We start from the raw sequence: 1,153,433 nt of genomic DNA on the forward strand, positions 1-1,153,433 counted from the left end.
TTTTTTTATGTGTCTTTAAAGTTTTAATAAATTAAAGAAGAAAAGAGAGGGCAGAGAAGAAAAAAATCAACTCAATTTTATCATTTGGAAAAAATTAAACTTTATGTCTCTCCCCTGACACTGCTCTGGACGCCTTCCCGAAGGCGAATGCTTGGTACCTTTTAAGCCGAAAAATTAAAATCCATCACCCACTGAGCCAAGCCAAGATTGAGAGGAGAAAACTTGAGATTTGAGAAGATGGAAAAGGGTCCAAGACAGGAAATTGACTTGGTCAGATGTGTGGAAAATCAAGGCAACCCACAAGACCATTAACACAGGTCCCCATACACAGGGCCCCTGAAGGCGGCCCTGCCTCTGCTCCCCACCCTTGGCCTGCTGTCTCCAGCCGGGAGAAGATATTTTGAAGGGTGCGTGCCAGCGCCTTCCAAGAGAAAGACAGCTGGAGCGTATTTCATGGGGAAGTGTGAGTAGGAGGTGCAGGTGGCACTCGGCATGAAGACAGGGAGCTGGCCACAGTCGTGCCTTGGACTCCACGCTGTTGAACAGAAATCTCAGCTGCGAAGCTGATCAAGAGAGTCCAGTGGCAAAGATTTTTATCCTCAGGAATCAGCAGCAGTGACGTCCTTTCCTGTCTTCCCCTGAGGGAACTGTGCCAAGATGCAGAGGGCACGAGAGGGATGGTCATTACAGTCAGGCATGTAGGTGTATGCCTATAATCTCAGTGCTCGGGAGGGGGAGGCAGGAGACCAGAAGGTCTGAAGCCAGCCTGGACTACACAGCAATCCCCTGTCTTAAACATGAAGAAAGAAGGCAAGCAAATAGGAAGAGCAGCAGAAATGACCTCAGTACAAGACCAGAGAGTCTCTAAAAGGTTGTGGCGTTTGAGATAACCGTGAAACCAGCCCTTGGTGTGTGTATTTTGCAAGGAGGTTGTTTTGTGACATTACCAGCGTTGTCTTTGAGTCATTTTCTGTTTGTTCTAGGTTTCTAACATGTCTCTTCAAGCACTACCTGGCCTCCTCAGGCAGACGATTCTCTCAGGTACCAGTAAGGAGCCACAGACTCGAAGGTGGTAGCTGGGCAACGCAGAAGCCATTTCCCCAGTGCTCTTCCCATCAAAGTCTCCTCCCCTTGTCAGGCCTGCTCTTCCTGCCATTGCTGGAGAAGATTGGACTAGATGACGTCAGGGCTGTGACATTTGGTACTCTGCTACATATTGGGTAATTTCTTTTGCCTTTGGATACCTTCCTGGCTGAGAAAACATGCCGAGGAAACATGCATTTCATCTTCTGTGACATCCATGGTTGAATCCTCCTCCTGTTGGCCCTTCTGACTCTGTGTGTGGAACCCAAGAATCTCCTCTTTTGTCTTCCCATCAACCCTTCACTCTTCCATCCTGGGGCTCCCAAGAACACCTGGTGTAGGAGGTTCTTCTGTCTATGTGTTGCTTTCATTGGTTGAATAAAGAAACTGCCTTGGCCTTTTGATAGGGCAGCCCTTAGGTAGGCGGAGAAGACAAAACTGAATGCTGGGAAGAAGGGCAGGCAGAGAGCCACCACGGAACTGCCAGAGACAGACATGCTGAATCTTTCCCGGTAGGCCACTGCCACGTGGTAATATACAGATTAACAGAAATGGGTTAAATCAAGATGTTAGAGTTAGTCGATAAGAGGCTAGAGATAATGGGCCAGGCAGTGATTTAATTAATACAATTTCTGTGTGATTATTTCGGGTGTAAGCTAGCCGGGACGACAAACACCCCTCTGCTCATAGCCTTGGATGCCTCTATGTCCTCAGCATACTGCCTGCTCTGCCTCGCTCTCCTCAGCCTCCTGACAGTTCTCAGCAGCCAGTCCTCCCGGTTCTCTGTCACCAGTGCTGAAGAACGTGTGTGTGATAGGATTACCTGGGATTCTGCCAAGCACAGACCAGCACTTGGAGGTCTGAGCATCCAAGGCCTCCTATTTTTAAGGTGGCCCCCATACTTCAAAGAACAAGACAGACTGTTTTAATGAGAGCCCTGTTCTTCTGATTTGTTGACCCTCTTGGATCAGAGGCAGGCCCTGAGTCCTGGTAGCAAGCACTATTACCTGTTGAGCCACCGTGGGGGCCATCATTCCAATGCTAAGATGCTGTTTTTGTACACAATCTCAGATGGAGGCTGTGGTAGAGCCCAAAGAGTAGGCCATCATGATGAAGGTCTATACCCTCTGATGAGGGCTGTTGGGTTGGACGCTGGGGCTTCTCACGGTGAGGGCTAATGGTTCCTGCCTGAGTTAGAGGTGCCCTGAGCCTCTTGGTTATATTCAGAGGCCCATGGAGCTGGCCTTCCTGTCTATCTGAAGATGGCATGTGTCACCTTTGGGAGATATAGTGAACACATGGACTTGAGTCTCACCCCTACCCACTCACATCTCCATATGTGTCCACATGGCTATGGCTAATTCACATCTCCATACATGTGCACATGGCTATGGCTAATTCACATGTCCATATGTGTCCACATGATTATGGCCAATTCACATCTCCAAACATGTGCACATGGCTATGATTAATTCACATCTCCATATGTTTGCACATGGCTATAGCTAATTCACATCTCCATATGTTTGCACATGGCTATAGCTAATTCACATCTCTATCAGGTCAAATAATGCCAATACCCTGTGGTCCCCATCATTTGTGGGGAACTGGCAAGGGGGACCCTTCAAAGAGAAACTCATGTCTGCTCCATGAGATCTCATCCCAGCTCCTGATGCTCTCATTAGGCATTTGGTGAGCATCTTCTGATGAGCAGAGGGCAAAACTACCTACGTTCTCGTGGAAGTTAGTCTTGGGAGTGGAGGGGCAGGTGCTGCAGACAGTAACTGCGTTTGTAATGACCGATCTAAAGAAGGAGCAATGGGTCAACATCTTCCACGCCGTAGGCCATCGAGAAAGGGCTCTGTTACTATGATGGTGGGTGCTTTCCATGTGAAGGGAGGCCTAGGGCAAACCCTATTGGCATGCATTTGCATCCGGTCCTGTGGGTCTGCAGGAGGGACCCCCAAGTCTGACTGACAACCATGCTCCCGAGATACATGATCATCTAGTGGTCAGGCCCAGGTGGGTTTTGACTCAGTTCCACGCAATTGTGCTACTCGCAGGGGGCTGATGGGGCAGCGCTGGCAGGAGCTGCGAATTCCCGAGGCCTGAATGAAATAAACCTGGATGCTTTTTAATGCAAATTCAGCTAAAAAACAGAAGAGAGAATGAATGATAGCAAACAGCTTACTCTGCTGCAACAGGGATCTTCCTCTTGAAGACTGTCAGCAAGGCTTTTCCTCCAGTACCGTGCTGCTGCAACCTAACAAATATGCTCTACGGTTTGTAGTAAAGACTACACAGGAAAGCACTGATGTCAAAGACTCAGAGCGCCAGGCGCCCACCATGCTCTACCACTGAGTGCTCCCTGGCTAGACATGTGTTCTTCCACTAAGGGCTCCCTGGTCAGACATGCGCTCTTCCACTAAGGGCTCCCTGGCCAGACATGCGCTCTTCCACTAAGGGCTCCCTGGCCAGGCATGCGCTCTTCCACTACGGGCTCCCTGGTAAGGCATGCGCTCTTCCACTACGGGCTCCCTGGTTCATCTGCCCTGAATTATTTAGGTGATTTTGGTATCTGGCTAACTGCTTCTTATTAACGATAGGAAAATAGGTCATAGTATTTCTCCGATATTAGCCACACGAGTCAGTGATGTAGTGTAGTGTGTGCTGGTGATCCTAACACATGAAAACTTACACACTTTGCACACTCAGGCACAGGGGTTGGAGGCAAGGGGTACAGAGAGATCAAGGCCCTACAAGGGCCCTTCTATGTGTGGCTTGTTTTCTGTTTTAAGATTCAAGTACTGGGGCCGGAGAGATGGCTCAGCAGGTAAGAGCACTGTCTACTCTGCCAGAGAACCCGGGTTTTAGTCCCAGCACTCACGTGGAAGCTCACAACTGTCTATAGCTCCTGTTTTAGGGGATCCAATACCCTTATACAGACATGCATGTAAGCAAATACGCATAAAAATTAAAATACATAAAATAATTCACTAGGTACCATTTGGGAGAAGCTCTTTCATAATGGCTCACCGTGGGAAAGCCGGTTCAGGAGCAATTTCTACACTGGGTTGAGCACATGCAAAGGCAATGAGTAGTAAACCAAAATTAGTTTAAAATAATATTTTTTTTTAAAAAATGCAGCCCAGGTTGGACTTGAACTCATGATCTTCCTGCTTCTGCTTCCTTCAGCAAACCATCCTGGAATGTACCACCATAACCAGCTAAGAGGAGGTTTCTAATAGGATAAAGGCCCCAGCATTTTGCTTTTTAAAAATTGTTAAATTTAAAAATTTATGAAAAAATTAACATAATTAAGATACAAAACTAAAATTTGCTTACACTTGACATATTTTGGATCTTTTTGTTTTGTTTTTTATCTGAATATCTAATTTTTATATGAACTGGAAAACATATTCTGTACCCTGTTGTAGGATATTGTTTTAAGATGTGTTACATTTGTTTACGCTGTGAAATATTTGTTTTAATGATGCAAAGATGTGCTGCATTCTTTTATGCTGCATTTGTTTAACTCTGTGAAGCTGTGTTTCTTTGCCTGTCTGAAACACCTGATGGTCTAATAAAGAGCTGAATGGTCAATAGTGAGGCAGGAGAGAGGAGAGGTGAGGCTGGCAGGCAGAGAGTAGGAACAGAAGTAGAAATCTTGGGGAGAAAGAAGAAAATAACAAGGAGAAGGACATCAAGTCAGTCATTCAGCCACACAGCAAGCCACAGAGTAAGAGTCAAAGTTGCTGGGTGGTGGTGGCGCACGGCTTTAACCCCAGCACTTAGTAGGCAGAGGCAGGCGGATCTCTGTGAGTTCAAAGCCAGCCTGGTCTACAGAGTGAGTTCCAGGACAGCTAGGGCTGTTATACAGAGAAACCCTGTCTCAAAAAAACAAAACAAAAAAGTTAAAGTAAGATTTACAGAAATAAGAGAAAGGTAAAAACCCAGAGGGAAAAGATAGATGGAATAATTAAAGATAAGAAAAGCTGGCTAGAAACAAGCCAAGCTAAGGCTGGGCATTTACAAGTAATAAGAAACAGCAGTGTGATTTATTTGGGAGTTGGGTAGTGGGTACCCCCCTCTGAAGAGAAAAAGTAAAAAACCAACAACAGCAGTACCCAGATAATCCCTTTTTATCCTGTGCCTAGCACAACAAAATAAATAAACAAAAACCTACCCCAAGAGCCCCCAGTCAGACCACAGGCAGGAGCATGCTCTAGGATTTACAGAATCTTGTACTTTGCTCCTTTGATTTGGTTTACTTTAAATTTATTTGATCTTTGATTTCTTTTGACCTCCCAGGCTTAGTTAGGTTACTATGGTTCTGAAGAAACACGATGACCAAAGCAAGTTGGGGAGGAAAAGGCTTATAATTTAGCTTACACATCCACGTCACCACTATCACAAAAAAAAGCCAGGACAGGAACTCAAGCAGCAGGGTCCTGGAGGCAGGAACTGATGCAGAGGCTATGAAGGATGCCACTCACGGGCTTGCCCAGCCTGCTTTCTTACAGGACCCAGGACCACCAGCCCACGGATGGCTCTACCCACAAGGGGCTGGGCCCTTACACCCCACAGGCTGCCTCTTATGTAGGCATTTTCTCAAATGAGGCTCCCTCCTCTCTGATAGCTCCAGCTTGTGTCGAGTTGACATAAACTAGCTGGGATGTTGACCTAGAAGACACTGTGATATTTCAGGATCAGGGTGACAGATGGCAGAATTACTTGTCTGTTCAGCAGTTCATGTGAGGAGTTGAAATAAACACTATAGCTATTAACATGGCATGAAATACATTCTCTCTCTCTCTCTCGACACACACACACACACACACCTTGCTTTTATGGTATGGACTCTTCTCTGCTGGCAAATCCACCTCATTCTCTCTCGGAGAAACAAGAGCCTTCCTGTGAGGCTGGAGCTGTTGGTTCTAGTCAGGCAGCCTCTCTCTGGCAGGGACTTCTTGCCTAGCAACCCCTGCATGTGAGCCAGGACAAAGGAAGGTTTGCCATTGGCCTAGGCAGACTCCTTAGAGTCTGCAGAGAGTAGCCACCTCAGAAGCACAAAGTGTGGATGGAAGGCCTCCGTTTTCAAGGCTGCAGTCATCGCCTTACACAGCATTGTCTTTAGATGCTATGTAGGATTCACTCAACGTTATGCAGGGAACGAGCAAAGGGTCAGGTCCATCCAAACGCCATCTCGCTCGCTGGCTTTGCAAACCTGGCTTAATGCCAGAAGTTAAACAAGAAGGGTGTGAGGTGAGGGCTGAAATCCCAGTGAGACCCCGCTGTCCACTCAGTGGAGTTCGTCATCAGTGGGCAAGAAGACCACTAAAGGATCCTACTGGCTTCGGAATGAAGTTCTGCAGGGAGGTGGGGCGTAGCCTCTGCATCTCTCGGGCCTGGCCATAGTGATAATGGCAGGAGGGGCTCCCACTTCTGTGATATGCCCTTGGCGGTTTAAATCCACTGCACAGGACCAGTGTGGATGTGTTGAATCCCCGCTAGGCCTTCAAGAATGGGCACAGCTCAGCACAGGGGGAAAGGAGGTAGGTGAGCTTCAACTTTCTCTGAGAAGCTACAAGCTCCCCATGGCCCTACAGTCACAGGATGGCCCCCAAATGGAAGCTCACCTGCTGTGGCTCTGAGCTTGCTGCCCTTAAGCTGTAAGTTGCCCTTCTGGACACTCTCCTGCTTTTCAGGCCTCGGAAGTGTGGCATGGTACTCCAAAGTCCCGTCCATGCTCCTGGACCAAGGCTTCCCTTTCTTTTCCCTCTCCCACCTGGATTTCCTTCTGAAGGTGAGATGAGCTCTTAATTCCTAACAGGTGAGGGAGGGAGAGAGAAAGAGGCTGACGGCAGGGAGTGGGAGAGGCTGAAGGTGAATCTCTCGGGGTGCAGCACAGAGAGACGTCTAGCACAGTGGCAAATCTTTGGCTCTGCAAGGGGGAAGCATGTGTTTTAAAGTCCTCTTAAATATCACCATGAAACCTTTGTCCAACAACAGAGGGTAACAGAGGCAGAGACCCACATCGGAGCACTGGACTGAGCTCCCAAGGTCCAGCTGAAGAGTGGAAGGAATGAGAGTATGAGCAAGGAAGTCAAGACCATGAGGGGTTCACCCACTGAGCCAGTTTGCCTGAGCTAATGGGAGCTCACCAACTCCAACTGGACTGGGAGTGAACGAGCATGGAATCAAACTAGTCCCTCTGAGTGTGGTTGACAGTTGGGGCAGACTGAAGGGCCACTGACAGTGGGGATTTGTCTCTACTGCATGTACTGGCTTGTTGGGATTGGATATATTCCTTGCTCAACCTGGATGTAGTAGGAAGGGCCTTGGACTTTCCACAGAGCAAGGTGCCTTGCCCTCTCTTAGGATTGGAGGGGGTAGGGTGGAAGGGTGTGTGAAGGGAGTGGGAGGGGAGTGGGGAGTAGGAATTTGGATTGGTATTTTTTTAAGTTATCAAATAAAATAATAATAAATAAATAAAAATAAAGTCCTCAACCATGAGCTGGATTGAGATGTCACTCTTTCCTGTTATTTACTTGGGTGAAATATGTCTACATGATTAGCTCCATGTAGCACAGTCTGCTGTGTGTTGTTCGTTAGATGTCTGAGAACTACTTTTGTTTGTTTAACTACTGGCTTCTAATTTGCAGCCCGCTTTCCAACAGGCCCACGGGTCTGTCAGAAGGCACCTGATGCCTGCATTACTGCCCTCTGTGGTTCCTGGAGATTTCTTTGTATGTTTTAGAGTTTCTGTTCTCCACTTGGAGAGCAGGGCTTTGCCCGGCATCTCACCTGTGTTCTTCTCTGTGCGTGTGCGCCCTCCCCCCTGCCCCCAGCACACACAGTTGCTCATCAGGAGGCAGTCTTCTGGGTAGAAGAGTGTGGCAGGTGGCAATCCCAAGGTTATCTAAACAATGAAATAATCTCAGGCTCCACTGTCTGTTTCTATGCAGTTGATAAACACCTTTCTCCTTTGATAAGCCTCCCTCACCTTTGACACACTGCACTACTTAACAGCAAGGGGCCAGAAGACGAAGAAGAACCAGAGATATTTTTTAAAAAGTAATTTTATTATCATATGTGTCTAATACCTGTATGATATGTGTGTGTGTATGTGAAGAGCATGTGCAAGAGCTCATTGTGGTGTGTGTGTGTGTGTGTGTGTGTGTGTGTGTGTGTGTGTGTGTGTATAACATGAGGGCCGGCTTGTTGGGGTTTCTCTCCCACCCGGTACCCCACAACCGGCAAGTCCCAAGGAAAATCACACACAAGACTCCATAAGATTATAAACTGATTGGCCCATTAGATTAGGCTTCTTATTAGCCCTTGTAACTTATATTAACCCATTATTCTGATCTATGTAGCCATATGTCAGCTCACATGTTGCTTCTTTGGTGATCTGGGCAGGAATGGCAGAGGGAGCTTCCTCCTCCCTAGCCTTCTCATTGCCCCGCCTCTACTTCCTGTCTGGTTGACCCACCTATACTTTCTGCCTGGCCAATCAGCATTTTATTAAAATACATGATTGACAGAATACAGACAATTTTCCCACACCATCCGTGTGTGTGTGTGTGTGTGTGTGTGTGTGTGTGTGTGTGTGTGTGTGAGAGAGAGAGAGAGAGAGACTTTGCAAGTCTGTTATCTCCCTCCACTTCTAATGGGTTCCAGGATCACACTCATGCCTCCAGGCTTGACCAGCAAGTGCCAACCTCCCACCCCCTGCTGAGCCATCTTGCCAGAACAGCAAGGGCTTTCCCAATTCCCTCACTTGTTTAAATTGTTGTGATGCATGCAGTAAGTATATAAGAAAAAGAGCCAGAGTTAAATTTAAAAAATTTGGTGACTTCACCTCATAAAATCTAATTGGCTGCTTGTAAATGGAACAGCCCGCATTCTCCCTGTAGAGAAACCATGATGGAAGCTACTGCCGGCTTCTCAGCTGCCCTGACTATCTCCTAAGCAACTGGGAGGTTGCCAGTGGGGGATGGACTGCCTCACAGTGGCTTGGTCAGTCCTGAGAGAGGCATTTATCTGTGACTTTATCCAGTTACCCGATATCAGGTGGTACAACTAAGTCTGAGTGAATGGATTTGCCTTTGTCTTAATGGGGCTGCTGATTCATGGAGGCTCCCCAGCAACTCAGCTGGATCCTGAGAGGAAAGTCTGCAATCTCCATTTCAACTCCAAGATTAAAAACATATATGGAAAATAATTTTTGAATAAATAATTTATTCCTGATACATTTTATATATAATTCTCTTCCTAACTAAATCAGCATGATGGAAATTAGATTGTAAGACAGAAAGCTGTGCATTTCAATGCATCCAAGATATTGATCATATATTTTAACTAACAGCTTATTACATTGTATCATTGTAACCCTACAACTATAATTGAAAAGCACAGACATGGAGGGATAATATTTGCAAGAAACTGGGAAACAGGTTAAGGTATACCAGACTGCAGCAATGATTTTGGTTCAATTCTGTTCCCATATCTTATTCCAAGCAAGACTAATCTATAAAACATGCTCTTCAATCCAGAAGCAGAAAATGGAGCTAATCACCCCACCTGGTTAGGATTTAAGAACAATTTCCCAAGGCTCTGTCCTAGTGAGGGTTATGGTTGCTGTGGAAGACACCATGACCAAGGCAACACTTAATAAAGAAAACATTTAATTGGATTGGCTCACTCACAGTTCAGAGGTTCAGTCCATGATCATCATGGTAGGGAGCACGGTGGTGCACAGGCAGACATGGTGCTAGAGAAATAACCACGTGTCCTACACCTTGTCACACTTCGGGAAGCTTAAGCAAAAGTGACCTCAAAGCCTGCCCCCCAGTGACAGACTTCCTCTAACAAGGTCATACCTCCTAATAGCCCTTCTCCCTTTGGGGGACATTTTCTTTCAAACATTCCACTCCCTGGCCCCCAAAGGCTTATAACAATGTAATGCAAAATGCATTTAGTTCAACTTCCTGGTATCACCTTCTGTGGCAGTTAGGGTTTACTGTTGTTATGAAGAGACACGTGATCACAGCAACTCTTATAAAGAAAACACTTAGCTGAAGAGACAGCTTACAGTTTCAGAGGTTCATTATCATTATGATGGGGAGCATGGCAGACGTGGTGCTGGAGGAGCTGAAAGTCCTACATCTTGCAGGCAACAGGAAGTCAACTGATAGTCACACTGAGGGAAGCTTGAGCAAAAGAGACCTCAAAGACCACCCCCACAGTGACACACTTCCTCCAACAAGGGGGCACTTCCTAATAGTGCCACTCCCTTTGGGGGCCATTTCCTTTTAAACCACCATAGTCTCCATTATAAGAGCAAAAAACAGACAGTGGAATGAGGGCTGGCTGACCATACATGAAAGGGGAAATAAGGACCAGTTGCATAGAGTTGTTGTCTAATACCAGTTTAAATGAGCCGTGTTATCCCAGATGATTCTAGAACTTTCCATTGTATGATTTTACTATCTGAATGAACTATATGGATGAACTCTTTCTCTCTTAAGCTTTTTGGATGGATAGGAAAGCCAAATCAATCACAGACCAAATTCATACAATTTATTTACAAATATCAATGTCTTATCAACTAAGAATAGGAGTTACTAGTACTGAACCCAAACTTAGATTTCTTCTGAAAAATCCAGCCTACATTTTTATTTCAAACTTTTTTTTTAAAAAAATCACCATCTATGTCAACAAATCTCTCATTAGATTTATAACATTTTAAAAGAATGTTGAGAAGGTAAGACTAGTGTTTTAATTTACCTTTGGAAGAAACTCACTAAATTTTAAAAGGAAATTAATTTTGAAGGCTTGTCACACAACTGAACCCATCAAATGATGCTGTTTCAGCTTAGCATAGACTAGCCCGAGGTACACGCAATCTTGTTCAGAAATCTACTGTGAGTATCCACTTTCTATTCTACATTTATCCTCACTGTGGACGTGTTAGTTCCTCCTTGTGTATGTTAATGAGACCACGCAAGGAAATGATCAGACTGTCAGATTAAAATAAGGACCATGCTCCTCTCCAGTCCTTTCTTTACTGTCTTTCTTAGACTTACTTATATAATTTTATTTGATTTCACTCAGCAATACATGGTTACAGAAAATTTTAAACTAAATCTAGACATTAAAGACCTTGAGAGTTGGTACAGAGAAGGTAATATTGCTGTGTGGTGGACCTAAAACCAAAGCTGGGGGCAGGGGGCGGAACTCAGTACCGTGTCTGCTGCCTAAGTGTGAATTGAATCTCCACAAGTTAAAAATAAGACCAAAGTCGTAATCAGGTAGGCTGGCCTTGTTTGTACTCCAGCACTGGGGAGGTAGAAAGAGGAAGATCCCTGGAGCTGGCTGGCCAGTCAACATGGCCTAATCTACAAACAGCAAGGCAATGACAATCCCACAATCCCACAGCCCCTTAATGAATAAATAAATAAATAAATAAAAACAAAAAACTTCCAAACAACCAAACCAAAACAAAATAACCTACTATTAATGGTGCCTGAGGAAGAATGACACCCAAACTGTCTTCTGTTCTTCATACACAAATCCACACATGTACAAGTCCCCCCCCCCCCCGACACACATACACAAATGCTCTTTTCTAGCTTAAAGAAATCAAAGGGCAGTCTTTTTTTTTTATCAGTCTGGTATCGAAATCTTTATTAGAAGAAAAAACCCAAATATACAATGAGCAACAACAAATTTCATTAAATATTAACCATTTTAGCTATCAAAGGTATTTAGAGCATACAGTTTCAGTGTTCCTGCATAGCAGAGACACAGTGATTATATAACCCACGCCGCCATGGGCTCAGGAGAGCCCAAACCACCAGGCGTGGGGCGGGAGGGGTGGTGAGCCCACACCGCAAGGCGCTAGTGGGAACTTTTTGGTATAAAAGTATCTAAAGTGACCTTCCAACAAACATGTCATTGATAAATGATACTAAGTTATTATTGATCGACTCACTAATGTCCACCACGTGGCTGACTTGCTGTAAGTCTGAGTTGGGTTAAACGGAGTTGGCTCTCCTAAAAGCACTCCTCATAGCATTATTTAAACTGAATCAAAGACTTCTATTGTCACAATAAAAAAATCGACAGGTAAACAGGTTGTTTCATAAAAAGTGGAGTGACATACAAAACAGGCTCTCACGAAACAGTCAAGTGTAATGGAGCTCTTCAGCACCGGGCGCGCCTGTTGCCACCCTCTGAGGGCAAGCATCCCCGTGTAACTCCCACAAGCTGCCCTTGGGGACAGGTAAGACACTAGATGTACAGGGGCCGACCTACCGTATTTTTCAGGAACTCCTGTAGAAAAGATTTTACTTTAAAACTTCCTTCAGTTATAAACAAAGACAAAGTCAACAGATTTTCTTTCGGGTTGTTTTGCTTGCGTGTAGCACACATTTGTGAATATCCACGAGGCGCAAGGGGAATTGTTTGAGTCCTCTGGAGGTGAGGATTATCAGGAGTGAAATGACCAGAGGTTTCCAGTCAGTGAGCGAGATGGAAACAAAACAGAACACAACAAACTGAAAACGTGAGAAGACCTTTCATCGCTCGACACTGCAGGGTTTGATTTCTTCGAACAAGGCCTGTACACTTGCCCACAAGATCCGGGAAGTACTGACCAGCCAGGAAGGCACTTGCGAGAGAACGGAGTGGTTAGGGCGGATGGCTGACTGGCAGCTCTCACAGGACGCATTCTCTACTTAGGCAAAAATTGAGGCGGGTGGTTAATTGGTTGACTCTCAAACAGGGGTGGGGAAGGGACAGAAAAACATTTATCTTGCTTTAATTATCAATTTTTCCCTGCAGAAGTCTTTTCAGTTGTCATCTTAAAAAATTTATTAGGATCTATTGATTTAAATCATGTATACGCCATTAAGTTAATACTGAAAACAATATGAATGTACCCAATATATTTTCCCAAACATCCAAGCCTCTTTATGTTAAAAAAAATACAAAACGAAAGATCTTAGCATAAAAATGTTGTATGTTATTAACAATCTCCTTGCGACTTCTGATGGCTTCACAGGTTACAGTGTGGGCTTTGGTATAAGATGCGAACGCAAGCAGCAAGGCCGTGGATACGGAAGACCCGGACGACCAAAGAACTGTGCAAGGAGTGTCGGACGGACCCAGCAGAGCAGGAGGTGACACAGGAGGCGGGGCGCCCAGCTGACTCCTACTGCTTCTTATCCGTTTTGTGCTCCATCAAAAGTTTCATTAGGGACGGAGTCACGAAATAGGGTCTGGAAGGAGAGCCTTCGTTTCTTTCTAAGTCTTCCACTAGGAGGGAGGAGGGCAGAGCGTCAAGAGCGCAGCAAAACGGTGGGAGGAGCAACATCGCCACCTGCTGCCCACCCGCTGCACAACGCCAAACATCGCTTTTTTAAGACGCCATCAGCATCATTGTAAACAGCTATGGAGAACAATCAGCCCTTGTTAATACATCGATAAGGTATCATTTCATTCCGTGTCCCAGGTCAGTTCTGGCGAAAGTTCAAGCCTTTCCATGGAATGACTGAGGAAACCACGTTTACTCCCCACCCAAATTTACTTTCTAAATTACATATGTTTCCAAATTGCCTTTGTTTTGCCAATGACAACTTAGAATGTAAAACCTTGACAAAGTGGTCTTTACAATTAATTTCAAAACCTTCCACGGACAGTTCTGAAAATATTGCTCTTTGTTTTAAAAACTTTAATTGCTGTATAAGAAAATGGCTTCTAAAATTCTTCTCAGAAACAACATTCATTTTTACGCTACGCATTTTAAGTACAGTAGTAATAAACAGAGACTATGTTTCTGGGGAATACACCACAACACAGCAAAACAACGGCTAGTTTCTCGCATCTGATCGATCGCTAATTTGTGTGTGTAGCTGGATCAACTGAAGTATCTTATTACGATCCAGAGACGCCCACATCCAGACAAGAGACACCTGCGGCTGCAGCTTCACTGGTAAATATTACATTCCTAAACACCTTTGTTGAGGTTCTTGCATGGTGGAAAACAAAATACTACTAAAATTCAAGAAAAAGATAAGCGATCACTTTTCTCTTCCTTTTCAAGGAAGGAAAGAAGGCTCTTTTCCAAGTGACATTTGGATGACACACTGAAAACCTTCTGGAACAATTGACTGTCTGTAGGAAGTCTCCATAAAACTGTTCTAAATCTAGGTCCACACACTTCAGGATTATTAAATAAATTAGCGCTTATATTAACTTATAACTCCAGGATATATTTCCGACTCTCAAATGTGAGGGCCATATTGATATCCACACATTTCATTATTAATATACAGACAATCTGACATGAGTTTAGCATCAAAACCAAAATGGCACTGATTAGTCCTATGCTCTTTGGAGGGGCTTTAATTAGCCATGTGGCCCACTGGTCCCCTCCACACACGGGAAAGAGCAGACAGGTGTATGGGTCCAGTTCACCTGTGACATTTAGGTACGGCCACAAGAAACCAGCTTCCTCCCTAAGCCCTGGGGGTGTGGTGTGGGGAGAAGATTTTCCAGTTTGAACCAAGCACACCCTTGAAAGTATCAGATGCGGTACTTGACAGACTAAAATCTGAAGGGACCAGCAGCGTGCTTCCCTCACTGAAAGCGGAACTCAGACCTGCAGAAGTCACAAGAACACAGGCATGTTCCCGTGATGAGGAGAGTCCAAAGGCTTTCTACATGACTGGAACAGGAAACTCGGGCAAAAGGCAAGAGATGAACGAGGTAGCCATTTCTGCTCTTTCAGAATATTCTCAGGGTGGCCAAAGGCTGATAGTAAAGGAAACGATATCCACAAACCAGATTGGACCCCAGTAGGAGTCTCATGTCTCTGAAACAGATGGACCACAGGGCCACAGGTTCACGTCACCTGCAGCGATGCTAGCCACGGAACCTATGGGACCTGCGCTTCACATGCTTGTCGTGGACGGACTCACCAGATTGAAATATGCTTTCTAGGGAACCAGGGTTACGAGTTGAATCACAGTTTAGAGAGCTGTTGCTCAGCTTAAGCAGTAACTATAACCATAGCACCATACTTACAAATTTAGTACCATACGTTGGTCAACTACAACTCTGTAAGTTTATGGCTAATCAATCACATATTTATAGTCTTGTTTAAAAAAAAACCTGCCTGAATATCCTTTACAAATATACACTTATAAAAACGAAAGGCTAGCAAAGTTATAAAAGTTAGTAAAACATTGTCAGCTGCAGTTTCTGCAGTTGGGACCACAGTCTAGAAAGAAAGTGAGGCCACTGTCCAACGCCTGCTCCTCCCAAGTGGTACCAATTGCAGCCTTTTTAGAAACAGCGCGGAGTTTGCACCCTGCTCCAAAGCAACGTTTTCACATTGCAATCAACCTAATTCACAGAGCTCCTGCCTGGAGCTTTTCTACTCTGTCTGTCTCTGGGGACCTGGGCGCTTCTTGGTGAGAATCCTGTGCAGGCTGGGGGTTATAAAGTAAGGTTTCTCTGCAGAGCCGTCGTTTCTCTCCACATCTTCACCTGTGTGTTAGGAGCCACAGCACAACAGGGACCCAGAGGGTTACAATTTGGAGAGTTGAACAGGGAGAAACCAGAGAAATCAGTGTTAGCACGTCAAATAGAGGAAACCGGAGGCAATGCTGGTGGTGGAGAAGGTGTGAACTGGCCTCTGCCCCTGGGTGTGCCTCCAACCGAGCCCTTGGGCCCTGGGATCTTTATCTCCATGTTTATAAGGAAGCTCTTCCTGGGGCTTCTAAAGTGTCACCTTTCAGCTCTGTGACTGCTCATTTCAGAAGGTAATGAGCTGCTACACATCACTGACTCCATGGAAAATGTAAAGCAAAGATTTAATTTCATAGCTCAAACTTTTTTACTTTGAGAATAGGCCTTGCTATCCAGCCCAGGCTGGCCTGGCATTGGCAGCCCTTTTGCTTTAGTCTCCCCAGCACGGGGTTAAAGGCTAAACTATTTTACTTTTTTGTGTGGGGAGCGTGTTTGTGTGGGTGCACATGTATGTGTGGGTCCATATACATGCATGTACACGCACATGAGAACCGGAGGTCATCCTCGAATATCGCTCACTCCTCAGGAGCTGTCTGTCCACTTTCCTTTCTGAGATAGATGATGTTGCACACAGACTGGGGCTCACCAAGTAGGCTAGGCTGACTGACAAGTAAGCTCCAGGGGTCCACTGCTCTGCCTCTCCAGTGCCAGGATCACAGCAGGCACCACGATTCCCAACTTCTTACATAGGTTCTGGAGACCGAACATGCTTATGTGGCAAACACTTTGTTACCTGAACCATTTCCTCAGTCCTAAAATCATTAAAGTTATTTTACTGGTGTGTGTGTGTTGGGGGGGGGGGTGGATACATGCACATAACTGCAAGTGTCCAGAGGCCAGAGGTCGCCATGGAGATCTAGTTATAGGAGGACATAAATCACCCTTCATGGGAGCTGGGAGTCACTGAAAATCTAACTCCAGCCTTCTGCAAAAGTATACGTTCCTAACCATGGGAACCAGCCCAGCTCCCTTTTCCTTTAGTCTTCTTATTAAACGCATACATTTGTGTGTGTGTGTGTGTGTGTGTGTGTGTGTGTGTGTGTGTGTGTGTGCGCATGGGCTACGGTTCATGTATGAAGGGGAGGGGACCACTTGCAACAGTCAGCTCTCTCCTTCCACGGGAGCGGTGGTTCGAATGAGACCTCGATAGTCACACTACGCCCAGTGTGGGACGCAGTCTCCTTCTGCTGCTGTGGATCAGGATGCAGAATTCTCAGCTCCTTCTCCAGCACCATGTCTGCCTGTGTGCTGCCAAGTTCACCATGATGACAACGGACTGTAAGCCAGCTCCAGCTAAATGTTTCCTTTCTAAGAGCTGCTGTGGGCCTGGTGTCTCTGCACAGCTACAGAAGCCCTGGCTAAGACCGTGAGTCTAGAATTCAGGTCACCAAGTGTGGTAACAAGGGAATTTACCAGATCAGCCATCTTTTCAGTTTTTTTTTCCATTTTCTTAAATAAATCACAGACCCTAGGCCAAGATTATCCTTTACAGTTCCTTGTAAGCCAGACAAGCTATCTAGCAAATAACATTTTCATATTTCTTTGTTTATTGAAAATTGATTCTCAAATGCTTAGAAAACATCAGATTATGCTATTTTCTAGACTTTTTTTCCTTCAGCAACTATCTTTCTTCCTGACCTGCCTTAAAACCAACAGTCTTCCACAAGGCATTTTCTCAGGAAGCTTCCTCTGCCTGCCTCTCCGAAAATCCCATGTGACAGAGAAATTATCTCTCAGCCATAACATGGCTGCTGGGTTCTGTTCTCTTACATCTCGACCCTACCTCCTGGTTTGCTAGAGATACAAGGAGGGAAGATCAGATGAAAATAGCAATCGAGCTTAGAGTCCACTCCCACCAGGGGCAAGGCCTTAGGTTCAATTCCCAGAACCACCACCACCACCACCACCACCTCCACCATCACCATCACCATCCCCACCACCACCATCACCACCACCACCACCACCACCATCACCATCACCACCACCATCACCATCACCACCACCACCACCACCACCACCATCACCACTATCACCACCACCACCACCATCACCACTATCACCACCAACACCACCACCTCCACCATCATCACCTCCACCATCCCCATCACCACCACCTCTACCTCCACCACCATCACCACCACCATCATCATGCACACTTCTCTCACTCCCCCTCTTCTCTCTCTTTCTCCCATCCCCCACAACAGAACTAACAAGCATCTACAAGTAATATCTCCTCCCAAATAAATGCTGCTGTGCATTTGAGGCTAGGTAAAGCAAATCACCAAGCCAGGTAGGCAACTGAGTTTTCACCTTCTCATCTTTTTGTTTTCCACAGGACAAACATACACGCTGGATACTCACAGAAGCAGATGAAAATGGTTTCAACACACATTGAGTAGACGCTGAAGCACCCATGAGCAATCAGGTAAGATCCAACCACCAGAGTCTGTGAACAGACAGAGAAGAGGTCCAGCACATTAGACTTTGTTCATACTGACTTGGCTCAGAGCAATAATAAGGCAAATGCAAATGGAAGGCAGAATAAGCAAACATTGGCATACTCTGTGTTGGGAACATCTGCAATATAGGCACCTTTGACTTTATGGTAACATGATGTCCTGAGATTACAAAAACATGTCCTTGCTCACATGACCACTGATATTCCTAGTGCCGACCCAAAGATTCTCAGTTTTGAGTCCCTGCATCAAGGCAGGAGAGTCTAGAGGTTAAGAGCATATGCTACCTAGGTCCCCAAGTTACTCGGCCTCTCTGCGCCTCTGCCCTGACCTCAGGGAAAAGCATTTATGTCATACAGATTAGAAGAGCTAGCTCATTGGGCTGGGTCTAGCAGGACTCCACTCGGCTCTCGGCCGAGCTGTCCATCCACTCATCCTCAGTGACTGGGAATGTCAGCTGCAGAGAAGACTCAGATGCTTCGCTGCATAGACATCCACTCCCTTCAGGGAACCGCTTCGTCCAAGTTAGAGCCGCATGTGGGGAATCAGCTCCTGGCTGACAGTTGCCGGCATGATTCACAAGGCCAGCTTCTTCTCCAGAAGGTCCTGTCACTATATCTGGGGATACACATTAAGTGTGTTATGGGCTGGCTTCTCTTGCTCCGCCTAGTCCTCTTTACCTCCTTATGAATGTAGCTCATGGAAGAGCACCCAGCAAACCTCCTGCAGGCAGCCCTATCAACAGAGCAGTCAAGGAAGCCAACATCAGAAGCAGGAGACAAGCGACACAGATTAAGGCCAGTAATACTTGCTGTCTTTGCTGTTTCTGTTTCCTTTTGCTTTTCTTATGCTTCCATCTCTTAATAAATCATGGTGTCACTGATGCTAAGCTTCGTAGACTGAACTGCTCCCTGTATCTTACATTAAAACTACAATCCCCAACGTGGTGGAACTGAAGAGAAAGGCTATGGGAAGAGCTATGGGAAGCACTGAGGTCACAGTGGGAATACCTTTATATAGGGATTGTGCCACCTTTCTCTCCAGCATGTGATGTGAAGAATCAATCTCTTCCCCAGCTGTCATCGCCAAGCCTTTCAAATGGTGAGGAACAGATTTCTATGGCCAAAGTCATCACCCCATGTTGTTTTTGTTACAGTGTCCCCAAGTGACTAAGTCACCAGTTCTTACCAGAAAAGGTACCCAGTAGTAATTTAAAGTTGTCGGTCCTTCTACAATCCTTTGCAGCCTGTCTGTGAAGAGTAGGAAGGCCAGGATACCTACATGAAAAAAAACAGGACATGGATATCATACACCGAGAAAGGCTATCCGGATGTTTGTGGCACAGCAGTCTCCAAACTCCTTACAGCTTTGAATCCATGTTGTTATCACTACTCACCTACAATCCCAGACACTAGAATTTTCCCCAGGAGTAATACAAAGTGTGTGACTTCGTCTGTAACTGCGACTCTGAGCGTCAGGGGGAAACAAGAAAGTATAATTCAGTGTTTGAATATACTTGGTATTTGAAATCTACACAAGGTAGAGAGTCATGGGTCACTCTCCTGTGTATTTGGTGAAATTTTATTTGGCAATTGTTAAATGCAAGACAGGAGCATGGGAGCCAGGCATGAGCTTCTTATTTCTAGCGAGACTCGCAGATGAGGACCCTGGAATGATGTCCCTGTGGGAGGATGACAACGAAAGTGCCTGGTTCGCTCTCTATTCCCTAGGTGATGGACCAGCTTGACTCCATCTTAAGGATGGAAGCCATTTTGTTGTAAGGTCAGAACAAGTCCGTTTCTGTTTGCTGCAAAATTCAAGTTGATTTTGCTTTAACCTATTTCTGGAATTTGACATGCTCCCAACACCCTGATAAGATGTTCTGCCAAATAACTTTGAAATGTTCAGCCAAGTTCCTATGTAACCATTACAGAGATTCCTCTGGAAATCCCCCAAACCTTGAAAACCCCTAGTCTTGCAGCTTTTTAAAACTATAGAAACCCCACCTTCTCCTGTGTTTGATGCTATTTTCTCAAACCCCACTTTAGGAAGATAGCCCTGTTTGTTAGAACACAGAGCTTGTTAATTTGATCAAAGAACTTGGGTAGTGGTCTTTACTGTCATCTGGTGGGATTAGCGAAGGCACTCTGGATCCTGAGTATGGTAAATTTATTCTCTGACTCTGCACACCCATTTCTCAACAATTTTGAGAGGAGAAAATGGGCACCAAAGAGAGGCTAAAGGAAGTCACCTGGAGAATTTCTTGAGCAGAAAGGACAATAAAAATTAAATATGTAGCCACTTGGGTGGATGAAGGGAACTGTTGATTAAAATCTATCAAACTCCATGGCTGCTAAGGCCAGCAACACCCCAGGTAACTACAAGCGAAGAACATCAAGTCTCACCAGATTGTCTATGGTCATCCTCAGTCTGATTACTTACTTCAAAATGTTTCTCATGAGCAGATAGAAAGCATTTTTTGTTGACTCACAGAAATTTTTGCCATATAATGCGATCTGAAGAAGAAGATTGGATTGACACTCTTGTTAGTGGCATAAGCAAATAATACCCAGGACATTCCAGTTTCCGCCATCTTCCACACTAACAGTCCTGTCTTCTTTCCAACATTTAGGTTAGTAGGATGCCTAGGAGCTCTCTGTCCTTGATCCCACATAACTCTCAGGGTCATTGACACTAACGGGTTTGCCAAGTATTGTATGTAGGGCAGGCCTTTTCCTCAAGTCTCAGATGAGGGAGTCTATCTTTGAAACATTTGACTGTAGTAGTTACTAAATACATTGAATATTGTCATCAAAATAAATTACTCCAAAGGAAAGCCAATACCTTTTACTATGAGAATTTACTGATTAAAAGGCTCAGTATGATCTCTCAATATAGGTAAATTAATTGCATCTCGATCCATGACCATATGAATCCAGCCCCAGTCCCCACCACACTGTGATAATAAGCAAACATGGTAAAAATAGTGCAGTTTCCGCATTTTGAGGGAGTTGTGTTTCCTGAGTCTACTGTGTAAACAAAACAATTCCGTAGAGGCTTGCACATTCTCACAGGAAATGAGTTAGAGATTTGCCCAAGCCTTACCTCTGTTCACTCTTCTTGAACACAAAGTTCGTTAAAAACAATTAATCCCTTCTCTAAAATTATGTAAATCCCTCTATTAGAAAAGCGGTTTCTTCTCAGAAGGACCAAGGGACAACAGCTTCCTTCTTATATAATTTTTGGACATACAGCACTGTTTCAATTTACCACACTTTCATTTTTTATCATTTTAAAGTCTAATTACATTTATTTGTGTGTGCGCCCACGTGTATGCATGAGTGTGTGCATTTGTGCAAGTGTGTATGTGTGTATGCTCACTTGACAGTTTGCCTGTAGAAGTCATTGCAGGATTTGATTTTCTCCTTCCACCCTGTGGAACCTAGGGCTAGCTTGGCTTGTCAGGATCGGCAGCCAGCACCTTTACCTTCAGAGCCATCTCTCTGGGTCTCTAGCACACTTTGAAAATTTCAGCACAAATATTTCCCCTTAAATGAGATATCAAAGGTAGTAACATCTCAGGAAAAAGTGTAGCCCCGATTCATGCGTGGGATCACACACCCACTTATCCCAGGAACAAAGTCAATCACAAGATACTAGAATGCTCTCCAGGCAGTAGGGCAGACATGGGGTCAGCTGGGCAAAGAAAGGGCACCATAGACAAGCAGTGGCCTACTTACCATGATATAGGCATTTCTGTTTAAAAACTTCACCATCTTCTCCAAACACCAGAAACAGCACCGCAGGCAGCACTGGAGGAACCTGGCAACGCTGTTCTGTGCCTCTGTGGAGGGGTGTATGAGTCTGTTAGCGACCCTCAGCCTTCAGACCCAAAAGGAGGACACTAGAAACAAGGCGGGAATTTTTTCCTCTGATGTATTCCTAGATGACATTTTAGCCGTTCTTCGGTATATAATTCAGTGGCTTTAGCACCTTTAAGTGTCATAAAATAATCTCACTATCCATTTTCAGAAGTTCTTGTTAAATCAAATAGAAATCAATGGCCAATCAAAAGCCACCCTTCTCCGTTCTCTTCCACTTGCTCCCCCTGGCTCATATTTTACTTGCTGGCAGAGGGCTGCCTCTTCTAGGAATTCTAAGTAGGATGATACAAAGAGGATTTTTTAAATCTGGCTTCTCTCACTTAGCACAGTCCCTTCAGAATCGGCCCCTTTATTTCCTTCTGTGCACTAACATTGTACCGGAGGTGGAATGCACTCCTTACCCTGCCCGTTATTAGCAGACACGTGAGTGGGTCACATCCTTTGGCTGTGGTAGATACTGTTATCACGGATACTGGGGAGCAATGTAGGAGTCGTTTTCTGAGTTTCTATGAAATTGCGTTTTTAGCACTCTACAGACTGCAGCTGTTTCCGTGGTGGCTGTACTGTGAAGCATTTGTATGGAAGGGCCCAGCTTCTCTACCCCACACTGCACTATTCACGGCTGGCTTGTTGCGGTTGTTCTGGTGGCCATCCTGATGGGTGTGAGGCGGCATCAGGATGTGGTTTGGTTTGTACGTCCATGTATAATGACTGTGTGTCCTTACAGTCTTAATTGAGTGTGCTTGTCTATAGGGGAGGTCTTCTCAACTCCTTGGGCCACCTTTGGACTTTCACTGCTTGCTGTCAAGTGATAGGAGTTCTGCATGTGTTCTGGACATGTATCCTTTAATTACCTGGCATATTATTTGTAATGATTTTCCTCTACTGTGCAGGTTGTCTCTTTACTCTGCCGTTCCTTTGATGCACAAGTGTTTTTAAATTTCATGAAGTCCAATTTTCTTTCTCTTTCCTTGTGCTTTTGGTGTGAAATCAAGAAATGGCCATCAAATAGAATGACATAAAGAGTCTCTTTTTCGAAAAGTATTTTATAGCACTATCCCTTGTTTAGATCTTTGATGTGTTTTGGGCTAATTATGTATTTACTGTAAATACTTTATGTATTCACATTTGGGCACTCCATTTTTTCTATCTCCTTTAGACTGACTAGTCTTTCCCTATCAAAGAGTTTTAAATGTGAGAATTTATGTGTAGGATTCTCATGTTATTCCAGGTCTATGTGTTCACTTGATTGCCAAACCACCCTGTTTTAATGTTATCATTCTATCTAAAATCAGGAAATTCAATCAGAAAATAAAAGCGCCAACTTTTTTCCCCACTTCATTATCTTTTATGATGCAGCGTGAGCAGAGCCTGTGTGTCTGCAGATTGCGTGTGCTGTGTATGAAGACAGTGTGAGCAGAGCCTGTATGTGTGCAGACTGCGTGTGCTGTGTATGAAGACAGTGTGAGCAGAGCCTGTATGTGTGCAGACTGCATGTGCTGTGTGTGAAATGACACAGTGTGAGCAGAGCCTGTGTGTGTGCAGACTGCGTGTGCTGTGCATGAAGACACAGTGTGAGCAGAGCCTGTGTGTGTGCAGACTGCATATGCTGTGTATGAAGACAGTGTGAGCAGAGCCTGTGTGTGCTGACTGCGTGTGCTGTGTATGAAGAGCGATGTCAGGGCTCACAGTGTCTTAAGCCTGGCACATACGGAACTGCCCCTGTGACATCTTACATATTCCTCCGCAGTAATATGTTAAGACAGAATTCTTCAATTCCTCTTTGAAATTTGCCTCTCCTGGACCTCACAAAATCAACCATGAGGACCCCGGACACTCTCCCCTCCCCCCACTCCCACCCCTCATCTTGGTACCCCATCCTTAGCAAGTCCTGTTGGACTGTGTTTCCAAATATTCAAATCTCTACCACATCTATCCTCTCCACCCTGATCCACAATGTCACCATGTCACCTGCACCCGACCCCACCCCATACAATAGTCACTGGGTCACCTGCACCCCACCCCACCCCACTTTTAGCAGGGAAGTCTACGATCACTTCTGTGAGCTTACTTTTCAGCCGCCTGTCCAGGTACTCTATGATGACTTTGAACGTCTGGAGTGACGAGAGGATCAATGATCCGAAGGCCAGGGACCCCGTGTGGTATCTAGGTGAAGACCAAGCAGGACAGAAGATGAAGGGTTGTTCTGTATACACAGGTGCCTCTTAAACAGGTTTCATGGATAAAAGGGAGGGAGAAAAGCAGGGTTTCTTGTAATCTCTTATTCAAACTGATAGAGCTTTCCACAGAAAGTTTGAAAGCAATTATCCGTCTTTTCTCTATAACCTATGGGATTTAGGACATTGACCCGGGGCAGGGATTGCAAAGCTGTGCAACTAGAGGCAATGAACATCTACGAATCTATGAACATCTATGAATCTCAAGTTATATTTTCAACTCATTAGCGCCTTTCCACTTGAATTCACTCGCCACGCATGAACAGCAGAGCACAAACTGTAGCTGAAGAAAGGAGCGTGGAGCTCAGTGCTGAGCTTACCGCACCGCTCGTCCGAAGGCAACGAAGAGCGGGTATTTCGGGATGTCCTCGGGTTTCCTCATGGCCCAGTAGTATGAAGCAAAGGCCCCCGCGAGGGTGCACTGACCCAACGCAATGACGAAGTTTATAAGCCAGAGGAAGGCAAAGAGGTTGTAGATCTGGAGGATCATGATGTAATTGTGAAACGCACTCCTTCCACTGTAGGAAGCGAAGTTACAGGAGGCCCCGGGGCAGACTTTGGGAACGTTAGTTTCAGGGAAAATCTGTGCTCGGAAGAAGATACGAGAATATGGCATCAAATGTGGGTCTTCTCTTTCCTTGTGGTTTCCCAGCTGGATAGGCTGTCCTCTTTTCATTACTTTTGGTTGTTACTCTCTGATACACTACCTGACAGAATTCCTTAATGAGCTCTGGAAAGGGCTGATTTCAATCCATATGCACCCATCTCTCTCCCTGCTGTACTTTCACACATTATTTGTGCTTTCATTGGCACAGCAGCAGCTTCCTAGATTTAATGCAGACAAGCGAGCTCTGTTCCACCTGCTACATACAATGCTTTCCTGACGACACCCTCCCTTTCTTTCCGTACCAAGCTCCCCTGTATCAGTTTCATGACACGCGATAGCAGAATTCTTTTACTCACATCTGGGTCACAAGTTTCATCTTCATAGATACATTTCCCCTCTGGGACCATAACTTTGAATATTGGTACCCCTGATGTAGCCAAGAAACTGAACAAGCTTGATTAAGGATAAACTGTTTATTGCTCAATTAAAAATAAACAGATAAGAAAACCACAATTGGCAGACTGTGGAGGAATGAGCTTTCTTCCCATGTTGTAACGATCATCTTCCTAGGAGGCTGATACTAGGGCATCGTGAGCCAGCTGCACTGATAGGGCCCTGACGAACCAGTGAGAGGTGGAGGACACTGCTTAGTTATTGCCAAGAAAAAGCATTAGAACGGATCAGATCTCTGTGACTTCTTTAGGGGGGAATTAAATTTGATCGACAAATTTTTAGGCTTGGAACCTAATCCAGTTACTTCTTTAGGTTGTTCCTTGTCTTAACAGGAATGCAAAACCCTGGGCGTGAAGTATGGTCTCAAATAGCAAGGTAGACTCAAGAGATAAAGAAATCCATTATGGAGAGAGGGGAGGAGGGTCGGGGAAGGGAAGTGGGAGGAACTTATGAGCGAAGGGCAATCATATATATATGTATATATCAATCACTTGTATACATACATATATATATATACATATATGTGTAAATGTCATGATGAAATCTATTATTTTACACATCAACGTAAAAAGGTCACAGCAGAGGCCAGCGGCCAAAGGATACACGGCTGTCACCGCCCAGTAGGAAATACAGACAGACAGCAAGATGAAAGTTAAAATCGGGTACAACAGCGTGCTGGGGATGTAGCTGATGGCCCTGAAATGAAGCAAATAGTTGATGTTCAGCAGGAATCTGGGTCGGAGCTGCACGCTCTCAATAACCAAGCGTTTGTCTGTTAAGAACGGGACGCAAGCCTTAGATCGGATTCCTGTAATGGGGCTAACGTCACTGATAATTTCCTCATTTTCTTCAGCGGTGGTCGTAGCAAGTCCTGAGCTGGCTTTGGCATGCAGTCATGCATTTTAAAGAGGGGTATTTCCTGCATGAGACTTCCAGTCCCCTTCCCTGCTGACCGACCAGCAAGGTTTTGACAGACCACAGTGATGTCTTCCTCTGCTTAGACTCTTAGCTTCCTAAAGTGAGAGAAGACCTTCGGGCCCTGTGCTACAGTGTGAGATTCCTTTCCTGATTCAGAAACCTCTGTGCTGTGTTCCACACTGCGCTGGCCTTTGCTGCAGGCACCGCACCGCACAGGGAACTCTGCGGTTCACGCCATCCTACGAAGAGTCAGACAGGCCACCCTCATCTGCCCTTTGGCATCTCACACCCACCACTTCCGGGGGAAGAGACGGTTGTGTTCTCACCTCCCACCACATAGGAACCCGGTCAGCGGGTCTTCCTCCTAGGACATTTCACCAGGTGACAGCTTGCTAGATTGTCACTAGAGGCTTTTAAGAAGCTGCTCCAGTCTGTCTCCAGATTGAACACATTCCTGTTCTGTATTGCCAAGGAAATCTCCCCGCGCCAAACGCACCTGCACACATGACCCTCATTATCCTGTCTCACACCAGAGCTCTGCTGCCTTCCCCTCCTGCACACTCTGAATTTAAGCCGTTAATTCAAAGTTTACTCCGAACTCTGACCCATTTATTCCGGCCCTTACTTCCCCTTTGACAATCTATCAACCTGTCATGGTGATGCTGGCCCTTCAACACCGCACACACCCACGTACACACCACACACGCACCACACACGCTCACTCCACACACTCAGACATTGAAGGTTGTGAGATGTGCGTTGAGTTATAGTGAACTACACAATAACGTACCATTTAAAAACTACACCCAGAAAATCAGTAGTTTCAGGGGGTAATGACAGGGCCTCCTCTATTGCAAGGGGAGAGTTTAACCAGCAGCTTGTTAGCTGTTACACCACTGGCTTCGGGTGGCACTCTGATTATAATAATATGGCAATTTTGTTAAAATAGTCCTTAAAGACAATTAAAAATAATTCTGCCCCAGGTGGTTAGCAGATTTGTTTCCACTGTTGTAAGCAGAGGGCCTGGGCTTCCTGGGGCAGTTTTCCCTGCTCCGCACTCAAAGCCTGACGGCACGGACTGTCTCAAGTGACCATTTGGAATAGTCTGGAGACTACAGATATTATTGAATCTTATGAATGATGGTTTATTTTGTAATATTTTAAAATTGAGAGTGGCCCTGGGTATTAAGTGTGCCTGAATTATGTGTTTCTCATACAGAATGTATAGTCAGGCACTCAAGAATCAGCACTTTGTCCACTAGGAAAGCGTATCATGCACACACAATGCACAGCACACAATTGATATCATGGGATTACAGCGATTAGGACTTCTGCAAATTCTCTCAATTGGTGATATTAACATATGCACCACCGTGGGATAATGGGGCCCATGGCACCGCCCACCCCATCTCCTAGCATGTACATGTTCACATGTGTGTGTGCACAAACTACATAGATTCTTAGTTTGCACTGTGGAATGGGAGACAGAGAGGACTTGTTGGAGGTGACCTCGACCTGCCCAGTAAGTGGAAATATCTGAATGTAAACACGTTCGTAATGTTCTTCAATTTCTTCCTTAAAAAGTCCTGGTGGTGTGGGCACTGCAGGGAAGATGGCCCATTTGCGGAAGGCTTGCTGTGCAGCACAAGGGCCCGAGATAGCTCCCTGATGCCCACCCAAAAAGCTGGCGTGGTGGTCCACACCTGTAATCCCAAATGCCGAGGAGGTGGGGGCAGAAGGATGCAGGAGCTCACTGGCTAGGAAGTCTAAATGAAGACGTGCAGTCCAGAGTCAGGGAGACACTCTGTCTCAAAACTAAAGTGGAGTCACGTCAATTTCTGGCTTCCACACTAATGTGCACACACACTTTCACAAACACCCCATGCATACACATATTATGCACACACACAGTCTGACACCTGCCCTGAGCAATGGCTGAGCCCCTCCCCCCCAGCCTGACATCTGCCCTTAGCATTGGCTGAGCCCCTTACTTGCTTCCTTCCTTCAGCATGACGAGGGCTACCCGGATCCGACTCCTGAGGAAGATCAGCACGAGGACGATGATGGCCTCGATGACGGACAAGATGATCACTGAACGAGAAAAGACGTCAGTCTGCAGCACAAGCCGGCACCAGAAGCAAGCTTATTCTGCAAACCCCGGGATGAGCTTAGCAGACCGCTTCTGCTAAGGGCGTACAGGCATTTTCTGAAGCTGTTGTAATAAAGGCGTGTGTTAGAATTAGGGGGGGGGGATATACCAAGAGTGTTTGGCCTCAAGAAGTTCTGAAGCAGATTTGGCTATCAGATAAGAGGAAAAATGGAGCAAGTGCGGAGGTTTCTACAAGAAGGAAGTGGTCCTGGCTCGCCCACCTCAGGGAGGAGGAAAGTTATCTGGACTTTTCACCTTTCCTTGTAGCTAGGAAATTCCCCAGAGAGTAAGCACAGCACAGGACCCAGATGTCCCCACTGTAGAGTCCTTTTTTACACACAGGCATTTTATTCCTTAAGACTATTTCTTCACCTAACAGCCTCAGTGGGGCAGAGTGCTGTGATTTCCAGCCCACGGGAGTTAAAAATCTCAGTTCAACACTGAAATGGATTCTCTTTCTGTGCTGTGGTTTCTGTTTTCAGAGACAAGGTCTCTGGCCAGTCTGGCCTCCATGCTTCTGGTTCAGAATAGCTGTGGTCACCTGGTCCTCTGCCTCCCCTTCTGTGTCCGCTGTTCTGTCTATCCCCACTTTGCATGGTGCTGGGTGTCATTTGGGGACATAGTTCGCCTGCCCTTAATACCCAGAGTTTCTCGGAAAAGAGGCAGAAACAGGTTTGGAATGTACAGAGATTAGGCTCTTGTGAGGATAACCGTGTGATCAGGTAATGCCGACACGCTTCTTCCTACAGCCGTACTGAGCTCCTCTGACATGTCAAGGCCGATATGAATGAAAAGAAGGGAAAACTTCAAAAACAGAATTCAATGAGAGACTGTCAAAACCTAGATCCATGAACATGAATCTCTAATTATAGAAACGTAGGACCGAAACTATCTTTGAGATGATCTTGCTTTAGAAATTACTGCCAACCTTAAATAACTCAATAATGTGAACAGTTAAGAATGTAAATCTATTCTCAGTTATTTCTCACAATTCCTGCAATAGTTAGATGGAAGCTTCTGCTGTGCGAGTAAAATAAGTGTCCTCTTTCTTTTAAAGTAAGATCACAAAAATCAATCAAGTCCCCATAATCAAACCATTTCAAATCAAAGGCAAGTGGCCTGGAATTCTTCTAAAGCTGTGCTGTCTTAGGCTACACAATATGTTCACAATTTCCCCACTCATAACTCATAGACATCTACAGTCATCCCTGAGTGGTCCATGTGTTCAGCAGGGTGCACCGAGCGCCAGCTTCCCCGTGCACAAGCAAGGCTTTTTCGTTGTTAATCTACTCACTCATTGAGAACCACGTCTGCTTCAGCTGAAAGAACATGCTTATGCTGGTCTGAACTCCGATGTCGTATATCAGGATGCTGGACTGCGGTTTCTGCTGGAGGCCATGGTACTCCAGATAACAGTACCATATGCCTTGGATGGAAAAGACCAATATCCAGTGTTATTTTCTGAAGTAGAAGCTACATGCTTACCATACATACCTACATAAAAATGATCAATATGGCCATTTCTGCAGAGTTAGAATCATGCTTGGCTGCAATAGCCCAACTGCTACTCTGGTTGACAAAAATGTTTTCTGAATTTATGTGGCTTTCAGTGGGGCCCCTGGCTCATAGCAGCCTTAGCATCCACAACAGGACTGTTTTAATATTGCCACAGTACATCTGTCTTGCAGGAAAATGGGCCGGCACCCCTTATTTATACTCGGTACTAATATCTTATTTATTGGCTTATTTATCTTGTGTACTTCTATGAATCATGAGAGTATTTTAATAGATCTATTCAAGTTTAGGATTGGTTTTGTTTTAGTGAATTGGGCTGGGCCTGCTCCTAATAGCTTTATTTCAAATTCTATTTTGTCTGATATTATTATACCACCATAGATTTCTTTTCATAACTGCTAGTTTTAAAAATCAATTCTTCCACTTTTAACTGTTGTGTTTCCTTACACATTCTGTATCGTTCTTAAGTAACATACAGTCCCAACTTGCATGTGCACATTTTAATCTGACCTGATCACCTCTGTTCTGTTTTTATTTACTTATATTCTTTCTTCTAGTTCCATCCACTCAGCCTCCTAGCCATTCCTTCAGCATGCAGTTTCCTCAGGGCCTTTGCTTGAGCTGCACCCACGACTAGAACTTTCCCTGGCCACCACCTCAAGGTATTGCTTCCTCCAGGTGTTTTCACATCTGTCTTCTCACAAAGACCTTGGGACTGGGGTGGGCTCAGTGCAGAGCCCTTGTCAGACGACAGCAACAGAAGCGGCAAGAACGACACCAGTCCTATCCCTCCTAACACAGCCGTGCTCACTCTTCAGCCTGCATGGCACACTCAGTGCCCATCTCCTGTGCTTCCTGTCCCTCCTATAGCAACCACAACCTTCAGTACACAGTGTGCTTCACGGCAAGCTTGAAACCAGTGAAGACCTTCGCTTATTCGTTCCATGTTAAGAGTCTAGTGCAGTGTGTGCCATAACTGCTCAATTGATGGCCAATGAACATGCATAAATGAATATCTGACCACATGCATTTCTCTTCCTTTACTCTCCTTGGTACAGATATGGATAGGTCTTTCAAATATGACTGATGTATGACATCATTCTCTCTGATTCTTATTCTTTCTCTGTTGTCGGGCTTACCTAGCAAGAATTTATCCACTGAGCCATGTCACCAGGCTTTGATTTAATTTTTAGTCTAACAATTCTTTTATTCTGGAAAATTCCATTTGGTCCATCTTCACATGTGCACAGGTGTCTCTCTTGCTGTCTTAGTTTTGTGATTTCATCCTTCACTTGGTAAACATTTTACACATGGTGATTTTGCATTTTTTTCTACAGCTGGATTTATTGCACATCTTATTCTGACACTGATGGCTTCTGTCTGTATCTATATCTGACCCCTTCCTGTGGTGTTGATTTTGAATTTTGAGTCAAGTACTTTCATAAATTGAGGGTGATTTTGTCTACAAAGGATTGGCATTTGCCCTGTTGGCAGTCAAAATATGCTGCCAAACATAGACAGCACTGGGGTCTTTCAGGATCCTAGGCTGACCACAGGATGGTCATGAGACTCCACTGCCCCCCAGTCTGCTCATCGTGGTGAGACTCTTCTGTCATTGCTCACACACTAGCTTTTTAACCCGCTCACTGTGACATATCCACATTATTCTACGCCTTAGTAAATTCGGTACCATCAATAAGAATGCTTGGTTTTCCATGACAGTAAATAATCAGTGGCCCAAGCCAGTCACAGAGGCCAGGCACAGCTGTTACTTACAGTTTTCAACCTAAATGGACATTTGTCTCACTGTAAATGGCTTCAAGCTTAATTGCCATGCAGTTAGTTGCTGGGTTAGCGCTACCTAGGGAGTCAACAGGCAGCCGGGACTGATGGCTTTACTTGCGCGTGTGTGTTCCTGTCTCTCCCTCTGCAGCATCAGGACTTTGGCACAGCCAGTCTCGGTTCTCTTGTTGCTGAAGACAAGTCAGTGAAGCCCATGAAGGCTTTATTGCCCTCCCTGCCCTGATGATACCAAAGGAGAGAGTGGATTACACACCTAGGCGCTCCAGCGGCAAATCTAGGTAGGACACACGAAAAGATTAGGGACGGTAGTTCTCAGGTTCCTCTACCAGACGGGCCCCTGCTCACCTGGCTGTGCTCAGCAGGACATCAGGGCAAGGGGAGAATGCCAAGGAGGGCGGGGCTCTTTGAGTGTAATGACAATAACTGAACCACTAACTGACCACTTACTGCGTCTAGACTCAGTCTGTCAGCCTGAGATCCATTTTTTTTATCTTCTAAGATGGAAGCCATCATTAGTTGATGGTACAGATGTGGGAATTAGGTCTTGTAATCTTAAGAATGGTTTCCATAGTTACTCAGTTATACAGTATGCATCTGAGTTATAGCCAAGGTCAGGTACTGAACATGAGCCTGCCACACACCCTTACTATGTTATATGTGCAAACCTGTTGAAGCGGCAGAAACAGTGTGTACTATGTGGCCGATCCAAATAGTGCTGGGGGGAAGTAACTCTTTGGAATATAAATTGCTCTATGTTGTCCCATTTGTTGTTTAGAAGGCCCAGGACAAATGTCCCAGCGGGAGACACTTGAATTCCTTTATTTAGTGTTCACGTCAGGACTGATGTGCACCGCTTTTGGTGAGATCGAATTGAACTCTTTGTCCAATGACTGTGATTTAGTGTGCTTGCCTCTAGGGGGTGATGCCTCACTATGGGAGCTGACCACTAAAGCGTGTGCCAGCACCTGATTAGATGTACGATCAGATCTAAGAAAAGCAGATCAAATCATGCAGCTGTGCAGACCTGCCACTGACTGACAGACAAGTCATGGGAAGACAAACTGCGTGTAAAGCTCCATTTGTTTTACAGGATCTTTTCTGCTCTCCCGATCCCCATCAGGACTGAGACCAAAGGCTGCTAGGGACAGGAGTAGATTCTTCTTATGCAGATTTTCTCAAGATAATGACAGAACGAGTTATGGAGAAAATAGATGTGAAATTAAATTAATATTGTAAAGTTAATGACCCAAACTAACTAAGTCTAAGGCAAGCAAATGCTTTCCAATAATTGCTAATGACAAGGAAAGTTATTCTGATACTTGGAGATTTTAAGAGTTGTGGTACCTACCATATCCTATAATTCCAAGCACGCCAAGCATGAAGACCCAGAAGAGGAATTCAGCTATGTATCTCAGGAGGATCAGAAAACTCCAACTCAGTGCCATGGCGAAGGTCAGGCCACTGCAGGTAAAACCCACAACAAACAGAGTCAGACGTGCTCAGTACAACATAAGACCAACATCAAGGTAAGAGCCTTTTCTGTTTGAAATCATTCTAGAATATTCCACTTTACCTGGCTGGGGCAACACGTATGATTCTAAGAAGTATAAGCAATGGTTTTCTCTAAGAATTTCACATGAAAGAGGAAAGTGACCAGTGAATCTTTCACACCAGAAACATCCTGGGTGTCTCCAGAAACCGGACTATCACAGCCTAGGAAGATCACATGCAAGGTAAAGTGCAGGTGCCCCGGCTCACAGTTTTGACCTGGCGGTCACACTTTCCAACTTCTGCTTTTTTCCTTCACACCCTTCTATTTAGTGATAAAAACATTCATGACAAAACTGAGATAATCTGATGACTAAGGAAGATGTCCCAGAACACGGCTGTTTGCCAGTAACAGAGTAAACGTGAGGTGGAAAAATGAGAAAAATAAGTGGATGCATCGGTCCTGAACTCATGACCCTGCTGTCACTGTCGCGTGTAAATTATCCTGAGCAGTATGAGATGCCTGACACCATCCGGCATCTGTCTGGAGTCCCGAGGGATCTGGGTACATGACCTGCAGGCAGGAGGAGTCTCCTGGTTCCTGGGCTGTGTCAAGCACAGAAAGCGTGACCATTTTCCATCTGCGTTAGTTTCTCCCAGGAGCCTGACTGAGGTACTAGAGGAGACAGACCTTGACCTACCCAGGTTAAGGTCAGAATGGAGTCTTCTGGCACAATCTCCTTAAAGAGAATTCTTTACTACTGGAAAGTTGACCGACTCTCCTATTAACTACTGACACCTTTGGTGAAATTTGCAAACTACCAGTTAGACAGTCTGGTGTCTTTATGGGGGAAAGAGTCTCAAAGGTCATCTTTTAAGAGACCCTTCATAGCGTTTGTCACTAAACATATGACAGTGTGGCATTCTCGACCTGAGAAGGAACTTCAAAAGTCTTTCCCTCTTGAAATTGTAGAAACTTTAATGATTGACATTAAATCTGGCTGAAAGATTACTCTACTGCATGACCCAAAGGGAATACTTAAAATGGTCTTTATGAGTGATTTTGGAGCAGAAAGGCTGGGAAAAGAAGGAACATCTTAGGGGTCAGGGGTAGGAGGGGTATGAAGTGGGCACAGGGTTAGTGTGTATCGGGTGAGGTGTGTCCAAGGATTAGTGGACAAAAACCAAGAGAGAGGTAAAGAAATTACCTGGTGACATTTGTGTGTGACAGTAGGAAAGCCCATTTAACCACTGTCAAGTGTAGGTTGAAATCTTGACTATGGAGTGATTGCAGGCAGAACATTGAATCAGTAAAACCTCACAAAAGGAGCTAGCTCTAAACTTAAGAAAATTATTTTTAACTATTACACACCCAATACAGTGTTAAATTTAGCAAATTCCCTGTGCTTAAAGACATAGTATCCAGCTTCTTCTACTCTTATTTCTACAACTGCCTCTATGCATCTACTATGTTTTTAAAACTACACTGTGACCTAGGGAGATAAAGATGACTTGGGCATAGTTGTCATCCTAAGGAGCTGACAGTTTAGCTGGGTATGGTAGCCCACATCACTAATGCCAAGAGTTGATAGTTTAGCTGGGTATTGTAGTCCATACTACTAATTCCAGCATGAAAGAGGCAGGATAGGAAGATTAGTACTTCAAAGACAACCTTCTCAGCTCTTAGAACATTCAAGGCCAACTTTGGCTGCAAGTGACACACTCCCCAAAAACTAAAAGAAAAAAATGAGCTGTCAGTTTATCAGAGAAATAAACCAGATAAATAAAATATGGAATGAAAGACTTTATATAGAAGATAAGTAGCTATGTGTATACAGAGATATGTACACATAGACAATGGGTATGAAGAAAACAGGGGAAGGCATTTATCAGTAAAAATAATAGAAGCTTCATACGTGTCAGTAAACTGATTTTAAAGGATGAGGTGTGGAGGTTGGAGATGGAGCTCTGTGGAAGGATGCCTGCTGAGCACAGATAAAGTCCCAGGCTATCTCTCAGTACTTAAAAAAAAGTAAAGTGGAGTCACCCTCGACTCTGAGAAAGTAGAAAAAGTCATAGAAGATGCAAAGGCACAAGATTTGACAGTTGACGGGTGGCAGATTATTTATACATAATTAATTTTATTTAAATAATTATCTGCATCTATATTTATATAGTCCAGATATACATCTATGATTATATTATATGTAATTATAAATATATATAAATAATTAATACAATATCATCAGGTGTTTCTCATGCTTGTAATTCCAGCACTTGGAAGGCTGAAACTGAATGGAGTTCAAGACTTTTCTTCATGACTACACAGTGAGATCTAAGTCAGTATAGATAGACTACAGAAAAATACTTATATCTTTTGTGTATGTGTGTGTGCGCGCACACGTGCACACACACACAGGTACCCATAAAGACCAGAAGAGATCCCTTGAAGCTGTAGATACAGGCCACTGTTAGGAGCATCATGTGAACAGAACCGTAGGTTTCTGTGGGAGAAGCAAGTGCTCTTACTCACTGAGCCATCTCTCCACCCACTAGGAAGCTGTCTTTAAAATAAAATGACATGTAAGGCTAATCAAGGAAGACAGGTGAGCTTGAGACGCTGTGCTGATGTGATTATAAAGCACCTTGGAGTCACTAAAAGGGCACTGATTTTATTCTCTGGTCACTAGGGAAACACAGAAGTTTCTCAGCTCTAGAAAGTGGTGCAAAGGTAGAGAGGACAGGCGTACACACCAGACACACTCGCCTACGTCAGGACAGTCATCCCACGTGTCAACCGTCCAAGTGGTGCAAAGGTAGAGAGGACAGGCGTACACACCAGACACACTCACCTTAGTCAGGACAGTCATCCCACGTGTCAACCTTCTAAAACACCAATCTTACCTCTGAAAATTTAAATCTCTACCTTTGTATGCATTTTAAGTTTCTCAGAACCAGAATAGCCTTTAATGGGAATTATTATCATGTGTGAAAAGAGCACAGTAAAAATCACAACTGATTCATTGGAGTCAAAGGAGGGACAAGGGAAAAAACAGCATTCAAACCATGACTACCCCCTATGAATGTAAAGAGCAGAGCACAGGACCCCAGACACAATGGCAGGGACTTGGTACACAGTTCTACTAGTGAATTAATATATGAGCTTGAAACTTATGTTCTTGTGGGTATATTTTCAAATGTATCTGCCCTGTCCTTACCCCTATGTGAAAAAGAAATTGACCCTGAGGACTGAGCCCACGTGTGACCATTTAGTAAGAACAAGGAGGTTAAAGAGTCTAGAGGTCGTCAGAGAGCATCCAGGGAGGGCATGCTCAGTCTCACTCACACAAGGATCCATTTCCAGGAGGTCGCGTAGTCTTCAAACACCTTCAGTCCGATTGTCCTGGCATCAAAGATTTTACTGATGCCACTGAGTTCAGTGAAGGAAAAGTAAATTATTTTGGTTAATATTAGAAAAACATTCTTATAATAAAAAAGATTTTTGCAAGATTCTATTCAAGCACGCTTTCAGACAGCGTCTGCTGCAGTGACCCTTCACTAGCTCCAACAGCCCATCAGATGTCATTTCGAGAAGACTGCAAGCAAAGCTGTTGTCCCACATACAGAGGAGTTGGCCATCCAAAGCAGGAGGAATCCTTTCACAGCTCTCACTACCTGCTCTCAGTATAGCAGAAGCTCCCCTGTAAGAGGTCCATTTAAATGACAGGCTCTAATTTACAACGTTTCTAGATCTGATCGTCATGTCATCCTAATCCCTCTTCCTGCATCTCTGTCATGCGGTAGCCAGACAGCATCATGGAATTCAGGTCAGAGTATTCATAGATCATTGTGCCCCACATGGTGGGTGGTCAAGGCGAGCACACAGAACAGCCCCCATCATATCATGTCCCTCTTCCAAAGTAACCCCTGTCCCACCACTGTGATCTGTGTGCGCCACAGGACATCGACTTTCGCTCTGTGTCTTGTGTCTGCAGAGTCATGTGTGTATCATTATTTTGTAGATTTCCACACAGCTTCATATTTCTGAGGTTCATTTACATTGCTATGGCATTCTAAATACGAAGGAGGGTGCTGTGCCACCTGTACTCCCAGTGTCTTTTAAGGAAAGGAAATAAATTTCCAGGATTCCTTTGATTTTGCTTTTAACTCTGCAAGTGAGCAGTGAAAGGGGAACATCCACGTCGGCGCACATGCGAATGGGCACATAGCAAAGGAAATGTATCTCTCAACAATTCAGACTGCTGTGTGCCACACACAGGCAAACAGACAGCAGGAAACAGACTGTGCTCAAGTTGACTGTAGAGTCTGAGCTGGCAACAGCACCCTTCTCTACACCAAATCTTCATGCTTAACAGAAGGTTAACCACTCTGAAAGACACTATTCTTTCTAATCTAGAGCGGCATGCATACTTCATTTAATACTACGCAAGTGATTTCCTGTAACTCCAAGTGGTACTCTCATGTTTTATACAATAACAAGATGCATCGAAACAACACAGAAATATGGACATACGCTGCAGCCTCCCTGAGCTCTACGGTATTTCTGATCCTCCCAGTTCCATCTTCAACCTGCATCCTGCTTCCTACTGTTAAGACTCCATTGATGATTGAGAAGTCAGGTATGCATCTCTGCAGGACTGTGGAAGAGAAAGAAAACCACAGCAAACACCTTTTTACCAGTCTAGCCTTTAAAAACCTCCCGTTGTCTGCAGTCAGGTTCTTGCTGGGCATAAAATGCGCTCAGTGGAGATAGCTAACTACCCTTTATTGACATCTTCAGGGCTTTCTGGTGGTCATGAGACAGAAATGGAAACAGTATCACAACATGAAGTCACACTCCAACCTGTTGATATTTTTACACGTGAAAGATTCATCATACTGCACAAATAAGATGTGTAGGTGAAGGGACATAGGCTCAGGCCACTTATGCTGAACGCGCTTTGAAGGCGAAACTGCTTGCATGGTGAGAGGAGTTTAGGACTGGCACATAACAGGCTTTGGATGGGGGCAGGCATGCATCTTAGGAATACAGAGCCTGTGTGAAGCTCTGGGTTCCGTCCTGAACACCAGATGATGTGGAAGGTCACACCTGTGATCCCAGCACCTGAGAAGTGCAGGCAGGAGGATCAGAAGCTCATGGTCACTCTTGGCTATCTGAGATCAGTCTGTGATAGACGAGAGACTGTTTTGAAAATATTTTTCTCAGTGAAACCCTGGAAACTAGAGTTTAGTGGATGCTTCCTGGAGGAATAAGAACAGCTCAGGCTCCCAGCTCCCATGGGGACGGGACTTCCAATGACGAATTCTTATAACTGCCTCCTTGCCAGCAAAGTCACCTACATTTTACTGAAAGATGGAAACTGTTGATGGAGGGCCACAATCTTTGATGCAATTTCCGAGAAGAGTTAAATCATTTATGGTCTTGTTTTGGTTATATAGAATCCTTAGCCTCTACAAACACACTACGTTAACGGTTACTGTAGAGCTGGGCACTAAATGTATTCTAATGTATTCCAGCCCCAATTTTAAATGAAGAGGTAAGAGAAATCAGAAATGAATAGATAATTTTTATATATTTTTTCTTGTAAGTAGTATCACTGATTTATATGTAGAGCTTGAACCTAAAATACTGAGCCAATTGGTATAGGGAACAAGCTTCCTCATGAAGCTTTCCTTGGCTTGCCTATCTGTCTTCTGATGATGGAGCTGACTTCTTTTATAACTTCCCATCTTTCTCCTGCTCCACCTCCCTTCTGGGGATCTGAGCAGCAGCCTCTAGGACTCCTTTCTGCTCACTCTCTACCAGTCAGAGCCTTGCTTCTGCCTCCCCACGTGACCTCACCCTAATCCTTCTCCAGTGGGGCGCTTGGCACGCAGCAGGGCCAGTATATTCCTTCTCTCTCGCTCTTTCTAGTCTTTTTGTTCCCATATACACCCTAAGTATAACCTTTGCTTCTATGTCTACCATAAGTGTAAGTTTTCACCTAGAAGATCCCCTGGCCTTATTTTACAGATTCTTTCTGGTAATCATTTCCAGTCTATTAATTGATGTCACATTAATTAATATGCTCAGTATATATTTAGAAAATAAGAAGAAAAATTACAAAATGATACACTGTCCCAAAATGATACCCACAATGAACCATATGATTTTGCTGTTCCGTTTCTTTCTCATCTTTCTTCTACACCCTTTTTCGGTGCCAAAATAATACAGGAAACAGAATTCCTTTTTCATCCCCTCTCACGTAATCTCACTGTCCCTGTTATAAAATATTTAAGGACTATGTGTTGTTAGTTGCACATCGTGTCTCGTAGTGATATACTCGATCCTCTGCTAAGAGAACACAAGCTGATTGTTACGTTGATCTTAATGTCTCTCATTATTTCATTAGACTAAGAGAGGTTATGGATTATGTATTTTTATATCCCTAATGTATATTTTCAAACATGTGATTTAGTCAAAATCTAGTTGTGAGAACAGCTATTTTTCCTTTTCCCATAAGAAGTTTCTATGCTGTTCTTGACCACATACAGCCAGCGCCTAGGGAATTCTAGGGTTGTTATTTCTCACCCGAGCCACCTCTGCCTCGGGGTCTTTAATGGACCACAGAGAGATGATTGGCACTCCACACGTGGATTTTGTGACAAATAATTCAACATACTTGACTTCCTATTTAGATTGGTGCCTATTACCTTTCTCCTGCTTTAGAAGAACTATACACTCATTATGGAAGAATTGCGAGACAGAAAACAGGAGAGAGAAAATGCCCCGTGTTGTTTCCCTTCCCACACCCTCTGCAAACAACTCCTTAATGTTTTTGGTGTGTTTCTTTCTGATCTTTTTTTCTTAAATAATTTCTGGGATTTATTTTAATTTCAATACACTTGACCTTATGATGCCTCCAATCGTCTGCATTTTACTGAATATCGACCCACGTGTGCTTTGTTCTCTGTCTATTAGTTCTAAGGTATTTCCTCTTGTGAACACAGTGGTTATTTCAGTGTTCGCCTGCCCCTGGATACTGCAACCTTCCTGTCCCCCCACCTCCACCCGCTGTGACTGATTTCTTAGCTCTGTATTAACCGTTCTTTGGCTTGGTCTGAATGAACACTGGGTTGAAAACCCTCACATGAAGCTTTTCTCTGTGGTTGGAATTACATCCTTCAGAAAGGAAGAGGAGAGGTTATTTCAGCTTTCTGAATGGCTTATCAGTTTGTGCTCAAATAGCAAAGAAACAAATATATATTCATCAGGGAAACAGAAGAACTCCAAATGTCAAATTATGAAGACAAAACATGCAATTTAAAAACTGCTTCTCGGGAAACTCCTGAACGTTCTTGGCTGAATTCAGGAGTGGGTATGCCTGACTGTTTGTGTGGGCTATACATGCTTGGAGGGATACATAAGATCACACCGGTGGGCTTCTTAAAATCAGTCCTTCCGCTTCCTAACATGCTCATGTAGCAAAGCCCCACACCTCACCGAGTGCTGGGGGAAATGCTGCAGTTGGAGTGAGGACTGTTGTGGCCAGAGACATGGCTCATGACTAACTCTGGGCTCTCACGGTGGCACTGGACTTTCTCGGCCTCAGCTTAGCAACAGAGGAAACTCAATTAAGTTACATTTCGGTAGATTCCATGTTTCAACGGTAAGATAATCACCACTCACAGGGTCTGCTGGGATAGAGCGCTGGGGGACAGTCACCACGGGACAGAAGATCTAAGAGAGACTGGAAGGGAAGCAGGCAGGTTAATGGTGCAAAGCCGGCAATGACCACTTTCACTCTCAATATCAAAAATTTGAGCTTGAAATCTTAACTCCACATCTCATTTTCCCAAACTGTCTCCCCACTGCCAGTAATTATAAGACTATTACATAGAAATTCTTTTTGAAAAAATGCCTCTCAATGCTCTGAGTGAATCAACAGAGATAAAATGCCATGATATTACAAAAAGCTTACATTCTGGATCTCTGACCCTTCAAAATTTTTCTGGAAAAAAACAGCATTTTCTGTAATTAATAAGCAATTAATAGTATTTAATATACTAAAGCTTTAGAAACCTCCCGTGTATGTCAAATCTAGGAAAGTGTGGGCTTAAACATGTTTATTGCACTGTTTTATTTAGTGTAAGCATGTGTGTGTGCATGTGTGAGCATGTGTGTGCATGTGTGTGTGCACTGTGTACACCATGCATGCTAAGGCATACATGTGGAAATCCCATCACCAGTTTCTGTTTTCTTCTTCTATCACGTTGGTGTCAGTGTTGGGGAGGGAATTCAGGTCGGCGGCAAGCACCTTCATCAGCTGAGCCGCCTAGCAGTCTGACTTCATAGTGATGATTCTAGATGACATAAAATTCTAGCCCATTCAGATATAGAAAGTCTCTCAGCCAGGGCTACCTAGGCTCACTTAACAGTCTTTTCTACCCAACAAGTGTACACAGGGGTACGTCATGAATGGCATGTGCCTCTGTCTATACAGTGCACGCCCTGAATATTCTGTGTGTTGATACGCCACGAACAGTATGTGTTTCTGAGTGTTCATGTGTGCTTGTGTTTTATTGGAATGGTACCACTAATATTCATTTTCTGGATCTGGACATTTTTGCAGTAGCAAACTAGAATGTTCCACTGAAGGTCGAAATAGCAGCTAAGCTCCTTCCAGGAGTGAGCTGGAGTACACGCACCTCTTCAGGCCTGGACATGGCCTTGCAGAGTTGGAGTACACGCACCTTTGCAGGCCTGGACATGGCCTTGCAGAGTTGGAGTACACGCACCTTTGCAGGCCTGGCCGTGGCCTTGCAGAACTGGCGATAGTATTCCCAGTGGCTTTTGTCTTCTTTGCTCAAAAACTGCATTTCCACGTAGGTTAGAAACTTCTCTGGGCATCTGGAGATGCAGATCTGTGGAACAGAAAAGCACAGCGCTGGGAATGAATCGAGTAAACCAAGCAAATGCTCACACGGTAGGACGGGCTTCTGAATCCTCGCCAGCATGAAGAGTCAAGCATCGTTGTCCAACTGACTTAAATCACATTTCTAGTTTTACTGTATAAAATTAAATTGAGTATAGACTGTTACCAACCTGTACTTCTTGCTTTCTTGTTCTTGTGTTAAGACAAGAAATTGAACAGTAATGATAGTTTATGCTTTGATTTTTAAATCAGCACACAGTGTGTTGGAGACCACTGTAACATTTTAAATCAGTACACAGTGTGAAGACCACTGTAACATTTTAAATCAGCACACAGTGTGTTGGAGACCACTGTAACATTTTAAATCAGCACACAGTGTGAAGACTACTGTAACATTTTAAATCAACATACAGTGTGTTGGAGGCCACTGTAACATTTTAAATCAGTACACAGTGTGAAGACTACTGTAACATTTTAAATCAGCACACAGTGTGGAGACCACTGTAACATTTTAAATCAGCACACAGTGTGGAGACCACTGTAACATTTTAAATCAGCACTCAGTGTGTTGGAGGCCACTGTAACATTTTAAATCAGTACACAGTGTGGAGACTACTGTAACATTTTAAATCAGTACTCAGTATGTTGGAGACCACTGTAACATTTTAAATCAGCACACAGTGTGGAGACCACTGTAACATTTTAAATCAGCACACAGTGTGGAGACCACTGTAACATTTTAAATCAGCACACAGTGTGGAGACTACTGTAACATTTTAAATCAGTACACAGTGTGGAGACTTCTGTAACATTTTAAATCAGTACTCAGTGTGTTGGAGACCACTGTAACATTTTAAATCAGTACACAGTGTGGAGACCACTGTAATATTTTAAATCAGCACACAGTGTGGAGACCACTGTAACATGCTCCTGCTTCCCCTGCCTTCCCTGATGATTTCCCATTTCACATCCCATGTGTCCTTTCCCCACCTTCCATCTTCTTATCACCTAATCCAGCCTCTCTAGGGAAGTGTAACCTTAAGTGAGGAGACCCAAACTCATGAGACAAAACCAGCATGTTCTCTCTCATATGTAGATTATAGTCTGTGAGACATAAAGTTTAAAAACTCTAGATGAATTTATTTTAACTTGATTTTTGATATAAATGTACAAGTACTTGTGAGAAATAGAAGCGTCCACACATTCATCACTCAGGCTCTCCAGACAGTAATACTGCACAACTGTAAGGTAACATTACAACCACTCAGTTCATTTAGATTATACTAATTCTATATCCTTTTGGTGTGTGCCCGTGAGGGGGAGTTCTGTGTGCACACTTGGGGGCTTTGGTCACAGAACAATGACGATTTTTAAAGCCCCTTTTAAAGGTTTTTAAAGGTTTTTTTATTATTTGTGTTCACTGTGCACTCACGTGGGTGCATGTCAGTGTGTGCAATGTACATGCAGGTGCGTGTGCATCAGTATGTGCAATGTGTACTCATGTGGGTGCATGTCAGTATTGCAATGTGCATGCAGGTACCCGGAGAGGCCAGAAAAGCACAGGGGATTCTCAGGGGCTGGAGTTGTGGAAGGCTGTGCGTCACCCAACAGGGAAGCTGAACAACTGAACCTAGGTGCTCTTTAAGAGCAGCAAGTGCTATTTTCCCACCTCTGCCATGATTCTTTAATGTGACACTTTCTTATGAGCATCTGAATTAGTAGGTAGGAGCATAATTCAAGATTAATTATTTTGCAGTCTGTATATGTTCTAGGTCAGAGTCTTGCTTTGTTTTCCACATGAATAAAATGACTGAAGCATGGGAAATATTCATCAGTGTGCTCATGAGTTCCCCATAATTGTGAAAACATAGTTAGACTTTGTCACCATAAGACATAAGCAAAATGCAGATATTTGCCACAATTAATCACCAGTGAGGTCTTCTACCAACACTCTCTAGACATGGGCAAGCGAGGTCACCTGTGCAACTGTTTCACAGTAACAGACTTGGAGCAAGCTTCTCAGTGACAACCAAGTTACTGTGGTCATCCATGGAGCCATGGCCAAGTGACGGCAATGCAATTGCAAATCCATAAGGAGAAGGCAGAACCAGGGGATGTAGTCTGCTGTACTTGCTTTTGCTTATGATTTTTTATTTATTTAAATTTATTTGTTTTTATTTTATGTGCCTTGGTGTTTTGCCTGCATGTATGTCCACGTAAGAGTATTGGATCCCCTGGAACTGGAATTACAGACAGATGTGAGCTGCCATATGGGTGCTGGGAATTGAACCCGGGTCCTCTGGAAGAGCAGGAGTGAGTGCTCTTAGCCACTCTGCAGCTCAGCCATCTCTCCAGCCCCTGGCTATGGTTTTCAAAAGAAACAAAAGGCACATCGACCTGCAAGAGCTGCATCAACTCCTGTGCACCTCCGCTCAGCTGGGCTCCTTGTGTGGAAATCCCCCAGACCTAGACTGTTCCATCATCTCCCATCAATCCTTTAATAACTATTTTTCGCTTTAATTCCTCGACAATTTCATACATGTTTATTGTGAATTTTCATGCCCCCATTAACTCTGTCACCTTTTTCCCATCCCTGCTGAATCCTCTCTTCTTCTACCTACGTTTTTGCATTTTTAGGACACACTAAATTTAATTAGGCTTGCTTGCATGACTATAGGTATGAAGTTACTTCGTTTTTTAATTTTATTTTATTTTTGATTACCAGCAACTTACGAGTGACAACTCCCATCATACACCCAGCCATCAGCTGCTAACAGTGGTTCAGGGAGGACTGAGGCTTCATGAACCCTCTCCTCAACTGTGATGGGACATTCACGGGCGACATCTTGCACATGGCTGTTATGAACTCATGGGTGCCATAGCCACGTTGTGTTCAGAAGACTGTATTCCACAGAAATCCTCTCCATCCTCTGGCTCTTAAATTCTTTCTATGCATTTTTTTGCCACATTCTTTGACTCTTGCAGTAGTGATATAGATGTGCTTAGGGTGAGCGATCAACAATAACTTATTCTCAGCACGGTTATAGCTTTCGTATTGTTTGAACAATCTTACTCATCTGTGAACCCTGTGAGCACAACGCTAACTTGCTGGAAAGATATGCCTACTGGTGCATTAGTAGTGTGGCTATTATGTGGGTAACCAGCTGCTTTCTGATGGATTTGACGCCTGCTCTATAGGAGGGAATCTATACCTGGTACTATAAACCTGGTCAAAAATGCATGGACAGAGGCTACACAGACCCTCCAGGGAAGCTGCTACTGTTGCAAAACTGCTTTCTAAATACTTATGTTTCTACATCCATAGATTGTACTGGTCTCGGCATTGTTTAGAGAAGTTTCTGTTTGCAGCAGATTATAGATAATGCAGAGACTTTTTCTTACTGACCAACCCCTATAGGCAGTTAGATAAAAGCACAGTTGCTAACTAGGAAGCTTTCCCAACTTTTGCCAAGTTTTTACCACCTATAAGGTGTCAACCACACAACTGTGTAGGAGAAGAACTAAATACATGCCTCTAGCCTCACAGTAACATTGTGTGATTGCAGCAGGAGGCTAGTGCCTTCTAGAATTTTGACAGTGTTGGACCAGCTGTCTCCCCATTCACCCCTCCTTAAGCCTCTCATTTGCCTCTCTCTCTCTCTCTCTCACACACACACACACACACACTTATATACTTATAGAGGCAGCACTGAAGGTCCCACAGCTGAAGGGTGGTATATAGAGACACTGACAACATCCAACATGTCCATGCATTTTATAAGAAGGTCAGAGTTAGTGTCGGTGTGGATGGGAAAAGTTCATTCCAATGGGAGCCAAGCTGACTAAATCATTCACTTACTAGAAGGTACCTCAGAGACATCTAAGTTTTCATTCTTTGCTCCTAAGATGGTGGAAGACTCGAGTAGATGAATACATTTTGGCCCATTTATAAAAGCGAGAGCTCAAGGAGTTCATGCTTTGTTGAGTTTTACATAATAGGGGGTGCTGCTTCTGGGACCCCGGCAATTCTACACTTCCAAATGTATGCACAATGTCTACTACGTGCACAAACTGGTGCACACACAATACATAAAAAAGTAATTAAAATGGAAAAAAGTAGTTTGTCAAAGAGAATCATGTCAAACTTCATTCCAAACACAAATCAGCTGCTAAAAAAAAAAAAACAGTAACTGCCCTTTCTTCTCTTCCTCCATCAGACCATTTTTTCACTTCAAATGGGATGCTGATTAGAAGCAATCATCATATAATTAGCCAAAGAAGGTCACACTGAGGCTGGGTATCCTAATTGATCCTGGTCTGTTCTTCAAGCACTGGTGACACACGTCTGGGCCATGCTGCCAACTGACAGAAACAGAACGCATAGAATAGAGCTCTCCATAAATACACCATTGCAGAGCCAATTGACACAGGATGCAAAAATTGCAGTTGCAGCATATGCACGGAGCTGTGATCCCTCGGATTTCACAGGGCGCATGCAGCATGATTCTCCATCACTGCGGCTACATCATCAGCTCAGGCGGGTATATATAATAGCAATAACACTGCTCTTATAAACAAGAATTGGATGCTCTGTTTGTCAGGATAATAAATGACATTTTTGCCTTATTACAGGAACTTTGGTTTGTATGGCACAGTGGAAAGATTTTTAATTTCTGCATTCGATAGATATTTATTGATCATTACTCTGGGGGTTTGAAGGTAATGGGAACACAGCAGGAAGTAAAACAGATGTCAGTCCTTACCCTCAAGGTGTTTGCCTTCTGATACAGGGAGAGCTACAATCAAACACAGACAGGGATGATTGTGACTGAGGTCCAGAAAAGAAGCTAGAGAGTAAGGGCTGGAAGTCTTGGGCTGTGCAGTCAGTGAGCCCTGTCCCACAAGCATGAGGACTTGAGTGTGGAGAGCCCGGAGCAGCATCAGGCCTGTGGTCCCTGAGCTTGAGGACAGATGCTCGAAGGGCACTGGTAACGTTTGGCTAGCCAGCCTAGCTAAATCAGGGGTTCCTTGAGAAATCCCGTCTCAAAAACTAAGGTTAATAGAGGATACTTGCAGTCAGCCTCTGGTCTCACGCTAACACACATGCACATGTGCGCACGCATGACCTCACTAAAAAGACAGCAATTATAGAAAGATTTGCATCTTGGTGGTTGATTCATGGAGCCATCTGGAAGAAGGGTACTCAGAGAAGTACTTCAACTTGGAGAAGACAGTGAAGACGGCAGGAGCCGGAGCCTGCCTGCATCCTTCAAAGAAAGCAGCCCGCCGAGGGCGGTGCATAGGCGAGCTTTGTTTCACCATGCCTGTCTGGGTTTGTTTATTTATTTAACCTTACAGATCCTTCTGCTTAGAGGGGGATGTGGGAACATCTTCTAGAGTGGTACAGGCTACAAAGCTCAGGGAAGCTAGCCGGACCTCTTGATGCAGAGAAAGGAAGCGTCTAAAGCCAGGGAAGCCGGTAACCGGCCAGGAGCCCAGCCAGCGGACAGTTCCAGCCTGTATGACAGGAACGACCAGAAACTCCAGCTACAACCACCCTCCATCCACAGATCCCATCTTCAGACGACCTGGGAGAGGAGCCTCAAATCTTAAGACTTCTTATTTCTGTACTTGTTTCTATTATATTCTTAGTATTGTTTTTATGTCATTAAAGTGTTTGTGTTTATTCCTCTTCTTACATTTATTGGATTTTATTTACACATTTTCTCTAATTCATAATCATGCATTTATCTCTCGCCCCACTCTCTCTCCATCACACAACCTTCCTCTTCTTATATTTATATTTTACTTTGATTTCCCCTTCTCTCCTTCCTCATCACCTTCCTCTATTTCATTCATTTGCTGTTATTTTATCTTAGTTGATTTCTCCATTATTTTTACGCAGTTTCCTCTCTATGCACATTGGTGGGATAGTAGCAGGTGTCACTTGGTTTAATTAGAGTTCGGTATCTGGTTTGACTTTCTGTATCTAGTTTCTGCTGTCAGGGTTTGTCTTCTCCTCCCTGAATATGATGGCAGATCCAGCCTTCCAGGGAAGGCTGCTTACTTAGACGACCCCCAACAGCTACGAAGAGAGGCACATCTCATCAGATGCACAGACCAAAGAGTAAAAACACAAGGATCATGAAAAAGCAGGGCAACATGGCTTTTTCCAAACATTCACAACTCCTCAATAAATGAATTCAAATATACAGAAATGACTGGAACAGCAGACAAGCTTCTGGGCTATGGTTACTTACAAGAGCAGATGGTTACCATCACTGAAGCTCCCCAGCAACCCTGAAATGATTCATCTCTGCCTTAGCTTTGACTGGATGTGAACGAACATGACATCAGGCTTACGTTTTCCTACCTCACAGACTCAGCGTGGAGCTCCTGAAGTCACCTGAATGTGAGAGATATTAGCACCACCATGAAGGCAGCCTTTGCCTTACCTGTGTAGTCGGGCACTGGAGCGTGAACATCACGGTGGAGCTGGCACAGCTGAACAGGTTAAAGTAAAACAAAAGGGTCTTGTTCCTGTCAAAAAAGAAAACACAGTTTCTATCAGTGGGAACGCTCTATAGCAATCAAACCACAGGTGGTTTGAATGCATCGTCTTTAAAACTTGACTTCATCTTCATGTGGGTGCAGCATGTTCTCAAACCACCTTCACATTGCCTGACAATCAAAGCATTGTTTTGTAATTATTAGAAGTTGAAATACATTGTCCACCAGCAAGAAAGCATTTATCAGGAGGCAGAAGATCACGTTGTCATTGGGAATGATGTTGACACACATGTCTAATGGAAGGAGAAATTAATATGTTTATTTTAGAAAGAAACTTATTTAAAAGACCATTAAAATATGATTTTGACTATGTGGGAATAAGTATTAAATTATATGCAAAAAGAAATGATAACATCTAAAATTTGGGAATATATTCCTTCATCCAATTTTTGTATTTATGGATTTCTTTAACATAAGAATGTATTACGTTGGTGATGTAAAAAAGCTATAATTACATTTTCTATTACAAACTGTACTAAGTGGCAGTTATAAACATTCGATGGAATATTATCCTGCCATTTGAGATTCTCTTTGAATTTCAATGATCCTGTTAGGGACATGAAGACAATACCAGTTCTGTCTACTTCATGGTGGCATAGAAGGACCTAAGATGATGCTGGACTCAAGCAGTTGTTCAACTCTGGCATATTTGGGGTTCCTGATGGTGGTCATCAGAGAGAGGGAACCTGGACACGTGTGGGGGTTCTGATGGTGGTCGTCAGAGAGAGGGAACCTGGACAGGTGTGGGGGTTCGGATGGTGGTTATCTATATTAGCAGCTCTCGCCTGTGGCTCTGACAAATACAAAAACAATGTAGGAAGGCAGTTTGTCTGATTCAGGCATGCGTCTCATTAGAGGGAAGAGTCATAGCAAGATCGTGAGACAACCATTCACACCGCATCCATGGTCAGGAAACAGGGAGCTGCAAGCTGACAATCAAGATTGACCATTGTAATACTCAAGACAAAATTGATGGAAAATAAACATTTTATTGGAATACTGTGGGTGGAGTCTCTCTCTCTCTCTCTCTCTCTCTCTCTCTCTCTCTGTTGCTCTATGTAGAGACAAACTAAAATGTGGTGTGATCATAGACTATTATTAAAATGCAAAATTTGATTTTATATAAGGAACGTGGTAGAAATGAAAGAACAGTAGGCTGGCAGTGAATAAAGACTATGCAGTCATAACAAAATCATTCATTGCTTCCAAATTCTGGTATCAAATACACCAGGACATGCCAAGCTCTGCTGAAGTTCCAGAGCACAGTGTTAATGGTGACCACGTAAGGAAAAGAGCGGACACAACAACCACAAAGCGAGAGAGAAAGGGAAACAGAGGCGGGTGCGTGGGGACGGGGTCCTCACAGAGGCGGGTGTGTGGGGATGGGGTCCTCACAGAGGCGGGTGTGTGGGGATGGGGTCCTCACAGAGGCGGGTGTGTGGGGATGGGGTCCTCACAGAGGCGGGTGCGTAGGGATGGGGTCCTCACAGAGGCGGGTGTGTGGCGATGGGGTCCTCACAGAGGCGGGTGTGTGGGGATGGGGTCCTCACAGAGGCGGGTGTGTGGGGATGGGGTCCTCACAGAGGCGGGTGTGTGGGGATGGGGTCCTCACAGAGGCGGGTGTGTGGGGATGGGGATCCTCACAGAGGCGGGTGTGTGGGGATGGGGTCCTCACAGAGGCGGGTGTGTGGGGATGGGATTGTGTGGGGATGGGGTCCTCACAGAGGCGGGTGTGTAGGGAGGGGATCCTCTTGCACAGGGGATCCCAGACACTGTCAAGTCAGGACGAGAAGCAGAAGGAATTATCACTGCGCTGCTCCAAGGGACTAGAAGGACACCGAAGCTCAGACATGGGGTGTGGCTAAAACGGGGAACGAAATCGGTTTTCCACAGCAGGTTACCAATGGAAATCACATGAACTAACAGAATCACATGAAAAGATACTTTTTAAAAACTGCTAGAACTGAGCCTGAGACCCGAGGGAGTGTCTCCACAGAATGCAATTGTAGGTAAGGAGGACCAAGAGCCAGGCCGGGGCCTTTCCTTTTGTTATAGGTTCTTCCTTACCATTTAATTTCCTTTCAAACACATATTGTACTTTAATGCAAATTTTAAAAATTAAACCAATAGGACATTGGTGTTGATCATATATTTAAACAGATTTGTGGGATTTGTCATTTTGTGAACGATCCTGTGGCTGTTTTCATTCCTGGTCTCAAGGGTGGTGGATATCTGTGCTCAGTCTCCTGTCACACTCGTGTGTGTGTGTGTGTGTGTGTGTGTGTGTGAGTTTTCAGACTCAGTCTCTTGTCACACTCAGGGTGTGTGTGTGTGTGTGAGTGTGTGTGTTTGTGAGTTTTCAGACTCAGTCTCTTGTCACACTCAGGGTGTGTGTGTGTGTGTGTTTGCATGCGCGCGGGCGTGCTTAGTGTCTGACTCAGTCTTCTGTAGCAATCTTCATGAGCAGAAGTTCTTAGAGCATCCAGAAGGTGGCGGTGTAATCAACCAAATTCACACCTTTTGTGGAAAATACTGAAGCCCAGGCCTACAAACTGTAGTTCAGGAGCAACTTCGGTGCTGAGGGGCAAAGGAAGTCACACAGGGAGGCCAAGCACATGTGTCCTCTGGAGCCAGGGTTTCGTCTGGTATTTCAGGAACCCACAGTCCTTTGGGCTGGGCATAGGCAAAACCCAAAAGGCCTGATTCTTCTCCATCCCAGCTGCAATGATGGCCTCTCCAAACGTAGGCTCTGCGCCCAGGTACGAGGAATCTCTGCTCCATATGAGAACGCAAGGGTAGCTGCAAGGCCATCGTGACCCAAATACAATCACTCAGTGCTCACACTGACCTGAACCTGGCTCTGGCTTGGCTTTCCCTAAACCATTTTCTCGCCAGAGACATGATCAGTGCATCCTGGCACAGAAGTATGCACACTTATCTAGTGCCTTACTTTATTTAATACGTTTTGCACACATGCGTGTGCGCACACACACACACACACACACAGAGGCCAGAGGTCAACCACAGATGTCATTCCTCAGGCATTATCCACATTTTAAGTGAAAAACAGAGTTCTTAACTGGCCTGGAGCTCACCAAGTAGGCTAACCTGGCTAGCAGGTGGCCCTAGTGATCTGCCTGACCCTGATGGCCCAGTACTGGAGTCACAGGCAGGGGCCACCACATCCGGCTTTTCAAACGTGGGTTGAAGGGACTGAGCTCAGGTCCACATGCTTAGGCAGCAGGCCCTTCTCTAAGCCAGCTCCCCAATTCCTTCTGTGGAAGGTTGAGGACAACGTGCAGGCGTGAGTTTTCTCCTCCCTCCACGTGGATTCCAGGGATTGAACTCTGGAGGCCAAGCGTGGCAGCAAGCGCCTTTACCCACCAAAGCCATCTCTCTGGCCCACCTTGACTTCTTGAGTTGACGCCGTATCAGGTGCATTTCCCTATCACAACCACAGCTGTGCACAGCAGTGTTACAGGTGAATGGCATCTCGCTGTGTTGTCATTCGGCCCAGTCAGCAGTCTCTGGGCAGACTGACTACCGCACGGCCTACCGGAGCTCGCTTGGTTTCGCTGTGACTGTTTCGGCTGTGACAGCAGATGTGACTCTCTCTGAAAGTTCTCTCACAGGCCATGCCTCACAGGCTCTGTCGCAGCCGGTGACACTGTTGGGAAGAGTCTGACCCTGTCAGAGGTGGGTCCTACTGGGAGGAAGCTAGAGCCTAGAGGGGAGATGATGGGGACTCTGTCTGGTTTTCATTTCTCCAATTTTTGGCTTTTATGAGAGGATCATACCTCATCTGCCACTGGCTTCCACCTTAGTGTGCCGTGAAGTTGCCAAGCAATGCAAAAGTCTGGGACCACAAGAGCATGAACCATGAACCAGAGAGAAGTTTTCTTCTTTTAACTTGTTTATGTGTTTCTCAGAGTGACAGAACGCTAACACGGCTCTCAAAGTTTCAAAAGATTCAAATTTTATTCAGTCAGTTTCTAGGCAGAAAACTGCTGAATCAGGAGAGAGTAAGTGTTGGTAAGTATTTGCAAATATCACCACCTAGCACCCTGCCAGCAGTGAACTATGGGGTGCTAATCTCTCACCCCACCAAACACCAGCAGCAGACAATGGGGTACTAACCTCTCACCCCACCAAACACCAGCAGTGGACAATGGGGTGCTAACCTCTCCCTGCACCAAACACCAGACATTTTAACCTTTTTGGTTATTTGACAATCTCACAGGCAAAAATAATCTTTAAATTTGCATTTTCCTTTTCAACTCTGACAACAAGTTTCCTATTGCCCTCGGATGTCATTGTATTTTGTTTCCTGCTTGTGACCTTTGTCTTGTTTTTAGTGGACATCAACATTTGTGTTTCGACATTGACAGACTGTGCACACATATGCTCATGGGAGCCAGCGACCAGCTTTGTGGAGCTGGGTTTTCCTTCCACCTTTACGTGGGTCTCTGGGGTCAGACCCAGGTCATCAGGTTGCACAGTTGGCTCCCTCGGCTGCTGAGACACCTTGACGTACTTGGCTGACTATCCTTTCCCACGTGGCTTCTGTGTTCAGATCGTAAAGCCAGCGTTCCATTTGGTCGTGGTATGTGTCGAAAGGGAAAGTGTCTGCTGTGCCTGGATGACCACTTAGCTTTAATTTTGTTTACAATGATTCTGGTGCTTTCCTTTCTGTTGTTGTTGTTTAAATTTGATATGGGGTCTCTCCATGTAGTCCTGGCTGTCCTGGAACTCACTGTGTAGATCAGCCTGGCCTCGAACTCACAGAGGCCCGCCTGTCTTTGCCTCCCGAGTGCTGAGTGCTGGGATAACAGGGATGAGCCACAGCGTCTGGCCCTTTGGGGGTTTACTTTCAATGACAGAGTTCTTCAAAATTTCTGTTACATTTTCGGTTTTACTGTTCTGTTTAGAAGATGTTGTTTAGCCCATAGTTTTATTTACTTTTTATTGTTTCTCTCATAGCTTTGTATTTTAAACACCTGACTGTTCTCCTAATATTACAAAACAGTGTTTACTTCTTAAAGAGATCACAGTAAAATAGCATAATACAGAAGACTCAGCATTCCCAACCAAACCTTTTCTGCCTCACAAGTGACAGTTGGAGATTTCACAATTTCAGAATCTTTGTCCCCCAATTTCCCGTTGGGCAGAACCTGCCCTATGTGCAGTGATGCTTCTTTTCCTTTCAATATTTTGCAGAAATTCTTCACCATCCTAAGACTTAGTTCTGAATCTATCTTCTGAGATTTACACAAGTTTTTCATTTCCCAAATTCTTTCAGAATTAGCTAAGTCATTTTTATTCATAGGATCCTTTTGTTCAATTTTCTTGGTTTCTTTCTTTCTCTCCCCACTTAGCATTTTTGAGTTGGCTTCTTTTTTTGGGTCTTTCCCCTCCTCTTTTTCTGCTTTACTTTCTTTTGGTTCACCTCTTTGCTTTCTTCGTCAGAGAGAGCAGACTCAGAGTAGGAAAGGTTTCAAGTCCCCATGCTGCTGTGGTGGATAGGGCGCCCTCCGCTACCAACAGCATAGTGCAGTTTAAACTTTTTGACATGAAGCTGGCTCAAAACTTCTTGTCAGTGTTGACTTTCCCGTCCTATTCCGCATTTCCCGGGGTCCTCTGAAGCCCGCCTGAGCTGCAGGAATTCACTATTTCTTGTTTGGATGACGTCTCTAAAGTCTTACTGAAGAATACCCAGAGAAACCAAATAAAATTCCAAGGAGAGCCCGTCAGAGAACCACAAGCTCCACTTCTCTTTTTGGATCCTGGTCTGAGCGCCCAGCCTACAGTTTTATAAGCACATCCCTGGCCAGTGTTGCTTTCTGATTTTTATCTCATCTGTATAGAAAACCCTCACTGATTTTGTATTCTTTTAGGTATGAATTATTATACACATTTAGTTTTACTTCCATGAATAGAGTTTCACTGAATACTGCATTTTCCAGGTACTGCCTTGAAATTCAATCTGTGTCACATTAAAAACCTGGTTGTGATCCAGATCCAGCGGCCCGGGCCTGTGACCCCAGCTACCCCAGAGGCACAGGAGGGCGGAATGCAAGCTTATTGCTTGGTTTCGGAGCGAGCTCAAGGCCACTGTAGACAACTTAGTGAGACTCAGTCCCCAAGCAGATAAATGACTAAGTAGGGGCCAGACATATGACTGAGGCAGAGCACTTGTCCCCATGTGTGCGGCCCTAGATTCAGGATCACCAATCCTGAGAAAAATGTATTTACAATTGATTTATTTGTACCTAATTTTATTACCAGTCTATACTCTAGAATAATGTGATTACTCTGATGAATTTACTCTAACCTTTCCTGAGATATATTTTTATTCAACTACACTTATACGTATTTAATTTTAAAGGTTTGTCTATTTTATCTTATGTTTTGCTTGCATGTGTGTATGTACTGTGTGTACTGCCTAGAGCCCGTGGAGACCAGAAGAGGACATCTAATTTCCTGGGACTGGAGACCATTCCTGAGATCTCTCTGTAAGATCTCTCTGTAAGACAACCACCACTATTAACTGCTGAATGTCTTTCTAGCCCCTTAAGTTAAAAAGAGAATAACCTTTATTTTTATTTCATCTGTGTGGGTGTCTTGCCTGCATGTAGAGCTGGGCATCATGAGCATGCAGTACCCGTAGAGGCCAGAAGAGGGCATCAGATCCCCAGGGGCTGCAGTTAAAGATGATTGTGCACCTCCTTAAGGGTGCTAGGAATCGAACCTGGGTCCTCTGGAAGAGCAGCCCCTGTTCTTAACCACTGTGCCACCTCTCCAGCCTCTTACCTACAAATTTTCATATTGAGTAAAGTTTGATTTTCTGTAAGTATTTCCACTTACCATTAAATCTATAAGCATAATTTAAAATAACTTTTTGTTTTTTAATTGGTATGCATTTATGATAATAATTAAAACATCCATTCCAGGGGTTCTGTCTTAGTCAGGGTTACTATTGCTGTGATAAACACTATGACTAAAGCAATTGGTAGGGCAAAGGGTTTATTCAGCTTTTGTTTCCACAACATTGTTCGTCATCAAAGGAAGTCAGGACAAGAGCTAAGTGGGGCAGGAACCTGGAGTCAGGAGCTGCTGCAGAGGCCATGGAGGGTGCTGCTTACTGCCTTGCTCCCCATGGCTTGTTCAGCCTGCTTTCTTATACAGCCCAGGACCACCAGCCCAGGGATGGGTCCATAATGGGCTGGGCTCTCCCAGTCAATCAATGATTAAGAAAATGCCGTACAGGCTTGCCACAGCTGGGCCTTATTGGAGGCATTTTCTTAACGGAGGCTCTCTCCTCTCTAATGACTTTAGCATGTGGCAAGTTGGCATAAATCTAGCTAGTACAGGATCAAATGCCCTCTTCTGGTGTCACAGGTATCCATAGATACATGCTCACTCACACACACACTCACACACACACACACACACACACACACACACACACACTCACAAATAATACACTTTTAAAAGCTACTGGAAGACTTAAATACATTGATTTAGGCTTAGGTTTAGAAAGAAAAAAACATGCAAGTTTATCTGTAGAATAATAACTTTTGTAAAAAAAATTGAAATATAAAAATCCTGTTTTCCAACAAAATCTTTTTAAATAATTGAATTTGCGGTTGGAAAAAATATTTGGCTCCTGTTTCAGCCTACTCATACAAAAATTAAGTTCCAACCAGGTTGGAAATTTAAATACATAGAAGGTGATTATGACAAGCGCCATGAGCACAGGCAACGGGAATCTCGGGACCGTGACAGAGGCAACTGTGAAAAGTGGGCAGAGTGGCTGCTCTGTCCCGAGTGCTTCCTGCAACGCTCGCTTAGACCTGAGCTGCCTCTCACAGGTGGCTGAGGTCTGCTCCGTTTCAAATCTGCTTCTATTGGACATTGTATTTGAATGACCAATCTGGTAGGCAAGCGTCACCTCATACTGCAATTTGGGTGTCATCTCTTTGTTGACATAAGTGGGTCACGGGCTTAGGCCTGGGTGACTTCTTACAGAGACCCTTCTAAAAACAGCCCGTTTCAAAGGAACTGAGGATGTAGAGCATTTATGCTTGCTTTCTCCTTCTTCCTTTCTTCCTTTCTCTCTTTCTTCCTTTCTTTTTTTTAATCACCTGCTGCTTTCTTTGCCCCCCCACAATGTAAAAGTCTCAAATTTTTTTTAAATGTTTCTAAGATTAAAATACAGTCTGGATTCAAATTCAGCCCAGGTGTCTGTTACATAGAGGCCTTCAGTAGGGGACGCTTTCTCCAAATCTGCTTTGCTATCATTAAAAGTTCCCTCTTCCTCCTCCAAACTTTCATTTTCCCCACTGTCTACAGTCATTCTACCCCATGGATTTTTCTGCTCTTTACCGAAGGCCTGTCTTTAAATCTGTATATCTCTTGGTATAACTCATTCTCAGTTCTAGGTGGCACTACAGAGACATGGCAGAAACATTTTAGGCTGTATTTTTGTTGGTGGAGCCCCTGTTGTGAACTGGCCTTTTGTTTCTCCATAATTATCCACAGAAAATCAACTGGAGGCAAAGCGTGAGAAAATCTAGCACCAAGCCCATTAGAGAAGAAAGAAAGGAATGGATCAGGAGAAAGGGGTAAAAGTTTTCTGGAAATGTGAGACGTGACTTTTCTCTGTCTGTTTGATTTTAAGTAAATAGAAAACTTGCTTCTCAAAAAATCCAAGATAGCCAAAACAATCCTGTACAATAAAAGAACTTCTGGAGGCATCACAATGCCTGACTTCAAACTCTACTACAGAGCTACAGTACTGAAAACAGCCTGGTATTGGTATAAAATCAGACAGGGGGACCAAAGGAACCAAATCAAAGACCCAGATATCAATTCACACAACTACAAATACCTGGTTTTTGACAAAAAATCAAAAAAATATCAAATGGAAAAAGAAAGCATATTTAGCAAATGGTGCTGGTATAACTGGATATCAACATGTAGAAGAATGAAAATAGACCCATATCCATCATCATGCACAAAACTCAAGTCCAAATTAATCAAAGACCTCAACATAAAGTCAGTCACACTGAACCTTATAGAAGAGAAAGGGGGGAGTACACTTCAATGCATTGGCACAGGAGACCACTTCCTAAATGTTACCCTAGCAGCACAGACACTGAGAGAAACAGTTAACAAATGGAACATTCTTAAACTGAAAAGCTTCTGTAAAGCAAAGGACACAGTCAATAAGACAAAACAGCAGCCTATAGAATAGGAAAAGATCTTTACCAACCCACATCAGACAGAGGTCTGATCTCCAAAATATACAAAGAACTCAAGAAATTGGTCATCAAAAGAACAAATAATCCAATAAAAAATGTAGTACAGACCTAAGCAGAGAACTCTCAACAGAGGAATCTAAAATGGCTAAAAGACACTTGAGGAAATGTTCAACATCCTTAGTTATCAGAGAAGGCAAATCAAAACAACTCTGAGATTCCATCTTACACCTGTAAGAATGACCAACATCCAAAACACTGATGACAATTTAAATTGGAAAGGTTGTTGGGTAAAGAGAACACTCCTGCATTGCTGGTGGGAGTGCAAACTGGTACAACCCCTTTGGATATCAGTATGGCAATTTCTCAGAAAATTAGGAAACAACCTTCCTCAAGACCCAGCAATACCAAAGGATACTAAATCATGCCACAGAACATGTACTCAACTATGTTCACAGCAGCATTGTTTATCATAGCCAGAACCTGGAAACAACCTAAATGCCCCTCGACCAAAGAATGGATAAGGAAAATGTGGTACATTTACACAATGGAGTACTACATAGCAGAAAAAAATAATGACATCTTGAAATTTGCAGGCAAATGGATGGAACTAGAAAATGAAGACCCAGAAAGACAATTTTCATATGTACTCACTCATAAGTGGTTTTTAAACATAAAGCAAAAAAAAAAAAACAGCCTACAATGCACAATCCCAGAGAACTTAGACAACAATGAGGACCCTAAGGGAGACTTACATAGATCTAATCTATATGGGAAGTAGAAAAAGACAAGATCTCCTGAGTAAATTGGGAGCATGGAGATCATGGGAGAGGGTTGAAGGGGAGGGGAGAGGAGAGGAAGGGAGGGAAGCAAAGAAAATTGTAGAGCTCAATAAAAATCAACTAAAAAAAAAGAAAAAGAAAACTTGCTTCCAAGCAGAGACACTTCTGCTTTGATTGACATTGCATACAAAGACCACAGAAGATCTGGGGACACGTCAAAAGGCAGAATGGTGGTCTGCAAACACGATGGCAAACGTGGCCGAAGAGTGGCATGACGCAGGCACACCACCAGCTGCTCAGGACATCCACACAACAGCCCAACCCAAAGGGTGTGCTTAAACATGGCTGCTAACAAACCCCTGGGCCCATCCTTGCTTTTGAATTTTATTTTCACTGATAAGAGTGGAGAAGCAGAGAATGAAATCTCCAAACCTCTTAGGGATGCCTGTAAGAAGAGACAGCAGAAGCCTCCTCCATGAGTCTCAGCTTTCCCCAGAGATCCTGTGGGATTGATGCTAATGTGTTTAGGGTCCTGTTTTAGATAGTAGAGCCACCCAAAGCACAGGGGCCATACTCACTCATTGGGGGTTCCCTTCTGGCCACAAAAGTGTCCCCGGCTGTCTGTAGGATAGGCCATTCTCCTGGGGTCACCATGTGTCCAAGCTGCGGGAACAAAAAAGGACAAAGACTCCATCAGCAACATCTAGCTGAAGGCAGTCTGATTTGAGAGATTAGAATTGCCACGGCAACGCTCACCTCTTCCCCCTCAGTCATAGAACATTATTGATTTTCTTCAAAGAGTAATTTCTTAATGAAAAGTAAAATAAAATATGGATGAATTGGTCTGAAAGCGCGTTTTTCTTCTCCCCAGATTCATCTGGGCTGCAGCCAAAACATGAGGTAATGCACTTAGAAAATGACAGTTATTAAAATGAGGAGGAGAGAGGGCACAGACAAAAGCCCTCTTGGAAAAGAAGACGCCTTTTCTAAAGCTCCAGCACAAATGACTTCATGCCAGAGCTGATAGATTGACTCCAGGCAGCATGATGTAATGCTTTGGGGGGGGGGTATACAGAAGTGAGAAACACCGAGACATTCAACAGAGTGAACCGACTAGCTCTCTGATTTCACAGGACACTCAAAAGACAAACAAGGACACGGCGGAGGCACTCGGCAGGAAAGATCTGCCAGGCATTTGTCCGGTAATCTGAGCTTAATACAAAGACCATGCGTCCCTGACTTCAGTATAGCAAGGACTCAGCCGTGGTTTCTGTGGAGATGCTGGACTTTGCTTCATGCAAACTCATCACCCCTTTTTATTTGTTTTTATGTGGGTGATAAACTTGGCCTGACATCTGAACGACAAACCTCCAGAAAGTAACATCCACCACTAAACTAGGTAATAGCTGTCCGCTCTAGCTGTTCTTCTACCTTCTCAAAGTTTGAACAACGCCATTGCTAAACGTCCAGGCTGCAGCTGAAAACACATCCTGGTCCTTTGCTTCTGATAACATTGCTCCGTCATCTCCTTCCCCACACTTATTGGAGCTGACAGTTTGCCTTATAATTCAATCACCCTTATGCATGTGACTGGTGTGACTTGTGACAATAAAAAAAAATCAATTTTCCAAATGAGGATTGTAATAAGGAAGAGAATTTTTCTCAGTACTTTTCTCATTTCTTTTGGTTAGTGTCTAAGTACCAGGGAGGCTTCCTTTGTCTATTTCTCTCTAATGTCATAGAGGCCAAATAAGCTTCATCTAGGAATACCATCTTGTGAGATCTGAGCAGCCACCATTTTTTCCTGTCCTTGTTTTCCAGAATAAAAAAAGAGCAATATATAGGTATGCAAATGACATCCAAGTGCTCAGTGCTCAGTTAGACCCTTATTACAATGTTCCTGTGCCGTAGTTTGCCACACATTGGCTAAGCGATCCAATTTCATCCAACTCCATTCTTTTAGCTTTATCCTAAAATGTCTTACCCTGTCTCTCTAAATAATTATTAGCTGAGAATTGGGCATTGGATTCCTTTTTATACGGTTTTTCTTTGCTCCTGAGGATTTCATGCGTACACACAATGCAATGTGACCCCTGCCACCCATCTCCCCAACCCCAACTCCCCCCATATTGCCTCAATGCATTTGCCTCCCAACTTTACGTCCTCTTTCTCAATGACCACAAAATGCAGTCAGTGTTGCTCATGTGTGCCCGGATGTGCAGCCATTCAGAGGAATATGGGCAGCCAGCGCCACATCCTCAAGACAACGATGTTCCCTTCTCTTGTAATTGTTGATGGCCAAAGGCTCCTCAGTAATGAATAGGGCCTGGAGAGTAATCACCATATTGAGATGTCTGTTTCTTATTGTCTATAACCCAGATCAAATTATTCACGTATTTTAAATCCCCACTTTCTAATTAGCTGCTAAAGCACAGAAGCAGGTATAAAATGCACAGAATACTGAGCCTGCAGAAGTAGATAATGGCAGTGGAAGGTCTGGTAGGGGCTTGGGACCCACTGTGGACGCAGTCATGCTAGCTCTTTCTTTAATTTCTCAAAAACCGAAATCTGAAACCAGACTTTGATGTTTGTGCTTTGTTTGGAGTGGGGATGGGCAGCTCCCAGAAGCTTCCACAGGCGCAATGGGCTGGACCCAGGACAGATTAAGGACTGTAAAGGAGACAGTAATAAGCAGGCCACAGTGACAGGCAGCTGTGGTCATCTGAGAACCTCTGTGATCCCCTGGTGGTGCTTGTGGGAGCCATTGTACATTTGCCCCCATAACTGTGAACGCCTGTTGATGGGATGAGGGGAAGTGGGGTCTCCCATCAGTAGCAGTGGTCGCCATTGATTTCTTTCCCCTTTTACATTATCGGTCAACGAATTAAAGACTCCACTAAGGGACCACTGTGTGTTGTGGGTCAGTGTCAGCTATGGCATGCCTAACACTCAGTCCCACAGAAAAGCCCACAGGAGGGAGGCCAATGCCTGTAGTCCCAACACTTGGGACTGAAGTCACTCTGGGCTCTACGGTGAGTTCAGGTCTACCTAGCATCATAGAAACCACGAGGGGAAGGTGTGAGAGACGTGAGAATAGTGTTGTGGAGTTCAGCCTGACCTCCACTTTATCACACGCCTCCAGTAATTAAAAGTCACGACACCCTAGGGGGTAAGAGTGTAAACTGCCTAGGTTATGAAGTTTGCTGAGCAATCTATATACACTTGAGTCAATCATTTTATTCCCTTCATTAGCCCACTGTTTTAGAAAAACTTTGTATGTGTGTGTGTGTGTTTGGGGGAGTACATAATGGGGCTGGAAGTCAAACTCTATTGTCATTCCTCAGGTGTTGTCCACCATGTTTTTGAGACAAGGCCTCTTTCACCGGGAACTCAACAACTCTGCTAGGTTGACTGTCCAGTGAGGTCCACAGATCCATCTGTCCAGCTTCCCGAGAGCTGGGGCCTCAGATGTGCACCCCCAGGCCCAGTATTTTAAGTGGGTTCTGGGAATCGGATTCAGGTCCTCATGTTTATGTGGCAGGTACCCAACGGCCACGTGTCTAGAAATAACTTAAAAGGATCGCTTTGGCTGACTCCGACGTATACATGGATAGTGTGTGTGTGTGTGTGTGTGTGTGTGTGTGTGTGTGTGTGTGTGTTTGGTGTGTGTTTGTGTAGGGGAGGGGGAAAAGGATGAGGAATTGTACATTTGCACATTCTGTTGAGGTATTTCACAGAGGATGGACAAAGGTTGGCACGGACAAGTGAAAGCCTTATTTGGGCAAAAGACCTTATCACTCATCTCAAGGAAACATTTATCCCCGTATATCCAGGGAAGCACCGCTGCTACCTAACACCCTCTCTCATTTTCAGGGGTTTTCAGAACAAGCTCCAGTCAAGCTTTTGGGGCGAGTCGGAAAGTGGTGGCCGTTATAAAGCCCTCCAGAAGTCAAGGGGAAAATGATCAGACCCGACTGCTCACACCGACCCTGAAGGATGAACTGCAGATCTGTTTGGGGGCAGCGAAGGCAACCGTGAAGCCCTGGCTGCCTGGGATGCTGGCTCTCAGGTCATTAGCATGTGCCCCTTAAAGGCACATCTTAACTGTTCTAGTATGAGAGGAACAGGCCTGCCACATCGTGCTTATGTCGTTTTAACACAAGCAATTTACAAACGCAATGAAGCAGATAATAGGGCACATGAAGTCAGATCTGAAGACCCGCATTGTCGGCAGGGCTGCTGCTGTAGACAGGCTTTGAGAAACAGTCCCGTCTCCAGTTGCTGGGGTGAGAAACATGGTTGTCATTTCACAGGGGGCCTCTTCCACCCAGTGGTGAATTTAGGGTCGTGTCCTTGAGTGCAAGCCAGTCCTTCATATGCTAACAACACTTCAAGAAGTCTGGACAGCATGGGCGTGCACAAGGGTGCACAGGAAAACCTAACGAAAGGTCAGAATCACTCAGTACTATGGACAAGCTCAAATCTCAGCTGAAAACCAAACGTTTCCTTTTTAAACCAAATACTTTTGAAGCAGAAGTATGAGTGTGGGATGTAGTTTATAAACATGTCTGTATTCATAAGGAAAGTAAAAGGATGCACAGTATTGACCCTTGTCACCCTGTTAGTGCACAACACATTTTTCAGAAATAAAAGTGTGATCGAATCATCCTTGAAATAATGGAAATCAATTTTAAAAATGAGCTTTTAATTGAAGACATTAATTTACTTTTGGTAATAGTCTTAGCTATGACATGACAGGTAGGTTCATTTTGGTCTTAATGTAAGCAAACGGCAAGACATGGCCCCTGTGTTCAGTTCCCTCTAACAGTGAATATTTCAGTATATCTGCTCCTAAAAGAGAAATGCAAGATGCCTGGGAAGCACAGAAGTGACCAGTGGTGAGGAGATTGTGGGGAAAAGGGAGCCTCTTGGACCTTGTAGGTGGGAACGTAATTATCTCAATTATCTTGGAAAATGGGTTCAAAACACTGAAATTAGGATCATCAGCCATCCCTTATGGGGATACCTCTGAAGACAAATAGAGGTGTCTGCCTCATGTTGACTTTGGTGTTCTTCACAGTATCCAAGACACAGACACAAGCTAAGAATCTGTCAACAGGTGGATGGCTAAGGAAAGTGTGCACGCACACACATGGAATAAACCTGTGAGTTCGAGGCCAGCCTGGTCTACAAGAGCTAGTTCCAGGACAGCTAGAGCTGTGACACGGAGAAACTGTGTCTCGAAAAACCAAGAAAACATAATCATGAAAAGAAGGAAATCTTACTGTTTGTGGCAATGGGGATGAATGCAGAGGCACAGAAAAGCAACCAAATTTCACTTGCTTTCACTAATACGTGGTGAATTCTAACAAGAATCCAGGCAGAAAGTAGAGCAGCAGCTACCAGGAGTGAGGGGATGGGGATGGTGGGAGGACATAGATCAAGAGATATGAATGTGAAATAAAACAGATGACAGTAGCAACTGGTCCAGAAGGAGACAGAATTCATAATTATGTCTTCAGGTACAAGGTTTATCGGAATGAGAAGATGTCAAGGCCTTGAGGTGGGAGGAAGTAGACAGAAACAATACAAACAAACAGAATGGAGCCTTAAAGGGAAGGAGAGGGAGAGAGGCTTCCCTTCAACACCTGGAGGGGAGTTCATCAAGAGTGAGGGAGGGAGAGGGGGGAAAAGGAGGAGGAAGAAGAAGGAAAGAGAGGGGAGGGAATACCATTATGAGAGGGGAAGGGGAGGAAGAAATGCCATTGTTGGGGGCAGGCAGAGGAACCTCTTCAGAGAGCAACCTTCCTCTCTGAACCAAATTTCTGACCTGTCTCAGTGAGGAGCCTTGAATCAATGTCTAGGTCAGGAAAAGCCTGACGATTTATGACGTTTTAGCCTTTTGGGGGTAGAAGGAAGTGTCACGCTGTAACTTAGTTCAGCACAGCTCACATGGCAGAGGTGACAGCATCAAGTCACAGCACAGACGGAGAGCTGCCGGGAGCATGGCGCGATTGCGGCCATGGGAGCAGGACTCAGAGTGTTCTAACGGTAAATCTTTAGGTTCGACACGACTGACTTCTAGAGACCCAGCATACAGTGCGGTGTGTGCAATTGCATACAAAAAATTTCTCAAAGAGCACATCATAAGTATTTTCGCCCCTCCCAAAAGGTAATTATGCTGAGGAATGGATGTTAATTAGCTTAATTATGATAATAATTATACAAGAGATACAACAGCAAAATGCCAGGCTGGGTCTGGGGGCATAGCTCAGTTGTAAGAAAGCTTTTTTGTGTGGCGTGTAAGGCTCTGGGTTCAATCTCCAGTTTAAAAAGCCTTCATGTTGTACATCTCAAATACCTGAAATATTCTGTCAGTTGTATATTTTCAAATCTAAAAATGTATAATGTTTAATTACACTTACTTGAATAAAACAGCCCCTGCATTTCTCTACAGACAGAACTATAAATCATCCTAGAATTATCTTTATTCCTGGAAAGGTTACACTAGTGAGTGACCTTGTTTAGGGATGGGGCTTTCTCCATTCCTTGTACCTTGATGGGAAAAGACCAATTTGATCTAAGAGATGAAAGGGAGAACCCGCCAAATTGCCTGTGACTTCACATCAGGACAGATCCAGCTTCTCAGATAGGTCTCCTAGCCACAACGGACACAAATACCCCAAGGTAATGCCACAGAGACAATGCTACCCTTCAGGTCTTGCTAAGCAAGGCTCCTATTTCCTGATTCCAGGCTCTGTCTGATTCTCTACTGTTTTTCCTTCAGGCACACATTTTCTCATAATCTGAAAAGACAGAGATTTGGGGGAAAGTTTACCTTTTACTTGGAGTCTCTCAGATAGGAAGTCAGCATTCTAACAGGAATAGTTAACCCAGTCTGTCCAGTTCAGACTGCTGTCCAGACCCCCTCACCCCATCCTGGAAGCTTTTCACTACTCTTGGGTTTCTCACCGCAGGAGGACAGAGTTCTGGGCTCGCCTGCATTAACGTCCCTATTAACTTCCCATCTTCTCAGCTAATAAGGGTAATTACTTCAGGGAAACATTAAAAACCGAAATCAGACTTTGGGCTCCAGCCTGCGGTATTTCATAAGGAAATGTAACAGTGGAGTAACTCTTAGAGAGATAAACAAAATGAAAATTTGTTGAACGTTAAGATTGTTGAATTATTGAATGTCACAATTTTTATGTATATAATGTTAGCCCAAGATTTGCAGAAAGCAATTTGTATAACAAGAATTCCTATTCTTTTTTCTGGTTAGTACGGTAATTGAACAGCAACCACCTGTGACGGGCACAAAGAGAGTTACTATCCTAATGTTCACGTGATCATTCCGCAAGACTGGATTCCCATCTACCCAGACTCCACTCCATCCACTCAGTCGAGGGCCTTGCTCACATGCAGACAACACCCTGTGCTCACGCTGCACACACACAGAGCACAGAGAACAGTCTAGTTGGGTTTTTTGGTTTTTGTTTTCTTTAACTCTTACTCTTTGAAGACTCACACCACCCAGCCCCCAAATAAACACACAGAGACTTATTCTTTCCTAGGAATGCCCAGTCGTAACTTGGCTATTTTTTAGCCAGCTTTTCTTACACCATCCCACCTACCTTTTGCCTCTGGGCATTTGCCTTTTTACCTCTAACGCCACAGCTGGCTGTGCGACTGGGTGTGTGCCCCAAGCATCCTCCTCTCTTTCTCTTCTTGCTCCCCCTCTTCTCTCTTTCTCCTCCTACTTATTCTCTCTGCCCGTCAGCCCCTTCTTTCCCTCTTCTGCCTAGCTATTGTCTGTTCAGCTCTTTATTAGACCAATCAGGTGTTTTAGGCGAAGTAACATGGCTTCAGAGAATTAAGCAAATGCAACACATCTTTGCATCGTTAAAAAATATTCTATAGCATAAACAAATGTAACACATCATTACATCATTAAAAAATATTCTATAGCATAAATGAATGTAACACATCTTAAACTAATATTCCAGTTCAGAACAAGGTCTGCCTAGTAGATTTCGGGTGAGAAACAGAAATAGCTCCTCCGTGGTGAAGGAATGAGAAACGCTCCCCTGGGCTTGGGTCAAGATGACAACGCTCTTTGGCGCGAGGCGTAGGAAGTGTGCTATTGCTGGAAGAGGCAAATCCCTGGGGATGGCACTGAGAGCCAAACCTCAGGCCACTTCCGGTTTTCCTCTCTCTGCTTAGGGTTCGTGCTAAGAGATGTGGGTGTCCAGCTTCCTGCTGCCAGGCCTCACTTCCACGGTAGACTCCCTTACCCTCCAGAATCACAAGTCAATAAACTCTTCTTCTGTCTTGAAAGTAGTACTTTATAACAGCGACTGAAAAGTAACGAATAGGCATGGTGACACTCACGGAGAGATCACAGATAAATGATCAGTCCGTGAAGGCCCTGCTCTAATAGAGAAGGCCAAGCCCACAGTGCCAATACCATCATGGTGAAAATGACCTCTCAAAGAAAAGCATTCATTCTTCCGTGTTACAGCTATTCTTAACAATCTTCACATTGCCCCTGCCAACTGTACCCCCGTGGTCCTCTTCCAGCTTCCCATTCAATATAGCAAGGAGTAAGTCAATTATCTTGAACTCAAACCAGCAAAGCCAGATAGAGTTGAGGGATAAAGAAAGTATATGGATATTTAGAGAATTTCTTGAATCATTTGTTTCTAGCAGTGGTATCAGGATTAATTTGTGAGAAATGCTGAATTAATTTAATATTGAATATTGACTTTGATTGAGGAAAGTTTGTTCCCCAATTTCCTATATGAATCAAAACGTTTACAAATCAAATCCAGGAATCTTGAACAAAAAGGTGAAATTCTTGCCTTGCTCCAGAGGGACTTGTGGTGGGCCTCCCCCGCTGATCCTGCCATAGACAGAGGTGGCTGGGCGCTCTCCCACTGACCCTGCCAGGGGCAGAGGTCACTTTGACAGTCCTTATAAGAACAGATACCTACCCTACAGAGAGACTCAACCAATGTTGAGTTAGGCCTTGTGTGGAAGGATTCCACTCGCAACAGAAGCCCCTTGGGGAGTTCCTGTGTTCACTCAAACTTTAATAACCAAAATTGTGGGTTGCAACAGAAGCAACATTGTAAACCATATTTAAAACAAATTTCCTGCAATTTTGAAGAGCTACATTATTTATGCACTGTCTAGCACTCTCGTCGACACTGCTGACATGGTTGGGCATTGCAGTTCACCCCTCAAAACTGGTCTGGGAATTCAGGGAGTGTTTCCATTCTTCCCAGGTGAGCGAGTTGGTTAGACAGTTATCTGTACCCCACAAAGTAGTATAAGAATCTAGACCTGCCTGGTTCCAAATTCTCCTCATCTTACGCAACACGTTTCAATTCTGTGATAGTAGGAAAAATAAGCAAACATTATGTAAACTAGAAAAATGTGTCCTGAAGTTATAAAATATTTGATAATATTCAACCTAGAGATTGTATTCAATCTACAGTAATGCTTAGATGGTACAAAGTTAAATATTTAAGAACATGAGGGGCTTTCCTCAAGCCCTTACTATTATTATTATTACGTATTATTATTGCTATTGTTATTATTATTATGTATTTCTGTGTTAATGCTTGTTAAAGTTTTTTTCTCCCTGTCCTAGATTTTTATACAGTTCTGTTTCTGTGGTGATACAGAGATCAACTTGGGGAGAGACTTTTAATTTCTGTTCTCAGGACACTTCTTTTACTAGAGAGTGAAAAAAGAAAGACCAAAATATTTTACAGTGTTCTGTAACATGTAAACCACAGGTCAATAATTATTGGTGCTAGAAGCTAAGATCTAATGGAAATGGTTCTTACCCTTACAGAAGCAAACCAAATCTTATTAAGTCAATTCCTGGAAGACAGGATTACATCTCCTGGTGGAACTGTCTGGTTTACTGACTACAATTATAAAGTCTTTTTACAGAAAAATACACAATGATTTTTTTGTTTTCTTTTTGTGCTATTTTCTTTAAAACAATATCATGTGTTTGTCTTCGTTGTTTCTGTGTTCTAGAAAAATCTTTAACGTAACAGCAAACAAGAGTGCCTCTTTCTTGGTAGGTAAAGAGAACAGGGTTCAATTTAAACAATGGATTAGCTGGTGAAATTGATAATCATTGCCCTTATCCTGTTTAGCTTATGAATCAACACATTTAAAAATTGCCCAACTGACCTAGCTCCTAGTTCTTACAGCCAGCAGCAGCCCTGGTATAACCAGTTCTTCATTGGAATTTAAAAGGTAGAAATTACTAAAGAAGGAACTAGAAACCTTCTTCCTTCTTTGCTGCTGTCTCAGTTACAGAGTCTCCACTTGGCCACTCTGCGCTGTGCCAATTTTGTTCGTATCACCACCAAACAAGTCCAGAGAAGATAACGTCAATAACAAGAAGAGAACAACTCATGTTTAAAATGAGGCACTGGTGTGGTTGATCCACTAACAAATGGTTAGTATTGTTTATACCTGGGGTTACTCACCCACGAGTCCTAACAGGATGTAGCCCGTAACAAACAGTATGAAGATCATACAGCACAGAACGTCCGTACAACTCCTGAAGACAGAAAGGAACAGAGAATTAAAAGGCATCCCGAGTGACTTCTTCACCATACAAAACGTAGGGAAAGAAAGAAAATAGCTATCAGCCACCTGCAGCAAACAATTCTGAAAGGCAGGACAGGCGAATTTGTTCAACCAGAGACTTAAGGAGAAGTGGGGGATTCAGATCACCATGACAAGAGCTCGCTTTGAGCTCTAAGTATTTATTCTCTCTTGGTTCATGTGGGAAACATTTCTAGAGATTAGCATATGCCAACATCAAGTAGACTTTTTCTTTCCGTGTCTATGTATATATTGCATATGTGTGCATATGTGTTTGCATGCATGTGGGAATGTTGTTGGTATCAGGAAACTTCCTTGACCAATTTCCATCTAATTCAGTGAGGCAGGGCCCTGATCCAAACCAAGAGCTCTCTGACTTGACGAGTCCTTGCCCAGCAGACTCCCGCACAGACCCATCAGCCATTACGTGGGTGCGGGGATTCCATCAGCAAGTTCTCTGAGCTCCTTCCTTCTCTCGGAGCTTCTTGTTTGCACTATGAGACTCGTGTAGACTTATCTCCTTGGCCATTGAGTGATTCTTAAAAGCGGAATTTGAAGTGGAATTTAAGTAGTTTGGGCACATGACTTATTTTTCATGCTTTCCCAACACACAGTCTAAAATAACCTGTCCTTTCTCCATATCTTCCCCATTTGTACTTTCTTGGTGTAAGTATTTTATAAAGAAGACTGACCACGTTAACTTTCATTGAGAAGCAGAGTTATAGATTCTCTAACACTGGCACAAATGAAAATGTTTCCAGATTCTGATCTTTCCAGAACCGCACAAAATAGATGTCATCAGATTAGATTTAGAAAGAATGTGTTTCAGGGAGACTTGCTAATTCACTAAATCAGGATTAGAATCCAATCAAAGGATCTGTAGGGCACACAAGGCTTCTATTTTCCTTTAATATTTATTTTGTGCGTGTGGGGGTTTGCCTGTGTGTGTATCTGTCTACCGCTTGTGTACGTGCCTGGTGTCCATGGAGGCCAGAACAGGATGTTGGATCCCCTGGAACTGGAATCATAAATGGTTGTGAGCTGCCTTGTGGGTATGGAGACTCAAACCTCAGTCCCCTGAAGGTTCATCCAGTGTTCTTGACTACTGAGCCATCTCCCCAGCTCTGACACCCAAGGTCTTCAAAATAAAGTGTTCCCTATTTCCAGTATGATGTTGTGTTCCACCTTCAATGGCTTAAAAGTTAGAGCTATCATTAAAGTGAGAACTCTACTGCTTCTTAGTTGGAAACAGTTACAAATCTATTATAGAAACAAAACAAAAGAAAAGCATCTAGGCGGTCATGGTGAAGCTTGTAATCTCAGCCCTCAGGAAGATGAGGCAGGGGAACCAAGATCTTGAGGCAGTCTCGGTTGTATGGGGTATACTGTCTAGACAAAAAAAATAAAACAACAACAGCTTATGTGATAGGATTGAAAGTTATACAAGAGAATTTTCAAAACAGAATACTTTGATTTGGAGGCAGCTGGGTATACTCCCGCTTTAGCACAGGTGAGATGTGTCTGTGTGTCTGCTTGTATATCCATGTGTGTTTCTGTCTCTGTATGTTTGTCTCTGTGTGTGCTCAGGTGTGTACCTCCAGGCAATCACAGCTATTTCCTATAATTTACTATTTCTATTACTATTCTATTACTATTGCTCATTTACTTCTGTCTCTTCCCTTATATTCTCTTCAGGGAGAAAATACAGAGCTTAGAAAGTTTCTTGGAATTTTTTTGAACAAAATATAAAATACAGCTTGTGTAAAATGGTTTGGGTCAGGGAATCCAGCAGGCTGCTTCTGCCTCTACAAGCTCTGAGGCTAATCTTTGTTCCTGACTTTGAGCTCAGGACGGCAACCACCATGCCGGTGCTCTACAGGAAGTGAGGTGGAGTTTTAGATCAAGTATTTCATTTGGATAATTAAAAAATAACTCCCAAGACAAATATTGAAATAAGTGGTTTGTAGAATTTCTGTCTGAGTAATTCTGAGCCATATTTGAGCTGGAGGGCAGTCCTGGGTACCTTTTCCTCAGGTGGGCTCCTTTTCGCGGTTACGGCAAGTGCTAAGATCCACTGGAGGAATTAAGAATTGGGTTGCGTCCCATGGGGTCCCTGAGTGAAAACTGACGGAGAAATAGGCCCAACTCTCTTCATTACTTCCCTCCTATCAAAGTCACATTTTCCCAAAACAAGGCTCACACGCTGTCCATCGGTTCAGACTGTGGATCTCCGACATGAAAGCACTGTCAAGATAAATTAGCAAAGTACTTTGTTCCCTTGTATCTAAATTCCAATTACACATGCGCTTACGAATTTCCCTCCCTTGTGTCTCTAAACTATGACTATGGTCCAAACATGGTCACCGGAACTTAAAGCATTGGGAGCTTCCTGTGATTTCCCATTTTCTCAGCATCTTTTACATTCAACCGGCAAGTTCTCTTGACTTCTTCTCTGATCTGGCTTTTGTTGCCTGGAGTGCATCTAGGTTCCTTATCCTCTCTTCAAACCATTGCCCTGGTCTCTTAATTGGGCTCCTGTAAGCGGTCTCTGCCTCTGCCGAACTGTTCTGTAATCAAATGCCATTGAGACACACGACATCATTTTCTCTTACAACTGGAGCCGGGCCACCACCTCACTTCCTGAATGTCACTTTCATGCTAAACTTTCAGGTCCAATCCTTGTCGAGCCCCATAGCCTCTTTCCAGGCTGTCTTCCCCAGTTCCTTCTCAACATGTTTCCGTTGACAAGCTTGTTCACGCACGCATGTCCAGTTTATTGTCCATCGGCGACAGTCAGAGCTTTCTGCTCCTGGGTGACTGCCTGCCCCATTGCGCACATCGCAGTTTGCTTTCACCTGTGGGGCTGGGCAACCCACCAAGAACGCTCCCTTATTCCCCCAAAGTGTGTGAGCTTGAGCTACCCCAGTAATAAAACCCCATTCTCTAAGCAGCTTGACATGTGACCTGAAGGGTTTGACGGGACGAGACTCCAGACCTGTAGACTGCCCATTTCACATCTACTCTCCCACCGTAATACAGACCAGAGTGGAGGGGGAGGGGCGCTGCTTTCTGCCAGCAGAGCTGGTGTCCCCTTGCTCATGTGCAGTCACTGAGCTGTGAGTGACTTTTACTTTATTCATTTGTTTGAGAAAGGGAATCACTATGTAGCCCCAGTTGGTCTGGAATTTGCCTCAGATGCTTGAACCTCTGCCTCCTTCTACTGGGTTCCCCATCCTTGTGTAGTTTTTAAAACTACATAAAGAATGGAAGTACACACCTGTAAATCATAGCCCTGGAGGAGCAGAAGCAGGAAATTATGAGTTTGAGGCTAGCCTGGGCTATGTAGAAAGATCTTGTCTAACAACAACAACAACAACAAAAAAAACCAAATCACAGTATCACATTTGTGACATAAAAAAATAGACAAAATTCAAATTTTAGTATCCATAAGTAAGAATTTTTAAAAATAAATATTCATTTCATTTACATGCTCATAGTCTGTGGTCAATTTTGTGTTAATATGGCCGATTTTGATGGTTGTATGAGAAGTCACCCAACATACAAAATCAAAAACATTTATTTCCTGAACCTTATAGGAAAAGAGTGCTGATCTGACCTCAAACATGGAGGCCTCTGAAGCAGCATTCAGCAGAAGACCTGATAAGCCACATACACACACACACGCACACACACACACACACACACACACACACACACACATGCACACACACACATACATACACATGAACACACACATACACACATGCACACACAGGCACACACACATAGACACACACGTGTGCACACACAGGCACACACATCCTGACTGGCGGACCAGTCATAAGTAGTCACTGCTGACCATTCAGGTTCTGTGTTTAGAAGTTCGGATTGGATTTTCTTTTCTTCTGACTCAACACGGTGAGTAAGGTGCCCAGAGAGAGTTGTTTGGGTCAAGTTCACACACGCCACCAGTAAATGGAAAATCACCAACCAAACCAAGTCCCAGTGGCAATGGAGCTTTATTTGCCCAGCGCACATCCCAGCTGCAGGCTGCTTTCACTTTCTGATGGCTGCCACTCAGCTTCCCGTCTGGGGACAGCTTTCTATCCTCACCCTGAAACTGATTCAATTTTTTAGGTTTCTTTCTTTGTGGCAGGTGGAATTTCAGTATCATCCATCCTGAACGGTCATTAATAAGAAGCATTAGCGTGAGCAGGGAAGCTCCGAGACTCATTCTTCTCTGACAGATCACCTGTCAGTGCCTAACGAGTCAGCTGAGGGGCCGCCCGCAGTCAGTGACTCCAGCATGGAAGGGCTGTCTCTCTGTGCCTCTGCTGCGCCAGAACGACACCGGACGGAAGGATGCTGCGAACTTGTCTCTTACCCCACATGCTCTCAACACAAATGTCAGCTCCGGGGTTGGGGTAACAGCTGGTCGATAACGTGTTGGCCATGAAAATAGTGTATGTTGTGGAGGACCAGACATGCTAGCCTGTGCTTGTAATCTCAGTACTGGAGGGTGTGGCAGAGGCATGGAAGCCTCTGAGGCTCCCTGGACAGCAAGTTCTAAGCCAATGAGAGATCCTGTCTGACAATTCAAGGTGGATGGCATATGGGTAATGCCTAAACTTCTCCGAAATCTGCATCGCCAACTCTAGAACATGGTGTGAGTGGCACATGTCACCTGCTCCTTCGGGGAGGTTGTGGGGCCTCTGGGACTGTAGTGTAGCTGGCAGACGTGGGAAGCTTAGGGTAAGCCTTGACGGTAACATCTACCTTTGCTTCCTGGTGGGGGCCTAACATAAACAGGCCCTGTGCTGCCCTGGACGAGGCCACTCCAGTCCTCATGACTCCCCTATCACGATGGGCTGTGCCCTCGGTGGGCCTATTAGGCCTCTCCTTCCTGAAATAGTTTATGTAACAGAAAGTAACTGAGAAAACAAGTTAGAAGTACTTTCTCTCTCTCTCTCTACTTTCCATGACTGTTAGAAACTCTGGCAGTTTTGGGAGGGGAGCGAGTTCTCAGGGCTCCTTACTGTGTGAGGACTGAATCTATGTACCCCTATTCCTTGCTTACTAGAAACACTGCCTAAAAGATCACTGATACTCTGTTACAGTAAGCTGCTTCCCATCGTTTGTACCTGTGTGTGTGTGTGTGTGTGTGTGTGTGTGGGTGTGTGTGGATAGAGAGATTATAAATATCCTGAGTTTTCATACATTGAACCCACACAAGATGGGTCTTATCAACAATCAATCATGAAAGGCAGAGGGGTTCACTAGGTGCTACCTTTACCAATGAGCTACTGCTACTGATAGATGCTTGGGTAGGGAGACTGTCCATTCAATGCTAAGACTACCAGGCTCCAATGCATAACTCCCATCTCCTGGTCACATAGATGGTCCATGTTAAACTCCTGGTCACACAGATGGCCCTGGTTAAAATTCTGGTCACACAGATGGTGATGGTTAAACTCCTGGTCACACAGATGTCCCTGGTTAAAATTCTGGTCACACAGATGGTCCTGGTTAAACTCCTGATCACACAGATGGTCCTGGTTAAACTCCTGGTCACACAGATGGCCATGATGATCTCATGATCACAGTACAAACCAGACAGACATGGATGCAGAAGGGCAATTTGTGCAGCATGGGGGAGTGGGCAGGTAAGGAAGGAAGTGGGGTCGAGATAGAGCAGTGTGTGCTACAGACATGTGTGAAAAGGTTTAGGAACAAATTCTTAAAATGACATTGAAACGTTCTAGAATACTTGGAAGAATTTCACTTGTTAAAATCAGGGACTTAACTGGGGAGGGCTTTTATTACATCAATTTGTATTTTCAGATATTTGAGAGCAACTGGTTTTTCAAGTGGCAACATTTTGTATCATAGGCTCCATTTGCCTTCCAAGGGAGTACCGGCACCCCATTGAGAAAAGAGTACTTGCTTTGTAGGGTTAATATTTAAATGAACTTGAAGCTGTTGTTGAAAGTAAAATATAACAACTCAAACTCCTGCGGAACTAGGATGACATTGGCAATGTCACGCAGGTCAGATAAGATTGCTGAGTGCTGGATCTGTTCTAGTTAGTTCTGAATAATTGTGTCTTAAAGCCTTCTGTATTCTCCATGATTAATTTTCTACTCTATTTTCCTTGCATTTGAGTTTCTACTATCTTGAGAAAACAGCTTTAGCTGGCCATGATTTATATTTTCTATTTGTCAAGGGAAAGAAAGCCTATTCTTTTACCCAGAACTCAAGTGATGCTCCTATAAGTATGCCTTTTGTTTAAAACAGAGTAGGATTAGATATCGTTAGTCTTCAGGTACGATTCATCATTTGGATAAATTTTGCACTACATTCCAAGTAGTTGGAAATAACTTTGTAAATTGCTGTTATAGTGAAAGCCAGATTGGACATGGTAACTCACATGCCTGTAATCCCAGCAGTTTGGAGGCAGAGGATTTCCACAAGTTTGAGTCTAGTCTGGGGTACATAATAGTAAATGTCTAAAAAAATAAATAAAAAAAAGGAAAGGAAATCAAGGTGCAAGGCAGACCCTAGACATTGCTCATCTTACAACTGGCACTACGGACCAAAGGTCCAACACAAGCAAGGTGTGAGACAGCCTTGGACAGCCTGGATCTTTCTCCAAAGTTATCAGTACCTGTTATGGAGAATTCTCATCTGTTTAAAAAGCTATTATTGAAGTAGTGGAGCTGGGATGGCTCGCTGCACCAGCATGAGGACTAAGTTCAAGTCCCCAGCACCTAAATGGAAAGTTCAGCACGGCTGAATGTGCACAACTGCCACCTCAGCACTGTGACGGCCACAGACAGGAGGACCACTGCGGGCTCCTGCCCACCAGCCCAGCTCCAGGTGAGCTCCTCAAGAGAGTAATGATGCAGGCGATGGAGTGGGACACCCCACCAGCTGGTGTGTGTACAAAGGTGCAAGGCCACCTGCATACACCTTGCACACACACATATGGACACAAAAGAGAAAGGAATGCCTACATATTTGGAGTAGATTAGCCCTATACAGACACCCAGAGAAGGAGAACAAAAAATTATATCAGAACAGCAATGCACTTCTGAGCATTGTCACACCCGGAGGGACTATCACAACCAGAAACCCTGGTGAACATCAGAATGTTTTCACACTGAGAGATAAGATTCAGTTTGGAAGATTAGGTTGACAGTGTAACAGTTTTATTTGTAAAGCAATTTTATATTTACAATGAGGTGTCCGTTAAATGAAAAAAAAAAACACATCTTAAGTGATTACATACAGACTACCCAAACAGATGGAGTTAGTTGCTTTCTCAAGGAGGGCAACTGAAATAGTAAGAAAGAACTATTTAAAAAAAAAAGATTTATTTATTTTATGCATATGAGTGTTCTATCTTCTATCTGCATGTACAACTTTATGTCAGAAATGGCCATCAGATGGCCGTGAACCACCATGCGGTTGCTGGGAACAGATCTCTGAATCTCTGGAAGAGCAGCCAGTTCTCTTTAACTGCTGAGCCATCTCTCCAGACCCAGGAGAACTATTTTTAATGTATGTTTTTGTGCCTTTTAAATTGGATACTGCTTCCTCATATTGACAAATTAAGAGAAATTTTAAAATACAAATTCATGTACTGATTTTGCACCCCTTAGAAATACAAATAACCTTAGATATTAAGATGAACATAGGGTGACTTCTAAGTTTCATGGATGACACTCTCAGATTGCGAGGGATAAAGCCGTTAGGGATGAGTCCTCGGGAGAGCGCCTTGCTGGGATTAGAGAGCTACTTAGTCATTGTCATTGAAAATATGAACTTGGTCATTAGAAATCTAATTAGATTTTAAATTAGTTCAGGAAATTTTGGAGGAGCAGTGGGGGTACAATAACAAGGGGAGGTCAGAGGAAACTTGGAGTCAATTCCCTCCTTCCATTGTGTGAGGCGTGGGGTTTGAACTCAGATCGTTAGACTTGGTGGCAGTCACTTTTACCCACAGAGTCATCTCACTGCCCTGCTGTTAGTGTAAACCACCCTGAGTGTGCTGGGTTGTTTCTGCTCACAGGAGCTGAGCAGTGTGGGCTTGTTCGTACTTGGATGGGAGGCCAACTGTAACAAACCACACAAGTAGGAAACATGGTTTCTGTATAAAACACTGTTTACAAGTTTGCTGGGGCAGTAATTCCATCTTCAGAGGAAAACAGTGAGTGCCATGTGACATATTCTCAGAAGCATGTGGAGCCCTGGCCTCGGACGCTGCTGAGAAACTGAACCCATACGGGAGGCCTGTGCTCTTACAGAGAAAATGGACGGATGTGTGAGATCATAAAGTAAGCAAAGGTTAGCTTCCATAACAAAGAAGCTTCGCCATCCAGCAGCGATCTCTGTGGGACAACCACCAAGAACAGCGGCAGCCGTGGGATGGAACATGCCTGCGCTTAGAAGACAAACTGTGGGCAGATCTGAAGGAGTGAGTGACCCAAGCCCACTGGAGGAGCCCGGAGGACCGTGAGTGGATCCCAGACACTGGGCATCGTGTGGTTTACACAGTTGGAATCTAGTCTTGCTGTGATCTGATTGTGCCCCCGTGTTTCCCTCTTGCAGTAAGGAAGTATTTACTTTTGATTTTACAAGAGCCCACAGTTGAGAGACTAAGATTTTGCCATGATCATGGTGCAATCACCAGTAATAGAAACCCTATTTCTCCTTGTGTGTGCAGCTATGTCCATGTGTGTAAAGCTACATGCATGTGTATGCATGTATGAGTGTGCAGTTATGTGCATGTGTGTGCAGCATGAATAATAAAAACCCAGAGACAGATAATGAGGTTCAAACTGAAGATCAGAAAAGTAAAACAGCAAGTCACTAGAAAGTCTTCTCTCTACCAAGGCTGGATGACTGCAGACTGAGCTCCAAGTCTCTGTCTTCCAAATCCTAGGATTAGAGGTGTGTGTCACCATTGCCTGACCTCTAGTGGCTTAGTTTTGCTCCACTGATATTCAGGCAAGCTTTATCTATTAAAACATAAATAAAATATCACTATGTTTGTGTGCATGCTTATGGGTGCAGTTATATGCATGTATGTGCATGCACATGTATGCTGTTATGTGCATGTGTGTGCATGTGTGTGGTTATGTGCATGTGTGTGCATGCACATGCATATGTGTGCTTGCACATGTATGGAGATGTGTGTGTGTATGCACACATGTCTGTGTGGTTATGTGCATGTGTGTGCATGCATATGTATGCAGTTATGCACATGTGTGCATGCAAATGTGTGTGGTTATGTGCAGGTGTGGGATACACATGCACAGGACAGGAGTGAAATATGCCTAGACTATCAAGGAAAAGGAAAGGCAAGAAAAATACAATCCTAGCTCTTCTAAAGTGCAATTTGATGATTTTAGAAAAGCACGTGAAGATAAAAAGGCTATCATAAAAAATAAAGACATCTTAAAGCACAGGCACAAATGCATGCACTACATGTAAAGAGACTGGAGACAAAGCAGAGGAGACGCCGTTGTGAGGAGACGAGTCATCAGAGAGAGGAGGTGGGCTCAAGTCGATCATGTGTGTGAGCAGCTCCAGCCAAAGGAAGTGTAAGGCGTGTGTTTCACCCTCAGGCAGCTTTCCGCTCCAATTTGGGCTCAAGTTTCTTACCACCCTGCTGGGGTTGAATCTCTGAGTGCAGAGGGTCACCTAAAATTGGATGGAATCCTACTTGTAAAATTTACTAGAATTTTGACAATGTCATAAAAGAAAACACACAAGAAGTGGTATACACTTTTACATGGAAAACTGTCCAGGTGTGGAAAAGGGTACAGTTCTGAAACTCCACAGGAGCAGGACTGAGCCAGCCATCTGGGCCAGAGCAGGCATGGGACAGTGAACTTCACAGGAGCAGGAGCAGATCCATACCAGGGACATTTGCAGAAACAGGACTAAACCTGTGACCTAGGCCAGAGCAGACTTGAGACAAAGAACTCCACGGGAGCAGGTACAGGGGAGCAACCACTGAGGGAGTGGGCCTGAGCCAGAGATCTCTGCGGGTTCAGGCATGAGTCTGGGACCTCTGAGGAACTAGGCCTGAGCCAGGACATCTGTGGGACCAACCCCAAGCCAGGGACCTCAGCAGGAGTGGATCCAGACCAGGGACATTTACAGAAACAGTTCTGAGCTGAAACCTGGGTCAGAGCAGGCCTGAGACAGTGAACTCCATAGGAACAGAACAAACCCCTGAAGTGCTAAGCAGCCTCCAGGAACACGGAGTGGCCAATGGGGTGATTGGAACCATGGCACTGACTGCACCATGAGGAGCAACCATCTGAGCCTTGGATCCACTGGCACCTGGAACACTGATCACCAGAGTCACAGACAGCCCCAACTACATCAATCAGAGGAAAAGATGGGTAGACAAAGTAAGAACACATGCAACACCACAAAGAGCAACACGACACCAGTAAAATCTAGTGACCTTACAACAGCAAGACTTGAACAACCAAATATAGATGAAGCAGAAGAAAATGACCTAAAAAATAACTTCAGGAGAATGTTTGAAGCCTTTAAAGAGGAAATGAGAAACATTTGAAAACTTTAGAACAAAAAGAAGCAAACTCACCCTAGAAAACTAAATGGCAGGAAATAATCAAATTGAGAGCTGAAATCAACAAAATAGAAACAAAGAAAACAATACAAAAAAAATCAATGAGACAAAGAGCTGATTCTTTGAGAAAATCAACAAAATAGACAAGCCTTTATCCAAACTAACAAAAAGGCAGAGAGAGAACATCCAAATTAACAAAATCAGAAATGAAAAGAGGGGCATAACAACAGACACAGAGGAAATACAAAGAATCATCAGGTCATATTTCAAAAACCTGTACTCCATAAAATTGAGAAACTTAAAGGAAATAGACAACTTTCTGGAGAAATATCATTTAGCAAAATTACATCAAGACCAGATAAGCAAATTAAATAGACCTATGATAGGTAAAGAAATGAAAACAGTCATCAAACATCTCCCAACCAAAAAAAGCCCAGGACCAGATGGTTTCAGCTCAGAATTCTACATGATTTTCAAAGAAGAACTAATACCAATATTCTTCAAATTGTTCCATACAATAGAAACCAAAGAAACATTGCCAAACTCTTTTTATGAGGCTACAATTACCTTGATACCCAAACCACATAAAGACATTACTAAGAAAGAGAATTACAGACCAATCCCACTCATGAACATTGATGAAAAAATACTCAATAAAATACTGACGAATCAAATCCAAGAACATATCAGAACCATCATCCACCATGATCAAGTCAGCTTCATCCTAGAGATGCAGGGATGGTTCAACATACAAAAATCTGATGCGGGAGAATTGTCTGTATTCTGTCAATCATATATTAATTAAACGCTGATTGGCCAGGCAGGCAGTATAGGTGGGAAAGCCAGACAGGAAGTAGAGGTGGAGCAAAGAGACTGGGAATATTCTGGGAAGCAGGAAGCTCCCTCTGCCATTCCTGCCCTGATCACCAAAGAAGCAACATGTGAGCTGACAGCTGAAAAAGGTACCAAGCCATATGATCAGAATAATGGGTTAAGATAAGTCATAAGAACTAATGAGTAGCCTGACCTAATGGGCCAATCAGTTTATAACCTAATGTAGACTCTGTGATTTTTCTTGAGATATGCTGGCTGTTGGGTACTGAGCGGGACAGATACCCCAACAAGCCGGTCTTCATGTTACAGATGGTGCCCACGTGGATAACTGAATCCACGGAAAGCCTGAGAAAGCTTGGGAAAGAATAGAGTAAAGCATGGTTTCTTGGTAGCAGCAATTTCTTAGGTCTGCTCTGCTTGCTAGAGGAGAGAGGCTTCCTGACTCAGCTTTAGCTGCAAAACCCTGCAGCTCTTTATTTGCTGATGATATGATAGTTTACATAAGTGACGCCAAAAATTCTACTAAGGAACTTCTACACTCATAAACACTTTCAGTAATGTAGAAGGATACAGCATAAACTCAAAAAATCATTAGCCCTCCTGTACACAGATGATAAATGAGCCGAGAAAGAAATCAGAGAAATATCACCTTTTACAATAGCATAAAATATTTCAGAGTAACTCTAACCAAACAAGTGGAAGACTTGTATGACAAGAACTTTAAGTCTTTGAAGAAAGAAATTAAAGAAGACCCAAGAAAGTGGAAAGATCTCACATGCTCTTGGGTAGGTAGAATTAACATAGTAAAAATGGTAATCTTACCAAAAGCAATCTACATATTTAATGCAATCCCATCAAAATCCCAGCAAAATTCTTCACAGACTTGAAAGAATGGTACTCAATTTCATATGGAAAAGCAAAAAACCCAGGATAGTCAAAACAATCCTGTATAATAAAACAACTTTTGGAGGCATCACAATCCCTGACTTCAAACTCTACTATAGAGCTACAGTACTGAAAACAGCCTGGTTTTGCATTAAAAAAAAAAAGATAGGAGGACCAATAGAACCTAATCGCAGACCCAGATATCAATTCACACACCTTTGAACACCTGATTTTTGATAAAGAAGCAAAAAATATCAAAGGAAAAAAGAAAACATATTTACAAAATGATGCTGGCATAATTGGATATCAGCATGCAGAATAATGAAAATAAATCCTTATCTGTCACCATGCACAAAACTCAAGTCCAAATGGACCAAAGACCTCAACATAAAGTCAGTCACACTGAACCTCATAGAAGAGAAAGTGGGAAGTACACTTGAATGCATTGGCACAGGAGACCACTTCCTAAATATAACCCCAGTAGCAGACACTGAGAGAAACAGTTAATAGATGGGACTAAGTCTAAGACACTTATATTGTAACTTCAGCTCACTTCCCACTGGAAGTTCTTGCAGCGACAGAGACCAGGCACAGGATGAGTGGGGACAGAGTGAAGGCATGCAGAAGACATGGAGCCGCGTGCTGGACAGATGAGAGCACAGGAGAGGACGCATCCTGGGCGTCCTCCATCACCATGGCCAGGCACTGGACCACCAGGGCAGTGTGAGGATGAACGGAACCCAAGGGACAGCTGAAAGACAGATGCCTTGCAGATGAGATGGGTGGGAACAGGTTTCCAGTTTTCACTCAGGGAAAGAAGATGCTTAGGAGTTGCCAGGGAAGCTTGCATTTGTCTCCTTCAAAGCGCTTGGCTTCACCCTGTTTTCTTGCATCAACTTGATAAAAGTGAGTTTCCTCTGTTCTTTGGAGATCAGAGATCCTATTTCTCAGTTTTCTGCCGTGACTGTATCTAGCCGGCCTATTTTTTCTGCAAAGAGAGAGGCGGCCCTGATGAAGAGGACCTTTCTAGCATCTGTCCCTCATCTTAGGGTAAAGGGCAGGGAGGGAGACGGGAAGGCGATTCAAAAGCAAGGAAGCTGCTGGGCTGCTGATAAAATCGGAACACTAAAGGCCAAGGAGGAAATTGATAAAAGAGAAAAATAAGAGAAGCAAGAGCAGGAAAAAAAATAGTAAAGAACTATTTCTAAAACTAGAAAAGGAAAACAGTGGATGGGAAGATGGCTCAATCAATAAATTTTTACCACACAAGCAAGAGGAACTGAGTTTGAATTCCCAGCACCCAGACCAAAACAAAACAAACTTTAAAAACTGGGTGTGATGTCACATGCATATAGCCCCAGCACTAAAGAGGAGATAGGACAACCCTGAGAGATTGATAACCAGCCAACACAGCTAAATTTATGAGCTCCAGGTCTAGTGAGAGACTCTGTCTCAATAGCTAGGACAGACAGCAAAAGAGAAAGACACCAGCAGCACCCTCTGGCTTCCATAGGCACATGAGCACACGCATGTACACACACACACACGCACACACACACACAAATGTGCACATATGAACACACCACAAAGAAAGCAAGTGAGAAAGAGAATAAGTCATGGCTACACAATCACAGAAGCTTCCTGAAAACTACTTCGGTTTGGACAAAGCAAAACAGTGGGTAACATTCCCTCTTCCAGAAGTGATACTTCATGAGGAGGAGCAAGATGAGTAGGAGAAAGGACGATGAAATTTGGTCTTAACCTACCTTAAATTGTTTAATGCTATGATGTTTTTTACTTGATTGTTTAAAGGACTGTAATGGTCAAAGACTAAAGCAACGTTCAAGGACATCTGTCTTTGTATATAACATTCCCTTCCTTAAACTAATTTATTAGCTTGATTATTTATTTGTGTGTGTGTGTGTGTGTGTGTATGTGTGTGTGTGTATGTCACTCTCGATCATATTTTTCTGGGAGGGAGGCAGGGTTTCTCACTGAAGCTGGACTCCACCATTTCAGCTAGGCTGGCTGGGCCCTGGCCCTGGGGTCCACCTGTCTCCTATCCCCCACCACTGTGATTACAGGGGCACACCTAGATTTTTATGTAGGTGTTAAGAATTCAGGTCTGCATACTTGTGCAGACAGATTATTATCAAGGAAAATAATCACTAAGAAACCCTAAGATAATTTCTGGTAATATTTCAATCGAAATTATTTTCAGTATACTAAGCATGGCGGACATGAACAAACTTCCCCTCTGATAGCACACAGAGGACTTGGAGGATCAAATGCTCCCATCAGCAGAGCCTCTTTCTCAGCATCCTGGGCGACTCAGTCACTTTTATCTCCCGAAAGTCGCATGGCTGGCATTTTACAACTCTGTTGAATTAGTGGGTAAGTGAAGCCCAAGGAGAACATAAATGAAAGAGATAACATCTGTATTTTAAAGGCTGGATGTCTCGTGTGACTAGAATGGTGGACCTTTCAAGTCAGAATATTATACTTTTCAAAAGTGTGATCTTAGAACAAGATGCTGCGATGTAATTCTTCGATCATTTCAGATACCGAGCAGCGGCACTTAGTTGACTTATTCCTGAACAAGGAGAATCTCGGCAGGGAAGGAGAGCTGTGAGAGACCCAGGGCCAAGTTTTGGACTTAGGAAAGACCTAAACCAGAACTAGGGGACAGACCTTACCCCAGCCTTCCTCACACCCAACCCCAAGCAGTGAAATGTGACAGGAACCAGTGATTATGCTTCTGTTCGTAATACTGAAGAAGAACCCAGGGCCTGGGCCATACCAGGTCAGCAGTCCTACCACTGGGCTACAGTCCAGCCTCTCTTCTTCCAATTTTCATTTTGAACAGAGTCTCCTTAAGTATCTCGGACTGCCCTTCAGCTTTCCGTGCAGCCCAGGAAAGCTTTGAACTTCCATTCTCTTGACTCAACCTCCCTCATAGCCGGGATGACCATAGTGGGTCACCAAGACCAACAGCAGTAGTGTTCTGATACCTGTAGGCTACTGGTTTGCATCAATTGGTGCGATGATTAAATACAACCTGTTACTTAGAGGGGTTCCATGACGTATTCTCAGTGAATGATCCTGTAACTTTACAGCACCTCCCCTTTCCACTCACAGTTAAGGGGAGGCTTAACAAGACATTCACCCTAATCATCTTAAAACGCTGTCCTGCTGGGCAGAATGAGCATCTTGGGTGTCTTAGTCAACGTGGGCTGCTACAACAAGCTGCCGCAGACTGGATCGCTTCCAAACAGCACCAGGCTCAGGAGACAGCCTGTTTGGCCACTTGTTGTCTTGCAAGGGCAGGGGCCTCAGTGCGACCCCCAGAAACCAAGTTGAAAATTCCAGAGCTAGGTGTGGTGAGGCACATTTGCAATTTCAGTGCCAGCAAAGGTGGAGACAGGCAGGTCTCTGGGGCTTGCTGACCCAGGCCAGTGAGCCTTTCTCGAAAGTCAAGGTGAATAGGGCCAAGACTGATCTCTGCCTTCCATATGCCTGGGACGGCTCATGCGTGTGCGCCCCTCCCCCACCACATGCACATGCAGTCTTGGCAATGACTTAAATCTGCTGTGCAAATTAAGCTGAGGTGTGTTTCAACATTTTCCGTTGGTGAGCATATTTAACAGGAAGCAAGATAATCTGGTTAATTTATCCAAATACAGACCACTAAATCGCGTGAAAATGTAGTTCTAAAGCAATCACAGATAGATTTTGAATAGTGACATGTAGCTCCATTTCCCTGATTTTTAGGACAAGCAAACCCCAGGTAGGGTAAAAAGATAGCTCTAATGCCAGGCTAGCCCCCAGTGTCCCCTGGCATTCAGCGTTGAGTTCTAATGCCAGGCTAGCCCCCAGTGTCCCCTGGCCTTCAGCGTTGAGTTCTAATGCCAGGTTAGCCCACAGTGTCCCCTGGCCTTCAGTGTTGAGTTCTAATGCCAGGTTAGCCCACAGTGTCCCCTGGCCTTCAGCGTTGAGTTCTAACGCCAGGCTAGCCCCCAGTGTCCCCTGGCCTTCAGCGTTGATTTCTAATGCCAGGTTAGCCCCCAGTGTCCCCTGGCCTTCAGCGTTGAGTTCTAATGCCAGGCTAGCCCCCAGTGTCCCCTGACCTTCAGCGTTGAGTTCTAATGCCAGGCTAGCCCCCAGTGTCCCCTGACCTTCAGTGTTGAGTTCTAATGCCAGGCTAGCCCCCAGTGTCCCCTGACCTTCAGCGTTGAGTTCTAATGCCAGGCTAGCCCCCAGTGTCCCCTGACCTTCAGCGTTGAGTTCTAATGCCAGGCTAGCCCCCAGTGTCCCCTGACCTTCAGCGTTGAGTTCTAATGCCAGGCTAGCCCCCAGTGTCCCCTGACCTTCAGTGTTGAGTTCTAATGCCAGGCTAGCCCCCAGTGTCCCCTGACCTTCAGTGTTGAGTTCTAATGCCAGGCTAGCCCCCAGTGTCCCCTGACCTTCAGCGTTGAGTTCTAATGCCAGGTTAGCCCCCGGTGTCCCCTGGCCTTCAGCGTTGAGTTCTAATGCCAGGCTAGCCCCCAGTGTCCCCTGGCCTTCAGCGTTGAGCTGTCACTCCTGGCTCACTCTTCAGTATCTCATTTCATGCTCCACTTTTAGCCCAGGGCACATGGCCAGGGTCAGCCTTTGTGGCACCCTCTTGCAAGGTCTCCACAGCATTCCTGGCACCTTCAGATGTGGGGAGATGATCTCTGTGGTAACATGAAGGGCAGAGCCTGTGCCCTGTACTTCAGCACCAATATTCAAAGTTAATCCAGCCTTCCCCATTGCAAACACTCAGCTCCATTTCAGACCAGCGGCACTGCCAACGCACACACCAGCCCGCACCACATCCTACACTCTTTCTCCATCTACAGCTCTGCAGACCTCCAGAGTGTGAGCGTCACTGTCAAAAGCACATCAAATGAGAAAACCCACACACAAGCCTGGCCAAGCTGACATTTAAAAGCGAAGCTGGTAAACGGTGCCCCAGGTTGGTTTTTATTTAGTTTCATTTCATATGATCCTGTACAGACTCCCTTGTGCTCTGAGGTATGTTAATATTTGCACAAAACAGAAATACAATCTTTCCTTTCCTCCCTGTCCCTGGTCTCTGGGCGAACACATTCTATGAATACATGAGTAGCAGATGGGAAAGGCCTTTGTCATAGACGCCAGATCACCTCAGATGGCAGAAAATCTTATAAACAGAATTCCAGGCTGATCGACATTGACAGTTGACTTCTGCAGCTCAACTTTGTTTGCAGCGCGAACACAAACAAAATCCACTGCTCCCAAAATTAAAGTCTTTTAATTATAAATCTATTTTAACTAATGGTTCCTCTAAAAATGGTAAGGGAATCAGATCTTAGATCTTGGCCCTAGGATCTGCTAATTTATCTCTGGAACCATCTTCTGTAGACAGGGAAGCTACGGCTGAGCTCCTGCCTCTCTGCTATGGCCTCACTGCAGAGGACAAAGGAGCATGCACCCAGCTCTAGTGAGGAGTGGTTTTAAATGCGGAGTTGACGCAATGTAGACTCCTTTGAGAAGGGAGTGTGAGGGATTATCTAGGTCAGACTGCTGTGGGTGTTTCTGTTAGGAAGCTGTCTTATATGGGAGGACACAGCTCACCATCGCCAGCAGCGCTCTTGGGTTTGGGTCAACGGATGGTGAGGAGAGAAAACAGGCCGAGCACTAGACACACGTGCATCTACTCACCGCCTGCTCTTACCCGTGGATTTAAGATTTATTTATTATTTGTGTGTGGATGCATGTGCCTGCATGTGTTTGTGTGCACTATGTGTGTGCAGGTGCCTGCATAGGACATAAGAAGGCACAGGATACCCTGGGCTGGAGTGACAGGCAGGTGTGAGCCACCATGTGGATGCTGGGAACACAATCCAGGTCCTCTGCAGGAGCAGTAAGTACTATTCTTAGAAATGTCCTCCAAAAGCATGCATGGTATGAACAACTCAGTGAGTTTTCCCAATTTAAAGTTCAACATTTTCTTCATTCATTCTTGACAGCTATGTCTGTCCTCACTTAATCTCTTACTTACATGGTCCAATTGCCCAGGCTGTGTCACGCTCAGTTTTAAGTTATCAGGAATGATACTTCCACAAGAAACTTAATTCAAACCTCCCTTATTTGTGATTTGATCTTTAAGTTAAGGACAATAACATCCTTTTTTTTTTTTTTTTTTTGGTTTTATGAGACAAGGTTTCTCTGTAACTTTAAATCCTGTCCTGGAACTAGCTCTTGTAGACTAGGCTGGCCTCGAACTCACAGAGATCTGGCTGCTCTGCCTCCTGAGTGCTGGGATTAAAGGTGTGCGCCACCACCACCCAGCCTAACATCCAATATTTAATATGGCTGTGAGTGAATGAATATATACAGTGCAGTGCGTCATGTAAACCCAGCATGAGCTATGACTGCTACATATAACATGACTTAATTCCAAATGATTGACAGAACACTCCAGTAAGCAATTCAGGGTGGTTTTGTTTGTTTGTTTTTGTATTTTTGAGGTAACTAACACTCAATTTATAACACATCTTGGTTCATCCTTTCCTCTTTCTCCACCAAGAGCATAAATACGAATTCCCTCTTAAGATCAACTTACTGTGCAGTGATGCACAAAACTTAAAGTGATGCACTGAAACCCACAGCATTAGACAGACTAGAAATTATTACATCCTAAAAGTAAAGAACTCACGATGTATACTCTTGAGATTGCAAGTCTATTTCACCAGACATTTTACCATCCATTTGCTTTGAGTATTCTTTCCTGTTCTCCTGCCCTAGGGTGGCATCTGTCAACCACTGATGGTGAGGTGTCTTTCTTGGGAGAAGGAAAAGGCTGGATCCTGTTTTCTGATCCAACCTACTGGGCTGGTCTTTTACTCGGAACTGAGACTTAACATTCAGAACTCCACTGAAAAGATGTGTGTCATTCTTGTCATTCTGTCAGCTTGGGGACATTTTCGGAACTCCCAACTGCCTGGCCTTGCAGTGTTTGCTCCCTGTGACCTCTTGGCTGTGTGCTGCCTCTTCAGACTGAAGCACTCACTGCAGAGCTAGCTGGTTCATCTAGAAGTTTTTACTTCTGATTTTAGTGATTTTTCTGGGTATAATAGTTTGGGCAAACAGACAGTATTTTAAAACTTGAACACACCTTTCCAATCCCTTTTGTTTGTCTGAGTCCCTGTTAAGCAATCAGGTGTCCTTCTGATGGGCCTTCCTTTCTAAGTGATTAGTCCGTTCTCTCTTGCAGCTATCAATGCCCCTTCTTCATTCTGTGCTTTTGATGTTTTGTGCATAATAAAGCATAGAGTTTCTCTGCTGGTCCTATCTAGTTGGCGCTCTGTAACCTCTTATACCCCAGGATTCTCTTTCTCTGGCTGTGGAAATTTTTCTTCTATAATTTTACTGAAATATATTCTATGCCTTTGTTATGGCGTTCTTTTTCTACGATCCTCATCTGAAGGTTAGGTCATCTCATGGTGCCTCCAAGCTCTCTCGTGTTCTGTTTATGGCTTTTTATAGATTTAAAAGATTTTATAGATATATTTCATATATACACATATATATGTTTATAGATATATATTATATATATGTGTGTGTCTATAGCTATAAAAGATGTCTTTTCCTGAGTAATGTGATTCTTCTACCCCTTCTTCTAGCTCAATACTCTGCCAGACAGGCTCTCCCTCTGATGCTCTGCTGGGCAGGCTCTCCCTCTGATGCTCTGCCAGACAGGCTCTCCCTCTGATGCTCTGCCGGGCAGGCTTTCCATTGAGGTTTTTATTTAGGTAACTGAGCTTTTCACTTCCGATGTCATTTCAGTTTGGTTTTCTTCACTAATTCGATCTCTTCCTTGAATTCTATTCCCATATTTTGTACTGAGATTTAACACTTCAATCCCCTCTTTGCCTTTGTCCTCTTGGAGTTGTTAGAACATAATTTTAATTGTTCTTTTGAGTTTTTTTTCTGTCTGGGAGTTCTTTCAAGTCATTTCATTGGGGTCCATTATTATAGAATTAGTAATTTTTAGAGGAGACACTATCTTGGATTTGTGTTGCTTCTGCTTCTGCATTGAGATTTGCCCCTTTGGAGTTAGCTGGTTGGATGGGAGTGCGGTCCTGGGCTGGGGGTCTAAGTGCTTGTCAGCCAGTGCTAAGGCCTAGGAAAACTGCAGAAGGCTGGTAGGCACCGGGAGCTGGACCGATGGGGGAGTGAGGCCAGCCAAGGGTCTGGGCTTGGGGAATCCTTATCTCTGTGGCACAAGCAGGGCAGGCTGGTGAGGGCCTCATCTAGAGGTCTGAATCCAAGCACTTTGCCAACACAGTGCCGGGTCATTGTGACTAGAGACTTTGCTAAGTTTTCCAGGCTTGTTTATGCCACTCACAAACAGAAGTCTGAACTGAATAAGCTCTAAAGTCATTTGCTAATTGAATGGATAATTATTATGAATCTGTGTTTTGTATTTAATCATGCTAATTCCTTTAAATTCTATAGTTCAGTTTAGCATGAAATCACAGCTACGGCTCCTTTCTCCTCCTCCTCCTCCTTTACGTTTGGCTAAAGTGCTAACACTTATGTTGGCTGGTGCCTGCAACTTTAGTGTTCTCAGATAAGCTTGTGGGCACCTGAGGTCACGCAGTCTGCCAGTATTTCCCAGCCTCCTGCAGCACCTTCTCTTCCACCGGCTTCATGTTAGGCTAAGAGTGAATTCACCAATGCTTTCTTTGCCCGCCTTCCCCATGGTGTAAAATGAGCAGAACCTTTTCATTTCCAACTCCAGCAGGGAAAATTTCCCACCACCATGACACACAAGGGCGTGCACTCAAAGACAATGTATTTATTTAGCGGATAAGAATGTCTTTTGACTAGAAAAAGAATTAACAATCATCCTCAGAGCTTTAAATAGCAAACATCTGTTTCCCCCAATGTGCTTCCAACACTGAACTCCTGATTAGTTGCTTTCTGAGAACTGTTTCTGAAAGACATAATGAGGCAGTTTAAGGATGAGCTGTAAACGATCTTCAAAGTAAAGCGAAGAAAAGCGTTCATGCTCTGGGTAAGGCTGGTTTAATCCAGATCTGCTAGCTCCTATCACATGGCCAGGTCATAGTTCTTTCAGAAATTTACGATGTAGCCATAGTTTAGCTAAATATTGCAAGCCAAAAATGAAAAGCAAGTAGCACAGATATAGGAAGAGTCAGGGCATCAGTCTGGCGGGCAGCGCCATCCACGATGCTGTCGGAGGGCTTTCGCTTGAGCAAATCAGGCATGGAAGTGTGGGAAGTAATGAAGTAAAACACCTCTGGGCAGGATGGATTCAGACACACGTCAGAGGTGGGTGTGCAGGGGCTGCAGAGATGGCCCTGTAGTTAAAGTTCTTGACGGGTCTTGACGGGCAAGCATCAAGACCTGAATGCAGGTCCCCAGAACCCATGTAATGGCCCATGGGCACAGCAGTTCACCTGCAATTCTAGCCTCAGAAGGCAGAGATGGGGACCCTTTCACAAAGTGAGTTACTAGCAAGTCTAGCTATACCGATGAGGTCTGGGTTTGATTGAGTGACCCTGCCTAAATGATAGAAGAACAATGCAGATGATACCAGACAAGGCTGATGTGCCCTCTGTGCATGTGTGCATGCCCACAGACATGTTCATATGTACATACACACACAGACACACACACACACACACACACACTCCAGCTGATCTTATTCCTCATAAGTCTCAAGCTTTTCTGCACACCCTCACCAAGCAGCTACCTAGATGACAAGACACACCAACACAGCTACAGCAGAGGCCTTGACTTCTGCAACAGCAAACCATCTTTCTGAGTAGCCATCTTGCCATATGGGGTCGGAGGGGTCCTGACCTGCTCTATGTTCCTCACAAGCCTCACTATGGCTGAGGATGTTCTACTGTCTCTTGCTCATCAGGGCTAATCCCGCCCACAGGCACATTCACCCACACCACCAGAATGTGTCCTGAATTTTCGTGTCTCTCATCTCTGCCATCTCCATTATCTCCACTTCATCCAGGTGACCTTGGCCTTCACTCAGGTGGCTCCGAAAGCCTCCATTCATCCCCATGCTCCTGATCGTGGTCTCTTGAAAGCGGTCCCCTACTTAGCCGTCCAAACGGGGTTGCAAAGCAGGCAGTAGATGAACTCATGCTTTCTCTAACACCTCAGTGGTTTTTCCAATGCACCAAGATGTGGGCTTAGCACGCAGAACATCCTGCCACTGCCACGCTCCCCAACCCGCCTGCAGTTCTCAGCTCCATAGAAAGCTTTCCTCTGACATAGGCTATAGCTCCACATTCCTCACGCCCATCAAGGCACTGCCACACTGCCTCATTTACTTCCTCCCTGTGCTTACATTAACGTAGACATCATCTGCTTTTTCTCTCTTCCAGAGCAAGCATCTTCATACATGAGCTGCTTCTTGTGTTACTGGGACCACGACACCTGACAGAACAGATTCAGGGAGGAAAGACCTGCTTTGGCTTCAGAGGGCCTCCGGGTGTCATGGAGGGATGCTGTGGTAGAGCAGTTCAGGTCATGGCTTCAGAGGGCCTCCGTGTGTCATGGAGGGATGGTGTGGCAGAGCAACTCTGGTCATGGCAGTAGCAGGGACTTGTGGTAAGGTCTCCCACATCACAGTAGACAAGAAAGTGGAGGAACTAAGTAGTACTGGGGTGGAGCCTTTTCCTGCCCACTCCTAGTAACCGATGTCTTCAGACATGCCCCACCTTCTAAAGGTCCCACAGCACACTAATATTGACGAACAATATTTAAGCCCTAATTACCCTACTATTGGCCATCATGCTGCTATAACATATAGAAGGATCTATACACATAATAGATGCTCAATAAATATTTACTGAATGATAATCTTTAAAAACTAATCTTCAGAACCAAAGCGCCACAAGACCCTATGAAAAGGGGGTCCCTTTTTGTCACTGCACCCCAACTTCTCTTCTCTCATTGAACTGCAAACTATTTTAGGTTGTCACATGTCACTTCTAGCATGTGTCAATCCACACTTGTGTGACCACCACCAAGTGTGATTCTTGACCTAGAATTCACTCAAAGAGAATGAAGAGGAAGACACCAAACATGGAACATGCAAATAAAGACAAAAGATAAGCCCCCAAGGGGCTGGAAATGACCACAGACCGCTCTCACATTTCAGACTAAACTGTCACCATGCACCACTGAAGCCCGTTTAGACCAGAGGGCTCTACAGTCCTTACTGCATGCTTCTGCTCGGTCACTTCTCAAATCCCATGCCATTGTTAAAAGCCTTTGGTGTGATCTGAGCTTTCAGACACCTAAGTAGGGAATGAGCACTGGGGATCTCCGAGTTCCTGACAACAGCCCCCAGTCAAGACTACGTTCTATGAGAACCTTTTAATAAAGTGTTGGTGGCCGCCGCATGCAGTATTGTATTAGCCAGGTGTGCTGTAACAAGGCAGGTCAGATTGCAGGTCCTGCTGCAAACACTTCAGCTTATTTAGTTTATCTTGTTCTTTTCATGTCAAGATAAAAGTCATTAAAGAACTAAGACCATTTGTTTGATTTGAGCCCGGACACATGGAGGTCCAATTGCTGCACTGACCCACTGGAATAAGTTCCACCTCAGGGTGTGAGGGGGGAGCTGATTTCAGGAAAGAAAGTCCTCTGTTGGTAAAAACGTAGACTGATACAGGCATTATGGAAGACTGAATGGAAGTGGTTCTGGAATTAAAAGCAGAATGAGCATGTTATTCACTGGTCCCAATTCTGAGTATCCACCCACATTTGAAATCAATCTGTGGGAAAAATTTCTGCGCTGCCATGTTCACTGTGGCAATATTTACAAACGCCAAGTTAGGCAATCTACGTGGTGGTTAACAGATGAATGAACAGACAAATGAAATGTGATGTGCACACACTGGAATATTAACCAGCCTTGCCGAGAAGAAAATGCAACTCTTTGCTATAGCATGAGCAGGTCAGAGGACAACATCCTAATACGAGACCATCACAAAAAGACAAATATTGCCTCTTCGCATCTACACGTGGAGTCTGAGCGATCAGACTACCAGAAGCAGAAAGCAGAGGAGTGGGAACGGAGGCTGGGGTTTTGGTGAAGATGGGGACAGGGACCCAAGGGTGTACATTTCAAGCAGGAAGAATGTGTGAGTTTGTTTAGATCTATTGCAGACTGATGCCAATAACAAAATTGCTAAGAGTAAAGTTCAATTCTCATTACTACAAAATGTTGGACAGTTACACCAATGAACATGTTAGCTAGCTTAATTTAGTTATTCCTCACTGTATTCATAATTCATAACATCTCTTTATATCCTATAAATGAATGCAATTATAAATGTCAACTCATTAATTTTAAAAAGAATCTTGGCATTTTTAAGAGCAGCCACAGAATAACCCCATTCTTTATGAACAGAATGCCCCCCAAGGAGTACTCTCTAACCAATAGTGTATCTAGAGAAGTGAAAACCACTGCCCAACAATATAGACAACTAGTCCTCCTCACAACCATGGACTGAACAGACCTGTGCCCTCCAAGGGAGATTCCTACCTAACACAGGTTTTACAAGACAAAGCAGCACATATTTTCAGAAGGGCAAAAACCACTAACAACCAATCTAGACTGCGCCCAAGTTTATAGACTCCAAACAGCGTGGCAGCAGAACCGAATGTGAGGACAGGATGCTGGACCGGGGTCAGGAGGGCTAGGTCCTACACAGAACTGGTAAGCAACAAAGACTATGACTCCATGCCGTGGCTTCCCCACAACTCGGGGCTGTGTTAAGTAGCCTTGTTAGACAGCGATGAACACCTATGGTCCCAGCACTCGTGAAGTTAAGGCGTGATGGTTACTGCACATCTGAGACTAGCTTGGCTGTAAGGACGATCCCACAAATTCTACGCCAGCCTGGGCTACAGTGGGAGACGTTGCCTCAAAAGAGGAAACCCACCAATATTAAACTGGGATAGAAAGATCAAAAATGATGGACAGCATTTCCCTCTGAGTTAAACTGAGATCTCAATACGTGATTGGACACCTGGGGACAATAGTCACCACAGACACTGAGCCAACAGTGTAGCAAATTGAACTTAAATAACCTTAGAAGCCCCATCTGGTACGTCGCTAAACACGCGCTGAACTTCCTATTGGGAGAAAAGGAGATGCCCAAGGTCCCTCTGCTCTGCCACCCAAAAGCTGTCCAGGCTACATTGTCCCATGGACACAGGATCCAGATGAATTTCCTGCTGAACACAGGCTTCCAGAACCTGAAGTTCTAGACATTCTGTAGTTCTCATTAGTTTCTAGGGTTGTTTCCTAGTCAAGGGCAGCATGAACAACAGGTCTGCTCCGCCACAGGATTTGCCAAAGTGAACAATGGCATCGGTACTTCATTGTACACACCAGTCCCTCGTCAGCTCGTCTGTGGTGATCGCCATCCCTAAGCGGCAACATTACAGGGCGCTGGCACAATTAGCCTCGGACCCTGTGCATGGGTACGGACGTGGCTTGGCTCAGCAGTAGGTTTGTTAAAGAGCTAGAGAAGAGGGAGGTGGAAGGGATGGGGAAGAGAGAAAGGGAGAGAGGTGAGGGAGAGAGAGGAGTATATATGTGGATATGGTCTGTCGAGATTGGAAAAAGATTTAAACACCACACCGTGGCAGTGGGAAGGCATTGGTGAAATCTGAATGAGGAAAAGTGATGTGGTCAAGACTTTCACTCACTTGTCCAGAGCAGATGGAAGAGAAGCCACCAGAGTCCTGTATGTGTGTGTCGGGTGGGGGTGGGGGGAGAGCCAGCCGAGGAAGCAGTGGTGACGAGAGGCACATTATCACACATGCACAGATTCCAGGGGCACCTGCTGATGACCTCACAGGGTGGTCTAGGAATATTGCTTAGATGTGATAACTTAAGTTGATTTTCAGTGGGTTTTAATATTCTTTTGTAGGTCTCCCCATCCTTAGAAAGTTTATTTTGTTAAAAGAAATACAGACTGTCCTACAGAGTTTCAAATATACATTTAGATTCCTTTCTACCTATTTGGTCGGCACGTAAACATGACCAGGCTTTCCAGTGTCCAAGTGCGTGAGTGTCTCCACCCTTTTTATTGTCCCCAGCTGCCCTGCCTCTGGGAGCACAAACCAGCACATCTGCTCTTCAGACACGGCTGCACCAGCCCCTCCTCCACTCACAGTCGGAGTCGCAGTCAGGCATGTTCTCACCTGTGCGTTGATTAGAGCTCTCTTCTCCCAGAGGACCGCTGCCTTAGCCAAGTTCTAAGTTTCTTAGCTGGGTCATGGAAGGGGCTTTCTAAATGGCTCATTGTCTTTCCTAGCCCTCCATCATTTCGAGTCCAGGATGACAGCTCATTCCATTGTTCAACAAATGAATGTTGTGTGTCAGGGACATTTCCAGGGAGCAAAACCAGTCAAGGTCCTCGTTCCTCACAGAGTGAAGGTCTAGACAACACAGTAACGATGTAATCAAGAACTGAAGTTTTCAGTGGTGGCAAGTACTATAAAGTGGGTACAGTTAGCGTGTCAGAGAGGGGAGGGGAAGGGGTGGCCATAAAGGGCTCTTGCGCAGATTGCTATTGGGTTCAAAGCCGGATGTTGAAGAAAGACCCATGCTGTCTGGGAGCAAGGCATTGCAGCAGAGAAATAATGAGGTGTAACCACCAAGGGGAGCAGAAACACGGGTGCAGAACATATCTGAAAGAAATGGAGGCAGGAGAAGGGAGGAAAGGAGGGAGGAGGAGGAAGCCAGGAAGGGAGAAGGGCCAGTCCTGTGGCTCACATACATATGGAGAACAACCAAGGGGCAGAAAGGAGATCCCTCCAGAGACGGAAGCTGCCTGGGAGTGTGACGTCAAGGAAGCCCAGAGCAAGAGGGTTCTGGGGAGCAGAGCGAGGTCACCACACCTGCTGCTGCTGCAAGTCTGTGAGACAGAAGGCACTGCTCACCGAGCCGCAAGGCAGAAGTCACCGGAGACACTCTCAAGGTGGGGCTGAGGACGTGTGAGCGGAGACGGGAGAACCAGCAAAGACTTCAGTAGGATGTGTAACTGTGCAGCTCCCCGGAATCAAAGTAATCTATTATTTTCCGTGTGTGTGTGTGTGTGTGTGTGTGTGTGTGTGCACATGCATGTGCATGTGTGTACATGTGTGTGTATACGTACATGTGTGTGCACATGCATGTGCATGTGTGTACATGTGTGTATACGTACATGTGTGTGTGCACATGCATGTGCATGTGTGTACGTGTGTGTGTATACGTACATGTGTGTGTGTGTGTGTGTGTGTGTGGAGAGATGATATGCATAGACCAGAGGTCGATACTGCATGTACTCCTCAAAGCTCTCTCTACCTTAATTTTGGAGACAACTCAATCACTGAACGTGAAGCATACAATTCAGTGAGACTGACTGGCCCTCGAGCCCCCAGGCTCCATGTGCTCGGATTATAATTGTGAGCTGACCTGCCAGCTCTCTGACCTGGGTCCTGACTGTACCATAAGTGCTTCATTAGCTGAGCGAGTCCTCCTGCCCAGTGCATGTCACTTTAAAGTTTAGCCCCTCACGGGAGTTTCCACCACGTGGCTTTTGTCATCACTGTATTTTTTGAATCTTCTCTCGTGCCCCCCCTTCCACACCTCCATAAGCACTTGCAATAACTGCAACACAGCCACCTCCTGCCCACACCTCGCTCTCTCCGGGTCTCTCTGCTGTTTCTTAGGTGAAGTACAAACTGCTCCACATCTTCCCCGCCCTCCAAGAATCCAATTCTCCTTGTCACATGACCCCTGCCTCCTAGGGGTCCTCACTGCCGTCCACACCTCCAGGTGATAATCACCCATCCACACTGCAGTCCGGATCCACTAAAGCATCCCAGACATGACAAACACCAACATACAAGTCTCAGAGTCTCAGGTCCTATCTAGGAGGCTTGTGATGGCTCATTTTAGCTGTCAACTTGTTTGGATTTGGAGCACTACGGGAACAAATCTCTGGGCACGTCTGTAAGGGATTATAGACTTTAACTGTGGTGAGGACACTCACCCACACACGGGCACTGATATCATGGCTACAACTGTGAACTATGGGGAAACTCAGATGAGCACAGGTGTTCACCACTCTGCTTCCTAATTGGAGGCCAGGCTCATGCCCGCCCCCCGCCAGGTCCTTTCCAGAAGGGACTAGAAACTGACATAACCCTCCTTCCCTTGGTTTCTCTCATCGGGCTTTTAGTCTCAGCAACAACACACACAAGGAAGTGTTCCTGTCAGCAGCATGGTAACTGCCGTGGGAGCTCACTCAAAGGATTGCCGAGGCTCGAAAGTGAAAACCTCACTGACAGTTAATCCTGTCAACAGGAACTGGAATCAGCTAAGAGTCATACCTCTTTAGGTGTCTGTAGGGCTTCCCCAGAAAGGCTGAGCTGAGGGTGGAGGACCCTGTCTGGGTTGGTGGCACTTTCCAAAAGTGGCCTGGGTAGAGGGGTTTAGGGAAGAGGCAGTACCCGCCTACTGTCAGTCCTTGCCACCTGAGTGCATGCTGCCCCTGCCTCTGTCACTGTGGCCGCCTCCACCTGCTCTCAGACTCCAGACTCTTCTGCCTCCCAAGGTGGGCAGCACAATTACTCACTTTTACATCCTCCACTTCCCTTACAGGATGACTTTACAAAGGACTTGCTGAAAGGCATGCTGAAAGGTAGGCTTTTATTTAACTATGCTTCAAATCAGAATGGCCTGTAGCCTCCTTCCAGACAGTTTTACAGTATTTAGGGCTTGTTTTACCAGGGACATTGTGACCTTTTCCTATTGTACCCTCTGGCTTATGCAGGGATGAACTCTGCCTTTCGGTATTTGAGTTCGTTTTACAGGGACAGGAAGCACAGCCGTTATTACAAGAAGATGCAAGCCTGAGCTCTGCATAAACCAGGGGGCAGCTCTGGGAGGGGTTAACTGAGTTCTTTTAGTAACAGAACTAGGAATCCCTCAGACTTTGGTAAGTGTCAGTGTGCTAATCTCCTGGGCGTGAGCTAGGTGAGCGTGTTCATCTCCTGGACCTCAGCTAGGCGAGTGTGTTCATCTCCTGGACCTCAGCTAGGCGAGTGTGTTCATCTCCTGGACCTCAGCGAGGCGAGTGTGTTCATCTCCTGGACCTCAGCTAGGTGAGTGTGTTCATCTCCTGGACCTCACCTCAGCGAGTTGAATGTGTTCATCTCCTGGACCTCAACTAGGTGAGTGTGCTAATCTCCTTGGCCTGAAGCCCTTTGTGGTGTCTGGAGCATCCCCAACTCCAGACTACAATTATTTCCTCAGTGATTATCATGGGTATTTAGAGTTTACTGGAAGTGTGTGTGTGTGTGTGTGTGTGTGTGTGTGTGTGTGTGTGTGTGTGTAAACCTCCACATAGACACCTTGTGTGAGTCAATTCTCTCCTCCCACCAACCCCTCTTCTTATCAGCTCTCGGAATGGAGCTCAGGACATTAGGCTGTGTGGCAAATGTCCCTACCCACTGTCCCATCTCTCGAGGTCCCTAGTCATGTCTGATAACCACAGGAATCTTCCTATGAAATGCACCACTACACATTTTTGGCACTGTGAGAATATTGCTGGTATACTTATGCAAACCTAGATGGTACACACTGCTACATGACACCCAGCGGCTGTGGAACGTATGGATGTATGGCCTCACCTACTGTTCCTTCGCCACAGACCTATACAGCATGTTCCTGAGGTGAATACTGTGGGATTCTGTGATCCGACACAACTCTTCGGGGCAAGCAAGTGATGCGTTAAAGATGAGGACATTGCAGTCTCTGTGGTGCTACCAGGTATGAACGTTGCAGTGATGCATTGCCGTTGAGCACACAATCCATTACGCTCTTCTGTGCTTATTGCCACACACTTTGTTCATTATTGACCAGCATGTCCTCATGGCGGTCACATGATGGAAGATGAAGGTGCGGAGATCTCAATTTATCTCCGTAAAACCAACCAGGCCTACCTCAGCTGCCTTCCCTATGGCTAGGAGAGGCACATTTCAAATTCACATTCCCTCTGCCTAAATGTGACAGTTGGTTAACCGTAATTATTATTCCCTTTGAAGCTCAAAGACATTTAGTGATCCCTTGGGGGTACCAGGCTACATTCAGTCTTCACCAGTTGGCTACTCTGAAATGTGAAGCCCACGCTGATCAAGGCTATCTGCACTCTGGGCAACAGAGTGCACTCACGGTATTACCACAGAGAGAATGACACAAGGGAGGCTCCTCACTCGGCCTAAGAAAGTGGACCTGCAATGAGGAACCTGAACAAATGCCCTGACATTTTGCTGAATTAGAATAAGCTGCTTAAAGTGGGGAAATTTGAGGGAAATCACAGGAAAGGCTGGCACACGTTCCAATGACTGGCAAGTGTAAACGAGTGTGCTGACTGTTCATTCACGCCACGGGTTGTTATGACATGCGACTGCCAAAAATCAAAGTCAGAGCCAGGCAGAAGCAAATACAGCAGCCCACCCTGTCCTGTAGCTGTCCCCAGCAGCCTGCCCTGTCCTGTAGCTGTCCCCAGCAGCCTGCCCTGTCCTGTAGCTGTCCCCAGCAGTGCTGTCTCTGATTAGCTGTAAGCCTGAGACTAGAGGAGAGGATAAATGATAAGAGGGTTAAATTATTGGCTGAAATTGAAATGTCATGCAATGGTGGGGGAGGGGAGAACAAGCAAAGATGTGTTTATTCCCCTGAGAGACTCTCATATCCTAAAGATCCATGATTCCTCGGAGAATGGTGGTCTCTGAGAAGTGTCCTGTTTCTGGAAGCTGAGTGGCACATATGCCTGGCATGGAGAGGTTGGCATAGCAACTCTGCATTGGCCACTGTGAGTCACGGAGTCCACAGACACAAGCCATAACCATCTGAATGAGTCAGCATCTCCACAGGGTGGGGAAGATACATAAAGCATTTCTCAAGGTTTCTCTTTTGGTGAATACAGACTGTCAGTCTAGTAACTAAAGGCAGATCATTTGCTGAATGAACAATGTTCAGGACTCCAGGAGAGATTTGTTTTCTGTACTTTCCCTAGGTAAATAAGGTTACATTCAGTCAGTACTGAGGTATTTGTCCCTGAAGATAGATAAAATTCTCCATGAGTTATAAAATGATGTACACAAAATTAACTTGGGTGTTCGTTTAGAAACATGCATTCACTAGGAAAGAGCTGCTTACCTGTCGGCAGTGGGTCCGCGGAAATCTGCATCATACATCCGCGAATCACCTGCATCAAACAAAATCTTTTTAAGTATATAGGCCAATGAAGAGACAAATAAATGAATATAAACTGTTACTAAGGAAAGAGCTTGTTCTTGGCTGGCCTACTGCCCCATGAAGTGCTAAGTTCTTTGTCCAGTGAAGTAACAGGTACGCCCTGGCCACGCTTGCTGAGTTCTTGTCCTCTTTCCAACTAGAAGTGAGACCACAAGGGTCATATTCCCCATAAACTGTAAAAACACCCTCCTTCAGAATGTGCCAACTCTGAAGACATATCTGTGTGGGACAATTTTCTGTATTCTGTTAATTATATTTTAAGTAAACGCTGATTGGTCAGTAGTCAGGCAGGAAGTATAGGAGGGACAACCAGACAGGAAGTAGAGGCGGGGCAATGAGAATTCTGGGAAGAAGAAAGTGCATTCCTTGACAGTTGTGACTCTGCCAAAGAAAAAGCAAGATGTGACTGCCTCACTAAAAAAGTACTGAGTCATGTGGCTAACAAAGACAAGAATAATGAACTAATATACATTATAATAGTTAATACAAAGCCTGAGCTAATGGGCCAACCGGTTTATAGTTAATGTAGACCTCTGTGTGATTTCTTTGGGACTTAATGACTGTGGGAACTGGGCAGGACAGAAACCCCTCACCAACATGTGTGGGAGAGCAACACTGGTGCTCTTCTAAGCTGCTGGGCCACACTAAGCTCTGCCATTGCCATTGTGGCTGAGGACCTGAGAGGCATACATCCCAATTCAAGATGTGACTTATCTAAGCTGCCTATTGCAGAAACTTTAAGAATGGTATAAGCCCTCCTAAACATATAAATTGGTACAATAGTTCCTTTGGCTATTGTCAGCTCTTGACCCACGAGAGTGTTTTCTCTGCAACAGTCTCTTGAGCCACTGCCTGCTCTCACTCTTATAAATGCCTTGTGCTATTCTGGAATGAACTCTGACTTCAACATGAGGCTCTGCCCTGTGTGAACTCATTTGACAGAAATCACAAGAACCTCAAACCCCGGTAACAATGATAGTTCGGAAAGTTCCCACCTCCCTGCACAGAATCTCTAATCCTCTTTAAGAAGGACAAGAAAAAAAATGACATTCTTTAGCCACTGTGCTGATGTGTGGAGCCCACTTTCTGGGATCAGTGCTGAGAGTTTGCTCTCAACCCCATCCAAAGGAGCTGCTGCAATCCAACTCTCAAACACCTATCCATTATTCACATAACACATCGCACCCCAGGCATGATATGGCACAGTCGGTGTCACCCTCAAGAGGTTACATCTTCAGTCTCAGCACTGCTAAGATGTTCCTTGTGTGAGGAAGGTGACGATGTGTTCAACATGGCGTGGAAAGGTTATTCCCGCGGTGTCTTCATGGAGCCAGTGTGATTTATGGGGCCCTCAAATGGGGAAGAGAAGACAAAGCCAAAAGGGAAACGGGACAATGGAAGCAAGGTTAGAACGATGTGACATCCACAAACTCACTGCCAGGTGCTGGGCCTTCAGGATGAGTAAAGAGGCCAAGAGAACAGCAGCTTGCAAAAGCTGGGCCAGGGACAATGGACCTTGCCCAGGATGAGTCTTAGAAGGAATGTTCCCTGAAATGCCTGATCTTAGCCCACTGAGATCTCCTTTGGATTTCTGCTACTAGAATAAAATAATAAATTTATTATTTTCAGTGACACAGGTGGTAACTCAATATTCTAGCAATGGTAGGTTAATTCACAAGACCACTTATTCTATTGGGTTAATGCAGAGCCCTTTAGGACAGAAACTAGAATTTAGTTATTAGTCTATTCCTATTTCATCTATTATTTTCCAGTATACTCACACATATACACACACATACATACACATATATATGTACAGACATATAGGCACACATAATAAACATATGCACACAGATACATAGACATGCACATACTCACACAGCACGCACATACATACCCCCACACTAGACACTCAATAAATACTTATGAATATGTTTCTAAAAAGAATGTCAATGTCATTTGAATGTTCATTTTTAATTGAGGTTATAAAATCAAACAGAGAATCGGTCCTAGCAAGCACTAACTAACCATTTCAGTAGATTTCAGCATGGACAAAAGTACACTGATTACTACTGGAATCACACTGACAGTCATTGCCATACCTCCACAACACTAATCTTACCTCTAACCTGTGATGATGTAATATGTCTTTGAGGGTTAGCAGAAGAAGCAAGGAAGAAAGCTGCCAATAGTGGTGACTCACACCTGGAAACCAGAACAAGCACCATCTCTAGAATCTACGTTGAGAGAATGGCTTTCTTCTTCGTCCCTTCCATCTTTTTATATCCATAAAAACCATAATAGAGAGAAAAAGAGAAGTAGGAAATAATTTCTACCTCCAGTAGTGAATCATGTATATAAGATATAGGTATATGTGTATATCTATATATGATATATGTGTATGTGTATGTCTATAATGCTAATAACCAAATTTGTTCATGTAGAACAGTGCAAACCAACTTTGACTGAGTTGTCACGTGGGCATTAATGGCACAAGTGATTCTAAAAGGATTTCTTCGAGGCACAATCTTTTGGGGACAATGTTTGGAAAAGAAACTTTAAGCCATTTAAAGGAAAAGATGGTCATTGAGACACCAGGCCAAAAGTACAGGCCCAATTGTGACAAAAAAAAAAAGGTAGGCATGTCAGAGTAAGACTTACAAAACTCCTAGAATATCATGCAATCTAAACAGAAGACACAGGAAGGTTAAATAGATAAAACAACAAGGAGATTGCTGGCCTGTTTAAGACAGATGCAGGGTGCTGACCAAGGCTACAGCAGTAAGAAAGAATGAAGGCAATTCCAGAACGTGCATTTCATAGGGGCAAGATTTGGATTGACATAGAGGCATGCTTCAGCATCTAATGGCAGCACCACACCCAGGAAATAATCAGATTCCAGGAACCCATCTCAGGTAGAAACATGAGCCCACACCACAAAGGAAAGAGGAGTGGAAACCACAAGAGAATCCTCCAGCACCCACTCAAACTGAGAACAGAGACACCTAACCGTAGGATGGGTGTTTGCCTCCTAAACACAGGGATGCTAAGTCATTGTATACTACTCCAAAAATGACAAATCTGCTCATTTATGACAGAGTTTTCTAACCACTAGGGTGGTTTTAAATACTCTACATCAATATTTAAAATAAGTTGCTCTACATGGGCACAAGTCAGTTAAAACCTTAAAAGTAATAGTTGCCAGAACCATATGGCACAATCCTATTGCTAATGGCACCATATGCTGGAGCTATAGCACTCTGATAAATCATGCCAAAACAAAGCTGGAAGCCTCCCCCTCATAATTATGGAGAGAGATATAAGGGCTGATAGAAGAGAAAACACATGAATGGTTTTATCCAAGTATGGATCCTTCATACTACAATTCCAACCTTCTGGTCAAGATGTTCCCACTGGTATAACCTAGCATAACTGTTTGGGACCCACTAAACATCATTTGATTGGATTTGGGGATTGCTACCCAAAGAGAAGTTCATATATCATGCTGTAAAACTTTGGGGAGGGAATCTATGGAGATGTCACAGGCTCCAGGGAAAACTTATTACTGAAAATAACAGACAAACTGACTTTAAATATTTCTCACCTTATACTATTTGTCTGCTCTACGTCTGCTAAAGAAACCTCTTTTTGTAGTGGGTGATGGTTAACAGAGAAAATCAGAACTGATGAAAATACAAATAATAATGATTGGGGAGTTATCAGTCCTCATTGGGACATCTACATTACCATTTCAAGACCCAGAGAATCTCATAGAAAAGGAGTTGGCGAGACTGTGGGAGCTGAAGGGTGGAGCGGAGTCCTGTGGAATGCTGTCTCCTGGATATGACATAGCCAAGGCTATCATAAACACGGCATTGTGGCTACATGCACGAGATCCACAGGGAACATAGGGCACAAGAGTAGGGGGCATCTAGTTGGGAGGATGGGACTTTCAGGGATAAGAGTAGGCTAAAAGAGAGCAGTGGGTAGAAAATATCATCTGGGGCATTGAAAATGGAGTGTTTTTTTTTAAAAAAAATGAGTTTTTTGACCATTATGACAAAGCAGTCAATTTGTTCTGTAGAAGAGCCATAGATTATGAGATAATCACACATCCTTTCATAATAAATAAAATTCAGGATCAAGGCTGACTTAAAGACAGTCTGGATGCATGAAAGAACATGAATTGTATTTAAGTTATCCACTTGGGTGGTCTATTATTTCTTTCTAATCACATTTGTATTTTATTCCTCAACAAAGCATTAAAAGTAAGACCTGTAACACTAATCATATGAGGAATCTGCCACTCTTCCAGCTTCACAGGTTACATACCTCCTTACCACACAGCCCCTTTCTCTCACCCTCCAACACTGTAAGAACAATTCTACAACCAGAGATCATATCTGCTCATCCCAAACAGACCATTAGTGACTTCGTTTTCCTTTCTGTCTGTCTAACTCAATCAATAACACAAAAATTAATTAAGACTACAGGAAAATGACAGTTTTTATATTATGTAAGTATAAAACAACTTACATCAAGAGGAGGTGGAAATTATCTTTAACATTAGTTTTGAGTAAAAGGGTTTTTTTTTTCTTAAACTTAGGACTGTATATGTCTAGAGAAAATCAGGAAGGATTTGATTATTTGCCACAGGGTAGAACAGTTTGGTTCTTGGTGATAGCATTCCCTGTTTCCTCCTATCACCAACAGGTTATTGATAAGAGCAAAATTAAAATGTTTACACACTCTTGACCTTCTGCTAAGACTCAAGAAGATGGATGATAGTCATTGTCCAAAATGTTTCCCTATTCGTGGGACTGAAGGGTAGATATGAAAATCTGCATTGATACGTAATCTCTGCCCATAACGCACAATGATTCAAGAGATAAAAACTATGGGTAGGATTACTAGTTGTCTCCATGATGTCAGATGTCCTTCTGTATATGTGTTGCTTTTATTGGATAATGAATAAAGCTATGTGGGTCAAAGACTTAGCAGAGCAAAGCCAGGTAGGAGATAGATAGATAGATAGATAGATAGATAGATAGATAGATAGATAGATAGATAGATAGATAAGGCAGAGTCAAACCTCGTGCTGACACATAGATTAATAGAAATGGGTTAATTTAAGATGTAAGAGCTAGCTAGAAATATGCTTGATTCATTGGCCAAACAGTGTTCTAATTAATATAATGATTATTTGGGTCTGAGTGGTCAGGAAACAAACAGTCTCCACCTACAAATGGTGCTCAATGTGGGGCCAGTACAGTCACATAAAAACCGAGAGAGTTCAAAAAGAAATTCTAGACACATGCCAAAAAAGAAAAAAAAATAGAATTAAACACAGCTTCTTGGTAGCCCTATTTTTTTTTTCAGAGAGACTCTGTTTGCTGGTAGCAAGCAAAAAGAAGTCTTCCTGACTCAGTATTAGTGGTAAAAAAAAATTGAATGACTTCTTTAAGATCTGGTTTTGTGGTTCATGCTGGCAGAATGAACTCTGTCTCTTTCAAGAGGTCATGTACTTAAATGGAGTCTATGAGCAGCATGTTACAAATCACTTAGCGGTGGCATAGACCCCGTGTCCCTGGAGCTGGGGCGGTAAGCATGGCTGCAGAGTTGGTGATGAACACACCTCTGCCACGTAGGGCTGGGGGACCAAAAGGCAAATCAGCCTTAGTCCTAGCCATGTCACTTAGCATTTGAAAAAGTGCTCCTGGTCGCAAAATGATTACAGTCACATGATAAAGACAGATTTCAGATGAAAAAGACCTCGAATGAGTCACAGTGTTGGATAATGTACACAGGCTTGGGAGAGAAAGGGAAAAAAAATATAGTTATAAAAAAGAAGTAAATGGTTTTAAAAAACAAAATAAAATCTTTAAAGAGACAGTAAATTTGGGGCTGCAGAGATGGCTCAGCGGTTAAGAGCATTGATTGCCAGGTCTTCTGAAGGTCCTGAGTTCAATTCCCAGCAACCACATAGTGGCTCACAACCAGCTATAATGAGGTCTGGTGCCCTCTTCCGGCCTGCAGGCATACATGCAGACAGAATATTGTATACATAATAAACAAATTTTTTTTAAAAAAAAGAGAAACAGTAAATTTAATATAAAAGAATAAGACAGATAGATTAAAGGAGTAAAGAAAAATAAGCCACATAAAGATGGAAAATACACAGAGAGTCTGGATTGTGTATACTATTGTGTTTTCTTTGAATTTTTTGACTCCAGAAAGACATTTGTTTCTGGGGGCTGCTAAGCGAAACCAACATATATATTTTAAAGGTATTTGGACTTCAAAACTTGAGTCTAAGGATATGTTATTTTGGAAAAGAAGTTCTGCTTTTGTTTACACAGATGATGGGAACCTGTGGATGCCTTCCAAGCTAATATGGTTTCATGGAATTAGATCCCCTGAAAGATCTCCATAAACCCCTAAAAATACTTCTCCCAACAAACAGAAGGAAGTAGTTTGAAAAAAACTATGCCCAAATTTCCAAAATTATTATTTATAGATGTTTATTTTCATTTTTAAAGGGTTGGTTATAATGGATTAATGGTCACAGTCAATTTCTAAAAAAAGGAGAATATGATATAGAGATGCATACTTTATATTGATATGGACTTTGATTTATTGTTACAAATTTACATCAATTTTGGCATATGTATATTTATACTCTTTTTAAGGTGTTAATATTTATGCAGTTCATTTAAAAATGTAATATATAGTTTAAAATTACAGATTAATAGATAGTAATTTATAATAATCAAACTTATAGTTATGTTAGCTAGATTTTCTAGATACACAGAGATATATTTCAGTTAAATAATCTTCAAAATTTCAAATACCTACAAAATATGACATTTAAAATGTTTTAAGAACTTGTATTTTCTAAACAGTGAGACATATCTGCTTCTGGCAACACAAATTACTTCAGAGAGGTTGATGGACGTTGAAAAAACTTGTTACGGAATGTGCCTTCAGTGTGACAAGGCTAGTCATTTGGGCAAGAAGCTGCTCTTGCCTGGAATACTTGATGGTTTGCTGTATGAACTGGACAAGTAGGACTCACAGAAAAGTGACTGCTGGACTTTCCAAAAGATGGGATGGTCCTTCAGGGTTCCTACTTCACAGAAGAAACCAACAGACATTCTGCAGGACACAGAAGAAAATGACCGACAAACTGCCAAGATAGGTGGAAGAGCCTTTCAAATTTCTTGCTTCATGGAAAAGTCTGCTGGACACCATGGGCCTATAGGCCAAAGATGGATGCCTCAATGTTACAGAAGAACTTTGGGTGACTGTCCAGGTAGCAAGATGTCTCTGTCAATCCTAAAACTTTGGAAGTTGCTTACTGCTTACTTAGGTAATATTATATCTTTCTGGGGTCTTGAAGACATATAGTTATAGCTACAGTTTTCCTTAGTTGTGATAAAGGATAAATTAGATATAAAATTTTAGACTCACCAAGATAGGATAGATGATAAAGTATTTTCCTTAATTTTCCAAATGTAAATGGACTAACCGTTGTAACTATAATTTTTGCTTGATAATTGTTTTGCATATGTAATTTTACTATGTTAAAGAAAACCTTCCTTTTTAATTAGACAGAAAAGGGGAGATTATGTGGGATGTCCTTTATATATGTGTTGCTTTTATTGGATAATGAATAAAGCTGTGTGGACAAATGGTTTAGCAAAAGTCAGGCAGGATCTGAACAGAGGTATAGAGAGAGTAGGCTGAGTCAGAGAGATGCCATGTAGCTGTGGAGGAGACAGATACAGGATCCTTATCAATAAGCCACAACCTCATGCTGATATATAGATTAATAGAAATGGGTTAATTCAAGATGTAAAAGCTAGCTGGAACTACACCTGAGTCATTGACGAAACAGTGTTGTAATTAATATAGTTTTGTGTGATTATTTGGGTCTGAGTGGCTGGGAAATGAAGAGCAGTCTCTGCCTACATCTCCACACTACATGGAGGCTGATACTTGTGTGCTAATTGGGGAAAAGTAGAGAGAACAGCAGTAACTCACCAGCCCAGTCACTTAGAATTGTATACAGAGGGAGGAGAAGCAAGCAGGTCCACTTCACTTTCTATAAGATCCAGCTACGCTGTCATGAAAGAATGCAAGAGCTCAGGGGTCAGCTTTATAGAAAAAGAAAATCTCTTGGAATGCCTAAGGGAACATCACACTCTTTTCTGGAGTCCTGCTTTCTTGGATAAGTAAAAGGTACAAGAACTTGGATTTTAGGCTAGCAAATTCTACAGGGCATATCTGAGACAGAAATTCTCATGTTTTTTTCTTCTTCCTCAGTTAGATTTTATTTCTTTACAAATACTGAACATACCACCAGCTCATTGTCAAAGACAACTTTGAGATTCTTTTATATTCTGTGCAGAACTGGAGGAGAGAGAAAAGGACTAAGGAATGGGAGTCTAGCATCTGAAACAAGGACCTGCCTCACTCTGTCATGGCAGTAATATTGTGAACTTAAGGATCTAACCTGTAAGCAGACTACACCTGCTAGAAAAGTAAGAAAGCAGCAACCAACAATCTGATGATATTCTGAGTAAGTGTTTTGGAAGTTGTTTTCTGTAGCTGAGGTCATGGAAGAGTGTTTCCCTGGGTGGGATTAATGACCTATGGTCAGGTAAGTTATACACTCCAGGAACACCTGCCTAGTGGTGTCACCAACAGTGGGCTGAGCCCTACCACATAAACAATAGCCAGGACAATCTCCCCACTGATGTGCCCCAGGCCAGAATGATGAGGGCAATTCCTCAACTGAGATTCTCTTCCCAATAATTCTAGGATGTGGCAAGTTGAGATTTAAAACTAAGTTACGCCGTCTCCCACAGTTACTATACACCTTCATGGTAATGAATCTGCTCAGCAGTACATTTAAAGTATCTTTAAAATAATGGTCTTCAAAAAAATAATGGTCTTCACTGATTTCTATATGTTATTTATTTTTTGATTTATTGTTTTTTGAGACAATGTCTCATGTAGTTCGAGACTGGCCTCAAATCCACTATGTGTCCAAGGATGATCTTGAACTTCTGATCCTCCTGTCTGTACCTCCCAAGCGAAGTGATGGGATTACAGATATGGATCATTCTTTCCCATATGTGTGGTGCTGGGGATCAAATTTAGAGCTTCGTGTATGTATGCATGCATGCATGTATGTATGTATGTATGTATGTCATCACTACCAATCATGCCACACTTCAGCCTCTATTATTTACATATTTTTAATATTCAGAAAATAATTATATGTAGCTGTGTTTGCTCTGTGTGTGTGTGTGCGCGCGCACACACATGGGCGCGCGTGTGTGCACTGTGTGGGTTTGTGTACATCTGAATGCAGGTGTCTGTAGGGTCCAGAAGAGAGTGTGGGGAATCCTGTAGCTGGAATTATAGGTGTTTGTGAGCTGCCTTACAAGGGTACTGGGAACTGAACTCAGGTCTGCTACAAGAGCAGTGCATGTTCTTAACTGTAGAGCCATCTCTCCAGCCCCTGCAATTTTTTTAAAAGTATTTTTAGGGAATATTAAAACTCCTCAGAGTTCTGGCGGCGAGGAGGCGGAGGAGGAAGTGAGATGTTCTTTTCACTGCAGTGGTTCACCCATGCTTGGCGGAAAACTGTACTCCCGGGTTGCCATGACAGCAGTGTTCTCTCTGATTGGTATGCTGCTGTTTTTCCACAAACAAAGTAATTTAAGTATTAATATTTAATCATGAAATTTATTCAGTAAAATTATTTTAAAATAAGTATCAGGATGTTTTACATCTTTTTTCATACTCTCAACTAAATATAATTGTTGCTCACTATTACAAAATAAAGCGCTTTCTTTTTCAGTCGCTAAGGAAAATAGATAGGTTTTTTGGATTTTGTTGTTGTTTGGTTTTTTTGAGACAGGGTTTCTCTGTAGCTTTGGAGACTGTCCTGGAACTCTCTCTGTAGACCAGGTTGACCTCAGACTCACAGAGATCCACCTGCCTCTGCCTCCTGAGTGCTGGGATTAAAGGCAAAGTTCGCTAAGTTTTTAGAGAAAGTAAAAAATTGCCATGATAAATTTTTAAAGTTTGAAGTAGAACAACCAGTGACCAAGTTTCTGGGTCAGGTTTTCCGATCTTTAGCCCCATGACATCCTTCCCGTCTTAGTTCTGAGTCCCCAGTCCAACACTCTCAGAAATCACTCAGCTTCCTTGACAGGTCTCAGTCACTAGGATACTCTTCACCTGCACGTAAGTAGGATTTTAGAGTTCAGGATCCCTGTAAGATGGTTCAGTGGGCAAAGACACATGACTCAAAGTTTGGTGACTCCTCTTCAGTACCCAGAAGGATTATTGGCGAAAGGAGAGAACTGACTCTGCAGACTGTCCTCTGGGCCCCATACTGGGAGCCAAGACATCCCAGGCTTTCTCAGAGGCTCCAATGAAAGGACAAAAGGAACCTAGCTCTCTGTCCTTGCCCAAGGAGCCAGGGCCTTGAAGGAGTTAAGGTTTTGGTTCACCGAACCTGAACCTGAACCTGACTTCCCTCCCCCACCAGACACTGATGTCATCAGTCTGAAGGCCACTGTGCTCCGTCTGTGATGCACTCAAGGTAACCCGTGCTCCCTTTGAGGAGCACTACTTGATTAGCTTCCTGCTGATTGTGTCTCATTATGTGGGGGTTTTCTGCTGACTCTTCTCCATTCCCCCCCTGCAAATAGGACATGAGATGTCATACTTATTAATAAACTTGCTTGGTGTCAGTCGTCAGCTCATGCCAGAGACTCATGTAACTTTCCTATCTTCTTTATTTCCTCATCCCAAGTCCTCCTGCTCAGGGACCTCTCCCTGAAGAACAACTTGCCAGTCCAGGCCACTCCACATAAGAATCATGGCACGTGCGCGCGCACACACACACACACACACACACAGTAAATAAATAGAATTTAAAGCTTATTTGAGGGAGTATTCTGGGTAACAAATGGGCTAGGAAAGATGGGTGGGAACAAAGTGTAATGATGCATTCATTTGAGAGTGACACTGTGAAACCCAATACTTTGTATATTAAAAAATAATTAATAAGAATAAATTTAAAAACTAAAGCTATGTGACTAGGTTAGACGTTTTCTGAATAATGTGAGGGCATCTTTTAATGCACGGGGAGTTCTGCTCTCCCTTGCTCCATTCTAGAGCTTTAACCTGGAACATGAGGCTCCTGAAGGCAAAGCTACAGACAATACTTTGGTTCTTGGCAAAGAAAAGAAATGCTGGGATCTTTGTACTCAGACTGGCATTTAGGCTTCATCCATTCATACATGAATAACTGCTGCAGAAGGCATCTCATTTTCATGATTTACTTATTGGAGTTTCTTTATTTAAACCCGTTGTCTTTTGTAGCAACTTTTGTCTCCTCAGCTGCTGGGTGTGACTCGGGTGTGGACAGCATGCTTATCAGAATATTCCCATGCATGCTCCCCTGTTGTGAATATGGCTGAGGATCATGCTTGAAGATCTACAAGTGTCATTTACCATGTAATTACGCATGAGTATGCATGTTCTTGACCTAAATTTTAGACATTATTAGGTTATTAGCATACAAAGAGATCAATTTCATAATATTTTCATACATGTATGCAATTTGTTTTTATTTACCCTCACTACCCCCTCAGTCCTTCCTCTCTCTGTTGCTGGTCCTGTTTTCCTTGTCCTCAAACAGTCCTCCTCTGCTTCCATAACATATAGACTGTCACCCTCTTTTGTTCCCCCTCCTGCTGACTTTTCTCTCTCATTTTATAGTCTCATCTTCTTTCATACATACATACATAATATGTATATATGTGATTATGTTTATATTCCAGGTGAGATAACGTGTGTGTGTGTGTGTGTGTGTGTGTGTGTGTGTGTGTGTGTGTGTGTGTGTGTTTGTCTTTCTGAGCTTGGCTTATTTCACTTAACATAATGAACTACAGTCCTACCCATTTTCATGCATACTTATTCCTGATCTCTGAATGTTGCAATAGAATACCCCGTTCCTAACTCAGCCAGAGCAAAGTCAAGTTGTGAAAAAGTACACATGTGTGACCAGAGGAGACATATGAATAAAGCTATCTGCTGATATTCATGCCTGCATTCTGAATATCATGAATCATATGAATAAAGACATCTTTTAATACTTATGTCTATATTATGAATCTCATGAATAAAGATGTCTGTTGATTCTCATGCCTGTAACCTGAGTCTCACGAAACACATGAATAAAGACTGGTGTGGGAGAATTATCCGTATTCTGTCAATCATGTATTTTAATAAAACGCTGATTGGCCAGGCAGGAAGTATAGGCAGGTCAACCAGACAGGAAGTAGAGGCGGGGCGATGAGAATAGGAGTATTCCAGGGAAGCAGGAAGCTCCCTCTGCCATTCCTGCCCAGATCACCAAAGGAGCAACATGTAAGCTGACAGCTGAAAAAGGTACCAAGCCATGTGGCTAACACAGATGAGAATAATGGGCTCTCATGTTACAAAAGACGTCTGTTGATACTCACGCTTGTATCCTGAATCTCTGATGTAAAAACAAGGTAGAGCTTCAGGTCCCTTTTGCACGAAAAGGTATTCTTACTGTCTGCTTTTAACAGCCATTATGGGCATTTATTCATAATTTTAGGGGTACAGCCTCAAAATGAAATGGCAAGTGAAATCAAAAGAGCACAGAATCGAGTGAACACAGCCCCAGGACCTGAGACCTGTGCAGTCCCGGAGTTCAGCATGGGAACAACTGTACAGCCTCGGAGTGTCGTCCCACAATCCACAGAACTTACAGACTGAGGGCAATCCCCACAGTTCCCTAAACTCTGTCCACTGGAAGTTCTGTGCAACTGCTCACCAAGTAACAACACCTTAACCACCAAGACTGGTGCCGGAGAAGGGCCATGGGGCAGAGCCTGCGCAGACCGCTGCGGAGTCAGTATCAGAGACACAAGGGAGATAGAAGCAAGAAACTCTGGAGGTAGAATCCAGAGTGAATCCATTGAAATTGTACTCAGAAGATTTGAACAAGATCCACAGACCTGTGGCTTCTAGCAGAGCTCAAGCAGGAAGCCGGTGTCACCCACAAAGGCACTTGGGGACAGGATTCGATGTGAATAGAAGAGTCTGGGATGTCAGGGAGGAGGCAGAAGGAAGAGCAGAAGGGCAGTAAAGTTCCACATTGAAGCAACAGGAAGGGAGCTTCTAGGGGCTCTGAATGTACACTGCTCCAGGCTCCTCAGTGACCCAGCAGCTGTGCAGGTCACATGAGCGCCGTTCGCATGCTCCTCACAGAACTAAGCCAGGAAGCCAGTCAGAAAACAGGTGGAGGTGACAGATCAGGACTGGGGCCTCTGCTGATATGAAGAGAATATTCTTGTTTTCATGTTGGGTTTGGTTAGTCACAAAGTAGAGACTGTGGCTGAAGCCCATCTTAATGAAATACTTCAAACTTCATCTCTATCTTTCTCTATGCAGCCAGGATATGCATATACAAAATTGTAAGTTTGCCCCAGTTCCTAAGTCAGAAAATCAAACAATCATTTTTAATTAAAAACAAGATACCTTCTTTTAAACTTTTGTTTTTGAAGTTTGTATTGGATCATTACTGTACTTAACTGTGCAAACCATATGAGCTCTCTCTGGCTTAGTCTCCTTCTCTATAAAATAAGGAGCACAGAAGCATCTTCAAAAGGTTGCTGGCCAGGTTACAAGCATCTCCACATGAACAACGGCAAGGACGGTGCCTGCATGGTCTGGCCTGCCAGTCTTTAATTCTTGCCGTCAATGTACCCAGAGACTCTCGAAGGTTCCCTGCAGTGTGTGGCAGTAAGTGTTCATACTTTGCAAAGAAATTTAAATCTAGAAACATCCAGAGGGAAGTGGTCTCCGTTCTAGAGCAGCCACTAGATCTGTTTCTCAGACAGAGTCACGCTGTGGAGCCCTAGCTGGCCTGGAACTTCGTTATGTAGACCAGGCTGGCCTCAAACTCATAGAGATTTATCTCTGCTGCTACCTCCCGAGTGCTGGGATTAGAAGTGTGCTCCCACACACCTGGCCTCGCCTTATTTGATTTTAATACTTTTGGAGAAGTAGGCTACTGCTATGGATTAGCCCAATCCGTGTTGAGAATTAACCAACAAGAGGTTTAGGCTTTTCAATAATTTAACCTATCAGAAGTGAAGATGAAGAGTCTCATTGTAAGAAAGCTACGTGGAAAGCTGTGTTTTAGTTAGATAAGCCTTCTAAGGGCTCTCTATCACAGCGCAGGAATCAACAGTCACAAGATTTGTGCAAACAGGCAGCTTCCCTCTTTGAGATGGTATTGCCAGATGGAAGACACACTCAGAGGCAAAGGTGGAGGGCTTCCCTGATGAACTAGAAGTCAGCCTCCCGTAATGGGTTTTGCTCAGGAGGTATATGCTCTCCTTGATGCTTGCCGTGGCTCCTGGGATGAGGCTGTGCTTGTAGTCAGATCTATTTTAACAATAACTTTTTATTGCCATAGTTACGGCTAACACTGACATAGTGATTGAGTGGGACAGAAGAGCAATTAAAATTATAGAATACTTTAACCTTGGCATTTTGATAATGAGGACACTCAACATGAAATACCATTTGATCCACATAAAATTAGACTAGGCAGATAAAATGATGGCATAAAGCTAACAATACCAAAGGCACAAGTAATTAAGTCAGTTTTCTTCTTTCTTTAACTAAAAACGGTGCCATAAATCTTCCTTCAATATTCAAGTGCAGAAACAAGGTCAAAATATTGTAAAGTTGAGACAGCTATAAAATATCAGTATCAAAATAAGATCAATAGCCAATATCTAAGATGAGATCTTTGTACAAAGCTAGTATAGTTAATCTTGTGATTGCTGATATTTAGGTACTAGTGGACTAAAATTAAATAGAGTGTAATTAAAGAAAAAAGCAATGTTAAACTACTCGCATTTGCATTGTAAAAATTTAAATAGCAGTTGGCCATTTGCTTTGTTTTCATCCTGACTTCAGGAGTCTTCTGATGGTCCAAGGAAAATAGACTCCAGTCAGACAGAAGCTGCTTCTAAGCAAAGAACCAAGAACCTGTGGTGGTCATCCACATGACGCCAGGACCTTGATCTGTTACAGGCTGTGGTGGTCACATGACGCCAGGGCCTTGACCTGTTACAGGCTGTGGTGGTCATCCATGTGACACCAGGGCCTTGACCTGTTACAGGCTGTGGTGGTCACATGACGCCAGGACCTTGACCTGTTACAGGCTGTGGTAGTCACACGACGCCAGGACCTTGCTCTGTTACAGGCTGTGGTGGTCACATGACGCCAGGATCTTGACCTGTTACAGGCTGTGGTGGTCATGTGCTACCAGGGCCTCGACCTGGTGCAGAGGAGCTGGTGAGACTTGGCATTTCAGAGACGACAGAGGAGAACAAACACGAGTTTTGGTGGACATTGGGGTGGACAAACAAGTCTAGATCAAGAAACAGAATCTGGGTTGGGAGGTAAATTTAGGAATTAATATTAAGCACATGGTTGCATAAAACCATGGGACCAAATGGAGTTACCTAGGAAGAAAAAGGAATATATCCTGAGCTCACTCAGTACCTCAGTCTCTACATGTGAGAGAGCACACAGAAGAGGAGACATCAGAGAAAAGAGAAAAGCCAGAGGCGTGATATTCGAGAAACTGAGGAAATACACTTCTTAAGGACTGGCTGACTATGTTAATGCGCCTAAGGCTAAATGAGAAAGAAAATTCTGGAATAGTGAAGCAATGCAGAGACCTGCTCTCTGAAGGGATCACACAGCACACACATCACACAAGATAAAGAGTGGTTTGGAGGGAAGGAGAAGTCAGGCCATGAAGCAACCTGGGTAAGAAACGGGGTAATACTGGGATGCACACGTGGTTCTGGGGGCTGGTGTCCTTTCATTAACAGACAATGGTGGGATGTTTCTGTCGAGACCGTGATGGGAACCGGTGTAGGTACCAGCCTTAGGATGAAAGCCATCCTCCCCTTTAGGAGGGTAACTGGAACGTGAGGGTACATATCTGCAATCTTTGTGTTTGGGAAGTAGTGGCAGAAGGATCAGGAGTTCAAGGCAAACCTTTTCTATATCATGAGTTCAAGGCCAGACTGGGCTACGTGAGAACCTATGGAAGAAAAAAAAGAAAATGAAGAAAGAAAGATTGATTGATTTTAAAAGTGACCATGAGGGCTCCCAGGGAGTCCCTGGCAGCCCAAGTCTGTTGAAAATGTTTCTATTGGTTAAGCTCAAGTGACAGGGGCTCAATACTCTGATTTACCTAAATTTACTCACATTGTTAATACATGGAAGCTTTATTTAACATCATGGTTCTAAGAAGAAGTACAAATATTGAAGGAACAGTTCAGAAAGAAAAGACAAATGGCAATCGGAGTCATGCTGTGCAGGCACACACCCTCACTTCTGGGCTTCATGCACTCAGGATCTGTTTCCCCAGCAACAGACGTGTTCCTAGGAGCTGAGAATGTGCTGTGAAGATGGGGCTGCTTGTGCACGCCTGGGAGAAGGGAGCCAAAGCTCCAGGGAAGCAGCCCTGCTGGCCTCTCCCTGACTCCTGCCTATCCCAGAGAACCCTCACTCAGGCCCTCTCTCCTTAGACTATTCTATAAGCACAACAGAGTGCTTATTTGTCCTTGATTCATTCATCTCAAAACCCTTGTCAGAAAGATGAGGATTTTATTATAGACATAATTGCTTTCTCCTAATTGAGAGGTTAAGATTTATGAATGAAAGCAAACCTCCAATCATTACTGAATAGTAAAACATTTTGGCTCATGGCACATTTTAAGTTAGAGCAATTTGCCGGCTTCTGATGACAAAATTGGCGTCAACCTTTCTCATGCTATCATCCTTCATCTTCTTATCCCACCGTGAAAGTCTGAAAATTTACAAAATAGCCTTCACGTGTTTTGATTACCAACTTACAGAATCATAGGGGACCAAACTAAAAAATTTAAGAAAAGAAAACTTGAAACTATAAATAATATTTAAGTGTATAGAATCTCAATAGATGAAGTGCACAAAATACAATAAAGATTATTTGATAACAGAGACAAAGATGCATATATAGTCATACTTTAGAATTGTATTGATTTTAACAGACAATAATTGCATGTGTTTCTGAAGTACAATGCTAAGTTTTGGTTCATTAATAAATTATGAAAACTAAGTCAAGTTAATTAACACATTTATTACCTCACCATAGTGAATACATTTAACATTTCCAGATTGCTGATAGAATAAAATTTAACATTATCACCCCATACCCAATCGTCTAGCTAAGAATTCAGGGTCTATGCAGTGTGGGAAGGCACGACAAGTCCCATTTATATATCTCGGGGCAGTGAAAGTGTTTGAGGGAGAAACATTCCTGAATTCAAAGCCACTCAGGCTTTCGTTGGCTCATTAACCTCTGAGAATCTCGTGAGGATGGGGATTCTGATGCAGTTAGTCCGGGACAGGGCTTGAGAGCTGTATTCACTAACGCTTGGGGCTGTCCCAGCTGCTAATATCCTACCGCACTTTGAGCACCAAGATCCAGATCTCTGTGGACAATTATGATGAAAGCCAACTGTAACACAAGGAAGACTCCTAGCATCTTCAAAGTCTGGTGGTGGAGACCATCACTGGAAAGAGTTTAACAAGACTCCTGCATGCCAGCGTCCTAAACTAGAATGGAAAAATGCAAGATGGGGTGGGGTGGGAGCGTAGACAAGCACACAACCAAGGTTGCCACAGGATCATCTGCCTGATAGAAGCATTTGCAATTCCACAAAGAGAGACTCGCTGCAGGAAGAACTCAGAACAGGATTGCTTCCCCCAAATGAACACTAAGTTATCTACAGATTTAAAAAAAAAAAAGTACACGTTTATTACTGTCACGAAGGAATCTTATACTAACTCAGTGCTCAAACTGACTCACCAAAGTCCTGATCATCAAAGGTACTTTCTGATGATTCTAGGAAAAAGCACAGAGAGTAAACAAATATTTACATGTGGAGTTTAATGACTGGAACTCTACACCACCCCTCCTGCCCTAGGAAGCCCAGGCCCTGGGCGTTCACACACACCATAACAAAAGGTCAGCGGGTGCTGATCCAATACAGCTGTCCTTCAGCATCCTCGGAGACTGTTTCCAATATTCCATCAGTACCAAATCTGTGCTCTTAGGTCTCCCAGGAAATGGTATAATACTTGCATATATTTCTCCCCTATACATACATAATCATCTAGAGTACTTACAATACCAGTGAAGTATCAAGTAAATAACAGTGTAAACACTACATAAATAGCTATTGTATCATATGACATAGATTTCTAAAGACTCATTTTTTAATTATGTGTAAACATATGTGCACATGGGTTCAAGGACCTGCAGAGGCTCTGCCTGAAGCTCGAGTTACCCACATCTGACATGGTTGCTTGGAATCGAACTCCAGTCCTCCAGAGGAGCAGCGGTTCTGCTAACGGCTGCTCCATGGTTATGGAGAGAGCGATACCCACAAGCATGGTCGGTCTAACTACACAGTGCACGGCAGCAACACCTTAGGACCCTGCTAAGGGTGGGGGATGACCTCATTAATCCCCAGATAGGTGACCTTCAGTCTTAAGTTACCAAATACATGGAGATGGGAGAGTAGGAGAAGGTTTGAAAAGAGTAGGGAAATGTAATCATGAACTCTCTCAATTTCATCATGCCTTGTCCATCATAAATGATTTGCACAGACTCCAAAACCGGATCACATGTGTACTAAAATTTATCACCAGAAAATGAGGTCTTTCATTTTTCACTTGTTACTCTTTGAACCTCATAAGATTCATGAGACATGAAGAAAATCTGCATTAAGTCCTTTAATTACACACAGAATAGGCAGTGGGGGAAGGGTGACATGCCTGAAACCCAGCGGTGCCATTTTAACCCCACTAAAGCTGCCTTCAGCTTGAGGAGAACCTCCCCGAGGATGAAGGTAAACTGTGCGCTGACAGGTACAAACTTTGGTTGTGAGGGGTAGGTGCTGCATGTCTGTGGGGAATAGCAGCAGAGTTCTAACCCCTCGGCCTCACCGACATTAGATGATGGTATTACCTCTTCCAGTGAACACCTGTCTGGTGCCTCCGCTCGCTTGCCAGTTTGTTAAAGTGATTGAGACGCATAGAAGCTGGAGAACTTACTGCTGCTTCCTTAAACCAGCATGCCTGTTCCCTGCGTCCTAGTTAGATATCCTTAGAGTCCACAGGCAAGTGTAGCTCTCACCCCTCACCAAAGTAGCTTCTTTCTGCAGCAAATGGAGCCATTACCAAAAGTCACAACTTGTCAATGCAGAGAACAGCTGAAGGTGGGGTGTCCAAGCCTGACTGGTTCATCTGCACACAACCCCCGCACAGGAGGTTCAGAGAATGTAAGAGAGGGCAGAAACATTGGAAGTGCCGGAGGACCAAGACATGGCAGAATTCTGTCTTCTATAGAGGACAGAGAAGCTGTACCTATGAAATCTTAACAAACAAAACACCACCAGACATGCCAACAAATGTGGGGGCAATCTCACAATCCCCAGCCCTAGATGAAGAGCTACAGGAATTAACAATTACTCGGGGAGGGAGACGCAGTCTTCCCCAAGGATGAGCCTGCTGATTGGTTATCCAGTATCAAGTGGTCAACCCTAAAACATACACACAAGCAGTATTAAATGGAATCAACAGGCTGTATTTATACACTTATATGTATAGAAGCATGAAAAACAGTAACGAAAGAAGAGAGGGAGCAGAGAGAATGAGGGTAAAGTTGGGTGAATAGGGAAGCTGAGATCTGGGAGGAATTGGGGTGGAGACAAATATCAAAATACAATTATGAAACTGTCAAATAATTTTTAAAAAGAGTTTCCTCTATTAAGCTGCTGTTCTTGGCGCTGACGCTTCTCGTCAAACTGACTCACAGGAACCTATCGCTGAGGGCCCAAGTCAGGATGAAGACTCCAGGGTGGGACTGGGAGACGGCTCAGTGGGAATGTGCTCACCTTGCAAGCAAGATTAAACAACCCAGGTCGAATCCTTAGAACCCATATGAAAAGACCAGGTGTAGTAATGTGCATCTTTAATCCTAGAGTGGGAAGGCAGAGGCAGAGCTTGCTGGCAGCCATTCTCTCCAAATCTGTCCATTCCTGGCAAGTAAGAAACCCTGTGCCCAGAAAGAGAGGATGATATCTAAAGAACAAGAGTTACCCTCTGGCCTTCACATACATGCACATACACATGCATTCATACCTGTACACACATGCAAAAGATTCCAGGAATTTAGGCATGGTGATGCATGGAACCGTCAGAAGGAAAGATGCAAGTCACCAGCCAGAACCTTGCCAGTAGGCCACGAGCCTGGTGGTAAAACATGAAATAATAGAAATGAGTTGATTTGAGATGTAAGAGCTAGCTAGAAATACACTTAAGTTATTGATCAAACAATATTGCAATTAATATAGTTTCTGAGTGATTATTTCAGGTCTGGGCAGCCAGGAACAAAATAATACCTCCTACTACATACGGATAACCAATAAAGCCACTGGCATGTAGCGGCATCAAACTATAAACACAGAGATTAGTCACAGATCTTATGAACACCCCCCCCCATCACAACCTTGAAGACTAATAGCAGTTGACTCACATCTACTGTGATGGGAGGCATACGGATTCAAATGATTCTTACATACCATGTGGAAAACTGAATAAAAGTGCCAATATGTAAGTACAAGGCTGATGCTCAAGACACAGAAAAAAATGTCCAGCTCCTTTACAAAAGACATTAAGACATCTGTTTCTGATGTGTTAATGTCTCCATTGCCTTTAATGGAGGCAATGTCCTAAACGTGATTATATAATATGTCGAAGTCTATTAAAAAGTCCAAGGCCAAAACCACTGTCTATCAAACACTTGGCATCAAATGCCCTCACACAGTGATAACATTAAGCCTCTGCTCTTCGCTCCCTCCTCCAGTCTTTCCCAGAGTCCTCAGCTGTATGGACTAGTAAATCCCACCCACATGCTCTGCTCCATGTAGAGTCAATGCTTGGCATGACAGACAGACTCCTCAGTCCCAGTCAGTCCAATGCACATGTCCTGGCGGGAGCTTCCTTGCAGCTATTGCAGGCAATTCACGGCTCAGTCACTCAATTCTGTCCACATGTTGTACGTTTCCCCATCTTACACAGGAGAAGAGAGGCTCAGCACGGGGAATACCTGCCCACGGATGTGCAACACTGGTGAGAAAGGAAGCCAGACAAAGAGGCTAGCAGGACACGGCCCTGCACAGCCCAGGTGGACACTGCACCAAACCTTCCACTTCCTCATGGCAAGTTTTGGAAAATTAATAAACTAAATACATAGATCATATTTCATTTTTTGCACACTCATACTTTGGTTGAACCACTACTTTTTTGAAAAGCTTACATCTTTCCCAAAGGTTTTCATGAGAATGTTCATACCATCTGCAAGCTGTTTGTGTACACATCACGGATCAAGTTGTTCTGAATCTCAATCAGCTGAGAAGATGGAAAGCGAGAGAGAAGTGAGTGCCTAGACGGGTGAGTGCTCCATAGATGGGTGAGTGCTCCATAGAGGGGTGGGTGCTCCATAGAGGGGTGGGTGCTCCATAGAGGGGTGGGTGCTCCACTTGTATTTAGCTCTAGGCACCGTACATTTAACGTGAAGTCTCAAGGGACACCCACTTTTTATCCGTTCTTCCTTGGGAGGTACGGGGTGGGGGTGAGGCCTGGTTGGAGATCGAGATAAAAGTCACTGGTGGGGGAAGCAACAAGGCATGGGGCATGATGGGAAATGGATGTGAGAGTCATTTCCTGTCTTGTCCTTCTGGGATCAACCTCCTACATGCAAGCTCAGCAACCCTGGAGATGGATTAGCCAGGTTCTGTTTTTCCATAAGTGAAGTAACAGAGTTAGAGTGTACAGCTCTGGGGCTAGGGAGAAAACCAGTAAAGTACATGCCTTGCAGGCACAAGGGTCTGGACTTGGCTCTCATAACCAAGTCCAAGAAAAGCTGGACACAGGCTGAAGCAATTGCTCGGTGGTTAAAAGCAGAGGTTACTCTTCCAGAGGACCCTGGTTCAATTCCCAGCACCCACAAGGTGGCTCAGAATCATCTGAAACCCCAGGCCAGAGGACTTGATGTCCTCTTCTAGCCTCCATGAACACTATGAACAAACATGCAGGCAAAACACCCAACAAATAACATATAAATAACATATAAATCTTTAAAAGGAAAGGCAAGGAATGGGAGATGGCTTACTGGGTAAAGGACTCAGTGTGCATGTGTGGGGAGTGGAGTTCAGGTATCCAGACTCCAGGCAAAAGTCAGTTGGGTGTGGTGGCCCAAACTTAACCCCAACAGCCAGGAGGTAGAGCAAGAGAGTCCCCAGAGCAAAGAGGCCAGACCAGCTGAGAAAAAGGGGTTGCCCAGAGGGATTTTCCTCAGTATAAAAAGTGAAGTGTCGTAGAGGCAGATACTTTAGGCCTCTATATGTGCATGTGTGTGCGCACACCCCCTACACACATGCACGGTACCCGCTGCATGTGAACTCTCTCTCACACATGCACACACTGTACCCGCTGCATGTGAACTCATATCTCTCTCTCACATACACAAAACACACATACTGTAGAAGGAGCGGTGGGCCGCGTCCAGCCGCCTGCCTCCCAGCTATCTTTACCCCTGAAATAATTACACGGAAACTGTATTCTTTTAAACACTGTTTGGCCCATTAGTTTCAGCCTCTTATTGGCTAACTCTCACATCTTGATTAACCCATTTCTAATGATCTGTGTAGCACCACGAGGTGGTGGCTTACCGGGAGGATTCTAACCTGCGGCTGTCTCGGAGAGGAGAGTCATGGCGACTGCCTGCCTCTGCTTTCTTTCTCCCACAATTCTGTTCTGTCTACTCCACCCACCTAAGGGCTGGCCTATCAAAAAGGCCAAGGCAGTTTCTTTATTAACCAATGAAAGTAACACATAGACAGTTAACCCTCCTCCATCAATACACACCACACACTGTGTCCACTGTATGTGAACTCAGCTCTCTCTCTCTCTCTCTCTCTTTCTCTCTCTCTCTCTCTCTCTCTCTCTCTCTCTCTCTCTCTCACACACACACACACACACACACACACATGCTCCAGGCATGGTGCTGTGCACCTGCAATCCTTTCTGGCCTGCCAACCTAGACTATTTGGTGGTACCTATACCACTGAGAGAAGCCATCTCAAAACAAAAAAAACAAAAAACAAAAAACAAGGAGAATATCACCAGAGAAACATGTCCACTGGCCTCCTCACATATGGGTACTCATGCTTACACACATGTACACATATACACAAACACACTAAGAAAATATACATCGTGTTTATGATATTCCACAGCCTCAAATGTTTAGTGGGAACTAACCCTCTAGATTTAGCTTGACCTACTCTTTACAGGAATGCAGATGGCAAAGACTACACGCTGCCCTGTAAGGGCACAGATCCAGAAAATGAGGTCATCTCCATGAGAACAGAGAAACAAGAGACAATGCCAATTAGTATGGACTTTGGAGACCAAACCACCAGATGCAAAGTCTGGCCCGGGATCGGATTCTGATTTGGACAGAATGCTGTGTAGAGATTTTGTTGACAATGAGAGGAAACTGAATATAGGGTGGGTATCAGGAGAAATGAACACTTGCTGAGTTGGAGAGTTGGAAACTATCAGAAGAGAGGAGGCAGGGCTGACGAGAAGGCTCAGCAGGAAAGTGTGCTTCCATCTGAAGCCTGGCAGCCATGTGGAATTCCCACAAAGAGAACCAAGTCCATAAAATTGTTCTCTGACTTCCATGCCTATCACATGGCAAGTAATGCCGCCACATACATCATGTACACATACACATGAATAATTTTTAAATTCAGAAACTAATATAAAAAGCATAGAAATAAACAAAAGCATGCAAAGCAGTCTTATTCCTGTATAAATATGTACATGTGCGCATATGCACATATCTGTATACATGCACATTTGTGTTTGCATGTGTATGCCTGTGTACATGTGTGTGCATGTAGACATTTATGAGTTCATGTACACATGTGCATGTGCAAATGTATGCATGTGAACATGTGTGTCTCTGTGTGCATGTGAACATGTGCATGCATGTATGTGTGCAAATATGTGTATTCATGTGCATCTGTAAAAGTATGTATCTACATGTGCATGTGTGTACATGGGCACTTGTGTGTCTACATGTGCATGTATATATGTGCACTTGTATATGCATGTGTGTGTACCTGTGGGCGTGTGTGTGTGTGTGTGTCTGTGAATGAGTGTGTATTCATGTGGAGACCAAAAGTTGATGCTGTGTGTCTTCCTCAATTTCTCCACCTTCCTTGTCTTTTTAAGACAGCGTCCCTCAGGGAACCTGGAGCTTACCTATTCAGTTAGAATGGTTGGCCATTGAACATAGGGAATCCACCTATTGCATCTTCCCTAACACTGGGTTACAGGTGTTCAACACCACTTCTGGTTTCTACAAAATCTTATTCTTGAAACAAGTCACAGATGTGAGAAAAAATATTATCAATATTACATCTACAGATGGCTGAAAAATCCTTCTTTGAGTAGTATCATTTTGCTTTGATGTATTTTCTAACTTTCGGCAATATTCAAAGAACTTTTAAGTGACTATTATTGTAACTAAAAATCAATAGATCCCAGAAGAGAAGTATAACCTTCCAACAGGATCAGTTTTGGGTAAGGTCTGTGCGGTCAGGAGCTGGTGGTGAGTCCCAGCATATATCTGACTCTGGTTTTTCCTCGCTTTGCTGTCGCTGTCAGCTGCTTGCTTCCACTCGGTGAGAGAGGGGTCTGAGCTTCTGCTTCAGTGTCCCTGTCCACAGATCCAGTCCCCATTCCTGAGCCCACTACTTGGCTCTAGCCTTGAAGATCTCTGTCACTTCTGTCAGCCCTAATGGGCCTTTGGATTCCAGCTCTCTGGCTTGGGCCTATTTTGGAGGACACAGACCGCCCAGAGCATGGATGAGTTTCCAGCATATTCTCCTGGCAGGAGCTCCTTCTGCTGTGCCCAGGCTGTCAGGGTGGACTCTCTTTTGCTGCTATTCACTGTTCAGACTCTACCCTATCTTGCGGTGCACACTGACTGCAGTGGATTACATAGTGGCCCTTCTGTAGCCACATTTCCCTCCTCACCGTGTCCTGGCTTCCATATTTGCTGACTGATCCTTGATGCAGAGACCTACAGACCATTCCCCATGTATATGGTACAAGGCCGATACCATCTGAGGAAAGGGATGATTATGAGCTCATCAATCTAGGCAAGACCTGAATGAGGTGTGTACACAGCAATTACCCAATGTTCATTACTTCCTTCCTTCCTTAATTTCACTGACCTCATGCTGGGTTTCAAATGCCAGGCAGTCCACATAGATGGAAAGGGAGTGCTTATCTTCAGGTGCTGTGTTTTGAATTTATTAGGTTGCTTATGCACACTGTTATTTACTTGCAAACACAATATGACGAGGGCTGTGCAGAGGAAGTGCAAGGCACCCAAACAGCACCAGGCTAAGTGGAAGAGGAGCAAGTGCCAGCAGGGTGGTCAGCAGTCTCACCAAAGGGCAATTATGGGCAAAGAGCCCATGTTATGAAGGAAGAAGCCTGGCAGCTGTGAGAAACCAGGGCCAGGGGAACTGGAGGACACTGGCTGGGAACTATATGTGGGCAAATGTACACACTGACTGCTAAACAACAGATGCAGGATGCCTCTTAACCAGGATGTCCTTGTGAAAGCATCCCAGAACACTTAAGTCCAAAACGAACCTAGAGATCTAGCTACCAAGTCCACGAGAACTTGAAACTGTGTTCTCAAAAACAGAAACCTCTTGAAGCCAAGGGCTAACTATTCTGGGCATGATGGTCAGGTACTGGAAAGAAAGCAACACATTATCCTATGTATCACTAAGTAATCTGTCTTGTAATTCTAGTAATTTACAGAAAATGCAGTGGAAGAAAAATGACTTCCACCCAGTGAGAAATCCTGCGCAGTGGCTATGCCAGGCAGTGCTTTGTGTTCTTGACACAGTCTAGAGTCATTTGCAAAGGGGAAATGTCAATTTAGAAAGTGCTTGGCACGTGGGCAAGCATGAGGAGCAAGTGTTTCTCTGTGGCCTGTGCTTCAGTTCCTTCCTCCAGGTTCTGCCCCTGAGTTCCTGCCCTGACGTCCCTCTGTGATGGAGTGGGACCTGAGAGTTACAAGATGAGACAAGTCCTCTCCAAGTCACTCGGACATGGCGCTTTATCTCACCAACTAGGACAGTCTGTGGCTTAGTCTCCTTTCCTGCTGCTGGGACAAAACACCCTGAAAAAGAAACTTAAGAGAGAAAGAGTTTGTTGGCTCACAATTCCTGGTTACAGTCCATCGGTGCATAGACAGAGGCGGACAAAGAGGAACTTGACAAAACTGGCCACACTGTACCCTCAGTCCAGAGTGAGAACAGTGCTCAGCTTCCTCTCCTTTTCATTCCTTCTCTGTACCCAACCCAAGAAATGGTGTCTCCCACACTCGGGAGTTTTTCCTACCTCCTCCATAGACAGTCCATTAGACCAACTGCTGTGGGCTATTTTGATCATACTCTGACAATCACGAGACTGACAATAAAGTTTACCTTGCATCAGAGGGCAGAGCTAGCTACTAGCTGACCAGAATTAGCCATAAAGGTTTGTGAAGTACTGAAGACAAATAGAGAGACATAGGAATTAGTACTGAGGGGCTTAGGGAGATACGTGGCCCTTCGGATCGAGGAAGGAGAGAGGGAAGACATCACTGGTCGCCTCTCTGCTGCTTCTCAGATCACTCAGGAGTCCAGGGTTTTACCATTGCAGTCTTTCTACAGCAACCTCCATCTGACACCCACCCCAGCCCAGAATGCCACTGGTGTTATCTGCCCACTGCTGGCCCATGCCCTCACTTCCTGCCATGAGGGCTTTCCCTGCACCCTCTCTTCAGGTCATCAACACAGGCCAGCTTGGCCAACTTGACATCGATTCACACCTGTTCGGGACTCCGGCCTTTACAGCTGCTGTCACCACTGCTAGTTGCCAAGGGGCCCAGCCATGCACCATCCACACCCTCTGCCCAGCTATGCTGAGCAGCGACAGCTAGCGGCCCATCCCTCTCCCCACCAGACCAGCATCACTGACACGGCTTTACTCTCACCAACAGCAGATCTGGTGAGACACCCAGGAATTCTTAAAGGGGTTATTTTTGAAAATGATATTTTTAAAAAGATGGAAAATCTTTTCCATGTTAAGAATCAGAAATCTCATTGGTGTTTTTGACTTTAGCTAATCTGACCAGTGTAAAATGGTATCTCATAGTTGTTTTGATTTGCATTTCCCTGATCGCTAAGGATGTTGAGCATGACCTTAAGTGTCTTTTGGCCATTCGGAGTTCTTCTGTTGAGAATTCTCTGTTCAGATCAGCACCCCATTTTTTAATTGGGTTAATTAGAGTTTTATTGTCTAGTTTCTTGAGTTCTTTGTATATTTTGGAGATCAGGCCTTTATCTGATGAGGGGTTGGTGAAGATCTTCTCCCAGTCAGAAGGTAGTCTTTTTGTCTTACTGACGGTGTCCTTTGCTTTACAGAAGCTTCTCAGTTTCAGTAGGTCCCATTTATTCATTGATTCTCTTATTGTCTGTGCTACTGGGGTTCTACCTAGGAAGTGGTCTCCTGTGCCTATGTCTTGTAGACTACTTCCAACTTTCTCTTCTATCTGGTTCAAAGTGGTCAGATTAATGTTGAGGTCTTTAATCCATTTGGACTTGATTTTTGTGCATGGTGATAGATATGGATCTACTTTCATTCTTCTACAGGTTGACATCCAGTTATGCCAGCACCATTTGTTAAAGATGCTTTCCTTCTTCCATTGCATAGCTTTAGCCCCCTTGTCAAAAATCAAGTGTTCATAGGTTTGTGGGTTAATATCTGGGTCTTCTATTTGATTTCATAGGTCGACTTCTCTGTTCTTATGCCAGTACCAAGCTGTTTTCAATACTGTAGCTGTGTAATAGAGTTCGAAGTCAGGGATGGTTATACCTCCAGATGTTGGATGTGGAGAGAGGGGAATTCCCATCCATTGTTGGTGGGAATGCAAACTTGTGCAGCCACTGTGGAAATCCGTGTGGCGGTTTCTCAGGAAACTGGGAGTCAACCTTCCTCAAGACCCAGCAATTCCACTCTTGGGAATATACCCAAGAGATGCCCTATCATACCACAAAAGCATTTGTTCAACTATGTTCATAGCAGCACTATTTGTAATAGCCAGAACCTGGAAACAACCTAGGTGCCCCTCAATAGAAGAATGGTTAAAGAAGGTGTGGAACATATATACACTAGAGTTTTACTCAGTGGTAAAAAACAATGACATCTTGAATTTTGCATGCAAATGGATGGACATAGAAAACGCTTTACTGAGTGAGGTAAGCCAGACCCAAAAAGAGGAATATGATATGTATTCACTCATAAGTGGATTCTAGCCATAATTAAAGGTCTTTGAGCCTATTATTCGTGATCCTAGAGAAGCTAAATAAGAAGGTGAACCTGAAGAAAATCATGTACTTATCCTCCTGGAGATTGGAAATAGACAAGTGATGGAGGAGGGTTATCTGTCTATTGTGTTATTTTCATTGGTCAATAAAGAGACTGCCTTGGGCCCTTGATAGGACAGAAAATTAGGTAGGCGGAGTAAACAGAACAAAATGCTGGGAAGAGGGCTATGAGCCAGACGCCATGGAGCCAGCCACCAGGTCAGACATGCTGAATCTTTCCCGGTAAGCCACCCCTCGTGGTGTGATACAGATTATTAGAAATGGGTTAATCAAGATGTGAGAGTTAGCCAGTAACTAACTCTCTAGAGATAATGGGCCAGGCAATGGTTAAATGAATATAACCTGTGTGTTATTATTTCTGGGGCTAAGCTAGCTATGCGGGAGCCAGGCAGGATGAAAAGCAGGCCTGCCCACAACCCCTCACTACAGATGGTGCCCAACGTGAATAACTGAATCCACAAAAAGCTTGAAAAGTTTGGCAAAGAATAGAGTGAAGCATGTTTTCTTGGTGGCAGCAATTTCTCAGGTCTGCTCTGCTTGCTAGAGGCAAGCAATGCTCTCATTTAAGAGAGGCTTCCTGACTCAGCTTTAGCTGCAAAACTTTGTAGCTCATTAAGAGGTCCTGCCGCCAAACACTTAAATGGTATTGATGAAAAGCTGAACGCATGCTTTTCGGTTTTCAGTCGTAGCAGGAAAAATGCTGCGCTGTTTTAAAATGCCGGTTTTCTGGGCCGTCCTGCCAGGGCAAACTCTGACTCTTTCAGGCAGGCAGTCCGACTGAGTGTGGTCTGTGAGCAGAATGCTCAGGTTGCTTGCTGGCAAGGACCTTGAAATGCCATAGAGTTGTGGCAGTGAACACAGCTCTGGCTGGTATCTCAGCCGTGAGGCTGGAAAGCTAAAAAATGAGCTGGATCTAGCCGTCAAAGCCACGGCTCTCCATATTGATTAGTAAATTAAAGGCTTATAAAGTCAGAAAAGGAGAGATATACAGTAAAGAGAGATTCAAAGACGAAGAAAACCTCTAAATGGTTTATAGTGTGTTACAAATAAATGCAGAATAAAAGTTAAAGTTCTTAAAGTAAAAAGAGAGTAGTTATGTGTGGTGGTACACACCTTTAATCCCAATGCCTGGGAGGCAGAGACAGAAGGATCTCTGAGTTCAACGTGTGGTAGCACACGCCTTTAATCCCAGCACTGGGGAGCAGAGACAGACAGATCTCTGTGAGTTCAAGGACAGCCTGGTCTACAGAGTTATTCCAGGACAAAGATATACAGAAAACCTGTGTCAAAAAGTAAAAGTAAAAATAAAAAAAATAGAGGTTAAAAATAAAGCTGCATAAAGATGGAAAATACACAGAGAATCTTAATACTGTATGCTATTATGCTCTCTTTAAATTATTTGAATGCTGAGGAAGGAGCAACAGCTGCTAAAAGATATTTGTTTATAAATGCTGCTGAACTAATCCAAGATAGATATGTTAAAAATACCTTGACTTCTAAATTTGGATCTAAGGATATGATACTTTGGAAAGGAGGTTCTTCTTTTGTTTTCACAGAGGATGAGACCCTGTGGATTGCTTCTATCCCAATATGGTATGATAGACCACGCCCTCCTGAAAGGTTTCTGTGAACACCCTCAAAAAATTTCTTCACTCAACTGCCGACTGAGATGAACCTGGCAGACAGGTTATACCATGAAAGACCTGATTAACTGCGACCCTATACAGCAGGAAGAAGTTTGGAGAGAAATAACTACATCCATATTCCCAAATATTGTTTATAAATGTTCTTTTACATTTAAAGGGGGATATGATATAGATATGAATAATTTGCTTTGTTATGGATTTTAAGGTCAATTTTGTTATATGTATATATGTTTCTGATCTTGATTGAGGTATTATGATTATGTAGTTTATTTAAAAATGCAATGTATAATTAAAAATATAGGTTGTTAATGGATAATACTAGCTTGTAGTAATGTTAGTCTGATTTTCTAGAAGTACATAGATATATTTCAGATAGACATTCATATCTTTCAAAGACTATAGAACATGGCATTTAATGTTTTAATAACTTAGGACTTTTCATGACAATGAGACACGTCTGCTCCTGGCAGCACCAATCTACTTCAAGAGGAAGATGGACATCAAAGAGGCTCCTTATGGAGTTGGTTAGCCATTTGGGCAAGAAACTGCTCTTGCCTGGACTGTTATATAAACTGGACACAGAGAACCCGCAGAGAGAGGACTGCTGAACTTGCCTAAAGATGAGATGATCTTTCGGGGTTCCTGATTCATAAAAGAATCTGCGAGACATTCTGCAGGACACAGCAGATAGTGACTGAATTGCCTTTAAAATTTCCTGCTTCATGGAAATGTCTCTGGATATTATGGACCTGAAGGCCAAAGATGGGTGCCCCAACGATACAGAGGAACTTTGGGTGACTGGCCAGGCAACGAGATGTCTCTGTCATTTCTAGAGTTTTGGAAGTTGCTTACTTCTTGTTTACTTAGGTAATATATCCTTCTGGAGTCTTTGATGGAGTTAAAGAATGGATAGTCGTAGTTATAGTTTTCCATTATTATGATAAAGATATAGTTATAAATATTGTGACTGTAATTCTTGCTTGATAACTGTTTTGTTATATGTAATTTTACTATGTTAAAATGAAAGCCTTTCTTTTTTGTTTAAACAGAAAAAGGGGAAATGATGGAGGAGGGTTATCTGTCTATTGTGTTATTTTCATTGGTCAATAAAGAGACTGCCTTGGGCCCTTGATAGGACAGAAAATTAGGTAGGCGGAGTAAACAGAACAAAATGCTGGGAAGAGGGCTATGAGCCAGACGCCATGGAGCCAGCCACCAGGTCAGACATGCTGAATCTTTCCCGGTAAGCCACCCCTCGTGGTGTGATACAGATTATTAGAAATGGGTTAATCAAGATGTGAGAGTTAGCCAGTAACTAACTCTCTAGAGATAATGGGCCAGGCAATGGTTAAATGAATATAACCTGTGTGTTATTATTTCTGGGGCTAAGCTAGCTATGCGGGAGCCAGGCAGGATGAAAAGCAGGCCTGCCCACAACCCCTCACTACAGACAAGAGTCCCAGGTAACCTCGGGTGCATGGGGGGTGGGTGGGAGGGTTGTTGGGAGGGGAGAGGGTTAGAGAGAAGGGAGTAGGGGAGCAATGGGGAAAACTCGGGGGACTGAGATGGGGGGAGGGAGGAAGGATGGATATGGGATCAGGGAAGAATATATCTCAACTAAGGGAGTCATTTTAGGGTTTACAAGAGACTTGATTATAAATGGGATCCCAGGTCCAAGGAGAGATCCCCAGATTGTTCTCTGGACAGAGGAGAGGGTGCCTGAACCGGCCTTGGCCTATAACCATACTGATGAAGATTTTGCTTATCACCATAGATCCTTCATCCGAGGATGGATGGCGATACAGACGGAGACCCACATTGGAGCACCGGACTGAGCCCCCCAAGGTCCAAATGAGGAACAGAAGGAGGAAGAACATGAAAAAAAAAAAAAAACTCAGGACCGCGAGGGGTGCGATCACCCACTGATACAAGGGGACTGATCTAATGAGAGTTCACCAAGGCCAGTTGGACTGGGACTGAACGAGCACGTGATCCAACCAGATTTTCTGACTGCTCTTAGGGATGGAGAGGGAGGAGGAGGGGGAGTGGGGAGTGGGAGGGTGTTGGGAGGAGGAACGGAAATGGAAACTTTCATAATTTAATAAACTTTGAAAAAAAATCAGAAATCTCACAACAGAGGCATTAGGGCCCGGGTTAGGGCTAGTATGGAAGGCTTGTAAATGTAAAAGGATAAAGGAGTGTAAATAGAGGGAGGCAGCATTTGTTTTCTGACCACCTAGACCCAAATAATCACACAAAAACTCTATTAATTACAACACTGTTTGTCCAACAGCTCAGGTATATTCCTAGCTAGATCTTATATCCTAAATTATCTCATTTCTATCAATCTTTGTATCATTACAAGACTACGGCTTACTGATACGGTTCTGGGCATCTTTCTCCTTTGACAACTACATGATGTCTCTCTGATACCTTCTTTTATTCTCTACCTGCTTGGATTTCCCACCTTGCTATATTCTTTCCTGCCATAGGCCAAAGGAGTTTCTTTATTAACCAATGGCAATAAAACATATTCACAGCATACAAAGGGGAATACAACATCAAATGAGGGGATAAACTACTTAGCTCAAATTAACATAATGCCAATAGTTTGGTAATTCATATTTCATCCTTGAAGAAGTGGTGTGATAACTGTGCCAAATATGAAATTTTAACTAAGATATAAGCCTTAGAAAGACTAACTAACAAAAATAATAAAACTTTGAATGATAAGATACAAGTCTGAGAAAGACCTACTAACAAAAATAAGAAAAATACCCAGACACAGACAGAGATAGAATTTAGAGCAGAACCTACCATACAATTGCATTATAAAACTGAAGAGGAATAGCCCAAGATTATTAGAAAACCTTAGCTTATCCAGTGACCATACAAGAATAACCACCAGATTAGGCACCCCCAAGGCTATGCAGAAGTTAACTGGAATCCTGTAGCAGTTTTAGATTTGAAGAGATCTAAAGAAGTAGTTGTTTCACGTGCTAAGCATTCACCCTATGTGAAGCAGATGTTAAATTCATGAGAAACTGGGAACAAAACTATCCTATAGGGCTGGAAAGATTTAATTACTGCAGTATTGGAAGCTAGTTCTTAGTTACAATGGAAAACATGGTGGAAAGAGGAAGCTAGGGTCATAGAACAATGAGGTAGGACTAGAGGTATGGAAGTTTCACAAGACCAGCCACTTGGTAAAGGCCAATATACTAATTTGCAAAGACAGTTTAGATTTGATGATCTACTTTGGTGTTATGCCTTATAGCAATTTTGGGACAGGGTTGAAGAATCGGAAAAGAGAGCTGAGTCATTCACAATAATTATACAAGGCCCCAAAGAATCATTCACTGATTTTCTAAAAATATTGACTTCATCTGTAAATAGGATGATATCAGACCCAGACGTTGGACAAATATTAACTGAATCTTTGGTTTTGGAAAAATATTTCAGAATGCAAAGGGGTGATGAGGACTTTAAAGGCAAGATTGGCACCAATAGGTGAATGAATTACAAATATAACTGATATTGGATCTCATGCCTATGATGCTGCTTTGATAGAAGAAGTAATTTCTAGAAATTTTAAGAAAAATCAAAATGTCCGATGTTTTAATTGTGGTAAACAAGGTCATTTGAAAATGGATTGTAGGCAAGATGTCCCCAGAAGTAATGTTTTTTCTAGAGATAATCCAAACAGAAGACCGCAGATTTCTGGAGTATGCAGGAAGTGTGGCAATCGCTGGCATTGGAGTAAGGAATGCAGATCAACAGGGAAGAGGCAAGGTAATCTTTGTCCTTGGGAAATGCACTGAAGACCCTCATGCAGGTCCTAAGATCAAATTTGGCTCAACCATTTTCTCTCAGCATTGGAAAAACTCATCTAAAGAGCAATTAAAAGACTTAATGCCTGTTGTTAAAATCAACACTGCTCTGGTTATGACCAACGACAGAACACCTTCTATAGATACAATAAAAAGTTCAGGAGAGAACAGAAAACAATTATTTTGGCAAACTGCTATAAATGATCAGAGACCAAAACTAAAAGTACAAATAAATGGCATTGAATTTGAGGGTTTAGATCCACTTACCATAAATTTTTTGATTTGTAACTTGCCTTTCCTGATTTGTTTGCCTCAGTAGAGAATGTAGGATCTCCAGAATGTGGTGCTCCTCATACAATATGAGGAAGGATTCAATTAGTTCTTCTTAGAAACTGAAGGCTCTTGCTTTTGGGATATTTCTTGAATTTCTCCAAAGAAATTACTGCAAGCTCTTTCCTAGTGTTCATTTTCTACCCATAATGAGGAACTTTCAGCATTAGTAAAAGGTGACAAAATTTTTCCTGGGCCTATTCTTGTTAATTAATAAAGTCTTACTTTTCTTTCAGAATCAATTCAGAAATATTTTCTATATAGGCTTTTAATTTTTTACTCTGTTTGTGTGTTAAAAATGTACACTCTAAGATATTATCTTCTCTCTGAGTAACAGTTCCTGAGGCATAATGGCTTGTCCCAATTTTCAGTGCCAGAAACACAGCTAATGCCAGCTTACCAGCTCACGTGACTAGAGAGAGAATGTGAATTATATAAAGAGAGAGCCTTCTGAAACTTTCACTCATCCTAAAATACTGTCTTAAGAATAAGCTGAAGAGAAGCCAGACCGTGGTTGCAACCCCTTTAATCCCAGCACTCGGGAGGCAGAGGCAGGCAGATCTCTGTGAGTTCTAGGCCAGCCTGGTCTATAACAGCTAGTTCCAGGACAGGCTCCAACGGCTACAGAGAAACCCTGTCTCAAAAAACTAAAATAAATAAATAATCAAGCAAGCTGAAGAGGAAGGCATGAACCAAAATAAATAAGTAAGTAAATAAGCAGGCTGAAGAAGAAGGGGTGCCAAGAGCAAGAGACTCACACTCTGCACACTCGATAGGCATCAAGACAACATGTCAGTTTCCTGCCCCTAAAGAGAAACCGGAAGGTTAAAGACCACGTCACACATATACATCGGTCTTTGCTGACTGCTGTCTAATTATGTCTCCCCTTTAAAGGTCAGAGGCAACACATTTGCCACACTTCCATCCAGGGAGGGGTAAAGAAAAGAAAAAGTGCACAGTTGAACGAGCAGGAGCAACGGAGCATCCGGTGAGCTGAAGATAAGGAAGGATTAAGCAGCCGTAAGCAGAGAGATCGCGGTCCTCTTTCATTCACAATCACTGAACCATGGCAGAGCCGAATCACAACACACACAGAGAACACAGTCCTCAAGGCAAAAGAGGAAAGCAAGGAGATGTGGGTATACTGCACAGGGCTGAATTGAGAGGAGGAGAAAGAAGAGTGGAGACAAAGCATTAATATGTGCATTCCTTAAAATATTAGCACAAGGTCTCACCACAGCATCTTATCCCTGTCTAATAACATTGATCACACCCCCATTTCCCTCCTGTCCTTCCCCTCCATTCCACGACATGCGATAGAACTTTCTCTTGTCTATTTTCCATCTTCACTCTGAATAGCTGCGACCCTGAAATGATCCATTTTGTGATTTCGTTGCTGTTTTGCATGGGGATTCGCGTATGAGCCCACACAGAACTGTCAGGTCCTTGTCACCCGTCCCGTCTGTCAGCAGTGGGATCTGCTGGGTGACAGCTTCACCGCGATTTACGAATCCTGTGTGAGTTTTCAGCTTGAATGCCGAATGAGCTGGGGATGACAGTTTTAAACACACCTCCGGTAATTAAGTAAATAGAACAGATTTCATGCTCTGGGATTTGATGGAGAAAATAACTCACTCGTTTATTTTTCATGCAATAACATTGTCATCTTGTTTCCACCTGACTTTCAGGGCAAGGACTATGCCTTCAGCTGCTATCTCCGGGCACATCTAAAAATTCTATAAATTCTTGTTGAATATACTGGTAAGAGTAAAAAAAAAAAAAGTCACATTTCAATGAACAAGAGTTTAGATTCTGTGACCGCATGGGACAAGGTGATCAACTACTTCCACAATTAAATCACAAGTCCTTCCAAACATTTGGGTCGTCTCACTTGACACTTTGAGATTAAACACAAACACAAATCCTTCTAAACCAGGTGAGGCAAATAAATCAAGTCCAAGTAGGCTGAAATTCAGCCTGAAATTTATTCCCTGTCTCCCTAGTTGAGTCTCTTATCTGCAAGTGTCCTTCCAAAATCCCGCCTCTGGAATCGACACGCATAGTAATGATTCATACAATTAGCATGTCCACCAAGGTACACCCTCTGTCACCCTTGTCTTTGATAAGTCACAGTTTATCCTGCTAAGGTCTGAATAGGATTTGTTACCACCAAAACTCCTGGGAGATGTGGCTTTCACTGTAGCCATGTTGGAAAGTGGGGCAAGGCACTTCCAAGGTTCCTCATGGGTGGCTTATATGTTAGCATTTAGATCCCTGAGCTACAGTGACACTCGTGGACAGTGGGACTGGTGGAGGCTAGTGAAACCTTCAGAGGTGTGGCTAACTGGAAGCTATTGGTGCTTTGGGGCATGATCATAAAAGGAACTATGGGACCCCCGTCTTCCTTCTTTAGTCCCTTCGAGCGAGGAATCTGGGCCAACCTTGTCTATATCTAGTGGTACATAGTACATGTGACTCTGTGGCTGCATGCTCCAAAGCTGTAAGGTCGGGGATGGACAGAGCCCAGATACCTGCCATTAACTGCAAGCTACACTGTACCAACAACCAGTTCATTTACTTTTAAACTGAGAAAATAATGGCACCCCTAAACACTTCCTATGGTACCACAGCAATCGGAAGTGCTAAGCTCAGAGACACCACTGTGCTTGCCCCTCACGTCACTAAAACTACAGAAGAGAAGCTAGAACAGTTTTTACCGTATACACTGGGCATTTTACTGACATTCATGCTTACTCCGCATCCTGTTTGCTGTCATGTGTGCATTTCAACCTCACCCAGCCCTACACAAGAATCAGTCAGCAAATATTTGTTAAGTATCTGCCATCTGTCAGAGCCTAGGAATGCAAAGATGCTCAAAGTAGGCACAATTCCTGCCCTCTTTGAGGTCACAGGCTACCGAGCAGATGGGCAATGGGGAAAAAAAAGCACACAAATAAAAATAAAATTACGAATTGTGTCCAGTGATTGTGAAGAAGCCTGCAGGTGCCACAAAGCTGCATGGTTTGAATGCGAATTGTCCTGGAAGCTCATGCATTTGAACATTCGGTCCCCAGCTGGTGGCACTATTTTAGGATACTGTGGAAAGTTCGGAGGTGGGGCCTCACTAGAGGAAACGGGTCATGACATGTGGCTTTATAACCTGGTCCCTGTTCCTACACTCTGTTTTCTGGACTGCAGAGATGTAAGAAGCGACTCCATCCTCTTGGCACCGCATGACACACCCACCATAATGGACTATACCTTCCAGCTCTGAGCCAAAGTCGGTCTCCCTCCCCCAAGTTGCTTCCTGGGGTATTTGGTCCCAAGCAGTGGGAAAAGTTAAGAATGCAGAAACCTAAGTGTTTCAAAGGTGGGTATGAAGAATCAATTACAAAACTACTGAGTAAATGTCATTCAAGCTAATGCATAAATGAGAGGAAGAACATACGGTTGGGGAAGATTCCAGTGGGAGATCAAAATCGTCAGATCGGATAAATAAAAGTACTCAGCCCTTCTCTTTGGAGGTGGAGTGCCAACAACAAGTCACAGAGAGCCAGGGAGGCGGCTCAGTGAGCAAAATGCTTGTCATGCATCCACAGGACCAGAGTTCAGAGCTCCAGATCCCATGAAAAGCTATATGTGGTGAGTGCCGACGGGCCCACATTCCGACAGAAAGGTGGGCACTAGAGACAGAGGAACTCCCAGAAGCCCCCAAGCCATGTAGCCTGGCAGACACAGTGACACACGAGAAGAGGCTCCTTCTTGAACATGTGGAGACCAGCACCTGAGGTGTCCTCTGACTTCCATGGGGCAAGTGCATTACACTAACACACAAACACATGCACATACAGGAGGGTTTTTTTATTTTTTTGTTTTGAAAGACGAGAATGTACCTATCAAGGAAAGACAGAGCAAGGCATACTTTTCAGAGCACTGGACTTTCTTATGGGGAACAAGTCAGGTGAGTCTTCCGATGTCCTGACCATAATCTGGATGTTTCCAGACCACAGACCACAAAGAGAGAAACATACAATTTCACTGCTCTTAAGATTGTTGGACAAAATATCAAACATGATTACAACAGGACCACATGATCTGGCTCATATGTCAATGGGTCTAAAAAGATCACACGGGAGGGACAAAACGGTATCGCAGAGCTGATTTAGATATGACACAATATGTATGTACATGAGAACATCTAGGAACACTGCAAACACAGGGTCTAGGATGCTCCATAGGTAGACACGGTGTCGTCCTCCTATGTCAGTTAACATAACATGCTTATCTTCAAGTTAACACAAAATTAAACAAACTTCCCCAAATGAAAAAAACTAAGTGCTAATGTACAAAATGTTTCCAAATCTGAGTAAAATTGTAAGCAAAACCAAGAATCTCAACAAACATGGGCAGAAAAATATGGGGGGAGTGAGCAGGACCTAGACTTCCCAGGAAACCTCACAGTTATTCTACTAATCGGAAAGCCATTTTATGAATAAAGTGTTCTTCGGCTGGGAATAAAGCACCTTGGAGAATCACATGAGGTGTGGGCACATGAGCAAGGATTACCACAGAAATATCCACTGTGGGACAAGGATAGGGTTTCAAGCAGAAAGCTGTTGAGTGGATAAGATGGCGTATGATTTCCCGAGGTACTCAATAAATCTCCGAACTCAGGAAGGACTTGGTGAGCACCAGTAAGATAGCTCAGGAAGTAAAGACACTTGCTGCACAAGGCTGCGCTCAGTCCCAGGGACCTGTGAGCTTGTCTTCTGATGCTCACATATGTGACACTCACAATTATCAAAAATTTCAAAACATAAAGAGAAGCATTTAGCCAACGATAATTCGCTGTGTGTGCCATGTGTGTGTGCGTGTGTGCGTATGTGGTATGTGGTGTGTGTGGGTGTGTGATGTGATTTGTGTGGTGTGTGTGGTGTGTGTATGTGGTGTGTGTGGTGTGTGTGCACTTGTGTGTGGTAGGTGTGTGAGTGTGTGCACGTGTGTGTGGTATGTGTATGAGTGTGTATGGTGTGTGTGTATATTGTTTTTGTGTGGTGTGTGTGGTGTGTGTGTGTGTATACAGTGTGTATGTAAGTGTGGGGGGGAGTGTGCATGCATGCATGTGTGTTTGTGCTTTGAACATCACACTGGCCCAGAGGCTCCTGTTGTAAAATGTGGACAGCCAATGTAAAACAACGAGTGCCCTTGTGGAGTGAATCAATGCGAGTGGTCCAGATGTCCCTCACAGAGGTTTGCTTTGACTCAGATCCGACACAAGAGCAGGCAAGCCTTTCCCAAGGCTGTAGCTCAGAGGGGCCCAGACAGACACTGCCACGGCCTCAGCCCGTCTCTCAGACGACAGAGAAATCTTGCACCAGAGAGATATTTATGCAGCAATGATTGAAAATACAATAGCCTCCTACAAGTTAGTTTTGCTTCACCTCAAAACTGTTGTAAGGAAAAACCTGAGAAAAGAAACTCCAATATAGGTACTTTAGCCAAACAATCAGCATCTCAAGCCAACGGGCTCCACATACAATAGACATGATTGCAGAGGCTTACACTGAGAGATACATCTGTGCCATTCACAGGCACAGGGAAGCCATTGGTGGACTATGGGGAAGTTTACCATTTTAATAAGCTATTAGGTTTGGGGAGATAGTTTAGTCTGTGTTTGTTGCCCCAACGTGAGGGTTTTGGTTTGAAACTCTGAGCCCATGTGTACTATCCAGGCATGAAAGCACACACTTGAGAACTTGGGCTGGGGAAGCAGGGACGGGTGAATCGGGATTCTTGAGCTCACTACTCAGCCAACACAGTCTACTTGAGTTTGAGGCCAATGACAGTGATGCTGCGGGGTGGACTGTTGTGGAATGACCTTTCTGTACACTGTGAAGATTTGTCACTCTGATTGGCTTAATAAAAAGCCGAATAGCTAGGCAGGATTTGGAGGGCAGAGAGGACTCTGGAAAGAAGAAGGGCAGAGACGCAAGAGAGGCCAGCCCAGCAGAGAGGAAACAGCATGTAAAGGTTACATAGTAAAGGTAACCAAGCCACATCAAAGAATATAAATTAAACGATATGTGTTAATTTAAGTTACAAGAGCTAGTTAGAAACAAGCCTAAGCTATTGGCCAAACCTTCATAACAAGAAGCCTCTGCATCGTGATTTGGGAGTTGGCAGGAGGGACAGAAAAATCCTCCTACAGTGAACGGTGCCTGAGGAATGATACCAAGAGCTGGTGGGAGTTACAAAGCCCTGTGAGGTGTGGCCAATCCCACAAAGTCAGCCTAGACGTTGCAGGGGCCCCCAGCTCTGTTACCGAGGATGCCCCACCAGCAGCCACAGCTCGTCAGAGACTGTGGTTTTCTAGGCCTCCCCTTCCACCTCCCGGAGGATCCCTGAGACCCAGTGAACCTTAACAAGCCAGTTCCTGCCCTCCTGTTAGATTGTGGCTGTAGCCTTCCTCTTCCACTCGGCTTCCCAGTCCTTATCAAGAGACTGGAAAGGTAGACTGTCTTAACTGCTGTCTTGTACCCAGACAGTCCATACGACGTCTGGCCTCCATACACCTGTGAGCACATTTGCACGTGTATTAGTGAGTGTTTGACAGGGGCATTGTCCTGGCGAGTATAGGGGAAACCTTATTTATTCTGACTGCAGGCAGGAGACTGGCTCACAGAGATGATGAGAATCTCTCCAGGAGACTCTCCAGGAGGCACGAAGACTGACAGGCACAGCAGGAACTTGAGTTTAATGCTGACTCTGAATCTTTCAACTGCCTACAACCATGCTCAACTCATGAAAATGCCTATCCTATCCCTAAAGCCTGTGTGCTGAGAACAAGCAAGCAAAGTCAAGCAGCAGAACCTCCCTTCTGTTTGTTCTGCTCTAAAAATCTCATGTCCTGAGCTACTTGATATTAAATCCTCATTCTTCCCTCAAAGCATTCTCTGGGGTAGGCTGGGTTATTCTGGCTGCCTCAGAAAGCGGAGAGCTACAGTACCCTCTCCAGAACGAATGCCTATAGCAATTCCTCACTCGCAAGGCAATCTCCCGCACACACCGTGAGACAATACAGAGCGATCTGCTTAGTAAGGTCCTGGTTCCTCAGCAAACCGTACAATAGTAGCATCTGCTCCCGGTGCAGATGGCCACTGAAACCAAATGAGGTGGGTGTGAGTTCTACCAACTCAGCCTCCGTCAGCAGAAATACTGATCTGACACAAACAAGACAGCTAATATCTGCAAACTAATGTAGCACAAATATTAAGAACCCAGAGACAGAAACTGGGGTTCAACCTGAAAACCAAAAAAACAAAGCAATCAAGCCACTAGAGGAGTCTTACCTCTACCAAAGACTGCAAACTAAGCAACCTAAGCTTCTCTCTCTCCTCCCATTTTATATCCCCTCTACTGCCGGGATCAAAGGTGTGTGACTCCCTAGGACTGGGATTAAAGGTGTGAGCCACCACCACCTGATTTGTTTCTACATTGATCTTGGGTAGCCCAGGGTGGTCTTGAACTCACAGAGATCCATCCGACTCTGTCTCTCAAATCCTGGGATTAAAGGTGTGTGTCCCCATTGCCTGACCTCTAGTGGCTTTAGCTTTGCCTCTGGTTTTCAGGCAAGATTTATTTATCAAAATACAAATAATATAGCACTACAAACAATTGCTTATCCCTTGGGTAACTCCCTCCAACACATCTATTTCTACTCTTCTGTATCTATTGGAAGTGCATCATGTCTGTGGAGTGCAGATTGTCTGCAAGGGGAGGAAATGCTTTGTCTCTCGATGCTTCAAATGTCTGGTCTTGTCCTCTGTGCCTGGAAGATCAATGCTGTGCTCCTGCGGGCCACCGTGTGATTCTTGACATCTAAAACCAGCCGTTCTCAGTCTAAGCTGCACTCCACAGGCTGAAAAACAGTTCCCATATCCTCTGCCATATTTTTGATATTTTCCCTATAATTTTAAATATCTGATGTAGCTTCATATTTTTAATAGAAAGTCCCCACTGCAACAGCAGGAGTCTGAGCCTATTACCAACTACATTCACCAAACGTGGTTAACAGAGAAAAGCTTTACAGTTGTTTGGGGGAGTCTGCCTCAGATATGAACATCTAAGAAGATGAATATTGAAATCTTAAAGTGTCAGGAAACTTATTCTTCCAATCAAATTCCCAAAAATGTGGATTTATGTTATAATATCTTATGGCCATTCTTTCTTATAGCGTTCATGAGGGAAGATCTCAATGAGTTCATTCATCCTCCAGCTCAGCCGACAGCAAACACTGCTGTGATGCCCTTGAGAAGCAACTCTTCGGGGCAAGAAGCATTTAAAAGAACACTTCTGCCCCACTAAGTCCATTTAGTAAATTTAATTAATAAGTTCTTGTTTGTTTGTTTTGTTTGAGACAGGGTTTCATGCTGTCCAGGCTGGCCTCAACATTGCTATGCAGCCAAAGGTGGCTTGGAATCCGATCTTCCTGCCTCCCTGTCACACGCTGGGATGTCACCAAACAAGTTCAGCATTTGAAACACCATTTTGGTTTCTTCCCAGGTTGTTGACATTTACTTTATGTCCTGTGGCTCTTTAAACATACCATGTCCCAAAGTTCAGACTAGATGGTAACACTTCTGGTCAAGCAGGTGGACAGCAAGAGAGGAACCGAACAACGAGACAAAGCCAGAAGCAAGCAAGGCCCAGTTCAGGACAAGCAAGTCATGTCTGTACATGTCCCTTGAAGGTGCCTCACACAGCACCAAGCACGAAATGGGGGAGACACTAACATTAGGTCATTGGTAGATTTTAAGATAATAAAGGGCTTTTGAGTATCAAAGAACTCAGTAGCTAAAACAATTAAAATAAAAGAGAAGGGGTAAATTAGCTGTGAGAAGCAGCAGATGGTAGATCAAGCTGCAGGGTCTTGGAGACTCGAAGTCTGGAAGCATCTCATTCTAAGAGAACTCAGTCAGCAATCAAGGGACTGGGGCCGATGGGGAGACAGAGGCAACACAGACCGTATCTTCTCTGGAACCCGAATGCTTCTGAGCAGATAGGCCAATTTAATTAAGAAACTTGTGTTAGATCTACAGGCGGTTCTCTACTGGGGAGTGAAGGCTGGCAGCGCCATCAAACCTCTCAACGTGGTAGCTTGATGCTGTCATCTGCAAACGTACTGGGCTGCTTGCACAGCGGTCGTGGTACGTGGCTCACTGTGGCAGCATGATGGTCAGCAAAGGGCTGGCCTGTGTCCACTGGCTGTGCTCAGCACTTCCTTGGGAGCCCCTTTCTCACCGTGGTGACCAAATACGCATAGGATTTTCTTATCATAGTGTATTCTTGTAACATATACTTCTCAAATCCCCTTTGCTTTAATTTCTTAATCCTTTGAGAGTTTTATTTGTAAGTACAATGTATCATCCTCTACTCTTCATCCTCTCCAACCCCCCACCCACATCTCCTCTTCCCAAGTTCATTCCTTCTTTAAAAGAGCACAGAGAATCCAATTAGTGGTACCCAGATACACGTGGCTGTGGAGCCATCTACGGAAGCATGATCAGGAGCCGCATCCCTAAAGAAAACTGTCTTTCTAGAAACCACCAACTATCAAGAGCTTCTCAGCAAGGTGTGGAGCCTCGTGAGCCCTTCCCTGCTCCAAGCTGGGATGGTGGTGAACTGTCTTGTACTGGCAGTCACAGCTACTGAGAATTCCTGAGTTTGGTGTCCTTCCATGCCAAGGAAACAATGTCCTCCTCAACTCCTGGCCCTGACTATCATTTGTCCCTTCTTTCTCTATGTCCCATGAGCCTTGGGTGACGAGGCTGTGATACAGATATCCCATTTTGGGCAGAGCACTGTGCAGACACTTGCTCTTTGCAGTTTGACCAGTTATGAGTTGTCTTTATTCTTAATACTGACTTCAGCTCAAAACTCATTTTAGGAGCTTAATATCTTTATTATAGATTATATTTACCTCTTAAGTAATTTTCATAACTCTGGTTTCTTTCAAACTGTCCTACATATTTCTAGGTTGGTTTCTCTCAACCACAGCTGAAACTCTACCATTTCCCATACTGAAAACCATCTGTAGTAGTTCCTTGATAGTAATGAACTATCACACCACCACACCTGAGTCACAAATTCAAGAAGACTCACCTGTCAGTTGGTAGAACTTGGATTTCCTGCCTTACCTATATAGCTACAGTTGTGCAGTTCCATATACAACCGCACTGTCTTTCTTGTCTTTTCCTCTGTAAAATATTTTCCTACCATGTCCACATGTGTAATGTTCATCTCACAATCTTTTCCCTTGAACTTCAAAAGAAAGACAAGACCATTGCCTTGTCTGCCTCTGAGACGCTCACCCACCTCTGATTTTATCCTGCACTGTTCCCATCCCCCTCCCCAGCACAGCATGAGCCACAGAAAGCTCTGCAACCGTCAGTATCTAGAATAATTGATTTTAGGAAATCAATGTTTACTTTTAACTACATAAATAAATAGTAGTTAAAAACCTTTCAGATGCAAACCTATGGAAAGAGATCAACAAGAGACAGGGAGCACACATTCTTTTCCTGAACAATCATAGAACTGACAGGGTAGGAGCCCCATCCCACTAGCTAAGATGAATGCTAGCTTTCTGCCACTGGGTGGGCCTCATCTGAGCTCTTTCTCTATATGTGGAGGATTCCTCATAATAAGAGACCTGATCTCTGCCTGGATGAAAGCTTAAGCCACTCAGGACTTGGCATCACAAAGATCAGGGACAGGGCATGAGAACAGTAGAGGCATGGGTTCCCGGTGAAGGCGGAGCATCCATAGCCAGGGCAAGCTCGTGGACCAGCTACCTCCTCGCCTGGGTCCATGGTCTGCCCCTACTGAACCACAAACTCCAGCATCCCGGTGGGCACCCTCAACTGCTCAGATCCCAGTCAGTGTGCCCACGCCTGGCAGGAACCCCTGCCTGCCCCCCATCTTCACTGAAGCATGGGGCTTGCCACGCTCTTGGAGGGACCCCTTGATGCCACAGCGCGACGTCTGCATCCTCATTAGGTCTCATAGCTCTCATCTGTAAAAGTTAGCAGCCCTCCTTGCCACCTTCACTAATTTTTAGACAAACATGTTTTAGTCTCAGATTGCGTGTTGATCTCGAAATGATCCTTACTTACTGCTCCTAAATAAATCAGTCTAAATTAGAACATCCCATAGGGATAACAGTCACACAGCACAACTCCAAAGCATACCAAAACACACGAAACATTTCCTTTAATAAATATGCTCAATACAAGGCCATTGATTATTGATGTAGGCTGCTTGTTCATTTCCTGGACGCCCAGACCCAAAATAAGCACACAGAAACTGTATTAATTAAAGCACTGCTTGGCCTACTAGCTTATGCATATTTCTAACTAGATCTTATGTCTTAGTTAGCCCATTTCTATTAATCTGTGTATCGCCACGTGGTTGTGGCCTACTGGTAAGGTTCCATCCAGTGTCCAGTGTCTGGCTCCTGTGGAGCTATGGCGTCTCTTCAACTCCACCTGCTCTCTATATATATCTTTTCCAGCCTGGCTATATTCTGGAAATATATATCTATATTTCGGGCCAGTGGCTGAAAGCAGCTTCTTTATTAACCAATGACAATAAAACATATTCATATCATACAGAGGGGAATCCCACATCAACTGCTATAAAAAACAGCTAACTAATTAGAGAGAATGGGGGTTGTCTCTATATAAAGAGACTAGGGGTTGTCTCTATATAGCCCTAATTGTCCTGGAACTGGCTCTGTAGACCAGGTTTACCTCACACTCACAGAGTTCCCCCTACCTCTGCCTCCCAAGTGCTAGGATTAAAGGTGTATGCCACTATGCCCAAACTCCAACAAATATACTTTTACACCTCTGATATTCCTCTAACTTATAAATGGTGATTAATTAATCATGATCTAACACAAGCATGATGGTACATGCCTACAAATCCCAGATCTCAGGATACCACAGAAGGAAGAGTGCTAGCTTGGGGCCAGCCTGGGCTACAGAGGCCAGCCTGGGCTACAGAGGCCAGCCTGGGCTACAGAGGCAAGCCTGGACTACAGAGGCCAGCCTGGGCTACAGAGGTCAGCCTGGACTGGAGTGAGCTCTTAGCAGCAAAACCTTTTCATAAAAGGAACAGCTTAGCAGGACCATATTGCCTGTCCACAATTAATCCAGATACAGAGACATGGCCTAATGATTAAAAGCATGGAGAAACCCTGTCTTGTGCTATGGTAGGATCTTAGACAAGTTACTTATATTCCTTGTGCCTAAATTTCTATCTTAAAAAATGGGACTAATAAAAGATTGAAGTCCTACTTGACCTTTAGTTAAAAAAACAAAAGTCTGCTTTTATCATATTCTGGAGTTGTGTCTGCTCAGCAAAACTCGAACAGTTTGTAACTATTACACATTTTCTATTACAATTAAATAAAATTCTTGGGTCTATGAAATGGCTCAGCAAGTAAAAGCATTTGTCATGCCTGACAAACTGAGTTCACTTCCTAGCATTTATGGTGGACGGAGACAACCAATCACATGCACACACAAAGACACTGTACACACACACATACATATTTACACATACACAAAAATATCACATACACAAAAATATCACATACACATACACACACAAAGACACCACACACTCCTATACATGTGCTCATATGTGAACACACAAAAATAATAATAGTAATAATAATAATAATAAAATACTGTCTTCTAAGATATGGTCCTCCTTTCCTCCTCTGTGGCATGTGTGGCCATGTTTCTATTGGTTGATGAGCTTGTCACGTGATTAAGAGCATGGGAACTAAACTAGTAGCTGAGACTCTCTCCACACGTCCCCTTCCTTCCAGCAGGGCAAGCAGGAGTTCCTGACATGGTAGACACTGGTGGTCAGAAGTGCTTATAGCTAATGGGGACGTTTTACTGTCCCAAGACCGGTACACTAAATGGGCAATGATGTCAGCCTTTGCTGTTCTGAGCCACAAGCACTCTGGACACTTGGAGAACGCATGTTGTTATAACCCAGACCGCCCTGGCAGGGAAAGCAGCTCCACAGTTTTTATTGGGCAATAGAGTCAAATACACAGAGAGGGACAATCCCGATAGGAATTGTTCGGAGAACACCACGCAGCTCAGTAATGTCCGCTAATGTCTGTTTTATCCCAGTCATTCCTTCGGAATCTACCTGAAATTCCCGCCTGATGCTTCTCTGGGAATACTGTTAAGTATGTGCCTTGAATGAGGCGCAGACTCTGGGGTAAGCCGCCATCACCACGAGAATGTGCTTACTGCCCAGTACCTCTCCAGGAAGAATCAGGGCAGCCAAGAGTTATGTGTACGGGGGAATCATGCAGGCTGCTTAATTATGGTATTTGGAAACAGAACTCTAATATCCAGCATTATCTTTCCCTTGCACTACAGCAGAGCCATGTGGCCTCCTGTAAGTGCTGCCACCAAGCCTTGCTCAAGGTCACTTGGTGAGTTACTGAAAAATTATGTCTTTACCAGGCCTTAGCTACTGCTCCTGCCGCTGCTTTAAAAGACAAAGGGAGCTGGGCGGGGGGGGGGGGGGGGTGACTTGGTGGCTACTAAGCTCACCCTGCAAGAATGCGGACCACTTCAGATTCCTATAAACACAGCACACACACATTAACCTAGTACATGTTGCACATACACGAACCTATGAACCTAGCACATGGTGCACACACATGAACACACATCAGCACATGTACATAAACACACACAGCAATGTTCACACTTGAACATCAACACTGCCATCCCTCCCATCTCACTTTCAACTGTAATGGGGACTTCTAAGCTGGGCACACAAGCCCCGGCTGTGTATCTGGCAGTTCACAACACTCAGGTACTCCTCATTTTGCAAGTTATGAAGGCCAAACCTCTGTACTTCTAAGCCTATTGGAAGTGCAGCTCATTCTACTGCTCCCCTAGAGTTCACAGTGTCTAGAGTTTAGAGAGTCTATTTTACCCACAGTCTTCTTCTCAGAGAAGAAGCCAGGATTGGACTTGGGCTCGAGTCAGAAAAGAACCTTAAAATTTGTCTTCCGTGAGTCTAAGACTCGGTTTGTCTTCTACCTTGTGGAAATCCTATCAGCATCTGCTCAGGCCGCTAGTGATTTTGACCTGGAGTTTCATACACCCACAGGTTTCTTCCTATATGTCCATGATTTCCAATCCTAACATGTAATGGGAAGAATGTTTTTTCTAATTTCTCTCTTCTTTTTTAATTCTGAAACCACTTTCTCCATGTTCAGAGTTCTTTGGGAAACACGTTGAAATTGTGTGTTCTGTATCCTTCAGGCCCTGAATTAGGACATTTGGCTGCAATGAGATGTCATCAGTTTTTGTCACAGGCCACCACACTGCTTTACCGTACCCCTGGAGCACCCGACACCGTTAGCAATTCAAGGGCGGGGCTCTGCGTATTGGCTTTTGTACCACAGAAGCTGGAATAGTGCTTTATACTACGAGTTGGGTGTCGGAAAATGTTTGCGACTGTTGCTAATCCATGGGAGGTTGGAAACCTAGTGAGCTTCATCCAAGATGCTGTGGTTTAGTGTAAGAAATTAGATCTAACAGGTATCCCCAGTGTAAGCACTGGTCTAGAAAGATTTACCTCAGAAAAGAGGAAAGACGGCTCCGTGATGTGCACACCCGCCCATAAATGCTGATTGGCCAACCTCAGCAGCAGCCATTTTCCACATGGAAAAACAACCACTTCCATCTTGGTATGGAGGGCGCTGTAGTATCAGCCACTCAGGAGACAGCGTCCTGAGCCCACATGATGAGCAATATGAGTTGTCTCGGGCATACACACAAAATGGAAAAAGTGAGAAGTAAAGAACCCTTAGATTTCTTTGTGGAGGTCAGGAATTATGAACAGCTGATAACTGTAGTCTGTGTGTCCTGCTGTGAACCTGTCCTAAATGAATATGTTCCACATTCCATGCTGTTCATCTTGGACTTCAGAGGACACTTTATTGTCTGGGGCACTTTGGTTTTGGGGGAGTGGAGTAGAGACAGAGTCTTGCCATGTCGTTCTGATTGGCTGCAAACTTGCCATTCCTCTCCTGTGTCGGTCTCCTAAGAGCATCAAGTACAGGTCTGAGGAATGGCACCCAGCTCTAGAAGGAGGGTTTGATAAAGGGAAAACCCTCCAACAGACCAGTGAAGAAGCTTCAGGTCTGGGGGTCTGAGTCCAGAGTGCCGTGGCTTACCCTCGTGTCAAAATGAAGAATAAAGGAGGAGTAGACGGGAAAAAGAAAGAAGAGAGTAGCCTTTCGGCAGACAATTGGGAGCCCAGTGTCTCAGTATCAATTTACTCACTGGACCTGCAGGAGCATCCACTGAGCTGTGTGCCAAGGACACACCTGTGCACCAAGGACACACCTGTGAACCAAGGACACACCTGTGCACCAAGGACACACCTGTGGACCAAGGACACACCTGTGAACCAAGGACACACCTGTGCACCAAGGACACACCTGTGGACCAAGGACACACCTGTGCACCAAGGACACACCTGTGCACCAAGGACACACCTGTGGACCAAGGACACACCTGTGAACCAAGGACACACCTGTGCACCAAGGACACACCTGTGGACCAAGGACACACCTGTGAACCAAGGACACATCTGTGAACCAAGGACACACCTGTGAACCAAGGACACACCTGTGCACCAAGGACACACCTGTGCACCAAGAACACACCTGTGCACCAAGGACACACCTGTGAAAACAGCCATAGGCCTCCCCGCCCAGACCCGTCACACGCACGGCCCACGTTATGCTTTTAAAAACATTTTTAGTGTTGTTAGTTATGTGTACATGTCTGTATGGGTCCAAGCATCTGAGCGCACGTGATTTCAGAGGCCGGACACATCAGACCCCCTGAAGCCGGAGTTACAAGCAGGTGCTGGGCACTGAGCTCTGATCCTCGACAAGAGCAGTGCTCACTGAGCCATCCCACCAGCCCCAGCCCAGCTCCTTAAACTGTAGACCACAAACTCCATGTGGGATTTCGCAACTGAATGGAAACGTAGGCCACAAAACATTCGGCAGGGGCACAGCATCTCCTAATGCACAACAGCCGGAAATCAATTCAAATTCAAATGCGAAACAAATCTGGGCATACCTGGCCATGCTTGCCCATGCTGCATCCTGCAGCTTCACTGCGCCTCGACTTCTGGGCAGACAGCATGCAAGTTTTGCACTGCGGGTGCTGGAATGATACTTAACATTCCAGCAACAGGCAAATAACTTTGCCTAAACATCTCTACTCCAATTAGGGATGAACTGCAGTGTATCACTGTCATACATACGAAGTCTTCCTCTCTTCCAGAATTCTAGTGATTTCAGTACAAAAAAAAAAATGCTCAGTATTTTCCTCTTGTCGTGCACTTAGTAGATCATTTATGTTGTGTTCAGATGTTTGATTTTCAAAATTGCTTGCTGCCCAAGTTGTTGACTTTCATCTTGGTAAGAAAACTATTTTGGAAATTTTGTCTTGGGATTAAGATAGAAGTTCAACAATTTCTGAAATGGTCCTGAAGATATTTCTGCCAAGCATACTACATATTTATATAAAGCATCCTCAGCTCTGACTATTGTGAAATTAAAACATCAATTGAATCTACAAACTTTGAGGAAACCCTGTGTCCTGTACAATTAAATATTCAGCCAAGACTTAATTCCCTATGTAAAATAAACAAGCATATTCAGCTTATTATGCAAATTTGTTGTCTTCAATAAATAGTAAAGTTTCATGTATACCAAAGTTGCCTTAAATTCATTTATCATTTATTACCAGCCAATTTTGACCTGTACACATATTTTACATAGCCACACTCCTGGGTTCTATGGATTTTTTTTAAAAAATTTAAAAATAAATATGAGGGGCTCTGGTCCATAGGAATTACCAGTAGCTCTGGACAAGCCCTTGCTGTAGCCAAAGGGGTCCCCCAAATTCAAGTTAGAAACTTAGCCCCCAACACTGCTGAGAGATGAGGAATTTAGACTCTGAGTGATGGCTCCTATGGCTGATGTCCTTATGACAGGCTTGACGGAGCGAGTTTGGGCTTTTCCCCGTTTTCCAAATGAAGGCCCAGCATTCCTTCTTCCGTGGGGAAGGCAAGACGGAGCCATCACCAAATCCACTGTATCCCTGAACGTGTGCACCCAGCCTCAGAAATTGGAGAATTAAATGCCGATGCCTCACTGTGATTCGCTCAGTCTGTGGGTTCTGTCCCAGCAGCAGGCCACTCCGAAGGAGGACTTGCTGATCCAGAACCTGTGTGTTGTGGGGAGAATGCAAGCATCTCCACCAGGAACTGTTAGTGGTCGGGGGCGGAGGGGGGGGGGGGGTCTGAGCCATGAGAGAGAGAGCTCTTCCCGGTGGCTCTTTATGATGCCAGGTACCCGAGACTACGGTTTTAATATGAAATCCTGTACCTTGTTTCTTAAAATGCAAATTCCAGACACTGTCCTCAGAGAATCTGGTTCAGTGGATTGAATGGAGCCCCACAGATCTGCCTTTTTAATGAGCACCTCTGGAAATCGCACAAAGATTGTGCAGATGAAACAGGGTTGTCCTGAGGGCAGTTAGTTACACACTTCAGAAAATCACCAGTTCGGAGTTCAGGCCCCTCAGCTCCGCTCTCCTAGCCTCGCACCTCACCTCTTACTCTGAGACTGGAATTCCCAAACTCACACAGGTACCAGCAACAGAAGCAACAATGAAGAGAATGAATGAGCCTGGGTGATGAGCAGGCTCCTGTTCTCCAGTACTGTGGAGTTACTAGGGACAGAGAGCACACTTGGAGAATTCCATTTGGGGGAAAAGCCAAACCTTCTTCGGATTGAGTTGGGAAAAAAAAAATCTATGCAGTCAAAAAAGTCAATCCTACAACCTTTGGAAAACAATTCCATAAAAAGGATGCAGTTAAATACATTACTTTCTGTCCCTTGGCATCCTATCAAGGAAAGGCAAAGAAATACTAAAAACAGTCAATAAAACTCTTAACAGTTCTGGCCCCTTCTCTAAAACCTCAGTGGCTTTTGCCTCCAGGCTGCATCACTCACCGCCCAGAGCGAGGATCTGTGCTTCTAACTGCAGAAACCTCAGCAGCTGCTGCGTGGTCCGGGATTGCCTGGGTTGTGATAATTTAGGACTTACATCATCATTTCACAATTCTTCAAAAATTAATTAGAACTTCTCAGAATTGTTTCCAGATGTCAAGGTTTAATTAACTTACTTATTTAGTAGACTCTTAATGTGACCCTTGCAGGAATCCTGCCGAGTTTTCAGCATTTACTAGTCTAGTGGTGGTGGTGGTGGTGGGGTGTCGTTTTTTATCAAAGACTGAAATACATCCATTGCCTTTTTTTTTTATCACTTTAATAGTTCTCTGTGTTGCAGGTAAAGCATTATTAATTCATGTCCAGTGAGAAATATACAAGATTTTTTGATGACATAGCAAACCTAAGCAATAAAAGCCACTGTCTGAAGAGAAGGGGAGGAACAGGCCAGCCCTTTAGATGAAACCCTGTAACTCAAGGACGTCAGAAAGCACAGGCTGTCTGTTCCTGACAGGAAGGGAAGTGTGGGTTTCAGGCTCATTCCTCTGTGTGCAGAGGGAATTAGTTCACAATGCAGAACTTTTCAAACATTTTTTTCACATTATTTTATTCTTGCCTGTGCGTAGGCAGTTCCCACTTGGGCTACGTGAATGTCAGGCCAGTTCACGTCAATAATGGAAACAGATCCCTCTTGACTCCTCCTCCCCCATTTTCTCAGCAATTTGCATGAAATCAAGGTTAAGCTTTTTCATCAACTCAATTGCTCTCACCCCGTTATGAAATCTGTTCCTGGTGCTGTCTTTGGACCTTCCCAAGATGAATCTTTACGAAGCAATGTCTTTACAAAGCATTTTTGACTCAAATGGAATTGAAAGAGTATTATTTACAATCAACCCAATTTTCTTATTCCACAATGAAACTGTCTCAACTAGCTCCTTAAATGTCTTCTTCAACTCCCATGGTGAATAGCCATCTTGGTGACAGTGGAAGAGACCAGGAGAAAGATTGCTCTGCAGGACGACACATGCTTCAAACACACAGGTGTTCTGAGTGAAGCAGCTCCTTAAGCTCTCAGGTATATCTCAGGATAAGGCGACAGCCTGTATGGCTGGCCTTGAATGCAGGGAGTTCTGACTTCAATCCCCAGAACCATTCATGGTGACAACACTCTACCTACAATCTCAGCACTTGGGAGGTGGGAGAAAGAAGGATCAGAAGTCCAAGGTCATCCTAGATTATTTTCTGTTGCCCTTATAAATACCATGACCTAAAACAAATAGGGGAGGGAAAGGTTTCTTTGCCTTACAGTCCATCACTAAAGGAAGCCAAGGCAGGAACTCAAAACAGGAACCTGGACACAGGAACGGCAGGGGAGGCCATAAAGGATGACTGTTTCGTGTTTTGTTCCTCGTGGTTTGCTCAGCCTGCTTTCTTATAAAGACCAGACCATCCGCCTAGGGGTGGCACTGCCCACAGCAGGTTGGCACGCACTCCAACAATTAACAATCAAGAAAAATGTCCCATATCATACCCAAAAGCCAATTTCATAGAAGCAATTCCTCAGCGGAGATTCCCTCTTCCCGAGTATGTCCGGATTTGTATCAAGTTATCAGAAAACAATGAGCACACAAATCGTGCCGCGGTTGCACAGTGAGGTCAAGGCCAGCCTGGGCTACATATGACCCTGTCTTGATGTAAAGTTTACAATCTTATTTGTGTCATTCCACATTCAGAGGTTCTATAGTGTTATCATTTTACACTACCACTCCAACTGAGTCTAGTAGGACTCACCCCAGAAAATGTCCACGGTGAGCCACATAGGAAGTTAATTATTGTCTGAGAACACTGTTCTGTGTGTCTACAAACCCAACTCCATTTTGTAATATTGTCGTAAGGAGCTCAGCAGACTCTTAACACTGAAGCCCTATAGTTTGCAGCTCCTAGAGAGTTCTATTTAACTTAAAAAAATGAAGTTCGTCCCAAAAAAAGCGCAGCTATGGTGTCTTTCCATGAATTTTACTACAAACACAAGACACGCGGAAAGTCAGCTGTTGGTGTGGAATGAACCCCAGAGCTGGGGCAGTCTCAGGTCAGCACACCTATGTCCTTAGCTCCCCTAAGTCCACCAAACCTGCTCTCCACTGCAGCACCCCCCACACCTATGAACGTGCACCTCAATTATTTTTCATTTCTTAGCCTCATCTCTCCCTCTGCACTGTTCTTTCCCCAAAGCTAAAGACCTATCCTTTCCATCAAAAATAATCTTTCTCTGGCCCCAATTCCCCTGTTATATAATTATTCCATCTTCCTTCACCAATGAGAGGCAAATACTCAATAAATATTTATAGATTAAATGGGTGGGAAAAGTCTATTTCCCCGATCACTCTGTCTCCGAAGCCCTCACCACCCCACTGCGGCCTGAGGAGACCGCCAGAGCCTCTTCCCATTAAACCTGGTCTCCAGAGAGGGCCTGTAATTTTCTAATTTAAAAACGCCACGAATTCTCATTGCCCTTCATTCTGGTCGACTTCCACACAGCATTTGGCATTGCTAGCCAACCCTCACTATTAATGCTCTCTTTCTTGAGTTTTCTTGTGCTATTCCAAGCTGTCCCCAAAGCCATGGGGGCACATTTTACACATGTACACATGTACACACATACACAAACACACACACACACACACACACACACACACAGCAGGAGACCTCACCGCTGTATAACTTTAGGCAGCTTCAAGTGTGCATCTTTCTCACATCTTCCTAAATTCCCCTTTCACCTGCTCTCATGTCGGCCTCTCAGGCTCTAAAGCAGAATACAGCCTGTCCTCCCTCCCTCCCTCCCTCCCTTCCTCCCTCCCTCCACCTTTCTTCTGTGTTCCTATGGTAACAGATAGCAGCATTGCCCTTCTGGTCACAGCCAGATGTTTTAGAGAGTCTTTAAAGTTTATTAACAAGACTCATGCATCCCGGCCTGGACTTGAACTCCATATGCAGCTGAGGATCATCATAAGCTTCTGATCTCCTGTCTCAGCCCCCAAGTGCTGGTTGCTTGTGGTGCTGGGGATGGAATCCGGGTCCTCCGGCAGGTTGGGCAAGCATTCTGCCATCTCAGCTACGTCACCAGTCTCCCAGAGAACTTTCAAAGAGACCCACATTTCCCCACCTGCAACTCCTACTGCGCTTAAAGCCCTAGTGGTGATTTTCTAACGTGTCTCTTGATTCTGGCCCCTCCTATCCATTTCTCGTTACCGCCATCATTCAAATTTTTAGAGTGTCTCACTAAGACCGTTACAAAGTCTATGAGCTCAGTCTTTAGCCCCAAACCCTTTTTTTTCATAACAACAGAGTTCTCTGAGAGTAGAAATGTCTCATTTATCTTTGTATCCCCAGTGGAAGTGCTACTGAGCATTGCTAGGAAGGAACTCCCATTGCCTATCGTGATCTTCCTAGGGCACAAACCACACCTATGATGAGTTCCCGGCTCCACCGTTCTCAGTGACACCTGTTCTCCTTCCATCAGACCCCACCCCCTGCCTCTCTAGCTGCACAGTCGTCATTTCTTGAATTTATTTCTAGTAAACCCTCTGGATTGCTCGTATCTATGCTCCAGAATATCAGGCTTTTATCCATTCTCACCGAAACCCTCTCCGGTTCTGGATATTTAACTCAGGGTCTTGAAAGCGATCAGGGAGGGCTCTACCACTGAGCCACACCACCAGCGTGAAGCCTGCATGCTCATTAAGTCACAAGGTTGAACATTTAAATGATTGACTTTATTGCATAGCCACATAAAATACTAAGACATTTAAAAGGGAATCAAAAGAGTGGGTGAAGGACAACAAAACCGACATGTTTTACCAACTGGGGAGATAAAATCCAAACTTGTGGTCTCTCCCCTGATGCTGCTCTGAACTCCTTTCCAAAAGGCAGACACTTGGTACATTTTAAGAAGACAAATTAAAATCTATCATTCTTATAACCAGGCTGAGAATGAAGACCAGAAACCAGATATGAACCAGCTGGAAAATCAAGCAACCCACGGGGTACCAGCAAAGGTACCTGTGTACCAGCAAGCTGGCCTGTGTGCTCTTACCCTCAGCCTCACAATTCAACTGGGATATCAACGGGAATTCACCCTTCTCCATGTTGACTTCAAACATTTACAGGGCAAACACTTTAACCTGTGATGACTGCAGAGTCTTTATCAATGTGCCTTGAGGGTGCCCATATTTGTGGGAGCTGTAGAATTTCACCAAGGATAACTTGGTTGTTAGTGGTGAACTAATAGGGTTTAAATTGTTGAGTGTCTGTGGACACTACATCACCAAGAAGCAAGATAACAAGAACAGCATCACCCTGACACCAAGCAGTACTGACGGGCGGGTAGTAACTGCATTGCTAATGTCTGGGCCTTGTACCATGAGGAGCATCTTCCCCCGGAAGACACGGTGTTCCTGACGTCCAGCACTGTGGCTTTCCGTGACTTCTGTTTTCTTATTTATGTCAGTACTCTATTTATTCATTTGGATTTTGAATCTTACACATGGCAGTGGTTCTAAGTAAGCTCGGCTCTCGGAGCAGGCCACACTGAACGTCTACTCAGCCACCTCCTCATTCATTCTAACACGGAGAACGCATCTGGGAAAAAAATCAAGCTGTTCACATCTCAGCTGCTCGCCGGGTTGTGATGAGGGATGCTGAATGCCAATGCTGCCATTGACAAGACAGAGAGAAATTGTGCCAAGCCTTGAAGAAAAGGAAACTGATCATGGGATTCAGCAGTCTGCAAGTTGCTGATGTCCCTTGAGACGTGCAATTCTATGAATGAAATGATGGGGAAGAAAGCCTGATCGGAGTGGTTTTGAGACGGAAGGATGGCTTCCACAGAGTGGTCTGTTCCGGCAAATCTTCCCAAAGAGCCTTCCACCAAAAGGGTCTTGAATAAAGCACTGTTTCAAAGAGCTTCTGGGCTTGCAAGAACTGAACAGCATCTCTACTGTAGCATTCAAAAAGTAAAAAGTGAGCTGTGTATAGTTTGGATGGGAAGAGAGTGGGTTATGTCAAAGGTAAACAAATTACGGTTTTCTTATAGCTAACACTAAGCCCTGGCTAACCACAAGAATGGGAGCTGAAATTAAGATCTCTATGTTAATCCAGATAAGCCGCAGAGTGCCTAGTTTGGTTTCTGCTTGGTACAATCCCTGGCTATCAGAGCAGAAGGTAAACGCTAATTCATTATGACAGAATGTATAGGACCGCACGAGGTAAATATGACTCTATACTTCAAAAAACTAAAACTAAACCCATCATGAGTCACGGTCAAACAACAAAATGCAGACTTAGAGCTGGCCAAAGATAGAACTTGATAGAACTTCTGTCAAAGTTAACAGCTGAAAACAAAACCAAGGCCTAACAGCAGGGAGGGGAGCAACCACACACAACTGTATAGAGCAAGCAACCAGTGCACTATGGTGCGAATGTGTCTTCCAAACGTCAGGAGCTTGACCTTGACCACACGGCAGTGCGGAGGGTGGAGCCTAAGGGGAGAGATTTGGGCGATGGTGCGCAGCTGTCAGGATAGCTGCGTGTTGCTAGGCAGCGAAGGAGTTGGCTATTCTGAGAGCGCCTCTAAGAAAGAGGCAAGCTCAGATTCCTGTTGCCCTCCAACCTCCCTGACCTTCTGCCCTAGATAACACAAGAAAGCCTTCGTTCTCATCCGTCTTTGTAGATGGAATAACATGTTAGCAAAGTGAAGACAGACTCCATGTAGCAAAGTGAAGACAGACTCCATGGTTGGAAGATCACCGTAAATGGGTTGTCCAGACACAACACAGACAAACAAAATTCAAACTATTAAAGGAACACACAGGAATGATGAAAAGATATCCTGGTCCCTTAGTCAATGTCCCAGCAGGAAACAGAGGAAGGGCACACTAAAGAGGTCTGTTAGCAGCTAGTTAGAACTTCAAAGGCTTGGAGGTTGTAGAGGCTGGACTGTCAGGGGACTGGAACCACGAGGCTTTAATTATTGGTAGAAAGGGTAGGACCTGAGTCATGCTTCTGGGTCTGGAAGGAGCCATGACATCCTGGATTATCTGCAAGACTGTGAGGACCTACCTATCTGACCCTGAAATCAGAAGCGCTAAACTCCATGAATTCACAGCATAGCAGGTCATTTGGGGAAGGCAACAGAGACAGACTGTTCTAGAACATGTGCCACTGGGCCCCTCCTGGATGTCAATGTAAATTCATCATCCAATTAGGTAACATTGTAACCTATCAGAAAGTACTGTGGATGAGAAAACTGTAATTAAATGACCATTACTGTGGGCTCCCTGGGTCCAAACTCTTCATTGTTTTATTAGACATTGGCTGTGGACAGCCTGGACAGAACCAAGAGTCCAAGGGAGAGCGCCTTGCTTTGGAGATTTCAGAAACGAATCTGTAATCACCGACCACTACAGTCTCCCCCTACATATTCAGGGAGCCCTCTGCCTTGCTTTGTATGGTAAACTCCCCTTATCCTCTACTCTACACTCTAGGTGATACACCTGAACTCTTTCACAACATGACAAGGCCCAGGGGGACCAAGAGAACAGCGCTGAAGATCCATGTTACAGTAATGGCAGAAAATATCCCAAACTTAAAATAATACCAACATACAATATAACTAAATGAATGTAAACAATGATATGGTCAAATAAGCTAGCGAGTAAACAGCTGTATCTAAAGCATGCTGCAAGCTTCTAAACAGAGAACAGAAGCCCGCAGCTAAATTAACAATCAGTATACAATTATGAATATTTTCATTCACTTATATTTATTTAGAGGCTACCACATGTCGGATGTCGGAAACAACACCAAAAAGTCTTGTCTTGATAGCTTCCGTCAAAGTAACAGGGACAAAGAAGTCAGTAACTATGCGACGGACAAGGGCAAAAGACAGAACAGATGACTGAACTAAGGGGGAAACTGAGATTTTGAAAGTCGTGGTGGGTCTGAGAGGGTCAAATGGTATCTGGACAAAAGTCTGGAGGAAGTTAGACAGAACACGGAGTGGGTGGCTGGGAAAGCAAACAAGGCCAGTGCAGAGGCATTGAGGCAGCTCACGTGACTGCTCAGGAGCGGCGCGGTCGCGGGACAGTGGCGGGAGCGGAGAGGAAGACTGGCTGCAGGAAAGCAAAGCTGGAGAAGGCACACGGTGTGGTCCATCCCCGTGGCGTGGTCCTTCCACGCTGGGGAAATGGAAAGCTCCGAAGGCACGCTGCACAGAACCAGTTCACGGCCTGGCTTACACATCTGAAGGACGTCCTGAAAACAGCTTGTAAGATGGAGGGGAGACGCACGTTAGAGCATAATCTAGGCTGTGGCGAGCATGGTGCTTGGTGCATGTCGTGACTTAAGGAAGAGCTTTCAGGCGGCTTGTAAGGCAGTACGCAGCAGGTTAGTCCTCTGTTGGCAAACCAGGAAATGGCAGGCTTGATGGGAAACTCCAGAGCTTGACCTGAAGGTGTTGTTTGAAATGTGTGTGCTCACTCTCATGAAAATGTCAGAATGGACCCGGAGGAGGGGTAATTCACTGAAAGAGTCTTTGGAGAGCTGTTCCTATCAAATGAGGCAGGAGAATTGAGTTTATATTCTAATCGGAGACTAAGTTAAGGCATCTACTGGTCAGATCAGGGCACTTCCCTGAGGAGCCTTGAAGTGTTCTTATGAGAAATGCAAGTTCATTATCAAATTAGACAGTACTGTATGTAATCTATCGGGAAAGATTCTAACGAATGAGATTGCAACTCAATGTACATTATTGTAGCCTCCCTGTTTCCCAACATTGGGAAATCAGTTTAAGAAGTCATCATATTATGGCTGAGCACAGTGGCCCATATCTGGAGTTCCAGTACTTGGAAGGTGGAGGCGGCAGGATCACAAATTCAAGAGGAGCCTGGATAAAAGTGAGACCTTGGACGGAAGAGCAGGGAGAGTGGGGGTTTCAAATGGAGTTGCCTTCGCCTGTGTTTGCCTGTTAGCACCCCTGTAAGTCACAACTGTCAACTTGATGGGTACAGTGATATTTTATTCATGTTTTAATAAATAAAGATTATCAAAAATAGAAAAGCAAAGCAGCCAAGCCACTAGAGAAGTCTTACCTCTACCAAGGCTGGTGACTAAGCAGACAAAGCCTCTCTCCTCCCATTCTATATTCCCTCTAGTGCTGGGATTAAAGGTGTGAGCCACCACCACCTGGATTTGTGTCTGCATTGATCTTGCGTAGTCCAGGGTGGCCTTGAACTCACAGAGGTAAGCCTGCCTCTGTCTCCCAAATGCTGGGATTAAAGTTGTGTGTTTACACACACCTGGCCTCTAGTGGCTTAGCTTTGCCCCGCTGATATTCAGGCAAGCTTCACTTATTAAACCATAAATAAAATCTCACTCCAGATGGACTTCTGTGCCATCTACTTAACACCCACTTCATAGATGTATTCAGAGTAGGAACCACACTCAATATTCGGAATCCATCCCCTTTTCTTTGGAAATTCAGGACAGATACTTACATTCATGTTACTAAACCTCTTGTTTATGTTGGTTCCTCTAAGACTAGCAAACTATTACTTGTGCAATTTATCCATTTAAGAATTGTTACCAAAGTATTAGAAGCTAAAACTTAGGTGATATAAGTGGTTATTGATATAAAAATCAACCTTACATTACATAATATATATTAAACTCTCTTGAAATTTTATGAAAATTTCCCATTAAGTTTAGAAAGAAAAAAAATCAATGAAGTATTTCAGTGTTTTGATTTTTTGCAATATTATTTTTAAAATAGTACCTATTTTGAAAATCCAATTTATTTTTAAAATGTTTTGGGGTGTGTGTGTGTGTGTGTGTGTGTGTGTGTGTTTGCAGACATGCATTCCAGAGTGTGCATGCAGATGTCAGAGGGTCAGAAGAAACTCTGGAGTTATTTCTCTCCAACCATCTTTTCTTAGGTTCTGGGGCTCACACAGTATCAAATGCCCTGTCCTACAACGTCCCAGCACCCTGCCCTTTTACCATTGTTAGTAACTGTGCTTTTGTGGTGATGGCAGCTGAAGTCATGGGAGGTCCCGCCTCACTACACCTTCACAGACCTGTTGCTGTTGTGTGTGTTTCCCTAGCCTCTTGTCTCCTGGCTTTGTACATGATGTTGGGTTGGCTAACAGTAGAGAAAATAAAGTGTAGGTGTGGGTGACGTGAGCTTCCTTTCACAATGGTTCCTCTCACAAGCTCCCTCACCAAGAATCTAAGTCACAGACACCCAGAAGAGCCAGCAACCACAGCTCCCACTTTGTGTGCGCTTCATTGGGATCTTAGACATGGACTTTGGACTCAGGAAGAATATTCCCTGTTCTGTGGTCTTTTCAGATCTGCAACATTCATGTAGAAATATTTTCATCCCAGGGCTAAGATTTACTGTAGGTCTGGCATTCTCTCATATGTAACCTAGATTTCACTATATTTGGCTGGTTTCCCTGAGTTATTATTTTTACAGGTATGTCGGAAGAAGGAAGCATGAAAATGACTTCATTATGTCATAGCTAACCAGAAGCCCTGCAGCCGTGAATAAATTAACATGAGCAGAAGAAGGCATCTGCTTATTCTTTGACTTCACGGTCCCCAAGAAATGCACGCTCCTGCTTAGGAGACACCATACAGTCCACTTAAACAGAAGCCCCTCCCCAGTAAAGCAGAGGATATCACAAAGTAAGCTAATTACCTGTGTGCTTCTCTAATAGGTCAACACGTTTTCTAATGAGAGAAACAGGCTTATATAGAACACACGGGAAAATAACAGCCTCCAAGCCTGTGAGTAAGCACAGACCTGAGACTATGAACTCTGAGTGCTTCCTATTTTCCAAGACTCTTGTGTCCAATTCCTTTTTTTCCCCAAGTTCTATGCAGATTAACACCTAGAGTTCAGTAACAGCCTCCTGCTAGGTCCCCAAGAGTTTAATTCTTGGGGGTGGGAGACAGTTCAGTTCATAAAGTGCTGCCATGAAAGCCTGAGACCTGAGTTCAGTCCCCACCACCACCTAAGAAGCTATGCACGGTTGCAATCACTCATAATCCCAGCACTGAGGAAGCAGAGACAAAGCAGACCCCTGGGGCCAACTGAGCAGCCAGTCTAGCCTAACCAGCAAGCCTCATGTCCAAAAAGGAGACCCTACTGAGGAACACCCAAGGTCAACACACACACACACACACACACACACACACACACACACACACACGTGCGCAGGGACCCTCAGGGACCAGAAGAGGGAGTTTGTATCTCTTGCTAGGGTTACAGGCAGTTGTGAACAGCCAAATATAGACGCTGGGAACTGAATTCAGATCCTCTGCAAGAGCAGCAAGCACTCTTGCCTGCTCGTCCATGTCTCAGGCACCTTTAAAAATGGTTTTCATTATATAAATTCTGATGATCCTGTCACATGCAATTACCATGAGATGATTCGTGGAGACAAATATGAAACAGTTTGAATCCCTTTAACATTTTTTGAAGTGATTGGTCTGTGATTTACATTCATGTTCATCTTTCCCCAGACCGACCACACTCAATCTGCATGTGGATGGGACTCAGAAAGCATGGTTCAAAGTTAGGCGACTAATTAAAATGAAAAAAGCTGAAGATACCTAGCTTCTGTCGTCACTAATGACACAGCAAGCACCGCACCATGACGCTGTGGCGCTGCCATGTGAGGCTCTGGCGGCGCCGTGTGAGGCTGTGGCGCTGCCATGTGACGCTGTGGTGCTGTGACGTTGTGGCGCCCTGACGCAGTGAGTGACGCTGTGACGCTGTGGCGCCCTGACGCAGTGAGTGACGCTGCGACGCTGTGGCACCCTGACGCAGTGAGTGACGCTGTGACGCTGTGACGCCCTGACGCAGTGGGTGACGCTGTGACGCTGTGGCGCCCTGATGCAGTGAGTGACGCTGTGACGCTGTGGCACCACGTGCACCTGCAGCAGCCAGCCCTACCATGTCTGCCCTTTGAATGCAGAGTGACTTCTACTCCCGGCAGAAAACACAATGAGTTTATTTATTTTCCTTCCTTTTTCTATTCTTATCCTGAAACCAACCTGCACATAACTTTGTAGAAAACATAGCAAAAAATATTATGGTGTAAAATGAAAAATATATTACACCATTGGGCTAAAAAGTTTCCTGGTTATGGGACAAATAAAAAGCAGAATCGATGTATCCCGCCTCTTACGGTGAAAAATTGCCCTTCCAAAGAGAAGGTGGCTTTCAGGGATGTCTTATGAATTCCCAAAGCACCAAGGCGTTCCTTTAGACACAGCTATTTATGAGCGACCATTTCCTAAGGCACCGCATTAAAGGCCTCCCACACTTTTAGATGTTCCTGTAAGAACAACTGAGGGGTGACCCAGGAAGGATTGGGGGTTTTAATAACAAACAACTTTTCAAACCAATATTTAAAAGCTGGATGAGCTCTACCAGGACAGCTAAAAGCTTTGGTTTTCAAACACCCTAGGGCTCTGGCTTAAAACAATGTAGAAAACCACCCTCAAGATGGGAGAAAATGGGCGCTTCAGAAAAAAACAAGGAAACCTACAGATCTGTTCATCATCCACCACCACAGCTAACACTAGACCATCTGAAACAAGTCTTCCATGACGCTGTATTATACAAGGCCCTGTGGATCTCAAAGATAGAATTCACAGTCCAGTGAGGCTGTTATGGCTTGGTAGATAGACATCTAAATCACTACACAGTGTGATGGTCGCTGAGACCAGGACAGTGCGGGAAGGAGGGAGAAGCACACAGTTAGACAGGCGGGAGGGGAGGACAGTACAGGGAGGAGGGAGGAGCAACACAGTTAGACAGGCAGGAGGGGAGGCTTGGCTTCCAGAAGATAGTGAGCGCTAAGCCAAACCTACATCAGGAGGAGCTGTCAACTTAGCAAAATAAATGGGAAGCAGCTCTTCTCCCAGGCCAGAGGGACATGTGACCTGTAAGCAACTGTGAGTGGCCAGGTGTAGAGAGACAAGTTTTCCCTCCTGTGTCCCTTGCAGACAACGCTCATGAGTACAGTCCAATCTTCAGAGCCGGAGAACAAGAGCCCTCTGGCTAGCTGCTTCTGCTTTGACCAGGATCCTACTCCTTTGGGGTTTCTAACTTCCCAATTAATTAAAAACTCTAAGACCATGTTTCTAAGGTTTTAAGAGAAAATGCAAAAACTAATCAAACACAACTAAGTTTCAAATACACTACAGAATTGTTTTTAAGAGGACTGATTCAAATTCATTAATTACACTCTTGGAGAGTTAGTATTGACTTAAATTCCTGGACCTTTTCTTCACGTTTTTGTGGTTTGATTGTAGTTTGGCTGTGATATTTAATTCATGAAAAGTCTAAGAACCCCTTTCTCATTACTGCTTGAATTCCTGCCTTAAAGAGGGTCCCTAGGATGGGAGATTTTCTGAGGCAGACCATTGTTTGGGCCTTCATATTAAATCCTCCAGCTACTCCAAGCACCTGAGCGTATGCATGGCCAAGAGCAAAGGGAAGAGAGGAGTGACCCCACAACCTCACCTCCTCTACTACCTGGAGCTCTGCCCAGTTACTGAAGGAGAAGCCCCAACCCTCCGGCCACTGAGGGTCCTGGAAGGAAAAGCCCCAACCCTCCAGCCACTGAGTGTCCTGGGAGAGGAAGCTGCATCTCTCCAGCCAGAGGGTCCTGAGAGCATAAGGAGGAAGCTAATGCCTCTTTTTCAATTTTTTAAAAAAAAAAAAAACATCTATTTTCTTTTCTAACTGATTCCAGGTAGATCCAAACCCTGGCTTCCTTTCCCTTCTATAGCACGCTAATTTTCCTCTGCTGTGATGACAGCCTTTCCTGTCTTCTGTATAGTCTCTAAACCTTTGTGATCTTGCCCAAGACCCTCTGCCTTTCCTCTGTGTGTGAGAAACCCAAATAACTCGGCTAGCTCCATGCATTTCTACCCTTTGTAGAGAGCCGTAACGGAGAACCCACGGGCCTCTTGTCCCATTGTGTCTGATCTCCCAGCCGTTCATCAAGAACTTGTTCAAGTGTCATTTCTGCTGCTGTGACAGTTCCAGACAGAAACAACACAGGCAAGGAAGGGGTTCCCTTGGCTTACGACAGCAGGTTACAGTTCCAAACAAGGGAAAGTCCAGTTCACACTGCACCCACAGTCAGGAGCAGAGGGAAAGAGAGGCGCCCACAACACCTGCTTGCTCACACCCAGTCAGTTCTCACCACTCTCAGGCATTTCAGGGCCCAGCCCAGAGAGCGGTGCTACCTCAGTACTGCTTAACAATCAATACAGCCCACAGACCCACGTAATCCAGACAACATCTCAACAGAGTCTCTTCCCGGTGACTTTAGGTTGTGCCAGTTGACAGTTTTTTAAAAAAGCGAACCAGCACAACCCACTAGTCCCTGCCTTGCTCTGTGTTCCAGCTCCAAGCCATTCCTCAGACTCCTCCAGGAGTATCCCAGCCATTCTTCGAGAACCCCCCACCCCAGGGCTCTGTGCTCCGCATCCCAGCTATTCCTCGAGACTCCTCCAGGGCTCTGTGTTCCTCTTCCTGGTCACTCTTGTTTTCTAACTTTGATCTGTTTGTGCCAGGTGCTGGAACAGTCTGTCTGTGTCTTTCGTACTCGCTGGCAGGGCTCAGTCAAGTTACACATGTGTGACCATACACAGTTCTATCAGGGCTCTGACTAGCTTGCAGGAGATCAGACTCCATCGTCAATGTTTACAAAAAAAATAAGCCTGAACATTTTCCCCTCTTCTTGTTCCACTGGCAACAGAGCTCTCGCACAGTGCCAACCTGACATGAAGAGGAAGAACAGTGAGAAAGGCAATGCTTTGTGGGAAATCGGGATGAGTGACATCGGACAGATGTGCCAAGTACTGGTAGTGGTGCCTTCCTGACCCTGTGAGTGTCCACTGGATTCATCATCCTGAAATGAAAGCTGAAGTATTTTGAGATGTGGATGCTTAGAATGGGCACCCATTCTGCAAAGTTCATAACATTGTTGACGGTCCAGTAATCTCAAGCCTGAAAAACCGCATTTCCATGTTCTTCCTCTCCAATAATCACCCTGACACTATAATTTTACATGCATAATTGGTTATGGCTCAAATTAAGATAGCCCTGAGAATTATCAAGCAGGCTGAGGTTCTGAAGCTCATACTGGGATGGGAAATAGCAGCAGGGTACCTCAGGACCGTGTGTCAGCTTATGATAACATTCAAGCTGCTTCTCGGGCTTTTAAAATACAAGCTTTTCATCTTGCCGCTGAAAGGACTATGTTCTGTTTAGATAACGGTCTCTCGCTGAAAGGCAGATCTTAATAGAAGTTTTCCGATTAAAGAATAAATGTAGTACTTATAAGGATTAGGATTGTGTCTCCACCGCAACTGGAGTGTTCTCAAAAGCATCATAAACCCTGTCCCCACTGCATAAACTCCATGATGCTCCTCGACCTGCTGTGACCTCTACTCCCCAGTCCTCCTTACATGCTAAAAAGTGGCAAGTCATCACACCCACACGCAGCGTGGTCTGTTCTTGTGGCATGCACTACAGATGGCGCCGTGATGTATCGTCGCCTCTCTTAACCTCAGAGGTGACTGACTGTAAAGCTGCTTTATGTCCCTAGTATTCCTAGCCGCTTGTAACAACAGTGGCTGTAATTCAGTGCCAGCAATACGGCGTTATTAATAAAGCAATCAAAGTGCACCTTCCCGTTTTGAATGGCGTCTGAATTTGCTGGTGGAATGACAGCCTGGCCTTCAGTTGGATGCCCTTCTACCTGCATGAAAATTACAAGCATTTCGCAGCATCTCCTGGGTACACACTGCAGCTCCAGAGGGGACGATGCTTTACACTATCCTCCAAAAACCTTCAAGGACACTCAAGAGCAAGAATTGGATGACGCATTTAAAGACAGTTCTGGTTAATGGGGAAAAAAAAATAAGAGCAGCTCTCAAAAATGAAGATGTGTTGGAATTTTTCCAAAAGAAAGCAGCTGAGCATTTGACTCAACTATGACTAGCAGGTTCCCGAGTGAGCTCTACCACCAATGGCATGGCTCTAGCCTGGGTCTGACAGTCCGGGATCAACTATGACTGGTGGGTTCCGGGTGTGCTCTACCACCAATGACGTGGCTCTAGCCAGGGTCTGACAGTCTGGGATAAGGCAGGATGGAAATGGCATTTGGCTGCTTGCCTTTGAAGAAGTTTGAGCGGGTTCATTTCCTACTGCTCTTCGCTGAAAGCCACTTTCTGCTGCAATCAAACTCCATTTACCAAGAGTCACTTCATTATCATGTCTTCCTTGGTTTGGAAGCAGCCTCATGTTTTTACTTTATTTGGTGTTATTTAACGTATTTGTTTTGCATGTGTTCATGTTCCCATGCATGCACATGTGTGTGTGCACAGTTAGGAGGTCACAAGACAACTTGGGGTGCCATTCCTCAAGAATGATCTACCTCGTTTTGAGGTGGTCTCTCCGTAGCACCTGGGTCTATCAGGCTGAGCTGGCTGACCAGAGACTCTCTGTGACCTCTGTGACCTCTACCACCTACAGATGATGGAGGGCTACAGAGGGCCACACAGCTGGCTCTTTCACGTGACTTCTGCAGATGAGTCACGTGACTATTGACTGGCCATTTCCCCAGCTTCTTCTTTTCACAGTCAAGAGATGAATTCACAGATTAAACTCCGTTTATTCAATCCTTTTATTCAATCTCGCACCACAACTAACACCATATTTTACAGCCTCTTTTTCTCGGCTTCACTCTTCCTTTTCCCTTTTATTCATTGGTCTTGTGTTACTCCTGTGGGGTTTATAAGTTACCTTCCTTTTAACTTTTTAAATAAGAAGATAGTTGTTTTCCTGCATGGTGGCCTCTTGAGACTCTGTCCAGTAGTCATCCAGATGACGGTGAGGTGTGCAGCAAGGAATAGCTCAGCTGTCTCTCTGCAATGTGGCTGCACCCTAGGACCTCAGAAAGCCACGTATCTCCTCCAGGAGGAAACGTGACCAGCGTTATTCCTGAGTCTCAAATTCTAGGTTTTTCCTTTAGACTCACTTTGTTTCTTCGAAACCATATGACAATAAAAATGTGAGGCCATGAGCTGCTTTACTGAATGTATATGTTCCTGCATTAAGTCAGCCATGGACACAGAAGACTTCATTCCAGGACTCATGGCAAGAGAGGAACAGCAAACATCTGATGGAAAATGCAACTTCTCATAACCTCTATTTGACATTAACACAGTTGCTTTTTCCACTACTTTTTAAGCATTTTTTGATGGCAAATGTGAAAAAATCTAAATTTAATAGATCTGCTTTGTGTTTGTTAATAAGTCTTTAAGATTCTTCAGTAAAGCTACACACAGACCTAGATAATGACGCAGACATGGATGCATCAGAACACACGAAGCTGAGGCGGGTGATGCCACCCTTTCCCATGCCCTCCCACAGGCCAAGACCCTGCTCTGATGTTCCTGTGTGTAGAGCGACTGCCACTCAGCTGACCTTATGCTCTCCAGTGGGTAAGAGGCCCTGGTCAGTCACTACTTGATGAACAATGGGCAGAGAGCAAAAGTGCTGCGTTTCACCTGGAGTTGTTCACAGCACAGCAAGACGCAACCCAAGGAAACTGAACTCCGTGCCTTCCCTACTCTTCCTCTGCATCAGTCCAGAGAGATCCACTCACGAGGGACACACCGTCAATAATGGCTTCACATCTCACCTCTCAGTTACTCACAGCTCAGCAGAGGCCAACAGAGCTGTGGCCTTAATGTCCTGTCTGGGTGGCCATTGGAAATCATGGTGGTGACCTTTCAGAAGGAACACAGCAGTCAAGGGGAAGCTCTACCAGAAGTGATGGTCGTGGAGAGGAAGGACGAGGTATAGCAGAAAAGAGGTGAGCTTCGCCGTGGCCCGTTTAGCAGAAGTTCATTCCACAGGCAGATGGAAGCCTCTGAACAACCACCTCTGGATACACAGAGATCTCAACCTGTGTCAAGATTCATGGTCCATGCTTACACTGTCCGACCTCCCAAGACATCTCCCCATGATGCAGCCACTCTGCAGCTCACCAGCCTCCTTTACTATCCGCCCCCTGCTTCACCCACACTCTGTCTGACATCCAATGGGCACAGCATCAACACTACACATCTCCGAACATTTCAGAGAACATTCACAAGGAACTGATGCACAGTCCTTGGCTCTGCTCCAGGTCAGATCAGATCTCCACCCTATCACGTGATCATCCATGATTCTAACGTGATGACCCAGAGAACTAAATGAATAGATGTAGGTCCCAACTTTACCATGTCCAAGGCGTATGATATGGGGAGCCTGCTTTACACATACACACACACACACACACACACACACACACACACACACACACACACACACGGGCTTCTTTTATTTAAAGCTGTGTAATGGAGGCACAAGCAGAAACCCATCACAAAGGAGAGCAGCATTAGCAGGTCAACACATGAACAGCAACAAGTAGGCTGAGGACAGGGCTCAGTGAGGAAAACGTGTAAAAGGCATGGAGGCAAAAGAGCACGAGACAGGTGGATCCTGAGCACTCGCTTACAAGCTAGTCTCATTAAAATGGAAACCCCTTGATTCAGAGGGAGACCCTGTGTCATAAAATAAGGTGAAGGTATCAGAAAAAACGACCTTCGCATGCAAGTCCAGGTGAGCATAGCCATACACACACACACACACACACACACACACACACACACACACACACGCATACACACCTACACAGTGCTAAGAGCAGCAATCGATTCCTGTTTCCATTTTCTTGTCTGAAAATGGTATTTTGATTAAATCACTAAAAATTTCTTCTGGCCCTAAAATACCAGGAACGTGAGCCCAGTACAAATGCTCTGTTTGTTCAATCCCTAAGACTTTAATAAGAAGTTGTTCTTAACTGGTGAAGAGGAAGAATGTGAACATTTTAATAGAACTAGACAGGGCAGTGTGGCCCACAGAGCCTTAAAATGTTTCCCTTCAAAGATCAAAGGTAAGTGCCATCTTCAACTTCAGGTTTGCCTTATTCTCCCCACCCCCACCTCTCTCTCTCTATTTCTCTCTCTCTCTCTCTCTCTCTCTCTCTCTCTCTCTCTCTCTCTCTCTCTCTCTGGTTTTTCAGGACAGGGTTTCTCTGTGTAACAGTTAAAGGTAAGTGCCATCTTCAACTTCAGGTATGCCTTATCCCCCACCCCCATCTCTCTCTCTCTCTCTCTCTCTCTCTCTCTCTCTCTCTCTCTCTCTCTCTTTCTCTATGGTTTTTCAAGACAGGGTCTCTCTGTGTAACAGCTCTAGCTTTTCTGGAACTCGCTCTGTACACCAGGCTGGCCTCAAACTCACAGAGATCTGCCTGCCTCTGCCTCCCAAGGGCTGGGATTAAAGGCGTGCACCACAACCCAGCTGGTATGCCGTATTTCTGTATTATTTGATTAGATTGTTAGGAAAATCTGAAACAATAAAAAATCTGTTTATAGAACAAATGACATAATAAGCTCTGAAGCACCATATGTGAAATATAAGAGCTAGGAAAACTTGAAATTTGATTAAGTAGCATTTAATATAAAAAATATTCAACTAATATTTCCTGGGAATCTGATATTTCCTGGATATAATAAATCCAGAGAAATAAATCCAGAGACACAGGAAAACTTCACTGACCAAGCTGACCTGAAAGCCAGTAAGCAGCTATTTGGAGAAAGATAAATTGCTCTGACTTAAATAAGCTGTTGAAAGTCAGGCCCAGTGGAAGCCTGCAATCCCAGCCCTGAGGAAGCTCAGGCACAAAGAACAAGAGTTCAAGTCAACCTGGGCTATGTAGCAAAACCCTATCACCAAAACAATAACATAGCCTGGGCTACCTAACAAGAGCCTCATCAAAGGAATAAAACAAATCAAGATAAAACAATAGAGCTGAAGAACCTTTACATCCATCCCAAAATAAAACTAACTTTTATTAAAATTTTTATTACTATCAAAGCTCCAAAACTCAAAAGAAGTAAAGACATCTTGTTCTATAAACACAGACTACCTCAGAGTACCCAGGCATGTTAACTATCAGCAGGACATCATAGGCAGGGTGCCATTTAGCAGCAGGATTCTGTCTCATATTCAAGAGGCCCTGGGATTTTAGTTCCACCACAGCTTAAAAAACAAAAGCCCATGACCTTAAGTGCTTTTTAGCCATTCGAAGATCATCTGTTGTAAATTCTCTGTTCAGTTCAGTACCCCATTTTTTAATTGGGTTAATTAGAGTTTTAGTGTCTAGTTTCTTGAGTTCTTTGTATATTTTGGAGATCAGACCTTTGTCTGTTGAGGGGTTTGTGAAGATCTCTCAGTCAGAAGGTAGCCTTTTTGTCTTACTGACAGTGTCCTTTGCTTTACAGAAGCTTCTCAGTTTCAGTAGGTCCCATTTATTTATTGTTTCTCTTATTGTCTGCGCTCCTGGGGTTCTGCTTAGGAAGTGGTCTCCTGTGCCTATATCTTGTAGACTACTTCCCACTTTCTCTTCTATCAGGTTCAAAGTGGTCAGATTAATGTTGATGTCTTTAATCCATTTGGACCTGAGTTTTGTGCATGGTGATAGATATGGATCTATTTTCATTCTTCTACAGGTTGACATCCAGTTATGCCAGCACCATTTGTTAAAGATGCTATCCTTCTTCCATTGTATAGCTTTAGCTCCCTTGTCAAAAATCAGGTGTTCATAAGTTTGTGGGTTAATACCCAGGTCTTCTATTCGATTCCATAGGTCGACTTCTCTGTTGTTATGCCAATACCAAGCTGTTTTCAATACTTTTGCTCTGTAATAGAGTTTGAAGTCAGGGATGGTAATGCCTCCAGAAGTTCCTTTATTGTATAAGATTGTTTTGGCTATCCTGGGTTTTTTGTTTTTCCATATAAACTTGATTATTGTTCTCTCAAGGTCTGTGAAGAAGTTTGAAGGGATTTTGATGGGAATTGCATTGAATCTATAGATTGCTTTTGGTAGAATTGCCATTTTTACTATGTTGATTCTCCCAATACAAGAGCAGGGAAGGTCTTTCCATTTTCTGGTATCCTCCTCAATTTCTTTCTTCAAGGACTTAAAGTTCTTGTCAAATAGGTCTTTCACTTCCTTGGTTAGAGTTACCCCAAGATATTTTATGCTATTTGTGGCTATCATGAAAGGTGATATTTCTCTGATTTCCCTCTCTGCTTCTTTATCCTTTGTGTATAGGAGGGCTACCGATTTTTTGGAGTTGATCTTGTATCCTGCCACATTACTAAAGGTGTTTATCAACTGTAGGAGTTCTTTGGTAGAGTTTTTGGGGTCGCTTATGTACACTACCATATCGTCTGCAAATAACCAAAGTTTAACTTCATCCTTTCCAATTCGAATCCCCTTGATCCCCTTATGTTGTCTTATTGCTATTGCTAGAACTTCAAGCACTATATTGAAGAGGTATGGAGAGAGTGGACAGCCTTGTCGTGTTCCTGATTTTAGTGGAAAGGCTTTGAGTTTCTCTCCATTCAATTTGATGTTAGCTGACGGCTTGCTGTACATTGCTTTTATTATATTTAGGTATGATCCTTGTATCCCCAGTCTCTCCAACACCTTTATCATAAATGGGTGTTGAATTTTGTCAAATGCTTTTTCAGCATCCAATGAAATGATCATGTGGTTTTTTTCTTTCAGTTTATTTATATGATGGATTACATTGATAGATTTGTGTATGTTGAACCAGCCCTGCATCTCTGGGATGAAGCCCACTTGATCATAATGGATACAGATGGAGACCCATATTGGAACACTGGACTGAGCCCTCCACGGTCCAAATGAGGAGCAGAAGGATGAAGAAAATGAAAAAAGAAATCAGGACTGCGAGGGATGCGAGCACCCACTGATCCAAGGGGACTGATATAATGAGAGTTCACCAAGGCCAGTTGGACTGGAACTGAACAAGGATGTGATCCAACTAGATTCTCTGAATGTGGCTGGATTCTCTGAATGTGGCTGGCCCGGAGCCTTTCTGAAAAGCCATTGACAATGACACTGGGACTTGTTTCCTCTGCATATACTGGATTTTGGCGATCCAGTCTGTTTGGATTCTCACCTTCCCTGGACCTGGAGGGAGGGTGGAGGAACTTGAACTTCCCACAGGGCAGGAAACCCTGACTGCTCTTAGGGATGGAGAGGGAGGAGGAGAGGGAGTGGGGGGAGTGGGACGGTGTTGGGAGAAGGGGCGGAAATGGAAACTTTTATAATTTAATAAAATTTTAAAAAAAGCCCAAAATTAAGAGAAGATGAAATGTTGGTTCTAGCCAAAGCTTTAAAGATTTATTGAGAACCATTGAAATGTAGATCAACAAAACCCTGGAATGGAAGAACTGCTAACACATCAGAGAATTAAGAGATAAGAGAATGAACTAGTGTTCTGTGTTTGAAGACTTACATTTTCTTATCTCAAGGAAATTTCAAAAATATGTTATATAAATACAAGTTAATTATGCTACTTTGAAAAAGTAAATAAAAATGAGTGTGTTGGAGAAGGTTGTCTCCAAGGAAACCTCTCCTTCCAGAACCAAAAAGACTTATTTGTTTCGTAGGAAAAGACTAAAAGAGTGAAATAAGACATTTGAACAATAGAAAAAGAAACTCTTCCTGGAAAAGGTAAATCTGAAAAGTTCTATTAAAGACAGTACATCCAAGGCCACCAAGAGAATCTGGGTTATTTGACTTCCTGTCCTTGACATGAAAGAGAAAGTTATTTAACACCTAAGTTAATGAAGTAAGTCTCCAAGATCATGTTGTTGCAGGGTGTGGGGGGGGGAGTGTGTGTGTGTGTGTGTGTATGAGTGTGTTTGTATGTGTGTGTGTATGAGTGTGAGAGAGAGAGAGTGGTGTGTGTGTGAGTGTGTGTGTATGTGTGTGTGTGTGTGTGTGTGTGTGTGCTAGTGAAAGCCAGATTCTGCGGTTTCTGGTCACAGGCTGTTGTGAGCCACTCTATACGGGTGTTGGGAACTGAACTGGGATCCTCTGCAAGAGCAGAAAGTGGTCTTAATCCCTGAGACATCTCTCTGGCCAACACGAACCATCAGCGTCCATCTCTGCCATTCTCCACACTGCCTACCTCAGTGGCATTCCCAAAGAGCCCTTAACCAGTGTTTAGTTTACACGCCCTCCCTCATGTAGAGCAGAAGTTAGACAGTCATTGAGTTTAGGACATGGTGCTAGCATTGTCAGTTTACAGGGATTTAGAATAACCACGGAAACACACTTCTGGGTGGGTCTGTGGCGGTGTTTCCAGAATGACCACGGAAACACACTTCTGGTGGGTCTGTGGTGGTGGTGTTTCCAGAATAACCACGGAAACACACTTCTGGGTGGGTCTGTGGCAGTGTTTACAGAATGACCACGGAAACACACTTCTGGGTGGGTCTGTGGTGGTATTTACAGAATAACCACAGAAACACACTTCTGGGTGGGTCTGTGGCAGTGTTTACAGAATGACCACGGAAACACACTTCTGGGTGGGTCTGTGGCGCCAGACACAGGTTTCCAGACCTGTTCAGCTGACCTGTTCTGAATGTGGTTCTGTGTTCCACAACCTGAGGTCAAGACTGATTTAAAAAGAAGAAAAGAGGGTGAGGATATAACTGTTGGTAGAGTGCTTACTTAGAATGCAAAGAGCCCTGGACTCAACCCAGTACCAACCCCCTAGCACCACATCAACTGGGCAGTGCCAGACCAGGAGACTAAGGAAGGAGCAAACTTCAAAGTCATCACACGGAGAGTGAGGCCACCCTGCATCCTTTGAGACTTTGTTTCAGGAGAGGCGGTGGCTTTCCAACTTAGACACAAGAAAGCCAGCTGCCTTACAGCTTTGCCCCCATTCCTTCCCTGCCATGATGGAGTGTTCCCTCAAACTCTGATCCCAATAAATCATTCTTTCTATATATTGCTTTTGTTGGGCGTATTTTCGCAATAACAAGCAAATTATACAGTGTAGACATACATAATCTTATTTTCTCCAAGGAGCAGATGTAGAAGTAATTCAGTAAGATTTGTAAGAATGTAGAGGGGTCCCAGTACAGCAGATTTCTGGAGATAGGAGATTCAGTTCTGGTATCAACACCCAAACAATTCATTTCATTCAGAAAATGTTTATTAAAATCTACTGCATGCCTCTGATTATTGGAAATTTCAATCTCTTGAGATTTCGGATCAGGGAAAAGGAGTAAGTAAATACATAATAAATTGTTGTAGCTTGCAGTGAAGGCGAAGATGATGGGACAGTATCCAATGTGGGTTGCTAAAGGAACAGTGAAGCCCAGTGGCTGAGAGTGGGAAGGTTGGCTAAGGTCTGCAGCAATGGGGTTTGGTTCGGTGGTTGTTTCTGAGAGGCAGCATCATCGGGCTTCTAGCCTTGTCAGTGGAGCAGCTTGGTAGGGAACCATCTGTGATTTCTTCCAACCCACAGTACGGCTGCGGCGACACACGGAGTCTCTGTCACAACTTCACAACCACTGGAGAGCACCCTCGAGTCCAGATGACCCAAGACAACTGAAAATCCACCAGAGGAGCTGCATTTCACACGCAGAGCGGAAAATAAGAACCAATGGCATAGTTTTCCAACATTTTTGTCAGATTTATGCAAAATAAACTACTTGCAGCCACCAAATTAGGAATATTAGGTTTGTCCTCAGCTTCATTAGGTGTAACCCAAATGAAGAGCTAAGAACAGAACAAAATGCCACATTAAACACTCCACTCTGAATCTCTCCTTAGAGTACCTAGTCTTAAGTCAGGACACTAACATTAAGATTCATTTGTGTCTCAGCTCCATACAAAGGCATTAAATTGTCACACATTAAAAATAACAATAAAGCTAATAAACCAACAAGAATGGTGCCAACAATGCCCCTGTTTAATACTTTAATAGTCATCTATTTAAAAATATTTTTAAAAATTTGACCTTTATTTTTATTTTATGTGCATGAGTGTTTTATCTGCCTGTCTATATGCTTAGCAAGCACATGTATGCATGCCCTCAGAGGCCAGGAAGTTTTCTTTTCACTCCATGTCTCTCTGGGTAAAGGGACTAAGGTCAGACATGCTTAGAGGAAGAGAGATCACATTATCTAAGCCATGGTCCTTAAGTCTGAGTATGTGACTTTTTCATGAAATGAATTCTATCTAGTTACAAATATGGATTATTTTCAGGATGAGAGACTAGAGGGAGGTCCACAAATACACTCTGCCTTCCAAATGACAGAATTATACACAGTAGTACACCGAACATCAAATTCGTACTTTTAGCAAATATAATCAAATCAGGCTTAACTCGGGTTTTGCATATGTGTAAACACATTTTACATACTCAAATGACACACAGGAGCTTTTAGCCACTGCCAAGTAGCTCTCATGTGGGTCTGCCTCTTCCTGATCATAGGACAGCGGGAATAATTTTCAATATCTTTGCAGTTCATTGAGCACATCTAGTCATTTGTCAAACGAACAAATGTGGCCAGTATAAACATGTTTTAAAAGGCATTTCTCACTGAGGCGGACAGCGATGAGCTATTTAGTAACCATTATCCCTGTCTTTATCACACAGGTCACTCCGCTGCCTCCCTGCTGTTGGGTTTGGTCACATCTTACAGTTCTGGGAAGCCAACTAGGAGCAGGGACGCTATTCACCATGTCTAGATCCTGTTCATGAAAGTCTCTCAGCCACTTACCGATCACATGTGTTTGCAGAAGCCACCTATTAGAGATGGCAGGGCAATGAATGTCACAATGCCAGGGCAACTCCATAGAGACCAGACTCCATGAACTTGAATCTCCCTACCTCCAGCACACATATATGCCACGGGACCCACACTGCTATTGTCGTGGCCAGAAATAAACCTTGGAAATTCTATGTTTGCTTGGTACATATAGTAAACTGTCATAAAACATATGGTGTTTGTGGCCAAGTAGAAAATCAGAATTAATTTCAGAGCCTAGAAAGATGGAGGTTCTGGGTATGAGTAGCAGCGTAGTTGGTGTTCTAGTCAGGGTTCTGCTGCTGTGACGAAACACCATGACCAAAGCAAGTTGGGGAGGAAAGACTTTATTTGGTTTACCCTTCCACATCATAGTTTGTCACTGAAGGAGGTCAGGAAAGGAACTCTAACAGGACTGGAACCTGGAGGCAGGGGCTGATGCAGAGGCCACGGACAAGGGCTGCTTACTGGTTTGCTCAGCCTGCTTTCTTATAGAACCCAGGACCACCAGCCCAGGGATAGCACCACCCACAATGGCCCTCCCCATCAAACACTAATTAGGAAAATGCCCTACAGCCAGACATTATGGAGGCTTTTCTCAATTGAGGTTCCTAGGTTCAGATGACTCTAATTTGGGTCACATTGACAAAAACCAGCCCTCACCCTTGGCGAATCACTTGTTGCTGGAAGCTGTACAATAGATTTAGTGCCTCTTGAACCAGTAACTCTATTGTTCAGAGATTACTGTTCCCAGGGCTGATAGCTGAGTGGCCCACACTGCTACCTCTTGCCAGAAAAGAAGGAGAAGTGAATGTAGTGGCCACCTTCTTCCTTGCCGTGTGGCCTCTTACATCACATGTGTTTACAGCAGAAACCCTACAAAAAGGAAGAGAATTGGATGCCTGAGTCACCCGCCTGGAAGGGATTGATCTCACCCACTAGAAATGTGAGGTTGGCTTGGTTTCATTGCTTTTGTCTTTATTTTATATGAAATGGAAATAAAACATCTTAGAAACATTGGGTAGCTTGGGGTTCTTTGTACAGCAAATACCTTACATAATACAAACACCTAATGCTCATTAGTAAAAACAAAGTGAATAATTTTTCATCTTTCATCAACACAATTATCAGTGACATCAGAAGATAAGACCTGGGTGACAAAACATCACATCAATAGAGAGTTCACCACAAAGTCAGTGTATCAAAAGCATCTCAGAAGGAGCTGAGAACTTAGCTGTGTGTGCTGCCTCCCCACTCATTACGTGGATGACCTGTTCTACACTCTTGTTTGTTTGGTTTTTTTTAAATCTTGATGATGTGTTGTTCTTATGTATAAACTGAAGAGACCCTGCATGCACTCAGCTGATCCCCTTTTCCAATCCTACCCAAATTCAGAGTGTTAAAGAAACCTCTGAAAGCCTGTATCAGTGCCTGAGATAGTTCTTGAGCATTTAATTAAATCCAAGATTCTAATCTTAGTCCCAGTGAACGGTAGAAAATTAGATACAAGCACAGACCAATAGAGTCAGGGAAAGACACAGGTCTGATTGACCAGACTGTCTAGGCAGAAGTCTGTCTAGGTGTTATTTCCCTCTTAGCTCCTGTCTCCTCTGTGTTTCCTCAATCTCATTCCCCTTTTCCAAGTTCTGGAAGCCTGAAAGAAAGTAACAAAACAGATAATAGACCTGATATCTCCCTGTCAGCTCCCATTCTCCCAGCCAGCGCCAATCTAAAGGTAGTAGATCTCACACCCTTTCAAGTTCATCTCGCTTTATTAAGGAAGGTGTTCTGGTAGGCATAGCCAACAATGCTAGCAATACTTTCATGTCAGCTAAGCAGTCTGCAAAGTTCAAAGCACTATCTCATCTATTTTCTCATTGTATTGAAAAGAAAAATGTGATCAAAAACTGCCTACGAGAAGTGGGATCTTGCAGGAGTGAACTTTAGGGGCCAAGAAGATTGTGACATTCGTTAGGCTCATTAGTAAGCCACAGACATCTGCACAAGATAATGCTCTGGGCTCCTGGGCTAAGGGTTTTCTTGAACAGTCAAACTTCTTTGATGTGCTATCTGAATCAAAAGCCCCAGGCATGAGAAATGACAGTTACCGATAAAGAATGGCATCACCAAAGAGAATTTCAAGCAAAATAATTAATTTCTAGAGTTTTTCTTAAAAACCCGCTCTATCACTGGCACCTCTGTGCCCCAAATGAAATCTGCTCAAGTCGCAACCACAAATCCATTGTTCACGTGCAATGGAAGCTGCATTGCTGAAGTCCTTTGTGACGGCATGATGCCTAAGACGGATTCCAAGGCCTGAGCTCTGATGTGACAGTCAGCGCCTGCAGCCCAGCCGGTGCCAACAACAGCTTTACCAGCATCAAGCAACAGAGGGAAGACAGTCATTTCAATGCACCAAATAACTGGAGAAATGCTCTGCTGTTCCTCCACCTTTCCGGGGAACGCCTCTAAGAGCTTTGGAGACAGAGTTCCTATTTATGAAACACTTGTCAAGAACACACTATGTAATACAAATATAAAAAGTCTAAACCACTTGGGTTCATCTGAGGACCTGCTTTTAGCCAGCAGCATTGTATCTTAACACAGGCTCATGGGAAATTTGAACTCGCATAGAGCTAGTCATTTATAGCGTTGACCGCAGTATGGACACTTACTGGATAACAAGCATAAAGGAGATAAAGATAAAATTCAACATCTCTATATTGATTTTAATGTTTTTTGGAAAAGGGTCTTGTGCAGCCAAGGTTGGCCCTCCTGCCGTTACCCCCTAAGTGCTGGATTTGCAGGTATATGCCACCATGGCTGGTCCTCTGTGATTCTGTGCCACCACAGCTGTTCCTACATGGATTCTGTGCCACCATGGCTGTTCCTACATGGATTCTGTGCCACCATGGCTGGTCCTACATGGATTCTGTGCCACCATGGCTGGTCCTATGTCGTTCTGGGGACTGGACTCAAGGCTTTATATATGCTAGGGAAGCAACTTATCAACTAGGTTACATTCTTAGCCCTCTAACTTTTAAAATAGAAGTCAGACAGTGGTGGCGCACGCCTTTCATCCAGTGCTCAGGAGGTAGCAGCAGGCAGATCTCTGAGAGTTTGAGGACAGTCTGGTCTACAAGAGCTAGTTCCAGTACAGGTTCCAAAGCTACAGAGAAATCCTGTCTCAAAAAACCAAAATAATAATAATAATAATAATAATAATAATAATAATAATAATAATAATAATAATAGAAACATAAGTTCCTTGGGTCTTACATATTGATTTAGAAACAATCCAAATAGAGTTTTGGCTTTAAAAACAATTCTAAGCAGTGTGCTGGGCCAATCCTGGCCGTAGGCACTGCAGAAGGGTCTGGCCAACAGCTTAGTCTGTCCTCAGATCACTCGGTCCTGCCCAAGCTTTGCTTTCTTTTCCTGGTTCATATTTCTCTTGCCCATGACACAAAGTTAGGCTGAGAATTAGATGATATTTAAAAACTACCATGCGAGAGTCAGAAGTGTTAGGTGTTGTTACAGATAAATTTTATTCTCTGCTGCATACACGGCCACAACAACAATCACAAAAGCCCCAGGGCTCTTCCTGAACAAGTGCACAGAGGCTCAACAACATCTCCCCTTGGGTAGCAGGAGTTAATTCCTGCCCTTAGTAATGTCAGCACATATGAAGAATTGCTACAGAAGAGGTCAGGAGTTCAGTCCATGAGTCACACTCTCATCAGAGGAAGCATTGGCTCCCAGAAGCCTCCTGAGCCATGCTCATTTCAACTGTCTCTTTATAAAACAAGTTCTCACAGACAGACAGACAGACAGACAGATGATCAGCCTGCCATTTGGTTTCTACTGCAGCACAAGATTGAGACAATATCTGTGTGCTTGGTCAGAAAACCTACATGACTGTAATATGCAACCAAGCTGAGGCACTGTGGCAGAGTGCCTCACCAAGTCACCAAAAGGGACAGGGCTGTGGGGGACTCTTGCTGCTGTGTCCTCACTGCAGGTGTGAAGAGCTGAGCAACCAGGTATGAGTTTAAGGACAATCATCGTATAACCTACATTTTGCTTCTCAATGTGTTCGTGGTTTTTTTTTCCAAATACTGGGACAGAAATTCCTGTTGTAATCTTTCTTATTTCTAAAGATTCTTTTTATCATTGACATGAAACAATTGAGCCACTTGAGCATTCTATAACTTCCTAAGTACTAGTCATGCTTTATAATTCTCAACTGGCAAAAGAGACTGATGCACGCATGTGTATAATAAATGTCTATCAAAATAATTAATTGAAACATTCCCCCTTTCCTAGGGTAACTGCTGTACAGACAGAAAGTACTCCCGTGTGTGTGCGTGCGTGTGGATGCCTGCATCTGGAGGTCGAAGGCGCATGTTGACTGTCTTCCTCAATCCTGCTCCTCCCTACTCTTTAAGACCAGATCTCTCACTTGGCCTACAGGGGATGCAAACTCGGGTCATCATGCTTGCAAAAACAAGAACACTACCCCCTAGGCCTCTTCTAACCCCCAAATTTCCACTTCTATAATTTCAACTCTTGGTCATAGAAAACGGGCCAAAAGAACCACTGCTTATTAGAATTGGTTATTTTAGGAAAGACAAGAGGGAGGGGCACCAGAGGGATTCTGGGGACCGACTGCACATTTCCGGATGTTGGTGGCAGTTCACAAACATACTGTTATGACAGTTCATGAACACAGACACCTTTCTGTTTGGATACCACAGGTCAAAAATAATTATGCAGAAAACAAGAAGAGTGAGAGTTGGTATATCACTGCTGTAGCCTCATGTAGATGTTAGTTCTAAACTTTTACAGCTAAAGTTATGGAAAAAAAACAGAATGTATATGTGCTTACCTTTTTGTTGTCTTAAAAAAATGAGTCATCTGTAGAATGCAAGAACTGAATTTGGAAGTGCCACATATAAAGGTCTAGTGGAAACTTCTCACCAAGTTCTAAATTAGTAACGCCATTGTCTTTTTTGCCTTACATAATTTTTAAAAAAAAAGTTGTAATGACAAGGCAAGAGCTCTACACACTAACTCTTATTCAGTAGAGAAAATAGTTATTTTATTCCTTCCTCAGGTAAGGAAAATACATAGAGAATGAAGTGTAGAGTACTTAAAATCCATGTCATTGTTGATTAGGTGCCTGAGAGAAGAATTCAGTGTGAGTATAAACAGCTACTGTATTTACACTGTGCTCTTCTGGATGACCCACATCCTGAAAAGTTCAAGAAAACTGTCCTTGAAAAAATACAAGGAAATCCCACGATGAAATCAGTGACAAGGTGAGGGACCACGGGAGGGTGCAGTCAGGAGGAAGTTTGGCGAGCTGAACTGAGTTAGACTAACATGGACATTCAAACAAGACTGACGCCAAGCCTGATGCTCCATGTGAGACAGAGAATACATTGATAGATTTTTCTACTGCAGTTACCTTGGTGATGAGGGACGTTAAGACACAGGCAAGAGGTATTCTCTATTCCTCAGCATGTCCATTGAGTGTGCAGAGAAGAACAGAAAGAAAATGATGGATTGTAGATTACACAAAGTGATTTAAGTTTTTGAAATTTCTTGAAGAGGCAAGTGATGAACTCTTTAATTTGGACAAAATGTTAAACTCATAAAAACAAAAAGAATCGACACATTTGCCCAGAAATTTACAACTTTAACCAGGAAAGCTTTAAACAGTAAATAAGTGGAGGAAGGTGAATAGACACAGTGAAAACTTTGAAAATGGGGTAGGATTCTCAGCACCCACATAAAAGGTAGGGGCTTGCAGCACCTTGAGCAGAGACAAGGAACACTGGGGTGAGCTTAGTTAGTATCCCAATCAACAAGAGACCCCCACCTCAGTAAATAAAGTGGACATTGGCTGAGGAAGACCTCTGGCCTTTACACTCAATGTGCCATATATACAGTCACATGTCAGCACATGCGCACGCGTGCGCATGCACACACACACACACACACACACACACACACGCACACACGCACACATGCACGCATGCATTCCCAGCAGTACTTCAGTGAAGAGAAGCTAGGATGGATGATGGGTAGAAAACCAGGGGAAGGATCTAAAAAGGAATTTGAGACTATGCAGGACCCCTGGGCCAGATGGAGGCATGAATAACACAAACAAGCTTGACTTTGTTCCAAATCCATGGTGCAGCCACTAGACTATGCAAAACGGATTCTCACACATGATCTCAGGAAATAATATAAGAGGCTTTAATTATAGGAAGCTTTAAATAGCCCATTTGCTAAAATCTGGCAGATTTGCCATGTGTCTTAATAAAAGTTCCCATCTGAAATGTCAGAAGAAAGAATGAAGAGACTGGTTTGTTGAATTCAGTTCTGACAAGCAAAGCAAAATCAACAGATGAAGCAAAAATGGTCAGAACGTTGGGGAAAATCCAAATGTTATCTGAGGTCTTGCTTTAGTCAGGACTTTGTGTTTCAAAAAATAATCAGACTTGTATTGAAAAATAATTTTCAAACTTTTCAAGTACAGGGACTTCTTTTCAACCCAAAACACACTGCTTTACAGGCTAACCTGGTACTTACATCAGTGAATTTTCAAAGCGCATGAAAGCTATAGAAAGACAGGAAGATTGAGCAAGTGTCTGACATACAATTCTTAGAATATGCTTACAATCTTCACGCAAAGGAACTGGAAATGTAGGAAAATAGAAGTATCAACTTTAAAGGAATTTTTTACTTGAAAAAGTATTATCTTGAAAATCCAATTTAACATTATAGTCCAACAATAATCTCAGCAGCATTATTTTGTAAGGTTCTATCAACTTAATATGACCAATAAGTTTATTTGTGAGCTTACTCTTGTAGAGTGGTACAGGATTAGCCGGCTACTCCTGCCAGCAGGGACCCACAGTTTTTTGCTATGGAGCAGTGTATTACATCTGTGAGACAAGACTACAGTCCTTTAAGAAACTATCATTCTAAGCATTTCATAAACTCTAGCTTTGAAGAGTTATCAGTCCCCCAAAATCAAGTGGTTTCCTTCCTTCTCACCAGTGGGGTAAAGTCAATCTGACCATCAATTCTCTCTCTATTCAAATGAGATTGATGAGGTCCATGTTATGATCTCAATCACATGACTAGGTACTGAAATCAAGAGGGGATTGCTTATTGGTCTGAGGCCACAGAGAAGGTACATTTGGATCCATGCCAGGAGCCCACATTAAACCAATGAGAAATCACACCGATCTGCTATGATTCAACTTCAGTGAATCAGAAATTGTATTCATGCAAAGAACTGCTCAATCAAAAAATAAAAGTCTGCAATAAGCACTCCTTTCTGAAAACATAAATTCGGGTTTGAGGAATTATTTAATGAATTGGTAGCAAGAACAGACTCAACATTTATCTACAATCTGAAGATTTTCAGCACCAAAGATAACTGGCCTTCAACAAATAAGCAATAGTAAAACCTGAAGCTCCCCTGTCCACATGCAGCAAAAGAAGGTCGCCACATAATACATACTGGAAATGTTCAGCATGGATCAGCAAAGGTCAATGACAGCTAAATAGTCATTTACAGGGAGCAAGTATGGCTTTAACCAGAATTTGTTCACACTAGATAATGGGTAAAATCAAACACTCAGCAGCCCCAAAGACCAAACACAAACATGCTGGATTTGCAGAAGAAAATATCAAGAGTAATACTAAATACAAATCTTAGGAATTTTTCCGAAGAGCTTTTCCTTCATACATCATTTATGTATTTATTTATTTTGTGGAAGGTGGAAGTTTGGGGGGTATGTGGTGTGTGTGTGTGTGTGTGTGTGTGTGTGTGTGTGTGTGTGTGTGTGTTTGTGAGTATGTGTATGTTTGTGTGTAGGTCAGAGGGAAACTTGTCAAAGTCTGTTTTTTTCTTCACTATGTGGGTTCCAGGGTTTGAACCCAAGTTCTTGACAGTAAGCAAATTTATCTTTAATAACATTAAAATAGGAACACACACGTGTTTCTCTTTTCTTCTACAACAATTCCAGTGGCCAGTCACTCTCCTGGCAATGTTCACTGGTGCATAGCTAGACGGGATGAGGGGTTCCTAATCATGCAAACAAAGGAGCCCCAGAGGAGGAAATTACATCTCACTCTGGCTCTGCTCTCCACTGCACAGTGAGTGCACTGAATCATTCTAATGCCGCCTATAAAGAGCCTTGCCATCGCTGACACTCAAATTACACCTTGTCATATTTAACGTTGAAAACGCCACACACACCGTTTGGCTCATGCTGAGTTTCTCGCCTTGCCATTTAGTAAAAACCAAATATCACTTGGTTAGACTTAACGGCTGTGCCTCTTTGAGCCTCTCCTCCAATTGTCAATGTGCTGATCCGCATTCATGTGTCCTGGCCTTTCCGTCACCGTGTGCTTACCATATCCTACACTGAATATCGAAGACGCCTTTCTTCTCAGCCTCCTTTCCCTCAAATCTGAAATAATCGTTAGAACATCCCTTTTATGCTAAAATAAATTATTTGGGAGGCTGGAGAATGGTTCAGTCATTAAGAGCTTGCATTGCTCTTGCAGAGGACCCAAGTTTGGGTCCTAGCACCTATCTTGGGTGGCTCCACAGGATGGTGATGAACTCTACTCTGTACAGTGTTCTACAGGACTGTATGATGATGGGCTGTATTGTGCACAGTGTTCTACAGGACTGTATGGTGATGGGCTGTACTCTACAGTGTATTACAGGACTGTATGGTGATGGGTTGTACTCTACAGTGTTCTACAGGACTGTATGGTGATGGGCTGTACTGTGTACAGTGTTCTACAGGACTTTATGCTGATGGACTGTACTCTACAGTGTTCTACAGGACTGCATGGTGATGGGCTGTACTCTACAGTGTATTACAGGACTGTATGGTGATGGGCTATACTCTGTACAGTGTTCTACAAAACCGTATGGTGATGGGCTGTACTCTACAGTGTTCTACAGGACTGTATGGTGATTGGTTGTACTCTGTACAGTGTTCTACAGGACTGTATGGTGATGGGCTGTACTCTACAGTGTATTACAGGACTGTATGGTGATGGGTTGTACTCTGTACAGTGTTCTACAGGACACTACAGTAACTATTGCAGTCTCCTGATCCATCCTCTCTGTCAGCGAGGTGATCTGACCCCTCAGTGCTGAGGCATCGAAATCCCTGGTGGGTTTTGTGAGTTGGAAACAGACACAAGGAGCTTGGGGAATAAAACGCCATTTTGGATTTCTGAAAGTAAACTTTGTCGAGTCAATTGCCATTGTTATAAAGTAGTGGAAAAACCTGGAGACCATTAATGGCAGTGACAGAGGATGAATGACATAGTGCCAGCAGGTCTGGTTCCACCATAGAACAAAAGAACATGGAGCCACTAAACTGGTATAGTCGTCAGGAACACAGAGGCACAATTCTAAAGCTTGCCGGGAGGGAGAGAGATCACGTCATCGTGATTGGATTGATTTCAAACTTCAACCCTTTCAACAAAAGTTTTCTTTTTTTATTGGTTTTTTTGAGACATGGTTTCTCTCTAGCTTTGGAGCCTGTCCTGGAACTAGCTCTTGTAGACCAGGTTGGCCTCAAACTCACAGAGATCCACCTGCCTCTGCCTCTGCTTCCCAAGTGCTGGGATTCAAGGTGTGAGCCACCACCACCAGGCTTCAGCAAAGGTTTTCTTGGGATCTTGGGTTCTGATATCACTTAGCCCCTTAGCATGCCTGGTTTAAAGGGCTGTGCTTAAAGGATAATAATACAGAACTGCTATATTATACATAGTTTAAGAATCAGAAAGCAGATCAATTGCAAACTCACCAAAACTCACTGAATATAAGAAAATAATTAAATTCTAGGAATGCTCAGCTTTCACTATCAAAGACATAAAGATAGACTCAGACCTACTGATAGAGACAAACAGGTAAGCAAATAGCATATGGTGATTGATGGATATGGGAAAGTACTGAGATGACAGAGAGGCAGTAGATAGACACATACATAGTAGATAGATACATAGATAGATAGATAAATAGATAGATAGATAGATAGATAGATAGATAGATAGATAGACAGACAGATAGCTGATAACATATAGGTAGTAGATAATTAAAAGAATCAGTGAGAGAAGGAAGCAGGGACAGAGGGTGGAGAGAGAGAAGGAAGGAGACACAAAGTACTGAGAATTTCAACTGGCAACAACAATCAACAAGAAGTCTGTTTAGGCAACACTGCTGCCTGATCAAGACCTTAACAAAGATGGTGCCAATAGATGTGCTAAGGGGCAAAAGGGATAGATGCATACCCAAGGCCATGAATCTGAGAGGCAACAAAGAAGGGCATGGGAGGAAAGGTAAGGGGAAATGATGTAATTATATTTTAATGACAAATAATAAAAACGGGAAATAGAATATGTCTGTCTAGGGCAGAAATAGTTAGGATCTAAAAGACTTATGAAATAAAGCAAGGTGAAAAGGTACATGTTAAAATATCACCACAATAGCTAAGGAAAAAATATATGTCTTTTTTATGTCTCCCTTTCTATGTCTTCATATATCATAAGAAAATAGAGCACTGAAAACAGAGAAGAAGAAGGTGGGATTAAGAGAGGGAGAATTTTAACCATGCACTCATGTTCAAACAGTCTTCCCAACTCTGTCCTGTCTAAGAAAACACTGCTAGGCATTCAGCTTTGGCTTGACAGGAGGGTCAAGGGTTTCTAAATTACGATGCTGCTATCCATCCTAGAGCTGAATCATCCTGATGCAGGGTCAAAGGGGTTGAGACACAATAATATCCAGTCCATTAATGGAAAAGCCATCAGAAGTTCAAAATGTGAGATGTGTCCATCAGAAAACTTTCCCAAGGACACAACAGGGTGAGCAGAAAAACAGAGAGTAGGGCTAGTACCCTAATTTCAGACAACGTGGGGTGCATGTTCTGAAATATGGTATTGAAATTGGGGAAGGCAACCACATAAGGAGTCTTTTAAATACTGTTCACACTGGAGTGATTTAAAACATAAGAGATTACACACAATAGACTCATGGAGGCGGAAGGTCAAACAAGAGAAAAATTTAAGAGCAGATGAGCACAGCCCCATGGGAGGCTTGCGACAGAGGAAGAAGTCCTCCTAGCTCTGCAAACCAAGGCTGGCGACAGAGGAAGAAGTCCTCCTAGCTCTGCAAACCAAGCTCTTTCCTGTCACTCTGACCCATGTGTGACAAGAAGAGACTTAAAGGAGGGGTGGGTTTGTTTGGGCTTAAAAGAGGTGAAGTAACAGAGAAGACATAATGGCTGGAATGTCAATCAAAGATCTCGTTGAATACACTGTAGAAAACAAACAGGATGTGGGGCTTGGGATAGCAAAATTCAGGGTGTACCCCCAGTGACCCATTTCCTCTCATAAGCCTCTTGGTCCTAATGGTTTCTTCCACCGTCATAAGCGGTGCCACCAATGGGGAACCAAGTGTTCTAACCCATGAGCCTGTGGAGAACAGTTTACTTTAAAAATCCAGTTTTCCATGCTTGATGTCCTCTTTTGAAGCATGAATGTCTAGCCTGGCCCTTGTGGATTCTATATAATGCCAATAGAGCTCATAGTTATTGAGTACATTTAAGAACCTAAGGTCAGGTGTGGTGGCACATGCCTATAACCACAGCACCGTGGAGCTGAGGCGTGGTGGCACATGCCTGTAACCACAGCACGTGGAGCTGAGCTGTGGAGGCACGTGTCTGTAACCACAGCACCGTGGAGGCGAGAGCTGAGCCATGGAGGCATGTGTCTGTCACTAGAGCTCTGTGGATCAGAGGCAGGAATGTGAGTGCTAAGCTAGCTTGGGATAGTGAGCAAATCCAACCTGGACAACACAGTGAAGCCCTGCCCCAGTAGTAAGACAAGGCTGACTGGACGGCCAGTGAGGAGCGTGCCGGTTGTCAAGATCCCAGAAAGTACTCACCAGGGAGTCACTGACAAAAGGGGCAAAGAAACAGAACAGGTGGCAGCCATGTGGCCCAGCATCTCAGTTGCAGACGACAGAAGAAGGCGGCAGTACCTGTGACTCCATTACTGAACACGTGGAACCTTCCACAGGGTTTTATTTTTAATGGTTAAGACAGTCTCTAAACTGTTCCCATGCACTGGCTTGCTGGTCATGACATCAGCTGTGAAAATGTCGATATGTACTGTGATGTATTTATGGAAATAGCTTGGCACTAGATAGAGAAAAGGTTAGGAGTACAGGAGAAATGCTGTGTTTCTGATTCAAAGAACTTCCTCCCATTTTCTTTCCTGTTCTAGATCTTCCGGAAGCAAAGCGATTCTGACATAGCGCCTTTTTTGCCCTTCAAGAACCCCCACCATCACCAAAGGCCACAACGAGAAGGACCCACGTGACCGGGTTAGCATCAGCTAGCTTCCATGCTGCCAGAGATTCCTGTGAGTTTGAGGCAAACCTCCCCTTGCTGTGTTAGCGAGGAGAGACCTGGCAGTCTCCCCTCTGAACCTTACCGCCACTCAGGCCTCACGGACAGTGCTGGGGCAGGGATGCAGGAAGAGATGGCGTGAGAGATGGCCCCACCCTTGTCCTCCTCTGACTCTGGTCCTTCGCCTTAGCTGACAGCCTGTCCCCAAACAACATGAAATTACTCCAGACACTCCTTCTAGAGCTTGAGAATGGTTTTCTTATTCTGCACCAACAGTTTTTAGGACCAAAAGTAAAAGGAAGCCTGCTTATTTCTTCCAGGACTTAAACTGTCTTCCTTCCCTTTGAGAGGCCCTGGAACAGGCTTGCCTTCTGCTCCTGCCACTCACATAAAAAGGAATTCTCTTGACAGAAGGAAGGGCAGGATCATCAGGATGAGGGAGAGCTCATCAATTTCTCTTTGTTTGGTTCCCATTTAAGCCTCCCCAGACTCGTTAATAACCCCGCAGCAAGAACAGGTGCAGATAAACGCCCGTTCCTGAGTCAACACAGCCAACCTCACAGACAGATGATAAAAAATAAACAAGAATTGCTTTGGTGACAATCAAACAGACCCTAAATGATTAGCAATGGTTCACTGGAGAGAAAGGACTTCTTTCTGCATTGTCTGTCTGTTCAGCAATGACGGGTGCGTGACCACAGTGCTGGCTGACACAGGCCTTCTGGTACAGGGCACCAGGGATGGACAGACCTAGTTCATCCACTGCTCAACCTCTTTTGGCTATGTATTCTTGAATAAGCAGTTTCCAGAGTGCTAGAGACACAGTTCTTAGGTCAGAGATTCACAGCTCAGTACGGACATGGCACTGCTATTCTAGGAGCCAAGGGGAGGGGTGGTTTAATAATATCCATCATTACTTAAGACTGTGGCAGGCAGATAAAGCTGGACTGCTTCTCTGGTTATGAAATGGGAACTTAAATATGCTATACTGTGGCCTGCAGTCAACAAAAATACCTTAACACATTTAACAACATCAAATACTGAATTTGTAAACCAATTTTTATAAAATGTTATTTTTGTAAGTTTTAAAAAAGAGTGTGAGGCCGGGGCGGGCACCGCGGGCCGGGGCAGGCGGTGAGAGCAAAGGGGCGGGAGTCCTTTGTTCTGATAGCCGGCCTGCAGCAGCTAAGACCGCAGGCAGGGACTCTTCTGACCAGCGAGGGGCTCTGATCCTGTGCAGGGGTAAGTGTGTGGACCGGTAAGGGGACACACAATATTCCCGCCATCCTTATCTCCCTGGCTACTCCCAAGGGGCAGCTTCCCCCAGCTGATCCCTCTCTCCTGCTACGCCATCCCAGCTTTTGGCCTCGAACCCCTCCCCTCCTCTCTCCCTTTTTCAGGGCTTAAATTCCTCCATCTCAGCCGGGGCGGGCACCACGGGTCTGGATAGGTGGTGAGTGCAAAGGGAAGGAAGTCCCTTTGTTCTAATAGCCTGCCTGCAGCTAGCTAAGACTGCAGGCAAAGTGATTCCTGGATAGCAAGGGACACTAATACAGTAGAAGAAGACCCAGCGGAGGGAAGAGCCATTGGAGAGCATCTGAAGGAAGAGATGGGCAGGCGCCAAGGCAAGAATTCCTCCAACAATCTGAAAAACAACATGAAAACACCAGATCCCAGCGATCTTACAACAGAAGGACTCGAACGCCCTATTCCGGAAGAAGTGGAAAACAGTGTCATTATGAAAGCAATAGAGTCTCTTAAACAGGGTATGAATAACTCACTTAAAGAAATAGAAGAGAAATATAACAAAAAAATGGAAGAAATGAGTAAAGAAATGGAAGACAAATATAACAAAAAGTTTGAAGAAATGAGTAAATTCGTAATTGATACCCTGGGAAACCAAGAAAAAGCAATCAAACAGGTAAGGGAATCAGTGCAAGAATTGAAAACTGAAATGGAGGCAGTGAAGAAAACACAAACCGAGGGCCGGCTGGATATGGAAAATCTAGGTAAACGAACGGAGACTACAGAATCAAGCTTAACCAATAGAATACAAGAGATAGAAGAACGAATCGAAGATTATGAAGACATCATAGAGAAAATAAACGCCCTGACCAAAGAAAACAGCAAATCCAACAAATTCTCATCACAAAACATTCAGGAAATATGGGACATAATAAAAAAACCAAATCTAAAAATAATAGGAGTAGAAGAAGGAGAAGAACTGCAGATCAAAGGTCCAGAAGATATATTCAACAAAATTATAGAAGAAAACTTTCCCATCCTAAAGAGGGATATTCCTATGAAGGTGCAAGAAGCATACAGAACACCGAATAGACTGGATCAGAAAAAAACGTCCCCTCGCCATATAATAATCAAAACACAAAGCAGTCAGATTAAAGAAAGGATATTAAGAGCTGCAAAGGAAAAAGGTCAAGTAACCTATAAAGGTAAACCTATCAGACTTACACCAGACTTCTCTATAGAAACCATGAAAGCCAGAAGGTCCTGGATAGAGTTACTGCAGAAATTAAGGGACCATGGATGCAAGCCCAGACTACTTTACCCAGCCAAGCTTTCGTTCACTATCAACGGAGAAAACAAAATATTCCAGGATAAAAACAAATTTAAACAATATGTAACTACTAATCCAGCCTTACAGAGAATACTAGAAGGAAAATTACATCCCAAGGAATCCAACACTGCCAACACTGACTACAATAATTCAGACATCTAGCAACCCTTCACTAGCACAATTCAAAGAAGGAAAACACATACACTCTATTACCACCAAAAAAAATGACTGGAGTCAACAACCAATGGTCATTAATATCTCTTAATATCAATGGACTCAATTCACCTATAAAGAGGCACAGACTTAGAGATTGGATACGAAAACAGGATCCAACATTCTGCTGTTTACAAGAAACACACCTCAACCACAAAGACAGACACCTACTCAGAGTAAAGGGTTGGGAAAAGGTCTTCCAAGCAAATGGACCTAAGAAACAAGCGGGTGTGGCCATTCTAATATCTAACAAAATCGACTTCAAACTAAAATCAATCAGAAGTGATGGAGATGGACATTTCATACTCATAACAGGAACAACTCATCAGGAAGAAGTCTCAATCCTGAATATCTATGCCCCTAATGTAAAGGCACCCACATATGTAAAAGAAACTCTTCTAGAACTCAAGGCAGTCATCAAACCACACACGCTAATAGTAGGAGACTTCAACACTCCTCTCTCACCAATGGACAGGTCAATCAGACAGAAACCAAACAGAGAATTAAGAGATTTATTGGAGGTATTGAATCAAATGGACTTAACAGACATCTATAGAACACTCCACCCAAATAGGAAAGAATATACCTTCTTCTCTGCAGTTCATGGAACCTTCTCGAAGATTGACCACATACTCGGCAACAAAGCAAACTCCCACAGATACAAAAAAATATTAGTAACCACCTGTGTCTTGTCAGATCACCATGGATTAAAATTAGAATTCAACAACAATGCTACCCCCAGGAAGTCAACAAACTCATGGAAGTTGAACAGTCAACTACTAAATCACCCCTGGGTCAAGGACGAAATTAAGAAAGAAATTAAAGTCTTCCTTGAATTTAATGAAAACAAAGACACAACATACTCAAACCTATGGGACACTATGAAAGCAGTGCTAAGAGGAAAGTTCATAGCAATAGGTGCCCAAATAAAGAAAACGGAGAAAGCACACATTGGAGACCTAACAGCACACTTGAAAGCTCTAGAAAAAAAAGAAGCTGATTCACCCAGGAGGAGTAGAAGACTGGAAATAATCAAACTGAGGGCTGAAATCAACAAAATAGAAACAGAGAAAACAATTCAAAGAATCAATGAATCAAAAAGCTGGTTCTTGGAGAAAATCAACAAGATTGACAAACCCCTATCCAAACTAATCAAACGGCAGAGAGAGCACATGCAAATTAATAGGATCAGAAATGAAAAGGGGGATATAACCACAGACTCAGAGGAAATTCAGAGAATCATTAGATCTTACTACGAAAGTTTATATGCCACAAAGTTGGAAAATGTAAAAGAAATGGACATTTTTTTAGATAAGTACCATATACCAAAGTTGAACCAAGAACAGGTGAATAATCTAAATAGACTTGTTAGTCGTGAAAAACTAGAAGCTGTTATCAGAAATCTCCCTACCAAAAAAAGTCCAGGACCAGATGGTTTCAATGCAGAATTCTACCAGAACTTCCAGGAAGAGCTAATTCCTATACTCCTTAATGTATAACATAATATAGAAACAGAAGAGTCATTGCCAAACTCCTTTTATGAAGCTACAGTTACCTTAATACCAAAACCACACAAAGACACAACCAAGAAAGAGAATTACAGGCCAATCTCACTCATGAACATCGACGCGAAAATTCTCAATAAAATACTGGCAAACCGAATCCAGGAACACATTAGAAAAATTATCCATTATGATCAAGTAGGCTTCATCCCAGAGATGCAGGGCTGGTTCAACATACACAAATCTATCAATGTAATCCATCATATAAATAAACTGAAAGAAAAAAAACCACATGATCATTTCATTGGATGCTGAAAAAGCATTTGACAAAATTCAACACCCATTTATGATAAAGGTGTTGGAGAGACTGGGGATACAAGGATCATACCTATATATAATAAAAGCAATATACAGCAAGCCGACAGCTAACATCAAATTGAATGGAGAGAAACTCAAAGCCTTTCCACTAAAATCAGGAACACGACAAGGCTGTCCACTCTCTCCATACCTCTTCAATATAGTGCTTGAAGTTCTAGCAATAGCAATAAGACAACATAAGGAGATCAAGGGGATTCGAATTGGAAAGGATGAAGTTAAACTTTCGTTATTTGCTGACGATATGATAGTGTACATAAGTGACCCCAAAAACTCTACCAAAGAACTCCTACAGCTGATAAACACCTTTAGTAACGTGGCAGGATACAAGATCAACTCCAAAAAATCAGTGGCCCTCCTATACACAAAGGATAAAGAAGCAGAGAGGGAAATCAGAGAAACATCACCTTTCACGATAGCCACAAATAGCATAAAATATCTTGGGGTTACTCTAACCAAGGAAGTGAAAGACCTATTTGACAAGAACTTTAAGTCTTTGAAGAAAGAAATTGAGGAGGATACCAGAAAATGGAAAGATCTCCCTTGTTCTTGGATTGGGAGGATCAACATAGTAAAAATGGCAATTCTACCAAAAGCAATCTATAGATTCAATGCAATCCCCATCAAACTTCTTCACAGACCTTGAGAAAACAATAATCAAGTTTATTTGGAAAAACAAAAAACCCAGGATAGCCAAAACAATCTTATACAATAAAGGAACTTCAGGAGGCATTACCATCCCTGACTTCAAACTCTATTACAGAGCTACAGTATTGAAAACAGCTTGGTATTGGCATAAGAACAGAGAAGTCGACCTATGGAATCGAATAGAAGACCCGGATATTAACCCACAAACCTATGAGCACCTAATTTTTGACAAGGGAGCTAAAGGTATACAATGGAAGAAGGAAAGCATCTTTAACAAATGGTGCTGGCATAACTGGATGTCAACCTGTAGAAGGATGAAAGTAGATCCATACCTATCACCATGCACAAAACTCAGGTCCAAATGGATTAAAGACATCAACATTAATCCGTCCACTTTGAACCTGATAGAAGAGAAAGTGGGAAGTAGTCTACAAGATATAGGCACAGGAGGCCTCTTCCTAAGTAGGACCCCAGCAGCACAGACAATAAGAGAAACAATGAATAAATGGGATCTACTGAAACTGAGAAGCTTCTGTAAAGCAAAGGACACTGTCAGTAAGACAAAAAGGCTGCCTTCTGACTGGGAGAAGATCTTCACCAACCCCTCATCAGACAAAGGTCTGATCTCCAAAATATACAAAGAACTCAAGAAACTAGGCACTAAATCTCTAAATAACCCAATTAAAAAATGGGGTACTGAACTGAACAGAGAATTCACAACAGATGAACTTCGAATGGCCAGAAGACACTTAAGGTCATGCTCAACCTCCTTAGCGATCAGGGAAATGCAAATCAAAACCACTTTGAGATACCATCTTACACCTGTCAGATTAGCTAAAGTCAAAAACACCAATGATAGCCTATGCTGGAGAGGATGTGGGGTGAGGGGAACACTCATCCATTGTTGGTGGGAATGCAAACTTGTGCAGCCACTGTGGAAATCAGTGTGGCGGTTTCTCAGGAAACTGGGAGTCAACCTCCCTCAGGACCCAGCAATTCCACTCTTGGGAATTTACCCTAGAGATTCCCTAGCATACAACAAAAGCATTTGTTCAACTATGTTCATAGCAGCACTATTTGTAATAGCCAGAACCTGGAAACAGCCGAGGTGCCCCTCAATAGAAGAATGGTTAAAAAAGGTGTGGAACATATACACGTTAGAGTTTTACTCAGCGGTAAAAAATAATGACATCTTGAATTGTGCATGCAAATGGATGGACATAGAAAACGCTTTACTGAGTGAGGTAAGCCAGACCCAAAAAGAGGAACACGGTATGTATTCACTCATAAGTGGTTTCTAACCATAATTTAAAGGTCTTTGAGCCTATTTTTCGTGATCCTAGAGAAGCTAAATAAGAAGACGATCCTGATGAAGATTATTTAGCTATCCGCCAGGAGGTAGGAAATAGTCAAAAGTCCCAGGTAACCTTGGGTGCATGGGGGGGGGTTGTTGGAAGGGGAGAGGGTTAGAGAGAAGGGAGTAGGGGAGGAATGGAGAAAGCTCGGTTGACCGGGATGGGGGGAAGGGAGGAAGGATGAATAAGGGATCAGGGAAGAATATATTTCAACTAAGGGAGTCATTTTAGGGTTTATAGGAAACTTGATTATATATGGGATCCCAGGTCCAAGGAGAGATCCCCAGATTGTTCTCTGGACAGAGGAGAGGGTGCCTGAACCGGCCTTGGCCCACAACCATACTGATGAATATTTTGCATGTCACCATAGAACCCTCATCTGGCGATGGATGGAGATGGAGGCGGAGAACCACGTTGGAACACTGGACCTAGCTCCCTAGGTCCAAATGAGAGGCAGTAGGAAAGAGATCGTGAGCAATGAAGGCAAGGGCACAGGAAACCTTCATCCGACGTTGGATGGCGATACAGATGGAGACCCATATTGGAACACCGAACTGAGCACTCCACAGTCCAAATGAGGAACAGAATGATGAAGAAAATAAAAAAAGTAATCAGGACTGCGAGGGATGCGAGCACCCACTGATACAAGGGGACTGATATAATGAGAGTTCACCAAGGCCTGTTGGACTGGGACTGAACGAGGATGTGATCCAACCAGATTATCTGAATGTGGCTGGCCCGGAGCCTTTTTGAAAAGCCGTTGACAACGACACTGGGACTTGCTTCCTCTGCATATACTGGATTTTGGCGCTCCAGTCTGTTTGGACTCTCACCTTCCCTGGACCTGGAGGGAGGGGGGAGGAACTTGAACTTCCCACAGGACAGGAAACCCTGACTGCTCTAGGGGATGGAGAGGGAGGAGGAGAGGGAGTGGGGGGAGTGGGAGGGTGGTGGGAGGAGGGGCTGAAATGGAAACTTTTATAATTTAATAATAAAATAAATAAATAAATTAATTTAAAAAAAGAGTGTGAAGAAATACATAACATTCTGAACAAATCACTGGTTTTTGAGATCATTGCTGATGTGTGCTTTTTCTATATAATCAAAATTGTCTATAGTCACTTTATAAAATGATGGATTATAGCATGAATAATAAAAGCCTAGAAACAGTTATGTGAGGGCCAGAGAGATGCTAGAGAAACGCCGTAACAGTTGAGAGTACTGGTTGCTCTTACAGAGAGGACTGAAGTTTGACTCCCAGCACCCACAAGGTGGCTCACAACCACCAATAACTCCAGTTCCAGGGGATCCAATGCCCTCTTCTGACCTCTGTGGGCACCAGGCACATACAGGGTGCACGTACATACACGAGACAAAACACTCCACATAAAGTTAAATAAATCCAAAAAATCAATAAAATTATAAATGTACCCTGTAGAAAAAAATATAAGATGACAGTGAAAAATTGTTCACCATAAAATGCAAATACTAACACGGGAAATATGGGCTTTAAAAGTCACAATTTCCACAATTCCCTATTAAATAAACCTTTTGGCAGGAGTCACTGATGAATTTGAAGATCTCTAGGGAAAGATGGTTGTGATATTCGGAAGGTGGTAAGATATTACTTCACCAATCCATGGCTAACTGCAAAGGGGAGCCTCAGGGTCTCTTCTCCCCCACTCAGACAAGCCTGTGTTCCTTCCAGCTGGCCCAGACCCTCAGACCACGCTCCCCTCCCCACCATTGCCTGTGTGAGACCCTCTCCACCTGAAAGCCCCTTTCGTTACTAACCATGAACACATACAAAGGTAAAATGCTCTCTGTTTTTGTTGTCACTTAATTATTTAAGTGTGTGTGTGTGTGTGTGTGTGTGTGTGTGTGTGTGTGCGCGCGTGTGCGTGCGCAGGTATACTGGCCTGTGCATTCATGTGTAGAGACCAGAGATCAGCTTTGGGTGTCTTCCTAAATCACTTCTCTATCTTATTTTTTGAGACAGACTCCCTTTACTAAGCCTGGATGTTACTTGTTCAACTCTATTGAGTGGCCAACAGCCCCTAGGATCCACCTGTCTCTGTCCCAACCCCCAGAACTGAGGTTACAGTGTCATGCCTAGTGTCATGCCCAGTGTTGTGCTTAGTGTGTGACCGGTATGTGCTCAGTGTTGTGCCCAGTGTCATATCCAGTGTGTGCCCAGTGTCATGTCCAGTGTGTGCTCAGTGTCATATCCAGTGTGTGCCCAGTGTCATATCCAGTGTGTGCCCAGTGTCACATCCAGTGTGTGCCCAGTGTCACATCCAGTGTGTGCCCAGTGTCACATCCAGTGTGTGCCCAGTGTCATATCCAGTGTGTGCCCAGTGGCATATCCAGTGTGTGCCCAGTGGCATGCCCAGTGTGTGCCCAGTGTCATATCCAGTGTGTGCCCAGTGTCATATCCAGTGTGTGCCCAGTGGCATGCCCAGTGTGTGCCCAGTGGCATGCCCAGTGTGTGTCCAGTGTCATGTTCAGTGTGTGCCCAGTGTGTGCCCAGCTTTTGAGTCAAGGGATCTAAACTCGGATCTTCGTGTCTGGGCAGCAAGCACTTCATCCCCTAGCCATGGCCCCATCCTTGTTTGGCGTTTGTGGTCCTTGTTACAGTAGGGAGCAGGCATGAGGAGACAGGAAATCAGGCACACATCCCACAGGAGCAGAGCCTTTGTGCAACCGTCAGTGAGGAGTCAACTGTTACTGACTTACAAGAACACAAATTTCACGTGGCTTATGCTAGTGGTTTCCGTGCCTTTTGAGGCTGATGGGGAAAACCTCTATTTTTGCATCCAGTTCAGTTGTTCCTTAAATCTTGTCTTTCACATGCAAACAATTGATGTCACTCAGGAAGACTTAGCCTCTGAGGATTTCCAGGGAGCGAGGTCCTTCCCTCCAAACCTCCATACATGGCAATAAGCGTGTTGACTTATTCATGGGAGAGTGTGTGGATCAGCAGCCGTGTGTTAACTACTTCAGGTACTTCAGCCAGGCCTGCTGCACAGCCTCCTGCTACTGCCTCTTCCTTCCCCTCAGGAGGACATATTGGATTGTATGTGGCACACACACACACACACACACACACACACACACACACACACACACACAAAGACGCATTCAAACAGCCCATAGTTAAGTGACCAATAAATAAAATACCCAAAGCCAGCACAGCCCTTTCACAGTCTTACTCAACCTAAAACTGACCGTGGCTTAGATCAGCACTGATGCCAGAGCAGACACAACTGACCCTGCGGGAGGATTCAGATTCCTCTACTTCTCCACCTACTCATTGGTAAGGGCTTTTCTAGGGAACTATCTTAATTCCTCCGTTTCACATCGATTTCTGTCTTCAGCATGACGGCGCTTTTAGAGAACCCATTTAACTTCCCCGCTCTGAATCCACCTCAGAGCCCTTCTTGTCTGTAGCCAGCCCTCAGGATCCATTAGTGACCTCTCCAGGGTGTTCTGTGAACCCGCTGTAGCGGTGCGCGCGCCATGCTGCGGCCCTTTGGGTTGGCCTCACGTCCAATATTTGTGCCCCTTTCCACCTCTACTCTGACTGCCACTTTCATTCTCTGAACTTCTCACCGAAAGTCCCAGCTTCCTTTCGAGACAGGCATGTGTTCTACATCTTCCTGCCCATGATTCCCGGGGTTTTCTCATGTTGGTCTCTTTCCTAATCCTACCGTCTGGATTCCTGTGTGCAAGCCTCCTAGCTCCGGAAGCGCTGTTTGTCTTCCAGCCGATTTTATTTTTCAGTCTTTCCATCCTGAGAAACAGTAGGGTTTCTGTCTGTCTGTTTCTCTGTCTGTTTTGGCTTTGTTGTTTTTCTCCTACTTCTTTCTAGGGAACCTGACCCTCCCCACCGTTGAGGTGACAAGATCTAGACCCTAAGAATCCTAATCACTTCTCCCTCAATACAAATATTCTTAACAGTAGCAAAATTACAGTTATGGAAGTAGTAACAAAAATAAGTTTATGGTTGGGGTCACCACAGCATGAGGCACTATATTAAAGGGCCAGAGCATTAGGAAGATTGAGAACCCCTGTAGTGAAGGGAATGAACCACTTGGAGTCTCCAGGTTGTTTCTTACCCTCCGTGACAAGGAGCCTTCCCAAAGTACTGCCCCGACGATTCATTTCCAATGGAGCTAAACGCTTTCGGTTCCCTCTTCCCACTAAATGAATCACTCAACAACAGGCATCTGTTGAGCCTTCTTTACAAGAAGCAGATTGAAAGCTTCTGGCCTTCTATAAGCAAGAACCAGATAAACGAGTGAATTGCAGAATGCTAAGCTCAAACACGAGCTGATTTCTTGAGACCTCAGTTGCCTCACCTGCAAAATGAGTATGGGAACAGAGTAGTGGGTTCTTAACCCTCCCGGCATAGCACAGTCCAGAACACAGTCAGCCCCAATAAACCCAAGCTGGACTCTCCATCCCCTGACTGGGGCAGTTCGCCAAGTAACTTTCACTAGATCAGACCAATCATTACCAGTGCCGCCCATATCATCAGTAACGACATCACATGGAAATGTGTTAGGACACAAACTCCAAGCTCACTCAACCCTCTTAATAGAAAAGTTGGGGGTACGACTCAGAATCAGGTCTTGTTGGAGTAGGTCTGTCACTGGGGAGGCAGGCTTTCAGGTCTCATATGTGCTCAAGATACCGCTCAGTGTCACAGTCTTCTTGTCGCTTTCTGACCAAGATGTAGCCAGCACCATATCTTCCTGCAGGCTTCCATGCCCTTCACCACGATGATAACAGACTAAACCTCTAAACTGTAAGCCGCCACCTCAATTAAATGTTTTCCTTTGTAAGAGTGACCTGGTCATGATGTCTTCACAGAAAGTAGAGACCATAACTGAGACAGAAGTTGGTAGCAGGGATCGGGGCATTGCTGTGATAAGACTGACCGTGTGTTTGTTTGGAGGAATTTGGACTTTGGTACTTTGGGTTAGGAAAGCAGCAGAATTCTTTAAGCACCACATAATGGGCCATACTAGTAGAAGCATGGAAGGCAGTGATTCTGGAGTTAAGGATAGATATTAACGAATCAATCCCACACCAGTTATGTTTTAAGGGGTTATTTATTTGGCGGGGGGGTAAAACTTACATACACCATAAACCGTCAGGAAGGGAGCCTAGTCGCTGGAGCAGGAGCTGGGAGCAGCAGCCGAGACCGAGCACCGGAACCAAGAGCCGGAACCAAGAGAGACCTTATCCGGAACTGCTTCTCATTTTAAAAGAGAAATATACCACGCCCCAGTGGGCTGGTATTTCAGCAGCTATTGGCTGACGGAGCGGAAGTCGCTCCCCGCTGCACTATGGGCTCCTGCTTCAATGATTATTGGTTGAGGCAGCGGAAGTTACTCCCACAACAGATAGAAGAAAGGGCTATGGAATTTGCTTCCAGGACAAAAGAAAGTTGCTGAGGCCAAGGATGTGTTGGGGTTGTAGCTGAATGAAGGCCTAGTAGAGATATTATTACATGAAGTTGTGAAGTTGAAGCCTAGATTGCCTTGGAGACATCAAGATGTTGGAGATGCCAGAGCTATGGTATACCTGCTAAGGAAAACTGCAAACAGGGAGTGAAGCCAGCCCGAGAGAAAGAAGTGTGTTACAGTCAACAAAGCTGAACAGTTAGAAATCTGAAGAGTGCTTTGACATCAGACATGGAGATGCAGACTTTGTAGTTTGCCCGGCTGGTTTTCAGTCTTGTTTGGTCCAGTATTTTTTCACTATGCTCCCTTCCCTGCAGTTTGGAATGTTAACGTATATTCTGTGCCTTATATATTGGAAGTATGTTATCTGTATTTTTTTACTTTGATTTTATAGGGGATTACAGTTAAGAGTCTCAGAAGAGACTTTGAAAGTGTACTTTTAATCATTGTCAAGACTAGGGATAGACCATGGGGATTTTGAAGTTGGACTAAATACATTTTTGCATTATGATATGGCTACAAGCCCTTAGGGGCCAGGAAGTAGAATGTGGTAGTTTGAAAGAAAATGGCCCTCAAAGGGAGTGGCACTATTAGGAATTGTGGCCTTGTTGGTAAGTGTGTCATTGTGGGGGAATGCTTTGAGGTCTCATATATGCTCAAGATACTGCCTAGAGTCACAGTCTACTTCCTGTTATCTTCTGATCAAGATTGAGTCAGCACCGTGTCTGCCTGTACACTGCCACACTACCTATCATGATGATAATGGACTAAACCTCTGAAACTGTAAGTTGTCACCTCAATTAAATGTTTTCTTTTTAAGAGTTGTTGTGGTCAACCCTTCAGAGCAGTAGAAACCCTAATTAGAAACTCAGCCTTGACAAGTTTAGGGTGATGACATCATTTGATAGTCAGAGTTGATTAAATTAAACAGTTCAGATATGTGCTCCCTTAGCAGAGTATATGACTGGTAGGATTTCATTTTGCCCAGTACTACCTTCCTCTATCAATAGCCTGTGAGCCGAGCTCACAGAACTGCCTCCCAGGGTTCAGGTCAAATGCTACAGCTTAGCAAAAGGAACTCAGAAAACGTCTTACCTGAGGGGCTGCAGAATGAACTCACACACATGCTGTCTGAGTTCTTTATTCTTCTGGTGGCTCTGATTCTAACTCTGTAACTTCTGTAAGTTCTTTGTTTCAATTCTCGTTCCAATTCTGTAGTTCTAAATCTTTTCTAATTCTGTTTCAGTTCTTCCAGCTTCTCTGTTCACCTAGTTTAAACACTCTTTTTTATGGGAGGCTTGAAGTAATAATAAAAAAAAATGACAAGAGTTACATCCCACTGGTCAAAAGCACATTCCTTTGGGTGGGCAATAAGGGCAGAACCCTCTACCATGCAACATAAAGTTTCAAGGTTTCTGGAGTGTGACTGTGACCAGAGGGCAGGGGCACAGTGCCCAGTGAGATAAGCTTTGGGACACAGCTATTTCGTCAGCTAGACTTGGAAAACCAAGAATTGGCATGACTTTTTAAGCTTCTTTGTGTTAATAACCTTGGTTAGATACCTGACCTTGGGCATAACTGTAAAGATTTTAACTTAAGATCCATTTACAAAAACCTTCAGTCTGGTTTTCACTTGCTCTGAGGTAAAAATGAGCTAGTTGTATGTAGTATGCCTTAGACTGGGGAGAAATTGTTGTTTTCTTATTTAATCTGAGTAAAAGGAACAAGGCAGGCTTTAATATCCTTCAGCCTCATGGGATAATAGATCTAGTTATGAAGCATATCCTATTATATTTTCTATATATCAAAATTATACAGCTTAATGAGAAGTAATCTTCCTGACCATCTACAGATCTATGTGTGCCCAGTAGATGGAATATTTTCACTAAACACACAAGCACTAGAAAAACACCCAAAGCTGTTCTTAGAAAAGAAATGAAGTAACTTATGAGAGAAATTACAGAGACCAACAGTTATCTACAGCCCGTAACCCCACAGCCACGCCAAGTGGGGCTCCCCATCAGAGAACCACTCACCTGATCGGTCAGCCTACTAGACACTGGTTATCACCTGCTGTATACTCCCGTGTGCTCTGACATTCCTCTACCTAAAACTGCAAACACCACTGTCCCACCCCACCCACCCTACCCCATTTCCTCTACTGTTTTGTTCTTCTTCACCACCATTATGGCTAGCATGCTGCACACCTCACTTGTTGCTTTTCTTACAGTCCCCTTCCACTGGAATACAGGCACTATCAGGGGAAACCTCTATGCTTTGCTGAGGGTCATATCCCCAGAGTCTAAGAGAGGATCTGGACGTGAAAACCATCTAAACAAGGCTGATTAGGTTTCTGCTTCCCATTGATTGTTACAAATGGTGCTCGTGTCCTATTTCATGTGTCACTCAAATTCTGTCCCAGGTCTAAAAGGCCCTCTGTCTGACCAACTCATTTTCCTTTGGCCCTGCTCAAGGTCCCCATCATCTTAGATTCCTTGACCCCTTGGGGCTCTAATGACTGTAGACATCTGAATATCTCTCTTACTCACTGCGTATAAGGCACAGCTCAGCTCTGACACCCAACGTGGAATTAGTGGAATGGCCACAATCTAAGGTGTGTGGGAGGAGGTGGCACCCGTGCAGGGGAATGAGCACTGTCAAGGGGTGTGTGGGAGGAGGTGGTGGCACCTGTGCAGGTGGCACCCGTGCAGGGGAATGTGAACTATCAAGGGGTGTGTGGGAGGAGGTGGTGGTACTGGAAACATGTACCACCATGGGAAACAGACCACAAGAGAAGCAGTAGATAAATCTCATCAGCAGTTACTCACAAGGCACCCACATGCTAAATACGGCAAGTTACATTATACAATTTACACCTTGACCAACATCAGCTCAGACTTGCCCATTGATCTCAAAAAGGCTGGGCTTCCTTGCTTTCAAACTTCCAGTCTCCTTAAGGGGAGAAGTCCCTGAGTGGGGAAAATGAGAATATATCATGAAAGCAGCAGCTAGTCGACCCAGAGGCCGTTCAGTTCGCAGGTGGCCAATATTTACTGTCTTTGCGCCATCCCTCCTGCCAACTGAGTCTGTGGGACACTGTCCTATCACTGTCCCTGCTGGCATTCCACAAAGACATGACCAGCCTATCAGACCTGACAGAGACGGGAACACCCAGGGTCAGGCTAGCATAACAGAACCACCTTGTTTCTATAAACAAAGGAAACTGATATGGAGGAATGTGACTTGTGCACACACACACACACACACACAGAGAGAGAGAGAGAGAGAGAGAGAGAGAGAGAGAGAGAGGCAGAACCAACCTCGTGACTCTGTATCCAGGAATGCCAGAAATGCTTGCCCTTAGATTTTAATCCATTTCTAAAATTTGTAATTTAAATTCCCATTCCAATGCAATCACAACAAGAGACAGCAGGCTCTGACAGACGGCCGTCTTATTAATGCTCATAAATACAAGGTTGAAATGAAAAATGACAGCTTTCAGTAGAGTGGCAGACAGGGTTGGTCAGCCTGTTATTTTCTGGTTCAGTTTGTTTACCTAAACTGTCATGACTGGAAAGAGGCAAAACAGAATATTATAACTCCACAGTTCCAGAAAGAGAGGGGGGAAATCATTATTACTAGAAACTGGGCTCAACTCCAGTCCTAAAATACCACATTGTTTTAAAGGTGATTTTTTTTTCTCTCTCAGTAATCACAAAGTGTCCTTCTGATCATGGTTTTACCACTAAATTTAAATTTTAAGAAAGCTCACATTTGAGGGTATCCAAAGAAGAGCTGAGGAGACCAACACCCTTCATCCTGTGAATGAAGACCACGTCATCACCATGAAAACGACACTCACATTTGAGGGTTGTAACTTTCCAGAGCCTCTTTCCAAATCAGCTATACCACAGCCGCCATCACAACAGAGCTGGGACAAGCCTCCCCACGTGCCCCTCGTCAGTCATTGAGTCCACCTTCGTGTTTGTAATTCCACTTCCGGTTTTAGGTGGAAGCGAGCGGCGATGTCACAGGTCCTAGCAGTGAGTCCAGACCTTTCACCGCAGGAGGGCGAGCCCCACTCATCCTTGGACTTAGAGAGTCGCTGCTTTGCTGCAGGCACCGCCACAGGGGCATAGAGGAATGTTGAAAGAACCTGTTAGGTGCCCAGGATCTGCGCTGCGCCTGCTCCGTGGAAGACTGTCCTTCCGGTGGGAGAGAGCCGCAACAGTGTCGATAGACCGATAGACCCGAAACAGACCTACCTACCACACGCTCACCAGCTCGGCGAGCACAGAAGGCTGAGTCAGTTCTCATTTCAACAGCCCAAGATCACAGGGATCACAGGGCTGAGGTAGAAACTACAGCAAAATCAAAGCTTATAGTCAGATCCCAATAAAGGTATTCCGGGCATGACCGTTTAAACAAACACCACAGTCATGGCTTCCAGATAGGTCAGTTCTTCTCAAAGACGGACCTGGAGCCCTCCACTTTCTGGCCAAATGGTTCCCAAACTCAAACTGAATCACTTTTCAGTCAACATGCTGTTGTGAGACTTCTTCCTGGAGGACATATAAACCCCCTCTTCCTGAAGTTTCAACTGCAAACCAAATACAATTGCACCAGAGTTCATTGTGTGAAAGCCATGAGTTTATTTAGAAAGTGGGAGTGAGGTATTGCTGGCAGGAGTCGCGTGACCCCAAAGCAGCATGGATGATGGCTTCCCCAGAGCTGCCTAGATGAAGTCCCTCTTCATTAATTTTTCCTATTCTCCAGACTCTAGCAGCCGCTGAGACCCAGAGGACACATGCAATTATGACAGAAACTAACACAAGTAGCTGGAGGGAGAGCTGGATACTCAGGTGAGGCTCAGGTGGCCCTCTCTGGTCCCTCCTCAGGTGAGGCTCAGGTGGCCCTCTCTGGTCCCTCCTCAGGTGAGGCTCAGGTGGCCCTCTCTGGCCCCTCCTCAGGTGAGGCTCAGGTGGCCCTCTCTAGTCCCCCCTATTCTGAGAAAGCGTCAATGGTCCACGAGCCAGCTGTGATGACCTTCTGCAAGCAGGCATAGCTGAGTCGATGACCATGGTAGCTGTTTTGCCCTGAGGATCAATCATCCCTTATCTATTTTCCGGGTGGGTTGAAAGCATTGTGCTAATCACTGTAGATGTGAGTGTATGAGGAATATTTTCTCTTTAGAATTCTATTTCATGGGAAGAACAGCAATGGAGACTAATAATTATAAGACAATGACAAGATGCAGCTAATGGTCATATGACAGGGCATGGAAGCCCAAAGAAAGAAGCAGTCATATAAGCAAAAATATGGCAGTTTCACACATTCTGGAAAGGACCAGGGTTGGCATAAGTGATTAAAAAATTAAAATCTTATCTAATGGAAATAGAATTCTAAAGAAATAGAAAAGGAAGAATAACAGGTAGGAGAGAAAAGAAATGGATCTAAATCAATTTGTCTGGAGCTGAGGAAAAGGTACTCTAGTCTTTGGCTTCATTGTTGAGGTCCTTGTGTTTGATTTTCATGGGTTTCAGCCTCGAGCCTACCTAAACGTGAATTTCTATTTTGTATAACAGCAGCATTTTGTGAGAGTATGTATGACTGCTGGATCTCTCTCTCTCTCTCTCTCTCTCTCTCTCTCTCTCTCTCTCTCTCTCTCTGTGTGTGTGTGTGTGTATGAGAGAGAGAGAGAGAGAGAGAGAGAGAGAGAGAGAGTTGGCTTAAGTATACAGATACATAGATAAATGTAGATTACGGAAAGATAGCTTCTTGCTTTTGGAAATCCTATTTATAATGCTATTTATAATGACCCCAAAGCAGCATGGATGATGGCTTCCCCAGAGCTGCCTAGATGAAGTCCCTCTTCATTAATTTTTCCTATTCTCCAGACTCTAGCAGCCGCTGAGACCCAGAGGACACATGCAATTATGACAGAAACTAACACAAGTAGCTGGAGGGAGAGCTGGATACTCAGGTGAGGCTCAGGTGGCCCTCTCTGGTCCCTCCTCAGGTGAGGCTCAGGTGGCCCTCTCTGGTCCCTCCTCAGGTGAGGCTCAGGTGGCCCTCTCTGGCCCCTCCTCAGGTGAGGCTCAGGTGGCCCTCTCTAGTCCCCCCTATTCTGAGAAAGCGTCAATGGTCCACGAGCCAGCTGTGATGACCTTCTGCAAGCAGGCATAGCTGAGTCGATGACCATGGTGGCTGTTTTGCCCTGAGGATCAATCATCCCTTATCTATTTTCCGGGTGGGTTGAAAGCATTGTGCTAATCACTGTAGATGTGAGTGTATGAGGAATATTTTCTCTTTAGAATTCTATTTCATGGGAAGAACAGCAATGGAGACTAATAATTATAAGACAATGACAAGATGCAGCTAATGGTCATATGACAGGGCATGGAAGCCCAAAGAAAGAAGCAGTCATATAAGCAAAAATATGGCAGTTTCACACATTCTGGAAAGGACCAGGGTTGGCATAAGTGATTAAAAAATTAAAATCTTATCTAATGGAAATAGAATTCTAAAGAAATAGAAAAGGAAGAATAACAGGTAGGAGAGAAAAGAAATGGATCTAAATCAATTTGTCTGGAGCTGAGGAAAAGGTACTCTAGTCTTTGGCTTCATTGTTGAGGTCCTTGTGTTTGATTTTCATGGGTTTCAGCCTTGAGCCTACCTAAACGTGAATTTCTATTTTGTATAACAGCAGCATTTTGTGAGAGTATGTATGACTGCTGGATCTCTCTCTCTCTCTCTCTCTCTCTCTCTCTCTCTCTCTCTCTCTCTCTCTGTGTGTGTGTGTGTGTATGAGAGAGAGAGAGAGAGAGAGAGAGAGAGAGAGAGAGTTGGCTTAAGTATACAGATACATAGATAAATGTAGATTACGGAAAGATAGCTTCTTGCTTTTGGAAATCCTATTTATAATGCTAATTCTTAACTTTTGCAATAAAACGTCATCTTCCAAGCAATCTCCTAATAGTAAGATCAAATCTGAGTACTTAGCAAAATTAAGATGTTAATACAAATAAATCCTCAGTGTACTCTCAAGACACGCCATAATAACGTTCAACTGAAGACTTGAAGAGAGAACAGCAGCATTTCCATTGGCTGAAGAGAGAACAGCAGCATTTCCATTGGCTGAAGAGAGAACGACAGCGTTTCCATTGGCTGAAGTAGCAAATGCGGGAAAGTGCCTGCTGGAAACCAAATTTAAACGTCTTCTGGCTTTATTGCAAGCACACAGCCTTGGGAACGTAAAATTCACATCAATTTGGGCAAAACTTATTATTCCTCTCTGAAGCAATTGTTGGTGCTAACTGGTTTGTCCAAGCCTCCTCTTCATCACCTCCGACTTTAGCACTTCCTTGTGCCCTGAGACCATAGGCTGCCTGAAATCTCTGTACAAGACCCTGATGTCCTCTCTGGGCTCGCTCCCCACTCACAGGAGCAATTGTGCATTCTAGGATGGCAATTAAACACAATGACCTGCTCTAGGTACTGGGACCACGCTTACCCAGGACCCCTTCTCCCTGACTGTATACAAGACTTGTCCTGGTGGGCATTTATTATACACACCATGCCCTGACAAAATCAAAAGACGTATTCATGATGTCATCATGATCTATCAGCCTACAATGCCATCAAAATCCTAAGTGTGCCTCTATAATATACTTCAGGCACACAGAACGCTCACTCTCCATGCTGGAGATTCACGTATATGCTCACAGGGACTCCTCTATGCGATGAAGCACCCGACTAAGGCAGTTTAAGGAGGAAGGGTGTTGGCTCATGGTTCCAGAGGGACACAGCCCACCCTGGCAGGAGTCAGTAGGAGTGAAAACCTGGCTGGTCACATTTCATTCACACTCGGAAAGCAAAGAGCAAACAACAAACAGGGTCAGTTTAATGCTCGGCCCATTTCTGTCCCGGTTGCAACTCCTAAAGGCTCCATAACCCTCCCAAACAGAACCACCATCTGGGGACCATGTATTTAAACACCTTGGCCTACGGGGGACATTTCTCATTCAAATCACAATAAATATGGATATTTGCCTAGAATTTCTTCTCTGCACACACATACCCCTCTGTCGATTCTGTTTAAATCCCATCCTGGTTTTGATGAGTTTCTCTTAGATCAGTGTCAAGTGTAGCATCACATTCATTCCTCACCAACATTTCCAGCTGACACTTGAGACGCTGGTGGTGCAGCTGGCTGCCCTGCTCTAGTGAGTGTGGAGGCCCTGACCTTTGGTCTGAGACCTTTGTTATAATATGTAGACTTTGCTACAGATTTCAGTCAACATGTTTTATTCCTTTTACATATAAATACTGCTCCCCACAAAAGGAAATTTTTAAAGAGAAAAAGAAAGAGCTAGGAAGGCTCTTAAGGTCAGTAAAAGATCCGTTTCCCAGAATATACAAAGTCCCAAGTTTGATCCCCAGCACCATAATGAAATATCAAATAAGACAAAAGTCTTCATTAAGTAGGTTGAGGAATGACCCAGTCCCAAAGACTATGACTCATAAATGCTAACGAGAAAATCAGGGAACGACTTCAAGTCAAAAGGCGTGTAAAGTACTTGACCTTCATCAGGAGCTAACAGAAGCAGTCATTAGGGAGAAGTCATTTTTTCTCTTGTTTAAGCAGATGCTACAATGAAAATAAAAGATTTGTTCACGATGGTGAAAGTTATGCCGTCTTTTATATTATTAAATACTGAAGAAGAGGGGTGAGCACTGAATATACAAGGCCGAGACAGATGTCCAGTTACAGTCATGTCCTGAGTCCAGAGCTCTGACTGCGTGCTGGCTTTGCCATGGAAGGAAGTCTTTTTCTCAAGGTTAAACGGGGTAGTACTGTGCTGTGTTTTTAGGCCTCATAAGCTGATCTAAACTATAATAATCTCTTAGACATTGGTAACGCACTTTTATTAATAAGTTATTTATTTGCATTTTATATGCATTGGTATTTTGCTTACATGTATATCTCTGTGCATGTGTTGGATCCCCTGGAACGGGGGTTACAGATGATTGTGAACTGCCATACGGGTGCTAAGACTCAAACATGGGGTCCTTTAGGAGAGCAGCCAGTTGCTCTTAACTGCTGAGACATCTCTTCAGCCCAGTAACCCACGGCTAAAGTGTGTGAGTACTAATGAAAACTGGCATTCACTGAGCACATACATAGGACTCATCGTGCGCTGTTACAATCATCATTGCTTCAGCCTATGAGACAATGATTACGATCCTTCCCTGATGAGCAAGTCATTTTAAAACACTAAAATAATCGTCTCTGAGCATGCTAACAATATTCATCTACTCTTAAAAACGGCCCTGTGAATTGTTCATTCAACTTAGAGTCAACAGCATCCACACACGGTAGACATAGTTTTTGTCCCAGGGTCCCCTACGATACATGGCCAGGATGAGAAGCAAATCATTGACACCCACACAGCACAAGGACTCTGCGGTCTTCAAGAGCACGCATGGATCACCCACACTCATGTACTCTTTTTTTTAAGAGGCTTGCTAGACAAACTTTTAGATCTTATTTTTAATAACACTGTGCATCATTTTAATAAGCTCAGCCAGAAACCAAAGCTGCTCTCAGTTTTAGGCCATACATTAAGTTCTTTACACTTTCATTCCTATATAAGCCAGAGTTTCCATAGCACGGGACAGGTTTCTGTTCAGGAACGGCATTGACCCCTGGAGAAAGCTACGTTCACTTTCTTACCATCTGAGTGGTGTCTCAAAACTCAAAGACCAAGTAGGACGAGGGTAATGATGGACAGGTATGGTCCGTGCCTGCAAGGGATTTAGCATCTAATCCTGGAGAGAGAAACAGTTTGAACTGGGAAAATGTTGGAGCCATATGTTCTCTCCTAAAAAAAAAAAAAAACAGCTTTTGGAGCATGGGGCATCTCTAAGGAGCACACATGAGCATGAGGAAGGTGGCTAAAACAAGAACCTGACAGCAAAATGCAAAAAGAGGAGATTCTGGTTTCAGCACTAACAGCTGGGGGGGGGGGGGGGCAACAGTGAGTGGTTTCAGGAGGGTACAGCCCACCAGGGGACATTCCTTCAGTTGCTGCTTGTCTATTCCCAGGAGCCACTGCAGTGAGCCCCCGTTGGAGGAGGGAAGACATCCTCATGCTGTCATGGGGTAGCAGGCAGGAAAGGCAGAGCCATTCCAGACGTTTGGGGGTCTCTCCAAGTGACACCAGGGTGCATACTCACGGTTCCACTTGTCCTCAGGTAACACTGAACTAAGACAAATATTTAACACAAAGGTTCGGAGCGAGAGAGGCTTCACTGGAGTGGGTGATTACCTGAGTCACTCATTAAGGTATGAGGCTGTCTCTTCAGAAGGCCTGAACTGAATCACCGCACACTTGAGTCGCTTAGAAAGGAGTCTGCGATAAAAACAAGTATGGAAATGGTTATCAAACGCCAGTGAGTGTCACTCGAGAAACGACATCTTAGGAAGACACCCGTCACCTCCTCTGACGTGCCTATGCCGAAAGCCCGGAGAACTCACAAAGAAAATACTGGGCATCGCCTGTCTTTGCAGGAGCAGCTTCTTTATATTGTGGAGCTGATACGTCAGTGCCAGGCCACAGAGCCCATCCCAGCCCTCTCAGGTCTCACACATGAGTGCGCCCCCAACCTTTGCATTTCCCTGCCTTCCACCCCCACACACACTTTGTCTGGTACTGCCACGAATTTTAAGTCATGCTTGCATGCTGATTAACACATTCACTGGAGTGGACGGCATTTGCTTTTGATTTTACTAATTTTTTTTTTTTTTGGTGCTTGTGTTTCCTTCAAATCTATGAGGAAGGTTTTTTCTATTTTAATTGTCATATACTAATTATATAAAATGTGAGTTTATGATTTTTACTTGCATGTAGGTTGTGGAACCAGTGCTGACATTTTGGCTCTTTTACCGTTCAGCACTTTTTTTTTGTATATATCTTTTAGCTTTCTATTTTGACATAATTTCTGAAAAGCTACAAAAGAAGCACGGTTTCCACCTGATACTCTTTGCCAGTTCTCACCAGCAACATTCTAGCACCTTCCATAACACAGGGTTGCTATCCAGAGTGCCTGTGCGTGTTCTTAGAGAGCTGCAAGCTGTCTTATCAGCTGCCTTCCACACTTAGCACGACAGCATCAACAATTCTACCATTTTATTGTTCAGAACAGTGGGGGTCAGCACGCTGCTCTTGCAGAAGACCCAAGTGCAGTTCCAAGCACCAAATGTGGCCGCTCACAGCCTTCTATAACACTTACTCGGGATCTACTGCCCTCTTCTGGCTTCCACAGGCACTACGCCCTCAAGCACATCATAGAGACACACAAATATACACATAATTACAAGTAAAATAAGTTCAGTGCACACGGCACTTACCCATTCCCATGCTATTGGATACTAAGACGATCGCAAGGGTTTTGTTGTTGTTGTCAAAACATCCATTCCTAACCTTTATGAAACCTGGTTTCATAGCCCAGAAACGGCCTCACATTTAAATTACTGCTTTACTTGCTGTTGAAGGTGAATGCTGTCGTGCTTAAACACGGTTTTTACTCCATTTTCTGTGGGCTTATTCGAACACGGTACATACAAGCTTGTATAAACAAACCATGCACAGCCAGACTACTGGACTTTAAAGTCAAAACGATAATTGGTGTTTGATATTTGCCTTGGACTGTTTTGCTAGCATTTTATTAATACAAACCAATTATGGCAATTAAAAACTAAAATATCTCTTCTTTAGTAGTAATTCATAAATCGTAAGATGTCTCTGTGGAAAATATCACTCCTCTCCTTCACTCGCCGCTCTGAAATTTAGATTTCAAACAGGAAGCTCTCAAAGATGTGGCTCACAGGAATTCTAGGAAATCCTGTTCTTTAAAGGGGGCTGTCGTGTTTGCATGTGGCACAAGGGCTCATGAGATGTTCCGTGAACAAAAACACTTCACATCACACATCTCATCCCCACATTCAATCCCTGCCACCCACAGCAGGAAGAACTGACTGTTGCAACTCGACCTTTGACCTCTACACAGGTGCCACGGCACACGTGTTCATACACTCACACACATACCCAAGGATAATAAATAAATAAAATATTAAAGATAAAGTGGTCAGGGAAAGAGTCTCATTTGTAATAAAGATAGCAAGTCCCAAGCACTCAGAGCAGATCCCCAAAAGGTCAGTCTGCACCTTGCACGCTCCAGTGTTAGCTCTTCCTATGAGTTTATTGAACTAAACTACAATCTGACTTCCTTTCTGCTGCTTTATATGGAAAGTCAGAAGACTGGGCTCTGCTTTTGTGATACCAGCTCTTGTCTGCGCCTGTGTCAGCTGGATACTTACTTCGCATGGAGCCCTCTCTCCATCCCTCCCTCCACACCACCAGCTTGAAAGGCCCCGCCTTACTGCCAAGCCTCTCTACCACACCACACCCAAATTTATCGTGTTTATTGTATCCATCTCTATTTTCTGTGTTCCATCTGCCGCGTTATCCTGCCTGTCTGTTGCAGCCATCAGCCTTTCCCAGGTGTCAATGACTTGAAACCAGGACTCAGACTTCTCCCTAGTACGGACTGGTGCCTAGCCAACCTCCTGAGCTGCAAGTGAACCATGTTAATGTTTATGCACTGATTGGTCCACCAAGTGTATAATCCACTAGGAGCAAAACCTCGTCTCCCAGGTCACAGTACTAGATACTGCGAGTGAGGTCGCTTGAATCCAGCCCTGTTGAGGGCCTTCTGTGTCATGATGACGCAGGCCAAAGAAGAGCACTATCCTCACGTAGGAGGTTAGCAACCACACTTACATTTCCTTAAAGTTGTTATATTGAAATGATTTGAAACTCACAGAAGAGTTGGAAAATAATGTGGTTTGAATTTTCAGGTCTCAGTGCAGGAGTGGACTGGGAGGGGGCAGATGGGACACGGACCCTATCTATATCTTGGGCTTCTCGGCCTTCAGAATCACATGTCAGGAAGTCTCAGCTCCTTGTACAGGGCTGCAGCTATGGTGACTGTTGCATGCCTTTCACATTCAACAAAAGCTACTGCTACAGCTACACGTGATTATTGTCCTGCTACATGAACATGTGCATCCAAATACATGATAATACACACTAACATGCATATACAAACCCTAATATGCACACTACACTAACCCACAAGCACACATGCCACAAAACACTCCCTGAGCTATCTCATAGTTGCATCCAGAATGGGGTTTTGTCCATATATTCTCCATGCCCTAAGGACAAGGGTGTTCTCATGCATAACACAGGACATTTGTCTAACCCAGGAAGTAAACACCATACAACACACATACCCACTGCACAGTCTGTGTTCATGTGTCTGTAGTCTCAATAAAGTCCTTTGTCAAAACTTTCTCTGACCTCCACCCAGGCATATACATGACATGCAGCTGTCATGTCTTCTTAACCTCCTACATCTAGAACAGCCTTTCAGCCTTTGTTTTTAGTAACACTGATAAAATTTAAAGCAGGCAGGTAGTTATTGTGAAGAAAGCTCCTTTTGTCTTGATAGTTCTCCTTGATTATGTTCAGACCATGGATTTTCAGGAGGAGTACTGAATAAAGAATGGGAAACGTTTCTCAGCTCTTGGTGGCAGACATCACCTCAAGCTATCGGTGGCTGAAGTTACTAACTGTAGCAACACTGTGGTTTCTCCACCGTGAAGTTACCATTTCTCACTTTTTAATAAGCAATCTTTGGTGTATATTTTGATAACACGTAAATATGTTTTTCTTTAAGCTTAGCACCTGTCGGTTGTTCCTCTGTGTCGATATTTCCAGAATGGCTGCAGAATGGTGACTGTCAGCCTCCCCTGCTCCACAGACATTTATCACTTCATCCAGCCATTCATTTTCCCGAATGTTCCCCTTGGCTCGTGACTTTGCTCTTTGTGCGCCGGTGTCTAGACTTTGTAAGGAAGTATGTTTAAAGTCACAGTTTTCCTCAGCTTTGCGCTACACATGTCACATGCGAAGAACCCCGTGCTCACATTCCCTACTGCCCAACATAGGCATCACCTACTCCACACAATTTCGACAGGAACTTCCAGGTTTTGCTTCACAATTCCAATTATAACCAAAGGCCAGGCCTGCCTTAGTGCAGGACCAACTACCCAGTCCTGCAAAGCATCTCCTGCTGAGAGTCTGAGAGTAAGTTGTCCTCGTGAGGGCTCCTATTGCCGCAGGGAAACCAAACCAAAAATCAAGCCGAGGTTCCACATCACTGGTCATTATTAAAGGAAGTCAGGACAGGAACTCAAACAGGGCAGGAACCTGGAGGCAGGAGCTGGTGCAGAAGCCAGCAGTGTGCTGCTTTCCAGCTTGCTCCCCATGACTTGCTTAGCCTGCTTTTTATAGAACCCAGGACCACCAGCCCAGGGATGGCCCTCCCACATTAATCTCTAAATACCCTAGAGACTTGTGTACAGCCTGATTTTACAGAGGCATTTCCTTAATTGAGGTTTCCTCTTCTCCGTTGACTTTAGCTTGTGTTAAAAGCTAAACATGACACAGCATGGTGCCTCTGTCTCACTTTTTGTTGTTTCATGGTGTCTTAAAGAATTAGGAAAATTTAGAGTAATTCTATAACTTAAGGGCCACCTGTTCATTTTCACCTACAGGTAAGAATCAAAACCCTCAGTGAATGCCTGACCTTAATACTTTAATGGAAGAAGCTATGCTAACCTTCTGAAATTTAGAGACCTTTTGTTTTACTATTAAGCAACCACTATGCTGAAATAAATAATTTAGGCTATTTTCTACTAATATTATTTAAATATTTCTAAAGCAGTTATTTCTGAAGCTCTATTTTTAGTTACTGGTCCTAATCGCACAAGTCAAACAACCAAGCAGAAAGTGTCCTCCCATCTAAAGAGGGTTAATGGAAATTCACACTTCAAGAAACCATTCCGCAGTGAGATCCAGAAATGGCCAGCATCAACTACATACAGCAAAACATGCTTGGAAACTATGACTTCATGGGTCACAGACCTTCAGAGCAAGAAAAGACCTTGGTGATGACACGCAGCCCAGAGCTGTCACTTTGCAAATGAAGACACAGAAGCAAGGAGGCATGGCGGAATTTGAGCCCAGTAGTAGGGCAAGCAGACAGGGATGACACATTAAGTAAAAATGCAAATGTAAGGTCAGTGCTTCATGGGAACCACAGGCCCACGGTGCCCTACAGGCTGGCCGGGCTCTGCCTAGCTCCTTCCTCAGACTCGTTCTTCCTCTCCTGCCTGCATCGCGAGAGAACGGCACCTAAACTTCGTTCCTGCCATCGTCTACTTTTCTAGGCATCCAAACATACGTGCACCAATGTTCATGACCTCAGTAGTCACAGTGGACAACCCAGATACGTATCAGCTGATGAATGGACAGACAAGACATGGCATGGCCATGGCCACATGATAAATGTCATTTGGCTGTGAGAAGGAATGAAGTCCCAGCACCCACTGCCTTGTGAATGAACTACACCGAGTGAAGAAAGGCAGGCACAAAAGGTCATGAGTGTGTTGTTCCATTTACGTTGTATTTCCAGAAGAGATGAGTTCACAGAAACAGAAGATAGTTCACCGGTCTCGAGGTCACCAGGATGGATAAAGCTGCCCATAAATGGGTGAGGGTGCTTTCTGAGGGTCATGAGAATAGGCAGGAATAAGGCTGGTGACAGCAGCAAACTGTGAGTGTACCAACAGACACTCATATATATATGTGCTTTTTAAAGGGCTAGAATAATCTAACTTACATTAGATAAACTATTACATCAAAAAAAAACCCATTGTTCTCAGTACAAGAGACTGGTTGATGGAAGGCAGACTGACTAGGTCGTGGTGTAGTGGCCCACAACTGGTCTAGCAGAGACAGCGAGGATGGAGAAAGAGGGAAATCCCCACCATGCATCTGAGAAGGGAAGCGTACAAGGGCTATCGATATCACCAACAGAGGGCAGGAGAGGCAGAGAGAGATGAATCATCACTCGGACACTCTCAACTGGAGTAAGAATTAATTTCAAGAAGGAATGAGGAGTACAAATACGAAGACATTAGCCCGGAGGGATCCATGCCCGGTCTGTGATGAGTCTACTTTCTAGGCGCATTATTTTATTTGACATGCGTTTGCATTTACCATCAACAAAAGAGAAGCGTTGTTAACAACCCTAGAGGGTGGCTGTAGGAACAAAATTTGGAAAGGCATGCAGTATTCTTGACTAGCTCCTCAAGCACAGTAAATCCTCTGTCAGTTTGGTGTTGCCAATCTATACTACAAACCCTGCCCTGTGTTCATTCCAAATGCAGCATCTCTGCCCCCTCCTCTGGAGCACCTTCAGACGCTCAGCCCACTCCAGAGCAATGGTTTTGAACAAGGTCTCTGGCCCTCCAGATTTGCTCACAACTGCCGTAATCAGAGTGGTACCAGGAGAGAAGAGTTTGGATGTCTGAAAACAATGCTGGGATCCCTTAGGCAGGCAAGCGTATTTCTGCAGTGGAGCGGCACATTAGTCTCAGCACAGCATGGTAATTTCCTTATTAAAAGCATCCAACTCAGTTCCTCCTAATTCTTCCTCCCTTAACAGCCTGCAGCCCTTAATTTCATTTCCCCAAGCTTTCCCTCCCCTAGGGAACAGAACGTGCTGACAAGCTGATGGGAGCATTCTAGTCTCCTTGGCAGTTAATTTCCCCGTACAGTTTGTAAATGGACGCTTTGGTCCATAATCAGACTCCCTTAAATTTGGTTAGAAAGAATCAATTTGCATGGGCCTGTTAACCTCTGCGTGACCATAGCAACCCAGTTTCTGAGGTGGAGCAAGGATATCCCCTGGGGAACAGCACACACCGTGGCACCAGGCTGGAATCGGTCCTTCAGACTTGACAGCACTCTGCTTCACAGAGTTACGGTGAATATTAAAGAGTACGTATACTGTAAAGTGCCCAGAGTGTGTTAGAATCTCGACAGTGCTCCTGCTTTCTTTTTGTTGTTGTTGTTGTTGTGGGTTTTTGTTGTTGTTGTTGTTGTTTTGGGTTTGTTTTTTTTTGTTTTTTGTTTTTTGTTTTTGTTTTGATTTTCAAGACAGGGTTTCTCTGTAGCTTTGGTGCCTTTCCTGGAACTAGCTCTTGTTGACCAGGCTGGCCTTGAACTCATAGAGATCCGCCTGCCTCTGCCTCCCAAGTGCTGGGATTAAAGGCGTGTGCCACCACCGCCCGGCTCCTGTCTTAAACTACATATTCTAGAGTCGTTTCTGCCGCTGTGAGGAAATCCTCTCACAAAAGGCAACCTGGGGAGGAGAAGAACTATTTCATCCCACAACTCCAGGTTATAGCCCATCACAACAGACAAGCCAAGCTGGGAATTTCAAGCAGCCAGCCACATTGCATCCACAGTCAAGAGCAGAGAGAGATGAATGCATGCAGGCTCACTTGCTTGCGCCCAGGTCAATTGCTCCATTCATGCTGCCTATGGAATGATGCTGCCCGCATTGGGCTGTTTTCCCACATGAAGTCAGGCCATCTCCCCACAGACAGTCGCCCACATGCCAACCCAAGGTAGACAGTATCTCTGAGACTTCTCCACGAGCGACTCTAGGCCGTCAAGTTGACGGTGCTAACTAGTGCACCAAGTACGGAACGTTTCCAAGTGAACGGAAGTGTTCCCGAATGTCCCTCATGCTGTGTCCCAATCTCTTCTAATCCTCCTTCTTCACACAGGGTTTCCTTCATGATGCTCTCCCTTCGGCCATGCAGCTGCGCTGTGTCTTCAGGATCTGTCCCTCAGTAAGCCCTCAGAGAAGCTGTGTGCCTGTTTAAATGCAATTGGGAAGGTCTTTCTCTATCCTGCGGGGTGATCTATGCATATGCCCTGTGGTTGTCATGAAACTTTTCTTCATGTCTGTTTCCTCAGCTACTAACTGTGCCTCGGGAGCCCATCCCGCAATGTCTCTGTGGGCTCTGCATCTCTAGTCTGTACCCACAGTGTTTCTGTGGGCTCTGCATCTCTAGCCTGTACCCACAGTGTCTCTGTGGGCTCTGCATCTCTAGTCTGTATCCACAGTGTCTCTGTGGGCTCTGCATCTCTAGCCTGTATCCACAGTGTCTCTGTGGGCTCTGCTTCTCTAGTCTGTATCCACAGTGTCTCTGTGGGCTCTGCATCTCTAGCCTGTATCCACAGTGTCTCTGTGGGCTCTGCATCTCTAGCCTGTATCCACAGTGTCTCTGTGGGCTCTGCATCTCTAGCCTGTATCCACAGTGTCTCTGTGGGCTCTGCATCTCTAGCCTGTATCCACAGTGTCTCTGTGGGCTCTGCATCTCTAGTCTGTATTGGTGGCCACATCCTTAGACATGGCACTGTGGAGACACCAGTGGCGTTAATGTTGAATAGTGGGAAATACATGAATGAACACTATACTTTGCTCACAAACTTCATAGATCAGCCAAATTTTACAACAAAGAAAGCAGAAATAAGTCACAAGCTATATAAAAACCCTTAAAATTTTACCTTAAGACAAAAATGACAAAAAAAATTACCATCTGCAAGTTAAGAACAAGATTTTGGGTGGCCATTCTATGAGACACAATGCCATCAGAGGGGGCACAACCAACTTGCTCAAAATGGAATACTTTCTATGTTCAAAGGTAGACTTTATTAAAATTTCCTGACTGGTTTCTTCTTCATTTTCATTCTTTTCTCTGACTGGAGCTCAGAAAGCTTTGTTGGCAGTGGTCATTGAGTTTCTACAACTCCGAAGAACAGATGACATCTGCCATCAGTCACGCAAGCCTGGGAGAACCAACATTCTGCTTGAGCCCTGGGATGCTGTGGTGCCCGTAACTTTCCCCCACACCTGTTTCACGGTAGTGGGTAGAGAGTGCTTGTTAATGCTACCTCTCTATAGCTTTCACGTTTGTGAATAAATGCCTAAAGATTCAAGATTTCTGAAAATTCTAATTCAACATAGATATGTAATATATATTATACTATATATAATATATGGATATATATATATGGATATATAAAATTTCTGTTCCAATATAGGCATATAGATAACAGCCTGAAATAGACATAGCCAAGTTATGAATAAAAAACATGGCTTTCAGAAAGATTTTATTGTGTTTTCTCATAAATCTCATGTGTTTTCCAGAAAAACAAAAACACCTGAGGTTCACCATAATTTGAATGACACGGGAGCATTACTAGAGATGCTACTAATGATATATTGGTTTCTGAACTTTTTATAAGTTTATTCTAGATAAATACTTATTATAGATTCATAAGTGGAAGTTTAAGAAGAAGAAGGGGGAAGATGAAAGGAGAGGAAGGGAGGGGAGGAGGGAGAGGGGAAAAGAGAGAAATGGAGACATTATAACTGTATGCTATGAGTATGTTTTATTACCATTGGTTAATAAAGAAGCTGCTTTGGCCTATAGCAAGGCAGAATATAGCCAGGCAGGAAAAGATATAGAGAGATAGTAGGCGGAGCCAGAAAGACACCATGTAGCTGGCAAAGGAGAAAGACACCAGAACAGAATCTTATCCAGTAAGCCACAGCCTCATGGTGATACACAGATTAATAGAAATGGGTTAATCTAAGATATAAGAATTAGTTAATAAGAATCCTAAGCTAATAGGCTGAACATTGTTGCAATTAATATAGTTTCTGTGTGATTATTCAGGTCTGGACAACGTAGAAATGCAAGAGCAGTCTCCTTTATAAGTTATGAACCCACCTTTGGTGTCCTTCAACAGAGGAATGGACAAATATGCAGTATACACACACAATGGAACTGTATTCTGCCACAAAGAATGAAATTACATCAGCTGAAAAAAAAACCTGAATACATCTGGAGAGTGTCACACTGAGCAAATTAAATCTGTCTCAGACAGATGCCGTAAGTTGTCTCTCATTTGTGAGTTCTAGATTTTATATAAATGCATAACATAGGTACATATATTTGACATGAAAGTATCTATAGAAACTGAGGCGACAAACAAGAGAAGAGAGCAAGACAGTATGGGGGACAAAGGAGGCGTGGGCTCAAAGTACTGTGAATGAAAATCCCTGGACAGAAGCTGTGTCTGGCTGAGAACAGAAATCTCCTGGAGAGAGTCTGTGCTGCAGAGATTGGTGAACTGACTGGAATTTCAGTACTGTAGAGAGACTGGAATTTTGCAGGTTCAGAAGCTAATTGCTTTATCTCGGGCTAGTACTAGCCTTCTGGAAGAGCCATTGCTTGCCCCACTCTGTAACTGAACTAGCACGAGATAATGAATAACCTCTTAGAAGGTTACTGACTTAGCAGAACACTAACTTCTGCCAATCCAAGAGTCTGGAATGTCATTAGATAGCATCTTGGGCTATTATAGAATAGTTCCCCCAATCTCAGTATACCTGCCTCTCTGGTGTATCCACCAAGATAATTTAAACTCTTCTTGATCTGAATTTCTTTGCTCCTTTAAACAATAATGCTTCATGAAACTGCTTCCATGTTGAAACGTGAAATTGGAGTAAAGTAACCTGTGCTCCTAGGCCATTGAGTAATGGCTCCAGAAAAAGACAAATTGTCTTCTCTTTATGAAGAGAGAAGAGATGTGAGCAGTGATTGCACTTTGGTTTCCTGGCTGCTCAGATCCGAATAATCACACAGAAAGTATAATTACAACACTGTGTGGTCTATTAGCTCAGGATTCTTATTAACTAACTCTTACATATTAAATTAACTCATATATATATATATATATATATATATATATATATATATATATATATCTTACCATGAAGCTGTGGCCTACTGGTAAGGTTTGTCTCCTTTGGCAGCTACATGACATCTCTTTGACTCTGCCTACTCTCTCTGTATATATCTCTGTTCAGATTTCCCGCCTGACCTCACTCTGCTAAGCCACTGACCAAACAGCTTTATTCATCAATCAATAAAAGCAACACATGTACAGGATGACATCCCACATCAAAGAGAGCTGTGGTTCTTACATGGGCAGTTAATTACATACTTATATGAAAATGCTCTTATGAAACCCAGTATTATATACAATGAAAATATAACAGTAATTTTTAAATGAGTATACTAGGACTCCCTCCAACAGATTTTTGATAAAGAGCATCCAAGCAATTTAAAAATTACTTATTTTCTAATTAATTTTCTGGAGACAATATTGCCAAAGATAAAACGTTCTGGTACTTTTATTATAAAGATATATAGGTTACTTTCTATGGTTTCAAACTGTTGTCTAAAGACGGGCTGAGACATCACATTGCACCCAAATCAGAGAAGTGATTTCTTAAATACCAAACTACTTCAATGTTTTCATAAGTAGCATATTATTGTTTTAGATAATCACTTTTTCTTTGGGTATTTGACAAACTATGTATCTAATTAGAGATATTTTGCAGAATATATAAATGGGCTTATACGTTAACAATAAAAATGGCAAAATAGCCCAATAAAACAGGTCAAAGAATGTGAAGAGACATTTAGGGTAGGTACATTTCCTATCCCATGACAGGTACATATTCACAAGCACACAAAATTATATTGTTCACAGAGAAATGCAAGCAAAATATAAAATGAAGTAACGTTTCAGACTCTCGGGTTGGCCATCATCAAAAGACAAGACAGTGGTCAGAGGTGCGGTGTGGAGAGAATGACACTCTTGTACATTGCTTGTGGCGGCGGGGGCAGGGGGCACATAGCGTGGTACAGCCATTTTGGAGAACAGTTTGTCAGGTCCTCAAAAAAAAAAAGTAAATATAAGCCAGATGTGGTGGTGTGGTGCACACCTTTAATCCCAGCACTTGTGTGGCAGAGGCAAAACTCCGTGAGTTCAAGGCCAGCCTGTTCTACATGGTGAATTCCAGGAGAGACAGAAACATGTAGGGAGATTCTGTCTTAAAACCACAACAAAGTAGAATAGAGGCTGAGGTGGTTCTGCAGTTTAAAGCATTGGCTGCTATTGCAGAAGACTGAGCTCAGTTTCCAGCACCCACATGGCTGCTCATGACCATCTTTAACTCTGGTTGTAGGATATCAGTGTCTTCTTTCAAAGAGCACACACATGATACATACACATACAGCAGCAAATCCCTGGTACACATAAAATAATAAACAAACATTTTCTTAAGCAAATATAGAGTTCCCATAAGAGCCAGTGATTCTTGTTTTTACCATATACCCAAAAGTCACAAAATATGTAGCCACGGGAGAACATGTGCAAATTTGTTCATAAAAACATTCATAATAGTCAAACTGTGAAAACAGCTTCCTGCAATCAACTGATACATAAACAAACAAACTCTGCTGTATTTCTGCGCAGTAGAATACTACATAGCTAAGTCAATGTAGTGTCCAAAGTACACCCATCTATACAGACAAAAATAAGCAAACCTGCTCCCCAGGTTAGGCAATATGGCGTTGATGGTTGACTCAGTCTGTAACTCTCCTAAGTGAACAATTAAATTGGACTGTATAAATAGGTAAATGGTATAATAAGCTCATTATAGCTTTAAAAGCAAATTTTCTACAAAGCTAACTTCTACAGATTTTTAGCTAGTTTCTCTTTGTGCACAAAACTGTGTCGGTGGTGGATTTGGTCTCCACTTTCTTGTGCCTAAGATTGAGCAAGGGCCTCAAGAGACAGAGGCATCTCCACTTCACTCAGACAGGGCCCTGGAGAAAATATTTATTGGCCATCTATTTTATCAATAAGCAAGCTGACATCTTCGCTTTTCTACTGTAATTCCACTTCATATGCGTGACTCGTGTGCAGGAACCAACATATAAATTAAGCTGACAAGTTATGTACTCATTCTTAGTTAGCCATCCTTGATGTTCAAATTCTAACGGGGCTAAAAGTCCCTCTGATTAGAAACGGCTCTCTCCAAGATGCCCGCATGTGTATCTCTGGGCCAGTGCCACGCCCCACTAGCTGTTCAGTGGTGGCCTCCAACCGCACAGATGTCAGTCTTGATTTCTATGGATCACTTCTATCGGAAGGCTTTTTTCTGCACGGTCCAAATTAAGTGACTCCTAATGTGTCCTTTGTAATATAGAAAAGTGGGTAGATCAATTATGTGTGATTCTACATGGATTTCACGGCATACTTTCAGAGGTTATTGTTAGTAGATTTCTTGGCAAAAGAAAGGCAAGAATAGAAATATTTTTATTATAAATGAGCCGTGCGCAGACAAATTGTTCAAATCACTCTTTTCCTACTGTATTATTTTCAACGGCATTTAATTATAACTGGCATACTTTGTACTCACTGATTTCCAAACCCTATCAGTGTCTGCCTTATCCCAGGAGAATGTCAGCACTGCCAGGACAGATCCAGGTAGTTTGTACTCCTGTCTCGAGCACCGGTGGACACTACACAGTGCATGCTCAATATTCCAATACTGACTTTGGTCATTGATTTCCCAGTGAACACATGCATATACTATAAATAAATTGATCAATTAAATAGAATCTGTATTTGTGAGGGGTTTTTCTTGTTTGTCTGCTTGTTGTTTGGGTGTTTGTTTGCCCCTTTAAGAGAGGATTTCTCCGTGTGACAGTTCTGACTGTCCTGGAACTCACTTTGTAAATCAGGCTGGCCTCGAACTCAAGAGATCCACCTGCCTCTACCTCCCAAGTGCTGGGATTAAAGGTGTGCGCCACCACCACCAGGCAAGTTTTTTGTTGTTGTTTTTTTAAAGAGAGACTATTAACCAAAATTGCATATATTTACCTGTTGAAGTTCTTGTTAGGGAAGATATTTCAACCTTCCACATCAAAACACTGCAAGTACACGTTTGATATCAGCGGCAGTGTGACAAATAGACCAGCCTGACCCAACAGAGAACACGAAAGCTCCACGACCCTTAACACCAACCCTAACCAGTGATCTCCCGGGCTGAGGAAAGAGCAAAGTACCCCAGGTGCTGTCCAAAGGTTTGGACACAGCAGTGAGGATTCTACAGAAGGATTAACTTCTTCACATCTGACCCTAAAGGTCTCTCAGGCTCTGGAAGTCTTTAAGGAAGAGAGAACGGGCGCTTTTGTGCATATGTTGTTCACGGCAAAAGTCTGTCTGTGGTCTCCTGAAGTTTTGCTGAACTTACTCATTCACCAGTTGGCTAAGCAGCCCTGGCCTCTCAGATTTTCTCTAGTGAAGGAGACTCCTCTACTTCCGCCTGAATACTCTTACATTTGATGATACTGAAACCTGCTGAAATGAGGCCAAAGGACAAATTCCTCCTGAAAATGCTTAGCCAGATCCCAGCAGGAGACTAGTGCAGACAATCTAGCTCTTACTGACTGGGAGCCTCCCCCTCAGCTCAAACTGCCCTTGATGTGCAGATGACAGCCACTGCACAGCCAGTACCTCACCAGGAAGTGTGGGGATTTCTGTTGTCCTTGGGTTTCTATGGCTGTGAAGAGACACCATGGCCACAGCAACTCTTATAAAGGAATTGGACCTGGCTTGCAGTTCAGAGGTTCTGTCCACTATGTCATGGCAGGAAACATGACGGCATGCAGGCAGACACAGTGCTGAAGAGGTAACTGAGAGTACGACATCTGGATCGGCAGCAGGAAGTGGATGAGACACACAAGACCTGGCTCAAGTGCTAAGACCTTAAAGCCCAACCCCAATGACACACTTCCTCCAACAAAGCCACACCCACTCCAAAAAAGCCACACCTTTTGTCTTAGTTAGGGTTTCTATTGCTTTGAAGAGACTCCATGACCATGACAACTCTTATAAGAAAAATGTCCGAAGGTGGCCTATGGTTTCAGAGGTTTGGTCCCTTACCGTCATGACAGGGAGCATGGCAGTGTGCAAGCAGACGTGGTGCTGGGACTGAGAACCCTGTATCTTGACTCAGAGGCAACAGGAAGTCAACTGAGACACCGGACAGTACTCTGAGCATAGGAGACCTCAAAGCCCTCCCCCACAGTGACACACTTCCTCCAACAAGGTCTTACCCAGTCCAAAAGTCACACCTCCTAATAGTGCCACTCCCTATGGGGCCCATTTTCTTTAAAACCACCACAACTGCTAAGGAAATATACCCATATCCCTTTATTTTATGAGGATGGAAATGCTGTGTAGGGGGATTGAACTGGGGTTAATATTTGTCCAGGTCAGGTGGATCACTGTTCATATTAGAACTAGGCAGACTCTCCTCCCAGATGGCCAGACCCAATCTGACATTTAGTACATAGGTTTCTCTGCCCTTCACTCCAGGAAAGAGAGAAGAAAGAATGAACTCTCTTTGGTGTCCAATCTATGTTCAGGCATTGACTCAGCTTTTCGCTTTGTAATTTTGCTGACTTTTTGTCTTTTAGAGGTGGCCTCACGTAGCCCAGGTTGGCCTCCAACTTGCTATGTCCTCAAACATGTCCTTCATCTACTGCTCCTCACGTCTCCACCTCTCAAGTGTTGGGATCACATGCATGTGCTACACCAGATCAGCCTATGTGGCAACGAGGATTGGACCCAGGGCCCCACGCATGCTCCGTAAGCGCCCTTCGTCCGGCTCCTTCTGCAGGCCTTTGCAGAGCATCTGTCTCTTCAACTGGCATCTTTCTTGTCAAAATGAAAAGAATTCCTACTTCTAGGAGCTATCATGAGAGTCAAAAAGAAGAATTTATGCTTGTCACCAAAAAGGGACTAAATGAATTTAAAATCTTTTTCTTACCAAAAACAGATACGACCTTAGAAATTTTAAGTTAGTGATTTTAGTCATAAATTCTGGGGCTTTAACTTGGCATCTAAAACTCATTAATGGAGAAGGTGTTGCTTTTCACATTAATGCATTATTCAAATGTTAAAAAAAGAAAAAAAAAACAGTCCCATCTTTAAATAGCATGCAATCCACATCAGGTGCATGACAATGAGGTACCCAGGTACCATGAGACAGTAGACAGCTCTGAAGCCAGTGTCTGAGCTGTGAGATCCTGAAGGAAGCAGAAGTGCAGGCAGTCAAGTCCTGATGATGACAACTCCAACTTACAAGAATTTCAAAGGGACACGAGGAACCCCAATACTAGGGTAGTGATCTGAATGAGGATGGCCCCCATAGACTCGCTCTCCCATGGCACCAGGGAGTGGAAGTGGCTGAGAGGGTTAGAAAGATTAAGAAGGATTAAAAGGGCTTCTTGGAGAAAGAGTGTCACTGGGGGGTTGTTTTTTTTTTCTTTTTCTTTTTAATTTACTTATTTATTTATTTATTTATAAAAATTTCCACTTTCTCCTCTCCTCCCAATACCCTCCCATTCCCCCAACTCCCTCTCTTCCCCCCTCTCCAGTCCTAAGAGCAGTCAGGGTTTCCTGCCCTGGGGGAAGTTCAAGTTCCTCCCCCCCCCTCCAGGTCTAGGAAGGTGAGCATCCAAACAGACTAGGATCCCAAAAAACCCAGTACATGCAGACGAAACAAGACCCAGTGCCATTGTCAATGGCTTCTCAGTCAACCCCCATGTCAGCCACATTCACAGAATCCAGTTTGATCACATGCTCGTTCAGTTGCCCTCAAGGTCCAAATGAGGAGCAGAAGGAGGGAGAACATGAAAAAGAAAGTCAGGACCGCGAGGGGTGCGTTCACCCACTGATACATGGGGACTGATCTAATGAGAGCTCACCAAGGCCAGCTGGACTGCGGGGGTTGGTTTTGAGGTTTCAGAAACCCACACCAGGCCCAGGCTCTCTCTCTGGATCAGGATGTAAAGCTCTCAGCTACTGCTCCAGCACCATGATTGATGCCATAATCCCAGCCATGATGATAACGGACTAGGCCTCTGAAACTGTAAGCCAGCCCCCCATTAGATGTTTTTCTCTTGGTCGTGGTGTCTCTTCACAACAGTAGAACAGTAACTAACACAGTTCGTATTAAATTAGGATAAAGACACCTGTGGCAGTCATCTGGAGCCTACTTGTAACACCAAAAGCCCACATGATTCAGGCAACACTTTGTAGAGCCACGCAGTCGATGCTGATGAAAATACATTTAGTTTGCAAATGTCATGTGACTGATTCTGTGAAGAAGAAAAGTTAACTCTAGCACAGTTGGACCAGAGTCTTTTATTTTGCTTACAATCATGCTCAGCAATCATTTTAAACAGTCATGCAGAACAGCACGACCCCCCAGACTCCAATCTCATCTTGAAAATAAATCATGTTGGGCAACGGTGCTTTTATCATCTGTAACAACCTTTCATTAAGATCTTTGTGAGAATACATTTAGGTTTTTTAAACCTCTCTCAAATGGGCACACGTATTTGAACAAGGTCAAATCCAATTACTACACTAGCTTGAAACACTCCGGAACACAACAGAGAAGCAGAAGGGCGTAATTGAAAGTTGGAATGACAATAGATCTGACTAGAGCTGAGAAAGGGTTTTGGAATAAACATAAATACTTTGCCGAGCTCCAAAAGAAATAAATAGCAGTATCTTACCTCTGTGTACTACTTAAGGCATCCCAAGCCCCTCAGTTCTATAGAATAGACACTGCTGCAATCTTTCTTTCAATGTGGAAAAAGAGATTAATGGGAAAGGAGCTTAAGAAACGTGACCACATTTGCATAGACAGCTGTATATGAATCCAGAGAGACCGCGGCTCCAGAGACGACTATCCCGTCTACCGCGTCACCCTGATCCATCTCCATCTACTGAGCAGAGTGTTCGCTGACTGGGAAGTGGGTCTACAAAGTCCCACTCTGGCTCCCTAGCTTCACAGTTATGTGACCTAGAAATGGGTACACTTGCATACGGTCGTGATTACACAGGTATTCGGACAACCCTGGCCTCCACCATGATGGCATGCTGATCATTTTTTCCTACAACTACATCTAGAACACAAAAGTATAGCTACTTTAACTATAGCTCCATGTTTTAAATGGCAACCTCAGAATTTTCTCAGAAAAACCTCCTGTCTGAAATTAGAAGCTTTTGCGTAAGTTTCTAACCAGAAATATCTAACGGCAGCCAAGCAACAGAACCTGATTATATTACCCCAGACCGTGAGCAGCAGCGTCTTTGTATAAAGAGTGTGTGAAACTGCGAGACTTGGGGTAAAGCATGCAGAGTCTTTTGAGGGGTTCCTGTTTCTAAATCCTAAGGAAGCAGAATTCCCATGAAGTTGTCACTTCCGTGTTGCTGGGTGGCCACAGAAGAGGAGTTCTGACGCAGGTAAACAGAAAGGCAGAAGTCTAGAAGAACGCCATGTCTTTGCACCTGTTGCAGACAGCACAGACAGAAGGAGATGACCTTGAAGAGACAGAGTGAAGCAAAATCTTAACGTTTAGGATTTGTCTCATCAGAGAGGTTTTGCTTTGCAGTAGACAAGCAATTTGTACAAATTCTCAGAGCTGCAGGATGCTCATATCCCTCCCACAGAGCGCAAGGGATGTTAAGGAAGAGGGCACAGAAGAACTGTAAGAGCCAGGTATAGGAAGAACTGCAATCAAGACAGTGCCATCCAGATGGCGGAGAAACAACACTCAAGCCAACAGTTGTGGCTGCCTGGACAAGGCCTGTCTAAGAATCAAGTATGGCACTGACCCTTGAACCCCTCGGTCCTCCCGCCATCATCTCCCAGGTGTTGAGATTGCAGGTGTGTGATTCTAACTGGCCCAGGTGTAGGTTTTTCTCTTCTTTGACCTCTCAGGCATTACTTATACTTTAAGAAGTTCCTAGGAGCTTGGCCTCTGACTCTGAAGTGTGTGTGTGTGTGTGTGTGTGTGTGTGTGTGTGTGTGTGTGTGTGTGCATGAGTATGTGCATGTGTCTGTGTGCATTCATGTATCTGTGTGCATATGTGTGTGAGTACCCATATTGTACAGGTGTGATCAACCGTGCATGTGTACATGTGTATGTACATGTTTGAGTGTATTGAGTGCGTGTATGTGTATGTGCATGTGTGTGTAAATATATATGTGCATCTGAGTGTGTGTGCATATTTGTATTGTGTGAATGTGTGTATGTGCATGTGTATCTATACAGTGTGTGTGCATGCATGCATATGTGTATGCATTTATCTGTGCATGTGTATGTATATCTCTGTGTGTGTGTATGTGTGTGTGTGTGTGTGTATCTATGAGTACCCATATTGTACAGGTGTGATCATCCATTCATCCATGCGTGTGCATGAGAAGGCCGAAGGTTGATTGCTCTTCGACTGATGTTCTCAGACAAAGTCTCTTGGTGACGATGAAGTTCCCCAATTAAGATAAACTACCAACAAAGTGAACTACCAGGATCCCCACCACAGCCCACCACCTCCCACCCAGCACTGTGTGCAGCTCCTGGGCCCAGCTTTTCTGTGGGCTAATGGGATCCAAACTCTGTCTCTCACGCTTGTGCAACAAGAGCTCTACTCCGTCACAAAGCCACTTCCTCAGCTCTTCCTTTGAATGTCTCCTGGTTTTCCCACTCTCCAAACTTGTAAGAGTGTTTCCTCCTGGTAACAGCTTTTTCCTGGGCATTTCTCAGAGCAGTCCTTTGACTCCCAACCCCATGGTCCGTCCCCAGGTCACCAGAATAAAGGATGAAACTCACCCTGCTTACAAAAGTCTCTTCCCACAGAATAAAGCATTCGGCACAGCATTGGCCCTTCGAAGACATTCAGAGTAAGTATTTGCTTCCTGTCAGATCCAACCCTAATTGCATGATTTATTTATCACTAATCTCCATCCATTTTCAAATGAGCAGCTCCTACAGTGTTAATCTGTGCTGTGTGTGTGTATCTGGACTTTAATACTTCCTTCAGCTTGTCTCACAGAGCCTTCTTCTGTGGGGTGACAGGTTTCTCTAGAGTCAGCCACCCCTCCTAGGTCAGGATGGTCTGTGTTCAGCCATTTTCTAAAAGTATTTTTAGTCCCATAATTTTGTTTTCAAATCTACTCCTTTGCCCTTGTCAACAGCCAACTCTAACTGAAGTCACGGTCTGCAAACAATTCCTCGGGCCTGTGAAGCCATCGGCACAAACTTCAGTCTCTGCCAGGCACACAAACTTCTGGCAGGCAACATCTGTGTCTAACTCACTATTCCATCCCCCACAGGCCCATAGTAACTGCCCAATACAATGCTGTTGGTTATGAGGTTTCAGAGACCACATAACAAAAGAAGTTCTTAAAGTTACGGTTCTTTTCTACCTGAAATTTCATTAAAATGATAATAAAGAAAAGATTTAATCCAAGGTATCTTCATTTGAAGTCTTCAGAAGGAAGACTCTGTGATAAGGGGTCTTGAATAGAAGCAATTTATGTGAGAGTTGACCCCTGGAAACACAGGCAGGAAGAAGAAAATGAGATAAAGACCATCAATAAAGGTCCCTTAGCAAACAGTAACCCCATAGGCATCTGGACCTAATGCTGTTAGCTTTGTTCCAACAGAGGTGAAGAAGCTGGTGCTTACCGATTCCCACTAGCCTGACTTAAAGGGTCATTCTCGGGCTCCATAAACATGTCCTGTGGGTAGGTAGAATAGTCTCCTGAACAAGATACAGTCCTCTGGCTAAAACTGGAGGTGTTAGCATCTAGAAGGCATGGGTGCTGGGAAGTAGAATTCAATGAAGAGAACCGCCCAGATTGTCAAAGAGGTGGGGAAGGCACCCAAAAGACATGCATGTTTAACCAAGATGTGCAAGTCAGAAGGCAGATGGAAGACTAGTGTCTGAGAAACGAAGGACTGCAACTCAGGACGTAAAGCAAAGGAGGAAGCCAAACTGTGGAGAAAGACCCAGTCCAGTTTACAGAGTTCAAGCCGAGACTCTAATCAAGAACAAAACATGAATCGATGCAGAGGTTGGTGCTGGAGAATTATCTGTATTCTGTCAATCATGTATTTTAATAAAATGCTGATTGGCCAGGCAGGAAGTACAGGCAGGTCAACCAGACAGGAAGTAGAGGCGGGGCAATGAGAATAGAATAAGGCTATGGAGGAGGAAGGTCCCTCCGCCATTCCTGCGCAGACCACCGAAGAGGCAACATGTAAGCTGCCCCCGCTGGAAAATGTACTGAGCCATTATGGCTAACATAGATAATGATAATGGATTAATATAAGTTACAAGGACTAATAAGAAGCTTGACCTAACGTGCCAATCAGTTTATAACTTATAGAGTTCTCTGTGTGATTGATTTTCTCTGGTACTTGCCGCCTGTGGGGTACTGGGCAGGAACAGAAACCCCAGCAAGCCGGCCCGTCATGTTACAAGAGGTTATAAACTACAGCCCAGCTTCTACTTTTGTAAGTTTTCATATATTTGAGAGTTGGGCATTCTGTTTATTTTCTCCTGTTTGATTTTGTGGTGCTTAGTCATGCCACGCCAACACTCTGCCACTGAGTTACCACCCCAGTTCATTTGTTTATCTTTTGAAAATGAATATATAATCTACAAAACCTAAATTTAGCACTAGGCTCTTACAGTAAACAACGGCTCAGCCTAGTTGATAGGGAGGTCAACAAACATCCAAGCCTTGCTCCATCTTTGGTAGTGTACTTCCTGAAACGAAGCACTGAACCCAGCACACTAGATAGAGAGATGATAGATAGATATATAGATAGATAGATAGATAGATAGATAGATAGATAGATAGATAGATAGATGATAGATAGAGAGAGAGAGAGATGATAGATAGATAGATAGATAGATAGATAGATAGATAGATAGATAGATAGATAGATAGCAATATCTTCACTAACAGTGTTAGGGGAAAGTAAGATAATGAGGTAATTAAAGTCTTCTTTGGCCTGGTAACAAGAGATCCCCACGATTAGTAGCTAGTGCCCCATCCATGAAACAATGGGCAGGGGATACCAATTACAAAACTCTCATGCCCAGAGCCCCTGGTTTCACTCTTCCAAAGGAACAGTCCACCAAAAATACCAGACCCTTTACTAAAACTGTCAAGATATACAAGATCTTTTTACAAAAAGATATATATGACCTAGCAGGAGAAAAGAAACACCCAAGAAACAATGATATCGTGGGGCATTTACATAAATCTCAAAATAATATTCTCAGACAATCTCTAGAAACTGTTGGCTCCATAAACAGGATAAAGATATTGTAGAGAACAAACACCAGTAATAAGAGTGTTGTTAGTATACACGTGTGTGTATGTATGTATGTGTGTATGTGTGTGTGTGTGTGTGTGTGTATAATTTAAAGGACATATCAGAAGATAAAACCAAGCAAATCTCCCAGGACATAGACCATTAAAATACAAAGCCAGATGTGATGGCACATGCCTGCAATCCCTGCTTTCGGAAGACTCAGGAGTTCAAGGTCTTTGTTAGCAATGTAGTGGATTCCAGAATAGTCAAGACTGTGTAGAGAGACCCTGTCTAAAAAGGAGGAGAAGGAAGGGGAAGAGGAGGCAAAGGAGAAGGAGGAAGGGAAGGAAGGAAGGGACAAAGGGAGGGAGGGAGGGAGGGAGGGAGAGAGAGAGAGAGAGAGAGAGAGAGAGAGAGAGAAGGAGGAAAAAGAAGGGAGGAAAGAAACCAACGTCTACACCTTGTGTTACACATAAAAAGTAAATAAACTGTGGTCCTAAAAGACAAAACTATAATGTGTCCCCCATGGCATCTCCTACTAAGAAGAATCGGGCCTTGTGACTGGAGAGATTGCTCAGTGGTTAAAAGCACTTGCTGGTCTTGCAGGAGACCTGGCGTCATAACCACCACTAACTCCAGTTCAAGGGATGTGATGTCCTCTTCTGAACTCTGTGAACACCAGGCATGCATGTGGTATGTGTGCAGGTCACACATTCAGACATAAAATAAAATGAATCAATCTAATAAAAATTCTAGCGAAACCATCAGGATCTCTTGTGTGCTCACTAACCTTTCCACGTGTGTCGTAAACTGCAATGCAGCACACCACACCTTTACACCCACTTTTCCATGAGAGCTGGGGATTTAACTATGAGCCTTATGCTTGCTCAGCCCATGTTTTACCACGGAGTGGTCTCCCCAGTGCACCCCTCAGGATGTCATAGTAATGAATTATTCTGTCGCTAAATCTCAGACCTTGTCTGCAACCTTAAATTTATGCGGTTGCGAAGAAAATATAAATCCTGTTAAATGTTGATAATAATAACTACTCCAAGTACTTAACTATGCCCTTGAAGTGCTGAGAAAGGGAGTTGCTTAACGCTGGAAGTACAGAAACAGATCTGCCTTTGGAGCAGAACTGCCTTGTAAGTTAGCACCAAGAGCCCCACCTCCTAGCAACGCATATAACCCAATACCTGCTCCTCCAAACCAACCCAATGCATCTCTCTCTGCCCTTTCCCATGTCATAGGAATTCAAACCAAACAATAAATGGGCCAGAAAAGATTTATTATCCATATATGAACATCTACAAGACATATACTTTAGGGGTAAAACAGGATGGTAGGCTGGGAGTGAGTGTGTGTGTGTGTGTGTGTGTGTGTGTGTGTGTGCACGTGCGTGCATGCACAGATGTTGTGCACTGTCTGCTGGGAATATAAGCAAGGACAATAACAACCAAGAGGAAAAAGGCAAGTGATAGTTAAAAAGAAACACGATTACTCCTACTTCAGAGAAAATATTTAGCGAGTAAATACGGTAAATTCTCAGAGATGTTTAACTTCTGTCTGAGATCGGGCTCCCACTGCTGCAGAGACACCACGACCATGACAACTCTTATAAAGGAAATATTTAATTAAGGTGGTGGCTTACAGTTCAGAGGTTCAGTCCATTATCATCATAGTGGGGAGCACAGTGGCATGCAAGCAGACATGGTGCTGGCTACATCTTGATCAGAAGACAACAGGAAATACACTGTGACACTGGGCAGTATCTTGAGCATAGGAAACCTCAAAGCCCACCCCGACAGTGACACACTTCCTCCACCAAGGCCATACCCATTCCGATGGAGCCACACCTCCTAGTAGTGCCACTCCCTATGAGGTTATGGGGGCTAATTACATTCACACTACCACATTCCACTCCCTGACCCCCACACATAACAATGTCATAATGCAAAATACATTTAGTTCAACTTCCAAAGTCCCCATAGTCTATCACAATCTCAGCAATGTTTAAAGTCCAAAGTTCAAAGTCTCTTCTGAGACTCATACAATCTCTTAACTGTAGTACCTGTAATATCAAAATTAAAAAAAAGATCACATACTTCCAACATATAATGGCACAGACTATACATTACCATTCTAAAATGTAGCAAAGGGGGCATAGTGAAGAAAAACTGGACCAAAGCAAGACTGAAAACCAGCTGGGCAAACTCCAAACTCTGCATCTCCATGTCTGCTATCAAACACTCTTCAGATCTCCAACTCCATTCAGTTTTTGTTGACTGAAACACACTTCTTTCTCTTGGGCTGGTTCCACTCCCTGTTAGCAGCTCTCCTTGGCAGGGATCCCACGACTCTGGCATCTCTAACATCTTGGATTCTCCAATGTAATCCAGGCTTCACCTTCACAACTTCACTCAATGGCCTCTCTACTAGGCCTCCATTCAGAGACATCCCTGACACATGCCTGACCTCAGTAGCTTTCTTTAGGTGTGGAAGTAAATTCCATAACCCAACTCAGGTCTTATACCCTTAACTCTAAAGCCAGAACATGGCCAAAGCTGCCAAATTCTGCTGTTTCCTGGGGTTGGACAACCCCCCACCCTTGTTCAATTACATCTTCACCAGCTTTCTGTCCTTCACTGCCTAAGCTTGACTGCCCTGAAACTCTCTCTGTAGGCCAGGCTGGTCTCTAATTCAGAGATCTGCCAGCCTCTGCTTTCCCAGTGCTGGGAAAAGTTGGGCACCACTGTCTCAGTTAGGGTTTATATGGCCATGAAGAGACAATATGACCAAAGCAACTCTTATAAAGTAGAACATTTAACTAGGGTAGCTTGTTTACAGTTTCAGATGCTCAGACTGTTGTCCTCATGATGGGGAGTCTGGCAAGATGTAGGCAGACATGATGCTGGAGTAACTGAAAGTCCTACATCTTGCAGGCAACAGGAAGTCAACTGACTTTCTGAGTGGTATCCTGAGTATAGGAAACTTCAAAGCCTGCCCCCACAGTGACACCCTTCCTTCAGCAAGGCCACACCCATTCTGACAAAACCACACCTCCTAGTAGTGCCACTCCCTATGAGATTACCCAGAACTAATTACATTCAAACTACCACAACCACCACACCTGGTTCTAAGCTTTTCTTTAATTCACAAGTTGGGAATTTAGCTGGGTGGAATCTTGCCTGGGGTTACCCCTCCCTATATTCCATTTCTTAATTCATTTATCTCCTTGAACACAGGACTTAGCTCCATTCCACATCCTGGTGCTCTTTTTCTCCTCAAAATTTACATTTTGTAATTTGCCCTGCTCAGCTTGCTCCTTTTCATTACAAACCTTTATACACCTGAACACTAGTTACCGCATTCTAGGCTGTTCTGAGATGTTTTCTGGCAACAGAATCGATCCAAACTCCTCATTTAAGCCCTAGGCAGACTCTTTGGACAAAGTCAAGCACTCACATAACTGCTCACAACCATCTATTATTGTAATTTCATGGTATCCTCTTGTGGTGTACCGATGTCCATACAAACAAAACTTCCATATGCATAAATACATTTTTAATTTTAAAAAACTCACATGGCCATAAAGCTTCAAAGAATTCCCCACAAGGATAACCTCTTCGGAGCCAGGTTTGGATAGCTTTCAAATATATTTTTATATTCCTCACCTTTCTTCCAAGTGCATTTTAAGTAAGAAGAATCACAGAAGTTCTTAGTGGTATGCGATTTGCATATTGCTCTCTATTTGTTTTCTATCATTTCTTTAAAATTAATTATCAGCAAACAAGTTTAACTGATTGAGTTTTACTCAAGCGCTATAATCAATTACAGAAATTTTAAAACAATTTAGCTTTACATTATCTCCCTTTATCATTCCTGAATTTTTGTACTTCACATACAGCTGAATCATAAGCAAGTATCTGAGCAGTATTCAGGTGGTTCCTTCGAATCCAACTCAAGTCTTGTTGTTTTAATTAGCACCACTGTTTACCTATAATACAAAGGTAGCAGGTGTTTGTGGTAATTATTCTCAAACACTATTAGAAAGTCTTAATTGTTTTTGTATACTTTAAGTGGTGTGGGCATTTTATTGTATTGCAATTTTTCATAAGTCAGTTACTAATTTATAATACACACAGAATAATCTTCAATTAATCAAGTTTTTAAACAAGCGTCCCATCCCTTAGCTAAACAACAACAGGGATATGTTATGTGCATCTCTGCACAGTACTTTAAACTTTAAACTTCCAGTAAAAAAAAAAACGGCCTATGACCTGAGCAATGAGCTCCTGTAAAACCTGAGGGCACAGAGTCAGTGAAGATTAAACCAGGGAAATCAAACTGCATCAAAAAAGAAACCACGCACACAGTGAAGGAAAGAGAATGGACCAGCACCCATGGGACGAGATGGGATGTGAGTTTACACCTGTAAACCATGCATTCAATGAGACATTAGTGTCTGAACTTGGAAGGAACACAGACAACAAGAAAACAAGTAACTTTAAAGTTGGTGAACTTGAGGAGATAGTTCTCAAAAAGAAGGTCGATAAATTGTCAGAGGAGGTATGAGAAGATGCTCACCCTCATCACCCACCAGGGAGCAGTAAACCAATGTACCTTAGCCTAGCCTCAGGTGTCTGTTAGGATGGTTGTCCACAGGAGTCGAATGTGGGAAAGGGAGCACTGCAGAGCATTGGGGACAAGAACGTGATCCATGAGTCAGAGAGGGAGTACGGAACCATCTCAAGAAATCAAGTCCTACTGCATGGTCCCACAACTGGGCTTCTATTCAAAGGAAAGAAAACAAGTGTGTAAGTCATGGCAGCATTATCCATCAAAGTCCAGACCCAAGCCAGGCATGAATTACAGCACTTGGGAGGCTGAGACAGGATAATTGCAACCAGTTCTGAATTATCCTGAGCCAGTTGGTGAACTCTAGGTCAGCTTTGGCTAAAGAATAAGACCTCATTTCAAAAGGATGACAATGATGATGATGGTGATGATGATGGTGGTGATGATGGTGATGATGATGATGATGGTGATGGTGATGATGATGATGATGGTGGTGATGATGGTGGTGATGATGGTGATGATGGTGGTGATGATGATGGTGGTGATGGTGATGGTGGTGATGATGGAGGTGGTGATGGTGGTGATAATGGTAATGATGGTGATGATGGTGGTGGTGATGATAGTGATGGTGGTAATGATGGTGGTGGTGATGATGGTGGTGATGATGATGATGGTGGTGATGATGGTGGTGGTATGGAACTGAGCTAAGTGTTCATTGACAAAAGGATGGATTAAGAAAATGTGCTATATTAACATGTATTCAATTAAATCAGTAAGTAAACCAGTCTTTAATTATTAATTTTAAAAATAAGTGTGTGCATATTTGCATGTGTACAGGTACATGTGGGGAGGGTGTCATAGGATAACGTTGGATATCATTCCTTGAGAAAAACCACTCAACTCTTTTGAGACAGGGTCTCCAAATGGCCTGGAGTTCGCCCATTGGGTTAGACTGACTGCCCAGAAAGCCCACAGCTGGGATGATGTGTCTAAGTCACAATTCTGACATTTTTATGTGGTTCTAGGGATGGAACTCGGGTCCTCAAGCAAGCAGGATAACGCTTTGCCAACACAGCTATCTCCCCAACTCTTCATCCTATATTTAAAAGAAGGCAATCCTGACATTTACATCAGCTAAGCCTAGAGAACTTTGCACAAGGCGAAGTAAGCCAACACAAATGATCATGGTTTCCCTATTCTGTCGACTATGGAAAAGACTCACAGAAGCAGGAAGGAGAGCAGAAGTCATCAAGGGCGAGCGAGCAGTAGGGCTGATGAGCAAAGTATTCTGTGTGTTAGTTTTACCTGAAGCGTAAGCTCTGCTTATGCGCAAGAGACTACTTTCACAGTAATGGACTATACACCAGAAAAATTGCTAAGAGACTTTATGCTAAGCATTCTCACCACAAAACACAAAACAATATTTGAGGTGATGGATATGTTTTATTTCACAATATCAAATCATCACATTGTGCACAGCTGAATGTGCACAATTTTCATTTATCAATTTTAAAACTGATGATATTTTCAGGTTTGGGGTATTTGAAATAGGAATGTACTAAGATCAATAGATATTTGCTAAAAAAGCAGTTTGAATATTCTGATCATCCATTGCATATTAGGAGAGAGAGATGAAATCAAATAAATCAGAGGACTTATATGTATGAACATGTCAAAATGAAATCCACTACTTTGTGTGCTAACTTTAAAGATTAATACAAAAGTGGGAGGCCACAGGGGAGATGGTTCAATTAGAAAAGTGCGTGTTGTATAACATGAGAACCTGTGTTCATACACCCAGCACTCACATAGAAGCAAGGTTTGGGATGCTTCACCCCAAATTGTTGGACATGGAATCCTGGAAACACCCAAAATAATATAGTCTGTTGCCATTGCTCTAAATTGTCCACAAGAACATGACAGTAAGACCCTATCGTGGTGATGTCTTGTTTGTAGTCTAGCAAATAAAGCTTACCTGAAGATCAGAGGGCGGTGCTAGTCACTAGTTAACCATAGATGTATGGAGGTCTGTGCAGATAGACAGGAAGGGATATGGCTGGGCTGGGAGAGGACTATAGGGTGGGAGAAGACAGGAGCTCAGCCTCTTTTCAGTCTGGAGATTTCATAGCAGTAAAACTCTAGTGGCAGCCTGTTCTGCTTCTCTGATCTTTCGACTTTCACCCCCTAATACTTGGCTCCAGGCTTTTATTATTAAGACCAATTAGAACTCACGCTACAATCCTATTGCTAAAAATACCATACACATTGGTCTCAGGACATGGAGCAATCAAGTTCGTACCAACCAAGAGGCTTCCTCCCTGCTTGCTAGCTTTCCTAGTAACAAAAGGGGCCATGCAGGCTGCTACAGGGCAGTGTCAGCAATAGCCTAACTGTGATCTCACGGACTGCAGTGATGACTGAAGTGACAGGTATACACAAGGTGCAATAGTGGAACAAGCGTTCTGAAAGTCACCAACCACTTCAGCATTGGATTTAAGGCTCTATCCACGGGAGGGAATGTGTACTGGTACTGGTGAATATGGCCAAGAATCCATGATTGGGAAGGTCATCAGCTGCAGGGGTAAACCTACAACTATGATTGTGAAAACTGATATGGCACCAAGTTATCCTCTAAACTCATAGGCAAACTCATAAACTAGAATAACCCCCACACCTCATCAGACAGCAGTTAGCACATAAACTCACTCCAGTCATTATGCAGAGAAGAAGTGTTTACGGGTTGCACAGACATCTGTGTCACACTGCCTGCCCCCAAAACTCAGGGACCATCAGAAAAGAGGGACCAGAAAGACTGTGAAGAGCCAGAGGTCAGAGAGGACCAGGGCAAAACAGTGTCCTCTGGACATCACAGGACCACAGATTCATGAACTCACAGCAGCCACGGTTGTCTTCAAAGATGAAGCACAATTAATAAAACTCAGAGAGAGAAACTGGGGTTCAACTTGAAGACCCTAAAAGCAAAGCAGCCAGCCACTGCTTGTCCTCAGTTCAAAATGGCAACCTGCCTCCAGGAATCTCAGGATGGTACTGTGACTTAGACCTGTCTCCTCCCGTTTTATAATCCTCTCTAGGGCTGGGATTAAAGGCATGCACCACTCAGTTTCTATAGCAACTAGTGTGACTATTGGGATTAAACGTGTATGTCACCACTGTCTGGTCTGTAAGGCTGACCAGTGGGGCCATTTTCCTCTCTGATCTTCAGGCAAGCTCTTATTTATTAAAATACAAATGAAATGTCACCACAACAAGATCTGAACAAGATCAAGCCAGTCACCATTCTAAAATAGAGTGGGAAGGGGCTCTTGAATCCTCACCCCTAACAAAGAATCCATGGATAGTTAATGGCTTCTGGGAAAGGGAAATAAGGTGTGTGTGTGTGTGTGTGTGTGTGTGTGTGTGTGTGTGTTTCTAAGATGGAAGTCATTTTTTAAAATGTAGGTCAGCCAAGTTCCAGTGAATGTCCCCAAATCTATGAGTATATAAGCAGCACACACTGGAGTCTGGGCTCTAAGACATAGATAGATAGATAGATAGATAGATAGATAGATAGATAGATAGATAGATAGATAGATAGATTAGATAGACAGGCGAGAGAGAAGGGGGGATGGCCTTCAAAGTTAGTAGGGATTGGAGGGTGTGGAGGATCTGAAAGAATCTGAGGGGAGTAAATATAATCAAAATACATTGTTTGCATCTATAAAATTCTCAAAATATATATATACCTTTTTATATTTTTATTTTTAAAACAATCTTATTTTACATATCAATTCCAGTTCCCCCTCCCTCCTTCCTGCTTCCTTCACCTTCATCCAACTCCACCAACATCCACTCCTCAGAGAGGGTGAGGCCTCCCATAGGGAGTCAACAAAGCCTGTCATATCACTTAAGGAAGGACCAAGGTCCTCCTCTGTGAATCTAAGCAGAGCAAGGTACCCCTTCAGAGGGAATGGGCTCCAAAGAGCCAGTTCATGCACGGAAATGTACCTTTTTAAAAAGCTGAGCATGGTAACCCTAGCACTGTGGGTCTGAGAATGGGAGAACAGAAATGGGCAGATCCCTTCAGCTTACTGGCCAGTTAGTTTACACGAATCAATAAACTCTTATTTCAGTGAAAGATTTGTTCTTTAAAATTAAGGTGGAGGGCTAAACATAGCAGTACATTACAGCATTTGGGGTGTGGAAGCAGGAGGATCAGGAGTCAGGGCCCACTTCAGTTATGTAGAGTGTTTAAGGCCAGCCTGAGATACACAGAGCCCTGTCTCAAATAAGCTAGTAAGTAGGTGGACAGCAACTGAGGAAGACATGCAACCTTCAGCCTCTGGCTGAAACACACATAAAAATAATTAAAAGCAGTAGCATCCTCATTAAAATAGGCTATAAATGCTAATCATACATGAAAGAATTAACCCCACCCTTTAAATTGCTCAAAGTAGTTTCCACTTAGAAATGAAATGATTCTGAATTATGATCATCAGACTACCAGAGGAAGGGTGTCGTGTTTGGATTACAGGGAACGGCAATAACTCAGAAAAAGAATAACTCCTTGACTAATCAGGTGGATGAGCCAGAATATAGACAGACATTTACAGCAGAGACTGTAGAATAAGAATAAACTGTGGGCTGCTGAGCCAAGTCTCCCCTGCTTGTTTACTTACACTAATGTATTCCTTTCCCTCGTGAATCCTAGACAAAAACTCTTTTCTCACAGACCTAACACATTTAACAAATGCCTTCCTCATTAGTTACTCCTCTTGTCAAGAGTCACTACGGTAGGTTAAGACCTCGGAAAGTTTTTCAAAGAACTGAAGATGAAGAAAGTGTTCTCAAAAGATAGGGTTTATTTAGAGGAGACGGAGTACACAGATAGGTAAATCTGCAATAACTCTGTGGACTTTTACAAAGAAAAAAATGTGAGGTCAACATTCATCTATCTACACTTTAAGAAAATGCAAAAGGCCAGGCAGTCATGTTGCATGCTTTTAATCCCAGCACTCTGGAGGCAGAGGCAGGTGCATCTATGAGATCAAGGCCAGCCTGGTCTATAGGGCAAGTTCCAGAAAAGCCAGGGCAACACAGAGAAACACTGTCTTGAAAAAAAACAAAAAACAAAAACCAAGTGGGAAAAAAAAAAGGAATCCACCTATCTCAATCACCTACCCATAAGGGAAAAAATGAATAGTTTAGTCATTAACACAAATTGCCAGCTTCTATCATTTCTTGTCAAATATGGGGATGTGGTTAGCAATTCAGCTTGAGAAGAACACAGGCTTTTGCAAACATATCAATTTGACTACACTTGGAATTAACTAAACTAAAAAAAAAAAAATGGCAGGCACACCTGTGAGGGATTTTTTGCTTGATTTGGAATAGGAAGACGCACTTCTAATCCATATCTTCCATGATAGGAAGGTGTATGCCTTTAATCTTTACCTTTTTTTTATTCAAAGTTTATTAAATTATAAAAGTTTCCATTTCCGCCCCTCCTCCCAACACCCTCCCACTCCCCCCACTTCCTCTCCTCCTTCCTCTCCATCCCAAAGAGCAGTCAGGGTTTTTGAGCTAGGAAAAGACATGCCTATAATCTGGGTGTAGAGGCTCTGGGAAAGCCCACCTCTGATCTGGGCCACACCTTCTGCTGTAAACTACGTAGGGACATGGGAGAAGGAAGCATTCGCTCTTCGCTGCTCGCTCTCCCCCTCCCTGCCTAGCAAGCCCGCTCCTTCACTGGCGTTAGAGCCTGCTTCCTTGACATTCCAGCGTCTACTGAAGACCAGCTGAGACATTCAGCACTGTGGATTGAGCAACTACTGGATTCTTGGACTTTCTGTTCATAGCTAATCATTGTTGGATTAGCTGGACCACAGCCTGTCAGTCATTCTAATAAATCCCCTAGATAGATGATAGATAGATAGATAGATACATACATACATACATACATACATACATACATACATAGACGTTCTATAAGTTCTGTTACCCTAGAGAACCCTGACTAATACAGATGATTATGGCATCCTAAAGGATTTATAAGCCTATTCACTGGGAAGAAAACTCAGCAGTGTGCTAAACAATGAGTTATGATTAAAAACAGAGAGGGCCAAGGGTCAGATGCAGACGCTGTATTGACCATGGCGCTTTAACCAGTGAGTCTATCGGCCATTGTTTATGTGTTCTACTATGTTCATAGCAGCACTATTTGTAATAGCCAGAACCTGGAAACAGCCTAGGTGCCCCTCAATAGAAGAATGGTTAAAAAAGGTGTGGAACATATACACATTAGAGTTTTACTCAGCGGTAAAAAACAATGACATCTTGAATTTTGCATGCAAATGGATGGACATAGAAAACGCTTTACTGAGTGAGGTAAGCCAGACCCAAAAAGAGGAACATGGTATGTATTCACTCATAAGTGGATTCTAACCATAATTAAAGGTCTTTGAGCCTATTATTCGTGATCCTAGAGAAGCTAAATAAGAAGATGAACCTGATGAAGATTATTTAGCTATCCGCCAGGAGGTAGGAAACAGACAAGAGTCCCAGGTAACCTCGGGTGCATGGGGGGGGTGGGAGGGTTGTCAGAAAGGGAGAGGGTTAGAGAGAAGGGAGTAGGGGAGGATTGGGGAAAGATCGGGGGACTGGGATGGGGGGGAGGGAGGAAGGATGGATATGGGATCAGGCAAGTATATACCTCAACTAAGGGAATCATTTTAGGGTTTACAAGAGACTTGATTATAAAGGGGATCCCCGGTCCAAGGAGAGATCCCCAGATGGTTCTCTGGACAGAGGAGAGGGTGCCTGAACCGGCCTTGGCCCACAACCATACTGATGAATATTTTGCATGTCACCATAGAACCCTCATCTGGCGATGGATGGAGATGGAGGCGGAGAACCACGTTGGAACACTGGACCTAGCTCCCTAGGTCCAAATAAGAGGCAGAAGGAAAGAGAACGTGAGCAAAGAAGGCAAGGGCAGAGGAAACTTTCATCCAACGTTGGATGGCCATACAGATGGAGACCCATATTGGAACACCGAACTGAGCACTCCACGGTCCAAATGAGGAACAGAAAGATGAAGAAAATTAAAAAAGTAATCAGGACTGCGAGGGATGCGAGCACCCACTGATACAAGGGAACTGATATAATGAGAGTTCACCAAGGCCTGTTGGACTGGGACTGAACAAGGACGTGATCCAACCAGATTCTCTGAATGTGGCTGGCCCGGAGCCTTTTTGAAAAGCCATTGACAATGACACTGGGACTTGCTTCCTCTGCATATACTGGATTTTGGCGCTCCAGTCTGTTTGGACTCTCACCTTTCCTGGACCTGGAGGGAGGGGGGAGGAACTTGAACTTCCCACAGGGCAGGAAACCCTGACTGCTCTAGGGGATGGAGAGGGAGGAGGAGAGGGAGTGGGGGGAGTGGGAGGGTGTTGGGAGGAGGGGCTGAAATGGAAACTTTTATAATTTAATAAAAAAAAATAAAAATAAAAATAAATAAAAAAAAAACATTCTGAGTTGGTAAACTTCTTTTTTAATTGCTGTTATTCAATAAAACAGGCCAGCCCCTGATGAAAAGGGCTAAATTCAACAGCTAATGACTCCAGTGATTTAATCTCTTCATTCCAAAAGAGGATCAAGAAATATAAGTCTTAATAGAAGCTTAAAAGAGAAATTGGGGGAAAAGGGGCCCCTAGTCTTACAACGCACTATATGTTTAAGGTTTTTAAAACCACAAAGTTTATTGTCTAAAAATCAATCAGAGAGTCTGTTAAAACTGTTACATGCTAAATCTCAGTTCTTAGGAAATGATGGAGCTAGCTAAATGAACTGGCTTATATTCAAAAGGTTTAAGTCATTTGAGTCCCCTACGATAAAGAAATAAAAATGCCAACCACTAATGCCACTATTATAAGCCACAATTTAAAAGCTACATTGTCGGCAATGGGAAATGTAATTTCAGAATTTTAATGAAAATGCTTCTATAATAAATCAAAAAACGAAAGGATGAGACAGTAGGCAAAGCGCATAGCAGTCCATAAAAGAAGGCTTGGCTCCCCTGTTATGTACAAAAGCATACTGAGATCTGACAAGTCAGTCTTGGACAGAATCTGTTAATGAGTTACTGCCCTTACTCTCAAACCCCAAATCTGCAGACCTTTGAAGTCTGGCGGTATCAGGAAACTAACTGAGCCCTTTATCTAAACAAGCATCCCTACTGCAGTAATTCTCTCAGTTGCTTGCAATCCAGGCGGCCTTCCCTCCATCTCTTTCTTCGCCTTACACTTTATGTGTAAAACTCATTATCACTTGAGTTGGGCTCAGTAGCAGTCAGGAAACTGCTCCACGCCCCCATCACCACCTTCACACGTCCTAACAGGCTCTGGGCCTCCAACTTTCGGAGGGCAAATCATGGGACTTCTCAGAGCCCACAGTCACGTCAGCCTGTCCTTGATAGCAAAAATCTCGGGATTTCTCAGGACCACGGTCACATCAGCCTGTCCCTAATGACGAAAATGAATCTGCCTAATCGTCGGTTTCCTGTTGCATTTTGTTTTCTTGGAAATCTCTTACTAGTGCAGTACCAAATTACTAAATATAAATTTGCAAACATAAACCTGCCAGAGAGCACAGAGAATACCAATATATGCTATTGAGGATGTCAGGAGGTTAATTTTGTTTCATCTGGTGATAGGAAATAGCTCGTTGTAACTGATTCCTTCCTCCAGAATGAAGGGGAAGATCACACCTTTGCAGTCCCACTGCCGGGAAGGTGGCAACCAGTTGTAATCAACTTCTCTGATCAGCAAGTTGGAGGCCCAACCTTTATCCACTTTAATCAACTCATCAACTCTTATGACTGTTGGTTGTCTGTGTGTGTGTGTGTGTATGAACCTATGAATGTGTGTGTGTGTATGAACATATGAATGTGTGTGTGTGTATGCATTAACCTATGAATGTGTGTACAACTGCAGTGTACATGCATGTGAAAGTCTAAGGTCAACATTCAGTGTTTTCCTCAGTTGTCCACCTTCCTTTGTTTGAGACAAGGTCTTTTCCTGAACTCAGTGCTCACTGAGTCTGCTAGATGGGTTGACCAGAAAGCCGCAATGATGTCCTGTCTCCTCCTCCCCAGGGCTGTGATTATAGGTTAACAGTGGATATATTTTTATGTGGGTTCTGGGGAGAGGGAGGTGAGGGGAGACGTTCTGAAGCAGTTCTAGAATGATAAGACATGAATTACTCCTGATACAGAAAGAAATTAAAGAACTAAGTCTGGAATGACGGCACTCGCCATTTGGAAAGACCTAAGTAAAGACATATCCTCAGCTCTGTCCACAAACCCCAGCCCAGGCTTTATAAAACTTCTCAGAAGCGCCAACCCAGAAGTTATTTACTCCCTGAGGATCATGGACCCAAATATAAAGAACATTTTCAAGGCATTTCAGAGCAGGCTACACGGGAACATAAATAAAATCGGATCCTTCTAAGTACTTTTGATGAGTTGAAGAGTTGCTTATTTGAAACCTTGAAGAAGTAATGACAACCGTGGGTTTGACCATCTAGAACTATGGTGGTCCCTAAATTCTGACGGCTGATAGTTTGGTTTCTACTCACGTGTTGATGCACACTGTTAGTGACACACCAGGACAGAAACAGACAGTACACTATCAGTGGCACACCAGGATGGAAACAGACAGTGTACTATCATCAGTGACACACCAGAACGGGAACAGAAGGTGCACTGTCAGTGACACACCAGGACGGGAACAGACAGTGTACTATCATCAGTGACACACCAGGACGGGAACAGACGGTGCACTATCATCAGTGACACACCAGGACAGGAACAGACGTTGTACTATCATCAGTGGCACACCAGGACGGGAACAGACGGTGTACTATCATCAGTGACACACCAGGACGGGAACAGACGGTGTACTATCATCAGTGACACACCAGCACGCTAAGAACAATGGCTGACACTAACAGGCAAACCTTAGATGCCGCTGGTAAATGGAGAAGACCCAGCATTACTCTTTTGTTCATTTTCCATAGAGTTCACGCTATGATCGTATATCTAACCTGTGGACTAACTCTTCAGGAATGTGTAGAGCAATTCTAAAATCAATGAAAATGCTGAGCTAATGTCACTCCTAAAATATCCAGCTGATGGCAAATTCAGTTTCACTTTCATGGGCCACACTTAATTTTAGACTCAGCCTTGTTGCAGCTCAACACGGTAAACACATGTGTGCAGGCATGTTAATGTATGTGGTGGTTTGCTAGAGAATGGTCCCCACAGGGCTTCTGTGTTTGGGCACGTGGTCCCCAGTTGGTAGAAGTGATTAGGAGAGACCATGGTTCGCTGGAGGACATGTTGTCACTACGGCTGGGCTTTGAGGTTCCAGTCCTAGTGTGCAGCCAGCTCTCAGCTGCTGCTCCAGCCAACACGCTTGCTGCTTGCTGCTTGCTTCCATGCTGCCCTGCCATGAGGGACTCTTTTCCCTTTGTTACCACAAACCCTGAATAAATTCTCCGTTCTGTATCATGGTGTTTTATCTCAACAATAGAGACATAACTAATATAAAATACTTGCACAGAAAGCTCCAAAATAGTTAGTTTTATAACAAAGAAATTTTTGAAAATGAAAGAAAACAGATTAATTTTTAAAATAAAATAGCAAGCTGATGGTTCCCAGTTGAATAGTCTGGGCATAGACGCTGTTCCCTCAGGACTCAGAGCATGGGCTGATTGACATCAAGCGACAGACAGAGTCTTCGGAAAGGAGGGGGCAGAGGGATCAAATAGAAGCTCCATCCTGGAACACCAAGTCAAGACCAATTCCTAGTCGGGTTTTGGCTCCCTTCCAGAAGTGTGGCTGAGAAGCTCAGAGCTTTGAGGGGTGCATAAGGAGTTATGGAAGCAAAGAGGAGACCCTGCTTAGCTCAAAGGAGGGAGCCCAGACTAGAACGTGGGAACGTTCGTTGTACAGGGAATTGATATTTTCACTGAGTCTTGAAGGATATGTGGGAATTTTTGGCATTACAAAAACAAACATCATGAGACTAGAAGAATAAAGGAACGGATTATCAAAACTAAAATGAATGTGGAGGATGAGGAAAGGCAAAGAACAGGTCGGATCCAAAGTCGCAGCGTCTGCTGTGAAATGCAGTTTCTCCCCTGCACAGGCTTTGAGACGTTGTTCTGGGATTGGGGGCTTAGAAAACAAGCGGCTTCGCCTTTCCGGGTCATCCAAGGCCACCACCTTCACATTCCTCCACGCAATATGAGGAATTCCAGCTTATAGGAGCATGAGATGGGGGGTAGAGGCTCACTGATCCTCACCAGTGGAGGGCAAGTCTGAACTCAGCAAGTGTCCAAACATCTAAAAGATCTCTGGTACTTCAGAATCTAAGCAATTACCTATTACACTTCCCCAAAACTTTGTTTTAATAAATGATTACTTCTCTGAGCTTACTTGTACCATGATGGTGCCTAGAACGTAATCATGATTTATCCGTCCAGTCAACAGTCTCAGCCCACAAAAGCTGATACAATCAATCAGTTGGTACCTTCATCATGCCTAAAGTACAGTGATCCAGAAACACAGTGAGACTTTACCAAGGTTGTAAAAAAAAAAAGAGAGAGAGAGTAACAGATTAGAAGCAGTCGAGTGAAGCCCACAGCCTTTGGCTTTTCTGGTGTTTCCATAGACGACTAAAACAAGTTAGTATCTTCAAGGCATGACAACCCTTCAGTAAGGTCTCCGGAAAGTTTGGAATGTGACATAAGCTTTCTTGGTGGTTAAATCCAGGACTGAGTTCCATAGAGATTTTGGATGGTTTCAGGTCGATCAGAGTCAGGCAGCCACAACAGCCCTGGATACATCTATCTATTATCAGCATTTTTAACAACATAATGGTCTTCCTTCGGCCACCAAAACTCTTTCTCTGACGGTGTTGTCAGCAGAAAGAATGCGATGGGATACTTGTGCAAACGAAAGAAGGGAGTGGGTCAGCAAGGATAAATACAAGGGAGCTGAATTCCCTGAAGGATGCTATCAACACTGGGATTGTTCAAGTATGCGTGCCTAGTAAGCAGCTTCTTCTCAATTTCATAGCTTTTTTTTATATTTTTAACTTATATATACAAAATATATAAAGCCATCAGCTAAATTTAAGACAACTGAAAACTTTTTGTAAGGCAACATGATAATAAATGTTTCATAAGATATTAATGGAACATCAGTTTTAAAAATAGTATCTTGTCTTTAGACTTGAACACTAAAACACAATTCAGTAAACAGCAAAATTTACATAAAGGGCTCCTTCAAGTTTCTAAAAGGAGCAAATACATGCAGGAGGTTGAAGCAGCTTGTCAAAGCACACCCGCAGTCAAGGGCAAACGAAGAACAGTGTATGCATGCCTGCTCACATGCTTGCCTGGTAACACATGTGCCTGCTCACATGCATGCCTGCTCACACATGTGCCTGCTCACATGCATGCCCACTCACGTGTGCCCGCTCACACACATTCCTGCTCACACACATGCCTGCTAACACATGTGCCTGCTAACATGCGTGCCTGCTCACACGTGTGCCTGCTCACATGCATGCCCACTCACGTGTGCCCGCTCACACACATTCCTGCTCACACGCATGCCCAGTAACACATATGCCTGCTAACATGCGTGCCTGCTAACACATGTGCCTGCTCACACACGTGCCTGCTAACACATATATCTGCTCACATGTATGCCTGCTCACACACATGCCCGCTCACACACATTCCTGCTCACACGTGCCTGCTTACACACGCACCTGTTCACACGCATGCCTGCTAACACACGTGCCCACTCACATGCATTCCTGCTCACATACATGCCTGCTTACACACGTGCCTGCTCACAAGCGTGCCTGCTCGCTTGCTTATTGTGCCCATCTTGATTCTGTCACTCAAACCATTCAGAAGCGCTGCCTAGGGACTGGTCTTGCCCACAGACAGTCAGGTCCCCGTACATCAGCTAACTTAAGACAATCCCCACCGTAAACAGTCCTCACTGAGACTCTTCCCAGATGAGTCTAGGTCATGTCGAGCAGATGATGAAAGCTAAGCGTCACGCCTGGCTTTTCTCTTGGGGACTTCCCGAGGATCACCCTTCCACCGTGTCGACTGTGCCCACACAGTGGACAGCACAGCTGGCCCTCTGGCGTCACTTGGCAGCAGGGATCCAGATTCCCCGTCCTGGCTGTACCCTCGCCTCACGCTTTCACAGGTAACAAACAACCTGCCTGCTACTGAGCCCTCTTTGCTATCTGACTTGCAAACTTTACAAAGTCCTTTGTGCTGTTCTCTGGCACATCTGAAGGACGATTAGAACAGTGCCTGGCACAGAGCAGACAGCCCGCTAGGGTTAGCGAACAGGTGGATGAAATAAGAGAGACAAACATCTCACCCAAATATCTTAGAAGGCTAGACGAGATGGCTATTTTTCTTTCCTTCTCTTTTCTTTTTTTTTTCTTTCTTTTCTTCTTTATCTTTTCTCTTGGTTTCTTTTCTTTTCAAAATTCATTATGCAGCCCGGGTTAGCTTTAAACTCCCTACAGATCCTTGGCTGGCCTCTGTCAGAATCCTTCTACATCAGCCTCCCAGACAGTGGAATTGTGGACACATGTCACCATACCCAGATCTCTGGGTTTCCTAGTTAAAGATCAAAGTTCTCACTGGGAGGGGAGAGAAAGGGCTTCTTTGGTAGAAAGAATTGGCTAAATATAAATTGGAGAGGCTTTATTAGTAGATTTGAAGGGTTTTCTTCTAGATTTTTTTAATTATCAAAGTATGTAAAGGATTTTTTCACATATGGATACATTGTAGAATGGCAAAGCCAGACTATAACATATGTATTGCTTCACAAACTTGATCCATTTTATGGTAAGAATTGAAGGTTTAAGCTGTCAGGGATTATCTGCAGGTTGGCTTGCTGTGGGGGCTGTAGATCTTGTGTGTCCTCTCTATTATTCTGGATTTTAGGCTGGTGCATTTCTAAGCAAGCTTCTACACTAGCAGAAACTGAAGATCAGGAGCAAGATTCCCCAGGAAAGGAGGGAAAGAAACAGATGATGAAAGGAACTTTGGGGATTTCAGCACTAACTCAGATTTAAGCGAAATTCACTAATTAGAAAAGAGAGCTAAGATCGAAAGCCAATAGAGTACTAATGAAGACTGTGAATTAATGGCTTCCTTCTTTTCTTTCTTGGGAACCCAGAAGCAGCAGATAAGGATCCGGGGACCTTGAAAGAGACGGCAATAATACCACCACACTGCAGGGCTAGCTCAGTTCTCCCTCACACGCACGACACCGCCCCAGTATGTACACAGCAGCAAAGGAAGAGCGTCCTGTGCCTCCCAACAGAGAGAAATGCAGAAACCATAGCTACAAGCATGTTCATTACCTAATGCAACAAATTAACACAAAATTTTGTGGCTTAAGACAATAGTAAACACCTATTATCTCCTAACCAGTTCTACGATTCTAGAATCCAAAAATACAGATTGGTTGTGTGACCCCAGGTCAAGGCTAATCATAAAATTCAGGCAGTTTGCTAGTGGAGACTCAGATGTCAGGAAACTTTGCAGAGGTGGAGAGAACCCCTTCCCACAGGAGGCCACCACGTGCTTGGCACACCGATGCTGGCCCTTAAGAGGAGGCCTCCCATGATGGCCTCTACAGGGCATGCTCACACAGTTTCATAATACAGAAGCGTTTTTCTCCAAAATGAGCCATGTGCGAGGGCAGAAGACGCAGGAGACTGGGCAGCAGTGTGTGTGACCCTGCCTTTGTCTGGGTCTTCACTTAGCCCAGATTCCACTGGGCAGGGGAGAACATGGGTGCATTCACTGCTGGCAAGCTCAGGACACCGAGGTGCTTGATGACTTGCTACCACGTGCTTAAATGACTTAAAGATGAATACCAAAGTAACACCAAAACTCTTGAGGGTCAGATACCAATATATGTATGGATACAAGCATAGTAAGGAGAGGCTATGGCTTTACACGTATATATGTAGGCCCATATACACATGTGTGCATGTCTGTATTCCTTGACCTGTATAGAATACACACTTTCAAATGATAAACTTAAGCAAACCCCTTCCAGATTCCAGACATGGGCTCTATGGCCATCTGACTCACCTCCCTCTGTGCCGTTCCTCAATAACTCAGCAGTGAACAGACATTGTGACTGTCACTACTATGAAAATAACATGATGTCACAAATGCATTATGCTATGGTGTCACTAAGGACCAGCCCCCATTCTTGGTGACACAGTGTTTGAGATTCTATCAGCCTTACCAGCCTCTAAAGAGCCACTTTGAGGTCAGGAGAAAACGCAGGAGGAGATACGTATCTCCTTAGCGTTAAACTCTGGAACTTCAAAATTTATTTTTCATTAATAATCATTGACAAAGAAGCAGATCATATGAAAGTGGGAGTAGATGTGTGAGGGTTTAAAACTAATCATTATTTATATCAGCCCTAAGTATCAGGCCATCTTCTAATCAGAAAGGCTTAAGATGGAGAGAAGCAGCCAAAAAGGCCCTGTCCCCCTGTCAGCGCTGTGGGTTCTGAGGCGCAAAAACCAAATTTCCACGCTAATTCATCAACAGCCCCTCCTTCGTGATAATGGTAGTTATTCAGACTCCAGGCTATTTGCATGTATAAGGTCTGTAATCTCTCTCTCTCTCTCTCTCTCTCTCTCTCTCTCTCTCTCTCTCTCTCACACACACACACACACACACACACACACACACACTGTAAAAATCCTAGTCACAAGTCACTCATTGCCTCATTGCTCTCTTAAAAGTCTGTGCGCTTTTATGTGAGATGCTACATGAATAATAGGTCACCAAAAGCGCAGCTGCCCTAACTTGCCAGCCCTCCAAGCTTAAATGACAGGGTTTCTTCTGCAACGTGTTCACACCAGGCTCCCAAGGCTCTTGGCGAAATCTTGAATTGTCTGGGGTCTAAGCAGTTTTCGGTGCCCCCTCTCCCAACATTGTTCTCCTTTCTTGGGCTTCTTTTGTTGCCTAAGAGACATAAGCTGCCTTCCATATTCCACCCTGAGCAGTATATTCCAGACCCTCCTTCAGAATCCTAAACTCTCTCAGGTGAACTTAGTCTGGGAGCTGCCCTCAGTCGGCAAGACTAAGCTAATCATATCATTGCCGCCAGCTCATCATCCATTGTGGGCAGTTTCCACTCAGTCACACGCCAGTTAGAAGGGACTGGGCCTCACATGGCCTAAGTTAGTTCTGAGGGTGTGCACAGTAAGGCACATCACACCCTCTAAATGAACTTCGATGAGAAACCTTGTTTGCCATCTTATGCCTCTGTATAACCAGGCATGTGCAGGATTAAAAGCAGATGCTCTCTGGGAAGGGGCAGGTGCAGTGTAGAAAAGGTTGTACGAGTTCAATCTGTCAATCAAAATAAAGACCTGTGCATGGTACGTTTCTTAGCAACAATACCTCCTTCGCCCTAAGACCTGGGGTCCTTGGGCACTGTCACTCAGGTAGCCCACTGTCACTCGTGACAACGTCTTTGCTTCTGTAGTCATCATACTTTTGGAGCAGTTTCCTTGTTGCATTGCAAGCTGTGCATGCCTTTATTTTACTTCCCTGACTGGAGCTAGGACCTGGAAACATGGGGTATAGCCCTCTGACAGCACAGCACCCCTCCTTGGCCTCCCATTGCTGGGTTTACAAGTCTGCAACATGACACCTGGCTTTCTAGCCTTTTTTTTAAAACTGTGATATAGACAGAAACATCAAGCAAGTAGCCAATGGCTTCTCACTTCCCTTAAAACCCTATTCTCCTTTGTACTAAAAAAAGATCTGGGCTCTCTCCACCCATTTCTACCTCACACCCCTCCCTCTCCAGGCACACTGACCACATTCTACCTCACACCCCTCTCTCTCCAGGCACACTGGCCACCCTTTTGTCTGGGAATCTGCTCAGCTACTGTTCCATTTCTTCCTGAGAGTCCACAGGGTTGTGTTCCAGATCTTGGCATACAAATCACTCTCCATCACTCCCTTCCCAATGTAAATATCATCTCCCAACAACCAAACATGACCTCACAGTCACCTAAACTGTGCCGCCTTGCTTAACTTCTTCATGGTAGCAATCACCAGGTAAAGTTTTCTGATTCACGCACTACCTGCCCCTTCTAGGCCCCCTCTGAGACTCAGGGTTTGTCATGGTCATGGCTATGTGTCTGATGCTTTTCACACACCCTGGCGCATAGCCAGTGCTCAGTCTGTAGGAGCTGGGTAAACAGATAATTCCAAGCTTAGGCCTTGGAACCTCAGCAACGTAGAAAGAAGTTGTATCACTTTCTTTCTGCTGCCATGATAAAATACCTGACCAAAGACCACTTAAGGAAGAGTTTATTTGGGCTTGAAGGGAGCCAGGGCAGCAGACAGACAGACAGCGTGGGGAGGTGGGGCATCACATCTTCAATGGCAAGCAGGAAGCAAAGAGAATAAAGTAGAAGTGGGGAGAGGCTGTGAACCCTCAAAACCCACTCCCAGCTCAGTGCTTTTCTCCAGCAAAGCTGTACCTCCTGAGGGCTCCATAAGCTCTTTAAATGGTGCCATCAGCTTGGAACCAAGAGTTCAATTCAGATCTCAAACCACCACAGACGTCTTGATTGTTCTTACGGCAGAGAAGGGCTAACATCACCACTGCCAACTCAACTGACTTGGGTTCATAAGACATTGATCCTGGATTCACTGAAAATTCCATTTGCCTTTTTGAAAGGCTGTTCTTTGGATGAGAGATCAAAAATGAGCACCGTGGCATCACTGGATGGCGGCATGCAGAAGAATGCAAATAGATCCATATCTGTAGCCCTGCACACCACGGCCTCACTGGATGGCGGCATGCAGAAGAATGCAAATAGATCCATATCTGTAGCCCTGCACACCATGGCATCACTGGATGGCGGCATGCAGAAGAATGCTAATAGATCCATCTATTAGCACATCTGTAGCTCTGTGCCAAGCTCAAGTCAAAGTGGATCAAAGACCTCAACATAAACCCAGTTACACTGAAGCTGACAGGAGAGAAAGTGGGAAGTAGCCTCAAACTCATTGGCGCAGGAGACCACTTCTGAATGTAATAACATCAGTAAAATAGACTCTGAGGTCGACAATTAATAAATACGACCTCCTGAAACTAAAAGCCTTCTGTAAGGCAAAGGACATGGTCAACAAGACAAAATGGCAGCCTACAGAATGGGAAAGATCTTTACCAACTATACATCAGAGAAAAGGATGATCTCCAAAATATATAAAGAACTCAAGAAACTAGACACCAAAATACTAAATAATCCAATTAAAACATGTGATACAGATCTAAGCAGAGAATTTTCAACAGAAGAATTTCCAAAAAAAAAAAAAAAAAAAAAAAAAAAAGAGTGGCCGAAATAGACTTAAATAATTGTTCAACATCCTTAGTCCTCGGGGAAATACAAATCAAAATGATTCTGAAATACCATCTTACACCTGTCAGAATGATTAAAATCAGAAACACTGATGACCGTTTATGTTGGAGAAGATGTGGAGTAAGGGAAACACTCCTCCACTGCTGGTGGGAGTGCAAACTTGTACAACCACTTTGGAAATAAATATGACAGTTTCTCAGAAAAGTGGGAATTATCTATTTCAAGACCCAGCTATACCAGTCTTGGACATATACTCAAAAGGTGGTGAATCACACCGCAAGGACACTTGCTCAACAATGTTCATAGCAGCATTATTGTAACAGCCAGAACCTAGAAACAACCTAGATGCCCCTCAACCAAAGAATGGATAAGGAAAACGTGGTACATCTACACAGTAATGTATAACTCAGCTGAAAAAAAAAAACAATGACCTCATAAAATTTTCAAGCAAATGGATGGAACTAGAAGAAAATCATTCTGAGTGAGGTAACCCAGACCCAGAAAGACAGACATGGTGTGCACTCACTCATAAGTGGGTATTAGGAGTAAAGTACAGGATACCCGACCTACAGTCCACAACCCCAGAGATGCTAGATAACAAGGAGGACACAAAGAAGGATACATGGATTTCCCCAGGAAAGGGAAATAGAAGAGATCTCCTGGGGAAACTGGAGGCAGAGGTGGGGGTACGGGGTGGAGAGAGAAACTTAAGGTAGGTGGGTTGGGTGTATGACTAAGGGGATAGTAAGGAAAGAGACAACCTGATGAGAGGCATTTTGGGGTTAGAGAGAGACCTGGTGCCAGAGAAACTCCCAGGAAGCCACAAGGATGACCCCCAGCTAAGACTCCTACCAATAGAGGAGAGGGTACGTGAACTGGCTTTCTCCTGTAATCAGATAGATAAATACCCTAACTGTCATCAGAGAGCCTTTACTCAGTAACTGATGGAAGCAGATGCAGAGGTGCACAGCCAAGCACTGGGTTGTGCTCCGGGAGTCCTCCTAAAGAAAGGGAAAAGGGATAGTACAAGCCCGGGGCCGGGGAGCAAGGGGCAAGGTAATGATGGTGGAACCCACAGAGGCAGCTGACCTGAGTTCATGGGAGCACATGGGAGCCTGCATGGGACCGACCTAGGGCTTCTGCATGTCTGTGACAGCTGCATAGCTCGGTCTGTTTGTAAGGCTCCTAGCAGTGAGTCAGGGCCTGTCCCTGGTGCTTAACTGGATCTTTGGGAACCTCTTCTCCTGCTGGATTATCCTGCAAAGACTTCAACTAGATGTGCCATGCTTTGTGCAAGCCCATGGGAGGCCTGTCCCTTGTGAATGGAGAGGAATGAATGGGGAGGGGTTAGATGGGAGTCAGGGGAGAAAGCAGGAGGAAAAGAGAGAGGGGAAACTGTGGTCAGGATGTAAAATAAATTTTAAAAGTTAATAAAATAAATTAAATTAAAAAATCATAGTCCCCAGTGGATAATTATAATCATTTTGAATCCCTGCTACCCTCAGTTAATGGTTAGGAAATGTTTTATACATATTTTTCTATTGCGAGTAAGACTGTCTACTTGTCATCTAAAGAAGATAAATATTTTGTTGAGCATTAAATAAATAAACAAGTAAATAAAATGAACGCCGGTACTCCCCTGACAGCCTGCTGATGGCATGACTCTTCTGTCTATGTGAATTTGCTCTGCCCTGTTTGGAAGTCATGAAGACAGGACATCTCTATTGCTAGGACTCTGAAGCCAGTGAACAACCCATCGCAAGCCGCAGCATGACTTTTCCCCACAGCAGGGCAGCTGAGCCGGGGAACAGCTCATGCAAAGGGCACCAGCACAGCCACGGGATCGTTGCTGCTAAGGTATGGTTACTATCCAGGAAAATACACCCCAAAGCCCAGAAGTTTCCACTTCTACCAGGCAGGTATTGTGGTTGTTCTAACATCAGCTCAGCAAGCCTGCAGCCAGGGACTTTTGTTCAGGGCAAAACTGAAGCCTGGCATGGCTCACGCCTGTTGTCTCATCAGCTAGAAGACGGAGAGAGGATTGCCGTAAGTTCAAGGCTAGACTGGCTACAGAGCGAGTTCCTAGCCAGCCTGAACTACAGCAAGACTTTGTCTCAGAAAGCACAAAGATAGATAGATGGATAGACAGTCAGATATAACTTTGACACAAGTATTTGGATGGCAACTTTCTAGGTTTGGGTCCATCTGTGTATGACATACAAAACTGTCTGCTGACATAAATTGCAAAAGATTTTTAATGCATCTTTGTTCTAAGAAATAGCAAATGATCTGAATTTTTAAATATTTTTATTTATTTATTTAGTATGTATACAATATTTTGTCTGTGTGTATGCCTGCTGGCCAGAAGAGGGCACCAGACCTCATTACAGATGGTTGTGAGCCATCATGTGGTTGCTGGGAATTGAACTCAGGACCTTTGGGAGATCAGGCAACGCTCTTAACCTCTGAGCCATTTCTCCAGCCCCAAATGATCTGAATTTTGAAATGAAAAGGAGCTCAGCATTAGCAGAGAGAGACAGGAGTCAAGAGAGCTTGAGCCAACCTTTCCCTTTAGAAAAGCAGTGTGAGGAAACCCTGGCTTTAAAAACTGTGCTGAAATGTCCTGGGTCCATGTGTTCTGGGAAGTGTATTATCTGTGTTCCTGGACCAACCATTAACAGGTTAATGACAAAATCTCATTAATCATGTTTTTCAATCATTCCATTGTCAACTAAGTTCACTCTAGAAAGGGCTGTTGCTTTGTGACAAAAATAAAAGCTGTCTTGGTGTTCAGAAGAGGCGGGAGGAGAGGGGAGGGAAGAGGAAAGGGGAAGGGGGAGAGGAAGGGAGGGAGGAGGGGAGAGGGAAGAGGAGGGAGGAGAAAAGGAGAAGGGGAGGAGAGGGAAGGAAGGTGGAAACGGGTGTGGAGTGGGGAGAAGGTGAGGAGAGAGAGAGGAGGAGGGAGGCAGTATCTATCCACAGGTCTCTAGTGATCTCACTGTCTTTTATTTGGCCTCATTTGTATCTTTCTAAGCCTTGGCTAAGAAGAATCCTTCCTAAAGTAAGACTTTCCTCATCTAGTGTGTACCCTCATCTAGTGTGTACCCCTCAGCTAGTGTGTATCCTCAGCTAGTGAGTACCCTCATCTAGTGTGTACCCCTCAGCTAGTGAGTACCCTCAGCTAGTGTGTACCCTCAGGTAGTGTGTACCCTCAGGCAGTGTGTACCCTCAGCTAGTGTGTACCCTCAGGTAGTGTGTACCCTCAGGTAGTGTGTACCCCTCAGCTAGTGTGTACCCTCATCTAGTGTGTACCCTCAGCTAGTGTGTACCCTCAGCTAGTGTGTACCCTCATCTAGTGTGTACCCTCATCTAGTGTGTACCCTCAGCTAGTGTGTACCCTCAGCTAGTGTGTACCCTCAGCTAGTGTGTACCCTCAGCTAGTGTGTACCCTCAGCTAGTGTGTACCCTCAGGTAGTGTGTACCCTCATCTAGTGTGTACCCTCAGGTAGTGTGTACCCTCAGCTAGTGTGTACCCTCATCTAGTGTGTACCCTCAGCTAGTGTGTACCCTCAGCTAGTGTGTACCCTCAGCTAGTGTGTACCCTCAGCTAGTGTGTACCCTCATCTAGTGTGTACCCTCAGCTAATGTGTACCCTCAGCTAGTGTGTACCCTCAGCTAATGTGTACCCTCAGCTAGCGTGTACCCCTCAGCTAGCGTGTACCCTCAGCTAGTGTGTACCCTCAGCTAGTGTGTACCCTCAGCTAATGTATACCCTCAGCTAGTGTGTACCCTCAGCTAGTGAGTACCCTCAGCTAGTGTGTACCCTCAGCTAGTGTGTACCCTCAGCTAGTGAGTACCCTCAGCTAATGTGTACCCTCAGCTAGTGTGTACCCCTCAGCTAGTGTCTACCCTCAGCTAGTGAGTACCCTCAGCTAGTGTGTACCCTCAGCTAGTGTGTACCCCTCAGGTAGCCTGTACTGTAAAGTGAGACTCTGCACTTTCACAACCCATTGCAGCTGCCGGTCTGGGGAGGGGGAGGGGGAGGTAGGACCTGCCTTCCTGCCAGGGAGAGCAACATCAACAGAGCTGAAACTCATCCTTCTGCCTAGTTCCCTGGTGCCATATGGTTCCATAAAGTGTAGCGCGTGCATCCTGTCAATCTGAGGTCAGACAAATTCTCCACTCTGTGGCAAGGAGAGAAAGTGTCTTGCATGGATAAATTCTCTCATTCTTTTCCACTGGACTCTACAATCAGTGGTGGTGTATGATGTGTACGGCCTCTGCTCCTGCCCAGGAGTTATGGGGTTTTAAGGAAAGTCACTTAAGTACAGTTGCTGTCCCTAGGTGGTAGTTTCACAGCAATTAAATACCCATAGTGGTTTGTAATGATGTCTAAGGAGAATCTAGAATCATGATTTTTAACCCTTCCCAGTAAGCCATTGGACTCTTCACAACCCAAAGACTGTCTAGAGCACCTAAGTAAAGTTGTGTTCCCCTAGTGATGCCTGGAGAGGATCTAAACTTCCAGAAGCAAGGTTTAGGGAGAAATAACAAGCAAGTCAAAGGCCCTTGCTTTGCTGTGGACCAATGCAGTATATACATCCTGGCTCCAGCTCTCATCTCAGGTTCGCAGTTCCCTTTTGTTTAGCCCCCAAATCATAAAGAGACGCTGTCTCACAGGCTATGGCGTCCACTGGATTGAAGTTCAACTTCAAACACCGCCACTTCTTCCCGGCCACCACCCTCGGCTTCTGTTCCTGTCTAGATAGGCAGCCCTCTTCAGAATGCTTGGTGCCCGGCCACAGCCTTCCCTCTGACCTCAGTGTTGCTGCGGCGAAGGGGCTGGATGCTGCCAGCAAAGGAGTCGCTGTCTCTGAATCCGCGCTCAGCACACCTGTTCCCCAGAGCTGATGGGCGCCACGCAGGACGCAGCTTTCCAGGGTTCTACCCAGACGGAACAGAGGTGCCTCTAGCAACCCTAGCAACAAGCTCTTTCCATAACCTCCTGCCATCCTTTCCACCCCTCAACTTTCCAAGTTTTTGGAAGCCTATCTCCAAAGGAGCAACAGGGGGCAAGACCCAGCTGGAATCCTCGCCCGCCCGCCTGGATAGCAGCCCCCAAGGACCCCGGCCAGTAGTCGCAGATAGCCAAACCACCGTCTCCTAAGGATAGGAAGGTGGAGAAAATGAATGCAGAACTTGTCACCCTGGGGATGAAGAAGAGGAGAGGAGCGAGGCTTTGGGAAAAGAGGCAGACGAAGGGAGTGACAGAGGCTGGGGACTGGAGATGAACAGACTGACTCCAGCATCCAAGAGAAGTGGCTTCTCCCCTCCAGGCACTGCCCTGAGGGGCCAGGGAGAAGCAACAGATACCCAGTTCCCGAACCAAGGTGTAGGGAAGGAGTGTGGCGACCAGAGTCTCCAGGTGTCTCCAGATTCCAAGCCAGCGACAAACTCCTCCCCGAGCGTCCCTGAGGCGAAAGAAAAACAACGTCGTGCAGAGGCGCCCCTCCCCATCCCACCCCCGCAGAAGGCAAACTCTTGCCCGCTGCCGCCTGCCACTTGGCTGAGCCCAGCTGCGATCCTGCGGGCCGAGAGATGGATGTGGACGCGGGGACGAGAGCGACTCACCCTGGATGTTAGGGGGCTTTCTCTTCCGGGCCATCCTCAGTCTGGTCCCTTCCCCCTGGTCCGCAGCTCAGAGCCTCCTGTGCCGCACAGCCCCTGGAGCTCCGGCCGCCTGGGTTCAGGGAGCTCTTTGTGGCGGCGATGGCATGTGGCAGGCGGCGGCGGCCAAGCTGCGCTCTCGCTCGGCTCCGCTCGGCTCGGCTCTGCTGCGCGGGCGCAGCCGCCCCTCAGCTGCCCGCTGCCAGCCCCTCGCACGCGCTGCGGTGGCCGCGGTGGCCCACTCTGCTGTGCGGCGCCTCTGCTGGAGGGCGCAGCGCCCGGGTCTCCGGAGCGCCAGCCCAGCGCCCACCTCCTTCGATTGCTCGCCCACCCTCCCCACGTGCCCTCCTCCCCACGCGCCCAACCCTCTGTCCCGTGGGCGCCGCTAGTCCCGGAACGGCGCCCTCGTCCAGCAACAGTGGGTAGGGTCTGGGAACAGCAGGGACATTCCATTCGGCGGGATAGGAGGAAGCTGATGGAGCAAACCCCAATCTGGCATTCCTGCCTCCCAGGGGCACCCTGGTACCCAGCCAACTGAGACAGCGTCTGTCCATCACCTAAAAGCAACCTCCTTCGTAGACTCCTGCGGGATGGCCAGTCCGAGTCGTGCCTGTACGATGAGTCCGGGTCTCGGCTGTTCTATCCCTCCGGAAAGAACGGCTGGGAGGCTGAAGGACCCGCAGGGAGACATGTGAACTGGCACTGATAACCTGTCACCAGACCCAGGCAGGTGACCTTGCTCAGGCGCAGCTCTTCATTTAGAGGGCTCGGCGTCGCTCTCTGGGGCTGCAGGAAAGAGTAAAGACAGTTCGCCTACCGGTGTTGGAGGGCTGCGGTGATTTCTTGACCTTGTAAAGAAACTTTGTCCCTGACACCCCATTCTTTCTCACTCTGGTTTGGAGCACCTCTTGGCAGCATCCTGTTTCTGGCGCTGTCCCCCTCTTGAGTGCTGACGAGGAATAAGAAGGTATCCTGCTACTGTCCCCAGACAATACAAAATGCTAACGTTTGGGGCTGATCTCAAAATATAAAAAGATCCAGGGCTTGAAAAGAGTGGCAGAAGAGGGCCTACTAGCTTATGTCTGGGATCCAAACACTCGGGAGGCAGAGGCAGGAGAATGGCTGTAAGTTCAAGTCTACACTGCAGAGGTGTTTTAACACCTGCAAAAGCATTTCCAATTCACATTTTTCTTTCATGCTCCTAAGTACAGCAGGCAACACAATCTGACTTTCTAGATATCCAGTGATTACAGTTCAATAGCCATAGCCAAAGGTCATCCCAGCTTTAGTGTAGCATAAAGGAAGGACACCAGAGTCAAAAAAAACTGTGATAAGTTCTGGTCCTGTGATGTAAGGTTTGGTGAGTCTTTAATTCTTCTGGTTTTGTTTTCTGGTCCTGTCAAATGTCATGTCCAAGATTCTCTGAGATATTTAAACCAAGCATGGTGACTCAGGTCTGTAATCCCAGCACTTGAGAGGCAGAGGCAGGACTACATAGGAGACCCTGTCCAAAAGAGAAAACAAAAACTAATAACAGACTGTGGGGGCTAATTAATCTTGGCTGTCAGTTTGACTGCATCTGTAATCAACTAAATTCAAGCTGCTGGGCTAGGCTGTGAGGGATTTTCTCAATCAGAATATTCGAAGCAGGAAGACATGCTCTAAATCTGGACAGCACCTTCTGCTCGCAGCCCTGACAAGAGTGTGGAAGGAGGAAGCTTTCTGTGTTGCCTGCTTGGCCTTTCCTCACTGGCATGCCCACTTAGTCTGCTGCTGAGACCCACATTAGAACCGGCTTCAGGATCCCAGCACAGAAAGACGACCAGTTCTCCAGAGACCCTCAGGCCTTCAGGGCCAGACTGGAACTTCTGAGCACCCAGCCTGGTCACCTGAGGAACTCTCGGATTCCTGGCCTCTCTCATATGAGACAGCCATTGTTGGACTTCCTGTCAGCCAAACTAATAAACCCCATATCTAGTAAATCATTCTATCTTCAGTTCTGTTCCTTTAGTGAACCCTGACTTATACACAGACAAACAGATGCTCACAGAGGTGTACACCAGAAAAAAGTGCAGGGCCCCGGTGCCACCCACATACTAAAGGTCCACCCCTGGAATGTGTGGCTTTACCTGAGGTGTGTACCTCTCGCTGTTGTCACAGAAGGCTGTTGGTGCAGCAGGAGACGGTGACAGAAAGCTACTGACCACGTCGTGTCTGCCCCAACCAACACAGCTGCAGCCCAACCCTTCCACCTGAGACTCAGAACATTGCAGAAGATGGGGTAGAAGACCAGAGCCAGAGGACCAGGACTGTAACACTGTGTCTTCCATAAAAGATAGGAAAACCCCAACAATCACAACAACAAGACCTAAAAATGGCAACACCAATGCCCATGACAACACAGAATGAGGAAAAGTCACAAGGCCCCACCCCCAGATGAAGAGCTACAGGCGATCAATGGCTTCTTAGGTTAGTCTAAACTCATGCAAGCCACAGTAACCCAGACCATCTTCACAGATTTATATATAGGAGTGTGTATTTAAGAGTAACAATTAGGAGCTGGAGAGATGGCTCAGTGGTGAAGAGCATTGCTTGCTCTTCCAAAGGTCCTGAGTTCAATTCCCAGCAACCACATGGTGGCTCACAACCATCTGTAATGAGGTCTGGTGCCCTCTTCTGGCCTGTAGACATACACACAGACAGGATATTGTATACATAATAAATAAATAAATATTATTAAAAAAGAGTAACAATTAAAAGTAAGAGGCCATGAACTGGGGGAAGGGACTTGATAGAAGCCAGGTGGAGGAGGAGGGTGGAGTGGTATAAATTCAGTATTCATATATGAAATTCTCAAAAAATAAACATTTTTTTAAAAAACACGAACAGTACAATAGTTGTTAGCTCTGCTTGAGTCTCATCATCTCACTCAGGCATGCAAGTATGTCGTGTGTATGTTCTGGTTTGGGGGCTACACCTCAGTCCCATATGTTTTGGTGGGTTGGTTGATTTTCTTTAATGGTTTGTTATTTTGCCTTTTTTTACTTTGGAGATGGTCTCACACGTAGTCTTGGCTGGCCTCAACTGACTCTCCTCCTTCCCTGCCCCTGAGTTTTGAGAATTACAAGTCTGTATCGTCATACCTAGATCCTCAATTTTACGTCAATAAACAGAATAGTACCCTTCTTAAAATCGTTCCACAAGTGAGATTCATCCACATTCCTTTCTCCCCCAAAACACTGCTTCTCACTTAACTGAAAGCCACTTGGCACTGGGCCTGGCACAGAGGAGGCCAAAACAGGAGGATTGCCGGTCCTGGACTCCACAGCAAGACCATATCTCAGCAACAGAATCAAAACTACTCCACAGTTCTTCACATCATCTGAATCTGTAGGCTCTGCAGATATTCTAAATCTGCCCAGTGTGCTCACTAGATACTAATTGCAATTGCTGCCTGTATTAGAATACCTTTCAATGCACTTACTACAACTCCCCCAAAGGGTGAGGGGTTACAGCGCCCCCTAGAGGACAAGGGGTTTCACCAGAACTGGGACGAGGTCTTTTGCTGTGACCTGTGCTCTTGTCTGGACTCTACCATGTCTTCCACCTCCTTTGGCTTCTTGACCCCAACCTTCTGTAAACACAGTTGGGTTTTCTGTCATCACCATCATGTCCCCAAGCAACACAGGTGGATGCAGATGCGGTCATTTTACAAATACAGAAAGAGGTTGGGGAGCCTTCGAGAGACTTCTTTCTTTTTAAGGCAGAAGATGCAGTTGTGGGCTGTGTTTGAGGAAGAACATCTGGCCAGGACAGAAATGAGTGTTCCTGCTGTGGAAATGGACAGGAGCAGCCAAGAAGTGTCTCCACGTTACCAAGGTCAAGATGGAGGCAATGGGGTCACCCGCTTATCTTATTCAGCCAACCCCAAGGTTAGAAAAGGGAGCGTGAACACTGGCTGTTCTCAGTATGTGCTGTGCAGAAAGGACCTCCGTTAACAAGCCACAGGGTTCAAAAAGACTGACAGCAATCAAAATTAGTGCGCTGCAGCGTGTGCTGCCACACGCCCAAATTCCAGCACTCAGGCATGTAGAAGTGAACTGGGCGGGTGGTGGTGGCCCATGCCTTTAATCCCTGCATTTGGGAGGCAGAGGCAGGCAGAGGTCAGTGAGTTTGAGGCCAACCTGGCCTATAGAGTGAGCTCCAGGATAGCCAGGGCTACACAGAGAAACTCTATCTTAAAATACATTTCCACCCAAACCTGCCATGTACTGGGTCTACAGCTGTGCACTACCATGCCCGCAGCACCGTGCCCAAGGAACCACGGCTGTGCACTACCATGCCTGCATCACTGTGCCCAAAAAACCACGGCTGTGCACTACCATGCCCGCAGCACCATGCCCAAGGAACCACGGCTGTGCACTACCATGCTCAAGGAACCACGCTGTGCACTACCGTGCCCAAGGAACCACAACTGTGCACTACCGTGCCTGCACCACCGTGCCCAAGAAAACACGGCTGTGCACTACCATGCCTGCATCACTGTGCCCAAAAAACCACAGCTGTGCACTACCATACCTGCAGCACCGTGTCCAGGTTTATTGGCTCTGGGGACCAAATCTAGGGCTTCATGTGTGATAGTCAAGCATTCTGTTCACTACCCAATAAGGATACAATATTCGTACAATATGCATGTTCTGGAAAGATTGTTGGCACCCTGAGAAAAACGAACTTGATCACCAACTTAAATGCTTTGAATACTAAAGAAATGTCCTTCCTCGGTCTGAGATCGGTCTGAGTGTCCTTGCTCACTGTATGGAACCTTCCAAGCTTGGTCTGCAGCCTTCAAAGCCTCCTCTGTCAATTCCCCTGGCGCCTTTGTTGGAGACCCCACACCAGTTCTCAGACCCAAACTACTTCATCTCTCAAGTCACACATTCAAAAAGTCTACCTCTGTTTTATTGATTGCTAAATAGAATATTGATTACAAAGTCTAGAGTCGAATCACTTTATTCAGAAGCTGCATTTCAAGCAAGACTACTCTTAAATATTATGACTTTTAATTTATACCAATGACAAATAGAAATGAGAGAGTTCAAATTTTAAATATTAGAGTTCAACCAAACCTAAAAATAAGATATCTACCTCCCATCTAACTCAATTGCATGAATAGCAAGCAAGGCAAAGATTGAATTAGCTGAAACATATTAACAGCATTCACACCAGGGTCATGTCACGATCTTTGGTTTGCTTTTGGAAGCAAAAGTAAAGTTAATTTTAAGGGAAATTTAATTTAGATGTAAGCTCAGACACAGAGCAAGGAGGATTTAAGAGAAGGGTGACAGCAAACACCAGTGGGCAGAGCCTCTCCAGAGGGTGGGTGCATGACATACCCTTTAAATGCTGGTAGCCATCCTGCGGGGGCAGCTTTGCAAGGGCTGCTGAGCTTGGTGACGCCATCCGTGACCACAGCTGTAGCGGTGAAGGAAGACTGGGAGTCGAGAGCATCCTCAGCCATACAGTGAGCATGGACTCCACAGTAGTCTCAGCCGCATGAGTCTCTGGCTCGCAGGAGGAAAATTCTACTAGAGAATAGGGGGAGGCAAAAACACCATAAATGCCCAGAGTTGGTTACCTCCAACAGGGTTTAGCAGGAAGGAAGAAACAAGAAAGGGAATTAGGACAAGAGTCACTGAAGGAGAGGAAGTGGAAAACAGGCTTACCTAGCATCAGAGGGAGAAGGAAAGCACCTCACACGAGTGTTACACACACAAGAACAACTCACACAAGTGTTACATACACAAGAGAAACTCACACAAGTGTTACACAAGAGCAACACACACTAGTGTTATATACACAAGAACAACACACTCTAGTGTTACACACAAAAGAGCAACTCACACAAGTGTTACACACACAAGAACAACTCACACAAGTGTTACACACACAAGAACAACTCACACAAGTGTTACACACACAAGAACAACACACACAAGTGTTACAGAGACAAAAGCCAGGCTATCCATCATACTTTTCTTTCCTCAAGGGTGTCGAGAGGGGCATTGAGAGAGATTGCTATTGGAGGTAAGTAGCTGGTGTGGAGAAGGAAACATATTTAAGTGACAGCTGTCTGGTGTGATGGCGCATGCTTTAATCCCGGCTCTCAGGTGTATGTTGGGGGCAGAGATGGGAGGATCTCTGTAAACCCTAGATCTCAAGGCAGGAGGAGGTCTGTGAATTGTCAATTCTAGTCTGCATAGCCAGGTTCAGGCCAACAGGGCTACTGCCTAAAACAAAACCAAACAAAACTAAATGGACAGCAGTGGACTCATTAGACAAAAGAAAATTCTAGATCATTTTATCTGAAGGAAATAGGTGAAATTTCACACACATCCATGTGTGAAAATTAGAAAATATCTCAGGCCAACAACAAAGTACAGCGATGTATCTGCATGGAGACGGGATACTGAGCCCACGACTGTGCACTGAATGAGTTAAAAATCTCCCCCCACCCACGTTTTTCAGTGTGATGAAGATAAAGCCCAGTAGGTGGACAGAATCTAACACAGGAAACACGTGATTAGACTAAGGCTGGATGTGAGTTCTGGGTCAGTCGGGGCACAGGGAGAGATCTGGCCACAGAGCAAACAAAGCCACATATTAAAACACCAGCAAGTGATGGAATCCCTTTCCTCCTGGAGACTGAGGAAACAGAAAAAAGCAAACAGAAGTTACCCACCTAGAACCGAGCAGCAAACCTCTTAAAAACAGAGAGGGCTGGCATGGGGCACACAACTTGAATCCCAGCACTCAGGAGGCAGAAGCAGGCAGACCTGAGTTCAAGGCCAGCCTGGTCTACAGAAAGTTCCAGGCCAGTTCCAGGCAGATGAGCTACCAGAGAAGACAGACCATCCCACAAACACACTATCAACAAAAAACAAACAAACAAATATGAGCCAGGAGGGATTAGAGGTGATGGCTCCTGCCTTCAATCCCAGCACTCAGAAGGCTGTGGCAGGAATTACTTTGAGTGTGACGTGACTGTAACATAGCCCAGCCTGGACTAGAGTGAGACCTTGTTTCAGAAAAACAAAGGTGATCAAAAAGAAGCTAGTGGGAACACAAAATTTATTTAAAATAAACCATTACAATGAGGATACGGGGCCTGTGGAGATGACAGGCAGGCAGTGATGGTGTTTGCAGACCAGAGTTTGGTGCCCAGCACCCACATCAGGCGGCTCCTGGTTGGCTCAGCGCCCTCTTCTGGCCTCTAAAGGCTCTGCACACTCGTGTGCACAAACCATACACAGTCACATACACATAATTTAAAACATACAAAAAATAACTTATTTTCCTTCCTTTTTGAGACTGTAATTACATTATATCTGGCTTCCCTTTCCTCCTTCTGGACCCTCTCATAAACCCCTTCTTGCTGTTTTTTCAAATTCAAGTTCCTAAACACAATCTGCTCAGTCTACAGAAGGTCACTCTGCGTGTGTTTTCAGGGCTGGCCATTGGTATTGGCTAGCCCGCTGGTGTGCTCTCCCCAGGAGAAGCCTATTTCTCCTGCTCACCATTTCCCTTAGACCTGTGTGGGCTGAGGTCTCGTAGGCTTTCCCCTGCCCACATTGACACACCGATTGCTGATGGCCCTGTCCAGTTCACGTTTGTGCAGCCATGTTGATGAGACTTTATGGGTGTAGCCGCTGACATTCCCAGAAGACAGAGTCTCACAGCGGACTATTGGTCCCTCTGCTTCTTATGCATAATTAAAAACACACAAGTGATTTTAAGTGAAATGGTGAAGGTTAAAAAGAAACGGAGCTGCCCACTACCAAGGTAGAACTAAAAGGAAGTTACAAGAAGTTCACTTTGGCTTCTTTTTCTTTCCTGGGCCCATGCCCCTAATTCACTCAAAACCAAGAAGGCGGGCAAGTACTCACTCGTCGGGGAACAGGGGCAGTTTTGTCAGGTGTAGTTGTAATCCTCTCAGGTTCCTCTAGGTGGCAGTGGCGCAATGGCTTATCCTGAGGGTTTTCTCTGGACTCCCATGTATTGCCTGGCTTGCCTCTTTTCTGCCTGGCACTGGAATTTAGGGATCCTCTCCTCTGTCCGTGCCCTTCAAGCAGTGCACAGAATCCTTCCAAAGTCTCAAAGACTCGCAGCAGTATAGCGGGACGTGCAGCCCAGCCTGTGAGTGTGCCCACAGCACCTCTCTTCAGAGGATTCTCTAAAGATGCTCAAACTCCCCATGTGGCAGTAATAGAAACATCCTCCTTCCATTGTGGAGGGGGTTGTGCACATGTTTTGGTGGTTGTTGTTGCTGTTTTGTTTTATTTTTAAATTATTATCATTAGGCTGTCCGGTCCAAGCTGGAGGACAGGTAAAATGACACTGTGGCCTCTGTTCAAAATTGCTTTCACTTTTATGAGCTCTCAAGCAGTAAAAAACTGATTGTGATAAAGATGAGACAAGAAGTGGCCAGTGAGGGCTGTCGCTTTGCTTTCACCCAGGGGCGCTCACCAGAGGCCAGCAAGACGGCAGCCTGCCAGCTGTCCATGTCAGAGAAGGATGCAGACTAGGTAGCCACACATGCTCCTGTGAAGCCAGTACCCGGGGAAAACAGGGGAATTGCTCTTCTACTCACGCTAACTGCTAACACAGCCCCCCCCCCCAAACTGCTGTGAGCTTTCTGAGTTAGAAATTTCTACAAACAGGATCCATTTGGTCTTTTCCCATGAAAGGAGTGGTAAAGTAAAGGAAATGCAAATCGTTCCCTCCCTCTCTCCTCCCACTCCTCTCTCTCTCTCTCTCTCTCTCTCTCTCTCTCTCTCTCTCTCTCTCTCCATCCTTCCCTCCACTTAGAGCAATGTTTTCATTGGTAAAGTGCTTGCTTTGCAAGCATAAGAATTTGAGTTCAGTTCCCACACTGTTGGGGAAGAGGAATACGGGGGAAAAAAACAAAAAATAGGAGTTGAGGTGGCAGGGAAGAGACTCTAGCTGACTTTGCAAATGCAAGTTCCAGGACAGTGCTTGAGGTTGTCCTCTGTCCTACACACACACAAACACACACACACACACACACACACACACACACATACACACACAGAGCTTGTCTTCTTCCACTTTTTGTATTGTGGGTGTCCACTACCGCCAGCAGAAGTAGTTCAAGACTTGAAGTTGTACTCTGCATGACCTGGTGCCTTCCTGCTCCTCTGGGGTCTCTGACAGAGCTTCTGCCATTTGCTGCAAACTGCCTTGCATCAGAGCTGCTTGTTACTCGTGCTTGTCTAAGGCAGAGCACATCTCACCTAGCTGCATTGTTTGACAGTGCTTTCAGTGACCCACTGAAGATGAAAAAGCCCGCTTATGGGAGGGTCAGCATTTCCATCAAACACACACACACACACACACACACACACACACACACACACACACACACACACACCAGTCCTGGAGAAGGGTACCCTTACCACCAAGCAGTCACTTCCATCCATTCCCGTACAACTTGTCTCCAAACCCTAAACCTCTGCATATGTGGCACTGTATCGGCGTCTCAGTTCTTATTCATCTTGTGTCTTCAGGGAAACAGAGTTCTTTAAGTGTCCAAGTCATCCGCCCACACTACTTTACATCCGCTCCCCGTGAGCATCCACTAGACACGGAAGAGACACATTGAATCACATTTGTAAAAATCTCAGGCACGCAGACTTGAGAAGTAACTCCTGCACTCTTTTCTCCACTTGTGTTTTGTATCCTGCTGGAGCAAAGAAATTCAGAGGAGAATTCCGAGAGAATGTATAGATTTTCCATTAGAGTATTTCTTACAACTTGTCCCAGAGTAGCAAGCGCTGCCTCTGTCACCCTCTGGTGGCCATTCTATTAACTGCACTTTTAATTTTAAATTGATTTTTTTTTGAGATTGTGTTTTAATTACATGTCACCCTTTCTTTTCCTCCCTCTAAACCCTCTGGCACATCCCTCTTTGTGCTCCTTCAAGTTCATGGACTCTTTTCTTAATCAATCGCTATGGAGAGTATATATGTATATTCCTATATATAATAATATAACATAATAAATATTATGTTATAATATTATATATTATATAATAATATAATATATATTAATTATATATATTATATATATAATAATATATATATTATTATATATATAATAAACATCATGTGACCGAAACGGTTCTATTTAGGAATATATATATATATATATATAATATAAATAGAACCGTTTCGGTCACATGATGTTACTTGTATGAATGTTGTCAGGGCTGACCTTTTGGCACTGGACAAGCACTTGGTGTACTCTTCCCTGGGGAGGGCTGCCTCTTCTGTTCCCAGCTTTAATCAGTTACCTGTACTACCTTGTGCAGGGTTGAGGCCTCTCTTTTTTTTCTTTTTCTTTTTGTTGCTAGTTTTTTGAGACAAGGTTTCTCTGTGTAACAGCCTTAACTGTCTTAGAACTAGCTCTTGTAGATCAGGCTGGTCTCGAACTTACAGCGATCTACCTGCCTCTGCCTCCCAAGTGCTGGAATTAAAGGTGTGCCTCTTCTTAGTGACAATCATTCCTATTTACTCCAAACTCAGTTTTAAGACATGCTATATACAATAGCACTTATACTTAAAGAAACTAAGCTTCTGTCACTCATAGATAATATTCATTTAGTCCCTTCGGTTCTGGAGCCAATTGTGTCTGTTTGTAAATTAGCTATTGGGTGGGAGAAATGACTCAGTGGTTAAGAGCACTGACTGCTCTTAGGTCTTCAAAGGACCTAGGTTTGGTTCCCAGCACCCACATGGCAGTCCACTGCTGTCTTTAACTCCATTTCCAGGGTTCTGACACCCTCTTCTGGCCTCCACCGGCACAGGTATGTGTAGGACCTAGCCATGATAAGCTAAATAGAGACCTGAGTCTCAGTAGTCTACCCTGAGGCAATACCTGGTTTCTACAGACAGATGTCTGTAGATAGATGTGCGGGATGCTCCTGGCTTCTCAGTTTCAGTTCTGCCTCTGGGGCGCCAGGAGGACTATTTACTTGTTCGTTGTCCTGTGTGTCTGTGTGTTGTGCTTTTGTTCTGACTTAGACTATGCTGACAACACAGGACAGACTAAGAGTACCCCTACTCCCCTAACTTTGATTCTGGACCATTTTCAGGACTTTAGAAACAGGGCAAAGAAAGAATTGAAAACGAGAAAGGGCAAACTTATCATCCTTTGCAAGACCGAATGGCCAGCGTTTGGAACCTGTTGGCCGATAGAGGGCTTTGATCCACGCATCATTTCTAGGACAAAAGACCTGATTTTTGGCAAACTGGACACCTGGACCAGATTCCTTACGTAATGTTTTGGGAGGACCTTGTAGCCACCCTCCCCTTTGGTTAAAACCCTTTATCTCCACAGGGCCACTAAACAAGACTATCTTCACCTTACAGGAGGACAAAAGGCAAGGGGGTCCTAAGCCCTCTGCCCCGTGCTGCAAGGGGGCACAGAAGATGAATTCCTTTTCTCACCCCCCTTGCTGACCACCTCGCTCTACTGATCAAGTGGCCAGGGAGCGGGGGCATGGAGGCTCAGAGAATTTGGGAAGCCCACCCTTCACAAGAGGATGGGCACAGGGAGAATTGCCCTGGGTGGCCGCCTCTGTTGCTCTTCCCCTGAGGGTGGTCAGCCCACACACAGGACGGTGAGGACAATGAAGAGATGCAGTATTGGGCCTTCGCCACTAGTGGTCTCTATAACTGAAAGAAATCAAAACCCAGTTTCTCAGACAATCCGGGGGCTCTTATTAACCTTTCAGATTCTGTTATAGTCATCCATCAGCCCACCTGGGAAGATTACAATCAGTTGTTACAGGTGCTGCTTACCACGGAAGAAAGAGAGAGAATTCTGACAGAGGCCAAAAGTTGGTCCCAGGACCTGATGGGGGCCCAACTGTCAACCTTGCCCTATTAGACCAAGCCTTCCCTCTGACAGGTCCTAACTGGAATTTCAACTTGGCAGAAGTTAAGGAGAGGCTCCGGGTCTACCGACAGGTTCTCATGAGAGGTCAGTGTGATGATCTGCTGACCTGGTCTGTCACCTTGGTACCCTGTCCCTTCACAAGACAAGCCCCCGCCCTCTCCCAACCCCTCCCCTTCCGCCGAGGAAAGCAGATATCCCACATCCTCCAGCCTGCTGTTCTCTCTCTCTCTCTCTCTCTCTCTCTCTCTCTCTCTCCTGAAAAGGTAACTTCTACTTTCTCTCCTCCTCCCTCTCTCTCCTGCTCTCTCTGCCTCTTTCTTTTTTCCCCTTCTCCCTTCCCCCTTTTCTTTTCCCTCCATAACCCACTAAATAAAATCTATAGCCAACTCTCTCTGCGTGATATATCTGTCTGTCACCCACCGCGGTCTCCCACCTGCCAAGGTGACCCACCAAGGCCTCAGGGGACTCGCTGTGGCCTGGGGGACCCAGTCCTCCACTACTACATCTTTAAAAAAGAATAACCGTCTCTGTGCGACTAATCGTCAGCCCACCAATTTGGCCAAAGTCAGTAATGTACTACAAGAACAGACAGAGTCCATTGGCCTTCTTAGAACGGGTTATGGAGGCCTTTAGGGCATGCTCCCCTATAGATCCTGAGGCCGAGGAGAATAGGTCAGCCGTGGTTAAGGCCTTTGTTAATCAAGCCACGCCTGCCATTAGGCGTAAGTTGCAGGAGATAGATGAGCTTTTAGATAAGAGCATCCGGGAGCTGTTTGCAGTAGCTCAGAGAGTGTACAAAATCAAGAAACCCCGGAGGATAAACAGAGGCGGGCCATGGCTGAAGAGAGCCACTGTTGGAGATCCAGAAGAAAAGAAGCGCCAACTGAGCCACCTAGCCAGAGGCCAAGGTACGGACTCCCACGCAAGGGAGCGTCCCAGGCTGCAGAACGATCAGTGTGGAAATGGGACACTGGGCTAGGAATTCCCCGTCCCCCAAGTACAAGCAGAAGGACTACGACTCAGGACGTGACCACAAGGCTAGCCCAATACCCAGAGGCCTTTGCGGAGACCGGAGGAAAGGGCTTGGTGAAACATCGAGCCCCGTGCTCATTGAGGTCAAGCCTGATGCCACCCCCATCCAGGTGCCGCAATACCCCATGCCTTGGGAGGCAAAGGAGAGAATCAGCCCTCACATCAGGCGCTTCATGGAACTAGAAATTCTGGTTCCTTGTTGGTCAGCCTGGAATACTCCCTTGCTCCCTGTTAAAAAGTCAAACTCGAATGATTACCGGCCCGTACAGGACCTTAGGGAGATCAGTTACAGGGTTATAGATGTTCATCCCACCGAGCCGAATCCATACACTCTTTTGAGCTTACTTCCTTCCACCTGAGCCTAGTACACAGTATCTCAAAGATGCTTTCTTCAGCCTGCCCTTATCCCCTAAGGGTCATTCCTTGTTCACCTTTGAACAGCGTGACCCTGTAAAGGGATACAATGGACAATTGACCCGGATCAGGCTCCCCCAAGGGCTCAAAGGCTCCCCAACCATCTTTGATGAAGCCCTATATGAGGACCTCAGGGAATACCAGAGGAAACACCCACTCTCCTGTGGTGACCTCCTGTTAGCAGCCAATACTAAAGAAGATTGCAAGGAATCCTGAGCCAGGTACATGGACTGAGAAAAGACCGACGAGACCAGCCCTTGCTGGATGCCGAGCTCACCTGGTACACAAATGAGAGCAGCTTCACACATGATGGCAAAAGTATTTATAGATTCCTTCTCTGAATGATGAGAGGCCTTTCCGACCAGACATGGAACTGCCCAGACGGTCACCAAAAAGCTATTTGAGGACATCATCCCGAGGTATGGTATTCCTGTCCTCTTAAACTCAGACAATGGACCAGTCTTCATCTCTCAGGTAATGCAGCTCCTGGTAAGGGCATTGGGGCAAATTGGAAATTACTTATAGGCCCCAGAGTTCAGGTCACATTGAGTGCATGAACAGGACCCTAAAAGAGACCCTTACCAAATGACTCTCCTCCCCTTTGCCCTTTATAGGGTCTGAAATTCGCCCTATACTTTGAGATTAACCCCCTTTGAAATCATGTTTGGGAGAATCCCTCCTATTTTACTCAACTAAAAATTCAAGCTTATTGCTGAGTTTGATGGTGTTAACCCGGCTATTTCCCTCGAGGCTGTGGCTCTCGTGCATAAGGACACATGGTCTCGCCTGAGGGCCATTTATAAGACAGCTCCACCCCCCCACCCCATGCCATACAAGTTTTGGCCAGGAGATTGGGTCTTCAGAAAGAGACATCGGAGGGAGACCCTGGACCCACGCTGGAAAGGACCATATACCGTGATCCTGACAGCTCCAATGACCCTAAAGGTAGACGGCATCGCCACCTGGATTGGTCACACCCACGCCAGGCCGGCAGACCATGTAGTCAACACCATTTATGGGACTCGGTTTCTTCAACCTTCCAGGTGATGAATACTTTGAATGCACAACCTTTCTGTGTTGGTGTTGCAATAGCTGGTGATTACACCTCAGTCTCCTCAAAATCAAGGAAAATTTTCACTATCACACAGGTACAGGGACCTGTATGGTGCCCCTGGAAGGCGAGCCTCAGCAGGTCTATGTAACCAGACCATCACCATACAAAATAGCACCCTTTATTCGGCATCTACTGGGTGGTGGGAATGCACTTCAGGGCTCACTCCCTGCATCCACGGGACAGTCCTGAACACAGGACAAGGTTTTTGCGTGGTGGCCCAATTATTCCCCAACATCAAATACTATATAGGGACCCGAATGGAACTGACAGGGCAAAACGGGCTATGAAGGCAACAGCTGTCTTGCTCTCTTCCCTGATAGGACTGGGCATAGCTGGAGCAATGGGGGTGAGCACCTCAGCCTTAATCCTCCAAGATAAAACCTACCAGGCCCTACAGTCAGCCATCAATTTGGATCTCAAAAACATAGAACAGTCTATACTCAAGTCAGAGACCGCTTTAGATTCCTTGGCTGAGGTTGCCTTGCAGAATCGAAGAGGTTTGGACCTCCTTTGCAGGCAACAAGGAGGCCCACGTGCGGCCCTGGAAGAGGAAGGTTGCCTCTGTGTCAATACCTTCTGGGTAATTAGAGACTCAACGGCCTTGTTAAGAACACAGATTAAAGATAGAGAACAGAACACTCTCACAAAAGCCGGACGGTATGAAAACTTGTTCAACTGGTCTCCTTGGTTAACCACTGAAGGACCCCAACTCATTTTAGCCACAGTTATGTCATTTTGCAAAGGAGCTCAGTTCGGGGAAGGGCCCCCGGAATGCTGAGCAAAGCAGGATACCTGAGGTCAGAACGAGGACAGCCTTATCAGGCTGCAGGACAGGGGATTTATGGTCAGACATCTGGCGAGATATCCAGGACAGCCTTATCAGGCTGCAGGACAGGGGATTTATGGTCAGACATCTGGCGAGATATCCAGGACAGTCTTATCAGGCTGCAGGACAGGGGATTGATGGTCAAGACATTCTGGCCTGAGTGGAAACAAAGACTTCAAAAGACGACCATATGTGCTTGAGATAGGGTCTGGTCAGTTATCTGGTTTCTTTGATCCAGGCCAAGGACCATGAGACCTGCCCTCAAATTCACCCCTCGCCTCATTCAAACTGACCAATAAGATCCCTGTAACCACGCATCTGCTTTTGTAACTTGCTTCTGTGTGCCCAAATCCTATATAAAGATGCCCCAAAATGCAGCTCAGGGTGCTCAGTTCTCCATGTGACTGCAGCACCCACAGGCCTGTGAACAATAAAGTTTGCCTCTTGTTCTTGCATCCAGTGGCTCTCGGACCTGGTTCTTGGGCACGGGTCTCCACGTGTGTGAGACACCCTCCGGGTGCCCTTTCAACCACCTTACTCTCAGCTCTAACAGGCCCTTAAAGGACCCTGATCCTATGTTTACTCTTGGTCCCTGCCTCGTCAACAGGGACCTGTTTTGTTCAAGAACAGGTAAATACTACTCAACTGCTGGTATTGAGGACCCAGTATCACCCCCTTGAGACAGGAGCCATGATTGAGTCCTGAAATGGATTATTAAAAATGCTGCAGGATCCCCGATGGTGACAGACAGCAGAAACGCTGCAGGTCCCCAAGCGGTGGTAGCGGGCCATGTGGCAGCAGGCAGCAGGCCCTGGGAGCAACCAGTTCCAGGCAGGGACGGCTGCAGGTCCCCGAGCAGTGGCTGATCCAGGGCAGGGAGACACGTAGCAGCAGGCAAGAGACAGAGTCGTGGATAGGCATGCCATGCAGAGTGAGACTGGATATTTATTTAGTGGAGAAGGGGAGAAAGGCAGAAAGGGAGAGAGGGGGAGAGGGGGGAGGAAGGGGGAGAGGGAGAGAGAGAGAGAGAGAGAGAGAAAGAAGGAAGAGACAGAAGCTGCCTCTCTGAGAGGGAGATGAGGGAACTCAGGCTGGAAGCTGAAGATCAGCCTGTCTCAGCAGGTGGGGGAGGGAGTGGGCGTGGTTTGTCTCTTAAAGAGACAGAACAATCATTACAAGTCCTGTCATTGGTACTTGCTGTCACTGGTACTTGTGAAGGGGGAAAATGTAGGGCCCAGGGCAGCTTGGGTCACTCTTTGGGTCACAAGCTCAAGAATTTTGATTTATTGCCGTTACCATTTAAATATGAACTTAAGGGTGATTCTCATCAGGCCAAAGACATCTCTGCCCAATCCATACCTGGCTCTCTGGACAACAGAAAAATATACATGCTTCTAATCAAAATCTGTAGTTTTAGCTAGGACTCAAAGGTATGAGTCTATTCCTGCAGTTTTACAGATACCCTAATTTAAACTAGTGCCGATAGGTTTCCACTTGGCTGGCAGACACACATGTTAGCATCAGTTGCTCACTACTACCTGCTCTGAATGATTGTGAGCCCTGGAGATTCTGACGTAGACCAGAATGCTCCCTGTCCCTTTATGGAAGCGTGTGAACCAGGTGCTTCTGATGAGTGCCCCATTACCTGAATTCCCTCCCTTCCTCTGGCTAGCCTTTCAGCCTACTTGGGTCCCGATAACAATGCCCCAATGTCAACTGGAAGGAGTTGCAGAAAGGAACACATTGTCCCATGCTCCCTGCCCAAAATAGGTTAAAAGGAACTCCCTGGCATGGGCGGCAAGTGCCTGTTGATATACCAGAAAAATGGACCCAGAATTGTCAATTAGTGGATTTATTAACTAAAATAGTTCTTATGTCCCAATAATACTACCTTAAAACCCATGGGCAAACAGGACCATGATTGGGTCCTGTCATTTGTGGTTGTGAAAGGGAAAGTGTAAGACTCAGCCAACCATGACGAGCTTCATAAGAACAGACCACCCAAAGAAAGTTCTTAACTTCCAACCATTATCACCTGCCAGTGTAGGACTCAGCCATGATAAGCTTAATAGAGACCTGAGTCTCAGCAGTTTACCCTGAGGCAATACCTGGTTGCTGGAAGGACCACAAACTGAGATTACCCAGGCACCACCCAGGAACAGACGGTCCAAAGGAAATACCGAATGTTCCAACCACTGTAGATAGGATCACCTGCCAGCACGTTCACCAGGACACCCCTAGACAAATGTCAGTCATTAGAAGATCCTGAGCCTTAGAAACCCCTCACCCCCACCTTTACTACTATAAAAACCCAACTCTGAGCTCGGGGATCTCCGTTTATTCCAATAGGCTGGGCACACAGAGAGTCCAAGCTTGCAAACTTGTGTAGAATAAAGGCTCTTTGCTTTACATACAGGAGTTGGTCTCCTTGTTGATTTTTGAGCGACTTTGTCAGATCTGGGCATAATACATGCATGTGGTATGCATACATACATACAAGCAAAACACTGAAACACAAAAAAGAAAAGTAAACAATATTTTCAAAATGTTTAAAATATTCATATGTATGTAATATCCATGTATTTTATCATATTAAATTAAACAGGTCCAACAGACTCATGGAGACAGTGTTGGAAGAAGTCCAACACAGAGTACAAGTGTTAGGCTCCTGCAACCTCGTGTGTGTGTGTGTGTATGTGTATGTGCGTGCGCGCGCACACACACACTCACGCACATGTGCCAAGCCCTTGAAGATTTTGTTTTTCCCTGATGTCTTTACTAAACATATCTTCAATTTTGAGCAGAATAAGGGCTCAGTGAAAACTCTGAATCTAAACCCTTCTGGTACAGTCTGCCTGGGACCATAGGGCCTCTCTGTCCTCTTTGGACTTGGACCTGACAGTACTTACAAAATGAATCTCAAAGTGAGTGGTCACTGGGATAACTCAGGGTGACTGTGAAAATACAGACTGTCTGCTGGACGGTAGTGGCACACGCCTTTAATCCCGGCATTCAGGAGGCAGAGGCAGGTGGATCTCTGTGAGTTCCAGTGATGGGCATAGTCGACCAGTAAGCTAGAATTAACCAGACCAGCTCAATACAACAGATCTATTTTAATAATTGAAAACAACAGATCTATTTTAATAATTGAAAATGGGGAAACTCATATGACCGGGGTCCAGCAAATATCGTGCACAGAGAAGAGACAGAGAGAGAAAGAGAGAGAGAGAGAGAGAGAGAGAGAGAGAGAGAGAGAGAGCGCACCTGGATTCCCAGGTTTTCTCCCCTGGCCCCAGGCGGCCACACCCTAGCCAAATGTGATTGGCTGAACTTCCCCATCATTCCAGGCCAGTCTGGTCTACAAGAGCTAGTTCCAGGACAGCCTCCAAAGCTACAGAGAAACCTTGTCTTGAAAAAACCAAAAAGAAAAAAAAATACAGATTGTCCAGAGATCAGAGAAGATCTCAAGAGACACAAAACCAACTGAAGGTTTATCAGAATTAGAGTCTCTCTGTCGAGCATAGCTTCGTACTTCTGAGTCTCCACATTTCTCTTAATTGCACAAGAAGACATTGTTGTGTGGTAGTGTCCTGTCAGGCTGTATGTGGTTTCTAGATCAAATATAAACACCACCCATGGTGCTAATAATGTCCCTGTGACCAGCTGAAGGACCATGGAGTGCCTAGACATGTGGCTACATGTTATTCTGAGTGTGACGTGTTCTGGCAAGAATTCTCTGTGACAAAGGTCATCTCAGACTCACAGTGTAGCTGTAGCTAGCTTGGACACACTGTCACCTTGACTACTGGGAATGGCCTCATACCTCACGCAGCGCTTGGTCTGTAGGCAATTCCTGATTGACAAAGGGATATAAATCCCACTGTTCTGTCTAAATTTGGAACCACACTCAGGGTCCACTGAGTTGCAGAGCTTCCCCGGGCTGGCTGAGGGAGCTGCACCAGTGTCAGGGACCAGCTTCTCTGCCCACCACTCTCTGCCCTTGCTTCTCAGAGATGTGTCTCCCAAACACAGTCCCCTGTGAGCAACGTGTGCATGAGTCCCCACCCCGAGAAGACCCAGTGTAAGACATGGTGTACACTGAATCCCACCCAGACTTATTTGTGCTTTTTGTGTCCTTAGCCGGATGTGTTTGGAGACAGGGTCTCATGGAGTGCAGAACGGCTTTGAATTCTGTCTGGAACTTCTGGCTCTGCTCCCTCCACCTCCTGAGTACGGAACCACAAGCACAAACCTTCATGCCTGGCTTGCACAGTGCCAGGGTCCCATTCATGCCAAGCAATCATTCTTCCAGAGTTGTGTCCCCAACCCCTCCACAAATATTTAACAGGCAACCTAGAGATGAAAGAGTAAAGGAAAGAGACCTGGGAACATTGTAACAGACAGCATGGAGAACAGGAAAAGAATATGATGTGAAAGCCAGTGAAACAGTCAATTTTAAAAGGAGGGGCTAGTTAGCAGTGTTGAGCATCCTGATGAATGAAACAAAGGGGCTCATCAATCACGTTCTTTATCATCTCAATAGCCTTTCTATTTTCTTAGATTGATGATGCTCTTTTATAGATAAGAGCCATAGACGCTTTGGACTGCTAGAACAAATTACCATAGATGAGGTAGCTTAAACAGCAAACATTAATTTTTCACAGTTCTGAAGGATAGAAAACCAAGATGATTAGAGCACCAGCATGATTGAATTCCACTGCAAGGAGACTGGATTTCCACAAACTTTTCTCCCACAAACTTAAAGTAAAAGCCACCATTTAGAAATCAGAAATTATAATACATCATGAGAATAGCAAAGGACTCATTCGAAAAGTTAAAGAGAGGCATAGCAGGGAACCACAAGGCAGCTGAAGGGACCTTGCAACCCTGTTGGTCACAGAATGAGATCCCCTGTGCTGAAGGAGTTCTACTTTGTCTCTCTGGACAAAATGTGAATGTGCTCCTCTCAAATCATTTTCCATTTGATGATGTCAGTGGATTTATCAAAACTAGAAATGACGTGAGCAGGTAGAGGATTAAATTCAGTTTTAAAAAGGTTTCTTTTTGCCACACCCTGCGAGAGGTGCAGTGGATGGAGAGAGGAAAGGCTCCCTGAAGCAGCACTGCCTAGATCTGAAATGTTGCACTGGTGTTTCCCACCATGGCCATCGGCAAAAGGCGTCACTGCGTGGGACATGACTTTCCTCATCTGTAACAGGATGGCGGTTTGAAGAAGAAATGCCCCCCGTAGGTTCATGTATTTGAGCTCTTGGTCCCAAGCTGGTGGCTCTGTTTGGGAGATTATGCAAACTTCAAAATGTGGAGCCTTCATGGATAAAGTATGTCGCTGGGAGTGGGCTTGAGAGCTCTAGCCTCACCCTACTTCCAGTTCGCTCTCTGCTTTCTGAGTAGCTGAGATGTGATCTGTCAGCTTCCTCCTCCTGTTGCCATGCATATCCTGCCGCTACAGATGCTTCCTCTGGAACTGAAAGTCAGTATTAACTCCTGCTTTGATAAGTCACGTTTGCCCATGGTGTTTACCGCAGCAGTGAAAATAATTAATATAATATGGAGTAGTTAGAGCACGCTGCAGAGTTGCGGGTGAGGTCACTGGACCTACGGGGCTGCACAAGCATGAAGACTGAGCGTGAGCCCAGCACACACGTGAGAGCTCAGCATGGCAGCACACACCTGAAATCCCAGCTCTGTGGAAATGAGACTGAAGCCAGTCGCACTGACATTAGCCCCTCACCACCACACATCTGTGCATACGTGCCCACACATGCATGTGGACACACAAATTCAAACACAGACACACATACAAACCAAAGAACACCCAACATACACATATAATCATTGAGAACAGTGTCTGTCAGAGAGTCAGAGTTCAATGAATATTTATGATAATTGTTACTCATAAAACTACTGAGATCCAGCTGTATGCCGTTTTAACATGACAATAGCTATTAGATCCCAGTTACCCAATGTCATTGCCATCCTCTTGTCAATGGATGCAGCTGGAGAATTCGTAGGAACCCCATGCCTATTTCTTAGTCAGTGGCAAAAGGGGACTTTTCAGGTTCTCACAGAAGGGACCTGTGGCGGGCCGCAACCACATTCTCCATTGCTTCAAGGAACAAAGGTAGAGATTGACCTCTGTGACCTCAAGGTGTGGCGGTACACGCCTTTAGTCCTGATGCCTGGGAGGCAGAGGCAGATTGACCTCTGTGACCTCAAGGCGTGGTAGTACACGCCTTTGGTCCCAATGCCTGGGAGGCAGAGACAGGCAGATCTCTGTGAGTTCAAGGTGATGTAGCACACGCCTTTAATCCCAGCGCATGTGCTTGGTAACTCTCTACTGCTGCGTCCCTGCCTACTTCCGAGGCATCATCTGGGATAATGGGCAGCAGACCAATCCAAGAGTGACACGTCAGAAGCGAGGACTGTTTCCTTTATAAGGACTGGGTTCCCCTCATTCTGGGTCTCCACAATGTAAGCTTATGCTCTCCCTCTCAAGACGCATTAAAGCTTTACTGCAGAAGAATCCTAAGTGCCCCGCGTCGTTCTTGCTGGCGAGGCCGAGCGCCGGACAGGGACCCACCCAGAAATCCACAGCTACGATTGCTTGCTCATCAGTGACAACTTCAACACTGTAAAGAGTGCTAATACTCCAAATCCCCAAGGTTCAAACGAGAAGCTTTGGCTTTTGAAACACGAAATTGGTATACAGGTTGCATGAATAGATGAAATAGGTCCAAACAGGTGTGATAGACTGTTGCTTGTTGTTTTTAGCTTTACTACTAAAACGGTTTTGTAACGCATGGATGTCACAGGACTGCAAGACAAGCTTGCTGCCGAATCTGATAAGAAGGCATTGTAGCAGCCGGTCTGCCTTCCCTTCATTTCCTCCAAGAGAAGGTATCATGGGGACATCTAGGGAAGTTAAACAGAACCAGGGATGGTGGTATATGACTGCAGCCCCAGCTGCTGGGGAGGCAGAGGCTCTCGAGTCCAGCAGCTCTGAGCTGTAGCGCACAGTGTACAGCTGAGCCTGTACGCTGAATTCTGCATCAGTGTGGTGACCTCCTAGGAGAAGTAAGAGAAGGCAGGTGACCGGGTAGACAATGGCATCAATACAACAACCTCCCAGGAGAAGTAAGAGAAGGCAGGTGACCGGGTAGACAATGGCATCAATACAACGACCTCCCAGGAGAAGTAAGAGAAGGCAGGTGACCGGGTAGACAATGGCATCCATACGACGACCTCCTAGGAGAAAAAAGAGAAGGCAGGTGACCGGTAGACAATGGCATCAACATGACGACCTCCGAGGAGAAGAAAGAGAAGGCAGGTGACCGGGTAGACAATGGCATCCATACGACGACCTCCTAGGAGAAGTAAGAGAAGGCAGGTGACCGGGTAGACAATGGCATCAACATGACGACCTCCTAGGAGAATGGTATTGCTGAAAGGGCAAGGCCATCTCTCTGAGATCTTAGAACACAAGTTCTCAGTCTGTGGGTTGTGACCCCTTTGCGAGTTGAATGACCTTTTCTCAGGAGTTTCATATCAGATATTCTGCGTATCAGTTATTTACAACATGGTTCATAACAGCAGCAAAATACAGTTATGAAGTAGCAACACAATAATTTACAGTTAGGGATCACCTCAACGTGAAGAACTGTGTTAGAGGGTCGCAGCATTAGGAAGGTTAAGAATCACTGACTTAGAAGAAAGTCCCTGTTAAGTAGAGTACCTGGCTCTTTCAGGCTTGTGTTCTTGAAAAAAATGTGATATAGCCTGATAGTTGATTATGTAGTTAGAACAAGAAGGATCAAAGTCTGGTTTCATAACAATTTATTGCCACACACAGAAAATGCTTAGCTTTTCTCAGATTCAAAATGCTAACAGAAGATAACCATGTGAGTGAATCTTAGTGGAATTACGCCTTGAGGGTGAATATTGGTCAATGAGTTCAAAATTATCAAACTCTAGTTGCTCAGTTAGGTAGTTAGTAGTAGCAGGTGTCTATGGAAAGTCTGGTCCACCTAAAATTTTGGTTTTGGTTTTGTTCTGTTGTTTTGTTTCTGTCTTGAAACACAGTCTTGCTATATAGCCCAGTTTGGCCTCAAACTTGCAATTCTTGGGGACTGGGGAGTTGGCTCGATCACCAAGTCTTTGCCATACAGCTATGAAGACCTAAGTTGGGATCCATGACACCCACATAAAAAGTGAGTGCACTGACTTGGGTCTGTAATTCCAGAGATGGGGTAGGGCAACAAGAGGAAGAATCCTACAACTCGCCAGTCAGTGTAGCTGAATCGGTGTGACAGTTTGAATGCAATTGGGCCCATCCTCTCATAGAGTGGCACTACTAAGAGGTGTGGCTTTGTAAGATTGGATATGGCCTTGTTAGAGTAATGTGTCCCTGTGGAGGTGGGCTTTGAGGTTCCCTATACTCAGGGTACTGCCCAGTGTTTCAGTTAACTTTCTGTTGCCTGCAAGATGCAGGACTCTCAGCTGCTACTCCAGCACCATGCCTGCCTGCACATGAATGTCACACTATGATGGCAATGCATCGAACCTCTGAAGCAGTAAGCTGCCACCTCAATTAAATGTTTCCTTTATAAGAGTTGTGTGGTCATGGTGTCTCGTCACAGCAATGCTGTTTTGTAATTATAATCCAAGAAACAGCCACAAAGTGCAGACAGAGCTCTAAAGACCTCGGGAGCCATCTAAACACTAGAAATGGACAACATTTGGTACCTTAGCTCACAGGCTTTAACCATCTAGACTGTCATTTTCTGGCTGTGTTATAATTTTTCTTGCAACAATGTTCTTTCTCTAAATGCTGCAGTGAAAATGTTCACGTTTCTTAGCTTCCCCCACAGCAGGATGCAGCCTATGTCCTCTGGTAACAAAGTAACACAGCTGCAGGGTTTAAAGAAATCCTTTCTTCTTTTTTGAAATAGCCTCACAGAGTCCCAGCTGTCTCAAACTGCTGTGTAGCTGAGGATGACTTTGACACTTTTGTGTGCACAGCCATGTCTGGAGGACAGAGGTCAGTATCAGAACTTTCGACAACTTTGTCTACTTTTTCCTTCAAGACAGGATAGCTCCTGAAACCAGAGCTTACTGATTGTCCCATGAGCTTGAACGATTCTACCACTGCTGGGATCCTATCTCAGGCCCTCCTGTTGGTGGAAGTGATAGAGAGAGAGAGTGGGCAGAGTCAAAGAGATACCATGTAGCTGTCGAAGGAGAAGGACCTGCCAGAACTTACCTGTAGGCCACACACACAAAAAAAAATCATTTTCCTTATATAAAATTTATAATAAAAGACTGCGGTTTAAAGCTCAGGACAGAAAGAGTGTGTGTGTGTGAGAGAGAGAGAGAGAAGAACAGAGAGACAGAGAGAGACAAGAGACAGAGACAGAGACAGAGAGAGAGAGAGAGAGCGAGAGAGAGAGAGAGGTAGAGGAACCGGCCCTGCAGCTGATAGTCATTAGCTTGCATCAGAACCCTGTGTTTGTGTATTCTCTTTGCCTTCCAGACACCCAGACTCAAGACCCACTTCTCTGCAGAGGCTGGTCACCAGCGACTGGCCCCCAATGTGGTGGGGCTCAAATCATATTGGTTAAGTGCTCCTTCACTTCACGGTCTGGTAAGATCCTACTCAAAAAAATTATGTGGTCCTCTCGGTCAAAGATTAAGACAAAAAAAAAAAAAGAGTAGGTAACAATGGGCCAAGCTAAATCATCTAAAACTCATATATATAAAACAAGTTCTTAAAAGACCAGTAGCACTTGGGGTAAATAACGAGGCAAAATGGGAGCCTATTCCTTACAAACTCATTAAAACACTAAAAGATGGGTGTGCCGAGTATGGACCAACTTCTCCATATGTTCCTTCCTTGATTGGTAAAGTCAGTGGGAGCATCCATTCCCTACTGACTGGTCTGTCCTTGCTAGACCATGCTTGCCAGGGGGGCAATTTTTACTCTGGAGAGCAGGTAATGATGATGAAATTCATGCTCTTTTGTCTACAAAAGATATTAAACCAAAAAGTTTGAGGACAAGGGGTTCCCCATGTATACAGGAACAGGAAAATGGGCTCCAATGGACCGGCAGATTAAAATACCCATGGCAGCTTTAAAGGAAATGGTTACAACTGTTCATGCTTGGAGACTTTTGTCCTCCAATGACGCTTCACCCTACTCCGTGGTCCTCGATAGAACAAGGAGCTGATAGCCGCATGCTGATTTTGTGGCTTGACTAATTGATGTTGAAAGATCTGTTTCTGACCCCAATGCCATGGAGATAATTTTAAAAACAACTGGCCTTTGAAAACACAAACAGGACTTGCCAGACTCTGTTAAAGCTAGACAAAAATATCTCTCAGGATGACTTGTCTTTGCTCTGACTTTTCACCTTCAGTGGCTCAGGGCATGGCCTTTGTGGCCACCCTCAATGGGGGAATCCCCGCTTAATTAAAACATAAAGGGGAGGAAACGCTTTAAGGAAATTATGGGTAGGGATTTTGGTTGATTATACTGCCCTAGACATCCATGCCATTTGATTGGCTCTTGAATGCCTCCGGTAACTTTGCTTTCGCTTTTGGAGCTTATTCCGGGCAGATCTCGCCTCATCTCCCTGCTCATCCATTGTTGCAATTTTTGAATTTGCAAGCTATTATTTTTCCTTCAGTGTATTCTGCTACGCCTTTGGAAAATGCTGTTACACTCTCTGCTGGGTCCTCAAGTGGAAAGGTAGTTCTTTTTTTCTGCAACCACCTCACAGACTTTTCAAACAAATTTTTCTTCTGCTCAGAAGGTGGAGATTTATCCAATAATTCGAGCCTTCTGGTTTTATATTCAACCTTTTTAACCTTTATACTGACTCACATTATGTTTTCAGGTTATTTCCTGCTATCAAAACTACATTTATCAACTATGACAAAACTTCTATAAATGATCTTTTACTTCAATTATAGGAGTTAGTCCAAAACAGACTGGCTTTGTATTTTATTGGTCATTTCCAGGCTAACACACAACTGCCTGGACCCTTGGTGGAGGGTCACCGTGCTGCAGATCTATTGACCCATGTTGTGGTTTTAGGTCCTGTTTCTGAAGCTCGGTCTTCACATGCACTTCATCATCAGAATCCGCAGGCACAATGCTACCAATTTAAATTAACTCTAGAGGCAGCACGTCAGATTGTCAAAAACTGTTTCCATTGTCCTGATACCCTTTCTTTGCCCCAAATGGGTGTGAACCCCAGAGGTTTGCAGTCAGGGATACTGTGATAATGGATGTTACTCACAGTCCATCCTTTGGTAAACTCTCTTCTGTTCATGTCCGTGTAGATACGTTCTCTGGCTTACTTTTGCAATCGCCCACACTGGTGAAGCTTTTAAAGATGTGCTGCTACTTTTGCTTTTATGAGAATGCCAAAACTTAAAACAGACAATGGTCCAGCCTACACGTCAAAATCCTTTGCACATATTTGTGCTCAGTTCTCCCTTAAACATGCTACTGGAATTCCTTACAATCCTCAGGGACAGGCTATAATAGAGCACTCAAATCAGTTACTAAAAACCCCAATACAAAAATTAACAGCAGGGGATTTGACTTATGCCTCACCTCATCATATCCTATCACATTCCTTATTTGTTTTAAATTTTCATAATAAAAATGAGAGGCTATCTGCAATGCAGCGTCATTGGAACCCGCAGGTTCAGCCTTTCCTTTGGTACACTGGATGGAAGTTCTCTCCTCGCAATAGAAAGGGTCAGATAGTTTGCTTTCCTCCGGCAGAGGCTTTGCTCGTGTTTTCCCACAGGTTTCCGAGTCACCAATCTGGATTCCAGACCCTCTCACCAGACCCTGCACTGAAACTGATAGCAAAGCAAAGGAGAAAGTCCTGTCCAAACCGCAGGGCCAACTTCGCCAGCAGCGACAAACGTCTCTTCCTGACTCCCTGGAAAGTCCTCTGCTCCAGTCTCAGCCTGTGTGGCAGCTCCCTTCCCCAGTCTATCTTCTGGTACTTCAGGAGACTTGCTTCGTGGAGCTGACATTAACAAGGTCTTTCATGTTCATTGTATTAACTATGTTCTCTCTGTCTTACGATTGCCTCTAAGAACACTATGTCATCTTGTGACAACCTCCTCATCTGTTTTTGCCCGTAGCTATAAATGGTACCTGGTTTTCAATTCCTGGGATAGAGGCTATGCACCAAGTCTCTCTGGCTCTTAAGCGCATTAAGTGTTTTGTAGCTGCTCTTATTTTGGGCATCACTGCACTCATAGGAATAGCATTATCAGCTACATCCTAAGTTAAAGAGGTACATACTGCCCGTCATATTGATTATTCAAAAATGTCAGTGTTGCTTTAATGATCCAGGAGCAAATAGATAGAGGGTTTAAGGATAGACTCAATGCTCTTGAAGAGGTTATACTTTTTATTAAAACAAATACACTAGTAGAGTTGCTATAGCCAGAATCATCTGTAACATTGTCAAATGCGTATGCAGACGCCATAGAAGCGGTCCTCGGGACACTTAGGTGTCTTCTCCTTGGCCCTCAAGTAGCATGCTCTTTTAGCTGCCACTGGGTTGCCTGGAGGGAATTGCTTCCTGCATCTCAGGAACCACACGTGGAGGGGGCTATGCTTTTCCATCTACAGCAAACCTCCCAGGTGATGGGATTATAGTCATGAACTACAACAGCCAACAGTGCTGTGGATTGGACTGGGGCCTCCAGGACACCAGGAATATCCTCCTGCCTCAACCTCCTAGGTGATGGCATTATAGGCATGAGCTACAATAGCCAACAGTGCTGTGGATTGGACTGGGGCCTCCAGGACACCAGGAATATCCTCCTGCCTCAACCTCCCAGGTGATGGGATTATAGTCATGAACTACAACAGCCAACAGTGCTGTGGATTGGACTGGGGCCTCCGGGACACCAAGGTAAACACTCTACTGACTGCACTGCACCCTGTGTCCTCTTTATTTCCAATTTCTACAGCCTTTGCTACTTTTTCTTAGTATATTACATGACCTGGAATTCCCCAAATCCAAACAGAATTAACAGCGGGTAGCTTTACCTTGCTTCAAACTCAGTAGCAATACTTCTGTCTCAACGTTGTTTCAGATTTGCTGCCTTAGGTTTTCAGTTTGGGTAGGAAAATGTACTTGTCTTCCTAGTTGCTAAGAGTCCAGCACTAACTCTCAGGAGTCACAGATGTGCGACCTATGTTCCATGGAGGAATAGTAAACTACCTTTAATCTGATAATGTAGCCATAGTTCCAATCAAGGACTTGGGTACATGTGGTCACTTCTGCATTACTGTAGGAAACACTAGTAGGTCACGGGAATTTTACTTGCTGAATTTAACTGACAAGTCTATTCTTTTTGGAGGGGAGGGGGATGGAAACAGGGTCTCATGTAACCCAAACTAGCCTCAAATTTGCTATGCACCGAGGACGACCTTGAACGTCTGATACTTTAAACTCTAGAGTGATGTGAATGTAAGTGTCTGTCTCCCCTGGGTCTTCAGTTAGCTCAGCTCTGCCTAAGATTTAATCCTTTCTCTCCAGTTCTAGGTGTGTCCTGGCTTTGACCTCCTGAGGGTCTCTTCCATAGGAAGTATGATGTGGGATTCCCCTCTGTGTGCTGTGAATATCACTGGTTAATAAAGAAGCTGCTTTGACCTGCGACAGAGCAGAATATAGTTAGGCAGGGAAAACTAAACTGAACGCTGGGAGAAAGAAGGTGGACTTAGCGAGAAGCCATGTAGCCGCTGCAGGAGACAGATGCCTGTGGAACCTTGCTGGCAGGCCACGACCTCGTAGTGATGCACAAATTAATAGAGATAGGTTAATTTAAGATATAAGAACTAGCTAGAAATATACATAAGCTAATAGGTCAAGTGTTTTTAATTAATACAGTTTCTGTGTGCTTATTTCGTTCTGAGTGGCTGGGAACGAACAGGCAGCCTCCGCCAACAGCCATATTTGCTAAGCAAAGTATGTCTAAGCTGCCCCTGTGGATGCTCTTCTATCTCTCCTTCAGTTCCCAGAACCCAAGGAACCCCACTCTGACTCTGCTGTGTTTCTGGCTTCAGAGATTCAGTGCACAGTGAAGTCTGGTTTTTCACCTGGTGGCATTGCAGCTTCTTCACCCATTGTGGTCCAAACCAAACTCTGAATCCATACTTCAATCTTACTCGGAGAAACTGAAGAGTTCAAATTTGTGTACTTGTAAATGTTTTTAAAAAGAGAGTCAAACCAGGTTCTCTTTTTGGTGGGTAGTTCATGCCTACAATCCTAGCAGCCAGGAGGCAGAGGTTGCAGAGCCAGTGGTTCAAAGCCAGCCATGGCTTCAAAGCATCCTGTCTCAATAAAAACAAAATAGAAACAAAGGAGCAAAAACCAATGCTTGGTTTCAAGGGATTATACCTCAAGAGTCCAGCTGAAAAGAAAAGTATATTCCTCACATCTAAGGGAAGGGTATTGTTTTATTTTTCTAGGGGTCAAACTAAGGGCCTTGTACATGTTAAATAAAAGACAAGGAAGAAAAAAATGTCACTAAGCATGAGTTCCAGCTAAATCTAGTGCTCAAGACAGAGTGAACAGTTTTGAAGTGTGACCTTTGCTCTACAGACAGCAGCTTTACCGATCATTGGCAAGGTCAACAGTGGCATCAATTACGAAGACTGGAGGTGCAGTCTGTTCTCAGCTCTCTCCTCTCTTTCCTTTAAGCATCAGTGGGACTTGAACCTAATTCTGCATTCATGTTAGGCAAGCGCTCTACCAGCGAGCTATGTCCTTGGGCTGTCTTGTAATTTTTATGTTTGATACACAGGTCTTGTCAAGTGGCCCAGACTTGCCTTCAACTTGTTTTGTTGTCCAGGCCTTGAACTTTGCAACCTCTTACCTCATATCCCTGATTAGCTGGGACTGTTGGCCTTAACAACTGGCTGCCTTTGAACCAACCCATGCCCCTGGAGTGCTAGGATTATAGGCTTGAGGCCCACCTTGGATGCTCATATTCATAACTGTCCTACCACTGTGCTTAAATTCTCCTTATCAGTTTCTGCAGATGTACATACTTTGCATTTGAATGGGTATAAATATTACTCTTGCTAGGGACATAGCTCTGTGGTTACTGTGTAGTTGAAGCATCATTCTCCTCCCTCTCTCTCTCTCTCTCTCTCTCTCTCTCTCTCTCTCTCTCCAAGCTCATCTGCTCTGAGTCTCTGAACAAGCGAAAGGTACCAAAAGCCCAGCTCTGCATACTTGGAGGCCACTGCAGGTTCCTCCCCTGATGCTGCCCACGGTCCCGCCTAAACGCTTGGCTTTTGACACATCATCATAAACATGTCACCTATAAAACCTCCTGGCCTTACACAACTTCCCTGTCATTGATCTCTGAGATCAGTGAATCGGCCTGGGAGTTGCTTTGCTCGACAGGGGTTATACTTCTTAAATTCGACTTCTCTGGCTTACTGAATCGGCAGAGAAACCTATTATCTTGAGGCAGGGAACCTATTTCTTACTTCTGACTAGTCAAGGGGAAAGGAGCTCTTGCCACAGAATGAACTAGCATGTCACCACTTTTGTCAAATCACTAAACTTATCATCAGGGACAAAAGTGACATTCAATGCTTCCGAATGTCAAGCCACATGAACGGCACAGGAAGCGCTCGATCCTCTGGTAGCTTGCAATGTGAAGCGCATACAAGGTCCAGCGACACACAATGAATACACAACATGGGGCATGTTTCAAAATAAGTGGCTTGACGTCTTAAAGGAAAACAAAGGTGGGGGGGCTGAAGAGATGCTCAGCAGTTAAGAGCGTGTACCGCTCTTGCAGAAGACCTATGTTTGGGTCCCAGCACACATGGTCAGAGGCTTGCAACATCTGTAACTCTGGTTCTAGGAAATCTGATAGTCTCTTTTGGTCTCAGTGTGCATAGAAATACATAGATATAAATAAACTTATTTTTTAAAAAATATAATATTGTCGAGAGGAGATTGATTAGACTTTTTAAAGAGATTAGAAGCAACCTGAGATGGGAAACCATTTATAGAATTCTGCGTTGAAAACAAATGACTTGTAAAGACACCGGAGAAATGAACATACTGACTATAACTGGATGCTAAATGACAGTGGAGAATAAGAGTTCAGACAAGTGTGACAAGGACCTCACAAGACAGTGTGTTGTATGAATACTCAGAGTTGGGTACTATGTTCAAATTACTCATCTCAAGCTCTTAAAAACCATTCTTACCCGAAAGTTTCAACTCCTCACTTTGGCTTAAGAGGATAAAAGTTTGGTTGGTGCCTTCAGGTGTATCTCTCTTCTTAACTTCGGGTCTAACTCCTGATAAACTCTACGTAAGTGTGTTAACCACTCAAATTCTGTGTGTTAGCCAAGCCACAGCATCCCTGTCTGAGGGAGAATGTACAGATCATGTGAAGTGAGCAGACTGTGCCAGAGACAGGGGCATGCTTTCCAAAACATCTGTCTGGGGACGGAGCACATATTCCAGCTCAGTAGCAATGTTAAGAAGTTTAATGGAAGTAGAACAGAGAAAGTCCTCCGTGGATCAGCATACTTTAAAAGGGCCTCAGTGTCCACGATAGGTTTCAGACGTTATCTGACAGCACTCTTAGCCTCTTGACTGACGGGAGGCAGGTGTGTGTGTACATTCTACAGGATTTACCTTAGGGTCACAAGGCTGTTAGATCACACACACAGGTGGGCAATAAATGGCTACTAAGGGGTCTACAAATGCCCAGATAATGTTGGCTCTGGACCTGGAACATTCTAATCTCTCCACAATGGGAGGTCTAAAGAGTTAATCAGACCTACAGACCATTCAGTGGAAGGCTTTCTTTGCTGGAATGTTCTATTACAACTATTAGAAGACCATTTTCCGGGAAAATCTATTGTTGTTGTTGTTACTATTATTTTTATTATTACTGAAAGATTAATCTTATAATTCTGAGCATTTGTCTCACAATGGAATCCACATACCGTTCCCAGGCTTTGGTGTGTGTGAGAACGCTACAGGCAAGACAGAGAGGATATTTGAGAATTTCGGAAGCACGGGCATTCCTTCGCTCTAGTCCAGCCTTGGAAGCCACCTTATACATAGAAGTCACAAAGTACAAGGATTCGTCTGGATCTGACTCTGAGTAAAGGTCAGAGCCGACCGCCGTAAACGTCTGCCCGTGCCCTTTGGCCTGGATTCGGGTCCAACCCTCGGGGAGCCCTCCCGAGAGGACGCGACCGCTGGGAGCTCGGGTGACAGGAGGCAGACAGCAGCTCAGGCTGGGGCGGGGCCGCGGGAAGGGCGCAGGCGCCAAACCTCGAGGCCCCGCCCTCTCCTGGCATGACCACGCCCCCAACGCCTTCTGCTGGGGCAGATCACGCCCCTCGAGTCCCCTCACTAACTTCGGTGTCTTCAGAGCCAAGATCCGGTCCGCCTGCTTAGGGTCGCTCCATCCGCCCGCCCGCCCGCAGAAGCTCCGCCCCAGCCCCGCCCCTCCCTCCTCGCCGCGCCCCCTGTGGACGAGCCCCCACTCCGCCACCCTTATTACCTTGCCTTGCAGTGCTCAGAGCCAGCTGAAAGAGGAATCATCATGGCAGTGGCGTTCCGCAGAGGCTACGGGGTGAGCTGGGTGCGGGCTGGGATCGGGAGGGTCGGTGTTCTGCTACGCGGCCGGAAGAAGGGTAGGAGCCTGCGGGCCTCAACCCGCGCCGCTGACCACTGCGGGCGTGGTCCTGTGAACCTGCTTCGCGCTCAGCCGGGAAGGGGCAGATTGTTCTCTCCGTTATCCACCCTTCCCGAACTCGGTGGGAACCCGGTGTCAGAACCGTGTTCTGGCGGAGGGGACTTGCAGAAAACTCTCACTACAGTCCCACCCGGGAAGGCATCAGACAGTGTGTTGGTCTGCACCTTCGATCGTAAACAGATGTCAGGACCCAGACAGGCTGGTCCTGGGTGTGCACAACCCAGGGCTAGTCCTGATTGAAGGAAAGGGAAGTGGCTGCTGCTCTCGGGCAGAATCGGTTTAGTGCCCCTGTGGTTCCGGAATGTTCAGGCACTCTTCCAAAAAAACAGAAGAACCTTCATGAAACCCGTGTGTACACTTCAGCACTTTGTCTTCTAAAGTCTGTCCTAGTAACTAACTAAGCTAAAACTTTCATATCTTAAATATTATCGATGTATTCATACAAGACCTCCACTTATGTCACTTAAAATTGCCTTTGACCCCAAAAGATGCAGTTTTAGAATTTACAATGATTCTATTGTAGTAGTGATTGCCTTTTCCCCCTGGCCATTACAATACAAATTAATAGGCTCTGAAAGCAGAAATTAGAGGGTTTTAAAATTAGTTTTAATTCTGACAACAGAGCTAAAGGCTTCCCTGGTACCTCCAAGGACAAATGAAGGAAAGCCCAACCCCATACCTAATCAGAAAATGCACGTTTCTTTATCTGTTTTCCCACACTGCTGTAAAACCAAGCCTTAAATTTCTAAGAAATTCGTTATTTAGCTGTGCTGTTGCAGATTTGAGGACTAAAGTTATTATTGTTCCCATGTTTGGAATTCCATTGTTCTTGGCAGAGAGCCAGGCGTAATCAACACTATTTTGACTAGAATTTCAGAAGATCCTATTTGTTGCTTGTTCACATCGGATCTCAGCTAGTCGTCCAGGCTGGCCGAAGCTCACAGCTTCCCCTCTGCCTTCCAAGCGCCCTCAAGTCGGGCTATCTTGTTTAATAATCCCCAGTTACCCACTAGAATAGTGAGCCCTAGTCTCCAGATGCAAATCCACATTGTGTATTTGGAACTGTTCCAAGATGGGCATTTGCAAAATTTAGACTTGGTGTTGCAACATTAACTTCTTAACCCTGCGCTGTTCTTCACTCTTTCTACTAAGCTGCCTCTGCACACACACACACACACACACACACACACACACACGCGCGCGCGCACACACACACACGCACGTGCACGCACACATGCACACAAGCACACAGGACTGCTCATCCTGCACAACCAATGAGCAGGTCCCTGGGTTAATTGGGCCTACCCTAATTAAATAACTAATATCAGTGTTCAGCTACCCCTCCTAGTTTTATAGAGTGGGGATCTTCATCCAGTCTCAGGAGTGGAGGCTGAAGAATTGGGATCCCAAGGCCAGCCTGGGTTTCACGTGGACTTGTAGCCATCCTCAACCACCTTAAAAGAAATTGTCCTAAAAGAAACACAAACTGGATTATGAGGGCCTGGAGTGGTGCCCTTGTGAGGTAGAGGTGGGTGGATCTCTGGGGGCTCAAGGCCAACCTGATCTACCAAGTGAGTTTCCAGGTCAGCTAGGGCGGCACACTGAGACCTGGTGTCAAAAACAAAACAAACAACGGCAACAAAATTCCACGCTCTGGGACACACTCACACAACCGATTATGGCTTCTTTGCTTGTTTGTTTTTGTTGTTCAGTATTTGCGACTCTTGCCGAGGGCCCAAGTTTGCTTCGCAGCACTGATGTTGGGTGTCTCACAACTATCCATAACTCCAGATCCAGGGGATTGAAGGCCCTCCTCTGGCCTTTTGGGATATCTGACACACATATATAGACATACACATAAGTGAAAATAAACCAAAATTAAATAACATTTCCATCATGGATAGGTGTCCATCTAGCCTGTAACTGACTTTTGAACTATAATTTAAAGTGCTTGGTACTGACTATAAAAACATGGGTCTTGAATATGACCATAGAGATGCTGTGCTCGCTTTGGAAGGTCAGCATAAATAATTTATTCGTACATGGGTGTGTCTGTGTGGAACTCTCGGCGTACACAGAGCAGGTGGGAAGTCAGAGGACACGTGTGGGAGTCAGTTTTCTCCCACCACGTGAGTTCCAAGGCTCACACTCCTGTCACCAGCCTATACCGTAAGCACTTTTGCCCCTAAGCCACCTCAGTGGCCTAGCCAGCATTCATTCATCTGTTTGATACTTAATTGATCAGATTTATTTGTAATATACATGTCTTTTCCAGGTCCTAAGAAGTCTTTCTCGTTTTGAGTGGCGAGGGCAACACACGAAAGCATCTCACAAGAAGGAGCCAGGATTAGGGTTTAGTTTTGGTATGTGTGATGTTCTGTCCTTTGATCTGAAAATGTATGTTTGTAAACATGATGTCTGTCCAGGGGTAGAGCTCGTCACCACCCACAGATGGTTCATATCTGCTGTACGGTATCATGGTCTTTCGTACACACCAGTACATCCAGCAGTGTTGACAGGCTGTGTGTTCATTATTCTTCCTCTTTCTCCCCCAAACAGATAGCCCAAATAAACAAATATTTACCAATATACAGGAATTGTCTTCAACTTAGAAATTAAATGTAACAAATACTTCTTTTTCTTTGGAGACAGACTTGCACTCCATAGCTCTGGCTGGAACTCTCTATGTAGACAGATAGGCAGCCCTGGAACTCACAAAGATCTGCCTGCCTCTCCCTCCTAAGTACTGAGATTAAAGATGTGAGCAACCACACCTGGCTCAACAAATATTTCTTGAAACACTTCCTGGATTCAATGCTGGATGTTGTAACAAGCTAAAAAAAAAAAAGGCCCAATTTATGTGAGCTATAGTTTGATAGAATCATGACATTCTCAGACCTAAGAGCAGGAAGCAATGCAATATTGGAGAGAAAAGAAGCAAGGGTTTTCTTTCCTTTTTATAAAATGAAACATTCAGGTCAAAAATGTGAAATATATCCTATTTTTAGGGTCCTTCATCCCCTAAAGGTCTTTTGCTTCAAATTTGTATCTTTCTTCTAGGTAGCTTTCTGGGGTTATTGGTTTTATGCTTGAATATATAATATATGCATACATTATATATTATTGAATATATATAGCATTATATGTCTAACATAAATATATAATATTTATATTCTAACCAGAATTAAACAAAGACTTTTCAAATGATATCAGGATAGATTGGATCAGTTGGCGTTTGAAGATAGTCCCCTTTGCTCTGCTATCTACTCTCAGCTTTTTACAGACAAATTCCTACATATCAGTTAGCACTAGCAAGGGTCTGTGACAGCCTGCTGAGTGTCTGAGGGTGAGGGAGGTGGAGGGATTTAGGAGGGAGCTGGTGAGGCTCTGACTGAATGCTGACCACCTCAGGCCGATCAGTCTGCTGCTGTTAAATAGAGGAGACGTGAGGTTTGCAATAAGATCGGTCACGTGAAAGCATTTCGCCAACAAATAGTGAAGTGCTGGACGCCTTTCCTGCCTTTGACAAGCCCATGGCCTTGACAGGAATTGTCTCCAACCCTAGAAGTAGAGTTGTGATTCAGAAAACACTGGAATAGCTGGGCGGTGGTGGCACACGCCTTTAATCCCAGCACCCGGAAGGCTGGAGGATTTCTGTGAGTTCACAGTCAATTTGGTCTATTGAGCAAGTTGCAGGACAGGCTCCAAAGCTACTGAGAAACCCTGTCTTGAAAAACCAAAAGAAAACACTAGAACAAAGCTCCAAGCCCTCTTCTGCTGAGACATCATTGTAGCAGGGAGACCCCCTCCTCTCTGCCTTAGTCTCCTCCTTTTTTTCTTTTTAATTGAACTCACTTTTAGTAATGATACAGCATAAAAACAGCATGCTGGCCATTTTAAAGGAGGACCTTGCTTTTGCATGGTGTCTGGCTGTATATTTATTTAATATATATTTGCTGACTAAAGTACACAGCACTCAGCAGTAACTTTAACGCTGAGACTTGGTCCTTCCTTTACATTTTACCTCTCATGTCACCATAGAAATGATAGCTGCAGTCATTCTCTCTCTCTCTCTCTCTCTCTCTCTCTCTCTCTCTCTCTCTTTCTCCTTCTGCCTCTGCTGCCCCAGTGCTGGGTGTAAAGGTGTGCACCACCACCACCTGACTTAGTCTTCCGTGCTTTGACTCTTCCTTTAATTGCCGGCGATACCACCCTTAACACCCCCCGTGGGGCGAGATGGAGTCCTGAAATTCACGCAGGATAGGCAGGTGTTCTACCAATGAGCTACACTCCAGCCTCATTTTTCACATCAATGTACCCACATTAAAACACTAGGTAGCACAGGTCTACGAAAATGTAATTAACAATCTACATTTACCCTGAGGGTCCAGACAATAGTCATCCAGTTAATTTTTGCAATAACTAGTTTTATTTTGTGTAAAAGGATTGTTTGAATGTTGCCTGTTAGTAATTCAGAAGGTTTTATGTAGTTTTTATTGTTATTGTTTTTACCAGTTTATTTGTGGGAACTTATGTTCTTAAATGTGTTGGAGTTTAAAGGAAGAGTGAAATTTGAACTATGGTGTTGGTGTTCTTCTATAGTTCTTGGAAACAAGTTTTATTACTGTATGCTGACCAAGTAAACCATGCCTTGTTTCTTGAAGCTGCTTCCTGAGGTCAGAAGCATGTCTTATGATAAATATAAATCTCCACATACTAACTTCGTGGGGCTTCTTTCTTCAGCTTGATTTCCTCTTGATGTTCTCAAAATAATTTTCCTTTAGAGCTGTCTGAACAGCAGAAAGAATTTCAAGCAACCGCTCGAAAGTTTGCCAGAGAGGAAATCATCCCGGTGGCGGCAGAATACGACAGAACCGGTGAAGTGGGTATCACCTTGTAGGGAGAAGAGTCTCGTGCTGTTGGGAGATCATGCTACCACTGGCTGTAGTGTGACTGTGTTGTTTTATCCCTTTTAGTACCCATTCCCCCTCATTAAAAGAGCCTGGGAACTTGGTTTGATCAATGCACACATTCCAGAGAACTGTGGTAAGCTCCCTTCACATTCTTAGTCCCAAAACAACAACAAAAACAAAAAGCCAGAAATTGTCTCATCCCCTAAAGTGTCTGCTGCCGGTCAGTGGCTTTCTGCCTTTGTTTCCCTATTTAGAGCACTCAGATTTGCCTGCTTTGGGGAGACTCTCCTTAGCATGAAGCGCAGGCATTTCCCTTGTCTAGCTGGGTTTGAGTTTGTTGAGTTGTTCTTTGGTTATAATTTCTGCTCTGCATGCACCGTCATGCTACAGGTGGTCTGGGACTGCGAACTTTCGATGCTTGTTTAATTACCGAAGAGCTGGCGTACGGGTGTACTGGGGTGCAAACTGCTATTGAGGCGAATTCTTTGGGGGTAAGTTACTAAGAAAATAACTTACAATGGTCCTTGTGAGACGACTCAGGGCATAAAGGCTTCTAATGGCTTGAGTTCCACCCCAGGAACCCATGTGGTAGAAGGTGACGCCTGACTCTCCCAAGCTGTCATCTGGTCTCCAGAGTGACCTGTGGCACATGCAGACATACATGTGCATACATGTACACATACATACAAAATAAGTAAAATTAATTTAAGAGCATGTTAATTGTTTGCCTGGGCTGTTAATGAGACGCTAACAGTAAAGTTAGTTTAAAGCTTTAGGGACTATTTGCTAGCCTGGCTTGGAGATATGATTACCCAGACTGATCATGGTGGTTCTGTTGTCTCCAGGACTGGAGTTTTGGGTGTCCTTGTGAGGAAACCGGACACTTTGGCTACAGCCTCCTTGGAAGGTCTCAGGCAAGAACAAGGCCTGAGGTGGCTCAGAAGCCATCCTAGTGGTCTGCTGCCCACTTATTGCGCTGAAATCTACTGAGCATCCGCTCATAGACACCGTGTCCCATATCCTAAGTTGAATCTGTGAGCATCTTACTGTTGGTGGTGGTTGTATACTGCCAACGAGCCTGCGTATAACGTGAGGAGCTTAGACTGGTAGACGTAGCTTCTTATCTTAGTTCAGAGCAAATGCCAATTCTTTGAATTCGGTACTTCTAGGAGGCAGGCAGTTCTTTTTCATTTGTTGGGCTGTGTTTCTGAAGCTGCATAACTAATAAAACATCTTGCTGTCCTAATGTTAATTTCCCTTGGTAGCAAATGCCTGTGATTCTTGCTGGAAATGAGCAACAGAAGAAGAAGTACTTGGGGAGGATGACTGAGCAGCCGCTAATGTGTGTGAGTGTGACCAGCCTTAGACACCCGGTCCTCTGCTTCCCCTGCTCCGCCGTCTGTGGGCTGCCTGGGCTTGAACCCAGGACCTCATGCACACCAGGCTCTGTTCCCCGCCTTGTTCTGTTTTCCGTCCTCACCTCATGCAGTTACTTCTGCAGAGAGTACATATTCTCTTCTTTCCTCTTCTTACAGAATACCCTTTCTATGCGAGATTTCACTTAAGCATCTCAAGGAAGCTGGTGTTTAATAGCCACGCTTAGCATGGTTGCCCTGTTTCCCTGTGAAAGTCTCAAGGGCAGGCTGCCTTTTTACTATCTGACTTTACAGCCTACTACGTCATAAATATTCAATGACTATTCAAATAGATCAGTTTCTATTAAGTTGAATTTAGTGAATTTGTTTGAATATACCTCGTATTTTAATATTTCCTATAGTTTATTGGTATCCTGTGCCTAATTTTATTTACATATTAAATATTTTCACATTTGGGCCATGTATTTGGTTTTCTAAGAACTGTAGCTAGTCTTTCTCTGTCCTGCCAGCTCCCAAATAATAACACAGAGACTTCTTATTAGTTATGAAGGCTTGACCTTAGCCTGGGCTTCTCTTAAACTAAGTCTTATAATTTAAATTAACCCAGTTATATTCATCTAAGTTTTGATTCGTGGCTTTTTACTACTCTCCCATCTTGTTCCTCCTGTTTCCCCTCAGTCCCCCGGCCTCTCTCTCACGCTTCTCGATTTCCCTCCCTGTCTCCCCCCAGTCTCTCTTAGAAGTCCCACCTATACCTCCTGCCTAGCTATTGGCTGTTCAGTTTTTTATTAAACCAGTCACAAAGATGCATCTTCACACAGTGTAAGCAAATATCTCACAACATATAACCCTGTAATGTTCAACATTCACTTATAATGCTACCTTCAAAGACAAAATGCAGGGTTTAGGATATAGCGCACTGTGGAACCCTTGCTTAGCACACTTGAGACCCTGGGTTCTATCCTAGCACCACAAAACAAGCAAAATGATACTATCACCAGACACTCACCATGTGATAATTAACATTTATTTCCTTGTGTCCGTATGTTCAAGGCCTACTGTGTTACCGAGCCCTCAGCAGGCTCTGACGTGGCGGGCATTAAGACCAGAGCGGAGAAGAAGGGCGATGAGTATATTATCAATGGCCAGAAGATGTGGATAACCAACGGAGGGAAGGCAAACTGGTACGGTTCCTAGCCACTGCGTCTTCCGAGGCTTCCCTTTCCTCTTTTGTTCTTAAGTGTCTCAGTTAAAGCAAGCCGTGGTTTTGAAGCTGGAAGGTTCATGTGACGATATAAATAACTCACTGATGCGGTAACTATTTTAAGCCCCTGGGCTATTTCTTCCAGATTAATTTAAGAAGTCTAATGTGTAAAGTGTAGTAAAAATAGCTAATCTCACTAAGTTATCAGTTAGGGTTTACTGCTACTGCCCCATCTCCTATGCTGGCACTTCCCTGGGACCCTAAAACTCTCAGAAAAAAACCGGAAAGACATTCATAGGATGTTGTTCTGGTTCTCTGTGGATTTGGGGTTCTCGGGTTGAACCTGGAGCTTTGTGCACACCAGGTAAAGACTATGCTGTGGTGCTCATCCCCAACAGAAGCTTCTTAAAGCTTGAGTTGGGCCAGAAGCCGTGGACACTCCTTTAATCCTAGCACTCAGGAAGCAGAAGCAGGCAGATCTCTGTGAGTTTAAGGCCAGCCTGCTCTACAAAGCAAGTTCCAGGACAACCCGGACTAGTATACAGAGAAACCCTGTCTCAAAACTGCTCCCCCACACCCCCAAAAAATCACTTGAGTCCTGAGGCCAGGGATGTAACTCGTGGTTAAAGAGCTTACCTGAATGCGCAAAGCCCTGGGTTCAACTCTCTGTATCATCTAAAAATAAAAACCAAACCATTCCTGGTCACATGCTCCTGTATTTCTATCACTTTGAGCAAAGGTAAAAGGATCAGGAAGTATAAGGTTCTCTTCAGCCGCATAGCAAGTTCTAGCCAACCTGGGCTCATGAGACCCCCTCAAAAATTTAAGACAAAAACCTCGGTTTATGCACAAAAGAGGGCAGTAGTTGAGGTTAGCGATGTCTAAAACTTCCAAATATGTAGGTGTAAAGACAATTACCATGACCAAGGCAACTCTTACAAAAGAAAGCCTTTAACTGGAGGCTTGCTTATAGTTTTAGAAGATCAGTCTATGATCATCACGGTGGGAAGCAGACAAGAATGGTGCTGGAGCAGTAGCTGGGAGCTTTACATCCTGATCCACGGGGTGGGGGTGGGGAGAGGGAGAGAGAGAGAGAGAGAGAGAGAGAGAGAGAGAGAGAGAGAGAGAGAGAGAGACTGGACCTGACATTGGCTTTTGAAATCTCCAAACCTACCCCCAGTGACACACTTCCTCCAGCAAGGCCACGTCTGTCGTGGTCCCGTGGCCAGTCCAGACCACAAATTACTTCTTGGATCAGAGGGGAGGTGTGGGAATAATTGAGACATAACTCACATGACCTTACCGGGAGGGAGTTTTCAGGGATCCCTCATGAGATCCTGAGTTCACATCCTGAAAATCCACCCACGTTTATTCTCCAACAGCTTTTATACCAAAATGTAAACTGAGGGGAAATTCATTAGCATTCTGTTTCTGGGGTAATGGGACTTAGGTCACGGCTGCAACTATGGCTGCTCTGTATGCCTGCTCTGTTACAAAGACTGAATTAACAACTCTTTCCCAAGCAACCTCCCTAAATTACAAAGAAGGAGCAGAGCAACATTAGCATATCCTGACCCTTTGTTTGGGGTGGCGCCAGTTTGTCTCCAAAGGCTGGGTGACCACCTTCTGTGTGGCAGGTACAAACTGTGGCCTGAAATTCCGGTCGCCATACCATGTAAAAATATGGGCCTGTACAATATGGCCCTACACACACCTTTTCCAACAATGCCATACCTCCTAATTCTTCTCGAACAATTCTACGCCCCGGTGACTGAACATTCAGATATCTAAGCCTATATGATAGGAGATTAGGGTGGAATTATGTTTTGTTTTTTTGTGTTGTTTTGGACACAGTTTTGTTCTGTAGCTCACTCAGGCTGGTCTAGAAGTCACTGTGGAACATAGTCTGAACTCAAATTCATGGCGATCCTCTTGCCTTGAACTCCCAAATGCTAGGATTACAGGTGTGACCCAGCACAGCCGACTCTGAAAAGGGTCTACGTCAGGAGACTCATGTGCTGTGCAGTGTGGGAGAGCATCCCACCACGGTGGACTGTGTTGCTCACAAAATGAACACTTATTGTGCACAGGCGTGGAAACTGTTTATTCTGACTAGTTACCAGTCCCTTTTGAGTACCCTAAATGCGGCCGGTACTCCATGCAGTATCCTGATTCAGTATCCGTCAAAACCAGCATCATTTCGCATCCTCATATCACTTCAGCAAGTAATAAAGCAGTAAAGAAGCCATGAAAATTGAACAAGCTAAGGGAAATATAATAATGCAATTAAACAATCACAGTTTTGAGAACCGACTATAATTCTTCCTGGGGAAGACAAGTTCGGTGAGTCATGAAATTAGAAAATAATTTTGTCTTTTCCTACTACCAAGTAAAATTATACTCAGTGACAAACTGATAAATTATTGGGTTTTTTAGCATAAAAACGAATTTATTGCTTAAGGAAGACAAACGCTCAATTGCTCTCTTCTCCCCTTTAATGCTAGGACTGACTAGTTCAAAGCTCAGCTTGAACTCGAGTCATGTGACTTTTTGTCCTTTTGTGAAGGTTCCAGAAAAAAAAAAAACCATCTGTATCACGATACATGAAAAAGTAGTTTGGAAGTGGGGAATTCCCTTCCTTATGCTGTATTTCTCAATCCTTCTGGGGGAAAACCTGTAAATATCCCTAGTAATTGAGGTACAGTATGTGCACTGCTTTACTGCACCCGGGAACCATCCCCAGCAGCAGCCAGAGTCCTGCCCGTTCGTTCTACAGATCACCTGTCCCTTGAAAAACAAAGACCGGCCCGTGAGGAGCATTCCAGCTCCAACACACACGTGTTCTGCTTTCATGTTGTCTTCGCTGCAGGGATTTTTACTAATAGCTCATATTCACCCTAAAGTTAATACCCATTAGTTGAGAAGGAGGGAGTTGGAAAGTCTGGCCACAGTAGAACTGGGATCTGTGTGAGTTCCTTTCCTGTTAAGTGGGGTGGTGGTGCTGGGGGCTGTCGGGCAGGTGGCTGAGACAGTAACCAGTGTGATTGCCGTCATCGTGGGTTTCTCTGCCTTAGGTATTTCTTACTGGCGCGCTCTGACCCGGATCCTAAAGTGCCTGCTAGTAAAGCCTTCACGGGGTTCATTGTGGAAGCTGACACCCCAGGAATCCATGTCGGGAAAAAGGTAAGCTGCGTGTTTCTAAACAGTTGCCTCCGTAAGAGCAATTTCAACTGTAAATGCCAAAATTCTTACTTCTTTCCTTTAATGAAAATATTTTAAGTTGTAATAAAAGTTGAGTTATGTCTTGATGATATTGGGGACATAGTTTGTATGCCACTAAAAATCTTTCAAGTCATTTTGAAAGATGGGCCCTTTGTTTTTGTTTTTAAAGATTTTATTTATTATGTATGCAATGTTCTGCCTGCACGTTTGCTTGCAGGCCAGAAAAGGGCACCAGATCTCATTACAGATGGTTGTGAGCCACCATGTGGTTGCTGGGAATTGAACTCAGGACCTCTGGAAGGGTAACCACTGCTCTTAACCGCTGAGCCATCTCTCCAACCCCAGATGGGCCCTTTGTGCAGAACACATTCATGCCGGCTGTAGCTGTGGAGAGAAGCCAGGCTGCCGTGATTGTGGCCTCACCATAGAGTGCAGATTTCTTAGAGGACTCCTTCCTCCATCCCAGTGACTCTGCACAAACTTTGGTTAGGACAGTTAAAGCCATGTGATGTAATGGATTACCCACAATCCAACAGCATTAACAGAAGCAGCTGTACCTTGGAAACACGAAGATGTCCGTCTGTGTCAGTGGTGGGGTGGGGTGGGAGAGCGTGTTAAATAAGAAAGGCAGTGGCATGCCTGCACTGCAGTCTCAGTGTGTGCAGATAATTTGTGTCCTAGCCACAGAGAGCTTAAAAGACAACACAGCAAAGGAAAGATAGCATAGGAATGTCGTCAGAAGTCCTGGTGAGAGTTTGCATGCATGGTTTAAGATTATAACGCTGGTTGGAATGCAAAGTGGAGATTTTAAAGGAAACTGATGGTGATGATGCCTGCAGCTACGACAAAGGAGGAACTGGAGATCAAGCCAGAGTTCTAAAGTTACCTGAACAAATAGTCTCCCCCTCCCACGTGGAAAGGTTCGGATTACCTGGTGAGATGGCGGAACTGGTCTCCTGAGGATGTGCTGAAAAAGTGAATTTGAATTGTTAATATAAAACAGATTTCTAAGCCAACTTTCTGTGTTTATAGAATCTGCTGTTGTGTCCAGGTCTCTTTAGAAATGTGTTGAGTGTCGTAGCGTGAATTCTAGTTGGTCTTAACAATAAAAACCCAGAGTCAGATGTAGGGGGTTAATGCTGAAGGTCAGAGAAGCAGAGAGGCCAAGCAGTAGAGAGTTCTTTCCTCTACCAATGCTCAAACCGAAGGGGCCAATCTGTCCTCAGGCTGCATCTCCGGACTCCACTGAGTTCCTGTCTCCTCCCGCCTTATATTCCTCTCTCTGCCCAGCCATATCACTCCTGTCTCCACTTCCCTAGTGCTGGGATTAAAGGTGTGGGATCCCAAATGCTAGATTCACATTTGTGTGAGCTCTGTTTCTCTTTTAGACAGATTTAATCTTGTGTAGCTCAGAGTGCCCTTGAACTCAGACATCCCTCTGCCTCTGTCTCCCCAAATTCTGGGATTAAAGGTGTGTGCCACCACTCCCTGGCCTCTAGTGACTTAGCTCTGCACTCTGATCTTCAGGCCAGGCAAGCTTTGTTAAAACAGAATATCACTACAGAGTATGTAAAATGCTTATAACTTCTATCTGTAATGAGTCCATTTCCGTCCCTCCAGTCAGTTCCCAAATAATGACTCAAAGACTTCTATTAATTATGAAAGCTCAGCCTTAGCTTAGGCTTGTCCTTAACTAGTTTTTGTAACTTAAATTAACTCATATCTTTTAATCTACGTTCTGCAACATGACTTTTTACCTTTCCTTTATTTTTACCTCCGACTCCCTCTGTGTCTGTCTGGTAACTCTGCCTTTCTTTTTCCCAGAGTCCTCTCTGTTCCCTAACGTACCCACAACCTCTTCCTGCCTCATTTTTGGCCATTCAGCTTTTTATTATACCAATCACAGTGACACATCTTCACAGTGTACAACTATCCCACAACAGCTTCCAGGCAAGGGAGTGCATGCCTTCAATCCCAGTACTCCAGAGGCTGAGGCAGGAGGATCACAAATTCTAGGCCAGCTTGGACTATGTACTGAGACTCTGTCTCAAAAAAGGAGGCAAGAACGGGGCTTCTCTTTTAGGTCATGGAAGTTTAAAGGCTGAGCCCTATGTGCTGTTTACTTCAGCCCATTTGCTGACTCCAGAAACCAAGGTCCAAGTAAATGATTTACTGACTGTCTCTGACATTGTGTCTTTTAATAATAGACTCTTGTAGGATTTTGGCTTGTGCAATTTCTGATGCCATATTATGCTCTATTTTTAAGAGAAGATAATGAAGGCAGACTTCACTTTACAAATAGGCTCCTAACACCATGCATATAACAGAATGAGCACCGTGGGTAGTCACGCTTCCCCCAGAGGTTGATGTGTGTGTGTGGCAGATCATGCTCTCCCATTGAGAGGTGGTTCCTGGCAGACCCGGGGTCATGTCTGGCCCAGCTCAGCTAAGTGGAAGGAACCTCAGAACTTGTACTTTACCCCTGGAATGACAATTGATGTTGTCTTATTGCTTCTAATCCCGTTCTCACTTAGGAAAACTCTAGCTGAGTCACTATCTGTTACTGAATGTATACCGCCTAGTAGGTGCTGATAAAAATCTCTACCCCTGGGTGTAGATATTTTTATTATTAGCTACTTAGCTCCTAAAATGTTTATAAATTTATAAATCCATGAGATTCTTACTGTAAATTTTTTTTTTGTCTTAAGAGTTGTGTGCTTTGAGATGAGTCTGAGAAGTATTGTGGGTTTTATGAGACAAGGTCTGAGTGTCCTGGACTCACTGTGTAGACCAGGCTGGCCTTGAACTCACAGAAAGGCCTGGGCCACCACCCTTGACCTTGTTCTGTGTCTCTAACCTTTTACTATTGCTAATTTATAAACCGGGTTTTATTATAATTATACGAAAAGCCATTGCGTGTAAAGGACCTAGTACTATACACTGCCAGGCTCCTGCTCCCCCATAGCATACAAAGTAAATAAATGCCCCCCAAAATAGGAAAGAAAAGTCTATGTTTTGTTCAGTAGATCACTTTGCTGATGATCACAGGCTCTAAGATTATGTTTGCAAAATAATTGGACAGAGAGAAGGTAGCCTCAGACATGTACAAGGTAGGTTGTGATACAGAGAGAAGGTAGCCTTCAGACATGTACAAGGTAGGTTGTGATACAGAGAGAAGGTAGCCTCAGACATGTACAAGGTAGGTTGTGATACAGAACTTTAGGCTCGAGCTGTTTTCAGTTTGCTCATACTGTTTTTGATCAGGGGCTGGTACATATTCTAGAAAGATCCAGGTGGGAAACATGGCGGGCTTTGCAGGTGTGGGATCTCCTGCACAACTCAGCTCTGCCATTAGAGTCTCGGGGTAGCCACAGAAGATGAGCAGAGATGGGTGTGCTCCTACCCCGCGGAGGCTCACTTCTTGGAAGAGGAACAGCAGGCCCTGCCTTGTGCTCCCCCCCCTGCTTTGGGTGACTGCAAAGAGGCACAAAGGGGGACTGACTGTGCCAGCGCTGGGACTCTTAGGTGCACTTCTGTGATCTTCTTGCTAGGAATTAAACATGGGCCAGCGATGCTCCGATACAAGAGGAATCGTCTTTGAAGATGTCCGAGTGCCTAAGGAAAACGTTTTAATCGCTGAAGGAGCCGGGTTCAAGATTGCAATGGGGGCTTTTGACAGGACCAGACCTACAGTAAGCTCATCATCCTTGTGGGACCTTGTGCTTGTGGTTTTCAGTGAGGTTTATTTTCACATGGCATGCCTTATTTTTTTTTTTCTGTAATGGTGGTGGAGAGGAGGTTGCTACATGTACTATGTATTTCACCTTCTTTTGCTGCTCAGTGTAGAGGCGACTTTAGCAGACGCTAAGCTACTGTCTGCTAGATTTCCAGAAAGCTCACCCCCGACTTGATCGTTCTTGTTGACTGTGGATCACCGCGTATTCTGCCGCTCACTTAGGATGAGTCTATGGAAGGCTCCCTGGTTAAACAGTAATGACTTTTCTAGGCGGTGGGCCTCAGCCTCACACTTGCCCTACTTAGTTATTTACTTATTTACTGCACAGCAGTGGGGATAACTCAGGGTCCACTGAAGGCCAAGCATGTGCTCTCTGCCACTTAGCTGCCTTCCCAGCCCCTGCCATGACCTTTAATTGAAAAGATAATAAATCCCAGTGTCCCTTCCTTCCCCCACCACAGTGACATCACTTTGTCTGTGTCCTTTTCGGAAGACTGACAGGTAGTGTAGTGTTGTGTGGATTGACGACAATGTCAACTTTTGTGTCACTTGGTGTTAATGACCTAGGTAGCAGCTGGTGCTGTTGGGCTGGGCCAGAGAGCTCTGGACGAAGCTACAAAGTATGCCCTGGAGAGGAAAACATTTGGGAAGCTGCTAGCGGAGGTAATCTTTCGTTCTCTTTGAGTGTGTGCATGTGCGTGTGTGTGTGTGCGTGCGCACGCATGTGTGTGCGTGTATGTGTGTGTGTGTGTGTATATGTGCGCGCACACGCGTGTATGTTTTCATGGGTGAAAGCACACTTTTGCACATTTCTATGGAGATCAGAGGAGAACCTTGGTTGTCTTCTTAGCTTTTTTTGTTTTGTTTTGTTAAAACAACAATTTCTCACTGGCCTCGGGCTCATCAGTTAGGTTAGGTCAGCTCAAGCGATCTGCCTGTCTCTGCCTCTCCAATGCTAGGATTCCTGGGAGGCACCTCTGTACCCAGCTTTTCTCATGGATTCTGGTCCTCAGGCTTGTGTGGCAAACATTTCACTGAGAGCTGTCTACCCAGCCCTCAAGGAGGCAGTCTATGTGCTGTGTTTGCCTTGTTGAAATTTAAATACACTCATTTTATATAAATATTTAGAAATGACTTATAAAGAAGAAAGTAATCTGTTTTGTCAGGAAGAAGACAAAAGATAGTTCATCACAATCGCTTGTAAGAGCCCATTTTCTCAGCCGGGTGGGTGTGGCGCACACCTTTAATCCCAGTGCCCATTTTCTCAGCCGGGTGGGTGTGGCGCACACCTTTAATCCCGGTGCCCATTTTCTCAGCCAGGTGGGTGTGGCGCACACCTTTAATCCCGGTGCCCATTTTCTCAGCCGGGTGGGTGTGGCGCTCATTTCATTGCCCCAGTGCCGTGGAGTTGACACTGCCGTTTTCATTCTGTGAGAACACTAGGCCCAGCTAGTAAATGACAGAACTAAGACCTGAACCCAAAGAATCAATCATTTACAGACCCTGTTCTCTGTGTGGAAAAGAGGCTGGGCAGTTTCTGCCCCTGAGAACTCTTCTTTGGAGATAAGTTCCTCATAATAGAGCAAATGCTTACAAAGACATGGAGCAACATTTAAGTCCCCAAATGACTCAAAAGGAAAGCGGCCACCATGGGTTGAAGATGCTGCAGGGAGGCAACTTCTGTAAATCACCTTCAGCAATCGATAAAAGCACCTGCTTTGGGTCACGTTAGATTAACCCCAAGCCTGGAGTGGTGGCACTCAGTAGACCCAGGCAGTAAGCATTTCAGGCCGTTTGAAATCTATAACAAGACCCTGTTCAACAATTAATTAATTAAAAACAAGATGTGTGTAGTGGCACACACTACAGTCCTTCCACCCGTAACACATGTTACATGCCAGTCATGACAGAGCACGTGCCATCTCTTCAGGGAGGGTTGGTTTTCGTCTCCCATTCGATTATGACAAGGACAGGAAGCGTCATGTGCATTTTCCATATCTGTAACAGCTTCCTTTTAAAAGCCCTTGCAGGGCAAAGCTTGGCAGACATACTGAAATCCCAGCTACTCCGGAGGTTGAGGCTCACAAGTGTGAGACCCGCGTGGGCCAGGCTGTGCAAGGCCACTCTGAGCTGCGTAGAGAGTCTTGTCTGATATGAGGTCCTAGCTCCAGCCCCACATCCCATTCCTTCCTGCCCCCACTGTGTCGTCTGGATCTCTGCAGATGCTTGAAGCACAAGAATGCCCGGTAATCTGTGCAGCTGAACCCAAGACCTCACCTTAATAACATGAAAATATAGATAAACCAAACCAAGGAGCAATTTACCAAAAAAAAAAAATCTATATTCTTCAAAAGGGCAAAAGTCAGGAGACAAGACAGAAATTGCATAGTTTGGGGGGTTCTCTGAGGTAGTAACTATGGCATCGTGGGTCTTGAGTAAGTTCAGGATCAATGTCAGCTATATAGCAAGACTGTCTTCAAATAGAAAAGAGGGGGCTGGAGAGATGGCTCAGTGGTCAAGAGCACTGGCTGCTCTTCCAAAGGACCCAGGTTCAATTCCCAGCTCCCACATGGCAGTTCACAACTGTCTCTAACTCCAGTTCCATGGGATCTGACACTCTCATACAGACATATATGCAGGTAAAACCCAATGTACATTAAATGAATAAATAAATCACCTTTAAAAACGGAAAAGAGGCAGGGTACAATGGTGCACGCCATTAATCCCCACACTTGGAGGCAGAGGCAGGTGGATGTCTTGAGTTTGAGGCCAGCCTGATTTACAGAGTGAGTTCTAGAACAGCCAGGGCTACACAGAGAAACCCTGTCTCAAAAAACAAAAGAAAAGAAAGAAAATTGAAAAAGCTAGAATCAGTCTGTGATCCTGAAGTAGATCCTGGCCAGTCTGGCTCGGGTCTATGTAGTTTTGCAGATCCATGCCAATTGCTTTGGCTATTGCGCTGTGGTCATTTATTAGATAATGTGGGACATATTCTTGTATATGTGTTGCTTTTATTGGTTAATGAGTAAAGCTGTTTGGCCAATGACTAAGCCTGGTGGGAAATCCAAACAGATATAGAAAGAGTAGGCAGAGTCAGGCTGATGCCATGTAGGTGCCAAAGGAGAAGGACCGGAACCTTACTAGTAGGCCACAGCCTTTTGGCGATACACAGATTAATAGAAATGGGTTAATTTAAGATGTAAGAGCTATGTAGGTTTAAACCTAAACTATTGGTCCAAACTATCGTGATTAATATAGTTTCTGTGGGATTATTCGGGTCTGAGCAGCGGGGAAACAAAAAGCAGTCTCTATCTACGAAAGTGTTACTGCTGGGAGATGCTAGCTATGGCTTTTCTGCAAATTCAAAATTAATGCAAAATAAAAAGTAAAAACGTTTTAAGAAAAAAATTACAACTATGTCCAGTAGATATCCTTTAACCGTTTTCTCCCTGAAATCTAGCACCAGGGAGTTTCGTTTCTGCTCGCAGAAATGGCGATGAAAGTTGAACTCGCGAGACTCGCTTACCAGAGAGCAGCTTGGGAGGTTGACGCTGGCCGCCGGAACACGTACTACGCCTCCATTGCAAAGGCCTTTGCTGGAGATATTGCCAATCAGATAGCGACTGACGCCGTGCAGATCTTTGGAGGCTATGGGTTCAACACAGAGTACCCTGTGGAAAAGCTGATGAGAGATGCCAAGATCTATCAGGTGGGTGTGGTCTTGTTTCTGGGGGGACAGAATGTCCGTCAATGACAACAGTAGGTTTAAGCCACTGGTAACAGTTGGGGCAACACAATGGCTCAGAGGGTAAAGGGTGGCTCACTTGCCACTGAGCCTGACAACCTTAACTGAAGTCCTAGAATCCGTATGGTAAGAGAACTGACTCCTAAAATTCGTCCTGTGAGCTCCAGGTAAATGCCACTGTGGCATTCTGAAATAAAATAAATTATAACTATAGATTGGTACGAGTCAGATTTTGTAGCTAATCAATACAGAGGAAGAATATTAAGAATATTAATATTTTATTAAGTGCTAAGAGGGAAGGTAAATAAATGGCGTTGGCATGTATCTCCTGCCTAACTGCCACTGAGTCTTCAAATTTAAACCAATTGCAATCTCATTTCTTGCCCTCTAAAAAATATACATGCCTTTAAAATTCTTGTCTTAAATATTGCCTGACATTTTTGAATTAATTGAAACTGTACTTACAGTCAAAAGTCATTTGTTCTTGAGAAGTGATATTTGACTCTGAAATTAAGTTGATATTATAAAATTTTAGGACAACTTCATAAAAAAGACAGAAATGTACATGTTCTCCATTGTGGGTTATTTATAGTCCATGGTTCTTAATATCCCTACTTTGTTCTGTGCACCCTAGCAAGTTACTTAATACCCCTGCGTGTTCTGCACACCCCAGCAAATGTCTTAATACCCCTGCCGTGTTCTGCACACCCCAACAAATGATTTAATACCCCTGCCATGTTCTGCACACCCCAACAAATGATTTAATACCCCTACCGTGTTCTGCACACCCCAACAAATGATTTAATACCCCTACCGTGTTCTGCACACCCCAACAAACGATTTAATACCCCTGCCGTGTTCTGCACACCCCAACAAATGACTTAATACCCCTGCCATGTTCTGCACACCCCAACAAATGACTTAATACCCCTGCCGTGTTCTGCACACCCCAGAGGATGACTTGATAAATCTACTCGTTGGGAAGGCAGAGGCAAACTGCTTGAGTGAGACGTGGGCAACTGGTCAAGTTTTTACTGTTGTTTTAATTAAGTATTTTGCTTTGTTTTTGATTGGTATTGTGCAATATTTTTTGTTCTTCTTTCATGTTTGCCTTTTCTGGATGTTCATCACCTAATTTTCAGACAGCAGAAAGACTTTGTGTCATTAGCCATGTGAGAAGAAATTCCCAAGAACTGTAGCACTATCAGCAGTGAAAATTACGGGGCTGCAGAGGCAGCTCGGCAGTTAGAGCACTCGCTGCTCTGGCAGAGGACCTGGGGTCTGATTCCCAGCACCCACAAGGTGGCTCACAGCCATCTGAAATGACAGTTCCAGAGGAACTTTTTTTTTCAAAGCTTTTATTTAATTTTATTCTATGTGCATTAGTGTTTTGCCAGTATGTGTGTCTGTGTGAGAGTGGAGCAGGACTTACAAGCAGTTGTGAGCTGCCATGTGGGTACTGGGAATTGAACCCAGGTCCTATGGAAGTTAGTGTTCTTAACCACTGAACCAACTCTCCAGCCCGCAGGGGAACTTTTTATTTAAACAAGAGAGAAATGAACACTGGAACTTGCATCCTATCTAAAGTCCCCAGTCTTTGTAGAGCTGGTTCACCTTCCTCTTCCAGCTGTTATCAATCCTTTGACCTTCCTCTACTTCCCAAAAGGGAACTAACAACTGACTGAGATTAGAAGTTTAGGTTGGGAATGAGGGTGGATTACCAGCCCACAGCCGCCAATGTCTTGATTTCTTTAACAGTTCCTTAGGTAACAGTAGGAAAAAGAATCGTGTTTAATAGGATTCAAATTAAATCGTGTTTAATTTGAAGAATAACCAAAGAACATACCTAAAACAACTCAGAAACATTCGATAATCAATACTCTGGCAATGCTAAACCTTAGATTTCCCAAACATTTTGACGTGTAAATATCATTTTCTTTGATGCTTTAAGCCTGCCTCCCGGTTTTGTAAAATATATCTTTATGACTTAAACTGTTCTCATCAAATAGCATTTCAGTTTGGTGCTACAGTGGAGCTTAGACTGTTGTCTGAGACGTCAAATAAATCCAGGTGTTTAAACTAAATTATGTTTTTCTTTCAGATTTATGAAGGTACTGCACAAATTCAGAGGCTGATCATAGCCCGTGAGCACATTGGAAAGTTTACAAATTGAAAGAAATTGCTATTGAAAAGGTGCTTCATCCTCGTGTAACTAAATCTCCAGGCACTGTTTATGCTTAGGAGGGGAAAAGGGGCTTTATCGTCTTTCCCGGGCAATGAAATAAAGATGAGTCACACAGATCTGTGCCGTTTATTCCAGTGGTGGAGAGTGCCTCTGTTGAACTCCACGGTGGCCTTTTCCAGATGAATTTGCTTTACTGAAACAATGAGTTGCCCTTAGTGCCCCCTCCCCTAGACTATGTTGGTTTACTCTGTGAGCAGTTAGAAAACAGTGGGAGAAATCCAGTGCAGTTTTAATGCTCATTTGAGGACAGGAAAGGGGGCTTACTAAGAAAGAACTCGGTGAAAATTCTAAAATAACCATGGAAAACCTGGTAGAGGGCTGGAGAGATGGCTCAGAGGTTAAGAGCAGAGACTGTTCTTCCAGAGGTCCTGAGTTCAATTCCCAGCAACCACATGGTGGCTCACAGCCATCTATAATGAGATCTGGTGCCCTCTTCTGGCATGCAAGCATACATAGAAGGAATGTTGTATACATAATAAATAAATAAATCTTTAAAAAAAAAAGAAAAAGAAAACCTGGTAGATTTGGACCCATCAGACTCCAAATACTTAAAAGCATTTCTGTACTAAAGTGTGAATTTTATAGTTTTGAATATATTTACTTGTTTTGCACAAAAGAGTAAATAAAAATTATATTTCATTTTCTCCACTACAAAACTAAGAAATTTCTGGAAAATTCTTAATACTGAACCAACATTTTACTTGTCTTGTTTAAAATAATCCAGTAAAGCTAACTTTAAATTATTTTTCTATGGCTCTTAGGGTTTGTGTGAAATCTTTGGACTGCTGTCCATAGCTGTTCACACACAACTTTTAAAAAGAACTGAAATAAACCAAGCTGCGCACTATTCCATGGTGTTGTGTGTCTGTGTGCTGTTTTTAGTAACTCTTCCGTTAAAAACCACAGAAAGTGCCGGGCGGTGGTGGTGCACGCCTTTAATCCCAGCACTCAGGAGGCAGAGGCAGGTGGATCTCAGCCTGGTCTGCAGAGCGAGTTCCAGGACAAACTCCAAAGCTCCACAGAGAAACCCTGTCTCGAAAAACAACAAACAAACAAAAAGACCACAGAAAATATAAACAAGAAATAATGGCCACAATTTGTGAATTCGGTATTAAGTACTTGAGAAATAAGTTAAGCTAAGTGACAATGTTTTCTGATTCTTCCGTTCTCTGATAGCACGCTGCTCTCTGACAGACTATGACCCTGAGCCATGGGCCCCATGAGTGTTCCCTTCTATGCTTTTGTCAAGGTGTTTATTGCAGCAACAGAAACAAAGACAAAACTACACCATTTCACACATTCTGGTCTTCAGGCCACCTGTACTCTGCCCAACAAAGTTACTAATTCAGCTGTTCCCTGTAGTTGTTTTTTTTGTTTTGTTTTCTGCTTGTCTGTTCATTTCTCTTTTCAGGGGCCCACCAACCAGCTCCCAAATAAATACATGGATACTTCTTACTTAGGAATGCCCAGCCTTAGCTTGGCTTGTTTCTAGCCAGCTTTTCTAACATAAATTATCCAGTTTCTCTTTAACTACATTTTTGCCTCTGGACTTTTTACCTTTATATATCTTTCTTTCCTACTATTCTGTGACTGGGTCCTCCTCTCCTTCTTTTCCCACCTCTCACCCTTGTCCCTAGATTTCTCCTATTTATTCTCCCTGCCCACCTGCCCCACCTGTTTCTCCTGCCTTGCTATTGGCCATTCAGCTCTTTATTGGCCCAATCAGGTGTTTTAGGCAGGCAAAGTAACACAGCTTTACAAATGCAACATGAAAGAATGCAACACGTCTTTGCATCATGAAACATGCATTCCACAGCATAAATGAATGTAACACATCTTAAACTAATATTCCACAGCAGTTCCCATGATGCCTCCCTCAGCTTTAATGATAAACTGGAAGGGTCAGAGCTCTGGAAAACACTTATATGAGTCCATTTATATCTTATAAAGGATACATCTCAGGAACACACTCTTAGTTTAAAAAAAAAAAAGCTGGACACTGTTGCGATTTAAAAATAGATCCACACTAGATCAGAATGGAGTATAGCAAAGGTTTATTTTTTTGGGAGCACAGATCTGCAGGCGTCTGTGTGTGCAGGGAGCTGGAACCGAGTCCAGCAGCCCAGACACCATGGCATATAGCTAGAATCTCAACACTACTGAGGCAGAGGGATTATGAATTTGAGGCAAGCTTGGGTGACACAGCAAGACTCCTTGGGGGAAAAAAAGCTGAGCTGAAAACTGGGCAGTTAAGGGCACTTGCTGTTCCTGAAAGGACCCCCTGTGGCTCACAACCACCTGTCCCTCCTGCTCCAAGGGATCCAGTGTTCTCTTCTGGCCTCTGAGCACCAGGCATCTATCTGTACGATGTACATACATACATGCAGGCAAAAAGCATTCAAGCACATAAAATAAATATAAATCTTAAAACTAAGTAAATGTTTATAAATTACTATTATGACCAAGGTATAATTAAGTAATCGCGTGTGTGCTTTGCATGTTCAATGTGTTTTGTATGTGTGTTTAAGACAATGTGTTTTGCATGTGTGATACCTAGCACACACCCCAGTTGTATGTACAAAGTCTATAGCAGCAAGTACTTTAGACCTTAGCTTGAGCTGTCATATCAAAATCCCGTGAAGTGTACGGTTTATCAACAACAGAAAAGTACTTCCCTCACTGCTGGGACCTGTGATTCCAAGATCAGGCTGTCCGTGCAGTCGGCCAGGCTTCCGGCTGTTGTCTCTTACAGTGTCCTCTTAAGGCAGAAAGAACTGTAGAGTGAAAAATAAAAACCCAGAAACAGATGCTGGGGTCCAACCTCAAGATCAGAAAAGCAAAGCAGCCAGTCACTGGTTCTCACCTCTACCTCAGACTGAAATGGGCAGTCCCACCTGCGTGAATCCTCAGATTGAGACTCAGTGTGAGACCCATCTCCTCCTGTTTTATATTCCTCTCTAGTGCTGGGATTAAAGATGTGCACCACCACCACCTGGCCTGTATGGCTGACCAGTGTGGCTGCTTTGCACTGATCTTCAGGCAGGCTTTATTTATTAAAACACAAATAACAGAGCGCTCTAAAGGACCAGATGGGTGCTGGCCTCTGGAAAGGGCACTCAGCCCACTTGTTAGGGCTGCACCCTCGGGACAATTAGCTCTCAAAGGCTCTGTCTCCCACAAACAATCACAATGGGGATTAGACTTAAAGATCTGAATTATGAACAGAGACAAGCATGTAGTTTATAACATGATTTGTGTGAAACTTAACACAAGTAAAACCAATTAAGAAGTTTAGCAAATTGTTTGTTTGATGTTTTTTGTTGTTGTCTTTTACTTTTTTGAGACAGGGTCTCACTATGTAACCCTGGATGGCCTGAAACTAACTCTGCAGCCCAGACTAGCCTTTAACTCATAGAGATCCACTAGCCTCGGCCTCCTGAGTGCCACAAATTAAGGTGTGCCCCGCCACATCTGGCCTGACATTTGGATTTTTAATAGATGTCTCTGAGCTACCAATTTCTTTCTTTTTTTTTTTTTTTTTTTTTTTTTGATTTTTGAGACGGGGTTTCTCTGTAGTTTTTGGTGCCTGTCCTGGAACTATGAGCTACCAATTTCTATAAGAACACGTTTTCCCCTCCAAAATGTAGCTTCTTCAAAAGATAAGTTGTTTTTCTGAGACAGTGTCTCACTGGGTAGCCCAGGCAGCCCTCAAACTTTGTGGTCCTCCTCTGAGCTAGGATAACATGCAGGCACTGGCCCTCCTGACTTAGAAATTAGTATTTACAATTCTGCAAGTTTGGGGACTTTTGTAAATACAGGTGCTCATTTGCCTCTGTCAGAAGAGAGATCCTGTCGTGAGACAGACTAATAAAGTCTATTAATCTGTTCTAAAGTGTGGAAACACTCCATCAGCATGCAATGGGAGGTCAGGCCCGTGAGTTTCAGATCTACAGTCTGTCCTAGGTCAACAGTCAGCTACTAAGATTTCAGTTCTTAGGGGCTGTTCTCCCCAGTGCACATAACAGTCTCGATTTACTAGGACTCACAGATACACAAACACAAACTAACCAAGTCCACTGGGCATCTTGCACCTAAAAGAGAGCTGATGTCTGTAACTGATCATCAAATGGACCATAAACACAGCCCTAATCATTGCTGCCCCTAATGAGGGTTAACGTATGGGCCGTGTCTGAGCCTGAACAGTGGTGAGGGGCAGGGTCCTGAGAAAGGACAGTAGTCAGCCTAAGCAGGCCTCGTGGTACTGATCTGCAGCAATGCCCTTCATGGTGAGTCTGTCTCGCATAGCAAAGCACATGCCCTCCCAGACTGACCAAATATCATTTTCCCAAACATGATACATATAAACACAAAATGAATACAGCTCTGGCTGCTTTTCTAGAGGACCTGGGTTCAATTCCCAGCACCCACACAGTTGTCTATGACTCCAGTCGCAGGGGAACCAATGTCTTCTTTTGGTCTCTGTGGGCACTGCATGCACATGGTACACAGATGGGCATTCAGGCAAACACTGATACCAAAAAAGAAAAATAAATAAAATATTAAAATAAAATAAACAAACCAGCTAATTTCCAGAGTCATATTTTATTACTCATAAAGAACAGATTTTGACTTTGATTTTTTGAGGCAGTGCCTTAGGTAGCACATTTCCCCTGATTCGCTATGTAGCCCAGGACATCCCTGAACACCTGTCTTCCTATGAAAGCTTCCAAGCACTGGGGCAGAACTATATTTTAAAAATATCTTTCTATTCCCAAATTCATCTTTAAAAGTGTTAATGGGAGCCAGGTGGTGGTGGCCCATGTCTTTAATCCCAGCACTTGAGATGTAAAGGCAGGTGGATCTCTGTGAGTTCAAGACTAGCCTGGTCTACAGAGTGAGTTCCAGCACAACCAAGTCTACACAGAGAAACCCTGTCTTAAAAAACAAACAAACAAAAACAAACAACAGAAAAGAACTAACAGAGCTAGAATTATACTTTTATAATTGCATCTGTCTTACCTAGAGAGTTCTTTTCATTGTGGCTTCCAGTGAGGCTTGAAGTGCTGCATTAGATAAGATTCCACTCATGGGCTGGTGAGAGGGATCCATGGGAGGGCACTTATCACCATGCCTGGCAACCTGAGTTCAATACCTGGATCTCATGGGGTAGAAGGAGAGAAGACTTGTTCAAGTTGGTCTCTGACCTCTAAGTGCCCTGTGACGTGCACATGTGACACACACCCCACAAAATAAATAACCATTAAAGAGAAAGATTTCGTGGGCTGGGGAGATGGCTCAGTTTATACAGCACTTGCTGCACAGCCTTGAAGACCTAAGTGGATCCTTAATTCCCACAAAGAGTACGGTTTGGCCGTGTGTGCCTGTGATCCCAGAGTTAGGGAGGGAGAACAAGGTATAGCCCGTGGGATTGTTGGCATCCCATTCGGTCTAGACAAATCCCTGCGGCCTAGGTCTAGTCAGAGACTCTGTCACAAAAAATAAGGTAGAGCGATTGAAGATGACCCCAACATTGATCCCTGACCTTCACAGACACAAACATATATATGCACCCCACATACAATGTGCATATGTATACACACATACACAAAAATAGTTTTATCGTAATCAGGGTTCTTTAGAGGAACGAAATGTATAGAATAGATACATATTAAAAGCACTTATTAGATTGACTTACATGATATTGTCTGGGTAGTTCAACATTGGCTTCTTCAATGTAAAGAAGCCGAGAACCCAGTAGCTGCTTATTTGGCAAAGTTGGATGCATCAGCAATTGCAACCTGGTCATGCAGGCTTTCTGAAGTTCTTGTGTCCTTCACTCTGTTAGAAGCTGGAAGAAGCTGGGTTCTGCCATCAGGGAAGGGTTGTGGTTGCAACACAAACTCGACAGTAAGATCAGAAGGCAATGAGGTGAAAAGCAAAGCTCTTTCTGCAATCCCTTTTATCTGGGTTAGTGCTGGAAGGTGCCTCCCACACTTAGTGTGGGCCGTTTCCCTTCTAATAAACCAAGTAAGCAAACCTCTCCCAGGAGTGACCAGGGCTATCTCTCAGTTGATTTATGATCCAGTCCAACAAGATCAGCTTTCACAATTTCACTTCATTTAAAACGAATGAAAAATAACAGGGTAAAGAAGTCAGAAATCATGAAATATTTAGCCAGTGTCTTTTTTCTTTAAGTGCTGGGAATTGTACCCAGGGTCTCACCCAGGCCAAGTAAGTGTTCTTCTCCTGGGCTATCCACCCCCAACCCCCGAGAGTAGAATTTTAAATGTACTATTTCAGTCATCATTCCACATTTATTCTATTTCACTGATTTGGAAAAACACACTTCTTCATAGTAACATCCCAGACGTCTGGATGAACAATAGATGCTGGTCACTTTTCACGTTTTTCATCTTTGCAGTCCAATGGATGGAAATGATACAGGAAATGATGCATTCTTGCTCCATAGGAATGCTGTTCGACATGTTAAGGCTGACTAGGGACAGCCTGTGTGTGGACTAAATGCTGGTGAGCATGCTTATAGTTCCAGCAGTCCACCACATGAACTTTGACCAAAACCCTTATTACCCGGGGCTGGAGCAGTTGTTCCGTGGTTAAGAGCAGGAATCTGCTCCTGCAGAGGGTCTGGGTCCAGCACCTAGCCTCCCACACAGCCGTTCACAACTGTCTGTAATTCCAGATCCTGGGGACCCTAAGCCCTCTTCTGTCCTTATCAGACATCACACATCCACGCAGGCAAATTCTCAATGCAAAAAAACAAAAACAAACAAACAAACAAGCAAAAAAAAAAAAACCCCCAAAACTAAATAAGTAAATCCTTAAAAATATTGCTAATAACAAAAATATTTCTGTCCTTTTGTGTGTGTGTGTGGAGGTGGAGTTATGCTATGTATCCCAAGCTGGCCCCAGACTGACCAAGCAGCCCAGGCTGGCATCAAATTTGTGATCCTCCTGTCTCAGCTTTGCAGGTGCTGGGATTATAGGTGTTTTCTACCATGTCAAGCTTGAGAAGCTTTCATCATTTACAAAGAGGCAGGTGTGTCTCTGGGCATAACAAAGTAGACATCCGTTAAACAATAACAATATAATGTGACTCCTACAGATTGTTTTAAATTTTCTAAGTCACACGATAAAAATGAAAATAGATGAAATTAACTTGAAAATGGATCTTAACTCAATATATCCAAAGTATCATCTTAGCCTGCGACATTTTTTAATTTTGTTCTTTGGCCATTACATAGTGCATATAATGCATTCTGATAATTCATACATGTGTATAAATACATTCTGTCCTTTATCTTCCTCCCATACACATCAGCCTCCCCCTTTTCCTTCTAACTCTGGTTCTCACACTCATATCTCTTTGGGGGCTGAGTTGAGTGACCATGGGTTTGGAGCAAACCACTGATGCCTGGTGAGCGAGCGTACCAGTGGACCCACAGCTCATGACAATGACTCCACATTCCCGCTAAGTGCCTATACCCAATAGACCAGCAGGAAGGGGCAAGGCCCCCCGGAGTCCCGCCCCATCTAAGACTGACTCTTGACAGGGCCAATTATGTGCAAGCCCAGTGCAGCCAAACATAGCTGCTCTGAGTTCAAGTGTGCAGTGGTTGTGGGGCCCAGAAGATGGCCTCTCAACCTTCTTCCTCTTTTCTCTAATATTCCTTCCGGTCCCCTCTTCTGTGGTATTCGCTCAGCTTTAGAGAGGGTTTAAGTGCTCAACCATCCTGTCATCCTGAGAACCTTGGTCAGCCAGGAGCCTGTGTTCGCCATTGTTCACTGCACAGAAGAGCGTATCTCATTAAGGCTAGGGTAGCTTTTCTATATGGGTACCACATATTGAGGCGGCCATCAACAAACAAACTTCAAAGTAAAAAGCATGTCACACAATTCGTATTTTATAATTACAGCAAGTTCCAGGTCAGGATGGGCACATTCAGATCCCTCATGTGGCTGTATCTGACATCTCGGCTTTGGAGGGATAGATGAATTTAGAAATTTGTATTGTTGCAGATACGGTTCTTTGAGGGGGCATAACATATTATTTGAAGGGGTAAACTGACTTGGGAAGATGGTTTATGGGCAGATTACATGCCTGGCACTTTCAAAGCTGTGAGTTCAATCCCTAGAACCTTCAAAAAGAAGAAAAGGGCCCGGTGGTGGTGGCGCACGCCTTTAATTCCAGCACTCGGGAGGCAGAGGCAGGGGGATATATGTGAGTTCGAGGCCAGTCTGATCTACAAGAGCTAGTTCCAAGACAGGCTCCAAAGCTACAGAGAAACTCTGTCTTGAAAAACCTGAAGAAGGTTAAAACGAAGAGGTTAAACCGTAAGTTACTAGTATAGAGTAAAAAGTAATCCTTATTTTTGTAGTTTCAGGATTCAAATCCAAGAGCTAGCCCATGATAAGCATGCATTTTTATATGGTATCTTTTAAAACATCTTTCCATAGCATATGTGGCGCTTTTTGTTCTTTTTAAATAACTGGGTAACAGATATACATAATTTATCCTTTTTTTTTCTCCAGAGAATCTGTGCCAGGCTGGCCTCCAAGTGCCTACACAGCTGGGGATTTGAACTACTGATCCTCCCGTCTCCGCTTCCCCAGTGCTAGGATTCCAGATCTGCACAGCCATGCACAGTTTACACAGGGGCTGAAACCAATTCCAATGCTCCGAGAGTGCTATGAAAGCACTCTTAAACCTCAGCGACAAGTCCAGCCCGGGTCCTTCAGGCAGAAGCGTGGCCGGCTTTGTCGTGACCGCGAAGTCCTTCAGGCAGGAGTGCGGCCGGCTAAACGGTGACCGCGGGGTCCTTCGGGCTGCGCGGAGCAAGCGAGGGAGGGCGGGCGGGCGCGTGTGCGCAGGCGCGCAGGCGCTGAATCCCCGCGCTCGGCAGAGTTTCGGTCTTTCTGCGCGCGGACATGGTGAGAGCAGGATTGTGGCGGTGCGCGGGAGCCGGGCGGCCGGGCTGGCTAAGCACGGGGTGGCGGGAGGGCCTGCAAGGCTGATGCTCTCTTCTGGAGCCCCAGGCTGACCTAGAGCCCTGGCCATCCTCCTGCCTCGGACTCCTCAGGCCTGACCTGAAAGGTTCCTTGCGATTGCTCAGCGTTTTCCGCAGTTCCTCTGGGCGGCCTGCTTTCGTTCCCTGCAGCAGGGACTTGGGTGTGCCTGTGTCGCGCTCCCCCCCCTTTATACCTGATTTTGTATGCTTTTCGTAAATAGTAATTTGGAATATACAGATTTTTGAAAATCGTTAAACATAGAGCTCCAAAGCTAAAGATTTTAACTGGAAAGAGCCAGCCAGCCTAGGCCCATACTGGAGGCAGAGGCAGGCGGATCTCTTGATTTCGAGGCCAGCCTGGTCTACACAGGGAGTTCAGACGAGGAAGGGCTTCATAGCAGAGACCGTGAATCAAAAAGTGAGTTTTTGGTAATTCGTTTGACCTACTTGTGGCTGGTAGCGAGGTAGACTGCTTAGATGGTAATGAGGGCAACATTTGAGGACTCGAAGTGTTCTCAAATCTTAATCTCGGTGAACGTGTGTGCGTTCGACAAAAACGGTCATTTCAGGTCAATGATGAGCTGGCATGTATTCTGAATCTAAAGTTGATTATTAACCACTTTAGCTCTAGAATTACTCTGAGACCTGAAGATGTCGGGCACACATTTGAGGCTGGGTTGTTTTCAGTACGATGAAAGCAACATAAAATCCTTATGTGGATGTTAAGCGTATATATAAAGGGTCAGACCATGTGAGTAATGATGAAATCTCCGCTTGTTTAATGCAAGGGTACACCGCAGAAGGATGTCACCATCAAGTCAGACGCACCTGACACCCTGTTGCTGGACAAACATGCCGACTACATTGCCTCCTATGGCTCCAAGAAAGATGATTATGTACGTATGACTTTCTGTTGAAAAGATTCTCAGACAGCTATAAGAAGTATTTGGCCGGTTTCTTAGCACTATCTCACTCAGAGGGCTGAAGTCCAGAGTGATAGGTGTGCCTTGTGTATCAGAAAGGTCGAAAGAGATCTTCCTGGCACTCTGACGTAGGTTAGGCTTTGCCGGCAGGACGATCTGCTCCTTTCTGGCTCAGGTATAAACCTTGAAGGTCAATGATGTGTTGGCATGTATTATCTGAATTTTGCTGATGTGTAATAACACTTTAGCTCTAGAATTACGCTGAGACCTTGAAAAGGTTTTACCTAAACTTTGTAGTATGTGCCTGGGGGAAATACCGGCAGATGCACCTGTGTTCTAAGCATCCATGGGCTCGCCAGGATCCCTGGAGGGAAAACCATGCTAAGTGGAGAGACCCTCCAGAGGGTTATCACTTGTGTAGAAATGTCTTCCATACAGCATCTGTATGTGTATCTGGATCTTAGAGAAATGTAGTGTTGGTAGATGCTTGTTTCTGTAACTTCTTTGTTGGGTATTCACCTTAGGCTTACGAGGCCAATGGATGTTCCTGCCAACTGTCCACCTGGCTATTCTTTTAAGACCAGGGTTCGGCTTCCCATATGCCAGTGAGGAGGTCCTCACCTGAAGAAAAATTAGTTAAAAGGAGTCATTATTTGCTGCAGCATGAGGTTCTGCAATCCATGTAGGTTTTTATTGCAGAGTTTATCTTTCCATATGCATAGGCTTCATTTGTAAGTGACGAATTGGTGTCTGGTAAAAAGCAGAGCAGGAATATTGGTTACTTTTGCCTAATAAACCTGCAGTTGGCACTTGGGAGACCAAAGCCTCACTTAAAGTTGGTCCCAGTTATCTTAAGTGATGTGGCTTGTATGTGAAATGGCCTTTATGAGTTTTGATAAATTGAGGAAACTTCTCTAGGAATACTGTATGTCTGAATACTTGAGGATGAGCGGCATCTACTGGGGTTTGACGGTAATGGACCTCATGGGACAGCTTCATCGCATGAACAGAGAGGAAATCCTGGTGTTTATCAAGTCGTGCCAGCATGAGTGTGGGGGAATAAGTGCAAGCATTGGGCACGATCCGCATCTTCTCTACACTCTCAGTGCTGTCCAGGTAGGTGCTGGGGCCAGAGTTAGGGTGTGTGGGGGGAGGGTCAGTTCACTTCTGCAGGAAGTCCTTCCTACAAGGTCTGTGACGACATGGCATGTATTAGCTGAAGGCCAGTATGATGCTTTTCAGAGACTCTGAGACCTTGGAGGGGACATTTCCTCAGTATGTAACTGAACCTGACTTCGACTGAAATTGGTTTTGCGAAGAGCCGAAGGATGGTTAGTCCTGCCTCTGCTTGAGTTTCTTAGATTATCCATGGTTTATGTAGCAAAACACTGATTAAAAGGTTTGGAATGACTAATTTTCACTCAGGGTTAAATTAATGGTAGCTTAGATACAGAACAAATCTGCCATACTGATGTCTTTCAGATTCTCACGCTGTATGACAGCATTAACGTCATTGACGTGGATAAAGTTGTGGCCTATGTTCAGAGTCTGCAGAAAGAGGATGGTTCATTTGCTGGAGACATTTGGGGTAAGCCCGGTTTATCTACTCCATACCCAGAACATCTTTGTCTTGGTAGTAATCCTAAGATTTCAAGTTGTTCCATCTTTTCAGGTCCCACTAAGCAGTTGGTCTCTCTGGAGTAAATGGCCTGCTGGAGGTCCCAGCAAGCCCGTGCTGGCTTGTCAGCACCCACTCTAAAAGATAAGGTAGGTTCGCGTTTATCCCCAGTGTTTGGGCTTTGAAGGGCTGAACTCCCTGAAAAGTCTTGAAAAGTTTATCTAATCAGTAAATACCTGAGTTGGGAGGTAGAAAAAAATTTTTTGATTAATCTAGATAATTTGTTTTGAGGCGGGACAGAGAATGCAGGCCTGAGACCAGCTGCTTTGTGGGATGTGAACCTTTATAAAGTAGGGTGTTGATATATTAACTTAGTTAGCATATAATAGTCCTTGAATTTTGTAGGTTCCTTCCCTTTTGGGGCCCTCTAAACTATTTAGAAAGGCTGTTGGCTTTCTATTTTCCTAGCTGGTTTTCTTAGGTTTTGGGGTATTGCCTCCAGGTAAACATAAAATAGCCTGGGCATTGGGAAACTGAGTGAGCATGGTTCAGTTTGTTCAGTGGAAAGAACAACATTGTATTGATGTGACTACCTTGGCTCTTTCTGTCTTCTAGGAGAAATTGATACCAGATTTTCATTTTGTGCAGTGGCAACTTTGGCTCTCTTGGTAAGCTTTAAATGTTGTATTGAGGGACCCCATTAAACATTATGAGGGCTCTGGGCGGTTGTAATAGGTTTTACTTGTTTTTGTAGGGCAAGCTTGATGCTATTAATGTGGAAAAGGCGATTGAATTTGTTTTGGCCTGTATGAACTTTGATGGTGGATTTGGTTGCAGACCGGGCTCCGAATCTCATGCCGGGCAGGTAATATTGCTATTTAATAAAATTTAGAGGAAATAACCAATATTAAATGATGGGTGTTTTACGATAATTTTGTGTTGTGAATGGCCAGACCTTGTGAGATCAGGAAAGTGGTTTGGGGCGTGTGCTGTGTACATGGCTTAAATAATGCATAACAGGGTCTACATGTGTTAGTTGCTGGTGGTTGGATTATATTCATATAGATTATATGAATCCTCCACCTGTGACTTTAACTTTACTATACAATGAAAACATTCTAACATAACCCAGTGACTTAGCAAGTTAGCAAATATTCGCTTGCGCAGAGAACGTAATTTAAAGTTGTAAATTAATTGACCATTAAGAAATTGTAAGCATAAGCATTTCACTGTGACAGTGAATTCTAAAATCCACCTTTATACAGGCGGAGTTTTAGTCATTTTGGTAGTGTCTGTCACTTCCTATTAAATTATACCTGTGTACTTTATGTCTGTAATTTTAGATCTATTGTTGCACAGGATTCCTGGCGATAACCAGTCAGTTGCATCAAGTGAACTCTGACTTACTTGGTTGGTGGCTTTGTGAACGACAACTGCCCTCAGGCGGACTCAATGGAAGACCAGAGAAGGTATTGCTTGTGCTGAGTGGGTGGTGTCTTGTGCTTAAAACTCAATTGTTTTCTGTAAATAATTCCTTAAGGAGAGTGAGCGGTCATGATAGAAGTAGAAATTGGGGTTCTCATGAACGAGTCCATTTCCAGGCTTGGGGAATGTGTAGGTGCTAGCTTACTTACGTGCATTTTCTACCATGGCATTCTCAAGTGGTACTGGGATTGGACGTGGCTCAGCCTGTGTTTCAGAAATGTTTGTGTTTGAAGCCAGTCTGGTCTGGTCTACTTCGGGAGACCCAGGATAGATACCCAGGGCCACATAGAAAGATCCTGTCAATAAATAAAAGTAAGGACCATGGTGAGCATTTCAAATGTAGTTACTCTGAATCCAGACTGCTCAGGTAACATGCCTGGTAGCCGCAGAGTAGCTGTGTGCTGTTCATTTAGCATACAGCAAAAATAAAAATAAAAGTGAAGTTAAATGTGTGACTCCCAAAGCTGCTGCAGACACAGATCTTCTGAGTGAAGGATTTTTATTTCTACAGAGCGTTTGGTCTTGTAGCCATGTAATTTGCTTGCTTGTGGAAATTGGTACATGCAGAAATTACAGAATGTCCTCCTGTTAAACTAGCATTTGTACTTAACTGAATGTGTAGTTGCTGTGTGAGAGGAGCAGAGAGAGCCTGTGTGTGCTAACTTAATGCGCTTGTGAGGAAGCTGCATGCACAGGTACTATCGAGCAGGGCCTCGATTTTCTGCAGTCATTGAACTTAGGCTGAAACAAGCTGGGCTTCTGGAGCTCGCAGTAAAACGCAAGGGCTGCACATGTGTCCACATGGACAGCACTCATGCCTAGAAAATCTTCACAGGATGCATGAGTCTGCACCAATAGACTGAGTAGGAGATTAAAGTTTGCCATCTAGTACTAAAGTGCCAACAGTCTGACTGGTTTTCCCCCTTCAGTTACCAGATGTGTGCTATTCCTGGTGGGTTTTGGCCTCCTTGAAGATAATTGGGAGACTTCATTGGATTGACAGAGAAAAGCTGCGCAGCTTCATCTTAGCATGTCAAGATGAAGAGACCGGAGGCTTTGCTGACAGACCTGGAGATATGGCAAGTACAGTTCCGTGGTTCTGCAGTTTTTCATTGTTGGCTGGATTTTATGATTCTGGGCCTTTTGGTTGTAGAACTAGCATTTGCTCTGAGAGTTTTTGTGAATTTGTAATGAATGCTAGAGCCTATAGAAATTTCTTACAATACTGTTTGAGGTCCTGCATTGCATGTTAAAAACAGAGGCTTTCAGAAAACTTGTTAGCTGTATACAAAAATGACTTAAGATTGATTCTATGCACAGGTTGAGTTATCTTTAACTGTTTATGATCTGCCCACAGGTGGATCCCTTCCATACCTTATTTGGCATTGCTGGATTGTCACTTCTGGGAGAAGAACAGATAAAACCTGTTAGTCCTGTCTTTTGCATGCCTGAAGAAGTGCTTCAGAGGGTCAATGTCCAGCCTGAACTAGTGAGCTAGAGTCAGACAGGCATAGAAAGATGTGTGCAATCAAACCTAGAAGTGACTGTTAATATTGTATATCATGCTAATGCAATCATAATTATATGTAGATGTAGTATAAAATACATTTTATTTAGATCTTCTGTAGTGTCCAAACATTACAGTTTTTGTCTACTTGAAGTTTTTGATGTCTACATAACAGCAAGCTTAAAGAGCTGGTATTTAATTGATGCTTCCCCATGTCCTGTTGACCTGTAATGATTGTGATGGAAAGTGATTTTTGTTAATTAATACAAGTGAGTAAAACTCATGATTTAAATAAAAGATGCACAAGATGAGTGGCTGTTGAGTATGTAGCTGTTTACTTTGAAATGAAACATTGACTTTGTGGAGACAAAAAGTTCAAAAGGATTATCTCCAAAGCTGTAAGCCATTAACTTGTGAGATGTACAGGTTGGGCTCTGGGTAAATATTTCAGGGAACTTGGGTCTATTAAAGTTAAATTTATTAATGGTCCTAAAAGTAATTATTTTTGCTCCTCCACTAAAGTCATTCTTAATGGATTTGTTTACTGAATGGGTTTATGTGGAACTGTTTTAGTCTGATAACTTGAATCTCTGGAAACTCAGTGGACATTTGAGATTATATTGAGTTTGAATATGATTGGGTGGATTGGTCAGATGAGGGGAACTGTTGGCATATCTGCTTCTGGTTCAGATGGATGTCCTTATCTTGAAACTACCCCTTTAAATGTCAAAGGAAGATCACCATTGCCCTCCCCTCCGCCCTTAGACTGTCCGACTTGGCACTAGACCACAGTCATTTCACTGTGCTAGGATTCTGGGCATCCACCTGCATTCCAAGCAAGCAATCTGTCAAATGCACACACCTGATCTTCACAGGTTTTAGATAAGAGTTAAGTGTTCATGTGTTTACATGAGTTGCTTAAGTATTTCAGTCAGACCATGAGGTTACACACACCGAGTATAGTCTACATGTCCCATTTCTTTGCAGTGAGTGAAGAGACAACTCAGTTTAGGTGTACACCTTTATTTCCAGCAGCCTGGTCTACAGAGCAAGTTTCATTACACTACAGAGAAACCCTGTCTTGAAAGTATTTTATTCAGAGGTTTAGTCCATTAGGATGGTGGCCTGCAAGCAGTCATGTTGCTAACTTCTAACAGCAGGATTGTAAGGAAGAAACTGCCTTGATTGGAAACCTCAAAGCCCACCCCAGGAGACACTTCCAAGGCCACACCTACTCTGACAGGCAATTCTGCTCTAGGCGTTCAGACACTTGGGGAAGAGCATTCTTACTCAAAGCTTTACACTGCATTAAAGTTCTAAATGAGACAATTTCATCCTAAATTCTGCCCCCTGGGAGTTGCTATATTTAAGGGCTATAAAGTGTTTTCCAAAAGTTAAGGTTGTAGCTCAGATTTTTTTTTTCCTACTCTGAAACTATAATACTAGAAGTCAGACGATTGGATTAGTAACTGCTGGCTTTGTCATGTGATGTCGCTGTGTGTACAACACACCCTCATTGTAGGCACAGGGGTAACTGTATTTGGGGATATAATTGGATCACGTGTTCAGTCCAAGTGCTTGGCTAGTGTGAAAATTATTTAAAAGCCTGTTGTGACAATTGACAGCCAACTTGGTGGCCATTGGTGGGCCTTCAATCGTTGAGGCTTACCTGTGCTTCTGAATAAAGTGCGGAGGTGGTGGCAAGAGAACAGAACAGCAATGCTAAGGTAAACGGTCCCCTCCGCGCCTGCGCTGTTTCCTGCGCCGTGAGCTCACTGCGCCTGCGCCTGTTCTCCCGCTCTTTCCGGCGGCGCGGTCTTGGGGCTTGCGGGTGCTCGAAGCCGCCTGTCAGGGAGGATTGAAAGATGCTGAGGCAGGAGGCCTCCTCAACCTCGAGTTCCCCACGCCGAACGCCACCGGGGAGGACGACCCCGCGCGCACGGCCCTCGGCCTCCGCGTCCCGGCGCAGCACGGAAGGCGCGGCGGCCGACAGGAGCAGCAGCTGCAGTAGCCCGGTGCGGGCCACGCCAGGCAAGGATGGCTGACACCAGCAACTGGGGCCTGTGTACCACAGCGGGCCGGGCAAGGGTGGCTGACACCAGCAACCGAGGCCTTGAGTACTTCTGCGGGCTAGGCTGGGCAAGGGTGGCTGACACCAGGAGGCTGGTTTGGTCCTTGGGTACTACAGTGGAGCGGGCCGGGCCGGGCAGGGCCGGGCTGGGGCAAGGACGACTGGCTGGTCAGGGCCCTGGGTACCACAGCGGCCGGGCCCTCCTAGAAGATGCTAAGGGCAGCCACTACAAGTCTTTACTAATGGGGTGGGGTGGGGAATGGTTTGCACATTAACCCCAACACTGGTGACCACAGTTCAAGGCTAGCCCAGACTACAGAATGAGCTAGTGTCAATTGCAAACCAAATAAAACACGGAGAAAAAAATCTCGACTCTTCACAACTGAGAGGAAGTGTGGCCTAGCTGTGCTAACTAGTATATCCATGTAAAGCCTCAATCACCTCTAGTTTTGTTTAAGGTAAGTTCTCTGTGACCCAGGCTTCCCTTAAGTTCACTAATAGAAAATCCTGGCTTGAAATTTTCAAGCAATCCTTCTGTCTTAGCCTCTTGAATGCTGGATTATGCCACGAGCCACCAATCCTGGCTCAATTTCCTCAGAAGAAAATGTTTTCACTTTTTAAATTTAAACCCCTCTGAGTATGTGACAAGGGTCAGCAGGCAAGGGGACAGGTGTGGAGCTCAAAGGACAACGTTCCTGAGACAGCTCTCTACCTCCACCAGGTGGGCTCTGAGAGTCAGACCTGGTGGGGACTGCTTCTACCCATTGGGTCATCTCGCTGGTCACTCCTTCTTCGGTGAATGGGACATTGTGTGTGTGTTTTCTTACAGTGGAGAGCTGAACTTTGGCTGATGGGTTTTATACTAAAATGGGATGATAGCAGGTTAAAGTGAACATCTCATCTAATTCAGATGCTTGCTGTTAAAAATAGGTCCTTCTGGGACAGAAGAGATGGCGCATCGGTTAAGGGCACTTAACGATGTTCAATTCCCAACACCCACATGGCATCAGATGGAGTTACAACTGTCTGTAACTCGATCTGTTGCCCTCTTCTGGCCACTGTGATGCACAGGTATACATGCCAGCTGAACATCCGTACATTTAAACGGGTGAAAAAGTCCTTCAGGGTAAGTTCAACTCATGTGAAGGGTAAAGCGAGGATTGGCTGACTGGATTTTATGAGTGAAGAAATACTTGTTGAAGTCTTCTATGTTTAATAGTAGGCTAAAGGTGTTTCAGAGAAACAAGCTTAAGAATTATGGAGACATGTTTCCATAAGTCACGAGAATGACCTTTCTGTCTGACAACGCTGAAATGGGAATCTGGAACAAAACTGAGACACAAGACACTTTTATTCTGCGTGTGTGTGTGTGTGTGTGAGAGAGAGAAAGAGAGAGAGAGAGAGCATAAAGTTTTCAAGAGTTAAGTAAAATGAACAGAAGTTCAAAATGGCTTGTAATAAAGAAAACTGGTAGAAAGAATGTGTTCACCGTTTGACACTTAGAAATTCTGGGAAGACATAAAAGTTTATGTCTAAGAAGTTGTTAGATAATGGTGACATTTCTTTACTTTGTAGAGTTGTGCAGTTTTTATGTGTATGAGTTCTCTGTGTAGCCCAGGAGCTTGGTCTCAAACTCCCTGTGTAGCTCAGTTCAGACCTTTGAAGTTGAGTTCCTCCTACCTCAGACCCTGAGCACTGAAAATTCTAGACGTGGGTGCTGCACCGGCTGCTGCATGGTCCTGAGTGTTTCTTGTGACTGCGCTGTTTCCTACCAGCAGGAATCCCCTCCCATGGCTTTCTGCCTTATCCTTAAATGTGAAAAGACTGCATCAGCTAGGCTGGTGGAGGACAAACCTTGATGGATAGTAACCAGCAAGGATCTGAACTCAAGTTTTCGTAACCACTGAGCCATACTGCTGACCTCCAACTTTTGAAGTTTTCTTTGAGATGGGAGTCTCTGTATAGTCCCGGAACTGGCTAGGTCTTCCTCAAACCCACAGAGTTTATTTGGGTTTTGATGCTGTTTGGGGGGTTTCTTTTCTTTTCAAGACAGAGTTTATTCTGTAGCCCTGGCTGTCCTAGAACTCAGATCTGCTTGCCTCTGTGTCCCAAGAGCTGGGATTAGAGGCATGAATAACCAAGTCCAACTACTTTTGAATTTTGAAAAAAATTCAAAGGTAGTGGGGTTTTTTTTGGCATGTGAAAATTATGTAAAATTCAAATTTCAATATATAGAAATAATTTTGAAAACACACGTGTTTGTGGATTTATGTACTACTATTGTACAAGTACAGAGTTGAATGACTATGACCGTGTGTTCCACTAAGCCTGACACACTTGTCATCTGTCCATCACTGGAAATCTTAACCCTGCTGTACAATGTGAGAGATGAGAAGGCTGTAAATGAAAACCTGAACATTATCAGGAAATGATGTCAGTAGACATCAGGAAACATGAGATGCCAGAGTCAATATTTAGAAGTGAAGTTTGGAAAGTCTGGAACTCTGTAGGCCACCAATGGGAAGGCAGAGGAAAAGGGACTTGGTCCAGGAAGGTAGTGTAAGGAGAGCAAAGACATGTGGCATAGGAATCAAAGGGTGTGGAAGAGCCCTGCCTCTTCATTTGCTTGTTTGTTTGGAACTTGTGTGTTACCAGACACAGCTAGGCTATTTATGTACACTGTGTGAAATGTTATGACATGGCTGTAAAGTAGGTAGCATGTTGGCAAGCACCTGTCTGAAAAAGGGCTGGAGCCAAGTAAGCCTGAAGCTGACTGTGACACCGTTTGCATAGGCAGAGACACTTGGTTATAATGTAAACCACACCTGGGAGCTGAAGGGAAACTTCTGATTTTAGCAAGAGTAGGATCAGAATGTCTGCTTGATCAATTCATTTATTTTTGAAGCGAAGTTTCATGTGTTGGTCTCAGCTCACTCTGTGGGTAAGGATCCTCCCCTCTCAAGTGCAGAGAGTACGGGTATGCATCACCACATCCGAACCCAGAGCACTCTACCCACTGAGCTGCAGCCCAGCCCCATGTCAGCATATGTTTGCACGTGATTCTCAAGCCAGGTATGATAGCACATGCCTGTAATTCCAACACTCAGGAGACTGAGGCAGGAGGACCATAAGTTGGAGGCAAGTCTGGACTATAGAGTAAGTTCAACCACAGCCTGAGATACACAAGATTTATCTTAAAAACAACAAGCTGTCAGGCGGTGGTGGTGCTTGCCTTTAATTTGAGGCCAGCCTGGTCTACAGAGCTAGTTCCAGTACACCTAGGACTGTTACACACAGAAACTCTGTCTCAAAAAACTGACCAACCAAACAAAAAATTGTCAGTGATCAAAAGAGACATGAAAGTAGAAGGGGACTGTCTGAGAAGAGGAGGAGTTGGTAGAGTAGGAGGGTACAAAGGAGGATAAAAATGGAGGTTGAGGATGATCAAAATACAATATATACATGTACAAAATCATTATTAGGGAACCCACTATTATGATAATACAGACTAATAAAGTCATTATGAACACAGTTGTCAATCATTTAATTATTCATTATAATTTTTAAATTATCAAATGGAATTTATAGAAAGTAGATGTTATAAGTTTTAGGATTAATACATAATTCCTTAATGCTAATCACTAAGAATACTCATAAATTTTCAAATTTAGGTTCATCATTTGGAAACAAAAGATGTCATGCAAAACACACGGTTGCATCCAATTTTCCTATTGGTACAGCAAGCTCATCTTCTGCACGAGATACCAATTACCCACAAATGTTTAGAACTCCGTTATCTGCTGGAAATCCCCAGAGATCAGGCTATAAAAGTTGGACACCACAAGTAGGATATTCAGGTAAAATTAGTGGAAGATAACCCTGATGCTCTTGGAAAATTGTTAAGTTTTGTAAATTATAAATTGGGCGGTTAGCTCACTTGCAGGTCGTCCCTCATGGATATGGAGAACTGGATGACACGTGTGTCATTGGCCCCTATGTAGCGACATTGCTACATGCTTCCTATTGTCAATAAATGTAACATCAGAGTATTTGAACTGTTTTGACAAAAAGGAAAAAGAATCACTTTCGTGTGATATTGAAGTGAAAACTTTGATCCTAAGAGTATTCTTGAGTGTTTTTCTAATACTAAAATTTTAATTTTTGTTTAAATGTACTCAGTTTTGTTGAGGGATCAATTAATGGATGTTTGGTGTGTACCAATTCTCTAAGGCATATATAAGAATGCCTTGGCTACAGGGTGTGTAAGTGTTACCTGACTTCCTGGGAAAGTAAGAGCAAACATCTGTCCCCCATGGATAACCACCAAAGGACACCAAAGAAAAGAGTCCACCCAACTCTAGCTTGAGACCTCAGCACACTGAGATTGGGGGTAGGATGGGTGACCCAGAGCTGGTGCTTCACTGAGCAGCTCTCCTAGGTGTGGGGAGAGAGCCCTGTTCCCGGAGCTCCCTGCCCGCCTGCACCTAGTCTCCTCCTGAAGCGGCTCCTGCTTATACTGCCTGAGAAGGAACAGCCTCCAGGAGGGAGTAGCTGTGTAACGTGTGCACATGTGATAAGATGCTGCATTACTTTTTAAAGCACATAATGATACATAGTGGCATTTCAGTGGAGGCATACTGCTTATATGATGGTAGCCCCATTGCCTAGTGCTGTCATTATACCTTTTATAGATAAGAAACACCTACCTTTAGCGCCAGTCACCATCTCAATAGCACCACCTGCTGGGGGCCACCCCTCAACTCATGGCTGAGATCCTTTCACTCCCAACCACAGACTCAGGATTTTTATGGTTATTTTGTGTATATATATGTGTATTTTTATTTTTGTGTTCCTTTACTGTATTCATTTTTCTGGTTCTTCTACAACAAGTACAAGTTGATGGCATTGAACATTTGTCTCCTTATCTGAGGCCTCTCTACTTGTCCTCCTCTTGGCTCCTTTTCAGTTCTCTCCCCATTGTGTCTTTGCATCCTGATAGTCTCACACTTGTATGCAGTTACAGTGGACTAAGGCCCCTCAAATGGCCCACTTAATAACCACTGTAGAGGGCAAACATGGTTTTCAGATACAGGTAAATAAGGTCATAGTCTTAGTTGCTGGGGATTAGAACTTCAGCGTATGAACAATGAAGATACAGTGAAGCCCACGGAACCCGCCACACTACATTCAGTACTCCTAATTTGCTTCTCCGTTGCTGTCACATCAAGTGTAAGTATGTGGGCATCATTGTGAGGGCTGCTGACATTTCTCCAGCCGTACCTCCAGCATTTCCCTTCAGCATTGCAGCTGCCCTAAATACAGGAGTCTTTCTCACATTTGAAATTTCATACACGTCATTCATTCATTCTTTCATTCACTTATTTATTCATTTTCATTCAGTTACTAGTATTGTGGACCAAACCCAAGTTCTGACACGCGGTAGGCCCTTTGCTCTACCACTGACCCAACCTCGCAATCGCCTTTAAAATAAATTGAGTAAATAACAGTACTTGTTTAATAGAATTTTGTAACAATTAAATGAAGTAAATTAAGATGCCCTTGACATGTGATAAGCACTAAGTGAATGTTGATGCTTGGAGCTAGACACTTTGGTAGATGCACAGCACGCGTTTCTGTGTATAAACTTCCACTTGTTGCTTATAACCAGCTCTTGAATAGACACGACAGTTACTACATTATCCTTTTTGCTTTATGGTTACTTATAAAATAATTTTAGCAATTATATAAATATAGAATAAGGTAAATAATATGTATTTTAACCCAAAATTCAAAATTCTTTTAATGACTTTATTTCATTAAATTGCAAAATAAACCAATGTATAAATTTATCTTCTATGTGTAAAATTAAGGCTTGGAATGTGAGCTCATCCCAGAAGTTAGAAAACTGTAGCCAGATACAGGGATAGCCACCTCCAAGTTTTTTAAAACCTCACAAGCTGGCAGACAGTGGTTGGTAGTATCTGTAATCTCAATACTTCTTGAGAAGTGGAGGCAGGGTTGCCTCAAATTGAAGGCCAGTCTGTTCTCCTTAACAAGTTCAAAGTTGCTAGGGATATACATTCTGTCTCAAAATTACGGCAAACAATCCTTAATGTGAAGTTAAGTTTTGACATAATTTTTTTTTTGAGACAATGTTTCTCTGTGTAGCATTCCTGGCTACCCTGGAACTCAATTTGTAGGCCAGGCTGGCTTTGAACTCACAGGGATCTGCCTCCAGAGTGCTGGGATTAAAGGTGTGCACCACCACGCTCAATCTGACACAATACTTTGAACTTTAATAGTTATATTTGGTTTGGGTAATAGAGTTTTTGGTTTGTTTGTTTGTTTGTTTTTAAATGTTCACCAGGCGGTGGTGGTGCATGCCTTTAATCCTAGCCCATGGGAGGCAGAGGCAGGTGGATCCCTTCAGGACAGCCAGAACACATAGAAACTCTGTCTTGAAAAACTAAAGCAAGCAGGCAAACAAAGATGATAATGATTCCTCTTTTGGATGTATTAACTAGATGCACCTGTACAAGATCCGTGCAAGGTCAAGGCAGCAAGATCAGCCACCATCCTGCAGGCAGCACTAGTCAGATTCATTAGAGAAAAGATAGGTGGAGGCACTTGGAGTGGTACTCTGTGTGGAGTTGGCAGTGGGTTGGTCAGTGTGCATTGTGTTTCACATGTGACGTTATCAAAGAATAAATAAGACAAAGATAGCTAGATTCGAGACTTTGAGGCCTTACACGAAGGAGCACAAACAGCCGTTCACGTTCTTGTGTATGCTTGATCTGCCAACTGTTCCCAGCCGCATCCTCTGCAGCGTCCGCACACGCCCCGTCCGTCATCGTAGCCGTGGTGGAAGGAAGAGGGCTGGCCAGAGGCGAGATCGGGATGGCGAGCATCGACTTAAAGAGCCCGCAGATTATCTTGTCGCAGTTCGCAGACAACACAACGTATGCAAAGGTGCGTGTTTCTACAGCTACAAATGTGAAGTGGTTATAGACGCACAAAAGAAAAAAAAGCAAGCACATTAATTTTTAAAGTTTTGGATTGGTAATAAATATTTGATAAACTCAAATATGATTTTTAGTTTAGACTGGTAAAAACCAGTGAGTAAAATATGGTCTATGTTCTGATATTTCATATTTGTATTTAGGTGGAGATTTTAATACATCAGCATTTGAAATACATTTTAACTGCAACATTGAATTAGGACTGTTGGAGTTTATCTGCACATCTTAACGATTTGCTTCTTAGAATAATGCAGAACTGCTTTGGAAACTGTTCTTTGCCTACATTTAGAAAATGATTATTTTAACAATTTCAGGTGATTACTAAGCTCAAAGTTTTATCACCTTTGGAAATAATAATGTCAAACACTGCTTGTGTTGTGGGAAATTCAACCAAGTTGTTTACGCTGGTCACAGAAAATTTCAAGGTAAGCAAGTTTTCATTCTGGTAGCATTCAAAATTTAGATTGCATTTCATAATATTGTAAAAAGCAGCTGTTTGACTAGCTTTATATTTAAGGTCCTACGGTAGTCAATTCATACCAATTGGAGTCTAATATATTACTAAAAATCACGAAATTTATTGAGAATACCCTCTATTTGACACCTGCATTCTACTTTAAGCAAAACAGAAAAATATATTGAGTAGTTAAAAGGTGTTCTCATTTGATGTCTGCTGCTGTGGTATAACACGGACAAAAAACTCCTTAGGGGAGGGAGCCGAGGGAACTACTTCAGCTTACGATTGCAAGCTACAGATCAGGGGTGGGGGCAGAGGCAGGGGGATCTCTGTGAGTTCTAGGCCAACCTGGTCTACATATTGAGGTCCATGACACCAAGGCTTTGTAGAGGGACCCTCCTGTATCAAAAACAACAAACAAAATATTAAAAAAAATGTGGGGACCAATTCGTTATCCCCAGGACATGAAGACAGGAATTTTCACAGCTAGTGGTCATGTGCTAACACAATCCTGAGTGGAGTAAAGGGTCAAGCCCTGAAAATATTTCAGACAAAAGTATTACAAGACAGAAAAATCAGTGTTATTATTGTTTCTGTTATAACCCAGTCACCATACAGAGAACTTCTTAAGTCAGGAGCAGTGCGAAGTGGAAGGAGCATGAACCTCAGAATGAAAGAAGTCTAACTCTAAACTGGATGGCATGTGAACAGTTACTTGACTTTTCAGAATTTTACTTACAGGAAATTAGAATAAAAGGGCTTGTACAGTTGTTGTGAAGATGAAATGAGATCCTTATGAAAGTTCTGGCCTGTGTGCTCCTGCCTGCTGAAGAACATGCTCCAGAGTCCACGGTTCCCTTCTTCCTTGTCCATTGTTTTCTTGGGGAGAGAAATGTCTTTGAACCAGGGTCTCATTCACTGCAGGCTGGGTAGTTATGGCTGGCCTTGAACTCTTGATCCCCTGCCCTCACCTCAGTGTGGGATCATCTGGCTTTATCCTCTTTTTTTCAAAGGAGGTAAATTCTTAGTTCACACGTTCCTTTTGTTTTCCTCTCTATTTCATTGGACATGGTGCGCAGGTCACCCTCACCTGTTACTCCTAGCCTGTTCTGCCATGAGGAAGGGGAGAGACAGCACTTATGGGTTCTAAAGACTGTAATTGGTATTGAGGGCTGGAGAGATGGCTCAGCGGTTAAGAGCATTGCCTGCTCTTCCAAAGGTCCTGAGTTCAATTCCCAGCACCCACATGGTAACTCACAACCATCTATAATAAGGTCTGTTGCCCTCTTCTGGCCTTCAGGCATACATGTAGACAGAATATTGTATACATAATAAATAAATAAATATTTTAAAAAGAAATCGGTATTGAACAACAGCGTGACATTTGATGATTTATTTTAAAATTAAAATCTCTTTCCAGAACGTTAATTTCACTACAGTCCAAAGGAAATACTTCAATGAAACAAAGGGCTTAGAGTACATTGAGCAGTTATGCATCGCCGAGTTCAGCTCTGTCCTGATGGAGGTTCAGTCCAGGTGAGCGCTGGCTGCTCCCCGGGGGATCTCGTCTCTGTCCTGTGCTTGCTGTGTTGCTGTCATCTAGAAAACGGTCTGGCCCACAATGCACATCTAGTTATTACTGAAATACATTTTTGTACAAGGTATATATTTATGATTTAAGTATATTTAGATTTTATATTATAATTATATATTTAGATTTTCTCCAAATGAGTTATAATTTATTGCTCTCATAGTAGCTGCTCATTTACTTCATAGTGAAAATATTAATTAACTATAGGATGCTAGAAATTTGAGTCCCAGAAGAAAAACACAGTTAGCCAGACATGGAGGCCCATGGTTGTGATCTTAGTTAGCACTCTAGGGGGCCGAGACAGGAGGATTGTTGCAAGTTTGAGGCCAGTTAGAACTATATAGTAAATTCTTGGCTAGTCAGGCCCACAAAGTGAGACTGTCAGCCAGGTAGCGATGCCACACTCCTTTAATCCCAGCACTCAGGAGGCAGAGATAGGTGGATCTCTGAGTTCAAGTCCAGTCTGGTCTTCAGAGTGAAACAAAACCAAAAAGAAAAGAAAAGAAAAACAAATTAATATTATTCCCCCCCCCACTCGTTTTCTTTTCCGCCCCACCCACTCCATCTTTCTCTGTATCCCTGGCTGACCCGGAATGTGCTGTGTAGACCATATTGGCCTGGCCTCTTCAATGCTGGGGTTGGAGACACGCTCCACTCTGTCTTCTGAAGCAGTTGTAAGTGATGAACTTGAGAGCACTGCTCTTTATAGCTGAGTGTAGGGGCCCAAGCCTCAGCATTTGGAAAGATGATGCTCAAAGGTTGTGGTAGATTCCAGACAGTCCTAAACTAGATAGAGTAAGACTGCTTCAAAAACAAGCAAACATTTGTCTAATGCTAAATCAGTTTTATAAGATTATTTAGTTTCTAAAATTGGCATTCTCAATATTTTTTTCTCTCTGGATTTAAGAAATACTGTTTAAATGTTTTACATTTTCCTAATATGAATTGAATATCTCTTTCTGCAGCAGCAGCTGTTTATCTATCCTGAGTTTACACTGCTGTGCTGTGCTCACTCACAGGCGTCCTCGCTGTGCTGTGCTCACTCACAGGCGTCCCCACTGTGCTGTGCTCACTCACAGGCGTCCCCGCTGTGCTGTGCTCACTCACAGGCGTCCCCGCTGTGCTGTGCTCACTCACAGGCGTCCCCGCTGTGCTGTGCTCACTCACAGGCGTCCCCGCTGTGCTGTGCTCACTCACAGGCGTCCCCGCTGTGCTGTGCTCACTCACAGGCGTCCCCGCTGTGCTGTGCTCACTCACAGGCGTCCCCGCTGTGCTGTGCTCACTCACAGGTATTACTGCCTCGCAGCTGCTGCAGCCTTGTTAAAATATGTTGAATTCATTCAAAATTCAGTTTATGCACCAAAATCACTGAAGATTTATTTCCAAGGTAGTGAACAGACAGCCATGATAGATTCATCATCAGCCCAGAACCTTGAATTGCTTGTTAATAACCAGGACTACAGGTAAGGCAATCTGAGTTCTTATAAAATGTTATCGATTTCTGTGACTAGTTACTTGAAAGTTTGAATTAAATTAAGTTATTGGTGAGAGAAATAGTAAATAAGATTTTAAATTGCTGGCTTATTATTGCTGAACCCAGATTTTTCACAAAATCAGGTGTTCAGAAGAATTACTTTAACTAAACAACAAAATTCAACCCTTCAGTTGCTGAGATTGGGTGAGGGACACAAGCAAAGCAGATAAACAGACGCCCGTGTGAGCGCGAGTTCCATAGGCTGCTGAGCTGATTGGGCTGCAGTGGCTGTGCAGGGCCTGATCACAGTTTATCTTGAGCTATCTTTAGCCGTTAGCAACCATCCCTTGCCTGCCTCCGTACTGTGCGTACTGTGGTACTGTGCGTAGCACCCCTGTGAGGAGCAGATAAAAGCGTTTTGGAATGTAGGAACTGTATTTTCTACCAACCAAAAGGCCAAGATTGTCAGATAGCATCTGAGTCCTGTGGCTGAAATGTCTGATTTGCTGTTTTCCTACTGTGTATCACCAGTGTATCACAAAGTACCCTGATTGAGGACCTTCTTTGCTCTGTTATAATAAAAAGTTTATGAAACTGTATCTGTGTGGGAACGTGGAATTTGGGGCCTAAATCTGCATTCCTGGGTCATGGTCACTCCCACATGGCTCCAGAATAAACCATCTCTTCTCCCCTGTGAAGTAAGAACTGTACATGGATGGATGCTCATGGCCACTTGGCACCACTGGCCTGTTGACGGAATTGCTCTACATTGCTTTTCTGTTACCCTTGTGTTATCAGAGCATAGAAAGTCAATGACCAACTCTGGTAATTATTTAATTTTTTGTTTTACATTGGTTAAATTTTGTGTGTGTGTGTATAAGTCACAGGACAAGTTACAAGAGTACCAACCATGTCTCCTTTCTCTACGTGGGCTCCAGCAATCAAACTCAGGTCACCAGTCTTGGTGGCAGGCACTTTACTCACTGAGTCACACTTTACTCACACCAGACCCAGATCATTTTTATATATTTAAGATTATTGTCTGTCTCTCCCTACTCTTTGTTTCGTCCTTAGTCATTTCAGTAGGTTGATAAAAATTATTGGCCATCCATCACTGGCTTGGCTAGGGTTTTATTGCTGTGAAGAGACACCATGACTACAGCAACTCTTATAAAGGAAAACATTTAATTGGGGTGACTCACTTCAGGTTCAGAGGTTTAGTCCTTTATCATCGTGACAGGACATGGTAGCGTGCAGGCGGACATGGTGCTGGAGGAAAAATCCTACATCTTGATTTGTAGGCTACAGGAAGTAAACTGTGGCGCCGGATGTAGCTTGAGCATGGGAGCCCTCAAAGCCCACCCCACAGTGACACACTTCCTCCAACAAGGCCACACCTATGCAAGAAAGCCACAGTTAGGAACCATGGCTGCCTTGTGTGCTCAGGCTTAGCATAGGAGATATTGATGATCCTCATTAATCAGCTCTGGCTCAGTGATATCATACTTGGGATCAAACCAGATGTGGTTGTGCACTATACCTCTAGTACCAGCACTTAGGGGGTAGTTCAGAAGGTCATGAGTTCAAGACCATGCTGTGGTATGTTGCAAGTTTGAGGACAGCCTATGCTACAGAAGACCCTGTCCAATCAATAAAACACAAAAAATGTAGGGTTTAGGCCTTAATTCAAATTTATTGAATTAGTAATTTGTCTGCATAATAAATTTGTTAATCACTGATATAGATTCTAGGATTATTTAATTATCAAGTTAAAAAGAAATTTTCTTGGATTTTTCTTTTTCTCCTTAATGAGATTTCCAACTTGTCTCTTGGAAGGAACAATCACACTCTCTTTGGTGTTCTAAATTACACGAAGACGGCAGGAGGGAGCAGAAGGCTGCGCTCTAACATCTTGGAGCCCCTGGTTGATGTGGAGACCATCAACATGAGGCTGGACTGTGTCCAGGAGCTGCTTCAGGACGAGGAACTCTTCTTTGGGCTCCAGTCAGGTAAACAGAGCTTATTATTTATTTATTTGACTGCAGCCCAGGTTGGTCTTCAAACCCTGACCTTCCTGCCTCCGTCTCCCACATGTCAGGGTTATAGGCATGCATCACTAAGTCTACTTGCCTATAAATTCTATATAAATTATATAATAAAACCATATAATTTAGTATATAAATTATATATTATGTATAAATATAAATAATTTATATTTAATTTATAATTATATTATAATTTATATAAATTAGAATGCAGTCAGTTTATTTGTGGTTTTTTTGTTTAAGTTTCTGAAAGATGGGTGTTAAAGCTGTAAATTCTTGAAAAGTTTTTTTTTTAAATCTTTAAAATGTTTTGTATGTGGGTATTTTGCCATGTAGTGCATCTACAGACCTTAATGCATATCCCCTGGCCAAAAGGGGAGTTCTTTGTCTATTTGGGATAGTGTTTATGTGTGCTACTCAGATAACATATGGCCATAGTCAGCTAGCTCATGATCTGTCATGGCCCGAAGCAGTTGTCTTGTCAGGGGAGGCAGCCATCGCAAGATCAGGGTCTCCTCTCTGCCCCATGACTCTATAGGATTTGGCCCTGCCTAAGTCACACAGTCTTCCGTGTGGTGCAGTTGTCTTATGATGGCTGTGCTCCTGCGAATAACCCAGTGCATCCTCTCTTTGATTGCTCTGTGACGTTCTGACGCTCACTTTCTGTTTCAGTCATCTCAAGATTCCTGGATACGGAGCAGCTGCTTTCTGTTTTAGTTCAAATCCCAAAGCAAGACACGGTATGTGCTGCACAGCGCGTGTGCTGTGTCATTGTGGGCTGCACGGCGCGTGCGCTGTGTCATTGTGTGCTGCACAGTGCGTGTGCTGTGTCCTTGTGTGCTGCACGGCGCGTGCGCTGTGTCCTTGTGGGCTGCACGGTGCGTGCGCTGTGTCATTGTGTGCTGCACGGCGCGTGCGCTGTGTCCTTGTGTGCTGCACGGTGCGTGCGCTGTGTCATTGTGTGCTGCACAGTGCGTGCGCTGTGTCCTTGTGGGCTGCACGGCGCGTGCGCTGTGTCATTGTGTGCTGCACGGTGCGTGCGCTGTGTCCTTGTGGGCTGCACGGCGCGTGCGCTGTGTCATTGTGTGCTGCACGGTGCGTGTGCTGTGTCCTTGTGGGCTGCACGGCGCGTGCGCTGTGTCATTGTGTGCTGCACAGTGCGTGTGCTGTGTCCTTGTGTGCTGCACGGCGCGTGTGCTGTGTCCTTGTGGGCTACACGGCGCGTGCGCTGTGTCATTGTGTGCTGCACGGCGCGTGCGCTGTGTCCTTGTGTGCTGCACAGCGCGTGCACTGTGCCCTAGTGTGAGACACAGCTTGTGCTGTGGACAAACGTCCTGGCAGAGTATCCTCACTGATACCCGGAACAGCTTTATGCCTTAGGGGGCAACTTTTAAAACTTTTGCTTATAAGTACAGTAAAAAGGCATCTTAGGTAGTTGAAGAATTAGCATATTTAAACTGAACAAATATTTTCTTAAATATATAATTTGAATATTTGTCAACAAACTTATAACCTATACTGTTTACCTAATACATAACAAAGTTCTGTTAGTTCATAATATATTCTTTATATAGAAATGCTTAACATAATCTCCAGTTTCATCGATTTTCCTGCAAATTTCACTTATCACAGCTGAATAAAATTCCACTTCTGTTTCAATTTCTTTGTCTGTTCTACGATAGACACCAAGACTAGGACCACCTTTAGATACCATTGATTTCTCTACTTCCATCTTTCCTGTTTCATTTGTTCTATTGTTTGCTGGCCCCACCCTGAACATTGTAATGATGGAAGTGGAAGTCATTGGACAAAAACCCTTATTTTCTAAAATGGATAATTAGTGGCGGAATTGTTCACACTATGAATAATGCCTTAGCTAGAGCCCATAATTTTGACTAGCTGTTGCTGCAGAGACACCAGGGCCGAAGATTTCATTATTACAGGAGAGGGTAGTCAAGTCAGGGCCACACAGAGGTAGCAGGAGTGTGGAGAGGAGCCAGGGGAAAGGCGAGCAGGATAGAGCCTGTGACTTAAGTGCCAGCAAGTCCTTGAAGTGGGCATCTCTGTGAGGTCGACGCCGAGGCTGGTGACAGCCAGGCTGTGGAGGAGACGCGACAGCTTGCACTGTTAGTTCGGTTGTACGACTGGCAGATGCAGCATTAGTTGCCCGTCACAGAGGATTCTTAACACACTCCAAATGTTTTATAACTTTATTTTTTATTTAGGTCTGTAAAACTGTCTTCATTAATTTGTGTATGTAGGACCGAGAACGGGTCATGATTCTTTACCCAGATGGATTCATAATTGTGCGTTCTTTTCCTGTTGAACTGCACTGAATTTGGCCATGAGTCCAGTGTTGTATGTGCTGGACTCACTCCATTTCTAGACTCCCACTGTGCCAGCTGCACTTTGCCTCTCGTCTTCTGCCCTCCTCCCCTCCACCGATAGTAACGATGCTTTATTTGGTTTTGGTTTACTTATTTTTGATCTTCGGGTTAGTGTCAGGAATCCACTGTAAGAGAATATGAGACTACATCTTAGGAACTAAAGACATTCATGATGTTTCTTGCACACTGGGCCTTCTGTTTACAATCCAGGTCCTTTGTAATGAGAATTCAGGTGAGGGCACCTCAGAAATGAACAGTTGCACATAAAGTTCGGTGCATCATGATTGTGACATCCTAAACCTGTGTCCTGTCGGTGTTAAATCTGCCCGTGCTGTTGCTCAGCTCTAGAGAGTATAGTTTAATTTCTGTGAAGTTTAGCTATAACATTTTATATGCTATATTTTATATATTTCTATATTATAGAAAAAATCTATAATATAATTTGAGATTAATAATGTTGAAATTGGTAAAATTATTTTCTTGCCCAACAGGAACCAATGGGGGATGTTGTTCTGAGTCAACTGGGAAGCTGAGCTTGAGCCTGTTTACAGGAAGCTTTGTCCCCTCATTCAGTTCATGTCAGTCTCCTGATGCTGCTGGCTGTTGATGCTGCGGCTACTGCAGTCTAAACTGCACCAGAGTTGCTGCAGTAGAGTGAGGGTGGTACAGTGGTGGTGTGACCTCTCACCAGATTCAGGAGGCCAATGTGCTGGGTTTACAGTGTGGCCAGTCATTTCTAACTGCCCTGTGGGCTGACATCCCAGTTTGACTGATCTAACACAGCTATGGGATATTGTTGGTAGGAGATGACCAAGAGAAAAACCTATCGCTGTATTGAAATGAAGGCTGTTCACATTTGTCTTTTATCTTGACAGGTTAATGCAGCTGAATCAAAGATAACAAATTTGATCTACTTGAAGCATACTTTGGAACTTGTGGATCCTTTAAAGGTAATTCACATGTCTGTTGCACAAAACATATAAAGCATTATTTTTAGACATTTTCTTTAGAAAAAAGTAAACTTAGAAGTTGTCAGAACAGTGTATTTGTCTCTTACATATGTGGAACATACATAGATAAATGCACATTGTTGTCCATACTCTTACTGACCCATTTAAAATAAGTCGTAGTATCTAATTCTAAATCATGTCTTTCCTATGAGCAAGGATGTTCTCTTACATAACCACAATATATTTATCAGATTCAGAATGCTTAACATTAATGTAACACTATTATTTATCTCATATCCATTTTTCAGTTGTTTTAATATTAATAATTTTCTCTGTGGTTTTCTAAAATGGTTCTGTCCATAACTATTCATTAATGCCTTTAAACTCTTTTAAAAACATTTTTTATTTATTGAAAAAATTCATACAATATATTTTGATCTTGTTTTCCCCTTCTTCAGTTCTTCCCAGGTCTCCCCATCTCTCTACCCACCCAACTTTATGTTCTTTTTCTCTTAAAAAAAAAAAACAGACCAGAAATAATAGCAAATAAGAAACACACACAATTCTCACAAAAAAGAAAACCAAAACAAACAAGCTAAAGGCCAGATAAGACAAAAAGATGCCCAAACAAAGCAAAATGAGACAAAAAAAAAGTCTATAAAAGTACTGTTGAGTTAGTTTTCTGTTGGCCAGCTGCTCTTGAGTTTGGAGCCTTCCCTGAGGTTACTATATCCAGTGACACTCCAGTGGAGAAAGCTGATCTTCCCTTTGCTCGTGGGTATCTGCTGCAGTTAGCATCCTGGTCAGCGTAAGAGCTCGCGTCCACTTGAACCTGTGCAGTCCTTGTGCATATGGTCTTTGTGAGTTCATATGCACATCAGTGCTGTTGTGTCCGGAAGACCCTGTGTTATTGGAGTCTCTTACAGTCTTTCCACCTTCTCGTCTGTACTGATTCCTGAGCGGTGAAGGGAGGACTTTGGTGAAGACATCCTATTTAGCACTGAGTGCTTCAAAGACTCTCTCCACTCTCCCTCTGTGTTCTCTGATGAGAGCTGAGAGACCCTGCTCTATGTTGATAGCAGTATGCCATCAGGAGTCATTTTATTGCTGTTTCTTTAGCAGAATAATAACATTACATCTCCCCAGGCCTGGAACCTATTTGGTAGCAGGTTCTTGTCTACTTCCTCAGTGTCAGGAATGGCTGTCGTCTCATGAAGTGGACCTTACATCCAAGTCAGAAAGCGCTTGGTCACTCCCATAGTGGTTGCTACCATTGTGTCAGTATGTCTTACAGACAGGGCACTGTTGTAGGTCACAGGGCATTATTGCTGGGTGATACCGATAACTACCTTTCTCCCCTGGTAGCAGGTAGAGTACCTTCCAGTACCATGAATGCTACTCAGTAGGGGTCAAACCTCTAGCTAGGCACCAGCTCAACTTCTCCATGTTCAGTGACACATGTGAGCGTTGTCTTCAGCAGTAGATTAGTTTCTCAAACAACATTTGATCAAGTGTTAAATATGAAGTGTTGAATCTGAATAATGCCGTGACTTGCTCACTTTTGATTTTGTTTTTCAACAGGCCACCTTGAAGAACTGTAGCACACCCTTGCTAAGAGCTTACTATGGCTCCTTGGAAGATAACAGGTCCTGTCACCTGCTAGGAGATTACACTTTCCTTCCCAAACATAACTGATCTTAACAACTGTGTCTTTATAGAAAAATTACTTGATCTGGGTGTGGTGGTACATGAGTTTAATCTTAGCACTTGGGAAGCAAAGACAGGCAGATCTCTGTGAGTTCAAGGCCAGCCTGGTCTACATCACAAGTTCCAGGCAAACTGGAGCTACATAGTGAGACCCTTTCTCAAAAATAATTACTCAAGATTCTTCAAAGTATCCATTAAGTATCTTACAAGATTACATGCTAATCCTGTAAGCACAGTAATAGGACGGCAACACAGTGCTCTTTGTACCGAGGGCCAGTGTTCCCTTTCAGGCCGTTCTCCATGGGGACACTTCCTGTATCAACTACATCCTTCTTTTCTATGAAAGCATGGAAGACCTAAGAAATAAAAAACAACAAAAAAAAATTCCAGTACATAGGAATGTAGGGCAAGTTCTAAAATCAATTAACATTTTTTTCTTTTTTTTTTTTTTTGATAACTGCCTGCTCCAGTGGGTGGGTGTTTCTTCCTCCCTCCCTCCCTCCCTCCCTTCCTCCCTCTCTCTCTCTCTCTCTCTCTCTCTTTCTTTCTTTCTTTCTTTCTTTCTGTTTTTAAATGTACATTGGTGTTTTGCCATGGATGTCAGGTTCCCTGGAACTGGAATCACAGACAGTTGTGAGTTGCCATGTGGGTGCTGGGAATTGAACCCGGGTCTTCTGGAAGAGCAGCCAGTGCCCTTAACCACTGAGTCATCTTTTCAGCCCCCAATTAACTTTGTTAATTATTAGCACTAACACCCTGGTTCTTGACCAAACAGGTTATCAGGCTCGACAGTTGCCTTGTTGGGTGAAGAGCATCCTCTGTGAGGCCATAATCTGAACTTGATGATCAGCCAGCTTAGTTCAATGTGATGTTCCAGAACAATAGCTGAGACTTGTGCAGTAATTGCTGTGCTTGGTAACTAGTGGTGGTGGGCTCCTGTTCCAGTTCCCGTGTCCACAGCACATGCTCAGTCATGTCTCCCTTCCTGAAAGGTCCCTGTGCCTAATACAGCTCCTGCTGTATGACCGACATGCATATGGAATGAAGGCGCAGGCAGTCCGAATTTTGTCTCATTTCTTTAGGGATCAGGTTGTACTTCCAGCCATAGTGATCATGTGTAACATGGAGATGTTCCCATTAGCAAAGTTTAGTTTTATTTGGTGCTCTCATACTATTTTTGAGTATTCCTAACTGCAAAATAGTTTTAAGTTGAGGCAATGATTGTTCTAACCTAGATAAATATAAACATTAATTAAATATTATATAACCCTCAACAATGGTTTGTGTTCATTGCTTATCACCTGTTTTCGTTTGTCTTCATGCTAGGTTTGGACTCATACTGGACAAGATCGGAGCAGTGATAAACGATGACGCTCGGTACACGAAAGGCTGCCTGAGCATGCGCACTCAGAAGTGCTACGCAGTGCGCTCCAACATCAGCGAGTTCCTAGACATAGCTAGGAGGACGTACACAGAGATAGTGGATGACATAGCCGGTAACTGCCCGGCATGTTCTCACGGCTTTCACTAGCAAAACAGATTAGCACGTGATTTCCATTTTTACTGGTGGTAGAGACTAGTTGTTTGTGTGTGTGTACACCTTACTATATAATATATGGAATATATACTTTTAATATATATGTATAAATATATAGTTATATATATGTATATATATAATTTTATATATGTGCAGTGAGGCTAACACACATTATTCTTTAAGAAACCTCCTTTTAAAAACAATGATGTCACAAGGTCTGGTGGCATACACCTCTAATCCCAGAACTCAAAAGGTAGAGGAAACATACCTTTATGAGTTTGAGGCCAGCCTGGTCTACATAGTAAGATCCTGCCTCAAAAGAAAAGGGGAAAAAATAAAAGTTGGTGATGTTGAAGTGTTACAGAGTGACCTACTATCCCCGGGAAGTTACTTGAAGAAAGAAGACTATTGATACTAAAATGCTTGTGCCAGGGGCTGGCCCGGTTTTATCAGAGGATGAGCATCTGAGAGCTCTAGTGATTAGTCATCATGTTTATTGGACTCCTGTAGCAAGTGAACGCTGCCCTGTATCTGGAGTACAGTGAAAGATGATAGCAGCCAGTGTGAGACAAGAATGCCATGTGTGCTGACTGGTTTTGTGTCAGCTCCACACGGCTAGAGCAGTTTGTGAAGAGGGAATATCCACTGAAAAACATGTTCCTACCATTTTCGTGGTTGATGGTTGATGTGGGAGGGTCCAGCTCACTGTGGATGGCAGGTTGGCCTTGGTGCTATAAGAAAACAAGCTGATCAAGCCACGGGAGCGAGCCGGCAAGACCTCTGTGGTCTTTGCACAGACTCCACCTAGGGAACCTCCCTGAGTTCCTGCCCAACTGCCCTCAGTGATGGAATGTGACTTCAGAGCTGTCCTTTCTTCCTCCCAAAATTGCCTTTGGTCATGGTGTTTTATCACTGCAATAGGAACCCTAGTTAAGATACAGAGTTAAAGGAATAATTGTTAAGCAGACATGGCCACGGTAAAGACAGATGTAACCTCAAGTGCTAAGTGAACTTTCTAGCCCCAGATGGTGAGACCATTGAGAAATCAGGAGAGCCAGGAGGAGCTAGTGTAGGAACACATGCTGGTGTTTCACAAGGAATATTCACGATCAAGTGCTAAAGTAGAGGCACAGGCTTAGAACTTAGTGTGTGGGACTGACAGAGATTAGAACTACATCAGATTATTTGATATCTGTTTCATTCGGGATGCGCTGGTGCGATGGAAGGTGCAGCAATGTGTGACTTCTGTTTCACTACATACTGGAACTATAATATTCCTAATCAGCGATAAAGAGTTCATGGTCTTTCTTGTTTTAATTTTTACAATTTAGTTTCCTTTAAAAATACATGTAGAGAATATCTTTTTGTTGTTGTTTTCTAGACAGGGTTTCTCTGTGTAACAGCCCTGACTGGCCTGGAACTCACAGATATCTGGCTCTGGCTCCCAAGTGCAGGGATTAGAAGTGTGCACCACCACGCCCAGCCAGAGAATATCTCCTTAAAGGATACTTACCTACATCTTTTGGACATTGAAATATTTTTACTCTTTAAAAAAACTAAAGAGTTTTCTGTTTGCATATAAAATAATAAGTTAAAAAGCCTATGGCTCCACCGAAATTCCTACCAGAAAATGCTTGTTTTTCCTGTTCCTGTTCCTAGGAATGATATCACAGCTTGCAGAGAAGTACAACCTTCCACTCCGGACCAGCTTCAGCTCTGCTCGGGGCTTTTTCATCCAGATGACTACAGACTGTGCTGCGCTCTCCAGCGACCAGCTTCCCTCAGAGTTTATTAAGGTTAACTTGGAAATAAGGAAATGGCTGTGTAGGCGGAATTTTCCTGTCCCACACTCTCTCTCAAACACACTGAGGCTTATATTAATTATAAATGTCTGGCTAGCTCATTTGGTAGAACATGAAACTCTTAGTCTCAGGGTTGTGTGTTCGAGTGTCATGTTGGGCACTGTTTGTAGGTAGAAGTTTCTGTCCCTCAAGCCACTCCCAAGTAACCAACATGGAGACTTAATATTATTAATTGTAAATGCTCAGCCAATAGCTCAGGTTTGCTAGTAACTAGTTCTTATAACTTACCGCATTTCTATTCAAATATCTGCTTCCCCGAGGCTCATGACTTTTACCTCAGTCCCATTTTGTGACTCTTCTGATGCTGCCCTTGCTCGTTTCATTATTCTCGGTTTGTCTTTTCCATCTAACTTTCTGCCTGGCTATCGGTCAATCAGCTTTTCATTAAACCAGTCTGAGTGACAAATCTTACTGTATACAAGAGAATTATTCTACAGCGTGGGTGTTCCTGGTTTTATGGAAGTGCGTTGGTAGACTTTCCAGCTCTCCTCGAGTTTAGCTTCTGACTCTCTGGTATGTGGTGTCTCTAATGTGCTTACTGAGCAGCCACACCAGCAGGATGACAATCGTGAGGGGACAACCAAGGGACGCAAAGGCAAATTAAGAAACAAAGTCTAAAATCTGTTTTTGACGAAAGAATTTAGAAAAATAATGAACTGCCTTTTGTTTAAAAAATTTTAAATTCATTGTTTTGTGTGCGTGCACTTGGAAGTCATAGGACATCTTGTGGGAATGAGTCCTCTCCTTCCACCATGTAGGTCCCAGGGATTGAACTCAGGTATCCAAACTTGGCCATAGGCCCTTTACCAAATGAGTCATCTCATCTATCTTTGTTTTACATAGTTTCCCAGATGCATTTTCATATTAAAGGTTTGCAAATTTCTGCAGAAGGAAATCTATTTGTTTAGGGTTTTTAAACCTGAGAACTGTGCCTTTTCCTGTGTACATATCCACTCCTCTACTATAACCTTTTCCTGTGTACGTATCCTCTCCTCTACTATAGCCTTTTCCTAGGTACATATCCTCTCCTCTACTATAGCCTTTTCCTAGGTACGTATCCACTCCTCTACTATAGCCTTTTCCTGTGTACGTATCCTCTACTATAGCCTTTTCCTAGGTACGTATCCACTCCTCTACTATAGCCTTTTCCTGTGTACATATCCACTGCTCTACTACAGCCTTTTCCTGTGTACATATCCTCTACTATAGCCTTTTCCTGTGTACATATCCACTGCTCTACTACAGCCTTTTCCTGTGTACATATCCTCTACTATAGCCTTTTCCTGTGTACATATCCTCTACTATAGCCTTTTCCTGTGTACGTACCCTCTACTATAGCCTTTTCTTGTGTATGTATCCTCTACTATAGCCTTTTCCTGTGTACATATCCTCTACTATAGCCTTTTCCTGTGTACATATCCTCTACTATAGCCTTTTCCTGTGTACATATCCACTGCTCTACTATAGCCTTTTCCTGTGTACATATCCTCTACTATAGCCTTTTCCCGTGTACATATCCACTGCTCTACTATAGCCTTTTCCTGTGTACATATCCTCTACTATAGCCTTTTCCTGTGTACGTATCCTCTACTATAGCCTTTTCCTGTGTACATATCCTCTACTATAGCCTTTTCCTGTGTACATATCCTCTACTATAGCCTTTTCCTGTGTACATATCCTCTACTATAGCCTTTTCCTGTGTACGTATCCTCTACTATAGCCTTTTCCTGTGTACATATCCACTGCTCTACTATAGCCTTTTCCTGTGTACATATCCTCTACTATAGCCTTTTCCTGTGTACATATCCTCTACTATAGCCTTTTCCTGTGTACATATCCACTGCTCTACTATAGCCTTTTCCTGTGTACATATCCTCTACTATAGCCTTTTCCTGTGTACATATCCACTGCTCTACTATAGCCTTTTCCTGTGTACATATCCTCTACTATAGCCTTTTCCCGTGTACATATCCACTGCTCTACTATAGCCTTTTCCTGTGTACATATCCTCTACTATAGCCTTTTCCTGTGTACGTATCCTCTACTATAGCCTTTTCCTGTGTACATATCCTCTACTATAGCCTTTTCCTGTGTACATATCCACTGCTCTACTATAGCCTTTTCCTGTGTACATATCCTCTACTATAGCCTTTTCCTGTGTACATATCCTCTACTATAGCCTTTTCCTGTGTACGTATCCTCTACTATAGCCTTTTCCTGTGTACATATCCTCTACTATAGCCTTTTCCTGTGTACATATCCTCTACTATAGCCTTTTCCTGTGTACATATCCTCTACTATAGCCTTTTCCTGTGTACATATCCTCTACTATAGCCTTTTCCTGTGTACGTATCCTCTACTATAGCCTTTTCCTGTGTACGTATCCACTGCTCTACTATAGCCTTTTCCTGTGTACATATCCTCTACTATAGCCTTTTCCTGTGTACATATCCACTGCTCTACTATAGCCTTTTCCTGTGTACATATCCTCTACTATAGCCTTTTCCTGTGTACGTATCCTCTACTATAGCCTTTTCCTGTGTACATATCCTCTACTATAGCCTTTTCCTGTGTACATATCCTCTACTATAGCCTTTTCCTGTGTACGTACCCTCTCCTCTACTATAGCCTTTTCCTGTGTACGTATCCTCTACTATAGCCTTTTCCTGGGTACGTATCCTCTCCTCTACTATAGCCTTTTCCTGTGTACGTATCCTCTACTATAGCCTTTTCCTGTGTACATATCCTCTACTATAGCCTTTTCCTGTGTACATATCCTCTACTATAGCCTTTTCCTGTGTACGTATCCTCTACTATAGCCTTTTCCTGTGTACATATCCTCTACTATAGCCTTTTCCTGTGTACATATCCTCTACTATAGCCTTTTCCTGTGTACGTACCCTCTCCTCTACTATAGCCTTTTCCTGTGTACATATCCTCTACTATAGCCTTTTCCTGTGTACATATCCTCTACTATAGCCTTTTCCTGTGTACATATCCTCTACTATAGCCTTTTCCTGTGTACATATCCTCTCCTATAGCCTTTTTCCTGTGTACGTATCCACTGCTCTACTATAGCCTTTTCCTGTGTACATATCCTCTACTATAGCCTTTTCCTGTGTACGTATCCTCTACTATAGCCTTTTCCTGTGTACGTATCCACTGCTCTACTATAGCCTTTTTGAAGCAGTATTGTCATTTTTAATGCCCTGGGTTTTTTGTTTTGTTTTTTTTCTGCTTTCTAATAGAAAGACAAACTGCTTAGTGTTCAGATTTGTTCATATTTACACATGTCCCTTTCATAGACAGATACATGTATACACAAACAGTTCATACAAACACTGTCTTACTGTCAGTGAGATTTAGATGAGGTGGTTGTGGAGCTGGATACTGAGGTTCAGTTAGACAGAATGAGGGGCACAGAGGGTCCTCCCTGTTCATCATGTGTGGTACCTGCTACTGAGATGTAGTTTTCCAACCAATCATACTGGAGATTGGGTAAATAATACCTCACTTTATCCTTGATGTAATCTTTTATTTTTCACAGATATTATTTAGAACTTTCTTTGTGACATTTTATCTCAGAAATTAAAGTGGTTAACCCAAAACCCTATTTTTCTGTCCTATAAACTGTATGTTTTATCTCATATGCATGTACACATATCTTGATATTTGCTTTTAACTTCCTGCAGATTTCTAAAATGAAAAACTCTTACAGCTTTACATCAGCAGATTTAATTAAAATGAATGAAAGATGCCAGGAGTCTTTGCGAGAAATCTATCACATGACTTACATGTAAGAGCATTTGAAGTATTTGAATACCAAATTAAATTTGTTTAATTTGAGGAACTATAATAGATTTAATTAATTGAGTCTTTGTCTGATTAAAGACAGTTCAGTTTTGAGTGTTAGGAAAGGTCTGCCATCATGTTGAGAGAAAGCGAGCCTTCTGGAAAGCTTGAGGGGACATGGGGAAGACTGCTGCCTTCCCAGTACTCCTGCCTACGTGCACTGCTGCGTAGAGCTCCCGCCATGGGCTTGTCTTGGCCTTCGCTCAGCTCCTTCCATTCTGTGGTCTTGGCTTTTCACACTCTGGTGTTTCTAAGGCAGCATCACAATGGGCCCGACTCTTTGTCTTCTCATGAAACAGTGGCCTTGCAGACAGGAGAGAGACATTTGGGATTGGTGGGCTGAGGCAGAGGTGAAGAGTTAGGCTTTCAAAACAGCTTCAAATCCAGGACCTCAGGTACTATTAATGTAATGTAAATTTTGAGTACATATTCATCCATGAAAGAGAAAAAAGTCCCTGGTGTGTGTTATATTATAACCCTGTTCATGAAAACCTAAGTAATGGCATGACTTGAGCGTGTGTGTGTGTGTGTGTGTGTGTGTGTGTGTGTGTGGCTGGGTTTCTGCCCCCCATGTGTTTTGTCTTAGCATGTGTTTCTTTTTATGTCTCTCAGTGTATATGTCTATATGTGCGTCTGTTTTTGTGTATGAGCCCTTGATTAGGTGTATATAAAATATTTTATACTTTCACTAATATAATATTTTATTGAAAATTGTTTTATTGTTTATATTTAATGAGACTGTCATTTCAACAATGAATATAGAAGAAGACAGGTGATTTTCTTACCTGATAGTCGTGATGTTAAACTGAAGCATCGACACCCTTATTTTATCTAAAACGAGCCAGCCAAGCAATAGACTTTTGTGTAGTGTACAGCTCATCTGTGAATAGTATTCTCCTCACTAGATTAAATCCTGTGTCTTCATATCTTGTCCAACATGTGTTTTCAGGATAGTGTGCAAGCTGCTTAGTGAGATTTATGAGTACATTCATTGCTTGTACAAGCTCTCTGACACTGTGTCCATGCTGGATATGCTGCTGTCTTTTGCTCACGCCTGTACTCTTTCTGACTACGGTGAGTTACTTTCTTTGGAAAGAAAAACGTAACACACTGAAACGTGTGTCTTACGCAATTTTATATGAGTGGTGAATATTTTACTTTTATTACTTGAAATAGTTTCTTATCTGTGACACTAAGTAACACACAGAATGGAGATAGTGAAATTAACCTTAAAGTTTTTAGGGGCTGGCTAGGATGGCTCAGAGTGTGAACTGCTCTCAAGATTCCCAACACCCATACCTGCTTGTAACTATAACTCCAAGACTGACACCTTCTGGCCACCTCAGGTACTGTGCTCACATGAACATAACCCAAACACAGGCCCACAAACATATAATCACAAATAAAATCTTCAAAGCATTTTTAAAAAGTTAAATTCAAATAATATTCATTAAAAATTGTCAAGTCAAAATGAACAAATCTGAGGAATGTTTAAAGGTTTCCCAAGAAGAAAGATGGCTGAGCTGTTTCCTTGGTGATGTGGCAGTGGTCCAGAAGTTCTCGGAATACTCAAGGAAGCGGTGTCCTGAATGCTAACAGACAGAAGCATCGCCGTGTGCGAGTTCTTTCTCAGCTCTGGGGCTCACATGTAGACTAAGGCTAGAAGCTGTGCTGTGTACTTTCATCTCCCATGTCTGTCCAGAGGCTTCATACAGACGTGCAGTCATTTCCCGTGTCAGCACTTCAGCGGAGCTACAGTCTATCAGTTAGTATCACACACCAGCATGCGAACATCTAGGACTAGTGTGTGGGAATTATGGCTGAATAACTGTACGTGCAACGGCATTACAATTAGCAACAGCATTTCTGATTTGTTACATTGATTGATTAATTTTTAAAATTAATTTTGTTTTATTTGTATGTGTGAGTGTCGGAATATATGCATGTGTGTGCAATGCCCTTGGAGGCAAGAAGAGAGGATCAGGTGCCCTGCAACTGGCGTTGCAATTGGTTGTGAGTCCCCTTGTGACGATGGCTACTGAACTCAGGTCTCCTGCAAAACTGGAAAGTGCTTGAACCACTGAACCATCTCTTCAGCATCATGACATTAATTTGTTTTCAAGGAATGTATCTTACAAGAAATCGTCTTATTTATACATATCTAAACTTAAATATTAGTAAATAATACCAGATGATAATAATAATAAACAGTTATAACAATAATCAACATTTACTTTTTCACTACTATCTTATAGACTGAAATATTTCCTCTTTTATATCTTCTTTAGGGTTTTTTGGGGTGGGGTTGTCCTTGTGGGGACCAGGTCTCAGGTTGAGTTAGTAGTGCTGATGACCTTTATGACCTTAATCTTCATGTCCACTCTGCCTTACACATGCACCAGGTGCCCATGCGCAGTGTTGGCGTGGTCAGCAAGCACTCCACCAGCAGAGCCGTGTCCCCAGTCCAGGGTTTGCTACTCTAATAATGATTTATTAATTAGTAAGCAGCTTTTTTGCTCTATTTTATTTGAGAAATATCATATCCAAATCCTAAAAATGCAGCTGTTTTTAAAGATCTTTATTTTTTCTGGACAGACCTTAATTTGTGATGAATGTTTTGAAGTTTATGCTTATAGTCCATTTCTTGGTGTGCAGTATTTTAGTTCCCTCTTCGGATGGTGTCCATAGAGATCTTTCTGTGAACCAATAGATCTTTAGTACCTGGTTTTCTGCGTTTCAAAAAAAACGATTTTTAGACATATTTTTCAAAGGGTGTGGACAGCAAATTGCTTATATTTGGCTTCACTCTTTAATTACACCTCGTTGTGAACACTTAAGTTTGCTAGAGAAACAGTGATCCCGATGCACTAAGCAAACTTTCCATCTATAGGACTCAGTGGTTATTTTGAAGATATTACCCATAGCCATGTGGTTCTTTTTAATCTTGACAAATGGAAAATTCTATAAGCGTTTTGGAGCCCAGGACACGGAGAAGAAACTACATTCTAGAGTTCTCTGCACATAAGTAGAAATAATGAGTATACCCACTACAATTAAAGATTTAAGAGTATGTTAGGATAAAATAGTGTTTTTTTTGTCTCAAATTTATTGTCTCAAATTGGCTTCATGAAATTACTAAGGTGAGCCAATATGTATGTGCCACAAGATATGTAAATATAAGTATACTCAGTTTTTAAAACCCTTATTTTTTTTCTTCAGTCCGACCAGAGTTTACTGACACTTTAGCAATCAAACAAGGATGGCATCCCATTCTTGAAAAGATATCTGCAGAGAAACCTGTTGCAAACAATACGTATATTACAGAAGGGAGTAATGTTCTGATCATAACTGGACCGAATATGAGCGGAAAATCCACGTATTTAAAACAGATTGCACTTTGTCAGATCATGGCCCAGATTGGTAAGTTACCCTTTTACCTTATGATCACCAGTTGTGGTGGTTTGTACAAAAATGAACCCCGTCAACTCATATATGGTTGTAAACCTTAGCCTTTAACAGCTTGAGCCATCTCTCCAGCTCTAGGCACGCGTGCACGCACACACATGGATGTGTAATCTCCGGTTGGTGGAGCTGTTTAGGAAGAATTAGGAAATGTGGCTTTTGAAGGAGGAGTGTCACTCGGGAATGAACTTGGGGCTTCAAAAGCCTATGCCCTTCCGAGTTAGTCCTCTCTCTGCCTCCAGTGCAAGGGTTGGACATACTCCAGCGCCGTGTCTGCCTACTGCCATGCTCATAGACTCACCCTCTGGAACTGGAAGCCCCTGTAAATGCTTTCCTTATAAACTTCCTTGATCTTGGCGTTTTTCTTGGTGATAGAAAAGGAATAAAGACACTAAATCCTGAGTATCTGATGTCTTTAGTGACCAAATGACCTTTTCCAAACATTACAGCATTGGGCATAGAAACTTTCCCCTTAACTTGAAGGATACCAACAACCATTAGGAGGGCAGGGGAGACTGTCCGTCTCTCTGTCCATGTGTGTAAATATCTGCCACTGCTCCAAGCATTGTTACAGGTGTCTCACGTACAGGCCCAACATAGCTCCTATCTCTAATAACTGGCTTCCCTGAGAACTGACCTCAGACATCAGAAGCCAGGCATGGTAGCTTACACCCATATCCCAGCACTGGGGAGGTGAGAGGCAGGGGATCAGAGGGCATGCGCATCCTCACTTACAGATTTAGCATGAAGCCCACCTGGGCTATAAGAGAACTTGCCTTAAAGAATTAAAAGAGAGAGTGGGAAGAGAAAGGGGGGTGGTGGATTCACTCCGTTGAATTCAAACATGGCTTTGCATGATTTGTATTCACTAGCCCTGATTCTACTCTTGTATGTATCACAGAATGATCTAGTCTTCTTAATGCTAGTTGCTCAACTGTCTGAAGGTGTAAGATGTAATTTCAGAGTCGTTTTGATTTTCATTTCCCTGATTGCTGAGGATGTTGAACATTTCTTCAAGTGTTTCTCAGCCATTTAAGTTTCCTTTGTTGAGAATTCTGCTTAGATCTGTACCCCATTTTTTTTTTTTTCTGAGACAGGGTTTCTCTGTAGTTTTAGTGCCTGTCCTGGAACTCCCTCTGTTGACCAGGCTGACCTCGAACACACAGAGATCCATCTGTCTCTGCCTTCCAAGTGCTGGGATTAAAGGTGTGTGCCACCACTGCCAAGCTGTACCCCCATTTTTAAAATAGTTTTTTGTCTTTGTTTTATTTTTAAAGACTGTTTATCTATTATGTATACAGTGTTCTACCTGTGTGTATGCCTACACACTAAAAGAGTGCACCAGATCTCATTACAGATGGTTGTGAGCCACCATGTGGTAGCTGGGAATTGAACTCAGGACCCGTGGAAGAGAAGCCAGTGCTCTTAACCTCTGAGCCATCTCTCCAGCCCCTGTACTCCATTTTTAACTGAATTATTTTTTTTTGTTGATGTCTAGTTTCTTGAGTTCTTTATATATTTCTGATATATATCCTCTGTCAGATACGGGTTTGGTAAAAAACTTCACATTCTGTAGACCGCCATTTTATCCTGTTGATGGTATCCTTTTGCTTATAGCTTTTCAGTTTCATGAGGTTCCATTTATTGATTGTTGATCTTAGTGTGTGCATTATTGGTGTTCTGTTCAGGAAGTTGTCTCCTGTGCCACTGCATACAAGACTATTGCCAACTTCTTTTCTTTCAGACTCAGTGTTATCTGTCTTTATATTGAGGTCTTTGATCCATTTGGACCTACATTTTGTACAGGGTAATACATATGGATCTATCTGCATTCTGCTACTTGCTGGCGTTCAGTGAGACCAGCACCATTTGTTGAAGATGCTTTCTTCTCTCCATTGTATGTTTCTAGCTTCTTTATTAAAAAAAAAATCAGGTGTTCATGTGTGTGTGTATTTATGTCTGGATCTTTGATTCGATTCCATTGATCAATGTATATGTTTTTATGCCAGTACCAGGTGCTTTTTATTACTACAACTCTGTAGTACAGCTTGAAATCATGGATGATGCTATCCTCTGGAGTTCTTTTCTTGTATAGGATTATTTTAGCCATCCTGGGTTTTTTGTTGTTGTTCTTTGTTTTTTCATATAAAGTTGAATACTGTTCTTTCAAAGTCTGTAAAGGATTGTGCTAGAATTTTATGCTAGATTGCATTGAATCTGTAGATTGCTTTTTATAAGATAGCTGTTTTTACTGTTAATCATATTGATCTATGAGGATGGGAGATTTCCATTTTCTGATCTTTTTCAATTTCCTTGTTCAACGACTTGAAGTTTTTATCGTAAAGATCTCTCATATGCTTGGTTAGAGTTAACCCAATATGGTTTATGGTTTTTGTGGCTATTTTGAAGGGTGTTGTTTCTCTGATTTCTTTCTCAGACCATTTACCATTTGTACATAGGAGGGCTGCTGATATTTTTGAGTTAATTTTGTGTCCAGTCACTTTGCTAAAAGTGTTTATCATTGTAGTGGTTCCCTAGGAAAAATTTTGGAACACACACACACACAAACACACACACACACACACACACATAGTATGCAAATACTGATATTTTGAATTTTTCTTTTCAAATTTGTGTCCCCTTGCTCTCCTTTGGTTGTCTTATTGCTTTAATAAAAACTTCAAATACTATATTGAATAGATATGGGGAGAGTGAGCAGCCTTGTCCCTCATTTTAGTGGAATTGCTTTAAGTTTCTCTCCATTTAATTTGATGCTGGCTGTCGACTTGCTGTATATTGCCTTTATTATGTTTAGGTCTGTCCCTTGTATCCCTGATCATTCCAAGACTTTTTATCATGAAGAGGTACTGGATTTTGTCAAAGGCTTTTTTTTTTAAGCATCTAATGAGATGATCGAGTGTTTTTTTCTTTCAGCTTGTTTATATAGTACATTACAGTGACAGATTTTTCATATGTTGACCCATCCTTGCATCTCTGGAATGAAACCTGCTTGGTCATGGTGGATGATCTTTTTGATGCATTCTTGCATTCAGTTTGCAAGTATTTTATTGAGTATTTTTGTTTTGTTTTGTTTTGTTTTGATTTTGTTTTTCGAGACAGGGTTTCTCTGTAGCTTTGGAGTCTGTCCTGGAACTAGCTCTTATAGACCAGGCTGGTCTCGAATTCACAGAGATCTGCCTGCCCCTGCCTCCCGAGTGCTGGGATTAAAGGCGTATGCTACCACTGCCCAGCTTTTATTGAATATTTTGCATCAATGAACATGAGAAAAATTGGTCTGTAATTCCCTTTTTTTTGTTGAGTCTTTTGTGTGGTTTGGGTATCAGGGTGACTGTGGCCTCATAACATGAATTTGACAATGTTCCTTCTGTTCCTATTTTGTGGAATAATTTGAGAAGTGTTGGTATTAGCTCTTCTTTGAAAGTCTTGTAGAAGTCTGTGCTAAAACTGTCAGAACCTGGGCCTTTTTTGTTTGGGAGACTTTAATGACTGCTTCTATTTCCCTTGGGTTTATAGGTGTATTTAAATTGTTTTTCTGATCTTGATTTAACTTTGGTAAGTGGTATATATTGATAAAATTGTCTGTTTCATTTAGATTTCCAATTTTTTGGAGTACAGATCTTTGAAGTATGATCTATTGATTCTTTTGATTTCCTCAGTATCCATTGTTAGGACCTTGTTGTTTCTGATTTTGTTAATTTGGATATTCTCTCTCTGCCTTTTAGTTAGTTTGGATAAGGGTTTGTTTATTTTATTGATTTTCTCAAAGAACTAAGTCTTTGTTTCATTGATTCTTTGTATGGTTTTCTTTGTTTCTGTTTTATTTATTTCAGCCCTCCATTTGATTATTTCCTGTCGTCTACTCCCCAGGTGAGTCTGCTTTTGTTCTAGAACTTCCAGGTGTGCTGTCCAGTCCTTAGTATGAGCGTTCTCCACTTTCTTTATGTAGACACTTGTGCTGTGAACTTTCATTGTGTCTCATAAGTTTGGGTAGGTTGTACATTCTTGTTCATTTTCAGTGAATTTTAAGAAGTCTTTAATTTCTTTCTTATTTTTGCCTTGACTGAGTAGTCATTCAGTAGGGAATTGCTCAGTTTCCGTGAGTTTGTAGGCTTTCTGCTGTTTCTGCTGTTGCTGATATCCAGCTTAAATCCGTTTTCTTGTATCTGTTGAGACTTGCTTTGTGACTAATTATGTGGGTTATGTTGGAGAATGTTCCATGAGATACTGAGAAGGTATATTCTTTTGTCTTTGGATGAAATGTTATGTAGATATATTATGTCCATTTGATTCATAATGTCTGTTAGCTCCATTGTTTCTCTTGTTTAGTTTTGTCTTGATGACCTGTGCATTGGTGAGATTTGGATATTGAAGTCTCCCACTAATAATGTGTAAGGTTCAATGTGTGATTTAAGCTTCGGTAATATGTTTTTACAAATGTGTGTGTCCTTGCTTTGGGGCGTAGATGTTAAGAATTGAAATGTCATCTTGGTGGATTTTTCCTTTGATGAGGATGAAATGGTCCTCCGTCTCTTGGTTAATTTTGGTTTGAAGTCTATTTTAGACATTAGAACAGCCACATCAGCTTGCTTCTTAGGTACATCTGCTTGAAAATCTTTTGCCGACCCTTTACTGTGAGGTAATGACTGTCTTTGATGTTGAGGTGTGTTTGTAGTATGCAACAGAAGGGTGCATCCTGTTTTCGTTTCCATTTGGTTAGCTTGTGTCTTTTTATTGGGGAATTGAATCCATTGATATTGAGAAATATTAATGACCAATGATTGTTAATTCCTGTCATTTTGTTGTTGTTGTTATTGATGGTAGTGGTGGTGGTAATGGTTGTTGTTGGTGGTGGTGGTGTGTGTGTGTCCTTTCTTTGAATTTTGCTGTTGTGAGATTATCTATTCCTGTGTTTTTGTGGGTGTAGTTAACCTCCTTGGGTTAGAGTTTTCCTTCTAGTACCTTCTGTAGGACTGGATTTGTGGATAGCTGTTTTTAAATTTGACTTTGTCGTGAAATATCTTGTTTTCTCTAACTATGGTGATTGAAAGTTTTGCTGGATATAGTAATCTGGGCTGGCTTCCTTGGTCTCTTAGGGTGTGCAAGTTGTCTGTCCAGACCCTTCTGGCTTTTAGTGTCTCTGTTGAGAAGTTGGGTGTAATTCTAATAGGTCTGCCTTTATATGTTGCTTGGCCTTTTCCCTTGCAGCTTTTAATATTCTTTTTTTCTTCTGTATTTTTAGTGTTTTGATTATGTGATGTGGGGACTTTGTTTTCTATTCAACCTTTTTAGTGTTCTATAAGTTTATTATACCATATAGGCATGTCCTTCTTTAGGTTAGGAAATTTTTCTTCTATGATTTTGTTAAATATATTTTCTGGATTTTTGAGCATGAATTCTTCTCCTTCTATTCCTCTTATTCTTAGGTTTGGTCTTTTCATAGTGTCCCAGATTTCCTGGCTGTTTTGTGTCAGGAGTTTTTTAGATTTAGCTTAGATTTAGCATTTTCTTTGACTGATGGGTCTATTTCTTCTGTTATAGCTTCAACACCTGAGATTCTCTCTTCCTCTCTTGTATTTTGTTGGTGATGCTTGAGTCTAAAGTCCCTGTTTGCTAATCCAGATTTTCCATTTCCAGATTTCCTTAGTTTTTTGTTTTCTGTTTTCTTTTTTTTTTGTTGCTTTTTTTTGTTTGTTTGTTTGTTTCCTTCTGTTTTGGTTTTCAGGTCTTGAATATTTTCCTGTATCTGTTTTCTCTTGGTTTTCCTTTGGGGATTTATTGATTTCCTCCAATTTTTTGGCTGTCTTATCCTCGATTTCTTTAAGGGATTATTTTTTTTATTTCCTCTTTAAAGACCTCTGTCATCTTGACAAAGTTGTTTTTAAGGTCATTTTCCTGTGTTTCCACTGCTTTGAAATATTAAGGCTTTGCTGTCATAGGATAGCTGTGCTCTAATGGTGCCATATTGCCCTGGCTGTTTTTGATTTTATTCTTACACTGGCGTCTAGGTGGTTTGGGAGTGATTATAGGTCTAGGTGCTGATTTCTGAATTTGTGTTTGTTGGATAAATATTTCGTTCCTTGGTTTCTGTTTCCTCTTTGATCTTCTGGTCTTTGTGGCCTGGATTTCTGTCTGGTGACATGGCCTCTGATCTAATAGGGAGTTTCTGTCCAAGTTGAGGGGTGGCTTTCTGGTGGCTGGCTTGACCTTTGGTGCAGCAGAGGGTCTCTGTTCTTTTTACTGGTGTGACCTGCACTGACCAGTGGAAATCCTCCAGAGTTTGGGCACGGGGTAAGGGGGTGCTGTCCCTGGGGAGGCTGATGCAGTTGGAGGGCATGGGCAGTGGAATAGATCTTTGGGAACAGAATCTAGGGGTTGGGCCATTCACTTGGTAGGCAGATCGCTCACCCGTTCTTCTGTATGGTGTGGCCAGCACTCAGGCAGCAGAAATCAGACACAGAGTAAGTCTTTAAAGGATATCTGCTCATTGTCTGAATAGTGACGGTCAGGATAGAAATGCTGGCTCCAGTCATCCACCATCAGGTCTTAGCTGTAGGCTACCGTACCTGTTCCAGTGGCTATTCCTGAGTTCCTGTGCTGGGCACTTTATTCTGCCCTGTGTTTATTATCCTAAAACATGTCTTTTCTATATGACTGATACTCATCACGTCTAATGAGCATTATTGTTGCCTCCAAATTGTAGGTGAATAAACTAAAGCTCTAAGAGGTCTTTGTCAAGGATCTTAGCCTCTGAGAGGCAGTGCCCGGTGTCACACCCAGGCAGTATGACTCCAGGTCCTCCCCTGAGCTAGTGCCTTTTATAGAAGACAGAAGCATAGCAAGTCACTCCTACATCTTGGAGGAGTAGTTCGTATTTAGTTTTGTGACTTCTGGTCAAATTGTAACTCTAGCACCTCACTATTTACTTTCAGCACTACTTATTGTATGGCTATATACATACAATATATATGAGTATTATTATATTGTATAATAATATATATATTATATATTATTAATATATAAGAGTATTAGAACCTGCTCTAGTTTTGTATCCCTGCTGTGTGTGTGTGTGTGTGTGTGTGTGTGTGTGTGTGTTCCATGCATGTATGTGTGTAAGTCCACACGACCACATGGGAAAGCTAGAGGATGGGAGGATGTTGGATGTCATCCTCTATGATTCTTTGCTTCTTTGTCTTGAAACAAGGCCTTTCACTGAACCAGAGTTCACTGTTTTGACTTGGCTGGCTAGCCAGTGAGCTTCCAGGATCTGCCTGTCTTTGCTTCCTAGTGCTGGTGTTACAGGTACTGGGTTTCCCAGCTTTGCACATGGGTGCAGGGCATTCACACTCAGGTTTCCATACATGTGCTCCTACCTACTGATCTCTCTCCAGCCCCTAGTCTCTGCCTTTAAGCAAATTTTAAAAAGCAGTAGTGTGGAAGAGCTGCGTCCTCAGAGCTCTGTGACCCTGACTCCCACACCCCTGTCAGTGGGCCACTTGGCCAGTCAGAGGTGAGGGTGGAAAATGCCCCGTGTGAAGAGAGCAGGCTGCTGGCGCTGTTAGCACTCATAATCTAACCAGTCACCTGGTGTTTGCTTCCTTCCCCTGTGGTCCTCATTCCTCAGCCAGGCCCTCTTCTCCTCCCTTCTTCTGCCCTAGATCCTGCACTAACCTAGATCCTGCACTAACCTAGATCCTGCACTAACCTAGATCCTGCACTAGCCTTGCTTGCTTTCCTCCCATTACATCATTTTTAGCTACACAGGGCTCTGAGATACATTTTTTATTCTGATGTACTTATTTTATCTTATGATAGAATGATTTTCATGTCACATTATGTTAAAGGATTGGTATCATAACTCCTGTTTTTGGTTATATGTTTTATTTTCCTGCTTTGACACATTTCTTCATGTTTGCACAGACACATCATTTGTAACTTACAGTGGTTTTTATCACTTTGACCCTCATACACATTTCCTTCAGATTTCTTTTATGAGCTTCACATGCATGCCTTCAAGGTTTCTCGTTTGCATGTTGTTTATCAGTTATCTCTATGAACTAATCATTTATGAAGCTTAAAGTGATCTCTTTCTGATGTAGCTGAGCTTCAGATCAAATACTGTCTATCCCATTTGGGTTTTGATAACTTTGTACGACAGGTCCATTTCCTGTCTGAGAAAGGGGAGTTTAAATGCTACCTTATGTAGAGAGCAGGAGAGCCACGGCTGTGCTCTGTGACTCCACCTACATCAGTGCCCACCACACGGTCCCACCCTCAGAGCTGAAACAGTGTTGGTAGCGTCTGTTTTCTAAAATACTTCTGTTAACTCTGCCTTTTATTTTGCAGGCTCTTACGTTCCAGCAGAATACGCCTCCTTTAGGATTGCTGAGCAGATCTTTACGAGAATCAGCACTGATGATGATATTGAAACAAATTCATCAACATTTATGAAAGAAATGAAAGAGGTAGCTGAACAAGACTCCCCCTGTATTAAAAGCATCTAGAGTAGCCGGTGCACTTTAGATCCCGAGAGCCAGAGGGCAGTCAAAGACAGCTTCCTAGTGTGTCTTTAGGGGAACTGGAAGCCAGTGTTTGGCAGAGAGTACAGCTCTAGAGGGCTAATGTGGGCTTACATGTTTCTGTGTAGAATAACTGACTTTTCAGACGGCCGTGGCTGCTCTACATTGAAGTGACTGCTCTTTTTTGGCTGGGTTTTACTATTAAATACCATTGTGTTAGAAGACTTTAAGATTCCTTGTCTTTGCTTTGTAAACAGGGAGAATGAGAATGCTCATTTCCCATCAAAGTCTGTCCCCTTCTGTTCCTGATATGAGCAAACACCAGCTCTGTTTGAGGCTAAGGGAAGTAAACAGAGTTCTGAGGACATCTGCGTTTGGTATCTGCATGTGTTATAGAAAATGGGTAAATAAACAGAATTGTGTAGCATATATAGGATGCATGTGTGGATTCTAGCAATATTCTACGTACATGAAGGTTTATTTTAATTTATTTTTGAGAAAGGGTTTCACTATATATAACCCTCCCAGACTGGCCACAACTCACGGAGATCCTCCTGCCTCTGCCTTTCCAGGTGCTGTCATAATAGCTGTGTCCACTGCCACCAGGAAGTGTGTCTCCTGACTAAAATAATCCCTTGTTCCATAAAAAGCTACTACGCTATAAATATGACGAAGTGGAATTCTGTATTTTTAGAAAGAGGATGTTATTCTCCAGAAAGATTTCTTTTATTTTTTTATTTCTTTTTTATTTTTTTAAATTTATTTATTCATTTATTAAAAATTCCCACCTCCTCCCCGCCTCCCTTTTCCCTCCTCCCCACCTCCCCCTCCCTCTCTGGTCCTAAGAGCAGTCAGGTTTCCATGCCCCGTGGGAAGTCCAAGGTCTTCCCACCTCCATCCAGGTCTATAAAGGTAAGCATCTAAACAAATGCTAAACAGGCTCCCACAAAGTCAGTCCATGCAGTAGAATCGAAACCCAGTGCCATTGTCCTTGGCTTCTCAGTCAGCCTTCATTGCCAGCCACATTCAGAGTGTTCAGTTTGATCACATGCTCCATCACTCCCAGTCCAGCTGACCTTGGTGAGCTCCCATTAGATCAGTCTCACCGTCTCAGTGGGTGGACGCACCCCTCGTGGTCCTGACTTGCTTGCTCATGTTTTCCCTCCTTCTGCTCCTCATTTGGACCTTGGGAGCTAAGTCCAGTGCTCCAATGTGGGTCTCTGTCTCTGTCTCCATCCATCGCCAGATGAAGGTTCTATGGTGATATGCAAGATATTCATCAGTGTGGGTATGGGACAAGGCCAGTTCAGGCACCCTCTACTCTGCTGCCCAAGGAACAATCTGGGGACCTCTCCTTGGACCTGGGAACCCCTCTAGAATCAAGTCTCTTGCAAACCCTAAAATGGCTCCCTTAATTAAGATATTTACTTCCCTGCTCCCATATCCACCCTTCCTCCATCCCACCCATCCCATTCCCCCAAGCTTTCCCCAATCCTCCCCTTCTCCCCTCTCTCTACCCATCTCCCCTTATATCCACTCCCCCACCCCCCTCCAGAAAGATTTCTATCAATTTAAGTTTTATTGTTTGTTGGTCATGGATTTAAATTATTTAAATCAGTGTATTTTTCTCAGTATCTTGTTCTGTTTTTAGCAAATCTAAGTAGGTTTTGAATTGGTTTTCAACATTTTATGGTAGTGCTTGGTCGTTTGTGGAGAAGAAAATGAGCACTTTGTGTTTTATTTAAGCATTTAGTTCACTGTTTTGCTTCTCTGTGTTGTGGATGACATTGTTTGTTGTCTCATACATATGTAGATGTCTGCCTTTACATATGGGTTATTTGGGAGGAATTATTAGTGGTGAGATTTTTCTGAAAGAAAAGCAGCTTGTTATTTTCTGCTCAGCAGGATTTCTCTATTAAAATACATTTCAAATAGATGTATTAATAAAGAGACCAATTTTGCTTGTTTTTTTAGGAGATTGGCGTCGGCTTGGTTACAATGAATAGTATTAAAATTATGTCTTCCAGATAGCGTATATTCTGCATAATGCTAATGACAAGTCACTCATATTAATTGATGAGCTTGGCAGAGGCACTAATACAGAAGAAGGCATTGGAGTCTCTTACGCGGTCTGTGAGCATCTGCTGAGCATAAAGGTTTATTTCCCTGTTCATTCTAAACTGAGTGTCATACATGTAACATGATTGGATCTTGTCAGCACCCACAGATAGCCTTATAAACAATTTTGCCACACTTATAAACAAAAAATGCACACTGCATTTTTGTTTTATTTGTGTTGAATGTAGAAATAATTACTATTGTGTATACATGATACAGACAAGGAGTAAAATTGAGAATTACAAATAATGCAAAAGTCAGTTGACTTTAATCAAACTGAATAGCAAAATATGAAGATATTTTCAGAGTTGTTTTCCACATATAATAATATGTGTGACATCATAGAACAGCATATGGAACTGAACATATTAGGTAATCCACAGGAAATATGCATTACCTACCTAAAGAAAAAAACATTCTTTAGAGAAAACAGGTTTTCACAAATTATGTAAAAATTAATTTTGCAAAAAAAAGCAACAAAAATTAATTTTGCTCTATTATCAAATTAATTTGGAAGATTATTTCTTAGATGATCACTCAAAATATACACAGATATGTGAAATATAAAAAACACATTCTCATGATTAAAATACCTTAAAATGTCCCTAAGGAGTTTTTTTTATCTTAAATAAGAGCTCCCCAGTGATAAACTATAAAAAATGAGGAGCTATTCTAGTTTAAATAAAGCTGTGACAAGTCAGAAGTGATGTTAATACACAATATTTTATATATGTGAACAAGATGCATGTATACTTAAGACAAAAAGCAAATCAGCATTTGGGATGGTATTTTATGAGTCAGTCTGACTAACCACGAATGCTGGACAATTGCCTGGACATTATTTGGAGAATGTCTGTGGGGTGTTTCTAGAAGTGAGCGTCTGAACTGTAGACTGATGGGCACGGGCCCTGTCCAGTCCTGAGAGCCCGAGCAGATCTCAAAGGCTGACTCCCCAGCACTGAAGAACTCATCTGGCTGCCGTCAGTCTACAACACTCTAACATGTCATTTCTGTGATATCCTGCAACACCTAAGAGTTGTTCCCTGTTGCAGGAGATCTGATCACACTGTGAGCCCTGAAAGTTTGTTATTTACTGGAAAAACCTGTTTCTAGCTGTGGTGTGCTCAACCCTAGCACACACCTTTAGTCTAAGAACTTCCTGCTTGAATACTGGAAACAGGATGACGTGAAGTCAAGAGGCAGAGCCAGCAACCAGTTGACAGGGAGTGAACTTTAGATTACTAAGAAAAACCATAGAGAGTGTGAGGGAGTCAGAAGGACGGATAGAGAGGCACAGGAAGTAGAAGGGAGGGACGTTGAGTTGGAGACTTGTTTGAGATGGTAGCAGAGAGGGGAGGCTTCTAGGACGATGGCAGAGGAGGAAAGTCCGGGGGTGCTTTTCTCTGCCTCTCTGAGCCAGCAGGCTTGCACCCCAGCATCTGGCTTCTGAGTCTTTATTGGTAAAATCTTAAGGACTGAGATTTTTCTTTAAAATTAATACTTATCTTCCACAACACTTTAAAATAGCCTTTGTAAGTAGAAACTTAGACGCTTGTTTTGCTTCTTTTAAGATGCTTGTGGTTTGTTTTCTAATCTAGAACCAATGCTTGGTGTCTAGTGCAATGTTTGCAATCTATAGGCCCATAAAAAGCCATTTTTGTGTTGAATAACCTAAAAGAGTTTATAAAGTTTTGTTGTCGGTGTTGTTGTTTGTTGTTGGGAATGTGTGTGTGCTGATCAGGATCTAATCCTGTGCTTGGACCATGGTACCCAGGTACTCTGCCACAGAGCAGCATCTACAACCCTTGATGCATATTTTTTAAGGACATTATTTTCAAATAGCCATCAACTTCTAAGCCATGTAGCGGCTAATTAGTCACTAGTCTTGTTTTTTATTAGTGCTCCTCCCTTGAGACTTGCTCCACCAGATTGACTCCTCCCAAAAGCTGTGCTCAAGACCTCTCACTAAGCCCCTCCTCTTAAAGGTCCCCTATATCCCATGTGGTGCCACATGGAGGCTCAGGGGCCAGCAGTTCCCCTGTGCAGGACACACCCCAGCAGTACCCAAACCACAGGTCATGGATTTTGGAGACTTTTCATGCTTAATCATACGTCAAATCTTTCCTTTCTTTGCTATTATCTTTGGTTGAGAAATTTTGCCAGCCAAATATTTAATTGTCTTGCTTTTGAGACAGAATCTTGCTATATAGTTCTACCTACTAGATGGCCTGTTATTCTCTGTGTAACCCACATTGGTCCCCAAACTCAATTGTCCTTCTGCTTTAGCCTCTTTAGTGCTGGGATTTCAGGCAAGTCAATATTTAAATTTTAACCAATCTTCTATTAGTTTCTCATGTATGGTATCTTAAAATATCACCAGTCATTCATCTCTCCTTTCTTAGTAAAACTGAAAATTTAGGAATTTTATTGGATTGCTTGGATTTAATCCCTAGCACCAAGAAAGAAAACAAAAACAAACACAAAATAAAATCTTTGAAAGTTCAAATACCTAATATAACTGATTAATACCATGTTGCAATACTCCTTATAAGAGGGGGCTCAGTGTGACATTTGTGAAATGTGAAGGGTAGTTCTGTGAATATGTGGGCAGGAGAGCTGTGGTTCCTCCCAGTAAGTGGCCACCTCCTCAGTAGCTTTGTCTCTGGCCACCAGCATCTCTTTCACATGACATGTTGTGCACGCACACAGAGAGTTAGTCTTCATTGGATGTGAACTTCAAAACCCAGTCTCCAAGAGTGTGGTTTCATTCCTGTGTTGTTGTGAAGCTAGTTGGAAAGTTAAGCTAATGTGTTATGTTTAAATAGTTAAAATAGGATTTTCTAGATAATTTTAAAGTGCTAATACTCAGTCTGCTTTATGTTCTAGGCATTCACACTCTTCACAACCCACTTCCTGGAGCTGTGTCACATAGATGCCCTGTATCTGAATGTAGAAAACATGCATTTTGAAGTTCAGCATGTAAAGAATACCTCAAGAAATAAAGATGCAATTTTGTATACGTACAAACTTTCCAGGGGACTCACAGAAGAAAAAAACTATGGTATTGCATATAGAATTTACATGCAGATGTGAAAACAATATTGTCTCTTAAGGAAGCCCCTTTCATTTTTATTTGGCTGTCACTCATCCTTCCCAGTGTTTATATGCTTTCTTAGACTCTAATTTCTTTGTCAAACTTAGATTATATAGGTTTGTTCTCCTTGGTTTATATTTATATCAACTGAACTGAACCAGTAACCATAGAATTCTGGTGTTGTATGAAAGCCCTAAACGTATCATCTTGTTAGGAAGTTTAACAGTTTTTAAAAAAGATTTGATTTTTATTTTATGCATATGAGTGTTCTACCTGCATATGTGTGTATGTTCCTTCTGAGTGGCTGATTTACATGGTGGCCAGAAGAGAGTGTTGGGTCCTCTGGAACTGGAGCTAAAGACAGTTGTAAACCGCCATATGGGGGCTGGGAACTGAGCCTCAGTCCTCTGGCAGATCAGACAGTGCACTTAACCACTGAGCCATCTCTCCAGACCCAGGATAACAGTTTATATTTAAATGATATAATTGAAAATATTGTATTTCCTACACACTCATTGGCACAGTTATTTTGTTTTCAGTTTCAGGGTATTTTATAATTAAATTTAAAAAGCTTAGAGTAGAATGTACCAAACCATGGTATTCTCAACCCCCTATCAGCTACTTTCTAATGTAAATCATTATGTAGCACACACATTTCCAGGTTCTGGAAATTTCCACTTACCCATACATTGAACTCTCCAAAAATCACTTTCGCCTATGGATGTGACTTCGTGAGAAAGAAAAAAGCCTGCTTTACTATTTAAAGTGGGAACTGAACTGACCAGCTTCCTTGCATCAGATGTTTAATCCTTGTTATTGTCAATTCCATTACCTATGAAATTGAAGGAGAAAGGGATGGTTTATCATGTGTATGGATGGAGTCCTCACGATTCAGTAAATTGTCGTATGTTAGTCACTGTTTTAGTAAGCCTAGCAGTCGGTAATGTCTCCGTGAGTGTGTAAGTGGCTTCTGTTACTTGTAAAACCGTAGAGATAGTAAACTGTTGACCCACATAGCAAGCCTATGGAACAGCCTGGGATTTGTGCAAGGCAGTCATGGAGGAATTTTGGTCTGCTAGATCGCAGATCACACAGCTGAGACTAGACAGAAGTGATTTAAAGTCTGTTTTCTGTAATTTTAGGATTAAAAGCTGCAGAGGCCTCCTCACTTCCACCATCGATTGTTTTGGATGCCAGAGAGATCACAACACAAATTACAAGGCAAATTTTGGTAATAAATAAATAAGTAAAATATGTACATAGAATAAGTAGATGGATGGATAGATAGATAGATAGACAGACAGGCAGACAAGACAGCTAAAGTCTTTACATTTCCTTACTATAAGGCACACTTTATTGTAAAGAACTTGCATGCAATAGATGTAGCCACTCTAGTAAGCCCTCCCCAGACCCAAGGTCTGCGCATGCCCTGTGACTCCCGACATCATGAGTGCTGTACTCTCAGTGTTCTCACACACTGACTCCAGCCTATCCCATGCATGTGTGTGCGTGTAAGCAAATGTGTGGTAAGCATAGTTTAGCATGCACAGGGAAGGGGAGCATTAGGTGAAGAGGAAAGATGGACCACAGGCAGAGAATACAGTCACCAAAGGATAGAGTTGATTGTTTCCCTCACTTTAAGTTATTGTAAGGATTAGGTTGCTATAACTTTTCCTAGCAGATCAACTAGTAACAGACAAATTCTGTTCCTGTAAGTAATTGCTGCTAGCTGTATTTTGAGAAAGTCAATCTGTTTGAAATGTGCATCTAACAAGCAACCTGCAACATGTGAGGTTTTACTTTCAAAGCTCTGCTGCCCACTATCACAAATTAAAACCTCATTTTTCTTTATGAAGTAAATATTCCTATTTTTAAATGATAAGTTATAGAAGGGTTATTTTGCTTTCAGTTTACAGGTTAATAGAAGTTAAATGGATTCCTAAGAAACAGTAGATCAACATCACATATGTTGATTTAAAATTTGAAATCTTTTTTCTTTGTCTCATAGTGTTTCAAAAAAAATCCAGTGTTGGATATAATCTACAAGAATAGTTGTCTGTATTTCATTCTTTTTAAATTTTTTTCCTTTAGATTTTTTGTTGGTTTGGTTTGATTTGGGGACAGCAAGGTAGCCCAGGGTAGCCTGCAGTTCCAGGTCCTTCTGCCTCAGCCCCCCAAGTGCTGGGATTTGCAGGCATATAAAGCACCAAGTTTGTCTGTCTTTTTTAAATGTTTTTCCTTTGATTTCCTGGACTGCCTGTGGCCTCACTTGCCTAGTCATCATTTGAATCCCTTCCTCAGCTGTGTGGACATTGCTCCCATTCTGAAGAAGCTCCCACTGCCTAACTCTTCACTTTCCATGTTGTTGCCAGACTCCAGTCACCAGCCAGCTGGCCGCTAGTCTCTCAGGCTTTGGCTTTCCTAGTGCTGTTCAGAAGTTTTCAAGGTGGGCCCGTGCTGTGCTCTGGCTGTAGATCCGTATGTTCTGGCCTTTCATTGTAATGGCTGTCCTCCTGCTCACTGACCTGACTTTCTTAGGTAGCTTTGTCAAGACATTTCCATTTGTTCTGAGCGTTTGATGCTCAGTTGCTGAAGATAATTTACTGACGTGTATTAAAAGAACTTGCAGTTGCCAGTCAGTGGTGACGCATGTCTTTAATCCCAGCACTCGGGAGGCTGAGGCAGGCAGATCTCTGAGTTCGAGGTCAGCCTGGTCTACAAGAGCTAGTTCCAGGACAAGCTCCAAAGCTACAGAGAAACCCTGTCTTGAAAGGAAACAAACAAACCACCTTGCTATCATCTTCATGAGTTGTTGGAATTCCTGTACAGCCCTGTAGTGTTCTTACACTCACCTTGCACCTCCCTTAGCTGTGCCTCCATATTCCCCATATACCATCTTTCTAGAGAAACAGTATTTCAAATACTTTTCAGTAGCATTTTTCCTCTTTTGTTTCCCACTGAGACCCACTCTCTTAGTTGCTTTTCTTTTCTTTTGCCTCCATGTTTTCTTCACTTGAGTTTCCTCTCTTCCAATTTGCTTAGTGCGTTTTCATAGAAATCTTTTGTAGTGTTTCTTACAGTTACCTCTTTCCTCCTCTTCCTCAGGAGAGGGTCTTCTCTTCTCCCATGACGAACAGGACCTGAAACTTATCAACGCTTTACTGAACTTCCTCTTAAGTTGCAAACAATCACAGATGCACCTGTCCTTGTGCGCCTCCACCCTCCCCGCCCCCACACCATGGCCCTTGCACCATGTTCTGCGCTGCTCTGTGCTGGTAGCTGTTGGTTATTTTCCTGGAAGGTTTGACTCTTGGGCCTTTCAGCTTCCCTCTCTCTTCTTCTCTAAGGCATTTTCTTCCTCACTCTGTGTCTGGAAGGTGTTTGCCACCAGCTCCTTTCTGTATAATCTGAGTGTTAGTAGTCTTTCTCCCACAGCTTATGTTTTCAGTTCTGCTGACACTGAGTCTGTGTGTATTTTCTCCATATTTCCCCTAATATCTTTTAAAATGATTTTTAAAATTATCATATTTATTTGTGTGTGGTACATTGGGGGCATATGCCACAGTCTGTGTTTGAGTGTGTGTGTGTGTGTGTGTGTGTGTGTGTGTGTGTGTGTAGTCAGAGGACAGCTAACAGAAGTGGTTTTCTCTGTGATGTGGGTTGAGTTGCCGTCAGGCTTTTCCTGTTGAGGCATCTTGCTAACCCTCCTTTAATATATTCATCTATTTTTAAATCAAAACTTGAACTCTCATCTGTTAAGGAAACCTCTTGTCTGCTCACTTCCAAGTATCCCCACCATAGCCATATGTGACTCCTTCCTTACAAGCATGTCTCATTAAGGCATGTGCTAATTCCTTGTCCTGACTCTTCCTATACACTTTCTGCCTTGTCTCCCAGTGCATAGTTATGCCTAACCAGACGCTGTCAGTCACTGCCTATCACGCTGAAGTTGAATCTCTAAAGTCTTCGTAATTACTTCATAAAATGCTGCTTCAAGGTCACTTGGGACCCTGGCTCAGGAGTTTCCCCTTTGCCCAGTTTTGCTTCAGGTTCTCCTTTCTGTTTGTTCAAGGTTCATGCTACCCTTACCCCGCATCAACCAGAGTCACATAATTTGCTCTTCTGTCGCTTGTAGTTGCCCTGATTGTGTTCCAAGTCTCTCCTACGCCTGCTTTAGCTGTTTCTCTACCCAGAAGCCTCCATTCTTGGCACTTTTACCAGTGAAGATTGGCTCCACATTCTCCGTCTCATATAAGCTTTGCCTCATCCGAGCTGGAAATGAGCTTGCCTTTTCTGAGTGTTGTGTGTCCCGTACAGAACTTTTCGTAGCTACCGTGATCGCATGACACACACAGACCTTTTGTTCTGAAGACTGTAAGCTGCTTGAGTTCCATTATCTTATCAAGTGTACATGTTTGTAGGCCCAGTAGACACACAGACACGAGCTTTGGTGCCTGGAACAGATACACAGTGACTTTGATATAAATGAGAGTAATTAATTAAGGTACCAAACAGATGATTAAACATACGATTATCTGATTCTGCCGTATAGACTCACTTTACTGTGGGGAAGGAAGGGAAAGCAGACCTTCAGAGAGAATCATCTGCGTGGAAGAGTGGAGGAGATAATACTGCTGGGAAACTTACTGAGATTTCCCAAGTAGTTAGTGTTGAAAATGTTGATGTCTTTTTCGAGACAGGGTTTCTCTGTAGCCTTGAAGCATGTCCTGGAACTAGCTCTGTAGACCAGGCTGGCCTCGAACTCACAAAGATCCACCTGCCTCTGCCTCCCAAGTGCTGGGATTAAAAGCGTGCGCCACCACCGCCTGGCGAAAAATATTGATATCTTTATCTAGCTTAGTCAGTATGTAAATCATAAGTTTAATTCTAGCTCCATTCCCAAGTCCATCTTCTAGTCCTATAGTAAGATGATATGTCTTGATTATTTTTTGATATCCTTAAGTATAATTGATTAAAAATTAGTCATAATTTTATATTTCAATATATGTTCATTTTTAAAATGTATTGTACTCCGCTGGCAATATTTTCTGTTAGGCTCCAACAGTTTTTGTATCCTGTGGGCAAGTGGTTTTCTCAGGACTCATCTTATTTTTGGTGACATTTGAAATTACGGCTACTGCGTAGCCGTAAGCGGTGCTGTTGCTCCACACCTTTAAAACAGTGTGTTTGTGTGTGTGGGAGAGAGAGAGAGAAAAAGAGAGAGGCCTTGAGTTCCTATTTCTATGAAAGGAAATAGGATATACCAAAACATGAATTCAATACACATTTGTTTTAATTTCATATGTTTCAATAACAGCAAAATCAAAGGAGCTCCCCAGAGATGGACAGGTGGAGAGTTGTGTACCATCTTGCCATGAGGCTTGTCCAGGTCGCTCGAAACTCCCAACTGGAACCAGACAGGCTGCGGACGTACCTGAGTAATCTCAAGAAGAAGTACGAAGAGGACCAGACCAGGGCTGCGGACCTTCCCGAGGGGACTGAGGAATAGCAGCTCACCGCTTACACAGTGTCTGTGTCGCAGTTGCTCAGTTTGATATTTTAATTGAAAATTACAGAAAACTTCAGAATTTTTACCTATGCACCCTAAATGGAGATATTCATTAGAATACCTTTAAAAGTAACAGCTCTTGAAGGAAAGGTTTTTGGCTTTTTACTTTATTTACTTTTTTGTTTTTGTTTTTCAAGACAGGGTTTCTCTGTTTAGCCCTGGCTGTCTTAGAACTCTGTCTGTAGACCAAACTGGTCCTGCTTCTGCCTCTCAAGTGCTGGAATTAAAGGCATGTGCCACCAACACTAAGTAAAAGGAAAGTTTTTGTTAGAAAAAGCATTCATTTTCATTTTCATTTGTGACCTCCCCACATTAAGTGTACACTTAGAAGTTACAGTTCAGAGTATAGACAAAACTGTCTTCAGTGACTCACTGCTCTTTCTGCTTTTTATTTTGACCTCTCTTTTTACATAAAAGGCAACAGAGAGACAGCACTGATCTGCCTCCTTTGTATATTCCCAGGGAACATTTTTTTCTTAAATTTTATTTATTTCAGGCCAGCAGGATGATTCATTTGGTAAAAGCACTTCTGCCAACCCAGACAACCTGAGTTCAGTTCCTGGAACCCATATGGTGAAGTGAGAGAATCTGCCAACTCCACATCCACACCGTGGTTTACATGCATGTGTGCAGACATTGTTTTTAATATCTAGCACAGTGCAAGTGATGTAGGAATACACACTGAGGAAACAAGAAAGATATACACAACCGGGACTCTTCTGTGTAAGTGTCTGCTCAGACACGTGGCTTTCACACCACATCAGCTTTCAAAGGTCACTGTTATTTTGTAAAAGAGCAAACCAGCCAGTCATTTATTTCTTACTGGAAAGGGCTCTTCTCTTCAACACCACCTCATTTTACAATCCCATCTCAGTGGGTGATTGCTCCTGAAGTCATAATTCACAAATCTGCCCTGTAGACTTTTTTCTTAAACAACCAAGTACCTGGAACTTGAGTGCACATTGACCCGTTGGTTTAGTAGTTGCAATCTTCATAAGGGTTTGGCCAGCAGAATTATTCACAGACTGCTTATGCTGTGCTGTCTGTTTGTGTGTATGTGCTTGTGTCTGTATGAGTGTGTGCCGCATGTGTGTGGCTTCTGCAGAGGCCGGAAGAGGGCATTGGATCCCCTTGAGCTAGAGTTAGCAGGTGCCTGTGAACTCCCATGTGGTGCTAGGAATCTAACTCAGGTCCTCTGTAATATCAAGAAGCACTCTGAACAGCTGAGCCATCTTCCCAGCGTTCCTCTAGTTTTTACTATGTGGATATTTTACAGGATTTATTAGTTATATATACTGACTTCATTAAGCTTGGTTCAGTATTGAAACTAATAGCCAGATATATTAAAGAAGTCATAATTCAAATGATATGCAGATGTTTTGAAGAAGTAAATTACCACTATTGTGTATGCGTTATGTACAGTATCTTGTTTAATTACTTGCATATTTCCTATTTCTCTGTCTTTGAAAGAGAGTATCAGTATGTTTGAACTTTACCATTAGTTGCATTTTAATTAATATTTGCAATGTACACTTTCCTAAAATCAGATGATCTGGGTTTGCAGTGGCCTTGTAAGGGAGCCCTGAAGAGGGATGGATGTTAGCAGAGAGGAGACAGTAGAGGCAGCATGGGAATGGGCGGTGAGGGGGGTAATGGTCCAGCAGTGGGTGAAATAGCAGACATGCTCCAGGCTATTTAACCTCAGTTAAACCCCCTAGACAGCTAAGAATTTTTCATCATTTAAAGCTACAAAACTTTCAGCCAGCTAATCAATCCATTTTATTTTTATGTAGATATTTAAATAAAAATTTTATTTTTTCTTAAAATTACTTTTTCATAAGCTGTTTTGCATGTGACAGAAACATACCACAAAGCACGTAAAATGAAGACCATTACAATATCACAGGTACAGCTAATACCAGGAAACAGTTCCTTCTTGGTTTTAAGGCTTCTGTCTTTGCTGTTTTCTGTGGCTTCCTTCTATGGTATAGATAAGTATCCCACAGTCCAACCTGTCACTGTAACCGCCCACAATGTCTTGACAAGCCGCTTGTGGCAATTTGAATGAGAAATGTCCCCCATAGGCTCATGCACTGCACACGTGGTCCCTAGTTGGTGGCACTGTTGAGGTTGTGGAGCTTTGCTAGAGAAGTGTGACACAGCCTGGGCCTTACATGTTAGAGCCTTGCCCTGCTTCATTTTGCTGCTTGTATGGGTTGAATGTGATCTGTCAGCATCCTGTCTCTTTGACCATGCCTTGCCTACCATTGTGGACATGTAGCCTCTCTAGAACTGTACGCCAAAATAAACCCTTCCTTAAGTTATTTTTGGTCATTGTGTTTCATCCCATTTTTCCACCCTAGCAATTTGTCCCACAGATAAATGCTACATCATAAGGCAGTATCCAGGTCTAGATGGAAAAGAAAGGGAGTGTGTGTTATTTACAGTAACTGTGGTACCCAGCATTACACATCCCAACATACTTACAGACGAGTCTGGCCACCACAGTCAGGTGAGCAGAGGGTCCCCTTGTCCCCAGACACTGCCTTGCGATGTCTCAACTGCAGCTGGCTGGACACAGACCTAGCTCCTCATGAGGCTTCCTCCCGAATATCCAACAGTTGGGATAGCACACAGCCTTGTGAGAACGGCTGTTTTCATTTGGAAATGATGGACAAGTGCCCGTTGGGGCAAATTGTAACTTGTTTAGCCATTTATTTACTGAGCAGTTTTGGGTTTAAGTCATTTTTAAATTTTTCATTTTTTAATTTTATGTGTACGGCTGTTTTCCATGAATATGTGTCTGTGTTCCACATGTGTGCAATGCCCCTGGAGGCCAGAAAAAGACATCAGAATCCTGAAGCTGGAGTGGCAGATGGTGTTGGGAATCAAGCCTGAGTCCTTAAAGAACAGCCAGTGTTAACTGCTGAGCCACATCTCCAGCCCCCATTTTCAATAATCTTGAGCATAGTTATAAGCCTTCTTTAGAGGGTTTTATGACATCTAGGTTATTTTCACATGTAGATTACATGGAAAGAATTCTGTCATATATCAAGTGTATCATGATTTCATATACAATTACTGGTCTACTACCAGAGCTGTATCAACCTTGTATGAAGTGCCACTTCCCTTACTAGTTCTTGGTTCCGGTAGTCTTCTATTTGACATTTAGAAACGATATCATTTATGTTAGGGATAGGGTAAAGTTTCTTTCAAGTTTTGGGGGTAGTTGCATTCTTTAGCCAGTGTGATATTTTATTTCTGTCTCTCCTTAGTTTTGTGTTTCCTTTAGCCTACTTTCTCTAAAAGCACATTTCTAAATTTGCTCCTTCAAGCAAAAAAAAAAAAATTCTTTTATAGAAAGCTACAACACAAATCTAATTCAGTAAATACTTGCTGTGAGGCAGGTAATAAGCTAGGAGAATAAAAGGTAGAATATCTTACACTAAAGACTTCAGGGTACAGTATAATTGTACTGCAACATTTAAGGTAATAGCATAGTACATAACCTTTGTTGGTCACAGGGAGTGTAAAGGGGGACATGACGGGTTTAGAAAGGGCATTTTAAGTAGAAGCAAAGCAGCGTGAGATGGGAGGCAGGCTGGTGTCCCTGGTGTGTGGAGAACGTGTGAGTGACCGAAGAAAGAGTAACTGCCTGGTGTCACTGTTGCCTGAAGAACACCGTGCATGTTGAAGGTGTTTTTATGGTTGGAGGTTTGGGGGCTGTGGTAGTGGTGATGCAGGTTGTAAGATGGTTCCATTATCATTTCACTGAGACCATGAGTGGTAGAATGAACTGATCTGAGGTAGCTGTGGACTCTAGGGTCAGGAGAGTCCATGGTGGCTCCAGGCTGAAGAACGAGGAGGCAACGTATGCAGGAGAGGAGTAGAAAGTGGCCAGTGAAGAGAACATTGGCTTAAGAGACACCAACGTTTTTTTTGTGGTTTAACCAGATTTGGTGACTGATCTACCAATCAGGGAAACATTTTGTTGAGTTCTGTGAAGATGTGTATTCAGTTTCCAGCCTGTCACCGCCAGCACATCAGTGTCTCGGGGACGACCAGAGACCTTGGGAACTTTCTACCTTTTATAATGAACTTAAAAACCTTGGCCCTGGAGGAAGAAGTAGCCTTTGCTTTCATCACAGCGAACAGATCCACACTGTTCAGATGAGACCCTATCGTGACATCTAAGGCTTCCCTCAGTACAGACGTCCTGAACAGCTATCTAGAGGAGAGCACCTCTGCTCTGGACATAGAAAGCAGCAGAGACACCCGAGGAATTGTTTCTAAGTCTGCCTTTGTGTAACAAACTAGACATCACAGAAAAATCTAGTGCTCTAGGTAATTTTTAAAGCTAAAAATGTGCTTTGAATATATTGAATTTTTTCACGACCTTAAAGTTTTTATAGATGAAATTTTAATTTTATGTTATTATACCAAAATAGACTTTTTAATCTTATGCATATAATTTATTTCACTGTATGGAAAGTAATGGGTAGAGTTATATGGTAATACAGTGCTGAACTTAGGACATTTAAAAATATATCTTCTTTAAAACTTTTCTTAAAGGTTTATCATATGTTGTACATGTGTTTTGTCTGAATGAATATATGTATACCACATGCACGTCTGGTGCCCACAGAGGTCAGATGTAGGCATCAGACCCCCTGGAACTGGAGTTATAGGTGGTTACTGGCCACCATGTGGGTGCTAGGAACTGATCTCAGACCTTTTGTAAGAGAGAGCAGTGCTCTTAACCATGGGGGAATCCCTCTAGCTCTAAAAACACATCTAACGGAATATCCAGTGCAGCAAACGTGCGTGAAGTTAATAGTTTATTAACTTCTAAATGGTACAGTGCTACCATCCTAAAGAACAGCATAAAAATGCATGTTAGCTTTCTAAATTCAGGAACTTTTGTAGACGAGAAGGAATTAGAAGTGAAAATATTCCATTTGGAAGCATATTGTTGGCCAGCAGTTGGGTCCTGATGGTTATTCTGCAAAGGTGGACGAGTTCACATGGATCTTTGTATCTTGTTGGAGGGATGTAGTCCAACCAGTTTTGGATAATTGGACGTCTTCCCAAGCTCAGCTGTGTCTGGAGACAAGAAAAGCTTTCACTTACTCCTGGATTGATGATCCCAAGTATTTAGTACTTTTAAAAATTTATTTAGGTTCAGAAAAGATCCTGAATTTATATAACCCTTGTTGCATGAATTAGTTGGTCTTAATAATAAAACCCGGAGTCAGATATTAGGGGGTGAAAGCTGAGAGATCAGAGAAACAGTATGGCTAGCCACTAGAGAGACCTTTTACCTTTGCCAGTGCTCAGACAGAGTGGGCCATCCTGTCCTCAGACTGTCTTCCTCAGACTTCCTCCTCTAACCGCAGGGGCGATTCTCAGACTGCAACTGTCTCCACCAAACCTCACACTGCAAGGAGGTCCTCCCACCTTATATTCCTCTCTCCACCCAGCTACATCACTCCTGTCTTCACCTCCCCAGTGCTGAGATTAAAGGCGTGGGATCCCAAGTTCTGGGATCACCTTTGTGTGAGCTCTAATTCTTTTAGACAGATTCAATCTTGTGTAGCCCAGGGTGGTCTTGAGCTCACAGAGATCCCCCTGCCTCTGTCTTCCAACTCCCGGCATTAAAGATGTGAGCCACCACTGCCTGACCTCTAATGGTTTGCCTCTGTGCTCTGATCTTCAGACAAGCTTTATTTGTTAAAACATAAAATATCAGTCCAACTCCTGTAATCTTTATCAAAGCCTTTTTACCTTATAGGCATTTTATTCCAATTTTGTTCTCCCAGCGATTAAAAACAGTATTGGGAAGGCACGAAGCAAAATTTAAACTCTGCGCAGGAAGTTCTTTATTTCGGATGGAGCATTCTTCTACAGTATCACCTCCTATGAGGCGCTGTCATCAGCCACAGCCATGTGCAGACGCCACCCAAAAGCTAAAGGTACCAGTGTCCTGTTCACCTGAGGGGCTTGTTCAGAAAGTCTGATTCTGGAAACAGGTGATGTAAATCATACATGCTCCTCAGTTGGCCCCAACTCATGTAGATCACCAAGACCTCAGTGGAGACCTGCCTGCATGAAAGGAGGTCTTCTTAAAGTCTTAGGAAGCCATCTTCTCAAAGCTTCTGCTCTGGGGGTTAAATGCCAAGGGGAGGCTACTGCTGCATAGAGAGATCTCCCCAGGGACTCACACAACGCTGGCGTCTTTACCCCTACAGCACATGCAATAGTTAAGAAACAACAGCAAACACCTTCTTTGTCCGGGCCTCTTGACACTTACTTAGCTATATTATATATGTGCATATATTCATCATTAATTCAGGTATCAACTATTTAAAGAGTAGCAAATGTGTATTCAACTGTAGTAGGTGCCTGGGATAATTACTAGGCATGCAAAGTAGACATTGTCTATGTCTACAAGGATGTGGTAGCGAGATATCCAAACATACTTAATATGTGTGCCATCTGAGAAGTGACGGAAGCAGGAAACCAGCACTCAGGCAGTGTGGACATGGTACCACAGCCTCCTGCACGGCACTGTTCCCCTGGAGTTGATGAACTATACTTATTTGGAGCCTGCATATAAATTCTTTGCCTCCCAGATGACTTTGGTCAATTTTTTCCTGGTACTTTTTGTAATAGTTTTGCTTGCTAAATTTTAGACTGGTCTAAATTCATGTGTTCTGTGATAACCATGCAGGGCAGTTACTATGAAACAAATATGTAAAAAAACATGAAGACACTAAAAACAACTTAAGTATGTTCTCTTTAAAAATGGGTGGCCAATTATAATAATCTGACCCATCTGTTTGCCTTACAGCTTGTCCACACATTAGTATTCTGATAAAGGCATTCAAACGCCAGCAAAGTATATGCCTTTGAACCTATTTCTGAAGTTACACTTCTAAAGATGGGAGGAATGGCTAATTCCTTGTTAAGCTGGCTGGTTCAATTTGTGGGACTAGCTTCCCTTTATAAATATAAATTAACTTCTTGCTGTTAGTGAGCATGATACAGTTGGAAACTGCAATTTGCAGTTCATTTTGAAAAAAAAATGAGCATTCCCAATTTATGGTTGATATATGGGTGATTTTTTTTTCTCTCTAACTTGGTCTAGTCCCAAAACCTTATTAAGGAGAAGGTCTCCATATTTTGGAGAGATATTTTCAGTTGAATAAATATTTTATGTCTTTATATTTCTATAATGCTTAAAATTGCTTGGGCATCATGAATGGAAAAACCTATTTCTTGGTATGTGATTGTGTTTGTGGGGAGAAATGGAGCTGCTGTTCTGAAATATTCTGGTGGGAAGAAGAGCTGTTAAAATTTTATCTTATTTTATTCTTAGATAGAAATCTCAATACACAGTTTGTTATTGAAATGTAACAATTTACATCTATTTAACACTAAAATAAACCATAAATTTAACTTTTGAAGTTCATGGTAAGAAAAATCAGCATTTGAAGGACTAATTTTAGCTCATTTGGATTTTACCTCATTTTAAATTACGGAGCATATGAGCAGTGATTAATTCATCATTGGAAATAATGCATACATTAAGAACACTCCATTTTTGCCTTCATAATTATGTCCTAACACATGTTGGGTTGCACTCCCTCCCCCAAGACTGAAGCTCTGCTTACCTCTATCTCCCGCACTGAGATTGTAGAAAGCACTCTGGAGCATAGCGTTAGACATGTCTTAGCATCTTCTTGAATGTCAATCAACTCATGGTCAACCATTATTCTCACTCTCGAAGGGTAGAGTAGTATTGTTAAAACAATGTTGATAGGGTTTTTCTCTCTCTCTAGGATCCCGTATTGCAGGAGGATTCTTAAGATATTCGACTGTCGCGTCTGAGCAACATAGAGTAGAGGCGTGATGCCGCTCAGCGGGCTGGGGCAGTACACGGGCGTGAAGGTTCTGCAAGCCAAAGGCAGAGAGTGCAGTGTCATGAGCTGCTGTGTTAACAGTATCTACGACATCAGCCCTCACCCACTAGCGCCTTGTAACTAACGTCTATTCGGAATGTTTTAAGAATTTGACACTATAGACCACACTGAAGGGGGAAAGCAAATGCCCACCAAACGCTGAGGCCTTGCATACAAGGCACTCACTTTCAGTCACAGTGGCTCTCTGTGTCTCCCACACTGGTTGGCAGTAGAAACTCACCACGCTCTAGACATATAAAATAGAAATGAAAGAAAAACAGCTTTTTATAGTTCTTTTTTAAAGATTTAATTTTTTAAGTTATGTGTCTATGTAAATGTGAGTTTATGCTGTGGGCGGGAGCCCAAGGTGTCCGGAGAGGGTGTCGGATTATCTGGAGCTGGAATGACAAATGGTTGTGAGCTTTGGATCCTTTGGAAGGGCAGGCAATGTGCTTAACTGCTGAGCCATCTCTCCAGTTTACTTTATTAGGAGAAATATTGATCATGTTGATATCTTTGCTTCCGTTCTTGGTCATATATTGGACAAGGGGTTGGATTGAGAGTGGAGATTAGATAAGAAGCAAGTGTAAGCACCCAGTCCTGTTTGTCCATTTAATAAAATAAGACATGTGTATTTCCATGAGACCTCTCTGAGTACCTCAGGAGAGACATGTGCATTACAGTTATACCTCTCTGAGTACCTCAGGAGAGACTTGTACGTTACGGTGAGACCTCTCTGAGTACCTCAGGAGAGAGTTTTATTTTCCTTCAAGAGTAAAATTTCGGACTAGAAAGGTAGTTCATCCAGTGGATTGCTTTCTGTGCAAGCATGCAGACTAAATTTAACTCTTAGCACTGATGTTCTGGTGGCGTGTGCTTGTAATCTTAGTGATGGAGGGAGACAGGAGGCCCTGGCCAGCTATTGCTTGCCTGCTTGATGAGCTCCAGGTTCAGTGAAAGTCACTGTCTGCAAGAAGTGGACATTCAAGTTTGCCCTCTGTCTACACACACGTTTTTGTTTTTGTTTTAGAACTAGATAACCAGGGCTGCAATGCAGGGCTGAGGTTTTGAAAGAGGCTGCAGCCAGAGTAATGACCCAACAGTCAGAGCAATCGTGTTCTCTAGGAGGTCGGGGTTTGTTTCCAGGCGCCCAGATGGCAGCTCACAGCTGTCTGTGATTTCAGCTCCAGGGATCTGGTGACTTCTGCCCCCAGGAGCACCAGGCTTGCATGTGGTGGAAAGGTTTACATGCAAGGAAAATACCCATGCACATACAGAGACATATTGAAGTCTGTGTCTTGGAGTATCACATGGGGGCTAGATGTCAGTATTTCCATTCTCTATGACAGAAATGAAGTGATATATAGCGTTTGAAACTGTTTCATTTAGTACACTTTTATATTCCATACTGAATTAGTTACCATAAATGTAGAGGGAACACGGTAGTGTCTATGACCACAGGAAACTTGATATTAGCAAATAATTTTTCCAAGTAACGTGACTATTGAAATTAAGCAAAGAGGAATTTTATTAATAAACCTTGCCTCTCAAATTCTCTTGAAAAGTCTAGTCAAACAGTGACGCAGTCTGCAGAGTAAGACAGAACTTTGGGGCTGCATGTGGTGATTTGAGGGTGTCCTCCACAGTCTTACGTAGCTGAGCATTTGGTCCCCAGTTGTCGGAGGAAGAATGTCATGGAGGCAGGCTTCGAGAGTGTGAAGCTTCACCCCGTTTCAGTTGCTCTCTGTGCTCATGCTTGTCACTCAGGATGTGACTCTTACCTTGTGCTCTGGCTGTAGTGCCTGCAGCTTGCTCCCATGCCTCCCTCCCACAGTAGACTCTTAAGCCCCTGGGACGATAAGTGCAAATACACTCTTCTGTATTTGCCTTGGGTGTGACTTTTCTCACAGCACCGGGAGAGGACGAATAGACGAGTGAGATGGCCCAGAGGGTGAAGGCACCAGGCCTCGAGACCCAAGCATGGCCCCTGGAACCGTTCTGTAGAAGGAGAGAACTTTCACAAGTTGTCCTCTGAGCTCCATACCTGTGCAGTGACATGCGTGTACCTTCTGTCTCCTACACACACACTTACAAAATAAAGTTTTTAAAAATTTCAGGTATTGGACAAGATGGAGCCAGCATGCTCTAAGAGGTTAAAGGAAACAACCATAAGCATCTGCAACTCTGCGTCTCAGCCCTAAGCAGCAGTGTGCTTGGGGCAGCAGTCTCAGGGCTTGCTTCCTCATGTGTGGATGCACTTAACAGTTGCATGTCCAAAGTCTGCTGAACAGTAGGTATAGAAATGAAAGCTGCAATTCCTGCGCATTGCCAAGGACAGTAAATATGATGCAGAATGTCCACTACTGTGGCAGAAGTTTGCTCAAGGCAGTAATACCCTGAGGAGTGGCACTTAGCTCTCTCTGGGCTGGCCATGTCCTGTCAGATACCTAAGAATGAAGACTTGGAGGATTAGCAGATGTTTCCCAGTGGAAAGCTTAGAGTGTTCTGGGCACCTGCAATGGCACTGGAGTATTGTCCCTAGACACTAAAGGATGCAAATACCCCTGGCAAAGTGGGGCCCTCTGTCCCTTGCTAGATCCCTAGTCGAAAACTGAAAGCACAGTTGGGAAATCACAAGCCTAATTTAACTCTAAAGCTTTTTGGAGCTCTAAATGTCAGAGCTTTGCCAGTTAAAGGAGCAGTATGCTGTAGTTTTAGGCACATTCTGCTACTAGCACTGTGTGTGTGCACACCTCCTGATCCCCCACTGATACTCCTGAAATCAGTATTTTCCTGGACATCTATCTTAACTTTTTCATGAGTACTTCTAATATATATCAAAGATTGAACTCCAGCATTCTTTTCGTGGATTATCTCACTACTACCCTGATCCCAAGATCACTGCTGTATCAAGGTTTTTCACCTTTGTCTTGTATGTGTTCTCCCCTCCAAGTTCAGTCCGGAGACATGTACAGCCCATCTTAGGGGATCTGTCATAAGCTCTTTGTGAAGAGTTCCTTGTTCACCCTGAACCTGCTCATGAGGTCCTTTGAACCTTCAACCCTTGTGCTCTTAGCATCTTCTTATCTTTGAAAACTTGCTTAACATTTTTATATATTCTTTTTTCTCTTTTAAAAGTGGTTGAGCAAGGTGAGCTCTGCAAATTTAGGCTCCAGTGGGGAGTTTTATAGCCCCTCCCCACCTCTCTCTCTCATGTGTGAATGGGGAGTTTTATAGCCCCTCCCCACCTCTCTCTTTCATGTGTGAATGGGGAGTTTTATAGCTCCTCCCCACCTCTCTCTCTCATGTGTGAATGGGGAGTTTTATAGCTCCTCCCCACCTCTCTCTCTCATGTGTGAATGGGGAATTTTATAGCTCCTCCCCACCTCTCTCTCTCATGTGTGAATGGGGAGTTTTATAGCTCCTCCCCACCTCTCTCTCTCATGTGTGAATGAGATGACAGCTTTGCCGGAGTCAGTTCTCTCTGCACTCCAGAGCTCTCTCTGTGGACTCCAGAGCTGGGACTCAGGTTGTCCGCTGGCAGCAGCTACCGCTGCCAGCTGGGATCTGGCTGGTCCAAGGGAAGAAATTGTGGTTTTGGCTCACTACTGTATCTATGAGAACTTAAAACAATGCTGACTCTGTAGGAGTCAATCAAATACTTTTTATTGGAATTTGACTTCAATCCCAATAAGATTTTTTTGTGTGTGTGCTTGATACTCATTTAAACATTTTACAGGCAATGTAATGTGATAGGGGAGTTCAGCCAATCATATTCTGTTTGGGGGGCGTGCCGCCCTTAGGCAAAAGCCTGCCTATAAACCTAGCAAGCACGCTCTGCTAGCTCTCTTTTCGCCTGGCTCTTGCGTCTGGACGGATTGTTTGGATTCTGGTGTAAGCTGTTGTAAGTCTTACTTCTGTTAATTAAAGTTGTATATTTTATATCAAGAATCGCCCTGCAGCTTCAGTAATGCTATTTTCTTGCCTGTTCTTTTTTGTTTGTTTGTTTGTTATTAAGCATAATTAGAATCTTAGAGACTCAGTCATCAACCTTGGGGCAAACATAGCATAACAATGTGTATATCAGATAATGCTCAGTTAATGTCCAGCTGAAAACTGAATACCCCAACACAGTATCAAAGGGAAACTACCTACCTAACTGTCTTTACTGTATCATCTCTATTGAAGGGACAAAATGTGGGTACAAACCAGAAAACCAGGTCTTCTTAAGATTTGCTTTCTTTTTTTTTCAAAGTTTATTAATTTATAAAAGTTTCCATTTTCGCCCCTCCTCCCAACACCCTCCCACTCCCCCCACTCCCTCAAGATTTGCTTTCTTACACCATATTAACCTCATATAAATATCTAGGTTGAAGCTGAGCAGAAATCAGTTAACACAGTATACTTGACATTATACCTTTCGATAATGCCAATTTGCTGATATTCCTGAAGTTAGATTTTTTTCTTTATCTTATAGGTTTCCAAACTCTACTAAAAAGGACTAACCAAAATATTCCTCTATGTATTCATTCATTTGGAATACAAAAAGCCAAAGCCTGTCGAGTCACAGTTAAGGACAATAGCCTAAAATACACCAATGACTTCAAAGAGTTAAGAAAACCCAGAAACTAATGACTCTGTGTTCTTTCAAGGGGGCATTTAAGTATCTCCTAATGGCACACAACAAGCATTTCTCTGATCAATTCATGGAGGCTCTATTCAGTGCCAACCATAGATGAAGCTCTCAGCACACCAGCAGAAAATCTGGCCAAAAATCTGGCATTTTGTGTAGAAGGGCATCCACAAAACGGAAGTGACAACCTATGTCAAAGCATCTAGGGTTTCTCACAAGTTTTAGACTCTAGCTACTCAACTCTGTAACATCTGCTCTTTTCCTTCATTAGGGCTGAGGACCTGAGCACTTCTCAAGAGAGCACTGGCTCAGCCCCTCAGCAATCACTCTCTCATCAGCTTCTCATCAGTAATAAACAGCTTTCCTACACCTTTGGGGAAATAACTTTCCATCGAGTCACAGGGCTGCCACAGACCGCAGGCCATGCCACTAAAGTCACCCTGCAGAGTCTTCGCTGAGAAGCTGGATGTGCACTTTCGGAGTTTCAGGTTCAGATCATATGTTAGAAATCACATCTTCAGCATGAAATCCTCACTTCTTCTTACATGTTCATTTAAGGGGGTCCCCCTCATTATTGTCACTACAAGTCCTGAGCAGTAAATGTCGATCTGGTTCTTCAGAGGAAGGGACATCAGTATTCAATATTGGCTCTAATAACTTTTTGTTTGTTTGTTTGTTTTTCAAAACAGGGTTTATTTGTGTAGCCCTGACTGTTCTGGAACTTGATTTGTAGACCAGGCTGTCCTGGAACCCAAAGAGATCTGCCTGCCTCTGCCACCAGAGTGTGGGAGTAAAGGCGTGCACCATCACGCCTGGCTCTAATATAACATTTCTTTTGCTGTTCTACATTTATGTCTTATGTATGTGTGCACATGTGTGCATGTGCATGTGTGTACACAACACATGGTGCAACATGGAACTTAGAAGACAAGCTGTGTGACTCTTTTCTCTTCTTCCACCCCTGTGGGCTCTGGGGATGGACTCAGGGCATCAGGCTTGGCAGCTAGGCAGCTAGTCCCCTTTTGCCTGCTGACCCATCTCACCAGGCCTTAACACAACATTTAAATTAGAAATATTAATTTTGTGAAAACTCATACAGAAAGTACAAGAACATTAGTCTGATGTCAAAGTCATCTAAAGCATCATAAGAAAGGCAGAAAATAATAATTCTAATGTATATAGATAGGCACAAAGGCCCATATAAAATCTGAATTATTTGAACCTAACAATATGCAGAAATACTTCATTGTCCAATGAGGTTTACTTTAGAAATGCATGATTGGTTTATGACCTGAAAAATTAATCAAGGCACTTCATCTTATAAATGATTATTTAAAGTGGTCATTTCAAAACTATGTAATAAAATTCAAGATGGATGTGGTGGCACTTGGCTGTATTCTCAGGATGTGGTCTTGCCAGTTCTTAAGAAGGTATTTGACTTGACCTTCTAAGTATTGGAATTCAGGAAACTCAGAGAAAAAAGCAAGTGGTCATTGTTAAGCTTTAGGAGATTCAGATTTATTAAAATTTACATTACCTCTAGGAGATATTGAGTGAATATTGATTGGAAATTGCTGAAAATATGACTAAAACTCAAATAGGTTTAAAATGAGATTTAAACATGGAATCTGTATCCACATGATGTGTGATTAATTCTTGGGTTTAAAGGGTATGGAACTGTAAACCAAAATTTGCTTAATGTGTCCTAACAATTAATTATAACAGTACTCATGTGGATGGAGGAAGGCAAGCAATACAAGGACTGGTTTTTAAATGTGAGGTTAATGCACAGTCCTCCGTGTCTGAGAGCTTGTCATACGTGCCTATATAACAAGGCACAATATTTCTGTACAGTTGCATAGTGGATGACTCTGGTTTGCAGATAGGCATATCTCCAATTCTTCTACATTCTCCTTTGGCTGACAAATTGAATAGACCTTTTTTTCATAATACTGCAATCTCTGGTGTTGTCTTCTTTCTTGACACTGTTTTCCTGGTCAGACCAGCCTCAGGTTCCCCTGTAGCTTTACAGTTTGTTCCCTCAGCCCTCCTGTCTTCCCATCACCCTCAGTGTCTAGCAAGATGTGCATGCCATGTTGGCCAACTTTGATTTGACCATTATCATGCAATTTCATCCATAACAATAGTTTCAACTACTCTTCATTTATTTCAGCAAATACTGAACATACGATAAATGAAAACCACTGTTTGAGGTACTTACATTGGTGAATGAAATAAAACTCTTACTATCTTCTTTAATGTTATGTGACTTACTAACAGCGCAGGGTCAACAGAGCACATAGAATAAGCCGTACAAATATACTGGGAGATGCATGACTGATGGAACAGGGGTGCCTGAGAGGTGGCATCTGGATGAAGACTAGGAGACATTTACTTAGCTGCATCACCATGTAAGTGCCTGGAATGGTGATGGAAGGGTAAGAAAGTCAGTGTGGACTGAAGGGTGAAACTGAGGGAGAAGATGGAGGCCACTTTGTGAAGGGTGTCACATGTGTGCGAGAAAGTCTTTTGGCTCTGCGTGGAACAGATATGCACAAGAGGCCTGGGCTGTAAGAGCAGCATGGCTGTCTGCAGTACAACAGAAAGAAGCCACTTAGCTTGGGACAGGGTGATAGCAGTGCAGACAGCCATATTTTCCCATTACTTGCAGGTTCACAGAACCAACAGATATAACAAATTAGATGTAGAAATAAAGACATCAAAGATGGCGTTCTATATCTAGCTACTTGTTGCACATCTCAACCTGAATGCCCCCTGGACAGCTCAAACTTTTCTGTCCAGAACTGATTTCGTAGGTATCTTGTCATGCTTGATAGGTTTGTAACAAGACCATGGGGCAGTTGGTCCCGTTCTTATGACAAAGGGTATTTCTAGAGCTTTATAGTATAAAGGGCTAGTAAATACATGAGATGTAAGTGGAAATTGTCATGTTAAGTCAAATAAGCCATACCCCAAAAGTCAAATGTCATGGATTCTCTCATATGTGGACTCTAGACTCAAATATATATATATATATATATATATATATATATATATATATATATATATATACAGTAATAGGAGGAAGACAAAATATTACGTTTTCCCTTATAAAGAATTTAGATTTAACTTTGTATGTTCAGACACGTATGACAATGTGTCTAGGGCACTACTAGGAAACATGGGAGGAGGCGGCCCAGGAAGTAGCTGGGGAGGGATGAGTAGGGCACAGCGACACCAATGCATGAACGCATCACAATGAAGCCATTATTTTGTAACCAGCTTTCAAGAGTTATGTTAAGAGAGTCTATTGCTGTTGTCTTGGTAAGAGATGGCAGTGCTCCATCTGGATTAAACATGAGGAACTAAGTAGGATCTGTTCTTATAGACAGCTGAAAGGACTCATTGCTGTGATGGGAAAGGAAGAAAAGAATCAAGACTTAATAATTAATTCCAAATGTCTGCCTTGAGCAATAGGGTCAGGTGCTACTGAGGTGAGAACCAGATTGGCTTGGAGATGGGTAAGCCGACTGATAGTCTCTTCTGCCCCATGTGGCCATCTCAGGTAGACAGAGAGGAAGGAGAGGTCAGGACTGGCGAATAGACTTGGAAGTCACTGACATGCACATGGTCACTGACATGCCCATTTCAACTCATGGGACCATGTAAATATTTGAGGGAAAGTATACAGCCCACCAGTCATGGGTAAAGGATGATTCATATCAGGAGACATGTAACAGATGTTAGCCACAGAGAGTGGTATGCTGGCAGCCTCGGGTTCTCTAACAAGGTTGCCACAGAGAAAGACACCACGAGATTGTCAGGCTCCTTTAAAATCTAAACCTCTGGCTCCATGCTAAGTATTGCCTGTAATGACTTTAATTCTGTCACTACGTCCATATCCAAATTTCTCAATTTAAAAACTGTCCCATACATAGTGGAGAATGAACAAGAAAGTTCAGATGTAGCACGCTTGCTCAGTGAGGCCATGGGCATGACAGGCCCTGAGTTCCATCCCAGAGAGCATGCATGATCCTGTCAATCATGATTCACTTTCATTTTCCATTAAAATTTCCCCTTTCCCTGCCCATATTTAACTCTTCCTTTCCTCCTCTGTTTTATTACACTTTCCAAGGATACCCGTGGGCTTTAAACCTGGTTAGTAGAAGCTGTAACCACGTAAAACAACACATAAATGACAAGAAGTCTTAGTGGGGGCTTTGTTTACAGTTTCCAGCTCCTGCCTACCCTTTCATGGGTTGGGATGATCATTCAGGAGCACACTCTCGTGGGCTCTCGGGCAGAGGGATGTAGCAGGGACCATGGCTACTCCAAGCAGAACCCACTACCATGTCTCCAGCCCGGATCTTGTGTTTCACTGCCCACCTGTTGCTGTGTCTCCAGAAGGTGAAGGGTAAGTGTTTTGTTGAATGAAATGCACACACAACTGTTCTAATCAGGCTAACACCCAAAGCCAGGGAACTAATTGACTTAGGATCAAACTCTTGAGCTACAAGAAAGTCACCTGGGGCTTTGCGTGTCAGATAGATTGATAGGTTCGGGCAGTAAAAACTTGGCCTGTAACGAGCAACATTCTCATTGAGCTCAGTTGTAGAAGATTTGAAATCAATTTTTTAAAGCATCTGACACAGACAGGGAGCTCTTGTGTTGACTGTTGACCATGGAGGTGGATATATTCTGAGCTGTACTTGGGGGAGTGAACGATTTATACACACTACAAGTGTGCAATCTCAATGGCACTGGAAGAAGTTAGCTGTTCTTGGGGAGTGAACTATTTACACACACTACAAGTGTGCAATCTCAATGGCACTGGGAGAAGCGGCCACCGTAAGTCGTTAGACAAGGTCTGTCTCTTTTTATGGGATTTTTCATATATTTGCTAACATCTTCCTTAAGCACCACTGTGACTTGATAGTACGTAATACAGGTAAAACTCTTAAATTCCCAGTCTACAATGAAGTCAGTGATACATCCCCAACATGCTAAGGGATCTAAGAAAACAGTATTGTGCTCCCCATAGACCACTTTTCTCTCGACAAAACATAAGAGGATTACCTCCATATCAGCGCCAGGCTGCAGCTTCTGTCCTGGACATAGTCCTTTGTCTTCTTGAGAAGGAGTTCCACAAAGTCAGGATTACCTTTTCTGGCGAAAACCCAGTACAGAATAGTATTCACACATATTTCAGTAAATTCGAGGTTGAAATTGAATTCAAAACGGTGTCCTGACTTCTCCACAAATGCAATATAGTCAGTGAGGAGTATGTCAAAGCCATCCAAGTCAACATACCTCAGAATTTTTGCCAGTGTTCTATAAATCCTGGGTTCATAGCAGTGGTATCCCCACTGACCCAGAAACTGCAAAGAGGGCCTCTTAACTATCTTGTCAATGAGGTTGCAGAATATATTGCCTCTTGGGAAAGAAGTCTTACGGCATAACTTAGAAGAGTTATTCATCGCTTCTTGGGGGTAGGTAGGAAACCACAGGCAGTCATACTGCGATCCTTCAGCTACATATTTTGGTAATGTGGTAGGCTCTACACCACACACACACACACACCCTTCAGGCCAGTCTGAGGAAGGACAGCCCTGGGTGACATCACAATCCCTGCAGAGCTGTCATCAGCACGGGTCAGAAAACTGAGGCAGTTTGTGTAGCTGGTGACATTTGAGAGACCTAAGGGACAGCAATAATGTGCAGGAGAGCTAAGAGGAAATACATTGAACTTTCCAAGAATTCCACCTCAGGCTACGTTGTGTGTCTCTCAGGTGTGAGAAGCACCCTGCATACATCACACTGCATGTTAGTGTTAGTTAGTTATGGGAGCGTAGTGGAGGACAGCTCGAGTTCCGTTCAGACACTTCCCACTCTCAGCCCTCCCAGGTTCTCTCCCCCGTTTTGTAGCTGAGACTGATGACACAGATTACGCAGTAGGCACTCTGCCATCCCTGCATGTAACATCCTAGCAAACAAATCTAGAAACTTGGTTTTAGGATTTTAAGTTTTGTAGATACTGGTCCTCTACACACCTGGTAGACCCTATGTAATTGGAGCATTAGAGAAACTTTCTGTGGGGTGAGGTACAGGTCCAACTCTGTGCAGTCCTATCCTCACTGCTTTGGGTGGCAACAGGAGTCATGGACCTCACCACAGACCTCAGCTATGGCAGGGCAATGGACACAGAAATGATCCCCAGCAGCAGCCCAGGTGACACCTTGGCCCTGGGTGGTAGTTCAGGGCACTCAGCTCTACATGGCCCAGCAGAGGCTCAACCATTGGGCATTAAGATGGCCCTATATGGTGGCCTAGACCCCTGATGTCCATGTAACCCTTGATGGCAATATGGGCCATGCATATTCACACAGACCCTGCAAGAACTCTTTGAAAATAATCTTTTTATCCATCAAGAAGAAATATCAATTCTGAACATCTATGCCCTGAATCCAAGAGCTCCCTCATATATAAAAGAAACATTACTAAAGCATAAATCACACATTCATCCCTACACACTAATAGTGGAAGACCTCAACACCCCACTCTCACCCCTGGATAGGTATTAACAGACAGAAGCTTAACAGAGAAATAAGGGAACTAACAGATGTTATGACTCAAATGGACTTAACAGACATCTATAAAACATTCCATTCAAACATAAAACAGTATACCTTCTTCTTAACACTCTATGGAACCTTCTCAAAAATTGACCACATACTAGGTAACAAATCAAACCTCAACAGATTAAAAAAAAATTGGAATAACCCCATGTATCTTATCAGATCACATGGTTTAAAGTTAGAATTCAATACCAACATGAATTTCAGAAAGCCAATAAACATATGGAAATTGAACAATGCTCAACTGGACCATCAATGGATCAAGGAAGAAATAAAAAAGAAATTAAAGACTTCTTCCTAAAACTCAGTGAAAATGACCACATAACATACCAAAACCTATGGGGGCACAATCAAAGCAGTGTTAAAAGGAAAGTTCATAGCACCAAATGCTTACATCAAGAAAATGGAAAAATACCACACTAGCAAGTTAACAGAACACCTGAAATCTCTAGAACAAAAAGACGCAAACTCACCCAGGAGGACTAGAAAACAGGAAATAATCAAATTGAGAGCTGAAATCAACAAAATAGAAGCAAAGAAAATAATACAAAGAATCAGTGAGACAAAGAGTTGGTTCTTCGAGAAAATCAACAAAACAGACAAACCTTTATTCAAACTAACCAAAAAGCAGAAAGAAACTATTCAAATTAACAAAATCAGAAATGAAAAGGGGGCATAACAACAGACACGGAGGAAATCATCAGGTCATAATTCAAAAATCTATACTCCACAAAATTGGAAAATTTAAAGGAAATGGACAATTTTCTAGATAAATATCACTTATCAAAAATTAAATCAAGAAGAGATAAGCAAATTAAATAGACCTATAACTGCTAAAGAAATAGAAACAGTCATCAAAATCTCCCAACCAAAAAAAAAAAAAAGTTCATGACTAGATGGTTTCGGTACTGAATTCTGCAAGATTTTCAAAGAGGAATTAGTACCAATACTCCTCAATTTGTTCCATACAACAGAAACAAAGGAACATTGCCAAACCCTTTTTATGAGGCTACAATTACTCTGATACTGGCATAACGATATCAATATGTAGAAGAATGAAAATATATCCATATCTATCACCATACACAAAATCAAGTCCAAATGGGTCAAAGACCTCAACATAAAACCAACCACACTAAACGTCATAGAAGAGAAAGTGGGAAATATATTTGAATGCATTGGCTTAAGAGATCACTTCCTAAATATAACCCCAGTAGTACAGACACTAAGAGCAACAATTAATAAATGGGTCCTCTTGAAACGGAGAAGCTTCTGTAAAGCAAAGGACATGGTCAACAAGACAAAACAGCAGCCTGCAGATGGGAAAAGATCTTCAACAACCCCACATCAGACAGAGGGCTGATCTCCAAAATATACAAATAACTCAAGAAATTGGTCATCTAAAGAACAAATACTCCAAAAAATGGGGTACAGACCTAAACAGAGAACTCTCAACAGAGGAATCTAAAAATGGCTGAAAGACACTTAAGAAAATGTTCAACATCCTTAGGTCATCAGAGAAATGCAAATGAAAACAACTTTGAGATTCCATCTGACACCTGTTAGAATGACCAAGATGAAAAACACGGATGACAATTTATGCTGGAGAGGTTGTGGAAAAAGTGGAACACTATTGCTGGTGGGAGTGCAAACTGGTACAGCCACTCTGGAAATCACTATGGTGATTTCTCAGAAAATTAGGAAGGAACCTACATCAAAACCCAGCAATATTGCTGTTGGGTATGTACCCAAAGGATACTCAATCATACCACAATGAAATGTGCTCAGCTATGTTCATAGCAGCATTGTTTGTCATAGCCAGAACCTGGAAACAACCTAAATGCTCCTCAACCAAAGAATGGATAAAGAAAATGTGATACATTTACAAAATGGAGTAACAGAGGTAAAAAAAAATAATAATGACATTTTGAAATTTGCATGCAAATGATCTAGCTAAAACCATTTTGAGTGAGGTAACCCAGACCCAGAAAGACAAATATAATATGTACTCACTCATAAGTGCCTTCTAGACATAAAGCAAAGAAAAAAAAGCAACCTACACTCTACAACCCCAGACAACCTAGACAACAAAGAGGACCCTAAGACAGACATACATGGATCTGCATAGGAAGGAGAAAAAGACAAGATCTCTTGTTTAAATTTGGAGTGTGGGAGTCATGGGAGAGGGTAGAATGGGAGGGGAGCAGAGAAAAATGTATAGCTCAATAGAAATTAAAAAAAGAAGAAAATGATTTTTTTCTGGGTGTCTTTTCTTTTTAGCACATTTTATACTTTCAAACACAAAAGCTTTTATCTTGCCTCTTTTAGATAATTAACTAAAAATCATCATTGCCAACCACAATAATCAGATACTTTAAAGTTCCCATTCTTATCACATTAACCTGTTCTTATATAAGAAGTGTACAATATGGTATTAGTCGCTGGAAAACGTCTTAGGGTTTTAATTCTCCGGGGAAAGCTCTTACATAAAGGTAAAACGAACTGGTCCAGCTCCAGGAGCCATTTCTCAGGGTCTGACTTCTGTGACTTTTCCACTATAATTAAGTGTGAAGCTATCTTGAAGCAATCTTTAAATACAACTCGATGTGATGTGCCTGCCCCAGGCAAATGACATTTCAAATTGTGTTTCTTTTCACCCTCAAAGCAAGAAGGTCTGTTCCTTCTTGTAGTTAGAGTAATTTAAATGAAGTTAATTTACCGGGTCAGAATCTAAGTTGTGACTTCTCAGATTCTTTCATTTCCATTACAAATTAGGGGAGGCAAAGGCGCCTCTGAATAAAAGACTCTGAAGGAAGGCCAGAGTAAAACATTATTAATCTGAACTCTCTTGTTTTTTTTTTGATTTGCTGGTCGGGTAGGCAAGGGAATTAATGTTTCTGGCTGGGCTAAATAATCTGCAAAGGAAATCAGCGAGTGCCCATGAGGGAGATGGCTAGATTGGCCTTTCACATCAGTGCAGCACCCGAGAGCCAGCGCAGGAGCCCAGACCACAGCCTGACAGCTTTCTGTGTGTCGCACAGGGATAGAAAAGTGGGGCCAGCGAGAGCTGGGCACTGTCTGCCCCATCCTTTCAGAGCCTGTTTCCCTGCTTTCCAATGAACTCTGCCTGTCTGTGTGTCTCTCCTGAGTTTAGAGATCACAAGGACCCCAGAAACAGTGAAGCCAGAGTAGCACCTCAATGACATCAGCTCTCATTATTTATTTTTAAACTGATACACAAGAACATATTTGTTTGTAAGATGCTATGTACATTTCAAGATACGTATGCATTGTATAAGTTTAAATCAGATGAGGTATCTAAAGAACTCTAGCAGGCCTGACTCCCTCTGCCTCTAGATTACATTAGATTACATTCCTAAAGCTAACCACCAAGCTCTGCTTCCTCCTACTGAGCTTGACTACCAAGGTCCAGCTGTCAAAGTATTGAAGTCCAGCAAACAAAAGCTGCCTTTTTTGGACACCCTAATTAACATGCGCAATCAAACACATACCAACTCATCCTAACACAGGTTTGCCCTTTTCCTTTTATAAGCAGCCATTTGCCTATAGGCCACTTCTGTCTCCCCTCTCTCCAAAGGCAGTCCTTTGTCTTTCTGGGGCAAACATTCCTTCCCTCTCCCTTGTTCCTTTCCCCTTCTCTATCACTGTCTCCTGTCTTTGTCTCTTATTCCCCGCACTTTGCTCCTCTGGGACAAATAAAATCTCCTTTGTGCTGGGAACATGGTCTTGATCTGTCCTGTACTGCTCTGGTCCTTTTGGTGTCTCTCTCTTCGAGTATTTATCTCTTTGTTGTTCCCAAGGTATCTTAGACACACCGAAACTTCACCTCCAAATTTCTGGTATGCGTTTAGACATCAAATTTCCAGCATAATACTGAAGTCAGAGTTTTGAAAAAGTCAATGTGTCTTCATTCTGCTATTGATGACTTGGCAACTGGGGTGGTTTGACTAGAAATGGTCCCCATAGACTCGTGTTTAGATCTTGGCTCTAGGCATTATTAGAAGGTGTGGCCTTGTTGGAGTCAACTCTGGAGGCGGACTTTGAGGTCTTATATGCTCAAGCTATGCCCACTGTGACACACAGTCTCCTGCTTCCTATTGATTCAGATGTAGAACTTTCAGCTACCATGTCTGCCTGCATGCTGCCATGCTTCTCACCATGATGATAATGGACTAAACCTCTGAAACTGTAAGCCAGGCCTGATTAAATGATACCGTGGTCATGATGTCTCATCACACCAATCGAAAACCTAACTAAGACAGTAGCTAATGGGCTTGGGTTGGAATACATCACCTCTTTGAGTTACACAGTGTTTCACATTCAGATATTCCTGTGTCTCAGAGTGCTTAGCCATCTCGGAAGGCTTTTAGGTCATCTATAACTAATGCTCTTCCTTTTACCACTCTATAGACTTCTTTTAACCTTGAGCTAATTTCATGTCTTTCACATAGCTAAATCCGTGTCTCCAGCCCACATTTCTCTCAATAAACTTCTACTACCCATGGCTCCTCCCTTCTCACCACCATAAAAGGTGTTCCTATACAGTATGCTCCTTAATGGTTTCCAAATCAGTACTCTCTACTCTAGCATCTTGTGGACCGACCTGAATAAGGCCCCTATGTCTTCTTTCTGGATTCTTCAGTTACACCTTTCATGATGCATTTTTTTCTTTTGCATTTAAGGATGCAAAACCAGATTTACTTTTAAAATCACCATTAATTTTCTGTTCATTCTGTAGCACATAAACAGAGTCACCCAAAGTGTTTCACAGTGACATCTGAGCTAGGTGGATGAAGAGAAGTCAGGAAAGCACCAAACTATACAAAGATGATGTTTTCTCCACCGGGGGCTTAGATGAAGCAGAAATAAAGATCCAGGAGGACTTCCAAGGTCATGAACCAGGGTAAGACTTGAAAGAGGGATGGGTTATTGCAGAAAGAAAGGGGACCAGCAGAGGGGAACAGAGGTGTCAGGGAGGGTAGAGTATGAAGACCAGCAACCACAACATATGTCTGAAAATGTCACAGTGGAAGCCATTTCTCTGCGTAAAGATCATTCCCCAGGACTGGTTAAGTTCCTCTGAAGACAAGGCACATGGTACAGCTAGAGGGAAGATGGATGCGGTGACAGGTGAAAGACCTGGATAAATCCAGATCCTCCTAGCAGGAAAAAAATAGAGCCAAAAATCTAGCAGGAAGAGAAAAATCAGAAATCTAGGATTAGCCAGTTCAGGGTTTCAGGAACTAGCTGAAGATAAAGTTAGAGTGTAATCTTGAGAAACAGGGAGTTTCCCCCTAGTAATCATTATTGGTATTTTTGGAATACTGTGTTTCAGGAACTAGCTGATTATGACCTTGAGAGGCAGGGAGTTGCCCCTTGTGACCATCACTGGTATTTTCGGAATTTTCTGTGACACCCTTCCTGCCCCTTTCGGATTACTGGGCTGTGGTTTCTTCCCTTAAAAACCCCTTCTCCCAGCTTCTCGGGGTCGAACTCTTCCCCTGCGTGGATTATGAGTCTCGGCCCCAGTGCACTGGTTCCCGTCTTGTTGTCCTGTCATTAAACCTTGTGTGATTGCAGCAAGGACGGTCTCTCGTGAGTTACTGGGGGGTCGTGTTATCCCGAGAGGCTTGAGTGAGAGTTTCCCCACACTGGGGGTCTTTCAACAGAACACATGTCATTTACAGTTGGCTCTCTATAGCTGTGTGTGATGGTGCTGGTATGGAGTCCAGAGGTTTGAGCACAAAAGCATGAATAAAGCCCCAAGATCTTTATCAGTGTTGGGGGTGGGGTAGGAGGACCAGTTATGACAGCAATGAGAAAGGCTAGACAACACTGCAGTAGTGTAGTTTAAGATTTAGATAACTGGGTTGTCTATTCATATACGTATTTAAAATAATCGATTTAGCAGTATATTTTTATATAAAATTGTATTTATTAAATCTCATTTTTGTTATCCATCTTGTTTACTGTAGGGCCCATGGGTCTACCCCTGCTCCTGGGGTTCATCTTGAGGACAGTTTCTGGTCAGCCAGCTAAAACTTCCTGTTTTTTCCTGCGCTCTCTCTGCCCCACCTGGTGATTAGCTGTAGGGCATTGTTTACTCCATCTTGGGTGTGGCATTTTCCCACCTGCTTGGGGGGAATTCCTTGTGCAGCAGCCAGGTTTATAAGGATTTCCCCAAGGTTGAATAAATGGCATTCGGCTGATCTCCTTTTGAATGACCCAGGTCTTCTTGTGTGTTCTTTCAGTCTCCAGGCCTTTGCCCGGCTCGCATGTGGTACAGTGGGGCGTGAACTGTACCGAGAGGGTAACACAGACTCGGGTGTTACAATTGGAGGCACCGCTGGGATAATCAGGAATTACAGTTTACATGTCAAATTATAACATAAAATGTAGAGATAAATTCTCTCTGACATGAATTCTTAGAGAAAATGAGGGTAATTTTTTTAAAAAAGAGTTTTTTTAAAAAACCTATTAGAAGTACTGCAAAATATCTTAGGTCTTCAGAGAATAATTTATTTTATTTGACTTTTTCTTGATCTCTGAATCAATACATATTTTAATGGTTTTAACTAATGAATACAGTCGGTATATTAAAAAGTCTTAGTAGAAGCGCATGTCAGATATATATGTATATACATATATACATGTATATATAAGTATACACACACACACACACACACACACACACACACACACACACACACACACTGCGGCTGGCATTCCCCAGGGTTTTGGTCAACCCTAGCGACGTGAGCACTGAGGGCTTGCTGAAAAGCACAGCTTCCCCGGGGCTCCTACAGCCTGTGCTCCCTACACACACTAGTCTTGTCCAATTCCATGCTTCCTCAGTCTTCAAACTACTAAATTTTTCAAGTAATCAGTCCTGTTCCAAGGCTTGCTCTGAGAAGCTGACTTGTCCCGGCGTAATTGATATAGTAGGAGGCAAGTTGGGCAGCAGGATTGTGAATTTCATCTTCACTCCTGTGTGATTTCTTCCACATGCAACCCAGCCCTGCCGACTAGACTCCTTCCTGACACAACCACATTCCTAGTCAGCTGTGACTAACACTCGCTCATCCTCCTCCCTAAGGGCCACCCTCCTCCCCACCAAGTCTCTCTCACTACATCCTGAATCAGGTCCAGGTGATCTTCACCTCTTGGGAGGCTCCTTGGGTAAATTCTGCTCCCCTACCCATAAAGATCCATGAATTGTATTCATCTCGCCTCTGTCCCCCTTCTCATACACAACACATAATGACAGGGCAGACGTAGGAGACTTCCTCTCCCCTCTGTCCCCCTTCTCATACACAACACATAATGACAGGGCAGACGTAGGAGACTTCCTCTCCCCTCTGTCCCCCTTCTCATACACAACACATAATGACAGGGCAGACGTAGGAGACTTCCACAGAGACCAGAGCTCTGAAACTCAGCCAGACACGTGTTGCCTTGCTGAGGACGCAGCCTGACTTCCTGAAGCTTCCTCTACAGTTCCTGGCTCTGTCCCTGAAGCCATGGTCCAGTTTTTTTCATGCTGTCTGTTTGTAATTGAGGGAACTCAGAAGGCACCTGACTTTAGTGCATGTACAACACACACACACACACACACACACACACCACAGTTGGCTCAATGCTCAATACATGTTTTTTTTAAATTTTTTTATCTTGATTGTTTTATTTGAATTTTCCTTTTAATTCCTTGAGTATTTTAGGAAGTCAAACTTCAGGTCTATGTTTTGAATCTTAACATCACAGAGACCATCTTTCTGTCTGTACACAGTCACCTTACTGGATCTTGCAAAATCTCCATCTTGTAGTTTGGTCAAGGCTGAATCATCTTCTCATCTTCTTCTCCCCACTTCTCTCTCTCTCTCTCTCTCTCTCTCTCTCTCTCTCTCTCTCTCTCTCTCTCTCTCTCCCTCCTTTACTTCCCCCTTCCCTCCCTCTTCCTTCTCTTCTTTAGAATTCTGGAAGTAAGAACCCAGTAAACATTGGTGGCTGGCATTTAATGGTTTGTCTCTTCAGGCTTCTGTGCAGGTCTGGCCCCTGCTGAGATGACAACACATCCAGAATGGGTCTACCTCTCCTTCCTGTGCTTCGGATCAGGATGAGCATGCTCAGGAGCTTTCTTTCAGTTGGTGTTAAAGCATGTTTCACAGCAAGCCAGGAACCCGCTTCTGATTGGCCAACTCAAGTGATGTCATTTGCTCCCCCACCATTCCATCCTTTCTTTGCAGCTCTTGTTCTGATTTCTTGTTTTGCTTTCAGTGCTGCTTTCTTCTACTTTCACATTAGCACACCAAGTTTGCTCATCCATCTTACTGAAAAATGCAGAGCTAGTTTTCAGCCATTTTCATCGTGTACCTGGAGCAGGACCTGGTGATGATCATTTTCTAAGGTCTTTGACCTATTGTGATCGTTCCAAAGAGTTACTATTTATCTTCCATAGAAAGGTCCTTCTGTCCCAACTGCCTTGCTTTTGCCTGGAATGCATGGTCTTCCTCTTAAAAATATTCTGTACCCTCCCTCTTGTTTTTCTCTCATAGTCACCCTTGGTTTTGTTTATCGTCTTTGGGACTTGGCCCTCGCTGCTGAAATCATTCTTCACGTGCTGTTAGTAATACAATGTCCACCTTATGGCGTACTTCTGTAATTTTCAATAGTGTTTATTGTGACTACAACTAATAGTTTTCAATAGGGAGTTATATTGATTCAAAGTTGTCATCTGTTGGGGGCACAAAGGTCACTGTGCCCACTGAGTCCTAGGGAAGCACAAATGTTAAACATGCCGGGGCCTCTCCTTAATGGAGGAGACAGAAATCCTGTTTTCCAGTCCAGCAGGCTGGCAGTAGATACTTTTATGACCCGGTGACCTTGCTCTATCTGTGTCAGCAGACCTCACCCACCTTTTGCTGTAGAGGCAGCCCTCACCCGAGTCCCCAGAATATTTATTACAGACCCTCCCTCCCTAGACCTTTACCTTTAGCTACAGAACCCACCTTCACAGTCACATACGCTTTGTAAAGCAGGTCCTAATTAGTCACAAGTTCAGCTTTATTGTGCATCTGGAATCAGAATGATTGTTGCCTGGAAACTTTGCCCTGAACTGTACTGTGTTTTAAATATGCTGGCAATGAACAGCCCGGTAACAGACTCCAAGAGTCTGATCCAAGTTGACAAAGTCCATCTGAGCTGAGTTTTAATTCTCATCTCTTCAGTTATGCTTCCCTGCCTGGACAAGGTCCTCCTCAGTCATCACAAAATGACTTGAAGCAAGGCTGAAACGTGGGATGAATTTACCATCGGGACCATCTTTTGACGTGCATGGCTTGACTTTTAGGTGGGGTGACCACATGGTGATGTTCTGTGCACACAGCTTTGCACGTCAGCAAGCCTCTCTGCAGAGCATAACTGTCACAGTTACCCTTCTAAACCTCAGGTTAGGTGTGATTGTTAGGTGGCCTCTATTTCTGGAATTGGGCAGTTTGTTCCAGATGGAGCTTTTATGGCCAGGGTATTCCAGGAGATATTGCTGTGTCTAGAGACCAGGCAGTGACAAACGGATTGACTTTTCCATGCGCTTAACTAAGCTTGCAGTGTGACAGACTCTGGGCTTGGGGTCACAGCCCTGGGTATAAGGATGGGCTCTGCCACCTACCTGAAGGGTGACCTTAAGCAAATCCTTTTAGTCTAACGTTACCTTGTTTGACAGAGTCCAGAGCTGGGTAATGGTTCAGGGTGAGAGCCTCATAATCTTGCCCTCGAGAGATGAAGCTGTGCTTGCCTGGAGAGGAAGGCCACCGAGGGCTGCAAACCACAGGCCCGTCCCCAATGACTAGCTCATAGTGCTGTTGTAAGATGTACCCAGATACAGTGAAAACTGTTTCCTGACTTCTAAAACACTGCTGAAATTAAGCATCCCCCTTGAGGCCAGCCTGAGCTTTAGACTGAGTTTTAGGCCAATCAGAGCCACAGAATGAGACCTTGTCTTGGTAAAACCAAATCTTTTTCAAGGGCTGAAGAATTGCTACATAAGCCTGGGACTTGAGTTTACCCCTAAGAAGGCCCCCACCCCCTGTGGAAAGAGAGTACTGATGCCAAGTCCTCTGAACGCCATGTGCGTTACAGCACACCTGTGCTACCCTACACGCCACATGCATAGACATATTAACCACATGCATAAACATACTAACAATGAATGAAAGTCAAAGAAACTCTACGGCCTGGATTCAGATAAGTAAGATCTTTTAAACTTTTCTAATTTCTAAGGAAATTAATAGCCACTTTTTTGGATAAAAACTTCTACTTCAAAACTACAGGAAATTTTAAATAGAATATATTTAATTGCTTTTTTTTCTCTGTTTGTTTGTAGACCCAAAAGAAAGGCTGGAAGCAAAGGAAAGACATTTTTTGTTATGTGTTCCTTTTCAGTCATCTGCTTAATCGGTTTTCAGTCTGATGTTCAGTCATTCTGCATCAGGGCTTTGGGCTTTGGAAAGGTTTTGTAACAACTTGGAGTTTTTTTTTTTAATAGTGACTCAATCCCAGATTTCAGTGCTAGCTTTATTCACTCCTAACCTCCCTATACTCACATTCTTTTCTCTTACCGTGTCGCTGCAGTCATTCATCCAGTTAAAACCCAGTACTTGTGGTGCAGCTGCTATGTAAAGGTAATTATTGTCAATGCAAAAGCTAAAGGTTTTGTCGCTTTGCTGTTTTAACTCTATGGCGATCCACCACCCAGCTCCCAAATAAATACATGGAGACCTATAATTACTTATGAACGCCCTGCCTTAGATTGACTTGTTTCTAGCCAGCTTTTCTAACTTAAATTTATCCCATTTCTCTTTAACTACATTTTACCTCTGGGCTTCTTACTTTTCTTTATTTTATATCTCTTCCCATCTTATTCTGTGGTTGACTGTGTGACTGGGTGGCTAGCCCCTAGCATCCCTCTCCCCTTCTCCTTTTCTTGCTACTCCCTCTTCTGTTGAGCCTAGATTTCTCCTATTTATTCTCTCTGCTTGGTCCTCCCAATCCTCCTGCCTCGTTAGTAACCATTCAGCTTTTTATTAGACCAGGTGTTTTAGACAGGCAAAGTCTGCAGCTTTACAGAGTTAAACAAATGCAACATAAAAGAATGGAACACATCTTTGCCTAGTTAAAATAATATTCCATAACAAAAGGCATGAGCCACACTGTGATTTACTGGGTAACAAGCGGCACAGTCGCTACTCCCCGGGAGCGTGTTAGATGAGTGCTATCCCAGGAATTCTTCGTGCTGCGCTGGGAGGAGACAGATAGGACTGTCATAAGGAAACTGGATATGAGGAGGAGAGATGAAGAATTCTGAGGGATGGGCTCATTCAGGAGCCACTCCCAGGAAGGGAAAGACTTCATTGGAAGATGTGTGCTCTCACTGCCGGGGAGTTTTATTCAGGGAGTGTTTAGGAGGAGGCAGGTTCATGACCTGCTGTGGAGTAACCACCCCAACTTGAAGTAAATGCTGTACTCTTTTACTGTGCTCTATTGCTAGAAGCCATTCACAAAGGAAGGGACTAGACTCTAGAGTGCAAGGAATATGAAGGGATGTCAGTCGTGTTTTAAAATTCTCTCTTTGCCCTCTCATGTGAAACCGGCATACCTGACTCACCCTTCTTGTTCTCTACCACATCTCACCCTTTTATAGAAGTATTAAAGGGAGAATTGTTATCAAATAGTCTCTGCTGGAGATCACAATGTAACAGAGCAGCTGGAGGAGAGATTACAATGTAACGGAGCATGTGGAGAAGAGATTACAATGTAACAAAATTATACAGAGCAGAGATTACAATGTAACAAAATACATGGATGAGAGATTACAAGGTAACAGAGCACATGGAAGAGAGATCACAATGTAGCAAAGTATCTGGAGGCCCATCCAGCACGTCAGACTAATGACTTCGGAAATGCCCTTTGTTCCTAGCAGTCCAGCACACCATCAAGTCAGTTTAATGCTGTGCTAACTGGTTTAAACTGTCAACTTGACACAAAATGGAATCATTTGGAAATGTGGTCTTAAAGGTATTGTCTAGATCAGGTTGGCTTGTAGGCTTATCTGTAAGAATTGTCATGTGAATTGTGACCTAAATGTGTGCAGCGCCTCTGGTAGTGGGAGTATACTCTCCCATGTTCTGTGCCCCGCTACCCGCTGCTGGATAGGGAGACACACTGTCCATCCTGGTACAATCATGCTGTGCTCTGGAACCTTCTGCCACCCCACCTCTCAGCAACATTCTTCCTCCTCTCCATCTCTCCACTATGCTGACCAAGTTCTCTGTTCTGTCCTGTCTTCCAGGAGGAACTGTCCCCCTTTCCCCCATTCCTTCCTTAAACCCTAGACTCCACACTGATCAGAACGTAGACTGTGCTCTCCAGGGCAGAGAAGGTGTTTCCTCCACCTTTATGCACTTGGCACCAACCACAGAGCCTGATGCATAGCTTTCCAGTACCAGTGGCTGAGACACGGGTCAGAAAGCCATGCGCGGTGACCACCCTACATATCCCTCCTGTCAGCACCCCTGCCTCTGCTCTTCTGGTTCTGCTTGGAACACTCACTTTGTGAACCGGTCACTTAATACCATTTGCACCATATTCTGCCTGTGTGTACTTTTTTTTAAGATTTATTTATTTATTATATATACAATGTTCTGCCTGCATGTGTCCCTGCAGGCCAGAAGCTGGCACTGGATCTTATTACAGGTGGTTGTGAGCCACCATGTGGTTGCTGGGAATTGAACTCAGGACCTCTTGAAGAACAATCAGTGCTCTTAACCGCTGAGCCATCTCTCCAGCCCATCACCATGTACTTTTCACAAGAACATTGTACAGAAAGTATTCCTCTTCTTCCTACGATACAAGTCAGTGTTACCACATTGATTGGATAGCTTATTTATTAAGATGTTATTTTTCTCATAGGTTCTTTCTTTCAGAGATAGTTTTCTTTTTTTAATGAATGGCCTAAAGTATCTGTAAGAAAAGAGAAATACGCAGTGGACCTCTAAATTCCTGACACTGTAATAAGGCAACTTGAGTTTCATTGCTGTGATAACTAACATCCCAAGATAGATCTGAAGTTCATCCAATCTGTGGTTTCATCAAAACAAATAACGCCGGCAAGACTCATGAAATGAATGACAAGCAGGTTTGATCAATACCATAGTATTTATTCTGTGTCTTAAGTCCAAGAGAACAATGTTGCAATATTGTTATTTTGAAGTGACTAAAATGATTTATGTATGATGACTGTCACAAGGAAGGTGATGTGTAGTGTTTGTACTAGTGTGTGCCAGACATTGTACTCGCCAAATTACTCAATAAAGGTTTTTAAATTCTGTGTATGCATGTGTGTCTCTACATGGGTATGGCTACAGGAGTGCAGAACAGAGGCATCAGACCCCACCCCGGAACTGGTGTCACAGGCAGTTATGAGTACCCTGACGTGGGTACTGGGAACCAAACTTGGATCCTCTGCAAGAGCATGTTGAGCTCTTAACCCCTGAACCGCATCACTGATCCCCATCGCCTCATTTGGTACTTAGTATTCTGTTGTATTAGTTGGGGCTCCGCAGAGAATAGAGCTAATATATATGTATAAGCGCGCGCGCACACACACACACACACATGCAAGTACATGTGCATACACAAATGCATGCATTATAGAGGCTAGTGAACTTGTGCTGCAGGTTCACAACCATCTCTTCTTTGTAGAAGAGGAAAAGAGAACCCAGATTCCCCAGTAAATATCACCTGTAAGTAACAGGTGACCGTCTCCAAGCTTGGTCTCCCTGACTCAGTTATTTTGTTTTCAATTCACAATCCTGGCCTTTTTTGTTTGCTTATTTGATCAGAATGAAATTTTAAACACAAATATCAAAGTATGTATAGAATATAGACTCATGGCATCTGATATTTTTAGTGGAATTAATTTGAAAAGTGTTTTTAGGAATGAGGAGATGGCTCAGCCAATAGAATGCTTACCATACTAACATGAGGTCCCAAGTCAGGATTCCTAGTGCTTGTGTAAAATCTAGGTAGTGACACATGTCTGCAACCCCAGGGCTGGAAAACAGAGACCGGAAGACTCCTGGGGCTTGCTTATTGCAGAACTCCATGCCACACTCAGCGAAAGAACCTGCCTCAAAAGATAAGATGGGGAGTGATTGAGAAAGACACCTGACTGAATTCTGGCCTCCACGCACCTGTGTACACATATGCATGTAACCTTCACGCATATGTACACCTGCACACAAACACATGCACATGCAAAGTAGGAGAAGACAATAAAATTGTTATTAGTTTATTAATATAAATATTTGTCTTATTACAATAGGTAATCAAGATGCATCAGGCTCTGTGGTTGGTGCCAAGTGCATAAAGGTGGAGGAAACGGAAACACCTTCTCTGCTCTGGAGAGCACAGTTCCGTTTCCACTGGCGGTGCTGGCCACCTCTCCATACAGGAATTAAGATCCCAGGACCTCGACAAACCAGGGCTTTATACCCCTCAAACCAATGGGAGAGCAACCTTTGGAAAGTCAAGCACAAAAAACCTGCATCTGAAAGAAAAGTCTCGATATTTGGTAAAAGAACTAGTGGGCATTCATCCAGGAATAGTCAACTTGGTATATTTTCCAGTTCTGAAAAAAAAATCAAGGATCGAAGACCACTTAATGATAAAGCGTTCATTCAGCAATGTATTCGACAGCTCTATGAGTTTCTTACAGAAAATGGTTATGTATATAGTGTATCCATGAAGTCTCTACAAACCCCCATCAACTAAAGATTTCCTAAAGATCTTTGCCTTTCTTGATGGCTTCCTATGCCCCTCATATGAACTTCCTGACATGAAATTTGAAGAGGTTCCAAGAATTTTTAAAGACCTTGGGTATCCCTTTGCACGGTCCAAGAGCTCCATGTATGCAGTGGGAACCCCTCATACCTGGCTTCACATCGTGGCAGCCTTGGTATGGCTGAAAGACTTCATCAAGATTCATCATACCTTGAAAGAAAGCGCACCTCTACTTGATGATGGGCAGCCTTGGGGAGAAGTAAAGAAGGAATCATATATAATAAGTTGTTTCTGGACTGCACCATCAAATGCTATGAGAGTTTCATGACCAATGCTGACAGCTTTGAAGAGATGAATGCAGAGCTGCAGTCGAGGCTGAAGGATTTATATGAGGTGGATGCGTCCAAGCTGGAGTCATTAGCAGCAGAAAACAAAGCACTCAATGAACAGATTGCAAAATTGGAGCAAGAAAGAGAAGAACCGAATCATCTAGTATCATGGAAGAAACTGAAAACTTCCTTGCAAGCAGATGTTCAAAAGTATAAAACATACATGAGCAGTTTGGAGTCACTTTTGTCCGTCCTAGACCAGAAACTGAGTGGTCTTGATGAAGAAATTGGTAGACTACAATCAGAATGTGAAGCAATGAGACAGGAGAACGCTCGGCTACAGAACATTGTTGATAACCAAAAGTACTCAGTTGCAGACATTGAGAGAATCATGAAAAAAATGAGTTGCATTTGGCAACAGCTTCAGGATTAAACTTAATTTCAAAGTCATAACCTTTGGAATTCTCAGCACCTTTGGGAATCTCATTTCTCTCGATACAGGGTCATCTCAGTCTGCTCAGCCTTTTTTGTAATTGGCTGTGGTATGATGGCGGGTACCCGAACCAACAAGGCAGCCCTGGCATGGTCATACCAGGCCACAGTTCCTGAAAGAACAACGAAGAATATCTTTTCCTCCGAAGGTGCTATTCCATACTACAAAAAGGAAAAGAAAAAAGAAAGAAAACTAAAACAAACACGGGATCTAATAGTGCCTGGGCTCTCAGAGAAATATTCCATAAAAGAAAGATAGGAACTACACTCATATGTATAGGATTCCTTTAAAGTAATATTCATAGCCCCAAAATGTAACAAAGCATAAAGCATTCACAAAGGAAAAAGTTTGATTAATAGAAGCCTGTTCTATCGCCATATATGGCTTAAAGCAGTTCCAGCTGTATAGTTTGAGGAGTAGAAAGATGAATACAAAGAACTAGCTTGGCTCACTGGTCAGTACAAGGGGGTTCCTTACCGGGCTTCACACAGTGCTTTCCGCTTGATTGGGACTCACCAGGAGGCTCATCAAGAGAATGACAGGTGTCATTCTCAGGCTCATCACAGGATCCTTTCTTTCTCATCATTTTCCACAGCCTGAACACATTGCTCTGGTACCCAAATGGGCTTGTCCGTTCCTGGAGGAAAAACAAACAATTCCTCTCACCCTAGCCAACAGGCTAGCCATCTATAGCTTTCATCACCGAGGTGGCTTTCCGGGGGGACACCTTTATAGTTTGTGTTGTTAAGACTGCCCCCATCTCTAAGAGATCACATCCCCGTAGATTGACAGGCAGGCTGGGAAGAACAAATGGCTGGAAAAAACCCTCACGTCCTTCTTCATCATGCCATTTCAATATTTTTGAACTTTTTTGGAGTTGTTTGACCTATTCCCTGCAGCCGCACAGTACCTTTTTCCAAGGGCCATGCCTTTGGCCAATATTTTAAGGACAAAACTGATACATCTGCCCCAGAATCTAATCTACCATCAAAGCCCTTTCCCTCTATAGTTATTCTAAGTTGGGGCCATTCACTTAACTGTGCAACCCAGAAAGCAGCCATTCCAGGGGATCCAAACCCTTGCTTGCCACGGGCTCGTTTATTATTGGTAACCTTGTTGGGAATCAACACTAATTGTGCTATCTGCTCCCCTTGAGGAATTACCACCACCCCCTGTTGGACAGATGTCATAATCTTAATCTCCTCTTTATAGTCTGCATCTACTATCCCAGGATGTATTTGGATCCCCTTTAAAAGGGTACTGCTTCTGCCTAATATAAGTCCCATGGTACCCGGTGGTAAGGGCCCATATGCTCCTGTAGGGAGTGCTTGCACTCCCATTTGTGGAGTTAAGACTGCTCCAGCTGAGGCACAGAGGTCCAATCCTGCATTCCCTGGCGTGGCTCCGACAAGGTCTGCAATGCAAAAGGATTTCTCTGCGAAGGAACTGGACACGGCCTCTGTGGTCCCATGGTCATTGCTCCACACACTGAGGTTTTGAGGCCCTGGAGCAGGGCCCTCTGTCAGTTTCCCTGCTGTTGATTAATGGTACGTGGCAGAAGTTTCCCATCTATATCTGTTTTAGAGAAGCAATCTTTAGCCCAATGTGCTCCCCTTCTGCATCTAGGGCACATGCCAGGTTTCCTCCTTCCCTTCATTATCAGCTGTGGGCATTCCTTTCGAAAATGACCAGGAGTTCCGCAGTTAAAACAGTTACGGCCTCCGGCCCTCTCTCCCAGTCCTCTTATGTTTCTCCGAGGTTGAATAGCTGCCGCTATAACCTAGCCTTGAATGAAATTCCCATCTATATCTCTGCATATCCTGATACATTCATCTAAACTCCTTGTTTTGTGATGGTGTAAAGCTTCCTTACAATATTTATTGGCATTTTCAAATACAAGTTGCTTTATTATAGACATGGCTGTTGTCTCATCTTCAAACAATCTATCTGCTAATTGTAACAGTCTATCTACATAATCTTGGAATGGTTCAGATGGTCCTTGTAAAACTTTTGATAATTGATCCCCAGCTGCTTTGTTAGGTAGGGCCTTCCAAGCTTTAGTGGCAGCTGCAGCTATTTGGGCGAATACTCCTGAATCGTATAGAATTTGTTTCTGCAAATCAACGTAAGTCCCAGCCCCAGTTAACATATCTAAATTACATTGAGCTTGACCCGCTAGAGCATTTCACTGGACCGTTTGCTTACAATTTTCCTGATATTCCCCTCGCCATAGGAGATAATCTCCCCCAGACATAATTGCTGCCAATCACTTGGTGTTAAATTCAGAGCAGAGAAAGATTCTACCATGGCCAATGTGAAGGGTGCTTGAGTCCCATATGCAGCTACAGCTTCCTTTAATTGCTTCATTTCTTTAAATTGTATTGCAAAATGTTGGCAAATTATTTGCTATGGGTTGTTAGTGTCTGGCACCTCCATCACCAGTGCAACCATTTGTACAGGACAGAAACAAACTCCTTTGTTTCGTTCAGTGTTAAAGCCCTTACTTAACTGAGACCACCAACCTTCATCATCATAAACCGGTGGGGCCGAGGGAGTTGGTTGTGAATCTTTTTTTAGTTTACGTTTTCTCAGTTTTCTATAGAGATTTTTTATTTCCCTACGTATGATTTCCTCCTCTTCTTCTGATGAATCCCCACTATCTTCTACAATCTCGAAATCATCAAACTCCTCCCTAGCGACTGACTCTTTTCTGAACAAAGAAGAAAAGATACTGCCAACAGCTCCCATCTTAACTCCTCAATATGTCACCGTTGGCCGGGAACGACCCTGTTTGCTTACCTCTTTATCTCGGCCGAAATTGCCTTGCCTGCACAGCCTGGAACCGAAACCCGAGCGAAGGACTTCAGGATTAACACATACCCCAATCCACCCTCACCTTTGGAGGGCGGCCTCTCAGCGTTCCCTAGTTCCCGATATCTCGGAGGGACCTCCAATTGTCGCGCGCCCTGTCCCCCCCGCCCTGTCACCCCTCTGCTCTCTCCGCGCTAAAACCCAGTTCGCAGCTTCGGGCAAGGAGCTGGAGGTTGAGAATACTCACGCAGAGACAGACCGACACACAAACCTTCCACCGCTGGTACCAAAAAGCTCCCCTTTAATAGCACCTTGGAGGCTTAAATAGCCTGCAGTCAATGGCCAACAGGTGAAAATTCCATCCTCTGATCCTCTAGGCAAAACACAGCTTTTAGTAACTTCCAATAGAAGTTTCCAGATAGGGAAGAGCAGCAGAAGGCCAGGACTCAATTAGTTCCAACATTTCTGCATTAAGATTTGGCTACAAGCCTATGGGGCCAGGGAGTGGAATGTGGTGGTCTGAATAAAAATGCTCCCCCCAGGCTTGTTGGAGTAGGTGTGGCTTTGTTGGAGAAAATGAATCAACAGTCGGGCAGAGGGTGAGGTTTCAAATGTCAAGCCAGGTCTAATGTGACTTTTACTTCTTGCTGCCTGCTGATCCAGATGTGGAACTCTCAGCTACTTCTTCAGCATTGTGTCTGCCCATACACTGCCATGCTTCTTGTCATGATGATAAGGGTCTAAACCTCTGAAACTGTAAGCCATTTCCAATTAAATGTTTTCCTTTATATGAGTTGTCAGGTCACAGTCTCTTCACAGCAATAAAACCCTAATTAAGACAAGCAACTTAGAGAGCAAAGGGCTTATCTTCACTCTCAGACCATCCTCCAGCCCTGAGGGAAGCCAGGGCAGGAACTCAGGCGGAAATCTGGAGTGGGGAACTGGGTAGTAAGATTGTTCTTAACTGCCTTGCTCCTCAAGGCTTGCTCAGCATTGAGGTTTGTTTGGTGTTGGCAAAGAAATCAAACAAGGCCGTTTCCCTTTCCTATAGTGATCTGGTTTTATAAAAGAAAGCAGCTACACCTTACCTCCTGAGGATACTCCCCACTTGGTTTATAAAGTTCCACTTGGCTCTGCTCTCCTACAGCACCCAGGGACAGCTGCCCAGGGGTGGCACCGCTCCCAGGGAGCTGGACCCTCCCACATCAATCATCCATCATGAAAATGTGTCACAAGCTTGCCCACACTCTGGGCAATTTTCTCAACAGAAGTTCCCTCTTTCAAAATGATTAGCTGTTGTCAAGTTGACATAAAAAATCTATCCAGGACACCTCCCAAAGGTCATCCAGTGTAACCATTCAGTGGAGCCAGCCCAAGAAGTAAGCACACACGCTACTGGCCAAACTGAAGGATGGGACTACAGGAGTCAACTGGAGGTGTCAAACTTTAGGGTTTTGTGCTTGCCCTGGTGGCCTTTTCTATTGATCTAGCACAATCTTTCCTGGTAATCCTCCACTTTCTCCCACTGGCAAACTGAATCGTTCCTTAATGTCATCCCATCCTAGAAGTTCATTGTTTTTGTTGTGGCTTTGATTTGACTTTTGCATTTAGCTCACAGAAGGGGTTTGTCCTGAGTCTCAGAAGAGACTTTGGACCTTTAGCAAGACTGGACCTCCAAAGCTGTGGTGACTTTCAGTGTTGACCTAACTGTTGCAGTGATGAGGTCACCGTGAGCCCTGGGGACTAGGTGTGGACTGTAAAGGTTTGAATGTGAAATCCCCTTACAGGCTCATGTGTCCAGCCATGTGGTGGTGCTATCTGGGGATGTTGCAGAACCTTCAGGAGACAGGGCCCAGCTGGAGGAAGTGAGCCCACTGTGGGGATGAAGGGGTGGTGAGGTTTATGTGTTCAAGGCGCCTCTTCTTCCACCCTTGCTCTCTGCTTCTAACTGTCTGTGGGATGGAACCAGCCACCGACTTTCCCGCTACCACAGCCTGGGACAGTTCCTGCAGCCACGTCCTTCCCACAGGATGAGTAAATAGGCTGATTGATTAATTAATTAAATGTATCGAAACGGGTCAGAAACTTAGATCTCTTGCAAAGTTTAACACTTTTGTATAAACTCCCCAAAGAGCATGAAGGGGTGGTGAGATGGCTCAGTAGGAAAAGGCACCACTGAGCCTGACAACCTGAATTAGAGAGAGAGAGAGAGAGGAGAGAGAGCTCTGGTGTAGTTTTCTTATATGAGCTCTGTCTGTACCTAACCAGGCCCTGCTTTTATGGCTTATCTCATCTTACATAGTTTTATTTTCATTTATTTATTTATATGTGACAGAGCTTTGGCTTTCTTGGAACTCGCTCTGTAGACCAGGCTGAACTGGAACTCACCGAGATCTTACCTGCCTCTGCCTGCAAGCACATGGATTAAAGGCGTGTGCTACCATGCCCAGCCCAGCTACTGCATTTAACTTCATTATCTTCTCAGGAACCCCATCCCAAATCCCAAATCAGGGCTTCAACAGAATCTAGCAAAACACATTCCATGGTGGAAGAAGAAACAGGGAAGGACAGTTAGGAGACTGAAGGAGGTGAGGGGTGACAGTGGCCTGAAGTAACGTCTGGGGACCACGTTTGGTTCCTGGGCTATGTGGCAATTCCATTGGGTAAAGCAAAGGCAGGCCGCTGGGGGGATGTGTGTGTCTCAGGTTAGCAGTGTAGGGCTGGAGGTGGGGGGGGGGTGTCTCAGGTTAGCAGTGTAGTACTGGAGGTGGGGGGGTGTCTCAGGTTAGCAGTGTAGCGCTGGAGGTGGGGGGGTGTCTCAGGTTAGCAGTGTAGCACTGGAGGTGGGGGGGGTGTCTCAGGTTAGCTGTGTAGCAGGATTGTGCACACTCACAGCATCCCCAACCCCAGCCTTGAGGTCCCTGGTAGAGTCTCTCTCCATCCAGCCAGTCTGCAGTTACCCAGCCAGGCTTCTGGTTTGTGCTTCTTCCTCTGCCAGTCAGATGCTCCTCCCATGATGCTGTGCCCCCAACTTCATTAGAACCACAGCCTGACAGGTTTGTTTGATTGAGTTGTAGTTACCTGAGAATTACAGAGATACTGATTCATGTCATGCTCCGTGTCTGGGTCCTCATCTAATCAAACACGGTCAAATCACCATCTTCTAAACGGGAAATTACCCTGCATAAATCATAACGCGAGGCTCTCAGTCAAGCCGCGTTTCAGAAGTGAAATCTAAGCAGGCAGAGCTACAGAAGGGAGAGACAAGCAATCCCTGTTCTGAAGATGAGTCCCAGATGAGTCCTAGTCTGTAGCCAGCCTGGCAGACGTGAAGGTATTCCAGAGATACTCTTTTCTCTCAATGTGGAATATTATTTTAACTGGGCAAAGATGTGTGACATGTTTGTGCTGGGAATATTACTTTAACTATGTGAAGGTGTGTTACATTTCTTTTTGCTGCATTTGCCAACTATGTAAAGATGTGTTGACTTTGAGTTAATGAAATAAAATTAGCCTGGACTCAGAGAGGTGGGGTTAGCTACTGGTTGACAGGAAGCATCAGGGAGGAGCTTAGTATGGGTCTTTTTAGTTAGGCAGTGTGGAAGGAAGTGGCTGCCAGGTCGCCAGCAAAGAGACAAAGTTAGCCAGTTGCTAAACTAACTCTCTGGGCTCCTAGGTTTTCACCCTAGCCTTTGAATCTTGAGTTTTATTAGAACAATAGAGATTTAGTTAGCAGCAGCAACAGAGCCATTGTCTGGGGGAACAGAATCCCCCCACCCCCATGACCTTAGGTGGCTAGTAGTTTAAAGCTGGCTACTGTAGGGAAGGTAGAGAAGCTTTCTCTCAACCTATCAGGCTATGGAAACAAAGGATTCCCAAAGTGGGAATTTCCCCAGGAATCTCATGCTGGAAGAAGGAAAAGGGGCCAGCCAGAGGCAGGAGAGGGGCTTCTCTCTCAGCAGGGTCACTTATACTTGGTTCCAGAATAAATTATCACTCATTCTCTTTAAGATATGAACTGTGGTTTTGCTTTGATGTTGTTGTAGACCAGCTGTGGAGGGGACAGTGATCAGATATGCTCATTTTAGTAATGTCAGGATTAATGTTACACCCCAGCTGTGGGCGGGACAGAGGTCAGATCCACCCATCTGGGCAGCATCGTGGATTCAGCAGAAGGTCTGCGTTTTTTCTCTCCACAGCCCGTGCCTTCTCCACAGCCCGTGCCTTCTCCACAGCCCCGTGCCTTCACATGATGGGGAGCTTCTAGCTCTGTATAGAAATCTGAAAGTCTCGTGCTGTGGGTGGTTAATCTGCTTCTACTAAGGGCCATGAGTGCCTGGAAGCTACCATCTCTGAAGTGGTCTCACCAGGTTGTTCTGTGACCCTGCCACCGTGGGCAGGCCTGCCTTTTAGATTAGATTCCAGCTGCCCCTGGACAATAGTGCTCTCCCCCACTTGGTTTCCCATAGCTCTCTCCCCTCCCCCTCGCTGACTCTTCCTGCCTCTTCTTCCCAGTTCATCTTTACTGCCTGTGAGGGGTTCATACCATCACCTTGACAGGGTCTAGAAACACCTAGGAGGCTAACCTCTGGGCGTGCCTGTGATCTAGATTAGGTTAGTGTAGTTAGATTTTTTTCTTTAGGCTACCACAAAGAACATGGAGACTTATTATTAATTATGAAAGCTCAGCCTATAGCTTAGATTCATTCCTAATTAGTTCTTATAACTCAAAGCTATTTCTATTAATCTACATTCTATCACGTGGCATTACCTCTCTTCCACGTTCTACCTCCTGTTTCTTCTCTGTGTCTCCTGGCACCTTGCCTTTCTCCTTCCCAGAGTCCTCTATGTCCCTGGAAGTCCTGCCTAACCTCTTCCTGCCTAGCTATTGGTCATTCAGCTCTTTATTAAACCAATTGGAAGGCACCTCAGCAAAGACACATCTTCAGGGTAAACAAATATTCTGAACGAGATTAGTGGCTGGGCATGCCTCAGAGGGGTGATCTAGATTAGGTTAGTATCTAAAGGATTGTCTAGATCAGGTCAGATCTGGGTCATGCACCTCTGAGGAGTGACCTGGATTGGGTTAGCTGAAGCAGGGAAGCCGCCATAACTGGACTGCATTGCCAGTTATGAAAAGGAGGAAGTGAGTTGAGCTCTCCCGTTCATCTTCCTCTGCCTCTACCTGTAGCCAGCAGCCCTCACCTCCTCCACCCTCCCACCGTGAGGGAATTGCATCCTGCGGCTCCAGGCCAAAATAAACTCTTCCTCCTGTAGGATGCTTTTGTCACTGCAGAAAGAGAAATAACTTAGTGTGGAGACCCAAAAATGTGAGCCTGCTCCACCTTGTCTGAAGGTCAGAGGGTTTGGGCTTAGTTTTGCTTTCTCAAAGTTGTTAACAACAGGTGTGGCTACAAACAAGCCTAGGGTGTGGTTAATTAGTACTCTGGGTGTTGAAGTAGATCCCCTTCACCTGAACCGAAGGGCAGAGAATTCCAGCCTATCCCTCATGTCATGCTAATGAAGCCGGTTGCCTCCCCACCTCCCCTTTAGGAGTGAAGTACATAAGCCTGTGGAAGAATAAACGAGGTGAATTCAGTATTCACTGAATGTCCCTCCTGATGCTGTTCTGTTTCTGTCTCTTATTTCTCCTATGTCTGTTCCTTTTGCCTAATAATTGGAACCCTCACGCTCCTACCCTGGACCATGTGAGTTTTGTCGAAGCCGGTTTTCGACAACTACAACTTCCCTTCTCGTTTTCTTTTCCTTGTTTTTCTGGTTGCTTCCTGTCCCTTTTGCTGATGTTTATCTGCCTGCTGGCCTTCAGGCTTGTCTCAGCATGTGGCTCCCTTTCTCTGCTTTTATCCCCCTTAAGTCTGAGGTGCTACAGAGACCCACATTCTCTCCTGAGTGTGAGGTCAGTTTGCCCACACCCTCATCTCTTTGGGTAATGGAGAACTTCCTCCCTTCTGGTTTTCAGGGCCGGATATCTGGAGCATCAGGCTATGCCTACCAAATTTGTTACATTGAGTCAATTTGGCTCATCCTCATTAGGGAGACTGTCTGGCCAGCCTCCGTTTCCTGCTAATAGGTACCGTCAGGAAGCCTGTAAGGGGCCAGGCCAGGGCATCAAAGGACGGCTCTGCCCAGTTGCCCAGAGGTGTATACTCTGTACAAGAATGAACAGAAGAAGTAAAGGGAACTTCCCAAGGAACTGTGAAATCAAGACCCAAAGCAAGAACAACAAAAGCAAAGAAATTTTGCTTTGAGGATATTTTGTGTCCTTCTCAGCTGAAGGAGCTCCCATGTCCCATCTGAAAGCGGTAAGTAGCCTTCATGGAAGTTGATAGAACAGCACCGTCTCATAGGAACCGCGTGAAGAACGCTGGAAATGTTCTGTTTGCAAACGGGAGCTCAGATGAGTCCGAGGTTCAGTCGCCTGGGTGTTTGGATGCCGCTGTGTTACTATTGACTCCCAGATCCTCCCAGCACCTCATCTGCCTGCACCCTGGTCTTCTGTTCTGGTCTATTATGCTGAGCTTTGTCTCATTCAGGTAGAAGTTCCTGCCCTCTACTCTGTGTGTGTGTGTGTGTGTGTGTGTGTGTGTGTGTGTATGCTCACACTCACAAAGCAGCCTTGCTCAGATCCAAGAACATCTGAGAGCTTAGTGAACACACTTGTCCAATTCTTGCACCAGGAAACTGCACACACCCAGCCAGGCAGAGGCCATACTTCTCAGGAACCCTCCTCTATTGTTTTGTGCTAGGTTAAACCAAACTGTTGACATTGGGGAAACTCCTCTCTGTGGTTCCATGCACACACACGCACACACACACACACACACACACACACACACCTCCCCCCGCCCCCGTCGGTCCCGCAGGAGGACTTTCAGCATTGTTTTCACAGAAACCTTCCTTCCTATATATATCAGTGGGCTAAAAAGAACTGGAAGGGACCCAGTATATCTAGGGCTTTCCTTTGGCTCTGCCCTGAGCAGAAGGGTGAGCAAGCATTGTGCTTCACGGCGTCTCAGAGTGACTTGAGTCTGAGGTTCCTCAGAACACTCACCCCGAAATGTCAGTCTCCCTGCCTTTGCCTCACCATCTGCTTTTGCTTCCATACCTAAGTCCCTGAAAAAGGCCTGGCTACCTCTTTTATCTTTGCCAGTTCTTTGCTAACTGGCAGGAAGGAGACAGAGGAAGGTAAAGCCTCAGGATTTTCACCTGTTTCTCTGCGTTTTGAGATCTGCGTGGAAACCAACTACCTTCTTATGACATGCTTTGGCATCCGAAGTCCAAAGCTTACGAGTGAACAAAAACCTTTGATAACATCAAAACAATTTCCTTTCTGTTTGACTTCCTTGTAAATTAAGCTTGTCTAAATTTGTGGGCTGCAGTGTAGGGCTGAGATTAATGGGTACAGCGTGCAACAATTAAGCCAAAGTCATTAGCACATTCTCTGCTTCAAACGCTCATCATTTTCCAAGTGAGAATCTGAGAAATTAACTCGGCAATCTTGAACTGTACGGAATTGTCGACTCTATTGTGACAGGTACCACAGAGAACAGCATAGCCCTCCTGCTTCTGACCATGGATCTTCATTTTCCGAGTCCTTTGAACAGCCAGGCACCATCTCCGTGAGATCCACCATGCCTGCTTATTGTCAGTCAACACAGATGGGCCTGGGGACTTTGCCATTCTCTCATGGGAGGGGTGGAGTGGCAAGGGTCACTGGACCTCACCTGAGACTTCAGTTGCTCCTCCAATTCTGCCCTAATTACAGGGCCTGGGGTGGGGAGAAGTCAAGAGAGGATCTAGAGTATATAACTAAGGGGAAGAAACAAAGGCAAGGGCTCTGCCTACATGGCTACGGGGAAGCCGTCTTCTGTCCTGGAGGGAGACTTTCCAGTGTGGGTGCTCTAGGGTCGCCCACAGTCCTGCCGGTGATCCCTCACCCATGTGCTGTAAGCAAGCCACCAAACTCATTGGCACCCCAGGGAGAACTGAGTAAACTCTTACTTTGGTTTTCCCTTGAAAGGAGAGTAGGTGGTATTTGTGCCTTCCTGGCAGAGGAAATCTCCCAACACGTGGCTATGGTGAAATAGTCCCGCAGTGAACATGGCACACACCAACTACACGCAAGTCTTCATGGCACACACCAACTACACGCAAGTCTTCATGGCACATACCAACTACACGCAAGTCTTCATGAAACAGATTCCAAACCGGGTAAGGACCCGGAGGCTGGGCTTGTCCCTCACACGGTACTTCTGCTTTACTCTGTGTTTTTCGGTAGAGGCTGTGCTAAGGCTCATCCCCACAGGCCAAGTGTGTCATATACCTTTTCTTACACCCTTTTCATTGGTGCATTAGAGATGGCTCAGCGGTTAAGAGCACTGCCTGTTTTTCCAAAGGTCCTGAGTTCAATTCCCTGGCACCACATGGTGGCTCACAACCATCTGTAATGAGGTCTGGTGCCCTCTTGAGGGAGAGATCTGGTCAGTTGTTCTCATCAGCTTAGACCATGAAACCCAATATGGACAAGTTCAACAGAACCACCACAGACAGGCTGCCCATGCATGCTTCATTCAGCATTGCCAAAGCATAAATTTCATTTTTTTCATTCTTTATTGTTTGGCTCTGCCTGAGAAACACCTGTTCAGATTCCTGCTCATGTTTCCTCCCCACCCTCTCTTTTCAAAGCTGGGGGTTGAACCGAGGGCTTCACAAGGCAGGCAGGTGTGTTCCCCTGAGCCCCAGTTGTAGCCCCTCTGTTCTGTATTAAAATTGCGTGGTTTTTTCTTTCAGCCTAATGCTCTCCCAGCTGAGCTATTTTCACCCATTTGCTTTTTGTTTTCTTGATACTGAGTTACTTAAATTCCTCGTGTGTTTTGACTACTAAGTCCTTATTAGAATGACAGAATGCAAATGTTTCTTTCCATCTCTGGGCTTTGTCCTTCTACTGTTAATTTTGTTTTGGGCTCAAAAGCTTTTTATTTTCTTATAGCTTCATTTTCTGTTTTTGAGATCTGCTTTTTTGATATCAAATTAAAAAAAATCATTCCCTTGATGAACAATAGGGAATGCTTCACCATGGATTTTTTTTGTTATTGTAATTGTTTGTTTGAATGATTTTTTTAATTTTACAGTTTCTGTTTATATGTTTAAGTTATTTATTTATTTTCAAATCCATTTATTGTATGTGCTGGTTAAGTTTTTGTTTTGTTTTGTTTTGTTGTTGTTGTTGTTGCTGTTTTGTCAACTTGAAACTAGAGTCATTTGGAAGAAAGACTCTAACACCAGGGACTTCCCAAGTGGCTTTTATTATGTTGTGTTAACTTCCTTTGTGTCCAGTCTGTTGACAAGTTTTTTTTTTTTGATCACGAAAGAATGTTGAACTTTATCAGTTTTCTGTAGTTAAAGAAGAGGCCACAAGGCTTTTGTTTTTCATTATTTAAATGTCATATAGTATATTTATTGATTTTTTAAAGAAGACATAGTATTCATGCAACTTTATGGGGTACGTTATGCTGACTCAGTCTGTGTACACAGTGTAGAACAATTGCACCAGAGCAATTATGAACTATGCAGTTCAGTTTATCCAAACATTAGTCATTTTAAACACATCTATTGATGTCTCAAGTTGCTGCCCTTGTATCTTGGTCACAGAAAATGGTCCATTCAGTGTGTGTGGGGATTGAGTTTATTTAGTGTTAGAATACCTTATACCTCTACTATTGAGAGCATCAGCCTGTGGCTCCTTTTCTCAGCCCGTGCTTGTCTGGCTTTGCCATCTGCTAAGGCTGATCTCATAGCAACAGTTTGAAAATACTTCTTCCTCTTTGATTTAGAGGTGGGGTAGAGGAACGGAGAATTCATGTTAGCTCTTCTGTGCATTGGTGGGTAGAAGTCAAGAACATACCCATCGTGACCTGACATCCCCCCCCACAGGGAGTTGCTTTATTATGATTAAATCGATTTGTGCATGGTTGGTCTGCACAGACTTTGTTTCTTCACGATTAGATCTTGGAAAAATATCTGAGCATAGGGATTTATCCACTTCTGCTAGGTTTCCTGATGTATTGATGTGTAATTACTTAACCTCATGATGGTTGGTGTTTCTGTGGACTCCGATGAGATACATACTCTTTCTTTATGATTTTATTTGAGCCTTCTCTCTCATAGTTGAGCTAAGTGAGAGTTTGTCATTGAAACTATCTGAGACCAGCTCTTCGTTCTGTTGGGTTTTGTGCAGTCTTTAATTTCTGCTTTGTTTCACCCTTCTTGGTGGCCACCAGCTTAATTCCTTTGCTGGTTCATTGAAGAGTGGACACTCAGCAGTTTGGGTTCTTTTTTCTTTTTGATGTGAACACTTATTTGTATAAAAACCTCTAGAACTTCTGCTGCCCCCATAAGTTTTAGTGTGTTGAGTTTCCGTTTTTGTTTGTCTCAAGACAATTCCTTTGTTTTGTTTGTTTTTTCAAGGTAGGGTTTTGCTGTGTAATAGCTCTAGCTGTCCTGGAGCTAATTCTTGTAGACCAGACTGCCCTCGAACTCACGAAGATCCACCTGCCTCTGCCTCCCGAGTGCTGGCATTAAAGACATTCACCACCACTGCCAGGCTTAAGATAACTTAATTTCCTTTTTGGTTACTTCATGACCGCATTGCTTTTTCAGGAGTCGCGTTTGTGTGTGGCCTGTGCACATTCTCCGAGTTCTGTACACAACCACAGTATTTAGAGAGTAAAGAGCTGAATCAAAGTCTGCGCATGCTCAGGACTGATTAGTTACTGTTTTCTTTTTTTTTAAAATTTATTTCTTTATTATCTTTATTTTGTGTGCATTGGTGTTTTGCCTGCATGTATGTCTGTGTGAGGGTATCAGTTTCTCTCGAACTAGAGTTAAAGACAGTTGTGAACTGCCATATGGGTCCTGGGATCTTAACTCAGGCCCTCTAGAAGAGCAGCCGGAGCTCCTAACTGCTGAGCCATCTCTCCAGCCCTAATTACTATTTTTCAGTCCCTGACTCATTCCAGTGCACGGTTACAGAGGGCATACTTCTCATGTAAATTATCTGAAATTCCTCCTGCTCTTGACGTTTAATTCTATAAAAGTGTTTGGAAAGGCCTGGTGTTGGTAGCACAGGCTTTTAATCCCAGCACTTGGGAGGCAGAGACAGGCATCTCCGTGAGTTCGAGGTCAGTCTGATCTACTATAGCTAGTACCAGGACAGGCTCCAAAGCTACAGAGAAACCCTGTCTCGAGAAACAAAACAAAACACAGCAAAACAAAACAAAACAACAACAACAAAAGTGTTTGGAAAGAACTCTTTCATATGGCTTCAGTCTTCTTAAGATGTAATCTTCCCTATAGGATGCCCCATGTGCATTTGAGAAGAATACTATTCTATTGCTGATGTGTGGGATGTGCTGTAGATGTCTGCCAGGTCCATTCCATTGCAAGCACTGCTCAAGTTGAGTGTTTCCTCATTAAGTTTTTAATCTAGATGATTCATCTACTGCTGAAAATGGTTACTGGAACCTCATAACAATCCGTCTCTCCCTTCAGTTTTTATTTCTTCTTTAGGTATACATACACAGTTTTTATTCTTTTGGATATACTTACAGCTTTTGTCTACTCCTGAATTGACCACTTCATCATTGTATAATATTTGTTTGTATCTCTTCTGGACAGTTTTTTGACTTTAATTCCATTTGACTGATCTAAATATACTTCGCTCTGTTTGCTTGGCCTTTTCCTTATGTGGAGCATCTTTTACTGACTTTCACTTTGGCCTGTGCTCTTATACATGAGGTAATGTCTTGTAGGAAGCCTATAACTGAGTCATTTTTATCCTTTGAGTGAGAAGTTAATCCGTACATACTGAGTAGGCAAGGACTTCGTTGCTATTTTGTTACCGTTTTCTGCTAACTTAGTAGATATTTTTTTTTCTTCCTCAATTGCTGTTAATACTGTGGTTTTGTGGTTTTCTGTTGTCCTATGATTGGAATCTCTGCCACTCAAAAAAAAAGTGTATGTTTGTATGTGCTTACACTAGTGATTTTTCCCCTGTGGTCACTGAAAGCCTCAAGCAGAACTCTTTGTACTTAAAGTAGTCGCTTCAAGCTGTTTAATACCCAGTTTAACATCCACCAGAACACAGTAACTCTCCTATTGCTCTCTCCATACACATCTTATGTTCTTAAAATAATTATTTTATTGCATAGCTGCATTGTTTTCCTGCATGTATACTTGCCATGTGTGTACGCCGTGTCCTTAGAATCCAGAAGAAGGTGTTCAGATACTATGAAACTGAAGTTACAGATGGTCCTGAGCCACCATGCAGGTGATGGGAACTGAACTTGGATTCTCTGGAAGATCAAGTGGTCTTCACTGTTGGGCCATCTCCCCAGCCCCACATGTTATGTTTTGAATGTCAAAACTCACAGAGTTTTTCAGCACTGTCCTTTGGCTGTTTCAGCTATAGTTGTTATGAACAGACTGGATTTTCATTCTCATATGAGGGTAGAATTGCTTCGCACAGCGCCCTTACAGTCCTGGGGGATTTCGAATGTTCTCATTTTGCTTACACCATGGAGCTCTGCTCTTTGAGCACACCATATCTTTCCACGTTGTTGTGTCCTCTGTTGATACTTTCACCAGTGTTTTATAACTTTTATAATTTCTTTGTGAAGGTCATTTGCTTCCTTGGTCACATTTATTCCTAAATAACTTGTGACCATCATTTTGCTAGTAAATTCAGTACTAACAAGAAAACATGCTGTCGTTTTTGCATATTTGTGTCCTGTAATTTTATTGAAGTTGTTTTTAAGTTATAAATTTTGTGTTTAATTTTTCTATGTGTATAAACGTATGTCATTTGCAAACACAAATAGTTTAACTTCTTTCTTTCCTTTGTGAATATCCTTTATTTTTTCTCTTGCCTAATAGCTACTGCTTATATTTCTAGTTCTATCTGAAATTAAATCAGGGAAAGTTGATTCTACTTTGCTGCACTTAGTATGAAACTGGTTGTGTGATTTTAATGAATACTTCTTAGTATTTGGAGTTAAATTTATTTTATACCTAATTTGTTGAAAGTTTTTACTGTGAAGGACTTTGAATCATAGAATAATTTTCTGTCTCTATTAATATAATAATTTGCTTATATCCCTGAGTATCATATTTATCAATTTGTGTGTATTGAACCATCCTTTTGTTCTAGGCATGAATCTTATATGACCGTGATGTGTTGTCTTTCTGATGTGCTGAAAATTTAGTTTACTAGCATTCGAGGAAGATAAACGGATTTGGAAGATAACTGTGTTCATCATGATGTAGAGAAAAAGCTATGTTTTATGTTTGCTGGGTTTTGTATCAGTGTAACCTGGCTTGGGAGTCTTTCCATGTTTTGTAATAGCTTAGGCTGTGTGTGCTTTCCAGTGGTTTCAGACGCTCAGAGCAGCTTATGCTCCTTTGCCTGTCTTTGGTTGTCAGCTGTAGTTTCTCCCTCTTCGTCTCTAGTTTCATTAGGTGTCTCATCTTTTCTCTTGGTTAGTCTTCTTAAAGGCCAAATTTGCTTCTTTAAAACCAATTCTGTTTCATTGATATTTTATATCTTTTTACATCATGATCTGATCTATTTGCTTTGATCTTTATTATTTCTTTTCTTATACAAAATTTCAGTTAATTTTTTTTTTATTTCTTAGGTATTGTAGGGAATTCTTACGTGGTCTGAGGAGGTTTTTAAAATTTCTTCTGTGTTTTTTGTTATAGACTCACAATACTGCTTTTCTGTGTTCTACAGATCTTGGCATGTTGCACTATTGTTTCCAATTATTTTTAACTTTTTTCAAAGATTAACTTTCTTTTGTTTGTGTGTGTGTGTATCTGTGTGACTGTGTGTGTGCATTTGTATCCATGGAGTCCAGAAAGAGGACATTAGATCCTCAGAGCTGGTGTTACAGCTGTCATCGGCCAACTGATAATGGGGAGGAACTGAACTTGGGTCTTCAGGAAGAGAACCAAGCAGTCTTGGTTGTTGAGCCATCTCTCCAGCCCCTTTCTAGGACTTGGAATTAAGTCCTGGAAGGATGACTGGACACGTGTCCTCTTCCCGATTGTTTTCACGTCCTGGAGGTGGTTTTCGACCGGCTTTCCCATATGTCTTCCTTGCCTTTTCTTTTTCTCTGGATATTTTTCTTCTTTCACATTTACATACAGAGATTTTTGAAAATGAAATTCTAGAGACTAATAGAGTACCTGTGCTCTGGCCCTAGCATTAAAACAAAACAAAACAAAAAACAAAAGCTGCTACATTATGGTGGAAGCCTCCTGTGTATACCTTGGTTCTCTTCTTTCTCTGCTGAAGAATTAACCAGTTTCCTGAATATTGGGACTGCTATTCTCATGCTTGCATGAACCTATGGAGGCTCTGCGTACAGAGGCTGTCGTTAGCAGATGGCTCTAATATTTGCCATGCACAGCCTGCAGGACAAGATGCAAATCCTTTATTGTTTGCCCATTTGGGGATCTTTAGGAATAGTGTTATACATTAGCATGCATGCATGCATGCATGAAATATCTCGAGTGAGAGAATTATTTCAATAAAGAAGTATACATAAAAGACTTCACAAATAAGCCCACATGTTTGTCTCTATGGAGATTCTAAGTCCTATCAAGTTGACAGGGTGATTGGCCATCACGGAGTCTCACTCGGTCATCACCTGGCTCCCCGTGTGGAAACTGCTACAGTTATCGAATGTCTACATGTTCTGGACACAACTTGTGCCATTTGTTTGATTCTCACAGGAAGCCTACAAGATATTTGATGTTATCATTGTTATTTTAAACGTGTGAGAGGAGCTATACAGATTTGAAGTCAGGGATGCATAACCACTAAATGGCAGGGTTAGGCTTCCGGTACCTCCACAAAACTAGAACCACCATGTGTTAACGTTTCAAGTGAGGAAAGCAAGGCTCAGAGCAGTGGAGTAACTGTTGTGGAATAGTATTTTAACTCGGCAAACGTGTGTTGCCTTTGTTTACGCTGCAGAATCGTGCTGTAACTGTGTAAGGTGTGCTGCTTTTGTTTATGCTGCAGGTGTTTAATGATGTAAGGGTGTGTGTCTAATTATGTAGAGACGTGTTGTTTGCTTCACCTTGTCTGCCTAAGGCACCTGATCAGTCTAACACAAAGCTAAATGGCCAATAACTAGGCAGGAGAGGGATAGGTAGGGCTGCCAGGCAGAATAAATAAGAGGAGAAATCTAGGCTCAGGAAGAGAAGAATAAGAGGAAAAAGACAAGGTGAGAGCAAGGGAGACGCCCAGGGCAAGAGTCCGGGAGGCAGCCAGACATAGAGATTGGCAAGAAAGGGAGACAAGGCAAAAGGTAGATGAAGAGAAAGAGGTTAAGTTAAAAGAGCTGGCCAGAAACGTGCCTAAGCTAAGGCCAAGCAATCAGAATTAATAATAAATCTCTGTATCTTGATTTGGGAACTGATTGGTAGACTCAAAGACAAAGGTTGGAGCCGAGTAACTTGTACACTCCTGCCTGTTTCCCTGGTTCTCCTCCCTCTCTCTAGACATTTACTTTGGACATCCTGTGATGGTCAATGGAATCAAGTCCTGCACCAAACTACCCCACCATGCTCGCAGTCCTTGCCAGTTTCTGATGAGCACCCACAAACATGATCTAGTTCACTCCAAAGTTTCTTCAGGGCTCAAATTATTCTGCATGCCCCATGCAATGAACCCCAGCCCACTCAACAGTGCAGGCAGTGGGTGGAGAAACGCTCTTGGAGATCTCAGAAGACGGATGGAGAAAGAGACCCAACACAGAGGGGTCACAGCCCATGCATTTGCTGGACGAAAGTAACTCCAAACTTTCAGTTGCATTTTCGAGAAGTCAGAGGTTTGTGAGTCGGGAGAAGAGCTCCTGGAGACACTTTGGGGGGGAACCTCATTTCCTCCATGTTTGTCTTTCCTCATGTCTGTAATTTCTCTCAGGCTCGAGCAATGCGCGGTGCTTCCGGCTGACTAACTGGGGTGCTGCGGGATGGAGGGCATATACTATCCCTCGCTGCTCTGGTTGGGTGAAGTTCTTGGCCTTCCAGCAAGAATAGGAATTCAGCCAGCCGTTGTCGGGGGCAGGGGGATGTAACTCCGTGACCCTGACTTTTACTGGGAAATCATTTGTTTTAGATGAGGCCTGGAAATCACACATCCATGAAAGAAGATGGCACCAAACTTTCCTAGTGGTTCAGAACAGCCCTGGCTGTACATGAACAGCTTTGCTCCGGGGAACGGAGACCATATGTACATCAGGACAGTCTCCCTTTCTGCTCTCTAGTCTCCTGCCTTTATGTCTAAGAGGGCTAAGAAGATGACACCTTCTGTGGGCTAAACATCTTAAAATCTGTCTCCACTGCAGTTCCGGACTATTGCCCGGGTAGCAGGGGAAGCAGCCATCCTAAGTCATGGTGCAACTTACCTTAGGGTATGGCAGGGGTGGCACCAGGGGTGCCGTGTGGGGTGATGTGTGGTGTCTGCCACCACACAGATACAATTTTCATTGGTAAACAAGTGTTAGCTGAGAGCAAAGTGAATAGCAAGCTCAGGGCCAAGTAGGACATCTCTGCTCCAGCTCTGCCACAAGCTGAGCGGACTCAGGAAACTCATCAACCTTCCCTAAGCTTAAAGTCTCCACCACGACTTAAGTCTGCTTTCAGGTGCTGTAGCAAAATTAATAAAAACCCAGAGATAGATATTGGGGTTCAACCTGAAGGTCAGAAAAGCAAAACAGCCAGCCACTGGCTCTTACCTCTACCTCAGTCCATAACGGCGATCCTGCCTCCAGGAATCTCAGAATGAGGCTGTGTGTGAGAGCTGTTCCCCCATCTTATATTCTTCTCTAGGGCTGGGAATAAAGACGTGCACCACTACTGCCTGATTATTATGGCAAACTAATGTGGCTACTGGGATTAAAGGTCTGTGTCACCCCTGCCTGGTCTGGAAGGCTGATCAGTGGGGCTGTTTTACTCTCTGACCTTCAGTAAGCTTTATTTATTAAAATACAAATTAAGTATCTCTACAGTGTGCCGCTCGTGAGGCTTGAATTATGTTATCTACGTAGGGAGGAGACAGAGACCTACCAACATTTCTGCCATGGAGTGACTGCTGATGCACGGCAAAGTGGAAGTAAGACCGCTGGACTCCGTCCCCACACCCTCTACACCAGATTTCCTGCTTTCTAAGACTGTCAATCATAGGCTGGGATGACATAAAGTGCTTGATGATCAGAGTTCAATCCCCTAGAATCCACTAAAACAATCTGTGCTGACAGTGCTGCTTGCAATCCTGGTGCTGCAGAGGTAGGGACACACTGATCCCTGGGGTTCCCTGGCAAGACACTCTAGCCTACTTAGCAAGCTCTGGACCAATGAGACATCCGTCTTACTATCTTAAAAAAACAAGGTGGACAGCACTTCCAGGAATGGCAAAGGTCTTCTGGCCTTCACATGCATGTGCATGTATGTGCACATAAACACACACAGACACACCTTCATGTCTATAGGTCACGGATGTTACATTATTATCTTCCACGGCACCCACACAAATCCTTCGTGGGTAATAACAATTCATCCTGCTTCCTGCCTTCTTGGTCCTGTTTACACCGTCTGGGCATGTCCTTCAGCTTCCTCTGCCTCCTTAAACCTCTTAGATTTTCTGCGGGATGCCTGCTTGTTGTGGACAGCAGGTGGCGCTTGGTACCAGATTTAAGGAGGTGGTTGTCAAGGAAACCTGGCTCTGTGCCAGCTCAGGAGGCCTACTGGCATTCCTCTTCCAAGTATGCTAATCCAGATGGAGAGGCCAGGCACTGGGTACAGTAACCTTCAAGAGTCCTTTCTGCCCTCTTTCTGTAAAACAAAAAGAACGTGTGTGTGCACGTGTGAGTATGTGTGCATATGTGTGTGTGTGTGTGCGCGCACGCGCGTGCACATGTGAGTGTGCGTGTGTTGAATGCAAGTGCACACAAGTGCATAGGGCCACACAATGCATGTGGAAGTCAGGACATCTTTTGGGAAGTAAGTTCTCACCTTCTACCCTGCTTGAGGCAGGGTCTTTCTTGTGTGATGTTGCGCACCATACTCCAGTCTAGCGGGCCTTCAAGATTCCAGGCAACTCTCTTGTCTCTGCATTTCATCTTGTGGTAGAAATGCCAGGATTATGGATGTGCACAAGTGTGTCTTCTATCTTTACCTGAGTTCTGGGAACTGAATTCAGATCTTCAGGCTTATGTGACAAGTGCTTTTATACACCAGGTCACCTTGCCTGCCTGGGAATTTTGTTTAAAAATTAGAATATTTATATATAGTCCATTTCCATCTGATGGAGACACCTAAAGAGATCCTGTGATTATTTTTAAAGTCTGGAATGACATTCAGAACTAGTTGTGAACCATGTTATCTCCTCTGGCAGCATGTGTTCAACAGCTGCAGGTAGACGCGGACATCAGAAGGGGTAGAATAACTTACCTGCATGGGGCTTTTAAGCTATGTTTGTTTTCACCTCGAATGATATTTAACCAAGTTTAAGAGCTATATTTAAATTTAAATGACTTTTTAATGGGTTTAAAAAGAACGATCAAAATTCAGAGGTGTATTTCAAGCTAAAGACGTTAATATGTTGCAACCCTCAAAGAGAACTGTAAAGAAGTTTCCTAAATCTCTGGCGTAGGTGTGACTGCACAGCCTCCCTGTGTGATTGGGCAGCTACGTCCTCGAGCAACTTCAGCACACACAAGGGCTGACATTTCTGCTGAAAAGTTCATCCTGCTATTCTGATCTTACCGCACATGCTATTCTTCCACGCCAGGCTGTGGCTTGGCAAGCAGCCAATCCCCTGTCTTGGAAGAAGGGCTGGGCACAGAGGGAAGGGGGGCTAGCAGAAGGAAACACTGGTTCCTGGTAGAGGGGTCCCTAAAAATCTCCCATTCAGAATAGCTGTCCGTCTCATGATTAATGGTCACATAATTTAAGACTCACTTCGAAACCTTGGTGTAGCTGGCTTCCTTGCAGAACCTGACACAGGCTGCCCAGGAGTCACTGAGTGAGTTAATTACTTTTACTTCAGACCACGTTTCTGGAATGGAGGCTGGGATGTGAGAGGCAGAGAGACAGCGAAAGAGAGATGATGGGAGGGAAGAGGCGCAGGGGGTCTGATGGGAGGGAAGAGGCGCAGCGGGTCCAGAGTGGACTGGATACACTTGGAGTGAGAGATGCGGCTCAAAGTCCAAAAGAGAGAAACAGGGAGCTAATTCTGCTTCCCTCTCTCTCATGTACCCCTGAGTGTAAAGATAAAGCCCAAACATTCATTGTGTAAAGATACACACTTTACATGTATGTCCATTTAATTTTTACTTACTGTAATGACCCAACTGACTTCATTCTCTTCAATAATCCCGTTATTAATGTCTTTCAAATCTAGGCCTCTGATTAGAGCAAGGGGCGATGCACACTCTCATTCACTGGTATCAGTTAGTCAGGATTTTTTTTAAAGTTTTTTATGGTTTCAATTCCATTATAGGTTTTAAATTTTAATTGAATTTCTTTTATGTATTGTGTGGTTTGTCTGCGTGTATGTCTGCGCACAACATGCATGCCTAGTGCCCACAGAGGCCAGAAATAATAGAGCATTGGATCCTCCGGGACTGAAATTACAGAGGGTAATAAGGTGCCCTGTGGATCCTGCGCAAACCAGGGTCTTCCGGGAGAACTGCCAGTGCTCGTAGCTGCTGAGCCATTGCTCCGGCCCCTTCCGGCTGGGATCTTCTAGTCAGCGACTGAGTTGATATGAAATCAGTTTCTTTTGCTTTACTATCTCTTCCTTGAGACACGAAACCACGGGTCTCTATCAAGATTCTCCCCCCCCCCCACGAGCGATATCAGTATAGTTTTATCAAATTTAAGATGTATAACTTTCTTAGGTCGCTCAAAATATAGCATTTGATTTTATGTGTCTTTCAGGGTGTTTGTCTCAAGCCTTTTTTACAAACCCAGTTTTGAGTCAGGTCCTTCCTTGTAGAAGGTGCAGCTAGTATAAGAGCCAGGTTCACGGAGAGGTGAGCTTCCGGACATGGTGGTCTCCCAGCCTTCCTTGTAGCCCCAGGAAGTCAAGGCAAGATGGGGATCCAGGCGTGCAGAGTCCATGCTGTCTACTCCACCCACGGGAAAGACCACCTTGACTTTGCGGCCATAGGAGGACCCTCATGAAACGACATTTATAACGAGAAATGCCAGAAACTTCTCTGCAGGTTTCCTCACTAAGAATACTTGCTGTAGAGTACAAAACCTAGACCAGACTCAATCTGTAGCAGAGGTTACGTTCCAGCAGCACCAAGGGAAATTTTCATCTGGGGATGTTCGCTGTTTTGTGTTTGACTTCTGCTTAGAATCTCCTATGTAACTTGTTTGTCATTGAATCTTATTTTGCATGTCTTTTAATGTTGGTCTAGGAGTGTCAGCTCTGCCTCAATAGATACAAAATTTCATATACTTTAAGTATTATTAATATTTTGGGGATGGAGAAACAGTTCAATGAGCAAAGCGCTTGCTATGCAAGTCTGGTACCTTGAAGCTGCATCCCTGGTAGCCCTTTGCCCTCTCAGCTGCAGCACCTTCTCTTCCTGATCCCCTCCCCTCCCCGTCTCCTCACATGGCTCTGGGTCATATCCGCTCTAGACTCTCCCAGAAGTCCCGGTCTCTGGCTGTTCTCTCCGTTTTATCTACAATAAACTTTCTCCTCCATTATAAAAAACTTAGAACAAAATTGGGGAGTGGTAGTGCATGTCCTGTGAGTCCCCAGTGCTCAGGGTGGGAGTGGGGACAGGAGGGTCCTGAGGGCCAGGCAGTCTACCCAAATCTGTGAGCTTCGGGTTCAGTAACAGATGCCTCAAAAATGTAAGGTGGGGGCTGGAGAGATGGCTCAGTGGTTAAAAGCTTAGTCTGCTCTTCCAAAGGTCCTGAGTTCAATCCCCAGCAACCACATGTGCTCACAACCATCTGTAATGAGATTTGATGCCCTCTTCTCCCTGCAGGCAGAACACTGAATACATAATCTTTTTTTTTTCCTTTTTTTCTTTTTAAATGTAAGGTGGGGAGTGAGAGAGGAAAGTGCTCAAAGTTGGCCTCTGGCCTCCACATGGACACACACAGGTGAGTACCTAAGAAAGGGCACACACATACATGGAGATACACATACATGCATTGCATTTTAATTATTACAGGGGAAGAGTTGGAATACTCTAAGCAGATCTGAGTGCCCATCACATTTATTTTAACCCGACGAAGCTTGTGCTTTTCCGTTTCCAGGTAGACGGTGATGCATCATGCAACCCCACGGTCGCACTGAAGTGCGTGTCAGCAGACACACCTGGACTGCACCATGGGGCTGTCCTGTCTCATGCTGGGGGAATTATTGATCTAATGGATCTGACACTTCCCAACTAAGCTAGCGATTCTGAAGTCAGCACACAAAGCTTCAGGCGGCACCTGTAAAAGCTGACAGCCGTGAGGGCTGCAGAAACCAAGGCATAATGGTGATTGTGATTGCCAACGCGCATAAGAAGGATGTGCTTTAAATCCCCATAACCTACTGGCTCTTTCACTTGACTCTGGTGCCAGGGGCTAGAAAGATGGCATCCTAGTGTTATTGGTTTCCTCCTTATTCTTCTCATCTCCTAAAAAGCATCAGAATGGTTATTTCAGAACTCATAACTATTATTAAGATTATCTATGTATATAATATCTGTGTGTATACTGGATACAGCAGGCATTGTCCTAAGTGTTTCCATACATCAGTTATTGTTAAAGCTTACTTAACTGTGTGAGCGTTTTGCCTGTCTGTATGTATATGCACCACACACACACCTGATGCCTGTAGAGGTCAGAAGAAGGCCCTGGAACTAGAGTTACAGATGGTTGGGAGCCACCATGTGGTACTTGGAACTGAACCTGGGTCCTCTGCGAGAGCAGCGCATGCTTGTAACCATCTCTCCAGTTCCCTGTATCAGTTATGGTAACCCTCACAACCTATCCTCTTCAAAGGGAAAGCTACTAACATTAGTCACTTGGTGGCTACACTTATAATCCTTAGTTTACTCCGCCATTTATATTGCTTTAGTTTTCAGCAGGGTCACCGTGGAACTGTGAGAGGCGGGAGGAGGAGACACAGCAGATGGCTCTCCTGGCATGCCTGGAATTCCAAGCTCTTTGCTGTCATCTTGTCCATATGCGCTGGCACGGTTGTTATTTCTTGGAAGACTACACAGGATAATGAGCCATGGCTAAAGTGCTTGGATCTAAGCATGGCGTTTTGGTTCGGAGAGGTTTTGTCATGTTGCCTTTAAGGAAATACCGTTGGATCTTAGAAAGACTGCCGGTTTTTCTAACATATTTTATGATTGTTTGGAAGGGAGGCTTATAGAAGTAGGAAGTGTTGCCTTCTGTGGGCATTAACTGTACATTGTATTTGCCTAGGGTCAGTGCTAATGCCCTGTGTTTGGAAGTTAGCTATTATTAGGGTGTTATTTAAATTTCTCTACAGGCTAAAATGGTCTTAATGGAGACCTCATCTGCAACAATGCATGAAAGTCAAAAGAAATCGCATTCTTTGGGTTCTATTCACATATTTGAAAATTACACAGGTCAGACGCAGAAATCAATTTAGAGCATGATTGTTTGAATAGAACATGTATTGGATTTTTCAAAGGAAATATGCAATCTTTCTTCTCAAACTCTTATTGAATAAATACCGCAATCTGACCAAGAAAAGGTGTGTCAGAATCACACAGCTGCCAATTTAACAAACCGCAACGGAAGTCTGTACTTAGAGAAACTATTTCCCTGAACAGATTTATGCATGTGCGAGCCTGTAACACGGTGTGACTCAAGGAAGACAGGTTAAGCGTGATTGACTTCTCTTTGGTGGTTGGAAGTTGAGGATTTATCCTTTAGGAGAAACAACCGCCCCCAAGTCTTGAAAGGAAAACTCAAAGGAAGCCCTGGGCATATGAATTCAGCTGGACACTTTTAGATTTCCTTTCCTTTCCATTTTGGACTTTCAGTTTTCATTCTTCCCTCCAAAGTTTCCCCCTTCCGCTCCAGCCATGGCCCTTGGAAAGACAGACACCATGTCCCTTTTCAATTTCAATGAGCTCTTGCTTTCCCAACAACAAAGTAACCACTTGTGAGTAAGGCAAAGAAGATGAAACTATGTGTCCCCCTTGGGCTGTCATCATTCACTTGCTTCCTCATCCTTATGGATGTCAGTACTGATTTAATTGTAAATCAGCACAATATTTGGCTCATTAATAAGAAGCACCAAACTGAAGGAATGCAGATGTGCAGGATTTCAGGGTCCTGGGGGATCTACAGTGCCACTGCAGGCAGTGTCCTGGAGGGAGGGAGGTGGGTGATCCTGGAGACAGCTACCAAGACAGATGTTTGCTTTGGAGCTTTTAATATCTTAATTTTCCTGCCATTTTATTGCCGACTCTTTTCTACATTATTTTGCCTGGACAAAATGTGCCCATCAGTTAAGAAACATTTAAGATAATAGCTGTTGTTAGGGAATCTGGTCATTTCCAGAAGGTTCTTAAAGCATTTCAGTGTCTTTAGTACGAGTAGATGGAAAATGAAGGGTTTTCCCTCACGGCGTAGTAGCCCATGTCTCCAGTGGAGTTTATCGAAGTGGTATGAGCCGTCCATCAGCTATGGCTGGTTTTTTTTTTTTTTTTTTTTTTTTTTTTTTTTTTTTTTTTTTTTTTTTTCTTACTGTGCGAGCCCCAGGAAACCTGTATTTGTCCACCTGCCTGTTGTTCCATTGCCTTGTGGGGACAAGGGATGTGTTTCGCTCCTCTTCATAGTCCCAGAGCTAGAACAGGGCTTGGGGCCAGTGGACACCCAAACATGAACACGAATAAATAAGTGCAATTAGTAAGAGGCAATCCCAGGCTGTGTTTCTAACTCCGAGGAATGCCCCCAAAGCACCGTAGAGACATGGCTGTGGGGTGTCTACATTTAAAGATCCTTTAGAGGACAACCGTGAAAAAATTCCACGGAATTTGTGTCTTCATCCCACAGTGCCTCCCAGAACACTGACATTGCCACACTCATCCTGGATGAGTGAAGGAACTAAAAACTTGCACAAGGGAACTGGGTGGAGGAGAGAGAGAGAGAGAGAGAGAGAGAGAGAGAGAGAGAGAGAGAGAGAGAGGGAGAGAGGGAGAGAGAGAGGTCTATAACTAGGGCTTACTTTAAGCTACGAAGCAAGTTAGGATTGACTCAAAGCCCGCGTCTCCTGATCTGGGAAATACATCACACTGTCTCTTAGTGTGGTTCTGACCAGGCATAACCATGGGGGCAGTTCTTCCAGACATTTGTCATCTCCATTATGTTATCAATGTGGGGATGGTCATCGTGCCTTTGAACAGAATTAGAAGACTGTGGTTCACCTGTAGGAAAAGGTCACAGCCTTTTCTTGGTCACCCAGGATGCAGCTCGTTGCTCCCTCCTGCCCTGGAAGTGGAGCCTTCCCGGGCTCTCACTGTGCTGGAGGAGTTCCTGGCTTGGCCCACCATCCCATTTTCTTCTCCTCTCTTGTGACCACACCTGACTAATTGCTTCTGTTCCATCCTTCTGCGATGGCTAGAATTTCTATCTCTCGCCCATCCTTTCTCCCGAGCTACAGAACAGGAAGCCACTCACTGTCACCCCAAGCTTGGACATTTCGTGGACATCTTAAACTCGGCACACCCCAAACTGAGCTCCTGGCCACACTCAACAGAGTCATAGCAGCTGAAGACTTCCTATGTGAAGGGAGTTTCATCCTTTCAGCTGTTCTTCCTAAATGCTTGGAGATGGTCTTTTCCCCCATCCATTCCTCAAATGTTGGACATCTATGCCTTTATGGAACAAATTAGGATACTTTTAGAGTGAAAGGAAAGGCTATCAGCAACCATTCCTGAACAACGTGCTGACTGGGGTTATCCAGAGCAAGGCACATTTCATATATATATATATATATATATATATATATATATATATATATATGTATATATATATATATATATATATATATATATATATATATATATATATGCAAGCAGTAAAGAGGTGTGGTTTCACTCAAAATCCATTCAAAACCCAGTCTCTGGCTCAAGCTCCCTGAGTTGCCTTCCCCTGGATGACCTTAATAATTTCTGGATTCCACTACTCCATTGCCCAGTGCAGGCTGAGCCCCAGCAGGTGCTCAGCCTCTGGGTGGTCTCTACATACATCTTATAGGCCAATGGGATTTGCTGCCCTTCATCAGGGGCTCATGGGAGAAGTGGCCAGGCAGGGACATCCAGGCTAGACTCCTGCGTTCCCGAGGCACTCTCTAGTGTCCTGTTTGTTCCCCCTCCTCTTGTGGCAGACTTGGGGCCCAGGTCCCCTGAGAGCAACAACTCCCTTGTGTCAGGGACCCTGGGGGCCTTTCCTGAAGTTTCAGGTGACGTCTTAATTGCAAGGCGACCATGCCCCTCTCTCATGAGCTGAGGTAGGCAGCTCTGCTCTCTCTAAGATGCTGGCACTTTCCTGGACCTGGGGTGACTGTCTCCCTTCTATCACAGTTCAGCCTTAGTGTGGAAGCAACACACCTCCTAGTTCTCACACAAAAGGGGAAGACTCCTCTGACCTTGGCGATGGACTTTCGAGCATGATTTTTCTGGAACCACCTTTGGAAAATTCCTTTGTATATTGTGCATATCCATATGCCTGACTTGTAGCAACTTTTTAGTTTTTGATGGCAAATTTATTTCTTTAAGAAGCATAATTTTAAGTGAAGACTGGCAAAGCATAGTCATGTGGACTACAATTCCTCTGAGCAACCACAGACTCTCACAGGCGGAAGGAGCTGTAGGAGCGGCTTCATTCTCATGGGCTCACTTCCACTGAGTGTTGTGTTGACCTGATGATAACACAGCTACACTGGTAACTTTGGAGAAGCAGGAAACAATGTAAAGACAGGGAGGGAAGCTGCACCACCTGCAACCACACTGACTTCACAAATATTCATTAAGCAACTACTTAACTCGGACTTGGTTTGTTGGGCATATGGGCCTCGTCCCTCTCTAGAGGATGCTGTATAGAAAAATGAACTTGCATTCTCACTGAGTTTATGTTATCAAACCCCAGGTGTCACACATGTTAGGCAAGCATGTTACAACTAAGCTCTGTCCCCAGCCCCTGAACTCGAAGAAAGCTGTTCAGCTTTCAGCAGGAACTCTGTCATCCTCACGTTAGTTTTCCCATCTAAGATAAAGATAAGCCCCCGCCTCTTAGGAGATTGCTGGGGGCTCTATCAAAGAAACATGGGGAATGCTTTTTAAGGCCTAATCCAATGTGAGTTGCTTGTATTGAAATTTTATTATTTTCACGAGAGAGCTATCAGTACCATAATTATTGCCAATGGTAAATGTCTATTGAGTGTCTGTTACAATAACCTATGGGATCAATAAAATTACTTTAATGACTCTGCTCTGTACTAAAAAGATTTGAAAAGAAAATGTCAACTCATCCTTTTGTAGAATAGATCTGGTTTTAAAAACTTCTGCACCTCCTCCTTCTCTGTCAGTGATTTGTGACATTGGCATATACAATCCGTATCAGATTCCTTATGCAATTTCCTGTGTTTTCTACACTGGAAGCAAGCCTTTTATAGTCATTCTGAAATATTTATCTATATTGTGTTTTGTAAGTTTTAGCCATAGCTTCATTTGTCAGGTGATCTCTTTCCTATACATCTTATTACATTTATTTTATTATGTATCACATCTTGCTTATAAACTTTAAACACATACACACATTACATATGGTGAAAAACGTTTCATGCATACATGTAAATTGTTGAATGTATGATTGCACGTGTTTATATCAAGTGACAGGCATTGTTCCTGCACACACATATGAATCAATTCCACCCTCTGCGATGGGTAGTGGTGTTCCTATCTCACAGATGAGAAGAAGGCAGGGAGAGGTTAAATCACCTGCCCAGATACTCCAGGACCGTGGGAGGAGCATGGGCTACAGAGCTGCCTGTGTTTCTATGTTGCTGGCCAGCAGCACCATTGCCAGGGAGGGGAATGTGACGGCCAGCAGGGTTTCTCTGCATTCAAACTGAAAGCAGGCGTACCTGTTTTCCTCTCCCGTCTCTGAGTTGGTCTCCTTTTGGGTCAGTGTCTCCTTTGTCACCACGGCCTTGATAGGAGGATGGAGGTCAGGCCTGTGTAAACAAACAGGCTCATATCCTTGCTGTTGTTTTTCCTTCTACAAGTCAGCCGGGCCCTGTCCTTCCTGTGCTCTGGTCCACCTCCGTGTTCAGAACATGGGTTGATGTGATGGGCATCGTAGGGAAATCACCTCTTGGTGTTGAGAGGGTGGAAAATGGGAGGTTGGCTCCAGTGGCAAGCTTCGAGAAAAAATGAGTCTCCAAATCTTTCTTATGGAGGAATGCTCCAAACTGACAGACACTGTCATAAGGGAGGGTCACTGACACACACAGGAGATGTCACTTTTTAGGGCATTCCCTACATCTGTGTGTAGAGCTGTTGGCCTGTCCTCTTTTAAGGCAGCTTGACTATCTTTCACCAACTGTCAATGCTGTCCTGTGTGACCATGGTGTGCCTCACTCTGGTGTGACCATACTGGGAGTGTATATCCTCACTCTGGTGTGAACATACTGGGGGGGGGTATATCCTCACTCTGGTGTGACCATGCTGAGGGGTATAGCCTCAATCTGGTGTGACCATGCTGAGGAGTGTCTTCACTCTGATGTGATCATGCTGAGGAGTGTCCTCACTCTGGTGTGACCATGCTGAGGAGTGTCTTCACTCTGATGTGATCATGCTGAGGGGGTGTCCTCACTCTGGGATTTACTGTTTCTTCCATGACAGTGTTCTTGTTGTCATTCTGTCTTCAAGTTCCCTCTTGGCAGTTTTGCAGGAGCTTTGCTGGTTTCGTGTCTGTCCGCAGAGAGAAACATTCTCAAGCGGCTGCTGTGATCTGGGGTCATAACTCTCATTGGAAGAGATGCACATGCCACACTAGGGCCTTGCTCCATCTGCGGCTTGGTGCATTGCAAAGCTGTCACTCAGACCCTCCCCAGGCCTGCTCACAGCTCCCCCAGGGATCTTCCCTTTCAAGCTGACAATTGTGAGTTTCTGCGGAGTTGTTTCCAATGCCGACTCCGGGAGGTTTAATGACATGGTTCTGTACTCAGTCTCATGACATATTTTCTTGAATCTGGGACAAATATTTAAACAAAGAACACCAGACCTCTATGATCACAGAGAGAAAATATTTAGAAAGAAGAACTTTTTGTTTGATGGCTGGGCCAGAGTGTAGGTCCATGTAGGGGTGAGCACCATGGATGAGAAAGAATCCTTATGCTCTCCTCAGAGCACAGAGCAAGACAGGTCCAAGTGGAACATTCTGGCAGGCATACAGAAAGTCTTCAAGAGACTAGAACCTCACTGAGTCTACTGCTAAATTGTATATTTCCCCTTGAAGTGTTAGTGTGTACCCACATGATGCTCAGGTTTGTCTGACATGCACCCTAATCAGCTCATCAGATGACATCACTCTGGAGGCTTCTGGACCACGGCAGACCTTCCAGGTAATGATACCGTGCCCACCTTTCCTCCAGCATCCCCAGAAGATGGGCCAAAGAGGCACATAGCAAACGACCTGGAAGCACACATCTGTACAAGGAGGAAGGCATCGATTGGAAGCTGTTGTTTTAAACTCATGTCTGTGGTAGAATAAAACTATCCCAGTGTCAGCATCAAAGCAGCAAAATGCATGAGCACTGAGAGTCGCTTCACAAAGCCTGACGTTCTGTGGTCTGGAAATGGTGAAGGCTCAGCACAAAGAAAACTGGGAGTGGGGAGTGACCGATCTGCAGCAGAAGTGCACGTCAATCTGCTTTACAAACTAGAGAGACTGTGGGGACTCTCAGAGGGAGCCCAGCAGGGCCCTGAAATGTGGGGCGGGCAGCAGTGGACACAGTTCCTCTTTTTCCTTGGAGCCATGAAGTTGAATCATTCTCCCCCACACAGTTATGTGTCCAGGACTAGTAGACCTGAAGCTAGGTCAGGACAAGACTTAGTGAAAGATCTTCCGGGGATTCTGGGATTCTGTCATTACTTTTGAGACAATAGCTGGAAATCACTTTCATCTGCCAGATGTGAACAAACCTCTTTTCTGCAAACAAACCCTTCTGCCATGCACTTCTACAGTAATATATGCTTGTAATATTGTACAATAATAGAGGGTTGTAGTGTAGAATACGCTAACCACAATGAAAACTCAGCTAAGATATACTTTTCAGTTCTGTCTTTATTGCATCTTATCCCTTTAATTTCTGAAGGGAGGATAAACATCCCCTAAGAATTAGACCAATAGATGTACTGTGCTTAAAACCAACTTCATTCAGATAGGCTCAGTCTCTCTTTCTCTCTCTACCTCTCTCTCAGATTTTGATAGATTAATAATTAACACTTGATAATCTTCAACTATAAAGTGAAGATTTTCTGTCTATCATCTGAATATCAACTGTCTGTCCCACGTCATACCATGCCCTTTTGAATATATCCTGACAGATGCAAGTTTAGAAAAATGATAGAGGTCTTTGTTTCACAGGGGAAAATAATAAAATAGACAAGTTTCAGTTTTACCTAATTTTAGAGGAGTTTGAATAACATCATAATGAGTTTCATAACTAATAGTGATTGGATAGATCTCTGAGCAACATTTATGGCTCACCATAGGTGCCTGGGACTCAAGTGATTCATCCCAATAATTTGATAACTCACCCTGTGCACTTTGAGCCATTGAAACGGACCTTCCGAAGGACCAGAAATAAGATCACAAGCATAATTGCTGATGATAGGCTACAGCGTGATTCGGGTAACCAGTTCTGGAGATCAAATGCAGAAAACCTGTTAGGACTCAACTCCATCCGTTTCTGGTGAGTGACTCACCAGCACTCGTGTGCATTAAAGGATAATTAGGGTTGAGCTGATGTGAATCCTCTTTCATTTCAGCACTGAATAATTTCTATCAAGCTACGCAAATTAAAAAAAAGTCCACTAGATTGATATGTGGGGTCTCTCAGCAGCATTTTACTTGCTGTGGCCAATACATACATTTCAAACTTTGAGATGTATTTAAACGTCTTTAATAAAACAATGTTTCACCGGTAATCATTAAGAATAATACAGTGGGGCTAGAGAGCTGGTTCAGCTGTTAAGAGCACTGGCTGCTCTTGCAGAGGACCAGAGGTTGATTCTCAGCACCCACATGATGGTTCACAACCATCAGTAGCTGCAGCTCCCGAGGATCAAGCACCCTCTTTTGGCCTCTGCAGGCACCAGACACACACATAGTGAACAGACATATAGGCAAAACACTCATACACATAAAATATAGTGATATTAATAATAATAATAATAATAATGAATAACAGAAAGTATCAGTACAAAGAGTTCCACGCTTGCAGAAGAGATAAACACATAAATTTCAGCTTCAAAATACATTTGTAGAAGAGACGATAGGATGATCAATGCAGTATTTTAAAGAAATGATCTTTTTTTTAATATTTATTTATTTATTATGTATACAATATCTTGTCTGTGTGTATGTCTTCAGGCCAGAAGAGGGCCCCAGACCTCATTACAGATGGTTGTGAGCCACCATGTGGTTGCTGGGAATTGAACTCAGGACCTCTGGAAGAGCAGGCAAAGCTCTTAACCACTGAGCCATCTCTCCAGCCCAAGAAATGATCTTATATGATAATAGGGTAAAGTTATGTGGGGGAAATGGGGTGGAAAAACATCACAGAGGTAAAGTGTCGTTCACATGCCCAATCATCAAAGCGCATGCGCATACAGAGCAGGCTACGGAGGGCATCAAGTCTGTGGAACTGACTTCGTCACTGTACTTCAAAGCGCAGTGCAACATTGACCTGGGAGAAGTTTCAGCTGGCAAAGGTCTTGCACTGAAGGCACCTCCGAGGGCTCGCAGTCAGCCCCAGACACCTTGAAAACATCTAGCAGGCAGCTCGCACTTGCTACTCCGCTGCTGAGGAAGGTAAGGTGGGCAGATCCCTGGGCCTCCTTGGCCCGCCTCCCTGGCTGAATTGGCAAGCCTCAGTTCTGAGAGAGGTGAATGACCTCTCAGAATGAGCAACCAGCCCACAATTGACCTCTGACCCCCTACATCACACATGCGCGTGAATCTGTATACCTGTGCACCCCTCATAAACATGAACACAGGTATACAGAGAGAACGCACTGAAATACTTGGCATTTATAAGACTGACTATTCAAATATGCCAAAAATTGTGTCCTCGAGCCTGTTTGAGCTCATATGAGGAAAGAGTCTAAAATAGCATAGATGGGCGTCTAGTGTCCTATTTAAGGAACACGTGAAGACCACAGGCAGATGTTGCGAATGACACAATTATTTCCTTTATGAGGAATGCTGTCTGTACATTCTACAGTGCGCAAAGGGGGGTGCTGTCTTCCGTCAGGTTCCCTGGTATTCTGGGGAGCAAAACAAAATTTGTTTTCCTGCCATTCCTTCCTCTCTCCCTCCCTGCCCCTCACGTGTCTCTTTCTTCTTTTAATAGGGCTTCATCCTGTAGCTCTGGCTGGTCTGGACCTTGCTACGTGGCCTCACCTGGCCTCCTGCCTCACTCCCCAGCGTGGTGCGATGACAGTCATCTGTTACCATGAATTTTCAGAGTACCATTTCTTTATAGGATTTATTTTAATTATTCTTAATTATGTGTAGGTGTATGCATGCACGTGTGCGTGTGTGTGTGCGTGTGCGCGTGTGCGCGTGTGCGTGTGTGCGCGTGTGCGCGTGTGTGTTACCTACAGTGGCCGGAGGTGTCAGATCCCTAAGAGCTGGAGCTACTGTAGTTCTGAGCTACTGGACCTGGGAGCTGAGAACAGACCTTAGACCATCTGGCTGAGCAACAAATGCTCTTCACTGCTGAGCCAACTCTTCAGTCCCAGGCCACTATTTCCTTCTTTCTTCTTAATTTAAATTTTTTTTTAAAATTTCATTTTGCATTAGAACTACGGTTCTCCTCCCACCCACTCCTCCCACCATCTTGGCACGTTATTTTAGACTAATAGACAAGCTTATGCTTTGCTAGACATGCAGGAAATTGGTGATAAATGCTGAGTTTAATTAATACTAAGTCCAATCAGCTCCTTATGTTTTAACAAGGTAGGCTTTCAACCTCAGGATGGACATTTAACTCTAAATAGATATGGAACTCTGGGGTTTCATTTCCTAATTGACATAACCTAGCTACTACCTTCAGTCCAGCTAGGATGGGGGCTAAGAGAGATACACCCACTACCGGCATTGTTCCATTCTGTGTCTGGACAGCGGAGTCGTGGACAATGGGCCTTTTGCAGTCTCCTGGGTGTCTTAGTAGCTTTCTGCTGCTGTGACAAAATATCCAACAGAAGCAACCTGAAGAAGGAAGAATCCCTGTGGCCCACAGTGTGAGGGTGTGGTCTATCACAGTGGGAAGAAGGAAGAGTCCCCTGTGGCCCACAGTGTGAGGGTGTGGTCTATCACAGTGGGAAGAAGGAAGAATCCCTGTGGCCCACAGTGTGAGGGTGTGGTCTATCACAGTGGGAAGAAGGAAGAACCCCTGTGGCCCACAGTGTGAGGGTGTGGTCTATCACAGTGGGAAGAAGGAAGAACCCCTGTGGCCCACAGTGTGAGGGTGTGGTCTATCGTGATGGGAAGAAGGAAGAGTCCCCTGTGGCCCACAGTGTGAGGGTGTGGTCTATCGTGATGGGAAGAAGGAAGAACCCCTGTGGCCCACAGTGTGAGGGTGTGGTCTATCACAGTGGGAAGAAGGAAGAACCCCTGTGGCCCACAGTGTGAGGGTGTGGTCTATCGTGATGGGAAGAAGGAAGAGTCCCTGTGGCCCACAGTGTGAGGGTGTGGTCTATCGTGATGGGAAGAAGGAAGAGTCCCCTGTGGCCCACAGTGTGAGGGTGTGGTCTATCATGATGGGAAGAAGGAAGAATCCCTGTGGCCCACAGTGTGAGGGTGTGGTCTATCATGGTGGGGAGGATATGGTGGCAGGAAGTTGAAGCAGCTGGACACATCGCTTCCACAGCCAGGAAGTAGAGAGAGACAGATGTTGCTGGCAGTGTTTCCCGTTTAGCCAGTCCAGGACCCATCCATGGAGCAGTACTGCCATTTATGTTGAGTCTCCCTGCCCTCACTAACCTAAAGTAGATAATCCCTCACAGACAGGCCCAGAGATGCTTTTTCCTGAGTCCCTTCAAGTTGGCAATCAAGATTAATCTTTATTCCAGAATTGTGCATCGCTAAGTCCTACAGTCCACAAACCCTGAATCCTGTAAATTAATGTCTGAATCCACACATCAGACACAGCCATAGATTGTTAGTATCATAATTTTTCTGTGCATGCTACATGCAACGTACCTAACCGTGGAAGAAAATCAAAATGAATTTTGCAGTGTTATTCAATGTAATTGTTAGCATAGCATCAAATGGGTATGAACACTCACAAACATCTTTTCAGTTGAAAAGCAAGACCTCAGCGCTACAAAGTAACAGAAGGAAGGAAGAGAACTTCAGGGCTTTGGTTCCAATCTGTTCATCACAGGTCTGGCCAGTCCCTCACAGAACCCAGCTGGTGTTAATTCCTGCTAATGCTATCTGTGGCTCCCTATTTTCCACCTAGAAGTGACTGTGTTCTTGAAATTGCTCTTCCACAGGCTCTTCTCCACTTCCTGCCTTCAGTTTTACAAACTTTCACCCTACAACTGATTCTGAAGTGTAGTCAGCTCACACTCCCACGGGAAGTGTGTCACATGGCTAGACAGCCTTACTAAAATCCATGCTTCAAGTCCACACTATGTGTGGGAGCAAAGCTACCCTTCCTAAGAGGCTCACTGCTGTCCCTGTGTCCATACTGCAGCCAGAGGCCCTCCCCCTTTAGCCATTTTCTCAAGTCCACTTTGCAAAATAATTTCACCAAGGGGTAAATTCACTGGTGCCTGGAAGCAAGGCAAAGTGTCCCTTAGCTGGACACTTGTGTCTGGAAGCAAGGCAAAGTGTCCCTTAGCTGGACACTTGTGTCTGGAAGCAAGGCAAAGTGTCCCCCTGCTGGGTACTTGTGTCTGGAAGCAAGGCAGCATGTCCCTTAGTGGGGTACTTGATGGATTTTCATTATCTGTGGTGGAGGGAGGCCTTGGGTGTTTGCACAGGCCTAGAGTTGAAATTCGAGGCACAGTTCTGTGCTCGTGTGCACTTTCTGGAAGGAATTTTCTTGTGTCATTGCCTTGTTTGGGTTGCTCTATGGTTTGCCCTCTCAAGAACTTGCATATTTGAACGCTGCCTGTCAGGGGGCCCGAGTATTAGGAGAGCATACAGTGACAGAATTTCCAATCCTACAAGAATAATAAATCTATGGTATTGTTTATAGAATCATGTCTTTGGATTCACACATATCCGAAGATAAAATTCCTCATACAACTTATGGAGCCTCTTGATGGCTTCTGCAGGTTTCTCTCCTTCTCATATTTATCTCCTTCTGAGCCACAACATCACATAGGTCTTCAGTAAGAACTGGTTTGAAAGCCATACATTCAGAGCTATGAGTGAGTCAGCCTTCAGTGCGGGAAATCTTAGAAACCCGGAGCTGGTTCATGCAACAGGGGGAGGCTGGGTGTACTGAGCAGCCCTGCTGTGGATCACTGCCAGCTAGCACTGAGATGTGGCCCCAGGGCTGAGTCATAGTCTCTTCCGGGTCCGTCAGGGGAATCAGGCTGCAGACCCTTGCCTCACACTGCCCTGAACACAGCAAGGCTCAGGAGCCCTTTAATTTGCTCATTCCTCCTGCTGAGTTTTGAGGTGCTTGAAAGGTCTCAGGAGGCACTTCCGGGGTATCGATCGGCACGTGTTCAGAGGTCAGAACAGTTAATAGTCTGCTCTGTGGAGAGGGGCAGGATATGAAACTAGAGAGTACTTTGTAATGGTGTCACTGGAGGCAGAATGGGGATTAGTGGCTCAAGGGGCGAGGGAAGACCCTGTGTCTCTGCTAAGAAACACCCTCTATTCTTAAACTCTCCACACCCTGCAGCCCATCCTGAGGTCTTGGCTGAACCCTGGCTTCAACCCTAACATGCAATCGTCCCTTTAGACTCATCTGTTGGGGCTATTAGTTCCAATCATATGCGCGCTGCAGGTAGGATGCTGTGGGATGGAGGAGGGTCTTCCTAGACACTTGAGGCCTTGTCTCTCAGTCATGTGCCAGCTGGTAAGAATCTCCTACTGTGGGGAGGCTGATACCCATGCACCATGCTGCAGGATACCTGTACACTGTTGCTTAGGGGTCTCTGAAATATTGTGGTCCACTAGAATCAACAGCCTCCATCTTCATCCTACTTCATCTCTGGTGATCAGAGAGTGTTTCAGTCTTTTCTTCTTAGAGCCTTAATGGTCCCTTAACCCTTTAAACTCAGTCTGTCTCAGTTCCCTCTGTTGAGGTCTACTGAATTCCGTCAGTCCCTACAAAATCACCCTGGTGACTCTTCTGTCCTCACAACTGTGGCCTAATATGGCGTCTATGGTGATCCAATCCCTGTTCTTCCAAGCCCTCTGTGTGATTTTGTTCAGATATATTTGTGTCAGTTATGGTAATTGTATATATATATATATTTTTTTTTTTTTACCAATTTCCTACCGGATTTTTTTTTTTTTTGACCAATTACATAGTGCTGAGTCTCTATAAACGGATCCCTGCTCATCTCTCCAGACAATCTTTCTTATTTACCGCTGTCTGTCTTTGGCTTCAGGGGGCAGCAGTGATGAGTATGTTCATCATGCGTGAACCCTGCATGCACCACTCTGATGTGGGATTCCCCTCTGTATGCTGTGAATATGCTTTATTTCCATTGGTTAATAAAGAAGCTGCTTTGGCCTATGGTAGGACAGAATAGAACCAGGTAGAAAAATTAAACTGAATTCTGGGAGAAAGAAGGCAGAGACAGAGAGATGCCATGTAGCTACCGAAGGAGGCAGATGCCATGGAGCCACCCAAGAAACAAGAGGTAATAAACCATGAGTTTCGTGGTAAAATATAAAATAATAGAAATGGGTTAATTTAAGATTTAAGAGCTAGCTAGGAATGTGCTTAAGCTATTGGTCAAACTAAACCTATCAGGGCAATTAAATAGCTACCAGCCTTATTTTTAAAAATAGAGATTTATAGATTCAAGAGCATTCTAAAAAATGGAGAAAATGTGGATAATATGTGTGTGCATGTATGATTATGCATCTGTGTAGGTGAATGTGTGTGCACATGTGTGTGTGCAGGTGCATGCATGTGTGTGTATGCACAGTGATGAACAGTGACTTTCTTGATTGCTCTCCACCTCATTTTTTGAGACAGAGTCTCTTACTAAGCATTGAGCTCACCAACTCGGTGGGACTGGCTGGCCAGCTACCCCTGGGGATCTTTCTGTCTCTGATTCTTCAATGTTGGGAATACAGGTGTGTGTCATCATGCATTTTTTTTAACCCATGAGTTCTGGGGGATCAAATTTAGGTCCTCATGCTTGTGAGGTAAGTACTTCACTGAATGAAACCTCTCCCTGGCCTTGACTGCTGTACCTTAGCGACCACAGTGTGGCCACAGCATCACATTGACTGAGTTTGTGCACATTTCAAAAGAGAACCTTCTGTAACCTAAATTAACATCTGTCATTGTGGCAGCTGCAGGCATTCCCAAAGTGGCTCGGTTTGATGTGGGGTCTGTACCAGCTTGTTAGCATCAGGTTAAAATCCCTTGCCACTAAGCTAGCAAATAGACCTCATTTAATTGAGGGTATTCAACAAATATTTATTGAACATCTGTTTTAAAACCCGAGCTAGGCATTTCAGATGGTGTAAAGATAGTCCATCTCTCTTTTATGGCTTGTTCCGAACAGTCACATATTGACAGCTAATTCAGGACACAGGAGAAAGATACCACACCAGAAGTGAGTGGTGCAGACCATGTATAGGGTGGACAAGTGCCCCTTGGCTGTGCACTCCTTTATGTACTAATTTATGTGTTGGTACTGTATAAACTTAAGTCTATAGGCATATATTTACTTACACTCCTATAGCTCTCTAGCTGTACTGATTGCATTCAGTCCTCCCAATGGTGTTATGTGTTCAACAGGGAGCTGTGTGAGTTTTGAGCAACAGTACACACCCAGCACCGACATCAGTTCTTGGCATATATTTACTGAACACATATGTAAATATGAAGAAGAAAGAAATGTAACTGATTAAAGAGCAGACATGTGCTGGAGTAGATTTTCTCCTAGAACCTATGCACACCTACACAAAGGAGCAACTCACATACAGGATCACACACACACACACAGAGGCACACACATACACAAACACGGGTACACACATAGGCACTCATATATACACAGGCACACACAAGTGTGCATACACACACAAACATAGGCACACTCAGCCATACTCAGGTACACTCAGAGGCACACATAGGCATGTGCACACAGGCACACACAGGTATACACAGGCACACACACATAGGCATATACACACACCCACGTACAACACCCATGTACACAACATACACAGGTACACACCCATGATCACACACACATGCAGGTATATACACACAGGTACATATGCACACACACAGGCACACAAGGCACAAACAGCTATAGACACACAGTCACACGCAGGCACACACACAGGTGTACGCAGGCACACACACATACACAGACATATACATAGGCACACACCCAGGCACATACAGGAGCACACACACAGGTACACATAGACACATATAGGTACACACACACACAGGCATGCACAGGCACATACATGCAGGCACACCACTCAGGCACACACATGCTCACACATACACATATGCAGGCATATACACAAAGGTGCATGTGCACACACAGAGGCATACAAGGCACATGGAGTTACACACAGGCACACAGGCACACACACACACGCACACAGGCACACACAAAGGAGTGGAGCAGAGCATGTCTCGTGCTGTTCTTGGTGAGTGAAGATAGTGGGGTGACAAGGACGAGGGGGACAGAGCTGGGGTCACCTAACCTAGCTGGTGTTTTTCTTATGTTGTGGATAATGTTATGTTATTATGTGGATAATCATCTTATGTTATGTGGGGTCATCTCAGCTGAGTCCTCTGAACCCAGTTCTCAGTTTCATGGCATTGTGTATCATGGTTTGTTGCAGTCATGTAGGCTGATGGTTAATGTAACCAGTCTTTCTCTGTCCCAGCTGCCTGCTCCCAAATAACCACATGGAGACTTATATTATGAAAGCTCAGCCTTAGCGTAGGCTTGTTCCTAACCAGTTCTTATAACTTAAGTTGACCCATATCTTTTCATCTATGTTCCTTTGCACCGCTGGGTTACCTTTCTACTGCCCATCCTGCTTCCTCTGCACCTGGCTGGAGACTCTACCTTTCTTCTTCCCTGAGATCTCTGTGTCCCCAGAAGTCCTACCTAACCCCTTCCTGCCTGGACATTGGCTATTCAGCTCTTTATTAAACCAATCACAGCGACACGTCTTCACGCAATGTAAAGGTAAATTCCCAAACAAGTTATTGTCATAGCAAGCTGCTAACAAGGACTTGTGATGGCAGAAATGCCACTTTCCACCAACAAGGACACTTTCCCACAAATATATTGTGCACAGAAATTCTTTGGAGTATCACACTGTGGTGTGGGAGAATTATCTGTATTCTGTCAATCATATTTTAATAAAACACTGATTGGCCAGGCAGGCAGTATAGGCGGGTCAACCAGACAGGAAGTAGAGGCGGGGCAAAGAGAATAGAATAAGGTTATGGAGGAGGAAGGTCCCTCCGGCACTCCTGCGCAGATCACTGAAGAAGCAACATGTAAGCTGTCACACTGGAAAAGGTACTGAGCCATTATGGCTAACATAGATGAGAATAATGGGTTAATATAAGTTATAAGAGTTAACAAGAAGCCTGACCTAATGAGCCAATCAGTTTATAACCTGATGTAGACTCCATGTGATTTTCCTTGGGACTTGCTGGCTTGTTGGGGTACTGGGCGGGACAGAAACCCCAACGAGCTGGCCCTCATGTTACAACACTGGTTCTTCTGTTGTGTTTAATTAGTTACTTTTGTTGTTGTTTTTGAGACAAGGTGTCATGAAGCCCAGGTTTTGCTTCAAACTTACTGTGTAACCAAGGCTGGCCTCAAATTCCTGATCCTCTCACCTCTGTCCCCCAGTTCTGCAATCACAAAAGCCCAATGTTTTAATTTCTCACAATCCTCACCCTCCTTCCAGGCTAGAGGAGCCAGCTGTGCTGATCTTTCTCTACACAAGGATGGGTAATAAGCAACTCGTAGCTCAAGACCAGACTGGACCCTTGACCCGTGCTCTCTGGACAGTCAGCAGAAAGACTTAGTCTATGCCAGACTGAGCGAGTTTGTCACTGAGATACCTGGGTGATTAAGATTGTGTATCTCCAATAGAAATACTAAGTTTAGGCGATCCATATGTTCCACAGTCTTGTAGAAGCTACAGATTTATTAATATGTTTACCTCCTTAACATCTCTCTTTCTCTTAGGATTGGGTGAAATTTCGTGTTACAGTCTAGCCCTCCAGCTTTAAAAACCAGCATCAAGAAACCTAACTTTGTCCACCAAGAAATGAAAATTTCCTCAGTTGTGGAGAGTTTCTGTTTAATTTTAATAAAATTGTTGTTTGAACACAATCCTTTGAATATCTCCAGCATATACCAGATCATAAGAGAAATAAGTTCTGGTTAGAGGAGGGAGTCAAAGCGACCCCTATGGTACACTCTTCCCCCTCCACCCTTCCCCCACTCACCCCTATGGCATGTTCTATTCTGCAATGTTTTTTGTTGTTGATGCTGATGGTTTCTTTGTTTGCTTGTCTCTTTGGAGATACAGTCTCAGTGTAGCGCACACTGGCCTCCGACTCCAGGTGTTCATGCTCTCACCCCCCTGAATGCTATGATTGCCAGTGTGCACCACTGGATCTTATGCTATGATTACGGGTGTGCACCACTGGATCTTATGCTATGATTACGGGTGTGCACCACTGGATCTTATGCTATGATTACGGGTGTGCACCACTGGATCTTATGGCTGACTCCATTCTTGAATGCCACTAGGCACATTTTGATAGCCCGCCACATTAAAATGATATAAAAGATTAAAATGATATAAAATGTTTGATAAAATGTTTGGTTGGTGTCGCTATAGCACAGCTCCTCCAGGTTACTGTCTGCTGTATGTGCACCTGCTGTGCCCATCTTCCCTGGCTGCTCACACCACCAAGTATGTGCCTGTTCTACTGCAGCTTCTTGTTGTGTGATATTTGTTTGTTTTCTGACAAGTAGAGCTTGCCTGGAGCATCAGAGAGTGTTGTGGGGAGGCCACTTGGTGGTTCCCAGCTGCTCAACCCCCAAATAATCACACAGAAACTATATTATTTGAAACACTGCTTGGCCCATTAGCTCTAGTTTCTTATTGGCTAACACATATTTCTTAATTTAACCCATTTTTAGTAATCTGTGTAATGCCACGTGGCTGGGGCTTACCCAGTAAAGTTCCCAGCATCTGTCTCCAGTGGGGTTACATGGCTTCTCCCTGGCTCTGCCTCCTTTCTCCCAACATCCAGTTTAGTTTTCCCCACCTATCTGAGTTCTGCCCTATCAACAGGCCAAGGCAGTTTCTTTATTCACCAGTGGTATTCACAGCATACAGAGGACTCCTCTGTGTGGTTCTCACTCAAAAAAAAGTAATAATAAAAATAAAAAAAGAAAAGAAAAATGAGTTTGCCACTTTGTTATTCAGTAGTTCCAGTGAATACATAGGCAAAGACCAGGAATACAGCAGGGGTGGAGATGTGTGACCCAAGAGCAGGGGTTTAGAGCCGGGCTTGGCCACTGCTTCCATTCGGACAAGGCTCATCCTCAGGGACCCGTGTGTTAGAGGACTGGCCCTCAGTACGGTGATGACACAGAAGCCGTATACTTCTGTGTGAGCGTGTGCCTATGCACACATACATACTTGTGTGTGTGTGTGTATGTGTGTGTGCTTATGTATGTGTAGTGTATTATGAGAGGTGTGTGTAGGTGCTTGTGTGTGTACATGCGTGTAAAGGCAAGAGGTTGATGTCAAGCGCCTTTACCCATTACTTTCCAATTTTTTTTTTGAGACAGATACTCAACTACAGCTGGAAGGGACCAGTTGATTACACTAGCTGGCCAGTCCTGAGAATCCACATGTTCCCCCTTCCTCTATCTCCCTGAGAAGTACGGGAGTTACAGCCATGAGCCATCATTCTCAGCTTTTTTATGTGGATGTTGGGGGGTCTGAACTTGAGTCCCCATGCTTCCATGGTAACCCCTCTACTGACCTTCCTATCTTCTCAGTGCAGGGCATGGACGGAAAGTCCCCAGGTCACTTAGAGGCATGCTGTCAGAAAGGATTGTGGGATGGTTTGTATTCTCTTTTTCTGGTCTTGTGCAGCCCCGGCGGCCTTGCTCCCCCTGCTGCCATCTCTTTGATGTACCATCCACTGCGACCTGATAAAGCCCAGAGTCTTCCTTACTAGGCTCGAGCTGTGCTGGCCTTTTGTCCCACGCCTTCAAAACGGAACAGAATAAGTATCTTGATAATAAAGCCACCTGCCTCAGACATTCCACGATAGCAACGGAAACTAGTTGACTACACCTGTTTGGCCCCTGGTGATTTTAGTGAGCATCTCTGAATGGAGCCTCTGCCTGATGTGAAAAAGGGCAAATGATTCCATTGTTTGAAATGTGATATTTATTTAGTATTTATAGTAGGATGTGGTGCAAAAAGTCATCTCTATTATAAAGTTGTAAACTCATTTGTCAGATTTTTGATTGTCCATAATCTGCTTACATTAAACATAGAGAATGTCTAGTCTGTTAGCCTAGAGATATAGATTTTCTTGTCCTTTTCAACTTTTGAACCAAAAGGGCTAAATCCTACATTTATTAATTTATGTGCCAAGGGAGGACGCCACCTGATTCATGTCTTCACTGAGCTCTGCTCTGCTTGACCCCGGCCACATTAATATATGTCTACAGCACGTGAAAAAATCATTAAGAAAAGAAAAACCAGCTCACACTATGTGGTTAAAATAATGGAAATTTGCTTATTAGCGGTTTTCCAGTGAGGAAAGTCTCTTAACCGCCTGCTTTTGATTAAGATGAAGGTAAACAAGCGGTTCTGAAGTGAGCATTTTGCTGGGCGCAGAGTAGGAGCTTGGCAATCCCAAGGCAATTTCCTGCACCTCTCACATGCCTGTCTGAGTTCCAGACAGTCTGCAGTCAGCGCAGTAGATGCCAGGCTGGTCTAATATGGTAAAAGGATGGTATATAGAGTTCTGTTGAGAGGGAATCACATTAGACAGAAAGCCTTGGGATTTGCATGGTCCTTCCACAGGGGTTGCCTAAGACCCTCTGTTTATCAACTATTTACATTACAATTCATAGCAGTAGCAAAATTACAGATATGAAGTAGCCACGAAATAGTTTTATGGTTGGAGGGGCACTACGACATGAGGATATGTTCCAAAGGAAGATTGAGAACCGCTGACCCAAAGCTCTCCAAGTGTTGCTAGGTGGGTTTGTCCACACATGGCTACAGACACACACATCTCACTGAGCAAAGCATTGCCACACAGCCTGGAACAGCTTGTGAGTCAGCACAGGGCTACGGGGTGAGTACTGCTCGAGTCCTCCCAGTCTCCTTGTCAGTGTGACAGTTTCCCACTTTCCTGAGTTTTTCCTCACCTTCATTTTTATTATGATTAATCATATTTCCAGGTGGCTACTTTCCAGTTCATCAACTATTAAGGCATAATCACCAGAGGGCATGACCTAACAGACAAATGTTGTCCGACGACTAGAAATCCCTTGGGCATGCTCACCACTGATAAGACCCTTCAGCCATTTTATTGATGACTAAGAGAAGAAGATTGCAGCCATGACAGTTCTGTTGGCAGGTGACGGTGGTCTCAGGGTACAGCACACAGGCTGGAGAGTAGTGCAGAGTGTGAGACCCTAGCATGGCAGGGAATCTAACAGAGTGAAGCTTTGAGGAGTGACTGTCACCTCGCATGATGTGACAGGGTGCTGAGACCACATGCAGGGCTCTTGGGCCATTCATACTCCCTTGGTGCGCAGGTCAAGCATCCTGGATCCTGGGAAGAATTCACTCGGGAGTGTGGGTTCCCAAAGAGGGGGTGTCCCTTATTGATAGAACAAAAAGAAGGCCATTTCCAGGGACATCTCAGTTCAAAGCTAAGCTGTCCGACATGGAATATGGCAAGAAGAATAGACATCTCTGAAGCCAGAGAGCTGCTGTGTGGGGAAGGGGAAATGCATGGAAAGGTGAGGCTGATGGAACTCTTCCCTGCCTGAGCTCAGATAGCCCAGGGAACAGACCCAGGTTCCTATAACTCCGGGCATCAAGGCACAGGTGACTTTAACATGGCCAGTGACATGCTGCTGGTCTAAGCCCACGGTTTGCTCTGTGTCCGTAGACCTGCAGTACCTAGTTTGCTTGTGTCTACAGAGAGTCTCACTTGAATCTACATATACCAGGTGAACATGAAGTACAGTGGTCAATAATTCTACACACCAATCCCCTGATTATCACATTTTGGGGACAGGGTCATGTTACCCCCCAGGCTAGCCACAAGCTCATGTAGCCATGCATGTTCTTAAACTTCTGATACCCCGCTTTCTTCCTGAGCGCTGGCATTACAGGTGTGCACCACCGTACCTGATTTATGTGGTGTTGGTGATCAAACCCAGGGCTTCCTGCGTGTATTTCCAGATGGAACTATACCCCAAGCCCAAACCCCGTTGTTTTGAAGGGGTTTGGGTGATGTCTAAGCAGTGCTGCATGCAGAGCTTGGGGGACACTGGGGTGGGGGGAAGGCTTGGCCTGGTGGGTAGGAGGTGTGGAGGGGAAAGTTACTGTCCCTGAATACTGGAGTCCCTGTGTGGAGGAATGATTCAACATGGACAGATGGGTGGGAGCTCCAGAGGAGAAGCTGTAGACCAGCGTGCAGAAGGGCTATTAATTATGAGAGTTCTCCAGAAGTGGAGCGGGTTGCCAGAGACTCAAGTGCTTTATCCAAAGCAGAATCGGCACGTGGAGGACACTTCCCAGAAGATTCGGTTAAGTGTGCTATGCCCCGAGACATTTCTAAACACGACTAAGGCCCTAGGCATCTGGTGTTATTATAACACAGACACCAGGCCAGACTGTGGAGGACTCTTGCATCATCAAGCTACCGTGGCCTTCGCACTGTCGGGCAAGGCAGACTGTAGAGAGCAGTGTGGGTCCTTGGTCCACGCAGCCCAGGTTCCTCTCAGTGCAGCTGGATGTGAGCTTACAGGTTAGGGAACACCTGAGTCCTCCTGACCTCTGTGCCTTCTAAAGCCCAGTGACCTTTCTCATAGTCCTGCCCATCAAAACCACCTCCCCTTTCCTTCAGGCTAAGTCTTAACATGCAGTGAGTATGCAGCATCTTAAAGCCATGCTAGTATTGCTGTGTTGTCACTGCGTCTGTGAATGCCTCTGCTACCCAGTTGCACGTGTGTGCAATGAATTATTCCTGTGTGCCCTTTGCCCCCGAACCCAGGAAGGTTTGGTGTGACACCGAGGCCGAGTGAATGACAACAGTGAATTGTCTGTGTCCGACGTGGGACTGAAGCCAGTGATGGCTCCTGGTCTCGGCCGTCCTAGTCCCTGAGGGCCCCACCTTAGGCAGCCCGGGGGCGGCACCGGGGGCCTGAACTCTCGCAGCTTCTCTGTGGCAGCCTAGAACCAACATGGAAACCACAACTTTGCATTTGTAGGCGTGGTTTAGGGATCAACAATCCCACGACGCCATCTGCGTCCCCATCGTCCCTCAAAACGGGACATGCCACCCTTGCCATAGGAAGGGTGAAAACAAGTTACTTTAAAGTGGGCGTGGCTAGTGACTCCCACCACCGCCGCCCTCCACCCTGCAGTGGAGTCTAGGTCATCACAGGGTCTGTGACAAGCCCATGAGCATTTTGCAAGACAAGCATCTCTGGTTGCAACAGCCTCTACATCGCTGAAGTCCCCTGCCCTGAATTTTAGATCTCAAGTACATTGTGCGAGTTTAAAAGGTTAGCTTATCTTTCTGTCAGACAGAAGTTTTTTATTTATTTATTTACTTATTATGTATACAGTATTCTGTCTGTGTGTGTGTCTGCAGGCCAGAAGAGGGCACCAGACCTCATTACAGATGGTTGTGAGCCACCATGTGGTTGCCGGGAATTGAACTCAGGACCTTTGGAAGAGCAGGCAATGCTCTTAACCACTGAGCCATCTCTCCAGCCCCCCCAGATGTAAGTTTAATAGATGAGAAACATCCTGAGGTCAGAATGCAAATAAAAATCGGGGTGCCAGGCTATGGCTATTTCCATGGTGGTGCCTACCCCATTGGCACACATATCCAGTCAGTATCAGAAATCTTGGCCCGTGAGAGCCTTGGCAGAGCAGTGAGGGAGCATGGGCCAGCATGCAGGTGTGTCGTCTACTGCTGGTCTTGGCCTGGGCTCTCAACTCAAGTCGATTTTAAAACCATTCATTTCACTGTGCTGCTTATAAAATTGCCTTCAAAGGCCATTTGGGTGACATTCCTCACTTCAATCTTGTCTTTCTCCCTCTGCAAATGTAATTACCATGGTGACGACTTTAAGCAGTCAGATCTGGAGTTTTCACGTTAAACCGGGATCTGGCTCCTTGGGAAGCTGTCTGAAGCAGACAAAGGTTTCAGGGTGTGCACTGGGCTGGATTTGGCAGCTGGAGAGCCACTGCTGAATCTGGACAAGAAAAACACCAGGAGCTTTGGAGAAGAGAAACCCAACAGAAGGCTGTACACCATGCTGTCAGCAAATGATAGCATATCTGTGACCTCTGCAGCCTGTGTGTCTCAGGCACTGTAGCAGAACTCAAACAACTCTTTTCCCTTCACACTTCCACATCTAGCAAGCAAACCTGTTACAGGAACTAACTCACAAGCCAAAGATGAAAACACAGTCCTCTTAAGCTCTTCCTTTTAAAGGATGAGCCCACTAATTATTGCCCTCCTCTTCAAGGAATTAAAGCCTCATCAGGATGGTGAGCTGTGTGTCTGCAGCCGGGACCACAGTTGTCAGCAGCTACTTTGATTTCTTCGGCTTCACATTGCCATAGGCATTTATGAGAGTGAGTCACGCCAGAGCTGCAGACCGTCGGTTCTTTGCCAGAATGCTATGTGGACAGTCGGGTTCACGGAATGCTTCCTGAGTTATAGAGCTAAGCTGATCCAGCTCATTAGGAACAATAGTAGTGTGGCAAGGTAAAAGGACAGAAAGACTGGAAACCTGGCTGCCTTCACCCCAGCAAGAGAGCAAGGGACTGCAGAACACTTGTACTGAGCACGCAATACTGTTCAGTATCAACAGAGAAGGGGAATTTTCACCTTCCACCCAACTCCTTCCTTTTCCCTTGCCCCTTGCTCAGGCCAAACTTTTCTTGAATTCCTAGACTCAAGCAAGTCTTCTGCCCCAGCCCGCCTTCCCCACCCCTGACTCAGCCTGCCCTCCCGACTCCTGCCCCAAAGCTGCTACTACAAGTGAGCTACATCTGGCCTTCCAGGGAACTACAGTGAACTGTGTCTGGCCTTCTAGGGAACTACAAGTGAACTATGTCTTGTCTACTAGGGAGCTACAGTGAACTATGTCTTGTCTACTAGGGAACTACAAGTGAACTATGTCTTGTCTACTAGGGAACTACAAGTGAACTGTGTCTTGTCTACTAGGGAACTACAAGTGAACTGTGTCTTGTCTACTAGGGAACTACAGTGAACTATGTCTTGTCTACTAGGGAACTACAGTGAACTGTGTCTGACCTTCCAGGGAGCTCCTTGAATGAGGAATGCTCATCAGCAGAAATTAACTTAATAATCTCACAGAAAGCCATTGCGGGACACTATGATGAAGAGACAGAGAACTGTAGTGGCGAAAGGAAAGGGATGAGAGCAGATGAGAGATGATGAGAGTGTTTGGCAGATCAGACACAGCGAATTCTCAGAAACCTCGTAGAAATGCTTTATTCCTGGAAACTAAGTTAACTAGCACAACATTCCATTGCGATGTCTGTTACTCCACCGCGAATTCCCCTCAGTATTTAGAGCACGCTACAGCCCAGCACATAGTAGGTACTCAATGAGCTGCAAGGCTCTGGCGAACATTTGTTTTTGAATTTTTTGGACTATTTTTTTCTTTTTCGTTGTTTGAGGATTTCATACGTATATGCATTGTGGTGGTTTGGCTGAGAATGGCCCCTATACAGACGCAAGTATTTTCACATCTATGCTTAGTCCCCAGTTGTCCACCTGTTTGAGAAGGATTTGAAGGGATGGCCTTGCTGGAGGAGGAAGTGTGTCACTGGGGGTGTGCCTTGAGGTTTCAAGCGCCCACACCAGGCTAATATCTCAGCCTCTCTCTCTTCTTACCTGCCTGCTGCCCCTTGTCAGAATCTTACACTCTTAGCTACCCCTCCAGCATGCAGCCAGCATGCAGCCAGCATGCAGCCAGCATGCAGCCAGCATGCAGCCAGCATGCAGCATGATGCCTGCCTGTGTGCTCCATGCTCCCCGCCGTCCTGATAACAGACTGACCCTCTGAAGCCGCACAGGAGTCCCCAATTAAATGCTTCCATTTACAGCAGCTGCCTTAGTCACATCTCTTCACAGCGCTAGAACGCTGACTAAAGCACACGCATAAACTCTCTTCATCCGATCCATCTCCCATTCCCTTCCTGTGATTCCTTTACCCCCAACACCTTCCCTCCCAAATTCACGTGCTCCATTTCTTAATGTTTAAGAAAGATTTACTTTTAATTCTGTGTGAGCATATGTGCGTGTCTGCACTTGCATGCGAGTACAGGTACCTACAGAGATCAGAGGTGTCAGATCCCCTGGGGCTAGAGGTGGTTGTGAGATGCTGATGTGGGTGCTGGGAACTGAGCTTGGATCCTCTCAAACAGCAGCACCATCTCTGCAGACTATCCTCTGCTTTTTAAACCCCCGAGTCCGATACGTGCTTTTTTAGGACCATTTCCTGGAGCGTGGCTGGCCTTGGCTCCCAGCAGCCGCCAGTCATCAGGAGCTCCTCAGGTTGGGCAGGACTTCATGATCACCTCCCCGAGCCATGCTGCCATTTAAGTATTATATCCACATAGATTAGGGACTAAATTGTGTCCCCTGAATCCACATGGGAGAGACTTAATTCTCAGCATGACTGTAACTGGAGACGGGAACTGAAAGAAGAAAATTAAGGTTAATTGAATGTTGCGAAGGCAGCCCAGGTACACCAAGACAGCATGGATCCAAGATTAAAGCAGCCGTAGAGTCTGCCTCCCACTCCCTCTCTTTCTCCAGCGACTGCAGGCTGCTCTTCAAAAACAAGGCAGTAGCTGTGGTGTTGTTGGATGATTTATTTTAGACTCACGGCTCATAAGTTGGTTGGTAATTTGATGAAAACCAGTAGACTTTGGTACAGTGATATTCTCGTCCAATCAAACCATTGACTACTTCCCATGGTTCAGTGCACAACAACATGTAGGGACATTTCTCCTTCCCAACAAAGGATATGGCTGTGTGTACTGCCCAAAGTTCTGGTGTTGTTCAGAGTTGTCCCAGAAAGGGATTTTAATTCTGCTGCTGTTCACTTCTGGGTGGTGCCTGGATCATGGACAGAACCATGAGTAATCCAGGATTCCGTGGACTTCCTTCTCTCAATCAAATGAAGATTTCAATGAAAGTGGTAACGTAGATTTCAATGTGATGGAGGCACAATTATAGGCAATTGGGCAAGTTCTTCATGTAGCTCTTTTGTGCCTTCAGGACAAGATCAAGTATATACCCCTTCCGTGAGAACAGACGGCTGCTGCTCACATTCCTCTCTTTGACTTGATTGTTCAGAACCACAGGCACATGGGGCTGGGAACGCTCATTTACTTATTTTAAAATGTTTTACGTTTGTTAACTTATGTGTTTACTTGCTTATTATGTGTACATGTGCACAGGTATGGCATTTGTATATGTCTGTATTTACTTGTTTATTGTGCATGCGTATGTGTATGTATGACATTCGTATACAACTGTATTTGTTTCTTGTGTGTGCATATGCACATGTATGACATTTGCATACAACTGTATTACTTGTTTATTGTGTGTACATATGCACATGTATGATATTTATATATGTCTGTATTTACTCATTTATTGTGTGTATGGACACACAGAGCACACGAGGAAAATCAGAGAGCAGCTTCCAGTTCTCGTCTACCTTGTTGGTCTTTAGGACCGAGCTCAGGTTGCCAAGCTCAGCCGCAAGCTCCGCTCCGACACCCACTGATCACCTGGCCTGAACTTTCATGCTGGGATGGTGCTCAGTTTTTGCATTTGAAAGAAGAGTTACATTTTCTTTCTAGCAGGTTATTGGCAGTAACTGAGCCAACTAATGTGCTTCTTGTACAGGTCATGATTTCGGTTTTCTTTACATCTTCATAAAATTCCATGTGTATATAACTGCATTTTCTTTGTGCTTACATCTGTCAATGAACCCATTTCCTGGTTATTTTGAGCAGTGTAGCTATGAATACAGATGTGCTGCGAGTAGCTCTGTGGTGTATTTAGAGATTCTTTTAAGTACATACCCAAATGGTACAACTAGGTCAAATGGTAGATCTAATTTTAGCTTTTTGGTAAAACTTGGCTGTGTCACTTTTCCTGAGGAAACATAGACAAATGTCTACTTACACCAGATGTTGAAACTGACCACACAACCAAAACAATGATGCTATTTTGGTTATTTACAGAGGTGTAGGTGAGAAGTAGCCAAATCATGTGTTTGAACGCTTTCCCAAGGAGTTGTTGGCTATTTTTCTTCTTTTGAGAACAATCTGTTTAGTTCATTACTCCCTTTGCTGATTGGACAATTGGTTCAGGTCATTTAGCTTTTGTGGTTCTTTATATATCTTACATATTGACGTCATGTCTGACATACAGTTGACAAAGATGTTCCTCCCATTTCTAGGCTGTCTTTTCACCGGGGTTATTCGTACCATGTGCAGAAGCTTTTAAACTTCACGTATTTGTCGGTTCTTGGGAGTGTTTCCTGTGTTCTTTTAACTCTCTCCTGGAGCGCCTTGCCTATGCCCGTGTCTTGAGGTAATCTTACCTATGTCTCCCTCTGGCAGTTTTAAAGTTTCGGGTCTCAGGTTGAGGTTTTTGGTCCATTTTGAATTGATTTGTGATGACGGCAGCCATGGCTCTGGAGCTATTCTCAGCTGAGATGTGGTCTTGACACCAGTTAGGGGAGCTGTCCCTGCTCACGCACTCCCACCCTGAGCCAGTCCCCTGCCCCCTTCAACTTGACCATGTTTCCTGCTCTCCACAGCAGTCCCTCTGCGATTTCCCTCACATAGGCGTTTGTGGGAGGCCAAGTTGTAACGCTCTGACCTGTGGGTGTTCCTTCATCTCATCACATGCCCGAGGCGGCTCAGTTGTTCACAAAAGATTTTTTGTTAGTTGGTGTCTGCTGCTGCCCACTGAGTCACAGAGCGTGATAAGCAGGATTCCTGTCCACTGCTGACCCTCAGAGTCCTCCAGAGGACACCACAGGTAGATGCCAGGCTTCCCAGGGTGGCAGGCTTGCCCTGGGGTGGGACTGCACTCTCCCGCTGCTTCACAGTTCAGGAACCAGTTCTGTTCCCTCTGTCTGCCAGGAAACAGTGGGAGTTGTGTAGCCAAGGTTGCTTCTCCATGTCATGGTCTTTTTTTCCTCCTTCCTTGTTGAATAATTTTACTTTGAGGATTTCAAAGTTCCTCCAATTCTGTCTTTGGGATGAAGTCTGTTGTTTTAAATTTACGTGTTTGGATGTTTTGCCTGTGTATCTGTCTCTTCACCACTTACATATTTGGTGCTCACAGAGGCCAGAAGAGGGCATGAGAGATCCCAGAACTGGAATACAGACAGCAGCAAGCCACTCGATTGGTTTCAGGATTTGAACCTGGATCCGCTGGAGGAGGAGGGGGGCTTTTAACTATTGAGCCATCTCTTTTATGAGTCTGAGTTTCTCATCACCAGCTCCTACAGAGGCAGCCCCTAGTTCACTAAGTTGAAGCTGGTGTGCTTCTTGACATCTGTTCTATGCAATGCGGATTGTTAACTTCAGTCTTGTTTATAGACAGAACGCATAGGCTTTGGTTCGAGCTCTGGGAAAGAGTGCTTGCCTGGCCTGCTCAGGCCCCGGGTCTGAGCACCCTGATCAGCAAGACCCAAATCACAGACAGGCTTTATCGTGGAAAGAAAGGCTGCAGGCTTTGATTTTTCTTTTGCACTTTAGGGCAAGCATCTTTAGCTTTTGTTTTTTCTGGGAGTTGGAGTCAGCAGAGACATAACTTCCAATTTGCATTTTGTGTTCATAAAGATCTGTCTTCATCATTCTCCTGGTCTAAGATTTGCTGGTTTTGCCAGGAGACAATGCTGTTTGTCTTTGAGTCTCAAGTAAAGGTGTGCTCCTTTTCAATGTACAGGTTCTGTGTCTGCTCCCAGAGTCATTGACACTGAGCAGAAATCCACTTGGAGCAAATGTCATCAATTAGGCTTGGAGTCCCCTTTCTCTCATATGAGGTTCTGTTACATGAACATGTGGCCATCTCTGCCTGGTGTCTCGGTGGACAGTGGGAACTTAGGCCAGTGACTAGATGACAAACTGTCGCCTCTTAAGTACTGTCAGAGATGGCAAGAGAAGAGAAAACTGCCTGGCTGTAGAGGCAGGGTTGACCTATTGTGACCTTCTTACTCCAAAGTTGTGGAGGGAGTGTTAGACCGCCTTTTACAAAGTTTATTTATTTTATGTTGCATTCTAGGTGTGTGTGTGTGTGTGTGTGTGTGTGTGTGTGTGTGTGTGTGTGTGTGTGCAGGTGCCCATAGAAGCTTGAAGAAGTATCAGATCCTCTGGAACTGGAGTTATAGGTGGTTGTGAGCTGCCTGACTGGGTCCTGGGAACTGAATTCAAGTCTCTAAGACAGGAAACTCTGTTAACTGTTGATTCATCACTGAAGTCCCAAGAAACCTTTTAAAAAATTGTGTATAGGTCAGGCATGGTGTGGTGACACACACCTTTAACCCCAGCACTCAGGAGGCAGAGGCAGGCAGATCTCTGTGAGTTCAAGGCGAGTCTAATCCACATAGAAAGTTACAGGGCAGCCAGAGCAACATACTGAGACCCTAACTTTTGTTTTGTTTTGTTTTTTAAAATGCTTACAGTGGACTATTAGATACTTTGAAAAACAGAAAAATATATGAAACATTTAAGATCAATCTAGAAATTTCAGCTTTGCAAAAATTTCTTACTTTCCTAAGATGTTGATAAGTAAATTACATTCTTGGTGTTAGGATAAATTAGATTAATGGACACTTAGAGTGTCTCAATGCAATAATGGGTATTTGGGATGCTCTACAACCCCACCACCATTGCTGTGGCCTTAGAGAGGAACATCCTGCCACCAGGCCGCCCACCACTGATGTCACTTCAACTTGCTCATTTCTCTTTTAAATTAAGTGGCTTGTCTTCTCTGAAGCTAAAGGGTGTTATGAAAACATCAGTCAGCTGAGCATGGGGTTACACACCTGGAGTCCCAGCCCTCAGCAGATTGAGGCAGGAGGGTCATGGGTTCAAGCCCAGCCTGGGTTACATCATGACAACTTATCTGACAAGGAAATACCATCACTGTATTAGTGCATGTCTTCACGGACACATGTACAGGGACAAAGGAAATTTCTGCAAGAGCCATAAGAATGTGGAGTGCTCTCAAAATGACCTGAGTGAGACTCAAACCTCGACTCTGAACAGAGAGAGGGCTTCCCTTCTGTAAGAGGAAATGCCAATGGTCAATGAATGCCAGGTCTCAAAGAACAACAAACAAAACTCACTCTTATCCCATACTGAAGGAAACCCTTCTTTTGGAACCTGTGACACAGTAGGGCAAAGGCCAGGCACAGAGGTAATGATACAATGTCGCTGTTGCTCTATGAAGGAAACAATGTTGAGAGGCAGGGATGAAGGCTCCGAGTGCCACACACAGACTCTGAGCGCTCGTCTGGCTGGAGAGAAACGTCATGCCTGGCGGTCACTCATCAGACGACCCGCCACACCCCAGCTGTTTTTCTCTGTCTTGTTAAATTTGCAGGATTTTCATTCGCCTGAGAATTCAGGAGAAAGTTCCCTTCATGTGTTTTCCTTCAGGGTAGTGTGGTGTTTGATTTCTGAGCATTTTGTTTTGTTTTCGACTTCATCTTTTCCCTTTGCCTCTCACTGGCTAAAGTTCCTGGGAGCTTACAGTATCATAAACGCTCTGTCTCTCTTCCACTTCCCACTTTTGCCTTTCCAGAGCAGGAAAGAAGGAGACTAACGCTCTTGACGGCTCTCAATCTCTTCCTGCCATTTGATCTGAGAGCGACACACAAATTCAAGGCAGTCTCAGAATAGTTATTGTGCATATTTAGGAGGGAGCTGAGAGGGCCAGGGAGAGATGTGACCCAAAATAATAAAAACAGAAACCAAATGTTACCCCCAGACTTCTTCAGGCAGGCATGACAGAAAGGGAAGTTATTCGGCGTTTGTGAAGTTTTATTTACCATCTGCTGTGAAGATTCCTATTGGCCACGGTTTGAGATGTCCCCAGGTGATCTTTTATACTTTGTTTAAACGCTTGGATGATGTCTTTATAGCTAAACGGTTGACTTGCTCATCAGATTTTATAAAATACAGTCATGAATCCAAAGAGAGTAAGTCCCAGCTAGCACACCACCAAAATGTATGGAAACCCCTTCCCCACACACAGTGAGAGCCCTCACCCAGGGTGCTTGGTCTCATAGTGCTTAGTAGTCATTGTGAGGCTCTCTAGTGACGTCATAGAGTATGTTCTCTAAGTTTTGTTTTGTTTTGAGACAGTGCCCTACTCTGAGGCACTGGGGCACTCAGGCTGATCTGGAACTCACTGTGTAGCCCAGGCTGGCCTTGAATTCAGGGCAATCATCCTACCTCCATCTCCCACATGCTGGGATGGCAGGTGTGAGTCTCCTTTCTTGACTCCAACCTCTCTGACTATTGCCTACACGTAGAATTTAGCCTTATCTAAAGCCTGGTTAATGCGTGCAGCTGATATCCCAAGGTCCGTGGAAGACTCAAAGCCTAACTGCCTCTCAAGTGTCAAGGCCTCCTCTTTCCTTCTCATGTAAGACAATAATTTCACATGCTGGGCAGTGGTGACACACTTCTTTAATCCCAGAACTTTGGTGGCAGAGGCAGGTGGATCTCTATGAGTTTGAGGCCAGCCTGGGCTACAGAATGACTTCCAGGACAGCCAGGGCTACACAGAGAAACCTTGTCTCAATAAATAGCTGGATAGATAGATAGATAGATAGATAGATAGATAGATAGATAGATAGATAGATGGGTGAGTGGGTGGGTGGGTGGGTGGGTGGGTGGGTGGATGGATGGATGGATGGATGGATGGATAGATAGATAAATAGATAGATAGATAGACAGACAGACAGACAGACAGACAGACAGATGGCAGACAGACAGACAGAATTTCCACAGTCACTCTAAAGGGATGACATGCTTTTACTACCAGGATCTCTGTGTGACAAGTTAACTCTGCTGACTGCAGTTCTGTTCTGAGCTTAGTCAACAAGGCTGGAATTCTGCCCATCCGACTGCACCTAGACCTGCATTTAGTGGTGTTTCTCAGGCTCCTGTGCCGTTCTCGGATCTTGGTCCTCTAATCTGAGCTGCAGCTTTGCAGCATGCTACTCTAGCTACCTTGTTTGTTAGGAGAGTGGCTTTTCACAGGTAGCATCAAAACCATAGCCCCAGATATATCTGATGCATTTGGCAAATACGTACCTGTCACCCAGGAAGGAATGGCTAATGTTCAAGCTAATCTAATGGACCCCTTGAAGTGGGAGTTATATTTTCCAGGCTGGCCTGGAAATGAAGAGTTTTATGCTTGGAACCTGGGAAAGAAGGACACTGTGGCTTGAGAGATGCTCCCCCACCCCCATAGGTTCTTGCGATTGAGCAATTGGTTCCCAGCTTGTGGTGCCATTTGAGGGGGTTATGGAACTTTGAGGAGTTGGGGTGTTATTGGAAGAAGTGGGTTACTGGGGGCAGAGTCTGAGGTTTATACACTGGGCCCACTTCCTGTGCACACTCCCTTACTTGATCTGTTAGGAATGAGCAGGGCCTCACACTCCTGCGACCACTAAGCCACCTTCCTCCCATCATGGCCTGAGCAAGTAGAACCTTTTCTTCCCTATCAGGTCTGTGAGCCCCAAGGAGAAGACACAAGGGGAACCCAAGGAGGCGGCTGCAGAGAGCTACCCAACTCCATACACTTCTCCTTGTTGAATACTAGGGAATTCTTCCAGCAAATATTGGCAATTAGTCTGTCATTTAACCTTAGAGGGGATGTGCTGAAGTCCACAAACCACAAAATGGCTGGACTGAGTATGAAAAATGTCATTCTTAACAAGAATCAGCTCCAATGTCTTGGTCCAAATTTTTCTTTTAGGCCATAAGACACCAAATATGGGTAAGTTTCACTGACGTAAGAGTTTTGGGGATCAGAAGTTCACAGACATTGGGAGACTGAAGTAGAGCTGGGTTAGTTTTTTTGGTTTGTTTGTTTTGGTTTTTGTTTTGTTTTTGAGTATCGTGCCCATGGGACTTGAAAAAGCTATAGTGCAGCAAACCCAGTCCCTAATGGCAGTTAGGGCTACCTCTTTAGAGAGAAACCAGACGGGCAGGAGCCCCAGAAGCAAACATTCCAGAAGCATCTTAGATTCTCTGGCCAGAAACAGCAGGGGGAGTCTTGTTCCCTAACAAGCATCCTGTCCTTGAGGTGGAGTCAGATATTGGGGGTTAATGCTGAAAGATCAGAAAAGCGAAACAGCCATCCACTAATTCTTACCTCTGCTGAATCCTCCGACTGAGTCTGGTATCCTGTCTCTACAGGTCCTCCCACCATATATTCCTCTCCATTCTCTACTTCCTGGTCTTCCGTGAGAGAGTCAGCAGCCTTCCTCCACCTCCACACAAGCGGGCATTGATCCTGGTGCCATGCCTGCCTGCCATGATGGCCCCTTAAAGAATGGCAGAACAAATGCTCCATTCTCTAACTTGCTTCTTTCCAGTACCCAGTCACACCTGCGGATCTGGAGTTTGCACACTCTGATATGGGCAGAGGCAGAGCTGAAATGCACTCCCTTCTCTCTGTATGATGCCCATGGTGCAAGCCAGAGATTTGAAGATGACTGACTGGCACCCACACAGAACCCTGTCCACTTTTCTTTTTCTATTAGAGTCCTGTTTTATTAAGGTATCTCATTCTCCCCCACGTGACAATGTGTTTCAGAGGCCTATGAACTGGCTTGATTGGTAGGAACACACTCGCCCCTCAGTCATGCTTGGGACAGTGATGGTCACATGATACAGCTCTAACTAGTGATATATACACAGAGCAGGATGACTGAGGCAGGAAGGGGTTCCCAGGGGGCATATTTGAGAGAGAACTGTGAAGCTGGGTCACTCTTCTTCCTCTCAGTGCTTCTATAGCCTGGATGTAGTGCCACGGATGTAGGGCACCCATGGCACCCAAGGAGGATGCTGGCTGAGGAAGTATATGTGCCTGTGTTCAGAAGACCCCAGGTCTCCATGACGGTAGCGAGGCAGAATCAACTGACTCCCTCTTGACTACCCTAGCAAGGTAATAAATTTTCCTATTGTTAACACCATTGCGTTTCTTTTACTGCCAGCCAAATGGACCATAGCTGATCAAGCTGTCTCAAGGGATGGAGAGCCTCGGTCCACTCAGTTGCTGAAATAGTTCTTTTAGTACCAGAAGGTACAGTGATGTAGCCTTTAACTGTTCTATCAGAGATGAGACCCTCACAAGGCAGCCGAGTTAGGGTGATGCCTTTTGTGGGTGGGAAGCAAAGCCAGTCCGTATGATCAGACAGGCTGGATCCAAGCAACTCTGGTGACTCTTGCTTGATTGGGGTGAAAGGAACCTTGGTTTCATAGACAGGCTTTCTGGATAAACTTGTTTCTACAGCACTTATGGAGGAAAGATACATCAAGAGTTTAAACAATGATAGCCCTTTCTCACCTGTCTGTCTCGCCACAGGGGTTTCTAGCATTCCCTTTCACCCGAGTCTACAGAGGAGTCGTGGTTGGATTCTATTGCAAGCTCACTGGTAGCAAAGAGAAATATTAACAGATGTCATAAAGAAAGTCATTGTGGAGACACATGTCCCAGAGTCTTCCTGTTATACTCAGGACAAAGAGTCACATATAAGCAACTCGACACACACTCAGAGCTATTCTTTTGATGTCCAGTTCGGTTCTTCTTCTGTAACATTGTGCAAAAATCAACAGACTGTTTTTAGGCAAAGTTTTGAGGGAATACACTATGGTTTTGTGGGAGGAAAGCTTCAGATAGGAATGTGCTAAGTTTTCAAGAGTGAGAGATGTGGAAATATAAAGAAAAGTTAAGGAGCAGGGAAAACTAACAAACTTGATCCTTGCCTGTTCTTGTAAAGGGATCACACATGTATAACAGTGGACAGAACATACAAGCTGTAGAATAATGTACCTGTATGACTATTAGTGGACAACACAGGAAAGCAGAACAGGAATTCTTCCGGACATTCCCGCTTGCAGAAGCATGAAGATCTGGAGGGTCGCTGTAGTGATCCTTTGTTTGTGTTTTAACAAATAAAGCTCGCCTGAAGGTCAGAGCAAGAGTTAGCCACACTAGTAAACCCTAGAGGCCAGGGGGTGGTGCACACCTTTAATCCTAGCACTTGGGAGGCAGAGGCAGAGGATCTCTGTGAGTTCAAGGACATCCTGGGACACACAAGACTGACCCAGTCTCAAAGAGAAACAGAACTGGAGGTTGTTGGCTCACTTTATCCCAGTACGTGGGAGTCACACACCTTTTATCCCAGCACTAAGGAGGTGGAGACAGGAAGGGATATGGCTGGACAGAGAGGGGGATATTAGGCGGAAGGAGAAAGGAGCTCAGGGGCAGTCAGAGGATGCAGTCTGGGGATACAGACTGAGGATGCAGTCTGAGGATGCAGTGAGTCTGAGGATGCAGTGAGTCTGAGGATGCAGTCTGGAGATGCTGTCTGAGGATGCTGTCTGAGGATGCAGTCTGAGGATGCAGTCAGAGGATGCAGTCTGAGGATGCAGTCTGAGGATGCAGTCTGAGGATGCAGTCTGAGGATGCAGTCTGAGGATGCAGTCAGAGGATACAGTCTGAGGATGCAGTCTGAGGATGCAGTCTGAGGATGTAGTCAGAGGATACAGTCTGAGGATGCAGTCTGAGGATGCAGTCTGAGGATGCAGTCTGAGGATACAGTCTGAGGATGCAGTCAGAGGATACAGTCTGAGGATGCAGTCTGAGGATGTAGTCTGAGGATGCAGTCTGAGGATGCAGTCTGAGGGTGCAGTCTGGGGATACAGACTGAGGATGCAGTCTGAGGATGTAGTGAGTCTGAGGATGCAGTCTGAGGATGCAGTCTGGAGATGCTGTCTGAGGATGCAGTCAGAGGATGCTGTCTGAGGATGCAGTCTGAGGATGCAGTCTGAGGATGCAGTCTGAGGATGCAGTCTGAGGATGCAGTCTGAGGATGCAGTCAGAGGATGCAGTCTGAGTATGCAGTCTGAGGATGCAGTCTGAGTATGCAGTCTGAGGATGCAGTCTGAGGATGCAGTCAGAGGATACAGTCTGAGGATGCAGTCTGAGGATGCAGTCTGAGGATGTAGTCAGAGGATACAGTCTGAGGATGCAGTCTGAGGATGCAGTCTGAGGATGCAGTCTGAGGATGCAGTCTGAGGATGCAGTCAGAGGATACAGTCTGAGGATGCAGTCTGAGGATGCAGTCTGAGGATGCAGTCAGAGGATACAGTCTGAGGATGCAGTCTGAGGATGCAGTCTGAGGATGTAGTCAGAGGATACAGTCTGAGGATGCAGTCTGAGGATGCAGTCTGAGGATGCAGTCTGAGGATGCAGTCTGAGGATGCAGTCTGAGGATGTAGTCAGAGGATGCTGTCTGAGGTTGTAAGCTGAGGATTAGTAGACAGGATTGCCCCTGCAGTCTAAGGATTCGGTAGAGGTAGAAGGTCTCTCTAGTGGCGGTCTGCACTGCTTCTCTGCTCTTCAGGCAAGCTTTGTTTGTTAGCTCATAAACAGAATGTCCCCACAGACCACTGCCCTCGGGAGTGTTGTTTTCCGGCTTCCAGAAAAGGGGATGTGACCTAAGAAGGGGCTGTGAGTGCTGAAAGGCTTGAAGAAGGGTGGCTGCATTTTATTTCCCAAGCCAACAAATGAGCACACGTCTACACTCTGTTGTTTTCTGTGTGGCATGTATATATGCATGTTCCTGTGTGTGTGTGTGTGTGTGTGTGTGTAGGACAGAGGTTGGTGTGATCATGTGTCTTCCTTATGCCTCTACTAATTTTTCTTGTTATTGGGACAGGATGAGAGTTTTGTTGACCTGATACAGTCTAGAATGGCTTGGGTAAGGCGTCTCAGTGAGGAACTCTATTAGGTAGGTCTGCGGGCACATCTACTATGTGGGTGTGTCTATTAGGGATTCTCTTGTGTGTCAGCTGAGGGGGGAGGACTTGCCCCGAATGTGGGAGCACCGTTTTGTGGGCAGGCCCTGGAGTGGTGGGAAGGAGTGACGTCGGCACAAGCACACTGCATGAAGCCATTTGCAGTCTGCTTTAGACTGTGGGTGTGACATGGCCATCTGCTTGAAGTTCCTCCTGCCTTGATTGCCCCACAGACACAGACCCTCACTGGAACTGGGAGCCCAGCACTTTCTTGTCTAAGTTGTTGTTTTACATGGATCGGGCAGGAAACTGAGCCAGATAAAACTGCTCACTGAACCTGAAACTTACTGACTGCCTAGGCTGCTGGTCCGGGAGCTCCAGGGACCTACCTGCCTCTGCCTTCTTGCTTGTTTCTGTGTCCCTGGTAAGCACCCACTGATGATCGGAAGAAGGCAAGTTGGTAAGAAGGTGAATCGTGCTTTCTCTCTACACATACAGAGGGAATGTGGTCCGAAATATTCTCTTCCTAAGCCTTGATCTATGAAGAGCATGGAACCCACGATCCCTTGCCTGTGTAAATGTGTAGTTCTCTGAGAAAGTAGATTTCTCTCTTTCTCCTTACTTTGTCTTGTTTTTATGAGTCAGGGTGCAGAACTTGGGCCCCATGCCTTTGCGGGCTGCATCTGGCTGTTCTCTTCGACATCCATGTCTGTTATGTAGAACAAATAAGAACTTCTGGGCCTGAAAACACGGGCCTGAGCCTGGTGAAACAGCAGCACTCACCGTGGCCCCGCTGTGATTAAGCACTGACCGTGTGGTGGGCCTAGGAGTTAATTATGTGCTGTGTAACTGTGTCTGATATGTAGAAGGCAAAAGAAGGACCATGATCCTTAACACAGACTATCCCAACACATCTCAGACACTCCCACCATGAAGATCTGGTTGATTTCAGTGGCTTTTTCTTCTTCTTGTATTAACTCAAGGTACTAACTTCCCAATCTTGTTTTCTTCTATGACTAAAAACAAAAAACAAAAAAAATCTTCAAACCATGTTTTAGTATTTCTTTCTGAATAATTCCCTCTTCTCCCACAGTTTGGGGACAAGAGTGTTTACACCTGACCAAAGGGTGAGGCCAAGAGCAGTGGAACCAGAAGAGGCCAGGTGTTACGACCCCATTACTCATTTAATATTTGGTTTGTTCTGGTGTCAAAAATCAGGAGCTCACACCCAGATGCTGCAAAGTAAAAATTTAATATTGACCAGGCCATATCTCCAGTCTCCCATAGTAGCAGAATGGAAATAGCCCAGATTAAAGACAGAGTACTGTCTTTATACCAAGTGATTAAAAGTAGAATTTTGTAGTTATTTTTATGATCATGAGAAAGGTACACACTATGGGCTGATGGTCAGAAAGTTAGCATACCACGAAGCACCTTATCGTCAGTCAATTCTTAAAACAATGGAAATAGTTTGCAATGTGTAATTCATAAGATTATTGAGGAAGAATCAGACAAAAAAGTTAACCTTTAGCTAAGGACGTGCTCAAAGTCTAACACTGTTTAACTAAAATGAAAATGGATTCAGCTGTTCCTTAACTGCTTCTGTTAGTTATTTCAATTTCGTGAAGCATGTTTTGCAGTTTTGGGCTGTAGGAGTAGATGCTGTGGAGAATGGAAGGTAATCCTTTTGCCCTGGGAAGTTTTTCTCCCCTTTTTCATGATTTGGTGTTTGGTGCTCTTCACTGGTGTTCTGGGTGCCTAACCGGGTCTGGTGAGGATGAGGTGACAGGCTATTGAAAATGCCAACTTTTACAAATGGCTTCAGGCTCGGGGGAGAGATCTGTTCTTCAGATTTCAGTGCTCTATTTTGTTTTTTAAAGATTCATTTACATTCTTATTTATATATGTGCCTTCATATGTATGGCATGACTGCAGGAGTCTTAGGAAGGAAGAAGAGACATGGAACTGGAGTTCCAGGGAGTTGTGAGCTATCCTGTGGGTGCTGGGAACTGAACCAGGGTCCTCTGGAAGAGCAACCGGTGCTCTTAACCTCTAAGCCGCTTCTTCTTTTTTTTTTTTAATTAATTTATTATGTATACAATGTTCTGCCTGCATATATGCCTGCCCGCCAGAAGAGGGCACCAGATCTCATAGATGGTTGTGAGCCACCATGTGGTTGCTGGGAATTGAACTCAGGACCTCTGCAAGAGCAGTCAGTGCTCTCAACCTCTGAGCCATCTCTCCAGCCCTAAGCCACTTCTTCAGCCCATTCACCACCCTTTGTTTTAGAAGAAAGGCTTTACAAACTGAACTCTGTGAAGCACGGACCCCCTTTCATCCTCTATTGTTCGCTCATTAAGCTCTCGATGCCCCCTCTCCCGCCACCCCCCTGACTATCATAGGCACTCACTGCCAATATCTCTGGAGGAAGATAAAAGAAAACCCTTACCTTTTACTGAATTCTAACAATGATCGGGTGGCCTGAGGTTGTCATTGTTTCCATTTAGGAACGGTTGTAGCCATGTTAGTTTTGTTTGTTGACTTATCTGGTCAGTGATGTATCGGAGCCTTTTTTTTCTCTTTGCCTCCTTGGAGAAATGCCTACACAGTTTTAGAGATACTTCTGAATGCAGATGTGCTATGTCTCAGAACACAAGACGGTGCCCTACTATAGCATTCTGTATTCTTCTGTATCCACACATGCAGACAGGAAAACCATGAGCAAGAGGCAGCGTCACTTAAGGAGATTCATCTGAAGTTGAGGTGAGTTCTTGGATGACAACCCTTTCAGAAAGTATCATCAATTAAACGCCTTGATATCAAGACAAGATTTACCAGCGCTGTTTCTAATTCCTGCCATGGTCTTGTGAGACTTGTCCCTCGACGGGTGGGAAACTGTGGCTGAGCCTAAAGAAATTGCCTTGATGATCACAGTTCTAATGAGACAGAGGAGGGAATGGAAGCAATTGAACTGGGTAGTTTCCAACTTTGGGGATGAAGTCATAGACGGCAATTTGATGTAGCAGAAAGAAATCAGTCAAGAGTTCTTTTGAGGTGGGGAGTTTGGGAGTGTCATTGAGTTCAATGGAGACCTTCTCTACTGTCTGTGAGCTTAGCTCAGAGATCTGGGGTCCCAGAGAACTTAATGACCACCAACAAGACTCTAGCTTGTGGGATTTTGTCTTATGAATTCAAAGAATGAAATTCTCAGATTATATACTGTGTGAATGGAGGCATCTTGACACTCTGGTTGGCCCAAATGAATTGACACGGTTCTATCTCCCCATTATATTTATTTGTTTATGAAGTTTATTACAGATTCCTAGGGAGCCTAAGAGAGGGGGACAGTGTTCCTATCTCAAAGGGTGTCCAGGAAAGGGGTACCCTTGAGCGGTTAGTCTGGGGCTTTTAAAAGGCCTATGGAGGAGAGGTGTAAAGAAGCCATGTCTGCAGTTGCTGACAGAGCTGCAGTACTGAGAAGGGATTGAGATATTGCTGGTCCAAATGCTAGTTACCTTATCTCGGGCTCCTTGCTCACTTCTAAGCTGGAACTAACGTTCTGCAACTAATAGATTAAAACCTTTGGAGTCCATTAGCTTAGCAGACCACTAGCTTTTACCAACCCCAAAGCTTAAGAATGTCATAGATAGCATCTTAAGCCTGGAGAAAAGCTCCCTCTGTCTTGCTGTAACCACCTCTCTGGTGTACCCACTGATATATTTTAAATTTGCTTTGATTTATGGCTTTCTGTGTTCTGTGACCTATAAAACGTCTTTAAACTGCTTCCATTTTATGGATTGAGGCAACCTGAATCTGTGTTCCCAACCATGGCCACTCAAAAATGACTCCAGAATAAACAGAACTTACAACAGAAGCTGGGGTGAGATCTAATGGGGGGAAAAGGAATCGGTCAGTTCATTTGGGCCAGCCGTAGAGTATCCAGGTGCCTCTCCATCCAGTTCTAGTCGGGTCCTCGCCTACAGCTTCTTGGAGAGCTTAGAAGATGAGGAGCTGGAGGAGGGCGGAGCTCTTCGGGCATTTGCACCTCGGACAAGGACCTTCCCAGAACTGCTACTCTGAGGTCCCTGCCCGACCTGAGTGGTTTCTATCTCCAGTATCATCGCTTTTACATCGCCTCCTCCTGAGGACTTGACACATGCCAGGGCTCCCTGCAACGGAAGCCAGGCATGGCGGAGGGAGTTCCTGCCCTCTTTTGTCTTTGAACTTTGAAGCTGAGGCTGCTTTTAGCCTGCTGTCTGAGAATTTTTATTTCTTATGCGTGTTTCTGCTCTTATCGAAGAGGGTATGGGATAGGGTCATGTCTTGAAAATGCTAATTAGATCTAGTCTCTGGTTTGCGTGAGGACAAGTGCTTTCTTCAGGGAAGAAAGGAATCCAAGTGTCTAGTGGAACACTTGCCTGCACTCGGTGTCACCACCCACAGGAGGAGAGTCGGGTTTCGGTCTGAAATGAGCTTCAAGTGTTTAGAGTCATCTTATTTTTCTCAGGCTAGTATCCTTGAGGTTGCTATGGTTACGTCTTATTCACAAAGGGAAAACGGTCGAGAAAATGACCTGGGGAAGTAATAAAGACAGGAGCCAGTTTGCCAGGTGCCCCTGCATCCTTGGGGCTGTGGCAATTTAATGAGCTCCTCTTTGCTGCCCTAACAGCTGATCTTACCATTCTCGTCTTACAGAGGAAGAGACTGAAGCCCAGAACTCAAGGGAGAGCTCAGCCGAAGGACGGCAGGGAGAGGTGACGCTGGGTCATCTATGATCCCGATTGGTCCACGGCATTTTAACAACTGCCTACCGCCCTTTATTTTGCTCTCACACGCACAGTGGAGAGCTCATTTCCCTCAGCCCAACAGACAGTTTTGCTCGAAGCCTTCCAAAGTTACTCATTGCTGTCACAGAACATTTAATACCAACCACCTGCCTGGCCTCGCACAAAGCAGCTGACACACTGGGGTCGGCAAATGCTGAAATAACATTTGTCTTTGGAGGTTTTCTATCCAGAGCTCACGTTGGTATATCCTGGAGACAGCTGCAAGCTGACTGTGACACACCAAGAGGTCCCCCATTTCTGCCCTCTTGTCTGAGACATAGTTCAGGCAATGGGAGGAGTGGATTCTATGATGTGGGTTTTGTTGAGGTAACACGGAAACATACTGTTTAGTCAATACAGCTTTTAAAAACCCAAACAAGGACTCCAGTCTGTTTTGTTTGAAAACACACATGCACACACACACTCTTTTCTTACAAGATCGTTTAGAGGGAAGAGGAGAACTGAGGAGACAGGAGGAAGCAAGCACCCTTGAGAATCCAGCTCATTGTTGCAGTAGGGGGAAGACCAGGCAGGGCAGAGGGAGACCCCCGTGGAGGCGGTGGGCCTCCTGCTGGAGCTGAGGTCACAGGGAATAGTCTCTTCTCAGGATTCTCCTCCTGGCTTTTGTGTGCTGCTCTGCACACCACCCTCCACCTCTGATCTCCAGTGTGTCATTGTCATGTGTGGCCAAAGACCCCTGATGCCTCTCTTGTTATCTAAAGGCCAGCCTCAGGCAGACTTGTTTATTTTATTATTTTATTTTAAATCTTTTTCTCTGCAAACAAGATGTTTTACCTGGGAAGTATCCCAGCTGAGTCTGTTCCACGGCGTGAATAAGAATGGATCCATCTGTGGTTTAGGAGGGACTGGGTCTCAGCAGTGTCCTGCAGCTGTGGGCTCTCCCGTGAAGCTAATGGCTCACCTTATGTTCTAGCCCTGACCAGTCTCCCACAGCTAGAGTCAGAATCGGGTTCAAATCCTGATGTCAGTTCACCTCAGCCCTTCTTCTGAGCCTCGGTGTCCCCTTTTACTAACTGAAAAAGTAGATACAAAACTAAAGACTGGAATGAGCTTCTCCGGAGGAGTGTCGCTGAGTGCATGCTGAGTGTGCAGTTCAGATCGTCAGTTTGTTGTTTTAGTTTCATTGCATGGAAAGGAAAAATGCAGTTTTGGTGTCTACCAGTGCAGACAACAGAGCAGCTGATAGCATTAGCTTCACAATGCTTCCCGCTCCATCAGTATCTCCAGGGAAGCCAGCCACGGGGCAGCTTCACCCCTCAGGGCTGTAAGAGGCCCCCACCCCACCCAGGGCTTTCTCCAAGCATCCCTTGTTACACACCCAACACAACCCTCTTGTGTTCCGTTCTCACACCCACAGCTTCGCCTGCGGCTTCTCTGAGCACTTACACACCGCTGCACCACGAAGGGGACGCCTGCCTCTCCATGCTGTCATGCTTACCGCAGGTGTTCTATGTGTGTTGTGAGCAGCTCACATTTGGTTGATAACTTGCTTCTGATCATCATGTATGCTCCCCTCAAACCCTAGAAGTACTTTCTGAGTTAAAATTTCTTTCATGCGAAATTAAATAGGAACATGCTGGTTTTCATTGCTGTACAATCCCTGCTTCTCAGCCACAGGAAGGAATGAGCTGAGATGCATGTGGCATGGACAAACCTCAAAGCCAGGAAGCACAGTGAGGGAGAACAGACATAGATTACATGTAGTATAATTTCATTAAAAAATTCTAGAAAAATAAATGCAATTCACAGGGACAGAGAACAGACCAGTGACTGCTTGAGGTCCTGGGTGGGGCTGGAAACTGACTCGCAGACACGCAGGAAAACTCACGGTGGCTGTTACATGTTGTATTAATTCATCAAGATCGTTAAACCATACTACTTACATGGAAGTCCTTGTGTCCGAGCCAAGTTTCAGCAGAGCCAAGAAGCAGCAAACTACTTTTGTCTGATTGTTTCTTTATTTTCCATATGTGTGTGTGTGTATGTGGTGTGTATGTGTGTTTGCCTGTATCTGGGTGCATGTACACACGCGGGAATGTGTGTGTGGAGACCTCCCTGGCTTTCCACTTTATATACGAATCTTCACTGAATCTCAGAGTTGCTGTCTCAGGGAGTTTTGCTGCTTACTGGGTTCTCTGCTTCTGTCTCCCACAGTCTGCGATGAGAGGGGAGCCTCCACACCCAGCTGGCCTTTGCATGGGTTCTGGGGATGCAAAGAGTCCTCATGCTTGCCTTACGAGCTCTTTACATATGTGCAGCCACTTACACGGCATTGGTGTCTGGTTTTTAAAACGCAGGTTCATTTTGCCCTGTTGTAAAGAATGGCTAAGTAGTGCATACATTTTTAGGTTAGTGAATGTATTCTGTCATTTACTCGTTGCTGGAGAGAAATCAGGCCAGTTGTTAATGTGTCTTAAGAATAACTTTTGTTGAGTGTATTATGCATTTTCCCTAAGCTGTGTCTACTTGCTGATTTGATTTATTCTGCTTAATATGGTGGACATGGTTCATATATCTAATGACTTTCTTTAGGAACTTCTGGAAGGTTCTCAATTGGTATCCTTTAGGTATGGGTCTTCACCCTTTTTTCTCTTGCTTTGGGAATTCTGTGTTAGTCGGTCTTGATTTCGCCTTCACTTTTATCTGTTTAATAGTTCATACTGTCAATAACTTTACTTCTCCTTTGACTGAAATTATTTCCTTAGGTCTGTCTTAAATTTTCTTCTCTTTTGGCCGTGTTGAGCTCTTTATGACAATATTATTTTTACTGCTACAATTATAATTTCAGTTTCATACTAAACAGACACTTCTCTTCCCTGTTGTTTTTGGGCAGATCTCCTATGCCCCAGGCTCCTACCATCTCCTGAGTGCTAGAATTACAGGCATGCTCCATGGGTTAGTTATGTAGTGCTGGAGACTGAAGCCAAGACTTCACGCATGCTAGGCGAGCACTCTACCTACTATCCAGATTTGCCTTGTGCCTTCTGCTGCCAGCTTTTCATACATGTTTACTTCTAAGTCTCATTGTCCTCTCTTGTTTCAGTGTCTAGGGTAATGTGTTGTGCCTGCATTCTGTTTTCCTATGTGACTTTTAATTTTTGATCCCAAGTTTATTTGCGACAGCCTTTGGCTACTGTGCAATTCCCATAGGCTTGGGCTTCGGAAGTGGTTTTTGGTTTTTCTCTGTCAGGTCCCTAGAGGTTCCATTGGCTCTAGCTTAAGTTTTACACTAAGCTGCTATGTTTGCTTTGTGTATAGAGAAGACCACACAGTCCCTTGCTTCCAGAAGGCTCTTCGGCAATGGGATCTTGCCCCTACTCCATCAGGAGGTGGAGTTATTCCCCTCTTTCTCCATCTGAGCTGCCTTGGTCTGGCTGGGACCCGTGAAATGTGGTGGAAATGTGTGTCGTGTCTGCCACGCCTAATCTCATGGGTTTCCCCAACTTCCTCTCTTCTGTTGGCTGTGCCCGTTCTTTGAGGCCAGCCGTCATGCCGAAGTCTGATTACTCCGAGAACTTCACCTGCCTCTGAGGAAGCCACCTGTCTACTTATGGAAAACCCATCCCTAAATGAACAGAAGAACCATCTAGCCAATCTTGCCCAGAGTTCCTGTACAGCAGATTGTGAACAAAACCCACTGAGAGCTACCATTCAGCCCCAGGACTCTGTGACTTCTTACCCACCATGTAGTCCCTTGACAGATGGTCTCCATTTCTCCTCTGTTCTGGGGTCCACCTTTTCCTCAGCCCATCCGTGCTGGAACACTGTAGTCCCTGGACAAGAAGTCTCACTCATTATGGTTCAGTGCTTTGTCCTTCATGGATTGCTTCCTGTGGCCATCATATGGAAAATCAAATAACGGTATCTGTTCTCAGGATGCCGTCTGCCCACGGAGCATGCACTCTCTTCTAATTTCTGTGACATCCAGGTTTGATCCAGGAAGTTTTGATGAAGGGAAGCCCCCCACCTTTCCTATTGTTGCTCTTCCCCATCAGCACCTCTGACCTCTTCCTCTGCTGTTTGGTTCCACTAACGGACTTCCTCTCCTGTAGGTTTTTATACTTTTGGACAGTTCTCATACATCCTAAGCTGGCCTAGAATTTACTATGCAGCTAAGGATGACCTTGAACACGATCCTCCTGTTTCTACTTCCCAAATGCTGGAATTACAGGTGCACAACACCACATTTGGTATAAGCAGTGCTAGGGATAGAATTCAAGGCTTTGTGAATTCTAAGTAACTGCCTTACCAACTGAGCTCTGTGTGTGTGCACACGTGTGCATGTACATGATGTATGTGTGCATGTATGTGTGCGTGTACATGCATTTGTGTGTGCATGTGTTTGCACGTGTATACACTTATGTGTGCGTGTGTGTATGTGCACGCATGTACACATGCGTGCACATACACATGTGCATGTGCGTGTGTGTCATATACATGTGCTCACGTGTGCATGTGTGCGAATGTCTAAGTAAAAAAATACTTGCAGAAGTTGCATCTCTCTTTCTGCCACATGGGTCCTGAGGATTGAACTCAGGGTTAAACTAAGCCCAGGGGCAGCTGCCTTTACATATGGAGCCTCTTGCTGATCCTTTTTTTCTCTTTGGAAAAGTTATAACTGTCTTCTGTCTCTTACCTTATTGTGAAATGTATGATAGCTTAGAGCAGAAGTTTCCTAGTAGGAGCCCACCAGACAGACTCAGCACAATTGTCTTTATTGAGGAAAAAAGCTTGACTGGAAACCAGTCATTCATTAACACATTTTCTGTGGTTGCCTTCCCACTACCATGGTGGAGGGTCATCGCTTATGATGGGGACCACATGGCCGGCAGAGCCTAAACTGTTTACTCTCTGGCCCTTGGTCAGGCCTCGCGGATCAGACTTGCGTCATGCTCTAACGTTGACCAGCTGCCTGACGAGCGGCTTGCTGTGAAGGCCCAGTGACGGGACACAGATGGGTTCTTCAGAACTGCAGGGAGGAGGACGGGCACGGCTGCTGCTCTCGCCCTAGCTGAACCTGGGATGAGCTGGCGCTAGCTGAACGAGCAGGCCGCACCAGGAAATGGGAGGCAACCGGAGATGGTGAGGAAAGCTGCCAAGTATCGCTGCATCCTTAAGACACGTGTGTGAACGTGCGGTGATCTGGATGCGAGGTCAAACCCCAGTACGAGCTCAGGGAAAACGAACATGTTCTCTCTGCAGCTCTGCAGTGCCCCGTGACCCCAGAGCCTGCTAGGTTCCTGTGCAGCAGCCCATCTTTGGTGGTCTGTGTGCAATGTCCGTCTGCAGAAGATTCCTAGCGGAGACGTTGACAGCGCGGTATCTATCGTGAAACGATCTCTCAGCTCTCACTGTGGCCCAGGCAGATTCTTGAAAGTGGGCAGGCGGAGGTGGTTTATCACAATGGATGACATTAATGAAAGGCCACTGGTTAAAAATGGCCTGCTCGAGCTCAGAGATGGTGGTGACCAGAGCCTCCTTCCCCAACCGCGTCCCTCACAGGCGGCACTGAGAAGGGAGGAAGTCACACATTTCCAATCAGGAAATTTTGCCTTTTCATCCCTTTTAGGATTTTATTAAATTTTCTTCTACCACGGAGACCAAAGCAAGCTAGTAATTGTGTTTTCTCCTGTCTGTGTGGTGAACACGATGCAGGCTGGTGAGGAGAGGTTGGGAAGAGGGTTGGGAAGGAGCCTGCATTCTTCAGATCGGCAGGGCTTCTTTAATTAGCAGGGAGCTGTTGGGGAAGATGGACAATCCCCCTTTGTCAGGGCAGCACAGTGCATATTTGTTTCTACGCTTGATGCCTTTGTACACAACCGTGGTTCAGATGATGCCTGGGAGGCTGGATAGGAGATGCTTGCTTTGAACCATGTGAGAAGTAATGAGACGACCCCGAAAGCCCAGAGAGGCAATGAGGGTGCTGAGATTTGCTGGGGAATGAGTTGGACAGGCTTGAGCGGAGCTGTAGCACACGTGGATACTCCGAATACAAGAACAGAATGAAAAGCATTCTCCTCCGACAGAAGCAAACTTTATGACGATAGATTCTAAGTTGCTTTCCCCCCCTCTTAGGCAGTTTTTTTTCTCTTATGCTAGGTGTCTTCAGCTCTACACATATCTACATCACAGTAAAATGATATACACTTTGAATTTTCAATGCCCGGGAGATTCTTGAGCCAAGGGTTAAAAACGATTGCTATTTCCCCATGGCCTCCCGAAGGATGTCACACCGTCTGAAGGATCCCTTCAGGGCCAAGGGTCTGCCCCAGCTGCTCAATCACTTGCGGCTTTGTAGTTACCTTTATATTTGAGTTGGGGGGGGTCATGACAAAGCCTGTACTGACATTGACCTTGGGGTCCACCTGTCTCAGCCTCTTGAGGAATTATCCTGAGCTTCCATGACTAGTAGATGCCTTAATAATGCATTCCCTTTTCAGACCAGAAGCCCATGTATCTAAAAAGGGCAACTGTATCACCACCACCACCTCCCCAGTGTCCAGGGAGGGGATGAAAGAATGTAAGAGCTGGAGACTGGAAAGAGAGCTGTGAAATACTGTTTAACACCTGCTGCTGAATCCAGGAGTTCACAATAGCCAGGGTTCTCTGTGTAAGACCTGCATAAGATCAGGCAGTAAAACACCAGCAAGGAGGGAGGCGGGGCCCGCCCCTAGCTGAGGTGCTATTGGCAGTTGATAGATCCTGGGGCAGGGATAGTCATTTTCCTTCGAGAGTGTCGCAAATGGTAGGTTGCCCATGCTCGAGTGGAGGACCCTACACCCATGCACATGAGGGCAACCCTAATTAAATTCAGTAGGATCTCACGGGAGAGATGGCTCAGAGGTTAAGAGCCCTGGCTGCTCTTCCCGAGGTCCTGAGTTCAGTTCCCAGCAGGCACATGACTGCTCACAACCATCTGTAATGAGATCTGGTGCTCTCTTCTGGCAGGCAGCCAGACAGACAGGCAGAGCACTGTAAACAGGAAAAACAACTCAGTAGGATCTATGTGTATACCTATATCTGCACCTTTTGTCTCCATGAAGACAAAAGGGGGGCATGGGAAGAAGCAGCTTCCACAGATGTGCGAACTGTCTTAGAATAAACAAAGTTATTAGATACATTCCTCTCCCACTCCCCCCAGCCAAAACTAGTAGTTGAGATGCAGCCCCGGCGGTTGTATATAAAGTGGCTTTTGTATTTATTTCTTTTTTGATTACTGAAATGATTAACCACTAGGACAAATGTACTGCTCTAGAGCATTAAATAACAGGGACATGGAAAACGGAATAAATAGGGTGACCAAGACGCTGATTTTGAGTGCGTTACTATGTAACGGTATTTTCTAGCCGAGGGACTTCCCGTCGGAGCTGATGACATGTGGTGCATTCCCCTTGGCCTGCCTGCCTCCCGCCCACAAAGAGCCAGTGACCTACATGAGCCTGAGATGCTCACACAGAGCGCCGTCGGGCATCTGATCAGGATGTAATTTACTTGTGTTGTTCTCTCTGATGTGCCTTGTGGTTGCTGTGCTGCTACCTCTCCTGTGTGACGGAGCACTTTGTGGTGCTGCTGGGTACCCGCTGATTAGGCACACGGTCATTTGCGTGTACAGGGGTGTGCTGGCAGCATGCTCAGGAGTGCGATCCGGGGGTCAGCCGGACAAACGACTGTCGGGATGGTGAGGATGGGTGGCGGAGGACCCAGGGGATGCCAACCTCAAGGGAACGGAATGTTTTGTTTGGCGATGGAAGTGGTAAGGCAGTGACCAACAGCGGGCTGGAGAGGCATTGGCTGTTCACGTTTTAATTTTTCTCTATGTTCTCAGCCCCAGGCTGTCACACACCCCTCCCATTTTAAATTAAGAGACAGATAGCTTATTACTCCAGTCAGCTTTGGTTTTGAAGTGTCTTGTGCACAGATGCTACCTGGGCACATCTTTCTGAAGGACAGAGCTGAAAGAAAGCGTTGCTAGGGGTCCAGGGCAATCTCCCTGAAGTATGTCATTGCTTTCATTCGAGACAAACCCTTCCCTAAATCTCATTTTCTCCCTCTCAGTTTCTAGTTCACAGGGGCAGCACTTGAAGGAATACTGGCAAGCCTGTGACTGAGCCGGTTAAGTGGGTGCGTGCAGTCTGCGGCACGGCGTGCCCTGTGAAAATGCCCTCTCGGATGCATTTTTAGAGTGCCTCTGCTCAACGCCAGCATTGATCTGTCTTTGGAATAGACCTGCTTCCTAGAAATTGCCCTTTAACTGACCCTACAACACACACCACATGACATGCAGTGAAATCACTCTGGTCCCCGGAGGAGGAAAAGAAGGAGCTCACCCCTGAAGGGGAGGAGATATGACTATTGTGTGGCTCACTCAGAGGCTCAGTACCAGGCACACCCATCTAGAGTCCAGCACACTGAATGTGTGGATCTGTAGGACTCTGCTGGGAAAAGGTGGCAAATTCCAGAGGGATGTGAGGCCAAGGAGAGTGGAAAATGAGGTGCATGTAACAGAGAGGCTTTATTTGCCGCAAGTCAAAGTTCAGTTTGGTTAGAGGGGAATATGTTGGCGTGAGATGGCCTCTAGGGAAGCCACAACATCCCCTCCTCCAATCAGAAGGTTTTCTTCATTCCAAGATGAACCTGGCCAGTCGTACCTTGTCTAAAACAGAAGAAGAATCCAGGGTGGCAGCTAGAATGGGCTGAACATTGGTGTAGCAGCCGGAGCTGTGTGAGCTTTCTATCCTCTGAGAACAGATGAACTGGCAGATGAGGGCCCACCATGCTTTCCGTTTTCTCTGGTCCCCTCCTGGGAAAGGTGATTGAGCTTTCGGGTGTTCTGAAAATAGAAGGATGCTTTTAAAAAAATGTAAGTAAGAAGGAAAAGACCTATTTGGAAAATATGAGCACCCATAATGTTGACTTGAATGCTTCTCGGTCATTCAATCACCATTGTCTGTGCAGCTACACAGTGCTATTTTACGGTTTCTGAGCAAGAGAACTCAGGCAGATGCCAGTGAGGCACAGAGGAAAACAGAAAGAAAATAAAGGATATTTAGAGTCAGTGGGTAAATATTTCATTGTAATGCACAGAGTATTTTAATTTAATATAATGCCTTAGGCTGAAGAAGAAATAATATCAAATTTGGAAATAGTTTAAAATTGCTTACTACTTTTAAAGACTTGACTTATTGAAAAATTATTTGCTGCAGCTCATATTCATTCAGTACGTGTTTACGAATGTCTCTTATGTGATTTTTCTACTTGACTAAGTTTATTAAGTGTGTGAACAAAACACTGCATTAATCACAAACTCTACGTGTGTACAAGCAGTGTGGCTCTGAGGAACAGAACCAGGCCCATTTCCAGCCTCTCTGCATGTCTGCAGACAGAGGGCTAATGCCTTGGTGCCACCTTTTCTATTTCAAAGGACTTTTATACAGTTGTGAGTCACAGAAGAAGGTAGATGTTGCCACCAGGTGAGGCCTGGTTGCCTGTTACCAAAGGTTAGCTTCCCTGGCGTTTTCCCCAAACATAACCCATGATGAGTCAGCCTTTCCATGTTACTTTGTGGTAACAATCTTTGGAGATAAGTGTGAAGGCCGACTCTGCCTATGAGGTCATAGGTGTGAATGCCAACCCTGCCTATGAGGTCATAGGTGTGAATCCTGACTCTGCCTATGAGATCATAGGTGTTGATGCTGACTCTGCCTATGAGATCATAGGTGTGAATCCCGACTTTGCCTATGAGCTCATAGGTATTGATGCTGACTCTGCCTATGAGGTCATAGGTGTGAATCCCGACTTTGCCTATGAGATCATAGTGTTAATTCTGACACTGTCTATGAGATCATAGGTGTTGATGATGACTCTGCCTATGAAACGCTAGGTGTAAATGTTGACTGACTGCCTGTGAGTAACTGCTATAGAATAAAATTTCACACTCTTCACAAATCTTGTCAATCACTTTGAGTATTTGCTTTTTAATCAGACAAATATGCGAGCCACATGGGAACTTTCTCAGGTAAAATATCCCCCATGGCATTTAATTTTCTTGTTAAATTTAGAGTAGAATGGGGAGAAGGTTGTTATTTTAAAAAAAATGAATACACCAAAAATGTGGAAAAAAACCCAAACAGAAGTTGAGACGTATTAAACCTACTTTATGGAGGAAATTGTGAGTTTTTCATAACTTAAGATTTTCATCCAATGGTCATATTAAAAACCACATTTCCCTTGGACATGCAGACAAACTGGTTTGGAGAGTAAGAGGCAAATCAATGTCTGTCACCTGCCTTTAAAGAACAGAATTTGATTACAGCTCACACAGGGAGTCAAATGTAAATAGCTATTTTACACTGTAAGTCTGCAAAAAAGGAAAAAAGACCGTGTCTAATGCCATTCAGATCTAAGGCTTGCTCTAGGTACTGCTGAACTCAACACTCGGACGGGCAAAGTCATCTGTTAGAACACGCGATTATTTAGTATGTGACGTCTCCCTATTTCTTAATTATAAAGGTGTCAGTAAAAACTGCAAGTTTAGTAATTTGAATGTTTAATTCTTTTGAAAATCTAGGTCTCTTTGTCTATTAGATGAAATGGATTTATACACAAGATTGTATTCATTTTACTTTAGTGAAGATAAAGCACAGGCAATCAAAAACGGGCATCACAGCTCAAATAATGGAGTCATTTGCCTTTTAAACTGAGATGCAAATCAGATAAACTCATTGCACTGCAGTGATAGAAACATGCGGTAGGTGCTTTCAAAAGTCACCACAGGGGCTGGAGAGATGGCTTAGGTTAAGAGCAGTTACTCCTCTTCCAGAGGACCTGAGTCCCAGGACCCATGCTGCAATACACACCCACAACCACCTGCAAGCCCAGCAGCAGGGGCTCTTCAGCTTTACTGGCACCTGCAGACATCATGTGTCAGTAACCCACACAGACACGCGTGCGAACATCACGGTAGAAGTAAGTAGCAGCCACTCAGAAGAAGAGTCCTGCTGACTTCTCAGTCGAGGGCGGAGACCACAGGAGGGAGTTACAGCCCATGCCTGTAACCAATACAGACCATACGCTCCATCTAAACCAACACTTCACCCTGCTGACTAGAAAGCAAAAGCTGAAGATGATCTGACAGATGTGTACAGATGAGAACTGGTCCTACCTGCCAGCTCTTCCCTTGAAATTGTCAGTGGTACCCAGAGTTGGTGTGGGAGAATTATCTGTATTCTGTCAATCATGTATTTTAATAAAACGCTGATTGGCCAGGCAGGAAGTATAGGTGGGAAAACCAGACAGGAAGTAGAGGTGATGCAATGAGAACAGGAGAATACTGGGAAGCAGAAGCTTCCTCTGCGATTCCTGCCCAGATCACCGAAGAGGCAACATGTGAGCTGTCACACTGAGAAAGGTACTGAGCCGTGTGGCTAACATAGATAAGGATAATGGGGTAACATCAGTTATAAGAGCTATTAAGTAGCCTGACCTAATGGGCCAATCAGCTTTATAACCTAATGTAGACTCTGTGTGATTTTCTTTGGGCTTGCCAGCTGTGGGGTACCGGGCGGAACAGAAACCCCAACAAGCCGGCCCTCACGTTACACAGAGTGGTGGGAAATCCACTTCTTAGTTTTAAGGTTTATGTATGCCAGCATCTTTTCATTAGGCATTCATTCTTCTTTCTCCAGAGCTGAATGAGTCAGGTCTGAACATATATTAAAAACAAAACTGTTTCTGCTGGACAGTGGTGGTGCTCACCTTTAATTCCAGCACTCAGGAGGCAGAGGCAGGAGGATATCTGTGAGTTCGAGGCCAGCCTGGTCTACAAGAGCTAGTTCCAGGCCAGCTAGGGCTGTTACCCAGAGAAACCCTGTCTTGGAAAACCACAAAAAAGGAAGAAAGAAAGAAAAGAAGAAAGAAAGAAAAAAAAAGAAAACCATTTTTTTTTTTTTTTTTGGCTGGAGGACTCAGAGAGCTTAAGATGCAAAATAAGACATGCTAGCAGATAGGATGTGATTAATTAAGTGCTAAGAAAAAATCCCACAAACAGCAATTGTAGAGCTCAAGGAAGAGAGAATGTCCAAGGAAGGAGGCTTACGTGGACATCAGTGACCAAACGGGAGATGCTCTCACCTCAAAGGATGGCGAAATAGACCTCAACCAAGAGCACAGGTGAAGAGAACAGGTATACTATTGTCCACAACGCAAATTAAGTCTGCAGATTGCTTTTGTACACTTAAAGACTTAAGAATAGATTGAACACTTTTTAAAGAGAAAAAAATAAAAGAATATTCTGTAACACCGGAGAGTGTCGTGAAATGTACAGTTTAGTGTGCTTAAATTTAGTTTTGTGGGCACACAGCCATCAGCCATTTGTTTATGAGTTTGACTGCTTTCGTGTAGCAGTGGCCCAGCCGGAGAGTTGTGACAGAGACCAAATGGCTCACAAAGCCTAATATTTACTGTCTGGCTCTCTACTGGGAAAGCTTGCCAATCCTCAACATAAGAGAATGATGGGCAGAAATGGTGGGAAAGAATGCGGCAGCCCTGCCAGTATGCCAAGCTTTGGACATAAAGGGAGCACTGAAGGTTTTGAAGATAGGAACCAATTCTCAGTAAGGGCTCCTCCCGTGGGCTTCTCCAACGGCCTCCCTGGCCCTTTCTTCTGTGAGTTGTGCGTTCCTCTTGTTCGTCCAATAAATAGCACAGACCCACACACATGAGAATGTCTGTTAAGATGGGTGGAGTATGGGCCAGAGAAGTGGTTCCAAAGTAAGAAGCACTTGCTGCTAATACAGGGCTGGGGTGCTGTTCTCAGCACCGACATGGTGGCTCACCACTGCTGGTAATTCCAGGTTTGGGATCTCTGAGGCTCTCTTCTGGCCCCTGTGGACACTACACACACAACACCTCTGACACCTGAAATAAAAGCAAATGCCAGCAATTTTACCATAATCACGTGGCTGGAAGACACAGCCATGTGTCCTTGGGCACAGGTCCACAGATGCACATGTCTGGGAATAGACATGTAGGAAGGACCTGCTTCAGGATTTCAAAAGGTAAGGGCGGAACGGTTTCCAGGGGAAAAATGTCATGTCCTAAGCTGACTGAGTGTAAGAGAATGATCTTCCCATCGCACTTCCTGATGGATCTTCCTGTCAGCCCTGATGGGAGTGTGATTTATGTAGCGGATGACAAGGGAAAGCTTTATTGTATCTGGAATCCACTTCGCATCTTCAAATGGGGAAGTCTGAAACCCAATTAAAACCTTAATAAATGACTCTGTTGAATAGAAATATATTAAATTAATATGTGTGGAGGGTGAAATTGGCAAAGTTATGAGAGTCTGCGTTTTAATTCTATCAGGGAACTGTATTTCATAACTCTGAGGATGACTTGGTAGCGGAGCTGTTTGGAATGAAACAAAAATGAATTTAAATAAAATTTAGCTCGTGAATTCTGATGTCTCCTGAGTGCTAAGGCATGCTGGCACCTCACTGGTGACAGGCCAGGTTGGGAGGGAAGATGGACCACTGGAAGCCATGAAGACAGTCGAGGATCCTGTGTCTAGTGTCCTGACAGAAGCCACTCCCAGGCTCTCATCATGAAGGGAAGCAGGTAACGTAGGCCTCTTGGAGACGTTAGATACAGTAATGAGAGTCTCTGGTGGGAGGCAGCTTTTATGGCTGCAGGTGGGAAGGCCTGGCTGTGGGATGCGCTGGTTAGTTTTTGGTCAATGTGACACAAACTAGAATAATCTGACAAAAGGGGTGCTAATGGGGGAGTTGTCGCCATTGCAGATCGACCTGCCGCCAAGTGTATAGGGCATTTTCTTGACCAATGATGGATATGGGAGGACCTAGCCCTGTGTGGGTTGGTGCCACCTCCGGGCCTGTGGTCCTGGGGTGCATAAGAAGGCCAGCTGAACAAGCCGTGAGGAGCAAGGCACGAGACGGCATTCCTCCATCCCTCATATCCAGGTCCCCTGCCTGGAGTTCCTGAGCTGGCTTCTCTCAATGACAGGCTGTGATGGGGACATGGAAGCCAAACAAACTCTTCCCTCTGTTGGTTTGGTCATGGTGTTGATCATGGCCAACTAAAGCTTATGGCGGGGGCTCCCTTAGGAGGGACATGAAGTGCTATTGATTGTGCATTTCCCCGAGGTCTGGGTGGAAACACAAGGTGAGGTATCTCATGTGCACACTCAGGTGTGAATCTATTAGCCTATATGCTCACCCAAGGCCTTACCTCCTCATGTGGGTGTGGGTCTCTCGTGGATCTGTTGTAGTCGCTCAGTTACTGTGACAAATATCTGTGTGTGGGGGGCGGGGGGAATGAAAGTTAGGGAAGAAAGGGTTCAATTTGGCTCACAGCATGAGGGCGGTGGGGAAAAACCAAGGCAGCATTAGCACGAAGCAGCTGGTCATGTTGTGTCTGTCGTTAAGAAGCAGAGATGCTCGTTAAGTATCCAAGCTTGCCTTTTCATTTCCGTTCATTCCAGAGCCGTATCCTACAGTATCACGCTGTCTAAATTCATGGTGTCTCTCCCTCCCAGCTTCCCTCTAGACACACCCAAATGTGTGTTGTTCCCGTGATTCCAAATCCAGTCAAGCTGACACTGAAGATTAACTTCCCAGTGTCTTAGGAGGTATAGACACAAATCCAAGGTTTTCTTATGAGCAAACTGAATAATAATAATAACATGGCTGACTTCTGAGTTCAACCCATGGATGTCACAGGGTCACACCAGGTGGGACATCTGACTGAAAGGGGTTTTGGTTTATTATTAACTTTGGAGACAGTCTTGGATTTAAGTTACATAACTTAAATAATTGGAAAATCAGAGTATACCTATAGACTAGCCTAACCTATTCTTGATGTTTGGCCCAGTTTAAGACAAAAATATCCTGGCTACATTCTCCTACCTACTCACCTCCTACAAATCTGGCGCTACCTCCAATCCCTGGTAGATTTAGAACCTTTTTTCCCCCTGACCAAAAACTTTTCTAGGGTAGCTCCTCCCAAATCAGCAGTTGCTAATCCTATTTTATAAAATTCTAGTTTAGGTTTATTCTACCATTTCTTGCTTTTAGATTATAGTAAGTGGGAGGAGAGGAGGAAGGGGAAGATGTGGTCAGTGTGTAAAATTAATGAAAAAATGTTAATAAAATAAAATAAAATTTAAAAAGACGCAGTGGTCATAGCATCTCTGCACAGCAGTAGGAAATCCTAGCTGAGACACTGTGTCCTGACCAGTCACGTGTGCTCACTGCTCCACGAGCAGCGTCCTTCTGAGACGTCACGTGTGCTCACTGCTCCACGAGCAGCGTCCTTCTGAGACGTCACGTGTGCTCACTGCTCCACGAGCAGCGTCCTTCTGAGATCTCACGTGTGCTCACGTGTGCTCACTGCTCCACGAGCAGCAACCTTCTGAGATCTCACGTGTGCTCACTGCTCCACGAGCAGCGTCCTTCTGAGATCTCACGTGTGCTCACGTGTGCTCACTGCTCCACGAGCAGCGTCCTTCTGAGACGTCACGTGTGCTCACTGCTCCACGAGCAGCGTCCTTCTGAGATCTCACGTGTGCTCACGTGTGCTCATTGCTCCACGAGCAGCGTCCTTCTGAGACGTCACGTGTGCTCACTGCTCCACGAGCAGCGTCCTTCTGAGACGTAAAGGATGACAAAATCTGTTCTCTGCTTCAACTGCAGTCTTTATAACTTCAGCAAGAGTCTTCTCCTTTAAATCACTTGTTATCATTTAAAAGTGGCCATTGTTCCAGGAATTGAGGTGAATGAGCTCACCTTTGTTAGTTCACTTAACTCTGCTAATGCTCCGTATGCTGTCGTATAAAGACTGCAGGGAGTAGGTTTGAACGAGGTCTCCAGGCAAAGGTCACCAGTCTGCCTACCCTTCCCAGATGTCCTGCAGATTTTCTGGGGAGTGGGGAGCTCAAACAACCTTTGCCCTTTTTTGGAGGGGTATTTTTTATTTTTGAGATTATAGTTACAGAGTTTATCCCTTCTCTTTCCTCACTCCAGACCTTCCTATACTCCTCTCCCTGCCGTCCTTCAAACTCACGGCTTCTTTCTAAAATTTAATTGCATTATATGCCTATATGTATATACCTATGTTGCCGAATAGAGCCTGTCCAATCCATGTGATGATCTGTACGTATGTTCGCCTTTCCTCTTGGTTAGCTGCTTGCTGCCTGGTGGTGAGGCCTTGGCTGTGTTGTGTTGCCTTGTAACTCTCACCTTTCCCTCCTTACTATGACTTATGACTTTGCCATGATATCAGAGACCACAAAACCAATCTCTTAAAGCTGAAAGGTCCTGCAGTAACTTAAGGATTTTCCCTTTAGCTAATCAGAAAAAACAAAACACAACAACCTGACGTGAACGAATGAATGAATGAACAAATGAATGTGGGGTCTGGGAGATGGTTTCGGGGGCAAAGGCACTTGCCCCTAAGCTTGACAGCCTAAATTCAATCTTCGGGGCCCACTTGGTAGAAGTAACAAATCGATTCACACAAGTTGTCCTCTGACCTCCACATCCACCTGGTGGCGTAAGTGTCCTGTTCCAGAGCAAATGAATCTGTGGAGTCTTCCTGGCCTGGCTATTGCTGTGATGAAATGCCATGACCAAAAACAACTTGGGGAAAGGGCAGGAACCCAGGGCAGGAGCTGATGCGAGGCCATGGAGGAGTGCTGCTTCCTGGCTTGCTCATCATGGCTTGCTCATCTTGTTTTCCTGTAGAAAACTAATTAAGAAAATGCCCTGAAGGCTAGCCTGCAGCCTGATCGTACAGAGCCATTTTCTCAATTGAGGCTTCCTTCGCTCCAGGACTCCAGCTTACATCAAATTGACATGAAATTGACATGAAACTAACCAGCACACCCGCCAAGACCATTTGTTAAAGCTCTTCATCAGACTGCCTTATAAAATACAGTCTTCCAAGCTGAGGGTGGGATGGGCAAAGGGGCAACAGGACAGAGTGCAGTCTCCCAGGAGACAGACAGCTGCCTGGAAGCAGGCAGTTTGGACAGGCCTCTGGCTTTTCCAGCATCTTCGCTGTGCGCACACACACACACACACACACACACACACACACACACACACACACCGTCTCTCAGAGTGTTTGTTGAATGTCCTCTTCGAAAGCACACCAACTCCCGTGAACACTTGGTTCCTGTCTGATGGTGTGCGAGCCAACTCATGACCCTCAGTCACCAGCAACCCATGTGCTTTTCCTGACTCCCTGGGAACCAGCTAACTAGGTCATCTGCCAAGGGAGGGTTCTTCAGGGTAGATGTTTTGGGAGATAATTTAAAGATCTCTTTCACTACTGGGAGGCAGAAATCTGTGCCCTCTGGGCATGTCCTCTCCTTATAGAAATGAGCGTTCCCTTAGCTGGGCGGGTTTGGGGAGGCAGCCTTTCCTTGTGTGTGTTGCACACAGACTTAGGACACAGAGAGGACTAGGGACCTCTTGGGTAAATCTACCACAGTGCCCTTTGTTTTTAACATGTGTCGGTTCAGGTTGGATAGTTGAAAAGGACCTTCTTAGATGTCCAAACTTAAGCGGAAAGCTAATACTTAACTTGGTTGTTGAAATTCCAACTGAGTTTTCCTAAATTCTAAGACCACAGCAGTGAGTGGCAAAGACCTGTGACTCACGTGCTGTATGTAAGTGCGTGATCAGTGTGCACTGTATCGTTATGTATATAGACATTTTACTAACTCCCTTGCAACAGGACACAACATTCACAATTGCATATGTTTATACGCATGCTACACATGTGTACATGCCACGTCGTGTGAGGAGTATGACTTCTTCAGCGTAGACCTGGAGTGTCCAGTCTTTCGGTTTCTCTAGCTGTTCGTGCTTTCTGACGGGCAGCCAATCAATCAGTCATGGAAAGAGAAGCCCTCCATGGAATTCTGCGGTGCCAAGGGCTAGCCCCGGGCACTTCCAGCTGCTTTCGAAGAATCCTTTGATGGGCCCCACGCCTGTAGCGCGACGGTGCCAAACACAGTTAACTTTTTGGAAAGTGGCACATCTGCGGATTCCCTGATGGGTGAGAGCAGCTGGAAGGGCCACCTTCTGTCCTCGGGGTGGGGTGCGAAGATCCGGGTCTGCTTCAGGCGGGGCTTTGGAGAGCTTGATCTGCAGAAGGAGTTTTTTTAAAAAAAAAAAAAAAGAAAAAAAAAGAAAAAAAGCCAAGTAGTAGCACAGCAGCAGCAGAGTAGCAGGCAGTTGCGGGCCGCACGGCGGGCACGTGACTCAGGGCGGGGCCTCGTGAGGCGCCAGCCAGTGGCGAGGCTCGGGGGTGGAGCCTGGGCGCGCAGCTCCCGCGGGCCCGGCTCGCTCTGCGGGAATGTGGACTGGAGTGGTCCCGCTGCGGGGCCAGGGTGCAGCAAGCCACAGGGTCGATCCATAGCGCCATGGCCTGCATCCTCAAGGTAACCGCTCGGCTGCGGGCCGTCTGCGAGCTCCGCCCGCCTGGTGCGCAGAGGCGTGAAGCCCGCCGCGGTCCCGCCGCATCCTTAGCCCGCTAGTCTCTTCCTGGCGTCGGCTTCCTTTTTGTTCCTTTGGCCAAGGCATCGGGGTGGGAGACTATGCAACATGCATCGGGCACAGCCTCCTTGCCTACACTGCTGCTGGTTGGCGCCTGCCTGGAAGGAACTGGGCTGGGAGCGCGCGCGGCGGCGTGCCGAATGATGGGGATGGCAGGCGGAGCGGGGTGCTCCAAGCCTTGCGGTCAGGGCAGCCCGCGGCCTGTGGGGGGCCACGGGCTGAAAAGGAGTGGCCCAGCATGGGTGAGGGGCACAGCGTTTGGGTAGAGGAGAGGGTGTGGAGAGCTCTCAGCCTTTGATGCTGGGAACACAAAAACTTCTGGGTCCACAGGTAGCCCTGTAGGAAGGAATGAGTTTTCTGGGGAGTTAGCTCCAGGTGGCAGTGACTACAGTTGGAAAAGTTCATCGGATGGTATGTGGCGCTTTGAACCTCGTTAGGCTCACCTATGAACTCATACCTAGACTCACATGTGAACACATACTCATAGTTTACCGCTGTTTTGCTGCATTCTTGCACCAAGTTTTGGTTCCTTAAGTGTTTTTGAGTACCTGCCTCAGGCACGGATGTGAGGACTTTGGGTAGACCTATTTGGCAAGGACCTTCTGTGGCAAGACTGTTTCTAATCCACAGGGACAGTTCCCCCCTCCCCCACCCCATTCTGTGCTTTCCACCCTGCTGTTCTCAACTGCCCAGCCTGATTCCTGGATCAAAATGTGAGCAGCGAGAAAGTTCCCCATCCCAGAGAGGAGAACACAAAAGTGTTTGACTTCCTGCCCGGAGAAAGTGCTGATGTGACCAACATCAGAGAACGGTTGTGTTTCTGTGTGTGTGTGTGTGCACGCGCGCATGCACATACCCACGTGCACATGTGTGTTGTATTATTCCCCAACAGAACTTGATGTGACATCTCGGGCTGCTGTTCTCGTTACCCCAATCATCTCCCTGCATACCTTCCCGTCACGGAGCAAGGAAATCAGACCCTTCCTATGGCTTTCCAGAATTTGCTGTGTTTGTTTTGGAGCACTTTCCAGGACGTGACCAAAGGTGGCAAAGTCAGGGGGAAGTAATCCATTGATACCACTTCAAGTATGAAACTCGAAGCTTGTGAGCTCAACACAGGGACTGGAACTAGGTCACAGCGTCACTTGCATTTCTGTCATTTGCTGAAAGGAGATGGAGGATCAGGACCCACACTGTGGGTCACCCTTTTCCCCTATGGCGTTCTCCCCTGCCTTGTATCATCTCTCTTCTTTTGTCTGTTTGTGTGATTGGCGTGTGATTGAACCCCGAGCCTCACACATGTTAAGCACCTGTCTGGGACTGCGGTATATCCTCCAGACTCCTCAAAGCATCTTTAGTACTCATCTAAGGTCACGCACAGATCTGATCTAAGTTTGTGCTCGTCACGTACACGGAGGTCGTACCTGAAGCCCCTCCTTGTTTGCCTTCATAACCTAACCAGAGTGAAGAAGAACAAAGAGCCAAGACATTCATCCAGTTCTGGCTCTGCCTCCTCACCCGTGTAGCCTTGGACAAGTCGCTTACACTTCCCCCAATACTGATTTCCTCCACCTAAGATCAGAGTAATCACACACTTCGCCGTGTTTCCGAGGAGATGGCGGGGTAGGGATGAGAAGGACTTTGTGGCGCAGGTGTGTAATGTCACTCTTTCCTGATGTCCAGTCATGGTGAATTAGTTAGGGTGTTCCGAACCCTCAGCCTTTCTCACAGGCTTTGACTTTATTCTTGCATAGGTCCTGAAGGGTCAGTGTCCTGGTTTGCAGCTCCGCTTCTAGGAAAAGAAGCCGAGGGTCCTGAGTTTCTTAAACTCAGAGTTAAGGGCAGAGTGAACCTGCATCCCGATCTGAAACTCCTCACGCTTTACAACCATTCCCAAGGATGATGCTGTAAGCTGCACCACCCAGTCTTTTCTTTGCCACCTTTGAGAACAGAGTGCTTTTCCTTCCTTCCTTCCTTCCTTCCTTCCTTCCTTCCTTCCTTCCTTTCCCTTTCTTCCTTCCCTCCTTCCCTCCCTCCCTCCCTCCCTCCCTCCCTCCCTCCCTCCCTCCCTCCCTTCCGTTCTCTTTTCTTTTGGTAATATTTTGACTCTGCAGTGTGACATGTGACTGTAAGTGTATTGGGCCATATTCATGACTGTTCTGGGTGAGGCTGGCCTGATTTGGTCCTCAATGGTCTCTGGCTGCTTTCACCTGTGCTGTCTTTGAAAAGCTACCCATGGTGGAGTGGGGAGTACAGGTTCCAAATAGGAGGACTGCATTCTGCTCAAGCATAGCCTTTTGCATTTGAGTTTGGACTCCCTTGTCCCAAAGCATGGAAAAAAATGGGTAATTATTATAATTAATTTTTCATCATGTTGCAGTGAAGAGAAAATTCTTGCTGTTTCTAATGAGATACTTTCTGCAACATCCTTCACCTATATGGGTGTTGGAAACTGAGCCTGGGCCTGATGGGCCAGTAGTTCAGGTTAATAGGGCAATGATATATGCATTTTATTAGATGTTGGTGTTCTTCTGTGTGCATATATGTACGTCTTCCCCTGTGTATGTATGCATGTGTGTGTGCTTATAAAATTTATGGTGTCCCCAGGTGAGTATGAAATACATTCTCAAAGAAGGGGTGCATTGGTTAGGTTTGTCGTTGTTAACCTGACATAAGCCAGGTCATTTGGGAAGAGGAATCGGGGCTGAGGAAAAGCCTCCATCAGGTTGACGTGTAGGCAATTTTGTGAGTCATTTTCCCTGTTGGTGATTAAAGTGGGAGGGTTCAACCCATGGTGGGTCGTGCCACCCAGGCAGAGGATCTGAGGTGGCACCAGAAAGCAGGTTTAGTGAGCCATAGGTGAGCAAGCTGGTAGGCCGTGTTTCCCAGTGACCCCTCTCCAGTTCCTGCCTCCAGGAAGCCTTGAGCTCTTGCTCTGACGTCTCTCAGTGATGAGCTAGAAACTAAAATAAAATAAACCCTTTCCTGCTCAAGTTGCTTTTGGTCGTCTGCTTTATCCCAGTGATAGAAAGAGCACTAAGATGGGTCTGGGGGTCAATGTCCCATTTTAATGAAGAGTGATATATTATGAAGACCTGGTACAACAACAAGAAGGGGGATTGGGCTGTACATTCTGAGCGCCAGGAAATGGCAAGGAAAAGCATTGAAAAATAAATTGTGTTTGGACATCTTTATTTTGGTCTTGACCCTCCCAGGATGGGCACTGTTTTACTCCTGGTGCAAGGAAGGAGCACTTTACAAATGAGTGCTTCTCAGAAGGATATTTGAAAGAGTGAAACAGCCCTGGTTTCCGAAAGGTCAAAGGAAGCTTGAAGGGAGACAGTAACACGCCCCACAGCGCACAGCCGAGGCTGGCTTCCCACCGACTGTTGGAGCTGAATAGGTTTTATTGACCTGGAGCTGGTGTTAGAAACATTTCTTCTGTGGACAAAGACTTAAGAATGTTATCCGAGAAGAATGTGTCATCCTTTCTACCTCTGAGAAGACCAAAGGAGCATGCAGGCTATGCTCTTGAGGTTGTCCCTACAACAAGAGCAGGAATCTCTACGAGGACAAGCTGATCCATGTCAGCTGATGTTGACCTTGGGGGACGCTGGACTGTCTGTCCCGTGGGGGCACTGAGTGTGCTGAGGGCCCATCTGCATAGGACCCCTTCTCACAGAATGGGGATCCTAAGACGCACACTGTGGAGTCATGCCCACCCCACATTGCAAAGACACTGAACACAGGGGCTTTAAACAGGTCGCTGCCTCTCACAGACTGAACTGCAGAGAAGGCTTTTGGTTTTTGTTTTGTTTTTCACTTTTTAATTTTTAATGTACAGTCCTGTCCCAGGGTGACCCTGCATCTTTCAAAGGGCCATTGTAGGGGAAGTGAGAATATCTATGTCCTGGTTTTTCTGCAGGAAATGATAACCTCCGTCTCAGTGGGTTCATTTCCTGCCGGCCTTAGCCTGCTAGACAGTGAGCCCTCAATTCAAACAGCCGCTGCTTTCCCACGGAGTATGGTCTGTAAGGGCTCTCTGCCGAATCCCCCGCCTCCAAAGAGAGAGCCTAGGGAGGGACCTGTGGGGTGTTTAAGAGCCTTTGCATTTGGACAGGAAAACTGGCCACTTTAATTTGTAGTTATTAGTGAGGCTGAATTGTACATTCATATTAACTTGTAGTTATTAGTGAAGCTAAATTGTACATTCATATTAACTTGTAGTTATTAGTGAAGCTAAATTGTACATTCATATTAACCACTTTCTTTCTAAGCAGGTGCTTTTGTTTTCTTTTAAGTGATTTGTCCTTATAAATCTATCCAGTTGATAAGAAACTGCATACTTGTGCGGCAGAGTTACAAACTTAGTTCTCATGTGTCCCCCTTTCCCTGTCCCAGACCGAATCCTTAGCCAGGCTGCTTCATTTTCAGCTCAGGGAAATGCTGAGTTCTGCCCTTCCCCTCCCTTCACTCCAGAGCCTACCATTTGGTCTGCATCTGAGCAAGTCTCTTTCCTTGGCAGCTCTTTTCCTCACTGTACCTACAGAGTGCAGTGCCCGCCAAACTAAGGGATTGTGTCCCTCAAATGCTTTGGGACTTTAGATACTTATCTTGGCTCTCTGAACCCGGAGTGATAATCGGGTTCCTTTAGAATCTGGTTTCTGTCTCCAGAGCTCACTCATCCGTGTTCACACCTGGTCTCCACACTCCACAGTGCATGAAGTTCGCCGTGGGCAGCGTGGGGGATTGTTAGTGTATGGAGTTCTGGAGCAGTCAGCCTGTCCCAGCAGTGAGACCTAAGCCTCAGAGTGGGTATGAAACTACTGGCCACAAGACTGGACAAGTGACTTTCTATGAAGTCCTTGTGATCGTAGCTGTCAGCTGTGGTTTCCCTGCTGTTTCTTTGCAGGAAATCCTTTGTCTGACCTCCCCACCCTCAAAAGTCACACTCTCCGCCAGCACACGCTCAGGGTCACATGTTGGAAAGGTACCCTCTGGCTTCCTGTAGCTTTAGCTCTGTGTGGCTGCAGCGTTGTCTACCTGACTGGTGTCACAGGGGCAGGGCGTGGCCTTCAGGGTGCCAGCAGCCCGTCCCCACCCAGCCTCTGTAGAGGACTGTAACTTCCAGTCCAGGGAGGATCACATGCCATCAGGAATGTAAATGGTTAAACCAGTAACCAAAGTGCACAGAGTCCTTTGAAAGGTTGACCTGCCGGGTGGAGCCTACAGGCGGGTGGGTGGAGGGAGTTCCTGCTAAGAATCAGCTAAGGGTAGGCCTTGTCTTACTCTACTTGGCATGCCTAAGAACTGACCCGGTTTTCGCTGAGCGATCCCTAAATGCCCGGTGAACGCATAGTGTGGTGTTACTGAACTTGTTTGGGATTCAGATTACAGACGTGAGCATAACCGGCCAGAAGGCAGCTTGGGGTGTCGTGGGCTTTGCAGCCTAGTGGACAGTAGACAACAGAGTCTGCCTCTCTCCCTTGCTTCTCAAATGCTGTCAGTGTCTTTCTTGTAGGCCTGTTACTCGTCATAGAACATTTGGGGTGACTTGAAGCCTGGAGACGGAAGGTGAGGAGGACAGGACATAGGAGCTGCCTAGCTTTGTCAGGGTCGTTTAAGCTCATCTTAATTAACAGAAACAAGAAAAAAAAAAGTCAGAACAAGCAAATCATAGACCAAACCCTTCAAACCAGACACCTACGGCTAAGAGATTGTGTGGCTTCGAGATTGTGTGGTTCTTGAAGGATGTTCAGGGGCCTCTGAAAAGTGGGAGGTTTCACTGAGCTGGGGATGTCACAGAGGCGTCAAAGCACTGCTTATGAGGATCCCTGGGAAACCACGCTGTGTGAGCACTGAAGGCACTTTGTCTAATCCATCGCGGGGGGCGCTTCTGACCACAGCCCAGGCAAAGCCCAGGGCCGGGGGCCGACTGCCTGACCGGGGAGATGTGTTTGCTGTGTGTTCATAAGCAGTGGGGATGAGCGTGCTCCGGGCGTGAGTGTGTTCTGGGTGTGAGCATGTTCTGTGTGTGATGGTATTCTGTGGGTAAGCATGTTCCGGGTGTGAGCATGCTTCAGGTGTGAGCTTGCTCTGGGTGTGAGCGTGCTCTGGGGATTTCTGGGGATTGTGTGTGCTCTGGTGTGAACGTGCCCTAGGTGTGAGCTTGCTCTGAGTGTGAGCGTGCTCTGTGTGTGAGTGGCAAATGTAGACAGTACCCTTTGGATTAGTGATAACAGTAGCGGCTGGCAGTTATCAGACAGCTGAGTCATTTGACGGGGGCTTGAGCTAAGGACACTGTAACAAACAGAGGCACCACAGTCAGGAAGGGTAAGTCACTTGTCCTAGTGGCAGAAGTGACAGAGTGAAGTAGACCCCCGGCCTGTGTGGCTGTTGGAAGTCCCTCTGGCCACCGTATTCTACCCCAGGTCTGCTTGGTGTGGGTGACTTTGCACATGTTCATGTTCCTATCTTCCTCAGAGTTTCCTTTGTGACTTTGGCACTGGAGGGGGGAGGGTCAGAGACCAGGGAGATGGAGGAGGTTGTGATTCTATGTCTAAGAGGGAGCAGCCTCTCGACTTGCCCCCTCAAGCCAGAGTTCACCAGCATGTGCTAGCCATTTGAGGGTGGGATGGAGGAGTAGGAGCTTGTGGGAGACAGGAAGGGGGTGAGAGGGTGAGGGATGGGACTGAGAGACAGTGTGAATGTGAGAGAGAGGGGTGGTATAGAATTAGAGTAACTCAGGGCCCCTCTGGGACTCTGGGAAGAAACCCCAGCATTGTTTTTTATTTACAAGTTTATTATATTCATTTTTTAAAAAAAGACTCACAAACTGTATGATTCTCAGGTTCTGCCACTGCATTCCGTCTGATGTGGCACTGGAAAACCAAAGGGGAATTGTCGTGGACTCACAGTGTGGCACAGTGGATGTGGGGGCGGAGCTGCTCACCCACTGTTACTAAATGCTGACATCCTGTTTCCTGAGCATATGCTGTTGGTGGGAGGGGCTTAGATCTGAGGGTAGCCAGTTTCTAAATCTCCCCAGATGGAAAATCTGTAGCTATTGGTAAGTGTTTAAGACAGGCTGTACCTGAGGGTGGACACTAGATAATTCTTTTGTGTTTCCTGCTTTAGGTAAAGTGCAGAGGGACTGTTATCTAAGTGGAAAGAGTAGATTTACAAATGTTACCAGAATCCCAAGAGGCCCATTATTCAGGCTGTGAATAATCCAGCTGTTGATCTCCAGCCATTCCGATGTACACCTTTCCTACACATTACTGCCAATTAGTGCTCAGTAAGCCAGGGGAGGAGGAGGGTTGAGCCTCAAGTTGGGTCTTTCTGCTACTTTGTAGCAGCTCTTGAAAGGATTGGTAGGAAGGGGCCCCATCAGGAGGGCTGGAATGCTTTCAGGAGGGCTGGAATGCTTTCACGATTGCTGCCTGACCCTCCGTTAAACAGAGAGCCCTCTCTGGTTGTGATTTCCAGCAGATTGAAAGTGGCTGAATGGGAAACCTTGGCCCAGGATCGCAAGAGATTTTTAATAAACAGCAGCCTCTGGGTAGGTGACATTCCTTAAAGTTCCTCCAGTCACCATGTCATTTCCCGCAGGATGTGGAGGGTAGATCTACAACCTCTGGTCCCTAAGAAAGGTGGGAGGGAGTGAACCCCACAAAAAAGGTTGCTGGAGAGGGCACAGAAAATGAGAAATGTTCTTCCTGGAGTATTTGCAGAGCGTTGTGTAAAAGCCGTGCATGACCACAGTAAATACAAATCTGTGCTCACTCACCTATGGTTTCATGATGTTTCCCAGAGGGAGGGGAGGAGGAATTCAACACATTTACTCACCCCAGAAAGGATCCACGAAAGACCGAAGTATGGATGCGCCTGAAGTCTAGCTTGGTCAACCAGTGAGTTTTATTGGGGTTACTTGTAGGAATATGGTGACAGTTTTCTTATAGGAGCAGAAATGACTCAAAGACAGATGCATCACCGAAGCCCACCCCAGCACAGGGGACAACAGCTCACAGAGCTGGGGGCCAGGGGCACACTGCACAGCCTGCAGGCAGCTTAGCAGGCCGGAGAGTGTCCTTTCCAGGTGCCTCTGTTGATCAAACATCTTCCAGTCAGGCTGCTTGACTGGGCTGAACAGTCCCTCAGTTGTTATTGTTTACTCTTGGGAAGGAGGGGCCTAGTGATTCTGGTCAGTTTCAGGGACTTCCTGAAGCTATTACAGGTTGGTTACTTTCCGTCTCACGGAGCTTCCCTGCAGGATAGAGTGTTTCAATCTCAGAGGAAACTGCTTTACAACACCCTTTCACCTACTTAGATTTTAGTATTTGCTCAGAGTTAAAATACAAGAGTATTTACTCTTGTGTTTTAAATCTTTTCTAGGAAAGATTTATTTTAATTTTAAAGGCTGTTTTATTTCGTAGTGAAGACTGTCTTTGGTCTGTTTTGAAATCTGTGTGTGAATCTTGCTATGAGAAGGTCAGGGGAGCTGGGAATGAGGATCTGGGACTAAGATCTGGTCCTGCTCTCACTGTGGATTTAAGAACTGGAACATGCAAATGACCATTTGGTGGCTGCTCCTCTTTGGGGGACAAGTTGGATTTGAATTTGTGTCAAGTAGGGACTCGACTGCCTCTGTAGCATGTGGTGACAGGGTGACAGGGATCAGCATGGGGTTCCGTCACAGCTCTCTCCCCTGTCTCTGAGCCCCACTCTGCTGTGAAGAACAACACCATGCCAATGGGCAACTCTCTCTGTCAGAGCTTTCCTTACTTCCTGTTCTTTCTCCATTTCTCCCTCCATCTCTGCCCTTCACCTGCCTTTGTCTTCTTTCTCTTCCCTTCTCCATGTCTCCCTTCCCCTCTCTGTCTACTCTTATCCTCTTTCACTGTGTAGCCTCAATGCAGTGATCCTCCTGTCTCAGCCTCTGAGTGCAGAGAGTATATGCTATGGCTATGCTTGGTACCACCTACACATTTCCTAAGAGTCATATTAAAAGTAAAAAATGAAACATGTAGACATTTGTGTAATATATTTTATTTAACCAAAACTATCAGAAATGTCTTTATTTTAATATATGATCAGTATATAATTATTAGTGAAATACTTAGGTTCCCTTTTGCATATTCCAAATTCAGCGTATATATTTCAATTATAGTATGCCACAATTTAGGTGCTAAATTTTTCATAGATATTTTTCAGTCTATATTTAATGGTTTAAGAAGCAGATTCATTTATTTTCCAGTAGCTAAGTGCAGCACCTCATTTTTGATTATAAATTGATTAAAATGAAATGGAATCAATAATGCAGTTTCTTAGGTCCTTCGGCTACCAAGTCCATGTTGGGAGGGGCTGCAGAGCTTAGACAATGAGCCTAGTGTAAGGACTGTGAAAAGATGCCCCTCAGATTGGATCCAGAGGCCATGGTACATGTGACGGTGACATTCTTAGAAAGGAAAGGCAGGCAGACTAGAGGCAAATCCTGAGTGCCTGACCCAGGGACACATGTGAACCTTGGAGTGGCCCTTGAAATCGCATAGGAGTTTCTCTGTGTCCTGATCCAAATCCCTTCCAGATGTTGTGCAGCTGTGAAATCCCCCCAGGGGCTGGTGCTCTGTGGGTTATGCGAGCTAGCTGTTTAGTCTCAGTGTGGTGTGAGCTCCTGCGGGCTTTGAGGTCAGAGGCAGACGTTAGAGACTTTGTTTCATTGCTGCAGGAGGCAGAGGCACATATGGGAATGATTTGGATATGCAGAATAAGCCGTGTCTTCTTTGGAAGTTCCTTTGTGTGTTTGTGTGCGCATACATTCAGCTCTACTCAGAGATGCGTGTACTATGGGGCGTAGAGCACATGTGTTCATAGGTGTGTGGCTGTTTCATGCCTGTCTTTGCAGTATCTTCCTGCCCTGCACGGGCTTCTTCTCGCAGGTTACAGAATGCGCTAACAGTTTTTCATGAGTGACCACGGAGTAAAGACAGTCTGTGCCATTTGCTGAATTTCATCTCGTGCCAGTGCCTTCCAGAAACTCCCAGATGCTTATCTTGCAGCAGACTGTCAGGGTGGGTGGCATTTGCTCTCACCTGACAGCTGAGGAGACTCTGGCTCACACAGCTTGATGCCTTCACTCATGAGAGACGCTAGGGCACGGCCAACAAGTCTTGAGATCCTGGAGGAATGACGTCTGCATTTTTAAGGGATTTAAAAAAATCAAAAGAGGAATAAGATTTCATGACACCAAAAATTATGTGATATTCCCATTCAGAGCCCTGAACTACTCTTATTAGAACATTGATACTTTTTTTTTTTTTTTGGTGTCCTGTCAATGACAGAGTTGAGCTGAGTGGGGGTGAGATCACTCATAACACCAAAGACCCCATGGGTTTGATTACAGATAAATTTTGCCATCTCTGTTCTGAACTGTTTTCCATTCTTCTAGAACTGTGAACCAAGGCAGGGTTTGTGATTCTCCTTGTTAGATCAGTCCTTGCTCCGTAACTGTTGGTGACATTTCACTGCATAAGAGCCAAGCACTCCAAAAGGAGGAGGGACCGAAGCTTAGTAAGGAAGTACCTCTTCAGACTTGTGTACAGGGGCAGGAACTCTGCAGAGTTCCCAAGATCTGTAGACCACAGTGCTCTCCTGTCAGGACCCATGAAGGGACCCCAAGATCTGTAGACCACAGTACTCTCCTGTCAGGACCCACGAAGGGACCCCTAAAGGGCTCAGGACACTAAAACTGGCAAGAGCCACCCCAGAATTTCTTGTTCTGTCTGCCTGTGTGATAAAGCCTGGGGTACTAATGCCCCTCTCTGGTGAGTTTTCGGGGTACTGATGTCCCTCTCAGCTTAGCCCCTGGGGTACTGATTTCCATCTCAGGAGATCCCCTGGGGTACTGATGTCCATCCATGGTGAGCCCCTGGGGTACGGATGTCCATCCCTGGTGAGTTCCTGGGGTGCTGATGTCCTCTGGTGAGCCCCTGGGGTACTGATGTCCTCTCTGGTTAAGCCCCTGGAGTTTGAAGTTGCTCATGGGCTACACTTTGGGAGGTCTTGCCTCACTACATCCAACTCAAGCCAATAAGAGCTGCAGAACAGGTATTAGAATCTGCTAATCCTCCAAAGGAAATTAATGATATATTTACATATGTATAGCAATTTAAGACCAACTTGTTCTGAATGTTTTAGACATTGCCTTGTTTGATTCTCCCCTACCAAGCTCTCTGAGGCTGTGGAACTCTGATCACATGCATGTTGGAAACCCTGTGTTCTTGTGCCCAGCATTTGGAGCTGGGACAGAAATCCACTCACCCTTCTGGAAATCCAGTCTATGGTGACAGCAAGCCGTGGGGTTTCACTGCTGCTGGCTGTCACCTCCCTTCTCACCTTGTGCTCCCATTCCTCTTGTTAAGCAGCGTCCGCAGGGCGCTGTGCTAGCTCTGGTGATAAAAGTTAATGCTGTCCTGCCAGACTTCGCTGTCATAATTATGACCTGGTCGGTCACTTATTTAAAAAATAAAAATCATTATCTCGGGATTAGGAATAGGGAGAATGAAGACTGGGGAAAGGTGATAACTTTGAACTTTCCAAGTTGGTGATTCACAGCCTCTTTTGAGATTTTGAGTAACAGAAAGCCCTGGGAGCCACTGTGCTGGTGTCTCAGACTTTTTGGGGGGCGGGGAGAGGTACAGAGCAAGAAATGGCTCTCTAGACCTTTCTGCCCACTGTTCCCTGACTCCTGGGCCGTCTTCTTCATGGATTTTTCTGCCGAGCCCCATTTCTGGCCTCCATGCCCCTTCTCATCCCAGGTGTTGTGGGATCATTAGCTGAAGGTTGAAAGGAGCATCGTCTCAGTAGGTAGGGCAGAAAAGTTGTAGAACGCTATTAACAGGTAGATGAAACGATCTTGCAAACCAAGGGGGTATCCGCTGCTTCCTTTGGGATTATCTCGGCAGTGCAGGTCATTCCTGTGCCCCAGGATGATGGACTACTCCGTGTAGGAGGCTGACCTGGCTCTTTCAGTGCTGACTTTCTCAGCCCTGCATCCTCCCTCGAGGCAGTGTTTCCTGAAGCATCGACACCATATTACTTTTCCTTCTTGTTGTTCATTCAGCTGTGCTGAGGAACACTTCCCCTGTTCTGTGGTGTGTGTGGCTTCCTTGTGGTTCTTTGGCTGGTTTGATGGCAGTTTGATCCTGCCAAGCTGCTTAGCCTAAGTAGCCCAGTAGATTACAGTAGATTTCTACATGTAATGTCTACATGTGATCTCTACACACATGATTGTGACTTGAGGTTTGCTTTTTACTCTTTCATTTTTGACCAAGGGCATTAAAAATGTCATTAAAAGAAACAGCCTCCACTTGGCATGCTAAACTAAAAAGTTAACTTGAAAAAGAAATGACATCCAAATGGTACCATTTTAGGTTTCTTTATTAAGAGTTGGCAGTTGAGATTCACTGTATGTCATTATCTCTCTCTTTCTTTCTCTCTTTCTCTCTCTCTGTGTATACTTGTACACATGTGGTGATCAAAAGGTCTATGTATGACATTCCCCCCCACATAGTTTTAGTAAGTAAAGGTGTGTGATAAGAAAATGTACTTTCCATGAACACGGTCTCCATGTGCTGGATGAGAGGGGGATGGTGTGGAGAGGTCAGAGGTGAAAGAGCAGCTGAACGCCTGGTTCTTCTCTGAGGGAGCTTGGGGTCTGTGTGAGAGGAACCCCACTTGAAGTGCTGACTGAGTGCTTTCGTGGTGTTGGGCTTTCTGTTTGTGCGTCTCTGGAAACTCTTAAGGTAGGCATGGTGATAAATCCCATGTGGGTGAGGACATCGAGGCTTGGAGAGGTAAGCTCTATTGAGGAAGTTTTATTAGCAAAATTGAAGCTAAGATTTAAATCCAAATAGGACGTAATTGTGCAAAGTGGGGATGACAGCGTACATCATCTCAGCTCTTGAGAGACTGAGGCATGAGGATTGCCATAAGTGTGAGGCAGCCTGGGTTGCCCAGAGAGCTCTAGGATAATCTGGGCTACATAGCAAGACTTTGTCTAAACAATAAAAGGGAAGAAAAGAAGGATAGTTTTCAGGTTACAGAGACAAAGCTATTTGTAATGTCCTACAACAAAGTGATAACGTTAACAGTAAAATAACACCAGCAGACACTTTCTGACCAATCAGCACAGGGTAGTTGCCACATTTAAGATATGCATATCATAACCGTTAATGTTTAATTATTAGAAAAAGCCCCACTATTTTTTTTCATAACTCTCTGAGGAAACAGGGCTTAGAGAACACCTGCTTTCTTTGCCCTGAGGCCTTTGTCCGGTGAGTTGAGAACCAAGCACACGGTGCTTTGAAGTCTTTTCTAGCAGGTAGCACGTGCAGAAAGGCCAGGCGTTATTTTCAGTGCTTAGTATTGGTACTCGTTAACTCTGACCATATCGTTACATTGTTATTGTATTCAACTTCCCCTTTACAGAGAAGGAAACGGAGGCACAGAGTGGTTAAGGTCCCAAAACTGTTCTGTAGTCGTGAAGTTGGAACACAGGTGTGTGGCTCTAGGGTCTGAGTATAACACAGACACACAGACACACAGACACACAGACACACAGACACACAGACACACACACACACACACACACCCCTACACCTCTCTCTGTCTCTGTCTCTTTCTCTCTCTGTCCCCTGGCTCTGAAGGTTTACCCGCTAGTGTCAGCATCGGCTCTAGCTGTTTCTAAGAAGCTGTGGGCTTGGTAGACATAACTTGATTTTTAACTTCAGGTAAACTGATTTTACATCCTTTAAAGGATTCTCAAAATGTTTCAGATACGATCTCACCGAGGAAGGCCCAGGTCAACCCGCACCTGGTGTAAGCAATTTCCTCACAAAGATGACCTTTGAGCTTGAGCTGGGTCATCCGACTGCGTGGGCTGTAGAGGCGTTTTCCCCTGTCCTCCCCTGTGAGTGTTGCAGAATAGCCAGGGAGACGTTTCAAGAAGACTGGGTCGGGTCCTGGCAATCTTTGTTAAACCCTTTGGTGACTTTCCGATCTGCTCTGCACAAGATCAGAATTCTTTCCCGTGTTGCACAGGTCTCATGATCTCACTCTTTGCTTCTGCACTGCACAGGTTCAGACTCTTTCCTCCCTCTGTAGACTCTGCTCCCCTGCCTTGCTTGTCAGTTCCTTGCTGTGTCAAGTCTCCCTCAGATGTTGCTCTTTGGCTGCCCTGTCTTGCCCCAGGTTCTTCTGGAAGTTCTTTCTTTCCACCATTTAAGACCCCATGGATCTCAGTGTTGGCTGAGTGTCTTCCTGATACTCCCTGTCACACTTCCCCATCTCGGAATGCCCACTACACTTTCTTAACCTATGAACACCTGCATGTTTATCTGTGATTAAAGACAGAAAGGCCAGAGTTCATAGTGGCTTAGTTCATCATCATGCTTAGCGCCCGGTGAAATGGAGCCTGCCAACTGAGGAGATAGGGTGGGTTGAAGGAGCAGGACGTTCTGGGAGACAGTGGAGAATGTGCATGTCTGGCTCTGAGCTTGTCTGGAGAGCTGGAAGAGATGAAATACTTGGTGCAAGCTCCTGGTCTCATATTCTGTGGAGTGTAGACTTTACCTGTAGACATGGGAGTCTACGACAGTGAAAGACAGGTTAGGATCAAGGCACTGCTGACCCGGGGAATGCTCTGTCTTCCCTAGAACCTAGTCTGTGGGATGAGCCGGGTTCTTCACGTTGGGAATGACTTAACCCAACTGTGATTTTACCACAGCAAGAACACAAGCAGGTCTCAAAGAGGACCTTTTAAATTAAACTTCAAAGCCCAGACTGATGTAGTCCAAGCACAGAGGTGTGCTAGTGTGTGCAGAACATGAAGTTGTATGTTGCGCGTATACGCTGAGCCTGAGCACGTCCTACAGGCATGACCCTACTTCTGCCTCACACTGTTGAATTTTCCCTTCACTGCAGGGAAGCTTAATGTTGGACATTACTTCCCAAGTCAGTTGGGTCAGCTCTTTGGTGGCGCTGACTTCCTGTTTGGTTGATAGTGTTGCTTATAAGAAGGGTGCTGGACAGCTGTCTCTGAGTCCTGCCTGGGAAGGATAGTTTGTTGTCCTCGAAGTAGCTAGTATGTATCTGTTCACCTTCTGCGTGATTCCTAGAGACAAGCAGTGTAGCTCCTAGCCCCGCATTTCCCTGGGGCCTCTTTCCCTCTGGCCTGGGGCAGAAAGTTGTGGATTACTTTGGGAAGTTGGCTTCCTTTAGCTATTCCTTCTGGGAAATAACCTCACAAACCGCCCAGAGGCAACACTCTTAGTTGTTCCTGATCTGATTAAGTTGACTTTCTGGGCTAACCACCACAGTAGGTGAGCTGAGACAGTGAAATGCCACAGCCTCTCTTTGAGGAAAACACATTTCCCACTCTACAGTCAGAGGCTGGTGTCCCAGAAGCTCAGTCATTCTCTCCAGTGAGTGACAGTGATCTGTGACAGAATCGGCCTCAGGCCTCTCCGACTCAAAACAGCCTACTTTTAACCTTTTTGTTCTTGTTGTGAGGTGTCCCCTAGAGAAGACTGTTTGGACACAGGCTCAAGCCAACAGGAACCCTTTTTTAGCCGGCCCGTGATTATACTTGGTGTTCCGTACCTGAGTGCAGTCCCAAGCCTTTCTAGGTGGGCTTCTAAACACACACACACACACACACACACACACACACACACACATATGCACATCCTGGGTTGACACACTTCAGCTACCAAAAACAGTTAGCCAGAAGTGGAGCTATAGAAACCAAAAAGCAAGGTTAGTACATTTAGGGACTTTCCCAGAACTATGGACTTGGATAGATTAGGTCATTTTGGCAGGTTTTCTGGCTATGTGCTGGCTTCTAGAGTCTGAATGATACTTCTACCATGGTGTCAGCTGCTCTAAAGTCTGGGTGCCTGCTACAATGTCTGTAGAGAGGAGACTGGCTTGGGGCTGTTGAGATGAACTGAATGTTGACAGATGTTAAAGAAACTTGTGGAGATAATTTGGATTTGAGTAAACTGAGTGTTAAAAACATTGAGGGATGTTTTGAACTCTGATTTGTTGTGAAGAGCTTCCAGTCCATGCTCCTTAAGAATGGTAGTTTGTTTATAATGCTTGCCTCAGCTCCGCCTATGGGCTAACTTGGCTCTGCCTATGGGATGGCTCAGCTCCGCCTATGGGCTGGCTCAGCTCTGCCTATGGGATGGCTCAGCTCTGCCTATGGGCTGGCTTGGCTCTGCCTATGGGATGACTCAGCTCTGCCTATGGGCTGGCTCAGGCTGAGAATTTGAACAAGATCTTCGTGGACAAGCTTGAGCATTCTCAGGTAGACTCATTGAAATGACTGTGCCGGGTTTGCAAACTGATTTCTCCTCCATGACTTCTTCTTCTTCCTCCACCATGCTGTATCAGTTCTGACAGTTCTTAGCATAAAGCCAGACAGAACTGTACACAATGCAGATAAAAGTGTCTCATTCCCACTCATGACTGGTCAAAGGCTCTCTCCTTGGGGTAAATGTAGTCTTCTTTATCATAGCTGCACTGCCCTCGGTCCCTGTTTTTCTCCCCATGCTCTTAAAGGCACCCAGTTTCATACTCCCTATGAGCCAGCTACTCTGGGACCTTTCAAGTCATGGACTGAAAACATGTCATTTTCGTAAAATAATAGGTAAGTCGAGTTGGCTGTTTAGTCTAGATTTTAGGGCTGGTGGGAGGGTCGGTGGTTTAAATAGTCTGAACTCAACCTCACGGGTAATATAACACCTTTGAGTCATCTCAAGCACAAGACTGGCGTGTGTGTGAGCCTTTGCACTAGCAGATAGAATACCCTACTCTTAATGTCATCTTACAGCTTTTGGGCATTTTGACCCACTCTGCTCCTCGGTACTCAGAAGTCAAGTATAATAGCTTTAGTGATTACCAGGCAGATTTCTGCCAGAGAGGTGTCAGTAAGACCAAGACACTGGCACCCCTTATCTTGGCTGTGTTGAGCCCTGACTATCTAATCTGTATCTGTATCTGTATCTGTATCTGTATCTGTATCTGTATCTGTATCTGTATCTGTATCTGTATCTATCTGTATCTGTATCTGTATCTGTATCTATCTGTATCTGTATCTGTATCTATCTGTATCTGTATCTGTATCTGTATCTGTATCTGTATCTGTATCTGTATCTATATCTATCTGTATCTGTATCTATCTGTATCTGTATCTATATCTGTATCTGTATTATGGGTATCTGACTGTATGTATGTCTGTGTCCTGCCTACATGATGCTTCCTTGGAGACCAGAAGGGAATGATGAATTCCCTAGCACTGGAGTTCTACATTTTTGTTAGCTGCCATGTGGGTGCCAGGAATTGAGTTCCCACTTTTCTGGCAGAGTGCTCAGTGCTCTTAACCCTCAAGGCATCTCTCTAGCCTGCTGCCTGGCACATTTAAGGTCCATGCTCTGAAATGGAGGAGCCAGGATGGTGCTTTGTCCTGCCTCCAGCCCTCAGTCCGTGTGACCACGCTTCAGTGGGAAGGTGCCAGCTCTGAAACAGGGATACGCAGCATACCCATCTGCTTGACACTGCTAATAAAAGCAAAATATTCTTAGCAATGAATGCTATTAAGGCACATGGTGAGAATTTCGTTTAGTGCGGGCAGTCCCAAATTTAGATGTTTTTATAGCACTGGATGCTTGGTGGTTCAGGTGAGTTCCTTTTGATGACGTGGAGTGATCAGTGCTTGTGATGTGAAGGCTTCTGTGGAGCGAGGTCCTGCTGGCCCTGTGTGTACTCTGTCTCCTGTTTGTTCCCCAGCACTGAGCTGGAGTGTGGTTCCGTACTGCTGCCTATAATGTAGCTATTTATTGAACAGTAAGATAGACAAGTGTCCATCTAAGTGCTTTAGTGGTACACACACACCCTACAGCCTCACACGCACACACATGTCCCTCCAGTTAAAGTTATGGGAAGAACTCTGGATTTATTTCTAACAGCAAATCCCCATGATTTGGGGTTGTTAATGAAGATAGTGTAGGCTTCGAGAAGGTAATTGTTTGGAAGTCAAAGAGTTGAGGCATCTAGAGCCAGAGAGCCCCCACTTAATTCTGATTATAAAGCCCAGGTACCAAATACAGCCACCTACTTCCCGGTCTAAGGCGAGGACCGTCTCAAGCCTACTAGTCTGGCAGCTATGAGTGAGAGAGCCTTTCCCTACAGATCTTAATTAGAACTCTCGGTCCCTTCTTCTGAACTCCATCTTCCATTTATTGATTTATTATTAGAGATACAATTTGTTTCACCCAATATATTCTTTTTAGTGAGAAGCAGGGCATTGATCTTTTATAAACACACTCAGAATTAAGTAAGGGAATTTGCTACGTATAAGATAATGTAGCTAATCCCTTGGCAGAGTGAAGAGTGCTTTTGTCATTGGATATTAATGGCTTGACTTAAAAAAGTAATAATGGCCAAAGCTAACGTATTTTGACATGTATTAGATTCTTGGTTGTGTTTCCCTCCTTGTGTTGGGGAGAAAACCTGGGGCACTGTGCATGCTGGGGAGCACCCTACCACCACACTGTACCTCTGTCTCCAGCTACTCTGACAAGATTTCTTATCCTCACAGAAGTCCTGCCTATAAATTCTTCGTAATTTTGAACAAGATGACTTGAATTTTTGTCTCCCACTGAATGGCATATATTATGCTGCTGGTCTTGCTCCTATCAGCTCCTCTAGGTCCCCCAACCCAGAGGCCTAACCTTGAGGGTTCTGCTTCCCTCTTCTCTGTGTTCCCAATGTCTTTTCCTCGGGGTCTACCTTCAGAGCTGGGTGGTTTGAACTTGAGCGTTTCTGGAAGAAACAGAACCTTCCACTCACAGATCTTCTGCAGGTAGATCGACTTGTTAGAACTAAGGTGACTGGAGGGGTTGGGATGTACCCGGGGCCACCGTGAGCCTGCTCCGCAGCCATTTGTTGTCCTCCAGTGTGAGGAGGGGGATGTGAACTAAGACCTTTGGTTTGTTAGTTCAATCTTTTGAGATGCACAGTCACCCCGTTCCCACCAATCACAAAGCTTGCCATCAGGTAGCCTATAGCAGAGATCTACCCGTTCTTCGTATCTGAAAAGTGCTTTGTTTTGTGACTCTTGGTTCCGATAGTATAAAAATTTCAGTAAACTGTTATCATGTTGGAGCATAACATTTGGAATAACCTAAATCTGTGTTCCCAGGCCATGATCACTCATATTTGGCTCTAAAATAAACTGTCTCTCATCCCCTTTGAGGTGAGAGCTGTGCTTTTGTATTGGCAGCTCTGTGGATTTGAGCTGTGTGGAGTCAACGCACGTGATTCCCGGTCACGTCTGTAAGCATGCCGACGTAAACATCCGAGGATTGAAGACCAGGGCTGTGGGGGCAGACGACAGCCTAGGGACGGATGGGAATAAAGGAGATGCAATGGAGGGACGGGATTTGATTTGCACTCGAGCAGCAGGAAAGGAGCGAGAAAAATAAGCCCCCATACCTCTAAAGACAAGGCAGTCCCCAAGCCAGAGCCGGAGTTGCCTGTGTGCTGAGGATGGCGGTGTTTAATCACTGCGTGCAGCTCTGTGAACATTTCCACGAGAAGCTGCTTTTTAGCTTCTCATGGTGTGCAGTAAAGTGAGATGCAGAAAAGACAGATGAGGAGATTTCACCGTGCAGGCAAGAGCTGTTCTTCCGTGGTCTGTGCTGCCCAGTTTTCCGCACTGACTGAGAACTGAACATTCTCTTTCCTTCTCCCCCACTCCTGCCCCACCACCTTTTTGAACAAGGTCTCCTGTATCCCAAATTGTCCTGGAATTTTCTGTATTGGCCAATGATGACCTTGAACTTCTGATTTTTCTGCATTCACCTCTGGAGAGCTCAGGTTACAAGCATGAGCTACTACAGTTGCTGTGTGTACTGATGGTTCTTGAACCTAAAGCTTCATGCATGTTAGTCAGGCATTTGGCCAGCTGAGTTGCACCCCCAGCCTAGTTTCCTGAGAGAGTTCTGTGGAGAGACAGAGGCCAGCCAGAGGGGGAAATTCCCAAGGTGGAAGGCAGAGTAAAGAAGCAGGCATGATCGTGAAGGAAACCCTAACTAACCGTCACTCCAAAACATATCTCTGTGGCATACATGTTATCTTTGACCCGGAGAGGAGGAGGAAGCAGCAGACGCAGGGGAAGTTGTCTGTGCCTGCCTCCACTCCCCGCCTAAAGTCAGTGTTTAACTCCTCACCCACAGGGGAAGAGTTTAAGGACTTTTTTTTAGTTCAGCCATCCCAGTGACAGCCGGAGGATCCTGCCTACACCATAGTCCTTTGGTCGCCTCCACAGATTTATCTTCAAGGTCCCCCTCTTGGAGACTAAAGCTGTAGTCCTTTGTCATGACCCTTCCTCTTGAGTTTGTCATTCTCTGTGGATGGTGCCAGGGAAGCAACACGCAAGCTTACTTTGGGTTGCTTCCCTTTGAGGCTCCTCTTTGGGATGCAGTTTGCACATTATATATTTGTTTTTGTTTTTTTTTCTGGGATCCATTCCTACAAAGAATTCATAGGAGCTGAGGGACAAAAGTTATTTTTCTTTGTGGTCTGTCTCCCTAGGGCCACAGAGGTTCTGAGGAAGGCAGGACACCGGGAAAACAGCTCATTAAAAGGATATAGGAAGTGTTCCTGGAATTCCAAAGCAGAGAGATGGGAAAGTGTGTTCTAGAAGGAGGGGCTGGTAAGAACAAAGGCCTAGAGGTGAGAGGTCATGGCGAGGGTGAGCGACCTGCAAGTAGTCATCCTGGGTGAAGTGTTGGGATGCTGGTCCAGAGGAAGCAGAAGCCAAATACTGTGTGTTAGGTCACACATTCTGAATTAAATCCTAAGGTGTCAGGGACAGTCGTAAACCTGGGCAATAACTGTAGTAAAATGTCCCAGGTACCAGGTACTGTAGAGCCTTGTAGCATCCTTGTTCTCCACCCACCTTCTAGAGTTGGTTACTGTATCCTTTTGCAAAGAAGTTAATTAAGGCAGAGACCATAACTTAGTTGCCCGAGGTCACCTGACTATTATGTTTCGGAGCAAGGACTGTGAACCTGGGAAGTCTGGCTCTAAAGTCTGTACTCCATTTGTGCCTGTTATAATTGTTCCTTGGACCAAAGTATTTTAATGAAGAAACAATGTCTGTTCATCCTTGGGTCCTTCAGTGTCTTCTGTAGCCCGTAAGGCTGTTCCACTCTTGATGGGGTCAAGGATGACCTTGAACTTGTGACTCCTGCTTCCACCTTCCAGGGGCTGGGATGACCAGCACATGCCTGCTCACTCGGTTTATCCAGTGCTGGAGATTCCAGGGGCTGGGATGACCAGCACAAGCCTGCTCACTCGGTTTATCCAGTGCTGGAGATTCCAGGGGCTGGGATTACCAGCACGTGCCTGCTCACTCGGTTTATCCAGTGCTGGATACTGAGCCCAGAGTCTCACATATGCTTGGTGAGCGGTCTACCACCTGAGCTTCACTCCCAGCCCTCGTATTTCACACTTGTAAAGAGGGCTCACATCGAAGTAGAGCCAGTTAGATCTGCCACCTCCCAAGGCTTCCACAGAGGCCTCTCTCCATCCCCTCCCTTGGAGTGCTGTCCTGGGAAGATAACAGAGCTTTCTCTTTTGTTCTGAACAGACTCCTCCCTGGTTTCCCTCTCCTTATCCACCTGAAATCACCCCTGGCTATTGTGGACATCACTCACCAAACCAATCTCCTTTGATTCTAACCACACCGTGTTAAATGCCTACTTGCTCCCTGGTCATCCACTGGTTAGTGTCATTATCAGTAGCCTGGACAGTGTCAGACTGCAGGCAGCCTGTGAGCGGGGGGGGGGGGGGGGGGTGGGGGGTGGGGGGGGGAGGTGGGGTGGGGGGGGTGGGTGTCGTGGGTTCTCAGGGATCTGGGGTGGACAGCCCACAGCCCTTTGAACTTAGAGGTAGTGAGAGCATGGTAATCTTCTCTGCTCCATGGTGGCTGCCAGAGACAGCAGCAGCAAGACGGTACTAGGTTGTGTAGTTGTGTATCGTGGTCCAATTTTCTTCAGTGGAAACAACCCAATTTCCCACAAGCTCGTACTTACTTTCTTTCTATGGCTCCTGAAGCTTGCCATATTGTATCACTTCAAGGCTGGGGAAGTCTAGGAAGCCTGTGACTAATTAGATGTTTTCAGAAAATTGCCAACTTGATGACAAAGTGGACATAGTGTGGGCCAGAGGAAAATGGATTCGCTAGTGGCAGCCTTCCTGAGACTCGTGAGCTTGCAGCTCAGGGCATTCCATCAGCCATCCATCTTCCTTCCTGTTTTCCCTTTTTCCTTTTTCCAACAGTCTAACTCCATAGTAGCCCAAGCTGGCCTGGGACTCACTAGGTAGCCCCAGCTGGCTTCAGACTCTTGGCAAGCCTCCTGCCCCTGCTTGACAATCCTGCCTAGTTGGACTCTGAGATGTGAGCCAACACTCCTGACTCACTTAACATTCCTGAACCTGTTTCCTTTTGGGAAATGAAGACAAAGCTGTCTACTTGGAAGCACAACTCCAATGAAGACTGATATGGTTGGTATAAAGCACCTGGCCTGTGTCAAATGTTTGGTGATTGCTGTCACCCTTATTCTAGACAGCAAGGAGTTGATCTTCCAGTGTTGTGTGGGAGAGGGGCTGGGGAGCGTGAAAGGTGTTGTATACATTTCATCTCTCCTCTCAGTTTCTCCTCTCCATTCCATCCCCCTCTGACCTTTCATTCTCTTCCAGGCTGAATGAGATTGGATGTATTGTAAATGTGCCAGCCTTTGCCACATGCCCTGGCATATACCCCGGTGACACTCTGGTATGGTAAATCCATGGATGGCCTTGGTTGAATTGTCTAACCTTTCCCTGCTCTCGTGTCGTGGTGATGAGCACTCTACCAGGCCCGTGAGCCAGGTCAGAATTGCTGGTACTGCAGATGGAGGGCTGGGTTTCTTATAACCTTCACCTAGGCTGGTAACATCTGTTGCCTCTGCCTGATGCATGCATGAGGTTCTCAAGTTGCAGGGGCCGGGGAAGGCAGCACTTTTCTCTGGAAGGGAAGCAGATGCAGTCACGAATGTTTGTTGAGGGGGGCAACTCATTTTCTGTCTGCTGGGAGGGAGGGTAAAGCCGAGCCATAATTTTCCAGCTGAAAAATACTTTCTACGAACCTGGCAAGCCTCATAGGGGAAAGAAAATGCTATGACTTCAGGACTGTTAGTCTTCCTGTCTTCTCGGCGGCTTGCTGCATTTATCTTACTGCTTTAGGGGATTAGGAAGCAGTCCCTGAAGGCTGTTCTGTGACGACTTGGAATATTAATGTGGAAATACATACAGTGCATACTTAGCTTTAGTCTCTAATTGGCCACGGGGCCCTCCACTCCCTGAAGCCTTTGGCTGGCTTGATTTTATTTATTTATTTTTAAAAAGTGCATGGACATCGAGATAGGCAGTGGCAGCACAGTGACCCTGTCTGTGACCGGCTGCCATCTGTCCAGGTGAGGGTGGGGCATGACTGATGGCCCAGAAGGGCACCTTTTGTTCGTATCCGAGGGCACCCTTTTCTCACCCCTCAAAAGAAACCACTACCATATACACCCTCACCCTAGAGAAGCAAGATCTCTGGTGACCAGCAGTCCTTACCAGAATGGCACATCTGTGACGTTTGATGGCACCAAATTAACACGTCCCCATCCCCAGTTCCGTGGTCGCCTCTGTTGCTGCACATTCTATCGGTGGTGACATAACTCCCTTTGTGGTTTCCTAGAGAGCCCTCGCTCAGCCCCAGCTGTCTGCGCTCGTCCCTTCAACCCCCTTTTCACCTAATCCCCAGAGAATCCGTATTCTAGTTCCCTTTTCTCCCTCCTTTGAGTTGAGGCTTGCTTGCGGTGACGTGTTTCCATCCTTGACTCTCCACGAGCTCGGGTCTTTTTTTTACTTCCTCTGTTATTATTTTGGTGCTCATGGTAAGAGTGGTAATGTCCATCCTGACTTAGGTCTTAGAACATAATAGCATTTCCTCTCTTGGTTCACATGTCCAGGTACCTGTTTGACTTTGAGTGCCTTCCGGATGCCCCAGACAGCACCGTTGTTGCCTTTCTCAAGCATGGTGCATTCCGATGTACTCATCCGCTCCATCTTTTCTTTGCTCTTCCTTTCTTGTGTCGTTGACCCTCCCTCCAGGACTTTCTCTTCTCCCTGCAGAGCGCCCTTTGGAGGTCTGCTGGCTGTGAGTCCTTTTGGTTCTCATATGTCTGAAATACTTTAAGTCTCCATCATTGCTACATTTTCTCTGGGCACGGAGTTTGAAGTTGTTAATTAAACCCTTTCAACTCGTTCTGGTTTCTTGTCTTCTGCTCCTGGATTTCTGTTGGTAAGCTAGCTAAGATGTAATTTCTGATCCCCTTGGGCTGATTTCAGGAGTTTCTCTTTACTGTTTCAGCAGTTTTATTATAAAGTGTTAGATGAAGTTTGCTTTTTATAGATCCTGCTTAGGGATTTGGGACTCTGTGTCTCAGTGCGCCGGTCTGAGGCTCGATGGCTTTCTTTGAACGTGGGAAGGTCTGAGCCATTATCTTGTCAAGTGTTGCATGGCCCGTTCACACCTCTTCTCTCCCTGAGCTGTAATTACATGTGTGTTGAGCCTTCTCCCTGTGTCTTCCTTAGTTCCCATCCTTTTGTCCTCCTGTGTTTTCTGTATTTCTTTCCAGTTTCCAGTTCCTGTCTCCACTATGTCTATTCTGTTGCAGTTAGGTTTGTTTATTAACTGGCTCATTTTAGTTAGCATAGTTTGGTTCTAAAGCTTGCATTTGGCTGCTTTTGAGTTCCTCACTTAGGCTGTTTTCATAGGAATGGTGGATGGATTAAACAGCAGAAGTGTGTCGTCTCATAATTGTGCAGGCTGCATGTCCGGGTGTTGACCACCATGCTTCTCTGGAGGCTTAAGAGCATACCCCTTTCTTTATCTTGTCCAGCTTCTAATGGGTGCACGGTACTAAAATGGTGGTATAAAACGGATTAAGGCCCAGCAAGGCAAAGTATCCTGTCTCCTCTCTGCCTTTCCCTCCCCACACCCATCTCAAAGCCCTTGTCTCTCTCTTACTATCCTTTTGGACTTTATTTTACGTTTGCTTATGTGTGTGCTGTGCATCTTATATGCCTGTGTTTGCAGGTGCTTGTGGCATTGTATGCGCTGGAGCTGGAGTTGCAGATGGTTGTGAACACCTTGTATGGACGTTGGGGACCAAACTTGGGTCCCCTGCAAGAGTAGTAAGGCTCCTTCATCTCCGAGTCACAGTCCCACCACTGTCTCTTACAGGATGCGTGCGACTGTATTCAGGCTTACCTTAATGCAACCTAAGCTGCTCCCCCTAGTGCGTGTTCTCTCTCTCTCTCTCTCTCTCTCTCTCTCTCTCTCTCTCTCTCTCTCTCTCTCTCACACACACACACACACACACACACACAGCATTAGCTATTATTTACTCCTTTGTCACAAAAGGTAACGGTCCTAGACTTCCTTGTAATTTTGCTTGCTAAACCATTCTGTATTGGGATTCTAACCCTGTCATTTTATCTTCCTATAGATAGAAAGAGTTTAAACAAAATGCCTGTTGCTGACGATTCCTGTATCCGAAGCCTGTGCATGTGTTTCCATTCCGTGGTTTCTGGCCTTGCTTACATCTTCTCACCTCTTCAGAAGCTTTCTTACGCTTTAGAGCAGTGGCCCTCACCTTCCTAACGCTGTGATCCTTTAATTCAGGTCATTGTCGTGGTGACCCCCTCAACCATAAAATGATTTTATCGCTACTTTATAATTGTAACTTTGCTACTGTTATGAATCACATAATGTAAATATCTGTGTTTTCTGATGGTCTTAAGTGATCCTTGTGCAGGGGCCTCAGCTCCCGTCGCCTGTCCTCCTGGAGCCCAGCATCACATATGGCGACTGCCTCTGTCTCCTTCAGGCACCCCTGCTTTGGGATTGTGTTCCTTGAACTGCTATTTTTTTGAAAGTAATTTTATTAAATTATAAAAGTTTCCATTTATGCCCCTCTTCCCAACACCCTCCCACTCCCCCCACTCCCTCTCCTCCTCCCTCTTAGTCCCTAAGGGCAGTCAGGGTTTCCTGCCCTGTGGGAAGTTCAAGTTCCTCCCCCCTCCCTCCAGGTCCAGGAAGGTGAGTATCCAAACAGACTGGATCCCCAAAATCCAGTATATGCAGAGGAAACAAGTCCCAGTGTCATTGTCAATGGCTTTTCAGAAAGACTCCGGGCCAGCCACATTCAGAGAATCCGGCCACATTCAGAGAATCTGGTTGGATCACTTCCTCGTTCAGTCGCAGTCCAACTGGCCTTGGTAAACTCTCATTAGATCCGTCCCCTTGTATCAGTGGGTGATAGCATCCCTCGCAGTCCTTATTTCCTTTTTCATTTTCTTCGTCCTTCTGCTCCTCATTTGGACCTTGGGGGGCTCAGTCCGGTGCTCCAATGTGGGTCTCCGTCTGTATCGCCATCCATCGCCAGATGAAGGATCCCTCCATTGTATCTTCTGGTACAGGATCAGAGCCCCTCGCTGGTCAGAAGTCTCCCTGCCTGCAGTCTTAGCTTGCTGCAGGCCGGCTATTAGAACAAAGGGCTCCTTGAACTGCTATTAAGTGAACATGAATTCTCAGAGATGGCTCCGCTTCTCAGATCGTGGAAGAAACCATAATGAACCTGTCTTTCAGAGGCAGAGAGTGTGACCCCAAGGGCTGAAGCATGCCGTGAATTGTGCTGGTGTCTATCAGGCCTAAGCAGAGCCCTGCCTCATGGCTCTCCACACCCTTCAGCCCTCCTCCTCCTCACTTAGGTGGTCTGCTTGCCTACCACTTCCCCCTCTCTTCTGATGGCTCTCATTCCATCGCCAGAGCCCTGCTATAACATGGCATTAAGACGTGACAAGGCAAACCTTATTGGCCATTAGTTCTTGTCTTGAGTGAGAGGCACAGCCTTTGGCCACTCCAGGCATGTATTAATGAGCCATAAAGGACATGCTGGATTGCTGGTACCATTATCTTCTGCTATTACATTCCTAAAATTATTGTACAAATACCACCTCAAATTACTTTCTTTCTGTCCTTTCCCCCCCTCTCAAAAGATTAGCTCTCTTTTATGGGAGGCAATTCCTCACATGATTTAGAAAATTTAGTCCTTTGGCCGGGGAACTTAGAACGAGGGTGTGCTTTGGAGTGAGCCCCATTGGCATGAAGAGTGTGGTTTGCTGCTTGCTGGTCCTTCTTGTGTTATCAGGCAAGTTTCTAAAGCCGAGCTTCCATCTTCTCCACAGTCAAATGACAGCAGTGATGTGTCCTTAGGAAGCAACATATGCAGGGGGCTGGAGAGATGTCCCAGTGGTTAGGAGCACACACTCGGGCTGGAGAGATGTCCCAGTGGTTAGGAGCACACACTCGGGCTGGAGAGATGTCCCAGAAGTTAGGAGCACACACTCAGGGGGCTGGAGAGATGTCTTAGCAGTTAGGAGCACACACTCAGGGGACTGGAGAGATGTCCAGCGGTTAGGAGCACACACTCAGGGGGCTGGAGAGATGTCTTAGCGGTTAGGAGCACACACTCAGGGGGCTGGAGAGATTCTCTGCAGTTAGGAGCACACACTTAGGGGGCTGTCTCCCAACAGTTAGAAACACACACTCAGGGGGCTGGAGAGATACCCAACAGTTAGAAGCACACACTCAGGGGGCTGGAGTGATGCCCAGCAGATAGGAACACACACTACTTCTACAGAGGGGCCGAGTTTGGTTCCCAGTACTCATATGGGTGGTTCACATGCCTGCTCCAGGGGATTGGCACCATTTTCTGGATGCCTCGTACCCACATACTTATTTCCATACACGTTTCCCATGTGTGCACACATGATTAAAAATAAGTCTTTAAGGACTAATATACACAAAACACCTAGTTCAGAACGCAACAGGCAGTCAGTGAAATACTGCACACTTACTTGTTGCTATAATGGAGATAATAATGAAGCCAAATTGGAATTTCATTTTAACTAATCCATTTATTTGTAAGATGAAAAATGTGTTGTTATTAGTAGATCATTCGCTGTGTAGTTGGTGTCAGAGGGAGTGACAGCTGAGCTCTGAGGAGTCTCTGACAGATCTGGGGAGGACTTTTCTACTTCCCTTCCTGGTCTGTGCTTTTTAGACGTTCACCTTACACTTCATGGCGTGCCTCCTGCCCGGGATCTCGGCCTTCCTCTGTGCCACTCTGCCGATGACTCCTACGGCCATGTGAAGCCAACTTCCTCAAGAGCTGAAGTAGTCACCCCATTCGGTGGCGTGAGGCACAGAAACACCTACGAAATGCATCCTTTAAATCTTCTCAAATTAAGCAAGCCGAAAAACCCATAATTCAAGCGGGAGGAATGCTAAGTGGTACAGTGGGCGTGGCTTCATTTCAGGCCCAAACTGGGCACTGAAATAGTGATGTACACACATTTGCTGAAGTGGATAGACAGGATGGTGACAGTTCCTAAGTGTCTGTATCCCTGGGGCTCCCTACTGCTGTGGGAAATGTGTGTGGGAGCATTCACTCTGAAACGCAAGCGGACTTGACCTTTCTTCTGCTCAAAAATGTGTACATCCTCAGAAGACTGAAGGGTTCCTTGTTACTGTCCCAGAACTTAGTTTCTCTTTCCCCTTCTGTGACAAACTGTCACATGCCCTCCAGTTATTAGTTTTGGGGAAGAAACACAGGCTTGCTTCCTTCAGGGTCTTCCTGGATTGGCCTGGTTGAAGGTTATAAAGGGAATTTCCCTTGATGGTCTGCAGCAGGAGAAACTACGTCTTAAGTCTGAATCAACTCAGTCACTTTCCTGACTAACGTCTTCCTTGGCTAACCCACTGCGCACCGGGGTGATGGGAACCACGGGGCCACTGCTAATTACTGCTGGTCAGGCACACTATGGTCAGGAGTGGCCTCGCTTCTGCTGTGCAGCCAAACGCTCCAGGGAGGTCTCTCGTGTCTAACCCTCATCTCACTAAGCCATGGCAGTGGCTTTAAAATGTGAAAAACTTGCCCACGTTTGTAAGGTCAGCAGGCTCAGTGTGGACTGAATCCCAGGCTTGCCTTCCTGGAGAACCCTGTCCAGTGTCCCTAACACTGCTGCTCTCTGGGGAGCCCTGTCTAGTGTCCCTAACACTGCTGCTCTCTGGGGAGCCCTGTCTAGTGTCCCTAACACCATCTGCTCTCTGGGGAGTCCTGTCCAGTGTCCCTAACACCATCTGCTCTCTGGGGAGCCCTGTCCAGTGACCCTAACACTGCTGCTCTCTGGGGAGCCCTGTCTAGTGTCCCTAACACTGCTGCTCTCTGGGGAGTCCTGTCCAGTGTCCCTAACACCATCTGCTCTCTGGGGAGTCCTGTCCAGTGTCCCTAACACCACCTGCTCTCTGGGGAGTCCTGTCCAGTGTCCCTAACACTGCTGCTCTCTGGGGAGCCCTGTCCAGTGTCCCTAACACCATCTGCTCTCTGGGGAGCCCTGTCCAGTGTCCCTAACACCATATGCTCTCTGGGGAGCCCTGTCCAGTGTCCCTAACACTGCTGCTCTCTGGGGAGTCCTGTCCAGTGTTTCTAACTCCGTCTACTCTATAGATACCACAGTTGCCTTTTATTCTTGTAAAATTCTTACTCTTTGTTATTTTTGTTTTCTTGTTATCTTTAATTTAAAAAGTTAATTAGTTGTGTGTGAGGGTGTGTGCGTGTGGGTGTTTGTATACTTGTGGGGGTCAGAGAAGAGCTTGTGGGAGTCAACTCGCTCCTGCCACCATGGTCTTAGGAATCACACACAGGTCATCAGGCTTGGTGGCAAGGGCCTTGAGTCACCAGCCGGACTTCTCATTATTGTTAATATACAGCAGCCAACGTAACACCTAACTCACATGCCACAGCTTCATATGTGCTTAGGGATTCGCAGGCCCTGTTAAGCCCCGCTGAGGACCACCAGCTAGGATCCTCGCCCTGGGCTGTTTCAGTTGAATGAGCAATTTGTGGGGGTTCACAGGCCCTTTGAAGCCCTCTAAGGTCTACTGGCTGGGGTCCCAGTTCTGCAGTGTGGCCCCTTTCTGGTTTGATCACATGCTGAGTATATCAGGGTTTCCCCATTGTGACTGGAGTTAGAGGCGGAGCCTGCGCCCTGGCAGCCGGGCTCAGCTGAGGTCAGCCTGCTCATGGCTGATGCCCTATGGGACAGACAGCAGTGGAAGCAGCGACTCTGGGATTGCTCAAGGTGACAGACAGCCTGTGCCCAAAGCACCGTCTTTTGCACTGATGTGTACTGACACTTGGTGGGACGGGGTTTAAAATGCTTCGTGGTAAATTTAAATCCCCCAGTGAAACAAACCAGGATGGGGGAAGGGGACCCTCAATGATAATTAAGCTTAGTCTGTTGGATATTTGCAGTAGCCCCTGTTATTGTGGAAAAGGCAATACAAGCACAGCACATTCTTAGAACTGCAGTGTGTGTGTGTGTGTGTGTGTGTGTGTGTGTGAGTGAGTGTATATTTATGTGTGCATGAGCACAAGTTTATGTGTATCATGTTTATGTGTGCACATATGGGTATATGTATGTATGAATATGATATGTATATATATGTGTGTGTGCATGAGTATATGTATGTATGTATGTATGTATGCGGTGTGAATATGTGTATATGTGCATGAGTGCATATATGTGTGTATATATATGTATTATATGAGTGTGTGTATACAAATACATGGTGCGTGTGGATAAATGGTGTATGTATGTATCTCTGTGTGTGTGTGTGTGTGTGCGCGCGCGCGTGCGCGCGTGCGCTCACGTGAAAAGATGTGTGTTTATCTGAAGACAATGAAAATTTTGCATCTGAAATCCAAGCGCATTCCCTCCGGAGCACCTTGCTTGAATCAGAATGACAGCTAATCAGAGATCTACGGCGCCAGGCCTCTGTTCTCCTATTATTTCATTAGATGAGCTGTAGTTTCTCTGACAGATCTGGTGCAGCCTTTGTGTTCCCGGGAGGAACAGCGCACATAACTCATGGTCACAGAGAACAGTGCGCCTCGGCCTCACTTGTGGCGTTCTAGGTCTGACTTCCATCAACACGAGCAGGAGCTGCTGATTGCCAAAGAGTGGCAGCCTTTGCGTGTGTGCTGACTCGCCTCGGAGACACACTGAGGAGGAGGAGCAGGAGGAGGAGGAGAAGGAGGAGCAGGAGGAGCAGGAGCAGGAGCAAGAGGAGGAGGAGGAGGAGGAGGAGGAGCAGGAGGAACAGGAGCAGGAGGAGGAGGAGGAGCAGGAGGAGCAGGAGCAGGAGGAGCAGGAGCAGGAGGAGGAGGAGTCTGCTGCCCCCTCCTTGAGGCCAAGAGTAACTGGAGACTTCTTGAAGCAGAAGGGCATCATGTTCCACGAAGAAAACCAAAGCCCGCAGTAAACTGAGCTGAGAAGGGCCAGGGCCTCACCTTCAGAGCTGTGATAGAAGTGGCTAGCAGGGTCCGTTGGCTCCAGGGCTACCTGTACACCACTCTAGAATGTCTTAACTTTTTGCTGAATACATACAAGTTCCCAGGATCTAGGATGTCTGATTATGTGACTGTGTGTGTCCTTATGTATTCCATCTTATCTTGAGATGGTTAATAAAGAATCGACTTCCTGACCTAGTGGGTCAGTTCTTAGGTCAAACAGACAGAGACCGGAGCTGAATTGGCCTTGCTTGCTCTCGTCACCCTCTGCCTGCCAGGCCATCATGCAGAGCCTGGGCTTTCACACACAGTCAAGGGCCATCTCTCCTGAGTCCCATAGGAGCTGCTGCAGACAGTGAAGCGGCTGCCGCCTTGTGAGTTGGGCTGGGAGCAGAGCAGAGAGGGGAGGGCTGGGGAGTTGATCTTTGCAGCATAGGTTTAGGAAGGGATCATGTTGATTGTTCTTCTACTGTTTCCTCTGCTAACTAATTATTAAGATACATTTCCACCAGGGAAATGGTCAGCAACCAAGCATGTACCAGGTTGTACGTTCATTTTGAAAATTCTGAGGCCGCCAATGGGAAGAGCAGGCAGTGAACCGAGAATTTTCATGTGAATTTAATTTGCTCCCTTGTCTGTTGGGTGTCTGGGTGGACACTTGCTGGCCTGACCAGGCCTACCTCTTTGTTTTGTTTCTATGTGCCAGGAATTTATTCTGATTTTTTTTCATTTTCTTTATTTTTTCCCATATGCTCCATGCCCCTCCATTCCCTGGTATCACGCTCTCAGGAAAGAATGAGCTCATTCATTCTGTCTGATGTACTTTCGTAAGAAGGACATTGGGAAGCTTAGATAGTGATACTGCCAGGGTGCTTATTACTTACCGTGGAATAGAAGACCTTGCCTCCTTTGTGTGGAGGTGGAAACCAGGACCTAGATACACACCTGGTTTTGAATCACTGTCATGCTTTGCCTGGTTTTGAATCACTGCGAATCTGAGCACAGAACAGAGGGTGCACATAAAGACCGCCTTTCCAGGAGACGCCAGGTCCTACCGAATTCACCTTGCTCCTCATTCAGACTCTGGCTTTGGGGTGCCAGCTCACTGGGCTTTCTAAGACGAGAAGGCTGCATTATGTGATCCTAAGTTTCTGTGTAGACACGAGAGTCCGAGGATCAAGACAAGCCCTACGGGAACAGGCTGTGTAAACAGGTGACTGATGCCTACTAGGACGTGGCCTTAGAGTACCAAGGCTGCTTCCCTAAGGTGTTGAAAAGCCTAGCATACAGAGAATGAAAGGGCTTTGCATTTTAAATACATTTTGTGTACAGCTGACAGCGGGTGCCAGACTTGCCCCTTGTTTGAGACTACGGCATGAAGAGGAGTATGGGGCTGAGCTCGTGTGGATGGACCCAGGAGTAGGCGGAGAATCTTTGTGTTCATGAGGAGTGAAGATGCCTTGTTCAACTCTAGGCAGACGTGGAAGAGAAGATGCCAGCTTCTTCAGGCCTGGTGAACCAATTCTCAGGCCATGCAGAGGGGATCTGCCTCAGAGGAAGACCAATCTGTGGAAACCGTGAGGCACTGCTCCAGGTTCTGAAAGGCCTGGGAGCAAGGCCTGGATCAACGGTTCTCAACCTGTGGGCTGTGAGCCTCTTCGGTCACAGGGGTGGCTTGTGTCAGATATCCTGCACATCAGATATTTACCTTACTTCTCACAACAGTAGCAAAGTTACAGTTATGACAAAGCAAAGAAATAACGTTATGGTTGGGGCTCACCACGTGAGGAACTGTGTGAAAGGGTCGCAGCACTAGGAAGGTTGAGAACTACTGCCTTAGACACGCTAGGGGCTGTGCTGCCTGTGAGACGTTTAGTCTAGTGGGTGCTGTGCCACCTGGGTTTTTGGCTTAGCATTTCTTAGTGAGTCTAAATTTTGCTCGCTGTTAGTTTTTGAGTAGATGTGTGTGTGTGTGTGTGTGTGTGTGTGTGTGTGTGTGAATGGGAAAGGATGAGATTTAAACTTAGTATGTTGGTGGGTAGTGAGCAGAGATCACAACTTGGACAGTCTTTGTTGTTGTTGTTTTGTTTTCTGGGACAGGGTTTCTTTATAGTTTTGGAGCCTGTCCTGGAACTTGTAGACCAGACTGGTCTCAAACTCACAGAGATCCACCTGCCTCTGCCTCCCGAGTGCTGGGATTAAAGGCATGTGCCACTAACTCCTGGCTTAACTTGGACAGTCATATAGGAGGAGGCTAACACAGCCGCACGCACAGCACTGCCGACACCTCAGTGAGCTACGTGTCTGCTGAATGTGGGTCTTGGGGAATCTAGCTCGTCTCAGGACATCATCAGGGCCAGGCCAGGGCAGGCAGAGATTCCACATGACGCCATTATGAGGTCATAATTGCAAACCAGATCTCGGAGGTGATGGGCTAGTGCACGCATTTGCAAGATTCTTGGGGAAAACGAAGGATCCGGGACTTGGGATGCTGCAGTGACCTCTCCGAGGGCTCAGTGGTGACCCCTTTTGGCCAGTGGTGGCTTGATTGCTTCAGAGAGACAGCAAGTGCCATTCTCTGGGTTTCATCTGTGGGCATGGAACTCAGTGACAGCTCTCTTGCTCGCCATTGTTCTGGTGACTTCTGAGGGACATTGAGACAAGAACCTCCCTTGTTTGTGGACATGGGCTTTCGAAATGACAAGCCGACTCTCTGTTGCCAAACAGTCTATACTGTATAATGTGAGGTGGGTGGGAGATACCACTCTGAAGGAGGTAGGAAGTACAGACACTAACATGCTAGAGTCGGGGGTCCTAGCGTGGCTCTGTTGGCACTTTGTCCTTCACTTTTATACTGTGGCGGTTACACAGACTGAGGATTATTACTTGTATGATCTGTTCCAGGATAGGGACAGTGTGTCCTTCAGCAGGCCCAGGGATGTGTGTCTGGGAAGCATGTGACCTCCTTTTGCCTTCTCTCTCATTTTGGGTTTTACAGTGAGCATGTTTTCCACAAATGCAGAGCAGACATTTTACTACAATGAAGCATGCATAATTAAGCACCTTATTACTTTTATAGGATTATACTTCTGCAGCTGAAGAGGAGGCCTTCAGGGAAAACCGGCAAAGATGGGGACAGACTAGGGAGTGCCCGCGAAGCGTGGGCTTCTGCCTTTAGGTCCGCTTAGGATTCTTTAGATGATGCTCAGTGGGGCCAGGCTGTGCTGAGTGTGAGACAGGGCCACACCCCTGGGAGTCAGTACTTGACAGGGACCTCTGCCTTATCGTTGTTGAGAATGATGGCCCTGGTTGTATTTTGCCCTCTGTTCTTTAAAATCAGATTTTGTTTTTGTCAAGAAAACAGTAGCTATGACCCCAGTGATAGAATTGTTTGCGAGGCAGGCAGGCAGGCAGGCAGGCAGGCACGCAGGCACGCAGGCACGCACGCACGCACGCACGCATGCACGCGAATGTTCCTGCTGCCGGGGCATGGGTGGGGGCTCTTGCAGTCTGCTTCTTTCAGTTGCTGCTTTTTTTTCTAATTAAGAACTTCGACAGGGTGTGGTGGCACACACCTTTAACCCCAGCACTCAGGAGGCAGAGGCGGGCCATCTATGAGTTTGAGGCCAGCCTGGTCTATAGAGCAAGGTCCAAGATAGCCACTGTCTCAAAAAAAAAAAAATCCCCAAATACAAAAACAGAAAAAAGCCAGCAACAAGCAACAAAAAAGTAAAAAAGTGTGTGTCCTTTTTGTGTGTGCGCGCTAAGCGTGTGTGTGCATGGGTGTGTCTGTCTGTGTGATGACAGAGGTCACTTTGGGGCAGTCTTCCACTATCACTCTCTGCCTTTCTTTAACAATTAAATTTTATTTATTTATTTGTTTGTTTATTTAGTGTGCCTGTGTGTGTCCATGTGTGAGTGTGGCGGTCAGAGACAACTCGGGGGAGTTGGCTTTGTCCTACCAGGTGCATTCTGGGATCAAACTCAAGGGTGTCAGGTGCCATTATGTACTGAGCCATCTTACAGCTCTGTCTTATTTCTTGATACAGGGTTTCTCTCTGAACTTCCACCTTGTTGTTTTGGCTAAACTGGCTATGCAGAGAGCTCTGGGGATCAACCTGTCTCCGTCTCCCTCTGCTTGGAGTTTGCAGGCATGCACCACCACAGCTGGCTTTTATATGGGTTCTGGGGGCCCTCATGCTGCTACGGGCAAGCACTCTACCCACTGAGCTATTCTCTCCCTCAGTTCAGGTTCAGGATGTTTTTACTCGTCAATGTATTTTAGTACGTCTCTGTATAAAGTAGGGCAATCCCCACCCCCACCAATTTACCATCTAGCATGAGTCTTGGGAAATTTGGGATGGATATCATTATTGTTTTTTAATGTCAACTCAAGAGAAAGAGTTTAAATTTGCCACATGGAGTCATTGACATGTAACGGGGCTGAGGGTCTTGAGTAAGGATTAGTTGGTGAACTTGCCTTTGATTTTGGTGAAAACCTTGATGTTCTGGGATCTCTGGGCTTTAGATGAGTGGCCAATAGCCTACTTTGGAAAACCATTTGTGCTGGAACATGAACTTGGCTTCTTTGAGTGCAGGAATTCTGCTGCTTAGCAGACCACAGTTGACTTTGTTTTTAGGTTGCCTTGGTGTAACAAAGTGTCCCTTATCCCTTTGGAGTGGCCCCTGCCAGCCGTCACCTGCCAAGTGGTTCCCGTCTGGGTCAGTGTTCTGAGCTAGGAAATGAGGTCTGAGCAGCGGTTTACTCGCCTCCCAGCCATGCCTCGCTCTGTACCTTGGGACACTGGGAAGCCAAGGACTCGGCCTAGTTCACTGTTTATTTATTAATTTTCCACTTGAAAGTGCATATTAAATGATTTTTGACTGTTTCCTGTTGCTCGAGACTCTGCCGTGGAGTTTAATGCACACTGGAGAGACAGACCCTGCTCCTCTTAAGCTTATTGTACCAAAGCAAAGGAAAACAAGTTAGCTCAGGAACTGTCAGGCCTCCAGGGGTCACATGATCTTGACTGGTCTGGACCGGTGGCTGGAGGGAGGCTCTGGTCTGAGAAAGGACCTCTGTCACCACGGGAATGAAGACCAATTCCTGGAGCTGGTGGAGGCAGGAAGGAGGCAGCTCCCGAGGCTCCTGGACCCCAGACTTTAAGCGCTGTCATTGAATAATTCCCTCCCTGTTTAGGAAGTGCCTGGCTTGGGACAACATAGTGGGAATGCATATTAGTACATTTCCTTTAATCTTGACCAAGAAGAAATTAGAGAATTCTGGAAATTTATGAAATTTCTTCTGGATTCTTTCATCTGTATAACTGGCATGGAAGCAGACGTGTGACAGATAGACTGTTTATCTTCCAGCCACAGCTGGTTGATCAGGGACTTTTCATACTCCGTTCCCAGGACGTCAGAATTAGATCAAGAAAGTAGCCTGGTTTCTTGTCTGATAGTGGAAGCAGGGGACAGTAGGGACGAGTTCCTGGGGGCATGCACTCGGATTTAGCATGAACAGCAGAGACAGGAGCACATGGGCTAAATCAGAGGGATAGGGTATTTTCTGGGACCCCCCTAGGAACTCCAGGCTCCTCTAGATCCTCCTAGAATCCGGTAAGTCCTTGGTTCTCTAACATGGTACTCCTTTCCTTGATTCCTGCTCATGCCAGCCGTGTTAGCGTCTCCCACCACTGAAAAATGTTTTCCCTGTGTGTGCAGATATCTGCAGCCATTCGTGATAATTCTGCCTCAGGTCTGTCTTCTGAGTTAGAGGCTCCCAAAGCTTGTGAATTTCACAGCAAGCCAGTTGTTGTCCAGTTGAGACTGAAGATGCCAACGGCCAGGAGAAGTCAAGCTCATCTCGTTTCCTGAGAATGGAAACATAGTGGAAAGAACTTGGCTGTGTAAACGGGAACACCCTGCACACAGCCCTGGCTTTGCATGTGGAAACACAGTAGGAACTAGGTCCCGACCTCCGGCACCTGCTCAGCTCTGTGTCTTTACAGCCCACAAAGGTCTGATCCTTCTAGAAGGTGGTGCAAGCCGCAAAGGGTGTTGTCTGCAGCCTGAAGTGTGGCTTCCTTAGGACTTTGGCCTGTTTCATTCTCCTAACGCTGCTCAGCTGAGAGCAAGCACCTCCACAATTGGCAGGCTCCTCTTGCTGGACTGGTCTCAGTCTGCTAATTTGTGTGGATGTTCTTTGCCAATAGTAACCGAGCTTTGAGAAAGCCTAGCCTACAGATGGGCAAATGAGAGACCAGTCCACACTATTACCCAGTAAGTAGACCAGTTCTGTGGGTTTAGAACTATATTCAGACTTAATTTCAAATGAGTTACTGAGTCTTCTGATTTTCTTGTTTGTTTGTTTTGAAGCAGCATTCCAGGCTGGCACCAGCCTCACTGTGTAGCCTCGGATGTCCCTAACTATCCTCCTCCCTCTGTCTCCCCCATGCTGTGTGTTAGGAAAGTCCCCTGCCAGTGTGGCCGTGTCGCATGCCTTGTCTCTGAGTCGCAGCTTCCAGTGGTAGAGTGTGTTAAGAGTACTTCCTGGGAATATGGCTCAGTACAGGATTAGTCACATGGTGAGACCTTAGGTCATAGCACGTGTTGTGGATACTGTTCTATCTAGACGTTATTGCAGCACCTAGAATTTGGTTAGTGCTGTGGCCTTTGCACTCTCTCTCCTCTACAGTATGTATCCGTATCTTGAGATCATCAGTGGTAGACACTGTCCCTGACTCTAGACATCAGGTTTTATAGACGGGGTGACAACCCAAAGGAATGGTAGTTTGTCCAGGTCAGGCCCTGTCTGGTGGAGCTGGGGTGCAGGCCCAGGCGCTGTCTTCCACCTTAGTGCTGTGCTGACTTCACTACCCTCGCCTTGTGCAGAGGACTGCACCTCCCTGGATCGGCATGCAGGGGACACCTGGGGCTTGCAGAAGATGCAGTTAGAGGTTGTCACCAGCCGCCATACTTGTGAACATAGGAGGATTGGAAGGGCTCTATGTTTTCCCCAAATCATGTTTTGTTCATGTTTGCTGTCCAAATCTCCTCATAACCAGAATGTAGTTTACTGTTTCCTCTTGCTAAGTGTGAATCTCTACAAGGAAGCTGAGTTTGTAATTGCTTTATGGACATTTTATCCCATCCAAAGACAAGAGGGGGTGGAGTGGCCTCAGTTTTGTTACCATAAAGGCACTGGGCTCTGGATATCATTAGGGACTATTTCAGACCCTGGTAATATTTTAGGAGAACAATGGTCAAATAGAAGTATGCATAAGAATAAGCAGTGTGGAAGAGGTTCTGAGGGCTGAGGTGTGTGAGGGATGGTGTAATGGTTAGTGTTGATAGCTTGACTGGTATGGGAGTCACCTAGGAGACACCTCTGGGCATGTCTGTAAGATAATTTATAGGTTAGGTTCATGGTGAGAAGGCCCAGTGGGAATTCTGTGTGACCATTCTGTGGACTGGGGTCCTAAACATAATCAAAAGGAGAACACAAACCCAACATCAAGAGTCTTCTCTCTCTGCTTCCAGATTTATGGATACAGTGTGACCAGATGTCTCAAGACCCTGTACTGGGCCTTCCCCATGTGGTTAGACCACCAGGATAGTACCCTGGAACCGAGACCCAAAGATGAGCTCTTGCTTTTGGAAGCTGCTTTCCTCAGATAGTTTGCATAAACAGTAGTGAATGTAGCCCGTGTGGTGGATGAATAAAAATGGCCCCATGGGCCCACGGGGAGTGGCCCTGTTGGGAGGTGTGGTCTTGTTGGAGTTGGTGAGGCTTTGTTGGAGGAAGTGTGTCCTTGTGGGGGTGGTCTTTAATGCTTCAAGTGTTCAAGCCTGGCCCAGTGCCTGTCTGTCTGTCTGTCTGTCTGTCTGTCTCTCTCCTGCCTGCTGATCCAGACGTAGAGCTCTCCTTTCCTCTCCAGCACAAAGTCTGCTTGCACACTTCCTTGCTTCCCGCCATGACAACAGTAGACTAAACCACTGAACTGCAGGCAAGCCCCCAGCAAATGTTTTCCTTTACAAGAGTTGCTGTGGTCATGGTGCCTCTTCACAGCCACAGAGACCCTAACACAACAGATGGAGGAAGATGGGGTGCATTCGCCCTGGAAGAGAGAGGAAAGGAAAGCTTTCTTTAGTATTTAAAAGCTATTGGGGGTAAAAAATGTAGACATGGAGGGTCATGTTTTCGACTGTTTATTAAAGCATTTGGGTGAAACTTAAATAACTGGTTATAGTCATTAAGCTGATCAGTTAGGGAGTGCTCAGTGAACCCACAGTGCCAAGCACTAGGCTAACTGTGTCTAGCGATTGAGTCTCTATTTTATAGATGGTGAGAGTGGGATTCAAGCAAGGTTGGTGTGGATGCATGAACACTGCTTAAGCGTCAGGTGATCGGGACTCCAGCCTTGACAAGAAGGACACCATCGTTCTGTGCAAATGAGAGCACAAAGAGGAGTCGGTTCCAGGAACACTGGCTTGCTTTGTGTCCCGTTCTACCCAGTGTCTGACTGACAATGTTAACACGTGACGGGATGCAGGGCCCTGCACTGGGTCCATAATACATGAGCCTGTCCCTGGCTGTTGATCACAGATATAGTCTAGGAAGGCTGGAGGGAGGAGAATGGCAGACCTGAGGGTAGAGGGTGGGAGCCTCAGTGTGGTTCAATTACCTGGGTGTGTCCAGAGTGATCTGCTGTTTCCGTGAAAATTGTAGCCTGCCCTTCCTTCCTTCCTTCCTTCCTTCCTTCCTTCCTTCCTTCCTTCCTTCCTTCCTTCCTTCCTTCCTTTTTTGTTCTGAATGCTGCTCTCTGCAACCTGTGGAGCCTGGTGGGATATAATGAGCTTTGTGGTGACAGGGGGCTTGGAAAGATCTCTGTGAGAAATAACCACCATTGCCTTGGGTTAGAGGCTGAGCTGTCACAGTAACAAATGCCTTACATCAGCGGCTCACTGCGAACCCTTGCGTGGACTGTCAGTCTCCTTGGATCGTAGAGGAAGACAAGATTTAACCTCATCAGAAGATACTGAAGCTTGAGGAAATCGGAGGACATGCTCAAGGTCGCGGGAAGTTCTGCTCTCCCTGTGCGTTCTAGGGCTGGATAGGGTTGACTCTCTTTGAGCCTCAGTGGGTTTTCAGGGCTCTCTGGCTCAGTCAGGGACATCGCAGACAACAGGGTGTATTCTTCTTTGCAACAAACGGCTATCAAGTTGGAGCAGCAGCCATTTAACTCCACAGTTCTAGAGGAAGGAGACTGAAGGGCTAGGGGCACTGGCTTCCTTGTGGAGGCCGTGGGGACCTACTGCTTCTTTGCCTCGACTATCTTAGACCTGCATCACTCTGACTCCTGCCTCTGTTTCACCTGAATTCTCTTTCTTTGATGAGCCCGCAATTACACTGCCCCTCCCCAACTCTTCCGTTGTCTTGGTAACATCCCAGGTCCAGATCCTTGTGATCTGCAGCTTGTCTTTAGCCACGAGTGTCATCACTCCAGGCTTTGGGGATTAGGATGCAGGCATGTGTGGGGCCGCTGTTTGCTCTGCTGCTGGAGCCGGTTCTAGGTTGAAGTCAGACAGCAACTCCCTCACTCTTCATCCTCCACCAGGATATTCCCCCTTCTCCGGGGTCTCCCCAACACTGCCTGGTGCTCTGCTCTCTCTTACTGGCCCTGTTGATGCCAGCTATCCCGTGATGGCCTCCCACTCCCCTCTTGCCCCTGCCTTTTGTCCTCCGTGTGCCACACATTTGAAAATGTGGCTGGGATCTCCCCCACTCTGCCCCCAGGCTCTTCTTGAATGTGTTGCCTTGCTCAGAGCAAACAAACAAACAAACAAAAAAACCCCAGTTTCCTTCTGCAGGTCCCAGGCCTCACCAAGCCGCACACCGCAGCTGGCAGTCTGGTCCCAGATTGTCACAGCCCCGTTCTTCCCACTCCTGCCGCCGCACCCGTCTTCCTGTTTATTCTTTTGTTCTTGTTGGTATCTGCGTGCGGGTTCGCCTGTAGACATCAGACAGCCTCAGGTGCCAGTTCTCAGGGACTTCCTGTCTTTTGCTTGAGGTGGGGCCTCTCGTTGGTCTGTCTAGCTGGCCAGTGAGCATTGGGGAATCTGCCCATCTCTGCCTCCTCCTCCCATCACAGAGAGTGCAGGTGTATTTGACCAAACTCACTTTTCCCTTGAGCTCTGAACTTGCTCCCTCACACTGTGAGACAAATGCTTTGCTGACTGAGTTGTTTCCTCAGCCCCTGCTGTTCTTGACTATGTCTACAGTGGTCTTACTGGAGGCACTGGCATGGCTCTGTCCTTTCCTCACGCTCTCAACTTTACCCCTCATGGCCCCGTTCGCTGTCACCCTCCCCGCCCCGATACCATTACTTTGCCCTACTTTGCTTGTGTACTCAGGCGCATGATATGACACACATATGCTATATACATATGCACCATCTGTCCCCCTCTGGGAAAGCCCAGCTCACAGGGTGTGGGGCAGCTGTGTCTCACAGCCTGGGATGATGCCGTGCAAGGCAAGAGCTCAGGAAACACAGAAGGAGGCCTTGGCTTCAGGTCTTGGCCTTGTGTTTCCCTGCCCTCCTCTCTGCTATGTGTCCTCTTCACAGGCGGGTAAAGAAAGCTGTGGTTTTGTAACATTAGCCAGTCCTTTAGATTTTTGACTCCTTTATAAGTATTGGGGAGAATGGGGCAAATATGGCCTGGATCTTCTGGGCAGGAAATAGGTGAATGGTTCCTTCCTTCCCTCACCAATGAAGGCCTTCCCACACCCGGCAAGGTACCATCTATATTGTTTTGGTTAATCCCCCCCCCCCATTTTATTGATTTTATTGAGCTCTACATTTTCCTCTGCTCCCCTCCCTGTCTCTCCTCTCCCCTTCAACCCTCTCCCATGGTACCCATGTTTCCAATTTACTCAGAAAATCTTGTCTTTGTCTACTTCCCATGTAGATTAGATCCATGTATGTCTCTCTTATGGCACTCATTGTTGTCTAGGTTCTCTGGGATTGTGAATTGTAGGCTGTTTTTCTTTGCTTTATGTTTAAGAGCCACTTATAAGTGAGTACATGTGATATTTGTCTTTCTGGGCCACCTCACTCAAAATGTTTTCTAGCTCCATCCATTTTCCTGCAAAATTCAAACTGTCGTTATTTTTTCTGCTGTGTAGTACTCCATTGTGTAAATGTACCACATTTTCCTTATCCTTTCTTCAATCGAGGGGCATTTAGGTTGTTTCCAGGTTCTGGCTATGACAAACAAAGCTGCATAGTTGAGCACATGTCCTTGTGGCACGATTGAGCATCCTTTGGATATATACCCAAAAGTGGTATTACTGGGTCATGAGGAAGGTTGTTTCCTAATTTTCTGAGAAATCGCCACACTGACATCCAAAGTGACTGTACCAGCTCGCATTCCCACCAGCAATGCAGGAGTGTTCCCTTTCTCCCATAACCTCTCCAGCATAAGTTGTCCTCAGTGTTTTTGATCTTGGCCATTCTTACAGGTGTAAGATGGAATCTCAGAGTTGTTTTGATTTGCATTTCTCTGATGACTAAGGATGTTGAACATTTCCTTAAGTGTCTTTCAGCCATTTTATATTCCTCTGTTGAGAGTTCTCTGTTTAGGTCTACACTCCATTTTTTTTTAATTGGATTATTTGTTCTTTTGGTGACCAATTTCTTGAGTTCTTTGTATATTTTGGAGATCAGCCCTCTGTCTGATGTGAGGTTGGTGACGATCTTTTCCCATTCTGTAGGCTGCCGTTGTGTCTTGTTGACCGTGTCCTTTGCTTTACAGAAGCTTCTCAGTTTCAGAAGGTGCCATTTGTTAATTGTTTCTCTCAGTGTCTGGCACCAGTCTATTTACCAATCTATTTCCATCCTAGGCAGACCCTTTCCTGTCCACGTGCACACAGTGTATGCATAATTCAGAGAGGCTCCCTGACTAAGCACAAGATTGGGATGTATAATGTGGGGGTGATTATACTCCTGAACCCCAAAGCAGCTCCTGTATTCTGGATGGGTTTGCCCGTTGCCAAAGAGGAGCTTGAGGTCTAGGAGTAGGCAGTGCCATCTCCATGAGCTCGGCATGAAGTGCCTGAGCAGCCTCCGTGTGCCAGAGACTGGGGTGACTGGAGGAGACGGTGTGCACAGCTCTGGTCCCCGCTCTGGAGGAGCTGTGCACTCCATCAGTGCAATGGAGAGTGTTGTTTACACACTGGAGACAACTTAGACGTACAGGATTCCAGGCTTAGAGCTTGTGAACCGCCTTCTGTGCTCTGAGTGGGTCCCTGGGTGATTGACATGCATGCTAATATTTAAAAGCATTGCTTTGAGGGGAGTGACCAGTGCTGGAGCAGCTGCTGTGTGTGTGGTCAGGCGGTGTGGAGAGGGAAGGAGCAGGGAGCCGAAGCTATCCAAGGAGCACTGGCCGCTCTTTGTCAGCGTGGGAGTGCTTTGTTGGGGCTGGCTGGTCGGGGCTTGGCATGGTCACCGGTCAGGAAAAGCCAGAGTAATGAGCGTGGAAGGAAGGCGTACATATTCCCATGTTCCCATACGCAGCCGCTAGTCAGAGCTTTCACTCGCGGGGCATAGAATAGCGATGGAGCAAATGACAGCAGCCACGTGTGTGGTTCTCAGCGTGCTCCAGGCCTGTCTACTAATTTCTACTTCTAATGCACTGATTTTGCTCTATTAACTCATTTTAATTCTCTAGGGAGTCTAGGAAGTACTGACAGTTATTCTCCACGTTTTTTTTTTTTTAAAGGAAATTCACACCCAGAGGTCAACTAATTTGCTCAAGGTCACATGGCTAGCCAATGTTAATTTCTCATCAAAGTCTGGTCCATTAGCCCCATAGCTATTACATTCTCTCTCTCTCTCTCTCTCTCTCTCTCTCTCTCTCTCTCTTCCTTCCTCCCTCCCTCTCTCTTTCTCCCCCCACCCCGTGCGGTATGTGTGTAGACGTACACGCACATGCATGCAGGAGGTGAAGCACCCACAGTCCATGCAATATAGCTAGAACATAAAATAGGCGCTAAGGCTAGCCAGGGCCTGTTTCCACGTCACAGGCTTCAGGGATTTCTTTATTTGCTCTCGTGCTCTCTCAGGACAGAGTCTCTTGTAACCGTAGGTTTTCTCCAAAAAAGCGAAAGAATATTCTTAGCTTCTGCCACGGCAGTGAGGGGTTCAGGAGCTGGAGAAGGGAGGAAACCAACATCAGCTGGGCTTCCGCTGATGGCTGGAGAGAGGGTGACCCCTCAGCTCACCCTTCCTCCTGGTGGGCAGCAGCTCTGCTGATGGGAAGTCTGAGACAGCCAGGACCGCCCCGTTAGCATGCTTGCCCAAGCCATGCCCCATTCTGCCGAGGAGACTAAAAGATTTGGGGACCCAGATCTCCTGAGATGGCCTTGACCAGGCCAGGAGGGGCCTGTCTCCATGGTGACCTTGCATGGTGCAGCAGGTCCCTGGATAGGGCCCTGCGGTGTTCGGCCTACTGTGCTTCGCAAAGCCCTGTTGACTTTTCCTGACAGGGACCCGTCTGATTTCCATCTCAGAGAAGCTGCCATTTGCTGTATTGTTCAGCAGAGAACACAGTCGGCCTGCTCCAACTCTCCCCCACCTCCCTTTGTGACTGTTTGTAAAAATACCTCTGCGAAGTCAGGCGGTGGTGGGGAAGTGCATCCAGGAGGCGTGAGGGTGAGTGTGGGGAAAATACATGGTAAGAAATTCTCCAGAAAAGTAATTTAAAAATGCAGTTTGGGAAAGCTCCTCAGTGGTCCGACTTTTCCTTCATCCGTAGTTGCTGCTCTTCCTGCTTCCTGTGCGCTGCAGAGATCCCCTGTTCACCGCAAACAAAGCAAAGATAAAGCACTCCGTTAATTGTTTTTGCATTGGTTACTTATTGAACATTTTATTTCTTTGGACTAAGTGAGATATGATATCAAAGTTAGTTTTGCCTGATTCTGTTTTACTTTTTGTTAAAGCTATCTTGCTGGAAAATTAAAAATTACACACGAGGCCCGCAAGGTCTTCTCTGGGTAGCCTTGTGCCTACTGGATTCTGTGTTCACAGTGAATCCCGGCTCCTCCCCGCCCCTCCAGCGCTCCAATCGGGCTCCTCAGGTTTCGGCCCTGTGTGGACTGCTCACCCATGGCATCTGCTTGCCTCTTTGCCTCCATTTCCTGGGACTCCTCGCCAGGCTCCTCACGCTCCACCAGCTGGAAGTGACGGTTGTCTTCCGGGTGCTGCCCCTTCACCCTGCCCGGCTTGGGGACTCGGGTTCTTACTGAACCGTTTTTCAATGGGCAGTGCGAGTCCTGTGGCCCATCCGGAAAGCGTCACCTTGTTTTAGTACCTAGAATGCATTGAGGAGATTGGAGTGACTCTGCACAACAGGGCGTGTGTTTCCTGCCCTGGACAGCGGACCATTTCGTAAGATGTCTTCAGCCTTTCCTATCTCTGGCATCCCCTCAACCCCGTGCACCTTGTGGATGGTGTCTCATTTCTGTGCTTTCAACACCAAGACTGACATCTTCCTGAAGAGACGCTGAGTACCTGGCAGGATGTGCATGGCCAGGTGTCTCTGGCGTCCCTGCACCGACCGCTGCTTTCGCCTGCGCCGGTATTGGAACCCCATTTAGATGGATGAATCAGTGAGGGCCCCCCCCCCCCCGGGGGAAGCGGTGTTCGGTTAGTATAGATCTTCCTCCTGCTGCTGGAAACAGAGGTTCCCCTGGGATTCTGTCTGGAAATCTTACTGGATTGGCAAGACCTAAGTTAATACAGACGCCCCCCTCCAAAGACGGCGAAGGCTCCCGCACTGGGCCTTGAGATGTTTTTAGACGTCTGTCCCAGGAGTCTTGCTGATAAGGAAGTTTAAGGGAAACTGAAGCAGGGAAGTCTGTTTTCTCCATAGTCCTCCACCCATGTCCTGTCCCCAGAGTGCCCTTTCATCTCTTCTCCCCCTTTCTCGCCTTCCTCTCCCACCCATGTGCACATTACCTTGGGCCCTGTTTCAAAACAAATTAATGACTAATGACAGAAGTTGCCAAGTGATCCCCTTAATGGAAAAGTTTTATTCTCCCCCCCTCCTCTCCTGCTTTGTTTCCTATAATATAAGTAAATAGTTTCATGACAAAGTACTCCTTCCCCAGTCAAGTGCAAAGCCTTCATACTCACCTAAAAGTCCTCTTGGCTATTGGCTGTGGACCAGCATCTCACGGGGACAAAGTATGGAACGAGGATCAGGCTCAGGTCTGAGTCCGTGTCAGTCACTTTCTCAATGATGTGGCGTAATACCCGACAGATGCATCATGGAGAAGGAAGGGTTTATTTTGGGTCACAGTTGTAGGGCACAGTTCGTCATGGGAGGAACATTCTCCAGAGTGGAGTGCTGATACCTAGCTCTCTGCTCTTTTAAATTCAGTCCATGAGGATGATGCCACTCAAATCTCGCCTGAGTCTCTGCACCTCCGCTCCCCTCCCAGACACGCCCAGAGCTTTGTTTCCTAGGTGATTCTATTCTGTAACATTGACATAATTACTAGCGCACAGTCCCAGCGTTTGCTTACACTGGACAGAAGACACCATGCTCCATATTCAGACATTTGTCTGATGCACAGGGACACTGCCCTCGACCCTGTGTGTGTATGAAAAATAGAAGAGGAGCGGGCATTCTGAGGGTGCTTATTGACAAACAGCTCCCACCCGGGAGATGGGTGACTGCCCAGTCTCGGCCGTGAGTCCGAGGAGCACGCCTCAATCGTATCTTCAGCCACCCCTGATGTGGTGCTTCTAAAATGCTCTTGTAAGAACTGTAGCACACTCCAGTGTCCCCGCTTCTGCAGTGCTGCTTTGCAAATGCACGTTCCAAGGGAGGAGGGAGACTCTGGAATCGTCCCCAGGAGTTTTTGTGTTCACTGCAATGTGCTGTTTGACATGTGTGCCCTCTGGGAGGTGAATGGATCTCTGGGTGTGAGAGTGCTGCATTATGGGACCTAAGAGCCACAGGATGGCCAGCGGTTTGCTGTGGTAAAGCCTGACTGCTCCTCAGGCGCCCAGTCAGCATGAACATTTGGCCGTTAGGATTGTTTATTGGCAGGAGGGGAATCTGTCTGCTTTGTCTGGGCATCAGCCTCCTGCTCTCCATGGAGGTACTCGTGGGGCTTTATGGTAACTCAAGGATACAGAAGAGGCTTTGTTACATTTTCTTAAGTGTAAATAAAATCGAGACTCTGTCTTAAATTCCAATAAATCTATGTGTTACACAGATGTGCCTATCCTTAATGTCTACTGTGTTGTATAATAACACACCCAGTGGGCTTACCTCATTCACTGTGTTTTATAGTTTACAGAGGATATGTTACTTCTTCCATGTCTGTGTTACTTCTGGTAGCATCAGAGGTCGGAATACAATTGCAAGCAGTCTGTGTAATGTATCACTGGTGGCTGATTCTGAGGTGGCCCAGTGAAGAAGGGGCTGCTTGCTTGATATGGAGCCAATCATGTCTGGTGTAGGCCCAGGAAGTGTGTAATGTGTGCCCCAAACTTCCCTTAGGTGACCAAACCCATGTCCGTCAGTGGCACTCTTGACCTTCGAGGGACACCACTGGTTTTGCTCACCTTTGTGACTTTACAGGACCCAAGTTCATTCTTTTACTTCTTTCTGCCTTTCTTGCTCCTACTTCAGTTTTCCATGTAGCAGTTACAGCTCCTGTCATAGCATTGACGCGTTTATCTAATTATCCTTTATCAATAAAAACTCAGGAGTCAGACATTGGGGTAAGACCCTGATGACCAGAGAAGGGACAGAAAAGTGACCAGTGGACCCCCTCCTTCCTTGATCCAAAAGGGCCAAGAATCTTTCTAAGCCCCACCGTACTACTTCCTGTGCCTCTCTATATGTCCTCAGTCCTCCAAAACCTCTGTGGCTAATTTTGGTCAGCTGGCTCCACCCTCTGATTCAAAGTAAACTTTATTGGCAGTCCTGGGGGTATCAGAGTGCGATCAGTATGTCCCAAACATAGTGTGTGTGAGGAAGGTAGGTCCAGCTACGGATCCCAGATGAGGAGTCCCAGCTCATGGAGGACACACAAGCAAGTCAATGCCATCAGGCCCCACCCACACCCCCCGCCGGAGTCATCGATGGTGATGGGAACTGTGCTGTATTCAGGGGGAAAGAAGCAGAATGGCTCTGGGATGTGCACACAGTCCTACGGGGAGTGAGTGCCTTGGCATAGCTGTCACAAGATGAAGGACTGCCTAGACTACGAGGGAAGGTAGGTCAGTTACCAAGGTATACAAACAAAAAAGGAACAGCATATCCAAAATAAAGATTTCTACTAATTAGGAAGGGAAACCTGGGAAGTATGGGTATCTCCAGATGGAGGAATGCCTTAGGTAACAGTTGGGAAAATGTGTCAGGCAATGGTTGCTTCATTACAGTACTAGGGGAATAAGAATTAGGCAAAGAGAAGCCAAAATACCGCACCCAACAGGACCAGGGGCCACTGAAGGTGGAATGCTTCCCTAGGTATGCTGAAGTGGTCATGAATGATTGGCATAGTTTATGGTGTGTCCCTGCATTCAGAGTGGCCACTAACAGGACCAGTGACGAAAGCCGAGGAACGAGGCCAATAGTGATGGGATCTGTAGGTGGCAGCCATCTTGAGCATGCATTGTCTTTCCTACACAGTAGATGCGCACACACCAGGAGGCGTTGGTAATGACCCAGGCTCGGTTCTGTCAGCAGATGCTCAAGGGTGTGCTATTCTCCCTCAGAACGTTTGCTAGCAAGGGCAGTGAGCCCTGATGGCCCTGTTGACCAGGGCTGTAGTACTAGCTGTCCACACCATGGCCCTTGAGATTTTATTCTACTGTGTCCGTGTGCTCAGAAACCCAAATGCAAGCAGCCAGTATTTGGCCTTAGCAACAGAACAGCAGACGGGGATCCCTTTGTCCTTCTGTCCCACGTGTTTAGTACTTCAAGCAAGATACCTTTCCAGGAGGAAGGCAGAATACAGCCCATAGAGCTCTACAAGGAAACATATACCCTGAGGGCCAAGGTGACCCCTGCAGGGTGTGATTGTGTATTAATCAGTTCAGCTGTGCTGTCTCTGCCAGTTAACAGCCTGTGACGTGAGAAGAATTGCACATCCATCCCTGTCCAAAGTGCGGGTCTGAGTCAGGGAATAAACCAATGGGGCTCTTCTGATGGACATTGTAGACACTTCATAGCTGGGCGTGGCTGTCCATGCTTGTAGCCTTGGGGTGCAGAGACAGGTGGGCTGAAGGGGCACACTGGCTTGTCAGCCAGGCTGATATAACTTCAGGTTCAGTGAGAGATGTGTCTCAGAATCTAAGGGGACTGTGACAGAGGAAGATAAACCAGAAGTCGTCCTCTGGCTTCCACATATGTGTGCATCTGTGTACACACATGTATATGCATGCATACACTCATAAAACAAACCAGCACAGAAACAGTACCAGAGGGAAAGAAGAAAAAGCATGGTGGAACACACTGAGACTGGAGTTCCCTGGGTGTAGTCTGACAGGGCAAATGATTGATCTGTCCCCCAAAACCCATGTTTGCTAGCATGCACCAGAACACTGCCGCCTCTGGCTGATGTGACACCTGATCTCCTAAATAGCTCAGTGAGGTGACAGGATTGTAAACAGAGACCGCTTCTTCGTTTCCTGGTTGCCCAGATGCAAATAATCATACAGAAACCAAATTAATTACCAGACTGTTTGGCTGATGTCTCGGGCATATTTCTAGGTAGCTCTTACATCTTAAATTAACCCATTTCTGTTATATTTTACCACGAGGCTTGTGGTTTGTTACCTCTTGCTTTTTTTGGGCAGCTTCATGCTGTCTGCCACCTTTGGCAGCTACATGATGTCTCCATGAGTCTGCCTACTCTGCATATGTCTTCCAGCCTGGCTGTATTCTGCCTTGCCATAGGCCAAAGTAGCTTAATTCATTAGCCAATGAAAGTAATGCATATACAGAAGGACATCCCACATCATTCTCCCTTTTCTATCTAAATAAAAAGGAAGGTTTTAACTTGAACATAGTAAAATCACACACACACAAAAGTTATCAAACAAGAATTGCTGTTAAAATATTTAGTCCATTTACATTTGGCAAATTAAGAAAAAGACTCTGTCATCTATGCTATCTTTGTGAGTCTAAAGTTTCACATGTAATTTATCTTTTATCATAACTGAGGAAAACTATAACTGTAACTATCTATCTTCAATTCTTCAAAGACCCCTGAAGGATATATAATATTATCTAAGTAAACAGGAAGTGCATTATAAGCAACTTCCAAAGTTCTAGAACTGATAAAGACATCTCCCTGCCTGGACAGTAACCCGAAGTTCTGTAACATTGGGGCATCCATCTTTGGACTATAGGCCCATGGTATCTGACAGACTTTTCCATGAAACAGGAAATCTGAAGATCTTTTCTGCCTTGTACCACTAAAGTTCATCAGTTGTTAAGAACACTGTGTCCTGCAGAAGTCTGGCAGTTTCTTCTGTGAAGCAGGAACTCTGAAGGCCCATCCCATCATTTGGAAAGTTCAGCAGTCACTTTTCTGTGGGTCCTGCATGTCCAGTTTATACAGCAGTCTAGGCAAGAGCAGTTTCTTGCCCAGATGGCTAGCCTTGTCACACTGAAGGCAAATTCCATAATGGGTTTCTTCAATGCCCATCATCCTCTTGAAGTAGATTGGTGCTGCCAGAAGCAGACATATCTCACTGTCAAGAAAAGACTAAATTCTTAAAACCTTTAAAATATCATATTCCGTAGGTCTTTGAAGTGTTGAAGATTATTTATGTGTTGGTTTAGCTTAGCAGCCTCCAGGATCAAATATCTCTCTGCAATCAAAAAATTCAAAGGAAACACAATAGTATGCATAATCCAGACTCTCTGTGTATATTCCATCTTTACGTGGCTTTTTATTACTCTATTACTTTTTAATATATATTTAACTATCTTTACTCCTTTAATCTATGACTGTCTGTACTCTTTTATAAACACTGTGACCCATTTAGAGGTCTATTTTTATCCGAATCTGTCTTTATTGTATATTTGTGATCATTTTCTGACTAGGAGTGCTTTTTTTGTTTTTAAATGCTAAGCGGGCATGGCTAGGACCAACTCTGCAGCACTGCCTTTTGGCTCCACCCCTTCTAACATGGTGGAGGTACGTTCACCACCTCTTCAAGTCATGTTCACTACCCCAGCTCCAGGGACGCAGCAGGTGGTAGCACACTGCTCACAAACCCCATTTAAGTGCAGGACCTCCCAAAAGAGCCAGAGTTCATGCTGCCAGCACGAACTAGGAAGCTGCTGTTTCTTAAACCACACAGTTTTTGCTGCTAACACTGAGTCAGGAAGCCTCTCTTAAAGGAGCTGCACCTCTGCTTGCCTTTAGCAAACAGAGTCCACCTGAGAAAATGCTGCTACCAAGAAGCTGTGCTCAACTCTGTTCTTTTGTGTCTAGAATTCCTTCCCAAGCTCTCTCAGGTTTTATGTGGATGTAGTTGACCCGTGTTGGTGCCATTATGTAAATGGAGACTGTGTGTTCATTTCCCAGCCACCCAGACCCAAATACTCACACAGAAACTATCTTAATTGCAACACTGTTTGGCCAATGGCTCAAGTGTATTTCTAGCTAGCTCTTACATCTTAAATTAACCCATTTCTACTATTTCATATTCTACCGCGAGGCTCATGGTTTGTTACCTTTTGCTTCTTGGGCAGCTACATGGTATCTGCCTTCTCCAGCAGCTATATGGCATCTCTTTGACTCTGCCTACTCTGTATGTCTCTTCCAGCCTGGCTATATTCTGCCTTACCATAGGCCAAAGCAGCTTTATTTGTTAGCCAATGAAAGCAATATATATCATCATCACAGGACCACCTTGCTAATCATGCTTCTTGACGCCCTATTGGTTATGGTTTACTCTTCCCTCTGTCATGCCAGGTGTGGTGGCATCATGCCCCCGTTCCTTGTTATATGCTGGGGAAGGAATGTGGTCTGACTAATGGGGTGGGACACTTAAACTCACAGCAGAACGTTCTTTGGACAGCCATGATAGTCCTGGCATTCCTTTCTGTATGAGAGCAGGTGTCATCTACTGTGGGGCGCCAGAGGAATGTAGCTGTGGTCCATCTGCCACACCCAGTACCGCTGATATTCCTTGCCAGTGTATTCTAATTCTTGGCCTGTTTGGATTTGCTGATATGAATCGCAAGATTGTATCACATTCTTGGCTTCTGTATTTTCAGTGAGTGCTTTCCTGGCTATGTCTCTGCCTGCATGGCGGTAGGCACCCATGACTGCTGGTTCTGAGGGCCCTGCAGAGTGTGACCACTGCAACTGAATTTGCTCAGAACATGCCACCTCTGGGACTCTGATGGGCCTTTGCTATGAGACTGTATTCCACACACCAAGCTGTCATTGTGTCCTGTCCCTCATACAAGGTTCTTAATAGTCTGGTCATTTGCCTGTCTGTCGAGAGTCTATGTACTGACACCACACCCAGCTTTTAAAGCTTTTACTTCTTTATTTTATGTGTATGGGTGTTTTGTCTGTGTGAATGCCTTCACCTGCATGTGGAGGCCAGAAGAGGGAGGCATGGCCTGTGGAGTCACAGGCAGTGGTGAGCTGCACTCTGGGTTCTGGGAATTGAATATGGGTCCTCTGCAAGATCAATATTGGCTCTTAACTACTGAGATCTCTTTAGCTCCAACCTAACTTTTTATTTGTTTTTATGTAGGTGCAAGAGGTCAAATTTAGGTTTTATGCTTCTGTGAGAAACCCTTTCCTGACTAGGCCACTTCTCAGCATGTTCTTTTGGCTACTCATTTATATTAATATTCTATAAAATATTCCCATCTAATTAGACCATATTCTAAACTGAGCATCCAGGGAGGAACTTGACGCATAGCGGACTGTCACTGGAACAGAATTCCTCCTCCTGAGCTTCTGTCTAGCAGGTGCAAGCAGCACAGATACACGCCAGTGACATGCAGTTGCTTTCCCCCCTGCTGTCTGTTTCCACCCAGGGGCCTCTACTCTGACCTTGGGATTGTAGAACTGGTTTCCAGCATCACAGGTGCAGAGTGCACAGAGGTGACCTCAGAAGGCGTGGCGTGTGCTCTGTTCGAGTTGTGCCCTCGAGTCTGTGATTTAGCGGCAAAACCCTGGCTTCAGCATCGGTTCACCAAAAACCCGACCTTGCTGCTTGCTCCTGAGCGAGCACGAGCCGTCCACTGTGGCAGGCGGGGAAAGCGGTATCACCCATAACTAACAGGCCTGTGTGGCTTTTACCACAGCTCCTCTGCTTTGGAAGTTTATTCTGTTCCTTGCAAACTGCCAGTAAAGAGACAGCTGCAGGCCATTTATAAGTGTGCTTTCCAGAGACCAGACTCCCAGCGTGTAGTCTCCGGCGTGAGCCTCGTCAATAGCTGTTTAAAGTGTGTTTATTTCTGTCGAGAGACAAACTTCCTACAGAATAGCTTTGTTGTCAGTGGATGGTTTGTTCATTGGTGTGCAACTCACACATAAAAGCGTTTCCAGGGCTTGCTAACGTGGGAGGGTTTTGACAAACTCAATTTTAATCTTATTATGTGGTATTTTCTATGATTCGGTGGATCCCAAGCTAATTCTACCATGATTCTTTTGGACAGAGAAAGAAGAAAAGAAAAAGCACCAATGGTAGTGTCAACTGTGTGTGAGGTTTGTGTGTATCCAAAATCCCTTCCAGATGAGCAAACCCAAGAACATTCCTACTGATAAGTAGCTTTCACAGTTGGCCAAACAGCAGAGCTTGGAAGGCCGGTCCCAGGCTTGCGGCACCGCTGGCCTGGTCTAGGAACCGATTGCTGCTTTGAAAGAGTTTAAATATTCAGAAAGTGGTTTCTTTTCCACCCCCTTGGTTAGGATGAATTTGAATTATAGTCTTTCTAACTTTCTAAGTTCTTCCTACGAGTTTTTTACTCAAATTCTAACAAACCCACAGGCCTTAGAAATGGCATTTTTCATACAAATCAAAAGAATGATGCTAATGTCGTTGACAGGAACGTGATCCTTGTATCATTCACAGGGTCAGAGCTAAGTGATTTTTAAATATACGATGGATCGTGGTGTCAGAACTTTGCAAGAAAGGAAAATTCAGATTGTTTTGGTAGCAGCTTTAGATTCTAGAGTCAGGAAATGGGAACCAGAAGCTGGAGCTGCCCTCCCCTGGAGCCCTGATGTTACAGTCACCTCTGCAGCCTCCTGCTCACCTGTGTGTGGAGGAGAGAGCCACAAACAGCTAAATGACCACCTGGCCAAACCCTCCTTGCTCTTGGTCCTCTGTCTTGTCTGTCCAGGACACCTGGGTGTCCCTTTTTAGTTTTCTTCCATTGTTAGCTGTTTGTACACCTCAGTCTGGGGAGTTCTGGGGACCTGGGGGTCAACTGCATGCCAGTGAGTCTCACTCCAAGCACATGTCCAAGGCCCATGCGTGTTGGTGGGTACATGTTTCTGAGAGTCAGATGTCCGAGTGACCCATAGCAGTATGCGTGAAATAGGCAGAGGTGTGGGGGTCTAAGCAAACGCTACAGAAGTTCAGGATGCTGGGCTAAAGCAGAGAATGGCAGAACAAAGTCCCCCGATCCCAGAGGAGGTCGGGGTTCCACAATCCTTAGTCTGTAGTGATTACCATATGCTGAAAGCCACTGCTGCCTTTCTTCCCCTATGAAGGGATCCAACCATGTGTGGGACCACGGGCTCAAGGTGGCACTCTCTGTGGTGAAAGTCTTCTCTCAAGGGTTTTAACCCCTTTCCCAAGGCCAGGAGGCCTGTCAGTGCTAGCGGAAGTGTTTGCTGCCCTGACTCTCACTCTCGCTGTCTCTCTCACAGATTCTCCTTTGAGGTTAGCATGATCTACGATCTCTGTGTGAAACCCCTTCTTTACAATCCCTCAAAAGAAAGATGAAGCACATGGTTGTTGTTGTGAAAATCTGTCTGTCTAGTAAAGATCACATTCTGAAGTGTTAGAGTTTCAAAAAACATTCACGATGGGAACATTTCTGAGCATTTGGACAAGATTACCTGTCCTGGCGAGGTGACAGCAATGTTTCCATCACAAGCATCTCTGCGCAGAGGTGGTGAGGTGTGTCAGGAGGGTGCTGGTGTCCCCAGCCTGGACTTCCTGTGGTTAGGAGAAGCCAGGTTTAGCCAAATGTGTGATGCAAGAGCAGTGTTTAATAGAGGCTGCAGGAGCCTGGGGATATGGCACAGGGGATGAAGGGCTTGCTGTGCTCGTGTGAGGACCCAAGTTCAAATCCCCAGACACCCATGTAAGATGGGTGTGTTAGCATGGATCTGTATCCCAGAGCCCTGGTGGGGAGATGGAAGATAGAGACAGGAGAACGTTTGGAAGCCCATAGGCCAGCGAGTGCATTGTTCACAGTACGTCAGCAAATGACAAGGTGGAAGTGGGGACTGACCCCTGAGGTTGTCCTTCAGTCTCCACTGACCTGCTATAGCATGCATGCAAGTGCCCACCCTCACACACATGGTCATACACACATGTATGTGGCACACACACACACATCACACACACACAATAAAACGTAAATACAACAGCATGGAGGCAGGCTTGGTGGTGGCATATGCCTGGAGCTGGAAGGATCATGAGTTCAAGTGTCATTTTTGGCTACAAAGTGAGTTCACTGCTGACTTAGGCCACATGAGACCCAGTCTCCCAAAACAGAGGGCTTCAGAGATGGCTCAGTGGCTGAGAACTCAACGCTGATGTTGCAGAGGACCAGAGTTCCGTTCCCAGCACCTACAAGCTCTCAAGCATCTGTGACTCCAGCTCAGGGGATCTGGCACCTTCTTCTGCCTCTGTTGGCACCATATGCATGTGCACATACCCTTAGGGAGACACGTATGTGTGCATATGATTAAAAACAAAACATACTTAGAAAGTAAAGCAAAACAAAGGCAGTGTGAGCTTCAGGGTCATGAGCTCAGCTTCTCACGCCTGGTTCCTCAGGTTTCCATTTGCTGCTTGTCAGCACAGTGGCCTCTCGCCTCTGAGCTGCAGTGAGAAGACCCAGCAGGCAAGGGGACTCTGTCAGCTCTGCAGGCATCGCTCTGTTTAGGTGGCAGAAAGCGGTGTCTTCTTTCGTTTTCCTCCCATGAAGTTTTCAAACATAAACATCTATACATCCAGTCACACAAACATGAGTACATTAATGCCTGTGTCTGTATACAGACATGCTCACCCATAGGCCCCTCGCACATCCACAGTCCCTAGACATTCATATGTGTGCATATGTGCTGTTACAGATGTAGGCACGCACATCCAGGCACATCTAAACACATACGTTATCTCTTGTAGGCATGTACTGTTTGCTGGGAGGAGTCGCCCATTTGGGGCAGGGCTCTCTCCTTTCTGGTGGAGCCCCCTTGGGCTTTCTTGCTCTGGGAAGGCAACAAGAGTCATTAAACCAGTCTGTATTTCCTCTGGTAGAATTCTACAAGTTGGGAAGAGATACTAAAAAAATATCTAAGGAAATAGATACCTTTCCCAAATATGTCCTTGCCTAGTGCCCAGACCTGGGATTTGGGAAGATGAGGGGAACCTGTGTTCACAGAGCTTTCAGGATCTGGGTTCTGGTTCTGGCTTGGACACAGACATGCTGAATGAGACACCGGCCTTTTCTGGCCTCTGGGTCTCTCCCCTGTCTGCAGCCGTGGCTCTGGAATCCTGGGCTTTGTCTTTCCTGACGGCTGAGGGAGTCAGGGAGGGAGTGGTCCGAATCCTCGCGTATCAGGAGGGGTGAGACAGAACAGACCACAGGCAGCTTCTCTTCCTCCAGTTCTGCCGAGTGCCTGTGTTAGACGCTCCTGTCAACCACGGTGTGATTCGCCGGGTGCCTCTTCCTGCAGCCCAGGCTCTTGAAGGATACAATTCGCTTACTTTTGGTTTTCTGATTCCAGAAACGCGTGCTTCCCCTGCTTGTTGTCTCTTGTCTGAGCTCTTGTTGATTCCCACGGTGAGAGAGATCAATGTGGTCCTCCATGGAGTAGGTATCCAGCTCTCTGGAGCAAGGAGAACTTCGCCCTCTGCCTGCCTGGTGTTCTCATCAGCAGTGTGGGTGACTCAGCCCCCTTTGGCTTGGGGCTGTCCTTGCAGTGCCCCGGAAGGAAGGCCAGCTTTTCCTTAGCCAGAAAAAGCCTACATGGAGATGGAAGGGTGTTGGTTACTGGTTTTAACTGTGCCCATGGCGCCTTAGGCTTGCTTTAGCACATAGATGTCAGATTACCTCAGAACTGCCTATGTATTTCTGTGTTTCCTACTTCACAGTAAAACTCTGGAATAAAGGGTTTAGTCTTGTTTCTCACTTGGTAACTTGCATATAGTAAGTATCCAAGACATTTTTTCCGTAAGTAGTTAGTGACAAGTTCATTGGGATGGAGGACATATGGTGGTGGCAGGGGCATGGAGGTGTGTTAGCCTGAAAATGTGGTTTCCGCGTGGACACTGGGTGCTTGATGGTATCCACCAGGGCACGTCCATGACGTGTTTCTTAGCTGGCACCTTGTGTTTCATGGGGCTAGCTATAGCATTGTCTAACCAGGGATTCCTATGGAGGAGGGGGTTCCAAGGCTGTCCCCTCTTCTGGATTACAGAGGTGGCAGGGTCCCACAGAGGGTCTTGTGACTTGGTCTTTAGTCGTCTGAACTCGTTGAGGATCACGGTCAGAGGAGGAAGTGAAGCCCTGACCAGAGAGATAGGGTGCACTCTCCACAGAGAGAGAGAGGCCTTGAAGACTAACACCTGCTCTCTCCACAGATTGTCTGCATTAGGCTTGTTAGCAGCAAACCAGAGACAAACCACAACAGAAACCACTTGGAGACTGCTTTCCATTTAAACATTTATTAGGCACAACAGCACAAGCTGATGATCCCGTCATGAAGAAGGGCAAGGAAGAGGGTTGGGACTTAGTCAAAGGCCAGCCTGGGCTATCTACCAGGACTTTGTCTAAGAAACACACAAACAGAAGCAAGCAAACGAGCAAACCCCCAAGCCACAAGAAGAAATAAAACAAAACTCTCTTGCTTTTTGCTCAGATTTATCTTAAATAATTCATCTGGGCACCTACAGTCATTCTAAAGACATAGCGGGGGTGATATTTTGGGCTAGCCTCAGCTATGTGGTGAACAGCATGAGAAGAGCTTGCTGTCGAGACCTCGCGTCCTGGTCAAGTGCCTTGCTTCCTTTTTTTTTTTTTTTTTCCAGTTCATAGCTGCTTTGGGACCTGGTGGTTTCGGGTCCACAAGGAGGCTTAGGTCCACAAACACCCTGCTTCCCATGCTGTGACTTCCTTCTTTCAGCTTCCAAGTGCAGACTGGCCTGTAGCCAGCCTGAGAGGGTGGGAGAAGGATTACTTCCTTATCACAAGGAAATTAGATGCTTAAGCTAGTGATAAAGTGATTTCTTTGAAAATAGTTTTTAGGGAAATTGAACTTTCCCCGATACTCATGCAGGCTTTGGGGCCCTGGGAAGGAACCTATTTTTGCGGTTAATAGATCTTGGCAGAAAAGGGTTTTAAACTAACTTTAGATTTCTTTTAAAAGTAATTCCCTCTCGACCAGCTTGTCTTCTGTTCTCAAAGAGAAGAGAATTTTTATAGCACTTTTAGAACAGGCAATTTCTCTCCAGTCGTTTGGCAGTCCCATTAGCTAACTTATTTTTCAAAGTCCTACTAAGTGATAGCAACGGTGTTTGGCTAACAGGATCCTTGCAGGCTTTCCACCAAGGTGTGTGAGTGCGCGCGCGCGCGCGTGTGTGCAATTTTGCGTGCATGCACAGTCGTGCACAGATTTTTCTACAGCATATCTGAAATGGGCATGCAGGCACACCACAGCATAGGTGATCTCACTACCCTTGTTTTTCCTGACATGGTTCCCTCAGGGATGTCCCAGCAGAATACTTTAAAACATTAAAAAAAAAAATGTGTGGGCCTGTTTCCTTGGGATACAATAGCCAATGCTGCCCCAGGTCTTGCTTCTGTATGGTTTCCAGACAATTTCAGACAGTTCGGGGGATTTCAGCCCACCCCATTCTGAGATAAAAACCTTTGGGAAGGAGAATGCCTACCTAGTAGCAGTGCATAGCTTCTGTATGAGAGGAAGTAGTTGGTCTTTCCTACCGAGTGAGTAGCCTCAGCTCACCAGGGCCTGGAGCCTCTGGCTCCCGCGGTGCCCGCAGAGGTGGCCTGGGCTACTAGGGCAGCTCACTGCCTGGGCAGCTTGGAGTAGCGGTGAGGAGATGGGCGGTGAAGCCAGGCTGGCTTCTCACCCTCTTGGCCTCTTCCTGATGGCTGACTTTGAGGTCTGTGGGAGTGTGGATGTAATTGGCCCCCACAATCTCATAGGGAGGGGCACTGTTAGGAGGTGTGGCTCGGCTGGAGTGGGTGTAACCCTGTTGTAGGAAGTGTGTCACTGACTGTGGCGGCCGGCTTTGAGTTTTTCTATGCTGAGGATACTGTTTTCGAGTTTTGTTTTTTTAATGTGTGGACATCCAAAAGCTGTGAAGGTGACTTAATAAAATACAAACTGCTAAACAGTGGGGCAAAGAGATGCCTGCAGTTTGTGTGTCTGTGCAGGGGCCTGGGTGCATTTGGACATCAGTGATGGGAGACGTTCTTTCTGCTTCCAGCACGATTAGACAAGGCTTAATCCCCTCCCACCCCCGCACGCATTCTCTTTGCTTCTGCAGAATTCACCTTCCTCCCCCATCTCTTCAGGATTGATCACAGGGCTGATCTGGGATGGAGCCCGTCTAAAGCCTTAACTTCTCTCTTTTCATCAAAGGAGGATTGTCCTCCTCGTAATGCCTGCCCCGTTTTCCCTGACGTCGGGTGGGAGGCACGGAGAAGTGAGTTAGCACTCATTACACTTTCCCTGAAGGGGGCTCAGCTTCTGACTGAGATGTTCTTGAGGAGTCGTAGTGGATTCCTGGCATCCTCTGTCTTCTGTGAGTTTGATGACTCCTTGCCTCTGCTTCCCTCCTCATGTGTCCCTAGTGAAGTTCTTGCTGAGCACTCCCTCCCCTGTATCCATCTTTTCTTCCCAGTGTATACGTTTTTTTTTTTTTTTCTCTCTTCAACAGAAACTTCATAATCTGCCCCGGTGAGTTTTAATAGATTCTCTGCCTCATCCCATGCCTCGTCCCCAAAAAATTGGTCAGAAAGGAGCTAAAAATGCAGGTTCAGGCAGAATTAAACATGGTTTTGTTTGTTTGTTTATCTACAGGACAAATCAGAAACTTTTAAATGTTTCCAGAGAGGGGTTGTGTGGTCATCCCATTTCTAAACTCGTTACCCATAGAGCCCCTCAGGATACACCCATGTGGAGCAGGTTTCAGCAAAATGCATGCTCTGCCTCCTTCTCTGTTCTCCTCTTCGGTTTTCCTTCTGTGTGTATGGCCCCCCTTCTGTGTCCTCCCCCTCCTCCTCGGTCCTCCCTTCTCCTCCTGGGTCCTCCCTCTCCCTCTCTTCCTTGGTCCTCCCTCCTCCTCCTGGCTCCTCACCTTCCTCCAGTCCTCTTCCTCCCCTGTCCTCCTCCTGGGTCCTCCCTATGCCCCTTTTCTGTTCCTTACAGAATCTCAGGGTGCATCCTGAGATGAACAATACCCTAGCGACAGCTGGCTTGACCGTTCGTTTTCTCTGCCTTTGCCTCATCGATGTGAAATCAAGTCCCCGTCCTTCAGCTCACACTTAAGACCACGTTGCCAGCCTCTCTCCCAGTTCCCAGCTCTCAGTGTTAAACTGCCACCACGCCTACCCCCCTGCCCCGCTGGCCTGGCCTGCTGGTCTTTTTCACTGTCTTCCAAGCCTGCACTGAGTGTTTAACTTGTCCTGCTGTCTATATGCCTACAGTGTGCAGCCAGGGGCGGGTGCTCAGGGGTCCTGGCGCCAGGGGCGGGTGCTCAGGGGTCCTGGTGCCAGGGGCGGGTGCTCGGGAGTCCTGCTGTCTATGCAGCCAGTGGTGGGTCTGCAGGAGTGGTTCATTCCATCCTCTGCCCTTGTCGCGGCCCCTCATTCATTCACTTCTTACTGGGGGGCTGTCACCATCTCTATCGCCGCTCAGAGCGCCACTCTCTGAGAAGCATTTCTCCCAGAAATCCTCTAATCGTGACCTTCCTTGGCTGCTGTTTGGACCCCTTTCTCAGTGAGTGCTGTGGCCAGACTTCCTTCAAGCTGGGAGGAATCACGAAAGATCCTTGTTCTCCTCTTTGCTCCCCATGGAAGCTCCTTGGGGAATATCATTTCAGGTGTGTGGCTTCTGTTTATGTAGCGTTTGTGTAGCTCTGAGAAGCTGTGCTACTGTGCCCGTCTGAACTGCCTGAAAAGAGCTAAACGGCCAATGACGAGGCAGGGGAGGGAAATGGGCAGGGCTGGCAGGCAGAGAGGATAAATATGAGGAGAAATGGGGCCGGGGAAGGGTCAGAGAACAAGAGAGGAAGGAGGAGGATGTCTGGGGCAAGTCACCCAGCTACATAGCCAGACACGGAGTAAGAAACAAGTAAAGGTATAGAAGAATAGAGAAAGATAAAAGCCCCGAGGCCAAAGACAGATGGGATAATTTAAGAAGAGCTGGCACAAGGGCATGAGCTCAACTACGTTCATAGCAGCATTGTTGGTCATGGCCAGAACCTGAAAACAACCTAAATGCCCCTCGACCAAAGAATGGATAAGGAAAATGTGGTACATTTACACAGCAAAAAAAATAATGACATCTTGAAATTTGTGGCAAATGGATGGAGCTAGAAAACATCATTTTGAGTGAGGTAACCTAGACTCAGAAAGACAAATATCATATGTACTGACTCATAAGTGGCTTTTAAATATAAATCAAAGAAAACCAGCCCACAAATCACAATCCTGGAGAACCTAGACAACAGTGAGAACCCTAAGAGAGACATACATGGATCTAATGTACAGGAGAAGTAGAAAAAGACAAGATCTCCTGAGTAAATTGGGAGCATGGAGACCATGGGAGAGGGTTGAAGGGGAGGGAAGAGGCAGGGAGGGGAGCAGAGAAAAATGTAGAGATCAATACAATCAATAAAAAAATACTTTCTTCTGTGAATAAAAAAGGAAAAAAGAAAGTCTGGCAAGAAATAAGCCAAGCTAAGGCCGGGCACTTACAATTAAGAATAAGCCTCCATGTGTGATTTATCTGGGAGCTGAGTGGAAGCACCCCCCCCCCCCGAGCCAAAAGAGAGTAAAACAATCAACAATCAACAACAGAACCTGCTCAGAAAACTGTAACATGAGGGCCGGCTTGTTGGGGTTTCTGTCCCGCCCGGCACCTTAACAAGTCGGCAAACCCCAAAGGAAATTACACACAGGACTCCATAAGATTATAAACTGATTGGCCCATTAGGTCAGGTTTCTTATTAGTCCTTATAACTTATATTAATCCATTATCATTATCTATGTTAGCCATATGGCTTGGTACCTTTTTCAGCTGTCAGCTCACATGTTGCGTCTTCGGTGGTCTGGGCAGGAATGGCAGAGGAAGCTTCCTGCTTCCCAGAATTCTCCTGTTCTCATTGCATCACCTCTACTTCCTGTCTGGTTTTCCCGCCTATACTTCCTGCCTTGCCAATCAGCGTTTTATTAAAATACATGATTGACAGAATACAGATAATTCTCCCGCACCAGAAAACCCTTCAGTCAGGTGGCCTGACTGGTGTTTTCATCTGACAGAAGACCAGGGTGGGGCCTTTCTCTGCTTCTTCATGAGCCTGGTGATGGGGCCTCCTATCCTCAAGGGGCTTTTCTTGGGATTTTTATTTCTCTGAAGTTTCTTTTTCTAAGAACATTGCTTTGGTGAAAAGCCCCATTGCACCAGTAATGTGTTCAGGGGATGAATTCAGGTCCTTGTGTTTGCAAGGTAAGCATTTGGCTGACTGAGCCTTGGCCCTAGGCTAGTTTCTGCTGTCCCTGCTAGCCGGTTGTCGTCTGGACACTTGAGGGATCTTCTGTCTTGGCTGCTGTGAATGGTGCCGGAGCAGGCAGACCAGTGAGAGTCTCCCATGTGTTATGTCTTTTTTGTTTTTCCCGGATTATACTTTCAGTAGTGGGTGTCTGGCATTGTCTGGTGTGCTGGGTGACGTTTCCTGAGGGACACAGCGAGATTCTGAAGAGAAAGGGTCTGTCTGCAGGCCGAGTTAGCCTGGGAGCCTTGCTTCTGAGAGCAGGACATGGTGGAGAGGCAGTGACCCGGCCCTGCCGCCGCATTGACAGGGCAGTGTGGCACACAGCGTTCCTGCCCGATCATCTCTTAGACCTCATCGCTCCTCTGATCCCCTTTTTCTTCACAGTGCCCCTTTAAGAGCCTCTCTGTGGCTTCAGCAAGGACATCTCCCTCAGTCCCCGGCCTGGTGAGCTGCTTCTCTGCCCAGCACCTAGTGTGAAAGCCATAATTCTTTCACGTTAACCTTCCCCCTTCGTTCCTGCTTACCCTCTTCTTTAATGGTGTCGAGCAAGGCCAACAGCAGGAATTGGCCTTCCCGTTCTTACTCAAGAGCTGGGCTGGCCACGAGGTTTCTCAGTTCTCAGGCTGAACTGGTTCTTCTCCCTGAACTGCCCTTTTGCTTCTGCCTTAGTAGCTCCCCGCACTTTTAGCCTGTTTTCCCTTGACCACACCCGCATCTTGGTGTCTTCGGATGTGGTGGGGATTTCTCCCAGCTTCCCGCGGCACAGTGCTTGGTGGCTTTGCCCTCACTTCAGCGTATGCATCGGCAGGACACGGCGACAATGCCTTAGGTGTGAATGTGGACATCTGTAGACAGCTGCGTGTGAGGGTCTTGTGGTGACCTGTGGGTGCAGCAGACTGGGAACCAGGAGCTGCGTGGTTGTCTGGGACAATCCTGGCTACAGTTCAGCTTCTTTGGGCCCGAGATGATCAAGGTTGGCTGAGCTCAGCCCTTAGCACTGCTGACAGGAAACACTGATGTTTAAGAGCCTTGGACTGTGACAGAGTCACGGTCAAGGCCCACACCTCAGCACCCACCCAGCCTGCTTTCCAGCCTGATGTTCTTAGCCTTTGGGCCTTTCTAAGAGTGAGGTGGCCCTAGGGGTCACCAGTACACAGACAGCAGGTGACAGAGAAGAAAGGTGGCTCTTCTTTTGTCAGGGAGAGCAGGAGTCAGGTCGTGCTTCCAGAGAGGCCAGGGGACCTTACAATGAGGCTTTGTCCTTCCTGAGTTTGCTTTGGGTCAGCCCTGGGGAAAGTCAACCACTTCCTCGTGGTAAGGGTGGAATGCTAGAAAGCCATGCTGTCCCTGTTTCAGTTTGGATTTCTTCCAAAGGGTTCGGGTTCCAGAGGCTTCTATGGAAGATGGTACCCGGAAACTACAGAGAGGGAAATGGAACTATGGTACCGAGAAACCGCATGGCGTGGGGGCGGGTGGAGATAAAAGAGGCTATCCTGAAACTAGAGAAAGGAACAGGGCTGTGGGACCCGGAAACTGCAGAGAGGGAAGGGCGGTGGGCTAGGGATGAAGGCCAGAGAGGGTGTGTTTCAAACCAGCAACCCCTGCAGCAGCAGACACCGGTGAGGATTCAGATTCAGGTCTGTGGAGTAAGTGGGAGGGGCCTCTGAGTCACCCTGCTTTGTGGGGAAGGCATCTCCAGCTAGAGCCGCTGAGAGGCCCAGGCTGTCAGGGGGTGGTCGGGCCAGTGCTGCCATCTTAATAAAAGCCAGGGACACGAGAGTGGAATGCCCAGAGCTCCGCCGTGTTCGCGGGGCCGTGGAGCTACCGAGAGTCCTAGGCAGGAGCCTAGATGTGGTCTGTAGGACCAGTGAGTCCAAACCTCAGAAAGGCCCAAGGCCCTGTCACACGGCAGTTCTTGGGTTGAGGTGAGAACCCAGGCCTCCTGACTTCAGCCGTGGTGCCCCTTCCAATCGTTACTCAAAACGTTACTCAAAAACACAAATTTAAATCCGCTGTGATTTACGAGCCGTGTTGGATTTGATTCATGGAGCAATGTTTTCTTCCCACCGTGGGCTCCTTTGTCTTTCTGGGAGTGAGAAATTGTCAGAGGATTAAATCCTCCTTGAGAACCACAGAAAGAGAAAAAAAAAATGACCGAGTGTGTAAATAATATCCCCTGGGAAGTTCATATTCTTGAAGGTATTTGCTATTCCTGTCTCTTTGGCTCTACCATCTCTTAAATGATTACTTGGGTTTCTGGCGTTTTCTTTTTCCAAGGATGCTGTTGATCCAGAGGAACCTGACAGCCACTGACTGGACAGCGGCTCATTACGATCACTGTCACTTCAGATGCTGGGTCTGGGCAGGAGGCGGGCGAGCCGTCCCAGAGACACACCTGCTAAACGCTTCCTCCAGAGCAAGTCAAGGCTGTTTGTAGAGCATGGTTCGGTTCTGAGAGGCCCACAGCCCTTGGCAGTGCTCAGGGTGGGACCTCATTACAATCCCTCCCCCCCAAGGTTGAGAAGGAGGCTTCTGAGGGGTTTGCACCGAGGAGGACATGCAGGACAGTGTTCATCATGGAAGAAACAGATGAGGCCTGCCTGCAATCGTGTGTAGTTCTGAACTTGCGAGACCTGGAAGCCTGGTTTCAACTTTTGGGCAGCAGTGTTCACCAGGATTTGCTGTATCCTTCGTCTGCTGGACACTCTGGATGGTTCGCTGATGCCGGTTTGATTCTTAGATAGTGTCTGCACCTTCAGTTCTATCTCCTATCTCTTGAAGCTAGTGACCCTTGTGTATCTGGATCCCACAGATGAAATTCTGCTGCACCATCATAAACTTCAGGGAGAGGGGTTGGTCGTGGGGAATGTTATCTAAATATTACCTTAGAATTCTCAGAAGGACTGGCTGGGTCTCGAGATGTGCACGTTCTGAAGACACTGGACGCCACTTCTGTGCAGGGGTGCAAAGAACCTTCCAGACTTTTCTTAGAGCTGTTTCTAGTGTCTCTTTCCTCAGGCCTTCAGTAATTGATGTACTTTTTCATTTTGCATCCATTTATTTATTTATTTATTTATTTATTTATTTATTTATTTATTTATTATGTATACAATATCCTGTCTGTGTGTATGTCTGCAGGCCAGAACAGGGCACCAGACCTCATTACAAATGGTTGTGAGCCATCATGTGGTTGCTGGGAATTGAACTCAGGACCTTTGGAAGAGCAGGCAATGCTCTTAACCACTGAGCCATCTCTCCAGCCCCACATAGCATCCTTTCTTTGAAATAAAAAAGAAATTACAATTTTTTTTGTATGGAGGAACATGTATGCATGCTTACTCCAGGTGGGTGTGAAGGTCAGAAGACAACCTTTGGGCTTTTTTTTTTCTCCTTCTATCACGTGACTTCCAGGGGTGAAACTCTGTTCAGAGAGTCCCCTCACTAGCACAAACACCCCTTCTTTAATTGTGTTTCTTTGAATATCTTCGGGATGTCTTTTCGGCTGGCCATTCAGCTGTCATCTGAAATTGTCCACTCCCAATAGACACTGATGGTGTCTTTTTCTAGAATAATCTGAAGTAAGTTACATCCTCCATAACGCTACTTCTCTAGGGCTTGCCGGAGAGCATCTGTAAGCCTGGGGCGACTCCTGTAAGCGGCTTCTGGCTTCCATCTGTGGATTCCAGGTAGAATCCCTGCGTCAGCATCCAAAGAGTCTGCTTGGGGAGGGATTCGGCAGGAGTGCCCCCCAATCCATCTCAATGCAACTTGGAGTGGGGTTCGCTTCCTACCCCCTCATCATAGAACTCTTTGGTTTTGCTGTTGGTACAGCTACTGTCATGTTGCTTGCTTGAGTAAGTGGCGTATTTTACATGAGAGAAATGTGTCTTTGTTTGACTTAGTGCCTGGTGAGACGTGTTCTTCATTTTCCTGTTCTGTGATGTAGGAGGCCGGCTTTCAGGAATTTTTTGTTTTTATTTTGTCATTCAAAGATGGGGTCTCCCCAAAAGTGGGAAACTTTTTCCATCTCGGTGTGTTCTGTGGGAACTTTCCTCCTGGTTTCCAGAGTTAGTGGGGTCCGGGTGGGTGATGGTGCGGTGGCCACCTGTGATCTGCTGTCCAGGATGACTTAGAAGGGCATCAGAACCCGGTCCTGTACGCCTGAGAATGGATTTGTCCATTCCCCACTGGAATTTCCCTATACTTAAGTGGGTGGGTGTTCTCTGTCGGACCACCAAGATTATGAAGAGGAGAAAACTCAGACTAGGGACCAACTGAGTGAGGGGCAAGCCTGTTTCGTCACAGGCTTGCACCTTGCATGCAGTTCCCAGTTCTTACCACAAGAGGGCACTCTCATCACTCTTAAAGTAGCGCTTTTGGGAAAAACGTGGGATGTTTCAGTCCCCAAAGTGGGATGCAGTCTAAGATCCTCCTCTGTGCCTTAGCTTCTGCCCTGCAGGCGCGCCATAGACACGAGGATACTCTCCAGCCCGCCCACTCGGCCTGGACGTGGTGATGTCGAGGACTGTTGAAAGCCGTGCACGGTTTTGTTCAAGCTTCCCCAGGAAAGGTGCCTGTGTTCCTGGAGTTCTCCGCTCCGGAAGCTCCTCCTCGGACAAGCTGTGTCCCACCTGCTCCCCTCCACTCCCTGTGTTCCTGTCACCCTGCGGTGTGGCAGGAGGTGACTTGAGGGAGGACATGTTCTTTGTTCTCTGGTTCATTTGGGAGCCTGAAGAATGGGGTTGGTGTGGATCACCTGACAGAGTTCCTATGTAGTCAGGATTTAGGACTCATTGCATGAGCAGTGACAGTTTAATAAAGTCACCTGCTTGGCTTTCAGGGCTCGTCGGTCACCGGCTGCTCAGGGGAGTCTAGCAATGGCCTTTGCAAAGCCAGTCTCTTGACCAAAGTCGGTCGCTTCCACCCCTCCCCCAGTATCCCCTTCTGTTGCCTCCTGTGGTGTGTCTGGGAGCAGGCAATGCTCCTCTCTCTGGCACCTGTGTTAGTCCTTAAGGCTGTGGGCATCGCTGCTGCTGCATGGGTTAGGGCTGTGATTGCAGTGAGGGGACTAGCAGGGTGGCCACGTCTCTCCTGCACCTTCGAGCCCAAAGTCTCACGGAAGAGCAAAGCTGAGCTGCTTACCAAACATCTGCAGCCCCATGACTATTAGCCCCACCATTGCTAATCATTGCTAATCATTTATCCAATTACGGGAGTCACACATTTCCCCTCCCACACAATTTATTTTGTTTTTTTTAATAAACTTTGTATTGTAGGTCCATTGTAGACTTACACACTGTAGAAATGATACTTAGTTTCCCAGTAACCTCCGCTTCTAATGTCTTATATTTGTGCAGCACATTTGTTGAAGCTAGTGACCCTTTACTGGTTCGTTCTTGACGCCATTTGCAATACTTGACTAAAATTCCAGACTTCATTCAGATTTCTTTGGTTTCTGTCCCAGGACCTACTTCATCATGCCGTGTGACCTCAAGTCTCTGTGGGGTCCTTTCTGCGGTGGAAATGTCTTAGCCGTGGCCTGCCTTGGATGACCTTGAAGCTCTGAACAGTGCTGGTCAAGCATTTGGGAGAACGTTGCTCTCTTGGAGTTTGTCTGAGGTTTTTCTCATGAGTAGACTGGGGAAATGGTTTTTTTTTTTTGAGAGGAAGAGAGCATCAATAAGAAACCCTTTGATCCCATCCTGCAATCAGGGTCCCGCCATCATTGTAATTTATCCTTGCTGGAATTGCCTTGGTCACCTGTCTGAGGTAGTGTGTGTCCCCCAGCCCCCTGGAAATTTCCTGTCTGCCACTTGATGTCCTGTTGTGTTATTACCCCGGGGAGTGAGGAGCCTCCCCCTTCTTAGGGGCCCAGCGCCTGTACAGACTTTTCAGCACAACCCTGCATGGCAAATGTCTTCTCTCGCATCTCTTTCCTTAGCTGATTGTCTGTTTCCGTCAGTGTGGATTCACAGAGACACGTTCTGTACTTTAGGTTAGACTCAGATCCTGGCAGTGTGTTTAGTGCCCTGGCTGTGGACCTGGTCATGCTCACTCTCCAGGGTGTCCTGGGCCCTTGTACTGGAGGCTAATACTGGGAAGCAAGTGCTGGGCCCGGGTATGTGCGCTTCCTTGCTGCCCGCTGACAAAACAATGTACGTGTGTGCCAACCCAAATATGCGTGCGTAGAAACCGGTGGACGTGTTTGCACAAATCTGTCTGCATTTGTAGGAAACACAACTGAGTTCCCGCTAACTTCTCCCACTCGGGTCTAGCAGCCCTGGGGGTCACCCTGCCCATTGTCCCTGCTCATCTGTGACCTTCCCTTCTCAGGTTAGTAAACCCTCCTGGTCTGTCACACACTTACCTCGCTGTTTAATTTGGGGTCACTTGTTTAGCAGGGTCCAACCTGAGCACCTGGCCTCATGGCAACAGCGTCCCCCACTGGCACAAGTGTTCATTGTAGCTCATGCCGCTGGCGTGGCTGGCCTCCTTTGCCAGGCCTTTGGGGCGTGCCTTTCCTGTTAGCCACTTCAGTCAGAGCGTCCTCGCCCAAGAGCAACACCGTCAGATGGTTTTGTCACGTTGCACACCTGATTCTTCACTTCACCTGTCACTGAAATTCTTAAAAAAAAAAAAAAAGGACATCATATTTTTTAAACTTATATGGATTCAAACCCACTCTTTACTTTTTAAAAAAATTTTATTTATTTGTTATTTATTTATTTTGACAAAACTCTGCCTTTATAAACTTGGTTGTCCTGGTGCATGCTATGTAGCTCAAGCTGGCCTGGAACTCACTGTAATCCTCCTGCCTCCATCTCTCTGCTGCCGTGATTGCAGTGCTGGCATTACTGACTTGTGGTACACGTTCCAGGGCTTTGACAAGTGGACGATGCCATGTCTTCCTTTATTCCTGTAAAGCCTGCCGAGGAGCCGCTCAGCAAGGTCCCGATGCCTCACTCACTGTCCACTGCTGTGGCCGCCCCAGGCCCTGGCAGCCACAGTTGTCCTCCGCCTGTGGTTTCAGCCATTGCAGAACATTGTATTGTTGGATTAGTGGCCTCTGTGCCAGTTAGGCTGGCTTCCTTTCTAGACAAATAGGCTCCTCAGACTGACCTGGGTCTTTTCTTGCCCCGTTAGTCCATTTCCCTTTCTTGCTGAAAAGGGTCCCATTTCGTGTCTCCTCTGGTTTGTTTACCTGGTGGCCTATGTAAGGGCCCCTGACTTGTTTCTAATTCTAATGATTTTGAATAAAGGTGCAGCACCATCTGAAGGCAGGCTCTCCAATAACCTGGTAGACATTTAGAGGGAGATTGCCTTGGAAGACGCTGCCCGCTGTCTGTCCTGACGCCTCACCCACCTTCCACTCCCCCCAGCACTGAACTTTCCTTCCCGTGGCCCCCTTTCTCGCAAGCCATGGTAAAGCCGCGCAGGACGAGAATTGAGCACAGCACCGTAGCAGGAGGACCCGGTCCTCCGGGAGCCCCACGCTTAGAGAACACTGGACGTCCCGCCCTGTGCTGAGAGCCCTGCATGGGTAACTGGCTCAGTCCTCACTTTAGCTCCTGAAGGATGCACCGCCATGCCCGCTTTTACACAGAGGGAAACAGAAGCTCTTCTCCCTCACCCCACGGCCAGAAGAATTCCTTCTCTAGGCTTCTCCACAGTGCTCGTGCCCTGGAGATGGGTGGGAGGGATTTCCCAAGGCATAAGTAGCCAATTGCAGTCAAGTGTCTGGACCCACAGAGACCTTTAAAGACCTTTGTGACCCTGAGACTCTCCAATTTGCCTGCGGTCACAGGGCTTGGACACCCAGGAGGAGCCGGCGACTGGGTTCCCTGGCCTGCTGCACTCTCTTCCTGCACAGCTGTGCCCCCCAGTCCTTCATTGGCAGAGCACGAGGTGGAGACGGGTCTCCCTTGATGATGGCCCATCCTCGGGCCCTCAGTCTGCTCCAGAGCTCACCCCAGCCACCTTGTGCTGGACGGAGGGTTGATGTCTGAACTGACGCTGCGGATGGCTTCGCTGACACCCCCAAGCACCTGCTGGAATGTGGAGCTACTGTGTAATCTGGCTCACCCCAGCCATGAGCTGCGTCGCCTTGGGTATCCATCCCTTCATTGGGACACACAGCGCTGAGCTGGCTCTGCGCATTTCTGCTAGTCTGACTTTGCTCCACGCTATTCGGTCCCAGCATGCTCATCCGTGTCTCAGTCAGACAGTGCGAGGCTTTGGCTAAACAAACCAATGGCAAACCGGTTGGCGAGGACTGGAGATTGACAGCTGCCAGGGTCCATTGGCTGAAGACAGCGAGGCTCTCTTAAGTTCAGGAGACAGCTCTTCAGGGCACGGGCTCCCAGGTTTCTGAATTTGTCTGTGCAGTTGCCCTGATTCACAGCTCCCACGGCCCCCTTTGCTATCTGCTTGCCGTGTGAGCATCCTAGGCACTCGGCTATTTCTCCATCACAGGGCAGAGGCTGGTAAACCTAACTCGAGGCCAGGAGGGAGGGCTCAATCGTGTCCCAGTTTCTTCTCAAGCACTTTGACTAAAACATCGTAGCAAGGAAAGTTTTTACGTGGCCGACTTACCCTTTCAGATCACAGTCTCTCCCTGAGGGAAGCCAGGGCAGGAACCATGGAGGAAGGCTGCTTGCGGAGTGGCCTGTGCTCACTAAATCCCAACAGTGTAGTTGCTTACATGAGACCAGGACATCGATAACATCTGTAGGCATTCCAGTGTGTGTGTGTGTGTGTGTGTGTGTGTGTGTATTCTCATAAGTCCCGATCCCTGTATGAAGAAGCTATAAGTAGTTAATGACCCAATCATAAGTCAGCATACACACACAGACTCAGCAGGTTGTATTGTATTACATGTACACATATGTATGTCTGTATAAATGTGTGTGTATGTAACAAAAATATAAAGATACAAAAATATGAATACAAAAATCCATGAATTCGAGAGGTGGTGGAGCACATGGGAAGAGGGAGTAGACATAGGATAGACATGATATAATGTAGTATTCATGTATGACGTTCTCAAAAATAAATGTGAAAAATCAAGAAAATACATCTTAATACATTAAAAATGTAGACATTTGGGTTGGAGAGAGATCTCTGTCAGTAAAGGAAAACATAGGACTCACATACATGAGCCAGGCATGGTGTTCTACACTTGTAATCCAGTACTGGGAGGTAGAGATGGGTAGATCTCTGGGGCTCCCAACACAAATACCCGCGCCCACAGAAGGTGGACATCAACCTTCAATGCTTTGTTTTTAAAATACAGATAAAAGTAATAAACTAGGAATATGGGAGCCCAAGGGTTTTAAAATACATTGTTTGAAAACATGTATATAAAGCTTGGGGTTGTATAGCACCCCGTTTACGACTGACTTTTTATTCTTGTCTCTGGCCTGGGAGAGGTAGGTTCAGAGTAAGGGGCTCGCACTGTACAAGGGTTCACTGTGTTCCCATGCCAGACAAGCTGGTTTAATTTACAAATGGAGTTTTGATCCACTCAGGGCCGTGCATACGATGGAGGGGAAGGGGGTGGGGGAGGCAAAGCCACAGTAGCTCATTTCCTTTTATTGATCTGAGCAGTAAGCAGGGTTGTGCATCTCAGAAATTAACCCCCCCCAATTCGCAGAACAGTCTGGTGCGGTCTGGAAAGATGTTGCCGCGGCCTCTCAGGAGTAAATAACATGAATTTTTAAACATTCCCCAGGAATAATTTACATGATTTCAAGTGTTCTGAAGCAACAGGATGTAGAGTGTTCCTTAAAGTGCAGCACCACAGCTGAATATTCTGGAGAGACATGAAGGGGGAGCTAATGCCGGGAGGGCTGGACTCCCAAGGACCGCACTTCCTTTGTTCCTAAGCATCCTTACCATTGTGTTTGATTTTTGTTTCTGATAGGTTTTTACTGTGGTAGAGACTGGCTTGAAACTCACTGTGTAGCTCAGACTCGTGTCTAACCGCTGCAATCCTCCTGTCTCACCTACTGAGTACTGGGGTTGTAGGCCTGCAGTACTACATCCGGCTCTTTTGTTTGTTCTTAACACTTATTAGTTGAGGGATGTCTGTATGTGAGTGCAAATATATGTATGCATGAATGTGTGCATGAATGTGTGCATGTGTGTGCACATGTGTGTGTGCGTGCTTTGGGGGAGAGCTTTAACATCATGCAGAGGCACTGTAGCCTAGACAGACACCACCCATGCCTGCAGGTAGTCACTTCTGTCTGTGAGTAGTCTTAGATTTGCTGTACTAGAGCTGCCGGAATGTTCAGTATTCTACATTAAACTTAAAACAGCTTCTATGTAGTTGTGGGATGATCTAGTTAGGTCTGTGGCTAGAAAAGCAGCCAGGGAAATGGTCAGCGATGTGGTGGAGGACCCAGACCCCGCACGGAACAGGAGCCAGTGTGGTGGCTCAGCTTGTAACCCAGCGCTAGGTCCAGAAAGAAGCAGATCTCCGGCGCTTGCTGGCCGGTGTGCAGCACATCTTGCATGTGTTATATGCTGCATGAGAGACCCTGTCTCAATAAACAAGGTGACAGCTTCTGAGGAACTGCCGTTGAGGTTGTCTTCGAGTATCCACGTGTGCTCACACACGCACGCATGCATGTTGGCTTGTTTACACAAATGTGCATATAAACAAGCTTGTGTACACACAATCAAAGATGAGCACAAAAGAACACTGTGAGAGATAAGCGCTGTACTGTGAGAGATAAGCGCTGTTTATATTTTTGTGACTTTTAAAAGCATTTATAAATTTGTGAGATGGCAGAAGCCTTCCTTTCTTCCTAACAGCACAAACCATGAAGATTTCTCACCATAGCTATAAATATTTTTCTATGATAAATCATTTAATGATGCCTGTGTATTCTATTGCCTGGAAGCTCTATTATATTGACCAGTCTCCTCTGGCTTGACAATTACATTCTTTGATTTTTCTTTGTTGTTATAAAAAAACTGAAATCAAGCATCATTAATACAGAAACTTAAATGTCATTACCTGTTCCTCTTTACGCATGCCCTGGACATCTCATCTGTGCAGTTCTTAGAAGTCAGTGGGCCACTGTCACACGTGGATGTGCACGACCGGCTGGAAGGCTGGTAGCTGTTTCCTGCTGCTTCCAGGAGCCTTTGGGGCAAAGGTGCTGCTTCCCTTCCCCTCCCACTGGGCTACTCTTACTATTTCTGCCATTTTGCGTACATTATATTTCCTCATTCTTACTTAGTGTATTTTTGAGTTTTAGAGACCTAATATTGCAAAGCCCCCCCCCCCCCCTTTTCCCCATGTCCTGGCTTCACCCATTTGCCTTGGTCCCAGAGCGATCAGCTTCCTGAAGATCTGTCTGTGAGCCTGGCCAGAGAGGGATCCTGTTGGGAGAGGAGTGGATTACAGCAGTTTTAGGCTTTCATGTCCTTAGGAGAGAGGATCCAAAATTCTAGGAAGAAAAACAAAGTAGAATAAACAAATCCAAAGATTAAAAAAAAAAAAATCCCCTAGGTGAGTGTGTTGCCCTTAGAGGGAAGAAGGCACGGTCCCCTCTCCCTCGGTCACTTGGTCCAGATCAGGGGAGGCTGTGTCCTGCACGTTGCTACATATGATTAGAATTTTTATGTCTTTTGTAGAACAAAGCATACAGCACTGTTTTAGGGAAAAAGTAGTTTTAAGTAAGGTTTTTGACTTTAGAAATGAGTTATTGATCATTTGAGAGAACCAAATATCTTTTTATTTTTCTAAATTAAGCATTAAGCAAAGAAATCTGAGTTTTACCCAACCCCCCTTTGGGTAATTTGATTCTCCAATTATAAATAATGATTATTTAATGTCTGTTAATTCTCTCACAGTTAAGGGTGAATTCTAATTAGCTATCTCCCTAAGATATGTGGTTTGCGGCTTGAAAGGTTTTCCTAATGCGCTCCTTCCCTAGAACTAATGGCTCAGAACCAAGAAAGCCTGACCCAGAGCTTCATCATGCATGGGCTGTCCGTGCTCCCTTGGGGTGCCCACGCCCCCTTCTCCCTGGTGACGAGAATGCCTGCCACACCACTGCTCAGTGGAGCTCAAGGTGGCACCTGTTAGCCTCTTGCTCAGACAGAGCCTCAGTCTGCTCACAGTGTGTGCATTTCTGGGGCATTTCCTGATGGAATTCAGGGCGATTGTTCTCTCTAGTGCTTTAAAGACATTAAAACGTGTTTTTTTTTGTTTTTGTTTTGTGGTGTGTGTGTGTGTGTGTGTGTGTGTGTGTGTGTGTGTGTGTGTGCGCACGCCTGCACTCATCCTCCAGCCCCTTGCAAAGTCAGCTCTAGTTCCGGTGCTGCAAACGGATTGCAGAACTATCCGTTTTGTTTGCGGCTCCTAACTCTTTCCAGGCTGCATGTGCTGATTGGTTACCCATCAGCACTGACTGGTAGATGTCTGAGGATTTCACATGACTGCATGGGACAAAATGAGTCACTCAGGCACGATCAACAAAGGTAGTAGGTGTGCTGCTTGGTTCTTGTCAGTTTAACACAAACCTAGACATAGGCAGGAAGTGAGAACCTCAGCTGAGGAACTGCCTTCATTGGATTGGTGTGGGCAGGGTCACCCCCCAGCAGGTGGAGCTCACCATTTAAGGAGGGAGCTGAGTGAGCCAGAGGAAACAAAGCTGGAGCAGCATCCTTTCATGGTTCCTGCCTCCAGGTCCCTGTCCCCAGGTCCCTGTCCTCTGGTTCCTGCCCTCAGGTCCCTGACCCAGGTTCCTGCCTCCAGGTTCCTGCCCCCCAGGTTCCTGCCCCCCAGGTTCCTGCCCCCAGGTCTCTGCCCCCCAGGTCCCTGCCCCCAGGTCCCTGCCCCCAGGTCCCTGTCCCCAGGTCCCTGCCCCCAGGTCCCTGCCCCCCAGGTTCCTACCCCCCCAGGTCCCTGCCCCCCAGGTTCCTGCCCCCAGGTCCCTGTCCCCCAGGTCCCTGCCCCCCAGGTCCCTGCCTCCAGGTTCCTGCCCCCCAGGTTCCTGCCTCCAGGTTCCTGCCCCCCAGGTTCCTGCCCCCCAGGTTCCTGCCCCCAGGTCCCTGCCTCCAGGTTCCTGCCTCCCAGGTTCCTACCCCCCCCAGGTTCCTGCCCCCCAGGTTCCTGCCCCCAGGTTCCTGCCCCCAGGTCCCTGCCCCCCAGGTTCCTGCCTCCAGGTTCCTGCCCCCCAGGTTCCTACCCCCCCAGATCCCTGCCCCCCAGGTTCCTGCCTCCAGGTTCCTGCCCCCCAGGTTCCTACCCCCCCAGGTTCCTGCCCCCAGGTTCCTGCCTCCAGGTTCCTGCCCCCAGGTTCCTGCTTCCAGGGTCCTGCCATAGCTTCCCTTTAAGCACAGTGAACCCTTTCTTTCCTGGTGGTTTTGGTCAATGTTTTATCACAGCAGCAGGAGGAGACTTGGGAAGGTCAGCTTACCCGTGGGTGGCATCGCTGAGAAATGAGAGTTCCGATCTTACCTTCTGTAGGAAGCCAGCCTCAGTCAAAGACGTGGACTGGATGTTTCTCTTTGCTGAACTTTTCTCGGGAACAGGTAGAGACGAGAATGGCAGCTCAGTCTTTAATGGGAACATAATCCCAGCCTTTGAGCTGAGGACAGTCTGGGGTTAGATGGATGACGGGATGTTGTCCAATAGCGTGACTGTATGAATACCTCTGAGCCAAGCACGTAAAGCAGGCTTAAGATAACAGCCTTTGTGCTATGTGTGTGCTGCCCAAAGTTTATTTTTAAAAGTCTGAAAGAGAGCCTCTCTGGAAGAACCTCTGGGTCTGGGCTTTGGTTCGGGAAATATATTATTAAATATAATTGTACATTGTGGATGTCTAAGGGCCGTTATTCCGGACTCCAGTGCCCCTGTTAGGGCTGGTGAAGATAAAATGTGTCTGGACTCAGGGCATGCTTGGGGAAGTGCTGGCAGTTTTTCCATGTTGTTTTACACTCCCGCGAACCATTCCTCTCAGAAATACACAGAGGCAAAAGTAATTTGGACCTCCGTTAATTGGGTTCTAATTTTCTAGCTATCTAATTTAGGCTCTCCATTAAAGGCCCAGCTACCTAATGTAGTATTTCATTGGAACCCATTCCATATGCACTCGTGCGGGAGAAGCTCGGGAGACTTCCCTCACATCCCTCCACCACGGCGCTTCAGGTTCTTGACACTCAGCAAACGTTTTTGAAGGTCAGCTGGGGTGCAGGGGGAACTAATATGAAAATGCATTTAATAAATAAGCTGTCAGACGATTCCCTAAGATCCCGTGAGTAGCACAAAGGCTTCTTGCCTTGTCTTCCAGCTGTGTGCACCGAGGGGCGGACGGCTAACACAGACGCTCTGAGGCATGTGTGCCCCGGCCTTCTGTAATCACTTCTAGCCCCAGCCTTCCTCTGTTGACTTCATGCCTCTTGAGTGACAGAGCCATTTTCTCCCGGAACCCAGCCTCTTCCCAGGAAAGGGAAAACTGGAATAGACGCACACCATTGTAACTGCTGGGGGATAAAATGAGCACGGAGGTGCGGTGGAGGGCGGGGCTTCGGTTGACCTCTGGGGTGGAGGGCGGGGCTTCGGTTGGCCACTGAAATTGTGGTTATTTAATGGCAGACCTGGAGAGTTGTCTGAGGCCGAGGCTGGGAACTCTGCCCTTCACAGGCTTCGCCTCCAGGCACAAACACAGGAAGATTAAACTTTAATTAAAATATCTGCACAGGAGCATGAGCTGTGCAAAGAAGTAGAAAAATCTCTGCGCTCCCAGTTGGGAGCGTTTTACAAAGGAAGGCCTTGTTTTGGCCTCTGGAGTGGTGGCATTAGCTTCCTTACACCCGGAAGGCAATTCTTGGGGGATGTATGTTGCTTGTGCTTCTTAGCAAAAACATGAATGTTCAGGGGGCGTTGGCTCTGCTCAGGGGCTCTAGATGGTCCTGTCCCACCTTAAGAGCCCTTGATGCTCACTCCTGAGTCAGTCTGGAAGGAGGGTGCTTCCTTTCTTCTCAGGTTCTTCTCTGGTTAGGCCTCAGATTTTCTGCAAACCTCTTAGCAAGGATGCCTACCCCTCCATTTGCTGAGAGAAAAATCCTGAGCCTCCTTCATCTTCCTCTCTCCACCCTCAATTAGAGAGCAAATCATTGGAAACACCTGTTTTCAGGCCTCTAGTTGTTGAGGTTCCTGAACCACAACCTTCCTGTAGCTAAGTGTTTTCCTTTTCCTTTCGTCTTTGCCCAGCAAGGTGCTCACGCTGGCCATTTTCCAACATACCTGGGCCCTTTGCTAGGGACACTGGCCTGAAAGATTCCACAGACTGTGGAGCCGTCCACCATGCTGCCCCTCATCCTGGGCACTGTTGGTACACCTCCAACCTATTTGTCCTTGAGCCCTTCTCTCTGGCTGGAATCTCCTCCCTGCTACTTCTGCCTTGGCTAAACCCCCTTGCTCCGTCCTAGTAAGGACCCTGTTTCTGTGGTTTAGCATCTCTTTGTAAAACTGCGCATAGTCAAGGATCCTGCAGTTTCTTCAAGTGCAACCAGTTCGGCATTACTAGAGAATCGAGTCCAGACTAGCTTACATAAAATTGATTTGACCTCTGTCAGTTCCTTCCTGTTTCTCTTTCTCTGTTTCATTTTTCTTTGCAGTGGTACATGTCCTCTGTGGACTTTCTGCATTTGTTTTGCTGGTTTGTAATTCATAAAATGCTAAGAGTCCCTTTAGGGTAAGCTCTGGAAGACGGGAGCACTGTGTTGTTCATGGTCTTGTTCAGAGTAGCACTGTGTATGTGGTACGTGCCCAGAAAGTATTGTACAATGAACGTGTTAGGAAATGTCTGGATTTTAAGTTCACCTTTGACATGTAATAACTCTATGGCATTTGGCAAGTTATTTCGCAGAGGTCAAGTTCCCTTATCTGAAAAACTCAGAGCGACCTCCGTTTCGTGGAGTTGTTTTGCCCAGCAGAATGAACGTCATTTCCCCCCTGATGTCCTGCACTAGGTTTGAGGTACAAATACAAAAGCCGTCCTCATTGTTGTCAGTGTGAGTTCTGTCTGGGCTCTCACTGACTTAGGAGTGTACCCAGGCCTGGGTCTGACTTCCCAGGAAGTGGAATTCAGGAGCTAGCTGTAGCCCTGTGCAGCTGCCTGGGAAGGAAATACTGGGTTGTTTCTGTTTCACTGTAGAAGAGTGTGGGCTACCTATTTGTGGAGTCAGGCTTGTTGATTGGGTAAGAGCTTCTAGAATGTACAATATCTCATTCTTCTAAATCTTTAAATTGTAATAGAGCTACAAAGTGGAGCTCATTCTTGTGTTTTAATCACACGAGGAGCATTAAGATGTTCCTTGTTGTCTTATATTTAATCGATGTGTAATATTTTATATGCTTCCATTGCTCTTGTGTTAGGAAGGTAACACCCACATCAGCTAATGAATTTTTACATTAACCATAAAAAAATATACGGTTCGTGTTCAGTTCTATGAAGAGCACCTGGGTAGTTTGCCTCTTAAAATGCCAGTAATTGTTATCTATTAATACTGCAAACTTAGTTCAAATGTTTTCAGTGCCTCCCCCTTCAAGACTGAGAGTTAAGATGGGAATTTAGAATTGAGCACAAGTCTGCACAAGTTGTTTCTAATAGAGTCAGAGCACAGCTGGAGGCAGGCCTGCATGATCGGTCTAAGGCTGGATGGACACGGACACCCGGAAATTCAAATTAGAATGCTTGTTTGTCCGTGCCTGCCAGGGTCACTGCCTCTCCCTCCTCATGCGGCCGCCATCGCCCGTGTCATCGGCAGCCCGTGGTGATAAAATGCCAGGGCCCAGTTCCAGGTCTATCAGTCTTTTCCCTCTGCATTCCAGATGTGAAGACTGGTCAAGGCTTTTCATGACTGGGCCACGATTGCCATTCACATGACCAGTGGTCCTTAGGGATTATTCCACGGGCGTTTCAAAAGATAAGCCGTGTCGTTTGGCTATCGGCGATTATCTGTCCAATCAGACCTCAACTGTACTGGCTAGCCACTCTGAAGAGACAGCGTGTGTGTGTGTGTATGTGTGTGCACGCGCACGTGCACTTTCATCATGTGGGCATGTATGTGTCTGCACAGGTGTATGTGTGTGCATATGTGCTGGTGTATGTATGTAGAGGCTAAGCGAGGTCAGCATTAGGTGTTTATCAGGAGTTGTCTGCTGTTTTTAGACAGTCTCTAGACACGGCTGGTTTGCCAGGGAGCTTCAAGATCCCCCAGTCTTCATCTTCTGGGAGCTGAGGCTGCAAAAGCTTGCCACTCTGTGCAGACTTGTGTGCTTATGTCCTGGGGATCAAAACCTGACTCACTTGCTCTCAAAGCAAGCGCTTCCCCAGCTCCAATCCCCCCAGTCCCATAAGTGGCCATTTATACATGATTGTAGGTGAGTCTTTACAGTGGAACGAGATCGGAGCTACTTGACTGAGTCTTGTGTGACCATCGTTCACATATGTGCTCAATCTTTCAGGGCTATTCATAAAGCCGCTCATGGTGACTTTTCTTTTAGGGGTACGATTATCTGAGATCTGTTTACCTGGGTGTGCTCGTGTGTGCATATGTGTGTGTGTGTGTGCGCGCGCATATGTGCACATGACTGTGTCTGTATGTGTTTGTGGTAAGTGCTGATCTTCTGCATTTTTTTAGTTACTCAAATGAATTGCTTATTAAGAATAAACTTCGATAGTCATGAAAACCGGAGATGATTTGGTGTAAAAGAATGCGTAGGCGACTATTTCTGAAAATTAATGAAGTGGATTTTTTTTGAGTAGAGCATTTTGATCTATTGCTGGATGCCCCCTTCTGGAGTGGTACTTGAGAACATAAGGCTGTAATATAGATTTTCATTTTAATGGCAGTGTTATAACACCCTCATATTTTTTTTTCACTTCTCATTAGTTTTTACAACCTATGAATTACCTAAAACAACTCCGGTCGTTTGAATCTTGACTTGCCACTTTTTTCGCTGTGTGCAGAGGTGTCAGTTTTAGCAATGGCATCTGTGCTTACGGTGCTGGTGTCGCTGGGACCGTTGAGAACTTGCAGGTGCTGCCGGGAATGGTGTGGGGTTTGTGCTCTCAGGACTCTGTGCATGATGGTGGGGGGGAAACCAGGGAAGACAATGAGGGTGTAGTCACGATAGCACTCTGTGGCAAGTAAGGAGACTGTAGACTTTTCTCCACATGGGTTTGGCGGCTCTCTTTATAGCCTGGTCTAGTGAAGATTTTGCACAATTTATTTTGAGCTTATTTCTCCAGTTCATTTACTCGTTGATACATCATTTCATTATTACTTACTTAAGAAAATGGTCTCTTCCAAGGCTTCAGGTCTCGGTGCCTTCTTTTAGGCTGTAGTTGATTTTGGTACTATTTTTTTATACTGTTTAGGGACAAGTAGTGTACATTACTAGTTTTCTATGTCTGTGTGTCCTGCTGTTGTGAGTTTAACCAGCTGTGGTTTAAAAATATTTTTGGACGATTGTTTCTGGGGCTAAGGGGATGGGTCAGTGGGTAAGAGAGCTCGCGCAAGCTCGAGGACCTGGATTTGATTCTATTAAGAAGCCGTGGGTAGCTGTGTGTGCCTGTTACCTTCAGTTCTGTAGGGGACGGGGGCCCAAGAGGAAGGCCGGGCTCTGCTCCCTGCCAGCCTCACTCTAGGGCTGCGAGTGAGCCCCATGGGCAGGACATGCTCAAAGCACCAATACATACATTGAACACACGATTGAGCTGATGGAGGCAATCGGTGGCCGGAAGTACATACGTTACTGGGTGTCCTGTGTACGGTATGGAAGGCTGGTGGCCATGCCAGAGGAGCGGCAGGTGGGAATTGATGTTCAGGTTGTCAGCCCCCAAGAGGAAAGTCTCTGATTGGCGAATCTTGGTTTGGCCAGGCCATGGAACTACAGGTCCCAGAATGCCTTTTGCTTCTGTTGTTCCTTTACTGCTATAGGTGTGGGGAGATCCCCACTGCCCATATGTGTTGTGTTTGTATCATGGAGACACTCCAGTCTACTGGGCATTTTCATCTGTGGATTGTCAAGAAGATGATTCTTCCCCAAGCTGTACTATCTAATTGGTAATAAAAATGGGAGCTTATGCAGGGTTTTGATGAATAAAAATAAACAAGGAAATGTTACACAGCCAGGGCCTGGGAGTTTCACCTAAGGAGATGCATAGATTGTAGCTCAAGTTAATGATTAAGAAAAGCAATTGAGTCCCAGTAGCCCAGCTAGTTTAAATTCTTTTAACCTTACCGTTGGGAAATGTATTCACAGGTTATCACAGCTGAAACAAAGCTTTGAAAATAACAAAGGTAGACTAAGGCATTTTTGTTAAGTAGCTCTGAGGTGAAAAACCCAAGAAAAAAATCAAGTTTTAGAAAGGCACAGAGTTGCATGTAGAACTTGTTAAGGTCGGGGAACAAGAACAAAGCAGCCCAATTATCATTGGCTGATGTGCCTTTCTTGCTAAGATTGGTTGATGACCAAAGGCGATTATTAATTCCTTATACCCATTTCTGCCCTCAACTTCCTGATATTAAAAAAAAAACTATTAATGAGTGGGTATGCACCCTAAAGATTTAAAGTAAAGAAGACTGTTTATCATATATAAAAGTTTAGGTTTAAGATTCCTTATAAGATCACCTTTCAAGATAAGTAATAAAATAGTTAACCCTTTCCTTGTAACTGCAAAATGCAGCCTGCCATTCAAAGACCTGGATGAGAAGAACACTTTGCTCGCCCACACAATTAGTCTTTAACTGGTTGCTTGGGTAATGAATGCATGTGGCTGCTTGGGATAATTTGTTTTTCACTTGTAATACTTAAAATGCTGAATCGTGTAAGGGAGATGAAAAACATGTTTTTACCTGTATTCATTGTAATCATTCAATGAATGATTCATCATTCACTTGAAAAATAGAATGTAACCACACTGTAATTCCTATATTGCCTGAAAAACTTTGTTGGGGTGTACAAACTTAGGGAAAAAATTATACAGTAGTAAGAACATACAAAGATCATAAGAAAAACAGAAATTAAATAAGGAAGCCATCAAGAGAGTGTGTGAATGTCTTTTCCCTAAACCCCTCAGATAGGAAAGTCTTAGCTTCCCTTTAAGGCCCGGTGCTGCTGGAGGCTGGACCCCAGACAGCGGTAATGGAGACCTTGGGTTGTTGTACTGTGCACGCCAACACATGACTTCATGGCTGGTACAGATGTGGGTGACATGGCGGTTTGTGTGTCAGCTTCTCTGTTTAGGTTTGGCACATCTCTCTCCACTCAGAGTAGTTGACCAGCTCCTTTAATAACTAACTGCAGGCTTGTTAGGATCTTTTTTGTAACTTTCTTCTTTTAGTTTCTCCCCAGACGTGAACTGCGGCTTGAGTCCCTGTGCGGGACACAAGCGTCTGCGTGCACATTGCTTTGAGAGAATTACCCCACCCCACTTTCCAAGCACTGAGTTAGGAGACAGGCAGAACTCTCAGAGAATTCTCACACTTGAGACTTCTTGGTGAGGATTTAATATTTCTCTGCTCAGTGCTTTCCCGAGTATGGCTCTCTCTCTCTCTCTCTCTCTCTCTCTCTCTCTCTCTCTCTCTCTCTCTCTCTCTCTGTGTGTGTGTGTGTGTGTGTATGTGTGTGGCCATCATATGCATGCCTGACATGTGTGGAGACCAGAAAAGGGTACTCGATCCCCCAGACCTGGAGTTACAGGCAGTTGTGAGTCACCATGCGGGTTCTCTGAATGGGACCTGGCACCTCTGGAAGAGCAGCCAGTGCTCTTAACCTCTGAGCCATCTCTGCAGGCCCCATTCACCTAAGGTTTTGAGACAGCTCACGGAATCCTGAATGGGCCAGTTCTGCATATTGGCTGGCTATTGAGCTTCTAGGCTCCACCATTCCTTGGCTTCCCGGTGCTGGAATCACAGGTGCACACTGCCATGCCAGGCCTCTCTCTCCTGTGTGCATTGGGATAAAACTCAGGCCCTCATCCCTGTGTGGGAAGGGCATTATGAACTGAGCCACTTCTCCAGCTGCTGGCTTCTTGATTCTTACGTGTGACCATGCCAGTGAGGCACACCACATGCCTGGATTCTGACTCCACTGGATATAGCAACTGTGACTTTCTGAAAAGGATTCCAAGCCCACCTGTTTGTTCCATGATGTACAGAGGCCAATGGGTCGAGATCTGCCCATGGGGATGAAGGAGCATCATTACTTTATGAGATCCTTCTCCTGCCACTCCTACCTGGTACAGCGGGGCTTCCCCCTTCTTCCTTCAGATCTCGAAATGTCCTGCAGAGAGAGTGGCATCATCCTTGTTCTTTTAGCTGGGTCCCGTGAGGTGAGGAGAGAGCTGCAAGGCAATCTCCTGCAAACTCGCTTATCTAGGACTATGCTGTGTGCTCAGCCGTGAGAAGGGGCCAGGAGAGGGTGGGACAGCCAGCGCTGTTCCTATCCCTGCCCTGGAAATTGTATGTGTCACTCATTACGGTCGTCTGCTCATTTCTGTGATCCTATGGGGGCTTTCTCGTGGTCCTTTGCAGGTTTATGAGCATGTGTGTAGCACCTCCACTGGAGTCCCCTGCGGAGTCTCAGAGATCATGATTATTTGGACTCTAAAGTATCCTTGTCCTGTTTTAAGCAGACGAATAGAATTTTCACCCTCTGAGCAGTGATTCATCAGGACCATTCCTACAGTAGAACCACATTTGGTTTCCAAGGAAACTACTACATTATCCTTCCTTCCTCTTCCTCAAACCTGATTTATATATATATATATATATATATATATATATATAGTGTGTGTGTGTGTGTGTGTGTGTGTGTGTGTGTGTGTACATGCTTCTGTGCATGCTGAGGCTCACATTAAAGGTCGAAGGATAGCTTGCAGGAGTTCTTGCCTTCTACTTTCTGAGCCCCAGGGATTAGACTCAGGCCTTCAGGTTAGGTGAGTTTGCCCACTGAGCCATCTTCCCATCCCCATACCTGAGTCTCCTAAAAGCTGAAATGAGCTGTTGAACCTCTTGCTAAAGTGTTAGGTCTGCCAGCAGGTCTAGGAAACTGCAGTTTTTCTCCGGATTGTCCTAATACTGTGGATGGTATTCCGTGGAACACCCTGGCATCCTAAGCGACCTCGGAATCAATTACCACCTTGATCACGGCACAGCTGATGGCCGCATCACACTGCACAGTCACAGTTCTTGAGCGGAGTATTCGAGTTGTTTTCCATCCTGTGGGCCTGTAATTGCTAACTCGGGATTCACTGTGTCCCATGAAAGTGTAGGCTAAGTGTTTGTGCATATTCTCACCTGGGGCATGTCTTTGCATCCTGGCTAACTGGACGGACCCAGCATATTTGTCACTTCCAGAGGAGTTCATTCCTGCATCCGAGCATCACTCCTGCAGACGGTGCCACTGGTGACTAAGATATTCGCGGATGTTGTCTTGGCTACTTAGTTTTGTTCAGCTATGTTCAACACAACAGGAAGTGTTTACTAACACCCAAGCACTCTGAAGTAGTTTATACTGCAGGCAGCCAGTGGGCGGTGTTGACTGAAGACTTTCACCCTTCAGGCTCGCCAATGCTCCACACATACACTTACAAACAAATGTCCACACAGTCACACGCACACAGGCAAATATATTTACACACATGCAGACTCCTACAAACAAAAACACAGACACACATTCAGATACATACACAAACACACAGTCAAATATAGATAAAGAGATACACACATACAGAGACTCATACAAATACACACACACACCCCCCCCCCCCCGCCCCCAGTCTATCCTTACTGTTTTTGAGACGGTTAAATCTTTCTCTTTCGAGGAATTTAGCATAGCCCGGTTGTCAGCGGGATTCAGTTTACATGACAGTGAGAAACAGGACAAGACCAGGGTGGCAAAGTAGAGCACTGATAACAAAGCCCGCAATCAAACACAAAGAAAACGATTCCATGAGATTGTTTCCCAGGAATTCCAAAATTCTTTGTAAAGTCACAAAAATTCTTCCTGCTGATAGCTCACGGGGCTTTACAGAGTTAGCCTATCCTTCGTGATCAGATTTGTAAAAAGATCACGGTTTTGTCTTTGTTGAAAATTCTTCATGTGTTTGTTTACACATGGCTTTTCCCTCTTGGCGACAGGACTTGTTACCCATCCAGCCTGAACCCTGGAAATGCGGCTGGCCACCACCCTTACAGACAGGAGGTCAGGGAGGCTGTACTGGTTTGTTTACTTTTCACACTTCTTTCTCCAGAAACCTGTTTAGAAACAGATGTTGGTGTTAGAAGCAGAAGCCAGGGCAGTGAACTGAGAGTAAGCATCCCCTCCTAGCGCGTGGAGCAGGCTAGGTGCAGTGGTGTCTCCGGGGAGACTGGGATCCACAGTCACGGCCAGCACTCCGAAGGAGTCCAGGCTGTCTGTTTGCGCACTAGAAGCACGGCTGTGGACCATCCTGTTAGGAAGCCTGGCTGCGCAGAAAGTGGGCTCCCTTGGGCAAGCACAGCCAGAGGGGGGTCGTGAGGACACTTCAGCGCGTCTTACTCTTAGGGACACCTCTGTGACGACCACAGACAGCTATGGAAGATGGGCTGAGATCTCTGGGGAGGGAGAGGGCTGCGGGCATGGGTGGGATTCAAACAGGATGACCTGCTTTCTCCAGCTAAATCTCACGTCCTAAAGTTCCAGATCCTTCCAGAATGCCCCATCAGCTGTGACCCAACCTTACTCAACATAGGAAGGTTTTTGAAGGACAGTTCTTTTCCAAACCATAAATGCGACCTCTTTACAGTCTTGGAAAAAAAAAAGTATTGGGAAAAGGTTTTACTTTTTGGAATTGTATCCATTGAAGTTTATATTATCAGAAATTCAAGGTGGCAGGATTTAAAAATGTTAATTCATTTAAAGCAGTGAGAACAAACCCATTTCACGTTAGCATAACTTACATATATTTATGAGAGATAATTAACCCTGCCCCCAGAAGTAGTAGAAATGGTAGCCGTTAGAACACATTTGCACACCTCCCATCTATGGAAGACAGCTGGATCCTCCTGGTGTCTCTCGTCCAGTCTGCTGATGACGGGGTGGCCGAAGCAGAGAAGGAAAAACATAACTTCAGGCAGATATGGTATCGGGAAAAACCTGTTTGGGCGGCTGCTTCAGATACGGTGGACCTTTCTGCTCCTGCCACTGCAGAACCCCATCTGGTAGTGGTTTTAAGTTTAAAGGTTGGATGCATTGTGGAATCTGAAACCGGATCCACGAATTCCATCTCTGTAAACCTCATTGCTTGGGAGCATGCTTCAGAGTCTTTTCACTCATGTATGATTTGTTCATATCTTGTGCTGGTTATTTGAAAAGATTGGGTAGCTGAGTTGATGTCAGTCTTTCAGATTTTGACACATCTTATTATGTGATAACCAAAGGGAGGAAGTCACATGCCCTAATCATGTGTCACATAAAAAAGCATCAAGAAAGACTAAGTCCGGAGAAGCTGCCAAGCTCGTGATGGCTTATACACGGTCTATAAAAATCCAGATTTTCACTTGAAAAGTCGATTTTTTTTTGTCCTCACATCAAATACTCTTAGTTGTTATTCTTAAAGTGGTCGAATTGCTTCATGCATTTTCAAAACGACATCTGCTGAACGCCCAAGTCTAGAGAATTGACTGCTAGTTTTCCTTTCAAGTAAAAATTGGGTTCAGTAAGGAAGCCACCCACCAGCTGGACTCGCGGCTCACGGGTTCCCAGCAGCACCCTGTGTCGCAACTGTCACATCCGTGTCTGCTTTGTGTTTCTCCCTGCTCCATCACAGAACATAAAACAGAGGGCTAGCCAAGGTCTAGTGAAGTTAGTAATTCTTACATCGCTGTCAAGAACATTCTAACACAGCCGGTGTTTTGAGAGTCCATGACCACGGAGGGCGTGATGGGCATTCTTTCTTGCTAATTCATGCTAAGGTGCTGATTTAGCCATGAGTATTTGGTGCAGACCTTAGCATAGCAAACAGGCCTTAGTATTATTTCAGCACAGTCTTTGTTTTGTAGTACTAAGGCTTGAACCCAGGGCCTCCATCGCTCTAGGCAAGCACGGTACAACTGAGCTATAGCCCTCCATTTTTGTTTTTATTATTTTGAAATAGTACCTCAGTAGGTTCCCTGGTGGCCCTGATCTCTGTGTCTGGTGAGGGCTGGGTGTACACATGTAAGGTGGCAAAGAAGACTGGGATGTCATGAGCCTCTGAAGCTCAGGATCTAGATTCCCAGTAGACAGATCTGTTGAGATGGCATGCTCCTGTTCCTCATTTGTAAGGTGGCGTGCAACAGCATTGCTGTGTGAATTACAGCTCAGAGCAGGTTAACGGTCTGCTCCAAGTGCCTTGCTCTGCTCCATCAGATGAATTAGAGTGGGTGTGTTTGTACCTCAGCAGGGAATGCTCCGGAAGATTGTGAAAACTGAAGTTGCCGATTCAGACGGTCCAAGCTGTGGTCACAGCTAGGGTACGAAAGCAATTCTTAAATGAGTCTCCCAGAATGGAAGGATCTCCTGTGTGTGAGACAGATTTGGAAGACAGCTCCAACGAGGCGCGATCACTCTCTGGACTAAATGTTGTGGAGAGGAACGAAGGCTACCTGAGTGGTTCTGCTTTGGCTTCTGAGGAAGACAGTGACATGATTCGTGGATGAAGGGGCACAGGAAGAAGAGCAGATCTATTTGGGGAATGGGGAGGATGCTCTGATTAGTGATGTGATGATATTGCCTGCCTATGCAAGTCAGGCAGAGAGGTGTGTCCTAGAAGAGTGGGGAACTCGGGGCAAGTCCTGCCTAGTGCCAGGTAGAGCATGGAAGAGGAGGAGAGGCTAGCAGTGGAAGCTTGAGGTAGTTTTGCTGAGAGAAGGAAACTTATGGTTCAAGCTCTTCCCTTTCTTCAGAGGATGGAAGTTTCTTGTGGTCCTGGATGTTCACTGGTTATTCTGAAATAATTGGATCTTTCTGGCTCTGGAGATTACCCCATCTGTCCTTCATGTCACCAAAGCAGAAGCTCTGAGTGGTAACGTCTAGAGTTGAAAGACAGATGCTCTCCCAGCGTAGGACTGACGCTGGTCCAGACTGCTGCATGATGTAGGGAGTTTGTAATGGGAATGCATTCCCTGAGCCAAGGTCACTTGCTGAGCATGAGGACAGTTCCTTTGAGCTGGTATGTAGTAGATCTGCTTTGCCACATTAGAAAAGCCAGTCCTGGTGACTTTCAGACTGCATAGCTGTCGCTCAGTGGGATGATGTCATACAGCTGAGCCTTAGATAGCATCACTGCACATTGTATAATTTTTCTCTGAGTGGTGTGAACTCCAGATACCTGACCTTTGAAGGCTCTAATGTATTATTTACAAGAAGCTAAGAGCCACTGCCTTCTAAATGGCTGTGATTTATCATGACCATTTCAGAATTGAGTCCTGTGGCCATATGCTAATTTGACTGGAAGGAAATTCTGTGCTGTGTGCTAGAATTTCATGCTCAAATTTTCGGCAACGGTTTCTATGCTCTATTAATTAAAACAAGACGCTTTATAACTTTTCCACACAATAGAGAAGGCACTCAGCAGCACATACTTGAATTAAAACCCTTGGAAGCCTTACATTTTCTGGTCTGGCAACCTTGGATTTCTAATTTATGTGTCCCATCTGTCCTGAAGGAGAAGGCAAGTTGAAATTTATAGCCATCCCAACTGAGACTGTTAAAGTTCTTCATTAAATGAGAGCTTATTTATATATTCAAATAGAAAAAAAGTGATGGTACAAAATGAAATTTGCATAGCATTCGAGGTGGGTTATCTCCTGAACTTCCTGCCATCCTGCTTTCCTGACAACCCTACCCAGTTAGTCACAGGATGGGCACAGGGAGAAGAATCCCACACGATACAACTTTCTGAACACTGACCGGTGTGACTGATTGGGCATCAGTAGAAGTTGGTGTAATGAGCCCCCACATCTGAGATTTGTAATTGTTCACCATTTCTGCTGAGAAACTAAGAAGCCAAGCTATGTGGGGAGAGGACGCAAGAGAAGAGAGGAGTAGAGAAGAGCAACAGAGATGTGCGTGGGGCTCCCAGGTAGCCTAGAGCCTTGCAGTCCAAGACCAGCCATGCTCCTCCCTGTCTCTGAGGTCTGGGTTCTAACACCAGGCCAGATGTTTTCTGGCATATTGGAGCCCCAACATGAGCTGTAATTCTGTTCCCCGACAAGGTAGATGATGGCTTCCGTGCTTCATGTGTGACTTTAAAATAATTCCTTCCAGAGTTGAGTAACAGTTGATGGCTTCTGGTGATGCTGGGCACTGAGGAGTTTTTAAAACACAGTAATAAATGCAGAAAATCTAAGGACACGTGAACTTGAAATTAATTTCTTAAAGGAAAGGCTGTGTGTGTGTGTGTGTGTGTGTGTGTGTGTGTGTGTTGTGTGTGCATGCTTCTTGGTTCCAGATTGGAGAAATTCAAGCCTTTTTGTTTGTTTGCTTGTTTTTCTGAGACAGGGTTTCTCTGTAGCTTTGGAGCCTGTCCTGGTACTTGCTCTGTAGACCAGGCTGGCCTCAAACTCACAGAGATCCACCGCCTCTGCCTTCCGAGTGCTGGGATTAAAGACGTGCGCCACCACCGCCCAGTAAATTCAAGCCTTTTAGAGTTTAGTGCAGAGACAGAGAGAAGAGACTCTAAGCTCCCAGGGGTGGGAAGCAGGTGGTACTTTTGTGACAGAGAATTCATGATTGAGTTAGAAATTAAATTGATAAGTCGCCCCACGACTGCCAGGCCCTAAGGACAATTGTTTGCTCTTACTTGCTAAAGACGCTGGTTTCTCACATAGGAAGCCAGGCTGTGGGATAGGGAGGAAGCAGCTTTTCTAAAGGCAATAGGCCACAAAGAAAAGGATAAGCTATCCTTATCAACTTCTAGTACTTCAAGAAATACTAGAGGAGAGGAAGGTGGAAGGGGAAGAAGCTGGGTGCATCTGCAGACGGTGTTTTCAGGTGGTGGTGGTGGTCAGAGTCTACTAGGAAGCCATGTAAACAGGCAGAAAGCTTTCCTTGCCAGGCCAAGTAGCAAGCCCGTCCTGAGTGGTTGTTGAGCATTGCTCCATGAACCAAACAGCCACTACCCGCCTTGTGTCAGTGGTGGCTGCTTGCCTCCATCACTCTTGGTACTGGATCACAGAAGGAAGGGTGGACAGGGTGATTGGCCCTGAGTACCCAGTCAGTCATGTGCCGTTCTGCCCTGATTGCACATGGCCTTTGGTTCTAGTGTAGTGTACTAGAATCTACAGGCTGGGGAAGGTTATCAGGAGGGCATTTCCATCCGTATGGCCATGGAGGAGCCATTATGAGTGCTGGGTAAAGACTTTGCAGCCTGAGTGCTTTGGAGTCCTTCGCCATCCTGCCAGTAACCCTTCACTCATAGAAGTCATTGGTTTCCCGGAGTGAACTTGGGGGAAATCTTACTTTGATTTGTCCCTGGGACCATAGAAGGAGAGGGTAGATACTGTTTGTGTTTCCCCAGCTGCGCTAGTAACACCCTTCACACAGTGCTCGGCATTAGTAAAAATCACCGATGATTGCATTAGTAAGATTCAACTCTCCTAAGGTCTTGGGGAGCACTGACTGAGCACAGCAGTGGGATCTGCATTAAAGCAAAGACACTAAACGAACCCAGCACTCCTGGGCAAAGGGGCCAGAGGTAACCCCGAAGGACACAGAGAACACAGCAGGTGAATTTTCTGGTGTGCAGAAGAAGGAGCACAAACTTTCAGCTTTAGCATAAAGGCATTGTCCTTTAATAATAGTACAGAAAATCTCTGATGTGGCTGAGGGGATCTAGGGAGAGTGTAAGTGTCTTGCCTGTGTGTGTTTGTGTGCACTCATATGCACACATGTATATATGACGCATTTTAAGGCATTAAAGATGTTCAGTGCAACTCCCTTCAAGGACTTTTGGGCCCTTGGTATTAGATATGGGGGCCTGAAGGTTGTGCACTTAATATTTTTCATGAACTTTTGTTGTGAAAGGACTCCACAAGGTCCTAAGAGGATACAATATGAATGAAGGCTTCCTTTGTGAAGCTGAGGGTCAAGAGAGAGTGAAGTTTGCCCTCCTGTCATTTCCAGACCTTTCCAGTCCTGACTGGAAAGGAAACCCTCAAGTCAGAAGTGATGAAGGAGCATGGTGAACATAGGGACAGGAAAGAGAGATAGCATTGAATAACGGGCAGGGGGTAGAAAACCAGATCCCCATCTAGGTTGTTATTGTTCTGTGCTTATTAAGTCTTGGGTGTTGAGATTAATTTAGTTTTTCGGGGAAAAACCTGTCTGTCATCCAGCAACCCGTGCAAGTGGTCCATATGTGGCCTCTGAGCTTCGCGTTTCCAATGTGCTGATTTATTATGTACATTGATGTGGCCTTTGGGCCCTTAGTGTTAAATATGGATGTCTGCGTGTTCTGCACTTCATCTTAATTGTGAAGAAATTACCTGTCAAGGAGGGGAGCCCTTCCTGAAGTAATCAGTCTGCAGTTTTATGGGGTCTGAGTGTGCTAACTTAGCATTCAATTAAACTTTATTGGTTCTGATTAATTTGTGGGAAGTTGCAGAATGGTAATTTAGAATATTTAAAATGAAATTGTTTTACTATTTATCAGAGGACACTTAATGAAATCCAGTTGCATATAAGTGCTGGACTGAGTCCTAGGGTACATGCTTAAGAAACCTAAGGATGCTTTCTTTCCCTGGCTGAGGGTTGCCTACTGTGTTTCAGAAGACACAGACACAGACACAGACAGCTCAGGCCAGTGGAGCTGGAGTCCAGGTCAATATGGACCACATTCAGGGTCATCTAAACAGAAGCTTTGCAAAGGAAGGCACGTATCACTCTGTTGAAAACCCGTGCCCTTAAGGTGAGCCCAACATGCAAGCAGCCCTGAGTGAGAGAATTAGATCAAAACTTGGGGAAGCTTCACGAACTTCCCAATGTCAGTGAAAACAAAATTAATGGATCAACATGATCTACACTTTGTGGGGGGAGTTTGTGCTCTTCCCACTTTGAGAATGGTTTGGAGGGTTTAGCAGGGGAGAGCACCATTTGTGCGCCCTTGACTGGATGCCAGCCATCCTGTGTCCTCATCTGCTGAGTGCACGTCTGCAGGAGGAACCTGTGATGAGGGAGAAACAGGACACCTGCCAAGCCATCCAGATCAACCTTGGAAATCAGTAGGGTGATAGACGAAGTCTTCTTCCTCTGTAGCCCAGGCTGCTCCTTTGGCTGTGTCCTGATGGCTGTGGTTGTAGATACATGCTGCTATATCTGGCAGGTATGTCCTTAACTGTAGGCATTCTTAGAAATGTTGTTTTCTGGTATGCAATGTACATGTGGTCTTTATTACAGGGGATATTTGATTCTCTTCCCTATTAGAATTATCAGCCCTTCCAAAGTAGAGACCCTGAAGGTGAGAGCTGGATCTTTAGTTTACTCTGAAATCAAGTCTGCAGAGGAAAACTGGGACTACTGGCATGGTTGGAAATCCCGTCTGTTCAACCATGGGGCTACGGAGGGGTGGCCCTGGGACAAGCTGTCAGTCTGGGTAGCCAGGCACGGCATTTCTTGGAGGCCACTAGTTTGTGCATTTCCTGCTGCAGGGATGTAAAGTGAAACCAGGCAACCACATATGGGCTCTTTCTAAGGGGAGCAATAAGATGTGCGCCAACCTTGGAAGAACTTTCTTATCTTCTCATGGTCATTTGGTACCCACAGACAGTAGGCTTCTCTTCTTTTTTCTTTCTTCCTTTTCTTTCTTTTCTTTTCTTTCTTTCTTTCTTCCTTTTATTTTATTTTATTTTATTTTTATCCAGGGTTTCTCTGTGTAGCCCTGGCTGTCCTGGGACTCAATTTGTAGACCAGGCCGGACTCGAACTCACTGAGATCCACCTGCCTCTGCCTCCCGAGTGCTGGGACTAAAGGTGTGTGCCAGCACCACCTGGCGCCATTAGGTTTCTAGGGACACGTTAGAGATGATGTGGGGGATTGCTTTGACACGACTGTGTCCACACTGCCGTGTGCAGTGGCAGGGCTTGCCTGGTAGGCTTCTTCTGCAGATGCAGATGCTCTGGTGTGTGTGTGGATCTGCTGCGGACTCTGCTGGACACACCGTGAACACACAGCACTGTGAACAGTTGGCTAGCCTCCCTGTTTTGCTGCACCTCTGCCATCATTGGTTCCTGGACTGTGGGGTTCTCGAGGGTAGAGGAGACACTGTGCTTATCTTTGCTTTCCCTGTTTCCTAATGCAAAGTGTGACCTGGAGTCAGCATGCCCGAGAGAGTGCCGAGTGAAGGACTGGCCGGCTTAGATCTGACGGACGCCCAATGCACTGTGCGCTCTGCATATTGTCTCTCAGTGGTTCAGTATCGCTCTCCCTGAGGAGAGCCGTGTCTTCCCAGTGCTCTGCCTGCCCACACTGTGGACAATGACTGCTTTAGAAGAAGGGGCATCTACACAGGGGTCCACAGCCCCTCCTTTATGCTCTTGATACACACAGACTGCCACACCTCCTCGTCTATATCCTGGCCTGCTCAGGGTTCTCCAAAGCACACGCCAGCCCCTGATTCCTTGTGGCCTATGGAAGACACTGACCTCCAGGCCAGGAGGGTGGAGCCTGTGACAGAGGAGACGTGGAGAGGGAGAGAGTCAGGTGGCGTGCCAACCGGACACCTGAACCCTCTATTCAGAGCGTCGTGTTTGGTCCCACCAGGCAGCCTGGGAAGGAAAGTGTGTGTGCATTTATGAATGGGCCCCTTGCTGTTGCTGTGAAGCCATAAAGAAGGAGGGAACCCACAGTGGCATTGACAAGTAATAGAAGTGCATACATTTTTCCCTCCCAAAGAACCCAAAGCATTTCCACAGCTATATTATCTGGAGCTGCCGAGTTTATGCTTCAAAGAATTGAGAATGAATACCTGGCAGTCAGTACTCAATCTGTGTGTGCTGACTGACAGATGTAGCACTGGGGACGTTAAAGGAGATTAGACCATGGATTCCCTCAACAGTGAATGTCAGTATTATTTTCTGTCTTGGAATTGAACGAAATTGCCTTCATGTTTCTCCCCATGCCCAGCGCCATTAGAGCCTCCCAGTGTGGGTCTTGCATTACCTCCCTCTTTAGAAATCCTTCATTTATTCTAACCGTGTGCCTTGAGCTCTTTCATGTTATAGCTTGGCGCTCACTGCGGAGACAGCCATAAGAGAATGCGAGAGACATGAGAGAATGCGAGACATGGTCTTTGGAACCTGGGAGCTTGTATCGCAAGAAACTGAGAAAGGAGATTATAACCTAATCCTGCAAGACCTTCTGTGATGAGGTTCTATGATACCTTGGCAACAGCTGGGGAGCGGCACAGGAAATATCGCCTCTGCTGTCGGCCTGAGAGCTGGAACTGGTGTCCGCTGGCTCTCTGGGCTACAGAGAGCAGCTCAAGGAGTGTGATGCTGAGCAGGCTGGCTGAACTCAAGTCTGGGCCAAGGTGCTCTTATCTACAATCCTAGCACCTAAGAAGTTGCAGCAGGAGAACTGTCATAAACTTATCCAGTCTGGGATGCGTAGAAAGTTCCAGGCCAGTTTGGGCTTCAGAGTGTTGGCCTTGTTTCAAAGCAGAAAGAAAGCATCAAACCCTGCCCTGCTGTGTTATCCTTGTAGGGTATTGGCTGGTTGATTTTTGTCGTCTTCGGCATGCACCTAGAGTTATCTAGAAAGAGAGAACATCCCTTGAGAAAATGGTTCATCAGATTAGCCTGTGGTCGAGGCTACGGATCATGATCTTGGTTCATGATTGATGTGGGAGGGCCTGGTCTACTCTGGGCAGGTGACCATGGATTGAACAGGAGAGCATATTGAACAAACCAGGGATTCAAGCCAGTACACAGCTCCCCACCTTCCTGTCCTGACTCCCCTGTGTAACTGAGTGTGACCTGAGCTCTGAAGGAGGAAATAAACCCTTTCTCTCCAAGCTGCTGTGGTCATGGTGTTTTCTCACAGCATAGTTATTTAAGACAGCATTAAGTGGCCTCATATTACTAAGAAAAACTAAATCTGCACCCTCCAAAATTGGGATAGGGCTCTCAGTAGGTGACAAGTATTCTTAGTGAAGACAAGGTATGTGTGTCAATGTGCCTGACAAGGGACATGACCTTGGATTTGGCTTCCAGAGGTTACAGTATCATCCTTAGTGCAGAGCAGACGCCAGGTTCACTGCACCATCCTTAGTGCAGAGCAGACGCCAGGTGCACTGCACCATCCTTAGTAAAGAGCAGGCGCCAGGTTCACTGCACCATCCTTAGGACGGAGCAGGAGGAGCCAGGTGCACTGTAGCATCCTTAGGACAGAGTGGGAAACCAGGTTTGGTGCCTGTTGTTGGGCATCAGAGGGAACGAACTACCGTGGCCCTCTCCTGACTACATCAGTCCCGACTGGCCCTTCTCCCAGGGCTAAAGGAACAGCTTACCAGACTCATGGCACCCGCTATGCCACCAGGAAGCAGCATCTGAAAACTCCCTAATTAGACAATCCTGAGCCCAGCTCTGTCATCCTGAGAGCTTTCTGACTCCTCTGGGCCTGAGGGACACAGGTGCCTGCCTTTGGGATCCTACCACAGCTAGGATCCTGTACTGGTGAGCAGGGAGCGGGAGTTCTGCAGGGTGCTTGTTCAGGGCAAGCCCTCGTGCGCGTGCGCGTGTCGCCATGGTTTGGCCACTCCCACTCTGTGTGCAGCCATATAGTTGGGTGAAGGCTAGCGTTTATGACTGACTAGCGTCTCCTTGTTCACTAGAGGCAGGACAGAGATGAGTCTTAGTATGAAGTGGCTGCTTTGATGGAACCTGATGCCATTCAGTGTAGCTTTCTGAAACTGGTATTCAGTGGGCCATTTGGTGTCAAGTCGTTGGTACCCCCGCGGAGCTGAGATTGGGCTGAGAACACTGTGCGTGTGGCCGGGGCAGAAGGTTGTGTTCTGTATCTTTTCTTCGTCTCCTGGGTTCTGAGAGCCCCGGTTCCCAGGTCAGTCTGTCTTTCTGTTGCAACACTGGCATTTCCAAAGCAAGCGTTGGTTTTTCTCGCCACTTCCCCCCTCCCCCGTTTCCAACCACCCTGTACTTTAAGCAGCATACATCATACATATTTTTCTCCCAAAACAGCCCCCTTAATTGTTTCTTCCTGAATAATCCTGTAGTTTATTTTTCCTCGTGTTTCTCCAGAGTCAATTAGCGCAGAGACTGAGTGTATGAGTGCGCTTTCTCATGCCCCAGTTTCACGTTTCCGTAGTCCCAGAAAGCGCCCTGTGCCCTCTTTAGTGCAGCATTCATCTTATAGCTGGCATGTTTTTGTGGTCAGGGCTCATTTTACCTGCTGCTGGAACTTCCTGGAATCTTTCAGTGTTTGCTTCTGTGATTCTCAGATGCCTGAGACGGTATAGGCTGCTACCCTGATGTCTCCTTGGCAAATTGCTGTTTCTTTGTCTCTGGAGCAGGTAGACACCGCTGGGCCAGGTACAAAACGGCTGATTCCTCCCCACAATGTTATGCTTGGAGGGTTTTTCGATGAAAGTCCTGGGATTTTACTGTCTTGTCGTTACAGGGTTTAGAAGGTTCCTCAAGCCCTGGTTTACATCTCAGTAGCTCCAATTCTTGTGCAGATTATGAACTGCTAAAGCCTGCCTGCTAGGGGCCGCCAAGGTTTCAAGCCAGCATGGAATTCCCTAGCCAAGCCTCGAACCAACCTCTGTGACAGTGTGGCACCTTCAAAAGGGCCTCTTGCCCAATGCCCACAATGGTGCCATGTGGGCTTGCAGCTCACCTGCTTTAAGTAGCTCTCTGTCCTTAGCTGGAAGGTAGAGGAAGAGGTGATCGTTTCTTCTCCAGGTCTAAGAATTGTTTCCTTACCTGGAATCTCAGAGATTCCCAAGATGAAGTCGTGGGGGAGGGGAGAAAGAAATCCAGTTTAAACATAGTTACATAAAGGTTGGGGACCTGGCCCAGTTGGTGCCATGCTTACCAGGCAAGCATGAGAATCTGTGGTTAGATTCCATATCTCATATGAAAGTTTGGCACAATGGTGCATGTCTTTTTTCCACTGGAGATTGGAGGCAGAGGGATCCCTAGAGCTTGCTGGTCAGGAAGTCTAGCAGAATTGGTGAGCTCAGGGCTCAGCGAGAGTCGGTCTCGAAAAACAAGATGACGAGCCACTGAGGAGGACACTGGTGTTGATCTCTGACTTCCACACGTACACGAACAGGTGTACGCAAATGCTACACGCACATGCAAATGTGTTTAAGAAGTCACGTGGCCCTGTGCTGTGCTCCAGCGAGCCCTCTAGTTGCGCTTGACTTTGAGGGGACATGTATGTAGTCAGAACTCCAGCTCTGGTCTCAGCCATGTGGCTCCTGCATCTCTTTCCAGCATCCTACTTCCTAGAGAGTTACCCTGGGCCTTGTTTTGGCTTCTGACTTTGATTCATAGTTGCTGCCCCTCAAATTAAGCACAAACAACTCGATATATAGCTGTCCCGGGAATATCTGACCAGGCAGCCTTCAGTTTCCAGTTTCTATGGCAGGTCAGAGCACGAGCAATCGCCATAGGACTGAGTTTTCTGGAAGTCACTGACATCACGGCTTGGCAGCCTCCTTTGTCGTAGCCCCGTGGTGTGTGTTAGATCCCCGAGGGCCTTCCTGCTTTAGTTACGGTGCCCTCACTCACTCATAAGACGAAGCAGGAGCACACTCCCTCTGGCGGGCGTTTTCTGATGCCCTCTTTCTTTCTGAGGTCTCTAACCTTCCCTACGTTGAGCTGAGTGTTACGTTTGCCTGGACACCTGTGCTAGCATGGTCTGAGTCTGTGCGTTCACTCTTCTGTGAACCAGGTAGGCGTGTCCTGACCAAACGCCATCCCTGGACTTCGTGACTTCTTAAACTTGTGGGTGGCAAAGCTGTTTGGCATCAGTAAAATGTCTCTAAATGTAAAATGACCAAAAAATGATTAAAGGTCAAGTTGGCGTGATCTCAATGTGTTTTTGGCAGTTCTTGCCCATGTTATTTTGCTGGTTTTCATTACAGCCTTGGTTCAGAACCCACGGTGTGTGTGCATTTTGCCCCACCCAGGTCTTTGCACCACCCAACACCAACAGGCAGTGCCTGAGGCACCGCAGCTTAGAGTCAAGATTACTTTGCACAGTGAATTGCAGTGTTTTTACTGTATGGAAAACATTTCTGCTTTTGGAGAAATGTATTGGTTTAATTATGGGGAAAAAAGACTTTACATTTTCCTTCCATCATTTTTCAGTATACATTTGAGGTGTGTTGTGTTAGAATGTTTATGCTAAAGGAATGTATTACTGACTTGAGTGCATTTTGGCCTGGGATCGGGGTAGACTTTCCAACAGTTTCTGACGGTCCTCTCTGGTCTGTGCTGTATCTACAGGACACAGCGACCTCAACACTGGGGATTATAAATTCAAGGTCTCAGTGAGCTCTGAAAACTCTTGGAAATGCTGTGTCCAGAGTGTTCAATACTCAGCCAAACTTACCTCTTCATGTAACAAAATAAAGCATATCTTAGTGTTATACAGATGCTTCCGTCCTCAGTAAATGATAAAATTACACACACACGCATACACACACACATGCACACACATGCCACACGCATACACACACAACACACATACACATACACACACACATATACACATATACATACACACACCATGTGCATACTCATACCCATAAGTACACTCACACATACACTCACATGCACATACGCCACACACATATGTGCGCACATACACACACCACATGCATACACACAAACCCCCACATATACATACACATGCACACACCACATGCATACTCATACCCATAAATACATTCACACATGCAATGCACACACATAGACACGGATATATATACACATGCACACCAAGAATTATTATAAGATGTATTTGTTGTGATTTATTATCAAAGTCATACATAAGAATTTTAAGGCAAACAGAGCTGTAAATGGGAAAGTTTAAGAAGCCCTATCTGAAGGGTAGGCATTTCTTTTCCACATGTCTGGAGACTAGAAGTTGCAGAAAAGATGTGACCAAATGTGCCCTCTGTCTTCCTTTCCATTTATTTTTTGTCCGTGTGTCCTCCCGTGCTTTGCTCTGCCTCCTTCCGTAAAGCCATCGATGCTCGTGGGTTGGGCCCGCATTTATTAATTTACTTAGTCTTATGTGTTTCAAGACCAAAATTCCTAATATAGTCGCATTGGGAATTAGTGTTTCGACAGGGATTTGCAGTGGGTGGGGGCAGACAGACAAGGTTTATGCCACCCTCCCTGGCTGGGCTGTCACTCTGAAAGCTCCCCAGCGAGGGCCAGGGAAGCCCTCTCTCTTCCTTTGGGCTCATGCAGTCTTGAGAACGACTCCCACCCTCAGAAGAACACTCCATCTATTTTGGATCTTGCCCCTTAGACGGCCTTCTAATTGTCATACCCAGAAATCTCAGTCTCATTTTGGGAAACTGCTCCCCTATGCTAAATACAGTGAAATGGTTCCAGGCAATCCCATTTTGTTAAAATGAAATCGGTGTTTTCTGGGTTGTGCTTCTGCTGTATGCATTCTTCAAAGCAGTGGCAGGTCAGTTTCCCAAGCTGTGGTTTAGTTCCCCAGTATCATTGTTTAGTGAAAGTATTTGACCCTAAAGCAGCAAATGCTACAGTGCATGGCCTGTGCGGTTCCTCTCCCTTTAAAGCCTTTAAAGCTTCTTCACCCTATAGTGAGTCTTTTTTGTTGGACTTTCTTTGGGGACCACCAACTCCCCAACAATGACACTGAGCTTTATTAGTTACGAAAGCTTGGCCTTTAGCTTAGGCTTGTTCCCAATTAGCTCTTACAAGTTAAATTAACCAGTTTCTATTCATCTATGTTAGACCACGTGACTTTTTACCTCTCTTACATTCTGTGTGTCTGACTTCCTCAGTGTCTTGCTGGCATCTCCTCTCTTCCTCCCAGAGTTCCTATTTCTGCCCGGAAGTCACACCTATTCTCTTCTTCCTAGCTATTGGCCATTCAGCTCTTTATTAAACCAATCATGATGATACATCTTCACACAGTGTACAAATATCCTGCAACATCACCCCACTTTTTTCTCCTGGAACCTCGAAGACACACTGGCCTATAGACTGGTGGAACTCTGGTCGCATGTACTGTCAAGCTAGCAACTGCTGTAGAGAGTTGAGAAAACTCTGAACTTTGCCAGGGGCCTTCCCTGGCATATCCCACCTGATGATGTCATCCACCTTCACCACCCATCACCATCTCCTGAGGAGATGAGCTCAGGTGTGCCTGGGGTCTGACACTCTAGTGAAAGGGGAGTGTTGTAGAAACAGAGTTCAAGGATCCTGCTGTGTTTGATCGCCTCCCAAAGAGAGTTCCAGTGAGTGCTTGCTGTCTGTGGTTGTGTTGATGGACCATCTGCCTCTCAGTATGTCCGTGGGGCAGACAAGGCATTTGAGAGAAATCCTATACAGAACTATGACCAGAGGCCATCAGGGATCACCCTGTAAGCTTCTCCCCACTTTGAGTGACCATCTTTGCCTAATTTTTTCTGGGGCACACACTTCTACAGCTCTCTGCACAATTGGCTGTCACTTCCTTACCAGTTTTCACGTATAATACCACAGGTCTCTTACATCTTTTGCATTTTCTTTATATTTACTTGAGATATACACACACATGTGTATATATGTTTCTCTGTTTTTCTCCAATAACATTTAAACCTTTCATGACCAGAATATTTGTCTGATATGATCTGTCTCTAACATCCTGAAGGATACTGGTCATCTGGAGGCCCTCATAAAGTGTTTGGAGTGTGTGGTTGAATGTGTCTGTGTGTATCTGAGGTCTTCCTCCCTGTGGAATCCTACTGCTGTAGCTTCAATTACCTGCCCTAGTGTCTGTGGATGTGGAGACAGGATTCCACTACATGAGCAGGTTGGCATTGAACTGAGGTAGTCATCCTGCCATAATGCCCATGATGCCGGGGTTACAGGAGTGTGCCACTCTTCCTGGCTTTGGTTTGGGTCTGAAAGATGAATCATCCTTGGTATGCTGCCCCCTCTCAGGGCTTTTGTTTTCTGTCTTCTTTGCTCCCCCAACACTCAGCAGGAACAGTACCTCCTCAAGGCAGGACTTTTATACCTGTTGGCAGCTGTCAGGCACTCCGAAATCTGCCATGTTCACAGACCTGCAGCTTGGCTGCCTCATGGTTTCTTTTCTCAGAGCCATTTTGTGTCCAGAATAGGTCAATAATGCAACAGAAAGCTAGGCTTATTTTCTGTGATGTGTAAAAATTAACGCTTTGTCATCAGTTCCAGTGTGGGAGGACAAGTCAGCGGCTCTGTAGGTTGTCCCTGCGCCATAAATTAGAAATCTTGTTAGGGCAGAAATATTAGCATCATCCTTTGTTATTTTTCAAATGCCACCTCTGATGAACAGTCAGCCTTGGGCATATATTAAAATCCTCCAATTGTACTAAAATAAATTTAGCTTTTAAAGATAACACCTCATTTTAATTTCATGCACGGTTAAATCCATCAATTCAAAGGTCTTCTAGGATAGACGCTTTGAAATCTTGCTAGCTCTTTCAATACCTTGTGGGAAAAATCTAAACTGCTCTGCCTCCTCAATAATACTCCCCTATTGGCAGAGAATTTAAAAGAAAACCTCAGTTACTTTGCTTTATGTTCATGTGTGTTTTTCTCGGGGAAGAGAGGAAGTGACATTGGAATCTTAAATCCTGTTTACTTGCAGAAGTAGATTTTGCCCTGTTAGTTGTAGTCCAGAAAGGTTGAAAAGGCATGCCAGTCACATCATCTGTGTGGCAGGATGTGGTGGTCGAAGGTATTGTCTAACAAACACCAATGTCATCACTCCTGTGCGGGGGGAACTCCTGGATTTTTCAGCATTAGTGTAAATAGCGCCTGCCTTCCTTGACCCTGAATGACTTAGCCCAGACCTCTGGGTACCAGCAGGCCCTGCTTTGAGAATACATTTACGATTGGGTCTCGAGAGCATCTCTGCTGCATGACAGGGCCTTGCACACTTGAGTAGCTGTGCTCAGCGTGTGTCAGAACCTCCTGCTGACACTCAGTCGATAGGTCTTTATATTGAGTGTCTTCTGCACACCAGAGTCTGCGCTTGTGGCTGGGGATACAGAGGTACGGAACACAGTATCTTCAATGAAGTGCTGCCCCAAGGAACCCAGGGATGCATGCCTTACCCCTCGTAAATGGGGAGAGGCTTCTCAGCATTTTCTGCAAGAAAGTTCATATGCAATATCATTTTTATGTGTTTATAGCCACATATATCAGCATCTATCAAATATTTAACTTTCAATTTCCATGCTTCTGCTTTCCCCTTTCCTTCACCCCCTTCTTTCTTCTTTCTTCTTTTCCCTGCACCCATCTCCCCCTGCTCCTCATTTCTGACTAGCTACAGAGTACATCGCAAATGTCTGAGCTAAGAGTAAGGAATGCTTGTCTTAGCTTTGTCATTTTAAAATAACAACAACGTGGCATTTGTTGTTAGCGCAATGGTGTCATTGCTGGTATTTTAATTATAACAAACTGACTTCTGTTACATGTGGAGTGTACTGTCTCAGGCACCGAGTATCTGCATGTTACATGTGGAGTGCACTGCCTCAGGCACCGAGTATCTGCATGTTACATGTGGAGTGCACTGTCTCAGGCACCGAGTATCTGCATGAACTTGGTGCTTAATTCAAAATTAATCATAGAACACAGGTAATATCATTGGCTTCCCTTTTGGCAAGGGAAACTGTGCCTTGAGTTTTAATATGCTATGTTGCCTAAAGTCACATGGCTCTAAGTAAGGAAAGGCACAGAGACAAACTCGGGGCTTCCATCATTCTGAGAGTTGCTTTCTCCTCTGTGAAATGGAGAGGCCGATTTCTGCCTCAGGGCTTGCTTGGTCCAACGAGACACTTGGTTTTTGCAGTTTGGTTCCTGGCCCATGACACGGCTGAATGTTCCACAGTGGAATAAACTCTCCATCTTCTCTTTCTATAATATCCTTGCTCCTCACATTTCTGAGATCATAGACAATGACATGAAACAGAAAGCACTGATATGTGTGTGTAGAATCTATAAGCATATGTATGTGTGTTCATGTATGTGGGCTGTGTGTGTTCATGTATGTGAGTTATATGTATTCATGTATATGAGTTGTGTGTTTGTGTCTTGAGTTGTGTGTGTTTGTGTATGTGAGTTGTGTGTATACCAGGGTGTGCGTGTTCAGGTTGGAGGACAATCTTGGGCGTTAGTTTTCATCCTTCACCATGTTTGATAGCAGCTTTCCTGTTCCCTACTGCATACACCAGACTAGCTAGCCCATGATCTAGCTTGTCTTTCCCTCTTATCTCACCAAAGGTTCATGCTATCTCATCCAGGTTTACATGGGTACGGCAAGCATTCTACCCACCGTGTCTTCTCTCCAACATCCTGGGATGCTGGTTCTTACGAGGGTGATGCTCTGAATTCCAAGATATGAGATCCCTGCCTGGTCCTTCCTTTCTCCAGGCTGTCTCTACAGCACAGAGAATGCTAGAGACATTGTCCTTCAGGAGGCATTTGCTCGTGCACTGTAGCAAACCCCCTCCGTGTGCACTGTGGGGTTTTTCTGGTGTGAGAGGTTCTGAAGCGGTAAAGTCTACCATATGTTGCTGAGTGCTTGTGGGTAATTACCCTGGGGGAGCTATGGGCTAGATATGTGATGTTTCCTGTGACATATGGAGTGTCATGATCTGAGGCAATGTCATTTTCTGCCTCTCATGTACTCAGACCCCATGGTGCTTTACCCATGTATGTTTAACGTGTTTCTGAGGCCGCAGTGTCTCAGGAGGAAAGAGTGTGGCCTAGTGCACTTGTGTATGGCAATGCCGCATCACTATGGTCACAAGTTGGATGCTCCTGAGAGTTTGTACACAGACTTGGTCTCTGTTAACCTGGTGAAAAGTCAAGTTGAGTTTAGAGAGACTTCTAAACACAGGAGAGTGGCTCTGAATCAGGCTGTGACTGTCTGAGCTTCTGTTGCATCCCCAAGACACTCATGTAACTTATGGTTGACATAAGCGTTGATTGTGCTGGTGGACTGAACTAATGTCCTTGGCCCCATGACTGGTCATGGGGGTTCCATGACTCTTCCATTTCTACCCCTGGCTGTCATGTAAGCTCTCTCTCTCTCTCTCTCTCTCTCTCTCTCTCTCTCTCTCTCTCTCTCTCTCTCTCTGTGTGTGTGTGTGTGTGTGTGTGTGTGTGTGTGTGTGTGTTCAAATGTGTCAGTATCCATCTGGAAGCACCAGGCAAGGCCTGGCATCTATAAATCCACACGACTATCCTGCCATTGTCCACCCAGTTAGGAATCTATACTTTGCTGGAAGATCATGCCTTTCTGTCCACTCGTTCTTAAGAACCAGTGGAACTTTCTTCTCTGGAGTATTTAGCAACGTCATGTCTTTCCAAGCCAACCAATCTATCCTTCCACTCTCCTGGTTATTAATAGTGGCATCAGCGTCCCCTCAAATAATAGATCACACAGACTTTTCTGGATGGTCTCTCTTGCTTCACTCTTCTGTGGTGACATTTTCCAAAGCTGGGTTCATGCATTGCTGTTAAGGCCCTGATGAACCTTTTAGGTTTCTATATAGGAGTCTGTGAGAAGATGGGCCAGGGTTATGGCCAGGGCCAAAGCATCCTTAATTCACTATGAATTATCTCAGCTCGAGGCTGGAGTGATTGCTCAGCAATTAAGAGTGCTCCCTGCCCTTGTGGAAGACAGGAGCTTAGTTCCGGCCGCTCACAGTTGCATGGCTCACAAGAACATCTAACCCTAGCTTCAAGAGTTTCAGTGTCTTCTAGACTTCATGGACTCACACATACATATCCCCCCAACATGTACACAGGAGAAGAAATAAGATAAACCATTTTAAGAATCTTTTAAAACCTCAGCCCTACCTAGCCCAGCATTCTCTGCCTACCAGCACCCAGCAGAGCTCACCCCACCCCACTGCAAGCAGAAACCCACTCTCTCCTGACATCCTTCCTCACCCGAGACTCTGCCTGTTGAGCTTTTGCTGGACCACCAGAGCTCACTCCAGACCGTCTTCTCCAGGAAGATCGTAATTACTGGGTCGGGAATGAATGCTGCCCTCTCATCCTTGGGTTTGTCCGGCAGCGCGCCTCAGACTCTCCACTGCATTTGAGAGCAGGGAGTAGGTTTTACTGAACATGGTTTCTGGTCTGGGTGACAGTGCTGATCTAAGGTGAAAGCTCAGTAAGTATTCATCGAAGAACTTGGGGGAAGGGTGGAGACTACATCCTTTAAATAGACAGAGTGCAGGTAAACGCGCAGAGCCATGGCGCTAGAATCAGCATTGTCTTTTTGCGATGAGTTTTTTTTTTTATATATATAAGCTGGACATCAAGTTGCCTGTCCCCTGGTTGAAATAGTTTGGTCTTTTGCATTAAATAATGGCACATCGATTCTCTGTTCAACACAAACAGATTATAACAAATACCTCTACATTTTATGAAACAAAAGATTTCTCGTGCCGGAGATCGATTTTGGTTGTTAAAAGCTTCTTAGTAAATCTCTAAGGGGACAGAGGACTTATATGGGCAGAAAGATTTCCCCGAAATCAGCTCAATAAAAAGTTCTCCTTGGCAGGGCGGCTCTTTCCATGTATTAAAACGAGACTTGCTTTCTCCGTCTTTCTCTGGACGACAGTGAGTTCTTCACAACAGGGAGATCTATAGATGTAGTCTACATGTGGTCCTCTACAGATGTAGCTGATGATATCCTGGACATCAGATGATGGTAGAAGACTCAGCACGGTTGGCACCGCTTATTTCGGGCAATGTGGATGCCACCCTGGTACTGTGGGGCAGGGAGGTACCAGGACAGACAGCTGCTCCCTCGTTTGTGGGAACACAGGCCAAGGAGCAGCCACCAGAGTGACCCCCGTTGTGTTCTTCTGAGGGCTTCTATTTTTACTCTTTTCAACTCATGGTTTTGTCTTCTGATAGACAGCACTCACCTGCTTGTTCAGAACAAAGTCATCTGACTTCAGGCTACTTAAACATTTGTCATGACGGGGACAAAAGGATGCCAACTTCCCTGAAATCAGATTTAATCAGACATTTGAACCTCACACCCTCTTCTCAGGGAGCCTTCCCTAGTCCCCGTTCCCGGATGCGGACTTTACACATTTCCCAGTTAGAATCCTGTGACTTTAGTTTACGTTTTCACCTCCTGGGAGGGGGTTGGCGGCTCAATTGTGTATTTTGAGTGATGTACTATTGGAGTCTACCTCGGAGATTCTTTTCTGGGATTCGCTATCGATAGAGGTAAGCAAGCGACCAGGAGCAAATGTGAAGAGGAAAACAGACCCATTAAGGGAGGGAAAGATTCCCCCGACTGTCCACTACCCTCCACGGTGACATTTAAGGCTACGGAAGGCAGCTCGGCTGCGTCACAGTTTATTCTGACGTTCGTACCTCTCTGTTTAAAGAGCCTGGTTTATGCTTGCTCATTTTGCAAGGGAATCGTATTACTTAGATAATAGCTTGCGGCAAAGTGGGACAATCATCTGCTAATAAGTTGCATGTGTCCGGGGAACGATGACAGATTGAACCAAGAGGACATGGAGAGGCCCTATGAAAACAGGTTTACGACCTGATGGGGCCGTTTTCTCCCGTACTGGTAGATACTGAGCCCTGGTAGAGCCCAGTCCCCCTGCTTGACTCTTTCCACCCACCCACACACCAGTCCCTGGGAATGACACCGAGTGTTTTTCTTTGGTGTTATTTATGTATTTAATGCTCATGACGGCTGATAAAGTCTCCTCTCTTGCTGTGGTATGGAGGCATAACTAATGACTTTATTGGTACACATATATTATGGACTCCCTGACATTTATGTTTTCAGCCTGGATAGATGAACGATCCCTGTGGAAGTAAATCAGTTGCCCCCGGACTGTGGGAATAAAACACTGCAGCTGGGTCTTCTTCTTGTCCAGCTGATAGTAGAGGATGTGGAATATTAAAATTTGTCTTAATGCTGTGCGTTTCTTATGAAAAGGAGTATTCACTTTGTCTCCAAAGTATGTCTGTGATTTATGTGTAGCCTGGCATTCTGTGGGAACTCAGAGACAAGATCATTGTCCTATGGGGGTTGTGTTCTTTCTCATGATAACCCTCCACCCCATCTCCTAGTTGTAATTACTTGTCTTTTCTTCAGAAGAGGGCATTTCTGTTAAAAACAAACACAGGAACAACCAATGGGAATCCAGGGAATGAAAAGTGGGATTCTATAAGATACCAATAATTCGAAACACCAGAGAAAAATTCCAGTTCTGGAGTTGAACTTAACTGATGTTTAAGATGAAGGGAAAGTACTTCTTGATCATGTTGAGAAAATATTTCGTGTCAATACTGCTGTCTTGTTTCAAAAGGAAAAAAAAAGAAATGGTTGACTTTATGGCCAACGTCAGATGCAATTATAAATATGAAGTCATGGCTCAGATTGACAGGTGACTTTAGACCTGTTCGGCCTCCTCGGAATGCCCGTTGCCTCACCTGGCAGCGAGCCATTGAAATGGACATTGGCTGTAAAGGTTCTGTGTGGTGGAGACACCATTGCCGAGTGCTTACTGTCCCTGACCATTCCACGAGGGATCAGTCCCTCTGATCCTGGAGATGCTCAAGAACTTCCACGCTTATTTTTCTCTGGCCAATGCAGCACCCAAGGCCATTGCTGCCTGTACCCACCCAGCACAGAGGCCGCTCAGCAAATGTCTGGAGATGCTGTTTTGGGATTTAATCCTGAGAGGTGTGACTGTGTCATTGTGTCACAGACTGGCATTTAATGCTCATCTGCTGCAGAGGGTTTTAGCAGCAGTGTAGCATGCTATCTTGAGATTGATGGGGTAAGTGTTGAGCTTATATTGTAAAACTCACTAGGGAGAAATCCCCAAAGATCTTTGTCACTGTTGTGCGTGTGTGCGTGCATGCATGTGTGTGTGTGTGTGTGTGTGTGCGCGCGTGCATGCGTGTGTGTGTGCTCAAGCATATGAGCACCTGTGTATGTGTATATGCCTCTGTATGTGTAGCGGGTATGTGCATGTCATGATATGTGTGGAGTTCTGGGGACAAACCATAGGAACATGTTCTCTCTGGATGCCACATAGGTCCTAGGAATCAAACTCAAGTCATCAGGCTTGGCTGCCAGCACCTTTACCTTCTGAAAGATCTTGACTGGCTTCATTACTGGCTTCCAGTTGTGAAGTGGTGTGGGGTATTAACCAGCAACATCAACTCACTCACTGGTATGTCTCCAGGATCTTTTGTTGTCAGGATTCCATGTAATATATACAAGGTATCTGTCTGTCTGTCTATCCATCATCTATTTGTCTATCGTCTGTCTATCTGTTTATCATCTATCTGCTCTATTTATTTATCTGTCTGTCTGTCTCTGTCATCTATCTGTCTATCATCTGTCTGTCTGTCTATCTATCGATCTATCTATCTATCTATCATCTATCTATATCTGTCATCTGTTTATTTATCTACTTGTCTGTCTGTCATCTACCTACCTACCCTCCTACCTGTCTATCATCTGTCTGCAGCTTTGACCACATGAAAAGCTTGGGAAATGCTGTGCTTATCTCCTTGCAAGGGGTGTGTTTTCTGGAGTCAGTGCTGACACGTGGGGAATCATCTAAGTCTGCAGTGCCAATGTTCACATGCATGGTATTTAATTTCATGACTCTGTTAGAAAAGAGTGTATCTGCAGATAAACACCAGTCAGCTGCAGTTATACTCAGGCCCTATAGCATTGAGGTTAGCATTCAAGGAAGAAAGATGTCTGTTGTAGCAAAATGCATTTGCCCTGGCTTGGGATGGCTTTACCCTTTGGGATGCAGACCTGGACCATTTTATAGAACTGTATTTACCTCTCAGGGATGTTAGAGAGTATCATGTTTCCCAAGTGCCAGGTTTAAAGCAGAGCCTGTACCCTCCTCAGGATGAACCAGATTACGGCGCCTGAAAGAATAGTCCATCCCAATACACAGACGCCTTGTCTCCACAGCCATCTCACACCCCAGCCCTTCTGTTAATCAGACTCACTCACAGTCCAACTTTTTCTCAAATGTCGTATCAATCTGACTAACCCATCGGTGGCCTGGGAACCTTGTGAAAGAAGGTCGGCGTGGGAAGAGGAACCTCAACCAAGAAAATGCCTCCATCAGATCAACCTGTAGGCAGGACTTGTTCTTGATTAATGCTTCATGTAGGAGAACCTGCAGAACGCTGAGTCACCATTTCAGCAGAACTGGCTGACTGGCAAATCCCAGGCCTCTACCTAGCCCTGGAGTTACAGGTGCAAACCAGCTGGGAGCCTCCTGCCTGGGAATCTGCTCCTTGCTCCTGAGGTAATACCCCAGAAACTGTTGGGGATTAGGCCTAGAGGAATTCAGGATGCTCTGCCTAGTAACAATAGCCAAATAATAACTTGTATAATTGGCTCTAGGTGGCCAGGTCTTGATTAACAAGTGCAAGCGTGTACGTGGTGGCTTTCTCGTTTTGTTTTTTGTTGTTGTTCTTGTTGTTCCTACATACAATTTATGTGCAGCTAAAGAAAATCTGGCCAATCACAAAGGAGCCACACCCCCTTCACCGGCTTCCTCCTGCTATCAACTTCCCTTCTGAGCCTCGCGAAAGCCATTCTTATTTTTAAAGATTTATTTATTTATTTGATGCATGTTTGAGTGTTACATCTGCATGTACACCCTTACACCAGAAGAGGGCACCAGATCCCATTAGAGGTGGCTATGAGCCACCATGTGGTTGCTGGGAATTGAACTCAGGACCTCTGGAAGAGCAGCCAGGGCTCTTAACCTCTCAGCCCTCTCTCCAGCCCCTGAAGCCATTCTTTATTTAGGATAAAAATTTCCCACTTTCCCTGCCAGCCTGTGAGTCTCTGTCAAAACACAAGTGGCCATGTGGCTGTCGCCCTAGCTAGATGAAGCGCCCAGAAACCCACCCTCACTTGCTGTCATTAGGCTGGTAGGTGTGTCCATCCTGCAGGATCACAATTGAGTCTCGCCATCTCTGTGTGGACAGTTGTCCCATGCGGCTATTGTTTCTTGGTTGCAGGAGCGCTACTTAGGTCCAGAGGGACTATGGCCGACCGGAGAGACATGCTCATCCCTCGCTTCCCTTCCTTGTATGGAAAGGTCAGGATGGTGGAGTGAGCTGTGAAATGTCAGCACACACATTAGGCATTTTCATGTGACTGTGAACCCATTCTAAGCACTGAGAGGGAGGAGCCCAGGGCCTCTGCAGCCATGACCAAAGGCCAGAAGCTAAGAAGAAAGTAGAAGAAAGGAAAATGCTTTGCTGCATCATCCTGGAAAATAGAAGATCAGAGATGAACGGGTCACCCAAGGGCTCTGTCTTGCTTATAGATGAGTGGGTTCAGAAGCCCCAGCCCGTAGGCTTCTGTTTGCTCTGGTCACAGGACCCCGGGAAACAGCAGTGGGAAGCAAAGCCACTTGTTCCTTTATCTTTCTCTAATGAAAATTCAATGACATTTCAGCAATGGCTCCTCTCCAACCTTTAAGGGTAGGTATAAATGTTAAGATGAGACGTTGAACCAATTCCTACAAACAATTTGAGGTCATACCCTGGCTTATTTTAATGTCATATTTCCTCCCCTCTATGCTGTTTATTGTCTATATTCCCTCTCTTGCTGCTATATTCAAAAACCACAATTATGGAGCTTGAATTGAATGAAGGCAAGAAGGATGCAAAAAAAAATACATAAACGTTGTTCATGGGAAAGGTCTACATTATTTTTCAATTATCTTTTATTAGTTGAGCTCCTGGGATACACTGGAAGTCCAAGTGCCTCTGGAAAATAGTTTAATTTTGTGCAGTTATGATTAGGTGAGCCTCCTGAATTGCATCAGTTGATGGGGAAGCTTGAGGTTGGCATTATTAAAGTTTGCAATTTGCACTTATTTATTTAGACTCTGGTTGTGAAATAGAGTGCTGAGGGCTTCTCCCCTCTGATCAGGACAGGTGTGTGGTGCTGGGGCGGGCATGAGATGGGGAGGTGAGAACTATCTAGGTGTCTTTCCTGTTGATGATCGTCTTAGTCCCGGTACTATTGCTGTGAAGAGACACCACGACCATGGCAACTGTTATAAAGTCCCGTCTACTTGGGGCTGGCTTACACTTTCAGAGATTTAGTTCATTATTGTCCTGGCAACATCAAAGCAGGCATGGTGCTGGAGAAGGCGCTCAGAGTTGTACATCCAGATTTGCAGGCAGAGTGAAGAGAGAAACTGGGCTTGGAATGGGCTTTTTGAAACTTCAGAGCCCAGGGACACACCAATCCTTTCAAATAATGCCACTCCCTGGCGACCAGGTATTCAAATCTGCGAGCATATGGCCGGCATCCTTACTGAAGCCGCTGGAATGGTAAGACCTTGACAAATGCACCTTTCCTTCAAGGTCCATCCATCACGGCAGAGGAGTAGGGCAGAAGGAGCTTGAAGTAGCTGGTCCTGTCAGCCCCACAGTCAGGCAGAGCAATGAATTCTAATGTTCAGTCTGCTTTCTCTGTTTCATGCAGTTGAGGATCCATTACTGAGAAATGGTCTTGTTCACAGTGAAGATGAACCTTACCTATCCCCGGTGATTCTAGAGTCTGTTAGCAATTAACTCACCATCACAGAAAGTGATTCCAGCTTGGTATCTGGCAAGCGTTTCGGGATCCCACTGTCCTTCCTTCTCAGACAGAATCTAGGATCTTTCCTCATGGTAGGCAAGGGCGCTACCTCTGACCCACATCCCAGCCTGTGGAAACCTAAGAATGGCCACAGCTACAAACACCAAACAGTGGCTGCTGGAGTGTGCACCCTGTGCCAGACTCCAGTCCTGTCACTTAAGTGGTCCTAGTACTTCTCTGGTTTACGCATGTCCCTTGGCAGAGTGAATCTGAAGTCTGCCTTTCTCTCTAGGAGGCCACTCCTGCTTTTCAGCCAGAGAGGACTCTGAGTCTGGGCTGGGCTTGTGACTTTTTATCATTTGCAAGAGAAGAGAAAGGTCTCAAGAGATTTTGTTGCTTCATCTCTCCCATTCCTGGAATGAAAGACTCTCTAGAAGCGGGGGACCCAGCCCTGAGCTACAGCCAAGCCACTGCTAGGCAACAGTGGCCATCTTGAAGAGCGCAGGCCCAGCTGAGCTACCAGATGGCCGTAGGCAAGGCACTGTCCAAATTGCTGTTCCACGGGCTGATGAGCCAAGATAATGGTTGCTTTTTAATTTAATCTTTTACTGTTATTTTATTTTTGATTGTGGTAAAACATACATAATATAAAATTTACCATGTTAATCATTTTTAAGTATATTATTCAGGGCTGGTGCACATATTCACAGTGAAGTGCAGCCAACCCCCAAAGCTTGATTTGTCTTATAAAATGAAACTCTACGACAATGACTCCCAGACTGCCCCATCAACACAGAAACACAGCTTTCCCCTCAAAGGGGACAAGGGACAGTTTATACGGGAATCAGAAACAAATGGCCATGACCCAGAACACAGGTTCAGGTTCCCAGATACCATGCTTCACTGTGGAAGCGGTTTCTTGAGATTTTACTATAGTTCCAGAACAAAGAAAGTCACATATCACATAACAAAGCAAGGGTTTAGCAAATGCGAAGTGGTAGTTTGTAAGGATTTCAGATGCCATTTGATGCTGTCCTTAGCTTCCAGATTGGCGTTAGCTGCGGTCTGTTAAGAATATATTTTAGAGATATTAATAGGTAGTTACCAGAATGGTAAATGAGACAGTCTGAGCACTGAATGTCTTTCACGGGAACTCAAGATTTTAAGTCTCCATCATCTCTGAGATGGTGTGGCTCCCCTACCCACAATCCTCAGTCCATACCCGCCTCTGTTGCAGACATTCCACTTCCTGTTTGTATGAATTACTACTCTACTTGTCTCAGGCAAGTGGGATTGTGCCGTCCCTGTCTCTTGGTGATAGGTTTATGTTACTCAGTGTTGAGTTACTGAGACTTCATCCGTGTTGTAGAATTGAACAATAGTATACGGTCCGAAACAAGTCCTGAGTGTTTAAGACTGAATCACACGTAACTGTGGGTGTCTGTACTGCGTCCATTTGTCCATCTGCTGAAGGATGTTTGCACTTCATCCATGGGAAGGCTGGCCGGGACTAACGTGGCCTATGCATGAATGTACAGAAACACTGTCTCTGAGACAGTGTTTACAGTTCTCTCAGATTCGTACCTAGAAACCAAACTGATAATTGACTTTTAATTTCTTGAAATGGTTATTTTAAGTCATTAATTATTTAGGTGATTTACTATATATGAGAAATACTTGAAACACTTACTTGTGCCCTGACAGTGTTTAGTGGTAGACTCTATTATTATCATTCTACAAAGGGAGGGTCTGATTTTTCCAAAGTTATGTGGTTTGTACAGAATGGAGCCAGACTTTGATACCGAGAAGTTTGGTACCAAACTCTAATTCTGTCTCTGTCTCTCTCTACTCTGTCTATCTGTCTGTCTGCCTCTCTCTCTCTCTCTCTCTCTCTCTCTCTCTCTCTGTGTGTGTGTGTTCATGTATGCTGGAGGTTGATATCAACTGTTCTCAGTTACTCATCTTTTGAGACAGGAGGGTCTCCCACTGAACCTGGAGCTCATTGCTTCCCCTAGACTGGCTGTCCAGTAAGCCCTGGGGACCCTCCACACTAGCACTGGAATTACAGAATTTTGCTTCCACAGTCAGGTTATACGTGAGTTTCAGGGATCCCAACTCAGGTCCTCATGCATGTGCAGTCAGCTCTTTAGCCACCGAGTCATCTCCCCAGCCTTAAACTCCAATTTCTTTCGTCCACTGTATTACTTGACAGAAAGGCCCTGTCTGCTCTGTTTTATCTCTCGTGATCAATACTGTGCAGAGAGACAGAGAGAAGCATCAGTAGCCAACACCGCCGGGAAGCTGCCTTGTCTGTGACTAACATAGGTCAAGGAAGCTTGGATCTTAAATTGGAGATCATCTATCCATCCTGAGGTCATCACTGAATTTGTTTTTGTTGCCAGCAAGCTTGCCCAGAGTGCTGAGAAATTCACAGGCGTATCCGTGTTCCCTTCCCTAGGGCTTCTGGGGGCCCATTGGGTCAGTTGTGCCTGACGAAGGCCTTTGCTGGGCAGTACATAATGATCTCTAAACCTCAGTCCACACTCCACTCAGATGGAAACAAGTCTGTGCTCTGACAACTACATGCAAGGGACCTTGTCCTGCTTAGTCCAGCGGAGGGGAGTGTGTTTGCACATCTGACTGGGACCTGAGGAGCTCTTCCTCAAGGCCACTCTGTGCATCGTTTGGGTTGCTCTTACCCAGGGTGTGATGGGTTCTGATTGTGAGTGAGTGGCTCCCTCTCAGCTGAAGGGGGGCAAAGTCTTGGGGACGGGGATGGGCTTAGTGAGCTGAGAAGGAGCTAGGTTTGAATCCCCAGAGCCTGTACACAAGAGGAATGCTTTAGATGCACACCTGATCCTTCTGCTCCTGTGGAGAGATGGGAGACTGAGGCAGTACAGCCCCAGAAGCTTGCAGGCCAGCTAGCCGGGCATATGTAGCAGAGAGAGAGACTCAAAGATAGATAGATACCCTTTGTCATACAAGGTGAGGACCAACCCCTGAGGCCACCCTCTGACCTCCTACATATGCACCATGGCACTGTGTGACCGAACTTGAACATAAAATACATATAACATAAAATAGGATAAAAGATAGAGTCTCCATTGGACCCGGAGAGAGCCTGGTGTAGTGTCAAAGTCCCCTCTACTTCCGCTGCTTCCATGGTGACCTCTGAAGTCACCTCTGAAGCCACCTTCCTTCCCAGATTCTTCTCCCTTGATATAGTAAACTTACTACTTCATGAGGTGCTGAGAAGAAGGTGTATTCTTTTATGTTTGGATGGAATGTTCTATAGATGTCTGTTAAGTCCATTTGAGTCATAACATCTGTTAGTTCCCTTATTTCTCTGTTAATTTTCTATCTGACAGATCGGTCCTGTGGTGAGAGTGGGGTGTTGAAGTCTCCCACTATTAGCGTGTGGGGTTTAATGTATGATTTAAGCTTTAGAAAAAGTATTTCTTTTACATATGAGGGTGCCCTTGTATTGGGGTCATAGATGTTCAGTATTGAGATTTCCTCCTGATGGACTTTTCCTGTGACTAATATGAAATGTCCTTCTTTGTCTCTTTTGATTGATTTTAGTTTGAAGTCTATTTTGTTAGATATTAGAATGGCTATACCTGCTTGTTTCTTAGGTCCATTTGATTAGAAAAAACCATTTCCAACCCTTTACTCTGAGGTGATATCTATCTTTGAGGTTGAGGTGTGTTTCTTGTACGCAGCAGAAGGAAGGATTTCGTTTTTGTATCTAATCTGTTAGTCTGTGTCTTTTTATAGGTGTCTTTTTATAGGTGTCTTTTTATAGGACTCTTTTTGAGTCCATTTATATTAAGGGATATTAATGACCAGTGATTGCTATCTCCTGTTAATTTAGTTTTTGTTGTTGGGGATGTTAATTTGTGTGTTTTTCTCACTCATAAGTGGCTTTTAGACATAAAACAAAGAAAACCAGCCTACAGTTCATAATCCCAGAGAACCTAGACAACATTGAGGACCCTATGAGAGACATGCATGGATCTAATCTTCATAGGAAGTAGAAAAAGACAAGGTCTCCTGAGTAAATTGGGAATATGTGGACCACGGGGAGGGAAGGGGAGGGGAGAGGAAAGGAGGTGAGCAGAGAAAAATGTAGTGTAGAGGACCGCAACCACATTCGCCATTCCAAGATGGCGCTGACATCCGGTTCCACCGCCCGGTGAACAGGATAACGCGCATGTGTTGGTAAATTTCCAACGCTGTAGTCCCTGCCTCTCCCGAGGCGTCATCTGGGATGATGGGCAGCTGACCAATCTGAGAGTGACACGTCCGAGGCGGGGACTGTTTCCTATATAAGGGCTGGGTTCACCTCGCTCTGGGTCTCTGCCATGTTGGCTTATGCTCTCGCTCTCAAGATGCATTAAAAAGCTGTTCTGCAGAAGGATCCTACGTGCCCTGCGTCGTTCTTGCTGGCAAGACAGTAGCGCGGGACATCGTAGAGCTCAATAAAACCAATTAAAAACAAAAGGCATGCACCCCCATGTCCGTGTGCACTTGTGGTGTGGCTGCATGCACGGCACCAAGTGCAGGTGCTGTGTGCTCAGAACCAAAGCTGCACTGATGTCACCGGATACCACACAGACAAGCACTGCTCCAGACGACTCAGCCTCAGTACGGGTTTGGTTTTGAATTAATTTTTTATTGTTTTATGTTCCCAAACCTTTCTACTGTTGCCAGGACTTTCACGTCCCCATACAAATCACAGCTCAAAGATTAAGATGTTTTGAGAACACATTTTTATTGGGGGCAGGATTTTCCCCAAGGGCAAGAACAACTCCAGGTGGGAAGTGATCTTAACTTTTATGTGCATAGGCGGTAAGCAGACCCAGCAAATAGCACGGATCCTGAATGAGGGACAGCATGTCTGGAAAGACTCTTTAGGAGTTGTATCAGACCGACATAACGGACTGCTATCTGATATTTCTGTCTTGTCCAAGTAGATGGTAGAGGGGAAATTGTTTGTCCAGGGGCATAAATTCTTCCTTTGGACTCTGAGATCCACGTGTGGCCGGCCTTGTAACTCTGTACCTCCGTTTGCTGCTCCTTTGGCCCCAGGTGGGATTCTGCCCCCCTCCTCTCGCGTTGGTCTTCAATCTCTCCTAGTGACAGTTTGGGGCTGCCTCCTACCCTGTTCTGCCTCCTAATTATGAGAAGAGACCCTGCTGTTTTACTCCACTATTTTCTGCTGAATGCCCTGGGATAAACTTCTGCTTAGCATGTATGAGGCACTGGGTTAGAGAGACCTGCAGGACTGAAGAGTACCCCAATCCAAAAACCAGCCAAACCACTGGTAGTGGGGGCACACACAGACACAGGAGTGTCCTGTGGGTCCATGTAAGTGCCCTGGGCTGCTCTTTCTCAGTGGGATTTCAGGGGCTTCCTGGGGAGCAGAAAGCAATTCAGGGTGCTGTGTTTTGCATAGCAAGGCTGGTGATGCCCGTCTGTTGAGCTCTCTGTGTTTGACATCCTTTCCTGACTTCTACCCAGAATCCCTGCTGCTAGTCTATAAACTGGCTCCACACCTGAGTTTCCCCGTGTAGCAATTCCAAGAAAATTCAATCTGCAAAGTACATTTTTGTAGTAAACAGAGGCAACCGTGAGAAACACTTCGTTGCTTTCAAAGATTGTTTTGAAAGAATTGAGTAGCCAGTCTTGTTTTTAAGCTAGAGTTTCTGGGACTAAATTTTTTTAGGATTCTGGATGATGTTGTCATTGTCTTCTTCCCAAAGGACCCACGGAAGATGAGGTATGTAAACAGCAATAACAAATCAATCAAACTTACCTTGAACAACCTCCCTGTATGACTACCCTGCAGCGTCTGACCTGGTTCATCAGATGCTAACAGCGCCTCAAATGCAGCTGTCTGGACCTCATCATGTTAGACTCAGCTTCTTATATAGATGTCGGTGGGCAACTCTGCGTTATCAGGGCCCGAGCCTTGGCTTGTTCCTGAAGGAGGATCCAAGAATCCATCATGTGGTTGATGGTTGCTGACTTTCAAGGGAAGGGCAAGCCTGTTTTGCATTATGAGGAATAAGGTATATTAGGATGCACATTTGTGATTATTAACAAGTAAACACGCCAACCCCGCGATGCCCGTGAAACCTGGAATTTCTTAGGGCTGGAGATGAGTAGGTACCAGTGATTGATTAAAAAGGATAAAAAAGTTCCTTGCTTCAGGTTCCCCATTTTAAAAAAAAAGATTTATTTATATCTATTTTATGTGTTTGGGTGTTTTTCATGTGTGTTTGCATGTACAATACATGTATGTCTGTGTATTGCATGTGTGTTGCATGTGTACCTGGTTACAGGTAGGCTAGAAGAGGGTACTGAATCCCCAGGATGGAAATTATAGGTGGTTGAGAGCTGACATGTGGGTGCTGAGAGTCAAACCCATGTCCTCTGAGGCAGCAGCCAAGGGTCTTAACCCAGCCCAGGGTCCCCATTTTGAAAATGGGACCCTAAGAACATGGCCTGCTTTGTTTGCTGGAACTCTTTCAATAGTCTTGCAAACTGGTGAATAAAGTAGCAGTTCTCTTGGGTCTCAGTTCCAGAGGTCAGAAGGCAAGGTCAAAGTGCAGGCAAAGAGGGCGTCTCCTGGATTGCTGGCCCTCTCTGGTTTTCACGTCTGCATAGTCACATGTGCTTTTCCATGTACGGTCAGTATGTCTCAACTTCCCCCTGCTATGAGAACCCCGGATGCCCTGAATTAGAGGACTGTGCAGTATTTAGGGATCCACTGCCAAACGAGGCCATGTTCTGCAGTGCCCAGGTTCATTGTATGCATCTGGGGAGAGTACAACTCAGTGTCCATCACCAGCTTGCAGGGGGAGGTTTAGAATAACTTTGTACAAACTTAGTGCGTCGTGCGTTGTTTGAGGCTGAGATGGGTAGTTTAACTGTCACCGTGACTCAGGCTAAAGTCAACCGGAAGGAGAGATTCAGTGAGGGCTTGTTTGAGCAGGTTACATCAGGCTCATTTGGATCATCTGTGCGCAATGGTCTTGATTACATTAATTGGGGTAGGAAACCCCACCCACTACTGCTGGTGCCTTTCCCTAGGCAGAAAAGTCTGGGCATTTTAAGAGCGGAGAATGGACTGAGCTCTAGTGTGGCTGTGTGCACTCTCTGCCCCCTGCCCTGGACTGTGGGACAAGGCCACTCTGCTCTCTGTCTCCTGACAGCCTCCCAGGCACCATGACCCAGACTCCTCGTCCAGGCTCCAGCCCCATCACACCCAGGGACTGCTGCACCCTACTAGGAGGGCTGTAGCCTGGGATCGTGAGCTAAAATACAGCTGCTCTCAGCTATGTGGTTTATCACAGCGGATGGAATGGGAGCTGTGAAAGCAGGTCAGGGCGGCTCTCATCTCTCTGGCTGAGTCTTAGGGAAAGAGAGCAATCACAGCATCACCACTGAGCGTGCTCAGGTAGTTGGTTGTCTTACCAGCCCCTTCATCTTTTAGAAGCCTTCCGAGTTCTTTATGTTCCCTATGCAATGTTTGCAAATCCATAAACCAAAGCATCAGAGTTGGAACGATTTTGGTGTGGCAGAGCCTTCCAGACTTGTTTATGAATGTAAACAAGGCTTTAATCTCAACCTGATTGGGGAACTCTCTGAATAATGAAAGAATATTTAAAAATTCATAACTCTTTACTTTAGCCTCTGTATGTAAATGTGATTTTCTGTATAAAGTATTAAGTTTGTGTAATCAAGTTTCTGCCATAATTTTTTTCAATAAGGAAGCTCAGTTGTTGCATAAGAATTGTTAATTAAACAGACACAAAACAGTCATTTTGATCTTGGCAAAAACTCCTATAAAATAGGGGCTGTTTCCTAATTCGGTGATTAGTCTCTGGTTCCTGTAGGAGACTCCAGATTAATGAAACCCAGCTGCTGCCTCAGAACCCACCCTTGCATTGGGGCAGAGAACCAGGTGGTAGGGTGGTGGATGGTGGGTGGTGGTTTAAGAGAATGGGCCCTCAGGGAAGTGTCTAGGGTGGGTAGCAGGGTGTAGCAGTCACTGGGTGTGATGGGGCTGGAGCCTGGATGAGGCTGTCAGAGGTGCCCTTGTGTTCTGAGGAAGTTCCTCCTTCCCCTGCAGGCAAAAGACTAGGAAGACACAGGCTTGTGTTCTCACTATTCAACAGTGCTGCTTGTGTGCAGTGTGCCTGGTTTTCTAGAAACAGGGCAGAGCTTAAATGTGTATGATAGCCTCAGGAGGTTCAAGGTGAACGCTTTACCTGGAAGAAAATCAGCCATTTCTAAGCCAAGTCAGTGGGGAACAGGAATTCCACCAGGGCAACACAAAGGCTGTCAAATTATCATAAAAGGGAAGCCCTTTGTCAGAGGAAGAGGGACTCCTGCCTGGCAGAGGTGACCAGACAGGCTGGGACCCCACTGCAGCCTGTGGTTCATTCTATTAGGTGAAAAGGCACCTGTGGGTGGGGCTTAAGATGCTAATGAGATGCAGTGCCTAAGTGTAACAGAGTGTGTTCAAGGGAGCCGACCCTGTGCAAATGACACGAAAACAACAAAAACAAACCAGAAAATGTGCAAAGCCTTTTTTCAGCTCAGGCCTTTTCTTCCCCTGAAGTATAACTTCTTCCAAAGAATGCTCTCTGCTTCTCCTACTAATCATTGAGTCTCTAATTCCTTGATTCAGGCACCAAGAATGTGGAACCCCTCCAGAGGTGGTGCGGGAGAATTGTCTATAGTCTGTCAATTATGTTTTAAATAAACGCTGATCGGCCCATTAGCTCAGGCTTCTTATTAACTCTTATAACTTATATTAGCTCATTATTCTAGTATATGTCAGCCACATGGCTCAGTACCTTTTTCAGCGGGGCAAGTCACATCTTCCTTCTTCAGTGTCTGGACAGGACCAGGGAGGAATTGGCTTCCTCTTTCCCAGAATTCTCCTGTTCTCTTTGACCCGCCTCTACTTCCTGTCTGGTTGTTCCGCCTCTACCTCCTGCTTGGCTACTGCCCAATCTGTGCCCAGTGAATCCTATATCCACCAATATCAGTTTCTTCTAAAATTCTCAGGGTAATACAGAAGGAAATTTGGAGGGTTGATGTTGGAAGAGGCCGCTTGTTTCCTTCCCGGCTGCTCAGCCCCAGAATAATTACACAGAAACTGTATTAATTAAATTACTGCTTGGCCCATTAGCTCTAGCTTCTTATTGGCTAATTCTTACATATTAATTTAACCCATTTCTATTAATCTGTGTATTGCTATGTGGCTATAGCTTACCTGCTAAAGTTCCGGCATGGGGCTCCATGGCTTCTCTCTGCCTCTGCCTCCTTTCTCCCAGCATTCAATTTAGTTTTCCCTGCCTATCTCTGTTCCCCTATAGCTCCTATATAAGCCCAAAGCAGTTCCTTTATTAGCCAATGATATTGACAACATATAGAGGGGAATCCCATGTCAGGCTGAATTCCTACTCACCAGCTAGGAATTGGATGAAATGAATGTGTTTCATTGTATGTGGGAATTCAGAGTTTGTAGCCTGTTGGGAAATTTTGTTCAGTCCCCTGTTCCGTTGCAAAGATGGGATATGGGCAGGTCTTTAGCAGACTCTGTCATGAGTAGAGGAGGGTTGACACAGAAAACTCTGCACCCCCATCCCTGGATATTGGAGACTCCTGCGTTGGCATGAGTCACTTCCGTGCTGGTTATGATAATGGCGGATCATTGCTTTGTGGTGGCAACACCCTCCTAGCTTCTCTCAGTGCCCTGTCAGGCAGTCAGCAGAGCCCGGGAGCCTGGACTGGCCTGGGATGGGTTGTCACAGGCTCTTGCAACTAGGCTTGGCCGCCATCTCTCCGATTGCAGTAGCCTTCCTTGAGGCTCCCTCCCAGCCTCCACCGTAGACCCCTGGTCTTACTCCCAGCCTCCACCATTGACACTTGGTCTCCATTCTCCTCTGCCAAGCTCCCTGTGTTCTGTGCGTTCTGTGTTGCCTTGGACTCTTCGCACACCCCACGCCTCGGACGCCTCAGACTCTCCGCACATCCCACACCTCGGACTCTGCACATCCCATGCCTCGGACTCTCTGCACGTCCCACACCCCGGACTCTCTGCACAGCCCACGCCTCAGACTCTCTGCACGTCCCACACCTCGGACTCTGCACATCCCACTTTGCTCTTTGGAGCAAAGCTATTACAGAAATCTAATAAATAATAAATTTCATTGCTCAGACAGATCAATAAAATGCATGATAAGAAGAGGCCATTATGGAGAATGAAAAATGCACGAGAGGATGCCCACGGCGCAGCATGAGGCACCTTCAGCCAGGAGTGCTCGGCCTTGCCTCGTGAAGCTAGTCACAGGCCTCCAGCAACGAAGGAGGCCATCTCGAACTGCATGGAAGCCTCCGTTTGCTGGCACTCTTGAGATTTTTGTGGGTGTCTGTTCTGTGCCAGGTCTGAGGCTGATGTTCTGTGCCCAGGAGATGGTGGAAGAACAAGGCTAGCTGTCAGACAGTGTCATTGTGTTTATAGACTGTAAACAGAGTTCAAGGGCTCGGAGAGGGAAGGGAGCTGTAAGGAGACTAACTGGACAACAGCTCTGAAGGAGCTGGAGTGTTTTCAGGTCAGAGGGTTGAAGCAGTTGGGAGAAAGGAGACTTTCAAATGCAGGACATGGCCCTTGCAGGTATGCCTGGGTCGAGTAGCAACCATCTTACGTGAGTATCTTAGTCTAGACTCTGTATTTGGATATGAAAGTCTTTCAATGGGGGAGCTGTAGATAATGAGGTTTGACACTACTCGTCCCAGGTTAGAAAGTCATTAACAAGCAGGTACACTAGCAAGGTCACTCTGGGCCCAGAGGCATGGGCAGGGCTGGCACAGCCACCTACAGTACTCTGGGTCCTACCCCTGGAGCCCTGGAGCAGTTAGTTCCTCGTGCTTCCTAGGAGGAAGAATCTGAAAGATTAGCTGACCTTGCAGGAGAGCAGACCAGAGAAGACTCCTTCCCAGTACACCTTTTCCTAGAGCCAAGGGGCTCTAGGGATAGACGTGGATAGAGACACCTTGATTCTCCTCCAGACACAATAGTTTTCTAAAATTAGATGCAGGGCTGGGGTAGGAGTCTAAGAGAAAGTCTTTTATGGCCACCTGTACTGTTGTTTTGTTGGTTTTTTCTTCTGTATTTTTTTCCTGCCCTTAAGAGTTATTTCTGCTTCTTAGCCTCAAGTTTTTGTCTTCTGGCCCATTTCTGTCTTTCCCTAGTGAGGAATCCACTGGTCAATTAACTCTGAGGAAAGCTTCAACACTTTCTATTCCCACGGGAGTTGAAATCCAAGAACTATCCTTGCCTAGTGACATGACATTGGCAAGGTTACCTCAGCTTTTTGCATCGTAGATTCCTTAAATGCGAACTGAGAGCTAAGTCTGTGTCTGTAGATTTGTTGGGATGATCGGATAAAATAACACAGAGAACACGTGACCTGCCGCCGCCCTGCCCATCGGTAAATGGTAGCTAGATTTTTCTCCCCATTTGTTCCTAGCTAGTTGGTAAGGTATGCTTGAAAGAGCTGTGGAGGGTGAGGCAAGGTGTGTTTTCTTTGCTGTGTGTCTCGGGGAAAATTATTCCTTCCTTCCTTGCTACCTTCCTTGGTACCTGTTGTAGCGGTCTTATGAGGAGCACAGGAGACACTGATCGTGCTGTTTTCTAGTATGCTCGTGTGCCGGCAGCGTAAGCACCTCTTCGTCCTCCAGTCTGTGTGGCGTCTCAGTAGTTTTACTTCTTTACCACGGGTTCCCTCGCAGCCTCACCAAATCGCGCCCAGTTAGCCTCGCGAGAACAGATAGCTGGCTGTCTGCTCAAGCCCTCTTCGTCCCCTCTTCAGTCTCACTGTTTTCATTTCCCAGTGTTCTTAGTGACTTGGAGTGCTTAGTGACTTGGTCAGTGAGTTACAAAGAAGCGTGATGCATGCTTCGCCCAATGCTTCTCCTTCGTTTCCCTTGGCTTTCTGAGCCCTTCTCGTCATCCTCATTGGCTTCTGGATGGGGATCTCAATGGCTGAAATAGCTTTGGCCTCCGGTCAGCTCTACTGTCCCACCTGCCTAAGTCTCTAGATGATCTGTGATCATGATCTTCCCAGGAACATGAACATATTTGTTTGTTTGTTCGTTTTTCTTGTTGTTGTTTGTGTGTGTGTGGGCGTTCCAGAGAGAGAGGGAGAGACAGAAGAGAGCATGATGCACACATATACTCAAAGTGAAAATGGTATTTTTGTAAACAAACCCCCGAGAACCACACCAGCCACAAAGCACTGGGTCTTTCTGTTCAGGTCTTCGCTCTTCCCCCCACACTCTGATTTCCCCTCTCATCTCCAAGTCTGACTGAGATAGTTGGGGAAAACCTAAGGGGCTTTGAGCTTAGAGACACAACTACATTCCAGCGTTGAAGATGGTTTTGTTCCTAAGGGCTACATGATCTTTCTGATTATCCATTCACCCCTTTCTCTGAAATGGGGGAACCGTGTATTCGATGTGATTTTGTTTGGCTCTTTAACTCAGCAGATCAAGAACCTCGCATCAGCACATGGTGTCTTTGAGTGGTTGTGAAGGTTGGTTAGCTGAGTGCACGCTAGAACTTTGAGTTTGAAGAGTTCTTGGAATTCGCTATCCACAGAGGTGCTTCTGTTGAGTACCTGAGACAGGGCTCGTCTACGCTGCAGTCCTCTGGGAGGAGACACTCTGGGTTGTGCAGGCTCCCTACACGAAGAATATTGACTTCATGCCATAATGAAAATGCTTTAGATATAGTGGGTAAAATAAAGTATATTGTGGAAATTCCTCCTTTCCATTTTTAAAACTGAGATTATTCACTTGTTCTGTATGTGTGGGTTCATCACTCCTTCATGCAAGCCTGGCAGCTGAAAGGCAACTTGTAGGAGGCCGTTCCTCTTCTCTCTCTTTCTACGTGTGGGGCCTGGGATCGAACTCGAGTTGTCCGGTTGTTGACAAGCAACTTGATCTACTGGTAAAGCCCTGGGTTTTCATCTCTACACAGGATCTTGGAAAACTTAAAGTTATGTCTGTGTCTCGCGTGCGTTCCTGTCGGATACCCTCCTGGGAACACGGAATGTTAGGTTTTAGTGTACACAGAACGTCTTTCAATTCCTCCGGATGTGGGTCAACCTGGCTGGTAGGAATCGAGAGGCAAGGTGTCTTGAAATAGAGGTAACGTTTTTCATACTGCGGGGGCTGTGACTGGGTTGAAGACCTGGGATGTGGGTGTGCGGCAAATGGCAGCCGTTGCTCCTCCCTGACCATTCCTTTTCATCTGGAAGCAGCTTGCAGAACCACTAGCCATGGAGGCTTTGAATTTCCTCATTTAGAAATCAATTATTATGTTTCACCTTTAAGAGAAAGAATGTCAGCCTTCTAAGATGTATGTGCCATGAAAGCTGAAGCTTTTGTTCTCGCTTCCAGCCTTCTTGATGCCTCCACCTCTCTGGGCAAGCATGTGTGTGTGTATGTGTACGAAGCAACATCTCTGTCTGATGGAGGGCCCTGGGCTCAGCTCAGGATGTTAGGGAGGCAGTGTCAAGCCTGGCCACCTCCACCGGAAGCCCTCTAGCTGATGTTTTCCTCCCCTCAAATCACTGGCCTATGGGCTCTGAAGGCAGACTGCAGCTGAGGGATCTGTTAGCTGTCTGTGGCGGAGAAACCCTGGGTTGACTGCTTGCAGGAGACGCCTTCCCAGCTCTGTTCTTTGGTCCTGCTTGTCTCCCTTCCTTCCCCCACTCCCTCTCCCACCTGTCCCGTGGCTCTCCTCTCCCCTCCCTGCCTGCTTCTCTCTCTGCTCTCTCTTCCTGGCTTTCCTTTGTGTGTTCGTGAGAGGATGGCAGGTCCTGAAGATGAGAAGCTGCCTCCTGTGAGGCCACTTAGGAGCCGGAAGTGGCTGCGCCAGGCTTTTGTCTTTCTCTTCTCAAGGGCTGGCTTCCCTCTCCACGTGGGTCTCAAGACTCTTTAGTCTTCTGCTCCTTCTTATGTTCTGGAAGGAGGCTGCTAAGTTCTCATGTGATCCCCTCTCTCTCCTAAAATAAGAAATTGAGATATAACTCCCCCGCCATAAAATTCACCCTTTTAAACCATATAGTTCACTACTAATTTCTATATTTCTTCATCATTTAAACACTAAACACTTATTATCAACCTTCCCCAGCCCCTGGGAACTTGTGGTGTTTTGTAACCAGAGAGCAGCTAGCTGTGGATAATTCCTACAGATCATGTACTGTGTGGCTTTTTGTGAATAGATTCTTGCAACATATCTTGCTTAATGCATATTATAGCTTGTGTCGACGTTCCAGTCTTTGCTTTTTAAGAAAAACAGTGTTTAATTATGTATTCGCAATGTGCATGAGAGCCAGTTGCCTGGGAGGCAGAAGAGGGCAACAGATCCCCTGAAGCTGGAGTTACAGGTGATTGTGAGCGACCCTACATGGGTGCTGGGAACTGAACTTGGGTTCTTTGCAAAGAAGCACATGATTTTAGCTGTCTCAGTCCCTGCCTGGTTGGCTTATTGACATTTAAACGCCTTTGCATGACTTTATCCTCTGTTTATTTATTCATGGCTTGGCACCACTAAGATATTATTGATAATGTCCTGCTAACCCTGTGTGCAGGTTGTATGGGGATGATTTCAACTCTCTAGGGTGTATAGTTGGGATCAGAGCATGGTATTGCGTGGCAACTCTTATAGAACTGCCAAAATGTTTTCGAAAGTGGCAGCATCATTTGACAACCCGTCAGGGAGCTTGTGAGATGTGCCCGTTCTTCACATTTGTGTCCACGCTTTTTATTGTCCGTTCTGCTGTGGTGTCCTGTGGGGTTTATTGATGTTCCTCTGCTGATTAATAATGCTGAACACCTTTTCAAATGTTTGTCTGATCATTTTATATCCTTAAATAAATGTCTATTCAAGTTTTCCATTTTCAAAATTGCTTGCTTAGTTCCCTTTTCTTCCTTTTTTTTCTCTTGGTTATAAAAGCATCCATATATCTCCTTTATTCACCCACAAGACTTGAAAATGTTTACTCCGCTGTGTCCTGTCTTTTCACCCCCCTGAGGGGATGCCTACAAACTTCCTTGTGAGGAGCTTTACTCCATTTTCCTTTGATGATCCTGCTTTGGGATTTGCCTCCAGGGAATCTCAACCTAACTCAGAGTTCCCATCATGGATGCTCACAGAGCTGGTGGCTTGCTGTTTCTCTCCGCTCTTCTCAGACCTCGGTGGCTTCAGACCAAGTTTTGGTGGTACTCTCCAAGAAGTGGTAAAATCGTATTTTTGTAGCTAGCCGGCGGCGCGAGGATGGCGCAGCTGCTAGGCATTTGGACACGGCAGCCATTGCTTTAATTGGACGTCCTTTACCCCTCTAGTCTGAGTGTTAATGGATTTTGAGTGAGATGCACCAGCCAAGTGAATTAGACGGCTTGGCAAGTCGATTCTCACTCACTTGGAAGCACTAATCCATGAAAAATAATCAGAGGCCTTCAGCCAGGAGGAAACCTGAGGGCTCCCACACAGCTCTGGGTTCAAAAGGAAGAGCTGTCGTCCTTTCCAGCAATTTCTGTGCACTCCCAAGGACCTGGGGACAGTGCTCTGTCTGACAGGGCTTTCTCTCAACCTTGTAGTTTCGGTGGGGCACTGACTTGCTTGGTAGCACCTGCCTCCTGGCCCTGAGGCTTAGCCTCACCAGCTTCTACCCAGCGGAGGGCATTGAAAACACTCCTATGGGAGAACTAGAAATCACTGCCTAGTGATGTTAGGCATTTGCCGTTCGCCCCTCTGCCTAGTGTACCTTGGTGTTAGTCAGTCGCTCTACTTAAATGGCTCCTAAAGAATACTGGTGGCCACTAGCGCCCTATTGGTTGCCAATTCTTGGGCTCTTCCATCAGCTCCGCTCTGCACGGCCACCTGCTTGCCGCACGCCTTTGATTTCCTCGTGGACACACAAGGTCCACACATCTGAAATAGATTGAATTCTCCCTTAGTTCATGCACCATCTCCCTTGCTCAGATGGAGAACATCCTCCCAGGAGCACCCATTCCAGTCCCTGTCTGTCATCGTCCGTCCTTTCTGTCCACGCTGCCTTGCTCTGACTTTATCTGTTTCCTGCTAGTCACCGCAGAAGGTGATTTCTGTGTCTGGTGTCTCTCCCAGCCCTCTGTCTGGATCGCTGACAAAATGCTTTCTAAGCCCAGAACTGCATCCTGCCAGTCCTTGCTCAGGTATCTTAAGTTACTCCCCAGCCCTGGGAAAGAGGTGGATCTTGGCTTGGCTCTGTGACCCTGTGACTGCTGCCCCGTCCTGCCTCCCTTGACCTTGGATCCCGGCTTTGTAGTTTTCTCTGCCCTTTTGTTGCACCCGGGGCTTTAATCATCTTTCTCTCTGTTCTGTCACCTGCCTGGTGGGTCCCTTCTCTGTTTGACTCAGTGAGTTCTCCTCTCAGTAAATCCTCCCTCTCTGTAGTTTCTCTGATCCCACGTGGACTGGGGAGTCTTCTGGAGATCCATGCTTTGACTTCTGCCATTTTTTAATAATAAAAAAAAATCACCATCTCTCTCTCTCTCTCTCTCTCTCTCTCTCTCTCTCTCTCTCTCTTTCTCTGTGTGTGTGTGTGTGTGTGTGTGTGTGTGTGTGTGTGTGTTTGTGTGTGTGCAGTGTCACTATCAATCAGGGAAAGCATGGATCCCTTGGAGCTGAAATTATAGGCAGTGATGAGTGGCCTGATGTTGGTGCTAGGAGCTCAACTCTGGTCCTCTGCAAGAGCAGCAAGTACAGCTGCTGACCCTTGCTCTCCAGCCCACGGTTCTTATCCTTCCTGGGTGTCTTCCTCCCCCACACTATGTTTGCCAGTCACAGTGTTCCCTTTCCCAGCTCTCTCCCTCTCTGCCTAAGTCTCCCTCCTGCAAACCAGGACTCTTAAGTGAGGCAGGTCTCGTGTGACTGCCTAGCATGGTGCATCACCCGGAAGAGGCGTTCCTTGAAAAGCCGATGGCTTTGCACTCACGGAACCCAGGATAATCAAAACTCACCTTCCCAATTTTGAGTTAGTGTCGGGTGTGGCTTAGTTTGTCCCAGCTGCTCGAGGGTCGAGGATGTCATGGTGAAAGGACCAAAACTCGGAGGAGTTAAATATGAAGAATTTAGTGGCGCTGGATTGGACATCCAGGGCCAGACAGAGCCCAGAGGGGCTCCTCTGATCCTAAGCAATGGTGGTACCCATCAAGAAAGACAATTTGGAGTTTGATTGTTACATGGATGCTGGCTCTAGTCACAAGAGATTTAAGTGTGAGTGTGTGGGCCCCAGCTGATGTATCTGCTCTGCTTATCAAAACCGTGCTATCAGCCACTGCGACAGGAACAAAACCCTCCCTGGAGGCCCTTGTAGGCATAAAACAAGCAGAATGACACATGCTATGTTTGGCTAAGTCAGCAGAGTGTCTGTCAAATAGGAACTGTTTCTTGTTCATGCTGAGTGTATGGCACATATATGTGATATGTATGTATGCATATATTCCCTTATTCTATACATATATTTAACAGGTTTAGACAAAAACCACCAATGATATTTCTAATATATCTGACCAGTTCTCTCAAGGATGGTCTTTTTTCTTTATTTTTTGGGTTGGGCACTAACCGGGCTTTCATTCCTCCATGATGATATTCATGCTGAGAAAAATGTGTCATTCAAGAAGTGAATTGAAATTGTGTGAAGTGAAATTCTTCCTAGAATTTCTCCTTAGGGGTGCTTAACTAGCAATGTCCAAGGCTGTAAACACAGCCGAGGAGTGGTGTTATTGCATTTAAGAATCTCTCTTCTGTAATATTGAGACATTTTGATTTAATTGGTAAGCTGCTCCGTGATAGCATTCAATTGAAATGAGGTTTGCGAAGAGGAGCATGAGAAGGCAGCCTTTCCTGAAGCCGAGATTGCTGAGGAAGGCTGCCTTATTGTGGAGTGTCAGAAATTAAATCACTGTCCCTTGTCATGAACTGATCGATCAGATTCTCTTTTGGATGGTTTCGCACACGTTGGAGGAATGTTAGAAGAGGAGAAGTTATAGAGTTTGGCTGTTTCCGTCTCGCCGCTTGCTTCCTGGTGTTGGACATACTTGGGGCTCACTTGTCAGTGTCTTTTCAGGAAACAGAGGCGCAGTTGCAGATCTACATCCTAGATGATCAGGAATGTGAATGAAAATAAGGAAGGGGACAATCTTGATCTTAAAAGGATGTAGGATTCTTTCTTGGGATCCAGTTTTAGAATTATCTCGAGTCTAAGACTTTTCCACATCATTCTTCCTTTAGGAAGTTGGAAACAAAGAGTATGCCTTGACTTTTTTATTTTTTTATTGTGGTGTTTGCTGAGTTCCCTGAAGTCTCCAATAATCTCTGGTCATCTTGCCCAAAGATGGATCTCATTTACATATGGGGGGCTCATTTGCATACAAAGCCTTTGCCGTTATAGTGCCATGGGAATAGGAAGGGTGATTATGTCAGCATGCTAGATCTCAGGACCACTGTGAAGCACCAGCCGTCTTAGAGCATCCTTGACCCAGATCAAATTCATCTAGTCTGTGCTCATGCACGTGTATGTGAGGGCGCATGTGTGTAATGAAGGCCAGAGGTCAGCTTCATTGTGTTTATCAGATCAGGCAGTGTCCACCTTGTGTTTTGAGACAGGGTCTCTCACTGGTCTGGTCTCAAGCAGGCTCACACTTGGCCAGGGAGTCCCAGGGATTCACTTCTATAGGTTGCCCCAGTACTGGGATTACAAGAACACCTGGCTTTTGAGGTGGTTGCTGGGAGTCAAACTGGTTTTTCTGCTTACCTGGTGATTACTTAAGCAAGGGCTAGGGCTAGCATCAAGGGCTAGTATCTCTTTGGCTTTAGAATATCTTTTCTATTGAAGCACAGAAGTCTTTTCCTGATTCTTATTTAAGATGTTTGGAGAAGACACATTCCCTCCCCCACCCCAAGTCATTGGTATAATTACATTAACCCCAGCCATTGTACATTTAGCTATACCCCAGCTATAAAGACTGTAAGGCTAGAAGCCAGGCACACTAAGCTAAGGCTCAGGCAGTTTGATCTTGTTTTGCAGAGTCCTCTGATTTCATAGTTGGCAGTGTTCTGGCAGAGCATGGGCTGTTGATTCCAGCTAGTTCCCCCTGAACTGACTCATGTCTACTGTGAAACTCTGTGGAAGAATAGTGTGCAATATGCAGATCTTAGGAGCCTTTAGATAATTCCCCAACCCCCTCCATGACCAGTCAGTGGTGGAGGGAAGTGACAGCAAATGAACCAAGAGCTCTCTGTGAATGAAGCCTTGATCTAGATGGAGCCCTTCCTCATGACAATGTTGGTGTATGCTTCTGCAGGTGGTAGGGGCCCTGAGATTGTCACTAGGAGATCTTGCAGCCATTAGGTGCTATGGAGATGCTAGCAGCAGGACTCCGTGTGTGTCTTTCCTGTGCTCTTAGGATAGCTGCTATTTCTAGACCTGAGCGGATCACGGAGCAGTGCTGTGAAGCTTCCAGAAGGAGAGGAATGTTAAGCTGGATGGTGGTGTGTTAGCTGCAATTAAGGGACCATTGGGGGAGTAGTGACTAACCCATCATCAGAATGCCAGAGCTGGTGCATGCCGAGTTTTTGATCCCCCCTCCCGCCCCCACCACCACCACAGTTCACTTTGCTCGAAGTCTCTCCTGTGAGACAATTATCTTTCTCTTGTGTTGTTTCCATTTTTGGTAAGCAGTGGGCAGAGTTTGCATTGGGTAAAATTTCAAAAGCTGTTTTGTGAGAAATGGCTCCCTCCTGACAATGGCACCGTGGTAGGGGAGAGACAATAGCTCGCTTTTATTTGACCAGGTTCAGCCTCCTGCGAAAGCTAAATTCAAGGCTGTCCCCCAGACTCTGGGAGACTGGTTATTGCTTCCATGTGCCTGTGAGATTTCGAGCCTTAGCATGCTCCTGCATTCCTCATTCAGTTGCCTTTGCCCTGTGATATACCAGAAAATAAAATTTCAACATATTGAGTTTAAAGATACGATTGGCTTTTATTAGCAATTCACAGATGAATCCAAAAGCCTCCCACATATGAAGCAGAGCGATATTCCCCAGGGCATGGCAGGAGGGCCTGCTTTTGTAAGGTAATTGAGCCCAAACAAAGAAAGCACATGGCCAAAAACAATAGAAGGGATAGCAGCAACTTGCAGTTAGTAGCTCCATAAAGGCAAAGGGGGTCGGAGGGTCTCCTTGCCGGAACCAGCCTGTTTGGATTGCTGTGAATTTGTCATTTTGAAAACTGCCCTGTTGATGTAGGTTGCATGGCAGCCGACATTCTGGGTGGGTCTGTTCTGTGGGAGGTTATTGCAGAAGCTTAGTCAGTCCAAAAATAATGGTCCTTATAAATGTGGTGTAGCGGACGTCACCTGTGCCCCTGTGGTGTAGCGGACGTCACCTGTGCCCCTGTGGTGTAGCGGACGTCACCTGTGCCCCTGTGGTGTAGCGGATGTCACCTGTGCCCTGTGTCATTGCCATCTGTCCCCATTCCCTGCTCCCCACCCCCAGCCGCAGGGTTGTTTGTGCTTCAGGAGGAATACAGAAATATTTTCAGTGCAAGATTGGTGTGGAAAAATGATCGTTGAATGGCGAATTCATAGGGAAAGCGATACACTCAGGCCATCTGCATGCAAATTTTGGATTATCTGCTCTTTGTACATTATCTGCGCAGTGAAACTTTTCTATAAGCACAAATCAAAATGAATCAATTGAACGCGCTATTTGGGGAAAGACGTGAAATGCCACTGGGAATAAAATGTTGCCGAGTTGCAAACTGGCCCCGCGAAGCTGAATGTGCCCCTTCTGTGCGTTTTGTTCCAGGGGTACAAATTTAAATGTAAATGCATTTAGGAGATTTTCCAATCGAATTTGCTGCACTCCCCATCGCTCCTCACTGTTCTGCCTTCTCAGCTCGCTGCTCTGATCCCCGGCTAGCCCAGTCGGTAGAGCATGAGACTCTTAATCTCAGGGTCCTGGGTTTGAGCTGATGTTGGGCGCCAATTTGTAACAATTTCCTACTCCTCTCAACCATTCCCTGGTGACCAAGTATTCAAATCTCAGAGCCTGTGGAAGTCATTCTCATTCAAATGACCACTTCTCACTCTCTGTCCTCTATAGGCTTGTAGCCATATTATAATGTAAAATGTATTCAGTCCAACTTCAAAAATCCCCACAGTCAGGCTAGAGAGATGGCTCAGAGCTTAACAGCACTGGCTGTTCTTCCAGAGGTCCTGAGATCAATTTCCAGCAACCACATGTTGGCTTCCAACCATCTGTAATGAGATCTGGTACCCTCTTCTGGCTTGCAGGCATGAATGTAGGCAGAACACTATATACATAATCAATCAATCAATCTTTTTTTAAAAAAATCTTCATTGTCCATCACAATCTCAGCATTCTTTAAAATCCCAAAGTTCAAAGTCTTTTCCGAGATTCAGGCAGCCTCTTAACTGTAATCCCCTGTAAAATCAAAATGAAAAAGCAGATCACTTACTTCCCACACAAGATGGACAACATTACCATTCCCAAAGGGAAAAAAGGGAGCATAGGGAGGAAATACTGGACCAATGCAAAACAAAAAACAATCTGGGAAGACTCCACGCTGTGCACCTCCGTGTCTGACAGCAAAGTGCTCCTCAGATCTTCAGCTCCTTTCAGCTGTGTTGACTGCAACACACTTCTCTCTCTCGGGCTGGTTCCACTCCTTGTTAGCAGCTCTCCCGGGCAGTTTTCCTTCTCCCACAACCCTGGCATCTCCGAAATCATGGGATCTCCAGTGTAATTCAGGCTTTACTCTCACGGCTTCACACAATGACCTCTCTGAACCTCCATGCAGGGACACCCCTGACACATGCCTGGTCTCAGCAGCTTCCCTTAGCCAAAGAGAGATTTTATAACCTCTTTCTTGTATCCGTGACTCTACATCCTGAACCACGTGGCTGGCTAAAGCTGCCATATTCTGCTACTTACTGGGGCTGGAGCATGGCCCCTCATTCAATTACCTCTGCCTCAGCTTTCTGGTTTTCATGGTTTTCTGTACTACTTAACTACTTTAGCTAATTACTTTCTGCAAGTTGAAGGCTTAGCTGGATGGGGTCTTGCCCTGAGGTCGCGACTTCCTTGATTCTGTTTAGCATCAGGCTTTTTCTTTAGACTTTTCTTTTATCTCCTTGAACACTGGACTTAACTTCATTACATTTCCTGGAACTCCTTTCCTCCTCAATCTGTTCATTTTTATTTTCCCTTCCTCAGTTTTCTCCTTTTCATTATAGATTTGCATAAGAGAAACCATTAATAACCACACAACAGGGTCAATACTAGGATGTCTTAAATCTCCTCTGCGAATACCATCAATCCCAAAACTCTTCAATTTACCCTTGGCAGATTTTGGACAATGGCAGAGAGCAGCCACATTCCTCATCAAAATATCACTAGAACGGTCTCTAGCCCACTTTCCCGTATTTTTCCCCTCTGAAATCTCTTGAGCAGGGCCCTTACATCCCACATCATCCTCAGTACCACTGTCTTTCCTGCTCCTACTAGGATGGCCCATTTTATGCCACACTTAAAGCATCTGCTTGCCTTTCTAGTCTAGCGTTCCAAAGGATTCCATAGTTCTCTAAACAAAAGCATGGTCAGGCCTATCACAGCAATACCCCAGTCCCGGTGGCAACTTCTGTCTTGGTCAGTCTTCTTTTGCTGTGAAGAGACACCATGATCATGGCAACTCTTATAAAGGAAAGCATTTGCTTATTATAATTTCAGAGGGTTAGTCCATTATTATAATGGTAGGGCATGGTGGCAGGCTGGCAGGCTGGCAGGCATGGTGCAAGAGAAGCAGAGGTGAGGTCCACCTCCAGATCCGCAGGCAACAGTTAGAGACTCTAGGCTTGGAATGGGCTGCTTGAAATCTCAAAGCCCAGCCCCATGACACACTTCCTCCAACAAGCCACATGCCATAATCCTATCAAACCTCACCACTCAGTGGTGATCAAGTATTGAAATCTATGAAACTGTGGAGGCCATTCTCATCCAGACCACCATGTAAGGGGAAATATAATAAAGATCAAATTCACTTTGAGAAAGAGAAAGTGTATAAGCAAAATGATTAGTAAACAGATACAAGGGTAGCAAACAAAATTGTATTTTTTTTTTAGAAAAAGACCATCAGTGAAAATAGATATAATTGGGAGAAGTTATGATTGAGTACTGATTCTAAACCAGCACACCTGTAAGTAGATAACATTCCAACTGTAAAAAGTAGTCACCTTATATGTAAAACATATTTTCACCTTGTGTATATCCGAACTGGGTTGACTTGTTGTGACAATTGTTAAATTACCCTTATAATTTAAAATAGGGAAGGGAAAAGGTAATGACTCCCTCTCCCTCCAATCCTGCTTCTTGGGAAGAGCCATGGTTAACTAGATTGAAAATAGTGGCACTTTTCAAAAATTGTAGTCATTTTAAAAGACAATCCTTATGCAACAGATGCCTGTGCATATGGATTATTTCTTGTTCACAACAAAACAGTGCTGAAATTCAGAGGCAGCAAGAGACCCCATTTTGGCACAAAGGGTAGCAATGGGGATAAAAAAGAATTACTGAGCAAGTAGCCTTCCAACAGGGTTGGTGTATGTGAAAACAGTATCATGGGTGGTTTCTGGCTGCTTCTGTGAGTTTAAGCTGTATTAACCAAGTATGAACTGTAAACTAATATATGTATGTGTGTGTATGTGTGTGTACACATGTATGTATATGTACATACATGCGCACACATATGACCATTTGTAGGATACATATGCTTAGAGTAGAATGGTTTTGAAATTCTTTAGTATTTTGGTATAGATTTATAGGAGGCCGGCGGGTATCTCCAAGGAAGGAGTGTGTGTCCAGAGTACATGCAGTAGGTACACATACAGTTATTCAAGAATGTGTCTCCAGGAGGTTCAAAAACACTGTGCATGAGCTATAGACAGGACACACCAAACATTTTTTCACATATGGGCATTTTGGCTGCAGGTACTGACGCTGGGATCATCTGAGGCATCCACTGGTACTGAACTTCCGTCTCTGTTCGGGTTCATTACCTTTGGAGCCTTATAACCTGATGTCTGCCCGGCGACTGGCTTTGTTGAACCTCCAAATCGAAGCAATGAGAACATTTGATAGTTGTCAGAAAGCAGCTATTTATTATGAGAAAGCCAGGGATTTTCTTATCTGTTGTGAATAGAGAACCATGCAGGGAGGGTTGCATGGCCATGTCCTGTTTATGAAGCTTTCGGAGAGTGTGGTTTAATCCTCAAGTTGAAAAAAAAATGACACTTCCTTTCCTTGGATGTCAGAGGGACTTTAATATGGTTGTGGTGCGTCTTGACATTTCCTCATTTACAGAAATCCGTTTTACTGGAATTATGGAGCTGAGAATGCACCATGACAACAGGGTGACTGAGGATCATGGTTCTAAGGCCTGGATGGGCACTGTGGAATCCAGACAGCTAGGAGCTGCGAATGCACCATGACAACAAGGTGACTGAGGACCATGGTTCTAAGGCCTGGATGGGCACTGTGGAATCCAGACAGCTTCAGTCTTCACTTATTCTGGAGCATACGGAAAACAGTAGTTTGGGCAGGAATGGTTTAATTATAAAATGTCAAGTGTCTGTGGCTTGCCTTTCAGGATGAGTAGCTTCTGTATCGCTATCGTACCTCAGGCATCTCCCCTCCCTTATTCCTTCACTGCCCTGCTTTGGTTATTTTCGCCGTCCGCATCTCTTTGGTCTGTACTCACTATCTAGTAAGCACAGGCAGGGGAAGAGCCAGGTGTGGAGGCCCAGGTCTATGGTTGCCCCGCTTGGGAGGCAGCGGCAGAAGGATTGCAAGTTCTAGGCCAGCCAGGGCAGCGTGGCAGGGGCTTGTTTTGACAAAGCAACAAAACAAAGCAGGGCACCACGCTGAGAAAGAATGACAGGGTTTCTGCTGAATCTATGGGGGAAAGAGGGCGGTAGAACCCAAACGATGTCGTCTTATTTTGCCTTGACACCCTCTGTCACCTTTCTCCTCACCAGATGCCCTCTCTGTAAAGCAGACGGTCACATGTGTGCTCTGACCCACCCTCCCTCATGCAGACACTGCCGTCACCAGGCTCATCTGTGTCATGTGACCTACAGCTGCTGTGACTACCCATGACCATTACCGATGTGTGCGTAAGCGGTGTGCCTGTGTTTACAGATGCAGTTTTTCCTAGTGTGTGGGCGAACACACCCATGTGTTGGATGTGTGTGGAGGCTAATGTCAGGAATCGTCCTCCGTTGATCTTCCACCTTATCATAGAGGCACAGTCTCTTAGACAAACCCAGAACTCATCTACTTGGCTAGTCTGTCTAGCTAGCTTGCTCTGGGATGCCCTGTCTCTGCCCTCTGGTGCTGGGATTACAGGTGGGTTACCATGCCTACCTGGCATTTAGGTTTCTGGGGATCTGAACTCTAGTCTGTACGCTTGCAGCAAATACCTTAGCCACTGAGCCATCTTCTCAGCCCAACTGGTGTGACTCTTACCTATGCCTTTGTGTCCTGTGTGATGGGCATGTGTATATGAGGAGCCTTGTCTGGACACAGGGCAACAGCTGCTGTCCACTGGCTCTTCCTTGTAAACGACTGCTGTCATCTGAACTGTTCTGCATACACACTTATCTCCAGTTACTTTCAGTTTTATTATTTTGTGTGTGTGTCTGTCTCTATGTGCGTGTATGTCTGTGTATGTGTGTGGGTGCCTGCTGAGGCCAACACTGGGTACGAGATCCCTGGAGTAATGGGGGTCATGAGCTGCACGCTGGGGACTGAACTCTGGTCCTCTGAAAGAGCAGTACCTTCGCTTAATGACTAAGTCGTCTCTGCGTATCCCCACCGTGAAGAAGGACGCTAAAAAAGAAATCCCACACTAGCTCAGCATTGAGTATAATAAAAGGTTACTTGCTTAGAGGTAGACTCACAGATCACAGCCCTCTGCTAGAACAGGCAACAGCAACCGAATCCAGCAGCCGGGAAAGAGAGGCTGGGCGCATGCACACTTTACATTGGCATATATAGTATATGAGACCATGACCAGGTGGGTCATGGCTACTGACCTGCAGTATAGGCTACTGGCTGCAGGATAGGCTACTGGCTGCAGGATAGGCTACTGGCTGCATAAATTCCTGCAGCGCCTCCTGCACCTTCCGTCTTCTCTAGGGGAATTCCCTTAAAATGTGATGAGATGTAGTTCATTCTGGGGAAGGAGCCGTTTGTTAGGCAGCTGCTCTCACATTCTGGGACAACACGGTTGTCTTACACAGCACATCCATCCCTTCTGAACTGCTCATCTTTTATTATCGCCATCAAAATCCCGCTCCTTCAGGCCCTTGCTTCCTTAGCGTACACCTCGAACAGGGGTGTTTGTATCCAGAAGACTGTGCTAGAGCTGTCGGGGGCTCGTTGCCCAGCTTGACTGGGTAAAGAAATTCACTTTATAGTGACATGAAGTTCCCCCTGGCGCAATGCAGCCATGGAGAAGGTGCTGTATCCTAGATGCCAATGCTATGGAGCTCTGAAACTTGCCTAAACAAGAAATGACCTTTGACTTAGTTGGCCCACATGACATGGGTAGGGATTAGCGTGGCATGGGTAGAGGTAGCATGGCATGGTTAGGGGTAGAATGGCGTGGGTAGGGTGTAACTTGGTCCTCAAGGTATCTGAAGTTTGGCTAGAAAACAGGACCATATAAACAGAGCAGGAAGAGGGTTCTAGCGTTCCGCATCCCACTAAATACGTGGTATGACTGAAGAAATTGGAATAGCCAGACTACATGGCTGATTTTAAAAGTCAGGAAAGTTGTGTGTGTGTATGTGTGTGTGTGTGTGTGTGAGAGAGAGAGAGAGAGAGAGAGAGAGAGAGAGAGATTACTTCCTCCAAAATTCTCTAGTGAATGAGGACGCCAAAGAACTCTGAAGTCTTTAAAATGTGTTGAGAGCATTTTGTTTCCAAGGGAAGATTTATATTCTCCCGGCCTTTTCAGTCCTGTTTTCCTATCTTACAGGCTATAAACCAAGCCTCATTCAGGAAAATAAAAGATGAATGCACGCTCTGAAAGAATACGGAATTAGGACACTCAGCCGAAATGACCGTAATTTCTTTTAGGAGATGAAAAAAAAAACAACACGTGGGTAAGAAGCATAAGAATGGAATCCTCTGGGTAGTTGAAAGCTTCAGACAAGCAGCAGCAGCTGCAGTAATGGCAGCTTGTAGTAGAGACCAAATGCTGTAGTCCTCATGGACCGTGATGCATTGGTAGGGGAGGGAGCTTCCTGAGTGTAAATCCTGGCTCCACAGCTGACCAGAAATGGTTCCATGACCCTTTTGTGTCTGTTCCTCCCGACCATATCCATCATCTGTGCTGTTGGGCAAAGCACTTAGTGAAATTCCTGGTGCCTGATTTCTGCTTGGTAGGCACCCCCTCTCATCACCCCCCACCACCACTGTTCTCCAATGAGAAATGCAGCTCTTCTATCTTGGATAGAACGTAATACCGGTGCTTGCTTCAAAATCATCTAAAAATCCTAGCACTTTAAAGATTGTCATGAGGTAGACTGTAAAGGGGAAGGAGGACCGTGACCGGTAGGTATCCTACTGATACACAGCCCAAAGCCGCTGAACGTTCGTGCTGCGCACTGTGCGGTCTGCCGTGGAATTGAACTGAATTTGAGGTGTGGCACCCTCCCTGCTAATCAGCTTGTGTTTATTTGCTCTCCTTTATGGAACAGCTGAGGCCGTCCTCAAATCCAAGAACCCCTTCCCTCTAAGATGATTGCCTTCCTTGCAGAGTTGGTCCAAACTTAAGATGGCTCTCTCTGGGGAGAGTGGGGACCGATCCTGTGCTGTCTGCTTTTATCTTGAGGCCGAAGCGTAAAATAACTGGGCTGTGATCGTCATGCAGATGGCCTTGTCTGCTTCTGGGCCTTATCACACAAAAACCCGTGGGTGACCTGGGATGGTGACAAACGTGAAGTTCTGGGGATCAGGCTTCATAGTCAGAATGATCCTGGTTTGAAGACGTGGGAGGGGAGCCGGGCCGCCCGAGAGCACCATGTGTCTGCTAATCAGAAGACGCAATGGAAAGATGTTGGAAGGGGAAGCCGCTTGTCACGGATTCGCCAGCCCACGCTTTCACAAGTACCTTCCTGGAAGCCTATGTGTGTTCTTTGTGGCGGTGGCCTTTCAAATGTCAGCCTGCAGAAGGGTTTCTGTTTTTAGTTGAGGCTGGTCCCGGAGGCAATTAGATAATAGTTGAAAGGCACAGCCACCACTCCCTGAGCATGGGCTGTGTGTGGGCTCTGTGCTCTCTTTCCGTGGGTTCATCCCATTAGAGCATAGGCCTTATCAAAAGGGACAGAGTCACCAGGGCGAGGGAGGACACAAGTCACAGGGCATTGCCAAGGGGAGGTGCGAACTTGAGTGTGGATTCAAGGCTTACGCTTTGAACCACATTGTGGGGCTCCATGCATGTTTCATGGGGTGCATTCTCCACCAAATGGTGTTTTAGTTTGAAGACAAATTAGCCAGGCTTTTAATTAGGTCCAGATTCAGATTAAATCCCCCTTGGCTTACTTTAAAAATCAGTTTCTAAAAAGAAAAAAAAGGTTTTTTTTCGTTTTTTTTGTTTTTTAAATTTAGCATTATACCATGTACATACATCCAGGCTGGTGTGACTTTGAGGGGTAGGAAATGGAAAAGTGAAGAGGATGGTGACAGAATCTACTCAACATGTATGCAACAACGTACACTGTGTGGAGGGGTTTCATATAAAACAATACCTGTGTGGTTGGAATTTAAAGACCAATTTGAAAGGTTTTTCAACTGGCAATGAAATTGCATATATTCATGGATGCAGCATGATGCTTTTAGGTAATGTCTTTGATATCATAACTGTTAGCTTGACTCACTGGAAGGAAGAAGCTTAGCTGAGAACTGATTCCATCAGGTTGGTTTCTAGGCACATCTCTGTGGCCATTGTCTTGGTTATCCATTGATGTAGAAGGGCCCAGTCCATTGAGGGTAGGGCCATGCCTAGGAAGGTGGTCCTGGGCTGTATACCTACAGCTAAGGATTAGGCTGTGAGAGACCATGCCAGAGATCAAGCCAGCAAAGCAACATTAGGAATTGAGCCCAGAGCTTTGTGTATGATAACGCAAACACTCTACCAATGGACTTCATTTGGAGTCTTGCATAGCATAGTCTTTTAAAAATCTTGTGTGTGTGTGTGTGTATTTGTGTATGATGTATGTATATGTTCATATGTGTAAATACAGATATATTTGTGTGCCATGGCATGTGACACTCATAGGACAACCTTGAACTGATGTAAGGATTTCTATTATTTGCTAATACATATGTCAGTTTAGCCAGGGATTCTCTTGCCTCTGCTTCCCATCTCGTTGTCAGAGTTCTGGGGTCACAGACGTGTGCTCCTGCACACCGATTTATGTGTGTTCTGGGAATACAGACTCCGATCCTCACATTCATGCCTCAGGCACTTTCCCCAACTGAACCGTCTTCCTAGCCCCCGTGTGTCCGTCTCTGAATCGTTAGACAATGTAGCTTGGTTTTGCCACAGTTTGTCCAGGTATTCTTAGTTTGGGTACTTAAATCAGTTGTGTTTTTAATTTTATTGTCACTGTTTTATAAATGGATATTGGTTCTTTTCTTAATACAGCAAATGACACCGGAGCTCTGGGAAGGTGGCAAAATACCCAACCTCCCAAAACACCAGAGTTTTTTGCGCCCATGGAAACAATTCAACTCTGACATTGTGTTCTTGAAACCAGTGCTGGGTAAATGTGTCTGCTTGCCTGAATACCATGTTTCCCTGGGTTTTGCCCTGGCAGTGGGTTCTATTTCTATTGATAAGTTAGACTCACCCATCACTTACGGTCTAAGCCAGGGTCATTCTTCTGTTGGATGTGGGCAGTACTTTTCTTCCCCAACATGCTTTATCTGTGGATTGGTTCTTACGGCTGAATGGGGTCTTGGAATGAGTCATGTGTGCTATGATGGTAGGAGGAGCTCTGAGCCAAAACAGCCACCAAGAGTCACTGGTGACATCACATTCAGTGTAGCGACTGCTGCGGGATAGCTGAAGCCCAGAGATAACAGAGGGCTGTGTGGGTTGGATATGAAACTCACCGGTGTTTTTGTTCAGACTACAAAGGCCACTGTACACTAGGCTGGAAAGAGCTGCAGAGATTAGTGAGATTACAGATGGGAAAACAGCCTAGCAAGTCTGTAACATTCTGAGATCCAGTTACTTAGAGCAAGTCAGGGAGATGTCAGGAAGGAGGTGGGCTGGCTCTCGGCAGCCACATCTCCATAATAGTAGTGGTTTCAGCCTCTCCAGGTACTGTTCTGGCTTCGTTTGCAGTAATGAACCTATCCATCTCTCTGTATTATAGCCATCGCATTATCTTCAGGAACCGCACAGCTGTTATTAGTTTAAAGCTTTGAGACGTATGGAAACACTTGCATCCGCCAGGCACGTCGGCTGTGCGCTCTTCAGATTCTTCACTGAATAGTAATTGTAGTAACTGCTTCCCCGCTCTTGTGGTACCTATAAAAATAATAATTTGTGCTTCAAATGTCTCTTTCTGTGAGTTGCTCAAATACCTTGCAGGAATCACTTCCTAACTCATCCTTTGAGATGGTAGATGGGTGGCTTCCACGGGAGCAGCTTGGTAGGAGGTGGGGTCACATGCCAGGTGCTCCGAGAGTCCAAACCAAAACCTGGTTCCACCCAGACAAGATCCTTGTCCATCATATTAGAGTAACTGCCTGTGCTCTTGCGGCTCATTTTGTGTTTATTGATATAACAGGAGTTCACCAAGCACCTCTGATGCAGGAGAGCTAGGTGTTGTGAAAGGTGATTATTGCAAGATGGGGCAGCCTTCCGTGTTGGCCTTAAAGCATTCACCTGATTGTGGTAGGGTCGTCTGATTGTGAGAGGGTCTACCCCATGACTGCTGCCTGAAGCTCACTAGTTGATGCCCCCTCCGCCCCCCACACACTATGAGGGAACTGTCTTCCTTCACTTAGGGGTGGGTTTCAGAAACAGCCTCCATTTCTCTAGTGCCTGAAATGCCCAAGAATGCAATGAACTCTTTAAGGAACGTCAAGACCCCATTCACAAACCCAACAATCAGACTAAGGGCCACCTGGCTCCAGAATTACTTACCCCGGAGATATCTGACAATGACAGCTGCCTTGGAGGGGTGGAAGGCCATGTCGACAGAGTAGCTGCAGCCCACACTGAGAAGACAGCTCCATCAACTCATTTCATGTTGGGGTGGGTGGGTTTTGTGGCGTCGGTGAGGGACAAGTTCCATATTTTGAGAATGACCCTGGCTGTTTTAACCTTTGGGATTTCCTCTGGCAGTGATCATATGGGATGTGTGAAGGCACTATTGGCGGACTGTTATGTCTGAAGCATGTAATGCAGTCAGCATATCTAACTATTCTAAAGTTAGTCTGCAAAACTCAGTTGTAATGCTTTACTTTAGTGCCTAAATGTGGCTTGCACTAACTCCATCCTTCCGATTTCCCTCCTCAGACTGATTGGTTGCTTCCCTACCCCTCCTCATGCTGATTGGTGGCTCCTCTACCCCTCCTCAGGCTGATTGGTTGCTTCCCTACCTCTCCTCACATTGATAGGCTGCTAGAACAACAGTGACCACCAATTGAAAGCAGAGCTCCCCTGAACTCCTCATCACAATGTATACTTTAATTAAGAGTAAAGTAAAATAAGTTTAAAACTGAGACACTTGTATTCTGTTGGGTTCTCTAGGCAACATTTGCTGATGCATTCCAGTTTGAAAGTAGATTTTGGCCTATTGAGAAGGATCCTGGCCACACCTCTGATGGTGCCTCCGAAGGGCCAAGGGCCGTGTGGCCTTGGTTATGGTCAGTTTCTTTGTTCATAAAATAAAGAGATGACTTTTGCCTCTTGAGTTATTTTAAGGATTAAACAAGAGTGTATACAAATCTCAAGCTCAGAGCTAAAATAGAGTATTTTTCAATGTGTGTGCTGGTGTCCTCTGTTGTATCCGTATGGATGTCACCTGCCCTGTTGTCCCCTAGGAACTGATTCTTAGGTTCATCCCTCACCCTGTCCTTGATATTGGTAAAGGAGGTCTAGTGAGCCTTGTGTGGTCTTCGGTGTGTCAGGTTGAGGATGGCAGCTGGAAATCTTGTGCTTTGGGTTCTCAGATAATGGGACTCCAGAGTTCTTCAGGCTCCTGTGGATTCTGTATATGTTGTGGGAGACTTGGTAGAATGTCGGTATCACTGCATCAGGCACACATAGGTGTCTGTGGGAAGTGGCCATTGCAGGAACATCTTTGGGTACCTTCCCTCTGGCCAACTGTTTCTTAGCTGTGGGCTACACAGTGATGAACAGAGCAGGGAGAAAGATGGAGAACCAACAGTGACTTGTTTTGGAGGGATCCCCAGGCTCTGTATCCCAGCATACACTGTTCCTTCAACAGGAGTGTCCCTGCTTTGTCCCCAGACACTGTAGCCTAGTAGTCATCCACCGCTTCTGGCTCTTAAACTTTTTCTGTCCCCTTCTCCAAAAAGACCCCCGACTCTTGAGGAGGAGGTGTGACATAGATGTCTCATTGTTGAAAGAAAATTTGGCCGGAGGTTGAAGATCCCGATTTTCATGATCTTTCTGTTTGATACATGTCTCCTTCCTTCCTTTATAAACTGGACAGGCGTTGTGGCTCACACCTTTAGTGACTGCCTTCTTAATTGTCACCTCTCTAAAATGGCTAATGATCAGAAGCTAAGAAATGGCTTTGCTGCTTGTGCAAGATGCAAATGAGGTAAATCTTGGCAGCCAGGACTCAGCCTTAAGATAGCTCTTTGCGAATCAAAGGCAGCCAATCTTGTGTAAGTCCTCCCCAGACAGGAGTCCCCGTAGAAACACCAGCTGACTCCGTAATGGCCGCAGCTGCTTTGAGATGAAGATGAAGTCAATATCTCATGAAAAAAGATTCACTGTCTCCCTTCTGCGGTTCAGAGAAGATGGAGGATGAGATGTTCTTGTGTCCTCCGACTCAGCAACCAAAATGCTTTATAATTTTTTAATTGATTCGTCTGGAAAGAGTCTATTCCCCACAGAACTCGCAGATCTCCATTTATGTAGGAGAGAAAATTGTAGTCCTGTCCCCACGGCTGCTTAAAATTCCGTTATTGATGTGAAGACCCCTGCGTTCCTCATTTTGATACCCATGCGCTATTGAACTGAGCAAATGCACAAACTCTATCCTTTTTCCTTCTATAAACCATGGAGTGGCAGCAGGGCTGTTTGTTAATTCAAGATTTGTTTTGTTTTGCCAAATGGATTTGGCCGTTAATTTCACCCAGGCCACCGCAGAGACGTATAGAAATAAAGGCGGCATTGTCTGAGTGCCGGCTAGAATTTGTCTTTAATGACATTTGATGCAGATTTAGGAGAGAGCTAGGGAAAGCCATCCCTGCACTGGGCTGTGGCATGCCGGGGACAGATGTCATAATGAGAGGGACCCTTTTCCTTCTGAGCACTGGCTAGTAGCCTGCCTTTCGCTTAGTAACCTCAAGAAACAACTGGAGTCTGGAGCCAACCATGTGTGAGTGATCTTGCCTTGAAGAGAAAAAGCGAGACTGGATGGCAGAGTCTCAGTGCCGAGGTCCCTGGGCACTGCTCTCCATCCTTCTGTTTTTAACTAGCTTAGTGCTTCCATGGCAGTTGGACAGCAACTAAAATAAATAATTTTGGAAGTGTGATGATTAAACTTCGCTTCATCTTGATCTTGCAATGCCCCTGGTAGTGTCTGTGGAGGTTTTTGAGTGGGAAGACCCACTCCTAATGTGGGTGGCGTTGTCCCATGGGCTAAAGAGGAGAAACTGAGGTGAGAAACCCCGTGTTCCCTGAATCCCAGCCTCACACTCGCTTCGACCGCCACAGACTCTGCTCCGCCTCCCACCATATGGCTTCTCCCCTTAAACCACAAGCCCCAACAACCCCCCTCCTTCAGTTGCGGCTGTCACAGCAATGGGAAAAGTCACCACAGGAAGCAAACTAGATTGGCTGCACATTCTGGTGTTGCCGGATGGAATCACATAGCTCCTGTCCCTTCACCTTTTGTCTTGGCACCATTGCATTGTCCTTTCCTGTCTGCCACCACACCCTGAAGCCTGGTCTCTCGGATGGGACTTGGAACTTGGGTCGTGTTTGTAAGACCAGCACATTGCTAACCCAACATCTCTCCAGCACCGCGTTCTTCTTGGTGCTGCCCACCCCAGGCTGACCCTAACATCATATCCGGCCTCTGTGGGAGCACCACCTCCTGCTTTCAGGCTTTGTATGGCAGCCACCCACTTACCGAGTAGCTGTCCTACAGGACTCCATACATTGTCACTTGCCAGGGGCCACTTGTGATCAGCAGAAGCTGTGAAAGGGTTCTGCAAATCAAAAACCCCACTGCCTCCTTCTCCAAAGATACCCGATGGGGGCCCAGCTACCATGCAGACACTCTAGAATCCTGGAGTGTGTCTAGAAAACAGTCTGGAAGGCCTGGCTCTGGAGGAGGGACCAGAATGCACTTGCGCCCGACACTCAGGGAGCATGCTCTCTGTGCTCTCCAAGATGCCTCACACTGAGACTGGTTCCTTCTAGATGAGACATTTGAGGGACTTTATCATCAGCATACCTTGAGGAATTGCTCCCGAGTAAATGTCTCTGACATACAAAGAACCAAGAATTTTGTGAAATTAAAATTAATTTGTTCTGAGATTATGTACCTGTATTATTTTTCCTGTGTGTTAAATCCTGCCATTGGGTATATTTATTAAACAAGACGCAAAGTGGCAACTTTATACTGGGTCCTCCTTTCTCCCCCCCCCCCCCCATCCCTTTATTTTAGGAATTGGACCACCTCTCAGTTGATACCAGGTTGGGAGTCAGGTATACGGTGTGGGGAATAAGGATGACCCAGGCCTCAGGTATAGCTGAGAATGTCCAGTCTCAGTGAGATTTGGCACTGTGCTCATGTCCACTCTTGAAAGGGATTCATTCAAAAACTGTTGTGAGCAGTTCTGGGTTAGTGTAGTTTGACCTTTTCTTCTCTTTGAGAGCAACTGTATTAATCTTGAGAAATGAAGGAACTTGCTAGAGGGGCTGGATTTAGCAAAGAGGCTCAGGAATGGTTCCATGGATGAAGTACTGAACACAGTCTGGCTCATGGCCTCTGACCTAGGCCTGGGGATGGAACCATGAGTTGGAGGATTTACAGAGTACCACCTGGCTCATGGTCTCTGATTTGCTTTTTGAGACTGATGCCAAGTTTGCATTTGGGGCCTGGCTACTGCATTAGTGTTAGAGATTGACTATCTGTGTCTTTCTGGGTAGCTGGAGGAAGGGAGCGTCTCTCCTGCTGGACAGCATGTCTGTAGGCTGCTTCTCTGCTATCATATGAGTCTTCTCTCCTCCTCTGGGGGTTCTGCAGCCTCTGGGAGGGTGTGCACAGGTGTGCTGGAGTGAGAGGCTGGTAGAAGAATGTCCCATGGCCCTTTGAAATGTCACATGTTTCAGTGATTTAAGTTCTGAGAACCAGAAAAGAAGTTACTGTAGACAGAGATACCAGTGATTCATGAATTCATAGTTCCTCCTGTTTTGTTTTGTTTTTTTAATTGGGGTATTGTCTGCCAGGCTGGATTCCAAGTCTTTGTAACAAAGAAACTTGACAGAAAGGCCTGTCCTGTGAGATTTTACACTTTTCCCTCCAACCAGAACTCAACAAAATGAGGCAACAGAATGTGCCCCACACGTGTGAACAGGACGGTTTTGTGTGGAAATGGAACTGTGTATGTGTGTGTGGGGGGGAGTGTGGGAAAAGGTACTGCAGTTTAAAATGGGAGGTCAGAGCAAGTATCTCTAAAGTGACACGGTGTGACAGCTTTATATGTGACTTTAAAAATACCTCTCTGCTGTGTCTACTGGGAAAGGCTGCGGAATGGCAGAGTAGGAAAAAAAACACTAAAAAAAAATCCCACTGCAGGAGCCCTCGGGGCCTTTGGAGCAGGGTGGAAGCGGTGGGTGTGCTAATTTGGGGTAAATTTTGAAAGTAGTGGTAATGGAGTTCCTGTTAAATGTTAGATATAGCAGTTAAGTTGAGGGGGACTTAGAAGTCACTTGACTCACTCTGATGCCCTGAGACTAACTTACGACTACAGTAAGGGATGGTGTACAAGGTCCTGTTCCATTAAAAAATTAAAGTACAATTTAAGCCAAACTAACTATGCCTCCACAGTTGGTTTGAGACCCTCCAAACTGTATCCTTGAATAGTCAGTCTCATTGGTTTTAAACACAAGAGCCTCAAGATCCCACCATGAAGCTCACTGACTTCTCCAGGGTCATTCAGGTCAGCAGGATGAGAGCGCCAGGCCTCCTCGATTGTAACTAGTGTTCTTTTCTTTCCCTGTCTGCGCTTGAACCATGAACAACTGTCCTGCCTTAACGTCACTGAACACCAGCAAGCGGAAGGTTCTCCCCACACCAACACTAGGGCAGCGTAGGCGTCCGTTCTTTTGCTTTTCATCTCTGTCAGATATCATCACCTTAATTTTCTGAGCCTCAGCTGTCCCAGCCACTCTACAGATCTCTCTCGAGGTCGGCTGAGTTGCTGTCACTGCCTTGGAGAATTATGAACGTAAGGGAGGGCGGGGGAGCAGAGCGGAGCCTCCTTACTAGTCTGCCGTGTCACTACAGCGTAAGGAAGACTAACAGAGATGCATATAGGAACTGGGAACAACCAAAGGCTGTTGTTTTGCTTTAAGCCCTTGGAGGGTTGGGTCAGTCCTCCGCAAAGCATGACGATGGTGTGTCTGAGGGGACGAGGAGCACTTAGAATTGTCCGCAGCCTTCTCTTTGTGGTCCATTGGGTGACGAGACCTTCATTGTGTTTCTAAACTCAAAGATGGCAGTCTCCTCTCCTCATAAAGAAATAGAACCTGGTCTATGGAATAATTTAATATATTAGATAACTAAGATATTGCCAGAAAAAAGAACGTTGAGAAAATTAGCTATCTGGGGAAACATCAAGCTTTATTTCGATCTCATATCACTGACAAAAATAAAAGTCTACGCGGATTAGAATTTCACTGGAAATAGTCATAAAAAAGGCTCTGAGGAAATTTAGTGAATATTTATTTGATCTCAGAGCAGGGAAGAACTTTGAAAGTTTAAAGCAAAGAATAAATAGGGAAAATTTCAGGTAACATTTGCCATATGCAAAATTAACTCATGTGTCAGAACAGTATTTCTAATAGGTATTGAGCAAAAGCTTAGTGACTTTAATGACATGTGTGCACATGTATGTAACATGTGTGTAACACACAGAGAATACATATATTGAGTAGACATGTAATATATACATGTACATAATACATATGGAAGCAGTCTCCCCAAGTATCAATAGAATATGGAATTGAGAGAAATGAAACCTCAAACCATAAATACAGATATAGCAATAACGTGTCAGGAAAAGTGAAGCCATCCTAGTAATAAAAGGAAACAAAAATCAAGCAGAATTGACGACTTCTTTTTATTGTCAGATTAATGAAAGTTAATGTCTTGCGAGTGTAGTTCAGTGGTAGATCTCCAACTCCATAAGAAACAAAACAGAAAAGAAATACTCAAGGTTAAATATATTTTTAGTACTCAGACCTAGCAAGATCATCACATTTTTATGAGCTCCTGGGATAAACTTCAGATGCTATATTGACGTGAAAGACAATATTGAAACATGCTTAGGAGCCTGAGGATATTGATATTAAGCTACTTATTAAATATGGGGGCAATCTGAAACATGATGTGTTAAGGTCTTGGAGAAGGATGGGAAATGGTCTGAATGTCCAGTCTTAGTGCGTGTCTGCAGATCTCGTGTGCTTCCGCTGGGATGATGTGCCCAGGGGTTTGTCCCCAGTCTTCTGCACATACTCCCTACCACGCTTTCCTGTAGACATTTTGGAAGCTTGTTGCTAAGCCTCTGGCTATTTCCTCTCTGATTTGTGCAGTGACAATCTGTTATATGGCCCAGAGGTGCGAGCCCATTTTATCACAGAAATCTTGGAGTGTGCATAAAAGTTAAAAGTAGGCAAAAGGCCAGTTATAAATCCTAGTATCCAAAGTAGGCATAGCCCACATTTTAATATCTTCTGATTACTGGAAAACGAAGCCATCTCGGGGGTATTGCTCAGCTGTTATCTATGAGTAATGAAAACTCTTAAATAAATAGATGACTTTCGTATATGTGTACAAGTACGATCTGTGTGTGCATGCATGTGTGTGTGCACATATGTGTATTTGACTATATACACATGTGTATTTGTCTATATATGCACTTGTGTGTATGTGTGTGCACACATATGTTAACAAGTTTTATATCCTAATATTAAGCTCTGAATTTATTCTAATTCATCTTGAAATTTTAAAATTAAAAAAATTCCAATTTACCTACTTACAGATAGATTTCCGTGCCAAGGACTTTAGTGCTTCCCTGTGAAATCTGTCAGTGAGGTCTTCCCTGGGTTGTCAGTGAGGTGGCCCGAGCAGCTAGGCAGTCTCCCTGGGTTGTCAGTGAGGTGGCCTGAGCAGCCGGGCAGTCTTCCCTGGGTTGCCCCCAAGTTCCCCCAGTCTCCAGGCACTCCGGTGGTTCATTTTGCCCTGCGTCAGCGTCACCTCTGCTCAGCCGTCTCTCCGAGGTCTCATCATTCTCCATCAGGAATCCACACGTCAGCAATTTGCAGCCTTGAGTGGGCCATGAGAGAGCGCCGTCTCTGCAGCCCCAGCCTCTTCAATCAGTCGGAGAATGCCAACCAGTCTCTCGTATGAACTTATTTCCTTTTCATATTATTCTGACATTATTTTGAAAAAGCGAGCCCCAGCCCTCTCCAGCCGATTTCCAATCTTTGGAGGAAACGGCTAATGCAAACACAGGTGTTTTAAAGGGATGCTGGTGGAGGAGGCCCCTCTTCCGGGGCACTTTGGGAACATTGTCTGGCAAACTCCTGTGATTGGAGTTTCTGGTAAAGCCATTCATCCACTGTTTGCTACGGTGATAACAGAAGCACTTGAGTTCAGGGAATGTCAGACTTCATCTTGGGGTGACGAAGACACGGCAGAAGACCGTTACTTCACGGAAGCGCTCCCTCTCTGAGGCCACAGCAGTAGAGTCTATACCTCTGTACTATGGAGTAGGGTATGGGGTGGTGGCCTCTCTCACTACCGAGGATGCTGCATGGAGACTGCTTTTCCACACTTGTCGAGGACAGTCCTCACATCTCAGCTTGTGACAGGTGTTCCTTTCTAGAATGTTCGTTGTTCAGAGGCACCCAGGGAGAGATTCATCGCATAGCCTCAGTATACTAAGATGCAATCTGAATCATACGAACAGGGTGTGGCAGGTCGTGGCTTAGCCTGTGTGTTCAGGAAAGCTTTCTCCATAGAGGGGACCGAGTTTTTAAAAGTTGTCGGTAGAGGCCTTTTCTGTGCCGCCGATTGGAATCTTGCATCTATTCATGCAGATTTGCAGGAGCTCAAAACCGTGCTGTGTATGTGTCTGTGTTTGTGAGTGCAGATGTGTGTGCACTCCTGTGCATACCTATGAAAGCCAGAGCTCAACAGGGGCTGTTTCTTTTTCTGGGTGTCACTCACCTTAGTTTTTATGTCTCTCGCTTGATGCTCAGTGAGTCAACAAGGCTGCTGGACTGTAAGCCTTAGTGGTGTGCCGGGTCCCACCTTCCCAGCCCTGTCATTACAATACAGCCAACTTTTAAAAGTGGTTCCTAGGCGTTTAACTGAAGTCTTCCTGCAAGCACTCTTGTCCCCTTCCCATTCCCATCTACCCCCTCCCCATCCACTCCTCCTCTACCTCCATTCAGAAAGGAACAGGCCTCCCATGGCCTTTCACAAAGCATGGCACATCAAGTTGAGGCAGGACGGAGCTCCTTCCTTTACGTAGAGGAGGGGCCAGGTGATCAAGCATGCCAACTCCAGTCTTTTGTGGGACACTGACCCCCTCTGTTAGCAATGAACAGAGTTGTGGTCATTGCTCTTTTATCCCTAATCACCTCTATGCCCTGGTCCGTCCTAATGTCCTGCCTTAGAGTGCTTTATGGCTAACACGTGCATACATTTTTCCATTCTTGATTTTTACCATAAAATGTTTTTCTGCTTTTGTTTTTTATATGCCTCGTGCTCAGTTTTACTGTTGAGCTTCTCTCTCTCTCTCTCTCTCTCTCTCTCTCTTAAAGATTCGTTTATTTATTATGTATACAGTGTTCTGCCTGCCTATATGCCTACACGCCAGAAGAGGGCACCAGATCTCATTATAGATATTTGTGAGCCACCATGTGGTTGCTAGGAATTGAACTCAGGGCATCTGGATGAGCAGCCAGTGCTCTTAACCTCTGAGCCATCTCTCCAGCCCCTGAGTTTCCCTCTTAATTAGTGGCTTTCTTTGTTGCTAAATAATTTTCTGTCAGCATTTATGCATTTGAGATGGTGAAGAGATTATCTGTGTACCCGAATGGATGGGAGCTTGACATTGGCTGCATCCAATGTCTCTACAGTTTCAGCCTTCCTCCGTGGTTGTTGTTGGTTGTTTCATGGCACTGAAACCTCTTTCCTCAGCCTTTAGACTTTTATGTCATAGCTTCCCAAACAATAGAGACCAAGTCCCATGGAACCACCGCTGAGACCTGCTTCCTTCACTGTTCAGAGAAGCCCGCCAGAATTATCTTTAAGACCTGCTTCTTATGGAAGAGTGCAAACTAATTGTTGCTGTAGTTCCAGTTCTGTCAGGGGTTTCTGTTTGGTTTTGGGTGGTGGATAAGTGCATAGACTATTTAGTATTGAAAGTGTAAAATTCAGTGTGAAGCATCCCAGCTTCCATTTCAAATGCCAATTCTAACTGTACACGAGTTCATTACATTGGCTCTGGTTAATATTGATGTATGATGTTTTTATTTGTTGCAAGTTTTTTTAATTTTTAATTTTTTAAAGTTATTTAATGAAGTTTATTAATTAAAAAAATCTTTGAAAATTTTATGTATATAGAAGAACATATATAACATAAAACTTATGTGAAAAATATCCAAACCCTTGGTGCCTCCACTAGCTCAAGAAAAAGTGTGGCCATTTCTGTTGGAAATAGGGCCTCTAGCTATGTTTTCTCTGTTCTCTGCCAGGGGTAGGGTGTGTGTGTGTGTGTGTGCGCGCGCGCTTGTCTATATCTTGCCTTTCAATATAATTTAACCCTAATACCTATGAATTCTGTAACAGAATAATGTTAGATTTTTTTGTTTAAAACTTTTCATACATTTTTATCATGCTTTTTCTCCTCCCCCGACTCTACCCAGACCCCACTCCCCATTTCCCCACCCACCCAATGTCATGTTCTTTCTCTGTCTCTCTGCTTGTCTCTGTGTAAAAACAAAACACAAAACATGGAAGCCAAAACAAAGTCCACAAAAAAGCATGGGGTTTGCTTACATTAGCCAACTACTCCTGGCCATGGGACTTGCCCTGGAATGTGATTGATATGCCCGATGAAACCCCACAAACAGACATGGAGTTTATTTTGTATTGGCCAACTCCTCCTAGCCGTGGGCCCTGCCCTGGAGTGTGGTTGATATCCCGAATGATGCCTCATTGGAGAAAACTGGTTTTTCCTTTTGCTAGCAGGTATCAATTGCAAAGAGCTTTTCACCTATGTGTTCTCACCCATCTCAGTGATGAGACCCTGATGGCTTTCACCTGTAGTCTTGTGTGTGCTGCCGCAGTCTCTGTGAGTTCACATGCATATTTGTCCTGTTGTGTCTGGAAGACGATGTTCCTTTGGAGTTGCCTGCTCCTTCCGCCTCTTAACGTATTGTATTTCTGTATCGTCTTTCCCATAGATCCTTGTGTCCTGGGGTGGGGTTGATGAAGACATCCCATTTAGTACCGAGTGCCCCATAGTCTTGCATTCTCTGTTCCCTTGATCCTTGTGTCTTGAGTGGTTTGATGAAGACTTCCCATGTAGTTTTAAGTGCCCATAGTCTCGCACTCTCTGTATACAGTCCAATTGTGGGTCTCCGCTAATTCCTCTCTACTGTAAGAAGAAACTTCTCTCATGACGGATGAGCTGTGCATTGATCTGCAGGTAGAGCAGTATGCCATTGAGAATACTTTTATTGCTATCCTGCCTTATCAGAATAACAGTAGGAGGTTCTTCCCCAAACTGTACAATTTTAAATGTTGTATTGATTCGTCATTTCTGTCATCCATCTGCAACTGGCATTCTTCATACTTCCTGGCTTGTGAGATGTGTACACATAAATAGATTAGTGCGTTTAATTATTTTTAGTGTGATGTCATAGTCCATATATGAGTTGCCCGGAGTTGGCTTATCTGTTTACTGTTGATGGGATGAATATGAGAACTTCTGCCAAATAGCTCTTATAACTCTTCAGTCTGCATGGAAAAAGAGCCATAAAATTTAAGTATTTGTTTTAATTTTTAAATTTTATATTATATGCATAGGTGTTTTGACTGAATACACATCGCTACACCTGTGCATACAGAAGCCAGAAAAGGGCACTGGGTCCTCTGGAATTGAAGTGGCAGACAACCATGAGCAGCCCTATTTCTGCCAAGAATTGAACTCAAGTCTTCAGTCAGTACTCTTGACTGCTGAGCTGTCTCTCCAGCCCCAAGCACATAATATGTTTAAGAATTATACTGCTGTGAAGTTGTGCAAACTCTGTTTTTTATTTTATTATTTTATGTGCATGGGTGATTTGTCTAAGTGTATGTTCGTGTACCACGTGAGTGCATCACCCAAAGGGGCCAGAAGAGGGTGTTGGTTTCCTATGGGACTTGAGTTACAGACAGTTGTGAGTTGCTACATGGTTACTAGGACTTGAACCCTCTACAATAGCAGCCAATGCTTGTAACTGCTGAGCAATCTCTCCTGTCCTGATACACAGGTTTTTATCTTTCCTGATAAGAACAAAATACAATGATGGGTGCGTGTGCATGAAAAACCTATAACAAAACCTAAAGATTTATGTTAACTGTAAAAACTGAAAATACAGAAAAAACAAAATCAGTTACCTCACAATGCCAAATTATCTTCTAAAATAGATTAACATTATTAGTAATGTAAATACAATATGCGAACCCCTTTCCACACCTTCAGGAACACGAGGTTTTATGTTCTAAGACCTCAACTAATGGGTACATATGCAATTAAAGTCTATGCTTCAGTTTACATTCATGCAAATTATTTAGGCTGAAAAGGTTTCTGTTGTTTATGGTATTTTTTAATCATCCTTTGTGAATTTTCTCTTCTTGGTTTTTACTCATTTTGCTTTTGGGTTGTTTTTTCCTTCTTATTTGACTTGCAGACATTCTCCAATGTTCTGCCCTCTTACTCAGCACTGACTATATATCGTATGTCTCAGCCCCATTGATATTGTTTTTACTTTAAAAACTTCTTTTAAGAAATTAAGTTTTGATTGTCAAATTATTGACCCATTGCTTATAGATATTTTTGTGTTTATTAGAAAATTGTTTTTTTGGGGGAGGTGACTCATGGTTGTAATCCTAGCATTTGGGAGAATGAGATAGAAGAATTGCCATGAGTTTGAAGCCAGCCTGTGCTTCACAGTGGCTTCCAGATCAGCAGTCTAGGAGAAAGATGGAGACCCTATCTCAAAAAAGAAGAGAGTTCATGATATGTTTGTGTGTTTGTGTGTGCAAATATATATTGGCAGTGCTGTTCTGACATGGACAGGGATGGAGGGTCCATAAATGAACTTAGTTAGCAAATGACAGAGATGTGTTTGGATTACTGAGAAAGCATCAACAGTGTTGGAACAATTTATGACTATATTTTTAAAAAGCTATGATAGGGCTCTCTCCCCTTATCACAGGTCACTTAGAGACACACATGCACATATGTTTCTAAGCACACATGTCTATACCTACATAGACACCATGCACATATGTAGACATCTTTAATTGATGTTCCGTTAAGGAGGGGCCCTATTACATTTATTTTAATATGACCATTAATTGTCTCAACATTACAGAATGACATCTCTGTCACCACCCAAGCCTCTCCCATATCACACTGTTATCTTGGTCTCTGTCCACATCACACAGCCCTTAGTCTGTGCACCTTCATTGATCTTCAAGAACATATTGGTCCTCTTCGACTCTTGGCTCTTATACATGACTTTGTAACTAGCTTGAAAAATTTTAAGACTTCATGGAGTTACGTTAAATTTATAGATTTGTAGAAGAACTGATATCATCATAACATGATGGTATCGAGACTTTTTATCTGTGTGTGTCAACGTCTCCTCTCTTGGGCCTTTAATGTTGTTATGACAGATGAGATTCTTTAACACCAGCTTCGCTCCTGTCTGGCATTTATTTTAAATGGACACTAGTGTTTTCATGATCAAGAATCTTTGCTATCTGCTCCCTTTTACTTTCTGAGGAGATGGAATCCCTGAGACAAAGAACAATAGACTTTATATACCCATTTGAAACAGAAAGAGAAAAAAATAAAAGGTCAATGCAATCTTAAGATGTTCAATTTAATTTAAGTGGTTTTAATAATATGCCCGCATTGTGCTGATACACAGCCTTTGGCGTTAGCTGCTTGTTTTGTTTCTGTTTTTCTAGACAGGGTTTCTCTGTGTGACCCTGGCTGTCCTGGAACTGAACTCTGAGAACCAGTCTGACCTCAAATTCAGAGATCCATCTGCCTCTGTCTCCTGAGTGCTGGGATTAAAGGCATCCGCCACCACTACCTGATTTATTTTTCTTGCTCTAACAAAAGGAAACCAAGGGTCAGTAAAACAAACCATGTACTCAAAGTCACAGAGCCAATGTGTATGGTGAACTAGGGTTTAGAGACAGCCGTATTTCACCGCAGTTGGGGGTCTGCCCCTCACGCTGACCTTGCCTCAAGTGAGAAGTGTTTGGCAGTTTTGAAGGCTGGGATTCAGCGTTGGAGGACATTGTGTCCTGGACCGTGGTACAGGTGTCCTCCCAACGCCACAGTCAGCAGAGGTCGGATAACTACTCTACCCATCCCCTCAGCTGCTGCCTGGGGAGGATATCTGGTCCCCAAGGAGGGGATTTTGCATACCAGGGGCACAGGTAGCCCACATAATCATCACGCGTCTCCAAGTCTTCAGCTGGCGCACACAGCTCCACAGGGAATGGGAATGTCAGGCAGCAGCTTGTGTGGATCTGTTTAATGTTTCCTTAAGCAGGCAATGATGGAGAGCTCTGGTGACAGCACACACGGAAGCTGTGAGACTCTGTGCTGAGTGCGGCCTGGAAACCCGAGCCCAGTGTTCCTCCGTGAGAGAACGGCTGGCTGCGAGCTGTTCATCATCTGTGGTCCTCCAGGGTGGAGCCTGCTGGAAGGCTCTCCTGCTATTAACCCACATGCGCTTTCCAACAGGCCTGTGGAGCATGGGGTGGCAGTGGAAGGAGGAGTCTTTGGGGACAGAGATGATTTGCGTTCTTCAAGACTTTTCGGAGCAGTGGCTGTGACGCAATGAGCCCAGCATGTTAGCTGAGTTCAGAGTCGTGATGTCCAGAGTGCTGTCTGCTGGTGGCCATCCGAGCCACAGTTTGTTTTCTCCCCCATCCCTTCCCTTGTTCCTCTCTTCCATCTCCCCCGTCACTACAGTGCACATCAGTGACCTTCTAGGTTGGGAGTTGAAAGCAAGCCAGTGAGATGGCTCACACACAGGTTCTCACCACCAGTCTTGATTATCTGAATTCAATCTGCGTGACCCACAGGGCGAAAGAAGAGAGAGAACAGACTCAGGAAGGCATCCTTTGTACTCCACACAGGTATTGTGACACGGGCACACCCATTCATTTGCATATACACACAGGCACATTTACATATGCATACATATATGTGTTTGCATATATATGCATGTGCACATTAGCATGTGTGCACACATATGTATTGGCATATGTATGCATGTGCATATTTGCATATGTATTCACGTGCGCATTTGCACACACTAGTAGATTGGAAGGGATAGTTTTAGACTCCTCTAATAATACATTTGTGTCATTAACAGAGAATCCATTGCTAATGAAGTGGAGGAATCCCGGAGACAGCTGCTCTCATCTGTCTCCATTTTCACCATGGAGCCACCATCTCCTCTCCGGTTCGGATCAATAGGTTGTGTTCCTTGCACAGCGGCTTCAGGTTTCCTTTCTTAGAATAAACAAGCACCTACTGCACCGTTTAGAGAGCTAAATCTGTCCCTGCTGTGGTTCAGGGTGAGGCCCATGGCCTTTGGTTACAGCCTGTTGTGATGACCACGGATAGAGCATTGAGTAGGTTGCCCGTGAGCATGGCAGGGGCTGGCTGCAGCCATTTCTGTTGTCACTAATGTCATGTGCATGGTGTGGCATGAAAACTCACGCTCGCCTCTGCCTCTGTCGCCGGTCACTTGATTCTGTCTGAACCTCGTGTTTCTGTCCCATGGGTTCAGGGACACCTGTTTGCATGTTGATTGCAGAGGTGGGTGAGGGGACTCCCATCGCCAATGACGTGTCTGCAGGTATTTATCAGCTGAGCATTTATTTAATGCTGACCTTGTATCAGGGACCCATCTAAGCACTTTATAACTTTGATGCATTAGTACCAAATAAACCTCTGAGAATTTACTGCCCTTGTGCTGCTCTGCAGAGACCCAAAGCAGAAATGGTTTACTACCATGTTTGAAGCCATGTGAGTCAGTGGGGGAGCACTGCTAACTAACGCTTTAAAGTTGGTTCTTCAGAACGAGGGAAGTTTCCTTCGTTTCCTTCAGCAGATGATATCATTGCCCTCAGATGCTGCCTTGACGTTGATATAGATTTTTTTCTCTTGAGTTTGCAAATTTTTGGTCTTCAAGGTTGCAGGACAAAACGATCTTATACAAAAGCACAATTAATTATGAGTTCGTTTTCCTTGTTAATGTAGTGGAGAGTAAATGACAGAAAACATACTCTCTCCTGGCTCCAGGTTGCACGATGTATCTCAGCTTGCGGTTCTGGTTGCTGGTCTGTAATGACGCTGGCCAGAGATGCCCGCAGCTTGCTGGGACAGGCTGTGGCCAATGCATCCGGCTGTCTGTGTTCCTCCTGTGTGCAGACCACACACAGTGTTTAAAAACACACAAAAGAGAATTCAAATGGGACCAAGAGCCCCTGGAAAGGGGTTGCAAAATGAAACATGGACGACAGACAGTGCTGTGTGGGGCAGGCCCTGAGAGAAAACTCTACCAAGCCAGCTATGGCCATGGCTTTAGCCGCGATTTGGCCTGGCTTTCAGATATTTGGTCCTTGGAGAGGTCCTTGCTTCACTTCGCTGCACAGTCTGCTGCCTAGTTAGGCGTTTTTGAGGGAAAGCAGATGTGTGTGGACTGGATTTGTCGACTTTTTGAAACACTATTAGGCATAACTGGCAGCAAAGGGAGGAAGGGAATGTGTAATGAGGTGACACGGGGTGTCAAGTGGGGTGTGAGCATGTGTGAGTGAGTATGTGAGTGTGTGTGTGGTGTGTACATGTGTGAGTGTGTGTATGTGTGTGAGCATGTATGTGTGTAGGAGTATGTGTGTGTATGTATGTGAGTGTGTGTCTGTATATATGTGAGTATGTGAGTGTATGTGTGAGTGTGTGTATGTGTACATGTGTGTGAGAGTGTGTGTGCTCAGCTGTTGAGGGCAGTGATGTGGAATTCTCAGATATGTATGGAAGGAAAGGCTAGCACGGCAGTCGGCTGTGGACAACGGAAAGGATGCGAGCAGATATCTTCTTTGTAGGTCCTTTCCCTTCCAGAATCAAAGCCTTCATACCACCGGCATTAGGTGACTGAAAGCAACTCACAATTGCTCAGGGTGAGGAGACTCCTTCAGCACATGGAAGAAGCTCTGACCACTCCAGCTCAGTCCATTTCCTTCCCGGTTTTCTGTCTTGAGGAGTTGGTTGTCTTAAAGTCTGTGATGAGTCTCAGGAGCTGAAGGAAAGGGAAGAGAGGCCGCCAGCAAGTCTGTACCCCCACCTGCCCCGTAACAGAAATAATGTCATAGACATGAAAATTGCTTTTAAATGACACTTTCGAGTTCTGTCAACATTCTCTAAGTCAAAACATTTAAAACCAGGGTATCATTTCTATTGCATTTGATTCATTTATTTTGTGTGTGTGTGCTTATGTGTGTAAGTGTGTTTGCATGCGTGTGTGTGTGCATGCGCATGCGTGCATTTGCACATGCACCACAGTCTCCTATGGAGGTCCAAGGACAGCTGTCAGGAGTCAGCTGCGGTTCTCTTCTTCCTCCAGTTGGCTTCTGAAGACGCGGCTCAAGTCATCAGATGTGGTGGCGAGCTCGCTAACTAACTGAGCCATTTTTTGGTCTTACTGTTTTTTCTGTCATCTAAGACTACTCAACATCTTGGTTGCTAGTTATTTTCCAGTCTTTGCCTTTATAAACAGTGTTGGGATGACAGAACAAAATTGTTGAAATGGCACAAATCCCTGCTTCTCAAGAATTTCTGTATTGTAGTCTAGAGAAGTTGCCTGTATTTTTAAGCTAACTGATCTGGCCTCATTCTTGTTCTGATGTCTAATGGAGAAGCTAATGTATAAACTGGATACTTCAGTCCTTGAGTCTCTCTCCTGTCCCCTCTACCCTTTTCCTAGTGACTTTGAGTGCCCTCAGCACCTGAGAATTGTAAGAACTATTTATTAGTCATTCGCTTACTATTTTTGGTGATACCAAGTAATAAATACTTGATTCTTAAATAAACGACATTTCCTCCTTCTAGTTTATACCAAGAGTCAATGCACTACGAGTGAGATGAATCCATAAGATCTCCCCCTGTCTGATGATGTGACTGATACCATTCAAGGGTATATTAAAACTGATCGACCACATTCAGTCAGCTTGGTCAGACCTCGCTGACAGTATCATGTGAGCAGAGCCAGCTGGCATCTCTAGTCCCTTCAGTTTGGGGAAAATACACTAGGTTAGGACTGAATGCATACTCTTGAATTTTGGAATAAAGTGAGAATAGGGCCTGTTTGGTGTAACTGTCCCTCTCTATGTAATGTTTTACCCTATGCATTTTCCAGCCAAGTTTAAGTTTGAGAGATTAACCTTATGACTTGTAATGATTTTAAGTGCCTGGATTCTTTCCCCTAGAACAACAAATCTCCACTTCTCCAAGGCTTCCGTGTCTTCCTCCTTGATTCTAGGGTGGAAAGAGGAAGGAAACAGAAACAGCGGCATCAGTGTTTGCTTCTGTGCAATACATAAACACGTGGGTGTCTTCTCCTAGATACAGGGTATTTGAACATTTGGAAATCGCATAGGTTGTACCTAACTTACAGACTTCCCATGACTGTGCAAGACCCTTCATGAATATGCTGTCAGGCAGCTAATATCTTTGTTGTCCATTCCTCTGTGCCCTTGCTTGTTGGAAGAAGAGAATTTTGTGACTGACTGAGACCAAGGGAAAGTCAGAGAACTATGTCCCTATGCAGGCAGCATGATTCAGTTTATGACTTTCTTCTTTCCCTGGATTTGTATAAGGTGAGCTGTTCACAGTTGTCTGAGCCCAGAAGGACATTAGAAGGCATTTGTACATAGGTAACAGCAATAATCAGAGAAATCCATTAGCAAATAAAAGCTAACAGGAAGGGTCTGTGGCTGTAAGAAAAACCCGCAGAAGGAAGACATGGGGCCAGACGCTGTCAAATAATCTCCCCAAACAAGAAGTCATTTTTTCAAAACCCCAGTGCACATTTTTTTTTCTATTCTACTGGGACCAAAGGAAATAGATAAGAAAGCTATGGAACAGGTAGTATTTACTTGTTTTTCAAAGTGTTAATAAGAAACAAATAACATTTTCGGTCCAATTAACAACATTAAGATAAATTTAATATACTGTCTTCTTGGGATTTATACAGTTTACAAGCATTGCTGATAGAGAGGAAAATCAATTTTGTTTCATTCTATTTCCTAGAGAGATAGAAAAAGCTTGGGGACTTGAGGGGAAAGAGATTTTAATTAGGACTATTCTAGAAACAAATCACAGAACTCAATATCTAACCTAGAATTCATCTTTTGAGGTTCCAGTCTGGATGATGATTGGAGCATTGTTCAGGATGTTCACGTGAGGCTTCTGAGTGGTTATAGTTCCAGGTGATTGTGTTTAGTAGCTTCTGACTCCCGTAATGTGTTACCACTCTGCCTGTCCTCTAAGCAGATGCATCAGCATTGTCACCTGTGTGACACCAGTCCAACCCCAGAGACTTGATGATGGGTGTAACTCGTGTCCCATTGGCGAACTAGTGTGTGTTTGTTGATAAGCGAGCAGATGGCCTTATAGCTTTGCTACCTTTCCCAGGAAGCTCTTCAGGAAGACAGAAAGAAAAGGGGAAAAAGGAAATTTTATGAGAGTCCATTCTGGCTCTCCATCTGCATCCTGTGTCAGTTGTCACATGGACCAGACCTGGTCACAGGGAGAATTCCTTTTGGCTTCTCTGGATTTAAAACACGCAGAGCACACACTTCTCTTGTTTCTATCCTGAAGCCCTGTCCGTAGGCTTAGACCTTAGTATCCCAGTATAAGGAAGAGACAAGCCCTACTGCTATGTGAGACAAGAAAGGGTGCTCAGAAAAGGAAGCATTAATCCTGAGAGAGAGAGACAGAGAGACACATACAGACAGACAATAACAGACAAAGAGATAGTGTGTGAGAGAGACAGAGACAGAAAGACAGAAAGAGACAAGTGGAGAGAGAGAGAAAGAGAGAGAGAGAAATTGAGATTGAAATTTACATGGGAAACACAATAGGCCAGTACCTTGGATTCATAACCATTTTAAGGTTCCACAAAAAATTTTAATTTAAAATATTTTTAAATGAGGAGAAATAAATGAGCTAATTATCATTTCAATACTAAGTATACAATAATGAAATCAGCCTGGGTTATTCTTGCTTTAAACCAAACCTAAGTATGCTTTAGCATGTTTTAATTCAGTAGTAGAAAGGGTTCATGAAGGCAGAGGTACCCAGGTCCTATACAATATTCAAGGGATTCTGACAGAATGAATGGCAACCAGAAAAGCACAGACAAACAAGTTCAAATAAGGCAAAGAGACCCCACAATGTCTTGAGAGAGTCATGGCAGGAAAGTGCATGCAGAGTGGAAGAGAGAGGTGGCAGGTAACCAAGACATGGACACACGGTAGAGGACCAGGCACATTCCACTTCAGACACATGCATCCCTGTACATATGTCCTGACAAGAGCAGAGCGGCAGAGACAATCAGACAGAGGCCAGATGGACACGTGGAGCTAGACAGACAGGTGCAGGCAAGGTATCTCAGGGGATTTCTCCTGGAAGGGAACCACTTCCTGCTTCTTCTAGTTAGTGTCTGCCTCCCAGATCACTTGCATTTCAAAGCCTCCAGGACTCTGTGTTTGTTCTCTGTGCCTGCCTCTAGGAAAGTGTGAGGGGGTGGGGAATGAGGCATCCATGTAGATGGAAGTTTCTGTCCCACCCCATCCTGCAGCCATTCAGTCCTGAATAAGCACACAGAGGCTTATATTAATTGTGAACTGTTTGGCCCATTGTTCAGGCTTATTACTAACTCTTACAACTTAAATTAACCCATAATTCTTATCAATGTTTAGCCATGTGACTTGGTGCCTTTTCCTCCCCCTGCATCTGGTTAGTGAGTGACTTTCTGCCTTTCCTTTTCCCAGAATTCTCCTAGTCTGGTCACCCTACCTATACTTCTTGCCTGGCTACTGACCAATCAGCGTTTTATTAAGCCAATACGAGTGACAACCTTTACAGTGTACAGCACCTCCAAGCTTCCAGACTGTGGAGTGGGAGGTGCAGTAGGTACAGCATGCCTTTGTGGGGAATGTGGAACCATGATTTAACCTCCGTCGATGCTCCTCACCTGCTGCCCTGAGCTCATGGACATATTTTAGTTAAATAACTGGGAAGTGTAAAGTCAAAACTGCTTTGGGGAAGTCGTCATGGTGGCTCACACCTCTTGCCCCAGGGTTCAGAAGGCCGAGGAAGGAAGAGAATGATGCGTTTGAGATCATTTTGAAGTTCATTCATTTCCTGTTCAAAATCAACTTTTTAAAAGAATGGAATAAAGAACATTTTTTTGGGGGGAGGGAGGACTCGTATTATGGTTCTTGAGTTCGGGCTCAGCAGGACAGTGGGACCACTGGATCCCAAACATTTTGTTAGTTAATTGGAAGCCACCCAGCTCCTTTCCACCTTTATTGTCTCCAGACAGTTGTGGATGGGTGGGCGGACATGGTTTATGAGTGTCCCCGGAATGATACACTCTGTTCACAGTACCCTCCGAGAGACTCTGAGAAATGAAATAATTCACACTCGAAAGCATATGTACTTCAATCTGCTCTGAATTCTGTCCTGCACGTCCTGCCACAGATGTTGTAGGAAAAAATCAATAATAATTTTGAAAGCAGAAATCATTTACTCGGTGTTGGCTCGGCCTCGCTGGAGGTCAAGACTGGAGAGGAGGCTGTAGATAGTGGGGTTTGTGACCAGGCTGCCAGCCTGAAGGCACCATTCTGCTCACACATCCTGTCTGTGGCCATGGGAAGTGTTTCTTAGGCAAAGTGAGTTTGCATTTTGCCCAAGTCGCCAAGCGTGCATCTGTCCGTGTAGTCAGTCATAGCAGCCACGGGGCTTGTGGAGGTGACCCATGCAATTAGCATGGGGTGGTTGAAGCTGCTGCTGATTCTGCCTTGCAGCCTTTGCAAGATGCTTTTCCCCTGTCGGTGTCAGAGAAGTGCAGAGGTGTGTACTTCCCATCATGAACGGAGCCATGCTCGCAGTGAATTAAGGCTTGTTCCTTCACACTCCAAACCAGCAATATTCTGGAGCAATTGTTCCTAGAAGGTTCGAGGTGCTCGCATGTTTAGAAGGTTCATTGCGCACTTAGTATTTTTCTGGGAGTCACAGAGAAGGAGTGCCTCTACCATTGTTAGCCCGCGTTATGGATGTTTTCAAAGCAAGTGTGCTGGATGACAGTCATGTGGGGTGGCATGACAGCCATTGTGTTCACTTGGTCCGTGAAGGCGTGAGACTTAAAGCGATCTGAGCATGGCACGTGGAACCAGCCTTCTCTCTGGAAAGAGTGTCACATATTGGCAGGAGCTAAGGAACCGAAGCATGATTACAGCATGATTACAGGCCGGTCCTTTGTGATGGGATGCTCTTCCACACGGCGCACACAAGAAGAGTGTCTGCCGACCCTGTCTCTCCTGACTTTGTGCATTTTTGCAAAGCACAGCACAGCACAGCTGACAACCTTGTGTCCTAAGTCACAGTCAGTCACTACAGCCTTTGTGGAAGAAGATGTCTATTAATCCCATTTTAAAGATGGAGAAGTGGAGGCAGCAAACTAGGAAGCTGTCTGAGCTGTGACTTCCCTGGCCCGCTGCTGCCCCAGAGAGAAGCAACCTCTTTGCCTGGGGATCAGTTACCACGATTCCCTGGTGAGCTGAGGGTGGACTCTTCTGGTTATCAGGATTTTGATCTGCTGTGCTGTGGCTTCAGGTTTCACTGTGTAGAGCTGGGGTTCTCAGCCTTCTTAATGCTGTGGCCCTTTAACACAATTCCTCATGCTGTGGTGACCCCAACCTTAAAGTTATTTCGCTTCTACTTCATAACTGCAATTTTGCTACTGTTATGAGTTGTAATGTAAATGTCTGATTTGCAGTATATCTGGTATGTGGCCCCTGCGAAAGGGGTCATGACACACATGTTGAAGAACACTGGCCTGGAGGGTGGCAGGAGCTAATTCACAGTGTCAAGATAGCTATGGAAATTGGGCACAGAAATATTGATGAGTTTATTGATTCCGATGTTATAGCCATGATAATCTTTTGTTTTGAAACCAAATGAGCCAAATCATGTCTGTAAGGAGAACGAAATGATGCCTTTGCCCCAAACATGCTTTAACATACATGTCCATAAGAGCAAACTACATTGAATACCATTCCCTGTAAACATGGCAGCCATATGGGGAGTCATTAATTGTTGGACTCTGAGAAAAGTCCCTGGATTTTAAAAGGTACTGATTGTCTCCCCCCAGGGAACTTGTAGTCTGTACATGGGAATGACATCTCTACATGGGGACAGTGTCTGTTCAAGGCATGGGCATAGCATCTGTACACAGGAGTCGCATCTGTGCTTTGGGATGGTGTCTCTACACAGGAATGGCTTCCTGTGTGCTGCAGAGAGGTTCTGGAGAGCGCTGCTCTCAATCAGTTTTGCAGAAGCTCAGATGAGGGAGGAAGGTCTGGCTGGGTGCTCGGTGTCTCTCAGAGGCACGCAGGATATAGACTTGGCCAAGGTTGAGGGTAAGGTTCAATCTGAGAGGTCTCACTTGGGGGAGAAGAGCACTCCATGTGAAGAAATGAGTTAGCGAGGTCCAGGAGATGTGAGGAATGGCATCAGGCAGCATCAGGGAGGAGGGGTCCGTTTTCAGAGTGCAGGCCATGCAGTGGTAAAGGTGCAAGGGGCCCAGTTCACTCTAGGAATCAGAGAAACACCTCTTGGGCTCACTTGGTATAGGAAGGTGTGCTCCTGAAAACCATTCGGAGGGAGGCGCCTGGAACCAACCTTCCTTCTTTACGGTGTGTGGCACGCTGTTGTATATTTTCATCTTGCCTAAGAAGCTCAGTTTTCAGTGCCACAATCTCCAACCCAGGCAGGTTTATACTTTCTTCTTGATCCTGTTTCTGAAACCTGTGTTTACAGGGCCCCATGTGACGTGCACACTGGTGTGTTACCTTCCCTCTCACCTGCATTTGTGACGAACACTACCCAAAGCTGGCAGTTCCATGCGGCTTAGATTCCATTGGTCTCTCTGTGTGAGGCCAGATACTTCTCTCCAGCACTTTAGACACATTTTATTTTCCTGAGAGGCAGCAAACACACGAACACAGAGGAAAGTCAGAGGACTGCTGGGCATCCTGCTCCGGGGCAATTCCTGGAGCACTCTGGCTCGACTCCTTTTGAAGTATAAATATGTTAATTCAGGTGGAAAACGTTAAGCAGGACCTGGTTGAGGGGAGTGGTAACATCCAAAGGAGGGCAAGACTTTAAATTTAACATAGGGTATGACTAGGGAAAACATTAGCTAAAAAGGATGTTTATTTACTTATCACAGAGAAGGGGTGGGAGTGACTGCAAAATGACGAAATAGAACTAAGTGCCTTAAATTACAACCAACGGAGCAATGGTGGACTCCCTACAGAGATATAGATCTTGGAGATTGAACCCCAATATTCAATGGAGAACTTAATAGTTATTTACCAAAGTCACATTCAGGGTCTATCCTTGTTAGTTTTGTCACTTTATATAGACTCGGGTCACCTGAGAAGGGACACTCAGTTGAGAGATTGCCCAGGTCAGACTAGTTGGTCCCTGGGCATGTCTGTGGAGGACTTTCTTGGTTACTAATGAATGGGGCGGTGAAGCGGTAACTTATTGCAGATGGCGCCATTCCCTGGATAGTACTAGTCTCTAAGTGAAGCAACTTCCCTGTTCCTCCATCATTTCTGTCTCGTGTTCCCTCTGTTTGAGCTCCTGTGACCTGGAAGTGTCACCCGAGTGAACCCTACCTGCCCTTCCCAAGTTCCTTTTGGTCAAAGAGTTCTATCCCAGCAACAGTACGAGACTAAACAGAGATTTAGCATGGAGCCCAGCACATCCATCTTTTGTTCCTCTGAACGGCGAAGGGGGAGGAGGATGACGGACAGCTTACCTTGAAGTCAGTGGTGGTGGCCGAGCAGAGCTGAGGCAGGAATGAGTCATTTGCCCATTGTGTCCAAGGGACATGTTGTTTGAGGTGTGGACGATCATGTCTCCTCCCGTGTATGTCTGAGGTGTAGACACGCATGTCTCCTCCCGTGTATGTCTGAGGTGTGGACGTTCATGTCTCCTCCCGTGTATGTCTGAAGTGTGGACGATCATGTCTCCTCCTGTGTATGTCTGAGGTGTAGACACGCATGTCTTCTCCCGTGTATGTCTGAGGTGTGGACATTCATGTCCTGTCCCGTGTATGTCTGAGGTGTGGACATTCATGTCCCCTCCCGTGTATGCCTGAGGTGCAGCTATTTCTGTCCACCACACATGTTCTCTTGCTCAGGGTAGTTTCCCACAGGGTCCTCACAATGCTTTGTTGTAAAACAGTGTTGGTTATTCAGTAAATTTAGGAAGGACAGCTATTTAGGAAAGACACATGGTTTTAGTGGGGTGCATTACTACAAGCCTGTAATTCCAGGGCCTGGAAGGGAAGGTGGGGTATCAGGGGTGGCCAGCGTCAGCTATGCGGTGAGCTCATGGTCAGCCTAGACTATATAAGACCCTGTTTCAAAGAAACAAAACTGAAAACTAAAATAAACAAACCCCAAAGGCCACCAAATGAAGACAATTCTTTATTTACAAGGGAGGTGTGATATGAATGACAAACATAGAATTTCTCTTTGAACAGCACTTCCCGGCTGGTTCCTGGAGTTCATCCCTCCTCAGACTTACCCACTGTGGACATGATTTATGACCAAAACCCTTTCCTACTTACTTACATACAGGTAAATCTGAAAAGCAGAAAAAGTCAGACAAAAAATATCTGATATTATTTATCAAATGTTTTTGATAGCTGACAATAATATTCTGTAGACAGCTTTGTACCCAAAGGGCTCCCCACTCCCTTCCCCCTTTCTTCTTTTCATCTAATATATCTTAAAGATCCTTTCATAACAAGGCACAGGGGCCTACTTTAGTTTAGTAGACTTCTAGAGCCATGTGAAACAAATAGCCTGCTAATTTATTGTTTTCTGGTAGGAAATTTTGTTTGTTTCAATTTTGTGGATTTTCTTTTCCTATCACAGTTGGCCTGTCTCTTCAGGGTGCAGATGATTCTACAATTACTCTGTGAACCCCAGATCTTGTAGCAAAGGAAACGGAGACCCAAAGATGGGACACTGGTGGCAGTACCAGGCTCAGGGTTGGAACCCAGGTCATTTTGGGCGTTTTCCTTCCCTCCTCTTTATAGCTACCTTCATACCTAGGGTTGGGTTGCTTGTGACCGACAACACATTTCCCTCCTACTCTTCACATTCCCGAGTGACTAGGTATGGCTGCTTCTTGTATCACTTTCAATCATTTCAGTAGTGAGTATGTACAAGGAAGAGAGGGAGGGGGAGGGAGGAAGGGGGAAGGGAGGGAGGGAAGGAAGGAAGGAGGGGAGGCAAAGAAGTAAAGGAAGCAGGCATCCTTCATGAGGTAGGTAATTCTGAGTGAGTGGGGAGGATGGACTTACAGGGCGTCTGACCCAACCTATTTACCACCCCACTGTGGCCAAGCAGCTCTGGTTTCCTTTCCGTGGCTGTGATGTGAAGGTCAGGCTGAGACACATCAGCAGGACAGGCCTTAAATTATTCAGAGAGGCCTAAGGGGAGTGGATGGATAGCCCGGCTTGTCTTGAGCAGGAAAGTAGTAGATGGCCTCAGTTGTCACCATCTATGAAAATAGAAGCAATTCCTGGAGCCTACCAAAACTTTAAACTTTTAAAGCTTCATTTCTTTTGATGAGCCTTCTTGAATATTTTACCACGGCGTATTGAAACAGTTTCTTAATTAAATCCCCAGTTCATCGGAACTCAGGGCTGATCTGGGATTACAGTGCTCCAGCCAAAGGGCACCCTGGACCCTGCTGCAGGGACCGTGACAGAGCTGGTGCTGGCTAGGGTGTGAAGCCTGGCTGACTCTTTCGCTCTCAGTGCCCCAGCCCAGCCACAGTGCTCCCCAGGAACCAATTAGCAGCTTGGAAATAGCGTCAAGTGTGTTGCAAGCAGTGAGTTAAGGAGGACTAACTAACAGACATGAAAGAACCGAGTGGGGAGAGCGGCTTGGTTGCTTGTCAGAGATCCCAGGAGCCAAACAAAGTCAGTAGCTGCTCCTCGAACCTCCTGCCGGGACTGCTACAATGGCTGAGCTTGGGCAAGAGCCCAGGGCTGCAAGCGGAAAGCAGGAGGATGTACTTGCTATTCCCCTGTTCTGCTTCTCATTTAATACAACTTTTTAAAAAGAGTCTCATGAAAAGGAACGGCATCATTAATTTTCAAGTCTGCAGGAAAATGAAAGACGATCTGCTGATTAGTGGAATCGCAATCTGTGCCGGGAACGCCTTCAGGAACGTGTGAATGTCACAGACTGTAACACTTGCGGTGATGAGCCCGGAGATGGGGGAGATAGGATGCGTCCTGTGTTCTCCCCTAGACGAGTGGACACCTCGTTGCATTAATAATCCTGCTCGGGTTTGCAGCCTTACATTGAACAAACTCTGTTGTTAGTTGAGATTTGTCGCCGGAAGAGTTAGCGTTCTCTCTCACAGAGGAACCACACAGAGTGCTATTTTGAGATCCTCCAAGGTTGTTCTTTAGATGGTTATTCATTATAGCCGATCGTCAAGCATCGCCTGCACCGGTCTAAGGCTGTCTCAGAAACTTAATATTCTGAAGGACGTGTTAAAAGTGGATACTGTGCCAGTGGGATGGCTCAGTGGGTAAAGATGACTGCGGCCAACTCCCAACAGTTTGAGTTTCACAGCCAGAACCCGCATGGTGGAAGAGAGGACACGCTCCTCTGACTTCACACAGTTGCGGTGGCACTTGCACGCATGTGCATGCACACATAAAATAAGCTGAGTATGGTGGTGCATGGTTTCCTCACACATGTACTGTGGCACCTGCATGCTAGGACATGTGTACCTTTAATCTCAGCACTCGGGAGGCAGAGGCAGGCAGCTCTTTGTGAGTTCGAAGCCAGCCTGGTCTACAGAGCGAGTTCCAGGACAGCCAGAGCTATATAGAGAAACCCTGTCTTTAAAAACAAACACGAATAAATAAATGTTTTAAGAAGTGGGCAGTGTTCACCTTCTACCTCTTATGAAGTTCCAAGATTGTCAACCCTGACTTTAGATCATTTATTAGTGATGCTGTCACAGCATAGCAGGAAGTGACCAGTGACAGCAACAATGCTCCCACAGCAGCAGGGCACCACAGCAGCCAGCAGGTCTGATGAAGCCCTTGTGAAAGGCCAGCCACCCGAGTCAAGGGACTAGTAACCACAGCTCTCCTTGAAATGTGGTGCCTACTACTTAGTAGCAGCCTTGCTACTAAGTAGTAGGCATCCTTTAGGAAGACAGGCTTTCCGTGCAGTTTTAAAGGAAGTTCTCTGCCATGCTGTGAGCCTACAGCATAGAATTAAAGTTGAAATGAGACGAGCAACTCACCCTGAACAAATTAAGCCATCAGTGTACATTCTCAATGTTTGTCCTAATGCCCACAGGCAAGCGTAGTCTTCACCCTTCATCTTTGCAACAGACAGAGGGCACTACAGAAAACCATAGCCAATCAAACTTCAGCATGTGGAGCCCAGTCCCAAAGGCTGCATCTACAGCACACTCCTGCTCCTGAAGCTCAGGGGACATGGCGGAAGAGGAGGTGGCGTGACTTTAAGAGCCAGAGAATTGGGGGGTTTGCTGTGAGACTGTTTTCTAGGAATGTCAGAATCGACACCCATAAAGTCTCACCAACACGAGTGCCCAGATGTTGGCTGAACAAGAATGACATCAGCAGATATGCCAAATGCTTTTTCAGTGGTTGGTGCCCTTTCCACTGGGCTGTACCTTTTGCAACTTTGCTCAACAGAGTTGGGTAGCAGGAAAATGTGGATACTTTGATAGATGCCATCTGTGAAGACTTCTCCCACAGCAGGATAATAGTGATCTATCATATCGTATACTCAGTAGACCTATGCAAATTTCCAGGTGGGGTTGGATGTGACTCCAGAAAACATTAGATGTGTTTGTAGACAGAAGTTTCTGTCACATCTGGTCCCACAGTTGTTCAGTCTCAAAAGAAACACACAGAGGCTTATATTAACTATACTGTTTCACCTATTAGCTCAGGCTTATTATTAGCTAGCTCTTACAACTTAAACTAACCCATAATTCCTGTCTATGTTTAGTCACAAGGCTTGGTAACTTTTTCCAGTAAGGCATTTTCACCTTGCTCCCCCTGCATCTGGTTAGTGACTGACTTTCTGCCTTTCCTTTTCCCAGAATTCTCCTAGTCTGGTCACCCTGTCTATATTTCCTGCCTGGTTACTGGCCAATCAGCGACAATGTAAGTGACAAATCTTACAGTGTACAAGAGCATTGTCCCACAGCACGTGAGTCTGGAAAGCCTCTGGCCATGCTGCCACTTAATTGAAGATTCTAGACTAGAACTAAGGCTGAAGAGCATCTGAGACATCTTTTCCCCTCTTTGTCACCACTGCCACTCTTTGGTCATGTGCCAGGCCAGTGAAGAAGCTCTTCAACATTTTGTGGAAACCCCACTCTACCCTGCTAGGTTCTTTTTCTTACATTCTCGGTATATATGCATTGTGTGTGGGATAGTGATAAGTTACACTTTTGCTAAGTGTGTCATATACGTTGACTGTACTTATGAAGGTTGCAGTCTGAAGAGAAAGCAAGACAGTAGTCTTGATTTTCTTTGACTTCTCAGACCTTCCATAAGATCCTATTTATGTCTCAACCTGAAGCTTTCATACACAACAGGGTGCCATTGCTCAACAGGTCCATGGTGTACTGGTGAGTCAGTGCCTCTGCCTGGGCTGGACGAGTGTGCACAGGTGTGCAGAGGTGAGGTGGCTAGCCTTTGATGCACACCGTCAGTGAACAGTGGGAGAAACAGGATGGCGGTTTGTTCAGTGAAACCTTTCTACAGAAAGGCAGATTGGCTCTTCATGCTGACTGGTCTGGAACCGTACGTGTGGTCTTGCCGTCTGCTCACTAAGGAAGCTCTGTTTTGATGGATGACCGTAGGTTTTTTTCAATGGAAAGAAAATATTTGTTTGCTAACCACCGTTCAGTCACGAGTTCCTGTGTTCCTGTTCTTCAGTATTTAAGGACACATAAAGCCCCCTCTATGCTGCTTCTAACTAGTGTTGTAGGAGGCTGCTTGTTTATTTCCCAGCCTCCCAGCCTCCTGAAATAATCACACAAAAAACTATATTATTTAAGTGAGTGCTTAGACAATCACGTAAGTGTATTGCTAGCTAGCTCTTACATCTTGAATTAACCCATTTCCACTATTTTATATTTTACCATGAGGCTCGTGGCCTACCTGCAAGGTTCCAGCTGGCAGCTCACGTCTTTCTCCTCTGGTGGCTACATGGTGTCTCTCCTCCTCCTCCTCCTCCTCCTCCTCTTCCTCCTCCTCCTCCTCCTCCTCCTTCTTCTTCTCTCTCTCTCTCTCTCTCTCTCTCTCTCTCTCTCTCTCTCTCTCTCTCTCTCTTCTCTCCAGCCTGGCTACACTCTCTTAAGCCATTGGCCGAAAGCAGCTTCTTTATTCATTAACCAATAAAAGCAACACATATCCAGAAGGACTTCACACACCAAACTAGTGTTCTCAAAAGTTCTTTTTCTCAAATTTCTGAAACCCAGAACTCAGGGCAACTTTCTCTCTGGTGCACATTATTATTGGTTGGAATAGAAGCAATCGGTTTGTTTTCAAAGTCAGAGGTTCTGAGGGAATGTCTCCCTTGGCGTCTTCTTCTAACTTATCATTAGTAAGGGAGTCTGTTGCTGCTGTTTGCTTGTTTTAAAAAGAAATCTTTAAGATCTAATGTTTCCTATGAATTGTTTGTAGGGAAAATATAAACCTCAGTATCATTTAACTGTGGTCCAACAGAGGACTATCATCTTACACTTCTAATCAAAAAATAAATTGAACATAGTAGTAGGCTTCCAGAGTAGGAGAGCATTAGATTTGATTAGATTGGCTCTAACCTGCCTGGAATAAAACCATCTGCCTCTCCCGTGATTTCAGTGTTTACAGCCATCCTGTCGACCTGTTTTCACTATTGTTCTGGGCAGTAAAAGGCAGCCAAGCAGAAAAAAAAAGCACTCATAAATGTCAGAGAAAAGGACCTTTCTTCTCTGCATTTCAAGGGCTTTGAAGGTCAAGTTCAGCCCACTTAAGGGAAGCACTGTGGTGGCACGTGGGAGCAGGTTGTGGCTGGTGTACTTAGGTATCTAATTGATATGAAGTTAATGTACCTGCCTGTCATTCTAGGAAGGCAAAGTGTCCTGGGAAGGGTGTCCACTTGTTTCCTATCCTTTCTTCACTTTGTAGATGAGAAGATATGCCAAATTTCTGTAGCTTGTGCTGAGTGACTTGGACTTGCAGAGTGCTGATCCAGCTCTGGATGCTGTTGTTCTCTCCTGGCCCCTCCTGCTGTGATTTGGGTCCTCTCTCTGGTGGTGGCCCTAGTTCAAGTTACAGAAGAGTCCTGTTGAGTTCTCTGCATGCCAATGAAAGCCTTCTCCCTCCTCTGGAGGTCTCCATTGAGGTGTTTTCCTTTGTGATAGACTTTATTTCTCTCCCGCCAGGAAGCCTGAGCAATTACAGTTTAAGTCTACCAAAAATAGGTATGTTCTTTGATATCAAAGAGCTTCTTGAAGATATTTCAAACTAGAGAGACTTAGGTTGCATTTCAAGGTGCTACTAGCATGGCCCTTTGTAGTTAGAAAAGTCTCTAATGTTCTTCTAAGTGCGTTGTTCTTTATTCAAAGACGCCGGCCTTCAGCACTTCTACATTCAGTAGAAGGTGAGTGTTTCTGTCTCCCTCTCCCTGTATTTTCCAACCTCACCTCTGCTCAACCAAGGCTTGGTGCCTATAAATTGTGTGCACCCTGATGAAGCAATAGCACGCAGCACCAGAAGGAATATTGTTATGTTGAGCCCACTGTGTGCTTGATAATACAGACACACACTCAAACACGCACATACACACATTTATCTCTACCCTTCTTTTGAGCTTTCTCCCCTACTGGCTCTGAGAATTAAATTATCATAAGATAGATCAACGAGGAAAACATATAAATTGATTTAATTCAAGTTTTATGAGGCCCAGGAGCCTTCCCGAGAGTGTGGCCTGGACATACAGAGTCAAAGGCTTAGATACTAATTGGACAAGGATCAGTAATTGTGAGCAGGCAAACAATTCCATCAGGAGGTTAGAGGGTTGGAGCAACTTTAACAAGATGTGTTCAGGGTCCTCTCGTTCTCCACTTCTTATTCCTGATAAAAAAAAAAATGTTCCTTTTTTTTTTTTTTAAAGCTAAGGAAGGGGTTGTTTATATGCCCTTTGTGTAAGAATTTCTTCTTCCATTTCTCTTCCTTTTCTTTTCTTTTTTTTAAAAAAAGATTTATTTATTTGTTAATCATACAATGTACTGCAGGCAAGGAAGGCACCAGATCTCATTACATGTGGTTGCTGGGAATTGAACTCGGGACCTCTGGAAGAACAGCCACAGTGCTCTTACCCTCTGAGCCATCTCTCCATCCCCTTTTCTTTCGTTTCTTAAAAACTGTTAGACAACCACTTGATTTTCTTGTAGGCACTGGTTTTGGGTGCCTTCATCCCCAAGTTGTTTTGATGGTGAAGTAGAAGATTTGGGCTTGGTGTGCTCAAACCCTTCCTCGTGCATCGCTCCACCATTAATTGCAGAAATTGTGGGGTGCTCTCCTCACGCCCCACATTGCAGCTTCAGTGAGGAGGGTGTGTTTACCTAGCCAGTGAACCCTGCTCTCTCTAAGTCCCGTGGCAAGTTCCCAGGGCCGTCTTGAGACAGGTAGGATTTAGTAAAGAAGTTGAAAGCCTATACAATCTTTGGGAAAGTCTATGTGTGTGGCAGGGGTGGGGTGGATTTCACACAGCGACATGGTTTGAAAAAGTTTTCTTCCTAAGATGCCTCAAGTCGAGGATTCTTTTTCTTCCTAAGGATGTGGTTGTTGCTGTGAGGACTGGCCCTGCACCGCTTTCCTGGGCTTAGGTTTGCTGTACCTCCCATGTGTCTCATCAATAGTTTGACTTTTGGATGCAGACACCTCCATGTTTCATTCTTCTTGTCCTCCATTTCTGGAGCGAGTCTTATCTTAGACACCCAGAATGTTCGTGACGGCATTCTCAGGAACGACAAACTATTACTGTGTGGTCAGTAGTGCCACTGGAGACTCTGGGGACAGGGGCTGCTCACAACAATGCCTGCTTTGCATGAGGCTTAGAGTTTGCATTCTCCAGCATTCATGTAAGAAGCCAGGCCAGAAGGCGCATCCTTTGACCTCCACATTTGAGCCGGCAAGCACATGTCTACACGCATACAACTGAACATGTACATACACATACATGCATACACAGAGATGTCTGGAGAGTAGTAGGAAAGTATGATGGAGGATCAGACATCTGCAGCCCTGGTCTGTGTAGAAGCTTCCACTTTCATCAACTTTTTTGTTTTGAAAAAATAGGTTGAGCTTTAAGACTCTCCATCTTCTGTGGGGTAGGCGTTCCACAAATGTGCCGAGTGGTGGAAAATATCAAATCTTCCTCCTCAGGCTTCGCTATAAAATTACAGCAAGTGACCATTTATTGTCCTCATCCCTGTGACCAAATATCCAGCAGAGTCAGCTTACAGGAAGGAAAGGCTCACCGACTCCCAGTGTAGGTTCTTTGTGCTGGGCGGTCACGGAGGCAGGGTCAGGAGGCCACTGGTCACAGCGCACTTGCAGTTCAGGAGCAGAGGGAGATGGGTATCCTAGCTCTGTTCACTTCGTGTTCAGTGTGTGCTGCCAGCCGTGGGATGGTGCCGCCTGTGTCCTGGGAGGGTCTTCAGTGTGGGCTGCATACCAGCCATGGGTTGGTGCCGCCTGTGTCCTGGGAGGGTCTTCAGTGTGTGCTGCCAGCCGTGGGATGGTGCCGCCTGTGTCCTGGAAGGGTCTTCCCTTCTCAGGTAAATCTTTCAGACATACCCACAGAGGCGTCGTCACTCTAAATCCAGGTAAGTTGACATTCAAGATTCACTATCCACGTGACATTCTGAGGTCAGTGGGCTGTGGGGAAACTACTAGGTGTAGTGGACTGTGAACGTCATTGGCATTTGTGTGGAAATGAAGAGTAGATCAACTCCAGACTTCTGAGAGGTTTGGTCACAGCTAGTGAGACAGGATGAGGGTTCTCCTCATCTCCAAGTTTACTGTGGAGAAGTGTTTCGATAGGAGCCTCAGATTGTCCAGTGTGACCCTGGAGCTTGAGCCCAGTTTCTCATCCGAGTGGTCCTTTCTTCTGACCGGGGCATCTCTTGAGAACCAGGGGAACATGATATCCAGCATGCAGTATGTCTCAGTTTCTCCTCATAGTAACCACAAAGGGGAAATTATTATCTTCCTTTAATTTATCGATTCACCCACAGTTCTTCCAAACATAATATGTACCAAAAATGAGTTTACTGGGACAGGGGTACAAGATACAGTCTCTTTTTTCAAAGCATTGTTTAGACATGTTAGTTTATAGGGCTAGGCAGATTCGTGACCAAATATAGGATAATTTATCCATGATCAATACTGTGAAGACAGCTCTTTAGGCAAGGCTGGTTGGAATCAGAGGCCTTGGTGGTATAAGGACCTAGAGGCCTGCAGAGGCACAGCAGCTGTTCAGTTAGTGCCGGTTAATGACATGGTACAGGACTAGAGTCATTTTAAAGAAAGAAATGAAGTTTTAAGGCTAAAGAAATACTTTTAGCACTCGAGAAGCTGAGACAGGAAGATTGACAGAGCCACATAGGCTACTGATGGGCTACAGAGTGAGTTCCAGGGCAGCCTAAACCACAGAGTAAGACTCTGGCTCAAAATAAAAGTTGATGAGTGAGTGGATGAAGGGGAAATGCAGTAGTGTCCTCTGGGACAGACGTCTGTGTAGAGAGAGAAAGTGAAGGCCACAAGCTCCAAGGTGACTTATCTTCGATCTATGAATTCTAAATGCAGCTACTCTGAAATGTAAAATTTTTTCAGCAGCAGCATGATGCTTAAATTCCAAATTTAAGGAGCATTTGCAATTTCAGATTACTTGGACTTGAATATTCAACTGAAAAAAAAAAGTCCGTGTGCATAGTAGAAAGAAAACCCCTCCAAAATCGTAAACCTTTCTGGTTCCCACTACTAGTCCACACGCATGCCATGCCTGGGCCCGTGAGAGCAAGCAGGAGCTGGGCAGCTTTGCCGAGGTGGAACAGATGTACATTGGGAAAGACTGACGGATGTTCCTGCAGGAGCTGTGAGGTCAGGCCACACAGGGGCCCCTGGGTCATGCTCAGACACTCTGCTGCACCAGGGACCACGTAGAGTCTCCTCTCATCTGAAGAGAAACTGACAGGCTGAAAATTGAACGACTTGAGATAATATATCACGATTTGTCAAATTCCTTCTACAGTGAAAGATGGAATCTGTTAAAATCTTTTCCCCCGGAATACCAAGAAATGATATACATCGAACAAAAATCATTATAATTGGTGGAAGGTGTGATTTCTAGCAAAATATTCCACTAGGCAGTGTCATAAGCTAAATCTCAAGAGGAGCATGAGAGATTGGGATAGTCCCGAGTCATCCCAGGTTAAATCTCTTCAGTGACCGGGCTAGTCCCAAAGCCACAGGGACAGTTTCCGAACCCCAGATGGAACACGAGAGGCTCTCCTTCAAAGTTGGCGTAAATGTTTGATGCGGTCGGCCTCCCTGTGGTGGGGCCCTCAGCCGGGCGCCGTGTTGGGGGGGCCCTCAGTAGAGCGATTTGTTTTCCTGAGCTTTGCTTATGTCCTGGAGTCTAAACGCTCGCAAACTGTTTTGATTTTGAGTCGTCACAAAAGTCTTCTTTCTTTCACAGTAATTCAGTGTAAAAGGCAATAAAAATGATATATTCAGAAGTATTCAGGACCCGCTCGCGGTGCCACACGGGAATAAACTGTCTTGCTGCTTGCTCGTCTCACGGGACAGAGCTGCGCTGCTCACATCTAGGAAACGCTGAGGCTGTTTACCTCCGGTTGGCTGCCATTGTCTGTTCAGCTGAAAGGCAAATTTCTTTGCTTTCTTTTTTTCTTTCTTTCTTTTTTTTCTGGATAAAAGCTGCCCCATCTTGCTGAACTGCTCGTCTGTTTCACTCAGGGAGAAAAAGGCTTTGTCAAAACAGGAGCAAACCTGATTTGCAGAATATCACCTAAAAATAAAACACACCAAAATGTCAAAATATGCTAAGAATATGGGCCAACTTAGTGCTTTGGGAAAATTACCTAACGTGTGTGGGGAAGAATGTTCCTAAGGAGTCAAGAAATAGGTGTTGTGTAATATCAGTGTGGGAGTGGGCGCTTAGGCACTGGAGAGACATGCCAGTGTGCAGGTGGCTTCTCTCACCCAAGTATCAGGACACACACCCGTGTGAGCTCACACTCAGCTCTGCAGACCTGCTCCTGGGCTTGCGGAGCTTCTGTCAGGCCGTGTGCACAGAGCTCTGGCTGGACTGCCTTTAATGCAGGGCTCTGGTGGGCAAATTGTACTTTCTGGCAAGTTCTACAGGAGTAAGGAGAGGTGGGCAGTGGGTCCTGGGTGCTGTTGCTTGGTCACTCTCTTAGAACCTGTTAGCGCTTAGTTACACAGGACACCCAGCAAGGTTGGGGTGTGCACACGTGCCTGTGCATGCCCACACATGTGTGTGCACACACGAGCACACACACACACACACGAGCACACACACACACACGAGCACACACACACACACACACACACGAGCACACACACACACGCACATGAGTCAAGATCCAGCGCTACTTCACCTGTCATTGGCTGAGTCTGATTTCTAAATGAGGAGAAATGGTCATCTCTTCCTCAGACCTGTTTGTCATTCTTCCCTGGGAACCAGCTTCATGTGTATTTTCATGATGATGCATACTGAATAAATCTGAATATTTGGCTTAGAAAATTGACGAAATAATCTCCCGAGAAACTTTCATCTTTATGCAGCCCCGTGGAAGATCTGAAAAGAGATTTTCCCCTTGTTTTGAAAAATAAGCATCCAGTGAACTTTCCCAGGCACGCTCTTCTGCAGCATCCTTTCTTAGCAAATCATTTCTCAGAGAGACCGGCTCCAGAGACACTTAAAAGCCCCTCTGTGATGGCCAGGCTCCATGCAGATGCAGGCAGTGTGTGTTGACACATCCCTGTCTGTCTGCAGATGAGAGACGCCCCAGTCTGAACTGTACAGCCAGGTAGAAAATATGTGGAGGTTTGCTCTCGTCCGAGGGTTACCAGGGCGAATTATCTCCTAGACCAAACTTGTTCTCAGCAGATGCCAAGTAGCTGCCATCGGGTAGGCTTCGCTCAGTGGCCGCTACTCACAGCCAAGGGGCAAGATCCCGATTCTCACCCCATTTCTGTTGCACTCATGTAGTCTGCAGCTTCATTTGGTGAGTGTGTCTGTGCAAAAGCCTGACTATGGATAAGGCCTGGGCCTGGTCCCAGAGCAGAAGCCCTGGGCTGTGTTGTGCTTGGATCAGTCCTTGTTAGTAAGGTCAGCATTTGAGCGGCTCGTCTGAGGAAGCCCCAGATGCTGCAAAGGTGAGATATAAATGGAGAAACCAGGGCCTAGAGAGGGAGCAGTGTGGCTTGTGTCGTAGCTTGTGTAAGCTAAGTTATAGCCTCTGGCCTTAAGCTATTTCTGTTCAACACTAAGTGGTAAACTATCGCTCCTGCCTACACTGTTGTGTTGAAAGGGTTCCGAGTCTGTATTCTGTTTCGGGGGAATGGTGCTGTGGTTGATTAATGATGTCTGTTTGAGAAGATGGAGGGAAGGAAAGCTATAGGGTAGCTTGCTGAATTTGGGAATGATAATGGCGTGTTGATCATCACTGCTGTCAGGTGCGAAGCATGCTCCAGCTGTAACAAAGTGCTTTAGGGTCTTCTGGGGCAGGGGTGCAGGCCAGCTTCATAGAACAGTGACATTTGGGTTTAATCCTGAGGATAAGGAGCAACTTTCCCAAGAGATAGAGAAAAAGAAAGATGCCCCATGGGGACCAGCTCTAATGGGAGCTGAGTGTGGATTTAAGGAAGGCGTTAGTGGCGGTGAACTGCCTGCCATATTGTGTATCAAGGCCGGCCTTCTCTGTGCTGCCTGGTCAAATTTTGCATCAACTCCTTGGTTTTACAAAGAAAGAACCAGAATCAAATTAAGATTATGCAACTATTACGTTGAGCTGAAGTTTTGACTATTAGGTGGGCTCATGGCAAGCTACTCAGGGATGATGTGGACGAGGTGGGGGAGAGTGGAAAGGCGGGAATTGGGAAGACTCGGTCTGAGTTGCCCATAGACACCCAGCCCGAGATGACAAGAGAACACTGTACACAGGCTGACCTGACGGTGATAAAAATTGCCGAGCACTGACTGACGGCAGCCCTGGTGCAGAAAACTCTTGCCAAGCAGTGGATGTCTTTCCGCCTTCCTGCTGGAGCACAGACATCCATAAGTAGCACACTAAGGTGCTTTAAGATGCACAAGCAATTCAGCTTAATGTCAGCACATCCTTAAATCCACAACCGATAACCACCCTGTCCTACTTAGAAATTTCAGCTGCTCTTAGAACAATACTGTTCATTATTGCCGTGGGACCCATGCGTGACTGAACTCTGCCTGTGTTTTGGTGAAAGGCCTTTTAGTGTGCATGTGACACTCTGCCAAGGTAACTTTGACCTGCAAGAGGGTTGTTGGGAGGTGCCAACACTCATTTCTATATACAGGGATATGTGGGATGTACCTGCATTCCATGTTCAAAGGGGAGGGGACTTCCGTTTTGTTTTTATATATCGTATCGATCGCTTTTCTGGTAGTTGTGGCAAAAATACCCCACTGAAGCATGGTACTTCTTCCTGCCAGCATTTCATTTAGTTTTCCCCACCTAGCTAAGTTCTGCCCTGCTATAGGTCCAAAGCAGTTTCTTTATTCATTATTGGTAATCACAGCACACAGGGGGGACTCCCACATCAATAGTCTACCTTTTATTAACACTGTCTTGTTGCTAGGAAGCATTCCAAAGGCTCTTGATATTTAGCCACTCATTTAAACTTTCAAGTGATCATCTTGGGTAGGTACCATTGTGGAATGTGATTCTAACTAGGCAAAGATGTGTGGCATCTGTTTATGCTGTGGAATGTGACTGTAACTGTAAAGGTGTGTTACTTTTGTTTATGCTGTGGACTATTATTGTAACTGTGTAAAGGTGTGTTACTTTTGTTTATGCTGCATTTAAAGATGTAAGACTGTGTGTTTAATTTTGTAAATACGTGTTGCATCTGTAGCTTCTTGCCTGCCTGAGGCACCTGATTGGTCTGATAAAGAGCTGAATGGCCAATAGGTAGGCAGAGGAAGGATAGGCGGGGCTGCCAGGCAGAGAGAATAAATTGGAAGAGACCTGTAGGCTCAAGTAGGAGAGAGAAGAACAAGAGAAGGAGAGAATGAGGAACACACCCAGGGAAAGAAGCCAGCCATCCAACCAGACATAGAGAAGCAGTGAAAGTTAGAAATACAGAAGGAGCAAAGGTAATAAGTCCCGAGGCAAAGTGTAGATAAAGAGAAACAGGTAAATTAAGTTAAAAGAGTTAGCTGGAAAGGGGCTTAAACCAGGCTGAGCATTCAAAACCAATAATGAGTCTCTGTGTCATGATTTGGAAGCTGGGTGGTAGACTAAAGAAAGCCTGGTACAGGGTCCTCTTATCTGCCCCAATTCCAGGTGGGAAAACAGGCAAAAGGAGCCTAAGGAAGATGACCAAGGTGACCAAGGCTCTGTAATGTAACCCTGCCACCCTGAGTACATAATCAGGTTCCCTCTGGAAAGCTGTTTCCATCAGGAGAAGCGAGAGTTGTATTGCCTGATGCTCACCGGCGCAGGGCACATTGCACCGTGCCCTCCCCTAAGAAAGTGACGGATTGCCCTTGTCTGTGTAGTGTGCTCTGTGGCCCCATCGCGCCTCCTGTGGCAGAAGATTTTCCCTTCAAGTGCTTCCCCCAGAGCCGAGCTTTGAAAAAGCACAAATTCCCGTGGTCCCTTTAGTAGAGGATGTTGCTCTGAGCAGTTTGCTGGTGACAAGTCCCACTCAGCACCCTGGCGCTGTCCTCACTGAAATGCTCTCCACTTCCCCCCAGTGTCTCACTGCACCTGCACAGGACGCTCCAGGGCAGGAGGAAGAGAAAGGAACTGTTCGCGAATTTTCCCTCTGAGGGAAAAATCCTTTTCTCCCCATAATAAAATCTGGATATTTTCAGATAATTTAGCTTTCTGTTGAGCAGACATTAGCATCCCCCTCCATCCTTCTTTCTCTTTCATCCTGTTGGGAAAACATTAGCATCCTCTTCCATCCATCCTTCTCCCCTTCATGCCTTGGTTTTCTCAGCTGCTTTCCACTCAGTTGGAGGCACTGCTTGGTGGCGCCACGTGAGAGGACTCTCCATCGGCCTCCTACCCCGTCACACCTGACTCTCATTCCCATGCTGGGAGCCAGGCTGGGAAGCGAGAGGACTGTACAGTGGAAACATCTGAACTTGAGACGGTGGGAATGGTGGGAAGGGACAGGGTGGCGTGGTGGCACAGGTGTGATCTAGGCAGCACCACTGGAAACATGGAGGACAGGGAAAGGAGAAGAGGCAGCATCCGTCCTTTCTTCTGGACGACAGAGTCATGAAAAGATCAATTCTGCACTAGGTGAGGGTGTATGGATTTGGAAAAAGAGGAGGTCCCAGTAGGCGATGACATCACTGTCAGATGCACACGGTTGGGTCGTTTTGATGGTTCTCGGCAGGACTTCTGTAAGGATACATGAACAGTAATAAGTGGCTGAGAAGGAAGCTGAAGTACCTCAGTGATTGCTTAATCACCTGGCAGTGCCTCCCTTCCCTCAGAGCCAGGGAGACACAGAGGAGCTTAGGCAGGGTTGGAGAACATTCTTCCCATGTGTACAAGAGTTCAAGGCGAAGAAAGCCACACAGGCCTTTACTCTCGGCAATCTTCTTTCTCAAACTCGATATTGGTACCTTGCTAATAGGAAAATGCTGAAGAGGATGAAGCGGGAGGATCGTGAGTTCAAGACCAGCCTGGGCTGTACTTTGCTTGGGATTTAGCTCAGATGGTAGAGTGCTTGCCTAGTGGTCAGGAAGCCTTGGGTTCAGTCCCCCAGCACCTCATAAGTAGGGAGGTGTACGCCTATAATCTCATCACACAGGAAATGGGTGCAGAAGTATCAGCGGGAGTTTAGGGCTGCCCTCAGCTATGGAGTAGTTCGAGGCAGCTTGAGATAACTTAAATAGTGTCTTGTGACAAAGACAGGGGCTTTGAAAATTCCCAGACACTGTGGCAGTCTATACCAGAGCAAGGCAGTGCACATTCTGACTTGGGTGATGGAGGTGCTCCCAGGGCCCTACCCCGACTGAGAGCTAACGGAAACTGAAGGTTCCCAGGGACAGACAGTTGCTCTTCGTGATGGTATGGCCTCCCTCCCATGGTTTGTCCATGCTCCACCTGATGGGTCTATAGCCATGTGCTTGTAAACAGTATCTGTGTATTCTGTGGTTTATAAAAAGAAATAGATGAGGTTATGAAGTTGGGAGGAGTTTGTAGGAGCTTTGGAAGGAGTTAGGTTGGAGTAGGGGGTAGATATGATAAAATACATTATATATTAATATACATTAAATTATTAAAGAATTCTTAAAACCTAAAGGTATTTTCTCCCAAAGGGGAAGGGAATCTAAGAAAATGTGAGTGCATATTAATGACTGTGGGGATGTTTCTGCGCTGTGGTTTCAATGCAGGTCAGAAGGCTGTGTGTGTGCTCACCCCATCGTCATTCACACAGCACATGGTACCTTTAACTCCTCCATATGTTTGGTATGTTCCAGCCCTTTAGAGGCCTCCTTTGGAGGAAAACCAGACTTCTGGGGGAAGCTGTGGTCATATATGTTTTGTTCTCTCTCGATGGCTTGCTATCTGCACAGAACAGTTAGTGGCAGAGGTGGCCTTGAACTCTCTGTGATCCTGAGCTTTGCCTTCTGAATTCCTACTGGCAAAATCCTTGTCAGGTAGCAGCATTCTGACAAGCACCCCAGACCTTCAAGAGGGTTACTGGCCTGAATGAATGTGTTGTTTCTTCTAGCCCCGCCCCCTTTCTTAATTTCAATGTGAAGTAACAGACTTTCACTGGGCTCTCTGATAGAGATCATGGATTGCCTTTCAAGTTCTTCCCCACCTTCCTATTACCTCCCCCACACCTCCACCTCACCTCCCCCGCTGCCATCCCCTCTGACTCCAGGGTTCCTCTCCCTATTCTCATAGGACATGTGCTGTCTCCCTCCCCTTCTGCCTTCCCTGGAGCCTCTCCCCTTCTTGTGCACCCTTTCCAGTTTCCCAGGTTACACACTCGCTGTCCGCCCCCACAACCTTTCCAAGCTGGGCTCTGCATAGAAGCGAGACTGTGCCCTGTTTGTCTTTCTGAGCCCGGCTTTTATTCTCTGTGACGTAACATTTCCAGTTCGACTTGTTTTCCTGAAAAAATTGAAATTTTGTTTTCTTTATGGCTGAATAAAGTTCCAGTCTGCATGTGTACCACATTTTCATTATCCATTTATGTGCTCAAGTGTATTGTGTGTGTGTCCCACAAAGCAATTTGCCTGCAACAGTGTTTTAAATAAGTGCAACAGTTATGGGATCGAGCATCTGAGGCGAGAAGTCATACCCGTCCCATCGCATGGTGACTATGGGTGTCTGCAATGAGACAGAGGGTGCCCAGTGTCTGGCAGAACAAGAGGGTGACTTTATTTCTCTCCCGGTTACCCAAGTCTCCCTTATTGCTGTCTTTCTAATGCTGGGAAAAAAGCCAGATTTAGGGAAAATGAAATAATTTGTCCACAGTTAGATTTCAAAGGAAGTATAATTATTATGCTTCATGTCGGTCTCTTAATCTTCCATATGGATTGGATATCTGGTTTATTGGTACTCTGTTTCAAAACTTATTTAGGGTTGGTACTGGCTCTTATCTTTCCTGAGAGCATCCTTGTTGGCGTGAATTGTTTGGTGGTTTGAGTATCGATGGCCCCCATCGGGTCGTTTGTTTGAAGGCTTGGTCATTAGAGAGTGGTGCTAATTGAGAGGGGTTAGAAGATGTGGCCTTGTTGGAATGGGTGTGGCATTTTTTGGAGGAAGTATGTCAGTGGGGGTGGGCTTTGATTTTCAAAAGCTGCCTTCAGAGCCTGATGTAGACTGTCTGCTATCATACCTGCCTGTGTGTTGCCGTGTTTCCTGCCATGTGGCTAGTAGACTACACTCCTGAAACTGTAAGCAACCCCCAGCTGAATGCTGTCTTTTGTAAGAGTTGTCTTGGTTGTCGTCTCTCACAGTACTAGAACGTTGATAAGACAGTGGAAATCAAAGACTTCTTTAGTGGACACACTGAACTTGGGCTCTAACATTAGAATAGGATCTCAGTCCCTCAGTTTACCAATCTGTTGTCTGTGTGCATGGGTGGGACACTCGGCCTCAGGTCTTCATGCTTGTCTGGGAACCAGATTACCTAAGCAAGCTGCAGTGACGAATTACGTGCTGTTAAGAGTGTGTTAAGATCCTCTTAAGACTCAAAGAACTGCTTTATGGGAGCATGCCTTTAATCCCAGCACTCAGGAGGCAGAGGCAGGTGAATCTCTGAGTTCAAAGGCCAGCCTCTACAAAGCAAGTTCCAGGGCGGTTACAAGAGAAACCCTGTCTCAAACAAACAAACAAACAAACACAAGATTGTGGCACTTAGCCCTGCGTCTGTGCTGGACTTAAGTGATCCACTGGGTGCCCTGTGTGTGAAGAAAGGATGGTCTCAGAGTGCCTGTCACTGCTGTCCACTGGAACCTTCACAGCCATTAGGGGCGTTCGATGGAGTATCCCATCCTCCCTTTGATCGTCCTGTCAGCTTTCCATCCAGCAGGTACATCACCTGTAGTGGGAACATTCTAGAATCAAGCCTGACTGCATCTGTCTCCTGTTTACACCCTTTGGGTTCCCCTGCTAAATCAAGCCTGTCTCATGCTCAGAGCCCCGTGGGTTCTGCAGTCCCCTGCAGACTTCTTAGCATGGTGGGTGGAACTGTCGCTCACGTCCTTTATGACTCCAGAAACTGTTCTCAAACAGTTTCTATGCCCTTTTTCTTAAATTGCTTTTGAGGGAGCTGGAGAGATGGCTCAGTGGTTGAGAGCACTTACTGCTATTGCAGAGGACCCACAGTGGATTCCTAGCATCCACAGGAGAGCTCACAACTGCCCATCGCTTCAGTTCCAGGGAATCAACACCCTCTACTAACCTCTGCGGGTGGCCCCTGCACATACGTGATCCACATAATTCCATGCATGCCCATATATATATATACATAGAAATAAAAAATAGAATTTTTGTGTAGGTATAGTTATGTATGAGTGTTCACATAGGTGTAGGTTTATATATGTAAGTGCACGTGTGCACACTACACATGAATGTGAAGGTCAAAGATCAACTTTTGGTGTCCTTCTAGAGCTACTACAATGCTATCTGTGAGAGTATGTATACACATGTGTAGGTAGGGGTGTGTGTGTATGCGTGCGCATGCATGTGCATGTGTGTTATGTCTGTAGTCTGTGAGTGTGTGCACAGAGGTTTACATCTGCTGTCCTCCTCTATATGGTCCATGTTATTTTTTGAGCCTGGATCTCCTCATTCAGTGAACTCCAGTGAAACTCTCTCTACCCTGCCACCCAGCCCTTTAGCTGGGACTATGGTTTTGAGCCACTGTGTCTGACGTTTTCTGTGGGTTCTGGGGATCTGAGCTCAGGTCTCCGTGCTTGCATAGCATGTGCGTCACCAACTGAGGCATCTCTCCAACACCCCTGTCCGTTCCTTCTGAGACTGGTCTGTCCCCGAGACCTTAGGTACTGCTTTGGCTCTCTGTCAGTCTTCCTGGTGCACATGTCCCTACACTCAGCTTTCCATGCATATGTGGGGGATCAAACTCAGGCCCCCAGTGTTTGCAAAGCAGACAGTGACACCATCTCCCCAGCTCCAAATCTTTACCGTATCAAGTACCAGCCTCCTAGATTCTCTCTCACTGCTGATTTCCTGTGCTGATCTTGTTTGTTGTTCACGACTCTCATTGATAACGTCGGTCGACGACTCCAACAGCTATGCAGCCCCGGGCTGCCCAAGGTACCATATTGCCTGTCTTAGGATTTGAAGTTTGTTGAGCATCATGTCTTACCAGGACATTCCACCTTATTACCACTTCTCTGACTGCTACCCAACAAAGACTGAGTGAGATTTTCCCTCAGAGGTCACTGTCACTTAGGAAGTGGGGTCTAAACAGGCTGTTGGCCCCACAGATCTAGTAAATGAAGGTTTTATTCATACGCTCTGAGCTTTGCTAAGTCATCTTCCTGCAAATGGCCCCAAGCTTTGTTATGCTCATCAAGAAGCCAATATGGAGCTGGACAATGGTGAAAAATTGGGCCACACTGATGACATGTTTCAACCTGAGGGAAGAGTTGTCATTAGACATGATCACCAATAAGCAATAGCGAGAGACAAACCAGGGTGTGGGATGACCAGACACTCAAATAATCTAATTGGCATTGCATTTTAAATGTATTCGGAGGTAAATTTCAGCATCTGAGAAAAATGAACACTTCTGAAATTCAGCTCCTTTAATCATCATGTGATATCATTTAAATAGAAAAACACACATTCTCTCAGTGGTCATTTGTGAAGGGGACCTGGAAAGAATTATCTTCTGATTAGGTTAATAAAGTCTGTATTGCATGATGAATGGTTAATTCTGCGAAGAAAGGATAAAGACATCACTGAATGTGGCCTGTGAGTTCAGTAGGCTCACAGACCTCGGGGACTGTGTTCTTTCTCCTCCATCATGAACTCCCCATGGAGTCTGTTTTGAAATAAGCGTTTCCGCTATAAAGTCGGATACATTGTATTCCAGCTCTAGAGAGAGAGCAAATGGAATGTCACATTTTCTGATGTAGATTTCTGAGGTACACATGGGATTAAATTCTAAATGTCTCAGCTGCCAAAGGCCCCTTCAGACTTCCCCCAAATGAGAAACAAAGAAGGAATGAACCTTCCCTGAAGCAATTCATCAGATCTACTTGGGCACAGTGGCATCCGCTTGAGCTCATGAGGATAAGTTGCCCCAAGTAATTCAAGAGTTTGCAGCTGCTTGGAATATTGGAGACAGGTTTCTCTGGTCTTATGCTTTTCACATGGCCTAATGAGTGCTCAACCACTAGCTAATTAATATCATCGAGAACGCAACAGTTAGGAGCTGGTAAGTTGGTTCTGTTGGTAAAGTGCTTGTAACAAGCATGAACATTCGAGTTCAGTCCCCAGAAGCCATGTAAAAAGCAAGGCGGCACAGAATGAACCCCTAGTACCAGCACCGAGGAGAGACCACAGAGATGGGAGAGGACTGGGGGCTCGTGGCTGGCAAGCCCAGCTGAATCACTAAACTCTGCGTTCAGTGAGAGACCTTGTCTAAAAGTGTGGGGAGTGATTAGGTAAGATGTCCTGTCTGGCTTCTACATGTGTGAGCACATACACAATCACTTTGTGTGACTTCTACACACAAACACACACAATCACACTGTGTGACCTCTGGCTTCCGAGTGCTTGCACACACGCAGTCACATATACATACGTATACACACAAAAGAATTTAACAACTGGCACTAGCAACCTAATAACGCCTTCCATTTTTAGTCTGTTGTTGCCTGGTGGTGTTCGAGTTCTCGGTTCATTGTAATCTTTGTGCGTCTTACCTGAGGAATGGTTGTTTTTATGTTTTGTTTTGTGCATCATGAAACATCTGTTGGACCAAGCCTTTCACACCGTCGACTGCCAAGTATTCACAAGTATTTGCTTTTATTTTCTCAAGTCTAATTGGTGGTGCTTTTTATCTTCACGTTGTTCTGATGTTTTCTGCTGCCCCACTGTCTGTGAAACTGAGCTGAGTGTGGCTTGACTTCACATGTTGACTAGCACATGGCAATTGCAGAACAAATTGTTTTATGATCTGTTTGACATAATCTGCCAATCATGGTGCACATAGCAGCCTTCTTATCAAATGTCCTAACAATTCTGACAAAAAGTGGCCCATGCAGTTCCTCTTACCAGTGGCTGCCATGCCCTGAGGGTTGCTTGCTCTCCCCATCCATAGGTACCCTGTTTGAGGGCCTGCACTCGCCCTCTTAATACCAGACCTTCCTTTGGGCTCCTCAGTCACCCATGCAGCCTCCCTGAACCTCATTTACACGTGATATTTCATTATCTGCTTTCCCTGCCAACTGCTGTGACTCTTTGGGGCCTGTTCTACGCCTGGCTGATTTCATTTTCTTTCTCAGAGCCTTCCCTAGTCCTCACTCGGTATGAACTCCAAGGTGTGGCTACCTTTATGTGTGTCATGTGCATTGGTGCTCAGTTCACTTCTCCATCTTCTTTGTGTCTCCTGCAGATATACATGCATTCTCTTTGCGTGTAGCCGTGTGTGTGCCAGAGTGCCCAAACCACGGTCTTCACTGTGGCTCTGTGGTGTGGCAGAAGTGACTGCTAGGGAACACGCATTTGTTGTCCCTGCTTTGCAGAGCTTCAAGTTACACCTTCTCTACGGAAGTTTCAGGGTGCTTTGTGTCAGTGCTGTGAGTTACTCCCGTGCTGAGCAAGGGTAGCATCGCATTAGACAGAGGGAGAAAGAACCTGGCCGATGTAACATAGCTGAGTGGGGCTGGAGGTCTGAGCTATGAAAAGACCCCTGGCCCCGTGAATACAGTTACAGGTACAGCGAGAGGGGCGATGCCTTCTCTCCACCCGGTAGCCCACTCACTCTTTGCTCATTTTAGCTCCTTTAGTAGCCCAGAGAGAGGCGTGAATTCCAGGGGCGCAGGCCCCTGATTGGCTTACTTTTGTCTCCTGCATGCATTCTATAGGTGTGGCTGTTGTACGTGGTGGATTGGGAGGGATCCTCTATGCCTTTGTCCCCAGAACTCCAGCTGTACAAGTTCAGCAGCTTAGAGGAGCAGAGGGCCTGCTGGGTTCAGGAGTAGAGGAGAGCACAGATCACATCTGGGGCTCCTTCGGAGCAGCTGTTGGTCTGAGTGGTGACAGAAAGAAGTGTGACTGGCCTCTTTGGTTTTATTTAGCCATCTCTTCTGGTCCATGCCCCTTTAGACTTGTTCAGATCCATCACCTCCTTTACGCTGTTACCTTGACACATTGCAGGGCTGTGGACATAATGATTCTACAGAAGAGCAAATTAAAACGTTTCTTCATGATTGGAAGGTTAAATGAGGGAAGGCTGTGGTAGTTAGTGGGGAGATAAGGGGTTCTGAGGAGGCAGAGCTCAGGGGACTCTCGGGTGATTAGAAAATTAGGCTGGCTAGACAGAGGAATGTGGGTTTTACAAATTATAGGAGCTGAGCAGGAATCGAGAAGTGATGGTCGCTCTGGATGCTGGCTCTGCTGCCTGGCTTCAGCTGTGAGCAGGAGGTAGATTTGTTCTCCCTTGAGAAGTTCTGGAGCTAATTACCCCGGGAAGTAGCAGGCTCCAAACCCATCAGTGAATGACAGAAGGCCGGCCACTCATCCTCAGCAGCTCTGCTTTTCCTTCAGCTTGAGTCCAGCTGAGAGTTGAACCCAATTAGGGGCAGGCCGCAGGGGCAGGCCGCAGGGGCAGGCCGCAGGGGCAGGCCGCAGGGGCAGGCCGCAGGGGCAGGCCGCAGGGGCAGGCCGCAGGGGCAGGCCGCAGCAGCTGTTCCTGCCTCTGCCCCCAGTTCTCTTCTCGCTTCCTGCTCTCACTTTGACTTTCTCTCTGACTTCATGACTACTGAGCTTCCGGTCCACCAAGAAGAACACCAAAAGAGCCAAGGGCTTTACTGCCTGGCTCCCTGGACAAACTATGGCAACCTTAGTGACTTCCGCAGGATGCCCTCTAACACTGTTGCTGTCTAGGCTCAAGGTCAGCTCTGAGTTTTGTGTCTGCTGCTAATGTCCCCTTCCATGCAAACTGAGAATCTTTCTCGAGTCTCGCTCACTGTTTGTAACCGCTGCTCAGGCTTCTGTCCTTGGTTTGCAACACCTGTATCGAAAGACCAGCTTCCTACTCATTTCTAACTAAGCCCTCCCTGGTGCAAAGTATCACGAGCCATGTGGAACTATGACATAGCTTTCATCTTTAGAAATCTCCAACAGAAAGGCCTCTTTGGCTTCCGGCCATCTCCCAGACCCAGGGCTCACATCTCAGCGCAGTCCCCCGGGTGGCCGCCATAGTCATCACTTGGTGCTGGCTGCTTTCCTTCTGCTAAGAGAGACGGATAGATTCCCACAGATAAGCCATGCTTTCTTGTTTCCTTGCCTGTTTCTTCCCTCTAGAAAGATCTGCTCACACATCCCTACCAATCAAAACATGCCTTTTATCAAGTTCCATCTCGAGCGTATATCACGGCGCTCTCTCACCCCGCCAGATGCAGTTGCTCTGGCTTTCTTCCTTTGCAGGCCTTCCGAGGAGATGCTCTTAGGCTATTTCCTGTGCCGTCTTCCCTTGTCTGGTGCTTAAGATTTCGAGTTTACATTGTGGGCACAGGTGGCATTTCTGTTGGTAGAAACCACTGAATACAGCTCCAGAAGTGTGAGGTGGGAATGAAGCTGGGTGGGTGGAGGAGCCATGCCTTTCCCACAAGCATTTGCTGCATTTCTTGTATGCTGTAAGGTGTAATACTACGCAGAGGACATGGATACAGAGAGTCCTGTGACAAGGACATCCGATGGCCTCAGGAATTGAGAAGCACGTGGTAGAAAAGGAAATGACCACAACTACACTGTGAGAAAAGTAAAGAGGCCTTTCAAGCAGGGGTTCTCAACCTGTGGTCGTGACCCTGTGAGGGTTGCTGATCAGATATTTACATTGTGATTCAGAGCAGCAACCGAATTACAGTGATGAAGCAGAGATGAAAATAACTTTACAGCTGGAGGTCACGAGAACGTGAAGAGCTGTGTTAAAAGGTTGTAGCATATGAGGAAGGCTGAGAACTATGAGTAAAGGGGCTGATGAGACTTCAGCTCTGCTGGGGCTGGCAGCCTGGTGGTGAAAGGGTGGCAGGGGAGGGAGCTGAGGAGGCAAGAAGGGTCTCCTATGGTTGGGGGTGTCTGGTTTGAGTTCTTAATATAAAAGATAGCAGGGAAGGAAGAGGGAGGGAGGCTAGGAGAGTACAAGAAAGTTTCTGCCCCTGCTCACCCAAGGGTGGCTTGTTTCTGCTCCAACTGAAATACCCTAAAAGACCAAACCCTTTGATTCTTCTAAGAGAGAAAGGGACACCCACCTCCACACGCCCCACCCCCCCATACCTCCACCTGCTCTTATCCTACCTCTATCCCACCTGTGCCCTGCCCCACCTCTATCCCACCTCCACCCTGCCCTGCCCCCACCTCTACTCTCCCCTACCCCACCTCTATCTTACCTCCACCCCTACTCCCACTCCCTCCCCTCCCTCTCGCTGTGGCTTTAGCTAGTTGAAGGTCACTCACTATTCTTTCCTTCTCCACTTTACAGAGGAAGTCTGTGGTTGTGGCGAGCTTCACAGCGCTGTGCCTCTTGCTGCTAGCCATGCGCCTCGTCAATGACATGAATTTCCCTTTGCTACTGAGCTGCTTTGGACAACCCGAGACAAAATGGATCCCACTGCCCTACACATTCAGGCAGCCTCTTCGAATTCACTATGGATACATAAATGTGAGGACCCAAGAGGTAAGACTTGAGAGGGTTACCTGGGAGAGTATCCATGGCAACTGTTTTCCAGCAGGATCAAGATGGCTTCTGAGTCATTGCCTTTACCCATTCTGTCCCACTGAGATTCTTTGGGTCCCTGACAACTTTTTTTTTCTGTTTTCTATTCTTAGATACTTCTGACACATGTCTAAAATCCTTCACCCCCTCCCACATCAAACCATCAAATCACTGGCTTCCTATGGAGTTGAGGAAGCAATTACCTGTTTTCCTGGTGGCTTGAAGCTTAAATACATATCTTTCCATTTAGATGTTCTGATCAGTGGCGACCAGCTGGAGAACCGACTGGCTTTATTTCCTGCAGGTCACTTGGTTGGGGACGACTCTTTATAGAGCTGGAGAAAAGCATCTCATCTGTCTCTTTATAACTCTGTCATCCTTGGACCTAGAGCTGAAAAAAATGGGCCAAGCTGAATTGTAACATTTGCAGTGGCTTCAGAGATAACGGGATTTAACATCTTTCCACATTTTTAAAGGGGTTAAAACCCTCTAAATTCTGAGGTTGCTGAACTTTTAAATCTTTGTAACCAATTGGTGTCCCAGGTGAAGGTGGCTGTATATTGAGAGCTAGGAAAAGTACACTACTGTGGAAGGGTGTGTGTGAGTGTGTGTGCCTGTGTGTGCGTCTGTGTGTGCGTGCATGCGCGCCCGTACGTGCACACATACAAACGCACATGCACATGCCTAAAAGCCAGGGGACATGCTTGGGACAGTTTAGGATCGGATTCTCAGGCTCTGTGTGCACTTTTTGTTTTGATTGTGAGGTAAAGTCTCTCTCTGATCTAGAGCTCACCATGTAAGGTACACTGACTGACCAGGAGCCCCAGGACCCACCTGTTTCTGCCTCCTCAGGGCTGGGATCACAAACATGCCACCAAACTGACTATTTGTTTTCTGTTTGAGAATTTCACACACGCATGTGTTTTGATTGGATCCACTTCTTCCACTTCAAAGTACTCCTTTGAAACCCCACAGAGTACCACTGGCTTGATCTGTGCCTGCTGAGGCCGCTGTGAGTTCTTCTGTACAATGGCCCTATTGTGTTCACAGAACGCTTTGCACGGCAGTCCGTCTGCCCTTTTGAACGTAAATCTCAGGACCCTAACTTAGGTGCTCATGCTCAGGTGGAAAAGACTTTCTGGTGGAGCCCTTCATAGTCTTGTCTCATAAAGTCCAGCAGGGGGAAACACTAAGAACTAATGAGCAAGCAGAGCGATTGAAACTGTTCTCACAGTCATTTCTGTGGGGATGGGGTAAGTGGGAGGCATGTCTAGTGTTGATTCAGAGTCAAGCCTGTTGGAAGTTGTTGGTGACAGCTTCGGTCACCAGTGCGTCCCAGCACTGAGGAGAATCCGGGGGTCAGAACCTGTTGGAGAACGGCTCCTCTGTGGCTGGTGGCGCGCCCGAGTTATCGCTTTCTGTTCATTTCACTCTTGGAACATTGTTTTCGTATCTCCTGGATTTATAGACTGTTTATTAGACCTTTATAGTTGAGGGGAGGCACCGTTAATAATATACGAATTCCTCGGAGTCTTGCTGGATGTGCACCCTCTAATTGGTTTTAAATTAACTTTGGGAAGTCTCTTGCTTGAATGTGTCACGTGTCCTGATAAATTGATTACCTGTATAAAAATGTGTCTTTTACGGAAGAGCTCGCCTCGCTCTTGTCTCTCGTTACTTTTATGTCTGGCTGTCACTTAATATTCTGTAACTCTGCAGTATGGGTTAATCATTTCACAAGTGCCTGTCACAGGCTGAAAACGGAGCATATGGATAAAGTACCTCATGAATTATGCTCACGAGAAATGTACCACTGGATGGTAAAGCCCTGTGATGTGTCTCAGTATTTGTGAATCAGGTTTTGGAGTAGCCTCTCCTTCCTATTGCCACAGACTCTGCCCTGCTTCCACTCCCGTGGTGGACTGTACCCTCTCAAACCATGAGCCCAAATAAACATGTCCTCCCTTAAGTTTCCTATTTTCAGGTATTCAGTCTCAGCTATGAGAATAGTAACTAAGGCAGCTCTCCATGTAAAATTACAATTAAATACATTTTTTATGCTTTCCTTAGGGTAGCCTGTGCATCGACACGAGTATTGGTCATGTCCCTGAATGAGGGGACAACAAAGGGAATTGCTTCCCTCTCTGTGCTCTCAGGGGTCATGATTTGAGAATCTCAGAACATTGATTCCTTTACCTATCACTTAGGTCTGTGACTGGTTCTTGAAGGCCTTCTCATCATCCTTCGTACTTAATGTACTCATCCCAGGGAAAGACTGTCCAGAGGATATTATTTAGAAAGACCCAGTGCACAGCCTTCTGGAGGTGACAGGGTCGCAGAAGGGGAGGTAATGACTTGGAATCAGATAAGTGTGAGGCAGATGGAAAGCCACCACATTTCCATGTCTTCCTATTTAGCCTAGAGCTTTGTTTCTTGCTCTCTGAAGAATCTATTGAAGGAGGTAGCAAATCCCTTCCAGCGCGGCCGTTGAGAGTGGAATGGAACACAGTAGGTTCCTCCCACCTCTCTTTCCTCTCTAAACCTGTGCAACTTGATTGTTGAGAGAGAGCCTTGAAATGAATGCCACTCACTGAGTGAGGACTGAATTCTGGATGTCTTTGCTGGCCACTGAACCTGGAGTCCTGACTGATACTGGGATTGAGTTGGCTGCTACCGCTCTGAGGTGGCATTAAGCTGCAACAGGAACTTGAATGACGTGGACTTTGCAGCCCCTGCTGTATCCCCTGTACCTTATGGCTGACCCATAACTTCTCTGGCTTCCCTGACTATCTCAGTGTTATTCACAATGTAATCTCACTAAAACTACTTTCATTTTTAGTAATGGGGAGGGGGTTTATCTCAGCTTAAACTTCAAGATTATAGTCCATTATTGAGACAGGACAGGAACTTGAGCAAAACTGGATCAGAAACCACCAAGAACACAGCTTACTGGCTAGTTTTCCAGCTTGCTTAACCAAGCTCTGCCCTGCCTAAGACGAGAGCTGCCCACACTCCTCATTAGTCCATAGATCAGGAATCTTCTCCAGACGTTATAGGCTAGTCTGATCTGGGCCATTCTTGAATTCAGTTCCCTCTTCTCAGGTCGTTGTGACAAATTGACTATGAAAACCAACCAGCACAATCCACTTCTTGTCAACTTCACACACACACACACACACACACACACACACACACACACACACACACCACTGTTAAGTAATAACCTTTCCTTCCTTGTTTGTCCCCAAGATCTCATGGTAATATCATATTATAAAATACAACAGAACTTTAAAAGCCCCAGAGTATTTTAAAAATTATAAATATTTTTATCAAGAGAAAATATGATGAACCATTCTGTGGTATTAAGGCAGAGTAATTATCAACACACATTGAACATGACTTTAGAAAAATTTGTCATCCATGGGTGTTTAAAAAAAGATACATACTTACACTTGGCATTATTCTGTAAACGCTGTTGTTTTCTAAGCATTCATCTTAAATTATTAATTGTACTAGATAGGGCAGGATAAAGGATCTAGACACTTGCCCCATTTGGTTCGAGGCATCATTGTTCCTCTTGATGAGGTCATGGCAAATGAAGGGAAAAGAGAGATTCACCTTGGGGCTGGGGTCCAATCTTAGTTTTCTACCATGGACTCAGCCACTGTGGTGGGTGTTCTGTGATGTGACGTGATGTGAAGGCCGACATTGCCTAGAGCAAGCCACCCATAGGGCATTGGCATTGGCTTTGGCTTCTGGAGAATCCGTCACTGCTCTGACCACAGGAGGCTGCACATGGCAGCCATCCTCCTCAGATCTGATCAGAGAACCAGAATGTGCTAGAACTGGGAGGAGGCTGGTGTTTGGTAAAGAGTGTCCCTTTCCATGATGTTCAGGAGCCCAGAACAGAGCAGGCAAGGCTAGGACTATGTTTTCAGTCTCTTTAACAATTTAACTAGGCAGAATTGCATCTCTTTAAAACCAGAGAATCTTGGAAAGCCTCAAGCAGACAAACTACGAAGGCTTTGCAGCAGTTCCTATGATAGGCAGGCCATGCTAGTCTAATTATAGATGTACATAACAGATTGGTGTTGCAATAGAATTTCCTAAATTGTGGTTATTGTAACAATTAAGGAACAAAGCTTACTTTCTTGGCAATAAAAGAACATGCTCACCACATTCAAATAAATGTGCACTTGTAACTAATGCTGGCATGAATGGATTTTTTATGTTTGGATATATAGGCTTTAGCTCTTAGAGAAGTGTGTGGAGAGCAATTATATGCAGATGTATGCTCCCAAAATTTTAAACTGATCAACTTAATTATTAATTAAGTTGGATATTCCCATTTCTGTAATTATAAAGAAAAAATTTCAACTCTTCAGTTGCTTTACAGAAAGAAACAAATTAATGTCTAATAAAGGTTGCTTATTTGACACATACAGGTTGGGTTTTTCATTTTAAACCTGACTTATCATTTTTCTAAGGGCTTGAGTGGTGGGGGAACAATTTTCTCAGGCAGGCTGTGAGATAGCAACCCTCAATCAGAAAACACATCTCGGGACAATGGAAGACAAAACACAAAGGTGGAGAGGATTGACATCACCAAGGGGTGAGACAGTTCCAGGGTGATCTTTGTGGCTCATGAGACAGGAACATGACACTTAGCTTTGACTGTCAACCTGACAAGTCTTTTCTCCCCATGAAGAAAGCCTCAGTGAGGAACTGTCCAGACTGTGTTGGTGGGCGGGCATGCCTGTTTTCCTGTTGGAGTTAATTCAGATGGGAACTCCCACCCTGCATGTGGACAGCACCGTTCCATTGGCTGAGTCATGAGCTGATAAAGAAGGGGCCCCTGAACAGTGATGAGGATGCACTCCCCCGCAACCACTCTTGACCGGGGTGCAGTGTGGAAGCCCTCCTCCTCCTCTTGACTGGAGTGCAGTGTGACCAGCTGTTTTAAGCTCTTACAGCCTTGACTTCTCTGCCGTGATAAAGCCCTTCCCCCCAGGTTGCTTTTGGTCACAGTGTTTTCTCACAGAAATGAAATGGATCTAAGACAGGTACTCAGGAGCAGGATGGGACAGGCGGAGAACCTGAAGAAGCCAGGAGAAGAGCAAGCGTGAAGGAATCCACATTGACTGCTGCCATCCCCCTCTGAGCCCATGAACTAAGCACTACTCCCAGAACTCCAGTGAACTCCGACGTCTGTATTGATAATCAGGTTGCCTTAGATTTTATAGTTCCGTTTGCTTTCATTGATCCACTCTGCTCCTTTCTAATTTTGTCGCCGTTGATGAACTGCTGCTCTGGTGTGGAGTGCCTTCACCTTCACCATGCAGACCACACAGGTTGTCACTTTTAATCATGCTCCATTCTGCTGCCTTAACATGGGCTCAACACCCTATGCCAAGGGATTCAGAAGGCACATCTGATGTTCCAGAGATAGAAATTAAGCATGCATTGGGTAACTCCCGGGCTGATTTTGCTAGAGTCAAGCATACTCTGTACAGTTGTAGAAATATGAACTGTTATATAGTCATCCAGACTACAGAAAATGGAAAACTGTTACGATGACCTAGGATGTGAATGAGGTTCTTGGAAAGGGAAAGGTCACCCTTGTACTTGTGAACAGTGGTACATACAGAGGGAAAATATATATGCATCCATACTCACAAAGCTATATATGAATGTGCATTACATGCATTAAGCAATATATACATGAACCTGTGTTTAAATAATGATTTCTACTTTCCTAAATACAAACATGCATTAGAGTGTGCCCATACACTCTACATTATGTGAGGAAGTGGTTAATCCGTATGTTAGCCTGTTGGTACAGTATGACAGTGCCTCATGAGCCTGTGTACTCTTTGCTTGCTCTTTACTGTGGTCCGCTCTCCCTACAGACCACAGGGCTGACCACAAGCTCAGATTAGTATTAGAAAATGAAGCAATTGGGCAAGATACAGGAACAAGGCCCAAGAAGAACCATTCTGAACCATTCCCATATTTTCATTATAGTTTTCTTGCAACACTGTTGACAAGAACTTTTTTTCTTGGGGTGGTAGAATATTTGGAATATGATTCTCTGGGTGGCCTATAATATTCCCACAGAGAGTGAGACCAAGACACTGAGAGAAGTAATACGTTATAGAGGGACTTGAAGTCTGAGATGACGTTTCAGGTCCAGAGCCCTGCCGTGTCAGAAGGCAGTCTCGTAGCTCTGCAAATTTACATGAAGAAATCTATAAACTCTGTTTTCCATTTTGGCTGATTTTAATGTCACTTGCAGCCAAGAGACACAGCAAATGCATTGTTTTCTACCCACACTCAGAACCCTGCAGCTCATCTTTGCATGAGTTACCCTCTAGAGGACAGCCAGCCAGCTTTCAAAGTCTGAACTCTCGTCCATCAGTCTGCTGTGGTGGCTGCAAGGCTGTGCACGGCTGGCCTTTGTCAATGTCTTTGTCAAAGACCGCGTGCCTAGGAGCGTGTTGCTTAGTAAACCCCCTGATTCTTGGGGGAAAGAGAATGAAGGCTTCAGATCCAGACGCGATCTGGACAACCCTGACCACTTACTGAATCTCTGGCCATATGTGCCTCGCTGATAAATCATGCAGTCATAATATAATTATCAGGTAAAATTGTCTGTATTGCTGAGGCATCAGAAACCCCAAGAGATTGATGCTCACTTTACGTACCACATCTGTTACGGATGAAAGATCCATTAGTACCACAGTTTTTACTCTAGTAATTGTTTCTCCAGGAAGACAGAAGGAATTTATTCATTACTGATCCTTAGGTAGAAACTGCTCATTTGCTGACTGTCACGTTACCACTCTTGAAAGCAGCCTGTTAGAAATTCAAATATTATATTATTTCATTTGTGATAAGAGAAGGAAAACAAAACAGTTCACCTTGATTAAAGGTTTGAAAAAGTGATAGAACTGGGACCTGGTGTTAAAAGGTCCTTCGAACCTGGTGTCAAAAGTTTTCCTTGAGCTGATAGGCTGACAGAGTGAAGAACACAGACAGGATTGACCCATCGGCAGTTATCCTAACCAAGAGTGCTCGTCCGTCAACACGTATTTATGACTGCTTACTGTGTTCCAGCCCAAACGTGCGAAGATCTTCAAGTTTTGAAGGTGAAGTTGACCGAGGAGGGGACTCATGTTCTGGAACAATGCCATCTAGAGAGTGTTGAATCTGTAGAGGCCGGCTGAGTCTCTGTCTTACATAACAGGATCATTCCATAGTTGTTAGGAATCGTGAACGTTTACATCATTGCAATTAAACAATTGTGTAAGGGTCTGGAAGATAATTTGTCACTAAGTAGGTGACATTAAATTATGATTACTCATTTTTCAGAGTAAGCCAAATGAAAGAAAACATCCGATTCTAAATATTTTGTTGCAAAAGCAACCACAGTTTCCACGTCAAAAGCTAGCCAACAAAGTTGGAGAAATGGCACATGTGATTACATGAGCTCTTGCCGGGTAGACAGACCCTCCCCCATGAGGGCCATGGTTTGAATGGTGTCCATCAAAGGTCCACCTGTTAAAGACTTATTCCCTAGGGTATCACCACCGGACCCCTCTGCGAGGTGGAGCCTCATGGCAAGTGTTTAGGTCACTGGGGTTCTGTCGTTGATGGAAATTGCGAGCTAAGTATCTTCCTCTGCTCCTCCTACCTTTTGGTGGGAGGCGAGCATTGTTTGGAACCTGAGATGTGACAACTCATCATGACAGGTCCCACATGTGCCAGTCTTAGACAGGAACCCCTGGTGCGAGAGAATTATCTGTATTCTGTCAATCATATTTTAATAAAACGCTGATTGGCCAGGCAGGAAGTATAGGCGGAAAAACCAGACAGGAAGAAGAGGTGGAGCAAAGAGACTGGGAGTATTCTGGGAAGCAGGAAGCTCCGTCCACAGTTCTGCCCAGACCACCGGAGAGGAAAGATGTAAGCTGCCCCGCTGGAAAAGGTACTGAGCCATGTGGCTAATATAGATAATGATAATGGATTAATATAAGTTACAAGGACTAATAAGAAGCCTGACCTAATGAGCTAATCAGCTTTATAACTTATAGAGATCTCTGTGTGATTGATTTTCCCTGGGACTTGCTGGCTGTGGGGTACCGGGCAGGACAGAAACCCCAACAAGCTGGCCCTCATGTTACAAACCCCCAATACTGTGAGCCAAAAGAAATGTTTGTTTTGTAAGCTAGCTATTTCAGGAGTTTTATTACAGTAATAAATACAGTAAGTACTTGTACACCAAGTATGTAATGCATATATTATTGATTTCAAAAGAAAATGAAATTAAGAATTCTGATCAGGTCATACATAGTTTAAGATAATCTGACAACTTCCCGCTATAAGCTAGAGCATGATGAATTAAACAAGAACACATAGGCTAATGCCCAGCAGCCCTTGTCTGAGAGGAGGAGATTCTTTAGGTCCCAGTAACTGAGAGTGGGAAGAGAGAGGGATACACACAGGAAAGGATGCTTCCTGGTGCTTTGTAGAGTTGAGTGAGGGTACTAGGTAGCATCAGCTCTGCAGGACAGAGGGTGAAGGCCCTAAGATCCTCCCACACGCTAACCTAATGCTGAGCATTTGGAGTCTGGAGTTGGTACGCTGCAGGGCGTGAGATAATGGAAAATAGCCCAAGAATGGAAAAATAGGCATATTTTTAGATGTGTTTTTTGGATAAGAAAGAATCATTTATGGCATGCTTGATCAGATCCTAGCAGTTTCCATGTTCGAATTTGATGACTTTCATATTTTTAGTACCCCCCAAAACTGAGAAATTAGATCAGACTTGGCTCCCAGCCAGAGATAAACTAGGGCTGAGGACACTGTAGAGTCCACCAGAGAGGTGCTCACGTGACCTGGACACAGAGGACCCTCTAAGGCATCATCAAGGCTCATAAGATGCGTGAGAATCGGGGTGCTGAATGTGCTGTGTTTGCAGCAGATGCTGCTTTGTCCGACTCAGTTTCCTGGCCCTTGCCCTGGGCTCCCATAATTCAGTAAGTTATTGCTCTGGTGCCTTTAAACTCTGAAAAGTTCTGAATTCTAAACCGCCCCTGGTTTCCAGGACAGAATAAAGTCACCATGGACCTGTACCCAAACTTGAAAGTGATGACTCAAAGCCTGAAAGCAAGAGTCTAACAACAAAAAATCATATAGCTTTGCAGAATGTTTAAATACCTAGGAATTATGAGAATGGATTTATAAACAACCTCCGAAGTCCCAGGCAGTGACCCCTCTGTGTTCGCTAGTCCTCAGTGAGGACTGTTTTACTGGTTTAAATAAATTTTCACCTCTCGAGGTCACTACCGTGACACTGTGGGCAAAGGAAGAGACTGAATTCATGCTGGTCACCTTCTGGGGGGCGGGGAATCCTCAGTTCATGAAGTTCCCAAGTTCTTGGTCATGACTGGGTGCACTATGTGCTAAGCCTTGGGTTGCTAAAGCATGAAATGCTTCCCACCCCAAAAGCCGAGAGCAGTTTGTATAATGCTAACAGACAACAAGTGACAGGGACATGCATGCTGTAGAGTTATTTCAGCTTTTCAAAGATAGACCTAGATTTTGAAGCTGTATCTTAGAATATTAACTGGAAATTTATGTCTATATTTTAAATCTGTGGTGATACTTTTTATAAACATTTAAAAAATTTTTTCCACTGCAAAAAATGTAATGCATTTATTACAAGAAAATATTTTAAAGCACTATCTATCCACGAAAATGCTCTTGGAGGTATTTCAAACATCAACGTAATCTATCTGTCTAGATAAATGTATTATTTATAATACTTTAAAGCGAGTATTCTCCAAGTCATAATGATCTTCTTCCCCAAAGATATGGAAAGGGGGAAAAGTGTGACTTTACAATTTGCCCCTGAGACACCGCACCTCCCCTGAGACTGGAGTTGTGACTATGGTGGCATATTGTTCATCAGAATGACCCTTCAGCAGATGTCATGAAATAGTACTTTGCTTTGGCCTTTTTCTCACAGCCCATATCCCTAATCATGAGAAAAACACCAGACAAATAGCAGATGCGGGGTACTCTACTAAACATGTAGCCGCTGTCTTAGAGGCTTAGAGTCTGTGACCTTGCAGGGGCCAGGAGGCTCCCAACAGAACTCATCCTCAGTGGGCTCCCTTCAGAGCTAAGCACAGTGGAACCTGGCTCTTTAGGATGAATTGGGCTTTAGTTAAGGATAGATATTCAGTGCTGCATCATGCCGTAGCAAATGTTTATATCCATTCCCCCCACCCCCATCCTGAGAAGCCGAGTGTGGAGCTCATGGTAACTCCCTCTACTGTTGACTGTTAGTCAAAAATGGCTAAAACAGGCTTAGGTGTGTGTACTGTGTGCTCGTGTGCTGCATTTAATAGCACATATGTGTGTGTACTGTACTTAATAAAGTGAACTAACAGCTAAATACTATGCTGAAAGACTTATGTGTGATGGAGTTGACTTTAAGCTTTTAGTGAGCATACAGAATAATGGATCTCATTGTGACTGGACATTTTCATATGTCACTTCTCTTGTTTGAATTCACCCTTCCTCCTCTTAGCTTTCCTGACCTTTCATTTCCTCTCCCTCTGGTCCTCTGTCTCCTCCAAAATAGTTACCTCTGCTTCTGTCTCTTTCTCTCATACGCATGTAAATCTATACTCTATAATGAGACGACAGGGGTTTTATCTTCTTTGTCCTCTCCTATGCTACCACCTCCAACTAGACTCTTCATGGTCACTGGACTCCTCTTGTTTTCATTGTAGAGATCTTTTGCCTCTTTGGTGAGACTTTTTTCCACAGCTTTTTGTTGTTGTTGTTTGTTTGATTTTGCTATTGTGAATGAGTTTTTTTGCCCCGACATCTTTCTCTGCAAGACACTGCTTGAGATGTGGAAAAGCTACTGCTGCTTCTGTTGTTGATGTGTCAATATAAGACAGGTAATTCCACTTGTTTCCTTCCTATTTGTATCAGTTCCATTGCTCTTTCTCATGTTGTATAAGCCTGTATTGAATGAAAGTGGAGTGATTGGATACCCTAGTCTCATTCCTGTTTTTATAGCCAATGCTGTCACTTTTTTCTATTATGACGTTGACTAAATATTAGTGGTTTGTATATGCCTTTGTTATGTTGACATATGTTTCCATGTTTCTTCGTTTCTTAGTTTCCACCTGACTTTTTATCATGAATCCGTGCTTAACTGTGTCAAGAGATTTTTGATCATGTGAGATCTGTCTCTGGCTCTGTGTATGTGTTACGTTTCATTTATTGATTTGCATATGTTAGACTATCTTTATATCCTATAATGAAACATATTCATTCATGGTTATGATATTTTTTTACATGTTGCTAAATTCTGTTTGCAAGTATTTTATTTAGAAATTTTGAATCTAAGTTGATTAGGGAAATTGGTCCTTAATTGTCGTGTGTGTGTGTGTACGTGTGTGCTGGTTTTGGTATCAGGGTAATACTGTGCTCATAGAATCAATTTGGTGGTGTTTCAGAGCTTGTTGCTATGAGAAAGTATTCCAACAAAAGCCACTTATGAAGGAAGGTTTTATTTAAACCTCGTTTGTCTGATAGGCATTGGTGTGGAAGTCAAGGCAACGGGAGCTTGAAGCCATTGGTTGGTCTGTGACCAGAGTCCAAAGAAGAGAGCAATGCATGCATGCATGTTAGTGTTTAGCTATCGGTTTAGAGGGATCCCTTGCCTAGGGAATAGTCCCGCCCACAATTAAAATGGGTTTTCCTGCATTAACTAAAGCAATCAAAGTAACCCCCCTCACACACACACAAGCATGCCCAGAGGCCCACATCCCAGGGGGTCTAGATCCTGTTAACAACAGCTGCAGGCAGTGTCCTTCCTTTTGGATTATGTGGCATAATTGGCAGAGCCTTGGTGCATTTCTTTAGAGATCTGGTAGAATCAGCAGGGAATCTATCCAGCTCTGGGAGCTTCTTTGTTGGAAGACTCTCACTGGTTCATCTTCAGCCTTCCACTTGTGTAGCAAGCTGTGCTCAGAGCCTTCCAGTTTAATTTCAGTTGGTCATATGCATGTAGAAATTTATCTCTTCTACATTTCTTATCATTCTGGAATATTGTTTTTTTTTTCAGTGTCTTCCTTCAAGGTCCTCTGGCTCCTGTTGTCTGTCTCAATGACCCCTTACCTCATTTTACTGGTTTGGGTCCTCTCTGTCTATTGGTTAGTACAGTGATGTTTGTGGATTTGTTTATCTTTTCAAAGAATCAGATCTTTGTCTCATTGATTTCTTGTCTTGTTATTTTTAGTCTCCATTTTATGTATTTCTTTCACATCCTTATTATTCTTCCTAATTATTTGGCCCATTCTTTTATAAGATGAAGTTTGTTGTTATTTATTTGAGGTCACTTGTGTTTTTATTGAAGTGTCATATTTAGCTCTTAGATCAATATTCTGTAGATGTCTGTTAAGTCCATTTAACAGACTGTGTGTGATACAGTTTAATGCTGAAGTTTCTGTGTAAATTTTTCTATATAATTTATTTATTGATGAGAGTGGGCTATTGAAGTCACCCACTGTTGCTATATTTCACCTTGTTTGTCTCTTATACTCAAGTGTTGTTTTATTAGGTGCTTAAACCTTTTTATACATGTACTTTTAAATTATTGTATCTTGCTATAGATTTGTAACTTCGGATTGTTTAGCTATACATATACAATCCTGGTTTTCAAAGTGATCTTTTTTCTTGTTACTTCTCAACATCTGTGGCATTGATGACAGCTTCCTAAGCATTTGTAAACAACAACGGAAAGTTATTCAGAGAGAACTTCTGATGTTTGGTCACCAGTGTAAAGCAGACTGACTTTGTTATATTTACTATTTTAAGAAACAATCTACATGTTTTAAAAATTATTCTTCTATAGCTTTGTGCATTACCTTCATAGTTATATGCATTAAATTTTATCAAGTGTGTTTGATTTTCCTCTCAGAACTTATCAAGGTGTTATTCCTTATTTTTCTAATTTATTTAGTTTTCCCACATTGTGTATTTTTCAGTATGTTTCAGAGAAAGATACCAACAAAATGAGTGGTTAAATTGTGTTTGTCATAGACAGGTATGTAAGTATGTGTGTTTGGAGGGAAAGAGGTCATCTGAGATCACATGACGTTGATGGTCAGTTTCTGAGGAGGTAGACCAGCAAGCTGGAGGCGTGTTAAGCTTTCTGCCTTGAGTTCAAAGTCTGCTGGATGTTTTTCTTGTAGCCGTTGTTTTCTGGGGTCTTCAACGCACCAGATATGGACAGCCAACATGATATGGTCTAATTTACTTAAAGCCTGCCAGCTTAAGTATTAATTTTATCCCAAAACTACATGAACAAAAACTAATGAACACCAGAATAGCATTTGACCGGAAACCTCATACTGTGATTTACTTCAACTGACTTGTGAGCTTATCTGCCACAACCTACAGTTCTTAATGGAGTCACTGAATTTGAACCTGTCACACTTTCTCTTTGGGTTATACAAAATCATAATTTCATCAGTAGCTGAGAAAATAGGCTACATTATAGAACTCCCAAGTCTCACGCTCTCAGAGTGGCAAAGTTGAGTTTTGAACCCAGCTCAGCACCCATTAGGAAAAGAGAAGAGGTTGCGGGGGGGGGGGGGTGGGGGGGTGGGGGATGGAGAGCGTGCTCACAAAGGGCCCAGACCTTGGTCTGCAGTCTGGTCCCACTCTGCTATGATTCAGCTGCCTGTCACTCTCCTATGTTGCTTGTGTTGCATTCGGAAACTTGGATACAGGAAAGCATTTTTGGGTTCAGTCTGTTGTCTTAGTGGGGACCATAGCTGTGCCTCCTATGCTTTTCCTGACCTTTTCACATTCTTCTACTGGTAGGGTCACTACAGAACCCCCCTTTGACCACTTGTATCTCTCCTCACTTTTTAAAAAAGCAGTGGTGCTGTTTTGAGTTACTTAAGTTCTGTTTAGAAAGCAGTGTGGTTGTTGACTGTGTTCCTCCCCAGATTGTCCCAAACCTTTAACACTGAATTCTCTGAATCGTTTGGCTTTCAGATGGGAGAGTGTTTTATGGTGAAAATATCAGGTTTTCCAAATTAAAGAGCCGGTAGGATGTGGCAATATATGCTCTTGATTTTAAATTAGGTTGAAATTGACGTCCTTTGACAGAAAGCTACTGAGCATCAAAATGAAGCAAATATTTAGGTTTTGAGCTCTGAGCCAAATGGCCCTAGTGCTTATGATTGTATGCCTGCTACCTCAAAGGGGCTGGTTGTGTCTTTGATATTCCCGGGAGCCACATAATGTCAGCTGACTTGTTTGCCTTCAGCATCCCACAACATCTTTTCTCGCGAATGAGCCTGTGGTCAATTGGCTCTCCAAACCAGGGTGAGCATTCTCATCCTCCTTTTCATTAAATAAGGTACTCTAAGCCTGTTGTTACCACCCCCACTTAGAGGCTGGAGATGAAATCACCTCATAGGGAGTGGTGTGCCTGTTTAAAGCACTGTGGTATTGATAGACGAATAATAGCCACTGTTGGATCCACCTTGACATGTTCCTGCCACTGGGAGGAATTCTTTTCCCCCCGTTCTTTCTTTTTTATTATTATTGCTATTATTTTTTTTGCTTGTAGCATGGAAGAAAGCATCTTAAATTCTGTAGACTACGTAATTGTGCCCAAGAGTCTTCTCTTGAAATGCGTCCTGCCCCCATAACCGTTTTTCTCTGTAAGTGAAGTTAACTATGCAGAAAGCCAATTAGAAGAATTCGCTTAGGATTCTTTCCCTAACTGTCTCTCACAGTGCATTTGGCATCATTGCCAGACAAAGATGTTCAAAAAATAACAATATGGTCCGTATCTGCCAGGCCATTTCCTACCTTCCTGACTTAGCCGCAAACTCCAGTTCTCTGTGTCATCTTTCCATTTAGGAAATAACTTCAGTTCTCAAAGTCTAGCACAAAGGTCATGTCTGCTATTGGGGTTCGTCTTTGACTGTTTACCAGTGCTGGGAACTGTTTGGACCCTTTTTATAATAGCCAACGATTATACACATTTAGTTACTGAATTTTATAATAACTAATGATTATACACATTTAGTTACTGAATTTTATATTAACTAACGATTATACACATTTAGTTATTGGATTTTATAATAACTAATGATTATACACATTTTCTTGTTGAATTTTAGTACTTCTAGATAAACAGTAACACACTTAATAAATAACTCTATGGTCTATACATTGTCCTCTACTTTCAGTGGAGAAGATTAAATAAATGAAGCCCAAGGAAAACACTGAGCTTCTATGCCCCATTGCTGCCTTCTGTTCTCAAATCCAGCTTCTTTGTCACCAGACGTAATCTGTTGTTCTCCGACGATCACAGTCTTAGCCCAGGCTGCCTAAGTTCCTCCTTATGCCAAGCACTTGCTTTAAATGGAATCTTAGCCATAGCCAACGTTGTTTTCTTGCCAGTGGCTCCATCTTATTTACAAATGGGTGGCCCCAGGGTCAAGAGCATTTAATAACTTCAAGCTTAGATAACAGCAGGAGGCTTCCACGAAATGTGTTATTCTTTGCTGTGTCTTGAATCTGGTATCTAGTTAATGAAAATGTTGCTAGAGGCCACCTTCATCCACCAGCGATAAGGAAGCTTGGCTCCACCTGCTGCATTTCAGACCGCTGGATCACAACCTATTGACAGCATCTAATTGACATGCAAGATCCTAGGGCAAGGAAAATCTGGGAAATGTAGCTGTTCCCAGCCTCTCCTATGCATGATGGGGCAGAAGCTGACAGTGGGAACTTACTGCCAACCCAAGATCTCTGGAATAGCTGTGGTAATGCTGTGAGAGAGAACTGGCATTTTACACGAGACCCTTGTGAATCTGACCAGTGAACCTGTCTCTCAAGTATGCAGTGGTCTCACCTACCACTAGGGGGAGATGAGCAACCATACAGGTTGTCTTGAAGGATTGCTTGTCAATGCGTCTTGGGAAAAGGACTAGAAAAGACGTAGATGTTTTTTCCTCTGGTGACGAGATGTTTCTGCTATGGAATATTAATGGGAAACTCATCAGGCAAACAGATGCCCGGAGAGCCATTTCCAGATGTGCTCCCATTTATAGTCACTCTGTGGACGTGCAGCCCTCGCCGTGTCTCCTCCATCAGCGCCCTGAGCAGTGAGCAGTGGAGCCTTTGCATCCTCTCCTGTTGGAGGGGGCTGCTTCTTTGCCCGGCCACCCAGAACCGAAATAATCACACAGAAACCATATTATTTAAATCACTGCTTGTCCCATTAGCTCTTGTTTCTTGTTGGCTAACTCTTACATACTAATACAACCCATTTCTACTAATCTGTGTATCGCCACGTGGCTGCTGCTTATCGGCTAAAGTTCCAGAGTCCATCTCTGGCCGGGCTACATAGCTTCTCTCTGGCTCTGCCTCCGTTCTCCCAGTACTCAGTTTAGTCTTCCCTGCCTAATTCTGTTCTACCCTACCAGGCCAAGCCAGTTTCTTTATTCATTAACCCATAAAAGCATCGCATAGACTGAAGGACCTCCCACACCACTCTCCTGCTCTGCAGCTCCATCATTTGAGATTCTTTCTATCCATGACCGCCATTTCCTAAGTTCTCTGCAGTGGGCCCCCTTAAATTCTGGCTAGATGGCCGTTCACTTCCTCCTCTCCATTGTTCAGCTTGCACATTGCCTGCCGGGCCCCTTTGTACTAGCGATGGAAGGTAGGACGACCGTGTTTCAGCTGTTCTCCTTACACCTGCAATGGATTAGGGCAGAGCTCACACTTAACGAGCTACGGGCTTTTCCTTGTAAAGGTGTCAGGACTTACGGGTAATGGATATAAACAGAAAGGTAGGGATTTATTTACAGCATAGGCTGACTAGTGAGGAGACACGCTCACAGTCACTCCACTTGCCGTCGTGGCCTTGCCTTTTCTGATGATTCCTCTGCTTTTATGGAGATGCCTGCCTGGAATATCACGTGGAGTTTCGTCCCTTAAGTGCATGCTCGTGAGGTTTCCCGGAAGATTGATTGGAACACCGAGGATTTCAGTTCGTGGCCTCTTGTTAATCAGCTTAGATTTGTTAAAGTCATTAGTGTTATAAATTTCCTTGCACTTCCAATTTCTCTTGCTCAGGGTTAATTCAGTTTGGTGTGGGCAGAATATCTTCCAAGTAAGTGCTTTTAATGGAGCTTACCCTGGTTAATGACAATGGGGACTCCCAAAGGGAACAGGCACTTGGTTCAGAGCTCCTGTGGGATACGGGTCTGCTAGAGTGCTCTCCTGGGGAAATCTGCCAGCCCCTGGAGTCAGCACTGAATTCATTTCTCTTCCCTGATGTCCATACATGGGCTGCACCCTCCTCATACCCGCTCCCTTTTTCTCATGTCCTAATTCAGGAAAGGGACTGAGAAACTTTGGGAAAGTTGGGGCTAATTGTGAGGTTTGTGGCCCTGTTTCCCACCATGTTCAGACTCCAGGTTGACCATTTGGGCATCCATGTCCCTTCTTCCATTTTTTTTCTGCCTTTGTCAATGGTACCTGCACCCTGAGAAGCCTTGCCAAGATGGCTGAGGATCAGTGCATTTTGCTGTAGGTCTTTCCCCTTTTCCCTCCTGCTCTTTGTTCTCTCAGCCCTGGCTCTTCCTTGAATCGCCCCGTAGCTGTCTCCGAATGCTGCTGGTGCTACTCAGCCTGTTCTGTGAGGACCACACATTGACAGGCCAACCTGGCTCTCAGGAATGGCTGCAGTTGGAAGGCTCAGCTTCATCCTAACACGTGGCCAGGCCAGTAGTTATCCACAGTCATGAGATGACTCCGGCTCTGTCCGTGCGCCTCAGGCGATGATAGGCAGCTCTCTAACGACTTTATTAGTTTTGTCCGGGACATTCTCATGATTTCTACTCTTTGACAAAATGCCTGCATCTACTTGTTTCAGCTGATCATGAGGGTGTAGAACTCTTCCTAAAGCCTCTCTTGATGTCACCCAGGGAAGCAGGTGGTTAAGAATCAGGGCTCTTTGCTCATGGTGCTTCAAAGGACTAGCCATTGCCCACGCACAGCCGCTGCTCAGGAACATTTACCCAGTGAACAAGCCTCTCTTTCAGTAATAAAAAAATTTCACTAGACTACACTGGTGTCCACATGTCTCCAAGCATGCTGCAAGGAGAATGATTTATTCTTAATCAAAAAATATTAATTTTATTGATCCAAAGGAGCCATGTAAAATTGTTTTCCTCTTGCTTGCTATTTCCATTTTATTTTTCCAATTTGAGCCAGCCAGCAGTGCCAACAGCTGAACAGGTCCCACGGATTTTAATAAGGACTCAGGCTTCCAAGAAAGATAATAAGCAAGCGTGGAGGGCAGGGTCACATTCTCCAAGCCCCTCTGACAGGAGGCCAAGATTAAAACGCGTGAGCTGGCCCAGAGGGCCGGGAGGAGGCTGCAATTTCTCACTGTGGATTTCCTCAGAGTACCATTAGCTTACCAAGAAGAGCACAGGGTGGATTGTATTTTCTTGAGGAAAGCAAGGGGAGCCGGGTAATCTTGGACATGCCGACATTCAGTTATGCGTTGCAAGAATAGAATCTTGATCCCCAACATACTCCTTTGTATCACATAGACTAGCAAGACAGAATATTTCCAAGGCTAGGGAATGCCCTCACATTTTTCTCCATCACCGAACCCAAGGAAGCCATAGAAGCCTCTTATTCGAAACAGTATCTTTTGTTATAAAGTACTTAACTATTCCATTTGGTCTCTTGTCATCGATGGTATCTCTGTACACTGTGCAACTTATAATGTCCATATCCTTTGACTGTTAGAATGTCCTGAAATAATCTAATTGTCGGGTTGTTACGTCCATTATACTGGTAAGGAAAAGGACTCGTTAAAAGCTTACGCTGTCCGAAATAAAAAGAGCTAACCAGAAACATCTCAGCTCCTCCCTTGGTAATTACCAGTGTGATGCAGCACATACACAATACACACACACACACACACACACACACACACACGGAGATGAGCTCATTTATCAACAGTTGTTGACAAGAACAACAGGAACTGAGGAAAGTGAGTCCCACCGTGCAGGTCCAAGAGGAAAACAGCCAGGGATCTGAGTTGAGGACCACACCTCGTGAAGCTGAACAGCAGGCCCACCTTCCCTGTCCTGTCGTGGGACTCCACAGCCACCTTCCACTTCTGCTGGTGATAGAAGGGAGTACCAGCTCCGGGCTGACCTCGTGCTGCCAGACCACAGACCCCGACCGAGGCCTCACATCTCAGCTTCACAAGGCCCTTTGCTGAGGTCTCTCTGCCCCAGCAATTCTTGGCTGCTGGTGGCTGGAGGGCTAATGGGCCCCCATGCAGAGCCCAACTTCTAATCTCCAAACTCACCTGCCTGTCCCCTGTATCTATCCCTTCCTGTTGCTTAACCTAAGGTTAGGCTGAGCGAGCTTGGGGTGTAGCTCATCATCCTGTTATCTGTGCATGCACAGCACTCTGGTTACTGGGTCAGTAGCCAGATTCTGGCCCAAGCAGCCTGGGAAGACTCTAGAGTTTGAGCCTCCGGCCTGGAGGCAGGAGGGCGAGCAGCTAAGCTGTCAGCAGCTCTCTTGCACCATGGCCTCCTCTTGGGAGATCTCTGTGAAATGTCTTAAGGCTAAGGTGGTTAAAGGAGGCTCTTATGTTTGATCCCTTTGAGCCCACATCACCTGGCACTGGTTAGAAGTGTGATATTCCAGTCCTAGCTAATTAAAATCTTCGTTTTAGCAAGAGTTCCCAGGACTGTGTCATTTTGTAAGACCTTGCTCCAAGCAACGTTAATGATTCTGCCAGAATCTCTGAGGTTTGAGAGACAGTGGGGCTTTGACCATTCCTTGTCTTTTTGTACTTGTGTATATGAGTTCCTGTAGATACATGTGTATGTTTGGGGTTCATGGGCACATATGAGGGCATACATGTAGAGCACACAGGGAAATCTTGAGTACTCTTCCTCGAGTACTGTCCACCTTGGTGGTTGAGACAGGGTCTCATTGACCTGGAGCTCCCAAATAGTCTAGACAGACTGGCAATGAGCTCCAGAGAGCCTCCTATGTCTGTCTCCACCGCACTGGGATTAGAAGCGTGCATCTCCGTTTCTCACTCTTTTGCGTTGACTCTGGGAAGTGATCGTAGGTCCTTACGCTTGTGTGTAAACACCTTGCTAACTCTGCTATCCTCCAGCTCCCTTTTGTATATTTTGCTGTCTGAGTGAAATATAGGCGCGAGGCTTTCTTTCTTGAACTGGAGGTGAAGCGATGCTCTCCCTTCTGTCATTTCCACAGGGCTCCGCAAGGTGGTTTGCGTTTCCTCCATTACAGCAGCATTACAGCTGCACCGCGCAAGCCTTTTCTCCTAGAAGGGGCCAGGCCACATGCTCCTCAGTGGATCAGCTACTGACTGCATTGTGCCTTACAGTCAGCAAAACCAATAACTGCCCTGTGTAGGGCATTAGCACAGGCGTCACAAGCGATGCTTTGGCCATTAACACGTTTATGGGTGGGCTGCTTTGCAAAACTGAGGGGAAAGTATTACTCTTCTAGGATTAATATATTTGGCGAAATGTCTGCCAGGAGAGGAGGCTTTTGCTGATGAATAAAATGCTGCTGTTGATTTTTCTGGTAATGGAGACCTGAAATTAGATGAATCAGTGTGCATGGGAAAGCCATTGTCATCTGGTTAATTATGTTTTGCCAGCAGGACAGGGAAGCACTTTATTCTCAGTGCAGCCGGATACTTTCAGCCAGATTCCTGTATTGCAAATGACAGGCACCTAAATGGGGACAAAGACAAGAATGCAGTCCACCAGAATTCCCGGACATTTGGTGCCTCTGAGACCTGACATCCCTGTTCCCAGCTGTAGGCCGAGTCTGTTTACTCTAAAACAGTGGGCTTTTTCCTGCCATGGTTTTCCCCTTCTTGAGACGTCTGTAAATAACTGGGGACAGCTGTTGTCACTGGTAAGAGATGAGGAGTGGTAAGGAGGGGCCAGATGTGGTGTGGCGTCTCTATCCTTACTGCTGTGAAGAGACACTAGGTCTTATGAAGGAAAACCTAACTGATGCTGGCTTACAGCTTCAGAGGTTTGGTCCATTTTCAGCATGGCAGGAAGCATGGTGGCATGCAGGCAGACATGGTTCTGGAGACGGAGCCGAAAGTTCTGGAGTTCTGGCTCCACAGGCAGCAGGAAGAGAAAGCCACTGGGCCTGACTTGGACTTTTGAACCCAAAATCCCACCCCCAGTGACACACTTCCTTTAAGAAGGCCACACCTACTTCAATAAGGTCATTCTTCCTAATCCTTTCAAATAGTGCCCCTCCTTACATATTCAAACACATGTGCCTCTGAAGGCCATTTTTATTCAGACCCCCACATGTGGATACCACTGATTTCTCTTCTGTCACCAGGGACCTTTCTTTCGTTGTGTTCTGATGGATCCTCAAGGGGTTGGGAGACCTAATCTGGGATAGGTCTCTCTAATCAGGTGTGTGTGTGTGTGTGTGTGTGTGTGTGTGCACGCATGTGTAAAATAGCAGAAAAAATAATCCTCTGCAAAGACTTTCAAATTGAAATCCCTGAAACCCGTGAAATATGTTCCCTTTCATGGTAAATGGGGGCTTTCAGAATTGACGATACCAAGATCTTTGCAAAAGGAAGATTGTTCTTAATTTGCCAAGCAGGTCTGTCTAAGTGGAGGTTAGAAGGGTCCAAGAGGCACTGCTGCCAATTTTGAAGATGGATGAATGGGTCTTTAACTAATGAATTCTGTAAGTTTCTAGAAACTGAAAAAGGCAAAAAGCAAAAACAAGCATACACACATATTTTTTTTCTTTTTTTTACTGATATTTATTGAGTTCTACTTTTTTCTCTGCTCCTCTCCCTGCCTCTCCCCTCCCCTCCAACCCTCTCCCATGGTCCCCATGCTCCCAATTTACTCAGGAGATCTTGTCTTTTTCTATTTCTCATGTAGATTAGATCAATGTGTGTTTCTCTTAGGATCCTCTTTGTTGTCTAGGTTCTCTGGGATTGTAGGCTGGGTTTTCTTTTGGTTTTTGGTTTTTTTGTTTGTTTTTTTGCTTTATGTTTTAAAAGCACTTATGAGTGAGTACATGTGATAATTGTCTTTCTGGGTCTGGGTTACCTCACTCAAAATGTTTTCTAGCTCCATCCATTTGCCTGCAAATTTCAAGATGTCATTATTTTCTTCTGCTGTGTAGTACTCCATTGTGTAAATGTGCCACATTTTCCTTTTCCATTCTTCAGTCGAGGGGAAATTAGGTTGTTTCCAGGTTCTGGTTATGACAAACAATGCTGCTATGAACATAGTTGAGCACATGTCCTTCTGGTACAACTGAGCATATTTTGGAAATATACTCAAAAGTGGTATTGCTGGGTCTTGAGGACGGTTGTTTCCTAATTTTCTGAGAAATCGCCATACTGATATCCACTGGGGCTGTACCAGTTTGCACTCCCACCAGCAATACAGGAATGCTCCCTTTACCCCACATCCTCTCCAGCATAAGTTGTCCTCAGTGTTTTTGATCTTGGCCATTCTTACAGGTATAAGATGGAATCTCGGAGTTGTTTTGATTTGCATTTCTCTGATGACTAAGAATGTTGAGCATTTCCTTAAATGTCTTTCAGCCATTTTAGATTCCTCTGTTGAGAATTCTCTGTTTAGGTCTGTATTCCATTTTTTAAAATTGGATTATGGTGCAGGAGAATTGTCTGTATTCTGTCAATCATATTTTAATAAAACGCTGATTGGCCAGGCAGGCAGTATAGGCAGGAAAGCCAGACAGGAAGTAGAGGTGGAGCAAAGAGACTGGGAGTATTCTGGGAAGCAGGAAGCTCCCTCTGCCAGTTCTGCCCAGACCACCGGAGAGGAAAGATGTAAGCTGCCCTGCTGGAAAAGGTACTGAGCCATGTGCTAACATAGATAAGGATAATGGGGTAACATAAGTTATAAGAGCTAATAAGTAGCCTGAGCTAATGGACCAATCAGTTTATAATCTTATGGAGTCCTGTGTGTGATTTTCTTTGTTACTTGCCGGCTGTGTGGTACTGGGAGGGACAGATACCCCAAGCAAGCTGGCCCTCATGTTACAGGATTATTTGTTCTTTTGATGGCCAGTTTCTTGAGTTCTTTGTATATTTTGGAGATCAGACCTCTGTTTGATGTGGGTTAGTGAAGATCTTTTCCCATTCTGTAGGTTGTCATTTTGTCTTGTTGACACGTCCTTTGCTTTACAGAAGCTTCTCAGTTTCAGGAGGTCCCATTTATTAATTGTTTCTCTCAGTGTCTGTGCTGCTAGGGTTCTATTTAGGAAGTGGCCTCCTGTGCCAATGAATTCAAGTGTACTTCCCACTTTCTCTTCTATAAGGTTCAGTATGGCTGGCTTTATGTTGAGGTCTTTGATCCATTTGGACTTGAGTTTTGTACTTGGTGATAGATATGTATATATTTTTATTCTTTTACATGTTGATATCCAGTTATGCCAACACCATTGCACCATTTGTTAAATAAGCTTTTTGTTTATTTCATTTGGTATTTTTTGCTTCTTTGTCAAAAATCAGGTGTTAGAAGGTATGTGGATTAATATCTGGGCCTTCAGTTCGGTTCCATTGTTCTTCCTGTCTGTTTTTATGCCAATACCAGACTGTTTTCAGTACTGTAGCTCTGTAGTAGAGTTTGAAGTCAGGGATTGTGATCCAGAAGTTCTTTTATTGTACAAGATTGTTTTGTCTATCCTGGTTTTTTTGCTTTTCTATATGAAGTTGAGTATCATTCTTTTGAGGTCTGTGAAGAATTTTGCTGGGATTTTGCTGGGCATTTCATTGAATTTGTAGATTGCTTTTGGTACGATTGCCATTTTTACTATGTTAATTCAACCCACCCAAGAGCATGGGAGATCTTTCCACTTTCTGGTGTCTTCTTCAATTTCTTTTCTCAAAGATTTAAAGTTCTTGTCAACAATCATTTACTATAGATGGGTGTCCTATGTATATCTGCCCGAGGCACATAGTGTAGAGTGTGGACAACAGAATAGGTTCCTCTTCTAACCCCATGTCAGGAGATTGACAAGCTCTGAGGAGACCATGATCCCTAAGAGATGAGCATGGGGGCTGGAGCCAGGATGTTCAGAGATTCTGCTCTAAGGTGCTTGTTAGCCAGTTCCTGAAAGAAGGAAGTAATGGATGATAGCCATGCAGAGAGAGTGTTCTCAGGAGAGGAAACAGCAGAGACTGTGATCTCCACAGGGCGCAAGTGCAGAGTCGACGGCCAGAGGCAGGTATGGATGTTGATGGCACATTGTGACTGGGCTGAGACTTTAAAACTTGGGTGAACGTGAATGAATGGAACAGATATTACTCACTGTGGCTGTGGTGCTCCTGTGTGCAGCTGTGGGCCGGCTATGTGATTTTACTTTTGTTTACATTGAATGAGGAGAAAACATCTGTTGTCCAGAGATTCCCAAGTATAAAGGTCGAATGGGAGTGTCTTCCCAGAAAGGGTGGATCTATGCTTGACAGTGATGGGAGAGCATTGTCTCTGTGGTCTCTACAACTCTGTGGTCCAAGGGGGGTCCCTACAATACCAATGGGGGTATGTGTCCCGTCTCATAATAAAGAGAACATTCAGGAGTGATAAACTCAAGGGCACTGATTAAAGGCACACAGCCATTCTAGGGCAGGAATCATCAAGTGATTCCAAGACCTAGGCCCCTGCCTAGCCAGGAGGGCCATTGGCTCTGTAGCCTGAACAGTTAATTCCCTGGTGGGATCATGCTCTGCCAAAGCAAGCAGTAAGAATATTAGGAACCTCATCTTGGCAACAGTGTTCTCAGGCATACAGGAAATGGGCTAGTTTTTAATAAAGGATGCTGAGATATTGACCCTGGCAAGGTCATGTGTAAATTTGAGACTGCTTGTTTGTTTCCTGGTCACTCAGACTTGAATAATCACACAGAATGTATATTAATTACAACACTGTTTGGCTGATGTCTCAGGTGTATTTCTAGCTAGCTCTTACATCTAAATGAACCTATTTCTATTACTTTATATTTTATCATAAGTCTCATGGTTTGTTATCTCTTGTGGGCAGCTTCATTGTGTATGCTTCCTTCAGCAGCTACATGGTGTCTCCTTGACTCTCCCTACTCTCTCTCTCTATCTCTGTTCAGATTTCCTGCCTGACTTTACTCTGCTAAGCCATTGGCCAGAACAGTTTTATTTATCAGCCAATAAAAGTAACACATATATAGAAGGACATCCCACATCAGTCACAGATGAAGTGTGTCTCAACCTTCTTTATGCCAAAGAGTCTGTATGTAAGTGATAGGCTTTTCTATTCTCACAAATTGAGGTTATATTTTTAAGACAAATAATACCTCAAAACTGTCTGACTAGGGCAGCTTTCACTTTACATCCTAGTAACCAAAGGTAAGTGGACATCTCCAGCCATGTCCCTCTCCTAGAGGGTGCCTGCCTGCCTGCCTAGTACCTCCTGTTTCTTCATGGCTGCTGTCTCCCAGCATGGAGAGGCTGTGTATGGAAGTGAAGGATCACTAGAAGGAGGGGAAACTCCAAATGCGGAGAAATGAAAATAAAGAGGGTCAAGTTGGTGTGAGCTATGAGTTGCATGGAAGCCTGAATCCTAGAGAGCTCTGGAAAGTAGTCCAAGCCAGAAATAACCAGGCATCCAGCCAGGGCAGGGAGCAAGAGCTGCCTTTGGACCCTGCTGTGCAGGCCACTCCCCTGTCCTCAAGGTCAGCAGAAATGTCTGTCCTGGTCCTTTCCGCTCCAGATCCCACAGTAAAGGCCCACAGAGTACAAAGTGTGGATGTGGACCACACGAGTGCTTCTATCTTCCAGACCCTTTGATAGTTTTTGCTTTTTATTTTCATAAAACGCTGGAAGTGTGGTAGCCTGGGAATGTAGGATTCCCTGGTGTTCTGCCGTGAAGGCGATCATGAAAAGCAAAATCTTTATATAGGAGTTGAAGGCATATTTGAAAACTGGCTTCATGCGGTGCCCTGTCCGTCTGTCCGTCAGTCTGTCCGTCCGTTCATCCGTCCATCCACCCGAGTTGTGGTAGCTACTAGATGCCAGACATTGAGCTAAGCAATGGACAGGAGTCAGGCATGGGGTGAGACTTGTCCTGGGTCTTCTGGAACTCACAATATTGATGCACGAGGAGACAGTAAATATGTGAGTGAGTCAGAAATGCTGAAGTGTTGTGAAGGAAGTGGAAGTGGTGTTATGGTAGAGAAGCACTCACAAGTACCTTAAAGGATGAGAGAACCAATGAGATGGAGGAGCCAAGGGAGACCTTCCTGCATCTCAGAATCTCAGATGTGGAAAATTTGCCCTCTGACTGTTTTGGGACCTCATGAAATCAATTGTTTATAGAAAAATATCTGGTTCACAGAGTCACATTGCCTATAGAAACCTTTCTGAGTGCAGTGCTCCGATCTCCTTGTCTCCCTGCCTATCCTCCACATCCTTTTTGCCTACCTGTTACTGAAAACTGACAGTTTTAGGTCCACTTGTTCATCTGGTTTACCTTCAGCTGCCTGCATTAGTCTTTGTGTTTCTATAGTGAGGGAACTGAGAATGGGGAGCAAGCCGGGAAGTTTACTCTGCTTGCTTTTCTGATGACTGTGGGGTCCAAACGGCGCAGTTGCAGACACCTGGAATGGCACAGCAGATGAGCAGAGAGGACGTCTGCTGAGGACAGATGGCCAGGCACATGGAATATGTCCGCTTCAGTGACCACACAACCTCTGCACCCCCTCCTCTCCTTGCTAAAGCTCTCACTGTCTTGGGATGGTCGATCATTCTCGAGCATTGTCTAACGAGCCCATTTACAGATCACCTGACTCTGTCAGACAATGGGATTTCATCTGGTTTAATATTTACTATGGATGACAGTTGAGACCCTGTGAAGTGCAGGTGTTAGCATGCAGAGAACAAAGATGTGAATTACTGTCATCCAGTCAGAAGCAGAGGACTCTTAACTGTCCCAAAGGAACTACAGGCTTGGGGTTTACTGTCTTCTGGACCACGAAGCTTCCTGGCTATGCAACTTGAAAGGCTTTTCCTGGACTCCCCCCGTGTCCCCCACTTATTTACCCTTCCCATTTGTCTTTCTATTCATCTATCCACTTCATGACCCATTCATATACCCTTCCCATTTATCCATCTGCCCAGCTGTGGCAGCCCATTCATCTACCCCTCCCATTTGTCTGTCTGTCCATCTGCTCACATGTGGCAACATCTTCCATCATCTGTTAAATTAACTTCATTGTCTCGTTGATTCCTTTCAAGTGGTTCTAATACACCGTTGACATATATCCCTATGCCTTTGCCTAAGACTAACTTTAAGAATATGTATGTAGATGTGTATATACCCACACACACCCTATGTATGGAGAGTGAGGGAGGAGAGGGGGAAAACAGAACAAGTTTAGCTTAGCCTTCCTTAAATGTGGTAGACTACTTATAGTCACCGGTAGTTGGTAGAATAGTCTGACTCTCAGCCTGTTTTATAATATATCACTGACTGTCTCATGTAGTTTGTAGAGCAGTACATAAAAATGGCCAGGGCCAGGAGATGGCTTCCTTGGCTAGCTGATGTCTATACAATCATGAGGAACTGTGTTTCTTTTTTCCCCCACATATTTTTAATTGATTATTTGGAAATTTCACATCATCTACCCAAATCGCACTCACTTTCCAGTCCTCCCAGGTCCACCCTTGTGACCCCCCACCCCCCAAACAAAAAGTAGAGGAGGAAGAGGAAGAAGAGGAAGAAGAGGAAATGGTTCCAGTTGTGTTACTCATGTACTCACTGGCCAGTCCCTTAAAACCGAGTCCTTCCCCACCTGCATCCCTGCCAACAGCATCAACTGTGGAGAGCTACACTTCAGCATCCTTACACAGTTTTTAAGAGTTCTCGTGGATGACTTCCTCTGTAGGCAGTGTCTGTCCCCAGCGCTCAGAAAGTCGGGCAAGGTGGCAGCCGCCTGGGACCCTGGCACTGAGTAGTGTGGGGACAGGAGGATCCTGAGCTCTACTGCCAGATGTATGGCTGACTCCAGGTTCAGTGAGAAACTTTGTCTCTAAAGGAGAGAAGGGGGAGGGATAGGAAGAGGGAGGGAGAGAGAGAGAGAGATATCCAACTTCAACCTCTGGTCTCCATGCATGCATGCCCTATCAGACATGTACAGACACACACACACACACACACACACACACACACACACACACACACACACACTGCGAAAGGAGATGCTCTCACACTGTTGTAATGTTCAGTGACCTTAAGTCACATGATCTTGAATTGGGGACTTTCTATGAAGTGCTTAGCATGGTGTCATATCCACGGTGCTTAATGAATTGTAATTTCTGCTTGATTTTTTCATTTGAGAAGCTTGACAGTTAGATCAGACTTAGCGGTCTGTTAACATTGGGTATGAAAACACTCTGAAAACCCTGCCAATAGATGTGCAATGGTACAACGCCCTCTGCATGCTCAGAATCAGTGCCCTAGGAACTCAGGCCCAGCATTATCATGAAGGGAATTTCGTTCCTAGAGCACCCCCACACGTTAGAATATCCCATGCAGAGTACATTTGGAAAATGGCCTCCGTTATCTATTTTATAAGTTTCTATGTTGGCAGAGATAACTTACGGTTTAGCTATGGCTGGTCTAGTCTAGTTTTATTGCCTCGCGCTCTTGCTGACCCTATTGATTTACCCTGAAGGTCTAATTTCGTCTGTGAGACCACCTGTGAATTTTGTACATTTTGGATGCGGAAGCGTCGTTCTCAGCAACTTGCTCGCTCTGACTTCCTCTGCACACGAGAGCCGATGTGGAAAAGACAGCTGAGCAGAAGCCGGCTGCCTTTCACAAGCACAATGCCAAGTCTCCATTTATCTCCTCTAATTTAAGGTTCTCTGTGCCAGGATGAGCCTCGCCTCTTCCCAATCACCAGAGACTGAGATCTCCCAAGACACAGCAAGGCTGCAGAAATGGAAATTACCCTTGTGTGATAGATTTTTCTCATCTCTTTTTCTTTCCCAAGAACCAAGAATTTTGAAAATGCTGGTGCCAGTTTTCTGCTATGCAAGAAGCGTGGTCACATATGTGGAAGACAGTGGGGGGAGATTGAGCTCCGAAGTCTCTAGAAGCTTTGTGTGCCTTTGTGTATTAACCCATCCTCTAAACTAACCATGAGCCTTCCTCTCTGGCTGTACAAAACTAGGTCTTCTGAAGAGTGTGCTCCACAAGGCAGTCTTTGCAGCCATCAGAGTGGCTGATTCGAAGCCAGAATTTAGTAGTTAAAGGCTTTAGTTCTCAGCTTTTCTAAATTTCTACAAAAGCAGTAAATGTGCTTGGGAAAGAACCTAAGAATTAAGAGTAATGGAGGGAGAAACAGTTTCTCACCTAGACTGTTTTCTCCAGACCTTCAATGTGTTTTTAGAGAAGAGAATCCGCTCCTCTGGCGGCTACTTATATTTCATTCACTAAGTCAAACACCACTGGACACCTTTCGCTGGAGACCCCCAAGGAGACTCCTCCCTGTCCAACCTAATTTCAGCCTTTTCCACATGGGGTTCTCCCAACACGACTGCCAGAGGCCAGACTCTTGTCCAAAGATGGGGGTGGGGTCCACAGCAGAGGACAACTCTCTTTAAATTCCTTCTGTAGCGAGACGTGTCGGTTTTCTGTGGTGTCCCTTTGGGGTGTCTCTTTACCTGGTCCCTTTTGCCTTCTCTGAGACGGCTCTTCATGTTTGAGGCTCTTGAAGAAGAAAAGCCCTGCAGGGGAGAAGAGTGGTTGTCAGGGTACACATGGCATAGAATACCTTAGGGAGCAGCACAGGAAAGACCCGGATTAATGTCTGCAAAGAAGAGCTTCCTCCCGTAAAGAGCGGTGTCTTCCTGTGTATGTGTGTGTGTGTGTGTGGGGGGTATGTTGGAAGATCACAGCTGAGGCTGAAGCTGAAGGCAGCCTGAATGACTGGGGAGGCACACTCTGGGTTTTCCTGTATGCCCTGCATCATTGCCGTATGGGCCAGAGTTCATCTGTCCTTCCATGCTTGCTCTGCTGTGTCTCCTTTGCTCCTCTGGTCTTGTCCTTTGGGACTATTCTTCAGAGAACTGAGGGAAACCTGAACCCGATACAGGATCTTAGCTTCTTCAGCCATTGCTGTGACAGCGTCTTAACAGTGTTACCAGAGGGAGGGTTTGCTCAGGGTCACAGTTGGAGGCTATAATTGCATGACGCAGGCATCGCGGTGGTGGCCGCAGCTCTAAGTGTCATGGCAGGAGTGTGAGGCAGCTGGGAATGTTGCATCCAGGCTCAGGAAGCAGAGCGATGAAGGCCTATGTGTCGCTGGCTTCCTTGTCTCCTTTCGATTCAGTCCTAGCCCCAGTCTATGGGATGACACCACTCACGTTTAGGGTGAATCTTCCATGTTCTGCTAAACTTGGCTGGAAACACTTCATAGATGCTCTCAGGTATGTGTCTCCTGGGTGATTCTAGAGTGAGTCAAGGTGATATGAAGATGAACTGTCGTACACTGTAACACCTTGTCAGTTGATCTGACGACGGCGACAGCTGACTGACAGAAGGCAGCCTTTAAGCATGGACAGATTGGCGAGGTGTCACTCAGATCCTGGGTGGGGCAGAGCCAGAGGAGGCAAGATTTCTCCATTACAACTGCGCGTCGTTGAGAAAATGAGAATCGTTTATAGTGTTTGTAATTGAATGGTTCTCTACACGTTTGACTGCAGGTAACAGAAACTGGGATGCTACACTGTGATACAGGAGGAGGCCTCTGTTTTCTTGTTTTCCTGTTCGCTGGTTTATCAGTTTCTGATGCTGTTGAAGGCCCCCTGTACAAACAGGAGGGCTCGGCTCATAAACTGACCTTTCTTTTCCTTCTCAGAAGCACACAGTTACACTGCAGCTCTGGTTTTCCGCTGTTTTGATTTGGTTCTCTGATTCCGTCCGTCTGTCCCTTCAGGGCAGATCTCCCGGTCCCACGGCTGTTTTCCCCTCCCTCACCGCCAGTGTTCTGACCTACAGTCGTATTCACTGTTTACAAGTTTTGTATGTAACTGATCATGTAAGCTGAAAAATGGTGGATTTCTGTAGCTTTGATAAGCAGGATTTAATAGTGGGCTATTATATGGTAATTTTAAAGAGTTTTATTTTTATTTATGTGTATACGTATGTCTGTGTGGGGTGCGTGCACCTGTGAGTGAAGGTGCCCGCAGAGTTCAGAAAAGGAGTCGGCCGCCCTGGAGCTGGAGTTGCAGTGGCTGTGGATGCTGGGAACTGAACTCGGTCCTCAGGAAGAGCAGCCAGCTCTAACTGCCGAGTGTTTCTCTAGCCCCATAAGAATACTGTTTTTGTTTTCTCTGTGTATGGCACACATTATGAAAGGTCATGGACTATGGAATGTGTTTTGAAATATTTAGCAAATAGACATATACAGAAATATTGAGATAAAGTGGCTGCATCAACATGTTAAAAACTGTACTGTAATAGTGTGTGTAGCTGTAACAGATACATAATGTGTATCCTCTTCTCCATCTCGTTTTGATAAAATTAAAAACTAATATTAAAATTACCCACACACTTGAGAGGAGGAGGCGGGAGGATCGGAAGTTTAGGATCATTCCGGGCTGCAGGATGAGTTCCAAACCAACCTGGGATCCACAGACCCTGTCTCAGAAACAAAACAGAGAAGTAAAAATCACAAAAACAACCCCACCAACAATAAAAAGCCTGAGAGTAAAACCCAACTCATTTCGAAATCTAGACTTTAAGATGAGTTCTAAATAGTAAACCATGCTTATAACTTAGAAGATTTATTAAGCACTAGGTTCCAGAGGTCTGCTTAAGCCTTCATTGCTTTAAAGCTACAGCTAAAACTATTTACGATGATGGGTAAGGGCGCGGAAGTGCTCTGCGAGCAACACCCTTGGACGCCGTCACCTGACAGCTGTCCTTAGCTCTACCGAAGTAGCCTACTCAGCAAGACAACCATCAGCGTTGGTGTGGTGCCCGACCCTTGTCAGTGATCTCAACACTTGGAGGCCGAGGTAGAAGGATCAGGAGTTCCAGGATAGCCTGGGCTACGAGTGAAACACCTGTGTAAAAGGGAATTATCATAAAATGGGTAAATATGAAGCCTGTCTTACATTTATAACAAGACAGACAGAAGTGAAAATGCCTTTGTTTCTTCCTACCCACTGATCAGCTGTAGGCATTGCTTCTCAATACCTGCATATTTGAAATCAACTATAGATATTGCTTATTAAGGTTTCTTTATTAAAAGAGGATCTAGCTTGTCTCTTTTTTATTCCAACTCTAACATGGGTTAAAATTATAATCATGTATTGAAATCATGGTTTTATTTCCTCTAAAAACGTGAACTCTTGTGTCTTCATGGTCTGTTGTGTGGATGGATGGGGCTGACACGCAGCACATACTCTGGATGTGACTGTTTGGGTAAACGGGTCTGCTGTTTTCAACACACCTTGGGTCTCTGGCACACTTCCATAATCTGAAGAATTTGCAGCCTCATATTCTTTGACTCTTGACTCAGTGACTGGGAAGTGCTGAACTGAGCGGTAAGTTGGGTGGACTTCTGGCTGTGGAGAAGCAGGCCCATTTTCACCCCCCAGCTCACAGCTGACCGTACAGCCTTCTGGTAGATGACCCTCAGGGCATGTATGTCTATATTCACATGTGAGCACGGGCGATGGAGGGTGGCGCATGGGCGTCTTTTCACGGGCAGCATCAGGCTTACGCCGGCTGGATGCACCAAGTAGAACGTCTTTCTTTTGTCCATCTTGGAAACACTGTGGTGTATGGCTAACTAGGTTCTTTGTTCGTTTTTATAGCTGTTGATGACAGAAAATATTTGAAAGAAATGTATTGATTCCTTTTGGAGATATTTCGTTGATAACTTTGTCAGTTTCATGATGATCTTACTACTGTTTCCTTGATATATTGAGTATCTCTTAAAATTTCCAAATACCCAGGAAATAACCTTCTAATATAGATTTTCTTAGTATAAAGAGTATCTCATGTTCTGTAAGGTGCATTTTAAACCCACGGTTGCCTATGTTTTTATATTAGTTTATAACTTTGATTTATTTTTTTCTTCATATATATATATTATATATACATATATATAATTTATATATTCCTTTTCCCCACCTTGACTATTTTTCTTCAAATCAAGTTTGAGATTTATTTGTCTAATAGATTCCTGTTTGGACAATTTTATCTTTAATATTGTCTTTATTTCTGTTCAGAGTTCAGGATGAGTAGAAAGAGCACAGATCCCAGTTTGTCTGGGATCTTCTGTTGTATTTCTAAAGAACGTATCAGCTGTACACTAAATTTGATGACTGCTGTAACGATGAGCGAGTCATACAATTTTATCTAAATGTAGAACGGCAGATAATTAGAACGCATGAGTTCTCAACCATGGGAGTGTCATATCCAGAGGGTGGGAAAATTGATTTTCAGGAGGCTGGAAATGGGGGGCGGCAAAAGATCTTTAGTGTTATAATTTTCAGCCATCCAAAAACAATAGTACATAAACAGAAATTAGCCAACTGTGGTTTGAACATATTTGAAAACAATAGAAAATTGTGTCGAATCAATAATGTCTGACAATGTTTACATAGAATTTCTATTGAGCCTGGTCCTATAGCGACTGTTGAAAGCTTGCAGCAGGGGTTACATAGGCTATATACAAATATTATGTTATTTTAGGCAAGGTACTGTTAAGCATTTATAGCTTTTGACATCCATGGGACATCTTGGAACTGACCCCCTGTGTGCTCAGCTGAACTGTTTTATCTGTGGCATTAGAATTTCGTGGGGGTGGAGGGACAGCTAGAGCACTGATCAGTCCAAACTGACTCAGAAGGGCAACAGTCAGAAAGAGCACATGGAGAAACATGGGTCTCATGGTGACTAAAGAGACCATTGGCAGGTCCTCTCTTCCTTCCTCCCGCCCTCCCTTTCTCCCTCTGTTCTTCCTCCTTCCCTCCTTCCTTTCTTTGTTCTTCTTGCTATTGAGGTGTTTACTATTTAGGTGTAGTTTCTGTTTAATCAGTGGAGTTGGTTCACGGTGCAGAGGACTGAATCCACAGCCTGTGTGTGCAAGGTATTTGTCCAACCAATGAGCTTCACCCACAGCCTCATGTCACCAACGTAACTCTGAAAGTTTGTCTCTTCAGCACCATCAACGGGGCCAAGGCAGTTGTCCCTCCTACATCCTTGGATGACATTACCTCTCAGTATCTGACCACATTGACTGTCCGGTCCTTTTAGAGCTGAATGCCACCTACTTCACAGGCTGAGATGCACAGAGGCTGTGAATTGCTGCCCGTGTCTGTTTTCTCTCTCCTAACCGGCTTTTCTCATGCTTGCTGGTTTGCTTCTTCACCTCTGCCCAGTATCTAATTGCTGAAGTGCTAAGGAGCTCGGGCCCCCTTTATATTTTATTCCTAGGTGACCTCATCCAATTCGATCATTTTAAATCCTTCTGTACAATTTTACACCTTAAGCCATGATGGAACCCGGGGAGAACCCGGCTAAATCCCTCAGACTTAACCTACTTCCCCTGCGCTTCCTGGCTAATGAACTCTCCAGATCCACTTCATGTCACCTGCTCAGGGCTAATCTTCAATCTCCTTTCCTCACCCTTCCGCCCATGCCCAGTGTTCTTAAGGTCTCTGCTGGCAGGAGGTGGCTCTGAGGCTTGCTCTCTCTTCTTCCCAGGCTTGGCTGCCTAGTATGTCTGTGTGTGTGTGGCTTTTGAGAGACTCATCTCAGTTGGGTAGCACACCTGCCGTGGTAGCACAGGCCCAGCTGGACCACAGAGACCTACCCTGAATTCTTTGTGTTTCCCACGGCCTGCTGACATTCCTGTTTGGATGTGTGGTGCTTACCTTAATTAGCTACGTGCTCTAAATGGTTTCACTTTGCCTATGAGCCACACTGTCATCGTCTCAGCTTCTCAAGCCGGAGAATTAATATGTTCCTTGATGTGTCTCTGTAAGCCATCGTCCATGTTCCTTTGAGCGTGCCAACCACTTCTGCCACTTCACCTTCCTGGACTCTCCCTGGTCCTCTGCAGTTCCCAGTCCTGCCAGTTTTCACGCAGATTCCAGACCCATCTCCTGCTCACACTCGTCTCTCAGCCCACAGTCTCACTATTCCCATCATGTGCTCAAAGATCTTTAAAAAACATAAACCAGAACCCTTTGTTCCTGCCTTAAAATTTGCCTTTGGCTTTTCCTTGCAGTGGGAATCGTGATCCATAAGGAACTCTGTCCACTTCCTCCCTCCAGTGTCCCTGGCCTGTAGACCCAGAACATGGTGGCCAGTTCCTGTCACAGAATTACCCATGTTTCTCCCACCCAGATACTTCTGGTTCATCTTCGTGTTTGGCAGTTCTTGGCTAAGAAGCCTTAGCTTATTCCCTCGGAGAGGCTCTACTCGGTACCACCATTAGGAGAGGCTCCACTCGGTACCACCGTTAAGGATGCTGCTCCCCTCCAGTGGCCACGCTGCTCTGTCTGGTCCAGTTATTTGTTCTACTGGCAGAGTATTTATTGTAGAAATTTGTCCCCAGTGCCAATCGTGGGGCCTTAAGTCAAGATAAGATGGAGGGCATCTGGCAGTGGACTTTGTCACAGTGAGACAGTACTGCGAGGTGTGGCCCATATATGTGCCCTGGGGGAACCCTTGAGAGCCATTGTCCCTAGTGAGTGTAAACATCTAGGACCACAAAGTCTTTCTCAAAGGCCACAGGTGGAGTTAGCCTTAAGAAGAGGTTTGCCTTGTCCCTTCTGACAAATCTCAAAAATGAGGGTGCTCGAGTTCTTTCATCCTGCTGAGCCTGGCCTGGTTCACCAGCCCAGCGGCTGGGTCTTGAACATCAGTGGAGATGCTGTGGGACCCCATTGCCTTGGCGTTGCCTTGCTGCTTTTACCTTCTTCCCAGCCTCCCTACATACAGCATCAGTACCAGAGTAGCTTCCTCTCTCATGACTGAGCATAAGAATCACATGGTTGCTGAGGTGCAGTGAAACAGGGGGTTTCAGACACATCCTCCTCTTTCCTCTTCTCCCTCAGCATCCTGTTCCCCGCAGGGCCTGGGCTGACTCAGTGATGGTGGTTCCATTGAGGACCGAGCCAATTTTACATTCTGGGGCATGAGTTCCTCCAAGTCTAGTCCTTCAAGGTGCTGTGGATGCCCACCTTTCCTCCCTGGCTAGGTGCATCTTCCGTTGTGAAGTTTTCTCAGTCGCTCTAGTCACTGACATGGCTCCACCTCTTGTCTTTGTCTCCCATCGTCAGTGCTGTGGACACAGGAGCCTGCTTCTTCCTTCACAGAGAACCTGCTCTTAGTCCCTCAATTCGAGCCTGGGGAGTGCAGGTACCGTCGTGTGTACTATGCCTTGTCTGTGGGCTTAGTTCTCAAATAGATGAATGATGCCCATGCAGCCGCTCAGTACTGGTGAATTGCCGTATGCGGAGGGCTTTGTTGACTGATAGGTTGGTTGGCTTTAAAATCATGTTTTCATCAGTGAAATCTTTACATGTGTGAAAGCTTGTGGAGCACACAGGTATATTCCTATGTGGATGGTGCCTATGCTTTCTTGAACCCAGAAGTTTTGTTTTTAAATACTTGTTTATTGATTAGTTATTCTTCTACAGTATTACCCAGAACCCATTGGAATGTTGGTTTAGAATGTATCCAGTACAGGCAATTCTTAATTTGACTTCTCTCAGCTTCCTGGGTGGCCATTGATTTCATACCTACCTGCTGTTTCTCTTCTGTTACCATCCTTGGAAACAAAGCAAGGATGACAATGGCTTTTATAGACATGCACAGAGATAAGAAGGAGAGTTTAAGAGATTAAAAGATACTAGAGAATTCCGAGTGATCCTTACAATGTAGCATTTGACTTTGTTGATTCAACTTAAGAAGTATCTATTGGGCTGGGGAGGGGGGATTGTCCTTCATAGCTGGATTGGGTATGAAGGTGACGGTGGAGAGGGTGGAGAAGGTAGATCTGCGAGAGGAGTTATGGGATGGATATGATCAAATTATGTCGTATGAAATCCTTAAAGAATCAATAAAAGTAGGGATAGATTACTGAAAGAGACTACTGGAAAGGGTCAGGTAGAACCCTAGTTAGTTTAAGGGAATCTCCCAGGAATCTACAAGGATGACCAAGCTAAGACTCCTAGTTATAGAGGATACTTAAAGCCTGCACTGACCATCTCCTGTGACCAGATTGGTGCCCAGCCCAGTTGTCATCAGAGAGGCTTCATCCAGCAACTGATGGAAACAGATGCAGACTCACAGCCAGACATTAGGTGGAGTTCTGGGGATCCTTCAGAAGAGGGGGAAAAAGGATTGTAAGAGTCAGAGGGGTCAAGGACACCACGAGAAAACTGTCAGAATCAACTGAACTTGGCTCACAGGGGCTCACAGAGACTGAACTGACCACCAGGGAACCTGTGTGGGACTGACCTAGGCACTCTGCATATATGTGACAGTTGTGTAGCATGGTCCTCTTGTTGGGCTCCTAATGGTAGGAATAGGAACAGGGCCTGTCTCTGACTCTTTTACTGGCTTTTGGGACCCTACTCCTCATACTGGGTCACCTTACCCAGCCTTAATACATGGGGAGGTGCTTAGTCTTGCTGTGTGAGTTTGTTGATACTTGTGGGAGGCCCGCCCTTTCCTAAACAGAAATGGAGGGGGAGTGGACTGAGGGGGGTGAGGTAGGGTGAGAAACTAGGAGAGGGGAGGGAAGGGAAACTGCAGCCAGGATGTAAATTAAATAAATTTATTTAAAAATAATTGAGGTAGATATGCCATCATGTCTGGTTAATAATGATTGCCTGGGCTTTAGCTATTTCCAAAGCAATCATACTGAGTCTTTTTTTGCTTACATTCAGAATGATTTGGGATGAAATAAAAAATACCCCGTATGGATGAATTTCTCTCAGTAAAGATGATGTACTGTTAAATTTTCTTAAAACAACCCAGAAGCTTATCTCAAAGTAGCTTTGGACCAGTGAACATTCTTTGGAAAAAAAAAGCCTTTTATTTTTTTTTCTAGTTGGAGAATAATATATTTCAATTGTGGAGAAATTAAATGGAAATTGTATGTATTCCTATGAAAGATAATTTCCACTTAGTGCCGTTCCTTTCGGCTACTCCTGTGATGTGCAGCGGCGTTCTCTTTTGCTGTGGGGTTTGTAGTGAGGCTTCCCTATGTGATGAGAGACCAAATCTGCTAGCACAGGCCTGCCAGAGACTACCACCTCCTCTACCAACCCAGAAACAGTATGTCTTGGATTTTGCTTGGTTTGAAACAATTTATGCTGGAAGAATTATAAAATGTAGAATCCATAATATGAATTTGGCTCACTCTGTGTCAGAAAAAAAATATATATAACTCCCACCACAGCCAGAGAGGAAATTTCACATCTCAGTCGCCCAGTCAATGCTTCTGATACATATTTCATGATTGCGGCTGAGGGCTTTCCAAACTCAGGGCTGTATCATTCATTCACTCTTAGCGATGAGATGATTCTTGGCTCTTCTCGTTGGCATGTAGGCCTTCCCGCTGCTGATCTGCATGGACCATTTATCAAATCAAGGGTTTAATCTATCAAAGTCAGTATTTCTTTGCTCTGCTTCTCTCTGTCTTGCCTTCCCATATGGCATTGCCTCTTGAATGTGCACCGTTGGCTTTCCAACAGTGATCTGGAACACCACAGTTTACCAAGCATCTCCACTGTTTTTCAAAATAACGTATTATGGACAGAAATCATATTTTATAGGAAATGATGATTATAAAGCTGACCGGTTTCTATAGACTATTGCTTTATGATGTTCCAAGTCTGCTTGTTCGCAGTATTGCTGGCTATTTCTGCCCGTAGCACTTACCTTTCAGTTCACTCGTTCTGAAAACTGGCCATCTACCCATCTTTGGCTTCTTTCTTTCCTCTCCTGGATATTCATGGACTCATTACATCCTCTGGGTTCTATACCCTGGATATTTTCTGGTTCTCCTCACTTTCATTTTTATTTCTTGGACTCATGCTCTTGTGTCTTTGCAGAAGCTAGAGTGATTTGCATAGGTGGCTTTTGGTGGAATCGAGATGTGGAGGTCAAAGCCAATTAAGTCATTATCAGCACTGTCTGCCATGAACCAGCCATACCTAAGCACTGGGGACATAGCAATGTGCAGGAATAAAAGGAAAACAATCTATAGATGAACTTACAGCGTAGTCCTAGAATGGAGAAGGGGGAGAACCAAACAAAAATGCTGTTGGTAAGTCAAGTATGATGTCGTTAAATGCAGAAGAGAGGTCACTCTATGATGGGAGAACGAGGTGAGCCACCCAGCTGTGGTTCTAAAGGATGTGGTGTGGAGAATGAAAGTTAACTGGGCACTCTGAACAAAAATACATCAAAAGGCACCCCAGTTCCATGACCCAATTTCCGGAACTTTACAGTCTCTGTGCCAAGCCACAGTGCTCACCCATGCCTGTGCAGGATGCAAGCAGAGCTCAGATTCTCCTCTACCTCCAGCAGGGTCGCCTCTGGGGCATCCGTTGAAGGTTTTAATCATCCTAATGAAAATACTGAATGTGGGCTGTGTTTACAGCATTGTCAAGGCCAACAGTGGCGAGAACCAGCGGGCTGCAGGGCCCAGGAACTGGCCTCCATCTGAGCCATCCCTTCTTCCCAGCACTTTGGTCAGGAGTGTCTCCAGAAAGCACAGGCACTGATTCTTGGTGTCTAGCCTATGCTGCTCTGGGGTGGTGGAACCTTTAGAAGGGTGAGACATTAGGATATTGTAGACGTGCCATCTGAGGGGATGTTGGAGTACCAGCCCCTTCCTGTATCATGAATTCTAAGTGGTCTTAATAATAAAAACCCAGAGTCAGCTATCAAGGTAAATGCTGAAAGATCAGAGAGACAAAGAAGCAAGCCAAGGCCACTTCTTACCTCACCAGCTCCTCAGACCGCCAGGAGGGCGGGGGAGCTCCTGTCTCTGCCCACCTTTATTCTGTTCTCCAACCAGCTATCTCACTGTCTGTTTCCTCCTCCCTAGTGCTGGGATTAAAGGTGTGTGCCACCACTGCCTGGCCTCTATGGTTAACTAGTGCCTAGCTCTGCACTCTGTTCTCCAGGCAAGCTTTATTTGTTCAAGCACAAACAAAATATCACAACAGCTTCCTGCTGCCTTAGTACTGCATTCTGCTCTTCCTGATCTTTCTCTGTCGTTGTGATGAGCATTTGAAGAGGGCTCACTACTGTCATGATGAATGACTGTCACCGAGAAGCAGAGATCTGCTCCGTTCCTTCTCCCTCCACTACTTCTCTCTGTACTTGCGCAGTCAAGGGAGGCACACGCTCATTCTACCTGAGAATGAGTTTTCAGTCGACCAGAGGGACTCCACACCGGTAATTTCAGACTCAAGTGATCATTGCTTATGCCTCTTTTGTATTCCTTTGGCTCTTGGCTGATGTTTCTCATTCTGTTTTCATTGTGATTCTATAAGGGCCCAATGGTCTTCTGCATGTTAGTTTTATTTTTCTATTTTCATGTGTGCGTATATTTGCATGTGTGTGAGCTCATGTATGTATGTGTATGCATATGAGTATACGTGTATGCAGAGGCCTGAAGTTGATGTTAGGATATTCAATGAGGCAGGTTGTCTCAGTCAAACCTAGAACTCACTGATCTGTAATCTTGTTAACCAGCTTGCTCCGGGGATTCCATCTCCACCTTGTCCAAAGAGCATCTCTGAGTTCTAGGATCTGAACTCAGGTTCTTAGACTTGCGGGCAAGCTCTTTAACCACTGAAACTTCCCTGTAGGCCTCTTATGGTAGCGTTAATAATGGTTTGCCAGCACCTGCAACGCACCTGCAGGTGTGTACATCATCACTTCCTAAGTTCTGAACATGAGCAAGTTCAGGCCGCAATTTCAAACATCACCCACATCAGCTATTTCGTTCAGTAATTTAGCCATATATATATGCCTGTTTCTTTGCTTAATAATGGAAATACAAAGTATTGAAATAACATATTTCTGCTAGCTAGCCAATATTCTGTTATCAATTGCCCATGTGAGACCACATTTTGCATTAACGCAATGGGGGCTCTACAACGTATGGTCTATGTGCTGCGCAGGGGTGTAATTGCACACACGCATGCATAGTAAGCAGATGAGGGAATTTGTCTGTGCATCTGAGTTATTAACACGGATCGTCATGTGAGCGTTTCAGGTTTAGAACCTCACTGGCCTTCTGGGAGTTAGCTTCTCAATTTCAAGGAAAATTTAAACCGTTCCTCTCCTGTCCTCCTGTGCTTTTAATCCTGTAGAAGCAGAAGATCTCACTTCTCTCCCAAAGAGCCAGAGGCTGATTAGAGGAGGAAGGTGAAGCTTTCCCGGCACTCTGATTTCTTGGCAAATGAATGACAGATTAAATGTAAATGACCCAGAAATCTACCATACGTCTGTCAAAATCCGTCAAACTATCCACCCTTAATGCACATCTCAGTAATGTAGAGTCTGTCACATTGTTGCTTCCTGTGGAGCTTGTCCTGGGCTGCTGGCCTGCAGCCACACCCTTTAAACGACCCCTTCCCCTTTCCTCTTCCCTCACCAGGGGCAACTGCTACTCACCACTCTGCTGCTGTGACTAGTTGAGCAGCCTCACCTGTTGGAGGCTGCAGCATGTGGGAAGTGATGGACGGACTTCTTTTACCCTCTGTCCCTTGCTCGCGGTTACATTGTATTGTGCGACAGGAACTCTGGCTTCTTTTACCCTCTGTCCCTTGCTCGCGGTTACATTGTATCGTGTGACAGGAACTCTGCCTGCTTAGCAACAGTTCCTTGTGTTATTATCATTGCGCATGGACACCCAAGTCTCTCTCCCCTCTTGGTTATTGTGGCTTCACTTTTATCTAAGTTCAATTTGAAAATGTACAGTGCTTAGATAAGATGTTTTCAGTTTTTTTCTGGAAAAAAAAGGCTTGAAACATATTATCATTTATCTTAGTTAGGGTTTTTATTGCTGAGCTAAAACACCATGACCAATGCAACCAGAGGAGGAAAGGGCTTATTTCTTCTTAAACCTCCATTTCTGTAGGAAGTTGGTAGGAGCCTGTGGGTGGGAACTGAAGTAGAGGCCATGCAGGAGTGATATTTACTGACTTATTCCTCACAGTTTGCTTAGTTTGTTTTCTTATAGAGCCAGGATGCCACTCATAATGGCCTGGGTCTTCCTGTATCAATCATTAGTCAAGAAGATGCCCGACAGATTTGACCGCAAGTCAACTTGATGGAGGCATTTTCTCAATTGAAGTTCCCCTTTTCCAGATGACATTAGCGTGTGCCAAGTTAACATCACTTAGAGCTTCTTACCCTAGATTGCTATTTCCTGGGGGAAATGGTAGTAAAGATTTCTTTAGACTGAAAAGAATAGTTAAATGGTGTTGGAAAAACATTTGCAATTCTAACGACAGATGCTGAATGTGTTTGGCAAGTGGGTTAAATAAACCATGGCAATAAATGACTCATAACTTTTACAGTGATGGAGAGAGTTAAGGAAGAATTGTTAGACAACCTGTCCCTTTAAGCAGTCTGTGATTAGATTCCTTTCTGGACACATGGAGGGAGGGTGGGGTGCACAGCCTCGCTCTTACAGCACAGCGGGTGGTGCTTTCGGTTTACTCCTGAATGAGTTAGTGGCGTGGCTCAGAAGTCTGTACACACACATGCACGTGCACACACCTGCTCGTACAATTGTGATCTAAGAATGCATGAAGGCTGTGGGTGTGTATATGTAAAAATGTACCGTAGAACTCTTTTATAGTGATGGCAACCATAGTCTTTCCATTTTTTCTACATTCTGAAAATTGATAAACGGAGCTATTTATTTTGCCTCCAGTTTTCTGAAGATTAGGTTCTTTAATTAAGTTTGTGATTATAGTTTTTGTGTCAATTCTATTGATGTATGCTTTGATAAATATAATCTAGTCTCTGGCTTCATGTCCTCTGCTCCCTCCACACAGCCTCTCTATGTCCTCACCCTTGACCGTGTGTATGTGGTCATGAACAATGCATGGACCAGTATTAGAAAAGGTTACTGCCTTATGGCTTTAAACCCAATCCCTGGATGCTCTTTTGATACCGTGGTTTTTTCACTGAAACTTAATTCATTGAATTGCTTTTCCACAGAGTCCAGTTCAGAATTCCATACCCCTTAAGTCATTACAAACCATTTGCTTTATGAAATATTCTGTTTTCAACTGTGCTTAGAAATCAGAAGTTTGGGGTCATTCTCCACTACAAAGAAAACCTGAGGCCAGCCTAGGGAACAGCAGAGCTGGCTGTGGGAGGAGAAAAACAACAGGTGACTCTGTCCCCTGTATGAAAGAAATCCAAGTGGCACCAGAAATGCATGGCTTGTCCTTGCCATCATGTCTGTTAGCTGTAAACTACATACGGAATTCTGGGCTCAGCAAACATCTGCATAAACCCAGCACCCAGGCAGCTAAGGCATCTAGATGATGCATTTGAGGGCAGCTTGGGCTACATAACAGGCTCAAGGCTGACAGGAGCTATATAGTGAGACTGCTTTTAAATGAACAACATAAAACAAAAGCAATAAAAAACCATCAACAGAACAACAAAAACCCAGTCATTCTTCAGTTTCCTTTTCCTTATATGTTACATAATACCCAGGAAGGCCAGCAAATGCAGCAGGCAGGGACTTACAAGAGGGCAGTGGACAAAAGTGCCTCTCAGGTCATCCGGTTGGGGGACCAATGGTGAGAAAGAGGGGGAGCTGTGTTTTAAGTATCAGGCTCTTGGGAGCAGGGCAGAGATGTTTACTGGAATCCTTGTGGGCAAAACAATTGAGTGTTAACTATGCACAGAGGAGGACAGTGTTCCCGGCGGGCAAGGAAGGTTCCCGTGAGAAGCATGTACTAAATTTGGAATGGGGCAAAAGTTCAGAGAGGTTCTGCTGTTACAAAGCAAAGCGTACCTACACACGGCAGACTGCTCTCTGAACAGGGAGAGTGCCAACCATGCTTTCTGTCGATGCTGTGGCCAGATGGAGCATGCCTTCTCTTCCAGCACTTGGCCTGAAGAGGTCTTCCATGCAGCTCATCATAGAGCGTGTTTGTTCTGCACACTGCAGGGGATGCGACGTGACCGATGAAAACCTTAGTCCTTGGTCTCTGTGGCTCTGAGTGCTCCCCAGTACCATGGATGCAGACACATCCTGTTAACAGGAAGGATGATACAGGACATTTTATCACATGGATGGAAAAGTAACGAATACAGTGACAAACATCACTTTTGGGGGCCCAAAAGCTGCTGACGTCAAGAACACAGAATGCCTTTGAAAGGTTCATTTTCCTCCAAATCAAGCCAGTTCTGGTGTACTAAATCCTTCAGTGGCACTGAGATATCACACCGAGGTGTTTGCATTTGAGGAATGAAGTAGAATTGATGCTTCTGCTGCTTTCTTCCTCCTTAACTTTTTAGACAGGGTCCCATATCTGTATAGCCCTGGCTGTCCTGGAGCTCACCACGTAGAGCAAGCTGGCCTTGAACTCACAGAGCTCTGCTTGTCTCTGCCTCCCGAGTGCTAGGATTAAAGGTCTGTGCCACCATGTGTAGCTGTGACGCTGCTGTTTTCAACGGAAGGAGACTTCTCTGAGGAAGTTGCACAGGACAGACAATGAATGGTACAGAGTTGGGGAGTTGTGGAGAGGCATAGCTACAGAAAGTGAAGCTTCTCCACAGCAGCCCAGGAGCAGATGTGGGAGATGCAGGGCTCTGGGAGACCAGGAAGAAGTCAGTGACGTTCACGGTAGCCTGGATGTGGTCATGGCACATCTTCTTGGGAGGGTGGTTAGGTCAGGTTATGGCAGACTCTGCTGTCACCAGTTGGCACTGCCAAGTTCATGTTTCTTTTTCCCTGCTGCCTGAGCTCCTCTGTGTCCCTAAGTGGCAGCTTCGGAGTGACAGCATTTTCTGTTTCCTGTTTTGGTTTTCAGAGCAGCCACTTGGGCAGCCCCATGTGCTCCAGCCTGGGAGGAATCTTGTCTGAAATGCAGATTTGGTTTTTGATCTGCATTTTGTAGGTCAACAGGCTCAGTTCCTTGGCAGTAATTACAGGGCTCACAAGGCTGTTGCTCCTGAATAATTTATCTTCCTTTAGCTGCAAACAAACTTTCCTAAGAAGCAGCTGCCTCTCTGGTACCATTGTTCCAGGGGAATGAGGCATTTTACCCCCTCTAGAATTGTCTTGAGTACAGATTCTCCTTTCCAGATATGTGACTTGAAACCACATGTTGGGTAGCAGATAGCATTTCTCTTCCTGGCCATATCTAGGGAGAACCCTAAAGATGTGCTTTTATCTTGGCATGAGAGGCTGTGGAGTATGTCCTTGTTCTATATGTGGACTTTGGCAGCAGGAAGCAGAGAGAACAGCTTTTGGTGCCCAGCAAATCAGGCCACTGAGGATCAGTGCACGGACAGACGTTCGAAAGCTGTTTCCAGGTCCTCCCAAATCATTCCCGTTTGGCTTTTAAATTATTGTGCATTCCTTATTTGTTTGTTTGTTTGGAGTAACACTTGTTATAAAGCACAGGCTGACCCCAGACTTGCTGGGTTCCTTCTGTCTGAACTAAGGCACTAAGCATGCCCCCTTTTCTTTATTTTTTAAAGAACATAGGTTCTAATACTAAATTCACATCCACGTGTTTGCAAGATAAGCACTTTATGAACCACATCATCTCCTTAGCCCCTAAACATTTTATTTTGAATTGTCAAGAAATGTTGCCCCAGGGCACAGCGTGATATTTTGGGTTTTTTAGAAGTGTATGTGATTTGTGGCAGTACCATTCACAGGGCCAAGGCAGTTTGCAGAGGCAACGACATGGTGGGAGGCAGAGGGCAGCTCGCTGCCTCTTCTGTTGCTGCTATAGAGCCTCTGACTAAGCAACTCTTCAGAGCAAGGGTTTATTCTGGTTACCCTTCAAGGGTGCAGTCTGCCAAGATGGGGAGTCAAGGTGGCATCTGGTCACATGTTTTCATTGAATTTTAGGAAGTCTTTAATTCCTTCCTTTATTTCTTTCTTGACCCATTGGTGATTCAGGTAAGCATTGTTTATTTTCCATGTGTTTGTGGGCTTTCTGAAATTAACGTTGCTGTTGAATTCTAATTTTAAGCCATGGTGATCTGATAAGATACATGGGGTTATTACAAATTTTGTATCTGTTGAGGTTTCCTTTGTTACCTAGTATGTGGTCAGTTTTTGAGAAGGTTCCATGAGGTACTGAGAAGATGCATTCTTTTATGCTTGGATGGAATGTTCTATAGATGTCTGTTAAGTCCATTTGAGTCATAGCATCTGTTAGTTCCCTTATTCCTCTGTTAATTTTCTGTCTGATAGCCCTGTCCAGTGATGAGAGTGGGGTGTTTGAAGTCTCCCACTATTAGGTGTGTGTGGTTTAATGTATGATTTAGGCTTTAGAAATGTTTCTTTTACATATGAGCGTGCCTTTGTATTTGGGGCATAGATGTTCAGTATTGAGAGTTCCTCTTGATGCATTTTTCCTGTGACTAATATGAAATACCTTTTGTCTCTTTTGATTTTTTGTTTGAAGCCTATTTTGTTAGCTATTAGGATAGCTACACCAGCTTGTTTCTTAGGTCCACTTGATTGGAAAAATTTTTACCAATGCTTTACTCTGAGGTGATGTCTGTGTTTGAGGTCGAGGTATGTTTCTTGTAGCACCAGAAGGATGGATTCTGTTTTAATATAAATCTGTTAGCCTGTGTCTTTTTATAGGTGAGTTGAGTCTATTTATATTAAGGGATATTAATGACCAGTGATTGCTATCTCCTGTTATTTTAGTTTTTGTTCTTTGTGATGTTATTGTGTGTGTTTTTCCATTCTTTGGGATTTGCTCTGTGAGATCATCTATTGTCTGTGTGTTTGTGGATGTAGCCAACTTCCTTGGGTTGGAATTTTCCTTCTAGTACTTTGTGTAGGACTGAGTTTGTGGCTAGCTATTGGTTAAATATGGTTCTGTCATGAAATATCTTGTTTTGTCCGTCTATGGTGATTGAAAGTTTTACTGGATATAGTAGTCTGGGCTGGCATCCATGATCTCTTAATGTCTGTATAACACTTGATCAGAACCTTCTGGCTTACATTGTTTCCATTGAGAAGTCAGGTGTAATTATGATAGGTCTGCCTTTATGTGTTACTTGGCCTTTTTCCTTTGTAGCTCTTAATATTTTTTCTTTATTCTGTATGCTTAGTGTTTTATTATGTGGCAAGGGGAGTTTTTCTCTTTTTGATCCGGTCTATTTGGTGTTCTGTAAGGTTCTTGTATCTTCATAGACAAATCTTTCTTTAGGTTGAGAAAGTTTTCTTCTATGATTTTGTTTAGTATGTTTTCTGTGCCTTTGAGTTGACCTTCTTCTTCTTCTATACCTATTCTTAGGTTTGGTCTTTTCATGGTGTCCCAGATTTCCTGGATATTTTGTGTTAAGTTTTTGTTAGACTCATTGGTCAAAGAAAACATTAAATCTATTTCTTCTATTATATCTTCAGCACTTGAGATTCTCTCTTCCATCTCTTGTATTCTGGTGTTTATGCTTGCATTTGTGGTTCCTGATCGTTTTCTCATAATTTCCATTTACATAATTCCCTCCAGTGTGTTTTCTTTATTCTCTCTATTTGAGTTTTCAAGTCTTAAATCGTTTTTTTTTCATCTGTTTGATTGCCCTTTCTTGGTTTTCTTTAAGGGAGTTTTTGATCCCCCCCCCCTTTTTTTGTCTATTCCTCCATTTCTTTGAGGAAATTTTTCATTTTCTCTTTAAGGGCCTCAAAGTTCTCCTAAAGTATTTTTTTAGGTCATCTTCTTCTATGTCATCTGTATTTGGGTGTTCAAGTCTTACTGTTGCAAGGCCACTGGTTTCTGTTGGTGTCATGTTGCTCTTTGTGGTGTTGCTTGTGTTCTTACCTTTTCTACCTATCTTTTCCTCTGATTGGTGTAGTTGGGGCTATGTAGTGATCAATCTTCCAGGTGGCGGTGGATCCAAGGTTCAGATGTTTGCTCCTCGTGGTGCAGTCAGGGCCACAGTTCCAGTCATCTTGGAGGTCACTCAGTGTTTTAGAAAGTCACTCAGCGCTCTCAGGGAGTCGCTTTGCAATCCCAGGGGTCTTTGCTGTCTGGAGGTTGCTTGCTTGAGGCTGCTCCCACTGAGGTCACTGCCTTGGGCCTGTTCCAGCAGAGGTCTCTGGTTCAGGTCTGCTTTGGCAGAGGCTGCTGGCTGGGGCCTGTTCCCTAGGAGGGTCCCTGACTTGTACCCAGTCCTGCAGAGGTCTCTGGCTTCAGGCCTGCTCCTTCAGTGGTCACTCCCCTTGTACATGCTCCTGTGAAGGTTGCTTGATTTCATAATCAGAAATCAAAGACTGTCGAATGCATGCCAATTTCCCCTCCCCTGTTAAGCAGTCTTGAACCCCACCCAGGGAGAGGTGCCACCCATCACAATTAGTGTCACCAGGAGAATGCCCCACAGGCATGCTTGGAGGCTCACCTTCCCTGGAGAGAGGGGACATTTCCTCCAAGGCAGAGGCTGTGTGTGCGGTCTATCTTAAAGAACAGGAGTGCGTGTCTTAGTTGCTTGTTTTATGCCCTGATAAAATGCCATGACCTAAAGAAGCTTATGAAAGGAAGAATTTATTTTGGCTTATGGTTCTAGAGGGATAAAACAGAGAGTGGAGTGTGTAATCACACGTGTATGATTGGTGAGTGCATGGTTGGGGGTGCATAACAACAAGAACAGGATCTGAGAGGTCACATTTTCAACCACAATCACTAAACAGGGGGAGCAGACTGTAAGTGGGGTGTGGCTGTGAACACTGAAAGCATGCTTTCGGTGATGTATTTCCTCCAGTAAGCCTGCATCCCATCCCCTCCCCACAAAAATACTCCCTAAACAACACCACTAAGTAGGGACCAGATATTCAAATTCCTGATCCTGTGGGAGAACCTGGCTCATCCAGACCACCACAGAGTGTGAGGCAGTGCAGCCACTGGCCTGTACATGCTTGCAAAGTGTCTGTCTTAATTTGTAGTGGGTTTTCCTCGGAAATACAGAAGGGTAACAGACAACTATCTGGTGAATTTGGCTTTGGGGAAATCACTTTTCATGCCTAGACTACGGTTGTCTCTGTCCAAGGAAACAGTCTGTCTGTGATTCCTGAATATTTGCATGGTTTTCCAGACCCCACCCACAGCAGCAAGTGTAGCTTTGACCTTCAGGAAGCCCTTGCGCAGGAAAGCGGATGCAGGGTTTCCATTTCCCTTTAAAGCGTCCTAGAGCCTGAATCTGTGCTTCCTAATCACCTCCCAGCCTGGCTTTCGCTCTTTTGGTACAGATGATGATTACCCCTGGGCTGGAAGGAACACCCCAGGATGCCCGATTGCCTGGTTCAGAGGCCAGAACTGAATCTCCAAGTTCTTTCTCAGTGATTTATGTAGCCTGTCCTCTGACTATTGCTAGTTAGAGAGGAAACAGGCTCACACATTTCTGGGGGAGTCAAGGTAAAAAGAGAGCTCTTTTGTCAGGGTAATAATAACACTTAGCACTTCTATAGGGCATTTTATCTTCAAAGGGCTTTCCAGACATTAGCTAATTAAGAAGTCTGCTCAATATACAGCAGCTGTTGAAAAAATAAATGTGATGCTTGGGTGTATTAAAGAATGCAAGGAGAAAACAGGCGAGCATCCTCCTGCACCCAGCATCTGTGCTGTTCTACTAATGGGTTTGCTTTTACCTGGTGGACCCAGCAGACATTAAATTAGTCCTGCCTGCAGAGTCAGGGTGGCTGGGAATAAGGTAGAGGCAGCATGTAATGGCAAACTGCGAGCCTCTATGATAGGATCTGCAGAAGGAAAGCCAACAAGAAGCTTCGTGGCCTAATTTCTGCTCAAATTCTGTAATCCCAGTCACACACCATCCTAATGAAACAGGCATCAGACACATCAACAGTGAAACCCTTTCCAAGAAGAGGCCGTCTCATCCATTCTCCCAGTTCACCATATACATTGTATCGAACACTCCCTAGACACTGGAGAAACAAGCGGGGCCGGGGTGATGGCAGAGTAGTTAAGTAAGGGGTAGACAGCATGGCTCCTCTCCTGGAGGACCTGGGTTTGATTCCCAGCACCCATATGGCAGCTCATAACCATGTGTACCTCTAGTTACTGGGGATCAGACACTTTCTTCTGGCATCGAGAGACATAGACATACATATACGCAAAACACCCATACACATAAAATGCGTTGCTAAAAAATTATGAAGGCCGAGGAGGTTGTTCATTTGGTGAAGTGTGGGCTTGAAAGCAGGAGGATGTGAAGTCGGGTTTAGAAACGTGGCTTGTGGCATCTCATGCTTGGAATTACAGAGACAGGAGGATCCCTGATCTGCCCGACAAGCCTTGTCGAGCCCCAGGCCAATTAGAGAGCCCACCTCTAAGGTGGATGGGATCCCGGAACCACAGCAGGGAGTCCTTTGGCATCCCCATGCCATTTACCTATTGTGCTTTGATTGTAGTGTTGGCATACATAGACATAGACTTGTGCACGTGCACATGCGTTTGCACGCGCGTGTGCGTGCACACACACACACACACACACTCAGGTTAGGCAGATTTTTTTCTTATAATTTTGAGATTATAACACAATTATATCCCTTCTTCCTTCCATTTCCTCCCTTTAAACCCTCTCATAGACCCCTCCTTGCTCTTTTTTAAATTTATGGCTTTGTCATTGTTGCGCACACATACACACACACACACACACGTATGTATGTATATATATGTTCCTAAATTTAACATATTCGTTTTATAAACTATTACTCACATTTATGTTTTCAAGGCTGGCCATTTGGTATTAGATCCCCCAGTGGTGTGCTTTCCCCTAGAAAAGACCATTTCTCCCGTGCTCAGAGTTCCTTCGTTGACTGTAGTTCTCTGTGTAGCACTCAGGCATGGTGGGCTTTCTTGCTGCTGTTTTTGTAGACCTGCACCAGGGTGTCAGTGCAGGAACTGAGCTGCGGCTTTGATAATGAAGACAACATAGCTGTTCTGTTGTTCTTTGTTCCTGGCTTTTACTTCTGGAAGTGGACAGCTTTTTCCCTCCCCTCTTTCTTGGTTTTATAGTGATATCCATTGATCTACACCCAGTACTCTGTTTAAAGTGTAAATCTGCAGGGTTGACCAGAATTCATACATTGAAAAGGAGGATCAGAGGGTGCCCACACACTATTAGGGTGCCTGGCCTGCTGTGTATGCAAGCCTGTCCACCTGCGAAGTAGATTAGATGCCTGCCTTCTATTGACTGAAGGATACTCACACTTCTGATTGAATTGTTTGTCAGAATGGCATTATGAAAAATGAGTTCCTCCTTTGGGGACTTGAGAACAAGGAAGTATTCTAGGAATTGGGAGAGAAATGTCTGAAGGAAATTACAAATAGACCCACTTCAGCTAAGGAAAGTTGCAGGTTTGCAACTAGAACAAAGGAAGAATGACAAGGCAGGCGATCTACAGCCCCAGTCTGCAGCCATGAAGACAAACGAGCGTCTACTCAGCGTCTCTCGCTGTCATGGCACAGCGTGTTGTGATGCCTGCATCATCAGGATCAGGCCAATGAGAGCCCAGTGCCAGGACCTGGGGTATCTTTACTTAGACTCTGATGAAGTACATTGGGCCTGACAAAGTTAGAAAGATAAAAAGAATTTGGTGTTCACTGGCTCCTTCGGAGCATTAGCTAAAATAGGAAATAATCGAGAGCAAACCAAATGTCTGGTTTCCTTTAGGTAATTAATTTTTTTTTGGTAGAGAAAAGATTGTTTTTTAAGTAAAACAAGAACTGACCATATAATAGAATATTATGCAACTTGTAGGACCAAGGAGCCTTTCCTTCTTATCACCATGCTCGGCTTGAGTGAATTGATCAGGCCCTGGAAAGGCCACGTTTGTATGAGGCTTGCATGTTTGTATGATGTTTGCATATGTAAGTAGTATGTGTATGTATTCACTGCTATTCACATGGGAAGAGATTGCTGACTCTGGAAGGATAATGGAGTCACTCTTCAAGAGAAGAATGGAAGCAGGAGACACAGGAGACGCCCCCTTTTCCCTTCTCTATCTTCTAAAATCTCCTTTTTATTTTTAGATAGCTGTGGATTGATGTGCAGTAGAGAGGCTGGGAGTGAAGCCCAGCAGTAGACAACATACATAGTGCATACAAAGTCCTGTGTCCCATCTGAAGGATCGGAGACAGGAATGAGGGAGAACATGAGAAGAGATCCACTATATCTTTCATCAAGTTTGAACAAAAGTAACATCTTGTATTGATATAGTTTAAAAGCATGGGTAGAATGTAACAGTGACCGTATTTCATTTTGCCAGTGTTATGGTACAATCGGTTTACACATGTGTGTTGAGTACGACACATTTTTATAACATGCATGCAGTTGTGTAACCAATGCCACAGTGAAGACACAGCACTTGAATCCAAGTGTGTCTCATCTTCCAAGCCCCAGCCAGCTCTCATCTCCCAGCCTTTGACAAACATGAATCTATTCTGCATCATCATAATTTAGTCATTTCAGAATTGCTATGTAAGTGGAATTATATAGTATGTAACCTTTGGAAACTGGCTTTTTAACTCTGTTATTACCTTGCAATTCATCTCTGTTATTGGATATGTCAGTTCTCCTCGACAAAATATTGTTGGGATTGTTTTATCCTTCCTGCAAATATGACTTTTTAACTTAAGGGTAGACTGTCTGTCTGTGAGCTGATGTGTTAGGACATCTTCATAACTTCATTGTTCCTTTTCTGTGTGTTCTCTAGCTGTGTAAGAGTTTCCTCCAAGACTGAAGCTTCCCATCCTGCAGGGAAGCTCTTTAGAGGGGGGTTAAATGACTCAAAATAGCTTTAGAAAATACCAGAATCTGATCAGAAAAGGATTGCCACCCAGCACATCTCCCTTCCTTAGCCATCCATCCTTTTCTTAGTTACCTGAACATCTCTTAGAATTCCTTGTTTGTTTATTTACTTATTTGTTTATAGTATCTGAGTTTCTTTCTGAATGATTTTTCTTAGTGCCTTTGCTATGTATACAATATTCATATATAACTCAATACAGTCTATTGGTAGTATATTCCTTTCTTGGCTTTTGAATTACTTTTAAAAATACCTCTAAGTTAAATTTAAAAAAAGAATTAAGCTGAGATTGGGTGCAGTCAGGATCAGGATAGCATCCCATGATCAGGTAGATAGCCCTCTACCACACATGTATTGATGGTTCTGAGTCCATTCAGTGTGTTAAAACAAATAGAAGGATACAGAGTGTTGTGAGAAAATGGTGGTGGGGAGTAGATCCAAGGGGATGGAACTTCTCACACAATAGCAGTAGCAAACTAAAACACTCCCAAATGCTTGCTCACTCACAATAAATGGAAGAAACCTAATCTTGTCTGTGCCCAGTCCTACTGTAGGCAGGAAGAGAAAATCAAAGAACTTCAGGAGGAAGAGCTCAATGAAACCTTGACTAAGAAAGCATTCCTGCAGAAATTCCTAAGGCATGCCCCAGAACTGAAAGTCCTGGGCAGCCCAGGTGTGGCGGTTTGAAGGAAATGGCTCCCAAAGGGAGCAGCAGTATTAGGAGGCGTGACCTTGTTGGAGTAGGTGTGGTCTTGTTGGAGGAAGTGTGGAGGCGGGCTTTGAGGGCTCATATCCGCTTAAGCCACACCCAGTTCCTGTTGCCTCTAAGTCAAGATGTGAGAACTCTCAGCTCCTTCTCTAGTGTCATGTCTGCTTCCATGTTGCCTTTCCTCCCACCATAATGATAATGGACTAAACCTCAGAAACTGTAAACTAGGCACCACAATGAAATGTTTTTCTTTATAAGAGTTGTTGTGGTCATGGTGTCTCTTCACAGCAGTAGAAACTCTAAGATAAAAGTGAGTACCAGGGCCTTGAGTATTGCTGTGATAGGCCTGATCATGTTTTTTTCTTGGAACTGTGGATTAGAAAAGTAACTGAATACTTTTTGCTGCTTAATGGCCCATACTCGTAGGAGTGTGGAAGACAGGGTTACTGGATGTGGTTTGATGAACTGTGAGGGGCTGGCTCAAAATGTTTTGAAAGGCCCCCATATCCACTATGTTAAACTCTTCTGAAACTCAACAGAGCCATAGAAAGAAAGCCCCCAGGCTCAGCTAATGACTCTGAGAAATTTAGCTGGGCCGTAGAAGGAAAGCCCCGTCCTGTCCCATCCCGTCCCGTCCCGTCCCACTCCTCTCCCCCGGCCCAGCCGATGCTAAAACAGGATATCTGTGGGTTGCAGACTCGCTGACTAGGCTGATGAGAGGGAGTACCCCACCCCCAAGGCATTCTATTGAAACTGCCAACTTGCTGCAGGGTTCTCTATCTAGCTTTGTGGTTTTTCGGGGAAATTCGAGAATAGACATAGGGGCCATTCCCGGGGTGAGCTAAGCCCGCCAATTTGGGAACCAGTGAAATGCTTGTTGCTATGCAGCCTCTTATGTAACTCTTAAATCCCTACAAACACATAATGTGCCTTCAGCCCTGCATGCTCAGTAACTTGGTTGCTGTAGCATCCACAGACGCATGTGTATCCAATAAACTACCTCGTACTTTTTTATCCAGTGGATTGGTTCTGGTTCTTGGGTGGAGAACTCTCCGATAGACTCCTCTCTGAGGATCTTTCAGTTTCAGAGGAGAAGAATATTAATATGTGGCCTATAGCTTATTTTTATGATATTTTGGTGAAGAATGTGGTTGCCTTTTGCCCTTGTCCAAAGAATCTCCCTGAGGCTAAAGTGATGAGTTTTTTGGATTAATTCTGTTGGCAGAGGAAATCTCAAAATAGCTTAGTATAGACTGTGGTTATTAGTGGTAGCTCAAATGAAGATTTATACTGAAAAGGAGCAAGCCAAGCAGGGTAAATTACAAAATGTAAAATTTGCAGAAAAAAAGCACCAGGAAGTGGAATGGAGCTGCGTTCAAGAGCATAAACAGATTAAGAAATGGAATAGAGGGAGTGATGATCCCTTTATTCCTGAGGGTAAGATCTGACCCAGCTAAGTTTTAACTTGTGAAAAGTAATTAAAGAATAGTTTAGACAGGGCGGTGGTGGTGACGCATACTTTTAATCCCAGCACTTGGAAGGTAGAGGCTGGTGGATCTCTGAGTTTGAGGCCAACCTGGTCTACAGAGTAAATTCCAGAACAGCCAGCTTAGGCAGTGAAAGAAACCATCGAAAACAGAAATTTGGTAAAGATGTAACTGAACGAGGGAGCCATATTCCAACCCCAGCAAACAGCAGAACTTAGCAGCTTTAGTCATGTGATTCTGGTTTAGAGAGAGCTATGTGGCCCATACCCAGACCATGGGGTTTTAAGAGCCACCGCTTGCCACCTACAGCAGAAAGCAGGAGACTGCGTTTCACTCTTTATATTCACTGAATTGTTAATATTGGAACTTTCCTTATGAAGTTGTCTTGACAATTCCCTGAGAAAACAGATCAAGGTTCTCAGAATCAGGTCTAATTCATGGAAAATCCCACACGACCTATTCCTGTTATATAATGGAACTATCCGTGAGTGTCTGGCAAGTCCAGATGGTTCCCCACAACCTGGTCATTCTCCAGTGTGAAAGGAAGTGTCACAGACATGCATGCAGATCCGTCAGGCTCCCTGCTCCTGCTGTGTAGACAGCACCCTACTTCTGGGCTTCCCTTTCTAGCCAGGTTCTACAAATTCCCTTGCTCAACGCCCAAGGCCTTATTTGATGCTTCCTGGCTCATTTCCCTACACTGAGGTTGTTGGCCTTGGTACTTGTTCCTGGCGTAGTTGTTTGAATGTTAAAAAAAAAAAAAAGAATGAAAACTCATTGCTAAGAATTGTTAAGATTGTACTTCAGTACAATGAGCAGAAATTGTCAGAACTAAAAACATGGTTCCGAGCAACCCGCTCGACCTTTTCCGTCCTTCCATATTCCCTTGTTAATGGGTTTCAGGTAATGTTTCATTTGTATATTTTATACAGCACCCGGGATATGTGCCTGTGACACCTGGAGGAGCATTTGCGTCACATTTTTGTGGTGTGAAAGACCAGGCTTCCGGATGCTTCTTGCCACCAGAATGGCTGTCCTAGGCCACTCCAGCCAACAGAGCAGGTTGATTCTGGGAGGAGTCTTCCTGGACACTTGCCTATGGTGTGAAGCCCTGGCTCTGTTTCAGATGAGAGCAAAGGATGCTTTACTCCCCTGGGGCCTCTTCTCCTTTTAGATTCTTACTCTGTTTTTAAGTTTGATCTTGTTCTGACTGCCTGCATGGTTCCTCTCCAGGACTTTAGCTCTTCTTCTCTCTGGCTAACTTACCCTTCACCAGACCCTGCTAAATCTCCTACCATGAATTTTATTCCAAGATTTGGTTCGGCCTTAGTGTCCTTTCTATTGAACAAACTACAAAAGATTAATAGTAAGGGCAGGTTAGAGTCACCAAGGACTTCCAGCTGGTGGTGCCATCTGTGCCTCTCAGATTGTTGCCAAGTAGCTTTGCATGATGGAAAAGAACTTGATCCTGGCTTCTTCTTCTGCATTGCTGCCTGGAGGGGTAGCACCCAGGAGTGTAGGGCCCAAAGGGGGCTCCTCAGAGTCGTGTACTAGAGGGGTAGCCCCCAGGAGTGTAGGACTCAAAGGGGGCTCCACAGAGTTGTGTACTAGAGGGGTAGCCCCCAGGAGTGTAGGGCTCAAAGGAGAATCCAGAGTTGGCGTGTACTAGACGTTTTTATCTGTGGGGCTTAAGGGAAAAAGACACCCACATTCTCTCCTGATGGTTTCCTTCTTTATTCTCTGTTCTGTATCCTTTCTACTGTATATTTTTTCGTACAGCTTATATACCCCAGCAAAGTTTTTTTAGGCAATATAAGAATTACAGTGTTGTTACATTTTATTTTTTGAGTGAATGATTGCAGTGAATACAGGTTAAAAAAAAAACTCGACATGTTTTCCATCTCCTTTACATGATTAAACATTTTATGTTTCACAGGTAAAAAACAGATTATCCTAAGAATTCATGTACATTCATACCCAAGCAACTTGTTATAGATTCACTGTATGGGGAAGCAAGGTGTTCTTCTCAGTCAGGTCCTTTTACTGACAGGGTGCATTTCTCAGTTACAAAGAAAGGGTCAATTACTTTATTACTTATCTTGAAAGGTAATCTTACAAGGAATCTTAAAGGACTCACAAATCTAAACTTTGGTATAGGAAAAAGAATCAGTCAGCTCCATTTTAAATCTTTAGGGTGCATATCCAGTCATCAATATTTCTTATATCAGGAGATTGAGGGTAGAAATGGATATAAGGAATTAATCATCACCTTTGGTCATTAACCAATCCTGGCAGCCAGTCTGTCAGCCAGTTGCAATTGGACTGCTTTGTGTTTGTATTCCCTGGACTTGACGAGTTCCTCACTCAACTGTGTGCCTTTCTAAAACTTGTGATTGTCTCCTTAGGTTTTTTTTACCTCAAAGATATTTGATGAAAACATTTTAGTCTATCTTTGTTATTTTCAAAGCTTTATTTCAGCGTATGCACTCTGAAACCTGTGAACACATCTCCCAACATAAAGGTTAAAAGAATTTAAACTAGCTGGGCTACTGGGACTCAGTTGTTTTCCTTAATCATTAACCTAAGCACAGTCTGTTCGGCTCCTTAATAGAAACTCGTGGATTCTAGCTGTGTAATATTTCCTTGTATTTATTTTCTCCCCAAACTCTTTATAAGCTAAAATTATTATTATTAATCAGACGGTACATCTTAGGAAGGAATCGTCATCATAATAATTCACAGGTAAAAATGCCCAGTAGAACAGGATGTTTCCATGAGATAAAACACCACATGACAGTCAGTGGGGATCTCCCCACACCCATTCACACCAGGCCCGATAGCAGAGAAAGCCGGTAGCAGCAAACATGTAAAGGCTCAGCAGGAGCAAAAGACAGTCCAGGATCTGTGGTCCTGGGGTCCTGCGTCGCCTGTCTGAGATTCGCCCATCAGAGAGTTGCCTCCTGGTGGGCTGACACCTTGAACTTCAGTTGCCTCCTGCTGCTCCTCTGACAGGGCCACCTACACTTCTGGGGGTGACTGAGCAATGAGCCTTCTGAGGAGGAGGAAATGGAGGAGGAGAAGGAGGGGCCTGGGGGGATATGTAGCTCAAAGGAAGAGTTTCGGGAACCTGGTCAGCTTTGTCATCTGGGAGCGGAGAGTGGCCTTCTGTGAATGTCTTTGCTCGTCTTGCTCTTCCGCAGAGGTCGGTGTGTACCAGGTACCCAACTAGGTACAGACCATGGAAGTGACTCGTGAGCACAGGGCTGTCTGCAGGGAACGGTCCAGGGCTTTGCAGATTGGGAACAGGAGGGTGGCAGAGACAACCGTGATGGTGACACGGGGACATCTGTCCAGCTGCACGGTTCCTTGGCGGTTTTGTTTGGGGAACCTGAGTGTTAGGAGAAGCAAAGACATAAGGAGGAAGGTGTTGCAGCTGGGAAAATGAATCTGCACTAAGAACAGGAATTGAGGAGAGGGGTCTTATGGGAATAGGAGAAAAGTCACAGAGAACTTTTAATTTTCTTAGAATAGACAAGACCCGGCACTTCCCAAGCTAGGAGAGCAACACAGACAATTAATAAAGGGCTATTCAGCCTTATAACTCATTAAGGAAATATAAATTAAAACTGCAATCACAGATACTAAATACCACAGTAACTGAACAAACAAAAAATGATTGCAGAACCGAATGTTCATATGGATATCTAACAGGCAGAGCTCTCTTTCATACTCTGGTATGAGAATAATTACTACAATGGCTATGTAAAGTTATTAATGCCATACTTTATTAAAATTGATTGTATACATACCCTGCTCCTTAGCATTACTGCTCCTAGCTGCATATGCAAACTCATGACATCATGCATGCATGCTATGGAAGTTTTACTTTTAGTAGCCATGTTTTAGAAATAAAAATGGACTGTCCGCCTAAGGGAATGGTTGGATTTACTGGCTATTGTATCATAGAGCGTTGTGTGTCATCTTCCAATGTCAAGATGTACACGGTACACAATTTCTTCTGTAGAATGCAAAAGGTGATACGTGTTTGTGAGAGCATTTATCTTTGGGGAGTAGACAGAAGGCTGTGTTTAGTGAAAGGTGTCTGAGGGTTTTGGGGACCTCAGACTGTCCTATTTTTAAAGCGTTTGATTATGGTTTCATATGCGTGATCGATGTGCAATACTCCACCTCTGTGACTTTTTTTTGGTGAGTTGTATATTGGCATTTGGTTATGCTTTTCTCTTGGGAGATGCAGTCTAGTGCCTGTGCACCCCAGGTAGGGATCTGACAGGAGCCCGAAAGCGAACCTGTCGAACAGGTGGGCTTATTGGTGTTCCTTACCTGGAGCACCAGAAAGTCCACTCAGCACGGGATGACTCATAAAAGCTGCTTCCCTGAAGCTCTCCTCATGGCAACCAGTGGCTTTGTCCCCAGTGCTCCTCAGTGTGTCTGTAACCATCCCGAGTTGTCTTTAATGGATAGAATATGATATTGCAGTAATGGTATTACACAGAACCTAGTCATTCACTACCCACTCCCATCCCATACTTCCTGTGTATGTGAGTCCTAAAGAGTCAGGCTGGCACTTGGAGCTCCCAGAGTCCTGTGTATGCTGGCCCTAAAGAGTCAGGCTGGCTCTTAGAGCTCCCAGAGTTGGAACCGTCTTTGGCTGTATGAACTGACCATGCTGTTTCAGCTGGTGTGCTTGTCAATTCAGTTGAGAGACTTAGTGCTGGGACGGTCTATGAAGTTTTCACATTGTGGAGCAAATACAAGGATTCCAGGAAATGCAGATGACGGTGGGCATGAGAGAAATGCAGAGATTAAAGTCATCCTCGCCTTTCTATATTGAGACCTCACTGGGCAATGCTGAGTGGGAAAGATGCTTCTCTGATTCACAAAAGAACTAACGATTTCTGAACAGGGGGATTAGCTTGGATAGCATAGGGACTTTAGTGGACATGGCAAACACAAATTCATGACGCAGTATAAGGGGCCAGAATAAAGTCAAGGGAACTCTGGAATCTGAGCCAATATTCCATCTCTGAGGAGCTTGCTAACTTCTACACTGCACATATGACAAGGGAGACCCCAGGGAGCCAAGAAGAATGGGAGAGTGAAAACCCCAGGAGTCTAAGCAGAGATTTACACAGTTGCACAGAACAGAAGACATGGCAATCAGAGGTCAGAGCTGTCCAGACCAGCAAATGTCAACTCTAGCTGAGATTCCCCCAAAACCAGGGTCTGCTAGCAAGGTCAGTCTGGACATGGAACATAATTCATTTAAGCCTGGACGTGGGACATCCTCTCTGGGATCAAGATAAGCTAGCTGTTCTCAGTCTTCTAGAAGAAAAGAAATCTTCCCTATGGAGTATGACAATACCAGACCATAATTAATTGTTTTACTTGCAGAGTATGATGATTAATAGGGAAAACAATCAGAAGGTATGTTGGGAAATAGGACCGAATAACTGATTTTCTAGGAGAAAAGGGAAATACTCCTCATATCCTTGATCTAGTTAGCTCATCAGGCATACTTTAAAATAATTAGGAATAGTTTAAGAAAACAAACAAAAACGTGGATTGTTTCACAACTGGAATCAATTCATACACAAGGATCAAAGGGAAATTGTAGACGTGAGAAATCAAAACCCAGAATGTGAGAGATGAGTTTTCTAGCAGGTTCCATGCACGTAGTAGGAAAGATGAATGGCCAAGCTAGAGGTGTTGATTAAAATTGCAAATCTAGGAAGTGAGGACAAGAAGATGACAGATAAAGAAGGTAAAAGTCTGATATGTACCCGGCCGTCAAGAAAAAGGAAGATTGTTTGGTAAATGCTTATATAAGTGGACGTTGCCGCCAATACGCGTGGTGACAAAATTCATCAGCGAGGAAATATAAAGAAAAGGGAAAATCTGCCACAAATAGTTTACTTGGAGCCCCAAATCAGAAAGGGAACAAGGGTAGAAGTAACTTTTGAAACGATGGTGGTTGGGGTTTTTAAAACTGAATAAACACTTGGATGCACAACTTCACGTTGGGCCATGGTCTTAGCAGTGCAGGCCGTTATGAGTCTCATCAGGACGGCTCTGGGGAAAGAACAGCCCAGCACACAGAAACCCTACAGTGTAACACAGTGCAGAGGACCAAACAATGAGAGATGCGAATTATCTTTCCAAGGGGCATGATGGGATCCAAGAGTCAGAACAGTGGGAAACACCTGCTAGCCTGATCCGAATCACGTGAAAATGCTTTCCTGCAGGCCAGAGAAACAGGCTTCTGTGGGTACCTAGATGCCCATTGTGCCAGACAAAACCAGGATGCTCGATGAGATTAAAATACACGCACTGTGGCCAGAATGGAGGAGAGGAGAGAGAACTGAAGCGTTGTTAGTCATTGCAAACTCAGAGAGTTGGGAAAAGGTCAAGGCTGAATAATGAAATTTCTAGGGTTATCACGAAAATGGCTTTTTAAAGAGAATGTAGAAGTCAGCTGATAGGAAAAAAGGGCACATTTTAGTTTAAAATCAACTTTTTGTCAATAGAAAATGAGAAAAATATAAAGACAAACGGAAATGAAAACAACTTAAAATGTGTTATATTCCAGTCTGGGTATGTCTACGTTTGCATTAGATATAAATAACCTAGATTTCTCAGGCCCCTACATAGACAAACTCTTACTTAATAAGACCCGGGGGGGTGGAAGAAGTGTGTGAAACTCTTCTTCAGGCAGCACAAGGACCTGCTGAATGTTAGACGTTGTCGCCCTGGGGGCCACAAGGCGGGAGGCTGTACTGAAGTGAGAGAGGCCTGCCATGGTTAACACACGGTTGATGTGCCAGCTACACTGCAAAGCTAAGAAGGTAGGTGTGCATCTCATTGCATGGAATCCTTAAAGTAGAACCCAGCAAAATGGAAGGTGACTATGTCCAGGTGTTGGAGTTAGTGTCGTAGAGTGTCCTCCTTGGACTTGGAGTGTGAGCCGGCAGAGTGTGAGTGAGAACTCTGGGTGTGAATGTGTGTGAAGCTCAGTGCCCAGCTTGTGCTGCAGCTTTGGGAGGAGGAGGAGTCTCGCTAGAGGGAATGGGTCCCTGGGAGTCGGCCTTCGGGCTTTACAGGCTGGCCGCACCGCCTGTCTGTGTCCAGCTGTGTTTGCCCGTTAGCAGCAACCTTGCTCTCCTCTTCTCTGCCTTCACCTTCTGATAGGTCAAATCCCTTCCACCTTTGAGCCAAGTAAATTCTCCTGTAAGTCCTTTCTTGTCGGGCGTTGGTCATAGCAACAATGAAAATCATGTTGTTGATTTAGGGGATGGAGTGTCGGGGGTAATAGTGTGTGATGCAGAAGCGTGAGGACCTGTGTGTTGGGAGATGGCGACATGAGGATGGCTGGGGCTTGCTGGCCACTAGCCTCGCTCCAGGCTTAGCAAGTCCGCATCTCAAGAGAATACAGTAGAGAGAGACAAAGCAGGACACCTCTCCTCAACGTGAACACATGGCCATGTGCACCCACACACATGTACACATGAGCATGTGCACCCACACACATGTACAGATGGGCATGTACGGCCACACACATGTACAGATGGGCATGTACGGCCACACACTTGTACACCCACATACATGTACAGATGGGCATGTACGACCACACACATGTACATATGGGCTTGTTTAACACACATATAAACATATGAGCACATACCCCCACACAGGTATACATGGCATACACACACATGTATACATGGGCATGTACACCCACACACCTATACACATATGCCTGTATACCCACATATGTGTACATATAGGCACATACACCTATACATGTACACAGGAGCATGTACACCCACATGCGTACACATGGGCGTGTACACCCACATATACACCATCTTCACACACATACACAGAAAGCAAAAAAAATCAAAAGGATTGATTTGAATGATAACAGTTAACAAAACAGATCTATATAACATGTCGACACCCCATGCAGCAGGCCACGCATTCTTTTCAAGGAAACACATTATTAAACAGAATTGATGAGTACTGGTCAGTAACACAGGCTTTGGAGAAATTCAGTGATTGACATTACATAGAAGACTGCTTCTGATCACAATGAGTTGGGCTGTAAATCAGCAACAGAAGGACGGCAGGAGCACCCACACCCCGTGACCAGTAATTCCACCCTACACTCCTGACACACTCAGGTACATTCGGCACGAAAGGAAATGCCCAGGCACGTTTCATAAAAGCTGGAAATAACAGCGTGCTCACCAACAGAGTGGGAAAAATAAATGTTATATCCATATCATGCAATAAATAATCAATGAGCAAACGCTTCCACACAGCCTCCTGCCCGAGACTGGGAGATGTAGGGAGGAGCAAGGCCAGAAGCGGAGGGCAGTCCCTGAGATTCTGCTGGAAGGTTCTGAAGCAGGCGGTGCTGCGCTGTGCGGCTGCAGCTCACAGCAGCTCCTGAGATTTTATCCACATTTAAAAAGTATGTGAAAAAACACGCCCTGTAGGAAACACCTCAAGATGGGAAGCAACGGAAGCATTTTGAAGAGCAGAAAGATGGTAAACATTGCAAACAGGGGGTTCTTTCGAGTTCGTCCTTCATGGCCCCTTCCACTCAGCGAGCTCCTACTTTGTATCTGTTGGTGATGGCTCTTCTCCGTTTATTACAGGCAGACATCAAGGCACATAGTCTCTTAAACACTCTTAAATATCTTTTTTGTAACCTTTATACTCCAAATGGGAGTAGCCCAATGTGGCAGTTCAGGATGGGACCATGGAGAAAGACTGTTGGGTGACTCCCAGCTGTGACATTAAGGCTGGTCACTTCAACTCCACTCCTCAGCTTAAAATGGAAACCATAGTACTACCTAGTGCCGCAATACTGCTTTGAAAGTTAAATGGCTCACAAATTACTTAAAACAGCATCTGGCACGAAAGGAAGCCCTCCATAAATGTTTGTGATTGTGGCTATAATTACCTTGAAGGTTTGGATCGTTCCTTATATTTGTTTTAAATCTCTAATCCCTAGGACTGTGCTGAGCAATCAGGAAGATGGGGGAATTCTGGAAGGATGGAGGCAATGCTATTTTGAGAACTGTTTTCTCTCTGTGGGTGAAGATGAGCGTACTTTATGACAGGTTGCCTCGTGCGCCAGGAACTTGCATATAGCTACATACATTAGTCTGCAGAAAGAGATGTGAGGAATGTTGTCTGGATTCCGGCAGCGTTTGAGCCCTCCAGAAAGGTTCCCCAAGTGGCCTGGCGATCTGTCAAGGTATCCAATCAGTGGGTGCCAGCAGTTGAGGCCCTAGTCCTGTTTCTGTGTTCTCACCTTGCTTCCATTGCTAAGGGGGATGAAGACTTCTGGCAAGGACACATGCCAGCTATTTTCTGGAAACATGCAAGCTTCCAGGGTCTGGATAGAGTGGAACTTTACTGTCTGACACTCAATGAATCTTGAGAGGTCGCTTGGGTCTGGGAAAGCTTAGTGGTTTAATTTGTAGACTTTGCAGTCCAGGTTTGAGTTTGGTTTACCATATAGGTGAAATTTCACATGATCTTTAACTTGATAAGCCCTTGGACTCATTTCTGCTATGCAGTTAACAGGAACTCCACAGGGGATTTCTAAAAATTCAGGGAGAAATGTACCTGACTTGTGGGCCTGTCCGTCAGGAAATGAAGCCAGTACCTTCATTGTGGGTGCTGCCTTTGTTGTTCCAGCCAAGAGAACCTGACAAGATTGAGCTGGATGGTGAATGTAGCTATGTGAGCTTACCAAGTGAGCTGCTTTCTAATTTTAGAAAATCCATTTGTTCCTGTTCCCTTGACAAGTGTGGAGTTTTGGCAGATGTGTGCCATGATCCAGAGCTGGCATGGAAGATGACATGAAGCATCGGTTCTCAACCTTCCTGATGCTGCGCCCTTTTAATACAGCTCCTCAAGTTGTGGTGAACCCCAACTATAATATTATTTTCATTGCTACTTCATAACTGTAATTTTGCTGTTGGTATGAATCTTGATGTAGATATCTGTGGTTTTTATAGTCTTGGGTAACCATTGTGTCTTAGTCAAGGTTCCCATCGCTGTGAAGAGACACCATGACCACAGCGACTCTTATAAAGAAAAAATTTAGTTAGGGTGACTTTCTTACAGATTCAGAGGTTCAGTCTATGTTCATCATGGCAGGGAGCATGGCAGTGTGCAGGCAGATGTGGTGCTGGAGTAGTAACTGAGGGTCCTACATCTTGCAGGTAACAGGAAGTTGACTGAAACACTGGATATATCCTGAGCTTAGGAAACCTCAAAGCCTACCCCAACAGTGACACACTTCCTCCAACATGGCCACACCCACTGGACAAAGCCACACCTCCTAATGCCACTCCCTATGAGCTTATGGGGCCAGTTACATCCAAACTACCACCCCTTGTGAAATGGTTGTTCAGACCCTAGAGGGGTCACTATCCACAGGTTGAGGACCACTGACATTGAGCTGTAGGGATTGGCTTCACCATCTGGTAAGTCTTGGTGTTTGAGGTGAATCTGGAATGCCAGCTTTCTCTGTGTCAACTTTGCACTTCTCATTCCTCCCTGGACTGTGTGTGTGTGTCTGTGTGTGTGCATGTGCTCATGTGATGTGTGACTATATGTGTCTTCATTCTTTTATGTGGCTGTGGGTGCACACATGCCATAGTGCATGTATGGAGGACAGAGGTCAGCCTTTGGGTGTTGGTCCTTGCCTATTACACTTTGAGATAGACTCTTCTACTGTGGGTCAGTGGTTTTACCCTGTAAAAGATTTGTTTCTTACACTTGTTTAATAAAATGCTGATTGGCCGGTAGCCAGACAGGAAGTATAGGCTGGGTGACCAGGCAGGAAGTAGAGGCAGGCAATGAGAACAAGAGAATTCTGGGAAGAGGAAAGAATCAGTCTGCAGTTGTCACCCAGACACAGAGGAAGCTAGACACAGAGCAAGTAAGATGTGACTGCCTCGCCAAAAAAGGTACCAAGCCGCGTGGTTAACACAGACAAGTATTATGGGCTAATATAAGTTGTAAGAGTTATTAATGAGAAGCCTGAGCCACTAGGCCAATCAGTTTATACTTAATGTAGACCTCTGTGTATTTCTTTGGGGCTAAACAGCTGCGGGACCAGAAACCTTGGTCAATACTTTGCCACTGAGTAAGCAATACCAGTCCTGGAATTTCTGTCCCCTGCCCAGCGCTCTCTAGTGGGAGCTGGGATTCCAATTGCGTGTGATGTTTTTCTAAGGGGGTTTCTAACTGAACTTGGGTCATCAGGCTTGCAGGACCAATGCCTTTACCCACTGAGCCCTCAATCCAGCCCTTGTTTACCAAGGGGAACCAAGCATTCATCACCTCCTGGTGATTCCCACAGAACACCAGGATGGTACAGTGCCTGATCCCTAGTGAGTACTGGATAGAGATCACACAGAAGGGGGCTGGGGAGCTGACTCAGTCAGAAGAGTGTAGGCTTCACACGTTTGAGTTTGCTCCTTTACACTTGTGTAAGACGTTAGGTGCGATTGAATCACATGTGTGAGTTTGTTCCTCCATACCCATGTATAACCTAGGAGCACTTGGGCTTGCTTGTAAACCTGGTGTTAGGGAGCAGAGACCAGAGGATCTCTGGGCTCACTGGTCTGTAAGCTCCACTGTATCAGAAAGCCCCAGTTCCCAGTGAGAGACCTTGTCTCAAAATATAAGGTGGGGATAGAAGGACAGCTCAGTGGTTACGAGCACTGGATGCTCTTCCATGGGATAGGGGTTTGCTTTCCAGTGTGCACACAGCCATTTCTAACTCCAGTTCCAGGGGATCTGATACCCTCCTCTGGCCTCCATGGTCAGTAGATACACACACGGTAAAACACTTATACACATAAAATAAAGTTTAAAAAATTTTAAAAAAAAGTAAAAGGTGGCCAGTGAAAAATAGCTCACAGGTCATCCTCTTGCCTCTATGCATGTGTACACAGAGAGAACCCACCTAAACACACATACCTGAACATCTGCATATTAACTAAACAAACCAACATGTTATGCTGGAGGTATGAGCAGTGTGATGGCTTGGGAGCCATGCACATTCTGATCTGATGCGTTTGCTGCCCCTCCCCTGTGTATCTCAGACTTCCAGTGGTGAACCTGTGTGGGTAGCTCATGTTTTGCTTTTGTCATGGGAGGTTTGGTAGACTCCAGAAGGGCTTTTGTGTCTACTTGGATTTTAAATTTCCCAGGTGCTCCGTATAGATTCTTGCCTGTCCCTGGATCTAGTGCCTTAACCACACAGTCCCCTGCTTTGAACAATACAAGGGTGATGAGAGTAAGTGAAAAATAAAAGTTAAATGTTGCTGTGGCAACTGAAGTGAATGCTGTCCCTGGGAACTCTCAGGTAGAGCGGAGGTGGCACATGGAATGAGGGGCAGTCTTACTTCATTTCTGTTGCTGGCATCTGGGAGTCGCCTTCTCCTTAGCGCATCGTGGCTACTGTGGGCCCTGTGTGCTTTTCCATAGAGCACCTCGGGCAGGCAAAGCCTCTTCCTAGGACATAAATAACACACAAACAAACCCAACATCAAAGCAGTCGTAGGCCGGGTTGCCCTGGGTTTCCAGGTAAGTCCCAGAGGGACTCAGGACCAGAAATTCTCAGCCTCGTTTACCATCACAGGCCTTCTAGAATCTGCAGATGAGGACAGCGATGGGTTTCTCTGCTTCCATGCTGGGCCAAGTCAGCCGCAAAAGCTTCTCATCCACTCCATTTTAAGCAGTTTGAAGTAAGAAAATGTCGTGGGAATATCCAGACTTGGGCAGATAACAGCCTTACTCTGCATCCTAGTTATTAGCCCGTATGTGTGTGTGTGTGGGGGGGTGGTCTTTGGATGGCTTGCTATCCATGCTCAGGGGCTGGATGCTGAGCCCTTTTCAAATATAGTCTGAATAAAAACGGGGGCCCCACGACTTGTTTTGCCCATTAGATAGCATTATCTCCACGGAACACCAATTCGTATCTCTTTGTGCCGCGTGTGGCTCTCACATACGGGATTTTAATAACCTCCATGCTGCGCTATGAATTTATAAGCAGCGTTGATGGAGGAACGGCTCCGCGGGACTTTATTTTTTCATTATTACTCTTTTGAAAAACGGGCTGTCTCGTTTCTGTGAGGCTCTCTGACAGCGTTGGCAGTACTGTGGGGAGTAGTGGATTTCTTACTATAAGAGGAACCAACACTTTTATTTCCTGATGCCTTCCCTCCCCCCACCCCGTTCCCTCACATACCCCCATCCTACCTTCAGCAGCCTCCACAATGCCGTGCGACTGGACTCTAGGCTGCAGTGAATGAGTGCAGGAAAACAGGCTCCCCTCCCCAAGCTGTGGTTCATCTTATGTTCAGAGTCTTTTTCCTGCATATTCTTCTCAACACAATCATGTTTTCTGCATGTCCAAGGAGCCTCTTTTGTAATGGCTAAGAAGGCAGGCTCTAAGGTGGTCCACTCCTGGAAAGGAAGGAAGGCTTTGTTATCCGATCCTTAAGAGATTGTCTAGATTTGGCCAGCTTGAATTTCTAATGATATGGGTCCACCTTCATCCCATGCTGGTGGGCTTGTTCACAGATATATTTTCTATAGCATTTGGCATCCTGGCCTTTGCCGCAGATCATTCAACAAATATTAAGTGTCTACCCCGTGTCAGACATCATGCTGGATGCTGGAGGTACAGGAGAATAAAATGATTTTGCTGCTTGTGTAAAACATCGTACGATTACTATCGTAATCAGTACGTGGTTTGGAGACAACATCTCACTTTGTGGGACCGGCTGGCCCCGCGCTCTCTTGGCCAGACAAGCAGTTTTCTGAGTGCTGTGCCCACAGGCGTGAGCCACCACACATAGCTGTAGTGGTTGTGGTCAAAGTGTCAGCTGAAAGTCACATCTTAGATATTTTTCTAATAGCACTCAGGTCTCCCCTTTCTATTTCTCTAGTCAACATTCACATGGAAATGGTCTTATAGTCTTGTCTGGGATCTTCCTCTCACATATTTGGCCTTCAGCCCCATCTCTCCTTGTCATGGTGCCCATTTGAAGGGACCGGCTCAGACAAGAAAAAGCCTATGAGCCTATCCTCGCCAGCTGTCATAGCCTTTTATTGCAGATCCGAGCCTGTTATTGGTTGAATCTGTCTGACTCAATGTGGTTCCTCATCTGAAATTTCATAGTCGCCCCCTTGGATGTTAACACAAAATGTAGGTTCCAGAAGCAGGTTCTGGAAAGCACAGCATAGAAAAGGTGCCAGGGGCAAAGCCCTTCCACACCCACGTCCAGCCCGTCTGTCTGGATGCCTGGTAGGAGCCTCCTGCCAGGTGTTTTTACATGTGGGCATGTCTATTTGCATATATTTACAGACATACGTTCGTGTGGTGTGGGCACCGACAAATGTGGGTACATTTGATCATGTCTCTCGGTTGAGTAGGAAGTTGGTGACCTGTGTGACCTGGGGGCTCCACAGTCTGGGAAATGCCTCACAATTTAGTGCACTTAAAATTTAAGACAGATGCTTGAAAGATATCACAGGCTGTGCAAATGAAGTGGGGTGACTCAACAATGATGCTGGGTGACACGCAGAAACCACTCCGTCGATAAACACTCCGCGTTTTTAACCTGAGTTACTGGCCCAGTGCATCTGCCTGGACAGTCTGAATTCTGGAGTGCTGACTGAACGCTGGGTAGTGTCGGTAAGTAGAAAAACAGGCATCTTCTCAGGAGAATTATGGCCTGTAACAGAAAAGGCTGACGGATAAGCCGGTGCAGTAGTGATTGTGCGTCAGAAGTCCTCTGAGGTTGACATGTGGGCTTCTTTGAAGGGACTGATGGGGTGGGGCTTGACCTGAGTTTCATGAATGGTCAGGCAAAGACTTGTCTGAGGAAGCTGAAGGGAAGAACCTGGAAAGTAGGAGGTGGGTGGAAGAGAGGGCTAGGGAGAAACAGAACCAATGTCCCCCCAGTCCTTAGGCTGAAGCCAGACTATGGCATGAAGAAAACCCTCAAGAAGTTAGGAGTACTTCTTGTGTACTGACTGTGACCAAGAGGGTCTGGATCTGAGGGGACGAAAGCCACTTGGAGGAGGAACCGCCTCTGCAAGCACTCATACTCACAAATACACACTCGCTTAAACACGCGTGCACCTGCACACACACGCGCGCGCACACACAAATGCCCGGAAAATTTAAAACTTATTTACACTTGCTGATTTGTGGGAGACAGCTCATGCCCCAGAGCTCCTTCATCTAGAGGCCTCTGACTTCACCTTGCTGGAGTTGGTTGACAGTCTCCTCCCACTATCTGGGTCCTCAGGTGGCAACATCACCTTTATCCAACGAGCTATATTTCTGACCTTGGTTGTCTTTACACAACTTACTTGGTGTAGAGAAAGAGAAAAGGCGTCTTCATACTTCGGGAAGTAACGCGAAGTCAGGCTGACCTCCAGTCGTCACACTGTGTTTACTTCGTGGTGATTTAGGTTTCTGTTTCTGCAGAGTGTGCACACTCAGCCTTAGCTTTTTGTGCCATTTATTAAGGACGTGCATAACTTAATTTCTCCTAATACCGAATGATTTAAAGTGGCTGGGTAGTTACTTTTCCCCGCCGTGAATAGTCTGCCAGCACTCTGCGTCAGTGTAGCTACGCAGCCTTTAACCCCATTCCCAAATGCAAGCTCAATTATGCACATGAGCCTTATTTTAAGGGGCTTTGATAGATTTCTCCTAGCTCATTTATTTATAGAAACAATTTGTTATTTATGGTGGCTTCGCAGTCTTTTACTTATGTGTTTATTTTGCTTTGCTGGAACCAGCAAATTCTAATAAGTATTTCTTGAGTATCCGTGGGCTTTGGGTACATATGTTGCTCCATATAAATAAATGTGCATGATTCCATAATTTTTCAGCTATTACTATCTTTTCTTTTCAAGATAACTTTTGAAAAAAGTGTGTTGATCCAATGAGAGGGGCTTTGAAGTTAGCTAATAGAGGTGGTTGACCCCCCTACATCATTGATCTGTTATTGGTGACCGAACACTTTAACACCAGGATTGTTCAAATCCCCAAGCTTGGCTAGCACAGCCGCGACCTCTGGTGTAGGTAACTACCTGTTAATCATAAGTAACGGAGCACAAAGGAATCTCTGCAGAGAAGACTGGTGCCTCCCACGGGCTCTCGGCTCCCAAGACTAAATATTGTTGGTGGCTTTGGCAGGGCTCAGAGGAGCCCGGCTGCTGGGATCTGAGATGCTGAGGGCTTGCCAGCTCTATGATTGTGTGCTCTCCAGCTCCCCAGTGCCAGGGATCTGAGTGCCAAGGAAACAGAAACCTGTCTCAAAAATAAACTGCTTTCTCTTGCCTTATCCTCTAGTAGAAGAAGCTGAGCCTACACATCTTAGGGTTTCTGTTGCCGTGATAAAGGGCATGACCAGCAACAGCATGGAGGGGAAAGGGCTGGTTTTGCTTAATTTTACCCTTTCACCACCTCCATCACTGAGGGAAGTCAGGGTAGGGACTCAGGGCAGAAACTGTGTAGGGTCTCCAGAGGACACTGCTATTGGCTTTCTCCCAATGGGTTGCTCAGCCTGTTTCCTCATTCAACCCAGGACCACTTATTCAGGCCTAGCACACTGCTCATGGTGAGCTGGGTCCTTCTCCACCGATCCTCAGTCAAAGAAATGTCCCAAGGCTTTCTCACAGGCCGATCTGATGGAGGCCTTTTCTCAGGTGAAGTTCTCAGATCGCTCTGACCTGTGCCAAATAGACAAAATCAAATCTAACCAGGTCACTATCATCATCAAAATAGCTATTATAGTTAGAAAGTGACCATGGCTGGTGCTAGCGGTCTCTTCAGATGCTGCCCAAAGGATCCCCAGGTGAACCAGAGACTTGACATGCGAGACATCATATTGGACACTCGATGCTATGACCTGAATGCATACAGCAGGTTGGTTCATTTTTGTCCCCTAATCCTTTTGTCCCATGGATTAGTGAAATAATGACTTGTTGTCATGGTGACATCATTCCTAGCAAACAGCCAAAGGAGCAAGGTTTACTTTTGTCTCACGGTTTTAGGGGAAACAGCCCGCCTTAGCTATCCTTTTTTTTTTAACCCTGTGTGTTTCTCTTGACTCTGTCACATATTTTTCCCCAATCTACTTTTCAACAGATGAAATGTTTTCTTTTGAATATGAAAGTAACTGAGGCATAATTGTGGAATCATTTAATTCAAGATCAACCTACATTAAATACAACCTTTACTGTTCTGAAATGATAAACCCTTGTGAGAAACACAAGGAAAAACCCAGAACATGGAAAACAAACCAAACAAAAAGTCCACCATAACGTCATGGCATGCACATAGCTTCAACTCATTAGATCTGTTGATTCGCTTATGTGTTGACTGAGGTCTCTGTCCCGCCAATCCCGCAGCCGTGAAGTCCCAAAGAATCACACAGAGGTCTACATTAATTACAAACTGATTGGCCTATTAGCTCAGGCTTCTTATTAACTTGTCTGAGTTAGCCATGCTGCTTGGTACCTTTTTCGGCGAGGCAGTCACATCTTGCTTGCCCTGTGTCTGGGTGAAAACTGTAGACTGACTCTTTCATTTCCCAGAATTCTCCTTTTCTCATTTTCCCACCTCTACTTCCTGCCTGGTTACCCTGCCAATACTTCCTACCTGACTACTGACCAATCAGCATTTTATTAAAATACAATTGACAGGGTACAGACCATTGTCCCACAGCATATGTTTATTACAATCCCTTTCTTCTTTTTAAGAAAATATTACATGTATATCTGTGTGCCTGGGTGTATGTATGTACAGAATAAGATGGCCTCATGACAATCCACTAGAACTGGGGTCACAGGTGACTGTGATATGGGTGCTGGGAACTGAACCCAGGTCCTTTCAAGATCAGCTTTTTTCTGTTTAGCCTTCTCTCTAGCCTTTATTTGTTTTGGACATGGGCTTCTCATCCAGTTTGGACTGGATAACTCTGTTGGGGGGATGGTATAGGGACTTTAGTAGCACCCTTGGTGTCGCTCACAAACTTCAGTTAGTGTTCACCAGCTTTAATAGTCAAAGTCTCAGAGGGCTCGGCGGGGGTGGTAAAAGGCACTGACTACCAAGCCTGATTATCTAAGTTTGATCCCCAGGACCCATGAGTTCGTAGGAGAGAAAGACTTCCTTTACATGGCCTCTGACCTCCACATGTGTGCTGTGGTAGCGCACACAAGTGAAAGCACGTGCACGCATGCGCACACACACACACACACACACACACACACACACACACACGATTACACATGAACAAAGGAGTAGAATGATCCTTTTAAGTCTTGAGACACCGCTGATTATTTCCCAGGGTAGAGCCATCCCAGGTGCTACCAGCTGTTTTAGACCCACACACTCGGAAGATGTCTATTTATCCAATTATGTGGTAAGCATGCGGTCTTCTTCCTCCTAGCTTTTCACGACTGAACTTCTCCCATCCTATCTCATCGTCCCCACGAGTGTTCACATTTCAAAGCGAATGTCGATCGCTGGTGAAGTCTGAAGGGTTGCAAAGTAAACATCTCCTCTTTATTTGCTAAGTTGTCCAGCACTGAAAATCTGCCAGTTACAGAGCTTGTTAAGATGTATTATGACAGATGAAAAGGGCTATTTTAATAACTCATTATCATTCTTCGCATGGACCTTTTATTTTAGAAAAAAATAGATAATTAGCATTTTGGCTTATCACTTTCTCTTCATGAATACAAATAAGTTGATAGACAGACAACCAAGAGAGACTTCATTAAATAATGGGTCTAATCAGCCTGGGAAAGGAGTAAATCAGAGGATAGACTTCAGCCTGGGAGTTGGAGCTGGGGGTTTGGTGACTCTGTCATTCATTCATCCAGTATATTTTTGTTGATTGACCTGATACTGCAGTCCAGAAATGAGACCGCTTGTCAGCTGCTGAGAAATGAAGGACTCTAAGCCCAGCTTGTGGAGCTGTTGGCCACACTGCGTTGAACCTGCAGCTGGCTGAGACAGCATTGCTGGGTCTGTGGTCTGCTGACTTCCAGTCCATGAACCGATATAGTGTGGACATGATGGAGCTTCTTCCAGGGAGGGATCCTGGTCCAGACTCGTTCCTCACGTTTGTCATTCACCTCTGCTGTGCACAGTTCCCCGTGATGCCTGGTTTCAGAAAGGAGACTTTATATCAGAATATGTTTATATTCTGAAAAAAGACCAGCTAACACCCAACCCAAGATTCTATTCTGAAATTATTTTCCTTTGAGACATTTCAGGGTAGTTTATCCTCTGGTTTCTGTCAGACATCTCATGCTGTTTTGGGGAACAACTTAGAAGTGCCGTACACAGGAGAAGACGGTTCACCACTGGAAGATCATCTCTGGCCTTGGTGGTTCTTTTTTTCACTATTTTTTTAAAATTTATTCTTTTTACATAACATCCACAGTTCCCCCTCCCTCCCCTTCTCTTACTCCCCCACCTCTTTCTCCTCCACTTTCTTCCCCAGTCATTTCCCCAGAAAGGATAAGACCTCTCATGGGGAGTCAATGAAGCCTGGCACATCAGGTTGAGGCAGGACCAAGCCCCTTCCCCCTACTTCAAGGCTGAATAAGGCATCCCACTATAGGGAATGGGCTCCAAGAAGTCAGGGATAGATCCTGGTCCCACTGCCAGGGTCCCCACAAACAGACCAAGTTGGGTGGCTGTCTTTTTAAAGTTTGTCAGGCAGATTTGAGAACTGTTCCCAGTGTTTTCTTGGTGTGTCTTTTGTGGGGTAGTGGGCAAGAATTAGATCCAAGAAATTACTCCCCCCATGAGGTGGAAGAAAAATTTGATTCACAGTTCCTATGCTACGTTCATTAACCTGCTCTGTGCATCGTCAAGTGGCCTCTGACGTCTTCTCTCCCGATTCTCTCCAAGTAGCATCTCCCTACAAAGCAGGCATGTGCCAGAAAGACAAATGAAGGAATCAAGTGCATGATGTGCTCTGAAACACATTCGATTTTATCACTCACATCTCCTCAGAAAAATAACTGAGACCTGAACTCGACACAGAGCAGTTTAGTTCACTGTGCTGATACGGTGCTGGCGACAGAAAGGTTGTTTGCCCTTGTAAAAATGTTATGAGTACTTATCTTCATAATAGGGCAATTCACTATTGATCAGTACTACCCAACTGAGAAGTGTAGACCCTGGTTACCATAGCGCTTTTGTGAGTGCAGTAATGGTGGTGAGGGCCCATATGAGGACAGGTACCCAAATGCAGAGGGAGAGCCTGGGGTGTGTACATTAGAGGAACCACCATTCTGGAAGCAGAGCCCTGCTCTCAGGTACTAAGATATCTTCATGAGGCTTACTTTGTATTCAGTGTTAATTGAGGTTATCGTGGACAGCTACAAAGACTACTCATAGATATCTGAAAAGTAGGTGTGGAGGTTAAAATACTTAGGAAACCTACATCAAAGTTCTTGCCTAGGTAATAGCAGAATGGGATCTGAGTAGGTCTGATGGCAGAGCTAATGCTTGGTTTTATTCCTATGTGGTCCTTGAAGCTGGTCATGAGCTTGGCATCACCCCAACAAATACTGGAGATGGGCAGCTTTTAAAAGATGGATCTCTGTGAGTTTGAAGCCAGCCTGGTCTACAAGAGCTAGTTCCAGGACGGGCTCCAAAGCCACAGAGAAACCCTGTCCCAAAAACAACCAATTAAAAAAAAGATGGATTTTATACTCATGGAGTTATAGTTTCAGACTGTCTTAGTTTTCCCACTGCTGTGATTAAACACCATGACCAAAAGCTACTTAGGGAAGAGAGGGCTTCATAGCACATGGCTGAAGGACATCAGGGCAGGGTCCTGAAGACAGGACATGAAGCAGATGCAGGAACACTTACTATCGTGCTCCCCATGGCTTCCTCAGCCTGCTTTTTTATACAACCAGGACTGCCCACAGTGAGCTGGGCTTCTGTGTGATAATGCTTTTGAACACTGTGAAGATTTGTCACTCATGTTGGTATAATAAAACACTGATTGGAAGCAAGATGAGAATGCCTTACTGAGAAAAGGTACCAAGCCATGTGGTTAAACATAGATAAGAATTATGGGTTAATTTAAGTTGTAGGAGCCAGTTAGTAATAAGCCTGAGCAATAGGTCTAACAGTTTATAATTAATATAAGCCTCTATGTGTTTATTTGGGACTGAATGACTGATGGACAGAAACTTCTGTATATACTGGACCCTTACACATCAATCATTAACCAAAAAAAGTGCCTCGTAGATTTGTAATGGAGAATGTTTTCCAGTTGAGGTTCTTCTTCCCAGACAACTATAGCTTGTATCAAGGTGACAAAAATCTAACCAGGACACAGCCTGTGACAAGGTGACTTCCATATTGGGCCTATGGTAGCATATCATATCTGGAGTTGTTTGTTTGTTTTGTTTACTCTTTTGCCTCTTTGCTCTTTGGAGGTCCACCACCCACCTCCCAAATAAATACACACAGAGGCTTATTGTTACTTATGAATGTCTGGCTTTAGCTTGGCTAGTTTCTAGCCAGTTTTTCTTAAGTTGAATTATCCAGTCTATCTTTTGCCTCTGGGATTTTATCTTTCTCTATTTGTGTACACCTTTTTTTTAAAACTTATTTCTCCATGGTTTGCTGTGTAGCTGGGTGGCTGGCCCCTGGGGTCTGCCTCTCTTCCTCTTTCTTTTGCTCCTAGATCTTTTTTCCCCCTCCTATTTATTCTCTCTGCTTGCCGGCCCCACTTATCCTTTCTCCTGCTTTGCCTTTGGCCTTTCAGCTCTTTATTAGACCAATCAGATGTTTTAAACAGCCAAAGTAACATGGCTTTAAACAAATGCAACATAAAAATCAGAGTAAGTCAATGCAACATAAAGGAATGCAACACATTTTTGTATCATTAAACAAATGTTCCCACAGCATAAACAAACATAACACATCTTAAAATAATATTCTACAACAAAGGAAGGGACAGAAAGGGAAGAGCATCATGATTGGGGTGCAATGGAAGGGGAAGAATGGCATGAAGAGGAGAGAGAGAGCATTGTAGAGAAGGGAGAGCACTATGGAGTGGTGAGAAGATCAGGAGGCAGAAGAGCATCATGGACAGGGGGGTAGCATCATGACAGAGCACTACTTGGCCAGGAAGTCACAGAGAAAGAAACTGGTGTGCCCTTCAGTTACCTGAAGACCTAACACTGGTCCTCCCCTTGGAGTTTTCTGCAACTGACACCAACACTTTAGCACATTGATATTTCCAGGGTGGATATTTATCATAAAAATGGTGTATGATTTTATGAAACTCTTGTCAAGTCATTTAAGACAAGTTGTAAGTGGGTTTGGCAAAGTGCTGGGGGTTTTGATATCCAAATTTATTATATATAATTCACATGTTTATGTTAAATTGTCAGCATCACAGTATTAATTGCTTCTATTTTAAAGTTGTATCTTCCTAACTTTCAACATTGGCTAACACTTTTTATGGATACATATATGTAATTGGTCCCCAAAAGATAAACTATATAGTTATACCGTATCCTAAATGAACATGTAGTGGAAGTCATGGCAAGGTCAGAGCTGTTACTGTACTCAGCCTAAACTTCTGGGCTTCAGAAGTAGTGACAATTATATATTAGCACTAGACAACAGAGAAGCACATGTTTACAGTAGTAGTCACACGCATACTGGACACACATGCATGCACACATTTTAATAAAAAGCAGATTTCTTTTTCTAGAAGTTGTTTTGGCATTCTGTGGCCCTCCTCTCTGAGGTTCCCTACGATCATATCTCTGCTGTGAGGACCAGCACGGACCAGCCTCCAGCAGCGCTAAGCTTGATGGGAGTCCAGTGGACTCTTTTTTATCTGGGGGAGTAGGAAAAAGACACACACTCTTGATGATTTCCTTCTGATATTTTATTCTGTTTCCTTATTTTACTCTACATCTCTCCTAGTGTTTTTTTCTCTCATTCTTGATGTTTTCCTTCTAATTGACTTTATTATTTCCCCTTACAGCTTATATGCCCCAGCAAAATCTTTCAAGCAATGTAAAGATTACAATGTGGTTACAGTCTGTTTTCCAAGTGAATACAATGAATACAAGTAAAAAAAAAAAGAGCGTGATTTACATATCCCTTACATGATTACACATTATGCGTATTACAGGTAGAAACAAATTGTCTGAAGAAACCATGAACATTCATGTCCAAATAACATGTTATAGATTACCAGCGAGTGAGCAAGCAAGGCATTTTCCTCAGCCAGTTCTTCTGCTGGCAGGCTGCATTTTGTGGCTACAAAGAAAGGACTGATCATTTTATTATTTCTCTCCAAATGTAACGTTATAAGAAATCTTAGAAGAATCACAAATCTAAACTTTTATGTATGAAAAGAACCAGCCAGCTCTATTTAAAATCCCCAGGGTGCATATCCACTCATCAAGAGTTTTTTATATCAGGAAGGTGAGGGCAAAAATGGGTGTAAGGAATTAATCATCATCTCATCTTAGCAAGAAAGGCATGTCAGCCAATAACAATTGGGCTGCTTTGTTGTTTTTCCCTAATCCTAGTGAACCTATCACTCAGTTGTTTGTGTGTCCTTGTGAACTTTGTATTTTTTTCTAAGGATTTTTTTGTTTGTTTTTTACCTAAAGGCTATTATCAAAACATCTTTTTTTAAAAAATATTTATTTATTTATTATGTATACAATATTCTGTCTGTGTGTATGCACCAGACCTCATTACAGATGGTTGTGAGCCACCACGTGGTTGCTGGGAATTGAACTCAGGACCTCTGGAAGAGCAGGCAATGCTCTTAACGGCTGAGCCATCTCTCCAGCCCTATCAAAACATCTTAACCTAACCAGAAGTCATTTTGAGGCTTTGTTTCAGCTATGATGCACATATGAAACTCGTGGACACGTTGTTCAACATCAACCTTAAAAGGAGTTGAGCCAAGCTGGCCGCTGGGACTCAATTGTTTTCCTTAATCATTACCCTAAACTCAGTCCATGCAGCTGCTTAAGTGGAACCCATAAGTCCCAGCTGTGTAACGCATCCTTGTGTTTTTTTTCAATCATCAAAACTTTATTTAAACTAACATTATTATGAAGCATGAATAAAGAAAACACAGAGGTGGATATTCAGGTTCAAGCTGAAGATCGGAAAAACAAAACAGCCAAGCCACTAGAAAACTTTTACCTCTACCAAGGCTGGGCAACTGCAGACTAAGCCTGAGAGCTGTCCCCTCCCATCTTACATTCCTCTCTAGTGCTGGGATTAAAGGCCTGCACCACTACTGCCCGATTCCTATGGCAAACTAGTATGGCTATGGGGATTAACGTGTGTGTCACCACTGCCTGATCTGTAAGGCTGATCAGGGTGGCTGTTTTACTCTCGGATCCTCAGGAAAACTTTATTTATTAAAATACAAATGAAATAGCACTACATTGTCATTGTCATTAAATAGCACCTCTTAAGAAGAAACCATCTTCATAATAATCCATAAGTAAAAGTGTCCAGTAGAACGGGATATCTCTAAGAGATGGTGACCACCTGAGAAGTTCACGTATTCCAGCATAGCCTTAAACTCAGTATGTAGCCCAAGATGACCTCAAACTTCTCAATCCTCTCCCTCCACCTCCCTTCCCAAGGCCTCAAATTACATGGGAACCACACCCGGTTAACAATGTGATAGCTGTGTAAGCAAGGCTTTGTGCATGCTGGGCAGCAGTCTGCCAACTGAGTCACACTCTTCCTACTGGCACCTTAGCTTTTATTCCTTTCACTAGCTTCTTTCTGTCTGTAAAGCCACCCTGGCTGCCTCACTCCATGGAGCACTTTTCTACTTTAAGATGCAATGGTATTAGCTGTGGGATAAGGCTCTTGTACACTGTAAATATTTGTCACTTGTCTTAGTTTAATAAAACGCTGATTGGCCAGTATCCAGGCAGGAAGTAAAGTCAGGGCAACCAGACTAAGAGAATTATGGGAAGAGGAAAGGCAAAGACACAGTCCCCAGACAGACGCAGAGGAAGCAAGATGAGAATGCCTTACTGAGAAAAGGTACCAAGCCACGTGGCTAAACATAGACAATAATTATGGGTTAATTTAAGTTGTAAGAGATAGTTAATAAATCTGAGCTAATAGGTCAGAAAGTTTATAATTAATGTAAGCTTCTGTGCATGTCTTCTGAATTTCTGAATGGCTGTGGGACCCAGCTGGACAGAACCTTCCACTTACAATTGGCTCTTGAATTGCTAATACATTGCTAATAATTGGGTCCTCAGCAACTGAGTGCTTGCATTTAATTCTTTAATTCCTCTGTTGTTCATCAAAATCTTATGACCAGTCATAAATGAGTCCCTAAGAGTCTGGAGAACAGATGAAGAAAGCCCCTGCTGTGGTTGGAATGTGTCCCACAATGTTGGCAACTTCATCATCCATGCAAGGGCACTGAACAGAGGGTCTTTAAGGGGTGACTGTGTGATGACTGCCTCTTGAATGATCAGTGCCAGGGTTCTGCGAGTTAGCTGAGGTTGGAACGGATACACGGCAAATGGATGAGTTGGCCCCTAACTTTGACTTATGGGTGTAGGATGTGCAAACTTTTCTGCTCATCTTCTGCCGGGGGAAGCGGCAAACAGTAAAGGCTAACTCGTCAGGAGTGGGTCCCTCAGCCTTGGCTTCCACAGCAGACAATGAAAGGCATTGTGACACAGTCTCAGGTAGAAGATGGAGATGCCCTGTGAGGACAGCTACCCGCAAGGCTGGGTGTGTGCACAGTGATTCGGTGTCCCTGTGCATCGCCAGCTGTTAATTTTGTTTTGGGTCCTCTGAACTGTGAGTGGAACCTTTAGTTAGTCTAGTTCCTGGCAATGTTCGGTTTCAGCTTATTGCTGCGCTTTCCATGGTTACGGAGACTGAGCATTTTAGAACGCCACTTCATTAAAGCATTAAAAATACTGCGGGCTCAGTAATTTCATTTACTGGGTCAATAACCCGTGATATCTAGGAGAAGATTTAACATAGCTTGAAAATAATTATTCAAACAAGATAAGGATTTCAAACTATAATTACCATAGCAGTAAAGGAACAGAGGACTCCCAAGCCAGATAAATATTATATCTAAATCTTAGTTCTCATTCACATAATTCACAGGACTCACACTCATCTGATAGTAAAGATCACAGAAACCTTCACATTTCCAACAAGCAGGTAGTAGCTTGGTTGTAGAAATGAAAAGTTTTGCTTAAAAAGCATAAATGCCTTTACTACTAAATGTGCGGAGCAAACCCCACGCTGTGGTCTTTTTGTTTTCAGGGTGTTCCGTTTCCTCAGCCCAATCGCAGAGTTTTTACTCGGTTTTTCTCTCTAGGAATTAATATTTTTGGTGCTACGGTACACTAGATTTCTCTCTTTCGAAGTTTTTCCTGAGGTACTGTGAGTGAATTTTGTATAACCTTGTCACAGCCAGCTACAGTTTTACAAACTCTAGTTAATTCTAAAGTTTTCTTCTGCCTTCTGATGGCTTCCTTGTATTGTCAAGGAAGACCGTCCTATCATCTGTGAGTACTGAGGATCCCTTTCTATGACTGCACAACAATCCCTTCCTCCACTCATCCCCACCAAGCAGAACTCCCAGAACAGCATGACATGGTTTCGGTGGTCACTGAAATCTTAGCTCTTGTCCTGACAACAAGTGTGTGCTTCAGAATTTCACAGTTAGGAGCTAAGCCATTGCCTCACGATGGCCTATGGAGAAGGGAGGGAGAATTTCCAGATCCATGCCTGAAGTTTGTTAATCAGCACATGTAACAAACATTGAATAAACTTTCATTCTGGTGCCCAAGGAGAGCATTAGATACCTAGGAGCTGGAGTTACATGGTTGTAAGATGCTGTGTGGGTGCTGGGAACTGAATCCCAGTCACCTGCGCGAGTAGCCAGTGCTCTTCAGTGCGGAGGCATCTCTGTCCAGCCTGCACTACGTTCCGTGTATTTATACACAGGCTGTGTGAATTTACCTTCTCACAGCAGTGAATCAGGCTTCCTCTTTTCCCATATCCTTGCTATCACTGTTACTTGCTTCTTGTTAATGAGTGAGTTCCTGGTCATTGTACTCTGCTGCCGTTGAGAGCATCGTGTTATTGTGCTGTGGTCATTGCGTGCACCAGCTTTCTCATTTGCTGTGAAAAGGCTGCATCGTATATTAGCACATCCTGGGTTATTTTCCTGAAGGAAGGGGAAAATAACCCGTAGAAAAGTTGCCTCTGAAGCTGGAGAACGTTCAGTGTTTCCTAGCTGTAATAGTAGAGTATGAATCATGTCCATCGTTCAGGGCCTCAGTGGAAATCTTGTTGGGGTTTGAGAAGATTCTTATTTTGCCTCCCATGGTGGAGATAGCAAGCTGGCTTTGTTTGCAGCATGCCTCAGGGTTCTACAAGTCGGTACCTTTGAGGGCCCTCGATTAGAGGGAAATGCGTCCTCTATGCAACCCAGAGTGCAGCTTTGTGTTGGCTGGTGAAGAGTTATTTCTTGACATTAACGTTTTTATGCAGTCGCATATTAAGTTTTATGCTTGGAGATAATGCCACCAGGTAGAAACCAAAGCAAATGCCACATCCCAAATCCGGAGAGAGTCAGAGCCAAACAGTGGGTTATCAAATCTGTATTTTTATGGGCCGTTCCTCATCATGCGTGATTTAAACACACAGCTCCTGGAAGCTGCAGAGCTGCAAAGCACAGCTTTGTGGAGGAACGGAGAAGGATGCCTGGCAGCCTGGCTTGGCTTCATAGTGCGGCTTCCTCTCTAGAACAATCTTCCAGTTCTTGGCACATGGGGTTGACTCGGCGAAGATGGAAACCGCTTGTTTAATCACTTCTGAAACAAGGGAGAAATTAAAGCACACTCTTTTCTTGGTCAAGCAGTCAAAACAATGCCAGGTTGTTAATGTGGCTTTTGTGCCGTTCACTTGCAAGACCTCAAAGAACATGGAGGGGAGTGAAGGTGGAATCCATTCCCTGATGGCATCATTATACATGGAGAAGCTTCTAAAGCTCAGTTGCTAAAGACACTGGGGAGGGAGGAGAAGTAATGACAGCAAAGTGAAGAGCGGCCCCCAAGGCTCTGCCCAGTGCACTTTGTTCTGATTCATTCAAATTGGGTGATGAAAAGCAAAGATCTCATTTGTTTCGGCATTACAGTAGTAAATTAGCAATCATAGAGTCATTAATTGTCCTAGAAGACATTGAAGGTGCGTGAGGGCCCTGCCGCCCCCTTTTAAGATCACATTGTTCCAACCACAATGAAACAAGCATTAGAATAGTGTATAAACAATGCTTTAATAATTTAGGCTGGTTAGATTCAAACATGAAGGGTTTTTTCCCCCTGAAATATTTATCAAAACTCCTGTTTTTATTTGTCACAGACAAGTTTCATTTTATGTTCCAAGCTGTACGTGGAAATTCAGATCCAGAATGGGGCTGAAGTAGAGAGGGATGAGGGTTCTCGACCTGTCTCATCCCTGACCATCTGTGCTGGCTGCTAGGGTTTGGGTTAGCAGGACTGGTCAACTTTCCCTTAGTTATTTGCTGACCTTTTCTAATCCTGACTGTTTCATAATTTACTGTTCTGACCTTTGTTTTCCACAGAGTGATGTTAGTGATGAATGCAGAGATTTAATGACTGGAAGTAACTGACAGGTGACCTTTTGTCCGTGACCATTCCTTTTTTGCTGGGGAAACCACGCTGTTTTGTAGATTTCATTTCACAGATTTTAATTGTCTATAAGCTTGTTCAGAGGGAAGGGAGTAAAGGTTAAATATTTCATTCTTCTTACTGATTAGAATGTAAAAGGGTTGGCAGGTATCCCAATAGATCACTCAAAAAGGCTAGAGCAATACCTCAGGTTCACGCTGGGAGAGCAGTGAGGGAGCTTTCCAGAAGGGCTGGCGAGGAAGGAGATGAAAAGTGACCAAGAGAGTGAGCTAGTCCCCCCTCCTACCTGAAGAGAGCAGGAGTCTTACATGGACATTCTCACTTGCAGGCAGGCAGGGGCAGGTGGGGGCAGGTGGGGGCAGGGAAGCAGAAGGGTCAACTGGAAGAGGTAAAATGCCAATCAGAAAGTGATCTATTAGTTTTGGTTACTCCCATCCTCCCTCCTATCCTCCCTCCCTCCCTCCCATCCTCCCTCCCTCCCTCCCATCTTCCCTCCCTCCCTCCCATCCTCCCTCCCTCCTATCCTCCCTTCCTCCTTCCCCCTTACTTCTTTCCATTCCTTCCTATTCCCTCCTTTCTTAAGTCCTATCATCTCCCTCCTCCCCTCCCCTCCCCTCCCCTCCCCAACTCCCCCCCCCTCCTTTCCCCTTCCCTTCCTTTTCCTTTCTTCCTTTTCAGTCAAGCCAAGGGATCATTTGGTGGAAATACAATGGTAAAGTGACTTTCAGTCTCCATATTTGGTACATGTTGCTTAGGTCCAGGGAACTGACTATTAAAGCTCCATAAACTCTCACAGAGATAGAGGAACACACCCACCCACTAGCCCTCCCTCTCTTCCTATCCAGAGCCTGGGATCTGCACAGGGAGTCAGTTCTCCTAAGTTTGTAGTCTTCTTCAGTCGGAAAACAACCCGTTTTTATGCCTGCCAAATACTCGCGCTTATAATATAGAAATGAAAATGGAAATACACATTTTGACAACAGCCTGTAGTGGAAGTAATCTTCATATGTCTGGAAGAGAGAGATTTCTGAGTTTGAGGTTCGCTTGACCTTCTTAGCCAACATGCTTTTCTGAAGTGGGTACACAAGGGAAGCTTTGGGGGACAGAATTAATCTAGCAGTGACGCAGACCAGCTTCTGTCCACATCTTCTGCTGTGGGGGTTTTGCTTTCTGTTTTGTTTTGTTTTGTTTTCTCCCAGGCATTGATAGTACTTATCCACTGTTGGGAAGGAAAATACAGCTCACTGCTATTTGGAAGGAATGGCTTGAAAGTGAATTGAATAAACAGATGTAAAGGGCCATCTAAAACAGTAAAATTGCTCATGATTAGTTTACGCCAGACTAAAGTTTTAGCCATATTGGAAATTAAAAATATTAAGGGAAAAAATCCACCTAAGTGTTTTGATTTTCAAGGACTGTTGTTAGAAACAGACATCGCTTCCCCTGTAGGCATATTCTAGGACCCCAGGGTAGGATGGAGAAGGGAGGAGACATGGACCTCAAAACAAATATAGAGTTGTTGCCATTTTATAAGTCAGTATTTTAGACTTCCAACAAAATGAAGTGTTTGGCATGTGTGGTTCGTTGCAGGAACTTGGATCTCGCTATGGCACTCCACGACTGTTAAAGTTTTCTTTGAATCGGGGCAGAGCTAGTGATGAGATGACCCAAACTGGCCGTAGAGAAGCCAGCAATGTGGATAGAGAAGATGCACAGGGGAAAAGGACGGGGACTTGGGTTTGCTTCTTATTTGGTTTCAGGACTAGGGAAGAGACTCCTCTCGCTGGCTGGATCTCAGACCAAAAAGGAAGGTCAACTGGTTGCTTCTCAGCTTCTCTAATCTAGCAGGTTTTCACCTCCACATCTGATTTCTGAGTCTTTGTTGGTTAATAGAATGATAGAGACTTAGTTTAAACTTATATATCGCAGCATGGCAGAGACCGGGAGACCCTCCAGGCTGCAGCCTGAGCGGCCAGCAGGGTGTTGACCGTGGTGTTGTGGGGTCACAGCCAATAATGAAAATACCAGGAGATTCATGTGCAACTGCTAAGTGGACAGAAAAGCATCAGTGCTTTTCTCTGTGTGTGTACGCGCACACGGATACACACAGGCCAAAAGATAGCTTGCAATGTCATTTCTCAGACATAGTCTACCTTTTCTGAGACACAGGGTCCCTCCATGGCCAGGAGCCTACCAAGTGTGCTAAGTCATCTGGCCAGTGAGCCCTATGGATCGGCTTGCCTTTGTATCCTCGGTACTGGGGATTACACACGCGTGTCACCATGCCCAGCATTCTTGATTTCTCATATTGTTGCTGGAATATCAAACTCTAAGCGGGCACTTTACCTTGGCCCTCCTCTATTGTAGGTTTTCTTTAACAGAGGCATAACTGCCAGAAAGGGATTAGTTAAATCCATCTGTGCTCTTCACCCAAGCAGATTTTAAAAGATGTTTTGTTACGGAAGACAAGATCCAAGGGGCATATTATTTTTAATGAAAATAAAAAAATTATAGAGACCATTCAACTGAAAAGAAGAATTTGAAATTAAGATGGAGATTGATGAATTGGACCAAATAAGTCTTAACTGAGATCTCACGAAATCCAGGCCCTCAATCTAGGAAGACAGAGTCACCATTTCCTGAGGCAGAATGAATCCATGGAGACATATGTAATACATTTGTACTCGAGGCTCCCAGATCAAATATAAATGAACACAAGAAACAGCAATGCATTTAACAGAGGAAGCTGAGATTAGAAGACACAGGACAGAGGTAATAAAAGAAATGGGGATGACTGGGTGAGGCAGGTCTTGCCAGATCAGCCACGTGTACCGAGGTTCTTTCTTTGATCATGGCTCATAGTAATTTGATGATGGTTCCTTCAAACACACGGCTGCATCCCTGGGAACACGGCCAAGTCTCCTGAGAGCTTGGAGTTTCTGATTCCGATTTGGAAGGTTTTGTCTGTCAGCTCTGGCTTTCTTGCCATACTTTTAAATGGTTCCTGAAGCTTCTGCTTACCAGGGTTCTGAGCATGTCCGCTCATGTGTCCCTGGCCTTGCCCAGGAAGTCAGAGAGCCAGGCAGGGTTGGGGCCAGTAACGCACCTGCCAGAGTCTCTGAAGACTCTGGTCACGGTGACACTGTCACTCAGGGGACAGTGAACAGAAGTGGCCAGTGGAACTGTCGTTCACAACCAAAGCCACTGCACTGAGTGCTATCTTCTCCATTACACGTTTTTCACACAAACAACAAACTGTTGTCCCCACTGTTGGCCTTTGGCACCAGTCAGCTGCTGACCTAATCTGCACAGCTGTGGCTTCCCCGCGTTGTCATGGAACAGATTGCAATGTCTTAATGGATCACTCTCCAAGGTTACAATTGTCAAGTGAGACCAGCCTGCTGGTTCTTATTAGCTAAATTAGGCTGTGTTACAGCAGAACTGGCTAATTCATTATAATGGCTGGGAAATCCAATGCAGATTGCCACATTTTGTAGAACACATCCAAAGCTTTGATGTCTGATTTTTCATTCTGTGTACGCTGTACCCCAAAATATGGTTTTATGACCTACTTAAGGACCTTGTTGGGATGGTCAGTGGGATGTAATCTTGCTGCCCATATGCGTGATGGTGGTGAGTCGGAGCAAGCCATGTAATGCATGGTTAATAATAGGCACTGGTGTGCCAGATTCAGGATGAAATTGGAGGACTCAGCTGTGGGTAACAGATGTCAAGCCCTACCCAAAATCCCAACAAGATTTCATTCTTGCATGTTGTCTGAAAGAATGTAGGCTTCTTCGTGACAAGGTAAAGCCGCAGACAACGCCTGACCCTAAAAGTCACTCAGTTGTGCCTTCATTTAATAAAGTCTTTGCGATGGAACTGGCTAGGAACCCTGTGTTGAGGTGTGCTAATGTGTTCATCCACTTTGGGCAGACCTCTTCTATCCTGGGGTTTGGCCTATCAGCTGCTTACTGCAGTTGATCAAGGTGATATACAGTTTCTTCATCACAAAGTCGTTTGTTTAATAGTGCAACAGGTAGCCCAGACTAGCCTTGGCTTCTCTAGATTATTGGGGATGACCTTGAACTCATGATCCTCCTGCCTCTACTTCTCAAGTGCTTGAATTGCAGGCATCCATTATCATGCCTCCAGATGAGAGGTGTTTATTTTAAAGCTCTATTTGTTGTTATTATATACGTGCATGCATATATTTTGGAAGTATAGGGTGTTCCTGCTGAGTGCTCACAGAGGCCAGAATCAGGTACAGGGTCCCCTAGAGCCAGAGTTACAGATGGTTGTTAGTCACCATGTGGTGCTGGGCACTGAGTCCCTGCTCTGTGCAAGAGCAAGACATACTTGGAACCACCGAGTCATTTCTTCAGCCCCAATTGCAATGTTCTAAGGCATCTCACAAATGGGCCTGTGTGGCTCCTAAAGGTTGTGTTTTTTTCTAATTCTTAGTTTTGACAATGCACACAGATGCCTTCGCCAGATGTTGCATGTTAACAGGAGTAACGAGAAATGAAAGGAAACAAGTTTAAGTTAACACTGTAACTGTTGGCTTCAAAATACTCTAGAATGTAGAGATGTTTTTTTGAAGTACCTTCTATAGTAGGAAATGAATCAGAAAATAGCCGGATGCCCAGCAATAGGCTAATAGATACATTACGGCATGTCTATATAGCTGAACAATGAGTGACATTAAAATTCTCTCCAGGGATTATTTACTGGTATGGAGAAGGTCAACTCAAAAACAGAAGAAAATCAAAGGTGCTGAGCTGTGCAGTTGGTGACTCTCAATCTGCCTGCAGTAGCCTATGTAGAAAGAGGGAAATGCAGTGAGATGCTTGTCACTGCTGAGTGACGGATACAGGAATAACTTCAGTCTTATTCTTTCCTGCCTTTTTCAAGTTCGTCCTAGTGGTCCCATACTGCTTTGATGCCCAGAGGAAGACACACATTTAAAGTAGTTTGAATAGTTTTGGTATGAGATGCATTGGAGCGCTCTTTACCCCAGGAGTCTCCCACCTGCCCACTCTGGAAACAAGCACCTGGTTTCTCTTCCTGGTTTTATTTCCAAACACCTTCCTTTCATCCTAGGTCAAGGCAACTGTAGTCTCGCACAGACGTGGCAGGAAGCCTGTCGTCACCCCTGGCTCCTTCCCCTTTCACATCTACATTCACATGTTCTGTTTCTGGACCAGTCCAGAATACAGCCCATGGTTGTCAGCATCACGCCCTCGCCATCACTCTGAATACCCCACCGTCCCTCCCCCTCTTCTCTGGGTGGGAGCCGTGGCTTGCCTTCCTGGTTTCAACCCTTTGCTCTTGTGGTCCAACTTCTCATGTAACAGCCAAGGTTGTTCAACTCAGGGCAGGTCATCTGCTCCTTTGTCAGAGAACTCCATTGCACAGGAAGTCAAGGGACCCACGTGATTCACGGCAGCCTCCCTGACCCTAACGCCTACTTGCTGTCTGCATTAGCTTTCTGCAGCACACAGTTCATCATTTCCAGCCTCAAAGCATCTGCCGTGGCTTTTGCCTAGGTATCTCTATGGCCAGTTCCTTTCCTTCACTCAATACCTTTTTTCAGTGGTGCCTCTGGCGGCTCTCCATTGTTCCCAGGTGTGCACACACAGACACACACACGCACCAGTACAACTCCACATGCATAAACCTCCATGACGTATACATTTCTGTTTTCTGAACCGATCACCTTTGAGTGCATGATACAGGATGCTGATAGATGATGTGTTCATGCACAGAAGCACAGCTTAAATGCAGGTGTCCTATCATCAGGAATTCTTGGGTATGATTTCTTAGCTTGGTTGGTCCTCTTGGAACTGTACCTGCTGTATGGTAGACAGCCAGGGGCTGCTGGCAGGAAAGGTGACCAGTTGCAAGTGTGTGGTCCTTGTCTGGATGGTTTTCTGAGTTGCGTTACCCAGGATTTTTCTTACTGAGATGCTATAGCTGCACTCAGCCTGCTGATGGGTTGATGTGGTTTCCCTTGATTGCTTTTTTCTTTCCCTCTGCAACGGTTCTAAACTAATTGGGAAAGTCCATTTATTCCCTAGTATTTAGCTTGTAATTCATATTTTTTTTCTAATTCTTAGTAAGTTTCTTACTTTTTTTTGACCATATTCACCCTGCTTCGCTAATTCTTCCTAGCTCCTCTTCTCTTTCCTATCCTCACCTAGCAATGGAGCTCTCAGCAGCTGTTAGCTTCTGGGAAGGGAAAGACCGTTTCCTCCGAGAGTGTAGCCCCTGGCTACTCAAGTGAAAGACGGCAGATCTGAGAATATTTTAGTACCACAAATTTGTCTTGAAGTATTTTTTTAAAAAGGGTTCAGTCACTTAATAGATTATTTTAAATCCATTTCTTTCATTTTGTAATTTAACAAATTGAGCAACCAGTATATTCCAGGGACCTCTGTTGAAATCAGAGGCAAAGGCATTATTTTTTACAGGATTTCACTGTCTAGATGGCAGATACAACAAGAGGAAATTAGGACAGTACCCTGTATGAGAGAAGCTATTCTTCTTCAGTAGGCAAAAAACACATCTGGGTTCAAATTCAGCATCAAAAGGTGCAATCTTATCGAAGGTGGATGAGAAAGATGCAACATTTGCCAAAGTGTGTTTCCTTTGCTGCTTTGAAGATGGAGCGATTTCTCAGTATGGGAAAGAAATAGCAAAGGTGATGTGTGTGATTATTTTAGGAGTCAAGGAAACAGTAATGCTAAGAGCAGAGAGCCCTGTTAGAAGATCTCGACTTAGTGGGCCTGAAGGATGGCTTACAGGTTAAGGACATGTACTGCTCGGGCAGGAGACCCTAGTGTGGTTCCCAGCATCCATGTCGGTGGTCCACAGCCTGTGATTCTATCCCAGGGGATCTGATTGCCTCTCCTGGCTCTGTAGGCATTTACATGAATATGCTCTCTCTCTCTCTCTCTCTCTCTCTCTCTCTCTCTCTCTCTCTCACACACACACACACACACACAAATAAATAATAAATAAATGTAAAGCAGAGGAGAGCCAGACCTAGAAGACATAGGCTTAGAAGTTCTCATTTAGAGGATTCGTGTTTAGAAGGTGTGGGCTTGGCTCTACCAGTAGAATTTGTATTAACTACAAGTCCCACATCAGTGTTTTGCTTTTGAGTCTGATAGTTCCATGGAGAGATATCCAGGCTTTTGAGATGTTTGCATGCCTTTTCGTGTTCTCAAGAGAGGCCTTTCCTTGTCCACCTAGAAACAATTCAGGCTCAAGGGATCATTAATACAACGACTCAGGGATTTTTAGGCATCACTGTAATATTTTTGCATATTTTGATATGCATGCATATCAAAGTACAACATACGTGCCTCGATCTGTAGCTCTGGCAGCACCCTTACCATAGAAAAGAAATAGTTTCATATTCTCTCATTTCATTTGAAATTACGGGTCTAAATTTATAAAACTCATCCTTCAGAGTGGACATGAATGGCTGTTTTCTCACATAATTTTAAGCTAGCATAGGGCTACAGAAAGTAATCATTTTCCAACAGGATGTATTTACTCTTCTAATAAACGCCCACTGCCAACTCGATAACCCATAGCAGAGTCTGCAGGATAGATATGTATCGGAGGTAATCCCATACTCAGTCATCATGCGGTGAGGGACATTTCGGCTCCTTGAGAACTCATTCCATGACAGTCTTCCCTTTTCTCTTTTCCAGCCTCTGCAGCTCGACTGTGACCACTGCGCCATAGTGTCCAATTCAGGTCAGATGGTGGGGCAAAAGGTGGGCGAGGAGATAGACCACTCTTCCTGCATTTGGAGAATGAACAACGCCCCCACCAAGGGCTTTGAGGAAGATGTCGGCCACGTGACGATGGTTCGCGTCGTATCGCACACCAGCGTTCCTCTTTTGCTAAAAAACCCTGACTATTTCTTCAAGGAGGCGAGCGACACCATTTATGTTATCTGGGGCCCTTTCCGCAACATGAGGAAGGACGGGAACGGCATTGTGTACAACATGCTGAAAAAGACAGTTGATAAGTATCCGGACGCACAGATTTACGTGACCACGGAGCAGCGGATGAGTTACTGTGATGACGTCTTCAAGGAGGAAACTGGGAAAGACAGGTGAGTCCCCTCTGGAACAGCCTCGTTGACTTTTATTGTCTTTTATGGTGAATCTTTGTCGCGCTATCAAATGAACATTTATTTTTTAAACCAGTTGCTACATGGTTTTGATTGTTATGATGGCTGCAGGAGCCAACAAGGAGGTTCCATTAATTCCACCCACACTGCTGTCTGTTTGCTTCATTTTAATAGTTTGAAGCTCCGAGAAATGGTGGATAGTTCTCCAAAATGTCCTTAGATCTCTTCCTATTTAGCTCAATTTATTATTGATTAGATTGGATATTTGGCTAAAAGAAGATGTCTTCACATTCTCTTTCGACACAGAAATACTTAGGAATTTCAGGCTTTTAAGCCATCTTAAGTGAGAACCGTGGCTCCCTCTGCCTCCTGGAAACCAGAGACAGAATAGACTATTAATCCTCTAATATAACTGCATAGATACACACATACCAATAGCCCTGTGATCTTGAACACTACACTAAACAAAGTACCACATTGGCATTATTTATAACTTAAAATCATTAACACTTGGATTCTTAAAGAGAAATGAAGTATCAATATCCTCGGCTCAATTATTCAAAAAAGCTGCCTAAGTTTTGGTGCGTACACCTTTCTGTCCCATTTCGTAAGTCACTGTCCCCACCTTCTCTGCTCGAGGCAAGTTCCCCTCATTCACCCCTTCCCCATCTTCCACTACCTCTCCTGGCTCAACTGTAATTGCAGTGCTAACAATCTGATTTCCTTAAAATGCATGCCTGTCTTTGACTACTCAATAGCATCGAATAGAGTGTTGTAGCTATTGGGCAACCGGTGGCGGAGCGTTGGGATTTGCCGTCTCCAAGGGTAATTTCTGTGCTCACCATGCACTGGCAGTCTCAACAGGGACTTTTTGTGATCTGTTTTTTTTCCAGTGTTCTATCCCCCACTTTCACCCTCAAGAGTGTCTTCTTTAGTTTCTTAATAAACAGTATATATTATATTTTATCACATACATGCATTCACACATACATGTACACACAGACACACAGGCATACACACACTTGCAGCACTCAGGTGGACCAATGGACCTATTTCTAGTGTGGGCTGATTTTCACTTAGCGTGTCTTCTTCTGAGCGCCTACAATGCAGTTTCACCTAGAATACAAGACAGAGCAACATGATAGCATGAGTCTCTCCTCTGTAGGAAGAACCTCAAAGGTGAGATCCAAATCGGCGTCGAATAGCCAAAGAGACAGGCAGATCTGGTATTTGCAAGAATTGTACTTATGCGTAGCACCATTCTGTATGAATACGACCATCCTCCTGGGGCCCCAGAAACCTCTGGTCTCTCACTAGCCCCGAGCAATGCAATTAACTAGATGTATTTGGTTTTTCATTAGAGCTATCCCTTAGGGTACCCCCTGGTTACAATGATAAGCCTGAGGATCATTTGGGGGTATCAGAGAAGAGCTAAGTGTGGTATTTGTTCATGGTGCTTGAATCACGTTGACTTTTTCCTGTGAGCTTTCATTGAGACAGCAGTGTCGCAGAGGACGGTGTGGAAAGATTAGAGAATGGGTAGCATCGGGAGGTGGTTTTCTGTGTCCGTGCTGAGTAAAGCTGCTTCTGCTGCGTCAGATGTGCTGTCTCCATCAACGGGGTCACTAAAGCCGAAGTTCTTTTAAAGGTCAGTTGATTTTATGGTACAGTTTTGCTTCTTCGGTTTTCCCTTCCTCTGTTACTTCCCCTGCTACTGCAGACAGGATAACTAACGTCTGCAGGTTCTTTAGAGCTCTGCAGAAGGGAGGACAAGCAGAATTTGACTGGTCAGTGTGCTGTGGATCAAAAGGACTTCAGAAACTTCCATCTCATTATGGTTTGAATCCAGCCCTGCTTGTGCCGAATATAATGATTTACCGGGGTTCTCTGCACACAACGACAGATTTCAGAGTCTCTCTGAGTGGGTAGATGTTTGTTATAGACACACGTGTACACACATGGAAACTGCGGGTGGAAGCCTGGTGTTTCCTTTGTCACTCTTTCTGCCTTATTGTTTGAGACAGGGTCACTTACTGATCCTGAAGCTCCCATCTCGGCTAAGCTGGCTGGGCGGTGAGGTGCCAGGGCCAGTTGTGGCCTTACAGACACTCAGGGGCCCTGCCAGGCTTTCACATGTGTTTTGGAGATTTAAACTGAATTTGGTTTTGCATCATGGGTTCATACACATTGTGCTGTATTCACAACCTCAACAAAATCTTCAAACGCCGAGCCTGGTGGTCTCATAGTCTCTGTAGAGCCAGGCCTCAGCTTGAGGAATTGCTAACTTATGACCCATGTTAGTCCAGCTGAATCGCACACACTTTCTCCTTCCCCAGGTATTATTTTGAAGGGAACCTCAGACTTCTCTCTATTCCATCTTTAAATGTTTTACTGTGTATTTTTAAAAGACCAATGAAAGACTCCACACCCTATGTGGAAATACAAACACTTCCTCCACACCACTGTGTGTATCCTTAGCTTGCAATGGTCAACATTGTCCTGTTGTACAAGGAAACTTGTACATCTATTTTAAGTATTAGTTCAAATCAAGGTTAACATATGGTCCATGCATTATAACTGAGTGGTGTGTTTCCTGTCTGTACTTACCCATATAACTCTTTCCCTACACCAGTCCTCACTGAAGAAACTTAGCCACCTGGGTTTTCTACCATGTAGTTTGTTTTATTAACTTCTCCCCGTGCTATTTCTTTGACATTGGTTTTTATGTATTGAGATTGACTGGATTCAGATCCAATTACTATTTATTTCCTTGCTATGAGCATCTTGTGATACTTGTAATCACATGATTATACTTAATGTATACTGAATACTTGTAAGAATATCTGAGAGCTTTCTCTCTTTGTGGTAGAAACCACTAGTGATAACTGTCTAGAGGCAGGAGTTTATTAGTTGCAAAACGGTGGTGTTTTATCTTTTGATTGCTGGTGTACTCTGTAGAGAGAGATTTGCCCTCACTTGGTTACCATCAGACAAAAGACTGATTGGTTCTGATGCATTAGTTTCTTGCTTGGCATCCTCTGAAGTGACCCACATGTCCATAACTTCTAATATTTACACACTGACTAGCAGTTAAGTGTATCTGAACATTTGTAATCTATTTATTCTAAAGTATGATGCCTGCTCTGAATGTCTTCAAATTGGCTTTGCCTGCTCTTGATGCACGAGAGGTCATGGAGAGCTTCCCTCTTTCCTCGGATTGTAGGTTCTTCAGCCCTTATCCATATCCTCCTGTGAACTTGTAGTCAGACATTCTCCAAGGAGCCTTGATTCCTCTAGTTGTTAAAAGAATATAAATCATGGTAGTGTGGCGTTCATTATTACAAGGTTGGATCTTTGTTTCTCGGCCTTTAGAGTGGGCAGAGCTAAACTATAAACAATATATGCTGTGTGCATTGTTTATAAGATCGTCATGAACTGAGCCTTTCCATTCTAATTCAGGCCCACCAGGCTTTTATCTTAGCATGCATGTCTAACGTCCATGTCTTCTTTATGGTAGGCTGCCAATCAAAGATCCCAGGAACAGCATTGCAATTAATCATTTGCTTTATCTTACAATACATAGTAAACTTGGAGTAATGGCAGATCAGCTACGTGATCTTTGCAAGCCTCTTACAAGTACTGTGTACCGAAAGTGTTTAAATGGCAGGCGCTCATGCCCGACATGTAAGGCTGCATCTGCTGGATGTGTGCTGGATGGGTCTTCCCCAAAGACTGCAGTATTTTCTTCTTTCGTGGCTAGAATGGGTGCTGTTGTGTGCACACATAGTTGCATACCGAAAGGAGTGAGGAGCGAGGGGTCTTCTTTAAGTTAACTTTTGTTGTAAAGCTGTTTCATTTCATTCACTTTTGCTTCCAGATTTTATCAGCAAGTTCTCATTTTTGTCTTTGTGTATGCTTGGCGAGGCTCGAACTCATGGCCTTAGACCTGCCAGGCAAGTACTGCACCACTGAGATAGCACCCTGATCATCAGATTCTAATGGAGAGAGCATATCACTGCTGATTTACAGCCTTGAAATGTTGATGTCACTGACAGTTAAAATGATTTTTGATAGAAACATTATTAGGTTTAGTTCCTCAAAGAAAAATATTTCTTGATTCCTTGCAATGGTCAACATTGTCCCGTAGATGTTCAAGTTTTCTTTTACATCTATTTTAAGTATTAGTTCAAATCAGGATTAAGATATGGTCCATGCATTTTAATTGAGTGGTGTATTTCCTGTGTGTACTTACTCATATATCTCTTTCCCTACAATCTTCCTTCCTTCCTTCCTTCCTTCCTTCCTTCCTTCCTTCCTTCCTTCCTTCCTTCCTTCCTTCTTCCCCTCTCTTCTTCTTTCTTTCATTTTTTTTTCCAGTCATCGAAGTTCCTTTTGAATACAGCCTTCAGCTGATGAGACAACTCAGTGGAAAAATGTGTCTGTCTCCAAACCAAGGCCCACATTTGATCTCTGTGGCCCCAGTTGCAGAAGCAGAGAACTGATTCTTGGGAATTGTTCTCTGATCTCCACACACGCTCACCCTACGGTGTGTGTTGTATGTGTGCACGTGCCCTCGCAACACAGGTAGACAGGCATAGCACTTTCTTCTCTTTCTGAAGGGACTCCTGTTGAGGAAATGTGTATTGGTGGAAACAGTGCTCAGATGCCTTCCTTTCTTGGGATGATCCTAGACTAACCCTTACATACACTGGAATTCTTTTCAAGCCAGATGAGAAACCATTTCTTCTTATGTTAGTTACTGCTTAAGACTCTGGCTTGTGAGTGAGTGTGACCTGTGGGGAGCCTGGGAGCTGGCACAGGACATCTGTTCGTTCTCTGGAGTTGTCAGATTGTTGGACAGTGACCACCCTTATGGCTTTGTCTTACTGAACGTAATTCTGATAAACAAAAATTACGAATTCCATACATCTCCTCTGTATGGAAACCCTTGGAATGAAAGGTTTTTATATTCAAAACATTCTGACCAAAATGTCTCTGTGCTGCCCCTTTGAATGATTGGTATGCATAAATAAGCCTATCGTGCTGGCAGCCAACATTCATCCTAATGCATCTTTAGACAGATCCCCCTGGAGGTACTACTGGGCTGACAGCGGCACATGGTCCCCTCCCCCTGAAGGATGAGAGTATGTGCTTGGCATGCACAGGTGTGTGTGGTGAGTATTAACTTCCCCGAAGGCCACAGACTGATCGTGAGTGCTGTTCTGTAACCTCTGGCAGGTGGGCAATTGCCGCTTGCCTCCCACTTCAGAAACGTGTTGGCAGATGTACACACATTATTTAATTAACTAATAATTGAGAAAAGCTATCATCACTATTAAAAGAGCAGAGCTAATTCTAGGCTGATAAAGGACTCTGAGCTGCCCCAAATAGGTCGTAATTAGCTGACAGCAGTGTGGCTCCGCCTTTAGGATGGGTGAGATTAATGAAAGTTAGGAGCGATTGGAATGTTGTTTCTGAATGCTCCTGTCTTAGGTGAAGAGGGTGAGGAAAGAGGGCCGCTTTTAAGTATCATTTAGGAGGCTGAAGATGTGACAGCCACTATCAGGAGGTACAGAGAGCATGGGACAATGATTTGTATATAGCAAGTTCTCCGCCTCACTCCTTTCTGATAGAGCGCTCCATCAGCCGCGCCCAGTCTCTGGGAGAGAAAGAGAAATCAGACAAGTGTTGACCCTGACTGGTTGACCCTTGTTATCATGTGTTGACCATTTCCTTATCTAGCCAGGGTCTTAAGGGCAGTGTGGGTTTAATTCTTTCAGCTGGGTCATTGTTGAAATTTTCTTGGAGCTTATATCATTTTGAAAGTTTCTTCTATTATTACTCTAGGGATTAAATTGGCTCACAGCCCTCTGGTTAGCAAACTCACAGTAGTTTGTAGGTTGGGGGGTTTCATGTCTCCTCTGAGGATCTGGGGTCCCTGCCACTGCATAAGGCAAGCGGATTCAAAGAACACAGAGTGGCAAAGAGGAGAGTCCACACAAAGCACATGAGGCTGAGGAAATGTGCCCCATTCGCCCAAAGAAGTGGCGTCCTTTGTGTGCCGACTCCAGTGACAAAGACATCAAGCTGCTTCTAATGCTCGATAAATAACTCCCAACCCCAGAAAAATCGGGACTGAGAGGAACCAGGCAAAGTGGAAGAAGCCTTGGAGTGAAGAAGACAGTGGAAAGCATGTGCTTTCTCTTTGTGTCCTTTGGAAGACTGTCATTGGGAACTACCTCTTAGCACTTTTTCTGCTGGAAGTGGAGTTAATGGTCTTTCCCTGGCTGAATTGTCCTTCACTTGGCAGAAATACTGAATTCATACAGCAGTTGTGACAGACCCGTTGGACTCCAGGGTTACAGAAGTATAAGGAGGTATCCAGAACTCTGGCTTCATGCTAACCAGCATCCAGGCACAGAGAACTTCCTTTTCCATTATTAAGAAGCCTGTGTCAGGCTCCTCTGTAATGCACAAATGCTGGGAATGGAAAAATCCCATAAAAAGAAACCATCTCTTCAGCATAGCAGGGTAAGAGGAATGCTTATGATATATCAAAATAACTGTACTGACTTCTGTGTATTTAAAACATGCATACACACACAAGCACACATGTTCATACACAAACACACATACTTATACACACACATATATACACATACACACAGGCACATATGCACACATACATGCACACATACACACTTGTAGGTGGAAGCTTCCTGTCTTGGAGCCACTCAGTCCCAAATACCCAACAATAGCTTCCCAAAATTATCACAAGAAGGCTTATATTACTTACAAATGTTCAACCAATAGCTCAGGCTTATTATTAATTAGCTCTTACATTTTAAGTTAATCCACATTCCTCATTTATGCTCTGCCATGTGGCGACACCTTTTCTCAGTACTGTGTATGCATTCTGCTCTCTCTCTCTCAGTCTGGTCAGTGTCTCCAGATTCCACACTGCTCCTTCTCATCATCCTTAGTTTGTTTGCCCTGCTAATCCTTGCTGCCCAGCTGCTGGATGATCAGCATTTTATTAAACTGATTTGAGTGATAAATCTTTACAGTGTACGAGAGAATTACTCCATGACAAAAGTACACACACACACGCAGAACACATGCACACATACACGCTCATGCACACATGCATATACATACATACATGCACACACACACACACACACACACACACACACGAGGGGATGAATAGAGAGAAGCTTGTTGAGGGGAGAGATTATGCTATCCTGAAAGTCCAAGGAGACATTGCGCTCAGCAGTCCTTTCAGTACAGTGGCTTCTGAACACTGCACAGGTGAAGGCAGAATGTCTTCAGTGGGAGCTGTGCAAGCCGTGTTGAGAACTGCATGTCCAATTCTGACCTTAAAGGTTATTTGTGATAAGCTTTGTCTCCACAGTTACCTACCTCTTTCTGTAATTTGGATTTCTCCTAGTCTTGCATTTCTTTATTTGCTTATTTCTTTATTTAGACTATCTTTCTCTCATCAACACTAGTTTACCATTAATTAAGATTTGTGAACTAGGAACAAACTCTTTCTCTGTATTCTTTTAAAAATAGAGCTGAGAACTGAAGAGTTGGCTCCGTAGCTAAGATCATCATATATTGCTATTGCAGAGACCCTGAATTCCTAGAACTCACATGAGATGTCTCTCAACCAAAATGTCTGACCCAGGGGCATCTGATGCCTCGGAGCTCCAAGGTTACCTGTACTCCCGTGCATACAGCCCCATACATATGTACACATAATTTAAAGTAAAATTACTCTTTAAATACACACACACACACACACACACACACACACACACTTTCACTTAAACTTGTTGGGCTCACCTGTACTTCTAGAGTGTGGCTGCTTGAGCAGCCGCTTCAGCACGCCTTGCAGCGTGCACTGCAACATCTTGGTGCTGACCGCTTCCTCCTGGGAAACACCTTTTCTCCTAGTTACAGGAATACTGTTCTTTGAATTAGTCTTCCTGGTGCAGCTTTTTCCCTGAATAAACAGTTGATTGTCCAGATCAGCATAGGCCCTTCCTGACTTGAGTGTGCATCCTGTGGACTGTTGGGCAGCCTGGAACTAGGCTCTAGAGTTTTCATTTCACTGAGAACTCAGGCCGGCCCAATGTTGCTCATCGGAGGAGACCACTTTACATTGTGCTATTTCAATTGCTTTGAGTGGAAGGACAGACAACATATCACTCGCAGTTAAAGAATAACTGTTTCCTAACTGACTTTGATAATAACCTTGGTAATCTATAGCTAGATCCCAATTCTGTGACCCTGTCCTATTTATTATAAGTCAGTCATGAAGCATATTCAAGGGTGCTTGTTATCGGCCACACCATGTCACTTGTCCATCTCCTCCTTGGGACAGCGTAGTGAAGGCTGCTGGTTATGGCCATCTCTAGAGTAAACCGTGTGCTTTGGACTGTGCCCTTCAGCTGAGGGACTCTCAGGTGTGTCAGTGCTCCTTGAGTTCACCTCAGTGGCCGCTCACTTCCCCTCCTCCATTGTTTCCACTGCTGTGGCTGTGGTGTGCTACTGTCTGCCTTTCATACAGGTCCTGTCGCTCACACATCTGCCTTTGTGCTTGTAGAGATGCTGCTTCTGCTAATGGCCCTTCCTGCATCACGGTACACACAGAGACAGGCCGTACTTTATCACCAAGTCAAGTGCTGCCTCATTCATGAAACCTTTGTAACATGCCCACATCAAGCTTGTATTTCCTCTGAAAAATCATAGCTTGTGTGTTTTTTTTTCTATCATTGAACCTTTGGTGCTTGTGTCTAAACTCATCAGGTGGTCCACAAACACCTTAGCAGGGTACCAGCTCTATGTATTTGTTTCTTTAAACACAATGATAGACTCCTGGCTCTAATAGTCATCCTGTAAATATTTAACAGATGAATGAATAAGTAAATGAATGAATATGAATTCTCCCCAATCCTTTTGTGGACCAGAGATAGCTTAGTGGTAGAGAGCTTGCCTAGTGTGTTCAACGTCCTGTGTTCAGTGCCTATTACTGAAAATAAAACCTAAAATCTCTTTGTTGTTTATGAAATGCTAGTGAATTTCAAAGCAGTTTTATGTTGTATAGATGGCTCACAGGAATGTTGAATGGATAAATTGTAGGGCTGGATTCTGATAGCAAAGTTTCCCCAGATCTATTCAGAGAGACCACCCATGCTCCATCTTAGCCAAAGGTTGGCAAATCTGCTACCTTGTCTAGGGTTTTCATGGCTGGGCGCTGGGCTTGTAATAAGTCACTGACAGATCCATTCTTCAAAGGCAGCATTCTATTTTAGTTTCTCACCAGTGGGAAAGCAGCTTCCAAAATTTCACTCACAATTCTCTGAGCTGCCAGTTGCTTCATGAACAGACCCAGTCGGAGAACCTGAACCCACCAACACCCTTGATCCTTAGGTGGCAAACGGAACTTCCCTCCCAGAGCAAAAACAAAAGACCCAAGCAGAGGATCAAAACCTCTAGCAAAACTATCTGGCTTCATTTGCCAGCTACACATTTTAGTTCTCTTTTTTAAAAAAATAACACACAAACATTTTCTTCTCTGATAGGAAAACTGTAAATTATTATAGTAGAAATATTTTAAATATTGAGCTTAAAAAAAACTGACAGCCATATCTTCTAGCACCTGCAGAAATGCTTGGTGAGTTTGTGGCCCACAGTTGAAGAAAAATGTTGAAAATATTTTACATATAATTCAGATCACGCCCCTCTTTGGTCAAACCCTGTGGTAGCCCTCTGCTTTTATATTTCTAAAATTTTGTTCATATTTTCCTACCCCATTTCACCTTTTCAGTTTTAGTTTTTGAGATAAGTCTAAGCAGGTGTAGAACTTGCCAGGTAGCTAAGATGCCCTTGAACTCTTGGTCCTTCTGTTTCTGTGTCCTTCATATGCAGGTCATGGGTGTCACCGGTACACTCAGTGCCTGTGGGCCTAAGATCAAGCCCAGGGCATCGTGCATGCTAGACACGTATTCCACCTTTGGGGCCATATCCTCAGTCAAGGTTATGCTTTCCTGATGGCTTTCAATGTTTCTGTTGGAGTCCTGGTCCTCTTTTTCCCCTCTGAGCTTTATATGTCTAACTTAGTTTGATCATCTACGACACCTTCATGCTTATTTTGGGTACCTTTGCTCTAGGATGCTGCCAGGATGCTCTTTCTCCCTCATGGTGCATGGCCATCTGTTTGTCACCAGCTCTGTGAGTTGATCACAACATTTGAGACGGAAATACAGACTTCATCTGTCCAGCATGTCCAACTTTTACCCTGTTCCACTTTTCCTAATTTTACCTCATGGACTTTTCCAGTCTACCATGTTCTATAATGTATTTATTTATTTCATTGCTTATTTCTTTTGTGTCTATCTCCCAATAGGATATACCTTCCCAATAGGATACATATAGGGAAAAGGGAAGGGTTCATTATTTTGTTCACTGATACAGACCGAGGACCTCAAATAGTGTGGATTATATAACAGATAATCAGAATTTTCCTTTTGGTGGTGAATGACCTAGAGATACACAAACATGAAGGGGTGTAGGTGGTCTTGTAAAACTTGTTTTCCAGGGTCCTTCCTCGTAGCTGGACAGCAAAGCAAGAGTTGCGGATGTTCAGGAAGAGCATCAAGCGTATGCATAGAGCATTGTGATCTCATGGCAGAGACCGTCCGTTTGGAAATACTAGGATCGGAGTTGTGACCATTTTACCTAAGGAATTTCCTTGACTGCTTTCCATTCTTTAGTATATGGTCTTAGAGTCAAAATGTAGTTGGCTAGATTGACTTGACCAGCTATCCAGTGAGAACAGCAAAGCTCTCTTTCTTTACCTGGAGAACAGTGGTCTCAGGCCTGCAGCTCACATCAGGGTCACCTGGGAGCTGATTACTCTTACACACACACACACACACACACACACACACACACACACACACATACCACACACACTGCTGGGTTCCTGCTTGGAGTACCCTACTTGGCATTTCTGGGCTACACCTTAACTCAAATGCTCTGCTTTTCTAGGAAATTGTCAGGCAGTGCTATACAGGGCCTAGGTCCACACTCTGAGAGGGTCTCTGTCGGAGAAGGATCAAGCCACATTAAATTATTTTGGCTATATTTTGCCCCCTTTCATTGGTGTCGTGTTTTCGAATGTCTCGAATGCGTTTCTGTGATAGTTTTGTGGCGGGGATCTTCAGCTCGGGATCAAATGCCCCTGCAGCACTGCGTTTTCTTTGCCACTGTCTCAAGCCCCTCTGCAGTTCTGCCAGATGCTGTTGCTCATTAGCGTGGAGGAGTGTGGCACTCCATCATTCAGGATAGACTAATCACCCTGTCCCGGCTCCCGAGCGAAGCGCCAACCGTGGGTGTGCGCTTAGTCTACTGTAGTTTCCCAGTTTTGCTCATGAAGTGTTTATTTCCCTAACAATGCCTGAGTTCGTCACTGTCTCTCTGTCCTGCACTCCTGTCACATTGTGTCCCTTTGAAGTTCAGTTGGGCACCATTCCATAGCGGTGACCGTCACGGCCTTACCTGTCTGTGTGTGCAGTTTCTCTGTTGCTTTAATTACCCATGTTGAGGATACTTGAAAGTATATCCATAAATTTAAGATACCAAATAGCTCTTCATTGTCTGATTCACCCGAGCGGATGAGGAGGACCCTTCCAGTATTGACGGCAAAGCCCAGCATCATTTTCCACGCATCGTATTTTTCCTTATGGAGAAGGCAGACTAAGGAAGCACAGTCAATGAACAACATCTTTGAAGCTTAAAAAAGCAAGACACTGACACAAAGATGGGCAGCCTCTTCTAGAAATTATGAAACTGTGTGATGTAGAGAACTGGTTAAAATTTAGGATCTGAGTCGGGCAGCACACGGGAGGCAGAGTTAGGTTGGATCTCTGAGTTCAAGGCCAGCCTATTACTCAAAATCTACAAAGTGATTTCCAGAACAGCCACAGCTGTTACACAGAGAAATCCTATCTCAGAAAAAGCAAACCAAAACTTAAAAACACTAACATAGGGTCTGGGGAAAATCTGTATATTAAATATTCAATAAGTAGACTAAAAACAGTTTTCATTAAAATAAAAACCATATAGGATAAATCATACAAAGGCTCAGTTGCATGTGCAATGCTATCTCCTGCTGTGAACAGGTTATTTAGTGGTCCCAGAATGCTTCTCCACATAGTTGAATATTGAACGTGTGGGATTTTCTTGAGTTTGCACTGATTAGAGATATGAGGAGATATAGTAGAGATTTTCCAGAAAGGCTGACAGGCCTATTAAGGAAGTTCTTGTTGGGAATAGCTCTTTGCCCATGAACTCTTTATGAACCAAGTTGTTCATATCACTGTTCTGCGCTGAGTGTCTCAGCCTAACAGTTCATTGCAGAAGAGCGCACATGAGCAGCCCAAAGAAGCGCACAGCAATGCCTAGCTCCGGTGTCCAGGTCAGCTCTCCAGCACATGATTGTCTTAGTTTTTCTCTCTGTTGCTATGATAAAATCATTTTGCACAAGGCAACTTTATTTTAGGTCACAGTTCAAACAATAGTCCAGAATGTGCAACAGGAATTTGAAGTCTCTGGTTACATTACTACCACAGTTGGAAGGAAAAAAGCAATGAATGTCACAGGCTAGTACTTACCTGGCTTTTCCCACTTTTGTACAGTTTGGAGTCCCAGGCGGGAGCTGGTGCCACGCACAGTGTGAGATCCTCCTCCCTCAATTAGTACAAACAAGGTAATCCCCCAGAGGCATGCCAGAGGCCCATCTCCCTTGTGATCCTACGTTGTGTCACATGGACTGTTGACACCACCTACCGCCATATTCTCGGTGTTTCTAAGTCATAGTCTGCCAGGCTATAACAGACACAGTCAGTTTTGTTTAGGGATGCATCCATTTCTCTTCCATCAATGGCGCACATTTTCTTGTTTGTTCTCCATGGGGATTGTGATGGATCCGCCCTTTTTCTTCTGTTTGCCTTCATCATGACTCATGACCATCACACCTGGATTAGGGGGAAGATCTCCAAAGATCGAACTGTTGGCAACTCAGTCACCTGGAAAGAAATCCATGAAGTATGAGACAAGTGGAAAGTGCCGTAGAACTGGCACACCCTACTTTCTTAGTAGGTGGGTGCTTATTGGGCAGAGAGCTGCTGGTGTATTTGCTGCCAAGCACATTGTGGGTGTTCAATAAATATTAAATAATAAGAAGAATTTCCCAATTATGACGAGCATTTTTCTCCATTAAGCAGATAGCGCTCCATAGGAGCGGGCCATTACTTATAAGTGTGACACAAGGTCCTGGCAGTTGTGTGGGAAATGTGGCTCTCACTTCGGTTACTGATTATAGGCTGTGGCAAAGTTTTGTGTCAAACAGCTTGATCAATATTAGTTAATGTTTGTTATTTTAAAAAAAAAAGTGAATAGAGAGATGGACTTTTTGTGTCCTTGTCTGCAGTCTCGATGATTAATAACCCTCAGCTATAAAATCATCCCTTGTAATGCGATATAAAAGACATCTCGGAAGGCAGCACTATGTGAGTGCAAGTCTCACCCTCCCTGCTTTCTGCCAGCGGTCTCCTTTCAAGTCCTTGGACCGTCTCTTTGCAGTTACTAAGGCTCAAGATGCACACCTCTGCTCCTCTCATGGCTCGGAGCCGTAGCTGAAACCTCCGTGGAGCTAAGGAGTTAATTAGGTGTTCCCAAAATACACCCCATTTTAAGATTTTGCACATCACCACGACGAAAATAACAGTCTCATCCCGTCAAGCCATGTAAATTGCAGTGAGCCGGATGATGCGTGGCAGCAATTCTGCCTCCTTAGGAGCGGTTTATTTTGTTGTCAGCTCATCCACATGCCCAGAAGTCACACACCAGAGGCATGACTTTGCCTCTGGTGCGAGCGAGGTTTGGTGAGCGGATGTGACTTCCCTTTTCAAGTCTGCTTTCTATAAAGGGTCTATGCAAAGGAAGCATTTGAAATATACACCAAATAGCGGCGTCTGCTAGGAGCCGAGGCAGCTGCGTGACTTCTCATCAGAAAACATCCTGCTTACTGACATGCCCAGATGCCCTTACCCACATAGACTCCTACTGAACCCCCCCACCCCCCGCTTAGGAGGGGCATCCGTTTGGGTGTGAGATAGGCAACTCAGAGTAGCTTCGTCCATGCCGATTGCAAACATTTCTGAGTACATGTTCCGTGGGTGATAAGTGGATGTCAGGCCATGTCCAGATGCAGAGGAGCTGCTGATGTTTGAGACATACTCTCTACCCTTACCAGGATCTCTAGAGGCTCTGGCATGTGTTGGCAGGCTCTCTGCATCCAGTCTCACCTCTTTGTTTTTAATATTTATAAATAACACTCATCAGGATGTCAGTAGGTAGGAAATGAAAGCAGCCCAGAAGCCCAGCCAAGACCATGCACATCCTGGTGTGAGTTAAAGCGATGCTGACCTCGAGGCTGTGCAGAGAATCAAGATGTGTTCTTGGGGGAAAGTAAGCCTTAGGCCAAAGTCCAGGCTCCGCCTCACTGATGGACAGTCCATAGGCTGGAGATTGTACCTGAATTCCCTACAGACCTGTTAGGAAATCAAGACTGTGTACTTCTAAAGCCCGGAGTCTATCCAGAATATGAGCTCATAAATATGTTAGCGTATGATAATGCACATGTTCCTATTTTGAAAAGCATATAGTCTCCATAATTCAATACGTCCGGAGCACCACCAGGTAGTGACAGAATTTTTCTCCTTTGTTTCTCTTGGGTCTTGATTCAAATGCCATCTTGTCAGAGAACCTTCCCTGGCAACACCCTTCACCACCCTCTCGGTAACCCATGCACTGAACTCCATTTTCCTTGTCACTACAGTGTGACATGTTCCAATTTGCTCTTACCAGTCTACTGTGTGAGACTTTTTTCAGCGGAACTTGATGCTGCCCCTTCTCAGCACACCTAGGATGCTGACACACAGAATCGCCCAGTTGTAGAGTGGGAACGTGTGGCTTTGGGGGATGCTGACTCATTAACAGAAGGACCAGGGTCTCTGAGGACTGGAGTAAAGCTGGTTCCTAACCTTACCCTTCTGGTATGCCTTGGGAGAGTTTTATCATGGTGACATTTATGCTTAAGACGTGCCATCTGTGAGAAATGACATATCTGTTAATCAGCATTTAATTTGTTTCTGTTTCTATGCATGTGAGACAAATCTAATTGCTATCAGAAATTCTGGTAACCAGGGAGCACATGGAAGTGATATAGTTTTGTTAAAAAACCTGGAAAGCGAATGTTTCAGTGAGGTTCTGCATTGAGAAAAAAAAAAAAGATTCCTGCAAAACTTCCCGAGAATTCATATATATCTCAAAAATCTCCATTAACAACTCTAGTGGGCGAGGAGAAAGGGAGGTGGCAGGGGGAGCTAAAAATGAGTCCAGCACATTTATTTTGTGGGCAAGGAAACCTAAGATTAAGGCAAATTTAGTAAATTTCCCAAGATTCTCTGCATTTTTGTGAGGCTTCCCTCCCTGGTTCCTCTGAATGCCAGACTGGTACCATGCTTGCTGGCTGCTGTGGCTTCCCAGAACTGAGTTGACACCCCACCCCCGCAGTGTTTCTCAGTGTGTTCTGTAGATCCCTGCTTTCTTGTGAAGGATATCCCACTTCCTCAGCTTAGACACTCTCAGAAACTGGATCCCGGGCTTCTGTGGTGTGCCTTACATATCAGTTTCTGAGATCCAGTGACCTACCGTGTGCAAGGATCCTTGAATTTGCTGTCCTGGGATGGAAGAACAAAAGCTTTGAATCATATTATCAAATAATTTAACAGCATATTTATTGAGGGCTTTGATTGGTGGTTTTCCTCAGGGAAAGACACTGGCCATTTAAAAATCTCCTTAGAAGTGTGTGCGGTTAGTTTTCTGTCAACTTGACACAAACTAGGTTATCTGGGAAAAGGGAACCCCAAAGGAGCAATTGCCTCCATCAGATTGACCGGTGGGAACATTTATTTGATTAATAGTTGATAGGGGAGGTCCAGCCCATTATGAGACGTGCCACTTCTGGACAAGTGTGAAGACAACCTGAGCAAGCCATGGGAGCAAGCCATAAGCAGCATGCCTTTAGAGTTCCTGTCTCTGCTCTATTTAAGTTCCTACACTGGCTTCCCTCCATGATTAACTGTTATTGGGACGTATATGCCCAATAAACCCTATTCCAAAGCTGCTTTTGGTCAGGATGAGAAAGCTAACTAGGGCAGTTGGCCATAGGGTAGATAAGATATGACCCTCTTGAAAACTTGAATTTAAGCCTTTCCAATTCATTAATTTCTCCCAGAAACCTTGTACAGTACAAGGTAGCCTGTGGTGGTCTCAGTCAGAGGTGTCACCAAAGGCTTATGTCTGAAGGTTCTGTTAGGGGCACTGCATGTAGATGTTATGGAACCTTTAGGAGCCACAGATTTTCTGAAGGAAGTCCTGAGGACAGGTTTTGGGCGTTTGTACCCTCTTCCTACGTCCTGCTTTCTGTTTGCTTTCTGTGTGTTGATGGAAGTGTGATCAGCTAACTTCCTGCTTCTGCTGCCCTCTCTGCCTTCCTGCCACCAGTGGGCACTATCCCTCTGGAACTCTGGAGCCGTAAGCAAAAATAAAACCTTCCTCCCATATCTTGCTTTTAGTCATGGCATACCGTCACAACAATAGAAAAATAACTGATACGTAACCCCGTTTTCAGGAGACAGACGCAGATCCACAGGAACACTGTGGACCTCAGAACGATGTAATGCAGCTCACGAAGGCCCGGTGCCATTGGGCTGGACTCATAAACTTCTGATGTGTCTTCCAAACACATACAGTGCAATCCTTTACTCAGAGACCATGGAGGGGGCCTGCTGCTTCAGAGGCAGATGTTGCTCATTGCTTTTGGTGGGGTCCCTATCAGTTATCAGCTTTGGGGAGTCTTAGCAGTTCTTGCCACCGCCCGCCGTCACCATCTCCTTTTACCTGAAGAGGTTCTGCTTATCCTTTATCATCTTGAGAGACGAATCACTGTCCATCAGCATTTTGCTTCTTCTCACACAACCCTGAAATTTCCCAGGAATAGCTTTGTGGGGTTTTAATTTAATTCTCGGCATGGTGAAAACTGTTTAAGGCATATATCAAAGCACAGGCTACTGAATATTTTATACCGTGGGAACTGTCTTAGGAAAAAGTTGAGGACTTAGGGCCACAAAGGAGAAAAAAATGAGGGAGAATGGATTTGAGGAAGCGTTATAAATCAGAATTTCTCATAAGAACGTTCATGTCTTGTGTGTTCTCTGCCTTGCAACCTCCTTAGGCACACACTTCAGCGTGGCTGTCCTCTTGCGCATTCCGTGTCGCTGCAATTTTCATCATAGGAAATGGGGGCATTAATAACTTGGTCTCTGTGGACAGATCATAATAGGAAACCTTATAAGTAACTGCCCACTAATGGGAAAATTGAAAATATGCACTGAGTTCTTAATGGTCATAGTGTAGCCATTAAAATTACAATTATGTCACAATGGAAGAACTCATTTTGTATTAGTTTATCTTTGCATAATGTTAATAGCTAATGAAAGTGTGACAATGGCATCTAATTAAGCTTGACAACATTTCTGCACTCCATATAAACGGGCTCTATTTTGCTTGCAGTCATGTGTTGGGGACATTAGCGAAGACTGGTCTATCTCTAATAGGAAGCTTACAAGGTGAGACTCAGTCTTGTGAAATGTTGGTCTTCTGATGAATGGGATGGCTGCCTGGGCCGGGCCTGACAGAATTCTGTGCTGAGAGAAGCACCGGAAGAGACTTTCCTCCCCAGAGTGAATACTGGAATGTCACCTCCAGCCTTGACAGGGAAGCTGGAGGCACAGTATCTACCGTGGCCTCATTTCCCTGCAGGAAGGCTCTTCCTGGCCACCTCGCTCACGCAGCTGACTCTAACAGCCCCGTTTATCTTTCTTCCTCAAGCATTCATTTTTCGTGCTGTGATGCCCAATCCTTGTATAGACTTGGTGTAGCTGTCTGTTTTATGTCTGGTTCTGGCTGGCCACCTCCACCACTGCTGTGCAGAGTACCCAGTGTACACCAGGTCTCAACAAACATTGCCTGGCAACAATGCCAGTTTTGCAAACACTGGGAAGCAATAATCAAAAGCCTTCTTGCGATTCCTGGAATGTGCCCGAAGCTGCTCTTATACCGAGAAGTAATGTTTTCTGAGCTCCTTCCTTATAGGGGTCTTGTAAAACCTCTTGGCAGAATCAGGCACTGTCCCCTCTGCCCTGAACTCAAAGGCCTCTTCCTTGAGGGAAATGTCATTTTAGCAGAGACTTTATGAGCAAGGACAGAGCAGCACGGATCGGGAGCAGTCCTGAGCGCCCCTCTCCTGCTGCTGGCCACCAGATCCCGGCTCAGTCCCCCCTTAGGATGGACCTGGCCTCGCCTTATTTCTATAACTCATGCCACTCAGACTCCAGAAATAAAAGCCAGTGAACACTGACTGTTAGCCTCTGCCTACCCCTAGCCTGGGACGCCGAGGCTCGTGACCATCCACAGATACAAAGCTTTCTCTCTCCCATTGCAGTGCATGTGAAGAGCTCCAGATGCAACATTTGGTGATTCTTTGTAAAACAAATTGAAGGCTGTATAGATACAATTAAAATAAAAATTAAATTTCAGGTAAGAAATAATATGAAATTCTTGGCAAATTCAACTGATTTTTTTTTAAAGCTCTTGATATAGGGTCAGATTTATGACAGGTTCTCCCCTTGTCTGTCTCTCTGTTTTTCTGGTTTTCTTTCTCAAAGACATCATACAATTTTCTATTTAATTGATTTTTCCTGGAAATCTATTGCCACATTTTCATCTATGCAGAAACAGCTGCAAATTAGACAGGACATAGGGATCGAATAAAAAGCTGACCTGTCTGGAGCGTGTTTTGCTTATCTGTTTATTAGGGGGTCTAGATTTATATTTTAAAGATTTTCAAGATTCACCTCAAAATCCATCATATGAAGAGCTCACACGTGCTCCTCCTCCCGGACTGTGTTCACGCATGCTCCTCCTCCCGAGCTGTGCTCACACTCACACGTGCTCCTCCTCTGGGCTGTGTTCACACGTGCTCCTCCTCCCGAGCTGTGCTCACACTCACACGTGCTCCTCCTCCGGGCTGTGCATGGCCCCTGATGTACTCTTGTGCTGATTACAGTGGCTGAGCCTATGCTGATGTGCCAGGATCACCCAGGCTGTCATTGATATTAGGTTCATTCTGGAATTGTTCACTCTTTAGATTTGGACAAACCTGCAACAACCCCCTCCCAATTCTAGCACCACATGGTACTTCCAGTAAGGATCTCTGTGGTCCTTCTCTCTCCTTGATTTTAGCCGCTGCTGATTCATTAGCAGTTTCTGTGGCTTTGTCATTTTTTAGCTGTCAGGGAAGTGGAATGAGATAATATTCAGGATTTTCCTATTATCGTCTTTCACTTGAAATAGCATGTAAGATTCCTCCATGTCTGTCCGTGATTTGATAGCTCCTCATTTATTCATGGTCCTATTGTGTTTTTCTACTTGCCTAATAAAGGGCACCTTGGCTGCTTCCAAGTTTTGTCAATCGAGAATGACCATCTTATATCCCTTTATCATTTCTGACAGCAAAGTATGTGCCAGAAAGAACTTGAGAGGAAAATTGTATTTTTGCTCATTGTTTCAGAGGGCTCAGCCCATCATGGTGGGGAGGGGTGGCAAGGGAGCATGTCACAGCACCGCAGCCCAGAATCTGACCAAGGAGAATGCTGGAGCTTTGCTGAGTCACACACTCTCTCCAGCACCACACCAATGCACTTTTTGCAGTGAGACTCTGCCTCCTCCCTGCTGCTGCTGCCTCTTGGCCTGTGTTTTTCTCTGCTCCTCCTTGCTTGTACCTGCTCTCTGCTCTGCCCTCTGGGTGTCTTTGTTCCTCCTTGCAGCTCTCCCTTTGCCACTCCAGCCTTCTGCTGTTATCCCTGGAACCGGACTGATCTGATTGCTGTCTTTTCTCCTCTCAGAAGCATTTCTTGTCTCGTACGTCTTTTCTATTGTGGTGATGCTTGTCACTCCGGTTAGATTTTGTTTTTGTTTTGATATTGTTTTTCCTTGCTTCCCGTGTTTGTTTGCTTGCTCGGTTGGTTCATTTACTTTACGGGAGACAAAGAGCTTTCATCCTCACCTCTTACTCCAGGTTCTTCTCCCTGCTGCATTTTACAACACGGGTAAGCAATTCATTTAAAGTCCAGGCAGGCAGTTAGCTCTGTGGGTGGTGGGCTAATGCAAGATTTCTGTTTTCTTGGTTACAGCATTGTGTGTTTTACAGAACTGTTGGTGCCACAGATGTGCAAATATTTGTAGTTTGAAGCTAGAAACAATTCCACTGTTGCTCAACAACCCCTGGCTTTTGGGTTGGCTGCTAGCTCCCCCCCCCCCCCCCCCCGGCCTCTTCTCCATCAGATGTAGCTGACTGGCTGAGCCTGAGAAAGACAGCAGTCATTCGGACTGTGGAAATGAGCTTTTACAAGTTAGCAAGAACCTACCAAATGGAAACGTGCTAGGTCCATCTGGTTCCCCAAGCCGTGGCTCTGCTCATAAGTGAGAGAAAAGCAGAGCCATAGCATTGCTGCCTTAAGAAACCCAGTGCCATCGTGGCTGTGATGACGTGGGTGGTGGTGGCAGATCGAGGGGATGCCCAGACCGCCATGCTAATTCTGTGTTGTGGCACCGCCCTCTACAGTGGTGCTTAGGTGTTTTAACTTGTGCACTGATTCCTTCACTTCCTCTTTTAGCACTGACATTTCCTGCTCCTATTGACGACAGCACGCTCATACCAGTGTGTGCCGGACACTGCCACTTCTTTACTCCTCACAGAGACCTCCATAAAGACAGCTGTGCTTGAGCTGCCGTGGCCTGGTCACCCCATGGACACAGTCTCTTTCCCAGGCTGCTCTTCTCTGAACAATACGTTCTCAATTCTTTATTCAGTGAGCATTTGCTGAGGATCTAGCCTGTGCTAAACCCTGTGAAGAGGAGCAGGGTGGAAACATCAGAAAGAGCTCCCTCTAGCGAGGCATGCAAACACAGCAGCAGGGGAACACACCTGAGACCTGGGCATGGGGGCATGTGTCTGTAATACGCACTTGTCTGTAATACGCACTAGTCAGTAATACGCACAGAAAGACTGCCTTATGCTTGAGGTGAGCCCAGGCCGCAAAACTCAAGACTCCATCTGTTAAAAAGGCAATCTTTTGGGCAGTGGTGGCGCACACCTTTAATCCCAGCACTGGGAGGCAGAGGAAAGTGGATCTTTATGAGTTTGAGGCCAGCCTGGTCTACGAGAGCTAGTTCCAGGACAGGCTTCAAAAGCTACAGAGAAACACTGTCTCGAAAAAACAAAAGCAAAAACAAAAACAAACAAAACAAAACAAAAGGCAATCTATCTTTAAAAAACAGGTATTTATTTACAGGGTAGAGGAGAAAACTGAGGTTAGGGTCAGAAGCTATAGCTGGGCCTTTCTCCTTGCATGGAATTCACTCCAGCAGGCTGGTATGTGTTGACAAACTGCATCCTGCCGCTGCCGCTGGGAAAGGATTTTCTTCTGGCATATATAGTTTGATGATTCACATTTAATGCTCTGTCACTTCCTTTCTCAATAGGCCAGTTTCCTTGTCTTTAAAGTTAATAATTCATTTACTCAATAATCAAAGCAAAACCATAGGTGAGGAAATATTTAAAATATGTACATCAAAGAGCTGCTGATTGAAAATATATAAAAAGACTGCGTCTAGAAGGCATTTCAGCAGATACACGAATGACAGGCATTTCATACAATCAGATTAGGTGAGGGGAGCAAATGATGAATGAAGTGGAGATAAGGGTGTGCAGCAAGGCTAGGGTAGATCAGAGGTGAGGTGCTTCCACGGGGTGTCTCTGAGTGTGGTGGTTTGAAAGGCAACGGCCCCCAAAGGCGTGGCCCTAGTGGGGGATCTGCTTATGTGGTAGTGTTGGAGGAAGTGTGTCACCATGGAGGTGGGCTTTGAGGTCTCATATGTGCTCAAGCCATGCCCAGGGAGACAGTTCACTTCCTGTTGCCTTCTGATCAAGATGTAGCCAGTACCATGTCCGACAGCATGTTACCATGCTCCCCACCATGGTGGACTAAACTTTTGAAACTGTACGCTGCCAGCTCAGTTAAATGTTTTCCTTTATAAGAGTTGCCATGGTCATGGTGTTTACTTACAGCAACTCTATTATAAACTGTAACAGAGACACTCAGAAATGAGGAAGACATGCATTCACACGCCAGAGCAGAAGTCAAGGGAGGTTTGGAGCCCACAGAGAGCCCTGTGTTCTGACGCTAGATCACAACAGGCCAGATTCTGAGTTAATAGAAGAAATCTAAAGTTACGTGAAGTGTGCTATCTTGAGGCCTTGTTGACCCTCTCCTTGAATAACGTTATCAGCTAAAGCAGAAAAGACCTAACCATAATTTCCCCGAAATGAATGATTTTCTTCTTGGGGGGTGGGGAGAGTTTCCATCTCACTGAGGCCAATATTTCAGCCTCCCTCAAAACCAGAGCCGAGCAGCGCCGGTGCATCCGTGGTTGGCACTGATCGATTGTTCTCAGTTGATAAGTTCCTACAGCACACAGAGGCTACTAACGACAGGGCTGCTCCTGCCTCTTACCTCTCCCGTGCCTCCACGTCCACAGCCTGGAATGAAAACTAAGATCACGTCTTTGGTTTTAAAAACCCCCTTGAATGAAATCCGAAAACTAATCTCATTTGCATAAAAGCATTTAGAGGGTAAAATATACATTTTCTCTTTGTCAATATGTAATTTTCCAAACTCACTTAAGCTGGAAGTGTGCTAATAATGAAATGAGAACCAGCTCAAAGGTGGATTAAAGGGCAGCCAATGGAAGATGACCATGATTTCTGAAGACCTAAAAGCCCATCAGAGCATCACATCTGCTGGCCATTAAGACTTGGGCCGCAGGTTAAAGCCTAAAGAGCCATGGCTTTCTTCTGGAATGAATTAGCGAGTAGCATTATTAAAGTACCTAGTCATAGATTTGTAATGTAATGAGGACCATGGAATGCTAACAAATCAAGTTTAGTACTTCTGTATTTTTTCTGTCTGGGATGCACCAGCCATTATTTAACATGCTAACTATTAATGAAAGGTACAATAGTCACATGTTAGGGTGTCTTCAGAAAAGCCTTTGATGAACCCTCAGCTTGTACCGTGGATAGTGTCAATGAGTTTTCTTATATCATTCCATTTAATTATTGGAATGATTCACAAGTGAAAAAAATCTTCTCTTTCCATTGATGACACATAATGACAATGTTCTGGCTGCTGGGCAAATTACTGAATAAAATAATGTTACAATCTTACCTTTGTGTAAGATAACACACACAAAAATCCCCTCCCTCCCTCCCTCTCTCCCTCTCTCCCTCCCTCCCTCCCTCCCTCCCTTCCTTCCCCCCTTCATCTTCCTCTTCTCTCCTCCCTCCCCCTTCCTTCTCCCCTCCCCTTTTCTCCCTACCCTCCCCTTCTTTTCCTTCCCTGCCTCCTTTACTCGCCTTCCTCTCTCTCTCTCTCTCTCTCTCTCTCTCTCTCTCTCTCTCTCTCTCTCTCCCTCCATTCTTCCCTCTTTCTTCCTTCCTTCCTTCCTTTCTTTTTTTCTTTCTTTCCTTCTTTCTTTCATTTTTGGTGACACTGGAGGTCAAACCCAGAGCCTTTTTTATGGTAAACACGCAGTCTATCACCAAGGTGTCTTCCCCAGCCTCTGGAATCCTCTTACTATTAAAGCTGTTCCCATTTTGAAACTGAAATGGCACTGAATGACACCAGTACACTTTTAAGGAACCAATTTTTTTCCACACGGTAGGAATTTGTTCCCCAGCTAAGTGACATTCTAGAAGATGGCCGCACTGATCAGTCCTCAGCCTACGGGATCTTGCTGGATGCTGAGCCAGGCGACCCTTGCACCTGGCCACGCTGGGGTCTTTCTGTACTCGGTATGAGCCTCACCCAAGGCCATCGCTGTGAATACGACCTTAGAGAAGAGAGTTTCTTCATGGTTCCACGCTTTTCCCTCACACACTCAGTCCTGGAAGAAATGGAATGCATAACATGATATCTGGACGAGCTGGTAGTGGTCACCTGGGTGCAGATACGGGTCCTTGTCCTTGGAAGACAATTTCTGCAGGCCAGTTCTTAGGCCTCCTGGGATGTTCACTCATATCCTCTCTACGGAATAAGTGCTCTGTGTTCCAGCAGCGCCGTCAGGTCTCATAGGCGCTGCTGCCTCCTGGAAGCCTCCTGGACCTCCTCGCTCAGAAAGATTTTGTCGTCCGATTGTTCTCACAATCACAGTTGTTTTCTGATTCCCTAAGTGAGGAAATCATTCCATGAAGATGACCCTTGGTCCCTGGTTGGATTTTAGTATCCAGTGAAGTCTTATTTTATTTTTTTTAATTTGCCAAAAATAAGTTTATTTTCATTCCAGAAAATAAGTTTAATTCTTCATAAATATGAACACATGTTTTTCCCAAATCTGAAACCATCATTTTTGCATTCCTTTTCATTTTTTTAAAAAAATTAATTGTAAGAATTTACTTAGTAAAAAACAAGTTTTCGATTTAAAAAAAATGTCAAAAAATAAAAGACCTAAGTAGTGTAGATTTGGAAATGGTGTCATTTAAGCTTTTGTTGTTGTTATTGTTTAAATCTGAGATCCATCTTCTAAAGATTTTAATCAAATGTGACACTGGTTTTTGAAATGCTGGTGACCTGTGGTCTATTTAGCAAGGTCTTCCAGTTTTCCTTAAACAGGTCCAACCTTACTAGTTCATACCTCTCCCTGTAGCCAGACCTGTGGTTTCCTCAATGCTTCCAAAGGTTCCCCCTGCACAGACTCTCACAGCAGTGCCTGTGCACAGACCCAGGGAGGGTCTGAGCTACGACATTTTACTGGCACTGGACAGACAGAAACTCCAAAGACCTCATCTCAAGATCCATGTCAGCATCGGAGAAAGTACCCAGTAGTGAGCAATTGGGTCTTTATTTCCAAGATGAAAAAGTGAAATGTGGGACCTTCTACTGGGCATGGCATCTTCTCACGGGCAAGCTGTTTTCTCAGCATAGGGTTGCAAAGGCTTGCTGGACAAACCACAGTCTGAGTCAGGACTGTTCTGAACACTTACAACATATAAACTAATTTAATACCCGTTATGATCCAGTGGGGCTGGATCAGTATCATCTCTAGTTGTAGAGAAGAGAGGAAAGCCACTAAGACGGCCAACGTCACGGCAGGGGCAACTATAATAATGTGTGGGCAGTCAGAGCCAGCTTTTCAGACAGAATCTTGCTTGTGCTGGTATTTGAGGGCTTGCAACAGAGTTTGGTAGGTGATAACCTCTTTTGGAATACCTTCATGCACACCAGTCTGCCTTGCATTTAGCTTGGACTTGACCCATTTTTCCATCCCTGCAGATCCCCCTAAAGCTTTCATGCTGTTCTGTCTTTAGTCGGTTAGAGCAGTGGATTTAGTGGGCACTCAGCAAGAGAGCAGGTAGGTGAGGGGGGGAGTGTAGCTGGCTGCAGAGAGTGCTTGCTATGGTAAACAGTGTGTGCTTTAAACTGCAACAATGACTGAATGCTATCCACACTTCTAAATCCTGAAGAGTTACAGAAATATAAAACTACAATCATAAAATTGAGCTTTTCAAAGTCACAGATCTTAGAAAACAAACTTCCTCTTCCCTTTCTATACATTATGTTTTATGTTAAGCCATAACATAATACTAGGGACTGAAGAGCCTCTTGGAACAGCTTAGCTCCGTTTGACTGTAGCTCTGGAGCAAAGCCTTCAATGAACTGCTCCTAAGGGACTGCCCCTCCCTTGGCAGTCCTGGGGAAACCAGTGATAGATGGTCTTGCTGCCCTTCTTGAGAAGTACTTATCTTGACCAATGATTTAGGGGGGAAGTCTGTGTTACTATGGAAAATGACGATGCCTCCAAAGACCTCATCTCAAGATCCATGTCAGCATCCGAGAAGGCACACAGCAGTGAGCAAGTAGGTCTTTATTTCCAAGATGAGAAAGTGAAACGTGGGACCTTCTGCTTGGCATGGCATCTTCCCACAGGCAAGCTGATGTTTTCTCAGCACAGGGTTGCAGAATCAGAAGGAAGGCCATCCCTTGCACGCGGGCAAGCTCGGCGAGCAGCTAGACCAAAGGATGACTATTGAAAGAACACGCCGACAGCTCGAGTAAAGTCGCAGGAGCAGGAAAGTGCGACCTATGTCGGAGAAGTCAGGTTGTTGAGAATTTCTCAGTGGAAAAAACTTGGGCGATCAATCAGGCAACAGAACATCTAAGGCAGTGGATCATGAATTTGTTTTATGTGAGTCTATTTTGAAAAAATAAACTTGAAGCCAGTCCAGTTGACAGTGCATGTGCACAAGTGTGCACACACACGCACACACACACTAATCCCAGAGCTTGAGAGGTGGAGGCAAGAGTCCAGTCTTGTCTTTGCTTATGTGGGGAAGATCCAAGCAGCCTGAACAAATGAGAGTCTGTCCCCCTATAATATCAACAATACTGTTAACCAAATTGAATTATGAACCTTGTAGCAAAACGAGTGTGTGTGCATGTGTGTGTGTGTGCTTGTGGTATGTGTGCATGTGTATGGTCTGTGTTTGTGATAATGTAAACCATGGAGCCCAGTCAGGGATGGTGCCTGAGTTGACTGGGTCAGGACAGAGACATTGCTTCATCAGCAGGACACATGTGGACCAGAATTTCAAAGCAGAGATGATTCTGTGCCCAGGCCAGGGTGCTCATGGCACACACCTCCTTCTTTTGCAGAACACAGAACTTTATTGGATAGAATCATAGTTTCTTTTGTCACTTTCTGTTTTAATCTTTTACCTTCAAGCCACCTAGGAATATAATACCTTCATAAACTAAAATTGATTAATTTTACTACTCTCTACTTTTAAAAAATGGAAAATTTAAACTTATTATTATGACAGTCCCTGTCTGGAAGTAAGCAGACCAAGAAAACAAGATAATTTTTTTTTATTTTAAAAGTTATACAGGTCAAAGGGGGAAAGAAAGCAGCATACTGTCATAGCTCAAGAAAAGGTGGGAGAATTTTTTTTTCAGCCTGAACTATTGAAAGATGTGAGCACCTATGATTGTAATTATCGTTATGACTGTGATGTCACTTATCAAGTCTGCTGGGGTGTGATCTACTGTGGTAGTTTGAATAATAGTGCCCCCCACCCCCGTAGGCTCATATCTTTGAATTCTTAGTAATCAGGAAGTGACAAGACTTCAGAAGGATTGGGAGGCGTGGTCCTGTTGCAGTAGGTGAGGCTTTGATGGAGCACGTGTGTCCCTTGGAGGGAGGGCTTTGAGGGTTCAAAATCTCAAGCCAATCCAGGGTCTTTCTCTTCCTGCTGCCTGTGGATCTTGATGTAGGACTCTTAGCTAGTTTTCCAGCGCCATGTCTTCCTGCAAGTCACCATGCTCCCAGCCATGATGATAGTGGACCAAACATGAGCTCTTTGATCACCTGTGTAACCCAGTGAGGCTGGTACGACTGCTGTCTTCCTTTAGCTATAAGAGAAGTGAACCCCAGAAAACTTATTTGTCCAAATTAACCAGAAAGGAATATAGGGAAAGACATAGGTTCAAAACGAGGTCTGAACCTAAAGTGATTCTAGAGTCTGCAGACCTACCCCTTCAGTACGGACAGCACCCTAAAACCTAAGCATCAAATCTAGGACTTTTCCAGCCACACTGCTGAAAACTAAAGCTCTGCAGATGTCAGCCTGCAAAGGTTTTCAGTTCACCACACAGCCCTTTGCTGTGGTCTCACTAGCAGGGTTTTATAGGCTTATATAAGTCGCTTCAGTCCAGGATGACAAGCACAGGTGGGGAGTTCCACAGGACAAACCCGAAGCTGATTGACAAGACTCAATGGTAATGAGAGTCTGAGACTCTTGCTGTGTGTCCTGGGCTGGGTAAATTAACAGTGGCTCTTGCTGATGCCTCTTCCTCTGTGAACTGAGTTTGTGTTTGTTTACTTCACCAGCCAATGACTGACCAACTGTACTTCCTGGGAACAATGTGCAGAGATGCTCCATGCACTGGCCTTTTCCTCCTACCCGTGTTTTCCCCTCCACCAGTGTAGGCACATACACTTAATTTTCACATTAAAGTTGTATCGTTTATTTATGTGCCTGCATAAATATGCAGCAGCCAAAGACCATCAGAGCCCCTGGGACTGAAATCACAGACAATTGTGAGATTTCATACCAGTGTCCTGGAAGTTGAACTCGGCCCCCTGGGAGAACATGAACTTGATCCACTGGGAGAACGTGGGTGCTAGAAATTGAACCCAACCCCCTGAGAGAACATGGGTCGTAGGAATTGAACTTGATCCACTGGGAGAACATGGGTGCTCTTACCTGCTGAGTCATCTCTACTGCTCCAGGATTTTCACTTTCCAGCAACCAAAACCCAGAGATAGGCTTCAGCTCAAATTATAGATCATAGTTGATAACAAAAGCAAGAGATTTTCTGATCTGACTCTTGGAGATATCTGCAGTATCGCTGGCCCTCGTCACTGGACGGGAGTTACTCACCTTGGTTGTACCCCACAGCCATCGAGCATGTGTCTACACTGTAATACTGAGCTAGCTCCTCCAGGGTTTTAATATGGTTTGGGGTCAGCAGGAGGAAAAGGCATTGGATATGGACGTCTCTCTGATCAGCCAATGAAAGCACATCAGACCTTTTCCCTCTGTTCCTAACAATAAATCTGCTCTTCACTGAGAATCCTTAGATTTGCACCCAGCCTGACATCAGTCTCACACCGCCAAGCAATGTGTCTGGCTCGGGTCACCTTGACATTGTCCTTTCTGTGAACGGCCCTCCCCTGTTTGGAATTCTACCTGCAGGAACTGACTTGCAATCAGAACCCGTAGTTCTTCAACCAAGTTTAAGATTCAAAAATCAGAGTCAGAGCAACGCAGCTGCACCTCCTCCATCAGACTCCTACGGAATCCAGCCTCCAGTTTTCACACCGACGACTGATAAGGGAGATCAAAATGTTCTCCTACTGTGCCGCTTTTACTCTTTCTCTTCAAATCACTGCCTTTCGGGAGCGGGAGCTTCCTTCGGTGGTCGCCCGACATCTCCACTCTCATAATTATGATTACTCAAAATCCCTTTTTCTTGAAGTGTTCCCCATTTTGAAGACAAAATGAGACTTGATGGTACTAGCCTTGGTTTCATTCTAAGAGTCTCTACTGAAAAAAAAAAAACAACCCTCTTTAATTATAAGATCCAAGTATATTTGCAAATCCCAAGCCAAAAGCACGTCTATCGTTGTTAATTCAGGGCTGGCAGGGCAATTAATATCAGTGGTCTCCAGCTTGACTGAGATGAGAAGCTCTATCAGATCATCGGGCCTGTGGTTGGGAGGAGTGTCTGCCTCCCACCTGTAGAAGCCTGTGGGGCACATGACAGGGTTTCCAGAAGTGTTCAAAGACACAGAGGGGCCACAGTCCTCTGTAGTTCCTACACATCTTTCCTTATTCCTTTCAGGAATCCACACACCAAAAGGATTTTTGTTTTGCATTTTAATAGCTTCTGTTATAAAGCAAGTGGGGAATGTAATTTTCACTTCCTTTAACTTTTTAGGTATTTGAAGCACACTGGCACCATTATTACACAAAGGCCAGAGAAGACATTAGAGTTTGCACAACTCTAGTGAGGTTGTGCATTCTATAGGTTTAAACAAAGGCATCTTGGCATATGTCCATGGTGATACCACCATGCAGCATAGGTTCCATGCTCTATAATCTTCTCTATAGTTATGGATTATAGTCTATTGTCCATGCTCATCCAACCTTCCTTAAAAACTGTTGGTAGCCACAGATCAATAATGCCCCTATATATGTGTATATCAGTAATGTCCCTATATATATGTATATCAATGTCCCTATATATGTTTATATAAATAATGTCCCTATATATATGTATGTCAATAATGTCCCTATATATGTGTACATCAATGTCCCTATATATGTGTATATCAATAATGTCCCTATATATATGTGTGTATATGTCAATAATGTCCCTATATTTATGTATATCAATAATGTCCCTGTAGTTTTGCCTGTTCTAGAAAGTTGTGTTGGAATCTTTGACTGTGAAGCCTTTTCAGTCTGTCTCTCTCCACTTCCACTGTGAGTCTCAGGTTCCTCTCTGTTCTCCTCAGTGATAAGTCATAGCCTACGGCCTGACTGAAGCGCCATGTTGTGTCCAGCGGCTCATCTGATGATATGAGTCTCGTTGGGTTGGGTGTCGCTGTGGCTCACCTGCTAATGTGCGTCTTGTTGGGTTGGGTGTCGCTGCGTCTGTGAATGAGCCTGCTGCATACACCCTCATACAGACTGCTGTCTGGTTGCAACTCTTCTGTTTGCTCTGGCACATAGAAAACAGTGCAGTGGATGAAATTTTCTGTAACTGGAGCCCTTCTGCTCCCCAGCCCACCAGTGTGTGCAGCTCCTCTCCTGGTGTCAGTCACTCTGGTCCCTGTGCACCTCATGGTGTTTTAATTTGCAGTTCCCCAGGGATGCGATTGCGAATGCTTTTCATATGCTTATATGCCATCTGTGTAACCGCTTTGTTGTTCATTTCCAGTGGACTCCTTTGCCCGTTTCAAATGTTTATTAGTTTCCTCGTTATTGAGTTTTAAAAGTTGTTTGAATATTTTAGATAAGTCTTTGATCAGGTATCTTTTAAAAAGCCTATGTTATTAAGGTATGATTGACATACACAGATAAATCTTTTGTAAATATTGTCTTGCAATCTCTGACTTAGCCCCTCCCCCTTTTGCCTTTTTGGTAATGTCCTTTGTAGAACAGAGTTCTTAACCATGTAAGGACCACAGCTTTGGTGTTGCAGGGTCATCCCAGAACATCTGGGATTTTCTCTTAGCTTCTCAGATTTTTCTTATTTTCAGTTTGGATTTAAATCTGTGGTTCATATTGAGTTAGTTTTTGGGAAAGACATTTTTGAGTTTTTATGTAAATGTCCACTTGTTCCAGCAATGTTTGCCGGAAAGACTCTTCCTGTTCCATTGTATTGTTGGTGTTTTTTCATAAGCCAGCTGAGTGCATTTATCTGGATCTGTTTCTGAGATCTCTATACAGTTCCACAGATTTAGTCATCTGCTCCTAAATCAGTAGCACCCTGTAGCTTTATCACGAGAAGAAGTTAGGAAAGTCTATCGGTTCTGTTAGACTCAATAGTGAGTTGAGTTTCCTGGGTTTTTGACTTTTCATTTAATGTTAGAATCAATGCTAGGGATGTGGTTCAGTGACAGCACTTGTGTGTAACATATATAAGTCCTTGGGTTTGATCTCCATAACTGAAAAGTTGAATAAATAAATATAAACCTATTTGTAACTATCTTCATAATAGATTACTGGGATTTTCTCTGGGATTACATGGATGAAGGCCTTAAGCACCCTATTTAGTTTTCTCTTTTCTCAGACTTTTGTAGTTTTTCTCTACCTAGCTTTGCAACAGTGTCGATGCGTCTCTGCCTAGCTTACCATCAGTGTGTTGATGTGTCTCAGGCACTGGGACACTTGGTCCCCAGTAGGTAGAACTGTTTGAAAGGTTTAGGAGGTGTGGCCTTGTTGGAGGAAGTAAATGGCAGTGAGTGTGATCTGAGAGTTTAAGACTGGAGCCATTTCAAATTTGCTCTCTCTTGTGCTGAAGTCTGAGCTGTGAGTATTCAGCTTCCTGCCATGCCTTAATGCCCATCATCATAGATTCTAACGCTCTGGGACCATAACCCCAAATAAACTCTTGTCTTCTAGGAGTTGCCTGGTCATGGTGCGTTCAACAAGACACTAGTCTGTTAGATTTATAATTAATCATTCCCTTTCCTGGGTTGTAACAACAAACATTTAAGAAAACTACAATGAGTTTTTATTATTATTATTATTCTATTTGCTTCTGAAGCAAATGACAGGCTTTGGCACACTGACTTTGTATCCTGAACCATTACTGTAATCTTTTGTTAATTCCAGGACTTTTTTTCATCAATTCAGCTTCCTACATAAGCAACCATGGCCTCTGTGAACAAAGGCAATTCTCACTTTTTTCTTGTTTCTGATTTTTCACGTCTATGTGGTGTGTGCATATGCAAGTTTGCATAGGTGTGGACACCTGCGTGTGGGTGCATGTGCACACACATGCACACATGGAGGCCTGATGTTGACATCCAAAATCAGCTTCCATTGACTTTACAACTCATTCATTGAGTGCATGCCTGGAGGTGGTGGTAGTGGTGGGGTTTCCAGTCAAACTCAGCTCTTACTTATGACAGCTTGCTCTGGAGACCCACGTCAGGACTGGAATAACAGGCAGGGTGCCACACCCACACAACATTTACATGAGTTCTGGGGATGCTAGCCGTGGTCCTCAAGTCTATACTGAGCAATCTCCTCAGCCCCAGTTCTATTTTTCCTCTTCAATCTTTCTACCTTTATCTTCTTGAGGCGTACTGTATCAGGTGGGAATTCCAACCTGGTACTAAACAGCAGACATAAACAGCCTTGCCTTGTTCCTGACTGCAGCAGGAAAACTGCTTTCTCACCAGTAAGTATGCCCCTAGCTTTGTCACACCAAGGAAAGTTCCTGATATTTGTAGCTGGGAGTTCAGTTTTCCTTGAGTCGGTTTTGTCATAGTCTGCCAGCCTCTGACAGGCTTTCTGTCATCTGCTCCTGATATTCAAGTCTGACAGACCTGCCTGACCACTGGCTCCTTAGTCCTTAGACATTCTCATCACCTCTTTGTTTGGGGATTTTTAATTCATGGGTTTTTAATTCTTGATTTTCCTTGGTTTTCACACATTCTATCAGGTGACATCCTTCCAGAAGAGCTCTAAGAGCCAGCAAGCAAGAAGGTTAAGTTTTCTGACATTTTGTCTGAAAAAATAATCTCTGCACTTTACCTTCATACGAATGGTTCAGCACAAGGCCTGGGACGGGGTGTGTCTCCATGGGTGGAATGCTGCCTCTCAAGCTCTCGGGACCATAAAACTGGGCATAGTGGCGCACACTTCCCACCTCCCAGGATGTGGACACAGGAGGACATCCTTGGTTACATGGTGAATTTAAGGTCAGCCGGGGCTACATGAGATCCTGTCTGAATTTTTTAGAAAGTACTTTTAAAAGAATGGTTTACTGTAGAATGTAAATGAAAAGCCATGTGCCCCAGAGTTTTGCTATAACGTTATTGTTTCTAGTAGTAAGATCTGATATCTTCAGTGCTTCATATCCGACATGCTTTGTTCCTTTATGTCTTTGGAAACTCTGGGGGATTTATGTCCCTAGAGATATGATATTTAAATGCAGCCTTCCGAAGAGTGGCTTTTTAATTTGTTGTAGCAGCTTCAGTGAGTGGTTCGAATGCAGAAACCCTAACTTGTTCTCAAGCCCATGGATGCCTTCTTGAATGGTTTCTTCAATACTGTCCCTCCGGTGTGCCCTCCATTTCCCTCTGTGACATCCCTTGATTCTCTGTGGGTTTATTAGGTATTGATTCCTTCTGTATGTCTCTGTTCTTCTCTTTACCTTATTATTCTATTTTCTGGGTGATTTACTTAATATATCTTGCAGTTATTATATTCCTACTGTGCAGCTACTAAGGTTTCCAAGGGTCCCTTTGTAGAACATTTGACCTCTTTCCGAGCAGTCTACCCCATGCTGGGGTGCCGTGTCTCCTGTATACACTGGGCATCTATATCATTATTCGTGCCTTTCTTGTTTCGTGTATATCCTGATCTGGTGTCTTCCGCTGTTGATTTATATTTAGGAAAAACACAAAGGCTGACTCGGTTGTATGCTTTGGGGGTGGGACTCCCTGTTTCTGGGTTTTGCTGGCTCAGCTTTTTAGAGAATGCTTGATTTACTGTTCCTAGAATTTACTCCAGGGAGCCATTGAATTTCTTCAGAAAATACCCAGTCTCTTACCTTGATGGTGAGACAGTTGCAGACGTGAGGGACTTGTCTCTGAGGAGTCTGAAGTCTCAGAGGAAGTATTTTAAGCTGTGTATAACCATGTGACCTTGCATCATGCACCCTAATAATTTGTCTGCTTTAATAATCTTTACATCTCTTATGGAACCACAATGGCAGTTCACGATGACAGAATTGATTTTTTCCCCTGAAACTTGTAGACCTCCCAGCAAGTTTGGAAATGTGCCTGTGGGTTCACATACGCTGCTTACATAACCTCGAAGGTTTATTTCTGAGAGGTTTGACTCCTGCTTTTAAACTTACAAATTAAAGGTGTCTTTGGACAATAGGGTATTGTGACTTCAAGTCCAGCAGAATCTGGGGAGAGAATGCAGGCGACTCTGGCTGTGGAGAGGACCTCAGGGCAGCTGTGGAAATGCTCGCTCTCGACTGTGGTGCAAAATAGCAATTGGGAGGGAGGGGGAGAGGATGAGGCTTCTTTCCATAATACTGCTGTGCAGAAAGCACAGGTGTGACCATCACAGTGCAGAGCAGGGATCACGGGTGTGACCATCATAGTGCAGAGCAGGGAACACAGGTGTGACCATCACAGTGCAGAGCAGGGAACACAGGTGTGACATCACAGTGCAGAGCAGGGAACACAGGTGTGGCCATCACAGTGCAGAGCAGGGAACACAGGTGTGGCCATCACAGTGCAGAGCAGGGAACACAGGTGTGACCATCACAGTGCAGAGCAGGGAACACAGGTGTGGCCATCACAGTGCAGAGCAGGGAACACAGGTGTGGCCATCACAGTGCAGAGCAGGGAACACAGGTGTGACCATCACAGTGCAGAGCAGGGAACACAGGTGTGACCATCACAGTGCAGAGCAGGGAACACAGGTGTGACCATCACGTGCAGAGCAGGGAACACAGGTGTGACATCACAGTGCAGAGCAGGGAACACAGGTGTGACCATCACAGTGCAGAGCAGGGAACACAGGTGTGACCATCACAATGCAGAGCAGGGAACACAGGTGTGACCATCACAGTGCAGAGCAGAAAGCACAGGTGTGACCATCACAGTGCAGAGCAGGGAACACAGGTGTGACCATCATAGTGCAGAGCAGGGAACACAGGTGTGACCATCACAGTGCAGAGCAGAAAACACAGTCTCTTCATGCATGTGACATGGGCATACCACAGTCTCTTCATGCATTGTGACGTGGGCATACCACAGTCTCTTCATGCATTGTGACATGGGCATACCACAGTCACTTCATGCATCTTAACATGGGCATACCACAGTCTCTTTATGTTCTGGGACATGGGCATACCACAGTCTCTTTATGCATCTTTACATGGGCATACCACAATCTCTTTATGCTCCGGGACACGGGCATACCACAGTCTCTTCATGCATCAACTGCTTGACATTTGAGTTGTTTCTTGTTTCAGCTGCTGTGCTCAGCGCTGCCGTGAGCCTGTTTCTACAGGTTCATGCTGTGACAGCTGGGTTCACTTGCCTGTCCCTTCAGGAGCACAATCAGCGGGAGTGGGTCTCTGTTAATTTTCTGCATCGTAGACTGAGAAAGCACTCATCTGTTTCCTGCCTCGATGAAAACATTTTAGAGTTCGACCAGCAGCATAAGGAAGTTGTATTTTCCTGCATCCTTGCACCATATGGGCATTTTTAGTTGTGCTGGTTTTTAACAGCTGCCTTACGTGGGGTCTCATCGTGGTCTTCTTCCTTCTCCCTCAGTTAATAGTGACAGCAGGAGTTTTTGCATTCCATTGTTTACCAGCTGCATGTCTTCTATGGGGCAGGCGTCAGAGTGTTGCTCACTTCAACATGTGGTTAGTTGTGTCATGGTGTTTTAAACATAAAACTTTAGGCAAAAAAAGCAGTTACTGGTGGATGCTTTGTTAGAACTTACATGACCTAGAGATTCCCGAGGACAGGCCTTGCACACTCTGGAGATCCCCGAGGACAGGCCTTGCACACCTGGAGATTCCTGAGGACAGGCCTTGCACACTCTGGAGATCCCCGAGGACAGGCCTTGCACACCTGGAGATCCCCGAGGACAGGCCTTGCACACCTGGAGATTCCTGAGGACATGCCTTGCACAACCTGGAGAGCCCCGAGGGCAGAGTTTGCTGGGGGCTTTGCTGGCTGTTCACTGAGAGACCCCTTCCCATTTCTTCCCCTTTGATCGTCGGCCCCCTGACTTCACATGTCAGGATACCAGGCAGCCTTTGAGTCCAGCAAACAAACGAGACAGTGCAGAACTGAGCCTCGTTACCGCACCTGAGAATCCTCTTCGCTGTGGGTTTCTAGAAGTCGGCGGTGCCATCAAAGACCGTTGCCGGCCCTGACTTCATTATTCTCCATTTGCATCAGCCATTGCTTTAAGCGGTAAAGATGATTAGAAGCCGAACTGGCAGGCGGTTATCTATCATTTATTTGATTTAATGCCTAGGAATGGATGTGTTTTAAAGAGCCTTTGCTTTTCTCCTCCACATCCCCTTCCAAAATCATTCTCAATGGAAACATTTAGTTGATAATGGGGATGGATCTTTTCGTGTCCAATGGCTAGGTGGGGGGCCAGGAACGCCTGCATTTGTTTAAGCATTTTGAGTAAGTGCACAAGAGGGAAATGGTAGAGGACTTGCAGTGGCTGAGCTAGGCTTCCGTAGAGTGTGGGAGCGGTAGGTGGGGGTAATATTTGTGATAGTCTTCTTTAAATGCCTTATTTTATTAATGGAAGTCCAGAGTATGAAAAATATCCAACCTGGGAGAACCGGCGGCAGAAATCCTGGGAGTCAAGGTCAGGTGTCATCGTCTTACTCTGCTTTGTTCTCCTCTGCGGAAAGTGGTTTTTATGGTGCCCCACGTCTAAGAGCAGCTCATGACCTCTAGCAGGTCCTCGCCCCACTCAAAACACGTGGTGGTGGGTACCAGTCATCCTTTGGATCTTGGTACAACTTTAATAAGCTGAGCTTTAGATTGAAGTAGTTTTCCTCTTGGTGGCTTGGGGATTTTGCAGCCCTCCCTCCTTGTATTATATTTCATCTCTAATTACTTATGCCCTCAAGCCTCAAAGACATCACAATATTTAAGAACACCATCAAGCATTTCCAAAGTCAGCATTGAAACTTCACAGAAGATTGTTCAGAACATGGGAACTTCATGCTGAGCCTTGAACACTGCTCTCCTCTCTGAAGATCCCAAACTGGGATTTCCATCTCCCCAGGGGCATCTACAGGGCGCGTGCAGAGCCCAGGGTGGCCAGCCTCAAAGAGGCTTGTGATCTGGGGTGCTACTCTGCAAGAGAGTGCTTGTTACCAACTCAGTAAGTAGGGGCAGAAGTGCACCCCGGGAGCCCTCCACGCCACACAGCTATTTTACCTCAGCATCCTGTGCACACCTCTACAGCAGCTTACGCCTTCAGTACAGTAACCTCTCCACAGCTGTCTGTATCCCCCAGAGTGCAGCTTCTAGGAGCCCCAGTATCTTCAAGACGCAACACAGGGCAGAGGCCCAATATTTGTGCATTGAGGATGGGGAGAGAACGCCAGTGTGCGCACAAGGAGATAACGGGCCACAGTGTTCCTCTTTCCCAGCTTGTACTGTGAAGGGGTCGGTCCAGCCTCAAGGAAATGACCACATTGCTCACTCCCTTACCTCATCTAGTCCCCAATGTCCCTTAGACAGCCTTGAACTTACTTCCTACAGCTGGCTGTCCCGTGTGAGCTAAGTAGAAGCCGACCTTTTGAAGCTGTCGGAGCCTTCCCATTAGTGGGCCATGGGACTCAGTGTATGTGTGGCAGTCAGGATATTTTTACCTTCAAAGGAAGGGCAGAAGAGCGTGCAGTTTGTCAGCAGGTACACAGGACCCAGCATTTGCTTCAGATAGGTAATTAAGTGGAGTTATGTGTGTCGCTGACTGAATACCGCCCATGAGACGTGTTCAGGTGAGAGCTGTCTTCCAGCTTCCGTGACACATTGGGATGTTCACTTAAGGATGAGCATTTGAAAAGTTTGACCACTGTGCACACTAAGCAAGCATTTCATGTGGAGAGGCTGGGCTGCAGCTCTGGAGTAGAAGCGATGCTTAGCATGCAGCCCATCACCCAGTCTGTATCTCTGTGTGTGCTAGATAGCTATGCAAAAATAGCTTACCTTTTGGACACACACTGTTTAAGTGACATGCCAATCTGTGACTTGTGTTCAAAAATCCCATGCCCTGCTTAAAGTCAAAGCTGTTGTAAAACCACCAGTGTTTATATAGTTTAACCCCAGCACAATCCTTTTAAAATATAAATGCTGCAGAGAAATTAATACGAGGGAGCAAACAGATTTCTAAAAATTTAATGGGAGTTTAACTGCAATTTTCAGAATAATGTCATTTCATATTCTCCTTTCAATTTGTTCCTTAAAATGTTAGCACCAAGCCCAGCCCTGTGTGTTAGGTAAGCTGTGGGGCTATGTTTATACCAGCCAATGGTATCCAGGGAGGTTTCAGACAGCAGGCTGCGGCTCAGGAGCCGGCCTTGCTGGGGAGTGCATTCATGTGCACAGCAGCCTCGCACAGCTCATTGGAGATAAGGCAGTTTTGACTTCACATGCCAAACTTTTGTCACTTTGTCTGTTTTCATATTTCTCTATGACTCTGCAGAGACAAGCGTTTGATCGGCTGAGCAGCAAATTGAAAATGCTCCTCTTAAGAAAATGGGCGCCTAAGTGAATAGGGAGCAGAGCTGCCTCTCCTGTGCGGGATTTGCTTTCTCTGAGTCAGACGCTGGCCCACAGAAGTGAGCAGGGATAATTCTCTGCTCACGTGTGTGTTGTGACCTAGACACTTTCTCATCCCAAGACTGGCATTCACTGTGCCTAGATCTGTGGTAGGCTAGAAGTTTGCCTTCTTCAAAGGCCCTCTCTGGGCTTCCCACCATTCTGGCTCCCTGATAGGCCGACCACTCGCTCCCAGGGCTGTCTTTTGTCTGGTTCGGGGTGGGCTTGGATGATAGGATCAGCTCAGTTCTTTTACTGATACTGTCACACACCACCTGAGACCAGGCAGTCATGGAACAGATAGGTTTCTGTTGGAGCACAGTTCTGGAATTCCAAGAACCATGGCATCTGTGTCCACTCAGCTGAGGGCAAGAGTCTCACTGGCTTCAGTTCGTGTCAGGGATAAAGGTCAAGAGAGGACCTGAAGAAGACATAAATGGCATAGTCAACCTTGCTTTAGTTTCCTTATCTGAGATTGTGTGTGTGCGTGCATGCTTGCACATGCATTTATATATGTGTGTTTATAGGTGAGAGTGCACACGTGTGCATATACATAAGTGTGCCTGCATGTAGAAGACAGAGCTCAACTTCAGTATTGTTTCCCAGAAGGCCCTAACTTTGAGTTTGAAGCAAGGTCTCTCAGTAGCCCAGCACCAGTGAAGTAGGCTAGGCCGGCAGACCAGTGAGCCCCAGGGATGCCCCCCTTGCAAGTGCACGTGACCACTCCACATCCATCTCTTATTTCTTAACATGGGATCTGAGGACGGAAGTTAGATCGCTATCCTCACAAGGCAAGCACTTTACCAACCAAGCTCTCCCCCTAGCCCCACCCACAGCCTTGCTTTCAGCAGGCTCTCATGGGACCAAGTCAGCCTGAGTGAGGAAGAGTTCAGTCCTTTGAGACAGCCTGAAACAAACTCCTCACAAGGATTTCTGTCCTATGGTCCAGACACCTCCTGCTTCCCACCCCCAAACACTGCTGTCAGCACACAGGTGGGAGACAGGCAGGAGACAGAAGAGGATGAGGCTGTGTGGAATCCCACTCTGGCCCAGCCCTCCACTCAGATCTCCCTCAAATGTCCTGTCAGATAGTCACCTCCATTGGTCCAGGGACCGTATAGTTCCCCTTCTGGTCCTTCCGCCTCCCACTGTGGCCAGGCTCAGCGCATGGTTCCCCTGTTTTCAACCTCCCGCCTGCATCTTCCCCAGTCATCTTTTGACTGATGGGACCTCACGGAGTGCACTTGAACTTCTTCCCCTGGGGCTTCTCGGTGCTCCTGACTTACAGTCTAGCTCATCATCTGCCGCACAGAGTGGAGACAATTTCAGAAGGCATATTTATGTTGATGTGTTTCCAGGAAGCTCATGTTAATCGATAGGGAAAGGTATTTAAAACTGTAGCCTCTGGGTGCTCCAAGTCTTTGTCCAGTTGATATGTGACAAGCTCAATAGTCGTTTGCCACTGTGGGTGATGCCGATTGTGACCCACTGCTAGGTCAGAGCCCCCACTGTTAATTACCTGGTTCACTGGGCTTCCAGACATGCTGGAGGTAAATATCCCAGAGAGAAGGGGCCTGCGGCACAGTAGAGAACTCAGTCCTTCCTGACAAATTGATTGCCAGCTCCTGCTTTGCATCCGTAGGGGTAGAGAGAGAAAGAAATGATGAGATATGAGATCATAATTTCCACTCCTGGCCGCAGCAGTAACAGGGATGGTGGCCACGTATTTGCTGCCCCAGTGTGCCAGGCTCCCATATGTGATGTGGCAGGGTCACATTGGAACCTTGAGGTGATGACTATTTCATCAGAAACATTCTATGGAACGGCCCTGATTTCTGTTCTGTATACAGAAAAGCCTAGCACCAAGGAGAAGGAGTAACTTTTCTAAGATGCACAACAGAAATTTTTAGAGCTAAGGTCTGAGTCTGGCAGCTTCTAACTCACAAGGATCCTGCCTCCTTTTAGCTCCCCAAAGCCTCCATTTTTGCTGTTGACTTTGCCAAAAGGGGCATTTGACATAACAGTTGAACATATATATATATATATGTGTGTGTGTGTGTGTTTATGTATAAATACATATAAATGTGTGTATGTGTATGATATGAATATGTATGTGTTTTAAAGACAGGGTCTCTCTACATAGCTCTGGCGGTCACTGCATAGACTGGGCTGGCTTTGAGCTCAGACCCACCTGCCTCTACTTCCTCAGTGCTAAGATTAGTGCAGTACCATGCCTGGCCCTCAATAAAGTCTTAAGCCAGGTATTCCATTACATTTTTTAAAAATATGATTTTATTGTGATTTATCTCCCCTTGATAGAAAGGAATAGGCAGTGTGGTGTATGGAAGGAGGAGGAATGAATGAAATTATTTTAAAGTCCTGAAGCCACACAATCAAGAACTGGATTTCTGCTTTTTAGATATAGATTTGCTCTATGACCTCATGAGCCTTTCTTCTGATTTTGGATTTTGAATTTGGGACTTTGGGGAATGCAAGTCTTTGCCTGGCTTAGCCCCTTGGTGTGGTTTTAAACTCTCTGTATCCTGTTTCCCAGGATGCAAGTGTTTCCCAGTGTTTCTGCAAGATGTCTGCCTGCAGACTGTCACTGCCGTGTTAGCGGAGAGCAGTGATATTTGACTTCTCTGAGAAAGCAAGAAAGCAATCAGTCTGTTATAAACTTAATTTATGGAAACAATACCACGGGCATAAAGCATCCGACGGTACAGCCATCGATCCCTTCTCCTGGTCCTAGGGGAGCAGTTGCTGTACTTGATATGCTGGACTTCAAATTGTCTTACTTTATCACTGAAATGTCATGTTAGCCAAACACTGAGAGCAGCTGAAGGGCTGCAAACTTACTGGGAGAGACAGGGGAGTATTTTTCATTTCTTTTAGAGGTGGCAAAAAAATGCCTGACTTGGTTGACAGATTTTTCCTGGTGGTGCGGGTTGATCCTTTTCTCCCCCTAATTCTTTTTCTTTTCTCTCTCTCTTTCTCTTTCTCTCTCTCTCTCTCTCTCTCTCTCTCTCTCTCTCTCTCTCTCTCTGGCATGATGTGTTTCTATGGTTCTGTGTAAGGCGTCAGAAAAGGGTCAGCTCTGATGTTGTGGGTCTATGGTTTTTCTTAACCTCTGGGATGATTTTCTTTAAGAGAGTGTTGAGAAGTCACTATTACCTGCCAGAAAATAAAACAACTAATTTTTCATCACAAGATAAATAAACCTTGAAAGACCCACATTCTATAAGGACCATTAGCTTATGTATCATGGTGGATGCTTTTATGACTCCTGGTACAAAGGATGCTCATGTAAAAATAAATTGTGTCTTAGTGGACATTTCTCCTGTTGTGGTTTGTAATAGTTCTAATCCCAAATCTAATTGGAATATCATCCATCTACAGAAAACCTGACCTTCAGCTGCGAATAGCTAGGTTAAATCTTTGTTATGATGCCCAGTTTCAGATATGAGGAGACACAAGCTCAGGTGAACTCCCGACGTCATCTTTCATGGAGGACAGGAAGGGATGTCAATGAACCACAAGTGCTCTTGAGTGACCCACTGTGCTTATTTATCTGCCTATTCTAGCCACCAGGTGATGCGCAATACCAAAGAGAATTCTGCCCACAGCTCCCGAGGGCTCCTTAGAGGGAAAGCTCCAAGAATACATAGATTAAGAACCATGAGCAATAACCATTTGCATCTGATTAATTAGCAAGCATTTGTAGAATGGTCTGCTTCAAGCCGGTGCGATACTGGGGAAGTCTGGACTCCGAAGCTCTCAGAAGCCGTAGCATCCCTTGACAACCACTAGGCCTCCACAGGTGTGCAAGCATGTCTGGTGCCTTTGACACAGTGCACATACTTTTAAGAATCCCACGTTTGGAGAGCACTCAGAGAAAAATGTTGAAATGTCTGTTGTAGAGTTTTGTTGTTGTTGTTTTAATCAGCAAGCAATTAGAAAAGATTTTTGAATTCAACAATGGAGACCCTTTGATCAATGTGATAAAATCTGTCACTTTATTTGCATGAAGTCTATTGGCATGGGACATGTTAGGACATAGACTAAGAGGGAAAGTACTAGTTACACATCTATATCATATATAGAAGAGCGGAACTGGCCAACAGGTCCCCTCATTAACATCTGATTATAACAACTTTATTTTGTATTTAACAACAATTAGCATCTAAAATTGCTCGACTATGAAGATTACTGTCTATGAAAATTTGATATATAACTTTTCTCGCAATAAAAGAGATCTTCAAGTAAAGAAAAGATGATATATGAACTTGCCATGCATTTGGGGGCAATTAACATGTAAGTTTGTGGAAAAAGCAAACAGCCAAGTAGATGAATTTCCATAAATTTCATAAGGCGCCTGATGAAATGACGAACCCCTTGTCCTTGCTTCTGTGGGGACTTCATCATTGGCAATGGAGTACAAAGATCTCTTCAGATCATTCAGATACAGGTTTTCTCTAACATAAGAACATAGTGTACTTATGAACTCTGAAGTGTCTGAATATGGATGGAATAAGAAGGCTTTGTAGGGGCACTCTCTCCCACCAGAGACCTGTTGTACATGTTGGCCAGCTATGGCTCCCTGCCTGGTCTGTACTCAGTTCAGGTAAGGAATTTTGTCTTTTTTTTTAAATAGTATTTGAGATTATCTTGTGATCTTAGTTGATATGAAAGAGCCTTGGGATATCTCACTCCAGTGTGTGATGGACTAATATTATCATCAGGAAGAATTCCCAGCTAATAGGATTTGCTGATAGAAAACCTATTGGAAATGTCTCCTATATGCTTTTGAATACTGGTCCACTGTTTGTGAACTGAAGGAGATCGGGGAAGCAGGGAGAACAATATTCTGGAGTCTTCGTCTTGCACCTGCGTCTGCTGTGAACTCGTTTTCCTTCTCTACCTTGGTGGTCTAAAGACTCTCCCAGTTATATATCTCCACGGCTTAAACCAGGAGTCAGCTAGGCAGAAGCTTGCGGTGGGATGCCTTTCCCTATTCTGCATTGCTACCTAACATTATTGCCGCCACCTCTTTGCTCCTTCGTGCCCTGAACATTTACAATTTATTGTGAGCTTCTTGTGGATTTGAAGAATGAAATCGAATGGCACAAACCTGGAGCTGCCCCAGGACTTGGCACAGAATCCTGCACAGCATGGGCGTTGAGTAAATAGAGGATGACTGTGAGCCCAAAGTCCGGAAAGAATGTTACACATTCATCAAGTGCTTCACAGAAAGACATATCCTTGATAGCTAATCCAGTTAACTCGACCCAGAATGGGCTTCAAGCTCGTCTTTGTGGAAGAGTTCCAGCGAGTGGCTAGAACGCTGTTCCTCTGCGTGTTGATGAAATGTGATGGGTGCCGGGAAGATTCCTGACAAAGAGCAGCAGGTGCCTTAGGGATGTAGAGCGCACACTTAGTTAACAGTGATGGTTCAGTGATGTGTGGTTCTCCAGTTCAGAACAGCCAACGCCTGGGCAGTGTGGCGCTGTCAGGACACGGCCCAGACTACACTGTCCTGAGTGCCCAGAATGGAACATGTTGGAAATGCTTCCTGTCAATGGAGCCATTGCTTCTGGCGAACACAGGGCATTCGCTGTGTCTCCTGAGTCATGGCTTCCATACTGACCACGTCCAGCTTACAGCGAAGTTCAACTTTCTCTTGCTAAAACCACCTTCAATACAGGATAATACTGGGGACCAACACTGCTTTCTTTATTATTGTTGTTAATAGTATTCTATGACTACTGTTTAAGGCCAAGGTAGTGTCACCATGAACAAAGCGCCTAAGGTTTACTTCCTGTTCCGTGTGGCTATGTCAGGGCCTCGGTGGTGGTGTCTTCTGGAGCCCTGGGCAGTCTCCTGTCTCTAGTGTCTGCAGCCCTTGTGGTGAACCTGTCCCTGAACACTGACTGTTTAGCAGGCATTCATCAGACAATTGCTGTGCGATTGCTGTTGTTAGCTCTAAGAATTTAAGGTGTTTCCCTGCTTTGTACGTTTCTGGGTTCTGTAACCCACCACCACAGTTTACTTTCTGAGGGATTCCCATTACTTCTAACTCTGTTCTAAAGAGAAAATGGTTTCCCCGTTCAAAACTCCAGACACTCCCGGGATTGTTATTGTCTCTGGTCATATGCTCCTAGATGTTCCTCACTGACTGAGCTTCCTCGTGTCTGCGGCTGTGGTCTACGCCCAGTTCATCCATTCCTGACACCTCCCAGAGCAATCTCAGCACACTTAAATGTGGTCAGAAGACATGGCAACATTAAAATTCTGTCCATACTGTGGTGATGTTTTGTTTATAACAAATAAAGCTTGCCTGAAGACCAGAGTGCAGAGCTAAGTCACTAGAGGCCAGGGAATGGTGGCTCACACCTTTAATCCCAGACTTGGGAGACAGAAGCAGATGGATCTGCCTTGGGCTACACAAGATTGAATCTTCTAAATGAGAAACAGAGCTCACACAAAGTAATCCAAACACTTGGGATTCCATGCCTTTAATCCCAGCAGTAGGGAGGTGGAGACAGGAGTGATATGGCTGGGCAGGGAGACGAATATAATGTGGAGGAGACAGGAGCTCAGTGCAGTCTAAGGACGCAGTCTGAGGAGACAGAAGAAGGATGCAGTCTGAGGACAGGATTGTCCCTTTGGTCTGAGCAATGACAGAGGTAAATGTCTCTCTAGTGGCTGCCGGCCTGCTTCTTTGCTCCTTCAGCTTTCATCCCCTAATATCTGACTCTGGGTTTTGTTTACTAAGAATTATTAGAACTCATATACAACACCAAAAATGACTTTTTCTTTCTTTATAAATACTATATTATTTTATTTTAAATTGTGTGTGTGTGTGTGTACACTTATGTGCTCAGATATGCAGGTGCAGGCAGAGGTCAGAAGAGGGCATTGGATCTCCTGGAAATGGAGTTACAGGCAGTTGGGCATGGGCAAGACCTTAAGCAGTACACACTCTTAGGGAACGAGCCACGTCCCCTCAGCCTCTTTCCTCCTGATGTGGAGTCTCTCTATATAATCTCACATGCGTTCATCTTACCTCTCTTCCCTGAGTGCTGGGTACAGGGCTCTGCCACCACGGCCAGCTAAGTGAGAATATTGGACTGTCATGCATCTGGAGAGGTTACTTCAGGAAATTGACAGGGGCAGAAGCTGAGAGAATCTCAGCATGTCCCTTTTCCTCGGAGAACTTCTGCAGTTTAAGGGAGCTTGGTGGCCTTTGACTAGAGTTTCCCTGAGCTGACTTGTAAGCCCCTTACTCCCTAAGTTTATTCCTTTTGTAAGTCAATCACACAGACACTTTTTACTTTTTAAAATATACCATACTAACTGACCTGAAAGGAGGGAAGTTGATAGAGGCAGCAGACTTATGAGCGCTCACACTTGTTAGTAAATGTGTGGAATTAACAAGCGGAAATAGTGGAGGTTTTTTTTTTTTTCCTTTGCCGGTCTCAAATGATAGTGTCAGTTGTATTAAGTGAGAGAATCAGAACTTAGAGGATTTTCTTTTCATTATAGTCAAGATTAGTGTTCACCACTCAGCTGGGAATGGATTTGTATAAAGCTCCCAATATCAATAATCATTTGGAGTCTGTTTCACCCAGATAAATTGGAATCTTCAGCAAAAACAAGCAAGATTTACCTGCTGCATTTCTGAACTTTTTTTTAATGCCAAAGCATTGTGAATTTCTTTTTATTGGATCTTGAGTATGGATACAGCTGGATCCCTCTTTCCCTAGTCATAAGTGTCTCTTCAGTGCAAACGTGAGTGTGGGAAACAAAGAGAGAAGATGGAACTTATAGGTGATGTTGGATTGGCACAGTAGGGAAGTCACAGACTTGATCGATCTGTACATGCCACCCCCTCTATCCCCTGAAGGGAACAGACACATCATTACCACAGGAAGAAAGGAGAAGAAATCCTTCTTAGTCCTAATCCTTAGGACGCTCATCATCTTTGCTAGAAAACAGTCTTCCAAATTCCCTTTGTCATAGACTTGTGTGTGTTTATAGCTAAAATACTTGTTAGGAGGGGGCTGGAACTGAAAGTATTTGCTGTGTAAACGTGGAGACTTGAATTCAGGGTCCCAGAACCCATGTCAATGCTGGACGGGCATGGCAGTTCACCTAAAACCCTAGTGCTTGAGGGGGGGACAGAGTTAGGAGAGACCCCAGGTAAGCTGGCTGGCTAACCTGGGAAAATTGTGAGCTATGGGGTACATGAGACACCCTGCCCTAGTAGGTAGAGTGGAGAGTGAGTGAGGAAGACATACATACACACTTATACATGTGTATACATACATGCGTCCATATGTGCATGCTACCTACATACATAAACAATCTTACTGGAGATGATAATAGTGAATACTCATTGTTTTTTATTTTCCAACAAATACAAAAATTATAACAAAAGTATCAGCCACAATCAAAGCACCGTATATGGAGAGGGTAAATGGACAAGGCAATTTTCTGTCTTTTCAATTATTACCCTGTTAGTATTCATTGCTATTATTCATTTCCCATGACAAAATAGTGACTTACAGAAGATACATAATTTGCTCAGCTCCTATTTGTAATGTCATTGAACCTCCATACCTTCTGTCCCGCTAGGATAGCAGAGTGTGTAGAAGCTCTCGTGTGGTCCCTTTGAGTTTTCTGCTGTGGGTTAATCGTTCCCCATTCTTGTCTTGATATTGTGTCCATTTCCAGCTTTAGTTATTTTAAGAGGTGTACGGTGGTCTATTTTAAATTAGCACACATGAAGAAAATAGGCCTAATGGGTGGGAATTAAGACAATCCAAATTCCCTGGTGTTTAACACCAGGGCATGTTGCTGGGGGAGCTGTCACTAAGGTCCCAGCGAGCTCTGACTTGGACTTGACTTAGTATTTGTGAGAGAAAGGTTTGCAGTGGGGGATCTGCCTTGGGACCCCCCCCCCCAACCCAGCAGCTCATGGACGCCCCACCTAGTAGCAGTTGGTTCTGAGAACCTTTCAAGGTCTTTCCAGACTTCTATTTTTAGACTTGAGCTTTTCTTGTCTTCCATTGGTTAGGCTTCAAACTCTTACATTTCTTTCAAATGGAGATCTTGTAAGAGCTATTACTTAGCAGTATCCCAAATGTACCATGTGCAGAATTAAATATAACCTGCATTTAGGGCTTCAATAATCGTATTTCATCAGTATTCGGCACTCACTCTCCTGTGCGATTAAGGTTAAACAACAGAACAGTATTTCTCCATCAGGTGGCATTTTAAACTACATTGTGTGTGTGACAGATGGGATCTTACACATGCATTAGGCTTGCTTATTTTAATATCTAAGCATATGCAAAAGTTCTAGAAATATTTTGCATCCAAATGTCTGGGGCTCCACCAGGGCCTATAAAAGAAATCTCTGCTCTGTGACTTCAAAGCCTCCATCTCAACAACTAATCGCTCTGCTACTTCCAAATCAAATCCCTTCAAACAAATCAAAGGCGTTTGTCTGACCCAAGAACCAAGTTCGGCGGCAAGTTTGACATTTGAAAATCGGGCTGCTTATTGAGACATTCATGCACCAAAAAAGTCACCCGGCATTCTTTCAGGGATAGAGAATCACCTTTCTTTACGCTCCCGTGACTCAGAAATTTGTCAAAAAAAATTATCTAATTTTATGTTCACATACATGCACACATGCACGCATGCATGCACAAACATGACCTCAATTTTGCAATAACTTCAGCCCAAGAGATTTGTTTTCTGAAAGGCTGTGACTTATGAGACTCCAACCATCCACAGCTGTGATCACCCTGTTGCTTGTGGGATGCTAACAATAACACTGATTGAGAGAAGGGAGAGGAGGACACATGCCACGTACCAAATGCAATGACCTACCCAATAGGAGTATTTTACACATGGAGGCACTGGCAGTGAGGAGGATGAAGTGGCCAGTCTGCTGGGTGGCTGGGCAGAATGGAAGAGAAGGGAGCTGTCATGACATCACTAACCTCTCTCCAGGGTCTCCTGCACGCAAGGCACGGACTGGGTGGAGCTCTTTGCATGCGTCCCTTGGTTTCATCTGCCTTGCGGCATGGGGCGCCTTTGCTCATGAGGAACTCGAATCAGCAGACACTGAATAACTTAGCTAGAGCTTCCTACTAAGGAACCCAGATTGGGCTGATGTCTTATTTGCTCAACTATGATCCAGCCACTTCTTCTATGGGGACAGAAAGCTCAAAGCCCTAAGGGGAACAGGTGACAATTCATGAGACTACACCTTCCCTCCACTTGCAAGGACCAGCTGCCAGGAAAATCTTTCTAAGTCAAAGAATGACCATAGCGGAAAGTCAGCGTACGACTCAGAGACGTGCTGGCCCCCGCAGCCTCCAGGGCCCACCCATTCTAGCCTGTCCTTCCCACTGTCTCCCATCTATGATTCTTCACACCATGGCTTTTCCATCCCTTGAACCAGCTCCGCACGAATCTGTCAGGAGCATGGTGCTGTTTCAACCGTCTCTCCCATCCTTTGCTGGCAGCGTGACTTCGGAGACCGTGCTGTCCTCTGCACTGGCCAGAACTCTTCAGCAGGCCTGGGACAAACCTGACGAGTGACAGTATTGCTCCCCTTTCTTCTCTCCCAGTCAAAACGCTGGCTTCTAGAGACGGCTGCTGGCTCCAGTGTCACTTCTCGGCTGGTGCCTCCCCACCCAGTGTGGCCCGGGACACAGCTGTACTTAAATTAGTGGATGAATGGATTCTAGATGAGCTATGGAAGCTTCTTATGAAGACTGTCAATAATTTGGATACTATTGCCATTTATCACAATGTACTATTTGGAAATACTTCTATTTAAAATTGCTATGTTACAGATTTCAGAATTGAAAAAGTGTCAGTGTGTATGTGTACACATGTGTGTCTAATGTACTCTAATTGTTTGGTAAATCTTTACCGTGTACTCAGTGACTCTAAGGTATTGGAGTATATGGTCATTGACCTTTATAAGTTGACTGTTTTCTACCTCCCTTAAAATACACTGGTGGGTGTTCTCATGCCCTGTGCCTAGAAAAATGTCTACCGAGGTTCTGCAATTTCTCTGCTTAACAGTACACAAGAGGTAGCTTAAGATGCCTTGAGTCACCAACTTATTCTCAATTCAGTAAATTGTCCTTATTCTAAGCTAATCAAAGCCCTGAGCTTGATGTAGCACTCCATTGTCTTCCCTCGCAGGGAGCCACTACATCAGGGTGGGAGACACGAGACCTCAGTTCTATCACTGCCTACACACCTCTTTTCTCACCGGAGTGCTGCTGTTTTCAGCAGGAGGCAGGATAAGGAAACAGGCATCCTTAAATCGGTACACCGTTATTTCTCTGATCTGGTAGTTGGTTCCAGGTGTTATGGACTTGGTTCTGATCTGGTGGGTGATTCCAGGTGATTGTCCGGGCTAAGGAAGCTTTCATGGGTTTCTTGGATCTTCTTCAGCTGGACCACTCTTTGATGATACTGATGCTGGCATCTTTTCTAATCCAAATAGGCTGTCGTGGCTCTTCTCTCACCCCACAGGAGGTAAAGACTGCACCCTCAGCCCCAGCATGGAGTCTGTAGAGCCCATTTGCACGTGTGATCTAATGGCACGTGCTCACCTTTGCACACGTTGCTCTGTCTCCTCCATGATCTGTTTCTGCTCTGTAGGCAACTTCATGGCTCCCCCTGCAGGCTCTGGAAACACTGCTGGCCAGTCAGAGGTTAGATGAGCATTGGTCCTCTCTGTCTCTGACCAGGAAACAGAGTCCACAGGGCTTTTATGATCCTATTGAAGATCCCTTCCCCAGACTTGGACTAGAAGGACTTCGAGAGAAGTTCTTCACCAGACCCCCTTGGCACGTTCTGCACCATCTGCGTCTCAAAGTGGAGAGATTAGTTCTCAGATCCAAGACTTTCTCGTTTTTCAAAATCTGCATATGGTAGGCAGTACTTGGAAATTCTAGTCTCTTTTTATTTGTGGTCTTTGTAAACACTTCAATTAGGATACTTTTGTGTACTATCCTGTAACACACAGAGATCTATATAGCGGATGGGTATATATTTCTCATCTGTGTTGAATACAACTTGTAGATATCATAACTTAAATTTTTCCTCTTTCCAATTAAACATATTCAGGTTTTGCTCAGTGTAGTAACACATATCAGTGATCCCAGCACTTGGGAAACTGATGCAGGAGGAGAATTATCAGTTCGAGGCCAGAGTGAGCTACGCAGTGAGACAGAGTGCAGCCTGGGCTACATGGTGAGTTGGAGGCCAGCCTGAGCTATGTAGTGCCACTCTCTGTTGGAAATAGATAAAAATGAAATTAAAATTGATCCAATTCTTTCTCTGCTCCTGGGTATGGGTATTCCCACGACTTTCTGATACTTTTTAAGTAATATAAAGTGTTCTGGGCACTTTCAATAAAATGCTCCCACAGCTTGACAGTTTAAATGTACAGCCCCTTATAGCAAGAAGACACACAACTCCAGCTCCACTCAGAACTGCAGCTAATCTTTCTCCTTTCTTTGGACCTAGGACTGTTGCAACTGGTTTCTTTCCTGGGCTTGCTGTCTTTATACTAGCCAGCTCCTGTTTATAGGCTGTCAGGAGTGGGAGCGGGGGGTGGGGGGAGAGGTGCATTTATGTCATACACTTCTGCTGCCAGCTGGCCTTTCGAACTCTGGGTCCAGCCAGTGTCATGGTTCACTTTCCTGGGTCCTCTGTATACCTCCCAAGCCTAAGGCTGGGAGCATCTTGACTGCACATTGTCTCGATGCAGGTAATGCCCGTCCCCTCCCTCGGTCTCCTTTCTCATTCCATCCACACTTATTCCACAGTCCCTAGGGATGAGGAATGCTGGTTCGATGAGTTTCCACCTCCATCACAGAGGCCTCACTGCAGTGTGGAACTGATACCTCCTCCTTCTGCTCCTTGTGAACTAATTTGCTGTTTTGTTGCTGTGGTACCACTCTGTTTCAAAAGCAGCTTGGGGAGGAGAAGGTTTATTTAATCTTCCAGGTTGTAGTCTGTCACTAAGGGATACCAAGGCAGGAAGTGAAGTAGGAGCAGAGGTGAGAAGCATGGGGGGATGCTGATTGCTGGTTTGTTTCCTCTGGTTGCTTGGCTAGCTTCCTTAGACATCCCAGCTCCTCACCTAGGGATCGCACCATCCATGGTGGACTGGGACTTCCTTCACCAACTAACAATTAAGAAAATGCTTCACAGACACAGCCATTAGCGAGAATGATCCCGGCAATTCTTCCATTGTGCTTTTCTCTTCCCTGGTTCCTGAAGCTTACTATGACACCTTTTAACACATAATCCCGGGGGAGCCTACATCTTCCAGTCTAGACCCTCAGCAGATGTGGCTGCTCTTGTTGCCGCCAAAGGTGATAGCACAGGTCACTGTATCTACCCAGAGGCTGGAAATAGACATCAGATTTCTAGCTGATCCTGTTGGCATTAGAGGTAAGGAGGTAAGACTACGCTGGGGTAGTGCATATAAAAAAATCTTGCTAAAAAAAATCCCCTCAGATTCCTTTTGTTGTCAAACAGTTTCTATACTTTGTGTCTGAGTCTTGTACGAGCCACAGAATCAGTTGGGCTATCACCCTTTTGAGCTCGTGAACTCTACAGCCTGGTCTGTCTAGGGGATCTCCTCACTGTCTGATAACTGTGATCTGAATGTCCCACCAGCTCTTCCAATGTAACATTGGTATTATACAGTGTGACACATGGCAGTGGGTGTGACTCACAGCAGCGAGTGTAACTCAAGCCCGGTGTCGTACAACTGCCCTGTGCTGTCTACTATTTCTATTCAGGAAGCTGAGGTTCAGAAAAGACCCCTACTTACCCTTAGGGATCCCTCTTCCTCTTTCCACCTCTAAGTTAGCACATTGTCTTTCCAGGACTGGAGGTCCTGTGAGTAGACGAAGAGAGGTCCCTATTGGCATTTTATAGGCCAAAAGAGTGATTGGGAAATCCGGACATCGAATAAACCAAACTCATAAGTGACAGAGTAAATAAAATGTATTTAATTATAGTTTAGAATTATTAAGCTTGAGAAAAATGAAATAGGCTTATATTGAAAAGAATTAAAATACTGAAGACAAGAACATAAAAATAATTAAAATGAAGTAAGCTCATCTATTACTGAAAACAAAATAGCTGATTATGATAACCAAACTTAATGTGGCTTGCCCACATCTGAAAGAAAACTGATTAGTAATGATCTGATCAGCTAATCACCGATGACAAACTCTACCCATGCCTTCCCTAGTGTCCTGGGATGCCAACCCCTCCGATGATATAACACTGCCATGGCAGAGGAAGCAGATGTGTGTGGCAGCCAGGTTTAGGCCACCCTAGCACACACCTGAGATGCTCAGCTTAGGAGGAGCATATATACAGGCTCACAGCTTAGAGGGCTCATCTGGGATCTGGTGACCCGTTATACTGTAGCCTTGGGTTGTGGGAGAGTTTCCCCTCCCTCCTCTCCGCCCAGTCCCTCCCTCCTTCCCTCCCTCCCACTTCCTTCATTTCTGTTTGGGAAAGGGCAGATCTCCCATGAGTATCAATAAAACATGGCCTATCAAGTTACTGTAAGACTAAACACCTCCCCATGTATTAAGGACCCACTTCTTAAAGGTTACCATACCTATAATTGTGCATGAGATGGGACCTAAACCTGGAAAACATGGGCCCTGGGAGGCATTTCTTATTCAAACCATAGTGATACAGAAGCCGAACCTGACTGTGCAGGAAGGCCACAGGAGAGGCCTGCCCCACGCTCGTCAACAGTCTGGAGAGGAGTGCCCAGCAATAATCTATACAAACCCAAAGAAAGAGAATGGATATAGTTAAGTGCATAAGACTAAGTACGTGATTTCAGAAATTTGGGGGTCCTGGCAGTCTCTCCCAAGATCATGCCATTCGTGTCTCTTCCATTTTTCTACTAACTAGCTAATGTTCTTGACTAGAGAAAGGTCATCTTTGCAGGCCCCAGTATTGGAGCTGTTTTTTCCTTTGCCTTGAGAGCTGGGACACTGCCCTGGCATACGATCAGCACATCTTCGTATTGGTGCCGAGTCTCACTAGACTTACTGTACACGTCATTTCACTCCCATTTTCTGATTTTATTTGCCGTTCGTGCACTTCTCTCACTGACCTTTCAAAGCGGAAGGCTGTCTTTGGGAGTTAAGAACAGCTGCTACGAAGCTGCTCGTGCTGGAGGATTTTCAAGTAGCTGAAGAGGCAGATGCTGCCGCGTGGAGTTGGCAGAGTCCAAAAGACGTGACCTATAGGCACACTAAATCGAGAAAAACTGACGAGAGTAGGCACAGCAAGGTGATCTCTGGAGGGAGAGCGGCGGGCAGATGCTGACATGGTCACGTGATCCTCGCGTGCAAGCCCTTTGATCGGCAGGCAGAGATGCGGACATGGTCACGTGATCCTCGCATGCCATTCTCTTTGCTTGCTCTCCTTGGCTGCTCCCCATTTTCCTTTGATTTTGTACTGTAGTCTCAAAGCAACTGTTCATGATTTAAGTTAGTTACATCTTACATATTTTCCTGCTTTTTTGTGTGTAATTTTTTTCCTGTTTTCTGAAAAGTGAGCCTTTCTAGGCTGCTGAAGAGAACTCTCGTCTGTGTGCTTTAAGTGTGGTGACGTAGATCTATGTCTTCAGCTTATTTAGAATAAATCCACCATATATGCTAACTATGGTTCTGGGTTTTGATTCTGTCTGTTCTGGTTTTTAGGACACACGATGTGTTGTCCTAGTCATGCTTCATTATGGTGACAAATGTCTAAGAGGAAAAGATTCAAAGGAGGAAAGAGACCTTTGACTCAAACTTTGGAAGTATCGGTCCATAGCCAGATGGCTCCTTTCAAGGAAAAGTGTTGGGGAGAGGGCTATGGCAGAGGAATACTGCTCACCTCATGGCAGCCAGGAAGCAAAGAAAATTACCAAGAAAGGAGCAGTGTCAAGACATCCTCCAAAGGCATGCTTCTAGAAAGCCCCTTTCTCCAAGAGGTCCCAATTTCCACAGTTCTGCCCCCATATTCTAATCTTCTCTGGGTGTGCTTTACTAATATAATAGGCATATCTCTATCCAATCAAGTTGTTGGTCTTGACAATCACACATGGACTGATTATTTTTCTTCCCTACCTGATTTTCAATTTGGACTAATTGAAGGTAATGTTGAGCTCACTTATTGAGAACAGTTCCAAACTGGTCAACTACCACCTGAAGTTGTCACAATTTGATAGCATGCTTTCTCCCATCAGAACGTCTTTGTCACCTCTGCCCAGGCCCTTAGCAGGCTTTCTGCTGTCTTAGCATCTCCATAAATCTCTCAGCATAAAAATTTCTCAAGGACTAGAATTGGAACATGTTGTCAAAATGTCCCGGTATCCTATCACAACCTTTCCTCAACCTCGGCAGCACAATCTTTAAACGCATTCCTGGTATGTTTCTTGGTGTGTTTCCTAGTGTGCTTCCTGATGTGCTTCCTAGTGTGTTTCTGATGTGTTTCCTGGTGTGTTTCCTGATGTGTTTCCTACTCTGTTTTGGGAGCTAAACGGTGTCTTGGCTACATCCTGTACTTCTGCAAACTCTGAGCATCTAGCAGACATCCCTGACATTCTGCCAGGGCAATTTTCTTTTAAGGCCTGGTTGCTTTTCCTTCTGGGAGTAGTCTGGTGTCAACACCACAGTGTAGCAGCCTAGAAACCAGGCAGGTGTTCAGTGTTGCTTTGATGGGGAGACACGCTGTGCTACCTTTGTGTTCTTGAACAACAATATGAAAATGGCTATTAAGTGGAGGTAAATAATGTTAACTGTGAGGGCCACCTCTGGGATGATGAATGTTGGTTGTCAACTTGCAAGATCTAGAGTCACCAGGGAGATGGGCCTTGCCCACGCCTGTGGAGATTCTCTGTATTAGACTGAGATGAGCAGACTCACCCACTGTGTCCGCCATTCCTATGTCTGGGTCCCTAGTTTGTGTGGAAAAGAGAAAGCGAGCTATCCACAAACATCCATGACTCTGCTCCCTGACTGGATGCTCTGTGGGCAGCTGCCCCTGCCTCCTGCTGTTGAGACTTTGCTGCCATGCTGGATTGCCATCTTGAGCTCGGCACCAGCTCACTTTAAAGCTGCTTTGGACAGGGATTTCTCACAGATAGTTTAACTAATAGAACCACCTTGTTAAGAAGAACGAGTTCCTTCTTACCTTCCACACAGTAGGACCCAGGCCCAACTGTGTGGTTCAGCATGAGCTTTTAAGCCAAAGGGCATCTCTGAGGACTGTGGGAAGCTTGGGGAGTAAGAACTGATTCCAGTTTGTACGTTTTATAGATAACTGGTTCTTATCCTTTAGAAGCTGGCTGTCGTTGGACAAATCATTTTACTTCTTCATTGATGATCTCTAGAGAACATAGTGGGAAGGGACTACAAGACGAAATAGTAAAACCTCCACAGTGTTTGCCACTTGAGAAATTATCATTAGTGTTAGTTTTCTGTCAACCTGACACAAGCTAAAGCTATCTGAGAAGAGGGAACCTCAATTAAGAAAATGCCTCCATAAGACTGGGCTGCAGGCACCTGTGAAGGACATTTTCTTAATTAGCTATTGATAGAGGAAGACCCAGCCCATTGTGAGTGGTGCCATCTCTGGGTGGGTGCTCCTGAGTTCTATAGGAAATCATGTTGAGTAAGAAGCCAGTGAGCAGCACCCCTCCTGCCTCCACGATCCTGCCCTGCTCGAGTTCCTGACTTCCTCCAGTGGTGAACAGCGATGTGAAATGGAAGCTGAATAAACTCTTTCCTCCCCAGGCTGCTGTGGTCATGGTGTTTCGTGCAACAATAAGAATCCTATATAAGACAGTGAAGAGCTTCAGAAATGCAGACAGATAGCAGAGGAAACCCTTCAACTACGTGTTCCAAGTTTTCATCATCAAACTCAACACCTGGGCAAATAAATTAGCGCTTCTAGGAGTCTGATTCCTTATGGAGCATAGGATGTTACTCACCTGGTGGTGGTGGTGATATTGGAGATTCTTCCTCTTTTATAGACCACTTATTCTTTAATACTTAAGATCACTTCCACATGAAAACTGCAGTTATTCTACGCAGCTGGTCCTTTAGATCTGGTTTGTAACTGAAGCCTAAAGAGAAGTAAATGGGGAGACCGGAATGGTTCCTCCACTCGTACAAAATTATGTAAGACACAGACAGGGCTAATTTGGGACCTAAGTTCACGGAGAAAAACGAAATTACAGTAGGTTTCTGCCAGCAGAATGTCAGAAATGAGTCTAGATGTTCAAGAGGATATGGCTTCTGGGGATCGCTTTCCTGAGCTAGGTTAAGTTTCCAGGTCTCATTTGCAGGGAATTAGTTGCTCGTTGGTAATGACCTGTCAGAGGTTCGACTGGACGACTGGGGTTGGAGGTGGCCGTCTGTCACTGTCACAGGTTGGTCTGAGGCAGCACCCAGATGCTCTCCAGGAGCTAGAGTTTCTGGCTAGGTTTTGGCATCATTTTAATCTTTATGCATTGTTTCACCCTGCGAGGATTATTGTATTTCTGTGCTCTATACAGAATGCAGGTTTTTTCAGAGGACGTCCAGGGCCTTGTGGCAAGGACAGGAAAGTCACCTAGAGCAGCCCCTTGCTGTGGTTCACACATGCGCAGGGCTCTCAGTGAGTCTGTAGACGCTGTTTGGGTGCCTCCCGCTCACCCATTACCGCTTTGTGACAGCCACAGGAGAAGCTACAATTCTTGTGGTGGGAGCGGTGTCATTACATCGGGTCCCTACAGTGACTGTTTCTTAATTGATGACAAGTCAAACTAATTGTATTGATTTGTTTATCACTGGCTGAGGAGGCCCATCAAACAAATGGGCTGAGACTGTTTCCATATTCTTATCTGTCGAGTAAATGAGAAACAAATGACCCTTCCGTATGTCTGCACCCGGAAGTCGCTGCCCTCTGAGGCGGACGGCTCCCTGGTCGCAGGTGGGAGCCTTCCTCATGCTGGAGCCATTCTGTCAGCTAATACTTCTTCATGCAGATAAAGGAACAGGCGAGTTCAATACCCGTTATTTTATGTCTCATTTATTTGGGGTGGGGATTCATTTCTAAAATGTACAAGTTGGATTATGGCCAAAAGTACCAGCTGGTCTGCTGTCTTCAGGAGACCTGGCCATGATGTTAATAAGCCTAATTTGGGATGCTCTGAGGAGTCCTCTCTGGCTGCAGAGGAGAAGTGAATTCAAAGGAAGGGGTCCTGCATTCCTGAGTAGGAGTGAGGCCCAACTGTCAAGGGGTCCTGCATTCCTGAGTAGGAGTGAGGCCCAACTGTCAGGCCTGTGTGGTGAGGAAGCCGATGGTCTTGGGGAGCTCTCCCAACCTGTGATTCTACAAACGGAGAGGAAAGGAAATGCCTAGAAGGTATGACTAGGGACACAGGGACATGCCAGAGGTAGAAGGAGCTAAAGAGAGGGTGTTGCAGTAGTCCCCTCCTACCTGAAGGGAAAAATTCAAAACCCTTAGTCAGTATGGGCCTGAGATCACTGTGCAGCTTCCTTCAGTAGTCACGGGGTTTTAGGACTCCTCCATAAACACTGCAGAATTTGGATGTGGCCTCCGCACGCCTCCTTATACATTGCAGATCATCTCTGCAATGTGAACTTTTAATGTGTCATATTCTTAGGGAAAGATGAAAAGTGTTTGGTACCTGCTCTGCGAAAATGCCTGTTTTCAATTTTTAAAAATATTTTAGGTCGGTGTTGCTTAAATTTACTGATGTAAAGCTCACAGATAAGGGCCAGCTGTCTAGACAACAGCTTTACCTATACTATGCAGAACTATAATGATTAATTTATGAATCTGACATGAGAGCATATAATAACAAAGGAAAACAAGTGTGACAGTGACTGTAGGGGAGGTTGTTTAAAACTTACATTATCTCTGGAACTTTCCGTTTACTACTTTTGGAGCATAATATTGTGGGTAACTAAAACCACAGGGCAGTGAAGCTGAAGATGCGGGGAGACCACTGGGCAGTGCGTCGAGGTTTGGTCTGTGTCTTAGTATGGGTTTCTATTGCTGTGAAAAGGCATCATGACCACAGTAGCTCTTGTAAAGGAAAGCATTTAATTGGGGTACATACAGTTCAGAGGTTTAATCCATTATTGTCATTACAGAACATGGCAGCGTGCAGGCAGATGTGGTACTGGAGAAGGAGGTGAGGGTTAGACATCTTGATCCACAGACAACCGGAAGTAGACCAAATGTCACACTGAGTGTGGCTTGAACGAAAGAAACCTCAGAGCTCTCCCACACAGTGACACACTTCCTCCAGCAAAGCGATACCTCCTAATAGTGCCACTCTCTTTGAGATTTTGGGGATCAGTTACATTCAAACTATCACAGTCTGTGATTGCTCACCTTCACTAGGGTCGAGGAACCAAAAGAGTATAGTCCTCAGAAGAGATGTAGGGTGAGACAGGAAAGAGGGAAATTCTACTCCAGATTCTTTGGTAAGGGACTTCTGTGTTGGCTGTCCCATTCCTCCCCTGGTCCAGCATGCAGGTTATTTATATTCTACTATAGGCAGGAGGCACCTGAGGCTGAGGTAGGGAACCTTCCAAAACTGTCCAGCTAATGTTGGTTGATAAAGCCAGACTGCATGAGAGTGTCCCCACTCCTCTCAGAGACACACTTCCATTGCCTTCCCCCAACACGGGGAGGGCCTCATCTAAAAGGGACTGAGGAGAGCCAGAACCTCTTTACGTGGTCAGGACTGGTTCATCCACACTGCTGAAGGGCACACGCTTGTTATGTCAGCTCAGCTCTTTCTTGCGTCATGGCCACCAGCTGTGTCTTATAGTGCACTATTGAGTCCTACTGCAGTAGCTCAGGTCGACTAGCAGGCTGGAGCTGTTGCTGGTTAAGAGTCCTGGTTTCCACATTTAAAAAAAATACCTTTCACTCTGCAGCTAGTGAATTCCGTAGTGGGTTCATGCTGTGTTATTTGAGGCCTGGGCTTTAATGGGAGAAAAGAGCCCTGTGGGCTTTGGAGAATATTAAAAAAACGAACATTTTCCCTTGGTGATTTTTGACCACTACTTAATGTACTCCTTGCAGGCGAGCAAGGAGAAGACGAAGAAAGGGGAGACTTCTAATCACTTACAATAAGGATTGTACTACACAAAACTCTTGGAGGAGTTTACTAGTAGACAGGCTTGCGAGAGTACCTAAAATATGTGAAGGAAGAAATTAAAATCTAGCTTGTAATTATAAAACAAATTGTAGAAAGCCACCAGTTAAACCAACAGAGTTAAAAGTGGTGTAGCTGTATTATGAAATTATACAACCTTTCAGAGCAGTGTAGTTTCCAATCTGCTCCAAACTGAATATGAAAAAAAATATTCTATGTGGGGTTTCATAGGGGCCAGTTCTAGTCAACTGAGTGTCCCAAATTAGAGTGAGAAGTGGGATTATCAAATGACTAGCTCAAATTATCACATTTACACATGCACATTTGAGATTGCACATTATATAACACTGTAAAAACAGAGAGGAGAACCTCTAACCACCAGTTTACTAAACCAGCATAATCATTAACATCAGTCTAAACATTTGTCTCTTGTCCACAGATAAGTACAGTCCTCACCCCGCATCAAGTACAGTTCTCCTTATTACAGATGGAGATCATGACAGAAAAGCACAACCAAACTGCAGTTGAGAGCCTCGTCCAGATGACTGCATCCACAGCGCATTTCCACACACTAAGGCTCAGGAGTCACTGTAGGGCAGGGGCTGGAAAGATGGTAAGAGCCAGAGGACCAGCTCGTGAGGCTGGGTCTTCTAGTAATGTCAGAAGCTACACCCATAATATATCACCAACATGACTGCCTGAAAATAAGGTGAATAAGGAGGAGGGATGTGCCAAAGTAGGTGGCAGTAGCAGAGGGATCCATCCTTACACAAAGCACTAACTGTAGGCAAGTGAGGAATGCCGAGAACCACAGAAAGTCTTCCCCAGGGAAGAGCCCGCTGGCTGGTTTTGTCACACCTGTGGTCAGTTCTGAAAACATGCATACGAGTAGCATCGTACAAACAAAGCAGGCTCAGCTTATGAATATTTACATATACATATATGCATACATGCATGCAATAACAATTAATGAAAAGAGAGCTCATCAATTTGAAAGTAGGGTTACGGGGAGAGTCTGGAGGAAGGAAAGAGAAGGGAGAATTTATGTAATTATCTCATAAAAGAAAAGAAAAAATGCAAAAAATTAATATACCTCAAAAAATAAATCTCTACCTTTGAAATTTCTTGAATCAGTGTTGTTTAGACAGTTGGTGAAGTCCTAGCGTGTGTCTGTCACACACTGGAACCACTTTCTGGGCTGCCTGACAGGTTCAGGGTCCACTGGCCTTACTTCCGTCTGTTTGAGCTTCTACCATTCGTGGGCTGATTTAAGATGATTTTACTGGAATTTTGTCCTAAATTACAAGGACCTTGCTTTGATTCATTCTTTTGCTGTAGCAAATACTCTCACAAAACGAGCAACAAAGCAGAAGAAAGGGTCTACTTAGCATACAATTATGGGTTACAGTCAATTGTTGAGAAGCTAACAGGCCTGAACTTAGGCAGCCTGGCCCTGCTGCCTGCCTTGGGCAGGCTTGCGTCTTTTCTCCGAGCCTTCTGTCTTTCAGAGTTCATGACCCCTGCCTAGGTAATGATAAAGCTACCCACAGTGGGCTCGTCTCCCCTCATTAGCTAACAGTCAAAACAGTGCCCAGATCTGTCCCCAGGCCACACTGGCCGAAGCAATTCTTACTCAAGTACTCCTCTCAGGTGGTTCTAAGTTGTGGCAAGTTGATAGTTAAAACTGGCCAGCATGGGCACATTCACACACCAAGAAGTTATTTGATTATCAATCATTCTTGAGGCGTGTACGTGGAGTTTCACAGAATAGCTACTCATTCTGCTGCATACTAAGTGGTCTCTGAAAGACTTGTTTATGCAATTACAAGCTTGAAAGTTTCTGTTTCTTGCTCTCAGGAGTAAAGGCTAATTTCTGATCAATTCTCCCCTTTTAATGAAAGTCATCAAAGACTCTAATAAGAACAGCGAATCTCTGTGATTGAGACTGTTTTTTTTTTTTTAGATTAATGTATCTTTCCCAAACAGCTAGGTTTGTTTAAAAAAAAAAAGCAATAAAGAAATCTTCCTGGCCCTAAGTGACTTTCAAATGACCCCAAGACCGTTGTCTCCCCCTTCCCATGAACAGTTTAGGAGAAGTAAGTCAGTCTTTCACTCAGACACTTATGGAAAGTATAGGGATGTGGAAAAGGATATAGGATACATTTTTAAGTAAAAGAACAGACTGAAGAAACCTATTTGCAAAATAAAAAGGCTATACCAGTAACTATTACATGTGATTATGTGTGGCCACATTCAGAAGCTTGTTCTAGGAAAGGGAAAATAAAAAGCCATTGTGATCCCTGCACACTGGGACTGCAGGGATAAAAAGAGGAGAAAAAGGAGGAGCATGTGTTCTTCGAACATTTCAGTGAAATATTAAATGGACAATAGTTTGAAATCTTTTCCTTCCATTCCCCCCCTCATACCATATTTCATTTCTAGTTTGGTTGCTATTACCTCGAGATAAATTAAACCACCCACCTCCTGATGGGTTACCGAGAGCCTCTTCAGCCATTCTCAGTCCTTTCACCCAAGCCTGTCCTGCTCAGTCTGTATATATCATGGTTTTCCCGATGACTCAAAAGTCAAGACAAACCCCTGTCTCAGGAGCATATACTGTTAAGACTCATAGAAGCAAAAACTGGAAAGAAACAGTTGGGTTGAGCCAACCAGGAAGCAGCCAGTTTGTGGATTGGCTAAGGACAGCAAATTTCATAAGGTAGGTCAAAGAGAGAAGAGTGAGCCCAATGAGGAAGATGGGTAGAACTCTCCCAAATACATCAAGTGAGAGACAGAGGGACAGGAGGTGGGGGCCTCTGTCATAAGCGTGCATCTAAAGGAAGATGAAGAGCGTTGGCAGTCTCAGCATCAGAGCAGGCAGAGGAATGAGCGTGTGATGAATGCTTCTTGTGATGGGAACTTCTGGTCACCCAACATCCATCAACACTCAAAACAATGGCACATTCTATCATGGGCAAAGAGTCTGGATGGAGGGAGTCATGGAAGCGATTCAGGCAACCAGCCGCCTTCATGTGCACGTTGCCTGTGCAACCTAGTGACTGTTCCTTCTTCTAGGAATATGTCACTGGACTGGTTACCTTCATCTGTGAAGACATCCTTGGGAGAGCCCTACTTTCTTTACCCACAAAAAGACCTTTGTTGCGTGAGGTTGCATTCTGAGGTTCCAGGTAGACATATGAGCAGAGAAGGGCTGGCTGTTAGCTCGCTGTAGTACTGAATAAACAACTGAGAGACAAGAATGGAAGTCAGGATAGCTAGGATAGTGATGTGTGGACAGTGCACACATGAAAGTCCCCTGCTTCAAAGTATAGGGTGACTTACACACAAACCGAAGATACCTGCAGTGTGGGAAGCACACAGACTCTTGAGGACCATCTGGAGGCTTCTACAGAGGTGTGCCATCTGTGTTAAGTATTCAGTCTTAAAATGAAAAGAGCCCTGATACTGCTTTTGTGGCTCTGTCACATGACAGATTCTCTGACTGTGACATTTGGCTATTGTTAGTATTATAGTATTTGCTGTCCGAGTGCTTACACACTGCTGGGTAGTGTTATTCCCTACTATCACTGGACGATTGGTTATTTGAAAGGATTATAAACGGGGTGTTCTGATGCATGGAAGCTTTTTCTGCGTACTGTTGGGTCTTAAACAATCTCAGGTGTGATGCTGTCACTGATGGAGATCCAGAGCCCACCTCTCCTAGAACCGTTGTAACCTAGGAAATCAGCGTAACAGCCAAGGCACAGATGCACATCAGAATCCAAATGGGCATGGTGCTGTGCCTAATGTGCCCAGCACTCTAAAGGATAAGAGTTTCCATGCTTAGAATTGATGCACTAAACAGGATTCTTAGGCAAGAAGTGGGCAGCCAGAGCTAATATTGTGGAAAACTCAGGCAAATATGTCATGCCATATTTAGACATTTAATCAAACTAGAGCCTCCCCATCTGGTGCAGAGCATTGTGGGTTTGGCTGTTTACTCTGGTCAATATTTGGTGCCATCATATCCCTATTTAAAAGCAGTGGGAAGGTGAAATGTGTTCGGCTCCTAGCTAGAAACGTAATCAATACTTCTTAACTTAAAAAATATAATTACATCATTTCTGCCTTACTATCCCTCTCAAATGCCCATCTTGAAGCCATGGCTTCTTTTTAATTGTTACTGTTAAACACCACACACACACACACACACACACACACACACACACATCTAAATATATAAATACAACCCGTTCAGTCCATTTACAATATAGCTGCCTAAAGAAGACTAGAACAATTATACTACCAATAGACTAAGACGGAAGGGGGAACCTCACAAGGCCCCAACTCTACACAGATAATTACAGGCACCTAAGGAACAGTGAGAGTGGGAGACATGGTTTTCCCCAGGGATGAGCCACCTATTGATTGTTCAATACCAAGCTGTGAGCCCTTAAATAATATACATAAAAGTTACACTCAACAAAATCATGACTAAAGGGCTGCCTATGGAGATGTAAGCTTTGTGTGATATAATACATACCAACCGACTCCAGGATGTGGCAGAGGCTCTTAGAAATGGAGCCTGCCTGTGGGACCCTGGGATGCTCATCTTCTGAACTTCCGCACAGCATGCTCCACAGCATCATCTTGGGGCTCTTCTCTATTAGCTATTCCACTGGAATGTGCTGCCGGCTCACGGGTAGTAGTGACATGCTTGAAGACGGACTCGTGTTCTAGGAAGAAGAATCTGGACCCATCACAAACATCGTACCCCAACCTTCTCTCTCTTTAATAAATCCCCCTTCTCTTCTGAAGAACCCCAGAAAATTTGCATTCCCTGGGACTTCCCTTGGCTCTGTATATCCATCTTCTCCATTATCTTTGATATGCAGTAATGTAGTTTAATGTAGTAAAACCTGCCTGAAGTTGGGCGGCATCTGTCTGATGTCCCCAACCTATCGCTTAAAAATATTATTGAGCAACTAAATTGTACCTGTCAGTATTATGATTAAGACCCAGGACATGTAAGAATGCTTTCCTTCTGACAGAACATTTATAGTTCAAGGAAAATGCCAATGTCTTACTATAAGAATGGGTGACACACACCTTCAGTCCTAGCATTGGGGAGGCAGAAGCAGGGAGATTTCTGTGAATTTGAGGGCATTTGGATCTACACAGCAAGTTCCAGGCCAGGCAGGGCTATGTAGAGAGACTCTGTCTCAAAATAAATAAATGAGAGACTAACAATGGGAGTCCCAGGTCTTGGAGAGGTACCTGAGTAAGAAGACAAGGCTCTAGGCAGTTTGTCTAAGGAGGCTTGGGCCAGACAAAAACAACTGGATCATGTCATGAAGGCAATTGGCTGTCGCCTCTCCCTGTAGGGACAGACCGTGGAGAAATTACTAGAAGTCAGCAGTTGATAGCTATGAATGTTGGCACAGTGGAGTGGGCCTTGCAGCATGACTGGAGGGGAACAGAAATAAATATTTAAGGTGAATGTTTCTATGGAAATAAAGAGAAATGGCACACAGCCAGACTCTAGCAGTCTTCAGGGAGGGGCAAATGGAACCAAGCAGCTGCCACCTTCATTATTTCGCAAAATAGTGAAAACATAGGATTCCTGACCGCTGCAGGACTGCGTCTTGGGGTCTGCTGCTTGTTGTGACCTTGTCAGTCCTAAGAAAAAAGAAGGTGGCACTAATGGCAGAGGCGCTTGGAGGTAGCAACACGCTGGGTAGCGATGGATCCAGCCAGTACCTGTCCCGGTGGGGGAACCAGATAGAGGTGGTGGAACACTGTAGCACAGACGGCTAACTAGGGATGCTGGTAAGAGGTGGTAACAGGGTGGGTGACCCTGGGGAGGGGGTAGCCAGTGAAGTCGCTCAGGTAATGAGCTTTGTGGAAACAGCCATTCCTTCCACTCCTGAAGTTAACGTCTCTATGAGGATCTAACTCATACTCCCGTGTGTGCAGGCCAGTGGCTCATTGCATGTTCCAAGCTGTAGGGTCATCATGGTCAATACCCTAGCACTTGCTACATCCATGGGCTCCCTAGTGCCCACTAGACCTGCTTCTGCTCTATAGGTCTACTCCAAGACAGTTAAGTAGTCCTTTCTCGTCTCTTCTTTCACTCAGCACAATGGTTTCCCAGCTTGGTGGCATTGTGGCATCTGTCAGTCCTCATTCCTTCTTGTGTCAGAGTAATAGTCCAGGACTTGGAGGGTTTTGGTTCAGCGCAGTGGGGATGTAAGAACAGGAAAACTTCAACAGTCAAGTCTCTGTGGGCACCACAGCCTTGAGGATATCAGAAAGACCCTGGACACTAGGTGCGGCACATTTGTGAATCCAGAACTCTTTGGACTGAAGCAAGAAACTGGAAATTCAAGACCCCCTGGGCTACCTGACTACTAAGGCAGTCAGAGCTAAAGTGAAAGACACGAAAGAAGACGGCCTGGCATTCCTGCATCCTGTCTGAAGCGCCCACCGTGCCCCATGGAACAGGGCCTCCAGCAGCCTGCCTCTGGGCACTCGCGGTTATTGCAGGAGCAATAACACCACTAGGAACGGGGCACGGGGGGGGTGAGAACTGGGCAGACAGTGCCAGCTAGAGCCCAGTGGGACCTCAGCTGCTCAGTGACCATCAGGTAACATGTACGTCACCATTGCCTCTCATCCACGCAACAGACTGTTGCTTAATATTATGAATACTTTCAGCATATCTCTGAGATGCTGGGCATTTCTCATTTCAGAACCAATAAGAAAGCATTTTTGTGCCAGGAAAATGTATGTAAATTGCCAGGATAACCAGATGGTGAGCTGAGAGTGTCAACATAGTGAGGACAATCTGTATTTAGAATGAATACCTTAATTAGGACAAGATTTTCTAGGTCTGGGATGCTTCTAACATAAGAGTTGAACAACATTCCATCTTTAAACTCAGTCAAGAAGTGGTAATAAATTCGTTTTTTTTTAACTAGAAAAACCAACAGCTATGTAATATTTTTTATGAAGTGAATAGATTTTTGAAAACTGATGTCAAAGAAAGTGCCTTTTATTCCTTGGTGCAGATAAAATAAAAGACTAGGCCAACGAGCAGGGGTGTGGGGGAGAAAGAACAGTTGGCAGTCCGCTAAACTGCTATCCAGTTTTCCCCTAAAGATTACTTACTTTCAAGAACACAGAGCCTAGCATGGACTGACCTTTGTATTAGAATCAGGCAGAGATGGGGCTGGAGAGATGGCTCAGTGGATAAGAGCACTCACTTCCTGCTCTTCCAGAGGATCCACACTCAGTTCCAGCACCCACGTCCGACAGTGCAGTGCTGGCAGCAGTTGCAGCCCAGAGCATCCAGCATCCTTTAATATCCGCATGGACACCTGCACACAGGCATAATCTCTCACAGACACACGGAAGTCAAAGTAAAATAAATCTTCACACATGAGAGACCGGCAAGGGCATCTAGGACTGGAGTCCTTTGGTTCTTTTTCAGTAATTTCTTAGAAAATGGAAGAACCATGATGATTCCAACATTTAAGATGTAAAGTCGCTTCCCAAGGCATTGGATCCCATCAGCGGGTAGCAGGGTCTGCCCTGGGAACCTTTGACTTGAGGGTAGCAGTTTCCCTGCACTGCTCTAAGGTGATGGATCACAGTGCTTATCCTCGTACAGCTCGGAAGGGAGATGGACAAGAAGTGTTGGCAGGACTGGATACCCCTGGGTCTGTCTCCTCTCATTTCACCGGAAGAGTCGGTTTCCCTCCTCCGCTGGCTGCCTGCCTGCCTGCTCTACTTCACTGACCTCTGCGGCTACCTTCCTGGCTCCTTTTTGGATTTTCTTTCCTGCTACCTTCGCTTTCAAGGACCCTTGGTTCTAAATAACTCAGTCTACTCTCTCCAAGTAAGGCCCTTAATTTAGTTGTACGTGTAAAACCTTTTTTTTTTTTTTTTTTTTAGCCATGGAAGAAAATGTTTCCAGGCTTTACAATGAATCTGGGGGCATCTTCGGGAACATCATCCTGTCTGTCTTGGTCCTTCAAACACAAGTGTGTATGTTTAGAAAGGATGCCTTCAGAAGGCTGGACCAAACTATATGAGCTTAATTAAATTGTAGTAGACTCCCCTCAGATGTCTGCTGCTGGTGTCATGGCGAAGGCTGATAGATACAGTGTGGACTTTCCATGTTTGATTGAGTCAGACATCTCCACTGACTACAAAGAGCATGATTTAATCGCGGCACAGTGATCTTCCGGGACGGGAACTTTAGAATGGATGTTCCATGCTGAATTTGATTTCTTTACATTTCTAAGGCATGATTACAAACCAGAAATAGTGTGTGTAAAATACTGTATGCTTTAGACCCCACTCGAAACCAAAATATCTCCCGGCCTCAGCGCCAGGTGGTGTGGGGGATGCCGGAAGGAAGGCAAATACAGATAAGATGCGGACTCTGCAGTCTGGGAACTCACAGCCAGACTGAGCCATCCTCTGCGCATGACACATGACGGAAGGAGCACGGAACCCAGCTGAGAGACAGAGGAGTGGGAGTCTGGAGGGCAGGGCGAGGCTAAAGAAACAAAGCCAAACAAACAAATGGAAGTAGAAAATATAAAGGTGGAGAGAGAACATTGCATGGCGGACCCAATGGGAGTAATGGCGCATGTTGCCTACCACCGAGGACCTTCCTATAAATAAGCTATTGTTCTTCTTCTCCATGTGACCAGATAACCTGACAGAGGCCCCTGAAGAGCAGGAGCGTGTGTTTGGGCTCACAGCTGGAGGAATACAGTCAACTGTAGCGGGCAGTCAGTGATAAGGGTGGGAGGCAGCTGGCCACACGGCGTCCACAGTCAGGAAGCCCAGACTGATGCTGGTGCCAACCAGGTTCCTTCCCACTCTTCGTGGTTAGTACCTCACCCCATGGGACGGTTTTGTCCACATTTGTGGCAGGTCTTCCCTTTCTTAAACATTTCTGGAAGCACCCTCACAGGCACACGCAGAGGAGCGTGTGTCTATAGTGGTCCTAAATTGATGGAAGTTAAAAATGAAGGTTAAGCACCATAACAAGTAAGCCTATGGGCTCATAACTGGTAAAATGACTTCCTTTTTCAGTGGTATCTCTAGGTCCATTCATTTGCCTGCAAAATTCAAGATGTTATTTTTTTCTGCGGTGTAGCACTCCATTGTGTAAATATACCACATTTTCCTTATCCATTTTTCGGTCAAGGGGCATTTAGGTTGTTTTCAGGTTCTGGCTATGACAAACAATGATGCTATGAACATAGTTGAGCACATGTCCTCGTAGCACAATTGAGCATCCTTTGGATATATACCCAAAAGTAGTATTGCTGGGTCTTGAGGAAGGTTGTTTCCCCCTCCCTCGCTCAGTATTGCTGCTGTGGCTCAGGCTACAGGGGTCTTTTCCAGGCTCTAGTCCTCTTGTCCTGTTCCTTGTATCTTACCAGGATGATCCACATGTAAAGTAAACTTGACCCCACAACTTAAGTCTCCTCAGTTCCTCTCAGAATGGGGCTGCCATCCTTAACTCTTGCTGTAACCCTAAGACTGAGCTCTGCCCACTTACAACCTCCACAGCCCTCTTTCTTTCTATGTACTGAGCCCCTTACATTATGGTTTACATTAAGAATGGGTTTGCCCCCTTGCAGACAGCTTGCAGGTGCCCGCCCAGCTTCCTGCCATTTCCATTTGGTCTTCCCTTCCAGCCAAATCCCATTGCTGTTCTCAGTCACAGGGCGTGTGCCCCTTCACCCCCCCAGCCTTCCCAGGCAATCTGGCTGTTGATTCCCCAAACGAGGATGTGGAAATCTTGTCTAGTTGCAGCCTGTGCACAGGACCGGACACAAAAAGCCGAACATCCAGTGTTTGCTACATTTAACCAAGCTGAGCGGGGATGTGTTGCTTGTAGGTATGACCGCCTTTTTGCCATTTGAGTGGCAGTACAATCGCGTGTGATTCGAGAGCACTTAAAAGTGGAGAGAGCAACACATCAAAGCCTCTTGAATATCATGAAATGAATATCCAAATCCACAGACTGCTCAGACTGGGGATGTGAATAAATGATTTCAGATGGATTAAATTCCCCTCTCAACGTTAATTACTAGAATCAAATGAATTTTGGTGACATGAACAAGGTGACGGTGCTCCTGACTTTTTGTAGGATGCTTTTCCTCTCTACTGCTTGTCACAGAAGTCTGAAAGGTTTGTGTCCCTGGTCAGTCCTCTGAGAGGTAGGGTCTGGACCATAGACTCTCTTCTTCCTCTGGCTCCTATAAAACAGCGTTTGCTTTGAATGCTTGTTCTACTTCTTCTATGTGGGAAGCCTCATATCTGAACACTTTATGGGGTAATTTACTAAAGAATGGGATAAAGCCTGTGAAAGTCTCTCTAGGCCCTGGGCTCCCCTCTGTGCACAGGGAGCCCCTTGCAGCCCCAGGCTGCTTCCCTGAGCAGGTGTGCCGTACACTCACTCACATGCTTGTTCCCTATACCCAATGATTGAGTTATTTTTAAGTACTGCCTAGGAGGAGGTGGGGAAATGGATCTGCGAGTAAAGCACTTGTGGTTTTAGCATGAAAAGCAGAGTTGAGATTCTAAAACCCATGGAAATTCCGGGTGGGCGTAGCAGCCTTCCTGTGATCCCAGTCCATGGGGATCAAGGTTGAGCAGGCGATCCCTGAATCAGGCTAGCCAGCTGGCCAGCTTAATCAAGGAGCTCTTGGTTCAAGTGAGAGACCCTGCCTCAGCGTATAAAGTGGAGAGCAATCCAAGAAGACTTCTGACATCAACCTCTGGCATCCACATGTGCACAGGTAGGTGTACGCACCTGTATACACATACCTGCATACATGCACACACAAATGTACTATATACAAGGATAGAAATTTTACTTATCAATAAGTCTTGGGAATTATATGTAGATGAAGATGTCCATGCATGGATACATGTGTGTGTGTTGATATATGCACATATTCGCATGCATGTTCTTATTTGCTTTTCATGAGTATATGGTTTTGCTTTTTGTTCTTGCTAAACCATTTGAGTTAGTTTTCTAAAACCAGCAACTGAAAAAAAAACCACTTTCTAGACTTTTTGCTGTTTCTGAGTAGGTGTGCCTTCTGTACAAATGCAGATGGGATGGGAGAGCTTCTAGAACCAGGATTTCCATCCTGATTTTTAGAAGTATATGCACTTTATATTTTGATAGTTACTAGCTGACAGATTTCTAAAAGGAGGTACTTGAATGGCATCTACTCTTGTTCTTCTTTCCCTTTTCACATATTCAGAATTTTTATGAATCCTTTTCACATTCTTAATCTCATAAGCAAACTTTACCACAGTTTTTATTTTTATTCTCCTATACTAATGAAATGACAAATGTCGCCTATGTGTTTAAGCCCACATATTTTTCTGTGATTGCTTCAGGTTTGTGAGTGAGTGAATGTGTGCGAGAGAGAGAGAGAGAAAGAGAGAGAGAGAGAGAGTTTAGATGTGTGTGTGTGTGTGTGTGTGAATGTGTGTGTATGTGAGAGAGAGTTTAAATGTATGTGAGTGTGTGTGCATGTGTGTGTATGAAGGCCAGAGGTCAGCTTCTGGTATGTTCCTCCAATATTGCCCACCTCAAATTTTGAGATAAGGTCTCTCATTGACCTGAAGTTGGCCATTTATGCGAGGCTGGCGAGGCAAGCAACCCCGGGGCTAACTGCTCTGGACAGGCATTACCCTTCACACCAGGCCTGCCTTTTAGGGTTAGTTTTGGGTACTGAACCCATGTGGCTTCACCTGCAGTTTGTCCACATAGCCATGACCCCAGCCTCTCTGGTTTGTTTCTCTGATTGTTTGGCCTGGCCAAGGGCTTAGGCCATGCTAGGTGAACTTCCTCCTACTGAGTGTCACCCCATTGTTCAGGCTGTTACAGCACATCTTTAGTCTTTTTATAACAAAAATATAAGCCTTTATATGTTAGATACACTATGGATATTCCTTCCTAGTTATATCTTGAATTTATCAAATGTATTTTTCAACGTAGAAGTTTTAAATATGTATATTATAAGGCTTTTCTGACTTTTTTCCCTAAATGCTCTTATCATTTCACTTTTAAAATTCAAGTCTAGGAAGATATATCCTTGAGATTTTTAGACATTTTATTGTTTGATGGGAACTAAAAATTACCTTTTAATTGGCCAGTAATTGTGAGACTTTAATTGCTAGTCTATTAATATAATAGCTTTATCTAAAATATGGACTCCCCCACCCCATGAATATCCAAAATTGCTCCATTTATTCAAGCCTGCTTTTATGTCTCCTAGTGATACTTCATCATCTTCTTCAGCTGCGTCTTCTGTGTGTTTGGTGTTTTTAATCTGTGTGTTTTGTAGCTTTATTATCGTAGTTAGCATGATGACTGAAGCATGCTTTATTTTTGGCATGTAGCAAAGTTATTTTTATTTTACGTCATTGACGTGGTTTTTCATTAAACTTGTCATTTATGGACCCTATTTTCGGGAGGAGCCCCTGTACGGTGTTCTGTCAGACTACACTTTAAGATTCACTGTGACATGGGACAGCACGCTGGCAACACTGCCTCCACAGTCAGGAGTCAGGAGATGAATACTCAGCCCGCTGACTGCTTTCCAGTCTGGGCTCAGTCTGTGGGGGGCTTCTCACAGTGACGTTGGGCTGTAGACACTCCTTCACAGGCACGGCCAGAGATGTCTCCTTGGTGATTCTGGGTCCTCTCAAATTAATAATGGCAGCTATCACTTTAGTTAATGGCAGTGAGGTTTCTGTTTCCCCCACACATGTTGGGTGGCTGTGTCATGACAGTACATCACAGCAGAAGCACATGGCAGGCAATGTGCTGACGTGTGCCAGCAGCAAATCAGAGGATGAAGAGCAGAGCCAGGGCCCATAGCTCATCAAGATCGCATTCACAGTGATCTGATTTCCTTCTACCAGACCTTGCCTCCTAAAGACATCTTGTCAACCTATAATACAATATTTAGGAGCAACACCTTCAACACAGGGGCCTCTGATAGACATTGTGGACACACAGTGTAGCAAATCTAGACTTATTAAAATGTACTTCACTTACAATTGATGTTTTCATTTTGTTATGTTTTTCGCTGGGGAGAGAGCACAGCTTTTTTTTGTATTTTTTAGCATTTAGCTAGAAAATACAGACCTTAATTTCTGTTTTAAATTATGTGTAGTTAAGTTATATGTAATTCTTTTGGCAATTTTTATTCAGTTTTTATATGTATCTTTGGATTTTTAAAAATAAGTAAATTATTTTTGTCTCATATCATTTTAAGTATTAAATGATGTACATTACTGAGGAGGGTCTTTGCAGCTATCAGGCAGGGAAGTGAACAGAGAAGAGATGAGAATGAGACCGAGGTTCAGACCTCTCCAACCTGGATGGAGACTTCAGAGAGTTTGATGCCAGCCAGTTCATTGCCAGCATAAAACACAGTACAATTTGGGGAAAAAAGTTTCCTGGTGTAATGCAATCCTTGGTGCACAGGGAGGCATAATGACACCCAAGCTTGACTCAGGGTACATGCCATTTCCTCCAAGAAGGTGGTGGGTTCTGGAGTAGGCTACCAGTACTGGCTTAAGGGCCTAAGGCCTGACCTGGTCTCAGGGCCTAAGGTCCGACCTGGTCTCAGTCACAGAGGCAGCCTAGAGGCTGTAAAGGTTGTAGAGGCCATTTGGGCTATGAGCCACCTCTGGTCGTGATTGTAAGAGGTTGATATGGCATCGCACAACAGATAAGGGAGACCACAAGACTCTTATTCACTTCCAGGTTCCAGATTTTTGGATGGAAGAACAGGTTTGTTTTGTTTGTGTTGTTTGTTTACATCTTTCCCATTGGAAAGAGCATCCTGTGTGCATGTCATTCCTGTTTTCTCTGGAGATCTGTGGGCACAAAGATCTTTGAGCTGTGCCACCAACATGTTACTTGTGACTTTTTTATTTCATTAATGTTTGGAAGTGGTATAGGCATGGTGTCCAGATAAAACTTGTAAAATTGTAAACTTTTTGTAAAATTCCAAAGGTTTTCTTTATTTTTAATCATGCTGCAAAGTATGGCTGGCTCTCCATACTATAGATTTTATATCCTGGCATCCAACCATAGGTGAAATATAGATTGCCTCTGTCTTGAACCGGTATATACATTTTTCTTATCATAATCCCTAAAATATGTAGTATACAGCCGTACAGTCATTGCATAGACTCTACCTTCCTTAGATGTTCTGTGTGATCTAGAAATGATTTACAATATGTAAAAGAATATGTATGAGTTTTATATAAACACTGTCGTTTCACATAAGTGTTTTGAACTGAAACCTCTGTGGGATGTTCGGGAATAAATCCACTGCGGATACAGCCACATGATACACACAGGCAACAATAAAATTTACAGCTCCAACAACCCACTCTACACTATACTTCGTGTGTGTGTGTGTGTGTGTGTGTGTGTGTGTGTGTGTAATAGTTTGTTGGATCACTTCAGTAGTGATGTGAGAGGAGGGGATACAGGTGTATGTGCCCTCAGTAAGCCGTTCTGAGCTGGCCCGTGGGACTTTGCCCTATATTATGGTCTCTGATTATATCTCTTCTCAATATGACATTGTACATTTCTTCAGGTTAAAGATGTTTCATTCATGTTCATGCTTAGCATGGGTAATCACACATAGTAGGTGCCCACCATTTACTTACATATTTATGAAATAATTTATATTAGTCTCATGGTCCACAAGCTAACTGTTCTCACTCTGGTTCCTTCTTTTGTTCCTGTTTTGTGTGGGTTTTGTGGGATGGGCTCTCGCTGTGTAGCTCAGGCTGCAGATGTGTTGAGAAGACTACGCCTGCATTTGCGTCATCCTGCAGTGGCCTTTCAGGTGCAGGGACTGCAGTGTCTGCTGCAATGCCGAGGTTGATTGGCATCTTCAGAGGAATAAATGGCATTGCTTTCAACAATGCAAAGCACTCTGCAAAATCTCAGAGAGATACAGAGAGTTTATTTCATTACAGAGCCTGGCATATTCTGTACCTCTAAAAAAAACTTAAATAATAAAAATATTTTTTCTCTAATTTCTGGGATTTCCGAAAGAGAATTTTTTAAAGATGAAGGACTTTAATCATGGGGTCTCTGCAGACTTTGTAGTTATTCGGGTATCTGTGGTTTCTTCTGTTTCCCATCCACCACTGACACTTATATTTCCCCTTAGAAAAGAAAAAAAAATCCTCCACTGAAAAGAGAAACTGAAGTAAATGTAACAACCACACACAAGTCTTACCCTTCAGAAGCCATCTTCCCATTTCAACATAATCGGCTGTCAAGTCTGCTCTCATTATGAAACTACCAGCGCAGTTTTAGCCGTAAACAAGACACTGAAAAGAAAATAGCCATTTAAATCACAATCTATTCCAATTTTAGAAAGAGTTAACCCTCTAAAATGTTAATTGATCAAAATAGGAGGAAGGCAAACGTGATGCACAGACCAGGAACTTGATGTGCACACATCGATGGACACTGGCTTAGAGTTTACATCTGCAAAATAAGTAAGCAAGGTCAGAGGACCTTCCTGCCAAGGCAAAGAATGTTAATGGAGAATGCTGTGCTTCTGGTCTGCATTTCAAGCACAGAACCAGCAGAGAGCTAATGTGTGAAGAATTAAATTGTCATTTTCCTAGCTATGAAAGAGCTATGCCAAATGGTCAGCCTTTGCACCTTTCTTCCTAATTTAGAAGTGAATCCTGGCTCTGTGTCATCCCACGTACCAGAGAGCGAATGACCATTGCTTTGGCAGCATTCTCCATGATGGAGAATGTCAATATGATATCATGGCTGGTATAAGAACATCACTACTGCCAAATGAGGAGGCTTGTTTGGCAATCCCAGCTCTCGGGAGGTTGAAGCAGGAGGATTAGTCTAGGCAAGCCTGGATTGCATAGGAAATTCTAGGCTATCCTGGTCTATATAGAGTAAGATTCTGCTTTAAAACAAAGAAAATTAACTAAGAGAACTACCATTATCTGTGAAGTTCCCAGCCCCTTTTCTTTGGTTCTTTCAGTTCTTCACAGTTTCCGTTGACGATTATTTATCTAACCTGTGTGAAAGGGCAGTTCCACCAAACACTGAACTTCGATCACCAAAGGCTTCATCCCAACTCGTGTCTCTGGTCATCCCAGTTGTTAAGGTGGCTGATGGAGCAAGCAGAGTCACAAAATGTGCTTTGGAGCGACTGAAGATCCTGCCTGTTCTTTCCTCTCAGTTGTCTTCCGGATCCACCATCCCTCCGTTTCCATTCCCCGGGTAGAACAAAGACTCATCTCCTCATTGCCAGTCTCTCTAAAGTGGCAGCCTTTTCTCCCCGCCGCTAACGCTCACCACATGGTTCGTGGCTCCACTAGATCAGTGGACTGGGAACATGCAGCTTCCCTCTCCAGTCCCGTTCATCAAGCGGTGAGCACGCCACCAAAGTGGAGTGAATCTTTTTTAGATTCTGATTCAGAAATGCATTGATACCCTCTATGATGGGAGCTTCTGATAGTTTTATGTTTCAAAAAATAAGCTGCAGCTCTTCCCAGATATTCATGCATGAGGCTCATTAATAACTTTCTTCTCCCGGTGACTGGAGATGACTCCTTTAATCTGAAGTGGCCTGTACACTAATGAGCCATGTCACCACTCCGGGATCCTTTAAGTTGCCTTTTATTTTCTTCTCTTGAATTCAGTGAGGTAGAAATTAAGGACAGCTCTCATTAGCTTTTATATTTCCTGGAGCATCTGTTCATGGCCGCAAATTGATCCATCCTAAATATTTATTTGTCTATAAATGCCACGAAGTCAATGCTTCACTTTATAGCTCTTTCTCTTGACTCCCAAATACATCTCCTTTGAAAGGTCCCTCAATGCCATCATTTGCAATTTAAATGCTTTGAAATATTATCCTTCCTGCTGTGTTTTTGAATACTTCCTTCATATTTAATTGGCGCAGACACTTTAGTTCCTAATTAAACTTTATTGTTTATGAGGTTGTTCTCATTAATAGTCATAATAGTTAGAAGAAAGAAGGAAAGAAAGAAAAGAAAAGGGCTAGTTTCAGCAAATTCTCTGACCTCTGATTCCATTCTTCATACTTCTCATGGCCGTGAATTCATGGAACAAGAGAATGGGCAGAAAGTAAGATGCAATATGACCGCACAGCTCATGTTTTTGAGAATTTACTGGATGTTCTGGAAGATAAGTGGTTAGTTTAGAAATAGCATCTGAAGTGCCTGCAAGATGAATCTCCTCATCCCAGGCTCTTTCCCCTCAGCACATGCCCAGTTTGCATCGGTGACAAAGAGAAGCATATGTCGCACACACAATGCTGGCTCTATACTCTGAGCCTTAAAATACTTTTACTGTGAGGGAATGGACACTTGCAGGGTCTGATGGTGTCTGGTCCTGAAAAGATTTGCTGTATCACATCAAGGCTGAAATGCCCACAAGGCTGACAAGCTCATTGCCCATTTCTGAGATTAAATAGTTTTGGGGGAAATGTTCTCTCTCGGCGGTTGTATTTGTGTCTGTGAAGTCAGTGTTCATTGCTCTTGAGCACCGGGGATCGAGTGCTTCTATCTATATTTTCAATTTTTTTGTGACTAATTCCAACAAACACACAAACAAAAAATACATTTTAAAGCATGACCAATCAACCAGAGAACTTAATAGCAACGCCCAGCTCCTAATATCCTTACAATGTCCACTGCTAATAGGCCATCATAGACATTGTCCTGTCTCTGTTATCACAGACTGTCTTTTTTTATCTGCTTAACAATACACTTATGGAAATAGGCCAAGACTAACACCAGCAGCCTCAAGAGCCTTACGTGTGTGCAAGCAGCATTCAGGGGTAGCTAAGCTGGTTATTTAGTTGCTAGGATTTCCAAGGCATCTAAAGGAAGCATAATACCACCCCAAGAAGAATGAGAAGCCAAAAAGATAAATATTTACATAGACTCTTCGTAGATAAAGCTGCCCCACCCGACCTTGGCCAAGATGACACCGCATATCATTCAATAACCCCTGACAAGCACCCGACTTCTTGGGTGGTGAAGAACGTGTCTAACAACACTGGCTTGGAGAACAACCTTTATGCATTAGCACAGACCTCTTCCACAGACATCCATCCAGAATCCGACAGTTTGTCATTTTAATTTAGGTTCACTATCACACCTTAGAATTGAAAGTGAGAAATATCAAAGACGCCCAGAGACAGTCAATAATATTCACTTTCTGAGCATCTGTGGTATGTCTCGCATTGCCCTAAGCCTGTGGTTATTAGTTAATCTCATAAAATTCACCAAGGTAGGGTTGACAGCCTCGCCCCGCAGTGGAAACACACTAGGAGAGGCTGAGCTGCTCTCGTGTGAGGAGGAATGTCAGATTGAACCAAGGTCGTCCTCATCCTAGAACCTGACCTCATGACTGTTGTCCTGCATGGCTTCCTTGTTATTCTCCATTGCCCTGAGCAAGCAACATGGGCTGGAGCAAGCCAAAGATGATTCTTTACTAGCCAGACATGTGTCCTGCGTGTCAATCTAAGGGCCAACTTTTGTGTCATTTGGTGAATGGTAGCGCCTTCAAATAACAAGGCAGCATAAAGAAGCCTGTAGTTAGGCATAGACGAAATACTACTGTGATAGCACCTTGTTATCCTGGGATAGGAAAGAGAAGCCGCAGTGTAAGTATACAAATATCATGAAGATGTACAACCCTGAGCATTTCTTAATCCATGGACCTGACTGTAAGGAGGATCAAGTGATTGGTCAACAAGCATCTGATGTTGAAGATGCTCTGTGGGCACTGCTTTCTTACAGATTAACCAATCAGAAGCGAGTGATTCCCATCACACAGCTCGTGGTATCGAAGGTCACTTCAATAGCAAGCTTCCTTTCGTCCTCACGTCCTCCGTGCCTCTTGTTCCTGACTGCCGATGGTCTCTTGCTTGGGTATAAAGTTCTTTATTTCCCTTCTCTTCTCCACCAGGTATCCAGAAGGTGGAGAGATCAGCGGCAGGGACAGGCCCCTTTGGAGTCGCACAGGGACATGGTAGGGATTAATGAGTTAACATATTCTGACATGTTTCAGAAGGTGAAGTGCTCTCTGAGTGTCAGGCGTGATTAACTAGCAGCCGCGTTATTAGGCACCTGAATATTATGCATCCTCCGTGTGTCTCAGCAAATGGATGTGCATATTCATCTGCAGCAGCGCTGTTATTTGAATGATGTTCAGACACTTAAGTAAAAGTCTAGAAGTCTAGCCTGATGCTAATGATCTCTCCTCATCCCTGACTGGCCATGCAGGCCCTCATGTAGCCTATTTATACCAGTGTGAGTAAGACAGACACATTTACCAGCCTTGCGGAGTTCTCAGGGTGTCTAAGAAAAGATCAACGGTCAAAATAGGAGTTTCTCACTCTTCTGGTAAAGGACGATGGGAGGCATTACAGCCTGGGGCTCAGAGCATGAACGCTTGCTCATGCTCCCAGGTTCTAAACTCTGGCCCCACGGCTGGTGATGGGACACTGGGCAGGGCCTGTTTATCTGTCTGAGAGCTGGAGTCTGGGAGCAGCTGCTTCGCAGTCTGTGGTGCTGAGAACAGGCGTTTCCTGCACAGGTGTGCACCTCCAGGGGGCTGCGGCGTTAGCACCATGGCCTCAGCAGCGCTAGGCGCAGTCATTCCCACCCTCGAAGGGGGTTGTGTTCTAGGACTCATGTGTAGGTCGTGCTGGTTTGTAGACGGCACTCAGCACACCTCCCGTGTGCTGGGACCCTCACAGCTTGGTCACGTCAGGGGAGGATGGCCTTCTTTTCTGCTTTATTTGACCTATAAGGTTGCTTTTTAAAATTTGTTTACTTTTTGAGATTATGCTATAATTACATAATTTCTTTTCCATTTCTTCCCACTAAACCCTCTTATATATCCACCCTTGATCTATTTCAAATTCATGGCCTCTTATTTCATTAGTTGTTGTTAAACACACACACACACACACACACACACACACAGACAGACAGAGATATACGTCCAACCTGCATAGTTTGTTCAATGTTGCCCAAGGTTGACTATAGAACATTGGATAACCAACCAATAGGTGTGCTCTTCCTTGAGAAGACTATTTCTCCCACACTCAGAATTCTTCACTGAGTAGGGTTGAGGATGCTTGGGCTTTCCCCCATCCACTGTAGCATCTATTGGTGTCATTCCTGTTCAGCTTACGTTTAGACCATCATGTTGGTGAGAATTGATGGGTGTCACTCCTGACATTTGTCTTCAGGACTATCTCTCCTCTGTTAGCCCCTCTCGTGAGCCTCCTGTACAGGGATGGGCAAGGTCTCTTCATGCCTGGCCATCTCCATCTCATTCTAAGATAAATATGTGAACCAGCAGACCAGGAAGTCCCCGAAAACCCTGAACATGGATTGGACAGCAAGAACTTCCCTCTGGTTTCCCTATGTGACGGTGGAGCTGGCAGAGGTCAAGATTATTGCTGAGTCAAGGATGTTCAGTGGTAGCCTAAAGAAGTGATGCTTAACAGAGGTGAACTGAGATGAGAGAGAAGGAATGGGCTTCGAGGTCTTTAGTTTGATGCAAGCATTTGAGGTCCTGGACCCGTGCTCTGATCTGTGCACATAGTCCATCATCCCTTTCCACCAGGAGGGCCAATAAATGCATTCCTTGTGTTTCTCTTAAAATCATTTAAAGTAGGTTTCTGTCTTCTGCTGCTTGGATCCTTATTAATACCAACACTCTGTTGTTAAGACCAACACCAATAATTCACCTATCTTCTGGGCGAGGGAATCGAGGCCTTTGAAAGGTTAAGTGACTGCAACAACATTGTTCATGGTAACATTGACAGCGATATGCAGAGTTGGAAGTGCATGCCCTACTTCATGACCTCCAAATGCACATCCTACTTAAAGGGGCAAGACTTGTGAGCCCCAACAGGGAGGTAGACGTGAATGAAAGGGGAAGAGAAGTCACAGGGCACTGTTCTGTATGTAGCCATTTTATTTATGGGTTCATCGGATATTTCCTCAGATACTGGCATAAGGTCATTGTTGGGAGGAGAGTGTTCGGCTGGATCCACCAGCTCTAAAGAGTGGGCATCTGCTCTGAGAGGGGGGCCATGCTGCTGAGCCATCCTGTGTCTCTGAGGGGTGAAGTAGAGGGGTGGGTAGTGCTGCTGACCCATCCTGTGTCTCTGAGGGGTGAAGTAGAGGGGTGGGTAGTGCTGCTGACCCATCCTGTGTCTTTGAGGGGTGCAGTAGAGGAGTGGGTAGTGCTGCCGAGCCATCTTGTGTCTTTGAGGGGTGCGGTAGAGGGGTGGGTAGTGCTGCCGAGCCATCCTGTGTCTTTGTGGGGTGCAGTAGAGGGATGGGTACTGCTGCTGAGACATTCTGTGTCTTTGAAGGGTGCAGTGTATGCAGAACATGTCTCACGCTCGAGCCTCTTGGGAAAATTGATTAACGAACTTGCTCCTTCCTCAGAAGGCAAGCTTTTCTTTTTATTAGCACATGTAAACACGGACTCACTTCTGAATGCAAATGTGGGTGACGTTTTATTGTTCTGTCAAGTTTAGAAGCTGCCCAGGGCAGGGCGGCAGTGAACCAGTAAACAGCATTGGTGCTGCCCTGGGAATCTGTCACCTCTGCCCACTGCTGATGGCTGAAGCCAGATGTTACGTGGTAACGTGTTAGCTGACATGGGGTTGGGCAGGGCGGTTCTACAGCAAAAACTGCCACGTGAGCTTCTGGCCACCCCAAAATAGCCTGTGCCAGCCAGATGCAGAATTATAGCAAGGTCACTGTAGGAATAATTTCCTTTCTGTGTGCTTTCTTTCCCCCTCATTGACTGTGAGAAGAGAATGGGATTGGCCTCATTACAATGTGATTCAGGTGCAGAACACAGTAATGACCTTTATGCCCAAGCCTGAAGTTCACGAAATTGATAAGGTAGACTCAATCCAGCAATGAGATGGAGAGCCGCTAGCTGGAGGTAGGAACCATGCTAATACAGGAGGTCACGGCGGGGGCACCAGCTGCAGGCAGCTCTGCACTGAGGAAGAGTCAAGTCGAGCTGCTGAGCTGCCTAGCAGAGCTGTCCCCGGGCATGTGCAGTTAAGGGACATCACCATCAAGATGGAGGACCAGTAAGACAGCAGCTAATCCCTACCGCTCGGTGAAAAGCTGGAGTGATGGACAGGCCTCCCCAGACACAGCGCCTGAACTGACATCACCTCTGATTCCTTTTGCAGATACCATGTTTCATGTCTGCTGCGGTTTGTATGTGAAATGTCTGCCACAGACACATGTGTCTGATCTGAACACACAGTCTCCAAATACTGGAGCCGTTTTGGAATATTGTGGGATCTTTGAGAGGTAGATCCTCTTGCTGGAAGAAGCAGGCCAGCAGGCTGCTGAGGGCGGGCCTTGAGAGTTTGTAGCCCAATACCAATTTTTATCTTCTTGGTCCTTCCTGCGTGTTGATACACTGTTATCAGCCACCTCACATGCTGTTTTGTTTTGTGATATGTCTTACGTAGTCCAGACTACCCTTAAACTCACCATGTAGTTGTGAAGATGACCCTGAGCTTGAATCCTCCTGCCTCAAACACCCAAGTGCTGGGATTACAGATATGGGCTGCAATGATTAACCTATGGTGTTGGGAATGGAACTTAGGGCTTTCTGTACACTAGGTAAGCATTCTGCCCTGCAGGGCGTGCTTCTCAGTATGGGGTTTCCAACTTCTGTCCCAACCAAGGACAAAGACGCTGCTCCTCACAAGCTCACAGAGGAATGATTTTAAAAATTGTGTCGATGCTGCCATCACTTCAGGACCCCAGGGACTCTGCTTATTAGGTTGTGGTCACAGAGGTGGCAGGGGTTAATTTCATATTTATCATGAGATCGTACATGATTTCCCTAAAAGATATTTAATTTCCACTGGGCATAGTAACTCGCAGCTGTTGGATTGTGCCGCGTCCTAGTGGTGAGTTCTTGTCTTCCGAGATTTGTGCAAGTCATTATTTAAAAATAGAGATCCGGGAGTTACAGCTGGCTAATTAATCTACCACTAAGGAAAGCTAAGCAAATGACCCACTTAACTGCTTCCAGAAGCCGCCGCTCCTCAGAAGCAAACTTTCAAAAACGCCCTGTAAAAAGAAGCAAGAGGCTACGTCCCCCACGGCATTGCCGTAGCCTCCTGGAGGAGCAAGCCTGCGTTAGCCTGATTTCTGTTGCCGTCACTGGCTACCTGAGACTGGGTCATTTGAAAGGAAGTTTTTTTTTTTTTTTTAGCTCGTCGTCTGAGACTGGAGGTCTTTCCTGCTACGGCACAGCACAGCGGAAGGCAACAAACCTTCTCTCCATGTGGATGCCACATACGGTGCCACATCTAAACACAGTGGAGTGTCTGTTGGGTCCTCCTTCCTGAGATGCCAGGGGGTCTCCTCATTCTCCCATTCCATGGCGTGGACCCTGCTTAGGAACAGCAATTCAGCAATTTGCCGCATAAACCCCGCAACTCTGCCTGGCCTCTGCGCGCTCCCTGCAATGGCTCCAGCCACACCACCACTGTGTGCCATCTTCTCTGTCCTGCAGCTTCTCCCAGCTCATCCAGATTGGTTCCCCAAGTTTTCTGTCATCCTGAAAGTGGCCCGGGCATCCCACAGAAAGCCACCATGTTCGTCCTAGGCCATCTCTAGATTTTCAACCCTGGATTTAACAGAAGAAAATTGACATAATCAGACCGTGATGTCTTCGTTGTTGGTCTTAGGGCTGTGATCTGTGTTCTATGTTGTGGGTCGGTTACAGCGTTTACTGTGTTTATTCCTGTTCCCTTCCTCTCCTCACACAGGCTTTCTGTTCTGTGTATGTTCCTTTGTTGTTAAGCTGAAGGCTGAACGTGGGACTTAACTCTCTGGTGCTTTGTGTATGTCCATTGCATCCATTCATTCTTGCCAAAGTGCTGTGTTGTCTGCGTGTGCATCTTAAGTTAGTGGCTGACGCTGAGCCCTCGCCGTGGCTGAGCTCTTGCTGTGGCCGACGCTGAGCTCTCACCGTGGCTGATGCTGACCTCTCACCATGGCTGACGCTGACTTCTCACCATGGCTGATACTGAGCTCTCACCATGGCCGACGCTGAGTTCTCACCGTGGCCGACGCTGAGCCCTCACCGTGACTGATGCTGACCTCTCACCGTAGCTGATGCTGACTTCTCACCATGGCTGATGCTGAGCTCTCACCGTGGCTGTGGCTGACTACATTCCCTCAGCTCCAGAGCGTTAAGATGGAGTACGTCCCTCTGTGTCTCCCACACTCCATACCACAGAATCTACTTTGTACCTCTGCTGCCTCCCCAGCGCCACACTTCCCCCAGTCCTTCCCTCCTGTGCTTCCAGAACAAACCACAGAGTAGGCCTTTTATAAAGAGAGGAGATGCTGTTGGCTAGAAAGTCCAAGCAGACGGTGCCAGGCTCTGGTGAGGGCCTTTAGAAGGGCACGCAGCATCACAGCAGAGCACATGTTCATGTTTGGGCTGGGCCTAAATGCCCAGATGGAATTTGTTTACTAAAAAAGCCACTCTGTAGAAATACTCACTTATGACGACAGAACCATGGTTATCCACTTCAGTTATACCTCCCAGTACTTCTACAGTGGCAGTTAAACGTCATCATGGATTTTAGAAGGGGCATTAAAACTAAAGCTCCCCATCTCTAGCCATCCCCTTGATGCTCACTAACCTGTCTGACTTGTGGTTATTAGTGTGTGCAGTTTTATACCTTCCTCTGGACCTTCCATGGGTTTCTTTATTCTATATCTCTCCTCTTAGATCAAGGATCATTTCCAATGCTCCTCCCTCCCCTGACTTCACCCCTTACCACCTCCACAGACCGCCTTGACTTTGAAGCCCTCTGTGTAATTGGTGCTCAATGAATCTCTAATATTTTGTGACTGGAATCACGTGCAGCTGTACAAGGATAGGCATTTCCATTCATAGTTATCGCTCTAGTGTCTGGGATAGTCCCTGGCATGCTGTCGGTAGTTACGAGATAGATTTGAAGTGAGCGGGGTCTCTCGTCACAGAAGGAAAGGGTTTGGTAATCTCTGAGATGGGAATGCCTTGCTCTGTTTTCTCATCCGACACCAGTGAGGCATGTGACTCCTCTCAGCCCTCGGTACACCGAGCCATGTATCGGATTCTCATCCTCTCTCACATCCTAAGACCGTGGCTTTATTAGCAAGCTTCCAAATGAAGCGAGGCCATCTGCAGTGCGAAATTATTGACAGAGTCACCGTCTTAGGAAGTGAGCTGATGAAAGGCAGTGTTGTGTGAAGGTGACCGCGTGACCTGTGGCTCTGATCTTAGGCTCCCTCCAAGGTCAAGAGAACAACATAAACTATCGCCTGTAAAGTGTCCAGGAAAGCATGTAGCGAATCGTAGATGCTGCATACATGTTTGCTATTATTTTTATAAACGAAAGGGGTTCTGTCAGCCTTCAAATATTCCATCTGGCATTTAAAAGACAGATCATCCTGGTGGCTGTGTGTGAACCAGGGTTCCAGGAATCTCAGCATCACTGTTGGGATGAGGTGTCTTTTACAGGCAATAACCTACAGACCACACTATGAGTTCTTTTAGGGCCAGACTATTTTCTTTCTGGAAATTGACAAGGACTAATTTTTACTACTTTTGCAAGGTGAAGCAAAGGAAGCAATCAATATTGTCTTTCAAGATCGTATAGCTGCCAAGAAAGATGCTGAGACCAGAATCCCAAGTTTGCCATCTACCAAAACATGGCTGATTTTTCTACAGAGCAACCGCATAGACATGGAAACAAAACTGGATTTGTGGCTATCGCACGCAGATACTGTTCTGTCTTTGGTGGGGCAGCACTAAGTAATCTAATTTGTTTTTATTGTCCTTAGGGAGGGAAGTCCACATACAGGAAAAATCCTGACTAAAATCCTGAGCAGCCTTTAAAGCATGGATTTTCTTATTGCTACATGACTTCTTTTTCTCTAGGTCAGAAGGTAGCACTGTTTGTCTTAAAGAGAAAGAAAAAAGACATGTTAAAGAGGCATTGGCAATAGGCTATGGATGTTATAACGAACAACAATAGCATTTGATAACCATTGTTCAACCTGGCAAAAGAAGTCTCTGTCAAGCTTTAGTTCAGCTTAATGTGTTCACATGCAAATTCCAATCTGTAAGTTCATCTGCCGCCTAAAAGCTAACCCAAAAGAATCATGTAAAAATACAAACCCTGAACTGACAAGTATACTGATCCTAGAAATGTGTGCTATAGGAGATAGTACATTTAAACAGCAGCTTGAGAGCTACACACAATTATTCCATTAAATAAAAATTAGAAGAGTATTACCGGGAACTGGTCTATAGCTTTGGAGATTCTTAAACAGTGAGAAGGATGTCAGCCCCCAGGGTTTCATCCTCAGGCTAGGGAGACAGACGCGTTGACAAGGGACTTGGGTGCAGTGACTGCAGTGGTGGGTTAGGTATGTCGCGGTGCCTGGAAGTGCAGGCCTGGGTGCCTGGCTAAGGGTTTAGAGGCCAGGTGTTCAGAAGACATTACGGAGAACTGTCAGCGGAGGGCTTAGCAGAAATGTCACTTTAAGACAGGAAAGTGGGTGACGTAGTCTGTAGTCTGGGTCAGTAGAGGGGGCTGAGAGGTCAGATTCGGGGCAGGGGAGCATTGATGGTGTTGGCATCCACTGAAGCAAGCACTGCAGGTGGGAGATACGTAGTCAGGTCTTTCTGTTGTCCAGACAGAGTCTCCACGGAGGCAGGAATAGATGGAGGCCAAAGTGGTGAATGAGGTGAAGTGGGGATTTCCCCCAAGTTTGTAGTTGACCAATTAAGCAACTTGTATTATAAAATATACATGGAAGAATCAGGCGTGCAGATTAAGGGCGTGTTTATTTTTACTGTGTTTATTTTAAAGTTTCTATGGGACATGAGTAAAAGTGTCCAGCCGTCACTGAAGGTAATGCTGTGAGCTACATGCAGCTGGTCTGTGCAGGAAATTCTGGCCTATCATATAGACATGGTAGTGATAGCTAAACCTGAGGGGAGGGACAGGAAATTCTGGCCTATCATATAGACATGGTAGCTAAACCTGAGGGGAGGGACAGGAGTAGGACCCAGGGACCAGTGCTGGAGAGTGCGGCACAGTAGGACCACAGATGCATCCTGGGAAGACGTGACCAGAGACAGCTTCCCTTCACAGAGACCAGAGTAACAAAAACTCAGAAAGATGCTATGACCCCCAAATATGGTCATAATGGAAATGGCAGTAATAGGGTCCAGGATGAGGACCTAAAGAGACTTCCCAAGGTTAAAAATCTGCACCTTCCCAGTTTCCTCAGAGCTGTGTCTGCAGGGGTGGCTGTTATCAGTCTAGAAAGGGTCGTGGAGAGCATGAATGGAGCCCTTCCTGGTGGAGAACCTCAGATGGGAGGGAGCACAGCAGATACGATGGTGGTTTAAGGAAGTTCGGGGTCTAGAAGGAGCTATTTAAAGAGTAGAGAGGTTTAAGAAAGGCTGGAGACTGGCAGGAAGGAGCCGCTAATAGGTCAATATAGAAATGCATGATGAAAGAAGGGCTCTGTACTCTGTTGAGTGTGATTGTAGAACATCAGCATTATGATGAAGGGCGTGGTCTCAGGGGCAAGCTGATATCCCCCTACATTATCACACGCCAGCTGGAAGCTACCCAGAAGGCTACTGTCAGGTTCCAGTGTGACTCCCGAGTTTGAAGAACTTAGGTGGGACTCAGCAAGTGCTCAATATATGGACCCCACTATGAGATGATTGCTTCTCATATTCTTTATTCTAGTTTAAGGACCAGTTTTGGGCAGAGGCTGGGACTACAGTCTCATCTGAGCTATGCAAATATAAATTTTATCTCCCTTTTCTGGGATGGACACACACACACACATGCACATGCACGCACATGCACACACATACACACCATTCTCTCTAGGAGCTGATATCTACTCTCAATAATCAATTGAAATGATCAGCCTCTTAATCATGTCACTAAGAATGGAGTGTGCTCACTCTCAGTGGTACCCATAGGAATACAATTAATTTTTCCCAATAATATCCATCTAATAGCTATGCAGGTAATACACAAGAGTCATGGCGGTATGTCACCTCCCGTTTGCTCATTGTGAAGTCACTCATTAGGGACAGTGGTCCTCGATGCTAATGGAATGCCGCAGTCCAATTAGAGAGCTGCAGTGGCATGTAGCAGTTCTGTGGAGAGAGGCATATCTGGGCTTTGCCCCTGCCTCTCCATGGCTTCCACTGTGATCTGCGTACCTTCTTTTCCATGGGCATGTCTGGAATGCTGCCATTTTCCGAGTGCTGACAACCGTCCAAGTGACAGTCAGCTCCAGAACAACTCGTCCTGAGAAAAGTTGATAATGACTTCAAAAGTTCTTTTGCGTTTTTAATCACAACACAGATAGCAAATGCCCCATTTGTGTGTGATTGTGGCAGAGAGGACAAGCGATTTCAGATCACTAGAGAGCAGTTGACAGCTGCGGAAGCGCCGGTGGAGCGCATGCTGCATTGTTTGTAGGCAGGAGTGCCTGTTTTAGATGGCCACTCAATCTGGGGAGGTCAGGAGCAGGAACAGCTGGCCTCAATAAATGGTTTGATGTAATAATCCGAGCGCTGTGATGCAAGGCGCTGCTGGGGAGGAGAGTCTGCTGGGCTGATAAGCCCGGCTTTTAATTGGCAGCCCACTGTGATGAACTTGAATGCCATAGAGCCACCTGGAACGTGAGCTCAGTTTTACTTTTGATATTTTTTTCTCTTTGTAACTTAGTATCAAGTCAGACACCAACATGCTTCTAAGTTCTCCCAGAATGCAAAGCTCAAGCTTGAGGTAGACCCTGTGTGTATATCTCTATTGTTTCCCTTATTTGGCATTCCCTTAAGTCAGGGGCTCCAGAGCTAGCCAGGTCAAAGAAACTGCTCCATCCCAGAGAGCAGAGAAGCAGCCCACCATTGGCTATCCCTGAAAGGTCATTTACATAGCCCCACCCCTCCTGGTCACACCTTGAGGCAGGAGCTGATGCATATCATTCTCAGACCTTTGAGTTTCAGAGATCACAAAATAAAAGTTCTTCCTAACTAGTCTTGCAAATGTTGGTGAAGCTGTGTACCTGTTTGTGGTTCTGATCATTCGCTAACTGTATTTACTAAGTGTGTCTATCTGTCTGTCTGTATACTCAGAGAATGTGAACTGTATTTGTTGAGTGTATCTGTCTGTTTCTATCTGTATAATCCGAATACATGATGAAACAAAGATGGAGGGGGAGACAGTATCAGCCAGTTATTTATTAACCAATAATTAATCTGTATATTAATGTGTGTGTGTGTGTGTGTGTGTGTGTGTGTGTGTGTGTGTGTGTGTTGTTCCGCACTGTGGTAGGTGCTCTGATGGAGGTAAGCATGTCTCTCTGTAAGTACTTGACATTTAATCTCAGCGGGTCAAAGAGTCTTAGAGAAATCATCTCTTTGAAATCGCTGCTTGCTTTTAATGAACCCGAGACTGCACAGCTCCTTTCAGGACACCCTAGGGCTTTGGACTTCATAGTAAGAGTAGTAGAATGTCATTGACAAATCTAAGCAGGATAGGTGCATGGAAAGGTTTCTCTGGATGCTGAGGGGTGGCTTGGCAGGATGCAAGAGTGGAAGGGATGGCAGTTAGGGTGGTCATGGATGGCATAGACAAAGGTGTTGCCCAGTGCTACAAACTAGTTGAAGACTAGTTTGAATAGAATTTGAAGACTATTTTGTGATTCATATTTTCTGAAATCACCCATAGATGAGGGTAGTGAGGAGAAAAGCTTATCAATGATGATTCTTATATTTGGGGCCAGATCAAGTTGTCATTTAAAATATGTGCCTGAGAGAGACATAAGGCAGGGGATATGATGGTAATGATGCCATCAGAAGCTTGGAGCAGTGTTTTGATACTGGACATCCATGAGGCTATGCATGTATCCATAGTCAGTATCCATACATATACATAATCAGTAGTATTTAAGTCTGTGGCTGTAGTTATGCTTTGATGGAAATAAACACTATGGAACTGTGACATTCAAAGTCCAATCTACATTGAACCTGCTAGGCTCCTATGAAGGAGCCACAAGCTAGAAAGAACATGGTATCAGCCCTTTAAGGACATGAAGCCCTTTCTCTGGTGTTCTTGTTTTGCTGCAGGCCCTGGTGTGTCTCTAAACATCCTAGGCAGGGATGACTTTCTTTGGGAAACAGAACATCTTGCCGCCCAGACTCCATCCTTACGGTGTGCCTGTGGTTTCTGGATCAATGAAAAGTCTCCGCTCTCCATAGCTCCTCTGTAGGGTATCAGACCCCTGCTCTCCTGCAGCCAGTCACATCTCTACGTCAGGTGACCATTTACACAGTATAGCCTAGTCGTTTGGGGAGCAACATCAGGAGATGGTCCTGCCCATGCTAGGCTTGGCCACATCCTGGCGTTCTTAAATACTGAACTGATACAGTTTCTGAATTCTGCATCGCTGTCCAAAACAGACCCAGGCAATCAGTGTCAGCGTGGGTGATGAGATCATAATACTGCCAAATAGTGATAATGATGCTAATAACAGTCACATTGTTACACTTGCGGCTGCGACTAATGATCACATTAGCAGCATTTTGTAGCGTGAACATAACTTCCTGTTGCCTAGGTCTTGGCTCACACAAACCTTTACTGTAACTTAGACATCAGCACCACATTGCAAATAGGAAGACCTGAAGTTGAAATCTCAATATTTGTGGTTTCCATTTCATTTTTCCCGGTTTTCTGTGCATATTTTCATCCATGTATACACACGTGTACATGTGTGCACACAGAAACCCAATTTGATGTCAGAAAACACTCTACTCTTGGTTTATAGTAGGAAGCCACTAGTTAATTCCTGGTAGCTTAACCCCAAAATAATCACACAGAAACTGTATTAATTAAATCACTGCTTGACCCATTAGCTCTAGCTTCTTAGTGACTAACTCTTACATTTTAATTTAACCCATCTCCGTTAGTTTATGTTTTACTACAAGGCTAGTGGCCTACTGGCAAGGTTCCATCATCTGTCTCCAGAGGGCTACATGGCTTCTCTCTGACTCTGCCACCTTTCTCCCAGCATTCAGTTCCATTTTCCCCACCTACCTAAGTTCTGCCCTGCTATAGGTCCAAAGCAGTTTCTTTATTCATTAATGGTAATCACAGCACACAGAGGGAAGTCCCCCATCATCGGTTAGATTGTTCCACCATGTTATTTATTGAGACAGGCCTCAAACTCTGAGCTCCAGTGTGGCTATTTCTTGCTCGCCAGCTTGCTCTGGGGAGTCTTCTGAGGCTGGTACTGTAGGCAGGTGACCATGATGGCGCCTCCATGGTTTCTGCGCCACTCTCTGCCCAGCTCGATTTACTATTCTCTTATGTTGTATTTTAATCCCCTCTCGTGATCCACCATAAGAGACATTCACTCCTGGAGATCGGGGCTATACCCTTTCTCTATTAGTAACCCCAGTAGCTGACAGTGGTAGTCATTGTTTATTAAATGCTGAGTGGTGGAAGACCTCACATCTTTGTCGGTAAGAGAACTTGGGGAACACATTCACTGTGTCTTAAATGATGGGAGCGCATCCAGGACCTGGTGTGATACTCAAGAAGTCTTCAAAAGATTGAGTATATTGGCTTACAGTTGACTGAAGACCCGTAGTGAAGTAAGACATTTCTGAGTGACGCGGCTGGGGGCGAACTGCCGTGCAGAGAGGTTCAAGAAGCTACACGCATGCGCTCTCGATAGTTAAACATCCCCCCTGAGTAGAACACGGAAGAAGCTGCTGGCTTTTGGAGTTCACTCATGATTCCAATTTGGAAATACCTGTAAGCTGCTTGGGCAGAAGTACCATGTAAATGGCCTTTGAGATTTGAGGCACAGGGGCAGGAAATAATAACTCCATGAACATTTAAAAGAGGCCAAGCAGAGAATACACTTGCGGGAAGAGAATCCAAACATTTCTTCCCTGGGAAGCAGACTCAAGCTTACATGAATGCCAAAGCAGACCCCGGAGACCTCATGATCAGTAAATTCAATCCAGGCCAGCCACAGAGACTGGAAGGCTTCAAGGCAAGCACACAGTGAGGCTGCCTGGGCAGGACACACAATAATGACTCCACTATGGGCACCCTTGTCAGGCACCACCGGCCACGAATGCTGTGTCCCCAGCTTCATTACTAGCGAGGCTCCTGCAGTCTGGAGGAAGTGCACGGCAACACCTGTGAATGAACCCAGGAGCCAGGATGTGATTGCTATAGGGAGCTAACAGAAAGGAGAGACTGGGAATAGCCACGCCCCTTTACAACAACCCAGTGGAAACTTGCAGAAGTCTCAAAAATGAAGATTTGTCAGGTGAAAGTGGACTTATTCTTCCAAGGCATGGGCTGCTTGCCTGACCTGGCGCTCTGCCTATCCAGGTGCTCGGTAAACAGGATTTTACAAAATTGCCTCCATTTGCCAAAAGACAGAATCTGGGAAGACTACCAACCACACATACATTAAAATATCAGCCAGAACTTCACTTGGAGCCCAGTGCGGACTGGATTAAAAGGACTGGATTGTGCTGTTCAAGTCAGTCTCTTCAGTGGCAAGGTCATCCCTTCCCGTTCAGACACACAGAGAACTAAATGGAAATCTTTTCAGTCCAGGATTGCCTGGGACATGCTTGGCTGCACTCTGGTTAAATCCTACCAGTGCAATCTACTTTATGTCAAAGAGAGAAAGACACAAATCCACTGCCACACCCAGCCCTGGCCAGCAACGGGGTGTCGGTGCAGGAGGCTGTACCTCTGGACTCAAGGGAGGCTCCACCATATTAGCATGGTATCTAGCCTTCCTTTTTTTACCCAGTGTGCACTCTGTTTAGAGACCATTAACTGCAAATGTTCTCACCATCGCTGAAGTTCAGGATTCAGCTTCCCCGCTGTGTGCTTGCTTGGGATGGTAGTGCCTCAGGCTGGTAGATGTCAATTCACGTGACCAAAATGAAATCCAGAGTCAAACTTCCAGTGTGGAGCACTGTGGCCCAGTGGTGCCTCGGGTACCATGTAATTCAGCAGTGTCTCACTTAGCCCATCTGTGACTGTTGTGTTGAAGGTGCTTGGAAAGGCCTACTTAGCTTTCCAGCCTCCTTAGCACAGGAGAGTAAAGGACAAGAGGGAGCGCCCACGCCCAGTGTCTGCCTGAGAGCATGCCTCTCCCACTGCGGAACTTACTTGCTATGGTGTGTGTCCTGTGAAGGTCTTCAAGGATTATTCCTGGGGTAGTGGTCCAAGAAGGTGCCACGGACCCAGAAGATGTAATGCCCAAACTGCAAAGTCCTTGGGCCATGAGTAGCATTTCCTCCCTCGTAAGGGTCTGAGGGCTCCAGCCCCTTCCTATCCCTCTGCTCCCTAGCTCATGGCATAAGCGGTTCACTCCTGACAAAGTGTGCCATCGTTACTAGTGGCTAAAAGTGAATTTTGAGCAAAAAATAAAAATGCCAGAGTTATAAGCTGAGATAGACCTTTTCTCTTGATAAGTCAATTACTTCAGGCATCTGGTTATAGTAGTGCAATGCTAAGTAATATACTAGCTTTATCCTAACGAGAGGGAGATGCTTCAACATCGCTTAATTTGTGGATTGGTTGGTTTCTAGATGTAGAAAAGAACCTATCTATGAAATTATCATGCAACTAAAATGCCTTCAGAAAACAGTTCTGGCTAGCAAACATATTAGTAAGCCTCCCTTCGTGTGTGTTGTAGAAGATCTCAAATATGTCAGGGTTATATAGAACAAAAGAATGATAAATTCAATATCCACCTACAGCTCCACTGAATTTAGAAAATCCCTGGCTACTGTGGCCTGTTGATGTCATATTTAAAGAAACAAACATTTTAAATGTGCTGGAACTCTCTGGTCCCTTTCCCTGGCTATGTGGTCCCATCTACTTTTTCTAGAAGTAACGACTGACCTGATGTAAACTATTGCTCTACTGTGTAAGAACTTTCATACGATGACTTTCTATGAAAATATCCATCGTGGTGTGTAGGTGTTAAGTTGTATGTTTATTTTAGATCTTAATAAAAAACACTCTGTTATATAAATTCTAAAAAAGTATTTTATCATTGGAGTATATTTTGTTACTCATGTTTAATGATGGTTGTTTGTTTTAACATGTCATGTTTTAACATACACTGCATTCATTTTTCCGTGTTTGAATTGATAATTTTTGTTTTCATATTCTTTCTCTGTCGCAGATTATTCTTTATATAGTTAGTTTTCTTTACATATTTTTTTTGCCATATTTTGCCATATCTTTGCATGCTGTTAAGGGTTTCTTCGTCTCAGATGCGTATCTGGAGAAGAATTTACGGAGTATGCGGGTAAGCTCTATAGAAGGAGAGTCTTATCAAGGGAGTGTCTACACTGGATTGGCCTATGAGGAATTTGCCACACTCAATAAGGGAAGGCCCAGACTACTGTGTGTGGCACCATCCCCTAGTAATGGAACCCTGAACTGTATAAGATTAGGGAAAATGAGCTGAGCACAGCCAGCAAGTAGAGCAGGTATACATGCACCGATCTCTGCTCTTGAATATGGGCGTGATGTGACTAGCTGAAGTCCTTGCCCTGACTGTCCCACAATGATGAACTGGAACCTGAAGAACACACTGCACCAATGCCCCTCGTCCCTAACGAGACTACAGCACAGTGCACTGGAGATACGGTTCTTCGGTGGCTTTTTTGGCTTTGCAGACAGCATCTGCAAAAATAGCTGTTTGAGTGTGTGATAAATAGTTGATAACTCCAGAAAACTGACTGGCTATGGCCCAGCAGTGCAGGTCTGTAATTCCAACTGGCTGGGAGGATGAGAAGGAAGGATAGCAACTTTGAGACCTGGTTGTAGAGTGAGGTGAATTCAGGACTAACCTGGTCAACTTCATGAAACCCTATCTCAAAATTAAGACGAGACCTGGGAATGTAGCTCAGTGATAACGCATTTGCCTGGCGCCAAATTTTAAACTATTTTAAACTATAAAAATAGATAAACTAAGACAAATCAGTGTATGATCGGATACCTCTACATACTTAATAGATGGAAATATAATGCCCTGGATTTTGTCAATGTTTTGTTTAGTATAAATGGTAAATTTTGGTTTTATTTTATATTTTCTATGTTCTAGGCAGAAAAGGAGGCTGGGGTTCGCTTAACAACCATATTGGTCACTAAGCATTGGGTTTCTAAGAGCCGTCGATGTGCCTCCATGCCCTTTATGAGTGGGTGGGGAATTGTTTTTCTTATTGAATCATAAAGTTCTTTATATATTCTGGATAATAATCTTTATTGTCCACGTGCATTGAAAATATGTTTTCTCACATGGTTGCTGGATTTTTCACATCATTTATGACTTTCCTTTATGAATTTTAATATAGTGACATTTATCAACCCATTAGTCTGTGACATGTGTATAATGCGTAATGATTAGATCAGGGTACCTGTCATATCTGTAACCTCAGGCATTTATCATATCTTTGCAAGTATTCAAACCTCTCTCCTGGCTACTCAAAACAGTTCCTTATTGTTAAGCCACAGCCGTCCTGCTCCACCAGAGTGTTGGAAGTTGCTCCTCCTATCCCATGCATCCGTGTGTTTGCCAGCCGTCCTCTTCGGACCCTCCCACACTTCCAGATAAAGTTTTTAGTCTCTCTGTTATATGTAGAAATAAAAACATGCCCTATCTTCTTTCTGTGTGTGACATTTTACTAACTATGTTAATCTAACTAGTTCCATCCATATTGGGACATTAAAATTCCATGATGGCATCTCACCATTTTATATTGAGTATGTGTATATTTTTCAGTATGAATAGATACTGTGTGTATCACCATATAAAATGCAACACACATGTATCTTAGTTCATATGTTGGTGGACTCTGAGGTTGTTTCTGCATCTTTTGTGACTGTTAAGTACTCAAAGAATCTCTTTACTAGAAGTGCTTCAGTCCCTTGGATATATAACTCGTATTGGGGTCGGAGGACCATTGTTCAGAGATTCCTCCACACTCTGTTCTGTAACACTAAAGCAGCTTACATTCCCATGGATGGTGCACTAAAGTCCCTCTTTCTCTAAGTCCTTGCAAGCACCTGTTAACTTTGTAAACTTCTGAAGTAAATGTGTCTCATCTCGAGGCAGGGTGTGTTTGCCTCTCTGGCATGACTGCTACGCTGAGTATTTTCTTACGTGTCTGTTGGACATTTGTTTGTCTTTCTGTGAAGTGTCTCTGCAGACTGTTGACCCATCGTTAATTGGCTTCTTTGAGGACTTCGTTGTTGAATTTCTGGAGCTCATTATCTACCCTGGGGATCAATCCCTCGTCAGATACATTGCGGGTATTTTCTCCCGTTCTGCAGGTGGCATCCGAGTGTCTCCTTTGCTGCGCAGGGAAGCTTTGGGGCTTGGTGTAATCCCGTCTGTACACTTGTTTTCTCTTGGCTGCCTCTGCAGTTGAAGTCATATCCAGAGTAGCTTTGCAGAAGCCAATGCCAGGCAGCATTTTTCCTGTGTTTTCTTTTGATCGCTCCATTGTTCTGGGTCACAGGCTTGAGCATTTCACAAAGGATGAATTGTGTTTTGCAAATGGTGAGAGAGAGGATTTATCTCATTTCCTCTGCGTCTGAATAGTCAGTTTTTCCAGCACTATTTGTTGATGGAAGTTTTCCTTTCTCCAATAACTTTCTGCCTTTCTAAGAGATTGGTTGGTTGGCTGTAGACGTCTGTTTTGCTTTGCGCTGTCTTTCTGTGTGCTCTGATATTTGAGTCACGCCCACTTTGAAATGTGCTTTAGTGTTAGGTGACCTCTTGTGTTAGCTTCTTCCTTCGCTCAGTAGTGGTATGTGACTCCATAAACTTCAGGAGTGCTCTTTTCCTACACCTGTAAAGGCAGGAATTGCATAGACTATTTAAATTCCTTTGAGCATTGTGAACATTATAGCAATTTTAATTCTTACAGTTCATGAACATAGTATATCCTCCCATTTTCTCTCTCTCTCTCTCTCTCTCTCTCTCTCTCTCTCTCTCTCTCTCTCTGTGTGTGTGTGTGTTTGTGTATCTTTTTCAGTTTCTCTTAAAACTTTTAGTTGTCAATGAATATCCTAGAATCACCTGAAAAGGGGAAAGAGGCTTCTATTGAGTAGTGTCTTACTCAGGTTCATCTGTGGATATGTACATCAGCAATTGCAATTATGTTGGTTGTCTTAATTGAGGCAAGGGGGCATAGTCCATTGTTGACTGATGCCATTTTCTGTGGAGTTTTCCTGAGTTTATGGGGAAGCAGGTTAAAATGAGCTCAGGGTCTCAGTCTGCAGTCAAACTGAGCAATGAGAGCAAGCCAACAAGTAGCCGTCTTCCTTGGTTCCAGCCTGAAGTTCTTGCCCTTGAATTCCTTCAGTAACGGACTATGACCCAGAATGGTAAGCCAAATAAACCCTCCCTTACCCTAAATTGCTTTTGGTCATGCTATTTATTAGAGCAGCATAAAGGAAACTGAAACAGCTACTTTATAATTTTCCCTGAGAGATTCTTTCTCGGTGAAATGTATTCCTAGGTGTTTAGTTGGTTGATTGTTGTAGGTGCTGTTTTGGTAGTGATTGTCGTTGGTTTGGGTTTCTGTTTGTTTGGAGATACTATGAATCCAATTGTTTTATTTCTGTTTCTTAAAAAGATAGTGGTTTTTTACATTGATTTTGTACCCTTAAACTTTATTTAGCTTTTCAATATTTTAATGGTTTGTTAGTGGAATTAGGTTTTTTTGACATCTAAAGTCATGTCACATTCATTTAAGGTTTATTTATTCTTCTATTTCCTACTTGTTGTGCTTTCTTTTTTTTTCTTTTTCTGTTCACTTTCTGTGGTGCCTGTGAGTTCCAGTCCCACAGTGAGGTCTTGAAGGTGGGCATCCATGTCATGTATGTGCCCTCAGAGAAGCAAGTCCAGCCTTCCTCCATACAGTATGGCATTAGCTATGAGTCTGTCATATATAACCTGTATCGAGTCTCTCTGTCTCTGTCTCTCTGTCTCTGTCTCTCTGTCTCTGTCTCTCTGTCTCTCTCTCTCTGTCTCTCTCTCTGTCTCTCTCTCGTGTGTGTCTTCTGAGGTCAAATGACAGCCTAAGAGAGTCAGCTGTCCTTTTCTACCATGAGTCCCAGAGACAGAACTCAGCTTGGAAGACTCTACCACAAGTGCCCTTACCCACAGAGGCAGCTCACTGACTCAGCATATCCTGTCTATACCCAATTTTTTGAATTTCTTAATCATGAAACATAGCCAAACTCTATGAAATGTTTTTGCTGCATGTAGGTTTTTTGTCTCACTGAATTTACTAAGACCTGGTAGTGAGGCTTGAAGAACCAACCTGCTTCTGTGCAAACTAACTCTAATGGCAGTGCTGTTAAGTTTTATTGTTAACTTGGATTCTTTTGCTCAGTATCGGTTTATTTAGGTAATAGACAATGTTTACAAGGCTTAAAAGGTGTCTTGGTTTGTAATTTGCTAATATTTTAAATATAAATGATTATTAAAGTTCTTAAGTATCTTTTGGCACATCTGTAGAATTTATCATAGATTATTTTCCCTTTGTTAATAGCAGATAGGGCCTCAGTAGAGTTTGTTAAAGCATCTTTCCGTTTCCAACACAAGAAACACTCGATTCTTATTCCAAAGGCTGCATTGCCTGAAGATTTTGAGCAATTATTATTTTTTACCTTTAAATCTTTACCTGCTAATCTACTATCTCTTTTATGTGCTTCCTGCCATTTCTATACTTTAAAGCTGGGTTGTGTTCCACTTGCGCCTTGATGGTAAGGAATTACCATCAAGAATTACTAGACCCCCAGCATCACAACTTAATTCTCACCCTTGGGACCCATGCGGTCTAAAGAGAGAAGCAACTGCTGCCAGTTGACCTCTGACCTCCATGCGCACCTCATGAATAAATAAGGTAATATAAAAACCTCGTAAGGGATGAGCAGGGGGAGCCGAGTAGAGCAGAACTGTTCATTCTCACGCTGTGGACCAGGGAAGGTTAGTCAGTCTCTCAGAGAAACCTCAGAGATGGGAAGATATCTTTCCAGGGAAACACTACCCATTGGCATATTCGTGAAGGATATGACTCATGTTGTCCACTTGTCTACAGACTTAGTGACTCTTGCATCCAGAATCATTTAGAACTGACGTCTTTAGCTGCTTAATGCAACTAAATGCTATTCTCGAGCCTGTCTTCTCGGAAGCTGTCCTGAGTTCAGGGATGATGTCTGGTGGTGATGGATTCTAATCTAGTTGAAGCCTCTCTGTTTTTCTTCCTGATTGGTAATTATGTCATTTTGACACTGAAGTACATTTCATATTTTGCGGTTCTGATGCTCGGCAAAGGAAGTCTGTTCTGCATCACGATCAGAACTCTGATATTAGCAAATAATTCCCATGTAATTGCTTATGGCGGTAAAGTGCCGAGCTAGTGTAGAAATATGGATTCGATGACTGCTGAGCCGTTCCATTTCTGATTATCTGTACTAATCACATGTTCCCATGCATGCAATTACCAAGAAACCACTGTACAAAAGGATTGTGTACATGTAGCTGTAATAGCATGACAGCCTTCCCTCATGGACGTTAGAGGAGATTTCAGAAATTGATCAGAACGCTTAGTGTGTTGTTCCTTCATTCAGGGATTTGTGAACCAAATACCTTATTCCAATTAGAAACACAGAGAGAAATCCTTTCCCGCCCTTCCCCTTCACTGTGTAGAATACAGAGAGAAAGATGGGGACCTCCTGGGAATGTTCCCCGTGATTAACTGTGAAGTAATAAACAGAGGAAAGCGGTGGTGACAGTTCACACAGACGGGCCCTGAATCTTCACCTTTATGGCCTATGTTTGCCCACTGTCCCCACGTTTGACAGACAAAGTGCATCAGTGAATTTGAAGCATCTCAGGTGATAGTTAAGGTATGTAATTAGATTTCCAGATACATGTCTCCACCTAAAACTTCTTCTACGGTGGGGCAAAGCTAATTAAGGAGGCTTTACTCAACTTAAAAAATATAATTCAACCTAAAAACTAACGGAAGAGCATCTCTGTAGGGAGACTTTCTCCCTGGGCTCACAGGGGTGGGGGGCTCCTTCCTGATAGAGAAAATGAGAAGGCCTGAGCCCTTCCTACTCTGGAGGGTGGAGTCAGGAGGTTCCTGTCATTAATAAAACTGTTTCAAGATGTGTGACTTGACAAAGGAGTGGGGAGAAACTCGTGCTTTTTAAACTTTACATTTCTGCGTGGATTTAGGCTTACTTAGAAGAAAGCTAGCAACCCGGGGAAAGACTATTAAACTCAAGCCAGACTAATGAGAATCTACTTCAGTACTCTGAGGCAAACAACGTTGAAATCCTTGGCACACCGAGAGCTGATAGAAACACTCCCATTGCCCAGAGTGACCAGGAGAAGTGTGGAGTTCCCCAGGCAGGAAGGGTCACAGCTGTTCACGCGAGAGTCAAGAGCTGGTAGAGTGTGTAATGCCCAGAAGAGATCAGGAGAGGCATTAGATCATTTTATAGTTAAAACCAAGGCTCCAAAAAGTTGCATAAATAGCCCAAGGAAGCACAAATCTGTGTTTGCAAAGTAAATCTTATCTGTTTTCCAAGATGGAATCAGACAAGCTTATAGATTATACAATTGCCTACATATTATATTTTATTAATTATTTTTTAAAGCAGGAGTACAATTAGCTCAGGTTGGTCTCCGACTCACTATGTAATCCAGGGTGACCTTTAATACCTCATCCTCCTGCCTCTGTTTCCATGTGCTGGAATTACAAGTGTGCACCAGCATACCTCGCGGGTGCCTGTGTTCCTAAAAGTAAAAGCTTTCTTGAATAACATAAGAAAAGAGAAAATGTAAGAAGACACTGGAAATGTCAGCTTATTAGAGAGAGCACGTATTTTATTACCAGGCATGAAAAGGAAATGAAGGTGCTGTACGTAAATCCTCGAGAGGATTCTAATCCAGTCAGATAAAGCAAATACTTGTGATCGGAAATAATTAAAGAACAAAATGTCAACCCATGCAAAGCAGGCAACTCCAGAGTGCTGGAATGCAGCCTCCCCAGACTTCCTTGCCGTGGCTGTGCCATTAGCTGAGCTGGAGTAGACAGACAACTGCTTCCCTGAGGGACTCTTCCTGCCAAAGACGGGCAGTACTCCCTGACTGGAACATGGCCACAGACAGAGGCACATTATGAAAGAATTATGAATGTGTGAGCCACAGAACCCAAACATTTGTGTGTAAGAAGAAATGACTCTCCCGGTGAGTGATGTTGGAATGGCGTACATACCTGAAGAGAACGAGAGAACGAGAGAACATGGATCCCTGCTTCACACCACGCACAAAATAGCAGAGCAAATAGGGTAGAACTTAAAACTGAGAATCCACCGGCAGCCAGGACAGGGGTAAAATTGTATGCACGACATTTAGACACTGGCTTCTGACTTGTGAAATGAGACCTGTAAGCAGCAACAGTGAAGAAACAAAAGTACCGCTCTCTGGCGGGCGCCTTGCAGCAACACAGGGCTATGAGAGGAGTTCAGAGTCCACATAAACCAGACTTTTCTATCTGAGGGGGTTTGGAAAGGAAACATGCACACCTTCTCGATGGTTTCCTCCTTTAATCTCCTTCTTCTCATCTTCTTTCTGTGCTCTTTCTCTGCTGTATACTTTTTATTTCTACAACTTATATACTCCAACAAAGCTTTCCAGGCAATATAAGAATTACAATGTGGTTACATTTTGTTTTTCAAGTGATGATTACAATGAATGCAAAACAAACAGTAAAAACAGCATGTTTTCCATCTCCCTTGCATGATTAAACATTTTACATGTTACAGGTGAAAAACAAATTATCCCAAGAGCCCACGTACATGCATACCCAAGTAACGTATTATAGATTAACTGTGTGGCAAGCAAGGTCCTCTTGTCGGCTCTTTGTACTCACAAAGAAAGGGCCAATTACTTTATTACTTATCTTGAAAGGAAATCTGATAAGGAACCTTAAAGAACTTACCAAGCTAAACTTTTATATGTGAAAAAGAATCCGTCAGCTCTACTTTAAATCTTTAGGGTATATACCCACTCCTCAAATAGTTTTTTATATCAGGAGATTGAGGGCAAAAATGGGTATCAGGAATTAGTCATCGCCTTCTGTTATTAACCAGACCTAGCAAGAGGAGCTAGCAACAATCAGGCAGGTTTGTATTTTTGACCCTAGCGTACAGACAGTTGAGCCATGTGTCCTTGGGGACCTTAGGTTTTTTCTGATTATTTATCTGAAAACTACTAGCAAGGCATCTGGTCTACCCTGAAGTTATTTTGAAGCTTTGTTTTAGTTAAAGGTATGTGACTGACTCTTTTCAGCATTAAGAGAATTAGAGCCAGCCTGCTCCTGGATTCCGCTGCTTTCCTTTTAATTGTTAGCCTGAGCAGCTCCTCAGATGGAACTCATAGGCCTTGGCTGTGAAACATATTGTATTTATTTTGATTCATCCAGACTCTGTATAGGCTATCATTATTATTATCAATTTAGACAGTATATCTTAGGGAGGGGAGGAGTCATCTTGACAATAAACATAAATATGCCCAGTTTGAATGGAATGTTTCCAAGAGATAAACACACTATATTACAGACAGTGGAGATCTCCCCACATCTGTTCACATCATGCTTTCCAGAGAAAGAGAGCTGTGGCAAACATGTAAAGGCACAGCAGAAGCAAAAGAGACTCCATGGCTGCAGTCCCATGGCCTTGCCTAAACGAGATTGGCCCATCAGAGAGTTTCCTTCTCGTGGGCTGACACCTGGAACTGCATTCGCCACCTGCTGCTCCTCTGGCATGGCCAACAGCACCAAAGAACTTGGTTGAAATGGCAAAGTTTCAAACATCACAAATGATAACAAGGTAAAAAGAAAGTTTGCCAAATGGGTAAAACAATCGCAAATTATGCATCATATTAGAATCTCACATATAACAAACAAGAGACTATCACTTTGTATGTGTACAGTCGTGTTTCCATGTGTATGGATACATGTGTGTGTTCAAGTACTCTCATGTGTGCATCGGGTGTAATCCTGATGTTGGTGTTGTCATCCTTGATCACTCACAAATTGAAGCAATCAAGCCCATAGCTTGTCCATCACCTGCCAAGCTGCCCTCATGTTGCCATGACAACTATTTATCCACTGGACCATCTTTCCATCCCTGCAATGTTGTTTATGCTGTTGGTGCTATTGTTTTGAGACTATCTATCTAGTCCTGGCTGTCCTAGAACTCAATCAGGCTTGGCTTGAACTCATAGAGTCCCACATGTCTCTACCTCCTGAGTGTTGGGATTAAAGGCATGCGCCACTATGTCGCTCACAATATTTTTTTTTAATTGCTTAAGATGTATAATAGTGATCTTACCAAAGAAGATATACAAATAAAATCATCATTTTTAGTCACCTATAAAATGCACATCACACCACAATGAAGACACCTCTTCACACCTATAGTACAAGTAGCAGGTATTGTCAAGGACGGAGAAATCCAAGCTCCCCTTGCTGCTGGTTGATGCAGAATGTGCTGCTGCCTTGAAGACGTCTGGTCCTTCTCTAAATTGTTATGCAGGGAGGTTTCCATGTAATTTAGTGATTCTGATTAAAAAAAAAACTACATCCACACGGAAATCTATACCTGGTCATTCATGGCAGAAATATTTTTGGAGCCAAAGAATGTAAACAGCCTACGTGTCTACTGTTATTTGAAATTCCATATGCCAAAAACCTGAGCTGAATCTTGTAAACATTGTGCTGAGGAAAGGATTCTTTCCACACCATGTCTAGGATAGATGGATGATAGAGGCAGAAGGTTAGCTGTTTGCTGGGACTGGGGTGGGGGAGCGGAGACACAAATGGTCCATGAATGGTTCATGAGCTGGAGAAAATTCTCTATAATTATATTATTGAGAGTCTCCCAGATGTAATTATGTGGGTTAGTTTTAACTATCAACTTAACATACCCTAGAATCACATTGGAAGAGAGCCTTAGTGGGAACTGTCTGTTATCGGGTTAGCTTGTGGCTTGATCTGCAGAGGATTGTCTTGATTGTGCTTGGATGTAGGAAGACGCAGTCCACTGTGGGTGACCCTATTCCCTAGGCAGGGGGTCCTGAACTACATAAATGTGAAGCAAGTGAGCTGAGCCTGAACAAATTGGCAGCATTTGTTTCTCTCTGCTCTTGACCAGATGCGACTGACATGGTTAGTTGCTTGAGTCCCAGCCTTGACTTCCTCTCGCTAAGGGACTGTAGCTTGAAAAGGTAAGCCGAACAAATGCTTTATCTCCTATGTTGCTTTTTCATTGGTATTTTTTTAAAAAAATCATACAGAGCAACAGAAGTAAAATTAGCACAGTGATAAATACACTGGCAGAACCCACGTGAAGAAGGCTAGTTACACGGCGAAGCCCAGTATGACTACGCTGTTTAGATCCTTAGGATAGTGGAAGATAAGAAATGATACGGAAAGACCAAAGACAGTGTGGGCACAGGGGGCAGGCAAGTGAGTCATCAGAGACAGTGGAAACAAGAGCAGAATTATGTGGCCGTACCAAGGGGAGACATGTTTCTATTAAACACCAAGAATCACACCTGAAATGATGGTCGACACCTGTAATTTCAATAATGGAGCTGGAGGAGTATCAGGAGCCAAGGGCATCCTCACCAAATAGCTAATCTGAGACCCACCTGGCTGTGAGCCTTTACCTCAAAAGATAAAGTTGAAACAAACAAAATCCATAGCCAGAGTCCATTCAAAACCTTCTGAGTAAGCCGAGTAGCTGGGGGATCACTTCAAAGAATTTTTCTGTTTGAAGCAAAATTCCCTTGTCTGCAACCTCTACCGGTGGTCTTTAGCTCTCCCTGGTCAAGATAGACATGCTATTATGGTATTTGAAAACTTCTGTTTGCTTAATAAATGATCAAGGTCTGTAATGCATTATGGAATGTGTAAATATTTGTACAAACAGGGTCAGAAAGACAAGTTCTTAAGTTAGCATTGCATTTTTCAAAAGGTAAGCTGTTAGCCAGATGTACAGAAGAGCCAGACACCGTGGCCCGGCTCCTCCCCCTGGGGGCCTCTGGCTACATGGCAGGTCTCCATAAAAGTAGGGCTGCTTTGGTGCTACGTGGAGTGTTTACTGATGGTGTATTTCGGGGCTACTGAGAAGGTATTTTCGATGCTCCTGACATTCAGCTTCGTCGAGAGATGACCCTTCTGCCAACGTAACCATGTTTACATTACACAGACAGCAACGTTCTCTTAATATTCCATTACATATTTAGCTAACAGCACTAAAGCATAGTACAGGCAGTAATGTGGCTGTAACAGAATGGGAAGTCAATCAGGTTTCAATCTTCCATGACAACCTCGCGCTACACCAGGAAGGAGCAGACTTGCAAAAACAGTAGAAGGCATGGTTGGCCATGAGCCAGAGATGAAACTAAACCTTTCTTGGTGGTACCACATTTTACAGGTGACAAAGGTTTGAGCATGGAGAGGCAGATGCCTGCTACCTGTTTCCCGTGGAGATGTTTCTATGGAGATAGTCCCACTGAGTACCTCAGGGGCTTTCTTTAAACTCTTGCTCTTTTCCCCACACAGTTTCCTTCAGTGCACTCCCAAGGCAGATGGTACTCAGATCTGCACGTCTCAGCCCTGCCCTGGTGACAACAACAGGCGCTCTTAAAAACCTGTTTCCTTCTGAGTCCCCAAAGCAATAGAAGGACCAACAACCGTGACAGGAACAAGAATAGATAAGTAATAATAGTTTATTTAGAATAACGTGGTAAAACATCACACATATTGCTTTATCTAATTTATCTACTTAAGACAGCCATGTTGTTCAGCCATTAAATATGGGAGTTCATTTTCTTACAATATATATGAAGCAAAAGAAACTTACTCCGTAGACAAATAGTAATGTTCATAGAGTGGTTAGTAATTATTATCGTTTCTGAAAACTTGTTCAACCAAAGTGATTTTTTTTTATATCTTCTCCTCAAAAGACAGTTTGTCTAAAGGGAAACAGGACATGGATATGAACATACTTTAACACACATGAAAAATTGTCAGTAAAAATAAGCTTAAAATGTTAGAAGAAATTAAAATTATATATTTTGTCATTTTCATAAAACTATTAAATTGAATACTTCCATGTTTGTACACCAACACTGTGTTATACTTTGTTTATACTTGATATAAATTATTCAAAATATTACCTTCAGATTATTCTCCCAGACTTTCCCATGAAGGCTTGCATTGTTGAAAATAGGGCCATGTCCACTAGGTCTTGTTTCTTTCTTCCAGCCCTCCTGCCTCAGGGCCTGTCCTGTGACTGAGGCCTCCTCTCTGCACCGCGCTATGTATAATGTTGTCTCTTCCTTCCTTCCATCTGCTGTCACCCGAGCACAAAGGGCTATGCAGGGAAAATGCCTCCTGATTACTCCGCAAGCTTCCTCCTAGCACTTCCGTCTGTGTCATCGGAATGCTCTTTTGCTCTTCCGTGGAAAGTGTACTGAAGGTCTGATCTCTTGGCTGCCCGACACAGTGAATAACACCAGGCACAAAGTAGTCCCTCGGTTACTATGACCAACTCATTCCCCAGGACCCAAACAGGTCCTCAGTTTCAGCAAAGGAATCTCCACGCTGCAACATCCCACTCTGCCTCAGACAGTCTCAGTCAGGTGGCCACTCTATGCTCAACAAATTGGCTTTGAAAGAAAGGAAACTGAAGGACAGTGAAGGGAAAGGGGTCTGGGGCAGTGTAGGAAGAAAGGATATTAATAAACCCATATTCCTCTTTGTGGAGAGCAAAGGAGATGCACTGATTTTGGGAGCTGTCTGGATCAAATGAAATATATTTATAGTCATGATTCCCTCTTAGTTTTAGCTTGAACATTTCATAGCGCCATAATACATTGGGTTGAAATGTCAATAGCAGGTTTACTATACCATACAAGCTAGTGTAGACTCTCAGATTGTACATATTCATGGGATCAAAAACAGTCTTACTTCTGAGAAGACTGGCAACATAGAATATCAACAAGAGAACAGCAATCAAAGAAACAGGGGGGGTCTTTTCAATTGCTGTTTACTTACGACATCTTAGTAGGGAAAATAAGCAAAATGAAAGATCATTTCTAATGATACACTAGAGCTAGCAAAACAATATTCCAAACTGTCATATTTTTCCTTCTTCTCATACAATACAGCATTTGGAAGCGGCGCTGTGAGGCAGCGTTTGCACCAGATGCAGTGATAACTCAATTCCGAGTTGGTTAATAATACTGCATCTTGAATTGCTTCCGAAAGATACCCTTTGATCAGCTCAAATCTAGCCGGTACTTGTGGGAAATAGGGATCTCTATTGGATCTTTGTATTTTCATTCTCAAGACTCTCGTGTGAATGGCAGTTATTTACCATGGCAGTCTTTCAGTCCTGAGTGGGTGTGGGACTCCATCACCAGTCCATAGGCTGTGATACGGTGAGCCCAGCCTTCCCACAGACTCTCGCTTGGGGCATCAGCTCTTGTAGGCTCACCAAGGAGTGTGTGTTACATTTCTCCTGACAAATAATCGTGCATCCTTGTACCTTAGTCCTTTCTTCTTCATGATGGAAATAAGATGATTTTGGCCTCGAGTCCTTACGATGGTGGGAGGAGGGGCTTTGGAAATCAAAGATGGAGAACACACATTAAACTCAGGGCTGGGATTCTTCCTGGATCCCCTGTCAGCCTGCTGTCTGCAGGATGCCCAGCTCACTCACTGTGAGCATGAGGGGGTGCCACATCTATTATGCCATTTCATCTTGCAGACCACCTTGTGGAGCCAATTGCATTCTATTTGAAACACTGCAAGACCTCTAGTAGCTTCCCTAAGATCAGATCGCAGGTACACGGCAGAGGCCTGCCTTGAACCCTGCCCTTCTCAGGACACGTTGGTCCTTCGCGGACTTCCCCATATCTCTCCTGTACATTCAATTGATTTGTGTGAAAAGCAGTTCCTGTTGTTTTAATGCACTGTCTCTATCGTTGGGAAGTCTGGGAAAGGTCTGTGGCCAAACCTGCTTCTGTGCCACAGACAGGGTTTCCGCTGGCCACTCCCTTTGCTCGTTGACTCTATCTCAGCATGAGAGCTTTCTGCAGACCCTTGTAATTTAGAATCTCAACAGGAGCTCAGCCGTATTGAACCAGTGCATAGACTGATGCCCACTCTGGCACATGTGCAGCCATTCCACGCACCCTGGCAATGTTTACTCCCCAGTGACAGCAGACTGAGGTTTCTCTTTCCCGAGAAGAGGCCGTGGGCAGGCGCTGTGGGAACCTTGACACACAATGCATCCTTCAGCATGCAGGCGCATTAATGAACCACAAATCCCAGGCTTGCGGATGTCACTATCCATGCATCGGAGCAGAGGCATCTGGAGTGTGGGTGGAAATGCGAGTCACATCGACGCCTGCATTAAATGTTTCCTGGAACCCACTGCAAAGGTTCATTTTCCAAATGGGTTTTGTTAATTTAATTTATTTTGTTCTTTTTGTGGCTAGAAACCTAGAGGAAAATTGAGATGAGTAAACGGGGTTAAACTGCCCCAGAGGATGGCTTGTCTGAAGACCACTTTCCAGGCACGGAACTGCATATAGAACACACGGTAATGACTGCTGCTTGTCAAAGGATCTGATATGTGTTTTGCAGAATAAAACAGCTCGTATTTTCAGCACTTGATAAGCCATTCTCTAGGGAAGTGAATGAAGGCTGCACGCTGCTGTCTCTGCCGCCCAAACACACACTCGTTTGAAGTGAAGGCAGCAAAAAACAAGGCAGAACAAACCCCCTGCCGCTTCTGCTTGCTGCTTACATTTTCCTTCTGTAACATATTTTCTTGTACCGGTAGAAAACAAGCTCAGGAAATACAAGAGAGGAAATAGTCCAGCCTAAGAATGAATTTGGGCCTGGTGAAATGGAATGAGGCAAACCTGGGAGGTCAGCTGTTTAGTCAAGGGCAGGGGTCTGCCAGGTGAACCCGGTCAGAGCCCAGACAGCCTGCATTGGTCCTAACGAAGAATTAGCCTAGAAATATCCCAAGAAGACCCATAGGCAAATAAAAACTGGCACGTCCAAAATAAATTCATGGTAATGTTGGGTACAGATGAGACTTTGTTATCGAGGCAACTTTAGATGAAGTGGATGTCTGATTGCTTGAGGTGGAGGCCTTAACAATCCCCCTACATGATTACTCTCCTCTTAGGAGTACAATACAGTTAAAACCACTTGGGCTGTGTAAGGATTGCCTTCTATTTCCTCCTGCCCTGCATATTATTTATGGTTGTGTGATGGGTTATACCCTGAATATCATATTTCTTACAAGAAACAACACCGAGTAATTGGGTGCTGCTGGGCTCACTGTTCAACACTGAGTCATTCTGATTAGAGCCATATTTTATCACTCGAGATACTTTAGATTTTTTAAGCTTTGAAAACCCCACTCTTACATTTGATATTCATAAAATTGAGGAAAGGCAGCTCTGCTATTTGCTTGAGGTGCTTAGTCTTGCTGGAACTTGATATGGCATGTTTTATTGATATTCATGGGAGAAATGCCCTTTCCTGGTTGGAGATGGAAGAGGAGGGGACTGGGGGTGGGAGAAGGGGGGGGATTGGGGTGCCTGAGAGGGGAGGATGGAGGCTGTGGCTAGGATGTAAAAGAAAGGGAGGAAGGAAAGAGAGGGGAAGAGAGAGAGGGAGGGAGATAGAGAGAGAGAGAGAGAGAATATCCCGTCGTGGTTAGATCATCTAACCACGTGGTTAGGTCATGGCGATCTGAGTCAGTGGATGTTTTCTGTCTGGTCCTGGGTGGAAGCCTGAACCATTTTCTGTATAAAGCACAAAGAAAGGACTGGGCTATGTTCTAAACCACAGAAGTAAGCAATCTAACTCAGTCAGTCAGTCCTGCTACTCATGGACCTAGGGCCCCCTTGTATTAGTGGGGTTAACAATGTCCATCTTACATCAATAAGAGCTTTAAGCTTTTATGGGATACCTTTATGAAAGTATCTTTATGAAATATAAATCTTTATGGAATATCATTAAAAACATGCACAATAGTAGTAGGCAGCTCCCCTTCACTTCAGGTTTTCAGCCTTCAAACACAAGCCGTTATTTCGCCACCACACCTCCTTCCCTTTATCTGATTTTTTGTTTGTTTGTTTGTTTGTACTTTTTTTGTCCTTTTGTTTTTCAAGACAGGGTTTCTCTGAAGCTTTGGAACCTGTTCTGGAACTTGCTCTGTAGACCAGGCTGGCCTCAAACTTAAAAAGATCCGCCTGTCTCTGCCTCCCAAGTGCTGGGATTAAAGGCTTGTGCCACCACTGCCTGGTGTGTTACTGATTTTTCTAATGCTGCCTGTGAAGTTGTGTAGCTCCATCTCCTGTTAGTTCCCTTCCCCCGAAACTACCTCATCCTCTATTTACTATGAAAGACGTGTGTGCCTGCCATGTCTCCTTCCCTACTTTCTTCAGGGATTTTTTTTTTTATCATGAATGTATTTGGGGTTTCCTCAAAGGCCATTTGTAAGTCCCCTGAGATAATTGTACAACTTTTCTCTTAGCATTTACCATTCTACATATGCAGAAACGTCCCTGGATCCCTGGAATGAAGCCCATTTGGTCATGGCAAATGGCCTTTCTGGTATAGAGCTGAATTTGTTTCCAAGTACTTTACTGAGTCTTACACCCACATTCAACAAGAGATAATGACTTTCCTTCTTATTTTGTCTACTTTTTTAAAAATTGCAGCTGTATTCAGTTCTCCAGTTTGGGTTTCAGAGCAACTCTGATTTTTATAAACTGGTAGTGTGTCTTTTGTAATTTAAAAAACACCATGAAGAGAAATCACGCCGTGCAACAAGAGGACAGAGACTGGTCCCTGGGGACAGGAGTGGTGGAAGAGAGAAAGAAAGAGAGAAAGAAAGAGAGGGAGAGGCAGAGAGAAAGAGACAGGAGGTGGGCAAGGCCCACCTTTTAAGGGGAACGTAGCAAACATGCTCAGAAGGCGCTCCTGGTGGCTGCAACTGAGGAGGCATCCTGTCAGGACCCCAAGGGCAGGCCAGTGCAGATGCCTGTCAGGACCCCAAGGGCAGGCCAGTGCAGATGCCTGAGCACTTGACATTTTCCTGTCTATTTTAAGGAATAGTTTGAGGGGCGCTGGTGTCAGCAGTGAACCGATCCCTGCCTGGGCCTTCTTTTGGTGGCTGACTTATTACGTCAGTCTCATTGCTTACTATGTTTAAGTTGTTTATATACTTGACTTAATTTAGTAGGTCCAATGAGTTCAGAAATTACTTCTAGACTTTTCGGTTCTTTTGGAATAAAACTTTTCAGAATGTGCCTAATTATCTTTTATTTCATTGGTTTCTGCTGTTATATCTGCCATTAGCTATAATTTTCTTCATTTGAATCCTCCCTTTCCTTTAGTTGGGCTAACAATTTGTTAATCCTGTTTATATTTTCAGATGACCAACTCTTTGTTTCATTTATTCATTATATTATTTTTCATTTTATTAATTTATGTCTTGATTTTTTATTATTTCTTTCCACCTGTTGATTGAAGGTTGTCTTTGTCTTTTTTCTAGGTCCTACGGTATATCATTAAGTTATGTACTTGAAAGTTCTCTGATTTCCTAATGTGCACACTTAACAATCATAAGCTTCCCTATCAGAAGTGCCCACAAGTTCTGCTATCATTTTTATTTGATTCTAGAAAATTCTAAATTTCCCTCCTGATGTAAGGACATGATAGTCAGTAATATGTTATTTGGTCTTTATGAGTTTATCTGTGTGTAGCTTCTCTTTTGATTTATTCAATTGTGATCATATAGAATACAAATTATTTTAATTTTCGTATTTCTTATGACTTTGTGTTCTAAAATTTGATCTGTTTTAGAGAGTGTCATGGCCTTCTGAGAATATTTATTCTTCACTATTTGGATAGAATATTCTGTAGATGTCTGTTAAGTACATTTAGTATGTAATGTCATTGAATTCTGAAGCTCCTTGTTGGTTGTTTTTCATCTGGGTGACCTGTTTGTTGGCGAGACTGGGATAGCGAGGTCACCCACTACTGTTGTGTTAATTCCCTCCTTTGCCACTGGCCATGCTGATTTCACGAAGTAGACTTCATTCATGTTTAGTGTATGCTATTAGCTTTAATTGTCAGCTTGATCCAACCTAGACCCACCTAGGAGGAGGGGGCTCAGTGAGGCCTGGCGTGCGGCATGTCATAAGATTCAGCATCCTGTGGGAGACAAGGGGTCCTCTAAGAGGGAAGAAGTCAGGCTGAGCCCCGTCAAGGGAGCACACATGCATTCATCTCTGCTCCCGACTGTGGATGCGGGGTAGCTGGCGCGTGTGTCAAAGTCAGAAGACAGTTTTGTGGCGCTATTCTTTCTCTTCACCATGTGAAGTTTAGGACCCACACTCGGTTCACAGGCTCACACAGAAAGGCCTTGTCTGCTGAGCCGTCCTGCTGGCCCCAAGCTTATATTTTCTTGATCACTAGTTCCACTGATCAATATATTATCTCTTTTATTTCTTCTGACGAATTTTAGTTTAAAGTCTGTCTTGCGAGATGTTAGTATAGCTTCATCTGTTTGCTTTCTAATTCCATTTGTCTGCCACACCTTTTTCCACATTTCCAACCTGCCACTGTGTCTTTGCTAATGAGGTATGTCTTTTGCGGGTGACAAACATATAAATCCTGTGACTTTTCTTTTTGATGATAAGAATGAGCTAGCTGGGCTGAAGAGACAGCTTCGTGGTTAAGCATGTGCACTACCCTTGCTGAAGGGCTGAATTCAGTGCCAAGCACCCATGTTGGTGGCTTACAAACCTGCAACCCTAGCTCCAGGAGCATCTGATTGTTCTGGCTTCTGCAGGCTCCTGCAACATAAGCATAAAGCAGATATGTATGCATTTTCTTAGAAAAATAAAGACATCTTAATAAAAAGAGATATGCTGGCCCAATGTCTGATTACATGATTGACCACTAACATTCAGAATGTTATTGAAAGCTCTGTATTCATAACACTGGATGATCTCCTACTCTTATTTGCTCATTAATGTCGTAATATGTTTTGTTTTTTCCCGGGGTCTCATAAATGTGTGCACCTTTCTCTTCAGTGTGTAGGATTCTGCCAGGTATCTTCTATAGTGTTATCTTGGTGGTAATAATTTTGTCCATAGTGTTGATTATGGGGCATTTTTCTACACTGGAGATGTAGCTGAGTAACTTAACCACCAATCGCAGGCTCTAGGGCCTGGGACCACTCTCCACCGCTGCTCTGGGAGCAGACTCTTACCTGCAGGAGCACACACAACTGATGGATAGGTCAACTGGAAGCAGAGGAGCAGTGGTCGTGTACTGTGTGCTCAGACGTTCGTTGTGAAGGGCGAGAACGCAAAGACTGTAAGCAGAGGAAGACTAGCATTTGCAGGAGAGCTATGGAGAAAAACAGACGTGGGTAACAATCAAGGCAAGAGGAGAAGACATGGCAAGTCCAGCTAGAGGCAGAGTGCAAACAGAAAGAGACAAACAAATACAATCAGAAAACCTGATACGATCTGGCACTCAGGGCTGAGACAGGAGACCGCCCTTCCGCAGCTCAGGCCGGCTTGTGTTCTTTAGAAAAGAAACTGGTTTCAAAATGAGAGAATAGGGATAGCAAGCAAGGGACCCTGGTCGTGGCTCTTCCTCTTTCCATCCTCCACCATGTCAGTAAATGACTACTTATACCATGGCTTTAGTTACTACTCTTGTGTTCGTATCATCGGTTTATGCCAGATGAGATTCGACCCAAGTATCAGCCATTTTCGAGCCACCTGTCCTTCAGTGTCCATGACTAAACACACGCTCCAAAGCTGCTGCTTCGATGACGGGGTGCTTATCTAAGTCAGAATCCCCAATATCCAAGTGTCTTGGGGGGTCGTCCTCGGGGTCACTTTCATAGCACACCTTACCTGTTCCACTCAGACCTCTGCCCTTCTTACCCTTCCCTGAAATTTCCTACTTATTTACTACCAGATCTTTCGAAACGTTATTGCTTCCAGAACAGACAGAAAAATACAAATCCCATCACATTACATCCTCAATTTAAATCTTTCACAGGTTCTTTATTGTTTCTAGACCTTAGCTTGGCATAAGAAACTTATGAGTAATTCGGCCTCAATGTACCCACTTTCTCCACGGTTCCCTCTTCTTTTCTCAACAGCTACATCGGGCTACTTTGGTTTTCACAGGTACAGCAAACCCTTATTAGATGACTTTGCTATGGGGTGGGCATACACCAAACTCTTTATTGTGTGCCTTTCACTTAGACCAGTTATCACCTCTACTGAGAAGTCTTGCTTAGGAGCGCTCTGAGGGTCACATACCCTCTCTAATGCCTGCTCACACTGCTGGGCTTTTGGATGGCAATATCCTATTCGCTTTTGCTTGAGGATCACGTGTTGAGCTTAGTTTGTGCCCTACCCTGGGTTACTCCATGCGACATCGGATAGTGCTTTTGACTGAATTAGCCTAAGAGTCTCTACTTGGCAGGCAGAATTTGACTACCATTAAGGGAGGATGGCTACAGGGTCCGTGTATACCCGGAAGCAGCACCGTCTGTTAGGCATCACGTATCCATCGCACACTAATAAATGACTTTTTTCCCGGGACTATCTATGCCAGAACATAGACAAACAGGCTCTTGTCTTTCCGTGGTTCTCAGAATTTGTTGAATAACAATCAGTTTACAAGATTTAGACATTTTAGTGACAAAGTCTGTCTACTTTGCTGGTTAGGCGGGGGTAAATGCAAATGTGTTGTTTTTATCTTAATTGCTAATATTAACTCGCACAGCACACAGCACACAGCAAACTGAACACAAGTTAGGCTACAGCAGAGTTCAAGAAGGCTCAGACATAGGTGTCTGTATAAGACAGCAGGGGGCGCTGCTCCTAGGGCTGCCAAGTCAAGTGTGAGAGCAGAGTGGCAGAATTTGGCTGTGAGGTGAAAGGCCAAACCGGGTTCAGAGTAGGAAACAGGTCAGGAACAAAATCCCATGTTGGAAACATCCCTGGTAAGCAGGCAGCTGGGAAGTTCTTGAAGGGAGTCACCAATTCATCACCCTGTCTAAGCCCTGGTGTTCTTTCTGTCTTCTAGTTTATCCTTTCTGTGGCTAAAAGAATTTTTAAGTTTCACTTACTAAACTTTTACTTTAAAAATTTCAGTTTGACTCTTTTCAGTATTTATATCTCTTTATTGCATTTCCCCCATGTTTTATATTGTTGTTCTTTTTAAGAATCCAACTGTTTGCATATATTCTCTTCTAATTAATTTGAGAGTTCGCGTCCTCTTATATTTCACTAGCGTTCTTATAACCATTCTTCTGAACTCTTTGCCCGGGGTTTCACCTGACTCGCTCTCACTCAGATCCATTAATTTGGAAGTGAACTCCTTTATCAGTTTATGGTGGAGATGAAACTCCATGGGGACATGGGTTTATTAAAATCCTATCAGGGGAACCAGGATCAAGAATTTACTGGACACGTGAGATCAATGACATGTGTGGCTTCCTCTCTTGGTCCCCATAAAGTGACAGGCATGTAATACTAAGATGATATTGCCCCATATCAGCCTAGATTCTCATATGTGCATAAAGGACCAAGAATTCCCACTGCTGACATAGCCTCTGTAGCTACACTGCCATCTACCTGTTCACCAGTGTGGCCCTGGGACCTGACCCCTCTGTTCCTGGTTTCTGACCTGTTTCTTACTCCGGACCCGAGCTCAGTGTTCACGCGGCACTCTACGAGGCAGCAGCTCTAGGAGCCCCTCCCTCTGCTGTCTGGTGCAGACTCTCTCCGCCCACTGCTGACCGCTCTGGAGCGCTGCTGCAGACTCTCTGGCTCATATTCATTCTGTAAGCTATATATATGGATGGAGATATGTGGATAAATTCACTGTGTGATGTGGGGATTAATATTCGTAATTAAGATAAGCACAAATAACCTGCGTTTACCCCTGCCAAGCCGGCAGAGTCGGCAGACTTTATGATAAACGGCTGACACTGACATTTCTTAATCTTGTGAACTGATTGTTATTCAGTAAATTCTGATATACCGTGGGAAGACACGAGCGTGTTCATCCATTTCTGGCATAGTGTGCTCACGACACATGGCATACTCAGGAAGGGTTTTAGAACAAGTGAACCAAAGACTGAATATCCAGGTGAACCCCTCTTGAACTCAGGACCCCCAAACAACTGTTGACCAGTAATGATGTACTTTTAAAGGGAGGGGGGCTTTTCACGTTTTTGAAGACTGCAGGTATCCGTGAGCCCACGGAAGACTTCACAGCCATAATTTTCTCACCAACAACATCTCTCTTTTAGCAGTAATGTTTTCATAGAGAATTGTGTTGAGTTCTTCACAACCATGGACCCTGATTCTAAAGCTTCTGCACGCTCCACGTATTTACTCTCCTACAAATGCAAACATTGGTTTTTCCTATGTAAGAGAAGAGTGGCCAGGATGGTAGATAGGAAATGCCCATGGCGTCTATGGGAGCTGAGGTGCTGTGCTACTGTATGTAAACAGTGACTGGACTTGTTATTGCCCTGTTACGTTTGTGTTAATTGGAAACTGTTGTGGTGCTCACTGTATCTTGAACTATTTTATAGTTTTTAGGGTAATAACTTAAGCAATAACAAGACACTTTTACTAATTCTTTACTAAGAAAAGAATGATTATTTGTGTAGGGTATGTGAGATGGTCTACGTTGTCTTATATGGAGACTCTCTTTAAAAATAATTGCCCTTCAAAACAAAACTACTAATGTTAGCGTCCATCTCTACTTTCTGCAAACATCCATCTCTATTTTCTGCTCTCTCTCTCTCTCTCTCTCTCTCTCTCTCTCTCTCTCTCGTGAGTGTGTGTGTTAGGTATGTGAGTGTGTGTTAGGCATGTTTTGTTAAGCAAATTTCATTTCATGGTGAGAAAACAATTTCTCAAATCCAACAGAAACATCAGTCAGGATTGACTGGCTGATTTCTCCCTCCCTCTGTCCCTCCCCCTTCCCTCCCTCCCTCCTCTCTCCCTCCTTCCCTTCCTGTCTCTCTTGTTTCATTTTATTTGGGATTTTCATCCAAGCCACTGGTAGAATGATCACATTTATAATTGTTATGGGCTTTCTCTTTTCTTCCCTATCTCAATGAGGTCTCAGCCTTCAGTTTAGTTTAGAAACAATATATAAAATCTTCTTAGCCACACCACACGCCCTTTCCTCTCTCTATACTACATGAAGACCATTGACCTCATTGACTGAATTAGTGCCTAGCTCTCAAGGTCGGGTAAAGATAAGGACAGATAACAACCAAGACTGAAACTGTAATTAGCTCTTCTTGATTGTTAAATATCCACCACCTCTTGGTAGTTTTCCCAAGAATTCTTAATTGTCCACACAGCTAAGACACATCCTTATGTCACCTGCTCTGCTCCCCTCCCCCACCACCAGTTTGGGAAGAATTCTGTCAGCTCGCCAGATGTACACTGTTAGCTACTAAAGAATCTCTGGGCTGTCTCTTTAGCTGCTCTGTGAATACACTCATTTATCTCCTCATTTGTTTTTAAGGCAATGCTGTCTGGGTAATCATGTGTGAATCTTTATTGAACACTTATGGATGAGCCACCTGTTCTTACAAATTAGCTGAGTTCTCGAGAAGGCCCAAATTAGTGAATTAGTGGATGGAGGAAATTTGTTGCAGAGGCAGCAAGCAGCCAAGGACTTTCTCAGCCCGTCAATGGTATTGTTAGTCTCTGAGGCTGGCGAGGAACCACAAAGATACCAAATGGACAATTCGAGGCAGTGATCGTATACCTTAAACTCACTAAAAGAACATGAAATTGCCCGTCCCATTACTTGAAGAGATCTTTGCTGATCTCAGACCATCATCCAGAAAATTAACTTTTGTAGAAGTGAGAACTTTTCCCCACTGATCAATGTGGAGATCAGGAGAGAATCACAGAGAAACTTGTGGGAAGTAGGCTTTCTCATTCTCTTGTGAGTCTGACCACTTTAGACATTGAACCCATGTCAGGAATCACTCAGGCCTGTTACACCCCAGGATGATGTCAGGCCTTTGCTTTCCACAGTCACTGAAGTGATGAGCAGTGAGTGGAGCTGCCCTCTTCGTCCTTGCGTAGGCATCCAGTCCTATGCTAGAACTCGGGACAAAGGCAATACAACCCCCCCACCATCAGAGCATCAGGTCACTTTCCTGCACATTAGAAGCCCTGTAGTTGTCTCCCTGCATCTTCATATCCATGTCAACACTCAAGCAGTGCTCTTATTTCTGAGGGAGCAGGGTTCTGCGGAAACCATACTGTACAGCTCGCAACCCAATAAAGGACCTTAGATGTCTCTGCCCAGCCCTTTGGGTGACACTGTAACTCGTGTCATACTGCCTTGGTTGTATTCACACAGGAGAGAGAAGGTATCTCTTTGGTTGAGTTTTTGTTTAGATACTGGGGCAATCTGCATGTAGATGTTGCCAGTGAGGCATCCTGATTCCTTTTACTTTTATATCATGTAGGTTATAAAATTTCATTTTAGAAACTTGAAACAATTTTTACATTTATTGTGTGTGCGTGTGTGTGTTCTTCTGGCCATCTGCAGGCGCATGTGGAGGCCAGAACACAGCTAACAGGAGTCTGTTTGCTCCTTCCACCATCTTCCCCTTGGGCACTGGGGATTGACCTTGGACTTCAGGGACTGAGTTGGGGTCCTCAGAGGGACAGCACACAGTTCTTACTGACTAAGCCTTTCTCTGGCCCTTGGAAACAGTTGTGAAAATGAAAAAACCTAAAGAAGAAAGTCTAAGTGTGTTTCAAATATGTGTGTGTGTTAATCTTAGCAGTTTGAATCTGCCCTATGATCTAGGTCTCTGGATGTTATGGATGGGGTAAGTACATCCTTGGGATCCATGCAGTGTTCTTGTGAGTAGATGAGTGGAAGGGACAGTAGAGAAGACTCAAGGAAAGCGTATCCTCCGGGTAGAGAAGACCCAAGGAAAGCGTACCCCTGGGTAGAAACACCCAAGGAAAGCGTACCCCTGGGTAGAAACACCCAAGGAAAGCGTATCCCTGGGTAAAGAATACCCAAGGAAAGCGTATCCCCTGGGTAGAGAAGACCCAAGGAAAGCGTATCCCCTGGGTAGAGAAGACCCAAGGAAAGCGTATCCCCTGGGTAGAGAAGACCCAAGGAAAGCGTATCCCCTGGGTAGCGAAGACCCAAGGAAAGCATATCCCCTGGGTAGAGAAGACCCAAGGAAAGCATATCCCCTGGGTAGAGAGATGTCTTTGTGTTTTTCATGCACTCCTTGGGTAAGAAAGTGTTCATTACTCAATAGCTACCCACTTTACATATCACAAACACTATGCAGGTATGTACAATGTTCACTTTGGTGTCCCTATCTAAAGGTCTCTATGCCATCAAAGGCCAAGGGAAAGCAGTAGCCGATTGGTACGTGTATCTGTTCCTTTTGTTACTCTGATCTAATGCCTAACAAAGACAACTTAAGGAAGGGTTTCTTCCGCCTCATAGTCTGAGGGCACAGTGCACGGGTGGGGGGTGGGGGGGAGTCATGGTGGCAGGAGATTGAGGCAGCTGGTCACATTGGGTCAGGAAGCAGAGAGACAGAGAGAGATGGGTGATAGTTCTCAATGGGTTTTTCCTTTTATGCAGTCCAGAACCACAAGCACATTTAAGGTAGGTTTTCCCACCTCAGTTCACCCAATCTTGTGAAAGTCTTTAATGGACAACCCAGTAGTTTGTCTCCTGGGTGACTGTAGATCTGGTCAAGTTCAGCACGTCAGGGTGGGCATTCAGAAGAGAGAGGGTAGAGATAAAGGGGGAGTTAGGGGAAGTGAGAGGGCAGCTGTAGCTTTGAGCAAGCTGCAGTCCACTCTACACCCAAGTGAGACATCAGTCACAGGCGCCGAAGTTAATGTTGTGGAGGGTACGGACTGGTGTGGATTGAGACAGACGCTGTCAGTGAGAGATGGCATAAGCAACTCTGCTTTCTCGCATCGAGCTGGGGTGGGGGGGTTGGAAGTAACCCCCCAAACACAGGTTGGGGGTCCCATAATGAGGGAGCAGAAAACCAAAGGCAGTCTGCAGGGAAGCAGACATCATTGATGGCGTGGTTTCTGGTGGAGCCGCCCTGTCTCAGGGATTGTTGACTCCTCGGCTACGGAAGCTCTGGCCTGGTACGGAGGCTGGTTGCAGAGAGGAGAATGGCGTCTGCGGAGAATCACTTTTCCTCCTTTAAATAAGAGCTCCTGGTTAAAAGCTGTGTCAGATCCCATATGGGGGCTCTAAGATCTAATTTTACTTAAGGGCCCCAAGGCACAGAGGCTAGCCAAGAATCTGAGAAGATATCAAATAAAAATCTTGGAACCAATGGAAAGCTATTTTCATAATTAGGAGGAACACACCACCCCATACATCATCGTTAGTCTGAGACAAGGAACAGAAGGCTGGTGGGGGAAGATGGTTTCTCTAAACAGGGAACAGGTGGCCAGGGCAAGCAGGGCCAGCGTGGGGGACCTCAGGCCACTCTGCAAAATGAATTGTCTGCTCGTCCCCTGGAGACTGTCAAGCGAGATGGGGGAGGAAGGAGTTTCACTCTTTGACAGTGGGTGTTCCCGGCTACAGACCATGGTGGGGCTTTTAACTTAGACAGTGAAAGGCCAAGGAAAGGATTTAATGATGCCCAGAGATGTTGTGGAGGATGCAGTGGTCTCACATCTCCCAGTAGAGCAAAGTTTTGATATTACAGGATGTCCAAACGCAAATTTAGCTTTCCTTTGAGTCGCTGCTTGCGGGTTGATTGTTTATTTCCCAGCCATAATTGATGATAGCCGTTCCCTCATGACATTTAGACCAGGAGTCCTGACAGCCATTTTCTAAGCAGACACACACAGCTAATAACACCCACAACGTGTCAAAACATTAGTCTCCTGAGGATGGACGTGTTCACTGTTTTTGAAAAGCACCTGTTGCACCTTAAAGTCACCCGGTGCAGTTTCTCAAAAGGTTGTGTGACAGGGGACCTGTCAGAGGAAAGGGCAGATTCCAGGGAGCCTGATTAGCCGTCTTCACAGTGGCTGGAGGAGCATGGCTTCTCATAGCCAAAGAAGTCTATTTACATATGTAACAAGCTCTCTTTGGTAATCACTAATCACACCTGCTGTCCGGTCCCCAGGTACCGTGATTTATCCAGCAGGATGACTTCCTCCAGCTGAAGCTGTCAGATGGCTAAGGTCTCCAGGTGCCATTCAAGGCTCCAGTCTCTCTCTTCATGGGCTTTGCTCCCTGAACTGTGAGAGTCTAGAACCTCAGGCAGATGGAATCACCTGTCTTGGTGCTGTGGTAGGTACTTTCCCCTTCCTCCCTCCCCAGACCGGGAGCCCCGGCATCATCTCTTGGTCTGGTCTAGACGCAGCAATCAGTGCGCACAGGAGCGGCCATAGCTGTCTGTCTACCCTGCCATCCCCCAAACTGAAAAGGACGGGAGATTCAAACAATCAGACAGAGGAAAGTAAACAAAATATTTTTGCCATTCAAAGACTAAATTGTGGCTTTGTGCCCAGTTATTGTCCTTTGCGGGTTTCCTGCCTAGCTCCTCGGGTGATTAACACGAAAGGAGAAATTGTAATATGTGTGGGGCTTTGTACCGTCACTCTCTTGTCTACTTTGTCTTCCCCAATTTTCCCTCATTAAATCCAAGTACAATGATTCATCTTCCCGTTGCCTGGGTTTTGATTACACGACTGTGAGAAGGAAGTTGTTTCCCTTCTGCAACGACGCTGTCTTGTAGCGGAGGCCGGGCTGGTTGTGGTCGCCTGTGCCTTGGCTGGCAGAGTAACCTTCAACAGCAGGATGACCCCTTCACCGTCTTATGGAAATGGCTCCTGTGGAAATAAGACCCGCTATTATCTTGGCTCACTAATTCATGCCATGTGGGCCAAATTAAAACATTAATATTTCATAGATACAGTATCATTTATAAATCATATCATAAAACATCCATCTTCCCTGTAGCCTTGAAAACTGGCATGCCTTCTTCCCTCCCCCTTCACCCCCCCTGCCTGCTGCCCGAGTAGCTGCGAACAACAAGGACATCCTCATAAAGTGGGGAGAAACTTAGCACCCCTGCAGCAGCAAGGGGCGTGTAGGGTGCTTTCAGTCTTGAAAATGCAAAGTGCAGTGAGAGTCCCTTCACGGCTCTGAGGCACAGACCCTGCAGTTTGGGTCGGGGGCAGCTGTCTTGTGTTGTATGCTGTTCTGTTCTGTTCTTTTCTGGAGAAAGAGAATATTTACCACTGTCCCCAAGTTCCTCTCTTATAAAGTTTCAAGATATTTAGCTGTGTGTAAGTAGAGCCAACTAATCAAATAGACAAACAACATTTGCCATGTTTCAAAAATGACGTGTATCCTTATAAAGAATGGAATGTTTGTTTGATAGTAATTAGTTAGTCTTGTTTATTACCCAGATTTTTAAATTTGGATTTAGAAACTTTTTGCCTACAAATATGTTGGCATATGCCCCACATGTGTGCCCATTGCCTGCAAAGGTCAGAAACAGATACTGGATCCCTCTGAAGACAGTGTTATGGAGAATGGTTGTAAGCGACCAGGGGAACTAGGAATTGAACCCATGTCCTCTGTAAGAACAGTAAGTGCTCTTAACTGCTGAGTCATTTCTCCAGCTCCCCAGATTGTTTCCTTTAAATGGCCATTGCCTGTATGAAAATCCTTTAGTCTGTCTGCAGTAGTGGAAGTTTGAAAATCTGCATTTCCTCTGGGTCCGTGGCAAGTTGCTGGGCTTGCAGATGCTGGTGGGTACACGGTCACAGTTCCAACAAGTGAATCCCTGCTGCTAACACATTCAATCTGCAGCAGTCCATGGTTTTCAACCAAATCTGACCTCTGTAGTACTCATTATAGTCTGAAGGACTTGTCCACTGTGGGAGCCTCTCTCACAAGACACTGGTTCCCAGGAGGTCGAGACCCCTTGTCTCAATGTGTTTTGTTTCTAGTACTGACTGCAGTGTCTGGCTCATACCTGGTGCTCCAAAAATGATCATTAGATAAACTCAAACAGCACAGGTATTGCAAATATTTACCAAAAAAAAAAAAAAAAGAAGAAGGAAGGAAGGAAGGAAGGAAGGGTCCACCACTTTTGTCCAAAGTGCTAATTTGTGCTAGAACAGAGAAACTTGTTAGGCTCCTGGACGGCACAGGTGGCTGGGTGTGGTCAGCCTTCAGGGCACAGAGCCTGTTCTATTGCCGTGCAGAGTTCTGCAAGGGCCCCCCGGAGGCTTTTGTTCCTCTGCCTATGTTGTCTTAGGTTCAATTCATTGCCCTCGCATCCTGTTGTCTTTACAAATATGGCTGTTTTGACCTTTAATAGAAAAATAGGAGAGCCATCTTTTTATTGCTTAGTTAGTTGGATGGTAGATGATTCGATAGATTCAGCGTGAAAAGGCTGACCCCAGGACACTCGCAGTGATTCTCAAGAAGGCAAGTGCATTATCCCCTGGCTGACCACAACCTGGACAAAGACATTTAATAGAGTTCCTTTGAGCTTGAGACCCAGCATCTTCATGGTCATCCCCGTGAGCACAGGTTAGAAGTGTTACCTGACCCTACCGCCAAGACCACCCGGGGGCACAGGTTAGAAGTGTTACCCAAGCCTACTGCCAAGATCACCTGGGGGCACAGGTTAGAAGTGTTACCTGAACCTACCACCAAGCCCCTTTGCCTGTGTTCAGTCTGAAATGAATGCTGTGCTGATTGAAATATTGGCCCATTTTGTGGTCAGCCTGAGATGTCTGCTCTCACAATGCTACTAAAGACCTCAAGCAAATGTCAGCTAGACACAGCTATAAACCTGTGTGGACGGGTGTACGTATATCTGTAGCTCCCACACTTTCCAGTCCTTACAGGTCAGCGTCAGTGTGGAAGCCAGACCATTCCATCCATGGTGACATCACCGGGAAATAGGAAAGAGGCTAAACTGGGCAGATAGTCCCTGCTGGTCTTTTGGTTAGAAGTTTATGTGTGTGTGTCCTAAATATCATGTTCCAGTGTGGTTAGAGTTCCATTATATTTTTATAGTAATAGGAAAAATAAAGTCAGAAATCATTTTTTTTTTAAAAAAATACATTGGAGAAATATGAGGTACATGGGTAAGGGCAAAGAAGAGCAACCTCTGCTATAACCTCAGGTGATTTTGATACCATGTTTAGCCTTTGGGTTAGTGAAAGCTGGGGTATTGTTTGTATATCCCTAAAGGATTTACCTAATAGGCTCTGTGATAGATGTGAGGTCAAACAAGAGGTGGCTAATGACTGGTTGTTCAGAGGCTAAGTAGCCCAAGGTAGTTGGCTGCAGATCTGAAGCATCCCAGCTCCCCACAACCGCAGGGATGCTGTGCGGTCAGGTTATCCTTGTAGAACCCTTGCACAGGTGCACACATTTTTTATAGCATAAATAGGAGGTGAAATTCCACGATTATAAATTTAAGTTTAGAAAATAATGTCTTATCAGCCAATCTCAATGATATTTTATATACTGGCATACTTATGGATTTGAAAATTATTGAAGAATTTTAATCTATTGTAACTGTTATATCTAATGATTCTGGAATCATCCCATCTTCACTCAGTAGTGGGTTCTTTGACTTGGCTCCCAGGTCCCTCTGACATAGTCATGTCCACTCTGAACCTGGAACTTTACATCCCAGAGGCCTTAGGAAGGGCTGTTACCTCCTCCCTTAGCCTTGACTCTTCCTTCTGTCTCTGGTGTTTTCTGGGTGTTCTGTGACAGGACTTGAATTCGGGGATCACTCTGAAGGAGCCAGTTTTAAACTGTAGGTTACAGAGATACACAAATGTGCCAGCGCACACTGATTGTCAGCAGCCGACTTTATTCTTCTCATATTACATGTTAACTTGGGAACCAAAAGTCCCTTGACTTGGAGACCTGACCTTTGGTGGTCCTTAGGCCTGGGTGGTAGATTGCAGAGGTCTTCTGTGCCTCCATCACTGCCTGGCTCACAGTGGTCGCTTCACTTACCTGCTGCAGGAATCAACGTCTGGAGGAACAGATCAGTATGCAGATGCCCCTTTCGTTGGAGACATAAACCTGGTTTTTGATAGTTTGCTGTGAAAATGAGAATTACTTCAGCTGATAAGCATAGCTTGAATGAAAAGGCCTGCCCTATGAGGTCTTCAGACACTAATTTTGACAAGCACCAAATTAAGACACATGCTTTAGAGTATTAGGGAATTTCCAACTAAAAGATTAAAGTAAGGTAGTGAACCAGAAGATGCTGAAAATTAAACAGAATTATGATTACTTTATCAAGTTATTTTTCTCTTATATTTGTTTGGGTGATTTATCTATTCTAATTTTCCTGAATTATTTAATACGGAGACCTCATGGGTGTAGGCATCCTAAAAGCCACTCAATGTTTTTTTGAAATTACCCTGTGACCTGAAAGGAACAAGTAACCCCGATCTTTTATTGGCTCTAAAATTCTTTATAACCACTCCATAAAGATAGTTCCTTTTAAAGTTTTGTTTTCAAAAGGAATGCTGATTTCCCAGATGGATCACTGAAGAATGAAGCCAAGGCAAGAATCTTGGGTGTCATTCAATTTCTCTCAATCCATCAAGACACAAAGACCTACTTGATAAGACACTATTATTTGACTAGACAAAGGTCAATGACCTTATAACATACCTTGTAGGAGGTTTCACATGCATGCAATAGGGACCCACAATGATTTACCAACTTTGTATGTACTGTCCGAAATCCAGCTTCTTTATTCTCCCGTTCTTCCAACCATCTGTCTATGTACAATAATTTATGCTCACGCACCCCAAAGCTAAAAATTTGAACATTTCACTTTAATAAATAAGGGTGAACACATTTGTGGATCTCGAGTAGGCGACGATTGGCACAGGCCTGTCTCTGCCAACTCTTATTGCACATCCCATATATTCCTCCTCGTCACCACCAAGTCACAGCCTAAGACACAGTAAGTTCCAGGTGAGGATCAGTTAGTCAGAAGGTGTGTGTCTTCGATATCTCGGCCTCTGGATAATTTCAAACTTGGGGAGACCTCGTTAGGGCAAATCATTTGTTTTTACCGTTGCACCGAGAGCTGGAAGACCTAGGAAGAGCTCCTGCAGTTGCTTCTTATGTCCATGTGCTTGCATGGTCACCGTGTCGTGGTCAGTCTGTGGGTTCTTTGCTAAGACCTCTTTAAGCCCCTTTGTTGATTCTAAGAGTGTTGGGACCAATTGGGTTCCTGGCCTTCAGCTGCTCTTCCCTACTAGAGCCTTCTAATTGAAGTGACTAAAAGTTGTGTTTTGCCTAGAGGATCAGAGAATGGGATTTTCACCTGTTGGCCATTGACTGCAGGGTAGTTAAGCCTTCAAGGTGCTATTAAAAAAGGGCTTTTTTTTGTACCAGTGATTGAAAGTCTGTGTGTCGGTCTGTCTCTGCATGTGTATTCTCAACCTCCAGCCCCTTTCCCGAAGCTTGCGAACTGGGGTCTAGCGCAAAGAGCACAGACTGGGGCCACGGAGTGCGGCATAAGAGGACTACTGGATGGACTATTATTATATACTGAGTAATATAATAAAAATGTCAACCAAACCCACTAGACAACTACTTCAGGAGATGTTGGCAGCAGTGCGCTTATAGGGAATGCTTAGCACACTGTCGCTGATAGAATGCTAAGTAATGATGTCATCATCAAATACAACACTAAGTTTTAGGAAAGACCATTTTTAATTTTTTTTCAAATGGCCAAATGGATATAAATAGGCAGTTACATTTTTATTTCCTTTGTGCTTGTAATGTGATCTCTCCATGACGCTCCAATTTCTGTGGTATGATGGCTGAATTCAGAGGTGGGACGTCTCATCCCACAAGCATTGGGGAGATGTTATCCAGACTGAAGTGCCCAAGCTTTGTAAATCATAAATGGGTATCCTAGTTTCCTCTTATGTGGCGATGGTAAGATGCCCTGCAAAAGCAGTTTAAGGTAGAAAGGGTTCATTTTCGCTCACAGTCCCAGGTTTCCAGCCCATCATTGTAGGGAAGCCAGGTTCCTTCCTAAGGAACTGGTACCACCCACAGTGGGCAGGTCTTCCCAGCCCAACAGACTCAGAATCAGCATAACTCCCCCACGAACAACATGATCCAGATAATCCCTCCTTAAGACTCTCTTCCCAGGCTGTTCTGGACTGTCGCAGGTGAGAAATGAAAACTGTCCCATGAGGTATTTCTGCAGTGTCAAGGTTACCCCGATTTGAGAAGACATGGGCGTCCCTGTGGAAGGAATGCCAAAGAATTTCGGGTCATCGTTTACCAACTAGGAGAGGACTGAGACAGATAAATGGTCATTCTGGAGACGGAGCTCATGATGACATTGCAGACTATTCCTTTGCTGGGCAGAATTCAATATTCCAAAACCTTTCCTCAGGTTGCACGCAAGTGGACGTCCTTCCTCTCTCTAGGTTTTGTGCTTCTGTTCCCCAGAACAGGACAGAGCGAGTAAGTTCATTTTAGAGGAAACTTTGATAGGAGCTGTGCTTTCTTCTGGGGGCTCGCACTACAGAACCATTTGACTGGATTCCTTATATTCCCTCACCACGTGGCTATCAGCTAAGCAAATAATAGATTCCTACGATCCCTTTTAAAGTACATCTGAATTTGAACATGTTCCGTCTAGTACTGGCCCATGCTACCTGTAATCTCCTCCAAGAATAGCTAATGATTAGTAGAAGGGTTCATTAGGACACAATACTAATATTTTTGGGTCCCCAGAGCGCCTGCACCCTCTCAGCCAATGAGAACGCGTGTGGATGTCTGTACCAGCACTTCCAGGCAGCAGACATTTGTGCCCCATATGGAAAATGTGCTCCACCAGCAAACGCCCCCCCCCCACCAACCATTCTGAGTTGAAAGTGTTCGGCAGTGTGTTTTATATACACCCAGGAGCCTCTGTTTCCGCCATATATTTTGTGTGTTCTGGGGAACTGTTTGAAACTGTACTGGCAGACACAATGTATGTAAGTGGTGGTTCTGAGAGGGAGGCAGAGACAACAGGAAGGCTGTCACACTGGGGTTAACACACAGGGTTCCCAGCAGCTCGGGGCCCTTTGAAGAAAAGGTCAGGGTAACAGACGGAGTAGATCAGCAGGAAATTAGGGATTGGTCTAAGTCCTTCTGACATTCTAAAGGTTGTCGCAAAGCCTCCCTATAGATTCACCCAACATTTGTCAGAGAAACTCCTAGAAGAAGCTATGGCAAGTGTGTGCCGTGGCTTGTAGGGATTTAATAAACTGGGAGATAAATTAGCACTGCCATACCACGGAAGCATCTTGACGGGGACCATGTGTGATGGAAAGGGTTTCCCGTACCCAAAAGGGCATATTTCTGTTTTCCAGATGAGTTCTGATCAAGGAAGCCTAGAGTGGAATTACTTTTGTCTCTATATAGCATTTCTCTCTATTATTTGAGTTGGCTTTAGCTTTGTAATAGGCTACATTACACTGTTGACTCACCTTGCGCTTCTGCGGCGAAGACGTCCAGACATTTTGTGAATGAGATTGTACAAGCCCGAGTCTCTTCCTTACCCCTACTCTAACGTATAATCTGGCCATGGTGGTGCAGAGGACCGTGACTTGTGTTTATTGGGCTCTTACTGTGCTGCAGGCACTACTGCCTTTCATTATCTCCAGACATCTTTATAACAAACCTAGGAGGTGGCTACTTACATTGTCTCTGTGTTAAGTATTTGGAAAATTACGGGAGCTGGAGAACTTTCCCAAGGTGGAGGCATACAAATACTGGACACACAGCTGAGATGTCCGGCATCACTCCCAGGATACAGATGCTGGACACACAGTCGAGATGTCAGTCGTCATTCCCAGGATACAGGTACTGGACACACAGTCGAGATGTCAACCATCACTCCTAGGATGGCAGATGCTGGACACACAGCCGAGATGTCAGGCATGAATCCCAGGATGGGCTGTGCTCATAGACATTATTGGGACTGGGTGAATGGATGAATGAGTGGTGTACTTGTCAGCTTGTGAAGTCACTGATAAGCAGTGGCTATGTAAAGCCCAGTTCTTGATGCAAATTTCCATTCAATCTTGCTGTGTGGTGAAAAAACTTTTTAAATTACAATTCCATAATTTAGGATTCCATAAATTTTGCTTGGAGACCCTCCAACACTATGCCAGTTCTTTTGTTTAATACATGCTAGATATATCTGATTTTCAAATATCAAAATGCTAAAAACAGCCTCAAATTTTATTTAGTGGCCATTCCTAAAAAGAGAGGCAAGCTTTAAATAAGAACATACAGGCACATTATACTTGTGCCTCTTTATGGAAATTGGCCCAAGTGAGGATAGCCCTTGGGATTGTGATATTCATCAGTGACATCATATGACAAGAGAAACTAAGCCCTTGCGGTTGGATTGAACTTTATTTTGTTTTATGTCTGCTTGAGGGATCGAACCTAGGGCCTCATGCATGCTGAGCCAGCACCTTCCCATTGGGCTATATCCCAGACAACTTTCAGATCCTGTATATAATATTCTTCCAATGCTTTTCCCCTGTCCATTGTGAGGCTGGGACTTTGCCAAATATGAATGCTCCATTAGCCTGGATGCCAGAAACAGGCAGATAATTTATCTAGCCAAACCATTATCCGGAGGACATAAATAAGTTGTTATAAGTCACCCAGGACTTGGGTTATTTGTTAACCCAGCATGCTTAACCTGAGCTGACTAATAAACTATGAATATTTGAGGAACCCCCTCCCCGGCTCCTGTTAGAGCAAGGTAGGCACAGGAGCACTTCCCAGCCACGTCCAGCAGAGGGAGACCTTGAGCACTGACACCATCTCTGAGATACACAGAGATTCAAGCCCATGGCGGACCCCCGTTGACGATGCTATTTCTTCCTGTGGCAGAAAAGCCACCTGCCACTTACGATATGATCGTTTATCCCCTATCGTACTCCATTCCGTAAGACCTTCACTGAAGCGTGTGACTTTCCACCACTGTACCTTAAAATGAAGGAAACACCAGGGATTGTGATTGTACTTCTGTGTTGAGGTAGTACCTTTAGGCCAAGCCGACTGTGGCATTGGGAGATCAGAGGTCTACATCACCCCCCTCTGCTCAGAACCTGCTCACCTACTCCACCCCAGCCTGTTTCGGACACTTGCCTTCCAGGTAGATTCATTTGTCGGAAAGCACCAAAAAAAGCTTGACCATCCTCACCTCAAAGGAGGCCCCCAAATGATTTCAGATACTTAGGGATCTTGACCATCAAGTCCTTGGGGCCACATTTGAAGCTGACTTCCGGAACTATGGCAAGGGAGTCTTGGCTCCTGAGAAAATTATTCCTGTGGGCTGTGTTTTGCTCACGGGCACTATATGGACTGTGTTTAGAGCCCTGGCTGTAGAGACGCACTCTGTCAACATGGAAATCTAATTACTACTGTGGACTTGAGATGCATTTACCTGCTTGCACCGTGGAGTGATAATTACCTCTTGTGTGTGTTCATTTGCCTTTGTGCTTATCCAAGAGTGGGTTAGACTCTTTTAAAGCCGAGTGCCGCCTACCTCTCTTCTGCAAATGAATGGAACAAATTCGGAGTTTTACAACTGCTATCCCTTTGCAAATGCAGGAGAAATCTCTCCCTCCGCTCTCTGGACTCGTCCCAGGAGGCGCTGTCTCTGCGCCGCACCTGGTCTCGCTCATTCCAGCCGCAAGTGACAGTGCTCACTAGGATTTGTAAAGACTGTCAAATGAGCCCATTATTTTAAACTCCGGTTAAGGTGAGGGCTTAAGATTTATGGAAGCCTGCTGCAATTTCATTAGGCACAGAAGCCGCTTAATTCCTCTTTCTCTTTAGGCAAGGGACTTTGTATTTTGTAATGTTCCATTAATTCGTGTTTTAATATTTCTTCAAAATGTGTCTGTTCTCTATGTGCTGTTTATGTCTTTGTCAAAGCCAATGAACAGGAATAAAAAATGACCATGATATAGAGACTCCCGCCTTCTGGGCCCCGTGGAAGAAGCAAGCAGACGCTGTTAAAGATGAATCTATCTATGGTACAGTTTACTTTTCCTATTTCTGTGTAGGATTTTGATTCATTTCAAATGAATGGCATAAATCCCACATTTGGGAGCTAATAGAATTTCTGCATTTACCTACTGATCCATAACCTTTCGGGTAGATGATGTGTCAGTTTGTAGTCCATGAGGCGCATGAAGAAACACTTTAACACTTAAATGAAAACATTTCTGCTCTACGCCAGACACCAGATATGAAGGCCAGCTTGGGCGACTTATTATCGGAATGATGTTGGATGAGTCCTGATAAATGACACACAGTGAGCTGTAGGAAGTAGGTACGGCCCCTTAAATGAGAAGAGGCAAGGGAAAAATATGTCTGATGGCCGTTGGGAGGCTCAGATGAGGAGTCCAGGGATTCAGGGAATGTGCCTCGGGAACCCTGCCTGGCACACAGTTAGACACACGTGGTTGCCACTGGCCAGATCCCCAGGAGATATAAACAATCACCTGATCCTCTGTTGCTGCGTATTCTAAGATACCAGGCCAAAAGCCAGCATCTGTTAACACTGAGCGCGTGGTACGAGTGAGGATGTGTCCACAGAGCCACTGCTCCGCTCTGGCCCTGGGCTGCCTGAGGCAGTATGGTGCACTGTAGACCTGCATGCGGAGAGATGAGGTCAAGCCCCATTCGTGGGAGTACTGGCCAAGAGACTCTGCTCAAAGCATTTAATCTCTAAGTCTATCTCTCTACGCCTGTGAACTCACGGTAGGGAGGAGATTAGATCACACCATCCGGAAGAGAGTTTGGGCTCTAGTGGGCAGAGGGTGGATCCTGCTTCCTCACCAACTTTCTGGAACTGCCCCAGAGAGTGTCTACTGGACCCTGGAGCAATCCACACAGGCCCCAGCGGAGGATGGGCAAGGAACCCCAGCCAAGGCCAGAGTGGTGAGGACAGAGGAAGACTATGGTGCACGTTGTCTCTTTTCTCTGTCTTATGCACACCCCAGCCCATGTCCTTTTGTCCTCTGTAAGTCCCCAAAGGAACCCTTGAAGGCACCCCTTGTGAGGAGCTAGGTGGGTACCCACAGTTAGGGCCTTTTTCTCTTCTTTCTTCCATTCCTTTCTCTCTTCTTGCCCCCTTCATTTCTTCCCTTCCTTCCTTCCTTCCTTCCTTCCATCCTTCCATCCTTCCTTCCTTCTTTCCTTTTCTCCTTCCTTCCTTCCTTCCTTCCTTCCTTCCTTCCTTCCTTCCTTCGATTTTTGTTAAACAGTGGGCTTTCAAGAGAAATACTGGTTTAGAAGGATAGAAAACTCTCCAGTCAAAAATGTTTGCATGGTGCTGCATGTGAATCAAGCGTGCAAGGCCTCCTCTGGCCCTCCTCCCCTCCCCTCCCCTGTCCTGCAGATCTCTGCTCAGCTTGCAGTTCAAACTGCAGCAGAGTGAAAAAAAATTACTAAACAGACACAAAAGGAAAAAACAGTAGACTGAATTCCCGCGCTAAAACAAGGAGAGTTCTGAGGATTTGAAACGGAACGCTGTGGTCAGCACGTGCTTGCCCACGAGGCCTTTGCCCCTGTCTTTGGGGCCTTTTTCTTCTCTCACTCTGTCACCAATCTTGGAAGCCTTGACAGGCAATTTCTAGGTTTGGGCAGTTAGGCTCATGACATGGTGTGACAGAGTGTATGTGCGCTATTCCAGAACCCCTGAGGCTAATTGCTTCATTAAAGAGAAAAGGTATGTTTGACCCCAGAGCCTGGCTCTGGTGAGGGCCTCGTGATGGATGGATGGCAAGACCACCATGGGAGCCTGTGCACAGATCTAGTCTGGAGATTGACAGAGGCAAATCTTTCCTGGCTTACTGGCCGCGGCCCAGAACGGGCTTCCTGGGTTATCGGCCATCCTCCGTAGCTAATTCCAGATCCTGAATTACTTCCAGTGGTTTCCTTTGCTCTTGCCCCTGACTGATACACTCACTAGACCTGTCCATCTGAATCTATTTCTTTTTTAAAAGGTTTATCTTATTGATTTATATGCACGAGTGTGTGTCCATGTGGGCTTATACCTATGTGCATTGAAATGCCTGACAAGACCCAAGAGAACACTGAATCTTGTAGAACTGGAGTTACAGCTTGTGAGCTGCCAGGCCCAACTCCAGTCCTCCGCAAGAGCAGGCTCTTAGCCACTGAGCCACCTCTCCAGCCCCAGGTCCGACTCTACTTCTTCTGTTAAGTCGGAAGATGGGGGAAGTTGATGTGTGCTCACCTAGCTTTGTATACGCACAAGCACAGATCTGTCCGGGGATAATAGACTTCCTCTTTGTCTTTCAGTGTGTTTGTAGTGAGCTCTCTTTTTGTTTTTGTTGAGAGTCTCTTTGGGATTAAACAGCGACACACAACAACCAAATGCTTAGAAGTTGAAAACTCCCTACTCTTTCCCAGGTAAAGGAACAGGTTCTGACTGGTCTTCACATGGTGCTTCCTGACATGCAGACATTCTAATGCCTGAACACACAAACCATTCTCATGCCCAGAGGGCCCCTGGTAGAGACATTTGCCTAAACCCACAGGGCTAATGTGCCCTGACTGGTTTGCCATTCCTCTTTTCCAAGAGAGAAAACCTGAGACTTGTATTAAGTACAGAATAAAACTTGATAATTCTGGTTAGAATTTCAATGATGAATAGCTTGGAAAATAATTCACACCTGAAATTCAGTGTTAATAGCACATAATATGTCAGGTGGGGGAGCTGAATCCTTGGGTCTCTCCTCACTGCCGGGCTCCATGTGCGTCTTTTAAAAGAACAGACGTGTTTGGGGCAGGGAGAAATGTTGATTTAGTCTCAAGATGTCTCAAATTAACTTTCCAAAGGGCAAGAATCTACCAGAATTAGATGGACTCTGTATCCTAAATGAGTTCACATTCCTAAATGAGTTAAGTCGTGGGGCTGAGATGTAGCTCAGCTGGTCATGGCATTGCCTGGCTGAGAAAGGTCTAGGTTCAACCCCAGCTTTACGAAAACCAGACATGATGGTGCACACCTGTAATCCCAGCCTGTGGGAGGAGAAAGTGGGAGGATCATCCTTGCTTTGTAGTAAATCATGGCCATCATGGTTTTCAGGAGACCTTGTCTCAAAAACTAAAAATGAATTAATTCTTGACAGCCAGAACTCCTTGTATATATTTTGCTCTTTCTCTGCACTAACGGTGGGAAGCAGAGAACAATTGTTCTCTGAGAAGTAGGAGGTGAGCTGGAGGCGCTGTTCCTATGCTCTGTTTTGTGTCTGCTGCATCTTTTTTTTTTTTTTGTCTCATGATGGGATGCATTTTAATCACCTCTGGCTGATTCCAATGGCAGTCATGAGCAAGACCACTAAGGCCTTGGATATGCTCTCTGTAGCCACTTTGTGCCCCCTGTGTCTCTCTGTGTGTGCGCTTCTGCTCCACATCAGCTGGTGTCTGAGTTCTGTGCAACATGGCTGGGGATGCACCTTAATGGCAGACCAGAGTGTGTAGAGACTGAGTTCCAACCCCAGCCCCATAAAAGCAGACAACAATTGAGCCCTGTGCGATCAAGGCCCATGCTTTACTGAGGTTCTGAACAGCTGCTCAAGGTAACTACATTTCATCTGCCATTGATTCCCAGTGTCTTTTAATAGAAAAGGATATTTCTCTTCTTAGGAGAAAAGGGATTAGGATTTTAAGGAGCTATATGATAATGCAACTGTAAATTCTTCAATACCCAGTTGTCAGATATGTTTCATTAAGTTGCAAATATCAGATTACTTTTTTAATTATTTCAGACTCACCCTGGGAATTATACCACAATTGCATGGTTGAGAAAAAGCGAGGCTGAGGTTTTCTATTGTCCGACTCAGGCCTCCCCACAGATCTTCACAGGAGGTATTTTAGCTGTATAGTTAATACTGACTTATTTCCAATCAGAGCATAGAGATCAAGAAAGACAAACCCTCTGTAGACCCACTCATATTTTTTAAACCCATGTTTAAAATTAATAATTTTCGTAGGCATTCAACAGTGAATAATAATGTTGAACTCATTTATTTAAAGTTTCAAACTAGCTGTAGATTGATTCTCTGGTATCTAGGAAACCTGCACACGGACACGCTTACCCCAGAGTCTCCTCCTCCTCTGGAACTTGTGTGAGGATAGAAGTGCAACTGTACACGCATCTGACAGGCTTACCTTAGAGAGGAAGGGTGAAGATAGAAGGCTGTTTACGACTTTGTTGTACGTCTCCTGTGTAGCTGACATAGAGCCAGTCTGCCGCATGGATGGTTTAGAAGGGGAAGCAGAATCATACAGCTGCACAGATGACTGTAATTGTTGGTGGATAAGGGCTATTGAAGGAAGGTGCTTGGTGCTCATAGAATTCCATCTGCTGCCCTAGTGTGCTTTCTAGTGCTGAGATAGGCATCGTAACCAAAAGCAGCCTGGCATGGGAAGGTTCATTTCATCTTAAGGCTTACCTCCCACCATGTAGAGAAGTCAGAGCAGGAACCTGAAGGCAGGAACAGAAGCAGAGGCCGTGGCATCACTGCTTACTGGCTTTCTTTCCATGGCTTGCTCAGGCGACGTTTTTATAGAACTGTGTGTGAGTGTGTGTGTGTGTGTGTGTGTGTGTGTGTGTGTGTATAAGCATATACGTGAGTATTAGTGACTGTTTGTGCACTTACATACTCCCAGGTTCTCTCTGGGAGGCCTTCATCCTGAGGCACCATAATTAATGTCCCTTTCCACTTTGCAGCTATATTTATTTTAATCTTTCAGCAAAATCATTTTTATTAAGCAGATTTGTTCTGAACATACACGGCGGTACCTATTGTCATTTCCGAGGAGACATGTCTGGTATCTACTGCATTCCAGGCAATCCCCTGATCACAGGGGGCAAGAAGGCCAGGGACACGCTGCCTTTAAGGTCTTCAGCCCTCAGTGTGTAGTGTGTCCTATCAGAGCTATGCACAGGAGATCGATCAAGTCTGACTTTATGGAAAACAACCCGGTGGCCTCTCACTGAGAAGATCAGTGAAAACTACATAGGAGACGTGATGTGTGAGCAGAATTTGATAGGCAGCCAGGAAGAGCATCCATAAGCCTGTGCAAGGAAATCGGTGTCTTTGTGGATCTAGGGGAGTTTGCCCAAAAGACCTAGGAAACAAGTGTCTCTTTCGGTGTACAGACCTCACAGAAAGAGCGTCTTACATTCTCCCAGTCGGGTAAAACAGGCCGTATCTGCGAGTTGCTTTTCTCGTCTCTGAGATGAAATACGTGATGAAAAGCAATTTGAGGCTGGAAAGGTGCATTTGGACACGTTTGAGGGTACGCTCCATCATGGTGGCAGACAGTTCCATGGCAGTGGGATCTTGACAGCTGCTTGTTAACATCTCTATGGATGAATAGGTGGAGGAATGTTTTATATAGATACAGATACAGATACAGATACAGATATAGATATAGATAGATAGACAGACAGACAAACAATAGACAGATCGATGATAGATAGATAGATAGACAATAGATAGATAGATGATAGAGAGATAGATAGATAGATAGATGGTAGATAGATTGATAGGTAGATAGATAGATAGATAGATAGATAGATAGATAGATAGATAGATAGATAGACAGACAGACTGACAGATAGACAGACAGAGACAAACTAAGACAGAAACAGACTAGGGCAGGAAGTAGAGCCAGGTTATAACCCTCAAGGCTCACCCAATCAATTTCTTCCAGTGAAGCTCCACCTCCTAAAGGTTCAGCAAACTCCCAACAGAGTGTTCCCAGTCAAGAATCAGGTGTTGAGACTCAGGAGCACCTGCAGGGTATTTACATCCGCACTACAGCACTCTCACGGATGCTCAACTGGCATATAGGAGGACAGACATACAGATGCATAAAACCGGGACACCTTCCCATGCACAGTGGAAAATGCTCGCCTCTATTCCCCAGAAGGGAACTGAAGTGTCTGAAGTCAGGAATGGTGTCATCCGCTCTTTGCTGTTGAAAGCTCACTGTGGCAGCTGTTCAGGAGATCGGTGAGAGAGGGAGAGACTGGGCGCAGTGAGACCTGTCTAGACACAATGTACATTGTCTAGAATGGAGACATTCGGGCTCTGTGTGAAGGGAGATAGGAGGAGACTATTGGAGAAGGATGACTTCCAGTAAACTTTAACAATAACAGGTGGCTTTCTGCAGACCTCCTGGGGCTGTGAGGACAAGAGTTTGGTCTATGGATGACGGGCCACTGAGTGAGATAGTAATGCAGAGACAGCGAGAGGGTTGAGAAAACAGACAGCGCTCACTTGGGAACATGCAATGGGCAGCACGTGTATTGTACACGCAAGGAATGCGTCCAGGTGGAGAGCACTGTGGACCTCCTACACAGTCCTACACACACCTGCTAGTGCTGTGCCGGGTACTTCCTCGCTGTGACCTGGATGGGAGCGACTTCAGCAAGCAAGCGTTGGTTTGGGTTCACAGTGTGAGGGGATAGCCCATCATGGTGGGGAGGCCTGGCAGCAGGCTTGTGGAGCACGTGAGTCCTGTTGGCAGGCAGCCAGGAAGCAGAGCTATGAAGACTGCTTTTCAGACCACGCTCTCCCTTTCATTCCGCCCGGGGCCCTCAGCAATGAATGGTGACTCCGTATCTTCCGTGGATCTTCCCTCCTCAGTCAAGTCTTTCTGAAAACATGATGCAGATGCCCCCAAGGAGTGTGTCTCCATGGTGATTCCAAATGCAGTGCTATTGACGCCGGTGAAACATCACACACAGAGACAGGGGACCGTTAGGAGATGGTGCATCAGGACAGCATGCATCCCCGCTCTGTGTCCTAGGCTCCTTTTCCTCCTCTCTACCCCCGAAGACCTTACAAACAGGGTCTGCCTGTGCCTACCTGTAGCCCAGCCATTTTCCTTGGACAAATTAGCTTTCATGTGCTGACCTTTTCACACAAGGAAAGGTGCTTGGCAGCATCCTGCCTCTCTGACACAGCCATCAGGGGCTGGAGGAGAGTGGCCTGCACCCTCTAACGTGGACTGGTAGCCACTGAAGCCTCTGATAGAGAAACACAGAGCAAATGGTGGCAGCAATCTGTTTTTAACAGACAGTCCTGCACACAGAAACACAGGATATTTGTTCTGTCTTCCTCTATTTCTTAAATGCATATGCACTCACAGTTGCTTAGAATTAAAACTGCCAACGTGATTTCTCCTAAACAATTCCCCAGGAAAACACTTAAGCCCTCCATTCATTATCTAAATGTAACTCGAGGACAGGGACAGAAGAGTTATTTCAGGGGGGGGAGAATAATCAAGGAATCATTTATCAGTTTCCCTGGCCTTTGTCTAACAATTCGTAATGAGCGTGACGTCCCTGTTGGCGAGCGCTTCAGGCCAAGCACAGACAGAGAACAGGAGGAAGGCTTCAGAGCACTTGGATCTGATCCTCAGGCCTGACTCTGATGTCCTCTGGGATGGTGCTGCCCGCACTGTTAATGTTAGTTTTATATTCTCAACAGAAGCAGGGTTACTACTACCTGGAGAGCCAAGGGCCCACATTGGAGGACAAAATCTTGGTGTAGTGAGCACTTAGAAACACACATTGGCCTCAGCCTGGAAAGGGACCCGCATTGCCCTGGTGAATGGCGGTGGTGCAGGATTTTGTAACTAGAGCTTGAAAGGCTCGGTGGCTTATCAAACAACTCTTTTGACATTTTATACTTCTTATTGTCTTTATCGTCTGTTTATTCTGTAGAGAGGAGGGGGGCACAGTGGCGCTCATATGGAGGTCAGAGGACAACTTGCCGGAGTCAGTTCTTTCCTTCCCCTTTCCCTTCCCCCAGTCTTTGTAATCAAACTGGGTCCTCAGTCCCCAGTGGCCGGCACCCCACCCTCAGCGCCATCCCAGCGTCCTTCCCTGAGCATCTTTCTGCACAGCTTTTCTATTTCTTTCTTTAGTAAATTCAGCACAAACTCTAATTGTTCTTAATTATAAAACCCAGAGTCAGATATTAGGGGGCAAAAGCTGAGCAGCCAGAGAAGCAGAGCAGCCACTAGAGAGACTTTTTACCTCTACTAATGCTCAGAACAAAGGGGCTCAGACTTTGTCCTCAGACTACTTCAGACCACATCCCAGACTGCATCCTCAGACTGCAACAGTCTCCACCCAGCCATATCACTCCTGTTGCTACCTCCCTAATCCTGGGATTAAAGGTGTGTGCCGCCGCCACCACCACCTGGCTCTGTTTCTCTTTTAGACTGGATAGGTCTAAGGTGTCCCAGGGTGGCCTTGAACTCACAGAGGTCAGTCTGCCTCTGCCTCTGAGCCCTGGAATTAAAGGCAGGAGCCACCACCACCACTCCCTGGGCTCCAGGGGCTTAGACTCTTCAGGCAAGCTTTATTTGTTAAAACACAAACAAAATACCACTTCAAGTAAAAGTTGTACCCACATCCACAGTTTTAAAATCGCCGCCCAGGTACTTCTTCAGAAACTGCTGCTCACTCCCTCCAAAGTTCATTTGTCTTCCAATAATCAACCACGGAGTCATTGCTGGTTGGTGGTGCGTGCTGGGGAGTCAAAGATAGGAGCCCAGCTCTGCCCTCAGCACGTGCACAGGGTAGTCTGGTGGGGAACTGCAGCCTGGTGCAATGCAGTAGGCATGCCCCTGTGGTGGTGACAGCAACTGAAGTGGCAATGGATGTGGGGATGTTACTCATTTGGAAAATGCCACTTATTCACCGGGAGGATTATCTAGAATCATGCAGGGCCCAATAACAGCCGCACAAGCCAGACCCCAGGTAGGGGTCTCCCTGTGACTCCTCCTGTGCTTCATCCCCAAGAAGCTTGACTGTTGGCATTGAAAATGGTTCTCTGTCTGGGTTGGCGGGAAAATTAAAGTGGCCACTGATTTCTCGTCACATGGCCACATGGTTTTAGTTGTAGCACCTGGGGGGGGGGGGGGTTTACTTTTTTGAGAAATACAGAGAATGAAAAAAAAATGAAAATTTCTAACATGAAAGTTAAGCTATTTCTATGCAAGTGGGGACGTTTTCAAATTAAAGATCGGCAGTCACATCCCTCGGATGCTGAAGGTGTGACATTTGGTGGTTTCTGTCGACAGTATTATTCATGGTGAACACCTCTTTAAGCATTATGCCACTCTGTTAGAGAGAACAAGTTTGTCACTGGCCTCAACAGGGGGACCTTTGAAAGTTCCAGAGACTTTGAATACTTTCTCATAACCTCTGAGTTTTCAGAAGACCTGTGTTACTTATTCTAACTTGGTCAGAAATGCTTATATTTTTTATTCCTTATTTGTTGAGGTTGTGGGTTTCAGATGTAACCGTCCGTGACTTTGATGTCTTTGTTTATTTCTTCGTGGGCATGTGTGCTCACACACTTGGGGAAATGTTTTCACGCTAGCTTCTGAGGCTCAACTCCAGGGTATCTTATTCCCCTGAAGGGCGGAGTCTGCTCCCCAGTTGCTAAGAGCTACCAGGTGGCGGTGATGAAACCAAGGCTGAGAACTCACACCCTGCAGGGTGAGCCCATGAGCTCAGGACTTGTTTCTTATCAGGAGGCTGGCAGACTTCTGGAATGTTCTTTAAGGACCTCTGTTTGCCCAAGCAGAGTTAATTATTCCTTCTGTAATAACCTACTCAAGCCTCTTTGATTTCAGTCATGTGGAATTATTACTTTTTCAATGCTGTCTTCCCGCTTAGACAATCGTTCCTGAGGTAGAGACTACATGTCATGTGTATGACAGAGTCTCTGTGCTGGAGACAAGGCAGGCGCTGATGGCAGCTCTGTCAGTGTCCTGGGCTGGAAAACTGGACACAACACAGAAAAAAAAAAGTAGTAACAACAGTACTAAGAAGGTATGAAGTACAGTTTAGAATTGACTGCAAAAATTTTCGTTGGACACTCTGTATGCATCTAAGAGAGCCATGAAGACAAACCTGTGTGTTCTTTTATTATTACTGGTGTTTTTCAGAAACACGGCAGCTATCAGGTTTGATTAAAGACAAGTAAACTATGTATGCAATAAAAGCACATATAGAGACAGGGGCTGCTGATGGACAAGGAGTAGTCCCCCTAACCTGTGACCAAGCTGGAATCCCTCCAGCTCTGAAACAGACCTGCTGCACCCGAAGGACTTTTCACAGGCCTTCTCTGTGGGTAGATGGGATCTGGCAGGCTGGGTTTGCCCTCCCCAACAGGGCAGGGTGAGGTGCTTGCATTTTCTGAAGACACATCCGTGCATTTCGAACGACCATGTTTGTCCTGTGAGGCTAAGGTATCCCTTCAAAGACAGTTTTAACAGTTATTTTCTCTTCCAACTTTGGTTGTGAGTTGAGAGATTTGCTAGCCTCACTGATTTCTGGGCCCAATAATAAAAGGTAAGAAAATCTGTGGTTTAGTTGAGTCAAGCAGTGTGAAGTGAAAGGCTCCTAGATGCTTTCCTCTGCTTGTTTCCCCACATGGTTGGTGAGGGATCCTGCCAGGCGCTACTGCCAGGAGCCATGGGAACAGGAACTCCAACAGAGTCCCAGAGAGCTTGGACCAGCTTGGACCAAGCAGTCACTTTGGACCATCTTAAAATGTTAATTCCTTTGCCAGGTGCTATGCTGAGCTTGGGGGTGGTGATGTCATTCCTTCCCACTCCAGTGGTAGCTCTGTCTACTTCAGGGTCAGAGATGCTCCTCCCAAGACGTCTTGACAAGCCCACAATGCCCTCGTGGTTATCCTCCCTCCAAGTCTATAAACTGAAGTCCCATCCCCTCAAGGCCAGGGACACAGGAAGACAGTTAGGTCGGAGGAACTCCTGTACATCGAATGGGAGTATCCTCATCAAGGAGGCTCAAGGGAAACTCCAGCACATTCTGTCCAGGAGAAGATCACCACTTAAGAGGAAGAGAGCCATCACCAAGCTACAAACCTGATGTCACCTTGTGTCAGGATTCCTGCCCTCCAGAACTGTGTAGGGCACACCTGTAATTCCAGCCTAGGGAGGTGGCAGCAGGAGAAGGCAGGAGGATCCAGAGTTCAAGGTCACCCAAGACCAAGAGTGCATTCAAGGCCAGTCTGAGCTACAGGATACTCTGTCTCAAAACAAGCAAAACAAAGAATGACGAGAAATGGTGTCTGTTATTTATGAACTGCCCAGGCAGAACTATTTTGTTAAAGAACCCAAACACATTAACACAGCACAGGCACATATGCGCACACAAACACGCATGTACGTATATGTACAAACACATGCACACACCCACACCTCCTCCCCTCATTTTGCACAAACAGTGCACTGATTGCCAGTTTTTCTACACCACACAGTTTGCTCCCAGAGGAGAAAGGCAGAGGAGCCATAATCTTCATCTCTCCATGGCTCTTTGTCTTCCACCCTCTGCTGTCTGCTTTCTGTCTCTGCATAGACACTAGGACTCACTCCTATGGCATCCAGAGTGACATCCACCCTCCCACACCCTGGTCCTCGCGCGTCCTGCCCTTAGGGTTTTATGCTCAGATCAATGTGTCTGCTCCCATCTCACCTCCCATGCAAGCTGCTTCGTCCTCTCTACCATTTCCTTCGAGCTTTTCTTAGCCTGTGAGTCATCTAATGATCGCCAGAAGATAAAAATAAATGCCAAGAAGCATATGCAGTTTGGTAGGTACTGTTCTAGGAGCTCTAGATAGATTAATTCCATTTGTCTTTGCGGTAGCTTTTAATGCCACTGGTGTTGCTATTATTGCCATGGTATCTATTTACAGTTGAAGAAAGTGAGGGACAGAAGCCATTGTCACATCAGAAGTAAAGGGTGTCACTGGGGCCTGAGTTCACCCACTCTGGTCCACATTTAACCCCAAGGAAGATAACTCTCAAAGGAAGTGTTAGGGTAAAACTAAAATACCACAGGTCCCCGAGTGGTGGCAGTGGGCAGCAGGCACCAGACCACGGTAGGCCACGAAGGCAGCCAGTCCCAGAAAGGGAGCCATGTGGCAGGTGAGAGACAGAGACTTATTAGGCACACCATGCAGAGAAAGTGGGTATTTATTTAGTGGGTAATGGAGGGGAAAGGGGAGAAGGGAAAGGAGCAGAGAGTCAGAGAGAAAGCAAGAGAGTGGGGTGGGGAAGGGGAAGGAGAGAAAGGGGAAGAAGGGAGAGAGGCAGATGTCCCGCGCTACCGTCTCGCCAGCAAGAACCACGCGGTACACATAGGATACTTCTGCAGTAAAGCTTTAATGCCCCTTGGGAGAGCGGGCATCAGCCAACATGGCGGAGACCCAGATAAGATGGAACCCATCCCTTATATAGGAAACAGACCCTGCTTTGGACGTGTCACTCCTTGATTGGTCAACTGCTCCCAGTCCCAGGTGATACCTTGGGAGTAGTGGAAAAATACCAACACGTGTGCGCTTTCTAGCTCACCTGGCGGTGCAGCGCCATCTATGGTGGAGAGTGTGGTTGCGGCCTTCTACATCTCCCCCTAATTTTACTTCTTTGCAGAAAGGCAACTCCCTAGGAAGGTAAAGATAGAGGTCGCACTTCCCAAAATGAAAACATTAAAATGGGCTTACACGGAATCTGTCCCTAGGCTCATGACACCTGGAACCTATCCGGCCTGCCCTCTGCCAATTTTCTGGGAAAGGGAATATACGGCAGGAAACCCTTAAGCAGAGCGACTTATCTCTCAGAGAGGGCCATTCTCTGTGCGATGCTTTTCAGCTCGACAACCTTCAGGGCTAGCTAAGCCAAGCACTCCACCCTGTGCAATGGACCACAGTCCTAGGGGTGCAGGAGCTGGTTGGCTTAAACCTTACTGCTTTAACATAGATAACCACATATCAGAAGAGGCTCCCTATTCCAGGGTAGCCAGCGCTGTGCAAAAACCACTTTGTCCCTATGGCTTTGGGATTTGAGTCAGCAGACCATCCAGAGGAGAAACACTATTCCATAGCGTAGGACCGTTCCAAAACACTTTCAACCCCCACCCATTCTTTGAAGTAGGAGATGAAGGACACAATCCAGGACTGGAATCCTTTGGCCAGGCTTATGTCCACTCGCGTGGAGTTGATTGTCATGATGGACCGTCTCAAGGAGGACAGCAAATCATCAAAATTTTTCTGCAAGATACAAAGACAATTCTCGGGACAAGTTAGCCACTTTTATAAAGTTCTCATATGGTACACTGGTCACACATAAGGCTGGAGTTATCCATTCACAGCCCAATTGGGCAAGCTGCCATAAGCTATCCACCTGTTCTTTATTCTACCTCTAATAGATGTATCTATGGTAGCCTGTTGATCCAGGGCTGTAGCCACTGTGGTAGATAACTGATTGAGGGTCTCTGTTTTTCATGATATAGGCCGTGCTGCCATTTAAAAAATGTATAATGAACAGCTGCCTCTTTAGGAGAGACAGAAAGGAAAGAAACTCAGGCTGGAAGTGGAAGGAAGATCTGCTTGCCTCAATGGATAGGGAGGGAGTAGGCAGGGTTTGTCTCTTAAAGGGACAGGACAGACCATTACAGGAAGCCAATCAAAAGGGGGATTTTTGAAATGTGACATTAGTCCTATTAAAAGGGACCAGAGAAGAGTGTGAACTGCTGCTTGAACAATGAATGCAGCAGGCTTGAGTCAACAGCTTGTATCTACTACATATGAGTCATGACAATTTAATAGGGCTCAGAAGAGAGTCCCTGTGCAGTTACCTTCCCAAGCAGGGCAGCAAGGGAACATGAACAAGGAAGGTCAGTCCCCTTGCAGGAAGTGTTCTAGCAATGACTTGAAAATGTAACTCCAAAAGGCATGAAATGTAGAGAAAGTAAGGTCTATTTATCATGCAGAGAAAGTAAGGTCTGCTCACGGCTCTGCACCCCTTGTGGTCTGAGAAGGAGTCACTTATTGTTGCTTATGTGACTCCAGCAGGGCTCCAGAGTGGACACGGGGATTGAAGGCTGAGCACAATGCCATGAGCTGGTGACAGATAACTAGACACACTCAGTGGCAACAGTGGTACCTGGATTGATGCCACGTAAGCATGGTGATGGCCAGGGACTAGACTCTACTTTGTTGTCCCCGAGAACAAATACTCAGCCCTGGAATGAGGGAGAGGGAGACCCTGAGTTGTCAGGAAAAACCCTAAATGGAAAGCAAGTGCATTTGGGGTGTTTAGATGAGTAGAAATTCACAGTAAAAATTAGGAAGCCTGTGTGTTAGGCTGTACCTTTTTGTCCTGAGATTCAGACCTACTGTGCATTAAACACAAAGGGTCAAGCAGAGCTTGATGGTTCCGTGGGTCTGTAGACTGTCCGCACCCTGCACCGTGGGAAGAAGCAAGCTGGGCATGGATCTCTGACATCAAGTCTCCCTCTGTTATCTTGGGCTTGGTGTGTGGCAGGGGAGCAAGAGGAGCTCCCCTCTTCAAAACACTATTTTGAAGAAATGTGTGTTAGTTGCTCTTCTCATTGCTATGACCATATACTTGGTAAGAATCAGCATTGGAGGGCAGTCTGTGGTTCAGTGTGTGAGCAGATCCAGTCCATCACAGTGAGGAAGGCGTGGCGGCGGGTACCTCTGTACAGGTAGGGAGTGAGGAGGTTTCAGCTGCCCTTTGCTTACATCCAGGTGACTGAGAAAGGGAATTCTGGCTTCTTCTGTCCATTTGGTTTCTCTTCTTCCTCTGTCCCTCCTCCTCCTCTCTCCTGTGCTGGGTATTAAACACAGGGCCCTGCACTTACCAGATAAGAACTCTAGCACAGAGCCACGCCCTCTGTCTAGTCTAGCCTTCTCTATAAATACACTAGTTGTCGGGGACCAGCCTTGACAAAAATATCTCTCCCCAAGGTAAGGGCGTGGGGATTAGAAATTAGAGAATTAGAAATTAGTAAAGAATATGAAGACACAGATGAAAATAATAAAATGGAAAAACATAGGGTAGTATCAGGAGGGAATTTCCGTGAGTATTGAAAATTTGCCCACATTTAATTTCCAACACTAGTCCCTCGCAGAACCTCCACTTTTTATGACCGGATCATGAAGGCTCCTCCCTCCACATACAATGAGGCTGGGGATTAAATTTTAGCATATCGGTCTTCCAGGACAGACACATTCCATTTAGGGTCTTTATCAAGTGTGTTCTCATGGCAGATTCTTCACAAGCAGTTGGTTTGGGGGGGAGCAGGGATCCCATGCACTTTTATTCCTGCCCCCCATGGCACCCACAGCTTTCAGAATGCTGAGCTGTGCCCGGGAACAAAGGGAGGACTGCAGGCCTGTGGGCACACAGAAATGTTTTAAAAATGTCGCTCACAGGTTCAGAATGGAAAATGATGGTAAGGTCTTGGGAAAGACATGAATTCTAATCCTATTGTAATCTTCTTGGATCAAAACCTGGTTTTGTATCTTTTCTAGTCTGCTCAATGATGGGGGAAAGCGATACACCCTATCAAACCTCCACTAATCCTTCTGCTGATGGCAGCTACACGCAGGTTCAGCTTCACTGTGCAGATATAAGTGTGGTCTCCAATGCCCATCCCTGCCATCACCACTCACAAATTAAAGACAAAGTTCTATGCCTGTTAGATCCCCAGCAAAGACCCCTTGCCCTGTGTGTTTATACGGGGACCTGAGGCGATTACTCCAACAATGCTAACACCTCCATGTGCCTCTTCTACACTCAGATAAACGTTAATTTCTGGCAAGAAATGTAAGCTAGACACATATGTAACTCCCCTGCATTTCTGTTTTTTTCATAGGAAGAACAACAGCTTGGTAGGACTGAAATGTTTACTTTCAGAAGTAATCTAGTTTCTACAGCTTCCTTGTGTCCACCCTCTTCCTAGTGGCTGTAAGGTTCATTGCTATTTCCCCTTTTCTGAAGATTTTATGGTTGTTTGTTTCCAGAAATCTGATAGAAGAAATACTATTAATACTTTTCATTTATTTTTCATTAACTGTTCACATTAAAATAAATTATTTTGTAATTCTCTTATACATGCAAAGAATTGAAAAATTTCTGTAAGATCTCTTGAATTTTTTTTAAGCCTTAGTGTTTCTGCCAATTATGAAGGAACTAGTCTCAGCATTTCATGTTGAGGAGGAGCTAAATGTTCTGTGAAACAAATAAAACACTCTCTCATTCTACAAGGAAGAATTGTCTGAAATACCCAAACAATTATAATAGAATAGGTTGCTTGATTATTGTATCGCTCCCATCATGCCTCATCACCTCAGGTATTGCATATCAATGAGATCATCGTCATTAACACAGTTTGCAGAATTTACAATTTTATATCCTATATATTCTGTTCATTCTCTGATACTGGAAAATTAATCTAGTGATGACAGAAGAAAACTTGGCATTAAAATATATTCAGGAACAAGAGTTAAACTTTAAGGTCTATGTTATATACTTAATGTCCATGTATTTCAAAGTTCTTATCAGGAAACGTGCTACACGTACCTGTGTGATGCTGTGAGAGTGCCAGGCCTTGGGGACGGGGCTTAGGCCCGATTAGACGGGCTTCCCTTGTGAGTGAGAGTAATGTCTCTGGGATGAAGAGGGCTTTCTTTCTAGTTTTCCCTTCCAAGCATGCAAGGGCCCTACAAGCCATCAACAGAATGCACTCTGAAGGGAACCCTCACAAATAGACTTCCCGCCACAGATTTGTGAGATGTAAGTAGCTGTTGTTCATGAGACATCTCGTTAGAGCAACTGGACATCTACCTGAGAGAAAAACGTCTGGGAAGAGTGTCCCCTCCCTGTCTCCACTGATGGCATGTGTCAGCCCCATCCACACAGTCATCTCTAAGTATGTGCATCTTGCCAAGAACAGGAAACATGAGAACTGGTAACATGGAATTGTCCTTCACTTTCCCTGCTTCTTCCCTTCCCAACAGTCTTGGATCTCAGGGCGTGTCGGTGCTGCTCACCAAGTGTGTCAGTCAGTGCCAGCCCTGTGGACACGCCACCGTGACAACTGTAGTGTCCACCCCTCATCAAGTGTGTGAGTCAGTCTTGACACCGTGGGTGTGCTACTGTACCAACTGTAGTGTCCACCACCCCATCAAGTGTGTCAGTCAGTCCTGACCCCGTGGGTACGCCACTATGCTGATTATAACATCCTGAGCCTTGAAGATGTCAATCTCGTACATTGTGAAACACATCAAGGTTATTATAAAATAAATGCACCAAAGCAATATTTTTGCCAGCCTTTAACTTATGAATATGGATTGGCCTTAATAATTAGATTAGAATACTACTTCAGAAGCCATTTATCTAATGTATTTTTCCAAATGCCATTTCGCTAACCACTTTCCTGAGAATGGCCATCTACAAAATGCTCACGAGGCACACAGGCCAAGACACTAAGTACAAGGCTTTCTCTGTCAGATAACTAGAACGCCCAAGTTCACTCCTTTTGGTGCTTGCTCCTTCTTAGCTCTAGTGTTCTCAGACATTACGGGATCACTGATAAGAATTAAATGAGATGAACAAGGTAATTTAGAGGAAGTTTATGGTTATTTTCAGATCAATAAAGAGATTAGGACATTGGGTCTTGGTTCAAGAGGTATAATTATTTAAACCATTGCCTCAGGAAGCAATAGAAACTTTTGTGAGTTAAAAGAGAAGTTGTTAAATTGGAAGGTAAAGGGGACACATTTGCATCACGGCGCTCCTACTGTGTGCCAGTGTGACCCTCAAGACTGTTTAACGTGGCAGAGCTGTTCCCATCTGCAAAGACAATGGATGAGATGGGTTCTTAGTCTTTCCTCTCAAGATTGCAGCAACCAGTCGATGACCCAACTAGGATTCGAGCCTCATCCCAAGGAAGAATAATCGAAGTCCGTATTTCAAGGCTAGGAAGCAGAGAGGCCCAGGGTAAGGGGAGAAGACATTTCAGAGACTAATTAAGTGCTGACATCACTTTGTAGAGAGGTGACATTTCGGGGGAGAGGAAAGAGGGGCTTCAGGAAAGAGCAAAATGAGAAGAGGAACTCAGCCACCTACAGACAACTGGTAGGACTGTTCACAGCACAGGGAACGAGATGTCAGGGAAAGACTCACCAAGGCCAGATGGATAGATATGGGGAGTGAACACTTCAGTGGGGAGGCAGGAATAGAGAAGAGTTCAAGAGAAGGAAGGGCTCACAGGTGTGTGTGTGTGTGTGCGTGTGCGTGTGTGTGTGTGTGTGTGTGTACAGGCAAGGCTGAGGACATACAGAAAGAAGTCATGACTGTCTGACTCAAGGTGGATGAGAAAACACATCCGAGTGGATGAACTTGAGGGACCAGAAAGGAGGGGAGACCCAACAGTGAACTTGAGGTCTCCACAGAGTGAACCTGAGATTCCACACCATTTTGCTTGTGAACTGTGAGTTACAGGAAGTCACTAAAGTAGAATTTGAGTTGGAAGAAAAGCAGAAGGCAACATGCTTAAAATAAAAGACAGCGTATATGATGTATATGTATTTATGGAAAATGCATCGTACACTGATTTGGACAGTGATTACATGCCAGTTAAAAACAACATAGCTTTAAAAATCTTTAATTCAGTATCAGATTATAGATGCATTTCTGAAAAACAAACCCCTCTGCACTTACTGTAAATGAATATGTTGCTACATATGCTTGCTTTTAGTTGTTAGTAACAATGTCTTGATTTTTAATTTTATTTAATCAATCTGATTAATTGACTAAATCTCAGTTAAAATGTATAACTTCAGAGAAAGAATTTTTAAAAGAGACAAAGTCTGAGTGAGAGAAGATATGTATAATACACAGAAATGGAGATAGCATAAAACACCCCTGTTAACGACTGTTATTAAGGAAAGGACTAACATTCCATTGGAAAAATGAGCTGGACAGGCATTCCGGAGAAGAGAGGGAATAGCTAATAAACATGTAGAACATGCTCAACCTCATTTGCATTGCCAATGCAAATTCAAACCAAAATTAAGGATCATTTTATCCCCAGCAGACTGGCAAAAAGTCCCAAATCTGAAACTCTGACACATCTGCCCGAATGGAGAGCAGCAGGAGTTGGCATTCGCTGCTGATCAGAGTGCACACTGGTCCCCACCTCTCTACCTGACGCTTCTGCACCTAGACCTCTCTCGAGAGGAGGCCTGCACAGGCGTGTGCATGTTCATAGCGGTACTATTTACAAGAGCAAAAGGATGTGGAGACCTCTCAAATACTGAATAAAAGAAAGGGCAAAGGCATTGATCCTACTAGGGTTGCGGGGAACAAGAATGGGAGAGTGCAATGGCCATCCAACAGAGATGAATCTCGCAAGTCAAGAAGTTGAGTGAAGAAGACAGATCCTGGGAGCAATAGGAGAGAATGCCATTTGGGGAAAGATGAAAACCTAAAAAATCCAGATAGCCGATTGCTTGTGAACTCATTTGTGGATAATGAGATTAGATCTCTAAAATATGACAAATCCCAAGTCTAAAGTAAGGATTGTTTCTGCCAGAGGGTCTGGAGAGGGGTGTCAGTGTTTGGATGGACCTGTGGGCACACTGTCCTCCGTGTGTGTGAAACATAACAGGTGTGGTGCTGGGCACAAGTCAAAAGGGACATGAACAGCATGTATCTTAGCAAGACTCCTATTTCTCTGATAAAACACCATGACCAAAAGCAACTCGGGTGGCCTAGCTCTGTTCCATCTCTTAACTCTCAGGGAACATTCCCTCTGTCACTTAGAGAAGACAAGGCAGGAACCTGGAGGCAGGAACTGAAGCAGAGGTCATGGATGAGGTGTTACATTCCAGGGTCACCTGCTCAGGTTTGGCACTGCCCACAATGGGCTAGGGCTGGGCCCTCCCACATTAATAGTTAATCAAGAAAATACCCCACAGGCTTGCCTCTAGCACTTCAAAACCTCATTTTCTGCAGCTCAGTCTTCCATGCTGGGTGATACCTTGCTGAGACTTCTCCTCTGAATGTATCAGAGTTTAATTCCTCATTCTTTTTCACAGATGGTTCGGGACCAACACACTCTCTTGTTTTGTGAATTTCTCCTCTACCTAAATGGTACCCTTTCTGGTTTGTCTCAGGATCTGTCTTTGTCACTCAGCATCTCGTTCTGCTGGGAGTAATCTATTTTCCTTCACACAACAGGCAAGCTCCTGTGCACACTTAAATATCCAGAAATACCACAGTCTGCCGAACACCTCCTCCAACATGCCCAAAGAAGGACGAACACATTTTTTTCTGAACGACCAGTTACCTGCGGCCCGGTGTGAATCACCTGTCACACTGCACAGCCTCATCCTCCTTACTTAAAACTCACTGGCATTTGGAAGAATCTCATCATGTCAGTCAAAATAATTAGCATGGGAATTAATGCATTATTGTATTTCCCTGACATTTTTGTCATCCGTCTTAATGACCTCAATTTGTGACTCGCCTTATGCAGTCTGTCTTACAGCCGTGTTCCCAAGGTCGATCTCACCTTGGGATCCTTAGGCAGACCGTGTTTTAGTGAGCTTCTGGTGTATTCTAATGAGACATTGTCTTCCTCTTAACTGCTCATTAGAGTAACTAACTACCCAGGACTTTCCTTTCCCTCCGCAGACAATCCATGTTCTAGCTAGGAATTTCAGATGGCTCCTCTTTTCCTCTGCCCTCTAAACTAGAGATTAATTTGTTGAGCAAAGCCCCAGTTATGATCAGGGCCTAAAGCTGCCATCCCCCCTTGTTTTGTGGACAGTTGAAAAGAGGGGCTTGCTCCAGGTGACAGGTTACTGAGAGGCATCTACGGGGAAATTTTGTATCTCTGAACCTACATGTTTCCTGACACCAAATGTATGATGTTTCCCCGCAAAGCTGCCAGTTCTTGGGTACAAGCAGAATATCCCATCATTAAATCCAATCCAGTCAACCCTAGTGAGGTTAATGTAGCCCCTGCTGCAGGGCCTCTTCCAGAGCATCACCTGCCGACCGCGAGTTGGAGCCTCTTGGGCTTCTTTCTAGCTTATCAACTCTGGGTACAGAGAACCCTAGAAATCCCCAGGTTTAGCTCTTGTATCAGGAACCGGGGAAGACTTGACCTTCTGTTCTCCTGGACTGAGAACGTTCTCAAACAGCTCTGAAAACAGTTCACTGCCAGCTCATTATAACGCAGACAACTCGGGGATGGCCAAACGCAGAGATGCAGAAAACGAGGCACATGGAAGCTGGCCCCTCTTCCCTCCTGGAACTTCTGAAAAGCTCTCTTTGTATGGTGTAGTGTTCTTTCTGTTGTGGGTGGCTGATGGATCAAATCCCTGGACACTAGTGACTAAACTCTCTTTCCTGAGATGGAACTCCCAATCCTTTTAAACCAGTGTTCCCTATGGAAGGACCCAGTGAGGTGACTGGTGTCCTCCCATTGGCCTAAAAATACTTAGAAACACTCTGGAAATCCCCAGGGTTTGGAAGCTCTTATATCAAGAACCAGGGAAGAAAATCAATGCTTTGACAGACACAGACTCAGGTAGTTGACTCATTGTAGCCTGGTACCACCACTGTTCTCTTCCGTGGGCCAACACATCCAGAATGAAGGAAGAGAGCAGGCACAATTTCAGGATACATGTGTTTTGACCTCCCTCCCATCCCCGTATCTCTGTGCAGGGAAGGCTGCCCAGCTTATCCCGTGTCTCTGCTTCTGAGCCAGCGGTTTTGTAGACAGTACAATCCTCCGAGAGACTCAAACCAACCGTGTAACATTGGTCTCATTGTCCCTGGCAGCTGGCTTGCTTATGGGCTAGGACTCTTCTCAACACACGGAGATGAGCCAAGCAAGGAACAGTCTCCACAAGCTGGAGATGACTCTGAATAAAACACAGCATTTGGGCCAAAGCTTTGAGGCCCTTGCTTCCTATAAAATACCTCTTCCTTACAAAAGCACAAAGTCCAGCCCAAGACAAGCAAGGAATCGAAGTACAGAGTCCGAAGTCTGAAAATGCTGCTGGGAAGGAGAGCAGCCACATGTAAAATGAGCAAGTCACAGTGTCTGACATGTTTAGAAATACTTAGGGAAAATAGATGCAGCTAATGAGAACTCAATTAACAAATATTTTTTTGTTGAGCCTCTATTATATAACAGGGATCCCTTCAGATCCTGAGAATACACAGATGAGCTGAACAAATGAGTCTTCCAGAGTCTGCACTTTATGGGAGGAGAAAGACGGTACATTTTAAGAATCTCTGTGTGTGTGCGTATGTGCACATGTGTGCTATGTGTGTGAGAGAGTGTGTGTATTGTGTGAGAGAGCATGTGTGTGTGTGTGACTACACACGCATGCAAGTAGAGGCCAGAGGACATCAGGTGTTTTTCCTCAGGCACATGCCACCTTTTAATTAAGACAGGGTGTCTCATTGGTCCAGAATTTAGCTGTATAGGCTAGGCTAGTCAATCAGGGAGACCCGTGGTCCCTGCTGAATGTCTCCTATTTTCACTGGGATTACAAGTGCACACCACCCAATGTGTCTGGCTTTTTAAGCATCTGTTCTGGCAATCAAATCCAGACTCTTATTCTTGCAAGGCGAGTGACTGAGGCCTTGCATCTCATCTCCCAGGCTGTGAAAGTCTTGTCTATGTCTGTAGGTGAAGTCAGATTGAGACTAGGCAGGTCTCTTTGGTGAGGACATTTGATACCTGATGTAGATGTCAGGAGAGAACCTGTTAAGAGCATTCGTGAAGAGAATAAGACGCTCACTGTCTCATTCTCCATCATAGGTCCCTTTCAATCATGCTAAGACCAATTCCTCTTCATTAAAATCATTTCTTTTCAAATCCTATGTGGCACCAGCATTTCCTACCATATTGCCAATGCTTTTCTCTTAGCAAATATTCTTTTTTTTTCTTCATGTTCCATGTAGCACAAGATGGCTGTCAGCAAGGATAGCCTGCACTCAGGATATGGCTGTGAATCCCATGACTCTGGCTACTTCCCACGTGCAGGTGTGACAGGCATGTGCCACCATACCTGTCTATGCAGAGCTGGGATTAAACCCAGGGTTTTATGTATGCTAGGCAAACACCCTTAAACTGGTCTCATCCTGAATCCATGAGATACTGTAATGTAAGGTTGTTTTGTAATACTCATTGTATTTTCTAACTGTTCATTTCTTGTATAAGAGAAAATTATTTTGAACTGAAGTTTCCAGGAGAAACCGTACCTTTGTTAAAGGTCCTACAAAGCTGACTGACTGGGGACATAGAGACTGTGGAGAGTCAGAATGTTGTAGTTTTGGGACTTAAATTATTTTGGCCAGTGTTAATCGTTCTAACAGTTGTTGGTTGCCGATCTTTTTGTCTTGTCTGTCACTATCCTTTCAACTAAAAAGTAAAATCTTTGGGGTGTATTAACAGACCGCTGGCTTCCATCAGCCCCAGAGTTAATGCAGTTGGCATTTGAAACCTAAACAGGTACTTCTCCACTTTGCTATAACCTGCCCACCCACCATTCTCAACAACTCATGCAGCTAATGGTTTAATTTTGGGCTTCCATTTAACACTTGATTATCACAGTCCATGAAACCGCTCCTCTCCTGGAACATGTGATTTGTGGGAACCTGACCCTGTGCTCCCAGGCCATTGTCGCTCATATTTGGCTCAGAATAAATTCTTAGAACTAGGGAGAGTTAGGCTTTACGTTCGTGTCATCTTTTCTTATTGATTCTTTGTGGATTTCACATCATGCATCCCGATCTCTCCATCTCCTTGTCCTTTCATTTCCTCCCTCCATCCTTGTAATCTCCCCGCAAAAGGAAACAAAATTCAAAAGAAAAACCAAATGAAAACAACATAGACACACACACACCACCACCACCACCACCCACCACCACCACCACCACCACCACCACGGAAGTTGTAGTGTGATAGAGTAAGTCCCACAGTGTACCCTTTAGTCCATACATCTTTCCTTGTAAGTGTACATTGCAATAAGTTATTGGTCTTCTGCTACACCCTCAATACTGGAATTCCCCTGGATACAGGAATGCTTCCTGGATATCATTTCCTTGTATCCTGCAGCTTTGAACATGCTAGTCCAGCCCTGTGATGTACCCCAGCAGTTCATAGATGAGACAAATATTGGAGCAGGCTGACTCATAGCCCTAGTTCTGGGCCTGGGTGGTAACTGGGTTGATCACCCTGAACACTGGCATCATTTAAAATGTATATTTTTGTATACAATCAATTTTTGTAAACATGTTTTATAAATACTTTTGCATGCAACCATTTTATCCAACTGTCTTGTTCTAATAATTTTCAAATTCTTCTTTATTACTTAAATGTTATTCATCTATTTTCATGTGTATGGGTGTTTTATCTGTTTATCTGTGGACATGCGTATCTGTTGCCTTTGGAGGCCAATAAAAGACATCAGATCCCCTAGTACTGGTATTACAGAAAGAATGTGAACTGTGGGTGCTGGAAATCAAACCCAAGTCCTCTGCCAGAGCAGCCAATGCTCTCCAGGCTGAGCCAGCTCTCCTGACTCTTCTTGATCTCTTTCTAAACAGTTATTTCACTTGCCAGTCATGCACAACTTTCGGATACTGTGATACAGTCATCTACAAGGTTCATGATCAATTAAATTTTAGAAAGAAAACACATTACATAGGAAAAAATGTTATTTGTAACATCACTTGTAAAAGCATGTTTACAGTTTCATGTTGGGCCATGTTCATAGCTGTCCTCAGCAACATTGGCCATGGACCATGAGTTGGACATGTCTGATTTTCTTCTCATTGTGAAAATGTTTCACGTCTTAGTTTTTTATTATTATTTAGTCATTTTGCATGCTTCTGCAAGATGTAGGCGTTGGTGTGTGTGTGTGTGTGTGTGTGTGTGTGTGTGTGTGTGTACATACATCATTATGAGTGTGTGGAGGTCGTAGGGGAACTTGCTGAAGCCTGCCCTCTCATTTTGCCATATGGGTTCCAGGGATCAAACTTAACTTGTCATACTTGGTACTGAGTACTTTACCTACAGAGCCACCTTACCACCCTTTATATCATAATTTCATTTACTAAAATATTCAGAATAATAAAAAAGAAAGATGGTAAGAGAACAGTCTGCCAGTCTTCCAAGGCTGGTCTGTGAAAACCCTGGGAGGAAAGGGGAAATTGCCTGACCTAGCAGCAGAAGGAAGTGCCGAGGAGTGTAGAAAGAGATACCAGGAAGTCCATCTGTCAAGAAATTCACCTTTATTAAACTTATTTCTTAACACTGCCTGTTTCTCCTCCTTGTGTGACACCCATCAGCATGCCACTGACTTGGCTTTCTAGCTCAGGCGCTTAGGAAGTGTTATGCTTGCAGCCTTCCTTGTGTGAAGTCAGCCATGCATGCCTGATGTGGAGCCACCCACGCATGGAAGGGGACCTTTCAGTCTAAAGCCCTATCACTGGATATTGGGGGTTGCTGAATCTGTGAGGTACTGGGATTGTATTGTCATTGTTTCGCCTCTATCTCCTTTGTCTCCTCCTCTAGAAAGACAGTCCTGTATCTCTCAGATGCTGGGTTGGGAAGAAGATAGGGTGGAAACGCCTTATATTGTTGTGGGTTCAGAAACAGCTTGTGCCGCATGACAGTGGTCATGGGATTTCATTCTCTAAATGTGAACTCTGTATAAAGTAGCCAAGGGATCGATGACCTCAACACCACACTAAGTGGTTGTCAGTGAGCGTGTATTAAACCCTCCAGTTAGCTTTACTTTCTTCCTGATGAGGCTCCAAGCATCTCCACTTCCCCTCACTATGGGTCAACTCAGATGCCTGCGGCTCTAAAGGGTTAAAAGTACACACAGCCCAGCTCACTCTCCTCAGGGGCAGTAACTCCTGCTCTTGTCACCCAAGTTCACTTAAGAACAAGGAACATCAGAGTCCAGGTAGGGAAGGGGAAAGAGCTAGCGCCCCGGCAGGGGATGTCAGCTGCTCCATGGGTGCACAGATGCCAATGCTGGAGGGTAAGTGAGGTGCCAAGTGTGAGGGCCAGAGTGAAGGAACACAGAGGCAGGGGAATTGTGGGCTCTCGCATCCCAAGAGTATTGATTCTGTCTTTAAAAACACTTTCTTTGAATTGCTGTTGCAAGGACATTGAACATTTCTGGTCTTTGTGGGGAGGTTGGAGTGTTCACAGCACTTCTGAAAATAATTCTTCCGTAAGTCATAGAAGCTTTATTGCAGGCAAACTACTACCTAGAGATCTTCAAGGGTCCAGGTACACAAGCACACAACAGTGCCCATGTGCTTTCTTTCCTACTGAAGGAGTCACTTCAAGCTGAAAAGCATGGCACCTACTTGTACCCTGGCACCTTGTTATGTACTGGGTGTTTATTAAGTGCTCAGTGCTGGTTAAATAAATTCAGGTGTGTGTTTCTGTGCTTCTGAAATGAGAAGTGTGGATGATATTGAGAAAAATAAACCTTTATTTTCAGGTGAGCATAACGTGCACACACACACAAATACACACATACATAACGTGTGTGTGTTTGTTATATGCATGTAGGCAGTAATATGTGAGTTTTATTCATTTTAGTTGGGTATCTTAACACAAACCTTACTTGTATTTCTTCTTATTCCACCACTCAACAAGGTATAATAATGACCTTGACATTTTATGATATGTAAATGTGAACGGCAACATATTTGGATTCAAAGGGATCACAAGGAGCAAGTTATTAAAGTGTTCTGTACTTCAGCCTATGCTGGGCAGACTGAAATTAAGGATAACACACCTGTGTCTGAAATGCAAGCTGCATACAAAGCAATTCTCTGGCCAAATACTAGGTGTGTTTCTTTCCAGACAACAAGAAAATGCTGTTGGGATTCCATATCCTCCAGTTACTCGCTGTAGTGTGATGAATGCCAAAAATAAGACGCTGGTGTAGTCTCATTGATGGTGTAACAAAGTCTCTGCTGTGTCTGAAGATATGCAGGGAGATTCCAAGGACACAATTCAAACCAGGGCTCCACATTCCGTCATCCTCCTGTGCAGCCCCTGTAATCAGTCACCTAAGAAATCAAGTTTTCAGCTCTCTTTTCTTCTGGCTACTTGACCTCAGGCCTCTCTCTGTGGAACCTCATTCATCTCACTCTATCCATCCATCCAACCACCCGCCCATCCAGCCATCTCAATCCTCCACTCACCCATCCACCCCTACCTTCCATACACACATACATACACCCACCCTCCTACACAGCCACCTATCTACTTATCCACCCATCTATACATCTATTCTTTCCCTCCGTCTATCTTCTTCCACCCCCACTTAGACACCCTCCATCTACTCCCACACCCATCCACGCATCCATCCATCCATCTGCCCACCGGCCTGCCCATCCATCCATCCACCCACCTACCCATCCATCCATCCATCCATCCATCCACCCACCTACCCATCCATCCATCCATACGTCCACCCATACATCCACCTACCCACCCATACATCCGTCTGTCTGTCTGTCTGTCCGTCCACCCACCTACCCACACATCCTTTCATCTACACACTCATATACCCACCCATCTAACCATCCATTCATTTATCCATCCATCCATCCATCCACTGACCCATTTACACACCCATCCATTCATCCACCCCCTCCAGATACTCATCTACCCACCTATCCATCCATTCATCCATCCATCCACTCACACATTTACCTACCCACTCAGACATTTACCCACCCACCCATCCATCCATCCAACCCTTCACACACTCTTCTACCCACCCATCTACTCACCCACTCACCTATCCACCCATCCATCCATACACACACTTATCTACCCACCCATCTATCCATTCATCCACCCACTCAACACATCTATCTACACACCCACACATGCACACATCCATCCCCCACATATCCAACCACCCACTCATCCATCCATCCACAGATCCCTCTGCTTAAAAGACCTAAACCTATGTTTATCATATTTATTAAACACTGATGTCTTTTCAATGTGTACCAAACAGAAAAAATTAAGTTCTTTCATGTGAGGCTATAATATGAAATTAAGTTTTGCATGGCTTCAGTCCTTTAACCACCTCAGAGTTCTTTTGAGTTTCGTGATTGGAAAACTAAAAATCATTTCTTTACCTTGATTAGAGAAGAATTTTATTTTCTTGTGTCCTGTCTTGAAAGACTTGATTCAGGAGAGCACTGAGACATGCTGTCGAGGCTGAATCACACCATATTGATTTTGTGTCTAACACAGCATGTAGTTTCTCGGTTTCAACTCCTCACCTGGAAATACGTGGAGGCTGTTTCCACAACAGTCACCGTGACTGTAGACAAGCATTGGCTAGAGCAATCAGAAAGCATCTATTTCCTCAGGAAAATGCTTTATTGTTCTTCATTCCTAACAAAATCTCACTTCATTCTCACTTTGCATTTTGTGACTTGAGTGTGTGTGTATGCTTCTGTATACACAATGCACATGCCATGCACGTGCACGTGTGTGTGTGTGTCTCTGTGCACGCGCGTGCACAAACCAGAGGACAATCTCGTGTTGCTCCTCAAGTGAACTCTACCTTTTATCTTTTTTTTTTCTATTTTTGAGTCAAGTTTTCTCATTGGCCTGGAAGTTGACAAGGCTGGCTAACCAGCAGGCTATGGGGATTTGTCTGCCTCTGCCTCCTTAGAACTTGGATTACAAGCATATACCACAACACCAGCTTTTTGCTTACATGGATTATGGGGACCAAATTCAGGTCTAACTAAGCTATTTTGGACCTGCCTCACTTTTTTGATTTTTAAAAGCATATCAAGACTGCATAGAGCTGTCTTGGGGACTGATGATGGGTCCCGGATTCTGTTCCTTTTGTCCCGGGTCCAGTAGCTACCTCATTCCCCTCTTTAATGTGACTCTAGTTGTACCTCATGGGCGTGTCACTGTGACACAGCACAGTGGACGAGATGCTACATTGAGGCCCTCCTGGTGTCCTTGTCACCAAGGTTAAAATCCATAGTGAGAAGCAGATAAAAAAGTCAATGAAAATAATACATAATGCCTGCAAAGAACTGGCATTGCTGAATGAGGAATGAAGGGCTTGAGAGCAGGCTAAGTCAAGGGCACGTCATGCTCTGAAGGACTCGAGGCATTTAATCAAAGAGACTAATGAATTGAGAAGGCAAATAATGTGTAACAAGTGGAGTCAGCTCCTCCCTGACTTCCCCTGGCCTGTATTGCTATTTCCATTCATTCTTTAACAAGGGGCAGGAGAGACTGGTGCTTAGACCCCAGGGTGAGCACTCGCCATTTCAACTCCTGCAGTAAGCCTCTGGATGAACCCACCCCAAATGTGTCAGTTCTTCTACGGGCATGCTAGTCACAGAAGCACCCTGGGAGTGCAGCCTGACTGGGTGGTCTCTGCCCTTGAGTCAGGGTTACTCTAAGGGACACATTTAAAAGCATAAAGTGGCCTTCACCTGCAGTGAATCTGTCTGAGAGCATGGTAAACTGAGAAGATAACACGATGGAGATTTCCTTTGGAAGTTAGCATGCGAGTGTCACCCCAACATGGAGGGTAAACCTGGGGACCCCAGCAGTGAGCACGCGTGGGAGCAGCAGAGGCTGGGAACCCTACAAAGACCAGAGCCCTTTGCTGTATGCTTTCCAACTCTGAGGTGTGCTACACACAGCACCTCTCATTTTCCAAATGAAGATCCGAGACACTGAGATGCCCTCAGTTCAGTGGCCATGACTCATGCCTTGTGACTTCAAAGATTTGGCAGCGAGCCTCTTTGCCAAACCAGCATGGGATTGTAACTTCCCAACTTGGGTGTCTCGTGCTTACCTGTTCATCTGCCATATTACACACGGAATATGACCAGTCCAACCCTGCATATTCTTCTCCATAAAAAGTGGGGAGCAGATGTCAACCCTGAATTTTGCCTGAAGTCTGGAGTTAAAAACTTGATCCTAAAGGTTATAGGGACCACATGGAAGGGTGACAGGACTTAGGGTTCTGGTTTGGCTTGTGTCCCTGTACCTTCCCTCAATGACCCTAGACACAGAAGAGCCTGTGCTGCCTCATCAACAGGAAAATATCAGCTAGATGCTTAAAATTCCTTCAGGAGAGGTGTGACAGTTTCCTACTTGGAAAGAGGCTGTCTTCTGAAAATGCTTCAACTTCATCTGGCAAACTGAGTCCCACAGAGACCATCTGAGTCACAGCTGACTTTTGTCCCCCGTGCCCCTTCACAAGAGTGAAACTAGGTTCTCAGAGCAGTCCTGAGAGGCTGATTTAACTAACAGTACAGTGGAACCTGATGTCTAACAGAACCATCAAGTGTAATGACCAACGAGGCCGCCATAAGGCCCTGGCTACTGTGCCTCACACCTCCTTCCCCAAGGAAGGTGCTTTTTGTTGTGAGAACATTTTCAAAAGTTTGAACACCCAGACTCTGTCCTGTGACTTAGCTCTGACTTAGTAGCACTGGTGGGAAGTGGTAACTGGGACTGGGTAATGTCACAGTGACAGGGTCTCTAGGGAGATGAAGGCTGTGGCTGGGAGGTAAAGTCTAGGGCCCCAGCAGGTACAGGTTAGGGGCTTGGGGCACAGAGGGCTAGTGGAGTGAAGCCCACTGGGAAATAAGGACTGTGTCTCTGGAAGCTAGGACAGTGTGGGCTAGCGACCTCTAACTTCAGTTTCTCATTAGGAAAGGAGTTTTCAGGATCGGAATAGCATGGAGCACGCTGAATATTCAGCTGCCAGAACAGAAGGGTCTGTGCTGTGGAGGAGGAAGCTGTCCAAACCCACATTGATCGGTGTCACTGGCTTGTTCCCTCCATCTGGCCCATAGTGAGTGGGAGAAACAATTTTCAGCACACAGGGTTTTGTGCCTGGCATTTCACCTCTAACTGTGTAGTTTCCCTTCAGTCTGAGGGCATGGCCAGAGGCACACCCTGTCCACAACACAACATCTAGACTCCTCCAGGTCACACCTCTTTAATACCATCCCCTGCCACATCACCGAGTAAGAAATGTTCAGCAGATCAAAGAAGGACACATTCCAGCATCTCATGACTTAGCCAGAGGAGGAAAGACGCAGTGATTCCCCTCCTTCCAACAGAAGATGCACTGTCCAGGCATCTCAGGGATCCCATGTGCGGGGCTTTTCTTGATCAAGAGTAGCCACAGTGTCCCAAAGCGAACACAGAGGCACAGCAGAGGGTCCTGGAATGGTGCCAAGGAAACAGAACAGCGTAGAACACAACCTTTACCCGCAAGGAGCTGCTTGAGATGCAAATGTTTGCTGTCTCCTCATGGAACTCCCACACTGTGTGTCCAAACCCAGCGTTGACAAGGGAAGAATACGTGGGGACCCGGATGTGAGCCTGCTCTGCCTTGACTAAAGGTCAGAGTTTGAGCTTGTTTTTGCTCTAAGTTGTTGACAACAGCTGTAGCTCACACCCTGACCTAGGGTGCGGTTACTTGGTGTTTTGGACAGTAAGATGCCCCACAGAGGTTGTTCCACTCTACCTTGACCAAAGATCAAAAAATTCAGGCCTATTCTTGTTCCTTCATTTAAAATAGATTTGACATCCTGTAGGCAGTCACTCCCTATATTTGGTCTAGGGTGTGTTCACTGCATGTCCTGCCCAAAACATCAAATGCTTCACTCAGGACATAGTGGCTTGGTGTCTCAAGTATTGAAGCAAGGAGCTCTTCTGGGTATCCTTTGTGTCACGGTAAAGCAGTCTTTTGCCCTCTTCCAGGTACCAAACATACAGGGCTTTCCCCCACTCAGTGGCTCAGCTTGTTAGCAAACACTAAGGCAGGTTGTCACCTCCATCCCTTCCCTCACACCACCAGAGACAGCCATCCAACATGGAACCCACCCCAACCAGAACACTGAAAAGACCCCCAAGAAAGAATGTTTTCCTCCAGCTCTGGCTCAACAGGCATCTCAAGGGAAAGGTGTGGGACATTTAAAAAAACGAAATCCCCTAAGTTATTATGGTCTAACATAGTGCACAAGTAGCTTTGTTTTCTTTCTTCTTGTTTGCTTGCTTGTGTTTTGAGACAAGACCAAGCTGGTCTGAATTCACTATGTAGGAAAAGCTACCTTTGAACCCCTTGTACTCTGTCTCCACCTCTGGATTGCTGGGATTATAGGTAGATAACACTGTGCCCAACTCAAGTAGCTTAGTGAATCAAGTCTATTAACTTTGACTAAATTCAGGAAGGCTCCTGGTTTGATGTGGGATGTTCTTCTATATAAGTGTTGCTTTTATTGGTTAATGAATAAAGCTGTTTTGGCCAATGGCTTAGCAGAGTAAAGCCAGGCAGGAAATAGAGAGAGAGTAGGCAGAGTCAGGGAGATACCATGAAGCTGCTGAGGGAGACAGACACCGGATCCTTACCAGTAAACCTCAGACTCGTGCTGATACATAGAGGAATAGAAATAGATTAATTCAAGATATAAGAGCTAGCTAGAATTATGCCTGAATCACTGGCCAAACAGTGTTGTAATTAATATAGTTTCTGTATGATTATTCGGGTCTGAGCAGTCGGGAAATGAATGAGCAGCCTTTGCCTACATTGGTTCTCTGCGTTAGAACCCAGGACCATATAGCATGTGCTTTAGGATGCTAATGACACTCAATGTTTGAAAGAAAGTTATTCATGAACATTAGTGTCAGGCTTGGGGGCCACATCAAAGACACAAATTCTAAATGCCCAAATTCCCAGGAGTCCCTTGTTCCTATAACAATCTCTGAGCAAATTCCCTTTTTTGAGTTAACCCCTAAAACGTTTTTAAAAGAAGGAAATGGCGGGGGCAGATTAGATTTTGCTATTAAAAAAAATATGACTTTCAAATAACTTACTTTGTGTTGCTACCAAGTCGTGTTTATAGTCCAGGAAAGTGACAGCCTTCAGCTTTGGTTCAGAAGGAAGTGGCTGAAATTTTAACCTGTTGGAAGTAGAGAACGAGTGAGCCTCCTTTGTCTTTTTAAATTTCCCTCCTGTGTTGGCTTATCACTTTGAGTCTAGCCTGGGCTCAAGGAGGAACTCAGTAGTACCAAGCAGCACATTGGGAATGAAACTTCTAGCCCTGCCCCCTCCTCTGGAGTCAAATACCCTGCTTCATCCTCTTAAATCCTTGTCTAAAGTTTTAGTAAAAGTTATTTTTAAATGTAGTTTTTCATCTTGAAAGGAAACCAGAGCTTGGGAAGCAGAATCAAGTCTGATTCCTCATTGTAACCCAAAGGAAAAGCTTGGTGAACTCAGGCTCTGGTTCTGACAGGAAACCAGGAGAAGGGAAGCGGCAGGAGAGGCACTTTGATCTCTTTAGATACATGCTGACATGATTACAGTCTTCCCTTCTACTTTTTAAAGTCATCCAGGAAAACATGTATTGATGAGAGCTGTCTGAGAGGAGAGCTAGCAGGGAAAGTCAGGCCCATCTGCTAATTACCTTATCGGGTTAGCGGAGAGCAGAAGCCTGTGTCTGGGGCAGAGGAAGGTGATTAGCATTCAGAACACTGAAGCCCCTGTGATTTTGAGATAAGTTGAAGGGTAGGTTAGAGAAGAGTCATGATGTTTTTAAGTCCAGGCATAAAAGTGGGTTCAGATCAAAGAGTGCCTGCCAATAAGCTGCAGGTTTGTTGGGAGAGAAGTCCCCTGTCAGTCCTGGAGTGTTTGATGTGCTCCTTGGCATTAGGAAAGATCTCAGAGGTCAAGCAGGCCAGCCTCAATTTTTCATACATTTGCTTCAATTGACTCAAGCCAAAGATGGGGATTTATTTAAAAGCTATAAAATCAGATGACTGGGAGGAAATCTGGTCTAGGGAGAAGAGTGGCTGTGGGAACCTCACCTTTATGTGAGGATTTGCCTTCCTTCCTTCTGCAATTGATGTGCGAATTTTTAAGGAAATTGTTTGGACACAACCAAGGCTGAAATTCTAAAGCATGTAGAACGAAGTCACAAATACAGCTGCACACTTACAACTCTCTGACACAACTCTTGTGAGTTGTGGTTAGTGAGGAAGACCCAGTTTTAACTGCTTTTCTCGTAACCAGGACCAGACTCCTGACAAGAAGCAACAGAAGCATGGGGTTTTTGGTGTATTCTAACTCACAGTTTGAGGGAATACGGTCCGTGGCAGAGAAGACATGGCAGTAGCCATGGAGGAGCTTGAGACTACTTCTTGTTCATGTCTCATGGTACCAGAAAGCAGAGATGGGAGAGGAAGTGAAGCCAGGCTGTGGACAATCAAGGCTATTACCCCAGAAATCCATACCCCCAGCAAGGACCTTGCTCTCAAAGGCTCCACAAGTACACCAAACAGCTCCAAGCCATCTGGGAACAAAGAATTCAAACACATGGGTATGCATGAGACATTTTGCACCTAAACCAAACCTTGAGACGACCCAAGTCAATCTTCATTTTTAAAATAATGTATTGTGTTTGTTTGGATGTGTGTGTGTGTGTGTGTGTGTGTGTGTGTGTGTGTGTGTATGTGTGTGTGTATGTCATGGTGTGTGTGCAAGAAGTCATAGGATGACTTTGTGACATCATTTCTCTCCTTCTACCTTTATGTTGGTTCTGGGGATCTAACTTGGTTCCTTAGGCTTGTGTGGCAAGCGCCTTTCCCCTCTGACCTATCTTACTGATTGACTCTGAAGCCACATTGCTTTGGAAGAGACAAAGGTGATAAAGACCCGTGTTTCCAGGCCCAGAAGATATTTCAGAATACTTATCCTTAAAGTACAGTAATACCTGTTATTATTTCTATCAGGACAAAAAAATGCTTTAGCAAATTAAGTGTTTATGTATGAACCATTTCTCTGATAAACGGTACGGGTTGAGAGCCTGCAGGTATGTACCAAGGGAACCTGGCTGGAGATGCTTGGAGATCAGATGAAGTTGCCTGTGATTTGTAGCCTAGTTGATAACACAACTGAACGCTACAAAGCACATCCATCATCACACAGTTTCAATTAGTTTTATTCTTACTCATGTGTTGTTTACACTTGTTCTCAATTCTGAATTAATGAGGAATTTAATGAGGAATAAAAAACATAATTCTGCCAATTTTCTTCTGGATATTTTCTCAAGATCCATAAATTTCATCCCTTTGGGAAAAAATAGCAATACAAAACATTAAGATATCACTAATATTTCAAAAGAGAATGTAAGGAAGAAAAATAAATCATTGCTTCCTGTGAACCTAGTTCATAGCCGGCAGTCTGTGATGGAAATGTACCCTGTGGGTGATTTGAGGGCCATATAAGATAGGAGACAGAGCCCCAATATGTGTTCCCATCATTTTTACACTTGGATGGAGCCATACAAATCCCCATTATCCCGAAACACGTCCTCTTTCTCTCTGGTGCTCACAATTAAGTCTTAAATGGTAGCTCGGCTCTTCCTTCCTGTTGGAGGAGAAATCAGCACCCCACTAGTGTTCCTTGCTGCTCGGCATCCCCGCAGTACCTACAGGGGATGTTCTCTTTGTTCTCACCTTGAAAGCAGTCCTCATATCGGTCTCCCTGGGGTGAACCTGACAAGATCAAAGGAACTTGCTATTTCCGGAGACAATGCAGCACCCTGCGCGTACCAGATACGTCATACAGTTTTCCTGAATGGATGAGAGAAGGCAGAGAGGAAGTGAATGGATTAGAAACAGATGAGGTCATCTCAAGAGGGGACATGTGTACTATGCTACCATGCAGAGGTAGCATTGAATTTGTGAAAATTCAACAAAACATGGATCCAAATGACTATGGCCAAGAGTTCAGGGAAAGGAAACATACCGGTGAGTTCCTTTTGTTTGTTGTTTGGTTGGTTTTGGTTTTTTGAGCCCCAACACTCATCTGTTTCTACAGGGTTACTCTATAGCTTTGGAGCCTGTCTTGGAACTAGCTCTTGAAGACCAGGCTGACCTTGAATTCATAGAGATCCACCTGCCTTCTGAGTGCTTGGGATTAAAGGTGTGAGCCACTGCTGAGACACCAATCGCACATGGCTGCTCTCACTCCCATAGGTCAAATGCCACAGACCTTCTGGCTAGGCAAACACATTCATTTCCTCACCGTTTTGTTGTCGAAAACCCAGGATCAACCCAGCAGTTGTGTCCTCTTCCAGCGACGGCTGCCTTGCTAACTTGTGCCCTCCTGCAGCAGAAGGAAAGAGAGCTCTGATGTCTCTTTTTACAAAGAAAGTAATGCCATCAGGAGGTGCCCATCTTTATATCGCCTAAATATAATTATAATATAATTATCTATTTGTTTCTTCATCAAACACAGCACCAGGATGAGGGCTCAACAGATGAGTCTGGGGCTCTAGTTTATCATTTTCCTCTGTCCACAGTGAGTGCTTTGGGAACTGGTGAGTGGTAAAGGAAGTATACCAGACAGACCACCACCATCCACTCCCGCCACTTCTGGGGTTGATATTCCTTATGAGTGGCTGTGCTGTGAGGTAACCCCATGACAACATACAAACACTCTGAAATAGTAATAGAACATCTGTATTGCTAGCCAGTGACTGCATGAGGAACGTCCCCACATCATCAAACCTCAAGCCTCCCCGTTCTTTGCCATGTATGCACACATTTATCCAATCCATCCAGGTTGCCATACTTCAGTTTTCAAAAACATTTAGCAAGAAACAAAACTAAATAAGCCAAAAGGCAAGGTTAGGATGTTTAAGGGCTTTCCTAGATCCTGGAACTATGGATTAGGTCTTTGATGGATGGGGTGTTGGAGCCTGTGTGCTGGAGTCTGAGGTCAGAACGGTGCCTCTCACTCACATGGCGCCAGTGGAGCTGAGGTCTCAAGGCCTGTTACATTCCCCACTGGTTCCAAGGGTTTGAGTGAAATCATGAGCTCATCTTGGGGCAGGGGGTTATGTTGTCCCCTCCGCACTAAGGATTTAAAAGAATTCACTCCCTGTTTCACATAGTTAAGTAGGTAGTTGAGCAAGCAGAGTCCTTTAGAAAGGGCTAGGAGCAAAAAGATGAGTTGATCAGCCATGACTGTAAGTAGAGTAGTCAGCCAAGTGGACCAGGAGAACAGGGATTGGTACCATTTGTCAGTTCCTTGGCATCTCTTTTCCTTCTCCTTTCTGACCATGGCTAAGCTTTCTCTAAATACCCCTGACTGGCTGGCATAGAAGCAACAACTTCCTCCCAGTGCCATGCAAGGGGCATGGTCCAGTACTCTGAAGTCCCTAAGAACAACCTCCACTAAGGAGTCTCCCTAAGCTTCTGGGCAGGAAATAGAATTTTCCACATGGTCCAGGTCTATGTCTATTAAGCACTGAGTTCCTTGAAGTTCTGTCCCCCACATTTAGAGCTGAAGCTCCAACGACAGCAGAGTCTGAGCTACCTGTCCCCGTCAACAGAGGACGAGTAAGAACAGAGGCAGCTCGCTGTGCTTGGAGAAGCCCAGGGTCTAGATTTATGTGAACCCTGACCTCTCCTCCATTGTAGATCAACACCTGTGGTATAACACACAAAAGGAATCAAAGAAGTGAGGGCTCCTCTGCGGAAAACAATTCAGAAGATGCACACTTGGTTTTAAGCAATGAGTGCAAACAAGCCAGGTGGCCTCTGAGGCCTGAAAATACAGTGACCCACCATTCCTGGGTTAACCTGCTGTGCTTGGCTGCAGGAATCTGCTTGGGGAACTCTCAAGGGTGTATCTTAATGATATCCAGCAGACACTCCCTCCTTGGAGTCTCCATTGGGTTAGCTTAGATTATTCCCACTTAAGACTGTCAGTCTAGGAAGTCAAACTTTCTGACTGTTCCAATCCAAACATGATGGGGCTTGGGGGGCCTAGGCATAGCCAGTAATCTTTACCTCTGTCTGCTTGAGAATGGTTCAGGAATTGCTACCCTTCCTCCAGTATCCTGAACACCAAGGGGCTGGCTCCTGTTGCCTTCTGGACTTTTACCCTTGTAGTTACCAAAGAAATTTCTAGAGAAATTGAGATTACATTGTTCAAGATTAGCAAAAGAGAGAGTGCGATGGTTTTCATTCTAGAACATGAAGGAGTCATTGTGTCTTCAGGAGGACTTGGTTTCACAACCCCACTGAGCACAGTGGTATTCACCTGGCTGTTGGAAGTTATGGAAGCTATCAGTAGTATTGAATAGATCAGAGCCACGTGTCTTCAATAATAGACCCATAACCCCAGGAGCATGGTCTTTTGCAGCCTCTTCTCACGGCAGCCTCTAGATGTGGTAGATATTCATGGTCAATCTGGAAATCTAGAAGGTGGGTTGGGTCTCGATGAATACATTAGCTTATAAGTTCCCTGAATTCAGTCTTTCTTAATTCCCATACCCAGAGTCTTGGCTTATAGGGGTTATGGACCTTTCCCGTGGGGAGACAAAGATGGGAAGACAGGACAACCACAGTCATAGGGCCATCCCATTCTTATCCTGGGTGAGCAGTCTGTCCAGTAGCCCCTTGGACATCCATCCATGAAGATGTTAGTGCTCCAAGAATCACTGTTGGGACTGAATGGGCTGCTCTTGTGTTGGCCAGGAGTTTAGCAGATTCAGACCCTTTACTCTGGGCATCTGGGGGCTCAGTGAAATGAAGCTCTGGCCTTGTCAGGTCATGCAAATGAAGAATGGCGTGTCCTCCTCCTTCCCGTTTCTGATCTGGGCCTTCATTTTTCCAGTATCCTTCTTGCTTGTAAGTGTCCATCTCTAGTCTCTTCTCTTGCTGGCATTTCTGGCTCCGGCCTCTGGGATCCGGCTTCCCGGCCTCTCTGGGTGCTGCTGCCGTTACCGCTCAGGTCCATCTTTCATTCTGCATTTTTTCTATGGAGTCGTGATTATTATAAGCCTGAGAAATCATCAATAATTGGAACCTATTCATGGGCTCAAACTTTTCTGGGACCAGCTATATAGCAAAAGCAATAGTGATTGCTTGTTGACTCTCCAGCATGTCTTGGTCAATGGGGGTAAATACCCAGTAAGCCTTGCAGATGGGGCTCCAGGAACCCAGCAGGTGATTCTTGTGGCTCTTGTATTATCTCGCTTCCCATAAGCAGACTGGCTTTCTGGCAGCTGCCTTCAGTGCTCCTAAAAGGGCTTGGTGAAAATTGTCCAGGACTTCCTTACCCCTTGGTCATTGTCATGCTGGGCAGAGGGGAAAATCCACTGTACCTGGGCTGTATTTTACAAGAGATCCCTTGCTTCAATTGAGGGTAACTTTCCTACTCTCAGGCCAGCTTGTGTCCCTCCCGTTATTTGGTCGTGAAGAGAGTAGCTAGGAGCTGATCGCGGTGATCCCAGGTTGGCTGGTGAGTGTTAAAGCCTGGAGAAGGCTAATGGAAGCCTGAGGGTTTTCAGGGCATAGTGGGTTCTGAGTTTTCCAATTATGCAGATCATTGGCTCAGAAGGAGACTTAAACCATGAAAGGGGAAGGGTGAGAACCCCTGGGTTGTGGGCCCCACTTGAGGTACCTCCCTTCAGAGGAGAATGGGGGCTACCTCTGCCCCCAGGGAAATTCCTTTCAGGAATTCTATAGCCAGAGCTGTTCTTTGTAGTGAAGGAGAGAGGGAGGGAGGTATAAGAACTTCCTCTTCCCCTACCCTCCCAGCTCAGCCAGGAAGCTATCCCAGTCCCCAGCACAGCCAGCAGGGGGAGCTATTCCAGCCCCCAGCACAGCCAGCAGGGGGAGCTATTCCAGCCCCCAGCACAGCCAGCAGGGGGAGCTATCCCAGCCCCCAGCACAGCCAGCGGGGGGGGGGGGGGGGGAGCTATTCCAGCCCCCAGGTGAACTGAGGACCTTGCAGGTACATACACAAGGGGAGAGTCAGCTTCCTCCAGCAGTGCAAAGACAACAGACAGAAGTTTGGGTTTCTCTGGGCCACCTGGGAAAGCCAAGAGGATTTGGGTCCCCATTGAGAGGATACGAGTCTTAAGCCAAGGTGGTGGTCTTGCCCCAGAGTAGTCATTGGTCAATGTAGGGAAATTGGTCAGGGCGGCCCAAGTATCTAGTCAGGGCATTGTAGAGAGCCTGAACTGCCTAGGTGTTCAGACCTCTGTCACCGGGCCACCCGACTCTGATAGAGGGTCAGTCTACACCACAGACGGTTCAGTTTCCCAGACAAAAGTCAGAGACTACACCTATTCTTCGCTATAAAACTTAAAAGTGTTTTAACTTACACTTCAATGGTGTATTGGGACTGCTCCCATCGAAGCTCCCTTTCTTCTAGCCAACAGAAGTCATAAAAACACACAGAGAGACACAAAGAATAGCAATAATAAAAAAACTACGGGTGAACACCACATAGCTCCCAGACAGTGGAATTGGGGCCATATCCAACCTTCCCTAAGTGGATGCAGAAGACTCCACAAACAAGCTCACCTCCAGAGGGGACAGATCCAGGTGACTTTTAGGGTGGAGGTGTTGGGAGTCACTGGATCAACAGGAGCAGAGGCATGGGAAGTCCCTAGGGCCCTGGGACATTTCAGGGTGCACACCCCCTGGGAACTGTCTGTTCCCCTACACTATTGGCCCCGGGGGAATCTGAGGTCCCTGGTATCCCCACATCTCAGTCTCTGCGAATTTTGCTAGGGTCTCTAGAATGCTGCAAGGTAATTCCACCAGAGAACACATGGATACTATTAAAACTTAATAGGAAAGTCTGTATTGCTGGCTGTCAGCTGCAAGGGGAACTCGCCCAATTCATGCAACCCCAAGCCTCACTGCTCTTTGTCTCTTATGTACAAAAACACAGCCAGGTTGACACACTTTGGTAAGCAGGAATCAAAAAAAAAAGTTTAGTACATTTAAGGACTTTCCTTGATCCTGAAACTACAGCAGAGGTCTTTGATGGATTAGGTGTTGGTTCCCATTCTGGCAGGGGTTGCGGCCTACATGCTAGACTCGAAGGCCAGAAACCTCTAACATGACATCAGCTGTGCTGAGGTCTTAGGGCCTGCTGTAAATGGGATCCCAGAAATCAGCACTTCCAGCTGAGACAACAGTAAAGCCCACGTGAGAACAAAATAAACTTTTAATTTCTGAGACGAATGAACAGAGTAATTTTTCTGAGTGGCATCTTCTGCTTCCACTGCAGTCATAAATCATACTTGCGAGCTGTACCATTTTACTTTTAAATGTACGTTTAGAAGAGAGCACAGCATTCCTTATGCTTCATTTGTAGAATTACTGCTGTCACTACTACTCAGCAGGCCCCTGATTCTGTGGTGGGGAAGCTTTGGACTGTCTTTGCCTTCCACGTGGACACTATGCGATATCAAATGGGCTGGGAGCATAGTCCTCTTCTGAACCTACTACTGCCTACTTCCTTTACTTGCAGCCTCTCTGCCATCTTCTCCACCCTTGCATTCCCTTGACTTGGTATCTTCACTGCACATCTTTTAATTCCAGCCCCCGGGAGGCAGAGGCAGGCAGAGTTCAAGGCCAGCCTGGTCTACAGAGTGAGTTTCAGAACAGGCTCCAAAGCTACAAAGAAACCCCGTCTCTAAACCATGCCCCCCTCAATTACCATCTAGAAGATTTTTTTTATCCAGTTGAATGTTTTACAACCATTTGCAAAAGGTGCAACTCCACTGCCTGATTTTAGAGGAAACTTCCCATCCATGGATGGAGGGCACAAACGTTCAGCATTAACATCAAATTCCTTACCTTTTCTGTGGATCCTGACTGTAGAACAAGGCACAATGTTATACAAGTTGCAGATGGCTGAGGTTTTCTTGGAAAAGGATGGCTTCGTGATATTAGCTTGGATCCCTAGCTGCCGCTGATGGGAATGCGCTGTTTGTCTTGCCAAGGTTCTCTCTCTGCAGATGATTTCATTTCCCCTGTTCTTTTGAAAGGAATGGAAGAAAGAATATTTTTAATTAAATAATCTGTATTCTGCCAGCTATCTTTCTTCCTAGGAAGGTATCTGGAAAGTTCCTGTTATTTATTGTCAGTATAGTGTATGGGAGAACTGAGGTTCAATAATGTTAAAAACAAGACATGAAATATTCATTCTTTTTAAAAATTCCCCCTTTACTCCCAGATATAGCAGATAGCCAATAGTATGTTAGCCAATATACTTCCATTATAGGGAGAGCCTTGAGCTTTTTCAGGTGTGGTGAATGTTTCTAATGCCTTTGAAATGTGAGCTGAGTGCCCCCAGCTTTCACTGGTTCGTGGAAGAAACAGGAAGAAGTAGAATTGAGGCCACAATGTTTGAGTCAAAGCCCCCCCCCCAGGAGCCATCTCATTAGAAAGCAGGTCGTCAACAGTCTTCTGACCCCTCTTCTCCGCCTGCCTCCCTTTCCTCCGACACATTCCCCGGAGCAGGCCAAGACTTTCTCTGTAGTTCTAGTCCAGCTGCATTTGATGATTCCTAGTTCAAAGCTCAGGCTGAACGGGAATGGTTTCAGATAGCCTCGTGAAGAAAGAGGAACAAGGTAGGATGCTGGACTGGGATCTAAACTGTGGCGGATGGACAGGAGTCAAGCAGATTGGGAATGCTGACTGAGGAGAACCTAGTCTTTTGGAATTAGAGATTATCTTAAGCCAGAAGGGTGTGTGTGTGTGTGTGTGTGTGTGTGTGTGCGTGTGTGTGTGTGTAGGAATCTGCTGTTTTCCTCAGAAAGGCTGTGTCAAAGGGGTGTGAAGCAGCACAGAGCTGCTCAGCCCACTGCCACACCAAGAACTCTGTCATGCACAATGCCAACAGCACCAAGACTGGCCCTCCAAAACATAAACGTCTCCCATCCAAACCCTAAGTCACTGAAGCAGTGGTGTTGGATGACCGGGAAGCCAGGGGTGAATAAATAGTGCATTCAACATTACTCAATTTTCTGTTGAAGAGTCGCCGTGTTGGAGTTCTCAGTTCCTCCCCTTGGTCATATCTAGAAGAAAAGAATAGAGGAAAGTGCATCGCAGTGTGTTTCCAGAAGTGAAGACAACCCGAGCAGCAGCCAGGGAAAGAGGCTGTGGTCAAAAGTATTGAAATTCGTGAAAATAAACAAGTAAATAGTAGCTTGACAGACAACAAGTTGGTGCCTTTATGCCGTGATCTCTAGATAACAAGCAATGGGGGAACATGGATGGGTAAAGAGGCTTATATATTTATCAGTAATAAACTAGAGGAGAGATGCCCTAAGTGATATGCCTTCAAGCATGTGCTAGATCTGTGTGTTGACAGTATCATTTTTCTAAGTGATGCGCGAGTCCATTCAGTGGTATCCAGGTTTAAGTATCTTGATTACTAAGGGGCAGAAGGATGCAGAATCTGGCCGGTGGAAACAAGTGATTGATAGCTTCCTGGTAAGAGCCCTGCCTTTCTTTCCCCCCTGCACGACTCATTATTCCACAGCATTAATTCCAGCTTTGTGATTGCACTGAACCAGGGGCTCCAGTTCCCTTATCATCCCTGTGGGAAACATGATGGTTTATTTGTAGATGGTGATAATTGTTTTTATCGATCCCCCAATATGGGAGCTGCATCCACTGCTATGGCTGAAGGCCAGCTGGTCCATAGTGCCGTGCGCGTGAGTGACAGGTTACAACATCATATGTGTCCCAGAAGAGACTTAAGAATTTGTAAGGCAATTGATGCCTCTCCCAGATCTCTGTGCGCTGAGTCGTGTGAACAAGTCCTCATAGGCCAGTACAGTGTTTCTTGTAGTTGTCATTATTGAACCTTAAGAGGTCTACACAGGTACGATTCACACTCACTTAGACAGCCAGCATCAGCACAGGGGCCTGGAAGCGGCACCCCTATGTAAATGACCAGAGCTAGTCCCCACAAAGACCGGTGAGTTCCTCCAAGGCAGTGATGCTCAACCCACAGCAGATACTCTGCATATCACATATTTACATTATGATCCATAAGAGTAGCAAAATTATAATTATAAAGTAACAATGGAATAATTTGGTGGTCGGGGGTTACAATATGAGGAGCTGTATTAAAGGGTCACAGTATTAGTAAGGTTGAGAGACACTGTTCCAAGGCCTCAGATCCCCCAGGTTCTTGTTTTGGAAGTGCCCCTGGCTTGACATAGCACCTGTATTTTTCCAGGTTGAACATTTTAGAGGAACATTAACTCAGTATTTAAGAAGGCCCCGTGAAAACCCTAGAATGTACTGTAGGTAGGAAACGCCATGACATTCCAAGTCTCAAACTACCAGAGATGTTAAGGGAAAATAATGTAACTGTCTAATTAAGCCCAGTTTTTAGGACAAGGCACAAGGGTGGTGGGACTTTCCCCCATGTAAATTAAACACAACACGTAATGTTGGGGGAAGCTTTGGGGCTAATTAGTGTGGGCTGTCTATCTGGAAACAAATCAGGTCAGGCCTAAAAGGAACCGAATGTCATAAATGTGGGTTTTTCTAAGTCTTTATTATTTGGTAAAGTGGGAAGATCTTTGGCCAATTACCAAACTTTAAAACTTCTGACCCCCTTTTCCTGGAGTACAGATAATAGTCATACCAGGGCACCTGCGTCCTGCTTCCCCTTCAGGGCTCACCTTTGAATGCTTATTGTCAAGATTTCAGAAATTACTGGGTTGGGCTAGAAGAGGGCAAGGAAGCTTTCATGCATTGCCAAGTTCCAGATACTGCACAGAGGACCCCCATTTATCCAGAGCTAGGCCAGCATCTGGGTTCCCCATTTATCCTGAGATACAGTGGAAGGGTCTCATCGAAAGAATGACAGACTGCTTCAATTAATATTTATTCTCATGGAAATTAATGCTTTCTCACACTGCCCTGGCCCCACGATACTCTTTCTTGTATCTTCTGTGAGCAGGTCTTGTGAAGACAGAGACAAAGAGAACCTCTTCTAAAAAAGCCTTGGTCATGGTCTCCAGTCTCACCACGAAGTAAAACGTTTTTTGTTCCTCTTCCCACGTCCACCACAGATATTGCCCACAGATACTGCTCTCATGCCCGTGGTGCCAGTGAGCCCAGCTGATCATGTGATTCATGTGCTCGCTTACTGCACCGTCAACACACTTGCAACATAGTGCAGAGCTCACTGGTTGAGGCTGGAAAATGATAACATACTCTCTGGCAACTCAGAATCTTTGATTTTATAATTGGAAGTAAGTTCAGATATGAGCAAATTCAGTTACCTCACTTAGAAACAAGGACCCTGACTCAAAGAGTCCTGTTTCAGTCAGCAGTCAAGGTGAATTTTGAGACCAGGTATGTTTTTATATCAGCCTCCACTCCACTTTGTTCTGACTTTAATGCCCAGACTTTGGGTGTGTTGTATTGGATGGTGACCAACTGTGTTAAAGTGAGTCCCTCTGCTTATCAGATCATAACAGATCAGCACAGACAGTAAGATCTTTACCACCCACAAAATAAGAACAGTTGCTGTGTTTGGGTCTAACAAATATAAGCATTCAAACAAATGCAGCCAATTGTAACAAGTGCTGTGATTTTAGTGATCTCTGTGCCTGGTTGAGTTACTCCTGAAGAAATATAGGAAGGATATAAAATAGGTTTAAAATATTTGGAAGAATCGAGACAAAAAGCAAGCATATAATCCAGTAAGAACAATGGTCATACAACTTCAGTACACCTACAGAGTGTCCATATAAAAATATTTTGGAAACATTTACGTTATAACACTCACGTCTTCTGATCCTGACTTCAAACAAACGGAATGCTTCCTCAATGCTCCTGAGACCCTAGAATACAACATACCCTGTGGCTAAACCGTGTAGTAAGAATGTTGTTCTATAGCTTGTCCTCTGTGCCACCCCTTCCTGCTCATGGAGCGCACAGCCTATACTCCTATATCACTGCTAGTTTATCCCACAGAACAGTACAGACAACTCAGTGTGGCTCAGTCTCTGGAATACATGGCCCTCAGTGTCCACAGGTTCTGGATTTCTGGATTCTATCAGCAGTAGATCCTAATACTTTTTTCACTGTGTGTGTGGAATTATAAGGGTACAAACCATTAGCAGACTGATTCCTCTTCATTGTTCCTAAACAATACGGTATTCCAACAACATAGTGACTATACTAGTCATAATTAACCTAGAGGAGACCAGAGTCTGAGCACCTGAACATTTGGATACGTAGGGGGATGGTGCGGAAGAATTATCTGTATTCTGTCAATCATGTATTTTAATAAAACACTGATTGGCCAGGCAGGAAGTATGGGTGGGAAAACCAAACAGGAAGTAGGGGTGGAGCAAAGAGAACGGGAGTATTCTGGGAAGCAGGGAGCTCCCTTCACCATTCCTGCCCAGACCACAGAGAAGCAGCATGTGAGCTGACAGCTGAAAAGGTACCAAATCATATGGCTAACATAGATGAGAATAATGGGTTAATATTAGCTATAAGAGTTAACAAGAAACCTGAGCTAATGGGCCAATAAGCTTATAACCTAATGTAGACTTTGTATGATTTTCTTTGGGACCTGCCGACTGTGTGGTACTGGGCGGGATAGAAACCCCAACAAGCCGGCCCTCAGGTTACAGGGGGATCCTGGGTTCAGTCTCCCCCAGACACAGAGGACCAACTGTAGTCCCCATGGGGAAAATGTGCACCAGGAGATGCATTTGCTGTGAGTTCATGTAATTCCTGAAATGTTGGATAGTTCTGGGTTGAAAGGAGTCAGAAAGGAGGAGAGGTTCTAATTCAGGCCCATTAGTGGCATCGTGGTAAGGCCTTAGATCCATAGTCCTGGGTACTGGGCATAGACAGACACTGGCCTCTGGCTGGAGGCTGCACCTAGAATGTCGATGGGTTTGTGTTAGTTGGCTGATGAACTGACTGACATCCCACCAGTCCTGAGTCCAGAGGGAAGTGCTGCCGCACAGCTGCCAGATAACTTGGGGCAAGCCAATTGCCTCTGCAGGAAGAGATGTCAGGACAGAGATAATGGAGCCTTTGGAATGAATTAGCTCAGCTTGGCTGAGGACAGATACAGAGATCCATCCTGAGCCACTTGCCTTCGGCAGACCCCTGCAGTGAGCTCTGTCTCTGATTAAATCATCCCCAGACCTGTTGCTGCACTCTGCAGCCCTCCCCCAACAAACTAGGCTTGGCTCACTTCCGTGTTTGGGTGTACCTGTGCTGTTTGGTCTTCCTAAAGTATTTTCCCTTCAATGGTTCACACTGCCTCGTCCTCTCTCACCACCCTCATGCTTCTCCCCCCAGCCCCTAAATCATGTTACCCTTATCACAGAAGCAATCCCTGAGAAACTTTATAGAGTAACTGGGATGTAAATCTAATCTTCCAATCAGTGTAAAGATGGAAACACTGGGCATAACTTCTGTATTTATAGCATCTATTAGAGTAATTGGCGCATTAAAAGTGTCCCGTAAACTGGGTCCAAGAGGCCAGAGCCAGGTCTTAGGAAGAAGCTTGTCTCCTAATGCCTGCAAATCTGCTTAGGAAAACATTTGGACTAAGACACTTTCATAGCCCAGGTTGACCTACACTGTATCTACTTTACCTGTAGAAGCTGAGGTTGGAGATCAGCACACATCCACATATGTACGCAATCACATGCTCATACACCCACATCCCCATCCGTACTCACACCCACACAAACACAACCTTAAAATATGTAATAGGAGCTAAGGAGATGTGGAGAAAGTGCTACACCCAGGTAAACAAAACACCGTTGTCATTCAGTACTCATCAGTGCTTCAAGCAACTTACAGCAAACCCATCCTCTGATATACACCCCTAATTTGTGTCTTCTGGAAAGACAAATTATTTTTTACCCAAAGGCAACAGGATTATTTGACTTGGATATTTGTCATATGGCTTCTCTTCCACCCAGCACAGCTTTGAGGCTTAAGGTAGAAAGAGTTAAGTGTGCCCATAAATTATTCAGAGCTAATTCAAAATAAGTGTGTATCGTAGACAGATTGTCAGGTTTCTCAATGCTCCCCCGATAACGGGTGCTGTGTTCCCGATAAGGTATGACTTGTTTCTTACTGCACTTCCTTGTTGCCCTGCATTTCACTCTCCCTGTCTCTGTTCCTCCAGGGTCCAGTCTGGCTCCTATCTCAGCACGGGCTGGTTTACCTTTATCCTGGCCATGGACGCCTGTTACAGCATCCACGTCTACGGGATGATAAATGACTCCTACTGCAAGTAAGATCACGGGAAATTATTTCTATGCAACTCCAATTCTGATATCTTGTCAGAATATCACAATTCATTTTAATGCCACGAATCTGAGAAATCAGATGACGATTACTTCCGCATGTTCTTTGCCAACATGCCATGTTCTTGTCAGCACGTCATGTTCTGACTTTTAAGAGTGATAGAAAGAAAACAGTCCCTACTGCAGTCTAATGTCACATGTCAGAAGGGACACGTTCCCCTTAATCAGTCGCATTTCTGGGACTCCGGGGCTTGAAAATCTAGAGCGAGTTCAGTGGTGATTTAATTTGCGAGATCAAGGTTGCCCCGGCTCTTCCCTCTGAGGGCTTGATGGACAGCTGTCAGCCAATGGCTCTGTTTGCTCACGGAGAAGAAAATGCCCTGATGCCTCAGAGGAACGTTCAGCTTGACAAGAGTTCCTGAGAATTTTATTTCACTAATGTGTGACTAATCTGCCAGACTCTTAGTTTAAATGAGTGTGTGGTTGCTGGCAGGATCACGTCTAATCAGATTGCCAGACTCATGCTTCCTCTTGGTGGCGGAATACGGTTCCTCTACCGATCATTCGCATGATATGAGGCAGAGAGCATTTAATCATACTGTTAACATGTAACCCAGGTTAGTCTTCATGATTAGACATCTGCATTCTAACAGCTATGTCTAAAAACCACAGAGGAACCCCAAACTTCACAGTGAGGTTCCAGAGCACTGGGCTTTGTAAGGTTTGTGTCATCTCATCCCTTCCCCTCCTCTGAGTGCAGGCCGTGTGTTTGAATGTAATTAGTGTGATGTGTAGATTGTATTTGATCTATTAGGGCGCTAAGAACCAGTCCTTCTTCCTAAAAGCTTTCATCTGCAATAGCTTTTAACCGCGCCCGTGGAGGAGGGTGTGTAAGTAGATGCATTTACTGAGCACACCATGGATTCTTGTAAACGCCTGCCTCATCCTTGGCGCTCTTCCCTCTCCTGTCTTGTTTCTTTTCCAGGACAGAAGGGTATAGGAAAGTCCCCTATCATTACTACGAGCCGGGAAAAGACGAGTGTAATGAGTATCTTCTCCACGAGCACGCCCCCCACGGGGGACACCGGTTCATCACCGAGAAGAGAGTGTTTGCCAAGTGGGCCGAGAAGCACAGAATAATCTTTACGCACCCAAACTGGACCGTGTCCTGATGCTGTGTCCCCTGATCATGGCACTGCAGCTCTGAAGATGTTGTTCATGACCGTCACGGTCCTGACCGCTCTCTGGTGGGGATGGCGACTCCGCGTTCTGTGGGAGGGGCTCCTGTTCATTCTGTTCTCTCTGGTGGTTCAGCCCTACATACTGCACTTTATGACTTACCTATCGAAGGCTAGTGGCATAGCAGCTGTGACTACAGAAAACAGGAAGATTGTCTTTCAAGCTAGAATTCTGTGACAGAAGCATCCGGAAGAGATGGATGTGGCCTTGTCAGGCAAGGTCACCGAGTGTGTGGGCAGCTCCACCATCTTGGAAAAATGGTTGCCTACCAAACACTGTCCCAAGTAACTCTATCAGGGTATAGATATCTTGCCACAGTTACTGGTTAGCCTGAGAGAGAGGGTAGGCGTCTCTCTTTGATGCTGTCTTCCTTCCATATGTCTTGCAGCTAAAGCCTCAGGCCACCTACCTGATTAAATGTAGCAATGAAGGTGTTGTGTAATTCCATCAGGATTACCGGACCATCTCAGACACTTGACTTAAAAGGTATCAAGTAGCAGGTATTGACAAACTTTCACCTGTCGGCTGTGCTCTTCCTACTCAAAACGGCATAACTAAACATATTAGACCGATCACCTACATTAATGTTTAGTTATTAGCGTGTTAGCTGCACAGCTGCAGCGCTGTAGAAACACATACTGTGAAAGCGTTTCTGAAACATAACCAAAGGGTTTCCTCGCTCTGCTTCCACACCCAGTTCTGCACAACAATGCACTTTGTGACATCGTGAGACAGGGAGAGCAGACCATATTTTTGCATTAATTTGTATCCTACCATATCCATAATATATATTTTTAAATTCAAATTTCTATTTTATAAGCCCAAGGCACATCTCTCCATATGCATTATCAATGCCAAGTGCCAAATGTTAGACATGAAAGGTTCTTTTATATCATTAAATCCAACTGGAGCTTTTGCCTTCATGAGGCTGGTCGTCCCCTCGTGTGTCAGGTGTTCTGCCATGACAGTAAAATGGTGATGAGCAATTCCCAGAGTGCTTTGTCAGCTGCAGTCCCGTCACATATGCTCTGCCATGTGACACCCGTGACCACCTCGCCGGGCTGTGGCCTGCACATTCTGCCATCTGCAGGAGTTGATCCACATTGTGTCAGCTGGGTCCGTGTATCCCAGGTTGCTCCACTGTAGAATAGCTATATAGAATAGCATTTCTGTAAATGAGTAAATGATTGAGTTCTCTACCAAATATAGCGTAGCGTACCAGGTTAAGAAAAAGGACCACAGGGATGGTTGTGTCCTAGATCAGTAGCCCTATAAGCTTAGATGTTTTTGATTTCTTTTTGTCAGTGACTTTGTTCAGGCAGTGGGTAAATGGGGGCTCAGGAACAACGGAAGCAGAAAAGTGGTTTCCCGTCCCAGGCCTGACACAGCTTCACTCTCCATACACTCGGTGCTCCTTAAGTATCAGAGGTTGACCTTCTCAGACTGTACTAAGCATCCATGAATATCTTGGCACAATGATTCACAAGCCAAAAACCTGGCTAAACTTAATGTTTTAGAAGCTGGAAATAAGAATCCACCTCATCTGCAGAATTGTGGCAGATCTTTCCTAGGACTAAGGGTCGTATTCAGTCACTAAGGTCCTGCCCCCTTCTGCCATTTTGATATCCCGCACCCACACCCGTAAGTGTTCCCCAGCCCCACCTTCACTGCTGGAGAGAGACTGCTTCTTCTTTTGTTGTTTGCTTATGTGATTTTTTTGCAGTTCTGTGAATGTTAGTTTTTTAGAGTGGATTGAAATGCCTACTTACAGGAAAATAAATAATACCCATGGTAAAATTCTAATGGAAGCTGTTGATTTTTCTCTCTGTTGTGATACAAAAGTTCTGCCTTCACATAAAACAAACCCTCAGTGAATCAGAATGCTTCCAGGGATGGCGTAGCTGATTCGTGTCTCCGTCTATTAGTGGAGGCCAACTCTGTTTTGGGTGCTCACTGATGAGAAACTCAAGAACTCGTTCTCCTTCTTCCTATAGCTTTTTCTCAAGGGGCCTTACGCCACATCCTCCCTTCCTCACATTATGTGTGGAAAAGGCAGGCACTATCTAAATGTAGGTCAGCTATGGGATGGTAGAGTGGGAAGTGACCCCCCTTACTCTCCCCTCCTTCCCTCATTCTCTCTTCTCCTCCCCCTCTGCTCCTCCTTCCTTTCCTCTCTTCTTGTTTTGTCTCTTGAGGAAACAAAAAGCATTTTGTGGCAACCCAGTTGAATTCCTTTGCAATCAGGGCTTTGACTGACTCAGGATTTGCTTTTCTCTGTAGTAATAATTTTCTCTGCTTCTATTTCCTGTTCCTTTCTTCCAGCCTTCGTTCTGGTAGTAATGCAAAGTCTAATTTCTCCCGTGTGAAGAAGAAGCTTTCCATCTTGTACTTGTTGAGAGAGGCGAAGGGCGATTCAGGGAGAGACTCTGTCATGCACAGTTCCAGTCAGCCCCACAGGTTCCGATCCACTGAGAGATTATCCCCATCCACACACAGGGGAAGCTAAACGAGCCCACTCAGCACTGGTGCACAGCTATCCTATATATTAGTTGAAATTTGTGAAAAGAAAGAAATGTTTTGGCATCATCTAAGGCGCTAGGCAAATGGACGATAGAAAATGACCATAGACTTCTGCAGTCGCATGCATGTCTGCCATTCAAAACCACAGGCCAGGCCTGGAGAGCTGAGCTGACACATCGACGCTCTTGCCGCTCTTCCAGAAGACCCAGTTTGGTTCCCAACAATTCCCTGCACCCACTTAGGCAGTCACAACTACCTCCAACTCTAGTTTCAGGTGATCCATTGACCTCCTCCGGCCTCTGTGGGTACCCACATGCATGAGATATATGCACACATACACGTATATGCATAAACATATAAACCTATCAGTAGCATGACTCCTAGTGACATATTACTGTATCTGTAGATCATTACCTTGTTCAGCCGTCACCAGGGAAGCAGCTTCTTCCTGCAGTGGATGGGATTAACAGGGTCCCACAACTAGACAGTGCAGGGAGTGAGACTTTGGAGCATCCAGTTCTAAGATATATTTTAAAATAAAGTCATAGAATATTATTTCTAATTCTTTGGAAATCTTGAAAAACCAAGGGGAAGGTTAAAGGGTTTTAACATCCTTTTGAAGTTAGCCTATCTATAAGTCATATTAATGTACATTTTTATGATAAAAATGATTTTGTATTAATGACAAAACTATCCAAGAAAAGGTAATGAGTAATTTGAGGGTGTGTTTTTATATATGAACATGGAGTCCATTTTTGCATGTAATATGTGAACACATATATGCATGCATAAATACGTATATGTGAAAGCATACATATGATTCTATATTCTTTTTTGATGTGTGACTCACAGAAGATCCTATTTCTGACTTCATTTGAAGTTTGTTGGGTTACATTCTGAATCCTGATAAGAAAAAAAAAACCTTAATATCCACAGTAAATGTATCGATTGCTAAGGATGTATAATGCCATTCCCAATGGCTGACCAGAGGAACAACCCATCTAGAACAAACACAATCAGGTGTACACTTGTCACCACGTAGACTCACAAGTATAGCCATTTGTATCCGCAGACTCTGCCATTCAAAGCTCAGCCCAAGTCATGTTGAAGAACCCTACGCACTCTCCATTTGGGCTAACATGAACCGTGGTCCTCATACAGGCAGGAGGCAGCACTGGGTTTGTATGATTTCTGATCTGCAGTCATCACGCTGTGACTGGTGAGAAAAGGGTCATTGTGCAGGGAGACTGTTCTCCAAGGTTTTGGTGTAGACCAGCTGATTGGGGAACACGAGTGTGAACTGGGAACCTGCTGACCTCCAGTGGGGCATGCAACCCTCCTGGAAAGATTCACTCATGGCCTTCTTGGGAAAAAGACAACACTTTACTTCACCTGGTAGGGTTAATTGGAGGTTAACTGTGAGGTCAGTTTGATTTTGAGAAGCAAGACAATGTAAATGGACAACTGACATCTTTTCCTCACACAGCACTGAATGTGCCACCTCAAATGGGAGACTCAACCCATTGTCCAGCGGCAGCTGATGTGCCTTAGGGCGTATGAATGACAATTGCAAGAGAAGGGGGGACTTAACTGCATTTCTAACTGGTGGGAGTTCCTCCTTTGATTCCCCTTGTGAAGAGATCCCGTGACTACAGGAGCCAGTGATCAGCTTTCTGAGTACACTGGCAGCCGAGATGAAAGGAAGCACCTGGAAAAGCTGCCAGTCCCCACCTGCCCCATTAGCCTACAGTCAAGGAATCAGATTTATGGAAGTAAAGGCAGCTCAACCTTGACTGTAAAACAGTCTGCTGACAGTCCTGACACCCCGAATCTCGTCACCGGGCTCTTTCCCCCACACACCTTCCACTGGGCTCTTTGAAACATGGAATCATTACTGGCAGAAATGCATATGTGTTTTAGCAAAGAACCCACCCAAGGAAACAAAGGCTCCACCAGAACGGATTCTACCAGGGATCGGGGGATCCCCGCCCTGAGCTGTACAGTTGTTTTGTACAACTGGGGGCAGACCCTCAGGGCTGGTCCATGTGCTACAGACTCCACCCGTGTTGCTAAGACCAAAGCTTTCTATTGTCACGAGATGCCGAGACTCATACAGAGAACACAGAAGTGCGTTTCTTACTTCACGTTTGTCACCGAGGAGGCCAAGCCTTGGTATCGGAGGAGCCGCCTATGATGGAGACTGCTTGCTAACCTGGAGCGCTGCTCATGGCTTAGACTCAGGGCAGAATGGATCTCATCCTCAAACCAGTTCAACTGTGTGAGTTGGTACATGGTTGAGGCCACATATCCCCCTGCAATGTATATAAACACCCCATGTGCCCCAGGATCCAATAAATATGCACAATTTGAGAGTCCACTTATATGGTACTGTTACACAGGGAGAATTTTGAAATTATGCATCAGACTCTATTTAAATGGTTCCCGTGGCTTGGAAATAGTGTTCTGTTTTGTTGTTGCTTTTGCTGACCATAGAGACACTACCAGAATAAAATTGCATGTAAATTGCAAAGGCATTGAAACAGAGCTGTCCTTGGGCATTGTAACAGCACAGAGAACCTCATTCCGTTGTTTTTAAGCCCTTTACTTTTTTTTCCTTTTCTTTTCAGAATAGGCACAAAATTGTTTTTGAGGTGGGAAAGTGCCTCTTTCTCTACACAGAGGCCTCTTCCTCTTCGTGCTTTAGAGACTCCAGAAAAGCAGAAGCCCGTCTCCGTGAAGGTGAAGAACGTTCAGTGAATAAATAGCCAAGTGCCACATCCTTGTATTTGCTGACATATTGAGCAGTTTCTTCTAAGAAACTTCAAAGGGATCGAAACCTGGGCATTGGTAGACCCTTCTACCCAGCCTGCTGCTGAGTGCTCATTGCTTGTGTTTCGCGTCACCGTCACTAGTGCTGAATGCATAGCAATTCTATTACACGGGGTATACTGATGCCTCGCTCATGTGTCCATGAGGGTCACATGGTCTTTGCTGCAGATGCTCATTCCCTTTGGAGATCTGCAATCATTTATCCACAGAGGGGACCAGATGCGCAGTGGCATGCTGGTAAGGGACTTTGTTTCCTGGAGTTATAGTGCTTTTTTATAGACATCTTAGGATGAAGCTTACAGTTTGGCAAAGAACAATTAGCAGGTTTTAGTTTTTTGGTTTTTTTTTTAACGGCAGGAGAAATGGGGATGGGTTAACAAAGCTAATAGAAACAACGACTGGGGTATTCAATATGCTCTATGTCTAACGCAGAAGGACATCCAGGGTGCAATGGCACACATCAGAAGAGAAGGCTTTGCCAGCCTGTGGAATTTCTGGGGTTCCCCTGAACTGCATTTGTAACTTTTCCTACCACTGTGCTGATGAAATTCAGCCTCAGGAGGAAGGGTTTGGGGGCTCACAGAGGAGTACAGTCTATCCTGGCAGCCAAGGTCCAGAGGCAGCAAGAGCGACTCAATCCACGATGCTGAGTGGGAAGTAGAGAAGAGGCAGTCAGGCACAGCTGGCTTTCTTCTCCTCAGCCCCTGAAATAGTGCCACCACGTCCAGGGTGGATCTTCCTCCTAAGGACCGCTCTCTGGAAACACTTGCCATCATGCAGAGGTATGACTCATTAATACCTTTTGTGTTCCTTAAGCCAGTGCACAGCTGGCAGTCGGAATGCGTGACCGCGCCACAGAATGCTAAGCTACAGCTCCTTTCTTGCTCTGCCAGGCTTGTTAACAGTCAATCCAGTGCATTAACTGCTTACACTGGATTGTTCCTTCCGCCCTCCGCACCCCTACCTTTGATTCCTCCTATCCCTCGTTACCCCTCATTTTCATTCTTCAAACTCTACATATATGCCACTGAGTATCATATTTGGTTTCTCCTTTTACAAGTCAGCTGACAGTACTTGACCAATTTCATGAGTCAGACCACGTGTAGGTGATATCTCGAAGTAAGGGTCTACTTTGAGAATCAGTAACAATAACTTTATGCACACCAGCTGTGTTATAGGCTGTGCATTTGAGCACCTCCCCTACTATTTTATGAGGCATATAATGTTATGGTCATTTTACATGAAAAGTTGAAGGACAGAGAGGCACAATAGTTTGCCCAAACTTGGACAAGCAGCGATGAAATCAGGTCTGAAAAAAAGCAATTCTTCACAAATTACATATCCAACCATGGCAGTCTAAAAAAAGTAACAAGACCCCAACATTCCAGTGGTCTAACAGAATAGGTTGGTGTCTGTCTAAATTATAAAATCTGTACACACGATTTTCTATAACCAGTTTGCCTCCATGGGAATCAAGCGCGCCTTCTGTGGATTTGTCCCTCTCCAAATCTTTGGAGTCCTTTCTTTTGGCCCCATTAGTGCAGAAAGATTGAAAGAGATCTGTGCTAGAAGGTTCTATGGGACAGTGCCTAAGATCTTGCTCTGTCCTACTGGCTGGATTCAGCCACAGCCTGCTAGTAAGTGGGACAAAGCAGTCTGTATGTGGTCAGTATGGATATTTGTAGAACATTTCATAATTTTGAGAAAGAAATTCTTTGAGTAGAAAGAGCATAAACTGGGGGGTGTAGGCAGGAGTCTTGATCTAGTTACAATTAAGTCAAGAAGAAAGGACACAGCTTTTGTCTAAGGAATCCAGGAGAGCAATTGTTGAGCTAGAAATACTGAAGTGACTTGGGTCTACAACAGAAGCTGCGTCACTGACTCTACTCGAGATGCTGGCACCCCACCTCTGACCAACCTTATTCATGCCTATCGCTTTGTGCGACGTCACAGAGATGAGCACACCATTCCATCTCTTGATCTATGCAGTAAGCGCCGTGAGTTTGATTTTTAACCAAAATATGTGATATTTGGTTCTCGAACCTTAAACTTGAAAATATCTCCCCCTTTGTCTTTTCTTAAATAAACTCATATAAAAGGAATGCTACCAGATCTATTTCTAGGAGAGAAAACATTTTATCCTTTTCTTTCTCTTTCAGTTCTTTACTTCCCTTTTCCATACTTTTTTTTTTTTAAAAAACCATCGAACATTATTTTCTTGAATCTGTCTGGACATGCTTTCCCCTTAACATAAATAGAATCTTGCATCCCAATGTTCTGTCTCGCCTATCAGCAAAGTCTGTCATCTTGGGGGAAAAGTGCTTTGAGTGTTAGCATATAAATCATCTTAGTTTGCCCAGGAGAGACTCGCCGAATGTCTAAAATCAAAATAATGAGAGAAAAGAGTCTTCCGATGTTTGCCCTCGTTCAGAACGGAGTGGAACTCTCTGGCTGGGAGCCCGCGGTGCCTGGTGTTGCCTGGTGTGATGGGGAACTCGAGAGGGAGGTCTCTTCCAGGAGCTGTAGCCTGGTGAGGGCAAACTGCTCAGTTTAGCGAGGGTGGTGCCATCATCAATGGGAACATTGCTACCTCTGTGCCCTCAGCCTTTGATGCGAAGAAGCAGTACCTCCTGCTAGGGATTGTGTTTTCTTCTCCCTATAATTGGAACCCACTTCAGTTCCAATATCAGTAACGCACTTGATAATCTTCTAAAATTTTTCACAAAATGTTTACATCATCCCCCAGAACTATGACACCAACCAAGAAATGTGCACAGTATGGACTTTCTTCTTGAGTGACAGCTTTACTTCAAATTGTAGCACTTTGGCCAAGATGTCTTTTGTGGAAGCCTATTGTGAAGGCTCCGCCCCCTCCTAAAGAAAGGGTTGTAAATGTCACATTCTGTTGGAGTAAAGGGTATTAACGTTGGGAAAGGATTTAATGTATTACAAATAAATCTGTAATCATGCAGAGCTAGGGATGTCTACTGAGTGTGAAAGAAAAAGATAAAATTATTCACAGTGCAATATGAATTCAACGAGACTGAGTGACACTGGGTGGTAGCGAAGACAAAACTGAGGGACTTAGGCTCAGAAGAGACAAGAACCTGTTAACATCAGTGCTCATCAAAAGGAGTGGGGATTTTAGAATATTCTAATAGGAGACACCATTGGAAAGGCCACCAACACCACAAAACCTAGAAAAAGAATCTAAGAGCAGACAGAAAGGATGAGGGCTCATTCCATGAAAGGCCAAACTATTGAATATATTTTTGAAATATTTTATTTTTAAGCAGTGTATGTTCATTGCTAGATGTGATGTAAAAGACAGAAAAATATTATGGCCACTACTAGACTGTCCTGTATGTGTTTGTGTATGTGTTTGAGGGAGGACTGCCTGTATGTGTGTGTGTGTGTGTGTGTGTGTGTATGAGGGAGGGGCAGTGGCCTGTAGCCTGTTTTGTCTTGGTAGTAAGAAACTGCCAGTGATCCTCCTGATGTCATTAAACTCCCCTAAGACATCTCTAACAACACTACTCTGTCATCTTTTAACTATTTGTGCCTTCTCAATTTTCTCTATGTGGTAAACAGCACTGTTAATGAATTTTTTAAATTTTTCTGATTTTTTTTCTTTTCTTGTGCCCACATACTGCTGTCCGAACCTTTCCAAAGAATGGTATTTTTTCATCCTTGCCAACTTCATCTATACAGAGAAATTGTCTTTTAATTAGCATCTAATTTATTAATATGGAAATTACATGTTTGCATATATATTGGTAATTTACATTTCTTCTTTCATGAATCTGCACTTCCTGGCTTTTTTTCATTATTCAACCACAGTAGTGGGAGTCACGACAATTTAAAGCCACATGCACATGAAAATTTACTCAAGCAAAGGTGCATGTTCACAGTGGCTATGAAGATGAGGGAAGGAGAAATTATGTTGCATCAAGGGCTGTGGTGGAGGAAGGTCATCTGTCTATTGTGTTACTTTCATTGGTTAATAAAGAAACTGCCTTGGCTTGATAGGTCAGAATTTTGATAGGCAGAGTAAACAGAACAGAATGCTGGGAAGAAGGGAAGTGAGGCAGTCGCCATAGCTCTCCTCTCCAAGATGGACCCCGGTTAGACGCATCCTGGTAAGCCACAGTCAAGTGGCAACATGCATTAATAGAAATGGGTTGAATCAATATGTAAGAGCCAGCCAATAAGAGGTTATAACTAATGGGCTAGGCAGTGTTTAAATGAATACAGTTTTCGTATAATTATTTTGGGTGTAAACTAGCAGCCCACTGCTCCTACTACAGAGCTGGAAACACTAAAGTGTGAGGGACAGCATTGCTTTTCAGCTCTGTGACTGAACTAGGCAGAGCCAGAACCAATAAGTGACGTTCCAGACTTCATCTCAGAAGCATTTGCAGAGTCCAGACTCCGTGTGAACTTTTACAAGGGTGGAATTGTGTGAAATACTGACTGGCCAGACTACTCGTGACTCCTGGGATTAGATGCTTGGACTTGTGCCACTGAGCCTTCTTCTAGAAGCCTCTATGGTTCTGTGAAACAATCTGTCAGCCTCCATGTGGAAGGGCAAGATATGGAAGCTCTGCAAAGCACCAGCCTGGGAGGGTTAGGTGCTTGGAGAGCCTGTCGGCGTGGACTCTCCTGATGCACAGTACCCTCTGCATGTGTGCAGAGCTCAGTCCTGGGTTACTGACACCTGAGAGCTGGTCAGTGGACACACTCACAACCACCAAGCGCTAACATCATCCCCCGCCTGGGCCACTGCATGGCGCTGACTGCATTCCCATGATGCTCCACACCATGGGCATTCTTGGCTTCTCAGAGGAGGAATGCATCCCCATCTCATACACCCATATTTTTGAGGTCTAATGGCTCAGGAAAATCACCCCTAGTTTCCTAGCATCCCTCGTGCTGGAAATGGACGATAATGGACGGCACTGTAGATTTGGGAGTCATTTATATTGTCCACCTCTTTCCTATTTCTGCTAGATTAAATAAATTCTTCATTTTGAGTTTTCTTGCATCTTTCAGTTCTCTAGTTGGCACTGCTTGGTTTTCTTATATTTATAATCCTTTTTATCTGGCCTTTGTAGTTCCAAAATGATACTTTGGATATTTTAAGTTTTAAGCTAGCAATGCCCTTTTCAAACGACTCTCTTAAGGTTTTTGTAGAACAATACTCACCATAATACAACTTTAAATTACTTGCCAGTGCCTTTACTAGACTTAATCCAAGAAGGCTAATTGAACACTAAGCATTTTAATCATCTCATGCGGTCAAACCTGTCTTCTCAGCACTGGGAAGCAGATCGGCAATGAGCTTAATTGTATTCCTGGCAATGCAACCGGAATGAAAGCTTGATAATATGATTAGGACATTACTAGGGATTCAGTCCCAGTCACTCTACATATCTGAGCAAAAATATCCTCAACAAATAGCCCATAGGTACCCTCATAAATTCTTGGCCCTGTATTGGTGTTTTAGAGACTACGTAAATGGGCAGGCTGAAATATGTCTTTATGGGGTTTACCAAAGAGTTAACACATGAATTAAAATTGTAAATAAGCATAAGAATAAAGTAGTAAGCCAAAGAGTGATTCAAACACAAGATGTTATATAAAACACAGAAGCCCCAAAGACGTAAAGAATGATAGTTCAGATAAGGACACTGTCCTTGCGTTGTTTCTGCGGAAGTGATATTCCACACCAGCCACAGAGTGACTCGGGCCTAATGATGACTCAGGGCACACTGGAAGCCAGGAAGTATCCTGAGCATCAGGTGACCTTGCCTCTTTGACATGCTAACCCGGGTGACAGTCACTAAGACACAGGGATACTTTCATCTACACAATGAGGTTTTCTGGCTGCAGCATCCTGCACACAGTGTTTATCTGAAGCTGTAGAGCAATGGTTCTCAATCTAGGGGTTATGACTCCTTGGGGAATTAAAAGACCCTTTCAAAAAGGTCTATACCATCATCATCATTTATGCCCCAGCAATGCTAAAGCGTCCATGGGCAGTCCATTAATGGCGGTTCTCCAGCTGTTCCTATCCTGGGCAGTCCTAGATGCATGTGTTATTGTCATACCCAAGGTTCCACAGTTTTCCTTGATGCTGTCTAGTGTTTTTTTGGCCTTCCTCTTGCTTTATCCCATGCACTCCTCCAAGTCTATATCAGATATTTACATTACAATTCATAACAATAGCAAAATGACAGTTACAACGTACAACCAAACAATGCTATGGTTGGGGGTCACTACAACATGAGGAGCTGTATTAAAGGGTTGCAGCAATATGAAGATAGAGAACCACTGATGTAGAGGGTATTTTTTAAAAATGAAATTAAAATATCCATAACTCAGAAAAATGCTAAGAATTCCTCTCCTGTCTTCTCTGGAATTTGCTGCAGGACCAGAAGCAAGGTGGTTGAGGAGGGGACGCCCATAACTCCAATACTTATTTGAAGGTGTCTCTGAACAAACTGTACCTTTCAGAGACATTTCAAAGGAAGCTTTGAATTCAAACAACTTGGAGGTGGACACAAACAGGTGTGAATGTGCATCCTTTTGATCACTTTTATCCATGCAGATCAATTAATCTTGCCGCCTTATTCTCGATGTACATTCATGCTTAGCTTAGAATTCAAGCGACTGTGGATTATTCTAATGATGCTTTATTTGTGAAGGTCTCATGTCTATGTGTCTACATGTCTACCAAGCCTGAATGACATCTTTCTAATGTCATCGTAACTGTATGCATGTAGTTGCTCTCTTCAGGAGGGCTAAGACACAAAATCATAATTTAGTTCTTTCCCAGTATTGACCACCTACCCAATGTTGCGCTGGTTGACTTCTTGCCAATGACGTAATTTTGAGTCATCTGGGAAGAGGGAACCTCAATTGAGAAGATGCCTCCTTCAACTTGGCCTGTAAGGAAGTCTGTATGGCATCTTCTGTATTAAGGATTGATGTGGGAGGGCCCAGCTGGCAGTGGGTGGTACCAGCCTTGGACAAGAGGTGCTGAGTCCCATAAGGATGTACAACTGGGTACATTTACACAATGGAGTACTACACAGAAGAAAAAATAATGATATCATGAATTTTGCAGAAAAAGGGATGAAGCTAGAAAATATCATTTTGAGTGAGGTAACCCAGACCCAGAAAGACAAGTATCACATGTACTCACTCATAAGTGGGTTTTAAACATAAAGCAAAGAAAACCAGCCTACAAATCACAATCCCAGAGAACCTAGACAACAATGAGGACCCTGAAAGAGACATACAAAGATCTAATCTACATGGGAAGTAGAAAAAGACAAGATATCCTGAGTAAATTGGGAGCATTGGGACCTTGGGGAGAGGGTTGAAGGGGAGGAGAGAGGCAGGGAAGGGAGCAGAGAAAAATGTAGAGCTCAATAAAAATCAATAAAAAAAAGAAGAAAAGAAAATGCAAAATAAAGATTAAAAATGTAAAACTGAATAAGTCAGGGAGAGTCCTTCAATAGACTGCTCAATCCTGCCTTCAGGTTCCTGACTTGAGTTCATGGCACGACTTCTCTCCATGACTGACTGCCTTCCAGATGTATAAGCCAAAAACGTCCTTTCTTCCCAAAATTGTTTTTGGTCACGTTGTTTATCCTAGCAATAGAGAGCAAAGTAGGGCACCCGTTGTCCAGAGAAAATCTAATAGGGGAGTCACTTCTTTTATTTGATCAAATGAATTGCACACTATAAATAAATTGTTTTTGTCTTCCTGAAGGTGACTCACTGGGTCCTAGAAACATTTCACAGTTTGAGTGGGGAAGAAGGGTCAAGGAAGAAGAGAGAGCTAGTTGAAAAATCAGAAATCCATACTCTGGTAGGTCTCTTCTGAGTTTCTGCTGGACTCTTTCATTATTTCCTATGGTTTCCATGTTATGCATCAGCTAAAAGGCCAACCCAGGGGCACTCATGAGCTCTGGCTCAGGTGTTGAGGGGCCTTTCTGGCTGCCAGAAGGTAGGCAGCTTTGTCCTGCTGGGTCTTCTGCCATTGTGTTCTGCCTTATCCCAGACCACAAGCAATGGAACAAGCGAACTATGGGCTAAAACCTTGAATCAAAATATATCTTCCTCCTCGAATTGTGCTCTCAGGTATTTTGTCATGAGAAGAGGAACGGGGAGAGAATGAATGAACAAAGGAAAAGCATGAGTAACCTAGAAAATGTTGCTCAGTTTGGGGTTTCTCAACACGGAAAAGAGCGTGGTTTCAGGGTTTGAGCTCCAGCAGAACCACGACAGAAGGTAAGCCCAGTGAAGGGAATACGAAGGAGACAAGCGTGGATAAAGTGGATGTAGGGTGAGAAGGCCTGGGGAAGAGTGGAAATGTGCCACATCCCAGAATATGCAAGACGTGGAGAGTAGCCAAATGGAAGAAAAGTGTAGGAACAAGAGGTGGAGGGGGGTTGTTCACGAAAGGAGAACCAAGTAATTGATCAGATTGCGCAAGGCCTACATGCTATACTAAGGAATTTTAATGATAAGTTTAATAGTATTGTATTAAGCTGCAAGGTGTATTAAGGATCTAGGTAGAAATGCTATGTTGGACTTTTTGCTTGAATGTATCACAGAACAGATCAATCCAGGGTATTCACAAGTGTCAGGTTTAAACAATTACATATTGATATAACTGCCCAAACCAGGAAACAGAATAGAAGAAGCAGGTGGAGTTTTAAGTTTTAGACACAGTTACCTTGAGGAACATATAGGACAATAGTGAAATTTTATCTGTGAAATTCGGGAGCTCAACCTACAGTGATAAATTTAGTCACCTGCACAGTGTGGACCAGGCTATGCAAAGTTCAATGACAGATATACACAGAGAAATGTCGTAAAAGCACAAAGAATCGGGTGCTCATTCCTATCTACTGATCTATAACAAATTACCACATATATTTATTATAGAAGAGCTTTTATGGGCCAACTGCACATTCTTCTCATGTCTCTTACAAAGCTGTAAGCAAGGTGCTAACCAGGGCTAACACGTCTCAGAAGGCTCCCCAATGGAAAGAAACACCTCCAGCCAAATGCCATTGGCTCTATGTTGGTCTTTGATGGACCTTAGCTGAAGGCTGAATCTCGATAGGATAGTTTTTAATATGGAGGCTGGCTTCAAGAAAATCATCACGGGAGAGTAAGCTAGCAAGTGAGCCTGACTTCCGTCTAATCTTAGGCATGGTTTCCCCACAGTGTTGAGGCAACACTGTATTGCGCAGAAGGCAGGATCATTCTTGACCCCTTATAAGATAGTTGCCATTCCACCAATACCAGAAGAGGCAAAGAGCAAGTCTCCAGTATTAAAATGATGTTTGAACCAGAGGGAAGTTGTGTACATTCTAAGTAATAACAACCAGAGAGACAAACAGATTCCTTCTTCACTCTTCTTGATGTTGCTGTGCAAATTTTCCACATTTCTTTATGCCAAGAATGGGTGTGAACCAAATTTATCAAAAGTGGTGATAAACATAACATACATCATGGTCACTGCATCTAGGTAGAAGACATCCTTTGGAGTTGGATTCGCAGAGAGTGGGAAGCAAGGGAGGGAGAGAGAAAGACGTACAGTAACCCTAAAGACGTACAGTAACCCTGTTAAACTAACACAGAGAATGTTCCATGGCTAAGGGGGAGCTTGTGGTGGGAAGCAGAGGCCTGGCATGAGTGAGTAGGAAGAGAGGTGTTTGGGGAGTAGGTAAGACCTCGGGATTCATCAGAAATTTAAGAAGTCAAACTTGAGAGTAAGCATGAATCGACTGTGATGTCGTTACCAAACCAGAAGTGTCAGCATTAATTGAATGCTGCAGATACATTGTAGACTATGAGATGACAGAAAGATAAGAAAGAATGGGAAATTCACTCAAATTTTAAAAATTAGTGTGTTATCAATGTTGTAACTAAAAGTGCTTAAGTTACATACCAGAAAGAAAAGGAACAAGATGAAGTGTCATTAAAAGAGGAATGTGTGAAGCGTGCGCGCGCACGCGCACACACACACACACACACACGTACTCCTGTACACACATAGAAATGGTAAGATCATGAAAGAAGACAAAATATCTATATTTGATAATAAGTAATATTTTTCAGGCACTAACCATTCAATGATTTGTTTAATAAATATTTACTAGGAGAGATAAAGGTTAAGTAAATGTGGTTTGATTTTTTTTTCAATAGAAGCAAGCAACCATAACATTTCACATTAATACTCAAGTTTAGTGCAGAGTAGTCTGTATCACAGCTGAAACAAAGTAAAGGAACGGAGCCAAGGGAAGAGTTAGCTTTACATCTGCACCACCCGTGGCTACAGTGAAATTGAGAATGCCTCGCTGGATCTAAGGAAGGAAATTATCCCTGACTGGAAAACACAGGGTGACAACTTGGAACTCCAGATGGAAAGAAGTATAGAGTACACTGTTAGTAAGGATTCAGAAGCATCTCTGGATTGGTTCATTATAAAAGAAAAAGATTGGTGGGTAATACATATATGCAATTGGTTGTTTTAAAACGCAAAAAGATACGCTATGCTTTGGTTATAGCAAAAAATATCTCCCACAAACTCTGGCATTTTAACGTTGGTTCCTATGTAGCAGGAGGGCTGGGTCAGAAGTTAAGAGTGCTTGTTGCTCTCACAGAGAACCAGGGTTCCATTCCTAGGACCCACATGGCAAGTCACAAGCAATTCCAGTTCCAGGGAACCCAACACCCTCTTCTGACCTCTGCAGGCACAGGTATGCATGTGGTACATACATATACACATATGAGCAACATGCTCATCTACATCCAATAAGTAAATCTAAAAATATTAACCACCTAGCTTCTTAGTTTGTGATGCCTTTTGGGAAGGTGCAGGAGGTGTGAGCTGGCAGGAGGAAGGACGTCGCTGAGGCGGATCTCACCCCATTATGGCCTCACTCACCTCCAGTTTACCCTGTCTGCTTTGTGCTTGCCGATAAGATCTGACTCAGCTTCCTGTCCTTGCCTCCCTGCCACTGTGGACTCCTACCGCTCCAGAAACAGAAGTCCAAAGAAGTTCTTCCCTCCATAAAAGTCGCATTTGGTCGCGGTGCTCTACCTCAGCCGCAGAGCAGTCGCTGATGGAAACCACCAAGAAGGGATTGCAGAATAACCTCAGCCACCGCTCGCATTGAGCTCTGTATTAATGGCGGCCATCTGCTAATTTCCCCTCTCTATCTGCTGACAAATGATGTTCACAAGGAAGGGCCTGTAATCCAGGATGGACCAAACTTACACCTTATTAATTAGTTGTTGCCTCCAGACGGGCATTCAGCCCCAGCATGAACAACCCTTTCCAGTAACAGATGTATGTATGTATGTTGGCTTCCCCCCCTTCCAATGGCATCTTTGCTACAGTGGAGCAGCCTTGACGCTGCATCTGAGGGAAGAGGCATGGAACCTGCTGGTGATAACTTCAAATCCCACCAGGCTTCAAATTCATCCCTGGTGCCAATTACAATATGTTTTCTCAATCATAAGAAAACGATAAATGTCTCCTTTTGGAAATGATCTAACCTGAGTCAGATTTTTGCTATTTTTTTATTTTCTGTCCAAAGAAACTAAACTAAACAAAACCTATTGACATCATAATGACATTGTTTTAAAGCTATTATCTGTCTTATTACATTTATTAATGGGTAATTATTTTACATTTTCATAACTTGGAAATTTTATATCTAATATAAATTTCTAATAATGAGAAAACTAGAGTTACTGATTAGATAGAATTTCAGCTAAAAGAAAACATATAGAATACTTTATCTTTTATTGTTTCACAGTTTTGTAAACAGATGGTATTGATGAGGCTTCTTAGATACTAGCACAATCTTGGAGCCTTGATGCAACTCCCCTTAGGACACCCAATATCCCAGAGCCCCTGGTGTAGAAATTATGCTCACAAAATAAATAAATGAATGAATAAAAAAGAAAACAAAAACTGTGCTCACTAATGCAAGTGTCTTACACAGAACACACAAGATAATGATGGAGGAGACAGATTATCTACCTACGTTCTCTAGCAGTCGCAGAGATTTGGGGAGTTGGCTACTTCCCATTGGTCCATGGTAAAAGAGCCTCTGTGTTCTTGGATACGTCTATGGTGCTGCATCCTTGTAGGTGGGTGAATGAAGAGAACCTGGGCTGTTCAGTTCTACAGCATATTATAAATCTGTGTCAACCAAAGCTGTGGTGTTAGTGAAATGGTAGAAGCAGAGATCATGGGGGCAGAACCATAAATCCAGACACAAGTTCACACAAACATACTAGATTGAGACACAAAGGCGGTCTGATAAAGCAAGCAGAGTCTTTGCAGCAAATGGTGTCAAAACAGCTTTACATCACTACTCGTACAAAAGCAAAGCCCAGAACGGACCAGTTCCCGTGTGCCAGGCAGACCTCGCTGCTCGGTGAATTCTGTACTTAAACATACAAAACTCAGGAGCTCTCAATGTCCTTGGCTTGAAATAAATATGCATGATATCCAAAACATGATCCATGAAACTAAAAATGTGACTTCATAAAAATGGAAACGTTTTACAAAAAAAGACACTCCTAGGAGAATTTTAACATGAGCCGCATCTTGGGGAAAATATGAGTATATCATGTATCTAACTAAGTAATTTTTATCTAGAGTCTTAAAAGGACTTTTGAAAATTCAATAACCACACACCACCACACAGAATGTAAATATGGGCAATTGATCTGTATGTTAGCGAGGGGTTCCAGACAAACAGAATAGAAGCACGATTAATAAAAACTCAGAGAGAGAAATTGGAGTTTAACCTGAAGGTCTGAAAAGCAAAACAGCCAGCCATTGGCTCTTACCTCAACCTTAGTCCGAAATGGCGATCCTGTCTCCAGGAATCTCAGAAAGAGACTTTGCCTGAGAGCGGTCTCCTCTTCTCTTATAATCCTCTTTAGGGCTTGGAATTTTAGGGCATGTACTACCCTGGTTTCTATAGCAATTAGTGTGGCTCCTGGGATTAAAGGTGTGTGTCACCCTGCCTGCTCTGTAAGGCTGACCAATGGGGCTGTTTTACTCTCTGATCTTCAGGTAAGCTTCATTTAATAAAATACAAATGAAATGCCACCACACAGAACCAACAAGATCCTTCTCTTGAAAAAGATGCTTCATTCAAAGAACTGGCTGGTGCAGATGTGCAAAGCTATGGTTCCAAAACCAGCAGGGTAGTGACACAGAGAAGAGCTGAGGCCAAGGCAGCCTGCTGCAGGTCTTCTCCTCATGAAATGCCAGAGTTTCTTCTCAATGCCTTCAAGTAAGTAGATGAGGCCCACCAGCGTGATGGATGGCGTTTGCTTCCCAGAGTCTATTAATCTCAGTGGTAAATACACCTAATGGAAACCCTGACAGCACCATCCTGATATGTTCTCCCAAGTAATTGGATGCCATTGCCTAGCCAAACTGATGCAAAGCATCAAATAAGCACTTACGAGGTGACCAGTGTCATTAGATGTCAGGGAAATGTAAACAAAACCCCAAACAAAATCCTACCATGCACATACCTTGGGATGGCCAAGGAAGATTGCTGAATTAAAAAACTCAAAAGAATTGCAACAAAACCAACAAAATGCCACCATTTAAATTTCCAGATGTCTGCGGTATGAGATAGAGAAGAATGCAAACCGAGACAGCTACAATGAAAACTGTTCTGATTCTTACAATGTTAAGGTATAATCAACACATCCCACACCATAATAAATGCAGTGCCTATGAATTAGGGAAATAACTTCCGTTCAGAACAAAAACCTGTACATGAACATTGATATCCACATTCTTCATAATCACGTCAAACAAGAACTCACCGACTGTCCTTTAACAGGTGAATGGATGAATGATGGCTTATCCTGATGTGGATAATACTCATCAATAAAAAGAAAACTATCATTTCCTCCACATGGAATGTCAGCTACTCTATCTTATGGCCGAGAAGTCAGTGCTGCCACGAAGAAGCCAGTACGCTCATGAGTCCATCTGATGTCATTTGTGTGACATTCTTGAGAAGACGGAGACTTAAGGAAAGGGACAGGTGAGAGTTGCTCAAGGTTGAGCTGGTTGGATTGTGAAAATGCAGACGAGCTGGCAAGAACATGAGGAATGATGGGGTTTTCTGTAGCTTATTTATGGTGAGGATTATAAAAAATCATCTCTCTATTTTGAAACTCAAAACGCTATGTGAAATAAATTTTGAGTATAAAATAAATGCTAATTAATAATTAAAACTAGACAGCTACCATCCATCTTTGTCCCTTCTACTGTGTTCGCCACATGTGAATCCAGCTTGGACCATGAAAATATAGACATTAGAAATTGCCTGGCAATGAGGAGCATGGTATCTCCGAGCCTGTTGCTATCTGGGATGCCCTGATGCTCTTCATAATGACAACTCAGAGCTCAAAGTCAACATCTCTTACTTCAGATGCTACAAACCTCATAATACAGAGACAGATAGCATTGCCTGTGCTCAGAAAACTGGAAACACAGAGAGAAGCCCACCAAATGAGATTTTCCTTTCTCAATTATCCAAACGTTATATCCCTCAGCTTGGCCAGCTATAAAATACTAGTGGTACCGAAGTGTTCCCAGCCGGTGTTCTTACTCGGTACGGGTGCTTTCTTACAGTGTTCCTAGGAGAGACACTCAAAAACCTTAAGTGACTAAAAAATTATACAAGTTGCAATCCCAGGAACTTAATACCTCATGAAGGATGAAGAAGAAATAAATATCCTAACAAGCAATCAATGCATGGAAGTTGGAAGGAGACAAACAGTTTGAGCGACAATCCCAGTGGGGGTCTTTCTGTAACTGCTACCGCCTCTGCTTCCCATGGCTGCGACCGCCTCTGGAGATAAGGCCTTACTCTTGAAAGGGATCAAAACCTCATTATGGTTTTGGATCCAAATCAGAGCAGCACTTGGAGGCCTTCAGGTTTCTGCGCTCCGACAGCACAAGAACACTGGATCAAAGTTGCCACTGGAGAACGAATACCTATCTCACGCAGGATGAATTAATCCCAGGCAGTTAGAGGTTCTCAGCGTCTCTTGGTCTGACTCTACTGACATCATTTTAAAACTTTTATGGGGTTTAGCTGGCTCACTTTTCTGAGTCCATATTCATTTATCACAATGACTCTTCAATAGGATTTTTATGTGAAATTTTAACTCCTGAATAAAATGAGTTTAGTGTTCATTTTTTCATTGAGAGACTCCCAGTAAAAATCATTAATGCTGTCAGTAACTATGAATATGTATGCAGTATTTAGGACAAGGTGTTACAAGTAAAATGTATACTGGTCTCCTGGAAATTTACCTCTAACAAATTCTAATCTGTGGCTGGGGAGATAGATAGCCCAGTGGGAAAGCTCACTACACAGCATAAGGAAATGAATTTGAATCCCAAGACTTCACGTAAACATGACAGTGCATGTCTGTTACTCTAGCACACACAGAAGCGTTTCTGTGCTGAGTTAAGAGGTAGAGACAGGAAGTTCATCGCTGGCATATGTATACAGCAGCAAACAGCAACAAAAAGAGTCTCTCTCAAACAAGGTGGAAGGTGAGGACTGGTGGCCAAAGCTGTCCTTGGACTTTCACACACACACACACACACACACACACACACACACCTTCCCACGACACACACACACACACACACACACACACCATGCTTCTACACATTGTCAACATATTTAGAATTCACGATTTGAAAAGCAAAGAGATTTTGATGCTGGAGAGAGTTTTGCAGTGACTTGTGCAGACCAGCACTTACTGCTGAGAACAACTGGTAAGATGGTAAAATATGACCAGAGAAATCCTTTGAGAGACACCAGGGAACTGTTGAGGAACAGGGCGATGGGAGCCAAGATTCTCAGAGAAGAAAAATGTAAAGAGGGAGGTGTGACATTTAGCTCAGCTTATTCCTTGAAAGTGTTTCCTGATTCATAGGCTGGAAAATCTATGGAAAATCTAAAGAAAATCCCCAGCAGCCTCAGAGCTTGGGGGTTCTCAAGTTCAGGTCCTCCAGAAGGAAGGCCTCCAGAAAGAACTGCTGCCTAGAAGGCAAGACGACAAGGAATGAGCCAAACTCCATGAAGCAAACTCTAGCCATCTCAACTCAGATTTAAAGTGGCTAAGAAAAAGTTATAACCTCTCTGAAGGAAAATAATAATATTTAGAGGCAAATTATTCATATATGTTTTCACACACAACAGAGAACTTTTAAGCATCTGTCAAGAAAACCTATAGGACGTATAATAAGCACATTAGCAAACCACAGGGATGACCTTAGGAGGGATAAACAGTAGACTCATTATAAACCGAACAAGGCCAACTGTGCTTAACACATCCAAGAAAATTTTAGGACTATGAATGATTCAGCAGATAACTAAAATTCAAATGGAAATTCTGCCGCAGAAAACTTCAGAAATTAAAATTAGACACTCACTAGATGGGCTCCAGGGCAGGCCAGCTGGAAAGCAGACTAGTAACCTAGGAGACAGGTCAGTGGGGACACCCAGACCAAAGCACAGGGGATGAGTGTGCCTGTCATTGAGTTCTTTAATTTCAAGTTAATATTGTTTTGAAATTTAAATATAATTACATCATTTCCTGCTTTCCCTTTCCTCCCTCCAACCCTTCCCGTGTACTTCCCCTTTGCTGTCTGCTTCACAGCTTCTTTTTCTTTAATTATGTTCTCTTTCTCTCTCTCTCTCTCCCTCTCTTTCTCTCTCTCTTTCTTTCTCATTCTCTGTCTTTTTGTCTGTTTCTCTCTGTATATGTGTGTGTGTGTGTGTGTGTGCACATTTCAGGGCTCAGAGCAGAGTTCATGGCTGCCTGCCTGGTATTGGAAAACCAGTTGGTGTGCTTTTCCATTGGGAAAACTTTTTTTTCCTGCTCTTGGCATTCCTGCATTGCCTGTAGTTCTTTGTCTAGGTTGAACAGCCTTGCTCAGGTCTTTTTTAGGCAGCCATGTTGGTGAGACCTTATGAGTATAGCATCTCGACACCTCTAGAAGATGTAATATCACAGCGGACACCCTGATCCTCTATCTCTTACGATCTTTCTCCTCCGTCTCCTGCAATTTTCCCTGGGCCTGACGTGTAAGAATTGTGTTGTTGATTTATCAGATGGGGCTGGACACCACTTGTTCTCTGTATTTTGATCAGTTGTGGGTTTTCTTGTTTGTTTGCTTGCTCGTTCTGGGTAGTAGGTCTGTGTCTGTCTCCTATAAAATCTATTGCAAAGAGAGTTACTTTAAAGAGCAGTGAGGGCTACCTTGTTATTGTTAACATTTGTACATCCAGAATGTAGTTAGGAATTATGCTTGTTTAATACAGTAGCAATTGCAGGGTCTCTCCAAGACCCGTGGTCTCATTAGCCAGGGCATATGCCTGGGTTCCAGCACCAGGCAGGGGCTCTCTCTTGTTGAGTGGGCTGTTGAATTCTTAAATGTGGCAGACAAAGAGAATACTGGAAGGAGCAGAGTCAATTTTTTTCCCTAAAATAAGATACCTTAGAGAAGAATGGTGGCATAACCTCAGCACTAGGCAGGATGAGACAGGATTGTTGAGTTTGACACCTGTTTCAGTTACATAGTATGCACAAAGACAGCCAGGATTGCATACCCAGACCCTGTATGTACAAAGACAGCCAGGATTTCATACCCAGACCCTGTATGTACAAAGACAGCCAGGACTGCATACCCAGACCCTGTATGTACAAAGACAGCCAGGACTACATACCCAGACCCTGTATGCACAAAGACATCCAGGACTACATACCCAGACCCTGTATGTACAAAGACAGCCAGGACTACATACCCAGACCCTGTATGTACAAAGACAGCCAGGACTGCATACCCACACCCTGTATAAAGAAACTTCAAGAAGATGAAAGTATCTGGGAGAAGGGTCTCTTTTTCTCCAATTAGTGTAGTTGGGGGCTGTGGCTTTGTCGATTGCCACAACCCCAGAGAACCTAGACAACAAAGAAGACCCTAATAGAGAAATACATGGATCCACTTAGAAATAAGAAAAAGACAAGATCTCCTGAGTAAATTGGGAGCATAGAGGGTGGGGCGATGGTGGAAGGGGAGTAGTCAGAAATGTATAGCTCGATTAAAAACAATAAAGTATAAAAAAATTAAAGATCCAAGTAGAAATAACCTAAAATAAAGGAAAATATCAAGCCACAGATTCAAGAAACATTATAAACTTAAGGAAAGTGAATGCATATTAATGGGTGAATGAGGCCATCCCGGAAAGAGTACAAACCATTCTGGAAATGATAACGCTTTGGAGAGTCCTCTGGAGTAAAATCACTCTGCAGAATACATGCTATGGTTGTGTGTGCATGTCTGTCTACATTGCTCTCAGCCTGCAAATGCAACACTGAGAGATCTCCAGTCCTAGCTCTGGACTCTGGGCAATAACAATGTCATAATTACCAAACTGGCTTGGGGATGTTGACGATGAGAGAGGTTCCGTGTGTATAAGGAGACAGAGGTCCTATGGGAAGTCTGAACCTTCAGTTCAATTTGTACAGACTTAAAAAACAACACTCTGAAAAGTAAAGAGCAGAAGAAAGAAGAATGAAGGGAAGGGGCAGGAAACACAAGGGGAGGAGGGGGAGGAGGAAGAGTGGGAGGAAGAAGACACCTGGCAGGTGGACCAGGTGAGTGGGAGGGAACCTTGGGTTGTTCCAGAAGCGGCAGCCATCATGATTTCTGGCCCGCACCCCATGGCCTAGTTCTTCTTAGGGAACAGGCAGAGTCAGTGCTGGCCTCTGCACGTCTTCCTAATGCGTCTCATTGGTTGGTGCTTTATATTTGTAGGGTGAGGGTTCAGCTAGTTTCCACTATGGTCTTTGATGCCACCAGAGAGATTTCAGAAACTTCCACTGATGCATGGCAAGGTCTGTGAGCTGTCTCATCACATCTGCCTTCCTGTTCCTGCTAACCATGCCATCTATTTCCTGAACGGTTTAGTTAACAGTCCTAGCAGACAATTACCCATGTTCTGGGGATTACGTATTTTCCAGTTCACCTACAGATGTTTCTGATGGCATTACATGCCACCCTCTGCTGAAAGTCACCTATGGTTGCTCTCAGTACTGTAAACAGACTGCTTGTTCATTTCCTGACTACTCAGACCCAAATGATCACATAGAAACTATATTAATTACAGCACTATTTGGCCAATGGCTTAGGCATCCTTCTAGCTAGCGCTTATATTTTAAATTAACCCATTTCTATTAATCTATGTATCACCACGAGACTGTGACCTACCGGTACGGTTCCAGTGTCTTTCTCCTTCAGCAGCTACCTGGCATCTGCCTGACTCCGACTTCTTTCTCCCTTCATTCAGCTTACTTTTCCTGCCTAGCTCTATTCTGCCCTGCCATAGGCCAAAATGACTTCTTTATTAAACAATGGTAATAAAAAATATTCATAGCATACAGAAGGAAATCCCACGTCACAGCACACAGGGTTTGAGCAGGGAGAAAGGTTTCTCAGGAAGTTACCATGAAGAACTGCAAACCAAATATCTTCCTTTCTGTGATATTGTCTTTTTTCTTTAAACATTCCTATTTGTCAGGTCTTCCCGCTAGGAGGGGAAGCCGTGTCTCTAATCACAACAAAGCTGGCATGAACTAGATAACACTTGACCATGCCCTAGGAGATGGACAACAGATTTAACCACTTTTAAATTATAAGCTGGACACCAGTAGTAAAAAATGAGTCAGGAGACCTGGTCTGTATGCACGGCTCCAATCCACTGTGAGACCTTGGCAAAGCACTGGGGCTGGTACGTGAGGAGGGCGGTGCTCATCCATGACGTGTCGGGTGGGCGGTGCTCATCCATCACGTGTTGGGTGGGCGGTGCTCATCCATTATGCCGACTCCGCACTCAGCACTGCCACTGTGAACTTTTTCACCCACTTTCTCACATGGTGCCAATCATAGAAGGAAATCCAGAGAGCACCCATGCTGCTGAAATCTAAGGCTTTCAGATGGCTGCTCCTCAGATGTGCGACTCTGAGTGATGAGCCTCCATCGCTCGAGCCCACATACAGATGCTCTGCTATCTCCTCGCTGGAGCTATTGACGTGATTAAGTGGGGTGATCAATGCGAGAACTCAGCCCTTGCTGAGCTCAATAAGCTTACCTGCCAATACTGCAATCATTGCCTTCCACACGACCATGTGTGAATTATGGATATACGGTGGGAAGAAACCAGAAAAGTTAAACGGTCAATTAGAGTCAAGAGGTACAACCAAAATTGACCGTTTAGACTAAAATATGCATTTTGGTGACAGTTGGGAATCTTTATTTCAGTTTGTAATATAAAATCAGAAGGTTTGATATCAAAATAGGTGCAAGTTAAAAATGAGTAAATAATCCTGATCTCTTTAAAAAAAAACATTTAAAATTGTTCCCCCTTGCTTCCTTTCTGCCTCTAGCACACCTGTGTGGTGAGATTCCAGGTGCCATAGTCCCCAGTCGCATCTATGCATTAGGCATGTCTAAATTGCTGTCGCGGGCAGCATGTGTCCCAGGATGCCTATAAATATAGCCCATCACAAGACTGGAAACTTGTTTAAAACATCTTGAGTTTTTTTTTTTTTTTTGCTATTTTTTGTGACCTAATTGCACAATTATCAAGGATGTACATAATTATGCAATTATCTCTTTGTATATGGTGAGGTCATGTCACAGTGTCCAAAGGTCAGCCTATCTGCGTGACACCGGGCAACTTCTGCTCGATTGCCCACAGAGGATCACAGAAACACAGCTGCCAGAGCTCCGTCCTGCAGCAAGCTGTGGAAGAAAGAATCAATGCAGACTCCATTCATTTTCAGGACAAAATGACACCTCAAAGAGATGCCCTTCACGGCAACTCTATCTTATTTCAATGCTTGCTAGACTGCATTCTTGTCTCATCAATATTTTCACTGATGATGATAAAGGGTATCCTGGCTTTCCCCTTGCCTGTCTATGGCCCTGCTTGCTGGTGCTCCCAATTATAAACAGATGCTGTCTTGCCTTCTCTCACCCCAGAGGCTCACAAGGGAGCAGAAACATTCTTGATTTTCCTCCTTGATGCTGATGGCGTTCAGCCCAACCCACTAAGCAGAGGAGACACACAAATATTGAGACCCATAAAAGGCTCACACAGTCGTGGAGAGGTCTATGAACCTTGGTTAGCCAGAGTCATATTTGAGCAGAAGAGCCATAGAAAAATCCTACTCGCAGAAAAGATGATTCTTCCCATGTTTTTATAACATGCTTCATAACACTGGTTCTAAATTTTAATTAGCATTTTAAATTTCAAATAGTATTACAAGCACACATGACAGAGTAAGGTTTTTAATTAGTAAATTAAAAAAAAAGAGAGAGAATCCAGTCTAAGGAGTTTGGTCAGTGGATAGAATACTTCCGGAACAGGCTTTCAGACCTTAGTTGTCATACCCATAACCCAATGAAGACTCCAGACCTGGTTGCACACATTTATAACCCTTGTGCTGTGCAGGGTACAGGGGGAGTCCTGGGTCTTTCTGGCCAGACAGTCTACCTGAAATAACAGCTTCAGGGTCACTGAGAAACCCTGTCTCCAAATAAGGTAGAGAGGACTAGATGAAGGCTTCCAATAGCAACCTCTTGCCTCACACAACCAAGTAAATGTAATTAAAAGACAGATGTTTTCTGGGAGAACCCTTCAAAATACAACCTGAGATTCTGAGATTCAAGGGAGAAGGAATTGCTACTGCACTGAACAGACGAGGAGTGGTTACTTTTCTTCTTTTCTTCTCTTATATTTTTTTTACTTGTATTTGTTTTTAAGACAGAGTCTCATGACATAGCCCTTGCTGGCCTAGCACTCACTACCTAGACTGAGATAATCATGAACTCACAGGGATCCACTGCCTCGGCCTCATCTGTGCAGGAATTAAAGGCATTCACCGATGTTTATTTTTCTCATTTTTAAAGAATGATATAAAAAAACATAAAAATATTCAAGCTTCATTAAAAATGTAAGGGAGGAAAATATTGAAATATCCATGAATTTCCCATTATGACATTTTATGTGTGTTCTCCGGCGGTAATTCTTATGATATGATCAATAATTATTGCTTTTAAACCTGTATTTGAACAGGTACTTCACAGAAGGAGGCAGATAAATGGCCAGTGAGCACAGGAGGGACCCTGAGTATCACTCGGTCATCAGACAGTGAGTACAGGAGGGGACCCTGAGTATCACTCGGTCATCAGACACAGACATGGCCAGTGAGCACAGGAGGGGACCCTGAGTATCACTCGGTCATCAGACACAGACAAATGAAAGCTCAGTCAGAAACCATTTCACATCCACAAGAGGACTGTCACTTGAAAATAAAAAGATCAATCTTTAGTTTGTGTGCGTGTGTGTTGTGTTAGTGTGTCTCTGTGTAAGCATGTGCATGTGAATGCAGGTGCCTGCAGAGTCCAATCATGTTACACTCCTCTGAGACTGAGTTGTGGGCCTTTGTGAGCCATCCCAAGTGGGTGCTGGGAACCGAACTCAGGTCCGTTGCAATAGCAGTATGTGCTCTTCACTGCCGAGCCATTATCTCTTTAGCCCCAATGACTGTTATGAAAAGAAACAAAAAAGGAACAAGAAAGTGCCATGCTTTGAGAAGGATAGAGAGATGCTGGAGCCCTCATGCATTGCTGATGAGAATGTAAAGTGGGCTAGTCACAATGGGAAACAGTATGGTAATTCCTTTAAAAATTAAGCATAAAATTACCATACATTCCAAGAGTTGCATCTCTGAGTGTATACTCAGCAGAGGAGTAAGTGCAGACTGAAACAGAGATTTGTATGCCTATGCTAGCAGCGGTATTCCTGACAGCCTCTAGGTGAGAGGAATCCAAGCATCCATGAAGAGATGGATGGGAAGCAGGATGGGCCACATCCATACAATGCACAGGACAGACAGTTGTTCAGCTTTAAAAATAAGAGATGCTGATGCCTGCTACAACACAGCTGAACCTTGAAGCTATTGCAATATTTGAAATAAGCCAACCACCAGAAGGACAAATACTGTAATTCCCTTCATATGAGCCTCCCAAAGAAACCAAATTCATAGAAGAAAGTCAAATGGTGATTCAGAGGGGCTGGAGAAGGGGTAGAAAGAGCAAGGTAGCCTGTAATGAGTACCAAGTTTCAGATATAGAAAATGTAGCTGTTGCCATTGGCGCTCAACAGCGTCAGCGTATTGATTGACACAACAACACACACTAGAAGGGACTGCACCGGTAATTTCAGATTCATGCCTATTTATATCAAATAAACACACATGCACACACACTTACCCCCAAAGTGGTGATCTATCTAACTCTTTTAAGTTCCTCCCTACAGTTCTACAGGTTGGTTGGGCTTGTCTAAGATGCAGGTGATTGGCACTTGGCTTGGGTCCCCCTGAGCACTGGACTCACAATTCACACGTCACACACAGTACCCCTGAAGCTGGAGAACATGCTGCCCGTGATAAGCATGCCTCAGAGAGTGAGCGCAAGCACCAGTTGTCTGTCAGCACCTGGGCTTTGAGCCGAGCTGCCTTCATGTTAGACAACACTGAACGGGCTAAAACAAGTCAGCCATCATCAGTGATACATAGACACTGGCCACTCCAGCAGGAAATACTGTAAAATCAAAGCGCCATGAGGCATGACAGCAAGATTATCTGTTCTTGATAGGAAAAGAATTAGGAAACAAAATCCCATCCAGAAGTAAGACATTTATATAGTTCTATGCTAATGGAACCATGGACATCTCATTTTCTTTATTCATTCATTCATTCATTTATCATGGGTGGGAAGGTGTGAACGTACATGCATGTGTAGGCATGTGTGTGCCACAATTTACATGTGGAGGTCAGACAACAACTTGAGGGAGTTGGTTCACTTCCTCTACCCTGTGGTTTTGTGGGATCAAACCCAGGTCATCAGGTTTGGACATCAGTGCCTTTATCTACTGAGCCATGTCTATGGCCCCAGTACCTAATTCCCGATAAGATAAGTTTTGGAAGAAACTATTGTCTGTCTATAAAACTTTGAAGCATTACAAAGTCTTCTGGTACATTTGGAAAAACACAAGAATCAGCCCTTCTTTGGTTCCGGTAGAAGCACAAAGTTTTTCTTTGCTACTTTGCACCTGCAGGTTTGGGCTCTATAATAACTGAATTCAGAAAAAAGGTTTAGCAAATAACTTAGAAAATAAAAAAGAGACACTGTGATCGAGGCCTTTAAATTTCCAGAGCCTGCCTAAACAAACCAGCCATTTAATAAAGGAAATAATTGTCAGCTTTTATGTGACTTTAGATAAGACAGACTGAGAAGAGAAAATGGACCATGTTTTCAAAAGATTCTAAGTCCACGGACTCTCCTCCCAAAGTAAAAGGACTGAACTTAGGGGGAAATGGAGTAAGAGGCTAAGAGGAGATGAAATATGACATTTTCTGCTTATGAGGGAGACTTTTATAGCATGCTTCCCTTGCCCGAGGTCACAACAATCAACAGGGTATTTCAGGTCGCGGATATTCTAGCCAAGCAAGACTCTCTTCAGATCCAGCTTATCCCCCTTTAGACTAACAGACAACAGAAGGGAGAAAATAAAACTAGAGACACCCCATAGCCATGCTCCCAGGAACAGTCAGGACAAAACACTGGCAAAAGGACACTCACTGGGGTCAGGGATGTGCCCAATCTGTGTCCTCAGGAGTATTTGGAGAGCTGGTATCAGTTCCCAACAGTGATAGCACAGCCCTTGCCGTCCCAATGCTCTGGACTCAAAGACCATGGCATTAATTACATACTGTGAGCAACAACTCATGAATATTTAACATACTCATCTATACTTAATGAATAAATTTGCATTTTGACACTATTATTTAATGTGCTTTAAGGAAATACTGCTCATTACCTTTCAATTTTGTAGATTAGTTGAGTGTAATCAGAATGATAAGGCAGAAGAAATATAGTATTATTTAAATAACATTGTTTTTTACGACTCTTGTTTCTGTGAGCTTTTGCTTCTTATTCTTAAAAGCAAGTATGTTTATTTCATTCTACTCCAGCCATTCTGTCTTTATCATTTGGCCCCACGCTCCTTTCAAAAGGGAGATTCTTTAGATTCATGAAAAAACAATACAAATTAAATAATCAGTGTTTTGCCTCCCTCTGTGTGTTCTATAACAGGCCATTCTCCCACACAAAACTCCCCGATGCAATTGGCAGTAATTGCATCCTGGCTTGGCAGGCGCAGCAAAGTTGCCATGACCCTCCTAGCAAGCTGGGAGAGCGGCATAATTAGTGGCAGCGGGCAAAGGTCTCTGACTTGCACCTTACAAGATAGAACCCCAGGGACGGGATGGCTCAGCAAACCCATAAGGATGTTCCTAAAATTAAGCCTTGGTGTTGTCTTTTCATATGCGGCTCTTTGCAGTGGGCTTCTTTTCATATTCACTGAGTCCTGTTTATGAAATGAACATAGAATCCCCACATTCTTGCAGGGCTCTGGGTGTGAGGAAGACTGTAGGAATCCTGTGTGCATGAAGGTCCCATGCTGTGCCCAAAGACTCGGAATCAGGGAGTGCAGAGATGGCTTGGAGTCTAAACATACTTTCCACCAAGCCTTAAGACCTGAGTTCAAGCCTCAGGACCTACATAATAGAAGATGAAAGCCCAATACTGCAAGTTGTTCTCTGACCCCTGTGTGTACACAGATACACAAACTCACACACACGCACGCATATATACACACACACTAAACAAACTTATGTGCAGTCTTAAAGGATCAGGATGAAGACTACCCAACAGAGATGAAGAACTACAGGGACCACGAGTGAGAGGGTAGTGAACGGAAGTAAAAACAAAGCTGACCAACATTCTGCTAAAGGCTGGCCTATGCCATCTAATTTAACCCTTACCTCTGAGTCCCTGTCAGTTTTCCTCAGAACCTTCATTGCCATCATCCTCATAGAAAGGTGATCCAGTAGCTATAAATGATAGAAACTTCTGGAGGCCACAAATCCCAAGATCCAGTTTGAAGAGGAGGATACGCTCTCTGGGCTCCTCTATCAGGGTCATTATTCAGTTTACAAGGATTTCTCTACTATGACCTCGCCACTAACCAAAGACCTCCTCTCCAAATGCCGTCACATTGGGAATGGTGTTCCAACTCATGAATTTGAGAGACACACAAATGCTTGGTGTACATCTCTCAGAGATGCTCTATCTACCCTGTGTCCAGAGTCAGGCCCTGTGCCAATCACCATAGGCAAAAGCAAAGGCAGTGATGTAACGCCACTCTTCCTCCCTCCACGTGGTTAACCCCCAAGACGAACGGCATCACCATGTTGCTAAATTCCTGGCACTCAGCAGTGAGTCCCTAATCTGATGTAGGTGTTCTGGGGGCAAGGGAGGCTGGGATGTCTTCCTGCCTCCATCCCTGAAACTGCAGTGGTGACACACCAGCATACTGCCCTCTCCAGAAACATCACAGCAAGGTTGCCATGGAGTTTTGCTCTGATTCTCCTTGCATTTTCTGGCTGGGACTCAAGCTCCACAGCCTGCTTAGATCCTCACTTCCCTGTCTCTTGCGTATCAAGGAATGCCCACATGGGACTGCCTTTGTCCTGCTCTGGGAGCACGCCTTGGATGTTCATTCATCACCCCTACATTAGCCCTCTCCACCACACTACCCTACCAGAGCTGCTTCTGAATGAACCTGCAGGTGCTGGTTGTCACAGATGCTGTGACTTACATAGAAAACTTCCGGTGACAAAATGGATGCCAAAGCCCGCCCTAGCTCAAAGTATTGCACTTCATTTGAAGTGGTTTTAATGTCAGCATGTAAACATTTTTTTATCTTTTTAAATACACTCCCAGTGTGGGAGGTCCTTCTGTATATGTGTTGCTTTTGATGGTTAATGAATAAAGAAGCTGCCTTGGCCTGTGATAGGGCAGAGTAGAGCTGGGTAGGAAAGACTAAACTGAATGCTGGGAGAAAGAAGGCAGAGTCAGGGAGACACCATGTAGCCATGGCTGGGGACAGACATGCCAGAACCTTGCCAGTAAACCACGAACCTCGTGGTAAAACTATAAAGTAATAGAAATGGGTTAACCCAAGATATAAGAGCTAACTAGCAATACACCTAAGTGATTTGCCAAGCAGTGGTTTAAATAATATGGTTTCGGTGATTATTTCAGAAGTCTGGGCGCCCAGGTAACAAACAAGCGGCCTCCCCCAACACACTCCTTTAGTAAACTTCAGTAAGTACAGGGGTATTATGCCTAGGCTGATGATTCTAGGTTCCAAGACAATGTTCTTAAAATATTTGTCTGTTTTGGGTGTAGATCATGTCTACATACAAGACAAGGTCTCACAGAGAAAACTTGGCCATACACTTACTGTACAGCTAAGGATGCCCCTGAACTTTTGGTCCTCCTGAGTCTCCATTACCCATGCCGGATGATAAATGTGTCCCATCAAGCCCAATTTTGTTCATAATTTCTTCCGGGGGGGTACTCCAGGTAGAAGCTTTTCCGTGAGTCAGGAATGCTTGCAGAATCACTCTGTGTCCACCTTACAGCCGTTCCTGGTTCTTTCAACAGTTCTGAAAGCGCCCTAGCCTCTGCTTTACACCTCTAAACCCTTGCTTGGTGTTTCTATTGGTTTGCTCCCTGGATGGTCTCTGATTGGCTCACATAGCCCCTCTTTCTCTCTCTGACTCCTCCATCTCTCCTAGGCTCCTTTTTCTTCTCCACTCTTTTTCTTTTAGAACTCAAGCTTAGTACTCTTATCATGCAGGTTTGCTGAGCTGTGGGCTGTGGCCATTTCAGATCCTCCCAGCTCGTCCTGGTGGACTTTGAGGGGTTAACTTCACAACAAGAGTGGAGTTGGTTCCCATTGCACTAAGCAACCACCACCTTCCCACAACATGCAAACTGACCCATAAAGAATCACCTGTTTTTCAGGTAATGTCTATCATAGTTGTTAAAGAACTAAGTAGTTCCATCATGTTTATAGCAGCCAGAAGGTAAAAATAGTTCATGTCTGTCACATTGGAGAAACAAAATGTGGGCTAAGGACACAATGAGGTACTTATAAAAATGAAGAATTACAGTAGATGAAATAAACTATATTTAAGGAACAGATTATATATAATTCTGCTTGCAAGAAACATCCAGAATAAGAAAATTCAGAGAACAGAAAGTAACTATACCAGAGACTAAAGGAAAGGAAGCTGGTAATGTGGTGTTTAGTAGTCACAGACATAGTGGTTCCTTTTAGGGTGTTGAAAATTTTGGAAATGAACGGCAATAGAATTTATATTTTGATGTCCATGCTACTTAATTGTTAAAATGACAAAATTTGTTTTGTATTTCTGAATCACCCATAGCACAATAAAGCATTTATTAGATGGAGGGTTGATGGCATGGCTGAGTGTGCCTCACTCGAGCGCAACCCCCAGAATCTACGTGAAGATGCTGAGTGTTGGAAAATACACGTTTAATTCTAGTGCTGGAGAGGTGGAGACAGCAGGGTCCTGGAGCCCACTGAGCTATTGCTGAGTTCCAGGCCAGTTAAATACTTTGTCTCATAAAGAGAAGAACATATTTCAGAAAATGATTTCTAAAGTTTCCTCTGACCTCTATACTTATGTACACACACATGCACATTCACACACACACACACACACACACACACACACACACACACAAAGATTTTATAGATAGAAATCACATGTAAAAGCAGTCTTTAATTCTCTGGGGTTCTTTGGTACCAGTGATTAGGAGTTATTACGATATAATGCTGCTTTTATCAGACATGTGAACGGCAACGCATCTGGACATCTCTCTAAAATGCAATTGCAGAATTCAGCCTTATCGAGAAAAACACATGCTACTGAAAACTTCTCAGCAACCAAACTAGCCTTTGAGTGTGTAGGACAGCGACAAATTATTTACGCAGAAAGAACTTAGAAAAAGTCTTCACCTTAGAAAATACCTTTCAGTCTCTTGCAGATCAAAATACAAGGTTTCTTTTGCTTATCCACCCCATATTTTTCTTCTTTACTTTTCCTGTCAGAAGAGAGCAACAGCTCTCAGAGGAATCACTGACAAAGTGGCCCGTCATGATACATGATACATGATACATGCCAACTCTGGGCCATGCCACCGTGCCTGTGATGAGAGACGCTCAAGGTTAAGTGGGTTGCTAGTCACTGCATTCTAAAAATGAAAATTTTCTTGAAATTCATGACGCTTTTCATGCTGCTGAAGGTAATTTCCCCCAGATTTGCCAGGATGGTATTCTGCTCAGTGAACTTTTGCCCTACGGGTGACATCAGGGTGGAAGGATTGTTGTTTAAACTATGAGACTGTCCCTAGCCAAGATGACATTTTTCCCCCACATGACCAACTGATACGGGATATGGTTGAAAATGCATGTATCTCAAGCTGTGAGCTTAATAGGGGTGCTTCTGTCTGGTGCCTGGGGACTAGCTCTCACCTTGCCCCCAAGTCCATCTGCCCAAGAAGACCATCTGAGCACAGCTAAGGCAGCATCAGCTCAGGAAGCTTACTTTAATATCTCCTAAACAGAGAGGAAAATGTTATAAAATCTTTTCCTCCCAGAAGCATTTCTTTATACTTAAAAACTGTTCAAACAAGTATCACTAATCATCCTATAACCTGATCACCCCATTGCATGGTACATACACACACAACACATGCAAGCACATGCACTCACAAATGCATGCACGCACATAACTAATTAGGAAATTATTTTATACTCCTTTGATAGAGCTCAGTGTTTCTGTATGACAGAATGGCCATTTAAATCCACCTGCATTTATGTATATAATTAAATAAATAAATCATGAAAGTTTTAAGTATCCGGAACAAAACAGCTCTTGCCTCTTCTCAGGATTTATATTCCTTGGTCCCCTCTTACTCAGTTAAAAGCCTGTTTGTTTTCCTTGGAAGCCATCAACATTGATCTCATTAGTTTATTTTCTTGTTGTAATAAAATGCCTAACAAAAGCAATCTAAAGAAGGAAGGTCTATCTAAGTAGGTAATATGTCAGCCCTCACTGTGGAAGTCCACCATAGCAAGGAGGGCATGGCAGGAGGCGTGTGTGGCAGACGGTCACATCATCCGCAATCAGGAGGCAGAGAGAGACGAAAGCTAGAGCTCAGCTGTCTCCTTTGATGCAGTCTGGGACCCCAGCCTTTAGGATGTGGTAGTCATTCAGGGTGGGTCTTTCCACCTCAGCTAACCCAGTCTGAAAATATCAGGCAATCCCTCAGACAGGCCCAGAGATTCATCTTCAAGGTGGTTCTAGATCCTGTCATGTTGAAGTGACAATATTAACCTTCATACAGATATTAATGATGTTAGATTGGTAACCAAGGTGAGAAAAAGCCTCCGTCTCAGGGAGTGGTGGCCACTGGATCCACCCCTGATACCATCTGATTTCTAAACAACCCATGATTCTAGAAAATATTAGGGAGACAACCCCTCAACACAGACACACAGACACACAGACACACAGACACACAGACACACAGACACACACACACCCTGGGGAACTCACCCAGGTCTTAGTCTCTGACAGAGTACCCGCCTGCACTCTATACCACAGTATCTCACACTCCCAAAATCACTGACCAGGTGGGCAGTCCAACATAGAGAGACAAAAACCCACGTTCCAAATGTTTACCTGAGCTGGGTCAATGACATTAATAAATATCAAGAGGTCATTGATGTTATCTGGGGTCTCTTCACACAGAATAGCCTAAGCTCAGGTGTCTCCAGTGGGCCATGCTCCCAGTCTGAGGTAACAGGGCAGAATGGTAATGTAACAGAGAAGATGGTGATGGAGAGAGGGGCTTGGAGCATGATGAGGCAGAAAGAAATGGCGCCCAAGGAAGACAGAAAATAACAGACGACCCTGAACTGTCCTGTCACCCTGCTGTCTGGATGTGCGAATCCTCCTCTCTTCTTGCAATAAGACAAATGCTGCATTTAAATGGCCACCTCTGGTCCCCCTAGAGACAGGCTGTCAGCTGCTCAGTGGTGCGTCCAGAAGATCTCCTAGGCGCGGGTCTCAATGGCCACCCAGACAGCACTGTCAGCCTCCCCCACGCCATGGATCTATTTCCTACTCCCCACATGGAGAAACTGCTTACGCCTGCATGCTCTCACCATTAAATAGATGGTGCAGGCTTCCAGGTCACTCCGTGGAAAGTGGTGGCCTTTGTCCTAGAAACTGATTGTTTGATCACAGACTTATTAGAGTTGGAAAATATCACTTTTGAAATGATTCCTTATGGAAACTTTGAGAACAGTCTTATTTATCTTCCCAGGGGACACATTTTTAAAGTGGCAGGTGCCACGTAGGCTGTAGAAGAACTGTGCTCTCTCTCCCTTCCTCATGGGTTACACTTGCCTTCTTCTGATCCAAAAATATGTAGGTGTCTTTGCTCAGCATTATCTGAACTATTTCACTCAGTTCTTATCTAATGATGTGACTGAAGTCAGTTAAAGAATTATACCCTGAAAGTGAGGGAGCGACAGCCCAGAGACATGTAATGACTTAGAAAGCCACAGAGACCAGCAAGCAGTAGGACATACTTGGCCAAGGCTTCGGACATCCAAGGTCCATCACACTGTGGCAGAAAACATCTCTGCTTTTGCTTTCTACCACAATTTAGTCATTGAATTAAAAGTCCTAAAGGGTAGACTGATTCACAGGCCCTCTTTCTTTTGAAAGCGCAACTTCAGATCATAGGTGAAGGAGACTGTGAATGTTTTCTCTGCTTCATCCCCAGAGGCCACACTAAACCCAAGCCATGACCCTTGACTGCATTATTCTAGACAGCGTTTACAGATGTAGTGTGTTAATGGTAGTATTATTTCAATTATTCATATAGTCATTGATTTGAAATACATGCATTGAGTAACTCTATGTGTCAGACATGATTGTGCCAGCCAGGGATCAATGTTGGAAGTGAGTTAAAGCAGGTGTCTCCGGAAACTCTATTGTCTGGGGAAGACAGATCAAATGAAATGCATTCGGTCAGGTTGGAGTAGGATGAGGGGCAACGTGTGGAGATGACCAGAGCGTGACAGGGAGACTGTAGGTGGTCGGAAAGGTAGACACCTGCGTGGTGCAAGGAAGTCTGACTGCAGAGCAAGGAGTCTGAGAGGTACAGAACCGGGAAGGTCAAATGCGAACCCTGGGCTGGATGAACACACAGTGCAGGAGGAAGACTGGGAACTGGCAAGGATGCGGCTCCTTGTTGGGGAGAACCAGTGGGGGGAAGCTGGAAGGGAGGTCACTGGGAGAGGTCTTTCAGCTCCACATGAGGGTCTTGAATGTCTTTTAAATGTTATGAGATCATGACCTTTTGTGATTGGTACTTTGGAAAAGTCACGTTCAGAAGACATTGGAAGAAGGACTGTAGGATGCAAGGGTGAAGGTAAGGAAACAAGAACGGGTGACTGTGGTCCAGAGAAGAGGCAATGGCATGGCTCATCTCCATCACTGTGAAAATAACCTACCATCCTCCCATCCCCCCTTGAGACTGCACAGCACCTGCCAGCTATTGCCTTGTTTCTTTTATCCTTGAAGGAAATCTCCTCCAAAGAGTTGATATTCTCAGTCTTTAATTTTGCTCTCAGTTCCTTTTCAGCTCTTGACGTCCAGGTCCTTGTTACCACCATCTACCAAACACTTCCAGCTAAGTTTACCTGTCAACTACATTGATCAGTTCAATCATAGTTAAGGATATAATCATAGTTAAGGATAGGTCCTTATTCTCCTCGTTAGCCAGTCGCTACCGTGTGCAAAGCATGGCATTGCCCAGGATACTGTGCATACTGTGTCTACCCATAAAGGCTCCTGGGAAGGGGAACTTGGGGAGGATTCTGGTCAGGAGGCACTTTGTGCCTTACAGGTGACAGCTCTTTTTGTGAGAGCATGTTCTATCACTGCACAAAGCGCCTGCCCAAGCAGTGGCAATCCCAGTACTAGCCGATGAGCTGCTTCACATCCTTCCCTCCCTAATTGTTAGCTGGCTTCAGGAGCTCTGTGCCTTCGGGATTGCTCCAAGCTCACTGATCATTCCTCTTGGTGCTTGCGCTGGTTCCTCATCGTCTCCTGTGAACGTGACGGTGTAGGAACGACTCAGCATGGACTCTCCTTTCTTAGACGGTCACACTTAGGCTGCCCTGATCTTACTCCCATGCTGTCTCCATAGCTACCACTCCACAACTCTGCCTTTGGTCCAGACTTTCACTTGGGCTCTTAAACCAGTCAACCTCCACCCCCACCTTACACACACCCTGTGGTCCCCCTCAAAGGCTGCTCCACTTGGGTGTTTTCCACGTGAACTGAACCCAGTCATTGGCTTCCTGAAACCATAGCCAGTCCTCTCACTTACCCAAGCAGGTCTCCTTGTTCAGCCTAAACACCCTAAAATGCCCTCACATCTACCACAGTGTGTCCTTTCTGCCAGAACATGCCCTTTGGACTGCATTCAAAGCCATCTAAAATGGAATCTCTCGTCACCTCCACTGCCTTACTTAATTTGAGGCACAGTCACGAACGCCTACCTCACTCCAATCACCACCTATAAGGGGTCTCTCTGCTCTCATGTTTCATACCTACACTGTGTTCTTGTCAGGACACAGAACAGGTCCTGTGAGAATGGCTGTGGGGTCATGCCATGTCACTGCTCAGAATGCCATCATTTTTCTCAGACAAAATGCCAAATATCTTTAGCAAGTCTTCCGTCCCCCTGCTTGTCACGCTTTGCTCTCCTGACCTCCTCCCTTCTGACCTCCTCCTATGTTCCCATTGTGCTGTGCATGGTTGGGTTGCCTGTTTTTCCTTGAACTTGGCTTGATACTCTAGCAACAAGCTATTTCATGGTCATAGCTCATGTGACCATGCCCTACTCTGATGTTGGAGTCCCCTTTGTATGCTGTGAATACCATTGGTTAATAAAGAAACTGGCTTGGCCTGATAGGGTAGAATAGAGCAAGGTGGGAAAACCTAAACTGAATGCTGGGAGAAAGAGAAGGAGTCAGAGAGAAGCCATGCAGCCCTTCCAGAGACAGACGCTGGAACATTACCCAGTAAGCCACATGCTCGTGGCTTAATAGAAATGGGTTAAAGTAATATGCGAGAGTTAACCAATAAGAAACTAAAGCTAATGGGCCAAGCAGTGATTTAATTAATACAGTTTTTGTGTGGTTATTTCAGGGCTGAGCAGCCGGGAACAAACAAGCGGCCTCCGTACGACACTACTCCAGGGATTTACGCAGCAGTCGCTGCTGTGTGTGCTTCTCCCCTGCTCCATTGTCTCTCCTTTATCTGGCCCAACTCTGCCCTGGTTCTGCCATCTTCAAATATTTTGTCATTCTTAGTGCTGCCTTTCCCTTCTGTGAGAAATAAAGTTCCACGGGGGCAAGAGTGCTGGGCCTTTATGGAGGGGAAGGATCTAGAATAGAATCTAGCACGTGGTGACTTAAGAAGTATTCATTGAATGGACAAAGAAATGAGGATAGGCTACCAAAAGCTATCAAATTCCCTTTCACATATGGCCAAAACTGGAATGCCAAGTCTCCAACTCAAGCTCTGCTTCAGGAACATTGATGACTTGGGAAACGATTATCTCTGCTCAAGTTCCCTGTAATCAAGTTTCAGAAAAGTAGCTGCAGTGTGACCCAAGCATTATTTAAACAATGCTTATACCTCTAGACAAAAAATGAATGAAAACACCTCAAAAGCACTCTCCAGCATGATTGAGTGTGTAGGTATACACCAATGTCAGTAACAATATGCAGAAATCATAGAAACCATTGAGAAAGAGCATATTTTTGCAGTGCTGGGTAGCAAATGTAAGGCCTTGACCATGTTAAGGGCTAACAGACCTTTCCTAGAGGCTTGTAGTCCATCAGGAAGTGTGCCAGTTAATTCTCTCTGACAGAAACCATAAATTATTTTCATTTCTTCTTCTTGTGTATTTTTTGTATTGTAGGCTAACCATCTGTTAATTTTAAAAGAAAATAATTACGCCAGATATTCCTATCTTCTTATGTGTTTTTAAGTGATCTGTGTCTAGGAAGCAGAATTTGTGAGTGGTCCTAGCAACAGTCCCTATTAGTGTTCATGGAGGAAGCCTTGAACGGAGCGCTCTGTTAAATCCCACTAACTAGAAGGAGCCCGGCCTCTTGCTGCCTGTTCACACAATGGCAGAGATGGCTGTAACAACCAACGCTCCTCCAGCAAGCAAAGATACAGCCTGGGCAATTCAGAATACACCAGAATTGGAGCAGATGTGCCCGGGTGGCCCACGCATATCTGCTCCCTCAGCAGTTTAATTGCTTGTTAGTAAGAACATAGGAAAGCTTGGGAGCTCACAAGCCAATCCCAGCACAATGCCTTTGTTTTCGTGAGACCACTGCCACCTGCCACAGGCTTCCTGCGTCCAGGGTCTCCATCGTTTCCAAGAACGGCGGTTTCTGTGTGCAGGTTTGAATGGCAATCTTTGCCTGGAGTTTATTCCCTGATGGTGTTTTCATGCTGTTTGAGGATTCCTCTGTTTCAATGTTTTTAGGCCTCCATCTGCAGGAGCTCTCCTGTCTGTGGGGTTCTCAGAGTCAGAGAGGGACAGATGTTTCTCGGCTCTTCCTTCCTCCTGTTGCTCTGTTGTATCAGTCAGATAATGAAATGCTTAATTAGCTCTTTTTCTTGCCACAAGATCGTTTTATAAAATAGTAAATTAAGGGCTTTGAAAATGAGACATCTCATTTGGCACTCCGCTGTCTTTGTCCAGGTGTGATCCGGGGAGTTTGCATTCGTGACAGCAGAATGTCAGTCAGGGTGAGGCATCAGGCTCAGACCTCAGAACCAGTGTCAGGGCTGCCCTTCCTGAGCAGCCTGAATATCCATTGCTTTATCTGCAAATAAACCACAGGCAAGAGGCAGGACCGGCCCTGGCAGCTAAAGAACTCTTCCAACAAAGCCGACTCATGCAGCATCCCTAGGACTCGTGTCTCTCTGGTGACATTGAAAGGAAAACCTTCACCTACTCGAGGAGCTGCACTGAACATGCCAATGGAAGAGTCGCTGGCCCTTTTCCTGCGGGATTGTCTGTCCCTCTGCAGTCCACATTGCCAGAGCTGGCCCAGCTCCTCGATTCTCTTCATTAAAAGAACAAAAGAGAGGCTGTTGTTCTCTTTTTCTCCCATCCATGCAAATTGTCAGCCATGGCTCACCCTCCCTCCTGCTCCTTACACAGGGCTGCGCTCGGGGCTGCGCCTGCCTGGGTCTCCCTTCCTCTTGAGCCCCTTGGACCCCGGGCAGGAACAAGGCCATTTTCTGAACAGGTGATTTTCTCTGCAGTCAAGCTGGGATTTCCATCGTAGGCCTTTTCATCCTTGCTCAGGGAAAAGCTAGAAGGCAAATCAGCTGACTTACTACCTGAGGTGACTGACTGAAACACAAAACCTCCTCGGGATGTTGCTATGGCTACTGTTTTTGGCTACAGGAGATATTATTCCTGCTATCAAATAATGATTTGGCTGGGTTAGGTTAGGCAGGCCCGCAGGAAAGAGGGTAGAAGGCTGCCTAATCACTGTTCAAAGGCTTAGGATGATGGTGCACGCCATGGTCATATGATTGCATTAATGTGTCTATACGTCCATTTAATGTAGTCAAGGCCAAGGAGGGCTCCATCAGAGAGGTGCAAAATACGGAATTAAAACATCATGTATGCCCGCAACAAGTGCTATGGTTTCTGCTGGGGAATTAATTTGTCAAGAGTTATACCTTCAGGAGTGCAGCTGTGACTTACATTTCTGATTTGATGGATAATACATTGCCAGAGAAAAAGGCCAAGTGATCTTGCGTTCTTTTCCTTGGTTGGAGCTTTGTTAAATGCTGCTGAGAGTGCGGGGGAGGGGTGTGCACTTGGACTGTACACTGTAGTCCTTAAAGAGCCACGAGAAAGAGGACTCCCGCCCCAAAAGAAGACAACCAGTCAAGTGTGGATGCCATAGCCTGGTTGAGTTTCTCACTTCCGACCCAGTTTTCAAAATCCAGCTGCATTTTAACCTATGTCCCTGGGTGGCCAGCAGCCGTACTTGGAAACAGGCTTGAAGAGATGGGGCGCTCACCCTGTTCCACGGTGACTTCTCAGAAGAAGACTCAGACAGGAACGTGCTAGGGAATAAGTTGGCAGCTGGAACACTAAGGAAGTCTTCCCAACGAAGAATTACCATCCTGCCTTCTGCGGAGGGCCCCCTCAAAGCTGTCTTCCTAAGGCAGCTCAGCATTCATGGCAGAGGAAAGTCTCCCCAAGGCCCAGGCAGACTTCGTTCATCTTGTACACTGAACTCACCACAGCATCCTGATTTGCATCCTTCCCCCCTCTCATCTGTGCTGATGTTCCTAGGTTCCCACTGCTGAATTTGGGTCATTATACCTTCAGAGAGGAATTGTTCAAATGCTTGTTGAAACATGTTGTTTATTACTGTTCAAAAGCAAGGAGATTTTAGAGAACTATGAACTATGGTCTGTTACTGTTTGGGCTTTTTAAAAAATCTGTTCAGTGTTACAGTGACATTATTTTTTAAAAAAACCATTCAGGCTTGACATGTAGAAATATGGGATCATGGTGTCTCAGGGGAGGAAGGTCCTGTTTGATCATCTAACCGAAACACCAAAGCACACACTTCTCCTACTGCAGTGCTACTGATGAGCTGCCGTGAGGACAATGTGTACAATCTCCAGATGAACTACCGGTGAGCTGCCGAGAGAACAATGTCTAAAGTCTGTGGACAATGTGTACAATCTCCAGATGAACTACCGGTGAGCTGCCGAGAGAACAATGTCTAAAGTCTATGAACAATGATGTCTACAATTTCCAGAGCTCTACCCGTGTCGACGGTTTAGTCCTTGCCATGACTATCTGAAGTGGGTACTGCTTGTGACCACATTTTACAGATATGGAAGGAAACCAAGGCACCCAAAACATACCTCATAAGGGGCACATTTATTGCAAGTAGTTTTATCTCCAAACTATGTACTTTGAAGGATCAAGCTGACCCATCTCCAGTGCAGGCATTTCTCCAGTGGATTCCATATCAATGCAGTATACTTCTAGTTGACTCCTCTTAGCCAGTCTTGGAAATAGCTCGCCGCATTCTGGCCAATTTCACCAGCTGACTGTTTTTCCCAAGGACCTAAAACTTTCTACGCAGTTGGCCTTGAGGGCAATATATGCAAATTAAAGTCAAAAATACTTTCCTTGGAAATCACACTTGTGTTCTTTCCTTTATGAAGGATGGTGATGATTAAAATTGTTACATTTTTCTTTTATAAGAAGTTCTGTTGGCTCTACTCTGGGTGTGTCCATAATCACTACTACATTTGTGTATTTTATGATACAAATTTCTTTGTCTTAAGAGGAGGACATCACAAGTTTCCTTTTCTATTCTCCTGTAAGACAGAAACCATTTACTGAAGTCTCTTTGGATGCTATCTCTACTACAGCCCTTAGTTATGACATTCAAAACTGTAGTGGAACATTGAGAAGCCAGTGCTCAGAGAGGCAAGCTGCCCAAGGTCTCAGGAAGAAGTCTTCCTGACTGTCTTGTACTTAAATTACATGTGAATGTATTTACATATATTTGTTAACACTGCTGGTTTCCTGACATCTGCTTCTGCCTCACCTTCCATGCTAGCACTTTCTCTCCCCACCCGTTGGAAAGGGGGATGGTTCCCCGGTATCCGCAGGGCTTGGGTTGTGAGAGCAGTGTTGTCCCGATTTCCACCTACCCGGAGTGTCGCTCTGGGCGCAATAGTGACCTTTTCAGCTAGATTAACTGTAACGATGGTTGAGGAACACAAAACAAAACAGGGGCTCTGTGTTTCTAATAAAAACAGTAGCAACAACAAAAACTGAGAAGCTGGGAGATGGCTCAGTCAGCAAAGTCTTTGCCATGTAACAGAAACACCTGAATTCAGATACTAGCACCATGTTAAAAAGTTGGGCATGGCAGCGTATGCCCGTAACCCTAGTACTAGTGTGCCAGGACAGGAGGATCTCTGAGCTTGTGAGCTGGCTGATCTGGCCCGATCAGTGAGCTCCAGGTTCAGTGAGACCTTGTCTCTGAAAATAAGGTGGAGAGAAGTAAAAAAAACATACACGATGTTGATCTTTGACCTCCACACATGTGCATACATATGTACATGTGTACATGTGAATGAATACACACGTGTGCTCATGAACATACATACATACATACATATGTACATACGTACGTACATACATACGTACGTACATGCATACATTTTAAAAGTCTGTTAAGATCATAATGACCTTAGTTTCCTGTTCTGGTGATAATTGTCAGAAAAGTTATGCCAATGAGCAATGTCCATTAGCAGAGAGGCATTTGCTCCACTGTGGTTCTAGCAGGCAATCCAGCCAAATGCCCGGCATCCTTTCCCAAGGTGGCAGAGAGAGGGATCTGAAAGGTGCATGAAGTAGATATAAATATGCACTGTGAGGCAGGGTGACAGCTGTACTGAGGGAGGGGGGTAGAATGACAGTGGAGGGCACCTCCAAGATCACCTTGAATCCTGAAAACAAGCACAAAGGTAGGGAGGGAAAAACAAAAACAGAATTCCCATCGCAAGGTCTTGAGATAATGTCCCACATTTTCTCCTCCTTCCCTCCCGCTGCACCTGTGGACTCCGAGCTCCTCGGCCTCGTTAAGGATGCTGGTTTCTGTTTCCATCCTGAGCTGTGTTCCTCCTCTTTTTTCTTTCCTCTAATCAGGTTAGCAAGTTCCAATCAGAACCAACCATGATCTCATACCTATGCCGGTACCTCTGAAAGATTTATGAAAAGATCGCTCCAATACCTTTTTTTAGAATTTTAAATCAGTCAGCGAGACAGAATACAAAGAAGGGAGCCGGTGCCTGCTTACATTCAGCACTCTATCCCTGGATAAAACCATCAGGCCAGACACACACTCCGAGATCAGAGCCTGCTTCACTGTTCCCTAAGCCATTCGGGGCTGGTGCCTGTGCTGTCTGAAGCAGGAGAGGCGAGCACGGGTGCAAACACCAGGAAGCAAACACCTTTGTGATAGGGGTTAGATCCTGGAGGAGCACAAAGAAGGTGGTAGAATGGAACATTCCAGCTCACCATGAGGCACCAGAGGCATGCTGGGAAGTGACGGGAGAGTCCCAGCCAGGTCACAGGGATGCATGCTAAACTGCAGGTTGCACGTTGCTAGCCGGGTTAGTAGGTCTGCACTGCGTGGTTAAGGCAGGTGGAGGGTCACCACGCTCAATACACTGTGCCTGGCTGAAAACAACCACTAAAGCGTGAACGCCGCTTAGTGACTTGGACTCTAAATTTATATGCCCTGATCAATGCCATGTATCCACACAGCAGCCTTACAATTCCTGTATCTGCATTCCTAGTATCTATGAGACTTGGAGTGTGGCAAACAACATGGTTAAATATTTACATTCTGTGAATCAATCTAATAAAATGTTAATTGAAAACCGTTCTAACGTCCTACCCTGATCAAGACAGCAGTTTGGACCCCAGTTCTTGAAAGTCTCTGTGCTGGAATATGGTAGTGTGATGCCATTTCCTTCATAGCCCACTGACCACTCTTCCTTTCCTGACCCCACCTCATCCAATATGCCATTCAACCGCATCTGAACTCTTATTCACCTGCCCAGCCCCACTGTAGCCCGCTCATGGGCCAGCCTCAGGACTCACTGAGCAGAAGGTTCAGTTTGAGGTCTACTCTTGGGAGGGTGGAGTTAGGGGAGAGTTCTGCTTGATTGTTACAGGCTTTAGCCACCTCCAGGGGTGCTCAGAATGTGGTAGAGACGCTGGAGTTGGGAAAGAAGATGCAGGTTCTTGTGTTCTGTTTCCTTATCCAGTGCCTTGTTACCCAGGAAACTGAGGCATAGATGAAGAAGGGCCCTGGTGCAGGATCTGGTTGGAAAGCGGGGGCATTGCCCTTGCAGGTGAGAGAGCAATGCCTTGCCAGCAGCCGTGTACCTTTGCGGCCGAATCCATCCTTCCCTCCTGAGGCTGTCGCTATCCACGAGGACCAAAGACACTTTAACATTGCTATACAGGCACCTCCTCCATGCGCTGAACCTCTGTGTCTTTCCCCCTCGATGTCTCTCCAGTTCTACATTCTGCATTGTTTAACTGTTCTGTTTTACACTCCCCGCAGACACATCTCCTGTATCTGTTCTTCTCCAAAGCACAGCCAAGGGGCCAGCTGCTACATGTGTAGCAGGGAGGAATAAGAAACTCACTCTCTCCAAGCCAAACATTGCGACCTGTTCACTGACAATTGTAAACTCCCTAAACTCCCGTAGCTCCCGCTTCCTCACATGTGTTCCTATCCGTGTGGAAAAGAATAACTGTATGCGTGTGGTGCTAGGACCCAGACCCTGCTAAGTGTTTTCTCATGGCGCTATGTCCACAGTCCCAAGAATAACAAACAAGTTTTGCTCTTGAGCAAGCTAGAAAAGGAGTAAAATAACACTGAGTGAGAAATTAAAAAGAAAACAAACCTTGTCATGTCTAACTGCAAGGAAATGTCAGGAAATGCCCGCTAGAGGAGAGGAGATGGGGAGATGCCGACAAGAGAAGTAGGACAAGAGGAGATGGCCCTCCAGAGGACAGTAGGGGTGGCAGACACTGTTCGTGGCACTCGCTTGAGGAGGAAGGTCTTTGGATCATGGACCGAACCTGTTAATGCCAAGAATCTTGGCCCAGTCCCCTGCTAGTCTTCGGAAGATGCTGCCTCACAGGCTTGACAGTGAGCACAAAGCCTCACCGGGAGCAGGGGTGGACAGAGTGAGTGGACACAAAGAAGGTCAACTGTGATGACTCGGTCCCCCTTCTCCTCAGCCCTTGACAGCAAACACCAGCTTCCAGTGCTCTGGGTTCCAGAAGCTGGTGGTGGCTGCTTCCTGGACCACGTGTGACCTTGCTCCTAACCTCCACAGTCACGTGTGCAGCTGCTTACTAAGGCACACGTGGAAGTCTGTTGTCAGGCAGAAGCTGACCTTGGCTTCCATAATGCCATACTTGTATAAAATTACCAGTAACTGGTGGATTAGTCGGTCAGGACTGAAGGAAGTTTCTTGGGCTGTACAACAAACTGTCTAGTAATGGTAAGGATATTGTAATGCTCTGGCATGTATGCTTTCTTAGTACACCTGGAATATCTCTATCAATTCATGATATATAAAGAGAGCCTCGATATAGTTAAAGGACCAATAGTGACCAAAACTGGTCTTTTTGTTCATAATGCATAAATTCGTCAGATATAAAGTTTTTTTTATAAAAGATTTGTTCATTCTATGTGTGTGAGTACCTTCAAGAATTGTGTACCAAATGTATGCAGATGGCCATGGAGGGCAGAAGAGGGCATCCCATCTCCTGGAACTGGAGTGACAGGCAGCTGTGTGGAAAATCAAACCCGAGTCCTCTACAAGAGTAGCAAGCACTTTGTCCTCATTTGGTTATTGTTGCTGTGACAAAAGGTTGACTATGTATAGTGAGAGAAAGAGAGAGAGAGAGTAGGTAGAGTCAGGAGATGCCATGTAGCCACTGCAGGAGACGGACACTGGAACCTTACCAGTAAACCATGAGCCTCATGGTAAAATATAAAGTAATAGAAAGTGTTAGTTTAAGATATAAGCTAGCTAGGAATACGCCTAAGCTATTGGCCAAGCAGTGTTGCAATTAATTCAGTTTCTATGAGATTATTTCAGGTCTAGGCAGACAGGATAGAATAAGCAGTCTCTTGATGTGGGATTCCTGTCTGTATGCTGTGAATACCACTGGTTAATAAAGAAACTGTTTTAAGCTTGCATAGGGCAGAATAGAGCTAGATAGGGAAAACTGAACTGACTGCTGGGAGAAAGAAGGCAGAGTGAGGGAGAAGCCATGCATCCCTGTCAGTGACAGATGCCACTGGACAAAACGCTGCAAGTAAGCCACAGCCACGTGGCGATACACAGACTAATAGAAATGGATTAAATTAAGATCTAAGAAATAGCCAATAAGAAGCTAAAATTTATAGGCCAAGCAGTGATTTAATTAATAGAGTTTCTGTGTGGTTATTTTGGGACTGGGCAGGTGGGAACAAACAAGCAGCCTCCTTATTACAAATTGACGCCCAACAAATTGGTGCCCAACATGGGGTGACCAGGCAGGAAGTAGAGGCAGAGTGCTGAGAACAGGAGAATTCTGGGAAGAGGAAAGGCTGAGTCTGCAGTCATATCCAGATACAGAGGAAGATGAGACTGCCTTGCTGATAAAACTTACCAAGCCACGTGTCTAACACAGACAAGAATTATGGGTTAATGTAGGTGTAAGTGTTAGCAAGAAGCCTAAGCTCATAAGCCAGCCAGTTTATAATTAATGCAGACCTCTGTGTGTTTCTTTGGGACTGAATGGCTGCAGGTCTGGGCAGGACAGAAACCTCTACCAACAGTCTCTATCTACAATAACCAAACAAAACACGAAGAATTTAATTATATTATCTGAGAGACTGCTGACAATAATGAGACTGTAGGAACTACATAGACGTTCAGTGTTGTAGATTTGGGCCAAAAGATTGCAGAACAGGTAAATTCATGGGAGCAAAGTGGACTTGTAGCAACCAGGAGGCAGGGCAGGAGGCAGGGAGAGAGGCTGCTAATGCATGCAGAGTTTCTTCAGGGAGTGATGGAATTTCTAAAATTGGGTTGTAGAGATGGCTGCACAATTGCACAGATGTATTAGAGCCATGGAATTGCATACTTTTAAGAAATGACTGTCAGATTAGATGTCAAAGTAGATGTGGGAGAGACAATCTTAAAAGACAGAGTTTGAAATTTGCTGTTTTATTTTAAGGAAAAACTAACTTGAAAGCTTGCAAAAAGCATATAGTTTTGGAAGTTCACGATAGAAAGAAGGTGTTTTGTATCAACCAATGTGTCCATATGTGTGAATGTCTGATTTGCATTAAAAATCTAGGCTGAGTGCTGTGTACTTCTGTGCTAACCAAAATCCTCAATGTATAATGTTTCAGGATTTCCTGCCTTACTAAAAACTTCAGGTAAACAATTCAACATTGCTAGCAACCACATCACAATATATTAATCAGTTTTTCATCGTTATAGGGAAATAGTTGAAGAACGGACTTTTTATGGAAAAGATTTCTGTGGCTGGATTTCAGAACTTTAAGGGCATGATGCTGGCTCACACATCTAGAAAGGCTGTCTTATCTGTTTCAAGCCATGGTGGATGGGAATGACAGGTGCCAAGGGGCAGAAAAGAAGGAATGGGCCACCAGGGCAGGGTAGAGGGTAGAGGTGCAGGTACCACTGAGGCTGTTAAACAGAACTCTAAGGAGAAGTAGTCACAGGCAGTGCCTGAACACCTGAGGACACGTCCCCAGTTGGAGAAAATATCTCTCATTGTATTTTTCCTCTTCAAGATTCCATCACCTCCCAGCATTGCTGTTGTTGTGGCTATTCTTGGTTGTCAACATGACTACACCTAGAATGGGCTGTACTGCAGAAATGAAGGGTGCACTTGCATCTTGAGGCAAGAAGATAATGTGCCTTTAACCCCCATTTTGAGGCTGGAAGACACATGCCTTGAATCTAGGCCTTGCTGGAAGGCACACCTTTAATCTGGGCCACACCTTCTGCTGAAAGCCTATATAACGAAAATGGAAGGAGGAAGGATTTGTTCTTTGCCTCCTTGCCTTCGTCTTGCCGGGTCATCCATTCCTTCCCTGGAATTGGTGCCTCCTTCTTCAGGATTCCAGCTTCTATGGAAGGCCAGCTGAGATCCCTGGGCTCGTGGAATCTACTCAATTCTTGGACTTTCCATTCACAACTAGCCATTGCTGGACTGTAGCATGTAAGTTATTCCAATAAATTCTGTGTGTGTGTGTGTGTGTGTGTGTGTGTGTGTGTGTGTGTGTGTAAAGGGAGATTGATTCTGTAAGTTCCAAAACTCTAGAGTATCCTTACTAATACAGCTACCCACAGACCAAGCCCCAAAAGATGAAGTTTTTGGAAGGACAAAACCAAATCAAATTTCAGTAGAAGTCAACTATAGGACTGCAACATCCAGATGACAAAATTGTCCTTCTTTTCTGCCCCTTGTTATCCTATATGTGGCAGCTTTCAGAAAAGAATCAACAGTTAAAATTTAAATATTTGTCTGTATAGAAAGAATAAAAGTTTTAAGGTCCCCTTGATGTGTGATGTGTTCTCAGGATGCCTGTCTAATGTTAAAGTTCTGTGTCTGTTCACTTGGAATGGCCGTTGTGACCACACACCATCTGATCTGTCTGCTTTGAGTTTTGCATGTTGTTTTCCCGGAAAGAATGTCCACTAGAGAACATCTCCATTTCCCCACTACTGGATCTGGCCCTATTGCGCAGCTCTGCCAGTGAGGTACAGGTGGAGATGAGGCACATGCTCCAAATCATCAGACATCTCTTAGGAATACCCACAGGCTGCCTTAGCGGGACTCCCTGCGCTTAGTGAGTGTGAGAAAGTAATAAACTTTGGGGGCATTAGAATTCACCCTCACCCCAGCCAGGAAGGATGTTTTGTTTTGTTTTGTTTTTGTTTCATTTTTTAAGGAAGAGAGAGGTTACAATTGAGCACCCTTTAGTTCCTCCAGAGACCATGGCCAGTTCTTACACACCAATTGACTGGGTAGAGCTGAACGAGGAAGAGTTCCGCACTGCCCACTGCTGCCTGGTGGAGTCTGTGTGGTGGAGCAAAGTCTCCTGTGTCAGCCAGCCAGTGAGGGATGGGGTGTTGGAGGCCGCTGAACTCACATACCTCCATTAGGCAAACAAGGGATTTGGGGGAACCAAAATGGTTGGAAACTTAGAAAGTTCCTGAGTATTTGCTCTTGTAAAGGTGACATTTAGCAACATCAGAAATGTTGATATTGAATCCATGAATGTCAAAGTCCTTTGTCATCTTTAGGAGAAGGTAATAGTTTCTTTGTTGTATTTTGTTGCGGTTGAGATCCCCCCCACCCCCACTCAACCCACATTGCTCCCATTTTTCTTAAGCTGTGGTTGGGAATGTAAGTACTCCCAGAGTCCATGAGCTCTGCTGGGGTTCTTCTGCCCTCTCACATCTCGGTGGAGTCATGTGACTGTTTTCTGCATTTCCATAAGTAGAGAGCAGCCTCCTAAGTGGTCAGGACAGCTCTCCTCCATGTGCGCCATTGCTCTCTTCCAGCCAGAGTCCAGCAGCAAAGGATTCTGGGGGCCTGAGCTGCTAAATATAAAGCTAGTGGCCATGTTCCACTTTGAAGAACTGACTGCTTCACAAATAGGCAGCGTGCACTCTGGCTACTGCACTGGGATCCTGATAAACACAGAGACGGTGCTCTGTGCAGACACAAAGAAAAGCGAGAAGCACAGACCAGAGTTATCAAAATACTAGAGAGGGAATGTAAGAAGTATGGCCGAAGGCCCTCTTAAGTGCTGCTGAAGAAGCTTTTTGTTGAACTTGGCGAGTGAAGGGACAAACCCTTAGCCCCTGTAAGCTTATGACTAAGATCAAAGAACGCTGTCCTGAGCAGCTGAGAGAGGACAGCCTGTTTGTCACATCCGGAGGCCTTGTTTATTTACTGTGTCTCTGTGGAAGTATGAAAAGCCTGCACTGAAATAATTGGAAAATTTCGTGAGTCAATGTGCAATTACAAATAATTTCTTTTTTGCACAAGGGAATTGATTTAGCTGCAAAAAGAATTAAAATCTGTTATTAATGTTGCTAATATCATCATCATTAAATATTATTGATTTACCAGTCATGATATGCACAGTGATATTCTATAGAGAAAATAAGTGAGAAAAAATAAAGGGCTTGATTAATTCTTTGGATTTGGAAGACTTTAGCTGGTCCCTAGTGCAGGATTCTTGTGTCAGATTTATTAAAAAAAAAAAAAAAGGCGTTGTCTTCTCTCGGGTTGCTAACAAGAACAAAAATCAAACCAAGAAAGAGTATGGTGTACCGGATGGAAAGAGCTGCTCCTGTCTCTGTGAACAGTGAATACCGGCCAAGAAAATGTTAAACAGATGATGTGAAATGTTAGTAACTGTAGTTATTCTCTTTCCTCTTCTATAAGACACAGTTTGCTTAAAGTGGATCACATTTCCTCCGAACAAATCCCCTTTACCACCTTTTTTAAAGGTTTCTGTTGCTAATCACCAAATCTGCTTTGTTCACTCAGAAGAAACTGCCTTTATGTTTTAAATGTGGGAATTCTCTAAGAATTCTACTGTAATCACCCTATTGATAACTGCATACATGGGCCAATTCCACATCCAAAATATTTACCTTGCATATTAGCTATGGGCAGCACACATTCACAGAGATGCGTAGCTACAATATAATTTCCTACTTCTTATTAATCACTGTTACAAACGCCTCCTCTGTGAGACCTTGGGCTCACTTTTATGTCTTCTTGTCAACAAAATCTGTTTCTCGAAGAATGGAGCTCATGCCATTTCTTCATGGAGTCACATTCTAGTGTAGAAACACAGCTGGTCAGTGCTTACAAGCAAGCCCCACCGCGCTGTGACCACGTGTGTCTAAGGAAGCAATTCTAATCTCTAGACATAGGCCGCGGCCAGTTTCAGACTTTTAAAACTCCCCTCATCATAACCTAGGAGATTGGTGGGTTCTGATGAGAAATTTGCATAAGTTCCTTAACACTCACAAATTTGCATATGTTCTTCAGTTCTCAGACAGACCCAAGTCCTCTGTACTGGCACACCAAGTGAAAACAGGCTCCTGATGCATCCAGGAAAACAAGGAGTCCACATTTGTCTAGGTGCAGGTTTGCCTCCGAAATGCTGATACAGGATTACTCACGCATCAGAACACCTAGGATCGGGTTTTTGTGTCTGTGATAATTAGTCCTGAATGCTGACCTGACTGAAACTGGACTCAGTTAAGATGCACATCTACCTGTTGGGTTCTTTCCATGAAGGGCTAGGAGGGTAAAAGGACCCTCGGCTGGAGTGGGCGGCACCGCTGTGGGGCTTTGCTCCTTTCCCGCTGGTTGTTGGGGAATGTCCACCTCTGCTTCTGCCATTTGTTCATAGCTGATGTTAGGAGCTCGTTTGGGTTCCAACATGGACTGAAGACTAAGGAGGAACAAGACACTCTCCAGGAATCTTCCGAACTCTAGATTTGGACTGCTGAGGCATCTAGCCCCATGGACTGAGCCGCCCCAGTTCTCAACCATTTCAACATGCATACTGACATTACTGGGCTACCCAGCCCCGATGGTGTAAGCCTACTTAAGGGTATGTGTCTGTCTGATGGGTTCTGCTCCTCTAGGCAACCCTGGCTGACACAGCATCTTTAGGTTATAAATACCGCCAGAATAGATGATGAAAACCACAGAATCCTAACATTTAGATCTACAGAATATCTTCTAGACAGTCTAATTGAATTCTTATATTTTCAGAGGGTTAAGAAAAAAAAAAAACAACTGAGCTGGTGCCGAACAGACCTAGGATTAGAAGCTCAAGTTTCTAGACTAGCCAAGCGTTTCTATGACTAGAAACATGGGACAGATGAGGCAACAGGAACGGCGCCAATTCATTATCCAAATGGTCCCTGGGGAAACTTGTGGGCAGAGCTGGTGGTTGGATAGCTGTGCATATCTGAAGAAGGACATTAACGAGCTCTATCCTTTCAGAACCCACTGATTTGGTCAATAAAAAGAATCCTTGCGAGGTCCTGCATGATGTCACAGTGTTGGCGAACTTTGCCCTGTGTGTCTGACTGTAAAGAGCCTTTGGAACGACTGTGGAGTTACGGTTCCTCTGTACACTTTAATTCACAAACACTATGCTACGCACCACGCCCCCGTGTTTGCGCTCTGTTCGCTAGAACCCAGTTCACGAGCTTCAGGCAAGGGGCTGGAGGTTGAGAATACACACGCAGAGACAGACCGACACACAGACCTCCAAACGCTGATTCAGAAAGCCCCCTTTATTCATACCATGTAGGCTTAAATACACTGCAGTCAATGGCCAACAGGCGATAATCCCATCCTCTGATCCTCTAAACTAGGCACAGTTTCTAGTAACTTTAATCAGAAGGTTGTAGTGGGGAAGAACAGCTGAAGGCCAGGACTCATTAGTCCCAACATCCAGCCGAAGGCCAGGACTCATTAATCCCAACACGCTAACCAAGGTAGAGTTGGGCAATGGAAATTGAGGGGAATTTTATTTTTTGGAGAGAGAGATAGAGAGAGCTAAAAAACCATGGAGAAGCACAAACCACTTCTCTTTATTCACACACGAAATAAGTATCTGTCTTCTTCTCATTTTTATCTGTTACCTTTGTTCTTGCCTCCCATTCTTCTCTCTTTCCTCAGAGTCTCTCTCAAAGCAGAAACCTAAAATTTTTTCTATTTTTTTTACTTTCTTTTATTTTGAGCCTTGAAGTATATGCACATAAAGAGACAAATCAGGACACATATGTTAAATATTGTCATTTAACAAATTGGGAAATTTAATATACACACAAAGCAATATAATTATACTCTTCATAAAATAATTGAGGTATTTTTGAAGAATTCCTATGTTTCACTTCACAATAGGCTCCATCTGAAGCAGCACACACACACACACAATCGTGGGATGATGCCCTCATTCTGACCCTGCCTTCCTCACCTCTAGCTGAACCACCTGTATGATCCCATAAAAGACGCCAGAAGTTCACAATTCAGTACATCTGTGCTCACGCTGAGCAAGCACCCTTCTCTCTCTACCTTCCCCTACCTGATCTCTCCCTTCCTTCTGCCACCAGGATGCGGAGCTGCAAGATGCTCCAGGTCAGCACCTCGCTCCAGCTCTCTCTCTCTCTCTCTCTCTCTCTCTCTCTCTCTCACTCTCTCTCTTTCAGACAGGGCAGGAAATTGCTGGAACAAGAGCTAAGGAGGTGGGGGGACACTTCTCCCTGGAAGACACTTAAAAGGCTGTTTCAAGGGATCAAAAACTAAAATTGATATGGGATGCCCTTCTGTATTCCATGAATATGTTTTATTACCATTGGTTAATAAAAAAGCTGATTTAGCCAATAGCCAGGCAGAATCGAGTCAGGCAGGAAATCCAAGTAAAAATAGAGGGAAAAAGAAGGTGGAGTTTGGGAGATGCCAGCAGCCACTGGAGAAGATGTGAGGTAACAAGCTATGAGCCTCATGGTAAGCTATAGAATAATAGAAATGGATTAATTTAAGTTGTAAGAGCTAGTTCATAATATGCCTGAGCTAATAGGCTAAACATTTTGTGATTAATATTAAACTTCAGAGTGGTTATTCGGGAACTGGCAGGTGGGAGAGAAACCTCCAGTTACAAAAGGCAAACTGGGTTAGAAAGTAGAAGAGATACGAAGAGATACACAGTATCGCCATACTGAGTGACTGAAGTCCAGAGAGACCTAGAGGAAGAGTCATGGCACCAGGGGGGTAACCACAAAGGCCATAAAGACCAAGGCAGCCCCGGGAGGCAATCCTAGAACATATATGGAAGCCTCACCCAGGAACAAGCACTCACCACCCACTTCTGTTGCCTCCTCTGGAGGACCCAGGTTCTGTCATCTTGAACTTGATGGAAAAAGAAGGTTGGCTTAGAAGTCAGGTCAGTCAATAGAAGACAGTGGAAAACCATTCTCCAATCTCACTCCCTCTCAAGACTAACCGTCAAGCTTGCATGGCTAAGAGCTGTCCCTGTGCAAGCCTGTCTTTGCCTACCTGCTGGATGCCCTTTTCTGTTGCTTCCTCAGCAGCATAAGCAGGAGACAAGAGAAGGAATGAAATCCAAGTCAACTGGAAACAGACTTGGTAGGAAAGTTAGAGTCATTATTTATTTGCAGATATTTTAACCAAATTAATTTGATTTCTCCATTCCAACAGACCTTATTAAATGAAATGCTTGAGAATTGACAGTTATATAAACTTTATTCAGACAAAGGCCATAAAAGGCAAGATCAGATTCGTTTATGAATCTCAGTCTAGAAATGCAGACTTCCTGCCACATACAGGTCTCCGACAATCCATTGGAGTAGTATTTATGTGCATTTTGGGAGTGGCAATCTAGAGAATCTGAAGTTCCTCTGAACAAATCTGTGACCTCTAAACTACAGAAGTATCTTCTTATTTTACAGTCTTCTGTTCATTCCCTGTCCCCAAGCTTGAAGATAGCTGACTTTGCTCTTGTCACATAAGTTAGACATGAAAATGGCCTAAACTGAACAGAAGACCATATTCAAGAGTTCCTTCCCACATTCACTAGGTATCCAGGCTCCACAAGAACAAGCAGCTTAAAGCTCCAAAGAGGTTCTCAACCTCTTTGGGGTTACACAGCAGATACCCTACACGTCATACAGTATATGATTCGTAACAGTAACAAAATTACATTTACTAAGTAGCAATGAAAATAATGTTATGGTTGGGCATCACTCTAACTTGAAGAACTGTATTGAAGGGCTGTAGCATCAGGAAGGTTGATAACCCCTGCTCTAGAGGGTGGCTGACTTGTTGCCCAAAGCAGACAGGAGCAGCAGGGTATTTGTTCACCGCATTTTTCCAGGCCAATCGAGGTTCAAAGTCTAGTGAGTCACCGTCCTCTAACTATGCCTCATAAGATGACTGGACAGTGGGAGGAAAGGGGACAACAGCGGAGTTTTCTCACAGAGAAGACTGTCCCTGATCTTGACATTTCCAGAACTCATGGGTCTTCCTTGCATAAAGACTCAAAATGAAGCCACCTCCCTCTGGTATGGATGGCTTGAGTTGGTTCTGCCAGAGAGTAAAGGTGTGACCGACGACCTCCCATAGAATACGATTTTCAAACATGCCAAATAATTTAGATTTCTATTTTATGTTCTATAAGCTTACCTTGAAAATGGTCAGAAACTGATATCAAGTTAAGAATGTGTATTCTTTGAAACCACCTGGCAGGTGTCAAGGTATTGACTCTGTCCTGCCCCCATCTGGCCAGGCTGTTGGTAGAGAACCTTCCCACCCTCCAGTGGTTCTCCAGGACTCTGCCTGACACCGCTGCTCATTTCCACACAGCCCATGGTCCATCTGCTTGACTCCCTGGTTCCGATAGCTGCATGTGGAAGCTACATGTATCTACAGGTGAGTTTGGCCACACAAATTGTGCTTACAAGTATTTCCTTCTGAAGATTTAGTGGGACACACCCATCATTTCTGAATCCCAAAATATTGATGTCATAGAGGACTCCAGTTCCCAGATACTCTTGACAGGTCTTGTTGTTGAACTTGTAGAAGCTTAATTTATCCCAGGCATTTGAATCAGCTAAAATTTCACCCACCTTTCTCCGGGTGATTTATTTAGTGTTTATAAGTCCATTTTTGACATGTTCCTCCATTTCTTCCACTAAAGTGATCTCACCCTTATGATCTTATGGAGACATCATTTATAGCTAGAAAGGCAGATCTGAAAATGCATTACCTTTAAATAGTGGGATTCATCATATCTGAGTTCATATGTCTGATAGCCAAAAAGGGCCATTTCATTTCAGAAGAAAAATTGCTTCTGTCGGTGTAAACAGAATGCATTATCCCCTTTTAATAACCATTCTTAAGTATGCGACTGTATTACTTTTTCACAGCTGTGTTCCAATAAGCTGTAGAGTAATTGCCAGCTCTCCTGTCTAATAGGTTCATTATTCTTTTGCCATAATTGCAGCCATTAAATGTTCAATTGTTAAATTTCCACTCCTACATTTTTTTTATTTTTTTAGTGTTACATTTTATAATGGGGCATGTCATTACAGCACCCCAGTGGCCGTGGTTGTTGTTCAAAGTATTTCTCAACGTTAGTGAGAACCCTCTGAAATAAATCTTCATTTATTTTATTTGTTCAGAAATCCAACTCTCCCCCCACCTTGCCCTGTCCTTTTGTAGAATGTCCTGAAATGCAATGTTACTCACAAATTGGTTGCTTCAACTATAAGTCTAAAGAAATGACCCTGGCTAGGTTCTCCCATGTGTCTGAGCATGCTCTCTCGGGTTAGTGCCATGGTCTGGTTATAACAAGATGACAGAGTGACAGTGTCACTAATAAAATTAACACTTGAGATTTAATGTGTTCTTCAGGAACACTGATTTGTCTTTGAGCTTTTAAATTTGTGTGGGTTTTTCATCAACTGAGAATTCCATCAGCCAGAGGTGATGGGGTGGCGGCCTGTGGCAGTCATGACCACAAGTGAGAGCCTTCCATGTATGCTTTTGTGTCTCTTGGTGTGTCTCCTCCTGCAGTCTGGGTCACATCAGCTGCCTGCTGCAATGGACTGTGTTGCTTTTGGAGGGTTTGTGGCTGAGGTGGGTAGGGGTACCAAGGGACATATGTGCGTGTAAGTGAGTGTATGCGTATGCATGCATGTGGTGTGTGTGTGTGTGTGCACATGTGTGTGCATGTGTGTTGCAAGAACTGTTTTCCCTACACACCGAATTGATTTCAGGAACTGAAAGCCGGTTATCAGGCTTGGCAGTGGATTCCTGTGCGGCTAAGTACTCTCTTCTCCCCTCCTCTGTCTCCCTCTCCCTCTTCCCGTCCTTCTCCCCTCTCCTCTTCCTCCCTTTCCCTTCTTCTCTTTCTTCCTCCCCTTGGCTTGTGTGTGTAAGGGTGCACATGTGCATGTGTGCTCATGTACGTAGAGGCTGGAAGACAACTTTGCATATTCTTCCTCACCACTCACATAGTTTTTTAAACATCCTCTAATGTGCCAACTAGATAAAGTTGCTTGGCCAGGAAGCCTCGGGGATCCACCTGTCTCTGCTTCTCCAGCATTGAAATGACAAGGATGTCCCTACGCCCAGGTTTGCTGCTTTCGGTGGGTACAACAGATCAAACCCAGGTCCTGGTGGTTGCAAGATGAACACTGTACAAACCAAAATGTCTCCCCATCCCTTTCTCTTTCCTTTCTCTCCCGCTCCCCCAGCCCTGATGACCTCTAGTTCCCTCCAGTACTCAGACATTACCCACAGGCTTTGATCTGATTCCCAGTTCGCTTTCAGAGATTTTCTCATCAAGCACTTGTCTGTTAATAGGGACGTTCAAGGTTGTTTCATTTCCCCACCATTTATTGCATTAACTTTTATTTCCCTCTGAAGATGAAAATAACTTATAGTCAATGGATTAGCAGTGTAATTTTGTCCAACTCATCTTAGCTCCGTGTTCTCTGGGAAATCCTCTCTAGTTTAAATCAGATCCCCTTTTCTCTTCTTTGGTAAGAACAATAGAAACCTTTCCCTCACCTGGTCCATGGCTTCAAATGTACCGGGCATCACCACCACCACCATCACCATCATCCCTTTTCCTTCCCTGTGTAATAATTCTGGCATGCACATCGACCCTTCAGTCCATTGTTCTGATGTTATTAAAAACAGTCACTAAATTCATCGAGTGTGTGCCGTCTTCCTGTGTCTGGACTATGTGATCAGATACATTTCTCTCCACTGATGCTCTCATGCCCATCTGAAGCCACAGGAGATAATAACTAATGTGGAATCATAGCTCACCACAGCTGAGTCCAGAAACTGCTCCCAGGGTCTCCTTGGCATATCTATCATAGAAGCTCTGCTCCAAACAGTCAAGGGAGTTAGAGCCACATCCATAAAACAGCAAATGATAGATAACTCTTTCAAATCTAGATGCTTCCATGGGCAGACAGGTAGAGAGACCATTTGCCACAAGGTGAAACTATGGCTTGGGAAATAATTCCTTCGCTGTCGATCTTTCTTCCCAATGAGCTGCCTTCAAAATGCCAAAGGAAACAATTGCACAGGTGAGCTGACACTGACTTATAGTTTATTGGAAACAACAGCCTTTCTATAAAGAAAAACATTGACAAGCATACGACATGTGCTTTCCCTAAGTATCAAAATATCCCATTTCCAAATCTCTGTCATATCAAAAAACCTATAAAAAGTGTCTGGGTATTTCTTTTACATTTTGATAATAGGAATTTGATAGCAGAATTTCAGAAATAATTTGAAGGCTGCTGATGAGAGCTTTCTTGTCTGCCTTGCCTAAACCAGCTTTGCAGCCTTAGCAAGAACAATTGGTTGTTGTCATCAGTGAGAGAGTTCAGAAAGGGGTACATGGAATGGTGTTATTTTGACAACTGTTCTCTTTCAGGGCAATACAGTAAGTATGTCTTATTTTGCTCATCCTCCCCACAACACAATAGCCAAGATGGGAAGAGAGAAAGCACAGGGTAGGTAGGGTCGATAAGAAAGCCATATTGTGTGATTAACAAAGAGAGCCACATTACCTGATGAAGTCAAAGGAGTCACCCAGGGAGAATGTGACTAGATGGCTGGGGAAATCATTGGTGGAACAGTGAAAAGATAAGAGCCTGCCTCTCAGAAAACAGGCTTCCTACCTGTCTCATTAGGCGGCTGATCTTTTGATGGCAACATATTTCAGAGAATGGTCTGCTACCAAAAAAGCAGCAGCTAAAAGATTTGTAGATGAGAGAGTGGCTGTCATTAGACTTCATTCTGTGAATAAGATCAGCTAATACCCCTTGGAAGTTTCTAGAAAGGCTTTGGTATAAAGTAGCTATAGACGTGGATAAGCTTTCTGCTCCCATTCTCTTTAGATCTGGCATGTCAGAGAGGAATGACGTAACTAAAGGAAATGCATATCAGACTCACCACGCTTGAGTGGTGCATCACAAACTTTCCTGGGTGTTTGAGACAACTCCAGCTACAGCTGTATATTTAAACGACCCACTCTGAGTGGCAGAACTTGGTGTAACCTCTTGTTTTAGATACGAGACCATGAGGAACATGCGCTACGAGGCTGACAACGGGTCCCTGTGCTATACAGAGTAGAGGCATTGAATGTCTCTAACCACTCTCATGTCCTTGTTTCTTAAAATTAAAAAAAAAATGGCACATTTGTACAATATGAGAGATTTAGGGGTCCTTCCTTATACTCCGTTCCACTTTGACCTTTTCCTCACATATCCCTAATAATCTACCTGGGATTTGCTTTTTGTTTTTCTCCACATAACACATCGTGAGAAAAAGCACAGGACTCCAGCTTTTGTGAGACTGGCTTATTTTATTTAAAACAGTGAACTCCATTTCACGTTCCTAGGAATAGCATAATTTATTTTTTTCTTTATGGTTAAAAATTGAAATAAGGAATAAATGGTAAAAATTTTTATGCATTTGCAGAAATAACCATGGTATGGAATGAAAAAATTACATTAATTTTTCAAATGTTGAACCCAGCTTGAATTCTTGGCTCACACCCAGGCTAACTGTGAGGGCATTATCATCATATTCTGCTGTATTCGGCCTTTACCGGTTCCTTTCCTGAACAGTCCTTTGCCATCTTAGTGTGAAGCTTAGCCTAGTCTCATAAGGTAAGCATTCATCCCTGTTCTTGCTTCCAGCATAGCTTGAGTATGCTAGGGGAAGGTGGGGGAAGGGTAGTCATTATCTTCACTAAAGCACCCCCAGGCCAGCTGACCAGGCTCTGATGGAGAGTTCCGAATCACATGGACTGACATGGTTTGTTGCAAGGAGGCTGCTTGTTTCATTCCCAGCTGCTTAAATTAAATCACTGCTTGGTCCATTAGCTCTAGCTTCTTATTGGCTAACTTTACATATTAATTTAACCCATTTCTATTAGTCTGTGTATCGCCATGTGGCTGTGGCTTATGGGCTAAAGTTCCAGTGTCTGTCTCCTGTGGGGCTACATGACTTCTCTCTGACTCCGCCTTCTTTTTCCCAGCATTCAGTTTAGTTTTCCCTGCCTACCTCTATTCCCTGAGCAGGCCCAAGACAGTTTCTTTCTTAACCAATGGTATTCATGGCATACCAAGGAGAAGCCAGCATCAATGGTCATACTTAGAGAGACACAAAATGAAAAAAGCAAGCACCCTCTTCGTGAATTCTTGGTAAAACTGACTATTGAGATGGCCTGTAGCTGAGTTTGCATGGTCATTATAGAACTCAGCCATTAGACAGAAAGGGAGGAGTAACAGTGGACGCTAGCATACCTATTACAGATTACATTGCTTCCCTGTGGTACCAGCAGCATGGGTCAGATGACACCTGGCTTTTCACCTGAGTTGCACTCAAAGCATCTTGTAAAAAAGCAATATGGCAGCCACAGTGCTACCAAATGACTGATGACAACCAACAGTTCTGCAAAATAGCTGTCATTTTAATCGCTTGAAATGTGATCACTTAAATTTTAATAGTTCAATTGTGATCATTACATTACATTTTAATGGAGAATTCCTGATTTTACTAGTACAGGACAGAACTGATTGTTTTGTAATGCCATTTGTGTGGAAGTTCAACTCCTGCCTGCATATTAAATTTAAAATCCTGCCAAAATGTATCTTTAATATGTCTCCAGAATGCAGCCTAGAGAAATCCCTCAGTGTGTACATTGAGACATATTCAAATTTGCTTCAAATGGAACTGCTCGGGATTCTAAAAACTAGAGGCACAAATGCCAATCAACATGCCATTGAATAAATAAGTTGTTGTATATTCATATAATCAAATAGCACTTTCACAAACTAGAGGTGGAAACAAACAAGCTATAGGTACACACATCAAGGGGAATGAGGCTGAAGAACATAATCTTACTGGAAATCAAGTTACCGGAGAGTACCTGTGAGGTGGGAATCCCCTCTGTGTGCTGTGAATATGTTTTACTGCCATTGGTTATTAAAGAAGCTGTTTTGACCAACGGCTTAGTACAGGAAAGTCAGGTGGGATTTCCAAACAGAGAAATAGAGTGTGTGTAGGTGAAGTCAAGGAGACACCATGTAGCTGCCAAAGGAGAAAGACTCCAGCCACCAGCCTTGTGACAATACACAGATTAATAATAATGGGTTAATTTAAGATGTAAGAGTTAGCTAAAAATATGCCTGGGCTATTGACCAAACAGTATTGCAACTAAGAGAGTTTTATGTTATTAGTTGGGTCTGGGTGGCCAGGAAAAGAACCAGCAGCTTCCACCTACGTAACTGTATGTTAGTTCTAGCCACACACATTCATAACTAGGTAAAATTAAGCATCTGCATGTCCACACAACTCAGGTCCTAAACACTATGTATCTCAGAGGACCTCAGTCAAGAAATCGCTGCAGCAAGATAATTGAGTACATAGATAGTGTCAAGTCAGCGATGGTCTGAGGACACAGAGTCAGTCAGCGATGGTCTGAGGACACAGAGTCAGTCAGCAGTGGTCTGAGGACACAGTCAGCAGTGGTCTGAGGACACAGTCAGTCAGCGATGGTCTGAGGACACAGAGTCAGTCAGCAGTGGTCTGAGGATACAGAGTCAGTCAGCGATGGTCTGAGGACACAGAGTCAGTCAGCGATGGTCTGAGGACACAGAGTCAGTCAGCGATGGTCTGAGGACACAGAGTCAGTCAGCGATGGTCTGAGGACACAGAGTCAGTCAGCGATGGTCTGAGGACACAGAGTCAGTCAGCGATGGTCTGAGGACACAGAGTCAGTCAGCGATGGTCTGAGGACACAGAGTCAGTCAGCGATGGTCTGAGGACACGGAGTCAGTCAGCGATGGTCTGAGGACACAGAGTCAGTCAGCGATGATCTCCTTCCCACAGCAGAAGACAGCTAATGACTTTTATCATGCCATTATGAAACTAAAAAAAATCATTTCTGCCTGTGTTGCCTTGACCCCGTTGTTTAATGTTTATACCTCCCTTGACCAATTCTGCTTCCAAAGCAGTTTGAGAAGGACATAACTATCATTTACTGAGCATGATTTGGAAAAGGAGAACGCCACCAAACGCCTCCTGAGCAAACACAGCAGTGTAAAGTGTCGCACATTCTCTTCCTGCTCACGCGCTCATCTTTAAACAGCTGCGATCATATTGTACACACGGTTGTAATTCCAGTTTCCTTTTAACATTGTAGTGTAAACATTTTTCTTTATCTGTTGTGATTTTCATAATTATAATTTTAATGGCTGAATAATATTCCTCAAACTAAATGTTCCATAATTTACTAAACAGTTTCACAACTGTTATACGTATATTTTTTTCTCTGTGACTTTTGTTGTTGATATTATAAAGCTGTTCTAATGAGCACTTTCCTGCATATAAATTTCCTGCTTCTGTGAAATTATTTCCTTAGGATGCATTCCTCAGGGTGATATTCCTGAGTTAAAATCTATGACCATCCCTGCTATTCTTGCCTTGGGTTTCCTTACTGCTTCCAGAAGGATTATCTATGTTTATGGTTGTTATAGCAATGTAAAAAGTAACAATTTAAACATAACCAGAGCTGGGAAGACAGCTCACTTGGTAGTTAGGACCTTATTTGGTCCATCAGACCCAAGAAATACAAACCAGAAATAGTGGTGTGGTTTTACAGGCCCAGTTATAGGGAGACAGAGACAGGTGGTTCCCTCAGCTATGCTGGGCAGCCATTCTAACCTACTGAGTAAATTCTAGGTCAGTGAGAGATCTTGTTTTATGATCAATCCCTCCATCAACAGCCAAAACAAGGACAGCACCTGAGGAATAGCAGCTGATGCTGTCACCTGGCCTACACACACACACACACACACACACACACACACACACACACCTGCACATGCATGTATTACACATGAACACATACACATAATAAGTACTTATAAGTAAATGTAACCAGATGGCATTTGTGGGTACTAATCATCTACACTCTCACAGAGCGTTTCTCGCAAGACATATATCATGGTTCTCTGTTGGTCTTTCTTCCCTCAAGCTGAAAGTTCCCTGACTTTGCTCACTCAGAACTTCTTCAGCACTACCTTGACTGAGGGCAGAGAGGGAGACGCACACTAAGGCTGTAAAGAGCTGTTCCTGATGAGGGATGCAGGATGCACAGACTCCTTGCCTAAGCACATCTCCGTGTGCTCTTAGATCTTTGAAGAACGTCCCTCCTTTGGACTTCATCACTGGGTGCAGGTGTGTTCTCTACTTTATATCTTGGTTGTTTGCCTTCTCTCCACAAAACCTTCATTGTGTCCCCCTTGAAAACCTTTTCTTTTTGAGGGTGGGGGCTCTAGAGTCTAATAGCCTGGCTGCAATCGCTTCCCGGCAACCCCATTTTTGAGGTGTCAGTGTAGCAGAGGTCAGGAAAGTGAGTATCTGAGCGCAAGTAGCCTTGGGGCCCTGGGCTCCACTGGATCCCATTCACCAGTCTGTGGGCACCGACTGCATGCCATTTCCTACACAAAGTAACTCCATCAAACTCTCCTCGCGGAGCCATACACACATACGCTGCAGATGTTGGAGACTATGTGTCCTCTTTTCCAATACTAATTCCTAACTATGCATTCTCTCGCCCTCTGGTCTACCCTTTCAGCTGCCTTTTATGTTTCTCCCATGCATTCGATGACCTCTCCTGTGTATTCAGAGCTGTGCAAAGCAACATCCCTAATAAAGACTCTGAACTGAATGCAGTCTGTGTTACAGCCACAGAGGGGACATCAAAAGTCTTGCTGGTCAAAGTGTGTAACAAATGACTCATAGATGTTACGATTCCAAAGGAGGCTGAGTTCTCCCCTCACAGCTCACATGTCAGGTCTGACACGCATGATGTGGACCAGAGGAGAAGGATAAAAACTCATACTTCAGAGCCCTGTACTCTTGACAAAAGTATCTCTCCCTGTGGTACTCGTTTCTCATCTTCCTCTGAGTGTCTGAAAAGGAAATGACCATTCTTTGTGCTGCTTGACAGACATTAAACCACTATTGTTTCCTCTAGGATGAAAACCTTGCAGTTTTGAGGGAATCTCTTTAAGACACATGATGTTGAAGGGGAGGTGAAAACACTGAATGTTCTAAGGACGCAAGATAAATAAGAGATGTTCTAAGGAGGGGCAAAACAGCCCATTCTGTAGGGAATTTTATTAAGCTCAGGAAGTTAACTACTCAGTGGCTTCAGGTAGTCTCTGAACAACCAGATTCATAATCCCCCTTCACCAAGAATATATAAGCAGCAAGGACTCTTAAGGAACATTCTTAGACAAGCTGAGCTTTCTGGAAGAAGCAGACACCAGACAAGCTGCCTAGAAGGGACAGAACCACTGAGCTTTCTAGAGAAGGTATGCTCCAACACACGGAGCTGCCTACAGGTTGCGCAGTGTGCTCAAGGCTTCTAATTTGATTTTTTTTTAAGCTGTCACCTATGCTGGGGTGATCTTTGATGAGGCAGCTGTCTTTGAGTCATTTCTATTTCTGCAAGTAGCTTCTCACCCACATTTCTATAAGTAACTCCAATAAAAATCATTGGTTCACCAATTTAGATTATGGTGGCATCTGCATTTTTTGCTTGTCATCAGATCTGTAACTAGAGCAAGTAGGCATTGGTTCACAGATCCCAAAGAGAGAGAGAGAGAGAGAGAGGAGAGATTGACTGGTTGTGACCAACTGTGGCCTTCTAGAAGATGCCTGCAGTTTGGATGATCATATCATTGAGAGCAGTCTACACGATGTAAATATCATGAGATTGTTCCCTCTGACCCGTTTTTAGCGCTGACTTTACTCTCAGGTGCCCACTGTAAGCTTGAACCTGTGTCGACAATGCCCACTTCAAGTCTATGTCATTCTCACTTTGGAATTTCGTGACCTAAGTATAAATTGATATCCAATTTCAGAACATTTGTATACTGAATTAAGAAAATCTATGGCTGTCTGAAAAGCAAAGTTGTTTATGAAGAAAATAAAACGTTGAGCCAGTTTCTGTGGAGAGGAGAAATGACTGCTAAGGGAACACCAGCTTCCACCCCAGGGCTTCCTGTCCCACAACCGTAGACAGAAGCTGTCTGAGGAAATTCGGGATGTACAGGACACACAGATGGAAATAAGGGGAATCAAGGCGAGCCCAAGGCATGGGAGAGCAAGCTGGGGAGGGGTAACCACTGTCTGTGTCTTTTCTTCTTAGTGCTCGATTTTAAAATGAATGTCTCCATTCTCCTCCCATGAAAGCAATTGGAATTGCTTTGTGTAGTATATTGCATGTCTGAGTTTTGAAATAAACAAAAATTCTAAATGCTTCTAAGTAGGTAAAACAGACTGTCAATACACGGCTATTAAAAATATTACATAAAATGTAAGATTCGGGAAAGAATTAGTGTGAACTCCTCAAGGCATACCTATTTTAAATTTAGATTTTTTTTACCAAGCCCCCCCAAAAGAAACAGTGAAAGAAATATGGGGTCATTTTTGACATGCACTGATATCAAAAGCGTGCCTCCCAGGACCACATCTACCAGAAAACACTTAAGCAAAATTAAAATGCATCCAAGCAGAAGGAAGGTACTGATGGCAGAAAAGTGCTGACCAAGGGACCAATAAACTGGAGTGGCCACATCTATGTTAACAAGGTTCCATGAGGGGGTCTGCTTCTGACCATGAAGGAGTATCAGCAATGAGAATAACCACACAATTGGAGAGTCAGATGAAGTATGAACATTGGTTTTCTGCCATCAGACAATGGGCAGTTTAAGGTAGTGCTGGTGAAGATTAAAAAGAAAAAACAAACAAATAATGTGTGTCTTATGATTTTCCCATCTTCCAGAATGAATTTCCAAGCCTCCATCCAGACACAGAGAGGCAAACTCCATCCTCAGGTTTGGTAGAGATTCCAAATGGCAATGGTGCATGAAGCTAGCCACAGAGGTGGGAAGGCAGCACAAATGTACAACCTGACAAGGTCTGCGGAGGGAGTCCCCAGACCTCGGACCGCAGAGCGAGGTCCACCTGCATGAAAGGACGCATTCCGATCCACAGCAGCCTGGGAAAGAGCACGGCAGGAATCATCCCCAGAGCTCCCAATGGGCCAAGTGGGAAACAAGGAGGAGGGAAAGCTAAGAGAGAACATGGCGTGGGGTGGCATCCACAGGGGTGGCATCTCAGTAACCTGCTTGCCCCAACTAATGCAGTACTGGATCTTCCCAAAACTTGAAATTAAGCCTTAAAAAAAAAGCTTAATCCAAGTTATTTGACTACATTAAAAAAATAAAGACCAACTATATTTAAAGTAATATAGCAAAATGTAGCATCTGAGATTGCAAAACACAAAGGGTCTAGTTCTAATTGAGAGAGAAGAGGAAAGGGGGGAGAGATAAAATTTGCTTTGAAGAGGCTAGAACCCTGTTTTTTCCTGTTGAATTAGTGCTATAAAGGTTTCTAACTATAGAAGGTGGCTTGCCAGAGACCCTGCACTGCTAATTTTCATATTTTAATAAGGCCTCACTAAAACTGACCCAATACAACCCTTACATGGGAAGAAAACACTAATCTTTATATTTTTACACCCCCCTAACTACTAGTTAGTTCTTACTAATGACAAAATGCTGGATACATTGAATAGATTGCAGGGGATCTTAGGTGGAAGTCTACAGAAATTCTTCCCGGCCAGAGGCAGATAGCTCATTTTCTGCCTTCTTCTATAGCATCTCCTTGTTCCTATCAACTTCCTTATTTTCCGCTCACATTATTGTTGCTGTTTCTTCTATTGCTCCCTCTTCCCAAAGTTAGCCTTCTTGCTAGTATCCAAAGGAGTGTTTCCTCACACCTGATTCCACCATCCCAGTTGCTCCCGGGAGCCCATCACTTGGTTTGGTTCTCCCTCTAGGTCCGTTACTTATGGGGAAAGAAAGGACTCCCACATGAGGTGGACAAACATTTGCAGGGTCAATTGCTTGAACCCTAAGTTCAAGTCAAATCTTTTTCAGGGTTTGTTTAAAAGATGAACTCGTGAGTTCATCCCTAGACCTAGACATACCCCTTGCCCCACAATTCACTGTCATTGGACAGCCGACATTCTTTGTTTGTTTTGATTTTGAGGCAGGGTTTCTCTGTGTAGTCCTCTCTATGTACGGAATTAACTCTGTAGACTAGACTGGCCTCGAACTCAGATCTGCCTGCCTCTGCCTCCCAAGTGCTGGGATTAAAGGTGTGCTCCACCGTGCGTGGCAGACAGCCAGAGTTTGGAGTTTCAAAATACAAGTCCGTTTTTGCTATTCTTCCTACTTCGAGCTTTACAATGGCTTTGACCATGAAAACAGCTCCTTCTTCTGGTCTCTCTGCAACCTCATCCCACACCTCCTTCCCCTCCCCCAAACCCTGTAGTGATCCGGTTCCCTCTTTATTTTTAAGTTCACTTTATTAACTTATTTGAGACAGAGTGTCATGTAGTCCAGGCTGGCCTCAGACTCCTATGCACTCAGTGATGACCTTGAACATGCTGTTACCCAACTAGGAAACAGGCTTGTGCTACTCTGTTTCCGAAGCACTAGGATCTGAACTCAGAGCTTTCTGCACTTCCAGCAAGCCCTCTGCCCCAGCTACACCCTAGCTCTGGCTCTCTCTTTGAACTTCCACACCTGCAGCCATGCGTGTCTGAACTGCCCCGCTAGGTTCTTCCCGTGGCTGCTGTGCTTTGCTGTTTTTGCTGTTCTAGCGACTCCTTAATAAATCGTTTGCCCATCCAAGCAAAAGCCTGACTATCACAACATTTTGCATTTTTATTATACATGTCTCCTTTCCATTTTATTCTTACTTCCTTGCTTCTTGATGGTTTGTCCGAGACGCTATCATACTGTGTAGCCAAGATTGGCCTGGAACCCTTGATTTTCCAGCCTCAGACCCCATAAGTACTGAGATTTCAAACTATACCTGGCCTGTTTATTTTCTGTTCTCTTCCTGTTCCCACCAGAATGGGTGTCTCAATAAAATCCACAGGATTATTCACAACTTGCCATGCCTGGCAAAGTACAGGCTCTTAACAAGAACATGAAGAATAATTGCACATAGATTCCCAATATCTTTGAATAAGAAATGTATCCGGCACAAAGTAGGACATCTTTACTGTGTGAGTTTAACTGGTCTCTCTTCTACATGGTTGCACTGAGTAGGTGTGTGTGGACTGAAATGCCAAAATGGAAAAACACTAACTACATCTGGACAAGTCATTTTATAATTGTCCTTTTAATTTCTTAGTGTTTTTCAATTAATATACATTGGCAAGATCTAGCCAAATATTGTTCCACAGTTGTACATGAGAGTGCACACCAGTGTGTGTGTTGTATGTGTCTTTGTACTGATGGAGACAGATCCCATGGCCTTGCACATGCTCAGTGTGTGCTCTCCCCTCACCCACCACCCAGCTCATTGCTTGTTGAGTCTGCTCAGAAGTGCGAGCAACATCTACCTTCAGCGTGGTACCATAATGCCTTCTTACTTAAAAGGTAGGGCATGGGACACTTAATGGCTCCTTCAGCCTGGTCGAAATGACGACACAGTGACACCTATGGCTCTGGTTCTGAGCAGTGATAATCTAGCTAACAGTGAAATCCCTGCCCCAGGACATATACTGTGGCACTTTGAGACACAGAGAGAAGGTATGCACAAACTACAAGACAATCCACCCCTGCCAGAGCTCACCAAGTGCTCCAGCATGCAGTAAAACATGAGAAGAGAAGAGAAGAGAAGAGAGGAGAGGAGAGGAGAGGAGAGGAGAGGAGAGGAGAGGAGAGGAGAGGAGAGGAGAGGAGAGGAGAGGAGAAGAGAAGAGAAGAGAAGAGAAGAGAAGAGAAGAGAAGAGAAGAGAAGAGAAGAGAAGAGAAGAGAAGAGAAGAGAAGAGAAGAGAAGAGAAGATTACAGAGTTTATCGTCCATGGTAAAATAAGAGGAAGAACACACAGCTTGGAGTCTCTGTCTTAGGAAGGTTCTTACTGAGGTCCACACCCTTGGCCCAGTGACCTCACCTGCCAGTAAACTTCCAATTAGAGGAGGATAGAAATTGCACAACAGTGAAGGTAACCATTGCCCTGGTGCTTCCAAAACACCCACTGTTAACTTCATAAGGAGCTGTACAATGGCTCGTCTGGAAAGAATGAGACGTCTTGAAGGTACCCTTTCTTTTTAGTTCTTTAAGGGTCTGTGCCAGGCAGTCGCAACCACAGCCATGCCCCTTTTATAACAATCACATCCAAATCAAAATTAGGTCATGTGGTTATGCAAAATCAATTGCTCAATGCCGTAATTATCAGCCATACTGAAGAAATTGAATTTAACAATACGAGTCTGTGAGCCCACTGCGTGTGATTGACTGGAGAGAGATGCATGGGTTGTTAGCTGCTCACTGAACACACTCGAGCCCCTGCAATTTCCAGCATGATGAATTGTTGACCCAGGAGAGATTTGCTGGCCTGTCCACTATCATCTTGTTCCTCTAGGGCAATTCCAAAGTAGGCAATATGGCTGTTACCGAAACCTGAAGTGGGGGAAATGAAGCTAACGCTACCAGGCTAAAGCACAGGCTGTTTTCAGATCAATAATCAGCACTTGGACAAGTGGTTGGAATATACAGAATGAGTCTCTCTGCTTCATTTTTATTAAGGTGAAGTGGATTTGATTGCAGTTGTTATGATCAATTGATGGCAAATAGGAGAGGGAAACGTACACAGACCCAAAATGCCTGTCTCCAGCTGTGGGGGCCTGCCTCCAGGGGAGGGGCCTGACTCCGGAGGGGATGGCTGTCTCCGGGGGAAGGCCTGTCTCTGGGAGAGGGGATGACTGTCTCTGGGGGAAGGCCTGTCTCTGGGAGAGGGGATGACTGTCTCTGGGGGGAAGGCCTGTCTCTGGGAGAGGGGATGACTGTCTCTGGGGGGAAGGCCTGTCTCTGGGAGAGGGACCTGTATCCAGGGGAGGGAAGGGCAATGCAGCTAGAAATCTATCAGCCTAGCAGCTCCCAACACTCAGAGGACTCTTGCTCCAAAGGGTTTCCAAGTGCCCAGAAGCGAAAGCTCCTTTTTCTCCAGTTCAGGGACCGCGGAAAGCTTCCTGTGATGTTCTCATTCCACAGCCCTGCTAGCTAATCTTGACTCTCAACTTGATGGGATTTATAATCACCACGGAAACAAACCCCTCCGCGTGTCTGTGAGCAAATATCTAAATAGGTGAGTTCAGGTGGGAAGACCCATCCTAAATGTGAGTGGCACCATTCCGCCTGTTCAGGTCTCAGACTACATAGAAATAAGAAAGTCAACAGGCAGCAGCTTCCTTTCTTCCTGATTGTGGGTGCAATGTGACCAGCGGCTTCAACCTTCCACTGCCACGCTGCCACGCTGCCACGCTGCCACGCCTTCTCTGCCACGGACTGCTCACTGTGAGCCAAAACACGCCTGTCCTCCCTTGAGCTGCTTTGTCAAGGTTTTTGTCACAGCAGCGCGGCAAGTAACCAGTACAACAGCTCTGCCTAAAAGCGTCTGCAGAATGACAAATGGATGCTGTGAAAGCTGAAGCTGGAGTTTTGACTGTCTTCTACTTGAGAGCAGCGTAATTATCCACAGCTCTGCCCGACGAAGGGGGGAGGGGTCTGGAGACAAAGCCATCCTGGTTCACAGAAGGAAATTGAAAAGCAGATGGGAAATGTTTCTTTGATTCCACAAACATGCCAGTGAGGTATCAAGAAGACATGTGGCCTAAATTCTCCAGCACCGTCCGTGCCACATCAGCTTTGACTTGTGCGCTGAGGGAGTAAACGACGGTGACAGCTGTAGTCAACTCAGTAAAGCCTCATTAACTCCATCCTCCTGTATTCAAAGTTTCCCGAGTCTGAGAACTCTTTGTTTTTCGTTCTGAGCAGGCCTTGCTCTCTGGCTCTGCACTCCGACACTGTCTGTACACCCCACTACTTCATCCACCTGCGGTGGGCCTGCCTTACCTGTTGGCCGCACATCTCTTACCTGCCTCAGTCTGGCTCTGCCCGAACCCCTCCATTGGAACTTTTCTCCCAGCCCCTGTTCCCAGAACGCACTTGGGCTTTGTACAATATTCCACTCTGTCCCTCACAAGCCGCCGAAGACTATACTCGTTACCCTTGACCTTCACCTTGATGGGATTTAGGACGAACATGGAAACAGGCCTCCATGTGTGTCTGTGCGGGACTTTCTATATTTTTTTTAGTTTACACAGAGAAAACCAAACCTAACTGTGGGTGGCACCATTCCCGGCTGGAGTCGCTGACTGACGCAAATGAAAGGAGCTAGCTGAGCATGCGCACTCACCTCCCTCTGCTCCCTAAGGGCAGACCTCGAGTGCCCAGCTGCCATGCCTTTTCAACTACCACAGCCTGCACCCTCAGACTATGAGCCGCCGTGAACCCCTTCCTTCAGTTGCTGCTTCCAGATATTTTGCCACAGCCTTGAAGGAACGAATGAGCCTTGAGGAAATGAATGAGCACAATGACCTGGACAAGTTCCCAGAGCTGGAGCAAAGAGAAAACAATGTGCACCAGTCTTTGTGAAGATTAAGTTAGGTACCACATACAACATACAACGGCTTAGCCTCCTGGCTTACTCAATTGACAAGAGTATTTGTATCATTTTAAACCACAGCCTACCCTTTCTTTCAGGACACCAGTTTACTTTGCTTTTGGCCCCCTGGCCAGGAGGTCTGAGAAAGAACATACGTGCCTTCCCCGGTGCACACGGCAAACAGGTCAGATGGGAGCACGTGTCACTGGCTGTGATCCCTGCAGGATGTCGCCGCTGCAATTTCTGAGGATGCTTGAAAGCAGGAAGGCTTTTTGTACTCTGTTTCCAGAGTGACGAGGGGTAGGCATGGGCCTGTTGACCACCACCAGAAAGAGCATTTTCTGGAATTGAAGCTAACACAGCTGAAGCCACTGAGAAAGAAAAAGCCTGCAAGAGGAAGCCCGGAAGACTGATGGGGATGGAGTACCTAGCTCCATCTGTGTCTGGAAGCATTCACTACGAATGATTGACAGGATGAAGTGCCCTGATTAATCAAGCACCCTTCCTCCCCACACCTCCAGGATCCCAACAGGCAAAGCCTGACCAGGCACCACAGTGCCCACCGCTATCAATGTATGCAAAGGCGCGCCAGAGTCTTTGGAACAAATTTATTTTTAATTTGCCCCAAACCCAGGCTGCATTTCAACCAAGTCTGTTCACTCCAGGGGCGGCCCCTCTGGGTAAGGTGAGGTGACTGGTGGCCCTCTTTCCCCATTCTTGGCCCTTTCCTGCTCCAGCCTGTGCACTCATGGGGGAGAGCAGGAGCTGCAGAATCGTTCTCCTGAGCTCAGGCTTCCAGACCTTTCCGAGAGACAGAAGTGAAGAGCTGCCCGCGAAGCACCATGGGCCTGACTGTAGGTGCCCAGCCCCACCTCCAGGCAAAGCTCCATTGTCTCCAGGTGAGGATCACAGCGGTCACAGCGGTTTTCCTCCTCCTTCCCAGCCTGGTTCTCGATGCTTATAGTTTACTACTCACCTATTCCTTTCCCAGCAGCAAGATTCTTCCGCGGACTTCATCCTCCACCCCTGCCTTACTCCCTCTGCCTCGAGGTCTTTGCACAAGCTATTCTCTCCACCCAGAGCCCCTTCTCTGCCAGCTAACAGATTGACTGTCTTCCTGCTACTGTTTGAATTCTGACTCAAATTGCACTGATTTGGAAAGGCCTCACCTACCACTCTTGTTGAAGAATTGTTCCTCCAGCCAGGTCCCATCCCAACTCCTTAGTTGGACAACTAGTTGGTATGATTAGGATAGCCAGCAACTGTGATGCTTAACTGGGTCTTGAATCAACTTAGAGACACATGTCCACCTGTTTGGTGTATCAGTGTTTCCTGGAAGGATTAACTGATGAAGATCCTCCCCTAGAACAGGCCACACCTTCTAGTGGCCTAGATATAGAAGAATGATGCCTTTGCCTGTCTGGCTTTGTGCCTTCCTGGTAAAGGCATCTACTATGCTGCTGCTGCTGTTGCCACTGTCATCTCTTGCTACCATCAGAACCCAGTTTCTGCAACCTTTTAACTGGACTGAAAATTGGTAACTCTTCAATAATCCCACGAATACGTAGAACAGTATTGGGAGATCTAGCCTTGGGGCATCTAGCCTTGTAAACTGAGCAATGACAAAGCTCTCAGACTTTCCAGCTTGCAGATGACATGCAACACTGTGTTGGGCGATCTAATAAATCCCCTTTGTAATACATATCCATTTTTTTTTTTAGTTTTGTTCCTCTAGGGCAGTTGTTCTCAACCTTCCCAATGCACAGACCCTTCAATGCAGATTCTGATACGTGGTAACCCCCCAAACATAAAATTATTTCATTGTAACCTCATAACTATAATTTTTATGAATTAACATAAATATCTGATATACAGACGATCTGGTATGGGGTCCCCAAAGGGGTCACAACAAACAGCTTGAGAACCACTGCCCTCAAGAACTTTATGACCACAGCGAAACAGAAAGGTGTTCTCACTAGGACCCCTCTGCCTCCCCATCTCCACACAAGAAAGCACACGAACCCTACAAGATCAGGTTAGGATAACTGGGTCGGGCTATGTCTTAGAACACAACCAAGTAGACCCACAAGGTATATTTGTTGGAAACAAAACCCACTAAAATTAGCTTGCTAACATGGCCTGGACCGACACATGGCTCTAGCAGACACTGTGGCTTCCCCTCCAGAAGAATGAGCTGCACGAACCAAGTTTCAGAGGACATTTATCTCACCCCAGAGCAAGGCTTTGGGACTCTGGATGAACCAACAAACTTCATGGTCATCCAAGTTTGTATGCTGATGCTACCATCTATGTGTTATAAATAATTCTAGACAGGTGTAATTACAAACCACTCTGTGGAGGACAGGCCCGCTCTCCAGCCACACGTGGACTAATAGAATCTCTGCCTAAGCAGAGCAATGCTTGCGATCGTTGCAAGGCCGTCCTGCGTTCAGGCGTCTCACTACTCATCCTAAACTGGAACCAACTTATCCGGGGACCTTTGCCCTGTTTGCCGATGTGACAGGGTTTATCTCACATACCCAGCACCAAGACAGCTAAGCACTCAGAGCTGCACATAGCACCCAGGTAATCAAGGACACTGTGCCAAACATTTGCTGGCAGGCTTATAAATATATAAACCAAGACTAGTGCATTGGTGGAAATCTTTAGCTAGCCAATGGAAGGGCTTGTCTGGACTACAACAGACTGTAGCTGTACTGAGATTCCAACCAATGTTGAATTTCCCCTGTCCCAAGACTGCGTAGATAGTTCTAGAATATGTTTGGCTATGTTCAGCCTGTTTAGAGCCTGAATAGGAAACCAACACAGACAGGACATTTTTATTTATCTTCAGAATAAAAAGGACTAGTTCTTTAAACTTATATACCACAAAAGTAGGATAGACCACCCATTGAAATCTGTCCTCACCCTTCTGTGATTCTCTGGCCCTTGATACAACATCTTCAGGACACCCATGCCGAAAGCTTGCCATCCAAATTCACCTCTGTCTCTCGTATCTCTCTCCTCTCCTCTCCTCTCTCTCTCTCTCTCTCTCTCTCTCTCTCTCTCTCTCTCTCTCTCTTTCTCTCTCTGTCTCTCTATGGGCCTCTTAGGCCAAGATTATTTCCTCTCTCCTTGATTCCTACTTGTGCTTTCTCTGAGTTTGTAGAGATCACCTAATTAAATCCCCACTTTGCTGGACTGAATTCTCAATACTTAGCCATTAAGATATGGGGACTGGGGGTGATAAGCCTTTAATGATCTGTATGATACTCCCACAGCCCCATGGGTAAGGAAGGTCAGACTATCCCAAAGGAGAGGTCAGTGCTCTGGCCCTAGGATTCCTTGCTGACTATTAAGATCATCTGTCAGATACTCTCCATTTTATGAAGGACTTCACAGAGATCTTCGTTTTTTCACGTGTTTGCCCCTGGAGGACTTGACCACCGGATTCTTAACTCACATCCATTGTCCCCGCTTCAGAGCTCAGGGTGTGGTTCCCTGTGGTTGATTTAAACCAAGTGGCTTTTAAAAGTCCGAGCTTTGATGTGACCTGCGCAGACCACCGAAGAGGCAGCATGTAAGCTGCCCAGCTGAAAAAGGTACCAAGCCATATGGCTAACATAGATAAGGATAATGGGGTAATATATGTTATAAGAACTAACAAGAAGCCTGACCTAATGGGCCAATCAGTTTATAACCTTAAGGAGTCCTGTGTGTGATTTTCTTTGGGACTTGCCGACTTGTTGGGGTGCTGGGCGGGACAGAAACCCCAACAAGCCGGCCATCATGTTACAGAGCTTCTCAAATGAGCCAGGACTGTCACTGCCTCCACCACGGGCTATTTCTGAAGCGCACATCTCCCTTGTCAGTCCATTCATTATAAGGTAAGACAATGAATTAGGGAGACCCCCCATATCTGCTCATTCAGAATCTCCCCCAGCAGTTGTTTCCTTTCTTTGTGGAAGGACCTTTGGCGTAAGTTCCATCTCCTTAACACGATGTTAGGTGTTGGCCACATTGCCATTGACACACAACAGAGCCGTACAGGGGATTTCTGAAGAGCTTTCATCTTACCTAGCATCAACTTTAGGTCCCTGCTTAGCAAGTTCCCCTGGTCTCCTTTCACCATGATTGTACGAGCTGACAATTGTAGATACCCTACATTCTAAATTTGTCATTCTGTGCTTGATATTTCCTTTACACATGCCTTCAAAGCTAACCCATGCTGTTACATGCTACAAAATTTCCTTCTTTCATTTGAAGGCTAGGTAGTAGTCCATTTTACACATACACCACACACACACACACACACAGAGAGAGAGAGAGAGAGAGAGAAAATGTATATATATATATATATATATATACACCATATATCATATATTCCATCTTCCTTTTTGGTTTTTGCTGCATCAAAGTCTCACTAGGAAGCCCAGCCTTCTCTAAAGTTCACAATCTCCTCCCTCAGCCTCCTGAGTGTTGGGTGACATGTTTATACAGTCGTTCTGCATTGCACTGTGCTTGCGATCCGCTGCGAACACACAAGCTGTTTGCACATCCTCTACATCCCACAAGAGCTTACCGTTTTTCACCCCCACAGCCTCGTAAGGACCACTTATCTTCTCTATAACAACCCCGAGGACTTGACTCGGTGTGACTCGATCAGCATTTACCACATCACTCCTGACACTGAGAGCTTCCCTACGCCTGTTGGCCATTTGTTGGCCTGTTGGCCTGTTGGCCATTTGTACTGTGGTGTGGGAGAATTGTCTGTATTCTGTCAATCATATTTTAATAAAACGCTGATTGGCCAGGCAGGCAGTATAGGTGGGAAAGCCAGACAGGAAGTAGGGGTGGAGCAAAGAGACTGGGAGTATTCTGGAAGCAGAAGCTCCCTCTGCCACTCCTGCGCAGACCACCGAAGAGGCAACATGGAAGCTGACAGCTGAAAAAGGTACCAAACCACGTGGCTAACATAGATAAGAATAATGGGTTAAGATAAGTCATAAGAACTAATAAGTAGCCTGACCTAATGGGCCAATCAGCTTTGTAACTTATAGAGATCTCTGTGTGATTGATTTTCTCTTTGGGGCATGCCGGTTGTGGGGTACCGGGTGGGACAGAAACCCCAACAAGCCGGCCTTCATGTTACAGTATTGGAATTTGAATCTTTAGCTCATTTTAATTGGGGCTTTTAAATTTTCTGTGGGTTTTGATAGTTATTTTTACTGCTGAGTTACAGAGGAGTCTTATACATCCTGAAGATGAGCTTACCCTCAGCTCCATGATGGGAAACTTCCCTCCAAATCCTGCAGGTCGCTCACATTCTCCCTCTTTGGGTAAAAGTTCTTTACTTTGATCCCGCCTTCTTGTTTTATGTCACCTCTGATTTTTTAGTGTGCTTCCTCTGGTTTTGGTATCATATCCATGAGGTCACTGGCAAGACCAGGGTCATAAAGTTCCGCTAAGACACACAGCCTCAGTCCTGTGTTTACATTTTCAGTCCATTTTAGCTGACTTTTGTATGTGCTGTAAAATAAGGGTGTTACTGGCTGGTTTTGTGTGTCAACTTGACATAGGTTGGAGGTGTCTGTGAGAAAGGAGCCTCAGTTGAAGAGATGCCTCCATGAAATACAGCTCTAAGGCATTGGTAGTCCATGGGGAAGGTCCCAGTCCATTGTGGGTGGTACCATCCCTAGGCTGGTGGTCCTGGGTTCTATAAGAAAGCAGGCTAAGCTAGCCATGTAAAATAAGCCAGTAAGCAATACCCCTCCATGGCCTCTGCATCACCTCCTGCCTCCAGAATCCTGCCCTGTTTGAGTTTCTGTTCTGACTTCCTTCCCTGATGAACAGCGATATGGAAGTGTAAGCCAAATGAACCCTTTCCTCCCCACGCTGCTGGTGGTGGTGGTGGTGTTTTGTCGCAGCAAGAGAAACCCTAACTTACATACTGTGATTTGTTGACAAGCTCTTCCTTGCTCCTCATGTATTCTTAGCCCTTCCGCCCAAATCACTTGACCCCACTTCCCGGATTTCTCTCCAACTCTCTGCTTTGTTCCAACGACCCCCATGGATGCCTTTATATCACATTTTTGTGAGAATAGGAACTAAGTTCTCATTAAGACTTTCTTCTTTATGGCTTCTTAAGGCTCTGCATAAATCTTCATAAAATTTCTCCTTTTTAAACTCTTATAAAATGGGACTTAGATTAAAATTGTACTGGACTGGCACGGGGTCTTTCTGAAAAGCCACTGACAATGACACTGGGACTGTTTCCTCTGCATATACTGGATTTTTGGGAACCAGTCTGTTTGGACGCTCACCTTCCTGGACCTGGAGGGAGGGGGGAGGAACTTGAACTTCCCACAGGGCAGGAAACCCTGACTGCTCTTAGGGATGGAGAGGGAGGAGGAGAGGGAGTCGGGGGAGTGGGAGGGTGTTGGGAGGAGGGGCGGAAATGGAAACTTTTATAAATTAATAAACTTTGAAAAAAATTGTACTGAATTTATAAATTTGGGGGTGTTATCTCAGTCTATTAAGTCTATTAGAGCAACTATAACACAATATCATAAACAACAGGGATTTTGACTATGTGTATATGTTTGCATGTCTGGGGGCATATATAGGTTCACCTGCACATGGAAGTCAGAAGCTGATGCTAACTGTCTTCCTCAATATCTCTTCATCTCATATCTTGAGGCAGGTTCTCTCAGCTGAACCCAGAGATTACCAGTCAACTAGTTCAACAGACCAGCTAGTTCCTGGGATCTTCTGTCTCTGTCTCCCAAAAGGGTAAAATAAGATGTTGACCATTATGCTGCCAAGGGTTTACAAGGGAACTAGGGATCCAAACTCTAGTTCTTCTCCCTGACTTGGCAAGTGCTTCAAATTGATGAGCTGTCTCTTGGCCCCAATAACAGGAATTTATTTCTTGCTGCTCTGGATGTAGGGAACCCAAGATTAAGAACGAGTGAGCTCCATGTCCACAGAGTCCTCACGACAGTCATCTTTGGCAGAAGGGGTAAGGAGTCCCCACAGGGTTTTTAATAAAGCACTAATATGTGAACTGTGGCTCCATCACAATGGTCTAGACATCTGCTCAAATGCCTAGGTTCCAATGCTATCAATACAGAGGCTGTGGTTGTCGTATGCGAGCTGGAGGCAGGTACATAAACATTCGGTCCCAGCAAGTAGAACAGAGGCTTTTACATGCCTCACAATTCCATAACACACAATGGTTTTCTTCCATTTGTTTCTTTCTTGATCCCTTTCCTCTATATCTTAATGATTTCATTATATGAGTCTTTAATTCTTTTACATAAGTTTCTTCCTTATCAAAAAAATGTTTTTGATGCCATTATAAATGCAAATGTTGCCTTAATTTCCTTTCCAGATAGCTCAGAGCTGGTACACAGTCTTGTTTTATAGCCTAAGGCTTTACAGACTTTGCTTATCTTAACAATGTTTGGTTGATTTCTTGGGTTTTCTGCATTCTGACTGTACTGACTACACCCAGGGGCAGTTTTAGAGTTACGCCTATGATATTGCTAGGCCAGGTCTTTAGCACAGTGACCCTGCTTCTGTGAGGAAGGAGAAAAAGATATGGAAAAGAAAAGAATTGCTCCACACACTACAAAACAGAAACAAAAAAAACAAAAATAAACAAACAAACCAAAAAATGCAACCACAGTTGGTTCTATCGCTGTTCTGGAAAGCACGTGACTGGGAAAGTCAGATTTCTGTGTGGTTAGAATCCTCACGAGGTCCTGAGAATGGTTTTCTGCTAGTCCGGAGCCTGGAGAAAGGCTTCCTGAAGGACTGCGTAGGAGTTAGATCGGAGAAAAGAGTTAATAAAGGACTTCCAGGCTCAAGAACAGGATGTACAAATCCTCTAAGGCTTAGAGTCATATGGTGTGTACAAAAACCTAAAAATACACGAGAATTTCTCAAGTCCCTGAAGTGGTGATAAGGGAGTAAGCAGATGAACAGGAGGACCGGATGCCTCGGTTTTCAGAAATGGTGGTTTTACACCTGTTGGTCCTGTACCAGCAGCACACCCACTTCACACATGAAAGCATCTTTGCTTGGGTTGTAAATTATACAACCAGCCTTTAGTCCACCTACAGATAGGACCATGTGGTAGGATGAAGTCCAAACTACAAAGGCGTTGCTGTCATGGAAAGATGCTTTCAGAAGCATACTAGATTTACGTTTGCGAGAGTAGTGGTACACAACCTCTTAGCAGTAATAACAACATGTATTTTAAATGTTATGCTCAGTAGAAGAATAGCTAGTATATCTAATTTGTGAATTCATCAATTTTATTTCTTTAGATAAAATAAACTAGTTATTTTTCAGGCAATACATCTTACTTAGACCCATGATTCTCAGACACAGAGTCTACCAAGAATGTTCCAAATTTTGAACCAAACTTCTCCCCCCAAGTCTTTGGATGATTGAAAAGAACACAGGGTGTGTACAGGCTGTATGAATCCTCCATGCTCATATCTCCAGGTGTCAATGTCTTACATGTAAAAGACATTAAGCCTCCCTTTTGGTGTAAGAGATGATGGTAACAGAGTGAGAAGACCCTGCAAACAGATGAGGTCTTGGAGTCACTACTGTGGGGAATGGGAGCATGGGGTTCAGGAAGATGTGAGGGACATAAGGGTTGGGGTATAGAAGAAACAATGGCCTGGCTAGCTTTATTACCCAAAATAATTACACGGAAACTGTATTCTTTTAAACACTGCCTGGCCCATTGTCTCCAGTCCGTTATTGGCTAACTTTCACATATTGATTCAATCCATTTCTAATAATCTGTATGTCACCACGAGGTTGTGGCTTACCAGGAAAGATTCCGCATGTCTGACCTGGCAGCTTCATGGTGGGCAGATCTCTGCCTCTGCTTCTTTCTCCCAACATTCTGTTCTGTCTACTCTGCCTATCAAAGCTGCTGTCCTATCAAAGGCCGATGCATTTTCTTTATTAACCAATGAAAGTAATACATAGACAGATGACCCTCCTCCATTATTGGGGGACAAGGAGCTGTGGAAGACTATAGGCTAGGGTTTTTCTCTCTTCACTGCAGTCAGATGTCGGAGTTAAGAAAGGAAAACTTAAAGAAAAGGATGGGAGAATGGCTTAGAATGGGGGCGTGACTCAGTTAATAGAGTGCTTACCTAGCAAGCATGAAGCTGGGATTCCATCCCTAGGACCTCGTAAAACAGGGTGTGGTGGTGTACACCTGCAACCCTAGAGCCCAGCAGATAGAGGATGGAGGTTGAGAAGCTCTGGATCATCCTCTGCAGCATTGTAAGCTTGGGGGCAGCTTGGGCTACATGAGACTAGGCTCAAAATGATGCATAATAAGTTGGATAAATGATGGTAAAGACTTTACACTGCAAAGGTGATGAGATGGAAAACAAGAACAACATAGATTTGAATGCGAAAATCAGCAGTTTTGGGGCTTGTGCATAGATGGGCAAGGAAGAGAAAAAGCAATATTCACTAAGTTCTAAGTCTGACTTGCAGACGCCAAGTCAAATGTGGTCCAGAGTAGGACACAGCTCTCCATCCGTAACCCAGCCACACAAAAACGTGATAAGCTATTTGAAAAAAATAAAACCAACTGTTACTTAATTCATCTTAGAAAATGTGTCTGAGATATTAGCCGCTTGTTGTGAGAATTAAATGGAAGTCTGCGTGTGAAAGTACTTGTGAAGTTTAGAGTTGTCAGCTGTTATTTTGAAGTAAATAAGCAGATGTGATAATGAATTCAGAGTTTAGAGGAGTTTCGGCTCAAAGGCACGTCAGTGGGACAGCCACGTGGTCTAGTCTCTCTGTGGACCACCAGGAAAAGCTGCTACCAACGAGAACTGGTAAAAAGAAATAGAAAGTCACTTTATTAACCCATTTGTGAAATAGTTTAAAAGTTGATTTTATTATTTAAGAAACAGATTGGTGACATCCCAAATTGCCATCAGAGATACTCTGCACAGTAACTGATGGAAGCAGAGGCAGAGATCCACAGACAAGCACTGTGTGTACTGAGCTCCAGTAGAAGAAAGAGAGGAGGAACTGTACCAGTCATGGGGGTCAACCCACAGTGACAGATCACCTGAGCCTATGCGAGCTCATGGACACTAGACCAACAGTCAGGGAGCCTGAATGGGAATGGGTCTGACCTAGGCCCTCTACATGTGTGTGATAATCGTGTAGCTTGGTTTCTTAGTAAGGCTTATAACAGTGAGAGCAGGACCTCTCCCTGGCACTTAGCTGGTTTTTGGCAACCTGGTCTCATGCTTGATTACCTGGCCCCTCCTCTACATAAAAGAAGGAGCTCAGTCTTCTGTCAACTTGATGGCCTTTCCTTGGGCAAGCACATGGGAGGCCTGACCCTTTCTGAATGGAAATGGTGGAGGAGTGGATGGGCAGTGGGATAGCAATAGATACTCTATGATTGAAGTTGGTGCCAGGATATTGGTGAATTGCTGTGATTGTGATCTATGTTTTTGTTTGAAGTTATATAGACTTTGGGATTGTGGAATAGAAAAGCAGTTGAATGTTTTAACTACTGCTTAATGGGCCATACTAGTAGGAGCATGGAAGACAGTGGTGCTGAGTGTGATCTGATGGGCTGTAGGTTTTTGCTCAAGAGGTTTCAAAGGAGAAATATTTTAGTATGTTGCCTGGAGAGAATTCTGATGATATTTCAGATGAAGAAAATTACTGCTTTTTGCCCTTGTTCAAAGAGTCTGCTTGAGGCTAAAGTGAAGAGTTTTGGATTAATTCTGTTGACAGAGGAAATCTCAAAACAGCATAGTATAGACTCTGGCATGTGGTTTCTAGTGGTAAGTCTAATGAAGATATACAATGAAAACTAGCAAGCTAAGCAGGATGAATTACAAAATGTAAATTTTGAGGAAAAAAAGCATCAGGAAGTGGAATAGAGCTAAATCCTATATTCAAGGGAATAAATGGATTAAGAAATGGAAGAAACTGAACGGTGACCTCAGGGAAATCCCACCCAGCTAAGTTTCCAGTATTTGAGAAGGAATTGAAGAAAAGCTTAGAGCCAGGTGTGGTGGGGCACAACTTTAATTCCAGCACTTGGAAAGCAGAGTTTCAGGCCACCCTTGTCTACAGAGCAAGTTCAAAGACAGCCTTTGAAAACTCTGGAACACAGAAAGCTGGTAATTAAAAGATCTCTGAGTCTGAGGCTAGCACAGTCTACACTAGCCAGTTTTAGGACAGCCAAGCTAGGACAGTGAAAGACACAAAGCTGGTAAGGATGCAATTGAATGAGGGAACCATGTTCCAGTCCCAGCAAGCAGCAGAACTTGGCAATTTTGGCCACACAGTTCTGGGCTTAGAGTTCAGGACAGAATGAATGAGTTCTGGAATAAAGTCACTAAAGCCAGGCATGTGTCAGGGGAGCCCTTGAATGGAGGCCTAGGATAGGGGTCAATGCATGAAGCTGTGAAGTTGAACTTTGAAGAACCCAGGATGTTAGAGATGCCACACCCATGGGATACCTGCTGGGGAGAGCTGCTAACATGGAGTGGAACCAGCCTGTGAGAAGGAAGTGTGTTACAGTCAACAAAGCTGAACAAAACTGGAGCTCTGAAGAGCATTTTGACATCAGACATGGAGATGCAGAGTTTGGAGTTTTCCCAGTTTGTTTTTGGTCTGGCTTTGATTCAGGGTTTCCTCCCTTGGCTCCTTCCCTATGTTTATCCTGTGCCATTATATGTTGTATGTTAGAAGTATTCTACTTTTTGATGATGATTTTACAGGTGATTACAGTTAAGATTTGCCATGCATCTCCAAAGAGAGTTTGGACTTTGAAATAAGTTTGAAACTGTTAAGACTGGAGACTTTTGAAGTTGGACTAAATACATCTTTACATTAGGATATGGCCATAAACCTTTGGGGACCAGGGAGTGGAATGAGGTGGTTTGGAAGAAAATGGCTACCAAAAGGGGTGGAACTATAGGGAGGTGTGGTCTTTGGAGAGGAAGTGTGTCACTGTGGGGGCAGGCTTTGAGGTCTCCTTTGCTTAAACTTCCCTTGGTGTGGCTCTTAGTCAGCTTCCTGTTGCCTGTATGATGTAGCCAGTACCACGTCTGCCTGTACACCTTCATGCTCCCCATCAGGATTATAATGGACTGAACCTCTGAGATTGTAAGTGAGGTACACCAACTAAGTGTTTTCTTAGTCATGGTGTCTTTTCAGGACAATAGAAAATCCTAACTAAAACAGAAGTCTAGGGGTGAGAACGTGTATATGAGTGTGCGTATATGTCTAGGGGTGAATATGTATACAGGAGTGTGTTTGTCTAGGGGTGAGAACGTGTGCATGAGTGTGTGCGTATGTCTAGGGGTGAGAGTGTGTACATGAGTGTGTGCATATATCTAGGGGTGAGAATGTGTATATGAGTGTGCATATATGTCTAGGGGTGAATATGTGTACAGGAGTGTAAGTGTTTGTCTAGGGGTGAGAACGTGTGCACAAGTGTGTGCGTCTGTCTAGGGGTGAGAATGAGAATATGAGTGTGTGTGTTTGTCTAGGAGTGAGTGTGTGCATATGAGTGTGTGTGTTTGTCTAGGAGTGAGTGTGTGTCCTTAGGAGGCCATCATAGCCCCTGGAGCTGGAGTTACGGCAGCTGTGGGCCTTCCTCTTGGGCACTGTGACCAGAACCCTGGTCCTCTGCAGAAGCAGCAGGAGCCTGTTGAGCACTGTGCCATCCCCAGACCCTCCACTTCGAGTTTAAAACCTTTCCTTGTTTAAAAACAACTTTGCCTACTTTACATTATTTCAGTTACCTTTGCCTCACGTTCTCTAAAACCCTCCAGAGAGCTCACACACATTTCCTCTGGGGATCTAAACACATTCATCTCTAAGCCGTCTACAACTATTGTGAGTATGTATCTCTCAAAGCATCCAGACTAAGGCAGCGCTGATTCCTCACCTCCTCAAACACTTTTCGGGAGGAAAGGGGGTCATCAATCAAGGAGACTTGTATACCTCTTCTTCATGGAGCCGTCAGGCTTTACCCCAGGTCGTATGTGTGAGCTAAGGTCACATCAACCATTGGGCCTACATTTACTCGTCTGCTGGAGGTGGTTTAATGATGTTCGCCAGCACTGGAGCAGAGGTCAGGGGTGGGGCTGCAGAGATGACGAGCATCATTACTGACCACAACTTTCACCACAGTGTCCTGAGGACAACTGGGTGGTGTCTGCAGACAACTCTTCCTGGACACCTTCACTCTACTGTATGATGCTCTGCCAATATCACAGAGTTCACTCTTACTTCTCAGTGCCCATGCGATCCTTGAACCACAGACTTTAGGGTGGATGAGGGATCAAATGCTCTCCAGGACTCTATATTCTTGGAGCCCTGGGTGCAAAACACCGGCAAGCCAACCCCTGGAGGCTTTAATACCTCAATCCTAGCATGACCCCATGAAAACAGAATGGTTGCCTGTCCAGGAGGAGGTTAAGGATGCAAGTCTCTCCCCATGCCAGGCAGGATGTGGAACAACCTCTGGTCCTCTGAGATCTGGACCACTTTGTTACCGAACAAGAGAGAGAACAGCAGTGTGGGCTGAGAGTGCCCCAGCATCCCAAGCCTGTGCAGGGGTGGTAGCCACAGCACCTGCCCCTAGCCAGGCTTCCTGAGGGCAGTCCAAAACCATGTCAGAAGCCACAGAGCCAACAGAGAACTGATTTACACTGTGTCAACTGAACCTCAGCATTGCCCCTTTGGTTCTGACTCTTGTCAAGGGCAGGAGACTCCAGACTAAGTAGGTCACTCTCTGTGCCTAAGAGTCAATCAACATTGCTTTCAAATATTGCAGACAAAGTTCAAACTGAGGTATAGGCAGTTTTATATCAAAGGCCTAAAACTATTCTTAGTCTTTTGGAGATTAATCTACCGAGGAGAAGAAAATCGGGAAGTAAAAGAATCTATGGTTCTATCCATGACAGTATCCAAGAAAAGGGCAATGCCAGTCAAGGGACCTTATGTGGACTTTGGATCAAATCAAGATTACTTACAGAAAAATGCAGAGAAAGTATTTTTATTTACTTAACAAATATTTATCAAACATTGAACTGATGGGCAAGCTGCATTGTTTTTATCAGCACTTCCTTTCACGAGCGTCTGTAGCTCTTGCCCAGTGCACAGAAGGGCTTGCTGCGGTCCAAGTCTCATGATGCTAATCCGCCCTCCCGCCTGAGCCTACCAACCAGCCACATCAGATTCGAGGCTGCCTCTCTCCTTCTGGACCTCCTCCCACTTCCTATTCCTCTTCAATCCAGTCCACCTGCTGGCAAATGTCTTTCAAAGGCAGAAGGAATACATACTAATTTTGCTATTAAGTTAAGCAAAGCAGATAAGATGTAAATCTTTTGGCTGTGGGGCCATCTGGTGCTTTCCAAGGCCCACTCTGTATGCAGTTTTAAAACAATCATCCCCCTTGTGTGTGATTCATGACACCATCTTTCTTCCACTAAATCTGAGATGATTATGTGATCTCTTCTCTTCCTTACCTTAGATTCCAGAGTTGTGCACAATTCTAAGATTGTATACTCTCTGTCCGGGTTCTAAAGTATATCAACTGTTGGCTCAGATGAACACTCCTCCAGCCCCAGCCACATAAGCATTTCACCTGGCACTTACACGTATCCTTCAGATACGACCTTCAAGGGCGATAGAGTTTGCGGGTCCAAACGGCTCCTGCATCACTAGTTCCATGCATGTATTATTTACTGCTTAGTGAATGGATGCTAATGGGGATTCTGAAAGGAGGCTTGCTGACATCACTCTGGACCCAAGAGGTAGAGCCTCATGGGAAATCTCTCACTGACAGAATCTACACTCTGCAAGCAGAGCTTCGGGCCATTCTCTAAGCATTTTTCAGTGTTCCTCAATCCACTCTCAGGTCAGCGTGGCCGATATTATTCTCCTGCAGCTTCGAAAGTCTATTTGTCTATTTATATCCTACTCAAGTCAACTTTATAATTTTTGGCAATGTCCAGAGCCTTGACAGAGGGATGCAAAGATGAATGAGAGCTGGTGCATGCTCTCAGAAATTGATTTAAAGCTTTTAAAATATAAGACAAAGTGAAATGTATTCCAGTGGCCTTCCCAGGGCGAAGCCACAGAGGACAGAATATGAAGGTCCTGAGCTAGTGTGTCACATGGCATTAGGATCCATGACTCCAGTGAAAATAGCAGTTAACTGTGGCTTGCTGCGGGGAGGGAATGGATTCAATAACAGGATACAGAGTATATTACAAAATCTCTGGGAGGGCCAGGTTTGGTGGCTCCACACATAAGAGTGTGTCTAAGACCACACATTACCATGCTGTTCTGATGAAGCCAGTAATGTCTCCAGAGAGGGCCCAGATTTGCTATGTGTCCTTCCACCAGCCCAGAACAACTTTCTGCTCTTTGACAACTGGTTGCTGCCTCTCTCCAAAGAAGAGTGGGCACGGCCTCTGCTCTGGCCCTCGCCCGTGGGCAGCTGCAAGCATGCACTGACTGCCTCTCTTTGCCAGAGACCAGATCATGTGCCCATGCCTTGGCTTCCAAGTTTTGAGAAATGGTCATGATGTTTTCAGCTTCTCTAATTAAATGATATCTTTTTACAATCAGAATGGACACACACACACACACACACACACACACACACACACACACACACACACGTTTTCAGATACTAGGGGCCAGCATTCATTGAACTAGTCTGCTGCATTTATCAGGTTAAAATGGCAACCTGACTAAAGGGAGATCTGTGATCTGATCTGCCCACTTGGCTCCTTGTCCGCTTCCATTCGTTCAGTGAGATAATGGACTTTATCACTTGTTCCCATCCTGTGGTCTTTTTTATCTCAGAACATTTTGCAGTTTCTAAACCTGATCTAAACTTGGATGCTCAGATTTATTTAATCATGGTATTTTCATTTGTTCCCAGGATTATAAAGAAGGCTTTATCAAAAGAGCCAAATCTAACTAAAGGGGAAATGACTAATTCTTTCAAATTAGAAGATAGTGTGGGAGAAAAGTAGATTTTATAACTTGTGTTTTCAAAAGGACAACTGGGTATAAATTTTAGAGGTGTGTGGTTTGTCTCATAAGCAGGGTTCATTTGAAACGACTGATGCAGAGGCAGTACAGTCAGCCATTTGTCTGATGATAAGCAACAGAAAGTCAATAAATATAACAATATAGAATTATTTGGGGTCAAGGGAATTTAGTACGTTTCCCCATTCATTAGCAAACTGCTGTGGACCAGTACTGCCCCCATCCCAACTGCCCCCTGCTCCAACTGCCCCCCCACTCTAACTGCCCCCCACTCTAACTGCCCCCAAGAGGTTCTGATTCACTAACGGACATGCCCTTATCTTCCTGTAACCACCAAGCAAAAGGCTTTGACTAATTAAACAGAATTTTAAAACAAATAGTCAGAAAAGCACAACTATGACCTGAAAGAGTCACTTACCATGCTTGCTCTGGGTTTCAGACTCCTACAGGTTCGAGTCCACCTGAAGCTGTAACACGATTGTAGACCACACGTACCGGGCATCTGCCCATCAATCCTTGTTCCCATCCAAAGAGCCCTGCAATGCCCACAGGCACACAGGCACCTAGCTAGGGTCTACTGATTTACCAACAAGCCACCGTCTCATCTGTCACAAATTGCTGTCAGGTCAGGCTCAGCTGGCAAGGCACTTGCCACCAACCCTGATGACATGAGTTGGAGCCCCAAGACCCACGTGGTAAAAGAGACCCAATGCCTACAAGTCATCCTCTCTGACCTCCATATGCCTGCATATATTATATATATGAAGATTTTAATTTTATAAAATGTATGTCACAAACACGGTTTCAACCTGCCTATCTCTCTGCTTGCTCGTGTCCCATCCTTCCTCACAGACCCCAGGATTGTGCGCACACTTGCCTCTCTAGCTCTGGAGTCCTGCCCACAACTCAGAGTCGTCGCCACCCAGCAATCAAGAGCTTTTTCTGAAACACTGGTCTTCGACCGGGCCTTCAGGGTGGCTACTCAGACTCAAACTATCCTGCTTTTAGGCTGTGTCTTCCTCACTTAGAAAGAGAGTCTTGAGAACATGACTCAACCCCTCTATGCCTTAGCATCTATTTTAAAATGAGAAACAATGCTTTTTAACATGGAGATTACGGATTAAATGAGACAATGTGTTGTAAGTGCCCAGAGCATTACCCGGCATAAAGTAAATGACCGAGTGAATATTTTCATAATCATTAAAGTCTTTTGGGTAGATCCTCAAGTAAAGGAGAGATCCAATATGAAGGAGCTTTTGTTCTTTCTTTTTAAAAAATATGAGGGGACAATGGGCAAAGGATTATGCACACCAGAGGAGTACCTTTGTGGTGAATGACACCAAATGACACCATTGGCATATCCTAAAAGGACAAAGGGGTTGTTCACTCCTCAGAGAGAACCTTGTGCTAATACAAAGTGAGAAAAGAACCCACTGGGTTGCAGGAAGAGATGGCAATAGCTGTAGCACCAAGAAACAAGTGCAGGTCCCCACCTACGTATTTGCCCATCACACATCTATTTGGCAGCTAGCATGTGCTGCTTGCCTCTGGCTGGGGACACTGGCAAGAGAATTAAGCTCTGCACTTACTTTTGTGAGAATGTTATAATGTGTTTCATATGATAATTGAAATCTTTTAAGGCCTGTAAGACATCCAGAAAGATAGTAAGGATGGGGGGGGAAGATAGAGGGAGAAGTAAAGTCATCTGAAAGTCAGGTTGGTGACAGTCTCAGGCGTGGGAAAGTCCTGACTGACAAGATGACGGAAGGTGAGCCTCTGATGTGGCTCAGGCATGAGGTAGGTCCGTGTCTTGTGTGATGGTTTGAATGAGAATTGCCCTCATAGGCTCTTAGGTTTCAGTATTTGGTCCCCAGTTGGTGGTATTGTTTGAGAAGGCTTAGGAAGTGCGGCCTTGCTGGAAGAGGCACACGGCTGTAGATAGGCTTTGAGATTTCAAGACTTACAACATTGCCAGTGTGTTCTCTGCCTACCGTTGTTGATCAAGATGTGAGCTCTCGGCTGTTCCTGCAGTCATGCCCGGCTGCCATGTTCCTGCTGTCATGGACTCTAACCCTTTGAATTGGTAAGCCTCATTGAAACTCTTTCTTTCATAAGTTGCCTTGGCTATGATGTTTTGACACAGCAATACAGAAGTAAGTGAGACACCTTGTATTGGAGACATTGGTGTAGGTCAATGAATAGCAAGACTAGGACAATTGCTATAGAGCCTGTGTTCCTCTTGGGTTCCACCTGGATTGTGGGTCTTCCCAGGGTTCAAGTTTAATTCATTCACAAGATCAGGAAACTGTGCATCCAGTCATGAAGGAAATGCACAGGAGGGTTCAGGTTGGCCCTGCAGGACTCCTCTGTAAATTCCCCTCCACTTGATCAAAGTCTACAAAATATACATGGGGCTGTTTGGAAGGGTAGAAGAGGTCAGAAAGCGAGGAATTTATAAGGGGCAATAAGGGGCATTGTTGAATGATCTCAATTGTGTGTGTATGAGGGGGTGTGAGGGTATCCTAGCATCAAATAACTGGGGGATTTTCTAGACACTTGGTGTCTCACAGGGCACAAAGCCACCGTGAACTTTCATTTGTCTTTGAGATGTGCTCCTGTCTCTCCCTCTGCTTCCCTCCTTACCCTCCCATCCCATCTCCATAGTCTACTCTTCAGGAAGACTAACTCTTCCATGAATTCCCCCTGTATTTTCTTGACTTCCCTTATGCCTCAGTGCCTCTATGTGTGAAACGGATGTATAAGGTGCTTAGAATTACAACTTGTATTTAGTGAATGGCAAGTATTGCTACTATTTCCCATGAAGTAGGCACATATCAAGGAATGATACTTGTTAATATTCCTCAGGAGAGAGTCCCTGTCTTTGGAGAAAAAGTCGTTTTGTCAGTAGTTAGAGGGCTGGATTGACACCATCTGTGTCCTAATCCTGCCTACCCTGCATGTACCACGAAGCTCTTAGCTGTTCCTTCCTCGCCTGACCTTGATTGAGACACAAGATCGACCAGCATCGGGTGCTCTTCTTCCTATTGGGGGTCAAGGGACACTAGTCCCTGCCTCCCCTAGAGCCAGGGGAAAGTTCCTTAAAATCATTATGCGGACCTATGGGCCACATTAAAGACTCCAGAATTTAGTCCAGCGCAAGAGGGTCTGTGGGTCAAATTTCCATTTTAGAAAAGAATCATGGCATCATTTTACTCGGGTTCATGGGACTGGAGGTAAGAGTCAGTGAGATACATATACCACATTGTCACAAAAAGTCCAGGCAAGCAATGTGGAGACCTGGCCCCCAGCACAGAAGCATAAACAGACAGGATTTCTTCTGAAGTCGACATTCTTGAACATAGACATGTGAAAGATAGGTAGAAGCACTTAACTTAGACAGCAGGGTAGAGGAAAAGCCACCAAAAAAAAAAAAAAAACAGGAATTAAATGGCCCAAGACCCATAGAAGCACATAAGGTAGGAAGAAAAATGACAAGGGTGGAACTCCTATGTCTCGGGTATTGATGCAGATCAGAACAGGCAAGGGAAGGCATGGCTGGGAAGGCAAGAGGAGACCCAGAAAAGTATGAGAAGAGAGTGCTTGTATCTGCTTATTAAACCCAACATTTATAGAGCAACTACCATCTGCCAGGTTCAATTATAGCTGCAAAAAATACGTCCTGGAAGGAAGAGAAAAACGCTAACCTCACAGAGTAAGGTTAGGGCAGCCAGTAATACATACAAAGCAGGTAAGGTCAGTGGTAACCGTGGAAATGTGGGTACCACTTAATTTAGAGATTTTTCCAGTAGGTGATTTTTAGAAGAGAGACTGGGGGCTGGAGAGATGGCTCGATGACTAAAAGCATGGGATGCTCTCCAGAAGACCAGATCCTATTCCCAGCACCACACAGTGGCTCAGAACCATCTATGATTCCAGTTCCAAGGGATCTAACGCCCTCTTCTGGCCAACCTCTGTAGACCCCAGGTACATGAGGTTCTCAGACACAAATGCAGGAAAAACACCAACGCACATAACAACAACAACAACAACAAAAAGATAAAGAGGAGGAGAAGGTGTTTGCCCAGGGAAGGCATGAAGATTTTCAGGAGGATAACATTCCTGTGTGATGGCAGGAACATATTTAGACACTGGCAGGAGGGAGGCTGTTTGCAAGAGAAACCTGGCCAGTAAGGCAGTGGGCAGGGGAAATCGGGCCACCCCAAAGTCCTGTTGAGAAGTCAAAGGTGAGTCTTACAGCGATGCTGCTGTTGCCAACAATTAAATAGGGCATTGATGACTGGAGAGGCATTCAGTCCAGCGTCGAAGGAGAAAATAAGATACCAAGCAAAGATTGAGGAGTGGGTGGCATCAGAGGCAGGAGCTCATTGACTTCTCCTGCAAGATGCACAGCCCATAGGAAAAGAGAGGCGGGGGCAAGGAGGATTATGGGTTTGAGCTAGGACACTTGGTAAGGTTAGAATGAAAGAGAGGGGCAAGAAGTGGCCTGGAACCAGGGGAGTGGCTGGCAGAAGCGCAGCCCACACCTGAGACACAGGCAGGAGGACTGAGAGCATTTAAGAGCATGTTCAGCCAGGAAGGACAGAAGCAGAATATTGGGAGGTGCTGGAGGAGGGACTGAGCAAGTCAGAGAGAACACAATAAGCAAACAGGAAGCTGAAGTTGAGTCAATGTCTAGAAGAAGAAATGGGTAGTTAGCAGGAAAATCCAGTGTACAGCCTCTTTCTCTTCAGCTGTGTGTGTTCGTGGCCTATCAACCCATTAGAAAAGGTCCAAATCTACTTTTCCAATCTGGCCATCTGGCAAGGCCTCTTTTCTCAAGCGTGGTTGACTGATAAATATTTCAGTTTCAGTGAGAGCACCTCACAGAATGATGAGAGCTCCCTCTCCTGCTCTGCGGCCTAGGCTGGAACCCCTGTCGCACTTACCAGCTCTATGAACTTGAGCAAGCTACTTAACCTCTCCACGCCAGTCTCCTCACTGCAAAATGGAAACAGTAATCCTATCTGTCCCCATAGTTATTACAAGTATCTATAAATCACCCAGAAGAGGGTCTGCTGATAAGAGCACCACCGGTATATTAAAGATAAAAGGTCTTATCACTCCCATTGTCACAGAACGAGCTCCATTTTAACGAAATGAGATGGTTAAGGCTGTGGTAGCAGTGACCCTTGCTCGTGCTTCTCAAACCTCCTCGGAACCTGATCCTTAGTTTGAGCAGTTCAAAAGGTGGGCTTTGTGATCTGGTTGACCGGAAGGCAGGGCCCTGGGGAATGAGATTGCCCGAGGAGCCCATTTGCCTCTCCCACCACATAAAGAACCAAGGATATAAGGCTCACTTGTGATGAGTGCCTCCATGTTGGGCTTCCCAAGTTCCAGAACCACGGGATGTAAGTGCTGGTTGCTTACAAGCACACAGTTCGTGCTTCTTTGTTACTGTCACAAGAGAGGACTGAGATGGTTTTATGATCCTACAGTGAGAGGAACCAGGAGCTGCAGCAGCATGTACATGAGAAGCATGTTCTCTACTCACAGATCCCTACAGAGAATGCTCTTCTCTACCAAGGCAATACCCTGATGCTCCTCACTTCTAACACCTGTGTGTCCTATACCAAATCATATCACATACATACACACACATATACACATATACCTCAAATATGTACACAAATTTACACATACATTTACCCATATACAGACACACATATAGACATATATATGACACATATACCAATATACCAACATATACACAGATACACTCAAATACACCTATACATACACACAACACACACATACAGATAAACACATCGACAAACACATAGAAACATACATATACACACATACACACATATACACAAATAAACATAGGCAGAGACAGACAGATACACACACACACATAAACACACACACACATAAACACACACACACACACACACACACACACACACACACACACACACACACAAGCTTACTACTGAATCCTAGCCCAGGGTTTGAGGCTAAGCTTAATGCAATTGGTTTTGGTTTGCCTGTTTAAGCCTTTAGTGGTATTTGATACATTAACTTCCTGCCTCTTGCAGTATTTTGAAATGTCAACTGAAGCAATTGATTTGTTCTCACCTCTCAAAGAGTTGCTGGAGATACACCACAGCACACACAGAACAGAAAAGATACACCCCAGCACATGTCAAACTGAAGAAATACACCCCAGCACATAGAACTGAGGAGATACACCCCAGCACACAGAACTGAGGAGATACACCCCAGCACACAGAACTGAAGACTGAAGAGCTAGACCACAGCACACGCGGAACTGAAGAGAAAGCGAGCCATTCCAGCTACCTGCTGATTCCCGCTGGAAGCAGCTGGCTGTCACCACTCCACACCACTGTCAGCAGGCAACCTCAGCTACAGTCTGGGGCTTTCTCAATACCAGTCCAGATCACGGAGTGACACCGTGGCAGACCCGCAGCAGCTAGAGGAGAGAGAAGTGCATCCACACACAACCGTCCCCAACATGTGAGTGAGCTGCTGAGGTTTGGGTTTAGGGAGTCTAAGGCTGCACAGTGCTTGACCTCACTGGCACACGAGTGAGCTGTGGAGGCCCAACTTGCCGATCCGATCCCCGCCTTACCATCTACTGGCAGGTGACCTTGGTTCACTTTTTTTAAATAGTAAATTTTGTTCTTTCACACATGTATAGTATGTCATTTGATTGTGCATACCCCATCCTCTCCTGGTTCTTTCCTGTCCCTACCATCAACTCCCCCGCCCAATAAATCTTTCTCGTTTAGTAGTTTGGGCTTTTGTTTAGTATCCCACAGAGTTTGATCAGGGAAGTCTGCGTGACCCTGAGTTTAGAACTAACCATCAGAGCCTAATGCACAACTGGATACCAAGCTTTGCCCTCTCCTACAGGTCAGCAATATATGGTATGGTCCACAGATCAGCAGTATATGGTACGGTCCATGGATCGGCAGTATATGATAAGGTCCATGAATAGGCAATATATGGTATGGTCCACGGATCAGCAGTATATGGTACGGTCCTGTGGGTCCCTTGTGTTTCCCCAGCCCAACTTCAGTGGGCACCACTGGTAGGCATAGCTGCTCTGAGTTCCTGGTTGCCACATCTGTGTCCTGCTTAGAGGACGGTACTTTGAAGTGGTTCTCTTCATCCCTGGCTCTTACCTCTCTTTATCTCTCTTTCAAAATGTTCCTTGAACCTTAAGGGGGTGGTGAAAACTAACTAGCCTTTATCTCAGCTTCCTGTACAGCTATGTGCCTTTGCGTTTAGCTCTGCTCATCACAAGGAGAGCTTTCTCTATTTAGTGCAGGCTAGCCTCTGTCTGTATAAACAGAGGACGACTTGATGTTGCATCAGTTTAGCTAAGCAGCCATCTTAGGTCCCCACCTCTCTGGTAATGAGCAACTCTCTTGACTTGGAAGCCCAGGTCCTCAGTTTACCCACTTAAACTCTTGTAGAGTTTTGAGGGGGTTAACTGACCTTGCACAGTAAGCTCTCACACATGCCTGGCACATGGCATCCAGAACATGACTGTGGTAATGTAAACCGGAGCAGCCACTTCAGAAACCAGTATGGAGGTTCTTCTCTAGAATTTACAGTGTGAGGCTGGTGAGCACCTCAGTCACTCTGTTCGGAGGAAAGGAGTTCAGTCTCCAGTTGCTCACAACTGCCTGTTGCTCCATCTCCCGAGGATCAGACCCCTCTGACCTCCACAGGCACCTGCACCCATGTGTTCATCCCCACACACAGCCAAACACAGAGCCACAACTTCAAATACTAAGGAAAAGGATCTTTAAGAACTTAAAAAAAACGGGACTGCTTTATGCTCTCCCTGTATTCACACCTGAAGGAACCCATGTCAGCCCTGCATGGAGGAACTTCCACATTCATGTTTTCTGCAGTATTGGTCACAAGAGCCAAGACGTGCACTCACACACAAGTTGTCCATCAACACAAGAACAAATAGAGAAAATGTGGTATTTGTATATAATGGAGTGTTACTCAGACATTAAGAAGAACAAAACAATGACATTTTAAAGTAAACAGATAACTAGAGATGGCCATGCTAAGCAAAATAAGTCAGACTCAGGGGAAAAAAAGATTCTTTCATGTGGGAAATCTAGATTTAAAAAAAGGAGACCCCAAAGCAGAAGGGAGACAGTTTGGGAAAAGGAAGGAGAACAGCTGGAGCTGGACGGGAACTGGGAGGATGGAGCACTGAGGGGTGAAGATGGTCAAAGTACCTGATAGCCTACGTTTGCACATTTCACAGTGAAATCCACCGTTCTGTACAATTAATATACTCCAATAACAAAGGGAAACATATCAGACAATTGAATGCCCTGGTGATATACCTTTTTTTCACACTTTTTGGTTGAAGAAACATTCTTCATAAAGAAAGTCATCAGTGTACTGATATAGAGTGAGCATCTCCTGCCTCCCTATTCTTACTGGGCAAACTCAGCAACTCGAAGTTTACCATTGGTACAAGGCAGCCCTTGATTCCTGCCGAATTTGCCAACTGCTGCTTGCATATCTTTGCCTAACAAAGGCAAAAGTTCTAAAACTAATGTTTAATTTTATTAACCCAGGAAATTCTCGTGTGTGAGTAACCACTATTTGGCCCCAGAAACCACTCAATAAAAGAGCTGCCTCGCCCACTCATGTGCAGCCAGGAGTGGCAGGCTATTCCATTTTAACTCCAGCCAGCGAGGCACAGGAGTGCACAGCAGAGGCAGATTAGGGTCACTCCTGGGATGCTTTCACCAGCTTGTGTAATTAAAGGCTGCGGCAGTTACTCGGGGAAGACAGAAAGAGTCTCCTCGGCATCAGAATGAAGCAAGTTTTAGAATCTGAGTAGGGAGAGTGGAGAACGCCCTGTACCCATTTGATTTATAAAGTACATGGCTGGCTGGCTTCATTTCTTTCCCCATTGCTGTAGTAGAATAAACACTCAGACAAAAGTGCTCAGGGAGCGAAGGCTCAGCCTGGCTCGTGGTTCGGTGTACAGTCCATCTTGGCATGGGAATCAGGGAGGCGGGACCTGCTGCAGCTGGTCACGTGGCAGCTGGTCACGTGGCATCCACAGCCAGGAAGCAGAAAATGATGAATGGGTGATGACTGACTCGGTCCCTTTTCCCTATTTAGGAAGCTGAGGATCCCAGGCAAGGCATGGTATCACCCAGAGTAGACAGATCATTCAGCTTCAATTCATGCAATCAAGTAAGCCCACAGGCATGCTCAGAGGTCCATCTACTAGGTGAGTCTAGAATCTGACCAGCTGACAGTGAGCCCTAACCATCACACTGGCCTGACTTTTCTTTCAAATGTCAAACGCCAAGAATGTAACCAGAGTTGGTCCTCCCAGAAACATGCACCAAATGTTACTTGAGCTTTCAGTGCAAACCCCTAGCCTTCTGCGTGGCCAGTGCTTCTGCTGCTGTCAGGGCTAAGCAGCAGGTTCCACAAAAGAGATGCTTGGGATTCTGTTACCGTCAAGTTCCTGAGATGAAAAGTCTGAGATGGAGGAAGGGTCAGGGGCCTTGGCTCCCTCATCCTGGTTCCAGAATCACCTCCAAGAACCTGCCAGTTCCCTGGCAGAATGAGTCCAGTCCTTACAGGCTTCTCCTGGTGTCCTGTGCTTGCTTTTACACGGGCACAGCTGCAGCACTCTGGAGAGCCAGCCACCCCCACCTGACCCAGTCTTGACTTCCTGGATATGCTAGTCTTTGTATCTACAATGCAACAACACCAAACTATTTGATTGCTGAAAGATACAATTCAATTCATTAAGTCATCTTCCAGAAGAGAGCACCAAGTCCAAATCGTGACCCAGGGAGACTTGCATATTCTATCCATAACTGCATCCAAAGGCATATCGGCATCCTCCAAACCCTGGACCTCTTTATAGGATTAAAATAAGAAACTATATAAACCCAATGTTTGCCCAGAATAGGTCACTTGGGAATTCATAAGTGATCCCTTCTCCTCCACTAGTGTGCCCAGAATACCTCTCTGAAAAGACAGGTACGATGCCAAGCGGGCCAATTGAGAACAGCCGAAGACATTTAAATCATGGCTGCTTGTCTGTTAGCAGCAGAGACTAAATTCCAGGCAGACAGATGTGCCTCTCCGACTGTCCATCACCTCTGGTCCTCTCCTGGTCTCTTGGAGCTCTCCATGGTGGCCATGCTGATGGACTCAGAACCTGGAGCAAATGAGCCATCATTATTAACACAAGGGAGCAAAGCAGGCTGCTGGCATCCTGCCAAAGCTGTTTGAATGAGGTTGTGCACTCCAGTAAGGCTCTGGTTGATCCCTGGCAGTGCAGGTCGAATTGGGAAGCAACAAGAGCCCTGTCTGTAGCTGATTCCTGTGTGGAAGGAAAGACAGAGAGAGAGAAAGAGAGAGAGCCAAGAGAGAGTCAGGCCCCAGAGCTGCCCATGCTGCTGTAGTTAATCAGAGCCGCAGCTGGCTGTAGCAGGCCCTTGCATCAGCGGTCACAGGCCCTGGGGTCTCCTGCAGCCTGCAGCACTGTGGTTTGTCGCCCTGCTAATCCACCTGGGCACATCCCCCTCCGTGATGGAGCAGGAGCGGAGCGAGAAGTCGCCGTGGTGGCTGTACGCTTCCTTTCCAACAGATGCTGCTTTCGTGAACGCCTGAGTTTGTGATTAACTCTGGCTTATTTTTTTGCCATATGCCTTTCCCAAAGCCGCTTTAGCTCCTGGTGCAAGCTGAGCACGGACGATTTCATTAATCCCGCGCTGTGGGTTCCCGGTTGCTTGCTTCACTGCAGCATCTGCACTTGGCTCTTGGCCCGTCTCCTTTGGCCTGGCTCGAACAATCGCAGGCCTATTTGTCCGGACAGGCTCATTATCGGTTTAACCCATGGACTCACAGCGGCCACCACAGAGCCACCATTTCCATTCATAACTGAAGCTGATCAGAAAACATCCTTAAAAGGACCATCCCTGTGGAGTCTTCTTAGGGTCTTGTGTGGAAAGAAGGGAAGAGAACAGTCACAGAGCTAGCAAGAAGTGCAGAGCCAGCCCAGGGCGGGAGGGGTACTAAAACCGAATGTGAGCTAGCCTCGGGTCTGTAGCTAGAAGAGGCGAAATGAAGTTGTATGAATTTTGGTGAGAGACATGTGTTAAATAAATTATCTGGGACTCGATGGGAGATCGAGTCTGTGTGTTCCTTTGATAGGTTTTCCAAACATCTACTTAACCCTCCACCAGCTCTTCTGGGTACATAGCGTAGGGTCACGGAAGTCAATTAGCACCTTCCTGTTAACATGAGGATTTGTAAGGAAACTTCCTGAACGTTGGAGTCTACATTCCTAAGGCCCAAACACATCCACAAGAAACAGCTGTTTAAAAGGGTGGGAGATGAACTGAGCTGAAAGGTGGAGAAGCCAGTGTGCTGTGAGTGGAACTCAGGCAAGCAGTCCGGGAGACCAGTCTGAGGGCCCTTGGACTGTTTCTAAAGTCTTAAAGGAAGTCCACTGTTTGGCTGGCGAGATGGTCCTGGGCCTAACGGGCTTGCCCTCCAAACATGAGGACCTGAGTTCACTCCCCAGACTTCATATTTGAAAAGTCCTGGTTGACTGGACAGCCAGCCTTGTCAAATTGCCAAGATCCAGGCCAATGAGCAGGGTCTCTAAAAACAAAGTAAGGCCACCCAAGACTGACTGCTGGTCTCTATTTATGCACATACACGTATATACACCAAGAAAGAAAGATGGTCCATTTTCTTCTGCATTCCCATAACAAAAGGACCCAAGTTCACACAGACATGCACGCACACGCACATACGTGTACAGACACATACAGAAATACAGCTGGCACTTCTGCTGTATTTAGAAAACAACAAAAACAGCAACAAGAGGCTTGTCTATCTCCCCACCCGCACAGAACTGGGGAAAGCTACTGAAAACCTGACGTGGTCTTCCTGTGACACTGAAACCCAAGACACCTTCTGTAGAAAATGGGATTGTTTATTCCTCCCTCAGCAACGGTGTATACCCTGCCTGGCAACCACACCAAAGGAGACCAGGAAAGGAAGGCAACACAGGAGGGGGCGTGGTGACTCCCTCTAGAAGGGCTGAGGGACCTTGAAGAGCTGTGTCACTAGGATAGGCCCCCTGTGGAGCTTTGCTGAACAACCCCTTTTTACTGCCCCCCCCCAACTGGAAAGATGCTGCAAGCTCAAGGAAGGACCAGTTTCTGCAACAGAATCCACAGCTGCTCTGGGGTCTTTGTACCAGGCCATGGTGCAGAGAGAGAGAGGAAATAGGATGGAAATATAGCAAACGTTCTGGCAAAGCTCTCACAAGTGAAGAGAAAATAAAACCAAAACATTTTATTGCAAGCACCGTACCCTTTCCTACCCCAAAACTGCCTATTTCTGTTGTTTCTGCTGATAAACCATCTTTACAACAACCTACAAGTCCTGAGATGGTGAATGTCTACTCAGATACAGTTTGCTATCGGGACTGCATACTAGTAGAGCTCATTGCTGATGCTCTGACCCTTTCCTAAAGACAGCCTTCTCCCGTTCAAGGGTCCTAATCTCTGCAGAGCACTGATACCCCAGAACATCTCACACACACACTGGTGCTGGTCCATTCGCCATACATTCTGCCGTGTGCTGGTCTGTACAGCTCTCCACATAGTCTGCTGTGTGCTGGGTCTGTGCGGCTGCAGGAGCCCATGGGTGTTTAAGCTCCCAAGTTGACTGTAAAATGTGCTTGTTGTAGTTATACTGTGTCAACCTGACTGCATCTGGATCAACTGACAGATGTGATCTGGGGTGAGGGCCTTCTCCTGGGAGGGTTAACAGAGAGAGGAGGATCTCCCCCAGAGTTGGGATACCTGCCAGGCAGCCCAGAAACACAGAGCTGGGAGAAAACCAGGGCTACCTCTGTGTGCCCACTTACTCCATACTGGTCAGGACATCTGGCCTGCTGTGGCCTCTTCTGCGGCCACCACCCTTCTCTGACAGAGCCCAGCTTCTCTGGCTTTCCGAAGCGGACTGAAGACAGGCTGCTGTTGTTAAACTATACACCCGACATTGTGTGAGCCCGTCTAAAGTCCCCTTTGTAAAAGAGGTCCATTCCCTCAGCTCTGGTCTCCAGGGAATCCTGACTGATACAGCGCTCAAAGTTGAGGGTTGTCGGAGGACAATCTGACACCAGGTGTGGGAGCATCAAATGCCACAGGATGAACCAGGGCAGCCCCATCCCCTGCTGTCTGAACTCAACACAGCAACCTCCGTGCCACACAGATTGAAATTAAATGTAGACCTGGGCCAGTGACCGAAAGGAGGCTGAGACAGAGCAGAAGGCTGGCCAAACTGAAGTCAGTGGAGCCTCCAAAGCAGGGCATTCCCACAGTGTCTCCCCCAAGCTCATCAGCATTCTTGGCCTTCTTATAGCAAGCTCCTCCCTGCGGTTTTGCTTTGAACATCAGTAGCGATCTCTAACTGGTCCAGGGAAATGCCCACTTCCTATCCCAGAACCTGCTCACCCTATCCACGCATCACAGCCCACATCTGAATGTGGAGCGGCAGATTTGCAGGTGGGTAGTGATGCTCCCTGCTTCCATGCCTCTGCAGTTGGGGCTAGTCCCACAAACAAATTAGACTCTAGATCTACCAGAGACAAAGAGAGAGTCAGTCTGAGCAGAGATGTCTGTGAGGACACCTTAGGCAATGTATTCCCAGGGTAAGTTACTGCACTCCAAAATCCCTACACACCATAGTACAGCCTTAGGCAGGAAACTCAAACAGAAATGGCCTCTGAAGCCAGAAAATAAAGAGAGTATAACACAATAGAGAGTATCCAGAACTGGAGACATCTGATAATTCTCAATCCTGAAGGCACAAAATTTGAAAATGACCATGGCATCCAGAAACATACATTTTGAAATCAAAGTTGCCCCCACTGGCCCCAATTTTTTGAACTCAAAAAACATTGATTTTCTTCATCTACCCTCCAAAGCAATGGTGGTCACCCCTGAGCCCAGAAGGATGTCTTCATTGCTGCCCTCCAGCAGGAGAGTCCATGGTGTGGTTCAGATGTGAAGTATCATGTCTTATCCAAAGGCTGCTTTCCAGGTGGTGGCTGGGCAGAAGTTCTAGAAATCTTAAGGTGTGACGCCGAGCTGGAGGGGACAGCTGGAGGCCTGTCCTCAGGGTGATATTTTCCCCTGGCCTTCTCGCTCGCTCTTGCTTGACTTCCCTTCTTACATGAGATGAGCAGCCTGGATGGACCTGCTCCCATGATGCTGTGCCTCACAGAAGGCCGAGACTCAATGGAGCCAGTACTGTGACCTGAGGCAGCTGGTATTGAGATTAGACCCTCTTCCTTACATTGTTTACATACATTGTTGTACATACATTGTTTACATCAATGTGTGACACCAAGCAGCAAAGTCTGACCTCCGCAGGGCTCCTGAATCTGGGACAAGCTTCGTCAACTATTCTGTGCATTCAACTCAGTGCTCCCTCCCATCCCCTCTGCTCATCAGAGCCTGTTCCCATCTCCCATCCCAGCATTCAACTCAGTGCTCCCTCCCATCCCCTCTCCTCATCAGAGCCTGTTCCCATCTCCCATCCCAGCATTCAACTCAGTGCTCCCTCCCATCCCCTCTCCTCATCAGAGCCTGTTCCCATCTCCCATCCCAGTAGGTGCTGCTGTTTTTACCGTGTATCCTCTCCTGCTCTTCCCTCTGCAGCTTGAACGCCTTATGAATTCCCATGGCGTCCTATATTTACTTGTTCATAGATGCAATCCCTTTACGATCGTAAATATCTACATATATTAGTTACTTCTTTACGGCTGTGATAAAACACCATAACCAAGGCAGCTTATAAAAGGAAGGTCTTATTTGAGCTTATGGTTCCAGAGAATAAGAGCCTGGCCTGGAATCTTAACAGCAAGTCACAGGCACGGTGGCCGGAACGGCTGGGAGCTCACATCTCAGACCACAAGCAGGAAGCCAAGAGCACACAGGGAGTGGCATGAAGCTTTGAAGCCTCAGTCTACCTCCAATGACACACTTCCTCCAACAAGACTCACTAAACTTCCCCCGAAGTGTCACCAACTGGAGACCAAGTATTCAATTGCCGGAGTCTCTAGGGTCGTTCTCTTTCAAAGTACCACACAGTCTCGCTAGGCTGATCTAGAGGTCCTTAAATGTCAGATGATCATGTCTGCTCCCGTGGTCACATGCCTGGTGGCGTGTTAACACTGCTAGTGGCAGTGAACATTTGCATATGTAGTAACAGAATATACTGATGGATTGACATAGAAGGTATCGGAAAGAATGCCTACAGCTGTACTTTTTGTAACATCCACTGTTGAAAATGAGACACTTAAAATGTATTCAGTAACTCCTGTGCATAAGACGGGCCACTATGCACTGATAAAAAGGAAGATACGAACCTCACAAATGCAACTCCAAGAGGAAAGGCCATGTCACAGAAGACTACGTGAGGCACACCATAGTGCATACACACTATGTTAAAATGATAGCTCTGGGCACATGCATATATCATGTGCTGGGTTGGTGTGTGTGAGAGCTACTGAAATCTCACAACTGCCTGGCTGACCCACAGGAGCGAACTGTCAGCTGCTGTGTCAGCAGGATGAGTTCTCTCTGAGACTTCAGGAGAAGGAGGTGAGGAAACAGAGTCGGGTGATGAAGCAGACTGTGCGCACAGTATCAACAGGCTGTTGGCCTGTTTACTCAGACCTTCAGTTATCACCCCAGCCTTTCCTGACGTGTAGGAGGAAAGTAGGGGAGTCTGGAAACCCAAAGAGCAATTGCTCCTGCATTCTTGAGGCTAGGTGCCATGTTACTTATTTTTTTCCATCACTGAGACCAAACTCCTGACAGGGGTTATGGAGGGAAAAAGGTTTGTCTGGGCTCATGGTTTCAGGGGGATCCAGTCCAGCATAGCAAGGAGGGCTTGGTGGGCTGACCGCACAAGGACAGCATGAAGCAGAGGCTTGTTCACAGGGTATAGGTCAGGAGGCTGAGGGTGGGGCTAGTGTCGCCTTCAAAGGTTTGCCCTTAGTGACCTAATCCCCCAGCTATGCCCCACCTCCTAAAACTCCCACAGCCTTCAAAATAGCACCCTCGACTGGAGACTGGGGTTCAGAACGTGAGGGGGCATTGCCGATTATAACCATACGAGGTGCTGATATATTGAGAAGTACTCACGTGTTCCCAGCCCTCAATAGCTTACTGACAAAAATCATTGTTTGAATAATTTAGAGACCGAGTGTGGACCCATTAGAAAGTCATAACTACTAGCACTACTGGGCTCATCATCAGAGGGATTTGGCCCAGGTACAGCTAAGGGGTTCGGCAAGACCTGAATTTAAGTCCATTGCACTCTTGGATAAGAGAGCTAAACACAGGAGAGATAGACAGACATAGAAAAGGGAAAAAATAGATAAAGGGAGATGATAGATAGATAGATAGATAGATAGATAGATACATACATAGATAGATACATAGATAGATAGATACATAGATAGATACATAGATAGATAGATAGATAGATAGATAGATAGATAGATAGATAGATAATAGATAGATAGATGATAGATACATAGATACATAGATAGATAGATACATAGATAGATAGATACATAGATAGATAGATAGATAGATAGATAGATAGATAGATAGATAGATAGATGATAGAGGGATGGACAGACAGACAGTAGATAGACAGAGATTATGAATGGATGAGGTCATGAGGGTTGGCCAAAAGAAAGACAGATCTCCCCAGGTACTTGCTCTAGGTCCTCCTTGAGCTCTCCCTGTGTTCATATCCATGACGGGTTTTCCGAGAAGGTCCCTATGTGCTCACTCATACCTTGTCCTTGCGCAAGGTCAAGTTAGTTCCTGTATGCAGAACCACGGGGACCTGACTAATATAGCTTAGCAGATGGCGGGAACAAAACACGAAAGAGAAGGGAGATGGCTTTCTCAGCTAACAGGTGGCAGGGAGGGTCCACGTGGGCCCACGCGCTCAGCCTTGCCCACACACTTACCTCCCCATCCCACTCAGCAGACACATTTCCAGTTTTCCTTTCTTCCCCAACACAGAATGAGAAACAAAGGAAAGAAACCAAACATTCTAAATTATTAGTCTCTGCCAAATGGAGCTGGACAGCCTCCAGCTTCCCACTCAGCCACCTTCAAGCAGCTGTCCCTGAGAGCGCAGAGGGAACTGCTAAGCCAGGAAGAATTTTGCTTGGGGAGCGAATACAAGCTGGTCCTGGAGACAGAGGAGTGGGAGAGAGGCAGAGTCAAGGGCATGGAGAGAGGTTTGACGGCTAAGAAGTTTGAGTACCGAGGTTAAACAGGTGAAAGAGGCCAGCGTGGGGCAGAGCCACCAAAATCCATCAATCTCAAGAAGACTGAACTGCTATCGAATGAGCTGGTATAATTTACAGCTAAGAAAGAGGAAAATCTAAATCCATTTACTGGCATGTCTCATGTCTCCCCGGCGCCCTACCCTGACAACGCCTCTCCATTAACCAGACAGCACCATTTGAAAGAATTCCATTGAGCCCAGCTAGGGCCCAACTACAGCCATGTCTTCTCTAGCTGTCTTCCACAGTAACTAGTTTAGAGTGCGCTGTAAACACATGCTCGGTTGATGGGTTACACTGAGTCACACATACTGTGGAACTCATCAGCATTGCAATGACAGCTTTGGGATATCCTTGTGACTGTTGAACATGCAGACATTTCACATTTAAGACATGAAGCTCTTGTTTCTCTCCAAGAGGGAGAAAAAACTGGAAAGCTCCTTTTCCGGCCCAAACTTCAGAAGAGAATCTCCTCTACTATGGCACAACTGGGCAGCAACACGAGGAAAGGGGCAAAAGTCTCCAGATGGGGCTGAGAGCTTCATTTCCCAGAGATGTAGGATGGAGGGCACCCTCTCCCCATTGTACAGCCCAGAGGCTCACACCCCCACATTGCTCATAGGATACCAGCATCAAAGGTGTCGTCCCGTCCTTGAGAAGACCCATGGGTGCCAGGGTGAGCTCAGTGGCAGAGTCATGTCCAGTATGCGTGAGACTTGACGTTCAAGAGCCTCCAGCACCACATAAGGGAGATTACAAGCATGCAAGGGGCTATTTACGACAGTTTGGCAGACTCAGAGCCACGTTCCTGATGGACAGAAAAGGGCCCCCAACAAGCATGAAAGACATTGGAAGGGACCAATGTGGTTTTGTAGCCAAGATGGCAGACAATAATTCCAAGAATGGTACTCCACGTGCTTGATCCGGCTTCCCTGAGGTCCTCCCATGGCAGGGACAGGACTAGTATCTGTTGTGTCTCCTTTCCCTGTCTGGTTCTCCTAGTGAGGTCTACCCAACTCTTTCTCTAAGCCAAGTTCCCGTTTCACTTTTTTTTTTACAATGTATTTTTTTAAAATCACATTCTTCTTAACATTTCATTTTACATTCCAACCACAGTTACCGCCTCCTCCTCCTCCCATTGCCCAGCCCCCCAGCCATTATCGCTCCTCTCAGTGGGTAAGAGCTCCCACGAGTATCAACAAAGTCTGGCACATTAAGTTGGAGCAGGACCCAGTACCTCCCCACTGCATTAAGGCTGAGCATGGCATCCCACCATAGGGAAGGGGCTCCAACAGGAATGGGACCAGAAAAAACCATCTTGAGTGAGGCAACCCAGACTCAGAAAGACAAACACAGTATGTACTCACTCATAAGTGGACCCTAGAGGTAAAGCAGATGATGAGCAGACCACAATCCACAGCCCCAGAGAAGCTAGGTCACAAGGAAGACCCTAAGAGGGAGGCATGCATCGCCCTGGGAAGCGGAATTCGATGAGGTCTCCTGGGTAAACCTGCCTCACTTTCAATCCTCCTCAGGTCTCAGTGAGCCTCATCTCAACCTTGCAGGAGCAGACTGTTGTTCTCCTGGTAATCACTGCTTCCGTTTGCAGCAGAATTCCGCCACGATCTACACGTGTGCATATGTACCTGAGCTCGTCTCACGGCTACACATTCCACACCCTGTCCCTGGAGTAAACTGAGTTCAGGGTGCACACCTCTAGGCAAGAACCCTGGCCCTGAGCTTTTCCCCAAACCCCTTTTTCTTTAAAAATCTCTTCTTTCAAGAATTTCGCCTTCCAATTTTTATTTCCGCTATGGGGTTAGCTTCTGGAAGGTCGAGATTCTCAGTTGCCCTGTGCCGTCTTTGTGACTCTATGGCAGCAGTCCTGACTCCAACAGTCTGAAGAACGTGCCATTCATTTCTAGGCACGGCTGAAGGAGAAAGTGCCCATTGCGTGGTATTATCTTCACACATCACCAGAACAGGAATCAGGAGACAAGCATTTGACAAAATATTTTTTGAGCAATATTATTTCTAAGGATTAAACCTAAAGGGAATGCAAATCCAGCCATAAACAAGAAAGTTAAAAGGCCTGTTAAGTCTCTGCTGAGCTTTCCTAATCAAGATCGGAAGTGCCCAAGTCCGAGCTTGCAAGAAAGCTTCTGATGTATAAAGAGGCACAGGAGGGACCTCAGAAAATGCAAACATCTAGTCGTGTGATGGCCTCCAATTGCTACTTATCAGATTTTCTACCCTGGTGAACTGAATTACTTAGTATGTATGGGAATTGCAAGGATATGCCAGGTTTTGAGCAAAAATTCAAGTCGGAATTTAGGGCACTAAACCTTCCTGCTTTCATTGTCCCCTCTGACGACTCAGTCTTCCAAATGCATGTCATTCTATCAGCAGACGGAAGACAGAAGGAGCCACGAGAAGAAGGAAGAAAAAGAGAGGAGAGGGAGCATCTCAACTCTCCACCCTTCTTTGGAGCTCAGCCACAGCCTTGTCAGAAATACAAGTTGAAGTCCACCAGGGCTGGGGAGGTTGCTCTGTGGGTGAAGGGCTTGCCCTGTAAGCATGAGCACTTGAGTTAGAATCCTCCCACCAAGATGGATGAGAAGCCACGCCCCTTCAATCTAGGCTTCCCTACAGGGAAATGGGAGGCAGAGACTGAGAGCCTCCACAAGCATCCAGGCCAGTGAGCCAAGCACACTCCGTGGCAATAAAACGCAAAGGATCCTTTTTCAAAGCTGTAGGGGACAGTGACTGACCACCTGGAGTCTGGTAGGTATTGTTTACACAACCGTGAGATTATAGTTATGCGCAAATTAAATGTTTAGTTTTTTTATTAACAAGGCAGAGATTTCAGAGCTTGACTTCATGCACATACATAATGAAGAAAGTCAAATGCTAAATTGATCATAACTGAAATTACAAAGCAAGCCCTAGTCCTTCACACAGAGAACTTGAGGCCGCACCTGGACCCCAGTTTGACATGCTAGTCTTTATTTTTTTATATCACCGTCATTAAGCCTTACCCTTATAAATTATTATTTGACAATATCTTTGCAAGAGAGCAAGGCATAGGAGTCCCGGGATGTACCCAATGCAGATGGTGTCAACACCCCCAGTAACCAAGAATGCTTTCATGGTTTAGAATCCAGAGACTGTGGGCATCCGGCACTACATGTAAGTTACGTTGCTGTGTTTCTTCAAGGTATCTCAATGAATGTTTTCAAAGAACATCCACTGAATACAAAACCACCCACCAAGGTTTACTAAGGTCATTTAGGGCTTTAGACCCTCAAAATGAAAGAGACATATTACAGCATTTAGATTTGTCTGTGTATTAGTCCATCTTCCAGTGTTGTAACAAAATGCCTGAATCTGGGTAAAGGGAGAAAAGGATGGTGTTACTTATCTCTCAGCTGCAGGGACTGGCAGTCCATCTGGACAGCCCCGTTTGCTCTGTCCCCAATAAATGGCATATGGTAGACAGCATCAAGGTGACGGCGTGTGTAAGAAGAGTCACATGGTGGAACAAGAAGTTGAAGGAAGCCTGCCTGTCTTGCCCTCTTGCAACGACTTCTGCAGAGAGCTAAGGTCTCACAAGAACTGTTAGTCCTCCTACGAGGAGCCCTCAGGGACCAATCACCCGGTGCTGAACTGTGTCTCTTAAAGGTCAGAATACTTCCCGACACCACCTCACTGGTGGCCAGGCTTCTGACACCTGGACTTGAGAGACCCCCTAAAGCTAAAGCAGTCAGGTTCACCTTGAATTAAACGAGTTCGTCGGAGAGCGCCACTTCTGAGAGTAAAGTTTCACCCCAGCCTTTGGGACCAGCTGCATCAGAAGATTGCTCTATCCTTTCATTGGGTATAGCTTCTAGGAAGGGCATTTTAGAATGAAACTTCAAGAGAAAGAAGGGAGATGTTAACATTCTCAATAGAACAATGGATGAGCTTCAAAGGAAGTTCTAAACAGGAGAGCGCTCCGGTAGACAGAAATCCTATCATTTGATTCCATTTGGAGGAAAAGCTGAAACATACTCCGTGTGGCCGGGAATCTGCTCAGGGGTGACGGGAACCGCCTTCTGTAATGAATCATGAACAGAAGTTCTGTACATTACTGGAGTCACCAAGGGCATACGGATGCATGGACAAAAGAACCCACGTGGCGTTTGTCCTGGACTCAATGTCATTCCAACATTTGAGACAACATGAAGACAGTTTGACAAGTTCTGACTTAAAATACTATGTCTGTCTAAAAGAAAAAAGGGCCACAACAATACTTTTCTCATGTATTCCACACAGGCACTGCTCTGTGTAGGGGCCTACGGCTGTGGAGAGGACTCAAGGCAGAAGTCCACCTAGTGACAGAGGCCTCCATCGGTCAGCTAACAACCGTGCTTGCTATGCGCCGGCAGGGCCCTGTACAACCCCAAGGTGGCAAAGATAAAAAACAGTCAGGCTGGGATTTGAAATCTCGAGTCAGAACCTGGTTTCTAATAACCATCTTTCCCCGGGGGAGGTGGGGACTGACACAGAGCCAGACTCATGGAGGAGTCTGCTATCCAGGGAGAAAGATCTGAATCAGGCAGATGGTGATGGCGATAAACCAAGGGAGCTGTCCCCTCTCTCCTTCTCTGCTCCCTGCATCTCAGCCCATGTTCCTCTTCTTAACCATCCCCAGTACCCCTTGCTTTCCTGCTCTCATTTTGTTTATTTGGGCATCGTTTCTCATTGGTTACACCAAACATGGAGCCAGGGCTCGAGGTGCGCAGAACCCAGACCATCTTCAGCATCATCTGAGCGGAAAGAGGTCCCTGGACCACAGCAAACAGCCAAACTGTACAGTGTGTGTGGAAATCACACACCAGTTTCCACCTGCCTCCCTGGGGGCACTTACATTAGTCTTCCTCTCAGTATTTTATATTTGTTGCTTCTGATATTTTTCCAAAAAAAAAAAACAATTTGATTACTCTGAGAATTCAAAAGACCCCGTGAATGGAGAATTAAATAACTTTTTCATATTATGAAAGACCTTCCCGTGGGAAGTGATGGAGGGAGCCAGTCTTCTGCCATTATGGCCCCGCACGCCTAATTAACGCTGGCTTGCAATCAAGGCTATTCTTTGGGTGGCCACTTCCTCCCCGAGCCTACAACACAACACTTCTGACCCCTGCTTCGTATTTTCAACTTCACACAGTGAGTCCTTCCTAAAATACCCCTTTCTCCCTTCGGAGAAGGGGGACTCATGGCATTAGCTCTCTCCCCCGCTGCTTTTCTTTGCAAGGCTTTCTTTTTATTCTTCGAGCTCTCTCTGGAATGAAAGTTCCCTTTCTAGTTTGCAAAGGCCTCCTTTTCACACTGGAAAATTTGGAGATTGGTACTACCGTCCAGTGGAGGCCCTGTGATGGTAAAATGATTAGAGAGCTCTGTGTGCAGAATGCTAATCCCAGTCCCACTGTGAGCCTAGGATTAGCCCCAGAGCACCTTCTGAGGGGCCCTGTGGGGAGCAGCAAGGACACAGGACACAGAGTACTGCTGGATTTTATATTCGGCCCCGAATCTATCACTTTTCATTGTATAACCTTGAACGCGTTAGCTGACCTTCGTAGCCTTGGTTTCCTGTCTGTAAGGAGGAGATTCTGCTGTCTGCTTTGCAGAGTCATTCTGAAGGTTCGCTGAGGTCGAAACAGTGGCTACTGCAAGAGGCATTGTAGTCCTTGAGGGTTTGGGGAGGAAACGTCAAGGTGAGAACATGGGGCCTGAAACAGAGATGCTGAGGGAGACAGGACGACGCTGTAGAACCTGTTCCTGGAAGTCTAGAAATCGGTGGCCAGGAGGAATGTAGGCCCAAAAACAAGGGGTTCAGGCAAGGGCGATAGCAGGAGGCTCCATGCTGACGGGGCTGCTGGAGTCTGCACTTGGCCCAAGCTCAACTGCTTCCTGATGAGATGCCCTTTCTTTCCCTGCAGTTAGAGAATTTATTCTGCTCTGAAAGGTCATTATGATTAAATTAGACGACAGCTGTGAAGTACTTCACCCAGGGTGTGGCACACTGAGCTTTTAATAACTAGCAATGCTTTGTGTTACTTTTGGTACCAATTTAGATGTCAATTTCACCTTCAGTCTTAAGTTCTTTCACCTGGAAATGGCTGTAGGAGCAGCTGTGGTGGCTCTGGTTATACATTTAAGAACCCAGGGCAAAGTGCTTGCCACCTCGAGGGTATCCAGCTTCCTTTCCTTGTTTGCCTGCTCTGATGAGGCTGCTCAGTGTGGTTGAGGGGCTGTGCTCCAACTGTATGAGTTTGTGTCCTGGAAGGGCTGCTGCGGACCACAATTTCTCCTTTTGTATTTCCACCTCCTGGAACCTTCGTCATTCTCAGAACCAGCCTGCATGTGGCTTAATTGTTGGTGACCTGGAAGACTCCCAGGAAGGTGGGCTATTCTCCCAAGACACTCTCCCCTGCACAGGCTATGCTGGAAGTCCACACTCCCACTGCTGGTGACTGTACCGTGCTCTCCTGTGGCGACTGTACCGTGTTCTCCTGAGACAGGCCTTTGCTCTACTACTTCATAGTCAGCTTTGTCAGTTCTTTACTGGATGGAAATCCTCAGGGTTCTAAAAGGGGCTCAATACTAGAGCAAACAGGTTTTCATGAAGGAAGGCAAGGGACCAGATGATTCTAGTGACTACCATGTTACTGTCAGTTCTCAGTGAATTCCAAGCCTTACTTTCAGTGTTTTAAGAATGGGACCATGCCAGACACACCCTTCTAGAACCTGCATATGTATATGTATGTACATATGAATGCATGCATGCATACATCTATCTACCTACCTATTTATCATATACCTATCTACCATTCTACCACGTATATATCTCTTCTCTGTGTGTGCATATTTGCCTATATATTTCTGTCTTTTTTTCTATCCTCTCCATCCCCTGCCTCCCTCACTTCCTTTTGTCTTTTACGTGTATTTTTTGTCCATTTAGACAACTATATCTGTAGCCTCCTTCTCTGCAGAGTGGCTGGAGCTCTTCTCAGTGCCCCTTCTTGTGTTCCTTAGGTACCATTTTTTATTGCCATTTGCATCCCCTGTGCTGACACAGCACCATTTCCCTCTCTCCCTTTCCCTCTTATATCAAATACTATACAGAAAATTCATCCTGCTCAGTGTCAAATGCCAGGTCCACTTAGGATACGCATTATTTTTGCTCAGAGTGCATTTAGTTTTACTCTTTGCCATCACAGCCCCTCACCCACTAACACACACTCTTATTACATAGGAATCTTTCTAGTCTTCATGCACTTTTGAGGCATGTAGAAATAGATGTTGAAGGCTGGATCTGTGCAGAGTAAATTAGTAGCCCCAAACTAGGAAGAATGGACGCCTATCTGACCCTCTTTCCCTCACTAGGAAGAATGGAAGCCTATCTGATCCCCTCTCCCTCACTAGGAAGAGTGGGAGCCTATCTGATCCCCTCTCCCTCACTCACCCCTCCTTCTCTTCCTAAAATGGATTACAGGTTTTGAGTTTATAAAGCGGATGAATAATTTGGTGAGAAACAGAGCTCTCAGATTTGCATAGCCCCAGCTTCTCTGTGGGCTGAATTTTCAACTCAGAGCTGAGCTTCCTTCTAGCAGATGGGAAAGAAGAAGAAGCTCAGGTCCAAGGAAATGGAATGGACCCACAGCAGAAGACACAGATCAGGAGGAAGTGCCCATGCCTGTGAGCATGTTAAATGAGCACATAGTCACTTCCATGAGGTCCAATTCAGGCTGAGTACAGGGACCAGTGTCTACTGTATCATGGGACTGCAGAGCGTTTAAGATCTCAGCTGAATGAGTTCAGGCTGTGGCAGTGACTCAGTGGGTAAAGCACCTGCCCCAAAAGTGTGAGGACCTGAATTCTAATCCCTAGAACCCATGAAAAGCCAGACCCAATCTGTAATCCCAGCATTCCTAGAATGGGGATCCCTGGAAGCTTGTGGCCAGCTCTCATGGAGACCTACATAAGATGCCATCCTCTGAGCTTCACGCGTGTTCACGGGATACAAGTTCCTGTACTCGCACATACATCATATCAAGCCAGGCCTGCAAAAATAGATAATATTTTTTAATCATTGGAGAAATCACTGTGAAAATACTCTAGTCTTCAAAGAGGCCTTCTGTGCATGGGTAGTGACATGTGTGTGCCCCTGTGTGTGTTCCATACGTCTTAGTCGTTGGGGAAGGTTGTGTCATCATAAGATCGCCAGTGTGCGTGTGTTCACAGCTCAGTGCGGGCGATGTGGCAGTGCGGCTCTGACTGGCATTGTGAGGCATTGGTGGGGACTGTGGACCCCCAGGCCCTGAGTTTCCTGTGACCCCCTGCCTGCTGGAGTAAAAGCTTGTTTTCCTGTGCTTGCAGCTGCTCTGAACAGACAACTTGTTTTGCAGCTGCTCTGAGCACAAGAACCTGATGGCAGGGCAGTGTTTTCTGGTGGGCTTGTAGTTGAGAGTTAGGGCGTGGTCATTTAGTCAAGGATACCCTATATAAGCTGCCCTGGAACACAATAGAGGGGCATTTTTGGCGTTATCCCCCCCCATGTGTGTGAGTTTCCATCTCCAGTCTCTTGCCCAGTTGCTCTACAAGGCCTCGGTGCTGTCCCAAGCCTCAAGCAGAGGCCAACAAAACCAGTTTTAAATAAAAATATTATTCAGTCTACAGTGCCCCCATATAAATATTTTAAGTAAGGTATCTAGTTTAGAAATACAACTAGGCAGGCAGGAAGAAAACGTGGTCATAGAGCAAGAGAAGCAGAAGGAAAAGGAACAGATAATAGAAACGGGCTGGGCATCTTCATGTGGGATCTGCTGCAGGGAGGACTGGGGTGGGTGCCTGCTGCAGGGAGGACTGGGGTGGGTGCCTGCTGCAGGGAGGACTGGGGTGGGTGCCTGCTGCAGGGAGGACTGGGGTGGGTGCCTGCTGCAGGGAGGACTGGGGTGGGTGTCTGCAGCAGGGAAAGAAGGAAGTGGCACAGAACAGGAAGTCAGCTGGAAAGCACTGCTGTCAGTTACTGTGAGAGGCTGGACCTCTATCCTGCCAAGGAGCCTTGAGATCTGGGGAGAGGGGAGCCCCAGGAGGACAGAGCTGCTCTGGGGATGCTAGCGATCCAGCACTTCTGGTCTGTGGGTTAAGGTGACCCAGGAAAGCTCTCAGAATGATGCAGTTGCAGACAGGCCGAAAGCCCATGGGCATGTATTAAAATGGTGAGGTCTGAAGGAAGAAAGGCAAGATGGAGTTAGCATCCTGTTTTCACAGACCGAAGGCTCTCACTGCCAGGCACCGATCATGAGCAGTGCAGTCTGCTTACCGTATGTGTGTCAGTTACTTCTGCATTTCTGGGACACAACACAGTGATGTTGGCAACTTAGAGAAGGGGTTTTTTATTTGAGGCTACAGTTCTGGATGGATAGGAGTCCATTGCCATCATGATGGAGAGTGTGCCAGCAGGTAGGCATGGCTTCGGAGCAGCAGCCAAGAGCTCACATCCAAATACACAATCAGAACACACACACACACACACACACAGAGAGAGAGAGAGAGAGAGAGAGAGAGAGAGAGAGAGAGAGAGAGAAGAGAGAGAGGAGAGAGGTGGGGGGGATGATGCCTCTAACAAGACCAAACCCCGAATTTTTCCCAAACAGCTGTAACAACGAGAGACCAAGTATTCAATCATGTGATCCTATTGGGGTCATTCTCATTCAAAGGGCCATATTGTGTTTAAATAAATAAAAGGTCCAATATTAAATATCCACCAGAAATAAACTTGAAAAAGTTACATAACAGGCTTGAAAGTCATTTAGAAAGAGTCAGTAAAACAACAAAGACTTTAATAATGGAAATCAAGAACTAAGCCGCTGTATTTAAAACATGCTAGGCCCAGTTGTAAACAGTTCAGAAAATACGCAGAATGTACACAAAGAAACTAAATCACAGAGTACAAAGAAAGTAAAATATACAGCAGAGGCTATAAGGCTACCTCGTATAGATTTATATGACACTCCAAAATGGAGGAGAGAGAGAGAGAAATTAGGGTGGGACAAATATTTGAAGACAATGAGGTCTGACTTTTCAGAAACCAGAAATGAATCTCAAGGTTTGTGTAACACGGGTGTCAGTGGTTGTTCAGGGGGTGGCTGAGTTTGTTCCCTATCACAAAGAGAGGAATGAATGACCAAGGAAGTGAAGACTAAACTCTTAGGAAGAGAAGAAATGCCTTTCTGCACTCTGGATGGAAGAAGCTTAAGGCTAGAAGTAACTAAAGACAACCCTTACTTGGGTATGGAATCCGTGGGTCTTTACGTTTCTCCTATTCATCCGATTTAGATTCCTTGCCCAAACCTTCCCACAATCTCTCCTTAAAATGTTTTCTGGGAACAAGAAGCAGCCACCTTAAGAGAGCAACTTTCACCACCCTTGCCTACCTACGTCCCTTTAACTTTCCTCCATCTTTCAGCTTCAAACTACGCGTCTTCCTTGTGCTGTGATGAGCTTACATCTCTCTTCCTCAGTCATCCTTAGCGCCCGTGCTTCATTCTCTCTTCATCTTACTTTACCTTCTGAGTTCACCCCATGAAAGGTCTGTGGCATCTCTGGTCCTCAGATGAAGGACGAAGAGGCGGCTCCTTAACCTTTCAGAGAAGGAAAGGAGATGGGGCGCCCAGTGGCTGACTCCACACTCAAGGCTTGATGCTACCGATGTTTGTGATTTAGCTCTGAATAGAGCAGAGCAGAAAGCAAACTTACTCTGCTATGAGAAGTTTGACAAACCTTCACTTAGTGTATACTCCATCCCCATCAAAAGTGCCTTGAGTGGAAGTTTGTCAGCCTAGGCAGAGGGAAGAGACTGGTAATGGTGCCAAGACCTTACTAATGGCTGTCTTTAAGGAAGAAGAAACATTCCATGGTTGGAAGACAGAGACTATGACAGGTGAAGGCGGTGTATGACAGGAGGATGTATGGCAGGTGAGCGTGGGTCTCTGAAAACTCAATAGCATTTCCATACAATGAACCCTCTCCAAGGAATTAAAGTGTGGAACCAAGCAGTGCTAGAATTGAGGTCTGTGGATGTGATGGTTAACACTGACAACCTTCTGGGGTCTAGACTGACCTAGCACACAAACACATTTGTGAGGGCAGTACCATTCTGTAGACCTGTGTTGTGACCTGAATAAAAAAGAGAAAGTAAGCAAAGCCCGGGGACTCGTGGCTCTCTGCTTCTTGACTGTGGACACAACATGGCCAACTGATGTTACAACTGCCATACAACAAATTCACATAAAATCTACATAAAATACACTTTAGCAATTAGAGCAACAAAAATCCTTTCTTGTGGAATCCTGAAATAAAACACACTTCCCTACAATGTGGCTTTTGTTTCTTAAGATAGATAATAAATTGAGACTCTACTATGGAATTAATAAAACATAAACTTTGCAAACCAAAATGAACCCCTCCTTCCTGAAGTTTACATGGATAAGGATTTTTTTTCTCCTATCAACAGAAAATCACCTAAAACAATAGACCCTCAAGGCAGAGAAAGTAAGGGAACTCTCTGGGGACCGAGAAGCTTTTTCTAAAAAGCCTGAGTTTCTTTCCCCCATTTTGGTGCGGCCCAAAACAAAAGCAAACAAAACCAAACAGACAAGAACCGTAAAGGGAACAAGACATATGTTCTGGATCATTCCATCACCACCACACTTGTTGTTCATGGCTACATTATGGCCACTTGGATGCTGTGGGGGAGTTGAATATTCAGTAGGTTCCATTTTGTAAATAAATGATTATGCCAGCTAACTGCAGAACAGTCCAGAGTGGTAAAATCTGCAGGACTCTAGAAATTATGTGCCTCGCTTTAAAGAGCATTCAAATCTGCTTTCAAAAGAAGTAGCTGTGTGGACCAGTCAAAATGCTGCGGTAACACTTTGCTAACGATCTTAACTGACAGGTTCTGACTTTTAATTGGTTGGTAAGTATATTTAGTAGTGAATAGTGTGGGGTTAGAGCAATACAACTGAATAGCAAAATTACAACTGTCACTCAATGAATTCACATAAAATCCACATAAAATTACTTAGCAATTAGAGCAACAAAAATCCTTTCTTGTGGAATCCTGAAACAAAACACATTTCCCTACAATGTGGCTTTTGTTTCTTAAGGTAGATAATAAATTGAGACTCTGCTGTTGAATTAAGATAACATAGCCTTTTCAATGTTTCTGGCTTATAGCAAACAATACAGATCAATTTATTAAGTGCTTTGTTTATACCCCAAGTAAAGGCCAAATGCTGTCGCAAGAGGAAGGATTTGCTGAACTTCAAGCAGACTTTCAGACATAATGGAAACCAGAACAGAAAACCCGGTTTATGGTCAAACCATCTCAAAATGGTAGGAAAGGCTTGGTTCATATCTTCCCTCTGGTTCGGTGCTGTGATCATGAATATATTTTCAAAAAACGTAAGACATAAAAATAACTTGACATGTCATTTTCCGGTTTCAATCCAGGAATAATTGGATTGAGCAAGCATTTAGTACAGATTTAAATATGCCATGATGATAACCTTATCTTCAACTCAACAAGAAAGCCTCCTGGGGAACAAGGGGTGGTTCTGTAAGATTGGTTGACAATGGTTGCTCCACAGGCAGAATCAGGATAAGTAAGTATCTGTATATTCTAAATAATTAACAAATCTGATGCTACTGGATACCATTAAGAACAGCATTCTTGAAGAAACAGCATTGCTTTGTTGACTAATTTGAATTTAAGATACAAGAACAGACGAGAGAACATAGAAATACATAAAGCTTATCTTTCTGCACATGACTGTTGGCTAAGTAGAACTTCACCGGTTTGTTTGTTTGGTTTATACACGATTGTTTACAGTCATGTACTACGTAACGACACTCCAACCAAGATCTGGCCTCTACACCATAGTGATCCCATAGGGGACAGCACCGACATTTGCATCGTCTATGTTCTGTGATGGTCACACAAGGACGAGACGGCCTAATGGTACGTGTCTTAAAATCAGCACTCGTCACTATACAATGCATGCTTGCATGAATTTTTATTTTAGATATAAATATTATCCATAACAAATGAAAGTTGTGGGTTCAGAGGTGTAAATCATATGTTGCTCTTGTAGAGGACTGGAGTTTAGTTCCCAGCACCCACACTGGGTGGCTCACAACTGCCTGTAACTCTAGCTCCAGGGAATCTGTTACCCTCCTCTGGCCTCACACACAGCTATACTCTAGACTCACACACATGTATACTCACACACAGACAGACATAGACTCCCACACACACAAATGAAAATACTTTCTTTTTGAAAAAGAAATAGAAGTTTTTATACCTAACCATATGTGTGTTTTTAAATAAATATTTTATACCCACATAATATTTAATATATATGTGATATACATACATGCTATATAATATATAACCAAAATAATTTTGTGTGTTAAAGAAAAATCATTATACACCCATGTTGCTACTGATGAACTTACAAACGAAGGAGGTGTTCTGATTTTTATGGTCCTCAGGGAGTGTATAAGGACAGCAGTGCTGGGGTGTCCAGTCAAGAGGTTATGAGTTGCTGAAAAAGATGCTGCTTTTCAAAGGAAAGGGGGTTCTCTGGTATTTCATTGTCAACCTGACACAAGCTAAAGTCATTTGCAAAAAGGCAACCTCAACTGACAAAATCCCCCCACCAGACTGGCCTGTCGGGCATTTTCTTGATTCATTGATGTGGGAAGACTCAGCCCACTGTAAGCAGTGACCCCAGGCAGGTCCTTCATAGAAGCTGAAATAAACCCTTTCTTCCCTAAGTTGTTTCTGGATGTAGTGTTTTATCACAGCAATAGAGACCCAGAGACATGAGGGTCTTATTATGCCCCGATGCTCCTGGGTCCCCTGCATCCCACCTCCCGATACAGCCAATGGACTGAGATGTACTTTGTAGGGATGCCAGGCAGATGTTAAAGGCCACAAGTGTGGTGGGAGGGGATAGCTTAAAACAGGCTAGAAAGTCAAGAAAGGTGAGGGTCTGCGGAGCTTAAGAATAAGTCGGAATTTATATCAGAGGCTAAGATCCACCGGGTGTATCTCTGTGTGATAGCGGAAGCATCTCTCAGCCAGATGTGAGTTGGCTTCTTTATAGGACAAGCCTGAGAAAACAATGGGGAGATGGCTGTCAGCAAAGGGTTTGCCTTTTAAGTATGAAGATTTGGTTCCCAGAATCCAGGCAAAGAATCCAAGTGATGGGATGCGCACTTGTACGTTAGCGCTGGGGAGGCAGAGACAAAAAGGATCCCTGGGGCTTGCTGGCCAGTCAGCCTAGCCTACTTGATGAGTTCCATGCCAAGAAGAGACTTTGTCTCAAAATTAAGAAGGTTTCCAGTTCCTGAGAAACAACACTCAAGGCTGACCCTTGGCCTCCATAGCCAAGGCGCACATAACCACATGCATACAGGCACACCCACATAAACGTACGGTTACCTATATATACACATGCACACACACACACACACACACACACACACACACACACATACAGAGAGAGAGAGAGAAAGAGAGAGAGAGAGAGAGAGAGAGAGAGAGAGAGAGAGAGAGAGCGCAACAGCCACGACATTGCAGAAATACCCAGGGTTTCTGGTAAAAAGATGGTCTGAACTGGAAACATCAGGAGTTTGGGAAGTGGCCGGGAAGGCTGTCCTTAGAACCTGGAAGGCTTGGGCACAGCAGATGCTACAGTTGACCTTACAGAAGGAAAACCATCTCTTGGCCCATGGAAAGCAAGCTTGGGTACTGCCCCTCCCATTGGAAGTAGAGAAAACCCTGGTTCCATCTAACACTATTCTAGCAGTAAGGGTTCTAGACTTACTTAGAAACAATTCTGTTCATGATAACACAGTTCAAGCATTACTACAGAGGGTCGGGGAAGGTCAGTCAACAGTTAAGAGCATTTGCTGCTCTTGTAGAGCGCCTGGTTCAGAACCTACAGGGTGGCTCACAGTTGCAGGGGGTCCTCTTCTGACCTCTGGCACCAGGTGTGCATGTGGTGCACATGCAAAATGCACCCAAAACATTCATCCACATAACATGAACTAACACTTAATAACATGTTACTATAAATATAGAACTAAGCAGACTCCACCTTCAGTCAGTATGAGGTGCTGTGAAAGGAGGAGGAGGCCCACCGCTTGCTCTGAGAATTACAGCTTGGCTCACAGAATGTCTGATGACTTCCCTGGTGGACACAAAGGGCACAGGAATGTAGATCTGATGGGGGAGGGAGGTGATAGATTCCCTTTTTGCTATACTGAGTTTGAATTATCTAGGAGACACTTCTTTGAGAGAAATAAAAGTCAAAGAATGCAGATTAGAAAGTCCAATATATGGGTGGTTATCTCCAAAGCTTAGGACCGACTGACAATGACATCGTTCTAGAAGATTTGGAAGCAAGGTGGGGGGGGGGGAGTTTAAAGATTTAAAAGGCAATTCTAGTCTAGTAGATCAGCTGTTGAGTGGGGCTGAAGCTGGGCATGAAAAGATAAAAAAAGTGTGATTAAGATTTTAGATTGGGGGGCAGGGAAGCACCATGATTTCAGACGCCAAAGAGCTGTCAATAAAAGGAGCCATTTAGACAATGTGAGAATTTTCAGGAAAGCAGGGAGAGTGGGTTGTGCAGTTGTTTGAGAATTGGAAAGGAGACTTCTCTTCAAGTGGTGTGTCAGTTAAGAGGAGGGGAGGGGGGAGGGAGAGAGAGAGAGAAAGAGATGGAGGAAGGGAGGAAATGGAGGAAAAAATGGAGGGAGGAAAGGAGGGAGGAGGAAGGAGGGAGGGGGAGAGAGATGGAGGGCCACGGCAGGCCAAGAACCAAAGGAGAGGGAGATTAAATAGAGTCATTAAATTCCTATAAAACTGTGTTCAACACGTGCTTTCTGAGGGTTTGGGCTTCACCACATGTAAGAAATACGAGGGGAAATGGGTCATATTTACCTTCTTTCAAGGTTTTCCTCTGGTGATCACTGTTTTTAAGATGCATACTAAAAGAGACTTTTAAAAGTGTGAAGTAAGTTTTCAAAATACTTTTCTTTCATTTTAATACTGTCTATTGCTCTCCCTGCCCCTTAAGTCAGCCCTCTCCTCAATTCCCAAGACTGCGGTGATCTCTCAGAAAAAAAGATCTGACCACATTTACTCAGACATTTGAACCTTATGTCCCAAATATGGTCCCTGCTAGGCTTCTAACAACCCCTTATCATGGAATTGCTGCATCTTCTACTTCTAGTGGAAAGAGAGAGAGAGAGAGAGAGAGAGAGAGAGAGAGAGAGAGAGAGAAGTAAATGTGCATCCATGAAGCAGTGCGGCATGCCCTCTAAGAGGACAGAGCTCCAACTGTGATATTTCCCAGGAAAGCCAGAAAACTAAGTGTCCAGAGTCCCTGTCGTGACAGTGGATCCGGGTAGCAGGAGTACGTCAGGGCTTGCCCATCTCTCTCACCAATGCTGCACCTGCTTAGACTTTCTCTTTTACATCATTATGTCTTCGTGTCCTACTTCGATTTCCGTTGCCATGATAACACACTGACTGAAAGCAACTTAGGGAGGAAGGGTTTATTTCCGCCTACAGCTGTGGTCCATCACAGAGGGAAGTCAGGGCAGGAGCTCAAGGAAGGAAGTTGGAGGCAGGAACTGAAACAGAGGGTGCAGAGGAATATTGCTTACTGTCTTAATCCTCTTAACTTATTTATTTTGCTTTCTTATACATCCAGAGCCACCTTCCCAAGGATGGAGTATTTCCACATAAATTATCAATCAAGAAAATATCCCACCAGCTTCCTACAAGGTCGTTTGATGGGAGTATTTCCTTAATTGAAGTTCTTTTTTCTTAGCTGACTCTGGTCTGTGTCAAATTGATGGGGGGAAAAACCCTAATGAGAACAATTTATATGAGCTTTTCTAACGAAATCCATCTCCTTCTTACATCAGCCTGTATGTCCTCTGCCACCACACTCCAGATGTTCCTTGAAGCTTTCTCTACCCCTAGGCTTCTGACCTTAGTTCCCAGCTTCGTGGACCCAGAGAATATTGCAACTCCTTCTACAGAAGTGCTGTTCCATTGCTGTTGATTGGCTGATTTGTACAGAAGCATTGTTCCATTGCTGTTGATTGGCTGATTTGTACAGAAGCATTGTTTCATTGCTGTTGGTTGGCTGATTTCTACAGAAGCATTGTTTCATTGCTGTTGGTTGGCTGATTTCTACAGAAGCATTGTTTCATTGCTGTTGGTTGGCTGATTTCTACAGAAGCATTGTTTCATTGCTGTTGGTTGGCTAGCCTGTATAAAAGTGTTGCTCCATTGCTATTGGTTGGCTGGCTTGTACAGAGCATTATTTTATTGCTATTGGTTGGTTGGCTTCCACTGTCACATTGTTCCATTGGTACTGGTTGGTTGACTTGAGTAGTAGATAGTTCAACTTAGTTTTGAGACAGGCTCTCACTCTATAACCCAAGTGTGATGGTTTGAATAAGAATGGATTCCACAGGCTCATATGTGTGAATACTTGGTCCCCAGTTGGTGGAACTGTTTGGAAGGATTAGAAAGTATGGCCTTGCTGGAGGAGATGTGTCACTTGGGGCAGGCATTGAGGCTTCAAAGTCTCACATCATCCCAGCTGATATTCTCTCTACACCCTACCTTTGTATTAGATGTAAGCTCCCAGCTTCTCTCCTTCACCACGCCTGTCTGCCGCTGCCATGCTCCCTGCCATGATGATCTTGGACTCACCCTCTGAAATGATGAGTCCCTATAAAATTCTTCTATAAGTCACCTTGGTCATGGTGACTCTCCACAGTAATAGAAAAGTAGCTAAAACACAAAACTAGGTTCAATTTTACAATCTTCACATCTCAGTCTCTCAAGTGCTGGAATTCTGAGCAAGCATCACCACATCCTGCTCTATCTGAACAGAACTTCCACACATTTCTGTGCATGTGCCCTTCAAGAAAAGGGTATTTCTAAAGGCTCCCTTCAAGCTACATGCCTGCCAGGAGAATAACAAATGTCCAATAAATGAACAAATGGCTACAAATCACTTGGCATGTGACAAATTGGTGCTAGAACATTGTACAATTTGGGGTAAACGGGTGATATAGCCTTCTTTATCTCTCTGCTTTTCTGCTGTGCTGTTGATGACTATACTCCACTTCCACAGCAAAGCCCTCACACACACACACACACACACACACACACACACACACACACACACACGTTTGAAAAAACGCCACACTGAAACCTAATATTTTGCATGCTAATAAGAATAATCCAGTTACTGGAATAATATGTTATGACAGAAACTGATGAACTACTTTGACACTAAGTAATTATTTATTACAGATGTCCTCTGTACAGGGAGTGTGCTGGGTTTAGGTGTCATCATGAAGGTTAAAGCCTCACAGAATCTGTGGTCAAAGAAGGAAATGGTGAGAGCAGGAGCTTATATGTGATGTAACTTGGGGTAAATGCTACAGAACTATAACGAGAGAGATAAACATGGGAGGCCTGATTTTGATCAAGGCATCAGAGTAGGCAAATATGGCCAAGTGACTAAAGCAATGTCTGGGAATGTTCAGGAAAGAGGGGAGAAAGCCAGGCCATTGCCTGCTAAGGTGGGGCACTCAAGAAGACCCTTGATGTGTGTAGAGCATTGAGAAGGGGAACAAGGCCCACAGAATCAGGGGGAGGAGGAACACAGAGGCTACTGCACCAGGCTGAAGACTGGCAAGTCATTGGAAACTTCCAAATAAGAGTGTGATCTGTGTTTTCATGTTGAAGGCTCACTTGTAGAAGAAGTAGAATGATTATGCAGGGGCCAGAGGGAACACAAGGGTCCAGTGAAAAGATCTGTTAGTTGAGAATTGGGACTTTTGGGGGGGGGTATAGTGGCTCATTCCTGTGATCACAGCACTTGGGTGGATGAAGCAGAATTAAAGTGAATTCGAGGCCAGGCAGTGGGCTACAGAGTGAGACCAGCTAACCAAGGAACCAATCAAGGAACCAACCCAAGCCAACCAACCACTCAGTACAACAAAGGAAAAGACACAGTGACAGACCAAAGGGGAGAAGGGACGGGAAAGCAAAATCGAAAGAAAGAATAGCGAGCTAGGAGCTGGCTCCCTGTCCATGTAAGTGGAAGCCTAGAATTGAGAACCACAGCGAGGTCAGGGTTGCAGCTTCTCTGTCTGAGACATCCAGAGGCAGTGGCCATAGGATAAAGCCTACTCTAACTATCCCCATCCAGGTTTCAGGAAGGAAGATGGGTAAGCATTAAGGCCAGAATCAGAGCATGTCAGCATCCATCCCGATCTACCTCATTTGAAAGACTTTCCCAGAACCCACCAAACCATTTCCCTCATATTTCACTATCCTGTCTTGCGCGTCATGGACACCTCTATAAGAGAACCTGGAAAGTGGACATTACAACAAACAAACAAACATTTCACTGGGTCTGTTCTGTTCTAGTCTGGACAAAATCAGGCTTAATAAGGAAGACTCTTAGACATTCCAAGGCAACAAACTGACTTTCTCCTTTCCCATCAGAAGGGTGGCTAACCGTGGTTCACTTTGGCCAGCGGAGGCTGCACCGTGTTTACTGAAGCACACTGCTTTATCTGAGTTTCAGTGTGAAAGAGGAATGTGCTTGCATGCAACCCACGAAGTCAGAGGCCCAGCGGACACTGAAATTGTCTCGTTTAAAACCCACCAAGCCCTTTTCTCACGTGACCCCTTGAGACAGCTCCCTTCGCAGCTATGATAATGATTTGTCATCTGGCGACATGATGTCTGCCACCCAAAGTCACCCACGTCTGTGACACAGAAGTGGTGCATGTGCAGAGGCATCTCTGCACTCAAGAGAGAGGAGTCAATTTACTGGAAGCAATTGACAGCTCATCAATCTGGCCCGTGGGGCTGCGCCAGCCCTGTTCTAAGCTAAGTAAACAGGAAGTGGTCCAGGGGTGCTGTGACTGTCTTCTCCCGTGTGTGGATCTAGCTGTGCTGCTCATGTTTCTGAGGCACACAGAGCTATCCTTCTAGTTATCTTATGGAGTCGGATCTCCTCTTCCTTTGATGTTAGCAGGCCACACAGCTAGGATGGATTTGTCTGTGTAAAGTCTGGCCAGCCCTGGAAGTACTAATCTACGAACAGTGCTCCACACAGCTGCTGACGCTGAATACAAACATTTGCGATACAATGAACACATTTGCTGTCACTCAAGGCCAAGTGTCAACTACCTATTGAAATCGCCTCTTATTATCATTTTTGTTTTCTTTTTGGTTTTTCAAGACAGGGTTTCTCTGTGTAACTGCTCTAGCTGCCCTAGAACAAACTCTTGTAGACCAGGCTGTCCTTGAACTCACAGAGATCCTCCTGCCTCTGCCTCCTGAGTGCTGGAATCTGTGCCACCACAGTCTGGCCTATTATCTCATATTCTACAAACTCAACACACCCCAGACCAAGGCTGAGATTTACCACTCAATGTTGAATTTATGTGATATAAAAACTTGACCTTTTAGACATGCCGTTCAAGACATACTGCTATTCTATAATCATACTCTATTTTCTCCCTTAAATCTTTCTGTACGTCATGGATGGTTCTCTGTTTCTACCATCTCTGTCTTATCTAAGTTCCCATGTTCTCACCCCTGGCTGCTAACAGCAAAGGACTTGATCTAATTGTATCTTCTCTGGACTCTTGAAATCTGGTTCTCACAGTTTTCCTCAATTTTCGGTATGGAATGTGATCATGTATCCCAATATTTAAAATCCTCAGTGGGTTCACATTGTTCTTGGGAATAATACTAGCTTGATAATTCACCCAGAAACTGCTTCACCGTCTGGTCCTTGCCATCTTTGTATTAGTTACTTTTCTGTTGCTATGATTAAAAACATGACCAAAGCAACCTAAGGAAGAAAGGGCTTAATTTGTCTAAAGGAACAGAGCCCATAGCTGGGAAAGCGTGAAGTTGTGCAGGAGCAGAGCAATGCATTTCACACTAGAAGGACAGAGAGGGAGAAGGAAGTGGGTGGGGCTCTAACCCTTGAAAGACAGCCTTTAGTGATGGACTTCCGCCCCCACGCTCCACCTCAAAAGGTTCCATAATTTTCCCAAATAGCATCTCTAAGGGGTAACCAAGTGTTCAAACAAATAGAACTATAGGGGATACATCTTATTCAAACCATCTTACCAAACACATTCAGCCTTGTACCCTCTCTGTCAGCCCACTGACTTGACTCCTAATCCATCACTTTCACACAGACATTCTATTCTCCTCATCCCTCCATCCCCACCTTCACACAGACATTCCATTCTCCTCATCATCCATTCATCTCCACCTTCTACAGCATCTTTCCTCACTCTCTTTCCTGGGGAACATGTGTGCCTCCCTCCGACACGTTTTCCTACTTGACTAGGGTCAGAAAAACAGGTTTTATGGTTTTTATTTCCCTGGTCACTTTTAATTTATTAGTTACTATTGGTTACTAAACCATCTAGCTAAACCATCTAGCCTTCCCATTCCATGGGAAAAGGAACAATGTTCTATTTGGTTCCCTCTCTACTATATAATGATGTAATTCATATTCCTTTGATTACTGAGGTTGAACAAACACAACTCTTTTGAATAGGAAGAAAAGCATGAGTAAGCCAACTAGTCTCACACACAATTGATAATTTTTGTATGAAATTTGCAAAGCTGGATAACTGCTAAACGTACAGACTGCCCCCACAAATGATACATGGTTCAAGTAGATTTAAGCCTGAATATGTTTGAATCCATGGCCTAGATTCTTCTGGCTTCATGATGCTGACTTTCTCAACTGAGACACTTGGTATATTACAGTGCTTTGTGAGAAGTTTAGTGTGCTTTTTAAAAATTCATTATCATTTGGACTGAGAGAATGAGCAAAGATCAGTAGAGAATGAAGGACCCACTACTGATATAAAATTCCAAGTAATGAAGAGAAATCTCTGACATCCTCCTGTCTGCCCCACCCTACACCATCCAGCATTCTCCCAAGGTTTTATTAGGAGTCCCGTGACAGCAACGACTCAGAATACAATTCATCTTGTTTATCAATATCTCTTGAGTATTTTTATAATAGAGTGTTCTGAGCCAAAACAGATAGTAATTGTGATAGTTTGAATGTAGTTATCCCTCATACGGTCATAGAGAGTGGCACTATTAGGAGGTATGACTTTGTTGGAGTGGCTATAGCCTTGGTGGAAGAGATGTGTCACTGTGGGGGGAGGGCTTTGAGGTTTCCTATGCTCAGAATACTGCCCAGTGTCAGTCTACTTCCTGTTGTCTTCTGATCGAGATGTAGCCAGCACCATGTCTGCCTGCACAGTGTTATGCTCCCTGCTATGATGATAATGGACTAACCCTCTGAAACTGTAAGACACCCCAATTAAATGTCTTTTCATTATAAAAGTTGCCATGGTCATGGTGTTTTTTCATGACAACAGAAATTCAAACTAAGACAGAAGTAAAACTTGATTCATCTCTTGCCATCTGAGGAATCCATAAGTGTGCGTAGTTGTGCTCTTGACACCAACAGAGTTTGGTAATGTTATGCTGGCTCCAATCCAGGAAAATTATCACTAACATTTGAAATGCTACCAAAGACCAGATTTTGGACTTGAGAGGAACATCCAAGAAACCACCAATATATTTTAACCAATGATCTATATTAAACCAGCACTCCAACAAGGCAGATGTGGTAGGTAGGTAGGTAGACAGACAGACAGACAGACAGACAGGGATAAATAGAGAACAGACAGAGGAATAGATGGTCGGCCAGAGAGTTGGACCCCAGGAGAAAAGCAGAGTTCCAAGAACCCTCGAGGTCTAAAGGGAATTTACAATATCCACCTTCACACTACGAATTCCACTCCACTTCTTATGGAGGTGTTGGAAGTTACATGTCACAATGAAAGCACGCCAGCAGGTATGCAAACTAAGGTGAGAAGACATTAGGGATATTTTCTGTGCTGTCTTATATCGCTCCAAGGGTGGGTTCCTAGAAAAATTACCCAGGACCTAAATAATAAAAAATATTCCCAAGGTATAAAGAGGAATAAAAATCAAATATTAAGAATAACCTGGAAGGTGAGAGTTGGATGTTTTATTCCCAGCCTTAGGCTACTATATTTTTCAGTGAATAACTGCCCCTTATAACCAGATAAATCATAAAGCTGTAAAAAGGTGGTAATTGACAAGTTCAACAAATCTAAGGAAATTAAAGCAAGGAGAAAATAATATAAAGAAATAATGTTTTATGAAGGGAGCCTTGTGAGCCTGTACCCTACTGGCATCAAAGAAGCAAGCTATGCATTTAGTCATGAGGTAAGTTCTCCCCGTGGTCTACAAGGAACAGCGACGGGCGTGGAATGCATGCTCGGTGCCTGGAACAAGCCCAGAGCTCACATCCTGAGCCTCAAGCAGGAGACAGAAATGCAGCTGAGAAGGGCTCCAGTTCTCCAACTCCCGAAGCCCAACCCCAGTGGCACACTTCTTCAGTAAGGCCACACTTCCTAAGCCACCTGAACACCACCACCAACCAAGCATCCAAATCAGACCACTCAAACCATTCCAGCTGCCAATCCCTGATCAACAGTGTGGAGGGCCGCAACCACATTCTCCATTACAGGATGGCGCTGGCATCCGGTTTCACCGCCAGGTGAACAAGATAATGCGCATGTAATTGGTAATTTTCCACTGCTGCGTCCCCGCCTACTCCCGAGGCGTCATCTGGGTTGATGGGCAGCAGACCAATCCAGGAGTGACACGTCCGAAGCGAGGACTGTTTCCTATATAAGGGATGGGTTCCCCTCATTCTGGGTCCCCGGCCATGTTAGCTGATGCTCTCTCTCTCAAGACGCATTAAAGCTTTTCTGCAGAAGAATCCTAGTGTCCCGCGTGGTTCTTGCTGGCGAGACGATAGCGTGGGACATCCAGGAAGTAACAAATCTGGCAAAGAGAGACACCACCGCGCCACACTGAGGGAACAGTTAAACTTCTGAGGAAACGCTGAAGCTTTGAGGGAAAGAGTCGCGAGAACCCAGCACATGCGTGTTGGTGTCCCACTGGGAAGGGGTAAAGACCCCGCTGCGTGTAGTTATGCACAGAGTGAGGAGTGTGATGGGCACAGCTGACAAGGACACTGAGTGAGTCAACAGGGCTGAGCGGCAGCAGGTGCTCACGCAATCGTGAGCGGAATCTGTGGAGACGGCCCGCGTCTAGCTAGGACAGCAAGTACACAGCTCTAAGATGCTTCCAGTTTATCTTGAAAAGCGACAGGAGGGCCCGGAGGAATGTAAGAAGGGGAAGGAGATGGACAGTTCTGTATATGTTGATGCAGGCTGGAGGGAGACTATCTAGGAGTTGGCCACATTAGGGGTGAGGATACGTAAAGCAGTCAAGGTAAGAAAGTGCCTTGACTTCTAGGCAGGATGGCAGAACGGCAGGAAGGAGGCTGATTCCCAGCTAAGGAAAGCAAGGGGTAGGTGAAGCATTGCAGAGGAGCCATTAAACTTAAACCAGCTGCACTCACTTCCATTCCCTGGGGCTCAGCTAAAAAGGCATTTCCAGAAACCTAGCAATGATGACCTTATTAAAAACTAGGGTCCTCTGCTTCCTGACTGGATTCAACATGACCATCTGCCTCCTGCTCCTGACGCCCTACCATGCTAGACTGTATCTCGGGGAGCTGAGGCCAACACAAACCCTTCCTTCTTTAAAAAGGAATGAATTAAGAGTAATGGCAGATCCCAGCGAAACAACACTGAGGGGGCCGGGGCAAGAGGACTCCAAGGTCAGGGGAGTTTGGGCTACATAGAGATCCTGTCTCAGAGGGAAACTTAAAAAAAAATACAAACAAACAACTCCTTCCCTCTGTTCTTGTCACAGCCTCCTCCCGGTCTTTTTCACACTAGCAAACTGCACTGGGAATCATTCACAGACTTGTGCGCTGGCTGTTGCCTGTTTGCCCCTCACTTCACATTCAGTGAGTGCTGGGGGCACACCAGGGACTGGATCCAGAGACTGACCAGGGACTGGACCCGGAGGCTGACCAGGGACTGGATCCGGAGGCTGACCAGGGACTGGACCCGGAGGCTGACCAGGGACTGGACCCGGAGGCTGACCAGGGACTGGACCCGGAGGTTGACCAGGGACTGGACCCGGAGGCTGACCAGGGACTGGACCCGGAGGCTGACCAGGGACTGGATCCGGAGGCTGACCAGGGACTGGATCCAGAGGTTGGCTTTACCTATCACTACAGGTGGGGGGCGCACCAGGGACTGTATTCAGAGGCTGACCTTACACACCACTACAGGGCCCAGAATTCCTGAGTAATTGCAGTCTCATTTTCCCACGGGCAGAAGAGAGGTGATGGCGCTGATGACCGTGAGTGAAACACAAAAGAAGTGACAGATCTTTGCCAAGACAGGGGAGGATTGCTTTGGAAGGGAGCAATTTTAGTAGGAGTCTGTAGAAATGACAACTGGGAATATCTAGTGGCCAATAGATTAAACAAGTACAAGACTCAGCGGGGAGATGTGGGCTGGAAATGGGGATGGAAAAGCCAGTCACGTTAGACAGCGGCACTGAAACCAGTCTCCTGACAGTCACTGCTCCAAGGGGAGGAGACACTGAAACCCTTGAAACCCTTGTGTAACTGAGCAGGCTTGTGCTCTAATGAGAAAGAGGACGATCCACTGGGCAGACATCACGCCCAATTGTCCATGCCGCCTCCCAAAGGGAGCAGCTCTGCTGACCCAAGAGCAGTATCAGCAATAGCTTGTCAACCATGAGTGAAGAGCACCCCAGAATAAAAGCATGGAACCCTGGCCGAGCATGAGCAAGGCCTGGCATCCAATCCCCAACACTGTAACAAAATGAAACAAGTAGAAACAGCCAGTAAGAATATTCAAGGGAAAGACTAGACAAGGCAGCCAGAGACAGCCTGTGGGGCACCACACCGCATGTGGCTTCAACTGAGAAATTGAGGGACGCTGCGTGCGGACTCCAGGGTGCACCTTCCAGTCCCAGCTCCTATGTTTGTTTACTACCTGTCACCCCCAGAAAAGCTTAACTCTCCAGGCCTGGCGATTTCTGCCTTTAAAATTGAGGGAATCACAGTAGCTGTCTCCGTAGGTTTCCAGAGATTAGATAAAATGACATAACTAATACTCGGCACAGCCTCCGTGCAGACCAAACCTCGGGAAACTCCAATCATCTTTCAGCAGCCAAGGTAGACCCTCAAGGCTACCATGAGACCCTGCGGATAGAAAGTGTGCTGTCCCTAGCAGCGCATGCTGACAGCGGAGAGTGTCAGCTGTCAGCTCCCACAGCCCTGGTGTCTACCTTCACAAAGCCATGCTTAGGTGAGAATTCCTTTCTCACAGCATGCCAGGTTTCCTTAACCCTTTAAGCGTTCAGAAGTAGTTCAGAAGTATGCCACTCTAAAAAGGATCCATCCATCTTACTTTAACTGGGAGGACAAGGCCTTTCTCCAACACAAAATGTATTTCTCTCCAGCAGGGCCCAATCTCTCTAGGTCACTAGGCAAATCACGGTATGCATACAGCATCACGAGACAGCATGCATCTGCTAAAAAGGACAGGGAGCCCGACACACAGGCACGCGGCACATCGTCAACATGGAACTCACAGGCCAGGAGGCACCATGGAACTGGGGCTGAGGATATCAGGTCAGAGAAGCTAAGCAAACTATGTGATAAGAACTTACAGATTTAGGCACACTTTCCCAGGATGTAAGACTTAACACGCTGGCAAGGACCTGGGGGAATGTCTTCCTGGGATAACACCTAGAACATGGTGACGATGCTGATCCATACACGGAGCTATAATAACCACGGCAGATGGCAACATAAAGGAACGAGACTAGAGGAGGAGAGCCAAAGTAAAGCAGATACACTACGGAAGGCTGAACAAGCCTTGTGGACTCAAATCCGTGGTGCCAAAGCAGGAAGAACCGTGCTAGGGAGATGGTGACCATTGTCACAGCTTGGTGGTGGCTGTCCTCTGCATCCCGGAGTGGACAGGGGAGATGCTACTACAGTACTAACTTCACAGAGTATGAGAATGCAGAGGCCATGGAGGGAGTTAACTGTGCTTCTTTCCAGAGGGGAAAACAGATGAGTAAAAGACAAAGAAAGTTGCTACTTCATATACACAATCAAAACAAGTCAAGGAGAGATGAAATAGTAGCTTGAAGAGATGAGAATCAAAGGGGTGGTGCTATCTCAGGAGAAGGGTGGGCTTCTCTGTCCAGTGTCCGGGCATGCTCCATGTTTTGGACCTAGATCTACTGGTGCCGTTCAGGTGCCTGCCATGACCCCTCTCCCAGCTGTCTTCAGGGACAACTCTTCTGACTCCAGATGTGGGGGGTTTCTCCCACACCCAAGTTCTCTCCTAGCAAAGCAGTGCCCCACAATTCTAGTCAATTCTAGAACAACTCTCAGACCTCAGTTCCTAAAGTCTCAGGGCCATAAGACGTGTGCACATCATCTGCTAAGCTTAGGATCGCCCATCCTTCTCAACGGCCAGCTAGAGATTGAGAGATTCCACGACCCCTTTCTTGGGGTGAGCAACTAGCTGTCACAGTTCACAGAACTCAGGAAGACAGTTCACTCATTACCTATTCATTATAAAGAACACAGCTTGGGAATAAGTAGCCGAGGGAAGAGCGTCATGGGGACAAGCGTGGCACAGCTGGGTAGAGAACGTCCACGCAGACCCCCAGGTGTGTAACAGGTAATACAGGCTCTCTGCACGCTCTGGCTTTGCATTTCCATGGTGTCTATCCCATAGACAAGGCTGACTAATCATTCACCATTGATGACCATACTCAAACTCTGACCCCTCTCCCCTCCCTGCAGTTAGAGGAAAGCTCCAAACTTCGGATCACATGATTGGCGTCTCTGACAACTTAGCTTAGCCGGAAACTATCCAGGAGCACACCAAGAGCTACCTCATTAACAACCCCAGGCAAGGCTGAAAATGGTTATTAATAACAGATCATTCTTTCACTTAGGAAATGGGGGCATTTGAATATCTCTAGGCCAAGAATTAGGCATGAAAAATATGTGTTTGTGTGATATACGTATAAAAACACATATATGATATTTTATCACAAAATATCATTCCCAAAGTGACAGCCATTTACTTAAGCAGCTGTACAGTAAAGAAAGGATATTACCAAACATTTGGAGAACTCTTAGACATGGAGCTTTCTTGACATTAATATTGGGAGACATAGTGTGGCATCATGGAACTCTAGAGGCATGAAGATAAAGAGACCAGGAGGTACTGATGGCCCCAGTCCAGGGTCCATTAAGTCTATGACTTACTCAACATTCCTTCTTTAGTCCCTATGACAGTTAATCATCAACTTGACGGAATTAGAATCCCGTGGAAACAAGCCTTCCGGTGGGTATACTTGTGAAGGGTCTACAGATTGGGTTAACTGAGGTAGAATGATCAACCCTAAATATGCCTTTGTCAGGAATTTCATTATAGCAATGAGAAGCATAACTAATTCAATTCCCAAACACACACACACACACACACACACACACAATAGGTAGGACTATCTCCAGTAGTTGGTATAATTCATGTTGTCAAGAGTCAGCATATGGGGAGAAGCCAGACAGAAGCCTCTGAAATTGTCCCACTCTTTACACACAAGATAAGGAATTAAAAATATCACACCTCAGGCAGAATGGCAGGAATGGGTGGCACTTCCAGACCTGAAAGATGTGGTGTTCGTCACCCCATCGTTGCCCCACGTAGTTCCCAGGTCTGGCCTCTGCGATGAAGCAGATGGATCCCGGAGGGGGAACGCGTCCTGGTGAAAAGCTGCAAAGCGGGAGCCTCCATTGCAGCTGCTGTGCAAGATACATTATCTGCAGTAGCGCAGATTAGCACAGGCTCAGATACAGGCCTCGCCGCTATTGATCGGGCAAACGAATTCTTTCCCGTCCCTATCAGGAAAGAGGATCAGAAATAGCTGCACTAACTTGAACAGACGCATATTTGCAGTCTCGCTCGGGGCTCTGTGGAGGAGATAGCCCACAGTGCAACAAGTGACCACGTGGTCAGATCGGCTCATCATGACCCGGGTGTTCCCAGACTCACCAGCTCAGAAAACTGAGTGGGCTCAGCAATCCGCCTTAAATTAGAAGTGGTTCAAGAAGCCGAAAGGCCTATGGCTCCCCACCTACTCTTTTGTACGGGCATGTGTCCTTTGCCAGCCTCTCGGCAGCATCTTTGGCCTCATGGGAGATTTCCCATGGCCCACTTGTGATGTGGGATAGACCCAGAGGTCTGGTTCACAGATAGGTCAGCATGGAGCAGGAGTGGAGGCTAGCAGCAAGGGTGACCTGCAGCATCCCTTGGAGAAAATCCAGATAAACAGTGGTGGGTGGGATTCCTCTCTCTAAGCAAAGCTTTCAATAGTGTCACAGTGAGTTTTCTCATTGCTGTGACCAAACATTTGACAAGAGACAACTTCAGAAAGGATGGTGCATTGGGGCTCACAGCGATGCCCTGTGTTGGGAAGGCAAAGTGGAAGGAGTGACTCTTGGCCATAACGGCAGGTGCATGATGCTAACTGCTCTCGTCCTGGGAGATCAGGAAATAGAGATAAGACAGGAAGTGGCCCATATGAACCTGAAGGCCTGCCCTCAGGAGATGATACACCCCAGGCACTCTGGGATGCTCCCTGCAGGGGAGTGGGTGAGGAGGCACACAACAGGTACCCACTTCTATCCCCTAGACTTCACCTCCCAAAGCTTCTCAATTTCCCCAAATAGCATCACCAGCTGGGGACCAAATATTCAAACGCACAAGCCTGTGGGAGACATTGCACGCCTGTCCCTTAATCGGAAGATTACTGGTGCATCCAATGTATGCTAAAGAGAACTGGCTCCAGGTGAGAATGAAAGTGAAGCCTAGACTGGGGCACATGGCTTGGGCTTAGCTGAGGAGAGAAAGGACAGACATGAGGAGGCAGAATCTCTGGAGAAGAGGGTTTGGAGGCTGAGGCCCTGCTGAAGACAATCCACCAGGGTTGCATCTTGCTTTTCCACACATGATCTCTCCTCCTGTCCGTTTCATCCCTGCATGTTGACTCCAAGAAAGCAGCCCAGGAAACGTGCAGGTCACCCACAGAAATACCCGAAACACTGAAATCACCCCTGTGTGCTGGACTGTACGTCCTCCCAGGGCTGGTGCTACCATATGGTAATGCGGAAGAGGGTTTCTATGAGTACCTGAGGGGTGGTGGCTGGACACCGAGCAAGGATTTGGATAGAGTTCTCAATGAATGATTTCTGAGCTCTGTACCCCAGTGTCAAGTCTTGCCTGCTTGGCTATACTACAGGCTCAAGAGCCTGAGGAGGAGACAATAAAGGGGATTGTTTATGCTACCTTTTGTCACAACTACACACACACACACACACACACACACACACACACACACTTCAGCAGGCCTGCCAAACACACAAATGCCTGGAGTTTGGACAACTACACTTCTTACTAATAATCTGTAAATTAATCACTATCATAACAATGAAATTGAAGAATTGCTATTGAACCATTTTCAGCAAACCATCTAAGAAAAAAATGGTGCAAAACAAGTAAACTTCTTTTTGTAGAAATTAATTCTACTGCATAAGCAAAGTTCCCTGGCTTCAGAAGGCTATTGCAGATGTCCAGACATACACAGGATGTTGGGACTGGGCAAGCGTTGGAATGGCTTCCTTAAATTAACTGTGTGATGTTTTCATTTGTGAGTTAATTAAAATAGAGTGATTTTCTTTTAAAAATGAGTATTGTTTTGCAGTCACAGTGTTGCTGGACTAGAATTCTTCCACAAATGCTCACATGCAATGCTTCAGGACAGTTGAAAATGTCTTACCTATTATAAAAACCTTTTTTTCAAACATTTAAGATAACAGAAGAATAAATTTTATTAAAATATATTCAGTGTTAGCTACAAACGAAAATGAAACAAAGGCAGGCAGCCTGCATGATGTCCTTGGTAAGAGGTTAGAGGCCCTGTGCAATGTCGTCCTTCCTACAGAGGGACTTGTGAGCCTGGTGGGTCAAGCTCTCTTCCTACCCTGCCTCCACCCTCTACCTGCCCAACCAGGGGAGAGCTGGAGATCCTACTGACACCTGGGGGAATAACATGAGGTCCAGTTGTCACCAAGGTCATTCCCTTCCCAGATGAGCCAAAGTCACCAGGTTCGGGTCCTCATGTGACTCATAGAACTGTGACGATGGATGACCTTCAGTGTCCAGCAGCAGATGCTGTGCCTTGCCTTGGTGGCTTAACATGACACTATTGGCTATGGCCTTAGAAGCACAGCATTTTAATAGCTAACAGTCTCCTCATAAATCGTATGTCCCAATAATATTTTCTAAACAGTATTTTGCTAAAGTTTTATGCCGTCTCTATTTTTGATCCACTTGGTATTTGTTTAATGTTTAACTATAGGGTTATCTCTATTGGTTATAAAAGCGATTTCTTCAATGTAACAATGCCAGGAGTAAGAATCCCTGGTTCTCCCCTTCACATCCCGTCCTCCGCATGGCATCAGCAGCAGGCAACGCTGGGAAAGTGTACACACATCGATATGCATCAATCTTCGCACAGATGGGAGCGGAAGGGCATCCAGTTCTCACACTTCCCCCTCTTTTCTAGATGGGTGCAGTTTGGTGTGCTGTGTTTTACAGATTTTCCTTTCTAGTCCCCTAATCAGACCCATTCTGTTCGGTTGCCCTGATGATATTTTTGTAGCTGTACAAAATGCAAATACACCTGTGCCTTGGATTGATGGTGCCGGAAGGAGTCCTCCCCTCACTCCTCCCCGGGCTCCACCTCCTCACCCCTGCACCTTCACAGGTGTTGATTCTTCTTACATTCAGGTAGATCATTTACATTTTGATCTGAGCTCCACCCCCGCCCCACCCCCTTCTCCCACTTTGCTGATTCTCGCTTGCCATGGCTTCAGATGCCAGCCAGAGCTCATTACTTTGCCTCTCATAATTGGCTTGATTTCTTCACCAATTACATATCAAATGTTTGAGAATAGCTTCCTTCTGTCTTTACTCATAAATAACTTAGCTAGATACAAATTCTTGGGTTACTCTCCATCCTCTCTTTTCAGGCCTCTAAAAATATTGCTTCAACGTCTCCAAAATCTGAGGCACATTTGGTATTTTACTTCCTGAATATCATTTGATTTTTTTCCTATAAGGGACCAGAAGAGCCACTTTCTACTTTTCTTAATGTTTACTGTTCCACCAGATGTGCCATTATTTGTTAGTCTAATTTTTTTTGGTGGGGGGTGGATTACAACCACCTGATCTGGGGAGGTAGCGTTCTCTTTTGGAGGTTAGACTTGTTGCAAGTGTTAGACTTTGCAGAAGTATTTCAAATTCTCTGAGGCTTAATTTTCACAGAGAAACGGAGGGGTGGCACACATTTTTCTGAGGAAACTTCCACTTCTCACAGTCAATGACTCCCACCCAGATGTGGGGCATGTGTGACATTCATTGAACACCGTGGTCTGAAACGCTGAGAAGGCGGGGCTGTAATCTGTAATCTGTAAATATCATTTGCATTTAAGTTCATCATAATGAAAAGGGGGAAAGAAATAGGCAGCCTATGAGCTCTTCCTCCTACATACATGTTGAACTGATTAAAAATTGGTGAATGTTCACATGTAGGATGCTGCAGAGAATATGGAAGAGTTATTAGAAAAAAAAAGGGAGAAGTATTTGAGGCCTCAGGTCTCACTCTTAGAGCCACGGACCCTGCTTGTTTAAAGGCACCAGAATACACGTGAGTACTGTTGATCCATGAGATAAAGACAGTGCTAGTCTCATGAACAGAGATGGGGGCAGAAGCCCAGCTCTGAGAGCCCCAACCTAGGTTGCACCCTCAATTCTAATTAGAGAGATGAGTAATGGCGGCCAGGAGACAAAGGAGAGGAAACAAAGGGGTCTAGAGATCTCCTCTTCATCTTTGGTTTGAGGTTTAGGTTAAAATGAAGAATTGGGGCAGAGGGCAAGAAATCTGCATAGTTGTTAAGTACTGATTCAAGTATGATCCAAACAGCATTGATTCTTCTATGATCTTATAACATGTTCCAATAAGCTATCATCAGATGAGAAGACCAAACTAGTCCCTATAGGAGGAAAACCACTCAACCCCTGTGCCTTCATATGGGGCGGTAAGTCCTCCAGGCTCCGATCTTCTCAATTCAAGGTGAATACAAGTGTAGGGCAATAGCCCGTCCATCTCTGTACCTTCAGCCTCGAAGCAGGATGAGATAGCTTAGGTAGACAGATGCTCCATGAGTGAGTCAGGGGCCAATGCTGAGTCAAGGAGGAGTCTGAGTCCAAGTGGAGGATGCGCAAAGTAAACTGAGTCACAGTGATGACAGAGAAAAGCAGGGTCACCCTGCTCTCCACTGCCCGGTGGCACTGGGTGAGGAGTCAAGGTTTTTTTCCCAAGAGCAGCCACATGCCTGGTATTATTTATTAAGGTAACTGAGCCATGGGTATGAGTTTGGGCAAACCAGAAGAGCCCAGGTTGGAATTCTGCTCTTGCATTACTCATCAGTGATGGTGGGCAAAATAAAGTCTCCCCGGACCCCGACTTTCTTATAATAGAAAGTTATTCCAACTTTCTATTGATATTGTGGATATTAAATGAAGCATATTTATTTAAATGGATATTTAGTTCTCTACCTCCCAGCTGCTTTCTTTTTGAGCACTCTTCCCATTCTAACATTCTATGAGTCTAATTAAAATCGGGATAATATAGCATATTATCCATTTCCCCATATTTCTCTGTAATATTTTTGTAAAGCACTTGCCATTAGAGCTTAGATTAATATTTTTTCTATTACTTGAAATCTAGTTTTAATGAAATATTTGCTGAAGACCCATTTATAGTCTCTAATTAAGCACGACAGATGGATGTCCCTGAGACCACCATTTAGTAATTGCCAAATAGACACCATAAAGAAATACATAAAGAAGGAGAAAACTGCCTGACGGCAGCTGACGCTTCTCATATCCCCACCTAGGCATTCCATCAGATTTGGGGAATTCTCTGAGGTCAAAAAGAAATGAGGTGTGTGAATAAGAAACCTGACATTTCATTTCTGCACAATCCATCTGCAGAGCCTGAATGTGACAGGAACGCTTACTTCATGAAAGACCAAGTTAAACACTGCGGCTCACAAACAACAAGCAGGTGTGTGCGCATACTTTCTAGGCTGGCTCTGTAAAAAATTTGAAAGAGGAATAAAAAAAATACATGCTTAACTGTTTTAACTATTTTAATTTTGTTTCCCGAAGCTGTGCATTATCTGGCTAGGTGATTGATGATATTATTTAAATTCAATTCTCAAAAGAAAAAAATAGACCATTTGGTTGCAGATAGACTGGTCATTGTTTCCATTCGCAAAGGGCAAGGTGGATGACGTAGACATTAGTAGTCTGGCTCTCCTTCTGGGATCTGACATTAAAGTCCGTATGGAGCAACATGTGACATTGTAGGGCCAACACTGGGATCAGCCCTACATTGTAGGGACAGCACTGTGCAGTCACAGGGTGACCTCAAGGCAGATTGTTTAACCTACTTGGGCCTCATCTTCTTCCCCTGAAAAGTACAGGCAAAAGAAAAAAACAAGTAAATAATGGTACCCCCAAACTTCAAATGACCACTTTGAAAATTAACTCAAGATAACAGTCTTGAAATCATGCCATGAATAACTTCAGAGAGGAAAATAAAATCTTGGCATCCACTTTGGATTTTTATTTGATTTCCTGCTGTCCTCAAATCTAAAAATACTTTTATACCTTCTCCTTCTATCAATTTCTAGGGTATAATATACATTTTGAGAAGTTATTCTATTCCCCTACATTCTAGATTCACATTTAAAGCATTGATAGCCAGCTAATCAAGTGGACACATCTTTATGTGTTAGTATCTCACAGGTACAGTGTGTTTCCTTAGGAGCGATAAGAAGAGAGGGATTGCAGAGTCACATGATGAGAGAATCGATGAAGTGAATCCTGCCTTTGGTATGGCTGTATCTAAAGATGTGAGTCACACGCTTAGACAGACTTCATTTATGAAGACTTTATGGGAGACCTTAGGCCCTAGGGAACCCAGTGCTGTTATGGTCAAGACTCATACTACCACATTGACTTCTAAATGTTTACATCCATATTCATAGATTTATGTTGCTCTTATCTTTGGTCAGAGAAGCCTCTGTTCTCAGTAGGGAGTAGTTAATGCTGAGACTCACAAGTGGTCCAAGGGCCAAGTGTAAGTAACCATAACTCAGCTGTGACTTCAGTGTCTGTATTACCCTCGCCCCACCAGGTCACAGGGAACAACACGAAACGGTGTGCAGAAAGAATGTAAGAGATGATGGATGGGGGCGGGTGTGCTGCAAAATGCTGAATTCTGGGTGTGGCATGGCTGTCTGCCTGCTGCACACATCAGTCACAGCATCTGTAGAGAGCTGCACAAAATCCAGCCAGTCAAACTTCTGACCACAAGGTGGGACCACTCTTCGGGGAGGAACTGGAGACAGTGGATGGTTACTGAGGGAGAGAGGTACTCTCCTTTAGGGTCACAGCAACCTGAAGAATGGTCCCATACCCATGCACATATGGGCAGCACTGAGTAGACGCAGGAGATTACAATAACAAGATATAAATGGAGGGCTTGAAGTTGGGAGGAAATATGATTGGCACAAGGAAGAGCTGGAGCATAGCAAGGATGGCAGAATATGATCAAAACACATTGCATAAATTCACAGAACTTTCAATGCAGAAATAATTTTTAAAACTCTCTAATTTTTAAAAATCTAACCTCCTTACAGGACACCGTCCTCCTGCCATCCCCGGAGCCTTCTTCAGGCTCTGCCCACTGGAGGCTGGCATGCCTACATGGATTGGCTGACTTTCTTACGCTGGATAAATCCCATGAATGAGCCTGGAAAGGGGGCAGGAGGAGAAAGTGGGAACGTCCCCAGATAAGGATCTCCAACTTTCAGAGGGATGGTGTGACACTTTGGGAATGTCTTCCTGCATTTTCTTTTCCAAGGGCTATTACCTCAAGGATTCAATATGCCAGAGGAGCAAAGTTCAGCGTGGCTGCTCTCTTTCCTGTGGTTTGGTTTGTTTTCTGTGCTTCAATGTTTCTCATACTCGCGAACTTGGCAACCTCCTGAGAATGCATTTAGGGCCTCTCAGGAGGCTATGGTTGCCATTTAAAAAACCATTAGTTTGTCCAGCATTCCATATGCATAAGAGTCCCACAGGTTAACTCTTTTTCTGACCAGGCCTGGTGAGACAGGCTTGTAACCCCAGCTAACTGAGAGACTAAGTCAGCAGGATGACACATCCAAGTCTGTCTGAGCAGTTTAGTGAAGCTGCTTTAGAAGAAAACAGAAAGAAAGGGCCAGGATACTGCTCTGGGTAGAATTCCTACCTAGAAGGTAGAAGTCTTGCGCGCACACACACACACACACACACACACACACACACCATGGCCAGGGGCCAAAGAGATGAGCTCAGTGGTCAGGAGCACTTGCTATTCTGGCTGAGGGCCTTGTTTCATTTCAGCCACCAACACCCATAGGGGTGGATCATAACTGTCTAACTCCAACTCCAGAAAATCTGATACCCTCTTCTGGTCCTTGAGGCATGGCACACACATAGCATGCATTCATACATGCAGGCAAATAATCTTAAGTCTTTTTAAAAACTGACCTGGCTGAAGCAGTTACATATTGTATATCACATAAAATCACAATGGCTCACCAGACATTTAGGACTCATGAGAAACCAAGTTGATCTCAGTGTTTCCACGTCCTCCGTGTCACTAACTAAAGCTGCTGCCAGCTCAGGCCAATCCAGCCCGTAGCCAGCACACATCCCCTTATACAGAAAATGGTGGGCAGATGTCGTCTGCCTGGTGGGAAGAGGTTCCTATGGATCTGTTCCCAAAGCAGTGCAGAAATTACGGATTTGGAAGCTATTAGGCCAGCAGGTATTTACAGACAGAGAGTCTGAGCCCCAGGAAAGATCAATACTGGTACCATTTGCCCCGTATTTCCTCAAGTATTGACAGAACATGCTCCCCATCACTCTCAAGACCTCTAAATCATTTCATACCTGGAGTGCTCCTGTAATCGACCACTTCTCCGGGTAGTAGGCTTTTTCAGACACAAAGAGGTGCAGTTGCAAGATGGTGAATGAGAAAGCAAACTAGGCCACCCAAGAGAAGGGGAGCATCAAGGCAGTGCCTTGGAAACAGACTGTGACTCAGACAGTGGTGTCCTTTCTGGGAGCTTCGTGGTGGCCAACAAAGGCTTTCTGAAGCTGGCCAACCTAGGCCTGCGAGCCTGCAAAGTTAAGGCACCTTCAGAAAGCTGTGGTGCTCACCTTTGGGACACCATCTTCATTGCCAGGCTCTCAAGATAAACTTCTCAATCTCCATCCACAGAAAGAGCAAGTGCCATTCAACCCACGGGGACATTTTCTCGGCATCAAGAGATGCCATTAATGTTGAGGTACCATCATATTTCATCTTAAAGGGGCATTAAATAAGCACAGCGAATTCATACAGGTGAGCCATGTGTACCGGCCATAAAACAGCACATAGTTCAGGTTGAATGATTTCATTAGCGCTTATTCTTTGAGTAAATTGGGCGATAACTTTGCCAAATTGTTATGGTCTATATGGAGGAAGGCTATGAAATTGAAGCCTGTGGCTTCCACTGTGTTTATCTTCAACTCTGTTTTTCTTTTTCTGCCATAATAAATGGGTTCATTGGAATTTAGACAGATCTCTTCAGTGTTCTCTTTCTCATCCTTTTCAGACAATGCCAGGCTCCTCTTCCCTAAGATTTGGCCACCACCTGCCTTGGTTTCTTTTCTCATTGCTGTCTTAAAACACCCAATAAGAATATGCTTAAGGAAGGGTTGAGTTTAGCTCCCAATTCAAGTCCCTCGCCACCACGGTAGGGTAGTCCAGACAGTGGGCAATGAAAAGCTGGTCTGGATATGATACCACACCCATAATCAGAAGATGAGAAAGATGGAATACAAGCAAGCAAGCTCAGCAAATGTCCTCCAGGTAGACATCCAGGGTTCCACCCACAGGTAAAATGGGCCTTCCCACATCAGTTAATATACTCAAGACAAGCCCCGCATCCTGGTAGGAATGGCCAGAAGCCCATCTCCCTGGTGACTTCTATATGCTATCAAGATGACAGTTGACAGCAATGACTGGGACATCATTTGCTCACCTCTAGGAAAAAATATCATCTTGTTTAATCAGTTTAGGATTTTTTTCTATTAAAATGAGGAAGGATGGAAGGGAATAGAGAAGACAGTATGTGAGAAGCTGATTGAGAAAGTTCATGGATTATGAAAGTGTTTGGCTAGTTAATCAAGATCTCTTCTAATTCTCTAGCTTACTAGTTGAAGACCTCTGCCTGTTTCTAGCACCAAGCTGCTATAGTCAATAGAATCCACAGAACCTTGCTGCAGAGAAACCAATATTTGTGAAAGACACAGTTCTGGGATAATGTTTCCTCCTTCCACTCCCCTCCACCCTTGAGGGTGGGGCTGTGACTCAGACTGATCCTGCCAACAGAGCAGAGAGTTCCCTAAGCTGAGGAGGATTGCGCAGGTCTGTCCTGCTCTCAGAGACTCTAGCCTGTCTGCGAAGCAAGAGAAAAGTCCAAGGGTGAGGCCATGAACACTGCCAGAAGCTTGACCCCAAGTGCGAAGTGTGACCTTGGAATCACAACTCTGTGTTTGAATCCTGGGATGTCCTTGGTCCAGTTAGCCTCTCAAGGGATTAGAGTTCTCCAGGATGACCTGTGATGACAGTGTGCTCCGTGGCCACACTGGTACAGCCCCATCTCTTGTGGGGCGGGGGGGGCTAAAGAGATGAGTGTGGGGCCAGCTGAAGTTCCGCTTCAGCCCAGGGTATAGCCAGCACTTAGTTTCAACGCTGGCCTTGATTTTTGCAAGATGTAAAGCACAACTTACTGCTTCACCTCTTCTAACTGTTGTGCACTGAATATGATCAGTGACACATACCTCCCCCCCCCAAAAAAAAAACCTAACAGGATACGTACAGTTAGTAACAAAAGCAAAGGGATCTGCTCAGATTCACTGTTAGCGTGTGGGTGTGCTATTCCTCGTCCTGCTTGATTAGCCTACCTAGCCCAAACACTAATAACATAATAATGTTTATGTTTCCTGCATTTTCCTATCTTCCTAACTACACTAAATTAATAGGCTGCACCATGGCAGCAATTTTGTCTGCTTTGTTTATTCTAGAATAGTGCCAGCCACTTCACAGGCACTCAGTAAATTGTTGTTAATGAGCGAAAGATGGAGGAACCAACCACACACCCCCATCAGGAGCGTGTTACCAGGTGTGCAAGAGCAATCTGCTTGTTTCTGCTACACCTGGGCCAAGATGGGCTTCACCAGACTGACGGTGTGGAACTCCACCCTTTCCTGAGATTGACAGCGGGAGACTCCGCCCTTTCCTGAGATTCACAGTGGGGAACTCTGCCCCTTTCTGGGGATTGATGACAAGAGACTTCCACTTTTTTGTGCTGAGGCAGAGGTCCTACAAGAGCACCCTACACAGTATCAAGGTGGTAGACAATAACCACCAAGTCTAGATGGTTTATACGTCCTTGCTGACACCTATGGAAATATCCTTTCTGGTCACTATTCAGGCGTTTTTCCCCACCAGATCTCTGCATTACCCAGAATTCCTACTCTGCTATTTCTAGGCCATTTTTGGGTACCCAGAATAATTTTGGACTCCCAAGTGCACTGAGATTTCCTGGGAGATCCTGTGTATCTGAGGCCCTGTCAGTTTAGACTCTGCAACTGTCTTTCCATTCTGGAACTTGTCTCTTCCCCAGGGAGATCTCAGCGATGCCTTGGGTCCAGACTTTCCAGCCAGAGCCAGGTTCAGAGAGCAGGCACAATGCTCATCCCTTTGGGGCACATTCTGGTATCTCTGCATATCCTGCTCTCAGAGAGGATGCTTCTTACTCCTCACCATGGTAGCCTGGAGTCTTCTCCAAGTCTGTGCTTTCAAAACCCAAAAGGCAGGAAAGCAACTCCCTTTTCTCTCTTGTATATGGCACTTTTTTCTTCTGACTATAGCCAGTCAGAAAAGGGGTCAAGGATTAAAAGGAAATAGGAAGAGAAAATGTTTATCAGTGTTTGGAAAACATCACACAGGTCACACAGGTACACATATGTACACTTGCAGGCACACACAAGGCCAGCTATTTCCAGATCTCAATGTGCATCTCCCATCCTCTCTTGCCTGTAAAACGACAGATCAACTTGTATAAGAGCCCTCAAGCCTTCCTTTAAAATATCTGGCGTGGGGCATGCCCCCATCTATAGACAAACACAAACACACTAGGTGGCAGGGCCTCCACTCTGTTTGAAAGAAAGGCCACCAGCCCCTACCTGCTGACCCTGACTGAATCCCATTGTATTCATTCAATGAAGCTTTTCTACAAGCTACACGGTGTTCTAAAGAACAGTAAAGGTTGACCCAAAAGTGCTTAGTTTTCATTCATACCAGGCAAAATTAAGAGGCTCCCAGGCTACAGACCTAGATTTGGTGGCGACCAACCGTGCTGCTCTAACTTTATGTCTGCACATTCGGCACCACAAAGGAAGTCGGAGAAACTCATCTCTGTGTGCAGAGAGCATCCCAGATCTTACACTTACAGCTTGTTTTCTCTATGTCATAATAATTTAACTGCAAGGCCATATTTATCCTTAAAATGGACTTGGTAGAACATTATTTGAGTCAAAGGATAGTGTTCTCAACAAAGCTGGGGTTCCTGTAGATACGTAAAAAGTAAATATGGGCTCTTGAGGGCATCTAGCACCTTCTACCCGTCTTTTCACTATCTTATTACTATAAATAGACTTATTAACACATGGAATACCTTATTGGCATATATTACCCTATACAATTGCAAGCTTTATTAGATTTTCACATATGTCTATAATTCATTTTGATCACATCCAGGTAAGCCACATCCTGTGTCCCTGTTTCATGCCTGCCGATGCCCTTCCTCTTCCATGTTTGTTTGTTTCTGATGAGCCAGTCTGATTCCTCTTAATAAAACAACTGTCACATTTATTATACTTTTCAATCAGATAGTGAAATCTCCAATAGAACAGAATTATTTAGGCCTCGCTTTCCAGACTCCAGCATAGGACATGAGCAACACTTAGTATTTCGTAGTGGAGGAGGATCTTAAATGCCCTCAACATACAAGGCACTGAACTTGAATACTGTCTAGTTAATAATTATCACACAACACTAGAAAGGGCTATTTCCATTGATTTCATGAAGAAATAGAATAAAAAGTCTCCAAAAAACTAAGTCACTAATGTAAGATTTAAGTCCTTTGGATGACTGATGTTGGACATAAAGAAAACATGGATGGGCTCCAGTCTCACACTTAGTTTCTGGACTCCTCTCCTCCCTGCTTCCACGATGGCAGGACCAGGGAAGGAGAACAGCGTTTTGCAACTTGGTATATGGAGTGGTGTCGTGGCCGTGCCAGAGAGCAAAATGACTGATAAAGTATAGCGGTTACAGCACAGGCTTTAGAAGGTGGAAGCTTGAGCAATCCCTTTGATTTGACACAAACCTGTCCCCCTTCCACTGACCTACCTTTCCATCTCTCTACTCACCCACCCCAATTCCATGGAGCCCTGTCTTTCCTAGGGCCGGCTGGGAATGGCTCTTCCCTGCCTTGAGGACTTCAGTCACGTGCGCTTTTGCTCATCCCATTAGCATAAGACAAGGCAGGATCTGTACCCAGACAGCATGGGTGATGTGTGCAGGATCCACCCTTACCTAAGATCTCAGCCCATTTAATGAGTTTCTAGTTTGTATATTTGGCTTTGATCTTTGCTGGGACATGAAAGCACAGACTTCACAATCCCCCTCTTCCCTCTGACGATGGGACTCTAATGCCCGCAAGGTATCTACATGAATTTCACAATCTCCCTCTCGGTTTTGATAGCACTCTAATGTCTGCTCGGCATCTACACGAATTTCAACCAACTTATTTCCAATGATTACATTCATTGTCAACCTGACTTGATTCAGCATCACCTAAGAGACACACCCTGGATGTGAGTGGCAGCCCCATTGCCTGGGGCTCTGGACCAAAACCAAACAAGCAGCCGCAAGTCCTCTTCGCTCACTGATTGTGGACATAATATGGCCAGCTGCCTCACACTCCTGCCTCCACAGCAAGAGATACTTTGGTATTTTGCCACAGTGACGAGAAAAACAACACCAGATTCTTATTATATTTTATTTCTATTAATGTAACACCAAGTACTTGCGAGAATATGTAACCGCACAATCGTATCCTCTAATCAAATATATATTTTTTTCTAAGTAGGCAAACCAGTAAAACTCCAATAAACTTTCACACTGTTTTAAATCACATCCTCTCACACTGCATTTGTCTCTGAAACAGAGACATTCATAAACATATTTCACCTATGACTACATAACCATGAACCAGTCACAGGTCTAGATTAGAAGGTAGAGCCCCGGGGAATGGGTCAACAGTACACTGATTTCCTCCATTCTCCGCCCTGCACCCTGCCAGGCCTCATATTAGCAATCATTTCTCCGGGTGGTACAAGAATAACAACATCTACAGGTGGTGATTAGATCCAATAAAAGGAAGTTCTCAAGAAACTAATTACATTTGGGGAAAGAAGAGTTGGTCAGTTGACCATGAAGAGGATATTTTTTTTTTACCAGAATTACACCCTGCCTAATCAAGGCTAGATTTTTCTTATTTCCCTCAGGGAGTATTTCTGAATGTCTGGCCATCATTTTTAAATAGAAATTATTACAGATCGTTATTTTGGATTAAGTCCCTGCATTCAGCTCCAGAGGACAAGGTCAAAGTATAAAAATAAGTTCTCATGTACTCAAGTTCCATGCCACTAACACAAAACTAACTTGCTACCTGGTTTTCTGAGAAAACGGGAGATGGGAAAGAGCCAAAGTTCCCAAACCAACCAGTTTGAGTGATCAAGATGATAAAGTTTAGTCATGTTTGAAGATGGAATGTCCCCCACAGACTTCATCTTTTAATGCTTTAGCTGACAGCAGTATTTGGAGAGGGTTCTGAAGACCTTAGTAGGTGGGGCCCACCTAAAGGAAGTGGGTCATAGGTGGTAGGGATTTGGTCTTATGTTATCCTTGTCACCTTACTGTTTGGGTACTTCATGCTCTCACTGCCGTGGTGTCCCACCAAATACTTTACATAGGGCTGAGAACCTGTGCACTGTGCCCTCTGAGCCAAAAACATTCTCCCTTAGATTGTTCTGTCGCGGCTACTGGAAAAGATACTAATGAGAGTTCCCTCCGCTTTAGCCCTCCCAAAGCTTCACCAGTCAGCCATCTTCCTGTTGTCCTCTTTCCTTGTTCCTGTCATAGATGGGAAGTAACCGGGAAAGGACCAGCCCACTCTCCGTTCTGCTCTTCAAGCCCTTCCTATTAAGCCAAGCTTGTCTGTCCAGTTCAATAAAATTCTCAGTCATTCTGTCTGTCTCATGGAATCAAACAAATGCTGCCCAGTTCTAGAACTGACCATCCAGCCAATTAAGATCCTTAGGCTAAACAGTCATTTTGTCTTTAGACATCTCTTTGCCTTAAATATCATCCCATAAAAGATGATGATCTGGACCAATAACCCAGGTGTTCATTTCTTTGCCACAGAGGTGACTCCAACGAGTTTTCCAAAAAATTAAACAGATATGGAAGAAAGCTAAAATTTAAAAGATCATAAAGCTGTAATTCTCTTCAACCAAATTAAAAACCACGCCAGTGGAAGTCATGGTAGTGCATGCCCTTAAATTTATAACTCAAAAGGCAGAGGGAAGGATCTCTGTGAGTCACAGGCCAGCCTAGTCTACATAGCAAGTTCCAGACTCATCAGAGTTATACAGTGAAAACCTGTCTCAAACAAACAACTACAGCAAAACCCAAATATATTACCGTGTGTCTAATACATATTAGAGACATTATTATACACCAAAGATACATACATGTATACATGTACACGAAATAGGCTTCCCATCCTCCTCTAGTTTTACAAACACAGAAGGGAAACAACGGCACAGGTCATTAACTGATCCATGCCACACACTGGCATAAACCCTCAGAGGCACAAGAAGATGAACAAAACCAAGAACACTTTGAACACACACGAGATGACTTGATGTTTGTGAGCCGTTCCCATGAGCTCACAATCCATCAGCCATCTCCTTCCTCACAGTAACCTGTCAGGGAGACGCCAGAGCTCTCTGGTGTGTGCTACACACAAGGAAATGCTGGCGAGGTGAGCAGAGGGAAGCCTTACTACATCCTGCCTTCAGCAGCGAGAAAGCCTTCACACTAACCGAGTCGCGCTGTCAGGCTCATCAGATCTGGTTTCTGGTTCAGCCCCCAGCAGGCTGTGCTGGGATCCACACTAAAAAACCACTAATAGAAATTACATACTGGGGTCTCTCCAGCGAGAGCGCTAATGGGGGGACGGCCTATGTCAGATGACTAAATGTGTTGTTCTGGGTCATTAAGATTGCATTATGCATATGCTGGGGTTGGGATTGGCTGGAAGCACGCACAGTCACTAAGCTGATCACTAGACTGCGTTTGGTAAATTTGATCAGGGATGAGCCAGAGTTAAAAGTATAAATCCCGCTGTAAATAGGGAAATAATTGGACTGCCCAGATCAGTTCATGGCAGTCTGCAGCCAACTGGAAACCTCTAAACATTTTATCTTTGTGTGTGTGGAATATTTCGTACATTCAGAAAGGCCTGCCAGTGAATTCAGTCCAAAAGGATGTCTACATGAACACTCACAGGCCCACAGGAAGCTTTTTTTTAAAAGGAAGCTACTAATTCTGTAATTCTTCTGATATATGTCTCCCTGGCCATGCTTTTCCTCTCTCTACAATGATGCTCTTATAAATACTTCTGCTCTGTCTGTACACCATCTTCAAATACACATCACTCGACTCCATTTGTGTGAATTCTATTGAAGCATATTCTTTCGCTATTAGCTTCATCCACTCCGGGATACATTTTCGATTCTTGTCCCCGTGGAAGCATCTCCACACGTTCAGTCATCTCCACCGCTGTGAGCATGCAGTTGTATTGATCAGCTCTCCTGTCAACGGGCATTTAGCAAACATCGGAGCCAACGGAGTTTGGTATTCTCCACGTGCACAGCCACAGATGACCTCCTAGATATCAAGATAGGCTTTCTTCACATTTAAAATAGATGTTAGGGTTAAAACAATGAGGCTGGGAATCCCAAGAAAGGTTATTAAACAAACTGATAGCTGGGTATATGATACCCAAGGTGACCAGACAGGATGGCAGAATGGGCGGATTAGCGTGCCGCTGTACTTCCTGTAACAGAGGGGTGGGCTTATTTTCCTGCCCTGCTCCTGCTGGCAATGACAAGAATGGGAACAGGGTTTATCTGAAACATTCTACACTTAAGACCTAAAGGGCACTCTAACATCCAGTCATAAATATTCATGAACCTTCTTTAAAATCCAGAAGCAGACCCACTGGGCTGCTCCCAGGCTTGGGACAGCCATTCCAGCCTGCAGCAGAGAACCCATATGGCTTTGCTAACATATCCACTGCTTTACTAAATAACTTTTTCTTAATTCTCTTGACTGAATTTACTCTTTTGCAGACAAGAACCAAGGGACCCCAACATCTACTAGGGTAATGCCACCTGAGTCACGATGATTAGATCTTGAGGGACGGCAGGTAGAGAGGTGATAATGGGCACCAAAGCTCAGATAGAAAAAGTAAAAGCAGGAGACCAAACCATCGACCATGCCTGTCTGGTACCTTGATGTGACTGCCATCTTCATACCTGGGTCTGTTTCTGATCTCCTGTCTGGTGACGTCATCTCTTTGCACCTCAGGCTAATGGAGCTGTCTATGTCATAGCCTCAACAGCAGGAGCAGCGGGCTCTTCCACCCTGTTCTTCAGGATGATCTTAGCTGCTGCCTGTCCTTGCCTCCTCTCTATGCCTTGTGGATACAGTACATCACGATTCACAACACCTCAATAGCACCTCAATAACAGGAGGCCTGATCACCACATCGAAGAAAGCACATCATGACTCTGTTAACTTGGGTCTCCTAATAGAATGCAACTATTTAAATTGACACTTGGTATCTACCTGTTATTATTGTATGGCTATGAGACTGACTTTTGAAAATTTAATCACGTGCCTTCCAATCTAATGTAACTCATCAGATGTGTGCCTGAGAGAGAGACAGAAAGAGAGAGAAACAGGGACAGCGAGGTCTACAATATTAGGACTTCTTTCCATATGAGTTTAATGTCGTCTCTGAAAACCCACCTTTATTTTCATTCCTGGAAAACTATTTTTCTTATGTTATACCAGGGTCTAGAGTCTTCAGCATCATGTTGAACAAAACAATGATAAGTTCAATGCTAATGTACTTGTCTGCAATCCCAGCACTCAAGGATTGTAAACTTTAGGCCAGCCTGGGCTACCTAAGGTGAAGAAGCAGCAGTAACATTGAGTCTGAGAAGCTCGACTGCGGACGTCATTCTACACAGTCAGCATGGCAGCTGTTCCCGAACTTGCCCTGTTTCTGAGTCGCGTGTATGCTGCCCAGGAAAGACAGAGCTCCGGTTTCTTTCCTAAACACATTGGGCCCTCCTAGGCTGACATCTAAGACTCTAAGGCAGTGCTTGTATAGGAAAAGCTTAAGACTGTTGCCAAGGAAACAGATTCCAGCCCTTGAACTATAGCCATGTCCTAATAGTATGACCTATAGCACATCCTCTTATACAGACTTTGTCTTAAACGTAACCACAGATTTATCTTGTGACTTCTCTTTCAAAGAGGGGCTAACATTTACACTGCAAGAAGAACACTGGTAAATTCACAAAGCCTGGGTTATCTTGCAGGTATCCTAAGGTGTCACCTTTATTGTCCGAGTCCCCAGATGGATGGACAGGAAGGGACCCGAGTGCTCAGGGTGCTGCCTCTTTCCTTCTAAACTGCTAGCAGGTACCCAGAATTTCAGAAACCAGGGACAGGTTTGGGCCCACACTGCTGTTAACTGTCTGTCATGTGAAAGCAAAGCAGAGCATTTCCGGCTCAACTCTAGCATCTGCACAGTTCACTTCCTATACCAGAGCACTACTGAGAGCAGGAGGAAACACCAAGTACAAAAGAGCCCTGAATCCAGGCATAAATTCTCCCCAAAAATCAAGAGATAGAGCAGCTCTGGCTAAATCAGATGTCGTCTCTTCCTCTGAGTCCTGTTCCTCTGACCTCCCTTCATGCCATGAGGCATCCCCAATTCATACATGTTTCCATTCTGCATTGTAAGGGATTCTTCTGACTCCACTTGGAAATCGAAAGCACACAGGAGCCTTAGCTTGGGGACCTAGTGTAAAATGGGCTCACAGCACCTTTGATTACCCTCAGCGTGCTTTACCCTCGCTGTAGAGCTTCATGAGGAAAAGCATGGGCTAGTCTCACCTCACTTGTTTCTCCAACGTACAGAATCCAGGTTTGCCATTGTGGTGGGTGACAGGTTGTTAAACACACACACACACACACACACACACACACACACACACACGCACGCACACACACACACGAGGCTGTGTCCCCAGACAGGGAAATTTGCTGCAAACATCATCACATCAATATACTATCCAGCGATGCGTCTTGTGCTCTATTGGCGACACTGTGAGACAAGCATCTCAGCTGTCTTCAAAGACATTTAAGTCAGCCTCCAGCATACACTGCCAACATGACAGGCCCGCTGTGCCCGTCTCCAAATGCCTCTTCCCCAAGCTGGTGCCGCTCTACTCTGGAGTTATCACTTATTAACTGCATTTTAATTGGTTTCAACTATTGCCAGGAAATAAGAGGAGATGACCATCAAGGGTGAAAAAGTGTGAACCTGGGTAAGAGCGGTGTAGGGACTCCAGAGTGGCCACATACACAGGTAACTCGTTAATCTAAACCAGAAAACAGATCACTCATTAATCTAAACCAGCTAAAATTGTTTCCACACCCACATTTCCTGATACTCCAAACCGCCTCCCAGTTTACATTGTATAAAATCACAGTGTTTATCTGCCAAGAGTGAGCCAAAGAACTAGGGCAAAACTAACACTGGCTCTCACACATATGAGGAACCCAGGGCTCAGAGCGTACTCAGTTAAGGGCTCACGTTTGATGGTTTCCTTCTGTGTAACCCACACTTGTCCAGAGCTTCCTACCTATTTCTTCACCTAACACTCAGGACCCTCTGGTTTGGGTACTATTCCTGTTTCCAATTTCCAATTGAAAAATTGAGTCGCTTGCCTTAAGTCATGCAACACAGTAGCAAATGCCAGAGTCAGTACCAGAGTATATGGTAGGGTTTACTGTACGTGGTATACAGTAGGTATCAAGCAATGGAAGCCGCTCTACTCTGCAGACTCATTCAACAATCTAAGCCATACCTTTTTTAAAACTTTGTTTTTATTATTTGCATGTCTGTGTACATGTGTGTCCAGGTACCTACAGAGGCCAGAAGACAACATCAGATCCTTTGGGGCTGAGGAGCTATAGCCCGCTGTGACCTCCCTAGTGTGGGTGCTGGGAGCTGAACTTTGGTACCCTGCACTCACAGTCTGTACTCTAAACACCGAACCATCTTTCTAGCCCCGCAATCCATACTTTTAACCAGGTCCTGTGTCTACAGTAAGATAAAAGCTTTCTTAATCATACCTCTATTATTTATAAAGAAGATGCCTTCTGTATCTACGTAGAAGCTTGCTTGCGGGAAGGTCCGAACAAGAGTTCGTGATGGAGGCTACAGATAAGCTAATTCTTCTCAAAGCAAGCATAGGAGTCTTTTCAAACAGAAGAAGCAGAGTGAACACAACACAGGAGAGCACGTGGATCACCTGGGAAACAGTGGTTTGCTGTATGTGCAGAATACTAGACAATGATGGGAAATCATTTGGAAATGTGTTTCCAGCAAGATGGGATCAGGAAAAGCCAGCAGCCATGCACACTTGAGAACAAGTCCTAGTTCCTGCATTATGCAGCTTGGCATGTGTTTCCCTTGTTCTCTCTCCTCGGAGGGATGTTGCATGGCATGCAGCTTGTCACAGACATTTATAAATAGGCTATGCAAGGAAAAGAATGCAGTGCTTTTTTTCCCAAGCCAATAAGGGTTTGAAACTTGGATGAGAACCATAAAGGCAATGCATTCATTGCTGTATCTGCAGTGTGAGAGGAAGACTCAGAGAGAATCCGTAAAGTTCCATGGATTCATGAAAAGTAATATTTTTTTCTGCACTGTGCTTGTAGCAGCCAACATCATCGGGGCATGCCCACAGCGCATTGAATCTCCACAAACGCTACGCCATACAATCGTTACGCCCTATGTCCATTCATAGACACGTGTGACCCATTAGCAATCATTGTCACATTATCCAAAATTAGCATGTAACTAGAATTTACACAAGCTCCCATTGCTCCTCAGGGGTTGCCATCAATAGAGACATTCTGCTGCGAAGGCCCAGAGCGGCCATCACACTCTGCAGGAAGCAAGCTTCTCCCTGGACTTTCCCTGCTGTGGTCCAGGTTGGTCCTGGTGACCACAAGTGTCACCTTACACTTTACCTTCCGTTACTTGAGTCTTCATGGTTTTACCTCGATTTTAATGAGTTCATTAAGTCTAAGCTGGTAACAACAGTTTGGCTTAGATTTTTCTGCTTACTATCCTGGAAGATTTCTATACAGTTTTCATTATTTTGTTCTCCAGCTTTCTGTAATCCTTGAGTGATTTTTTTCCCTACACTGAAAAGTTGAGAAGAATGTGATAAATGAACCAAAGAATCTTTTGATCTACCTAACTTCAAGGAAGGGAGGAAGGATGGACAGAAGTGGGAAAGGAGAAGATAAAAGAAAAGGAGGGAGGGAAGAAGGCCCCTAATGAGCTGCTACCCGTCAACTTCTCTTCTCATCTGCCTTCTCTAGCCATTCTTCTCTTTGATCTCAGATGGAGCTTCGGAGTCCTTGTTAACCCAGAACTCTAGACAGCCCATGAGTGGAACAGTAAACATCCTCTCTATTGTGTACTCGCCTTTAATCTTTGGGAATAAAAGCTGCACACACTGCTAAGAGTTAACCTTCCTCCTGCACCTTCAGAACCATCTGGAAGACACAGCATCACTCACCTCACCATGTACAGGCATGGTGCCTCCCCCTCTTCACAGTCACCAAGTAAGACAGGACCACTAGCCACCGAGCTGTGACGTTTCATTCTCAGAGGTGAAACTTATCTCTGAGCTACTAACTTCACCAAAGTCCCCAGGCTTTGGCTCCTAAAAGAAATCAAAGGAATCCTGAACACTCTAGATAAGCTTCAGTTAGCAAATGCATGAATGGTTTGGAAGCAATGTGAGCTCAAACGCAATGGAGTCAGGTTCTGAGCAATGGGAACTCAAATGCAATGGACTCAGGCTATTAGTAAGTGACCAGGAGGCTCTAGAATCAAAGTTATTCAAGGCAGGCAAGGCTGGAGAAAAACCGAACTCCTAGATGCAATGTAGTTAAGGACAGGAATATTCTGCCTCTATATGCATCAGGTCAGCATACCTGATCTCCACAACTACCTCACAGTACAATTGACTGTTTTACAAAGATGCAAAACACAATCCAATGATATCATGTCACTTTTCACTCTTACCTTTAGGAGTGAGGCTTCAACCCAGGTCACCCGAATCCACCCGAAGCCTGCACCAACCCTGAGGAGGAAGCCTGAGAAATTAGTTGCTGCAGGGTCCAAAGGATGTTGGATTGGGGCCAGAAAGTAGCAGTGCTAACATTCAGAATCCAGAAACAGTGGGCCCACAGTTTGGGACTGGTGCAGGCCTGACAGACTGAAGAAAGCAGTTGAGCAAGCTCTGGTGTTCAGTATAGAGGACGAGAAAGTAATTCACATATCTGAGGACTGCCTTGTGCCTTTTGTTTTAACGAAACATTTCTCCCTCGACCATAGCTAATTTATCGGTTTTCTCACATAGTCTAGGTGACAAGAGTCACCTTCATGCATTTCCCTTGTTGTAGTGACTTTAAGCAAATAATGCCAGTGATGATTTCTGCTCAGGTCTTACAAGTGAAAAAATGCATCAAGAAATGCAAACCCTTCACTTCTCATCAGAAAGAAAACATTAAGAGCAGGGGAGTCCCACAGCTGACCCCACACACTCTCCGCAAAGCCACATGATCTTCATGGAGGGTCAAACATTTCACCATGAGTGCTTTTGAGTCCCATGGCCATTCCTGCCAAATTATTCATCTGCATCTTTTGTTGGGAAGACACTGACTTTAGGAGAAAGTTCTTACACCCCTTTAGAATCTGAAAGTAAAACGTGGGCTTTGCGTGATTCCAAGTTTCTTGACATTTTGGAAGCAATATGGGCTGGTGAATCTGTCTGCACGGTGTTTCCATGTTCCTCATCTGCACGGTGTTTCTGTGGTCTTCACCTGCACGATGTTTCCATGGTCTTCACCTGCAGGGTGTTTCCGTGGTCTTCACCTGCAGGGTGTTTCCGTGGTCTTCATCGTCAGACTGTCGTCTCTGGGCCTTTTACCAGTAGGAAGCTTCAGCACCTCACAGGCTGCATCTTCTTCACCCACCCCAAGGGAACACCTCAGTCAAACTCGGCCACAACCTCTTCCGATTGACACCGCAGGCTTTAGAAAGGAAGTCTAACCTCCTTTAGGGTCCTTTTAGACTAAAAGGGTCCTTTTTCTCCAGTGACCCTCTCTTCACTCTCCCTGTGGCTCATTCTGTTTTAATTTCTTAAGTTGAAGGCAAATATCTTTTCCTTAATAAAACATTTCTCTAAATAGAATATGACTTATACGTCAGTAAAAGCCTGCACAATCCTCCCCCAGAAGGCAAATTAAAGTGTGATTACTTCTATGCTTATTTAAAGAGTAAATTGCTCCATTTTCATTTTAGTGCCAGAGTCAAAACAGAAGGCTCGTCATAAAGACCAGTCTTCTCAGAGTCGTTCGTGTTTGCAAAGAGTTGGACTTTATAGGGAAAGGTTTATCATAAAAGGCAGAGACAAGTAAGAAAAGGACAGTCGTATATGCCCTAAAAAGTGGGGGCTGGCTTCTGGAGAGAGAGCCTCCATTACCTGGTGTCATTCTTTCTATATGTTTAGCTTTGCCTCCTTTTTATTTGTGGCTTTACAGTGGCAGACTGGACCCCAGGCTTTATACACAGGGGTGACTGCTTTAGCCATCTCCAGACAGCCGGCTCTCATCACGGATGCATCTCAAGGCCCAGCTTTGGTGCTCCTATCGCTGTGATGAGCACTGTGACTGAGAGCAGCCTGGGGAGGAAAGGGTTATCTTACAGTAGTCCACCGGGAAGGGAAGTCAGGGCAGGAGTTCAAGGCAGGGGCCAGGAGCCAGGATCTAAAGTGAAGACCCTAGAGAGACATTGTTTGGCGGCTCCTCACCATAGCTCTCAGTTAGCTTTTTAATACCACCCAGGGATTGTGCACGTGTCCCTCCCCCAACAAGCTGGCCCACCCACATCAAGATTAAGCAAGACAAGAAAGTTCAGACTTGCCTACGGGGTATCTGATGGAAGCATGGAATCACTTCCTCAACTGAGATTCCTTTTCCCAGGTAATGTTAACTTGTGTCAAGCTGGCAAAAAAAAAAAAAAAAAACCACCAACCAACCAACCAACCTAACCAGGACAGTCTCTAAATTGAGCATCTAGAAACATTCAGTTTAAGTGTTATTACTCACATTTTAATTTCACAAGGAAAGATTTTTGTTAGTCTTTTTTGTTTCTAATCAAAACAGTACATGTTTCTTAGAAAAGTTTTACTAAAAACAAACAAACAAAAAGAACCAACAAAATTCACCATCCTGTGATCCAAAGCTAAGCTCAGCTAATATTTTAATGAGGGTGCCCTTTCATCAGTCACTAAAAATTAATATACAGATAATGAATTCATTAAGTGTAGGCAAAGGGAGCCTTACTGGAGTGACTGAAGCAAAAGGACATTTGTCATAAGGACAGTGGCTGTCTCCTGAACTCCTCCAGGGAAATGTGCCTGTCTTAGAAACCAACTACAACACCTAAGAATATTAGGAAAACACGTTCACTGAAACCTTCCCCTGTCTCCTCATCTCATGACAGGAAATGGGTACCACCACCTGGTGACTTTAAATCTCCTCTCTTCCAGATGACCAGACTGGCCAGACTGGCACTGTAAGCATTTGGCTACGATCTCAAAGCTCTCTGTAAAGGAATCAAGAATCCATCAAAACCCCACCCGTAATCCAAACACCTACAGCACAGAGCATGCTGGTGTCCATCTAGAAACAGCCCCCTCCAAACGTAGCTGCTTCCTGGGGCCGGAGGGGGACAAGAGCCAAACATGAGGAGTCACTGTGCACTGGGGAGACAGCCACACACACTGTGCAGATTCACATGGCTGTCCTGCAATAGCTGAAAGACGTACAGATTGCTGCAGCTCTTTCTCACTTACTCTAGAATGGACCATGTCTAGACGAGCGTCCTTTGCTTTTCTGCATTTTTGTAATAGACAAGACTCTCGCGAAACTTATGTTCCCAGCACCATGCTTCCTATTGGTTTTCACTTGGTAGCAAAAGCTCACACAAACTAGTATGTGGGTTGTGTCCTCCTACCCCACCCCATGAGTGGGGGGTAACACAAGGACACACTAAGAGCTTTGTACTAAAAACAGTTCATTGTATTACAAAATCACAATTGAAAATGTAAAATGGTAAAAAAGTAAATTTGAGGGACATAATAATGAATTAAGGCAGAGTTTCCAATTAAACATCCTCAAGGTGTTTAATGAAAACCTTAAGTCTGCTTCCAGAGCTCTATATTTTATTTATATTAGGTTTTATGTTTGAAATAAGTATATTTCAGACACATATCCAGTGGATGAAGGGGATACCTAGGGGCTAGCCTGGTGTATTCTTCTCTCTGCCTGATGAGGAATTTCTCTAACGATCCTTGAGGAGTCTTTGTAGGCACCACTATGAGAAATTTTGTTTGCACAGGTGGATGATAAAATATGTGAAATATTCTCCTAATAATTCAAAAACTATACACGTTTAAATTATATTTAAAGAAGCTAACAGATCTTTCTTTTATCTACGAATATAATGCTAAAATTCCTTGTGATCATATGAATGGGTTTTTCAATCCATTGAAATACTCTTCTATCATGTAGTTAAAAATAATGCTGAGGCCCTCATTTTCAGGATGAGCGTATTCTCAGAGAAAATCCATCCTGAAGCTAGCTCAATTGCCACTACAAAGGCATTCTGCTAGAATTGGCCAGGGGTTTGATATATATATGTGAATTCAGACTGCATTGATCACCAAGAGCTGTGATCATCTGGAAATCCCAGTTACATCGCCAACTGGGTCTAGTGCCAGACACACACACACACACACGCACACACACACACACACACACACACACACTTTATCAACAATTACTGATGACACAGGAGCCCAGATAATAAGTGGGCTTCCCGGCCTGTATTCTATGTAACACAGAGAGAGGAACAGAATAGAAATGAAAGAAGACACACAACCAGCCAATAGCAACCACAAACCAACCTACATAACCATCCCATCCTTCAAGGACTCCTGTCTAACCCAGCCCTAAGCCAGAGGCTCTGAACTCCAGCAGCCAGCCCTCTGCTAAGGCTCAATAGCTCTCAGCATGCAGGGTACGGGGCACTAACCCAGGTGCCAGAGTTGTAGCCTAATGTGAGAGGTACAGCATTGTGTAATAAGCCCCAAATTTATCCAGTGGATGAAGGGGATACCTAGGGGCTAGCCTGGTGTATTCTTCTCTCTGCCTCCCTCCCTGCATATGCATATTTCTATATCCGAGCATATGGCTGTGTATAGGGAAGGAGGGAAGTATTTCATTTGCCCAAACCAAACACAGTTCGAACATTTGATGCTACTATTCACCTGTAAAGCCTTTTCAAGACACAGACGTAGAAACAGAAACGTCAAGTGTGACATGCAAACCTCAGCCATCAAGTTCCTGTTTATGTGATCTAGGACTTCCTTTCATTGCGAACTGAATCGTACCCCCTCCCTTCGTGTTTTGACATTTGCAGTGTGTTTCCTAACTCTGTTAGCAACAGTAATCTAAATTTAATGCAATTTCACTGGTTGCATCTTTCAGGGTGTTTTCTCTGATAAACCATCCTGACTTCTAAATTCTTTATTATGATTAATTTCTTGGCTCACTGAAGCACTTAGACAAGCAATTTTTTTTTTCAGGAAGGGCCATACAAACAGCACAGCTTCTAAAGCCTGTACGCTGGGATGTCTCCCTCCACTCTCCAGATGAATACGTGTGTGGGCGCAATGAGAATTCTGAGGATATGATGGTTTGCCTGCCTCTCAAAACCATGTAGACAATGCTCCCATTGCTTACATTTGTGTGTGTGCGTGAGCGAGAGAGAGAGAGATAGAGACAGAGACAACACGTGCATGCCACAGCAAGCATGTTAAAGTCAGAGGACAGCTTAGAGGAAATCAGTTCTTTCCTTCTGTGCAGGTCCCGGGGATTGAACTCAGGTTATCAGGCTTGGCCGCAGGTGCCCTTAGCCCCTGAGCCATGCTGCTGGCCCTTCCCCATTATTTTAAAGCGAGAGCTCTGGTGCTAACCACATTGCTTTCCCTACTAATGAATCCATTTGTTTCCATTGAGCTGCATGATGTATAGGGCTGAGAACTCTCTAAAATTTAGCAACTCTGCCTTACATGTATTTCTTCATTTAAAAAAGTCCAAGTCTAAGATTTTCCCTGGCACACACTACTACTTCTCCGAAAGCTGTGTCTCTGTGTCTTCTTCTGAAAGAGTCTCCGTCATGGCACCTCAGAGCTCAAAGCTGCGCCCAGGCCTCCCTGATCCCTGTGTCTCCAGGCTTATTTCTCACCCATGTCCTCCCTCGGGTTCCGTTTGCTGTCTGCTTCCTCCAGTGTGGAATTCATTCGGGATTAAGATTTATCACATCCAAGAAGTGTTTTTGACTCTCAGATCCTTTCCAGGACTGCCCACACCTGCACAGTTGGTACACACCCTCCTCTTACACAAACGACGGGTAAGAGACGGTCTGAGAGCCTTTCCTCCCCATCCCATCGCCTGGAAGGGAGATTTGCCCTGGACTTTTGAGTCACTGCTTCTTCTGACATCTCCGGTGAGGTTTCTTCTGTCACTTTACACAGTGACAGTTGTTTGCTTGGCATCAAGAGTTCAGGCAGATTCTACCATTGAGAATATAAGTCCCTGGTCAAATATTTCAGACTCGAAACAAATAGAGAAGATTTAAAATTACTGTAGCTCCTTTTGGTAAGATGAGACATCCAGCTGTCCGCAAGAAGTCAGGAAGCTGCAGCCCTAGGGCTGTCCCCTTCAAGACGCTTCTTCTTTGTGCGATAACTCTGGTCCTTTGTTGGCAACAAGGATATGAGTGGGCTCTTGTCTTTCTCCTCCATCTGGCTCATAACTGCTTGACCAGCTAAGCGCCCATGCAGCATAACTTAACAACTGAGGCAATTACAATGTGTTAGGGAATCCCTAGGAAGAGTCATCTTTACCTAGACAGTCAGACAGGCTGATGGGATAGATGAGTGCCAACAAGACCACTGTGCACGTAGGGAGTTCCATGTCCAAGTCCCATGGATCGCATCACGGGAAATCTGATCCCAGCCGCCTTCCTGGGGGTGCTCCTGAATAAGGAATGCATACATACACACTCCTTCCACCCAGAATAGAGTACCCCACTGACACACATATTCAAAATGACCCAGAAACCCATCTTACAAAATGACTCATTGACACATACTCTGTGAGTGTTGTGTGTGTGTGTCTGTCTATCTGTCTGTCTGTCTGTCTGTCTCTCTCTCTCTCTCTCTCTCTCTCTCTCTCTCTCTGTGTGTGTGTGTGTGAGAGAGAGAGAGAGAGAGAGAGAACCCTGTGTTGCCGAATACCTCACCAACACACACTCCCCCAGACCCCTCCATTGCACAGAGTGTCCCACTAAGCATGCCAGTAACTATTGTGGACTTTGTCTCCTTTCTACCCACACACAGCCCTTTTCCTTCACACGCCGCCATTTCAAAGCTGGGCAACATTTCCCTCTGTTTCTCTTACTACCTTCTCAAAGTTGATTTGCTCCAGCGACAGTTGGGAAAAGGGGACAGTTGTTGCCCTGCACTCACAGGGCCTGACACACAGCTCCTCACTCGGGTCTGTCGCCTGGCAGATTACACATTGCATGTGCTCTACACTCCTGTCCTAAAATGTTTCTGTTTATGTGGAGAGTGACCTGCTGTCACCTCCAGAATGTCAAGGCTTACCGCAAACAGTTTTATCACAGTTGGCAGCAGCTGACACCAATCAAAGTCCAATTAGTCAATGAGAATGTCAGAGAAATGATTTTAGACCCCTTCAGGGCCGGGAGTTAGAAAGGCAATCGGTCAATTGTGGTAGACAAGAGGCTTGGAAATTTATGGAGAAGCTTTGTTTTTTGTGGGTTCAGTTTGTTTTCTTGTTTTTTTTCTGAAGAGCTGGATGGAACACATGACCGTACCCTGACTAAGACCATCTGCTCTGCTCAAACTGTCGCAAGCTTCAAATCCATCCCCAGGTCTCGCAAGCTTCAGTGCTCGGCCCAGTTAGCCGCCATCTTTGGACAAGAGAGAAACGAGCATGCTGTTTTAGATGATTTCAAAAGGCCAGGTGAGGTCTAAGAGTGAAGGGTAAAACCCCAGATCTATGCCTTCCCCCACACTCCAGAAGGACAGAGGCTCAAAGAGCTACTTCATAAGGCCACGTCACAACATAGTATCCAGTTCAAGTTTAAAAGAGCATCACTATTTGGAAAGTGAAATTGAATCTATTTTAGAGCAACTAGCATCCTCCTCTAATTAGTAAGAATGTCATAAACCCACCCAAGCCCCTCCCAAATGATGACAAGTGGATGACACGAATGAGTCTCCTGTGGAACTGGGGAGCAGGGTAAGCAGATGATGATGTGAAGTGTATGAACATAGGGAGCAGCACCCTAGACCTTCACAAGGACCCATCTGTTGATCTGGTCGAAAGCAGCAGGAGCAGACGCCCCTTGGGTGAGTTCAAGGCCACAGCTGCCCACAACAACTGAGGAACAGAGCCAGAAAGGGGCGGGGTTGTCACGAAGGAGTGGATCTCGGTGCTCAACACCCAAGCAAGAGCATTAAACTGTGACCCGAGCCACTGACACTGGTGTTCAGAGAGGGCTGTGCCGACACCAAGGTTTTACAAAGTTATGCTGTGGACACAAAATGTTAGTGGAGCGCGACAGTCACAGGTTACCTCGTTCAGGTCATGCACATACACGCATGATTATTGCATACATGTTCATATCTACACATATGTTAGATGTATTTCTCTTCCATCGCATGTGGCTACATCTCACTGGTGTGCCCTGTATCCATTCCAGATTTCAGGGGGGAGAAGCACCCCCTGCCTGGTGGCAGCCATTCTGCTGAGAGAGGTGAGAAAGCTCCTGGAACTTGTGATGGCTGTTTACCCCCACTGGAAGTGGGGCATACACTTCTGTATCCATTTCACCACTCAGAGCAGCTCACTCGGCCCAGCCTGGCTACAGAAGGGCAGGGAATTGTAGTTCTATAACGGGAAAGGCTAGCAAGTGGAAGCAATAATCCCCTGAACCGCATGCTCTCTCCTTGACTAACATATCTATTTGTAGCAGGAACGGTGAGTGAGCTAACACCAACTAACAGTTTTTAAAACCTCATAGCATAGTAAACTTATGGGGAGATTGCTAAATGAAGTTGGTGAGCTGGAAATCTACACATTTGGTGACAATACCATAGGCATCCACTGAGTATCTTAAGAGGGGACTGGAAAACTCCTGTCTCTCTTGACTGTGTGATGACACTCATGTGTAGATTATATACTTTGCTCATGTTTACCCTCCACTGCCTCCTTTTGCCTCCCTTCCTCCCTTAGTCCTATGGGGTTCCCTATAGCTCCCAGTTCTTTCATGTCTGTCTGTTTCTCTCTTTCCAGATAGGTAGGTAGGTAGATAGGTGTATAGGTAGGTAGGTAGATAGATAGATAGATAGATAGATAGATAGATAGATAGATAGACAGACAGATAGATAGAGATAGATAGATATTTATATACACACATTTGATATGGGATTCCCCTCTGTATTCTATGACCATGTTTTATTACCATTGATTAATATAGAAGCTGCTTTGACTTATGGCAGAGCAGAATATAACAAAGTGGGAAATCCAAACAGAGATAGAGATGGAAAGAAGGCAGAGTCAGGGAGATGCCATGCAGCTGCCTAAGAAGAAGGATGTTGGAACCCACCAGTATGCCTCAGTCTCATGATAATACACAGATTAATATAAATAGGTTAATTTAAGATATGAGCTAACTAGAAAGACTTTTAAGCTGTTGGCCAAACGTTGTTGTAATTAATATAGTCTCTGTATGATTATTTGGGTCTGGGCAGCGGGGAAATGAATGTGCACTCTCCATTCACACACATATACAAATTTAAATCTAGACTCCACGCATGAGAGAAAGTGTAACATTTGACCTCAGGATGCGAGCATGTTGTACTTAGCAATATGGCGTCCCTCTGCTCCATTCATTCAAACAACTTCATTTCCATCTTCCCAGCCAAATCTTCAAGGAAGACAAAATGAAGTAATTGGCATTAAAAAAAAGTAGTAAGTGACACCATAGTCAGAGTGATCTGACAACTAGTCTGCGGGGGAGACTCTCCAATTTACTCCCAACCAGGATCTCTACTCAGTGTCTCTCCAGATCCTTCACGCCGGTGAGATTCTGGGAGCAGCCTCTTGCACCTGCCTTTGTCAACTAGGGAGCCAGTCCGAGAAGCAAGCCTCAGAGATCGTGCCCTGAGACACGCTTTCTTGCATACGCCCATAAGTTACCAAGCTTTCCAGCTTTGCTCTGTTTTGTCGATTGACAGGTCTCTGTAACGTGTCTTTGTGTCTTCCGTCATCCTTTGTAAGGATGTTTGTTAAACGCATAGCCTTGGGGTGACAGGTGGTGCTGTCGCTATACCCAGCCTGCTGCCCCGAAGGTGTGGTAAATAAGTCTGTTCTTCTTAGAAAATAAAAGATAAGAAGGCCGTGGAAGAGAGCAATAGAGTTTCCTTTCATGACAGAAAGCACATTTGCTTCCTGACCCGGGATAATAGTAATAGAAGATAGCATCTCCCTGCAGGGCAGAGGTCCAGCAGGCTTAGAGAAGTCGTCCTTAGAAGGAGAGGGGTTTCCTCATCTGCGATGCAAAGCCCATCGTGTGCACAACGTCACCTTGCCTGCCTTCACATCTCCTCTGTGGGCCTGGGAAGCTGGCGAGAACACAAAACTCCGGCTGGTTTTTTGTGTTCTCCTCCTGCCTCCTGCCCTCCTCTGTGAGAAAGTAGCAAGTTCACTTGTTAGCCTTCAAGTGCCTGAAAGTGGAAGTATGGAATCATTCTAGTGGTAGGATCCCAGAGAGGTCAGCCCAGGACAGAACACATTCTGCCAATCAGGGAGTGACTTCTAATGGAGAACTTTAAACTGCAGGTCCAGGTGAAGAACTCTTTTTATGAGTGTTCTTCACGATGGTGCTGTATTGTCTGCCTGTGTGTTTGGACATCACTGACCCTCTGAAGTCAAGTGCCAGGAAAGGTACAGTGAGTGAAACTTATGATGAGGTTATCACCATCTCTCAGTCTTTGAAAAACAAAGCCAGGGAAGCCTGGTGACACTCTGATATGCTCTAAGTTGTCCCCACTGCTAATTGTATTGTGTTCTAGAATTGTGAGGACACTGGCGATCTCTGCCTCCTGAGCTACAAGGGCTTGTCATTTCTGAGGGAGAGGCCCTGGCCAGATAACTAACCACAGTTCTCTCAGAAGCATTTGGAGTCTGTGGGAAGAAGGCAGGAAGTGAACACACACACGACAAGCAAATCTAAATAAAGTTGTAGACTTCCCCTCTGTTCATGCTCCTTTGAAAGAATCTGGCCATAGCTGGTAGCCAGGGCACCTGGGGATGTTGGCTGTCACATGGTTGCCTGTAGCCACATGACATGCTAAGAGCTGGGAGGACTGAGGAAGGCCTTCTGAACACAGAAAGGAGAGGGTAAGGAGTAGGCTTCCATTGACTGTCTCTTCCACGCACAAACTATACCACGTCACTCTGTTCTGCATTCTTGAGATCAATCTGAGATTAAAGTCATGGATGAGTTCATTCCTTTGAAAGCCCAAAAGATGTTGATGAACATGGAGGCGCTTGGTTCTCTTGTATGTGTTGTGACTGCACAGCCTCTGTGTTTGCCTCCAGAAGGCCCAGGGTGAGGTCCAGATGGGTGAGGTCCAGATCAGTGAAATCCCCTGCTGTGTCTAGCTGGTATGACCACATCAACAGGGTGAAGTCGGTGCCACTTGTGTTGGGGACTAGGAGAGTCATCTGTGATGGAGTGTCACAGCTTCGTGACACTGCTTGGGGGAAGAGCCATGACAACAGGGTAGGCTGTCAGACATCTTCCTTCCCTGGGAAGCCCCCAAAGAGAGACTGGGAGAAAGAATGGAGGGGAGGTGGATTTCATGTCTTAGACAATTTTATAGATGATGCACTGACATATATATTCTTGTTTGACACAGAGGATGCATTTAAAAGGTGCCAAACTACCTTTTCTTCAATATTTGTAAGAATTTGGAAAAGAGTTGCTGAAATGCTTTAGATCTCAAGAGTAATTCAAATCTAAGTCAAAAGACAAAAACAACAACAAAACCACTGCCCAGCCCCACCTTCCAGCATCTACACGGGCTTGGTGAAAATACCATCCAGCCCCACCTTCCAGCATCTACACGGGCTTGGTGAAAACACCATCCAGCCTGGCCTTCCAGTGTCTACACGGGCTCAGTAGAAACACTAAGCTAAATGAAAACTAAGTTGAGAGGATGGGTCACAGCATCCTCTCCATTAGCAGCAGGTACTACCGCTGGGAGAGTACTTCAGCAAGCTGACTTTCTAGAACTTTCCATGTGCCTCCCCCATGCCAACCGGCTCACTGTAGCAGGCTGCCTTAGCTTGCAGGTTTGTCTTTTGCTTTGGGTTCCAAAACAGGGCTTCCTTCCTCTCATATTCTCAGGCCCGACCTTTCTCTTCCCTGTCTCCTCCGCATGGAGGCTACTCTAATCCTGAAGTAAGAAACTCCTTATGTACCTCCCCTACTTGGTATTCCCTGATGATGTCTCATGGCCAAGGACAATGACTGCCAGTGTTTGTCCCCTGTGCCATACAAAACAAATGACATCAAGATACAAGAACCCACCCACTGCGGACCTCTGTCAACTCTATTTTGTAGAAAAGAAAGGCAGGCCCCTGTGAAGATAGAGATGCAGGGGAGGGATTAGGGAGATCCAGGCACAACAGCTGTGATCCAAAGATGGGTGATGTGTAGGAAGACCAAAGAGTGACTGCAAGTAAATATAGTAAAATATCAGGAAATAAGGAGGTTGCCACAACCAGGGAAGCCTACAAAACTTGGAATTGGACATTTCTGTGTGAAGCCATGACATTTAAATGGATAGAGAAATGGATAATAGTATGCATATAGATAATAGACTAAACGTGTGCACACATAATAAATTAAAACATCCTAAGTAACTATATTTGTGTATATTACATATTTTATATCACGTATCATGTATATGGTATATATCTTAGATATGATGTAGGAAAGGAGATCGGATAAATGTGAGATGTTCACAGATGGGAAATCTGTCTGGCGAGAATTTGGAAGGGTTTTTGGCACTGTTCTGTTAGTTTTGGTAAAAATTCGTGTTAAAAAAAATAAATACCAAACGGACCCAAATGAAAGCCAAAGAGGAATGGTGAGACCATGGCTGAAGAATCCCACAGCGAGGGTGTCAGATCCTCTGGAGCCGGAGTTACAGATGGTTGTCACCGTGCTGGTGCTGAGAGCTAAACCTGGGATCTCTTCCAGAGCATCCAGTGCCCATAATGGCTGAGTCAGCGCTCCAGCCCCTACACCTATTTTACTGACATTTTTAATCATAAGTAAATGTTGAGCTTTGTCAAATCCCTTTTCTGTGTCTGCTGAGAAGATTGTGTGGGTTTTTAGTTCACTTTTTAAAAAGATAATTGTGTGTAGTTATGTGTATGCATGTGTCTATTAAGTATGTGCACATGTGAGCATGGGTTTGTGTGTTTCTCAGGTCGGCCTGGCCTGTAACATCGTTCATTTCTGCTGGTTCCCAGATGGTTAGCTCCACTGATGGTTACTGGTTATCCAGAGCCTCCTCATTCCACACTGCTGTCCACTTCTCCTTCTGACTTGTATTTCTTCTGTACACGTTGATACTTTGATATGGACTGCGTGTGTCTCTATAACCAGCTTGTTGACTTAGCTCTTCACCTCTGATGATCTTCCTCTTCCTGTCTTATGATAGTTTTTAACTTCAAGTCTGCCTGATATAAGATAGTTATCTCTGCCCCTTTGGTTACCCCTTGCAAGAAATAGTCTTCTCCATTCTTGGTAGGAAGCATACTACTGTCTCCTTAAACAGCCAGTAACAATGTATCTTTCCTTAAACAGCCAGTAACAATGTATCTTTTGATGAAATAGCCACTGATGGATAAGATTCGACTCTCACCTTTTGGACACTGATTTCTGACGTGTGGGTCTCCTGTTCCATCATCTCCTGTTGCCCTTTTCAGCTTGGTTGTTTCTACAGTAGTATGATGTGATTTTTTCCCGCTTTCATCTTTCTTGTACCTACAAGGGCTTCTTTCCTTATGGCTACCATGAAGATTACCTAAAGTTCCACATAGTTGCATTACTCTATTTTAAGGTGACTAAAGTGTAACCGTCATTTCATAGGGAAGCTCTGTGACTTCTCATTCTCCTCTCCATTTCTGGATACTGGTGCCACACTTCACATGCTCTGGAATCCTCATACATTAAAAAATATTTATCTGTAGTTATTGTAAACTTTTGCTGTATGCAAAGTAGTTTGTGTGCCACCCTCACAGTGCTAACATGTTTAAATTCACCCATATACTCCTCACCGGGAACGTTTATACGTCTAATGATTTCCCTGCTACTAATTAGCAGGTTATTGTTTCCCTGCGAGTCGCCCTGACTGCCCTTCCTATTGGGCAGGTTTCCTGAGCGCAGTCCTCCGCTTTTGTGTAACTGGGAGAATCTTTATCTCACCTTTCTGTTGGAAGGACAGCTTTGCGGAGCATACATTTTGCTTAAAGATTGTTCCTTTGTTTTTATCCCTCCAGTTTAAATGTATCATTTTGCTGTCTCCGATTGCGCATTTTCTACTGACAAATCTGCTAATAGCTCTATGGAGGTCCCTCATGTACTAATTATGTTTCGGAATTATCATTTTTTTAATTTGAAGTTTGTGTTTGTTGAGAATTTGATACATGAGCACTTTATAGATGGCTTGACCTCCTCCTGCTTCTCCCTTCAGCTCTTTCTGTACCCGCTCCACTCCTCTCAAATGCATGACCTCTTCTTTGATGGTTACTGTTACATGTTTAGCCGTGTGTGTGTGTGTGTGTGTGTGTGTGTGTGCCCACATACAAGCCTGCATGCATGCTGAGGTTGGATATGGAGAAGACAGAGGTGTCCCTTTCTTAGCAGCCATTGAGCCCTTAGCTCTTCCTCTAGGGTGTGGCCCTGTGGCACTATGGTCCTGTCCCCTTTGGCATATCACCCGGTTCTGTTATTGCATATGCAGCACTTGTTAAGGCAACCATATTGTTGGGAATTAATGGTGCAGCTCCCCTGACATAAAACACAAATCTAGCAGCGGGTATCCTGATCCTGTGGATCTTACAATCTTTCTGTCTCCTCTGCTTCCATGTAGCCTGAGCCCTGGGTCTAGGGGTTGTGTTGCAGACATCATTTAGGAGTCTCCCGGTCACTTACTGCAGTTTGACCAGTTGTGGGTTAAAACGAGCACATTTAAATGTAATGGATTAAACATCATTCCTATTCATTTCACCTCATTCTTTTTGCAATGTAGCTAGAAAATTAAAAGGTAATATGTCCTAAAGAGGAAAAGATTCAAACCATTTACAGCTGTCATAAAAGATAGGCTAAAGAATTGTTTCAGGAGAAAAGAAAGAAAACACGAGACTAAAAGACAGACCCATAATCTGGATTTATTTAATCTTCCTTGTGACCAGACTCAAGCACAGAAGCCTCACCAGAATAGAAACAACTTAACCACCAGGATGGCTCACCAGATAAAGGTGCTGGCTGCTAATCCTGGAGACATGAGCTTGATTCCTGAAACTCACATGGTATAAAGAGAGAGTCAAGGCCCGCAAACTGCCCTCTGTCCTCCAAACACAGGTGCATGAGCATAACTCTAAAAAATAAATGTGAAAAGAAGTAATTATATGTGCATATATCATGTATTTAATGCTATGCAATCATATATTGTATGTGGTACATATTTTAGAGATGACTTATGGAAGGAGGTGGAATAAATGTGGTAAAATGTTCACAACTAGAAAATCTTTATGAATGCAATTTGGAAGGGCTTTTAGAATTTTTCTTTAGCTTTTGTGTAAATTCCTATTAAATACATACATTATGTCAATTGTACCAAAATGAAAATTAAGCAGGGATGATGGAACTATGACTGGGGAGCCCCATAGCTATGAATCACTGCCAGCGTAGTCCCCACAGTCCCATGGGCACCCTGGCTGGGGAGCTTTGTGTACCTCTCTCCAGCAGCTGCTAGCAGTCCTCTGTTCCAGTCCTCTTCACAAAAGCAGCTCAGAATGCAAGCAGACAGGACAGTCTGCGGGAGGGTGGCTCATTCTGCTCTCGTTTATAAAAGCGACAACCATGCTTATAAACCTTGACGTCTCGCTAATATTGGCAACAAATTGCACCCTGGTAAGTATGTGTGCATATATATGAACATTTGCAGGTATATGTGTATATATACTTGAATGCATGGGTATGCACATATGTATGCATATGTATGTACACAGAAATAAGGAAACATAAGTTAAAGGTACATGTCAGTGTTCCCTTGCTTGGACATGATCCCCAGGCATCAGGGCAGGACTACATTCTCTAGGCATTTGAGCAATTGGTGGCTCTGCCTATGGAGGGATGCAGCGGTGAGGATCCGGGCAGCACCCACTGTCTCCATTCTTCCTCCCCGCTATGCAGAGTCTACCTTGTCTTCCAACCGAGGGGTCAGCCCAGCTGAAACACCAACCCCTCCTGTGATGACTGAGTTCTATGAAGACTCTGGGAGTGCAGGGACACTGGCAGGGTGGCAGGGGCAGCAACAGCCACAGTTTCCAATCCGAAGGTCCCAGCTTCACGAGGCAGGCAGAACAGGGGTGGGGAGATACCCCACCACATAGGTCCCGCTATGCAGACATGAGGATATGAGTTTGATCCCCAGAACCCACATTAGTTAAAAAAACTGGCAAACGGTTATATACTTTAATAATAATACCAGTACTGGGGACAGACATAGAGAGATTTCCAGGCCTTACTGGTCAGTCAGCCAAGATTAAATGAATAGCTCCAGGCCAACAAGAAGACACAAGGTGGAGGAATATATATATATATATATATATATATATATATATATATATATATATATATATATGACACAAGGTGGAGGAATACCCAAGTTTATCTTCTGGCCTCAACACACAAACATACACAGATTAAACGAACTAAAGTAAGACAGAGAAAAAATCATCAGAATCTATCAGATGCAATCATTCAAGACATTGCCAACACACGGCAGGATATCCCACACCATCACCCTCTTCTCTGGTTCCCAAATGTCTGCATCTTACTCATGCAGACGAGCAGGAGGAAACAGGCTGTATCTGTCACTGATACATAGCGATGGACAGGAGGGAACACCCTCACAGAGGGTCAGAGGTGTTAGTCTGCCATTGTTCTAACCCTCCACCACAGAAGGGGCTTTGCTCCTCCACGCTAAGGTGGCAACAAAGCCAGAGCTTTCCCTAAGCATCGTCTAACGGCCCTTCATTCTGCCGTGATGTCACTTAGACTCTGCACGCGCACCATCACAATAATGCTGCGCAAAGCACACGGACATCCAGAGTTACTGATGCAGAAGTATGTCACGCACAGCTATGACAAACATTCTTGTTAAATCTGTCTGTGTGAGTATAGGTTTGTGTGCGTATGCATGTGTGCACACTTGGCGGTCAGAGGTCAGTGTAGGTGTCTTCTCTCATTACTGCCTACCTTGGTTTTTAAGAAAGGGCCTCTTATGGAATCCATAGCTCATCAATTCAGCAATACTAGCTGTTCAGAGTAATCCCTGACTCCCCCTGCCAGTGAGAGGGTTACAAGTGTGTACCACACTCACAGGTATTCCACCACACTCACAGGTGTGCAACACACTCACAGGTGTGCAGCACACTCACAGGTGTGTTAACATACAGGTATGCACTACACCCACAGGTGAGCCACCATACTCACAGGTGTGCACCACACCCACAGGTGTGAGCCACACTCACAGGTGTGCACCACACCCAGCTGTGGGTTTTTGTTTGTTTTGGGTTGTTTTTTATTTTCTTTTTGCCCCTGCATGTTCTGGAGATCCATACCCTGGTCCTTGTCCATACATGACACATTACTGCCTGAGCCCTCTCCCAAGCCCTAATTGCATTTTCTATATGAGGAAACAGAAATTACACAGCTTATCTCTGGTCGCCCAGTGTCCGAGCGAGGGTTTACAGCCAGCATCTGGCTCCAGAGCACATGTGAAACCCTGAGGCATCTCCTGGGTGGAGCCGTGTCTCTCATTTCCTGTAATGCCGGAAATGGTTTAGGGAACCTGCCTCTTCCCTCTGTACTAGCTGCTGGGGTGGCAGAGAGAGCGCCAAGGTTTGTAATCCCTAGGAATGAGAGAGTAAGCATGTTTTACACAACCACTGAAAGTCCTAAGTGTGAACACCTGTTTATCTTAAAAAGTCGAAATGTGAAGCCCCATTAATCTGTAAGTAGTGCAGATTTAGGGCATAGGCTTTTCACCAAACAGAAGTAAACAAAACTCACTGTTACCCTCCTTCCCCCTCCACTTCATAAAACAAAGTCCCTACTTCTTAACCAGGTCTAGCGCCATGGCGAGGCCTCTACCACCTTCCAGCTGCTTCAGTCCTTGCTGGTCACTGAGGTCACATCTCAAGACAGATTCTTAACACACCAGAGTCTGGTCAGTATCTTCCCTCAGCCTCACACACCACGGGGAGCCTGTCTCTCACCCAAGGCTCTTCCCTCCCAGCTGCCCTGGCCCCACACATCTGCATAAACTGTATATTTTTTATTTTATGTGTTTTGATGCTTGCATATTACCAGCCTTGCTATTGGCCTGCAGTTGGCCACTTCCCAGATAGAGAGCAGCTACGTGGGGGGACACATCACCAACAACCTCCATTTTCTGTTGTGTCTCTTCATGTCCATTTCTATTTCCCTTTGTTTGGGGCGTTGTTTTGTTTTGTTTGCGACAGGACCTGCCTCCACAGCCGCGAGTGTCCTTGCACTCCTGATCCTCTTCATTCACTCTGAGAGCTAAGATTACAGCTTTCCTCTGAGCGCCGACTGCCCTCTTTGTCAGCATCTCTCTGCTTGCCCTCATCACCCCAGGACTAGGGACACCAGCCCAGGGCCTGCTCCGGTTGCTGAAACTAGCCAATCCCAAGCCTGCTTGTGTTCCCCATGAAGTCACAGGAAGGGAAGGCTTGGCCTATAGCACCCCTCCCAATGTCCCACCCGACCATCCTTCTCCAGGTCACCTGTGGAATTTCTAAGCACCATGAACGAGCTACCTTTGACCGTCCATCATTCAGTCTACGGCCTCTTCATCCCTCAGTCCCAAACCTGTATTCTCACATGTGGATCGGTTGTTCCTGTTTAGAGAGGCGGCCACCGCACAAACACCGCTGCTAGCTAGACTTCCACACTCCGAGCCACAGCCCACAGAGCTGTCCCGTCCCGTTACCGCCTGAGAAACTCGAACCCTGGTATCGTTACACAAGGCTTGCCGCTACTCACACAGCAGAACCTCGGGGAGCATTAGTATGAAGTAGCTGACAAATTGCATCTCATCATTCGCCAACTGGCCTTTGCACTGACCACACACGTGCAACCCGGCACCCTATTTACACACACAAACTAGAACTTCTGTTCGGCAACGCGCACAGCTAGCAGAAGCGTGAAGCAGCACCAGCCACAGTAGCAAATGCCCACAGTGGATATAAGTTTTACAACCGCAAGATATTATTAGGTTACAAAAATTTGCCTGAAAGAAGTTGAGCAAAGCTATGGAATGGAGTTTTATTGCCTCGATTTTATAGGCTTCATTCCAATCCCATGAATCAGAAGGTTCATAAATTCTATTTGATAACTTAGAAAAGGGAAGAAATGGCCTCCATATATTTGAGTCTTTGAGGTGTAACAATGTGGAGGTGGTGAGTCACCTGTAGTGTTTATTTCATCTTCCCTACTCTTCAGCGAGAGTGAGAGCCCTGGGAACTGCAGGCCTGCTGCGTGCTGGGGCCTGGGTCAGGTGGCAGCTGACCTGCCGAGTCAGCCTCATGACCTGCAAGCTGGTAAAGAGTGCTACAGCAGCCTGGTCCCCTCAGAAACACTCTGCTAGGGAAGACCTCAGCCTCCTCCCCTGACTGGAAAAAGAACTCAATGTACACAGGAAGTTAGCCCAGGTGACGGAGGTGGTACCCAGAGAGAGGATCATCCACCCTGCACAGTGGCCCCAGCACACGGGGGCGCCTGTCTGCATCCAGTGACATGACCGAGAAAGAGGAGGCCTCAGGATGGGTCACTGGGTTTCTTCTCTGGTGTCTGCAGTCCATCCTGGCTTGGTGTCTGACTCAGCCTTTGTATCTAACAATATTTGCTGAATGAGTCAACAAATAAATCAGCATTTTCAAACTCTTTAAATTGGTATGTAAATGTCAACTTCAATGGGAAAACATCCGGCTGTACCAACCATGTACTGTGATTTTATCTCCTAAGAATGGGCCCAACGAAGCAAGCTCTCCTGGCCTGATCTTGTCTGTCAGTTGGAAGATGTACTGTTTATTGGCTTGTTTGTGGTGTGGCAATCAGGGCGGAGTTCCTCCCTGAGTAGCTGATAAGATGCCTGAGGCCCTGCAAGGAGAGTACCGAGAGTACCGTACAGGATCCACCAGCACGATCTCTCCCTTCTCCCCCTGCCTCAGAGAGGACAGACTTCTCTGCTGTTTGTTTCCTAGGTATCTGCCCCAGAGTCCTCCTCAGGATGGAGGAAGAGAGCTGAGCCTCTTCCTCCAAAAACAGATTGTCTCCAATTTATTTTGAGTAGTGAGCCTCTGGGCAAGCTATTTTATAGCAACAAGAATAATTGCGAAAGCGTTCTGTAGCAGTTTGTTAAGTGTAAACTATAAACACCGGCACTGCTGCATGGCGTGTGTGCGTGCTTGGACAGCACGCTGTGCTCTTCTGTGCCTCAGTTTCCTCGTCTGCACAAAGGAGCCCAGGAAAGTATATGACTGGAAGAGCTGTCATGAGAATGAGTGCTTGGCTGTGGTGTAAGGTGAATTTCTCTCAAGGGTTCCTATGTTGAATACTTGGTTTCCAACATGGTGTATCAGGAGAGGGCGTGGCCCTTTAAGAACTAGGAGTTGAAGGGCTGAGAGAAGGTAGAGAGGTTCCGGTTCCCTCACCCACATCAGGCAGTTCTGGGAGGTCCAGTGTCCTCTTCCAGAATCTGCGTGAGCATAGCACCCATGTGTGCACACACAGATACATACACAAATAAACATAAACAAATCGCTTTTAAGGTAGAGGGTGTTGTCGAGATCACTGGACACCATGTCCTCGAAGAGGAAGGCTGTGAATTCTGTCTCCTGAGAGCAAGTTGTAATGACCTCAGTCTCTCTCAGGATTTCTCTTTCCAGACATCATCTCTTCCTCCCACTTGAGACTTCCTGCCTCCCCCACAAGTTCCAGTCTTTGAAGAAATGGCTGCATAGCTCGCCTTTTCTGTCTCCTTGTTGGTAAAATGGAGATGTTGCTCCCACTTACCTCAGAGAGTTGTTGTGAGGATTAAATAAGCCGCCGTCTGCCACGAGCACACGGCCCGACAGCAGGCAGAGATACGTATTAACTATTATTTTTATTACAAGCTCAATAAGCATTTGAAGAATGGCTATGCCTCCCTTTCTACAACACAGGCAGTCCCCTGTGAAAAATGCGCCTGCAGATTGATCCATCTGTGTACCCAGAAGAGTGATGGACACTTTATGTAATTAGTCTATTTTGCCTATGCAGCCACTCTGATAGAGCAGTTTGGCTATCCACCTGCTACAAAAGAGAAAATTGAGAATAGTCATCAATGGCTCCTCTTAGTCACATGACCGCTAAGTGTCAGAGACTGGGACATTCCTGGTCTGTACTGTTCCAAGACTAAAGCAGTCAACAGGAGCCTGACAGCCTAGCACTGTGATATAGGCCTGAAATCCCTGCATTAAGGAGACTGAAGCAGGGGGATCACGGGGTCAAGGCCAGCCTGGACTATATATGGAAATTTTGTCTTCAAAGAAGAAACAAAAATATAAGCATTTATTTATTTATTTATTTATTTATTTATTTATTTATTTATTTTTAAGACAGGGTTTCTCTGTAGCTTTAAAGCCTATACTGGAACTAGCTCTTGTAGAGCAGGCTGATCTTGAACTCACAGAGATCTGTCTGCCTCTGTTTCCCCAGTGCTGGGATTAAAGGTGTGTGTCACTACCGCTCAGCAACATAAGCATTTAAAGAGAAGCTGTCTTAGTTAGGGTTTCTATTGTTGTAAAGAGACACAATGACCTCAGCAAGTCTTATAAAGAAAATATTTAATCGAAGTGGCTTGCTTACAGTTTCAGAGGTTCAGTCACTTGTCATTGCTAGGAAGTATGGTGGCGGCTGTGTGGGTAGGCGTGGTGCTGGCTATATCTTGATCAAAAGGCAGTAGGAAGGAGACTATGACACTGGTTAGTATCTAGAGCATAGGGAACCTCAAAGCCCACCCCACAGTGACACACTTCCTCCAACAAGATCACATCTACTCCAACAGAGCAACGCCTCCTAAAAGTGCCACTCTCTATGAGCTTTAGGGGCCAATTACATTAGAACTACCACACAGTCCCTCCCCTTCGCCTACACATCAGGAGGCAAGGCTGCTGGTGGAGGGATCCAGGCTGAGATGTGAAGGACCAGGAGGCTGACAGCATCTCCAGACTCAGTGATTGGAAACACTGCCAATTAGAAAGTAATACCTCCCCAGTGTGTTCCAGGGGTTCTTGTGCTGGAAAGAGCATTGTGGTCACACTGCCATGAATATCTGGGGTTGTAGGCAAAGATTTTCTCTTTGCACCCTCTCAAAAGTTAGAGAAGTCATTGCAAAGGCAAACAACATTTTAAAAGCCAGCTGCACTAGGAACTGACTAGAATGTGCAACAATGCAGACTCTCATTCCTTGTTCAAAGGGGTTCGTATCCCCTTGAACAATCACTCATTAGTGCCTTCTAGATTAATCTGTGGCCCAAGAAATGCACTTCTTGGGAGTCACATAAGAAAAATGCAAACACAAATCCACAAAAGGACCTATGTGAGAATAGTCTTAATAGCTTTATTCATAACCAACAGGCAACAGTCCAAAGGTACACTAACACAAAACAGATTTTAAACCTGTGCTGTTTTTATATAATAATGCCAAGGAATGAAGAAGAGCAAGTTCTTAATATATTCAGCTTGGAGAGACCATGAAATATGACCCTAGCCAAAAAAAAAAGTTAGACGAAAATGCAGGTATACTGCGGCATTGTCTATACTGCTATAGAGTGGAGGAGGCTAATCTCTACTTACTAAAATCAAAACAGGGTTTCCTTGCTGGTTTGTGGGGTGGTAGGCAATATGGTGGGTAGGTAGCATCCTGGTGATGTCTGGGGCGATGGACACAGTCTATACACGTGGTACACATGTATATACACTTCTTTGTGGATGTGTGCAATATGTGTATATGTGTAAAGGTGCATGCGTACATGTGGTGCACATATATGGAGATCTGAGGTTGTCTTAGGTGTTCTCCATCACTCTTAGCCTTGTAAATTCAGGCAGAGTTTCTCACAGGGCTTGGA

General features: G+C 44.8%; 6 protein-coding genes, 3 long non-coding RNA genes, 4 other non-coding genes and 1 pseudogene across 17 annotated transcripts; 10 read left to right on the forward strand and 4 right to left on the reverse strand.

Moving 5' to 3' along the window:
- Positions 1-13,093: 13,093 nt before the first annotated feature.
- Positions 13,094-264,197, reverse strand: Slc44a5 (solute carrier family 44 member 5). Of its 4 annotated transcripts, XM_048453535.3 has the most exons (24): positions 255,119-255,166; positions 213,552-213,635; positions 119,094-119,129; positions 100,991-101,039; positions 69,257-69,330; positions 59,321-59,405; positions 48,586-48,670; positions 41,994-42,119; positions 40,885-40,945; positions 37,729-37,852; positions 36,541-36,624; positions 33,055-33,167; positions 29,683-29,814; positions 28,231-28,330; positions 25,925-26,017; positions 25,225-25,312; positions 24,582-24,844; positions 24,096-24,190; positions 21,881-21,984; positions 20,583-20,656; positions 19,537-19,607; positions 19,329-19,417; positions 18,046-18,130; positions 13,094-15,642 (listed from the first exon to the last, which is right to left on the reverse strand). In XM_048453535.3, exons 2-24 carry the CDS (start codon positions 213,562-213,564, stop codon positions 15,530-15,532), a joined length of 2,157 nt encoding a protein of 718 aa, XP_048309492.3. In that variant the 5' UTR covers positions 213,565-213,635; positions 255,119-255,166; the 3' UTR covers positions 13,094-15,529. The 4 variants fall into 4 exon arrangements, with proteins under 4 accessions (XP_048309492.3, XP_085533643.2, XP_085533642.2 ...); XM_085677517.2 differs by lacking the exons at positions 213,552-213,635; positions 255,119-255,166 and adding an exon at positions 204,316-204,632 and having other exon boundaries at positions 13,094-13,407; XM_085677516.2 differs by lacking the exons at positions 213,552-213,635; positions 255,119-255,166 and adding an exon at positions 204,316-204,632.
- Positions 264,198-285,341: 21,144 nt separating this feature from the next.
- LOC146891151 (uncharacterized) lies at positions 285,342-293,717 on the reverse strand. Its single transcript, XR_015735275.1, has 2 exons — positions 293,617-293,717; positions 285,342-286,846 (listed from the first exon to the last, which is right to left on the reverse strand). It is a non-coding gene; the product is annotated as an uncharacterized LOC146891151 (long non-coding RNA).
- A 3,266-nt stretch (positions 293,718-296,983) lies between these two features.
- Acadm (acyl-CoA dehydrogenase medium chain) lies at positions 296,984-318,551 on the forward strand. The gene is made up of 12 exons (XM_048453537.3): positions 296,984-297,140; positions 299,539-299,626; positions 302,048-302,145; positions 302,240-302,309; positions 302,567-302,667; positions 303,442-303,522; positions 304,606-304,736; positions 307,831-307,939; positions 311,530-311,670; positions 312,282-312,377; positions 315,175-315,423; positions 317,561-318,551. Exons 1-12 carry the CDS (start codon positions 297,111-297,113, stop codon positions 317,630-317,632), a joined length of 1,266 nt encoding a protein of 421 aa, XP_048309494.2. The 5' UTR covers positions 296,984-297,110; the 3' UTR covers positions 317,633-318,551.
- LOC125412877 (small nucleolar RNA SNORA15) lies at positions 301,107-301,244 on the reverse strand. Its single transcript, XR_007235733.1, has one exon. It is a non-coding gene; the product is annotated as a small nucleolar RNA SNORA15 (small nucleolar RNA).
- An 8,048-nt stretch (positions 318,552-326,599) lies between the features above and the next one.
- Rabggtb (Rab geranylgeranyltransferase subunit beta) lies at positions 326,600-332,571 on the forward strand. The gene is made up of 9 exons (XM_048453539.3): positions 326,600-326,653; positions 327,519-327,626; positions 328,572-328,769; positions 329,136-329,241; positions 329,887-329,939; positions 330,026-330,136; positions 330,615-330,740; positions 331,686-331,835; positions 332,114-332,571. The coding sequence occupies exons 1-9, from the start codon at positions 326,651-326,653 to the stop codon at positions 332,252-332,254; spliced, it is 996 nt and encodes a 331-aa protein (XP_048309496.1). The 5' UTR covers positions 326,600-326,650; the 3' UTR covers positions 332,255-332,571.
- Positions 327,299-327,378, forward strand: LOC125412882 (small nucleolar RNA SNORD45). Its single transcript, XR_007235737.1, has one exon. It is a non-coding gene; the product is annotated as a small nucleolar RNA SNORD45 (small nucleolar RNA).
- On the forward strand, positions 327,843-327,924 carry LOC125412874 (small nucleolar RNA SNORD45). Its single transcript, XR_007235730.3, has one exon. It is a non-coding gene; the product is annotated as a small nucleolar RNA SNORD45 (small nucleolar RNA).
- On the forward strand, positions 328,843-328,910 carry LOC125412875 (small nucleolar RNA SNORD45). The gene has a single exon (XR_007235731.3). It is a non-coding gene; the product is annotated as a small nucleolar RNA SNORD45 (small nucleolar RNA).
- A 5,409-nt stretch (positions 332,572-337,980) lies between the features above and the next one.
- Positions 337,981-384,324, forward strand: Msh4 (mutS homolog 4). Its single transcript, XM_085677520.2, has 19 exons — positions 337,981-338,191; positions 341,146-341,303; positions 341,668-341,778; positions 343,231-343,346; positions 344,691-344,864; positions 346,712-346,884; positions 347,593-347,660; positions 350,183-350,257; positions 351,839-351,903; positions 353,291-353,460; positions 355,161-355,297; positions 359,056-359,159; positions 360,165-360,289; positions 362,435-362,635; positions 371,042-371,160; positions 373,242-373,370; positions 376,219-376,393; positions 377,569-377,657; positions 381,744-384,324. The coding sequence occupies exons 1-19, from the start codon at positions 338,113-338,115 to the stop codon at positions 381,933-381,935; spliced, it is 2,460 nt and encodes an 819-aa protein (XP_085533646.2). The 5' UTR covers positions 337,981-338,112; the 3' UTR covers positions 381,936-384,324.
- A 2,492-nt stretch (positions 384,325-386,816) lies between these two features.
- Asb17 (ankyrin repeat and SOCS box containing 17) lies at positions 386,817-400,185 on the reverse strand. Its single transcript, XM_048453741.3, has 3 exons — positions 399,666-400,185; positions 389,669-389,948; positions 386,817-387,098 (listed from the first exon to the last, which is right to left on the reverse strand). The coding sequence occupies exons 1-3, from the start codon at positions 400,064-400,066 to the stop codon at positions 386,892-386,894; spliced, it is 888 nt and encodes a 295-aa protein (XP_048309698.3). The 5' UTR covers positions 400,067-400,185; the 3' UTR covers positions 386,817-386,891.
- Positions 400,186-406,035: 5,850 nt separating this feature from the next.
- On the forward strand, positions 406,036-416,932 carry LOC125412845 (kinetochore protein NDC80 homolog pseudogene; annotated as a pseudogene).
- A 6,007-nt stretch (positions 416,933-422,939) lies between these two features.
- On the forward strand, positions 422,940-441,593 carry LOC125412768 (uncharacterized). Its single transcript, XR_007235692.3, has 4 exons — positions 422,940-423,047; positions 425,694-426,036; positions 440,871-440,932; positions 441,089-441,593. It is a non-coding gene; the product is annotated as an uncharacterized LOC125412768 (long non-coding RNA).
- Positions 441,594-458,672: 17,079 nt separating this feature from the next.
- Positions 458,673-974,046, forward strand: St6galnac3 (ST6 N-acetylgalactosaminide alpha-2,6-sialyltransferase 3). 2 transcript variants are annotated; one of them, XM_085677523.2, is made up of 5 exons: positions 458,673-458,811; positions 698,503-698,697; positions 790,716-791,125; positions 970,884-970,991; positions 971,990-974,046. In XM_085677523.2, exons 2-5 carry the CDS (start codon positions 698,557-698,559, stop codon positions 972,174-972,176), a joined length of 846 nt encoding a protein of 281 aa, XP_085533649.1. In that variant the 5' UTR covers positions 458,673-458,811; positions 698,503-698,556; the 3' UTR covers positions 972,177-974,046. The 2 variants fall into 2 exon arrangements, with proteins under 2 accessions (XP_085533649.1, XP_048309499.1); XM_048453542.3 differs by lacking the exon at positions 458,673-458,811 and adding an exon at positions 502,847-502,969.
- LOC146891152 (uncharacterized) lies at positions 481,053-484,815 on the forward strand. Its single transcript, XR_014997773.2, has 3 exons — positions 481,053-481,337; positions 482,366-482,422; positions 484,355-484,815. It is a non-coding gene; the product is annotated as an uncharacterized LOC146891152 (long non-coding RNA).
- Positions 974,047-1,153,433: the final 179,387 nt, after the last annotated feature.

Source organism: Myodes glareolus, chromosome 17 (assembly GCF_982192425.1).
Source record: "Myodes glareolus chromosome 17, mMyoGla1.1, whole genome shotgun sequence".
Lineage (NCBI taxonomy): Eukaryota > Metazoa > Chordata > Mammalia > Rodentia > Cricetidae > Myodes > Myodes glareolus.

Excerpts from the sequence above, each read along its gene's own strand:
- Slc44a5 (XM_085677516.2), bottom strand. The coding sequence starts at position 204,346 with ATGTGTGTGAGTTCATTCTGCAGCCCCTCAG. Across the intron at positions 119,130-204,315 it reads TTCATTCTGCAGCCCCTCAG|AATCATCAGAAAGTACCTTT; the intron begins GTAAGACGTTTT and ends GCTTTTTCCTAG. Across the intron at positions 25,313-25,924 it reads TACTGGGCGGTGACAGCCGT|TTTCTTGGCTACATCAGGGG; the intron begins GTATCCTTTGGC and ends AAGCTTGTTCAG.
- Acadm (XM_048453537.3), top strand. The coding sequence starts at position 297,111 with ATGGCAGTGGCGTTCCGCAGAGGCTACGGG. Across the intron at positions 307,940-311,529 it reads GAATCCATGTCGGGAAAAAG|GAATTAAACATGGGCCAGCG; the intron begins GTAAGCTGCGTG and ends TCTTCTTGCTAG. Across the intron at positions 312,378-315,174 it reads TTGGGAAGCTGCTAGCGGAG|CACCAGGGAGTTTCGTTTCT; the intron begins GTAATCTTTCGT and ends CCTGAAATCTAG.
- Rabggtb (XM_048453539.3), top strand. Across the intron at positions 327,627-328,571 it reads GCTCCAAGAAAGATGATTAT|GAATACTGTATGTCTGAATA; the intron begins GTACGTATGACT and ends AAACTTCTCTAG. Across the intron at positions 329,940-330,025 it reads TGGCAACTTTGGCTCTCTTG|GGCAAGCTTGATGCTATTAA; the intron begins GTAAGCTTTAAA and ends TTGTTTTTGTAG.
- Msh4 (XM_085677520.2), top strand. The coding sequence starts at position 338,113 with ATGTTTAGAACTCCGTTATCTGCTGGAAATCCCCAGAGATCAGGCTAT. Across the intron at positions 346,885-347,592 it reads CTTCTTTGGGCTCCAGTCAG|TCATCTCAAGATTCCTGGAT; the intron begins GTAAACAGAGCT and ends TTTCTGTTTCAG. Across the intron at positions 376,394-377,568 it reads CACAGAAGAAAAAAACTATG|GATTAAAAGCTGCAGAGGCC; the intron begins GTATTGCATATA and ends CTGTAATTTTAG.
- Asb17 (XM_048453741.3), bottom strand. The coding sequence starts at position 400,066 with ATGAATAACTCTTCTAAGTTATGCCGTAAGACTTCTTTCCCAAGAGGC. Across the intron at positions 389,949-399,665 it reads AGCCTGGCGCTGATATGGAG|AACCTTCACGCCCGTGTACT; the intron begins GTAATCCTCTTA and ends TTTGGCTTGCAG. Across the intron at positions 387,099-389,668 it reads TCTCAGTGCGGGAGATAGAG|ACACAGCTGAGCTTGGGAAG; the intron begins GTAAGCAGAGCT and ends TCTTGTCTCCAG.
- St6galnac3 (XM_048453542.3), top strand. Across the intron at positions 791,126-970,883 it reads GAGGAAACTGGGAAAGACAG|GGTCCAGTCTGGCTCCTATC; the intron begins GTGAGTCCCCTC and ends CTGTTCCTCCAG. Across the intron at positions 970,992-971,989 it reads ATAAATGACTCCTACTGCAA|GACAGAAGGGTATAGGAAAG; the intron begins GTAAGATCACGG and ends TTTCTTTTCCAG.